Raw genomic sequence first — 940,362 nt, forward strand, 5'->3', positions numbered from 1 at the left:
AAGCTGCCACCACTGCCAGCTAAACATCAGACCTGCAGATCTGCAGGGCCTTCCCTGGCCACATTTTAGCCTGGATTGCTTCCCTTGGCCACTTGGGACAGAACATTTGTAGATATTTGATGACCCTTGAAGTTGAAAGCAGAAAATAAAGCAGCTTATAGAGTTGATTTAACTGACTAAATCAATAGCCAGCTATTATCTGACTAATCATTAGGTCACTAATCTCTACTTAGTGACACACAGGTATTTTTAGAGAGAGGTTTGCCTGTTACTGTTGCTGCAATGATTTAAAATTTTACAGGGATTTGAAAGGAGTTCAGGTTGTTTATGGCAAACTACATCACAGACGTGTTTTAATCTCAGCAAAGATAAGAAAGAGGTTTTTTGCAAATCCCAGCATTCTTCAATGATATAAAATTATTTAAGAATGAATATATCTTACGATTTTGCAGGCTGTAAATAATAGCAACAAAAGGGAGGTCCCTGAGCGGGCAAGGATCATGGAGATGCGGGGGAAGAAGTGTGTTAATCCATGGACTAAACTCGGGCTTGTATCCCCATCTTGTGGCAGAAGGGGATGTGTGCAAGGAGCAAAAGGAACATCTCCCGTGGCCGAGAGTAACCCACGGTTTCACAGCAAACCAAGCAGCAGGGAATGCATAAGGAAATGTCCTCGGCTCAGTAATTGCTGCCACACTGTTTCTAATCTCACACCTCATCAATAAATGAGACTCAAAGAAAATCCTATCTTGGTACAAAAAACAAAGCAACACCAAAAACAAAACAAAACAAAACAAAACAAAACAAAACAAAACAAAACAAAACAAAACAAAACAAAACAAAACAAACAAACAAAAAAAAAAACAAAAAAAAAAAACTAAAACCCCGACCAACTACCAAACCCCTAAAAACTCCCACCCCAAAGCAACACCGTTCCCCACATTTAGATGTTTCTAAAATCTCAGCACAACTGTATTCCAAAGACTTTCACTTGGTGTAGAAAGTGCCTCCATCCCAGCGCTGTGCCAGCCAGAAATATGCTTGCCATACTTTAGGAACAGCATCCTCTACTCAATCCTATTTTAGCAGGGGAAACCTGAACTTAATTCCACTAATGTAATGGACTGTAAATTTTGGGTCAGGTAAGTAAAAATCAAGCAAAAAAACTACCACCACCACCAAAGACATGGGGAAAAAAAACCAAAAAAACAACCAAACCAACAAGACATGGGAAGATCAAAGTACCAGAAACTGTAAGAAGCCTACAGTAGAATATTAAGACTTCACTAGAAACCCTGTGAGAATAATGACGAGCTTTACAAGCAGATAAGAAATGTTTATTCCCTCTTTTCTCCCCATCTCAGCCCCTACCTCAGGTTGTGAGTCAACCTTAGCAATTAAACTGTTAAAGAACAATAGTTGTAAAAGAAGAGAGAGCACCATTTCTACCATATCCCACAGTGAGCTACACTATCCTGAAAATAATGTGTGGTGAAATCTGCACACATTTTTAAAACCAGGCAGATCCAGGCAGCAGCTGGCAGGACTGCAGCATGCTCAAAGCTGTATAGGATCTTTGTGGGACAAGATGAGTGTGGCAGCCTGTGCTGCTGTTCAGATACACATCTGGGAATATTAATGGGATGGTTACACTGTTCAAAAACCCTCAAAATTTTCAGTCTCTCTTTCCTGGCCTAGAAAACCAACATCATCCAGCCTCTGTGTCTGGCCACGCCTCTATGCCTAGTGCAGTGCAGGAACCCTGATTTAGGTGGATTGAGACCCCACTAGAACCTGTCTGTGTATCGGGCGATGTTGTGTGAGCTCAGCTAACAGACAGAAATGAGGCAGCCTTAGCCAGAAGTGAAGATTTAGGCTTAAGTCAACTGAAGAGACAATATGAACTCTTGAATTGGGCTGGACTTTGTGAAAGTGTTGCAACACAGCCCCCTGTGTTTGGGATGCTGCTATTTGTAGAGTTCCAGTTACTCCAGGCAACTGTCAGGAAGGAGGGAAGAATTTCCAGCATTCTGCAGGGAGATGAATGAGAGAAGAGTAATAAAAATGGGAGGACAATAAATGTTTTGGGGTTTTTTTTTTTTTTTTTTTCTGTTATATTTTGGTAAAGGAAATCTCTCCGATATTATGCATCAGAAAAATTTCATCTTTCAGTGACCAGATACACATGACAGCCCAGGCCTTCTTATTTTATTTTTTTTTCCCCTTTAGTGTTTTCATCTTTTTTTATGTTTATGATAATAATGCAACCTATTTCAGGAAGAGCTGGCAGCTGTGTGCCCACTGGTGCCTGCTCAGGGCATGGCTGGCAGCAAAAGCAACACAAAGCAGTAGGATCCAGCTGCTCAGAGCAGTCAATAATTTTTGCACTTTTTTTTCTCAGTGCCTCTCTGCACTACAGATGTAATAGCAGTTTTCCAATGAGGGAAATATATCCACAAGACATAGACCTTTGCCATGATTGTTGCAAGTTAACTTGGTGGCCTCAAAGATGAAGTACCAGTGTCAAATTACAGTCAGAGTCATTCACCCCCTTTAAAGTGTAACTGGGAGGAAATGGGAGGAAATGGAGGAAACTGGGAGCAAATGTCTCAACTCAAAATATTGTGAAGTCCTACCCACAGGGGACCTTGGCTATGAGCACTAATTCTTTAGACAGAAAACTTTGTTTTTATTGGCTTTGAACACAAAAGGTGCAATATGAGTAGAAGTTGCCTCTGAAGAGCCAAGACAGAGAGGTAACTGAAATCATGCCCTTACCCTTATTGCAGGGTAAAATGAAGCATCATCAATAGGAGTGAAATGCGTAGGCTGGGACTAAATAAAACTCCTCTGCATTTGGTGTTTTGTTGCCTCGACAATACATGTCTGTGTAAATAACAAAAAAAAAAAAAAAGAAAATCTCTTGAGTACCAGACTGGATGGAGCCACATCTGATGCTGGGAAAGGATCCTGCCCATTAATTTCTATGAGCAGAGAAAACTACATGACAGGATTTGGGCATTGGAGACAAACCACTCAAGAGGGAATTTGCACTTAGGCTCCATGATGGAAACATAAAACACTTGCATTAAATCTGACATCTAATTCTGCTTTAGGAATTTCTGCTCCATGAAGAGTTTGGCATTCCCCACAAGGAGGGCAAAAGTCATCCTGCACAGTAAAGATCTGAGGCCATATTGTGGCCACCCAGCTGCCTGCAGAGGATAAGAAGGAAGATCTTGTGTCAGCTGTTATTGCCCTACAAGTTGGTTTTAATTATATTTTTAATTTATGAGCCCCTAACCAAGTGTGTAAAATAATTACTTTGACATTTTACATGTTTATTTACTGCAAAAATCAGCATCCCAGCTGAAGCTAATTCAAATTGCCTTCAGAAAGCAACCTGTAACAAAACCATTAATTATGTGTTCTGGTTGGAAACTCTGCATCGTGGAGCCAAGAAAAATTCAGTCACTCCACATTTTTTGTGAATCTTATTTTTTCCAGGTTTTACAGGACTATTTCACTGCCTGGAAAGCTAGTGCCAAGGAGAGATCTAGAGCTCAGGAGAGTTTCAGCAGGAAAAGAAAAAAGTTTTCATCAGAAGAATTTTTTTTCAGTAATATATTAGCACACACCATTTTGGGTGAAAATCTAGTATTTCAAATTTGAAATTGCTGCACCATAGCTCATGGACATTCCAGCCAGATGATCCCTGTTCCTCTCCTTTTCTTTAGCTCCAACTCCAGGATCTCTTTTGGCTTCAGCGTGATGGTGAACCCTGATGAAAATCCTAGGATCTGTGATGTGGTGTGTTTCCAGCTGAATCAAAGAAATATCAGTTGTGCTGTTTGAGGTATGGCCTTAAGCTCACTGTGTTCAGTCCTGCTACATGAAGGTTAATCTGAATGAAGACAAGTGCAGAAAAGAACCAGTAGGATCAAACAGAGAGGAGAAAATTCACTGAAGACTGGAAACAAATGTGATTGCTAACTGCTACAGTATAATAAACTCCAGAGAGAGGAGAGAGTTGTAATTTATGGAAAAACATTAGCAAAAAGTCAAACTAGCCTATGTGGCTTGTGAATAACTTTAGGGCAGAAATAAAAATTTATTTAAAACCTAGCCAAATTCTGGAGTAGCCTTTTGTATGGAGGAATAAAGGCCAGAAACCTAAATAGTCTGATGGATTATATGATGGGAATGCTGCTGCAGTAGCAAGCAGTAGATTTTTTCCTGTCTGTGGTTCAAGGGGAGGCCTTGATAGGGAAGACATATGATATGGCAAATTTGGGTCACACTGTTTTACAGGAACTGAGTTTCCAAATTGAATATTTTTTTGAGTCTGGGACTTTCCCTTTTCCAGCAAAACAAGTCTTACTCATGGGAATCAGACATACTCCACAAACATGCTCATTTAGTGAAGATGTTTCCCACTGAGAAATCATTCATCTGGAAATTTTCAAGTAGCCCCTGCACTAACATCTGCTTGGATGTAAACCCCTAGGGCCATGGCCTCCTCTCCTTGTTTCTTCAGTGTCAGACACCCTTGGCAAGACAGATAAATAAAGAATAGCCAGGCGAGGGAAGCACAGAGTCCATCCAGCTTTGCCATCTCCCCTTTCCATGATCTGGGAGAGGAAAGGGCAGGGAGTGACCTTGATTAACAGCCAGGAGCTGGGTTGGAGCAGGGAATGCTGCAAAGATATTCATCATACAATCAACCTGACCATAGAAAACTCAAACATGACTTTGCAATGCACAAGCTCTTAATGAAATAAAGCTGAATGAAAGGGTAAAATAATAAATAACAATGAACTGTTGATTTCAATAAACCAGCCAAGTGTTATGTCAGATTAAACAGGAGGCATCTCAAGAGCCCAGGCCATACTGAAAATCATGTAATTATTTGAAAAAATAATTATATTCCAAGAGGAGAAAAAGTGAGATTGAAAAGCTTGGGCTTTTTTTCAATTATTCTATTACAAAATTGTTCTATTTAAGAAGAATTCAAGTATTATCCATTGCAGCTGAGCCCTTCTGTCCTACCTGCCTGTTCTCTCATCCTGTGAGTCACAGAACTCTGTATATCTTATGCACGTGGGAGAACAAATTTTCTTCCTGGAGAAGATGAATCCTTTGTCAGGTCTTCCTCATTTTTGCCACCTACAAGTCTTTTGGGAAATGCTGTTGAACAAGCTTGAGTTAGCAGGGAATTCAGCTCAGCTCTTCCACAAAGCTTTTAAAGAGCTTGATTATCAGCAGGATGTGCACAGGGTGCTCAGCCACATTCATTTAATGATCTCACACTGCCTGGAGTTCTGAATACAGTGCATAATTTTGGTTTGTACCCCAGCTCCTTTGCAATGTCAGCTAGCCAAAGAAATAAAAGAATCATGCCCACATGCATAGACACACACAGTGTTCTTCCTGCTGCAGAAAGAAAGGATTCTCCATGCCTGGGAGTTTCTGTGGAGAAGCAGCAGAGCCAGCAGCTTTCCTCCAGCGTGTCCTTGCTTGTCACAGCATGGCCAAACAAAAATAAAACTGCACAGGTCTCACTCAGACATGATTGATTGCTCTGATTTACCCTTGAGGGTTTTGTTGGGTTTTCGTTTTTTTGTTTGTTTGGGTGCTGTTTTATGGTTTTGTTTTTTTTCCCACAGCCTTCTTTTTCTGTTGTAGCTGCCAGCTGACCAACTGATTTAGTTTTTTTTGCTGGCTCAGAGGCTGTAAGGTCATTTTTACTGTATTGCTCCCACACAGTGCTTAATGATTTGGAGTCACAGCACCCTTGCCTATAAAAGGGAACATAAAGCAGTGGGAATCACTGCCACTTGCTGGGCCTGTCCTGAGTGGAAACAGGATAGTCTCCATTAACAGATAATTGTGTTTACATTTCCCAGCCCATAAGGGTATTCAGGGTCATACAGGCACCAGACAAGGTCAATGAAAGCAGCATAGTTTGGAGTAAATGAAACAATTATAAAGCCCAGTTTGCCTGAGCAGTTGTATTGACCATGACAGGAATGGAGCACAATCCCCTTTCCCAATGAGGTATGGATGGATCCTGCAGTGCCCTTCTGGGAAGGCCTCCATAAGCTTCTTTTGCAATTTTTGCTCCCAGAAGTATGAATTCAAGTACCCTGTAGATGCATATAACACAGCAGTTCTGGCACTAGGGATACTAAATCAGCAGTGAAAAGCCAGTTCAGCATACAAGGTTCCTGACAGCACAGGATCACAGCACTGATGTGCACTGCTCACTCCTGTGTGAGGATTTCACTGTGCACTCACCCTCTTGGGATCTGTCTTCATCAATCCCCTTAAAGCAGGGTCAGGATTCAGAAGAGGAAGAAGCAGCAACAAGGTGATTTTCATGGCCCTGTCCTCCTGTGAGTACTTGCTAATAATTGCTTTCATTTCAGAACACAGCACATGATGGCACATCTCATCTATCCAGCCTCATGGGTTTGCCCAATCCATATTCTATTCTCTCCCTACAAACAACTTCTTCCTTTCCCACTGTTCGACATGGTGTTAAAAAAAGGTCACTCCCCACTGTCAGCATAGGAGTCTCAGAGAAAATGTACTGGTCCCTGCCAATAGACTGAAGATATTTTCACCTGTCAGGAGTACAAAGTAGAGGTTTGGAGTTTGCCTTGTAGCACCTAAGCTGATCTTTACTGTCAATTGCTTTTTACAGAGGTTGGCAATTGCCAGAAGTGGGCTCTCATCAGGAACTGAAAGCAAACCCTCTCCTGAGGAGAGCAGCACCAGGGCTCTGCCTGCCAGCTCAGGGCCACAGGGAGAAATCCCCTTTAACAAGCCACCCTGATTCATGAGCAGCCAAATTAATGACACAAAGGCTAACAGGTCCCAGGATAATTCCAATTAAATGCATTTGTGTTTAAGGACCTCACAAGACAAGAGCAGAGGGACTGGAGAAAGGTACTGAGCTGAAATATAGGCTCTGTGTGCTGGTGGGGAGAAAAGGGGGGTGCAACATGGGGAAGCAGGGAAAGTGAGGTCTTGCCAAGCCCAGGAGCTGCTCAATGACAAAATCTCCTCCTGTCGCCTACAGTGAACTTCCAAGTGCTTCAGCAATGCTGAAATACTTCTCAAGCACTTGTCAGTGGTTTAGACATGTTGAGTCATAGGTTAACCAGTTAATTGACAAGTACAAATAGGATCCCTGGCCTTCCCAAGGACTAAGGTGCGTGTTCATGCTGTCACTGCTGCCACATCAGACTGCTGCTACAGTTAAGCCAGTCAGCTTCATAATTCATATTCTTGAGTGTCTTGTAAGCACCTGAATTTTCTTCTCCTGTTTCATAGTAGATATGAAGCTGTCTAATCTTGAAATACAGACAGAAGTAATACGTTCAACTCTTGATGATTTTGCTTCAATTTGCTTTTTCTTTTTTACTTTTTGGTTTAGCAGATCTTCAAACTGCTGACTTTCTTGTGGCATAAATTTATACAACACCCCCAAATTCTGCAGCTAAAGAGCACTGTTTAATCTGCATCACTCAGAACTGAGGAGGAGCTTTAAAGAGGGCTGTCTGTATGGCTTTACTTGACCCCAAATGCAGATGCATCATTATACAGTCCTTAAAGACACAATTACACAGTATTTTTCTTCAGAGAGCCCCTTAGTAATTTACCACATGAGGAGTGTTTTCATCTTGTGTGTCTCATCCTGAGCCTTGTGCTGGACAATAAGGCTGGCATATTTCCTGCAGAAGATTCGGTCAGAGGAGCAAAAGGGACCAACCCCTCTGTTCACCCCAGCCCTTGCCCTAACCACAAGGACTGTTGAATCCACTCATTTGTTTCTGCCAGGGTCTAGGGAGCCTGAGAGATATTAGGTTCCTATGGTTGTTGGCTGAGGAAGGAAAAGAGGTAATTTTCATGCCCTCCTGCAGGATTGATGTGCCTGTAGACTTACACCAGTATCTCCCCTTTAAAATCCATGTCCATACCCCAGGTGTCCTTGGCTCTGCAGTACTGGAAACAACTGCTTTTTTCCTGGTACTCATTCCCATGTTGATACTGGCCACTTATAATTATTCTGTTTCCTTGCCCATGACTATTTTTTTTTTTTTTATCTTTCAGTTCCCTGGGGCAGAGCAGTGGCTCTGTGAATGCTGGAGAGCAACTAGCAGCAGCATGAGAAATTGAATTCCTCTTTAAAAAAATTAGATTTCTAAGTGAGACATCCTGTCCTGGAACAACAGAAAAAAACCAAAAAAAACAGCAGCCAAATAGAGGAACAAGAAAAGTCTGTTCTTTTTAGCAAGAGGATAAAGCTAGAGTGCCTAATAAGGTGGTCCCTTTCCAAAATCAGGGGTGGGGCTGGAGCATCCAGGGACCTTCAAAACATTCTCTTTGGGATAGAGCTCCCCTTTTGTGGACTCAAAAAGGGATTATGACTCTCTAGAGCCAAAAGGCCCAAAGGCTTATGGTATCCTGGAAGGGGAAAATAAAATAGAGATTGCATAATATGCAGATTACCATTAATCTGACCTGTGTAAAGGACAGGGATCTTGTCATCCCCCAAAGTTCAGGCAGCTATTCAGACTGTGCACTGTTATAGTATCCTATTTAAATATGTAGATTGCATTGTTAAAAAAATGCACAAGGGCTGTATCAGCTCATGATTATAGTTTGGGTTAGATGAAGAGATTAAATGCTCAAAGAGATCTATGTCTACTTCTCTGGCTTAGCATCGAGGGGCATCCACTGCTTGTACCTTGGGGATGGGAGAAAGGGAATGTTGTGAAGGCTGTGCAGAGAGGCAGACACAGTGGGTTGGCAGGGAGGATGGGAAAGTGATACTGGCCCCCAAATTGGCTTAGGGTCTAACAAAGGCAGGTGGAGAGGACTTGGCAAAGTGCTGGAAGGAAGAATATTCCTGATATTTGTTACCAAAACAGATGGGATGCTCTGGTGACACACATCTGAAGAGAGGGCCCCAATAGCTTTGAAACAGTTCTGCAGAACACTGCAGATGAGAGACTGGCCATGCACACTCCCAGCAGATTGCCTGCATTGAGAACATGGTGGATGCACTGCCTCTCTAGCATCACTGCTGCCAGGAGATGAGGAGAAAAACCTCTTTAGGTGCTCTTTTCTCATTTTATGAGTTACCTCTGCTATAATGCAGATCTTGTGTCCTGCTATCCTGAAGGCAGTAGATGGTGCTATTGATAGCACTATTAATGCATATGTTAATCAAGTAAAAGTATCCCTAGATGAACAATGTTAAATGCTTGTGTTTTCTTCATATTCAGAATCTCAAGGCACTTGCCAAAATTTAAAACCTGCATTATAATGTCAGTTCCTGTTCAGCCTCAGTGCAGCCACTTTTGTGTGGGCCACAGAGCCCTGCTCCAGTGAGAAGACAGAAGATAGCAGACTGATGGTAAGTGGCAAAGAGCCTTGTTTCTCCAAGTCCCACTGAGGCTTGAAAGATAATTTCAGGAAGAAGGATGCAAACAAGCGAGGCTGGAATCTGGCAGAGCTGCTATAAATTAAACTAATCTCAGTTTTACAAGAGAGCCTTTAACAACTTGAGGTCAGGTTGTCATCTCCATTATCTCTTGGGAAGAGCTGTTCTCAAAAGCCTGCACTGATTACCCTGTTAGCACATGGTAGCTACTCTGCTGCTTCTCAGAATGGGGACTTGTGATCTTGTTCCCATTACAATAATTGACTGTTATTAGTCTCAAAGAAGCAGCTTAGGCAAAAGCCATGGTTCCCAGGGGGAAAGAGATGGTGCAAAGATACAGCTCTTGCCAGAAACAATTTACAAATGCAGCTGCTCCACCCTGAGAAATTAAATTACATCAGCAGTGTCACAAAGCTGACAACACTGATTTCTGACTTCGGATCAGTCATTTTTTTATTTGCACCTTGCACAAAGTTGTCATTACAGTCACAATTCATGAATCCTAACAGAGATGGCCAAGATACACAGCAAAGTGTCCCAAAGGATGCTGAACTCAACAAGACACTCAGCAAGTGTGCTTTGTGTTACCAGGCTTTGTGGAAACCATCTGAGGGCTCATAAAACCAACAGTCAAATTTCTATAGCTGAAAAGTGTCAGTGCTCATAGGAAAGACAGCTCCTTATCTGTGAAGAAAGGTGCTCAGAGCCAAGATGAGTTTAAGCTTTTCTTCATGTCCTAAAGTCTTCGGTGTTTTAAAATTAATGTTTCAGCCTGTATACAGCCCTTTTCCAAATGCATCCAAACACATATCCAGCTCTGCAAAACACATGGCAAGCATGAGAATATCAGTCTGGTCTACTCCTGGTCCACCTTAAAATTTCCAGTATTTTCTATAATTTTCCTTTGTCAGCAGCAATTCTTAAGATTGATTTTTGAAGGTGTACAATTTTTAATTCTGTATATGTCTCAGAGAACATTGAAATGGCAGCAGATTGTGTTTGAAGCCTTCCACTGATGGAAATTAAAAGGTCCTTATCCCAAAGCTTTTAAATGCTTGCTTAACTTTGGGCACAGAAGCAATGCTATTCAGCAAAGGGATAATTCATATATTTTGCTGTAATGCTGCACAATAGATGGATGACAATACAAATTGCTCAAGTGACATTCATGAGATTACATGTTTTCTTAAAAAAATAAACCTACAAGAGGAATATTACTTGGCAACATGTTTTAGGAAGGAAAAAAGGACTGGTGACAAAGAACACACAACCCTGAGGAAGTGCATTTTGTCTCACTCTTTACAGGTTAGACCACTCTTAAATAATCCAGAACCCTGAGATCTGGAAAACTGGAGCAAGGAAGACTTAGCTGTGATGGAATAGGATGAGGTTAGGGGATATTTAAACAAAGTGGACATAGGTTCATTCCATTGGCTCTGATGGGATGCACCCACACGTGCTGAATGCACTATCAGGTAGTATGACGTGGGGCCACTCTTGGTGATATATGGAAGGTTGTGTTCCTTGGAGGAAGTTCCTGAGGATGGGAAGAAAGAAAAGATGATTTCTGTCTTTGAGAAGGGCAGGAAAGGGGATCTGGGGAAGTAAAGGCTGGTATCCCTCACTTTGACCCCTAGGAAAATGATGAAGAAATTTCTAAATACACAAAGGACAAGATAATGGAGTAGTCAGTGAGGATTTCTGAAGGGACAAGCATCCCTGACCAACCCAATAATGAAGAGATGACTGGTGAGAGGGGAACAGAGCATGTCATTTATTTGTTCCAAGGACTGTAGTAGGCTTTCAGTTGTGTTTCCCACAACACCCTCAGGGACAAGCTGAAGAAGTGCAAACTAGGCAGTCAATTGAAATTGGTCTGAACTGGCAGGCTCAGAGTCATGATGACAAAATCCAGTCGTGGTGAAGCCCAGCTGGAGGCCATTCACTGGTGGTGCACCTCAAAGAGGGTGCTGAGGTCACTGCTGTTAAACGTTTTCATTAATGATTTTGATGACAAGGTGGGTGGAGTCTACCCTCAGCAAGTTTGCTGATGACACAAAACTGAGAGGAGTGGCTGATACTCAGGGGAGTTGTGCTGCCATCCAGGGGGAACCTCACCAGGCAGGAGAAATGGGCTGACCAAAACCTCCTGCAGCTCAACAAGGCACACTGCAGACTCCTCCTGCATCTAGGGAGAAACTGCCCTACACATCAGTACCTGGTATGGGCCAAGTGTTTGTAAAGCAGCTGTACAGCAAAGGACATGGGGATCCTGGTGAACAGCAAGCTGACCATAAGTTATCACCATGCCTTTGCAAGCCCACCAAAGGCTTCAAGAGAAATTACAGGGAGCATTGCCAGCAGGATGTGATGCTCCCTCTAGCACTGGTGAGACACATCTGGAGTGCTGAGCCCAGCTAGGCTCCCATACAAGGATTTACTGGAGTGACAGCAGGGGATGGGACAGAAGATGATGAAGGGAATGGACTGTCGGTCATACAAGGAGAAACTGCGAGCTAGGACTGTACAACCTCTAAAGAGAGAGCTGAGGGAGGAGCTCATCAGTGTGCAAAAATATCTGATATGGGGGGAAGGGGTAGAGAAGATGGAGCCCAACTCCTCTCAGTGCTATCCAGTGGCTGGACAAGAGGCAATGGGCACAAATGGAAGTACATGAAATCCCGTCCAACCATAAAATGAGACATATCTTTTTCTCCTTCCTGTGAGAGGGGTCAAACACTGGCACCTGTTCTCCAGAGAGGTTGTGACCTCTCCATCATTGCTGGTACTCAAAACCCAACTGGACATGGCCTTGAGATGCCTGATTAACAGACTCTGCTCTGAGCTTGGGGGTTGTTCCCAACAGATAGTCCAGCAGTACCTGCCATAGATGCCATGCTAAATTCAGATTTACATTAAGATTTTTCATCTTATTTTTCCTGGTGAGTAAAATAAAACTTTTAAAGTATAACAGTGTAGCTGCCTTATTCAAGTCAATCATGAAATCATGATCATTACAATATACTCAAGCTGAAGGCACTAATAGCCAATTATCCTACAAGTGGTGGTTTTTGCAGATCTAACCTTTTAGTCTTTACTCTGTCTTTTCCAATGCTACTGTGCTGACATTAGAATGTAAATGGAGAGTATTGGTTCATGTCTAAAATGTCTAAATAAAAGATACAACCTAACACAATGGAATTACACCTGTTTTCTCTTTTTAATTTCTGTTTGCAAGGTTACAGGAACACTAAAACACTTGCTCTCCTGAAAAAGTCCTTTCTGTCACCAACTGCACTAGGCAAGGCCTGCTCCATAGTTTCCTCTTTTGTCACAAAAGCAGCAAATACATTTTAAACTTGCAGCATTATGCCAGTGAAACTCCTGGAACACTTATGGTTCCTCTAGTGCAGGCTGAGTCACATTAGAACCAAGATGCTGGGAAGCCTGAAACACTCTCAGAAATATTGACTCTTGGTGAAACAAAGACTGAGTTATCCAGGTCTGACTAATTGTCAGTGTTCTGCAGACTCAGAGATTCACAGACCTCCCTCACCATCAAGTAGCCCAAAATTGCAGGAAAGAAAAAAAGGAAGGTTGCTGTGGAAAAGAACAGGGTATTAGTATTTGACAGACTTTAATGACTACCATCAAACTCATTTCAGCCATATTTCAGTCATGGCAGTTCAGTTCAGACCTTAATTCTAATATCTTCCTGGTTTAGTGGTAGATTTGGAAGTATGAGGTTTACAGGTGGACTCTATGATCTTAAGGATCATTTTCACCCAAAATGACTCCATGATCTATAATACAGTAAGTGCTTACATACACTGTTGCTGGCAGTGCTATTTACTGTTGTGAACACAGTTCTCATTTTCCACTTAGTTCAAAAGAGAGATGAAAATTTGAAAAAAAATCTGCCAGGTTTAGTTTGCCTTTTTTTTTTTTTTTCTTTCTGCATTCCCAGTGATAGAACCAAACCAGAACAAAAGGAAGGGCCAGGCTGAGCCCCACTCCTGCAACAGGCACACAAACATGCTCATTAACCAAACACATTGTAGCCTGACTCTGCTGACAAAACAGATCAGAGGCTGAAACACAGCTGAGTAGGGCTAGACAGAGCCTGAATTTGATGTAGTAGACATCTGTAGAGTCAGTCCAGCAACATAAAACCTGTTTTCTAACTCTGCATGCCAGGAGTTAAAAGTCTGGGAGGAGCAACCTAACAGGTATTAAATGAGAATAGTACTGAGGTTCACAATAGGAAACCAACAAAACTGATCAGTACAAAAATATCATCAATGGGGTTTTTTTTTTTTTTTGCCCGCGTTGATTTGTCTTAGAAAGTCTTTTACCTAATTTTCAGCTGGTCACTTCAATAGAAAGAAGGGTAGGACTGAAGTTTCCTACAGTGAATGAAGGAGAGTTTAGAGAAGTGTTACAGAGCCCACATGTCACCCTTTCACAGAATACAAGTAATGATTTGACAGTATTTGAAGTGTTCGAAGTGGCTTTGCTGTTGCAAAAAATCCTAGAGGCATAAAAATCAGAAAACAGAGGTAAATAGTTTCTATGTGTTGTGATGAAGATAATGGCATTTCTGGTGATGTTTCAAATATTTCAGATAGGCAGTGCTGACACAAAGTAACTAAATAGAAAACAAAACAGAATAGCTCAGATTATTACTTTATATACCCATTGGACACACTTTCCACTGAACCATGAAGTTAATCTCTTCTTATCAATGCTGATTTATTACCACTTTTGCCTGCAAGAGCATATGTACAAAACATTAAATCACAGTAATATTTACCCTTTCAACAGCCAAACCAAGGGCTAAAACACCAGGTTTGGATGTAATACCAGCTGCTCTCAGGTATTGATGCTATCTGAACAAAAAGAGAAAAAGTGGGGAGTAAGCAGAACCTCTGTAACCTTGGAGGGCTTTTGTATCAATCACTTCACAATTTTAAATGCCAAATGTTTAAAAATCAGCAATGAAGGTGTGCACTCCCAGCCCACTGCAGCCAGTGTCTCTGTGGCACAGCAGGTAGGAAGAAGCTCAGCATAAAAGCACTTTGAATGTGCATGTAAAAAGTGACAGTATTTAATGAAGTTAAAACGTTGCCTCAAAATGCTGCTGGAAGAGCACAGCCTTTATTTCCAGGACTGGAGGGAATATTGAAGCACCACCAGATTGCACCTGTAGAAAATTTTAGCAGTTCTTGATATCTTATTTGTGTAACTCCTTTACCCATGGCTAGGAAGAAGAGTTCTTAAACATCTGCTAGCTGTTCAGCATTTTCCTGGACTGACTGGTTTGGTAGCATTTGCATTCTGCAGTCAAATCATACTTCTTCCACTGAGAAACCCACCAAATTCTCTCTACTTGGTTTGTGTAAGAAATTCTGTTGCTGACACATATGTTCTAGCTCAAACAGAAGTAACAGGACTTTTAAGTCCTGCAAACCTTGACATTAGAGCTAAATATGTCTTTAAATCCTTCTTGGACCAGATCTGAAAACCCATGGAAAGATTTAGGAAAATCATGTTGATAGTAAAACAACCTAAACCATAAGGAAGGAATAAAGAGATAATGGTGATAATGAGAGAAGGTCTGAGCTCTATTTATACTATTTAACTCTATTGAGTTTAAATCATAAGAGACTTTTAATTTGGCTCTGGGTTCCTCTATCACAGCAAAACATTTTGTCTGGTTTCAAAGGTTTCAATAGTGGGCAGGCAGTGCTGGTAGATGGCTTCTGTGCTTTTATAGGACATCTGTCACACATATACCTGGACTGAAGAAATTCACACTAAGAGAGGAAATCTGCTGGGGGAGTGCCAGCTGCTGTCCAGGAGATTGCAGTGAAGGAGGAGGATGGAGTGCTTGAGTCAACACTGTCCCAGCAGAAAGAGGTGATGTGTGCCTGACACATTTAAAGACAAGAGTGTCACAACATGCCCAGTCACCAGAGTAACCCTTCATTTTTCAGTCAGGAGTGTTACCCCACTCTGAGCTTCATGCTGGCTGTGGATCTGTCTGAGTGGTCCTCAGGGACCACAGGGATGGCTTTTTGCTCTGGGACCCAAATGTTGAGGCTAGCCTGCTGCTGGAGGAATGTGTTACCCAGATGAGGTGCTGCTGCCCACCAGCCCAGCCTGCAAACACAGCAGGACAGACACCTGAAGATTGTCCCTGTAGGATGCTCTTTACAAGGTATCCTGCTTTTTAGCTGGGCCTCAGAGCTGGCATAAACTTATTTCTGATGGGGTTTTTTTCTGCTGGGAATTTAAAGGGAAAGACAACATGCTCCTAAAGGGAAAAAAGTCTTCTGAAATCAGTGGAATTCTTGCCAGTAACTTCAAAAAGGCCAGGATTTTGCAGTAATCTAAGGGTATAAATATAAATACTGAGCAAAACGTTTGGGTCACCCCTCTTGTATCCATTTCAATGCCCTACCTACCAGAAAGAATAACATTGCAAATTAATCTAAATGCTGTTGTCTGAGACCTCTGTTTCAGCATAGTGAAATGCTGCCTGGTGAAAATGATGGGCTTGCTGTTACTTATGCCCTCCTTAAAATTGCTACTTCCATAGTACAGTTTCACTGCAAGACATTTATTCTTTATAAAGATTTGGAAAATAGGAACAAAACTAGGTATGAAAGCACTGGGATAACTTCATTAATTCCCTGCAGGGTGTAGTGCAGAGGAGGCCCTCAAATCTTATGCTTTAAATCCAACACTAAAAAGACATTCTCAGTTTGTCCTTTAAAAAAAATAATAAAAAAGCTAATCCACAATGACTTATCAAGACTCACTGGACTTCCTTTTGTTCTTGTCCTCTATCACTGAAGCTGGGCACATCTGAGGAGCTAAAGATATGCTATTAGAGCCTTAAACTAACATACATTCACTCATCTAATTATTTCTACACGTAACATAAGGTGCAGTAAATTTAAGAAGAATTTAAGATACTGCTTAGAGCTAAGGCAGGATTGCACTTTTTCCTTGTCATTGAAAGAAACTGCAAAAAATGGACACTGATGATCAAGTAATGCCACTGCAGAGTGGCAAGATGGTTCAGCCATGAAATAGTCTTCCACATATCACAGATGACAGCCACTTCCCCTGCAACAAGATGAAGACCTGCTGTAAAAGACAGGAAGCTTTAGAAATCAGAAGACATAAGCTAGGAGATACTGAAAGAGCTGCCAAAGAAATGCTTGACCTTGGAACAAGGATGAATTCCCTTGATCAGGAGCTCTCTTGCTTCCACATGCACAATCCTCTAATTGCTTAAACATCCTGAGCACTCATTCCCCCAGGGCTTAGAGCTGCCAATAGAGCCCATTACTCCCTATCTCAAGTCGGGTGTAAAAACATACCCAGCAGACAAAACTGGAGCTTTAGCATCTCCTGATCACGTTGCATTCACAGAGACAAAAGATACGCTGATGCAAACAGCGTTTGCCCCATTCCTCCACCTTTTTCAAGTGACTATACAGGCAATGCCAGCTCTGCCTCCACAACTGGGCTGTTTCTTTCAGTCTGGGCTGACTCTTTCAGTCCAGATGCCTCAAGCTGTTATTAGCTGTTCTGCTATTGATCATCATTATCTCTCAGACACATCTTCAGAGAGAGGCTTGTATTTGCCGATGCTCTCTGCCTCCTAAACCATCTTTGCTTGAACACACCCATGAAATCTGAAATGTCAAATGCCCATTGCCTAGACTTTCACTGCAATTAACCCCCGATGACACATGGTGAAGGGAAGGAGCTGCTCTCAAAGCACTGCTGGAGAGTTAATGTGCTCACCCAGAGCCATGGACTGCCAGCTGAAAAATTAGCCCAATGTATATTCATGGGGATGGGATTAAAAGGCCATTTGATGGTGATTAGCAGCACCCCATGCCTTCTGTTCAATGTTGTTAGCAATCCCATCCATAGTAGCTATGAGGAGTTTCTGTGCCTTCCTGGTAGAGACCCCATTGCTGGACTGGTTTACACAGAGGAGTGTGTGTGTTAATCAGGCACAAAACTGCCATCAGGGCTGTGTGCAAGGGTGCAGCCTTTCCCAAAGCAGAGGGGAAGCAACAGGACCCCATGGCACAGCCATGTGCCCACAGCAGTGTTTTTGGGCCCTGCATGTGCTGAGGAAGGAAACCCCCAAGAGACTAGGAACCAGAGGGAGCTCGGGGGACAGGCTCTGGTTCTACCAGCTGGGGTTGTGTAGGTCCTATCCAGATGTGGAAACAGCTACAGCAAACAAGAAACTCCCCCAGTCACTCCTGAATAGAAACATTATGATAAGCAAATGACTAACCAAATCAAGGGCACTTCAGTAGTGTGACATTAACATTTCTTTCAGCTTCTCCCGAGTGACTATGTTCAGGTAACAGCAAGAAGGTCATTCAGGAGGAAAGAGCCCCTTTACACCAGGCACTCTACAGCCTGGTGTAGACAAATCTGCAGTCCCAGGAAGACTAACAAAACAGAACAATGAAACAAAACAACTTGGGGTGAAAAAACAGTCAATAAATTCAGCTCTGAACATGGAATTTATGACAACGGCTCAGTTAAATTCAGCCTCAAGATATAACAGTGTTGTATGCCTAACCTCCCCCAAAATGGACAAAGCTCACTCTACCTACAGGACAGCAGTCAAGATTCAGACCTTAGGTGTTTGGAGTTATTCAGATTCAAAGTTAATTCATCAGTAGCTATAAAGGACTGTTAGATAAAGGCTTTGTTGAAGTCAATAGAACTATGTTCATTAGCTGAAACTGATAATCTGGCCCTTAGGGTTTGATTCAGACACAAATCTTTAATGAACTAAATGCTAACATGAGAAGCTGCAGATGCATTTGTGGACAGCCTATTGATTAGAACAGGAAGAAAGAGGTGATTTTTCCACATATGTTTAACAGCTATGTTTTTTTGTTTTCAAATCCAACTCAGTCAGACCAAATACGACTCTTCAGAGAAAGCTACATAAACCAGAGTCCCTGCCCTTTAATATAAAAGGACAATGCAGTGCAGCTGAGGAGTATGATGTGAATTATTATTCTCACTACACTGCAGTCTCATTACATTCCAGGGCAGTCATCCGAGTCGATTGCAATGCTCAGAGCACTGGCAATTGCAGTCCAGGGGCTGGCTGAGCTAAAACCCAAATAGGATGCTGAAGAATAGGTAAATGCAGATTCCCCCTGCCTTTCAGAGGGGAATTAAAGCTCTTAATTTTGTTTCCTGGTAAGAATCTCCCTGCTCAGCAATGCTGTGCTGCTGTGCTCTGGCATCCAAGGTTCTTCTGAAGTGCCCACAGTTCAGGAATTTCTTTAGTCTTATGAACCCTTAAGGTTAAGGAGCAGAACTAGAGATAAGACTTGCAGAGGGAATTCTAACTGAATAGATAAAGTAGAGGTAGGATTAAGGAAAAGCCATTCTCTACAACCTCCACTGTGATCTAAGGAAGAGTGCCACATCAACATAACATCACACCTGGCCTGGACAGGAGGGAGCAGTGGTTTCTCAGGCAAGGCAAAAATTCCAGGCACAGCTGGCCAGCCTCCAGGCTGTGCCCACCTTGCAGAGGGACAGCTTGGCCCAAAGGCCAGCATGGAGGCAACGGGACATTTGCTCCTGTGGGCTTCCCACAACCTTGCCCTCTGTCAAGAAAAGCTGTGATCCAGGCAGGAATGTAAGCTGGTATTGAAGAGTAACCAAAGCATGAACTGCTTGAGGGCAGCCTGGGCTGTGCCTCACTCCCCCTTCTGCAGAGGACACACTGTGCAGTGTCCCCACAGAGCATCAGAGATGGAGAGGTGCCACTGGGACGTGTCACTGGGCTGCTGTGATGCTGCTGCAGGTTTGTATGGAAGGTGCTTGGGCAAATCAAAAGACAAGCATTGATTTGCAGGTTCTTCCAAGGAACCATCATTATTTAATGCATTTAATCAGCAGAGGTTCCCCATTCATTCATTTTGCCTACTTACAAAGGGATGCCAAGGCTGTCAGCCTCCACTCGCTGGAGATCAGCCTGGGGGCTTTTACTCCCTGTTGAGGTGGGCCCTGTGGGAGGTGAGCAAGCTCAGCTTCTGGAACTAATTATTTTCTGTAAGATTGTGTCCTTTGAGACATGGAAAACCCCAGTGCAAGAAGTCTTCTACAGGTTTAATCATCAGAAGGCACAGTCCTTGTCACCTGAACGGATTGTTTGTCTACCATATGCCAGAAAAACATGTTAACTAATTTCTATACCTGGCTGACTGAGCTGGAACTTACTGGTCTTGTGTGAAACACTCCCAAGTGATTAAAATTGAAGAATGTTCCTGGACTCTGCCACTGATGCTATTTGATAACTGACAGCCAGCATTGTCTCATACATTGCACCTTGTCCAGGCCATGAGCTGATGAAGAGCTGGTGGCTTTAAAAAACCCAAACCTGAGCAATTCCCACACTGAAGGGAATAGGGTTTTAATGCTTGGGCTCAGTACAGAAGCTATAAAATGTCCTGCAGTGTGACTGCAGCATTTTCTGGCTCCCCTGCTATCAGCACATCTGAGAGAAAAATGTTCTCTTAGAATAGAGGAAAAAATGCCTGCACCTTCTATTACAAGTGACATGGAAGCAAAAACTTTCTCTAAACATGACAGGTAATGAGAAGATTAAGAAGCCCCTCTCTCTCTCAGACATTAAGGGATAGGCTTAGAAGACCTGTCCTGGGGTGCATAAATCATGACTATCTACACAGTAGTCCCCAAGATTCCCTGATGTCCAAGGACTTCAGAATGGCCTACAATAAAAGTGGCATCTAAGCAAGTGAGAGTTAAAATTGCCTCCACAACTGACAGGTTGGCTATTTTGAGGGGAATTCACACAAAGTGCCACAGTCCTGAGACTAACCCCTCCATTGCTGGTTCAGCAGGCAGAGACAGCACTGCTCACTGGAATGAGACATGTGAGAACTAAACCTTGGGCCAACACAGTTGCCCTCTTTACTATAAATTGCAGTGCAATGCAAGAGTCCTGCCAAGATCAGCTGTTTCCTCTAGATTTCTGTCAAGCTTTGACAGCTCATTAAAAGTTAGGAGGGGAAAAGGGTTTGATTTGCTTCACTTAGAAGCAAATCACAGAGGCTTAGCCTTTTGCACAATGAAGAAAAAATGACCTTCACTCTTCCCAGCTTTTCTATGCTGCACCATAGCTAACAGCAGGGGAGGACCCAGTTCTGTGCACAATTACTGCCAAAAGTCTTTTAGAGCTTTAAAATTGATTCTCCAGTCAGATACTAATTTGCACTGCAAGAAAAAGATTTAGAGCTACCTGCAGGTTTAAGGCATACAGCAGCATCGATTATGCTGAAAGCACCATTTCAGGCCATCTTTGCAGCTTGGAGAGCTAAACCTCACTTTTCCCCTGCCCAAATTGATTCCCCCCCACAGACTCTTACAAGGGCAGACCCACTGCAGGCTCTGCATACCAAAGGCACAGTGTGAGAAAGAGTTAAACATCCATGTGACACCGTGGCTGGTGCTGCTGCTGCCAGGAGCTGCCGTGGTGTTTGTGTGCAGTGTGTTAGTGTGACATTAAAATCGATGTGTGCTCTGTGTACCTGCAGGCAGTGCTGGTCCCTGGTAAACAAGGCAGGCAGGGCTAGGATGAGAGCTACAAGACAGAGGATGCAGTAACTCTGCTCTATTTAAAAGAAATCTCATTTAAAATACTTGGCAGTTCCATATAACTTGTCAAGAACATCCAAAATACCAGAGCACCTTTTAGTTCTTCTGTTAGAGCTTTAATGGTAAAAAAAGTGCTGACAATACCTTTTTATACAGGAAAAACCTTTTGTGTCACATTTCTGTAACGCTCTAGGAAGTTACCCAATCAACCTACATCTGCCTTTTCTATCTCTCAAATCTCAGTCAAAACATTCTTTTCCCATTAACACCAATGCAAACAATCTACAAGGGATGTCTTACTTCTTTTTACAGCTGTGTCTCACGGCAAGAAAAAGAGAGGGAAACAGTAAAACTTCTGGTGGAGAGCTTGGCCTTACAGAGTTCTGTGTGCCTCTCTGGTAGGTCCACACAACTGAGCCACTTTGCACCCCCTGGGCTGCCCTGGCTGGTGGGGGCACAGGCACAACTGCTGCAGCTTTAGTTCTTTGTCCTTCTTTTCTTGGGACCTAGCTCCGCTTGTTCTGACTCCTGGCTTGCAAAGCAACAAACATATGTTCAGCCAAGCATCTCAAACCACCTTATTCCTGCACTGAGAATCAAAACCTCTCCCCAAAGCTGCACCTTTTAATCACTATGCATTAATAACACCATACACTCCATGTAGCACAACATCCCACATCCATGTCCCTCTTCTCAACTCAGACTCTCCATCCTCTCCTCTTGACAAAGTTTCACAACCCTTTGAACAAAACTTGAATAAAGTCATCACATAAGCAAGAGCCTCCATGCTGCACCTTGCCTGCAGCATCCCTGATTACCTCAGCTGTTCTTCAGCAGAGACACTCTCATCTGGAAGCTTTCCCATCTCTCCTGAGCGGGATCTTTAGCCCACTGTCATACCTAAGTCTCTGCTACAACTCACTGCATCTTCATCAAATGCCTTTATGCTCGTGTCTCCTATCTCCTGCTGCTCACCAAGCTCAAGTAATGAGGAGCACTGCTCTCTTCCTACCTGTCAGAGCCTCTACTGCCTCCTGAGCTTAATGCACATCACCAATACACCTGGTGTTTGCAAAGCTGAGGAAAGATGGGAGCCTCCTTCCTCACTGTCCTTGCAAAGTCCAACCTGCCAAGACCACTGGTTAGAAACCAATCTTACAGGAAAGCTGCTCAGAGGCTTTTCATCTAAATGGATGTTTTTCTTTAAATGAGCTATAGCTCATTTTCATGCACACTGCAGCACAGTTGAAAACATGTCAATCACCTGATTTTTGAAAGACAAACAGAAGTGTTCTAACAGTGCTGAAATGCCTTTGCAAAAGATAGCTCATCTGCCTGGAAAGGTGTGGAGCACCCCAGGAAGAGGAGCATTTAAACCAGCCCATTCCTTTCTCTACAGACCTCTCTCTTTACTATCCAAGCAAACCTCTGCACTATGGTTTTCTTTATAATTACACTTTGTTGTACATTCTCAGGCAAGGACACTGATACCAAGCCTCTTTTTCCTCCTAGAATCAGGAAATGTAGTTTTTGGGGGTTGGTTGGGCAGATGACCTTTTAAGGAAATAGGTCACAGCACTGACTTAAATAATTTATTCAAGCAAAACTTGCCAAACAAGTTAAAGAAGTGTGAAAGCTCTTCCAGGGCTGTTATTGAATGCCTCACAATAATAGGAAAGTGTGTGATCAGAGCAGACTGCCAGGAAAGAGCAGTGTGTGCATTGTGCCACTATATATGTGCTTGGACAAGCAGAAGAGACATGTGGGCCCCAGCAGAGGGAGGATTCAATGAAGGTATTTTTCCATTTTCTATTGGAGCCTACATTGGAGACAGAAAGGAGCAGCTGTGCTGAAGCTGGACACAACCTCCATATGTGTAGCTATTATAAAAAGCTGTATCTACACCACATAGTTCTCCTTTTGTCAGGGGTAGGTTCTGCAAAAGCTCCAGCTTCTATTTCAGCAGAAATTAAGACCATTTAGAGAACTGCCTTCAACTTCTCTCTACAGTGCCTTCAATTAGCTTGCAGTAGTTATTCCAGCCTGTATGTGAGCCAGGCTGGAAAGAAAATGCACAAATGAAATGGCACAGATTTTCTCCCTGAAAGCAAAGGAATGGACACGATGAGATGGCTACTGCAGCTTTGTGCTTGTGGAAAGTGTGCCATCTCTGAGAAATATCCAGTGAAAAAAAAGCAAAAAACAGGTCTGCTTTCTGCTTCATCTCTGCTACTGAAAGGGAACAGGCCAGAGAACCTGGCTTTGGCTTTGCAGGGGCAGAGAGATGAGGACAGATGGAGAAGAGGCTACTTATCCACATCCAGCCCAGGAAGGAGAAGCCGTGTACTGACTGTGTAGTTTGCACTCAGTTTAGTGATGTCAGGATATGTCCCCAAAACACAGGAATGCATGTTAGGAAATGCAAGGCAGCTGCCAGTATCACTCATGGCAACATCCAAAAAGTGAGGGGCAAACAGAGTGAAAAGCCAACCACTTCACTCTTCAGCTGTCCTTCATCATCAGCTGAGCCAAGCTGCAAAGGTGGGTGAGTTTGGGAGGAGAGAGAGTACTGTCAGCTCCAGGATAATAAAGGCCAAGATGACAATGCAGATAGTGCTTTCCAGAGAACATCAGCTACAGTGAGTGCATTATTCTTCTCTAAAAGAAGATGAGTGCAGGAAGGAGGTGTAGTCTGTCAATGCATAAGCTGCACAGCAGGAAAGTTAGGGTGAATAGCAGGAAGACTTTCCCAGCAGGGAAATATGTAAGCATGCAGAACCATGTCAGTGAAGGCAAAGAGATAAGCCTGTAATAAAGGATATTTCATGTAATGAACCACAATTAGAGCATATTTTGCATTTGCCTTATGCAGTTTGTAGGACTCATTACAGGGGGCTTACTTAAACTGCTCTACATATCCTAGCTATCTTAGCCAGCCTTTCTCCTTTAAATTGCTGAAGGAGTCACACTGGGTACAGGGAGATATTTGGATACAACCTGAATAAGTGTCAGCCCTATTTATTCCCCACTTTTTCTCTCCTGCAGCCAGAAAAAAAAAAAAAAAAAAAAAAAAAAAAAAAAAAAAAAAGGAAAGCCTGTCCACCAGTCTTTGCCTACAGAGCAGGCACTCAAAGTGTCCAAAACCTAAGGGGAGCCCAGGAGTTTGAGTAGAGTGAGTAACCAAATGCATGGAGACAATATCTTCCTAGAGGCTTTTCCCTAGCTTAAGACTTACTGAACCTAAGCAATTTCTCTCACTGACTGGCAGCTCAGTAGCTGTCCTTGAAAAAGTAAGAGACACAAGAAGGGAAGAAACACGAGGAGCTCCCAAACCCCAGGAGGAGCAGGTCCATGGATGGCCTCACCTCTGCTGGGTCCCAGGCAGACCTCGTCTCTCCTCCTTCTCACAGCCAGGGTGACACAGTCCAGCAGCTCCTGGCTCAGCCCAGACATGGGGGCTTTGCAGAACCCAGCAGACATTCCTGCACACCAGCCATTCTCCACCAGGCACTGAGGGAAAGCTGGGTGCCCAGTGGTGTTTTTCACCAGCCCCTGAGAAAAATGTCCTTAACTGCTCAGCTCACTTATGTCTTTCTGATGTTATGTAAGTGGATTGAGAGAAAAAAACATTACCATGAACAGGTTTCTAATTAGGAAAAGAAATAAAAAGAATTATGGAATTAAGGCAAAACCTCAGCATGAATGACCCAAATCCCTTCCTTGTGCTGCAGTCCACAGCAGGCTATAGAAAACTCTTTTTAAAAAAGGAAGTTAATTCATCACTAAGATGGCACAGAAAAGGCAAATTCTTTTGTAGGCTGGCACCCGCTCTCCCAAGCAGCTGATCCCACTTAATTTGTCTATTGTAAGGGCAAAGGACACTTTAGAAAGAGATGTGCTTTGTGGCACAAGCACTCCTACAAACACTGCTGAAATGAGAATAACAATGGGGCATACCACAGAGTCCTAGAATCATCGAGGTTGGAAGACACCTTTAAGATCATCAAGTCCAACCATCTACCCAGCACTACCATGGTAACTCCTAAACCATCACCCAGCACCACATCCAGACACCTATTGAGCACCTACAGGGATGCTGACTCCATCTCTTCCCTGGCCAACCTATTCCAGTGCCTGACCATCCTAACAGTGGAAAGTATTTTCTGATATCTAATCTGACTTTCCTGTGCCTCAAAGCCATTTTCTTTGATCCTCACACTGCAGGCACAGCAGAAGAGACCAGCACTCACCTCACTACAGCCTGCTTTCAAGGAGCTGTAGAGAAGGATGAGGTGTTTCCTAAACTTCCTCTTCTCCAGACAAAACAACCCAAGCTCTCTCAGCTGCCACTCATAAGACACAAGACATGTTCTCTAGACCTTTCACAAGCCTTCTTGCCTTTCTCTGGACATGCTCCAGCACCTCAATGGACATTTTAAAGTGAGGGGGCCAGAACTGAACACAGCGCTTGAGGTGTGGCCTCACCACACTGAGTTCAGGGAGTGATCTCTTCCCTAGTCCTTCTAACCATCCATCCAATCACCATCCAATCACCATTTCCTAATTTGCACTGGCAGCTTTCTGTTGGTTGTCTGCAGACTGTCACTGCTAGTGGGAGTTGCCTACAATGAGTTACCTACTGTCACACTGGATACAGGTGTCTCCTCAACAGGGCCTTGCTTTGTGAACATTTCAAGTATCCCCAGGTCTCCATGACCCGACCTTAACAGCAAATAAGAGCACCCTACACTTCTCATCAATGATGTAGTTCTTCTTTAAATGCTCAGTTGAAGATGTAAGTGCCTCAGTTGCAGATTTAAGTGCCTACGTTTTAAAACATTGCTGAACCAAACTGGTGATTTTCTGGCTCTCATGGGAGCGATATGTTCTCATAACTTGAGAGGAAACAATGTGAGGAAATCTTTTTTTCCCTCACAATACTGCCTATTGTGAGTGGAAACACCTGCCACAGAGTGATTTTTAGGCATTTGAATCCCTAAGGGCATGGTGGTTTCTTTATCAGGTTAAGTGAAGTGGATACCCCGGGATATAGTGGGCTGTTTGGAAAGCTCACATCTGTCATTAGGACACTACTGGGAGCCAAGAAAGCAGCCTTTTCTCAGGCTGCTCAAGAACAAGAAATTATGACAATGATTAAACACCTGCAGGGTGTGTGAGAAACGTGAAGCTTTGCAGAAAGCATGTTTTCAAAGAGGTGTTGCCTTCTTGGACCAATGAGCCTTTTCTATTCTGTATTGCATGAACTACTCTATATAAGTGTAGTGTTTCTTTAAATAAAGGCTCTCCTTTGCTTCTCCTTTGCACAGAGAACCTTGTTGCTCTATTCTTTTCACTGCTCTCATAGCCTCAAATGCAACACACATCCTCAGTAAATCAGTTGGTGTTTGGACAAGAAGCCAGATTTATTCTCTGGTTTTGAAGGCACCATCTCCATGTTACATGACAAAGTCTGCATCAGCCAGAAAATGTGCACTGGTCATCATTGGTTTGATAGGATGGTAGCTTATTTTCCTGTACTAGTCCTTTTTCTGCTGGGTCAGTCTCCTCAATGTGAGGGATCTTTAGGTTTTTTCCTTACTGCAGCAAGGATGAAGTACAAAAGGGAGACCTCAGCTTTTCTGCCTACTAAGAGACAAATGCAGCACAGAGCTGAATGAACCAAGTTGCCACAGGGAAGCACTCCACTCTGGCAGCTTGGGGACTAATGTTTGGCAGACACTGGCATGCAGGAATCTGAACCATATGACAAGGAATCCAGCAAAGATCATTGATAAAATACCTTCTGCAATTGCCCGAAGGACTGGGCAATTAGTTGAAGCACCCTGACAAGTACAAGGCACAAATAGAGAAACACAACTATTTTTGGGAATAGACTCCATCTTAGGGTGAGCAGACAGAACATCACTTGTAGCAGAGGCAGCATGCAACTGCATTATCTCAATCTGTTCTGCTTCTGTCCTCTCATCAGAGGAAAGTGTGTGCCAAGGTGGGGTCCTCATGCCTTCTAGAAGACAGGTACATGGATATACCATATCTGTAACAGTGCTGAGTCAAAATACTCCCATAATCTGTTGTCTTATGATCTTTTGTACTATGAGACAAAGCTCCCCTTTTTTGGGGTTGGAAAATAGTTCCTGCGATGCTGATGCTCTTGGCTTTGTGTGTGGTGTGCAGGCATGCTGGTGGGTGGTGGTGACACCACAGGGTTATAACACTGCCTTTTCCACCTGGCCCAGGGGTGGCTGTGCTGGCTGAGGAACGTGTGGTTGTGTGGCAGGGGGCTGCTGAAAGGCTGAGTGAATTCGTGCCAAAGTGCAGAGCAGCAGCTAATGCAGAAGTGCAGAAGAGCCTGTGCTGGTGAGCAGCTGTGCAAAGGCAGCTGCATTACACAGAAGGAAGCAGACAGGTCTCTTCTCAGGCAGGGACAGCACAGGGAAGCTCCCACCAGCACGCTGAGCTTTGCAAGGTTCTCAGACTGAATCCAGAAAGCTCTTTGTAGCTGCTCTGACTTACACACATTCATAAATCCAGGCAGAATGTTCACCCTTGAAAGTCCTTTCTTTTCCCATCTCAGCCTACAAACAGAGACCCAGAATAATTAAGACAGTGCTCATTTTATTGTACTCAGCATGGAAACCAGATGTAAAACAGCAAAACATTAAATTCCTAAGGGACTCAATCAGGTGGGTAACATTGCTTTAGTATCACTTTAAGACTTTTCACATGCAAACTTCTGTTGGTATGTCTCAAATGAATGCCATGGTACACCTGGTAGCCTAAGACTAGCTTTATTTTGTACAGTACATCACGTTCAATCAGTGTAACTATAAAATTAATAAAGCCACAATAATATTAGTTATTGTTAGAAGCCTCCAAGTTGGTTTTCTTCTGATGCTGGCTAACTCATGGCCATAGATTTTGAAATTAACAGTTCAGATACACTCCCTTCCTTTAATTCTGGTTAGGAACTCCCAGTATTCTTCAGTGTCACCGAGACCTTTACTTCACAACTCAGTGATTTTATGTGTCACAAACACACAAATGGTTCTCTTCCATTTTATGGAAATTCCTCAGGGCCATGTCTAAACTTGCTTTTGATGTACTTGAAACTATTGATTGTGAACTGAGCTAAGGGAAGTGTCAGGAGTATCGTCCAGCAGAAGGGTCACCTCCTATAGCAGAGCTGTTAAGAAGTATCTGAGAGACTCATATTCTGCAGCAGACAATTACTGGAGACTTTGCAGGCAGGTTTGTAATTTATTTCTACTCCCAAAGAGTGTCAGTCTTAGCAGAAAGCTAACAAAAACTTAAGGTTTGATATTTCAAATGGGGATTAGTTGATGTGATTCTGTTCCTAAGGAGATCAGATGCTTCCTATCATCCACAGTCTGCATTTTAGAGACCAGAGAAGGAGAAAAATTTAAACTTGCCTCAAGGTTGTGGAAAATGCTAAGTCTCCAGCATTCAGTCAGAAGGGCAAAGGGGAAAAAAATCATATTAGAGCATGAGTGATGCATGAGACCTGCACACATGTACTTGCCTTTTAAATAGGGAGACACACACACACACACAAGCTTACCTACATCAGAAGTTTTTCTAGAGGAAAAAATATTTCCTCTCTGTGTGATTTGGCTCAGTAATAATATCATTTTTCTTCAAAGAAGCCTGAATGATGAAAAGTAGGTTTCACTTTACAAAATCTTCTTTGCCAGGATTTGATGCAAAATCTATAAACTCTAGGAAGAAAGAGCTACTCAGAAAAACACAAAGCAGAAAAAATAATAAATCTCAGTGTTAAAAAAAAAAAATCAGTTTGGCTCAATTCAGCTGCTCCTTTTAAACATCTACAGTGACTCAAGTGGCATAATTTAGGCCCCTAAGAGAATATTGAAGCCAGTTCAAGTTTACAGGACCTGACCTTCAGGTCACACTGCAGCATCCAATGCACCAGAGATATTTTGTAATGTGCAGTATTTGGGTAAGGATCTACCTGCATTTCTTTGGGACAAATGACCACTCATACAGGCATCACAGAGACACCAAAAAATAAACCAGCAGAGATTGGTTGCTGAAACAGGGAGTTAGGAAGAAGGAAGGAAGAGTTTCCTTCAGACCACAGCCCTTAATTTTTTAAGCCCAGAGTCTGAAAATATGTTATCTGTCATTCAGAGCAGCCATTCCCACAAGCTGTGTGTGAAAGTTACTCTCTTGTAGTAGCATTTTGCATTAATTTTTAAAAGGTGTAGAAGGATAGACACAGAACAAGATAATGGAGCTAATAAATTAATAAAATTTGTACATTCACACAAACCTTGCATATACTGAGCTAACTAATGAAACACTGGTATGGTACATTCCATGAAACTCCCAAACTGAAAACCAGTGGTAGCCAATTTGAATTCCTCAACCCTGATTTTCATTTGGATTTCCACTTCTAACTTTAACACTTCAACATAGTAATGAAACTCAAGAGAAAAGCTAGTGCTATCTTTAGAGCATATATTGTTTTTTGAATCCCTTCAATATACTTCTTCAAATGGTACATTTTACAAGCTCTTATGTTTTAGTGGCAGTAATAAACAGGTTTACTGCTTACAGGTTTTGCTGAATCCCATTTGGATATATCTATAAATACTAGCAAAATATACAGCCTTTGGAAATACTAATTTTCCTAAAAGACATGGGATGCCAACAAATAAAAAATGTATGAGGTCAGGAAACAAGTGGCAAAACAGACATAGGAATGTGAATTCATTGTGAAGCACCTATACCAACTTTATTTTGCTTATCTTTTTTCCTTCCCTCCCTCAGCAATTTCTTCTTCTGTATTCAAAATAATGTTTTCTTCTCCTGAAATGGAGGAGACAGATATTCCCCTTCTTGTCCCTTCAGCTCTTTCTCCACTCTTTTTTTTCACACCAAGTCAGCAGAAATGGGGCAGAACTTCAGCACTACTGCCTAAATAACACAAAGCTGGCAGATCCCAACCAAGTGCACACAGATGGATATCATAGCCTCATATGAAATCCAGGACTATATTGCAAATTGCCTGCAATGAAATGCTCCTTCAACTCAGGTATTATATTGGCAATACTGAAACATGCTTATTCTCATATTTGCTAGTGGAAAGCCCCCTAAGTGAAACCAGAAGTAAATCTTCCATTCTTATTCACAACTTTTATCAATGGTTCTTGCTACATTGGCCTTCCTAGAAGATGTGACTGACAGGAAAGGGTTTCCTGACAATGAGCTTGTTTCCCAAAATCTCTCATCTTGCAAAAAAATGAATTTAAGAGTTCAACTGGCTAGGCTGCAACACAGGTTTGGGTTTTGTTTTTTCTTCATATAGATTTGCTCTTGGGAATGACAAAGTATTTTCTGTTCTGAACCCTCTTTTTATTAGCCCAAATGGATTTCCTTGGTTGTCACCCATCCAACTAATGCAATGTGGTTCTGAGTCACTGGGCAGAGAAGAAGAATGGGGTGGTGGCACCCAGATCATCTCCCCCTACTCTCTGCCCTATCACTGCTCCAAGCACATTTTCATTTTTGAGACTGACATGACACCAAGAACAGTCTTTCTTGCCTGCTACAAGCCCACTCAAATGCATAATATTTGCTAATTGCTACCCCCACCGTGGTTGCCTTGCTATTGGGGAAAGATGTGTTGTCAGTGAGGATTCACACTGTTACCTAGACATTGTATGCTGGAGAAAGCACTAATCACCAGTCTTAAACTAGCAGGTTGCCTACAGTCTGCCCTAGCAAGGCACAGTCAAAACCTAAAATATCTTCCATGAGATGTGCTGGTGATTATCGACTCACTTTTATGTGTTGGCTTTTGGCACTTTATTGCTTGGCTTCCAACACACATCTGCAGGACTTCTGCAGCCACCAGACAGAGCCATGGACAATTTGCATCTTTGCACCCCTGTTTGCCCAGAAGACAGGCTGAACACTACATTTTGTTTCAGTTATGCCCATGCAGCTGTTCAGGTGCATCCACTCAGTAACTTGTCCATTAGTGCTTTGTAGTGTGGATGCACTGGTGAGATTTTCCTAATTTGGTGTGGGGAAGGGAGGGTGGGCCAGCTACTGAAGACTTACAGCTGAAAGAAGCAGGGGAGATCTCTCATTCCTTGCAAAGAAGCAGAAAGTCCAGTGCTGCCCCAGCATCCTGCTCATTCATTGCCAAGCCCAGTTTGGTCTCAATAAAGCAACCACTACCCATATCTTAGAAATATTTTGCAGAGCTGAAGCTAAAGGATAAAATTCATGGAAATCAGTGCATGAGTGACAGCAGTTTATTTTTCTCTGGAAGGAAAAAAAAATAGGACAATCCATTTGTATATTCAGACTGAGCATATTTGTAAAGGGACAGTTCAGAGTAAGCTGGCTCACAGCTACAGCAAGGGGAATGCAGAGGGGGAAGCAAGCTGAGCCAAGGGACACGGCTTCACAGGAAGACAGGCTGGGCAACAGCTAGCAAGGGAAGGGCAGAAGGGAGGCAAAAGGAGCACCACAGAGCCTTGGACTGGACAGGACACAGCAAAAACTGCAGAAAACTTGGGGAACCTCATCAGGGCTGACACAGACACAATGTGGGAAAGACACTGAACTTGTCAACTAACCTGACCTAATGATACTGTCAATATTAATCCCACATAAAATTTCACGTGAAACTCACACCTCAGACACTGCTAGGAAGGGGGTAAAAACAGCAGTACTTACAGAAAAAAAGGCTGGAGACTTTCTTCCTGGTACACAGAGGTGGGAAGATTCTAATGTGGTGTTTCAGAATTAAAAGCTCAGCACCACAAGTAGGAGAGGACTTGAAATAACATACAGAAATTGAACAAGAACATGACATAAAGCCCCCTGGTATATATCTGAGGAAAACTAGGAGTCAATTTAGTACTATGCTTAGGGGCAACACTTTTCATTGCACTCAGTTAAAATGTTGTATGTTACAGTATTTTACTTTTCTGCTGGGGAAAAATTGCCCCCAAACAACTACTATGAAGGCTTGGCAGTGGATATACTCAAAAAGACTGGCCTCCTAAATAACTGGGGACCACTTCAGGTTTGCTTCACAGGAAAAAAAAAAAAAAAGAAAAAATACTAATACTGATTTACATGGTGTAAACCTGTAAGATTTAGAGTAAGTTGTAAGAGCAAGATATACAGAGTAAGTCAGGTCTGTGGTACTAGAGACAGAAATAAGTTATCATCATGATTCATGGAAAATTTTTAATGGACTAAAAAGAATCTCCTATTTAACCCTAGTACTCTGCAGGATTACAATATCCAAATCATCAGTGCTTTGCAGCATAAATAACTAAATTTTCTACAAACTGCAGGAGTTTCCCAGCCTCCCATAATGAACTCTAGTGGACAAAATACAAAGCTACTGGGAAACACATTTCCCAAGTTGAAAAAATATTATTGAGAAATGAGACCAACATATATTTGAGACATTATTGTATATCATACCTCTGGAGAAACAGTCACTAAGCTACCTTTTATTAGCAGTTTCTACAACTAAGTTCAGAAATACAGCAAAGATTGTCTCAAGATTTCAGTACTGCTGAAAATTTTTCAAGTTAACAGTATAATGGTTCATAATATAGAGTGTTAGGTAAAACAAAATAACATACAGTCTAAATAAATGGTATTCAGGTTATGAAAGGCAGCAAGAAAAGCACCAAAATACTGGAAAAAACAGTAGAGTTGGCTAAGGGCTTAAAAGGGGAAAAAAAATCAGTGTAACACACTAGACATAGAGGCTCATGGACCCCAATGCACAGGAAAGCCAGCTGCTATGGGAAAACATTACTGTGCATGTCTGGGGAGAGAAGAAAGATCCACACCACTTTAAAGAGTGATTTAGAAGAGAGGTGCTCAGCGCCACGGGAGGCTGGGAGCAGGGGCTGCCCACCCGACCTGAGGAGCAGAATGGCTCCCTGCTTTTTAAAGACTTGGCAGGAGTCCCAGAGTAAGGGTGGGCACCTGCTGGATGCAGGTCCATCCACTGATGAGCTCTCCTGTGCCTCCATGGTTTATACCTCGAGTGGCCACTGCAGGGGACAAAAAGCATCTCTCACCTCCCCTTCTGGCCATCAGCATCCCACTGACTTAGCTTCTCCCCAAGAGAGAATCCAGTCTTGATCCTCGTTCTTTGCCTGGTTCTGCATTTCAACAGGAGGGGAAGACTGGGCTCCCTGGGGCTCACTGAGAACAGCAGCCCACAGTATCAACAGAAGTGGGGCAATGTCTATAGCCTGTTCATGGACTTGCCTCAGCACAGGTAACTAACAAACCAGGAAAGTTGTCTTGTGTTAGGTCCTTACAGCTGTTGAACCTTGCTTCCACCTCCCTCAGCTTCCCCCAGTCCACCCCTTTGAGTAAGACCTCATAATGCACATAAACAAATTCCTGTAATTCTGACAATCCCTCTGCTTCCTGCTTTATCAGAAGGTGCTGCTCTCCCTGCAGCAAGGTGGCAATTGAAATTTGTGCTTTTGCTAAGTGCCTAGCTTTTCATCTGACAGCAGTCAAGGTTGGGGCATAACGTGGAAATACACCAGCTGTGACAATAATAATGGCAGGATGGAGATGTGGCTAGTCAGAAAACAAAGGGGAATCATTTTCCACGGTTGCATCACAACCCCAATTACACAACCAAACAGCAGGACTGGAGGGGAGGGATTCTCTCTCCACCACTGCAGGTATTTAGGCACCCCTGCAAACCATGTCAGTCTAACACAGAAGAGGGAGCAGGTCGGACACAGCAATTGGGACGCCTAAAATTCTGCAGCATGGACTGGAACATGTTGTGCTGCCTCCCTTTCAGTTTTTTATTTGAGGATGTATCTGAGGAAATGGATTTCCGTGTCTGACTGTTCTGGGCCCGGATCAGTTTCTCATGTTCCCGTATCTGTCTCTGTAAGTGGTTCTGGATGGCAATTCCCAGGGATTCTGGATCAAGGGAAGCACCATAAACCTCCCACGTCATTCCTTGTTCATCCCAAACAACATCTCTGACGTGTTTGGACTGCTTCACCTGCACTTTCGCCTCCATGGCTGGGGTGGAGTGCTTTTTGTTGTCCCCCAGGTTGGGCGCAGCCGGAGAGGAAGCAGGAATCGCTGCAGTGTGGAGATGGTGCCTGGGCTCCCTGGCCTGGAGGCTCTGTTGCTGGGGAGCTGCCGATGCTGCCGTGGGAGGGGCGAGACTTGCAGGACTCACACTCGACTCGGGCATCAGTCCTGCCTGCAGGCTCTGGCCTGCAGCCATCCCGCTGTCTGCGTGGCCTGTGCTCCCCTCCTGACCCGCACCCTGCGGGCACGCCTTGGCACGGACAGCGGCAGCCTGGCCGCTGGCCTCCAGCCCTCCTGCAGCATCAAGCACCACCGAGTTCTCTTCCTTTGCTTTTACCACAGACTGAGTAGGGCTGGCCTGCCCTTGACTCACACCCTTGCTCTGCACAGGCCTTTGCTCAGAGCTGCCCAGGACCTCCTTCTGCTTGGCCTCACTGTCCTTGCCAGAGAGGAAAGGTGAGCGGCTGCTTCCTGCATGAGGGACGAGATCTGGCACGTTGTTCTGGGTTCCTGGGACAGCATCAGTGGAAGTGGGGCTTGGGTCACCAGCACCAGCCCCACACTGTGATGGAGTTTGATTACTGGAGTCAGCTCCAAGCTGCTCAGCTGGGATGGGCCGTGCTGGGACTGGAGCATCCTTTGGCAGCTGAGCAGCATCCTTGACATCACAGCCTGCGCTGGTCGTCTCAGCATTACCCACAGATGTTCCTTGGGAGGGTACAGCTGCAGGGGAGCAGGGGGGAACAGGTTTTACATTATCTGCTGATACTGGAGATGCCACATCAGATGGGACCCCAGGCAGTTTGACAGGCTGGGCTTGGGCTGAAGCAGTCACAGACACAACAGTCGATTTTGATGTGATACCAGGAGAACACGAAAACTGTTGTTGTGAGGATGGACTGTCAGGAACTGCAGCCTGGCTCAGCCCCATACCTCCTTGGTAAATTATGTGCAGTTCTTCCTTCTCCTCTGGAGGAGGATTCCCTTTTAAGAAGGCAGCAAAGATGCTGGGACTGGTGGAAGCTGATTTGCTCTCCACAGTAGTCACAGCCTGAACCTCAGCATCCCTCCATGTCCTGCTTACAGCTTCCTGAGTAAAAGGGCTGCCCTCTGGCTGAGCTGTCATTGTACCTGTTTCTCTGAATTTGGAGATCTGGGTGGGGTTTGGACTCGCAGAAATGGGGTCCAGGTTGTGTACAGGGTGTGGACTCTCGTGGCCAGACTGGGCTGGTGCCTGGCTGCTCTGCACCGCTTCAGTTTGACCTGGGGGATGCAGCTGTGCCGTGTCTGCAGTCCCGCTTTTTGCCTCCAGACTGGTCTGCGGGTCTCTCCCCAGCTCAGCTTCGCTTTGCCTTGCTGCCAAGGCTGACTGACACACGGCAGAACCATTTTTTTCTGCTGCCCTGTCTTTTTCCCCTCTTTGCAGAAGGTTTGCCTGAGAAGTATGACAGAATTGATTAACCCCGACAGGATCACCCGGGGAAGAATAATTTAACACTCCAAGCGCTGGCTGATCCTCAGCTCCCTGAGGTTTCAGGGCAGAGTCATCTATCTGTGTCAGGGAGCTGGTTTTGGCCTGGCTGCCTGGCACAAACTGCCTGGAGCTCTGTGGGGCCGGCATCATCTCTGGCCCTTGCCCCACCAAGAGGGCTCCTGCTGCATCAAGGGCTGGCGCTGCCGGTGCCTGGACGCCCGCTGGCTGGGAGCCACCAGCAGGCTTCACATCTGCAGGATAGCCCTCTGCAGCTGTGCTGGCCAGCCTGGGAGAAAGGGCTTCCTGCTGGCTGTCATGGTCTGTGTGGCACTGCTCACACCTCTGTGTGCTGGCAGCACCTGTGCAGTTCAGGTTGAGCAAGCAAACCCCAGCTGAGCTGGACGGAGCACACGGGAAACCATTGCTGGCCCTCTCACCACTGGGGGGCTGGGGCTGGGGCTGGGGCTGGTGCTTAGCAGGCTGCAGGTCTCCCAGCTGCTCCTCCTCTGTAGAAGCTGAGACCAGGGAAAGCTTGGCAGATCTCAGAGGATCTGGTACAGTCCCCATGGACTGTCTTCGAGAGGTTGTTTGTCCTCAGCTTCTCCTTGGAGTTTTCTCGCTGGGCAGGCTGTCAACAGGCAGGTTTCCTGTGAAGCTAATCTGTTAATGAAACAAACACAGTATTAGCAGCAGTCAGGTCTAAGAAAAAATACCCAGAACTAATTGATTTTACAGTGTGAAGAGAAATACTTGCAGGCAGGGGAGAAAGTGAAGCACCCAATTCTGCCTGAGAGTCACAGAAAAGACACAGATTTCAAGGATCTCCCAGTTCTCAGGTCTGGATGGAGAAAACAGTGCTAAGGACAAAGCAACAACTGCTCCTGTGTTGTTGATACATTAATGAAAACACTAACATGCAAGAGGGAGGAAAAAAAAAGGAAATTAAAGAAGAGGAACAGACTTTGCATGGAAGGTTAAGTCACAAAATAAAATCCCTGTGATAATATTCTCTAGTAAGCCACCTGTGGAAAGAAATGCCTATGTGAAGAACAGATGCCTAGGTTTGAGTGGATTCCACATCTTCAGTGAGCACCAGTTCCCTCTCCTTCTCAAGAATAGCCTTTCTAGCTCCACTACCAACAAGGACACAGTCACAGCAGGCAACTGGTCATTTCAGGTTAATGTGGATGAACCCAAACCTCACTGGTAAAAGGAATATGGAGGGATCACTACCTGCTGGGTGATGCAGATAGAAACCAGAGGTACTGCACACCAGGGCTGTCCACATACATACTCCTGGCACATTTACATCCTTTGAAATAATTACAAGGAAGCCAGCTTGATTAATAAATGCGGGTACAGATGACCTAGAAATCAACTTACAAGTAGGTGGTATGAAATTGAAAGGGGAACATTGCAGCACCACAGAACAGGAGGGGTTCATGCCATATCTAGGGAAATGTGTGGGAGGGATTTTAAGCAGGTAGAACAGAGTTCTCCAGGCTGGAATCATGCCAGGACTGCAGAGAAACCGTCCCTTCAAACAGGAGGTGATCTCCAAATGTGCTTGTTGGCTTTCCAAAGGGCTTAGCACTGCCCAGCCTACAGATCAAGGATGGGATCCATGTCACCAGAGTGGTGGTGGCCAGTGATAAAATCCCACAATTCTTTTAACCTGCAGGCTATCTGTGCTTGTTTAAAAAGCTTTCACTTATGCTGCCAGCAAAACACAGGTATGAGACCTGGGAGACACCCAAGTTTTGTTAACCTGATGATGTACCTGTTTGTGTGCCCCTGTCTCTGCAGGCACACAGTAGGTTCTCACTTGCTACATTACTAGGGAGATGCTGGTGCAAGCTGTGGAGAAGTCACTCAACTGTTCCAGAGCCTCCCTACCCACTTGCAAAATCAACAAAAGCTCTGTCAGAAAAATCTCTACTCTACTTTTCTCAGCCTGGATGGCAGTGGTAGTTAGTTTCTGTAAAATCAGTCCCAAATTTCAGCACCTTAGGATACTTTAGGAGCAACAAGACAAAAATGCTCAACGAAGGAAAATTTAAATAAAATATAGGCAGCCTATTTTTTTCTAAGAAAAGGAAAGTGCTGCAACTTATTACTTATTCATTAAGCTTTCTGTCTTCCAGGTATTAAAAATTTATTACTTTTATACCGCCTCTTTGGGCTCTGTCCAACCACATAGACACAGTCTGCTGGGTTAAGCCAGCCCTAGAAACTGTGATCCTGCCCCTGAAGGAACCCAAGTTCCTTAGCTGCACTCTGTGACAGCAGCCCAGCATCACCTCACACCAGCTTTCCAGGATGGCTAAGGATCTCCAAGCTTTTTAAAGAAGTACTGTGAGTATGCAAACCAGGCTGCAAATCAATGGATGTCTGTGGCTGCCCACAACATGTCTTGCCTTCATTTTGTTCTCACTTTAAGGACAGCCAATATAGTCCTGAAGGAAGGACAGACATTCCATGTTCACCCTGTTGTGCTATAAACATCTAATGGCTGTGAGGAGAGGAGCAGATGGCTTAGGGTATCCACTAGACTAAATTCTGTTACTCTCTTTTTTTCCTTTTCCAAATGCCAATGCAAACCATACCAGTGTATACAACTGGGCATGTCAGATATATTTTTCCTGATTTTTTTCGATCCAGAGTTTATTTAAGAAAAATTAAGCAAATAATGGAACAAAACTAATCCCCATTTTAAGGATGAGATGTATTACTTAGCAAACAGTGCCAGAAGAAAGAAAGATTTCAGAGAAAATCTGTTTGGTTCTTCACTATACAAAACTTGGGCAAGGCAATCTGCATACTGGAGCATTATCTTTTAACTCATACCCACTCAACAGGGCAGTGATTCTTAATTTCTCAATTAAATGAATTAGTTCTGGTCTGAATTCTGCATGAATTCTCCCCATCTGTTTAGTGGGTCTTCACCAGAATCATCTGAAACCCACAGTAGAATGTCTACCTCATATGGAAATTAGAAGAGATTTTGCTACCAGTGTTTGACATACAACATCAACAGAAGAAATGCTGCCCCAGCAAACGCACCTGGACCTATTTTCTGATGTGGGACAACTGAGCATAGTCCAGACATTTTCCTTGACCCTTGAATATGGGTTGGAGGGTGGATCATTCCTCTGCCTGGAATGACTTTGCAAATGAGTTAGTTTATGAGAATAAAGTTTCTATAAAGACTTAGTTGTCAAAGTCATAGGAACTATTTTCTAGACTGTCACTAAGCCATCCTAATGACAGGAGCCAAAGGCTAGTCTAAACTAGTCTAAATAAACATGGTAACTTAAGGAAATATTCTAACTTAAGAATTAATAAAAATCAGAAAAAAAACAAAGTCTTATGAAAGAGAGCAGCAAGGAAGCCCTACAGATTACAGAATTGGAAAGGCATCTTTATTATTGGAATTTCATTTATGATTATTGTCTCATTTTTATTATTTGAGTCCTGTTATAAAGGAATTAAGAACAATGTTGGGACCTGTGGCAACACTACTCAACTGCCAAGACAGTGAGGATTCAAACAAACATCGCCTGCAAGCAAATACTTAGGAAAAACAGAAATACAAAACTCAGTAGAAGGCCAAAAAACATGTCAAAACAAATCAAAACTGCTGATGAATTTTTCAAGTCTTGTATGCCAGACCTGGAGCAATAATCCCAAGTTTTCTTCTAACAGGAGGTGAAATTAATATCTCTACAAAGGTCAAAATCAATTTTTAGTAATAAGAACAGATTTGCTACACCAACAGAGCTCTCCTCATCCTTATTCTTGCAGATCAAATTAGTCTGCCTGGCTGTGTCATTCTCATCTCAACAAAGAATTATTCTGGACCTTTAGCAACAAGAGTTTTCTAACTTTGGCAAAGTCTATGTTTGGCTTAAATGATCTGGGAGGGCCCCTGCATGGCCAGAAGACCTTCATGGACTTTTGTAACCGAGTAGGTCTTTTTCACATGCTGTTAAAAACCCCTAAAAACCCCAAATCCCAAGAAGTTTCCAATGCTGACAATGCAAAGAAACTTGTATTATTTTCAGTAATACCCAACCCCCAATAAAACAACACTGCAATTTTTACTCTTGCTGCTTATGAGAAAGTCAACAAAATGAGAAAGTCTGCATGCTTCAAAATACAAACCAATAAATTTTCAGGAAATTCCTACATAAGATTTTGCCTTCCATTCCCTCAGGAAGAAATTTGAAAATTTGCAAAAGCAAATAAGACTTCCAGCATCTCCACCTACCCTCCATAAAAACAAACTCCCAAACAAATCAAGCACCCCTTTCCCAATTCCAGATCCTCATCACCTTTCCATTCCTTGAGTGCTCTACTCTTTGAGCCCTCTCTTCAACCTTGGCTCTGCAAATGGAAGAGCTGAACACTTGCTCTTAATAGTTCTAATCTTACAAGATCTCTCAGATCATCACAAAAATCATTATACAGCCACATTGGTTGAGAACAGAGATAAACATCTGCTGAAGTGGGAATTCAGTGTGTTCTCATTTTCTGATCTGAGGAAAAAGACAATGGCTCACCCGAACTCATATTAGACCACTAATTATACAGAAAATAAACCACATTTCTTTAAATTTGAAATATACAAATGCCCTTGCATCCTTCAAATTCTGCAGCCAGTGGGCTTTTTACCCTCTTTTTAATATCAAAGGGTGTAAGAGACAAGATGCAGAGCTTCCATCTTTCAGTGTGTTTTGGGATGCTGACAGGAGACAAATTATTCACTGATGATGAATGGTGATTCACTGGTGATGACAGGCAGGGAAGAGGTGGTGGGGATGCCCACAGATACCTTGCACACCTGTGGTTCCCACCAGAGACAGGGCTGGTGTTTCAAGCAGAGGGGTCAGACCTGCAGACAAAGCAGGAACCTGTGCCAGAGACAGGCAGAGAGCTGGACAGCACAAGCAACACGTTCAGCACCACAGGGCTGCAGCACCCCCTGTGCAAACATTAAGCAAAGTGGGTGATTATATGCACACCACAGACAAAATCAGCTGGAACTACCAACTGAGCCACATGAACAGCCCTGAGGAGAAATCAGATCCAGTCAGGGCTCTCAGGGTCCAGAGCCTGGTTCCTCACCAGACCTCAGAGCCCTTGGATGCTGACACACAACCAACAATGTCTGCTCAGAAAAGCCTCATGACACAATGAAAAATGGAAACAGCAGAGGCAAAAATGGGAAATAAGTCCAAACACAAAAACAGAGGCTAAGTGCTCATCCTTGCTTTGTAACAGTAGTAAACTGAGGAAAATCATGTGCAAATCAAGGGCAAGATGCACTAACATTTTCAGCCAAAAAGAGATGGCTGCCAATCAGCCTGACACCAACAGGAGGTTTATCTAGCAATATTTGTACATGCTGAAGAAATGCATTTTTGTGGTTGCTTATTCCTCCCATCTTGCACCTCTCTGCCAGGTATAGAGGTTAACTCCACAGAGTGCAGAGCATGGGAACTCCACTTTGGAAGGACAAAGCTCAGCTTAACCTGCTGCCCACAACCTAAAGATGAGAAAATGTGCAAAGCCAGTCCCACAAATGGTACAGTGGCCTGTGGGACTAATACAAAGCAAAACAAACTGCTTTGCTCCTTCCTTAATTTCTCTCAGCTTCTGGCAAACCTTGAGCACATCCTGCCAAGAGCCCTGAGCAGGACCTTGCCCCAGCATTTCAAAGCAGTCCAGGGACACGTGGGTACCTCAGAAGTCACTCAGGGACAGATGTGTGAGAATATCTGCAATTGGCTTTTAACAGGCAGGCACAGAGAATAAAAACTGTGTGGTGATCAAGCATGATTCAGCTCTACCGTCCTGCTGGCAGTTACCCTACAATTAGAAAGATGTCCATCTAAAAGGAAATACAGCTCTGCTCCGAGACAGGATGTTCCAGCCTGTGTCCCATCTGTTCCCTGTGGGCAGCACCCATCTTGCCCTGGCCAGGAGACAAGCAACAACCCCCACATCCATCTCTGGCACCTGCTGATGAGGCCCTGGCAGGAGCCTGTGCACTGTTAGCAATGCCACAATGCAACCCAACCCCAAAAGCTGGGCTCCTCCTGCTGAAAATGTCACTGTCCTCCAAGAGCATCTTATTTGTGTGGGAGTAAGAATCAAGTGGTTATGGATCTACAGGTGCAACGTGGTTTAGCAAAATTCTTCCACGTTTCCAGAAAAAATGGGTTTGCCTTGCACTCCAACACTTTAAAGCAAGAAAATCCAGTATTTGGAAGTGATAGAAAATATAGTATCGAGAAGATTGCTAGAAGACATCATTTGGCAAGACTGAAAATCCTGGTTTAAATTAAGAACTGTGGTATCATCTGCTGCCATTGAAGTTTCAAGCCTTCAAAGTTCACTCCTTTCTCACAGATTAAAAGCCTTTTCCAGGAGAAGCTCAGATCCTCATGTAACTGCAGCCTCTAGAATCTCTCCAAAGAGCCTCGTACATCATCAGAGGAGGTTGGCATGAGAAGGAACTACAGGAGGGCTGGATGACAGCCTGAACATCCATCCCCTCCCCACTCACCTCCTGCATCATCCTGCCTCTACTTCCCCACTCAGCCCACCCTCCCAAGCATGCTCCCTGTTGCACGCATGCCTTGGGCAGCAGCAGGGGCTGCAAAGACAGGCTCTCTCCCTGCACACCTCCTCCCAGGGCTACAGCACCTGACAAAGAGGATTTCGTCAGCAAGGTGTGTAAGCACACAAACACCCCTGTGGAAGGCTGGGCTTGCTGCAGAGCCCTGCAAAGAGCCCATCAGTCTTTCTCCTCCAAGGTGAAAGGCAAGGATAAATGGCTTTATGAAAGCAGCTAAATCAAACAGCAACTACCCCAACTGGCAGCCAGCTGTAACAGCTGCATAAGCTACAGCCATATTCCAACCCTGGAGGGGAGGAACACATGGGGAAAAACCCACAAGGATATACCTTTAATTTCATGTTATTATATTTAGCCTCATTATTCACCAGCAGTGTTTTCTTATTCCAGTGCCTGACCCTGGAAGTCATTTTTAAGGAACTGCAGCCTGACTTCAAGGGTAAGCCATGTTTCAGGAGGAAGTCTGTGTGGACACTCTGACACATGGTCATGAGAGGAAACCAGCAATCTGCTGTCCACATCAGGCAGGTGACTCCACACAGCTCACTGCCACTGCTTGTTTTTCCTCAGCTTACTATTGTGTAAAACCAAGACGTAGTTTTTGAGGAATGTGAACAGGAGGGTCATGTGGACCTCTCAAATACCACTTTTGTATTTGGTGTGGAAAGCAACAGAATTTCTAATGACCAATGGGAATTTCACTCCTTGCCTATCCTGCTATCTTTCTGATAAAAGCATGGTGAAATCTAACCCCTCATTAACGCATATTATGCAGCTGACTGCATTTGAATGTTGACAGCTGACAACCAAAAGCTCTTCATGAGCTTTTTGTGAAAGCAGTTTAGCAGTAATCAACAATAAATACCTTTTTTCCTACACAGCAATGCCAACGTGACTTCATAAAGCAGAGTGATAATCTTTAGGGATGAAAGCATAACGCTGGCTTGTTGCCCGTGCAATTCTTGGAATTCTTCTTTGTTGCCAAGACAACTTGCAATAACCAGGATGATGTGGTTTACATGGACATCCATCCACTGGAAGCTGGACTAAGACCAAAATCACATTTCTGTGGTCAGGAAAACATAACCACTGCCGAGTAGGTGTGTCTTGGAAAGGGTGGCTCTAGGGACAAAGGCTGTTATGTACTTTCAACAAGCTTTCAAGTCCTCAAAGGGAAGTTTCCTGAATTTCATTATACTTAAGAGCATTCCCCACAGTGCAGTGAATACAAACATTCATCTTGTGGCTGAAGCATCCACAGGAGCAGTTACCACCCTAGACAATTAGGCCTTGCTTCTGAATAACCATATTATCAGTGCCCAGAGAAATGTATTGTAGCAGCACTTCTTGTTTTAAAACCAACCTTGCAAGTAAGGAAATTCTGCCTTGGAAGAGCTGACAGCAGGATCAATGTCTTTTGCATACGGTAAAATCCAAAAATGATAATGTTTAACTCTCATGCACTGTCTGCAAAAATTAAGTTCTCTTCATATATCATATTATTTTAATGAAGATGCTGGGCTCAGTATTAGAGAGGGGAATAGATCTTTACATAACAGGCACCTGGAAAGGGACATATCCATTGTCATTTGCAGGCGTTATCCTAACGGAAAAGAACTACTCCAAATGGCATGTAATTAGAGAAGAAGGATGCAGTGCCTACCCAGTCATTACTGTAACAGAAATTTGCTGTACCGTGTGATTAACCTAAGAAAGGCATGATGATGATCTCACCATGTCTGCTCTTGCCTCCTGGCTATCACAAAACACAGCTCATGTGAATAGAGGCCAGCAGCTGAAACAGCTATCACCGTGTTTTTTTAAAAAAAAAACCCCAAGAGTTAAAAATATCTTGCCTTCTTCCTGCTGCCACCTCAGCAGTTGCTTCCTGTTTTTTCACGTTGTCACTTTGCTCTGCTGCTGGCTGTCATTGACAGTAAGAGCAGCAAAAAGAACAAAATAATCTCCTTAGCAAAATGCCTCCTGCTAAACACCTTCTCAAAAAACCCATGAGAGGAAGAGCCATGTGCTGGGCCACTTTTTGTCTGATGTATTGAGGCTCTGCAGGAAACCAAATGGCTGCAGGTTGGAGGCCTTCGGTGCTCAGGGATAAAATCTGAGCAATTCTGTGGTATCTTTACAATGCCAGTAAATGCTCTTTTGAGGGCAATGACTCAAACCTGTGTGTCCAGCTAAGGACTCTAAGCAGCTCACCTCAGTCACTCAAGCTTATGATGTGACTGTAGTGAGACCATTACATGAAAAGCTGTCACCTCAGCCTCAGCCTCTTTTTCTTTACATGAGACTCTACACTTTATTGTATTGAACACTGATCCTAGTGGAACTGGACCACACCAGTGCCTCATTCATTATTTATTTAACTGATGAAGAATTGCATGTGGGATGTGGGGGAACCAACACTTGTCATGTACTGCAGATAATCAGTGAGACCACTGTTCTTTATATCCAGAAATGTTCTTTATATCCAGAACAGCCTAATGGCATACAAAGCACTGTAGATGAGTGACAGCTTCCAGCCACCTGACTCTAATGAAGGTCAATGCCAGATGGGAAAATGGTAGTAAAATATTACAACTATAAACCACACCAGGTTTTCTTTGGTCTCCAGCCAGAGCTGACAGAAGGTGTTGAAAGATGCATCTGAGCAACCTCCCAGATGACAGTGACCTCCACTATGGCAGAGCTGATCAAGTAAAATTGAGAGAAACTTACTGTTCTGGCTCTTGGCTTGAGCAAAAGACAGTACTGGCACTGATACCAACTCAGCATTGCTAAAAAATCAAATCCCAAACCTTGCATCACTAACTTTGGGTCCTGAAATTCACTATGTGCCAGAGAGTTCTTTGGGACAAAGAGAGGCTCTAAAGTCTTCTCCATCCTGCATTTAGATGTGCTTGAACAATGAGACTGCAATGCTTCCTCCAGGCAAACTCAGTCAGTAAGTCATTCTCTCAACACCTCCATCTTCCTACAGCAAAGAAAAACACCAACAGCTGTGCTGTATGATGGCTTTTTTTAGGACCAACTCATTATTTGCAGTTTATCCCACAGGTGTTTGATGGTAATAGCTTTTTAAAGTTGCCTATGCAGGGAGCCCAGGAGTGTAAAAATCTCTCATGCTAACAATTGCAGGAACCATCCTCACTTCTGTAAGAATTGTTTCTTAACAATGGCTCATACAAAACACATATTTTTATCCCTACATTCAATATGCTTCTATCCTTCTAGCCCCAAGAAGAGGGGCTAAGGTATCCAACTGTCTGCAGCATTTTATTCCGTGATTCAAATATGATTTTCACAGGCTTAAGAATAATTACATTATCTGCTTCTGAATTCTTAAAAATCTCAGTGTTCTTAAAACAAATCCTTATTTAGTGTCTGACCTGAGAAGTTCCATCTGTGTTGGAGCCAAACTAAGCCCAGGACCACTTCCTCATGACAGACAATATTTAAGAGGTAGTAGTGCAAAATCTGGAGAGTAGTTCAATAGAAGAGGCTAGAAACAGAGACACAGCAGGTGTTGTAAGCCAAAGCTTTGCCCACTGCAGTATGGCACAAACCCTAGATCTCTGCCTTATCCATACCAGGCTTATCCCAGTATCCACACCCTGGAACTCTGCAAGGGTTACACCAGGCTAATGTGACATCCCCACTCCTGCCAAAGGCTGGCATCTTCCAAGTTAAAGGCTTACACTGAGCCTATTTCTGGGCACACCTCTTCTGCTCATTTCTTCTGCATTTAGGACAGGGAGATTGATATTTACATTTTTCAGGTGACTGAAGCAATGCATGCAGTGATGAAAGAATTGGTAAAAAACATTACCTTTGACTTGAATCACTGTCCTTCAGGATGATTGCCAAATTGGTTAATGAGAATAATTAGCATTAATTAAAATGACAGCTCAAAGGAGTTATATCACATCTGAGTTCAACTGAGTCTCAGTTTTACTGGAGCTGGCTGCCTCAACCACCCAGGCAAGCCCAAAGCAGATATCCCCATGGGCAGCATGACTGGCACTCAGCTGGCAGCTATCACTCCAGCTCACCTTCCAGCTTCTCATGCTACACACTGCAAGCAAATCATGCCCCCAGGCATTCAAAGAAAGCAAAAAATAATTAAAAATAAATGTGCACCCCCCAAACAATTACTGAGTTTATCACCTAATGCCCAGCACCTCCCATCTGGCTGCACTGCTTTTTACTCCTCTTTGGAGCAGTTTTAGCTGCCCTTGCTCAAGCTGCCAGCATACTTAACCTGCAGATCTTAGAAGTGATCTAAAGTCAAGCTGTACCTTGCTAGAGCACATCTGTGAGTGAGCAGGGCTGTGAGATAGCTTTGTCCTTGTTTCTAAGTCAGCTGCAGTGGAAACTGGCAGGGCATGAAAAAGGATCATTCACAGCTTAGGGCTTAATTACTGGACTTGTATTGGACATCAATGCCCCATGCATAGAGGCACACTTGAAAGAGTGAGAAAACACATGGCAAGCTTAGAGCCAGTATGAAAATCCAGACAAGATGGTTTATTTCCACACAGGACCTCTTGAAGATAAGTACTAGATACTTCAGCCAGTCATCTGACAGCTGTGAATGCACAGCAGCCTTCTGACCACAATTTGATTTTATTGACATCCTGCTTATGGATACAATTTGAATTACCACAAACTATGTGTATTTACATGATTGAAGACAGACATACATGTAAAATCTGATATATGCTAACAAAGATAGTCATCTAGCCTAATCTGAATGATTAAAGCTGGGCATGGGAATCAAAGAGGTCTGATGCTCAAAAGTGCTGAATAATCAGAAATTCCAGTAAAGTCACTAAAATTCAAAAGGTGCTCAATATTTTTGAAAATACAAATTTTTTATTTCTGTTCTTATCCAAGAAATGCCAGAAGGTTAACATACTGTGCCATTTTGTTGGATGCTACATGTGAGCATTCATCACTCAAGCAGAAAAGATACAGAGCAAAGGTAGGAACCTCTCCTTTTTCTGCCTCTTCAATACAATCTAACACAGATGAAGATCACAAAATAAGCTATGCAACAGCCAGTGTCTAATGCCAGTGATTTAAGTACAGAGTACCATCCTTCTACATCTCATCATCTACTACTAGAAGCTGTGCAATCATGAGCCCAGCAATTCTGGCTTTAGTGATCCATCTCTGCAACATTACTGAAAAAATATTCAAATGAGTTCCTTCCCTTCCCAGATTCAGGTCCTGAATCTACAAAGAGGGAAAGAGACCTCTGCTAAAAGAAAGGCAGAAAACAAAACAAATGTACAGAATATGCTGCTGCTAGCATTTGCAAAGGAAAAAACCAAACCCCAGAAAACAACCACCTAAAGCTGAATAAGCAAAGGATGTTGCAGACCCAGGAAAAGTACTTGCACATACTCCACCCAAGAAAAGTACTTGCAACCACTGCAGATTCATAAGTGTTCATACAAGGAGGTAAGCACTTTTGGAAAGAGCTCTGTCATTGCCCTTGCTCTTCAGAAAGCTCAGGCAGGGCATGGAATCAGATGGGGTGTGAACACATGGCAAGAGAGAACAGGACACCCAGTGTAAACTGTAGTGAGATACTGAGCCTGCAACTCGATTATCTTTTCATCTTCTTACAGGTAAGCTGCTTCTTTTGCAGAGAGCAAGGCTGGCAATTTGTTCTGAAACACCTCCCCTACAAACCTGTAGCCTGTGTGCCAGAACAAGAGAACTCAGAGCAGACTAAGAGCAAATGGCAGCAGTATGTGGACAGAGGCAGACTGTGTCAGAGGACCAAGTAATGCCAGGCTACAGAGCTGGGAAACTAAGAGCAATTTATCAGGTGTTCATTGTATAACCACATTATCAAACACCCAGGCCACACTCCAAGAAACCTGGCTGTCACTAAGGTGGGAATCCTTGCTCTCCATCCCTGCTCAGCTGCTGGTCAGCACAGTCCAGATAATTACTGCAGCTTCATTTTCATTATCTCAGCTCTCTTCACACTGGTCCCTCATCTATTTATTAACAATCCTGAGAGCCACAGGTGTGGGCAGCCACAGGAAAACTGTTAGGTTTGCTCTACTCCAAGTCAAGAGGAGAAAAATATTTTTGCAAATGCAGACTGCCATGTGAGGAGGTTCTAGAGAGACAGATGTCTGATTAGCACTGCAGATGGGCTGAAAAATCCCCCATCACCACTTCAAAACTCTCACCCTTTTCCTGCTCCAGAAGGACAGAAAATGTGTTTTTTCCCCTTTGTGTGGGAGCTTTGCTTTTATTTTAAGGGATAAACTACAACACCTAGAAATTCATTAGGTCCCTGGCCGCTTCTCTGGGCAGCAACTAGATGAAATGGCTCAGCTGTTGAATTTCAAGGTTAGCATGCCTCAGTCCTGAGTTTCTCCCACAAAATCAAAGTGTTAATGCTTACTTTGGGAAGACCAGCCTTCCCCCATACAAATTCAGTGACTTCATTCATTTATGAGGCTGACATAGCTCTACAACTGCTGAGTGGATTCCCTCTGGGTAAGAAGGCAGGAGGAGATAAGGGGTGAAGGGAAGACCTGCTCTTTCAGAAAGCAATGAGGATATGCAGAGGAAAATAAGTTGGTTGGTCCCTGTGATAAGAGAAATTTTTTGGCCCTCTGCCTCCTGGACTCAGGCTTGAATGCTCTTCCAGCACTGATTCCCCATCTGTCTCTTACTGTGTGCTCCTTGCCAGACCATTTCACAGCTTCATATCACTAAAGGCCAGGAAACTGTACAAAATGGTTATTTTAAAATTGTCTTTTGCACCATGGTATAGCATCATTTTTGCAAGACAGTTTGAAGTATTTCTGATGTTGACCATGTTCCTATCTCTTGCTGCCTCATCTTGCATGTTCAAGTTGAATAGTGTAAGCATTGCTTTGTCTTTCCAAGCTTCTGATGGGCACTTTTTCCCATTTCCTGGGGTTTTCTTGGTAAAGAATTAGGTCTCTCTCTTTTAATGGTTGACCAATGTCAAACACAATTCTAAAGGCTGCTCTCTGATGGGACAGCAAGTTATTTTTCTGTGTGTAGGGACATAAAAAGAAAAGAAAAAAAAATCCCCAAAACCAAAAAATTCACACCAAAAACCTTCAGGCAAACAAAAAACACCAAATGGAGTTAACTAAAAAAAATTTATATATGCATAAGTGGAGAAGGCCCATTTTCCCAAAGACTGCCCTCTTTTCAGTCACAAACAGACTTAAGTGTATATAACCAATTAACACTTGTAAGCATCAACAGTGAAGAATTTCAAGACCAGGTGACCTCAAGATATTTATCCCAGCTAAATTCTGGTCCTGAGGATCAGCTCAGAAGCCCATAAATGAAATTCCCCATGCAACACAAATGTCAATGCTACATTAATTCAAAGGGCAATGTATATTTTCATGTGCATTTCTTCTTCAAAATGCTCTCCAAATGTAAGCTAACAGGTTTACCCCAAAATACACTTAACTGTGTCTTTAACTCCACACTGCAGGAGTCATCAAATGGTCTACTAGAAAACAGACACTTTTCATTCATCTCTACCTCATCTGCCCTATGTTCATTATGAATCAGCCATCTAAGGCAGGATGACTGAAAGGATGATGTGGTGTGGCTTCCTGTCAGAATGGCAACTGTGGTGTTTGGAAGAATTTCATATTAATTTAATATCTCTGGTTAGATACCTCCAGTAAACTACAAAGGAATTACAGCCTTTAACTGCAAGGTCAAATTTCACCCATCTAATTAAGTTTCCTGCTCTGAGCAGCATGTTAGCTGCTGACTGATACGATTTTTACAATAACCAGTGTGGCTCTGATTGCTAACTAGTTGAACTCATGTGGTCATTAAAGACGAATTTTGATTGCTGATGTCGAGATTATCGATCACATTGAAAAAGAAGAAGGGTTTCAACAGACAAATATGAGACAAACTGAAGCTGAGTAGGTGGCATTCATTAGTCACTAAAGGCAGGGTCTGCTCCTGGAGGAACATCACCACATGAATTGTCCTGGAGCATCCACACAGAAGGAACTGATGAGTAACAGCAAATAGCAGTTCTTACAGAGCTCCCTTCTTGAGATCATAATATTAGAGGCATAATGTAATTGAACCTTGCTTTCCTGGTACATACTTAACAAAACTATTATTAGCTTTGCTGTCCTTTTACTTAATTTTCTTCTCCTAAGGCTTTTTAAGGAACAGCTCAGACATTGAGTGGGTTGCCTCCCTACATGTTTGAGCTGGCTGCTGGTAGGAAGGTCTGTTCACATTCCCGCAGGCACGCCAATCTGGATGCAGCAAACACACACAAACAGTCTGCATGCAGGAATCTAGTGGAAAAAGAATTAAGAAAAAAACAAACTGAAACCCAACCCCAAACAAACAACAAAAACCACCCCAAAACCCCAGTGTACTATCTCATTAACACATTCAGTCTACTTATCTTCTCATTAGGGACCAAGTGTGAGTGTGCTTATTGTCCATCTCTTTGGCAAGCATCCTGCTACCTTCCTGTCCCCTCCAGCATGGAAAACTGCAATTCTAAAATAGGTCATTTTATTATGAAAATTTGTTTTCCAAGCAATATTCCCTTGAGGCCCTTCATATTAAGAGCATCTTTTGAACTGGATAAATACTGTCTTCTATTTCCCAATATCAACTCACATGTTTATGTGATAATGGCCAAGCATGGTCCAGCTGGAAGCAATTCTCAAATAGACCATTTAATAGAAGAATATTTCTGAGGGAAAGCTCCCAGGCTTTATGATAGGAAATTATCTGTTTTTATTGCACTGTGGCCCCATGACTTGAGGTTTGAATTGATGCATACCCTGAACCCAGAGAGGAAGTAAAAACCCCTTTTCTCACCAAAGAAAAGACCATCTCTGACTTTCTATGTCTGCTATATGCAGGAGGAAACTGCTTGTCCCTCCCCCTTCCAAGGCATCAAGCTAATTGAGACTCAAAACATTCAATAAGGGCTGAATTAATTTCTGAGTGCCAAAAGCACAAGCAGCTAAATTAATGAAGCTAATCCTTTTGTAATACTCATTTGTTAAAACTTCTCTGCAGCTCCTGATGCAGCTTGCTTGACTCCTCAGGAAATGAATTAACCACTTTTGTTCCTCTGTTGTAGTTCACAGTGCATCCTCATGCATTTTTAGCACCACTAGCACATGGCCAAAACTACAGGCTGAATTCAGCTGATGAAGCCAGTGCTCTCAGGAATGGGATAACTGCACAGATTCTGCACAGTCCTGACCTGAAGTCATCACAGGCAGGTATGGTCTCCCAAGACTAAGCAGCTCTTGGCTGAGGTAGGTGAAAGCATATTTGCAGTTACTAATGCTCACACTTATGGCATGAAGGAGTTTATTTGAATAATGGAGCAGGAAACAGGGAGCTGAAAGCCTGGTCACTTTATTCTGCCATACCATGCACTTGAGGTGACTCTTTCAAACACCTCTTGCCCTTTCTGTGAAAATGCCTTTGGTGCTGCAACAAAGAATTGTCAAATGTTACCACAGCTGGCTTTGTAGAGGGGATACCTGTCCCTACAGACAGATGGAAACTGATGCTATTTTATGGAGTAGTGAAACAGCAGACCTTGTAAGGCTACTGCTTAGCTTGAGCAGAAATCTGTGTCCTCAAACTCATGCAAATCTTCATAGCCACTTCAACAGCTTTTAACAGATACTCCCTAACTATTAACCTCAAGGGCAAGATTAACATTTTTATTTTAATTAACATGGAGAGGCTCTGGTGTGCAGCATTATTATGAAGAGCTCTGAAATGCCAGCCTTTTGGAGAGGAATAATTGTGTCATCTTGTTTCCATACAGCTCATCTCAAGACTATCATCTTTCTGACAAGTATTTTATCACTGTTGCTTCTACCCCTTACTACACTCCCCAGTATGCTTATCATATTCCATAATTTTCTTAATGAGTCATTTCAACCTTAATCTTTCAATTGTGTGAAGTTTTTCATGAAACTGATACTTCAGAGGAAGGAGAGTGACTGTAATGAAAGTGACCCTTTGGTTTGTTAAATACTAAAGTGTGATTATCCTTCAGCATTTTCTAGCCAAAGGGCTGGCTAAGTCCTCAACAGCCAGACTGCTTCTAGGAGAGCTGAGCTGGGAAGATTTAGACAACTTTTACACCTCTCCACTTCCTTACTCATTCCTCAGTGCCCAAAGGCCATCTTAGAAGCTGCTCTGAATTGTAGCTACAGTAGTCTAAGAAAACAGGGACTTGCTGAAATGCAACAGTGCTCTGTCCACATCACCTTCTTTGCTGGATGATGCCTGCTCTGTTTTACCAACTTTACAGACTTCATCTGTTATTTGACCCTGTTTTTAGCAAAACTCCACAATCCTGGGGCCCTGTGGAAGGGGAGAGTCTGTTCTCTGAGCGCTCAGCAGACACACTACTTTCTGCATTAAGATCTCTCTGGCAATACACAGAAGGTAAAGCACCAGTCCCTGGGCTTCAAAACATTTTACAATTTCTTTACTAAGACAAAATGACTGCCCATGTCAGGCTGGCTTTAGATTAGGGGACTCTGCTCATCCCAAAGCTGGCAGACACCACATTTCCCTGACCAGAAAAACCACATGCCAGCTCTACTTGCTATCAAGAGGAACACTCATCTCTTCCCAAAACCATGTAAAATCAGATTAGTAACCAGTCTACTGTTATTTTCCTTTTCTGTTTTACCCAGGAAAGGAAAAATCCATCCATCTGAAAATTATGCTTAACCACGTAATTTTTCCCCCCCATATAAATGTTAATGAATTGACTCCTGTTTATGCAAATTTCAAGTAAACATCAGATCCTTTGTTATCCTGTGTTGGAAATTCCCACTGTTTCCATGATAACATCTTGACTGATTTTCTCAGCTTTCTAGTGATTATTTCCTGCATGTAAAGAGGGGTCCTGGAGTCACCAGAAAATTCCTGAATTAATTCTTCACTGACTTCACTATCATCACTGAGGTAAGCCATTGCTTTTTATAGTATCCTTTTAAGATTAGTCATAATGTAGCATAGTATTCATGCCCTCTGTTTGAATCTGTTGGGTATTTGCATGAAGAATGTTAAAAATAATTGCACATCTCCTTGTTTCATTTTGCCTTTTTTTCTTGTTTGACTTCCCTTTTACAAACTGAACTTTGTTTGTTTGCACATTAGCATCACTGGGAAAAAGATTTTCACCATTAGAATGCAGTCTGGGATTCCAACTGCAGTAGCCAATATTTGTTCAACATTCTCCAAAAGAAGTAGGAAGGCACATGTGCATATAGAAAGTCATCCTGTTCATCAGATAAAAATGCCAGCTGGTGATAATTGCATGATGATTTTGAAGAGCTGACAATATTAATTACCATCACTGATCTACAGGAGAATCTCAGGATAGAGTGTCACTGTGAGAATTCAAGCAAACATTGATTACTTCTCAATATTTTTAGAAACACCTTGTCCATTTAGCATGAAAAAAAACAAACCAACAAACAACCCAGAAACAAACCAAAAACAAAAGAGCAAGAGGGAAAATAAGTTAGATCTGTCTTTCTGAAGCTGAATGCTTGGCCTCTATGTTCTGCTTATGTTTGGTATATGTTTTCTTCAGAAAATAAGAATCCTCCTGGTTGCAGGCTCTCCAGGCAACCTGTCCTACAGTAGTTACTTCAGTCCTGACCTATGCTTTAGTTCATAGTTGTAGTTAACTGAAGCACTAAAATAGCTCTTGCCAGAATCATCCAGACTACCAATGCTTGAGGGAACACTGCTCTTCCCCCAGCTTGTGTGTGTGCATTAATGTGCAGTCACACAAATGAGAGGGAGTGTGTTATTACCATGTAACCACCATCAATCCACAGACAGTATGAATGATTTTAAACTTAGCAATGCTGCTGCTTCCTGGATCAGGAGGTCACCAAACCACAGTGGAGATTCCTGTCTAGCAATGTGCTTCATATCTGATTTATCATAGTTGAGTTTGACTGTGAGGGTGATGATAAATATCTCAGAATATATACTTCTTACAATCCTCTTCTAAAAAACTTCTCCACTCTCTCAGCATAACATTTCTTGTCCAAAGCTAGACAAGAGTGATATAACTAAGAATGGAAAATGAATTGTTACCACTTGCCAAGTGATATAAGCTTTCAGCCTCAGCTCAGAGCTGGTCTCCACTATGTTAGACAGGAACACCAACAGTATGTAGTGATGCTGGTATCACAGATACTAACAGTTTAACAGAGCACTGGGATGTCTGTGCCTCCCTTGATCAACTCCTTGTTCTTCTAAAAAACTGCTGTTAGAGGGAGGAAAGAAGCAAACTCAACTGCTACTACCACATTTTAATAATGTATAATAAGTACAGTAAAAAATAACAGTAATGTGTTGCTAACGATTGCACTGGGAGATACAGACACTTTTTCCTGGATAATTTAATAGGCACTGTATCCTCTTGGATGTCTGGCTGATACTGGCTGTGGTAATAGCTTCCATACCTGCCACCAAGCTTTCTTACACAGAAACACAGATTTAGAGGCACGGAGAAGATGAGGGGAAAGAATTGAATCTGTCCTCTGTGAACACACCTGTATCACTCTTTTACCACAATGCATGGTAATATTTGTTATTGTTGGCATTCTTATCTCCACTTAATTATTCTCATCAAGTGCATGTGTCCACTGCTGACAGATGACAAATAGGTGTAAAATGGTATTATGCTGGTTCCCAGTAATTCCTACTTCGGTGCCCACCTTTTTCTTTGCCTTTTCCCCCCACAGCCTGCATGGAGTTGCAGGTGTTGGCACTGCATTTTCTTCCCTATTTACTCAGCAGCACGCTGACACCTCAACCCTCTAGGATCTGCTGCCAATTTACAAATGTGAGCTCCTAGCCACAGACTCCCAAGAGACAAATAACTCGATGTTAATAAGTAACCGATCATGTGTGATTAAATTTTTAATCAGCACCAATCTTTGTTTCTATAAAACTGTTACCGAGTTCAAAGTCCATATATATAATAAAACAGATATATGTAGACCTTTTCTATTTTTACTATTTGCAAAAGTAAACTGTATTTAGATATACTTTCAAAAACTTCTCTGATTTGACAGTAACTTAATTTCTTTCAGAATATGTCCAGAACTTGTTTGCCTCTAGTAAAATTATCCCTTTTTTTTTTTTGTTTGTTCTGACTCTCAAGAAGGTGATGTTTACCTAAATTAGTTAACATCATGTCTTAATCCAGGATTGCTCTTAAATCCACAAAGGCAGCAGATTCAGCCTATATCCTAACTCTGCTTTTAGTGTGGGAGTTATAAATTAAGAAGTGATGTGCTGCTAGGAGCATAATTCTCAGTTATGAAATTTTATTCTGTCTGTAGCTGTGAGACTACAAGCAGATTGCTTGTACTCCTACAGCAATGAGGATTTCACAAACTGGAGGCAGGGTGTTGTTCCCCTTAGCTTTGGCTGAGTCTGACAGAGGGAGTTTATGTTCCTAAAAATAACGGTGTTAGTAACAGTTGCAAGACCCAAATCTGACAAATTTTACCACTGCTATAATATTTTGCTAATGAAATCTGGCTAACCTAGCACTCACTGGACAGTCTTCAGCAAGTCTAAGACTCAAAAATACTACCTGCTATATGTTCTGACCCTGTAGAATTAATTAACAGCCACTATTCTTAATGCTAGACTGACTCTGGATGGACTTCATAATTCAGAAATGTGTAACTTTTGGGACCAGCTACCCTAAGGAAACACACACATATTCTTCTGATTGCAAAAGGAGTTGAAGAAAAGGTGCAGCCATGAGAAGGGAAGCATATGTTGAAAAAACTGAGATATTAGCCCAATCTGGGGGACAGAATGGGTGAGGGAAAGATACCTCTCAGGTAGTAATATTCAGAAATTTTGTATTGGGGGGATATAAAACTGGACAAACAGAGAAAATTCCTAAGACACCAGCCTGTAGAAAATTCAGCAGAATTCTAGAGCTCTATTCAACCAGATGTGCTATCTGAGCTCTGTTATGATTTTTCAGACCTTTTAAGAGTCCATCACTGTTTAGATTTAGAGCATCACTGTCTATGCTTCACGAAATCTTATTAATAGACGTTTTCTGGGACTTGTAACAAAAAAATCTTCATGAAATTTCAGGAACACTGTTTATTCTGACATTTAAGTCATTACACAACTGAGAATGTACAAAAGAATGTACTTTTCTTAATTTTGACACTTTGAAGAGAACTAGGTCATTCTAAAGGCTGAAACCTATCTTTATTCATGCAAACAAATCTTACTCAAGGACATCATCATATCACTTAAGCTTGTAGACAGGGCAAGTCAAGATGGTTACAAACACACAACCCTCAAACAAAAGAAAGCCCCAATCCAAACAAAAAAAAGTTAATTTCAAAGAACTTTGTTTTGCGTCATCTCCCACAGAAAGTGCCTTCAGAATTCTCAATCATATCTTTTTGTTGAGATTCAAGATGCTACATGATGCTAGAAAATTGACAATATTCTGTCAAAGCCACCTACCTCTGGCCCATAATCTCTCATGTTGTGCTTTCTTGAAAGCTCTAAGTCCAGGCTTAAGCACACTTCAGAGCAAGTAAAATTCACAGTGTTCAAGTTAAAGACTCACAAAATAAAGATGCTGAATATGTCAGCTTAGACATCATAGTCAGTGGTGAGATTTACAGGTCTTTAAGATGGGAAAGCAATTCTCTTTTCCTCTCACCAACACTTGGAGGCACAATTGAACAAAAGCAGTTCCAAAAGCAATTCAATGTAATGGGCACTTTCAGTTTGCAGTTTGTATATTATTCAGTATAACTTTTGGGTGCCATTTATTCTAGGTGACCTTAAACTTATTTGAAGTTGGCTGAGGGAGAAAACAGACCTTTAGGAGGGAGGTCCTGGGAAAAGAAACCCTTCTGACTTCTAGAGAACACCAGAGGTCTATTGTGACTCCTGAGCTGCGGACTCCACAGAAGTGAGGTGATCTGAGGAGGGAAAAACTCTAATATAGGCAGATTTAAAAGCATACATGTAGAAATACTTAATTCAAATGCTCCTTACAGGACAGGCAACCAGCTTCTGAGAAAACCTTGGCTTGCAAAGAAGTGCAGGGATCACTGCCTGTTAACTAATGGAACAGAAGTTCCCACCGTGTAGTCGTGGGAAAGAGAAGTTTGTACCATGGGGTGAATAGACAGGGGAATACTGTGCACGAGGTTATTATCTCCACACGTGACACCAGCAAGGGCCTTCCTGGAATCCACTGTGCAGCACCAGGGGCCAGCAAGGACAGTGGTGGAGGCTCACAGAAGAGCAGCCCAGAGATTTCTCCTGGGGAGCATCTGCATTCCAGGGAGAGACCAAGAGAGTCAGGTCTATTTATCTCATCAGAGACAATGTTAAGTGGTTACTTAATTACTGCTCTTAAATACTTGAGCAGAGAGAGATGATCTGAAACTAGATAGCTATTTAATCTGACAGGCAAAACATTACAAGATCCAGTAGCTAGAAGATGAAGGCAGAAAAGTTCAAAGTGGAAAAGAGATGCAAACGTTTAACAAAGAGATTAAAAATTGGAGCCAATTATCCAGGAATGTAGTCAATTCCCATCGTTGGAAGTCATTAAATCAAGACTGTTTGAAGAGTCTGGTGGGCCAGACCTTGGAATCACTGGGGAATAGTCTCTGCTTTATATTATGGAAGAGGTTAGGGTATGGGATCATAATAATGTCTTATGACTAAAAAATACACCACTATCATTGTTATCTTCCTTGCAAAAAAGAAAAAAAAGGATGAAGGAATAAAGCATTAATGAAGCCAAGGCCTGTATGGGTCACAGAACACAAGCTGAATGTGGACAGTACAAGCCACAGACCAGGAGCTGACATCATCAGTAGTTTTGTCACCAACTACAGCAAGAGAAAGAAAAGGCCGTGAGGAATTCACGCCGAGCCCCAGCACCCTGAGCCAGGCAAGGGACATCACCCGGCGCGATGCTCCTTGACCGTGACATCCCCGCTCGCAACCCGAGCGGCCCGAGAGCCGCCACATCACGGTCCAGGGAGCCCGGGCTCCGCCGACAACCCCCCGGGGTACCCCAGCTCACCCTCACGGCTGCCTCCGCCCGGCTTGGGCCCGGGGGACGCCCCTTGGCCACAACCCCCGCTCCGGGCGGTGGCTGGGGCTGCCCCCGCCTCCGGGGCATCTTCCGCGCTGCGACATCGCGGGCACGTTGCCGTGGCGACCGCGCCGCGCATCCCCCGGCCCGTCCCGGCGGTGGCGGGGGGGGCATCTCATCGTTATTCCCTCCACCTTTTTTATTTCTTTCCTTAAGTTTTCCGCGCTCCGGGACCACGCGTGAACTAAAGTCGCGGGTAAAGCCGAGCAGAGGATGAGAGAGGCACCCTCGGGGCCGCTCCCAGCCGCTGGTGCCCCTCCCGCCCGGCTCGGTTCGGCGGGATGCGCTCGGTCCGCCCGGCTCGCCCCGGCACCTGCCCACACCCACCCCGCTGCTCTCCGGGCCGAACGCCCCCGCTGTACGTGTGTGTGTCTGTGTGTCTGTCTGTGTGTGTGTGTGCAGGTGCTCGCCGTGCCCGCTCCGCTCCCCCGCCCCTTACCTCCGCGGCGCCGCCTGGGGAGCCGCGGGCACACCGCCGCCGCGGGCAGGGATGACCTTGCGGAGAAATCCATCATCCGGCCAGGAAAACAAGCGGCTGGAGCAGGGCTCGGCTGAAGCGGCCCTTCCCGCCGCCGGGCAGGACGGAGGCGATCCGGGCAGGTCCGGCCGCTCCAGGCGCGCTCCCGGCCGGCTCGGGGTGCGGCGCCGGGCCGGGCTCCCCGCGGCCGCAGCGGACGGGGCAGCTCCGGGCCCCGCCGCCGGGAGGGAGGGAGGGAGCGCAGAGCCCCGGCCCCGCTCCCCGCCCCGAGCCCGCCCCGGACACGTACCTGCTGCCAGGGAGACACTGCCCGCTGACGCCAGCCCCACCCCGGGCCTCTCCTGGCTTTTCTAGCGCGGGAGCTGGCGGATCCTGCGCTCCAGCAGCAGCGCCACAACCCCGGCTCGCCCTATTCCACCTCCGCCAGCCGGCTTCTCTCCGCTCCTAACCCAAAACTAGGCGCTGAGCTGCTTCACGACAGAGGAGCTAGAGCCTCGCACCGCAAACCCGCCGGTTCCATCCACCTGTGCTAGCCCTGCATGTGTCCTTTCCGCCAGCGAGGCACCTCCCGAGCCCGCTGCCTCCGGGCTGGTGCAGGTTTGCGCGGGGAATCGCAGCGGATGCCAATGCGGCTCGGCTCTTGTCGCGCTTTCAATTCGGATTGTTGTTTTTGATGGGTAAATTTGGCTTCCTGTGTGAAGCGCTGCCCTGTTTGCCTGGGAATTAAAAAAACATAAAAAATAAAAAATAGTAGTGTCAAGCGAAAAGCGGCAAAAGAGGTTTTGGTTTGGGACTCTTAATTATCCGGAAATCTAATTTCGGTTTATTCCCACCACAGTGGAATTTTATCTCTCTCTGCTGCAATCACAGGAAATGGTTCTGCAGTGCCCGGAGACTCGAGTCAAGTACAGGTTTTTAACTGGGAAGATTTTAACTCTTCTGCAATCCTTTAGGAATGATGAATAGAAGCAGGATTTTTAAAAAAAGCTGTAGGACGAGCTGTGAGGAGAACTCTGTTACAATATGGAAAAACTTGTGGGGAAAAAAGAACAGGAGACCAAGTGTCTAAAAAAATAATTTTTATCCCTAAGTATTGTAGGCATCAGTGAATCATATTCCCTTGATCCTTATAAATGGACCCATATTTTATTTACTGCTTTACCAAACACCCTCCGCCTCAGTTATTGTTCCTAAATCTCCTTGGCTCAAGAGTTAAGTGATCATGAAAAACACCTTACATTTCCTACCATAGCAAATGTAATTTCTTCCCCAACAGCAGCCACTTAAATCAGCTCATATTTGCCATTATAGTAGCTCATAGTAGCCATTCCCGAATGTGTCTTCCTGACAGTTATTTAAGCATGGAAAATTTAAGGTATGTTTTCAATGTTCACCTACAATAACCACTTTTTCTCATCTGCCAAAGCCAAACCAGCAGTACTCTTAAGAGCCTGAACATCCCAAGCCTCCATCACTGGAAGGAGATCGGAGAGAGCATCAGACTTTATCAGGGAAAGATTTACAGCTCTAGCACATCCAAGACTTCCCAGCAGCTCTTCTTTGCTCTGTTCTTTTCACAACCTTGCTACCTTGTTTTGTGCTCTGGAGGGCTAACAAAGCCTGGTCCTCCCCATGCCCATGTCTGAATCAGGAATACAAGGTGAGCTTGGCAAACTGAGTCAGTGTTCAACGCCTCTTCATTATACTGCTAAATGACCTATTTTTAAAGAAATGTTGCCAAACTTCCCAGAATTAATCCTTCTGCCATTAACATTACTACAGTGGAACTTCCCTTTTTTTTTTTTTTTTTTTTTTTTATAAAGAAGGAAAAAGGCTGGATGATGCAATTTCCTTTTGTCAGCAATTACACTTTTATAAGAGATAGCTGTCAGCACTTACAGACCTTGCAGCTGCAAGGACTTTGTGGGACCACACGGGCTACTCACCAAGGGACAATTACAATTAGTGTTGTTTTCATAAACCTTCCTAAACATGAGACTCCTTATCTGGATTCTTGAGAGACCTTTCTGTTGACAATCCAGCCTTGAAAGTCACAGCAAGAAGAGTTATACACATTCAGCTGGAAAGACTAGGAAGCTTTTCAATGGGCTATTGTGTCCTTCTGTTTTAGGGTTGTGAAGCACCAGAGCATGTGGAGGACTCAGTCCCAGAACCTGTGGGAAATTGACATTCTGAGGCAAAAACGAGAGGAACTGGGAGCTTTGTTTTTTTGCTCCAAGTCCCTGCATGCTTATGCACCTCATAACTAGTGTCCACATTTTCCTGCTGAGTTCAGATAAACCTTTCTTCTGTCTGTAGAGCATTGCTGAGAATCCCCACTCTGCTCTCAAGCAGTCATATCTGAGCACTGGGTCTACTATTACTGTGTCTGAGGGACAAGGAATTCCAAGAGAGCAGAAGACAGTAATAAGACTAGAATAGGGCTCAGCTGATAATTTCTTTCCCATGCCCAGTAAGGCATGGATACTTCAGTCTCCAATGCAGTGATGCATTGGGAAAGCTGAGAAGGGGTATTAAAGAGACTCAGGTCGGTGCAGAAGCTGGTTGAGATGATGCATTCAGGACATGGCCACTTTGTTTATTAATTTTTCTCACATACCTGTTTTCTCCCCAATGTCCCTTACTCTTCCCAGAAACACAGTCTACCATGTAATGGCTTCATTTGGTACATTAGGCATTATTGGTTTTAAAGCCCTCTAAAGGATATTCTAAACCCTGTTGTGAGCTCTGAAGTCTGCTAGCCACTGTTCCAATTGTCAAGACAAGTCATCACATCTCAACACATCATGTGTCACCATTATCAGTGCAAATTAGAGATTTAGATAATTCTGATTTATTTATCTAAATGTTTAACTCCCTTAATCACCTGTGAGTCATGGCCAATTTGCTACTACTTTTCCATCCTTTTTTTTGCTCCAATCTCCAGCTGGACTTATGCATTTGGTTTATGTTGACTTTTTGTAGGTCTCAATGCAGGAAGTATTCCTACTGAGGACAGCACTTAGATGGTTTCTTACCTTTAGGCACTGTAACTAGCACTTTAAATGAAGTCAACAGAACATGCTTAAAATTAAGTGTGTGCATGGGTCTCAATAATACTGAGAATAGTGAAGAATTCAACCTCTTTAACTTGCTAGTATTGTCTGAGGTGAAAGCATAAATGCAACTGCAGAGGGTTTATCCTGTGTTAGACCAGAGCTCAGGGCAGCAGGAGCCAGGGTTTTTAGGAGCTGTCACAGTCCAATTAGCCATCAGAATGACAACCACACTTCTGCAGTGCCCTTGACTCTTGCAGAGAATTTTAAAATCTAGTCTTCAAACTATATAGCTATTTGGCTAAAAGAATTTCCTTACTGTAGCTGAAAAAAATTCCTTACTGTAGCTGAAAAAAATAGATTTGATGATTTATCAAAATGAATAGTAGTGTAACGTGTTGAGAAGAAGTGCAGTTGGCCTCAACTAGTGTGGTTTCATTTACTTCAGTAATACTAGGCAAATTTACATTGGTGTGGATTAGGCCTGTTGTTTTTGCACTGCTTCTATCATATTTCTTAACATATCTTGATGAGTTTTGATGACATCAATAACAAATTTAAATTGTGTGGAAGCCTTTTTTTTTTTTTTTTAATGCCACATATTTCATGACTTCTTTAGAAAAAGGAGGTAAGAATACTTAAAAAAGTAAATAGAAGCATAACTTCTGCCCAGAAAGACTTCAAGATTGAGCTGAAAAGGTCAATGAAGAGCAAATTTGTGAATACAGTCATTTACCATGCTTTCATGAAGGCACTTATAACTTTACTTTCCATTAGTGTGAAAAACAAGTTGAATGGCTGGATGAATGTGTTTATCTGGGACCAGGAGCTGAGCCAAAAAAAGGTGCAGGTCCTCTGGTGTGATAGCTGCAGTTGACCTCTGTATCATTAGAGACAAATGTATCAAGACAGAAAACTGTACCATTCACAAGGTGATGTGGTGCATGTGTTTTGTGATCATGCACTTTCTGTCTGACCAGCAGGACAGAGTAAATACTCATTCCACGTGTTACACAGCATCCCCCTCTCTCTCTACCTCTCACACACCTAATGGGCTCTACCAGACATCTCACAAATGGATGCTCTGTTCAGCCACAGTAATAACTCTCCTGGATCATTAGGCTGGGAATGATGTCATATTTTATGTCTAGAAATAATGGGTTCTGTTGGTCATATTTGAGAATGTTTCCTTTAAACATTTTGGTCTTTATAAAAATAATAATAAAAGGGATGTAAAGAAAACTGCATGGAACAAATAGCATGGCATTGTGAGGGAACACAATATTTGGGGTGTTTTTCACAGTGGTCCTAAAACCCTGTGCATCCATGAGTTAGCTGGAATATATGTCAAATTTCAGTTAAAAATATGTAAGTATGTGAATTTCTACAATGAATTTCTTCATTGTGAAAATGTTTTTACATCTCACCATGCACCTCTTGACAGCTTTTACTTCTGTCTGAGCTGTGAAGGTCCTCATGGGGAGCTTCAACCACCCCAGCATACACAAGAGGGACAACACAGCAGGACACAGGCAATCCTGGAGGTCCTTGGAGTACATCAGGTTCTTCATCCAAGTGACAGAGGAGCAGAGGAGAGGAGCTCTCCTACCTCCCTACAAGGATGGGCTCACTGGGGATGTGAGGGTCAAAGGCAGCAGTAACAGTGAGATGGTGGAATTTGGGGTCCTGAAAGGAGGTAGGAGGGTAAAAAGCAAGTTCACAACCCTGTACATCAGGACAGCAGATTTTGGCCTATCCAGAGGGTAGAGTCCCATGGAATAAACTAGAGGAAAGAGTGGCCCAAGAAAGCTGGTTAATATTCAAGCATCACCTCCTCCAAGCTCAGGAGCAATCTGTCCCAATGAGGAGGAAGCCAGACAAAAATTTCTGCATGAATGAACAGTGAGCTCCCAGACAGTCTCAGAGACAAAAAGGAAGTGTACAAGGAGAAGAAGCAAGGACAGGTAACCTGAGAGGAATAGACATACATCATCAGAGCATCTAGGGCTGAAGTTAAGAAAGATAAAGCCCAACTGGAATTTAAACTGTCTAGGAACATCAAAGACAACAAAAAGGGATTGTATGGGTACATAGGTAACAAAAAGAAGATGAGGGAAGGTGTGGATGCATTAATTACTGAATGAGACAGGAGACCTCTTTACACAGGACATGGAAAAGGCTGTAAGAATCCCCTCTTCACCTCATTCTTCACTAGCAAGGCTGACCTTCAGAAATCCCAGGTCCCTGAAACCAGGGGAATCTCTGTATCAGAGAAGACACAGCATTGGTGGACAAGGATCAGGTTGGACAATATTTAAGCAGACTGGGCATGCACAAGAAGGTCAGGAAGAAGGACCCAGGCCAACAAGCCCCACTTCAATCCTGGAGCAGTTAAACTTGGAAACTGTTTCCAGGCACATGAAGGATCAGACAGTTCCCTGGAGTAGTCAAAATGGTTTCATCAAGGGGAAGATGTGCTTGACTAACTTGATAAACTCCTGTGGTGAAATGACTGGCTTTGTAGATGAGAAGAGAACAGTGATTGACTCACACTTCAGGAAGGATTTTGGCTCTGACTACTCTAAGATTCTCATAGTGAAAATGCAGTATGAGCTGGATGAACAGTGAGCTGGGATGAATAGTGGCTGAACAGATGTGTCCAGAGGGTGGTGATGAGTGGCAAAAAGTGTAATTGCAGGCCAGTCACTAGTGGTATATCCCAGGGGTGAAGACTGGGTTAACATAGTAACAGTTTTAAATAATATGAAATAGTAAAATATTAAACATCCTCGTTCATGGTCTGGATGATGGTGCAAAGAGCACCCTCAGCAACTTTGCTGATGGCACAGATCTGGTAGGGTGGCTGATACAGCAGAGGGTTGTGCTGCCATCCAGACACCCCTGGCTGGAGATATGGGCTGGCAGAAACCTGAGGCATTTCAGCAAGGAAGTGCAGGGAGGAGTAACCCCAGGCATTGGTAGATGCTGGGGCTGTCCATCTGAAAGGCTGTGAGGGTGACCAGGGACTGGCACACTTGCCCAGAGAAGTTGTGTAGTCTCCATCCTTGGAGGTATTCCAAAGCCATTTGGATGTGGTCCCAGGCAGCTTGATCTGTGTGTCCCTGCTTGAACAGGGGTGTTGGACAGATGACCTCCAGAGATCCCTCCCAGCCTGTAGCACTCTGTGATTCTGTGATTCCTTTGGTATGATGGGAGCTTTTGGCCAATGTGCTGTGACACTTTTCACCCCGAGACTCTGAGGAGGACAACTGGGTATGATTCATTTCACATTCTGCTATTCCCATTTAACACATTCCATGTATTCATTACTGTGTTCCTACATGTGAACCAGTCCATACAAAAAAACAAACCAACCTTCTCCTTTCTCAACAAATTAAAGCAAACCATTTGATGAGTCAGTAATTTATACTGTTTACCTCCTTTTATGTCAACAATCCTGGGACCTGGAACAACACATAATCATAATGATTATAGACATAATGAGCTGATTTATTACGTAGTCACCACATGGTATTCTGGTGCATATTCAGCTGTAATGATGTCAAACAATATGACTGGAAAATCTATCTGCTCAGACAACCGCTGCCTACTGGGAAAAATAAATTAAGCTAATGCAGTACCAGACACATGGGTTCTCTGGACTCAGTGCTCCATCTGTACTTAAGTTATGTATATATCAAAAGCCTTTGACATTTTTAGCATTTCAAGAAAAAAGAAAATCGGTTGGAGATCCTTTTAAGGTGGGGTTGTGAGTGCTGAAGGTAAATGTAAATGAAATACTCTCCCAATGCAGTTCTGTGGTATGGAATCACTCTTAGAGTTGTACATTTTCACTGAGTTTAAGAAACTGTTTGTTCTGATGGCAGGTTAGTTAATCCTACTTCCTTGGCTGTATAAAATGTTATTCCAGAGGGGGACATCCTTTGACAGGGCTATCACAGCTACTTTCATACCTTTGCATTTCATTGCACAAGACAGAAACTTCTCCTCATGCTATCAAAAGAACCATTCCCTGGACCATTACAAAAAATGTTTATGGCTCAGAGTTGCCCCTTACAACATGGATTTTTATGCTTATTCATACAACAGGTGAGATGAAAATCAAATGTAATAGGTGCTGCAAGGTGAGCAGATTAATGTTGGATATGTGCAAGCATGGAGGATGAGCACCACAAAAAGTAAAGAGTGGAGATAAAAAGAACTAAAGAAGAGTAGAGGCTCTCATTTAAATATACTGTAAAAACCCCAAGAATAGCTACATATATACCATAGGTCAGTGTAGAATTATACATCCAAAAAGAAAAAAAATCTGAATTGACATCACTTATTGATATGATCTCTAAACATGTCAGTGCTCCATTGGAACAGAAAGCCTTACATAAATTCCAGGCAGCTGACAAAATAAAACATCAGGTGTTTCTATTTCGTGGATATATTCACTAATTTTCACTAGAGTCCCATTGACATGGTCTCAACTGTCTGCAATGCAACTGTGCTTTGTGGAACAACATTCCTTGTTATCCTCTTTAAATTTGCCTGTGTAAAAACATTATTCCTGTGTTCTGTATAAAAATATCTGATTTACTTTCTCTTGGCCATTCTTCATGCTGTATCTATAATCATAATATATTAGTCATCTATTTTATTTTTAATCTAAAATAAGAAGTCAAATATTTACAGATTGTTGCCTTTTCATGCATCTATTGCATCTCTTGTCCAGCCATGGTTCTAACAACATTACTGGTATCACAAACAGGTAATAGCTGCTCTATTTATCTGAATACATAGAAATTATATCTTTGGCTGAAAAAGCTTAGCTGTAGCTCAATTGTACTCAGTGTAGTTGCTTCTAGAAGCAGAGCTTCATATTTTTAAAAAGTCTGTTTTGTCTTTTCTTCTCTCCCTTTTTTTACCATAGAAATAATTACCTCCACTTGATTGAACCGACTGATTTTACAGTTTCTCAATTTAAAGTAGGTCAGGCCATGTCTTCTGTTTGTCTGGATTACTTTCTGTTTGAGCTTTCATGCATGTTGTAAACAGCTCACCCGGTCACTGTGGGCAGCCTCATCTGCAGACTCAGCCAGCCCCATGGAAATGGACACAAATGTGCCTAAATGGACACAAACGTGCCCAGATGGACACACTGCACCTTTCACGTGGGTTCCTTCAGAGCAGGCTTCACCATGGGGGTTGCACTGGTTTAGTGCCACTTGAATGGACAAGGTCTGCCTGAGAGTTTCTCCCTCCCTCTTTGTCCTTGTAGCTCTTTCTGCTAGGCTGATTTTCCACTCTACCTTGGTTATGCTCCCTTTACAATCCTTCCTTGCTGCAGGGATCATCTGAACCCTGTTCATAGCACCAAGAACATGAATCATTCAAGCCAGCACTGAACTGATCCACTGGGATATGTGCAGGGCCCATTCTATATGATTTCATCATTTTTATGACCTATGAACCTAAGGAAAGGCTTTCTGCAGCACAGCCCATCATTGTTTCCCACTCAGTTCTACCAGTTTCAGTTTCCTGAAATGCATTAGGGGTAGAAGCATGATTATCACAAGGTGTTTTGTCTGATTGTTATTTAAAGATGGTTTTTCCTTCGGAGTTTGAGACCTCCTTCCAGAGCATGAGCTAGTCAGGGTTCAGTGAGGCACAGGGAGATTGGGACGATTCCTGTCTCACAGCTGCAGAGCAAGAAGACATTTTTCTGTCAGTACTAGGAAAATACATTGTAAAAAAAAAAAATTGCCTCTGAGCTCAACACAACAGACACTGAAGTTTCTGATCTCAGTGGACAAGGCAAAAATCATGGAATAAGTCACAGATGGCAGATGAACAAATATTTCACTATCCCTTTGAAGTCAACATCCCTTAATATAATTTCAGAAGAGCTTGACATTTTCTTTGAGCTAAAAATCTTCAGACTCCTGTTAACCAGGGAAAAGGGCAGGAAGAAATAGCTGAAAATAATTCTAATAATTTTATATTATCTTGCCTACTGATAAGATATTTGAATAATGCTTAGTATGGGAAAAGAAGGTAAATTTTCCATCTACATCTGTCACATTGCTTTATGACAGAAACTTTAATTAATTAGCACCATTCTAAATTCAGAAATTAATGATCTGTGAGTTTAGCTTGTCTCTAGAAGGTGGTTAACTTAAAAACCACTACAATCATAGACTTATTTAGGTTAAAAATACATTTAAAATCATCAAGGCCAGTCCAATGTTCTTTCCCTCTAGAATTGGTACCTTCTACTAGTGAAGGTGTTCTAACCTGTTCTTCTGAAGACTGTATCAAAGTTTTTCTCAACTGATATTAATCTTCTCACCTGGCCATGAAATCAAATGCACTTTACAGTTTAGCTTGCCAGATGGAGTAAGAACCAAAACATCTCTCTACTTCAGATGGAGTAGAGAGATGAAAGATTATTTTTGTGGCTGTTCTGTTGAGTGTTTCAAGCATATTTCAGGTAATGGCACAAGAAGAAAAAGTATTTTACCATTGGCTTTGTGAAATAAAGATAGACACTACAGCTGTCCAAATGACTTCATGGGTTTGGTCCATGGTATAGCAGTAAGGCAAAAAATGTTAATTCTTATGAAATATCTGACAGAAAACATCCCCACCATGTGTAAATTTTATTATATTTGTCTCAGGAAGCACTGTAGAGATATAATAGTGGTGAAAACTCCCCAGATTCCAGAAAGGTATGATATTTTAGAAAATACACTGAATACACAAGCCTGACTTTGTCTTTCATTTAATCCCTTACTATTGTTATTTGCCCTTCTTCTTAGCTGAATATAAAGTGCTACTCTGTGTAGCTGAAGAGTGTTAAGATCAATGCTGTGTGCATAGCCAGAGATATTAAAAGGCACTTGCTGACACCATCAACAGCACTGAACCTCCACCACCCTAAGAGCAACCCCCTGCCCCAAAAACTGTGAAGTAGAAACAAATTACCTGGATGACCATCTGAGAGCCTGAATATTTTAGAATAAATTTGTTAAAGATGCACTCATGGGCTGCACTACAGTTTATAGATTAGTCACCAGAACACTCCCAATTGGCACAGAAATGTGAGTGTTTTGGAGCTGTAGGACTCTAAGTGTCTCACTGCACTTTTGGGTGTGAATGTTTTCTAGGCTAACAAACGACCAAGGCTGGCTCAAGTACTTCGGGAAAGAATGTTTTGTTTTGTTTTGTTTTGTTTTGTTTTGTTTTGTTTTGTTTTGTTTTGTTTTGTTTTGTTTTGTTTTGTTTTTAGCAAAGATGAGAAAGACAGAAATAGTTCAGTGGTCGGAGCACTGGATTCTAACGTGATTTTATATCCATTTGAGCATAACCCCAGATGTCCTTCATGGTGCTAGTCAACCCTTAGGGCCTTGGTTCTTTCTACTTTACAGCTGCTCAAGAATAGCATTGCTGAAGAATAACAAATTGGGAGCTATTTGGAGCAAAGAAGACAGCTTTCTGTAAAACAGGGCTGCCAGGTTTTAGAGATTTTTTTCCTTCTTTCAAGCTTGCAGTGGAGTAGGACATACCTGAGTACTGTGATCACCAGAGCTGACAGGAAAGACTCAGTCTAAGTTTGCTTTTTCTGAGCTAGTATTGTGTGAAACAGGAAGACAAAGAAAAGATTTTTCTTTCAGTGACAACCATATCGTCAGTCAACAGTTTACAAAACCTGCAGATTTGATATTTGGGAATAGCAACTACCTGAAACCTGTATAATATATGAAATGGCATCTTTTTAATGGATAATAGTGTTTGACAGACTTTCCTGGGCTTTGACATTTTTTCCTACAAGGCACATAAGACAGAAGCCAGGTAGCTCAGGCTAAGGATCTCACACATTTCTGTTGCACCAGAGCAGCTTTTTTCACCCCCCTTATTCTTCCTGTGGAAGGTTGACTGATCTCCTTACCTGTGAATCCTAAGGTACTCCCAGGAAATAAATAATCTGCTGTCTCCCAGGAAATAAAAATGTTAAAAGCAAAGAATTACAAGAGTGGAACTGTTTGGGTTTTGTACTGATAAAATCTTTTCCAGATTTGTTTGCTCTGTTGGCAGCCTAATGCTCTGGGACTTTGCAAAAGGAAATAACCCATTTGCCAATATAGCAGAACAAGCATGACAAAATCTGTCCTGCTGTGCTCTGGTGAAGCAGCTGCTTGGTATTATGGGATACATATTGACACGGTGTTCCCTTGTCAAATGGCACAGAACTGTTTCCTGGCTGACAAAACGCTCTGGGCAGCCTAGTGGCTTTCCCCAGTCCAGTTGCTAATTCCTGCATTCTCCTACCCTTAGAATAGCCACAAAATCTTCTCTCCTGGCAGCACTGTTAAACACAAAGACACTCTCCACCAGATCACATTCCTCCATGCTCCCATTGGTAATGACCTCAGCACCTTTCACCCTCCCATCTTTTTCCTATTTATGATAAATGGTGATGAGTTAGTTGCCATTTTTCCCCTCCTGTGATGGCATCCTGATGGGATGGCTGCAAAATCAGGGGCCTGGGACTAGTCCTGCCTTCCTGCTCATCATCAGGTTCAGCTGACATGAGATCCTGGATGTGGTCACTGAACAGGAGGCCAAGGCAGTGAGAGTATAAAACAAATAAAAATCCTCTTTCTTCCGTTGCTTCTATATGACAGATGAAAAAACTGCAAAATTCTCAGCCACTAGGCCCAATGCCTTTTGTGGTTATGCATACAAACACACACAGAGAGGAATACATAACACAGGATAAGGTTTTCCACACTTACATCCTTATGCTCTATGACTGGTTGCTTCAAAGGAGCTGGAGCTCTCAATTTTTTTTAATGCTTAGTCCCTTAGGTATACCCATGTTGGCTTTAAATGAGCAAATTGTACCTGTTTTTCTTGCCAGAGTGCTCTGAGCCAGCATCTTGATCAAAGTGAGGCCAACTGGCAATACTGTAAGAAGCAATCATTATCAGTAAGCTGAAATCCATGAATCTCTGGCAATTTATAACAGGTAAGAATCTGCCTTTAGCAAGAGGGAAAGTCTTGAAGCTCATCAGAGATGCAGTAAGGCAGAGCAATAAAGCTGTCACAATGAGCCTGAGCTGAAAGCTCAGGGTTAAGTGGGCATCCTGGGACACACAGAATGGCACTGCCAGATGCAGGAACCCCCTGGTTGATGCAAAACCCCTGAGAAATGAAGTAGGTGGCTGCCACAAAGTAGTCATGAAGCTGCTTTTGCTGGGCATTGAGAGCTGTAAAGAGCAGGGGAACAAGGTGGTGGCATGAGTCAGGCCAGGTCCTGGAAAGACACATGGAAGTCCAGAGAAATTCCTCAGTTTTCAAAAACAATTGTAAATTAATTAACTCTCTCTGTGTTACCTTTTTGTAATACTCAAAGAGGGCATGTTTCTTACTTCCAACAAAACATCATGTTTCTATGTCACTGGAATAACAAACATTTTAAATTTATAGGGGTCTTTTTAGATCAGTTCTTTGCTAAGTATAAATCACTTTTCCTTTTTACAGGGGAAGAAAAGCATAAATATGACTTGACATTCTTATCACCTATCCATTCCCCAACTAAAAGATTTACTGTGTTGCTCTCTGGGAAACATTCCTATAGTTAAGGGACTTGTGAAGAAAAACTTAGCTGTGAGCCAACCTTATGTGTCTGGGAGATGTAAGTCAAACTAAAGTAATCTCCATGAATCTATAGTACATTAGCTGCCAGATTGCAAAGGACAGATAAGACACTGCTATTTTTTCATTTGACTTTGACATAACTACCATACAAGCCATATACTCTACAGGAATTTGTGATATATGAAAGGCTTGTGGCCATTAAAATTTACTAGGTTATGGCTTACTATTCAAACCAGAATTTCTTAAGGCAGATTTGTATGTGGTGAATGTTATTTGAAGCTGTAGTCATTTCAGATTTGCTCTATTTCCTTTTAACCGAATGTCTATGCAGAAGTACCCTGCTTCCAGGAGACAACAATACCCTCCTTCAGAAGTCACCACAGGGTTTTTTTTTTTCAGTGATGTCCCCAGTTTTCTAAAAGTGTGTGATTACTTCACATATTTCTGCTCTATTGGAAAGAGTCACTTTCCTCCTTGGTATATCAGCCTGAGAATTCACTTCAGCATAGAAAATTTGGTTGTGGCTGGTCTTTAAGTGGGCACAAAGGCCTGTTACACATAGTGTATAGGCACGTTGATAGCATGGTTTGTAATAAAGCCTCATCCTTGGCAGGCCCTTTGGAAGAAACTCTGCCCCTATATAACTCCTTTAGAACTCAGCACAGCATCAAACTTTACCACAGACAAAAATAAACAGGAACTTCAGTAATTAATGAACGCAGTCAGTATTGCTAAGTCTCCTTTTTAACATTTCCACTAAAGGGAATGAATTTCCTATTGATACTGATGGCCATAGGATTATCTTCCTGTACACTTCAGCAATTGCCTGTTTTGCATATACCTATAAAGAATTCATACTCTATATTAAAAAAGGAAAAAAAAAAAGTTAAAAATCTGTTTATCTTAGCTGAAGAGCAGTATCAGCTAGTCACACATAAAGAAAACTCACTTCAGATTCTGTTCACTTGACTCAGTCCATTTCTTTTTTTTGACTGAGCAGTATCCTTTGCACTAGAATAAATGACAGGCTGCTGGGAGATTTTCCAAATGAGGTCTGGAAATCCTCACTGAGTGATTGAGAGCTACTTCTTCTTGTGATCCATCCTTTCCGGCAGGAATTGCCATCCTCAGGTCTGACAGAGCAAAGTATATGACACTTAAAGCCATCTTTCTTCTGATTTTAATAAAAATCCTTGGAGCCTCAGGCACTCAAGGAAACCTTTCTCTGTGTTGACTTCATTCTACACACAGTAAGCTGTAGTAAGAGAGTGGAATAGGCAGAGGAGGAAGTGAAAAAAAAAACCACAGAGAAGCTTATTCCTGCTTTGCTTGCACCAGGAAGAGTTGCAAGTCCATTATTGAGGTCCTTGAAAACACTTGTTGGGACTCTGCATGGGATCATGCTAAGAGCCCTTGTGCAGATGTTAAAGTGGCTCTTTTCTGCTAGTGATAAACCTGTGTCATGAACTTCTTAATTCACTCCTGTCAGACTCAGACATGCATTTGTCTATGTGGTTTTAATGTAGGAATAGTGATTATCTTGCTTATCTTTGAAATTTTTGCCAGTCTTGAGTGCTGGAGTTTTTCTTACTGGTTCCCCTTACTGGTTCCCTTTTCTCCTCCTGTACCAGCTCTCTGCATTACTTTCAGTTATGCCATTTACCTGTGTGTGAACACTGAATTTATCATCCCTGCAGAATACTTCCAAAGAAGTCTTGGGTTGCCTAGGTTTCTATCAAAGGTCACAGTTCAATCTACACCATTTGCAGAAGATCTCCTTCTCCCTGTGCCATGCCAGGTTTTGAGCATAGAGCCCACTGCTATTCCTTTCTTTCTCAGCTTAGGTTTGTCTTTTGCTGTCCCAGATGATTTTGGCAAATCTTTTGACCCACAAACGAGCATCACATCAAGGTGATGCTGACAAGAACTTCCTAGGTTGCCTGTTTTCTCAGGAGTGTGGCCTTCAGGAGCATCTCAACCAACACATAAGCAGAGCACATCCTGTACTTTCCCTTAGCCACTGGTGACTCCTCAGCATCACTGCCCATGAGCTAGCACACATCCACCAGCAGCTAAATAATTCAATGGCTGCTGAGGGATATACTGGAAAATTTCAATTGGTCTTCTAAAAAGTGTATATTAATGAAGTGTGTCTATTTAAGAAACCACTTTAATAGGCAGCAGGAGAATTGTTGAGAATTCTGCCAAGGGCAACGGGTACAATTTATACTGCTAACAGAGGATATTACTCACATCTAGAAGAATAAATTGGACATCACCAATGCACTGAATTACTTTCTTGAAATAGAGGTGGGGAATAGAATAAAAAAATAATATCCCAAAAGCATTAAAGAATCCATCAAAGAGTTTAGTCTTTTTATTAAAAACTGTAATCAAAGCTGGATGCCATTGTGCTCTCACTCTAGCTTAATGGCTGGCAATGCTCCTCTGATCTCAGTGGCATTGCTGAGAAGGGAGTCAGCACAGTCAGAAACAGATTCTTTTTAGTCTCATTTTCTTAAGTTAAAAGTGAACTGAAGAGAAAAACCTATTTATTTACCAAGATTGATGAGAAGAGGCTACAGAAATGAAAGCAATACTCCCTCCTGTGTTCAGCTGCATTTCAGAACTGCAGAGATTAACCATGCCACCTCCAGGGACAGTCCCCTCCTTGTCACAGATGTGAGCCCTTCTGGCAGCAGGGCACAGGAGAATTTGCACACTCTGTGCCTGCCTGTTTGCCCCATGCTACTGCAAGACCTCCATTAAGTGGCACACAGTGTTTTTCAGGACTCATCTTGGATGAAAAGGCTCTCAACACTGGCCAAAGCTGAAGTTCAAATTCTTTTTAAAGTTATTTTAACTGCTTGGCACAGGCTAGCATTGTGTAAAGGGAAAAGAAGGTGCAAGATGCACCCCATGCTAAGGAGAGATAAGACAAAGTCAGTTCTTTTTCTGAAACTCACTGGGAGTTTTGTAATATTCCAGAAAGAGCAGGATTGAGTTGCTAATAAAAACATCAGCACCCCAACCTCTGAAAAACCCTCAGCCATTACAAATGTCTCACAACAACATTAAAGCCCCTATGTTTTTCAAATATTTAAACTTCTGGAAAACACAGCATAGCCTCTCCCATGTGCTGAGCACTGATATACCAGGTTTAGCTTACTGACTCTTCAGAAATTAAAGAAAATTGTGTAGGAAATGGACACAAATGAGTTAATTTCAAGTCTCTCACACAGAAGAGATGTGGTGTGTTTGTACAGTAACCAACATGTTGCTTTTCTGTATAAGTCAGCAGTGTGTGGATTTTTCTCTTGTGCTGCATGTGCTGTTTTCTGACTCATTTTAATTGTCTTTCCACAGAGGATAACAATGTGCTTGCTATCTATAGCCACTAAATTCAGACTTAGCCCTTTCTCCTCCAGGACTTTTCCCTGCCTGAATGATACAGGAGTAAGGACAGCCATTCTGGACATATAAAATAAAGGTGCAGAGGGGGATTCAACAGGGGCAAAAAGACAGCCACCTGAGATGGTTTTCTTCTCTTATATGGATTTTTTGATCCTCATACAGCTCAGAGAATTCATACAATACAGGGCATGCAGCTGGACAAATTTTTTTCTGGAAAACTAATGCTGATCAAAGTTCAAGCTCCTGAGGGTCCAGGGGGATGATGTAAGCTGCCAGACCAGAGCATTGTGCCTTCATGTATTTCATCACTTTACCAGGGCCAACTAGCACTCTGCTGAGAAATTCCTGTGCTTGGCTGGCTGGCAGGCAGGATGCTCCAAGTCCAAATCACCTCATTGTGGAGGACACAAAACGGAGCTTGCTCCATGACATTTGGCTTCATCCTGCAGCAGAGTGGCCACAGACTCAGCATTTGCCTGAGGACTGTCAGAAGGATGTGGGGGAATGTAGTTTCAGGGCAGTTTTCAGTGCCCTGCAAGCCTCCTCCTCAGACCAGCATAAACACTTCCTTGCCTTCCATGGTGAGATAGAACAGAGGGCTAATGAAGGCAAGATATATCACTCTCCAAATTATTAATTTTATCTATACCAGCTCTCCAAACCATCTTACCACAAGTGAACAGGGACCTCCAGCCCCTCAAGAGAAAGGCAGAAGAGCAGTGAAACCTCCAGATCATAGTCTTGGCCTAAGTTGTTGTGGAACTGTATGTAAGCAGTGGATAAAGTCCCAGCACTCCTCTACCTTCTCTTTACAATGGTATGAAAAGCAGTTGTTTCTTAATTGTGCTTCAGAAACAAGAAATGGACCTTGCAGTTTCTATAAATAAAAACCTGCCCTTTTTAAAATAAGCCATCATAGCCCAAGCTTTAATTCAAAAGTAAGAGTGGCTTTTTCAAGGTTTGAAAGGATTAAAAAATACTTTAATGGATCTCAGCACACAGTGGTCACTAATGAAGCAGGGAGCTTATGAAAAGCTGTGGGCATAGAAACACAGTTTGTCCTGGACAGGCTGAGTGGTCCCATACAAGTGAATAACTTGAGATAGGTACTGTCAACTCATTTGGTGTACAACATTCCTCATCCCATATTTGCACAAGGCTTTACCCAATGAAACCTCATTCTCTGCTGCTGCTACTGCATAAGTAATACCATAATATGACACAGAGCAGCTGAACAGGAAAAGTGAGAAAGTTTCCTGCAGGAATCAGGCAGAGGCATCCAGGGCCCTGCCTACTTTTTGTTGAACTACCACTGGAAGGCAAGTGTCTGTACAGAATTCACCAAAGCTTTTCCAGCTGGGAACTTCAAGTAGGTCAGGCATCCCTGCAGGACAGCTTGATAAGATGAATATACCATTCAAATTTTACCCACAAATGTAGAAGCTTTCAGATTATTCCCCTGAGAGGAACTTCAGGTGATGCCTGGTTGGCAGCCCTCTAGATGTTAACCTTAGAAGCCCTAAAATCTCCAATTCCACAAGCAGTACATCTGTAAAGCATGCCTATTATTCACTGCTGTGCTACTCCAGCTGAATTCCAAAGCAGCTCTGTAACTGGTGCAAAATCTGACTAATGAAGTGCTAAATCAAGCCCAGCAAGTAGAAGGGTTCAATTCTTTTTTAGTTCAAAGCTTTTACAATTAAGGGTAATTATGATCCAATATTTAAACTGCTTCTCTTTCAGTTTTCCTGCAGATGAGATTTGGGTTTTGCACACATAATACTGTTTCATTTCAGTAAATATTTCAGTAATAGTATAAGTGGTCTATTATGATGTAGTAAAAATCTGTTGCAACATTTATTTACTAATAGCTGTGAACTATTCAGAAATGGCCAAAAAAAAAGCAGCCAGTCTGGAAATGCATGAATGAGTTTGCAAGAGCACTGTTTGCTTTTCCCCTGTAAGCTTCTATTGCTGCAGGGAAATTTGATTTATGAAGCCCTGAGTCCATGTCTGCTTCAGACCCTGGCCTGTTGCTTAATTTAGCAACAAGGCATTGGCTGTGGATTGGCTGCCTTGGAGCAGCACAGCAGTTGGGCTCACTCTGCTTTCCCTTGTGTAAGGTCACTTTCTCCACCAGCTTGGATGTGTGATGTGCTGCATACAAATAGACAGGAAAAGGCAAAAGCCTGTTGTGAAAACTGTCTGGCTCTCTGGCTCTCATCAGCAACACTCAGCCTGTTGCAGCTGGAATGACACTGCCTTACTCATCCCACCTTATTCCTTAAGCCTCCCTTTAGCCCTACTCTATTTCTGCAAGTGTTTTCCTTCAACCCCCCCATGCTTCTTGTTTGCTTTATTATTTTCTAGCACCTTTATCCAAGAGGATTTATTTTGCAGACATTCTGGAGTGGTGACAGACCATCTGAGCTCCAGACTGTTCAGTTCAATAGACCAAAAGGAAGGTGACATGACAGCTGCACTAAGTATCATACCATTTAACACACGTAGTGGGAGGCAAGGGACTCTTAAGTCTTACAGCTTCACAAGCTGGCTGGCTGGAAGATGGAGGTATAATGGTAAAAAAAAAAACTAACAGGAGTCCTAAATGGTTCAACACCTAAATATTAGCTTTATTTTTTTTTTCCAGGCATGTCTCTGTGTTTTCAGAACATGAAGGAATTCTATTTTTACCTTCCAGCCCCTTAAGTGGATATTCTTTATAACCCAGTTTAAGTCTGGAAGAGCTGCAGTTGCTCCTGCAGGAATCAAATGGAGAATATGTTCCATTGTAAATTTTGAATTTATCAGATGTCAAAGAACAGAGATAAAGAAATTTTTCATGTCCTCTTCCAGCAAGTGCAGGGCTTATGTCTCTAAAATTTGCTGACCACTTTGGCTGGATTAACCCTTCAGTTATTGACTTCAGGAGGTTTCTACTTGACTCTGCACCATGTACCTTTTTGGATATACCTATTCCCATAGATGAAAGCTGTATAGAGATTCAAATGCCAAGCAGAGACATTCTACCACCATAGGGCAGTCCTTCTGCAAAGCAGCAGGCTTATTCAAGCAAAGAAAAAGTCTCAAGAACCCTTTCTAATGAAATTTTTCACAGAATATAAATATATATAGACATCTCTGTCAATTCCCTCATTAATAAATCACAAAGAAGAAAACATAATTGCTGTTTACACAAGAGAACAAGCCAAATAATCTAACCTTTATTTAGCATTGGTTTCTGCTATGGCTTTTTTCATAGCTGACCTTTTCTACTTCAAGAGAGATCTTTATAAAGAATAAGCATGGTTTGTGGGGGGAGGAAGAAATGAAATTATCTTGCTGAAGTGATAATTAAGCAAGACAAGGGCCATGGAAATAATGTCTTTTCAAAGGTCTGGGCACACTCAGTCGCCTTGGGCAACATAAGTGATAATCTGCCCCTCCTACAGCCCTTCCTGTCCCTGACATCAGCACATCACTGTCATTAAAACTGTCATAAAAAATAGACAGGGCTGATGGGTTGGCTGAGAGGAGCTGTGACAGCTGCTTTGTGTGTGTCACTGGGTTTTATCACTCCATTACAGGATAATGATAATGATTAGCCTTGCTTTGCTCTCAGAATGGAAAGAGGTATTTTTGATAAAGGAACTAAAAACTTGGTTTGGGCATCATGGCAAGATTTCAAGAATCAACAGCATCTGTCAGCACAACTCTTGAGTTATTCTAATCTGCATTCCAATAACACCTGGATGGCAAGTGTATGAGACAGCCCCTGACCAAAAGGGCTCATAGGTTTAAGGAAAAAAGGGAAATGCTGTGGCAGAGAAGGCCATTTCTGTGTGTGTTAATGTATAATATTGACTGAAATGCATGCATATGTGCATGAACATTTTGTACACAAATGCAGGGCAAGCCAGTTTCTAGCACTGCCTGTCAAGCAGCTCTTGCCTGTGGGACACTGAGCTACCTTGTACTCATGCCAGGTTGGTTTCCCACTCAGCAGGTGATGTGAGACAACTCATGCAGGTTCTCTGAACTGCATGACAGGCACCAAACTCTTCCTGTTACCTGTATGTGAAACCAGGGTATCCTGAGTTAGCTCCTCTGATTTGGTCTGTACTCTTCACAAAGATAGTGCTTTGTTCTGGGCTGAAAGAATTAGAAAATCATTAGAATTAGAGGCAAAGGTTCTGGGTTAGTTGCAGGCTTCCTTGTTGATGCTAAGGATTTAACACGAGATACACACAAGGATCTAATTGCACAGCTTGTTTTATCTGGTACCCATGCATACTGGTAGGTATTTCATAATTTCTAGTCTTTCTCTCTTTACTCTTCTTACAAGGGAAGAGAAAATCTGACTGCAACAAACCAACACTAAATGACCTGAAAATATATCTGATACACTGACAAGTATTTTGTGGCTCTTCTTGGGCCGGGGTGTACCCTGAACTATTTAATTCTGAGTGTTTCTTGCTCAGGGAACAGTCCAAAAAGAATTAGTTTTTTTCCTCTGATTTAAGCATAGGGGCAATAGACTCATGACTTTAATGAAGTTTCCTTTACTATGAAGATGAAAATGGAAGCTCTCAGCAAAGCAAGCACTTTAAACTGTATGATGGGACCAAGGGTTCTGAAAATTGTTTAAATTTCATTCTCAGCTTTCCTCACAAGGTAACATTGTAGGCTACTTTTTCGACAGCAGTTATCTCTAATTAGGCTTTAATTTTTTCTACTTTTAGAATATTGTCTCTTATTTCAATGGGACAGTCCTTGGACATGAATGATTTTTCTTGTTTTGTGAATCTTCAGGAGTCCTCTCTGCTGCACGTTCAACAAAGCCATGGGCTTTTAATGACTATTTGGAACAAAATAAAACCAGTAAAAAAAGCAGATGGAAACACAGACATATTTTCCTTTAATCAAATGGCCCCCAAATCTGAGATTTTTCTATGGTGCAAGAGACCAATCTGTGCCACTCTTAGATGAAAATCCAACTTGACGTTTGTTCACCTCCCTTGCCACTCTGTAGTTGGTCTGTTCTGGCCTCAGCTGGACTCTGTCATGCTGGGTCAGCTCACACTTCACTGACCACAGGGATCACCATCAAGATGGACTCTGTGCCCTGTGGTTCCATCACTTGCTGGCATGCAGGCCACCAGAACCTCAAGCTCTTATCTGGCCTCATTCAAATCAGGTGTCAGTGATGACTGAACCACCAGCTGATCTTGGGACAACCAGACATTGTATCTCAGTATGTGCAAATGGAGTTTTCTTCATTTTGTATAGTAAGGTATTACTCCAGAAGAATTTTATTCTCTGTCTCCCAGACTCCTACACGTGTTCCAGGGCTGATATGTTATATAAACCCCACATGTAGGCCACAGCTGGAGAAGTGCAAGGTGTCCTCTCTTCTGAAAGGTTAATTTCCTAGCAAAGCTGGCCCATACCTTTCCAGCCAAGAGAGAATTCTGGATGGGCTAAGCCAAAGAGCAGGTAAGTCATGAGAAGGAGAACAAATACAACTTAAGAATACACTAGCAATGCAAGATCCTAGAAAGATCCACGTGGTGAGTGTAGGATCTGGCTGCATGCTGCTGGTATCAGTGGAAGCAGAAGCAGTCATTCCTCCGTGGGTGTGTAACAAAGTCAAATATAGTTTGGGAGTAATCCAAAGATATCAAGTTAATTGCTCAGTGCTACGTCTGCATGCTGTGCAGAGGAAGGAAATGGCAATTTCATTAAGCTTTTAGTGCAAACAACACACCTCTTTGTCTTGCTTAGTTCCTACATGTTACTTAAGATTTGTTGCCTTCATCATATTTCATTCGTGTAAACTGAACTGTCATTTTGCAAAGGGGACACTGGCTTTCAGTTTACAATTAGTAACATTATTTAATACATTCTGGTTTTATTCATAACAAGATAAAATATATGTGGTACTCATAATTGGCCTTTTGGCTTACAAGGTAAAGATTTGAAGTGCAAAAATATTGTACTTTATGAGTTCTGGATTGCAGTAGTCTTCAAAAGGCATCAGAAAAAAAAAAAAATAGCACAATATCCTGACCTATAATTTCTTGAACAATATAATTTGTGGTAGAAGCACAGAACATTTTGCAACACTGTGACATTTTAATACCTGCAGATAAATTCCTTTAGGTACGCTTTGAGAAGCATCATTTTTAATAGCCAGACTCTCCCACCGGCAGAGTAGGCAGATGGTTCTGTCCCAGGGAGACGTGGAGGAGGAGTCACAGCAGGCAGCAGAGGGACAGCCTGCACATTTGGACAGTCTGCTGGGCTCAAGAGCCATGTAAACACCTCCACTATTTCATCTCCTCTTTGCCATCCTCACTTAAGGGAATGCACCTCTGGTTTAAGTCCCTGCTGCTGCTTGAGGGCTCAGCAGAATATTTTTAACTTTTAGGTGCACAGGCACCAGGAGTGACCCAGCTCCTCCTTGTCCATGGTGTTCCTCTACAGCACTGGGAGCTTTGCTGTCCCTTCCAGGATGATTCTCTCAGGGTGTCCCTACCTGCCCAAGCTTTTCTCCCCCTCCCCTCTGTGCTGCACACCTGCAGTTATTCCAAGTCTTTGCTGTCTCCAGCAAGTGTCCCCTTCAGCCCTCTGCCTGGTTCCCCCTGCCAAAGCACACAAGGGCTTCAAGATCAACTTAACTTTTGACCAAAAAAGCTGACTGTCTGTCTTTGTCATTTATTTCATCTTCTCCTGCAATGGCAGCCCCACTGTATTTGTGTAGAGAGGCAGAGAAAAGCCTAAAGCAAAAGTGGAAAAGCTGCCTCAGGGATTGCCAGTGCCTGTTCAAGTGGGTGGGACCAGGCAAATCTATCTCCTAGACATTTCAGAAACCTGCTAAAGAGCCCAATCTGTCACAATTTCGTGCACTTACCCTGTCAAGAAGAGCATTAGGAGAGAAAACTGAAATGAGTTGTTAACCTGAGAATATTTTTAGTTTCCAATTTGAGTGTTTTGGCATTCAGAATTGTAACTTCATGGAATGGGCTGCAATTTCCCTCCTCCCTGTACTGATATGATTTCTTGCTCCTTAAATCATCCTAACAATTTTTAATGGAAATGGCACCTTTTCCATGTTTTTAAGCAGTTATCTTCATTTGTGTGGATGGGAACCTTTTGGTGCTAATATTATTCAAAATTTTGAATCTAACATGTTATTAAAATTTCTTTTCAAAACTATGACTTTTGATGAGAAGACCCTTTGCAAAAGACTTGCTAAAAACTCTTCAATTGTTTACAGAGATGGTTAATATTTTAATGTCAAACAATAATGAAAAGAGAAAATAAAATAATATGCCGAATGATGCGTTTGATTTGGCTACGTGGGAACGTGTAGGGAAAGAACTCTGGGAAAGTGTGCAAACAGGGACTAAAGGGACTAAAGAATCTGCGAAAACTTATCGGTCGGTGCGTCTCGCATTAGAGCAACTGAATGCAGAAGCTGAGATTGCATGAGATTTCATGAAAATTGGAGGAGACAGTAAGTCTGAGGGGACCGAGACAGTGAGATGTGAGATTTTTGATGGTGTGTGAGGTATGAAAGAAATGATGGATCCTGAGCTCGTAGCTGCCCAGTTTCAAAAGGCACATTTGATGACCTTATCCCACCTTTTGTGCCTGATGACAAACCATCAGTGGGAGCAACACCAAGCGCGCCGCCGCTCCCTATGGAAGTGGATCCTGCTGCGGTGCCCCTCCCCACAGATAATGATACCGGGGAGAGCGGGTTGTCAGGGGAGGTACAAGAGTTATCAAATCAAATGCAACAGCTCTTAGAAGAGTTGAGTAGAATTGATCCCAGCTCTGGGAAAAAGAAAATAGAGGAGGCTTATAAGAAGGCATCTAAAGCAATACAGGAAGGGCTGGAGAACATCAGCAGCCAACTCGAATCCCGGGAAGAGAGACTACTTGGACAGGTGGAAAGACGGAGGAATGAATTGACACAAATGGCATTAAATGGTGAAATGGACTCTGAAACATTACAGCATTATCTGAAGTCTAAATTTGGGGCTGTATATGGGTTGACTGTATCTGAAAAAGAACTAATCAATACAACCCACGAAAAGATGGAAAAGCTAAAGCGTACCCCTGAGGATGGCGGGATTGGTCACCGGGTATGGGCATGGCTCTCCGGAACTGAGCCTAGAAGTGCTGGGAGTACTCAAGAAGTAGACCCCCCCTAGAGATTTAACATTCGACCCTTCGAAACGATGGCGGGCACATGCAGAAATAAGTGGAGAACTCACATTTGGACCCCTCATAGCAGCCCCAGTAATAGCAACAGTAAACGGTCCTGAGTGGAGACCGTTGGATTGGACAATAGTCACAAAAGTACAAAGAGATGTTTTGAATTATGGCATGCATAATGCGCTGGTACAACAGCAAGTAAACAGCTTGTTGAAATACCAAGAGCTGATCCCAGGAGTTACGAGCTTAATAATGGAATTGATATTAGGGCCCACAGCGCTCAATATTTTTCTAACCAAGTGACGGGTTATACTGGAGGAGAAACAGGTTGAAAATTTGCAATTAGATATGAGAGATCCACTCTGTACCGCCACTCTGGATCAACTGATGGGCTCCGGGCAGTACTGAGATCCTCAGTTGCAAGCTGCCCTGCATCCCTGAATTTTAGGACAATCAAAAGTGGCTGCATGAGAAGCTTTTCCTGCGATGCCTCAAATAGGTAAACCTCAATGGCCTTACCTGAAGATAAGCCAAGGGCCAGATGAACCATTTATTACTTTTGTTGATCGAGTGAGGGAAGGGCTTGATGCTGCACCAAATTTACCGGAGGATGCTAAAATGAGCCTGCTAAAGGATATAGCTAGGCAGAATGCAAATCTTACCTGCCGGAGGATTATTATGTCTCAGCCAGCAGGAACATCTCTCACCCAACTTATTGAAGCTTGTGCCCGAGCCCCAATAGAAGAAGAAAAGGTTAAGGCAAAGATACATGCTTCTGCCATGGCAGTAGCCTTAAAACAGGCCCCCACACAGGGGAAAGGAGATCGCAGACCAAACTGCTTTGCCTGTGGGCAGCCAGGACATTGGAAGAAAAACTGCCCCCAACATATGAATAAGAAATCGAGTCCGCAATCCTTTGGTGGAAATTGCAGAAGATGTGACAAATTTGGACATCAAGCGAAAGAATGTCGATCTCGCTTTAAGAAGGATGGAACCCCGTTAACCCCGCAGATGAACGCGCCGGGAAACTAGAACAGCCGCGGGAGCGGCCAACAAATACTCACATCAGACTCCACAGGTGCTGGCTGCCTCGACAACCTCGCCGCTGCTACAGGAGGAAGCGCCGGAGTTGATTTGGCCGTGGCAGGAACAATAACTTACAGTGATGAACAGGTGCATATAGTTGACTCCCAGACTTCTGGACCATTAGAACATGGCTGCTCTATTGCTTGGAAGGTCAAGCATGAGCAAACGGGGAATATTTATTCTCCCAGGGGTGATTGATGCCAACTATACTGGCATAATAAAAATAATGATTAAGGTTTTCATACCTCCCGTGACTATTCCTGAAGGAAGCAAAGTTGCACAGTTAGTACCCTTCCTCCTGCAAATACCCAAATCATGGCAAATTGAGCGTCAGGATGGAGGTTTTGGCAGCACGGGTGACAATCTTGTGCTACAAACTCAAAAATAACTTTAGAAAGGCCGAAGGTGCAAGTCACCATCAGCAGCAGGGAAGGAGAAGACTTGGCTCAACTACAGAATTTGGAACCAATTATCATGTTGCTTGATACAGGATCGGATGTCACAATCATCCCGCGCGCGCATTGGCCTCTCCATTGGCCGTTAATTCGTTTTCCTGGACAGCTAGCAGGAATAGGAGGGAAAGCACAAACATATCAGGCTAAAAATCAATACCACTTTACAGACCCAGAGGGAAACATTACCCCAGCAGGGCATATTATTTTATTTTCTCTTTTCATTATTGTTTGACATTAAAATATTAACCATCTCTGTAAACAATTGAAGAGTTTTTAGCAAGTCTTTTGCCAAAGGTCTTCTTCTCATCAAAATTCATAATTTTGAAAACAAATTTTATTAGCATGTTATATTCAAAATTTTGAATAATGTTAGTACCAAAAGGTTCCCATCCACACGAAGATAACTGCTCAAAAACATGGAAAAGAGTGTCATTACAGGACAACGAATGGGGAAGTTGGCAGTGACTAACACAAAAAAGAGGATTTAGAAACCCAGCACTAACCACAAGTCAGGATATTGAGCAAATAACACAACCAATAGGAATAAACAGCAAAAAGGCTTGTGCACATCGCGTGTAGAGAGAACTTAGCCAATCAAGCAAGAGCGAGCTGCTGCTTGTCGCGTGTACGGAACTAAAAGGATATATAAACTGCTGTATGAAGTCAATAATCGGAGCTTTATCCCCACATCATTTCGGTGTGCTTTCTCCCCAGGCCTCGGGCCGCGGCAATGCCCTCTCTGACTACCTCTATTACTTGCTGTAGGAAGTTTTCAGTGAAGAGTACACGAACTTTGACTTAGAAAACAAAATGTCTCTACACACTTTACCTATGCAGATAGCACCAGAACTGGCCTCTTGATTGGAAATTTGTTTTTTACCTAAATACCTTACAAGGCAATTTTGAGAAAAAGGCCTACATAATTTTGTTTGTTTGATGGTTTGTTTTTTAAAATTTTTTCTCAAATTGGTTCCTAGGCTTCCTTGGTTCTACAATCCTTGATGACATAGCTGTATAAACAGGAGCCAGCTAAATGAACTTAAACTGGATTGCAAGTTTACATGTTGGCATTTTAAATCTGATTTACAAGTTCCTTCAAAATTAGACTTGATTCATTGCTGCCAAGCTGGTTTAAAACTAAACAGTCATATAGCCACGCAGAACTGTTTAACCAAATGAGTAAAATTACACCTTAACCAGGCTGTTGGTCCATGATAGGTTTTTCTAGATACTGTAATGGTTTTGAAATCAAAACCAGTGAGAGACTCCAAGTCAGAAGTACAATTTAATAGGAAAAAAAAGAGAAAAAAATAAAATACATGCAATAATACAAAAGAGAAACCACTGACAGAGTCAGAATACAACCTGACACCCCACTAGTTAGGGTGGTGGTAGCAGTCCAGATGAAGTAGTCTTCTCAAAGCAGCAATCCTATAAAAATCCTGGCAGTGATCCTAGGAGCTCTTGTCCTCTGGAAACCAGTGGGCAAGGACAGCTTTGGTGTTCCAAATCTCAGTTTTTATCTAGATAGGAAAGGCTTAGTTCCTCCCCCTGGGTGGAGCATCTCCCAATGGGATGATGTAATTTTATTAGTTATGCAGTGGGACTCAGTGGTCCATTAACAGAAGATGTCTTCCTGGAGGAAGGATGGGTCACAGGAAAGATAAAGAACATTGTTCTGTCTGGTTTTAACAGATGGCCCATTAGCAGAGGATATCTCCCACAGAGATAAGAATCACTGCCCCACCTGGTTTCAGCAGATGGAGATAGAATATATACCTTTGGGCATATCTTTACATTGCAACCTAGGACAATACCAAACACAGGTAACGAAAATCTCAGAAAAGCTCATTATGCAAATCATGAGGTACCTGGATGGTTGTTCTGACCCTTTATGATCTTCCTTAGCACAGCCACACTGCTGCCCTGTCTCAGCTAGCCCTGTGCCAGTGACACTGAGCCATAGGACAGCTCCAGGCCAGAGGCACTCTTTAGGCCAGCTTCACTACACTGCAGATGAAGAGGAGGCAGGCTCAGGCACATCCAGAGCACACCTTCTGCAGCCACCAGAGCCTTTGTGACCAGCTGGGCAGGGAGGTTTGGACACCCACCCCTCTGCACCCCTGCGCAGGATGTTTGCAGCCCTGGCTGGACATGTGCCCTCCTTTGGTGCAGATGGGGCAGAGCCACACATCTACATTTTGACCAGATGAAATTCCATCTGGTGAGTCCAGGGGCACTGGGGAAAGGAATTAAATGAGTGATGTCTCTACTGTATTTGAATTCCTTTAGCCAAAAGAATGTGAAAATATTTTGTGATATCCTACATCACTGTGAGCAAATGAAATAGAAACAACAAGGATGTGTCTGATTGCAACTTCTAAAGGAAACTGTGGAATGTTTCCAGTCATGTTAGATTTAATCTAATCTAGCTTTTTCCTTTTTGTTTTTTTCCCCATAAGCTAGCAGTCAATGTTCCTTTTTCATATTTTAAATTGAAAAAAAAGCACTGCTGAAATACATAACACTTGCTAGCATTCACCTGCAGGAAGTCCATAACCCTGACACTGGCAAGCAGTACATTAAAGCATGATATTGAAGATGAAAATAAGGCAATGGATGCTAAATAATCACAGATGCAATCTGCAAAATCTGCTCCAGTCTTTATGAATGAACACCCTGTTGTCAGCCTCCCATCTCTAGGTATAATAAGGGATACAAAAAAGAATATATTACTTTGTTTTCAACCTTTTTACTTTGTCAAATATAAAGCTTTAACTTTTGCTTCATGTCAGTGGCCTGTTATTTTTTTGGCTTTGCACCAGAGTCTGTTAAAACAGAAGAAAAACCTTTCAATCCTAAAGGTCCACAGGGAAAAAGATCTTAGTTTGATCTCATTTTCCTTTTAACATTAATTGCATGTTTAGTTTTTGTAGGCAGAGGGCCAAAAAGCAAAATAACAGCTTCCACCATGAGCATGACTAGGGCCAAGCAGCAGAATTTAAGGCCATTTTGTTCTTAGTGTTTCTGGCACTGAAAATCCCCGACTCTGGCTCAGTCCTTCTATTACCATCTTGGATGTGTTACAGAACGACCCTGTGCATCTTGAAGTGCAGAATGAAGCAAGAATGTAGGTGCCTGCAGAGCTTGAGATTATCTACACAAACATAGCAGTTTGTAAATACTGCAGTTCACCCTCATTGCTCTTCTGCTGTCTCTGCTGCACCAACCTCAGTCTCATTAAGAAATGACATCGAAGACTTGAAGACTTATTTTTTAATATGAATATGTGTGTTCTTAGCCTTTGCATGTTCCAGCAAATATCAACACTCCACTCAAAAAGAGAACAAGTAATTGTAAAGAGAACATGCAGGGAAAGGAAGGACATTTTCATTTGGTTAGCTCTGGGTGCAAAAGCGATTTGGTTTCCGTCAGTGGTACAATTCAAACTGAGCCAAATAATCAGTTCTTCACACTTCAGGAGTGTGATTCTTGATGTGATTCTAGTTAGAGAGAAGAATCCTGATACAAGACAGCCCAGGACAGCAGACCATGAGAGTGGCAGGCTGGAGATGAGAATAAAAATTATCAGTGGAATAAAAATGGCTCTGGTTCCTTCGCCCCAGAGCTGACCTGAGAATCCCTGAGTCTGTTGTGATTGCTCTCAGATGATGAGAGCAAGAAGATGGCCTGTCATTGTCCTGCTCATGCTGGAGATCTCTTTGCTCACAGATCAGGTCACCACAATGCCCAGGCAGTTTGGAGGACCCTGTGCCTCGACCTGTGTTTTCAAAACAGGACAAAACTGGACCATTTACAGAAGGCCTGAGTTCACCTTGGTCTTGTGCCACAACCACAACTTCTAATGCAAGTAGGAATAAGCTCATTCAGGGCTGTGTTTTTCCTTCTCAGTATATTTTGGGTATACTTATTACAGCATAAGTTCCTTTTGCTGCCATAAGCATTACAATAATTTAATCAGCTGTCATCTACTGAATTATTTCCTTCCTTCTACCAACACTATCATTCTTAAGTCCAAATTCTTTAGAAAAGCAATTAACCACAAACTTCATTTAGTTAACTAAAATGAGAGGAGATCTTTTTGTTTGTTTGTATTTGTTACTGTAATAGTAACACCAATTTTGCCAGTTTGTTTTTGCAATGACTTAAGGGGAAACAAACAAATTATTTTAAACATGTAATAAATACCTAGAGAAAAATTAGAATAATTACACTCTCAATGTCAAATAAATTTTACCTACATTTATCCTGTGTTTTACAATTTTATGGTGTTTCCATTTTTAACGACTGTTTTTAAAATAAATGTCAGTAAGTGTTCCCTAGAAAATAATGTGTTTGATGGCATTTCTTTTCTTCTGTGCATGAATGGCTTAGGGACAACTGTTGAGTTTTCAGCTATACATGCAAATGTAAACTCAACCCAGTTTAAATGTGTGCTATTTCCTCCAGCTGTTCTGTGTTTGCAAGGTGGTCTGATTCAATCTCTTCTATCAAATGACACTGTTTAAATTCTCTGGTTATCTGGGAAAAAACAGTGAAAGGTGAAGAAAAGAAAGTGATTTCAAGACTGACAAATACAATTTTTCTTGTTAGATATGTGAGGAAACCACTACCTGCCCAAAAAATTTCATAGGGTTTTTGAGCACCGTATTTTGAGAACAGAAAGAAAACAGAACAGAATTTTTGATCATAGCAAGACTTCTGTCACCTGTGGAAGAGTGGGCAGGGGAGGTTTGGGGTCCTGCTTCCACAACTTCTATGGAGCTACAGGACCCTGTTTTTTCATGGCCACTCTACCAAGGAGAAGTACATTTTATTTTTATGCCAGTAGGCTGAGCTCTCATGCTGCTTGCTGTACACAGCCAAGGACTGAAGGCATTCCCTGTGGGAATAGTTTCTCAGCATACTTTCTGAGAAATCCTGGTGGCAGAGTGGGTTGGCATGGTGAAAAATCAACCCTGGGCTGGTGATGCTCAGTGCAAAAGGCACTTACATGCTGGAGATAGGAATGTGGTGGCAAGCTTTAAAGGAAAATCATGAATTGCATGATCTTTTGGGGAGGGAGCAGTGTTCTTCCTGGCTGTGCCTGTATTATATCCCCTGCTTGTCAGATGATCTGTAATGTCACAATATGGCTCTGTGGGAGCAGCGCCAAGGCTGGCAAAGGGGTCGAACACAGAGCATGGATCCTCCTCTGAACCTGCCCCAGGTTCCCTGAGGTTTTGATTAATGCTCATCCCAAAGGGTTTCATCATTTTGTTTACCTTTTCACCTTGGAGCTGCTAGTGGTATTGCCAAAGCACTGCACACACTGAGCTGAACACACCTCCAGTTCCCCCAGCACAGCAGTTGAATTATGTAGGTCTCAGTCACTGTGGTGATTTTGTCTTTGGGCAGTCTGTTTATTTGAAATGCTGCTGCATCTGTGCTCAGTCCACATTAGGGTTGTGCAACCAATAAAAAAAAAATACATGCAAATTGCTCTAAGTGCCAGTTTGGAAGCATAAAAGAAATCTGGTTACATGCATTGTCAGATTGATAGGCTCTGCTGCAGGAAGGAATAACTTTCATTCTATGGCAGTATTCACTTATGAATCTACTGGGAGATCATTTCTTTGTTGCACAGTCTCTGCCAGCAGCCTTGTGAAGCTTTGGCATTCCCAGTGTTCTTCATCTTTCTGGTCAAGCACAGAGACCCGCCAGGACTTGGGAGTGTGACTTTCTGTTTCTAGCTCTGCACAGGCTACAGAGGCACAACCTCACCCAACTGCAGCCAGATCAGCTGCAGAGGTGGGTAAATTCTATCTCCTTTCCCCCTCTTTTTGTCTGACATGACTTTAAACATTTGGATTTAGGAGCAGCCTCCAAAGGTACATCCCTTTGCAGTGAAGAGGGGAGGGAGATATCCAGGTTGCCCTGAAGAAGCAGCACTAAGCAGCTCAGCCCAGTCAGTGCCAAGTCCCACACCCTGCCTGGCACCATGTAGCCAGAAGCACAGAGCTTCCACAGATCAGATATTGCCAGAAAATATCTCATCTAGTTCAGTTATCTCTACATTCTGCAGCGTGCACCCACCTTTCCTACATTTCTGCAGCCTGGTGACACAAAGGGTTGATGTTTTACAGTGGCTTTGTGATGTGGGAATCAAGCTCCTCCAGGATATCGTGGTCTGCTTTAATGTAATTGAGGTCACTTTCAAGTGCAATGTGACAAGCTACACTTTGTCTCATCAATACAGTCAGGAGATGGAGCAGTTTAAGGGCTTTGAAGGCTGAACAAAAGGAGTATAGAATCAGTTACCCCTTTTTGGCAGCTGTTCTAATAGAAGATGAAAAAATTTATTGTCTTTGGCAAGCCCCTTTCTTAGCACTCAGAAACATGCCCCAACCTCAAAGTAGCCCATAATAAAAGAGCAACCAAAAAACCCCATTTTCAGTAACCAGCAAGTCCCTTCATCAAGCCCTTGCTTCAATAACAGCCAGCATTCAGGCAAGGAAGGCAATGGGATGCAGAGAAGTAAAAATTGTCTGCAGGAAGGCAGCCCATGGTCTGAAGGGGTGCTCCCTGCTTACCTCCCCAGCTTGTTTCTCCTTGCAGTGCACCGTATGGCTTAGCAATCCTGCAAATGCTGAGACAAGTGTGCTGGGGAGCAAAGAAATGTTTCCTTATAGCTGTGCCAGACTGTCAGTCCTCTGCCTCCCCCACTGTTAGGAGCTGCTAGACTCTCTCAGCCATCTGGTGCAGGATTTGAAATTCCCTGCTGCTAACCCTGGCCAGTCCTGGCATTGCTGTGCACTTGCTGTATGGAGATGAGACAGGTTTTGATATGTTTCTACAAAGCTGGAAAAGCAGTGGAAAGGCTGGAGGAAAATGAGTGGGAAGGTGTGAGCTGGAAACAAGATACACTGGTGGTGGAGGCCTCAGCACATATCTCCCTTTTGTGGGGGATAAAGGAAGGAGCTTTGCCCTTACATTTTAGGGGTCATGGGACACAGCCATGGGAGAATAAATTGTAGATAACACACTCCTCTTTATTCCCTGCTGGGGATTGGAGATGCAGACAGATTTCCAGAGAAGCACAAGGACTTGGAGCCCTTTGGATGAGGAAGGGTCTGAGCAGCCATCTGCCTCAGTTTCCTCTGCCAGCTCCTCCCTGTGGGATGCCACTCATGTGTGACAGTTGGGAAGCTAAAGAAATCCCTATGAGGTGTATTTAGACCAGCGTGCCAACAACAGGGATTAGGACCAAGCTGTGCCTGCATAGTCTGCATGGACAAGAGAGGAAGTCATTGCTGCTCTTGTGGCTCTCCCAGCTGGAATCTGCTCTGACCCCAAGTTACTCGGGTTTGCTAATGAAAAGAGCTGTAAGGCAGGTGTTAGACTGCTTTGTTTATGCACTTTTTTCACTCCACTGGCATTCAGAAACCCATCACACTGAGTGCATGATGAATTTGGCCATGTCAGAAGATGTAGCTCTTTCCATGCATTCAGTGCTAGCAGTGCTAGCAAAAGCAGAGAATATCTCTTTCCCTGACAGATAGGGGACACCCACAGCTGTCCCAGATCAGGCTCTGTGATCCCAAACTGCTTATTCATCACTGTGCACATGTCCCTCATAGTCGCTGCAATGGGTTTTGGGCCAGTCATAGAAAGACCTGGAGATACCCAGAAATTCATACAACCATTTTTAAAGTATTAAAGAAATGCTACAACTTCAATAGATGTTTTACCTGGGCAAGAGTCCCACAAGGATGTAGCCTCTGGCTGGGTGGAGTGGGTGTGTTAGGCTATTCTTAGCCAACCTGAACACTCAAAATAGATACTGCCTTGAGTGAAATATGGATGGGGTTTTTCTCTGAACATTATTACACAGCAGATACAGTTTCCATGCAAAGTGACTTGACATTTTCCCAGTAAGAATGATAGGATGATCCAACAGTTATTTAGTTATCAATATCTGAATTTTGAAAATATGTTAGCTCCAGATAAAAGGAGAAGTAACTTGGAGTATAAAGAAAAACCTTCAGTTCTCCAGTTTTAAATAACTCTCTCAAATAATACTGTGGTGGGTGTAACAGTATTAGGGCAGGACTTCAAAGAAAAATATCCCATCTTTCCACAGGCCAGCATGCAACTGCTTGAAAATAATGAGCTGGAGGTATTATTTTCTATTTCCCAGTGAATAGTTGCTGAAATTATTTACAGTCCTCCCACAGTTCCAATTATTTTCATGTGAGGCCTTACAGGCTCTCTCTCTATGTGCAAGGTATTTTATTCCTCTATCTCCACATAGAGAAGAGAATTTATTGGCACAAGCTGGCACAGCCAAATTGACTTTAGCTACCTGCAGTGATTTTAAGTTGTAATAACTGGGGATGTTTCTCACACTACATACACCACCCAACTGTGTGCCCTGAAATTCAACTAAAGGGTGCCCATTAATTTGAATACTGTTTTGGTGAGGCTCTAACAAACATACCACCTTGGTCTTGCTCAGGGCAACATTGCATGGACTTCAACATGAATTCACCTTCTGAACAAGGAACAGATAACATCTTCCCCACTGAAGATGCAGATACACTGCAAAGGGGAAGGTAGATGGTGATGAAGATGATAGTGATAGTGATGGCCATGGGGGTGGTGTGCTCCCCAGATGTCACTCAATGTCTTTATGTCACTACTCTTCAGAACACCAAAAGCATTTTCACCTAAACATCCACATGAACCCATCCAGAGAAAAAGGCCTCTTGTCCCAAGCAGAACCTGTTTCCTTTCCCCCCTACAACACACAGTGGCCACAAGAGTGGCAAATTGTGTGCATTTAGCATTTTTTCCCCCAAATCAATGACTACAGTGGGATGAAAAGAACACGTGTTTCTGACTGATCAAACCAAGACTGTCATTTTCACCTGATAAAAGAAGCCTGTCTAGTAAAAGTCTAACACAGTTGAGCTGACAGGCTTGTCTATATTTAAATTAATTAGTACTTTATTTATAATTAAATTCAGGAAAAGTGGAACCATACAGCAAGAATTATATACATGAAGGAAGAAGTCCTTATACCACCCAACCCCCAAAATCCACCTGAGTCTGTGCTGAGAAATAGAAGTACTCATGCATAAATGGGATCACATTCTTGTGAGTTCTGTCCTGCAAGCTGGGCTAGTGCTGACAGTCTCAAGGACAACAGAGAGGCACTGACTGCAGAAGACACAGAAGACAGGGTTGACAAAATTCAGCCATTCACTTCACACAACCTGGAAGTAAGGAAATCACAACTTGTATTGGGAGGAAAGAATTTGAGTCTGCTGCTCTATTGGTACCAGGCCAATAGGACCTGGAGTACCTGAAATCAGTCTATTACTGTCAGAATAATGAGGGACCCACACATCTGCCAGTGCCATCTTGGCAAAGGTTTCTCCCTCTACCTTCATCACCAAGAAGTAACTTTGGAGCTTCAGAGCAGCTGCTGTGCTTCAAGCCAGCTGCACACATCATCCCAGATTAGCTGAGTTGCACAGCTCCCTCTCTGCTCCATTTCCTGTCACACAAAGCAGAAAGAATGACAACATGTGGATCCTCACCTCTGAGCTGCCATTCACCCAAACTAGAGAACTACCAGGACCTGCTGACCATGCAGGAGAGAGAACAGAACCTGAAGAATATGCAGATAGGCATTGCATTGTGCACTGAGGGTTGCTGATAAAATCTCAGAAATTGAAACAGATCCCTATTCTGATTAACATCCCAGCCCAGCAACACAAGACTTCCAAAACTTTTATGTTCTGCAAGCATTTCAGCATATCTCAAGACTCCACAAACAGAGAAGAAAGGTGTTTGCTGGATGATCCTATCCCACAGAGAGGTGGAGGAGTCACAGCAGGCAGCAGAGGGACAGCCTGCACATTTGGACAGTCTGCTGGGCTCAAGAGCCATGTAAACACCTCCACTATTTCATCTCCTCTTTGCCATCCTCACTTAAGGGAATGCACCTCTGGTTTAAGTCCCCGCTGCTGCTTGAGGGCTCAGCAGAATATTTTTAACTTTTAGGTACACAGGCACCAGGAGTGACCCAGCTCCTCCTTGTCCATGGTGTTCCTCTACAGCACTGGGAGCTTTGCTGTCCCTTCCAGGATGATTCTCTCAAGGTGTCCCTACCTGCCCAAGCTTTTCTCCCCCTCCCCTCTGTGCTGCACACCTGCAGTTATTCCAAGTCTTTGCTGTCTCCAGCAAGTGTCCCCTTCAGCCCTCTGCCTGGTTCCCCCTGCCAAAGCACACAAGGGCTTCAAGATCAACTTAACTTTTGACCAAAGAGCTGACTGTCTGTCTTTGTCATTTATTTCATCTTCTCCTGCAATGGCAGCCCCACTGTATTTGTGTAGAGAGGCAGAGAAAAGCCTAAAGCAAAAGTGGAAAAGCTGCCTCAGGGATTGCCAGTGCCTGTTCAAGTGGGTGGGACCAGGCAAATCTATCTCCTAGACATTTCAGAAACCTGCTAAAGAGCCCAATCTGTCACAATTTCGTGCACTTACCCTGTCAAGAAAAGCATTAGGAGAGAAAACTGAAATGAGTTGCTAACCTGAGAATATTTTTAGTTTCCAATTTGAGTGTTTTGGCATTCAGAATTGTAAGTGCATGGAATGGGCTGCAATTTCCCTCCTCCCTGTACTGATATGATTTTTTGCTCCTTAAATCATCCTAACAATTTTTAATGGAAATGGCAGCTTTTCCATGTTTTTGAGCAGTTATCTTCATTTGTGTGGATGGGAACCTTTTGGTGCTAACATTATTCCAAATTTTAAATATAGCATGTTAATAAAATTTGGTCATGAAATTGTGAATTTGATGAGAAGAAGACCTTTGCAAATTTTTTTTTTTTTTGTTAAAATTAATTCTGTTATCTACCAAGATTGTTAGTATTTCAATGTTCAAACAATGATGAAAAGAGAAAATATCTTTGACTTTGACTATATCTAGTGCTTGCTGTAGGAATTTATTTCCTCAAACTGTTTCCTAGGCTATAGTTGCATGATCATTTATTCTGTAGCTGTTCAAATAGCAATCAGCTAAATGAAGTTAAACTGGATCGAGACTTTACATGTGGTTCTGGCATTTTAAAATCTCATTTACAATTGAGAGTTCTTTCAAAATTAGAGTTAATTCATTCCAGCCAAACTTGTTTAAAGTAAAACAGTCACCTAGCTAGACAAAACTGTTTAAACAAAGGAATTTTTGCCTTTTGGACTCCCCTAGGCACCCACATGAGCTCCTGTACACAAGCAGTATCTAAGGATTGCTTTAAAGTTTTTCTTGGAAAATCTTGAAAGGGAGTCAATAGATAAAAATGTGTTTTGCCTTTTCTGCTGTTCCATCTAATTTCATGTTGCTTTTATAATTCATTTGCTGTTGCTATAAAGATAGCAACTACAATAGTATGTTGTCCTTTACCACCTTCACCTCATGCCTGCTGTTTAAGGCCAGAGGATCCAAAACTGTGAGTGGGATTAGTCAAAGTGCAAACTTCATATCCAAACAGATTCAGATCTACACAGCAGAGCTGATTCTGGCCCAGGTATCCATCACAGATGTGCTGAATTAAGTCAGAAGCTACACATTGAAAATCCAAAATCTCTTTCTGCAGAGCACTCTAAATTGGAAGAATCAAGAACCCCCTCTCTTCCAAAGGAGCATCTGCTTCTTAGAGCTTGGCTTGAAACAGAACACAAATGTCTATGACATAGGAAAAGAGTAGGGAGAGAGTAATTTCAGTAGAAAAGAAAATAAGGCATCCTTTCCATGACATGAAAATAATTTCATTACTTCATACAGTTAATGTATAGGGAGTCACCCTATCACAGCAGGTAAGCATAAATAAAGGAAAACTTTTCTCCTTCAGTTTCATCTGTGGATTACTATGCTAAGTCTTTTTTCTGTTAGGCTACATTTCTTGCTAATGTTCTTCCATCTTAGTTGTCATTTGCCAGTTTGCAAATTGTGAAAAATCAACTATATACTCAGTACCTTCAGAAGCCACCTGCTTAGTCAAAGATATTTGCAGTACAAAACAGAGGCTTGTGACTGTTCTAGCATTGTGACTAATGCTAAAATAAACGTATTATTAGGAGCTAAATAGTCACCCAAGAATACGGAAAAACCTTCAGATCTTGCAGAATTCCATGGTTGGAGATGAACTTATAAAAAATCCTTCATAATTTACAGAGATGAAAGTGAAATAGTCATCTCAATTAATTTTTGTATTGTGACAACTTGGCTACACTGAATTATTTATCTATATATATATGTATTGACATTGGACTAGGCAGGGATTAATTTATTGATATTTTCTATTTCTTAAAAATGAAACCCCCAACTAACAGTGCTTGGATGAAAATGCCTGGGATTGAAGGTAAGTGGTAAAAGGAGATCACTTATTTGCCCCAGTGAGTCTGGGTCCCAGTTCCATTCCCAAGTATGGTGGCAGCTTGAATCCTGACCAAGAAATCCTTATTCATGCCCAGTTTGGATTAGCTGCTTTTTTTTCTTCCAAAAGCTATCAATATATCTAGAAATAGGTGTGTTTGCTTTCTGTATTTTTTTCTGGAATGGTAGTGATTTGTTTATTTATTTATTTATATTGCAGAAAGAAGATCAAGAAGTATCTGAACTTAAAAAAAAACAATAAAAACCCACATCTGACAGTTCCTCTAGAGAACTTCCATTTCCTCAGAGTCCATGGAGATGGTGCTACTACAGATGGGGTTTGGGTCAGCCTGTTCTCACTCTTCATCTCACTCCTCATGACCCTGTGTGTGTGAAAGCTCACGAGTTGACAGGCAGCTCAATACTTACAAATGGCCATTTGTTATTTATGGTGATTAGAAAGTGTCCATGTTTTCACACCTGTTACGTATGCAGTGATGTAAGGCTTCTATTTTAAAGATAATATTTATTTATCATACCAGAAGGGACTAATGTCTGCAAAGGTTATATCGGTAAAGTAAACATGGAGCACTTCTGAACAAAGTATGAGCTAAATGGCCTGTTTGCATTCAGTATCGAATTTTTAATCTCATTTCCCTATTTTGTAACAAACAGCAAGGGGAAAAACCAATACAGAATCCATAGGAAAAAAAAAATCCAGGGCACTGTACACTGCATGTGAGAAAAAAAGTCCCCCTGATATCCTTCTGCTTTGTTATCGACCACGGTTTGCTCCCTGCCAATAACAGTAAGAGCAGCAGAGCTTGCTTTAAGTTCTGACTTTCCTGTTTGTAGCTAAGTAAGTTTATTAGGGGTGGAAAAAACAGGTGAAAATGGGGTCAGGAAGGAAAGAAGGCATTTATGGTGTGTAGGTTGCACAGTATAGAATAAATATTTAACACCCTGGTGCCCCATAAAGCCTGTGTTCCCAGGCAGCTCTGCTCTCTTGGGATGCAGCCAACAGATAAGGGAACATACTCCACCTTCAAGTCCCTTCTTATTACAGTTCTGAAGGTAAGGGTAAATGGGAATTAGAAGAGCCAAGAAAAGGGTAGAGAGAGAAAGAAGATCCAGATCATTAACTGATCTGGAAAGGTGTGGGAAGTCAGACAATTTCTGAGTCCTCTGTGGACTCAGTGCAAGCTAAGACAGAGTCCTGTTTTCTTAGAAGATATATGAAAAAAGAGTTACAAGTCATGATGACCGTGCCACTTCAGGTTTCTGTAGCCTTTCCAGATGATCCTAGAGGGAGGCTGTGTGAACAGCTATAGAAACAGCTCCATCTTCCACTTGGATATTGTTTTTTTTCCCTAAATCTTGTGGTTTTGGACACCTGCTGCCACAGCAGTCTTAGAAAAAAAAAAGAAAGTCTCATATTGTATTATTGATTTTAGAATCAATAGAAAGTCAGAATTCTGATATGATTTCTGTGATGGCACAAGGAAAATAAATGGCAGTTTGCCATAGAAAGCTCAGGAAAGTGAAGATAGGCTGAAATTCTGAAAAGAAGATTTGTCAAAACCTCTCTGAACAAAGCTAACTTACTTGATTTCATGCAGTTGACATGACCGTCTTAGCGTCAGTTTTCCAATGAGAGTCCAACAACCAAACCCACATACATTTTTATAAACAGTGAAAGCAACACAAAGTAGAGCAGAACAAGGCAAATCAGAACTGACTTCTATTGATTCTGTGATAAAGGCTCCATGGAGACCAGCTGTTAATTACCTTTTCAGAGGAGACACTTATTTAGCTCATAGGGGTTGGGGTTTTTTGCCCCTTTCCTCTCAGGTACAGTAGACTGTACTTCTAGGATTAGGATAGGATTGAAACTATAAATGTGTATTGGGACACAGTTTTGATTATTCATCCATTTTATTATGGTGCTGCTAAAGACCAGGCAAGAATGAGACAATACACAAAACAGACAAGCCCCATCACAGCTGCTTTGCTAGTGAGTAACATTTTCAGCAGTTTAGCACCACTTTCTTTCTAGTCAAAGTTTTGCCAAAGCAGCACGTACCTGTCCATCACGTTTTCCTTTCCACTGCTGTTTCTACATATGTTAGCGACTTATCCCTGCCAGGTAAATGGCATGAATGACTTAACCCTGACAGTACAGAGCTTTCCTGATGCCCTCAGGGTGGGGGCAGAGGGGACACACAGTGCTGTGTCTGTGCTTAGCTCCTCTCTGAATAAAACCAGCGAGTCCCAGCTGTACGATGGCTCTGAGCTGTGTGTGGTGGAAGACAAGCAAGTAGGGGCAAATGAGGCTTGAAAACCATCTGTTCACTCAGCAGAGCCTGACATGGGCTGATTCAGTGTTTGCTGCCCTGCCTGGGTGATGTGAGCTGTTCCTTACAGCAATAACAGGTGCCAAGCTTTCTGGCAGTGGAGTTGTTTTTAAACCCCCGAGCCCCTTTAATAATCCAGAGAGGTGGTGGGCTGAGCTCTCCAAAGCCATAGGACCAACTTCATACACGCAATGGGCAATTACAGATGCAAAACGAATCCTGCAAGTGAAGTCACACTGTTCCTCACTTCTCAGAATTACTGGGGATAATGTTCACAGAGCAGGCTTACACACAACAGCAGGATGACACGGTTAGACTCTGCAAACACATATGCTTTTCCTTGAAAATCTGTCTTCTGCTCCTAGGGATGATGCAGTTTTGCTGGAAGTCCTGATGCAGAGATCATGGAATCATAGAATTTCCAGGCACATGTTCCACTAGACTAGGCTAGACTCAAAGCCCATCCAACCTGGCCTTGAACACTTCCTTTGATGGGGCATCCAGAACTCCTCTGGGCAATCTGTGCCAGTGCCTCACCACCCTCACAGTAATGAATTTCTTCCTAAAGTCTAATCTAAATCTCTCCTCTTTTAGTTTAAGACTATTCTGCCTTGTTTAAACAGTATCTGCCCCCTCTTTTTAAGACCCCTTTAAGAACTGGAAGATCTTCAATTTTTTAGCCACCTTGAGAGAGAAGGTCAAAGAGAAAAGACTTTGGTGACTGCAGTGCACAAGAAGATGAATATTTAAATTATTCAATTTATACAAAATCTCCCTATACATGTTTGAAAACAGGTGGTGCGTGAATGACAGCTCATAGCTGCTTTCTGATTACTAATACACCATCATTATGTGGTGTAAGGAAAAGAGCTATAGCAGATGAGGTTCTCTATAACCAGACATCAGCAGACAATACAGGAAAATGCATGATTCTGTTGTAGCTTACAAGTTGTAAGTACAAGTACAAATGGTAAGATGATTTTGAGTCAGAGGGAGGCCTATGTGCAGTAAAACTTGGGAGTCTTCAAACACTGCAACCACTCAAAACAGACAGACTTTAGTTAGTCACTTGTCCCACCTATCTTGAATTTCTCTTTTTTCTTGTGCTTGTATAGCAGCACATCTAGTGCAAAATAAGCAGAGTAAACTAGAAACAATCACCATGATGATCTTGTTCACACCTCAGTCACACACATCAAGAGTCTCTGTATCTTAACAAGCTGCCACCCACAAGGAAGCCAGCTCAATCACAAATTAGCAACCTCTGCTTGGTTTTGATTCCAGATCTATTGTGCCTTGAGAAATATGACATCTAAAAATACTCTGAGTTAGAGTCCCCCATGTGCTTCAAGCAGAGTGTTCTAGAAATGATCTATAACATTTTGAATGCTAAAGAACAGCAGTGGCCTTGGTGAAGAACACTTTGCTCATTTGTATTTATACACATTCCCAGACCAGCAAAGTGGCCAAGGTGACTTTGGGAGGATAAAGCTGCTAGAGTACAACCAGTGCAATTGGGGCTCACAACTTTCTGTGCATGTCAAAAGTTATTTGCATATTCATTATCTTTTGATGAGCCTTGTGTGGTCAAGGGAAATGTACTTTCCCCTTTGGTGCATATCTCAATTTGATCAGCCTTCTGTAAATCTCCCATGCTTTGTATCAGTGTGGGTATAATTTAGTCTATTTGCTATATGGAAAGATCTTTCCCCCAGATTACTGTGGTTTTAACTGTAAACAAAATATTTGGGAAGGCAGAGAGCCTGGCAGGGGAGTTTGCTGGGGGCAAACATATAATTGCTATCTGTTTAATTAGGACCAGTCCCTATAACTTTTCTAGGAGATAAAAGAAGTTGCATGCTCACTGGTGTTCAGCAACAGAGGTGCCAGGCAGAGTTACTAATAAAGCCAATGAATTTTGGCATTGGGATCAACCCTCAGCTCAGTGGTTATAAAAAACCCACAGCTCTTTTATCCTCACAAGAAAGGGTGAGAATTGAAGCAGTTCATGATCCACCCTTAAATATGAGACAGCAGTTACAGAGGAGAGAGTAGGGACTCAGCAGCTGAGCTAACCAGTGCAAGGGAATTTGGCATTGGAGAGGTCATGTTATTCATGTTATTGACAGCTGGGTGTGCTTGGTCTGACTGCTTTGCTCCAGTAATGCAAGGAGCAACCTGGCTTGCAGCTCTGTGGGAACAATTCCATCTCTTTCTCTCAGGCCTACTCTTACAAGACAACAATGCCACTCAGTGGTTTAGTGAAGTCTGTTTTCTCATTAAAGAATTGCCTGTATTAAAGAGCAAGGTGTTTTGATTGAATAACAGGTTTTTTGCTGAATTCTGAGCATAGCTGCAGAGTAAGGATGAGACACCACTCAAAATTCTTGTCTTCATCTTTTCCAGATGTTACACAAGGCATAACCTCCAGTGGGGTGTTATATCCCTGCCCTATCCCTGCCTGAGTGACCAGAGCTGGCAGCACAAGCTCCTCATGCCTGGGAGGCTGATGGGGAAAGCAAGAATTTGGGCACAAACCCTACCTTGCCTTAAAAAGGAGCTGCATCCTAACGGTGGCATGAGAACAAATAACCACAACTGAGCAGGAAAAGCCATTCTCTGGAAAGGAGAGGAGGCTGTATGGCTCTCACTGTCTGCCCAGTGTTCCCTCCCAGATTTGTCAAGGTGCTGTGCCATCTAGAGGAATTTGAAAGGCATTTTCCCGTGTCTCTCCAAAGGGCTCACGGCTGCCCCGTGCTGGCTGCTAAAGCTGCCACTGAAGGAGCCAAGCAGTGAGACCTGGTCCTGGCCAAATGCTCTCCTGGCAGCCCCTGTGCCTGGTGTTCCTGCCCCAACACAGCACCAAGGCACAGAGGAGAGCTGTGTGGGTTACACTAAATGCCTTTAGAATGTGCTGCTTTAACTGTTTGGATGTGTTTTCTTTATGGGTTCACTTTACATCCAGGTGTGACTTACAGAAACAAGGGCACATCCCTACCCAAATACCAGGCTACTGCTGACAGAGACACCTGTTACTGGTTTTTTATATTTTTTGCTTTGTCATGTAGAGCACCACAAAGGAAACTGCAGCTACCAGTGACTGCAGGACTCCATGGCTTTTGGTGAGAGGTAAATACAGAGCACACTAATGCTAATTAACATGAAATAAGCTGCACCCTACAAATAGAGGCACTGGGTAAACAGCTGGTGAATGTTGCTAATTACTGAAAATTGTTATTTAATTTTTTAAATTGTGAGGTTGATGAAAAATATAAACTTTCATTCCTTTCCTGCTCAAGAGCACCTCAGGTTTTATTCACCCCCTGAACTGAAGCTCAGCCTTATGTTCTCAGCTCTTTCCTGCCCCATGTGCCTGTCCTGGTTCACATTTCTCTCCTCTGACTGGGAGCCAACCAAAGCTACTGCCTGTAGCTTTCCTTTTTTATTACCAGAATAACCCTGTGCTCTCAGCCATGCACAATTCTTTTAGGCATCCTAATTCCTTATGTGATTCTGACCATCAAAGATGTGAGCCATAAATTAGTAGAAAAAATGTCCAATTTGCTGTAAGAAAATAAATGAATTTCCCAGGTTCTCACAAGTTCTAATCATCAGATGAAAATTCTACAGCCCACTTCCTTTTTGAGTTGTCTTCAGTTTTGATGCCCTCTGCTCTTGAGTTTGTCCCCACCAACCTGTGGGGCAGTGCTGTATGGCTCCAGGAAAAGGGTCACTTTTTCTGGTAGGAGGTGACTCTTAGCAAGTGACTGTCAGAGTAGGATGTTTGTTGTCAGAACCATCGTCCCACACTGTTTGTAGTCCAGCTACAAAAATCCCAGATCCTCAAACAAACAAACAAACAAAGAGTGGAAACAAGAAATCCTATTGTTACAAGAAGTAATCCATTAGCATAATATTCTGTGCTTTTAAATTAGCATGTGTTTGGGAGGCCACTTTGTAATCTTTGCTTTCTTTACTCTGCTCTCTAAGCTTTACTTCACAGCAAATCTAGACAGCTCTTCCATGTCACACTTTAAAAATGAAGATGAATTTTCACATCCAGAATGAATGTACTTTCTCCTGGTAGTCCAGGGGGTGAGGTCAGGGTCTCACAGGCTTGCACTTGAGGTGCTGACATCCCCACTTTGCCCATTGCTCTGTTTCTGACTGTCATGAACTTGCTCAGTAGCCCTTAGAAGTCAGTTACTTCCTTCTGTCTTTTTATCCATGTCCTGAGCAATAGGCCATACAGCAAGCAGCAGAGAAATGAGCTTTTTCTGTATTTTCTTTCCTTCTGGGATTTCTGCAATGTGCTGAGAATGAATGATTTGTTTTGCCCTTTTTCCCTTGTCCTCACAACCTGCCTGGCTTCCCACCTCAGCCTCCCCAGGAGAACAGAGATAATTATTTCAGGGAATAAGTGAAACACTGCTGAAACAACAAGGATTTAACAGTCTAATACTGTAGTATCTGAGACCGTAGAAAACAGCAGAGCATATTTTAAATGATAAAGGATTAGATTAGGCAAGTACTCCAACCACTATAATTTCAGAACCAAAGCTGAATTCTGATCTGAAAAAGATTATATTGCTCCTCTGGGTGTAGCTATTCCTGCCCTCCCCATGCCAAACTCAGTTGTGCTTGTTCACTAGAATAGACTAGAAAAGCAGGTTCAGTCAATGCTTGGTAAGAAATGGCACCACTGACTTGAAAGTCAAATCAGTAGACAAGGAAAGAGCATATATACATTTTGATTCATTATATATTTATCAAAATTACCCTGTGATCTATGAAAGAAGGTTATGTGGAAGATTATGTGTATGTTGCAAAACAAGAAATTAAAATGTGGCTGAGTAAGTGGGTAAATGTGTAGTATTTATGTAGTAATAATGATGATGATGATAATAATAGTACAGTAGTCAAAGACAACATGGGTCAATGGTCCCTTTTGGGGATAGTCTGTGGAAGTTAATGCAGTGGGACCATATGGTAGGAAGGATTTCTGGGCTGATTGGTGAATATTAAAAGGTTAAGGGATATAAAAAGGTTCATGATTTGAGTCACACAGAGATTGTATGGTTTGAATCATCAGACAGACGTAACTGAGGGACACAGAGATGCTGCCCTACTTAGAGTACAGCTTTGAAAGCTGATCAAAGTCTGGACAAGAATTACTACACTTTTATGTAGGAAAATCGGGAAAATTCTTACAAAGTGCTATTAAACCAAGCCATTTAGCACCCTGTAGGAGTGTACATTTGTCCAAACTTCTCTCAGAAAGGTCTTGGAGGTAAGCAATGAGCACTATGTTTGGTAGAGAATCACACAAGGCAGATGGGGATAAGGGCTGCAGAATGCTGAGTGTTGTACAAACATGCATCACTGACACCTTTTGGGCTTTCAGGACAGGCAAGCAGCAGTGGAGGAGAAGGCATTACTCAACACAGTGCAAAAGTTTGCCAGTAAAACCAGGAAGCTTCCCAAATCCCTATCTGTCCTTACCCCCAACCTCCTTTGGATGATTATGAAAGAATTTTTACTGCTGTGTGACTTGTCTTATAGAAGAAAATTATAGAAGAAAATTATAGGTAGATATTCTCACAGCAACAAAACGTTAAAATGAAAATTAAAGAACTAGACTGCCTCTTGAAAGAAATTCAGGCAACTGCACAATGTAAATTGCATGTACTGCAATGCTCTTAGGGGACCCTGCTTGAGCAGGAAGGTTGGACTATACAGTCCCCAGTGGTCCCCGACAACTGTATCCATTCTGTGATTCTAATTAAATATCTGAAAGCTGAAATCCTTCAGGAGCTTTCAAAAGGAGATGTGGTTTCCCCCCTTTTCAGACAGTGGACAGTAAAAGTTGAAGCTTCCTTCCTAACACCAAGTAATCAGGCCATGCTCTTAATCAAGCCTATAAATGAACTTGTGGGGGACTTGTGCTTTTTGGCAAATGTCCTCCAAGCCTGACATCATGTGGTGCTGGATCACAGCCTGCAAGCTAATCAGCATTTGTTTTATTGTGAAACAACTGAACAGCACTGCTCTTGCTAGTGGCACTTTCCTCCTAACACTGCAGGTGTCACTGTAAAATAGAAAATCTGCTTGTAACAGAATCTGTTCTAGTGCCTTTGCAGGGGGATGTACACAGCTAGAGTTTTTGGGAAATGTTTTTCCTCTGATGCTGGATTAGATGCTATCCTGTATTCTAACAGTGCTGCTTGATCTGTGTTTGGTGGTCATTACTCTTCTTACAGGAAGTATATTAAAAATGTTGATGTTATAAAGGCAGATTTCCCCCTCTCCTATGATATTGCTATTTGTGAGAGAAAGGCAGAGCATCCTTGGTCTGCAAAGCCAAAGTGTTGCTTTGTAGGAATGAAGCAGAGAAGTGAAAATTCAGCAAAATCTAAAAAAGAAATTTGTTTCTTGGGCATATGATTGTCCATGAAATTTTATCTTGCAGAGATACCAGAGTAATTCTTTGCAGAAGGAAGTTCAAATGCTTTAATTTGGATGGGTATATCCAGTCCACCAAGTGATAAGGATGATATAATGAGGAAATCCACAGCAGGCTGTTATATTTGAGCAGTATTTTAACTTTGCTGTAGCACAGTTCCATAAAACAGAGAGATTGTGTCCTATCCCAAAGGCTCATTATGAGGATGAATGTGTGAAAGAATGTGAATCACGTAGATATTTTAGGTGTGAAGGTCCAATCAGATGCCAAATGAGATTCACCTCTCACTCAGAAAAATTAGGTTTTGTCTGTTGTTCTACTGTTTTCACTCTCTGATGAAAAATCATGGTGTGAAAACAGAAAAAAAAATAATCCTGATGCATTCCCTTATTGCAAGCAAAATTATCCAATTAACCCATGATTATAAAGATGTTTATAAAGGAAAAAATGCAAGCATTTATGCTTTTGAAACATCCCTAAGGATATATTTTAATAACATGAATTTTGGTACATTTTTAAGTCTTTGAAGCCTCTTTTAAGAATTATGCAAGAATTTCCAGAAAATGTGACTTTATCAAACGGTATAAAAGACTGTTTTAATTGTGCTGATAGATCAGAGACATAAGCTAGCATGCTAGCATTATATATTTGAGTATATTAGGACATATCACTCAGATATTCTGGAAGGAGAAAGACCCTAGCTGTCTAGGAAAGTGACATCAGCACTCATTTAAACATCAAAGCCAGTGGGATGTTTGCCAGAATATCAACATCTCCATGTTTCTGTTTCTCATAGGCAGTGGTTATTCACAGCCCAATATTAACTTCTGCAACATGAACTGTCTAGTAAAATCTCCACCACTGGAGCTCTGCCACTGGACCACACAGCACTCAGTACAACAAGGATGCCCAGGCACTCTGTTATGGGAGTGATTTCCCTTGACAGCTGTGTGTCAGGATCTGGAAAGAACAAGGCTGTGAACCTGCAGGAAAAGCAACAAAGTACAGCCAAATCGTGTTGTGCCAATATTTCAGTGAGCTGTCTATGTGGGATAAAGGTTCTCACCTCTCCTGGTATTTTGTGTTGATTCTGTTTCTATAGCCAGGAACATGGAAAACTGTTGTTGCTGTTTTCCCACACTTCAAAGAAAATGTTTCCTTCAGGCAGATTTTTACCCTTGGCTTGTGCTGGCAAGTATTGTAACAGGTTCTAAGAAAATGAAAAAGATACATCCTGATTTCATTATAATTCCTGTGCAGGGATTCTTTCCACTACTTATGTGGATACAGCATTCCATTTCAAATACTTCAAATAGACATCTCATATAATTTTCTGTTTCCTTCACTCCTGCACTGGACATAAGGATAGATTATTTTAATTTCTTTTATTTCTGATGGTGTACTGCTCCTAGATACTACAGTAGAAATTTTTTGGTGACTTCCATTTACATTTAACTTATCATCTGCACTTACTTGTCATAAGTAGCATATTCTTATAAGCCTGTGGAATGACAATATTTTTTAGAGATTGCCTTTAATTTCAGTGCTATTATTATTATTATGTTAAATTATTACTATTATTCATATTTAGGTTGACACATGAAGACCAGATGGATATGTGTTAAAAAAATTTATTAGATTGTCCTTTTTTTAACTTACAGCTTTAGAAGTCAGTTATAAATTGTATGTGTAAGCATGCTGAAAAAAATGAATGTAAAACTAAATATGTAATATGTAATATGTATTAAATATGTATATATATATACCATGCAATTCCCTTCAGGTCACAAACTTCAGAATTAATTATTTTTACTGTATATTTCATCCTTCCAGTGTCCTGAAATGACAGCCTTGGTTCCTAGCCAGGGTTTTGGAGGAAGCAAATGAATTCCAGGAGTATATGGTAAGTAGCTCTTTTGTATTCCTGGATTACTTTTGATCCCTACAGTTCAACAAGAATTTATAGACTGTGCAATGCATTGCGAGAAAATTTCTATAGTCAGAGAGTTTATTATCTATTCTCATCTCAGCTCCTGTGAAAAATCAATGAAAGGAAGATTTAAAATCCCAAAACTGTGTGTGGCAGCTATCCTTATATGCCCATATTAGAGCTATTTATTGTTAGGATCAGGTGGGTTTGAAATCAAGAGAAAGAGAAAAGGAAGAAGATAATAGGGTGGGGTTTAAAGTGCTCTCAGGTGACTTGAATCTTTTAATGAAGAAGAATGCAAAGCTCGTGCTTCTCTTTGTGGTAGTCCCAATGTGTACTCACCCATTTTGAAAACCTGTGGCTATTAAAAATATCAGTACATTGCAGCTCCTATTTCATCTAAGACAGCTGAGACTTTGGTACTGTGCTCTGTCATGAACACCTGCAATGCTGCAGAAAGAGGTGCAAAACTCAAGAACAGTTTTCTTTGCCATTAGCTTTCAGAAAAGCCCCTTCCTTTTCTTTGGGAAAACACCTTGGACTGCTTCATATCCACAGATCAACCCTCTGCATCTTAATGTGCTGTTGGATCATCTGATTAAAATTTGATTCCTTTCACTGCTCTTGAGTGGATGCCCCAAACCTGAATTTTCAATGTTCCTTTGCTGGACTGGGCACTTTATTATCCTTTGTACAACCAAATGCTGATAACTCTACCCTTGATCCTGCAAAACACTTAACTACATGCTTAAACTTACCTGCACACGTGCTTTGATACACAGCAGCCAGTGCTCAGCAGTTTTCATGTCCATTAGCTAGGGGGAATAGTTTTGAAATATTCTGTGAGAACTCCACAAACCAAAATTCTTTCAAGCAGACCAGTGCAGAGGAAAATATTTCTGTTGGTTTTTCACTTCTTTTTTTTCCTTGGGCAGGAAGGAAATGGAGTGGAAAGATAGTAAAAGACCTGATGCAGAAACAACATTCCTTTTCCTTACTGGCATAGCAAACTTAGGGCACACATCTGGTTAATAAAGTATCCTGCACTGTGATCTTCTCACTATATTCAGGTTCATCTCATAGCTATGTGAGAAGCAGGGAACTGTAAGAACAGCATAAAATGAGAATTCACACATAAAATTTATTTTTTCCATCTTATCTAGGCCAAAAATTTGGTACCCTTTACAAGAGGATTGGACAATTGTTTTAGACATGCTCAGAAATGTGACTCTTTCCTCTGATTCTGGATAGGAAAATATACAAACAAACCTGATATACACATTTACACAATGTACAGGGAAACCTGCAACATTCCATGTTATGGAAGAAAATTATAAAATTCGTTATAGAGAAATGTTACTCAGACATTATTTAGAAATGCAGTAATTTACTGCCTCAGAAAATTTACTTGAATAAGAAACATATTTTCCCCAATTATTGTGTGCAGAAATATATAATTTTGTCTGGTTTTATTATAGGAGGTAATTACTCTCACACTCATATATATGCACATGTACCAACAGAATTTCATATCAATCTTTGCCTCTCTTTTCTCCCAGGGTAGAATTATTGACTGTGAGATTTTCCTTTGATATTATTTTTTTAAATGAAGTAGAGGTTGTCTCACTCATTTAATTAGAAAAGCACATGTATTTATTTTTCTTGTTGGGTAACCTTGTTTTAAAACTAACAAATTAAAATTTTTTTTTTCACATCCATCTAGGTAGAGATGAAGTACTAATTTGAAGACCTTAATATTATACACAGTGGCAGACAGCATTTAGTATTAAGGCCTGTAGTTTCTCTAAATCAATTATACTAATATGTCTATTATCCAAATAGGAATTTAAAACCCATTTATACTATATTAATAATATTTAATGAAGCACTATATCTACAAAAGCAATTAGTAATTGTAGTACTGCCTAAAAGCCCAGTGTGAGTTGAGAAGTCAACACTTCATTCTCCTGCTTGCTGACCACATACCTTCCACAGGTTTGTGAGATTTCTGCAGGTTGGGGCTTTCACCAGTGAAATCCCAGTGCAATTTAGACTCTAAAGTGCAGAGCAGGGAGGTGCTCCACTTCTAGATGTTTCATTTCCACCTGCCTAGGCTTTGGGGTCAAAACTGGCATGTGTTCAAAAGGTTTCTGTGAAGGCAGTGTGATGATCCTGCTGCAACACCTCAGCCTTTCAGCTACTGACTTGCTAGTGTGGGATACCAGAAGCTCAACAATATTTCCTTCCCTTCTTGAGAGAGTTTCACTCTGCATATTTCCCTATCTCACCCTGTGGCAGAATTGCCTTAATTTCTCTTGCTGTTGCATTTTGTATATGGTAATTGCACGGTCATCAGACAGAGAGACTCTCCACGTTCATTACTTCCTCATGCATTAGGCAGGACATGGGAATTACATGGTGACAGCAAGTCACAGTGCCAGGAATGAATCATGTGTCTTAGCAACTCTGCATCAACAAGGAATCTAACTGCAGAGTTTGTCCTTCTCATCCCATCAGCAGCCAATTGCCTACTGAGTCATTCTGCTTTCCCCAGCCAATTTAAAAAAATCAATCAGTGCTATTCATCATTTTCAGAAGTTGCCAAAAATCTTGGAGGCTTAGCACCTGAAGAACTGTATTAGACAAAACTATTTGCATTTTCAATAATTCCTCTTTGAAAGTCTTGAGATTTCATCTTGTACTGAACTGGCACGGCTTCACATAATTTTCTCACTATTACAAGTTGCTGTTATTAAAAAAAACTCCAACGTATAATCTATTAAAAATATTGGTTAGCACACCTCCATACAAAAAACAGCAAGAAAGATGATTTCTCCTTCAAGTGAATGCTGCCTGTGAAGTTGAGAATTTGATATTTTTAGCTATAATTAATCTAGTGCAGAGATAGAAGGGCTAAATCGTAGTGCTTCATGCTTTCCACTAAAAGAAAGAGAATGGCTATCGACCTTTTGCCAGCAGCAAAAATAAATTGGTTTATTCAGCCCACTGTTTATATGGAGGAGAGAATAGAAGTGCTCTATAAAACATGCTCACCAACACGTCCATCCATTCTAAGGCTGTTGCCAACTTCTGCTTTTAAATGCTAAGCTTATCCTGAGGTGCTACAGTGATAGGATTTCTTCAGAACATTGATAAAGTCTGGAGCTGGACCTAGTTATTGCACCAGTAAAATAATATCCGGTTTCTGGGATGTGGATCCTAGTCTGTTCATGGGAGTGAGTGAAACTGGAAGGAGGTGATCTGTCAATTGGATGCTGGAACCCCTCCAGGGCACTGGAGGAAATCTGAGCTGTGGGAGCCAGAGACATGCACCAGACAAAATGCAGGTAGGAAGGGCACCCCTGCAGGCAGGTAACCCCTCCAATCTCTTTCAATGAAAGGACAGCCTGAAGGAGAGACTTGGGGTGTAGAGGATGCCTGATGGCCTTGTTATACTAATCCTTGATTTATGAGAGGACCCAGGACCTGATAACTTAGTTATAAGGAATGATCTAATTCATTGTTTGTTTTTTAATTCTGATGTTTTATGCTAGATATGGCCGTGATTGAAATGACATATATGGTTTTATCTTCACTAAGCATTCTCTACTAGCTCACTAGGAGTTTCACTTAGACTTGGAGGGGTTTTGATTTCTTTATTTACTGTTCTTTTCCCTGACAGGAGGAGGGGACTAAACGTTGCTGTCATCTACTGCTGCAGAACTAAGGCAACAAAATAGTTTGTCTTGTGCATACATCCACCAAAAAAACTGAGTCTTGCATAAATGCATAGCTTACTGGTTTTCTACTTTTACTTTCTGGTTTTCTTTTTACTGGTTTCTACTGAGAAGAGCTCAGTTAGGCAAGAGGATGATTAGCATTTAAGGTGTAAGTTAGACACAAACTTTTGGGAGAAGAAAATCCTTCTTCCCCTTTCCCCACAAAATAAAAAAAGTCAGGGGATATGGATCAAATTTTTCAAAAGATTGTGTTGATTTCTGGTAGAATTGAAAAAAAGGGGGTTTTATCCATTTCTACATTAACTGAAATGATGAATGCTCTTCATCAAGATCTGTGAAAATGGGGCAGGTGGGGCTTAGAGAAAAACTCTCACAGCATCTTCCCTTGCTTTGATCTCTAATGAGAGAACTGCTACAATGTTCATGAATCCTTACAGAAGAGTTCATGTCAAAACCTATGTAAAATTTATTGTGCAGAGCCCTGGAGGCCCTTTAAAATGCAGAAAAATCCATGAGATGTAAGGGAAAGGGAATGTGATGCCTTAGGTTTACAGTTTGTACTTCCTTTTCAGTTCTTACAGTTTTGCTAAAATTAGAACCATAGACCACTTTGTACAATTCCCAAGTCACTATAGCATTACACAGGGGAAGTGTATACACAAGGTACATGCTATATATTATTAAAAATATATATTATCTCCCTCTATTATACATACTATCTCTATATGTATATCTAAGATGAAAATATGTATGGAAAAGATATATTCCAAAAAAAGGAACAAAAGGAAAATAAATGGGGAAAGAAATCTATTCATTGTAGGGAAACATGTTCACTTTCAATTTTGAAAGGTTGACTGATAGTTCATAAGGAAATTTAGACACATTAAACATGATGTCACTGAAAAATAACCTCTCTGAAGTACCTGCTAAAACTCCCCAAAATCTGCACAGCCCAAATAAGAGACATTCTAAATCCTCATCTGAACTAAGTGTCTCAAAATGGGTTTTTCTGAGTCAGCAGGTTTGTTGCATGTTTTTGTCTGGTAACTGCAGCATTACTCTCTTACTTTTAAAAGCTCTGCAGAGTTCCTGTTTCTAAAATGAAATGAGATGTAACCCTTTCCATTTTCTCTACAAGAATTATCAGCTAAATCATGAAATACTACTTTTCAGAGTTGTGTCTGTGAAATCTCATTGAATGCTATGCTTCACCTGAGCAAAAACATCCTGGTCAGCTGCAATTAATATCTATGTGTGGTCAGCAGTAAAATAAATTTGGCAGGCAGTGAAAGAAATTCATACTAGTTCTGAAGAGCTGTCAGAAAAAATATGACCCATTTTATGATGACTAAAAAGCATTTCCCCCCAAACATTTCTCCCTGTAGATCATTGGGAAAAGCTGTGACAAGCTGCAGTTCTGACTCACAGATAAAAGGGTGAGAACAGGTACTGTAAAGACTGGTATTATCCTTCAGAAGGGTGAATTAGTATTTGATGCTCTCACTGCATAGATCTCAAAATGTTTTTAGAAAAGCTTGAGAGTAATTTACTGTCATTCTCCAGTGGATTGATAATGGACCCAGAAACAGCTTAAATTCATTTATCTGTGTTAATACTCACATGACAGTAGAGAGAAAAACATAATTTAGAATGAGTTTTCTGGGTTTTTTTTTTACAGATGGCTAACTCCACATTTGTTGGTAATGATGGAGAGATAATAATGCCAGAACAGGATAAATAGGAATTCAAAGAACTAAGAACCAGTAGTTACAGACATCAGCAAGAAAGACAGATTGGTATAAAATATTCAACTCTTCTGTCCATTGTCACAAGACATTTTAAGACAGATTTGCATTCCTACTTCTCATTGAGATGCATCTACAGAGTGGCATAAAGCAAAATGATGTGTGTCTGGTTGCCATCTCTGGATTTGTATTCTGTCACTCCATTTCACAGCTTGAGTTCCTGAGCCAATGGCAGTGGCAATCCACACACCCCAGCCTCCTCCAGAGGCTTTGTTTCCTGCCATTTATCTGTTTCCCCACTCTTTTCTCCTTCTCCCTGGAAAGCTGTGTGAGTTAAATCCTGCTCCCAGCCCTATTCTGTAACTCTGCACTTGCCCACTGGAGGGACAATTTAAACTTTGTGTGCACTTGTGGCAATGTGCCCACCTTTGCTGGTCCAGGGTTGGTCATCAAAAATGCTGCAACCTCCCAAAGGAACAAGTAACAAGCAGCAAGTCCTCATCAGACACTAGAGGTTTCCATGGATTTATTTCCTTGCAGATCAAAATCCACACAAATCTATAAGTGTTTTGCTGCATGATTTTTTGGTTTGTGGGTTTTTTTCCCCCCAGTGCTTACCTGGCATTGTGAGTGCTGTGGGCACAGCAGGAGGCTCCTTTGGAGACAGAAGGGTCAGCTGAAGAGCAGTTTAAGAACATGTAGAGCTTTTTCATTGACACAGGACACTGCCCTTGTCCAAACACATGGCATTTTATTCACTGATCATGCCAGCAAGTTCAAGGTTATATTAGGACTTGTTCAAGTGTTAGAGCAGCTTTTCCACTGCTGAATTTACACTTTTGTCACATCATTATTGGGATCCTCTGTAAAATGGGAGACACAGTTTTCAGCTTACCACAGTTCAGGAATTGAGGTCACTGTGTAAGGCAACAAACTGGGACTTGAGGCACTTCATTTTCCAGTCAGAAAATTCTCTGTCTTGGTAGCAAACTTCCCTGGGACTTCAGCTGTACCATGCTGGTATCCTCCCAATGTCTTCCCCTGATCTAGGACATTGAGTTATACCTGGAGATAAAAAAAAACATCCTAAGTCCATCATCTCTGCCACATCTAGCACTGAATCTGTATTTAATGCTAAATATAAATAGCATGCAGAGTCTTTCCAACTTACTGGCATCATATTATGGCAATATTTGGAACACAGTAAGGAAATTCTGAGTTTTGTGTGCATGTAATTTATTTCCTGCTTCCTGACTCACAGCATGAGGAAATTTAACTATATTACTTGAACACATAATTTAACTTTTAAAGCCTCAGCACCGAGGTGTGAGGTGTGAGCTCACAGCTTCTGTCAGTGAAGAAAATCAGTCATGGGTCGTGCAAGTTCCTCTCCCCAGTGGCACCACATCAGCCACAGCCTGGAATTTCATGGAGAGCCTGGACACTCATGACATCTTGCCAGACACAGAGGCTCGGGCAGATGGCTCTGAGATGAAGCAGAAGTCAGGGTCACAGTATTGCTTGGGGTGCATTTAAATTAAATTGTCTATTGGCTTCCTGACAAAGGCTAGTTTTCTCCTTGGATTACTCAAGCACAAAGAGATATACTCTGTAGGGACCTAAAGGAGTGAAAAATCTGTAAGCTAAGATTTCATTAGGAGAAATTGCTGCCTCAAGAGTGTTTCCTCAAGACACTGTCTCAGGAAAGTAATTTAAAGGCTGTAGAAAGCTCTCTCTGTGTAAGGTATCTGCTTATTTGGGCTCCTACCAGCCCAGTGCTCTGCACTGGTAATTCTGTGGTGGCTACAACATACTACACTGTCAATTAATAGCAACTGATTAACTTTGCACATAGTTTATAACAACAGTCTCTGCAGGAATATAGATTTTTCAAATGTAAATTTTCAGGAGAAAGACAGCCTGTCTTATGCCCATCACTGTGTCAAATATTTAGGAAATTGCTGTTATAGTTCCCAGTTTATGTAATTTTATGTAATTATTATCAAAATGAAACTCAGTATTATGTACACATTTTACCTCAACACTGAAACTGGTCTTTTGTTTCTGGGGTTTTTTTCTGGATTATGTGACATGGAAACTTAAAAAAAAAAATTTAAACTATCTACTGCCCTGATAGAAGCCTAAACAAACAAATAAAAAACCACAAACAAAATCCCCCAAAAAACAACATAGTTGAAAACAGCCTCAGCTGTAGTAACTGGTAATTTGTAGCATTTCAGCCATTTGGGCTTTGGAAGTCACTTAAGTCTGAAGTCACTTAAGTCTGCTATCATTCATGCAGTTGTCTCAAAAGATAACAATTAATCTAAAATTGTTCTAAGTAGGTGAAGACAAACAGATTTATTAAAAGGACATAGGGTACAATATTAATGGTAACTCAGATACTCTTGGCTTTTCCCTGAAGGGAAAAAGTTCAAGAAGGTCTAACTTTAAAAATGAATATTTATTTATTTATTTATTTATTTATTTATTTATTTATTTATTTATTTATTTATTCTCATGTTTGTAAGTAGGATTTTCAGGATTTTCCCCGTGCTACTAAATATAATATCCTTTGGTAGCACTAAATTCCCTTCCTGGAGCAGATTTCCAGCAGAACACCAAATATAAACTAACAACAGTGCAGGAAAGCCTCTGGAGGCAGGCAAAAGGACATTGCAGCAGCTTGGCCATGTGATCCTCCTCATTTCTGGAACTGAGGATATCCATCATCCTGACAGCCACTCTTGAGAGAAGATCTATAGTTTCTCTCTCAGCCACATATCTCTGGAGCATGTAGAATCACAGAATGGTTTGGACTGGAGGGGACTTTTTAAGGTCACCTAGTGGAATCCTCCTGTTAGATCAGGTTGCTCAGAGACTTGTCCAGCCTGACCTTGAATGTTTCCAGGGATGGAGCATTTACCACTCTGGGCAGCCTGTTCCAGTGTTTCACCACCCTCATTGTAAAAAAATTCTTCTTTATATCTTATATCTTCCTCATGTCTTAGTCTGAATCTACCCTCCAATTTAAAACCATTTAAAGCCTAACTTGTCCTACAGCAACAGTCCCTGTTAAAAGGACTGTATATATCAGCATACATTTTTCTTCTGCTTCATAAGATATTACTGATACATGGAATTGATGTGCACCTTTAGCCTGGTGGCTGCCCCACTAAAAAACATCTCACATCAACTTCATTCAGGGTACTTCTAAGATGAAGATTTCATAAAAAGAAAGGAAAGGCCCATATGTCCATATTTGCACAGTGAGTATATCAAAATACAGAACTGGAGTTGAAACTTTCACATAATCCCAGAGGAAGGGCTTAAGTCATGTTTTCATTAGAAACCCAGAAAAGAATTCATGGACATGCTCAACTGATACAAAAATCAGTTCAGGCGAGGCTGGCTGGGCTGTGATCAGGATCTTAATTTCCCTTGAAAATGTGTTTTTCTTGAAACTGAACTTTGTGAAATTGTCCTAATTTGCAAAACACAGCCTGAGAGGGAAAGAATTTTTAAAATAATGCAATATGCCACTTTTCATAAGAACTTAGTTTCAGGTGCTTTATTTAGCAATTTCCTATGGTATAAAGGGATACAGAGTGTTTAAATCGATTTGGTTTCAAGGTCATTTTTCTGTTTAGTATGAAACTTAATTTGGAAATCTGAAAAACCCCAGACAATCAGACTTTCCATTCTCTACCTCACTTCTCCTCAGATGATTTGTGTTATGTTTTTCTAGGCTGCTTGCCTTCTTTGTGTTGATTGGTGAAAATGAGAATTTATAGAAATTGCCTATGTCACGGTTGATAGAAATCACTGTGCATGAGGTGCTTAAAAGCCTTTGAAAAATCTGACTCCAAGTCTCTATGGTATAATGTGGAGATGTGTGTAGATAAGATTAATGAACACAAGTTGGGCAGAGAGAAAAACATAATTAGGCTGTTTCTGATGCTTATCAGAGAGGATGGAGCCATGAATGAAAAGCAGGCATTTAATCAGGGTGGAGAGATGTGCTCATAGCTGTAGCTCACTGGGGGCAGACCTTCCCTTGCTCCTTTAGGAAGCTGTCAGGAGCCAGGGTGGAGCAGTGGGAAGCCACAGGGACAGGGGGCATGTACAGAGCAGCTGGGTGCTCCCTGGGTGCTGTGCCAATGCTCTTCTGCAGCAGGGCTGTGACAGGGCAAGAAATGTCTCAAACCAGACACAGGTCTGATGTATCTGACAGTCCCATGAGTATTCCCCCCTCCCATGGAGCTTGGAAAGAGGAAATGGGAGCTGAAGCATCATCTTTTTTTAATTGCTGATGGCAGCACTGGGAGTCAGCAGAAGTGGGTTGTTGGGTGTTGCTGCTGGGGTAGGGAATGGCAAAAAGGATGCAGCAACAATACTTCCTTCATGCAGAAGAGAAGGAAAAAGCCCATTTATTAAAGAAACAAATCACAGTATAGATCATGGAACTAAGGACAGAAGCAATTTCATTGGTGCAAGGCAGGTAACACCCCTGGTAAACATGTTTTCACAAAAACATCACACAGCTCACTCATCCAGCAGCTGCTTAATCATTGTTATAATTCTTTCTCTTATGTTTTCCTTGAGCAGCCTGAGAAAATCCAAGATCCTTCTTTCCCAGGCTTTCACCAGTATCCACAGTTGGGTACACTGGTTTCCCCACTTGGCACCACACTGTCCCACCCTGACTCTGGGTCATGATATTTAGGGATTTTTTTTTTCAAAAACATGTAGGAAGAGGGGGGAAAAAACCCATAAAACTTTTCTTCCACTCTGAAAACATCCATCCATCTTGCCAGCCTGGGGCAGTCCGTAACACCCCAAGAAGGCAATGGCAGATTCAGGGTCTTGAAAGGACTCAGTACAGAGCAGAAGAGTGGACTGCAGATTAAATCAACTGCAATAATGGTTCCAGTCAAGTATCTGACCCAGTGCATAGAAGCCAAATTTGATAGCTTTTTTGGTATGACTGAGCACTGGCATAGTTTTCCCAAAGGGCCTGTGGAGTCTCCATCATTGGAGATTCTCAAAAGCCATGTAGGTGTAATCCCAGGCATCCTGCTTAGCAGTAAGGATTGGTCATGTATCCCTTCCAGCTCAGCCACTCGGTGATTTGTTGTTCAACAAGATTATCACTGCTATTGTTGTGTCCACTTGCTGTTTGTAGATAGCTCCTTCTTCCAGCCTCTGGGCTGTCAGCTTACATCTGAAGCTGCTCCTAAGGCACAAAGAACCCCTGGTTCAGTAAGGCTGTCAAGAACCCGTGACCTCAGAGGCAGCTTATGGTTAATATCATAATACTGCATTTGGTCAAACAGCCTCCTCACTCAGGGGGAAGGAGATAGTATTTTCACTGAGTATTTATACAGGGTGGCCCAGAGATGGAAGGAGGGTTTGGCTGCTTATTCCCATCACCATAACCTAGAAACAAAATTAGCCTGAGGTGGCTCACACAGATATTATGAAATTGTTATTCACCCTTTAGTGTAAGGCATCTGTTTTAACTACAAAATAATTACAAGCAGTAAATTCAAGCAATTTTATGTCCTTTAGTTCCAGTCCTAGGTTTATACCACCTTAACAACAGCTGTAATTATTTTTGTCTTCTTGGTCATGCTTGATTTGATAGATGGATTGAAAAAGGTCTGAGCACTTGAAATGCACATGGGCACCACACAACCACCGTGCATGGGAGCACATCCTGCTGGTGCCAAATGTAGGTATATGCTGCACACAGCCCTTGGGCAGTTTTGGTGCTGCTGTGAGATGCCTCATCTTAGCAAGTGAGCAGAGGGTGCACCCAGCATCACTCTGGCAGAGTTTCATAATCAGGTTTGCCCTGAGATGTGAATAAGCACTGAGCAGTTTAAGCCATCTCACACTGATAGGTGGAGGTGGACATCGAGGTTGACAAACATCCCATTCCCCCAGGTCCTTTCCCCTTCCCCATTTCCATTAACTGCAAACTGCCATTTAAATGTTTAACTGTTCATCCCCTCAGATGAAGAAGTTCCCCCTAGAACAGCTTCAGGAGCTGCCACAGCAAAGGTGGCCTCAAACACACAGGCAATAAACACCTGGGAAATGTGTGCAAGCATCACTGCACAGCTCCAGTTTCACAGCACTCTTCCCACTCAGAGAGGCTGAGCCTCATCTGGACAGGGTGGGGACAAGTGTGTCCTTTCCAGGGAAGTTCTTTGGAGCAGTAGTGAGGAGGGCAGCAGAGAGATGGATACATTGCACTCTGCCAGCTTTCTGTGGGGTTAGGTACTGAGAGAGGGACGGCAAAAGATGTCACTGTTCAGCTAATGCACTTTGAAAAGGCTGTACCAAATACTTACACTTTTTCTGATGAAATACCAAATACTTACACTCTTCTTATTCTTCCCGGATACAGCTTGTTTATTTGAAGACAGCATGGCTCAATTCAGCCCTGGTGTAATTACAGAGGCTTCAGTTGCAACCTCCTTATAACCAGGCTAAAATTGTTCTTTTGTTCTCCATTTTCTTCTTCCTAACCAGCCATAGCTCCATTGTCCTGGCTTTTAACACTTGTAGCAAACTAGCAATTGCTGCCTGAAGTGCTTTTGTTGTCCATTTGCAAGGGATGACCTTCCTTTTCTCTCAGCACAAGTCTACAGATGGAAATGTAATCTTCCACAGTTGAGTGGCTTTCAATACACAAGCAAAGGCAGAGTGAAAAAACTTAGCACAGCTATTAAAGCTGCTCTCTGTAAACAATTACTTGTCTTAATAGGGATTAATATAAGAAATCAGCATTGAAAGAAAGTGAAATCACTGCAAAGCCTGTCTCACAGCTGTAATTTCTTTTTGCAAATAGAACTGTGAAGCTGCTGTCTGAGTCAGGCACTCTTCATCGAGTAGGTAATCAACAGAGTAAGTGCAGAAACAAACTACACTGGTATCCATGGGAAGAAAACCTGTTTGTTTATTTGTTGTTAATTATGAAGACTGCAAATACATGCTAACAAAAAGAAAGCATATGCCATAAGGAGTTTGGTGGCTTTTTGGCAATAGAAAGTTTACATCAGACTTCAAATACAGGACAAACAACTAGTGTGTGCAGAACACTAGAACAAATAAGAATAAGCTAGGTAGTAACTTTTATTTGGTGAATTTTAATGCATAGTCAGTTCATTAGGAGCCACAGCAATAGAGAACTAACTACTCAGAGATGCACTAGCATAATCAGCTAGATTAAATGCAACCTGTTGAACCACTAATAAGATTACATTTTAGTGAGCTAATCAATGCAATGTTGTGATTGCATGGAGTTAAAATAGATTTTTAGAATAGGAACCAGGCCAGTCATTCAGATGGAATTAATAATCCATCTTTCCTTGTTTTTACATTTCTTAAAATTCAAATTCAGTGCTAATAGCTTTACAGAATCTCTTCTTTGATATGTTCTATCTGTTTATTTGTCATTCACTGGAATCATCTTGTTCAGCCAAGTGAAGTGATTAGTAAAAATCTCATTTTTTGCTGTAATGTGTGGAAAAGGGACAACATCTGGGGAGATGCTTGTCTCTAAGGAACACTGAATGTATTAATAACTGAGCAGCACAGACAAAGACTTGTTTAAATGCTGAATGCAGACCCTGCAATCTGTCCAACTCCATGTTCTGGTGACAGTGCTAGCCTGCTCTGTTTCAGTCACCTGTGTCTCACCTATCTCGAGTCAGAGGGTGTTCACATTCCTCAGCTTCTCCATGGAGCCCAAGAAGCAGCTCTCAGTTTAAGGGATTTTAGCCAATTTAGGGATTTGCTCTGGACTCAGCCAGCAAGTCCCACTGAGCTGTGGGAACCTGTATGTGGCCAGTTGTGGCACTGCCACCAGAGAAGCCACACATGCCACCCCTGCTACAGGAGCATCTCCTTGTGCTGAGCCCCTGGAATAGACAAATACAGTCCATGTCATGCAGTACCAAATGTTTAGCAATAAATAGGTTATGGGGTAGCAGCTCATCTGAACAATCATAAAGGCCCACACATATCAACCCCAAACCTGCTCCTTTTGACATCCCCTTGAGCAGTTTATTTTATATATATATATAAAATATATATTATATATCTATCTATATCATCTATCTATATCTATCTATATCTATATCTATATCTATATCTATATCTATATCTATATCTATATCTATATCTATATCTATATCTATATCTATATCTATATCTATATCTACATCTACATCTACATCTACATCTATATCTAATCTATATCTATATCTATGTCTATATCTATATCTATATCTATATCTATATCTATATCTATATCTATATCTATATCTATATCTATATCTATATCTATCTATATCTATATCTATATCTATATCTATATCTATATCTATATATCTGTATTTTCTCCCTCAGTTTAAATAGCGACTCTTTTTTTTTGGTACAAAATCAAGTACTGTGCTCTAAGCGTAAGTAGATGAAAACTGTTCTGCTTTCTCATCTCTAAAATAAAATCATGTATCTCAGGGATCTTGCTTCAATCTGCCATATACCACTGCTCAAGGCTTTTATTTTTCTCTGTCAGTTTTCGGAATTTTGTGCATTCTGAGGTCAGATGACAGGATACAATGTTTATGCAATTTGGTTTTTAATGTTTCTCTTTGAAAAAAAAGCTATTAATTTGCTTTTTGGTAGTCATGATATTCATGGCATCTTGATTTGGTGTTCACTTAAAATAAAAAATTAAGTCCTTGACACCTTGAGCCAGATCTCTGGGATGGAGAATATCCTATGTCCCTCTTTTTTTACCCAGTTGAATGCTCAACTACTTATTTCTATAGGCCAGAGAAGCCTCTGTCGCTATCTTCCTTGAAAGCTGATGCCAAGTGTGCTGAATTTAATCCATCTTTTTCCACCTCTGTCCCCTTCCTTTTTTTTCCTCTGTGAGACTCTTCCAATTTCCTTTGCATGGCTAATATCTGCCTGAGCAGCAGCAGGAATTTTTACTTTATCATTATTCTATAATCTCCTAATATCCTTTTTAATATCCCTCCCAGGGCAAGTTTTATGAGCATTTTTTACTAAAATAAATAACAATCTGAATATTATTACTAAATTTTATAAAGATCATAAATTTATAAATTCTATAAAGGGAAGAAGCAGAGAAATACAATTGAAACAAAAGGTAAATGCCATTTTTCAGGCAGATTAGTGTCATATTCTTGCTGTCATCAGTCTGGTTTTCTCCAAATTACCAATCTCCTTTGACTAAGAGTTCAGGTTAGGAATCCTCTCCCCATATATGGATGGCAAAGGATTTTCCCTTGTTCCTCAGAGCAAAAAGGTTGGAATGACTTTCTTTGCTCTGCTTGACATGCATTTAAGTATATGTCAAACAAAAGCAGTTACTGGGTTTTCTGGTAAATCACAGAAGCTCAATTTACACTGTGAGCAAAAATTCACACTTTTCCATCTATACCCAGTGAGCAGTTTCATGGTGGAATAAAGCACTCTCTGCAAAAGGCCTGATCAGATAATTTTGTTATTCTCTTGTGAACTTTATGTAATAACTGAGAAGGAAAATAGAACATTTACAGAAAATAATGGCATTACATTGATGCTGCCAGAAGAGCTACAAAAGATCTGACAAAGGCTGAATAAGCCATTGAAATGCAATTTTTCTTTCATGTTACCTGTTCAAAATGCAAATTGCACTTTGTTGGTTTTACATTTGTGACATACCTTCTGCCTGGAAATGTAGTTTGCTTAAGAAGTAGTTAACTTCTTTGTAAAAATCAGAAATTTAAGTCTCTGAGTGAAATGGATCTATTTACATGATATATTAACTTCCAAATATGGACTTATTTTTTATTTTGCATTTTTGCAAGCATTTTAGGTAGTTCTCATGTCTTTCAAAAACGATTTAAAGAGTCCTCTTTTTTTTTTTTTTTTTAATGTATTCTTTTCCCCAACATTTATTTTAAGATTAGAAGGACCTCTATAATCTTTATTGCTTAATCAAAACATATTTAAAAAAAAGGCAATGCCTAAGTTTTCCTGCATTCTCTTCTGGTTTTTCAAGCAGTGACAAAACCCCCAGGTAACTCCTTCCTGTTGATCCAAGTACAACACAGGGGTGACAGGGCACAGGTTGAGTACAGGACCATATCCTGTACAATTTTGGAAGCATGATGTGCAGAAAACCAAGGAGGGTCTGAGTCCATACCCCAGTCTGTCTGCTTTTAATTTGAGCCATACAGAGTTTTGCCACTTATTGTCAGACCTTGCAGTCCAAATTTGAAGTTCATGTACTTCAAATTGCATCTTCAAAAAACTCAAGGGACGTGCTGTGGAGTAGTCTGGCCATAGAACAAATATGGAGAGGGCAACAAGCACTGGTGCTAAATCAGCTTCCCTATTTTGTTTCCTGCTTCTGAATAAAGGAAAGCAATCAAGAAAGCACTTCTGGTTTTCCATGGATGAAAAATGAATCTGGTATCACATCAGAAAAGACATCATCAGCTCCAGCAGGGTCTGCTATCACAAGTTTGTCATCAGCATGTTTGGCTGGCAGGTGAGTACAGGAATGATGGTGAAGCTCAGGACAACAGTTTTCTACAAAGGAACAGCAACTATTTCTAGCTATACCCATATCTTTTTGTTACACTGCAGTCTTCTAAGCAAGTATTCGGAAATTTGTTTCTCTCAAAATGGCTCAGAAGGAGCAGATCACTCCTTGAAAGATGAAAAGAAACATTTCTTCACAATTCTGCATCTGTCAATTTTATGAAGAATGGTTTATATATTAACAATTTTTTTTTTTAAACAGGTCAGAAAGAAATCAGGTTAGAAGGTTTAGCCGAATTTTTTGGCTGCACATTGCCTCATACCACTCTGTCCAGACATTTTTGTTTCCTTTTCTCTTCTGTTCCTACTTCCTTTGAAACACTCCTCTCTCACTGCATGGAAATTTCCTTTCTCAGTGTTTTCACTGTATTTTTTGCTTAAAGTTTTACATGCCTGCAAGCAGCCTATGAGCCAAAAACCTGAAAGAGCATAGCTTATCTAGCTAGCAAAATGAAACCTAGAAGAGGGTAGGATTTTTCCTCAGGAAAATTGCAGAATGGCAGCTGCTACAAATGGAGAGCACTCTCTAAACTGCTGGAATGTACAGGCAGCAAATCAAACAGCCACCTCCCAGTTATAACTTAATTTCACTTGGATGTTTTGAGGGTTCAGTGCTGGGTCTGAGTTTCCAGAATAGTCTTCCAACAGGAGCATGAGGATAATTCACCAGAGTGGTATTAAAACAGTGTGTACTACCACTATAATAAAAGGTTCATTCTGGAGAGTTGTAGCACCAAATGACTGGAGGTCTTCTCCAGATCTATTAGCTCACATTGCCAGTTGCCCAGTTCCTTTTCCTGGGCTGAAATTTCCTATGATTCTACATGAAAATTGATGGATTCAAACAGAAAAGACAAATAAACTTGCATTTCTCTTTGCAGCCTTAGACTAGACATGTGCACCAGCCACCTCAGTCACAAAGAGGAACTGGTGGTAACTCTCCAGTGTAGCAACACTTTGTTTTCCTTAGGTCTGCATTCCAAAAAATAAAAGGCATGAATTACACTAAAATGCAACAGACAGTAACACAGATTTTGTAATGCTGTTGTTACCTCACAAACTCCTGTCTCTTTTTGTGAGGCTCAGAACATCTGTGAGTCAGTTGCTTACAGAAGGTAATTAGCTCTTGATTAACACACACACCTAATTTTATATAATTTTACATTTTCTAGTTTTCCCAGCTTAGCCTGCTCTGATTCTTTCTGTAATGAATGAACAGTTTTGTCTTACCCTGTGCTCCTCTCAAGAGAAGCATTCTGATGCTCTTCTGCAGCCTGGTTCTCAGTCACATCCTGCTGCACTGCCCTGCATACCAGGGTGACTCTTGCCAGGGCTGTATTTCTCCATGTACAAAGACAAACAAAAGCACATTTTCTAAAATATTTTCAGTTAACTTCAAATTAATGCAAGAGCAGCCCAAAACTGCCAAGCACTCTGAGGACACAGTAGGGGCTTGACTGAACATGCATGAGGCAACTGGTGGTGTACTTAATAGTGACTGACCCAGCATAAAACAGGTGAGTTCAGAGCTATGCACATGTCTCATCTGATGGATGTTTCTTTTTTGTTCTGCACCCACCAGCCCAGCTCTCTTCTGGCTTCTTAGATGTCACACCTATGGTGTGAAGTAGAAAGCTCTTGGGAAGTCCCCATCTATGAAAGTACACCCTCCCTCAGAGGAAAGAGTTTCTCCCTTCAGCATCAACCACTTTATCTGGCACCAGTCAAATATGTACTTCATTTTTCATTAAATTTCTATTACCTTTGGAAATCTGTAAAGCTCCTAAAGTGGTTGTTTTGAAGATGACTGAGGGTCTTGTATACTGGTTATGATGGCTGGAACATGCTGGAAGAATCAAGTGTCAAATCAGGCTCTGAAACATAAACTTAGTTTGAATTTTTGCATTTTACTGAGAACATATGTTTGGGGAGAAGCCCTGAGGCTAAATCACATCTTATCTTTAGATTTGCATGCTTTTATCTATTCAGATCATATTAAACCATAAACTCTCAAGGTAAGAGGAAAATCATTACTATTGGACTAGAATATTAAATATCATCTTGGTTAGTTGGTAGCTCAAGCTTAGTCTTATGTGGGTACACTCACTTCTGCCTGTTGTCTTACTGTATTTGTGTGCTTTATTTTCCATTGGCCATGATGCCCATCAACTTCCACCACTGTTAAGAGGTGGGTGATGATAAATTGTGTAACTGTGTCACTTCTGATCATACTTTACCCTTCATAAATGTATCTGATGGATGCTGACCTCATAAGTCCTGTCCCTATTCACTGGCTCAAGGTAAAGAGCCTTTTCCTTTCACACTTTTTGACAAAGCCTTTCTGACATGCTCCACACACAAAGTATTTTGCTGCCTCTCTTGAAAGAAGAAAACCTTGGCTGCAAAGTTAGAATGACCTTGATGTTTTTTTCCTGCTCAGATTACACTCCTTGCAGATCCTGCTTCCCTTTCAATGGTTTGCTCTGACTTCTGAAGTGATTTTACAAGGTCTTCTTTATCTCTTCATCCCAGACTAATTCATTATAAATGTCTACATCCCGTCTCAGACCTTGTCAGTCCTTGTACTGCAGTGGCTTTCCCAGCTGCTGCTGCCATTGCAGTTTGCTGTATGTCAGGCAGCTGCTCCACACCCTCCACACTGGCAATTTCTCTGCAGGGATCTGCTAAATATTGCTGACCACCAGCTTAGACTGGCTGCAGTTAGCATCAGCTATTTTTTGCTTGCTCATTGCTGATACTTATTACAAGATAACACAGATCAACATGAGCAGAAACCTTTGGTCTGGTCACAGCGTCCATCAGTAAAACCTTCCTAGAACTATGGCTTTTCCTTCCATAATCTCTCAGGTTGCACAGATGAGGTGGTGGGTATCTTTTAATAGTGACACTTTAAAGAGCTGTCTGTAAACATGCACTTCTATAGTCTAAACAGGAAAAATTACCTCCTTAGCCAAAGGAAGATATAAGCTTTTATCCCATCAGCACATCTGAAATAATTTTTCTCCTTTTAGGAGAAAACAGAAAAAAAGAAAAATAAAAGGAACTTTGTAGTCTCATTCCTGAACAGGTATTTCATTCTGTTTTTGCTATGTCTTTTCCATTCCTTGGTGTTCCAGCAGTAAGAGAGCAAAACCCAATTACACTTAAAGTAAAGCTGTGAAATGAAAACAAGGGAGAAAGCAAAATAGAGAACAGCAAGTGGTCTGGGAGAGCACATCTGGCTCTGCCCAGGGAACACAAGTACCCTGCCACTTTGTTAGGATCATCATGACTGGGCAATTGAGCAGCCAAAACTACCTGCAAATGACAGACTGTGGGTACTGCTAAGAGCAGAAAGTGCCTTTCTGTGTGTAATCACTTTATCTTCTCCTGGAGGAGGTGGGATGTCAGTGTGCATGGATGCTTCAGTCACAGCTTGAGTGCCAGTGAAACCAAGGAATGGAAAGCACACTGGTTACAGGAGGACTTGCCAGGAAAATTCATCCACAACTACCGGAGGTTTATGTCCAAAAAGGAGACAGAGGAGTCTTTTGCTTTATTTGAATAAAGGGAGAGGCCATGGGGCATTCCCATGGGAATTTTTAGAGGACACAGCCTCCTTTTTATCCTATTTTCCCAGCCCATTTCCCCCTCTCTTTCCCCATTGGCTGAGGTACTTGAGAGGTACAGACTTCCTGGAACACCTGATACCTGAGATTCCCTTCTAATTTATAACCCTCCCTTTCAATTTTTAATTCTTATAGAATTCATATTTTTTTCCCATTGCTTCTTTTATCTTCCAATATCCAATAGTAATTTATCAGCAAACCTACAGTTTGTTTGGAAAGGCAAATATCCTTTCCCATTCATCAATCAGTGGAATCCATCCTGTTGTTTCTTTTTTGTCTCAGTGCTAGTTTTGTCTACCAGCAGATCCACAGCTTGTTTGCAAAGACAAATCTGACATTCCTCTCAGACCTTAACAGGTGCTTCAGACTGGATGATGCCTACATTTTAGGGACCTGAATTGCATTTTGTCTTAACACAAATACAGGAAGGTACCAAACAGTACAATGTGTCTAATGAATTGAACTGCAGCTCCTTGTCCAAGCTTAAGCTGAAATGAGGAGAGGCAATATTGTTTTATTGAGTATAGTGCTCAGCTGTTTCAATAAACTAACTTGCTGAATAAACTACATGCAGGGTCTTGTTTTTTTTTTTTTCTGTTTTGTTTTTTAAACCTTTTTTAAAACGCTTTTAAAAATAATTTCTTTTTCTCAGCTACTAAACCTACTGTAATGTTGGAGACAGATCTTGAGAAAAGTGCCCCAGTGCAAGACAGGCTGTGATGTGCTGGTGACCTTCACCCAGCTCCCTGGAGTGTCTCTGATTCTGTGATCAAACATCCATTTAGCAGATTCGCTCTCCATCATGGACAGGGTTCATCCCACTCACCTTTAATCATTAAGGTATCTTACAGAAGCCATTTCTCTTGTCTTCTTCTGTATGGAGATAAAAAAAAATGTAATCTCCAATTAGTTATAAAAACCAGAATAGTGAAAAGAAACAGAGGAGAGTGTAGTTGCAAATACTTAAAGCTCTTTTAATTCAGTAGAGGCTATTTTTTAAAATTTCTTTGAAATTTAATGCTCTGATTACTTTGAGACTTGCAAGTTATGGAATGGAAAATAACTTTGCTTTTTGTTACTTTTATATATTGAGTTCATTAACTGCCATTAAAATAATGCAGGACTTACAGAATTAAGGAGTACATATACAAATTACAGTACTATGTAGATTTCTTGAAAAGCCTCTTTCCTCACTGCTCCTTCTATGATTATTTTTATTTATATAACCAGTTTTTTGACCACCAGTATAACTTGTTTGTGCCTCTAGGCAATGAACAGATGCACCTCTCTTTCATGTAATAATATTCTTTGCAGGTAATGGTTTCTTAGTTAATTTGAGTCTAGAGTTAATCCCCTCCAATAGTATCTTTCTTTTGTTTAGCTCTTCACAACACAACTGTCTTCTTTTGTAGTCTGGTGCTTGTACAACTCATCCAAATGGGTTTCCTTTGTTCTGATTTCCCAAAGGATGTATGAAACACTGACCATTATTCTAAGTTTGTTGCAAAGTGGGCACTGAGCATTGTGCTGGCAGGTGTTTACAGGACCTTCAGCCAGATTAAAATAGAGAAAATTTGCTAATGTTGCACTTCTAGGAAATCCTTCCAGCTAAACATCTGTAGTCATAGCTAACTTTACCATGTGTGAAGTTTTTGAGGCTCAGACAAAATTTTTTAAATGATTATTTAATTAATAAAATAAATACCAATATAAAACTAATATAAAAATAAAAATATTAATATATTTTAAAAACAATGTTGCTACTTGTTAATAAGACTTATGCTGATTTTCTAATTAGTGTAATTAATCTGCTCAAATTGAAGTGTAATTAACACCAGGAGCTTTCATGCTGCTCTTTATGTAGATGAAACCAATTATCAATGGATAAATGTATTTTATACCTATAGCTGGTCTTCTGACAGGTGGTAACTTTACCCCACAAAGGGCTTTTCCTTCATTCTCAAAGCTTAGATACTTTTGGCAAAAATAACCATTCAGCTATTGTATTTAAGGTCTTAGCTGTCCTTTCTATTTATCCAAAATCTCAGGAGTGTTTTCTGGTTCTAGTGATTCCTTTAGACATCCCAAAGCTTAAATTATTTCTTTATTTTAATTTGCTAAAGTAAAGGCTGTTTTTTTATTGTTTGTTTGTTTGCTTGTCTATCTTTTTCTGAACAAAGAAAAAATATCCTGAGTCTCTTTTGTAGTCAGAATGAGCCACCTACCCCTGTCAGATTGTCTCTGATTGGGCTCTGTCTCTCTGTTGGCACAGTGTGCCATCATCTGTGATGCACGAGCAGAATGACATCATTTTTCTTAATTTCACTTCATTTCTTATGTCATTTATGCCTTTTTATACAAAGGAAAAGATGGTGTAGGTGAAAATAAGGGATTTATTAAGCAATGCTTAATGTTGAAACACTTCAACAACGCTTTACCAAATGCTTAAAAGTATATATATTTATATTTCTCAGATCACCAGCTCCACTTCCTTACATTTTAAAGGAACAACTAGATTTGGTGACACAGAATGAATGTGGAGAAGACCATCCTCTTCCCTTAAACTGGGAGGACAGGACAGCAAACAGCACCAGTGTTGAGCCCAAGACCACAGCTCCCCTTGGCCACAGTTAATTCCTGTAATACCCCTTGGGAAGTTATCCATGACATTTCAGCAGCATTTCCCAACTCTCAGCCCCACTGCAGGGCTTGCAGAGGGAGGACAGAGGAGGGGAAGTTGCCCTGGTAAGGACCAAGGTGGCCAAGGGGCTGGCACTGCCCTCCCTGAGCACCTCTGGTGGTTTTAAGTACCAATGTTGGGTGGTTCCTCACTTAGCTCTCCCTCTCCCCACTGCTCAGCAGGTAAATCTCTACTGACCACCATGAGAGCTGGCAGATCTTCTTCAGAAAGGCACAAGATTCATTCCTGGCATTTGACTCTCACTTTATTTTCCCACCATTTCCAAAATATGAGCAGACAAGTTTATCCTATGACTCTGTGTAGTCCTTTGGGCCAGCTGAGATGTGGCAGCAAGAATATTCATGCCTAGGAATTCTTCTGGATGACTGTTCCATTCAGTTATCTGGAAGTGACTTGCAACAACAAGAGGTCTCCTGTACTCTCAGATGAGCTGCTTAGATTGTATTGGGCCACCCTTCCTCCTCCATCAGGAGACTTTCTGCCAGTGTTCTGAAAGGTTAAATAACCTCAGATCATATTCCCTAAGTTTGGAAGACCTCTGAGCAATGAACCCCCTCGGGAAAAAGATATATGAATTAAAACATGTTGATGAAGATTCCACCTCTACCTACAACTGAGTATACAATTCATTTTCTATGGTCTACCACTAAGAATTCTGTAGCTGTGTTATTACTTGTGTCAATCCTTTCCATCTCTTACAGTCTCACAACTATTTGCAATTCAGTTGGAACACTTCAAGCTGATTCTTGGGAGGGAAGTGAGAACAAATTTTCATAATATTTAAAAGGAAATATTATCTAAGTTAAATATGGGCCTTTTTTTCTTGCATTCTCTAAGGCATCATGGTTCTGCAGTACTTTCATAACCATAAGCTGCCTTCAAAACCACATGATGCATGAAATTTCAGAGTTACAAGATGAAATATTTTTGTTAGTCATTTCAGTTTTGCTGGATATAGCTCTGCAAAGAAAAATTCACAAAAGATGCACAATTTCTAAAGCTGCCCTGAAAAGATTTCATATTGAGCGCAGCTCTGCAGAAATGTTACCTACCATTAATAAACAGTTGATTGAAAGGGCACCTACAATTTTCACTGACCTCTTCTGGCCTCTGACAACCTGTAATGAACACCTTCTACCAGCAAGAAGAAGAAAAGAAATCAGAAGGGAAGAACTGCTCAAACAAAGAAAGTCAGAGAGAATTTCAGGGCACTCAGATATGATAACAATAAGAATGTAGGTAGGTTTATTTTGGCAGGAAGAAGCTGTGACTAATCACTGCACAAAGGAAGCCTCTGTAGAGTGGGAGTTTGAGGTGCAGGTGGGGAAAGAAAAGGATGACACCAGGAGAAAGAACATTAACATGACAGAGAATTTGTATTTTCAGTGTCTGTCTGGGTTTCCCTTCATGATGCCTCAGTCTGAGTCAGTAGTTTTAATTAAATCCAGAAGCTGCCACCATGGCAAACTTGTACCTACCTCGAAATTTCACAGAGTTCAAAGAAGAATGAGCAGATGCTCATTAGATGCTGAGAGTTTAGATTTGACTGAAGAGGAGGAGGAGGAGGGAAACAAGCCCATTATCTGCCAAACCTACTAACAGAGCTGCATTCACAATTACAGCTCTTCTTAAAAGCAAGCCCAAACTCCTCTGTAGGTCAACATGAAAGTAACTAGTCCAGGAGTGTGCAAAACCTCCTCCTGAAGTCTGTCCCTGCCAGCATCTGGGACAGCAGCAGGTACATGCAGCTCCTGGGCACTGTAAATGCCATCATGGAGCATGAAAACACAGACCACTGCAGCATTTTACCTCCTCAAGTTGTGATCCCCTGTGTAGGTCTTTAAATGAAATAGTTTTTGACTTAGAAGTAGAAATTTGCTTGCCAAATGTACTATAGTCTCATATGCAGATGATGATAATTCCCAAGCTCATTTACCTTAAAGAGTTTCATGTGCCTAAACAAAAGGAAGAGTCACTTCCAAAAGTTCAAACCTGTCAGTCATTTGTTTTGTTCTGTATTTTTTTAAACCTGCAATTGAAGAAGCTGTCATTCTTTTAAGAGCAACTGGGCTTAAAATCAACACCCAGCTAAATATTGGCCTGGTGATATTGTGGTATCAAAGTGGCTGGCTTGGTACATAAGCAGCTACAGCCATTTGTCTCTAGATCACCTGTGTAGACCACTAGGGAGATCCTTCCAGGGCCTGGAAATCCCAGAAGAGGTGGAGAGAGCTTATTCTGTGAGCCTCATCTGCACCTGATGAACATCCATATCACAACCAACTCTTGGTGCAACCTGAGAACCAACCCCAGATTTTCAGCATTCCCATGACTGAAATGTAACAGAAATGGCCAGAGCAGGCTTGAGTGGAGGGAAAAAAATAAATTTCTAAACTGTTAAACAACTGTTGGGAAGTAGCTGAATACTGCATTTTTAAAAATAAACCAGACCTGACCTTCTAAGAACTCTCTGGTGAGATTTCAGCTCAAAGCAGTAGCTTAAAAAGATAATAAGTAGAAGTGTCTCAGGAGAGAGAAGAGAATATCTAGCCTTTTCACAGTAATCAACCAGGTAACTTTATAAAAGAAAACCAGAAAAGGAGGGGACACCCATCCCCTGTAGATTATTGGTTAGTTTCTTGGCAATGTCTGCTCTCTGCATTGATAGCTTAGGAGCATAAGCCAAGCCCAGCCCAGCTGGGAAAGCACACACAGGTGAGACCTTGCAGGGGAGTCTGGACTAGGTGTTCAAGTCCCTCCCTAGATTACATCAGGCTCATCAGATTTTCTTCTGGAAGACTGTTTCTTCATTTGTGCCTAGAACCAAAATGAAATCTTCAGAAGATGAAGAGAACAAATATATCCTGAGCTATGGAATAAAAAAATATGTGAAAGATGTTCTTGCAGGTCAAATCAATCTGAATAGGCTTGCTAGCTGTCTTATAAACATTCTAGTCTGAAAAATAAAATTATATATTCAATAATCATCATCTGAAGAATATGGAGCAGTTTTACATCATAGAGTGATAGAATTCTTATCCTTGTGACTATGATTTTCCCTTGAAATTCCCTTGAAATTTCCAAAACTACATGAATGGGTCCCAAATTATTCAGAGTTCAGTCCTATGGCATTTGCAGAACTTTTCTTGACATCAACAGAGATCAGTACTGTTATATCTCTGAGTCTTACAGTGTAGTGTAAATTCAACTTGGCTCTCTAGCTGAACTTTTAACACACACACACACACAAAAAAAAAAAAAAAAAGGTCAGAGACACATTAATGTATCCTGAGGCTTATGGACATATTCCTCAGCTGTAGAAAAAAATAAAATAAAGAAAAAAACCTAAAACTGCAGTTCTCATATCTTTCTAATGTTCAACAGAAAATTTGAATGGGGATCACCCATCCCTGCTGGGCAATTTCTAAGGAAGGATCTGTTTAATTTTGTGGCTGTTACACTCCATACTGCATGCCTCTAAGTTAAAGTAGGAAAGCCTGTAAGTTATAGCCTAAGCCAACTATTAGTCTAATAAGTGTATTATACTTATTGTAGCTCAGTAATAAATTGTTGGAAAGGTTTCTCTAAGCTGTACAGAACTGCCTGGAAAAGATCCAGTCACTTTACACATCTGAGAGTGTCACCAGGAAGAGAGGAATTAGATGCACAATGCTTTGTAAGAAAATGTTCATATCATTTCCAACGTTTTTTAATCACTCCCACAATACACAAAAGTGAATAATTTGCAGTGACAATAGAGGGATTGTGAGTAGTAACATTTACCTCAGGAATATTTTTGTCAGATACCTGCAGCCTAGCTACAGGAAGGAACATCCAAATTAAACCATTCTTCAGAATTACCTTTAAATCAAAGTCAAGCCTGCTAGGCATGAGTTGGAAGGATTCAGAGTCAATATTGCTATGTCAGGTTTGGAGATAACTGGTTTGTTTTATAAATCTCTCTGCAAATAAAAAGCTATGCCTGTTATGTCTAAGACTGTGTAAACATTCCCCATTTGTGGCATACAAATTCTGTTTCAAGCTAAATAATTTAAAGTGCTGTCTGCAGAAAACTTACAACAAGTAATGAAGAATGGAAGTCTGGCATTTCACTTCAGTCCAGTTACTTTGAGATTTTGATTTCTTGAACACTCTTGTGGGTCTCTGGGTACCCAGTTAATGAATTCAAGGTTCAGAACCTGACCACACTCTACTCCCACTTCTAGAGTAATAACATTCTCAAAGAGGTGGACATAGGGTTCCTAAAAATGCCACTGCTCCCTCCTAAAAATGACAGAGCTGGGATGGAGGAATTGGAAGTTTTGGGCTGCTCTGAAGCAATTTGTACAGCAGGGATGCCTATGGGACAAACACACCAGGGACTCCCTTGCTGCTTCACAGACCTCATGGCCAGCAACAGGAATATTATGGAGCAGCTCTGAGTGAAATATTTACTCAGCTCTGGAGCAGCTATTGAGTAAAATATTTTGTTTCAAATCTATTGCATTCAGGTGCTTCTCAAATAAAGTTTTCTTTGATTTATGGTTCACAGATTTCTACTTGAAATAGAAGAAATCAAATTAAAATAATCTAATAATGTCTCATAAGCATTGGCTCCTGGCTGTTCAGTGATCTCCATGTGGTACTGTTCTCTAGAATAAAAGTTTATTTGAGGGCAGTTCCCATTGCTGTTCTGCTGATGGATAAAACAGTAAGATACTGAGTATAGCTGTATTGCAGCTTGCTTTAGTTCCAAAATAGCATAAAATAACTGCTGCCTTAACATCTGCACAAGAGAAAACCATAAACAATTTTGCCAAAAACAATCAATGCAAGAATCTTTAAAACAACATCTGAAGTGGGAGTAGAAACAACTCCAGCTCTGATCCATCACTGCTTTCACCCAAATAATGTATTAATTTAAAAAACATCATCTACAGCAACCTTTAGCAAAGCAAAGGAGGAAGAGAATGAATTTAATCAATGAGTTTTCCCTTAAGAAGAGGCTGGTTTGGTAAACACCTACAGGCATCACCAACAGACATGCTGCTGCTTTCCTTGCTTTTTGTGAACTGTGCCCTAGCCCTGAAGAATTTCAGCTTCCTGCTCAGTTGCACCACAATGAAAACTGGCACCGTGGGCACAAAGGTGACAGGGGAACTGTGTTCCTTCCTGTGTTTCCCAAGCAGCAGCTGCAAACCTGCCAGTGGCTATCCCTGTATCTGAGTTACACCTAAGGTAAACGTTATTTTGGTGTTTAAAGCACAAGTTCTGAAAATGAGGTTAAGCAGGCATCTGGGGATGAGTTTTTCTCTCTCCCACCATCACTGACACCTACCATTTATTTTTTTCTTTTTGTCTCTGGGCGGCTTAGTGGGATAAGTCATCCTCTAAACAGCAGCAGTAGAGTGGATATATTTTACCCAAGTCTGCCAAAGTAGACCCTATTTCAGAGAGGAAATAGTGAGGTGATGTTATTTTCATTTGCTGTCCTCTTGGGCACTTTCCAGCAGCTCTGCAAAACTACTCTCACCAGGAGGTAGAATTTGGCCAGTGGCAAGACCACAGCACCTCAAAAGAACTGGATATAACCCTGCTCCCAAGGGTATGCCCAGTGTTTTCCAGAAGTATTTAAGATATAAGACATCAGTAGTGCTCTTAAGCAAAAGCTAGCTTTGGTCAGTTCAGGGTTTCAGCAGGAAATGCTCCAGGGGTCCTGGGAAGTTGGATTGCAGCCACTTAAACTATTTCTAGGATGGTGTCAGTCAGTGCAGACAGCAGAGACAACACAATTGTGCACTGAGCCTAAGCAGAGGTCAAGACTGGGCTGCCTCTGGAATCACAAAACCAAATTAAAAACAAAACCAGTGACACATGAAGAATGACAGCTCTTCTAGAGGATACCACTGCCCCACCTCCTCTTTAGCTGAAAACTGAAAGTGTGAGAAAGGATCCCTGACCTCAGAGTCTCAATGTTTAGGCTGACTGAACAGGTGGGGAGAGTGGGACTGGGAAATCTCCTTTCTCATTAAACCCCTGAGATCCCAACACACAGCATGGTGCTCTATCTCTCCTTAGCAGATGGGAGCTCTTGTGGACTAAGGAAGGAGAGCACACTTTTCCTGCTGCCAGCAAGAGAAGAGCCTCCTACTGCATGTACTCAGAAAAAAGCCTTCCTGATGAGTACCTGACTGCCTGACCACTCTAGAGAGAGTTTTAACAGCACAGTGCCCCCAAACACACACAATTACAAGTGACTAGGGAAGGTCTGTGGTGCACACCATCAGTAATTGCTCAGAGATGCTGCAGCCTGTGGAAGATGCTGTGATGTAACACCCTTGAAGGCAGGAGGTGCCTGGACCCCTAAGCAAGAAGTTGGTTCCAGCAGGAACATCACCCAGTGCCTTTGGTGATGATTTCCTCCATATTTGGAGGCACTTTGGAGATGTTATTTTGATTAGTTATACAACAAGGGACTAAATGAAATATTCATCTCCAATTGCTTTAGAAAATTAGCTCCATAGGCATCTCTGGCATGATTTACTAGATCCATTAAAACTCTAGTAAACATTTGTTAAATTATATAAATTGGAGGTAAGGAGAGAAGTTGCAAAGGCATTTTTGCTCAGCCTTGCCTCCCTGTTGACAGATGTCTGTGGACAATGATTCAGCAATACTCTTTTGAGGTTGGATTTACTTTTAAGCCCAGAAGAACACTTACATTAAATGAACAACTTTGCAATGCATTTGCTCCAGATGTTCCAAGAAAAATTAAACTTGGCAGTTCAAGCTACCCTGGCTGTCAGATAGCCTACAAAATGTTTTTCTCAAAAGCCTTTGCACAGCTAAGAGTGGTCTTTGGCTTTGTTTACTTCATTACAAAAGGCAGAGAGGGACTGGTAACATCATTCTCATATCAAAATGTTTTCAAGAAAGAGTTAAAATCATTTGAAGAAAACAAATCCAAGAAGACATTGCTTTCATTGTTAATCCCTAAGCAGGACCTAAAAGGCTGGAATAAACAGGAAGACATAAATCTTCTCCCTATGTTTCAACTTGCTTGCTAAATGTTTACTTTGTGGGATACAAAAGGGGTTTTTCTCCCATTTCATTATTTCTATTATTTCTATTATTTCTATTATTTCTATTATTTCTATTATTTCTATTATTTCTATTAATAGTTTAATTGAACATATGGCTGTAATATAATTAATATTATTCCTAGTTAAGACATTTGAAATTTGTAATTCTTTGATATAACTTAATTAGTTAAATTCACTAGATAATGTGTGCACCTTAGGCTGAAGAGAGAAAGGAGGGGAAAACAGAATACTGGACTCACTGCAATGGATGAAGTGAAAAATCACCAGATGCATAATTTCTAGGGAAAAATAAGGAACCTTAATATGACACTATTCTTGTAAATGAAGGCAAATACTGCAGAAAAAGAAAATTATGAGTTTGAGAAAGAAAGCTCTTGGTTGGGAAAAAAAGATAAGAAATTCAGTTTTCAAAAGAATGAATAACACTGTAAACTGCAGCAGGCTTGTCATTATGAAAAAAGCAGCAAATGTGTTCAATTAAAAATTCTGCTTTTTCATCTAAGAATGTGCAGTCTCGGCTATGTCAACATGCTGCCTGCCTAATCTGAGTATAAAAAGAGCTGGTAGCAGTGAGATAAAGTGCAAGCCAAGGCAAGAGTTTGTTTGTTTGGGTTTTTCTTCTAATTTCCTTTTTTTTCAATTCTTTTTTTCTCTTTTTTTTACTGTCACTCTTCCTTTTGGTTTTTTTTTTTTTTTAATTCCCAGGCATTAAGCAGCCTCATCTTCTTTCTTGAATCCATATTCAATTGGATTATTCAGTTAGGAACTGTAAAACACCAGAAGATGGATCTAGATGACAAAGGGAGCAAAGACATCCCTCTTGAATATTGAGATATATGTTGACCCAAGAAGTTTTGGAATGCTCTTGGCCCAAAGACCTATGAACTTTTTTCAATTTTTTTCAAATGGAGTATTTGAAGAATACAAAGGAGGGCTGTGGAGGGGGCATGAAAACTCAGTAAGGCTCCCACATGCAGCAGATACACTGAATATTTTCCTGATCTGCAGAGGAAGCAAATTTGTATGTCATATCCAAGACCCTTACCAACCTTTAAAACCATTTGGAGGAAAACAGGACATTACCTGAGGTCTTTGCAAGTGTTGGAAGGGACTTTGATGAGTTTTGGCCCAGACTAAGAGGATTCTCACTGTCCAGAGTATACCCAAACATGGAATCAGTCAGACTAGGGGAGAAAAAGAAACAAACAAGGATTAAATTCCAGAACCTAAACACACACCTCCAGCATATTCTGACAAACCTTCTCAACATTTGGGAATTATCCAAGAAACCTGAAAAGTATAAAAATCAGTCAAGCTCTATTCATTAAGCACTTTTTTGATTTCTCTAGTTGGTACATTTGCATGCCAATGATGCTACAAACTGTTTTCAAGTTATAGTTATTGTTAGGAAATGAAGATTTTAATTGTTTTCAAATTACAGCATCCATGTTCTGCAAATTTCAGATTATAATTTTAGTACTATGATCTAGTTTCTTTTCTGCATGTACCTGCTTGCTAGGAACAAAAGACCTAAAGTGAAAAATCGTATTAATACAAGCACGGGAGACTTCAACTCTCAAATGCAATTACAGTGACTCAAAGCTGAAGACCTGGAGCAGAACAAATTAAATGGTGTAAGTACTGACACTTTTTCAACTTTTATACAAAAAACAAACAAAAAAAAGAGTTGAGGGAAGAAGTTTTGAAACTGCTGCTCAGTCTCCACTGAGCCACAGCCAGGAGCAGCCCAATGTCATCAGAACCCAGAGATTTCCATTGGCAGCAGAATCAACAGGCAGTGTAAAGCCATGGATACATTAATGTCTCTGTTTCTTAAATCTAAGAATAAAATAGTAATCCTTCTGGTGAACAAAGGACAGAAAACTGCTAGAATGCATATATTTTCATCTGCAAAAATATCCTTAATTTAAAATGAACAGAATCCTTTTTCTTTTCCCTCTGCAGTTTTTGCTCACCCTACAGTGTCCCTGATTTTTTCCCCTACCAATATTTTGTTTCTGGCAACTTCTGTCAAAGTACTACTGAAGAAAACAATATGGGCTACAAAAAAAAATGACAGAATCAAGTGTCTAGCTGACAAAGAGTTTAATTTCCTTTCATCTCCTAAAGAGAATGCAGTGGACTTTCTCCAGCAGACATAGTTTTAAACAAATAAACAAACAAACAAACAAACAAACATACAGCTATTGTTTGACTATTAAGCAAACAGTGTTCATTATATCCATTTTCAGGAGATGCAAGAAATCATCTGATGTCTTTATGATTCATGTGAGTAGTGTACAAACTTATTCCTGGGGATACCACACAGGACAGAAACTCAAAAAAAATTTTTTTATACATTAATTATTCTGGCATGCAAATTTAGTAAATTTTCCTATCCAAAAATTCCAAAAGAAAATGACCTGGGGAAATAAGGTTAGCACCAGTCCCAAGCAAAATCATGGGGAAATCAGTGAAGGATGTAATTAATGTCATCAACAAAGTTTTATGGAAAACATCCTCAGGGATCTATGGTTTGTTTAATGGAGAAAACTACAGGTATGTAATGTGTAGTATAGTACACCTAGACTTTGCTGAAGTGCTCAGTTAATCTTTGCAGTGTGTTCTGATAAAAACTGGCTCAAATAAATGGTGATGAATTGGCAGACTGGCAGACACAAATTTATTGAAGAACCATAGTTGAAATCACATTTTTTCTAGAGATTTTTTTTCGCATTGAAGCAAATTAGATCTGATACAGCTCAATAGCTTTCATTAGTGATCCAGAAGTATTTTTAAAATTTTTGATGATCAGATTTTCAGATGACAAAGATGAGTAGAAGGAAAATACTAAGGCAGACAAGCAGTCATAGAAAATGACAGAGACAATCTGAGAGGGATGAAATTTTCATTTCAGCAGGTTTCAGTAAAGAGCACTGCATTTAAATACACAGATTACAGAACAAGCTTAGAAGGTGGCAACACCCATCCTGGAGCAGCAGCTCAAGGAAGACTCTGCCACAATATTCAGAAATCCCACCCTGATGCCTCTGTGTCATGGTATAATAGGAAAAAAGGTCCTGCAGCAGACTTCAAGGGCCTGAACACCTTATTATGTACTGCTCCAGACAGATCAAAAGGCAGCATCCCTCATCCCCAGAAATTAAATAGCACAGATGCAAGAGATGCAAATTTACTGACAAGTGGAAACAAGCATTCACATATTCCTGCAGCATTCACATGGATCTGCTACTGGTGCCAATTAAAATAGCAAAACAGGTAAAAAAAAAATCAAACATCACATGGGGAAAAGGGTAAGCATGACATGCTACATTTCTCAAGGTGAGCAAGAGAAGAGAAACTGTGCAGACACAAAGGTCCCTGAAACAAAGCCCAGCATTGGAGCCAGCTGAGGCTGTGTGATTCACAGCATTAATGATCCTGGCTTCTGGGAAGGTCTGGGATCATGTGCACAAGCAGCAACAGCCAGCTGGACAAGGATCAACTCTGACAGCAACAGCAGCACGTTTCACAGATGGAAATGATGAATGCTGAGAGCAGGTCCATGGATTAAATGCACTTATATTAACCTGCACTGCACTGTTTTTATTTTTGCACCTCCAACCCCTTGGCTATCCTCCTTGGCAAGGTTTCCCTGTGTTGTTCTCCAGGGGAAGGTGCAGGAGCTAGCTCTGATCCTGAATAAACAGCATTTTAGCAAAAGTACAGGGGGAGTCTCCAAGGTCAGCTCTCAGCTACTGGCTCCAGTCCTGGCCCTGGCAATAACTCAGAGCCTGTTCCTACCTGTGACAACCAATTAGAACCACCAAGGGACCACTGACCAGCAGAGATTTGACATCTGTGTGAGGCACTTCTCCATCCCTCTCTTACTCATCCTCCCAACATGCCTTCTCCTTGAGTCCTACACCACAAGGGTATGCTGGCAGAGCCCCAAAGGCCACCTTGATGAACATAAAGGACAAGCAGAGGGATCAGGCATGAATATATTTGCTAATGGAATATTTTTGCTATTTTGGGAATCCTGCCTGAGGGATGGAAGGCAGTAATTGCCTCTTCCACAGACAAACTTCACCGTGAAGATTTGCCTACAGCACAGGAAAAAATTGGGAAAGCTGCTGTCTCTGGAACAGCCAGCAGAGTTTTGATTACACAAAATCAATTTTTGGTCAGCAGGTTTTTGCTAATGCAACAATTCTTTCTGTCATGCCATGCATACCAGTGGGAGTTTGTAGCCTCTATATACAAGCTGGAGAACAGAAAAAAATACCCTTGCCACTTTATTTTACTGAAAAAGCCACTAAAAGATAAGAGGCCAGCAAAATCTTTACATTGGAAAACAAGAACGTTTGCAACACCTATATTCTTCTGTTTCACAAAGTCCCAAGTTTTTACCTACTTCAGGCACAGAATACATTCTGTGAACAGTAGAAAAAAGGTGCTGTATTGTAAATAGGGTGCCACAAAATGCCTCCCAAACACCTACCTCTAGCCTACACTGGTGTCAGGGAAGCCAGGAGGGCAGCACTGTGCCAGGTTTATCTGGAATAACATTTCTTATAATACTTATTTTCTTCTATTATTATTATTATTATTATTATTATTATTATTATTATTATTATTATTATTATTATTATTATTATTATTATTATTATATGATTATGATACCTGGACTTCTAAGCAGATGACAGGTCAGAAGATATCATTACTGATGTCAGATTTCCCCCCTCCAGTGGAATTAATGAAATTCACCAACACCAAATCCATGCCTATGCCAGAGCTCAAATACCAAATGAGCTTGAGGACTTTCAATAAATGTTGCATGGATGTATTTTTCTCAATCTGAAGCATGAGAAGCCTTAACCAGGCAACAATTACCCAGAGCATCTGCTGTAGGCAGAGAGCAGGAATGCTTTTCAGCAGGCAGGTGACGATCACCTCCCTTTCCTCAGGGACACACTGAGCATCCAGCTTCCCAGGAGAGACAAACCCTTGAGTTCCTGAAGAAAAGCTCTGCAGCTCTGTTTACACTTGACATTCAATATACTACATAAAATCCACTGAGCTTCAATAAATGAAACCAGGGGATCATTCAACTTCTTGAACATTTCCCTTTACTGTGCACACAGACTGGTACAATACATTCCTTCCTTCTCCAAGTGTTACAAGGCAACAGCATGTGCTAACACAGATTTACCTACAAATACTGTGAAAAATAAACACCTGCCATTACCTGGGTCCTGGCAATGGGGTAGCACCTGGATCTTCAAAAGATCTCTCTAAAACAAACAAAAGCAATAAGCAAATTTAGGTATCACTCACCAGTACAATAACACAAAGGAGCAATTAGAAAGCATTTGGGGCATGAAATGTGTATTTATGACTGTACAGCATGCAGCACAAGAGAATTTTGAAGCTTGATTAGGTTGAAACCCTTAGACACTGCCACCCAACAATTAATAACCACATTAACACTAAGAATTAAAACACAAGCTGACCACGTTGCTATGGAAATATAAGAATATGGCAAATACACCCTCCTGAACAGCAGCCAGTAACTAGGAATGGCAGGAAGGAAATGAGCCTAAAATTAATTACTAAAATAAATAGAATTTCTTTAAAAATGGAAGGAAGAAAGCCTTGCTTAGTCAGGCATCAGGAAACAAAAGTGCATTAGTATTTGCACTGATCTTTACTTCCAATAATAACATTTTCTGCAGCATAGTTACAAAAAGGATGGGAAGAAGAAAAATGAAGCAAACAAACAGAAGATAGATAAATACAGTTATTAATCTAAAACCTTATAAAAGCACAAGCTTTCTGTCTTATAAGAAAGAATGCCACATTCTTTTCTGGTTTGAAAAGGAAAGCTCTACTACAATATATCAAGATAAACAATTTAAGTGCCAAAAGACAACAAAAGTGCTATTCCTCACTGAAAATTTATACACCAGCCAATGCAGGGATACATCTAGAAAAGACCTTCTTTGGACTTCCTTTCATCACCACATTTCCATCTGGTAACTTCAAATCAGAGCATGTATCCCTGTTCCTGAGTCTGCATTTCTCTTACCCCTAAGGGAGGGCAGCACCTTTCCCCAGGTCCTGAGACTTTCCAAACTGTGTCTGATTCCAGCTCATGGAGGCACTTGAGTTGGTAACAGAGTAGTCATAGTGCCTCTATGGATCAGAGAAGGAGCAATTTAAACAATTTGAGGATAGAAACTTAATAGAAGTGCAATGAAGAAGCTCAGGAAATGACAGTGCTTGCTCAGGAAAGCAATGAACAAGAAGGGACAGAAATGCTTTTGTTTTCCTTTCCCCATAAAGCAGTCCATCTCCTGAGAGGTTTGCTTTCATCTGTTGACAGAAACCTGCAACCACAATTTCTCATAGGATTACCTTCCTCATTCCTAAGAGATCTCTGCTGGTTTGTGTTTGTGCTATTCTGTTCTCACAGCTTCTGGAAATTTCCTCACATCTACTAGGAGTTATTCCCCAGCAGAGATAATTAATTTTTCAAGCACAAAACATTCTGGTGATTTTGAAGGCATTTTAATTTCTGTGCTCATATGTTCTTGTGCTGATTTTCCCTCAAAATTGTGGCTGAGAATATCATTCTGTCATCTTCATGGTGGAAAACCCCAACATATAGGAACAAGGACATCACTCTGTTATCTAAATCCTAGGCAGCATTTTGAAATACTGAAATATCAGTGCCCTGAGACACTCTTCTGTGCTGGATTCCCACTTCAGCATGAGGAAGCAGGGAAGACATTCCCCCACTTGAAGCACACCCTTTGGGCACAGGTACCCCCACTCAGAGCAGTGGATTCAAAAGCTCCACTCTTTCTGGATTGCCCTGGTCAGCACCAGATGACACAGAACACCTGCAGAGCAGAGGAGCAGGCTGGTCATACAGAGATTTAAAGGGCAGGGAGCAGGAAAATACACACATAAACCAACTCCTCACATTGCCCTGCTGCACTCAGTCACAAGAAGTTTGGTTTTGAAAACAGATGCCTAATAAATTATATACATCTCTATTCACATCCCAGCAACAATTTGTACTTTTCTTTGCCCACGGACAGTACGCAGAAATACATTAATAATAATTTAAATGCCAGAGGTTATGGAAATTTTTCAGTAGAATAACGTCTTATATTGCCCAAGAGAAACAGACTTTATGGACAGAAAACTTTTCCACAACAGGTAGGGAAAAATGAAATATTAAAAGCAACTTGTCATTTTCCATTTAAAGACACCACCATCAATAAAATCAGCTCTTTGCCTTGATGCAAGTTCCCTTAGAGGAAGACTCCATCACTTCATGTTGGGCTTGGAGCTGTGTCTGAAGAACTAAAAGAAGATTGAAGACTTACCTGGAGTAAAACAAACAAATTGCAGTACTAAGCCTGTGGGTATCTAAATGCTGTCATTCCTTTGAAAAATGTCATGCTATATTAGTAGAGTGGCAGGCAGGTCTCCTTCTCATTTCCTTGCTCTGAATTGTCTAAGTATTTAAGGGTCATTGACTAGGAATATTTTTCACCCAGGACCAAAATAGGAAGTACCCGTGGTGGTGATAATTTAGCACAGAACAAAGTATCGTTCTTTAGCTCAGAGAAAAACTCAAGTGCTTCCAAAAAAACTGAACCTGAGCATCATGAACAACTGCTGATAAATTATTGGATCTTAATGAGAAAAAGAAAAAAGCCAACAGTGAAATATATGTTCTTAAAAAGAAAGGAAAGGAAAAGAATGATGGCTGATGCTACTGCTCCCCATATTTCAACTGATTAAGTTCTCTCCCGTGAAAAAAACAACCCTAGAGAAAAACAGATCCAGAAAGAACAAATGCCAGGAACCAAGACAGAACATCACATCAGCTAAAGAGGCGAGCAGGAGCACCCTGCCAGGGCTTTGAGCAGCAGGCTCTACTCCACAGAGGCTTTGTCTGGAAAGCTGATTTACCATTTATACTTTATGGGCAGTGTTCCAATAGCTGGTCTAATCGCATCATTCTTTTTTTCTAATATTTTCAGGAAGCCACACAGGTTGGAAACATAATACAGTGTCTAATAGCTTGTGAATGGGCTGTAAACGTGAGCAGAAAGGATAAAAGGCATTTGTTTTCTTCTTTTCTAAAGTGAATTCCAGCCCAGGTGTTGTTGAAAATTTGGTACAATACTAAAAAATCTGTATTGTATTGACAAGGCAATTGTCTTGGTTTGATGGACAGGTGTTTGCCAATAAAGGCAGAAGTTGCTTTTTGAAATGGAGAATGCAAACTTTCTCCCTTTAAATTATTATAATTTTGAAATTAAGGGGCTCTCAGGCAAAGATAGGGGAATTAGGAATAACAGCTCTTTACTAGGAAAATTGAAATAGAAATACAGTATTACAAAGAACAATCCCAAAAACACTGACAGAGTCAGAATCCAAGCTGACACCCGTCAGTCAGTCAGGGTGTTGGTAGCAGTCCCATTCAGTGCAGTGGCAGATGTGGTTCAGCTGGAGCAGTGCTCCTGTAGAAGGTGCAGTTTTCCTCTGAAGGTCCAGGGATGATGTGGAAAGGTCTGGTGTTCCTCTGGAATCCAGTGGAAAGAAGGTATCTTGCTATCCAAAATCTCAGTTTTTATCTAGGTAGGAAAGGCTTGGCTCCTCCCCATGGCTGGAGCATCTCCCAGTGGGGTGATGTAATTTTATCAGTCATACAATGGGACTTAATGGCCCATTAGCAGATGATATCTTCCTGGAGGGTTGTGGAAAAGATAGAGATGATTGCCCCAGCTGGCTTTAAAGATGTCCCATTAGCAGATAATATGTGCCACAGAGATAAGGGTCAGTGCCCCACTCAGCTTCAACAGATGGTGACAGAATACACATTTCTGGCCATATCCTGTATTGCAACCAAAGACAGAAATAACCAGAATTGAGTTCTTGCACTGGACTGGAACCCAGTTTGGTCCCGAGGCACCAAATGCTCTATCAGCAAATTTTCAATTGTGAAGCATTAAAAGGCAAATTTTAATTGCAACTTTCCAAACCTCTGCACCTGCTCTTGATAGAAACACTTGTTCACTGAAACTGGAAATAATGATAAAAGTGTATAAAGGGGGAGGAGAACAACAGTGCACCCATAAACAGCATCTGTCTTCAGAAGGGAGACATAAAAAGCTGGGGAAGAAATAAGTTTTATGGAGGCAATGAGAAAACAAAGATAATTAAAACCCAAACTAAAACTCTTTACCATTATGATGCCCATATAATAGTTTCCCTACAGGAAAATAAAGGAACTACATCTGAATGTACATGTACAGGGGAAGAAAGTTCTCTTGGCACCAGAAATAAGTGACAAATGATTTCTGTTTGTTTGGTTGGGGTTTTGTTTTAAAGTCAAATGAGCACCAAACAGACTTGGCCTCAGCTCCTGTAATGCTAGGAACATTCTGGTGCCACTGGCCTCCAGTCACTGCAGGACACCCAGCAGAGGCAGGATCACTGTCACCTTGCTGTCCCTGCAGCTTCTCTCTGCCCCAATCTCCAAGTAAGATGATGTGCTTGTTCCTGTAGAGAGGGAAACATTTGCCTTGTCTATCTCTTCAGCTAAGACAGCAGATGTAGCAATTAGTTTCACTTGTATTAATCCTTTCCTACAAGTGCTTAAAAGTGGGAACATTGCCTGGCCCATGCAGCAGCATTCTGGTCACCCTGCACTTCTCCAGCTCTCCTGCCACCCAAGCTCCAATATTCATTCCCCACCACAAAACATCCCCTCCAGTCATGTAACTGTATGTAGTGCAGACATCAAACTGTTTGGAGAGCTAAAATGCAAATAACTACCAACAGCTACACCTCTCTTCCTGCCCATTAGGAACAGTCTCCAACCTCCAATTCTCATGTGTTTTTAGCTGCAGTTAAATAACACTTTTCAGGAATAATACCACACCACAGCCAAAGTTCTGGCAAGTGGAATCCCTTTCCTGGTCTTGTAGGCAGTGATGGACAGAACTGTACCTGCTTCTCCATCTCTCCAGAAACCTTTCCAATAGGAGAGATGCAGGCAACCTCATCCAACACCCTGCCACCTCCTAGTGCAAGACAGAAAGGCTAAAAGCACAGACTGCATATGTAACTACAGCCATAGGGATAGCAAAGACTCCATTTCAAGGCTAATCTAAAAACCCTTCCCTGTGCATGGAAGTCTGCCAGTGCTTTAAGAACAAGAGGTGACTGTGTGCCAAAGGCCCATTTCAGAGTACATGCATGCCAAGGTGTAAAGATTGCTTCCTCTTCTTTTGCACTCTGCCATTGTTAATAATGCAGCTAAGTTGAAAATACTGGGCACTCAAGGTCTCTGATGGGAAGTAAAGCCTTTGCAGACGAAGCAGCTTAAGCCAAGAACCTGCTTTCCTACAAGCTGTGTCTGCCAGAGCAAGCCTTGCCTTAATTCCTTCTCCAGGCAATAAGGTCAGGCTGGCAACAAGACAGTTTTCTTGGAATAAGATTTAAAAAAAAAAAATATACAAACACAAAACCCAGCCCATTAACAGCTCCATGTAAGCTAGTGGAGCTTTAAAACCAAGTTTCAGCACTGTCTCCAGGTTGCCTACAGCTTCATGCCAGGGCCCTCCCCTGCTGCTGCTTCTTCACCTCCCCTTCTCTGAACTCACTGAGCACATACTGTACAGCAGATGTGTGGAGCTGCCTTCCCTCCTACCTTCCAGCCACCAAAGCCCTTAAGTCAAGTCTCTGCTGAAAACACTCCCAGAGACTCTGTCATGCCCTTGACCTTTTCTGTTGTGCTCATTTCTGTGCCTGTTTGTACCACTGAAATTAAATGCTCCAAACATACTTTCTGTAGCATCTTTACCAGCCTTCATCTTTGCCCCTTTCCTTGCTCTCTCCATGATAAAACTGATGAGCAAATCCCTGGAGGTCCCACCTGCCCAGAGCACCTTTGCTACACTGTTCTCTCACCTGGGGAAAGAAATACACTGGATTTATCCTCTGAGAAACAAGACTGACTATAATTCACAGTTGAGAGTTATGTAATCCTATTTAATATTTGCAATAGAAGCTTGCAAGACATCAACCAAAAATTTAAGCTTTTGGGTGTTAATTAGAGCAGACTGGCAGAGACATTTTATGAAGTTTTTTTTCACATGTTTGACCAAACACTTAGCAAAGAATATTAAATTACAACAACAATCACCATCATCATCAACCACGCAAACAAACAAAACCCCAAGTCCAACAAACAAACACAAAAAAGAATGTTTCAGGTTCTTCAGACTCTTAAAGAAGCACTTTTTATGAATTCAGGAATGCAGATGAGGTTAAGATACACCTTCAAAACAATTTAAAGTGGATGCAAAATGCAACAAAAGCCCTTTCCCTCTGCTAAGGGCACCCATAAGAGAATTTATCTGTTTGAGTCATCTCAGTTTTTCTGATGGCATCAGGGGAGGCAACAAGCCTACCTCCTCCAGATAAACCACTAAAGCCAGCAGATGAACACTAAATTACAGCAGAATCCATTCTTCTCTCTTGGAAGGATTTGCTTAAGTTTCTCAATATTCTGTCTACATCTGTATGCACATAACTGAGCATTTACCATTTTTTCCTGGGCTGATTTTCCTTCTCTTTAAGGAATAACACAGGGCTGAGGAAGTGTCAGAGTAATATGCAGCCCTTGTCACTTGTCAGTATTATTTCATACTGTTTTCTTAGCAACCCCTGCTGAGATTCATAAACTGTTTGCACATAAGGATTACTAATGAAGTTCAGTCTCATTCTTCAGCCCCCCTCCAGCCCACAGTGCAAAATATAGCTGTACTTTGGATCTAGAAGACTGACTAATCATGCAAGATACCTATCATTTATCTGTGGAGAAGGCAGCAGTTTCTACAAGAGGATTCCTGCCTTTTGCTCCTTTGCTCAGCTCTGTATCGAGACAGAAGGACTATTCTATGGAAAGGGAGATAACCAAGGCTTCTAATCACAGAATTTCAGAATGGGAAAGTTTGGAAGGGAGCATTGGTGGGGACATCTGGCCCAACCTACCTGCTCAAGCAGTGTCCCCTGGAGCAAATTGCACAGGACTGCATCCAGGTAGTTCTTGAGTGTCTCCAGGGATGGAGGCTCCACAACCTCCCTGGGCAGCCTGTTTCAGTGCAGGGTCACCCACACAGCAGATCAGAGCCTTCAGTCCCACAGGAAGAATTAGCAGGTTCCAATACTCTACTCTTTAGGAAAACTGCCCACCATTAAGAGGTAAAGGATGCTTGATCTAGTATTTATTCTATGAGTCTGGGAGTGAAGATGCACCTTAAAGTGCTGCCTTAACATAAATTTTCTTATCTTGGTACTGAGCAAATGCCCTAAAGTCCAATAAAACTGATGATGACACAGGTCTCTTGGAAAAACCTGGTTAACACAAATAGCCTTTCACAGATCAGGTAGTTATCCCTTCCAGGCTGTATTTGATAGTCCCAAAATACTTGGTATTAATAAAAGTATCATAAGAAATGTCCTGCTACATTTTCACACATTTAATAATTTTCAGGTTTAGGATCCTTTTCAAAAAGTCTTTTTAGATAAAAAGAGACAGAAAGTTTCAAGATAGGAAATATTTGTCTGTGCATCAAATATTTGCCTGTGCAGCCTTTATGAAGGGCACATCTGGAACAGAGAGAGAGGAAGAAAAGTCCTGCAGAAAAGCAAACCACTAATAAATTGGTTGCATGTCAGAATCTGTCAGCAGTGTGACTCATTCTGTGCTCATTTCTACTGTAACAAATTATTGCTTTTCCAGGTTTGAATTTTCTCACTTGCTCTTTCACTACAGCACTGCATGAAACAACCCAGCACTGAACACCCCACTGCAGGACTGTCACATTCTCTTTATCATTAGCAATATAATTTTGCCAAAGGATGGATAAGGGTGGTACAATGCATGAATAATATTAAACAAATAAACAACGTGCAGCAGCAGGTGGATTCAAAACAAACAGCAGGTCATAATTACAGGAGGTTATTTTATATTGAGGCATCAGCTTGAGTCCTGCCTCAGTTTGTCAATGTCACTGCCATCAAGCAGACACTTATTTTCCTGTTTCTAAGCATGATAGTGGCCACAGTTGTTCTGAGAGGGAAGATCCAGATTTTCAAGCAAACAGAGCACACCTACCAACACCTAAGGCAGAGAAGAAGGCAGAGCATCCTGTTCTCCTTTCCTCTCAACAGAACTTCTCTTCTGCATTTCTGTTATGCTTGCTCAGTTCACTACCATCCTCTCTGCATGTCTCCTCTGTTTCTAGCCTGTGCATGGCTGGTGCAAAACCTAAAAACCATTCCTTAGAAGCCTCAGCAGAACACTGTGAAATATCAGTGAATTCTGGACTTTTCTCCAACACCCAAGGTTGCCTTGAGCTCCAGCATAGGTAAGAAGAGAAACTGGGGGTACACAAGCAGAAATAAAAAAGGTAAAAGAAGCTTTTGTTGTGAAAACAGACTGGAAATGCCCTTGCTGGGCATTTCTATACTGTTTCCAGAGATTGGAGGAGAAAGAACTGGCTTCACTCCCACACCTTCCTTGGGGACTCGCCACTGGGTTTTTAACTTGCTGAAAGAATAAATTAAAAACTCAATTAAAAATTGCATATTCCCCATGTCAAAGCACATACCCTCTATCTCCTGTAAAATGAGTGTTGAGGTAGTCCAAGGTGAGTGTCACAGTGAAGAGGCTTCCTGAAAGTCAGAGTTGATGCAAGAAATATGAATTCAGTAATAAGAAATGAGATATATCTGGTACAAAGTTAAATGATCAGTTTTAGAATAGCTCAAACAGAACACACCTCTTTTCTTCCATTCTAGTAAATGTTTCCCTCTGTGTTGCAGACTACAAGTGACAAAAGCATGATGACTTCTAATCAATAGTAATTTAAAAATCAAGAGCAGTCGCTGTGGTGTGACTGCCCACAAGTACCAGGCAGGCTGCAAAGACAGGAATCTGCTCCCAAATAAAAGGAAAAACCAGGAAAATCTTCCTAATCACACTGACTTCTGTCCTGACATGTCTAAAGCTTAACACCTGTGAGGTCAGATTTTTAAAAGTGTTTAGCCAAAGCTGCTATTTAAATGCAGAGTTGAAGCATTTTAAATGTTAGCACAGCAACCCTGACTTCCTGGAAAAATGCTCAGATGAAAGGTTGTATCTATCTGTAACCCTGATATTTGTATTTCTGTGTGTCCAGCAGCACACGACCTAAAGGCTTGACCTGCACAAGACACTTCAGGCTGCACCTGCACATGTGCCAAAAGAAGGGGAAAATGGCAGAGCAGGATCAGCAGTCAGGCAGAGATGAGCAGGAGCTGTGATTCAGATGCACTCACTGCCTTGCCTCACTTGGAATTAATTTTGCACCACTTTGTCACTAGAGTAGCTAGAATATGAACAGCATGCTATTATCTGGTGAATCAACTGTTCAAAGGTCCCAGCTCTAAACAGACTGAATGCTCCTCAGCTCCTTGTCTGGCAGCCTGAACGGCAAATCGTGTTTCAGAAAAGAAAAAAACAGGCATGTTGTGGGTGCTACAAATCAGGTGAGAGGGTTTTGCTTGTTCTTTTAAGCCCTTTTTAATAAGAATCCATTTGCAAACAGAACATAAATGATGATATATGAATAACACTCTTGGTAGGGTTTTTGGAATGTATGGTGATGATGGTTTTCAAGATACCCCACAGCAAGGTTAGACTCAGCATTTGGGGGGCCATTCATCTAAAATAATAGTAGTGATACTACTAGAAATCACTAGAATTTGCTGGGAGAGGGAGACCTTGTGGTGGCATCCTAACAAAGTGAGGAGCATGCTGAGTGCTGGCTTATCTCAATGCCTAATGTTTAGCTGCCAACAGAACTCTTCAGTTTCCCCTTTCAGCAGCAAATGCAAGAACACTGCACTGGAGGGTCAGAATGCAATCCCCAGCCAGGGTTTTTTTCCAATTGATTCTGAAAAACAATCTCCCTCACACTCAAGTGTATGTGATTGGTGGCAAATAGGGGACTGCTACCATTTAAAACAAAAGTATTTCAAAAAGTATTGCCTTTCTCTGCAATGCTGTTTTTATTTGCACAGCACTGGGAATGTGCCAGATGTTCTAAAAAGACACATAAACCCACCTCCCTTTCAGCTTTGTAAATAGCAGCTAATGCATTGGCAGTACTTGTCAGGTTTGTTTCTCCAGCCTGGTATTTTAGAGCCCCTTGGCTCAATCATGTCTAGGGCCTGAGGATGCTCTCCTTACACCAGCAACAAATAAAAACTGAAGCCTCTGGGATTTCTGAAACTACTGAGAGGTGAAACAGGCTGCCAACCTGTCCAGAGTATTTACAATCTCATAAAAGCCACAGAAATAACACCAGGAAGCTGGCTGATAAACTGTACATGACAGTCATAAACACTGATCTTCCTACAACCAGTATCATTAATAATGGCACTGGAAATACACCTCTGTGTGAAACTGGGTGAAAGCCAACAGGAAAGTGATAGGTCCTCTGTGCTTCAGCAAGCTTTTCTCAAGTGATAGGTGAAGCCTTGCATACCCACAAAAATTGTAGCAGGTTACCTTTAAAGATAAATCTGATAAGAATCAGCAAAGAGAGAGGCAGAAATCTGAAGCCCAAAAGCAGAAATATGAAGCAGGAGGAGGAAATGACTTAAGATTTTTGAGTAGCAAAGCACTGTACAAAGTGGGATTCAAAAGCAATAGCAAGGTGACTCTCCTTCTGGAAAAGGAAATGAGATTGACAAGCATGGAAATAAACTACTTGGATTTCAATGAGCAGATTAATTAAATCTGGCCTCTGAGGTCTGGCTGACTTTTAATTGTCCCTATAGTTGAAAATGGATTTTGCTCCTCTGGTGCATGTTCACACCTGGTTCTCACCTGGACCATTTATACCAAGGCTCCCTCTTGGCTCTGCAAACCCCATCTCACTACATTGTACATGTAACTAAAATCACTGAGACAGAAAAATGCCTGTGGAGAAGCCATTGCAGTGCTGGTTTCCATCCTCTATATCTGTTGCTCTATTTCCTTTCAGATGGCTGAGACTCCTACTTAATGTTTAGTAATGTGCCCAGAAAAATGAATATGCTCATAATAATCTAGTTTTGAAATAATATAAATGGAAAAGAAAACCAAAAAATTGAGCAGATTTCCTTTTTAAAACTCAGCACATGTCCACTGTACTAACCCTGCACTTTCTGTACATTATGTCTCCAGAAAGATTCCACTGGGAATCAGGGATGTGCAAGGTTGTGACCTGATAGTCAACACATCTTGGACTTTGTAACTGAACACTGTGAAATCAGCAGAAAGTCAAAGATAAAAGATAACTGAGAAAACAGACTACTTCTTGGCAAGAGTATCCTGGAAATAGTGTGTGAGTGAAATTCTTCCTGAACCCTGAAGGAAAAGAGAAGTCAAGAAGAATGCACTCCAACTCCTGGCACTCTGGCACAGGGTACCAGAGCTCAGACTGGACTCTTGCTGCCCCAATCACAAATTCAGAGCTGATGAGAGCAAGCACAGCTCTTCTCTAACCCAGATGTCCTTGGGGTACAAACCCCAGTCTTAGGGTCAGCACATGGTTGAGGCATGATCCCAAGCCAGAGAAGATGGAAAAACTTCAGGTACCTTGGCTGCAAATTGATGCTGTGCAAATCAATGATAACCATGTGAATACTCATGTTCCTGTTTATTTAATAAAAAAAAAAATAATTAGAGAATTGTTTCATTTAACAATGAACTTACTGCATTGAATTTAAGCAATGAATTTCAGCATTTCACATCTAACTGAGCCCATTCCTTGCTTTCAATTTAAATTATGAAGTTGGAGGAAAAGACCTGCTGTTGTTATTTTCTACCACAGAATGATAAGTGGGATAATTTAAAATAAAAACCTCTTGGCAATGTTTCTGTTTTTTAAAAGTCAGCCATTTAAAAATAGTATGGCTTGGTCATTTTAACAGAAATACCTGCATGACAATAGGGAAACCTGAAAATTCATTCTTTTACACTTTCCAGTTCAGTTGTCTTGATCTTGTCCTGTATTTCTTGAAGTCGTGAGAGCCATTTAGCCCTGGTAAAAGACAAAAAGTGTGTCAGGAGAAGACAGAGGAAAAGAAACACCAAACTATGGCAACTAGCTACAAATTAATTTCCAGTTCATTAATTTCTTCTGCTGTATTATGTCCACATTATTAAATGAAATCAGACTAGCTTCAGAATTAACAGTAATAACACCTCTCAGATCTGCAAGCACTTTGCAAGAGCAGCTATTTCTGGTTTGCAGTTGGGGTCATAAGTTCAGTTGAGGTGATTTCCCTATCACAACATCATAAGCAAATAGCAAAACTGGAATTAAAGTCTGCCTCTGTATCTTACATCAATAGAGGATGCCCAGTGTTGTGGGATCTGTACTTGCAAATTGGTTTAGTTTTCTGACTGTAACCCTTTATGCCCATCACAGACACAAAAAGCTGAAGGCACAGCCCTGTACTGGCTGCACTGCTGTACTAAAGAAACAGCAGAGCAATTCTTCCCACTTACCTTTAGAAAGCATCTGCTTTTTGCAACACTGCACTCACACACTCTTCCTCCTTTCCTTCCCTTCCCTTTTCAGTTTCTGAGATAAAGCAAATCCTGCTTTAAAGCCAGTATCTTCTCTAGAATCCACACCCCTTTCAGCCAGGTGGAGGTAGAGCTGGTTCAGGCACTAAGCTGGAGATGGAGCTGGTAACACACAGATATAAAATTTTAAACAATGCAACATTCTTTCATGAAAGGCAAGCTCAAACCTTTTTCATGACAGTACCTGTGCTTTGTCTAATGAGAAGCCTGGCAGGAACTCAGGCAACAATTTACAAAGGGTTGAAGTAACCCCCAGGGGCTCAGAGCTGAGCTTTGCTCCAACACCACTCATACCATTTTCCTGAAGAATTCAAAAGGGTCTCCAGAGGCAACTCTTGACTCTGTTCTCCTGACCTCCAGTTTAACTATTATCCTGTTATCCTGTTACTTCACTTAAGTTTCAGTAATATCTGAGGTCCTGTCACACAAGGGAATAGGACTCATGGAAGAGGCAATGACCTTTCCCTCCAGCAGCCTTGTGACGTGTAAGACAAGAAAAAATGATTAAAGAGAGAAAACAGATGGGCAATTTATCAAAATATTAAATGCAGTTTCTCCCCAAAAGCTCTCCTCTCTTCAGTTCTTGCCTTTCATCTCCTGAGGGAGTGAGCACTTGTGCTGTCACTTCTAGACTGGCTTGCATGAGTCAGCTAACATCCTCCCAGAGCTGCTGTGCCAGAAAGCTGCTTCAGAGCAGAGCTGCTCTGCTAATGCTCTGCTGTATAGTTAAGCTCAGGATAATTCCCTTTATTTAAGCATCAGAGCTTATCTCCTTATGAAAGAGAGACAGACTACCTTGATTTAACATGATTGTTTGCATGATGGTCTACTCTTGATAGCAAGAGCTTGCTGGCAGTGACCAGGAGCCAATGTCCCACTGGAACTCGGGTTCAGAGAAGCCAAGCTGTTCTTGGGAGCAGAAGGTTTGCCATAAAATCCAGTGTGGCACTAGGAAATGCCAGGGTTTCTGGATAGGGTGCTTTTATTATCATGCTCAGTTAAATAGAACTGGCACTGTGACAAGTGCTTGTGAAAGAGCACTAAGCACAATTTGGGGGAGAAAAAATGTGAATCTCGACTTATGGAGCTGTATCATCAAGAACACCTAGTCCAGAGGTGTAGTAGCAACAGTGCATCTTTATTACACAGTGTATTTCATTGTAAAGGTACAAATAATGCCAGTAATGCTGCACTGTAGGTAAGATAAGCCACATATGGATTTATACAGTTATGTTCTTCTACCTGCAAAACTGTCCTAATACAGGTTTGGGCTGTGAGTTGTGAGGCTTGAATTTGGCAGCTTCCAAGTATGTTACCTTGTATTTATATTAAATGCCTTAAAAATTGATTCCTTGAATTTGGGATAATCCCCCACCCTTGAAGACAATTATTAAAATAGCATCACTTGCTTAATAGTATCTAATGATAGTGCCTATTCATACTGAACAATTAACAGCAAGAAGAGACTCATCTGTCTGTGAAATGCAGAGTACAGGAGAGCTGTCACTCTAGTGCACAGCAACAGCCTTGGCACAGACTGTAATAGACTGGAATCATCATCATATTTGAATTTGTTGAGCTTTCAAAAAGCTGAGAATGAAAATTGAAGGCTTTCAAAAGTCCATTTATTTCACACCTTCTAACACCCAGTTATTCAAATAAAATGTATCACTCTCTTGCTGCAAGTCTGGGCCAGATAGGAGCTCGATTTCGGAATGAGGGAGCTGAATAAATAGGAGGAATTTTGTTTCAAGTGTTTTGTCAGAGATGCCACCACCTTCCTCTGCCAAGGAAAGTTGACACTTAGTGGACTGAGATCACAGATTTAATTTCTTGTTGGCCTTATTATGCATTGCTTGTAAATCACTGTTCTTTATATTCTCACCATTAACATGTTTTCCTATTTTTCTCAACAGCACTGTTATGTCTTCTTGCTAAGGCTGCTCCTTTTGATATTTTTCTGATTTTGGGAAGTAGGCAATGCAGCCATTTCAGCAGGATGATATCTTAAAAACTGCTAACATTAGATGATCATCTTTATTATTTTTGTAAGGATTCATGTAATTTTACAACTGAAATTCACATGAATAAAATGCCTAGCCAAACAACAGAGGATGCAATCCTAAGGGCATTGTGCAGGTTCCTCTTCTATTCAGGAGACTGATAAAATCAGATTTCATAGTTTGTTTTTTATTCATTAATCTAGTACACTCCTCAGTCAACTGTTTTTGTTTTCCTGGTACAGAGGATTTCAGGAAAATTGAAAAGGAAACTCAGCACAAAAAGCCAGGTCTCCTCAAACAGCACAGGAATTCTGGCTCGTGGAGAGTGAAGCATCCCTGTTCTGAATTTACCTGGCTCCTCAAGGTGCCAGTCCCTGGAAGTGTTGTAAAGCCACAGCCTATTTTGTGTCATTAGCCTCTGCCACCAGAAGCAGTGCAGAGGCAGGATGAGTGCCAGCCAGTTCCCAGCAAGGCTCTCATGCCTGGTTTATTTCTCCAGCCTCCTCAGCCGTCCTTGAACAGCCCCTGTGCCTCCCCACCTCAGTGCCCTGCCTCTCTCTGGCTACAGCAGGGATGGAGCACAGCAAGCAGCAGACAAACTGTCCTCTTTTCAGAGGGAGGATCAAAGACTAAAATCCCCAGCTCTCCAGGCATGCTTACAGCCCCATCACAATGTACTAGACACAATGGCTGGAGTAACATTTTGCAATAAAGTGGACACTCGGTAATGAGTACAGGGTAAGATCTGACCCTCTGAAAATTCAGCAGATTAATGGACATACAGAAACCAATAGGACAGTGGTGAATAAAAAGAAAAAGTTAAGATATCTCAGCAGTTGCCTTTTTATAAAACATCATTCTAGTTAAATCTCACATTAATCATCAGAAGTACATGGGTGCATTGGCTTCCTGTGAAGAGCACTCCCATGCTGCAGCTGAAGAAAACACACTTGTGATCTCATTCACCTTTTGTTCAGAAATGTATCCTATAGATATATCAATTGCTGGTAGACTCTGATCAATGCAGAGATGTAAATATTAGTGGAAAATCATGAAACTCCACTTTAATGCAACCACTGGAAGAAGCATTTGTGCAAGCATTTATTCCAACATGGGAGAAATCTCATCTGACCTAGTTTCCTATTCTGTTTGTTACCTCCTGGCTGTCTCATCTGAGGTTCCACCTGCTGTTTCTCCATCTGCCAGTCTTTTTTATACCAGAGGAACCTTCTGAGTACACGTTAAATGTCAGGCAGGCTGGAGAAAAGTTGTTTATGTCTGCATTTAAACAGATGATATTTCCATTAAAAGTGTGCTATGGAGACACTAAAGACTAAGATATCATTTGCATTTGGTTATTGTAACTCAGGGTAGGTCTGCTAGTGTGAAAACTCATGCTGTTATTTCAGACCTTTGCACACCCAAGCAGAATGACCATACCCTGTGAACTTCATTGTTAGTGTCTTTTCTAGTAATATGGAAAGCCTCAAGCTAGGGGACAAAAAGTTACCAGGTGATTTTGGTTAAAGTCACTGGAAACTAAAACCACTAACAGGAACCATCTGTTTTCTCCCACTTACCTCCTAAGCTGTTTCAGAGCAGAACACAAAGAGTTAGCTTGGATTAATGTGTGAATAAACATCAATTACCTGAAAGAGTAATTACCTCTAAGGTTCCAGTACTTAAGGGCAACTACCCCACTCAAACCCAGCATTTGAAGAATATCTTGCCAGCATATAAAACCACAGCTATGCTGCAAAACCTGGTAAGGGCTAAACTGTGGGATTATTAATGTATCTTTTTTTTCCTGCTACTTTTGCTATTCTTCACTATTTTGCAAAAAACTTTCTTTACTTTCAGTAAGGTAGGAATCTGGGAGCATCACCTCCATGACATATCCCTCTGAAAAAAAAAAAAAAATACTGTATAGCCAGTGCCTCAGGAAACTCTAGACTCCAAGATTTCAGCAGTTATTTTCTCCCAAAAAAAGCATATAGAAAAGAACTGGAAACTCACCTTGTCAGTGCAGACTGCCACACATAATTGGTATGAGAAGATCAAATGCATACTGGAGCTGTAGGTGTCCTAACACATCCATGTGAAGCCAGTAGGAATCTTTCCATAGATTTCAGTGAACTTTGGATCAAATCTTAGGGGCATTTAAGTAGTCATATTTTGACTACTAAGATTTTATGAATATGTATAGGCATCCATTCTGTAACCTGCCTTTCAGTGTGCTGCTGGAATAATTTCAGCCATTAAATGGACAGCTGTGGATCTTCCAGTCTCCCAGTTCTTGGAGGCAGAGGTCTGTACTCTGAGTTTGCTACAGCAGTTTGATCTACTGTCCATGTCTGAATCTTCCACATGAGAATCCCTGGGCCAAGACTATCCATGCTATGAAAACCAGGATGAGTAAAATCTATGCTTCCTGTAGAGAATGTTACTTTTCTTTGAGTTTATGACATTGCAATTTACCTTAATTTGCCTACAACTGTCTTGAGGGAATGAAGGAAAGTCTTGGTGGGGAGAGGAAACACTTGAAATTCATGATATGAAAGTCATGTAACACAAGTTATTAACACTGATTTACAGTAATAAAAACATTCTTACAATGAGTTTAATTAGGAACCATTACAAGACCAATTAAAGTTGTCAAAACAGAACAAAAAAGCAACATGTGTTCTTCCCCTGGAGGAGTAGGATACTGTGAGGCTCATTATTAACTCTTAATTAGACAATAGAAGATTGCTTTTGCTTTGAGTTAAAATCCAAGCTCTTACAGAAAAAGAGCTCAGAGTTATATTCCTCTCTAGAAGACATTATTTAAAAAATTTTTAGCATACCAGCAGAAGCATCTGAGTTCAGCAGTATCTGTTCAGTTCAGCTTTAGCACCCAACACAGTTCTGATGTTTGCATGCCAGTATCCATCTCACTGCAAAAAATAAAACACAATGGCACTTGGTTCACCTAAAGGATGGTCATGCAGCCCTTAAAGCAATCTAATTAAAATGCAGCTTGTTACCAGAGCAGTGCATCACACTGTGCTGCCATAGTAACCAGGGTCCCATGGACTTTTGGGGCCATCTGAGGGCATGTTTGCAAGAGGCACACAAGAGCCAAACAGATCACCTTTGGTACATTTTAAATGACCTAAAAACTCTGAATTATTTGTTGATATTACCAATGAAAGAAATTAATTAACTCTGACCTGTTCAGACAATGGACCAGTCTCAGGAACAAACTTATTACTGTTCTTTATGACATAACACTCCCCACAGCTTATTTAAGAACACAATTTACTTGCAACATGTGAACAACCAGTTTAAATTGATTCCCTAGTAAAGAAACAATTAAAAAAATCAAGACCTGTGGGCTGTGGAAGTAAAGATGAAAAACAGAAATACATATTCTATTTAGACTGCTATTTCCAGAGCTGAAGTATTTTCTGAAGTATCAGGCATGAGACTTGTCTCAGCTGTTGCTTTTGGTGGATGATTCCCTGCTGTCATACAGGGAAAAAAAAAATAAAAAAAAAAAATCACACTATAGAACTGGGCTTTTCTTCCCAAATCTTCCCCCTAGAACAGAAAGATCCTTAAACAACATAAAGAGATATATATAAAAGCAGTATCTTACATTGTACCCCATCCTGATATAATTTTACAGAAATGCAACCAATAGTTTTGTCACTGAGGCATTCATTTTTCACAGTAAAGATGTCCAGGTCAAGGAACTCTTTTGACACATCACCTGTGAAGGAGACTGCAAACTGTTGGTCAGCTGCTACAGATTACCATGAAAGATTTCTGGAAAAAAGCACAGGACTTTAGCTTTCATTAAGCAATTAAACTATTGATGAAAATACCTGAAAGTTGTTTGAAATGATCAAGGGGCTTTTTCATTGATTTGAAGAGAAAAAAAAAAAAAAGAGCTTGATAACAATTCTTCTGAAATAAATCAAAGTTTTGAGAAATATGGGGTTGGGACTGGGGCAATTGAAGCAATGGTTTTCTATGCATCATGAAACCAGCCTGTTCATGTGACTTTGTCTCACAGCACTACATCATCAGCTCCCACTGTCTACAGATGGAAAGATCTATTTCATGTTGGACATGATAATACCAGGAAGGTTGCAGAAGGGAGCTCAGTTCAGGAACAAATTGGAGAGTTCATCCTTCATGGGTCTGTGCCCCTTTTTGAGCATACCAGTAACATGCATTATGTGGCTGTGCCTAAAAGCCATTGCCTGCCTAAAAACCAGACAATGATATTTACCTGTTACTCAGAACACTGAAAAACAATAGCTGCAGGTCAAGTTCAAAATCCTACTCAAGACTAGAGAAATCTTTAACACAAAACCACTACAGGTTAGAGGTAACACTGGATCCAAAACAACAAATAATAAAACATGATAGAATGTAAAACCATCTCACATTTAAATCTTTATACTGTATGAAAAAATATCCAGGCAGTGTATGTCTAAAAATGTCTAAAAATACACAGTAGACTGTACTTCTGCAAAATAGAACTTTATACAAGACAAATTCATTGCAGCTAAGCCATCACTGCATATCCCAGCACTTTAACAACCTTAGAACAGTAATTCTTCAAGGGGCTTCATGATAATCTGCTGCAGCCCATTATTAATGGCTGCATTCACTTTCAGGTTGTCCTTACAACAGCAAGTTTATCAGCCTTACAAACAAATCTATCTGCCAGCAAAGCTGCACCCAGCTGTGGTAGCAGCCCTGATTTTCTCATTCTTCACCATGTTTTTTGTACAAACTGGGCTCACATTTTCTGATTTTTCTCCTCTAGTTCCTTCAAAAGAAGCAACACAGCTTGAATACTTCAACAGGGACTTTGGGAAGGGAAAGGTGATGTTAGAAATCATCACTAATTTAGAAATTCATTTTTAATGGGTTACGTTTTATTTGCTTCAGTTGAACACCATTATTTACAGACACAAGTTAATAAAACACGTCACAAAACAATAAAATTTCAACAGCTAATATTTATAGGTGCATAGTTCATGCTCAATTACTTTTTTTTTTTATATGTATAATACATACACATATATATAAAGCTCTCACAATAAATCATCTCTGCACAGAAAGAATAGTCATAGGAAACAAATAAAAACTGTATCATAAACAATATCAAATTACTGACAGCCTATCAACAAAACATGTACAGAATTAGAAATAAGCAGTAGACACTTAGGTGTTTTACTTAATATTTTCTTTTTTTAACTTTTAAACTTGAAGCCACAATATCCACAGCACAACAATGACCCTGCCAACCGGCTTTCATTTCAGCAGGAGTGAGATGCTGAAACAAGGTGGATGCAGTCACAGATACTCCAATCATTGCTGATGGAAGACTTCAAAATACACTGTAAAAACTGTAAAAAAATGTAACGACTGGGCACATTGGAACTCAGCACTCGTACAGGATGGGACGTCTTTAGTAGTCAGTAGATTTCAGGTGATAGGAAGGAAAGGACTCTCATGCTTCAGGTTCATAGTCTTGATACTCTTCCTATTGAGGGAGAGCAGAAATCAACACTACTGGTATTTTAGATAAAGACATCCTATTTTCTCTATTTATTCTACTCCTGGTGGATTCAATATCAACCAGATATTATGGATTTTCATGTGGCCAGGATATGAAATGTATTTGTATTTTGTCACATTTTCCAGATTCTGTACCTTACAAGTCATGGTGCCTAGAGAAGAATTAGATTTTTACAGTGAATAACACATTCAGCTGATGCTGCCAGGAACTCCTGAGACCACCCATGACAATTCACTTGGAGAGGAAGGAGGACTACCTCTGTGCTGAACAGCACATCAGGTGCTGCAGATCCTCCTATGAGTCAGTAAATCATTTAAAGGAGTATTGAAATATGGACACATGAGCAGCATCCATAATTTCAGTGATGTTCAAGATGTTACACTCAAGCCTTTAGGTCTTTTATTGGATCACAGCCTATAGTTTTTATACCTCTCATTTTCAGTGTTATTATCTGCACTACCATAAAACTGCTAGTCCAACTACCAGTGCACCATGCCAGACATTGTAGTAATATTTTAGATAGCTGATTCATAAAAGCCAACAAGATCATTTACTCCCATAATTGCATTAACTTAAGATCACGTTTCACAAAGCATGATGCATTGGTGACTGGCCAAGCTATTAAAAAAACCTATGAAGAGGCAGTTTGTCCTGCATTCCCTACTAAATATTGAAAAAAGGATTCCTGAAAACCCAGGCACAAGTGTTTCGAAACACTCAAAATATTTTCCCATTTAACTTCCTTACTATTAAAAAAGCAATTAATTTTCTGCTTCCCAGCACTATACCTCTGGCAGATCTTGGCCAGAGAGACCATGTTCCTGCTGTGCCCTTGCAGCTCCCAGCATCAGCTGGGCCAGGCTCACGTAATTCAAGCATGCAGCCTCCTCCTGTGCCCTTCTCTTACATGCTCTCACAGCAAACACCACAACAGATTTACCTCTGGAGGCATCTCATAAGCCTCATTCTCAGGATCCACAGCAACACCTGTATTATTCACCATTCCCTCCTGCAGGAAACCTTCTTCATTCTACATTTGAAATAGGGAAAGAAAAGCAACAGTGACTGCTTGCCTCATCATTTCCACCACAGTGTGAGTTTCCTCCCCACCACTGGTTGACTTCTTGGCCTGTCCTTTGGCTGTGGGAAGCTGCCAGGGGTTGTGGAGAGTGGGGGAACATCAGCTGCTGAGAGATCTTCTCCATGTTTCACAGGGGTATCCATGCAAATGACAACTACCACCCCTTTTGAATAGCTCAGACCCCATTTTTCTCTTGCCATGGACAGGCCAAGAAGTCAATCTGAATAAAAGAACAGTACCACCACCAACTTGCTGAGTATCTTTGGAAAATATTTTTATCCCACAGAAATGCTCTGATCAAGTAATGAAGCAAACCAAAACAAGACATTTTGTTTAATCTTACAGACACATCCATCCTCTCATAAACCACTGTTTTTTTTATAGTTTTAGCCTGCACTACACTGCAAAAAGGGGGAAACATGCTGATTTTTTCCTTCTGTTTTAGAACCTAACTGTATTGGAAAATGCTTTTTTTCCTTTGATGGGTCATACCTTTACATGCTTTCTTATGTCAACCAGCACGTACACTACTGATATAAGATATATGGTATGATACCTTTTACCCAGCTTCTTGCATTTTTTATTATAGAAGCACTTCATTTTATACAACAATTTTAGTAAGAGACTCTTGCAATCAACAAGATGGCAATGGTGTGAGGAATAACGTGTTGAATAAGATTATTAAAGGAAGATTATTATTCTCCTAGACTACAGATACTCTGTACCATATGAAACAAACACAAAGGAAAAAGCCCACAACATTTCAATTGGGCCAATCTTTGTAGTTACTCCAGAAGTTCACAGAGAAGAAATATGAATTCTGCCAGAGCAGAAGTTGCTGGAGTTCTTCATGAACTGTAAGAAAATTATATAAAAACAGGCAGAGTGTCTCAATGGATCTATTGTGACCATGCTGATTTATAACAGGTGTCAATTTAGATAGAAGTGCACTAAAACTAATTACAGATACTCAGGAAGAAATTCATTTTAAAAACCCAACCTGCAGGCTGGTAGAGTAGACAGAAATACAAAATTAAGTAAATCACAAACCAGACTAATGAGATAATTCTTCAAAATCTACAAATTCTAAGACAGTGGCACTAAATTAAATTTAGGATACAGACAAAAAGAGGATAAGAGAAGCTAAACCTGAAATTCACCTCTGAAAGCTTGACAAAATAGAATATAAAATGCAAAAGAGGTGGCACTAAACCCTCTTTACCTTCACACAGTATTTACTGTGCTTCTCCATTTGCCCCATATTGGCTCCCTCTGTGGTTTAACCAGGTGACCTTAGTCATAACCTTACTCTGTTCCTCACTTTCTGCACCACCCCAAACACAAACTGTAACTCCATCAACCAGATACCAACCCTGCACTTCCTTGGATCTGTCACCTTTTGATATATATGTAGGTACACAAATTTTTCATCCACATCAAAGTTTACAATGTGCAGAATTTATATCCATAATATAGATTCCTCTCTTCAGCTCCTATTGCGGATTTCAAAAGGTCCAGTATGAAGAGGTATCTGGTCCTATTACTTCTCAGTGGGGCCAGATATGCTTTTTCCTTTGGAGAAAAGCAGCAGAGCACAGTCTGTGTGGAGTCAAACTGTTCTGCCAAGTTCCATCCATGCCTGTGCCTGCTCTGAGTCAACACCCTGAGCTGCTCTATGGAATAGACAACATGGACAAATTCCAAAAAGCCAAAGGATTGTGATGAATAAAGTTGCAAGTACCTTTATTTAGGTATTTGATAGGCACCTGTGTCTTCCAAAACTGCTAATAATTTGGGGTGTTCAATATGAAAGGCAATTTTTCAGGTTTGAAATGATGAGAAAAGCTAGGCAAGTTACATTTCTGCCTCACCTTATTAAAACACTTGAGGTCCTCAGATTACTTTATTCCAGTATCTACTTACCTTAGCTTCTAAAGAAAATTTTAATAGCATTTTTATGCCTGTTTACTTTTACAAAAAGTAGCATCAATCCCTACTAGCTTTGACTGAAATAGCCAAATAGAGTGTGTGCTGCAAATTTTACAGCTGTTACTGTGTCCTTGATGTAACAGACCAGCTCTAAGGACCTAAACCTCACATCATATGTACTCCTGCTTAATCCAAAATACAATTTAATTTCTGCTTCCCCCAACCATTAAGCAACAGCTTCAGCTAACAATCAGTTCATCAAGTAAAACTGTGCCCAAAATCAGGCTTGAGGGTGCAAAAGAAAGCAGGCATGCAGCTAAATGTTATCTGCAGCAGGAAAACAGATGGCAAGTGAAACTGCCAGGACCATTATTAACGACAAGGAAAAACACTTCCCAGCTGAATTTCAAATAAGAGCTTCAAAGTTGGTATGCTGTTTTATTGTCAGGAGACTCTGCAATGGATCTGGACTGTCCATTAGGATTACTGAGACACAAGGCCTAAAAGACTGAATTTATCACCTTTCCAAGTCCCTTCAACAAGTTCAGGATGGAGTTTTCTCTACAGCTTCAAATAAAACAATCAGCAGCACTAGAAAAATACAACATCAACCACAAAACCACTATTTTTTCAAAGGAAGTAAATCATAAGCCATAACAAACCTCCAAGGGAGCTCCTTGCCTGGGAAAGGTTTATTGCCTTTGCCCAGCTGCAAAAGCAACACAAACACCACCTCTCATGTTGATGTCACTGCAGTTCAGATGAGGATGACATTGCTCAAGGTCATCTGTTCCATAAAAATGCATAGCAAAGGTGCCCACCTCATTTTGAATGGTGGCATGCTCTGCTTCTGACACACAGTCCCCCCAAAGTAAGGGTATCATAAAAGGCAACCACCACCCCCAGTAACACAGAGCCATCTGAGGTACACCTAAAATCATATTTTACCTCCTTTACAACAAAGAAATGCAATTTTGCATTGTCATGGTCAGTAATTCCATATCCTAATTCAGTTATGGAAGACAAAAACCGCCCAAAAGACCAATTCTTGTCTTTGTATGAAAAGACACATTTTTCTCTAGAAGCTACAATCTTTCTCCATGCTTAAGGGCATTTCCAGAGGGAAAGATTTTTTTATATTAGATCATCTGAGAAGCTCAAACAAAGCTTCTCAGACATGAAGTCAGTTTTTAACAGGGGAGCATTGAACTCTTGCTGGGAAAACACTTTTAAAAGGGAAAATTACAACTCACCCAATAAACAATGCATTAGAAGAATGGTGAGGTGAGGACTTCTGCTTGTCCCCTAAGGATTCCCTTAAGGAAAATTGAATACCCACATGGTGACTATGGGTAATTTTTGTATTTTGACTCCAGAGAGTCCTGTGCATTCAGACCCCACATCACAGGAAAAAAGCTTCTGCACTACCCCAAGCAGAGTAGACCCCACTGCCATTCTCTGGCAATAACAGGAGTGTCACCTTGTGCTGTCAGCATTTCTGCCTGCCTTGCTAAAGGCATGTGCCTATCAGACCTGCACATGTGCTACCAGGCCACCTGGCAAGCCCACCCACACTCTTCCCAGGAATACCTGGCTACCTTACAGTGTATACCCTCTTTTCCCATGAGGTCCTCTCATTTTGTCAAGCAACTCGTGTCCTTTTATAAACAAAGAGGAGATGGTGCCCCATCACTGTGAAGTGACACTTTTGCATGGCCCTGAGTGCCAGTTCTGACTCAAAGAACAGGTACGAATATAACTGGTATACAAGAGCATGAAACAGAACTGCTGCAATGCTCCAAAATGTCAACTGCTCCTCTTTTACTATGGGAATGAATGCTGCTAAGCTCTGTGGATCACAGTGTGAAATGACACACTTTTGTAATAAAATAGTAATCAAACTAATTAAAAACTCCTCCTGAAGATCTGACCCAGTTAAAATACAGAATATTTGACAAAACTTCAGGACTATTCCTTTTACCTTGTAAATGTCGCCAAATCAGTTTTTCTTATTTCAGTGTTTTTGGTGAAAAATGCACCCCATTCTTTCCCTTCACTCTCTTTCCCAGCTCATAACACTCTTGGTGGAAGGGAGGAGACAGTTTAAGATCCCCTACCCATGAAAAACAGACCAAGTGGTCCACTCCTGGTACTGCTCCTATGTGAGCACCATGCAGTGAAAGGGTCACCTTCAGGAGAGTGCATTCACCATCAGAAAGCAGGTAATTTATCCCAAGCCAGAGATGAGCCACTTCCAAAGGAAGCATTGTAATTGCAATTTAGTGGATGATCTAAACAATATATTTTGCCTTCTCCCTGGTTAGTAATATATTTTTTTCTTTTCATTATGAACACTGATAGAGTCTTATAGTCATGCATAATTCTCGTGATTATTGGAGACTAATTCCTTCTGGAGTGATTCCACATTCTGAGATAATAAGCCAGGCTACCAAACTGTCTGCTCTTAGAACATTTATACTGGCAGGAGCGAATCACCCTGGAAGCCACAAACCACAGAGGTCAGAAGAGACCTCCAGAAATTGTCCATCTTGAGCAGATTGCTCAGGGCCACTCCTGATTGGGTTTTGACCATTCCCACAGAGAGAGACTCCACAACCTCACTAGATAAACTCATCCAGTGTTTGACTGAATACACAGTGAAAAACATTTTTCTACATTTAAGTGAAGTCTCCTGCATTTCATTTAGTGCCCACTGCTTCCTGCCATTTCACTGGGCACCACTGAAGAGTCTGGTTCAATCTCCTTTACCTCCGCCCCACCAGCTGTTTATACCCATTGATAAACTCCCCCCTCAAAACTCACATCCATGTTGTTTCACAGTTCCTGATTTTCTGTTTGTTCTTGGGACCACTAGGGAATTTCCCATGTAGATATTTTGGGAGGACCTTTTCTCTCATTGAAAGCCTTACTGCCCACAATAAATAAGGTGAGGCTTGCCTCAAACACCTAAAAGATTAATGCAACATGAGGAGTCATAGTTAATTTCAACAAAATAGATTATTAAAACTCAATGAGCGCTGGTCACTCTGCATTACTTGCCAGTCTGTTATTGAGTGTTTTATAATGTAAAACTGTGAACCAATCAAATTTGATTAAATTAAATCAATGTAAATTAATAAAATTAAAACTGTGAATCAAAAAAGCTATGAACCAAGACAAGAGGCAATATGGAAAAAGCAGTGAACTAGAATAGAGAAAAGGCTGTATTACAAGGTAATCTTCTGAAAAGTCCTTTGAGACCCCAACAAAATGCTCCATGCAAAGCAATTTTAACACAGTTCACTTTGTTGTACATACACACCAGTTGGTACCTGTGGGAGCTCAGAATAAGAAAATACACATCTAAAAGCAGGATTACCTTGGAAAATTATCACATACTGATAGAGTAATGCCTGCCTGCCAGCCATGGGCATGTACACCTTTGTGGGACCAGATGTTAATTCTAGCCCACTATTGGTGAGCTATTGAATTTGCTGTTGTTACAGTCTGGATAATTGCACTAGTAATCTGCCTTTATTTAGGGATAAAATTGTTTACCCCTAAAGCGATTGGTCTCGTGCCTGTTACTGCATCCCAAACCTCTAACTCAGCAGGGCTGCCTCAAGCCCTTACAACTGGTAACTTCATGTCCTTAACAGCTTGACTAAGCCCATTTCATTTTGGTATTACCCACCTTGTGAGAGCTTTTGTCAGGAGCTGTCAGTCATTACATGGTGGAGCTTAAGGTAAAATTCTGGGACTCCTTTTTTATACCCACAGTGCAGCTGCTACTATTTCTGTGCAAATTTGCCTCCAGCTGAATAACAATTTGCTGGGCTTATGGGCTTAAAATTCCCCTTTGTAAAGAAAATAATTTGCATTCCTTCTTCTCCAAAATTTGCCCCACTTGGATACTGTATTCAAGTGAAAAAATAACTGTCTCCTCATTTGGGAATTAATTTTTTTACAGATATTTTGACCATAAAGGCCAACTTATCTGGATGGGAGAGAAACCCTTGAGCAAAGAATCCAACAAGAGGCAAAACAAAGACAAGCTAAAATGGCCTCAATTAATTTACTTTCCTAGTCCTAAGATATTATACTTGTGGAACTGACTCTGTTGCCAGGTCAGCTTAGGATGCTTTAAAGCTCCTGCTCACTCATTGCAATAGTCACTGCCTCCAAGACTCAGCTGTGAATGACAAAGCATCATATCACTCCAGAGATACAGAGATGTATCTGTGCACTAGCTAGAAATAAAATAAACTGCTTTAATTACCCCTAAGCTGAACACCTAAATTAAGGAAATGATGAGAAAGCATTATGGGTGAAAGAAACTAGCTGTTCCAGTGCATAACTCATTTAGAGTACCAATAATGAAATGAGACTTCCCTCCTTCCTTCTCCTCAAATGGAGAGTTGAAATGAAGAAGAGACATTTAATTAAACAAATAAATATCAGCATTAGCACAATTCCAATGAAAGGCTAAAATAGTGCCTGCAAGTTCTACAGGCTGCATTCCAATTTGCATTTTTATACCTTTCAGTTGGCAATGACAAAAGTGAAAAGGAAAACAACTGATGCTTACAGAGAGAGGAATGAAGAGTCTGTGGTAACCTGTAACCACAGCTCTGTCTTGGTGTCTACAAATAGCTGGAAATAATTTCTGTTTACAACAATTTGCAAACTGCTGTAAATGCCTTGACAACATAGATGGTGTATATTTTTTTCTTTCCTTCCTTTAAAATTCCCCTGTATTACTTGATGATGAGATGCCTTTAGAGTACAACAGGAACATTTCTGTGAGAAATCAAATTTGCTGAAGGTGAGATTCATGTTTGCATTAACCAGGCTGATTAAGTTCCTGATTAGAGCTGCTGGAATGTTGCTATTTGCAATTTGAAGCTTACATGGAGAACCTGCTCACTGCAGGCCACACCAGAATTTCACATGAGTTCTACAGTGATGGACATGTGCATCAATCCCAGGTGACTTAAAGTAAGAGATTGCCTAGGGGCTGAGTCAATGTGGTATCAGCAACACACAAACACATCCAGGACACATCCAGCCCTTTCAGCTTCATCCTTTTCTGCTTCCCAAATCCATGGTGACATTGAAAACTCCACAGGTAGGGGAGAAAAGGAAAAGAGCTAGAGCACATAATTTGGAAAGACAGAAGCTATTTCTAATTGCAGTATAGTGGGAGTCATGCTAACTAGATGTCACATCAGAAACATGGCCCGGATCTGCCTCTCTTTCCATTCTCCTGAACAGGATAATAACATTTTAGAATAATAGATCTCAAAACTGAAATTTCAGACTGCAGCTGATCAGAAATCTTCAGTCAAATAATACCACTAATTGCAATAAGGATTTGGAAGAAGGGACAAGGACTGCAGTGAAGTGTTTGCTCGATCTTATGCAGTGAGAAGGAACAGTAAACAGCCTGAGTTTGTTTTAATTGTTTTTACTGCATAACTCAAATACACCTTGACAAACCTGAGTGAGTGACTAAAATAAATAACATGCACCTCAATAGGAAAACGTGTAAATAAGCTCCACTTAGGCACTCACCAAATCAAAGATGATGGGCAAAGAGTGCACAGAAAAGAATTACAAAGTCAACATAAGCCAAAATGTCACCTTAGTGCAAAAAAGGCAGCCATTCTCTCATGTATTAGAAAGGCCTATCCAGCCCTAGGGAGCCTTCTCCTAAATACAGAATTCAGTCTACACAATGCACTTGGCTGGGGATGTTGGGACATCCCGATGGAGAACAGCAGGAATGATCACATTCTAGAACAGAGAGGAAATTGAAGGAATCCATCAGACACTATGTCTGTCAGGAGCTCCATGGGATTAGCTAAATCCATCTGTCCCGTTCTGTAACAGAGGATTCTCCATCCTGTGTGAACCCATTGCCAAGACTGACCTCCAAGGATGACATCTGAACATTACCTTCATTAAATAAAACTAGAACATAACACATGACCTTGACAGATCACATTCACTAGAAGAATGGTAAACATCAGCTTGGAAGTCAGCACAGAAATGAGCAATATTGGTCAGATGTGGCTCTACTAGGTCAGTAAAGGTGATTTTAAATAGTGTGGTCTCAGCCAGAACTGCAACATTATTTTACCATACTTTATTTAAAACAGCTTGAATATCATAATCACATTTCAATGTTAAGTACATTTTTAATACAGATAAACTCCAGAAGTTATTGTATAGACTCCATGAGCATATATTCTCTAAGAAAAAAATCAAAGGAGAAAAATTAAAATTATCCAGTTACACAAACAGTTGATTCAATGCTGTATTATCTAAAACAGCAGCCTCTAAACCACACCTATTTCTCCTACTTTTAGGAAAAAGCCCTCTACACAGACCTGCAGGCCCAGCCACCCTTTTGGCATAATGGACAGCATGAGCTCCCACTTACATGGCCCCACCAGTGCAGAGTTCCAGCTCAGTGCCCTATCTCCTGTGACTGTAGCCACAAAGCACTGAAGCAACTTCACTCACACACACGGAAATTCTTAAAGAAAGGGGAAGATTTTTCTCTTCATTAATGGGAGGAGTGCAGGTTTTGCTCCCTTCTGCTTTTCCCTAGAGTATGATCAGACAACCCAATGCAATCAGCACTGGCTCATTTGCTTGTACTCTCCAGCTGTGGGCTCACAGGTGACAAAGTGGCAGGATGCCACCTTCAAAGGCTGGAATTGATTGTCAGGACATGCTGTGAATGGTCACCCTTCAGTTATTATCAGTGAGCATCTCTCTAAGCATTCCTTCAATTCCAACATATTATAGCACTTTACCCCACTGAGGAATTTGAAAATATATTTCTTCTACAAAGTAAACCCAACACTTGCTTTGAATAAAACCCACTCGCAACAATTATTTGAACTACAAAGGTTTCAGGAGTCTTCCCTGCAATTGTGATCTATTCAGTAAAAGATTAAACACTACAAAAGATAGAGACACAGCCTGTATTTTAAACTTTATACTCCTGAAGTGATATTCGTCATCTAGAAGCAAGTACACAACTATTCAGAGCTTTCACTTGAATTGGGAAAGGTTCCTTCACAGTTCAGTGGCACAGAACACAAACATCACAAACATCTCTTCAGGTTATTCTTCTCCCATATTAGAAGAGAGAATTCCTTTTAACTAAGTGGAAATAATTTCTTAATAAAACCCACTTAGTAAGATGTAGCACATAAGGAGACTCTTTAAAGGCCAGCACCTAAATACACAATACTTGAGTATTTGTGTTCTCTTTCCCTCCTCCCCCAGCACTGCTATTGTTATCTTTGCTTTTCACTTCTGGCTTATGAGAGTGGATTTCAAAACAAGTTTCCCAGGCCAAGTTCTGCTCTTTGTCAGTATAAGCCTGGTGTAGCTCTCCCCCTCCCTAAGCCATTTCATACTTACACCTGTATGTCTGAGAGCACTCGGGGTTTGTGACCCCCTTTTCAGACACCTGCTGCTGTCCCAAAAGGGATGGACACCAGAAAATCTCTACTGCTACTTCACATATAAGAAGTCATAAGGGGTGTAAGTTTGGGTGGCCTTTGAGAAGTCACCCAAGTTGCAACTCTGCTTTAGGCATGTTAAGCTTTCCCCAGATGTCTGGGAAAAGCCACTTAAAAGCCTTAAAGTAACAAAGGTTTGATACTAGAACAAACATTATCCTGACTCATTTCAGTCTTCTCTGGGCCATCCCAGCTCTTTCCATTCACACAACACAGTTAGGAAAAACCTGTGGAGCATCCACTACCCTGCTCCTGTGGTGCTCTTTTATGAGAACTGCAGACAAGTTACACCTTGCTAGAGTTGAGATGTGGCTGCTTGGAGTTTGGAACAGAGTCAAGTAGGGCAGAGATGCTGCTCACCATTGCTGAGGAGGAAAAGCAGGTTAAGCCCCAGTGGTGTCAAAAGTCCAAAATCTACCTGAACCAGTGTGAGCTGATGATGATCTCAGCCATAGATAAAACTTCAAAGGGGAACTGTTGCTGCACTGCTTTTGCCAGGAGCCTTCTATTAATAAACTCTGTTAAATCATTTGACATTAAAATGTAGAGCTGCTTTTTGAGGATCAAAGCATTGAATGTTAGCTATCAGAATTGTTAAAATGACACTTTCCCTCTGGTCCTTTCTTACTGTTAATCACAGTAGCTCCCTGAACTTCACCAGCTAAGCAGGGGCTGCCCCTGGAATGCATTTAAGTCACAGTGAAGTCATCACCATAAACTGCTAGAATTCACAGGAAGCAGCTAGTCCCATAGCCACTAGGAACAAAAGGGAAATATCACTTCTCACATCTACTCTTCTGATTTGAGAGGGGATTCTAATCATACTCCAGCCCTCATCCCGTTTAAATTTAAGCATACAGAGGAAAAAATGATGCATACACACCATAGAGGTAGCAGACAAAAAAAAAGTACTTGAGATAAAATAATTTATTCTGTTCATAACAGTCAGAATAGCAGCTAAAACCACAATTCTGCCAGGAAGTTTTGAGTGAAATACTGCTTAGTAATTGCACTCATTACATCATCTACTTTGGGGATATATATGAACCACTTTTCTTCAAATTTGTGGCATAACAGTTAGCTACATGTGACTTATGGAAGCTCAGATGAAACAGAGGAAGAATAATTTCATGTATGTCATGTCAATGAGATCAATTACCAACAAAGCTTATTCTCTGAGAGACAAGAATGCTCAGTTAAAACACAGGAGTGAGAGAACACATGTAGCAAATTAATTACAGTCAGTACAGTTCTTTCTCCTACAAGCCACATTTGCAGTTCCTGAACAACAAGACACTGCCTGAAGCACTACAACATTTCCTCCATCATAGTGAGAGCTTAAACGCTACTCTTTTGTATTTTCAGAACTGAGGATGAAACAAAAAGACTGGCAGGATGAGTCTATGCTTCAGAAAATGATGTGTACTTATGATATGACTCCCTGTGGTTTGAAAACAACACAAAAACCTAGCTGCTACCAGCCATAAAGATGTTTCTCTACATGTGCTGCCTGATGAACATTTGGATAAGAACCAGAGCCAGATCTTGAGAATCAGTCATGCAGATCTGAACACAACTGACTTGAAAGACTGCCACAGCTGGATGCCCAAATGTTTCTAAATGCTGAAGTCATATCAGTTAGGCACTCAGCTGATGACTTTTTGGGCAAACGCCATTCCTGAAATGACCTATACTAGAAAATACTTCTATGGAATACAAGGCTAAGAATAAATGTACTTTGAACAAACAAACTAAATTAAATTCAGCATTATGCTGTACCATCATCTTTTAATAACGCCCTCCAAGTAATTTTGTTTCAGTTATCTGATAGGTATTTGTGCATTCCCTCAAATGAGGTATTGCAGTGGCTCTCATTAAAGTATGATAATTTTTGTAGTTGTTTAGCATAAAGCCAAATGATGTGTTTACTGCTCCACAACAAGCATTGTTCAACAGGCTGATTCAATGAGGAAACACAGCAGTGAAAAGAGAGTGATTTCTCTTACACATGTGTATAAGTTCTGATACAAGCAGGCAACAAACCATGGTCCTTGTTCTCTGGTTTAGTTGCTCATCTGCTGGAATTATCCAAGAAAGGCATTGGAAAAAGCAACAGCTGACTGCTCTAAAGTTATTTACCTCTTTACCATACCTGTTATATTTCCAACAAATATGCAAAGTGTGGATGCTTAGTGGGCTACATTTACCAGAAGTCACTTCTGCCAAGATGAGCTCTGGACCATCTAGCACCCTCAAAAAGCTGTTTGCAGAAGAACTAGCGCCTCAAGGATTCAGAAGCATTTTTCTGAATGGATTATTGCAGAAAAGAAGTTCAATGTTGTTTCATTCTTTGCAACAACAACAAATGTAAAGCATATTGTGTGGCTCCATGGTACTTATTTGCCAGCTGGACTTAAACCATGACAAATATGGAAGCAATCTGATAAGAGAAGCTTAAAATAACATTACTACTGAAAGCTTAAAAGCTGATATACTCCAACTGGAATGATATTTAAACATTTAAATTAATTGTAAATTCATTAAATTATTTAATTTGATTCAGCAAAAGATTTTCAAGCACACACTTGAGCAAGTAGTTAGTTCCACAGAAGTTAAAGCTTTTACACAAGTTTAATACTATCAGAACACAGTAGCAAATCAAGAATGACCTTCAGAAATCCAAAGTGTTTCATGTGCCAAAAAAAACCAAAATCAAACTACTTAATATGGTAAGGTAGGACATTTTGGAAATTTGGTGCAAACCACTTTCACCCAGTGAGACAGACTCAGGATCCATCTGTAATCTCCCAGATTAAATCAGTGACAAGTGAGCTCTTCTACTGTACCCTCAGTGCAATAGAAGCATTAAGATTCAGATCTACAGAGACAGCATCCAAACTAAACATGTTCTTAACACCAGTTCCAACAACCCCGTGGAAACGAAGATTTAAGTCAAAGCAAATTTAGGAGACAACATTCCCCCAATGTCTATTCACTGCAGGAACAAAATCCCTTCAGCACCTGAGGTTGTTTTTTTTTTTTTTGGTTTTTTTTTACTGCTGATTACCCTGTGCAGAGGAAAAATGCTCTAGTGCTTTGTGTTGTGTGGGTGATGCTCCCATTTCCCAGCTGAGTTTGGTTCAACATTTATAGAAGGGATAAAGTATTCTGAATTGGTTTCTATCAGTAAAATGACTCAGTGATCACTGTGCACGTGGGAGGACTTCAAGCATTTGACATTGCTTCTCACATTCTTGCTGTCAGAAATGCAAATGCTGGGGAATTTAAACTCGTTCCTATCTTGTCATTTTAAAATCCTAAAGGGACCTTTGATCATTTAGTGGCCTGTTAAATATTTAGCAGGCAGGAAGAAAGGATTTTTTTTCCTTCTGTGATGCTTTAACTGGTTTCAAATCTAATACTGATTCCTTTATGTGAATAGTGTATCACCATTTGCCCACTATTTTCTTCTGAGAAAAAAATCCCTCCAATTAAAAATTGATTTGCCTTCTAAACTAATGAAGAAAGAAAAAAAAAAGTAATGAAAACAGAGAGAAGCTGGGGCTGTGAACCCCACAAACTACACAGTCTCCATGCACAGAGCACATGTACATATTGGGGGCTTAAAAATAAATTTTAATTACTCTGTCCCTCTTCAAAGCTAAGTGCCTTGTAAATATTGTCTGGGCACATGCTCAACTTGTTGAAGGCAGCAGTGCCAATACCCTCTTCAGAGGAGTCCCCAGGGCACCAATCCCTACTGCACTTGAACCTGTTGATCCCACTGAAACACGTGATTGTTTTGCTGGTAATATTCATCAGCTCCAGGAGGAGATGTGCCTCTGTAACCCAGGAGCTGAGATTAGGCAGCAGGGAGCTGTGAGCAGCCCTGCTGCTCTGGCTCAGCTCTGCGAGCAGCCTGGGGAGAGATGGCTCCTGCAGCCTCCCACACCAGCCCTCTCCCGTGCCTGTGAGCGTGCCTGTTGTATTAATGACTCATCTTCATGGTAGGGCACCAGCTCAGATTCTCATTAATCACCTTAAGTGTGCTGCCTTCTGCAGTTTGCTCAGAGTCCCTGCCACTTCTGCACTACAAACGCGGGGAAGGAGCTGGGGGGTCAGGCCCTGCACTTCAGCAAGGACTTGGTAACTTCACAGAAAATACCCTACAGTCAGAATCTGGTTTTTCCAACCCAGTGTTGGGTAATTTATGGGTATTTTTAATAAGCCAAAATAACTGCTTTCAAAATATGATTCCTAAATTGCATGGATAGTCAGCAGGTGGATTCCCAGTGACAGGCTCAGACACAGAACTAACCCTGTACCACAGCCCAGTCCACCTTTCCTGTAGGAAAAACACTGACTAGCTTGTTCAACAGCATGAAAAACCTAGAGTAAAAATTACTGCACTGCAAATTGATTTATCCTTCAGGGTAAAAAAAAAAAAAATTCTCAAAATATTCTGAAAAAGGCTCTATACTTGTTATGAGAATGAGAAAGCCACTGAGAAGAGCTGCAGGTTGTGATGAGGAAGCACTGACTTCTCATGGTCTGTGGGCACCTTCTCTTGTATCCCAGCCACCACTAGATTACATTCACAGCTCCTTCTTTACATCTCTTTGGATTGCAATTACTATTTCTTAATTATTTCTGCAACAACTTTATTTTATTCCATTTTACAGATGACCTTTTTTAACACTACCTACAAAGTAACATGGCTTCCTACTCTAGCTTAAAATGGGTTTGGCACAAATAAACACCAGGGCAAAGTGCTCTGTTAGCAGAAACTAACAGCCTATAACTGATGCAAATTTATGTCCACCCACTGGTTAGCCCATCAATTTCTTCTCTTATAAAATGTCAAAGCAACTGTCAGTCATGCAGACAATGTGAGAGGCTTCCCCACAGAGACTAAAAGAACTCTCCCTTCTAACTTGCCATGCCATTCGAGGGGTGAGCCTTTTGACACAGAGGTTAAAGCCCAGACACAGTAGATATGTATCAGAAACTTGACAGATATGCAAGCAAGACATCAAGGCTGTACCACTCCTTGACACATCACTTTCTTAGAATACACACTAGATACCACATACAGAGTATCTGTCTAAAACCACTTATTTGGCAGGTTTATACCAGAGCCATTGCACTGGCCTTAAACCGCATGATTGATCACTTATCTATTCCAACAGATTGCTTATCTACCAAAACTATTGGTGTTACAGGAGCACCAATTCCCAGCAGCTGATTAACTTCAGTTCAAGAGCTGTGCTTCATTCAAGCCAAAAGCACTCATCTTCATGTGTGGCTTTCTCTACAAAGGACAGGACAGCTTCTCCCCTGACTATGACTGCCAGATTGAACCTGTAACTCCACTAGGACTGGATGTAGCAGGCTGCTTGGATAATTCCCCAGCATTTGTATCCTGAAAACACTAAATTTTCTTCCACTGAACAAGTGTCTGCAGCTACCTTAAAGGAAGTGCTCATTCCTTCTTCGCTTGCCCTCCTAAAATAAATACCTTTGTGGCACAGAAAAGCTCTACTTTTAGACATGCTAGATATGAGCAATACATTTTGCTGTAAGACAGCAGACTGAGACCTGAGCTCATGGCAGCAAGGGGCAGCCCACAGCTGACAGCACTCACAGACCAGCTGAGCTCATGTCTCAGGCAGCATTGCTGTTCTGCCTGAAATAAATTTTGTTTCCCCTTCGGCTTTAGTTTTTTTTTTGGTTTTGCAGTTTAGGATTATTAACTGCAAACCCAGCAGCCACATGTTGCTGCCCCTCTAAGTCCCAGCTCCTCTTGTGGATGGCCCCTAGGTGAGGAGCTCACTATCCTCATTTCACTGTGCTGTTCACCTTGGGTAAGAGCTGTCAGCCCAGTCAGCACTGCCCTGTGCAAGGAATGGTCTGCTGTTACAGGAAAAATGTCCTGGCTCAAGGGGCCAGACCTCTGGAAGTGATGAAGCTTCTCTTCTCTATATTCCCAAAGGACTACCTGCCTGCTGATTGCTGGATGGCTGTCAGTGCAATTCCAGAATGCTGGCCCAGTAATTGAAAACTGCTAAAATGCACTTCTGACCAGTAACACCACTCAGGACTTCAGCTTGGGCAACATCAATGCTGTGGCTTCATCACATTTTAATTGACTCAAAGATTTGAAATCTCAGTAAACCATCCATGCTGTTAAAGTGTGCCAGCACAATAAGAAAATGAAAATACTGAAGGAGCTTTCCAGCTCAAATAAAGCAACTTTTTATTTCCTTGCATAATACATTGCTTTAGTCAGGGCAATCTGACACTGTTCAAAAGCCCAAATTTAATCAACAGGAGTTAACAGTTGTCTTTCAAATGAGAACTTAAAGTAATTAACTTCAGCTGCTGAGTTTGTTAAGGACACTTCCCTGTCCAACACTCTCACACCACCTGAGCTGGGACTGAGCTGCATCCCCCACACTCACACCACTGTTTTCCTTGCTGGATGGACCCCAGGATTCCCACAGCACAGCCTCAGGTGTCTCTATCTTTTAAGTACCTTAATATGGTACAATAAAAAAATTCCAGCTCAAGCTGGTGCCTCTGAGGAAGGACTCAGAACAAAGGAGCCCCTGGGCTTTTATTCCCTCACAGCCACAGGGCAGGAGAGTCTGGAATCATCAGCTCCTGCTGGTCCACAGGTCCCACAGCCCTCTGCTCTACAAAGGACCAGCACTTGATGGCTCTTGCCTGGGACTGGCTCCTGCCCCCAGAACTGAACCTGTACTGCAGCCATAGCCTGAGCTACCTGCACCAAATACAAGCTTGTCAAAATGCTGAGTGAACTCGCTGCAGAAATTGCAGATTAAGTTTCCTCTGGAAAGCTTTGCTGCACTAGTGGTACATATTGTGAGCATGAAATCAGTCTGTCTTTGTTGATAGGTCTAGACCCACACCAATTCTTGCAATTCTTGCAGTTCTTCCACTAGCATCTCATATTCTGAAAAACTTTCTCTCTCTCTCTCTTTTTTTTTTTTTTTTTACTATAAAAGCTTTGTTGACATTTGGGATGAAGTTCCTACCAATATCTGTCTACCTTCTAAATATAATCTTTCTTCAGACATCTATCACATCCTCCCATGATATGCACAGAATCTGCTCAAGCTTTTTGTACAGTCAGTGACAGGTTTAACTCTTCATTTGCCAGATTGGGAATAGTATAGATGTGCCAGCACTTCACTGACAACATTTCTGTCCTTTGCCATCAATTATTAGACTGTGTAGCTCTCATGCTTGTTCTTTACAAAATCACAGAGGAACCAGCTCCTAGTGTCTTCCTGGGAAAACCTCTCAATGTCCTAAACTGCTTCTTGAGGTTCATTTGGAAGTGTGATGTGCTCTGCACTGCTACAAAGCAAAAGAATCCCAGAGGATTGACATGGGTTTGAAGTCAAGAGCATGCCATGTTTACACGGGATTTCTGATTTCTTGGGGAAGCCTTGGACAGAAAAGTCAAAAATAAAATTCTGAGTGCTGATACAGAGCAGAGCCTTCCAAGTGTAAATGTTTGCACATGTGCAGAGAGACTCTAGGTACCAGATGTGACTATAGCAGCATCACTGCCTTGAAAACATTATGATTATTCTCTCTCTCTTTTTTTTTTTTTTTTTTTTTTTTGGTGAGAGAAGGAAAAGGTTTAAATTCAGGTAATATTCTTCAAAAGACTGCATTAGAGATGCAAAGATAAGCAAAGCACTCAAAAAATCCTGAAACACCATCTGCTCTCTTTTATCTTCTAAAGTCTATCAGCATCATCAGTGTTGCCAACATTAGTCACCCTTCTCATGATATTGGGTGCTTTTCTTATGCTCTCAGCTCTCAATCAAAATTATACAATAGCAGTTTGTTTAAAATAAACGAAAAAAAAAAATACCCTACACTTGATGCCTGAGAAAACTAGTGCAAGCCAGCAGCTCAGAAAAGCAGAAAAGTGAGAACTATTTAGACAGAATTTAACTGCTAAAATATTGAGTATACTCCAGAGGTTATCTTTCAGAGTAGCTCATAGGGATACCAAAGGGACATTCACACTTAAGATCCAGGATAGCACACTGCATCTCTCAAAAATCTGCTTTTAACTATGACCACAGAATATCCCAAAAATCCTGTTGCAAGCCACATTTTTACATGAAAATAGCTCATGATGAAGAATTCAACTGAACTCTGTGCCTTTGGAAGCCAGGCAACACTCAAACACCAAGCCCCATTTGATTAGAGTCTCATTAGCTCCTCATGTGAGCATCCAGGAGAAAAAGTGCAGCCTCTGCCTCTCTTGCCAACTTTACACTATCATGATTACATCTTACTCAGCTGCTTCACACAGCTTTTATTTTTATATAAAGTGAAGAATTTTTTTGCTATTCTGAAGCACAAAGTGTGTCACTGCCACTGCCTGCTGAGACCAGGGTGCAGCTCATGACAAGTGCTGTAGGCACTGGAGAGGCACCAGCACACCTTGGCTGGCAGATGGAGCAGGTCAGCCCAGGAAATGCTGCTCACAGGTGTTTTTCAACAACTCAGCACAGCTGAGCTGGGACTCAAATGATTTGGGTCCCTTTTTATGTAGCCAGCAGCTGGGAAACACATCCATTACGCCCTGCTCTCTCTCACTAGTGCATCCCTAGCACAGGTGCCAGCCAAAACCTCAGCCTCATCCTTGGCATTTAACAAGATCCAAAGTCTGAAACCTCATTGTCCTGCTCCTCCTGCTTGAACTGGAAAGCTGGGGCTGCACTGTGTGAAAGCATTCTGTCTCTGCACCCATGTTACAGCCTGCCTCTTTGCAGGAGGCTCTGTGACTCATGCCTGACTCATGCAGGACCTGTACCACCAACAGCATCTATCACAGCCAGAAAACAGAGTACTTGCCTTCAGGTTAGGAGCTATTTTAATGCCATGTGCAAGGAAGAAATAAGCACAAAATGAGGTAGCTGGCTCAAGGAGCCCTGAAGGAAGATGATGCCCACAGCCCTCACTCAGCCCAAGCACTGAGACTTCCATGAAGAAGATTAAATTGACATTGCCATCACCTGAACTGAATTTAACAGCACCCTGGCATCCAAATCCCACTCAGGGCTTTCTGCACATACACATATGAACTTGAGTTCATATACCTACAGAGAAGAATGAACCCAAGCACACACTTGGTCCTTTGCATTGGTCTTTCTGGCACTGTGGTTTCTGCAACACATTTTTCAAAGTTTCATGTCTTTTCCCATCTATATTTTCCAATATGAAACAGCAAAATTAGTAATTTTCTTATTGTTACAGCTTCCCCCCTGCCCCTGCAAAGAGAGAGGGGGAAACCAGGATTTCAGAAGATTTGAATATTTCTTACAAAGTCACCTCCCTCTCTCCTTCCAGCCTCAATAAAGCAAAGCCATTTCTCTCCCACATTTAAAACCACTGAGCTCATTAACTACTTAATGAGTTTTGTGCTTTCCTGCTGCACAAGCAGCAAGCCTCAGTTTATTTTCCAAGTCACAACTTTTTTTGGTGTCATTTCTAATAACACAGTTTTCTGCACAGAGGTTTCCTGAGAGCCATGTGGACCAAGACATGTTTCTTCACAGTAGGAAATACAGAAATTGGTAGAACAACGGCACTAAAATTAAAACATTTATTTGATGTGTCAAACAAAACCTACAGCACCAAACCCAGGAGTTCCTTATATTACACTAGGTTAAGAAAGCACAAGCAAAATGTCTAAAATATTATGGAAATAGAAACTTGAAATCTTGTAGGGTGTATTATATTTAGCAATATAATTTAACTACACAGTAAAGCAAAACTGCTTAAGCATTGGACATGTATATCATTATAGTTTATCCACTGCTAGTAACACTGGCAATAGAGACAAAAAATTTTAAGTTGCCTGTAGGGAATTCTTTTGGATGAATTATCAGAGAGTGGTTGAATATTTGAAAAACCCCCACATTTTAGAAATCTGTTTATCAAAGAATATCCTCTTCAGTTAGCTCTTCCAGAAAACCAGGCCAGATTTTTAATTGTGTATCTGTCAGTGCAGTTGATCTAAATCAATCGTTTAAATTATGATCAGTTTTTAGACATTACTTTTAAGAATGAGATGAGAGAGATCATGAGATTATCTGCTTGGTTGATCTCTGGCTGCTACTGCCAGTAGAGTTGTTGGGGAGAAGCAGACAGACATCCACACATGCAGGAATCCACCTTTTTAATCTACTGCAAATCAAATCAAATGACCACCTGGGCAGCATTCAACAGCTGCCATTAACAGTAGTCACAAATACTCCTCTAGAAGGCATCTTTGAACTAACTAGTCAGCTTTTTAACAAGAAAACAAACATCTCTTACATTGTCATGTTTTCATGCTTATATTTTACCTGATCAAAACCATATGGAGCTAACATTGGCATTAAGCAAAAGGCTCAGATCCAAAGTCAGTGCCATAAGTGCCAAAAACTTAGTCAGTTTTGGATTCATGTCAAAGGCTTAATAGTCTTGGATACTTAGAAATGATAATAAAAGCCTCAATATAAGTTATCTGTATCATATGAATTGCTCTAGCATTACCAGAATTCTTAAAACAAATGTTAGTGCAGGTGAAAGCAGGTAGGAAACAGTGATATTGGAAAGTACCACAATTTCAGGAAGCTTGCAGTAGCAAAGAAAAGACCAGTGGCAGCCTTTTTTCACATCACTAATCCTTCAATTACCCTGTGGTGAACCATGGTGAAATCATGGCCCTGGTCCTAGGAGGGAGGGGATATGTGGTGCACAGTGAGGATGAGCAGAGTAACATGTAAGCAGAGTCCACAAATCACCAGCAAAAACTACAGAAGAACTGCAAGAAAAAACAAGAATGAGTCCCTGCCACAGGCAAAAAAGTATGGTCCTATCTCTTTGTAGTAACTTTCCCTGATTGGAAAAGTCAAGCCAAGTGTCTTGTTGCCTGCAAAGTGGGAACAACTAGAGATCCTACACATCCATTTCCTAGCAACACCTGCACAAACAGGAAAAATAGTTGCTTCTCCTATCAATCACAAAATAAATTTTTTTAGAAGACATTTATCCTGACACAAGCTTACAGATTTATATTTTTTCATTCTGTAAATATAAAAAGTAATCCTATTTATGCTATTTGGCATCTAAGAATTTGGCATAAAATCAAAGAAAACACATATAAACAAAATGCTTAAATAGCACAGGAAATATTCTCTTAAGATCTTACTGGGTTAAATCAATATGAAAAAATAAATGAATTAGCAAAAGCTATCATTACTAATCCAACTACTATGATACAATGAAAGGAAAAGTTGCATGGTAGGTTTGATGAAACTATTAGTCCTTGGTTTTGACCATGGTTTCTCTAGAGATTCTGAAGGGAAATATGTGAATTAAGTGAGGAAAGGGATCTCTTAACTACTCAAAACCCATAGAGAAATAAATAAAAGCAAAACCCCAAATCTAGTAAGACGTCTTCAGACACCTTATTTTCAATCCCTCTTCCCATCACTTCCACGTAATGCTTCAATTTTTAATTTTTTCCTAACGTCACCATTACGTGACCTGTGAGCCCCAGTTTATTGGGGGACTCCATCTTCACTTAATCACCTTCTGGCCAACAGACCACTCAGCACATAATATCCAGGCCTAACCTGTCTTGCACAGGAATGATATTTTACACAGATAAAGCAGAAACATTCCGCCAGCTCTGCAGGTAGGCAAACAGACTTATTAGATTGTCAGTGATTAAATGCAAATCTGCAGCCAGTTTATGATAGACCAGAACTGTTCCTCCTACTTCTCCAGCAGCCTCTATCCATGGATCTAAATTTCAAAGTAGCTCAAAGTGCATCCCAGGCATTTTAAGTTCTAGTGTTAAAAATTGATTTCCCCTAGCAATGTGCCCTTAAGTTATCTTGCTTTCATGGAAGTTGTTTCAGTGATTCTTTTTGTTACAGAGGCAGCTTGGGCTCGGTATCAGTCATTTCATTTACAACTGGTACTGAAAGAACCTGGAAAAAGCTTCATTTGATCCATCCAACCTTGAATTTTCTTCCCTGCTTCCTGCACTAATCCTTAACTGAGTATCACTCTCCCCATTTCCCTGAGAACAACAATTCAGGGAAATTACTATTTTTACAGTACAACAATATATTAATTTATGATTTTCCCTTGACACCTGTGAGGATACACAGAGTTCACTAGGGGGTCACCAGCTGCAAATGTCACCTCCCATATTTTTGTGGATCTTCTCTTGACTATGTGCTTGTCTGCCATCAAGTAAGTTATCCTGCATTATTGCCAGTGTCTCTGCTTGTTTCCCAGGAGAGAACATCTGATTGTTAATGATCACATGTCCAAAATTTACCAGCTTCATAACTACACTCCAGCTCATCTAAAGATGCTTTGACAAAGCCTTCACATATTCTATCTTCCCCAATTTCACCATATGAAAAATTGTTCTTGTCCTTTGAACACATTATCTCCTCTGAAGAAAACTCTCCTGGCACGTGCTTCACACACACACAGCTACTTTCCAGTCCTCAGCAGGGAAAAGGGACATAAATCCTATGCACAGAACAAAATTTTCCTCCTTTAAACAGGTATTCAGTGGGAGCCATACAAAACTCTGTGTACCACCCAAATAATGTGGTTCAGGATGAATATTCCTTTTTTTTTTTTTTTTTTTTAAATTTTTTTTTTGGCCAAAACTCCTATTGTTCCTGGAGAAAAAGGAAGCTTTAAATTGTTTTTCAGCCACATTCTCTGCACTGGATACCCTGCCAGATTTTTGCTGATCACTTTATATGCTGACACCGCTTTTATTTTTTTATTTTTTTTGCCTGTTGAACTAATGTTTTTTTATTATTTTCACATGATGTTCTTTGGAAAAACATAGGTTGTTTTCCCAGTTATGAAGCTCCCATCATTACCTTAGCCACAAGTTGTATATCTCTGTCTTGGCCACATCACCTCACTACTTAGTGTAATTTATGAACTCTGATATTCATTCAGCTCCCATGCTTTCAACCAGAGAAAAAAAGACTAAATGCTTGCAGGAGCCAACACTACCAGTCATTCCTTCTGTAATCCCTGGCACTTCTTCTCATTGTTCTTGGTAGAAGAAGAAAAATTTAGGTGGAGAGCATGCAACACCCATGGCTTCTCTTCTGCTGAAATGACTATGAGGGTTTATTTTCTGTTCCTGCAGGATCTGGAGTTGGGTCCTTAAGGTGTAGCACATCACCTGTGAGCTGCATGTTCCTCCTTGGGACATTTGGTGGTTATGCCACAAAAGCAAAGCTCTGGGGCCAGGCTTCACCAGGTAGCTGATGCTGAGTTCAATTTGTTCATAGCAGGGTTATGCAGGCCCCATGTTTTAGTGGTGCACTGATTTCTTCACCAGTTTCCAGCAGGAGTCATAACTCATCATCAGGATGTTTGCAGAAGAGATTTTTGACACATATTGTGGCCATTTTTTATTTCCCTACTACCATGTTTCTAAATCTCAGTTTGTCTTGATTCTTTTTGAGTCAGACTCCTTAAGAGTTTTCTCAGGTCATTCAAAAATGACCAAGAACCCTAATAAAACTTGCAGAATTATGTATCAAATTGTATTTTAACAGGAAATAACTTAATTGTAACATAAAAGATGCTGAACTCTAAGCAATTGTAAGGGAAATTATTAAGCCAACATAGTGAAAAGCTCACTCTCTCAACTTCCAAAATCACAATCATTCCTTTTGCCCTAGTGGCTACACTTTAGAAAAAACTCAATTTTACACACTCCTTGCTTTCTCACTGTCACTCTGTGGTGGTGAAATCCTTAGTATTTAAAAGTGAAGGGTCTGGCTAAGAGGTTTATATTACCTAAAATAATGTTTCTTTGGACTAAAAGCTAACAGTCCACGGTGGTTTCCAACTCCCCACCTGTGAGCTTGGGTTATATCAGATGGGGGAGATGCCATCCCAGTGCTCTCTCACTAGTGCCACAGTAAATAAGGTTTTTTTGTCTGACTTGCCCTCATTTGTACTTGCACTGTTACACACTCAGAGTCCCCAGAGCCCCCAACAACTCTGCACCACATTTGTTTTGAACACAGCAGAATGCCATCCTTCTCAGAGGCCCAAGCAAATGAAACCAGTGACCTTATTTCATCTCCTTTTCCCCAAAGGAGCATTAATTTCAGTGCTGGGTCGCAGCTGGCAGAACAGTGCATATTACAAATCAAGCAGTGAGAAAGAGCATTCCCAACAGCCCAGTGCAGAATGCAAGACACTGAGATTTACTATGTTCCTCACAAGCCTTAACATACTGTACTCATCTATTCACAGAGCACTCAATCCTCCTTTTTAGAAAAGGCTCCTACATGTCCCATGCTAACAAAGATGACATTTATGAGTTTCACCATGAGTCTTTTTTCTCCTCAGCTAATTTGGTCATGGTAGGAGTATGTCACTTATTTATGGCATGCATTTGGGTGGAGTGTGGGGTTTTAATCACCAGCTGGAGGAATTTTTGTTGTTGGACATTTTGGCCAAAGCTGTGTTCATTTAAGAGTGGTTCAGAGTTAGTAACACTGAGTAGCTCAACTGGGAGCACTTTAGGAATATCTGTTTCTACTTCTAATTAATCTCAGACCGAAGTCAGAATCCCAATTATGGGTCATTCAACAATTGCCTTGGACAGTGACCTAATTTTTAGTGCCAAAATGATGTAATCTATTTTATTGCTGCTGAGAGGGAAACAAAGTAATTAGTAGGTGCTTTTTAAGAGGATGACAAGCAATTTAAGTTTCTTTTACATATAAATAGTTGAAATTGCAGCATTATATGCAAATAAATCTTCACTGAATTGCTTCTCATCTGCCAAAATTAGGCCCCCATTGCACAGAAAGCAGAGGCTGATGGGAGAGAACTGCTTCATTAAAAAGCTAAAATGTGTGTGTTGTTCCACTTTCTCATGTAAACATTGCTTCTCTTACACAGTCTTAGAGTAACAGCATCACATTTGATGGAAATCTTCCCTCTACTCGCTTTGGAATGAGTAATATAACCAGTACAAACCTACACAAACAAAATTTAAAAAATCCCAAGCCCCTAAAAGTAAAATACCTTAAGACTTCTTGAAAGTCTGGTTATCCTCTGACCAAATATTCTATCAAATACTTGACCAGATTTTAGGTGGTCCAAAATTGATGAAAGTCAAGTGTCAACCACTGGCACTTCATGAGCAAAGACAGACTGGGTTGGGATTTGAGAGCTGCACCAGAGGCACTAAAGTTGCTCTCATGGAGAAAATCAGTAGCTCTCACACTGACTGAAATGGCCAACAGCTACACAACTGAAAATCCTGCTTCTGGATGGAAGGAGAAGCACAGGCAATAAAACACCAGAGCAAATCTTGCCTGACAAGAGTGCTTCTTTTGCACAGAATCATAAAATTGGTGGATTAAAGGTGCACAGTTAAATGAATCAAATTAGATTTTACCCAGGCAGTTGGTGTTGTACCTCAAAAATCCCAATTTAAAAAATAATTCAGATACATTTGAATAAAAACAAAGCCTTTTGAATTTAAGCTGAATTCAAGAAAGAATAACAATAAATGACAGTGTTTCAGTTTGAAGGAAGGTGTCTCATCAGTTACCAAAAGGATTTAAAAAAAAAATATCTTCCTTAAAAGATCTGTGATAGAAAAGACAGTGTACTAGTCATAGATTTAAAGTGATAATGAAGTGGAAGAAATTCTGATTACTGGCAGCAGAACAGGAACACAAAAATCTAAAACTGAATCTCAAACATAAAACTCCCAGCATTTATCCCAGAAATAATTTGTTCATAAGCTTAAAATCTCACTTGAAAAAACTCCCACAACTATTAGCAGGAAATCTTGAAGACATGAGCCAAGTGTAACTGCTATACATGTGTAAAATCCCCAAAATACTCAGGTGACAGCTCAGATATACCATGTCTCCCCTTCACTCTGCCTGTTCAGTCAGAAAGCCAAGAACAACAGTTTAAAGGTCAGCAAAATTAACTATCTCAGTAAGCTTTGCTACAAAACCAGCATTCAGCTAAAGCCCATAATACCCACAGCTTGAAGACACTGTCTTTACAATGCCTATTTTTAAAAGTATCCATGAGAAGCTGCAGTCACACTATGCCATTACAAAATATTTCAGAACGCTCATGCAAGCACAATCCTTGTAACCATTTCAATGGTATTCATCATTCCTTTTATTTGCATTCTATTATCATAGATATGAGAAGCCACTGCAAATATGCACAGTAATGTATTTGCACAGCTCCTTCAAAAAAAAAAAAAAAAAAAAGGCTTTGTGAGCTTGGAAGACTTTCTATCCAAGAGCAAGAACATTCCGTGCAAGCAGTGACCAAATGCACCGTGCAAATAACAAACTGCAAGCAGCACAGAGCAACTGACAGGCTGAAACAGCCAAACAATTTTGAATAATGAGCAAATTAATGGAAATTGAAATCTGTTCACGCATCATTTATGGACACAACAGCTAAAATTTCTGCATAACAAAGTTCTGAAATAAGCATTAGAAAATACTACAGGAAAAATATGGCTAAGCAGGACCAAGGCTAGAAGATTATCCTTCCCCCCCAACCCCCACCCCAGTTTCTTAAAATTATTCAGTCTAAGACAAGAACAGCACAGCTCTACTGGACAAATAAGTTACATAAAAATGTAGGATTTCCCTTTTCCCATTTTATTGCAAGGCACATATCTTTCAAGAAGTGCAAATAGAAACTCAGTTAATGTCAAAAAGAACAGGATGGAGAGCATCTCAAAGAGCCCAGATTTGATATTTCTTTGATCATCAACTTGACCTTTGCCTGCTAAATGGCACTGAGCTAAGGAATGATAGATCAGCTGTCTTCACAGATAAAAACTAAAGGACATCAAATACAGCCACCAGTGTCACAATAAATCTTCAAGTGGGATACTGGCTGCAGAGGGTTACATGGATTCAAATTACTGCTCAACAAGTTGAGAGGTCCAGGGAAACACTGCACTTGTCATACAATGGTTCTGACACTTCTGGTTAGGAATTGAAAATCTCTCCTGGCAAGGGAAGAGTGAGACCATGCCCTGCACATCCTGCATCTTTGAGATGAGATGTGCGTGCCACACCAATCTTTAAAACTCTTCTTAGGCTCTTATATCTGATGCATTTATAAACAAAAGAACCAAGACATCCAATGTCATTTTTTTTCCTTCCAAAAATCAACAAAATAATAAGAAACTTCAAGCATTTCAGCAATGGTTGGAATTTCAAGAAGCACAATGAACAACTTAAATCTACATTGCAAATCTGGCTGAACACTGAAGCAGCAATACCAAAAGATGCAGCTCTGAGTCTGGACAACTCAACTCAACTCAACTCAACTCAACATTTGAATTTCATCTTGCAACTTCCCCTCATCTTGTATTAGAAGCTTTTAAATAAAAATGTTGTTCAAAGCTACCAAGCTTTGTTTTCCTGTTACTATAAGAAACTTAATCTTAAGAAAAACTGAAGACAGTCATCACTCAACTAAAAATTAATTAGTTTAAAATTAAGAGGACAAGCAATTCATCCAGGTTGGGCTTTGCCTGACTAGACAGATGACATTAAGATTTCTTTCAAAGTTCAGAAACTGTAGAAAATATAGTTTCTAAAATGCATTATGAGTGCTGGTGTGTATTAAGCAGTAAATAGTTGCAGGTGAAGGCCTAGAGTATGTTCCAATAAACCATTTAAACACTGCAGGTGCCTAAATCAGTACTGTGTTAGTGAACCTGTGCTTACATGTCCATGTTTGGCAGAGAGTTGACCAATTCAGGTTCATGCCTCTGACATCAACACTACTAATAGGACTATTTAATTAGTTCACATTCTACTTGTCAAACAGCAGGAGAAATCCAAGCTTCCTGCCTTGCATTTCCAACAGAGTAGAAGCATCTGTTCTGAAGATGAAAAGTGACATTTGCTTTCAAGTTCTTTGAAATAATCCCCATGCTTTTCAGAGTGCAAGGACTAATGATTTTTGGATGTTTCAGGATCCTGTTCTAGTGAGCTACACTTCTGTCATTCTTTTTTCCTGGATAAAATACAAGTAAATCCCAATGCAACAAAGCCTGTACAGCTGCAAAGCCTTGGGAGGTGTATTCCACTTTGTCCACCCAAATTAGGTTTTTTTTTGATACAGTGTGACTTCAGACAACCATTACAGGAGTTTTCACCCAACAATTACTAAAAAACATGTCGTGTTCTACTTGGAGTTCAGACTGTGTGTGAGGAAAGCACTGTGGCTGCTGAGAGCACAATCCCTGTAACTCAGAAATATGATTTTTGTGGGTCTGGTCCTTGCTTACAAGTACAGAAAAGAATCAGCACAGCAGCTTCAGGCCAACACCAGTCTGTGTGTTCCTCTTCAATGCAATCCACTGAGGCACAAGGCATCCTCCTCCCCAGCCATGCAAGAGGTGATTTACTCTCCACAAGGATTGGACTCAAAGATAATGCAGTTAATGCTGAGAGACTGACTGGGACTCATGGGCTCACCATCTTCTAAAATGGAGTAGGGTCATGCAAATACAGTTATTTCTGCACCACCTATGTCTCATGTCTGGACTGATGCTCTGATATGTATTTTTAAACTGTATCTTTATATACTAACTGGCACTGAACACTTAATTCAGTTTCCTATCTCTTTTCTCAAACAGAAATAGACATTTATATCTGGCACTTAAGCCAATCCTGTCTAAATAATGTGACACACAAGGAAGAGATGGTCAAGAAAAACATGCACAGAATGGAGCTGCTATCACATCTCATGCAACTGCATGTGTGTTCTGGTAGCCAACACTTCAAATCCAGCCCAGCTACTAAGATGAGACTTAAATCACAAGGAAGGAAGAATTAGTACAAACACTAGAAGGCATGGTAAAAATAAGCAAGGCAAAATTCTTTTCCTGAAATTAAAAGTGTAATTACTTTGGTGAGAAGTTTTACACATCTTACGATATTTTAAGAGCTGTACATCTACTCCTCTGAAATGCCTCCTGGTTGTAAACAGGTCTCCATCCTTGATTACCAGTAATAAGACTAAAAAATATATCAAATAATCCAAATTTCATATGAACCACAAAATTCCCTCTGTTCCATTTCTACTTAAACACCTTTTTTTTCAGTGATGGACATGGACAAGGACTAAAAGACAGGCTATTCTACCATTCTGGCTCCATAAAGTAACTGAAAACTCAAAGGCCACCACCTTTGTGATTGCTACCTCATGTCAAATCAAAAACTCTCATCACTTCACAGTAATTGTCTGCTTCTCTGGCAGTTTGAAGGAGACTCTAATAGCTTATTGTATTTCAGAGTCTAAGGCAATGAACAACCAAACTTTGTGGCTTGGGGAAGGTGGAAGGGAAACCAGAAAAAAAAACCAAACCAAGACAGGAGAGTTTTAATTATTACCTCAGAGGTAATGCAGTGATCCTTCAGAAAGGAAAGGCAGTATATGCCACCACAATAGACTAAATGCATATAGATACAATACTACTTCAGGAAAGCAGATGACAGACTGGATGATCTGTCCAAGAGCATAGCTAACATCTGTGCCATTTTTTTTAATTGCAAAGCACTTCTGTGCAATGCTTGACTGATCAGTATTTTATATATCCACAGCTGAAGAAGCAGTTTCCCTGACAAGAATATCCTGCTGCCTGGCATTTGTACTTTTTACCCAATTATGTTACTACTGATGACCAAGAAATAAAATTATGTATTCAGGAAGAAATATGGCCATGTACCAAATTATCTGATTCTCAGATGTTCAGTCTACACAGTCTTGAAAAACAAAACTGTTTATATGGCATAATGAAGTACTCAAAGATCAGAACAATTTTGAATAAAAGGCAAAATAGAAATCAAACACCAAGTAAATGGAACAAGTTTTCTGTTGAGTAGGTTTGACTGACAAGATCATCCTTACTTGCTGTCAGAGAGTGACAGTCCACACTGAGGTGGCTGAGAAAGCACTGAAATAAAAACTTACTGTCAAAGGAAGTAAGAAAACTTAACTGCCACCAGCTGTCACTGTACCAGCCTTACCCTCTTAGTCAATTCTACTTGCTTTCAAACCTTGCCAATCTAGAGGACATATCATGTTGATCAAGAGTACAAGACAGAACTGACAGCTGAACAGACAGCCCTTCTTCATGAAGCCAGACATATCATGGGTACAAGAGATTAATTCAACAGACCCTAACACCATTTTGCATGGTAAGACTATGTTATTTGCTGCTCTATACTATTTGGATATTATCCACCTACTTCTTGATGCCTCTGCAAGAGCAGCTGCCCAGATTGACTCCCCCAATGGAAAAGACAACACTCCAGATGTTATGGAAGAATAATACATGGAACAAGGAAGAACAAAACAGTTTCATTTAAAGCCAGAAAAATGACAGCCCATTTATTTCCACCCTCTAGAGGTTTACTTAACCATTACTCAATAATGCTTGGTGGCAAAACACTCAGGGTTTTGTTTTTTTATTGTCAAGGTCAATTGCTGTATTTTTTCTGTTATATACAACTTTACCAGATGATTGTTGTGATTAAAAAAAATTTCAGCACTGCAGCATGCAGTGCTCCAATAGCAATAGATAAGCAGAAACAACTCACAACTGTTCAAATACAGAGTTCAAAAAGCCCAGATATGGCAACAAACCAAGGGCTGACTTTACTTACTGAAACCATGCACTCTTTTTAGCCAGCACACTTAGAGACCTGACTCAGAAAGCCTACTGTTAATAAGAACTACTACTAGCATTGTTAAAATACACTAGAGTTCTACCTCACCAGTTCTATAGAGATGTGTGTTATTTTATCAATATGCACATTCACTTCTGCTTATTTTTCCTGCAATCACCTGTCAAACCTTCCTGCATCCTTGAGCAGCCCCAGTGGCTGCAGTTCTGTTTACCTGCTCACCAAAGCATTGCTGGGTGGCTGAAGAAGAGAAGAGTCTTACCCTTGATGCACCTTTAGTTTTAGCATCAATGTACTAAAGAACATAGCCCTGTTTAGCACTCCTTAGCAAAGACAATCACAAGAATCATGCACTGAAGCACGAACATGTTTTTTCAGTGAATGATTCTCATGCACATCCCAAGTCTTCCCAATGCTAGTCCACAGAGCATTCAAGTCTTGCACCTCTGGTCCCATCCTTTGATTTTGGAACTGAAGCAATCTGTGCTTCTTGAGAGAGACAGATCAAGTCATCAGCCAAAACAGGAGCTTCTTGGTCCATCTCCCTGACTCCTTGCATGGCTTGGATCCCACTAGCAGCCCTTCCAGCTCATCCAAAACAAGGGAAAAAACTTCATGCAATGCCTCATTGTGAGGAAGGTAGCTCCTTTTAGTCAAAGATTACTTGTGTTTCTGCACTTCTTTGCCCCCACTTCCCAAATCAGTCTCAAATGCTGGCCACAGGCAGAATGATGCTTTGTGAAAGCACAGTGTGTTCTAACAAAGAGCATCCAACAGCTAGCTGGGTGTTTTGAAAGCCACAATGCCTGGGGTTGAGCCAGCCAAATTCCTGCCTCTCCTCCAGAAGAGATTTAGAAAACCCCAAACAATCCAATCCAATGCATCTCAGATACCACAATCAGAAATTACATGATACTCCTACAATAAGGGACAAAACAGATGAGATACTGCAACACAAAAGCTCTCCATAAATATGCTACATACAGTAGCTTTAAACACAGTCATGATTTTAACAGGTACATTGAAATGCTTTTTGCAAGTAGTTGACAGCTCATGTCAAAACAAAAAAATACAAATGATTTCAAGTTTTCTTCCTTCTGAAAAATGTTTGGTAAATGCTGTGACAGGTTTGTTTCTCTTCTTGAATGCCAGATACATTCAATTAAATGTAAAGAAAACACTAAAAGTCAACTTGAGCTCTTACTTCTCCTGAACCATCACTTTATTTTAATCAAGATGTATCTAGCCAAGCTACAGACTAAATTTGAAATCTTTGAAATTTCCTTTTTACCTTCTTTCATGCAAAAAACCCATCCAAATTCAAGATCCTCAGAATCTGATAAGTTTCTTTCTCCTTGGGGCAAAGGGTACTAATTAGGTGAGCTAGAGAGATGTCAGCATACAATCTAGGGACATCTGGGTGGAAGTGATGGTTTGTACAGAGCTCAAAATATGCCTCAGGCATTGAGAGGTGGAACATGGAAGCAGAAGTGGAGGACATGACATGGTGAACCTGTGCAGACCCTTTCAGGTAATTTGGTATCTTAGCTGAATTATGTCCCTGTGAAACAATCACTCAAACACCCTGCTCTTCCAAACTATTCCAATTTTAAGTGCTAGGATAGATACTTAAAAAGCAGTCAGCACTTACAAAGCTCTTCTACAAGTAAGTTTCTTAGCAACTATCAAAGGGATCAACATTAGGACAGATGCAGAGCACTTATTAAAAAAAGAATCTAAAATGCAATTTCTTCTTCCCAAGGGATTCATGTTTATTATCAATGTTGACCAAAAAGGCAAAACATGAGGCTGAAATATTCAAGTTCCAGGGCAGCTTGAATTCCCAGCCACTATTTTATGGGCAAAAGCTGCTGGGTATAAGACAAAGGTGGAATCCATGGGAATCCATCCCATATCACAGTTTGGGCCCTTCTGCATTCCCAGAAGCACAAAGAGATTTGTGGAGAGTGAGTTCTGTGTCAGCACCCCAAGGGAACAGGATTAGAGGCTGCCTCATGGTTCTTAAATGCAAGGGGAATCAAGAACCACCCTCTCTCATATATGGCCACTCTTCTCTCACTCATTCACTAATGATCACATATGCCCTACCCAATCCTTTCCATCCTTCCTGAACCCACCTCATCCCCATCATCAGCTTTCGTTCCAGACACCAACTTTTGCTAACTAGAGGATGCAGAGAAAGGTTGGGTTTACCATCTGTCCCACTCAAATCAGTTACTGTTTTTTCAATTGAATTTTTTCAATTTGAATTTTTCAATTCAAGATGAACTGGGAAAACTTGAAGCAACCAAATGTCCTTAAGACTTAATGACACCTTGACCAGCTATGATCGTCTATTTTATTTCAAGTTCAAGCTGTCCACGTTCCCTTCATGTAACCTGAATACCAGGATGAATTCCCAAGACTGATTCTCCTTCAGAAGGCCTGCAAATGGTTCTGTTTAGTTGCTTCCCTCCCCATAATGTACCACACACAACCTAGAGGCATAGAGCTCAGCTAAGGAGCACAGAGACTGGAAAAACAAGAAAAAACAAAGTCACCAGTATTCATCTTAACTGGCATCAAGATGTTTACATTACTTCAAATAGATTTCAAAGCAAATCTTTCAAAGCTTTGGCTTTTTAATGTGGTTTCATTACTTCTCCCAGCCTCCCCTGTTTCTCAGTTTGGACAACAGCTGGCATTTACAGCAGTCCAACCAGCTGCATTATAAAGCGTACATCCGAAATGTAGCTCAGGGAAAAATCTGCAGAGACAGCTAAGACTTAAAAACTCCATCTCATAGATGGTGTGTAGGAGGTGGAAAGAGGCACTGCTAAATCTGTTACCTTTCCTGTGAATGATGAGTACACCACCCTTTCCAAAAATAGCCCACAGAGGAAACGTTATTCTGGGGACTGTGAAAAAGCAAGCTCACTACTCTGGCTCAGACACCAGGTCAGCTGTGTGTGAACACATGCCCTCCTTCAAAGCTACTGCAATAACTATTACTTCAGTTATTTTAAAAAGTAAACACATGGAAGCTATTGAAAATAATGGTGCTTAAAAAAATGTACCCTCACTTCAAGAAGCTGTTTTATAAATTCCAAACTAACAGAAGGTAACAGCTGACATAGGGCTCCTAGTAAAAGTTTCCATCTTCCACCTGTTGGTCTGACAACCCTGCACTGCATTCTATCACAATCCCTGCCATCACTAATCCCTCCTGCCTCCACCTTTTAAACTTCTGCTATGCAAATGTGTGCTCATAAAGCCTGTCTGCTTGCTGTGGACAAGGAAGTGAGTTTAGCTGCTAAATGCCCTGGTCCAGAACCATCAAATAGAACAAACACACTTCAGAAAAAATTCTAAGACCACAGTAAGGATGAAGAGAAGGGAGGAAATCTTTCTTCCATCTGAAGATCTGTGCAGAGCCAGTGACTTCACTCTTGACCTGCTAGAATAATTTTCTCCAGAGAGGGAAATTAATTTAGCCTGCAGCTGTGTTTGATCTCTGACCTTTCTCTACAAAAAAATTTGCATACAGTATGTCTGAACTCAGTCAGTTTCATCTTGAGGGATTTGTAAGATGATCTGATGCATGCACAAAATTAAAAATGATCCAGCCATTAAAACTGATGCTACTAGGAATCTGAACAGAATCATTTGCTCAGACCAACCATATGGAAGCATTAGCTAAGTCAGACAGGGGTTAAACAAGCATCTCTGAGTGCAATTCTTACATGGCTAAGATATGCTGGTTGTTAAGTAATGAACTGAAGTGTTTGATGCTACCAGTGCAATGTTGTTAATTTTAATTGACATAAGTATATTCATTAGGCAAAGTATAAGTGTTTCATGCACACATTATCATCTTTAAACTGTATTATGGATATAAATTCTACCAAACTGATCAGCAAACTGCATACATGCTTACAATTAAACCACACATTTCAATACCTTTGAAATATTAACTTATTACAAATTATTAGCTCAACAATTAAAAACATTTCAAATTAGAAGCAATCAGAAGCTCACAGTGAGTTCTCAACACCAGAGATGCTAACAGGTTTTTGCAGCTTCCAGCCTCCTTCCTGAAGGCTCACACAAAATCAAGAGAACCTGCCAGTCTTAAAAGTGCTCTGTAACCCAGCTCAATTGCCCTTGTTATTTCCTTCCCCAAGCAAATTTTGCATTACAAGCTGTAAAAATAATTTACTTTAGATGTGATAGCTTGTTTCAACCACTGCCTCTTGCCTTCTTTCCCTTTAGAAATACTGTCTCTATGAATAAGTAGAGATTTCTCACAACTGACACACAACCTGACACCTTAATTGAATTTTCCACACCACTCCAGGGCAATGCATGTTCATTTAGACCACAATGAATCCTTTGGGCCTTAAAAACCATCACAGGGAATTAGTAAGGAAAAAAAAAAATTTCCAAGTATCTTTCTTACATATAGGAGCACATGAAGAAAGACCTACATTACATAATTAAAAGTTATAGCAGAGGTCAACCAAAGAAGCCCAGAGCCTTTGCTTCATCCCACAGCCCCTGAGAAGAGATCTGCATGGCTGACAATACTGGCAGGGTATCAGCTGCTCTAGGTGATGCCCGTTCTAACACAGGATGGAGTGGGAGGTGGGACAGAGGAATTAGGCTGTTTCAGAGGCACAAATCCTGTTTTATGTCCTTCTGAAGCAGTGGCAGTTACAGACAGCTCCTCTTTCTGTTCATAGCTAACCCACCAAGCAGGGTAAAAAAGTAGTTCTATACTGGCTGCATCTCCTCATCTTGAGCTTGATTTTGACTTTTCTGACCCAAGCCTGGCAAACCTCCCGGGCATGTGCTAATAAAGCACAAGGAAATAGCTCTGAAAGCTAACACCAAAAGCTTGGAGGGCAATCAATATGTCCAATACACTTCAGAACCAGGCTTTCTGCCTGCTTCAGTCTTGCAAAAAGCATAGTTTTTTGAAGGACAACTTTAGCAGCTTACACCTCCAGATTCCTCACAGGGAATATTTTGCATCAGATAAGCCACTGGCAAAAAAGATGTTTGCAATTTAAATGTTCAGATGCATTCCTGAGACATTCAATGTAGTTTTGTCCAGTAACAAATTCCAGTGTCCAGATATACCATGGAAACTTTTGAAACACTCTGAGACAAGTGCTTAAAAACTGAAAAAATATTACCCATCATCTTTATCCAAGCCAGTTAATTTCCTCTAAAAAATTAACACAGTTGAAAGCAGGTGAGAGGGAAAGTGTAACAACAGTTTGCTGCAGAAAAGATGGATCATCTCTTCTTTCATTATGTCCTAACAGCTTCAAAAAAGTCCCAGACATCTGCAGGCTATGTCCAAGCTTTTATCTATTACTCCATAGATTCTTTAGGAACTTCTATCAGTGATTAAAATAGCTATACAAATGGTGTATATCATATGACACTAACATTTGCTAATCATCACCAGTACTCTGATATAAACTTCCTTTCTTCTGATAGTAACAACAGCCCTGCCAGTAATTAGGTAGTCCCAATAAAGCATCCCACCTTATTTCTTCCATCCTTCCTCTGAACTACAAGATTCCTCTGGGAGGGAGATGACTTTGGATTGACATTCTGAAAACAGAGATTAATTAATCTCCACAGAGAGGCATTTACTCCACACTTCAGTTCCTGAAGTTAATACAACCCTCATCATCACATCAATCCAAGACCCCAGTTTGCTACTCATGCCTATTAAACATCCCACAGCAGTGCTGTGCCAGATAGACCAGCACACAAACTCACATTGCAGTGCTTTGCCAAAATGTCATTTCAGCACCATGAACTTTCACTGCTAGCTAAAAAAAACCTGCCAGCTGCAGTCCCTGGCTTTTAGCACATCAGTAACCAGCTACCATCACAAACCCTCTGGAGACAATGACTTCCAGAGAGGCACAGAATGAATCATATTTGAGCTTACCTTCCAAGGCTTACATACTCCTTCTTGGCCAGCAGAGGAAAGGAGCACTGAAACATGGCAGAAGATCCTAAGGAGACACTTATAGTAACCTGATAATGTTTGAAAGCATTCTAAAACCCTTACCTTAAGTTGCACAAAATTGTCACTTTGCCACGTGCCCAGCTATCATGGGTTACGTGAAACTATTTCCCATCCGAAATTGCTGAATCTTTCACACAAAGTGGGCAAGAACAGGAATAGCTGGCATGAATACATATCATCCCCAAATGAACTTATAAGTATTCCTTTCACCAAGTAGCACCTTCCTGAATACTTAGCATAGGATTGGCAACTATTTGGAACAGGGAAAAAAAATAAAATTCTGTGAGTACTGCATGAAATCCCATAGATGGATGCATAGGAAAGACTGGGACACTATGAAATGGAACTGGTCCCATAGTTATCCTGAGAGAATTCCATAATGCAATGCCATACCTACCCAGGGGAGATCAGCACAGAAGCCTGGAATGTGCTGTTGGGGCATATTAGGTAAGTTACAGGGAAACAGGAGGTGGAAAATATAAGAGGTGGAAGGGAGACCAGAGTAAAAAAGAGGGAGGAAACAGAGCAGATTGCAGACAACCAAACCCTTATAAATGCAGAAGGCAGACTCCTGGTGAAGGATGGGGAATGTCTTTTGCTTCTCCCTCATAAGTCAAAGAAAAAGAAATTTAAAATGGTATTCTTTTTGTAGATTTTACAAATATCTCACTGGCACGAAATGAACAATTCCTAGTGGAGAATGTGTTTACCCTTCTATAGGCATATTCAGTTTAAGATGGGGGTACTTAATTTCTCCACAGTCCAAGACAAATCTGAGATTAAGCAATTGCTAGAAAACAAAGAGCAATGTAATTGCACTCAAAAGCTTAACTGACTCTATCCACAGGTAATTAGGAAAACATTATGGTCAGAAATAGTGAAGGCAGCAGATAGACCCTGAATATCAGTCTGCACTAAAATGTTCTCACAGCATGGAAGCCATTAAGAAACCAGGAAAACTCACAAGACCTTTAAGTTACACTGGCATTTGCTGCTGAACTAATGAAGAGCAGAAATCTCCAGGATATTTTGATAACACCTTATAAGTCTCCTTTCCCAAGTTCTGCTTAAGTCACAGATATGAATGCATGGAATTGCTTTGACAGGGAGAACATGGTCTTCCTTCAAATACTATTTGCCCTCTCAGAAAAAAATGCTGGCTACATGCCCCACACCAGGAAAAGTATTTTCTCTGCCAACCAGGGAGGTCAAGTATAAATTGCTGTCCAAAATTCTACCAGCACTTCAACATATTCTTCAACAAACCTAAAAACCCCAGCACTTCTATCTACAGTCACTGATTTTCCACCTTCTGGTTTTCCCCCATGTATCCTTATTTTCTGTGCATAGTCATTTCTATATTGCCCTGCCTAATTTTAAATATTTCAAACAGTGGTGTTCAAACTGACATAAAATTAATCTACTCACATCCAGAAGTGCTACCAAAATGTGCACATACCTGCCAAGAAGGAAGTGACAGGCAAAAAAATCTTACAAAGCAAAAGAAAGGTAGAAGAAAAACGTATTTCCTCACTGGTTTTGTGATTTCTGTACCCTTCCTATTAATCAGCATATTTTCTGTGAGCATCATTAGCACATTCCATCAAATAAAATTTCCTGTAAACATTAGAGTTTGCTTCACACACTCCACACTGTTCTTTACCATGCCATTAGGCAGTATCAACATATACTGAGCTACATATGGGAGGCTTGTCCATGTGGAAAGACCAAGAGAAAACAGAACTGCATTAATGAAACTGCATCAAGTGGCCTCAACTGCAACTGCAACGTGTTTCCAAAATAAATTCAAACCACTAAATCAAAGCTGCTTTTATTCCAACACTCAGAATTCATACTGGATTGCAATATAATTTCACAGAGCTACTGACATTCATAGCTCTGTACAACCAAGATGATTCATGAGCTTTCCCATCAAAAAAATACATGTGCTGTCATGAGGAGGAGATTGGACTGTGTACATAAAGCAAATTCAAAACTTTAACATCACCTGCCTATGAGTGCCTTACAATTCATAACAAATCAGTTTGCTGTTTCTAGAATATGGATTAGTTTTATAGAATGAATTTGCTACAGATATTTTAGTACAACACACCATCATTAATTCTGAGATCAGTAAGAAAAGCTCTACCAAAATAAATCAGTCCAGCTACACTACAATCAAAGAGATATGTCAGCTCACTGACAGTTCCACTTCCTTCAAGAATTTAAAGAAACAGCTAACAAAGACTTTCTTTTAAGAGGGTCTTCTGTGAATCAGCTCCTGAGTGGTGTGGACCCCTAATGGGAAATCTATCCCACTTTCTTCTATTCTCAATCAATCTACAGACATTAAAAAAAGAAACACTGCTAATAGCTGCTAAATATCCTCTTTGTTTTGCAGCAATCACTCATACATTATGCATAGATCAAGAATAAAAGGATAAAGGAAAAAGAAAACCAGACTATGTGCTCTGCACATTGTGATTCAAACAGAAATTTGAGAGCAAGTGTTGTCTGACTGATGTTCAGCTGTGACTGTCTGAGCAGGCCTTCTATAAATCACCTGAACCACTTTGGTTTCCTTGAGGAAGACTGTCAGAAACCACACTATACAAGCTTGCAGGGCCAGGTTGATGGAGCATTGAGCAACCTGGTCCAGTGGAAGGTGTCCCTGCTTGTGGCGGGGGGTTTGGAACTAGATGATCTTAAAAGTCCCTTCAAACCCAAATCATTTTATGCTTCCTAACTGCTGCTGTAATTGCTCTACACACCAGCCAGAAGTGTCACAACAAAACACTGCTGAGGCCCACCCTGAACAACCAGAAAACCCATCTCTCTGCATTGCACAACACAAACTGGCACTGCCTGCCTCAGGTGTAAGGGATCTAGATTATTTAATATATTTAATCAAACTTGCCCATTCTCTACTGTGGCTTTTATTAGAGCCATAAAGGGTAAGAAGTAGTTGAGGATGCTGTACCCCTAATGCCTGTTTGCTCTACAGTATCTACAGAAATATTTAACTCCAGAAATTAATTGGGTGGAGGCTATTTCTGCATTTGGCACATCAAAATCTTACTGAAGTTTCCTTGCCTAAATCAAGGCCTGCTGTTTTGCTCATACTAAACACTCTGTGAGATCTGTTTGCTCCAACTAAAGAACAACAGTTTAAGTCTCATGCAACTGGGACTTACATCCTGCTTTTCATTGGGGTCTATTTGTCTTTTGGGACACATCTGGCAAATAGCAAAAAAAGGAATGCAAAGGTTAAAAAACTCTCAAATTCCCTTTCTAAAAAAGGAAAATGGACATCTCTGCTCCACAGATTTTCCTTTGTGTTCTTAGCCAAGCTTTTCAAAATTCATTGACTAACCTATAGACTGGAAAGATGGGGAATGGTGAACAATCAATAAGTCAAGCATCTTGTAGAGTAGACTGAACAGTAAGATGGTCAGAAAACAGGAGATCTTCATATTCTATCAAAATACATGGTTCCACCTAGATCCAAATTCTGAAATGATTAAACCTACTGCTAGAATCTATTTACAACAAAGAAGTACATTAAAATTAATTTTTAAAGTTTCAAGAATTTTCCATGTGGCATTTCAGTATTATGGCACTGTAGCAAAGAAAATACACTAAACAGACCTCAAAAAGATAAAAAGAGACAAAACATGAAAATGCCTGTTGAAGTTTTTCAATTACCAAGCTAAGCATTTTTATTGTATGCAAATAACAAGGAGAGCACTAAAGCAGTGTTGGGGACTTTAATGTTGGTACTCAAACTTTGGAAACTGATACACAAGATAACTTGAGTAGAAGTCAAATTTCATCCCTAAGTTATTTCTGCATAAGATTTCTACAGAAGAGTTTCTAAACTGATCTCTATTTCTAAAATCAAAGTGTAAAGTACAAAGCCTTAAGATTTCATATTCAGCTTTTTTGTTTTTTTTAAACTACAGGTGGTAGTCAAAACCTCTTTGGGAACACACAGGAATCTCAGTTTGTAACAGGACAATTTAGAAATCTTTGAAAGAAGTGGTATCAAATACATTTAAGAAATTGGTGCTTAATAAGGCAGAAAAGTATCCTTCCTTCTGAAAGACAAATTTTCAGAGACACTCACAGGGTTTGCATCCCTTCTACTAGTAAGATTTCCCAAATGAATGAGTAACAGATGACTGGAGTACACTGATATTTGGGATCTTAATCAAAACTGAGTTGCTCTCACCAAAATTAAAAGGTGTTTCATCATGTCTTTAGTCTCAGCAATGCATCATGTCTCATGGACCTTCCCTGTAAAAAGGATCACAAAGGATTCTACTTATTTCTATATTTGATTATGGTGATTCCCCAAAGCAGATTCATTCATCTTGGCTCTGAACAAAGTATAATGTCTGGGGAAATTTTGGTGGTCACAAGATTAGCTGTTCTAGAAAAGAAAAGTAGTAAGACAAGAAATATTCCAAACCTGCAGGTTCCACAGCACTGAATGTTTATGCTATGACACTGCTTGAATTCTAAGGAGTGCCAGGAAATGCAGGGAGTGGGAAGGGGAGATACAGCAAATTTGTCATTGCTTTCACTTTTCTATATTAATTTTCACATTAAATGCAATTAGCAAGGGCTCCTGGTTAATTCATATTTTTTATAGAAAAAAAACACCTAATGCCTAAATTGGCAGTCTTGACACATAAAAGCTTCATAATTAAACCAATGAGTTGTATTACCTGCTCTGGAAGTACACCATCTACCTACTTGTTAGCTGCTGCTGTAATTTTGTGTTTGCAGTGCTATTTACTGCAAATGTGTTAAATTAAGAGACACTAGGGAAAAAAGGGATTTAGCACATAGGGATACCAAACATGATCCATACAGAGCACAAAAATCTTAAGGACAAGTCCTGTTTGTCTCTTTAGTAAAATCTACAGCACATGAAATCCATATGACTGTAGCATCATAGGGTACTCAAAGAACCTTGACATTTCAGCTTGACTGGGAATTTTAGTGCTAGAACAGTAAAAAATAAAATTACTCAGCATGGAAATCACAGAAGTTGGCAACTGTTTATTCTTGAGATACCAGGGAACCAAATGCCATGAATTCAGTGAGGTTAAGAACTTCAATTTGTGAATTGCATATCTGAAAACAATCAACTTTGTAATCCATATTTTGTTTCCACACAATATTATACACTAGATACTCATTTGCTGGTACACCCACCCTCATTTGCATCCATACATTCAGGCTGGCTTGTAAATAGCACATCCATGTTCATCGCTTCATTAAACGCAACTATCAATAGTTTTTACTTTTTAAAAACTAATTTAGAAGACACACTGAACACAAATAAAACACAAAACAGGCACACAAATGTTTTGTTGTTCAGTACACTGCTTGCAGTACATTAGCCCTTTTATAGTTAATTTGAGCCTACTAACCACCACCACCCTGGCTGTGTTCAGCAGTGAGCTTCTGCCAAAGCAGAACTCCCCCAGGCAGCCTCAGATGGGCTCTCTCAAGCCACCCCTGTCTCAGCTGTGACTCCACACTGCCTGCTTGCACCAGCTGCAGGGCAGGTGGGTGCCAGTGGGGTGTCACAGCAGCCCTCCAACCTGCCCTCACTCTTAGGGCTGCTTAAGCCTGTGCCTCATGCTCCAAAGCACACCAGTTGTTAAGGGTGCATTAGGCAGCTTGGAGAAACCTCTCAAGAAAGAATTTGACCAAGAATTTGCTGCCTGTTTCCTCTGCATAAGTATCACTGTATCTACAAAAAACAAAACAAAACACATACAAAATGAGTGTTTTTAATTAAGCTGAAAGTCAAAAGCAAACTTCCATCATGGCACAAGAACAATGCCAGTCACCACACCAGAATGCAGCCCTAACATACACAACCTTGCAGAGATAGATGACACCAAGTTGCACTGATACTTTGACTGGATGCCTGGTTGGCACCTTCTGTTTTCTCAGACTCACCCTGCTTCCTTCAAGGGACCTGTGTCCCTACTATTCAGGATGGCCACACCTGCCCTACTAATTGTCAGTTTACCTGGAAAATCCAAGCAAAAAAAAAAAAAATCTCTCGTGTGCCTCCGAGCTGCAAAGGAAGGCAAACCCACTAGGTTTTAAAATAACTTGATGTGACTCAGTTTTGATATTAACATTTTCGAAATGGCTACTCATCCCTTGCAAAACCAGTAAAAGACAGATGCAAGGCAGTCCAGGAGGAGCCACAGATACTCATCAGCTACATGGCCATACTGCATAGGTGGCTGAGAATCTCAGTCTAAAAATATCAACATCAAGCCTCAAATGAATGATTTTACACATCTAAAGAACAAAGCACCAGTTCAGAATAATGTTGCTATTTATAGGAATAATATGCATGTACATTATGGATGTTCTTTCATTTCACAGATGTGATTTTAATCTGTTGCAGCCATCACGACTTACATTTAAACTTTACCATACAGAGAACAGATTTAAATTAAAGTCAGCAGACATTTGTTTTATACTTGATAATTACAGGGATATCTCTCTATAGAGAGAGATAAAAAGGCATTAGTTATGGTCAATACCAAGGGGGGTAATTGTGCATTACAGCAGTGATGATCCTTATTACACTGAGTTTCAAGAGCTGTGAACAGAAAAGAATATTCTCAGCATAAAACTACTCAAGAGCTTTAGCAGGAACGAAGGGCAGAGACTCCTGTGACCGTGCCATATTCATGTATCCCCTGGAAATTCATTAGATTCTCCATTTTGCAAATCTTCCCACACAGCTTTTACAAAGGTCCATGACCACATCAAAAGCAATATTTTACTTACATCTGAATAAAACAGGACTAAAAAATCCCCCAGGAATTGATTTGAAAGAGAATAAAACTGCTTGTGAGATGTTTTCAAGATAATCCACCACAGAAAAATGAATGCCTACCATAACAAAATATCCCTTTTTGCTCCTCATGGTAAAGCACCAATAGGATTTGTCAGATAGACAGGACTACACTTCAATAAGAATAAAAAAACTCCAGTTCTTAAGGATTCAATTTTTACAGCTCCTCTGGACACTAACTGCAAACACAAAAGAACTTCATGCTAAATTCCATGACAGCCATATTTTTATGTAAATATTAAATATTCTTCCTAATCCTATTTTTGTCTAATTCTTAAATGTTCATACAGAAAACAGTACAAAAGGAGGTATTTGCCTCTTCTGGGTTATTTTTGTCTCCAAAAAAGCTTTATATACATTTTGGAAAGCCTCATTCCCATCAGCTGGGGTCACTTTCAACCCAGTGTCAGTGGAGAATATAACTACAGTGTATGAATAAAAACACCTGCAGTATTTTATAGGATGACCTAGAGCAAATTTATTCTGAATGCTTGAGGCTATTTGGAGTAATTTTTGAGATAGTGTCACTGTATTAATGGAAGACAATGATTCTCTAGCTAGATCTTGACTTTAGATGCAATGCAACTAACCAGCCTGTGGATTAGTACACAAACCCTCCTCTCTACAGCTAGAGAGGATACAATTTGTGCTGCTAAACCTGAGAGTTGCTGTTTGACCTTTCAGGACTAGAAGATTGCTTTTCAATCCCAAATTACTGTGAAAAACAGTTCTATTTCCCCAAAACTATACAGCTATCCTACAGCAGCTGGCCTCCACTAGAGGCTGCTGAGTTCAGAACCACCACTAGATCACACTTTAAACCATGGTCCAAATTAACTAAGACCCTTCAGAATAGTAAAGTTCCATGCCTAATCATACTCAAGCTCCCAGATCCTGCAAGCCATTTGAAATACAAGCTGTAAACAGCAGACATCATCTTTGCTGTCCATTTGGCACAACACAATTCATCCTGCATCCACACAGCTGAGAGACAGACAGCACTCCATCTGCCTCCCAGTTCATGAGCCCCTCATTGCTCACTTCTTCACCTGGAAAAGACTGCAAATAAACAAACCTGTTTGGCCAACTGGTCCTTCTTGACCAAGCCAGTGGCTGCAGCGATGTTCCCCGCTCCTTCCACCGTCTTCTGCGCCACCGCCGTCACTCCTGTCACCACAGCTCCCCCAACGTTAGACACCTGCTCTTTGGTCTTCTCAGCCACTGAGGAGAAGCAGAAGATGGAAAAACACATTATGCCTCTGGGAGCTGTAAGTTTTTCAGAGAATTTATCACTGACAGCCCAACATCATGAAAAGCCATAAGGCCATTACATTTTCTGTACCCCAAGTGGATCTTAAGAAATTAAACTATCCATCTGGTAATGCTGGAGCAGCAGAGGTAAAAATAATCCTTAGCTGGGGCTCAATTTCTTTCATGTGAAAGACATCTGACATTTTCATTCACGTCTAACTGCACTTTAGGGAAGAAAAGTCATTATTTAGGTGCTCTTATTATGTCCATCTCGCTGTATAATATATCCTAGTTTGGAAATGCATTCCAGTCAGTCCACCAAACACTTGCTGCATGATACAGGGTATGCAAGACAAGATTTTTTTGCACTAGACTCAAAACCCATTGATCATTATTATTATTTTTATTTTCGAAGATATAATTCATTAAAAAGCAGATCTATCAATGCTCAACCAGAGAATTTCAAACAGAACCTTTTAGCTGACCCCCTTGAGATTTTTGCCCCAGTGCTGATACATAATATACTAATTTATAAAAAGACTGAATGCCAAAGAAAACTGGATTAATAGCAAACTTCCAAGCCCCAGGGAACAACAACTCATTTAGCCTACATATACATCAGCAGTTGCCATTCTACCTTTCAGGATATCACTGGGGTTTTTCTGCTCATTCATCCCCAAGGGCTCTTTCTGACAGCAGCTTAAACTTCAGTGGAACTGCTCTAAGAAAAGGCATGGAATGACTTCATGCCTTGAAGTTACATACCCAGATTTTTAGCAAAACACAGATGTACTCTACTAAACCTGGGAATGTTTTTCAAAAACATCCATCATATATTTTTGCCATTCTAACTAATACTATACTTTCCTTCAGGCTAAATCCCATCTGATCCATAAAATGTATTCACAGCTTTATTTCATCCTTTATGAGCATGGGATAGATTCTGCTTGAAAGTTAGGTCACCATTTCTGAGTCTTTTTTTGGGAAGCACATCTGAAAATTCGACTTTCTGTGGATAAATTATATTTCTTTAATTCCTTACATAAAGGGCACCAGTTGTCCATATCACAGGACAGGCAGCATGCATTACTATGGTTGATATTAAATAATAAAAATTAGGAAAAAGCCAGAAAGCTAAACAACATGACTAATATGCAATTTTTATTAAAGACCCAAATTATAAATATCGACTAACTGAAAATTGAGGCAGAAAATTTCATGATCATTCTAGCTAATTTAAAGGGAAAAGTTAGTAACTAATTAAGTATTATCTCTATTATGACTAGGAGCTTTCATTATAGAGTAGAACAACAGACTATACATTGTCTGAAATTAGAGACAGAAAGGTCTGTTTCCATTATCTCCAACACTACACACACAAATAACCTAAAAGCTCCAGAAATTCCACTGTATACATCCACTACTCTATTGCCATGCTTTTTTAAGGAAAAAAAAAAAAAAAAAAAAAAAAAAAAAAAAGGAGAAAATCAAATGTGAGTTTTCCTGAAAAGCAAATGTTGCCCCCCAGGGAAGATTTGACTTAATGCTAGCAAGTACAAAAAGACATCTGTTAAGATGCCCCATTTGATTAGTACCAGCTACAGACCACAAAAAGCTTTGGATTCTATGCATAAAATGTATATAGGAAGACTTCCACTAGTTCTTGCAAGCATGTATCTTAAGATGTGTGTCCTCATAACACACTCTATCTTGCAGAGCCTAGTGAGGTCTGACTGTGCTTGAAATCCTTCAGAAAGAAACTAAGTAATATTATGAAGCAGAAATTCATCCATGTTGTTCCAAATGGCAAAAGAAGAATTCTAAAAAAATAAAATAGCATCTTATAAAAGTAGATTCAAAGATCCAGTTTTCCAGTAAATCTTGTTGGGACAGGGCAGGAGTAGATGACTTCAGACTAAAAGAGAGTAAGTTTAGATATGGAAGAAATTCTTGACTGTGAGTGTGGTGAGGCACTGGAACAGGTTTCCCAGAAAAGCTGTGGATGCCCCATCCCTGGAAGTGCTCTAGGCCAGGGGGCCCTGAGCAGCCTGGTCTAGCAGAAGGCATTTCTGCCTGTCTAAGGGGGTTAGAATCAGAAAACCCTTAAGGTCTTTTCCAACCCAAACCACTCTATGATTCTATAATTCAGGGTCCTTTCATTCTCTTAGATATTTTTTTTGTGTGGGAGTGACACACATTGTTTTGAAAACTCCACTTTCCATAAAACATTGAATGGCAGAACATGTAAAGGACAAATTCAGTAGGCTCTATGTTGACAAGGGCTCAGTTGACCTCGAGCAGATTCATCCTTTCTGATAAAATGCTAAAGTATGGTTGTACTGTGTTGATTGTCACAGGCACAATTAGTTCCATTATCTCAAGCTCTTAAAGCAGCTGCACCTCAAAATGTCAAGAAACAGGGTGGAATTGAGTGCACTGTGCATGCTGCAGAATAAACCACCTGATTCTCAATGCCATTATTGCACCCACATTTCTTGTACTATGTTGTCATGGCAAGTACAACCACCTGCCAAGAGCAACTATCCAGTGGCTGCTGTTCCCTCTACTACAGTATTTTGGGAAGGCACTGTCTGATATACATTTCCTCCTCCCAGAAACACTTTATCCTAAGAAAGGCTTAGTACATACAAACTCAAATGTAAAAGGAAACAGTCAGGCCACTAACACTGTTACTGCCACAACAACAAGATACTGATAAAAGTAGTACCAAAAGCAGTATACTTCAGATTGCTTCTATTTCAGACAGCCATGGTTTAACCCCAGCTGGCAACTAAGCATCTCACAGCTGCTCATTCACTTCTTCCCCCAGTAGGGTGCGGAGGAAGAGAATTGGAAGGGTAAAAGTAAGAAAACTCCTGGCTTAAGTATGGTTCAATTGAAATAAAATAATATTAGTGACAAAAAAGGTAATAAAAAGGAAAATAAAGAAAAGGATAAATCCCCTAGGTTATGCAAATTAAAACAATTGCTACCATCAACCAACTGATGCCCAGCCATCCCCAGACAGGTGACTCCCACCAACCTTCCCCATAATTTTACTGCTCAGTATGATGCCATATGGTGTGGAATATCCTGCTGGTCAGCTGGGGTCAGCTGTCCTGGCCATATCCTGCCCCAATTCCTTTTGAACCCCCAGTTTCCTCACTGGTGGGGTGAGGTGAGAAGCAGGAAATGCCTTTATGTGTAAGCCCTACCCAGCAATAACTACAACATCCCTCTGTTATCAACACTGGCTCCACCACAAATCCCAAACAGCCCCACACCAGGTACTGTGAAGAAAATTACCTCCATCCCAGCCAAAACCTTCACACAGACATCACATAATAAAGCCGAGACAGGAATTACCATGGAAGATCTCTCACACACTGCTTCAGAGATCAGAGCCATGAAGATAAATTCAGTAAACAATATAAATAGCACAGATCGGCAAGAGCAATCATAGTAAGAAGAGAACCTTCCTTCCTCTAAGGAATAACTAAACAACAACAGCATTACCAGAGTGACTCTGATAATGAGCTCCAGCCTGGTTACCCTCCAGCTCTGAGGACTTTTTGGGGTCAAAACCCTGCAACAGGGAAGGAAAAACCAAAATAGGTTTCCAGTCTCGAATTTTATTGCTGACACTAAGTGGTAATGGGGAAAAGCATCAAGTGGGCACAAAAAAATCAGTTCAGAATGCAGGGGGTAGATTCCAGCTCATTACATTTATCTGAATACCAGGTCCCTTAATGATCTTAAGCCATTAAGTCTTTGTAAAATTGAAATCTGCTTTGCATCACGGTGTTGAGAAGCAGAGTAAATCAGCTTCTGCAGAGCTTTGCTGTGCTGTGGCCTGATTACTTCTTTTGTCTATGCAGAGACTGTCCATTCCATTAAATGACCCTGGGACAGTGTACAATGACCACACCAAGGCTAATTTGAGTTTAAGTTCTAACATTGACTGTAGCACTGTGGAAAATATTAGCATTGAAGTTGTATTTTCACTACTTACTACAGACAACTGGTCTTTGTCCCAACTTATTTACAAATAGTGGTGTATTTAGAATAACAGGAGATGGACTGTAAATATTTCATCTTAGATACCATTCATTTCTGGGAGATAAGTAAGATAGATGAATTATGCATTTACAGTCAAAGGCCAGGACACATTTTAATTAGGAAGACAAGTCTAAATGCAAGCATACACTCCACAAAACCAATAAGTAAAGCAGATTTATCATCATAAGTTCAGAGAAAGGGTGACCTGACAAATAACACACTCACCATATTCCTGTGAATCACAGCCTGGAATCCTCATTCCACAGTGTCTTGATGCCACTAAACTTGGTACAATCAGGTCACATTTAAAGCAAGAAACACCCCCTTCTAGTAATTCTGGGTTTGGAAATTAACTGACTGAAGCATGCATTTGGTTTTTTTTCCCCTTTAAGGTGCATCATTTCACAGTCATTCCACCAGCATAGGGGGTTAAATCACAACTCATTCAAAGGTACCAAAGCTATCAAGATTTTGGATATTAAGAAAAGACCGACTGCAAAACTGTCAACACTCATTTTCATCTGTGATTCTAGTTTGTATCTGACTGTTTCCAACCTCTCAAACCATTTTCATTTACATAACAAAGTGTTCATTCCACCTCAGGTTTCACATGATGCACTGGGGAGTTAATATCATAAGACCATCACAACTTGTGAACTCCCAGTCATATGAAAAGAGACAAGTAAGTCTTTACAAGCAACTTGAAAGGCATTTTTGTCACATCAACTTTAACGGCATTGGTTTAAACAAATTTGATTTCTACAGCAATTTTACTAGCATCTCTATCCTCATAGAATCATTACCGTGAATTTGTTTTTGTCTACCTTCTCTTCTTGCCAGAAGAGCTATTTACAGACTTGCTATTATTTTTTTAATTCCTAAAATGTGTCCAAGCAGTTTCTCTGCTCTTACACTAGCAAGTCCATACTGTTTCATTTTGGAAGCTGTGATCTCTAGATTTTGCCTGAAGCCTTCTCTTCTCACTGCCGAATTTCAACCTGTTCACTCCCTGTTCCTCTTCCATTTTCATTCAACAGCCAAACTCATCTCAAACAACTCGAAAGGCCAAAAGGAAGCAAACTGTGGCACCATTATTCCCAAGTTTTGGCATTTTACTTTGTGTCACCTGTTTCCTAAAGTGTGAGAGGAACAGCTACTGTTTTGCCTAAAATCAACAGTAACTTTTTCAAATTTTCTATTCACAGGCAAAGCACATAACAGATGTTCTCCCCTTATGTTTGGCTTTACACTGCTTCGTACCTTCCAGAAGAAAATTGAACGTATTTTCAAACCTGTAAAAAATTCTATTCACCTACTGGAAATTTCCTAACTAAACATATTGCCATCACATATAGAGAGGCACAGCATTTGGGATCAGTAGGTTTTTTCAGGATGAGGAAGAGAAGTCCCCCACTGAGCTAGGTCACTAGAATCCCAGTGCTTCAGCATGTTTCATATGTGTGCAAATGCCCTTGAATTTGATTCTGCCACATCCCAGCTTGGTGAGCATCACCTCTATTAACTTCTTTCCTAGAGCTCTCAGCTGCTGCTCCCACATCTATGAGGATACTGGATATATCTGCCCCAAATCTCATTCTACTGCAATCCTCTACTGGTCATAGTAATGATCCCTCTGAATATTTCTCCTAATTGAGGTCTAACAGGCTGAGATTTCAAATCTCACAACAGCAGCACGCGTGCTCAGCCTGAGGCTAAACTCTGAAGGACTATTCTCGATATTCTGCTCTGTTTTGTTACTAGAAATGCTCTTGACTGACTTTTCAACCATTTATGTGGGTTGTATATTAAGTACTGACATTTGTTTACCTACCACTGTTTATCCTTTGCCTTGGTTTATGTGAGCACAATGATACACTGATACATGAGCTGAATGATGCACTGGCTGAGGAAAAAAATTCTTTTCTATTATCTTATTTGTTTCTGAATTGGTTAGGAGAAAAACAACTTAAATTTATTGACCATGCATTCTCTTCACATCTCTAGAACTCCCACAATTTACAGCAGAAAATTACACATTTTATTCAATGCCCTATGGTCAACTAAGGCTTTTCTGCACTGTGTAGATATCAAAGACTTCTGGCCATGTCGAAACACTCATAACTGTGCAAATTCAAATCAAAACTGAACATTTTTCTTTCCTGTAAGCCATTTCCATTCAGTCTTCCCACCCAATTAGATATCTCTATTTTCCTATGCTTTTTCATCTTTCATAAATTGTAATGCTCTCAAAAAACTTAGAATTTTTAACAGCTAAATTGTTGGTTAATCTCATGCAGGAAGGAAGCTGAAATCAAGAGATAATTATCTTACCTGTTGTAACACCATGAACAACTCCTTCCTTGGTCCTGGAACCTAAACAAAGAAAAATATTAGATTGAAAATGCATATTCTTAAGTACTGGTAAAGACTAGACAGATGATAAAGAGGAATTTATATGTAGAGAGAATACTGCTGCATACAATATTTTCCAAGGTTATTAAATGAAATGAAAAAGAAATTCTGTCTAAGGGAAGAGGCAAAACCATCAGTAAAGAACAGCTGCATGGATGGGTATCGACTCTGGAAAGGTGAGTAATACTAGAAACACTTCTGCAGTACACACTGACTTGCTTCCTATTTTGCAAATATCTGTGTTAGACCTCCCACTTGGCAAACTCACATGGATGACTCTGCACAGAAACCATGTTAACAACCCTAACAAGGATCATGCATGCATTTGTAGAGGCTCTGAGCCACAGTCTCCAGAAGACGCTTAAAATTTCCTCTTTGCCAGATCTCAGCTTGCAGGGCTTGACAATCACAGAAGCACTGAACCACAGCAAGGCCTAGAGGGTAAATTCAGGGGGAGATGGAAGTGCTAGCCAGATTTGGATATCAACTGATCTTTAAGGGGAAGAAAAACAAATTAGTACATACTGCTCTTTAAAACTTAACCAGGTGCCTTTTTCCCTACCAGCCCTCTACTTGCCCTTGTTAGGTTCCATAATTTGGCTACATTTCAGGGATTAGTATCCATCTGTGGACTATGATGCATAACAATGTGCAATTAACAGAGTTTATGGCTCCTAGTTAATCATCTTACCTAGTCTGCCAGAGACAGGATGACATTTTATTTTTCTTACCAACACAGAAATGACCTTACTTGTAATGCAATTTTTTTTGCTGTCATTCAGTATTTGAGACATTATAATTTATACTTCTAACATAACAGAAGAAAATGCATAGGCAGAAAAATATTAGAAACATAACTTTTTGTTCAAAATTCTTTACAATAATACAATTAAACACAGAAATACAATATAAGCTCATTCATCAAATGTCCTATTTGCTACTAGTGCAAATTTATGGAACTTTAGCCATATAGTTCCAGCACTATTAGATTGATTACGTGATTGAAAAGGCACTCTTACCTATAAGCAAGAAAAGAAAAATAAACCGTGATAAAATACAAGAGAAAAAAAATACTGCCTCAAGTAAAATGAAATGTTCCTTTAGCTAATGATGAGGTCAAACAGCTGAGAAGTCTTTTTCCCCCATTTATTCCAATTTTCTATTTTTTAAAAGTTTGTTTTCTCTCACTGAAAAATATTTACCATAGAATAATCAGAAATTTAATAATATTCAAAGTGTTCACACCTAAGGACTTGTTTTAGGACTTTGGTTCTCAATTTTGTACCATCACAAGACCTGAAGAAGCAAAGCACAACCTGGAATCCAAGCAGATGATAGTTCTACTGACTTCTAGCAACTAAACACTCCTTGCAGGCTTACAGTGTGTCTATTGGAATACTTAATATTAAACACATGCTTTTAAAGGCATTGTTAGACCTGGCCAATATCTCATTCATGTTGTTGAACTGACTGTTTATAACCTGTGAAGTAGCAAGTATCAGTTCCCTAAGGCCAGAAAGGGATGGGTGGTATGACAGAGCTCCCTGAGGACTGATGCAATGCACATATCTCCAGAGGGACCTATTCCAAGCCAATTCTTACCCACACACAGCACTGCTATAACCACAACTTGCACAGAAATGCTGGTTTCTTTAGTGGAAGACAGACTTTTAAAAGGCCCAGCTCACAGACTCATATGGAACAGCAGTATGTATAGCCAGATCCATTAACTGGCAAACAACCAGCTGGTTGGTGTTCCAGACCCCACAGCATATGTTAGAGCTCAAGAGTCCTTGCCCCACTGCTGCACACTTGCATGCAAGTAGCTGTTCCTGCCATCACAGCTACAACAGCATCCAGAAGCACACTAGGATCTGCCAGAACAGACCTATAAATAACAACAGTTAAATTCAGTGGGACGACTTCTGGCTGGCCAAGAAGGAAAGCTGGTTGTCCACACTGTTTCCAGGAGAAACTAGCTGTCTTTCATCCTGGCATTCCCAAAATACCAACAGTCTTGCTCATTGTACCCTGCATAACAAGGGGAACAGAGAAATCGGAGTAGGGACAACTTAAAGACCAAGGAACATGACTCTAACCTAAACCAAGAAGCAATAGTAGTATGGTAATGCTATTTTCCCTTGCTATAGCAGACATCTGTGTGAATGGATGGAAAAATCTAAGCAGCATTTTTTCTTTTTTTTTTTTTAATTATAAAAAATGCCATAGAGTCTCCTCATGATTTATTATCATTGCTGTCATTGTGCCAGAATGAAGGAGTGTATCAGCAGTTTGCAAATACACTAATTTCTGGACTATTTGAGAGACCAATGGACTACTCACATTGCTTAGTAAGAGTTGATTACAGACTGGGAAACAAACCCAAATTAGAGGAAGGGGAAATCAACACTTAATGAAAACACTTGCTTGTCCTGAAGCCCATTATTCTACCAGACCAACCTTGAGTCCTCTCAACTACTCTGCTGGCTTTTCTACTACTAAAGGAAAATAAAAAAGCATTATAAAAAGGGAGTGGAAGAATTTGGATGGCTTTGCCAAATAGGTCATAACTGTTCTGCTCTACTCTAAGGCCATGTGCCAGCACAGGGAATAGTAAACAACTGCCAGCCAACCTGCTGCTAAAAAACTATTCCTTTGTTCTACGAGCTTAAAAATTTAAAAATGATCAGACTGGAAACTTCCATTCCTGAGCACTGAACATGCACTCAAGAGTCAGCTGAGCAAAAACTTCAGCTCCCTGGAAGCACACATGAAGCTCATCTCGAGCACTGCATTGCCAAGAGTGTGTGAGCCCATCCTTACTCAGTTCCTGATTTCAAACCAAGTGGGGATTAAGTACTGCCACTCACTTCCTCTCTGCTTCACACTAACAGCTCTTGAAGGACACAGAAGGATGCAGTTTTAAATTTACAGCACACACAGTCCTTTCTAAACAATGACCAGGCCATTGTTTGACATCAAGAAGGTTCCTGATGCTGTGCTTCAATGAGTTAAGAGAGAAACAATGGTGAAACCCATTGGCAGAGAAATTTAAGGGGGAAAAAAAAATCCCAATACTTGAAAGCATAAAAACACATTGTAGACTGTATTGAAGGGATCTTGGGTACTTAAAAGGAGGCCAGACAGTGGACTGAGGGAAGAAAGTAGAGACTTCAGCATGGACAGGGAAAAAAAAACAACAACCTTAATCAATCCTCCAGTTCACTGCTCTCCTACATGGCTCTAAGTTTCTCCCTTTGCCAGAAGACATTTTCCTTGTGCCAAAGAACTGCTAAAACTAAAAGAATAAAAGAATTACAATGACCATATTTCATCCCAAACAGCAGCTGTTGTTAACAGAACTCTTACCAGGTAGATTTAGGTTAAAGTCTTTCTCATAATAGTTAACTGCAGCCTTGACAGAAAGGTCTAGATGCTTTCCACATTTACCTAAATTGCACTGTTTTCAGTGGAAAATCATATCACCTAGGGGACCTGGACCAAAGACTTTGCATCTTCTTAATTCTCCAGCAGCAATTGGAGGCTGAATGTTATGAAACTGAAAATGATTAGCAGGTCCCACTCAGCCCAGTGTTGTTAGGTTCTTTTTTGCAAGATGTCAGGCAGCTTTCACAGTATAATCTGGCTGTGAATCACAAATCTGAAAACCCAACTATAGAAAAAGGGAGTGAGAAGTCTTCAGGAGCTCTAATGAACTGTGCTGCTCCTCTCTGCTCATAAAGGGGCTTCACCCCTTTTTGCACTGCAATCATTATCAGCCTGCAGAACACAAAATTATCACACTGGCCTTTGCTAATGCTGCACAGTGGAAGAGACACCTCTGCTGTGTGCTTGGGAAGTAGACGGGAAACATCCAGCTCCTCCTTTCCCTATCTGAACTTGCTGAAACATCCTGCCTGTATGGGCAAGCACACAATTGGACACAAGCTGCCAGAGCTTCTGGAGACAACTTCCAACCAAAGGCTCTTTTACCTGCACTAGAAACTCTGCTCATAGCCTTTGCCTCCTGAAAAGGAGACTCCAGGTGGGAGAAAGATCCTCCATTACTAGAGTCACATGCACAGGTCCCTATCACAACTCAAGGCTCTGCTGTCCCCAGCGATTTCTTGAAATTCTTGGAAAAAACAGTAAGCCTGCCCTCCAAAGTTCAACCTCAGCACAAGTGTCTCTGAAGACAACAGGAAATATGTTGCCTTTGGGAACAGAACTAGGTTTAAACGTTATTATGGTCTGGAGAACAGGTCAGACACAAAGATTAATTTAGCACACAATGCTGGTTTCTAATACAAAGAAATCAATGACCCCAGAAGCATGGCCAGGACTACAAGAAAACAAAATAAAAGAAAGTCCTACCTCTGAAAAATAATTCCAACATTAAGCACAATATGCAGTGGAAGAACATCTATTTTGATACCTTGAAAATGAGCAGATGCTAATTTTAAAATAGATTCATCCTACAATTAGTGCTCAAAATGACTGCCATCCCTGCTGGCAAGAGCACTGAGCTTTGCTATGGCTTAAAAGGGAGGGAAGCATATTCCAAATGAGTAGTCCACACTATCTGGAGCAGAAATAATTTCTTACAAACTGGCACTAGCCTGCAACAGTAGAGGGAATCCAAAAAAGGCACTGGAATAACAGAGACCTCAGTGCTCCCATTGAAAATAAATGCCTCTGTTTTTCAGCTCTGTTTAACTTCTCTCTGTTACATTTGCACGTCTCCCTCGGTACACACAGTGCCCATTACAGAACTGATCTGCTCAAAATCAGCAGAACAGAAACTACCTACAGGAAAGGGTATCTTCCCCCTCTCCATTCTTTTATAAACTAGCTTTATTTGATGAATAAGAGATACAGATCCATAATCATTTTTTTTATAAAAAAAACACTTACTCGTATAGTCTTGGCAGATTGCTTTTCCTGTGAAATTTTCATGACAGCATTTGCAAGACACTCCTCTAAAGCCCAATACTTGCTAAATGAAGATGACTATCTTGCATGAAAGTACCAGTCAGGGATTTGAAAATAATTTTATCCCAGGCTCTATGCAAGACTTGACTGGCCTAGAATAAGACTAACAACTGCTTTGCTACCTTGGAGTCTGCCTGCCTTACTTCATTAATTGTAGAGGCTCTTCCTTGAGAAGTCATGGAAAATATCTGCCATTAATTTGCAACAGTAATTACAGAACACGAAATGAATTTCAGAAGGTAACACTTTGCCATACAAAAGCAGTTGGCATGTCTATTACTCAACTCCTGAGCTAACGTCTCCAGTGTCTCCTCCTGGAATCCTACTCAAGCCCCACGAGCTCTGTTGAATGCTGTGAAACTACCTTCACCTACAGCTTTTACATTTTTTTTCTATTTACTTCTACTGTACCAACCAGCCCTTCAGCCTTGATCTGGCAAACTTCTTGCATGGAGTGCCAGCCAATGACCTTTACTGTAAGGCATTTGGCTTCAAAGAACCAGAGCTCAGGAAGGCACAACTTTCCTCTTGTTTCTTCTGCAATGGTCTCCTATGAACAATTACATATATTTTTTGAAGAAGAATAGGTCTGATGAGGATGCAGCTGTGAATGTCTGGGTGCATCAATCAGCAGTGTGCTCTCTGCTGCCCACCTACCCACATAGAGGACTCCCTCTTTCGTCTTTCCTGCTGCCTCTGCCACACCCTGCTTGGTTTTTTCTGCTGCTGCTACGACTCCCTCCTTTGCCTTGGAAAGCCCTTTCATGAACACATCCATGGCTGAAGACTTTCTTCACACAGCTCTAGAGGAAAAAAAAAAATAGTACACACTTTCAGTAAGGTTTTTTCAGCATTTTACCCCAGAAAGGGGAGAAGATATTCTAACTGAACAGGATCACAATTGCTTTAAAATTGTATTATTTATACCCCCAAATTGTATAGCTATATGAAACAGATATCCTATTTCCACAGAATCTTATGGAGAGGTTGCCAATAATGCAGTTCTGATTGGAAGATGGTTCCATTGACATGAGTAACTTCCTTGCCTATCGAGGCATCATTTCTCCCAAAGGACAGTTCTGTTGATGTGCTGAATGCAAGATTCACCCCTGTGATTTGATGATACTCCACCTCCCATCCAGAGAAAAAAGCCAACTTAAAAAGCAAACAAACAGACCAGAAAAACCAAACCACATAAATCAAAATCTCTCATAAATGACAAATGTTCACTTGTAAGAAAATGCCATTACAACTCAGGACTGGAGGAAATAAAAAAATGCTGCATTTCCATTAGTCCAGCATTTTACACACAGTCCACATCATTCTTTTGGAAGCTGAGTTTTCCTGAATGGGCTCATTGCATGCATCACAAGTGAGAAAATATTTTACTAAAAAGCTAAAACAAGATCACGGGATTTAAAAAGCACTGCACTACAGCTACCAAGAGAGTCCTCTGGCAGCGATACAATCCAGTGCTACACTGAAACCACCGAAATAGTAATTAAAACCCGGAATCAGCGTCCCTTAGACAAATGCATTATCAGTAGTCCTTTCTCTTCCTCCACCCACACAGACAGAAGTGCTGCCTGTTATCTTCTCCTCTTTGCCAGAGGCTGAGTAGGAGGAATGGATGTCTAGGAAGGCATCTGGGCTGTCGCAGCTTTCCCCTAACTCGTGACGAGCGTGCGGAGAAAGGCAGTGTTTGTGCTCCAGCCGAGCTGCCCACGGTCCTGCCTCCCTGGGGATGGCAGGGGGCTCCTTGCACATCGTGCCAGATGAGGCAGGACCGGCCCGGGGCACCCGCGGCTCCGCCACCCGCAGGGACCCCAGAGCGGACCCAAATTGCATCAAATAACATAGAATGACACACCTGCAGAGGGAGGGGGGAGCGAGCAGCGCGTCGCGCCCATATATATGTGTATGTATATGTAGCTACACACGTACAAACACGGACATGCACGTAAAGGCATCCACGCAGCGAGGCACCTACCGAGGAAAGCAGCGCGGCGCGACCATATGGGCACCCACGGGCGCGACGGCGGCACGGCTTCTCCTCCCTCCCCGTGCCCACACGTTCAACAGGACGTGTCTAGCCAGCCAGCCAGCCCTGTATGACCCGCACACCTGTAATCCCGCACCGCCCCGCCCTGCCGCACTCACCGGGCACCGACCCGCTCCGGGCAGGCTGCGGGGCACGGAGCGCGGAGCGGCCGAGGCAGCGGCCCCTGCTCAGCACATGCCGAGGCTCGGAGCCCGCCGGCTCTGCTGGCACCACCCCGGCGGCAGCCCCGCAAGAGGCGAGGGCGGGGGGCGGAGGATGCGCCGCGGGAAGGAGGAGCGCCGGCTGCCGCTCCCCGCGGGGTGCGCGCCCCCCGCCCGGCCCTGCGCCCACCCTGAGCGCTGTGCGGAGGGAGGCGTGATGGAGAGCGAGCACCTGCTCCCCGGGCGCAGGCACAGAGAGAAGAGAGGGAAGAAGGCGTGCCTTGGTACCCGCTGGGACTCCGCGCAGTCACCGCTCCCTCCGAGGGCTGAGCGCCTCGTCTTAGAAGTGTAAGGAAGCTGTTGATGCGGCACACCCCTGAGTCACTTCTCCAAATCCTTAGAAAATCTCCCCCAGCTTCGCTTTTGCATCTACTTCCAAATCTTCAGCCCTGAATGACTGCAGTTCAATGTGACTGTTCTCACAAGATTCATGATCCCGGCTCATTTTAAGCACGGGAGGTGGTGTTCTTGCAGGTGTAATTCGAGTCTTGACTGCACACACACAATAATTTTCATCCCAAATGGGGAGCAGTACGGCCAGACTCGCCCAACCCCTACGCCTCTGCTGGCATCCTCCACCACACAATCCATGGCCACTGCCACCCGAATCTCAAACTCATGCAGAGAAGTCACCTTCTCCCCAGAAAGGGAAACCTATCAAACTTCTCTATTTTGGTCACAGAATTTAAGCATGAAAAGCCAAGACCAGTAGGAGACAAGGCACTAGAACAGATGGACCTTCAGCTTCAGTACATCAATTCAAACCCTGCAAGGCTTAAAGAAACAGCTTGGGTTTTACTGCACTCCAAAAGGAGAAACAGAACGTGGTTTAGATGAGATAAAAGGTTGTGAGCTGCAAGGAGCATCTTTCATCCATCATGCCTTGCAGACAGCTGATGCATCCCTGGTTTTGTTTCCATGCAGAACATGTAGTGCAGAGTCTTACTCTTGTCAGGTTTCTTTGCAAGTTCTAATATTTCTGTATTGTTTGGTAAACTTTCTTTTGCTTCATTCTACTAGTAGTTTTAATCAACCAAGCATTAGGCAACAATTTTACTTGTGTAAGAGTGTTCAGACTGGTAATACAAATCATTTTCTCATAATTCTGCCCTCAAGAAAACCTTAATAAAAAGCCCAGAAATTAAATTACATAAGATACCTCACCTTAGTCATCCTGTGCAGCACATTCGTAGTTAGCAGTGCAACAGCTAGGTGTGGTATTTCTATTTTCTTCTTATTTTGGACAGAGGACAATAGGTACAGTTCCAGACAGTAAATGAAATTTAATCAAAATCATATTCTTTTCACATATTAAGTGGCCCAATTTATGTATCTTAGTATGTAAATTGGCTCCTTGAAAACCCTTCTGTCAGTCATCCTCTACTATCTTGAGCAGTAGACTTAGACCTCAAATTAGAAGCAAAGTGAATATTGCACTACTTATAATATTATATAATATATGATATATGATTATATAATATGATAAAGTTATCTTTCAGATTTAAAGAAGGCTTTTTATTTTTCAGCAAATGACTATGAGTATGAAATGTTGCTTTTTATAATGTATAAATCTAAATCTAAATAGACTTATTGTATGTAATTACATTAGGAGAAACAGATAGTCCAGTATGATAAACAACCTTGTACATTTATGGCTGTGTTTCTGAAAACTTTACAAAGAAGAGCTCAGATGTTTGCAACTCCTAGCTTTTGCAAGCAGTCTTTTTTTGCCTTATGTTTATCAAATGTAGGCATTATGTTCTGCTGTTAAACAAAGTAACAGCTTGTCCTTTAACAAAAATCGTGCAGCTAGAAATAGAGAGGTAAAGGCAAGAGGGATCAGTTGCCACAGCAGAAGTAAAGCTGAAAATTTCAGCTGTAGTATTCAAGCTAGGAAGCTGTTAAATTCTAAATCATAATGTAAGAGGCACAAATATTGACACAAGAAATTCTTCATTCTTAAAATGAATGGGACTTAAGTGGAAAACAGAATTAAATATGAATGAGAACGGGTATTGTATCTCCAAGGCAATTCCTATTTAAACCACATTGTCTTCAACAGCTGGTTGGGGCTTTTTTTAGGTTGTCTCCTCAGCACTATTAGTATCACAGTAAGTTCTCCCCTGAAGCATTTTCTGTCTGAACGAAGGATAGTAGCAAACTGATTGCCCACTGATCACATTTAAAACAAATCTTTATTTAATGACACTGTTTACTTCACATGAGCATCTAGAGCAAAAATCAATTAAGTAGTGCTAAAATCTTCTTTAATCCATCTTGCCTTGCAGGCTAACTTATTGGTTTAGTTGCTAGTGATCAAGTATATCTACTTTGTCACCATTAAAAGAACAATTATGGACAATTGAAAAAGGTTGCAGAGGAAAATTGATCAGAATTTACTGGTTTTGGATTACTGACTCACACAGGCTCCCTGTGTTACCACAGAGCTGATAGTTGATGCTCCTCAGAGGAAAGGTACCTTTGAAAACCTGAAAGCTGCTGCATGAAGGGAAGTTTAGAGCAGTCTGTTCACAGTTAACATTGATTACTCCACTGCAAGTTCATTATGCTGATTGCAGATAATCTGAAAATTGTCTTAATTAGATAAATACTTTTTGAGAAACTGTGAACTCTTTACGCATGTATAGTCCAGTCTTTGGATTTCTTACAGAACAATTTACTGTGTGGATTGTTTTAGAGGCAGCTGGGAGTTCAGATCAGTTTTCTAGACCCTTTGCAATGTTTGCATTTCTATTCCCACTCAGGTCCCCCTGTGGACTGTTGCTGTCTTTACTGACCATGGTGTAACTACCAGTGTGCATAACCTCTTTCTGAGAACTCAGAAAAAACAAGATGAAGAAGACCTCATCTTTGCTTATAGGTAAGCCTGAGATTTAGCAAACCTTTATCTTAGTACTTATTATGCTCATAAGTGTTGTAATTTAACACTCCAGAGCATGCATGGTGTTCCCATGATGTTTACTCAACTGAAAGCTAAGCACATATATTAAAATCTTCATACAATCAAGATGCATCTCATATCAGAGTTAATTTCCCAGTGGAAGCATTCTGTTTATTAATTTAAAATTAATATTCATTATTATGCAGTGGTTGCCATTTCCAGTTCAGTCCCATTGCAAAGATTTCTGTTTGTGAACTGTTTGGATAGATATAACCAGGTGCTCATTGTGAGCTGGGTTACTGGATGTTCACTGTCATATAACTAAGAGACACAAATAGAACTGATCAAAAAAGTTTTAATTGATATAGACTTACATGACATAAATATATTTATTGGAGTACTTGGAGGTGTGTGAACACCTACACACACAGACATACATGTATTTCAGGAAGATTGATGTATGTCTCTCATCTGAGGGATTTCAGCACAGCTACAGTAATCTTGATATGACTCTAACCACCAGACAGAAGAGTTTCACAGCTTTATACCACCTCTGTTACAGTCAAAAACTGCCAGACTCCAGACTTTTACCCCTCCTTCACTTGCAGTCAATGGTGAAGTTACAGGGCCATCAGAGCTTTCATAAGCAATGGTAACATTTCATTAATTACTTAACCTATCTGGGCTAAAAATTCAGTCTTGAAGGGCACAGGAACCCTGTCTGTTCCACCTGGAACCTTCAGCAAGGCTTTAGTCTGAAAAGCAGTATGTTGAGTGCCAAGGAAACCATCTGGCAGCATGTTTCTACTCAGAGGCAACCAGTAGGTCACATGAGGCTGACCTAAGGGTGCCTGGCAAAATCGGTGTTGATTGCTCTTTAAGATGTTTTCCATAGAATTTTAGAATATGCAGAGTTGGAAGGGACCTCACTGAGTCCTTCTTTTAGCTCTGAAGAGGAGCATCCCCAAGAGTTATACCAGGTGCTTGAGAACATTTTATAAAGGCTTCTTGAACTCTGTCAGGCTTGGTGCTGCCATCACTTCCCTGGGGAGCCTGTTCCAGTGCCAAAACTCTCTCTGGGTGAAGACCCTTTTCCTAATATCCAGCCTAAATCTCCCTGATACAGCTTCAGGCCATTCCCTCAGTCTTGTCACTGCTCACCACAGAGAAGAGATCAGTGTTCACCCCAGTTCTTCCCTTCACAAGGAAGTTGTAGACTGTGGTGAGGTCTCTCCTCCATCTCCTCTCCTCCAGAATGAACAGGCCAATGAATTGATTTTGCCTGAAAGAAACAATCACCTTCCTCACATGTGGTGAAATGTGTTATCAGCACCTCATATAACTGAAACTGCTACTGCTAAAAAAGTTGAAATCACCAAGCCAGAGTCAGGTCTGATGCCTGTCTCCCCCCAAGTTCTGTTTGATTGAGAAGCCAGCACCAGATGTCTCCAAGGTCAATGATAAAACAGCATGTCCTAAAGCAGCCTGCTGCAAATGCAGGCACCTGAGCCAGTGCAGGCACAGCACATTAATTACCTGGATGGCAGCATTTCTCAAAGGTGCACCAGGAAGGCAGCAGCTTTAACTAGATACTGCAGTTACTTACCTGAAAACTGTTTGAACAGGTGGAAAACCCAAACAGGAGCATACTTCATTCTATCAAACTGTCTTCTTTCTGTAATTTCTAAAGGAAAGTAGACATCCCATAAAAGAAGAGTGGTGGTTTTCATGTAGATATTAACCCATAGGGAAAACCTAAAGTCTTCTCTGGCAACACATGATTCTCTCCTCATTTCTCTGATTCCTATGTTCTAGCTTCCCAGCCACATATCTCAGGTATTTTTGCCAGCACCACTCCAATCATCATAAACTCATAACACTGTTATCAGTTGCCAGCACTTTTTTTGTAACACCAGCAACTGGTCCAACTCAACTCCCATTCATGCTGATGTTAAACCTGAGATTGATTATGGAGAACCAAAAATAGCAAGGGATATATCACTATAAGCATGTTATTGCCTGTTATGGTTTCTTTGGCTCCTTTATTTATTACAGAGAATCAGTTATTGGAATCCTATTTTAATGCAGTTTCCAACCCACAGGCCTGTACCTTCTTGTTGATGTTTGTATTACCCCAAAACATATGTCTTGATCTAAAATTCTTAATTTTAAGGCAACACCCTGGACTATAAACATATATATGGAGCACTAAGTAGGGCATGGAATAACTGTGGGGAGCCATTTCAGATTTCTTCACAAGGGGATGTACACTCAGGCTTGGACAATGTAGACAATGGGAAAAAAATTACTTTTCCTCAAAATCACATACAAAATAAATGTACTTGTGAATTTAATTTAAATTACCAGTCCGGTTACAGCCTCAAGCTCAGATCTTGGAAAAAAATCCTACCTTAGAAACATTTAATTTCTATTATGCTCTCCACTTTGTTTCAATTCACAAGCACTTTGAAGCATTCACATTTGCAGTGATGCCCACGAGGCAGGAGAAAAAGACTCAAAGCATCACTTCAGTAAGAGACAAGACAGTTAGGTAAGGCACAAAGGGAAGACAAAGTAGCAAACAGGGTGGCAGTGGTCAAAAATTAAAGGCCACAGTCAAACCCAAGTCAAATTTGTGTAGGTATCTCAATGAGGGGTTTGTCCAGAAAGAAATTGCAGGTTGTCAGTGGGCTAAGTAGAGATTTCAGGAGAATGACCTTTCCTGTGTGAAGATTTTATTTTGTGTTTTGAAATACAAATGTAGAAGTTGTGCAGAATCAGTGTCTCAGGAATTTGCCTTCTTCTCATGGTACCAATCTACAGGAAATATTCCAAATATTTAAAAAGCTTTTTTTTTCACCTATCTATATATTTTGGCATTCATTTCACTCATAACTGCTGATGAATGCTCCATTATGCTTGATATTTTATAGCCACGATCAGGCAATTTTCTTGGCTCAAAGGGGCTTATTATGTTGGTTTCACGACAAGATACCAACAGGGGAATAAAGCACAGATGAAGAATTTCAGAAGTTGTGAGAATGAAACAGGTGAACCATTCACAGTAACTGATAATCACAGATCACTGCCTTCCTAGGTACCAACTGCCCTGTGAAATGAGAATTTGACATTTCTGCAGCAGTAAATTCTTTGTGCCTGTGGTACATACTCATCAAAAATATTTTCTGCTGGCATCCTCATAACCATGTTACCAGGTGCTTATGAAGTTTCCTCCAAAAATTAAACTCTTTCAGAACTACTTGAAATGGGCATAAATCAGAATTTCCTCTTGCTATCCATGACCCAAATGAAAATTTCATCATTCTATGACTAGTCTGAATGCTCTGGTGAAAGAAGGCATTCCATATCATCAGCAAACTTGAGCATCAATTTGAAATATGTCTGATTACATGCATTTGAACTGAACATTCAAATTCCTAAATGAACATTAATGCTTTCTAATTAACATAATTGTGCTGAACACCTTAAAGAAATGTTGTGTGTTATATATACATTTGGTGATTTTAGAAGATTGTGTTTCAGTCGTGCTACTTCTGTCTGTTGTGAATAATATGGCATTTACTCTGCAGGGGTCATCTGTGCTGCAAAGTACTAACAGCATGAATGAGAAAATGAGGCCTTGACACTTCATTAAGCTATCTCAGTCTGAGAACAGCATTTTCAGTCTCTTTAACATTTTTCATAAGTCAGCTATGTTGATCCCATCCAGTACCTTTATATCACAGTGTTAAAGGTTTGCAGTTTTGACATATCTAGTGTGTAGCCACTGAGAACCACCCTTTCCTATTTTTTACTTCAGTGATCTCCATTTGACTTTACCTGTCTGATTTGGGCTGCCATTTAGACCAGCTCTGTGGAAGACTGACTCCTCACAGGGACCACAGAACTAACTTTATGTATGGCCTGTTATGAGATGCTGAGTCAGCAAAGGTATGAGGTGGATCTATTTTGTCCCTGCCTCAAAAGATCAAAGCATTCAAACAGCTAGGTATTTGCTTAGATTCTGAGTAGGATCTAAGCAAATAAACCAAATTTTCTAGTGAAGTCAGGTTAGATGAGACCAACTAATTAGCCCAACTGAAAATAAAAATATTTATACGTGACTTTGTCCCACATTGCCTTTCTGGCAGCAGATTCTGTCTCCAGACCAGCTCATCGTCTTTCTGAGCTGCAGCAAGCAAGCCCTGCATATTCCCCTTTGATCCTTGGAAAGTCCTTCAGCCTCACCTGAGGCCAGGGAGCTACTCTCTGCCCTTCAGGGCCATTCCACAAGCTCTGTGACCTGTAGGTGTCTGGCTGCAGGTGGTCCTGGATGGCATAGGACCCTCCCTCCCTTACCACTCCACAAAAGAGGTTGCAATCTCTTTCTGCCTTCTAGGGAGCCTTCTTGATCCAGTGTTCTTGGGCCATTTCTCATCAACCAAGAAAGCATTCACACCCTCTAAGGCTACCCTGAGATCCAAAACATTTGTTCATTTAAATGTCAAACCCTGTTCAGACAGAGCCTTGCTGCAGAGACACAGCTGTGTCGTGCACTGTTGTAAATCTGAGATGCTCCATAGCTCAGATATTGAACTGTAGTCCCATGCTGAAGATGGTCATGGTCTGAGCATGTAGAAAGCCAATGAATTTTATTGTGGAGCATTGACCCAAGTGCTAGTGGCACAGTCTGAAGCTGTCTTCATCTACTGTTGTGATTACAGATTTCAGACAGACTGCCTACATATGACAGAGGGAGGAAACTGTAAAAGCCAGGGTTGCTTGAAAGAAGAGAGCAATGCATTTTGTATTTATTGTAGAAACAACAGAATAGTATTAATCAATAGATCAGCAGGATCCTGTTGCAGTATTTCTTTGCAATTGTAAGGAGAGAGAAAGATATTTCTTGCAATAAAACCCTGTCTGTGTAAGTCCACAAAGACAGGCTTATTTTTCCTAGCTGAGAATATGTGTTTCTCTCAACAGCATGTCTGCTTAGGCACGTGTAGGGAGACAGTCTGCTGGAGGAAAGTGAGATCATTCTGGGAGGCTGCAATAGCATAACTCAGCTCTGCTGAGAAGCTCAGTGTGATGTTCAGCTTCTAGTCAAAGTAATGCCTGGAAACAAAAGGGCCCTCTTTAGCCAAGGGTATGCTGCCTTCACAGGCTTAGCTAGCTTGTCTATGCTGCTGCAGCTTCTATAAAAATTAACTGAGCCTCATTTACAGAATAGATCAATACTTCAGCTTGCATGCCTCCTGCATGTTTAGTCTTGCCAAGCTTTGCCTTGCTCCATGGTTTGAGCTTGGTGATCAGCTTATTGCCATGCAGCCACTCACTCCACTCCCCACAGTGGGATAGGGGAAGAGCCAGAAGGGTAAAGGGAACAAAAATCTGTGGGTTGGGATAAAGACATTTTAACAGGTAAAGGAAAAGCTGCACAAACAACGAAAACACACTGAGGGATTAATTCACTATCTGCCATCTACAAGCAGGTGTTCAGCCATTTTCCAGGAAAGCAGGGCTCCATCACATTTAATGGGTACTTGGAAGGTTAAATGCCATAATTAGGAATAAACCCCTTCCTTCTTCTTCCCCAAGATTTTATTGCAGAACTTGGCACCTTGGGGTATGGGATATCCTTTGGGTCAGTTGTGTTCAGCTGTCCCAGTGTGTCCCTCCCAACTCCTTGTGCAGCCTTGTGCACCCCAACAGCCCCTTTGCTGGTGGGGTGTGTGAGGGGGCAGAAAAGGCCTTGACACTCTAAGAGCTGCTCAGCAATAACTAAAACATCCCTGTGTCACAACCCTGTTTCCAGCACAGATCCAAAACCTATCCTTATGCAAACTACTATGAAGAAATTTATCCATTTATCCAACTAAATGTACAAACCAGTACACTTAGTTTTGGTTGAATAGGCTTTCAGTGTGGTTTGCAATCTTCCAGGCTTTCTTCCAAACATGTGAGCAGCCATCAACTTTAGAAGCTCAGCTCTACATCTGTTTCTCTAAGATGTTCTGCTGTGTCACTAGCTCTTCTATCCTCTTTCACTTTGCCAGTTACAACTTTGTTCTCTCTCTCTTTTTAGTGTACAAGACTCACACAGGGGACATGAAGAGTGTGTCATTATGTTGTGGTTGAAGAGGTTCAGTAACTCAAGCAGACTCATCAACTGTTTCCTCCAAAGGATTAACACATCTCTGTATTTGACCTTCTGCTATTTTCTTTCCACTTTTTAGCTACTGAACTCTCTAGGCAGCCAGGATGTGTTGGGCTCAATGAAAATCAGTCTTTGATGAAAATTTCTGCTTGTTCCTTCTCCTGTTACCTTAACAACTGGTATATGTACCTCTCAAGTTACATCTTCATCTGAAGTGCCTGCCTCTTCCACATACATCCTCTGAATATTCACTGAAAAATTATGCTGGAAATCAAATATTACACGGAATTTGTATATTCCTGTTTTCCCATAGTAATTGAAATTGTAGCAAGCAACTCTGCTGACAAATTGTGTGTGTTTTTCTTTTTAAATTTACCCCAATCAAAAAAGGTAACTTCATGTTTAAAAAGCAGAATTAATAAGAGGTATTCCACTTCCTCCTAAGAAAAGTTTCTGCTGCATTCTACATTAACATGGTGCTAGTTTTCAGTGGAGGACTGTAGATTTTTATATTTTTTAAAAAAATTCAACTCTTTAGAATTCAGTTAAAGCAACAAGATTCCCAAAGATGATACATGTAAAAGTCTCACCAAAGTCCACAGTATCCTTCAATACAATAAGGCTTAAAAATTGTTACATTCCAATAATTTTTTATGGTGTTCTCTCTGTATGAAATAATTTCTCTGTATGGGAACACTGGTAGTTCACACTCCTCAATTCAATGGTGTATATCAGCATGTTCTTAAATTTGAAGTATGCACAGCAGCAAGCCAGACTTCACACATCTTTAATGCTCAATTTGTAGACAAGAGTCCTGACATTGCTGATCATATTTTATTTCTATAAATTACTGTCTCTAAGACTTTTAAATCATTGTAATACAATTGTAATACAAAGTTTTCTTTAATGTCTATCATAAATGCACTTTGAGGATGTAACTTGTTTTATGGATGTTAGATTTTTGTCCTTCAGTATCATGTGCACATATTCTGTGCTAGTAGTCCTTTTCTGACAAATCAGTTCCCCCAAGTCATCACACTAAAATGTCTTGCAATTATATTACTTTTAAAAGTTGTATTTCAAACTTTTAAAGGCTTCAATTGAAGAAAAGACTTCACCTTTCTTGAAGTACAAGTTCAAACACACTCTATAAAGTAAAAAAATAGTAGATTTATAATCCATTTGAGTTGTGTCAGCAAGGTTTAAATTGGGAGAAAACCAACCCAACCAAAACACAAAATATTTTCTATTTTTTTTTAAACATTACTGTTTAATTTTTATTTTATCAGCAGGATAAATTATTCTCCTTAAAATCCCAAGGAAATTGGGATACTTGGTGAGAGCTTAATGACCACTAGGTGTTGCTGGAAAACTCTCAACTAAACTTGTAATGATTAATATAATAAGGATGACTGCACTTGCTTTCTCCTCTCCCCACTCTTCTTCATCTTTTTGGGTTTCAGATTTTTTTATGGGCTGGAGTTTCTACCTTTATGTCTTGAGCTGATCACACTCCCATCAGTCACCATATCAGATGAGAAAAATAAAGAAATAAAGCAATGTATATGCTTGGCTATAAGCTCTGATTCCAGCTCATCTGTCACACAACTCCTTTTCTTCCTCTATTCTTAACAATTTCTTCAGCTCTACTCCCGTAAGAGAGTAGATTGAGATTTTTGTCATCAATATAATTTCCATAAATTTGTATAGAGATTACATTTTTGGCAGGAAGTGGGCTAGAGATTATATAGTTCAGGTATATACCTGACCCCTTTCTGCTTATTCAATTGAACTCTTTAAATGTTTCTGAGCATCTTGCAAGAAAAAAAGAGATTACCAAACAAATTGTCTTTTACCTCCTCCTGTATTGCTAAATACAGCAAACTAGTCCTGTTTGTTGCCTGTGTTTCCTGCTTTGGTGTAAAGACAGCTGGGCTGCTGGCTGTGTCACTTCTTAGAGAAACACCCCTTAATTCCTTTGAGGTATTTCCCTGGTGTTTCCCTGTTGGCTTTTTTTCTTTCCCTGTTGGTTCTTTACCTCATCTCTGTAGGGCTGGAAGTGTGCTCCAGTGTGGCTCACACATTCACAGTCCCTGGCAGAGGAGCCTCACTGGTCCCTCTAACCTTTGCATATCACCCCAGGAACAGCCCTGACACTGTCATGTGCCACATCTGTCACTCCCCTGTCACACACAGCTTAAAGCTCTGCCAATTCCTGCTAGTTCCTGAGCAAAGACTGTCCTCTCTTGCTGAGAAAGGTGGCTACCATCTGGTGCCAGCATGCCTGGTGCTATGCAGGCCATTCCACTGTCAAAACCCCCAAAACACTGACAAGCCATGGAACCATGCATTAATATACTCAGCAAAATATACTTTTCTTGGCCTCCCATGTACAAAACCTCATGGCTATTCTGCAGAGGGTGAGTTCAAAATTCCCTTGGAAGCATACTACTAATATGGAGCAACTTGTGCTTCTGAGATTCCCCCTGCTTCTTCTCTTTGAGTAAACAGACTGTTCATTGCTCTTTTACCAAAGTAAAGTCACAATGCAAAATGGGGAAAAAAAACCCCATGGAAATATAACCTGGTCAACCCAGAAAAGAGGGTCCTTAGTCACCTCCCAGCTTCTCCACCAGTTTTCTGGTGGCTCTAAGAAGGAGATCCAGCACTCAGGATGGGGAAGCCACAGTTCTCTGCCACCCCACACTTGATCTGGACAAGAGTGAGGCTGAATGTTGACACACACTAAAGGGAGCATACACAGATTCTGTCTATTAAATAGATTTATTACATGCTTGCCACTGCAGGTTACTCAACATCATGATGCACCTTCTGTCAGGTGTTCCCATATTCTTCTACATACCCTTCAATGCCTTGCTTAGTGGCTTTAGGAAGGCTTTAGGCTGCTGCTCTAAATATACATATTTTCTTGCACAGAAACTGCCACCACCCCAAACTAAAGCTATCTTTTCCACCTCTCTGACTCAGAAATTTATCAGTTAGGGCTGTTTGAAACTCAGTAAACGTAGCTGGCAGTGGCAAAACACCGGAAATATGTAGAAATTGAAATGGTGCTCATAGAGAAAATTTTATTATTGCAGAGGGTAAGCACAGCTTGCACACAAACATAAGCACTCATCTTAGGGTCTAGCCCACCACATGGCAGGAAAATGTGTTGCTCAGTTCAAGCAGTTTGAAAAGCCAGGAGTAAGCCATCAATCATTTCATTTTACTGTGCCTCATAAATTTGTGAAGCCTGTATTTCCCAGCAAACCATACAACCCATTTTATAGAACCATGGAGCTTCACAGGAAGCCAAGCACAGCCTGCCCTGCCCCATTCTATTACATTTTCTTTGTCTTTTCACCAGAATTGCATGTCATTGACAGTGAGTCTTTTTACAGAAATTAATCCAATGAAACTCCCCCATCAGTGATTGGAAATATCCCTGGTAAGTGGGCCAGGTTACTGGCAAGGCTTCTCCTGGACTACAACACACACTGATGGGTTTTCCTCTGCTACCTCCAGTCTGCTGCTCACAGTCTAGATTCTGCTCAGCAGTTTGATGCATCCATATCAATCTACATTGCCTGAGTTCTCCACCATTACACTCCAATCCATGAGCAGAAAGGGTAACACATCTTATATGCAAACCCAATAACTCATTTTTAGTTTAATGAAGCTCTAAGCTATGGAATGACATAATTATTTTTGGTGCAGTTACAATGATACTTACACAGTTCAAATGAAATACAGTTAAAATATATAAAAATATATATAAAGGTATATACACAAATTTCCTATAACCTATCCCCTTTCTCTGTTATTGTGCTCACCCTTGCACTGCTCCTCTGGGTATGAAGGCTGATACCTTCAGGCCATGGACAGGGAGCTACAGCACAGTCAGCATCTCCTCCCTGGGAGGAATGGGATATTGCTTCTCCCTTCTCAAACCAGGACCAGTGGTTGAGATCAATATTATATTTAGTAAGAGCATCTGTGCTCTGCTCTTTTTGCCTTGGTCTGTGATACCATGCTACATCTTCATTTATGAGCTTAGCATATGTCATATTCTAATTCTTTGTTCTCTAATTTTTTTAGCCAGATGCTGAGGCTGCTTTCCTTTGATAACCTATTTGAATCTTCTTTCTAATTGACCAGTGCTGAGTCATGGGTTTGCTGATATGATCCTTTCCCTGTGCTTTAAAGCTCCTTCCAAAGAAGGCAGGCTGAGAAGTAAGAAATTATTCTTATACACTTGGTATAAGGTTTTCTAACTCTTCCAATTGGAATAATTTGCTGGTGGCCATGACTGCCTGCTCTGACCTCCTGACACTGTCTTAACCTCCAGTTTTCCTCTTACTGATACAGATAAGAAATCTTTCAAATGCCTTTCCAATCCAAGCTCTCATTTGGCACTTACTGTGCCATGGCTGCTAGACATGAGTACACACGTGTATATTTAGATTTAGTACTTGCTCCCAAAGCTCTTTATTTTCTAAATGGAGCCACTTCAGGCTCCAGTCCAACTCTAAACTCCCAGCTGCAGCAACCATTGCACCACACATTACTCAACCCTCCTTCACTTTTTTGTTCCAAGGGAAAAATTAGTCACTACAAATAATCTACATTTGTTCAAATAGAAGATTACACACAGAAGCTCATGTTGCTTTCCCTTTGTTTTTCTCCCAGGGCATGTCAAGACTGCTAACTAATTTTCTAGGAATAGAATTTATCATGTGAGCCAGAGAAAAGTCTCTCAAATTTATTTTCCATATGATGGAAAAAGATTCTTGGTAAATAGCAGAGGGCTCATTCCTAGAGCTTGAAGCAACATCCTTGTGTTGTAAGATCAAAGAATTTTGAGAAGCCTTCAATGTAGATTAGTTTTACATATTATCAAGTTTCCCAGGAAAACAAAACATAGCTCCATATAGCAGCAATCCACACAGTAGCTAAATGTGAGGTTTTAAGCCTGGGTGAAAAGGATAATTTTGAAATTCTTGTGTTAAAGACTACATTGGAGAGTAAATTTGAGCTGGTTTGAAATCTCTTTTCTGGCAAATCCTTGGCTTCTCCCATGCTTATACACCATTTTCTGACTGGAAAATTAAAACACATCAGTCACTGGTCAATCTGGACATAATTTGCCCTACCTTCAAATGAGGTCTTAAGGAACATAAATCCCCAAGTATCTCTTTAATAGGGTAAGAGGGAGAACATGATCAAGCAATTCTGTAAGAGAAACTGAGCAGGTTAAATCGAAGTCAGTGCTGGGAATTGACTCCAGCCAGTCATTGCAATCAGGTAATTCTCTTGTACAGATATTCCACATCCTTAGCTCTTCTACCAAACCTATTCATATAAAAACCTGATTGCAAACCCAAGACAAAAACTGTCTGCCAGAGACTGCTCCAGTCTTCAGAGAGATACTTTTACATTCTCCTGAACTGGTTCAGTCATATCTGAAGGAAATTAGACACTGCACTTCAAACCACAGAGATGCCAGCTGAGAAACACCAAGAAAATCAAATTTCTTACCCTACTGAACTAGAATACTACAGTCATTAAAAAAACTAGGGACTGACATATTTATTCCTGTGCATTTCATACATTCACCCTATGAATTGCAACAAGCTCTAGTCATGTATCCAAACAAACCTGGACAAATTTCAAGCACAGCAGCAAAAATTAGGAGACAGAATTATGCATAAACTTTAATTTATGCATACTGAAATGTCTACAGCTGTATTATCACCCTCCCCTTTAGGTTTCTATCCCACTAAAACTTTCCAAATATCCCAGGCACAGTTTGGCAACAGGCCATAGCTCATGAGTAATGGAAGAACTTCATGGCTATCTGTGTACTACCAGTTGCAATGCTGGGGCCTCATTGCTGGAAAATGGGAAAAGGAATTCTGTGTATAAAATGACAAAAATGAAATTGACCCAGAGATGTCTCAGAAGAACGAAGTGCAGAAAAGCAAAACATCATGAGCAGAACTCCTGTAGTTTTAGGGAACCACATGCAGCTTTTTATCTTGATTGGATCCATAAAGCCTTGTTTTTTGCCTTACTTACACAACATTCATTCTCCTTAGCAAGAAGCAAATGGGTTCTCACTGTCCTTTAAAGGATCTGTGACTCTCACTCCAGACTGAGCTGCTTGCAGGGTGTGGAAGAGGGAGGGGAGAAGGCATATATTTTCCCATGAAATGCATACCTACAAGAAAAGTGGTAAAAGAGTGTGATTGTAGAAAGCCAAGTCTGTGTATTTGCCATGGAAACAGCAGTTTTAAGAAACATAGTGATGGGAGGAATATCAACTATACTTCAGTCTGATTTCTGCAGAATGCAGTCATGGCAAGCTGGCTAAAAGTAGGCTGCTCCTTGTGCAGCTTGACAGACCCTCCAGTTTTATTAGCTGGGTGATCACAGGTCACTTCTGGCTGCTACTTTTGAAGTGTCCTAGTATCCTTTACTATGTTCAGGAAATGTAAGGAATGAAGTGCAAAGGTGTCTCACCTCCCTCTGGACACTCACCTCATTTTTTGTGAGTCCAACATCACCCTTGATGCATATTTCATTCACATGTTTGCCTTTCTTTCTTTACATCCTAGCACAGGCACACAGTGTAAGGAAGGAAAGGGACTTCCTTGGACATGTCCTGGAGACAAAGCAGCTCAGGGCTTAATTCTGGTATTCTACTTTTGGAAGCTTTTTGTTTCACACATACCAGGAAAAACTTGATATTAAAGACACTTCTAGGATCTAAGAAAGTTTTATTGGAGTAACAAACACAAATATTAGCACAGGGTTCTCTTTCCCTGTAAGAGCTGCCACTACTTCTGTTCATCATCTCTCTGTTTTTTGCTTCTTACCAATTTCCTTTCATTTTGATGCTCTGTTCCTCTTCAGTCACCTCTCTTTCTTTCTTTATTTCATTCTTTTTGCTGTGAAAGGTGTCGTGGAAGCATCCCTGTTTCCCTTCTCATCCCTACTGCTGTGAACAAGTTTTGCCAAAGGAGAAAGATAAACATGGTCAATGCAGTCTCTTAGCCCTAGACTCTACAAAACAAGTATGGTACACACTCCTGAAGAGTTCACAGCCCCTGTCTTTAAAGAATGCCAAGGGGTTTGGCTGCTCCCAGAGTTCAGGGAAATGCTGCTCCTCCAGTCACTTGTGGCACTGCTGTTCAGGAGGGTTGGTCACCTTGTGGAGTCACCTTCAGCTGCAGGAGAGCAGCCCAGCACAGACATGGATGTGTGCTTCCAGCTGAGGAAATTTCTGCTTCTCTGGTCTTTTGTCACAGTGCTGGCTTCCTTCTAGTTTCCACAGAATGCTATTGATGGATACACCGGGGAATGAGCTGCCGTGGGAGGTTGTCGGTAGCACAGTTTTGTTTTCCATGTTGCTAATGAAACTTTGTCAGTAGCAGACTTGGGTGGGAAATCCACACTATCAGACAGATGATAAGTGCATCCAGGAAGTTTCTGTCCTTCAGGCATTATTACTGAGTCCCCAGCTTGCCACATTTTCTTGAAGGTAAAGCCAAGCTTTTCTTAGTGTTGGATTTGAAGCCTCTCTAGGTAACTGCTGTTTTCCTAAGTATCTTGCTGATTTCCTGGCTCATGGGAATGGTTTGGTCTCCAGAATAGTGTGAGCATTGCCTCAGCTAAACTCTTGTTTAGCACCATCACCCTGAGGCTGGTAAAAGAGGCTGCAATGGTCATCAAAGACCAGTGGCTTCACCACACCTGAGAGGCAATGCTGTGAAAAAAAGGCCAAAGTGAGATCTCTGCACCAATATGTTATTTCTTTTGTTCTAGGAAAAACCTAGTATTCTTTGGTTTATTTGCCTACCAAAGTAATTTCTAGAAAGGAAATGCTAGGAACAGCTCACAGAGGGGTTTTTCTTTAAAGTAACCAGATGATTGCCAGTTGCCATTTATCTGATGTCAGCTTTGCCCTAAGGATAGGCTGAAGTTAGAGCAAGGCAGACAGCAATCTCCTTCATCAGCTGCCACTGCTCCCAAGTAAAAGAATACATAAATGTCTCTGAAGGCTAAAAACGTGCCCACAGGCAAAGGAAAGGAATATATTGGAATACACTTTAAAAACACAGCTATTACATGATGCTTCAGCAAAGGTGTACTCAGATACTGTAGGGTATTCTGTTTGCTTAGTTTGATCAAGAGTGATGCTGGTGATGGAATAGGACTGCCTTAACTGGATCTTGGTTGCAGCTGAGCCTTTAGAAACACTAGGAGTTCATGCTGTAACCATGTAAACTTCATGTCCTGAGTTTTAATTGGAAAATCCTTCTGCTCCTATGTCCTTCTTACACAAAGTAATGGTTTCTCCTGTTACTACCATTCTAAGCAAACCAGGATTCAAAGGAATTGTTTTATTAAGTAAATAGGATAAACCTAAAGAAATCTTACTGATTAATGGAATCCTCTTTAGATGTAAAATTTGAACTTCCTGGATAGACATAGAAAAATGCTTTTTTTCCTAAGTATGCAATGGCTTTAATTTTTAAGATGTGGCCATCTTAAGTCTGATTTCGTATTTTGTAATGTTTTTTTAATTCATGCTGACCAGCCAGATACAATGGATATGAGATCTTAAATAAAAAAACTAAACCAAAAACTAAAACTAAAACCAAGCCAAGCAATGGGTATTGCTCAGGAGTCTTCAGTATACTTTTGGACCTTACAGAGGAAACATTATGACAAGAAAAAGATACTTTCTCTTTTGATATAGAGGTATTTAAAGCTCTTCATAACCTGGTAAGAATTCCCTGAATCATAGCAGAGCGACTGCAGAAGTGATTTCTTCTTCCTTATCCTAAGGTGCCTATTTTCCTGTCTTAAGTGCTACCCTGTGCATTTGTATGAGAGACAAAAGCAAAGTGGCTTTTTCACCGGACCATTCAGCTGGTACCAAGAGGCACTGCAGGAAATGTGAGAATTTATGTCAAATACAAGTGTGTTTGATGTGGAGCAAGGGAAAGCAAAATTCTCCCAGCAGTAAGCACACTAGTGGAATAAAGAGCTATTCAATAGCATCTTTCTCACTGTGCTGGTTTTGGCTGGGTAGAGTTAAAATTCTTCCCAGTGGCTGGTATGTGGCTGTGTTTTGGATTTTTGCTGAACACAGGTCTGATAATACAGAGGTGTTTGTGTTATTGCTAAGTAGGGCTTGCACAGACCTAAGGCCTTTTCTGGTGTTCATGCTGCCACACTGGCAGGGAATTTTGGGGTGTGTGGGAGGTTGTGAGCAGCCACAGCTGGGAGAGTTGACCCCAAAATGACCAAAGGGCTATTCCACACCATTTGATGTTATGCTCAGTGTATTAAGGGTGGGGAAGGAGGAAGGGGTGGGGAGGATGTTTGGAGTATGGCATTTGTCTTCCCAAGTAACCATTACATGTGATGGGGCCCTACTCTCATGGGGAATGGCTCAACACCTGCCTACCCGTGGGAAGCACTGAAGGAATTCCTTGTTTTGCTTTGCTTACATGTGTGGCTATTGCTTTTCTGAGTGAACTGTCTGTATCTCAATAAATGAGTTTTCTACCTTTTGCCTTTCTGGTTTTCTTCTCAATCCTACTGGTGAAGGATTGAGTGAGTGGCTGCATGGGGCTTGTTTGCTGGCTGGGGTTAAACCACCACACTTGCATGGAAACTCTCATTTTTTGCCATGTCACTTGTGACCCCAGGTGCTAAGCAGACAGAGAGCCCATCGAAGGAGCAGTGCTTTACAGCTGTTATAGCTGCCAGCAGAGGTAGAGGAGATGAGCTGGCTGTGCAGTCCTTGGCCTGAATAGTTCTGGGGTGACTAATCCCTGTGGATTGGGAGCACTCTGCCTAAGACTGGGAATAGGTTTTCTACTGGTAAAGAGTGAGGATGACAGACTGTGGCTGTGTAGCCACAGTGATCTTATTGAAATATTAAATACTCTGGAGGCTCAACAGTAACTTTGTCAAGGTGGCTGTGCAGTCTTGTGACTTAGGGGAGAGCAAACCTGATGCCTTCCTCACAGTGCTTGGGGAGAGTTGAATGTTCCTGAAGATGGCTCAGGTTATGCAATGAGATGTTCAGGGATTTGTCTGAAGTTACAGTGTTGAGTGTGTGCTGTTAGCAGAGGTAAAATATAAAAGTGTTTATGAAATCAGTCCTTGATCAGCTCACTTCAGCATCAGTAAAGCAGTCACCTTGTCTGAAGAACCACAGCTGTGACCCTGAAAATAAAGAGTGTTCTCCTGCAGTACAGAACAGGGATAACTCTTCTGTGAGCAGAAGGGTACTGTTCTTTTATATAATGTAGCCTGGTGACCTAAATGACTCCCCCAGGAGTGCATTTGCAACTTGAAAATCCCAGAAATCCACCTCCCAGAAAACTGCTTCTTTTACCATCTTGTGCTCTCAACACAAGATGTGGGAGATGAGAGGTTCTCCATGACTCCTGCTGAATGTGCCAATATCTGTAGAGTTAAAACTCATTGAGTTCAGCATGAGTGTGGACTCTGATGGACACTTAATATGGACTGGAAACTTGAGATCCAGCTTCTGCTCCAAGATCAACTTTTTAAATTTCCAAGAAAAGCCCATAAGACCAGCCCAACATGCAGGGATTTCAGTAACATGAATGCACAACTAAAACAAAAAAATGTGGCACCTATGGATTTATGCTTACAAGAGTGGGCAGAATGTTGAGTGGGAGTTTTCAGAATAATTTTGAATCTAATTCTACCTAGTTTCACCAAATGCATCCAAGTGCTGATCTTTTTCCGGGTTCAGTTTGCACCAAGACAAGCAGCACTTGGATGAGAACTAATGCTGAAATAAGACTTATAATGAGCCTGAGATTCAGATCCAGCATACAACAATCTGAAAATGGATATCATGAGTTTCTTACAGTGCCAAGATTGTTTTGTTAAATAAAAACATCCTTCAAATCTCTTAATCTAAAGCCCAGGCATGTGTTAATGAAGTAATATTAACAATAGATTTTCATTTTGGAGTATTCAGACAGGGAAATAAACACTTTTGTAGTGGAATCTACCAACCACCAAAAACCAGACTCTTCTGCAATACTTTTCTCTGCACAAGTGGAAATCTGTAGCTGCTTCTCTCAATTTAGAGGCAGAATTAACACTTGGAATGGAGTGACTCAAAGCAGAATCCAAGGTGGTTTTTTGCTATTAGGCATTCTTATTGCATAAATAAACACAGTATGTAGCTGCTGTAATTTTTTTAAAGTCAGCTTGTGTTTAAGTTACAAATACAGTCAACACTAATTCATCCTTCATTTTGCCTTGGGATTTCTAAAACAAATATGGGATGCCAAATGCTAATTCAGGTAATGGTACTAATGCAAAACCTCAAATATAAAGCTAAAAAAGATAAGCACTCACATGAAATTTCTTGTGTTAGTCTTTAAATTAAATTGCTCATTAGATTGTCTCCTGTGTCCTACATTCAAAGGTCATGTACAGATTTCACTATGAATAAAGAAAAAGAGAGGGGAAATAGTCTCCAAAAGAAAGCACAACTGTATATCTTTTCCACTGTGTTGTATCATTAAATTGCATCTGGTTTACTTGCACAGTAGAAGCCCGTGCTTTCCAAGGCAATAAAACTGAAAAATAGACCATAAGAGAGGGAAAACCCAACCCTTTAGCACACCTAAACTTTTTCACCTGGAAACTGAAAGCAGGTTACTGATATCCAAATCTAAACAGGAACAATCATCACAGAGATTTTTTGACTGCAACAAGAGCTGGTGGTTTATCCCACATGTTTAGGAGTTTTGCCATTGGGTTTATTGATTTGGTTTTGGGGTTTTTTGGAAGTATTTTCTGAAAAAATATGCAGGTAATTTACCAGCTTTTCTGCTGTGTCTCTCTTAGTCATCAGATTTCCATGGAATGGGGATTTTGTATTTATTTTTGGGAAAAGGTGATCCTCAAATAACAAAGTACACCCAGAAGATGCTGTTCTGTTTGCAGGTGTGTGAGCTTGCTTTCAGGACTGTCTTGTCCAGAGTCCTTAGTACAGCACTTGAGTCAGTGGCCAGAGGCTTTTTGAACTGGTATGCAGTGTTCTCTCAGATCTGTATGGTTCCTGACAGGTCTTTTCTGCTGCTGCTTTGTACCCACTTAAAAATTTCATGTTGTATTTCTCTATGTGATTTCTTCAGCTATTACTTTTCCTCTTTCTTTTCTTTCAACAAGAAACTAAGCAGCCTTACCCTCAGAGAGCTGGAGAATGGCAGTAGAGGAGGAAAGCTTTCATCTCCTCTTTCCTGGCTGCAGTGTTCTACCTTGCAGCTACTAAGCTTAATCTCATAGAGTGATGTAGACTGGAAAGGACATCCAAAGGTCATCTGGTCCAAAACCCAGCTCTAAGCAGGTCTGAGATCATATTGCTCAGGGTCTTGTCTTTGAGTTTTGAGTCAAGTTTTCAATATCTCCAGGCATGGAGATCAGTGGTGGATAGAGTGTGAATCTCTTATCTCTGCTCTGTTAGCAGCAGTGTACCTAAATGTTCAGAGAAAAAAGAGAAGACACAGAAAATGTTCAGCTTTGTGTAGCACACCAGTTTTGCCAAGTCTTTTTCCAATAACAAGGTCATAAGTTTGAACCATCCAAAGGGCATGTGTGATAAGTCATTTGTCTGTACATGTGAAAGGAAAATTAGCTAATAATTTCAGGTTTTATCCCTCAGGATTGCTTCACAGTACATATTTTTCCACATTTCTATCACGCCATGAATCTTTATCCTGTGCCTTCTGCAGAATTCTCTTTTTCCTCCCACATAGGCTGCCAGGGTCCTGCTCTCCAAGGGGTCACAGGTTGCAGAGGAATCCACAGAAACAGGAAACCAGGCTTCCTCAGTCAGTTTTGAAACACCAAAACCTGTTTCCTTTCTACAGAAATAAAGCCTGTCAGGGCATCCTCTGGGTAGGCTCACTATCTGAGCAGCAGCCCAGGAGGAGGGAGAAACTACAGGATTTCTTGTTTAGGAAATAAATGTGAGATAACTTATAGCATTTACAAACCATCAGAATGAAAGGGATCATTTTCTTGCTGCTCCTGTTGCACTTACACTGCAGGGGCAGCACTGGATTTAACCCCCTAGGAAAACTCTGGACCACAGGACAAGGCGATGAAACCCAGACAAGTCACTCAGACTCCACTCCATCTTTGACCACAACTGGGGGATCACCCTATTCTGAAATCCAAGCTGCCAAAGCAAGTGCCTCACAGGGACCTCCTTTTGCATCTGCAGGAGAGACACTGGGAATGACAGCAGTGAAGAAAACATCCAGCCCTACAGTACCTACCCCTGCAGGTCAGCCAGATGGACACGGTGATGGTGACTCTGGCAGAGACAAGGTGGGAAGCTCGTCTCACAGCAAAGGGACAATCCTGCAAAGCACTGCTAGAGAGATCTCTCTCCTTCAGGGGGTCACTGCAAGCCTGGATACAGCCACAGGGAACAGAACTGCCAAGCAGTCCTCTCGCAGCACTGGGATCACCAGGAGACAGCAGGATGCCAACTCCAAAGCATCCAGCTTTGAAACTACCAAGGGAAAGTAAGATGCATCTTTTTTTCTTGTCTCCTATGTACTGATTATTTTCCTGTTTCCAGTGACAAAATTGGCAAAAGTACTAGAAATTTCAGTGAAATTATTTTTTGACCTTAAAAAACACCATCTACAACAAGCAAGGGATCAAACTGGCAGCATTTACTCAGGCAAAACCATTGTAAAAAGAACATTTCTAACAGAGTAAATGCTGCAGTGTTTTATTCCTTAGAGTGGTTATCTCGAAATCAACAAGGAAGTCATTATCATATATGGGTAGGAAAGGACTACAGTAGATGACCCCCTGTTCTATGCACACTAAATTACTGTTGTTTTTTTTTTCTTGTTTCCTTTCTTGTGGATAAAAGAAATTGCAAATGCATTATTTCATTTTGAATTTATAAAAAAATACTGTGTTTGTAAACCTCTCCACTAAATTGAAAATACAAGCAATTAAATGTACAAAATGCATCAATGTCTGAAAATTTGAAACATCCCATTTTGTGATAAAAATTTGATGAAAAGTGGTGTTATAGGTGAGTGTGCAGAGCTCTATAACTTAATACACAATAGCTGTGCATAATAGAGTATATCAAACAGTACTGTCTAGTTTTATAGTTCTGGAACACTCAATTCTTTTCTTTGTTCCCCAGTGTCTTCAGTTCTCAATGGGGATATTAACACTGACATTGCAGATATTGCAAGTTTCCCTTAATTGCTGATATATAACCAGATACTGGTAGAAAATGAAAGACATGAAAGATTGGTTGTTTTCCATAGTATTTATGGAGAGTGGGCTTTCAGAATATAGATTTCTTCTTTTGACAGCACTTTATGGTAGCATCCAAATTCATGGGAAGGAGAATAAATCATCACTCTGACAATTATCTTGCTGTGTGTGGGGCTGGGAGTTAATGTTCTTTCAAGTGAAAAAGATATTCCTGTTGACCTGAGCATGTTTTGGATGACGCATAAGGGAAATAATGAATAAGGATCCAAAGGAAAGATGTTCTCTGCCTGTGAGAGAGCCCAGTAAAGGAGCTGTGTTTCCCAGACAGATTTCCTAGCATAAGTTCTGAAAGTCATCTGAGTTCACTTGAGTTAAATGGAGTCTCTTTTCACATGAGTGCTGATAGCTACATGTCCATTGAAATAAATCCTAATACCTGCTAACCTTGGTCTTTAGCTTTCACAGCTTTCTTCAAGAACAATATTTCAATTAAATTAATCTTCAGCAAAACTCTGTGAATCAGCAGGTATTCTTTCTACCTTTTACAGGAGATATAAACACAAGTAGCAAAAAATTAGTCTCTGGTGAAGATGGTCACGTATTTTATTTATCATAATGGCACATGGCTGCAACTGCAGAGAGGCAAAATAAGCAAATCTTGTATTTGCCAGCAGCTAATTTCATGCGTGGTCAAGGAGCAACCTGCTGTGCAACATGGATATTGGACTCCACTGAGCCAGCTAGCAATAAAGCCAGGATTGTATATCAAATTTACAGGAGTGTGTAGCAGCACCAAGCCCCAGCATTAAATTGAATGCTGAATCCCCAGTCTCTTGCTCAAACTGCTGAACTCCATAGCCTCTCCCTCCCAAGCAAACATCTACAGTTTTAGGTGTGGCTCAGTCCTTTTCACAGGAAGATTCTTGTGTTGCAAGGCTTGTCTTCCCACTGTGTATGAGGGTTTTTACAACCAGATGTGGTGTTTTGAACTTTCCTTCTATTTCTGTCATGACCTGAACAGTGACCTAAGTCACTCCACTGTTCTTCCTTTCATTATGGATTAGACCTGGATGAATAATAAACTTGCTTGTGACTCATTTTTCAGCAAAGACATGAGAAAATGTCTAGTCTAGGGTGCTCACTGTTACCAATCACTGCTTTGAAACACCTGAAAAGCTACTGCTGACAAAATATGCATAAGAAGACAAAACTTTTTACTTATTAAGTATATTTATTTAAGTGCCATCAACTACACCCTTAATAATTTGTACCACCTATTTTCTTTTTCTTTTTCTTTTTCTTTTTCTTTTTCTTTTTCTTTTTCTTTTTCTTTTTCTTTTTCTTTTTCTTTTTCTTTTTCTTTTTCTTTTTCTTTTTCTTTTTCTTTTTCTTTTTCTTTTTCTTTTTCTTTTTCTTTTAATACTTATCACAAATAAAGTAGAAAAGATACTATAAGAATTCCAATAAAGACACAGCTTTTTTCAAGATTTTACTCATTTGAAGCCTGAGCACAGCATGACTCAATAGCAGATTCCACAGCTGTAAAGTGTGCTGTTTCTGAGCGAATTTGGAAAGCAAATTTAGAAGAACAGTTTGATTTTTAAATTTACTTTGAGTTAAAGCACCTCTTTGGTTATAGTCTGTACTCCAACCTGAATTTTTGAGCGACCTTGTAGGAACTGCATGACTATAATCTTTCATGGCAACCCATTGTGCTAACATATGTACAGAGATGCTGATGTTAGGAGGCTGCATAAAGAAGGAACAATAGAGAGAGATCTGTGAGAGACAAGGGGAAGGAAAACAGACAAGAACAAGCATTTCTTTTTAAACATATTTATAATTAAAAAAAAATACCAAAGCTTTGTTAAAGAGTCTGCAAGGCTGATTGTCCACAAGGTACAGTACATGTCCATTGTACATTAATTATCCAAATACCCCTTTCTGAATGAGGTCATGTGCCTTAATTGTTTAATTACAAAGATAATTCCCTTGCTATTGCTACCCTAGGTTGTGTGAGGACAATACTATGAACCCATACCTTATCACATGCATCTAGAACTAGGCTGGGCTTTGAACCTCTCTCTATCACATCCTGATGGGGAATTACAAGGGCTAAATATCAGGCATATCCTTTTCTTTAAAAATATTAATCTCTTCCTTCTTTTTCATGGCACAGAAATGCAATTAAATCCTGTTCCTTCACATTGGGACAATTTTATAATTAACCTTAGAATAGATACAGGAGAACACAATTTGTTACTATCTGCCCTCAAACCATTTCAGAAGAGTGTTTTCTGTGGTGAGGTATCTGCCCATCAGGCAGGGTCTGCACCTAAGCTTTCATGAGGATAAGAACTTCATAGGAAGAACATCTAGAATGACCTGAGCTGAAGAAAAATTAATTTCTTTACTCCTAGGAATGAGTTTGACTTATGTTCTGAAATATTAAACTTAATGTCCCTACAGATATGCATTTTTAATTTTTTTTTTTATTTCTACCTATCTTCAAAGTTTTATGCAATCCATATCAATGAATAAAGATATAATGGAATCCTAGAGTGAGAGAATTTCTCCAAAATTCAGTGGCATAAAATCTCAGTATCAATTTGGTGTGAAAGAAGAAAATTTATGATACATTATTTTCAACAGAATTCATTTGAGATACATGTTTTTTCAGCTTGTGGAGAGAGACAATTGCAGTATTTCGCTATGTAAAGCAGCTTAAGCAGCAGTGGTGCAATGGGGTAAGTCTCAGGTGGAGTCCTGAGACAAGCACACTCATCTTTTCATTCTGAACCTGATCTTATTAATTACTATCCAAGGCAGTTCCTGAATACATCAGACCTTCATTCAGGCTGTAAATTAAGCACAGTATCCCCACATTGCTGAGTGGCTCTACATTGCTCTTTTATCTTATTTTGTGTATATTACACATTTCCATTTATCTTGAAGCCACTGAGGGTCTTTATAGACTTCTTCTCCCATTACCTTGGGTAGTGGTGAGATGGCAGCATTTTATTACTAAGCACAGAAAGGTTTAATAGAGTCAGCACCAGGGACAGATTTGCTTAGCTGTCACATGTGATAGGAGTGCTGGAATATTTCATTCTCACAACCAGACGTCTGCATTTCTCCCTGGAAATTGCTTTTGCCTCTATCAGCTTGGTAGAAATCTAGTGTACTGACAAATTAAAATGAATGGTTAAGATCAGCAGATGGTTCAGATGCATGAGACACATAGAAACCTGATTTAACTGCCTAGTTAATGCAAGGTTCACAGTCTCTTTTCATCATGTCACTTTTTAATGGAGCAGAGAGAACAATTCCTGAATCGATTTCCTAAGAGTTTGCATCGCTGTGCATTTACAAAAAATACAGTCACACATGGCTTGGGTTTCTGCCTCACTAGATATATTCACTATGACTTGGAAGGAAGAAGCTCTTCCACAGGCCTTGGTGGCTGTGTCAGGGTGTGCTTGACAGTCTTTATCCCCAGAATGCTGTACCACAGCAATGAAGATCATTGCAATAAGTCACTCTCATCACTGAATGTATTTCTGATGCTTGGCTGCAAGCCCACAATCCAATTTTCCTACACATGCTAAGCTCAGTGTTACTCCCATAGCAGACCCAAATGGCTGGTAGAGTCACAACAGACTGTTTTCTGCAGGACAGGAAGCACAGCACCAGGAAAAAATTCACTTCTTCACCAAAGTTTTTTTTGAGACACTCACAGGGTACTTATCCTCCTCAGTTGTTCAGTTTTTCTGTGACAAGGCACCACTATGCAGATGATTTCTGATTTTTTTTCCAGGATGGCAAGGAAGGTTTCTGTTTGTCTCATTACATTAACTATTGCATTAATGCTCGTGCTTATCTTGCCCTTGTTCTTTGTTTCATCTGCCATGGGAACAGCAAGGATTAGGAAGTTTTCCACCCTGCAATATCCCTTCACTCCTCTGAATAGATTAGGGTTACTGAGCCAAACTGGACAAAGTGTAAGGATTTACCTCCTAGACAGTGAAATAGTCAACTCCTTGTGGCATTTCATTTAGGATACCACAGATATATCTGCTCAGGTATGCACAGAAAATAGGCATTCTCACAAATCTGTATATAATTAACATTTTAGAGAACTGACCCTAATTCTAGAACAGACTTGGCAAGGAGATGACTGCAGCAAGGTGTCCCCATATGTTTTCCAAAGGCATTATCTGTGTTGCCAGATAGAGAATGCAAGTGTTTCCAATGTCAATTTTTCTGCCAAATCTGATACAAAGCATCTATTCTGTATCAGGCTCCTGGTAAGCAACACCATTGGTCATGAGGAAAAGCCTGACAGAAAAAAATCACCTTGAATTTCATGGACTTTGGCTCAGATCCTTTCTGTTCGAGAGCCCCATAAGATCAGACAGTGACAGCATAAAGATATGTATCTGTATGGTTAAGTGGCATATCAGATACAAAGAAACTGGCAAGGCTGTTAATCATTTAATGGAGGGAAACAAGTAAAGAGAAACTGCCCAAAACAACACTATAAACAAGGACAAATTCACCCCTGAAACTGTAATGGATCTTATTTTTTATATTTTCATTTTGTCACTTACAAAGGCTTTTTTTTTTGTTTGTTTGGTTGTTGTTGTTGTTGTTGTTGTCAGTATTTCCCAAAGTGGAAATCACTGCCATCACTGACATACTGCAGTCTCCTTCTCTGTAGATCACAAAAGCACTAAAAAAGCAGTGAAAACCAATACTACTGAAGGTTACCTGAAAAGCACTGACAGTAAACTGGACCAGAACTACCTTAATGAATTTTGTACTCTGAGCCACATAAAAGAGGGAAAATAAATTTATATTCCAGAAGTAAAAGGGCAGAAGTCACACCTTTTTAAAGAGCAGGTTTTTTCTGCATTTTCAGATATGTTTTACTGGATAATTCTCAAAGATTTGAGATTAATATATTCTCCAAAGTCTAAATTCTGTCTGGAAAAGTTTGATTGTGTTAAAAGCCTCTGAAATTGAGTGGAAAATCTTGTATCAAAGAGGTGATTTGATTTGCAACAAGAGAACATTTTAAATGCTAAAATAGATTGGTGAGTTGCTAGATAAGTGGAAATAGTGAATTAATTTTTGCAGTATGAGGGAGGACAAACAGTAAATAAAAATTCACATGAAACAAAGTGGCTGTTGGCAGTCCAAGGCTTCAGCACCGTATTACAAAAAAAAAAAAAAAAAAAAAAAAAAAGAAAGGGAAATGAATGATGAGAGCAGAATTTGTGTTTTGTAATAGACAGGACAAAATGTCAGGACACTGAGTTCTGAAAAAAAACATTAAACAAATCTTTGACGCCTAATGCTCCAGTCACTGTCAACAAGTCATCTGTTTCTCAGGGATTAAAAACATATCCTATAATATATTTTACCATCACAGACTACTTTTTATTTTATGTCACATGCACTTTTTAGTTTCTTCCATTCCAGACAGCTTGTAAAACATATTTTCCAATTTGATTTGTTTATGTTCAGTCCCTGGTGAGTACTGAATTTTTATTGTAGCTGAGATTCATACATTTCAGAGCAGAATAAGCTGGGCATAGAACCTAAATTAACTCATTTTGTTCAAGCTTATAATTTCTCTTTGAAATAGAGCTTATATTTTTGAAAGAAAACCGATGTTCATTTAAAGATGTTGAAGTTTCCATATTACAGTGAGAGGTCTCTGTGGTCACCTAGTGGAATTCAAAGGAAGTTGCTAAAACAAGTCTCCCATGCAATAGCAAGAAAGGACCTTGTGATGGTGCTTGCTATCCTTATAACCTGAGTGTTTGCACTGTGTCCATCAACATTTGTTTCTTCTCATCCAAACTTGCAGATTGCTTAAAGCAAATTGAAAAGCCAGCATCCCCTGGCTCTAAATGGTCGTAGCATCTTTCTTCATCCCCTTTGCTCAGATGTAAAGGATAATGCAAAATTAAAACTGTTGTAGAATCAAGATGAATATTTCATTAACTATGCTGTGAAATACAAATAAGCTGCATGCAACATGAGTGAGGCACAACCACCAAGCTGGGCGTGGACTTTGACAACAGCTCCAGCTCTGGGTCCTTTTGTATTCCATCAGCAGCACAGTAATCTCATTTTCATGATTCAGTGATGTTCAGCTGGGCTGATTCAATAGCATTTCTATTAAAAGCCGGGCAATCTAATTTACTCACAGACAAAAATCATTCATTTTCAGGTACGATTTGAAGGGGGCATAGCTGATTCTGTACCCTTTGTGGTCCGACTGGCACTGCTGCTCCTGTGGGGTGGCTTTAGGACCACTCACAAGGATCTGCGCTTACAAGCAAGAGTCAATCAAATACAGGCAGCTCATGTGAGGTTTGCTTTTTTCTCGGTAATAAGCCTAGGGACGGTTTTACAGCGGAAATGTTCCGCGGAAAGGGGACTGTAGGGACCCCAGAAAAGCTGTCACAAATCGTGCTTGGGTTTGGAGCATCCCCGGGTGTCGCAGCCCGGTCCCTCCGCGGGCTGCGGCCGCCACCTGCCCGCCGCGCCCGGCACTGCCGCGCTCAGCTGAGCCCGGCTCATCGCCGCTTAGGAGGGCGCTCAGCAGCGCAAAGGCGAGTTTAAAGGCTCGGGAGTGTCCCCCGAACCTGCGGGCAGGGATCCCAAAAGCTAAGGACAGGCTTAAAGGCAGCGCCTGGTGCCACTGCTGGGTCCAGCCGCCCGGGATTTGGAAATTGAGTAACGCAGGAGCCGCTCAGGATTTGGGATTGGGAATGGCCCTGCCGAAGCTGCCCAGCAGAACATGCCCACAGGCTCCAGCAGAAGCAGATGCTGCCCTTCCACCGTGCCCTGCCCCTCCGTGCAGGTGCCAGCTCGCCCCTGGGGGTGGGATGTCACATTTGGGTACAGCCACACCACGCTGAGCACAGGGCTGGGCTGGAAATAGCTCGATTTCAGCTGGAAATAGCTCGATTTCAGCTGGAAATAGCTCGATTTCAGCTGGAAATACCGCAGCAAACACCACATCAAGGAGGCTGCTTCAAAGGGCTGTCGCACACATTTCCACCAGTGCATGCTCCTGGCCACGACACGCGAGAGGAGGATGGAATCTGTCACTTGGGCTCTGTGCCAACTGGGGGCTTGCACCACTCTTTCCAGGCTGGATTTCTGCTGTGTGTTGTGGGAGCATTTTGTTTTGTTTTTAAATGAAGCTTTCCTGATTGAAATCAGGCTCAATCAGGTTCCTCCAGCTCTCAACAAAATCTGCATGTTAGAAGCCTGTGTTGATGATCTGGAATAAATTATTCCAGGGAGGGTAAAGAGGATTTTCAGGTTTAAAGTCCTGTTATGCAAATCAGTTGTCTTCTGTTCTGCCTTTGCATTAACACAGCCTGTCATAGCTCTTCTGCCACGCTTCATCTTCTATTTCCAAATCTACATTTTTTCAGACAATTTGATTTCAAAATTATATTTACATTCTTAACGTCTCTTAATGAGCTTATTTCATTGGTAGCATAAACCTAATTATGAGTCACACCAGGGGCTCTTTTGCTGTGAATATTTCCTCCAATTTAGCCTGATCAAAGATTGCTGGGCCATGTGAGAACCACAGCTTCAGACATTTCACTCACGTACATAAAGAACGAGTTAAATATTCTAAAGTGAAACAATCTACTCAAGTTAGTTACATTTTTGGTAGAGACCAGAGGCTGAGTTCAGGCTGGCTTTAAAAAATAAGAAGAGCCCTTAACATTTGGGATGTACTGTAACTTTTTCCCTTTGGTAGACATCTCCAAATGGGCAAGTTCCAATAGCTGTTCCTCAAAGCTAGACACTGATAATAAATGAAAAAATAGTAATAGTAATAGTAATAGTAATAGTAATAGTAATAGTAATAATGACAGCAGTGTGGATTTTTTAAAAATTTGGAGGGGAGAGGAGGCAAGATTATTTGGTTTTTTTTAACTGAAATCTATATTCCAGTGCTTTGATGCTTTTGCAATTTTTTCAATGCCTGTTTTCATTATTTTATCTTTTTATTGGCCCCATATGCTCAGATGTAAAATGGTTCTCAGTTGCTAGAATGTATATCCCAAACATGTGCATTGCAGAGCAGGTTGTCAATGACAATATTGTCATAATTCTGCTTGATCCCTTTCTCTGGTGAGCTGTCAGATCTGCATGCAAGGTAAAGTGCAGGCTACGGAGCCACAGGTCCAAGTCCCTAACCTCAGCCCTGCCTCACTGTAGAGCAGATTTTAAATTCTAACCCCTACATTGCCTTTTTAGTTTTTATTGCAAGGTTGGGATGCTTAGCAGCCAGCTGCCCAAGGCATTAGCTCCTCACTTCCTAGGGATCTAATGTGGAACAGGAAAGCACATGTGGTACTGCATAACAGCTAGAGATGGCATTATTGCTTCAGAGGTTTTCTGAGCAGACTTTGTATGCCACCAGTTAATTGCTGAGAATTATTTAGGAATTTAGATGTTTACATTCTCTATACTTAGTTTAAATCATAAGCAAATCCCCATGCTTAGTCAGAGCTCCTCCTGAATAGATCAGTGCCACTCTGGCCCAGAATCACTTCCTGCATCTGTTAAGAAATATTTAGTCTGCCATTCATATGCTGAGAGATTTTTTTTTTTTTTTAATCTCTGTGCTGCACTTAAGAGGAAAAAAATACAGTTTTTAGTCTTGGGTTTTGAATTTGCAGAACCCTCACCAGAGCTGTGAAAGGGAAAAAAATTCATGCCTGTACTGAGCAGGATAAAAAGCTTTGATGGTCCTAAGTGAGTCCTACCCTAAGTGGGTAACTTCATTATTCCTCTGCAAAACTTGAAAGACTTAAATTTCCTCTTGTTTTGGCCAATTTTATGTGTCTCAAACTTGTGTATAGTTGCTCCTGACTTGCCCAGAGAAAGTGAGCAGAGTACCCAATTTTTATGGTAGTGCTTCATAACTGCATTTATGCTTTTAGCAAAAAAACTTTTAGCAGATTTTGATGGAGTCTTTAGTTAATACACACAGATAAAAGGCAGTAACTAAAGGAGTGAGAACATAAAGGAAACACCCAAAAAGTGCAGCCTCTTTATACCTCATTAAGAAGAAATACTATCCTAATGAAAACTCTCAAGCAAGTGGAGAGTGAGTGAGCAAAATAAGATCAAAGGCACTCAAGAAAAGCCCATTTTGTACAAGGCACATTATTCCTCAAATGTTGTGAAAGGGATTGCTGCAATATTGGCAGTAGATGTATTGTGAGGTTAAATGTGTTAGTTTTAGCATCTTTCTGGCTTATCCTGCTTTTTTTTAATCCTGCTTTTTTCTCAGGAATAATTTTCCAAGTACAACGCTACTGAGCGTAATGCACATACACTGGTAGCATCTCAGCAAACAAAAGCAATCATTTAAGGATAGATGCTGATACTATTTTGTGTTTTGTGCTGTTGTTCATGTTTGAAGCACTGTAAATCTGTACTAATGCTACTTAAGTAAGTGGAACTAATCTGGTCTTAATTGTATTTTGATTTCCATAGTAAGGAGCCCATAGCAAGATATGATTTCTGGAGTAAATATATATATTCCCTGACTGGATCATGAAACATGAACAGATCTACTACAGCTGGAAGAAAATGTTAGCAGCAAAACACAACACAGAAAGATGAACTTTAAGTTCTCATATGCAAATTTGTTTGGAAGTCCTTGCAGCTCCACCAGTCCTACGACTTAAACAATGCCTAGTCACTAATTTGCCAAGTCAACAATTAAATATGTTTCAGCATGGACAAGGGAACAACATGAACCTGAGAAAGGCTGTACTAAGTTAAAGATCAAAGAAAAAGTCAGCACTAGGCAAAATAGACATTTGTTCCACCAGCAGAAATGCAATAATACTTCCTTCATGATGCCTTCCAGTCTGCAGCTGGGAGACTTCCTGAGACAAAGGTTATAGTTACAACTTAATGATTGTTACAATACCAAACTCATAATACCCTAATGGCATGGGTTTTTTCATGAAATATTTTTACTGCTTTTTAAAACCCATTTTGGTTTCCAAATTCAGCACAGTCTATGGCTGTGGAAATGCTGCCTGACCTTTCATTTTTGTCTTCTTGAGTTTTAAACCTGTTTTGTTTTGATGGCCATTTATCTTAACATGACTAACTGAATAATGAATGCCATGACTTCATATCCCTCCTGCTCTTCTATTTGTCTTTTTTTCCACCTCTCTTTAGGGTGTAGGACCAAACTTGAATTCTCTGTTCAAACTGGTTATGAACTCATATACAGCAACAAAGAGTTGATGTACTGAAACAGTGGTGACTCCTGCTTGTTCTTTAGTCCTTCCCTAATAATTTCAAGTATTTGACTACCCAGCTTAGTTAAGGCAAACCAATAAATTGGCCTATTCAGAGAGCCATTAAAAATGTCTCCAGGATTACAGGATTATTTTTTCCCCTGATGAAAGCTTCTATATATAGTGATACCATCTCTATAAGCCTGTCTTTGTGACTGATTCTGTATTACAAGACCCTTTTCTGACACCTACTTAGTTAGAAATTCAGTATCATGAGACTTCTGCAATTCTTCAAGTTCAGTGTTTTTTACTGCACCAAATGATTTTGTAAAATTCTGAATAACCCTGCCATCCCCCTATTTACTTACTTCCCCCTAGCTAATGAATACAGTGCCTATTACAGATTAATGTGGGATTGTGTTGATAAATTGCTTCTTGAAAAAGCAAACTACTCTTTCATCTCTCTGATTTAATGCCTTATTTATTTATAACAGGATCTATCTTCTTACTATGTAATAGATTGCTTCCCCCCCAGCATCTTTTGGTGAGTGACCTTGCCAAAAGCCTCTGAAAACCACACATTTAGCTACCTGCTTCTGATTCAAGGAATATCAATATATCTCTGTGGTATAATTTCCCTCTGCATATCTGTCCTCAGCCATTATTCACATTATAATTTTGACTTAATTCTATTCTCTACTGTAGCTTCTACTATAGCCAAGTTTCAAAAATCTGATTTAACAGTTTGCATTTGCTTGCAACCTCCTTAGAAACCTTTTTAAAAAAAACCAAACCAAAACAAAACAAACAAACAGCACAAAAAAACCAGCTGCATGTACCAGCTCTGGCCCCCTGTGCTGCAGTGATCTAGAGTTTGATAATTTTGGATGTGACTGCCTTCTCTGGATGGGTATCCAGAGGCACAGGGAAGTGTGGAGCTGTGGCATGTTTGCTGTGTGTTGCTTTGACCTCACAGTGCAGTGGAAACAAAGTCTACCTTTACTTCCTCCTCCTCCTCCTCCTCCTCCTCCTCCTTCTTCTTCTTTCTTCTTCTTTCTTCTTCTTTCTTCTTCTTCTTCTTTCTTCTTCTTCTTCCTATTATTATTATTACTCCTGTACTTACTTAATATTGCTGGGGAAAGGGAGAAACACTGGAATGGCTGTCCTAAAGTGAAAGCTGTGGATGATTAAAAACCTCACTAAACAATCCTTTGAATTCTGGATGAAGAGTTTCTGTAGTCTGAAATGCAGGTATATTTTAAGACCTGTCATTACTGCAGTCTAGAAAAGCTTCTTTGTTCTTGGAGCTCCACAGATGTTTGCAAATTAAAATTTAGATTTGCAATATGAATGTAGGTAGAGATGGAGAAATGATTATCTGTTTTCTTTGCTGAAGCACAAAGGCTAAGTAATTGCCCAAGACAACATTGGCAGTTTGAGTGAAACAAACTTAATTTTTCTAGCTTACTCCTATTTGTAAATTATGGGTTTAACTTTCACAATTAAGTATCATATACCATCATATGGTGGAAAACCATATTTTACTTTTAATCATTTTACCTTCTCTGTTTTACAGAAACTGGTGTGCTTATGTCCACACCAGACTCATACCTACAGTTGTGGTGGACAACCTGGAAACCTTCTCATCAGGCAGAGCAAAGCCCTGCACTTGGCAAATTGGATCCTGTGCTCAGAGGTATGGAGAACTGGGAAAAAAAGAGTACTTGCAAATACTTTAATTACAACAAAATACACCATAAATGTGAATATAACCTTAAAAATTAAAAGGTAAGCAAGAGAGAACATGCCTTCACTGGCACCCTCCAGTAAGTTCAAAGTCTTTGAGTCAAAGAGAGGTGCACAAGTACAAAGCTTTAAAGCACATGTGGGGAAGAAAATCCTTTCTGTACAGTTTTCTAAGCTTGTGCTCTGTTGAAGCAAAAGGCTTCCCCTGAGAGGCATAAATATTTTTGTTATTATCTCTCTGCTGAGTGCTTATTTCTGGCACAGCTTTGGTCAGGCAGTGAACATAGAGAAGTAATTGGCCTGGATGGAACTTGTAAATAAAACATCAGTTAAACATTCAGATTGTCCTTTGTGGTTTGGGTGCCTCATTGTACTCTCCAAATGTCAGATTTCAGTTGTGAAATTGGATTTTAATGCATGAATTTGGAAAATGAAAAACAGAAACAGCACCAACAAAATGAAGATTGTAAGTGTATTTTTCCTTTGACAAATTTTAAAAGCCTCTTAAAAGTCAGTTTGACTGTTCTAAGAATTGTCCTCTAGATGGTATGGCAGAACACTCTTATAGATTTGAGTTAAAACAGGGAATAGTGCATGTGGTGACTCTGAAATGCAGTCAACTTCATGGCAAAACTTTGGAGAGGACCCTGTGGTTGAAATGTTGCCAGTTTTGTTATTTTGTTTTAGTTTTTTCCTAATTCAATCACTTTAGGTCCTTGTGCTGCTTCTATAAATAAGGTTCTACTACATAAATTTCTGAGACTCCTTTATGTGGAATTTTTTTTACATGGATTATTTTTTAAATCACTATTCCTGATTAACTCCTTTCATGGGCACTTCATTTTTATGAGTGGTTTTAGGAATGGATTATGCTAATGCAGTATAAGGTGTTTTCATTATAAGACCATCCTTACAGCAAAATAACAGTAACTCTCTTGAATTCAGATCACCTTAATCTTATTGAATTCTTGCTGCTGAAAAAGCCATTTCTTAGAGCCAAATCTGGCTAGGGACACATACAAAGCTCCTGCCAGCTGCTATGAGTATTTTAATATAAATAGTATTGCATCCCTTGTAAAGGGATGCCAGCATTAACTGTAGTGTAAAACACGGTGACATTTTTTAATGCACTGGGAGGTTATTTTTTCATCAACCTTTAAATTTGTCTCTTTTTTGGAATGATTTTTACAGGGATTGCATGTACAAAACAATTCAGTAACTGTTTTATCATCACATTTTCTGAGATTTTGGGTGTTTATGTTAGTGCTTAGTAACTTGTGATAATGTGTGATATTATTTTTATTGAACTTTGCATTTAACATCTTAAAAGGCCAAGGAGAGTTGCTGTGGTTTATTCTGTATGCCCTACTGCAGCATCTTCATTCTAAACTGACTTCTCTGTGAAGCTAAGAAACTGAGGAGAAGTGGTGGGGTAGCCAGGACATGCAGAATCTGTTGGAACTCAGAAATAAAATTGCTGCTGCCTCTGCAGTTGCATACTGTAAAAGTATTAACTGAGACCTCACAATTACATAGCCAGGCCTTCCTTCCCTTGAAGTCCAGAGTGGCCTTTTTCACACTTTATTGGATTAATGTTTGTACAATCTTGCTTAAAATAATCAGAAGGGAAGGTTTCCAGTGTGCATTAATGTGTGCTGATGTGGTGTAAATTTATTGTGAATGTATTTTTTCACCAATTTCAAAGAAATGTGATATGTGACAATTGTGCTTTTGGCTCACTTTTTTCAGTTTAGTAGTTATGAATTGTGATGTCTTCTGTAAGAGATTGCAGTATTTGAATCCTGAGTAAGATATTCTAGGAAGAAATCTAAATAGACACCAGGTTACTTTAAAATTCATGCAGATAATCCAGAGGTTGCAGTATTAAAGCTGTGATTGCTAATGAAACCCCAGACCCTGGTAGAATTCACTTTGAATTTCAAGCAGTAATGAAAGGATAGATATGACAAGTGAGATAATGTGATGAAGTTATGGAGGTATCTTACAGCTCCTCTTGGGTTACCTAAAATAGATTTAAATTGCTCTCATCTCACAGGTCCCAGACAACAACACACCAGGCTTACAGAATCAAACATAAAATAGTGACTTCACTGGAGTGGAAGTGCTGTCCTGGGTACAGTGGGCAAAACTGCCAACCCAAAGGTGAGTAGAGATGTAGGAGTCTGACCTGTTCATTTCAGCAAAAGAAAACAATGCAAGTTTGATCTGTGAGCAAATGGCTCTGTAGAAAACCAATGCAGTTCTTTCTGTTAATTTAAAACCAGAAAAAATGCACTGTAAAGTAAAATGCTTTGGGATGTTGACTCTTCCCTGCAAGAGAATTTGCAGAGCAGCTAAGCAGTCTTTTTCCCTCTTCCATTCTAAATAAAGCTCATAAAATCCCCAGCCATATTTCATTTTGCTAAAATATGGAGTTTGCATTCAGTGCGTCTCTACTTTTGACCTTTTAGTTATTGACTATTGCAGTGCTGGGGATATTAAATCCAGGCCCTTTAATGCATACTTGCCATAATATTCCTCTATAGCACTGTTACTCTTTTGCCTTTTGGTTTCAGGCTCTAAAAATATATTCTGTTTGTGATAAAATAATGTATCGACTTTTTTTTACTTCTCTGAATTTTGTAGTTCTTCTGCTGTTCATTTCAACAGTGACTGAATTGTTCTAGGTATTACACATGATCCCTGCATAATTGTGCCCTTTTTGACAGAATAGCCTTTTACCTCTGCCCTGGTGATCAAACTTGTGGCATCACATTGTAGTTTTACATCTGTATAATAGCTATTTCTTTGCTGCTGGCCTTAAGCAAGCAGTCCTTGAAAAATTAGGTATGGCATCAGCATACAGGTTCTAAATTAATGAATATTGCAAAAAAGGCTATTAGATGTGATAGGGAGTTCAATCAGCAGTGGTAAAGTAAAGAGCTGTGATTAAAAATTAATGTAGAGGAATGAAGAAAAATCACTATTGTTCACATCCAGGAGGGAAATTTCAGTGCCAAAGAGCCAGAACCTTGGCAGGCACAAAATTCTCCTCTGCACAGCACAGTGTGGAGCCAGATATTAACAGATATAACAGAGCGTGGTCAGTCAGCAAGGCTGTGCAGTGAGCATGGATAAAGTGTTTTAGATGTTTCCTTTCAGAAAAAAAAGCAGACATTAGCAAAAATAGATTAAAAAAATGTAAAGGGTAGCATTGAAGGGTGAGGTCACCATTTACAAAATTGAAATGGCATCAAAATAACAGCCAAACATTGACCAGGAAGAAAAGCTGTATAACACAATTTGTAGTGGCATCTCTGTAAAAAATAAGAATAAAGGAAAGTGCTGTGAAGTGTTACAGGAGGGGGTGTTATGTCTCCTGGGTTCTATTTTCAAACCTCTTCTGGCTTGCTGGATAACTTGGGGAAGCCACTTATAATCTACATAACCAAGTTTACCCATCTAGAAAATTGAGATGACACTTATCTCACAGGGGCACTGGGATATTTAATTAATTAATGCTTGTAGAAGTGCTTAAAGAGATTGGGATGAAAGGTGTTATGTCAGAGAAGCTTTTCTTCCTTGCTTCTGGAATCCTGCCTCCCAAGAGGAGCAGACCACCAGCACAAGCCTGCCTGTATTATTCAATTCCCACGAAGGGACGTCAGCTAATGAACTTGAGCAGCTGGGAGCACAACAGCCTTGTCTTCCTGTGCTCCACAGCAGCAGGGAGAGATGCTGGAAGTGCTGAGGGGGGCTCCCCCGAGCCCCTGAGCCTCCCACTTGGCCCCTCTGTTGCTCAACAACAGAATTGTCACTGAAGGGTTTCTGTGCCAAGGGAGCTGGGGTGTTGTGAGAATCCTGTTAGTGTGATGTGGGCTGCTTGTAGCTAATGCTAATGTAAAATGCCTTCTGGTTTAACTTCTCTCTCAGACAGAGTGAAGTCATATGTAACTATTTCAGTCTGATAGTCCAGGCAGGAGGAAGTACTTACCACCACCTGGTAGTTATTCCCAGACATCTGAAAATCTTTTTTGGTAGCCCCCATTGTAACTGCTTGGCTACAGATGATCCTCAAGGTAGTGCAGTAGTGAGAGAGATGGAAATGATGTGTTCAGATCACTTACCTCCTTTGTGGCAGCCCATGACCAAATTGGCTAAGACATGGATCCTATTCCAGCATGGACAATGCAATTTTATTAAAAGAAAATAAAAAAATTATGAGAATGAAAAAATGTAGACATAATTTCTTATAAGTCTAATGAGACAACTCAATATGGACAATTCAACAATTCAAGAATCATCATTTTGATTTGGGAATATCAAATGATTAACTGGGAGCAAACCCACTAAAACAAAAGGCCTATTAAATTCTGAGGTGCAGACTTCATGACATGCCACTTTCACTAAACACAGCTTTATTTTAACTTTGTGTGTGTGTAGTAACAAAATCCCAGTTCCCTCATGTGTACTCAGAACACTGAATTATAGGGTTTAGAGTCAGCAGCCACTGTCAGCACAGAATTCTCTGGTGTGGCAGTGATGCCATTTCTCCAGTAGATGGCTGGGAAGCAGAAAAGGTGGGAATTTGCCTTGAAACACAGGGAGCAGGGAGGAAATTACCTAGCCTCCCCTCTGGGAAACCCTTCAGCCACTCCTGCTTCATCAAAGATATATTGAGTCAAAAAAACCCAATCTCCATTTTTTTAATATTCCCTGAAATGATTTTGAGTGCTGTGTTTAAAAATACATGGGCCAATAAATTATACATCTAGGCCAATGTATTGGATGATAGATACCTAATGTTAAATTTCTGTATGCATTACCTGTTTTTTCTGATACAACTGCCAGAATCCATTGCTTTTTTAGTTTTGTTTGTGGTGCTTTCTTATTACAAATGGCACCACTAAGGTGGATCTAGTTGTCTAATTTGAATTATTTTGTTTTGTTTTAAACTGAGCATGGCATATCTAATTTTTAAAAGGTCTCAAATATAAATAATTTGATGGCTATTTGATGGCTACCCTAAAGAGAATGTGTATTAGGGTTTTGGTCTGGTGCTCCCATCACACCTGCTGTCATCCAGCATCTACAATGGGAAACTCAGCTGTGGGAATAAGGGGCACATAGATGTAATCACCATATGATGTCTTGGAGTGATTCCTTTGGAAAAGGCCTGAGCCACGCTGGAAGAATGATGTAGGAGAAGCTATATTGCCAGTGACTCCTCTGAATTTGTTTCACAAATGAAAAGCCTGAATTTCTAAAGCTGCTTGCAAAGTACCTTTCCTGCAGAGCAGTGAAATTTATTAAGTGTTCAGTATGTGAGTGTCTGTGGGTGAGGTTTGTGTGTGTGTGCATTGCTGGCTCCAGTCCTTGCTGCTGTCAGAGGCAGTGCAGTGCACTTTGGGCTTGCTCCATGGCTGCTTTGCTCTGACACAGATGCTCTATGGCCTTGGTCTTACCATGATGTTACCTGAATATTATGTTGCATGAACAATTTTCAAGCATTTATAAAACAAGCACACAGGACAAATAAGTACCCTTGGAACTTTGAGTGAATAAACTGTGAGGGTTTGAGTATTCTAGGATGTGAGGCAATTGATTTATTAGGGAGGATGAAAGATAAGGTGGATATGATGTATTAAAAAAAATGTAGTGTCTGTAGAACCAACAGTGTCAGTGAATGCATTTAGAGCAAAAGAAAGACCAGTAAATGAAAGAATGAAAGGACATTGATCAGCTGGTCTTTATCACAGGCAAGTAACCCACTCCCTTGTCATAGATTGTATCATCACACACCACCTGATAAATCCTGTGTAATGAGTTGGGCTGCCTGCAAGAATTTAGCTCTCGTCAATAACCATGCCACAGAAAGATAACAGAAGCTGTTAAAACTATAATCATTTGAGGATTTTGCATTTCTTATCAGGCAAATTCAAAAGATTCTATCAAGATATTGGTCCATATGATAATTTCATCTGAATTCCTATCCTAACAACACTCTTGATTTACAACTTAAACAACTTATATTGTCCTAATTGCAGTCTGTCTTCAAATGAACTATGTGAAACATGGAATTTCTTGATTCAGCATTTTAATCCGTTTCCCTGGAAACTCACATTATGGCTAAACTAGATTTTAATATTTGAAGTGTAAATAATGTCACCATACCCAAGTTACTCTGCTTGTACTGTACTAAAGACTAGAAATCACATTAGTGCCACATAAGTGGCATTCCTTAGATATGCTCCTCCTGGAACATTGACTTCAAAATGCTTCATGAATTGAGCAAGTGTATAAAAATTGGTATCAATTTACACTAGCAAATTTATTACATGATTTGTGCATATTTTGGTTTTTTTTTTTTTTTAAATAGTTAAATGAAAGCAACACCATTAAGCCTGAGGGCTAGAGAATGTATGTCAGGAATATGGAAATCTCAGTTCAGGTCCCAGCTATCTGATCAGTTCATTGCTTTTTGTGAGTGAAGATACTTAACTTTCTGGATCTCAGTTTCCTCAGCTGTGATATTGAATTAATAATAATGTTAATCCATTTTTGCAATTTGCTTTCGGATCTTTTGGGCTGAAGTGTAAAATAAGCACAGATAATCCCATCTGCTATCACCAGAGAAAATATTTGCAAAATTGCCTCCTTTGTGAAGTTTTTTATATATGTACCAGCCATAAATCTCAGATAATATTTGTTGGGACTTAGAGTTTGATTACGTTTTGAATTTTTTTTTATTTTTTAGGGGCTGCAAAAATATAATATCACAATTGCGTTTAGTAGTAACATTTCCATGGTGGAAGATCTGTGTAATCTCTTAAAAAAAAATTAACTAAAACAAAAATAAGCCAAAACAAAAAAACCTTCCCAAAAATCAATTTCAACAAACCTGGTTAATTTTGTAACTATTAAAAAACTCTTAATTAACTTTACAGCTGGCAATCTCTGTACTGCTGTTTTATTTTCTTCTTGAATATTCCTGTAGAATTTTTAGCCTTGTACATTTAAAAATTCTGTTCATTATAAAGCAAATTTTTATGTTTTAATCTAAACGTGAGCCTTTGCCAGTCTTGAGAAGCCTTTTATAAAACCTGCCATCACCTTCAGCAATGTGGTCCCATACTACAGGAAGCAGATAAGAGCCACTGCAGATAATTAAGCTTTGGTACATCTGGTATGGAATAAAGAGAGAAAAAAATTGTTGTGCAATCCTCCCAATTATCATGTTCTGTGGTTCACCCACATCCTTTACTTTCCTTTTTCTCCCCTTTCCAGCTCAAGAACAGCAATCAGTTCTACACAGCAACCAGGCTGAAAGCAGCAGGACTGTCAGTGAGAGGACACCAGGAGCTCTGCAGGACCCCAGTGGGCCAGGTCAGTTGTTAAAATTGCTCTCACCTCTACCCAGTCACTGAGATCACTGCAAAAAAACTTGAGGAAAGTCTCTGCCTACTAAAGGGACCTGAATGCAATGTCAATTTCTATCAGTCATGGTGCAATGGTTTCCTCTTCTGATAAAGATGGGCAGAAGATACTGAATTTAAATGTACCAGCAGGTTAGAAATTACAGTTTTGTTCCTAAATTAAAACCAGGGAAGTATTTGATATAGAAATATATAAACTATTATGCTATTGAATACAATAGATTACTTAAGAGGAGAGAAAAAAAAAGAAAATTAAACAAAAAACAAAGCAAAAAACAACCCCCAGCCAAAATACAGGACCAGTATAGACCAGCATTGCACATAGAAGAAAATGTAATGAAGTTATTGACTATCTGAATACAAGATTATTGCTATACATTTTCTTACAAAAATTGGTTCTTTATTCAAAATCAGTACAAAGATGTTTCAAACTTTAACAAGGGCAGCTCAAGCAAGTCTTAAGCTACTCTGTTTAGAATGATCAAATAACTAAGAAACACAGCCAGAGTTTAAACATTTATAACAGAGATGCTTGAGAGTATTTCTTATTTCCTTATTCATTTGCTCATTGTCATGTTTACTTTATATAATCTGGATATTATGTTTTTGGAATATAATGTCGTGCTGTCTCACAAAAATATGTACAGACAAATTAGAATTTTAAGAGTTGGTCAGTAACAAAAAAGATTCATGCATTCAAATAGTGATCTCTATCAAAAACCTATGTTAGATGACTGCTGTGTGAAAGGCTTCTCCACATTTTGGTGGCTAATTGTTGGGAGCTTTGTTCTGGCAGAAATCCTGCCATGTTTGTGATTTTAGGGGGCAGCACCACACTGATGGCTACACGTGCTGTCACATGAAGTGTGGTCATTTTTCATGGGGATAAAACCTCATTTCCCCCAGTGTCTGGGGGTCAGGTCAGAGGTGGAGTTTGGGGCTCCAAGTCAGCCAGAGTCCTAGTTGCTGACAGATTTGGTCTTGGGGAAATCTTGCAATGTTCATGATTTTTGGAGGCAACACATGACTTTGGCCACCTGCACCTGGTCTCGACTGGTGTCCCTTTTCTACTTGAAAAATATATTTTTCATGGTGAGGAGCCAGAAAATGGCCATGATGTGAAGGACTGCTTAATGGAAGCATATTCCTTGAACTTTCTTACTGTATTCCTTTCCTTTTGGATCTATTGATGCTTCTGTTATTTTTGTCAACACTGGCTTTTTGTATAACCATCATCTGTTCCACACTGTGGCATTGTTGTCACTCACCTATTGGCCTATATCCAGAAATATTTTACTGAAGCAAATAAATAAGGCAGGTTATATTCTCTGGTCTGTGTTTTGTGGTTTTAAATACTTTTTTTCTTAGCTGTGATGCATGCTGAGAGAATAGGATATCATAATTAGGATTGCCACAGAGTTTTATGGAGATTTACACATGTATGTGTTTGTTTGCATGGATGTGCTTTATTTTAGATAGACAGAAAGAAAAAGAGAGGGAAAGATTGAGTCTAGCATAGACATATAGAGTGGTATTTTCAAAAGGGAGTTAGGCTGTTGTGTCTTGGTTGCTGTTTGGGTAATCAAGTCTCTCAGGGGTGGAGGGAGGAGGATGTTTAGTAAAGCAGACAGGGCCCATTATGAAAAAAGTGAGCTTGATCAATAGAGCACTGAGACATGCCACTTCTGTTAGCAGGAATCATGCTCTGAGTAATAAATCTGAAATTGGAATCTCCAATCTCCATGTTAATTGCTTTTCATTTATTTTTAAATCAAATTGGGTCAGTCTAGAAAGAGAGAGATACCTGTTCTGGCTGTCACCCCTGGAAACACAGCCTGGGGCCAGAGCTGGCTGCCATGGTCTGTCATTTATTCCATCAGCACCTGCTATGGCTCTATCAGCCAGGCTCTGCTTCCAGCTCCCACCATGCAGCCATGCCACTTTCAGGCATAAAAACTCACCTTCAGGTTCATCTACCTTCTCTTCCTCCCTCAGTGGGAACTCATAGAAACCAAACTAAAAAAAACATTACACCCTGCAGGTTAGTTATCAGTTTGGGTGACCGTGCATGAGCCACTAATGAATTCAAATCCCTTTCTCAGAGTGACAATTCAGCCAGAAGCAGATGTGTCCAGACATGTTTGTCTCTCACAAATCTGTGTTATGAAGACAATGCTCTATCAATGGCCTGCCTTTGCAGTGCCAGCCAGGAATTGCCAGGGTCTAAGCCAGGTGGTTGAGTTAGAAGCAATTTATTATTGGTGAAAGTAGATACCTCGGGCAGAGAACACAGCTGGAGAGTCTAACATCCTCACCTAAAAGAGCCTTTCTCTCCAGGCTCCTACTATTATGGCCTTTACAGCCAACATGCCTCTACAGAAAACATTCTCATGGGTGTTGGCCTGCTTCATCTGCATCTTTACATACTAGAATTTTAAAGAATACAAGTCATCAGAAGAATGTGCCCTTTTGCATATATCTCACTTGGGTTTTTTTAGAGCCTATAGACCCCTGTACTACCCCTGATTTCTGATTAGAACTGTTTGCTGCCACAGGAATAGACACTGATGCTGTAATGAAAAGTGACAAAGGATCAATAGCAATACTGTAAACTTACACTAATAAATATTCATATGCAATCCTAAAGAATCTCTTCCATAGCAGTTTATTAAGTTATAGTATTGCCCAGATCATTTGGGATAATATATCATATGCCTAACACAGGCTGTTTAGGCTGAATTGTTGATGGAGATTTTCTAGCTTTGCTTACAGGAATTCAAACATCTAATTTTATCAGCATCTTCTGAAAAACCTAGACTAAGTCTGATACCTGTCATCTGTCAAACTCAGATGGCTGGCTGAAGTCCTGTGGAGTCCTAATTTTCAACATCCAGGCATCCTTCACCATTACCTACCCTAAAAGCATCCATCTAGGCCTTTTCATTTCCTGAAGAGACTGCAAGTGTCAAGGACAACCTGGGCAAGTTTTACAATAAACTCGACTTTGTAGGTTAAGCTTCTTTTTTAAATGATAGACTAATCATTATTCCAAAGTAATTTATCTATTAGCTGTTTTTCTCCCTTTCTGCTGTGTTGAACAAGTCTTTATTTTAAATTTTGACCCAAACAATGGAAAGATAATGTATTCCTTCAGACACAAGCCTTGCAAAGTCATGAAGTTGTGTTATAAATGGTAAGTAAAAATGAATGCTTTTGTGATTGTGCCAAAGGAGATTGACTAAATGAGAGTTAACTGAATACCCTGTAAGGTGCTAGGTGGAGGAAGAATGGCATTCTGTTGATTAAAATAAGCTAACCATTCAGAACACTCTTGTAGAATCATAAATACTTTATAATGGATACATATGCTTCAGTAATTAGTAACTGCTGTGCTGCAGAATCTCACTAATACATGATACATGACAAAAATCAAGATGATTCACTCAAAACTAAAAATTCAGAAACTTTTCACCTCACTTTTATCTAATGTCTCTCAGTCAATTATACCTTCTCGTTTTTTATTCACTCCACAATATTTAACAATGCTTGTTGTTTTGTTTTTTTTTTTTCATTTTGTTGCCTGACCAAGCACTCTTTCAAAAAATGAATGAGAAGATTAGCAGTCAGGAGATGAAGCTGACTTTTCTACAGAAGAAGGTTGATGGCATTGCTGCTGCCATGAATGATGTGAGCAAGATGCTTTCTTCTCTGGAAGGCAAAATCAATGAAGATAAGGGCAGAGACTTCCAGTCTTTTCTAAAAGGTAAGAAAAAGAAATTAATGTAATCACTCACCCTGTTAGAGGTGTCAGGAAAAAAAAAGGCTTAAAATCATCATAGGCTGTCCTGTTCTATTACTCAACACTTGTAGAGAGAACTAATTTTTTAAATTTCATTTCATAAGAGAGGAACTTGTTCGTTTCAACATTCACTATGGTGTCTTTCATAGCGACAAAAAAATTTATATTCTTGGGTGCTTCATCATCTACGTGGTAGCTAAAGCCACTATCAAGGCATTTTCATTTACTTAGAGCATCTGCAAATATTCTTTTGTCTGTTTTTGTTTATCTGGCAGCCGCTAAAAGATGTAGTATTTGTTTTGCTACCAAGACTAACTAATATTCTTTAATACATAATTCACACACACAGGGCAAACCATAAGGAATTCTGTGGTGGTTGTATTTACAATATAGCAAACATTCTGCTGAATAATTTGTCCCTGATCCTGTTAGGTTATCTTTGATAAACACCTGTACTCATGTTCAGTACATAGCAAGAGATCAGGAGCTTGGGCAGATCCTCACCAGCAGAATTATGCATCCATTTGTTGTGAATCCTGCAGCAGGATCTGTGTGTTACCCAGATAAAAGTGTTTTTTAACAAGCAGATTCAGACTGAAACTTTCATTTCCTCAATGTGCAGTATTTTTCTCATTTTTCAGGAATATTCCCCAAACTGTATTTTATAATTAAAAATCCCAAGGATTTTTCTACTATTTGAAAATAGAACAGAGGTTCTGGAGTTCCTTACATTGAGATAAAACTGAATGAAGCAATAAGTGGTTTTGCATCTCCCTCAAATTTACCAAGTTGGGTCCCATTTCTTGTATTTTCAGTCCTCTGTCTCCTGAGCTGCTCCTGCCACATGCTAGATGGCTCTCTTGTATGCAAGTTTATTCCATCTCTTGATCTGTGACCTGCTTCCACCTCTCCACATATTGCTAGATGGCATTCTTGACCTTTGGGTCCACATTTAATTTGTCTTTGAATGTTTTCCATTTCCCTTCTGCTTTCTCCTCATTTTTTTCTTTTTTTTTTTTTTTTTAATATATTTCACTCATTCTAGTTGTCATTTTCATGCTAGTCTAAGAGGTGTTTTTCAGCATCCTGTGTTTCTGCTTCTGCCCTCTCTATCTGCATTTCAGGGTCTAAGTCTTAATTAAAATGTGCTGTTCAAAAACCCCCTTCTTTGAAAATGTTCTTCAAGCCTTTATTGTTTTCACCTGCAATGTTTTATATTATACCTGCTCAGAAAAAATCTCCAGCTGATGTCCCTTTTTATGATTTATCTTCTTAATCTGTCTCCTAATCAAGTTCCAATGAAAAAGATGCTATTAACTACATTCCTTGGCTCTAATTATCAGCACTCCAACACAGGTTATTATTGGCTTCTACATAGGTAAACAGCAGGAATGAGGAAAGGAGGGGAGAAAGAAAAGGTTAGCATGTCTGTTGGCTTGTATGTACAGTGACAAATGGCAACTGCAGTTTCTGTCCAGGAAATATCAGTCAGTTGTACTCAAATGCATAAACAGCATCCTAAAGCAGCAGGACCTGAAGGGACCTTCCATGCTGTCCTGTAACACAGGGCACTCTGCCATGCTAAAAATTACTCCTAGAAGCAAACCACAGCTTTCCCAGTACCATTGCCATCCAGATGCAACCTGCTTTTGAAGCACAGTTAAGTCTGTAGTTGCTACATGCTATTCAGACTTTTTCCTTCTTCACCTACATTTCCATTTTTTTCCTGTGGTGCTAGGTCCTTTGCTCATAGTCCATACATCCAGAAATTATTATGTTCTTCCCAGCTTTTTATCAAGGTTTGTTAGGAGTGAGGTCTGATTCTGTGACCAAACAATTCAACACAGTTTAAAAAGTCTTTAACTCTTGGTTTCATCTATGACTTTGGTGACAAAAAAATGATATCAGTTGCTAGAGGGCAACACTCACTGGAAAAACTGATATGCTCCTCTGCTATATTAATGAAATCTGTTGTGCATTTAAAAAATTGCTTTCAGTACTCAGGAGGCTGCTCCCATTTGTTACTTAGGGAAAATAATTTTGTGCGCTTTTTAATTTAAGAAAGTCTGCTTACTTCCTGCTATTCTTTTCTCCCACCTCTAACTCCATATTTAACACTTTTCCTCTTCATTATTAAACACACCTTTCCTCTTCATTATTAAAATGTACACTCCTTTCAAAATGAACTCAATAATGGTGTGTTAATCACTCCCAAGTCAGAAATGTCATTTGCAGCTACATATACAACCTCAATTCAGTCTCCTGTGTATATACATTTATTTTGCACATTATTCTTCAAATAATTGAAACTGCAAAGAGAATATATGTTGACACAGAGTAATTACACCCTTTGGTTTTCTGCCAGGAAGCTAAAATTAAAATTTATAATCTCATAAAATGTGCAAGAGATCTTTAACATTCGCAGGTAGTTTTGGACCTTTCTATTTCAAAACGAGCAACAGAGAAATTGAGTTACATCCATGAGTGCACACAAGTATTTCCAGCTCAAGCTTAGCAATTTACCCAATTGTCACCAAGTTTGGGTCAGGTCTTTGTGTAGACAAGTGTGCTCCCACAGCCTCTCTGCATTTTGCTTATGAGCTACCCAGTTGTCCTAGCTGGAAAGCAGGGCAGAGAGAAACCCAAAGCTGTCTGGTTTACCAGGCTCCACACTCCCCTGGTAATGGGAACACCTTAAAGCCAGGCTGAGCTCCACACTACATTTACTATCCAGCTGCATGGAGCTGGAATAGCAGAGGCAGGCTGGCACCTTCTTGGCTGTCACAGAAAGAAAAGGTCAGTGTAGACCCTCTGGAATGCTTCTTGCAGATGAATGGTCTGTTACCAAGATTTGTTGCTGAGATGAAAGAATTTAATTGATTCCTCACAGAAGGTTTAGAGTAATCTTGGTTCTTTCCACAACCATTGAATTTTTCTTCACAGATCATTGTGTCTCTTAGAGCACAGAATGCTTTTCAGCATCATAAAGTAACCTGATCAAATCATCACTTGGAATGGTTTTTCTACATATCAGTTTTTAAACTTGGTTTTTCTTCTCAGCTGACAGGACACCTTTATTCACAGATATTTTAGTGTGAAGATACACGTGCATATTCATGTATATGCATGTCTGTCATTGACTTGCTCCTTAGGTAGTGAAAAGGAAGGTAATAAAGGTAATCTCAGTATTATCACTGTTGTTTATTATACTTTATGTAAAATTGCTGGGACATTTGGGACCTCCACAATAATGGAATTTAATTCTTAGGAAACTTCATGCTAGATCACTGATGTGGCTCTTTCCTGGGCTAGCAAACTTGGGTCTGATTTCCTAATGTTTTACTGCACTTGCTGAGAATGTACCTTAAAGTAAGTTTTCAAAACTTACTTTTAGAGAAAAATAAATTCCAGGCTGCAGAATTAATTGAGAAGAAAATGGAAGAAGGGAAGAGATAATTTCTGCCTTTATTAATACAGTTTTAACCTGTGGTCATTGAGGCATTGTAGAGCTTGAAGGGTTTAATTGATATATCACAGTCTGGCTGCAAATGTTCATAGGGTTTATAAAAACTGAGCAAATAATGCTTTGGTGTTTTAGTTGGACAGAGGAGCTACCTTTAGAGAATAAATTAATAAAATTCCTTCTAATCTCACACCAGAGGAGAAGTACTGCTCTAATTGATTGAAATCTGTTATGCAGAACTCTTTTATGCCTGTTTTGTAGCCTCTCTAAGGCTACATGGGAAACATATTTTCATGTTGTTCACTATGGCAGAATTCCCACACATTCATTTCTGCCTAGTGCTTTTCAGGATCAGAATTCCTAGGAGATATTTAAGGAGTTGCAGTATGCAAGACTTCAAGTTTCTACCTTTAGAATACCTTCATTTTGCAGCACTGGTAGTTACTAACTATTCAATAAGGCTATTCTTTTTATTTTGCTTCTTTCTCATGATAGTGTATTGCATCATCACCTAGCACATACAATACAGTAGGAAGGTAATAATCTCTGCTTTCATTTCTTGACCATAATGTTGAAAAGCAGATGTTTTTTTGCCTTTCCTAGTGGGGAAGGCACACATCATATCTTATGAGCAAGCCACAAAAGCACACAGAGCTCCTCCTTTCAGTGCCCAAAATAGCTTAGGTAGGAGGTCAAAGTTGATACCACACATAGAGTTTGCCCTTTCAAAATACTAGCAAAAAACCCACTGATTTCAGTAGAAACAGGGATGAATCCTCAAACACTATAGCTGTATATAAACTGTAAGCATCCTCTACATTCTTCAGCTATATATTTTACTCTGTGTGTGGGTAAATTGGGGCACGGATGTGTGTTTCACCTCTGTGCAGTACTGTGTTCACATTGTGGGAAAAACTTAAATATTACTAACACAGTTGATTTGGTTTTTTCCTTATTTCTCCTTTCCTCCAAAGGTCTCAAATCCAGAAGTATTAATGACTTAATCAAAGACATAGTTGGAGAACATTTTCAAGTTTTTCAAGGTGAAATGCAAGAGAGCATGGCTCAAATTTTCAAAACTGTGTCTAGCATGTCAGGTGACCTTGAAAATACAAAAGAATTAGTCAAGCATCTGAATGAAACCCAAAATAAATTTGCTCAGGAGAAAGAAAGTGGGCCAACAGAGCTTGACATTCTGGAGCTGAAGAGTCATATGGTGCTGATGAGAGAGGAAATGGCCCTCACTTGTGACAAACCTGTGAAAGCTTTACAAGAAAAGCAGAAGTCCTTGGAAGCTAACTTGGAGCATCAACAGTCAAGAAGTGTAATTTATTATCAGTCTTTAAATAGGACCCTTTCTGAAATGAGAGATGCTCACGAGCAGCTGTTATCAGCTGAGCAGTCTGAAAGACAGAACCTCCCCTCTGCAGATAAAGCCATGGAGTACAATGTCACAGAGTACATGATCACACTGCATGAGAAAGTAAAGAGACAAGGCATGATGCTGCTGGAGATCTATGATGACTTAAGAGTCCAAGACAGCAAGATCAGCAATCTCAGTGTTGCGCTGGAAATTCAGAGGGACTCTGTCCTGGGGGTCTGTGATGACATGTTGTCAGAGAGCAGGACAGATTTCCAAGCACAGCTGGCAGCAGTCCAAGAGAGCGTGGTTGCTCTAAACAAGAGTCTCTCTGATGTGTTCCTTCCACTGGGCAATAAGATGGACAGAATGAATGAGCAAATTAATGACTTGTGCTATGATATGGAGATCCTGCAACCCTTGATTGAGCAAGGGGTACCTTTCAGTCTGACTTCAGAGTATGAACAACAGCTCCAAGCTAAAGAATTCAAAGAGAAACTTGAAAACCTCACTGTTGTCGTTAACAGAATGAGTTCTGCAATGAAGGAACTTTCCAAAAGGCAGGAAGGATTTAAAAATGAGTCTCAGGCTTACCAGGAAATGTTTGAGAGTCGTATTAATGAATGCTCCGTGGAAATAGAGGATGGATTAAACAAGACCATGATAGTAGTAAACAATGCTATCGATTCTATTCAAGATAATTATGTACTGAAAGACATGCTACATGCTCTAAGAAATGAGACTGAAGTGTGCTGTGGCAGAGCTGAGGAGCTGGACAGAATTCTGGCTTTTATTCCCCATTTCCAACAGTTGAATGAATCCCTCCAGTCACTGCTTTATAGCAAGAGAGATGAAATTGCTTCACAGGTAGTGTCATCTCTTTCTGATCCTCCATACAAGGAGTCTGACAAAAGTGTCCTCCACAATTTCAGTAGAGTTTTCTATGTTTTAAATGATACATCATCAAAAGTGGAAAAGCAGCAACAAGATATCAGCCGGCTGGAAGAAAAATTGTTGGACTCTGTAGAGGGCTCAAAGGACCATGAGGTTCGCCTTCTGAATGTAGAGTCAAAAATTTCCAAGTTTTTGGCAAACAACTGTGCCTCACTGAAACAAACCAAAGCTGCCTCAACAGAGAAAGAACAGGTGGTCTCACTTCAGCTGCAGGCACTGAGTTCCAGGATCAGGGCCCTGGAAGCCAAGTCCATCCGTTTCTCAAATGTCATCCCACTTGTGAACAAGACTGCTCGTGAGGCCTGGGGGCTGTGCCAGGATGCCAACAACAGCATCCAGAAAGTGAATGCAAGCATACCTGTGCTAATTAAATTGGCTCAGCCAGATATCCCCCTGCTGCAGACAGGCCTCAAGGAGCTCATTGAATCTGTGCTAGAAGTAAAAGCAGGAACTATTCTGACAAATTTAACCCAGCATGTTGACATATCCATGGTAAATGCAATGAACAATATCACCAAACTTCAGAAGCAGCTGAAACCAGTTATAAAGAAACCTCCTCCAGCAAAAAAAGTGGCAGGAAATGCCACCACAAGCCTGGCAAGCCGAAGCCAGAGAAACACAGATAATGCAATAGATCCAGGTAATGCATTTTACTCTACTAAAAATCAAGGTATGTTTTATAAAGACTTATGTGACCATTGTGATGAACTGAGAGGCAGAACTTGACTGAGAGTAAATAAAAAGCCTTAAGACTGCTGTAAAGTGTGTTTCAGAGGAACCTGAGATTAGTCTCTTGCTTACAACAGAGTTTATTTTGCTTATGAGATTTTGCACTCCATTTAATTTTCCTTAATAGACTTCCATATGATCAGTTTAAGATATATATATATATACATGCACACACACACACTCAGCTGAGAACCTGACCTTTAAAAAGTTACTGAGAGTTTAGTCAAAATCTAAAGAACAAGAATTTTATGCCTGCATCTCAATTGGCAATTTCAGTAGAAAAAAATGTATGCAAGCTGGGAGAGAAATATGGAGTTGCATCAGTACTTTGTAGCAGGGATGAAAGGTATCAAAAACCTGAAGCAAGTGAACAAAAATTACTCTAATGAGGCTTTTGCTGGCTTCTTCAGGACTTCATTGAGAAGTGCAACTAGTTACAGCAGTGTGTTCCTGAAAAAGCAGGAATCCAGCCAATAAAGGAAATTTGGCTCCAGTCCACCTGGAGAGCAGCTCAGCTAAGCAGGAGTTGCCATTCTTAAAAAGGAAATTTTGAGTGTGATCTGCTTCTGAACCTAGATTCAAATACCATCATGTGAAATGAATTATGAATGAATTCACAGAAGTACAAACTCTTGAGTTGTGACTTCTGCAATCATACTCAAGTGAAAATCAATAGCACATGATAATGTTTTATGGAAATATAATTTCTGGCACACTACAGAAAATGAAGAGTGAATGAGTGACTTGGAATACCGAGAGGACTCTAATTCACATTAAAATTAGACAGGTTTCTTAACGACAGACACACGTCCAGATTCTCATGAAGATCCAGATCTGAATATTTTCTGTAAAATGCTCTTAAAATTATGAACATTTCCAAACCAATACTTGGCTCCTATTGCAAGCAGATGGAGAGACAGTAAGAGCTATTACTCTTGTTCATGTGCTAAGACCACAGGCAATCTCCTTTTCCCTCTCCATGCTTTTTTCCTTCCTTTCCACTTTGCTTCTACATCTCTTCCTGTCCTAGGGACAGAATTTCTCAATAATGAATGGAAAGGATCCTTTTTAAAGCTATAATCTCATGAGTAGCTTGGTTTCTGATGAAAGTCATCCCCATTGAGGGATTTATCTTTTATCTTTTCAGTTAGAGAAGGGACATAGCTACTAGAAGAGGCAATTACACTTAATGCACAAAGTAATTTTAATATTTGGCTATTCAAAATTGTGATTCTTCCTCAGTCATTTTTGTTTTATGTCTGTTACTGGCACTGCACAGGATGGAAATTCAAAATGTTTGTTCAAAATTGAAATTAAGGGAAAATGAGAGACGACTTTGATCCTTCCCATACCATGTACTTTGGTGGAAAGTCTCACTAGTGATACCTGCCTGCAGCACAGGAAGGTGCCACCTGCTCTGGTTTTCACTCCATATTGATGAATTAATGTGTTTCCCATTTATTATTTATACTCAATTTAACAAATAGCTTGCTTAATAGCATTGGATATATGCTCACTTACAGAAAGTGCAGTTCTTTGCAGATGTTGAGAAGCCTTATTTTTAGATGAGGTTTCTACATAGCAATGTTTATGCTGACTTTTCCATTGGTAATGAGATTTTGTACTTAACAAATTTCATGCCTAGCAAAGCCATACATTATATTTCTGTAAGTTGAAGAAGCAAGACTATTACCCTAATTAACAAATATCCATCTTCTGCCTGGGTAAATTTTACTTCTCCATGAAAGCTTTTTCTCGCAAGTTCTAGGACAAAGATTTGTGCTACCTCTACTAAAAATTCAGGAAGATATTCTAAGGCATAATTGGCTAATTATAAAATGTATCTAATGTTAGATTGCCTTTTTCAACTAAAAAAATTCTAGAAAGAAGTGAATGAAAATTTTCATTGACTCCAATATGTTCAGTATTTAAACTTAGACAGATTAAGGGTTTAATTTGCTTTAATGTGTTCAAGATTTGACCCTGAGGAAATACTTTCTGAAGTAATTAGTTGAAACCACAAGAAAGCAATGTGAGTTTGCACTACCTATGCAGGGACATAAAACTTTGCAGACTTCCCATATTGTGGAATAACCTAAGGAAAAGTTCTGTGTCAAGTAGAAGCTGCAATACATTTATAAGGAGTGAAAGTATCAACACTCCTGATACTGACTGTAACAGCAACCCAGGGTGGATAAAAAAGTGATTATCTTAAGAAGCTTCAGTATCTAAGAGGAGATGACAACAGTAAAATATATATATATTAATATGCATTTATACACACACAGTAACTCTTAATTAGTCTTGGGTTTGGGTTATGACTGGTCCTACTTTCCAATGCACTGTTTTTCTACAGAAATATTCACACATTTCTGTAATGTGAGGGCAGTTTAGCTCAGTTCCCATTTTTCTCTTGCTATTAGTGCTGCTCTCTAGGGAATCTAGAGGCTGCTGTGCTTTTCAAATGTGAATGTACCTCTAGTTGCATGTCTGGTATTAGTTGTGGCTTTTGCTTTATTCAGATTATGCCACCCTCCTATCAACATGAATAACTGAGAGTCAAGCTGTGTTATATTTACGTATTTGAAACAGTGCACATGTGAGAGGCAGTTTCATTTCATTCTCACTTTCTCTGTGTCTTATTTCTGATTTTGTTTCCACAAGATTTCTAACTCCTGACAGAAATGCAAGCTTCCATTGTTGCTTTATCATGAAAGCCTTAATTTCCAGTGAAATTAACCGATGCAAATGTTTTCTATTTTGTGTTTTAATTGCACTAATGAGATAGTTATTCCAGTTCAGCTTGGTGACATACACTTCAAATTTGCATATTTACTCTTTAGACTAATGGGTTGATGAAGCTGTTGTGTTGTTTTTAATTTGGTGAGCCTTAAATCATCACACTGGAATTATAAGGCACCTCTGCTTAACAAAAAAACAGAGTTGCTGGAGTCCAAGTAGCTTGGATCAGCCCTGACACTCTGCCCCACCCAAAACTGGAAGGCTTAGCTCTCCCCTCCTTGCTTTTTGCCAATTGTCAGCCAAAGGATGCTAAGACAAGTGATTAATAGCTACAGGCTGGCAATCAGTTTGACCCTGTGCCAGCAAGGAGGTTCAGCAGATTCCCAGGCTCTTCCAGGCTCCTAAGGCTTCCTGAGAAGCAGGTACTGATAACTGAATACTAAGAATATGTTTTTAGATTGCCTTCTGGTCAGAAGTAGTTCCAAACTGAACTACTGGAGTCAATCCTTTCCATAAGGAGACCATTAAATTGCTGAATATTTGTTTTGCTTCTAACAACACCCCAGTAGATACTAACAGAGCTTCATTATTTGTTTGAGATTTGTTTGCACAGCATTTGCAGTCTATTTCCCAAAAGAGCTTCTGGCTGTCTGCTCTCCCAAAGAGTAGGAAAACTGAGCATTAACTGGCTCTTCTCATTACTACTGTACCAAGTGTAATTAGCAACTACATTTTATTCTTTGCTAGTAATAACAACAATTTAAGCCTTTAATTTATAGTCTCTCTCTTTTACTCATCTACACTGCTAAGTCGTGAAACAGTAATTAGCAATAAAATATTTGTTTTAGTAGGAGATCCTTTCCTAACCTGAACCTTCTGACACTTTTACCCCAAGAAGATAACTCAGACATAGTGTCTCAGGACACTCTTTAGCAAGAAAAGAGAAAATACTGGGCAGAGGAGCAGCCTCAAACAGAAATTACAGCAGAAAGATGCTATTGTAGAATAGTTACATAGACATTATTGGCACAGTGGAGATCTGCAGTATTTGCCTCTTGCTCTGAAAATCCTAATCTGAAATCCCCACACAGCTTCTCCTATTCTAGCAAATGGAGGTGCTTCCCTGTTAAGCAGTGCTTCACTGGGAGGGTTAATTTAATGTGGATAAAGCTATGTCTGAATTTGAATTAACTCCAAGTTTAAGTTTGGGTAGAATCACCCCACAGCAGACTTCCAAAATGCTAGTCTCAATCTCATTATCATTTCCTTTTAGTGATCTTTTTCCTGTTTCTTGGGTTTACTTCTTGTTTATGTTAAGTAGAGGCCAATTAGCAGAGAGACTGCTGTGTTCTTACAGGAAGCTTTTGTATTTTGGGAGTATGATACAGTCAGCACAATCAGCTGTTTTCCTTCCTTTCCTGCTTTTCTTTGACACTTGGTAAATGTGTGGATGCTTGGTAAATATCAGAGAAATGTTGTGGGTGCTTGGTGAACGTGAGCGAAAAATAACTTCAATGATGGATGTAGCAAACAATTATCTGAGAAGAAAACCATTATTTCCTCATGTCCAGTTGCCTGTGCTGTGACCCCAGTCATGACAGTCCTAAATTGCTTTATTTCAGGCATTACAGAATAGACATTATTTCCTGTGAGAAGAATGACTGTTGTGTTTATAAATCCATATGCTCTATCAGAGCAAATTCAAGTGTCGCTGTAAAATGTGCCTCAGCATTCTGCTCAGTGAACTAAAATATCACACAAAAACAGTTTGCCTTAATGCAGCAGTTTGTGAAATATCTGGTTGGGAAAATGAAGATAACACTGGAATTGCTGAAATATGTATGTGAAATCCAGGTCAGCATTTTCCTGGCAATAACTAGATGCTTTAGTGCAGGAGTTTTTCAGTTCTGACCTACCAACCTAGATGTACCATAACAGGACTGTGTGGAGTTCTCTTTCCAGAGTTCTGCTGGTAATTCCTGGCAAAAAAAAGGTTTATTTTCGAAAATATCCAATTTTTATTTGACCAAACCAAGAGAAAGCAAAATATGTCATTTGAGAATGCTTTGTGTTCAGAATTTTTCATAGCAATATTTAATTTTTAATGTGACCTGAATTTTCTCCCCCCAAAAAACTGCTATGACAACACCGTATTCAATTACACTCAGTAATTACTGTCTCAGAGCTCAGCAGCACTGGCATGACAGATTTCTCTGCATTGGCTGAGTGTAATTTGGCCAGTTCATACCTAACTGGGAGCAGAGGCAAGAGCATCCTCAGGGAGAGTGCTCTGTTTGGTATCATTTTTCTTATTTTCAATCCAAAACTTCTACAACAACCTGGATAGATATACTGGAATTAGGGACTTGATGCTGGGATAACAATTAGGACCTATTATCACCAGGGGCCTGACTCTCCTGCAGTGTTTGTTACGTGTCTGGGTGAAAAATGTTGTAGACAGAACAGTCCAACCTGCACACCAGCAGTACAAAATCTCTTCTGCTACATCCAAGGATAAGATGGCTTAGTCCAGAAAGAAAAACCTGATCTACCTTCTTTGGAGGATCTTCTTTCTTACTGCATGTACCTGACCCCCTGAAACTAGCAAAACTCAGAACTTACAGGTAATCTTGAATATCTTGGAGGATAGCTGAGGATATGCTGTGTTCAGGGAAAGAGGGAGGCTGGACAGGATCTGAAGTTCACAAAGAACTTGGGCAGAAATTGTGAACTGACAAAGAGCCATTCCAAAAATCCTGCATGCTCAGGAAGTGTGACTGCCACGAGGCTCCAGCTGAGGCTGTTGGTTTTCCTGCTCTCCCTCACAGGGCAGTTTGCAGCGTGTGCCAGCTCCCCGTGCCAGAATGGAGGAACCTGTGTCAATGACAGGCTGGGTTTTGTGTGTGCCTGTCGCCACCCCTTCGGAGGAGTCAACTGCAGCGTGAAGCTGGTGAAGGACAATGCCCTGAGTGTTGGCAAGTAGCGAATTTAGCAACACAGGATCAGCCCAGGCCTCTGCCCCAGGACCTAATTACAGAGCGTTTGCTGGTCAGAGGTCGCACACTTCACTTTAATGAGTGGCAACTCAAGCAGCAGAGTCCTGTGTTTTGGTGCTGAAGGCATCAATCCCCTCGTGATCTCTTTTTTTAATATGACCAGATGATGGGATTAAATTGGTTTGGGACCTGCCATAATAGCTGGAAAGCTCCCTGCTGAAATGTGCAGAGTGGGAGGGTGTGCAGTAGATGTATTCAAACACGACGTCATGGATTTTGAAATCGGGGGTAAAATCACATCCCTGGGAAACACTAGCCTCAAAGCAGCCATAAATGTTCTACAAATATCAGTAGCTACCAGGACTGTGCCCTCAAGGAGTCATTTTAGGCCAGCCTCCGGCTTTCATCAACAAAGGATGTGGCCCTTGAAAATTTTCAAAAGAAAAAAAAGAAAGTTATTATTCAGCATAATAAATACAATAAATAATTTACACCCAGGCCACATGGAATGTGAATTTTTTGCATCTTTCAGCAGTCATTTGGCTGATTTTTACTCATGACAGAATATAAATAGTGAACAAAATCATTTGTACAGAAGCAGGGAATGATAGTGTACAGGCTCAGCTTGAAGAGAAACCCATATACTTTTATCTCCTCATTTTACATCATGAATGCTAAACCTCCTCACCGTTTGTCTAAGATTGGTGCCAAAATTCTGTGATGATGTGACACCAGAAAATCTGCTTTTGATCTTCTGGCTGGTCTAGGCTGCCTTTCTACAATGCAACATCACTTGACATTGTTCTTTATTCCTTTACAGATTTTTCAAAAGGATCATACAGATATGCACCTATGGTGGCCTTTTTTGCTTCTCACACATATGGAATGACAACTCCAGGACCCATCAGATTTAACAATCTGGATGTCAACTATGGTGCCTCATTTGCCCCAGCAACTGGGAAGTTCCATGTTCCATACCTGGGGGTCTATGTTTTTGAGTATACCATTGAATCATTTAGTCCACGTGCCTCTGGCTATCTGGTCATTGATGGAATAGACAAACTCACTTTTCAGGCTGAAAATGTTAATAACAGCAAGTACACTGACAGAGTAATTACTGGAAATGCTTTATTAGAATTAAATTATGGTCAAGAAGTCTGGCTCAGACTGGCAACTGGCTCTATAGCAGCCAAGTATCCACCAGTAACTACATTTAGTGGTTACCTGTTGTATCGTACCTAAGTCAGTCCTAATTGTGAGCAGTTAGTCAAAAGAAGCAACCTGCAGGTGCATTTAGCTTTGAATTTAAATACTTTGCTTCTGTAACAGCACTAAGCTTCCCAATGTAATGGTTTGTCTAGTGCTGATCCTCCAAGATGTTCTTTGGTTGTAGCCATGTGCACAACCCAAAGGAGTCCACAGGTTAGAGATGGGGGAAAAGGAAAACAAAGCATCTTCCTCATATTAATATGACTGGGAAGCACAAATCTAATTCTGTTCTGTTGTTACATTGCATAGACATACTTACACAAGATTGCTGAGAATCACTTCTCCAGAGAAAGCTCATTTTGATAATTCCTTTACACCCTGACTGCAAAACAAAAAGAACTGATAGATATTGATGACTCAGATGCTGGATAATTACTTAGCTCATTGTATCAATTGATAATCATGTGTATATATTCTGTTTGGGGAAAAAAAAAAATATTTCTTTTTAATTTTGCCTGCCATTATCCACTGCACACTTTGATATGGCAGTATTTAATTGATTCATTATTTTTTTATGTAACCGGTATGATGATGATAAACTAGGTTTTTTGGATCTGGCAGCAAAAAAAAACCAAGAGGAATACATTAAGATTAGAAATAAGGTATTTTTAGCAGTTTAATTAGTCATAGGATAAACACCATAATGGATTTGGTGGATTCTCTCTGCTGCTTGAAATATTTAAACCACAGCTGGATTTTCCTTGGGTGATATGTTTTAAGCAAGCACTTATATTGGCTTCACACAGATTTTAGTATTTGATCTATAAAGTACACAAGATTAAAAGATATAACCAAAGTATTTTCTAAGTTTGAGTTCTGTAATTCTATGATTATGTTTGTTTCTGCATTATAGCCACTAACTACTGAGGCAAGATGAAATTAACTTCAGTCTGTATGTGATTTTTCAAGCACCAACCCAATAAAGAAATATTTTAATTGATGCCTGTCTGCCTGAAAAAACAAACCCTCAGGTTTTTATTCTGATTCTTTACAAAGTTCCATGCTGCTCCAGTTTCTTGATATCCTATCCCCTGGTGTGACTGGCCAGGTTTGTTTCTGGTTATTGCCTTTGTTAATGATATTTGACCAGGTGTTTCTATGTCTCTGTGTTTGTCTCGCTCCCTTTACATAAAAATCTATGATCTATATCAATCTTTTGAAACACAGAAAGTTTTGGAGCTCCCTGAATTATTTTGTTTTCCATTGTCAGGAGCTTTTCTTGAAAACACATGGGAATCTTCAGCCCTCTTCTAAGTATTACTTAATGTACCTTACAAGATCTTAAGATGAATGTCCATGAAATGCCATCATGTGCATAAGAGAATCCACAATGTCTTCCCTCAAATGCATAAATGTACATTTTGTTGTTTCAAACAGAAATGAGGATTTCTTCCCCACTAGAAGCAGTGGTGCTGAAGCATGTCCATGCCTCTGGGTGCTGGCTGCCTGAACCACAAAAATGTGCAGCACTGAACAGCATCCCTCCAACTTCAGGGGGCATCTTATCAAGGCTTGTGGTTAAAGACATCAGCTAAAAACTGATGAGAGTTGTCAATCCCAGCCCACTTTTTTCTTTTTTGGAAGTTTTTCTGAGGTCAGAAATCCTTTCTTCTTTGTAATTAATGGGTTCTCAATGTACCATGGACTCTGAATGAGTGTGCTACAGACCTTTTCTGGTGTTGCACACCACATTTTTTCTGTAAACACTCAAAGTCTTTGATATGGCACTAACTCAGCCTACGGTATCATTGAATGTTATCAAATATAATGAACACAAGCCACAATCCCTCCTTGTATGACTTCATCATTTTAATGTGTTTAGTCCTCTTTATTCCTGCTGTGGCTATGGCTAAATGGCATGAAAATTACTCTGAAGATGAAATTCAAATGACCCACCAGAGGCTACCTTTCTGCTTTAATGTGACTTTCTTTGCCCTTGCTGCCCTTCCCTCTAAATCCTTCAAGCTGGGTCTTCATCTTCACAGGCACTATTGCCCCCCAGCAATCAGATAATTTCTGATCATTGTACTGGCTTTCTTTCCTCTTTTCTCCCCCTTCTTTTTTTCTCCTCTCACAAAACAACAGATTCATTGGGGTACAGTAAGAATTCAGATTAATACCATATATGAGTAACACTTAGAAGACTAATTTCCCTAATAGAAATAGTACTGAAACTAATTCTCATTTTACTATTTAAAATATGGGAAAAATAATACATTAAAATGATAATAAATGTATGCTCCCATTTTTATATTGTTTAACAATCCGTTCAAATCTTCCTCCAGATGTCTTCAAACTAATTATAGTTGACTTTATCTTTAAAAACTAAAATGCAGGTTTTTCACTGTGAAGATAGTTTTGTATCAGTCACTGAAGCTTATTTATGGGCTTGTGACTGTACCTGAGCTGGTTGGATTCACAATGCAAACCACTGAAAAATAAGTGAGGATCAATAAAATAAGTCAGCCTACCCATTATGCAGAATAGGAAACAATAAGCCTGAAATCCCAGGAGAACATTTTAGGCATCAACCAGGATAGGTGGTTCCTGAGGCACTTTGTCACCCCTCTGCTTTCATCTTCATGCTCTGATTTGCATTCCCTAATGACAGCAGGCAGCAAATCTGAACGCTCATCTCTGCCCACAGCCCTTGAGAGGGACCACAAAGCCATCCTGAGCCTTTGTACTTCAGAGGGAACAGTGTTCCCTTTATTTGGGAGACTCAATAACCATGGCAACATTTTGTCTGGTCTGGCTCTGACAAGCCCATCCAATTTACCCCAGAGTTTGTATTATCATTTCCTCACCTATACCAAGCAAGTTACAGCTGAAGCCAGCCCCTCAAACGCTTGGAATTCACTCTCAGACCAGCAGCTGGTTTTCCTCACACACCATTTCCAGCTGCACAGCCAGCACAGCTCCTGCCAAGCTCCCCTGCTAACCCAGACCTGCCTGGGTCTGTCGCATGGGTATTGCTCTCTGTCCCTACATTTGGGGTGTTTCTGTTAATTTCTTTTTTTCTCTACAATAATAGCATGAATATTGGCAGCAAGTGGGAAAGAAACCATTATTTCTGAATTCAGGCAGTGCTGAAAGCAGCTATTAGGAGCAGCACTGCAGCTAAATCCCACCAAAATCAGGGGTACCTGGTGGTTAAGTACCTTTGGCAGTGGGATAATAAGTGCACTGAGGCAATTGCAACCCTAGCAATTTCCCCTAGCAATGTCCCCAGCAGCTCAATTGTGCAGGTGAGCAGGGGAGTGCAAAACAAAATAAGACAACACACAGTTTGGACATTTCCAAAGAACAAAAGTGTACACCACGGCTTTGCACATCTGTCACTGGTGGCTGCAGGAACCACTGCCTTTCATTAACCCCTTCAGGCCTTCAGATGTATCACACAAATAACACTGTCTAATTTTTCATTCAGTTTCATTTTATTAATCCATACTTCTTCCTATCCTTAGCTGACTGCTGGAAAGCCTGAGCCAAATACTCCTGTTCCCATGCTAGAGCATTATCCACAGGAGAAGATGGAAACCTTTAATTGTTGTGGAAGGAGTGTTTGTTCTTACTAAAGCATTCTAAAGTAATCATATTTTCAGCAGTTTTATAAGAAGTACAAATATTTATCAAGACTTTGTTTTTAAAATATACAGTAGCTCCACTGCAGTAATTATCCCTTTGCAAGGCTGCCATTCTTCCCCCTTTGTATGATGGCCCCGATGGCAGGAGAGTTCTCAAGGGTGAAATAAAGTAAAACACTCTGTTCAGATGGGACTCCAGTCTAGAGTGCAGGGTAAGAAAGTTCTATCAGCAAGCTGTTTCCTAGCTGAAGTAGCTGTAGAAACAACCAGCACACTGGCTTGTAATGAACTTCCTTGCCCTGCTTCCCCACCCTCAGAAATCTGTGGTGGCTGAGAGCTGAAAGCAGTCTTCTGCAATCACATGTTACATGTAAACAAACCCAAGTGTTTCTGAAAACACTGACTGCCGTGGCTGCTGTTGAAAATTCTTATCTTAGGAAAAGCAAGTTGCAAACAAAACAAACCATGGCTGTTTACAAACAGTGAGCAAATACTTCCAGAAAGCTTGCTATTCAGATTTGCTGGAGTTGGGAGAGGCCATAAAAATGGCCTGAAGTGCCCAGAAGCCCTTTATAAATACTGTAAGCTTTCTAAATGCTTTTTGAGCCATTGGAAACCAGTATATCTCAGATCCACACAGATTTAGTGTGATGAATGGCAACGTCAAGAATGGTGGCAACTAAAACAAAATCCTAAAATGACAGACTTGTTTAGATAGAGAATTATCTTCAGCTCTATCTGATGTCTCTGAATTCTCTGCAAATTGCCTTGGAAGAGAAAGAAAAAGGTTCAGCCATCCATTGCTAGGCTACTTATTCCTACTTACTGAAGGGAAAAAATACACATGAGAAAATTGTGTACTATTATTTTCTTTCAAAGAAAGGCCCATTACCAGCTTACTCAAGCAAGAGACAATTTTCAGGCCCAGCATTTAGACACATTCTAGAAGAACATAGTAGACTTCAAGTATAGCTTTCATCAATAACTTTTAGGGTCTAAGTTGATTGCTTGGCCCCAACACCTGGCATTATTACAGCTTCTTAATAGGTATATACTATTATAAAACATTGAATTCTGGAAAAATGGGAACTATGCTTACAAAAAAGGAGAGAGATTGACTAAGAGTTAAAATGTAGCAAAGCAAACTGGAATGCCATCAGCAAAGAATGACAGAATCGTTTAGGTAGGAAAAGACCTCTGAGGTTATTGTGTCCAACCTTTGATCAGCACCTTGTCAAGCAGACCATGGCACTGAGTGCCATGTCCAGTCATTTCATGAGCACTTCTAGGGATCGTGACCCCACCAGCTCCCTGGGTAGTCCATTACAATGTTCCATGAAGAAATTCCTCCAGATGTTCCACCTGAACCCCCCCATCAAGGCTTGAGGCCATGCTCTCTAATCCTGCCACCAGTTGCCTGGAAGGAGAGGCCAAATGTGCACTAAATACTGCCCATCAGGGACAAAAACTGCGAAAGGTCATTCCTTCATATGTGAAATTATTTGTGAGGACTAAACAGAAGTATAATGACATCTGTGAGTAACTCCTAGCTCCAGGAGCAGAAGATACAGATCTAGGACCACCCTTCAAATTCGTCTGTGGGCTTCCCTTGTTTGTATAGGTTTGAACTTTGACTTAAGTAGTATATATAGTCATTATGGTCCCAAAGGAAGGTCAGATGCTTAAATAACTGTGGGAGGAAGGTACAAATCAAGAAAATAACACAGGACGTGTTTGTGAGTGCTAAAAAAATTACACAAATAACGACACCTTTGTCTTACTGAATGAAGAGGAAAATGAACTAAAAGTAAGAGATGGAAGACTGTCAACAGTTAAAATGCCCAACTGAAAGGGATTGTTCTCCCAGCTCTCACAGCACCCATGTGCACTCACTGGGACTGAACCACAGCCCTGCCTTTTCCTTGCCTTCCCTGTCTCCTGCCCTGCACTTCTTCCTGCTTCCCTGTTGTTTGTGTGAATGACCAGACTGCAGTGACTTTGGAAATTGGTTATGATGCAATATCCTTGCTCCACATTTCTTCTGAGCCATAAAATAAGGACAGATTTCTCTTTCCCTCTGTTATTTTCAGTTTGCTAAGTGCTACAGGCATCCCAATTACTTCCATTTTAGTTTTGTTACGGTACAGCACGAAACTCTGAAAAGCTTTTTTGGGGGAAGGGATAGATCATTCTTTCAAACTATTTCTACACACAGTATGTAATTGTTGCTGTTTGTGTGTATATCCATTTTTTTATGTTTTTCAGGCAAGAATGGGAAAAGCTGGTGAGGAGAAATTATTTATAACCAGGTGATATACACTTCAGTTGCAAAAAAAAAAAAGTGCACATGAGTGAGAAGCTGCCTAGTGGCCCCTTTTAAACTCCATGCCATGTTTTTCATTTTTCACAGGTGTATTTACAATGTCTCCACTCATTTGGTAGCCAGTTTCACAGCTCTGCCTTCAGCTTGTACTACCTCAGGTCATTTTTCCGGTGATTGTGAAAACATGTGGATGTATCAGCAGTGAAAAACAATCCATCTGCTATAAAAATTCTTGGAGATCCTTTCAGGTTAAGGTACACTGCTGGTCACCCAGCAATGCTGCCAGCAAAAGATTGCAGCCAGCAGGCAAACCTGCTGGAAGCAGGATTAGAAGCAGGTTCAAAGATACTAAGATAGGAGAGGACAGTTGAAACCAGAGAATAGCTAAAAACATTGCAGAAACAGGTAGTCAGGGTTGGTATATTAATTTGTTTCTCAGTGCATAGGATAGACTTGTAGGATTTTTTAACATTCCTCAAAGAGAGATGAAAAATTCTCTTCTGTGCTGATCAGAAAAACTTCCTGTCTGCTGAAGACAGAGAACGTATGGCAAGACACAGATCTGTAAGAGGAGATTTCACTGAAGCATTTACACACAAGGGAGGTCTTGAAGTCCACCCGAAAGCAGAAGGGAGACACAGAATGAAGAAATGTGCAACCTCTGAAACTTGGCAGGAAAGCCATGGACAGGAGCAGCTGAGTGGGTCTGAACAGTTGCTGGCTTTCCTGCTGGGAAGAACATGGTTAAGCTGGGGGCATCTGGGGCACCTTGGGTCATCTCAGCTCTTATTGTGCCCCCTCCAAGTATAAGATCAGCCTAACCCCACCTTGTGCTTTGATGTGTATATACAGAGCTCCCCTTGGCTTATAAGCACTGATAAAAATAAATTAATTGAGTGAAGTGTCTATCTCATGTCAAATTACCTTGATGCAATAACTTACTGTGGAAAAAGATTGAATCCTTATCTGAATGAGAACCACTCAATCAAATTTAAGCCAAGTAATTACAAAATATTTGTTTAAGAAAATAATGAGATTACATTTTGCATTTAAAAATCCCAAGATAGACTTAAATACCACAGCAAAAGATGTCCAACATATTTTTCAGTATAAGTTTTTCAGTGTTAATTGTGGAAAGCTGAAAATGCAGAATTGGTTTTGCAGCCTTCGAGTTCTGTGCTAACAGCAGTGAACTGGCAGAAAGGAGGAGAGCAATTCCTGCTGCATACAGAGAGCAGTGCTAGTGGCAGTATTAGTGTGGCAAATTTTTAAAGTCTCAGGCTTGGGTGGTTATAGGAATGGATAAATACCAAACTGCATGTGTGTCACTCCTCCTACCTGATTTAATAGAGCTACATGGAGAAACACGTGCACAGCAGCTACTCTATTGCAAGGATGTAGAAAAGAGCAGTTTGGCAGAAGGAAATGAACACTTACAACAGGCATATAAAAGGTTGAAGTAGCAGAGAAATAGTGCCTGACAGCATTAATAGGTTAAGAGTCAGACTCCTGCTCAAGTCAAGTCTTTTTGCCAGTTTCCTGCTGTGTACCTTTTGGCCCTCAGGCCATCTAAGGTGTGCTTGTGAGCCTCACAGCCAGCACACTTTAAGAACAGCAAAGTCTGTTTGCCATCTCTGGAGATTATCACCAAACCAGTGAGTGCTGGTACCCTGTCAAAGCCACTGAGAGTGCTAGAGTGGGACACTCATGTCAGGATCAATTGAAGTCTATAACCACTTATAAAGGTTTCTTTGCAAATTGAATAGATCTTGCTTCACAACTACTGACTAAAATAATGATGTCTGGTGGGGAAAAGACTTTCTTGGAGTAGTCTTTCATTACCATCTGGTTTGCTACTTTTCTTTACACAATTATTTTCCAATGACAGCCCCTTTCCAGCTAACATCTTTAATGAGAATTTTTTGTTTGACTTTTTGATCTTCACTCAGCATGATCCTCCCTCTGCAGAGTTACAGCAGCAGCCGTGTGCTTGTGTGTGCTGAGAACAGCATTCTGCAAGTGCTGATGATGTTGGGCCTGTCTCTCCAACCTGACAGGATTGATCACAGCAATTCACCTCTCAAGTGGTCAATACTCCTGCAACATTTTAATCTTTCTGCAGTGAATCCCATACAGTTTCATGCTTTTAACTTGCTTTTATTTCCTGCCAGATGACTCCAAACACACTGGAGACTCACAAGGGCTCAATTTTTACCTCTCTGCTGTTCTGAGTTTTTGCATTTCTTTGAAACAGGCAGCATGTGATATATTTCCCACCATCATTGTTATGCTGATGACTCACTGTTTTATCTATTAATTACTTGCTTTGGGAATTTGCATTCAAATTCAAAAATTACTTCCATAATCCAGGAATGTTAAAGAAATTGCCTTGGGAACAGCACCTTTCTCTCCCACCTCAATACATCTCCGTTTTTAGTTTTAAGGATGTGTGCTGTGTGTTCTCTGATCTGCTTTATGTTATGAACTTTGAAAGCATGGCTTGTTCCAGTGCTGCTCTTTAGGAGCTGGTCTGGGCACAAACCACTTCAATTGCTCCCAGAAAGCTGATTGTGCAGGTGGACCTTATAAAATTAAGCTGTCCTTTAGAGGTAGATTCCCTTCAAGGTTGCACCTCAATAAATTTTCCTTCCCTGTTTCTCAGGCACTCATGTTTCTTTCTGTGACACAGGGGCTGCAACTGAAAATTTCAGGCTTTCCTGACTGGCTTGGGGACACCTGACTTGAGACCACATGGAACAAAAAGATGCCACAAACACCCACAGCTGAGAATAAATGAGTTAGTGCTGTGTCTCTCAGCATAAAAAATGTACTTCTTCAATAAAAGCTACACTTTCTGGTAACTGCAGAGGCTCTAGCTCCTTTTTTGGCATCATACATGACTTTATGCCTTTTGATGGCAAAAAGTAATGTAAAATATATTGATTGATTCTGTTTTACCCTCCTCCTGGGATGACTTTGATGTCAAATACTTTCTTCTTGGAGAGGGACTATTTGTCACAGCTTTTCAAACAGTTAGCTTGAAATTATGTGTTCTTCTGGGGTCCCCAAAACACTTGAAGCTAAACACTTCAGAATTCAAAGAGAATTTGCTGAAGTGTGTAGATACAAGAATGCTTTCACATAAACTGTTGCAACCCTTTTTAAAAATCCCCTCTGTTTCATGCCCTGTTTCATTATGAGACTAACTCTCCTTTCAGCTGGCAGATCAAAATGACACAGTTTGAAGTAACAAAGCTTCCCATATTCTCCTAGGAGCTGAGAAACTGATTTCTCCACAGAACTATCCAGACTGTTGAACTGCTATAATCTTTCAGAAAACAATGACATTTTGCTTTGGAAGGTTGCTCTCGTTTACTTGTATGTTGTCAGTATTACATGAATTACCAGATATCCCTCCTAATCTAAAATCCTCCAAATTAAATGTCTTTATTGCTCATGTGTCCTCACAATCCTTTTATCCAACCATATAGAATGAGTATTGACAGCAACTAATTTGATAATTATTGTATTGTGCAGATGTACAGAAGGGTAAAAATTCAAGTCTTAAAGACAAACCCAATGAAAACAAAAGGAAAGCATCTTGCTTTGTCTGGCCTCTCCTTCCTTTGTACCAATACCCTCTAAAACAGCTTTCCTCATTAAGATTAAAACAAGCAGCTTGATTCTTAAGGATAGCAATTATTTTTGAGTGCTCTGGTGAGTGTAATTGCACTGTCAAGAGTTCACTTATGTTCTGCTGGTAGCCATGTGGCTCTGTTTCAGATTTCCAATTTCTCTCTCCTACAGGATCTATGCCCCTTGAATGGTTTTAATGCTGTACCAGTCCAACACATTTGTGCTTGTGCTGTGGTGAGTTGCACACCACCTGCTCACAGCCATAACAGCACTGAGCAGAGAAATATTATAGTCCAGAGGCTCCTGTTTTCTGCTTCCCAACAAGTGGCTGCACAGCAGGATACAATCCTGGGAATGTCACCAGGAAATGAAAGTGGGAGAGGGAGAAAAGGAGGAACTATGTTGAGAATATGCAACCCTGAAAAGCCTAGGTGTGAGATGAGTCCTGATAACAGTGACAAGGATTATATACCTGGAGTGAGAGGAGTCAGCATTAGGGGAAATACCTCACAGGGCAAGGAGACATCTCTTGTCCATGTACTGAATCCAAAAATTATGTGCTGTGACCTGAAGGCTGCCATGCTGCTGAAGAGCATCCAAAACTGGAAAGCAGCAAGAAATAAAGGAACCTCGGTATTTGAGAAGAAAGAGATTGAAACAGAGGAGAAACGTAGAGGAAAACAGCAGGATTAAGAACAAAAGAAAATACAAGCATAAAGTGATTGTAGGCAGTGATTCACTAGTTAACATTGATGGGGTCTCTGTGACTTCCAGAGGGCTAAAGCTCTGCTCAAGGCATACTTCAGAATAGATTCAGGTCTTCTCAAGGAAGGCAGAATGAATCCATCTGGTGAGCAAGAAAAAACAAAGAGCAGGAGAGACAATGAGAAAGTAGTTTTGTCCTACTGCTGATTTTTTTGCTGTGTGACTCAAGCTGCACTTCAGGTAGGCAGCACTGTTGTGCCCAGTGAGCACACCCCCTTGACCAAAATTAAGCATTTATGTAAGGTTTGATAGTTTAATGCCAAATGCCATATGGGGAAGAACAGAAGGATTTTTATGATGAGCAGAGCACATTTTCATATGCTGCTGATTCTATTAAGCTGGATCTATTTGTGTTTGTGCTATTCTGCAGAAATCTATTACAAATTGTTACTGCTTGGTTTCTTCCCCACTGGTATATGTTATTATAGGTTGTGTTACATGAAATAGGACTGGGAGAGACAAAGCAAATCTTGAAGGATTCAGAGTGGAAAAAAGGATGAGCTTTCTTTAGAGTAAAGCTTGAAAAGAGATGAAACACCGTGGGGCCCACGACAGTTATTCTGAAAAACTGTCTTGACTCAAATGGGAAAAGTTGGTAAGAGGATGGGACAATCTTTCTCTGCTTTGTTCCCTCCAATTTGCCACACTCAAGGAAAGAACATCCCTCTGCTTGGAAGATGTGGGGGAGACTGATTCTTCATCAGGAAGCAATAACACTTTTTCTTGGTGTTTTGAAAGGAAGAGGTGACATCCCTTTTGGAGATCAGAGTTGTCTGATCTCTCTCCACCTCTGCTGTAAAATGCAAATCTTTCTGAGAAACTCTGAAACCAGCAAAGGAAATGTGAAGACCTAGTTAGAGCATGTCCTGCTCCCTGCTCCAAAGGGACAGAAAAGTCCCTGCACAGGAGGTTTGGGAGTGCTGGGCCTGGGAAAGAACCAGTGACTGACATACCCTGGAAAGCACCTGCTGTTAGTGTGTTAGTGTTGAGAGACCCCTGGAGCCACAATTACTTGGCTATGGGTGTATTGACTTTAATTGTTAAAGATATGGAAGGAATAGACAGGGCACAGGGATGAACACAAAATGTTTTGGACGATTTTTTTCATTTTGGTTTTTAACCCTCTTGTTGGTTGTCACTGTTGTTGCCATCTGCAATTTGTGGCCTAATCTTTTCCTGTGTGCAATTTTCTCTTTGTTCTCTGATTTAATTTTGTAATTTGTATTTGTATTGATGTATGATTGTCAACAATATAATGAATCCTTTTCTGCTGTTCTTCCCAAAACATCAAGTAAGCATCAGATGGTCTGAGTCGGCACTGTTCCACTGAATTCTAAACAGGTGAAACAAAGCTGGCTTGAAGGGCTGGTATTACAGTGCAGCAAAGAGGAATTTCCCCCTAACACTACCATACAAAATTAATAGTGATGGATATGATTCTTTTTTCATTTTTTTTTTACCAATGCTGCAGAATGATATTATAAAAGCTTTCCATTTTGCAGTCTTCCATGATATGGCACTTGGTTGACAGAAAGATATTTATTTGCTTTTCAAGTTATCTCTGCACAGCTCATGCTTTTCACATGGTGAAAACCTTCCTGATTCATTGGGTCTCTGTAAAAATATGCATCTCTTTTTCATAAGATCAATACATGGGTTCCTTCCAATTTTCTATGATTCTGTTCCTTCCCTCCACTCCAGTGCAAGTGATACAGGATAAGCATGGGATTAAGGATTAAAACAAACAAAACATATGTTCATTGATTGCCTGGTTGTGGAGACAAAAATTATCTCAGACTCATTGTAAAGTGTAGGGGTTGCAGCAAGGTCCATCTGTGGATTTGGCTTGTTATTGGCAGCACAAGGGTGGAGTAAGTGTTGTCTGATTTTATCAGATTAGGGCAAAACCAGAGGAAGATGAAAAAGTCATTGTGAAATTAAGGTGTACGTATGAATGCTTTTCTTTGTCAATAGTTGATTTAAAGCTGCCAAACCAGTTCCTGCCTGTGATTTGACTCATTTCAGGAAATTGCTTTCACATGCAGGTGAGAATTCTCAGGGGTTAGAAAATGCATTGCACTTGCATAAAAATCATTAACTCGGGGCTTTTTTTCATGGGGATTTTATTTGCCTGATTTTCTAACTCCCAGTTCTTTGGGCCTGAAAAATCAGGGATAGAAAAGCATGTGGAGTGGTTTGGTGGGAAATGTCAGTTTTAAGTAAATGTTAAGGTTTTCATGTGTAAATCCTGATTTTATGATCTGGATCTTCAAGAAAGAGTCCTGTGAGACTGCTTGAAGCTTAACAGTATGTTTACTTTTTTTGGATGTCAGGTTCATGTTTCACATCTGGTGAGCTGTGATCTCAAATAGGCCTTCCCATGCTTCTTTTCTTCTGACACAGCTTTCATAATTGTCCTGTTGCTATTTAGTATGAGTGCAACAATTATCTATTATGAAATTCAGGAATACAGCAACAATAAACCATCAGAGGAATCGCTAAGTGTGCATGTGCAAATAATCATCTGCCACTTTTGTTGCTGGAATTTTAAGTACCCAAAGCCCAGTGCTGTATCCCACCCAGCTAACAGTTTACATTTAAATGTAACTCACAGTTAGTGACAGATGCTGAAATAAATATACAAATAGGGAGGTGGGGGTATTAGTTTATATACAGTCATTTATCTTCCAATAGCATGAGCAAAGTTGAAGTCAGATACAGTTAAATGAACTGAAGCTTTAACAGTGCCTCTTGAACTGCTTGAATTAACAAAATCAATCCTCATAAATTAAACTATCATTGATCTATGATACAATTAAGTTCTATAATCAAAATACACTATTGGTGCATGCAGCGTAACCATACTTGTTCCAACGCTGAATTTTAACCACTGCTGGCTAACTGCTCCTGCCATGTTCTGTAAGGCTCCCATCTGGCATGGGAGATGCTAACATTATGATACAGTCATTTCTTTTCCATTTTTTCAATTTAGGCTGACATCTGCTGGTCTCCACAAATGGCAGGCAACCCTGCTGAATGCAAACCAATTTGAGGCTGTGGCTTTTCGTGTTTTCCCTTTGTCATTTTTCCAGAGCTGGGAATGGCAACCAAGCCACTTAATTACAAAGGAAATTCATGCAGAATAATAACTCTGTGGAAGAAGAAAGGCAGGAACAATACCATGTAGAAGAAAATGAGTTTGACATGATAAATTACATGCATGCACGCCCAGTGCACTGTGCACCACTCAGAGGAGCCAATGGCAGCCACTCTATATAGGCCAATTAGACCTACACAAAAAGGTGTTATTTAAGGGCACCACACTGTGGGTTGTAATGAGGAGGCTGTGGATGGGAGTTCTCTCTTTTACACACTCAATGAGGCTAAAGAGAGGGGGAGTGGCACAATATTGGGCAATCAGCACTCGGTGTCTGCCCAGGCAGACAACAGTGGTCACAAGGAGCTGGGTGTTGGAGGTGTGAGACATTCCAACAGGAGCTACCAGAACTCCAGGTGATGTGCTGCACACACCTGGCCAGAAGCAGCAAGAAATAAGAGGCTGCTCTATGAGAAAATAAAACAAGAGAGAGGCACCTCCACATTCCCTGCTGGAACTATTGTAACTCTGTTTTTTAAGAAAAAGAGTCATTTGGCATCTTGCGTTGACTGCAGCACTCCTCACCCTGGCAGCCAGCTGCAAGACCATTTAGGGATATCTCCAGTGATCCAGCTTCCACCTGCATGGACTTTCAGTTCAATTGTTACCCAGTTGTTATTTTGGACAGGAATCCACTCACAACCATTTCTTTCCTACTGAGATTTTGAAACCCTGAGTAAAACTAGTCAGCTCTGAATGAGCTGTGAGTCTGGAGGGGTACTGAAGCTTGAGCTACCATGCAGATTTGGAAATGCAGAATTTTCTGACTCCCCTGTGGTAGTTTGTTGTGCACTTTGAAGTCCAAACAGTTTGTAAAATTTTTGCTCTTGCCACTTTTCATTTCCTTTTGGTCCAGCTCTTTGCTTGAAACAGCTGGTGTGCCCGCTTACCTCAGCAGCATTTCCCACTTCAGCTGCATCACTTTGTCTTTCCCAAGATATTTTATAAGCGAATGGAAGGGAGAAGGGAAGCATTAATTAGGTGATGGCAGAGGTACTCCTCTAACTCCAGGGTGTCTCAAGCACAGGCTGCTGACAGTGGGTGCTGTCCATGCCTCCTACAGGCTGCTGCCCTTCATCATGATGCACGAGAGTTGGAATATTATCCTGCCCTTCCCTGCTTTTCCTGTGGTGGCCAACCCTGCTTTTCAGCAGGGTGATAATATTGTGTTGGTTGTCTGAGCTAACATCCTGAGACATTTCAACACTTTCGTTGTTGCACAGGGCAGATTCACTTTAAATCCTGCTCTGCAGATCCCTGAGTTGTTTTTCTTATAGGGTGTTGAAAATACTTGATGCTAGTTGTGATAACTTATGATGATGACATTTATCCTTGGGAAACTGGGTTGAACTTTCTGCTGTAGCTTGGATGAGCCAAGATAACTTGAGCCAGTGGTAAAGGAGAGCACTTAAAAAGTTGGCACCTCAATGAGCTGCCGTGGCTAGTGCTGAGGCACAGCTTGACAGCACACAAAAAAAGAGAGGAAGGGTGAATAAGATCTTTCATCTTACTGTCTTCACATCTCATGAGCACTAAGGATCCTCCAGCTGATCCTGTCCAGAAAAGCAGAAAGCCTCACTGCTTTGGGGAGTGAGGTGTAGTGAAATGTGCGCAGTTTATACATGGTGCTAGTACATCAGCCAGGAATCTGAAGTCAAATTGGGGTTTGGCACAGGTTTAGTGCTGGTTACCAATTACAATTAACTGTTATTGTCTGTTAAGTGCTGACAGACATAAAAGGAGGCAGTGCCACCCTCAATCAGATGAATCAGCAGTTATTGCCAATAATCCTCATCCCCAGGTGCCAAGGTGCAGCTGAGTTACAGATTTGGGCTTGATGAAAATCCCACAGATAGTGCCTGGTTAGTGTTGGTGGGATGCAGAGGTCAGGAGAATCCTTCATGCCTCTTTTGATAATACCAATGCTACTAATAATAATATTTCTGCAGAACCTATAAGAATAAAATACCATTTCAAAGTGTCAGCCTTTTGGATCCACACCAAAAATATATTCAGGAAGATATGCAAGCCAGCCAGCAAGGTAAGTTTTTCCTCTTAGTGCTTCAATCATACCAGTATATGAAGTGGAAAACTACAATACTGAAGCTGACACGAAAGCCTGTCTTGATATTTCTAAAATAAATTATATGGTGTTTTCTCTGATTGTTTGGTTTTGATTTGGGGGGGGGGGATTGCATTTAGGTTATTGTTTAGAATTTTAAATTTTCTTTATAAAAAATATATTAAAATTATTAGCAAACTGTAAAGCAAGTGCCAACACCAGTGTAACTATCAAGAACATCCTTAAACTACCTTAAGCCTTTAAATGACTTATTACAAAGCAGTTTGGACTGTTATGTAAGTAACTGTAGTGACATTTGGTGCTTCTTCAGGTTAAAGCCCTCTGAATGCTCCCAATAGCCCTGAAGTGCAGTTCAGATTGCTCTGTGTAGCTGCTTCCCAGTGAAAACACAGGCATTTATTACTGAATTGCTTTTTGACTGCTGGTGTTCATTTCTCTCACCCTCTGATTCTGCAGACACCCTGTTTCTCTCAGGTGTTTAATAGTGGCATTAATATACTGACAGATACACCCAGCCATGATGCAATTTACTGGAGCTGATAGGGAAATGTTCTCAGAGCTACACTTGCAAAATGGGGCTGCTTTATAACTTCTGTGATTGCTATTGTTGAAAACTTCACCTCTCTGAGAGTGCAGATAGACAATTTTCCCTTCCATTCATTTCTCTGCTTATAGTAATAGATACTTCAAGCACAGATCAGTGAACTGTAAATCTGAACAGCATTTCATACAGTAGGAGAGAAGCACCAGAGAATTCACTGAGAATTCATTTGTTACAAAGCTAAAATAAATTATCGCACAGATATCTTCCTCAGATGGATTTCAAGTTCCAGATCTTCAACATCAGAGCCAAAAAAAATTAAGGCCAAGTTTTCTATCTGCCTGCTGCTATGCTTTCTGTAATAGACTTTAAATGGAGTGATACACTGGATGGCTGAACAGACCTGTGAAAGTCATTTAAATGGATTCCTGTCATGGAGAGTGATGTTTAGTGGGTTGTGTATCCTGGATTCAGATGATGGCAGAGGGTAGAATCACCATGTGTGTACAAGCAGAACATTTGTGTAGGTATAAGGCACATCAGACAATGTGTTCAGAATTTAGCCAAAAGCCAAAACAGATATTTCCCAGCCATGTTGCATCTTAGATCATTAATGGAAAACTTTATTGTGGCTTTGACTTTGCTGCAGTTTCAAGCCACAGAGCAAGATGCACTTAAGATAGTTATGGTGAGAGGTCTTTTACTATTAGTTCACTGCTTTTTTTTGTACTAACCACTTTTGCAATTTGAAAATTTGGCATCAATAGCTTTTATTGTGAAAGAGAAGGTAGGTAATTTCATATTTGTGAAAGCTGTGTGGTACTGCCTAAGTGTTTAGGATATGCAGTGATGACATCTAATGTTGTGTCATTGCAAGCATTCAATGTGCATATGTGCTGCCCCCCTTGCACAATTTCTTTGACAGTGGGATGACTGCTGATGAACAAGGCCTGCAGATGAGAATTTTCCTGAACTTTTTGTGTAATTAACTCTAGAGGATTTCAGTTCATCAGGTTCTCATTTGATCTGCCAGATACTTCTACTCTCTGGAGTCTTAAAGAAATTAGCATAGACATGATCCAGAACTGCAGCAGTTCAGCAGTGTTGGGCTTGTTTTTAGCTATTCAGTTGACAGGAAGAATCATCTTTGGCATTTTAGCATCTCCTTATGAGACAATTTTTTTTTTTCTTCTTGGAACTCATTAGCAAAAAACTTTGCTGCTCTGAATTGAAGATAATAGTGTCTGAAGGCTTTTCAAATTGCTGAGACAAGTAGAGTTGGTAACCCCTGAACCTGAAAAAACACAGATTGGAATTCCTGGATTGAACCACCTAGATGACCTTTCAGTCAAGTCAGAGAAAACTCTTCGAACAGTTTTGGGAGAGGAAGGGAAAGTTCATATTTCACAGCAGTGTCATGAATAGAAGAGGTTCCAAAGCAGTAATGTGATTTCCTGCCTCTGAGTCCTTTTTTACAGATAATATAATCCTCTGGAGCAGCTTCTAACCACTTTAAAACTCCTGATCTAATTTCCTGTTGCCTTCTGCTTTGTCCCTCCATGCCGTAGAAGTGGTTGTGAGACATTTTAGAAGAGCTCATATGGTCACACTTCATGCCCAGTTTGCCTCTGGTGGAATTTAATGTAGAGGCAACAGGGTACAATCCATCAGAGATTCAAACCTTGACCTCACAGAGGGGTCCCAGAGGGGCAGTGCAGCAGAGAGCAAGGTGAGGACCTCTTTGCACAACAGAGCTCAGGGCAGCACAGCCACGTGAAGCCACTCCTGAGGCATCCAGCTGTGAACAAGAGTGGGATGTGAATTGGTGGAGCTGCTCCAAGTCATGCTGGCATAGCTGATCGCAGACTGACTAGCTCAGGGGATTTGGGGGCTGCAGGGTGCATGCAAATCCTCTGTAAGACTCAGCAGTGAAGAGCTCAGGCCAAAAAGCTTCAGGGCTGCTCTGTCGTCTCTGCCTCTGTCCTCATTCAGCTCCCACGAGAATGCTTAAGCAGCAAAGCTTAAGCTTAATCGAGTTATGTGAGCCAATAAACTTCACTGCATTTCTTATTGCCCTACCACAGTTATATGCTTCTAAAATATTTTGCTTAAAATCAAGGCAAGGTTTTTTACAGATTTCTTCCAGCACAGTCTCTCCGCTTCACCTCCTGAACTTACTGCTCTGCTGCCCAGGTGGACTCAGAGCTGCCTGGTGTGCAGGTCTGTGAGGAACATTATGAACTGCACAGCTTTCACTTGACCTCAGGCTTCAGAAGGAACGTCAGGATCAGACTCTGAATATCTGAATTAAAGGCTTAGCTTTGGAAAGCGCACCGTCACAGTGGTCAGAAGGTCTGCGGGGCGCACAAAGCAGCCGATTGTGCACTCAGACCCCTGGGTTAGCCTTCCATCTGCTGCCAGCAGCCAGGGCTGAAAGAAAGTGCTTGTGTTGCAGGTAATGGCATGAAAAATAATGGTTCTTGTTCAAGTTCAGTTTAGCAGAAGCTGGCCTTTCTACCTCACCCACCCAGCTTCACAGTAACGAGGGAAAGAGCGAGCTCTTCCTCTTGTAATAACCGAGCTCACCCAGTTTCCTCCCTGGTGCAGTGTCTGCAATCCTTGCTGTATTTTAAAAGCAGAACCTCTAACAGCTACAAAGTTCTAAGAGAGGCAGTGCTTCAATTCTGTGGACACCAGTGACATTCTCAGGGGTGCATCTCTCTTGATCCCAGCCTGTGCTTCCCACTCCTGGCGAGCACAGGAGGAACAGCTCATGTCTCAAGGCAATGCAGCTCCCAGGCATCTTTCTTCATGATTCACACAGAAACTTTTAATTTATAGAACTGACATATTAACTCCAGTGGCCTAAAAGAATAAATGAGTAATACTGTGGGGTCTTCCATTCAACGACGGGAATGTTTTCCCCATTTAATTGAAGCCATTTGTCATTTTGAATGTAGAATGTATTCATTAGAAAGCAGCACCTCGGAGGGGACTGGAGAGCTCAGGAGATTAGTAACAGGGTACAAAGCCTTTTGCCTCCAGGTTGCCAGTTTCAAATCTGGCCATGTCACTATTGATCAGAAGAAATCATTACAGGCTGACAGATGTTTGGCTGCTTATATAGAACTGACCTTGTCAGATTAGTCAAATTCTTTGTTAAGAGATATGTCCCTACTCTTACATACACACACAAAAATCCTCATTAGCACCTTGTTGGTAGTGCTCACAGCATCAGTAAGGACAGGGCATGCTTGTTTATGCAAAATCAGAACAGAGGGATTTTTGAGCTATGTGAGGGTTGATTGAAGAATTTTCAAAGTGTCTCATGATGCACTTTGAAATTTCCAAGTTGATTCTGTGCTGCATAATTTAAAATGAACCCTTCTTAGAATATTTGCAGGGCTTTGATCAGTATAAAATTTATTTTTTTAGGATTCTGAGAACTGAGTTATTTCTATAGCATCAGCAATATGTGTATTACCAGTAAAGCATGTTCTTAGCAAAAAAAAAAACAACAACAAGAGGAGGGCATCTGAAGTATGTGGAGGAAAAAAGAATGGTTATACTGCATACATTTTATTCAGTAACTTTCAGACTAAGGCTGAAAACACTCTTAGTCCTGTGATGTATTCTGCAGTCTAATACTTAGGGAACAGAAGAATCTTACAAAATCACCCCAGACACTTCAGTCCAGCCTGCAGTAACTCATATCTCTAGTTTGGATGAAACTATTGCTCCATGGATCACAATGGCCACTTATGGTGATACCACACATCTTCTTTCACAAGGCTCTGCTACCTCTTGAGCATAACCCATGGCTTTCAAAACCACCTAGGACAGGCACTTGGGAGAGTGTACATGCAAATTTTCAAACACAGCTCTTAAAAGGATCCCTTTCCTGTGTCCCTTCAAAGACCCCATGAGGAAAATAATTCTGGTTGGGATGAGGCTTCCTCCATGGACCCCCAGCTGGGAATCAAGAAAAATTTACCCAAGTGAAAGGGCTCTGACAGAGATGAAAACCTCTACACAAATACAAATAATCTGTATAGGAGACCCCAATTCTTCTCTGAAACAGAGGAAAGAAAATGCCAGAAATCCAGTGGGAGCTCAATTTGCCATAGGGAGGAAAAGATTAGTTTTTTGTCAGCTTTGCAGCTGATGTTGCAAATTGAGTTTGAGACAGAAGAAAAATGCTTTGGGGTGTTCATATGTTTTTACATCACCAGCAACAAATATCAAGGCTGGGCTGATAATGTTGGTGTGAAAAGTGCAGGTGACTTTGGTCCGTATTGTGAACAGAGCAGGTAAAGTGTGTCTTGATTAGTGAGGTTGGTAGGCAACAGTTTGTAATGTTGTGTTTTTGATTCCAGTCCAAATTCTGCTTTTAGAAGACTAAATCAAATTTTTACCTGAGCTGAACTTGCCTCTAACACAGGAGTTTTGAACAAGGTCTTTTTAAAAACAATTATAATCTCTCTGCAAAGGGAGGGTGGAGGGATTATAGGGTGTGAAAGCAATAAATAATAGCTTTGGGCTGGTCTGAGCTGTTATGAGAAATGCCAAATGACTGGCACACCTTATTATGTCTTTTAAGCAATCACAGCACATGACTCCAGCTCTTTCTATGTCAAGAACATTTGTAGTTAAAGGCTGCAAGGATATGGGAAGGTGTGCCAAGGCTTCTGTGCACCTTCAGCTGTTCTCAAGGTGATGACTTAAAAATGGCAATTTAGCCTTTGCAGAGAACAGCACATGCCATTCAGGTCTTGGGCAAAAAGATAAGATAACGTGTATTTCTTAGCTGAGGATTATGAATTGCATCTCTGGGTGGTGATGGGGGGAAGGGTGAACACTTCACCTACCAAACTTGGCTGATTTGATTTTTCTTATCAGTGAGGAGACTTAACCTGCCTGATGCACCATTTCTTTAAGGTCTAAGTAATATTGGTTCTGCAAGAAGTAATATTTCAGTATGTGTAACTTAAAACCTGGCTTGCCTTAAGGTCACATCAGCCATAAGTAATACACACTGTACTTAGGATCCTACAAATGTGACCTTCTGCTTGTGTCCCAGTAATGCAGAAGGCACCAGCCCAGAGCAGGTCTATGGATTTCATAGGAATCTAATAGGGAAAATAAAGACAGATGTTTCTATGTATTGTAAGGCGGGGAGGAAGGCAGAATCAACAAGAAGCTCTAAATTAGTTATTGTTGTAGTGAATGCTGTGTTATGGACCTGCATGTGTGCCTCAGGCTTTTATGGGCTTGTAATTATATTAGGAGATATTGCTTTGACCTAGACATAACTGTACAGGTAATTTACTATTATTCTTTTGCTTGAGAGAAATAAAACCCTACAAATGCTTTCAAATATGCCACACATACATGTATGTGACAATATATAGATTCCCTGATGAAAAAAGGAACTAAAATGGCAGTAGAAATCCATTTCAGGGTGGATTGGTGAATAGGAATCTTGATGGTTTTGTGAAGGTAATTTAACTTGTCTTTCTGTGATGGTGTAGCTGAACTGAAGTTTGTTCTGCCACTCTCTGTCACCACTCTTCCCAGAGGCAGCATGTCCTGATGAATTACAGGAACTTGGCCTCTTTCAAGATAATGGGACAAACTAAGTTGAATCACCACTGAAGGCATTTTGGAACAGCCTGGCAAAACTTTTCTAGGTGGCCTCAAAGCCCTCACACAGCCTAGAAAAGCTGCTTAGCTGGGAGGTTGCAAGAAAGCACTGTTCTAAAATAATCATGAATGTTCATAAAGCAGATAAAAGCCTCCAAGTAGTACAGCCAAGCTGTATCAAAGGCTAAAGTAGCAAAACACGTGATTTGTGTAAGACTTTCCTTCTATTTGCACTATTTTTTATTTCTTGCATAAAAAATGGGGAAAAAAAAACCTCTTTAAAACAAAAGGCTAAGAATTTTCCAAGGTCAAAATTAAGAACTTTAAAAGTTTTGCAAAAGTGTGATATTACTGTTACAAAATACACATAGAAACAGAAGATGTCAGGATAAAAATTTTAAAACATAAGGAGCAAAGGTAGCTATGTAGCAAATTAAATAACAGTGGCTATGAAGGATTCCAATTTCAAGGAAAAAAAGAAGAAACCTGTAACACAGCCTAGAAAGCACAGCCATTAAAGCAGAAAGACTTTCTGAAACTATAGGTAGAGGCTATCCTTCAGGAAATACTGACACACAGAAAGGAAAACAAAGCTTTAGAAATAAAAAAGGGAGGGTGGAACCCCCAAAACCAATTGAGAATTTATGTAGTGGGTAGCTTTACTTACATTTCTCATTTGTTTCCTACCAGGTTTCTTTTTAATATCAATATATACTCTCCATTTCCAAAGTGTAAAGGCCTGGTTATTTTTTCTTGGTGATTTCTTTGCACTGCTGCAAGGATTCCAAGCAATGAGAAAGTTGTAAAGTCTCTGTAGCATGAGCCACAACTTCTTGAGGCACTGAAGGTTGTCAGTATGGCCAAGCTGGGCTTGGCAGGATAAGCAAAGGGAGAGGAATAGAAAGTGATTATTGTGCCATTGCTGTAGTAGCTGCTGGGTATTGCTGCTCTGGGCAGTGCTGGTTTAGCCTGGTTACTCCAGCTGCTCTCAGGAGCCTGTAGTGTCCCAGGGAAGCTGTCCCCTTTGTCACCTGCTGTCTCTACTCCTTTGCCCTTCCCAGGGGGAACTGAACAAAAAAGCTTGGGCTGGCTGTCTCCAGGACCTGGATGGTGAAGTGCTCTTTGCACACACCAACACTTTCTTCAACCATGGCTGCAAACAACTAATCACTCTTTAATCCTACTAACCTCTTTGCCTCAGCAGTATGGTGGGGTTAAAATTCCTGCTGATAAGATTAAGTGCTGTCTTGGATTGGGGCCTACATAAATAATAGTGCTGTTTCCACAGCCACACTCATTAGAGTGAAATGTAAAAAAGGATGTCGGTCTTCCTGCTGTGGGATGTCAGCCAGCTGCTAATTGTTTGTGATCAGAAAGAAGTTCTCTTCTTGTCATCCTTTAGGGATGTGTGTGTTGATGTAATTCCATTTTACACTTGCACTGAACTCAAGTGCATTAATCTACAGTGTTTGAACTAGATTTTTACCTTTAGAACACTGCATGTAAGTCTAGATTGTGTTAACCACAGGTTTTGTCTTTAGTTTTCTTACAAGGTTGTATTTTTAATCTGAGTGGTATCTACAGTAAAATCCTTTTTAAAGGCCAAGACAATCACACCTCAGATTTAATCCCCTGGTTATAAAGCTGACGTGTTTTCCCTATTGTCAGACCGGTTGTGACTCACTGCTCCTTTCTGCTAACAAGAAATCCATTAGATTAATGTGAGTTTGGGAACTACAATGAAATTATTCCAGTAATCTTTGTATTTTAAAAATTCATCAGCAAACACCACAGAAACAGAGTGGCTAAGTCTGTTATTTTACTGAGCTCTCTGAAAAGAAACAGCTGTTAGAGACTGAACAATGGATTTGTGGCTTTAATCTTTAGAGGTGCTCTGTGCCCTGTCAACAGCTTAGGCACAAAAATATGAAGTACAAGCCTAATTTTAGGCACACCTGCAATTCTTCTGGTTGCTTTAGCTGTGTGTTGGCAGATGAAGGAGACCTTTGGATACAACCAGTGAAGTCTGGAAAACCTTCTAAAGCAAATCATGTATCAAGATAAAACAATCACTCATACAGCATTCTAAAACTAAATGTTGAAACAAATCCATCTGTTTTCCCTTGGAAAAATAAGGGACACAAAAGAGACCAAAGAGTAGCTTTCCACCTAACAAACATCTCATGTAGAATAACACAGGTGTGGCTGAAACTACTCTTGACATAAAGTATATGATAACATGTGTGATGGAGATACATTGACATTCCCAGCACTTTTTGCCTGAATTCTTATTTTGAAAAAAAATCTATTTCCTTTTAAATTTCTCTGCTGGGGGGTGGGAAAAGAGTGGAGGATAGGAGCACTGCTATCTCCCATTTTGCTAGAGGTGTGCAGAGACAGCTCTGAAAATGTGATCTGGATGGCTCTTATCAGAAGAGGAATCTGGCTGGCTGTGGCAGGGGAGCAGAGCTCTGCCAAAGGAGCAATGTAGGGCACATGCTTCTGTGTGAAATACTGCTTGTCTGTGATGCTGCTCCCCATTGCCTGTGTCAGGAGTTATCTTCCCTGCTCCTCAGCCTTGTGCTGTTGAGAAGGAAATGCAAATTGCCTGATGTCTTCTGGAGGGCTATGGAGGGAAGAAAGTGAGGGAGGGAATCAAAGGGAATATATTATTGGTGACAGCAAGTGTACTAAGTGAGAGGTGGGAGCAGGAACTGAAGATGTGGTAATGAGGGCATGTGAGGGGAAGCAGCCCACCATGCACACTAAAGCCACAGCAGGGGGAGGGTGGGGGAGACACTGAGGGAAAAGGACAGAACACAGCTTGTCTGCTGGTATTTCTGATACTGCAACCCTGCCCTTGCAAGAAAGCAGCACCCATCTGATGGCATAGTCAGAAGCCCTCTAATGCTTTTATTCCTCTTGATGTATTCCCCATCTAGAGCAGAGATTCCCTCCCTTTCTCAAACCTCTGCAACCCTCCTGCTCTTCAATACTGATACAAAAAAGAGCAAAGCTTGATGCCATTTTGACATTGCAAAATGAATTGCTTATAGCTGCTATGACTTCTTTCAGTTTTCAGCTCTTTATTATTGTATCTTTTTGTATTTTCCGAATGAAATTCCCTTTTGTTTAAAAAAAAAAAAAAAAAAGAACTTTCAAATAAAGTACTTATCTTCCCAGAATGTTTATTTCCCAGGGATTTCAAAACCACCATGTTTCATTGTGACTCATATTGAAGCCAAGCCAGATTTTGAGTTATTTTAAGCCTTTTTGCCAAATAATATTTTCATCCTTTTGCCTGGTGTGGCTTAGACTCGTAGCAAGACAACAGCAGGACAGACCTTGTATTATACATTCCTCCCTATCACTCTTACACAAGACTTGTAAACATGACCATGTGTCCTCATCTTGGCCTGTATCTTCGTTTCTCTGATGGCTCAGTTTATTTTTGTGGCATTATTGTCCCAGCCTTGCTTTTTCTCTTTCCCTAGGGGCACAAAAAGCACAAGGAAGCAGCATGATATCACAATTCTGCAATTCTTATGGTTGGTACTTCTGGAAATTCTTGATCCCACTGCTCTGCAATTATCATTGTACTAATGCAAAATTTCCAAACCTCTTGATTTATATATTAATGAAATATATGAATATAAGCACACACATAACCCCAATCATTCTTTGTATTTAACTAGTATTGGCATTCTTTCATCTATGATTAAGATGATCTTTCATGATCAATACAGTCTCTAGTGAACATTTTACACGCACTGTCTTATTAGCATCCCTCCTCAGAGGTCATGCCTCCGTATTCTCTACTCCACTGCATTTAGGACTCCTTCTAAAATTGTAAGATGTCCACCCAAGATTGCTAACATTATCTTCATTAGAATTATTACCATGATGAAGATGGAAAACTAGATGTATAGCACATAGTACTTTTTTTTTTTTTTTTTTAGTGTATTAGGAATATTGCTTTAAATTTTGTGCTCCTTACAGAAATTTTGATGTTTGAATATCCTGAATGTGTTGCGAAGAAGGAGGACTCCCATATTTTAGGGTCAGGACAGAAGCAATGCCTGGATGTGAGGACTTCTCAAAACATAAATGGAAGTTGTGGTGGATGTATTCAATGCACCACGTTCAGGGATGTTTTTGTTATTGTTGAGTGATGCTTGCACAGTGTCAAGGCCTTTTCTGCTCCTTGAACCACCCCACCAGTGAGTGGTTGAGGTGCACAGGGAGCTGGGAGGGGACACAGCCAGAACAGGGGATGACCCAAGGGATGCTCCATCCCATATGGTCTCATTCCAGCCTAGAAAGACCAGGGAAGAAGGAGGAAGGGGGCATGTTTGGAGCGATGACTTTTGTCTTCCCAAGTCACCATGGGATGTGATGGGGCCCTGCCTTCCAGGGGATGACTGAGCACCTGTCTGCCCGTGGGAAGACGTGCCCATGCCCATGAATACTTTTTTCTTTACCTATTTAATTGTCTTTATGCCAACCCATGAGTTTTCTCACTTTTACAGCTCTTTCCCCCATCCCACCAGCAGAACAGTGAGCAAGTGGCTGTCTGGTGCTCAGTTGCCATCTGGGGTTAAACCACAACAGTGCTGAGAAGAGTCTAATGCATAAATCTTTAAATTTTATTTTAAAAATATCTAGTGACACTTTGCTTTCAGATCAGGTAGTATATGTCAGTGAAAGCTCTTTTTTTCCCCTCCTCTAGTAAGAAAAGTCATTTCTGAGACTGTCTTTGACAGCACTTCTGACAAAAAAAAAGAAGACAGGTCAGTTGAAATGAGCTAGTATTTCAACAGAGAAACAATACAATCATTTTATCAGGAGACTGAAAAATAGAAGGCATGTTGGGAAGGAAGGGATAACTCCTTAGATGAACAGATTTTTAAAGAGCAGTCATTCATTTGAAATATTATAGATTTAAATGAGCACACTTCTCTTCTGATAAGAAATGAGTTTGTGCTTTGTAACATTTTTAACACATACAGAATGAAATTATTAGATTATTTTTTTAAGAAGGCTCAAATAAAAAGGACTATATAATTTTTATCCACTTGTCTGATCCTAGAAAGTTCATATTTCACATAAAGCTAAGATTAAATTAACCTGAGACTTCTGGGAGGATGAAATCTATTTTCGTAAACACCCTCCTGAATTAGAGGAAAATCCACACTTTAAGAAAAGCCAAAATCCAAAGACAAACCACCCTCCAGTTCCAACAGCCTTATCCTGCTGGGGACACATGGTACCTACATACACTTTCTTCTCTGTAAACACATAACTGGATTAGAAGGACTGTGAGGGTGATGATTTGATTTGCCTCTTACCAACAGCCGAATATCTTGCTGCCTTATTTTTAATAAAGTTTAAAAAAGAAGTATATAAAAATTATTTATACAAATAATTTTCCAGGCAGTACATAAAAATCTTTTAAATTTAAATACTGAGATGTAAAGAAATATGATTGCTAACTGGAATATAAAAAAGTTAATAATTCTTTAATCCTCTTTTAATGTGGAAATACATGAATTTGAATAGAAATGTCTTCCTAGCTAAGGAATTGTCCCCTTTTTAATTAGCAATCACAAATCTGTCTATCAATTCCACATGTAAGTATACAGCTAGAAAGCAATCTTGTCATTCCTACTTTCATTTGTGCATTTCTAATTTCAATGCAAAAATCCCTTTGTGTGAAAATCCCTAAAACCAGCATCAACACATTTTCTTTTTTACACATTATAAACCTATGCGCACTGAAATTGAAGTTTTGGAATTCACTGATGATGTGTGTCAAGAACTGCAGCTGTTTTGCAGAGTATTACTAAAAGAAACTATTACCAGTCGCTTTCTACTTCTTTTACTGTGTTTCACCTTGATCAGAAGCTAATGGCTCCTGTTGTGGATACAGGGGAGGATAAATCCTCTTCAAAACAAATAACACTCATTTCAATTCTTCTGTTGTAACAACCTATTTATGGATCTAGTTCATTCCTTCCCTTTTGGGAAATCTATGTTGCAGAATGCAGCAGCTCTTCCTCATTGGGTACCACTGAGTTCCAACTTCCAGCCTGGGAAGGTAGAAAACCGAATTCAGAGGGGGTCAGTCCTAAAAACTGCAAAGTGATACAGTCCAGGCTGAGTGAAGCACGTGTTTAACTACAAGCAACTTCAGAATCACATGGCAGACAAGGGAACAACTTCCATACTTTTAATTTTACTGCCTATTGAAGTGATTTTTTTGAGAAAGTCCAGAGTGGCTTCACTTTGCAGGACTGAGCACCCCACATGACCTGTTCATGTCTGAATCCAAGCCCAAGGCAAGGAAACAGAATCTGAGCGTTCATGGACACTGTTGTTTGCATCAGCCCTTGAATCGGGCCCTGTCATGGCAGCAATTTTTAGCTTTACTGAAAATTTTGTAGCTCAAATTTAAACAACTATGGAGATTTAAACACACTTTTATTATTCCCATCACTTAGCTAGAATGTCTTCCTAAAGTTTCCACAATATTATTCCATTACTTGTCAACTTGTTTCTTCCCTGTTATCTAGGTCCTCATTAATGCATATTCTCTCATACCTCTTCATTGTTTTCCTCTTCTGGGTGGCTGATATAAGACAACAGGTCATTAACCCCACCATTATAAAATTCTTGTTAATTTGTTTATTCTCCTTATTTTTCAGTGGTACTTTCAGTCCTACTTTTCCCTGGTTTTTCTTTTATGCCTGCTCCATTAAACAGGCATTTATTATCACCCTTAGCTATGTTAACTAGCAACAGCTCATTGCCTTTCTCCACCTTGTCTTGTTTACTGCTGGTTATTTTCTGCTTTGTTCTTGTTTTCACTCCCATTTCAGGACTTTCTCTTCCTTGCAGCTCTCTGTGAAGCAGTGGCACATGTATGTTTTTAAACACCCACCTGTGGTATGGTAGTTCTTCCCTATTCCTTGGTGGCTCTGGAAGTATGAAGAATAGATGAGGTGTGCTCTGGGCACATTCCTCTGCAGTTCTCCCTCACACTTCCACCAGTCTCCCTCTGGAGAAGTCCAGGGCACTTTAGCTCCAGGACTAAGTTGTTCCTACTATTGCCAAAATATGAACTCAATTCATTATTTCTACTGAAAAAGAGTTCATGTTTTAAATCAAGCACTGCAAAGAAGAGGTGCATTTATGTTAGAATGAGGAAAGAAGAAATTCCTGTCAGTATCCTGTCACTACTTTTGGCACATCATGTTTGGTGGCATATTCCATGCTGCTGCACGAGTTTCTTCTGTGCACCTGCTTCTCATTCAAGTTAAATTGCAAAACTGCCATAAGTTTCAACATGACAGGAATGTCTTGTGAGCTTTGCTGCTGCAGGAGTCACCACTGTGCTCTTCCTGAAGCTCTGCCACCACACCATCAAACAGGTACAAGGTTCTGTCTTCCTGCACCCTGTAATTTCACACACTTCTCTTCTAAGTGCTTGAATTTTTGAATTTTTGCCCTCCAATATGCTTTAACTGAGTACCAGTGACAGGTGCTGCATAACACAAACTGCAGCTGCCAAAGCTTCCCAACAGATTGGTCCCTTCAGTGCTGCTAATTCTTTGCTGTTAACCTGAGTGATCAGACTGAAATCTGGAAAAGGAGCCCAGCCTACATCACTCAAAAGAAATCTCCTTTACCCTCCCCTGATCTCCTGCATCTGAAAGATTTCCAGCCAAGGTGCTGCCATCTGTGCTTACAAGAGGGAGGAGATTCTGTAGCTTACCATCTTTTGTATTCTTTCATGTAATCCCTATTTATGTGGTCAAAACACTAGGATTAGAAGAAATACACAAAAGTATTCCCAAAAGAAATGGCATAAGCAATTTGATTGCTTATTTCCCAGGAGCTCTCATCATTTTAAACCTCCCAATCACTAAAATCACTAGCTGGGGAAGAACAGATCATAAAAGAGCCAACTAAGAAAAAGAGCCACAACAGAAATGGAAGAAAAACCCACAATCATACAGCTGTATCAGCTGGATTTGTGCTCTGGATCAGCTTCTCTTATTTAAATATGTATTATTGGCAAAGATTTCTTAGTGTTGTGTTTATTCAGAGAGTTACTCTCAATTACTGGCTAAAATCCAAGTAGGTAAATTCTGGTTCCTTTAACTCTTGAATGTACCCATTTCAAAGCACTTACTCTACTTTCTGCTGTATTTTTCTCTGCTAATTAATACCTTTCTATGACAAGATCCTGAAAATCCAAAATGTGCTGTACAATTAAATAAGAAGCCACTGCTTGCAATCCTTGGCTCCAGGCCACGCCATCCCTCCATCCAGATCCAGACAGACACAGGTGTCCACCTCCACACACATTGGGTTGTAACCTAAACCACCAAGGGAAGATTGCAAGAGGCTTTGACAAATGAGATAAAAATGTAACTTGGAGCTTGGGATTAATGATAAATATACAAAGACTGGATGCCTAAACTGAGGCAAGGATGAATTTGTAGCTGGCATCTCATGCCAGAAGCCCATTTGCAGGAAAATATTGGCAAACACAGATTTACCTGATCAAGGGTGCTGCAACAAAACATGCATAAGTAAAGAATCCCCTCTCCCAAAACTTGAAAACACTGTGGAGTTGATATTTCTGTAATAGTTGTGTTCATCATTCACAGAGTACCATGAGCAGCAGGGTAACCTGGAATACACAGACAGCTCGTTAGCACATCAGGTGTCATGGGGAATATAATTCTAGCCCCCATTTCTGGCAAATAAAATTTTATAATTAGTTATGCTCTTCAACACATTAGGTCCATCGGAATCAGATGCATAGTCTTGTCAGTAGACTTCAAACATACAAAGAAAATCTGTGTAGAGAAAAATGTAGAAGAAAATGTACTCCATAGAATACCAAAAGTTTTGGATGAACTGTCCATACGAAAGATTTTGACCCAGATTCCCATACTCTGTTATCTCTTATCAGAAATGCATCCTGCTCTTTTAATTTTTCTTTATGACATGGCTGCTCCTGGTTATAATAGGGTCATTATTTGCTTAATCCTCTCACCATGAATTTGTTTCCTGTTTCATTCCTTTTTTTTTTTTTAAGGGAGATTTATTTGAAAATATAAGGCTTCCTCTCAGACCTATTAACTACTCCCACATTGCTCCTTGACTTTCTATCTCAGCATGGGTCTTTAGCTGACCTAAGATACCATATCTTGCCAGTGTAGATTGGTGGCTAATAAGCTATTACAGCCTAGATATTTTAAGAGTTATGTATTGCTTCTGAACAGATGTGACAAGATAATATTTAATCACTGTAGCATTCTTGACATCCACTGGGCTAAATGTCTAAAACCCACCACTCGTATCAGAAATGCATGATTGCAGAAGAAAAAGGGAAATAAAAAAAAAGAATATTTGCCTTTTTTTTTGACTGCTGTGGAAACAGACATGCAGCTGCTCTTTTTCATTACTGTGTAGCAGACTGAGCACAGTATACATTGCTGAGTAAAATAATTGCAGGAAAAAAAAAGGAGAGATGAAGAGAGAAGAAAGTGTTGCTTAATGAAGATAATTTGTTTGGAACTGAGGAATCTGTAATCCTTCCATCCATGCCTATTGTTCACTTGCATTATATTTGCTTCCCCATAGCTGAGAATAATCTTACAGGCTTTTTTTTTTTTTTTTTTTTTTTTTAAATCAGACTAAACTGTAACTTTTATTAATTTTGCATTTATGTGTGTATTGTTCTGTGCCCCCTCTCAGATGCCATTGGCATGTTACTTAACTATTAAGAAGCAATATCTGACACAGGAATGGAGTGGGGGCAGGGCAGGGAATTGACTTTTTCAGTCCCTGACCATGCAACCACATCTGGAATTGTGGGATGTCTACAATAAATCCCATCTTCTTATCGTGCATATGAAATAGAACTCAACTAATGACCATATGGAGCAGACTAAAGCAAGCAGCCTAATTTACTAAAGGCAGGGGGAAAAAAAGGAAATTTCTTGCTTAATTAACAAGGGCAGAAATACAGCAACAGACAGTATAACAGGAGGACCATATTTAAGGCACCTCCAATCAAATGTTTTAATGGCATGTAAGACCCAAGGGAGCTCTGAAAATGCCTGGCACTGTAACGTGCTTGTAACATGGTTTTGCTTTTAAAAGCAATTTGGATAACAGTTTTGAAAAGGATCAGTTATTAGGAACATCTTGATTCTTCTGTCTGTCCAACTTGCAATGCCTACAAAGGGGATGATGCTCATGACTCTGTACAGTAATTACATAATTATGGCAAGGCAGAGCAAGATACACTCTCAAAAAATCAAGATGCCCTGGCATTGATTGGAGGAAGATACCATGTGAGCCAAAGGACAAGGTAGAGCAAGTGTCTGCTTGCTCCCCAGTGCTACTCTCACCTGGGACAGCAGTCTGTCATCATCTTAGCAGCTGTAAAAGCACCTTCCAAACATCATCCTTGCCTGCGTGGGCAGTGCTCCACCATGTACTGTGTGTCCTTGCTTTTGATTCCCTATCCAACCCAGGCAATCCCTTTGATTACTACTGCAGCCCTCAGAAGCCGTTTGTTTTCTCATATATTCAAATTAGTCCTCTGGATGACTACTGCATGAAAGTGTGTTTTTCCTGTTAAAGCAAAAGTGTTTAACTGATTCTTTTTCCACAGCTGCTGTGAAGCTTGTGAAGCATGCTGTACAAACATATAGGAAAAGGCATTTCTTTTTCAGGGAAAGCTTTCTGTCTGAGAATCAAAGCAGGAGAAAAGTGATTTGTATAAACCTAGAGAGACAGTGAATATAATATAAAGAATTTAAGAAATTTTAAGTTTGAAGGGCTTTCTGCTGCTTCTTTCTGTACCAAGATAATGTAACAATGGGAAATTAGTGAAACCTGAAACATTTCAGATTTTTTGTTTTTACCTATGACCCTTGAATCTTCCAAAATGCAGGAAACAACACACTGTATTTCTTTGAATTCCTGACAGCCTTCCTTCAGCCTCACTGCCATGCCAGCTTCGAAACCATTTTCTGTGTTGTCACATATGTGACACTGGACGGCTTGGATTATGTATAGCAAAATGTAATTAAAGCCATATTGCACAGAAGAGGTAGAGTCACCAAGGAAAAGAAGATTTGCCAACCCTGAAATGGGGATTAAGGAAGAAGGAGGTATGCAGAGACTTGAATACATTAATTTTCCTAACAGCTTACATAGCAATTCAGTGACTTCTATTGTGCAGAGCGTAGTAGCACCTTCCCTAACCTGAAATCAAGAAAAAAGAGTGTACCTGTGTGGAGTCAGATGAAAGAATATGTTATTGCAGAGTCAAAGAACAAATATCCTAGTCTTGAAAAGAAAAGCTGATAGACTGTAGCCAAGGATTAAAATGGCTATGCCCCCAAGGGAAAAAACCATTCCATCTCATCCTTTGGGACTGTAGTTAAGCGACAATTAAATGGTCAATGAGATTATTTTCCCAAATCATATTGTTTCACAGTGCTTGTTGGACTTTTCTTGCTTTGGACTCATGATGAACTAGACCTAGAAATAAGCCAGAAATGCAACTCCAGTGTTACCTCTGAGCTGTTCAGCCTCAACTCTGAAACCAGCCTCAGTGCTTGCACAAAGAACAAAAACATTCTGTGTGAACATTTGTAACAGAAGAAAATTACGATTTAGGAGCTATGCTGGAACAGGAAGGTCTTCTCTCTGTTATTCTCCATTTTATGTGTCTGTCCAATTTGTGTCTTTTATACATCTTCTGAACTTCTGTGTTTGTGTTATACTATAGACTCTGCCAGTAGGATAATGAAATAAATTAAACGACACAGAGAGAAAAATCACATCACTATAATATAATTATTTTAATGATTAATTATTTAAATCTCTGTTGCTTTACTTACAGTTAAATTAGACCTGTGAAAAAACAAACAAGAGCAAAGATGATGTGCTGATCAGAAGATTGTGTGGCAGTACAAACATTTACCCCACCTTAGGAGCTACTGAGCAGATGATATATTACTGAGCAGCAAATACACAGAACAAGGCACAGACCACCATCAAATTTTGATATCTGCAATGGGGAACACTGTATTTCCCTCTGAGGCCATAAAGACATTGCTTTATTCAAATAAATACATAATCTGCCACTGCTGCAGTACAAAAAGACTCCAAAAGACAACTGAGCTGTGGTAGAACTTCAGGAACTTGAAACACTGATGTGGTTCACTGGAATCAACTTCATTTAGTTTTATCACTAAAGGATTATTGCTTTGCAGCCTTGTTTCTCCAGACAGGCACAGGTCTGCTTCCAGCTCTGGCAGGTGGCTCTGCACACCCTTGCAGGGCTGATTCTTTCTGAAGCCTTCCTTGTGCTGCCTTCCAAGAGCTGCCCAGTCTTTCCCCAGCTTCTTTTGATCAGTAGGGAATAGCTGTCCCAATGGGGTGGGTACAGAATTTCCTGCCAGCCACACAGAACCATCCACAGTGGTTGCTCATGTGTTAAATACATGCAATTCTGTGTTGTGTTGCTCAAGTATCTCAATCACAGGTCAGGTGTGTTTTCCACATGCTGAAAATCCTTGCCTTGATTTCATAGGAACCCACATGAGATAACAGTTTCCTGGATGTGTTGAAGTTAATTTGTAGAGCTTAAGGAATGAAAATAATAAGTGCAGCCAGACTGAAGTTCAATGAAACTTGCATTTTGTCCTGTCAATTGTGCATGCATAAGTGACTGCCCTTCAAATAATGATTAAGGATTTTTCAAATTCAGTGATTATTATGAGGGCTGAGATTTCTTTCAACATACTGTTTGTAAGGAAAGTGAGAGCATTTCCCTCCAAATTTTGCACCCTGCTTTACAGCCCACATCGGTTAATTTAATCTGATTCCACAAACACAGGTCAGTGGGAGAGAGTAAATTATTTCTCCATTTCCCTTTTATTTTTTTCCTGAAGTTTGCAGCAGTGCTGGTGGGACAGTGAGGATCCACGGAAGGAAAAGCAATTGATTCAGCCAGAATTTTTGGTGTGGCCTGTGAGATATCTCCCTCTCAGAAACAGCCCAGCACCTGAAGTTTGGTGCTGGTGCATCCTTTGGGATGCTGCAGGCCCTGGGGAGTTTGGTGTTGCTCCCCAGACCTCATACACTAACACTGACCTCTTTTGCAGCAAGGGCTGAAGCTGATCTGCTGTGCCACTCACAACCCCAACCTTACAGTGCAAAAAGTTCCTGTCTAGAACCAAGAAATTTTGATCCTCCTGCTTTTGCCTGTCTAATAGGAAAGTTACCCAGGGCAGCCTTGCATGCAACAAACCTTTCCAACACCTTTCTTTTCTCCATTGGCAGTTTTATCCTGGCTCACAGTCCTGTGGTCAAGCAGTTTAGAATGGGTAGCTTTAACCTGTGACACAGGTTTAAAGAGCATAAGTATAGACTATACTGGAAAATGAAATGTGTCTTTGCTGAACTGAATAGCCTGGGTGTCTTGATAGTACAGGAGATCATTGTGCCTGGCTTATCAGAATAATTACACTATCAATGACCTTGACTGAGAAGGTCAGATCCTTTCTGCTTATCTCCCAATTTAGTGTTATCTTTTTCATGCACCTTACACTGGCACTTAAGTAATCCATGCAATGCAATTAGCAGGGAATGGCCATGAGTTTTACCTTCAGAAGTAGGGAAAAAAGGTAGGATTTCCTCTAGTGCACTCTTGACTATTCACTAATTAGCTCCTGTTGTATCATTAACATCAGATATGGGACTCAGGAAATTAAGGGTAGCTGACACTGAAAACAGACCACTCAGCATTAATTCCTATACAGCCTATGCTATCTGCAAAAGTGCTGTCTATTCTTACAATGATTTATCTTAAAAAGTGCTAAGCATCTCAGGTGTTACAGAAACTGTGAGGGGATTCTTAAATTATTATTGGTATTGTTGTTATTTTTTTAACCCTCTACTAACTAGAATGAGACTGCTAAGAACAAAGTGTTTCAAAGAGCTGACTGATCATGTTGTACTTTTTTTTTTAAGAGAAATTGTGTGGAAATGCTGCACTTTAATCATACCAAGTGCTATGTAATACTGTGTGCTCTGAAACATCATGTAGTACATTGATCAAACCAGATCCCCATGATGAAGGTGTCCGTGTTTCAGCTCCTTTCTGTAAAACAGAGATCCTATCAGCCCCTCAACTCACAAAAAGTGCAATTAAAATTACTTAACTTTTTCAATGCACCCAGATGTGAGCATGAGATTCTAGTCCTCACTCCCCAATTTGCTGTAATAGCTGATTCCTTTCCCTTTTACTTACTCCTATTTTCTAAGAATTCACCCCTTTAAAAAAGGCACTTGTTCAAAAGTCGTTGCAAAAAATTTAGAATGGAAGTGTCATCCAATATCAACCAATTCTTTTATGAAGAATAAAGATTTCCACTTTCAGTTTAGTTAACCATCCTTTGTGAATGAAATGAACATGTTATATCCATTTTAAATGGTCTGAAAACTTCCATGTTTTCTAAAAAACTTCTCCTTTTGTATTTTTACAGCAAATTGTGTTAAATTCAGCTTCAGGGGGAAAAAACCCTACAGCTGAAATATGCTAAAAATGGTCACAGCTGAGTAGGCAACCCTACTTGCTAATAAAAAAAACCCCAAAACCCTTGTGAATCACTTTAGCTGGGAGATATAAACACGGTCCTGCTTCAGGTGAGAATAAGCCTCTGGGGCTTGCTTTTGGGGTAGAAGAGTTTCTATTTTACCATTTGAGGGCTGCTGTGGCCTCACCAAAGCAGGAAAAGAAAAGGCTTGTTATTTTCTTCTTTCTCTTTGTCTGCAGGTGCAGTTGCACTATTTTTTTTCCATCTAATCTGTGGAGAAAAGGTCTGGCCATGTAGAATGGCTCTGACATTTATTGTCCTGTGCTTGTTAAGTCCTGTAACAAATCTCAGGTGGAATGAAACAGAATGATCAGCCTTGGAATAAATATGTCACCTTATTTTCAGCTTAAGATGAGTGGAAAAATTCAGGAGATCAGTTTGATTTCAACTTATAATGAGATTATTTTTTAAATTGGTTTTCTGTTTTTCTCAATGGAAATTGAGCTTTAGTATTGTTTCTTTAAGGACTCTAACGTTTTGATTACTGTCTTTACCAGCAACACATGGCTACATTATGAGCTTTTAATTAACAATACATGCCAGCTGAAAGAGATCTTCCTTTTCTTCATTGCCTCACAGCCTGTGCAGGAGAGGTGCCTTCTGTGGGTTGTGTGGTTGGTAGTTGGAGCAGCTATTTCTGCTCATATGTGTTTGTGCCCTCTGTAAGTGAGATCCAAGGAGGTGTGAGAGAACTGGGAAGAGGCTCCCTATGACAGCTCTCAGCATCCAGGAACTGCAACTCCAAGCAGTCAAGTGCTTTGTCTCCCTGATCTCAAAGAGTTTATTTCAAAGGCTAAAGCAGAAGTGCAAAGGTAAGTTTAGAGTGATGAAGAGAAAATAGCTTCTTTAGCTGGGCAGAAAGGAAATAAAGGAGAGATGCTGAGTTTCCCTGTTTTGCCTGGACTGGGTTGTAACTGCAGCAAAATGACTATAGCAAATATTCAGCCTTTATGAAAGACAATTTTGCGTTTACATATCTGTATAAAATTGTTCTCAGTTTGCCATGCAGGCTTGTGCTTATTTTCTGACTAGTCATTAAATTGGTAGACTGGGGAGATGAGAAATTTCAATCTATATTCTCAACTTGATCCACAATATTCCAGTTATCATAACATCTAATTAGGAAAATACAGAATTAAAATGCATCTTTATTTAGGAGGATTGAAACAAGAATACAAAAGCAAACTAGAAAAGAAACTGTGAGAAGTGTTGTCCTAGCTCTACAAACTGCTTTTGAAATACAAGAGATAAATCTAAGTATTGGAAAGTCAGCTTAGAGAACAGATATGTATTAAGAAATGCCTAAGCTCCTTTTCTGCAGAAGCAATTAGAAGCCTTTCCCATCAAGTTAATGCTATTAATATAGCTATGGTAGATTTTAAAGCTAGATCTAGGAAAAGAGGTGTCTAAGTGTCTTTGTGCCTATGCAGCCACTTATTGATCAAACAAATATTCCCAAGACAAAGTAGTGGGGAATTCATGTGTTTTGGATCACAGGTATTTTAACTGGTCTCCTACCTTACAATGCAAAGGAATGAGAAGATGGCTATTCTTTGATTCAGTTATGTACCTACACAAAATATCTTTGCTCTGTAGAATGTATATATATGTAGATTCTCATATTTATTTGTATGCATCAATAGACACAATATACAAGCAAGGCTCGTTGCCCCAGGGTCTCCTTACCTAACTTGTCACTCCTTCCAGCAGAACAGCTCTCCCAGCATTCAGGGGTTTGATGGATTTCTTTTCCCTTCCATGCTTCGTTTGTTCTCCTTCCCCAGGGTGTGTGCAGTGGGTGATGAAGTCTAAAATGAAGGATGTGCATGGCTTTCTGAACATGCTAGTGCAGAAAACTGACAATGAGAGGATGCTTGCTAGCTCTCTCTAAAACTTCCTCCTTTCTGTTCTGCATTTCAGATCTGCAATGCTACTAACTATTAAGTTTTGTTTTAAAGATAGATTGTTTGGAGTAATGAAACTTCTGATTCCTCAAAATTAAGTGACTGAAGTATATATACCACACCTAGGGTAAAAAGAGGTGTTTTCTGCTGAGATATGTGTATTTTATGATAGTGATGTGAACTCTTATTTAGTAGATTCCATTTCTAGTAATGAAGGTGTCGCTATTATCTATTATGCCTTTTTGGGAAGGTATTGCTCTCTCTCAAGATTATTTCTGCAGAGATACAGTGAAATATGACTTACTGCCAAAGCAAAAACAGAACTTGCAGAATACATGAAAACAGTTCCTCTGTGTTAGTGTTTATTGGAAGGTGCCATTTTTTTTTTCTTTCCAAGGATAGATGAGGTCCAAGATGTCAGCAGATAAAGTGTTAGTGTGTTTCTTCCCATATTCTGCCAAGGAGTCCTCAGTTCTCAGAACTACTGTATTGCTGTACTGTTGTTGCTCAAAGGCAAGGTTGCAGTAGACTCTACCACACAGGGAAGTTGTTGTTTTGTTTTTTTGGGTTGTTTTTTTTTTTTTTTCTTCACTAGAGGTTTATATTTTAACTTATGAGCTGCTGCAGAAAATCCTAACTAATCTAAAAATTCTGGGCAACTTATTGTGTATTCTGTTACCCACTTGCACCTGTTGTGCTGTAATCTACTTTCCACAGAAGAGTTTATTCAGCCTAACAGATTGAAGATTGGCAATTAAATATATGCATGTGGGTATAATTATTTGGTCTCACTGTTTTAAGGTGACTTTCATGAGATGACCAACTTCATTGGAAAGAAAAGATAGAGTTAAAAAAAAGACCAGTTGTTTTACTGTGTTCATTTGAAGACTGTGGATCCACAGTCAGAAACAAAAAAATAAAACAATATATCATGAAAGAGGTACCAAGGGAGTGATTGCTTCAGCATTCCTGAAAATTGAGGGCTTGCCACAGGATGTCAGCAAACTTGCCTCTCAGCCCTCTCAGAGCACAGGAAATCTAAGTTGGGGACAGACATTGCCACTGCTGCCAAATTGCCCTTCTGGAGGCTGGAAGGGAATTTAGTTAGGAGCTAAGCAGCAAACACGAGGTTTTCCTACCAGGTGGCTGGGCATTTTGATGATGTGGCTCTAAAAATAAAGCTCTTTGTTCCAGGTGATAAACAGTTCATAACATTGAATATCAAATATCTATCTGTGATAGTGATCTGTTTGGGTAATGTGAAAAGATATTCTTCTTTGTAGTCACAAGAAAATAGAAAATAAAATGTTAGCAAATGCTTGACTTGAATTATGGCTGTGAATGTATTTTGAGTATCCTGTATCATAAGAGCAAGAGTCTTTTGCCAGTCTTAATGTAAAATTTTGACCTAGGGTGAATGTAAGTGATTGTTGGGAGACACTGCCTGCAATCTATGAAACAATGAAATAGGTTAAAGCTTTTCCTTAGACTCTGCTTAGATATTTTGTCCTTTGACTTGATAAGTCAACATAGAAAGACTTAAGCACGAAAAATAGCATCCTGTTATCAACTAGACTTAATTGGTACAATTAATGAGTGCAGTGGAGTTCTCTAGGTTTTTAACACAGTGGAAATTTTTCCATTTGGTGATGGGTCTAAGTTTTCCTGGGGTTTTCTCATTTCCATCTCTTTTCTCCTGCAGAAAACATAGATTGCTTTTCCTCCCTACCCCCCTGCCTATTGCTTATTAAATGCAACATGAAAAATGAATAGCATCAAGGTTGAAGTAATCTGAGTAATCAAGAAAGCTAATTATGAACTTTAGTATTTACTTTTAAGAGTAGTTACTCACTAAAACAAAAATGCCTGGAGAAAAAAAAAAAATATTTTCCTTCATTTGACATCTTTAGATCTGGATATGTTTTACTGCTCAAGCATAAGCTAATTTTAATGTAGACATGATTTTAATCTAGTCTAGTAAAGTAAGTGAGCTCATACAAGGCATTTATAATATAACCTCTTAGGTAATGAATTTAGACCTATCAGTAGTAACATTTTGCTCTTTGATCAGTGAAGTTAACCACCAGATTGCATTTTTGAGGAGGATTAAATGCTGTTTCCTGTTCTAATGAAAATAGTTGTCAGAAAGGTGTAGTCATCTACTATGGTCAGTAAAAACTCATAAAATCCAATTATCTGTACTCAAGATGGAACAGGAAAAAGTATCATGTGAGGTGGCTTTGGCTAACACAGGAGGCTTTCCTGAGCTTGGGAGCTAAAGGCTTTGTAACTCTGAATTGTTTTGCAGTTCAGAAAGGATGATTTAACTGTGTTGCTTAGTTGAAATATTTTACTATTCCTGGGCCTTATCTGGGCAGGTTTTAATTTTTTTTTTTTTTTTAATTGTTATGAAGTAAGTTCACGAGTGAGTATCTGATGGCTAAGGTGGGGTGATGGGCATTTTGAAGATACTTGGTGTTTGTCCCTGTGGAATGAGATGCAAAATCTCCTTTGTGTTATGTCAGGATGGCTGTGTCATGCTGTCACTACACTATTTCATGTGCGGTTGACCTCTCTGAGATCAGGCAGAGGAGAGTCAGAGTTGAAATTCCCCACCTCCTCCAGTCTGTGCCAGTGCTGTGACAGCTTTGTGGAGAGGGGGGACTTGGGGAGTAGATCTTGAGCTGCAGGATGTGAAAATTATTTAGTTTTCTTTTGTGTAGACAAAATGCACAATTTCTCTGTGCATTTCCACCCAGAAATGCAGCTAGGCTCAGGGTGATTACTTTTGTGCTTCTTTTTTACTGGGTACCATCTGGTACTGAATGAACTGTATTAAGGAAATTTTTGTTTTATCACATATTTAGCTGATAACATCTATAGTTAGAGCTGACATGGTTCTTTGACTATAAGACCAATTTCTGAATTTATCAGGTGAATCAAATCCAAGCTATGTAAATGCATATTTAGTGAGAGCTGGAAAAAACTTTCTACTCCTGTATGATAGGCTGGAGCAGACTTGGGAAGAAGCTGACTGTACTTTGGCAGAATGGGTTTCCTGCAGGAGAGAATTATCTCAAGCACAACAGAGGTTCCCACTGATGAAGAAGCTTGCTACTGAACCCAAGCATTTCCTATAAACCCAGTTCCTCCCTGTCCTAGACATCTCAGTTGCAGACATAAAGCACCATCCAAAACCAATCCTCCCAGCTTTGGTCTCGAATACAAACATGATTTCTGTAAAGCAAACAAAATCTTTTGCTTCTGTAAACATTGCTAATGGATGCTTTTAGAATCACCTATGTGTGGGTACAGTGATTACAGGAAGAAGCAAGAAATGCTGTTGACTTGCATGTTCTGTGTCCAACCTCATCCCATGCAGAGGAGTCCCCTGCAGCCTCCCAGCACCTTGTGCTGACAGTCTGTCTGCCAGTGTCTGTCTGCATCTCTTTCAAGGTGCTCGTGCTGCTGGAGATCTGAGGGACAGCCTCTGGCTATGCCAGGGATCATGCTTGAGGCAGAGCTGTTGTACAGTCTGCAAGCTTGGTCTCTGGGAGAGCCCTGGGGAAGTTTGATGTGATAAAGATGCAGTTTTAATATTTTTTTTTTAATCTCTTGAGAGACTGCTGGGAGTCAGCTTGCTCTGGGAAGTCCATGAATGACTGACATTGCTAAAGAGGAGACTTCTACTCAAAATTAGGTTTTCTAGGCTCACTGTGCTGCTCTTGGGTAAGTCCAGCAGCTCAGGATGGCTTACCCTGAGCTTGCTCTCATGGGTCAGTACTTTATCCAGCTCTCTGCATCTGACAGTACTGTTGTTCACTTTGGTTTTCCCTACCAAGCTGCCTTGCAGTGGTCTCATAGCAGAGGTTGAGTAAGCACATCCAGAATTATCTACTGTCAGTGGGCACAGGGACTTCCAGACCTCTTATGTCTTCTTTTGATAGATAAAAATGAAACTGCTCAGTAGTTTTATAAACAAAAGTAGTTTTGTAGTAGTTTATAAACAAAAATGAACTGGGAAAAAGCCAAATTCGACTCAATTTCTTATCTTCCAGCTCCTGGTAACACTTTCCAGGTGTTTTTTTACCATTACTTGTCAGTCTGTATGGTGGGATATTTCCAACTCATGAGTGTGTGGGACTACCTGAGTAAGTAACATAGTGGTCTAAACCTGGCTGATTTTCTTTTTCTGTTATGCTGTTTCCTACCTAAAAAGAGTAAAACCAGAGGAATTTTACTATTTACTGCTACTTTAATTCAATCAGTGAAAACTGCCTGTCACAGAAATATTTTTACACATGAGGCAGTATCTTTGCCCAGCTATAAACAGAGATATGAGTAACCCCAGCCCATGAAAACCACTGCCAGCCCAGACCTCTGGACCCTTTTTGTGCTTGTAACTGCAAATCACCCTGCAGCCATCTGCACCCACCAGCTCATTTTTATAAGTATTAAAATGGATTGTAAATGGGTTAAGTGAGATACAGGCCCATCTTCTTATGTGCTTGAAATAACAATAGAAGCAGTTGACTGCATTTTCTGTGGAAACACTTGGTCTCATTTATGTGCATTCTCTATTGGCAATTGCTGCTCTGCTTTGCTAAAAAGATGAAATACAAAAATGCTCTGTCAAGTGTCATCTGATTTACAATGGATACTTTGTGAATGAAGACAAACTGTGGGCTTTATGAAAAGCTGAATATTGAGTAGAATGAATCCCAAGGATAAGCATTCATTTGTTTTGTGAATTTTATATCTAAATCATAAATAAGGCATAAAAATTTAAATCTCCCCTCTGAATTAATCTGATATGGCTCTGAAAAAGTATTGATAGTTATGATCTTATTCTTTCCCTTCAGTGCCTACATGCCACTGTCTATATTGCTCTTCATGCTGTGCAATTATCTAGTGGCATTAATTGCTACACTTTAAAAATAGTTTACAGTGAATTCACATGTCCTGTGATTTGCTTATGTGGTAAATCCATACATAGCTACAAGAAATATCTGAGTCTGTTTATGAGCCCTTAAGTGCACCCTGCTATTGACAGAGCACTTTAATGCAGATATTACTATTGTTGTTTATTCTATTACACTGTAATTAGGTTCCACAATTAATTTTAATTATTACTAACCTTACATTAACTTTCTAAATACCTCATGTATGTGAATAATACATATGGATGGATAGCAATCTGGAAAAAAGTTAAGACTTGAGCTTTCAGCAAAGTGACTTGAGAGGAATTATGGAAACAGCCCTTCCCTTTTTTTTTCTTTTTTTTAAATAATGTGTGTGCAACATTTCACTATTTAACAGACATGCAGATTAAAAAAAAAAATCCTGACACAAGGTACAGCCTTACTCATCATAAACTTCTATCTGCAAGAATTTTTTTTTTTTTAATGTAGACAAAACAGTAGATAGAAGCAGCTGCTATTTAGGATTATATGAAGTTACCTGAACAATTTCACAGGGAAAGGAGTGACATTAAGCTCTAAGGAAAATATGGCTGGTACTTGAACATTGCTGATGAGACAATTGTCTAAAGTGTGGAGGCCAACACTAAAGCAGAAAATTGGCAAAGAAGATGGAAACAAAACCCAAGGCATTTAGTGCAGCTTCTGTATTTGTAAGTCAGAATACAAAGCAGCTCCCACTTGATTTGGAACGGGAGGAGATACCAGGACTTTGTTTTTTCTGCAGTTATTCCTGCTCATTCCAGGCAGGCATAAAGGGTATTTCAGTGGGCTGGGCTGAAGAGGAGTTGGTAAGAGTAAAAATCATACAGATTGAACCAGCCATCACCTGGGACCTCCAGTAGAAGCCAAGGGTAGTTTGTTTCTGAGAACCTCAAGTGTCAAAGAAAACTGAAGGAAGGATGTCATCTGTCTGGCTCCTTCCAAGCACCATCTGAGTCAGTCCAACTGGTACAATACTGCAGGCACCAAGAATAATCTCAGTTAACTTATTCTCAGTACAGACTGAGGAAGCCCATGTATAATGTAATCATGTTGATGATTTAAAAAAAGGAAAAGATAAAACGCCATTCTGAGCATTCTTAAAAAAAAAATCTCTGGTATCTTTCTTCTTAATTTCCTCATGCTTCTTAATTTGCATGTCAAATAAAACCTCCCTGACTGATTTTGATGACACTGCAAGCATTTAGCTCTGAAGACAATCAGTGTAAATTGTCACACGTTATCAGATAATCACTGACAAAGTACCTAACCCTGTGCTGCACAGCCTAATGTGTAATGATTTTTCTCATGAAATTAAGAAAAATCGAGATCACTACTAAACTGTGCCTTTTGTTTGGGAACACGTTATGTGCAGTGCTGGAAAATGAGAGTTAGGTCAGGGAATGTGACTGAGCTTCCTTTTCCCTCTGCCCCTAAGGCCTATTTAGCCTTGAGATATTTACCATATGCCACAGATTATTTTAACCATGAGTGCTCCATATCTTTATGGATATGGAGCTACCACTGGGCTTTCACAGCTACTGGACTTTCAAGGTTATTTTTCTGAACAAGTCAAAGAATTACGCTGATAATGCAGACATGTCAATCCTGATCTTAGCACTGTTTTTCCTTTTTTTCCCCCTATGAATAAATTTAAGTATCTGTGAACAGCCATTTGTTACCTTGCAGTGTGAACTTGAGGCAGAGAGAGCAGTGTGTGTGCATGTATATATTGCCTGGCAGGGGGTACATCTTCCTTTAAACTATGGGAAATGTAGATATTGCATTTTCATATTAGGCACATTCAGCTTCAGAGCTTAGTTTCCAGTCAGTTATCCTACTTGGTGAGGTGAAGCAATCCATACTGAAGGTATTTTTTAGCAGTGTCTTTGCAAATGTCATAGAAACTGCCTCTTTATTGTTGGCAATTATTTTTCCCAGTGAAATGACATCCTGGTCTTACCTGACAAAACAATAGGAAGGTGCAAAATTGGCCTTGTCAACTCTGATAGACTTGATTGAATGCACAACAACAGAGAAAAACTGAAGATATATGCTTTCTTTTCCTAGGATATTTTTTGTTTGTATAATAATACATAATTTCACTTTTTGCTATATTGTGGTTAGCAGAGAGGGAAATATCTCAGATGTGCAATGCCATTATTAGATGTTTCCTATAAATTAGTTTGATGTGCTGATATAGCATTTGCTAGAAGTTTTTTTTCTCCTGAGAAAGACACAGAACTTTTTCCATAAATGGCATTTGCGGGTGCATGTTGTGTATCATTAACAAGGAATGAGAAGGCGAAAGGTCGTGTACGAGTTTTACCTCATTTACAAGGTAACCTTGAACTGCTTAAGGTTTGGTAACAAAAAAACTACCAGAGCAAGAGCTTTGTCTCTGGCGTGTTCCCAGGATTTTCTGAAGGGCCTCCTTGTCTTCCTCTTCACTTGTCTGAGCGTGGGGTCACTTCCCCATGGCTGGAGGGCTCATGGAGAGCCCGTCACATGAGACAGGAGTGCTGCTCAGCCATCCAGCTTTAGTACTCAGAGAGCCTTGTGGCCTTTATCCCTCAGCTGCAGAGGGGCCAGGGAACAACTGAAAAATGATGTAAAATGTTTGCCAACACACTGCTGTCACTGTGTGAATAGGATGCTGAGCTTCGTGTTGCACGTACACCTCTTCTCCCTGTTGAAAAGAATTTATTTGGGTGCTGGCAACTTGCTGGCTGAATGGTGTGAGAGCATTGCTTAACAGCTCCTGCCCACAGATGTTGGATTTTTGTTTGGATGCAGATACACTTGAAATGCTGCAGAGGACCACTGAAAAATTTTGTTTTGAGGGCTTGCCTCAGGTGCTGCCTTCAACCTGCAGCTTAGGATGGAGGAAGAAGCGGGACAGGGAGAAACTGTGCTCAGACACCCTGTAGCAGATGGGTGCTTGGAGGAGAAGCACTGAGAGCCCATCAGGGCTGAGCAGGACCCTCAGGCTGAGCAGAACCCTTCTCTCCTCTCCCCCCAGGCACCTGGCTGTGCACCCAGCCTGGCCTCTCCCACTGGGATGGGAGGCGCTCCAGTCAAAGGGATGCTGTTCACTTTCTCAGCAGGCAGACAAACTTGAATGTCTGGTTCTGCCCTGGTTCACACGCTCTGCTCGCTAAAGAGATCAAAGCATATTTATTTCTGGCACAAGACTTGATACAGATTCCTGTGGCTGTGTGTAAGCAGGGCATGGATGGACACTCTGACCATAACAATAACCCCAGATCTGCCAAGATGTCATCACCCCCCACCATACCTTTTAGGAAAGCAGTCTTTCTTTTATCTAGCAGACCAACTTTCTCTACCAATTAGTTTGTAATGATCAAAGACATCAAATTCTCTTGAATATTTGTTATTTTTGAGGTTTTATGGATTAAGTAACCTCAGATTTTCAGGCATCCACGTGAAATAGTTGTGAAACAAGATGATCAACTGACTCATTTAATGTTATGCCATAAAGCATGGCTTGATTCAGCTTTGGGTTTCAGCTGTGTCTAGCTGTAGTTATAACCCAGCGAATCACTATCCCTTGGTCACTGACCCTCTTGGTGTTGCTTGGGATCTGTGACTAGAAAAAAAAAAGGTTTGCCATAGTTTGGAATTTCCTGTTGTTTGGTCCTAACCCACTGTAAATAATTATCTGTGTACCTCCTATTCTAATGTTTAAACAGTTTTATTTGTTCATTTTTCTTACTTTCCTAAGAATTTTTGCCAGCTTGTGAAGAGGCTGGTTAGTTCACAGCCTATCCCCCACAGCTCTCCACCACATGACAAGCTCTGTCATGTGTTAGGGTGACTGGCACTGAGTCATACTTTCTTTTACTCTACCTGTACAGTATTTTTTTGTTCCATAATCAACTTTACTCATTTTCTTTCCTGCCTTTTCTTTATTCAAGTAATAATTCACATGCTAATGGGACCATGTTTGAGCCTGTTTCTAGAAGAGCAGCTCCTAGCTGAAGTTTGTCTATGGTAAAGATCTGTCTAGATTTGAGATTTTATTTTTTCCAATAGCTGACATGGATAATCAGCAAGCAATGTGCTTGTTAAAATCCCTTGTCAAAAACTGAGTAGGATGCCTGTACTATTTGCAGTAGTTTACCAGAGAAAAGCAATGTTAGAGCTCTCATACTAAACCTGTTCTTTCCTTTGCCTCATGATTTTATCTGGCAATTCCCCTTTGCCAGGGGCTGATTTGACATGTTAGAGGGTCCACAGACAAATGTTTGTCATGGTGAAGGTGCTCCAGAGTGCTGCAGGGCTTGCAGAGTAGCCAGAATGCCCAGCACCACCATCTCAGGATTACTGTGTGTTCAGCATTCAGGCCTTAGTTGGGCATCCAGGCTCCTTTGAAAAAAGGTTGAGAGCTAGAGAAAGGGATCCTCTCAAACCAGGAAAACCCATATTACTTGTAACAGCTAGGAAGTGAATACTGGAAGAAAGAATTGGAGTATGTGTGTGCAATCTTCCTCTTCCTTTGGAGTCCAAAGTGTGACCCTTTCTGGGGGTTTATTCCAAAATGTGGCTTTTGTTAGATACATCTTTGAATGCCCCTGCTTTGAGCAGGGTTTGTACCAGGTGTCTTTCTGAGATCACTTCTGACCTAAAACATTCCTGCCTAGGGGGAACTGGGTGGAGGGACGTAGAACAACATTGCCCTGTTTCTAGTGGTTTGTGATTAAAGCAGCAGCATGTGAGAGACCCAAGTTCATGTTCCTGTCCTGCCTGTTTCACAAAAACACGAATCCCTCTGTTCTACTCCTCAAGGGGCTAAACTGACAAACAGGTTAATAGATACTCTGGAGAGCTCAGGTCTTGTTAGTTTCTTTGTCTGGAGGAGTTTACCTTGAGAAGGATGTTGGCTCCATAGGTTGCTGCAATTCCCTGCAGATGCAGAAGACTGGGTCGATAAATGTGGAGTTATTAGTGAAGTATACACAGGGAAGAAAAGAAAATAGCTTTCCAGTTAGTGTGCTTACCTAAATCAGACAGCTGGGTGGAGGGGGACCTGAATGAGGTTCTCTGGCTTCACTGTACTAGTAGATGTTTTGATATTTGCTACACCTTCAAAAGCTTCTTATCTCTTTAAGGAATGTCCCTATATATGCTGTGAACTGCATATCAATGTCAAAACCATGTTTACAAACCATAGTAGCATGGTTTGTACCAAGGGATAGCAGCAATCCCTGAAGGAAGCTGCAAGGTGTCCTCCTTTTTCCTGGCAAATCTCAGCCTTGGCATGACTGCCACGAGGCACAGGAGGTTTTCTGCCTGTTTTTGGTTTTGTTTTGTTTTTTTTCAAGCAAGTAAGTCTAACTCTAAAGTATCAGGATGCTTCCTTCTATAAATGCTGTCGTTATGGATGCAAAATGTGTTTTACAACCAGTGCTGAACATATCCTATTCTTTAACTGCTGGGTAAATACAAGAATCTGAGTTTCTAGAAATGTATGCTGCAGTAGGTGACAGCATATACCCACAAAATGGTGATATTGATCCAAATAATTCTATGTGAAACTCTGAACTTCTAGATGTGTGCACATATAAAATTCCATTGATGTAATGGGCTTCCTACTGCAAAGGAAAATGTTTGATTTGGATTTTTCCCCCCTCTGGTTTGCAGGTGTAAAATATTTCAGTATGAATTAAGAAGTACGTACTTTAATTGTAAATCATTTGACTAATTTATATGAAATGTAAAATCAGTATTTTCAGACATTTCATTAGAATAAAAATAACTTTTCTGCAGGAACAGCTTCAGTCCTCAGCCCAGCTCACAAGCTTAGCTAGATTAATATGAGTGGAATTGAAATAAGTGAGTCTGGATCAAGTCCAAGTCAAAATTAGACTGCAGCAAACCCAACATTGAAGTCAAAGGTTATTTTCCAATTGATTTTGGGAGATACAGGATGTTAGGGCCAAAAAAGGTGCTGAGAAACCTGATATTTCTGTCAATAGTGCTGTGTTGAGGATATACCTGCTTCAGATTTTGCCACCTATTTTCTGTGCAGGGCACAGGGAAGGTGCAGGCAGCAGGCTGGGAGAATAGGATTGAACCCAGGATTTCAGGGCTGAATCTCTAAGGCAGCATCCTCTTAGTAGGCTGGTTGTAGAATTGAAGACTCAAGAGCCAAACTGGCTGCTCCAGGAATACACAGAAATACCTGATCACTCTTGTGATGAAGCAACTGAGGTTTTTCTACTCTAGAGCACATCCAGTGCCATTATTTCCCTCGCTGTGAAGAGAACCTGAGAGGTCCTTTTAGATAATTGGGTTGCTGGGCTTTTTCACACTAATTAAACAGAAAATGTTTTGAAGTGAAGTCAGTCACTGTCCCTGGCACGTTGCCACATGGAATGGTGCAGGGGCAGGCACACTCACAGCTCTCTTCACTGGCTGCAGTGTACAGAAATTGGTAGGGAAAAAGGCTCAGTGGAAACTGGCTCGTTCTGTGGAGATGTAAGTAATAGCAACATTAGACCAATAAAAATCAACGGTGTGATTTTTATGTGCAGCTGTAATTATTTCCCACTAAAGGAGGTGCAGGAGAAGTACAAAGCCGGCGATTCCCTTTGCTAGCAGAACGCCTGCCTCCTCCTCACTGCCTCTCACAGACACACATCAAACAATTGCATTAGCACTTCTGCTGCCTTTCTTCTCCCACCCCCTTTTTTCACACTATTTAAGAGCTAAAGCAGAGTGGTGTTGATAGTTGAGCCTAACAGCGAGTTGTGTTTGAACACAGCTTATCCTATCAATGATAATTCAGAAATTTCTGCACGCGTTTTGAAGGCAAGTTTAAGTAATTTTTAAAGATGCATTTCTCCATTCGCAAATAGTAAATAATTTGTTCTGTTTAGTGCTTCTGAAAGCGTGTCTTTGTGGAAAAGCTTGCTGTGGAAAGTTGGAAGAGGATAAAATTCTGCCTCTAATCACAGAGACGGGCTCTATGTGTTTGTGGATTTAGAATATATAGAGTTTTAAAAGACATTTTAATATCTTTTATGTCTTTTTTTTTAAACTAAAATGCCATCATTACAGAAGAACCAATTTTAATACTTCATTTTTATTGCCACATTTACCACTGTGGGAGCAATTTTAAGGATGGCAGTTCAGTAACTTTAGGTGCTTCCTGCAGAGAACAGTTTGTTTTTTTTTTTGTTTTTTTTTTTTTCCTTGACAAGTTTTTAACTGTGTTTGGATCAGGCCCCAAATATGTGTAATTAGCTTTCTATAAAAGCTATTAGAGTGTAATCGTCCTCCCATCTGGATTTTATGTTCTGGTTATTAATGCTACAGATGCTTTAAAATATGCAGCTCCAAGCCCTGCTCTGATTCTATGAGCTAAGGACTGAATTCCATTTTATTTTCGAAGAGGCTTGGAGAAGTTCTTGGGATTTTAAAAATGTACTCACCTTACATAGAGGATGAGTTTAGTACTGTGGTTATAGATAATTCACCTTTAATGATATGACTCCAGTGCTGCTCCTACTAAAATTACTAGGACCTTTGCCATCAAGTTCAGCATATACAAGTTTGTCCTCTTCACTATATATTAACAAAATACATACATGATTACTATCAGCTTCCCTAGCAAGCTTTCTTTTTGACTGAGTCAGTGTATCTTCTACAAGGGTTCAAGTGTTGTGGTCTTACACAATCAGATGATGATCATAATTTCTAAATAAAATCTGTGGGCTTAATTTGGTATTTTGAACAGTCCTGCTTTTGCAAGAGGAGATACAGACTCCAGAGAAAGTGTAGTCTTGAAAAGAGCATTCATTTCAGATGGAATATTTGTGAAAGTCTCTGGGAGTTAGTATCCAGTTTCTGCTATTTTAATAGGATTTAGGTCCATAGCTCCTATATGCTCTCCAGAATCTCTAACTTTTTTATTCCCCAAGATTTGCAATGACCAGAATCCTGCTGGGCTAAACCACAGACCCAGTTACAATTTCTGCCTGAAAGAATCCTCTATACATTACTTCAAACACAGGATCTGGTCAAAGCACAGAAACCACAGGTTTGTGTAAAAATGTCCTATACCTACATTACAGGAAAAAAAAATTGTCCTTCTATAGTGTTTTGGGTCTTTAAATTATTTTCTTAAATTGTCATTTAATTAATAGAATTATCTAACACATTTTTTTTTAAAGATTAATTCAGTATCTTGGAATTAACTAAAGGACATATGATTCCTCAGGTTTCATGGCAGGTATACTAATGTTTATTGAAGAGAGAAGCATTTAGGGACATAAATCCATGCTGCTTGTTGAGGCATAACTTACTGTTGCCCTTGGGAGGGAAAAACACACTGCATTTCTGTGTGTGTGTTAATGAACACATATTTAATATACTGGCATGTTTTACTTGCTGCAACACTCAGGTTTTCATTTTCCATCTTTATTTAATGTCAGCTCCAATGGCACTAAGATGTCTATAAGCTAGGTACAGATGTGATAAAGTAATCTGAAAAATTGAAAACTAAATAGAGCTACTAAGAAATATCTGTTTATTTCATAACTATCCTCTACAGGGATCGCAGAAAGATCCTATTTATTGTTCGTATATGGTTTGTAAATTGTCATGATAAATATAAAAGTATACTTCTATTTTGAAGAGTAAATAGGGACATAAGTCAGAAAATGCTGTGATGTGTGAATTATTGTCACTATATATTAGGGAAATAAGTCTTTTGTCTTAATTATTTGCTTGTGAAGGGTATCTATTAGATACTCCACAAATTTCTGGTACCTTTCTCCACACACCCTCTATGCTTCTGCATGTGCTAAATCTTTTGAAATCCACACTACTGAAAATATGTCTGTTTAATGGCATTTATCACATCTATGTAGCTATAATTAGCATAAATTAAGAAATTACCCAGGGTGATGTTACCAGACCTTTCTGGTGTCGTCCTTCAGGTCATTTAAACCAATCACCAACTGAATAGAAACTTCCACAGAAGTGCAGTAGGGAGCTGGTGCCTCTTGTTGAACACCAGACTTGTCCTGTTAACATAGATCCTCTTTTCCAGATGCATATTTCCTAGGAAGGGATATGTGCTTTAGGGACCTGAGCCAAAATATGAGCTTGTTCAAATATTCAGTGCATGAGGCAACACTCAGCATTTCTATATTTGGGGAAGTGCTGATTTTTTTTTCCTCATACTGACTGTGGTAGAGTTATACATCATGGTTGCTTGTGATGTTCATAAAAATAATAGTGTGTTAATATAGAGTATGTAATAGAGTAATAAATATCCTTGAGGATGCAAGACAAAGCCTAATAAATTCATTAAGCAGACTAGATTTCCAGCCCCTAGCAGCAGACCTTGCACTTAAATCAAAATCATAACATGCATTTCTCTGACTTTGATAGAGACTTGGAAACAGGCTTTAAAATGAGATGTCTAAATAAAGAAAATGCCCTTGCTTTCATAAATACTAAGTATGAGGCTAGGTATAATAGACATGAATGTGGAAATGGAGGCATCTTAGCATGTCTTTGTGTCTCAGTTTGATTGCACATTGTGAGGCCTGGTGGCTCCATCCCTTCTCTCCTTGAGCCTTGTGATCACACCAGCCAGTGCAGTGGCTGATGAAGGAAGCCCATCCCTTCTGTAATAGCAACCTGAAGGGAAATGCAAGGCACTAACTAATCTCTTTTAGGCTTTGGTGCCGATTTGGAAATTTCCATGCAAATGCTGCTCTGTTAAAATACCATCTCACCTTTACATGGACTTGCCTGAGATCATGTCATTTGTGGCAGCAAATACCAAGTAAGGGTGGCGCTGTGGAGACGTGACAATGAGGTCAAGCTGAGAAAGGGGCTTTGTTTGGGCTTTTTTTGGTTTGTTTCTATGTTTTTCTCTAACCTCAGTCCAGCAAGTGACTGCCAATGCAATACTCTCAGTTCGTTTAGTCCCATACATACATTTTCTAGCTGCAGCCTCAGACAGGGCACAGGAATAAGTACATTGATTATTCAGGCACACCAAAGTGCAATAGTTCATAAGCTATCTGCTTTCTGCATTAAAAAAAAAAAAATCAAAGCTTTTTTTAAGCCTAAAATGTTTTAATTTTAACTTGGACATATCTTTACTACTGTATTGCCATTTGAGGGTTGCCACAGGTTGGTTTGTGTGACTACTAAAGATGTAAAAACTGTGTTTTTTCCTATCCTTGGGGAAATATGGAGCTAGTGTTTTATGCAAAGACCAAATCCTCTGCCTCCTGAAAAAGCAATGGTGACCATCCAAGTTCAGCTTTCCACATTCTTACCAATGTGACCACTGCATGGTAGATATAGAGATAATGCATGATAGAACTCAGAAGTTAATGTGTATTTATTTCTAGTCTGTTTTTTAGGTAGATTACTACTCTTGAACACCAAGCTGAAAGGCTGTGTGGAAAAATATCAGTAACTGAATGAGCTTACACATTTTTTCTGGGTGTTGCCAAGATGCTGGTTAATCATTATGCAAGCCAATTGAATAAATTTTGGCATTAATTCTTATTCTTTGTCCAATATTTGAAGGCTATCTAGATGTTCTTACTAGGAGATACTTTTTTATTTATTTATTTATTTATTTTTTTTAATTTACCAAGCTGAAGGAGTTGATAAATATTTTCTGTGATGTCTGTATCAGTTGATAGGCAAGTGAAGAATATGGGCATTTCAGGGGAGAAGTTACAAGTACAGAAGTAGAAGTGAAAAGCAGAATTTGGGAAAGTAGTGCTGGAAAGCTGTTTTTGCTCTGCATGGGTGAATGGGGTACTGGGCAAATCCTGTGGTATGGAGTATCTGTAACAGCTGCAACAATAGACTAAGGGCCCTGAAGCCCATCTGTGCTGTATGGGCAGTCTTTTGGGTGTTATTCTACAAAATATATCTGTGCACCTTATATGTTTTGGTGTATTAATATTTACAGATGGATCTTCTACATTCCTCTGCATAATCTCAAATCATGTTTACCTCTTTTTTTCGGTCTTGTCTGTGGCCTTTTGCCTGCAAACAGAAGTTGTTGCTCACTACACACACATGAGGAAAACTTTAATAATTCTCTGCTCACTGAAAAACTTGAGGTGCTATTTTGGCTCAGGGCAAATCAAATTAATGAGACTTAAATGCAGAATTTGCTCAGCCCCCCCAGGTTCACTGGTACCGAAGGAAGCTCCTGCTGTGATGATGTATTGGAGTCACAGATAGCAAAAAATGCAGCACATATTATTCTTTTTTAATCCTCTATTATCTGGTACAGAATACCATCCTTGGACTGTGTTTTCAACGCTAGCACACAACCTATTATAATCAGAAATACAGTTTTTCCTTTCAGCAGATTTCCTTCCTTTTCCTATTTTGTACAATGGATAAATAACAAGGCTGGAAAGAATGCTTGTCAACCTCAATTTTGGCAAACATGTAAATATTATAAAAAAATAATCTGCAAAAAATTCCCTAGACAAACCAGAATGTTTCCACAATTTAAGTAAGATTATGAAGACGAACAGATAATTTACAAATATATGCTGGTAGTCTGCAGAACCAAAATACTTTGTCATGGGTATCCTCCAAGTGAAAGAGCTCAGAATGAAAAGTAAAACTGCATTCATGCAGACTCTCCTTGTTCAAATAAAAAGGCATGGAAACACACAAGACAGCCATTGGAGGCTTTTATTAGCTGCTTTGGAGTCCTTCAGGTTAACCAGAAGTTTGCTCACCTACTTCAGGATTAGACCCTCAGCCAGCATGCACAGATTTTACTGGGGAAATGTGCCTCTGAGTTAGAAGCATTATTTTCTTCACCAAGACAGTTTTGCCAGTGAAACTGAACTAGATAAACAAAACTTCATTCTCCAGTTATGGCATGTTTCTCTACAGCTATGTAAACAAACTTTACCAGTAATCTTATTTATATGAATATCAGAGCTGATAAGATTTTTACGCTTTTGATCATGCTGATAATGGTAAAGGAAGAAACTTGCATACATATTGACAGTGTTTAAAATCAGATTAACTAGAAAAATATATTCACAAAGTTGGTTTGTTAAAGAGAAATCTTTTTGCTGCTCTTCTGTGGTAGTTACACGTGCATTGGCATCACAATTTCCAACAATGAGCAATGATAATATCTGCATTAATTGTTCGAAAGGAAATAGTAAAGCCAAAATAGATGAGCTGTTCTAACAGACTAAACAAAGTGAAAAGTACAGGTATGGGGCTTGATCCTTTTTTAGTGCCAAACTGAGATTTTTCATCAGAGATAAATCAGTGTCAGCTCACCACTGAAAGTCAAATAACCTTTCTTTTTTCTTCAATTTACTAAACTGAATTTTGAAGAGTAAGGAACATTCATATTTTTAAATTAATATAAATTCTGTATTTCTAGTTATAATTGTTCTTTCTGGCTTCAATAGTGAAGGTGGTTACAGTTCTAGAAAGTGGTGCAATTTTTGCCATTGGTGCTGAGAGTGGCAAGAGACAGTATAAATCTACAGCCTGTTTAAAAGCAGGGAACAAAATGCATAAGCCTTCATTCAAAAAATGCTTCAGATTATTATTATTTTATGACTAACTAAAGTGGATTTCAACCTCTTTCGTGGTTTCAGTGTTAGCATGATAAAATTCATAGCTTTTAATGAACTGACTGGTTTCAGTATTTATCCAGTACATTACACGTACATGGAATATACAGCAAGGGGAAAGTCACCTGATTAATCCTTGCCCCAAAGGTGTAAGTGAATATGATCATATGCTATACAAAACCAATACATATTGATTAGTGTGACAATGCTTCACTGAACAGATTTCTCTGGAAAGGAGAGTGGAAGCAATTTGGTATGGGAAGCCTCCTTTGCCCTTTCATCTCATGGTAAGGTAAACCAGGACCTGACCTGAGCCTCCACGCTCACTATGGCATGACAACACCCCTAAAGCCAGCCTGGTTCAAACAGTACTGTAAGAGAAAAACACTTAGTGAAGTCCATGCAACTCCTGGACCTCCCAAGATGTCTCGGTGTCCCCCAGTGATAAGGTGAGGTTGTTCTCCCACCTGTGGTCATGCTTGGCATACTTAGCTGTCCTCCAAAACTGGGACCTTTCAGGGTCATAAAATGCTCCTACAAAGCAGAAATTAATCCATTTTACCCCTAAGGACTCTTTATAACTCTGGCTAGATCCAAAATTCATGCAGTTAGGATCACTTAGGCAGACAACCAGCAGATATGATGCAAGGGAATCAGACATTTCAGTTGTAATGACTCCCATGACATGTATCTCAGTCAATGAAGAATGTCTTGTTCCTGGTGAATCTGCACCTCTAAATCTGAAATTTCCTTTTTAGGCTTTGTTGTGCTAGCAAAACCTAATGAAGATTTTGGTGAAACACCCTGTCATAGCCTCAGAGAGGCTTTCTGCTGGGGTCACCAGGGCCACACCAGTAGGAAGCTAGAGGGAAAAGAGAATTAGGTTACACAGGCTTGGGGAGATCTGGGGTGTGGTTACCACAAATGCTCATCCTCCAGTAACTCCCACAGTTATCTGCTGGGGCCTCAGGTAGCAAACCTACTTCAGCACAGGTATTGCACAATACTTAAGACCATGCTCAGGTCTTTTTTTGGTCCCTCCTAATCTCTAGAATTTGGAAAAGGTGACATTGTTCCATACAACCTCTAGCTGCTGTCTTGGTTGTTTGTCTGTGTCACTGGACTGATCAAAGCCTTGACAACTTCACTGGAAGCATCACTTGTTGTGAGTATGTCTGGAAATTCTGGTTAATCACAGGGGCTTTTCTGCCCTTTCAGGGCAACATCAGGAAAGAGAACTGATAGAAACCAGAGAGCCAGGGTTAACTATTAGGAGGCTCTGTGAATCTTCTGCCGAATACAAGGATGAAGGAGAGTAAGGAGATGGAGTTCAAAAATCATGGAAGACGCTTAGGAGATGCCTGATTCAGCAAAACACAGATTAGTCTGCCTCTACAGTCAAGGCTGATTCAGCTTAACAAAGTGGCTAAGCAGGCCCATAATTTTACTTGTGACAAACACCCTCATCTTCATTGGGACGACTCATGCCCCTGCAGTTGGTTAAGTACTTTGCATGTTGTAAAGCACTTCTCAGTAAAGTCATCTGGTTACTGCACACTCTCATTTGAAATCCCCAAATTGTGAAGGCAGGTTCTTTCAATAATGAACACTCTTGGGGCTGTGTCACATGCGGTCTTTTGCCTTTTAAATGCAGATGACAGGTTACTAAAAATGTTTCTCTCCACGCAGCATTTTTTGCTGTGCTGCTATGTGCTACATATGCCAAATTTTCCTCTGTGACTGTAAACTATATTATCTGGTTTGGGTTTATTATCTGGCCCAAGAAGAAACAGAAACATCTTCAGATTTGGTTATCACATTTCATTGAACAATCTTGTGAACATGTTGAACACACTGACAGTTTTATTTAAATATAATTAGATATGGTGAACTCACTTGTTTGAAAGATTAGTTTTATAAAGACCATGTTTATAAGCATTCAGTTTCCTGATGCTTTCATACCAAGTACAATACTGATTTCTGCACTTTCACACAACTCTTATTCAGAATTTCAATGGAACCTCAATGCTGCTGTCAAGTTGTAGCTCCATCCTGGATCTGCATTTTTCTGTAGCCCAATACTTGAAAGTTTGTTGGGTTGCAGTTTCAGCATAAGCACCAATGTTACAGAATGAACACACTTTATTCCTGTTCAGGCTGAAGTCTGCGAAGTCAATATGTTTCTTCAATGCCAGGGGTTTTATGTGTGTTATTTTTTATGAGAGGATAGGGCACAAATCTGCAGCCTGTCACTTTTGAGTCATCACTCATTTTACTCAATTGCTCTTAACGAGGCAAGGTAGTTGACTTTGGTGGACGACACAGGAGAGAGCCTGTATAAATTGGCAAAAAAAACCCCCCAAAACCAAAAAAATGGGATATGAAAACTCAGTCATTCTTTAATTATTAGTCACAAAGAACACGTCTATTTCTCTGCTTTATCTTATCCTTCGGAATTGAATAAGTAACTTAATTCATTACATCTAAATGCCGTGTATTTGACCTCCGCCCTCACCTGATATTCCAAAGAAATCACTCCTGCCCCTGGACCTATGCAGCCGAGACCTGTCCTTGGCGTCGAGCTGCTTCTTAAACGCTGTTTCCTTATTCCCTCCCTAGGACCAGCAACGCACCGGGATGGCTACGGAGCAACTGGGAAATAATTACAAAACATCCCTGGAAAAGAGGACGAGGAAGTGAAATCAGAGGGCTCCGCCACCCTTCGGGAAAGAGAGTAATACGTACAAATCCCTGAGCAGATGGTGAGTGTCAACACACGGGAGCGGGGAGAACTCGGACTTTCTCCTCTCCGCTGCTCGCCTCTCGCCCGAGGCCGGGGGAGCCGCTCCGCGCGGGGACACACGGACACGGACAGACGGGGTAAGCGCACACACAGGCGGGCACACGCTCACCATCCCTTACACACACAGACACACGGAGAGCCCGACAGCCCCGCTCCGCGCCGCGGAACCCGCGCCCCGCACCGGCACCCGCGCGAAGCGCCGCCCCGGCCCGCCCCCGCATCCCTCCCTCCGCTCCTGCCCTGCCTCCTCCCCGCCCGCCGCGCACACACACGCACACACACACACCGGCCGCAACATGACGGGCGGGCGGACGGACTGACACACCGGGGCACCGCCGCTCCGCGCGGATTATTCTCCCCGCGCCGCGGCGACGCAGCGAAGCAGCGACCCAGCGGGGCGGGGGCAGCGCCGGTGCCGCGCTGCCAGGAGGGTCCCGGGCCCCGCCGGCGAGCGGCGAGCGCGTCGGGCGCTGGAGGAGCCCGGCCAGGTAACGCGTCCCTCACGGGCGGTACCGCCGGGCCAGGCCGCGGGGCGCCGCCGGGTCCGCGGGCTGCGGGTGCCCCGGGGCGGCGGGGCCGCGTCCTCCGCTCGGCAGGTGCCGAGGTGATCCGGCGGTGTCTCCCCTGCCTCGGCCTCGCCTTGCCCGCCGGCGGGGCGGCGGCCGCCGGGCGCCCTGCGCCGACCCGCGGCTGCGGCGGTGGGGGCGGCGGGGGATCGGGGCTGCCGGTGCCGCAGCTCCGCGCTGATCCGCGGCAGCCGCGCTCCGGTAGCGCCGCGGGTTTGCGGGGGCCGGCGGCACCGGCGTCTTTGTGGCGGGGCGGCCGGGGCTCGGTGTGCCCCGGCGGGGCCGCGCTGCTGCCGGGGATGCGGGGCACGGCGGCTGAACCTCGCTGGCCCTCACTCCGGCCTCGCTGCTGCAGGTGACGGGGATGAATCACACCGTGGTTTTGTTCATTTTTGGAGCTTATTCTTTCTGTTTCCGCCCCCCCCTTTCCCCTCCGTGTGTGTGTGTTAGGCAATCTGAAATTAACCTGTGAAAATGACAAGAAGTGGTTTCAGAAATAGGAATGGGTAGGGCTCGGCTACTGGCGGTCATGTGTGACCTTTGCCATGGATTTGGAGGCTGGAGCTGGAGGATGCTGCGTGTGCTTTCCAAAATCTTATGGCAAGCTTAAAAAGTGGAGCAGATGGTGATGGTAGTGCTTGTTATGGAAGAGGTTCATGGAAATCCTTTATTTCCTCGAGATAGTTTTTGTGTAGCTTCCCATAGCTAAAGAGGCTGTCTCTCACTTTTGGCAAGGAAAGGATGTTGCTGCAAGTTGTCTTGCAAAGGAACAGGCTTATTTTGCTCTTCCACCGAGAAGGGATCCCCTGTCCCTCCCAGCTTTGTGTCTCTGTCTCTCCTTTGGGATTGACAGCATAAGCATCTTGGCATAGACAAACTGCAGTATGCTTTATTTCCTTATTGCACACCTTTATAGTTGAATGTAACTAGAAAGGAGACTTAGAGTATTCTCTTATCCCTCTCTGTGCCAGATGTTTTTTTCTGTCTGGTATATATAGCACTTGAAGTGTTAAACTCTCAGGGGGCATGGAGGTGGGGGATATGTGAGGCAAGGTCTACTAGTTACTTCAAACAATTCTCTTTGCTCGTACTTAAGAAGGAGAAAAAGGAACATGTTGTAAAAGCAGCTGAGGAATATATAAAAGTGAAATATTAATGAACTGAAAAAGCTCAGATAGCAAAGGCATTGTGGCTAATCATTCAGGAGGGTTTTTTTCCTTTTTACAACTTTTCATTGTATGTGTGCCTGTACTACAAATGCAATTGGTATAAAGGATGGCAACGTTTGTATTTAGCTGGAAGTAGTAATAGTACATTTTTGGGTTTCTTTGGCATTAGTGATCATCTCTGGGGTGGCTTCCTTTAGCCATGATTTTTGAGACTGCTGTAAGAAAGGGAATTATTACAGAAACAGTAAAAAGTATTTCAAGAATGTTTTATTGGAAACGTAAATGGGAAGAGCTGACTCAGACCTGGAATAACACAGAGGAACAACTAGTCTTGGAAAGTCCTCTTAGAAACATCATGATGACAACTGACATATTATTAATCTCTTGCATCCCAGAGAGCAACATCCCAAAAATAGGCAGCACTGTCTTAGGAGAAGGTAATAATACACAGCTGTCCAGGATCTGCTAAAAGTGAGACATAGAAGCAAAGGGTGTTTTCTGCAAGCTGAGGTTCCTTTACCTCTTTGAGTCTGGAGTGCAGTGGCTCCTGTAGTTCGATAAACTTCCCCAGTTTGGCTTGGAAAGAAGCTAAGCAGCTTTCTGCCATAGTTTGGGGAGGGAATTTAGTTCAGTGGGAAGGTCAGCCCACAGGGTGAAGTCTTGTAACCCTGGCTCTAATCCTTGGCAGGACTCTCTGGAGTAGCTGGTGTTTTGAGTGAGGTTGCCTTCTGGAGAGCTCGGTACCGGCCTGAGTAAGGCAACAGATTTGGGGAGCTGTACCAGAACGAGGACCTGGAACAACACACGGAGCATGTGCCATGTCTGACTTAGACGATTTAATGTTTGTTTTTTAAGTCTGTTAGTCACAGAAAAGGGAAAAGCATCTTGTATCCTCAGGGGATTGTGCAAGAGCACAATCTCTTGCACTGTGTTAGCTGTGTGGTTGGATTTCTCCTTTTTGACTCAAACCTAATGTCACAACCTTTGAAGTTGACAATGAAGAAGTTAGATTTGGAAGTGTTTTGGAGCTTTTTTTGCTAGAGTGTTTCATAAACCAAGGGAAATGTAGAGAAGTTGCTCCATTGGATTGGGAGAAAATTCCCACTCCTCCATGAAAGTTCATGGAAGATACTCTGGCTTTGTTGGATTAGCCCCTCTGAAGTACTACAAAGAATCATGACCACTATATATTTTTTTTATGATGTTGGGAGTTACACAGGAAGAAATAAGTTACTGAGAAAAGCACTTTGTAAAATTAAACTCAATGATAGTTTTAAAAATCATTAATCTTTCTACATATTCTAGAGCCATGGCACTTCCATAGTATTTAATTAGATTGTTTTCACTGTACTTTTGGAGGCCTCCTGATAAAAGAAGGCAGTATATTTACCTTTCCTTGAGGCAAGAGAAAAAGTGAACGTTGCACTGTGGTTTGTCTGAGGATTGATACTAGTAAAGCACCACATGAAATAACATAATATTCACATGTCAGTGAACGTATCAATGGAAAAGAAACCTTAGGAATGCTTAGTCAAATTAAATAGCTACCAGCTTCTGGTGGTGAGGAACTGAACTGTATCTTCTATATTGTACAAGTTACTCTTTGTTGTAAGTTTCAGTGCCTCATGTCTTCCCCTTGAGAATAGTTTTGCTGCAACTGAAGGGGCTCATCACCAGGTGGGAGGGAGGGAAACAGAAGGAAATACACACATAAATAATGGCAAGTAGGGGCTGAGTTTGTTTCCTGAAAAATGACTGCACTTTCTTTAGGTTTTTCTCTGAATATTGCCTTTATTTGGAAGTTTTCTGCAGTGACTGTAAACTGGGTTACCTTGATAAAGTAAATATGCTTTTGTATTAGGCTTTTTAGTTTAGTTGAGTGTACTGACTGTGTGAGATGGCATGTAAAGTAACAGAACTTGCACGTTCCTAAAATGTGTATTGTCATTTGCACTGGTAAGATTTCATGTATATTCCTGTGCTTTAGCAAGGGCCTGTAACTGTAAGAGTATGGAAGATACAGCTGCACATTTACAGGCATCAGTATTAAACCTCTATAGCTGTTTGCTAGTTAAATGTGTGGTTACTTTTACTTACTTCTTGACTTGTTCTCACTGCACTGTGGGGTATATTGGTTAAATAATACAAACTCACTCCATGACTGAAGGCTGTAGTATCATTTGTCTGTTGTATGGTAGTGAAATGATAGTAATAATAATAATAAATGCTTTCTATGAAGTCTGCTGCCTTCACCAGAAATATGACTTATTTAGGATACTTGGTTTATAGTAAGGAAAAAGAAGCTATAGGCAGGCAATAAGTAAAAGTAGTGAAGACCTAGATGTGGAAGAAGCAAGATTTTTATTAAATTTGCACCGTAGTCTTGTCGCATGTGCTTTGCAATTCTGCACAAAAATAAAACCTAAAAATTAAAAATACACTGTTGAGAGGGATTGAGATCTGAGTGATGATGGTTTTGTATCTAAACATGGTGCTGTGTTTTTGCCCTGATGATTGCTATGAAGGCCCACGTGAGTGTTGAGGTATGGGTGTGTAGTTCTTTTCCTCATGCATGGGACATTGAAGCAGTGATGTGTGGAAGTCGCACAGCTGATTTGTGATAAAGACAGTTGAGCTGGGATATACATCCCAAGTCCCACAGTCTTATCTTAATGGATTAACTGTGTTTATATAGTTTGTTTGATAACTTGGCATAGATGTGGAAACTTCTTACAGATCCAATTATAGGATTGTGTGTAAAGTCATGCAGCATTTTCTCAGTAAAGAGTAATTACTATCAGGTGTTTTTTTTCAGTCTAGGCAAAAGAGCTTTTCCTGAATTTCATTTTGTTGTCAAGTTTGAGAGAAAGCAGTTCTGCACTCGTAGAATGTAATGATGCTTTTACATTATTTAAGGAAATGCCACTTAATTTTTTATAATGCTCTAGCCTATCAGGAATTTGAGATCCAGCTCAGTCAGTAATGCTTCTGAGGATCACAGCTGTTTTCTAGTGTGAAGAAGCAGTTGTGACAGACTAGTAGGAAGCTTTTAAAAACACTCCTTTATAAATTTTGGCAGTGCAAATCATTGGTTCTCAAAGTCTGTTGTTTGGTGCATATCCAGCTCTAACTTTTTTTGCTTATTTTATGCTTGTTTTTGGGCTCCTTTACTGATCCTAGATTGATGTGTCATCTTTGTGTGATCTCTTTAAATATTTTAATATGAAAACAACAGTGCAAAGTGATGTACTGGTTTTGTACAGTACAGTGGGATTTAGGTTTGGATGAGAGTACAGAAGTATTCAACAAGTTTCTTATCTGTGTGTTGCTTGTGGTATAGCCTGAATCTTGTCATTTACCTGAGAAGCAATGATGTCTGTTCAGATGTCACCTCCCACTGATGTTAAACTGTCTCTGTGTGCCACACCAGCCAAATTTCACACTGAGAGAAAGATGCAGTCACCCAGTACATCCAAAATGTGGTCAGAGAGGTATGCTTTGCTCAGGTGGCAGTGACAGTCTCTGCCAGTATCCAAATACACCAGCAGTTTGTGCTTTGTCCTGAGTGCTAGATGCTAATTCCAAATTCTACAGTGTCTTTTAGCTTAATTTAGTGCAGTGCCAATTTGTAGGGCTATATTTCAGAACTGTCCTGTCTCATTTATTTATTAATTGAAAGTGTTTTGTCTTCATTTTTTAACTAAATGACTGGTGAGGAGAGAGAAGAGCAGAGTTTTACCATCTATTCTTGAAGAAATTTTGCCCAGTGGCAGAATTGCTACTGATTTGAATAGGAGCCTTGGTAATTGTTTTGTCAGGTTTTATGACTTTAAAATATGCTGACTGGATTCTTGGTGACCAACTGAACATGTTGTGGCACAAAGGCAATGGAAATAGAGTAACAGTCCTGCCAAGAATAGATTGCCTTCTTTTTTTTGTTATTAGTTGTCATTACACCTATTACTTTATTCTGTGCAAGAATATTTTTTTCATTGTTAACACAGAAGCTTTAAATAAGAATGGTAGTGTATATATTGGAAGGATGAAAATGCTAGGAAGCTAATTTTATTTGGAATATTCAGAAATATTAATAAACTGCCTTGGAAAACAAATTCTGCAATAATAAATTAATGGTTTTTTTTCTCTTGATTTTGCTGAAGGGAGATGAGTGAGAGAAAATGGCAACAGGAAAAATGATTTTCCATATTTATTTGAAGTAAAGGGATGCTGCAATATGTTGTGCATTTTTTCACATTCATTGATATCCCTCAAATACCTTGAGTGCAGATTATGCCTTCAGCTCTGAGTGTAAGGTATCAACTGTGCTTTAAGTGGCATGTTAAGCTTTTAATATTTCTTGATATTTAACCAAGTATGATTTAAGTTGGGCCACCCAGCATCTGCAGGAAATGGCATGTCCAAGTTGATATCCTATAACATAGATTAGCTTCAATTTGCATGCAGAAGCACAAACATTGTGGTATAATAGAATCATAGGATCATTAAGGTTGGAAATGACCTGCCGGATCGAGTCCAGCCTTTTATGAAATACCAATTTGCCCACTAAACCATATCACAAAGTGCTGTGTCTCATTTTTTTTAATACTTCCAGGGACTGTGACTCCACTACTTTGCTGTTCCAATGCTTTACCACTCTTCCAGGGAAGAAATTTTTCTTAATATCCAGCCTGAACTTTCCTTGGTGCAACTTCAGGCTCCCTTTGTCCTGCCGCCAGTTGGCTGGGAGTAGAGGCTGACCCACAGCCTTGGGGTGCCTCAGCCACAGCCTCATTTCAGGTACTTGTTGGGGGTGATAAGGTCTCCCTTGAGATTCATTTTCTCCAGCCTGTAGAACCCTCAGCCTCTCCATAGGTTTTATGTTCCAGACCCTTTACCTGTTGGATGACTACTTGGCTGTTTGGACAGCAGCCCACCCAGCAAGTGAAGGCACCCCTGCATATCTTCCAGAGGCAGCCCTTAAAGGCATTCCAGTTGATTTCTTCTGTTGGAGGTTAACGAGCTGTCAGGGATGCTGGGCTGGGAGAGCCATGTGGGTATCTCCTGTTCTCTTCTGGTTTTCCTGTTTTCCTATGTGCAAGCAGATGTGGTATAAGGAAGTGATAGCAGGCTCTGCCATCTCTGTTAATAGCAAAATAAAATGGTTTTGTTTTGTGTGAATTTAAATTTTGAATTATGTGAATATGTAGAGTTTTGTAGCTAGTTAGTACAGAGGTTATACTGTGAGTAGGACATATAACCCATTGAACCCATTTTTTCAATGTAGTGGATGTGACCTCAGAGAGAAATGTTGGCCTCTTAGCCCAGGGGCAGCACTGCTACTGTTTTTAATGAGGCCTTTATTATACCCTTAAATAATATTTTAGTATTTGTTTGCTTTGTACATTTTATTTTTTTTCAAGGGCTGATTTTCAACAGTTACTGAGCTTGTACTGTTTTGATGGTTTTTGTTTCATCATTCAATTCTTAGTACTTCTAAAATTGGGTTATGAGAATGTTTCTTACAATAAGTCAGTCCAAAAGAATAGAAATTTTAAAATATTTAAGATGTCAAGTACAAATTATATGAGTAAGTTGAGTGTCTGAAAATAAACTGCTTTGTACTTGTAGGTACCTATTCTATACTAATGATGATTATGCAAGGGGACAACACAAGGCATTTAGAATTTTTATGAAGTCTAGCTGGAGCAGAGATTCAGAAGACCAGGGTAGTTAAAATGATTGCCTAGACTTAAAATTTTAAGAAATAGATGAATAATTGGAAAGTAGAAGGAAGAATATAAGATTTGGGAAAAGTGTTTCAAAATAATACCAGCTGCAGAGTTGTGAAAAACATGCATATGGAGTAGATGAGGAGGAAATAAAAGAAATATTATAAAATTAGTTTATCAAGTGATAAGAGCTGACACCACAAGTGGCTTCTTTTTATCTACTAATCTTTATTTTATAACTAGCAAACTCTGGGGCATTTGCTGAGATGGGGAAGAAAAAGACACAGAGGAGAGGTGATGGAGAATGAAGGGAAAATCAGCAGTTGTCTTCTCCCAGCTCTCTGTCTTTGTTCTACTCAGCCACAAAAAGGGTGTTAGAAGAAATGTAGGGATTAGTTCCATGAGCTGCAAGGTAATGTCTGTTGTCTTTAAATCTTCATCCCAACATCCTGATCTTGGTCAATTATGGTTTTGGTGTCTGTCTGTGGCAGTGTCTCAGCAGATTTCTCACCAGTCTTTAGTACTTGCTCATGGCCCTTAATAAGGGAGTAATGCACAATTGTCCATTAATGATAGGTTTTGTTACAGATTAAACTTCTAACAGGCAGAAATCAGAACCAGAAGCTACAAGTCTGTTTTACACTGCCAGATCTGCAGCTCTGCAACACTTGTGTCTATTTTAATAGTTAGTTTTGCTAGTTACCTCTTTTCATTTAGTATTTGGCATGAGCTAAGAGCATGCAAGCAACCTTACATGGCTTAGCTAAAGGCCTAATAACTTAGGCATCTGAATCCTCTTTGTCAAGGGACACATACCATTTTTACCTGTAATAGCTTCAATTTCAGGGTGTTAGCAAGTGAAGGAGACTAGGATGTTAATATGACTTGATTGAAGTTTTTAGCTAATCCATCCTGTGAGTTGCTTCAAGGATGCATAATGTTCCTGGGATGCTCTAGGGATAAATTTTCTGGGGTAAATACTGCATACAAATGTGTGTTTGTGTGCATATATATTAAAAATGCAAATGTTTTCATTGAAAGAAGGTTGGCAGTGGTGGTTTCAGTTGAAAGTGACACTGTTTTTAATATAGAATAGTGAATGGTTCAGAAAAAGAAGGATTTCTTTCATGTATTGCTTTAGCAACAGTACAATTGAAACAGAAATCTACTCTCAGATATCCAAATAGTTAATAACTGGGAGCAGGGGTAGGCAGAAAGTAACAAAAGCAAAAAAAATACTACTTATCCTGGTTTTAAGTTTTTTTCTTTTTTTCTTTTTTTTTTTTCTTTTTTCTTTTTTTTTTTTTTTTTGTTTGTTTGTTTGTTTGGGGGGGCAGGGACTTTTTTTTTTCTTTTTTTGTGGTTGCTTTTTTTTTTTCTTTGTTGGGCAAGGAGGTGCTTCTCAAAGCTGTATATTGCAATACACACATGATTTGTAGCCTTGATTTGAGAGGGCCTTAGGATGATACTGTTTATTGAAGAAGGTGAGCAAGAAGTTACTGTTGGAAAAGGGTGTGAAAATTTTAGATTTGTCTATTTTCTCATGCTTTCATTTGAATTTTATTGACACTTTGCATTGTAAATGTTTCATTGTGATTCTGTATGCTTTGAAAATAGTTAAAGGGGGGAAATGTATGTATAAGAGAAGTGATTCCCTAATCACAGTAATGCTTCTTATAGTTTGCTTAGGACAGTGCATGTGACTTCCAAAATGTTGAACACCAGAGAAACAGTAAAACACTTACACAGCACTCTATCTTCTGCAGCATTTTCTAAATATAGACTAAATCCTTGTCATAAAGGGTTTGTATAGTTGAAACAAAACAAGACTTGACATGACACAGAGCAGCTTGAGAGAGGCATGAGAGCTGTAGGTGAAGAACTGAGAAATTAAACAACTGTATCAAGTGAAGGATCTTTGGAAGGCTTGGAAGGACAGTGAAGATGCCCTTCCCTTACAGTTTAAAAAAAAAAAAAGGGGGAGAGTTTAAACTCCTTTTGTTGCCTAGTTTTTTTATTAGTACATTTTTAGAGACCATTATTTCTTTCTAATTTAGATAATAAAAACAGTAACTATGTGAAATCTACAGAAGTTTTTTTTTTTTTTTTTTTTTGTAATAAACAAGAGAGAAATTTAAAGCTGTTGTCAGATGTAGACTTGTGGGTCTAGGTCCTCAGGTGCTGTTACAGCACTGCTTCCTTCAGTGGAGCTCAACACATATATTGCTTGTAGCTCCTGTTTGTATTTATTATCCTGAGCAGTAGCTGCTGATGGCAGTGAAAGAAGGATGGAGTAGGCAGAAAATGCAATAGCTTTTGATCTGCAGTGCCTCTAGCACCTCTTCCTTGGTATGTTGTTGGTTCTTTTCTGTTCCTCTTGAAACTGGTTTTCTGTCCTAGTCATTAAAAATGAAGCTTGCAAACCTTTGGTAAATTAATGCTGCTTGGACAAAAAATGCAAACACATTACAGAGAAAACAAAAACAATCCTGTTTTTCAATGGAAACAATACTTGTTATTCTACTGTCCAAGGATCCTACTGCACAAACTGCACCAGATGATTTTGAACTTCTTGGTTGCTTTCAGCAATATTCAACAAAAGACTGAAAGTCTAAAAAATGAATTGAAGTTTTATTAAGTTTTGAGAAATTGGAGGAGAGACACTCAGGTAAATTCACTGGCTGAAAGAAAGGCTGCATTTTATGATGAGTATCAAAGAGTCCACCTAGGAGAGGAGTCCTGTATGTGTCCCAGCTGCTTGGAGCTCCTTAGACATTGAAATGAACCAACCACAGCATGCAAATCTGTAGGTAACTATGCCGTGTTAGGTCTGGTATTCCTAATAGCATATGAGGAAAAAAAAAATTGAGTCCCTTTTTTAAGTTGTTGTTTGTTTGGGGCTTGGTTTTCTTTTTGGTTTTGTTTTTTTGTTTTTTTTTTTGTTTTTTTTTTTTTTTTTTAAATGGTCTTCCTCCCTTCCCCTGGGGTATTTTATATCACCTTTTTTGAAAGTGTGGGGTGGAGCACTTATTCAGGGTGTTGGACTGACGCCTGCTTGATGAGAATTGATTTGTTTAAGCTCTTATGTTGTATCCATTTACAACACCTGAAGATTTGCTTCTCTCTTTTCTTTCTTTTTTTTTTTTTTTTTTTTTTTTTTTTAATTACTTGCTTACCTGAAGTCCTCAAGCCATGAATCTTTTATTTAACTCAGCTTTTGACTGGAAAGATAGCAAGTCTTGTGGTTTTTTAATTGTTCTGTTCACATTGACACTCAGCACATCTATGGGCAGAAGCAAAGAAGGCCAGACTTCTTTTTGTTCTGTGCTGTCAGAAAAGAATGGAAAGCCCAAACAAACCCTGCTGTGACTAAGTGGAAGTTGAATTGGTTTTGCTTTGAACTAACCTGAGTGCTTGAAAGAACAGACAGAAACTGTGCCTAGTTAGTGTATTGGGCTGGCTGGCCATAGTGTAATAAGTGAGGGAAAGATTCCAGTTACAGATACTCAGCTGAAGGTGGGTAACCAGTAATTTATGCTCTGCTGCCATTCATCTTGTCTCTGGTACCTCTGGTTTGAGAAGGTTTGTTCAAAATAGGGAAGTAGGAGGAAACTTCAGAGGCATCTGTTTTTCTGTGCAATAGCAAAACACTTAACAATTAGTCGTGAATGGAAAATCCAAACATTTGTATTCAAAAAGAGTGCATTTCTACTGAAGTGTTTTAAGTGGTTTGTTGCTCTACTTGAAAATGAGCTTAGAAATAAAGCAAGGGAGGGAGTCTTTGTGTCAAGAGAAACTTAAAAGAATGTTATGTTTCAGTACTTCAGTCTTTGTGCTAAGATTTGGAAAGCATATTACTTTCCTGAGTTACAGAAAAAATGTTGAAGAGAGTGACTATGAAAAATAATGATATTGTGTAAGTGTTTGGCACAGTAAGAACGTCAAAATCCTCCTCGTGTGTTTGTTTATTTTGGAAAACAGTTTGGGCAGGGCAGTACTGTGATTATTCAAGTCATGTTTGGATATAAAATGAGCTTGGTTTGCTCTGTCAGGCAGGTGTTGCTGCATTCCACTAAAAAATGTTTGCTGAGCTTGTGTGCAAAAAATGCACCAGTTTATGGGAATGACAATTTCAGCTGAGATAAACTGGTGTGCAGGGTACAGCAAAGTGACCCAAGGGTGAGCCATCCTTTTTTAAACGGGGATTTTTCCTTTGCACTGTAATTGTTTTGCCTTTGCTCCAGTTAGTTGTGCTTCAGTCAGTGCTGGTTGTACTTCAGTTGAGCTCTAGTTACTGTATGTTAAAAAGACCTTTTGTAATTTATCTATTATGAATGATGGTTATTGAGGAAAGTTATTTCATGGGCTACTTTATTATCTTGAATACAGCAGCTTGTAATACTTAGGGGTTTACCAGAGGGATTTAATGAATCTGTGACAATAGAAACAATTACAGGGGTGGTGAAAGAATCCTTGAATGTATTATTTTTATTTCCCTGGAGTTAATCTTCACATATCAAAGTAAATTAACCAGAGTATGCTGTGTGGATGTCTTCTGGATTCCCAAGTCAAAAGCTATTATGAACAAAATGTGATTCTTTTTATTCCCTGTCCTACAATTCTTTCTCAAAGTATGCTGCTAGTGTAGTCTGTATAAGTGAACAAAGTAATATTCTGCATACGTTTGTGATATTAAGGGAAAGACAATAGTCACTGAGATATGCACAGCTAAAATTATTTCAGGAGATATTTTTGCTTTTCCTCCTGAATCTTCAGCTCCTGCCAGCCTCTCAGTCTCCACCCAGCTGGCTGGTGTCATCCATCTTCATGCTCTTTGTTATCCCTAGGGTTGACAGTTCATGGCCTCTTGTCTGGGTTTCCACCCAGAACTCAATCTTCATTTCAATCTGCAGCTTGCAAACCCTGCTACCTGCACCAGGTGTATTCCTACACAGGACAATAGACTGTTTGCATGCCTCACTTTGTCCCTTTAATGCCCTGAGGGATTGCCAGCAGTGTGGCATTTACTGAAAAGGTCAGGTTTGATGGAAACTGAAATCCTAATGTGGCTGGAGATAAAACAGAATATATTCTGTGTTTGTTTATTTGCGTAGGAGTAGATACATGCAGAGATGAATTTCCATGTAATCTTCAAACTGTTTACTATGTTGTGCTAATCTCTGCAACTACATCTGATTACAAAGGAAAAGAAGGCCACTGGTAGGCTTTAAAAGTTTTTGCCATCTGTCCTGGTGCTTACCCTTGTTCACCGTAAGGATGTATTGTGAGAGGCTAGACAGCCTCTTAGGCTGTTTTTACCTTCTGTCTCTCTTTTGGACTCTGTTCAAATGGAGCAGCATGTGGGTCTTCTGCTTTACCAGAACAATGCAGATCCTCATATCCTATGCTTCAGTTGTTCTACGTAGCAGTTTTTGATGTGGGACTTTTTTTTTATTTAATTTTTTTTTTAATTATGTACCTTCACAAAAGCTTGCAGTAGAGTTATCACAAGGAACAAATCTTCTAGGTCTGTTCTAGCAAGAGGACCAGTGTGCTTTCCTGCTTCTCCATCCTTAGAATTTTAGTGCTTGTGGAATGGTTTCACACTGCATACCCCTGTTAGCTGAGTGCATCTCCAGATCCCTGCCATGTAAATGACTGTACCCTTTGGGAGCCTCTGGATCAGGCTGATCCTTTGTCCTCACGTGGCACTTCGCTGTTGCTGTCTCTTGGGGAGATCTGCCTAGCTTAGAAAGAGGGAGATAGCATAGACTTCTAGCAGGACAGGAGCTTTCTTGCAGCTCCTAGCCTGCTTTCTGGTGTGCATGAGCTAGTGTAGTTGAAAGGAATATGGTTACTTGGCATTGCATGGAGGAACAGACTGATGTCCTTGGGCTGAGGAGGGTGCACGACTTACAGCAATGTTGTTCATGCTGAAGTACTTCATTCATCTAAATCACTTTTTGACCATGTACTGAGTATAACAAACATTAAAGCTAGTAACAACCACTATGGCTTTTGAGAAAATACTGTCATTACTGAAAAGCTGGGTTAAGCTGTCCCTAAATCCAAAAGTAATTCAGGCTGCTAATGGGGTTTCAGGACTCTTCCCTAGAAAGTGCAGACTGTGCAAGTGATGGAGATGAAGAAAACAATATACAGATACCAAAATTGAGAGCTAATCCTTGTATTTTTAAACATTCAATGAATAATTTAGCAAAATATTTTAAATATTTAAAGTCTATTTAAAGCACCATTTCAGCAATTCCTGCATCTTTGGATTTTTCTTTCTAATCTTTTCAGTTCATGATAGACGTTTCAGGTATGCTGTTATTTCCACCCCTTAGGCTATAATGAAATGAAGTATTAGTTCAAGATATGAAATTGTTGATGTCACAGTTAGGCATGGAGACCTCAAAGATCTTAATTTTATGATGGAAATCCATTATTATAAAGTTGTGGCTTTCAGAGAAAAGGCTGGACTTAATTGGAGTGATTCATACAACTTGATGTGAGGAAAGAGCGCTCTTAGAAAATATAATGATCAAATTTTAAAGATTCTTTTGGCTTAAAGAATTTTTGCCTCAACCATGTATACATTGTCTAGATCAGTTGTGGGTGTGAAAAATGGTATTGGCAAAATTTTTTTCTACCTGAAATACATTATTTTTGTTTCTTGTTTGTCACTGGCTGTGGCAAATGAAAGTAGCGGTAGCCAGTTAAAAAAATGAATTTTACATGGTCTTTATGCAGTGGGTGTGTAAACTTGAAGCTTCATGCCAAAATGTGTGTTGATGGTTAAAAGCCTGTGTGTTCTAAAGGGAATGCAGGACAAGTTGATGTGAAGTCCAGTTAGTGTTACCAAGTATGCAGGAATTCTGGCATGAAAATGGTAGGAAGAATATTTTGAGAGGGTTGGTATCTTATATTCTTCCTGAGGATAAGATTTTGCATGTGCATGAGATGGACGTGTGGCCTGGCTGCATCGTAGGAATGGCTGCCCCAGATCCAAGTTCTGCCTTCAGAACCCGCCCTCAGAAGTGTTTTAAATTGTAGAAATTAAGAACTGGAAGTCTCTGTGAGAGCTGGTTATATCTGCAGTGCCCAAGGTAATGCAAATTGCATGAGCTGACAATCTTATGCTATGAGCTCAGGGAATGCTGCCTATCTTATTTTTGTTTTTTGAACTTTGATAATCCACTGTCCCACGTGGCTAAACAAGGGAGAGAGATCTTGTTTTATACTTATCTAATGATGGCAGTAATTTCTTGGCAGCTGAATTAATTCCAGATTCTGTAATATGACTTCAGATTAACATTAGATTTCTCATAGCTAATGGTATTTTAGCCTCTCAACTGTATTCACAGAAAGCAAAAATCCTCTCTCTAGAGGTATTTGTGTTTTGTGTCTGATCTCCCCTACTTTCTTATACAGTGTGTGTCACAGTTTGACCCTTTAATAGATAGAGGTGTGAAAAGCCCCATGGTCATGACTAGCATGGCTTCTTTTCAAAAATTAGTTCTTAAACTTTGAGGTTCTACGTGAACAAAAAGGTTGTTGGTGTATGCATAATAAGAGGAATTCAATTTCAGAGTGATCTGGGCTGCATAATAAGCTGAACTCACTTGTACAGGGTTCATTTTAATAAGCTAAATGAAACATTGAATGAATAGAAAGCGAAGATTTAGGTCACCCTTAAACTACATTAGAAAAACAGTGACTCCCTGGAGCAGTGGGTCACCAATCCCCCTGTCATACAGGGTATGAGGCTACTGTGGGTCTGTGCATGGGGGACTGCTGAGCAGAAATAAAGGAGATGTTTTTTGTGCTGTTTATTTTGTTAGTGAGGCTTGCTGGAACAAGTCAGTTTGGTGTTTTACATTGAAAAATAGCATGTCCTTTTGTGGAGGGTTTTGAGAAAATGAGGGAAGCTTATTCAAAAATCAGAAAATGTTTTACTTTGAGGGGTTAAAGAGGGTCTGCTTGTTTGATTTAACAGGAAAAAAGAAAGAACTTGATGAATACAAATATGGAAGTGCAAGTGCAGGTGAGAGGAAGGCTCTTGAAATAGAATGGTGTTTAGTAGTTGGAAGTACAAAAAAGTGCTTCTATGAAACCTGGAATCTGAATATGAAGGAACTAATTTGTGTAGACTGTTATATAGCAGGTCGGAAGCAGTGCTCATTTTGATTACTCCATCCCTAAAATCTGAGAATAATAGAACTATTCCTGGCATGCACACAATCACATGGTAAATTTTATTTTAAGCCTTTGTGATGGATGGATTAAAAAAGCAATTATTTTAGGAGAGCCCAGGTATTTTCTGTTTAAAATACTTTAAAAATGGAAGCAATTTTCACTGTACATGCTGATTAGTCTATCCGTTAATTTATTTTTTTTACAGCTTAGAATAGGGAAATGATCTAGCCTCTTCCATCTTCATGTTCTTACACATGAGGACAGACTTAATAGAAAAATTGATGGAGAGAGGTTAATTAATTTAATTGGTTTCCATGGGACTTAGAAAAATAAATATGGATACAGCTCATTTTCTCATGCAAGGCTGTTTTCTATAAGCCTAATAGAGTGAGTTAAATTTGGTTTAGAATCTGTTTGCAGAAACTTACTTTGATGTGACCTAAGGGATAGGATGGCTCATGTTTTTGGGGTAAAGAGGGATCCAGGACCTGAAAAGTGTTTTCCTCCATCCTTGGCAGCAAATGTCATCCCCCAGACCACAGCAGAAGTGGCACCTATGTTGTGTGCCAGACTGTGCTCGAGAGGAGGTGTTCAGCCGCTATGTGTGTGATCACTGAGCAGCTGTTCTGTGTCTCCTGCAGGTGACAGGCCAGATGGAAGTGTCTCCTGTGCCTGCTGCAGCCTGCAGGCTGTCCTCTGGATGGTCCACGTGGCTGGCCAGTGCTCATGGTGCCTTCTGCTGGAATGAGCTGTTTTTCTAAAAGCTTGTAGTGCTCTTTGGTATGAGTACATTTAAAAGCCTTGCTTTGCTGAGAATGCTCAATGGAAAAGATCAGGCATCTGAGTTAGATCATTCTAACTCAGAAACTGACTGATTATGGGTTTTTCTAACCAGAAACTTGTGTTTCTTCTCCTCCACTCAGGACTGCAACTTCTTTCCGTGTTACCTGCTGGATTTTTGCCTTTTATATCTCTGGGTGCATGCAATTCATCTATCCCTATCCCTATTAGCATTTTGTGCCGGGAGGAGCCCTTGGAGACCATGGCTTAACTCTGCTTAGGCTTTGCTGTACAAGCCTGTTGTTAGACAAAGCTTCACACTGAATTCACATTTTCATTATGAAAATGTGCATCTAATTGGTTCTTTCAGCTAACTGAAGTGAAAGATGGGTGGCATCTGTTTAATAAAGTCCATTATCATCTGGAGATTAAAGAGGGAAGTATTTATACTTTGCTGCATCTTGGTGTATTGACTCTGTGTTTGTGTAGGGAGTTCGGCGCTGGAGTTTTATGAGAAACTTCATTCAGTCAGTACACATCTTGAAACTGTTATGATCATGTGACCATATTGATATTTTCTTGGACTCTAGTGATATCTAGAGTCCAAGATATCTAGGTATCTAAATATGGTACCTGTAACTTTGAACCCACAGGAAAATGAAAGTGTGCATTACCTGTCTTTTATCTGAGCTGTCCCACACACGCCCTAATTTAACTAGCTCTCTCTCATTTATTTCCACCATGATTCACTGTTTTTAGGAACTTAGCATATGATGATTTTTCTTTCTTTATTTCTTCATACTTGGAAAGAAACCTTTGAGTTGAGAATTACAGGCAAACTTTGACACAAACTGTAAAGTATGTAGGTACTTGAGGAATACTGTATATTGTCCTCAGCTTTGCTGAAGCTTATCATGGAAGCATTTCATGGGGTGAAATATATGGAGGACATATGGCATGTTTGTAGACTATGGACTTCTGATGTTCTTGTGTGTAAGCAAAGACATAATGCTTTCTTTATATAGGTATTGCATGCTTGTGTGTGTGACTGTATGTGTGTATATATATATATGTGAGAGCTGATTTTACGCCGCTACACTATTGCAGAGCAAGTGCCGTAAGGTATAATTAGACAAGCTATCATTAAACTACTACTGAGTTTTGTAGTTTAGGATTATACATGCTTTCATTTTGGATTGAGGCCATTTCTCTCATGTGGTTTCCATGTTTGTGATTTCTTGTTCTTCAAAATACAATTAAAGACTCAGCAGACATATAGCTAATGACATAGAGAGAAATTCAATGTTTTAATGACTTCAAGTGTAAGCACCATCCATTTATTTCACGATTAAAATATTATCCAATACTTAATCTGTGCTCATGAAATATGACAGAGATGAAACCACAAAATATAGCATCTGTGGCGAAGCTGAGGGTGAAGATGTTTAGGATATTGTGAGTAAAGGGTGTGTTTGAAGGCTGCCGTTTCTGCATCAGCTACAGCTGCTATTATGCCGTGTCATAGCAGGAGACTGTAGTGGGAGCACTGGCTTTTGGTTGAGAGTTGCTTGTAATTGTTCTGGTGGCTGAGGGATTTTGGTGGACTTGCTCTGCTCCAGGGACTGTCCTTGTTTCTGCCCAGTCAGCTGTGGTGGATAAATTCTGGGACTGGTTTGGATGATCTTCTTCAATACCATAGCTCAGGTTATAGCAAAAGAGGAATTCTCAGGACGTTGGTGGTGCCTGTGAGTGAAATGGAGATGTGCCCTTATGGGAAAGTGTGGACAACGAGTGATACAGCTAGAGAAGGACAGCATTAAAGGGGCCTGTGAGGGGGAAATGGAGAAATTTGGCCTCAAGAGAAGAGAGATGTTTTGGGTGTACATATATAGGTTGTGTACTAGGAGCTTGATACTGTCTTTAGGGGATGACAAAAGAACTGCTATCCTTGAATGATGGTCCTTTTGCCACATCACAGCTGGACAGCTGAAGCTTTTTGGAATTAACCAGTTCAGCTGGGCACCAGCAGAGGCTTTCAGAGAAAAGGCAGTGTGAGATGGATAGCTGACAGTGAATATTGCTAACCTTCTCTTTTTATAAGGAAAAATTTCTGAGCAAACATAGCTCACACTGTGTTTGTGCATATATGCTATGCAAAATGTACATATTTGCATAAGCTTCATTCCTTTTGCGTGCATGATTTCTATGATAAAGGTATTTATTACTGTCTGGTGAAAATTTTATGTTCAGTTTGAATAAATGTTTTTATCGTGATTTCTGCAGCAGTTATCTTAGAAATATATATATATTATTTTTTTTTTAAATTTACTTTTCTCTGTGAACTTGGTTTAGTTAAAAGTGGCTTAAAACGTAAGAACAAATACTGTTCTGCTACAAGAATAAATAATGCTTTATTAAAACAAAGAGCCTATGTTTTTTCTGGTACTTGAAACCTTTCCCATCTCCTTACCATAGCAATAGCTTTTTAGTGCTTACGCAGTGCTTGACTTTTCCAGAGGCACTTTACAAATATTAATTAATTGTTTTTATGGGATGTAAAAAAAAAAAAAAAACAAACCTTTCCTGAGTTGAAAAGCTGAACTGTGCAGACATGTGGGTGGGAGCAGCTGGGGACAGCCAGGCCAGCAGAGCAGTGTCTTGCTACACCTCATTATTTCCTGTTGTAAAGATGATTGTCAGAGGTGCCAGCCACCTTTCATTGTCCTTCCTTCTTGATAGCTCTTATCTGGAGGAGTCCACTCTGTATGTTTCTGAATGAATCTGTCCTCTGAGAGTACACCATGAAGTCTTGCCTCATATATAATTTTAGGCCCACTAAGATTTTCATAGGAAAATAATTAGTACTGTTATATTTAGAGATTGTGCCTCAAATTAGCGGTGATTAGCATTTGCATGGTGCTTTCCAAATAGTGATCTCGAGGAGTCTAATGAAGTTGGCATTTCCCTATTTTGGAGATATATAAAAAAAATTAAAGTTCAGAGAAGACTGAATTGGAAATAACATATTGGACTTCTGGCAAATAGCTTCTCTTTAAGTGAATGAATAAGATTGTCTTAATATGGAAAACAGAAGTGCTTTGAATTATGAGAAAGAGTAAGATTACAGGAGTTAAGAGATGCAATATAATTCACATCCCACGCTTAAGTCAGAGAAAAGGAAAAGCTAATATTCACGTGTGTTGAATTGGTTTCACGGTGAGGTAGTGAGTGCATACACCTGAGTACATGTTAGAAATTAATTGCTATTTAGTTTCCTTAATGGGTTAATAAGCAATGACAAGTAAGTTGACTGAATAGCAACAGCCAATACTATAGTCTCAGACCACACCCGTGTACTGCAGTGGACTTTGTGTTACATTTTGGCAGCAGAGGAGTTGGCCCAAATCTGTTGAAGTCCCAGTTTTATTACCAAACGCGTTAACCTGTGTTCCTCCTGAGCATTTCAGAAGCACAGAGGTGCTTCTTTGCAGTGCTCTTTTTCCACTGGTACATCAAAACCAGGACTGCTGCTGCAGCAGTCTCCTCACCTCCAGCTGCCAGTGCCAGGAATAGCTTTAGTTGTGCTTCCGTGTTTGGTGAGGTGTGGTTATGATGTGTGCCCTGGGTTCCTCTGATCTTCTGTTTTAGTTGCTTTGAGTGTGCTTTTCTTTTTGTGTGTCCTCCCCCACCCTGACCAAGGAGAACAGGATGTCATTTCCAGTGATCCCATGGGAACTCGGAGTTAAAAGATGGAGTAGGAAAGGGAAGAAGGTATCAAGAAAGTAGGAAATTCAAATGAATTAAGGGGAGGAGTTCAATATTCAAATGAGTCAGACTTTTTTTAATCAGGTATTAGGTTTTTGTAGAAAAATGTCTGCTACAGATTCAGGAAATGGTATTGGCATTTAAACAAAAAATTGCTTGGCTTTCTATTTAAAGGCAATTTTTTTGACCTTTTAGAAACAGAAAATTGATTAGCTGATGATTATGACAAATGGTTATTTCTTGAGAATTCAAAATGACTCAGTTGAAATGATCACAGGATCATAGAATATCAGATTGGATGGGACCTCAAGGATAATCTGATCCAATCTTTTCTTGGCAAAAGCATAGTCTAGGCAAGATGACCTAGCACCTGGCCCAGCTGGTTCTTGGAAGTGTGCAATGTTGGGTAACCATCCCTTTCCCTGAGGAGGTTGTTCTGGGGGATGATGGTTCTCATTGCGAACAATTTACCTTTTGTGTCCAGCCAGAGTCTCCCTAGGAGGCTGCTTCTTATCTTGGGAGGCAGCTAATGACTGTTTGTTGCTGCTCTGGTAGGCCTGGCTTTATTCCCAGTTGGTTGCAGTAGCATGAGTATTGCCACTTGGAACCCTCCTCCCTGAGCCCTCCAGTTTAAAGCCTGCCTCACCAAGTTGGCCAGCCTGCTGCCAAACATTCCCTTGTTTTTTCTAGTCAGATGGGTCCCATTCTTCCCTAGTAGGCTGTAGTCATTGTAGGTCACTATTGGTGGTGATTATTATTGATTACAAAATCACAGAGTGGGTCAGATTGCAAGGGACCGCAGTGTGATCATCTGGTCCCTGCTCAGGCAAGGTCATCTTAGAGCACATGGCACAGGATTGCATCCAGATGGTTCTTGAATATCTCCAGCAAGGGAGACTCCTCAGCCTCTCTGGGCAACCTGTTCCAGTGCACAGTCACACACACACAGTAAAGTTCTTCCTTTGTGTTCAGATGGAACTTCCTATGGCTCAGTTTCTGCCCATGTCCCAACTGAGAAGAGCCTGGATCCATCCTCTTGATGTTCCCTCTTCAGATACTGGCAGAGATTGATCAAGTTCCCTCTCAGTTGTCTCTTCTCAAGGCTGAACAACCCAGCTCCCTCAGTCTTTCCTTTGTAAGAGAGATGCTCCAATCCCTTAATTATCTTTGTCACTCTCCAGTGGACCTGCTCCAGGAAGTCCTGTCCCTTCATGCAAGTCATAAATGACTTGCTAAAGGCCCTGAAAGTTGAGATTTAACAACATATTTGGACAGGATGTTGACATTCAGGACTCCAGTCATCAGTGTTTTCTTCTTCATAGAATTGAACATGCTTTTTGATTCATTCCTAATTCTGGCCTTTACAACTGGTAATGGGGCAGATATCTGCAGTTCTTTGTACCCTCAAGAAATGGGGGCTGGGGACATGAAGCGCCTAAAAGTGTGCTAAAATCCAGTGGAATTACAGATTTCAGTCATTATGTGCAGCAAAATTATTACCTTTAAATGACAGTGGGATTTTTTCTTTTTTCAATTGAAAAAGACAGCTAGAGTCTAATACCATAATTAGCACAGATTATCTTCAATCTTGGTCTCTTTGTGCTTTTATTTCAAGGTGCACTTAAGGATGGATGAATATTTTTTAGAAGAACCTTGGAGTAAAAACCATGACCAGATGGAAAGTTAACAAATGTATACACAAGTTAGTTGTAGATAAAAGCCCACTTTGCTTTTTAAATTTCAGTTTTAGTACTCCTCTTTGCTTAATAATGCTCTCCAGTTCTTTTCAAGTCCTCTCCCTTTTTTGTGTGCATAGCTTCCTCTATGGTAGTACATACTAATATTTAGGAATTTTGTTTGGAAAAAAACTGAAGGAGCTAGTAATATTTTTTTTTTTATTTTATTAAAGACTATTCTCAGTAGATATAATTAAACACCTGGTTTGTCACCTCAGTAAGCAGCAATTCTACTCTTGTTCTAGTGTCTTATTGCACTCTTGTCTGGTCACACTTGGTTAACATGTTATCTGAGTGTTTGATCTGATCTCAGTGGTGAAGTTCTTAAGTTGATCTTTGGATTGCTAAATTCATGCAATTGCTTATATAAATATTACACATAAGCCTATACTTGTAGTCTTTTCCTAATTCAGAGAAATAACTCTGCTTTGTTTTCTATCTGCTTATACTGAAAACTTTACCTTTGGAACATAGGATTTTCTCTTTCTTTTTTATTTTTTATTTTTTTTATTTATTTTTTTTTTTTTTTTTGGCAGCTGAGGTTCTTGCAAGAGTGGTAGATCCTGTGATCAGAGAAGGAATTCTGAAGTTTTTAAAAATATGATCTAATTGCTGCTTATTAAGCAGGTTGAATTTCCATATTAGCTAGAAGGAATTTGAAAAAAAAAAAAGTGACATTATGCTGCAATCCTAAGCTTTTTAATTATCTGAATATCAGATCTGGTTTGTTTGTACAATCTTTTAGAAAATTACTGGAATAGTGTTGTGAGGGTAGCCCTAGAAGCTTAACAGAAGTTAAAAAAATCTCTGCAGCCTAAAAATATGTGTCCTGAGATAGTAGATATTCTATATCTCAAAAAACATGCTTGGGCTACTGCATATACAAATCATGTTATGATTCTCAGTATCAAAGTAGGTACAATGTGGTTGATCAATGGTCAGTCAGGGGCTACTTGGAACACCCCAGGTAGTGGGAAGACTGATAATGGGTAAAATTTTGTCTCCAATTTAGGCTATTATGAGCCTCCAGTAACTTTGCCAGGGACAGTAGGGTTATTCTGTGTTTATGTCCAAATAGATGATTATCCAATTAGTTCAGTAGAAGAAAGACTAGAAACCACTGAACTGAAAGATGTTTGGCTTTATCATGGATGTTGATATTCATGGTTAAATACTATAATATGAATGAATACAGAAAAAAAGAGAGGAGCAGCCTCTTTTCTCTAGCCATCTTGATTTTAATATCAGTATATTGGTGAGATAGGTGCTTTGCATCTGTATTGGGACATTCCTTGTAGAAGCATTGAGCATAAACACTGCATACCCAAGCAATTTTTGCAATTTAAATTGTGGGATGTTTTCTAGCAGGAAATGTCATTGCACACTGCCTGCTTGAGGTCAGTGAGTTAAATATTGGAGTTGCATTCTAACAGGGCTGGATAATTTAATAACCCATAACAGCATTAGCAGTTAGGCATGCAAAGATAAAAGTTATCACACTTTGCTCTATAAGCTGATTGCAGTGGGACCTGTGGGGTCTCTTCCTTCTCTGCTCACATTAGAGCAGTGCAAGAGCTGCTCTCTTAGAGTCAAATCACCTTTGTAAAAAGACAAATAGTAGACTTAAAAGTTCAGTGATCTCAGCTTATACAGTGGGTGCTGCATCACTGTCTGTTCCCATAAGATACTTGAAATGCAGAGATGTTACAAGAGGGTTGGTGCAGCACCATGGGGAGATAAAATGCTCTGCCTATTGCCCAAAACATTATTTAGGGTAAAGGAACAGGAGCAGCTTTGTAAAAGTTAGAGAATTTAAAAGTGGATTAAGAACTCTTAATCTCCGTGTCAGTACAGATGGATACTTTGATAGGGGAAATCTGGTAAGCTTTTGGCAAAAGATGTGCAGAACTGCAACTATTACAGGAGCTAATCAGAGCTGAACAGCTTTAATCTGTTTGTTTACTGCTGAAATAGTGCACACAAGGAAACACAGAATAAAAACTGAACTTAAAAGCGAGTAAAGTGTCTCTTATTTGTTAATTTATCATACTTTTAAAAAAAATTGTCATCAGTTAGTGATATGAGAGAAGGATGCAGTGTACATGCATCTGACAAGATTGGAAGTAAAAAGCATTCTGCTTCTTAGTATCTGGTTATTCAGGACTGGCTGCAATTTCTAAGCATGATGTTGATCTGGAGTTTATGAAAGACCATTGTGCAGAAGGTACCATGTTCTTTGGAGATAAATTGATGCCAAAAGACACTGATCCAGCAGCTGAGTATGTGCTGAAATGCATTATACTCTTATAACCAGTCTGGGTATGTAGAAGATTTCATTATAGTTAGGTTTTTAACTGTTAAGGGAAGCTGTTGGCCTAAAAAAACAAAACCCTTTGTCACACAAAATATTTATTCTTATAGTCTGTTCACTTCTTTGTTACATTGCTACTATTTTCCCCTCACATTCCCCTTATATTTTGCTGGAAGTCTGTTTCCTTCTTTATATTTGCTTTTTTTTCTTCCACATTTCTGTAATTAATGGGGTGATGAAGGAATATTAGAAGTGTTGAATTCTTGTTTACTGTCTACTGACCTTGCAGTAAACTGAAATACAGGCTTTTTACTAAACCAATGGAAACAGTAATCTAAAAACTGCAACTGTATTCTGTCTCAAGCTGTTTAGAGTTGAACTTTATCCCTCGTTGCATATTTAACCGGATAATTGGAACCTGCCTAGGCTGGGATGCTTTATTGAAGACAATACCCTGACATGTGTGGGCTATTGCTCTCCAGCACATCTGTCTTAATCATTTTGTGCATTGGGGCTACAGGCCACCTAACATTACTCACTGTCCTGATCAACAGATACTTCAAGGAGACTTGGTGTGTGAGTAAGATAAGCTTTAATGCTGTGCACATTTAATGAATAAGTGAAAAAAAAACCCACATAGTTTTTTTGTTTCATTTTATAGAAGACTGGTTAGAGAATTGCAGAGGGACTTGGGGTTTTCCCCCTTTCCACCTTTTTTTGATCTTGTAGTCACAAGAAAAAAAAAAAAAAAGACCTGAGGTGTGCAGATGTCTTAAGCTTGCCAGTAGCAGGGATTCCCTCCCCCCTTCTCAACCTTAAGCTGCAGAGCAAAAAACAATCCCCTCATCTAATTGAGTATCTGACTCCTTTTTCATGCTGGTGGTTACTGTAATTCTCATGTTCTGAAATTGGTCTAGCGGTCTGTTATGGGACACAGTAAATGACTTCTTATATAGCTGTGATTGATCTCTCAAAGAGTCTGTAGTTTGTCTAGTGCCGGTGTGAAATGTCAGTAATAATGCACAGAAATCAACATTTCAGCAATGATTTTTACCTAAGTCTTTGTAATTGCAGAGACCTTTTAAATCTGATTGCTTAGATTAGAGGCATAGGAGACAGAAGGAAAGCTTGGTTTTGAGTGTGACTGCATTGCTACACATGAGTCCTCTGATACTATAAATATTTCCACTTTTTATTCTCTTTAATTAGTAAGAACTAGTTAGAAATTATGATTAAAAAAACTGCTTTGAAAATTGAAAGGCCATTCATGCTCATTATGACTCTTCAGGAAGGGAGAAACTGATTTATCCAAGAATAGTGACGTTCCTCTAAAACAAGTATGGTATAGTTTTGGAAAGAGCAAGAGACGTGTATTTATCAAAGTGTAACTCCTAAGCATGCATCTTTTGCTGTTGCAGCTATGGTATTAGTGTTGGAAAAATACTAAATAGAACTTGTTAATTATTGCAATGGTGACAACATTCTCTTTGTTTATACCAAATCTTCTTCCATGAAGAGTAAGTCCAGTGTCGTAGGTGAAGACTTGTGCAGAAGTTTATTCATTTATTAATTAGTTTATTTTATCAGCAGTTTATTTAGAAATTGATGAGGATGATTACTAAGTTTCCTATGTAAATTTTCTCTTGGAAATTGTATTGATGGCACATAGACTAGAAGGTTCTCATCTCTTGTAACCTAACCAGAGTTTGAAATGCAGGCATGGTTGCCTCAATTGGAAGCAGCCTTGTGTTTGAACAGTGAAAGCTGTAATGCTGTTTAAGTTCATTGCCAGGAAGAAAGACTTGCCTGCCTTGTAATAGTTTGTACAATGCATAATTTAGTGTACAGGAATTACCACTTGTGGAGAAACAAACTGGCTTCTCAAAATGGGTACAGCTGGTAAAAACCCCATCAGTCACTAGCTCAGAGTCAACATGCAAGTTACAGTATGAACATGGGTTTGAAAAGTCTTGGTTGGCTTATGCTTCAGCTGAAATAAGAATAAGACACCGACTCTTTTCCTTCTGAAGTATCTGGTGTTGTGTTTTTCTTTAAAATACGCTCAAAAAATCAAGTGAAATTGTTGCTTGGAAATTGGCATGAAGTTCGTTGTGTGTCATTTGCACAGAAACAGCCCTGCAATGGAAACCTTACAATTTTCTACCAAGGAATTCTATTTCCTTGTATTTCTAAAGTTGTTAGTTTAAATGTTTTGGCAGTAGCAAAGTTTCATTTTAAAAACCTTACAGAAAATACTTTGTGTGGGCTACAATTCCAAACTTTGTATTTCATTATATTTTTTCAAATTGGGTTTGTTTTTTTTTCATTTCAGAGTGTGTTTTAATTTTTCCTATTGATTAAGAACAGATGGTTAGCTTAATGCCAACAAAGCTTAATATGGCCAAACAGGTTAATTTTCTGTGTTTAATCCTCTAATATGCATCAGGAAAACTCTGGAGTATTTTCTGCTACCCTCAAAATATGATGGGCCATATTTGTAAGATTTCTGTGTAATCTCTGCATAGCATTGCATTGTAGATAATAAATAATTTGGCATTATTTGAACAATCTCTTGGAAGTGAATGTCTTCTCTAACCCTTCTCCCGTGTCAGTACGTACAGGCTCTGAGCTTCCACCTTTCTGAGGCTGTGGTGCTTTATTACAGCATTGTCACAGCCAGGACTGCAATGGCAGTGAGCTTGCTGGTGGTGTTTTAGCTTTATTGAAGTAAAATCAAGTGACTTCAGGCAGAAAGTTTGTGGAGAAGAGGTGGTTCTTGTCATCTCTGCTACATATTCGTGTTGGTATGAAGGGAGGAACAGGTGAGAATGACATTTCTGGTAGTAGTACTAATGAGAGATGAGTGTAGATAGTGTAAAACTTATCCTGGGTTACCTGCTTGGAGAAAAAGGCAAGGTTTAATGTGACAGCTGCCTTGGCTTACAGTGTCACAGAGCAGACTTATGTACCTGCAATTGCCACAGGTCCCATTAGCACTGATACCAGTGGGGGATGCAGCACCAGTTGGTTTCTTCTTCAGGGAAAGTGAGATGTGATGTAGGGATGTATGTTTTCAAGATGTGTCTTCAGCTTTGTGAATCAAGCAGTAAATAGTTGTATTTCAGAATGAGTTTTGATTTGCAAGATGTGCATTTTTGCACAGGGGAAGAAGGGGGAGGGGAAGAAGCATCCACATCTTCTGACCTCAGCCACAGAACTGAGATTCTTGCATTAGAAGTCTGTTCTTTCTCTGTGATCACTGGACACTGAGAGACTTCTCTGTAAAGCAGTTCAGAACATCTAAATTGGATTATTTGATTTGTTCCCTTATTGGAGCCTGCTGTTCTTCACAGAGGAAGCTTAGGGATGCTAAAGTCATTATATACTCTCATATGTCAGGTAAGGTAGAACTTCTCTACCTAACTTCATTAATATTTGCATTACATGGTGGAAAACCACCTGAAATTTGTATAATTCCTTTACATTTTAGAAAACCTTTCCATAAAAGATTGGTGATAATGAGCAAATACTGCAATTACTATAAAATGATACTTTCAAATTGTGTTATATATTGCTTTGGAAAGAGACTCCAGATGCTTTTAAACATCTCATTCAAGATGGGATAAAGTATTGTGGTATATGCTTGACAGTATTTATTACTGCAGTGGGGGATAAAAAGAACTTAGTCAATTGTAATGAATGTGTGATTATATCTCTGAAGAAATAATCTTAAGGCTGTCTGAGGCATTTCAATTTTGGATGTTTTGCAAATCAGAAGATGCAAGTTACGGTCAGAGATACTTTTTAAAGGATTATCCATGTCCTTGAAGGTTTGTATAAAGTGATTAGTTGACTGACTGTGAGTAAAACTTCAGTGTGTGTGGTACAAGTGTTTGGAGTTAACCTGAGTTGCTAATACATTAAAATGGTCACAGTTACTGCTTTTGGATCTCCATCACTGACCTGCAGAATCGGCACACAATTGCAAGAATGATTGTGAACAGTCAGGCTTTCTCTATGGCTGACAGTTAAGCAGATTTTTAGTAGCTTGGTGAGAGCTGCGTAGGATCACTTTGTGTACTTGAAGTTAATCATTGGTGAAGTGCTTTGTTGGATCAGGGTCATTGGTTCACTTCCTCAAGGGATCCCATCTCTACTTACCATAATCTGTTTTTCTGTCTTTCTGTAATTTTCAATTCAAGGGGGACTTTCTTTGTTGTTTTGTTGTTTTTTTGGGTTTTTTTGGTTTTTTTTTTTTTTTTGGTGAGTTTTTTGCATTTTTTTTTCTTGTTTATTTTCAAAACGAAAGATCTGAAACAATTTATTAGCAAATGCCTGCCAATGATGTGTCTATGTACCTCAAGTCTGTGTACCTTAAGAGACAAGCAGCAAGTTCTTAGTCCTAGAGACTTGCAGACTGATAGGAGGCCATGGGAGCCAGGGAGGCAGTGTTCAGTTGGCCAGGCCTGGGAAAGGAGCCCAAAGGTTGCTGCAGTGAGATCATAAAATTGCTCAGTTTATGAATATATGCATCTTGATTCAGTTCCTTTGGTGTAGGAAATGAGTTTCTTAGCTGAAGTAAAACATACTGAAATGCAAAAATACATTCTTGGAGCTTCTTGCTTCAGTGATTTTCCTATGAAGTAAGAAATGGTAAAAATTAGTCCCAAGTTGACAGTGCTTATGCTATCTGTTGTTCCTATCTTTTGCACTAGCATATTCTTAGTGCTCTTGATCAAACAGGGTGTTTTCATGCAAAAGAAATGCGCCATGGTGAGCAGCAGAATGGCCAAAAACATTTTGGCAGACATTAGAGAACAGTATGAAATGAGAAAATACTTAGAATGATGTTGTTGGTTTGAAATATGTATACATATCGCTTTATAATCTTATAATGAAAGTAAAATCAAACACATAAATCTGAGAGCGCTATATTCAGTTGACAAGTCTGGCTTGTCAGGAAGGACATAAACCAGAAAAATATTTTAATGTACTGTAAGTCTTTCCCGGGAATATTTGGGTTTAGAGTAGAGGCAAACATAAATAAAATAGTCCTAGAATAATTTATATTATATCAGGCTAGTGAGTGCAGTGGACTTGCAAGGCTTCATCCCTTTGGAGAGTAATACATACATATATCTGGAGATAAAAATACAGTATCTCAATGACTAAATTTAAAAGCCATTGTCAGAAGCAAAGATATGCAAATTTAGAGAATTGTTACTAAGAAAGCTACTGTCTGACTTAGACGATTGAGTTAATTACAGACTGCACAGGCTTTGGCATTATTCTTTGCATCCTTCCAGTCTATGAAATGACTTGACACAAAAAAAAATGTGGTGCATGACACTGAAGAATGGCGTGAGAGCTCAGAGTGCAGCCATGGCAGTGGCTTGTAGCATCCTCAGAGCTGATGGCAGAGCCCTGCAGTGGGAGTGGGGCTTTACCTGCTCCGTGTGAGCTCAGCAAAGCCTTTGCCTGGTTCCATTTAGGGTTCAGCTCCTGCTGCTGTCTCTTCTGTGCACTGCTTCACACACAGTCATAACAGCAACTCTTTAAAGGTCACAAAACCATGTTTTTTTTAATGACTTGATGATACAGAATGCTACTTTGAAACATGAAACAGTGTTGTCTTTTTGCAGAATGTTTTGGTGGAAACTGTATTTTTTTTTTTTTTTTTTTTTTTTGGCAGAAAGCTTTATGGATATTTTAATCTGTTACTTGGAAATAAATTAGGTTAAAAATGAAAACTGTTGTTTTAATAGAAATGAATGCAGACTAGCAGTCGTCTGTCTTCAGGTTCAAGACACAAGTATTTTCTTAGGAACAGGTATTTTCTGCAAATATTAACGTTTCAACTTTTGAAATTCATTGCTTTGGGAATGTTTAAGTGGAAAATTTGATCCCACATGTGGAATATTATTTTCTGTTCATTATTTGCAAACATAGTCAATCCATATAAGATTCAGTCATATAGACTTCTTCCTATTTTATGCCAATCTCTGAACAGGGAATGACAGGGCTAATTACAATGTGTCATGCTTAGTCATCCACACATACTTCTGTTTTCAGGGGTAAAAATCCAACTGTTGTACCTGCATCTCACTGCAGTCAATAAAGATTTTTATTGGAAATATTAAATATGTGCTGGAAGTACTTGGAACATTAAAAAAAAAGTAATCCAAAAATGACTTGGAAAATCACTAAAGTTTCTCACTTGATTCTGTCTGTGGCAGCTCTAAAAGCAAAAAGGAGGGAGGATGAGAAGAGTATGAGCTTTTTTTACTGCTTTTAGTTTGAAGATTGAGTTTTGAAAAGCTGGTGTCTTTTTGCAAGTGAGCCTGCTTTTTAATGAGTGTCACAATTTAAAAGAAAGCATAATATTTTTATTGTATTATAGATTAGCTGTCAATAAGACATTGGAATGCCCTGTTGACTATTGCTATTCAGTTGTGGAGATACTGCTTGCCTATGAAGTTGATGATTAGCAGAATTAATTACATCGAATTGGATCATCATATCCTGATGCTTTGTCTTGAGTTCAACACACTTTTGCAAGTTGTTGAACAAGTGTTTGCTCTCTTATGGAAGTTTTTGAATCCTTTTCTCCTTGAGTATGCTATGTAAAGCCTCTGAACTGTACTGCAGAGAGACAGGCAGTGAGATGAGTCCCATCTCTACAAGCACATTCTCTATGCAGTGCAGGACCAAATCTTCCCAGAGCAATAGCTTTATTCTGATAAAGCCTGAATTATGCTCAGTGTGAATGTTTGTACCCTGAGGGCATATGTCCCCTGCTTGAAGTGGCGTATCAGATCACGACTGAGAGCATATGTAGCTACTGTTGAGATTGAGAGAATTTAAAATGCAATTGTAAGTGATTTGTAATCCCCTTGCTGGAATTATTTATTATTTTTTTTTCTTTATATTCATTTAGTTTAAAGCTGTGTCTATTAAATTAAGTTGCCTTTTCTTCAGTGCTTTCTTTCTCAGCTTCTCAAGAAAATGAGTGAAAACTGAATGTCACGTTGTGACCTTCTAGATTTCTGTTTAGTCCTCCCAATCAATCACAAAGATGTATATGTTATATCAAATCCGTGTTTAACATGCAGTCTGAACACAGAAATGCAATGGTGAAATGGAGCAGAATCAATAAAAATCAGCTCCCAGCCTTGCTGTTGAGCTGCATTGTGTTTCAGCACTGCAGGGAGAGAAAGCTCAGGTCCTACCTTTCAAAGGAGAGGTATTGGAGCTGTTAAAACATTGCTCCTGCAGAGCCCAGCTTGTGTTAAATATTCTGTTCATTCCCTGTAACTCCAAACGCGTTCCTTTGCAGGATTCTTTCCCCCTCAAGAAGCATTTGCATCAAGTGATGTCAGTTATGTTAGGTACAACAGTAAGTGTGGGAGTTGATCAAATGTAGCTAATGACACAAATTTTATAGCCAATTGGTGGGAGTACCAGGCTTCTCAAACATCACTGTAATATGTCTATTTATCTGAAATTTCTTGACCTAATTGAAAGGTGTTTGTTCGAAAGCAGGATCCTCCAAGTCCTGCAATTCTTTGGTGGGGTTAAACTGACTCTGTTTCCAGCTTCACAAAAAATGCCATTGTGACAGGCACTTCAGTCATGGGACTGTTAATCCTCCCTCAGAAAGGTGAATGTTAAAATTAAAGGCATTGTCACAGTAGATGCAGCTTTTCTGTACAGTGAGTCTCAAAGGTGGAATATTGTTCATTTGCTATTAAAACCACTAATTTTAATTGATACATATTTTTAGAGGCATTCATGGGCCTTATTTCAGTGTTCTGACAACTGATACTTTTCTGTATTCCCTGTTCAGAGGGAAATAGCTTCAAGTATAATAAATTTATGTCTTCTTACAGCTAGAAAAAGGAACCTATAAGTAAGATTGAGCATGCCAGAAGAAAAATTTGCAAGCATCTTGTCTTTTAATGCAAACCTGGCATAGATTGAGTTCAAAATAAAAAGGAAAAGAAAGACCTGGCAAAAAAAAGGGCACTGCATTTAAGAGATGGCCACAGGACTTCGAATTGGCCTTGTTTTGATTCTGGTGTTCTAATTTATTGAAAGTAGTGTGGAAAAAATATTCAAACCAGTAAATGTAAATATAATCACTAAATAAATGATTATCTTTTGAGGTTCAGTAAAACTGTAGAGAAGTTCTACTTGAACTTCTATTATTGCTTCTATTAGTAGCAACAGAACAGGAAAAGCAAGATGTATCCTCAGGATATTTTCCTGCCATTCTGGAGCTTTATTTTTTTTGCCTTGCTTCTAACAGTAATGTGATAAAAGCTTCCAGAAATCTGTTTGACACAGATCTTTCTTGTGCCATCTCCCTGCTATCCTCAGCATCAGCCAAGGGGAGCTGAAGCTCTGACAAGAGCAGGTTTTCCCCCCCGCCACTTTTCTCTGGCAAATGGCCCTCAAGAAAATAGCCTTCATTTGTGTTTTAGATCCAGAGCCAGCACATAATTAATCAAATGCATCTCTTACCAAAATGCAGTGGAAGGCTGAGAAGAAAGGAGCTGTATTTTAGAATATATCTAAGAAAATGTTGCTTTTCTTTGTGGTGCCTCTTTCTCTAGAGTACTGACTTTCCTGGAGCACAGTAGTGATTGTTTTGGAAAACTAACTAGTATTATGTAATAAACCAGTCTGTTTGTCTGTTTTGACTAGTGGAAATTACTGTTGCAAGATACAAAAATCAGTGCTGTGGACAACTTAAAATTAGAGGCTGCAGAGGAATTAAATTCCCCAAAAGCTTTCCAGAATTATACTTTTTCTATTAAATCGTGTCTAGCATTAGACAATATATATTTCTTTTCTTCAGATTCTGGGAGTGGAGCTGCTCTGGACAGTCCTTCAGTCTCTTCTCGTAGAGGAAGCACAAGAAATGAGGCACGAACACAGACTTGAAAGGTGGAAATTTGTCTTGTGTTCATCCCTAAAGGATAGAAGGCATGTAATAATTATCACAAAGCCTCATACATTGGTTCTTAACACTGCATTTAAGGGGGTACATGCTGTTCTCTTGAGGTGGCATGAGCAGATACCGGCCTAAACAGGAAATGATGTGAAAATCTGTGAAGTCTTCCTTGGAGCTAGTCAGAGTGCTGTTGAGGGTGCAGGGTAGGATAAGATTTGACAGAGACTCAGATTAGGATGCTTGAGAAGTGGGAGGATGTGCATGTCGTAGGTTTGGCTGCTGCTGGCTGCAGTTATTGTAGCTGGGACACTATTAGTGGTGACAGGGCAGCCTTCCTGTGTGCAGAGAAGTTCTGTTTGCAAACCAGCACAGAATAGCTTGCAAAAGTCTCTGCTGCAGAATACATGAGAAGGAGAAGAGAGGTCTTTGTGCAGCCTTATGGTTACAGGAAGGAGATGGTGAGAGCACTGTGAAAGCTTCCTGCAAAAATTTGGAAATGTGTAAAGGTTAAAATATTATCCTTTACTCATCTCACAGGAGAACAAATTTTAGCCATTCTTTCTGAAAGGAAGGAAGGAATAATTTGTTTGAAACTCTGTGGAAATGGTAGAGTTCCTTTACATGTACACAGGTGTTTCCTGGATAGGATGTGTTCTATCCATATATTAGTGTATAGTTTTGCATATCTTCAGGCATTCTCTGGGGCCAAATAGAAAAATGAGCTTTTTTTGAGCCTGAAGTTGGAGAAGTAATGGTCACCTTTTCAGCTATTGTGTACTAGGGTGATTTCTAACACTAGCATTATTCATTTTGTTACAAAACCTTTCTTTCTCACTGGGTTAAGATGGAGCAGGATGCTTTCTATAAGGGTAGCAAATTAGAAGCAAAGAATATTGATGGTTAGTGCTTTTGACAGAGCCTTGCTTAACTCAACCCCTAGAGGATCAGGGTGAATAAACCATTTGAGACATGTTGTAAAATTAAACTGTGCAAAAGTATAACAAGGCAGTGTACTGCCACTTCATTTTTGACATTCATTGTTGGACATTATTACATGTTGCAGCCATGGTTAGAATTACTGAAATTCCTCAGATGTCCATGCTGCCACCAGAAGGATATTCTTGCCATTATTTTTGTCCCAGGCCTTAGCATTCATTGTGTGACTGTTCATCGTTGCAGCATCATAATTAAGCTTGTGGAGAAATCACTCTTCTTGTATCTGATTAGATTTCAGTAGTTAAATTCTCTGATTTATTCTGTGCTCTAACTGCACCTATCTCTGAAGGAAAGAGTGATGGTGCATTGAGACCCAGATGAGTGGGAGAGGAAGCCAGAGCCTATTTGCAGTGGGAGGATAAGTTGAAGTATCTCTCAGCTGTTTGTGAGGTGATTTGACAGGTCTGAAAACAAACAAAAAGCAAAATAAATGGTGCATTATGTTTCTACTTTGGGAAAGGAAGTAACTAAAAAGGAGAAAATAAAGAAAAATTATTAATGCATTTCTTTCAATACTGAAAAAAAGGATGAAATTTGTAGTGCTGATTTGTTCTGCAACTGCTATCCTTTTACTTTCTTGAATATTGCTGGGGCACACACATTTATGATGGGGAGCTGTCTTAATGGAAAGCAGCATGTCAGACAGCAGTGTGACAGCCAGGAGGAATTTCCAGCTGCTGCCAAATGTGCTGGTGCACCAGCCAAGTAGTGTGAATTGCTTAGGATGCAGGTTGCACCTCCTGCCCCAGATGTTGTTCTGACACCCTCTGCAATTCAGACTGGACTGTACTTCTAAGTGTTGGTCTTTACACCCTCTCCCTCAGCTTGCCTTGAGTGAAGGATTACAGCAGGGGAATGTGAGGCTCCATGGGAATTTCCTTTTCTAACATCTAAGGGCTTGCCTGACCCACGCGTTTGTGCTTTAGGGCATTGCCAAGTGCATAACTGTTCTGTGTGGCCAGTGCATTTCTGACAGGTAGGATTCCCATGTCTTAGGTTGAGGATTCTTTCCCCAATCCAGTAAAATTATGTAAAATGTATTTAAAACTTGGTAAACAACTTCTTGAGCTAGCTCTTGTATTTTACGTTGAATAGCACAGCTACACTGTCCATCTCTAAATCTGGTATGTATTCTGTATCTCTGTCCATATGCTAATTACAGTTCAGTAGTTCAAACTTATTGCATGTTGAGATCACTCTGATTAAATTCTCAGAATGTGCATTAAGCTTGGTGGTGATGCTTGTGAAATTTTTTTTTTAAATTGAAATTGCTACCTCTCGTCTCATCCATGGAAATGCTTTTTCTCTGAAACACAGCTGCATTATGATTTTCTGTGATTAATGTTAATTGATAAATGATAGTTGGTGTCTCTTGTTTCAACCTTATTAGAGATTCCAAATTAAAACTCAGAAAGCATGTTCCTGAATGCATGAATGGTACAAGGAATGAGGAAAAATAGCTTTTGGAAAACGTGTAAAAGATTGCACAAATGGATAGGCGACACTTAACATTGTTTTTTCAGCACATGAATGATTCTTACATTAATCACTAAAGTGACTCCTTTTCTAATAGATTCAAGTGATACACTTAACAATATATATTTCCTGTTCATTGATGTATGAAAAAATCTTTGTTTCCAGCTTTTGTGAATATATCTAGGAAGGAGGTGATTTATGCTCCTGCTGCATGCAGTTTTATTGTAACTGAAAGCTGCAGCTGCCATGTAAATTCAGAAAACAATCTCTTAAGGTTAAAAGCAGTTTACATTTTGGAAATACAGTAATTGCTGAATTAGGTGAAATCTAGGTCGTGATTCTAGAGAGCAGATCTCAAAATCATAACACTTTAGTCAGAACTGGGATCCCTCTGAAGTAAATTTCTGGCTGTATTCTATAGTTAGCTAATATGTGTAACTTCATTTTGACAGGATGATGTAACTCATGAATGGGAGGTCCACCCTGTCTCCCAGTCAGATCTTTACATGTTCATTGCATTAGGAGCCTTGTAGTGGGAGTACCATGATCAGTTTGAAGATTTAGAAAATGATATAGCAGTTCTGATCTGTCAATCCAATCCATGATTTATTGTCAGTGCAAGGTCTGCTGGATTAGTGTAAAAGTGTAGTTTGATACAACCTTTATTTAGGAAGGTAGGAAGGTGCATTTGTACATATACATATACACTCTCCTGATGCCAGACTCTTCTGTTGATTTAACTTACTTAAATGCTATAATTAATTAGAACCAATTTCATAGTTGCACATACAGTAAGTGATACTTTGTACTGAGAGGTGGAAAACAGTGAGGACTTTTTGTTTCTTTAATATGTGTACAGTACACACAGTTTTGCTAATCTCAGTATCAATCTATGTGCATGTGTCTAATTTAAGATTACCATTTTTGTTACTTCAACACCTATCACTCTGCATACTGGAGTCTGTTGACTTGAGTGTAATTGTGTATAAAAACATCACGTGGCCCTTTCCACTTAATTTTATTTGAGATTTTTTTTTTTTTCTCCCTTTTAGAAAACATTCTTGCAGTAAAAAGGGAGCTTTATCCTAGCCTGTGTCACAGCACTGCTGTTTTCAGTTTAACAGAATTGCACTTACTATGTGTGTTTTAATGAATGTTGACAGTGCTTGTGTATTGTAAAATAATTGTTCTGTATTTGAAAGATTGGATAAGAGGACTGGTATGTTTAAGAATTAAGTAGACTGGTATCTGTTACCATTTGATGCAACAATGTTGCTTATTCTTTAGGCTTCTTGCATCATTGTATGTCTGCCTGTTTTGTTTTCATTTATTACAGAATGTCCTTCTTTCAAAAATGCGTAAGTCAAATTAAAAAAAAATCTAATGGCTGTAACACAGGTGGGACTTCTACAAAATTATTGAACTTTGGTTTCTAGATGTCTTAATTCTTGAAAGCTGTAGTAGTTGTACTGAGGTACTAAAAGGCTGAGGTCTGAAATTTATTTGATGTTTAGTTTGGAGGCTGAATTTATAAAATAAATGAAAAAAAATTACTTAGTGAAGGATTATTGCTTCATTATATGGCAGACTGAAATAAACCAGAAAAAATTGTTTTATTAAGACAGAAAAATCAATATTTTATTATGCTTCTTGGTTACATTGAGTAGAAACAAAATAAAGATTTAAGGTTGCCGGGTTTTCAGGAAAAAAATAGGGCTGTTGATACTTTTCTTCTCCCTCATGTGTCCTGGTTTGACTTTTGTGAGATAGGTGATTCTGGGATTGCTCACTTCAGTGGGCCAGCTTGCTTTCTTTTCTCCTGCTGAGTGCATGTTTGTATTTGGTACAAAATGGAATTTATTTGACAGGAGAGACTGCTGCAGAGAGTCCCCAGGATCATTGCACCCTGTCAGCGAGGCTCTGCCTGGAGAACAGTCCTTGTTCACATTTCTGCTCGGAATCATGCAGGGAGGGAAACTGGCCTTGTCTGTGTCCTCTCCTCTATCCCTGGCTGCTGGATTGGACTCTTGTTCATGGAAGGCAGTTGTGACCTTGCCAAGGGTCAGCTGGTCCTTCACCCTGTCCTATAACACCTTTCTGCCTGCCTGCCTTCTTCGGTTACCTGCTCAGTTACACCTGCTGGATGACTGCATCCACCAGGAAAGATGCTATGGGAAAAGCAAGAGGGAAGGGGTAGGAAGCTCAACACAGACCTTGGGTGAATTTTTATTGGTGTTGAAGATGGTGGAAAACCCATGAGGTGAGCAGTGCTTCCTGTTTTCCCTCTGAGGCAGTGGGCAAGTTGTTTGAAAAGGAATTTTGATGTGATCTTACTTTAAAGGAATGCAACCTGCACAGCAATGCAGTTGCTGGTAGAAAAATAGTGCCCAGAAGACCACTCAGAGTATGAAATAAAAGGGCATAGGAGTGAAAGACTAATAAAATTATTGGGCTCTGAGGATGTGGGCTTGCGATGAAGGGTGAGAAATGAGTATATGTAGCAGGTGAACAAGGAGGAGGTGGAGGATATGGAATTATGGAGTAAGGTTACACTGTTTTAATAATGCTTTAATACAGTTTTAGTAATACCTTTCATGTCCCTAAGATTGATCAAATTACTTTGCTGTTTAGAAAATGAATCAGGTTTCATTTCTGTGGACTAATCTGCCCAGATGTAAAAGTGCAGTGTTCAGTTAAATTAGTACAAGCTCCGTATAAGTCCTGGGATCTGTGAACAGACAGCTGAAATGCAGCAGACTGAAGATAGCTGAGCTTCCAAAAATAAAATGAGGAAACCAAACTTCTGCCTCTGCACTTCTCTTAGCAGTAAAGGTTTTTTCACATCTCTCAAATGTCACAGTCTTTGTCACTTCTGACATTGCTCACTCTCCTCTTTGTAAGCTCACTTTCATCTCCAAAACTTATTTTCCCTTATCTTTTCCCTAGTCCTCTTATTTTCCTCAGGGTTCTTGTAGGATTCTTAGCAGTAACCTTTTTTGCTAGCTCTGCTGTTTTTCTGCCTGCTGGCTTGTGATTGATGACTGTACTTCTGATGCTTACCCTTCAATTTCTACAAACCTGTCTGGTACCACCCAAAACCACCTCTGAATGTCTGGAGCTGGAACCTGGATGAACAGTTCTTAGCCTGTTTGCCTTAGGGTGGCCATAATGAGAACACTGCTGGTGGATCTTGTTTGAGAAATGCTGTCTTTCATTTTAAAAACCTCTAAGAAATTAAGTGTGTAGACCAGAAATGCAGTAGTATAATCTTCCACGTTTTGCTTCTTCATTTGTTTATGTATTTAAAATTATATTTAAATTTAAAACTTGTTCTATCGATTTTTTTTATTTTTTTTTTTCTGTGACTGTTTAGATTCCAATTAATATACTTCTTCATGTACTCTCTTTTCTGCTAACTTTTGTAGTAAATCCTGTGATAGTCTGCTTAAGAGGTAAGGCTCTGTAGTTTAGAAGTTAACTCCTTGTCTCACAAGATTTTTTAACTTGAAAGAGTATCATATGACAGTTCTACTTACAGTAGAGCTTTGAGGGGCTTTGCTCTTTTTTCTTATTTCAGGTAGGATAAGATTTTCGTGTATGAAATTGGCTTCTTTGGGACAGTTGGGTAGTTACCACTTGTAGAAGTATGCAGTTTATACACATCTCTGTATTTACTAAGAGAGAGTGAAGCAGTGTACAAAATTTAGCAGCTGACTAATGGCAGTTACTGCAAACTCATTTTACAAATAATTGGTTTATTTTCTTTCAGGCAAAAATGAAGATGTAGTCATTTTTCACCTGGTTAAATAAACAGGGTATTAACTTTCTTTGCTGATATGGATTTTCTTTATCAATATTGATTTTGGGGAGATAAACCTCTTACCTTATTTGCTTATGGAAAAGGCAAAGCAGCACATATTGACTCATTCCTTCATTCCAGCCACAGTGGTAATTTGGTAGTGGGGTGTGTAAGACTAAATGAGCTGTCTGAACTTTGAGCTCCCTCAACAAGATTCAGCAAACTCTTACCAGTTTTTAGAAGAAAGAAGGTACTGAAAAATGGACATATTCATGTACTTTGCTGTACAAGGAGATCCTCTTAACATTGAACAAATTTTATTTTAACAGTTATCATAGTTGTGGGTTTTGGTGTTTGACTGTCAGTGAAAACTTTTTATCCTTTGTTTCTGTTTATCTTTCTGTAATGTCACTGTGTGTAAGATGGGTGTGTGGCTTAGAGAACATCTACAAACCACCACAGTAGTTGTATGAAACTTCTGAGAAGTCTTTAAATGGATGAGGATTTTACAATGTAGTTCTAAAACCAGTACTCTGGTTTGAGTGTTGTGTTTCTGTTGGTTTTGGGGCTTTTTTTGAGGGTTGTGGGTTGTTTTTTTTAATGTGCTTATTTTGGGGTGTTGAGGTTTTTTGCTACTTTTTTTTTGTGGGTTTTTGTTTCTTTTACATTTTTAATTTCTCTCTTCCTGAGACATTGTTTAAAACTCCTCTGACCTCCCACGGTTATTTCTAGGTGTGTTTTCTTGGTAATAGTTTTTTTTTGGAGGCTCTTTGTTGCTTGTCAAGATTATTCTGAATCTGATTTCAGTTGTAAAGCATGAAACCATTTTTTTTGTGGCTGTAAATTGCTGGGTCATCTTGTTTGATTATAATAAGAACTCATTTAGTGTTTGGTAAACTGTGTAAGCTAACTGTGTTAGAGGAGGTGGAGAGAGACAGATGGTTGGCATGGGCTCCTTGTGGCCAAGACCTTTGGGAGTTGCTCTTTCTGTTCCTCTTCAGTGTTGAGTAAAGTGCTGAAGAGGCTCAAGCAAGGTTAACAGCCTCCCAGGTTCTGCAATGCAGCTCACACAATGTAATTTTTGTGATTGAAATGCCAAGTGTTTTCATCAAGTTTTGCTGATGTCATTCGTGATGTCAGCAAGAAATTATGCTGATGGGTTGAAATTGGGTTGGTGCCACTTACCTGCAGGAAAACAAGGACTTTTTTTTCCTTATTTGGGTTTATTTGGTGGAATAATGTAATTCTATTAGTGATAAAATGACAATTTTTAATATTTCCTGACATTAAAACCAATACAGTTAAAAAAAAATATTGTATTTTTATATCTAAAGAGAGAATGCATGTACATAATAAGTGGTACTGGGACAATGAAATGTTAATTTCAGTTATTTCACTTGTTCTGATTTCTGCTGTCATTTAGCTCATGCCATAAGTACTTATGGAACAGCTTTTTTAATATTTTTAAAGGTGCTATTATAGTCTTAGAGAAGTAGCATTGGAAGTATTAAATGATTGTGAGCGTAATGTCAGAGGATTAAAGCTTAAAGCTCATTTTCCCTGTACAGCTATAACAGTACTTTATTCTGGTCAGTATTATGCTGTGGGTAGTGATACCACAATCCTCAATGACTGTGAATCAAGTCAAGCAGAAAAAATACAGTGTTGAAGAGACTGATAACTGCAACATCTGTTTGCAAACTGCTTTGAAATTCTATTGATGGCATGACTCGCAGCATCAGACTTCAGGTCTCTTGATGTGAATCCTTCTGTTTAAAAACCATCAGGAAAGAGATACACCTATGCCTAGTGGAGTTAATTTATTTGGAGTTTTGAAAGTAAGGCAGTTCTTCTAATGCTACTACTTTCAAGAGCTGTTCTGCTGTTGATTTACCTTTCATGTATGAGAGATTCTGTTTTTGAGAGGTTCTTTAGAGTTTAAAAGGATGAGTTTTATAATACAGATTTTTGATCAGGTATATGGAGGGAGATAGCAGAAGGTAATACAAGCAGTAATAAGTTTTAAAATCTTGGTGTAAGCTAAAGCTTCATTCACACTTTTTCCATGATTCATGATACAGTTTAGAAAAAAATTCTGTGTAGAGTTAAGTGGGTAGTTACAAGCAGTTAATCTATTGTAAGTATGCATGTTGAGCTCTCTAGACTCCTGCAATTAAGCCTTCAACATTCAGGTATAGTCAGGATCTCGAAACTCTGCTAATATGGGAATTATATGAAATTGGCATGAGATGTCCGTAGGTGGTCTGACTTGTCACATGCACAGGATCTGTGTGGATCCATGTGAAGGAAGAATGTAAAGTCTGCAGATGTGCAAGGGTCAGCAGTCATGCATTATATTAGAAAAGACATGTCAGCTACACAGCGTGTTCCCAGGTTTCAGTGAGTGCACTTCATGTGCAGATCATTACGCCCATTATTCTCCTTCCAGAGACAGGGAAGGTGAAGCACAGAGACATTACCTGCCTGAAGACATGAGCCTGTCCCCTTGCTGGACTCCCTATCTCATAAACCTCTTGTCCATCTTAGGTCCACAGAACCAAACTAAGACATTTTTATTGAAACATTTTCTTAAAGATCTCTGGAATGGCTTCTCTGTTCTTATAGGCACTGTATTTCAGAAAGCTTTTAGGTGCTTTTTAGGCATTTTATAATTATCTGTATTCAGAGAAAAGTGGAAAAACCCCAGACCCTTCTTTTTCATGCAATGAGAAAGGCATTCATACCTAGATACAAAATTCCATCTCAAAGCAAAATTTGTAGCTCGATTATTAACCCCTGGATAAGAATTCATAATGTAAGTGCTGTCAGTTCTTTAATTACAGTGATTATAATAGAACCTGTAATAATAAGGCAGCACCCAAGTTTTTGAGCTGCTGTGCCAGCTGTTGAACCCAGGCTTGCAAAACTCCGAGTGGAAATGTGGCATAATGTTATTCAGGAGGGGCCTGCATCTGCTCTTTTCAATGAGCACATCAGCTAATGTATGAAACTGTCTTTCTATCATTACAGCTGCACAGAAAGTATGTCTTAGTGCATTTGCAGTTATTTCTGCCTCTTTAAAAGAAAAAAATAATTTTATTCTTAGACTAGATAAAAACCATTGTTGTTCACAGCAATTGAGGAAGTATTAACACTGTTAACTATGGTAATGATTATTTTTTGCTAAAAAAATATCTCTACAGCGAACTTTCCTTTAAAGCACTGGCCTTTTCATTTGTGCACAGGTTATAGTGACAAAGTCTTTCTGGCAATACTTGCTCACACAGTGTGAAAGATGATACATCAATGACCCGATTGATCAAGAGCTGCCCATTTTCCATTCTGCTCCATCACTACAGAACACAGACTACAGAAAACAGTTCATGAGATTTAAGTTGGTGAGAACAAGGGCCATGAACTGGCATTGAATGTCCAGTGCTGACAGTTCACCTGTGGAAGAAATCCTTTCCTGGGTGAATGGCTGTCCAGAAGTGAGCACTTGGTGACACTGTAGGTGAACTGCAGTTATTTTGAGTCTCCAGGAATGCCTCATACTTGGAATTTTTTTCTGGCTCATGAGCTTGGTGCCAGTATAATACCTGACAATTAGCATGGCTATTTCTGAATTAGGTTTGTTAGCATTTAAAAATGCATTCATGAACAACTGGTACTTTTATATGTGATTATTAGCTTTTCTGTTTGTTTCTAAAAATATTTTGTGTTGGGCTGGTCATGAAACCTCTATTGTCGTTGTCCATCTCAAAGTAGATTTTTTTGGGCTTTAACTGTCAAACTCATCTGCAACAAGACTTTCAGAGTAGGAAAAAGAAAAGATTGCTACCTGAAGACAGACTTTGTTTTTGTTTGTCTGTGAATTTTTTAAAACATACTTTCAATATGAAAAAATTCCTTTTTGGAACAATTTCATGTAGTAAATGAATTTGAGGGAAATCATGATGGTGTTTGTGTCTTCAAGGAGGTAAATCTATTAAAAATAAGAGCTTTTCAGAAGACTCTTCAGGCAGTCATGTTGATCACTTTGCTATTGAAACATATTGTGCTTCAGTAACACTTGGGGTAGATAATCATGTAGAAGCTTAAACTTCAGTTTTATTTTTCAAGTATTGTATTGCAGTATCATCAGGAAAAATTAAGAAATCTTGACCAAGATTAAAAAAAAGTCAGTTTTGTTATTCAATAATTGTAAGTTTTAATTAACATTACTTCATTAGTAAAAAAAGGGCAAAATTCTATTTATTTTCTGAAAGTGAGCAGTTAAATGCTGACTGAAACAATTTCGCTTTCTTGGAAGTGAAAGGAACTCATTGTTTTTTGCAGATGAATTAATAGGCATGGCTTTAATGGCTCATAATGCTAAGTCTCCTTTTCTTTTCTATAAAGTGAGAAAAAGGCCACTGTCTGGTTTTGATGCTATGCTGTGCTGCTAACGTTTGTTTGGGAGAAGTAATGACTGGAAAATGCTTAATAAAGGTGCAATGCCTGAAGTCACAGTGTGCATTCTCATAGACAGCTGCTTCTTCAGGTCAAGTCCTTCAGGAGACCTCTGAAGTATCTGTAAGCTGCCTTTGACTCACACCCATATTTATGCTGTTATAAAAACCAGTGGGAAAGCAGTGGTTACCCTGGAGTCTGGCCCAGGGGCACAGTTTGCAGTTCCTTCTTGCTAACCTAAGAAGCAGTATTGGTTTTTAGGTGCTAGGGACTGTGGGTGCCTGCACAATTTGATAGCAGTCATTTCTAGTGCTTTGATACCAATGCCACCAAAATAACAGTTCAGAAAGAGACATCAAAGTGACAGCTATGCTGTGCCCTACAGCCACTGATAGACAAGTGCTGTGCAGTTTTCTTACTGTTTCTGTGTTTGTTCTGTGTTGATGGTTGTGGTAGTGTGATGGGTGCTGTTTGCAGCTTACTGATAAAACCAGCATTAAACGAAGATGTTGCAGAAACCCGCTTCTTTTGTCACCTAATCAGCACACAGGTCATTGTGATAATGGACAGTGAACATCTGTGTTTCGAGTGGAGTCTAGTAAAGCCTTGCCATAAAACAAAGCTTCTCCCGATTTTGAAGTGGCAGTGATACAATAACACATTGACATTAAGTGATGTGGGTAGATGGGCAAGCAGGATATAATTGAGTATAGTCTGTCCATCCTTGTATAACTCAGTATGAGTTGTGCATTCTGTTATTGTGGGACCTGTTGTGCCTTGGGCAGTTCTGCTTGTGAGCTGTGTGCTGTGTTTACAGGTGAAGCTTCACAGGACCCTTGTAGCCGAATCCTGTCAGGTTGATGTCATTGCAGCTGATGTGCGATGTCACGTTCTTGTGGCACAGCTGTGGCCATGCTCACCTGGGAGCATTGTAGCTCTTCACATTTTTGTGCCATCACTGCACCTGGCCTGTTATGCTCAGACATTTGTCAGGACAGTAAATGTTTCCTCCTTCCTCACAGTGGAAAAAAGGAAATATATTCTGAGAAGTTGAATTTACTATTTATTGAGCAAATTAATTAAAAACTTTCTATTTGGCTTTTCCCATACAGTTTAAAGGGAGGTTATCAGAATAGGAGCTTGTCTTTGGGTTTTTATTTCTCTCAAGTAATTCTATCTCCCTCAAATAAAGGCACAAAGTAATTTGTATAGCCTGAAAGAGAGCATCAGTGAATTGTTTCCAGCTACTCTTTTAGTTTTTGCTTTGGAAATGCTTCCTCTTAGGTATTGTGCTCCTGTATAGCTCATTCCTAAATTTGGGAATGACTCAAGTAAGTCTTCCTGGCCAACCTTACTAGCCTTTTCTTTCTCATTCAACATTGCCTTTTGCTTGTGTCTGGCAACAGTAACTTTTGAAACTATTAAATGGCCTTAGTTGAGTAAAAAGTTGAGTAAAAACGTAATGTTATGTTACACTGCTATCATCTGTACACAGTCCACATTGCCCTGGAATTTGTTTCTTGAGGCATTGCTTTTGCCTTGGTACAGCACCTTCTGCATTTATGGCCTCACTGTGCTGCCTGGTGTTCTCAGGTTTTGAAAATGCAGAGGGAAACCTGTGTTTGTGCTCTTTGGTCATTTCTGTTTGTCAGAGCTTGAAGATTATAGTTGTCATTTTGGCTATTCACTTGGGAAGCATTTGGAGGTCTCTGAAGCTGGGGAATTTTTGAGCAGGTCCCTGGGCATGGTGTGAGAGAGTTCTGCTGGAGCCATGGACAGGTGTCAGGGCCAGACCAGGGACAGCCATGCAGGTGTGTGCCTTGTGCTGATGTCTCCAGCTCAGAAACTTAACACAAAACGAGCTACTAGACTAAAGAGAATAAGGCAGAGCAAAAGTTGTGGGACAAAAAAAAAAAAAAATTGATTCACTTCTTCTTTCAAACAAGTTTATTCTTTCACAACAGCTTTAGTAATTGCAGATGACTCATGTGAACTGGGTGGTCAGGGCAGGGTTAGCACTTGATGATTTGCTCCTTCCATGTAACTTCAGCTGGTTTGGGTTAAAGAAGAGATTCATGTGTTGCAAGTACATATATGTACAAGAGCTTAAAATTGGCCGGCATTAAGCTTCTGGATTTTTTTTTTGCCAGTATCTTTGGTGTGGCTGTTCCCAGGAATACTTCGTTTTTTGTGGACTGAAAGTTTTGTGTTGGGCTGTAATGTGCTATCTGTAGTACTTTTACCTATTGAAGAACTGTAATTACATTTTCAGTACAGTCAGACTTGTCTATCCACGCCTATCTCCTGTGTTTCTTAAATAGTACTTGTGGTAGTTTGGCTCCACCTCCAGTTTTAGTCACTATGTGCCCAAACTTCACTTTCCTTGTATTTTCTGTTTACAATTTCTATGAGTTTTGTTCTTTGTGTTCAAACAGCCATCCTCCTGAGCAAAGTTTAAAGTCTGAGCCATTAGCTTCTTTCTCCATTTCATGGGTGTGTCAGCATATTTGTTTGTAATTTTCTTCAGATCCTCCCTTTAAACGGAGACTCTTAAAGCTGCAGTCAGAATCCATAAAGATGAGACCGTAATGGTTAATGTAACTCATTGGCCTGAATGTTGCAAATATTTCCCTGTAGATGGTATCTTCAAATCAGCCAGGAGTGAGCACTGCATGCCTGGGAAGTATTTGTATAAGAATGCAAATAACTTTAAACAGGAGCACCAGCATTTGAGCTTTGATCTGTTAATGACTTCCTCATTCAGTAAAGTATGTGGAATGCCAAATCCCTGTGCTTGGCAAATTCAGAATGCTCATTTGTCAAAGCTGAATAAGAGGAGAACCTGTATTTTGCAATTCATTGTAGGAATGTAAGGAAAACATACTGCTTCTGTTACTAAGAAGTCTTATTAGAAGTCTTCAGTAATATGCTGAATATCCCTTCTATCTTTTGAAAGCAGATGCAAGACAGTAGGACTAATCTGAAGTGTCCAATATTTCCACTTTCTTTTGTGTCCAATTAGGCAATTCATCTGCTCAAATACACACAGGAGTGTTTTGCGTGGTGAAGAGTGGGTGGTGATCCAGAACTGGAGTAATAAGAAGTTCAAGTAAATATGAAATTATTTACACTTGTACATTTTATATTGGTTAATCTAACATAAATTTTCTCTGGAGTTTAGCCTGACTGAGGTGAGAGATATTCTTTACTTCTGAATTAGTTCATCTGTTGAATGACTTTGTGTCTTAGCTCTGTATCTAGAAGGAAAAAAATATAGATTCATAATATAGAGCAGTTCAAAACAGGGCCGTGCAAATATGTATCCTGATATGCAGTGATTGGAGAATGGACTCAGAGCAGCCATGAAAATAAAGATTTTGGAGCACTGGTGCATGTCAGGTTGGACATGACCTGTCAATGTGTGCTTGCAGTCCAGTTGTATCCTGGACTTCATCTCAAACAGTGTAATCAGCAGGATCACGGAGAGGATTCTACCTCTGCTCTGGTGAGACCCCCACCTGCTGTGCTGCATCAATCAGCTCTGTGGCCTCAAATGCAGAAAGGACCTTGTCCTGTTACAGAGTGTCCAGTTAGAGTGTCCAAAGATGATCAGAGGGCTGGAGCACCTCTCCTACTCAGGCTGAGTGAGTTGGGTGGTTCAGGCTGGAGAAGAGAAGGCTCTGGCAAGATGATTGAACATCTTCCAATATCCTGCAAGGGACCTACAAGAAAGCCAGAGAGGGACTTTTTACAAGGCCCTGTAGGGGTAGGACAAGGGGTAAAAGGCTTGTAACTGAAAGACAGTAGCCTTAAATTAGATATTAGGAAGAAATTCTTCAATGTGAAGGTTGTGAGGCACTCTGCAGCAGGTTGTCTGGAGCAGTTGTGGATGTCCCATCCCTGGAAGTGTTCAAGGCCAGGCTGGGTGGGGCTCTGAGAAACCTGGTCTAGTGGAAGGTGTTCTGGTCCATGGCAGGGAGTTGGAACTAGATTACATTTAAAGTCTCCTTTAACCCATTCTATGGTTTTAGGAATAGCAGAGCAACTTGTATGTGGTTAGTGAAAGATGATGAACAATGCAAGTGCTTCCAAATAAAGTGCTCTATTCCCTTAGACAGCAGTTCCCATTACAAGTGCACCATATGCTCTCAGCAAGCAGCAGATGTACAGTCTAACATTTAGCGATGGAACTTTCCCATTTAATCGTTTGGGATAATACTAAAATAATGAATCATTAATCTTTGGCATTTCTAAGGCAGTTTTTTTTTTGTTGCTATTTGTCCTCACTTTGCTATGCCTATTTGTTTCAGAAAGTCTTGCCATTTTAAGATTTTAGAACTCTTATATAGACATTTCATTGTATATCTCCAATAACCCTGAAAGCATTATCCATTTTAATGCTTGGGTGATTAGGTGGCTTCCCCAAGATCACAGCAGGCACCACAGAGATGCAGGAGACATCACTGGTGCCTTGAAGACTGATTCTTCTGTCAAGACAGCCACAGCTGCAGGGTCGATGGGGAGCTGCCAAGGGCATGGCATCTGGTAAATGACAGAGTGCCACCTTGAAGGCAGTGCTCAAAGACATTGTCTCCTCACTATCTTTACCCCTTTTGAATAGTTGATATTTCATTAAAAAAGGGAATTGTATGAACTGGATGTTAATTCTAGTATTCTCTACTGGTAGAAGGAGCTTGCTTTCTAATACCATGGAAGGTGGGTATAAAGTTATGTGCAAGGGTGCAAGATAATTAAACCAGGGGAAAATACTAAGTTTCCACTGTAAGTTTTGATAGATCAGTTTATGCTTGAAGTAGAATATAATCTGAATTAGAAGTTGACTAAAATTTGCCTTGCTTTGGGAAGGGGATTGATTGGCTATAATAGAATACATTTTAGTTAAATTTAAAAGTGTCAGTTAAAGTTGTTCCTGTCTGGTCATGTTCTTTAAGAGGGATCTTGCATTGTTTGTTGTGACTAGTAAGTTAACCTTTACAGCCTCCTGAGTAATGTATTGATTAACTTTCTTTGTTCAATTCAGCCTTACAGTTTCTTGGAAAAAATATTCAATATAAATGTAATGTGTAGAAATATATAAGTATAATGTGTATAATATTTCCTTCATCGGAAAACTGATGATCTTGTAATATTCTTGCATTGCCCTTTGCTAGAGAGACATGTAGTCTTATGGGACTTTGGTTCTTAAGTTCTTGAAAATAGCAGCAAAGCTGTAAGGAAAGCAAAACACTTTGTTTTTATTGATTATTTTTTAACTGTAAAAGCTTTTTTTAGCAGTTTTGTCAAGTGTGAAACTTGATCTGTTCCCTACAAAGTGTTGTCTTTTTCTACAGTTTATTTACAGTTCATTAGAAGTTCATGACCTGTTTTCCCTCCCCCCCTTAATTCTGCTTAAGTCAATCAATAATTGTCAGATCTTTTCTTGGTAGTAATTTTGCAGGTAGATGTTTGATCTCTATCCCTTATCTAATTGAGGATGATTCAAGGCTGAAGACTTATTTCTTTGTTATGCATGAAGTTACAAAGAGTGCAGTAAATGGGGACAAATGGCAGGTGTTTTGTACACAGACAAACTTGTAATAGATTTATTTGTAGCCTCTTGAATTTGCCTTATTGGGTCACTGTGCTATTCAAAGTAGCTTCTGAGGGTAAAATAAAAGAAAAAATCCTTCCCTTGTTCAGTGATATTTCGTGACAATCTGGATGAGTGATCAAAACAGAGTGAGTTAGTTGCATTAATATTCTGTACTTTCCTGGGGTATGGACTGCTGTTCTCATGGTGAAGCCTGAATATTATTTTCTCTATGAAGACAGTCATTAAGTTTAGCATTCAGCACATCTCATCAGCTGGGCTTGCTCTTGCTGCTTCTAATGGAGCTGAAGGAGCAGCCACCTAAAGTCACACTTACTTTGTTGTACTTCCTGACACCATTCCTTATCTTTTCCAAAGGAAATGCCGTACTCTTAGCTTTTTTTTTTTTTTGCTCTGGACCTTCCTGAAACTGCCTCTAGGGATGCTGACCTAATTTTTGACTTGTCCAGTTATAAGATTAATCAAAATTAAGGGATGTGTTCTTCACAACCTCTGTTTTTCTACAGTTGTATGCAGTTGCATCCATAGTTTTTTGCTTCTTGAAAGGTTGTTATTTTTTCCCCTTACCCAACCTCTCTGATGTCCCTTGAGGAGTTAAAAGTGCGAGAAGTATACAAGCAATGTGTTGCTGCTTTAAGTGACTGTTAGATGCAAATATGAAATCCTGGCCCTGCAGAGGCTTAACTGGAAAATAATGCAATTTCGTAAGGGTCTGTTTTGTTTAAAATGATGTTGTTGTGAGGGTGACTTTCCTTGCTGCTAGAGACACATGGTGTGATTCTTGAGGTTGTCCTGTGCAGGCCAGGAGCTGGACCTATGATTGTTGTGGATTCTTTCCAGCTCAGGGTATTCTGTGGCTTTATGGCAGGCATCTGTTGAGTTTTTCTTGCTCTACATTTTTGCAAGACAGTCAGATAGCTGTGGCTCTGAAACACATCACTTTTTCTTTCCTGTCTTTTCTTCTGAGTCTAAACCACTTTATTTGATAAAGAAAACAAAGCTCCTAGGCTTTATATGAAGCAGTGTCCCATCTTTTCAGCTGGAGTAACCTGCTTTCATAAACTTAAGTACTTCACTTTCCTTATTAGCCCAATATACTTAACAAAGCTCAAAACAGTTTTTTGGGCAGTATTTCTTCATTTGGAGTATAGAATGCCTCAGATCCTGTGTTCCTGATTCCAAATCCCTAGCTGCTGTACTCAAGGCTCCCCTGGTGCTTTCTGCCCAAGGCTCCAGGAAGGTTGGTTATCCTGACTGTTGGGTATGTTTTTTTACATCTTATCCTGTCAAGACTGGTCTGTGGGCTGCTGCTTGAACTGTCACCAATTTGATTTTTTCCAAGGCTTGTTGCTCAGAGCCCCATGTGAAATTGTTGTTCTTCTGGGTCACTTGATAGAGAGAGCTGGCAATGAGACAGTCATTTGGAATGTGTATTCTTCAGAAACCTACAGTGCCTGAGAAAGCTTGTGTGTGTGTTTCTTACTAATTGGTGGATATGCAGGTGTGATTTTATTGATCACACCCATTGGGATCTACCAAACTGTCTTGCCACTTTATTCCTGTGCAGATTCCTTGACCTTACTTTGTTTAATGGCAAAAAAACAGCTTTCAGAAAGATTTGAGGTGTTTTTTCTGTTTCTCAAAAGCTTCCTCTGCTGTATTAACACACACAATGGTGTCATCAATTTACTGCAGGTGTTCCTGAGCTTTTCCTTGTTCCAGCCTGGATCGGTCCATGGCAGATGGTAGAGGCTGTGTCCCTCTCCCAGGGATGGGGGATTCCTGGTATACTGGGCACTCCTCCAAGTGCAAGCCAGCTCTATTGCCAAAGGGATTGAGAAAAACACATTAGTGATACCAGTTTTGGTACTCTGCTGGGCTGCCTGTGATTCCAGTTTGTGTTGAAGTGTGTCTGGTATAGCAGCAGGTTGATTTCAGTCATATCACAATAATCTACTGTTCATCACCATTCTCCATTAGACTCTCCCACTGGCCATATGGGACTGTTAAATGTGAGCATTTTGTTCTAATGGTTCTTGGTGATCCAACTGGTGACTCAGTTTATGGATGAGAAGCAGGGAGTCTTGGTTGATGTGATGTTGCTGCTATAGTGGTGATGAGTACCTGTGGTCCTTCAACCTTCAGTAATCCTGTATAGGAGAGTCCTTGGGATACCAGGCAAGATGGACAGCTGTTTAATTTCCTTTGTCTCCAAAAGAGCTATATGACAAGCTCACTGCATAGTTAATGCCATCAGGGTACCCTTTGTACTGGTATCTGTTAGAGCCTTGTACTCCTGTATTTCTGATGTTCCAAGGCACTGGATTCACACAGTCCAATAAATCCACTTGTGGTTGGAGGCAAGACTCTTCAAATACCCATCATAGGATCCTTCACTTATGTCTTGTAGAAATGAGTTAGAATTAATTTCCATAGGATGAAGAGTAAAGTCAGCTTTACCTCTCTGCCTGGGAAATTGCCAGGCATTGTCAATTGCCAAATTACTGCAGACTAGAGCAGCAGCAGCTTCCCTGAAGGAAACTCCCATTTGTGATTTGTTTTCCCCTGCAATTCATGTACCTATGTCTCTAGGGTTGGGGTAGATCTTCCATGATATCTTCTCTGTGGTCTCACAGGTAAAATCATAGCATACCCTGTGGTTATAAGTTGTGTATCTTCTGTCTTGAGCAGAGGCAGTTTTCCTTATCCTTAGTGGAAAGTCTCAGTGATGGGGTCCCACATCCCTGCCTTGATTTGTAATAATACTTAAAGTGGCTAGAAGTTGTTGAAAGACACAGTTGTAGTACCTGTTATAGACCTTGCCTGTGATATCCTGCCCCCCACCCCAAGCCTTGCTTAAATGTATTTCAAGTGGAGAAAGGAGTTTGGCCTTTCTTGGAGAAACTCAGGCCTGGCTGGGCTGTCCCAGGTGCCAGATCATGTGGAAAAGACTTCAGACAGGCTCTGTCTTGTTCCCCGTGTTGGTCAGCCTATCCTGGTTTCCTCTGCAGCAGCTGAGACCCGCCTCTGTCTCCTGGGACCGGGCAAAGGGCTGGGGAGGAGGCAGAGGCACAGCTTTGGTGCCTGCCCAAGCTGTTCCTCCATGTGGGCTCCCAGCCCTTGCCCTGCGTGTTGCTGGCCCGAGGCTGTGGCAGGTCCTGGCTGAGCCCCAATCCCGCCTGGCTGAGCCCCATCACTCAGCTCTCGAGTGTCTCCTGCCTTTCCTGGCCAAGGCTGAGATGAGCCAAGCCCCGTGAGCTGCTCCAGCAGGCCACCTGCCAGGACCTCCGGGTGGCAGCCAGCTGGGCTCAGGAGGACTGGCTCCCTGTGCTCCAGGGAGGCACATCCTACGTGAGCGTGGCCCGGGTGGCACGGCTGGGAAGGCTGAGGCTGCTGGGGAAGAGAGTGGCCGTGGAGACAGCTGTCCATCTTCCCTGACTTTTGCGTGTCATACCTGTGCATTTTACCTGACTTTGGTCGTGAGGAACTCAGATCTGGTCAAGGATGAGATACATCACAGAAGCAGTCAGCTGGAGTCTGGACATGAGAAAAGCCTGCCCTATTGCTTTAAATCAGGGGAAAATCTAAGAGAGAAACTGAACCTGACCATAGGAATCTGAGAGAATAAATATGTTTACTGTTTCAGCAGGATGAAGAGTTGTGTGTTTATGTTTATGCCGTGTACGTAATAAAGGGCAAGTAATTTGTGAGGCTGCTGTTGGAGTTTACTGAAGCTCCATCTATTTTTCAGCTGTGTCTTCTGAAATAGTTTGTGATAGGATCCAAAAAAGAGACTGAAAGAGAATGCATTGTAATATCTTACAGAACAGCCTTTGGCTCACAGCCAAAAAATATTGTAGCCCTTGACATAACTATTAAAGCAGTAATGACCTGAAGAGGTAATAGAGAGTGCAATCTCTGTCCTTCTTGATGGGAATTTAGGTCTAAAGCAGAGGTGTTAATTTTATTGATATCATTAAGGGAAAAGTAATATAGCCACAGTGTTATTTTCCACACAGGATGGAAATTAAAGAACTCCATCCACTTTGCAGCTGGGTTGAACACAGAAAGTGAGAGCCACAGACATGATACATGATCTTTCAAAAACATTAATAAAAATTTAAAATTTCACTCCTTTAAAACAACTACAGTAATTTTTACAAATTGATTTGATAATGGGGCATTAAATAAGCAATGTAGATAAACCCTTTAGAAGTATGTCTGATGGAACACTTTGGAATTCCTCAGGGACTGATTTGCACAGTAGATTTGGTAGGAAATGGCAGAAGTCAACAAGGGGAAGAGTCAAAGGATAGTGATATTCCACTTCCTTGGGGTACTTGGTGAATACAGATAGAAAAATCAAGTCTAAGAAGTGTGCTCATCAAGAGATTTCCTTTATTTGGTCAAGCCTTTTGCTTGACTGCAGAAGACCTAAGAAACCCTCATTTGAATTATAAATGATGAGTAAAAAACTTAATTTTAGCATGGAGGAAGAGACTAAAACTAAAAAAGTTGAAAAACACCTATAGTATCTCTAGAGTCAAGGTGGAGGAGAAAGTAAACCAATTTCAACTGACTTTCATCAGAAGTCTATGTAATGTGTAATCCCTATTTTTCAGACTAATTTAGAACCATACTAGAAAATTTTATACAATCACAAAATAACTAGTTTCTATACTATCCTTTAAATTTCATCCTTCACCTTTGCTTTTTCAGATATGTTTTGTATTTGAGTTGGAAGCTTATTGAAGTGTTCACTATATTTTCTTAAACGTGGGTGTGATTAAATAAATAGAGTAACTGAGACAGGGCCTACAAGCATTGATCTAATCAAAATAATAGATGGTTTCTGAAATATGAAGCTTTTATTTTTTTAATACAAGATATTTTTGTCACCAGTTGAAGTAGAAAAACTATATTGAAGCTTCTTGTTGCAGCATTTTCTTTTTAAGAAAAGACTTAATTTCTGTTCAGTGTTTTACTCTACTAAGTTGCACTGTCTGGTCGCTGTCAGATGCTGGAAGATTATTGCCTTGTTTTTTAGACATCTCTTGCATGTGGTACTTGCCTTTGGGACATATGTTCTTGACAGAAGAAAATGAGGGAGTTTTTCTGTTGTCATTGTCTGTCATCACTGAACATAAAGACATTGAACATAGCACTCTGGGAAATTATCTCAAGAAGCTTATGCATCTTCTTGCTATTGTCTGTGTAAGCTGTAGTCTGATACAGTACATTTTTAGAAGTCCTCTTTGTCCCTTTGCACAGAGTTGAGACTTTTTTCACGAGATCTCAGCAGGACTGACTAGTTAAAACTGCTGTGTATCAGATGTTTTGGAATATCTCATCCAAGCTGGTGGTTGGCACAGTGCTGTCACTAGTTCAATTTCTTGGTAATACCTTTTAAGTTCTGTAACATTCATGCAAAATATATCCTGCTAAAGCAGAAGGTTGGTTTGATGGCTGTGAATCTGGCAGTTTGCTGTCCAGGAACAGACTTCTCCTTCATTACTCCTGATTATATCCCCTCTGTGGACTTGAACTCCATCTCTGTGTGTCATTTTGCTAGCAGTGTTTTTCCAGTGTGCAGAGAGAGTCTGCAAGCAGCATGCTTGCTTAAATGTGACATTTACAAGTGCAAAGTGACTGCCTGTTGTCTAACAAGAGCCACTAGGTTAAGTATTAATATACTTACCATCCTGGTGAGACTTCTAGGCAGCTCCTCGTTCATGCTATCTGTGTTTTGGCTATCTGTATATGCCATCTATGTAAATCCTCACAAGAATAACAAGTAGGTGTACTCTACCAGGGTTCAGAATATGGTTAAAGTTTTCAGAGAAAGATTGCTTAATCTTACTACTGCTGCTGGAATTCAGTAGATGTTGCTCTTTTGAATTTTGGTTGCAGTTCCCATCTTCTCACAGAACATTCCCTGTTTATGTGTTTAGTAAGTAGCAGTGTATTTTGGTTAGATAATTTTGTCTGGTTTTTTTTTTTTTTCTTTCTATTTTTTTTCTTCCTGAAGAAGAATAATCAAGGAACATGTACTATTTTTGGAAAATAAGTTCATGAAAACAGAAGGAGAGAAAGTATGCAAAGAGCTTCACTGTTGCTCGTTTTGTGTAAGAACAAGAGTTCTTATTCATAGAAGTTGGTAATATCAGTGGCTTGAAAGTCCCTTAACTTCCCTGTTGGCTCCAGTTTGAAAGCTTCATTATGTAACAAATAAAAAGATCAAGGCGGGTGTGAGAATTAGAATATATGGTGACCAATAGATGTTTCTATAATCACATTGAAAAGGGCTGTGTTTTGGGAATACATTCACATGTGCTGCAGTGTAGGAGGGCATGGTTCAGCAGCTGTGTTAACCACTTCTAAACAGAGGATGTTTTCCCTCCTGGTGTGCAGAATCTGAATTGTGGTGCAGGCTTATTTTTATATTTCTCATTAAGGGACTTTTCCAACATGACCTATCCCAAAATCAGGTCTGAGACACTTTGAGGTGCACCTGGAATTTACATTTGTTATTAGTATACAAGGTCTCTTGCTTTAGAGTGTTATTTTATCAGGCTTTATTCAGTTGACAGCTTTTAGGTGCCTTTCAACCCTGCAGTTTTGGTGGTTGGGCAGACTGATAGAATGGTTTGGGTTGGAAGGGACCTTTGAATACTGATTTTTTTCCAACCCCACTGCCATGGGCAAGAATACTTTCCACTAACTCATGTTGCTCAAAGCCCAACTCATCTTGGTCTTCAGCACTTGCAGGGACGGAGCATTTTTTTGAGCGACTTGTTCCAGTGTCTTACCATTCTCATCCTAAAAAATTTCTTCTTTATGTTCAATCTAAACCTACATACTTCTACTTCAGAGCTGTTCTTGGTTACTTGCTTTCACTGTCCTTGTTATTGATGAAGATCTTCAGTAACACTGCTCCTAATACACACCTTGGGGGACATGACTGGTTAGTGGTGTCCATGAGGACACTGAGTTACTGACTGTAATGAATCATTTGTTGGCTTCTCTTTCAGGTGCACTAAAGCTTTCTGGCTGACGTTTTTCACTGTCAATCTAAGCAGAAGCAGCTAAAATTATTTGCTATGTCAAAGCAAACCTTTAGGATGGGAAAGGCCAGTCTTTGTAAAACTAGTTGCAGTAGGAATAATATTTATTGCCAGGAGTGGGTTTTGTTATCTGATCTTTGAAGGACATGGAGAAAGATGGGTCTTGAATTACAGCTTTTGCAATAGCTGTGAGACTGTACCTGTGCATTCACAATATGCCCACTGGTATTTGTAGGCAACTTTGGGAGTGTGGCAGTTCTATTGGTATTCAATGCTGAAGAGCTTAGGTATGATGGAGTAAGTCATGACTAGACACTGTCATGAGCTAAAACTTTAAAGCTGTCCAAAACTTTTAGCTGTGGGATTGTAATTACATAGTTTTGAGTGCTGATGTAGTAACTGAGATTGCATAGCCTAATTTTCTGAATTTTCCCTCCTGTTTACTGATATCTCTCTCCTGAAACTTTGTTCAGACTCCCCCAGTTCTTCTAAAGTAGGTGAAATATGCTTGTGTAAAATGAAATATGTGAAAACCCCTCATCTCACTTTTCTCAAAGGAACGTAACTAAATCAGCGAAATTTCAGATTTGTGTAGAATCAGAGGTCAGGGGGATACAAAGTTGGTATCTCATAAGTATACGTGCAGAAATGAACTAAAATGTCCTTCTGAATCAGTTTTTTTAAAACCTGATTATATTAGCCTTTAAACAATTACTGTGCAAACTGTTTACTTATTGAGATAATTGGGAAATACCCATACTTGTTTTTTGACACCTCTTTAATACATTCAAGACTGGAGACCTGCTGTATTTAGCTGTCTTTTAAGCTGAGTTTTGTATTCACACAGTGGTGTGTGAAATCTGCTCTTATGTCTCTAATTTTTGGAACTGAGAACCATATGGTATCTTGATTTTGCATTTCTTAGATCTTCTTAATTGTGCCTGCATAAAAATTAGGCTTGTGCATAAATTTGAGAAAATAACACATTCATTTGTTCTTAGTATATAATATATACTGAGAATTCATTTCAGCCTTCACAGTAACCGTCAAAAGCATTCAGAACAGGACAATTTGGGTTACAGTTACTGCGTAGTTAATTTGACCCTTTAAGGTTTACTTTACTTGTTTTTGGTCTTTTCTTATGGAATGGCAAGACACAGGATGTCCAATTCATCCAGTGAAGGGGGCTAAATTATGTCTTTGTGCACTGATCCAGCAAAGCACTCAGCATTGTTCTTATGTCCCATTTGAAGTCAATGGGATCACTTATGTTTTAGAAGTGTATGCTTTTAAGTGTTCTACGGAATAGGGGTGAGATTATTCTCAAAGTCAAGCATGTGCTTAAGTGCTTGGCAGAACTGAATTAGTTAATGTTTATGAGTTAGCAGAAGAAAAACTGAACCTTCTAGTGTGCTTGTTTCGAAGATCCTTTTTTTCTGAGTTTCTCAGTTTGGCTCTGAGAGAATGTCATAATGCAGTAAGTCAGATACTGTGATTTATCTTTTAATGGAATTGAAAAATAAATTGGGATGACTTTAGGACTCTTCATTCAGACATGGTTTTATCACCAAACTTCTCTTTTAAATTTTTGTCTCTTACTAACTTTTAAAAAATATTTTGCATTTCTGCCATCTTTTTCTTTAACTCTGTTCTAGGCATTTATCTTCTCTAGGTTAAGAGATGAGTTGAACTTCTTCCTTGAGTTTCTGAGCAGTTATGTATCTCTAAATGCATCTCTCCTGTTGGGAGACAGGTCTCCAAATTGCTTACTCTGAATTGGCATTAGAGGTTATTTCTGCCATAATTTCTCCATTGCTATTGGCATCCTTCCTCACCAAAGTTCTGTTTCTATGTACTTGTATCTCTTGTATATGTTAAAATTGTTGGAGACAAAATGTTGACTGCAGATTTGTGTTGCTTAGACATGAGGGAACATGTTGTAAAGAAATAGCAGTTTGTCTTTCTGCCCAACTTCTAGGCATGATGTAGTTATCTCTGCTTTCTGTTGGAGGCAGAAGACAAATGGATTGCACCCTGCTAAGAAGTTAATTATTTGATTGGACTTACAGGACTGTCATAAAGACCTGCTCTTGTAGAAATGCTGTCACTCAATGTCCCTGAAGTTTCAGGAAGTCAGACGAGCTTTGAGAGTTATGTTTGGTGATAAAGGGGAGCAAATGATACCAGCTTGGACATAATGATGGATTGTGATTAAAGCTGTACAGTGGTTAACAGTGACAAAGCACACCAGAGACATCCAGGAGCATACAGTAAAAAATTTTATATCTAAGGACTCTAAAATCTAAACCTATTGGAAATTAAAATACATATTATGTTAAAATATTCCTGGTATTGTAATTCTCATGAGAGGGATAGGTTCTTATGGGTCCCTTGGTCACTGCTAAGTAGGGGAAACACAGCTGATGGCTTCAGTGACCTTTACTCTTCCACTTACCACCTGGATATTTATGTAATACCTGGGATAAATGGAAGTGTGGGGTTATGGACTTTTCTGTGATGGACTTAGGGTTGAATACTAGCATTAATGGAAGTTTTTGTTGAGTTGTGACTACAAGCTGTGAAGTGCAGGATAATTAAGTTCTTAAATCCAGAGAAACAAATTAAATGAGGTGTTTATTTTTTCTGGAGTTCCTAGTAACTTCTATGATGGTTTTGTTCTCTTTAGGCAGCTCTGATTTTTCAGTGGTTTCTTTTATTTCTTTCTATGCTTGCTTAGTGGGCTCTGTTTTATGCTTAGACTTTGTTAACCTTCAGTTTTCAAAACAAAATGCAGGTCTTTACAGTGTGTAAACTTGTGCACGTGGCTCCAGGTGTTACTGTGGCACTTGGTTATCTTAAAGTGTGCTATACTCAGTGCTACTGAAATGTGAGCCACTGTATTTTAGTGTTTGATTAACAACTTGACATTAACAAATTAGAATTTGAGTATATGAATATATTGAGTTGTCTGGAATGTTCTTCTCTTTCATTGTTTTTATTAGCAAGAACACAGGTAGAAATGAGTGTGATAAATTTAATCTAGAAATAATTATTTCAGTATAAGGAAAGGGATCTTGCCTGAGTCTTTGCTAAGATTCATGGAAGTCTTAGGTAGAATATAAGTATCATGATTTAGTTCTAAATGTAGTATGATTGATTCGTAAAAATGTATTATTCTTAAAAGTAGCGTCCAGTGGAGTACATTAGCATATAAATAAATGTAAGCAGATAGTTTCCAATTAAAATAATGAAATTACACAATATTGAGGATGGTAATTATGAATGTATTTAATATTCATCCCCGTGAGGCACACATCTTATGTGTGGTAAAATCTGCAGGGAAGAGGAATCATGTGGTTCCCTTTCATTGGTTTTAATGAGCTTTGAGTAGATTGCCTGGAAGTTTTCTGTTGATCTGAACCCTCAGTCTGAGTGTTACCAGTTCATTTTGCATTACCAGATTTCTTTCAAGGCTTAAGTTGGGAATTGTTCTTTTCTGTTTAGCTTAGAGGAATTTGCAAAAGAGCATTGCTGTTACATTATTTTGTAGTAGTGCAGTCAACAGCTGCAACAGTGATATACTACAATTACCTTTTTATTAATCAAAGACCAATCTGTAAATTAAACTGCCAGTTTATTTAATGAATACTAATAGCCACACTTATGTTGTATTTTTAAAATCCTATCACTCAAAAGCACATACTTCTGTCAAGACGTGTATGGTCCTATTGACTTCAATGGGACATAAGCACAGTGGATCCCTTGTAAGAGATTTTAGCACCCTGCCTTTTTGACTTCGAGGATGTGAGGTAAACCATGGGTATGTCTGTCTCAGTGCTCTGTTTTTAACACAGCTCTAAGCAGAATCTGGAATGGAACACAGGTGTATGGCTCTTCAGAACTGTACGATGCATTTGCTAGGATTTTATTAATTTTCATTGTAATCCAGTAAGGGATTCTGTTCTTGGTCAGCAAAAAAAGAAGGGGAAAACTACTTCCATCTACTTAAATTATGAGTCTGTGTGCTGGGAGTGATTGGATCATGCACATCCAAGTGTTACTCTTACAAGAGTTGATGGAGAATTAAGGATGGGGTGATTGAGGCTTATAAGGATGAAAGGCCAAGTGGTTTAAATCAGCATGATTCACTTCATTGGAGCCTGTTGAATTTACAGCAGATGAGGATTTGGTCCTTTTAAATGCAGTTAAGGTCATTCATTGAACCAGTGACAGAGGTAATAAATGACCCCAACTCTTGTTGTCACTGTGGTTGCCATACACACAGCAGAGCCACTTGAGACTGAAAAGGAGCCAGACTGGGAAATGTGCAGGAAGCTTTATCATAAAAAGTAAATTGTTGCTGGCATTGGAGCTGTGATTCAGGAAGGTAAGAGGAATAGAGAGAGAGCACTGAACAAAGACTTGCAGCTCTGCTGGGACTGCACAGTGCTGAGACAGTTGTGAGGTTGCTTGAAGTGAGCAAGAGACACAGATTTTAGAAGGAGCACATTGAAGCTGAACTTGAATGGACTAATAACTGTGCAAATCAAATGGATTATGCTTTAGAGACCCTTATGATGTCTTGTGAGACAGCAGAATATTTTCAGGAAGCTGTTTGTTTTTTTGATGTGTTCTTGTTTTTGTGGCGCTTTTTGGGTGGGTGGGGGAGGAGGAGGTAGTGCTGATAGAGATGCTTTCAATGGCTGTGGAGTAGTAGCCAATATTGGTGCTTTGCTTCACTCTACCAGCAAATTTTATGTACTGAGCAGCACAGAGTATGTGCTGGTATTCCTGGTATTTTCCTCGTGAGAATACCAACTGCCTTGTGCAGTAGTGATCTGTTCCACTCGAATTCCAGAGCAAATGGCTGGCAAGAAGTCTCCTCTTTATGTTCTGGGCTGAGGCAAATGCTAGATCTGCTGTTTTTCAATATGTTCTTGTAGGCATCTTACACTTATTTTTCATGCATGAAAGAAAAAAAATACCCTTGATTTGTCTGCAGGTTTCTTTTTCCCTTTAGCTAAAATAAAGCACAGCCAGAAGTCAAATTGCTGTCTATATACAAATACACCCTATGTTTATGACTAAATACGAATAATTAGTGTCAAGTCCAAATATAATTATTTTCCTTAAATATTATTTGAACATGCTTTTCTACTATCTCTAAGCACTATAAAAACACAATTGTGGGCATCAAGAATGGGGGTGAGAGGAGAGAAAAATGTGAGGGAGGAAGGATGATATTTGATCCTATTGAATCCTTCCCAGCCCCCAGACTGCTATCTCTGTGTCCATCCAAGATGTCCCGAAATTAGTCCATTTCTCTTTGTCACTTCATGGATATAATTTCATATGTACTGAGGGACCTGTGTAAGTCCACTTCACTTGTTAAAAGTGAATAATTCATTGCATTCAAGCCTATTTAAGAGAGATAATTGGGGGACTTGATACCATGGCATTTGAATCACAAAGCAAGCTCATGCTCTTTGATGCTTGCATTTCCAGGTTATTACTTATACTTATAACAGTTTTTAATTAAGCTGTTAAATATTGTGGATGCTAGATGCTATATGAAATGCATTGTACACTTCTCCAGAATGCAGATGAGTGACAGAGGTGAGAGGGGTACAGTTTCTCCTCTGTTAGAAAAGCAGCATAACACACCAAAACATGAATGTGACTGCTTCTGCAATGTGGTATGGTCCTTACCCCATTTCTGACCTTTATAAGGTCTGATTGCTGAATGGGTAAAAATTAATCAGTTTTTTTCTGGTAGCTTATCCCAGCTCTTACTAAAGAGCAACTGGCTGCTGGATGTGTATAAAGACTAACAATAAGATTTATTAATTTCTGTTATTTTGTATATTATACTGAAGTGCTTTGAGATAACCTTTGCTGTGAGTGATACAGAGATATTTGAAATAGGGAGTGACTCAAATGTGAGAGAACTGTGGCCTCTAGGTTTCTAAAATTCAGTTACCCTGGTTCTCCTTTAGTATATCCATAGTTTTTATGGTACAAGTGTAATGAATTTATGTACCCAGAGATAATAAGTCATAGAATGAGTTGAGTGTAACTTGTCTTATGCTAAAGTTTGCCTTCTGACCAATTTAAAGTTAAAAGGGAATATATAGATAACTTACCTACAGTTGTTGAATGATTGTTGCACTTCTAATTTAATAACAACACTGGGAATAGCAGTTATGGATACAGGAAATCACTGTCTTCGACTGGTGCAAGACCAGTCAAAATGGGACATGGGGTTTTGATGTGTTTATGTGGCTTTAGACTTCTTTATTGCAAATATATCTGCTTGTTTCCTTTTTCATTTCCTGAAAGCACAGGAGTATTTGAAAATAAAGATAGGCCTGGATTGCAGAATGCAAGAGACTGAAAGGAATCTCATCTCTTGCCTTAGGGTTACTCAATGTTTGGATTCTGTGTTCTTGTTTGTTTGGTTTTTTCCCCCAGATATATAAAGGCTGTTCCTAAGTACAGAAAAGCATTTTTTTCCCAGTTAGTTTTTCAGTACAGAGGGGTGTTTGCATGTATAGACATACATAACTTTTAAAGGTCTGTGTTAGATACTCTTCTGTTGTTTATACAAACTGTTTAGAAAAACTAACCTCAAAGCAGGCGTGGATGTGGCAGGTGCTGATAAAATTTCACTGTGAGAATTATGACTGTGTTCCATAGAACATAGTCTGTAGCTCTGTACCACACTGTAAGGGTTACATACACAAGGTAGAAAAAGGGAAGAGCGCTATTCACAAAAGCAAGTGGAGCTGTTATGTATTAGAAGCAGTTGCACTTACTTGATTTGCAAACCAAGATTGTTTCAGGATCACAGTCCCCCCCCTTTCCTAGCTTGTGCCTTCTATTGTTCAGGCATTTGGCTTTGCTGGTGTTTTTAGTAAGATCCTATTAATTCAGTTACATTGTCCTTTGCAACCACTAAACCCGAGTATTTATCTGGTGTTTGTTTGCTTTTGTTTTAAATGTAAACTGACATTTAATGCCTTTTTTAGACTCGGATGTTGTCCTCCTGGACAGGCTTGATCACACGTAGTGACCTCTGGGAGCTGTGCAGATAAAACCAAGTCAGAAACATACTAGAGAGACAAACAATATTAGAACAGAATTAGAACTGTATTGAAGATAGTAATGCTTAAATGCTGAGGACAATACAATGCTGGAATCCAAATGATGGAAGCTTAACAATTTGGGGGCAGCCATAGGCTATGTTGTCACTGCATGGACTAAAAGACTGCTTCTTAAAGTGTATCGGCTCCATCAGGACTTCTGTTGACTCACCAACAATTAAAAAATATTTATTTTTATGTAGTTCATGTAGGTATTTGTAGTATCCCGGGGCAAATTTAATTCCTGTGTAAGGTTGGAGCCAGCTGGTCTATAGAGACTGTGTCTGAGGTGGTCCTTGCCTCCTGCTGCATTGTATTGCTCATGTGAGGGATGGAGGTGGGATATTCACGGTGTACGATGCACATTAGTCCTGTGTGTGCTGCTTTATTGTACAGTTCCCAGTTCTAAGCAATAAAGAAAATGTATCATCATCCTTAAACTGTGAGTGAAGCCTAAAAATCTTCCTGATGCTTTTTAATACTCTGCTCTGATTTAAGGTTTGAGGCCTCTCAGCTATGTGTCATGTCATCTCCCAGTTTAAACTTTGATAGCTCGTTCAGTTTTGTTTTTTTTTTGTGTGGAGGATGCTGTTTAATATTTCTAGGAAGTACATCTTTGAGGAGAACCTCTTTAGGAAAGCTTTGTTCAGAAAGTGTTGAGAGGTAGTGGCAGGTTGGTTTAGTTATGAAGGGAGTGTTTGGACTCCCCTATAAACTGCAGTGTTGAATAAACATATATTGTCTTTTGGTGTGTACATGTAATTATGATAATGGTAAAGTTCACAGATAATTTTCATTCCTAAATTTTGCCTCAAAGGCAATGAGAAATGTAAAAGGCACAGACTGTTGCTTTTTCATATTTGCAGTTTTTGAGAAAGTAGATCCATAGCTCCATCTGCTGGGGTTTAAAACCAGAAGCACAAGGAATTGCTGTTTATTGAAAGCACTGAGTTCTGGCACTAGCTGCTAGGCAGAAACCAGAATAAAAGTACTGCTTTTTTTTTTTTTTTTTTTTTTAAGCTGGTGAATTGATGGAATAGATTTCTCTGGAGGTATTGATATAATATTTTGACAATTTTGCCTGTTTTAACACTTGTGGTTTTTTTCCCTGCAGTTACAATCACTGTCTTAAAGTTGACAAATGTCTCTTTTGACAAGATACAATCATATATACAATACAGAGGTACTTGTATTATTTCTACCCTTTGTGGTTTTTATAGTCAGACAACTTACATAGGTAAGATAAAGACCTGATATGACGATTAGCTGGATGGTTCCTCCAAAGATCTCCTGTGGGGAAAGAATAAGGCCAAAGTATAAAAACCTTAACTTTCTGATTTTCTCTGGCAATTAAATATGTGATATTAAGATATTTTTGAGATTAATTTGCATTTTGCAATGTCTTGGTGCAGACCAACATGAAAGGAAGCTATTTCCATCTGATGAACCTCTAATATTTCTATTAAGAGGGAAAATATTTTGCTCACACTTGGTTTCTTGTTGGTCTGAGCACAGAAGCTCAGAAACGGAGCTGTGGCCAAGCTCTTGAGAAAGAGACGATTCTGAGATAATCCACTGTTACTCTGACTGCAGTTGTTTTCAAAGCAGCTTACTCATTTTCTGTCATTATATCAAACTCTGTCTAGTGTAATACCAGCTGCAAAAATGTGCATCAAAAATCCATTCCATAAAAAGCAAAAATTTTCCGTCTTTTTCAGTACTGAGTGAACACTTCAGTTTCAACAGTAACTGGGTTTTAGAATTTGAAAGTATTACAAAGTAATGGTTGTGTATTTGACTAAGATTCAAACCTCCAAACAGAATAGTGGGACTGTTTCCTTGAGTATTGTCATTATGTGCTGATATATTTTGGTCTAACCAAGGAGCCTAAACAAAGGTGTTTTTCTCTGCTATTTTCTTTTTTCCTCTGTTGAAGATTTTAAGAATGATGCCAGTAGGGACAAGGATTTTAGGTAAAGAAAGTTAATGGTTTTGTGGAGAAGATGTAGCTGGAGTGCATTTCATTCTGTAAGGGTTACTGCTGTGAAGTTGTAAGTACAAATACTCGTGTTAAATGTGGAGATTGAAAGGAAACACCTCCTATATTAGTCATAATAGGATATATATGGCAGTTTATAACTCCTCTGCTGTAAGCAAAAAAGTTAATGGAAGACTAGATTTCATTAGTATCTGAAAGTATTGCTGTCTTGAAATACTTATTTTTCCTTGTGTTTAACTTAGTGCTAAGTACCAAAGTGTAAACTTTGGCAGTTTAGCAGTGCAAAATATGTATGCATAAATGATATATTATTCCATTAAATTAATAATATTAAAATATTCGTAGAACAGTCACAACATTCAAACAGTGTATGCACTATATATATATATATATATATACACATATATGTATTGGCATGCATATATACAGGTGTATTTGCACAATGGAGTATGTTTTAAGAAATGTTCTCTGATCATTATTGTAGACCTAGAAAGAACAGTATATTGTGTTTAGTTCATATTTTATGGGTGAGGATTTCTGCTGCTTAAACAATATGAGGAATGCTGACAGTTTGTGTTCTTCCTTCAAGAGGCAGGAAAGGAGAAGTCAACTGAATAAATGCTATTTTGTTATCTGCTATTAGAGGCAATGTATTCTATTAAAAATTTATTACCACCTGGAAGGCCAAGGCTATGTTTATTCAGGGTCAATCCTCAGGAATAATATTTTGTTATTAGACACAGCCTTGGTATTCCCAGTGCAAGTTATAGAGTGCTTTTTGCTCAGTTTTCTGCTTCCTTCTGCTCTCAGCTTGGAAAATTTTGTAGTTATAAATTAGGATGGCTTATTCTTCAGTGAAGTGACAATTTAAGCTGTGGGCAGGAGAGAGAACTGTGGCAGCAAATATTTTATACAGCCATAAAATATCTGTAGAGGTTTCATGTGTTTTAAAAAATACTTTGTTCAATCTACTGCTATTACAGAACTGCATTCTAAAGTTTTCTTTTCAGCAGTTATGATCTCTCCTTAAAATACAGGGAAGAGCTCTCACAATCTTGAAGAACCTTGTGTGAATGTGCTTATCCATACATACCAGTGTGCCTGCAGGTAGAGATTCACAACAGCAAGGAAACCACAACACAGTTAGGGTGTTGAAGTGGTTAAAGAAGCCAGAGAAGCGTGAAGGGGAAGGATAAGGAGAGTTTCATGTGGTTTTGAAAAGCCCATTTTCAGTAGGCAGAGCTGTGGACAGGTGAACAAGCTGGGATAACACCAGCTCCTGTGGGAGCTCCCAGGGCCTTGGCTTGTCTGCACTATCCCCCCTGCAGCTGCTCTTACACAGTGGTCTAAATGCAGACTTTCATACCTGTCAGTGAAATGCAACAGCTGGTTGTGCTTCAGTTCACTGGTGGATGTAAAGTTATTTTGGTAACTCTGTGGGTCCTGTATTGCCAGTTTTGCCCCAGTTAGTCTGAATTCAAATTGGGGTTTCAGTCACAGAACCTGGTCATTGTCTAGGTCAGGATTTAGCTTGCCATCAGAGATCACCACTGACTTCTAGCAATTAGTGACAATTCCCAAGCTGTTTTTCTCATCCTAACTACAGAATTGCTTATTAATTCCTGGTGCTTGTGAATAGTAGTGCTGGGCACTGCACGTTCAGAGTAGAGCTGTATTAGCATTTAAAATAAAAATGTTAACAGCAGAAAAGTGCAGTCCAGTCTCTAGTCAGAAACAGTCTTCGAACTTACTTGTTATCCTTTCTTTCACAGTTATATAGCATATATGTAGTTTTATTAATACTTAAATATTCTCTGTCCATTTATATATGTCTATGTGTGTACTGCTCACAGATACTTGCTGCAGCCACATAACACAAATTGCTCATTAGATGAATTAGTTTTTGCACTTGACATCCAGACATTGACTAGCCAAATGACTTGGGGTTTATTTTGATGTGCTGAACACCAGCAGCTCATGAAGTTACATTGGGGCATAATTCCTACAGCCTTTTGTGTTCTTGTGATTATATATTACAGATTTTTATTGCTCTCTCTCTGTGGTCCTGTCTTTCACAGTGGTAGTTTATTATAATGAGAACAAAAAGGAAATAGGACTTTATATTTCATAAAGATTAATATTCTTCCAGTACATCTATGGTGCTGATCAAAATAAGTTTTGCTTAAATACTTATAAAAAAAATGCCAAGTGCCTGTGCATTGAAGCACTTCTCACTAATTTCAAGAAACATTAAAAATTAGCTAATTATAAGCAAATAGGCTGTGAGAGGATTTCGGAGAAGTGTTCAAAGGAAACATTAGAGTTTAAATCTAGAAATACGATCCCATATTTTGACAGTAAATTCCTTGAACTTACAGTTCTTTTGAAAAAAATTTTGGTGTTGCATATTTTGGCTGGACTGCAATGCTGTAATTTTCTGTACTGCAAAGTGATACATACAGCTTTTAGCAGAAGCACATAAATTAGTTAAAATCCAACTGAAAGTTCAGTGAAGATTGGAAAATTTAAAATCTCTTCTTTCTCGCAGAAATCTGAGCATTTAGAAATACAAAATAATGATTTGTTCTACTCAGATCATGACAAATCAGCTATCCTTTAAGAGTGCTTCCAGTTTATAAGAACTTAAAAACAAGGATGTTTGGATGATATATTTGTATATCTTTTGGCATTTAGGTTTTTTTTATCGTTACCCATTTTAACAGTATACAATAGTGTTGAGGTATACCTATATAAAATTGTGTATTTTGTCTGTAGAATATTTTAAGCCATTTTTAGTGCTGGCTATTGAGCATTGCTTTGAAATGCTAAATGTCTTCAGTAATGTGTATGCAACAAATTGTTGTTGACATCTCATGTATTTAGTCTGTCTGACAAATCTGTTTGAGTAGTCTTTGAGGCTGAATAATTTATCCTCTTTCCCCCTTCCTCTTTGTTTTTCTCTCATCCCAGGTTGTTTTATTGGCTGTGAAGAACTACGGACCCTGTGTGCCCTGATGGGGGACTCGGGATCCAGACGATCGACTCTTGTGTCTCGGTTGCCAATATTCAGGAGAAGTGTCAGCCGGAGACACGACTCCCTTCCTTCCTCGCCTTCTTCTGCTAATGCCATTGGTGTCCACACCTCCTCCCCATCCAGCACCAACTCCAGCTCAGGGAGCACAGGGAAGCGCCGGAGTATTTTCCGCACTCCTTCCATTAGCTTCCATAACAGGAAAGGGAGCGAGCAGAAGCCTGACTCAGCGAGTCAAAATGTTAACGTCTCAAATGGTGCCCAGTCCTCTCTTAGCACTTTTCAAAAACTCAGCTTGGACGAGCACATAAAAAGCAGAGGAAGGCATTCAGTTGGCTTTGGCAGCTCACGTAGCAAGAAGATAACAAGATCTTTGACAGACGATTTTGAAAAGGGAAAGGAGTCCTCAGCTAATAAGAATGTCTTTATCAATTGCATAAGCTCTGGGAAGAATGAGGGTGATGATTCAGGCTTTGCAGAAGAGCAAAGCCGATACTCTGTCAAGCAGTCCACACGAAAACTTCTCACTAAATCTTTTTCATCACACTACAAATTTTCCAAGCCAGTTCCAGAGAGTCAGTCGGTTTCCTCTGTGCAGCAGCCCAGGTGCTTGCTGGACGTTAAATCCGATGTGGAAAGCGAGCCTGTGATGGCCAGGTCGTCCCCTCCCTGCTCGGCTGAGACGACGGAGTGCATGGGCAGCTCGCTGCAGTCCCCGCTGCTCTCGGCCGACCTCACGGCTGCCCAGACCCCCTCGGACTTCGTCGCTCTGACCGAGGACTCTGTTTCAGAGGCTGATGCCCTGCCCAGCAATGGGCCTGGGGCACTGCTCGCAGAGGATTTTGGCCACGACGTCTCTACCTCTCAGATCTTCTTTAATCCTGCTGCTGCTCCTGCCAGGGAGACACATACTGTGCAAAGTACTGGCCATTCTGCTGGTATATCTCCTGTGAGTCATGCAAGCTCGTGCAGCGTGGAATCCAGTACCTTATTCAAAACCTCAGTTGTTAATCAGACAAAAGTACTGTTGCAAGCCAATGGACTACGTATTAATGATGCCAGGCACATAGAAAAAACCAATTCAGAAAATGCACATTTAGAAACCTTGACATTACAGTGTAGTGAGGAACCAGTGACACTCTCTCCAAAGGCACAGGGGTTGAGTGGGAGCAGAGATGAAAGCACTCCATCCAAGCACATGAGAGACACAATTCCTATTGTAGAGTCTAAGACTGTTTCATGTTCTGAACCTCAGTCCATTAAAACACAACAGGGTTATGAATCAAACCATCCTAAAGGTACGTTTTCATTTTTGAGTTTGGTGGGTTTTGGGGGAGCTGGCCTCATTTCTTCCATAATGATTGTTTTGTTATGAAGTGTTTTTTAGAATTGCAAGTGCTAGCTATGAAATTCAGAAAGTAGAAATTGTGTCCTCTTCCAAAACTGTAGGAATTAAAGGCAAAGTCTATGATTTTTTTTGAGTTTGTGTTTTAGCGTTTGCAAACACTCATCACTGCTGTTTGTGGCTATGCTTTGCTTAATAGAAAATAATTAAGAATGCAAGTATTGATTCCCATTTTGTGTTAGAGGCTGAAGCTGTGATTTCTTGAGACATGACTATTTTGGACTTGAGCCGTGGGGTTGCATAATTTGGGATGGAAACATCACCAGAGAAAGAGACCTTCTTGTAGTCTGATTATGGGAAATAATACTTTATATTGATTTGGTTTCAGAAATTTCTAGAGTCTTGCTTTCTCTATTCAACTGATGTTATAGAGTAGCTCAGAGTGGTTATTTTGTCCCAACTACGATACATCCTGTTTCTGCTTCCATCTGAAATAAGTGTCCAAATTCTCATTTTGTCTTTTGTGAAACTGAGGGAGTTAATTACCATCTGAATTGCACACTGGGTCTTTAGTTTATGAAGAGTAATTTGCAACTACTAACAAGATTAAGCGGAAAGTCTGTGCCTAGAAATCCCAATCTATAGAGATACAGATAAATAAGGCACTAGGCCCTTGAGTGAAGGACACCTGTCAGAAGACATTTATCTCTGACAGTTTATTTTCTCGAGCCAGCTTAATGACTGGTGCTTTCTTGCTTAATCCTGAGGCTGTGTGTGGTGGGCCAAAATTTGAGAGTTAACAAGACAGCATTTGTAGTGATTATATTAGAAGATGAATGACAGTAAGTATAAACTCATATAAACTCACATCCATCATTTTGCTTGGACATTTATCTAGGCATGTAGATTATAAGCATAATTAGATAGTGTAGATAATAAGCATAATAATAATAATAATAAGTATAGTTGGATTCATGTTCACAGAAACACTAGAACTAGTACTGCATTATATCAAGGTTGATGATTAATTGTTCTGATTTTTAGTGCTGTTCAGAATATTTTTTCCCTGTTGTTGTGAAAAATTTATTTCAAATTAGAAATTGGCCAAGTGTACAAAGAAACTATTGAAAATAAGATAAAAGTCCTGCCATGTGAAATGACTCAAATACAGAAAAAGCTTACATGGCATTCAGTAAGTTGGTTATAAGTACTTATACCTGTTGCAAACAGACTAATTTGAGCATTTGTTTTTCTAAAACAGTATTTAAATCTTGATGTGAATGCAAAATATTTCTGTGCATTTTCATTGGTAATAGATATTTTCTCTTTTGTACCTGGTTTCATGGCTGATATCATAACATTGCAAATGTGGCATTAATGTATGAGCATGTTTGATGTGCCATATTATTTCTTAGTATACCTTTGTGTATTTTTGTATGATACAGATTTTCTTGTGAACCCTTAGAGAAAATGTCTCTTCTCTTGCAAAATGCAAAAGAAGATAAGATTTTCTGTATGTGTGGCATTTATTATGCTATTACACTTTTATCTTTCTCCATCTCTAAATTTGCCCTAACATGTCAAGATGTATTTTTTTGTCCTCTTTTCTGATGTGTTATTGTTTTAAGTGGTCTGGGATTTTCCCACTGACTGCAGGCTGAGTTTGGAGGGTGCAGATGTAAAGCTAAACTAGGAATGCTGAACAGAAATTGAGACCGATGCGTATCCCTGTCTTTTAGCAGGGATAACAAATTTGTCACTTGGCCCTTCAAAAGCTGGACTGGCTTTTGGGCATAGGGTAAGGCAGGTTGGGTTTTGGCATCATTGTGCAAGTGATAGTTTTTCTGGTAGGTTTTACTTTCAGCAATTTGGAAGTGTTCTATGATGAGGGGAAAGAGAAAATGGTGGAGCAAAGAGAATGTCTGGATTCTATAAGGAGCCCTGGACTGGGCTGCGGTGTGCTTGGCATGCCTGTTTTTGGGGCTGAACAATGGTTTGGGGGTCCAGGTGACACCTTTATCTAGGTAGGCACGGTCTGCTTTCCACAGAACATTTCTCATGCGATTTCTTTTCAGTGTAATTATTTCAAGCGCAGCAGTGTTCTGATGAAGAAAATATTTGTAGAGAGCAATTCCCTGCAACAATTGCTGATTGCTTCTCTCTTTGTAGTTGATCTTGCCAACAGCCTCAGTCCGTACCGGGAAGGCAGATTTGTTGAGAAACGACTGAGATCCTCTTCAGAAGGAACTGCTGGGGGCAGCCGGCTGATCATAAAACCCAAGGATGGAAATGCAGAGGAGCTTAACAGCCTGAGGAAGCAGAGAGCAAGCTCATCCTCTTCCAAAATGAACAGCATGGTGAGTTTTATTCCCACATTGTTTTTCTCTGATTGGTATAGCTATAGTGAGAAGCAGTGACTTCACAATTAACAGTAATAAAGAGTGATCGAATATGATCCAGGCTCAGCTTCTCATATTAAAAATAATTTTTTTCAGGGTGTGGCACTGTGAAAAGGTTTGTGTACTTTCTGGGAAGAGTTTCTTGGTGATATGAGTCAGTGATTTGCTTGTGCTATTAAAGCATGGAGCTTTTCATGTTTCTCTGTTTTTGCAGGAAGTTTTCATCCAAATATCACTGAATAACATATTTTTTTCAAAGCCTGAAAGAACGTGGTGACATTTAAAGATGCTATTTCATGTGAAGCATTATGCAGATGGAGTTCATGGCCTGAAATACTGGTTAACCCTGGCTCAGGCTTGTGAACCTTTTCTGGGTTGTTAGACCCAAGTTGTTAGGCAGATGTCTGTGTTTATTTAAATACTAGGCTACACTTCTGCTGTAGCACTTCATTCTGTTCAGGTCTGTGTTAATGATGGAAGTGGGAAGGTGACAATCCAGGAACAGGAAGTAGGACAAATGTGGATGGGATTAGGTGGTAACATGATCACTTCTTCATGTTTTGTTTATGAAATCTATGAGTTTTTTCTCCCACTGCCATTAGCAAGGCTGTCAACAAATCGACGTGATTTGCTTATGCTTTTTGGTATTGCAGTCATAGACCAAAGCCTTCTAAAACAAAGTCAGAGAGCATGCTCATGAGTGAAGGTAAAATTATTCCTGCTTTTCCCCCAATACATTTGAATATTATCTTCCTATCTTAAGAAAATAGGAGCTTTGTTAGTAAAAAGTGAGGTTTAGGAAGTAAATCAAACAAAATTAAACATGAAAGCACTCTCTGCACCCTCTCCTTCCCACAAACAGCCAGAAGACAAAAGAACAAACCACAGTTTTCTGGAAGCAAAAGAAAAAAGACCCAAATTTCATGTTCATAATAATACATATTTGAACAGTAAAAGGGCCTCTTCAAAATACTTATCACAATCAATTCATGTTTAATACCACAGTAGCAGATTGCTATCAATGAATGATGCTAATGAAGAATAAATACTTGGTAAAGAATTAGTGTTACTACATGAAGTATTATAAAAAGCCTTATCCTAACTTCCTTGTGTGGCAAGAACAGCATGAGTCACATGGCTGTCTGTATTCATTTTGTTCAGTTCTGAAGGAAAATGACCCACAGACATTGAAGGGATGACAAATCCCTGGGGAGAGCAGAGGCCCCTGTGGCAAGGGCAGCATTGCTGTGCAGTTCTGCTCCGTGGCACAGAGTGAATGGCTGTGGCTGTGGATGCCACATCTTCTGGCATCACCTAGAAGTCTTGTTAAGCTGAAGAAACTGTGTACTTGTATATTTGTCCCTGTTTGTGTGCTTTTTCTTGTTGGCAGGCAGTGTGAGCTGCTTCTGCTGAGGGACTGGGACTGAGAAAGTCTCACTGAAGGGGTGTGATTTTCACAGGAGACAGGAAGTAGAAAAAAAATTAGCATCTGAGGAATTGTTGTTTATCCTAATCATCTTGCTCAGCAGAGTATTCTTGCATATTTGTCATTTCTTGTTTCAAAGATGAAAGGTAAAAGGTTGGATAGACTGACCTCTTAAGTACTGGGAATATGTATCAAACCTACAAATAAGACCACTGCTTTCCCTAAGAGTGGCCTTAACTCACTTGTGAGGTGCTAAAAGTAATTTATATTCTGGCTATGACCAATGCTGTTTGCAAATGAAATTTAGGGAAGAAGAAAATATTTCAAAATAATTCTGCAAATGCCAATTTCATGGTATTGTAAGTAATGATGTGAAAAAAATGCTTGAAATTAATTGGATTGCCAATTTTGTGTTTATAAAGCTGCTGTTCTTGCAGTGGCCAATTTCTGCTACAAGAGGGCACCATTTCACCAGAAATGGTTTTGGAGAGCTATCACTGCAATTCAGGACATGTTTGAGCAGTTTAATGTTATTAGCCTGTGCAGTATGATAGAACCTTTCCAGATGACAAGTATTGATAGTGATGCAGTTTAAAGAGATGGATATCACTGTATAAACCCTGGTCATTGTAATGCTCCAACAATGAACTCATGAGTTAGCAAATCTAAATCTTTTGACATAACTTATAGACTAGTTAACTGTGTCTCAGAAGGTTGGTGGAAGTTATGCTTCACCTGCTGTTTCTATCTAGGTGGTTTTTCTTTTCCGATGTGAATAAGAGAGACAAAAAAGAAAGAAAAATGTGAATCAGCACAGGCAAAAGACCTGAATGGTCTGAAATATGCAGTCCTGCAAGACCAATGTAAATTTGGATAGTTGACACAATGAGAATTAGATTTACCACATTAAAAAAAAAATATAAGACCACCAAATCTCTCTAAGTAAGTTCTTTACAAGATTAGGAGACAAAACAGCAGGGAAAAAAGACTTGATGTGTAACAGTACTTGGAACTAAGAGAAAGTGAGATGTGTGTGAACAATAAAATCACACATTATTTCTCATTGTAGTGTCTAATAGGGAAATGTGAGCATTTTGAATATCACATTTATCAATACAGAGAAAAAATGTTAATTTTTTAAAATATATGATGGAGATTTTTAAATGCTAGCAAATTAAAGTCATTACCAGATAGTCATGAAGAATTACTTGAATGGAAGTAACTGTGCATTACTGCAAGTTAAAAAAAAACAAATATCTGAGAGGGTGATGGGAGCACCTAGATCACATTGCCCAATATCAAGACATGAGCTATACTGTGCTGTATGCATACATGTGTTTTCACTCTGTCTAGAAATATGGCTGCATATATACACAGACTGCCTGATTACATTTGACTCTTGCAAATCTGCCCTTCTGCCTCTCTGCTATTCTTTACAAGGAAAATTGTTATTTGTCTTTACAATTGCTGCCTTGCCCATACTTGTCTATCAGCTTATGTACTGGTAAACTAAAAAACCCCTTATTTTTCAACTTCTTGTCTCAGTGGCTGAACATTATGTTCTGCAGGATTGTGTTTCTTTGGGTACTCTTCAGCACAGTTTTCTCTTCAGTTTCTCTTTCTTGAATCTTCTCTAAATGTTGCCTATTTCTTGCTTCTTAAATTCAGCTTCAACTTTTCACCCTTGCAGGTAAAAACTTTTGTGCTTGCCCTCAGTGCTGCATCATCAGCTTCCTTTGCCTGGAGCAAAGCAGCCTTGCCAACTTGTGCCAGCTCAATTAGAGCAGCACAACTTACTTTTCCAGATTGTTGCTTTGACTGTGCCATTTCTTTCTTTGCATCTTTCCTGTGGTTCCTATATATTAGATCTAAAACCAGTGACTTTTGAGCCTTTTCCCCCTCAGCTTTAACAGTGACTCTGTTGCCAAGCTGTCAAATAATTGCATTCATGTTTTCTCCCATGCTGCCTGTCATGCACTTGGGTAACTGCAGTTACCACAAAATTTGCTTCATTTCCTTTCTCAATTTTCACTTTACTTTTTTGCCTTACCTAAAGATAATTTTTCAAAGTGCATGCTGGTACTGTATTACTCAAGTTTTTACTGAGCTTTTTTTTTGCTTGTCCATCCACTGCTGATACTTAGCCAAAATCTCCCTTTTCTCACGCTTGTCCTGTGCTTGTTAAATGGGGATGCTCCAAGTACCAAACATCTCAGTAAATGTACTTATAAATTAGGAACAGTGAATGCCAAACCCAGTGTCAAAATGCAGGGCAGTATTTCATGGGCAGGAATTCAATTTGGTAGTGGAAGGAGTTGAATATGTTAGTTAAACATTAAATTTAAAAAATTGATAATTTACTAATTTAGTGTAGGGGGAGCCATCTGAAATTTTGGGAATATAGAATAAAGGTAAATGATTGACACAGAAATATGCTTGCAAAAGAGAGATAAACTGCAAATATTTGAGACTCCTAGTATGTCTGGAGGGAGCAAAAAGTCAAAGAAGGAGTCACTAATGAAAGTGTGTTATGGCCAAAACATCTGTGATAATTATCCCATTAGCAGCTGGTGTCTAAATTGTGGCTGGATGTTTTGTGTGTGTAACTCTACCTCAGTTTTGTTACTGAAGTGATTTGGGGTGACTTAGCAGCTAATAGGTTTCTAGTATGCTTCAGAAATGCTACTTGCAATCTTGGAGCAATTATCCAAATCACTGTATTGAAATCTCTTGCTGTGTTTGATATTTTACATTATTAGACAGTATCCAAATCTGTAGCCCATCAAAGTGTGCTTATTGCTTCTCACAGATAACTTTACTTTTAATATTACCTAAGTACTCTTACTTATTTTCAAGCAACAGTTTTAATCCAGTTGCTATGTCATGACAGAAACAGCAGGATCCTGTGCCCCCGTGGACTTCAGTGAATGTACTTGAATAAGGGCTAAAATGTTTTTTATATTCCTCTTGCCTGTGCTGAGTTGTATGATATATTGCTGATGTATGTTTAAGCACAGAACATGAATCAGACTAGGTTGGCTGCTAGTCTATCAAGAATTGAGGTAATTTTCATATTTGCTTGAGGTTACTTTAACACTGACCTTCTGGAAGCTGTGATTTTTATGCAATGTGTGGTTAATATATGAGGGGGAAGCTGCTATTGAAAATATTTGAGTTGAATGAGTTTCAGAGGGTGACCAATGATACAAGTGAATATGGCTGTTTTTTGTGGCCCATAAATGTGACCTGTAAAGGCCTGAGAAGACCTTATGGGGTACACTCTCCTTCTGCAGACTGGCATTCATTATTAATGCATTAACAACCTGCCCTGGAAAGGCAGTGAATGAAAGGTTAAAGGGAGGATTTGAGACCTCAGGGATTCAGGCTGAAAAAAAGCCTCAAACAAAACAACCTTTTTCACAAATGCAAAACTGTTGAACAATATGAGCTAGGTTAGCAAAATGCACGCACTTCTTTATTGTCTTCTGTACAGCCTTCTTTAGAACTAGCCATGTTATGTGTGCTCTGAAAGCTACAACCTGTTTTTAGCTTGCTATATGGTGTATTATCTCTGGTATCTGTAGTGTTCATAAAAGCTTGTCTTAATTAAAATAGATGTGCCATTCTTTTTCTGTCACTGAATTATGATATTTCTGCTTAAATCAAATTCATCTCTGCTATGCTGGGCTTCTCGAGGGAGAATATTTAGGAACATCAATTGTTACTGAACTGTTCAAGCAAACCCTGTAAGGCAGCAGTTCACCCTTCGTGAGAAGTGGACTTGACAGCATTAATTTATAACTAGATTTGTACTAATGTAACAGAATTTCCCCTTTTGCAATGAATTTGGCATTTTATTCCTTTTTGAAAAGAAACTGTGGAAGCCACTTGAAGCAAGAACTGTCAGGAATACTTTGGAATTATAAGGCTGAACAGTACTATCTAGATAGGAATAAACTGCTGACTATAGTCACTTAGTAATTTGAGCCTTATATTCCTAATTCAGCATGGAGGAAGTGCCTTTCACATACTAATAGGATAAAAAAATGGAAATGGCAGTTAGGGATTTGAGCATTTTGGCTGTGCTTTTTAGGTCAACTCAACTAGAAGCTTTTTGGGTAACTACCCTGTGGGAAATTAATGTCTGTAGTGTAATGTGTGTTTCTTAACAAATGAAGGGCTTGTGAAAATCAGATTGTGGTTGTTAAACACTTTGAATTAATTCTTGAAATTCTTGAAAGTAACTAACAGAAATTAATTTAGATGTGACTTAATGCTTATGCTGTAATGTTCTTTGCTCTTCTTTAAGGACGTAATCATGGCCCAGAAAAGGGTAAACTGTTAATCTAACATGGGAGTAATTACTTGAATTGAGTTATGTTAGTACAGGTAGAAGATAATGCTACTAGCAGTTTTAAATCCCAGAATGATCATGGCAGTGGATGGATATGTTTGGTGTGTAGCAAAATAGAAGAGAATTAGTTCTTTCTGTGCTTTTATGGGTTAACTGCAGTGGGTGAGCTGCCCCCCTGTGGCTCACTCCCTCTCGCAGGATGAGGAAGAGAAGTGGAAGGGTAAAAGTGTGGAAACTTGCAGGCTGAGATAAGGACAGTTTAACAGGGAAGGCAAAAGCTGCACACACAAGCAAATCACACAAAGGAATTAATTCAGTAGTTCCCAGGGGCAGACAGGTATCTGTCCATCCATCCATCCCCTGGGAAGCAGGGCTCTGTCACACCTAATGGGTACTTTGGAGAATAAATGCCATGAGTGCCAACATTCCCCTCCCCCTTCCTTCTTCCTTCCCAACTTGAACTGCTGAACACAGCATCATATGGCTGGATCCCTTTGGTCAGGTGGGGTCAGCTGTACCAACTCTGCCCCTTCCAAATTGCAGCTCATTCCCAGCTTCAGTGGCAGGGCAATGTGAGGAGCAGAAAAAGCCTTGACAACTGTGCAAGCCCTGCTCAGCAATAGCTAAACATATCTTGCTGTGTTGATACACTGATTTGGTCACAACACAGCACCACAAAAGCAAGTGGATATGAAAAAATTTAATTCTGTCCCATCCAAAACTAGTACAAATTTGGTATCTGGTATTTTTTTCTGAAGACTTGTAGGAGTACTTGCTCTAAGTGTTGTCTGAACTAATTTACAGGACACTGAACTTCTAGAACTGCAGATATGTGCCCCCTGTAGCATTGTGTTTAGTTTTCTGTTTAAATATTTTACAGAAAAACCTTTGAGACTCAAAGTATAAGTGTAAAGCACGGGCAGGTGATGGATTTTTCTAACAAAGCAAGCTTTTGTGCTAGTCTTACTGCATCCCCCAAATAGTTTTGCTGGTTAAAGTAAAAGCTTATTCTGAAGCTGCTCGTCATTTAGAGTTGATAATATTTTTATCGATTTCTTTTTCCACATGAAGGGAAAGATTTTTTTTCTGCACAGAAATACTTGGTAATATGTTAAATTACACCCTAGTGATCAATATTGTTTAAATAGATAGACATATTTGTCAAGCAAAAGCAGCTTGGTTATTTTTCTATTTTAATATGACTTTTACATTTTACTTTCCTCTTCATTGCCATATTTTCCATGTTCTGAATACAGGTGAGTGCTGCAGCAAAATTGTTTTGTAGTCTTCTTGAAGTAAACCACTCAGTCTGTCTGTGCATGTGGGCTATGTGTGTAGTTGGATTTAGAGTGTCTCTGAGGGCAGAGACTCCAGAGCCTCATTTGGCAGCCCATCAAGGTGTTTGTCCATATTTATGGTTTAAAAAAAGAACAACACTTTTTCTTGGGTTTCTTGCATTTCAGTTTGCACTTGTCTATTCCCTGGGCAGCATTAAGAGGAGTCTGGCTCTGTCTTTGTTGCCCATCACCACCCTTGTGTGTCAGATGCTCAGAGGCCTTTGATACTGGGAGGAGATGAGTCCAGTATTGAAGGATAGGGAGCCAAAGGGAATTCTTAACAGAGCTCCCTTGACACCCCCACTGTGCTCCCAACTCATTTGCAGTGCCTGTGGGATTTGCCCAGTCATTCTGCTTGCAAATGTGCTGTGTTGGGCAGAAATTGTAGTCACAGGAACTGGAATCATCCCTGTGTGTACACACCATCTCTTATTTCCCCTCCTACTTCATGGAGCAGGTGTGCCAGAGAAAGGAGGTGATTTACAGGGAGTTCTTGTGATATTCAGTGATGGCAGGTGGGAAGTAGAAGTGTGAGAGGGTGGAGGTGCCATCTTAACAAATGCTTCTGAAAGAATTGGAAGAGGTGGTAAAACCTGATGTACTCTACTTGCATAATGGGACCTCTTCCCTGCAGAAGGAGGAACATGTCAGGAGAACATGGAAGTTACCATTGGTGGAAACAGGTTAGAGGGTTATCTGAACTAGTGTGGCTGATCTAATGTTTGTATTTTATTACACTTCATTTTTAAATAAAGGAAGGGGCCTTTATGCAATGAGTAATACTTAAGTGAAAAATCTTTCTATCCAGTATTGGTAAAAGAAAGTACTTCCTCAGATAAAGAAGGTAAAATACTTTAATTGAATGTCTGCTATGCCCAAGAAGATTACAGTCATGTCTTATCTTGAAAGATGCCCTTAGCATGGGCAGTATTTTTGCAGCTGTGGTACATATCTTCTTGGGTTAGCATATGCAAGTAATATATACAACAGGAAAACTGAAACTTTTAGAGGACTTTTCTAAGGGAGACAGTTAATGGAGAGCTAATTCAGCGAACTTGAAATTTATGTGACTAGTGAATAGAAATCAGTATCTTGGGTTTGTCATCTTATAGGTCAGGTTCTTCATGGGTAGTTTGCATTCACTTATTATTAGCGAAAATAAAAATGGAGAATTGCCCTGGCTTGGTTCTTAGAGTGACTAATTTTGCCCTTGTCATTTCTTATGCACATAATTTCCTGCTGTGTGGGTCCCTCAAACAGTGTGTCCATAAATGGTTCTGTAGTGTGAGTTTTGGAATGCTTTCCTATAAACTGCCTATTTGCATTCTTTTGCTTGTGTGAGAATAAATTCAGAATAAATACAGTATTTTTTTTCCCCAGGCTACAGGAATTCAGGGTAGAGTGCTTCTTCCAGGCCTTTGAGCCCTTTCATTGATAAAAAGAAGGTAATGGGGTGAGAAATGGAAATTATGTTGGGTCACTTGTTAGGTCATTTATATTTGCAGTCCATCTTGCAAGTGTGTTGCTGGAGACCTTACTAGAAGAACCCTGGATTAAGGATTTGGCAGGGGCTGGAAAACTAGCTTGCCATTTAGACCAGGAGATTTTTGTGGTTTAAAGTCAAGTGTGTTCTAGCCCATGGAAGACTAAGGATGGTGCTTTGTGATTTGATACGTGGAAATCAGCTTTAGGGTTGTTTATCTAGGTACATTCACTTTTTAATGAAACATTAGGCAACAGTGTATCATTCAGGAAAGGAATGAAACGCTAAACCAGATTTTGTTGCCACTGAGATAATTTTCTGTATTCATAGCATTCGTTCACTGAAACTAATAAAATTAATTGAAATAACATAGACCTGGTGCACAACTTCGTATCTTGTAAAATTTTCATAACTTGCATGAACAAACTGCATGCAACCCCCCAGACAGCACAAACTTTCCAAAATTATTGCACTTATAATGTGTGTTTTGTATTTGAATTCTTGATAAAGTAGCAAACATTCTCTGATTTTTTTTTTTTTTTTTTTTTCTGTGAGAGGCTTTTTTGGGTTTTGAAGAATGTTAGTGTTGGATAAATGTGTAGGGTTTAAATTTGCATCAACAGTCTGGATAGCTGTTATGATGTGGAGCTGATTGGCAATCAGAGGAACGTTGGTACTTGAGAAGCAGTCATTAGTAATAGGTGGAGCAATTCATTGCATGACACAAAATGCCTTGTTTGATACCAAAGAAAACCTGAGGAGGGAAGTTGTTTGGTAGCAGACTGCTTTGGGATCTTGAACATCTGCAACAGAATGGGGAGTTTTAATCAATTGAAAACTAATAGAAGGTTGTTCATTAAAGTCTATTTCTGTTGCTTAGACAGACATCTCAGATAAAAAAGGCTTCAGTTTTTCTTACTTAATTTTTTAAAATTCATACGTGTTTTAGGTTGCTCCCACATACTCACCCTGTTAAGTCTGATGCTGCAGAACAGGCAGAACTCATGTCTCCTAAAAATTGCTCCTACAAGATTCTTCACTGAATAACTTTAATTTTAGTATATCTAAGGAAATGAGGTTAGTTTTGACTGCTCCAAAAATCAGAAGTCTCCTGGTTTGTTTTTTTTTTTTTGGCATCTTTTAGCTGATAAAAGTGTTACCCAACAGTTTTAACTTAGTCACTCTAACCAAAATGATTACATTGAAAGTGTTTGGAGTATATTTTGAAGAAACTATCCCAAAATAAGCATTGTGAAACTTGTGTTATGTGAAGCAACATGAATAAATAGTGGGAGGGAACACTTAGCTAAATGAAATTGTCTTTATAAATCTGTAGACTTGGCAGACAGTTATCCTGGAAGACTTTCATCTTTCTAAATTTGCCAACTTTTGAAATCTGTCTCCTTACTGGAGTGGAGGAAGTGCAGCAGGGAAAATGAGAACCTGATCCTGAGAGAAGCAAGGAGGATAAAAGGCAGGGCTTACCAGAGACTGGGCTATGTTCCCATTAGAAAATGGATGGGGTTGTGAAGTGCTGATAAGAAAGGGAGAGTTAAATGTAAGAAAACTGTGATTAAGAATGGGATGGAGTTCACTGCAGGTACTGTGGAAAAGGAAGAGATGAAGCATTGGGAAGGAAAAATGTTCAGGAGAAATTTTTGGCTACGCTATGAGATCTGAAAGTTAAGAGGATGGGAAGTAGTTCAGTTAAATAAGCTAGAAAGATGGGAGAGGCTATCTAAATTTTTATAAATTAGGCATGAATTGAGGGAGAAGCTGGGAACTAAAGAGGTCAAGAACTTACAGAACTGATTGTCAAGAGAAATTTGTAATCCTGTTACCTGAAACATTGAAATTCAGGAGTTAGTTTTATCTCCTATGAATATTCCCTATGGGGGACATTGTTCAGAAGAAAATACAGCAGCCTGAGAAATATGCATTGTTGGCACAAACCTGTCAGGCATTTCAACTGGAAGTGGGAAGTAATGCAATTTTCCTGCTGAAAGTGTAGCAGTATGCACAATAGTTTAAGTATTTTCATTAGTCACATTTCAGCAGAGTTTTTCCTCCAGATGAGAATAAAAAGTTTTCATTTTTGTCTTTATTCTTAAGGAAGTATGTGACATGGTGAAAGCAATTTGATCTTGTTATCAAAGCTATATATTTTCTTTTGAAACACTCTGCCTTCTCTCAGCCTGTAGGAAAAAAAGAGAAGAAATGGAAAAGGAATATTTTTGCATCTTTATGAATAAAAATGTAGGCCTGTAACTTCCATTCATGTTGGCTCTGGTTAAATCACAAAGTTTTTCTGAGATGCCTGATTAACATGCCTTGTCCTCCTACACTGTTAAACTAATTATCACAGATACAAACTCATTACAATTTTTTTCCCTGTGTCTGAGAGAAGGTAACTTTTCTTTCCTCATAACTCGGGATATCCTTTTCATTCCCCATTCCTAGGCTAGGGGAAGTGTGTGCATTAAATATTATGCAGAAAGAAAAATTAATAAAAGAACATAAGACACAGTCATGATGGGACTTCAGATATTGCTTGCTCCCAGGCACATGTTAAGGATGTGTATTTGATGTAAAATGCCTAACTGAAGTTAGTTCTCACTCCATCAAGTTATGCATAGGTTAACTTGGTTTTACACTGAATCACTTCTAACATTTGCAAAAAAAAAAAAAAGTATTATTTTATGTGTACTGATCACAGTGGGAAAATTTCTACATCTTTAAAACAAACCTAAATCATTGTCAATGAAAAAGAACTGTCTCTGAAGACAAGCTGTCAAGCAATTCATACTGCTTTCCAGGTTCTAAGAACAGAAGGGATGCAGAAATAAAGTCCTCAAAACAGTAGTTTAGTAAGAAGATATGACCAGATCTATATAACAGACTATTAATAACAAATAATAATGGGAAAGTAAAATGTCCTCCTTACTTTACTGTGCCCAGTTACAAAAGCAAGAATAAAATATTCCATTGAGAAGCAACCAACAAAGCTTATTTGTGCAAATACAATTGTCAGAACAGACAGATTTAGAATGGAGGTTTGTGGATGTCAGATTCTTCATTGCCAGTATTAGTCACTGATAAGATGAGACATTGAATCTTAGTGTGTTGGTGTCTTTGTGAGGTTTTGATTTCAAAGAGATACAGATACATGAATAAAAATCTTGAACCTAAGTGAAAGGAATAGTCAACCACTCAGCCATGGTTCATGAATCACAGTAGTTCGTTTTAATAACTTCAGTTGGGAAAGTGGATGCTGAACTATTCTATCTGGATGCTTCAAGTGGACTCAGCTGTCTACTGGAAGGATCTACAGGTGGAAGAGAATAGGACTGAATCAGGGATGCTATGCTGACTAACACAAGAAAGAAAAGCACTGTGAATTCATAGTTTTGCTGGCTCTCAGATAGCATTCACCCGTCTCTACAGTCTGCATAACAAAAGCAGTTGTGGCATTATTAAATGGTATGAAGTGATACACTGATTTCTTGAGGCATATTTATTGCTGCTCAGTAGGAGGCCTGTAAGGTCTGTTAACCAGAGGAGTTCAAAGATATCTCTTGTTGTTCAATATTTATTTTTTTAAAAATTCCATGCAGCAGGGTGTCTGTTAAAAAGGTTTTAGGATGCTTTGTTGTCCCTCTAATATGCATTTCAGCTTGTTTAATGGAGCTCTCCATTTTGGAGCTAGCACATGAAACTGCCAAAACTAAATTGTTTGTGAGCCTGGCTGTTCTTGTAAAGAAAGAAAAGCCAATGTTCCTAATGGTAAATCAAAAATTTTTCATGATCAAATACTTTGATCATTGTTGCATATTTTAATAGGTGGTGAACAAGCTTATCACTAGTTTTTCTGCTTCTGTGTTGTGATGGCAAACAGTATCTATTTTCCAAAAATAGAGCAAACTGTGCAGAATCTGTCAAGAGCTTTGTTTAAGCTAAGAATTGTTTGGCAAATAAAAGAAATAGCAATTTTCACTGATTCCGCATATTTCAAAGGTAGAGAGAGAACATTTTTGCATAGATGCATTGCAAGCTATTTTCATATTTGAGGTGTACAAAAGGGTTTAGCAAATCCTAACATGAATTAGGATTTTATTTAAGACCTGAGTTCCATTTTGATACTCTACTACAAACGGGGTTTGCGTACTAGCATTAGAAAAGACAATTAGCCTATTACTGCTAATAGGTATTTATAAGGAATAGCCATATGTCAAATTTCAAACATGTATGCATCTCTGAATATTGCTTGAGAAACCTTTTATTTTAGCTTTTTTTTTTTTTCTTAGACTCACTGTTGGAAATTATTTTACTAACACTATTTCTAAAACCGGGCTGTTTTGTTGTTTTCTGTACTCTTGTTTTAGTAGAATTCTGGTGGTCAAGTGGTAGTGCTGTGTCTAAGTACTATGTCCTCTGAGTGTTGAAATAAAAGAGATGGAAGTAAAAGAGATGTTGGCATTGCAGAGTAGAGGAGAACAGAGCATTTGCTTGTATATGGGTGTATACATCAGAAAAGTGCCTGGCCTGTATGTGCTCACAGGTTTCAACAGGAAAAAAAGCTTGATAAATTTTTAGATCTGGAAAGGACCATTGGATTCTCTGGTGGACCTTTTGTATGTGACTTGTCATAAAAGCCCAGTTACCTCTGGGCCAAGGACAATGAGTTCTGTTGGAGTAAGGATATGAAAAATGTGAAGAGATGGAATAAATGTCAGTTCACTTGCTAGGTTATTCCAAAGGAATGAGATTTCAAAAAAATCCAACAGAGCAAACAGAATAACAGCCAGTGGACCAAACCATCAAAAAAAGACTGTGAAAAAAGCAGGCTTGAATCCTAACTTAATGGTAGCTATGCTTTTGCTTCCAGCCATTAGGCCTCTATTTGTCTTCTGTACCAAGACTTAAGTCCACCTTTTAGTAAGTGGCATTTTCTGTTCATTAAAGCTACTTGTGAATGACAAAGCTACCTCCTTGGTGTTTTCTTTTTATTTGAATAGATTAAGATCTTTGCATATCTTACTTTGCAGAATTTTTTGTGTCTTTTTATTGGTTTTATGCTTTTTACTTGGTTACGTGAATTTTTTTAGGGAGGGTAGGTTAAGCAAAAGGAAAAAAATTGTTTAATTCTAATAAAAGAAGTGAAATATTTGTGAAAATAACTGGTACAGAAAGATAAAACTCACTATCTCTTTTCTGCCCTACTCTTCATGTATAGTCAATAGGTACAGTAGCAGTGAATATTTTTGTTTTGCACCTCCCAAGAAGATAAATTTTTCTTTGCAAGTTATATTGACTTCACCTGGATGTTAACTCATGTAAATTATATCAATATCTAGTCCCTCATAAAGCATTTTGCTCAGTGAAGAGATTGGCTCTTTTTAAAGTTGTGCAGAATTTTCTCTGCTGTTTCCTGTGAGACTGATGCAACTTTATATGCAATATATATATATATATATATATATAATAAAATAAAGTTTAGGTGGTAGCGCACATTTTGTGTTACCAGTTGTATTCATTGAAGCAGGAGTCCTGTTGTAACTCAGTGGGATGACATAGGAAATTATTCCAGTGTGCTATGAGAAATAATCTGTTTTGGATTTTCTTTGTTGCTGTTGTTCTTAATGGTTTTTATTTGTCTGATGGCTACATATATATTTTATGGAAGGGCTGCTGATCATAACTGCTTGTCTGTCAGCCTTTAGGTGGGTGTTCTTCATCTATCATCCACTTGCACTGAATTCCACAGGTGCTGTGGAGGGATATTTGTTTTTGTCAAAAGATGTGCTGTAGCATGGTGCAGAAAGATGTGAGCAGTAGAAGTAATGTAATGTATTAGTCTGAATGAAACAGAGGGAAAAAATGGACAAGCTTTTGTCACAGAAATCCTTTTCAGGTCCAGTTCCTTTGGTAATAAGTAATTATCTTGGGAGAAGCGTTTTTGTCTGTGTAGTATGTCTGGTTTTTTCTAGATGTAAAACTGGTCTGGTAAAAGATACTGTTCTTCTAGCAAACCTTGGTTTTTCTAGCTTTTTAGTCAATCATGCTTGCAGCAATTCTGCTAATGTAGTTTTTCAGCAGCCCATATCTCTGCTTTTATGTGCTTTCAACCAACACTAGCAGAATGTAAGCTATCTATCATTCACACATTGAAAAGTTTGGAAAAGTAGTAATAGATAAAAAAAAAATTAAAAATATATATGTAGTTTATCAACTTTTTTCATATAGCTGCCTTTTACAAAGGTGATGCTGTTGCTTATGTCCCACTGCAGCTATTCACTGCAAACTCTTATATCTTTGCAGTTATTTTCTGGATTTAGAAGAAATAAAAGATGGTGCATTTCTTAATTTGGCAGCTTTCATCATTTACATTTGTAGGTGAAAGCTGCCAAGCCCTATTAGGGGGCTAAGCTCACCAGGGGGGTGCTTGTGTCATTTCTACCTGCATGTCATATTATTTTCTCTACACTTGTTAACTTGAACTGTCAACCTGTAAAGTGCTCTTATCACATTTGCACATGAGGTGCTGCAGGAGGTGACATAAGCTAATAGAAGGAGTTCATGGTAACAGAAAATCTCATTTGTACGTAGTGGAAGTGATGAGCTCAGGGACTTGCACTTTGATTGCATTGTAATTAACGATGCTTTGTGTATCTTAGTGTGATAGCTGCAGAGACTGCTGCTGTCTCCCTGGTCCTGTCTTAGGGTTGTTTCTCCTAAGAGATGTGGACAGGAGGGAACAGCTGAGAGGTGCGTGATGTAACTGGACTGATTGCAAGTTTCTTGGCTAATCACAGGCCCATCACTCATGATTAAGAACTGAAAGCCAGTCTTCAGCCTTATGTCCCAGTTGAGGATGTGATGGCTGCAGAACTGTTTTGAAAGCATTTCTCTTATTTATCAATGGTAGAAAGGTTATGTAGATATCCACAGGAATAAATGCTCAGAAAATAGAACAAAGAAAGAAAGTTACATGATACTGCCGTGTAAAAGGATGGCAAGATAAGCTCCTGAAGATGAAACTTTCTGCACCTGATGTTGAGAACCTGTGGGCTGTTTGGTTTCCTTGTGCTGTTTCTGTGTACCTCTTTAGAGAGCAAAGACATTATCAACTGAATTTCTTACTGTGCTGGGCTTCCATTTCTTCCCTATCCTTAGAAAAAAAGGTTTGTAAAGGGGATGAGTAGAGCTGTCCCTGTCTGATTACTGCAGTAATCTGGAATTTGCCTTATTTTGCTCTGGTGGGAGATTGGCTTATTTCTCTCTCTGTGAGTCCAGAGGGGTCCTCCCTTTTAATATGATAATTGCCTGTGTGAATGCACAAGCCTGTTTAAGAGGGAGCCTATTTGCTGTCTCTTCAAGTCTTTGTTGGCCCCACATATTTTCCTTCAGACTTTAAATATCACTAAACCTAGTAGTTCTTTCATGCTGAAGGACTGCTCATGCTTTTTAACTTCTTGCAGGGCTTCAGAGATTCAGTATTTCCCTGTCTGCTTTTCACTTGCCTTTTTTCAAGGCTTGGTGAATCTAGCTTTGACTGAATTTTTCAAGGAATGGGCATGAACAGCTTTATTCCTTCTGGGCCATCTTGCAGTTAGGAAGCAAAGTTGATTATATTTTGCCTAACTGTCCAGCATTTTTCATTTCTATATTGAAGATGATTTCTCTGTTTTCTTACAGAGGAAGTATTTGAGCCTAGAGCTAAAGGAAGAGAAACTTTAGCTAGCTCATGAGAATGTTTTGTATTAACTCTAGTGTAATAAATAAATTGCTTATCTGCTGCCTTATTTCTACTATGTATCTCATCTCCTTACACTGGACATTTGTCCCCTCTTATCTTGTATAGCAACTACCTATTTGTAAAAATTATCTTTTATGGGATGAGTAATATCCCAGGTGGATTTTGTAGTCAGTGGAGAAAAAGGCTCCTCCAGGAGATAACAGAACAGTGGCTAATGTCAACCTCCTTTCTAAACCATGTGTAGATTTTCTCACTTTTCTCCCTTGCTGCCTCTTGAGAGGACCTCCAGAGATTAACCTCATTGGGCTGGTTCACTACTGAAGTGTTCCACTCAGTTTGGCTCCTTTTTTGTCTGCACTGACAAATCTTGTGCTGTGTGGATCCAGCCCAGTGGTTACCATTTCAGCTGATAGTTTTGTCCCTTTGCCTCTCTGTTATTTTGGGTTAGCTAGATTCTTAAATATCTGTAGGCTGTTTTGGTTATGTTTTTAACTTGATTTGATCTGGGCTACTTGATACCATTTAAGGTTCCACTTGAGATTCTGTACAGTGTAGTTCCCATTTCATTAATTGGGAATTGGTTTTATGTGGCTAAATAAATACTCTGTCAGATTTTACAGTGGCCTTTTTCTTACACATACTGACTGATATTGCTATGTATAATAGATATGAGCCAGCATTTTTTTATGCTGCCCTGCTTTGGATTTGTGTTTTCTTTGGAAATGTGTTCATAATGGTTTTTATTTGTTGTTGTTTGTTTGTTTGAGTTTTTTTTTTTAATTCGCCAGGAGATTCTGCATTCTACAGTCATCTTAGCCTTGTTGTAAATCCTTGGCTACAAGAGGCATCACAAACAGCTGCAGTGAGTTACAGCAGTTTCTTTAAGAGCAGCTTTCCTCCTTTAACGCAATGTTCCTTGAAGTCAGGAAGCCATATTCATACCTGAAAATGCATTTGAATATAATAATCTGAAAAATCTGCACATTTACATACTGTTCATGGCCTCATCCATGTCAGTCAATCACAACCAGAGTTAAATGTGTTGCAGGCTTGCAAGATGAAACTGAGACTGACTTCTACAACTGTTCCTCTGAAATTCTTAGATTTGATTAGCATTTTTTTAATAATACTTCAAACTGCATGTCACGGAGACTTAGTTCTTGGTGTTCTCTGAAATAAGATTCTTATTACCTTGGGAAAAAATATATCCTCCCTCTTTAATTTCCTAGAGCATCAGTGTATGCAGAGTACATGACATTTTGTCTTATGATTATATTTTTTATTAGACTAGAAGAAATGTATTGGGGAATTTCTAATAAAAATCAATTGAAATTTTGCATGAGGAAAGATATGGTGTAAATGGTTGTATACAGTCAAGATCATACCATTATTCTTTATGACATAGAAATATAAACTGCATTTTCAAAAAGTGGAAAATACTTGCAATTTAGATTGCTTAATTTAGGCTCCATTTAATCCTCTTTCTCAATATGGCATTTTCACTGAAAGTCTGGAAAAAAAAGGTAAAGATTTAGTCAAAAGCTTCTTTGTAATGAGATTATATTTTTATGAATTTTTACATGAAGTAATACTGTACTCTCATAATTTATGATCCTAGATTGAGGACCTAAGAAATGAGTGAAGGGATGCACTAGATTTTGTTCTGAGCAAATAAACCTTTAATATCATCAACACAGAAATGTCAGTCACCAAGCAAGTAGACTACTTTTTGCCAGAGAAGATAAAAACATACTTTCAGAACAGTACTTCAAGTCCATTTTTTTCTTAACCCACTCTCTAGGAAAACATGGTCAGAAAAAACAAAAGGTAACATTGCTTTCAAAATTACCTGTGGTACTACAAGAATTTTCTCTTCTCATTTTTGCAAAAAGACTGATAAGTGCTTGTTACAGTAAATGCTCCTACTGCTGGAGAAAAATCCAACAAACTAAGATGAAAAATTCTTGCTGCGTCAGTTCCCTCATAGAGGGTTGAAAAAGCATCCAACAAGATTAGCAAAGAGAATACTGGGGTTGTAAACAAGTATTAAAATATCCTAGTAAGGCAAAGCAAATCTTTATCTCAATTTAGCCAGTAAGTTGAAGATAGAGGTGGAGGTAGAAACAGAGAATATGAAGATAACAGATAAGGAGATAACAGGTTAAGATTTCAAGAGCAGATATTGCTCTTTCATTACCTGCTTCCCTCTGTTGATTGATGTATTATGGTAGTTTGGTTTGCTGCTCTCTTTGGGATTTATTTCTAAATGCATGCATATTAGAGAGCACTTTATCATCTACTTCAGTTCTCCTGCTTACTGATTCCAGGGTGAAATCTGCTTTAGGCTTGATGCACTACATTTCACTCATTACATTCCTAAGAAAGACAAATGGTTGTAGGGCTTTGCAAGTTGACAACTCATAAATATGACCTTTAGGAATTAGAGGCTTCTTCCTTCTGTCCTTCCTTGCAATGATATAAGTCCTGTGCAAGAGCAGTAGAAGAAGGATCATTTGTAATGAAAAATAAATATACATTGATGGTTATTGTGCACAGCTGGCTCCCCCAGTAATACTCAGGGCACTGTGTGCAGTCACAGTTCACTGTCACATGCAGATATTTGGCTCCTTAACACAAATACATACATTATAAATAGGAAGCTTAACATTGTGATAGGAAGTTATGGCCTGGTCATTAAATTGTCTCATTTCCTTTTGGAAAATCCTGCAGTCGCTGTGCCCTTGAATTCTTCCTATTCACAGTCTTCCTGCTTGACACCCTTCATCAGGGTTATTAATGGATATCATCAGTCATGTTTGTTTTCCATTTCAGTTATTTTGTGTCCAGGATTGATGGAGAGCTCCGTGTGTCTGATCTGTTTAACTTGAATACTTTTTATAGTCACAGCATTATCTTTATCTCTGTACAAAGTTTGTGGTATGCTTGGAATGCTGTACAAACTTTAAAATATTTGTGATAATTTCATCCAGATCTTTTGGTAATACAGGTTTGTTTACCATAATAGAGAGTGTTTACTATTAGTTATTCTCTCTGTACATAAGGTGGAATATAGTATGAACGTCTCTTGTTTTTCTGAGATAACACAGTGAAGGAATATAAAAGGGATAATAAAATCTGGACAGATTTTTTTGAGTTTGTAGTTCTTGAAGAACAACTTTGATTTGCAGTGCCTGGGGCTGTAGGCTGTAAAAAGATGAGGAGCTGGGAACTGTGAGGCTCTTTCACAGGCTCCTTGCATACCCTGAGCTCAGTTGCCTTATTTTTTCCCTATCTGGCAAAAAAAAAAAAAAAAAAAAAAAAAAAAAAAAAAAAAAATTACAGTCATCTTAGTGGCTGTGAAAATGCTGATGTAATGAGGGGTTATCTACTCTAGAAGTATAAGGTGATAAAAGATATTTTACTGAAGGGTTGCTATCTCCTAATCTCTGCTTTTCAGTTTAGTATCTGAATGTATGGCAGAGCTAAAGGCCTGTATGAGCCCTGGATTTTGCTATAATGAATAGTGTCAGAAGCAGCTGTGCATATGTGCATGACAAAGAAAAGATAAAGATTTATGCTTGTAATTCTGAGGCAGCTACTTAATGTTATACTCTCCAGTTTATTGCTATAGTTCTGCTGGTGGTTTTGAGGCTAGAAATATTCTTCAAAATGTTGACTTAACTAGCAAGTTGCTATTATTTTTTTTGTTTCAGAATTAATTTTCCATTCATTAAAAAAGTCATAGCTAATTTATAGGCATCAGTCTGTTTTATGGGACAATTGACATTTCAGCCTTGTGACATTTGTCAAGAGGAAAGTATTTTTTTTCCCCTGTTAGCATTACAAGCAGTAAACGAAAATAACCCTTTTATGTCAGTAAAACATTTATTTCAAGAATTACTGTCCTCTTGGGAGGAGATACTATGATGACTTGCTTAAGGAAAATCTGAGATTGCCTTAATCTGGGAAGAAAGTTATCTTTGTGTCCTTCCTATTGCACTTAAAAATCAACCAGCTGTCTCCCCAGCCAACCCTGTTCTCCTGATTTTTACTGTAGTGCAAACCTCCATTAACTTCCCTGGCTTTATTGCGTTTATATTACTAGAGGAAAAAAATGAGGTTTGTGGTGCATTGACTGGCCAAGCGCATCCAATCTTAGGTTGAAAATGAAAACTCTGACTCCAGTTAGCCTGCAGGCATGGCTGAGCTGTTAGGATGAACCTAAGCTGTTCATCTGAAGCAGAAAATTACATGTATGTAGAATATATTTGATAAGAGAAACCTGTAAGGGAAATACAGAAGAGTATTGTGAAGATCAACTAATAATCTATTTGTTTGGCAATTAGAGGCTTTCACACTTGTGACAGAGGTACCCTTGTGTGGGCACCAGTGTTTGATTTTTAGAACAACTTCTTATTAGGTTTTGCATTTCTTTTTCTCTGTATAAATATAATTCTAAAATTTGCCATTAATTCTACAAGTGCAATATAGAAGCACGTGGTGGTCACCTTAGACTATACAACAATTTGGATGCAAAAAACTCAGCATTAGAATGAATATTCTGTTTTTATAAGAAAAACTGGGCCTTGCTGGAATGCTACCTCCTGAAAAACAGTTTGAAGGGTGCATCTGAAGCCTACTGCATTTTAAACTTAAGATGTGTTTTGACTGCAGTTTTCTGGGACACCAGGAACTGTGAAGTTCAGTGGAATCATTTGGAATATTCAGTCAGAGTTGGTTAAAGTGTGAGTTTTGCTTTTCTAGAAACCTTGGAGTGTTACTTTGTCTAGTAGGAAAGCAGCTATCCATGGTATAGCACTAGAACTGTATTGTTTACTAATATAACAAAAAAACCCAAATAGCCTCTCACTTTGACTTTTGAAGTTTTTAGTAGCCTGTGTGAAAAATGCAGAGGTTAGGCTAACTTGATTCTGTAGTGTCTCCAAGTGGAAGAGGGACTTTGTCCAGACTACTGAAAAAAACCCTTGTGAATTGTGATCAGTAGTGATCCTGTTGCAGGCAGTACTTCGGTGGCAAGTACTGCAAGTAGTGGGTTTTGCTTTTTCCATTTGAAATACTGTATTTCATTTGTTTATCTTTAGGTAATTTTACCTGTGGACATGAAATAATGGCATCTGAATCATACTATAAGGACAGATAGGCAAAATGGAGCATTTAAATTTGTCATTGCCGTGTACAAGTACTCATAGGTTGGTTTTCTTGACTTTTATGTATTTATTTATAAAAGGAAAGTGCATAAAATGTTAAAACAGAGGGGAAATTTTCCATGAAAGAATGGGGAATAATCTGATGTTAATTCTGTGCAGTCACTGAGATGTACAATTTTATGTGATTTGACTTGCTGTTGTGTGTTCATATGTTGTATTTATTGATATGGTTGCCCATATGAATACATTTTAGGAGTGTGAGTGTCCATGCAAGAGCTGCAACAGGCAGTGATTTAAAGGTTTACTTAATGCTTTAATACAACCCTTGATCAAGTTAACAAAATTCTGTGTCACCAGGGGAGCAATCTTCCTTGGCTGGGCTCTGCTCTAATCTTACAGATCAGCACAGCCTGCAGAACTGTGGATGAGAAACCCAAGTTTGGATTTGCAGTGCTGAGAGTACATTATACAGTGAGGTAGCTGGTCTCTCACTCACCAGTCTGATAATAAAACACACTTTTATAGATTAAGAGATACTGGTGCTGAGCTCCATATAGCCTGTCGTGGGTAAATAAAGTGCTACAAAAATATTGCTGCTTCAGGCTCAGAGCATGAAATAGTGTTTTTTAGAACACAATTTTTCAGTTATATTAAACTTGGCCCAGCAGAAAAAAACACATTGCTGATGGGCAGTCTGAGCCATTCGAGGTTGTATGTCCTGAGTTTATATTCAGGAGGAGTCTGAAAAGCCAGGCCTAACTCTGTGCTTATTGCATCAGGGGAAGAGAACAGTGGAAATACTGGTATGCTTGTATGTCCTCCCATACCCACTACAGTCTCCTTTTGTACTGAAATATATATGAGTTTTTAGATATTAATTAATGTTCATTAGTGGCAGCATTCTTCCAGAATTAACAATAAGCTGGTTTGGTGTGTTTTGCTCTCTTGACAAGTTACTAGTGACAGGATAAAAGGGTTTAAAATGGAAATAGCTAAAATTTGGCTTTCTCTAGTGTTACTCATGTTACAGTCATGATACAGATTCATAGGTTGCAGCCCAGAAATACCCTGTGGAAGGCATATAATTGACCACTGTTCCTTGGTTTTTTCCTTATGCATCTAGGACTCATCTTTATCATCCTCTTAATACTTCCATTTTAACTTAAGTGTACTCTAGCACATCTGGTTGTTGGTGCCTTTGACTCTTGATGAGATTCCTCTTGGTAATTGTTTGATTTGCATTAAAGAGGGACAGGGAAGGTTTAGAACATGGTTTCTGATGGTATGGGTGGTGAAAACCAGACAGTTCAACTAAGGGTATTGTGGAATCTGTATCACTATGAATCTCTTGCATAAGCAGTGGATAGAAAGCACTATTAGCATCATTATCTGAAACTGTTTTTTCTGTTTGGTCTGTTACTGAACCCACATCTTGTGCCTGAGAAAGGTTCTGGAGTGTGTATCTGTATGTGACATTAATACTTTTGTACTGGCTCGTGTGTGCATGTGTGTATAATTGCATGAATTTGTCATGAGTTCAAATGTCCAGAAACTTATAGGATGTGCTTCTTTGCATCACAGTCACTCAGAAAAACTATATTACCAATATCTTAGAAGTTTTTTTTACTTTGGTAACCAGTGTATTTCTATGAACATTCCTACGGTGATATTTTGCAGGATTTCCTCAGTTATGCATTTCAAGGTGTGCTAGCACATCAGCAAGCTTCTGGAAAGCTAACTGCCAGTTTTGTCCACTAAATGGATGCAATTCCACTTTCTTTTCCAGGGGCAAAATTTTCTATTCTGAGTCTTCAGATGTTTGAAGCATTTCAAGGATCAGTCATCTTACATTCCACTAATTTTTTTTGCCTTTAGTGCTTCCTGTTGGCTACTGCAGACCCTTGAGACAAGCAGCAGTAGCAAAGACTTGGTAGAGTGACTTTGATGGAATTGAAGCAATCTAAAATTGAGACTGTGTATGAAAATATTCTTACATATTTTTATTAATGAGGGGGAAAGGTGATAACTTGTCCTAGGTTCAGAAGTAGAATTTGCATTATTTCTCTTCCACAAAAACATTGGACAAATCCTTTAGGGAACAGTTGTTTTAAACTCTTCCGCCCCTACACAAAAAATTGCTATGTGAGGTCATTCTCTTTATGTTACAGAGTTGTCCAGAACTCCTGCAGCCATTAATTTGTCATGTAACTTATATTTTATGTAGTTAAAAGAATGTCTTAGTATTCACTGAATGTATTAACTGTAGTTTAGAAGAAAAATATTCAGCATTTTAAGATGGAAGATAGCTCTGCTAAGGATGTCCTGTCATTTTCCCCATTTACCACTTCATTTTCTATTCCCTTTCTCTTTCTACCCTTGATTAAATACTGTGCTATGGTGCTCATGAGAATAATTGGGATGAGCAGAAGCATTACTAACAGGAAAAAATTGCAGCCTCCAGCAAGTACTTTTTCTTATTAGTCAATGTGCCACCTTATAAGAATGTGATTAATTTCAGATCAGAACTTCACTTTAATGATGTGCTGATGTAATACTACTGTATGTAGGTCATTTGTTCTTCCAGCCCCCAAAAATATGCTAAGAATTGAGATAGTCCTTGTCTTATTTTTATATCTGTGATGACCACTGATGAAAGAATATCTTTTATACTTATTCTGTGCTTTCACTGGAGGATTTATTTTGGTCTGAAGCCTAACACTACAGAATTAATGGTAATACAGTAGTTGGAGGTTTTACTTTATTCAAGTAAAAAATGGCTGGTAGGCCCATTTTGATAGAATTGTACTTATGTGGGGAATTGGCTGTAGTGCAGGAATGGAGACTGCATTTCTTTTTTGGCTGTGTGATGTCACTAGGGCATTTGAGAAATGCAGTTTCTGCCTAGTTGTTAATTGTAGTCCTGAATTATCTTGGATCCTGAGATGAAAAATCAAAGAAGAGTGAAACATTGATGCTTGCTAAGCTTGGCATTGGTCAGGAGTGTCAATGATGTTGGTACTAGGATTGGATGCTGCTAAAACAGAGTCAAAACTGTAGCTTGTGTGGATTATTCCATATGGTCAAATTGTACATGTTGTGGGAATTGTAAGGCAGCTATGTCTTTCTACAGCAACCTGCTAAAGAAAGCAAAAATTGTGATTCCTAATAAAATGGAATTGGTTTGTGTTCATGCATGATTTGCCTAGTATTTCTATGATTTCTCCTACAATTGTATCAGACAGTCAGGAACTTGAGGAAGGAAGGGCTGAATATCCAGCTAAAGCGAAATAGAGGTAGGAGGATTCAGAATTTTGTTGATTTTAAATTAAATTATTATTATTACATACTTCTAGCTTCTGGGACTTTATTACAAGCATTTATTAGTGCCTTTTTCACAAAAAAAAAAAAAAAAAAAGAAGTCCATTTTGCTAAGTGGTTTTTTTTTTTAATTCCAAAGAGTGAGAAGAGCATTTTGGCTTGTGAAGCCAGGGAACAGGCTTCCCTAAAACAGTAAGTAAAGGGTCCATGAAAAAGACCTAGGAGAGGCAGTGATGTTAAGATGCTCAGTTACAGACTTGCTTCAGAAAAAGCACTTTGAAATAAATTGCACTCGTGTCCAGCTGTTAGTTACACATTTCTGCCCACTTGCTCCTTTAAAGGTAGAAGTGTTTTTCACTGAAGGCTGCACTGTTGGGGAAGTAATTACATTCAAAAGTGAATAAATTCAAAAGTGCTGTTTTTTGGTCTTGTTCCTGGCACCTGTTAGCCAGTCACCTAGATTTCACATAGTGAGTTTTGTTGCTTTTTAAAGTGCTGTTCAGAGACTGAAAGTAAGCATAAAAATTAATTACAGAAACCTATCTTTATTTGCAAACTTATATTCTTAAAATTTAGTGGTAGTAATGACTGCCTTATCTGTCATAAAATATAATCCTCTGATATTGAATCAGCAGATGAAAATGACTTGATAATATTTCTTAAGCAGTATTATAATAAGAAACTGGTTACATGAAATTACATGAAGTAATTTCATAACTCATAAATTTGGAGTCTGACTCTGAAGAGGAGACTTTTTTCACAATCATAGGAAAATATTCAGTGTATGAAACAACCACAGAATGGAGAAAATGCTTTGCTTGTTAGTTTGAATGGTATGTGACATTCTCTACTATGTCCTCAGGGAAATAGTTATCATTTGTATTTATAATTGCTGTTGGTTGACCCCCAGCCATGAGCTGGGAACCAAGAAAATTCACCAACTTCCTGACTAGAAGTCAAGCTTTTACAGCCTGTACACAGAAGTAGGAAAGGAAGGACTTCTCTTATGTAAACACAAGATGTGACTGATAATTAAAAGACAAGTGTAACCTGAGGAGCGGTGAGTGAAAGAACAGGATGAAATTTGACGTGCAGAAGATTGTAATTTCTTGGAGATCATTGAAAGTACTACCTTATTTGATAAGAAATCAATATCATGGAGTTTTCCCTAATAAATTCCTGGAAAGTTTCAGGGTTTCTACACATGGGAACCTCTGCTGTTACATGCATTTAATGTGAGAGTTGTCTGAGAAAAAAACTCTAGTTTTATTACCTTATCACTACTAGAATATGATCACACGCCAGAAACAACAGTATTAACATCAAGTGATGACCACTGATGAAGGAATAGCTTTTTATACTAATACTGTCATTCAGGTTGGAAGGGACCTTATGAGGTCTCTAGCCTGACCCTCTGTTCACAGCAGGGCCAGGTATGGGATCAGACCAAGTCGTTTCAGGCTTGATCCAGGTGGGTCTTGAAAGACTCCAAGGCTGGAGACCATACAGCCTCAAGGAAGTGTTTCCCTGTGGAATGAGTTTCTCCACATGTCAGGTCTGAACCTCGTTTCAATGTATCTCTCTTATCTCTTGTCCTCTGGGCAATACACTACTGTGAAAAGCCTAATTCTGTCTTCCTGACCTTCTCAACACTAATGATGGGCTGCTTTTAGTTCCATTTGTATCACGTTATTTTAAGGGCTGTATTATCAGCTTAAGCAGAAAGGATTATTAGTTATACTGTAGAGATTAAATTAATAGCTTTTTTCTGAGTGCACAGACAATCTATGAATAGATTCATCTTGATATGGAATTTTACTACCACCCAGTATTCAAAAAGAAATGCAATCTTTAGCAGCTTTTCTTTTTTGCCTGTTGCTGACTTAGAGTACAGTAAAAATCCGTATGTCAGAGGCTGCCATTTTCTCTGACCTGAGTAGAGGCAGTTTCAGATGTACAAAAATAAACCTAAGTACATAATTTTTCTTTGCTTTGCTTGGGTTGAAAGCATCAGCTAGTCCTGTATATCACATGAAAGAGAAAAGTGTTCACTACCCTGAACAGTTATTTTTATTGACAGTGGAACAGAGAAATTTAGAATATCTATGTGGTGTACTGCATTACCTCTGATGTGATTTATATGAATACACAAAGTGGGAATGATTATTATGCCAGGGCTTTTTTATATCTGTAAGAGAAAATGACAAGTTGCTACTGAAGAACTTGCACTGTGTTTCGTAGTTATCTTCAAATCACCAGGAGTGGGCCAGAGTCCCATAACAAGATTATGCTCAGTTTAAGAACTCCCATGAAGAAATAAGGACTATTGTCAATCATAGTTTGAGTTCTTTATTTTTTTTAAAGCGGAACTTTCATCCAAGGATTAAAAAGAAATCTTTTTACTATAACATTTCTTCAGTTCACATTTTAGAGACTTTTTTTTTTTTCTTTGCGGTGTAAAGTTCATATAAATCAAGGGTAAAAGGCAGTAAGTACTTATCACCCTGGTTTTAGTTTAAAAGGAAAGCATATTTGTGTTTGGTTGGAATACAAGTGTAACAGAGAATGCACTTGGAACTTCTGCACCAGAGTGAATTTTAATAGGATGCCAGCAAGCCATCAGGTCTGCCACTGATAACAGCAATTATGCTGTACTTCTTGAATTCTGGGTAGCATTAATATTTAAATGCATAAACCTTTCCATTATACTCTAAATTTATGATACAGAACTCTGATGCAAAAACTGAAGGCAATTATTCTGTGGTGCCAGTAGCCCATTTGTCTCTTTCACAGATGCGTGAAGTTGTCTGTTGATTGTTGTGTCTAGAAATTAATTTTCGATTACCTGATTTTCTCAACACAAACAGACTGCCAACTGCAATTCCAAGTCATTCTTTTGGGAAATGTGTCTGCTTTCTGCAGATCCAGTGCATTTTACCGAGGAGCTTATTTTCCCACTCAGCCACTTGGTGGCACTAGGCTCCTTCAGAATGATGGGTGCTGCTGTAAAATGTGCCTGCCTTCGGAGTAGAAGGCTGCTCGATTTATTGTTTAGCATGATAGCTAAGCCTTTTGATTAAAACATGGTTTATGTTTTCCTTATTTTATACAAATAGCAGTCAGATAATATCTAGAGAGCATTTAAGAGCAGTGTGCCACTCTGCAGTGCAGCAAACCATGTTGAGGCTTTGGGAAGAGAGCAAGGGTTCTTTTAATTTCTCAGTAGGTGAGGCCCATGGCAAGGAACCCTCTTTGAGCATTTTATTTCTGCTGATGCCACTGTCATAACCAGGGAGCTCTAACCCTGCAGTGCTAAGAAACTGGCAGTGCCTTGTCCTTGGAGTTGGGAAGGATGTGGGATCTCTCAGGAGTAAAGAATCCTGACAGATAAAATACCATGGCAAGTGAAATCCTTATGCTGGAGCTCGGCAAGGTCATGTGCCAAGCTTCAACTTTAGAGTTCTGTGATGTTGCCTAGGGGGAAGAGATGCCTCAAGGCACTGGGCAGCTGGCAGGCTGAGGAGTTTTCTTGTGATGTGGTGGAATGCTTTGAGTGAGGTGATGGACAGGCCCGATCAGCATCCTGTTACTCTGCCTCTGCAAGCATCAACTGGCTATAAAACAAATTTGCAGCTTTTTGAGTAGCAGAATGAGAGTATCTAATTGTTCAGAGCTGTTGCTTAGTAGCAATGCAGGTGCTGTATGGAGGGCAAAATCCTACTGTATTGAGGCAGAACAGAGTTGAGACTTGGTTTCCTTTTTTGTATACATTGTCTCAAGATGTTTCAGAAAATAATGGTTTTGTAATAGACACTATTCCCAAATGAAAAAGATAAATTTCATGCAATATGACATCATGGCAAAAAAGATACTATGTGAATTTTCTTTGTTTAATATTGCACTAAATCATGGGGTTTTTTGGTGTACAAATACTGCATAGAGATGCTGTTTAAAAGACCCCTTTGTCATTCTGCATAGGTATAGGATACTGCAACTGAAGGAAGCCATTGTGGCTGAGGCAGTTTCAGCTCTCCATTTTCCACCTGGCTTTTGATCATAGCAGATGCAGTGTATGAATATTACTCTTCCAAATATCTGCTGTGGCTCAGCTTCTGCATTATGTCTTTTAGACTGTCACTTTCCAATTTAGTGAATGTTGGTAAAGAGGTTCAACATTTCTCAGGGAAAGGACAAAAAATGTTGTGCTTAGACAATGGGACAGCATCAACCTTACTCTTTAGGAAATTAGGCTAGTAAGTTGTTTGTGAAAGTTCACGTACTCTTCCACTGCAGAGCTGGGAATAATAATGCTGCATAGTACTGGACTCCAGAACAGTCTTTACATGCACTGGCTTTTTCACAATGATTGTGTTTGCTTTATGACTCCAGTAAGTAGAAAGAAAAAAACCCTAAATTTTTGCTTAATCCAGTCTATACATACAGAATTAAAGCTGCAGAAGGGATGGGCTTAAATGTTTGATCAGTTGTTTTGGTCAGCACATTCAGTAGTATCTAGTCTTTATGCAGCTTCTGTTGCATGATTCTGGAACCTCTTTACCTCTGTACTTCTGTTACACTAAAAGCAACAGCAACTAGGAGAAGGAGTTTACATGCAGAAAAGCATAGGGATACTGGCCAAGAAGGAACATGTCACTGTTTTGGATGTGTGAAGATGTCTACTAATCCTTGTAAAAAGTGGTATTGGAACCTGTTGACTGAAGTAAGGTTAGAACCTGGTTGAGAATAAGTAGTTTGTAGTTTTAACATCACTAATATTGGTATAGTGCAAGTACTCCAGAGTAAGATATTCAGAAGTATAGTACAAGTACTTGCTCAGTCTTGTGAACATTTCAAAATAATGTCAGTCTACCAACTCTAAGATGTCAAAGATTTGCTGTTTAATACTTCAGCTCATTCTCTAAGTTCTGACTATATAGATGTGGAAGACTGGTCTCACTTAACAGACTAAGTTCTTTTTAATATAAATTTGAAAATCGTTATATACTGAATAAGATTTTGTGGCAAGTAGTCTCCAGATGGGTTTATTGTGATGGGTGTACTGAAGCTTAGTCTGTGAGGATTTATCTTACTCATGTTTTGGGATCAAAACCTGATTTCAGCACTGAGCAAATCTGGGTTTGTGTAGTGTTGCCTGCTTAGAGTGGGAATGAAACAGAAAATTTGTTATCTGAACCTATGAATGTCACTATCCCATTCAAATCAGAAGAGTATGTTTTACTTAATTCTGAAAGAAAATTGTAACTTACCCTGTGATCCTTTAAAAATCTAGACTATTGACCAAGAGGCTATCTTTTTTTAGGCTTCTAACAATTTGCCCTGAGCACCTAGCTGTTAACAAATAATGAGACCATTGATTCGATGAAAGGAAAAAAGCCCCAAACTGGAGCACATTAGACTATTAAATTAAAAATTTATTCCAATTAGTACTAGGGGACTGCTTTCTACTGTACTAAATTAGGCAGCTGGGAATTAATGGCAGTGAAAATCATTATAATGACAGTCTTTTTTAGTTTAAGATTTGAGAAAGTTTTTGGCAGTGTCACCATGACCTCAAAGAGTTTAAATTGCTCTCTAGACTGAAGATGCATAAATGTTGATTAGTGAAAAAGGTCTTGGGAGTACTTCCTAGTAGAGCTGAGCCTTTCTGGACTGTCTGGGTCTAACTCATCATTGCAATAAGCTGCCCATCTCCATTTGTTCAAACACCAGGCTTGTCACATGCTCAGGATGAAGAATTTTGTGACTTCATATATGATATTTAATGGCAAACCAGAGAGCCTTTAACGACCAAGTTGCTGATTCAGTGACGGCATTTTTTCACTCATTGTCCTTCTAAACCAAAAATATGCTATTTCTTTGCTATTCTTTATAATAAGCACATTATTTCTGTTACCTTTATATGAAAAATGGAAATTGTCAAAGAAACACAGGAGATACCATTTAAAACAAAGCCACACAGTGAAGGGCAAGAAATGGAAACAGAACTGGGGGGGTAGAAGACCTGTAAGCAGAGTGAAAACAAGTTTTGTGCTTTGCTTTGTGATAAATCCTATAACTAATATTTTAGAATGCTGTTTTCTTCTGATCCAGGCACTGATGCAATGTCTATAGTACTTGTATGACATTTGCATGTATATGTAATATATGTTTTATGTAATGTTATTGTTTGAACTTCACTGGTTGGAATTCATCAGCAACTACATTTTCTCAATCTGATAAGCCTGACATCAGTCTCATTTTTAAGCTGCTATATTGACTCAAATTATTGAAGGATTGGATGTCCTATGAGCCAGTAACAGTGTGTGAGGCAATTAACATTGCTAAGGGTTATATTGCACTTAAAATGAACTGTGAGTTCATTGTCTTACAAATGGAATAATCTTCAGCCTCTTTAGGCTCTGAAGCAGTGATAAAACTAGCTCTGTTATTGGGGTGGGCTGGACAGACAGGAGTGCCCAAAAGCTTTAAGCTGGGCTAATTATCTTCCCTGGTCTAAATTCAGGTATGTTATACCTCTCCAAGTGTTGTGTTTTCAGACCTCTCTGCTTTGCTCTGGCAAGGACATCACCCTCTTAAATGGTTGCACTGCAGGATTTCCAGCAAGTGGTTGTGATTTTTGTCTCTGCAATTTCAATAATTCTCCAAGATGGGATGTTGCATTTTGTATTGCTGCTGTTAGTCAAAGCTTGTAAGAGTTTGACTTCCTTCAAGTTCCCAATTCACTCATCTGTTAAAAACAACCCCCCCAAAACATAAAACCAAAACCAAACAAAAAAAATCCCTTTCTTCTGGATGAATAATTGACATTACACTTCTTCTTCCAGTAAAAAGAGAAAAAAATCTAAACAAAAACCAAACCAAAAGTAGTGGAGAAAAGTATGCAGTAGTGAAAAAATGCCGTTTGAGCAGAAGAATTTCTCAAAGAGTGCTATAAACTCCTGTTTACTAGAGCAGCTGTAGGCCAAAGTTGCTATGGAAACAGAAAGAATTCAAATAATATTAGCCATAGCATGTCTATTATATATTGCATTAATGACACTATACCAAAGGGTCACTTGTGGTTTCATTTACATGGATCACTTTTCAATGATTTATCACCAATATTGGAGGCTAGACTTTAAAATTAGAAATGGAAAGTTCAGCCTTAATTGACTTATAATAATATTGAGAAGGAAAAAAAAATTATTTAATCATAATCTAGAATAGGTTTGAATTTTTGGTATGCAGAAAGTTCTTAGTCTTTTCTTAGAAACAAAATCATGCTCAAGCCATAAAACATATTATTCTCACTTGGCTCCCAAAAGTGCTGACTCCAACAGTGTAGCTGATGTAACTAGAACTGGAACATTCTTTTATTTGCAAGAAAAATCAATCAGTTCTTGAGCTTGGTATGTACCTGTTTGGGGAAAGGATCTTGAATTCAGCTGTGTGTGCCAGATGACTGTGGCTGGTGCTGGATTGTGGGAATAGGTGAATTGTTCTGATGTAGTTTGTCAGAACAATGATTTGCTTTACATAAGAGATTGACACAGGAATGGTAGGGTTTGTCATGACTATAAATACTGAGGTTCTCCCTCTTGTATCACCTGATTTAAACTTTTCTCTTTTTGGCATTCAGGTTCTCACTAGTTTTATAGTTATAGTCTTTTTCTTCTCTCTGTACCACTGGCTGAGAAAAGGCAAAAGTAGAATTGAAGATTCCTTAGATGTCATAAAGCAAATTTTGTCCCTTTAAATGTTGACTAAAGCACTGACTTGGATGCTTTCAGGACACAGGCAAAGTTTCAAGTGACAGAAGGTTTAGATGTAAGTTATGTTTGTAATTTGAGTGATTTTTGGAAAAAATTACTGACCAATCCATGTTGTTGAATAACCCGTTGGAACTGTTTAAATATACTCACATCTCTAAGGCATATAAAAATTAGCTTCACAGGGTGGTCTAAATTATATCCTATATAAATGCATGGTAGAGATGCTCAAGGAGCTTTTTCTGTGTTTGGCAGTAAAATCTGGCAAAAGTATAAAAAAATTTCCCAAAGCTGTGTTCTGATAATGACTGCACTAGAATGCTTGCATAATGCTTTGCCTATTACAAAAGCTGTAAAAACATTAACTAATCCACAAAGCAGATTACATGTTGCAGATGTATCCCTCTGCTGGGAGGAAAGCATGTGTGTGTGAGTGAGGAGGAAGAAAAATCTACTAAAGGAGGCTTCATTTGGTCCCTTGAAGCTTTATTGCATTTCTTTGACTGCATTTTCATACTTTTGTATTTTTATTTTCCCTGGGATTCTGTTAATGAAATTGCTGATTGATGTATGAAAAACGTATACACCTTTTTGAACACAGAAAATCCCCTTGTCTTGGCTCTGTTTACAACCAAAATCTCAACACTCTAAAATTATTTGAAGGAGTGGCAGCCATTCAGCAAAGCACCTCTCTATCTGAGAGTTTTTTTCCTTTTTTTCACAGGTACAGTTCTCAGGCTTTCTGCTGCATGGAAGCTTTAGCACATTTTCAGTGTAGCTTTTGCTTTGACATTCTTGACAAAAAGTGAATTCAGTGTTAGGTGACTGCTGTCTTTTATCAGGCCTGTCAAGAGCTGGTCCTTATCTAGGGTGGACTTGAACATGGATTTGGAATGCTATGATAGATGCTTAAATTTGATTAAAATTGTTTAAAATGAAAACTTAAATGCTGGGGGCACCTGTTGCCTTCTAGGTCTCTTCAGAGCTGTGTATGTGTGCCTGTGTTGCGAGTGGGTGTGTGCACATACCTGTATAAGTGTATGGATTAAAGATGGCTGCTGAACTAAAAATGGGATTGTTTAGGAGATGAGGAGCAAGGCCATCTTGCTAGGATGGTCCTTGTCATCACCCTCACTGGGTCTGTGAGGGCCAGGCTCTGCTCTCTGAGGTGCTGGAAACTGCATCCAAAGTGTGCTGCTTCTTGCTTCCTCATCTTTGTGCACTCCTCCTTGATGGCTCTGTCCTTACCAGCCTCCACTCCAAAAGGAAAGGGAGTGGTCTTCATCCACCTCTCCTATAAATCATCTAATTTTTGGAATGAAGACTAGTTCTGATTCTATCACTTGTCTCTCTCCTGCCTGTCACACCACCTTTGTTATCATCTTTCTGAGTTTTTTTTGTGTGTTTTCCTACACGCTTTCTACAAGTATATCACTATTCTCGGTTTGAGTCCTTGGAACTGCGTGTTACTCATATTCCTGTGCTTAGCAGTGTTACAAAATACTTTGGTCTTGTTACCATTTAGACTATTGGTGGCTTTCCTGTGCTACCAAAACCCCTCTTTTCTTGACTGACACTGGCAGGACAGGAGCATGGGCAGGTCCTGTTCCTGCCACCAGCAGCGGGCTTGGCTGTATTCCCCGTGTGTGGCTCCAGGGATCTGGCTGGATCTGTGGCACAGCGAGCCCTGTGTGGGTGAGTGCCAGCTTGAGACCTGTTGGGAGACCCCATTAGCTATAATCACTCAGGTAAGAGGAGCATCATTGCAGACATTGATTTAATGCACGGAGAGAATCGAAAGGGCAGGAACAGCAATCAGGTGGGAAGTGCTGCTCTTCCCTTACACGGCTGAAAGAGTGCACGCAGAAAATATTTTGAAGAATACTCTGATGGATCTGAGCTCTGTAGTTAGGCTGTCCCCTCCACTGCTAATTTTCTGTTTTTGGTTCTTAAGGGCATATTAATTTATTATATACCTGGATTTTCACATGTTAGCTACAGAAGATGTTCTTACCAAACACGGCAACATTTATTTTTTCTTTTTGAAAGTCTTCGGTTTATTCGTGTAGGGAATAATATGCTTTTTGGATAGTGCTGTTCAGGAAAAGAGAATTGTTTTAAGCTGCTCTTGGTTTGTGAAAGTAATCCACAGGCTTTACACTTGATGCAACGATTTTTAAGCTGTTGGCAGAGATTGTATGTTTTTAAAAGTTTTTCTGTTTGCTGGATTTCATGTACTTTCATTTTCCCTTTGAAGTGTGTGGGAGAGAGCAGAAGGGGAAATACTTCATTATGTCCATGAATTATTCAGGTACAGTTCTAGCAGCTAACATTACTTTAAATAGCTCAAGGTCTTTCTTTTTCCTTGAGTATGTCTCAGTTTTCATTCTTATGCTGATTGTATGCTATGCTCCTTTGTTGAATACAATTTTGATGAAGTACTATTCTTCGGCAATCTTTAGAAATCATTTCAGTCTTGAAATAAGTATTTAATTCTGTTCTTCTTCAGCATCAGATATTCAGTGACCCTCAGTTGATACAGGTGAATTGTCATACATGTGACTTTAAAAAAAAAAAAAAATCAAATTATTCTCCCTATAGTATGTTTTCTATGTATTCTTGCAAAGGCATTGATCTCAAATGGCCTCCCACATATATTTCTACAGTGAAGGGAAAAAGGAATATATAATATTAAACATTAATATACTGTTATACTCTGAGAGGAATTTTACAAACCACATTTAGTACATAATTTAAATGGGGAGGCATGAACATGAACTCCTTACATTTTGGAAATGTTCTTCCCCCTCCCACCAATATGTGAAAATCTGTATTTAGAAAATAGTTAAGAAGAGTAACACAGAGGAAGACAATTAGAAAGATGTCTAGAGGCCAACATAAGAGGAAAAGAAAGCAAAACAGAACATTGACTTTAAAATACTGTTCTTGTAGTTCTAAAAATAGCTTTGAAAATCCAGTGATTGCTGCATAATCACGCAAATGAGACCCTTGCTATTATTTCACGGTGGGAAAAGAATGTTAAAAAAATTTTCCCCTGAGGTTTAGGGCCTACCTGATACAGTCTAAAGAGGCGGTGGAGCATAATTACAGGCAGTTGAGCAAAAATGTATCTGTGTGTGTGTACAAGACTCAGGTTTGCAGGAGGAATGCCAGTGACCAAATGTCAACTGCTCAATTTAAGTTGCAGCAGCAGTGAGAATTTTGCAAGGCAAGCATCAGAGGAAGTGCAGTGACAGAAGTGTCAAACAGTGCAAAGCTTGACCAAAAGATCCAATAAAGATCGAGATGCAATCAGTATGTTCATGTTCATGACAGTAAGGTTATAGCAATGTTTTTATAACCAGAGTAACTTGTATATGTTTTCTTTAGCCATGGATGTGCTTGAGAGAAATGTTTCTGAATTGAGTAATTGCAAACATGCCAAAGCTTCAGTCTTGCAGCTTAAGTTGCTTACTGGACCTCAGGTTCTCAAAGCCCTTGAACAATCTGAGCAAATAGTCAAGATTATGTTGCTATAACACAATACAGCAATGAAATGGAAATCTCAATCTGTGTAAACAAATCTGGAAATGCACTGGGAAATGCAAGGCTCCAAATTCAACCCCTGTGCAGTAACCAAAACCACTGGTCAGAAAAAAAAAAAAAGCATCCCCTTGCTCAGCAAAACAAGATTTATCGGGGCTGAATCTCTCTCAAGATTAGCACTATAGCACTTGAAAGATAGCCAGAAGTTGTTTGAGTATCATGTTGACAAGGGATTGCATGTTAATTAGAATAAAATTACAAAACATCAGATACAACATTCAAAAACTGCTGGTGATGACAGAGAATCTGTATCTGCAGCCTTTGGAACCTTGCTGATTATTTCAATTGTTTAGAAGAGCAAGAGGTCTAGAATAAAGATGTGTGAAAACATGAAGAAATTAATCTTTTGGTTAGTGCCACTGATTGCTGGCTGGTTCAATTGGGTAGATTTGTTAGCTAAACCCAGTTATTAAACTTGGTTTTATCTGTTAGTTGTAAATACTCAGTTCTGCATGGGTTTAGCCTCCTTGGTTTATAGGTATTGTGTAATTAATACAGTTGTGCTTGGTCCATGTGGAATTGAATTACATTGCTTAACACAATAATATACATTAGTGTATTTGCATATTCATATGTGTGTTTTATTGCCATTTTTAAAAAGCAGAGTAGTCAATTTTTAGAGGACTACACTGTAATTCCATAAGCAGTAACTTGACTAGGTATTTATATGTGTAAGTTAATTATTTGGAATAATAATTAGGAAAAAAACCGTAATGAAACCTTCATAAAGAGATATTATTTGCTTTTTATTATTTAAAGCCCAGTGGTAGATTTGAGACCTGTTATCTTGGGCAGTTTATATATATTTACTGCTAAAGCTGTTGTTGTTTATTTCAGCTTTCAAACTAATTTTTAGTGTTGTCCTTTGAACTGAACAGGTATGAAAATAATTCAGTACTTTGCTATTCTTGAAAGGGACTAAAATTTATGTATTATGCACTGTATTTCTTTTGAGTTTCTGTTCTTAGGAAGGGAAACTGGGAAGAGAGAAATGAGATAGGGAGGGTACTAAGGTGTATGAAGCTGTGACTAGCTCCAGACTAAGTTGAGTACCATTGAATACATTAAGTCCTGTGTAAGATACCCAGTTGGATAAAAATAGCAGTTTGTACTTCTTGTGGTTGCTGAAAGAGTTTTAAGTATGAAATTTGTTAATAAGAAGTTACTAATGCCTTGAAATATTCATAGATGAGGATCCTGTTCTGCTTACAGTCATTATTGGTTGTCAAACACATCCTGAGCCATTGTAAAAATGGCTGCTGTTTAGTCTGAGTTTGTAATGTTTAAATTATTACTGCTGAATTTTTGTGTGAATGGAAACCTCTTAAAATAACAGTGGTAGTCCACCAAGTCAAAGGTGGAAAGGATGGTTGGCAAACTGAATTTATTAGTTTTTAAACTGGTTGAAGGTTGTGTTGACCAGGAAAATCTGAGACATGTGGGCAAGTGATTGTGTTCATGTGCTCTTCTCAGAGGTTATAGTCTACTTCCAGACTGACTAGAAGAAAAAAAGCACCATCATGTTAATTTTGGGTCTATAATAAAGTTAAAATGGTAGTAGAAGTCAAGCGCACCCTATTCACTTGGAATGCTCTTCAGGGCGTGATCTCTTATTTTACTTTTTTAATATTTAATTGCGCTATTCTTCAAAAACCGCTGTGACAGTGCTGAGGGGAAGAATGGGTGAAGGGTCAAGAGATATTAAACTGTAAAGGAAATGACAATTTTTGCTAATTGTCATAGAAACAAAGGAGTAATGAATCCTGGTGAGGAGGCAGAGGAGTGCAGGATGTTGGTGCACACTCGCAGCGGTGTCGCTGAGCTGTGCTGTGACATTAGGCAGGTCATTCTGAGAGCTTGGCCCTCTTATTTTCTAATTACGTGTTTTCATAAAATATTACTTATTTAGAACAACCCTGGGAACCTAACTAACGCTCTTCTTGGGTGGGCTTTTATGTGTTAGTGAGTTCATTGTTGGTTTGTGCCCGTGGAAGAACTCTGCCCACAGTTGGGGGAGAGAATTGGCTGGACTGCCACCACTGACACCTTGGAGATGGAGCAGCCCTGTCAAGCCCATGTTCTTGCCATTATGGATAGTAGCTGCTCTAATTTGTTTGGTCCCAGTCCTGTGAGTTGTCCCTTTATAAAGAGCAAGTGAACTCCCGGGAAGAGAGGGAGACTGTCTCCCTGGAGGAGGTACTTATCGATGAATAAACCCGGGGGGCTTTTCTTTGTCACTTTAGCTTGCCTGCTGCTGTTGGTGCAGTTGAAGAGGCTGTAGGAAGGGGAAGGCAAGGGGATCGCAGATGCTTTGGGAGGACAGCCCTTAACTCAGTTGATGAGGTGTTACTGTGTAGGGCAGGATGTAAATCAGCCTTGCAGAACAGAGAGGATAGATGGAGCATGGTTTGCCTCCACTTGGAGCGTAGCGGATCTTCCTGAAAAACTGTATAAGCAGGAGGAGAGTTGAATACAAACGTTTTTCTTTTGGTCCCTCTTACGCCGTTCTTCAGCTCTTCAGTTTGGAAAATTGTGGTTCTGTTTGTGTTTGTTAATTCCAGATCAAATGGAATTTGTTTCTTGATGAAGGCTGTGAGTCACTTTATTTTAGCAGGCAATCTCCCAAGATTTCAGTCAACACATAAATTACTGCACAAAATGCAGGAGATGCTCAATTAGCATGAATTCATTGCTCCTTGCTAGTATAGCTTATCAAAGGATGCTTAATATCAGTGTGGATTCAGTTGGTCAGCTGTAACACAGACAATAATTCTAAGGTAAAGAGCAAATGAGTACCCAGACCTTTTTACCTTTTGCTTCTACTGACATGAAAAACTTGTAGCTGTTGCTTAAAAAATTGCAGGGATTCTTCTTCTGGATGTTGTCACAAATTTTTTGTAACCTTGAAAAAGCAATATATAAACAAAGTATGCTGTACATTCTCTGAGTTTAATATACTATTTGATTAAGCTTGAGTGCATAATGGCATCTAAATTTAAAAAGTGAGTAAAAATATAGTAGCAGTATTAACAATGGGTTCTCATAAGAAGTTTCTTGTGTTGATGGTAAGTCAGGGAAAGAATGCAAGAAAAAGACCTTGTGTTGCCTGTGTGTTGTTTGTGAAAGAATAGAAAACAAAATTTAAAGAAATAATTACTCCAAAGGGTTGAATAGGTGCAAGTAGTGAGTAGGAATAAGAGGTGACATCTATTGTGGTGGGAAAATACTTTAAAGAATGAAAAGGAACCTAAAAAAAATACAGTTGGAACTGAAGTCAAGAAGGGCTTTTTATTAGTTTAATGTATACTGCTGTCATATTTCTCTACTTTCTATACTGCAGATTGCTATGCAGAGATTTCCCAGACTGTTCAATGCTTTGGGACAATAACCTGGCCTCTTCCACTCTGATTTTTATGTTACATTAGTGTTAGGAGCATGTGCAGTGTGTAGGATGCCAGCATCCATCCCATGCAGCATATAATGACTTATTTGGCTGTGGATGGACTGAAGACTTGAGCCCTACAATATTGCTTATTGATCAACAAACAAAATGCCAGCTGGAGAAGGCATTGTATTAGCTTTGATTAGGTGTTGGTGACTGTGGAGAAAATCAGTGTATTACAAGGTCAAAAGAAATTGCCATAGAATAAAATACACATGGGAAGGAGATCTGTGGTTAAGGCTTGGCAAACAAAATTAATCACCAAATGGTAGTAGAGACCTAAGCAGCTACACTTAAGAGTCAGATCTCTTCTCTGTCTATATAAGCCTTTGCCACCCACATAAATACTTAAAAATTCATGAGTTGATAATTCATGTCTGGATTCTCTGTTTATGCTAAATTTGTATATCTTTATCCTCTGAATCAATAGAACAATAAATCTCTCTTCAAAGTATGTTGGAAAGGGCAGGCAATGTTTAGATTTCCAAAATTTAATAAAAAACATACACTGATACTTTTGTCTTGTGCTAAAAATAGTATTTTTATTCTTCATAAAAAGTTATGATTAAACTTGCAAAGACACAAAACCATCACTGAAAGTAAAAAAAAGTTAGGTATATGGTATTACTTGTACATCTGGGGATTTTTGTTAAATATTTGAGATCCTCTAAAAAGAGAATGGTAACAAGCACATTTCAGGTTGGACAGTTTTCATTCTGTTTCTCACTGGTCTAATGTAAGCTGAAAAATCTACTGTAGCTCCTATTTAAACATGTTTTCCAGATCTGATTGGAAATTATTTTGTGCAGAGCAATTTGGCTAAAACATCTATTTAAATCCTTCTAATGCTTCTTTTCTTTTCTTTTCTTTTATTTTATTTATTTTTTTTAAACCTATATTAGGATGTTTTGAATAACTTGGGTTCCTGTGAGTTGGATGAAGATGACTTAATGCTTGACTTGGAGTTCCTGGAAGAGCAACATCACCATCGTTCTGGTAAGTCAGATAAATGCTGTCTGTCTTCAGTGAGGTATTGTTATTCTAGAAATAAAAAGCAAATATGTTCAGTACAATTACTTGGAAATAAAAAGAAGTAATTTTCTTGGAAGGAGAAAAGTGGTATTCATTTTTTAGAATTATTTTTAAATGTATTTGTAATTAATCAGAAAAGTGCTGTTCACACAGCACTTGGACTTCATATGGTCAGTTATGAAATGGAAGTGATTTTTACAGCTGCAGAATTTCAGTACCAAGGGCAGACCCATCTGTTTTTCTAAATACTTTTTCTAAATACTGCCTACCCCAGGCACTTAACAAAAGAGCATTGGTGGAATGATTGTGATCCTGTTTTGTGTGTGCCAGAATAATATTCTTCAAATAAACATGATTTGGCTTGAAACATGAGTGTAACTTGATGGTTTCTTTCATGGTTGGCTAAAGCACTACCTTGATTATTAGCAGTAAATTATTACTATATACCTTGTTTAATACCATTTTATAATAGGATTATGCAAGGTAAGTTGTGTTTAAGCACCAGTAATTCTCACCTTCTCTTTTACTTGCTGTTCCCTGATCCCTGTTTCTCCCTTCACCAACATGGGTGCCTGTAGTACACATTCTTTGCAGACAGTGGGGTTTTTGAGACATTTTGGCTGGTGTGGACAATCTTCAGTTCTAGTCCCTTCTTAGATGCAAATTTCGCAATGGTTGTAGGTAAACTGTTTGAATTGTGCTCCTGTTTGCAATTTTCTGTGTATGATTATTCTTTGAACATATCTGAATTATCTTGATGATAATTCTGTTTAATTATTGTATCATGCTTTTTAAACCTGTTTGGATATCTACTTATAGGATGAAACATCTATTTTCTTTGGAAGAGAGTATGGAGGATTGCAGCAGTAGTATGTGCCTGATCATAGTTTTCTAAATTATTGGAAGCTGGGATGCAATATATGAACTGCACAGAAAAGGTCCTTTCTAACCCATTCTGAATAGTGCTATTAACTGTTTACACAAAGTTGAATGATGGGTAAAGAAATGTCGTTTCAAAAAGCTTCAAAAACAAACGTGTTTTATAAGAAAACCTATGGGGTTCAGTATTATTTATTCCCTGGACTGGTTAGAAATGTATTAACTGGCAGAACTGTTTTCCATAAGTAAACTTCCCTAATGTGTTGCACTTAGCCTGACCTTTATTTTCCTTCTTTTTTTACAAAGCATTAAGTTAATAGTGCAAGAAAAGTTATGTCCAGTATATGATTACAATGATTTTGTAGCAGCTTCTAGAACAACTAAAATAATAATGTCTGAACAGCATAGTTGAAAGAGAAGTAATTAAGATAGAGGTAAGATATGACACATAATCTTCCTGCTCTTGGCTCATTACCCAGAGCAAATGAGATGCTTTTAAAACAGAGATCTACATTGTCCTCTGACGAATGGTGATCATTTCTATTCTGAGCAATAATGTGGAGAAACACACTACACATTGTTTTTAAACAAATGTGTTTATTTTAATAATATTTGTTTGGCAGTGAATCTAGCTGCAAAAAATTTAGGATTTTCCTAGCTGTCATTGTTTTTTAAGTCATTCACTTGGAAGAAAGATTTGGAAGGATAGAGCCACGGTACAAAGTAGACTCAATTTGACCAAATAAAACTGATGCCTTTATATTGCATGAGGATATGGCACAAAATAGTTAACGTGGTTGTAAGTTATCATCTTAATTTGTGTTAAGATATTGAGGTAGTATGCTTGGTTTTTAGTGATTTAGCATTTGAACACTACTGAAGTGCATAAAAGCCTTGAACTAGATACTGGCATCTAAACTCTTTTAACAAATCCCTTTTCTGATTCCTCTGTTAAGTTGTGGCCAACTTCCAGGATTTAAGACTTTTCAAGAAAAATTATTTTCAGTAATTCCAAGTCAGTCTGTTCTCTGTTTTCCCTTCTGGGCTTGCTTGTTTTTTTTTTTTCCAAGAGGCATTTCTATTCATACCTAAATAAATTCTTCTAAATTTCTTAAATTAAATTATATTATCATAATTTTTTGATATAATTTTATTTATAATTTTATACTGCCCCAGAATACAGAGCTGATCAACTCATCACGTTGAAACCATAATTTAGTGCAGAGCTTTACACTTTTATAAACGCATCAGATTAAAGTTGATTGTATTTCTGGCCATGCACATATAAGCTCTTTCAGATAATTGGGAGACAATGTATGTTTTTTGAAAGATTTTTAATTTGCCTGCTTCAGAAACAAGAAGACAGCAGATTGCACATGGAGGATGAGCCAGTACTGTCACTGTAGAATATATTATTCTAATGGAATTTAAATTAAACCAAAGGACTGTTTAATTCTTCAGTTATGTAACTGGCCTGAAAAGTAGATGATTTTTTGTAATTTTTGCCAGTTGCAGGTTTGTTGAACTGTTTGTAAAGGCTTCTTTAAAATGATAGGCTTGAGAGTTTGCCTAAGGCTGGCCTCAGTAAAATTCAGTCAAAACAATTGCAGACCTAGAGATTTGTGAGCCTCCTTTAGCTAGAGGTTAGACAGATGTGCTGTCTCTTCTAGAAGAAAATTCGGCCTGTGTTATGTCAGATTTACATATTGAAGTCAACTGAGAGTTAATGCATAATGTTCATAAGTATAAAAATCTTGCACAAAATGCTGCTTTTTGAATGGAAACATTAAAATTATGTTCTTCTGGAAGTCAAAGGTATTAGAAGTACTGTGACTATTTATAGTACAGTAAAAATACTGTTAATTTTCTATGTACTGATTACAGCATTTATTTAGTTAAAGCCATCAGTACTAGAGCCATATTACCATTCACTTGTGCCCCATTTGGCTCTTGATAAACAATTCTGTGGGGAATTACTATAGGGAGAAATGTTCCAAGAGAAGCTCTGTTTAACAAATAGATTGAGATATGAAAAGGTATAATTGGAAAATTATTCTGTTCTTTCTTCAGTTGTTACAGAGGAATAACTAAGGAACAGCTAGGAATAACTATTCTTTAAAGGGCTGTGAACATATCTAATGAAAAATTACATGAGTACAAGGACTAACCACATTTCTATCTTGAATATCAAAAATTATACCTTCATGAGGAGGTTGTGTACATTGAGCTGTGGTATTTAGGCATAAGAATTCTGAAGGGTACTGCCCCAGTTAATAAACACTGTTGATGAGCTGATTAATGGCAAATTGTAAAATTCCCTTAAATGCCTTTAGGAGCTCCAATTTTTCAGAGATGTTAGTTGAGAAATGATTTACAATAGCTTCTGCTTTAGCTGCTGTAGTTTTAAAGAACAATATTTGTTAGTGTGAGGATGTCTCCAACTTTGTACTGAAGCTTACAATGTAATAATTTAACTAAATAATTGTATTGATCTACCATTGTTTTAATGACCATTTATGAATAGAAAATAAGATTATATTGGAAAGATTTCAGGGAGAATTCACTATTAAGTTTTCAAGAGGAGCTATAAGCCAATTGGTAGGAAAGGCAACATTCCAGAAAGTGGTATGCTGTGTTAATTAAAATATAGAGATACAAAAGGAGAACGAGATAAAGATCTGTTACTTCTTTCATTGTTTGTGGTGGTTTTTATTTATTTATTTATTACTCCAACTCATGTTTTGCTTGTGCTCTTGTTCTGTCCTTTCAGCTTTTCTCTAATGAGCTGGTTGCCCTCCAGTAGCATCTTCATGAAATGAGGTTTCTGCAAAACGATGCTATAAATCCTTTTGAGTACTAGGAAATTAAAAAATATCCCCAACTTTTTCTCTAACCATACAACAGAAGATAAGGAGACACTTGCAAACTTCAGGCAGATGCTTCTAGTTTGGACATAGATGTCTGTGCTTTGCTCGTCTTAACACAGCTTTAGAAGTCTGGCATTCCCTTATTTCCAACTTTTTCTCAGTGAGTGAGTTTACTGCTTTAATTTACTACTTTTGCATCTGTTTTAAAGCTGTATTGTCGAGACAAAGGATGTAAGACACAGATATTTTATTATCCCACCTAAAACAATTGCTTTGAAATTTAATAAAATAATATTTATATAGTACTTGGTGAGTGCAGAGTGCTACTGCATACAAATTCAAAATATTAATCAGTGTGATTTGATGAGAGTTTTGCATACTGTTCTTATGCTGGAATGCTTAAAACGAAGCATAATGTGACATCCATGAGGAGTCTTGAGGGTGCCTTTTTATTAATCTGAGTAAATTAGACTTTTAAAATATGCTGCAGCTTTGATTTCCGGTTGTAAAATAATGAAGTCAGTGGATTCTATAGCGGGAAATCACTGCAGGTTTATAGAAAGTGACAGCATTAATTTAACTTCATTCATTTTCCTTTTCCCTCGTGAAACATGATGTATTTGATTCCAAGTATTGATTAGTCAAATCTATGAGGAAGACCTTTATATTCAGTGATACGAGCAGCAGGGAATTTATTCAAGTAACGTACATTAATGTGCTGGTGTTGTGCCATAGCTTATTGAAAACCAAATAGTTTTATGTGGTTGGTGTTGTCATTAAATCAGGACTGCAGTATATAGCCACCTTTCCTGAAAGTTCAGGAAAGCACAACTATCCAAGGGCTTCGGTCATCACTTAATTCGTTGTCATGAGTGGCATAAAACAGGTGCCCTGCATCCTCCTAAAAAGATGTGTGTGTGTAGCTGGGATTTGCAGCAAGTGTGGAGTTCAAAGTTGGGGGACAGCTCCTGGTGCTGAATGTTAAGCACATGTTCCTGTCTCTTCCCCATCAGGCTCCACACTATGCAGTGACTATTCATGGGTGTGATATTGATTAGCTGTGTACCCAGACTGGCCTGTGCATCCATCATGTTGCTGCTGGAATGCTTGCTGAATAGTTTTGAATAATGTAGCTTGCTAAAATTTTTAGGAGAGATTTGTCTTTGGCCGGTGCTTCAGCTGTTTTGGATTAAATGCCTCAGCCTCAGCTGAAAAGCTGTGACCCAGTGTATACATGAAGCATAGTCACTTCTCCCAGCATATTTCAGAAATGAAATTATTTATCCTATTTACTGGGAAAAAAAGTGGAAATATGAAATTTTATATGAATATGAAACTTTATAATCCATCAAAATATTATTTAGTTCTTAAAAAAACAAACACTTTTAGAGATGGAAAATTTTGATCAAACCTAAGTTAAAACCATGTCTGTTCAGAAGCATTTTGAGTGTGTTCTTAACTGTCTGGAAATACATGTTTTGGTTCTTGCTCAAGGTTTATGAATGAAATGACAGATTTCATCAGGGATTTTGCAGACTGAGGGGAAGGCAGAAAGATTTTGAAGTGGACACACAAAAATACTTATCTAAGTGTCAAATTAGACTCATTCATTATATCCGAATATGGTCTTTTAGTACCATTACTACATTAGATATTAGTAGCCTCACCAACAAAGCACAGTGTACTTGTGTTTTCAGGAAGCAAAGTCTGGCATTTGTATTTCTTTTAAATCCAGCTAGATCAATTGCCATCAGTACCCAGCCAAAAAAAATTGTTGGTGTAATGGCCCAGTAATATTAGATAGGTAGTTTCTGGGGTATTTTGAATGTGATGAACAAACTGTGTGAAAATTCTGTGGTAAGTTTGGAGTTCCTCCTGTATTTTATTAATTCAATGTATTAATTATTTTTATTAATTTTTTAGTAGGCAGTAAGAGTGCTGAGTTGTGAAGAAACTCCTTTGGTCTTTTGGTGGGTTTTTTTGACCAGGAGTTTTTCAGTGCAAGGAAAGCAAATTTTTCAAAGCTTTTAATTTGCTTTTAAATAGATAATAGGAAAAAAGACCCTAACTGTGCATTTTTATATAACAGTTGCTTAGAACTAGAGCAGAAATACTTAGGTAATTTGAATGTATTGCTTTGCTCATGAATGTGTCGTTGGCAGCAGATTACATTTCTGTGTTTACAAACAATGACCTGCTTTGATTTTTAATTGGACCTGGACACTCAGCTTCTTGAGCCCTTCTGAAATCCTTGTCATTGCCAGATGCCATCTTTTAGAGTTGTATGTGTTACAGATCAAGCTAAACTAGAGCAGCATTTCTTTAGATTTCTGTTTGGAATGTGTAATAACAGTTTGGTTTATACTTAAAGATTTTGGACAGAATAAAGATTGTGGCAGTAAAGTAATAGAGAACTCTGTGTCTTTGCCAAACAGCAGGTTTAAAGATTGTTTAGCTAACTAGCATCTTGCCCTGTCACTACAAATTTTGGATAATAAGGTAATAAAAAGTAAGCAGTAGTAATAATGAAAAAAACAAAAAATGATGTGTTAATTATACCACTATACAGACCTAGCACCAATTAAAAGGAAATGTTCATGTTCGTTTTCAGTTTTGCAAGAGAAAAGGTCTTGCCGAATAAATGCCTGCAATTCCTCCATCAAACTTCTTGGGTGAAGGGAGAGCATCACAAGCCACAACTGTGGCCAGATTGATTTCACACATATTTCTGAATTCTAGCATGGATTTGAAGTATGGAGTGGAAAGTCACATGCCATTATATCCATATATCTAGTTTCCATATATCTAGAGAAAGTTATATCAGAGGGCTTTTTTTATATTTTTGGAACGACCTATTTATTCTACTAAGCTGCACATTTCCCCCTTAAACATTGTTTAATAAATATTGCACAGTAATGGAATAACTTAAGGTCTCCAGGGAATGTAAAAGAAATTGGCATCTTCTAAACTCTTCTAACCACAATTTAGAACTTGTGAGAGACAACTGAGAGTGGAGGAAAGGGAGTTTTGCAGGGTTTGCAAGTGAAAGTATGTGTGACAGTATAAAATAAACAGCATATTTGTGTTAGTCACAAATAACCATTGCACACTTCTGGCAAGGCCTGCCTTAGGACAATGGAAGTGTAAACTGCTGAGAATAATAAGAAGAAATAGTGAAGTTAGCATTAAATTGGAATTGAACTAGTTAGAAATCATAAGCTTATATAAGGTTAGTCTTCCAGCGTCCTGGAGAACCCTGGTCCATATTCTGGAAAAGAAATACTGGATTGAGAGCTCCGTTTCTATTCCATTATTTATGTAAATGAATGGTGCAGTCTTATTTCAATTTTAATCGAGAAAAGCAAAACGCAAGCTAGAACTGCTATTGACTTTATCCTAAATTTCTTTTAGTGTATTTTACTTCAAAAGTTGAGTTGCAACCAAACCTAGTTGATGAGCCACAGGAAGTGTGTAAGACTAGCTTTTAGCTAAACTTTCCTCAGAATATGTTTAAAACACGGCTGAGATATTGATAATGTGCCTGTGCTGTGTGTTCTCAGTGGATACAAGGAAAATACTCAGTTTCCTGAGCAATTTTCTTAGCTCTCTTTGTTTTGGTGTGACTAGTGGTGAAGGACTGATATATCAAAATGGTGTATGTTAGATTTCTATCTGACTGTTACAAATTTTATTAGTGATGTGTACTTGTAAATCCTACACAGTTAAGCGGAGCAGTGTCACAGAGCATCACATTATAATTTAGATACCAAGAGATATTTTCATTAATGGACAAGAAGGGCAAAAGAGCACTTCAGGGTCATTGAAGAATATATTTGAGGGAGATGCGTTTGTATGGTTGTCCTGGAACAATTAGATTCAGAGTTTGTATCTCAATTTCCTGCTCTTTCATTGTTATAGTGTGACATTTAGTTAGAAATCCTTATTCATATTGGTATGCTCAACCATCATTTACTGAAAGAACCAGGACAGTAATTAAATTAGGCGGATTGCCTTTCTTCATTCCTTTGATTTTATACATACATTGAGATGAAACATCATCTTTAATAATATCTGCAGGCAGAAAATAAGTGCAATAATAAACATTATGACAAATCAAAGCATACTGTCCTATTTAAAGCAATTCTACACTTTTAGATGGCAAAGTTTAAGTAGGATGCCAAATGCTGCTTTTCTCTCATGCTTTGTAAAATTACAACGATCTCTACTGGATGTCTTTCTAAAATGAAAATGTGATGAGAATTTTAGAGGAGTAAGGCCTGTCTGCTCACTTTTGTGAGAGATTTAGGGAGTAAGAGAAACAATTATAAGCTTATAATAATTTTACGGAACAGCCATAGCTCTTTTTATATAAAAAAAAATTACTCCTTCCATACAGCTTGTGCAGTGATCCTACTTCAAGGACAGACTAAAACTGTGTGTGAGTTAGTGATGGCTTTTGACCTTTTGAAATACTTACTTCTGGGATCATTGCAGCTTCACTCTTATGGAAAGAGAGAAATAGTAGTCTGATAGTTAAAACTTGAGTGTAGATCTCCTGAGTTGAGCTGGATTCTCTGATGCCAATTTCCAGCATTACCATGGGCTCATCACTTAATTTACTTGTAGTACAAAGTACTCCAGTAGTCATGGGGGTTTGGCATTAAAGTCTGAGAAATACTCATGATGCCAATGGCATGGAGCTGCAGTAATAACTGGAGTCATTCCAGTCTTTAGAGGCCAATTATGTTCTGGTTTGTGCCTCTTCATGTGTCATTCCAGGAAGTGGAGCAGACACTGCCTTGCTGTTGCTGGTGTGTCTACTACTGTTACTGCTTGTGATTTTTTTTTTTTTATTTTCTTCTGCAGAAAAAATGCCAAAGCAAACCACAAGTTTCTTTATATAACAGAAGGAAAAAAAAATATTGCAAAAGCCTACCATACTAATCAACAAAAGCCTGGGCTTAAACAGAAATTACTTTTTAAATATTTCCAAAATCCATCCTTATCCAAAGATTGGGTCAAATCTACTGTAGCGTTTGAAAATATTAGGTGACTTATTTTTGTATGTCTTTATCTGAATCTGTTATGTGAGAGCCTGTTGTCTGTTCTTCCATCCCTGTGAGTGATCTATCAAATCCTTCATATTGATTGGATTTTGTTGAATTTCATATATGTTTTAGCCTCCAACTTCTCTTGATGGGGAAAAGAATTCAGAAATAAATGCTCTGCAGGTAGTAAACCCTGAGATTTATTGCAGCCTAGATTCAACTTTAGGAGGGGGGATCAATAGTTAACAAATGCTTTGGAGGTTGGTTGGGGACACAAGGTCTTCCTGAAACCTGAGACTCTTTTGTCCTCTCAGGGACTCTTAGAAGAAGGCTATGCTTGTGGTTTGTATAGCCTAGCTAGTTTTCTGCAGTAAGGACACTGTACACCTTCCTTTGCCAAGGGAACAATTTGAGATGAACTCTGAAGGGTAACCTTGAAGAAAGTTTCTGGCTCTTCCTTCTGTACTTAGGCTTATGTTAGAAAAATTCCATCTGACTCAAAGGGAATAAAGCCCAGCAATCTCCTTACCACATTCCAATTCTCAAAATTCTTCCATGCAACCCTTACTGTACAACTTTACAATGAAAGTTTGTCAAAGCAAAGTTTGCCTGCCAGTGCTCCAGTAGCTTCATCAAAGGACAAAGCATTCCTTGTGCCTCCAGAGGATAACATCAGTTATATGGGGTTTGGGGGCTCTTTTTCCCCATGCTTTTGTAATATTGTGGTGTCTTCAGGAAATAGAGTCTGTTGACAGTTAAGATTTAAAGAAATTAAATCTTTAAATTGAATTAAATTAAAAAGAGATTTTGGTTGCAGTGGGAAGTATTATGAATGTACGTTTAAGAACAAGAAACAAGTGTTCTGTTACAGGATGGGTAACACATATTTACATAGATCTGCAAGTGGCAAGTCATGCACAAAATGTATATGCATCCCTATAATTTACCTTTTTTTTCTTTTTTCTTTTTTTTTTTTTTTTTGACATAGAGCTAAGCATTTATGAGCCACTACAAAGTGGCTGAGAAAGTTGATTACTGGAGACACTGGCCCAATGCAGCATCCCTCAGCCCACAGTGCTCTGTGTGTATTTGCTCTTTGTAGAAATGTCTGTACCTAAGGACAAGCATGTACACAAATGTGAAACATACCTGACAGACTAAAGGCTTTCTTCTGAGCTGTTTCAGTGTTTTAAATGCTTTGCATCCTTACATCCAGCTTTTGATAGTGATGCTTGTTTGTAACACAGTAAATGCTGAAGCTGGAATGGTGAGAAATGAAACAGAAAATTGATGGTAAATAAGTGTGGTGCCTTTTGTTTGCTGGATGAATAATGTGCTCATTTTCTTTTTGCTTTCTAAATATTTCCAGCCTGGCAAACAGAGTTCACATATGTTTTAGGAAAAAAGGATTACAGCAATGTCTTTGTAAAGGCTAAGGAAGACAGAGAGGCCCTAGGGCCTAAGAAACTGTTACCAAAAAAAAAAAAAAAAAGTTGATAGTAAACTTCTTTTTATTATAATAAATTATTTTGCTGACTGTCAAAACCCCAGGCATCATTATTAACCTAGTGAAGATCTTTCTGACTTGACCAATTTTTTCTCACAGAGGTTTTTCTTCATAAAAAAGCAATTTACTGTAAAAATATATTTATTTGGAGGTTGAAAAGCAGGAAGTAGATAAAATGAATGCACAGCTGTGTTGTAATATTATTTTTGTGCTTTTTCTCAAAGCTGTTAATTTCACAGAAAATAGTTTTGACAATTGTCTGTATTTCTAACACATTTTCTTCTTTAATAAAACATGAAATAACTCTATTTCTAAGGTTAGATTTCATTGTTTTCTTCCCTTCTTAATCTTTAATTTGTTTGAGTCATTTGGAGATTTTTGCAGGATTGGGGTTTCAGGGGAAAACATTCTTTATGCTCCTTCATGTAACATTACTGATATGATGTACTTGTAAATTAGGAGTTTAAGCTAGAATGACTTAAATACATTGCTTAAACATCTTATTGTCAGCATGTGCTGGATGAAATGCAAACAGCTCCTGGTTCTGAGCATATTCAATCAAACCCCTCAGTTTGCAAGTACAGCAGACTTGTGTTCACAGATGGGCTGTGCAGAGCTGCGTGGAGTTACAGGGATAAACTGTTGGCTGTGTCATTGAACATCTGGGAGGGGTGGGTTTGGCTGTGGGATGAGGTAGACCAGCAAAAGCCATCACCTTGTACTGAATTTTTGTGGAAACCCACACTGTGATCCTTTGACACTGAGTCAACACAGGTAGTAAAGAGTAGCAGTAGGCAGAAAGGGAAAGAAATGAACAAAGGTAAGAAGGAAAACTGGTATGGAAAAATCTCACCTTTAGCTTCTGTGAAAAACAACATGCTTTGGAATAAAGTTCCTTTAAACTTCATTCAGAATGATATATGACAAGCAGCTTAAAGGAATTTTTCACACTATCCCAGAAGTATTATTCTGTCCCTCTCTTCTGAAAAGAAATCAAGAAGCTGAAAGAAACCCAGGTGGTTTGTGTTTTTCAGGCTGCAGGGGCTCTCTGGTACACGTGTGTTCCTCCTGCACGTGCTGCACCCCTCATCCCCACAGCAAACAGAGGAAGGAGTGATGGAGACCTGTTAGCTGGTACATCTAGTTTCACAACAGCCTGCTCCCTTATCTACATGAAAGGCTCCTGAGGATCTTTTATATAAGAATAATGAGCTGTTGAATCAGCTCAGTGGCGTGTGCTAGATCGGTTGCAAAGGGTATGCAGCAAGGTCAGAGGAGATCACAGGAAATATTACACTTTCTTTCAGTGGGAGAATTTATATTTGCCATATTTTCAAATTGTAGGTAAAGAAAGACACTTCCAGTTGTATCACTTCCTTCTTAACTAGAAGTGAGGTTGTTGTACTTTGCCTTCCATAGACACATTCAAGACAATTTTTCCTCTCTTACCTCCCAAGGTTTTTGTCCTTCCTTGAAATATGCAGGAGCCTATGTTACCTTAGATGGCACTTGGATTTATTATGATTACAGCTTTATAAAATCAGTTACTGCTTCTGCAAATGCAGCTCATTTTGGAGTTGTCTTGCAAAAAAACTCCATTACTTTTTCATCTTTCTCCTTCAGTCCTTCTCTTAACCTAATTCTGTTTGCTTTCTGTTAAAGAATTGTGGTTTGATGGGCTTTTTTCTACTGTACATTCTTGTCCAAATCTCATATTGAGGAGTGGAATGCAGACAGCCTCTGTATTTTGTATATTTTCAGCCTTTGATTAGCTCTTGACTTCTGTTAAGTTTATTCAGGTAACAGCAGTATTTGAAAGTGTGGGTCAAAGATGCTAAATTTTGCTTGCTTTCAGGCTTTGAAGTCCAGACAGCTGAGATAAGTTGGCAGATTTTTGTATCTGTAATAACGAAAAATTCTGTCTCCTAATAGACATCCCAGTAGATGTAGAATAGAATTACCATGATTATTTAATAATGCTAGTTGTATTTATAAATTACAGTTTAGGCATTCTGGAGCCATCAGAAGTCCTTGGAGATTAGAATACTTGCTAATTATGTGTGGGAATAAATTTTCCCTATACTTTCTGCTGTAAAAACATACTTGAAATTCTGATATTTCATCAGAACTTAGGTCATCACATTTAGTGTTCTGTTCAGCTCCCTATGTATATGAAGGATGATTCAGCATGTTTTACATTTACCACTTTTCCCTTTGATCTAGCTTTTTAGAGTTCATAATCGATTCAAATTTATTCTGTCTTCACTCATTTGTATAAATGCATGTTCTTTATTTTTGGGCAAAAACATTACTAGTATATCAACGATTTCTAGAAAAAAAACATGTTTTTCCTTTGGGAAACAAGAATTTTTTGGTGTTTCAAGAATTTGCTGTGAGGCGATCATAGTGGAGAATTAAGAGTACATTTAGCCTAAGGCACATAACTAGCTCCACTGAAGTCAGGGGGATTTGAGCTCATTCGTAAGTGACCTCAGTCTTTGGAGCCTAGACTTGGTACCTCCAGTGCCTCCCATGAGATTGATTTTTTTAATAGCTACTCAGTTTCTGTCATTTGCCTTAAACACAATTATACTGTGGCTAAAAGTATATGTCAGTACAGTATTGCTAACATATGGTAAAACAATAAACTATATAGGCAGTTATAGCTAATGTATGGACTGATTTATTAGTAACAGTAGCATAGTTTAGAGAAACAAAAGGTCATATTGTGGGTAATGATTATTTTTCTGAAAAATAAATTTGGGGATGCCGTGTCTGTTTAATTTCAAGTGTTTTCCAGGAATGGATATGAAAGAAAGAGAATTGAAGATAGCACAACATTTTTATTCAAATTGCAAGGAAAATTAGACTTGGTAGCAAAGCACAGTGGGCTTCTTTAAATTAAAATGTTAATATCTTTTCAAGAAAAAAAGTCTTCAGAAAGTACTCTCTCCCTAGTGAGTCTTAGTCCATAGAAACTCTGCTATTTTCCTAAAACAATGAGGACATAATTTCTAACTATTTCTTAATCATCTAAGCAGTGTAGAAATAGGTAGTAAGAAGGCTTTATTACTAAAGAAAATTTTTATTTAACAGATTTATTTTTTTTATAAGGCTTGCTACACTCGATAGTCTGATCAGACCTTGGAAGCAATTATGAGCATGAGAAAGAAAACCCACAGCAAAAATAACTTATTCAATGTTAATTTAGATGAGGTTAATTTAAAATCTCAGCATGCCTTTTAACCCACTATATCCCTGTTTAGAAGTGATGTGAGACTAGTTCTTTAATATAAAATAGAAAGAGATAGGAAGCCAGTTAGGTCCTTTGCTTTCTCTGTTCTTAAAATATTTTGTTTTTTTGCATGAATATCATGCATTGATATTTTCCATCTATCAGAAAAAAATTGCTGGGGGGGTCTGTGTTACTGTTGTAAGTAATTTCTACTGTCAGCCTAACAAGTTGAGTGATCTGGGTCTAACATTGTCTTTCCTGGCAGTCTTGATTGCATATATAGGTTCCTAAAAACTAAAGAAATTAAAAAAAAAAAATTAAATCTGAACAGTGGATTCTTAATGAGGATATTTGATTTTTGACCTAAACAAAGACCATAATCTCACAGTTTTATTTCTAATTTTTATGTCTTGAACATGTGTTTTCCAATATACTTTCCCAGTAGGTGACTAAATTTGTCCTCTTTCACACAAGATTTTTTAAGCACAGGATTTTTATAAGCTTTTTCATCTCTGAGATGATCTAATACTAACATCTAGAATACTCCCACTGGGAAAAATCAGTCAAAACCCAGGGAAAGATATGGAAGTTACTTTGTAAGAGTTTGTGTGTTGTAGAATCAAATCACGATTTTGGGAAAAGCGGTTTTGTCTCAACAAGCAGAGGCTAAATGTACTGTGTTTTAATGGCATCTTAGCTCCTACCTGAGTATGTAGTCTGTGCCATTAAGTAATTTTACCTAGACTCCTTACCCTGCTGTTCAGGTACCAAGTAATCAAATAATTTATTGAGGTGTTGTGCACTGATTAAAGTGGTTTTATGGAGTTATGGAGCACTGACAGTTCGAGTATAAGGTGTTGTGATTTGATAAAATCATAATGCTGTCCATATTTTCTTTATCTGCTGCAGTGCATGCATACAGTAAGTAGGATATGCATGGATGCAAAAATAAAGGAGGTAAGGTACAGGTGCTTATAGGAAGGAGTTGGTCTATGAAGCCATTGGTGCTTAGGTTGTTAATAATGTGGTGAGCTGTAATTTCATATATGCTGGTGCAGCAGAACATTGCCTTCTGCTCTTTCATGATCTCAGTAGTTTTGGTAGTTTATTTCTGTGGTTTTTTTTCCCCTTCTTTTATCTTGCTATTCATATGGATTATTCTGTGTAGTATAGCTGACCAGATTGCAAGAATAAGCTAATAAGTTTTCTTGCATTTAGTGTACCTAAGTGTTTAAAGTAATAGCCAGTGTGCCATCTGACCAGAGCATAGGATTTAGAAACATTTATCTGTTTGTTTGGGTTCTTTTCAGTCTTTCACCTTAGGATTTAATCTATTAATATTAAAAAGTTGTAATTGTCTTTTCCATAGGAAGTACTATAATGAGTATTACAGTGTATTCATTGTACAGCTTTAGACTATTTTCTGTAATTTTTATTCAAACCCGTTTCCTAAGCTGGTGCTTATTCTGAAAAGTGAGCATGTACTATCTGCAAAGATTTAAGCATGTTTGTGTGAGGTAACATTAGAGAAACAGGACTTCTTGCATGCTTTAACATACTTAAAACTCCTTGTTTATTTTCTTAATTCCTGAGGTGGCAGCCACGCAATGCTGGTGGTCATTACTTTGGCAGTCTGTCACTTGCAAATGGGAAGAAGGTGTCAGCTCTTCTGGAGGTGACACAGCAGATGTTACAGAAAGGGAATTCTCGTGCAAGAGTTACAAAGAGTTTCCAATGAAGAGTAGCCATAAATTTCAGTCATCTTTAAGGAGCAATTTTGGTCCTTCTGTTTAAGTAGCAAATGAGATTTTGTGGTTGTGATTTAAAGACCTCTTCGTGCCCTGTAGCACTTTGTCAGTATTTAGGGAATTGTTTGGAAGGGAATGTAATATTCAATATGTTATTTATGTTAGATTGGTTTTTTTCAGCATTTTTTGGTAAAAGAAAGCATTGCTAAGATAGTGATAAACTTTTAGATGCATATTGGCTTTGAGAACAGCATGAAATATTTTCTGTAGTCCCTATAATTTTGTAAACAGATTGACTTCAGTGAAATATTTGGGTTAGGAACTTCATTTCAATTTCCAAATGAATGCAGAACTTTGCTTTGCTTTTGAAAGTAACCCTAGCAAATTGCTTGGTAAACATGTAATTTTGCTTCAGTTACAAAATGCAAACCAGCTTAATTATGTTATTTTTTCAGACTGTCTTTCTTGGTGTTTTATGATATTGGAGTTGGTTCAGCTCTAATGATATCGGGGAGGGTCAAGGATAACCTGAATTTCCAAGACTCGTAACTTCTAGTGTAGACTTACTAGCTTCAGAGATGTAGTCTGTTTTAAATGCTAAAACAAAGTAAAAGACACTTGTGAGAATTAATTGAATCAAGGACTGTCATTTTAAATATGTGACTATTGAGTCAGATGAAAGAATTTACTTCAGTGACATTGGAGGGAGTGATATTTGAGCAATGATCCTCTTCTCATTTGCACCTAGTAGGGAACTGTCTGGTAATGAACGTGAGATCTCTTGTATCTTTCATAGTTCAGAGGAATTCTAGCAGAGGGATCTAACACTCAAGGGTATTGTGCAGGTTTGTGCTTTCTCTGCAGCACCTCTGGTCCAGCAGTCAATAATTAGGCTGTCACAAAAATGTTGCATTTACATTGTTTGATTCCTGGGTTTTCAGAAGGCTAAAAGGAAAGAGTCAGTGAGAAGGGGAAAAATATTTTTCTTGCTAGTTTTGAGTTTTTAAAAAAATTTAACTATGTACAGGTATTAACTATAATTAACTATGTACGGGTAAAGGCTATGTAAACATTAACAAAGAATGAATATGTTTTTAAACTAGTTTTATTTTATAAATAACCTAAATTAAACCATCATTAACTTCCCACTTATGTTACTATTTTGTATCCTGGACAGCTTTTTTAAGGGTATGTTTTGTGGCCTTCCGAGAAACTTTAATGGAATTATAGATGTACTGTGGGCAAGCAAAAAATAAATCATATAGTTTACAGGAGAAATGTGTAGTCTCACTTCATAAAATTTAAGATCTGCTTCTGTCTGTGCCACAAGTTGTCTTGTATAATCCTCTGTAAGATACTCTGCTCATCAATCAGTATTTCTCTCTCACATAAGGATCCTTTTGGGATGCTTTCTATTTTTCATAGGTGTTTATATACTGTGATTCTAAGTGCTGTAATGTATCCTGCAATTTAATAACTTGGAGTAAGTGTTTTGCAAATAAGATTCTGATACCTACTAAGTTGTTTGAGGAATTTCTTGTTACACTTTCTTTTGCTGTAATTTTGCAAGTGATTTTTACTCTTAACAAAAGAGAAAGTAAATAGCTTTCAAATTGACAGTGATGAAACAAACTGCTCCACAGGGAGCTTAGTGTCTTGATTGACAGTGAATAGAAACAAACAGGAAATTCTGATCTGGAGTATCAGGAACGAGAAGCAGCAAGTGCTGCATCCTCAGGCGGTGCTAACAAGCCCGTACTAAGGAAGGGGCTGGTCCTAGGGCACTGTACACTGTGCTGTCATTCTGTCTCTGGCAAATGTATAGGTGTGCTCTCATCAGACATATCCTATCAATATGTGAAGTGTGTTTTGTTCACAAGTATGTTTTCTGTACATGCATCTGTATTTTAACTGAAGCTCTGCATCCTGAAGAATCTTAAAATGTTTTATTTCAAAATAACATTTTGAATTACATTGCAATCAATATTAATGGAATTATCTCACTAATTGTGTTCTTGGTTTAAAACCCAGTTTGGAAAACAAACTACAACAAGGCAAAAATACTGCAAACCACCTGAGCCAGTTTTGTAAACTACACTTAGCAGTGTGCTCCATACCAAATCACAGATGGGATTGTTTTGTGACTTTCTGGATCCCATGGTTATAAGACCTTCTCTGTACTGTTTTTTGGTATCCACTAGTACTGAGAGTTTAGATGCTTCTAGTGTAGCACTTACTAATTATGATATTGCTGACATCTGTTTATTTGCAGAAGTGGAGAAATGTTTTCTTTCAAAATTAGATGGTGGAATTTTCAAAGAACACACTATTGCCCATCCGTACTTGTGTGAAAATATTTTGACATCTTTCATCCAGCCAACGAACAGTGATTTTTATGAGCCAATGTGAGTCACTTTAGTTCTGGAAAAAAACCCAGTAGTTTGGCTTGTGTTAATGAACAAAGCATCTGCCTTTCTATGCTGTAACAGTGAAAAGGCACAGTATGATCTTGTTTGGTATTGGAAGAAACAAGCAATCCCCAAGACACAGGTGTCTCCTGCCCTTCCAGTGCTTCCTCATCTAAATGCTGGTCAGGCCTGCCTGATGCAATGTATGTTGTGGTTGAGAGGTTGGTGTCTGGAATACCATGCCTAGAAAATGATCAGTTAAATGCAGTCATATCAATTTACAGGCAAATTGCCTGGTAATTGTTTTTCATAAGTTTCAAGTATCATTACTCAACAGAAATCATTGGCAGAATGGTATGGTTTTTTACATAATTCAGCATGATGGGCAGATCATTTTAATGTATTATTCTCTTGGAGGAGGTCATAGTTTCCTCACTGTGTCATGGACTTTAGTCAGGAAAGCTGAAGTTCAGAGTACCTATGGAATGTTTTCTGAGCCTCAGGTTGAAGAACCAAATGTGTTTGATTAAAATATAACCCAATTATTCCTGTATTATGCTGATCACCATGGTAACCTACATTCACTGTATTGTATTTTGTTTGAAGTAATTTAAAGTCACTTAGCTTGGAAGAAATAAGTGGTGTCAATTATCGATACATGAATGTAGCCTAATTATATTAATGTGAAACATTTTTGTAGGATGAATATTTCTTCGTGCACTGGGGTTTCATGTCATTGTCATAATTAGTGTCAGTCATTTATGCAAACTGGAATTCTGAAATGTTTCTGATTTTGGGTTTTGTTTGTTTTTCCTTCTGTGTTCCTCTTACACCGTGTGCTATATTCAGCATTTTTTAATTATTTCAGTTGCTTACTTTTGCTTGCAAATACAACTGCATTGTGTTTGAGAAGTACCAGATGCTTGTTAGGTTCTGTGGTAAAGCTCTTGTCACATACATACAGTTGTGTATCTACAGAATGTCACCTCTGTTACTTGTCTTTTATTTAGTTTCCTGAGGAAGCATTATTGATGTGATCTTGTAAAGAGTCTTGAAGTTGCTGGGAAAGTTTGCTTGATCCTGATTTTTAATGGCTTTTTGGTTATATACTTGATTAATCAAACTGTTGCTTATTTGTTTAATTAATTAAACGCAGTGATGTTTGAAGGCTCAAAAAGCAATGAAGTAAACAGTCTATAATTGACTGAAATGGGAATTCCGTTTGAAGAGCTGCTGGAGAATCAAGTTCACTATGTAATCTTAAAATGCAGAACACTTTTGTTCTTTATGTATGCAGCTCCTGTTCATTATGCTGAAATTGAGCTGAAAATTGTTTTCTTTTGCTGCCATTAATTTTAGTTTTTAAATTCAAAGCAAATTAAGTTGCTAACTTCAGCAGCTATTGAGATGACTTCCTAAATATGAGATAAACTCTGTCTCCAGCTATGTCTAACAAGTCTCATTTTGCTGGGTTGTTTCCAAATACCTGCAGTGAAAGCCAATGTGTTTGAAAAAGAATTGTCATTCTTGCTCCAAATAGTATAAACTGTCCATTCCCAACAGTAGGCAAATAACTCTCAAGCTTTACTGTTGAAATTTAAATGCCAGTTTTACCTCTTACACAAAAAATCACTTCACCAGCAGCATTCAGATCACCTAGTAGAGTTGGATAGCACAGAAGTTACAGATGGGAAGAGCTAATTACCTCATCTGGCACATTTGTTTTGGTTGGATTTTGTTTGTTATTTCTTTTTTTCTGGCAGTACAGGATTTTTCCTACAGTGTGTTTTCCTATCAGCTTTCCCTTATCTAAGTTATGAAACTGCAGCCAATTGCCTTGATAGTTTTCCATGTTTTGTCTTTTTTCTTGTTTTGATTTTTATCTAGCATTCATAGATCTAAATGATGTGCTAATCAACTGATATCTTAAACCTTGTTGGAAAGAGATTGAGTTCAGTATCTTAATACACACAGAGCTAAAACACAGGCAATTATCACATTATATTTGTTTTCATTCATAATTTCTGTGGAACAGTGTGATTTCATTTTGGTAGGAAAATGCCCAGATAAATACCATCTTGTTCAGTAAGTTAGCTTCTGTTGCATATTCTTATTCTAATCTGCTTACTTTGTGACAAGACTGAATATCTAGACTTGTACATTTGATCTTTTAAATCATCAGTGGAAGAAAGAGTATAAAAAGGAAGAAGTCAACTATTTTTTTCTTCTTGGTCCTAATCAACAGGTTTTTCAATCAACAGAAATGTGAGTTGCTTTTGATTTTTATTAGCAATGGTTCATTAGCCTAAAAAGAAACCTAGAGGCCCTGTTAACAGTTCTGATGTTGCCGTGAGGAAAAAGAAAAGGTTGTGGTAATAAATGGAGCACAGTTGCTCTGGAGAATAACTGCAGGGCATTGTGAGACTCTCCCACACAGAGTCATGCTGGGGTGATGTTTTCAGTGAATACGTACACCAATCCCCAAAATAATACAAATATTTTTATGCCTGAAACTCTCAAAGAACGCAAATGGTTTTACTTTGGTCAGTTGAAGTTGCACTTGAACTTTCAGATCTGTACTTTGTTTGACTATCTGTGAATGCTTACAAGGTGCCTAAGTGTGAGCTTGAACAGTGCCAATTTTAGTAGATTCATTTTGGTGCTCATGTCACCCTTAAGAGGTGACTTGTTCCTCTCAGCCTGGTTGTCATTAAATGAAGTGTATTTCCCAAACTGTTCCATGTTTACATGGAAAACAAAAAAAAACCAGAACTCAGTTAATTTCTCAGTTTCTCCAACTGAGGCTTGAAGAAATGCTTAGACTCCTGAATATGCTATGACTGAGGAGATCCTGAAAGAGTGTATTAAAGATAATGAGTACTCTTCCAGGGTTAAAGGGGAAGATGTGTATGGATGTCAGGATCATGCATTTGTAAGCAGAAACTCACTAAGCACTTGGACAGTGCTCCCAAGCAGGTGGTGTGATTCTTAGTGTTGCCCTTTGCAGGGCCAGGAGTTGGATTTAATAATCTTTGTGAGTCCTTTCTAGCTCTGTGAAATAATTTTTGTTGCTTTGCCATAATCCTTAGCATGTTCTATTTGGTGTCTGTTGCTCTGAATGAATACAACTACTATGAAATAATACAATTATGATCTTTTGAAATAAGAAAGAACTCCTTCTGTTTTCTCTTTGTATAATCTTTGTTGGAAAAGAGAATTGGGTTGCAGCTGAAGGATTTGCATTGGCAACTAGAGTGTGAACAAGTTGAATTTTAGCAAACAATGAAGTAAGATTCCTTTCAGATTATCCGGAGCAAGAGAATTGTAGCTTTTAACTGTTGACACAAAGTTTTTAATGACAGAAGACTAAAGTTTTATCTGAGGCTCTATCATACTGCTGGGTATGATAAATTGTACCAGACAGAATATTTGTTTAGAAACTGGAGGAGCATGACTGCTGTCATAGATGTACATGCAGTTACCTCAGTGTAACAGTACCTTACTGTTTTATTTTAAATTAACTATTGCTTCTGTTGTTGAAGCTCTTTTTCATGTATGTGTGTAGTGGTTTTGGTTTGTGTCAGCACAGTTTTATCCTTTCCTCCTTAGCAAAATAGGTTGTGACACCTTTTAGTAAACTGCCTGAACAGCACGATGTGGGTTGATTCTTGTGGTGTTCAGGTCTCCAAAGTCACTGAATTTGAACTGTAAAAGCAGCCTCAACTATCTAAGACTCTCTAATAGTCTCTGAAAACTTCAGAGTAGCTGGAAAATGAGTGATGTGTCTCCGCTATGTGCAGCACAAATGATGTTATGACAGTGTTCAGTTGTTTGAGTGAGTGCTCAGTGGAGCCTCAGAGGCATTGAGGGAAGAGCTCTGGGGGAGTGTGGTCAGCTGCAGGTAGCTGCTTCTGTCGTGCCTGTCTCCGTGAGGTGTCCTCACACTCTTTGTTACAGTGCCTTGAATTGGCAGCATGAGCGCCGAGAGCACCAGTCTAATTGGGAGGAGGAAGAAAGTCTCCAAACACTTTCATCTATGACAGTGTCTGTCAGGGAACATGAAAGACTATTCCTGTGGTACTTAATTAAGCCTTGGGTCTTTGTAACGAAAACAGCAAACAATTAATTAATGATTAAAATTAGCTGTGTGTCCTTTGTGTAGTGATTTATGTACATAATTAATGCTGTAGCATTTTAAGGTGTTAGCTGTCCTTTACAGGGCTGCATAATAAATGGTGGCTTCAGAGGGTGTTACTTAAAATTCAAATTAACATTTACTCAAAAAAATTCTCAGGACTAAGAGGATAACTAGAAGCAGAGTTAGCCCCCCCTGCCAATTTTCTGTGTATATGAAGAGACATTAGTCTTGCACAGGGACTATATTACTGTCCATACCTGCTCTAACTAGCTACACAGACTCTTGCTGGTTCTACAAAAATTATTTAAACTGCTTCTGTTCCAAGGCTGCCAGAATGAGTGATTAGACAGCCCTGTTGACCTACAGGTATGGATACTGATGGACTGTTGAAATCAGACTGTTGAAGTCCAGCATCCAGAGAGAGTGTGGAGTGTATTTCATACTTATTAAAACTTTTTGATCTACTAAAGCTTGGTTCTGTAAAGCCCTACAGCCTCAGCCAAGCAACGTGCACATCTGTGTTAAAAAGCTATGCCTTAGCCTTGCTTTTGCACATGATGGACAAAATAGGAGGCTGAAATTCAGAAAATGTGTGCACAGTGCATTTATCTACTCATGGGAGTTTTGCTGTATCAGTGACAGATTTAGGAAATAATAGTGGCCATTTTTTGTTGTGTCCAGCCTCTTCATCTGCACTCCAATTTTGTCTGAAGGAGGTTTTTTCAAGGTTCACTCAAAATTCACACCCAGTTTAACTGTGATACCTTGTACGCTTGACTACTTTTACAAATCCTTACGCTTAAAATAGTATTTCAAAACAGTTTGTTACTATGCAGAGGAATATACTTTTATGCTCCTGCAAATACAGTTTCAACTATGAGCATTGATTGGAAAATGAAGGTCTAAAGGAAAGCTGTGATTCAGTGGCTGTAAAATGCTTAAATTGAATATGTGAATTAAGGAAGAAGTAATTCAATGGCTATAAAGTGCTTGAAATACCAGAATTAAGGCCACCAGGAAAAGTTACTGTAGAAGTTGTCTTTGATAGAAATAGGTAATTTTAAATTATTTTATTTCTCACCCTACCTATGATTGTAGTCTAGCTACATTTGGGATAATGAGGAGTTAGATATAAATAATTCTGTAAAGAGGTGATAATTCATTTCATAAAAATTGATTTGTAAGTACAGGGAATTCCTTTATATAGAAATTACTATTAAAAGGCCAGAATAACATGGTAACCTGGGAGTTTCTGTTCTGGGTTAGAATTATGTCTGTTCTCATTCATTCTCCTCTCTTTACCTGTGAGACCTTAGCAACAGAGAAGAGAAACTCATCTTTTTGCAGAAAATATCTTACAGAACTTTATATATTTCTATTATAATATGGCAAATGCTTAAAACTTTTTTACTCAAAACCACCAAGAAAATAACAGCACAAAATGCCAAATTCATCTCTTGTATAACTTTCTGTACCCTGATAATATTCTTAAGCATTAGGGAAAATTAGTTCAGCTTGATTTTCTGATATATGGCAGAATGTGGAGAAATTGTATTTTATCCTTCTTCATCCTCATCTCCATGTCCCATCTAGCCCTTTCACCAAAATTATTTTTCCTGTGTATCTGATGCCAGTGCATTCCTAAATCTGTTGTTGAGACAGTTTTTGGTCCTGAACTTTCACCTTGGACACAAACAGTGTTTTGTAGACAGAATAATTCTGATAGTCTTTATTTGCTTGCTTGTCAGTAAATTTAATCTTTATCTGCATCTTATATAATTATTTTGAAATCTTATATGACACTAGTAATTTCAGCAGTAATTAGCAACCTGGTAAGAAGGTAATTACATCTTCAGAGACTGTGTTTTCACATGTTTAGCAGTCTGCCTAACAAGCCACACCAATGAAAACAAAAACCAAAAAAAAAATTTTATCTAGGCCAAGTACAGATTTACTCCTATCACTGTAAAATCAACACAAGGTACCAAGAATTTGAATGGTAATCCCTCTCTATCTAATACCTCATTAATGAAGGTTAATCAGATTCTTAAACAGCAAATCTTTCTACAAAGTGTATCTCTGCCATTGTTCCCATTAAATACCAGGGTCAGGCCCCTGCTTATTCCTTTGCATAAAACCTCCCTGTGGAGTATTTTACGGTGTAAGGTCTTCATGGTGCATGCACTCCCTGTATCAGGAAGGCAGTGGTCTGTATCTGAAGTCCATAAGAAATTTAGGCATTGAAAAGATTTGAAAAGCAGTTGACATTTAAGGTGTGATTGTGTTTTTTCTCATGGTGAACCAAAGTGCTTTTTGACATTAGCAGTAACTTTGCTGATCCAATACTCTGTCAGCGTGAGAATCTTAGTCAGAGGGTATGGCTCTAAGCCAGAACCTGGAACCTTCTTCCCTCCCAGAGCATCACTGCAGAGTGTGAAGGGGCCCATAATCCCTCTCAGTCCTCATTTTCTGGGGTTTCTGCTGGGATAAGTCCGGAGCAGTACAGCTCTGTACCAGGAATGTATCTGGTAGTGTTGAAATCCCTAAACTAGAGGGTTTTGGCCTTTTGTTTGTTTGGATTTTTTTTTTTTTTTTAAGTGTGAGTAAACTAACACCTTTGAGTCTCTCTGTGAGAACCTGAATAAATGCACTATTCTTAAAAAAGGAAAAAAAAAATACTCCGTTTCTGAGTAACAATGGTATGTACTTGGCATTAAACTCTTAAGAAACAAAACAAAAGGATTCTTTTTTCATGCCTTATATTGGCTAGCAAATCAGGCAGGGTGTAAAGGTTTGTCTGCCTTCCCTTTCATTGGCTCTGCAAGCCAAAACTCTTGTGTTGAGATTTCAAGGCAAGATGCTGGAGGCTGGAAGGCAGTACTAATACAGAAGTTTCTTGAGTCATAGTTGAGACATTTACTGTGAAGCCTATCAAGGGAACCCTTTTTCTTTCACATCAGTTCATAATTTCTTCAGTTTTATTTGTACTTGTTTAGAAGACAAACTTGTGATGTTTCATTGTCCTGTGAAAAAGTATAAAACCCCAAATGGTTACTTACCTTGCTTTCAGTGTTTTCAATACATTTCTCTATGCTAAATTTAAATTTGGGTTTGATGCATTAATTTAGAAATATTTCTTTATTCTCTTTATATTCATGGCAAGTTGGATATTCCACCAACCAGGAAGAGAGAGAGAGAGAGCTGCTGAGCACATCAGCTGTGTTCTGAACTTGACATAAGGTTTTCCTTTTGATACACTCTGTATACACATTCTCATTGCAGGTGGTTTTTTTTGGTGTGTGTGTTTGTTTTTGTTTTTTGTTTTTTGTTTTTTTTTTGGTTTTTTTTTTTTTTAATTTGGAGGCATAATGGGGTGATTTTAACATAAGCCTGTTTCTGAACAAATAATACCAAAGTAGAGATTGTATGAACTCGATTTCTTTCTGGTTTGTTAGCTCCTACTCTTCCAACAGTTCTCTTGCTCTCGACTGGAATACAAGCTGTTTCTCCTGTGCCCTTCAGAACTATGCCAACAGAAAAAACACAAAGGGTAGCATAAGTGTGACCCCCAGAACTGGTAGAAACTTCCTGCCCCATAGGTTTTAGCTGCTAACTTAGACACCAAGCTGTTAGCTCTGGCTGATAGAGCCAGAAATCCTGACTTCCACCGTCCTGAAAAGACACGTTTTGTTGGCTGCTTTTATTTAACTAATAAATAATTTAAATTAATTATCTGAGAAGGAAACTTTCACGTATCCCACGGTAAATGTGTCTTTGAGATCTCCATGATCAACCTTGATCCCACAGTTGTCCTGACTCCTCTCTAACTTAGTTTTCAGTCTTTAGCTACTTGTTACTTGAATTCCAAGGGACAGAGGAGGAGTGCTGGCCCTTCTGTCATTCCTGACCTTTCTTGTGGGTTGAGGAGGCTACATATATTCTGTGTGAAGCTGCAGTAAGCCCATGCCTTACTGTACAGCCTTTGCTTCCTGCTGTATCAATAGGAACCATGGCTATGTAAAGAAATCACTCCTTTCTTTCATGTTTTATGTTCTGACATCATTAATACTGACAGTACAGCTCTGGGAATCTATTGCTTGTTAGATTGAACAGCGTTTCTGCTGTCTCAGCATTGACAGGTTGCAAAATGTTTAATGTATTACTTCATATTATGAACACATTTCAGTAACAAATCCATTAGCAGGTCTAAAAACCAAACTGATGCTTGGAATTCAGAAGTAGAATCAATCTAAAACTTTAATTTACTGCTCTTTCTTAGCATTTTCATCTGTGGGTAGCAGTTCTGTACATAATCATTGCCATCCAGTGCTGGAACACTGGTACAGGGGCTGACAGGGAAATGTAGTCAAATGAAGCCCTGGTCATGTGTTTAATCCCGGGGGATTGCAGCTATCTCATAACAGTATTTTATGCTTTATGTTCTTAGAGTAGGCAGTACCTCTGACACCAAAGCCAGTAAAGAGATAGTGAATATATGAAGAAAAAGTAAAAGCACACAGTGAGAAATCTTTGCTGAGTAGATAATGTGTTGCCCGCTTTTTAGATCTAAATGGGCGTTTTAGCACATTTTATGCATGACTTCTCACATCAGAGTATGGGAATTACTCTTTCAAATGCAATAAAGATAATTTAGATAGCTAATTTCCCAGCTTTTTAATGCTGTTGAGTGTATAAAGCATCTAGCTAGTTCAAATGCTACTGGGAGATACAAATTAACGCTATAGGACAATTATAAGAGATGTTTTTAAGGAAGATGATGTGTTAAGAGTGTTTCCTTCACCTTATGAATCTCTATATTTTGAAAATTTTTGTGGATTAACTGCAGTAAGTAACATTTATATTTAAGATTTTGTCAGAAGTGAAGTTTTATTTTGATTAATACATATGATATTTAAAATATTGGATGACTTCCAAATAATTCTTGTTTTTAAATTTGAGGGCTTCTAGCAAATGTCAAGTGTTAATCTTAGGGCTGCTCTTAAATTCTAATCAGCTAAGAGCATAATTGTTCAGTAGAGAGTGAAGTAAATTACCTTCTTAAATGCAGTGGCTCAGAGAACTGGTGGGAAAGGAGGTTCCAGAATTGGTGGCCACGTGCTCCAAAATTCAGGGAAGCGCTCTGCATACTGAAGATCCCATTAGTCACCTTCCCTTTAAAGAGACAAGGGTAACATTTTATGCCCTGGTGTCTGGAGTATTCTTGAAGTTAGTGAGACTCCTTCCTGTGAGTGCCAAGATTTTAAATTACATTGTGCAGGGGATGGCTGTTGACATTTGGGTGAGAATGGAGCAGTGTCATTGAGTACTCTACATTTTAGAAACTTTGGGGTCAATTTTTTCTGATTCTCTATGTAGGTTACAACTTTTCTGGAGCCTGAACTTTTGTGCATGTGTTGTTTCTGTGTGCCACCCTTTAGGAGCCAGCTGCATAAATATGCAGTAGTGTTGTCCCTTGAAAAGAAGCAGTGAAGGCTGATGGATATAGCTGAGGTTTTGTAAGGCCACATCCCCTGATATGCAGGTAAAAGATCACTGCAGAATCACTGTGGATTAGGGAAAAAACATGGTTTGTCTTAATTTTTAGGTACCTCTAGAAATCTGGTCCATTTGCACGCTGCTAACTTTCAGCAGGATCTGTTGTACTTGACTGGTTCCTTGGATGCCTCTGGCGTGACATCTGAAGTAAAGATCGAAGATTTCTCAAGGGAAAGTGGAACGTGGGGCTGTGAATGTGTTGTCACTATTTAAATAGTCATTAGGCCAGATTTTGCTGGATTCACAGATGCCCAGCCAGTCTTCCATATTCATGAACACTCTTCATCTGCTTTGAAAAATGGTGCTATTTGAGAATTGAGCTTTTTGCGTCTAGTTAACCAGTTCACCTTGGATTCAGAAATTCTGAGGTTGGTGAATCCAGAGAAAGTTCCAGGTGAATTTGGCAATTTAATTTCTATCTTCAGCAGAGTGTTACTTAGTGTAAATCAGTAACGTGGATTTTTCTCCTATTTTCTGTACATCTTCTATTGGTTTAGAGCATAATGACTTTTTCTGTGGAATGGGTTTTTTCCTGCCAGCTCCTACAGAATTTCCCACTATACTCTTTCGTATTCATCAAATTTAGAGCCTAGTTTATCACCTGGTGGAGAGTAGAAGAAAAAGCATGTAGCTCTTTACTGTTGAGAGAGACGAGGCAAAAAGATTTAGTGCAGGTTCTAAATCATGCTTTAAATAAAGTATCATACTTCTCAAAAAAACATTTATAGTATTTCCTCTAGTAAAAACAACAGTATTAGTGACTGTGCCAGTGCTCAGCATTTGCAATTCCTGTGCTAATATTGTCAGTGTGCACTACTGCATTCAGTTTAAAAAGTGCAGCAAATCTACCTGACCACTAAATGGCACTATTTCCTTTTCAGAGCCAAAACCAAAGGAAAGGTGTTTAAATCAAAAGTTGAGGGATAATATGCAAATGCTGATTTTCTTATTATCTAGTCTCCAAATGGTTGTTTGTCACTAAAAGAAAGCTGACTTATTTGTTCATTCTTTGCTTTGCATTTGTTATGACTGGTAGAACCCAAAAAGCAGCTGATTAATTTCTAATGGCTTGGCTTTAGCTGCTGCATTTCTTCAAAGGTTTGTATGACTGCCTTCTGTGGAGAAGTTGACCCATAACGTGAAGAGAAGCAACTTAATTTCTTTGCAACTTAAATTTTTATTTGATTCATGTTGGGAATTTGAATTACTCTTCCTTGGTAATTTCTTTTTATGTTTAATGAGGTTAGAGCAAATCTAATACAGGCCTGGGTAGATACCACTGAATTCTGGTTATTCTGTTTGCAGCATCAGTCTGTGTGAATGGTGCATTGTTGTCCTGTGGTGGTCTGCTCTCAAATTTTTCAGACATTTTCATATGGGTGCCAGTTAACGGACATCTGCATGTTATTACCTATACAGAGGAAAATAATTTTTTGAAGAAATTTACCCCCTATAGTTTTATATCTCATTTTCTGATACGCGATCCTTCTTTCCCTCCATTGAGTTACGTGGGGCTGCAGTGTAAGTATCAATATCAGATTTGAAAATTAGGACTAGGGGGAAATGGCTTAGATAACTATCTTACAGAAAACAGCCTCCGAAATGCTTCTATATATGCTGATGCTATTTTGCTTGCCATGAATGGTATAATTAAAAGCACTGGCTTAAAGATCAGTACAACTGGAACATCTATGTCACACCCTTGAAGTGTGTCTTGGAACAGCCAACTTTTGTGACTCTTAACAGATGAAGTCCAGCCTTCCAAATAGCAAGGTGATTTTACCTTACCAAGTTGTGCTGTGCAACTTTAAAATATATACTTGACAAACACACATATTAGTTTTAATCTTGACTGAAATATTTCTGTAGACAGACGGTCACCAATTTTGTTTGGTGTGTGGGTTTCTGTCTCCTCAATAATTTAATTGCTTTTAATGCTCCAGTTTGACTTCTGCTTATCTAGGGAGGTCTGGAATTTTCACTCATACAGGATCACATACAGTGTAGTGTATCTTTCAGTCTTCTTTTTGAGAAGTTGAAATTGTAACTGAGTTGAGCCTGACTTCAGAGTCACTGGTTCCATGTTTGTATAGTCAGTGCTTATGCTGGACATTTTTGCAGTGGCAGCACACTGAGTTACTGGTTTGCTCTGAACCAGAACTGCATTTTAGAGGCATGGTGATAGTTTGTTGTTTCTTTCTCAGGCTGTAATCCTGCATTTGGCTCCATTTAAACAGTGTTTGTTATAATCGTATGGTTTAATGGCTCTTCAGAATTTCTGAGCTTGTCTCACATTCCTGTCATTTTGATCATTTTTGCCAAGCACAGTCTATTCCTATTTCAATTTATTTGTCTTTAAGGTAAAATATATTGCTCTCAAAACTTGGTTGGATTTCAAGCCTTAGTGTGAATTTGGGGTTTTTTTTAGAATAGTTAAAACTTTTAGAGAAAGTGTGAAAAGGCATCAGCATAATGATTGATTGTTTTATTGCTTTTCAGAAAGATGCATATATGTTACTTGGCATATGCTTTATCTGCAGCATAGATGTATGGCTACAAGTCTGTACTTCTGAAAATCAATTGGAAAAATTATGCTGTTATTTTGACCATTAATTGGAAGAATTCCTCAGATCACTTACAAACCTGACACTGCAGTGACCTGTACTCTTTAAAGTTTTGCATCAGGACTGTAATATTGAACTTTTGGAAGAACCACAGGATGTGCCTGTGCCACATGTCAGATCAGATGATCCCAGTAGTTTCATTTGGCGTTGAAATCTAGTAAATCATATGTAGTAAGTACAAAGAATAGCAAAATCTGCAAGCTGTGCAAATGGGCAGACTTTAAAACTGCAGGTACATAAAATACTTCTCTTTTTCAGTTTTCTTTGTGGCATGGTACGCTTTGTATCATTCACCAAAACTGTCACTAAACTTTCTTGTCACCTAACCAACTTGTGACCATGATTTCCCTGGTATTGCATGAAAAGCTGTGTGAACAGCCTAGGAAGTTGCTGTGCTGATTATCTTCTGGAGTCCATCTTCTGCTTGCTGTCACAATGCACCTGTGGAGAGCTTTCCTTGGGCAGCCCTTTGAACATCCAGGTGTTCTTCCTTCACACCCAGGTTTAGTGGGTGCCTGCCATAGGTGCCCACAGGAGGAAGGTGGTGTGTGTTCTGTCTTATCCCATCCTTTAACTTGCTCTTCCTTAAAGCCTCTCCATTTCGCTTCTTGGTTCAGAGGTGTGTCACTAGGTGCTCCTGCTCCCTTTGCTGTGGGAGTACTGAGTGGTAAGGCTGTGGGTGATGCCCTACCCACTTTCCTCATTTCTCCCCTGCTTTGTGCTTACACTGGAGCAGTCAGCTGGAGCAGTAGCCAGCTGCTTGCTTATGTGTGCTGGTTTCCAGGCTTGTTAAATGACTGCAGAGACACTTGGGCTGAATTTGCTTTTCCTGTATGAGTGTATTACCTTAAAGAGAGCAAAGATATAAAAGAAATGGCTTGCATTTTATAATAAATGTGAAAAATAACTTTCCTGAGAAAAGAGTGAGATCTTCCTTGTTACAGATCCTGTATTTGTTTCAATATCTGGTGTACTTTTTAAATATTTGGTATGTGTGTGACTTCTGTCAAGGCAGGAATGAGTCTGGAATGGCTATGACTGATGTGCTGCTGTAGGGACTGATCACTGAGTTGCTTGTCACTGGGGTTCACAAAAGCTGTCATTCTGCTGCTGAAAAGATGTACAGCTCTACTAGCAGCTATACCTGGTGCTCCTGCTAGTGACTGCCAGCATGCCCATAATAGAAAGCCAAATAACCTCATATTCCTCCTGTAATTTTCCTGGTGAGCTTTTAGAATCTGCAGTGAAGCCTGGTGTTGTGATTTTATTTAATAATATCTCTTGGGAAACTGTACTTTTGGAGGTTTATCTGTCTATTAATTACTAAAGTAAATTTCTTGTGACTACAGTCATTCATTACAAACCACAATAAATTAATCTTGCTTGCCTGTCAGCTAGGCCAAGAATAATAGTTGAAGCCAGGAGACCATGCTCCTGAAAACACTTGCTGTTGAGTTTTGACAGTTTTACTTGCAGTGAGTGACAGTCAAGGATATTGTTGTTAGAGTAGTCATTCCTTCAGGGGATTGTATTATGCCTACAGGAATGCCCTGCAGGCCTTTTTATATTCCTTCTTTTAAGATGCCAGTGTCACAGTCACTCCTTTTTCTCTCCTTTTCTTGAAGGCATCACACAACATAAATAGAAACCCAAATGTGATCAAAAGCAGAGCTAAAACTATTATTCTTCTCTTAGCTGAAAATGGAACTTTGAGGCAGACGGCTCTTGCAAGTGGTGGCATCCCTGTTGGGATTTCCTCCATGTCCTGTAGGAAGAGAGACAAAGGTTTCCCAGTTTCTGGTACCTTATGGCTATAACCAGGGCATGGCTTCATGCTTGCACCTGAAACTGGCACTTTCAGTACTACATTTTCCATTCTTACTGGAAAAATGGAGGTGTGGGCTGTTCTGTTTCCTTCCATCACCCAGGACCTGTGGTGTTTTTCTTTCTTACTACCCAGTGAGGCAGCCTTGCCAAGAAGGGGAGGTCTGGGTGAGCCTCATTTCCCCCTGAACCAAGCTGCAGCTCTCTTCTATGGTAAATTAATTTAATGAATTTAGTCAGTTGTCTTCAAAGCCTCTTTGGGAATAAATGGATGCACTTGTTTGGCCCAAATGGTGATTAGCACCACGCATCCTGGACCAAATGACTAAGCCTCTTAATTCTAATAGATATTCATACTGTTCAGTTATGAGACTTCCTGGAATTTGGCACAATTAGATATGATTGGTGGGATTCAGATCATTAGTCTTTCATTATAACCTTTCCCTCACACAGTTTATGCACACAGTTCTTACTCATGCTTGTGTCACAAAACAAGTCATAGACTAGAGGGCTAAAAATACAAGCCTGTGACATCATCCTGACTGATAGTGTTGCCAAAAGCTAATGAAAGTTAGCCATCATTTTTAAAGTTCTATTATTAACACTAAACCAGTGCTTTTTGACATAGAGAAGCAATACCTACCTACTGGCTACAGAGTATGCCTTTTTTTTTAAAAGGCTGATTTTTCAATTCCCGTGTTGGCTGCTTGGAACAATATTTGCTTTAAGTAGTTCACTGTGAATAAAAAAGTATCTCAGAAGCAGCCTCAAGCACTAATAGATATACTTAGAGTGTTTTAAGTGTACAGTAGTTACAGCTGAAAAAATGAACCCACTTAATTTTCTGTAAATGCAGTTGCAGTTTCTCCTGGCCTTGCTACAGTGAGCCATCATTGCAGGAACTGCAACAAGGAATAGCTGGCTGTGGAGATGTCAGCAGGGTAATCAGAGCTAAGAAACAGATTTTAAGCAGGAACAAAAGCAGATAATGCAGCCTGTAAAAGAAATGGCTGGCTGAGTATCCAGAAGTCTGTAAAATCCAAAGAGGGAGGTGAAGGGGGAATTGTGCATTGTCTTCTCAAAGACTAAAACTGGGGGATGAAACAAGCTGGTGGCAAGTTTAAAGTGGACTGATAGGAATATTTCTTCACATGACCTATATTCAGCTTTGGAAGTCTACAGGATATTGTGGATGCTACAAGTTCACACAAGAACATAAGTAGCAGAAAGAATTCATAAAATCCCTGAGGGATTAGTAAATATAGGCACAACCACATTGTAGAAAAAAGTCTGCAAGCCACTGTAAGCTGGGGGAGGCTGCTTGAAAAGACTGATCTGGAGTTAAGGTGCTACCCTGTGGCATCTTTCTGCCTCAGGAAAAAACTGCAGTCATTCTCTCAGTACAGCAGAGTTAACAGAAGGTATGCAAGAAGTGGGTCATCAGTTTTGTCATTACCTATGTGGTTATTATAGGAATTGGTGTTTCTATGTCTTACCATGTCCGCAGGGTTGGTCCTTAGGTGATCAGGCATACCCTTTCTTTACCCTTTCTTTCAGCATTCCACTATGCATGAACACTGAAAAACTACAGTTTAATTTCGTATGCATGGAGTAAAAGTCACCAGACCCAAATTTCACTTGTGGCTCTTACTGTATTGTCACAGTGGCTTGTGACAGCAATAAAACTTAGTATACAAAAGCAAGGGTGCAGATAATCACTGAAGAACTGCTGGGGTGTGAGAGGAATTCCCTGGCTCCTGCTTAATGCTGCATTTTGTACCCTTCATGTTTGTGTGCCAGTGTGGATAGCACAAAGCAGATATGCATGTGCAGCCTTTGTATAAAAGAGCCATGAAACATAAGAACCTGATAGAAAGTAATTCATTTGCCCATAATGGGCCTCTAATTGTTGCTATTACAAAATTTCTGATTGTGACTATGTTGTGTTTAAGAACCAGGCCTGTGGTTTTATTGCAAAATTATTACAGCAAACCCTTTGGGGACTGTGAGCATATACACTCATTCTCTTAAGTATTCACTTGGCCAATGTTGTGAAATGTAGCTGTTTCTAGGGAACAAGAGGCCCTAGAATAACTGCTGAACTAATAAAAAATAGAGGTCCATTTAGTTTCCTTTTTTCTCCAAAGACCATCATCATATCCAGGATAAAGCAGCAGAAAAATTAGGCTTTTTGATTATTATTTTTTAATATTGAGGGTTTTTTTTTAATATAAGTAGATGGGCAAAAATAGCTTTCACATAAAGTACTTTGACCTTTTGTGTTGCTTTAGAGAGACTGAAAATCTTCTTGGGCTTTAGGGTTTAATAATAAAGTAGTAAAAGACTTGTGTTTCTGGGGCTGAGAAAGAGGGTATGGAACTGAATTCATACACTTGGTTTTGCTGAAGTGTTTCATGCAGGTGATGTTTGGGGTTGATGGAGAGACAAGTCAGAATGCTGGTTCTTTTCTGAGTCCTCTGAGTGGCTCAGGGCTATCAGAAGCCTTATGTGTGCAGTCAGGAGGGGATTAACATGGTGGTTAGTCACAGTTCTTCCAGGACATGCCAGAATTAATAGACTGGATTTCAAGATCCTCTCTTATATGCTGTTTCTAATGTCAGCAGCTTTCCTGGCAAAATGAGTTGCATGTTGTAATTTTTTTTTTTTCCTCAGCTCTTCACTTGTTCTAATATACTAAAGGAATCTACAGTGTATCCACTGTTCCTTTTTGGTTGTTTGGTGTCTTCCTGGTTTGGGTTTAATTTGTTAGTTTGTTTTAGCAAAACTCTGTTTTAAGTGTAACAATTCTTTGTCCTAAATTGCCCTCGTCTGAAGAACCTTTATAGGGGTTACATATTTTGCAGCTCTTCCTTGTCCTCTGCTCAGAGCACCTCAGAGAGTGACTAATTTCTTGATCCTTTTCCTGGCACAGAGGTATTTAGGAAACCATGTGCCAAAATATTCCCAGTGCCTGCAATGAGAATTGGTGTTCCAGAGTTATTAAAATATAACATCTGGGCATTGGTATGAAAAGGGATGTGGGATTGAATACTTGGGATCCAGATGTTGCTCCTTCATGCTCTAGTCCCCTGTTGCCTACAGTGGCAGCTGCCTGATCTTTCAGGGTAAAGCAATTAGTGCCTTCCATGCTCCTGGCTGCTTGCCTAGTTTTTTACCAAAGCAGAAGGATTTTTGGTATAAAGCAGCATCTATTTCAGATTTGGTTTGTCTCTTGAATGATGGGAGCTGATAACTTTAAACTTCATAGGTACAAATGTAAGTACTTTGGATTGTCAGGATAAATGCCCAGCTTTCTGAAATCCAGAAATAGTTCACAATTGTTTTGTCCCTCTGTCGTGATTCCCTTTTGCTTCATTGCACACTGCATATGAACATTTCCCTTTTGTTTTCTCTAAGCAGGTAGTACTTGCTGCTAATTTCATCTTGCATCTTGTGTCAAGGGAGACTTTTTTTTGATAGCAAGCAGTGATAACCAGATTTTCTTTCTCGTCAATTAAAATAAAAAAAAGGCGGGGGGGTAAAGTGTGTACAATTAAGTGTTTGAAATAGGTGATGTAAATGACATCCCTGGAGCTTAAAAATCTTTTTATTCTCTGGAGAAACACATTCTATTCAGTAGCTGTTGAAGGCTTCCTACTGTCTTACTATTTAGGGAATTAAATTTTTTTCACTGGTTGGTTCAAAGTAGAAGAAAAATATTTAATTAGTCATTCTCATTGTTCTTGAAAGAAACAGCAAAGAAAAAAGAAAACTAATGTTTTTCTTCTCCTGATGTAAAGATCTGTTTTGATAGTGAATGATGCTCAGGGACTGCCTAAACCAGCTAGGGTAAATTCAAGCCATACTCCTAGTGATAAATATATGGGGTACTTTTAAAACACTTGGTGACAGAGGAAAACAAGCTGCATGCATCATTAAGCTGAGGGATCTGGGGAGAAACTGCAGCTTCAAAAGTAGTGCAGATCTTTTATAATAGTAATCTATGAAGTTAAAACTGTTTGTTTTCCCTTTCTCCTTTACATGACTTGTAATTTGTAGGTAGTGTCTGTTGTTTCACTAAGAAATATATGTTTCTTTGATGACAACATATAGATGTTATTCTGGTTGTGTTATTTCGCTACAGTTATTAGCTTGTTCATGTAATGGTTGAATTGTGAATAAAGGACTGAAAAATACTTTCTCACTTCCATGCAAATGGCTTTTTTTTTTTTTTTTTCTGAAGGTACCCACTGTGTAACACATTCTGATATACTAGATGTTTGTTTCTTAAAGCAACTGCGACAGGTAATATAAAATTGGCTGATTTTTCCCCTTGTTGTTGATAACTTGTGCAGTTTTTTTTCCACCATTATGCATGTATGCATCAGGAATAATGTAGTAGGCTGAGACAGCTGATTACATGGATGGCTTTGCTCAACACTATATCAGATGACTGAAAATTCTGCTTTCCTTAGCAATTCATGACAAGGCTAAAAATTTTGAAGTTCTTGCTGGATGTTAAGGGGCAAGTTTGACACGAGAGGATTTATGATTAAAAGGAGTGATCCCTTAGAGTAATTGCTTTTCTGATATTTGTGATATTTTGAGGATCGAACAGATTTAGATTCATGATGAGTACAGCATGTAGACATCATGAATGGTCTTTTTTGGGATTTTGTGGATTAAAAAATGAAGTTGTAGAAATGATGCTACACTTAAGAGTGGAGTTTTAAATGTAAAATGCAAACCATCTTAAAACAAAGCCTATCCCCATCTGTGTTGAAGTTGAGAGTCTGCATTCAAGCACGTTCTCATTATTTTAATGCAAGTTATGAACAGATAGTAAGAGCACACACTCCAGTAGGTGAAAATTACTTGCTGCTGTGCTACCTCTATTTCATGACATTTTAGTTAATTATACTGTCTCATAATGACTTATGACTGTGCAGAGAGTTGAGATAAAAAGGAGGAATTGTAGTGATTTTCAAAAGCGAGACCAAAGGGTGTTGCTGTCTAGAATGGGGAAATGGATAATATGTTCCATGAGCTCCAATCACTGCATGACCACTGGGTTTGTCTTCAGCTGTAAATTAGGGGATTATACAACTCCTGTATAGCATTAATTATTAAACAAAAACAATTTCACAGTTTTATTCATTCATGAAATTTCTGTAAAGAGTGGGAGACTTGCAGTATCTTCTTTGTTTCTCTTGATTCCCTCTTTTATCTTTCTTTGTAACTGCTCTGATGGACGCTGCCTGATCTAGGGCAAACACTTCCCTGTGATGCTTGTCACCAACCTTTTACAAGTTCTGAAGTAATAACTTGATATTCTAGAAGTAAGACAGGTCTTCTGAAGAAAAGTACATATTTGCTTAATCCTTTATGCTCCCTGTTTTATCAGTGTTTCTGGTTAAAATTCAGATACTGAATGTCAGTGATGCATCATGAAACGCCTTTTTTTTTGCAATTCTTTGACTGTAAATAAAGAGAAAAAGGGACATAAGTATTCTTATTTGCACATACTCAGTCACTGGTTGTAATGAGAAAATACTGTTTTGTAAATTACTTGATGCCTACTGAGTAGAATTGTGCTTGTAGATTGTCTGCTGGTAGTACATAATATAGTAGGATGTAAAATCACCTAAAATTCCATTTTTTCTTATGTTGTCTCTTTAGTTCAATGTACTTTGCATTGGTTTAATCTTAAACTCTTGTGCATCAAGCTGTAACAAAAATCCTGCTTGCATGCCTGCAGTTAATATAGCAAGTTCTCTTCATGTATGACCATCTTTTGGAGATGTCTGTCTGTGATAGTGACAAAGTACTGAGTAATGCTGGCTCCAAAGAACAAAGGAAGGTTAGACTTCAATACTGGGCATCTTGGGTGGCTTAGTCACTTACCACAGTGCACATTAATATTTAAAGCACAAGCATAAGCAGTGCTGGACAACATCAGATGAATTGAATGCAATTACAAGCACTCCCTGAAAGATTTCATTCCTGACAGAGCTGCCTGTACTCCAGCCATTTTTGCTGCTTGCTGAATGACTCAGAACTGCTCAGAAAGCAAAAAACCACTTTTGTAGAGATATCCAGCCCTGACCTGACCTGTTCCTGTTAGTGTTTCAGGGTGTTTGTGGAGCACCAGTGTGTCTTGTTGGTGTGTGCTGAGTTTGGGCTGAAGGCAGTTCGTGCCCTTGGGGTAAAATGGCACAACTCACTGTTCTTGACCCAGTCAGGTCAATATGGGTGAAGTTTTACTTCAGTTTTGCTTCTTTTGGAAGGGCACCATAGGCTATGCCAAAGGTATGTTGTCCATGGCAATAAGGAGGCACAGGATTGTGGAGAATAGAATAGTAAGAAATGAATGTCACAGTTCAGTGTTCCCAGCTGTGCCAGTCTTGAATAAATGTATGTACTTGTGCAATGTGTTCTTTCTGCTTTTGAATTGCTGAAAATTTGCCACGGTCATTCTGCTTTTGTCTATAAAGTTTATTAATTTGTTTTATTTTATTGGATCTGTGGGCATGTATTCACTCTGTTAAATACTTCTGTATGCTATAAAATACTGTGTTTCTTTGTTTAAATATAAGCTACCATATTTCTTCTTGCTTATATGTAATACATTAAAGAACCAAATGTAAGATAAGAAGCTGAAATGCTTTGTTCAATGAAACTAATTCTTAATTTCACCTTCAATTTTTTCAGAAAGGTATACCTTGGCAGCAAAGGAAATCTATAGCTTCAAAATCAGTAGGAGTGGTCATTGCTAAAAGTTAAATTGCTAGTGATGCTTATTTAAGAATGTTTATGACTTGTAGCATATATAATTGTTCAGAGGTCAGAAACTTTGGGATATTAATTTATTAGTGCTAATTGAGCCAAATGCCCAGCTCTAATGTGTGATCATTCTTCTAGCTCTAAATACTAAGTTGTCACATTTAGCACAGTAATACAGATCTAATTTTTATTAAAAGAAAACATGAGTCAATATATCACATATCACTTCTAGACCACTTGGATATGACCTTTTTGGAGTAAAGTGAGTCATAACAGTTAAAGGTGGAAAATAAATTACTAATTAGATTTTCTTAAATCTACTTTTCTTGAAAAGTCTGAAATGTTTGAAGGTGGGAGGTTTGCCTGGAAACTACCCATTATTTTCACCCTTCTTTTCAGTCTGTGATGATAAGAACTAGATAGTGAATCATACTCTGATGTCATTTATGAAATATGAGTCCTTTTAGGACTCAGACACACCAATAAGCGTGAGCGTATTGACAGCAGATCTTGTGCTAGGTAAAACTTAGTGAGTGAATGATAGTCAATGGCAGAAAAGTTCAAAGTAAGCATGTTAGGAAATGTGAAAAACAATGGCATTTTCATTGCATGTGACCACAGTGAAGCCTGATTAGTTATTTGAATTTGCGTTTATTACAGTATGAAATTATTTTTTTCTTTTATTTTTTTCCCTTTCAAGTGCAAACTGAGTTCCCTGTTTAACACTGATACTTTTTATCTTTGCAGTGTGCCGGGAAGACTCATACCAGTCAATAGTGTCATGTGCTGCTGTAGTGCTCACCCCTGTAGAGGCGACAGTGGATACAAGGAAAAAAGAACAGATGATAATGCCTGATGTGTCCAAACAGTGAGTTATTCAAATACCACGATCTTTTACAAGTGCAATTAAAACACCAGGCCAGACTCCTTCTCATGGAAATGCATATACACTCTCCTTTCTCTCTCATCAGGGCTTTCATAGGTGTTTCTAAAAGTAGAAACTGGCCTGAGGCTAAGCTGCTGCTCTTGTTCGTTAGCCTACATTTTTTCCTAAAACTTTTGGTAATGACATATATAGAGGGAATGGCCCTTTATGTGTGGTCTTTTTAACAGGTTTGATAAGGTGATTCTTTTTGTTTAAATAGTCCTTTCATTCTTGCAAGTATTTGATTTTTATAAAGAAGTTGAATCCTAAATGCGCAGCTCAGCTGATGTATTTCAGTATTTTCCAGTGATCATTTTACCTCTGTGATACAAGATGGAATGGCGTCTTCATAAGTGTGGTAGTGTGTTCTTCCAGGGAAATTCTGTTTACTTCATTACAATGTATTTTGATATCTTGGATTAGATGAAAATCATAACCACAGAGTGCGCAGTAACATTTGCCTTGCAATACCAGGCAGGATGCTTATTTCTTAATGATTGAATCCTTGGAGAATAAAAGTAATTTTGTTTTCATGAAAAGAAAGAGAACACAATTGTAATGTTACAAATTTGAGGTCTGTGTCTTTTAAAGTGTGGAAGGCATTAAAAAATGTGGCTATGGATAGCATCATTCTTGTATTTACCATTCATATTTAATTTCCTGCTTCTCTTGGTATGTACAAGTTTAGCTTTAAAATTGTCTGTAGAGTCCTGGCTTGTGTGCCTATTACTGTAAGAAAATTAAAACATCTCCTCACATGCCCAAAATCCCTGAAACATCCAAAACACCACTGGTGGATTAGAGTAGATTAGATGGGTTATGATCTTGCTACAGATCTATGACTTAAGTCTATCTGCCTGTGGTATCTTTTTCAGTGTGGTGATAAATCCATTTCATCTAGACTACCTCTACTTTAAATTTAACACAGTATGTTACCTGTTGTCTAGGCATTACTGCAGTGTTTGAAATGCTATGAGCATCTAATTGTTGTAGTGCTTCTGTTGTGTGGCTCTCTGAATACCAAGAGGTTGGAAAGGCAATGGGCTGTAAAATATTGTGCTGAAATCCAGAATAATTATTCAGATTAGTTCAAAGCAACATAGAACATTTTTTCTCATCTTCACTAAAAGGGAAACCTGCACTGTTATTTGATCGGCTTTTCATCTACTATGATGAGATTCAGCATTTAATAATCTCTTATAAATTCAAAGTAGGAAACTCTGATATCTGTTTAGCATGTGCTGAATGAAGCCACCTCCCAGATTTTGGCATGTTTGGATTTTTATTTTTTTTACCAACCTCATTCTTGTTATATTCTAAGAACACAGACATAACTTTTCCTAAGCACTCAGAGGTCTCAGAAACATGCTCTTACCTCTGCTACTCTTCTGATAGCCAGGTTTAAAAATGCAACCTGCGGCTCTGAAATTCTTTCAAAGAGAAAGAAGATTGTGCTTAAACAGATTAAACATATTTGAACTTCTCTGTATGAAACTATCAGTGTATAAGTGTCTTTAAGCCAACATTTCTGACAAGTATATTTGAAATTAAACAGAACCATCTTGCTGGAAAAAGTTTGCAACTGGAATTCGGAAAATTTTGTAGAAACCTTGAAAGTAATTATAGGGAGGTGAAAGTGTGCAGCTTCAAGAAAGTCTCCAGCATTATAAATGAAACATCAGCATACTGATCTTGCATTTCACCCTGTGCTTTCTACATGCAGATAGTTTTCTTCATATCCAGTTATGGAAGCAAAACAGATCCTGATTCCTGGGTCTAAGTATCCCAGTGTCATCTGTCTCCAATGCAAATGTGCCCTTGGCATTTGTTGAATTCCATTGACTGGAATGCACACTCCATGTATGAGCAGGTCTGCACATGTGGATTATAGTTATTGATACTCAATTGATGTGGAAAACAACATTGATGCTTTGATTTTTATCCTTACCTTTCTGTACCTGTTTTGACTTGCACGTCTGAAAGTTGTGTGCATCACAGAGGGCTGAGCAGTAGCCAGCCACTGAGGTGCTGAAGGGAGAGAAGTTTCTTCCTTCAGGCCCTACAGGGACAGTGTATGTTTAGAAGAACTAAAGCTACCTAAGAAAGTGTGTAATCCAAAGCAGATAAAATGCATATTAATAGTAGTGCACTGTTAAACAGTTACAAATAGCTAAAAATAATTATCTTGTATGCCATAGTAGGATTACATCCATGACATTCAGGACATAAGCAGTTGTGAAGACCGGGCAGAAAAAAAAAAAGCTTGTATAATATTTGATTAATGATGTTACTTTGTTTTAGAAGGAAACTGTTTAGTGGCTTTAAATAATGTATTTGCTTAATGTGTTTTTTTTGTAAGTCTTAGTTAGACTTTTAAGTGTCCGCAGATTAGATCTTATCAGGATTGCAGGAGCAAAGGGCCATTTTTTTCCCCCCCTGTATTTTTTCTTGGAAGCTCAAACCATTTCATCAGGGAGTAATTTCATAGTGATACTCAGGTAATTGACTGACTTGTTGCTTATGCACTGGGCAGAATCCCTACCTCAGTTATTCACCAGGAATGGATTTGGCAAGAGGAAAGAGGAAGAGCAAACCTTTTTGGTTTTTGTCTTTCCACTCCACAACAGGCACTGAGACAGAGAAATACACGGTCAGTGTGAGGTTAGGGTGGAAAACAGGAAATGTGAGCTCTGCCTTATTTTGTCTTCTCAGCCCTCCACTTTGTCTAGGATGTTGCATTAGCTATATTTTGTAGAAATACAGGACTTAAAAACTTCTTACTGTCTTAATAGTTCAAGTTATTGAGGCTTTTTTGTGTTGCCATAGTGATGCATCAGTCAGTTGTTCTCAAAGGTGCCCAGATGCTAAAACAATTGGAACATTTTGAACAGTGAGTTCTGCTTACAGAGTCCTAATTTCAATCCTTCCTAGCTGAACTCGAATATAAATAAATCAGCTGCTGGCACAGAGCAATGGCATGAGGAATCCTCACTTCTATTTCAAGTTCTTATGAGAACTTAGCTTCAGCTTCACTGGGCAAACTCTCAGCCTACAAGGGGCAATGTGGAAAAAGTGTCTAAAGACAAGTGAGTCTTGGAGCAGACAATGTTCTGCTACTGTGTGATGTTCATAGGTAAACATAGTAAACCATTCATGTGCTACTAGTGCATGAAGGAAGTATAGTGAAATTCAGGTGCACCATTTTTTAATCTGATTTAAAGTTAAACTGATTGTTGCTGTTGTCTTTCATTTGGTGCCTTTCTTTGCATATTTAAAGGTGGTTTGTACATTACTACTTCAGCTGCTGTCATATTTCTGATTTTGATTTTTACTTAAAGATGTTATTTGTTGTTAAAGTATTCTTGTTGTGTCGTGAAGCAGACACAGTAATTTGACAATTCTTTTTCATGTCAGAAATATTTTCCTGAGTTTTAGGAGAGATTTACAGATGAAGATCCTAGAAAAATGATAGGACAAGTGGTAATGTTTTTAAAGTGAAAGAAGGTAAATTCAGAACAGATCTAAGGAAGAAGGGTTTTACCATGAGGGTGGTGAAACACTGGAACACCTTGCCCAGAGAAGATGTGGATTCCCCATCCCTGGAAACATTCAAGGGGTTTTGGATGGGGCTCTGAGCAACCTGATCTAGTTGAAGGTGTCCATTATTGCAGGAGGATTGGATAAGATGGCCTTTAAAGGTCTCCTCCAGCTCAAATGTGTTCTGTGATTTTATTTTATTTTATGATTGTAAATGCCACAGCTCATTTGACAGTTCTTCAGACTTTTCTGGTAAACGCCTGAATGAGCCTATGTAGTGAGTTTTTTCAATATTCTGTCTGTGCCAAGGCTGTTTCACTTGGACCTGCAACTCTACTTACCTGAGCAAGATTAAGTGTGAGTTCAAACACGTGAGAAAGCTTCTTGAAATCACAGTGGCTACCTGGGTACTTGCTGATGCAAACAGGGTGCTGAGGGGGAGAGTTACAGCTCTAAAGCCATTCTGTACAGCACTATTTAGTGTAGGTGCTAACCCAGGACTTTGGTACCGATACAGATTGGAATCTAGGAGGATGTTGTATACATATATAGAATAAATTTATTAGCTGCAGTAAGCATATTCCAAAATTTAGGAGCTTTTTACCCTCTCAGCGTTTCAAGTTGTAGATATATAGTTGTTACATCAGAAGACTGGTAATCATTTTTGACTCTTGCAGCCTTGCCTAATTCCTTTCAAAAGAACTTCAAACCAAGCTGATCATGTATTATTCTTCACTTATTCATTGTGAATTTTCTTTTATTTTTTGCCTTTTTTTTTTTTTTTCATTTTTGATAAATCCCAGGGAAGATTTTTTCCCCTCAAATGAACAGTGATGTTATTTTACCTCTGTAATCTTTGATGCTTCTGTTATTGAGAGATGCCTCTGCCCAAATTAAGTTGTAAACAAGGGGCTGAGGTGATACCAGCAATATGTGTACTAGCAGTTACTGCTCCACAGTTTGCCAAAGTGGGAAACCTTGTCTGGATGCATTACCTAGGGTGTGCCAGGCCTGGACCCAGGCCACCCAGCCACTCTATCCTGTGCTTATCTCAAGGCCAAGTCCTTCTGTGGTCTAAAAATCACATTTGCCTGTCTCAAACAATGTTTAAGTCCTTACAGCCCCTCAGTGGTGATATGAAGTGTGGTCTCTAAAGCAGCCAGGCTGTCAGGCAGTGGAACAGGAATTCTTTTCACACTTGTTTGGAAAAGCAGATGAAAGATGGTTGTACTCTTTCCATTTCTGGATGATTGGGACAATGGGCTATGGAAGCATGTGTCACTCTTTGGGTGAGAGAATGCAGAGAGAATAGGGATGCCCAGTGTTCCTCTGGAGTGACCATACTTTGAAAGCTGTGGTTCAGCTCAGCTGAAAAACCTGAGACATCAGCTGGATTGCAGTATACTCTCCACCATTACATTTTAGTGATACCAGGTAGGAGAGGTAGCATTTATATCCATTTCTTTAAAGCAGATACTTTGAATTGGAGTAAACATAAGCAATGTGTTTATTCTGTCAGTGGTCTGCTTTTACATACTTTTATCTATTTTGCTAGTTTGTGTTTAAACTCTATTCAGTAACTTCAAGGGGAACTGGAACTTTCTGTTTTCTGTGTTGTCTGTCACATGGTCTGCTTGAACATCCTGTATTACTTTTTGCACATCATGGGAAAATAAGTTATTTTGCTGTACTCATGTCTCCTTTGAAATGGGAAACTTTTCAGAAAATAGTAAAAATAAAGTATTTACACTTCTGTTATTGTCTGCTAATGAGCTAAACTCCTACCTGACATTGCCTCTTGTCTAGGCTGCTCAAATTGGTAACTGCTTTCTTCCTGCTTTGAGGAAAAAGAAAACAATAAACTAGACTCTGTTATTTCGTTTTTGTCCTTGTGTACAGGCACTGCAAAAATGAGAATGATTTTGTAAAATCAATTATAAATAACAGTTGTGCAAAGGAAATGCAATTGCACTGCAAAGTGCACGTGGAAGAAACCTTATATCTGGTTATAGAAGGGGAGTATCATCAGTTCTCATGTTCCTTCTCAATCACTGCAACCGTCAATTTATAGGAGAGATTGACAGGAAAGCAGTATATCTATGTAATTTCAATACCTTAGGCAATTATTTGCAGCCAAGGGATTAAGCAGTTTTGTACAACTTAATTCGATCATAAGTTGCAAATGTTGAATAAGCTGGTTTTTGAGAGCCACTCATTGCAGTTACTGTACTTACTATTCTCAATATTTTGTGGTTCAACTCTTTTCCTCCTGTGTGGTGGTGAGTAATGCAGGAGGCAGAGGAATGATGGCAGTTGTCCTATGCAGGAAGGGTGCTACAAAGATATATTTCATCTCTAGCCCTGCCAAGGAAGTTTTGATCCTTTGCAAGTATATTCCTTGTTTAGAAAGCTTCCTCTTTCCTGTGAGAAGAGATTTGGTTCCTAATACACAACTATGAATGCTTCAGTCATTTCCCTTAAAGTCTTACTTAGGTGGCTGAACTCAACTTGATAGAAAGATATAGGGATGGAATGTTAAGCAAGGTACTTAATGAGGTCACTGGATCAAAATGTGGAGGATCAAGAAAACTACAGCATTTTTAACTGCAAAATAAGAAGAGCACATTGTATCATTGTGTAGCTGGTCTTCATTAATAAAAGAAGATTGAGGAAATAGAAATGTGTAGGGATGGATAATACAACTTTGCTGATGATGTTTGCACCAGATTCGGATAGAACTTTTTGAGTCAAAATACAGTTTCTGTAATGTACATTGGCAGAGTATGGCCAAAGATAATTTAAAACGTGCTGCACAAAGGACAGTGCAATTATAGTAACTGGGAATGCATATTTCCCCTGCTTCAACAGGAAGCACTGGACAACATAATGGCATCTACAACTAAAGTTTCTGAACTGCTCTGAGGTCGTCATAAGCAAAACATTTTCACCAAATTACAGTGGCATTTAGTAAACAGCTTTGCCTACAGCAAGATCACTTTGTTTCATTGACGTATGTTAAATTATAAACCTTCATGATACCATAAGGTCATTCTGCTTTTGGCCACCACCCTAAAAAGAATGTCCTTCGGAGTAAGATTATCAATTTATTTATCAGACCTGAGAAATTTTTTAAAATTTTAAATTAAAATCTCTGCATTCCCTTGCATCCTTCTTTTCTCTGTTCTCTGTGAATCACCATGTTCTCCACTGGGTGTTTCTGCAAGAGAGGAAGCTTTAATTACGTGACTTGCTTGTCCTTCATGTCCACACATTTCCCCAAAAGAAATACATCAAGATAAGAGTTTATTTGAAAAGATGTCTTTCTTGCATATATATATGGGCAGGTGCTTAAGATAGAATTGGTTCCAGAGTGCAAATTTTATCCTATATATACTGTAGTGTCTGGAAGTGTCTGCTTTATTTACATTACTGAGAATTACAAATCAGACTACAAATATCAACTTAATTCCAAAGCGGCAGTCTCACACTTGGCAACCAAGAATCATTGCAAAATATTCTTGGCAAGTACATTTTAATTAGAACAATGAACCATAAGACACAGTTTTGAATTTTCATTTTGGGCTGAGATTTTTGCTCTGATGAAATAGAAATTATTTTTTATATATGTCAAAACTCCTTAATGTCTGGAGTAATTCTAAAAACATGTAGTTGAAGTAAATAAAATCTTACCTGGCTCAATCAACCTTGAAGAGGATGGTTATTATAGGTAATTAGGTAATGCAGGCAGAGATGTTTGAGACAGGCTTAGGCAATTGCAAATCAATTATTTTATCTGGACATCTCCATCTGAAGAGCTGCTGTTCTAAGTTGTAGTCAAGTTGGTCACTTGCAGAGTTTGTTATTCTAATAAAATTACATTATTTTCCATTATCTTACGTGGCAGCTGCCTAAGCCCTGAAGAGCACACCCATCATCTGCTGGGATTACTACAAAGCCACTCAGGCACGGTGTTCTTCAGGGGCAGGGCTACAGTGGGGCATGTGGAAAATGTCTCACTCACTGACTTCAGATTTAAAAGAAAAAAATGACTGCATTTTCATCCAGCCTGAATTCATGTCCAACATGCACGCTCAGAACAACATTGTCACGCCCTCAGTTTCAGGTGTTAAAGGAGATCTACAGTTTTTGTTTACCAGGTACCTATTCAGGGGGCTGAAGGCACTTGATTTTGGGGCAGAACAGAGAATCCTCAGAATTCAGCAGTACTGGACTTAGGCTTCATGTCAAAAAAGGCATTTTTTTAGTTAGTCAGAGTGTAGAGTTAGATCATATAGCAGTTTTTGGACTTGTATTTCAAAAAATGGTTCTTGTAACATCCTACATCATTTGGGAAGGCTGTGAGAACCTGTTGTTAACCTTGATGCCTGGTGTTGCCTAATGAGAATTTACAGTTGCTGTGAAGCTTCACTGAAGGAAGATGTTTTCAAAGTACAGAACCAAAGGTTTGGGAACAAGCCCACTTGACTCAAATGGGGAGAATGAGAGAAGTGCTGTCTGTGCCCATCTATTCCTCTTTCTTGTACGTTCAAAATCTTGAAAGCATACAGAAATTATTTTGCTATAAAATTGGGGCAGATACAGTGTTAAACTTCTTTAACTCAAGCTTTCACTAACTTAGAGTGGAAGTGCTCAGTCTTAGGAAGCACTCCAGAAACAGAATTGTACTTTCTAGTCTAGCATAGGCTGTTGCTAAACTGTAACTGAAGTTCTGTTTGAGAACAGTGGTTGTGTTTTATCATCTTGCAAGGAAATTAAGGCAGGTTTGGGTCTGTACCTTTGTGCAGCAGAAACATCAGTCTGGGGTAGCATCATCTAAATGCTGAGGAGATGAGGGTGGGATGACAGGGGTGGAGGGACCAGGGGATCATTTGTTTTTTAATTTAGAAGCCTGTGGTGGTTGCATTAAAGTACAGCCTCAATTCTTACAAATTAGATTTCAAAACATAATTGCAGCATCAAATATAAAAAATAATCAACTATGTTATTACTTGTGAACAATTAAAGTGTCATAAAATGAAAAAATATGAAGGAAATACGCTTGTACACATAATGCTAGGATTGCAAAGTACTTTATTTGGTTGGACAAATGTATTGTAGATTAAAAACTAGAAAAAACAGTCCAAGTGCATAGCAGAAATGTATTTGTTTCACTTTCATGGTAATTTAATAATTTCTCTGAAGCATAACAAAGAGCAGCATTTCTTATTTCTTACTGTCATTGGAAGGTGGAGAAAGGAGGGATGTCACAGAAAAACTAGGTAGATTTGCATTATTAATTGTATGGTGTAACTATTGGACTATTGTGCTCTGCTGTTTCACAGCTCATTATGTGATTCCAGTAAAAGCATTATCAGGTATTCTTTTGCATCTGATGGGTAAAAAATGGTGGTGTTGTGTTGTTATTACTGGCTTATTGAGGGGTTTTCTAAACCATATGTTTTCCAGGACATTGCTGAAAATCATCATCCTGTGCAGTGGCTATATTAGGGTTAGCTTTGTTAAAAAATACATTACTCTTGAGCCATATCATCATGACTTAAAGAGGAATACTACTGCAGCAAACACAAGTTCAATCAGAATACTGCTTAAAAATATATGGAGTGCTTCATGATGCTTAAGGTTGAGAGATTACCTGCATCCTAGAGGGAATGAATTATGTGAAGGCATATCCATACCTGCACGATGTGTTTCACATACTGTCAGGAGGAGTTCGCTTTTTATTTAGCACAACTAAATGCAGAAGGATGCTCCAGAACTGTACATAATCTAAATATTAGTATTTATAAGAACAAGTTTTGGTCCATTTTGCAGAGTAAAAAAGAGATATTAGAGAAGGACAGAAATAATTTTAAGAACAACCTCCTTATCCCCACCTCTACCTCCAGTTTGTTTTGTTCTTACTATTTTTTTTCCTGGAGGTAACTAAGAAATAGAGGCAATATTCCTCTTTCTCTGCCTTGTACATTTTTCAGTGTATCTGAGAATAGCCCTGTAAGCAGTAATTTTAATAACTTATCAAAATCTATGTTTGCAGTGAGTATTGAGTACGTTAGTTTTACTTGCATGGATTTACTGATAGAGGTGGAAGACTGTAGCTTAAAAAGGAAAGTGGTGCTATTGCTCTTTCTTTATCTCCTCTTCAGCCTCCTGTTTTCTTTCAGTCAATACACTGGTTGCATTGGCCACCATATGGGATATATAAACCACATGCAGCATAAAAAACCCAGCTAAAAACAGGATGGGAAATGGGGAGGTGGGAAGCAGAGGAAATAAAAGTGAGAAGACTGTGTGTGCATCATCACACTAGGGCACATGCAGTTTTGGTGCAGTTGGATTAAGACATAAATTTGCAATTACACTGCAGTAGAGTTAAGCAATAAAGACAAAATATTGTACTAAGTAAGAGTGAATTTAAAAGAGCCAAATGCTGCAAAAAACTGTACAGTTACAAAGTGAGTACAAATGTAAATTCTTCCTCCTGTGCTCCAGGAGCAGAATTAAGCTCTGGTTCAGCTGCTTTTTATTAGCCATAGCTGCAGTAGCCTCCATCTAAAAAGATGTTTGTGAGAGAAGAATATTTTTTTGTTTTCCTTTTCTGTGCTGAAGCTCAAACTATTTAATGTGCTTCCAGGTTTGTGTACTAGTTTTGTGGATGTGGTAGGATTTCACTCCAGTTGTTTTGATTTTGGTATTTTAATCCTCTCTTAATCATTACATAAAGGAGTAGTATGTAGCTTTTGTTGTACATCAAAAACTATTTGCTGCTGCTACATTGGTTAAATGTGTAACAGCATGTATTGCAGATATATCCACCTAATATTAATAATAATCCAGATTTAGAGCTTTCATCACAGCAGCCCCACATCAGCTTGTGTACAGCTTTTATAAATGTCTTCAAAAAACAGAAGCAGGCAAACAAAAAGAGTCCAATGCTTTCATTTTAAGCATGAGGTGGTGTTTTAAAAAGCAAGTAGATATACATCAAAATATGATAGGTTACAGCCCCATTTTTCCTCCCAGATCAGCTGTTTTATATGTTCACTGAATCCCCTAATCCCAAGAGAGTTCCTAAGGAGCAATACAAGTAGGAAAGGGAAATACAGATAGGAGGTTACTAGGAGTGAGCTACTGGGAAAAATCAATGGAAGCACAGACAGGGAGAAAAGTGAGGTAGCTTTGGGGTAAACTTCCCCATGTTTTAATTAGTCATGCTTATAAACTATATTTTTGATGAAACTCTTTATCTATCTGTCTGTTTGTTCATTTGTTTATCCAGAAAGCCTATAGGGTATTCATCCAAAAATACGGTAATGTTCCTCTAATTTTTGTACTGATTTACTGCTCCACCCCCAACCCTTTACTCAAACATTTTTGTACTGATTTTTCAGGAGCATTCCAGCCTCACTTCCAGTTATTATGTCCTTTTGTAAAATTGACATATTTACATACAATTTTAATATGTGCCCAGATTGCTGCTTTGGAACATGCAAAGTTGACCAGGGCTCATCTCTCCTGGCAGTCATAGGTGCAAAGTGAACAGACCTCAAGTCAGAGCCACAAAGCAACCTGAAATAAACATTATGAGAACCAAGAGTGAAAAACATTATTTTATTTTGGAATATATTTCTTGATGCTTTGATTGCATTGATCTAAAAGGTCACATGCACACAGTTTAAAGGCAGAGCAGAAGAAACAGAATTCCTTTTTAACAGATGAAATAAATGGTAAGATGATGGCAAGTTGTTTTGTCCTGCAAGAGCCTCCTATTAGTAGGGCTGCATCTTGGGCCCATTTTTGTAATCCCTTTTAAAACTTAATCTACTATTGTAATCTTATTTTTGTATTCCTTATCTGGACCTGTGTAAATAGAAGTGATGGATACTTTTGACTGGAATAATTTAGATGTTCTATATAAACGTTTTCAGAGACACAGACTAGATAAACATTGCTATATTGATTATTTGTTGTCAATTCTGACAAAGTGTGCTTCAGCACTCTAAAACAGCTAGATAAAAACCCCCTAATTTTCTTGTCCAAGGAACAGTGCACTCTATTTGGGATAACTTATGGAGGAGACAGAAAATAACATTTATGAGTCTGTGAGAGCACAGGTGTTCACAAGTAAGATTGCCTGTTACTTTCTAAAGCTTGTGCTGGTGTGGTTGACACAAATATATGTCAAACTAGTTGGATATCAGATGGACTTGAAATGGAACAATTCAAGTAAGGTGTGTAATAATAGTAATAAAAAATACTATCTACAAGTTCTCTTAGCTGTGCTGTCGGTTCAAGTCAGAGAATACAGTACCAATACAAACCAAATTATTTAAGAAAACTTAAGCAGGCAAATCATCATTCTGTGATTTATTCTCCTAGAAATCACCTCTATTTTTTGAAAATGTCACTTAAAACCAGGAGTACATTCACAGGGCTTGGAATTCAGTCCAGATATGTAACAGGAATGAATCAGAAAGCTGAACCATAGTTCAAAATGGAGTCATATCCCTGTTCAAGTGGGGAATTTTGATTTGAGCTCTAGCAAGGCTTCTTTTATCTTGTATTTGACATTACTGAAATTCAACTGTTCAAAACAATATTTGATGCTTCCAGCTTTGTGCTATATCTATATTATTCTTGAATTACTGTATTAATGTAATACTGCATGCTTAAATGTAGTAAATGCCTTAAATTTCAAATTATTGAAAGAAAACCTGAATTTATAATGAATGCCTGATAGACTTCAGGGAATTCATAATTTAGATGGCAAAAGAACACACTGATTCTAGCTACAAAAACAGATAATATTTGAAAAGGCAACAATTAAATACAGAGAATGGTTTTGGTTACTATGGGAACAGTTAAAAAAAGGTTTTTCAGCATTGCAAGCCGCTGTGTGTATACAAGAGAAATGATGTTCTTCTGAGTCAAAGAAGCTATGAAAGCTTTTCAAGGAAAAGGATAAATAATAAGAAATATTTAAAGCAAAGCTTTGAAATACCTCTATATAATATGTTGGTGGTTTTGTATTCTCTCTTCCTGCTTTTCCCCCATTTTTCTGCCACTAATTTTTGGAGTTAGAGGTTTTTTGAGTTGTGTAGCAAAAAGCGCTTTGCAAAGAGGATTAATGAAACAAAAAAACCACACGGATGAGTTATTTTATTTCTGGGTTTGTTTTTAAGAGATCTAATCCTATCTCATAAATTTGCTTAGGTGAAGGCATTTGGACTACAGATTCACACTTTCTCTCACACACTTTTCTATTTATTCTCATTACCTGGAAATAATGAAGACACAAGTTAGAGGAGGAAGAAGTGGGGAAAATTATCAATTCTGTATTTCACTAAAGCTGAAGTGCTTTCTAATGCAGTTGTACAGTCATGTTATGTATGCTGTACTTAATATTATTGCTAAGGCAGATAGATGTTAGCCTTTTTTTGTTTTGCTTTTTTTTTTTTTTACTTTAATAATTATCATAATTTCATCAAATTTTTATATTTGCTAAAATGAAAGAATGTCAGACGAGTGCTAATTACAGCATCAACTTTGCAGTAGATGTTAAAATATACAATATTTATATACATAGTATAATTTTGATCTTTTATACTTGATCTAAATCAGAGGGTTTGTTTATGTATTGAGGAAACTTTAAAAGCTTAATCATCAGGAATGCTCAGTCCTGCATGGAAACTGGCACAATCTGCAAGACTTGGGATCATCTGAAATATGGTCCCTTGGAATGAAAGAAAGAGTAGATCAAGTGAATGAGCATATTTATTTTCATGATATGGCAATGAATTGAACATGGAGAAGGTTCTTTGATTTCTTTTAAAATAAATAAACTATTTGAAAAGTGTGTTATCAGCTATTATTTGAATATGTATTAAACAATACTGTGCTATTTCTGTATATCTTTCAAACTTCAGATGTGGGAATGTGCTGACATTGAACTACAATCCAACACTTATGTAAATTAGACTAAATTTGTCATCTAATTTTCTGTGCTTACTTGTGAGGTGAGCGCCTACCTTGTGATGCTAAGTACCATACAGCTCTTTTATGTTTAATACTGAAGCAAGTGCACTATATTTTGAGAAAAACATGTTTAGGGGCACTAAGGAGATGTAATTAAAAGTTGCAACTCATCTTATTGGACATCCAATAAGATGAGATGTAGCAATATTTATTATGAGGTTGATGCACAGCATTTTTCTCAGCTGTATCAAAAAAAAAAAAAGAAGAAAGATTGTATTGTTGCAGTTCTGTATCCTTATTGAGAGACCTGGGAGTAACTGACATCTGTGTGTACAGTATTAGGTGAAGAGAAAGTCTCTCAATTTAGATCCTTTTTTGCTTGTTTGGAACCCTTATTTTGCTTGTGTTTGCAGGTCTTTTTTCTTGCAAGTCATCATTAAGAAGGAAGCATGTGTTCTATATTTCCAACCACTTTTCATTGATAAAATGAACCTTTCTGGATTCTGCACTTTGGGGAAAACACATCTCTTCATAAGTAATTTTCACTTTGAGCCACATTCATTTGTTTAGATAATTTAATAACCTGTAACTTCAGATTGCTGTCAGGAGCAAGTGAATACCAAACTACTAGGGTGAGATAATGCTGGCTAGCTCAGGGACCTTCTCAACTTCCCAAATACTCATTGGCTGTGACAAGAGAGAGGCCAAAAAGTTGTGTTACAGATTGTTTTGTGCTGACTTCTGTCAGTAGTCCTCAGTGGAATTCCCACTGAGCACCATTGCAGTGGGCATAGGCTCCAGACATGTAGCTGCCTCAATTTTCATGTGCTGCTCCACTGCCATCCTGAGCCTCTTCAAAGCCATATTGAAAAGTGATAAAATTTCTTTTAATGGGGACTGAGACAAATCTGTTGTGCTGTCTGCAGACAAATTGTTGCCGGGACTGCAGTGAGTTTCCAAGCTGTTTGAAATCATTGTCTGAGCTGTTTCCCATCAGCTGGGCTGATGGTAATTCTGATAGCCAAGGAGCAGAGCAGTGAGAACAGGCACAGCCTGTCCGTGGCCGGGAGGAGCGGGCAGGGATGGGCTCCTCTGGCCAGGCAATAACTTCAGTAGCACTGACACCAGGCACGGGCTGTTTTTCTTTGCTTGTTGACAGCTGCTCCAAAGATGACCTCAGAACATGTCAGGAAAAGTAATAAAAGTCAGACAAGAAGCCTGGCTTTAGACAAGAAGAGGTAATGAGTACGTTTTTATAGATTGCTTCCCTCACCTGGGCTGCAGAAAGCCGACACAAGCCACTGCTGAGGCTTCATAAGCAGTGTTACAGGTGCTCTGGTGGTTTGGGGCAGTCAGTACTTCATAAAATGATGAGTTTCTTTCCAATAAAGTAAGTGCAACGTTGCATCCCTTAATCTTTCAGGTGGCATTGGTCCGATTTGCTGCATTTACTTATTTTCTTAAATAACCTCTGCAAAGTTAGCAAAGGGCAAAATAGATAATTTAGAAAGCTTACTTTTGTAAGCTTCCCTGTTTTTGCTAGCACTGGCTATGGAGGAAGCATATTTCTGTCAAAAGTCTGGAAGAGTCATTCTGTTGGATGAGATAATTGATTAATTCTTTAAAATCTTGTCTTAAAAATAGTTGTTTATGATTTTCATACACATTCTTGAGGGATAGAGTTACTTTTCTGTGCTGCAATTTGCCAAATGGTAGGTGAAGTAAGCACTTAATTTCAAACTAATTTTCCCTAGGCCCTGAATATTTTCTAGAATATTTTCCAAATATAGCTTCCTTATTATATATAATGAAATAAAGTCAGTAGTAAATAGTAAAATGTAAGAGCAGAGGTTATAAATGAGTTTACTTAATAATACATCACACTGCCTGTGATTATCCTCAGAGTGCTAGCTTTTAGAGGCAGTAAGAATTTCAAATCTCTGGGGAAGATGTATAGGCAATGCATCTTTGGGGGTCTTGAATTCACTGTACACAAGATTCATAAAGGTCAGTTGTGCTGCCTACTTTTTCTTTATATCAGGGCAAAACCAGAATAATGATACAGGCTTAGGGAGTCCCTGGTTATGCAGAAAGAATTTTATTTACTTGTTAGCTGCAATTTTGTTGGGGTGAATGGGGAGAAATAGTTCACATGCAATGGATGCCTGTGCCATCTGCATTAGATTCATGTGTACCTTGCCAATAAATCAGGCTGTCCAAGGCACTTTCACTGCTTATCCTCAGAGGTGTCTTGTCTCATAACAGGGAAGCTGCTCAGATATTTCTTGAATAAATATGTGCAATTATGCCTGTAGGTGTCAGTGGTTCAATACAATGCCACAACAAGAAACCAAAAATAGGTGAACAACCTTCCTTGGAGTTCAGAAACAGCAATTAATTTCTTCACTTGTTAGCTTTACTAAAACATGAAGCATTTTACCTTGAATCAAGTGCTACCTAAAGTGATTGGAGTGTGTCCAGTAGTTGTATAATGCCAACTAGCTACCTGGAAATAATCACAGATTGATTTTTTTTTTTTTTAACAATTTCTTTTTTTTGGTTGATAAAGTTAATCAGTGTAGGAAATAGTTTTGTAAAGTATGGTTTAGTTGGTTTTTTTTAAAAAACTTTGTAGATTATGTAGGAAAGAACTTGTTAGTTTATCTGTTATACTGGGTAATGTATCATATAAACATTCTTCAGTGTTGGTGGTGAACAGGAGAACAAATGTTAATCTTTGTTCAGTCATCATGCTTTTTTTAAGCAGGAATTTTTTTAAGAGGAATTAGCATTTGATCATTTTGATAGAGCTGTTGTGTTTTGTGAGGCATCTAATCTTGAATCTGTACTTGCTTACATTAGAAGAACATTATTTCCTAACAATGCTGTGCATGATGTGGTCAGGACTGCTGCTGAAAACATGCACTTCATCCCTGTGTGTGCTGTGAATGCTGATGAGCAGGAAGCAGGTTTGCTGTCTTGCTGTCTACTCTTCAGGTTTTTTTGGGGCTGTGAATTCCATTGTATATTGATGACACAGGGATAAACTTGTTCCTTCAAACACACCTATGAAAAATTCATGTCTGCTCCAAAGATCTGTCACTTCAGATGCATTTTGGTGGCTGTGTGAACACATCATATCACATATTGGTCAAAGGCTGTGGTTTTTAAAATTTTTTCAGAGTGACTTTATTCATCTGCCAAAGCAGAAATGAAGGAAAACCTTTGGTCAGCCAAAATTTATTAGGAAAGTTTGATTGAAGATGATGATGCCTGTCATGAGGTTGCTACTTCCTCCAGATATTGATGAATTAAGGTACTTAAAAGTAGGAACTTTAAATCATGAATTAAATAGCTGGGTAAATATAAATGTGGCAGCTGCTTTACTGTCTTCAAAAGACTCATTCCAATCTCCCTTTTCATATATTAATGCACATACAGTGGTAAAGCAGTTGAACAGTTGAAATTTGCTATGTAAAATTTAATTTCCTGACATTAAAAGTTTTATATATTTAATGATAAATTGCCAGATAGTGTGTTATGTTTTTGCCCAGTGATTTTTACTGGCCAGGAGTAGTGCTGCTCTGGAAAAAACTAGTAGAGGACATGCCCTTATATGCCTGTGTGCTTGTAAAATGGGGGCCTTTAGCAAGTATGAATAGTACCTTTAGAAATCGAGTAGCTATTGATTTTTACTCTCTTTGTGGAAATAGTAGAGATTGGTGGGGTTTTTGTTTTTGTTTGCTTGTTGTTTTTTTTTTCTGAAATACAGTGACTATGTGTATTAGAAAATTGGGAAGTCAACAAAATTCATGAGAGCCAGTTGGATTCATATGCCTGATTTGATGCTCAGACCCCCCACTGACAAAACAGAAATATAGAAGAAGATTTGAAAATTCCTTTTTTATTACTTCTGTGTCTGAAAGTCATAGGTTCTGATTTACTGAATTTTGCAAAACTCAAGTTGCAGAACTTACCATAAATGCACTTTCATCTGAAGTCTGAAACTGTCATAGTGAAGTTAATATATGTTAAAAATTCAGCTACAGTATTATGAAGATCTGCATAGTTATTCAAATTTAAGCAAATGACTGGTCCATTGAAATTTAAGCCTGTGCATAAGTCTTTGTGGCAAGCTTGTGCTGTTTTATCCAGTGTTCTTTCATTCAGCAAAGTATCTGGGATGATATATGTCTGTGAAATGTAAATATAAGTACATTTGCATGGCAATATTTAAAGAACTTTAGGAAAATAAGTACTGAAACATAGAAATTAAAGATAAAAGTGTTCCTATTTCCAAAAGAACTAGTCAGAAATTTTCAGCTATGGGAAAATACAAAGGACAAAGCTGTAATTCAAACGATGAAGGTTGTGTCCTTGTAAAGAGTGGACTCTTCGTTTTGAATAATTTAAACTATTTCTTTCTTTTGAGGAGAACATTGTAGAGTGATAAAATCTCTTGTACCGTTTTGACCATTAAAAAGAAATTTGGTGATGTCTTACCTTTTCTGTCCTTCATTACATGTACATTTAAAATTCACTTTTGATATTAATCATACTTAGAATTCAATTTGCTACCCATAGTGATTTCACTAGGGAAGACTCAAATCTTTCAGGGTAATGGAGTTCTAACTAAGTATTAGTTATTAGGTACTTAAGATCTTACTTTTTCCAGATGGCCATGCTTAATCTAGATCTTTACACATTTCTGATGGATAAAGATTCCAGATCACGTTCTGAAAAAGTAAAGAATTTATTCTTACAGTCCTGTTGAATCAGGGGGTCAGCTCTGCACCTTGCACAGCAGCTTTGCCCAGCAAGTGTCACCTCTGCAGGCTCCAAATGTTGTTCATGGTGATTGGCACTGCACTGAAACCTTCCAGCAGGGAGGGAGGGTTATCCTGCAGTCTTAAAGCATGTTACCTGAGCATTTAGGGAGAGGTTTCTTCATAGTTGCACAGTTTGCTTGAACTGGAAATTGAAAACTGTCAGCAGTTTTCTGAGTCCATGCAGCATTGGCTTGGGCCATAGTTATTCTCAGCTATGGATCATAAAAAGTAAGGTTTATGCCTGCCTTATTGCAGCATGTCCCTCATCCCAGACCCACTTTGAAAATAGGTGGGACTGGGGTGAGCACCTCTCTTCTTGCTTCTGCATCACTTGAGTGCAGAAACCTAAAACAGACAACTGAGAGGAGTGAATGTATGAAGAAAATTTCATATGCTGCAGTAGATATTAGCAGAAGTGAGACTTTGGTAAAACCCATTTCAATCAAAGTCAGCGCCCTTGAATAACAAAATACAATATCCAGTAGAGTGTACTGCTCTTCACATATTTTCTTTATACTTGCTCTGTAAAACTAATCCTTCAGTGACAATCATTAAAACAAATACCAACTCATTAAGAACAACCATTAAAATAAATCTTAACTATGAACAAATCTCAATACTCATTAAAATAGGTCTCAGCTCATTAGGATTTTTAGTATACAGGTTGAAAACAGAAGATGAGATAATTTTTTAAAAGAAAAACCAGGCATCAAGGCCTTTTTTTGTTTCTCTCACTTCCTCAGCATTGAGGGGACCAGGGGTGCGCAAGGAGCTGGGAGAGGAGAGCCAGGACAGGTGACCCCAGCTGACCAGGGGGACATCCCAGACCATGTGGCATCTGCTCAGCACATAGAGCTGGGGGGAGAACAAGGGATGTCTGGCCTGTGATGGCATCTGTCTTCCCAAGCACCTGTTGCATAATGATGCTCTCCTGGGAATAGCTGAACACCTGCCTGCCCATGGGAAGCAGTGAATGAATTCCTTGCTTTACTTTGCTTGTGTGTGCAGCTTTTGCTTTACTCAGTGAAGTGCCTTTATTGTGAACCCATGAGTTTTGTAGCTTTTACTCTTCTGATTCTGTCACTGGTCCCACTAGCAGGGCAGTGAACAAGCAGCTATGTCCTGCAGGACAGCAACAGTCCTGCAGGAGCTGCTGATACCACAGCTGTCCATGACAGTGTGCCTTAGCTGATTTTCCATGATGCTGTTTGAAAGAAAACTGAGAAGTGTGAAGTCAGAACAAAATCTTGGTGCATAATATCACAGGTCCATGCTGTGGGAACTTCAACAGTTGCATGTGTATTTTCCTATTATAGTGGAAATGTTTGTCTTTTCTGTTCAAAAAAGATACTAATGCCGACAATTTAGACGTACATCTTTTATGACAGAAAATTCTCCACTTAAAAAAAAAATTCTATTACATCAAAATCCAAGTGTCTTTTAGTAACTTCTCTGAACCTGTTTTCGTCTTCACTGCATGTTGTATTCCTTCTCTGCCTCACATGGACTTGAACTTTGGTCATTGTTTTGTTCTTCAAATGAAGGGAAATTGGTCAATGGGAGTTGAAATTAGTGGCTCAGCTGAATAGAAGTTACCCATGCATACCTGAGGTCTGAGTGTGAGCCATTTATGTTTAATTAAATGTAGTGGTCTGAGTGCAGACCAGATCTAATCTCTGTTTGTTACAATGCAAGAAGGAACAAATCTAGTTAAGCAAAAGAATAGCAGCACTCTGCTGGATCTCAGGGGCTGGAGGCATTGTTAGAGGTCTAACACTGGCTCTTCATCTACACCTGGAGTAGATTGTTTAGAAGACTTCAATTAATGCTGACTTGTAGTTTCTGGTACTAATGAATTTCTAAAATTAATAGAACATTGTTGTAGGAGAGAACAGCCCTGTTCAAAAAGTGTCAGCCAAAGACAGGGATGCCTTTGTATAAACTCAACTTTTAGAAAAGCATTTAATATTTCTGAGGTTTTAAAAGCTTGATATCTTCCTTCTAATATTTCTCAGACTTTGCTGTGATATTTTCATGGAAACTCACTGATTGTGAGCACACTTATAAAAGCATGATATGTGGACTGATTATCTGAGGGATGCAACAGGGACTGCATCCCTTAGAAATTTTAACATTTTTTTTTCTATAAAATTATAGTGGTACTTTTAAGCCAAAATAATGCAGTCTTTTTCAGGTGGTTCAAGACTGATTTTTTTTTTTTTTTTTTTTTTTAATAATAATAAAATCCAGATTTTATTCTGAAATCTCATGGTCTGTGTTTGGCATAGCCTAAGAATGGAATTTGAGGGAGTGTTGGAATGTTTATTCCTAGTGAGCTCAGAGGATGTGGAAGCTAATCTGTACCCTTAATGTTAGGCACAATCCTTCCACATTTCCTCCAAAGGCTCTTCTATAGAATCTTATTAGGCAGATAATAAAAACCCCAAGTTTTTATCGGTCAAAATTATTTTGCCACTATTACATATGTTTATTAAAAAAAAAAAAAAAAACAAAAAAACAAACAACAACAAAAGTTGATAAAAAGCCACATTCTGTAGTTTCAAAATTCATAAATCTTTATCTGTCTGTAGTATACTTGACAAGACACAGATAAAAGCAGAAAGCAATCCTAGAAGTGATGGTTTGTTATTAGGGCAGAGACATCCCCCTGCCCCCTGAGTTGTTAGGCCATTGGTTACTTTCATTTACCAAATTCCATAGTATATTTGTTTTATATAAATAGCTGCTCTGATTTATACAAATATTATCACACTGAAAAATCAGTGTACTAGCATCCTGGAATTTTTGCCAAGGTGAAATATGGCTGCCTTTTCTCTCAGCCTCCTGTGGAACTTATTTCATGCCAGTCTGCATTTCCACTTCTAAAATACCACTGGTTACACAAGTCATAGCTGTTACATTGTCTTTGCTTTGTGAAGGGTAGACCTGTCACTGTTATTAATATTTCTTCTGTATAGGTTCATTTGTGACAACCTTGGTCAAAGCTCCCTGTGATGTCCAGTGTTCCAGGCAGTAATTGAACAAGTAGAATTTCCTAAAATATCACTGCACAAAGAAATAAAAACGTGTACTTCTATTTATAGAATTGAATGTGGTTGGGAAAAAGAAAAATACAAGAATATTGATTGTATAGGTTGTCTACTTTGTCTACTTTTTAAAAATATACTCATTGTGATTGCCAGCTAAAAATGAATGTGGGGTTTTGGGTTTGTTTTTGTTTGTTTTTAAATCCAGAATTCATGAGGTGCTCACTGAGGCAAAGTGATTAGGTTAAGATATGTTTTCTGTTTGTTCCAGTGAACTCATGCTGTTTGAAGCCCAAAAATATTGCTTTAAATCTCAATTTTCTCACTGTTGCAAGCATTTTATTATAAACACATTGAAGAAAAAGAATCTTAGTTGAATTATATCAGCATGCAAGAAAAGATGTTAAAATGCTCCTTTGAAAGATTTTAGAGTTATTAGTACTGTGCAGGATCTGAGGAACTGAGAAGTCATTTGCCAAATGTAGCAAAATATAAAAACTTCATTAGTTTTGCACAAGATTTTTAGATGCTGTAGGATACATAGAAAGTGATGTATTGGAAAAAATTGTTTTCAGATACTTTTTGTGCCCTCTGTCCCTCCACTGGAAGTTGGTTCTCACAATGCAATGCCTTTAGCTTGCTTACATGAGGATTTTGTGCATTTGCTGTAGGGTTTGGTAATCTGAAATGCTCAGCTGCATAATCTAATCTAGCTCCAGAGAAAAATCTTGGCCTTTATCACCAATTCTTTGTTTTCATTCTGAGCAGGGCAGGATTTAGGATTTTTATATATTTAGCATTTTCAAAGCCAGTGTGGTGATGAGCAGTGTAAGCTCATGGAATCTCTGGAAAACTGAAAATGTTCTAATTTGCAAGTAACAACTAATGCAGGATTAAAATTTTCTAGTTTGCATGTCTTGAATTTAGAAGTTATGGGTATATGAAGAGAGAAGATACATCATGTGATGAATGGCCTCTGCCTTTTGTCAGGTGTGCACAGTTACCTACACAGATAAAACTCCCTAGTGTAAATCTGCCTTTGGATATATAGTGCCTTGTAAAGTGTTGAAGATTCACTTGAATGATTGAGAATTTGAAATGGGCCTTTTTTTTTCCTCCTTATGAATATAATGTAGAAGATCATCTCCTGTGCAATATTAGTTTAATATAAAAACATAAGCTTGCATGGATATATTTAACCTTAGGGAATATCAACAAGGATTAACATCAGACAAGATAAATAAACCATTACTTTTTTTGCTGTCAAATCTGTGATTGGGCAAGAAGTTTTATTTTGTTACTGAAACATTTTATTGCTCTTAAATTTCTATTTGTATCATATATTATGCTGCCTTCTTATGTTGCCTCAGTATTTCAGTAGTACTGCAAAGTTCTGTAAATAAAAAAATATGAGATTGCCAGGCAATTTTATATTACTCTAATGGATTACAGTGCAAATTGCCATGTGCAATTCATAATACTTGCTATAATCAAGCTAAAATGAATGAAAAATCCCAAGCTTTATCATAAAATATTACTGAGCCTTTGATATCCATCTCTAATATGGCTAATTACAAGCTGCCTTCTCACTGCAAATACATAGCTGGATCTTTACCTCCACAGGATAGAACCTCACTGAAGATGATAATCAGCTTGATTTCCCATTGACTAGTTTTTCCTGTTTCTCATGATTACTTTTGTCCCAGTTTGGCCCACAGCCCACTTTCTTGAAGATTCAGCCAGCTGTAGATGCAAGCTCTGTGTTTTCCCCCTTATTTATGGCTATGCTAAACTTGAGTTTTGCCACCAGATCACATTACCCATGACAGATGTAGTTTGTGTACTCCTTGCTCACACCTTTTGCTACTCACATTCAGAGTAACCGAACCTGTTGCTGCCACCCACCAGCTCTAAATTTAAACCCCAGCTTTAGAATCCTGGCAGTCTCAGGTGCCAAGCAACCTTACACAGCTGAGTACTGCCTTTGCCCAGCCTCACTGTCCCAGCCCTGCCTCTCCCTGGCCAGGTCATATTGCTGGAATTTGAGACTCTCTGAAATTAATTTATTCCCAGAGGGCAATTAGCTTGTTCAGGTCATTTTCATTTTACTGAGCATAAAAGGCATGTTGGAGTGGGAAAGGTGGAAGTGAACAACACAAAGAGAACCTGTGCTTTTGTAGAATCCCCCTTGGGACAGCAGCTTCTGCCCTGGTGGATGCCTGAAAGAGGCTGATGCTGTGAAATTGTTGGTGCTAGGTTTGCACTGAAGACCCCGATTTCTAAAAGGATTGTGACTGTAGAATTATTGCTATTTATATTTATTTGATATTTTTTATGCACTGTTGTTTATGGTTTGCAATGGCAATTCAATTTAATCCTTATTTACAGATGTGTATTTTCCTAACTTTGAAAAAGCACCACCAATGGTGTTTTGCTTGAGGATCAACATACTGGCTTTCATATTTCAAATTATTCTGTGTGAAAGCATTAACTCTATTCCCTGCACTGTAATCTTGAGTCATGCTAGGAGTCAGATGGAGAGCTGTATTCCTTGCCAAGTGACAGGATGGTTTCCCAGAGAAGCCTAGGAAATTAATTATAGTGGGCAGCAACCATCCGTATGGTGCATGGAAACTGAATGTGTAGCAAATGTTGAAGGGTGGGTGCTGTGGACAAGGAGATGAGAACAGTAGCTGATTGTGGGTTGTGGAAGATGTTTGGGGACAGCACATCTGGGTGTGGTGGCACAGTAGGCACAAGGTCAGGCCTGGGGGAGTGTTCTCAATACCCTGAAAATTCTATATCTGTTGGCTTGAATATACTCAATGATCATTACTGTTATAATTATTTTAAAATAGAAAAAAACTACACTATACAGGTGGGGTAGCATTTCAGGTGCAACTAATATTTTTTTAAAAGTCAAACATTGATGCCACCCCTTTCCTGATATAAAATGAAGTATTTTGTCTATACCTTTATGGAATATGTTTTTGTAGGCTTTGCCAGAAGGAATTAATGCTCTGCATCTGCAGTAATGTCAGATCTCCATGGTTTATTACTCTCACAGTAGGTTGGAATTTAAACAGTTTTCTTACGATTCTCTCCTTTGTGTTGCCATGTAGTTCTTAATAGTAGGAAAGAAAGCAGCAATCTTGTATGCTGGAGAAGAAAAGAATATTGAAGGCCTCTGTTGGGTTTTTTAAGCACATTCTTCAGTTACATGAACCTGACAAAAGGAAGGAGTGACAAAAGTTACCTCAAAAGCTGGGGAAGGCCCACAGTTCAGCACTGCTTTCATCATTATTATTCACTTGAACTGATTAACTTTGAACCTTTTTAAATTATGTGCAGTCAATCAACAACTGGAGGGGCAAATCTGGAGTGAAATTTGCTTAGTGTAGCTTTTTAAATCCCTGTGTTCTGTCTCTTCACATGATGTGTTTTATTCAGCACTTTGCATGGTGAAGCACCAGTTTTGTGTCTGAGTTGCTGACTGTGGTTATTCTTGTTCCTATCCCCGTGTCATTCATGGCACTGGCTGTATATCAGCAATATGTTTACAATTTTTCTTGCCTCTACATCTCAAATACACCCATGAAATACAATGAAGAATGCTAAAAACCAACCAGGCAAACCAAAACATAGACAAAGAAAGGGAAGACTTTTGTTAATAAGGAGTTGTTTAAATATATGTGTCTCGGAGAATGATAGTATAGACTGACTAACTTTGTTTTCTGCATGAATTAATGAGCAGTGACTAGACCAACTGAGGTTCTACAGAAAGTATTGACACTTTTTAATGTATTCTCAAGTGTATTTATATGTATCTTGCTTTAAACTATTTGGTGTTCTCATTCAAATTTCTGTGCCAAGTATGAGACAGAAATTATGTGCTGAGTATAGATAGAGTTTGGAGTGCCAGTTCATCAGTTAATGTGCCTTCAACTGTCTTTTCAGGATGAATGAGATACTGAAATTCTGCAAAGGGGAGGTTCTAGTCTACTCCAGTGCTGTTTTTGAAAGCTCTGTTTCTGGAGTATACAGTAATCATGCAGAAAGTGATTTGTCTTTATTAATGATGAAACAGCAAATTAAGATTTAGGAATCTGTCGCTCCTGGGAAATTGCCTGATACCATCCTTTCAGAGCAGGCATTGGAGCTTCGTGACGTGCCTTCAAGATTGACTCTTCAGTGATGACCTCTTAAAGGATTTTACTATATTTCAGAGAGGGAGGGAGGGAAAAAATCACATAAAATTACAATGGAGAAGATCCTGTTTTCATGATTATTTATGTTTTAGTTAAATGACTAATTTTTAGATCGATGTGCTGCATTCACTTAGTTGCATAGAGAAGAGTCAAAGTTAGTAGTCAGATTGCAGGTTGAGAGGTAAAAAACTAAAAGTTAGTTTCTGGCTTTTAGTTCCCAGAATGACACACATTTTCACCATACTTAGGGGAAATAATGGAAGCTTCAGGCCTGTCATGTCTTTTTTTATTGTATCCTTTGATACAAGAGGTTAGGAAAGCTTTTGGGGTTTACTAAAAATTCATACAGAGTGAAAATAAAACACTGATATTACCTTTCTTCTTACATTTTCTCCACAGAAGTGTGATTGGTATTTTTAATGGTCCTTAGATATTGCTCAGTGCAAAGGCTAATGCATTCTTGAATATGTCTTCGTGGTGTAAGTGAGAGACTCATTAAACCTATCTATTTGCAGTTGCACACAAAAACCAGTCCTTAATTGCCTCCCTGGATATGGACAAGAGCTTAAAAAGAAGCAAAATATAAAAGATTAAAAGAGCATAATGACATCTTCAGAAGATGAAAGATAGGATCTAAATGTTAAAAAAAAGAAGGCGAAAAGCTTGAAATCTCTTTGTGTTTCCCCAATTTGAGTAGGAAAACTTTGAAGATGACAGTAATTTTCCATTGTGTTTCATCTTTTTCGTAATAACATATTTTGAAATCTGGAATGAGTGTATCACCTAATAATATTTTTAGGACTACATAAATTGTAGCATAAAGCACAATATAAGCAAGAATTTCTTCTACTTTTTGCCACAATAACTAAAGATAGTATGCTGTGTGGTTTTAAATAATTCTGATTGGATGCATACTTGGGTGAGGCATTCCTAAAGAAAAAGGAGATTGATGCTGTTGATTTATCAGATGTTGTTCTAGAACTTGGCTGCAAACTCAGATCTTAAGGGCTCAAAGTCGTGAGGTCTTGTTTTTGAATGAAGTCTAAAAACATGATTCTGACCATTTGTGATCATGAAAGATCCCATGGTGCTTTTGGGGATATACCCTCATGTCCTGGCCAAATTAAATTTTTGTTTGTTCCATGGTTATTACTTCATTCCCCCTGAAGTTTTTGGTTAGATGTGACATTCCTTGCTTCCCATTCTGAATCCCTGATGTGAGCTGCTTTGATGTTGCTTAGCCCATAGGTTTCAGCCTGAAGGAGACTGCTGTTCAGCAGAGAGCTAAGTTGTTTGCAAGTTAGGTAAGAAGTTTCTGGATTCATTTGAAAAAAAAATGCTTTTGCTAGGGGGAGATTCCAATTTCAACCCAGCACAGGCAATGTGAATTTGCATATGCTGGGCTAATGTCTGACCCATTGTTATAAACACTGATGCTGTATGCAGTAATATGATGATGATGTCTGGTGATGTATGTAATAATCTCTGTCAGGGAGATGAAAAGGGATTGTATTTTCCAAATGCCACAAGTTGCTGGAAAATTCCTGACTAATGGTTCAAAACGAATGTTCGGGGTTTTTATCTGGATACGGAGATGCAGATTTCCTGAGTAACAAATGCCAGTGTTTATGCATGTGCCCACCCACTATAAAGGAATTGGTGTGCTATGTCTATAGTAAATGGAATTACTACTTCTGTTTATATTATAACAAGAGCTCCCCTGATTTTAGAACACCAAGAAATCTGAAGTTTTCCATTGATTTAGACACAGTCTCTTTGTAAAAATGTAGTTTGTTTAATTTCCCTGTGCCTTATTTGAAAGGGGTGAATGTGACTAGCATACCAATTACCAAGATTCTCAACTCATTTGCAGCAAATTTCTTTCTCGGTGAAGAGATGCCAAATTATTTAACAGTGGAGTGAAACATTTCCCTTACAGCTTCGGAGTCACAGATTTTGTCAGAAGGACTTAGATGGCACTTACCAGAGAGAGTTTCTGTATGGCCGCTTTGTATTTTCAAGAATGTTTTTACTGTCTCTCTTACAGGAAAATATTACATCTTTACAGTAAAATTGTGTATCATTGTGGTGAATGGCTTTTGGTATGGAGTGGAAAACCCTTTTTCTTGATACAGCATCAGTAGGAGAGTTTCAGTCAACAGCCTTGTGTTTACAGGTTGCTTAGAAGGCCCCTAGAAACCATCAGTCAATAACTTCCCTAGTTATGAGGTGTGTTTTTGTAATGCATGCTGATGTGTGCATGTAGGAATGCCTGCATTAATACTGCATGCTGAATTTTTTGTGGAGTGATTTATATGTGATTTTGTGTCTGCCCTTGTAAGCATGAGGGCGATGACGGATCTGTGTGTTTTCAAGGAGTTTGGTGACAGTGCTAATTTGGCCTTGGCAGGAAGAGCCTGAGCTCCATCTCACAGCCTGTGTCTAGGCAGTGGGGTGGAATAAAGTACAGTCCCTTGGCCATTTTGACTGAAGACTAAAAGCTGGAGTCTGTCCTAGCAGGTTCCAGCCATTGCATTACTTTACTGTCCATGGAGACTTGGATACAGCAGGTACATGGGATAGATGGCAGCTATAAACTGTCACACCACACTCACACCAAAGCTGGTTTTAATACATACACCTCATTTGTGTCTCAGAAGACAAAATGTTCTTTACCCTTCTGTTCTTGCATAGGTGGGTTTAAAGAGGGGGAGAAGCAATTTGCTAACTTGGGAACACTGCCTTCACCTGACTTAGAGTGAAGTCAAATGGTTGACCTAGTACTGGGAGGAAAAGAGTTTGACTTACTGTGAACTGGTAATTTTTGAGAATTTAAGTTATGACACCTTAGAACTTCAGACAAGATGTTTGGAATCCCCTCCTTGCAAATGGCATCTTTGTTTATGACAAGACAGGGAACACAGGCACTTGAGTTGCACCATCTGAACTGTGCCCATATGAGATCCCCCAGACAGATGAGCTGCCAGCCCTGAGTCTCTGGCTTGCAGGAGGAGGCTGTAAGAGTGCAGCCTGAGCTGAGGGAATGTGCCCAGCACTCCTGAGAGAGATTTCCATTTCAAGGATGCACTTTGAACAGGAAGTTTTTGGGGTAGAGCCTGTGATCTACCTCAGGCTCCTGCTGAGCTTCCTGCGTGTTGGATGTGGGACATTTCACTGGCCAGCCTAGTCCTTTCTGTCTTCCTTATGGTCTCCACCTGGACTCCAATAAGATGAAGGCTTTCTGGCTAGGAAGAAGTTTGTGAATAAAAAAAAAAATATACCAGGAATTAAATGAGGAGTAAGCTTAAATCTTATCTTTGCCCAATGCACTTATCTTTGACCATCATGCTATAGAAGAAGCAAAGGCTTTGTGTCCCTAACAATTTTTCTGGCATGAATTTCTTTTATCGATTTAATTAGCATCTCAGTACAGCTCTGCTTTTAAAGACACTGTACTTTACTTAAAAAAGATTTTAACAAAACAGCAGATGAAAAATCTCACATTTAATTGTATTGTTCTGTGAAACTGTTCAGCTCTTTTTTGCTATCACATGGACCTTTCACCTCTGTCTTGAGCAAAAATAATTGCAGGTCTTCTGAAATGAGTTACATGAAGAAGTCATTATTATTTCATTCAGATGTTTAGAAGCCAGATTTTAGATGCTGTTTGAGGTGCTGACATGAGCACTTTCAGTGAGCTACAGCAGCTGTTGTGCAGTTACTGCTCCTTAGCTAATGCTCTGCAACCAGCAGATTATTTATATTTCATTAACATTTAATTAGCCCACTGTACCTATGCCTGAATAATGACAGATGGATACAATGAACTTGAGGACTATCTGGCTTTTAAAAGTTTATAATTTTAAACCTGTTTTTCTTCTTGCCTTCCTTTTACCAATTTGGCATTAGGTAGATTTTATTTTACTTTAATCAACCTTTGGACACTTAAACTTGGAGAGAGAATAGCACAAGCTATTCTCATCATAGCACTAGCAATCACAGAATGCTGTAAGAGTATGGCAATTTCATGTTCCTTAAGAGAATGTCTCAAAATGACCTTTCCCAACAGATTATGGTATAGATACACACAGAATGGTTTGAAGGGCAGGAAATGCAAAAACAGTGTCATCCATTTCAAAGGGATTGCTCCAAACATCAGGCTATCCTTGAACTACTGAAAAAGAACATTTGACCAATGTACTTGTTTAAAGGATTATTTTAGTTTTTTCTATAGTCCTTTAATGGCATGTCAAAACTTTATGCTTTTGTGGGAATGAGTGTTATTTTTTCCTTCTAAATAACATTGAATTAAAGTTACAAAAAATTATATAGACTCTGCTTTTTATACGGACCTTGTGCTGGAATATTAAAATGCAGAAAATGATTACAACATCAAGTTCAGAAATATTAAAACACTTTATAGCATTAGAAGTGAAGTAGTGGAAAGGAAACTCCTCAAAACAAGGAAAAACTGGTTATTGTTTTGAAATGCAACTGGTTTGATGTGAGACTCATCACTGATTTTAGTATGAAAAAGTAACAGGGCACATTTATTTCCTGTAATTCTCAGAAATACAGTAAATACCCAGAAAACTAAAGAACACAAGCAACAAACAGTATTATTGACATCTGTCCAGTTTTGGCTCTTTTCCTTGTTTTCTTTGCTCTCAGAGGAAAGTCTGGTTTAAATCTGCTTAGAAAAAATATTTGTTGTGACTCCTTGATAGAAGTAACTTGAAATAGTAGACTTTGCTCACAGAGTCTAGAACAAAATTGAAAGCACTGTTCCTCAGAGTGCCAGGAAAATCTTTGGTACATGTGCATTATATCCACATGCATTCTGTTCACTTACTTTTCAGGTCTGTGAAGTCAGATAAATCCAGTGGGAATCATACTCATTACCTACAATGCCTAAATACTAAATCTGATAGGATTTATAAAGAAAATCAAAAAGAAGAGCTGTTGTAACATTTGATTTTTATTTTCATGGCCTAGCTCAAGTTTATATTGGTCCCATCAATAAAAAACACCATTAAATTCAACAGTAAAAGATTACCTCTTCAGATATGGTCAGTGGTATCTGCTTGGCTAAAGTGATGACTGGTGACTCCTTTTTGATGAAAACCTATCCAGCAGTCAGGTCAATATATCTTTCTCAACATCATACAGCCAGCAGGAACACTGACCCTAACTCAGGAAGGAAGAAAATTTGTCAAAGGAAGAAGTTTGCTAAGAACTCTCTATCCTGTAAAGGTGAGGGATGCTGGAAGGACAAAAAGCAGTTTGAGCAAGTAAAGGTTGAAAAGACATATGTTGCCCTTACCTCTGCCTGTTGGGATGTGTCAGTCAGTTCATTTAATGTCCTTTCATGACTGAAATGGTTCACCTGGGAAGGAGTGCTGAAAATGTCCTCATAAAACCAGAGTCTGCCTGGCTGCCCTGTGCTATGCATCACCTCTGGGCTGTAAGAAGGGAGAGTTTGAAGGGAAGGAAGACATTGCAAGAAAAGCTGGTTCATAAACCAGCACCAGGTATAATGTGTTACTGACAGTGAAGGTTTATGCCAAACCAAGCTGTCATTTCCAAAGGCAGGTGTAAAAACCAGGTGGGTGACAGTGTCTCATATGTCATGCATGAGATTTGGGAAATAATATTTGAAAAGAAGCTAATATCAAATAGCCATTTTAACCACCCCAGAATTCCCACCTGGAGCAGCTACAGGGCATCAGTTGTGTTTGTGTCTGCCATAGTAGCATAGAACTATTTTAATTTCCAAGTATGAAGCCAGACACAAAACCTTGTGTTTTGGAAAGATGAATATTTTCATTCTCCATACCAGACCATTTTATTTGTTGAAAAATTTGAGGCAACATTTGTGGTTGAATACTTTTATTTTCAACTCTCAGAAAAGGGAGGAAATGAAGATTAATACATTCTGGATTTTTTTTTTTTTTTTTGTGTTTTGTTTTATGTGCATTTTTAAAAGGATGAGCTCTATTTCTTTGTAAGACTCTTACAGCTATTCTTCTATCTTCTGAAATATCATTATGTGAACTGATGACTGCATACACCTGGGGATATTGCAATATAAAAATTCTGGTTTTGTGAAACTAATCTCTGTAAAATTGGATAGAAAACATAAGCAGCAAAGCTCTTGAAGAAAATCTGTTGATTTTAGCAATTACATGTGCCATTTCAGTGCTGCCAAAGGGTGATCAGAACTCAAAGGTATTGTTTACCCATAGAAATATATCATTGCCTCTCTTTAAAACTCTTGATCAACACAATATTTTTTGTATATTTGTGTTTGGTAACCACAGTTTTACTTCAAAAAATATTATTAAATTTCAAAATTATATTATTTAGGGAGAAAAAAAAATATTAGGTTCTCCACTTCCAGTTCCTGCCATCCTTCGTGATGTCATGGGAGAATGTAGAAGTGGAACTGCAGATGACTGAGCAAGACTTAATTTCTTACATTCAAATCTTATGTAGTCTGTCTAATTTTTACCCCTCAAATTTGACATTCCCAAAAGAGTCTTTACAGTTAATACTATTGTGATATTAGATGCAAATTCAGAATTCTTGTGACTCTGACAGAACTTTTGCTTTCAGGTACTCAGAGTAAAATTCATTAGGTTGATCTCTGTATTATTTTAAATGATAAGGAAGGATATTCAGCTTTGAGTGATAATTCCAGTAAAATTATAAGAGACTGATTTTGTGATTCTACTTCAAAAAATTTGAAAACGTCCTGATAATGACTTTATTTCCAAACTGATTTTTTGTGCTAAATGTGAGTGGGGGAAATAAACTTTCTGAAGTTACTTATTTTATTATATATTTATCAAAGTTTGCAAAGAAATTGTCATACATATATTATAATAAATTGGTGTCATTGTTTGGACATGAACTAAAAAATGAAAGCGCAATGCTTTTGGAACAGCTGCACAAAATTATATAACCGTTCTAAAAAGTAAATCACACTTGTTTTCATGTATTTCTTTTTCACCATATTAAATCTTCTTTCTGACAGCTAAAAGGAAATTACTGTGATTTAGGGAGTGAATCTTTATCAGTAGCTGACAGGTAGGAAAAAAATTTAAGTCCATATAAACAGTTATTTATAATAGCATTTAGCTGGAAAATGGCAGTCACTGAGCATTTGATTTATGCAGTTTTCCAGGACAGTAGAAATACCTTCTGCAGTCCACCAGGCACTTCTTATGAGACTGAAACATGGAAGTCTGCCTGCTCACTCCAGAAGGAACCAGATAAATGCAGAACTGGATACCATTGTGTAGCAGGTCTTGTGTTTACAGATGCTTGTCCTGCTTAGGAATAATTCCTTTATCAAGTCAAGCTGGTATTTAACTGCTTTGGCTATTTTTTTGTGCACACAGTGGCTGAACTATGTCTGCAGAGTTTAGTCTGCTACAGTAAATGGGATCTTGGCACAGCCACTGAGGATTTGCCTGGTAGAGGCAGACTAGTGGTATTAACTTCACTCTCTTTTTCATGTTTTTTGTGTTTCTGCTGTTCCAGAGGAGAAATTCTTTGTCGTGCCACTAGATGCTTAGCTGGTGTTTAGGGTGGAGGGATGTGTCCCTTATCTGTGTCATGATACTGAGAAACATTGGTAAAACTGATCATTTGAAAACACTAAATATGCTATATTCTATGTTATGTTGCTTTCTAGGACAGGATGACAGTTGCAAAAGCCAGAATATGGTGAGGCTGTATTTTCTTTTTGTTGATGTTCCTGCCAAATACTGAGGCAGAAAGCACCAATATGAGCCTTGACTAGAAATTCATCTTATGACAGAACTTTATGGTTTTGGAAAGATAGGAATAAGCAGCTACATGTTTTGAGATTGAGCTGAAGAAGCTGTGATGCTTTGGGATAACCTCAGCTCTCTTTAGTTCCTCTCAGTTTGAAGGTGACTGTACAAAATGAATGTTTTGCTCATGCCGTGTATTTCCAGCTCTTGAACAAATCTGCTTCATTTTGCAGGTATCCAGTCAAAAGTGGATGGAGCAGGCCAGTCTTTGGGTTTCTGGAGAGCTGACAGAGTTAGCTCAGGATTACAGCAAACTCATCCCTAGGGAGTTCTTTAAGAGGGAAAAACGTTTCAGTGTTGATAGAATACAGTTTCAAATCCCATGACGGTGTGAATATACACAAGTCAGATATAATATCAAGCTAGTTTGTGCAGGAGCTGTCCCGACCAGGATTAAATCCATAGAAAAATATTGATGAAAGTCGAAAACATAAATTAATCATTCAGTAATCATAGCCAAAGATGATTCATTAGGAATTAGTTTTTCTGTCAAGAAACCAGTTTTCCTTTTTTTTTTTTTTTCTGTGAATTTGCGCCTTCCACCAACTGCTTTTGTCTGTGAGCAGTGCCTTATAAAGTAATGGTGAATTAAGGTTGCCCAGAAAGGTTCATTGAAGAAGACAGCCTTTGCTTGAGGCCTTAGGTCAGCTTTATTGTGCCCTACAAGAAAACAATAGCATCCTAAAAAAACAACTGTTACTGTTGTGTTAAGGATACAGGAGAAAATTGTATTTGACCTTTGCCTTTGCATGCAGATCTCGATAAAAAGTGGTTGCTCTCATTGCAGGTTTCTTTTATCTGTTTGTTAAAGCCTTCCTCTGCTGTGCTATTGCAGTTGATGATTTTACAGTGCTTTCCCTAGCAAGCACCAGTTAATCATAAGGTGCTTAGATTTTTTCCTTAAGTCTCAGTACAGAAATTTAATAGGGGTTTCAGTGCTTCAAGGAAGAAAAGTTAAGTAGTCTGCTAGCTGAGCTTCCTCATTATATTACCTTATGCTTAGCTGCTCAGATGGAATGAATAATAATTTTCTTCCTTGGCAGGATTAGCTCTACAGAAGCACCATAAGCATCCAGCCAGGCAATTCTGCATGTTGAGCTGTTTCTAATTCATCCATTTGAAGACCAGTTTAATGTGGTTTACTGTGATTCTGCCATCACACATAAAATTTCATATATTTTATCAATTTTTTTAAAATTAATTTTGAGCTCACTGTGTGTTAGGGTGTATATCTGTAACTAATGATTCGTGGAGGTGTACATCTCTGTTGCACAATATGCATCAGTTGTTTGAATAATTAGGTAGAGGCACTGAATGTGGACTACGAAATAGAAATATTCAAGCGGAAATCCTAATCTGCCGCAATAATTTAATGAAAAGGTTTGTCATTGCCTCTTACAAGTCTTGAACAGACTGTTATCTTGCAAAGCCACAACAGCATAAAATTTAGCTTAGTGAAATAGAGGTGCTTTTTTAATATCCTGGCTTCATCAGCTATGGAAAAGAGCATTTTGGAGATAATTTTGGTGCTTTTTTAATATATTTTAATAATGGAGATGAATTTCTTCTGAAATGTGTGATGTTTTTAGTAGAGGTTTAAAGAGATCTAACAACTGGGTAATAAGGTGGCAAAGTTCTAAATGCTTTGTCATTGGCAGTGCAGAAGATATTGATATATATATAAATAATGAGGGAGAGAAAGAAGTAATAGCTCCTTTTATTCTACCCACCTGTCACAATTTATTTCCTACCTCTCAGCTGCATGGCTTTTCTTAGAATGAATTTTTCAAGATTTTTCTAGATGTATTTTCCTCTAATGGCTCAGTCTCACATTTTAACTTTAGAAGCCACAGCTCAGAAAACAGAACAGTCTGGACTGGTGGAACAAACTCATCCCATTGGATCAAAACTGCAGAACTTTTTCATATAAGTTATTTTTGATCCCAGTGCAGAGTTGTACTTCCATGTGGTGCACAGCTCTGTGCTGGAGGCAATGCCCCTGTTTCTGTCATCAGTATGAGCTGACTATGTAGCTATATTCTATTTTCTATATTAATAGATTACATCTTGTGCAACATCATGATAGATTTCATTTGGGCTTGAGACAGAGGGATGTGTTTGTCATTTCTTAACTTCTTAGCATTATTATTGCATGCTTATCTTGTCTCATGGCATCCTGTGACAGGATGATGAAGATCAAACATTATTTGTCAGAGCCATTTGAGAAACTAGGGCAAATTATTGAGTCTCAGTTGACAGCAGTTAGTACTGGAGAAGGTCTTTGAGTCATCAATTTGAAAACCTAAAGGTGTTGAAAGAAGGCATTCCATGCTGGGGAAAACGGAAATAAAATCACTTAATAGACTCAGCTGGTTTTTTTGATATGTTGATTTGCTTTTCTTCCTCTTCCTCTCCTCCCCAATATAATGGTTTACTTAATTTGTCAGTATTTTGCCATTCTCAGATGAGCATAAGTAAATTGTCATAATAATAATACTAGCATGATTGCTTTCCAGGTTTCTAATGGCTGCAATCTCTGTTTTCCTTTTCTGTGGTCAAAAGTCATGGTGAAAGGAGCTAAGTTAATAAATTACAGGATTTATAGGTGCAAGGAAGAATCTAGGTTTGTGTCTTTTGAATGCTTTTGTGAGCTAGGTAGGGTTTTCAGTAACTATTGGAGAATGGCAAGGGTTGTTAATTTTTTGATTTGTGAGGTTTATATGGTATGTTTCAGAGTTGCTCTTCTGCTATATTTGGCTGTGTTAGCACAATGTAATTTTGCTTTCTGTGAACTCCACTAAATATTTACTGGTTTTGCTGAGTTTTCTTGTCATTAAACTCACTTGGAGATTTGGGAGAAGTGACTGCAGGAAGTATGCAGAGAGAAGCAAAGAGAGTTATGGTTTTATTTTCTGTTTGTTTCTTTCTATTTTTGTGTGTGTTTGTGGAAGAATTTAAGATATTCCCCTGGGCTTGGAAAGCATTTTGCTTCTCTGAATGGGAGCAGTTGCTTGGAATCAGTGAGAGCTCTTTCATTGATACCAGCTGGAGCATTAGTCAACTTGTTGCAAGATTTGCCAACAAAACCTGGCCATGTTTAAATAAAATTTATATATCCAAATATTTCAGGTCTAAGACTTGTCACTTATATTTTTCAGTTCATACTGTTCATTTTTTGCTGCTGTTTGAGAACTACAGATTCACTTGCAATTTTTTTTCCAAAATGCTGTGGGTTGATTATTTATCTCTTCTTTGGGATGATTTATTAAGCTAATTTCTCCAAAAGCCGAAGCATTTTATTTTTTTAAAGTTAGTATTTTATCAAGGTTATAAAATAAACAACACTGTAGATAAATAATTCAATTTTTCACATTGGAGATAATACTACTACCCTGTATCTCTCTTAAACACATCCAGTATTTATCTGGTAGTTAGTTTCTTCCTAAGATAAGAATGTAATTGTATTGGAGCTTAGAATTTTAAACCTGAAAAACAAATTAGATATTATCTTGTATATTTTATTACTTATTTTATTTTGGAAAGGATTCAGGTAATTGCAGATTTAAAAACTACATACTAGGAAGTTTAATTCACTTAGGTTTTTATATATCTGCTTTATTATATTTCTGTTATTATTGTAAGAGAGAGAACAAGAATATTTCTGCAACCTAGCAGTATTTCAGTGGTGTGTAAATTAATCTTTTTTTGACAATCTGAACTTAATTTTGATAATTTAGAACTTGTCTTGGATTCTTACCATGTTTATTTATGGTGTATATGTTACTATTAAGCAGTAGGCCGATGAAAATGCTTCAGTGAATATTCACTCTTAGCAATTCAGAACCATACATGAACTATTGAGTGGTTAGCCCTTCATTTTTGTCTGCTTTTATGTATTCATACAGTAGAAATCATTAGAGGCACAAGGAAATAAGGAAGACAGGCTCTGACCGCTCTTCACTTGTTCACCTGAAGTTTTTTTGTGCAAAGCAGTTTTTTATCTTGTCTGTGCCCTGCTCTGTGTTGGTGCCTGGTATAATCTTGGGGACAGGAAAACAGCTCCATCCTTGCTTCCTCCCTCTGGCTTGCACTCATTTGGTAAAATAAGGGTGGAGTATGTTGTCATGGCTTAGATGCCTTAACACAGTAAACAAAATCTGAGTGCCAGTCTGACAACTGTAATGTGTAACAGAGCAAGTGTTGGCCAATGCAGGTTATAATTTTCCAGTTTGGGATGTCTCTGACATCCAGTTTAGTCATTGTAAACGGAAAAGATTTAAGAAGGTCTTCTCCTGTGAATGTTTCTTGTGGATTGTTTAAATGTTTCTGAGCCTGTTCTACTTCCAGGCAACTCCTCTACCCACTTTACAGTGACTTTAGGTGCCCGAGTCAGGGCTGTGCTTTCTGCTCCAAGGAGCTGGCTTCTCAGCATCTGTTGCCTTGTTCAGTGTCACAACCTTTAAGTGTCTTTTGTATCTTGCCACAAATGACTGGATCACTCTGCATAATTTACTTGACATATTTATCTTGTTTTTTTCTGGTTTAATGCTTGTGAAGAGAGTACACGTTAAATGAGTTATCTGAATAGCCCCAAAGAATGGATATTTTTAGCCATTATAATAAATAATATTTTTAAAATCACAGTCTTAATTGCATGAAATCCATACCCCAGATTCAAAATATGTGCTATATCATCAAGTTGATATCACTCCTTTTGTCATGGCTTTTATTCCTTTTCCTGCATTTCCATGATTGCAAGCTGAAGATCACAATCTAGCATAGCATATTTCCTGTGAGATTTGACTGGCTCTTCATGAGAGTTCTTGCTCTGTAGCAGGACAAGTGAGTGCCCATTATTCCTCACAAAAATATGTCACTTATTTGTTTGCACATATGGCTGGATATTGTTTGTTCTTTACAAACAATTATGTTGATGTGCAAGTGCATGTGTAGAGCTATCAAATGAAAAAATGAATATATTATGTTGCCATTGCTGCTGGAAAATAAGACAAAGCTGACTGGCAGACTAATAAACTTACGTGACAAGAATTATTGTTCTTTGTAGATACTGACAGGTTACATTGGATCACTGTTTATGTAATTAAACTTTAACTACTTTAGATCAGGTTTGTTGGTGTGTTTGCATTTTTTATTTGTTTCCTGTTTAGAGTTATGGTGTCTCATAATTTGTATAAGTGCCAAGGGTATAGTTATAAAGTGGTAATGGAAAACAGATTTTTTAGGCACCTTTGTTAGACCCTTCTGTTTCTGGACATACTGAAATGTTCTGCTTTGCATTTTAAAATATTGACTTTCAGATGACTTTTTGTCAGGACTCTTCACTTTTTTATTTTTTGTTTCAAATATAAGTAAGGTGTAAGAATAGATCCAAAACAGGAGCCATTCATTAATTGCCCTTATTTCCTAATCCTAGCGTGAGCTGAAGAGGATCTCTAAGATTCATTTGGGTTAGGGAGTGGAGGAATAAGCAGAAAACAGTCATTTGTATAAAGAGAAAGGAAGCAGGAGAAGAGTGTAGTGATAAGATGGAGTTTCTTAAAGAAGAAATAATGAAAAAATACATGAACTGCTTCTCTTGTCCTCTAAAGCTCAAGCCAATCCAGATACATAAAGCCCTGAGGCAATGGAGAGCCTTTCAGCAGCAAATGCCAAGAGGAGTGGTGTTATCCAAGCAGTCCCTGCTTTCAGTGTAATGGGCAACCCAGGCTTCTCAAAATGTCAGAATCCACGCCCAAGGAAGAGTCAAAGGTGAATGGTGGGGTTAGCTTGTGGAAGGAAAAAGGTTGTGCTTAAAAGAAGGTGCCTTCCTGGGAAGGCTGCTCTCCAGCTGTGTCCCATCTTTTTGTGGAGGTGGCAGCTGTGTACACATCATCCCTGTCCTCCTGAATGTGTCATGGCTTTTGTGGAAATCAAACCTAAGCACAAATGCTGGAGTGGTCCAGGGCCTCTGGGCTGTATTTACATGTAACCTGTGCATCTCAGAGCAAGCCTGGATGGTCACCAGTTTGGATATAGTCAATATGTGAGCTCCAGAATGCATTTGGTCTATTTTTATGATTTATTTCCATCTCTTCTTGAAGATTAAATGTATCACTGTGAACAGTCCGAAAAGAAAATGTTTAAAAGAAGGTAATCTAGCAGATCTGGAGGTCTACTGCAGGTAAACTATTAAGGTGGCAACAGGCAAAATGTCCTAACTTGTAGTGGAGACTGAACCTCATTCAGAAGAGTTTGCTCAATGCAAAAGCCACCCTGTATTTTGTGCCATAGCTTTTCTAAAAAAAAGAGTAATCCTGTTTCATAATAATATCAGGTCTTATAGGAACAACAGAATTCATAAAGTTGTTATTTTTTGTTGTGACAGTTCCTAGCAGGATTGACATTAATTAAAGCACATCTTTGGAACAGGAGTGTTCAGAACTGGTAACCGCAGGAAAATATTTTGATGAACAAGTAACCTAGGTAAGAAAGACTGATGATGGTAGTAAAATTATTATATTATATTAGTGAAAATGGTGTTTAATTTGTAGATCTCTTCCTTATCTTCATATTCTGGCCTTAGATACATGTTGCATGCAAGTTTGCATGTGCAGACTACTTGTTACTAGTATCAGAAGCTTTGCATCTCTATATTACTAGCATTTTCTCCACAAGAAAGTTGTGATTGTACAATCAATTGCAGAAAGGTTTGATGTAAAAAATCTCTTCCAAAAGGTTGATGTAAAAATCCCTCTAATTTTCTAAAATACTACTTAATCAGATGTTGAAATAAAAGGATAAAATGTGCATTACATTTGCTAGAGGAAGTGTTTTACAAAGTGCCTGAAAGTACAAACCACAACAAATGTTTCTGCTTCAAATACTTGAGCACTGCACCCTGTGAAGTGTTCAGTGGACACATAGCATAGATGAGAGCTGACTGTAATTCTTCAAGTAAGAAATTTTTGAATATGTATGATTAGGCTCCATACTAAGCTGAATGTGTGTGGTGGCTGAATGGTAGGTCACAAAGAGCCCAAGTTTGCAGGTGTGTGGAGATTCTGTTTACTACCCTACTTGAGTACTTTTGGAAACAGAAAATCTGTTTTCAAGGTTTTAAAATTTTGTTTGTCCAGTCAGTCTTATTGAAACTTTGGAATTTTTATCAATAAAAATACAAACTTCTAAAGAAAGAAAAGGATTTTTAAAATGCTGCCATTTGCTTTTTTTATGTGGGCAAGGAGTTAGAATAATTGTTAGATTTTTACCTGGGATATCTCTTTTTTCAGGCATCAAAATACATAGAAGGTTGTCCTAAGCCAGAGTCTATGTCTCTCTACCACTTGACTTCTGCTCTTGAACTGTTTGTGTTTCTGGCACAGTGTTCAAATGGAGCAATGTCTGTCACTGTGCTCCACACTCCTTGAAGGGCTTTTGTCTCAATTCTGAAAACAAAGGCCTGTGCAATTGAAGGCAGGACATATTCAGTAGAAATTTTTGGTTTATGAGTTCATTCATGCCTCAGGTGGTTCAGGGAGAAGTGGCTCTAGCATGCCATGGAGCACAGTGCTTAGAGGCATTTTCGCAGCATCGTGCTCAATGATCTCTTCATCTGACAGTGAGACTCCTGTCTGTAAATGTATCTGAGCATGAGAAAGGGGCCTGATGATTCCCATTGCACCAGAAATACCAATTCATAGGAAAGGATGGATCTCAAGACAGACTGGAGAATGTATCAAGCACTCTTTTCAGTGAAGGCTTACATTATGTATTAAATCTGAAAACAATGGTTTGGGTTGGAAGGCACCTTAAAGGTCATCTAGTTCCAGCCCTTCTGCTGTGGGCAGGGACACCTTCCACTAGACCAGTGCCTCATCCTACCTGGCCTTGAACACTTCCAGAGATGGGACATCCACAGCTTCTCTGGGCTGTTTGCTCCATTGTCCCACCAGTCTCAGTGATGATTTTCTTCCTAATATCTAAACTAAACTACTTTTTCAGTTTGAAGCCATTGCCCCTTGTCCTGTCTCTGCCTGCCCTTCTAGAAAATCCCTCTCTGGTTTTCTTTTAGGCTCCCTTTAACTACTGGAAGACTGCAATTAGGTCTTTCTGTAGCCCTCTCTCCTCCATGCTGAATAACCCCAGCTCTCTCAGCCTGTCTTTATGGGAGAGTTCCTCCAGCCCTATACAACTTCCTCAAAGTATGATAGATAATATAGTGTCTGTGGACTTTTTTTTGTTCCTCTTTTTTATATAGTGGAACAAATTGAGATTAACTGTCAGACCCCATTTAGTTCTCTAAAATATTCTGCAGTTTAGATGAAAATGAGAAGAAAGGGAGAAGAGCATTTATGCCAGTTTATAGACATTGTTCTTTCCCTCACAAATTTTCTTCCCCTTTTCTCTCCCTATTGCTGGTAACAATTGCATCAATCATAGGAGAGCTATCAAGTTAAGCTTCATGCACCCCAGTGAAGTTGTTTTTATGCAAATATGATTCAGTTGCTTTAGTTTCTCATTTCAGAGAATTTTTAGTAGGAAACCTGATAAATCAAAACCGGAAAGCAAGTGGGTAAAGCAAGATTAAAAAAAGCAGGTTCCTTCTTGAATAATGGCCTTGGGGATTAATTTTTTTTCAATTTAAAAGGCATTGATTAAGTTTAGAATAACATAATTTTGGTAACCATAGTTTAAATGAAATCTGAAATGCTGTAGGATCACCGGTATACTGGCATGCTTTGACTGAAGCACAGGCACTGGCACAGGCACTTGGACAGACTCCACCCACAGCTCCTCCTGTGCATTTTCTTTGAAGCCAAGCAGTGCCCTCAGGGTTACCCTTGATGAATTTGGAACATTGCATTTGTTCAGCAGGGGGGTGTGTTCATTTGCATCTCTCTGCTTACTTGAGAGATTTGCATGTTCCCTAAAAGCCTTTGTCTTAACAGCACGGATTCTGTCACTGCAGAGAGAAACCAGATACCAAATTGTGGTTTCAGCAAATAGAGCTGAGGCCACAGGGACAGACTCTGAGAAAGTGGGGAAAAGACTTGCTAGCTGGCACTATCAGATCTTTTACAAAGTGACTTTTTACAATAATTTTTGTGTACCTATGGGATTACACTTTCTGACAAAGACAGTTTTAACAACACTCAGAAAGACAGTAAACTTCAACATATTCTGGAGAATAACCACCAACACTTAGTGCAGTTCTAAAAAGGAGCTTCCAGGGGTTTCTCCTCCAGATTCACACCCATTTAAATCTAAGATTTCAGTTTTCACAGTTGTGTTTGTGAAATGTTACATTTCTGCTCAGGAGACTGTCATGGGCTCAGGCATGTCATTCTGTACTTCTGAAGAATACAAATGTTAACTCTTATGTATGCGGGTCAGTAGTACTTAGTGCTGAATTGATGGCTGACTTCTTACTATTGTGAGTTTCAGGGAGAGAAAAGGTATAGAAAATCCAGTTATCAGTGAAAATATATTTTCAAGTTCTTAGTGGGTGGTGTTTCTTCATTAGATTGAAGAAAGAGTCTGAGAATCACAGACTAAATAGGCTCTGCCATTTTATATTGCCAGTCACACAGTGATGGACCTTCACATCAGTAAATGTTTGTCTGTTGAGCATGGAAGAAATTGTTTCTGTGTGTGTGAGTGGTGTTCAGGTTTGGCCTCTGCATCTAGAGAAGTTTCAGTAAAGATGCTTTTGAAAAGGGCACTAGCTGGGCTAATATTCAGACCTGTTTGTCAGTAAAAGCCTTCGTTAGGTTCTGAAGATGAAGAACTTCTCTCTGTATCTTTGTCCCTATTTAAATCCAGAACCTCAGTATTCTGCATTGTTCTTGACAAAAATGACATCATACACTGTTACTTCGTGCCTGTCGGTTTTAAAAGCAGAACAGCAGTGTGGATGGCACTCTGGTGAAGACAGATAAGAAGAGGCTGACATTTTATTAATATTGAGTGCTCTCTATTTTAACCAGTAACCTGACAGGTTGTTTAGTTCTTTTTCTCGTTCGGTCCTGCGTCAAAAGTCAGTATCAATTTAAATTTGCCTTTATTTGCCTTCTTTAAATAGACTGAGAGCTCATAAGTGATGTTTTCCTGTAACTAATACAATTCTGTAACTTCTGTATGATGAGCTGATATGTAGCATGATTTGTACAGCCATCTCAAATTTATTTTGACTTTAGGAGCTGCAGTTTAAGTATTTCAAGTTACCTAAATCTTATTGTTTTCTACAACATTCAGTGTTCTTCATAGTCAGCTTGTAGTATTTAAATAAACAGTTCAGAAAGCCTGAGTATAATGCAATTGCATTATTACACTTTGGTTACTTGGCAGTTTAAAACTATTTTCTTCCAATTTGGAATTAAAGCCTTTATTGGCAGATGTGGAACTAAGTATAAGCTGGATATCCTCACAATATTTTGCATCTGTTTCAAACTTTTAATGGTTTCTCTTGGCCTTCTTAAAAATGAAAGGCTATTTTAGTAACAGATTTCCTTCCAACTGAAAATAGCAATTTTTTTTTTTAAATTATAAGGACTAGCTATTTCTATTTTTTCAAAGAATTTCCAATAAAATTTGCTTGGAGCTGTGATTCATTTTCCATTTGATAGAATCCATTTTGCATTCATGTAAAACTAGAGCAGTTTCTCTGCCCTTTAATTTTTTCTTTCTTATGAAGGCTGAGGAGGTAAATTGAGTAGGGAACAGAATGATTTCCTTGCAGTAGATTTACAGTCTGCAGCAAAGAGGCAAGATTTTGGCTCCTCTGTATGTTTAGAATGCCTAGATTTCATGTTCCACTTTGGAATGTGTATGAGTGTAGGCTAATTGGTCTCTGTGACTTATTTGGTTGCATTGTACTGGCTGCAGGAGTTTTTCCTTGAGTTCCTGGCCCCAGAGCAATCCCCTTTCTCTCCTTGCATCAACCTGCTCAGTTATTTGTGGTTACCTGCAATAGCAATGGGAGCCATCATTGCATGCTCCTGTGGTGCTGTTAGAGCTGCAGCAGTCCCCTGCTTATTTGAACTCTTTTTTTTTTTTTTTTTTTTTTAAGGAATTTGTGGACAGCTCTTAGAGAAATAGAGAAATTTAAAATTTTGCACGTGTTTAATTTACTGGAACTTCCTTTGACTTGTGAATGTGGAAAGTGATTACACAGTAGCCTGGAGGGACCTTCTAGGATGAATCCCACTATGTGTTTGTAGATAATTTCAAGTTTCTAAAGGAGGAACTGGCATGTCTCATTGCACACACAAATACCTGCTCTTTTGTAATCAGATGTCATCTCCTGAAGTTGCAATGTCTCCTTGACTTAAAAAAGTAAAAGCTTCATCCATTCCCTGTTTCTAGATTACTCAATACTTCTGCTTTATCAATAAAGTCCAGTGCTTGAACATTTTATTCCATATTATCCTATAAAGAGAACAACTCTACATAATACAGACATCTATACTGGATTAATTTGTGAAGCCCATTAGTTGCTCTGGACTGAGACCAGTCCCAGTGGTAATCAATTGCTTTGGGTTAATACTAAGCTTGTGTCTGACTCTAAATCTCATCATGCTGGAGAAAATAAAATATTGAATGTAACATTCTTTAGCAGTGAAAGTATGAGACTTCTTTTGATGAATTCAGCATTCTGTGAGAACATACCAGCTCTAGTCAACAGGCATTTTTTCTGCTTAATATTTTTGATTTTTTAGCTTTTTAAAATTTAAAATGTATTACTACTCAGCACTTTCTTACTGCTGTGTCTTTTCAGACTGGTTTGTAGGGTTTTTAGCAGTGGAGCTGGTGACAAGTAGACTTCACCTGAACATGGGTTTGACACATTGATTGCATTTAAAATTTCACATTTTCTTTGCAGAAGAAAAATACTGATTTTTTAATTTTGAATTAGTGCTTAAAGGTCAGAGTGATGAATAAGCTTACAGAATTTAATGCTACAAGGAGATAATTGTTGAAATTAGTTTATAGAATTAAAAACCTGATTGTAATGAATCATTCTTTTGCATACTAGATAGAACTTCACTTGCTCTTCCTTTGCTTTTGCATTTGACATGGAAGATTTCACTGCTCTGCTCGAAGACTGCAGCTGCCAAAATCTACTTTCCAAAAGTGCACCTTGTCTGCTCCTAAATTCTGTTGACTGGCATAGAAGGGCATCCTGTCCTACTTAAGTACTGTGAGTCTTCTCTGCTCTGAATGTGTTGGAAATCCACATAGACTGATTCATTTTCATCAATAGTCCAGAAATCCTGGCCATCTCACCTTCTTCACTCAAACACTTCTGCCACTCAGAAATGGAGTTTTCAGTAGGAAAAAAAAAGGGGTTATGTGCATTTGGTCAAGGTGGATTTATGTAAAAGTTGTGTGCTTGCTGAGGGGTTTTTTGTACTCTTCTATTACTCTTTCCCATAGAAGCCAGCACAAGTTGTACAGAATTTTTTGTAAAGAAAAAGAAAATCCTTTAAAGTTATGATTAAATTCCTAAATAGAGAGAAGTATTATAAAAATTACAAAATAGCTGTCAAGTGAATCTGTAATTCAGTAGAAATAATGTCAAAATCATATTGTATTCACAGAGCCAGATTTCTAAACACTTTATAAAAAACTTTTGAATGGAATTTTTGGCTTGAATTCAAAGGAATTGATTTAATGTCAACACGCTTGAGTTCATGTATATATTTAAAATATATTTTAAAACTGAATTACATATGCCAAGTACATATGAATTTCCTCAATACTATACTGTTAGTAATACCACAGACATTTATATCCTCTTTATGAATCTGTTTTCTGCATTTCCTCCCTGTTCCTGGAACCAAGACATAGTACCAGGCCATCAGTCAGCCAGGAAAAACGTCTTAGGAGAATTATTTCCACAGAAGAGCTGCTGTTCTTTAATCCACTAGACACAGCCCACTGTCAGAAAATCCCTTAATCTGTTTTTTCCTTTGTTAATGTATAAAGAAAGGAAAGGTACCAGAAAAAAAGATGAAGTTAGCAACCTTTTTTTCCCTAAGGCTTCAGTAATTTTATTATTGTTAATTTGCTGTTACAGAAGGAACATTCTGTAGTTTCTTGAAGCAGGGATTGTCCTCATGTGTGCAGAGATCAGCCACAGCAGTCTTTTAGTTGACACACCACTAGCAGTAGCAATGATTATTACTTAGTTAAGTAATTATTAATTAATATGTTCAGTGCACTATTGCTACTCTTCAGTGTTATTACACACATGCACATTACTGTCTACATTTATTAAGAAGCAAATTTGAGGGGAAAAGGGAAACACATTAATATTCTATGACGTTTAAATCTAGAAGAAATTTAAACATCACTGACAGAATATTTCACTAAAAATTTAGATGTAATATCTCTTGGGGAGAGTTAGTTGGTAAATATGACTTGGGATCTCCCTCTGGCCTTTGCCCTGAGCCTTCAATTAACTATTGTTAAATTTAGATTTAAAGAATTTGCAATTTGCTTAAAAATGGCAGTATTTGTCTTTGTCAACTGGTAAACATACACTAACTTATTCCATAAGTGAATTATTTATTACATTTATGTGAAGGGCAAGAGTTCAATTGAATTAGTTGGAAGGTCTTTTCACTGTTCATTCATCTGAACTAGACCATATGAGAGAACTAAGAATTGTGAGATATAAGATGCATTAGGCTGCAGCAACATAAAGTAAAATAGTGCCTTACTTTTTATTTTACTTAGAGGCTTTTTTTTTGGCATGGTTGTTCACAGATTAATGTTGAACAAAAAGATGATATCTGGATGATAAAGCACAAGAGAATGAGTATGACTTCAGTACCACTATAAAGGTGGGAGGATATAATTCTCTTGGAATATTGAAGATACCCACACAGAAAAAAAAAAAAAAAAAGTAAAAATTAACACAAAAGTCAGACACAAGCAAGAAAACCCATTTATGACTGACTATTAAAAGAGATGGGGAACATATTTGAAAGTAATGGCATGCAGAATAGAACTTATTCTGACATGCTGTATTAAACATTGTGCTTTGCCTAAACTAGAGATGATACATCACCCACTATTTATGCAATAATAGTAGGCATGCTTGAAATAGTCAGGAATGGTAGGATGTTTATATAGGCACTATGTTGTTTGAAATGAGGAAAAGTCAATGCTGTAATGGATTATGTAAATAAAAATGTATAGATAGTATTTGAATATAGAGGGGGACTAAATTAGCCAAACAGTCATAAAATGGCATTGATTTTCTTTGCAAAAAGACAAGTTTGCAAAGTAATTATTTTTTTGCTAAATATGGTAGCTCTTGAGGAGAGATAGTTCTGTGGATTGTTCTTAAATCAACTGAGCTGCAATGAAGCTGTTAAATTTATACCCCCATTTTTATTTTTAGCAGTGTACGTAATGGCATTGGTACTCTAGTTCTTATATAACAAGCTCTTTTATAAATGCAAGGGTGGAGGACATAATTGTTGTTAATAAATAATTAATAAACTGAGAGTGATTACCTCATCAAAGTTACATTTGACAAACTAGTTTTCACTTAAGAGCTGTCATGAGAAGAATTGATGTTACCCGTTTCTGCTTTCTGACCAGTCAGCTTCCCTTCATATTTACTCTCCTGTAATGCTGAACTTCTTGATACCAGCAGCACACTTCTCAAAAATTTGATATTGAACTTGGTTTTTGGGGTCAGGTTGCTGGTCACTGTTAAATTTGTGGTAAATAGGTTATGCTGGAGTAGAACTATGCACATGTGTGTCCACCCTCAGGGAAGCCACAGTTGTCTCTGGAATGTTTGTACACCTGTATCTCCTTGCCATGGATGTACGGGTGTCAGAGACCCATACCTGTGAGGGGAACTCCTGGCAGGCACACACACAATATTGTACTCCTAGGTTCATATTTGGTTGTCACAGTTTACAAAAAGCTGTTTATAACTCTACACTGCTGAGAGCTTAATGATCCCCTACTACTTGTAATATTAGGAACTTTCAGCCAGATTAATTTACAGCTTCCAGTTCTGTTTGCTGAAGAGTAAACCCTTGGGGCTTTATTTGCACTGCAAGAAATTAAAGCTGTACTTATGTTGTTGTGCTGTCAGTTTGCTTTCTTTTATCTAAATAGTGAAAGACAGGCTGTGAGTACAGACTGCAATGTAAAATTCCCAATGCAATAGAGTGAGGCCAAATACAAATGTGAGTCATTGGCTTGAGGGGAATTTGGCAAAATTGCAAATATATCTGCTAGAAAGGAAGTATTTCCTGTTGAAAAGACCTTTAGCTTTTTGCAGATGTCAGTGACGGCTGCAAGCCCTGAATGTACTGGGATTCTATCAAAATATCTTAATAAATATGTCTTAGAGCAAAGGCAATTGTGAGAAGAATGGACTTCCCTTATTATTTTAATTCTCCTAAAACCATCTAACTAAATATCAATAGGAGGGCACACTTCTGGTCTATATTTTCACATCTTTCCTAGAAATAAGAAGCTATTTTTACGAAGCTTGGTAGGGATTTAATTGTATAAATAAGTCAACTCACATAATTTTCAGTCAAAAGTCTTGGTTGGATCTTGTAGGTCAAGAGGAAACTCTTCTATTATTTTTTAATGCTATTCTGTTTCTGCTCTTTCAGAAAAACACAAATAGAAAAATCTTGACTAGGTGAAGCCTCTGTGGAGACTTCTCACACACGTCCCACACCCTCGATGTGCATACACAAGATTATTGAATATTGATGAGATTTTAGGTTATAGGTTGTGACCTCAAATTACAGCAGAATTTAATTCCTGTTTAGAAACCTGGCATCTGACCTGTTTGTCTTCCAGTGTACAGATTTTTGTTTCATTCTTTGTAAACCCCTGATACCTTGAGTTTCATTCTTATGTGTTTGGCATAAATAAACCAAGGCCAACAGTAGAACTTGTGAAAAATATGAATTCTGATCATACAGTAAAGATAGTTAATAATTCATAGATTCTACTAGCCAGTTGGGATCAGCAGGTCTTCATGTCTGACCTCTTCCATAAAATCAACATAAGAATTTCATTCAAGTACTCTTCTACTAAGAATATTATAGAAAGGTGTACTTACAACCAAGTTTAATGTATCTGCTGCTCCAGTCAAAGTGGATCTAGTCCCTTTTCCTTATGAAAGGAAGCTGTAAATGTTGTGAAGTTGTAAGACAGGTGGGAGGTTATTTCAACCATCATGAAACTTTAAACTGTAAATGGAGTAAAATATACACTGTAGAGGCCCTGAGGAAGGCAAGAAAATTAGCAGTACCCTGGTTGGGGCAGAAAGGGTTGGTAGAGGTCACAGGTAAGTAGTAACTGCATCAAGGGACATAATTTCTGAAACTTGAAATTAAAAATCCTGGTTCACATGTAGCTTGTGTATTTCATGTTTTAGAAGCAGTCATTAATGAAGTCTACGATAAGCATCTAATTTGTCTTAAATTATAGAACATAGGAAAATTGTTTAATTCATATAGCTTCTAAATTTTCCCCATGGTTTCTTACAGCCTCTACTCTGGGAATCTTGAACACCATAAGTGATCAGCTCGTCTGTTTATTGAAATGAAAAAGAGAGTAAAAATGTTCTTGAATTTTATTGTAGTGGAATGATTCCCATTCCAAACGCCCCCCCCCAAACACTTTCTCACCATTTCATGGGCATAGTGCTTTTCTGTATTTCTGTCCTTCATTTGTATAAACTACAAAAGGAAACAGAAAGTCCAGAGTGGTGGACTTTTTAATACTGTTAATAGCACAGCCTCAGATATTAATTCTGGCTTGTACCCTCTGGGTTTAGCAGATGTGCCCTAATGCAGTGTTTTCATCCTGTTTCACTCCTGCCTCTCTTCTTCCCGCTTCCTGCCTAGCCCAAAGAAAGGCTGGAGAACACACCTTTTGGAGTCTGATGGCAAAAGGGTTTGATGGCTTGATTCCTCTGTTAATATCAACAAAATAGTTTTGGAATCTTCGAACTTTTTTGACAAGTAGGAACGTTTGGAGCTTAAGGATATTAAAAGCCAACAAGGCTATATTTTCATAGGTGATTAAATCCAAAACTGATATCTTCTGGAAAATAAAAAGTAAACAAAGGAGTTAATATGGAGAAGCCCTCATACAAAAAGTGCTTCTGCAACTTTTCTGTTTCTATATTTACTTCCCAGACTGAATTACTCCATGAATGTAGTTTTGACTCCAGGTCACCTGGTTTGAGTTGCCTCTCTGTGTCAGTGCCATTTAGAATATCCTTGGCTACTCTCAGTAACTCTCTTTTCTGTACAGATCCAATGGTAAGGGCTTCACAGCATAAATTCATTCCCTCATGTGTCAGCAATTTAATTTTGAAGCACAAGTCTTTCATTCTCATATTTTTCAAAATTCTACTACTAGCTAGAAGTTGTTTACTGTGCTGACAGATGCTCTGGAGACAAGGGAAGTAGCAAAAACTATTTATATCCTTAGTTCTGGTATGCTTCTATTCAAATTGGGAATTTTTTCCCCCTCCGTTTTTGGAGGAAGTAAGGGGACCAAGCATCTGACTCCAGTGGATAACACCACAAGTTGGATGCAGAATCCTAGAAAATTAGGGTCCATATGAATTATATTTTGCTACTCAATTTTGAGTTGATACTGTCAATAAGTCTTTTAACTTTGTCATATCCTGCCTCTTATGAATTTTTCTTCAGTTATTTATGAAGTTATTACTTTAATGGTTCACTGCTGTTCTTCAGTATTCTGTTGGTTTGTTGGTTTTTCTTAAAGCTACAGTTAATTTGTACATCTTCTGGCCTTTATTTCCAATAAAGCCAATTGATTTTCATTACTGTGAATGCAGTATTTAAGATGATATACTTATTGATCTCAGAGAACAGGGGGTAAGTATTTTTGTAGCAGAAATAATGTCTGAAGTAGTCATCCCTTTTTTTGATGGATATTAGATTTCATCTTGGGCTACTGTTACTTGAACAAGTGTAGATAACCAATTTTTTCATATGTAAGCAAATATTCCCTGTGTATGTGAAACCTATTTTTTGTGAATTTTTCCTGTGAAAAGCTAGAATACATAAGATAGCAGTGACATGTTCATATATTTTATTCATTATTCTCTCTACCCTCAACCTTATTTTCCTTGTTGTTATTCCCCTGTGGTGTACATGCATTGAGTCTCCAATCCCATTGATTCAACGATGTTTTTTGTTTACTTGTATGGTTCCAGCCACATTTATATGTATTAAGAACCACGTGTGCCTAAAAATACAGCAATAATATCATTTGTACTGCCACACAGGTTAGAAAGGATAACATTGCACTGCCTGTTGCCTGTCACCTTTGTAAAATATTGTTCTGCCAGTAGCCATTGATTTTTGTGAATCATTCAGGGTTTATGGAGAGTTGTGATTTGGGAAATGTCAAGACACCAATCAAAAGGTGTTATGGAGTAGTTTTGTTCACAACTAGTAATCATTTTTACCAGTAAAACATTTTTATTGTGTAGTCCTATACTCCTGTCAGCTGTTGAAAAGTGTGACTGTGGAACATAGGTCTGAATGTAGACTAAGCACTCTGTGTCAGCAAGTCTACACCTGCCTTCAGCTGGCACCTGCCATGACATGGATTGTTGGGATTTTCCTTTGAAAGGACTTACACTATACATTATGCATTTACAAATGGATGATGAAAATCTGGGAGCAAGTGAAGAAGGAATATAAAAGGATGATACTGACATTTCAGGGTAATACAAATTTGAATTGTGATGATGCTGCTATTGTCTGCATCCCAATAATGTGAGCTTTAAGGGCAGAGTGCTAAAGCATCATTAGTCCAGGAAAAAAAAAGAAACCAAAATCATCATAGCAGTGTGATGCTACTTTTAAAGGAGAAAGAAAGGAATATAGTTTGGGAGTTTATGTTCTTACTATATATTTTTCCTTTGCATTTTTTTTATGTGATATTCCCATGTTGTAAAGTGAGTGACATTTAAGCATAGTTCTAGGTATTTGAGGCCACTCTGCAGCACCTCTTTGCTCTGTAAGTGCTATTGGCAGTATAAAATTACTTGTTCAAGCCCTGAAAGAAGCCAATGCTTAAGTGGAAAAATCCCTGTAGCAAAAGTGGATCACACTCAGCCCTACTAGACTCACCACCTTGCATAGAGCTGTGAAAGAAATTAGCTTAATTTGTGGTTCTCTAGACACTATTAATTGGCTGGTTGTCATTTTAAAAGTGAATATTGTAGTAGAGAGAAGCTCAGTAAGTGATTTCCCTAAAACCATTTAGAATTTAGGTTCTTCGAGAAGAACTTGAATTTTTTAGTCCTAATGTTGTATGTAGGGTCGTATTTAAGAGGAAATCAAGAGGTGTATATTTAAGAAAAAATACTACTCTATTACTATTTCCAGGAGACAAAGAACATAGAAACAGAAGAATAGACAGGGAATAAAGATAATATTAACTTCATCGTTTGTATGTGTCTAGGAAAACACAGAAATCAATGGTGGAAGTTAGAATCAGGATATCACTTGTTATTTATTACTGTTAATATTGTAAAAGTATTTTTAAAGCCCCATGTTATTAGCAGGTGGCTGGGGAAGACATACAGTTTCATCTTTGAGAAAAAGAACTTGGTGTCTAAAGGTACCAAAAGCCTGAATAAGATAAGAGGGAGAAGTACTTGGCAATTAAATCAAAAGCGAGATGGAATACATTTGCAATGGAATGAATTAGTTGTTGCTAAGGGTTTTCTGAATGCTAGAAACAACTCTTTTACAAGCACAGTATTTTCTGAATGTCTTTGAAAATCTCTTTTGGAACTTGACAACTCATTTGGTAGATGTCAGCTTCAAGGTTCAAAAAGCTTGGCATATAAAATTCAGCTTGGAATGGAAAATCTAGAGCAGCTTTCCTGGCAGATGCTCTCAGCAGCATCACAGAAAACTTCTACAGTGTAGGTGATGGGGTTTTAACACAGTTGTCTTAGTGCTAGGTTAATTTGTAGACACTGTTCCATAGTTACTTGGCATTAGGGCAAGTTAATAAAGGAGGCATTGAGTTCATGTGAAGAGGTGTGTAAATCTTGACAAAAGCAGCTGAGTTAGAGCAAGACACAGCACGAACCTACTCATGCAGCAGCAATCTGGGCTGTTTTCTTGAGAAGAATATAGAGCTCTATTGATTTCTAGCAGATAGCCTCTTTTTTCTTTCCTTTTTGTGAAGTGAAAGCTGTTGGAAACGACTGTGTGTATGTCATTAAATCAGTGATAATTTTCAGACAGAGATAAAAATGTTCAATTTGTCTGTTTATTCTCATGGAGTGTTCCAGCCATTAGTGGAAGTAGAAGGCAAAGATTATGTGGCTTGTTCTTAATCTGGATCTCTCTGAGGCAGTTAATTATTCTCTATATATCATCATCTTAAATGTTACAGAGAATGAAAATACCTGATGGTTGTTTAAATGGAAATCTGTATGGTTTTTATGGTTTTTGTTACCTTTTCCCACTGATTTCCAGTGTTCTTTATACACTGACAGACCATTTGTCTCAGCGCTGCTATCTATAATATCATGTAATATTATGAAAAGGAAGCTTTTTTTTTTTTTTTTTTCCCCTGTAGGACATAAATTATTGAATTTGAAGTTTGACTTTTTGACTCTTTCTATGCTCCTGGAAAGAAGATACAATATCTCTGCTGCTGCTCTCACTTCTAAATCATGATTTATAATTCTTTTGGTCTGTCTGAGGACAAATCTTGTTGTCTTTGTACTGTAAGAGGTCAGAGGGAGAACTCCTTATCAGAGATTAGGACCCAGCTGTGCTGGCATGGCACAAGCATAAAGATGAAGATAGGGCACATCACCTGAAGAGTTTGGAGTGGGTATATGTGTGTGTCTGTGTTCTGTGGCTGGATAACTGCAGACTGCTGCTTTTGGTGGCTGTTAGCTGTGTACCTACCACACCTGGATTCTTATGGTGAGAGGAGGGGCACCTGTGTCCTGGGGTACATCAGGGACAGCATCACCAGCTGGGCAAGGGAGGGGATTGTCCTGCTCTGCTCTGGGGCAGCCTCACCTCCTGTGCTGGGGGCAGTTTTGGGTGCCACAATGTAAGATATTAAGCTGGTAGAGAGCATCCAAAGGAGAGAGATGAAGGTGGTGCAGGTTCTTGAAGGGGAAACCATACAAGAAGAGGCTGAGGTGACTTGGTCTGCTCAGCCTGGAGAAAAGGAGACTGAGGGGAGACCTCACTGCAGTTATAATTTCTCAGGAGGGGAGGAGGAGGGGCAGGCACTGATCTCTTCTCTGTGGTGCCAGGGAGAGAATCCAAGGGAAAGGCCTGAAGTTGTGTCAGGGGAGGTTAAGGCTGGATATTAGGAAAAAGTTCTTCACCCAGAAGGTGGCTGGGCACTGGAATAGGCTCCCTATGGAAGCAGTCATGGCACCAAACCTGCCAGTGTTTAAGAAGCTTTTGGACAGTACACATAGTGCGGCTCTGTGTGTGCACATCCAGGAGCTGGACATCAATGATCCTTCCTGGTTCCTTGCAACTCAGGATGTTCTGTGATTCTGCACAGCTATTTCATTATGCATTTATGTAATTTCCCATTGAAATGTTTATGTTAGTTGAACATATATACGTGATATATTAATGCTGTGCTGCTTCTAAGGCAAGTGATTTTTTTGAGTATAGTGCCAAAGGATTAAAACTCTTCTAAACTGGCCTACATGACAATGGAGGCAACATGCATTGCAGTCTTTTCAGGCTTTGAACTGAGAAGCCTGTAGGTAATAGATAAATAATTTAGTAAAGTATTGCAAAGTCTGTTACAAATATACTGATAATATTTTTCAGGTTTTAAAGAATGTTTAGTATCTCATACATTTGGGTGTATAAATCTGCAGAATTCAGACAAGAACTGTGACTTTTCTATATAATTAAAAAAACTTGCATAGAACTAAATAATGTTTTTTGCAATATCCGTGTCAGAAAAAAGCGTATAGAAAGAAATCCAATCGAGACAGTGACTAGGGAAATGTAGGTAACTGAATAGCTTAAAAAATGTAAATAAGAACTTCCAGACACTTCCAGTAATCACAAAATCTTTATATAATTTGTGTTTCCCAAGTTTATGCCTCTAGGTATGCTCAAAGTCAGTTAATTTTGACATCTGGTTCATTTTTAGCTCCTTTGAGATTCACAGTATAGGTATTGCCCTGACTTCTTCACCTGTGGAACCAGATGTTAGAAGTATGCTAACAGTGCTCTTTCAAAAAGCCACTGAAAACACATGAAGGAGCAGTTCCATGTTTTACCAACTCTCTTGCATAAACCTCTTTCTACTTGACAGAAGTATTTCTACCCGTTTCTCAGTGATTTGATTATCATGATATTTCTCCACTTGAACACTTTTTCTGCTGGAAAAGAAGGACCTGTCTGGCATGACAGGTAATTTTGGAACCACTGAATCACAGACTTCTGCTTTATCCAGTAGGTCAATGTCTTGAAAACTGGACTATATTTGGGAAGCCTCCAAAGCCTCCACTTCTGTCTTTGTGGCATAGAGGACATGAAGCCCTAGAACCAAGTAGAGCTCTTGAATTAATTTAGTATTCTGAAGATATTGCCATCAGTTTTGCTGGAGCTCTTCTGTTTAAATTGGTCAGAAAATCAGTGAAGCTTTCAACAATTTCTGAAAAACTCCCTGTAGTTTTGTGGTTGAATCATGAGGAGGAGTAGAAACATGCAGGTCAAAAGTCCCTGAGGCAGATGAGGGATTTGAGTGCAGGACACCTAAATTTTCTCCCAGATTCTTATTATCAGGCTGTGGAATAGAGAGGCTTAGCAGCTCTCAGATTTCTTTTTCTGCTTATGTATAAAATTTGTTACCCTAATGTTTCTCTAATGCTTTTAAGGGCTTTCTACCTTTGCATGCTGTTCACTAAAGAAGCCATTGGAATAAGTGTTTTCCCAATAGAAGGAGGTGATTTTTACTGTAGCTGTGATATGTGCAACTTAGGATCACCATCTGCACTCCATTTCTACCTCACATAAATTACTGGTTGTTTAATTTAGCTTTTCTCTTGTGTCATTTATTTTCACATACGGAGGTAGCAGCTTTACCAGTAGATAATAGGAAGTTATTAACTTGTTTCACCTTACATTCCCACAACCACATGCTGCCATTTCTTATAATAACCTTGGCTTCAGTAATGTGGCCCTTTGTGGGATCATTTGAGTGCGCTGTGTAATTATATTGTGACTACTGAGTGAATGTAGACTGTCATTCCATTACCCTACTAATCTAATATGGTGATAGAGGTGTTGTTTGTATGATACTTTCCCACTTGTCTCATCTGATAGAATTCTCTTTGAAATTAACTGTTTGCTTTTTCTGCAACACTGATGGATTCTGCTCCACAGTTCAGCCAGTGAAGGAGTAAGGAAATGTCTGTGAAATTGCTAAAACTGAATTGGTAAAATTGATGGAAATAATATTGATTTCCATGTTTTGAAGAAGTATTGCCAGCAGCAGATTCCACAAAATTTAAACTGTTTCTGGGATTTTTTTTCAGTGGTTTTAATGGGGAAGCTTAAAATATTTTTTTCTGAAATGTTTTAACCTGAAACAATTACAAATAACACTTGTCAACACTGCAAAAGAAAATAAATATGTTTATTTTCTTGTTAGTTACATATTACTTGCCGTATTCTTATCATTGCAGTTTTTCTTAGTAAGTTCCTAAGTAAAATAAATAGAGCATAAATAATTAAAAAATGTAAGGGGGAGAGAGGCTGAGACTCTAAAACTAGGGAATATATTCACTGTGAGCATTTTAATTCTTTCTGTTATCGTTTAGTGCTGAGTTTGGCTCCTTTTGAGAATATTCCTGTAATTGGCAGATTTTGGGACTCTCTGCAAGGAGATGGCATTAAATGCAATTTGCCATCTGTGGGCAAATTTTTTTTGTGGCAGCATACCTGTATCAAGAATGGTTGTTTATCATCATACTGTGTTTGGAAGTTAATGCCCAAATTTTCTAGTACTGCAGACCAGCCTCTTCAAATGAAAATTAATGGAGTTTAGCTAATTAAGCTATGTGACGTCTGAGCCTGTTCTTCAAGATGTCCCCTATTGTTTATAAAATGACACATTGCTAATGGTTAAGAAGGGCATGTTAGTGATTGTTAAGAATAAATGAGTTTCTGGAAGGTGATAAGTTGAAAATGTAGGCTCTAGTACCATGAACAGATGGAGACCTCTAAGTAGATATTAACTTTCTGATAATTGCAGTGGATCAGAACTAATACATGCCCCCACTCTGGTTTCCAATATTTGACTGTATTGTTTACAAGTTCTTTGGTATGTCTTAGAAAAGGTCATCATGTGGCTTTCCTCCTGCTGCAAAGGGACACACATTTCATACCATGAAAAAACTCCTTGATCTGCCTTCTCCTGTGTTGTTTTTCAATAAAATGAAGATTGTTTCTGTTGGAGATGAAGGGGATAATTTGTCCATCATTGTCATAGATTAATTGGTTTATGAACCTGAAGTTCTTTAGAGGATGCCACAAATATTTATGATGTCCTTGAGTTTTACACCAGATCTGTAAATTAGCTAAAAGATGTGTAAAAATTCATACAGTCAGACAGCTCCCTCCTGGCTACACACATAAAGTGTCTCAGGAGCATAAATTATTCCTGCTGAGGTCAATCATAATTTATGCTATTTTGCTTCTGCATCTGCTGTTCTGAGAAAGAAGAATATAAAAGAACATCTGTATTTGAAGAAAGATTTCCCTCTTTGCATCAAATTTCATTCACTTTGGGAAATCTTTTAATCTGAAGAGCTGCAATTTGATTTGGCAGGTCACTGGGGAAGAGTGCTTCAGACTGTGTTTGTGAAAAAGCTGAAAACATTACCACAGCCTGGACAGTTGAAACTCAGAGATCTGTAGAAATGTTGTCATTGAGGATGTATTCAGTCACATGCATATGAAAGCAGAATAATCCTTTTAAAAATTATCTCAGGCCAACTCCAGTTTCTGTTCTATAGTATGTCATTGAAGTGGTATTTTTGGTGGAAAGAATTGGTTCTGTCTTCGTGGTGATAGTGGCCACATTTAAAACTTGGCTGTCTCTTTGGTTTTCACATTTTACTTGTTCTTAGCTCCTTAAAGGAACTTTTCTAATATACCTGAAGTATAATTCCTAAAGAATACCTGGAGTAGTTTTAGTACTTATGTTGATGATACTTTCCACAGATTAAAGGCTTTGATGGGGGTAATAATACCAGCAGCTTGTTGCCTGTAATTCTTTGGCTAACTGTCCTTGCTTAATTTGTGTGTGTAATGCTTTGGTTTTAGATAGTTAAAATGAATAAAACTAGCAGGTAAGAGATGGAGTAATGCACGTAGAAGTCAACATAGTGAAATAAGAGAGACAGACTATTCCTACTGAATTGCATTTTCTGTCTTTGTCTTTATAACAATGTTATCTGAAATTCTATGCATTACACACTACACATAATAATAGCTCAAACTGTAAATAAATTTAAGCATTTTCCTTAATTTCTTAATCTCTCTGATATAGATCATTAAATAAAGGTTGACTCTGCAGCCATTATAAGGAAAAGAATCCAATTTTTCTTTATGTCACTTCCAAACAAAAAAATGTCTGTGAACAAAGCGGTCAATTAAGGCAAGTATGAACAGGTTATTTATAAGACCTAGTGGTTGTCTTATCTCCAGTTCTTTATTTTTTCCCCCCTTGGAAAAAAAAAAGAACAGAATGAAAAAATGATTTATCGGCTTACATTATTGAAGTTCACTCTTTTTGAGACATAGTAGTACTCGTGACTTATATTAGAAATGGGCCTTGCAAGTTTGAATTCAACATGAGATATTTTTGTGTTATATTGCCATTTTAATATCTAGCTCTAAAAGCTTATTTAATTTCATTTTAACGAAGAAAAAAAACCCTAGACTTGAGCTTTTTCTGCCTTCACTTACGTTTAGCTCTTTTTTCCATTCTAGTTAGCTATCATAGGCAGCATATACCATATTGCATTTTCAAAACTGTATTTGAACATGTTCCTCTATATTAGCAGACCTGTTGGCAAGCAAAATGAGTAATAACTTTTGTGGTATTCATTTTGCTGGGCAGATGTGCTGTCTCAGAGTAAGAAAAACTAGCAGTAGAGAGCACAAACTGTTGGAAAGGCATCAGGATGCCAGTAATTTAATCTGTATTGAATGGGAATGAATGAGCTAGTCTATATTTTTAATTTTGTATTTATAAATTGTTTCATATTAATACCTATCAGAGTCTCCCCTGCAGACAGGCTGAGTGAGCTGGGAGAAGACAAGGCTCCAGGGAGAGCTTAGAGCAGCCTCTCAGTACCTAAAGGGAGCTTCCAAGAGAGCCAGAGAGGGATTTCACAAGGGTGTGTAGGGTCTCAAGGGGGAATCTCTTTAACTGGCACAGGGTAGGTTTAGGTTAGATATCAGGAAGAAATTCTTTACTGTGAGGGTGGTGAGGCACTGGCACAGGTTGCCCAGAGAAGCTGAGAATGCCCCATCTCTGGAAGTGTTCAAGGCCAGGTTGGATGGGGCTCTGAGCAGCCTGGTCTGGTGAAAGGTGTCCCTGCACATGTCAGAGGTTTGGAATGAATTGATCTTTAAGGCTCTCTTCCATCCCAAACCATTCTCTGATATTCTGTGATAATCCTTAGAATGAGACACTGTGCCTAGGGCTTAATCTCCTTTTATGAAGAGTTAGCCTGACATCAATGCTGTGAAGTGCTAAACAGCTCCAAGAAATTCTGAACTCCTTAAGCTGCAGAAACAAGCAATGGTATAATTATCATTTCTGATGCCAGTACCATCTCTAATGAAGGGTGTTTTTGTGCTGAGATGTAAAAAATTTGCATTTAAAATTCTCCTCTGTTTTATTTTTAAAAGGCAGTTCATATCTGAAGAAGTGTCATTTACAGCAGAACACCAAAATAAAAACATGCAAATTACACCAGAGTTTACAATTTTCATCATGAATGTTGTTACTGCTTGTAGAATGAAGATTTTGCTCCTATTTGCACTCTTTGTTATGTATATTTGTCAGGTTCAGCATGTTTGATTCTGGTTTTCTTCCAAATTTCATTTTCTTTTGCCATAAATAATAAGCAGTGATAATGAAGGAAAGTGCCCTTTCTAGCCTGTACTCTAATTGGTTATAGCATATGATAGCATCTTTTACAATATATTACAGGATTTGTTTTAAATAATATATACTGTATTTCACTGTTTTAAGAGATGTTTTAAGGAACAAAAATTGTGTGTGCTACTAGCTTTAGGCTCTTTTTTCATTTTTTTGGGAAAAAAAAAAAAGTGAAAAATAGAAGTATCCATTTGAATATTGCTGCCTGGAGTAAGTTTTGCATTTTTCTTGCTACTTAGAGAAGAGGATTTAATTCACAAACAGAAATTGTCACTTCTTTTTTATTACAGTGCCTTAATTATAAGTTTTGATTCTATTCTTGAGGGTTTCAGCTCTTAGTATTCAGTCTCTATCTGCATCATATTGGTGCATTTCCTATTTTGAAGCTCAACTGAAGTGGAATTCTGAGGACAAATGTATTTAATTATCTTTTATTGACAAGATTACTTACAGACCAAATACCAAGTAGATTTTACTTTGCAACTGGCTTTTTCTGTTAAAATACTCTAGTACTTGCAGAAATTTAACAAAAGGCAATGAAAAATTTGAGGGGTTTTGGAAGATTGTTTCAGAGTAATTGTGGCATGTGACAACTTCTGTTATTTTTAAACATCTTCAGTCATGTAGACCTACATATTCACAATAAGGAAAAAAACCCTCAGTCTGTCTTTTTTAAGATTTGTAGTCGATAATTCTTTTCTTTTCTTTTCTTTTCTTTTCTTTTCTTTTCTTTTCTTTTCTTTTCTTTTCTTTTCTTTTCTTTTCTTTTCTTTTCTTTTCTTTTCTTTTCTTTTCTTTTCTTTTCTTTTCTTTTCTTTTCTTTTCTTTTCTTTTCTTTTCTTTTCTTTTCTTTTCTTTTCTTTTCTTTTCTTTTCTTTTCTTTTCTTTTCTTCTTTTCTTCTTTTCTCCTTTTCCTTTTCCTTTTCCTTTTCCTTTTCCTTTTCCTTTTCCTTTTCCTTTTCCTTTTCCTTTTCCTTTTCCTTTTCCTTTTCCTTTTCTTTTTTTTTAAACTAGGGAATGCCAAAATCCATATGGTGCTTTCTAGGCTGTTAATACTTCAGACTTGGAATGTGAAATGTGTTCTCCTAATTCACCCCAGGACAGATGGAGCAGAGTGATTCCAGCTTTGCAAAGCCATCATTTTTTATCATTTCTTTGAATGGTTGTTTCTTAGGTTCTTTCCTAAAGCAATAATTTTACTAATAGCAACTGAAAATTACTGTATAATTTTAGCATTACATTTTCTGACCTGTTTAGTTGATCACACAGGAATTGTAGTAGAGTCTCTTCTGCACAGTAGATTATCCCATTACTTCCTGTGGTATCCGTCTCTTCCAGTACCATTCCTCTCAGGATCATTTCTATCCAAGTCTGATTTACCCCATGGCTTGTCAGCTCTACAAGGGGCACAGTTAGAGTTGGAAGTGATAGAGGCTGAGATATTCCCCAGAAGCTCTGGAGGCTTTCCTGAAATGCTGAGTTCAAAAGCTGCACTGTACATCCTGTAATTTCAGATCAGGTGAAACCTCTTTGATCCATAAAGTTGGACTAGGAGCAGAAATTCGGGGCTTTACCAGACATCTAGCAGGAATCTCTCTTGGCAGATGAAGGGGGAAGGAGTATAAATTGACTTCTGGTGAGTACTTATCTGCCAGGAGTGGACTTTGGGGCTGTAGGGCACTCTGTGGAGCTGATGGTGTCCTCACCCATCTCACTGCACATCAAAAGAGGAGGGCATTGGGTCCAGATATCAAGAGCCAAGTTTCAGAGCACTTGAGAAATATGAGCTCTTCACTTCCCTTCTTTGTGCTGCAGACATTTCAGACAGTTGTTATGCTGTTCAGTTTTAACTAAACCATCTTTTGGCCCTCATCATACCTTAATAATGGCACACAAATGAAGTGTGAAGGCACAGAAGTGAACACAGAGATGGGGAAATAAATACTGTCCATAACCCTTCAAGTGCTCCACTCTTTAGCTTCTGCTGTGCATTTGATGGCTGGCCCCATATGTGGGTGAAAAAGGAAGTATATCCAAGTTTTTGAGCCAAAGGAAGTTAGCAATTGTTCAAAAGCCAGGAAAAGACTGATTTTCATGGTTCTCAATAGAGAAGGATGGACATTAAAAGGCAAATTGACACTTTATACACAGAGATGTTAATATGGCTGTAGCCTTTTACTGTGCCAATAAAATGATACATGACCCTAAATTTCTAACTGTGAAACATTTGGCTTTATATAATAATTTGCATGAAGATTTTTTTAAAACAAAAATGAACCATGCTTCAGCCATTTGGTTTAATTTCTATTGTTTGACTGAGATGATGAAAAAACCACTTCAAATTAGATGGGCACTAAGCTTGCTTTTTAAAGGGTTTTTGTTGTCACACAGACATGAGCCCAAAATAGTGTTAAGGCAATTCAATTCAAATTTTTGTTGCTTCCTGATAAGCAGCTGAATAAATGAAACCGCTTCTGTAAAATATTGATTCTCAAGTAACTTTCCAGTGCTGTTTTCTTGCAAACTGCTGATACAACTCACTTTATGCTTCTTGCTGTTTAATTTCTTTTCATTGTAGAAAGGCACATTTAAGAAACTAGCAGAGAGATCTGCCAAAAAAAAAAAAAGGAAAAAGAAAAAAGCAGTTGCTGCACTGTGAGGCACTTCAGATCAAAATTGAGCACCATAATAAGTATGAGACCCTTCCTGGGTTAATTGATTTCCCCTGCGAGATGTAGTGTAATGAATTTTCTGTAGCTGAATTCTATTCTCAGTGCTAGTGGCTAGTAAACCTTTTCTATTTTCTATAAATAGGTTGGTAAGTAGACAATCAATGTTTGAACCTACTTTTTCTCCTGTTCATAAAAAACAAAAGGAAGCAACACCTCCCTGCCATCACCAGTATTAAAAATAAAGGAAATAAATAAATATACAGCCTTTTCTAAAACTTTCTAAAATTATATAACTTACCTAGGTGTGCTGAATAAATGGCAATTCATACCATGTTTAATTTGCTTTTGGAAGCATTCCCCAGCTTCACAAGGGTACACAACCATATTAGGTGAATGCTTCACAGAAGATAAATCTCTGGCTATATCATAAGGCCTAGGCTTTGATAAGCCACTTTACATAGACAAAAGTAATTGTCTGCCTTTCTGAAACCCCTGTCTCTTGATGGTGAGAGATAGGGAGCAGATTGTGCTGATAATCCATAATGAGTGAGTTTCCTGTGCACACATTTTGAGCTGTGCCTCTTAGCCAGTGCAGAAAACATAAGGTTAAGATAATGCAGCCTGCCAGGTCAGTAATTATGGAACCTGGTACAGTAACTGTGGGACCCAGCACAGCAAGATGTTAATTGCACTGCAGACCAGTGGTCTGCTAACATTAAAGCTGTCATCAGGAAGAAGCATAGCATTTGGATCTTAAAGGAGCTGTGGGTTTTCTTTCTGCTGTCCCCTTCTCTGTTCAAGAAATTTTGAGACAGGAGGTATCTCAGCAGAATTTCTTTGCCAAGCACTGTGATAATGGTGTCATTCCCTCCACCTCTTACCGTGCTGTGACAAGATTCTGCTGGTACTTGTTGTCCCCAGACAATCTGAAGTTTATGGGACTGATTTATTGCCAGTTTTCAGAAGGCATCCAGAAAAATCTGTGCAGTGCTCTCATATTGCTTGAGGTGCTTCCTTCTGAGTGGTTGAGCTTCTGCAGTGCGGAATTGCAAGGCTGGCTTCTTGGAAAATAGAGGTCTCTTTAGAGAGGGCTTTGGTAAGGGGAGTTTGGTGGAAGGGAAGGTGCAGGTTATCTCTGCAGGTAATTAGGAGCTGGTCATTCCACTGCCACATCTCAGGCCTTATCAGGCATAGGGGAGGCTTTTCCCCCTACACTGATAATTACATGCATACTAGGAGGAAAAGGCAGTGTAGTAAATGGCATACAAGCTCATCAGTTTATATTTAAATAGCGTAGATCTCTTGTAAATTTTGGAGTAGCAAAGCTTGCACAGAAGCTAAAGCAAGGAAACTAAATTAAAAGGAATGGGTATGCAACCAGGGCACATTGAGATGCAGAGCAGGAGGTTTTGATGGAGTGATGAAAGAAGAGGGTTCAAGTTTGAATTGAAAGGTATCTGTAGACTTTAAAGGTGAAAGCTTTAGGTACGAGAAGATCATCAGCAGAAGGTGAAAGAAAAGGTTGCAGAATCTCTAAATGCTACAGAATCAGTCAGGCCTAGGAAAATGTCAGAGACCTGATAGCAAGTATGTAAAGTTAACAAAGTTCTATGGAGGTGTCTTTTTCTTGAAAGACACCAGAAGGCAAAAGATTGGCAATGTAAGAGAAAATGCTGTGTTTTGTGAGGTGGAGATGAGGAAACAAAATGAAGGAAGAAATCAGAAGGATGTTGATGAAAGTAGACAATGCAAATTTGGTAGAAGTTAAGAGGAAGGAACCAAAGGTAAAAGAAATAAAACCACAAAAATACTTTAAAGCTAAGGTGATTAATCCAAAACTAAGGAACTAAGCCTAGAAATGGATTTTAAACTTGGAAAGATAAGGCTAAGGATTAACCTCTTCCCTGGCACAAATTCATCTTATTAATTTCTTCTTCAGAAGCTTCAAAATGGTAAATAGGATGCAACTGATTTGCTTCCTCTCACTAGGCATTGTTCAGCTACATTGTGCCATGTTCTCTTTCAAACCACTGTACAAGATCTTCTGTGAAGAAAAAACCAGAATTTACTTGACAGGGAAAAAAAAAAGAAAAAGAGATGTAATGATTTCAAAGCTGTTGTTATGGTTTGTTAAAAGCACACAAATGTCAGACTTCTCATTGGAATGTTTTCAGGTGCATTCAGCCATTCAAGTAGAAAAAAATTATTATTTTTTAAAAGAGAATTTTTTTTCTACTGCATGTTAGTACTATAGTCCTGAAGGGAGCTGCTATAAATGTGGCATGGGCTTCAAAGATTAGCCCTTCCTTTCAGTTTTTCTTTCAAAACATTTGCCTGCACTAAATCAAACTTTTCAAATTCTCATTCATTACAAAAAGTTTTTGGACTGCAGAGTTTATGTGCACTGTGCTCTTCCATGTCCATTAACTCCTGTACAGGAAAAAATAGTTGATACACCTGCAGTCATAGAAAGTCACCTCTATCTCTTTTCTCTTGGATTCATTGTTGTATCATCTGTCATTTTATCTATGTTTGAGTAAATGTTCAGTTTCTTGCTTTTTCATTGCTACAAGTCAGAGAAAATTAACCTTCCTGATACATGGTATAAACGGATCTTTATTACTTTTTATTCTTGGAGCATCACATATTGTGATGACATTGCAGTAAGAAGTCCAAGGGCAATCAAAAGAGTTGTCAGGGCCTTGGGATAACTGGTTAAGAGGCAAGGAGCACAAGTACTAGAGTTTCTTAAATTATGTGTTACCAGCTGCAGAGAGTGATGTTGGAAGGAGCAGGCAGACCCCAGTTACCAGTAACAGGCTTGGTGGCTGCTGTCTGAGAGAGCTTTCCATTTAGAATATACCAACAGTTTTGTCAGGAAAGAAAACACAGTCTCACTTTCTGGAGCAAGTAGAAAAAGAAGCCATGCAAAGAATTTCAAGCTCTGAAGTGGGTTCCTTTGGCTTTACTCTGGTTCAAAGCAGAAACTTAGATCACACATTTAAGTTGATGTTTTCGTGTCACCAGTGCAATGATGATAACAGAACATAGCAGACTCCATTCGTGGCTTGCCTTGAACTTTTCAATGTATGTTTATTCTGATTCAATACTGAAAACATTTTTTTAACATTTCCAATGAAAAAGAGGCTCTAAGAAGTTAGTTCCAACTGTTTGTTTGTAACACAAACTGGAACGCTTGCTTTTACAGTGAAAAATGAGTTCATTGAAGTAGAATTAAACAGCTGCTGTAACAACTGAGCAATAAAAGAAAATCTAGTGTTTAATTTTTCTATTTCAAGTGTTCTGTATTTAACAGTGGTTTGCCTGTCATCCAGAAAGCATACATAGATAATATTGACCTGACTGACAAAATTGACACAGAGCTGAACTGCGTTGAAAGATAAACCTTTTATGTCAGTGTTTTAAGTGCAGGCAATGTGGTAGATTTTTGGAGAATTGAGGTCTCAGAATGTGTTCTTTTGAAAATTGTTGATATAAAGGTGTCTGTTCATGGAGTGTTACTGAAGGAGGCAAGGAGATCACCATAAGGAAGCCATGTCTTGTCTTTTGCAAGCAGGTCAGCCTGGCTGCTGCCCCATCCACCTGACTTTGGGAGAATTGCAGCAGCTTTACCAAGCTCGCCGCAGTTTCAGAGATAGCTGCCACATCTGTAGGTAGCTGCAGCAGTAGCTTACCTCATTCCTCATCTTACTGATTTTCATATTTGAAAAGTATTCTATAAATCTTGGAGTAACACCAAATTCGCATCTGACTTTCTGCTGTTTCTTTTCCCCCTGACTGCTTTCCTGTTGGCAAAACAAGCCCTTCTGGCACACAATACTGAGAAGGCAATTTAAATGCAGGAGAACAAAGGTTTCACAATTTGAATTTTTCAGCTATGTACTTAATACAGAAGAGCATGTTTGGCACATTTTCTATAGGGAGTGAACCAAAGCCTTCTGTCTGCTGTACATTATTATAATGGGAAATGTCCCTTTATGTGATCTTTAATATTTATTTTATAAGCTAACATCATGAAGGCTGAAATGCTGTCATTGCTATTTATACTGTATTTGTGCTTTGGGATAAAAAAGAAAGGCATCTGCATAGAAAAGACTTATGGGAACATTCATACACAAGGATTTTTCATCCTGGGGTATGAAATGTGTTATATAAAAAGCATCAAGAAATCTTAATCTTGTTTATGCTTCAGAAGTTCCCTCTGGGCTTTAAATTTTTCTGACAGTGGAGACTGAACTCTTTATGAAAACATTAATGGTTAGAAAGGATTTTCTCATTAAGTGAAATAAATAGTTGGATTTTATTCTGAATGAGATTGTATAGAGTGACTTGATTCACCTATTGCTTTTATGCACTTTTGCTACAGGGACATAAACAGGTAGGTGTAAATGTCAGGTTTGCAAAGGAACACTGTGGCAGAGAATCTTCCTTTCACTTCTTCATCTGATTAAAATACTTTACTGATCCTACAATTAGAATTGCAGCAGAAATTAGATAATATTTGAATTTCCCAAGATTATTATTGGGGATGGTCCTGTCCAGGGCCAGGCATTGGACTCGATGATTCTTGTGAGTCCTGTTCTACTCAGCACATTTTGTTATATATCTATTTCTTCTCCTTTCCCCATATTACTTTTATTTAAAAATTTCTTACCAGCTGAGCAGCTACTTCTGCCCATTTTGCTCCATGTGCAAGAATGATGTGTAACGTGTGTTCCATCATTTTATTTCTACTATGTAGGAAGGCATTGAAAGAAAAAAAAAAGACTGAGTATTTCTAGATATGAGCTAAAAATACTATACTTAGAAGATTAATGTGATGGCTGTAACTTGAAAAAATTACAGCAAAGGAGCATTAGAGAAGGATCCAGGCGTGCCAAATTTGAAGTCTATTTTTAATTTTGTTTTCTAGACTAAAGCTAATATGTTTTGTAACCTCTCTGAATACGTAGTGAAATCAAATAAATCTGAGAGTGATGGTTTCATAAAAGTAATAAATCTGGATAAATGTGTGCTGAATTTCATGATCTCATCAGGATTTCTTTTTTTTTTTTTTTTAATTTTTGTCAATGAAAATGTATTAAAATGCCAGTTAAACTCTCCCCTTGTTCCTGTTCATGCCCAAATACAAATGGGCAGAATTCTTGTTAAACAGATTTTGCAGATTAAGTTGTTTCTCACTGAAATGCTTTGGTTTTTGTTTTGAGATCTAATATAAATTTCTTGTGCTGGTTTTGGCTGGGGTAGTAGGGTTAATTTTTATCTCAGTATCTGGTTTGGGGCTATGTTTTGGATTTGTGTTGGAAAGGGTGAGAGGATGAGGGTGCACAAGGAGCTGGGAGGAGACACAGGCAGAACAGGTGACTGCAGCTGGCCTAGGGGCTATCCCAGACCAGGTGGCATCTGCTCAGCACATACAGCTGGGGGGAGAAGGAGGAAGTGGAGATGTCTGGAGTGATGGTGTTTGTCACCAAGTCACCATGACATGTAATGGAGCCCTGCTGTCCTGGGAATGGCTGAACACCTGCCTGCCCATGGGAAGCACTGACTGAATTCCTTGCTTTGTTTTTGCTTTGCTTGTGTTCACAGTTCTTGCTTTTTACCCATTAAACTGTCTTTAGCGCAATCACAAGGTTGTTTTTTTTTCACTTGGACTCTGATTATCTCCCCTGCCCTGCTGGTGGGGGGGTTAAGTGTGGTGCTTAGGTTGCTGCTGGGTTTCAAATACTGCTCTGCTTAAGCTAGTTTTGATGAAAAACATAATCTATGCCCGAGTTTTTCATGTGTGTATGGGTCATGATGCCTGCAGCTGTATGCTTACCTTGTAGTTCTTAGTCTTCTTGGAACTATATAATATCACAGGTGATACTTACCTGAAGTGGAGCTTAAAATACTTATATTTAGTCCCCTTTGGCCTGTCACTTACATGTGCTTAGACTGTGGAACTAGGGCATGCAGTTTGTAAGTTAGGGTTGTCATTCTCTCTTTTTGGATTTTGGGGGGTCCTGAGTGATGAACTAAGGCACAGCTTGTCTCTCATCACTGGGTACTCCAAATATTTTACATATTTACCCTTTATTTCAGTTGCTCTTCAGAGCTGTCATTCTCCATGTCAAATTGCTCTTACTATAAATTTCATACTCAGTTATTGATTTTCTCTTTAGAACTGGTTCATATTGTATTTACTTATTTGTTAGTGCTTCAGTGAGGGTTTTATTTCAACTTTTACACTTCACTTCCTTATGAAATGCCTGTCTTGATGTTTATTTGTCTTTCCAATCATTACTTCTACTAGGAAACAGTGATGAGTAGTGGATTGGTAATCTGGTGTGGCTCTTGGGCTTTGATGCTTGGTAGGATTTTTCAAAACAGAGCAATAACAGTTTGGAAAGAATATCCAGAACAGAAGTAGAATTTCCTGTATTTCGCATTCAGGCAGCAAAAAATACTCTTTTATTGTCCTTCTTTGCTTCCAATCAGCCTTCCGTAAAGAGCAGGAAAAAATGTCACTTAGATCTTACAATAATATTTATATTTTCTTACGGCTGTATTGGCTGAATGCGTTCCAATGCAGAAGCCTTTTTGCCTATTTGCAAGGTGCTGTCTCTTGCAAGCAAGTGCAATGGGGGAAGTATAAAGAAATGTTAGAAAACACTAGCAACGAAAATTGTTCTTGAATGTCTTTGGTAGAATCAAAGAAACAAACGAATAATAAGGCTTTTAGCCAGGTGTCTTCACCTGGAACCACTGAAATCACTCTTTGCCATCTGTCTGGCTTTACTGGAATATGTTTGGAAGGATAGTTGGGGGATTAGCAGCACTAAATGAAGTGATAATTCTTCTTTTATACCCTCTGTTTTCACACACAAGTCCTTGAGAAAGGGAGTATTTTTGATTATATGTCCTTTTTCACTTGTTCTGCGTATTTCCACCTGACCCCTGCAACAATTCTGTGGCTGAGAGCTTCCTCCCGCTCTCCTCTACCTACATGCAGTTTGAACACCTATGCCAGAAATCTTGGATCAGTCTAGAAACAACATTAATTACCTCATGCAGTAAATCCAAGTAAATCTATTTAAATAGTTTGGATAAGATTCACAGTTGTTTTTTCATCTAAAATGATTATCAGCAGTAGCCTTTGTCTCGTCAGGTAGAGACCAGCATCCTGCTACATGGATATTTTCCATATCTAAAACTTCGTCCTGATTCTACAACCATGAAATGGAGGGAGGCAAAATACACTTCTGGTCATGGTGTTGTGCAGTGTTGGGTTTGGCATTGCCATGTTCATTGTGCCTTTAACACAAGGGTAGAATGTTGGAGCAACACTTGACCAAGCTGACTTGTTCTGGCAGTGATGGGCCCTACAGATCCCAGTGCAAGAGCTGCCCCTACTCTTCAGATTTTTAATTAGAAGACGTTTTCAAAAGTTCCCCTTTTCAACTCTGCTTTGTCACTCAAATACTGACAGCAAGTTACCTGAAAATGGACTTCTTTTCCACTTAGATTTGAAATTTGAAATTCAGTGGAGAGAGTCAGGAGAGACCACAGCAGAAGTTGCACAAATAATGTGATAAGCTCTGAAATCCTCAGCAGAATATGAAATTGCTTTTGATCTCCTTCTTAGTTGGAACATGCACAGAGATAGACTGCAGGAACACAGGTGAAATAGTGTCCCCCAGGCTGGGAAGAGGACATCCTTCAACAGTACCTCCTTATAAGTTCACTCTACATTATTTTTCTTCCTCTCTAAAAATTTCTTGAGAAATATTTTATGTGTTATTACCAGCTTTTGGATGAAATTACTGCCTCTGTAGCCAGTAGGCTAAGGAGAGGCTCAGTACTTCCTTTTTATATTTAAGGAATAGTGCCAACTCAAGCAGTGATATAAAGTAGAATTCTTGCCTGTTATGTTATTAAGATTTCAAATATTTCTTATATAAGACCTCAGCCCCAGGTGTAACTTTTAATTGATTCTGAAATTGCTTCTGAATTTCTGCTTTTAAACTGGCCACTGTGTTGTTCAAAAACTTGAAGAGATTTTACCTAGTTTAGAAAGAGAAATTTGTATTTCGGTGGCAAATAGGTTTATGTCTTTTAACTTTTAACTTTATGTCTGGAATAAGCAGTGCATTTATCCAGGGCTTTCATTGTTTTTGCTGTCACTATCAAGAATAAAAGAGGAGAGCATGTACAGATATTCACAAAAAAAACAAAACTTCCAGCTACCAGACATCTCTAATATTAATTTTGCACCTGTTTATATTGATTATCTTATGGGCCTATTAAAAAAAAAAAAAAACAAAAACCACTCGTGGTTTGGTTTAATTGGTTAAATTCCAGGAATTTTGTGAGTAAAGAGCATGTATGTATTTTCCAAACTTCCACAGTTTTCACTGTTTTCAGAGATGAAGATAGATATAAAGAGACAGGTATAAATAAATCAGTCAAGGTGTGGAATTGCTATTTTATCACTTTCATTATTCCTTGCCATTTACAACTGTAGTTACCCACTGAGTCTTGATGTACTGGAATTTAAAGCCAATTAAAGAGCCAGACTTTTTTCTTTTTTTTTTTTTTCCAAAAACTTGTAGCACACAAACAATTGAAAATAAAGTAATTAAGTATAGAATGCTCAGCCTGTTGTTTTAGATGATGCTGTGGGGAAAAATGTTGTCTGCACAAATAACATTACCACTTGTCTCACTTAGCCAGCCAAGCAGGATGAAAACAAAGAATGGTAGAGGCTAATAAAGATACACATCTAAAACTTTGTTCCTTACAACTTTTATTTGTTTTTGTGACTGCCTCAACAGTTATATTGATGCTGCAGTAAATATGCAAGTGAATTCTCTGGCTCATGTTCTGAAGGGATGATCATTTATTCTCTTGTAACTTAATTGTCCTTGTAGGATCCACAGGGTTCCTCCCTGTTGGTAGTGAGCTGATCACAGTTTGGAAAATGCAAAGTCTACTCTTTCACTTAAAGGCGTGAGAATTGCAATTATTTCTTTGGTTTCCTCACTTTGTTTGTTCTGAAAATGAAGTTAATATTCCTGTTGTATCAGCTTTACATTTTCACATTTTCTCTCCTTTTTATTTTTGCTGTGGCAAGAGAATATGGCTTGTACCATGCAAGTTTTGTATGTCAAAAACTTTACTAGCTTAAACTGAAACAGAAAATATCTCCTGCCTGTCACTGAGAGTTTTACAAATGCCAATCAGAGGTCCAGTAGACTTGGATTATTTTGTCTCTGTTTTGTGGCACATGGGTAAAAGTGTTAGTCATCTGCCTTATGGCTTTTGACTGCATTTAAATTACTTGCTTCACTCATCTCTTAGTTATTCTTGTGACAGCCTTTATTCAGGAGAGAACAATCTGCATTAGGTTAATTATTTCGTATTGTATTTTCTGTTTTCTAAAAGTAATTAGTAATATTACAGGACTTAGAAAGTAATTTAGAAGAGATTTTGCTTAATCTGTGCTCTGATCTAGGCATTTCTGTTTGTTTGTTCTTTTCCAACATTGCATTTGTTCTTGAAAATGAAACAGAAAAAACTTGATATATGTTGTTGTATAAAAGAAATGCTGGCTTCAGCCCATCAGGGTTCATTAAGTCTGAAAAATGACACTGAAATTTCAAAATGCTGCTTCTAGAACTAATAAAAATATCTTTAAAGGAAAATGTATTTATTTAATTCTCTGCTGCCAGATTTTGCTGGCAAACTTTGTTTTGCTGTATGTCCCTGGCCAAGCTGAAAATGTATTTCAGCAAAAGAGGGACTGTAGTTTTGTTGGGATGGAGAAAAGCTTATGGATTAGGCTTGGAGTTCTGTTGAAACCCTCATACTGCTGATGGTCAATCACCTGTTGTCAGTGTAGTATGGCTGTGCTTAATTATGTCAGTTTATTAAGCTGCCTGTGTGGAACCTTTCAGGGGAGAGCTGGTGGCTTGTTGGGAGGGGAGTGTGGAACAGAGAATCTCCTTCCTTTGTGGAAACAGCTGCTTAGCAGTTTTGAGAGGTTGCTGCCAGATGTTAAGTGTGGGAGATGCGGGTACAGCAGACCAGCCAAGAGAGATGGAATAAAAAATTTGAAGGACACATAGCCCTACTCTTTGATATTGCCTCAGAGGAATATTAATAATTTCTGTCCACTCAAAGAAGTGACTGAAAATTTACATTCTGCATTCCATAGGACTTCAGTGCCCTCTTTCCTATTTGAAGATTTGATCACACTTTACATCAACTGGCTGTTATAACCAGTATAAAGAACTTAGGTTAGGTAGTAAAAATCTTCATAACTCGCTTGATGCAGATTAAAAGACAAGACATTTGGATTTTTTGGGGCCTAAGAACTGTGTATTTAAGTGAATGCTACTGTAAGAAAGGTGGGACAGACTTTTTAGCAGGATTTGTTGTGATAGGACAAGGTATAATGTTGGATAGAAGGAGGAAGTGTTTTAGACTAAGGGTGGTGAGGAACTGCAACAGTTGCCCAGAGAGGTGGTGGATGTCCCATCCCTGGCTAGTTGAAGATGTTCCTACACATTGCAGGGGGATTGGAGCAGATGTTCTTCTTACAGTCCAAATCAATCTATGGTTCAACAGTTGTCCTCAAAAAAAACAACCAAACCAAATCCAAAATTAAAAGAAATAAAACAACAACCAAAAAATCCGAAAAACACCCACAGAAAAAGTGAGTCAAGTCAAATAAATAAAGAAAAACCACAACATTCAGGTAATAGCAGGCAAATTTCTTGTTCATCTTTCCATTTCCACTTGACCAGGAGTTGCAGCTCTTCTTTTTTTGTCTGTCCATGTCTAGTGTGTAGTTTTACAACATATTCCTTATTAATACACTCATGTCCTAGCATATTCCTCAGGTTTGCTGTGTCAGGTTTAGGGAACAACAGCATGGCTAGTAGTGTGCATGCTAATCCAAGTAACTGATGGATCTCTGGTCCATGAAAGCAAAGGCAGGAAAATGGCCTTGCCACAGGAGGTTCAGACTCATAAGTCAAGCAGTAATCAACCTCAAAGATTGTACAATGTCTCTATGTGTACAGACCTTCTGCATCCAAAATCTATAGGGTGAGCTTAGATCAAAATGTCATGCTGTATCTGGCAACAGTGTGGGCTAGAAATTGACATTTTGTTCATTTTATTTTTAAAAATGGAATTTATTCCAAAAGCTGCAGTGATACTGTGGGGTTCCTTGAAAATAAATGAATTGGTGAGTCCAGTTTTAATCTCAGCCTAGATGGAGCTACAGACAGCAAGTTTTAACATACCCTCCAACAATTATTAGGGCTGCTCTCCTGACAAACAGCTTGCAAAATCAGTAGCTAAAAATATTAATTATGCTATTATGTAATGTACATTTAGCGTTTCACAGAAGAAATGCTACAAATTCTATTATAAATTAATAATCATATTAAATTTTTAATAACTTCCTTACAGCAACTTTTAAAAGTGTGTTTCTTCATTATCATATTTGTTGCAAGCTTTAATAAATTAATGGCACAAGTTATTGCAGTAATGTTAAATTAGGAGAAATTGTGTTCCAAATATAACTGCCATTTACTGCTTAAAATTTGAAAATGTGCAGTGTAAAAGGATTCAGACATCAGACATCAAACTCGAATCACAGTCTGTGTGTTTTCAGTGAGATGCAGCTTTTCTAAACCTGCATAGTTTTGCTCAGTATTGCTTTTCATGTTATTCTCAGCCTTACACTGCAAACTGACACTGTAAACTAGAAGCTGGTAAAGTAACCAAACCAAAAAGCATTGTCTTTTTCATCCGTCTCTGGCCTCAGTTTGACAATTCATTAGATTTCCTTTTTCACAGCAGGCCACATTATGGGGGAGAGAAGGAACAAGAAATGTTTTCTTCTGTAAAAGAACAGTAGGGAAGCACTACTGCAGTGCTGTACTCAAATGAAACTAAATATTTTGATTATTTTTAATGAGTTATTTACAATCAAAAATAAAAACACTGAAAGCCGTACTGGCAAAGTCAAAGAAATCTCCTGTAGGTGGGCAAATTTCACCAGATGATAAAATAACACGTTTCTGCTTTGGCACTTAGTGATTGATAACGTCATGTGAGAACAAAGCAATTAGGTTAATTTACACATTAATTAGTTTATTGCTTTCTTTTTGTTTGGTCTCTAATGCTTTTGTTTGAAAAATTGAGCATGTGCTGTTGCAGGGCTTTAATTTCACTAATTAGGTGCAGACATTGCAAACACCTGCCTTGTAAGTGAAACTATTCTGAGTTAATTTAAGCCCTCTGGTTGTTTGAGAGGACATTCCCAAGGAAACAACAGGAGGGGTCCCACAACTTACAGGCTTTTGTCCCTGTATGTAGCTGGGAATTTTTCTTTAGTTATTAGCCTCTGTTTGTGCTGGGGGCAATTTTTTAGTTGGTGTCTGGAGCTGTGCAGTGTTCAGGAGAGGAGAGATTTTGAGCCTTTGGAAGGTGAGTGGTTTCTTTGTGCTTGTGAAGCTCTCAGACTGTTTTATTTCAAGATGATGGAGTGTGAGCTGTTTTCACTGAAGCAATAAACTAGCACTGGTGCTGGAATTCTTGTGTTGTGTTACTTTTGTGTGGATCGTGCTTCCATAATGTTTCCTGAAAACTTTTAAAAACAACACAATATAACCTTGGGGAAAAAAAATGCTCATAGATTAGTATCTTCAAGAATGGATATGTAGTTACATACATGGTCTGGGTTTTTTCTTAAATTATGTTCCTGAATCCATTACATGCTTTCATTTATTGGTCATAAAAAAGGATTTCACATAAAAGCTCTTTTAATGTTAACATTAAGTTCCAACTGTTGTATGTGATAATGAAAAAGGGTTTTAAAGTTGCAGTTTCCTCCTGACATATTTATAGAGTTTGCTTTATACCTTAGGTGGATGGTATCCTTTGAATGTAGATGCAACTGTTTTCTACTCCTTGTTCTAAAACTTCTAGAGGGCAGGGAGAAGGGGTGCATTGGTTTCATCATATGTTTTCACCAAAATAAAAGTCCATTGTGTTGATTCCATTGACGAGTATTGAAAGGTATCATCACTGAGAAAGCTGTGTTTGTAATTGTTGAGTATCTTGGAGATAATGTTCTATTACTCACTTTATATTTCACTATGTGAAAATGTAGAGTTAGTGCTCAGATTTTGGCTTGCTCGTTGGAATTTCCTGAACACCCACACAGTTTTGACTACCTAATTGTTGTAGAGGGCATCCCTTAACTGCTCAGCTCCTCTGACATTTTATTCTTCTTTCTCTGCCATCTAATCCTGTAGGCATGTGCATTTTTACTAATGGAGCAATGTGTGTGGCTGTAGGATGTTTATTTAGATGTCTGTCTCTGGCTTTAAGCCCTGGCATGATCAGAAGCCTAAATGTTTCTATAACTGAGCCTAATCCAGGAAGGGTTCTCTGGGTCACTTGCTGAGGGGGAAGACAGGCAGGGTTTGGGATGTAGGGAAAGTCAGCAGAGTCCTGAAGGTATTTTAGTACATATTAATTGGACCTTTTTAAAATCGGTTATGCATCTCAGATGAATCTCTTGGCCAACACAAGGTATAATGAATTGCTTGCTTGCTCTACAGAAGTGTTCTTAATGCTTAATAGCTCATCAAAAGATAATATCTTGGGTTAGATAGTAATAATATGATTAGGTGCTTCCCAGGTATTTAAAAACCAATTCAGACAGGTCTTGAAGTGAGTGGCTTGTCTCCTTTATGAAGTATATGAATTTTCCACTTAATTTTCTGGTCCCATTGGAAGTCTATCTTTGTCTGTCTCACCCATGTCTGTGAATTCTGTTTGGCACTAAGCAAATATTCCTGCTGTCCTTTTGTCTTTTAGTGGATTTAACCTTTCCTGTCAGCATACCTATCTTCCCACTAAAGCCTATGCTAACAGATCAGTACCTTCTTATATAGCAGAGAAAATTATTTGCCTCTTATTTTCTTATTTCATTTAAAATACACGTAATTTTGATCAGGATTTCATAAAGTTTTGATAGTAAAAAATTCTACCTAGTAGTAGTAGGAAGCATTTAACAATTTGTTTTTAAGTAATGAAACGTAGTTTGGTAACTGAATGGAAGGAGTGTACTACTTGTGTCATCAAATCCATTATCTATTGTGATTTTACAGGGTTGTTTTTTTAACCTGCTAAAAGCTTGAAAGTTTTGTGTTGCATCTGCACATTTTCTAAAGGGAAAACCAAAGCATTTAGAGCAAAGGTGAAGGGAAATATTGTTCTGATCTAGAAGGTGACAGTGACAAAAGAGATTTCCCCCTCTTTTTTTTTCCCAATCGTGTCAAGTTTTCTGGAGACATTTCAGTACCTGTCATTAATGGATTAGATAAAAATGTTTTGGTTCTAGTCCCAGGTCAGCTGAGTTGATCTGTTCTGTGGAGTGCATTTAGAGTGATATATGGAGAGAGCACCAAGTGTCTTTACTTTCAGTCTGTACTGGGGTAGCATTCAGTCAGAAATGTGTAGTTTTTACAAATGTTGCAATGTCTGCAGGGGGATGTATCCCTTTCTCCAAATAAAGAATCACAGGTTTGGAAGGGAGCTTGAAGATCATCTAGTCTCAACTCCCCTGCCATGGACAGGAACAGGCAAAATTACTTTTTTTTTGTATGTTGTGAACAGAGACATAGTGTTAATTAATAGTTGTAAAATGGTTTCAAGAATGATCTCTCGCTGAATTGTTTTTTTTTTTTTTGGGAGGTCGGGGGGAATTAAAAAACACTGAAGCCACCAAAGTCTCAGTGCCAAGCCATCCTCATTTACTTTTGCTAGTTTGTCTTTAATGCTTTACTTAGTACTGCACTGTTAATATTTAAAAGTGAAAAAGCCTCACTATTTTTTTCTAAGTAGCTATTTTTATTATATTATCTGATTACTCATTACATTATCTTATTTTGTCTAAATTTTCCTAGTAGGTTCCAGGAGGAAGAAAAGACCTGAAGTTTGAAGTGTTGTTGTGTGCTAGAACAGGGGATATAAACAGAGCTCTTAACTCCTGTGGAGTTTAGAGAAAGAAAGGAAGGAAATGCTTGACAAGCCCTTAATAGCTGCACTTTACTAGGAGCTGGAAGATGGAGGGCTTTTTTAAACTTATTTTTAAATTTTTTTAAAAAAAATTGATTCTTATTTTTCTTGATCACCATGCTCTAGCCCAAAGGATATCTTTATGACTGTGATATAAACCTTGGAAAGAAAAGCAGTTTTAATGGAAAAGGTTGACAGTCTGTTAACTTAGAGCAGCACCAGCCATTAGAGTTTGTGTGCACCCTTGAGTGTGGGTGGAGAGTTTGATAGTGACAGATACTGGGCATCATTTCTCTGAAAGGCTGACCTTGAAAAATCATAGCACCAATAAAGGATACACAGCTCTAAAAGCTGTAAAATGTCAAACAACTCATGTACAAGGTTCTGAGTTCTTATCCCTACAACTTCTAAAGCAGTCTCTGTTAGAACTGAAGCAACATTGAGAAATTGTGTGAGAGGTAGAAATTTTGATGCCAAAGAATGCTAATATGAGTAATTAGCCAAGTGCTTAAGTTGTGGTTAGCTTTTTTATCTTAGTACAGCAAAGCCTATGTTTTCAGAACTGAGTGAGGAGTTTTCCAAATTTTTTATCCTTCTTACTAGATCTTGAGAACATTTAGGCACTTAGCATTATTTCATATGTTCGTTGGAATATTTAGGCATGTGCCTTAATTCTGATAAATATAGTGAGGGGCCTTTATTTTTTTCCAAAATATGTCCCTGTATTTCAGTTGTAAACTGTTTGGGATAGAACATGTCTCTTTACTAGATGAGATTAGTAGGAGATCACTCAGGGATTATGATTCAGTATGGGATGATAGCAGGGTTTCACAGGCAAGGTACTTCATTTTAGGAGAGTCACAGAGTGCTTTGAGCTGAATTTTGCAAATATTTGATGTAGGCAGCTTTTCCTCTAAGAATGAGAAGCAATTACTTTTACATGTCTTATTGGTCTAGCTGAGATATCTTTATCAAAATAATAATTAATTTTCTGAAGGAGGAAAACCAATTTACTCTTGGTTAGGAGGAAGAAAATTCTGGATGGAAGAAAGAAGTATGGATTGAAGGCTTTCTGGACTAATATGAAATAGAGTTTCAGGACATAATCTCTGTATGAACATTTTTCTTCTAAAGTAAAATGATAGGCTAAGCTGCAAACAATAAGCATTACTTGTTTTTCGGAAAAATTTATGAAGGCCAAATTTTTTTGTGTTTATATGTAAGTATATGTATGACTTCTACAACTATAGCATATATATGTATACAGCTATAAAAGTACATTTATGTATATACATGATATCTTTATTTGTGATTATATACACACTGAAAATTAGAGATTTAGGGCTTTTTCAAAGACTCTGCTTTAGAAGATAAACCCTCAGGGATGAAAGAAGGTGTGTTCAGCTCTTCTCATAGAGTCAGGGGTCTTTTGCTCTGCTTTCAGAGCCTTCCTGATGCCAACAGTGTTACATGGGCTATCTTCTGTTAAGCTGCTATCAAGAGGAGCAGACTCAGGGGAACCAATTGTATTAGTTTAGGCTAATTCTTCTTTAGCAACATCTTGAGCACTGCTGATGAAAACTAAGAAGATTAAAGTCCACATAATCTGGGGATCTTTATGTAAGTGAAGCTCAAATTACCATAAGCTCTTCAAATCATTGATCTGAGGATCAGTAAGAAGGGAAGAATAACTTAAACAAGCTCAAGCTCCAAATCCATGTCTGTGGGTCCTCTTTTATTTTTTCTTTTGTTACTTCCTCTTTTTTTTTTTTCTTTTCCCTTTTCCCCCCTCTTTTTTTCACTAAAAAAAAAGAAAAACCAAAAACAACTCTTTAAGAATTCTTTAGTATAAGAAAATGGGTTTTGTTCTACCTTCCTAGGGAAAAGGAGCTTTGAAAGGAGCTGCACAACTGCATCTCTTAGTTAACATGTGGTTGCATTGGATTGATGGAGGCTGTTAAATGCTGAAAGCCACTGATTGATTCTTTTAATGCTAGCTTACTATTTCAATAACGACTGCTTTTGAAATAGTGGTCCCATCCAATTTGTCTGTAGTCACAACCAAACCATGCCAGGGAATCACTGGGAAAAGTAGTAACAGGGTTGGGTCAAGCCATTTCAGAAGCGTTTTGAAACTGACTTCCAGTGTTCAGAAGATTTTCCAAGTAGGATCTTAGCCTGGGCATATGGCAGGTGAATTTAGAGCTCAGGCCACAGCCAGGTATTTAAAAGTGGCCAAATTGCCTTTCTGAAATATTATATGTTGACAATATTATGTAGTTAATGCTATGGCTTAAAGGAAATACATTACTTTTGGTCATTAAATACACCTTTTGAGGCTTTTTTCCAAGGGCTTAGGAAGTTTGTTACTGATAATATTTGCTTGTAAAGTATTTTTATTACAATGAATGAATGATAGGAAGGTGGAGGGGTTTGGCCATCTGTATGGAGCTCCTGCACTACCAATCAGAGAACCAGCCCCTACTCCAGAGGCTGAGATGTTTTACTAAGAAAGTGAAACTTGCAATTTAGGAAGAACGTGTTTTTTGGTTTCTTTTTTTCCCCCCTAAATCTCTACTGCTGCTTTGAAATGAATTGCAGTGGAATTACCATGAAAATAATGTAACAGACCATGTAGATGTTATTAATAATGAAGTACCATTTCTAGAATGCATTTTAAATAAGCTTTTTTTCTGTAGCAAGTAGAATGAGTGTCAGAGAGAGCAGAGTTTTGCTGTCACAGATCAGTTAAAGTACCTCTGAACTATCAGGAATGTCTGTGTAATCTGAATGCTCTCTGTATATCATCTAACTCTGAGTCACCGTTTTCAAGTAGCAATTGAGTCAGATTTTTAAACTCTTAAGACTTTGAGTGGTAATATGTTATTATGGTGCTTTTCTTACTTTAGTGCAAGAATCTGTGTTTGAAAAGATGGTAATTTTGTGTGTTGAGCAGTGTTATATCAAGGTAAAGCCCACTGAAATGACTGAAAATATTTTCTTTATTTGAAATTCAAAATTGCTGTATTTCCAGTGTATCTATAGCTTATACATAAACACTATCTCTTGCAGAGAGGAGGATAGTTTTCCAAGAATGCCACTTACTTCCTCATCACTGGGGAGCAGGGCATGGCTGGTGATACCGGGTTCTTCTCCCTGAAAATGGGCAGTAAAAGACTCCTTCTGGGAGACAGTACATCCTAAATTGGTCCTTTCTCAGGGCCAGGATGGGACCCACATAGAATGCCTGTAGAGGAGTATGAGGAAGATGAAACTTCAGTGAGACTTATAAAGTGAATGTGCAGAATATTCCCAGGAATAAACCATCATCTACTCTGCAGGTGCTGGGTGGGAAGAAAAGAGAACCTTGTTGTTTCATCCTAATTTAAATAATGTGATTTTCTGGATACATAAATATTATTCAAGTGTAGATTTCAATAGTTTGGATATGGCTTCTTTTATAAACCTTTGAAAGTGGCCTATGTTATGATCCTTCAGTTTCATAATTTTTTTTTTCTTTGAATGATTTATACTCGGGTCTTGTTTAAAGGCTGTAAAACAGCAGTGCTTTAATGTCCTTCAGTCAAAAGCAACTTTACCATCCACCTCATTTTTATTTTAAAGGATGCAAAATATACTACTCAAAGATGTTTCACTGCTTTTTTAAAATTAAAACAGACTCATTTTTGTTGTTTTATAAGTCTTCAAGAGCCTGAAATGCTCCTTTGACCATCAGGAGGGTCTGTGTGTGATGTCTGTGGTGCATTGCTTGATCTAACATGTTTTTTTACTGCATAGCTTTCAAAATATAAAAATACACAAGCATAAAAGATAGAGTATCCTAATTTCCATTTTTTTTTATTTTTTTTTTTTAGTATGACAGTGGGAATTGTTTGTTTAAGAAATCACATTAATCTGGTTTTGTCTTTGGATCCTATGAAACCAAAGCCAAGCAAAGTTTTATGTGGGAAAATATTCTTTGTCCTTCCAAACTATGGCAGAGTCAGTTTTGTGTTGCATAAAAATTCAAATGGAACAGAAAATTGGAACAATATTTTAAATGAATAATAACTGTGATTTTCTTCAATTGCTATGTTAGCATCTTCATTTGTACTGAGTTAATTTAGTATTACTTTCTTTATCATGGGAAAAACAGATAACTTGCTCTGATATTAGAGGAAGATACTGTGTATGCAGCAAAATAATGGTCTTTCATTGCCTTTAAAGTCTATCAAAATCTTTGTGTCTTTAATGGCTTCTAAGCCACAACTTACTGTTGCTTTGTTTCATGTTCTTCTTGTATAGCTTTAGTAGTAACTAAACCTAAGAATGAGTGCAGATTAATTAAATTCCATCTTCTTTTTTATACAGTAGCAGGTTCATCTTATGTCACTGGGGCAGCCCAGAAGGGAGGGTTTTGGTTTTTTTTCAGTTTTCTTTCTGAGTGCTAAGTCAAAGCACAGGGAAGATTGTGATTTGATTTAGCTTCTGAAAGTGTATGACAGATTCATTTTTTTGAAAAGCCCAACTGAAATAAGATAGACCCGTAGGAGTTTTGCCCATAGGATATTTTGTTTCAAGAAAATGGCTTTCTTTTTTAGGGAGTGAGCAAGAACATGGTTTTAATTCCTGTAGAATGTGGTCCTTTTATAAATGTGTATTTTATTGCTATCACCATATGTCTATATGTGTGTTATAAAGGCCATTCAGGCTCAAAAAGCAAATGTGTAAGTGTCTTTAAGCTCAGAGGAATTACCACCCCCCAAATTATTAGCTCTTTTTCATATTTTAGTGTTGACCTTTGTGTTTTCTCTCACAAGGAGTCTGTCCCTGAAGCTGAAGGAGGTGGAGGCAGGAGAAGCCAGGCACCCTCGTGTGAGCCAGCTGGCTGGCAGCCCATCTGTGGAGTGGCCTTTCACTGGTCTGGAAGAAGGTGGAGGCATTGAGTCTCTGCCCTTCAGGTTGATGCTCCAGGACTGCACGGCTGTAAAGACATTGCTTCTGAAAATGAAGAGGGTTCTTCAAGAGGTAATCACCTACTTATTTGTTAGATTAATGTATTTTAGCATTAATGAGCTAAGCAGCAGAAAAGGGTCAGAAAAGTTTATGGGCTTGATGTCTTTTAATATGTCTTGAATACATGGAATTGATGCAGAAGTATTAATAGTCATGCCTCAACGTGGTGAAGGTCAGAAAGTTTATACTTTAGCAGAATTTAAGTGATCCTGCCATCTTGGTGTCCAGAGTGTGAAAGCTGCTTTTGAGCTTTTATTAAAAGGGGACAGGGGAGCCAACTTCTTCAGGTCAAAATACATTGTATTGTTTCCTTCCAGTATTTTAGAGCTTTTCAGTTTTTGTACTACAGTTGTTATCCATCATGAAATCACATGCAATTCATTTAGAGGAGAGATGCAGAGGAAAAAAAAAGATCTCTTAAGTAGCAGTACTAAAAGGTTGTCAGCTTGAGTTTGTAAATGATGGCTGAAATCAGATTTTGTGGGCCATTCACTGGGCCATTCCTAACAATTTCAAGAGTGCTGGCTTGTCCTGTCCTGGTATATCCTGCTGCCTCTATGGGCTGCTGGGATTGGTTTGAAAATTTTCTTTTGTGTCTGTTAGTCTTTAGCATTTCTGAGAAATAAAATAATTTGAATTTCTTTTTGGATACTTTCATCTGTGGAACCTTTACTCAGGTATACACTGTGAGTTTTCATCTTCATTGTTAGCAAATTGCAATTTGCATTACCTTTTTGATCTACAAGAAAGATTTTTTTTTTTTTTTTGTTCGTTTGTTGTTATCTGTATATTTCATAGAAATACAGAGTAATTTATGTTCAGAGGGCTCTCTGGAGGTCCACCTTCTTTACTCAAAGCAAGGGCAACTCAGATGATCAGATTCTCAGTTGCTCAGATCCTTGTCTACTTAAACTTTTGGTACCTTAATGGGTCTCCACGTCATCTCTGGGTGAAGGTTCCAATATTCCAATACATGACAATGTAATTTTAACTTTTTTTTTCTGAAGATGGAAACCGAATTTATCCTGTTGAAACTTTATGTAATAAGGACTGAAAATTTTACTTTTAACTTACAGAGGTCCACTAAACTTGTGTAAAAACCTACTATTATTTTCTCTTTGGAAATATGTTGTTCCTTTCATCTTTAAAAACATTCACCAGATTATCTCCACCAAATGAACATAAGGTGTTTCATCTGACTTACTGGAATTTCATGTTCAATTACTAATACTTCCTTATGTAACTCATTGATCTTATTTTTTCATCTTAATCATTCAGTCTTTTACTTATTTGTTCCTTTGTACTATATACTTTTGATCTCCACAACTGGCTGTAACACAGTGTGTCTCTGTAGTTTGCTTTTTGGCTTGTCCTCTGAAATCAAAATGGTCTTTTCCTAGTCCTACATTTGGATGTCCATATGTGCTATAATTGAAAGAACCTGATCAGTCCTTTGAACAACCAAGGACATGACCTTGAAATATGTTAGAAATGTATATTGAATGACACAACTTGATTACCTTAAGAAATTCAGACATTTATACATTTATGTCACTTTTAAATTATTAGTGAAAGATTACAGGAAAATATAATCACATAAAATTGAACTATTGTATTGAAGAATCTGATGAATAAGTCATCTGAGCGTATTTAGCAGACAGTTTCCATGGAGAAGATCCCTTACTTCCATTGTAACTAGATGTAATTTTTTCATCCAAAAATCACTTCTGCCCCAACCAATATTATAAATCAAATTCAGAACAGTACAGACAAAAGATATAAAAGAAAAATTCGTTCCTTAGCATGGAATGCTCGGGCATTTTTAGATGTAGTCAAACAGCTTCTGGAAGTCTTTTATAGAATTGAGGTATTTTATGCTTGCAAGAGTGTAAAATAAGTTTATATACTTATAAAAATAATAATGTCACGTGTTTTCATCCACTTCAAAAATATACAAAGTATACAAACTTCATGGGGAAAATTGCATGGGTTACCAGAAAAAAAGTTGCAGTTTTTCTGTTTTATAGCTGATATTACCCATAGAAGAAGGACTTACAGTAGTGTATACCTCTTTATTGAAAAATAACATGCTAATTGAGTTAAAATATTAGCCCTGTTATTCAATGTAATCCTTCTTCTTAAGCACTGAGCGCTGCTTCTAAGGAATAATTTAATTATGATCTGCCAAAATGTAATACTAGCAAGTAAAATATGCTTTTTTTTGTTGCAGTTGCTTGTAATTGAAGAATCTAAATGGAAAAAACTGCATACAATGTATTCTGTACTGGGCTGCAGACTTACAGGCTTGTTATTAGTCTTATCTTGAAAAGGGAAATTGAAGACATGGCAGTAACTTTCAAGATTGAGAGTGTTATTTAGTAAAAGGCTAATGAATGATCGTTCAATTAAGAGAACTAATTACCATTTCACTTTCAGTAAAAAGCCTTGAAAATGTCAACTAATATTTCTTTATGGCTTTGGCCACGTAAGGCTCATAAGGCAGATTGTTCCCCAACGTTTTGGGAAACCTTGTAGAACAAAGCTGGATAGTCTGGAGGGCCCTGGCATTTGAGGAAACTCAGTGATGTTCCAAGTGCTCTGGAAGATCTCTCTCAATCTCATCTGCAATTTTTTCTTATAGATGTTCCATTTCTGTGAGATTGTGTAACCAAGACGTGTGAGATGTATAATTTCATGAAAAAATACTACCAGTGCATTACCCAGCATGGGCAGCTTGATAAAAGCCACTTCACTACAGCAGACAGTGCAAGCTGTTTGCATTCTGTCCATGATTTCTTGGTCTCCCTTTTCTCTCCAGCTCTTGGAAGTTTATTTTGACTGTTTGGTTTTTGGTTTTTTCTTAGTCTTTATAGTACTGACCTTTTTGTCAGTAATAACTCCTTTCATTTGAAAGAGAGAAGATAAGAAAACAGGAGCTGGATGGATGAAATTGGGAGCTTTGTCCACTCCTCAGAAATTGATTCTTTATCTTCTGACTTGAGACAGGCCTCTCTGCTCTGAATATTTCTTCAATTAATCTCTGTCATTTTTTTTCTCCTCCATTTTGGGAGGAAACTACAGAACAATGGATGTGTTCTATAGTTTCTGTGTTTTACAGCATTTCTGGCAACTGATGGATTGTGTTTAGCCAATCAGCTTCTGAAAACTAGACTGTAGCTTCTTTCTCACTCACTGCTATCAGCAATAATGAATATATAACGCCTCTTAACCAAGCAATATGCTGGCTTTCCTGTATTCTTGTAGATGAGAATGCAATTATTTCCATCTGTTAACTCTTTTATGACTTGAGTTATAGCTGGCTTTGGCCATGTGGAAATCCAGCTAATCGAGGGGACATTTAAGAGCTTTGCCGTTTCTAAAATCTTTGGTCCAACATTTCAGGCAGAGACATATGAACAAAACTTGTATGGTTTTGGCTTTGTGCCTAGCAAGAGAATGTCTTTATGCTGAAATGAACATAATGTAAAAATACAGTTGTTTTGGGAAGGAATGAATTTAGTCAGTGATAATGGGGTTTTGTTCAAACTTCAGTTGTTGAGCTTGTTGATTAATTTTACTGAGTGCCTTAATAAAAAGAAAATCTTTAGGCTTGTAATAATAAAGTCATATTTTCCATGTATTCTTTATGAAATGTATGGTTTATCAGCTGCATAATTCTACTTTTAGGTATTTTTTTGGGGCTATCAGAAGTGACCTTACTGGTTGCTAATCTAGAAAATTAAGATATGTTTGTGTAATTTGGAATATAAATTATTCAACCCATGCTTTTTTCGGAGCTCTGCAAAGCAACATGCAGCCTATGGAGCTTTAGCTAATTGCTAGAATTAGCAATAGGACTAAGTCACTTTGGACATATATTACATACTGTGTTTTACTAATTAATCATTTATTTTACTGAGGAAAATTGCGGCTGCCTGTGGCTGTCATTAAAAGTTAATGTGTCCAATACAGTGTCTTTAGATTACACTTGGAAAAAAAAAACCTTGAACAAAAAGATCAATGTGGAAAATTATGTCAAAATTGCTGTGAGGCTGGCCATTAGGGTTCCCTGAGATTAGTGGGGCAGAGTGATACCACTCAGGCTGCAATTAGTTTGTCAGATATGACTGGCTGCATTACTTCTCCCCATGCATCTTTCACCTCATCAGGAAAATCAGCATAATTATAGAGTCCCCTTTTACACTGCACTTGCAATCCACTGATGGAAAGTACTGAGAGAAAGCTAATTGCTGTTTGGATATTTTGTAGTCTGATTGCTGGTCAATATGGAATTGGCCTTAAACTAGGGTTTTTTAGAGACATTAAGAATTTCTTTCCATCCTCTATGAAATGTATTGTATTTGCTAATATTGCGTTAGCCACGCTAGGAACCAATTGCAAATTTAATACACTGTAAAATACTGCAGGTCTTCTTCCTTTAAGTAACTTTGTAATTAACCACTGTAGCATTGCTGATTTATTCAACAGTTTTGCATCTAACACAGTCCCTTTTATCAAGTAATTCATGCTGGAAATTGGTAATTCCTTCATTTCATGGTGTGTTGACACTGCATATACTCATAAATTTAAATAACTAATAATAAAAATGTACTAGATTTGGTAATAGGATTTAAATTTATCACGTTAAATTGGCTTTTTCACTTGGAAATATATGTTGGCCTACCCATGCCCAGCTGGTTGCAAAGACAGGCAGAACACTCCACTGCTGCAGTTTGTGTGGCTTCACAACAGATGCTCCTGGACAGTGTGTTCATTTGCTGGCATCTGTCGTGAAGTACAAAGATGCTTAAGAGAAAAGGAGTCCAGGAAGCCTTCACAGTGTGAGTTACAGGTTGGGAAGGGCACACAGCTCTGAGCTCCTGGGGAGTCACACTAATCCTGGCTCAACAAAAAGACCTTTTGAATTGGTTCATCTCAGTTATCAGTTTGTCATTGCCCATGCTCACGTCAAAGTTCTGTTCAAGGCTACATTCAGAATGCTTTTGAGCCACACTTTGACATTATCAGTCTGAAATGAATACCCTTAATTTTTAATACTGAAAATGGAAAATTTCTCTGTTTCTGTTCTGTTTGTTCTGCCACTGGTTTAGTGGCTTGACCTTTGTAGATGATGTGTCTATGTGCTGCAGCCTTATTGGAACCACGATTGACCATGAAACAAGTTCTCTCCACACGTATAGGTGGTGGTGATAGAAGTGTCTACTCCATGTGTTCAGAAATCAAGTGATGAGTTCTTTCTTATTTCTCCTGTGGTCTGAGTGAAACATTTTCATATGGCAGGGCAGTGTGCTCCAGGTCAGCATAAATTTGCATAGATTGTGCCCCAGCCTCCTCAACAAGCAGCCCCTTGCAGAGAGGCATTAAAAATAGTAACCCTATTAATATGTAATGTTGCTACATCAGCAGTTCTGTGCAATTGGCTGTGATTAACCTGTAACTGAACACTGCAAAATTATAACTATTGCAAAACTGAAACCATTTTCTCATTTAGTCCTTCCATGGTTTTGATCAGTTGCTGCAGGTCAGTCAGGTAAATTCCACCAGTGGAGCTGATCACACCAATTGAATTTTGTGATAAATCTGCAAGTACCAAAAAGTGCATTGCAAAATAATGAGCAAGCAGCAGAAGAAATTCAGAATGTCTCCAAGAGTCTATAGACGGAATTGATTGTACTAAGTTATCAGAGCTCATAAGTAATTTGAATTAAATGACAGGAGGTAGATGGAAGAATTTCTGATAATAAGAAATGTGTAATACTGCAAATTCTAACAAATTTCCTAATAAGTTACCTAGTTATCCAGTTCTTTTTAAGGAAAAAATAATTTAATAAAGGAGTGGGATGAAGATGAGTGCACAGCATTTAAGCTTCATTATAATTTATTTCCCTGCAAATTTATTGTTATGAAAATACCAGCTCATCAAACTGTTTTGTAATTTAAAAAGAGCATTTCCTATGAGTTTTATAGCTGATGCCATTACCCTCAGGTCCAGTAGTTTAAAGCCAAAAAGAATTGTCCTCATCTAAGTAGTCTCTCAACTTCTGAAGCTGTGGACTCTATTCCCCCTATATATTAAGATTATTTTTGGCCTCATGATAAGTTTCAGGGTTTCCTGGCACTGAAAAATGACTGGTTCTTTAGATAAAGCAGTGAAACTGGTATTGTACAACTGTTGCTGTAAATGGATGTTCAAGGAGAATAAAAGGTAACAGCTAAAAATGCAAGTGTAATACTCAGACAGTGGAGTACATGTAGTTACTCATTTCAGTATTTGTGTTCATATGTAACCATAAGGATCATTCTGCATAATTTAAATTTGATCTCTTCATTATCTCTAATGCCTTGATCATCCAGAATTTCTGAAACAAGTGCTAATGTAGTCACAGGAGAAATTCTCACAGTTTGAGCGTAGCTGGATCCTGGCATAGCTCTGTGCTGCAGATTTGTTTAATGTTTTCTCTGCACACTACATTCTCTTTCTTTACAGCCCAGTTATCAGAACAGTGCTGATTATTTTTCTAGTGGAAGAAAGAAAAGATATGAGAAATGCTGATACAGCATGCTTACAGCTGAGCACCCTGATCTAGTAGATGTCGTTTCTGCTCACTGCAGGGCAGTTGGACTGTTACAATTTTATGGTTTTGACAGAAAATTTTAGTGCTGATTTTGTGCAGTCTGGCTCCACATGAATTCATGAAGTGGTTTGTTTCAAGGCTTACATGATGAATTGCAGTGACAGAAAAATAAACATATTTTTGGAAAAAGATTTAGAAATTGCACATCGGGGACTTATCCTACACCTGGTTGTGTAATTGTCCAGGGCAGTTGGTAGGCACTTGTATTTTTCATGAGCATGTGGTGAATCTGAAGAAATACTGCATATGTCTGATAATCTGTATTTCATTCCCTTATGTATCTTAGTATTACAAATACAGCTGTTCTCTGCCTCTGGTCAGAGCCTCAGCTGGGTGGGAAATAGGACAGGTGCATTTAATCCAGCTGGTACTTGGTGCCTTGTCAGAATGCTGCTCTCTTGATCTTTCTTTCTCCTTACATGTTTGTGTTCATGGTGAGTTCCCTTTACATAGACAATAGTCATCCATGTAATGAAGAGCTCATGGATGTAACATGCCAAGCTACTCATGCCTAGGACTTGTTTTCAAATTTTAATTGAAAACTCTCCTCTGCCTTCTCTCCTGGAGTCAACAAAAAGCATTGAAAAGTTGTCAGGTAAAAGCAATATCCTCATTTGCAAGCTGAAGAGGAAGATTCTTCTTTTAATCAACAGCTCTTGTGTCAAATCTCTGTGAAGTGAATCTAAACAGGAACAGGTATATGTTCAGTGATAATCTATGTTGCCTCAGTAGAAATTCAGCATGTCATAAAGCAACCAAGAAAGTTGTCAAACTGTATCCTTACACTTCTTAAGCAGGATAAATACAATGAATGAGTTGCCAAGGATCACAAATACCCTGCGAATTTTATTTCTTTTATGTGGCACTATTTTTCCTGTCTCTTCTGGGCAAATCAGTATGGTGGGATTTTGGGGTTGGTTTTGTTTTTAAACTTTTTGTTTTGCTTTATCAAATGAACAAAACAAGTCTCTGGTCACAGATACAAGCTACCACTGTGGAAATAAGGGAGCAGATCCTATTACTTGCCACCCCATGGAAAAATCTCTTCTAAAGATTGCTCTTCAAGTTTCATTTAAACCATGATATAAAATTAGATGAGTGGTGAAATAAGTTCTTAAATTCCCAGTGTACAGCCATACCAACCGTGCTCATCTGTCTAAGACTCTGCTGCTAATAAACTTCTGGTAGTAGCACAGAGAAAAGAGGGCAGCATCTGGGTCAATCTTTTTGCTATGAAAATGAGCATTTTTCTCACCAGTCTTCAACCTCTTTTTGTCTTCTGCCTCTGCGCTTTATGATGCAGCTTTGGATTAGTTGGTGTCTTAAACTTGTACTCCTACACTCATGCACAGTGCTAAGGAACAAAAATTGCTTTCAAAATCAAGATTAGCAGGGTTCATGTAGAGAGAAACAGTTTAGTGGGTCTGGATGTTTTATAACTAAAAGATTTAACCAAAATCATCACTTAATAAGTGAGCAAATCTCCCACATGAGCAGGACCTTTCCTGACTTGCCCCATCAGAAAGAAGAACTTTGTATTCCTTTTGTGTAGATTACTTTTATATTGAAACAGAGATGAGCCTTTTTGGAGTACTCAAGCTGAACATAGAAAATCCATGATAAAAATATTGCTGATCATACTGAGTTATGATACTTGGCTGATTTTACAAAAGTTTTGCTGTCTAGTTTTTTATTTCAGCAAAGCTCTCTTTCAAAGTTCATTGAGGCAGTGGAGAGCTCTGCCTTGATGTTAGTGAGCACTGGGCTCCCTGAATGAGTACGACAATGACATCAAAATGGATTCACTCTCACAGGTCCTGTTGGCACATGATTGTCATTGTAATTCACTTTCTGGTGGGCCTGATTACCTTTTTTCATTGTGATTATATGTGTGTCTATGGGTAAAATGTGAGTATATAGCTGTGTATTATTTATATGTTTTTACAGTAAATTATTCAGGGAGATACATGTGCTTTTGAAATACATAACTCTACACTTTTCACAGATATACATAAAATGTTTCACTGTCTCCTGCTATTTACATTTATGGTTGCATTGGATTTGCTGCTAAACAGTGAATCCATACCAAAAATTTGTTACATAATTTCCAATAGAAAGTATTTTTAAATAGGTTTCTTAGGCTGTTGTTAAGATACTGAGCTTTCCTAACTCACATCATTCTGTCACTGCATTGTTCTTTTGCTGATTTTTCTAAGAAATATGAACTTCTACTGTATTTCTTTTGACTTTTGTGATAAAGCTCTAAGTTGTGTCTGTCTTTATTAAGATGTATTGACAGTGCAAATTTCATCAGTATATTTTATAAGCCATATTCTACCATTTGCTGTTGTTTGCTGATACAATACAGTGTTTGACTCTGTTTGTTTATTCATGTATTTGATTTTTTTTCACTACCTAAGCATCTTGCTGATTATCTCGTGTTTATGGCATCTTTATCCAGCTTCTTCAACAATTTATTATTAGGGCAATTTACTGGCCCAAAATATAATTTCTTACTATTTATATCCCAGCTTTTACAAAAACATAATTATGTGGAAATATTTGGATGAATTATTTTCTCACATTCTAGTAATTTCAGGACTTGCATTATGTGCAACTTAATTGCTAGGATTAGTAAGAATTAGTATAAAATAGAATACTAGTATTAGAATTAGTACAGCATGTTCTTCATTATTTTGATATTATTCAGTTTATATTCCCTATATGTTTGTATCTGAATGCTACAGGGGATCTTAGAGAAGCATTTCTAAATGTCTTGACAGTATTTAAATCATACAAAAAATGAGTTTTTGTTATGAACTTTGGTTTTATAATATTATCATTGCATAGTGCTGTGTTCTCCATAGTGTTTAAATGGGCACTGTTTTTAAGTTATTTTCAGTACTGTGGACAGAAAAATGAAATGCAGTGTCGTCTTGCAGAGCCTACTGGAGAAAAAAAGAGATTTTAGTAGTTTGATACAGTGTCTTACGACATGTGTTCCCATCAGAGTTAGAAGAACACGTAGTAGGGTGATAATTTCAAAGCCACTGTTTGTTTTTATTAATGTAGTAGGATCAGTGTATAAATAGATATATGGTGAGTTTTCAAGAGCACATTTTTCTTGTACTGATTTTTTTTTTTTTTTTTTTGTAAGGATTTCATTTTTTGTCTGTGCCATAGTTCCAGTGTTGAACATTATTCCATTTTTTATGGAATAAAGATAGGAATTAACCTTTTTGGACATGCTGGGAACTGAAAGTACTTGTTCTTATGGAACTGTTTCAATGTGCCAGAATGATAAAAATTTACATACTTTTAAACTATTTTTTTCATTCAGATCTTTTGGGTAAATGCAATACCAGCAGTGATAGCTTTATTCCTGGATGTCATTCAGAAAGGATTCTCTGTGCAAGTTACACCCAAAAAAAACCCCCCTTCCTTTATTACATCTTGGCTTTAATGCTAAACTGCAAATTCCTGCCATTATCTGGAATACAGCTGCAAAAGGGAGAGGGGAAAAAAGCACAGATGCAAAAATAGGAGCAGGAGAAAAGTGATGAAATAAGAACTAAGTGTAGGAATGCTTTGCTGGGTGGGGGTGGTTGTTTGTGCTAGTCTGGCACCCTGGCAGGCCTGCTGAAGCAGGTAATTTATCCTGACAGTAACTCTGCCAGTACTACAAGAATCCTATTTCACTAAGATTAACACTGTCTCCCTTGTTTCTAAGGGAAAATATGCTTAATTTCATGTTTCTGGATCTTCTGTGGTCTGTGTGTGTACGCTTTAGCAAGTGTCGTACATGAACTGCAGAAGTAAGACTGAGCAGCTGAGCTCTTCAGCTTTCTTAAGGTGGTGGTTTTTTTTTTTTGTTTTGTTTTGTTTTTTTTTTTCTTTTTTTTCTTTTTTTTTTCTTTTTTTTGGGGGGGGAGGGGATTGTTGTTTTTTTAGTGGGGCAGAGGGGTTAAGACAGTTTGCTGTTGCAAAATTGAGCTGCAGCCACAAGGGAAAGCAAGAGGACTAAGGTTTGGGCTAGCCATTATTCCAGATAGCTTTTGTAGCAGTAACATAAAATATTTATGTACTGTCTGGTGAAATCCTTGTGGCTTTGGCCCATGACATTTTTCAGGGCCTTCTTGCTCATCACCACTATGGTCAGAACTTCACTCAGCTGCTTTTGAAGGAGTGAAAGGAGAGAGGAAAAAAAAATTGTTTATAATTGTATAATGCATGGCATTTATTCTGAAGGGTACTGGTTGTGAGATTGTTAGACTTCAGTTTTTTATTCCTATATTAAGGCTTCAGGCAGAGCTTTATTTAGAGAGATTTCTGCCCAGAAAAAAAGTATTGATAGCTTGTAACACTGGCAGTTAGAGAAGGTATATTGTACCCTGGATACCAGCAAAAAGGTGGCTTGTACCAAAACACTGTTTAGTTTCATACCATGATTGTCAAAGTACAACTGAAATTAAAATAATGGCATTAATGAAAAGAGCTAATTTTTATAGTAAACTCAAGCATGAACTGTAGTTTGTGTATTTTTCTGATTTTTATGTGGACTCATTTTAACAATTTTAATTTTGATTGAAAACAACAAATCTGAAATCTGCCATTCTTTTCAGTTTCAAGTGCTGGTCCTGCTTCATGTCATGGTCTTGCAGCATAAGTAATAAGATTATCCCTAGCACATTTTTTGCCATGGGTGCCTGAATTCCAGTTTTCTACTTGAACTCCATTGTTCAGGAGCTCAGTTGCAGCATGATGCACAGACCCTCAAGAAACACATGAAGTCAGTCTGGCAGCTTGAATTTAAAACAACCTCTACACAGGCACTTCTCATGCATTGACCATCTAGAAAGACTCAGCCAGGATCTGCCATCCAAGCTGCCATGAAATAATTGGGACGTTGCACAGTGGGCACTTCTAGGGACAAAATCTCCCACTTCTGTTCTTGAATGTGAAGCCAAATGCAGACACTAAAACTAACTTCTGGAAACAGTGACTTCTTCCTACACAGACTGTGTGTATAAACTAATGTTTTAAAGCACATCCTTAGATTTCAGTAACACTGGATAGTGGACTCACACTGGTGATTGTAGCACTTTAACTTCTGTTGCAGTAGAATAAAGAAAATGATGAAAGTATGATTTTTCAGGTACATTTAGGGTCTAGAGGGGAAGCCACAGGAGGAGAAGCTGAGACTACTTGGTTTGTTCAGCCTGGAGAAGTTGAGTCTGAGAGGGGAGATCTCTTAATGATCTACAGCTTACTTATGGAGGGAAGCAGAGGGACAGGTATGATCTTACTGATCTCTTTACTGTGAAGACCCAAGGGAGCAACATGAAGCTGTGACATGGGTAATTTACTTTGGATATCAGGAAAAGGTTCTTCACCTAAAGGGTGAAAAGGAAAAAAAACATAAAACAAACCAAAAAAGCACTGAAGACCTAGTTTAAATTTTGAGAGCCAGAGATCTCAACAGCATGACAGAGTTTTCACATACAAGGCCTTTGTGGGCACCAAGAAGCTTGTGTGTCTCTCTGCAGCACAGATGCATTCTGATCAGTGCTAGGTTTGTAACTTCATTTTTCTGCATACTAATGGGCAATTGTGCAGCCATCAGTTATATTTTTAATGTCTGCCTACTGCAGTTGTTATGTCTTTGACTAGGCAGGGAAAAGATCCTTGGCTGTGGAAATTAAAAAGCTTTGTTGTTGTTGTTGTTATTGTCATTTGATTGATTACAGCACAGAAGTGTTACCGTATAGGTTAGTGCAGGCTAATTCTGTTTATATAACAAGTCTTTACCTTTAACTAGCATAAATATTGTCATGCTTTAATTTAACCTTAGGAGTTTTTAAAGTCAAATCAATTTTGAAAGTTAGGTGTTTGCAAAGGTGTGTTCATGATTGTTTCACCTGTACCTCATCCATCTCATTCCAGATAGGAGCTGGACAAAAGGCTCTTTGTGCCTGCTTTTAGAAAACAGGGATGATGCTGTTCTTGGTCTGCATTTGTCACTTGTGTTTTAAGCATTTGTCTCGTGGATGTTGCAAGATACCAGTATTTTCCTCCCTTCCTACTCCATCCAGGAGCTGATTAATTCATAGCAAATAGCTGCTGCCATGTGTCACTGGCGTCTTGCTCTGCACATTCACATCACTTTTTGTAATTTCCATTTTTCAGTGGCCACCTCACATATTAAAGGTAAATTCAGTAGCTGTCAATTGAGAAGATACTCCAAGTCTTTCCAGCTCCTTTTAAATAAATTTTACAGGGTTTGATGCGGAAAGATAAGTATTTGTTAAGGGCTTTTTTATCTATCCTCTAAAAATGAATAGATTTCTGTATAGTTACTGTAGAATTTTGAAGGACATAAAAGACCTATTAAAAACTTAGCATTTCTATGGAACCTTGTACGTTGGCTTTATTGTGTTTTCACCTTCATTTGTTAAAAGACAAATATAAATCACTACAGTCATACAGTTCTCTGTTTAGGGCACACACATGCTTTTGTTTCTAATAGTGTAACATCCTCTGCAATATTTATGGTATTTAGATTTTTCAAGCCCTTTTGATGAAATGTTTGCATATTTTTGGTATACAAATTTAGTGTTGATGGCTTTCAGAAAAGTAACTGAAGTGATTTTGAAGTGCATGCATATATATATAGGCTTTTGGAAGTAGAAACAAAGTAATCTTAAATATCAGTAAAAGCAAGATAAAAGCTTGTCAATATATAGTTTCAAATGAAATCATATGCTTAGGCTCAATCTTCAAGAATTTTAGCACCACCTGAAAAATATGCAGTTTTTATTTGCTTTTGTGTGCTGGTAGGATTTTGAGGTTTTTTTAATAAGTAAGGTGGCCTAATCAGATTATCAGAAGCAATAAACCTGGGAAGAAAGGGCAAACTCATCTTTGGAAAGAAGGGTATAAGACTGATGGCATATAGAGAAAAGGTTCCTCAGGATACCTGAGATTACCTCTGAACTATTATTTCTAGGTGGGAATATCTATTTTTTTTTTATAAAATTGTTGTATATAAAAATTCCAAGAGGCATTTTCAAGTAGATAGTTTTACATGCTTAGCAGCTGTTAAGCTGTGACCACTGTTCATTGCCTTCAGGGAGCAGGAGAAGTTGTTTTACAAACAATAGATTGAATGGCAAGAACTTGGTGATGTATTCTGCTTCTTTGAGTTTCGAAATTCTAGCAAATGTTTCCAGTAGTCTTATTTTTTCACTCTGAAAAATGTGATAGAAATCCAGGAGATTTTAATCTGGTGCTTTCTCATTCTCTCATGTGGAATAGATTTTGCTCTATACCAAGGCTCCAGCACGAGGATTGGGGTAGCATCAGACTTTCAGCACACGTCAGCACCAGGAGCAGCTGGCAACTGCTGCTCTTAGCTAGAGGAAGCCAGAGAAGAAATGATGTTTCATTTCCTGCCTTGCTGTTCTTTCAGGCAAGATCAGGAAAGATAAGGGGACCAGTACAGCTCTTCCAAGGGGCTTTCTCATTTCATTCCTCGTGCCTGCTCTGCTGCACTGACTGCAACTCAGGACAACTGAACCTCTGTGTTCTTTTGATGGATAGCTTCAACACCTCAGTGCCAGGAAGGGACAGTCCACAGGGAGTCATTAGACCAGAACAATTTCTGGGTAGGAGAAGTAAGGTTGGAGGGGGAGGCAGTTTGTTCTTCTGTGTGGCTGAGACCACACTGGTAAATTCTGACTTCCTTCTGCAGTTTCCATGTACCAAAAAAACTGCCTTGGTTTTCAAATTAAGCAACATTTACCAGCATTTTGTGAACACAGAGAGAAAGGAACGAGTTGTTTATTGCAATTTACCTTTGAGTGGGTAATATAAATATGCATGTATATTTTACAGGGCCTCTCTGAATGTTCTCATATTTGTCACATGCAGGTTTACCTTTAAATGTTGAGCAATAAATGAGCTTGAACAGACAACTAACGAGACATTTCTTCCCACAAGGAAGGCTTGCATTTATGAGCCACATATGTCCTACTTGTATTTTAAAGTGACAAGCCTTATCAAATGGTGAGCTTGTTTTCTGCCTGATGCTCACAGAGATGTTTTTTGATATTTAGAAGTACATTTGCAGATTGCATCCAAGCCAGTTTCACAGAATGACAGACCAAACTCTAAACACTGTTTCCGAATGTAAGAAAAGATGAAATTATCCTTGCTAAAATTTCTGTCAGTCATTATAAGTGATAGCAAGTTTCAATTTAAAATTGGAATGTAATGGAATAAAAATAGCCAGGAACAAAATTAACAACTAATGCAGTGAATCTAACCTCTGCATGGAATGCTACTTTTTGAAAAGCTTTAAGGTAAAACCCAGAGGTGGCCAAGTATGTCATTTTCACTCTGGAAAAAAGATTGATAGCCTTAAAATGTATCTTATAATGGAAAAATAATATTTATGCTAATGGACATTCCTTATATTACCTATAGGTAATTAGAAATTGTGGGAGGGGGCAGGAGACCTTGAGTTCACATTAATAAAGTAATACAGAGAGGGAAGGGGAAGAATAGCTAATCTGTACTGCTGTCTGGAAGACAACATGAAAGATCATTGAAAGGTTATTTAATTTTGGTACTAAATCAAAGTTGGGGTAGGAAATGGCAGACAAACTGTTTCCTAAAAAACTCAAAATATGTAAAATTAGATTTTCATTGGATGTTTTTAATGGTAGGTTCAAGAATAGTAAAGGCTGTTGTTGCATCTGCTTCTTTCATTTAGAAAAGTCTCTCAAAGATATAAAGGCATTTGTGTGTTGTTTTGGGTATAAAAGATGGTACTGTCCCTTTATCAGGCAGACTGGAGAGGAAAATTCAAGGGAAGGAGAATGTTACAGGCAGTGGTAAGATGTGGGAAACAGAAAATTAGATACATCCATCAGTAACAGAACATAAGGAATAGGAACACCCTTCCTGAAGCTGTTTGCTAATATGTACACAGGAAGGAAATAAGAATACAAGAATGGAAAGAGATTTCTCTAAAGCAGTGCAAAGGTATGATAAGAATCATGGAAATATTTGTTTATATTCATCTATACTGCACTGAATTCTGGGGAGGACAACGTTGGGGGGGTAGTGTGTGCCTTGAAATTTTCTCATGTTACTTCTGTAAGTAAAAAGTAGCAGCTTATAGGATTGAGTTACGATGGCATTTGGAGCTCATTGGTGAGAAATGTTTTCCTAGTACTGCCTTCAGTCTGTGGTCATGCTGGGACTCAGGTTTGGGTGGAATTATTATGGTTTACTGTAAACAAGACTATATAAACTGAACAAACACCATGGCGCTTCAGCTGCCTTCAATTTCTTCCAGAAATCCAGAGAGCCTTCAGTGGCTTCTGGAGTGTAATATGAGCCTTGCATGTGCCAGATGAGATTTTTATGCTGCATTTTCATAATTCCATACATAGCAAGAAATAAAAAAAGGAACAGGTGAAGACAAATGACAGATAAATAACTTAATATAAATCTCAGTAGAGATTATTCTTTTGCATAAGCTATTCTTAAGTGTCCTCTTGAAGGTCAGGAGTTTTGATGAGAGCCTCAAAGGTTGCAGTTCCTGGAGTGGCAAAACCTCATTTCCTGTTCAGGGTATTTTAAGGGGTCTTTCTACTGATGCTCTTACAGACTTCTACCTTACTATAAAATGTGCTCTTCAAAGTTATATAGACTAACAAGACATAAAGTAAATATGTTTAAATATTGAAAGGGTTATTACTGTAGGTGCTGAGTGCCATTTAATATGCTGTATGGTAATCTTACCTGGCTCCTAGCTCCAGCTCTAAAAGGATCTCCTCCATGTCCTCTGTCATATCTGGCTCTATATGAGTTAAATACCGTAGGATAACTCAGATACTACATTTAGACAACTGACCTGGTCTCACAATCTCAAATCAGAACCCAAACAGGTCAAAAGAACTGCAACCTTCCAGAATAATTTTTTTACAATGAAGCTGATGAAACATTGGAACAGGTTGCCCAGAGTTGGTGGATGCCCCATCCCTGAAAAAATTCAAGATTATGTTGGATGGAGCTCTGAGCAAACTGATTTGGTTGTAGAAGCCCCTGGTCATTGCAGGAGATTGGACAAGATGATTTTAAGGGTCCCTACCAACCCAAACCATTCTATAATTCTATTGTTGCATTTTTGTAATACTATAGAGAACAACAGAATATAAAATGGGAGTAATGATAGTTCTAAATGTATTTGCTGTGCTAGGGCCACTCATGTGGAGGTTTACTTTCTGCTTTCCCTATTAAAAAAAAAAAAAAAAAAAAAAAGCTACTTTCATTTTTGTAGCATGTGTGTTTAAGAACAAGGTCAGAAGCAGGTATTAAAAGCTAACAAAAAAACCCCAAACAAACAAAAAAACACCATCCACTAGCAAAAACCATTAAATTCAGTTTATTTGAAGCCTCCTTGCCTTTTAGACAAGAAAATCTGAATCTCCATTTTTCAGCATTGTTAAGCATGCAGTAAAATGCTGTTACAAGACTTAATAGCAGTATCAAGCCCACACAGCTTGGCTCTACCTTTCAGAAGAAACTTTTCATGTGAGGCAAGAACGACGCTAAAATAGCACATCTAAGAACACCATCAGTGCTTTTCTGCTAGGTTTAATTTCTGAAGTTATGGGCTGTTGCTTTTGAAGCTCAAATTTCAGCGAGAGTGTGTATTAGATTTAGTGAGCTGTTTGATTTCATTACAAGGCGTGGGTCTGCTGCCTTTCTCTGATGGCACAATCCACCTGCCTTTGCTGAGAGCGCTCCCGCGGGAATCAGAGTGTTTGTAGGTGATGAAAAATTAAACCTTCCGTTTGATGCTCCTTTTATTGAGGTTCTGCAAGAGGATGTTGAAATGCCTTCTGTGTAATAGGCAGCTGCAGTAAAGTATTATCTATCAGCGTGGGCATAATGATTTATGTGAATACATATTTGTCACTGTATGTGGTGACAAACTCCAGTGAAGCTCAGAGCATTCGTTGTGGTTACCCAAGGAGCGTTATTACATTTCCTGATAGACTTTGATATGTGGTTTTTTGGGGCTTTTTTTGTTGCCTTTTTTTTTTTTTTTTTTTTTTTTTTTGTCTAATGCTTGTTGTTATCAGTTTCTCTGCATTCAAGAGAAAGAACACTACTCTTAGCAGTTAATCTTCCTCTGTAGAGCAGACTTAACCTCCTCAGAGCACTTTTCTACACACTCAAAAAATACAAACCTCTCTAAAGGAACTGAGCTGAAAAGGAGCAAGCACAGCAAATATCTGCACTGCAGTGACTGCAGCTTGCATGGATGGACTTGGAGTAATGTGATGTGGCTGCCACACCATTAAGCACAACATGAACTTCAAAAGCCACCAGTATCTTTGAGTAGGTTCTAAAGCACCCTTAGTGCCAATGTGAACTCCAGGCTGCTCCAGCTTCCTTGCTGGCAGAGCCCAGTTAAGCTGGTTGAATTCTGGGGGTGGATGTGTCCTGCTGAGCAGCAGTGATTTTAGTATGTTTTTCACGTGCTGTATTGGCTTAAGGAACTTCCCTTTTAAATTTTGGAAAGAAATATGAAGGCAAGTCCTATAAATTCATTGATGTTGCTTCAGTTTTGTTATTTCTTTGGGTTTTGGATGGTGTTACTTGGAAGGCAGCAGGTGCTTCCCATTTCCCTACCTTTGGTCTTGGTTTTTGCAGAATGTTCTTCCTTATTTTATTAAAAAGACATTTATTTATTTATTCAGAGAACATTAAGTCAGGTTTTAACTTGAACAGACTGCTATTAAAAATTTCCTATGTGGTGGTACAGAGATCTTTTTAATGATCTTGTTCATAAACTCTCTAACCTCTGAAGCTATTAATTCTTTAATGATTAAATTACCTCATCATTTCTTTTGGAGGCAATAGTGTTGTCCCAGCTGTGTGATCTTTTCAGGGTATTCCCAAAGTAGAAAAAAAAAAAAAAATTAGCAACAAGGTCAAAAACCCTGAAGAATTTCCTACTAGCAATTACATTCATCACGTGCAGCTCTCTGGTGGCTTCTTGGCCTCACTAATTGCCTGTAGTGTGAAGTAATTTTATGTCTAAAATAGCTTATGTGCCTCTAGCTTGGGTGAAGGCCAGAAACCAGGCCAAAAGTTACAGCTGATAAATTGAAACAGAATACAAGCTATTCAAGAAGTGAATTGGCCTTTCCCATCCTCTGTCATAGCTGAGCTCAGTTCTTTGTTCTGTTGCCTTTTCATTTTTTTTCCATTCTTATAAACTAATTTATCCCATGGATGGTTCATACTGTCCATGTAAGCAGGATAGATATCCTGAACAGTTTTGTTTGTTTGCTTTTTTTTTTTTAATGTTTCAGGATAGCAGATCCTGAAAGATAATAGAGTGTTTCTTCATAAATCAAGTTAAATTGGAAGCACTTGGCAACAGTGTTTTCCTGTGTTTGTGTATAGAAAAGCTTTTTCATTCTCCATCTGGGTGTTATGGGTAGAAATTACTATAAACTAGAAGGTGCTGTGTTTCTGTGATGGCATCTTTTATTCTTGATCCTGAACAATCAGAATAATTTTCATTCATTTTTGGTGTTATGTTAGGATATCACATTTTCCTCACCAAATGAGGTTTGTTTGCTGAAACGAAGGATGCATTTTATGTTCAGCCTGCCAAAGTACCCTTTGCTATAATTCAATGTGACATAATATATTTTTCTTTGCCTATGTCATTTGTAGTATGGGAAAATTAAGAAATCATGGCTTTAGTGTTGCTTGTCAGGAAGCTCTAAAACTGTCTCTTACATTATATCTTCACTTTTCATCTTGTGCAGTTTACTTAAAAGCGAGCAAAAGTGGTTCACATTTTGAGTGACAACATAGCATCAAATAGCACATAGAAAAATGCCACCAAAGCTTCTCAAATACAAATATTATGAAATAATATGTACAGTATTCATGCTGAAGAAGGTTTTGGTCTCAGTTGCCTCCTTAATTATAGCTTAGGAGTCTCCAGCAGTGTAACAGTCTTGAAATTTGTATTCTGGAAGAGCAAATGTGGTTCAGTGGTGGTTTATATTTACTAACCAGGAGGAGGTGCTAACTTTTTTCTGCCTGTGTGGAACATGTAGATGTAGATTTTCAGCATCTGTCCATAAACTCACAGTCTGCCTTACAGCCTCCTGGGTACCTCTCCTCTTGCTTTGTCTTTTAAATCTCTCTGCTTGCTGATTCTTTCTTAATACTGTGCAGAATTGTGAATTTAGGCTCTTCTGTTGAAAATAGACTTCTGTTGAAAATAGTGGAGGTTTAAGTCCCACAGACCCTTTTAGTTTGCTTTCTTGTTTTATTCTGAGCCAGGGGCCTCAGTTCCTGATTTTGTGCAGGAAAGGCCTGCCTAGAAACTAAGAATCCATTTATGTGAACATCAATACTGAAAGCATCTCACTTCAGTTTCAACCTGTTAGGGTCAATATAACACAAGGAAGAGAGGAAAGACTGCTTATTGGTCTAATTATCTAGAGCCTTGTATTTTCTTTTGCCTCTAATGTGCAGAAAGTCAGTAGTGAAGCATCTTCTGTGAGAAAACATAGTTTGAAATTAAGATAAATGTGCTAATACAGGCAAATCTTCCCATCTCTTAAAATTTAGAGTGCTGTCTGAAGATGTCAAAATATGACATTGCAGTTATACCAGTGACTGCAGTTTGCTATTAGGAGTTTGTAGGTGTAGCATGTGAAAAGGTACCTGATGCAAAAATGATTTACTTGGAAGTGGGGCGAGTTACATGTTCATTGTGAAATCCCCTAGAGAAGCAGGAAAAATTTTTACTAGCTGGTCACTCTTTACAACAGTATATACAAGAAAGAAGCCAAACTCTATCTTGTCTACCTTGAGGTTTATCTTTGAAGGCAATGAAAGGTATTCTTAATTGTGTTGCTAATATTCAGGCTATAAGTGACCCTTCCATTTTTAGCCCTGAAGTGCTTCTCAGTTTTGTTTCTCAAATAACTATTACTTACATCATGGATTAATGACTGTTAAGAAAAGGAGGCAGATTTGAAGGCCTTTCTCTTTTCCCAGAAGTGTCTAAAAGTGATCTTTGCAGCCTTGTTCTCTGCAGAGCTTGATGCATCACTCTGTTAATCCAGCCTGGAGAATGCCTCGGGCTGTGCCCTGGAAGTGCTCGCTTCCTTCTGAACCACCCTGCCAAAATATAGACAGTTCTAAAACATGGGCCTTCAAATGAGCCAGGCTGGGCTTCCAAAAGCTCACAGCCAGGTCTCCATATTACTGTGGTGCCCTGTGGTTACATGGAGATGAAGTTACCCTCCAGCAGAGTGTCGCTTTTATGAAGTTAGTTTTAGCTGTGGTGTGTATGAATGATATGAACATGATGTTGTGATTCCCTGTTATTACTAGAAAGTAGACTTATCATCATTTCTGGTTTTGTTTTAAAGAATATAGGGTTCAGATCTATCCAGGCTATTGATCACTGATCAACAAAAGAGTAAATTCAAAATGTGTCTGCAAAAAGTACCACAGAAATTAGATAGAGATATGTAAGTAGGTGGTTACTTATTTAAAGGAATATCTACCGGCCTGTCAATAAATTATTTAAAACTTCTTTCCATCAAATTAAGTGTGAAGCATAAAATCTATCTCTTAAGATATAATTTAATGACATTGAAAAGAGTTTAATTGCATAGTTATTGTTGACAATAAAAAGCATGCAATCAGAGTTATCAGATATAACTTGAATAAGTATTTCAAGTTTCTCAATTCTGTTAAAATAAAGGAACATGTATTTTTGGCTTATATATGGTGAAGTACACAAAGAATATTTCAAATGTATATGTGCATTAGTGTGTGTAAATGTGTATATTAACATGCATTATCTATATGTGTATATGCAAAATTATTCATGTTCTTACAAACTATGATAAAGAGTGATGTAGTGATGGTGATACTGCTTGTACAGTGTGAATATTAGAAAATCCCATTTTGGCTCGAAGTGTCTTATCCATTTTAAGAGGATAACTTTGCAACTGGGAATATTACTAAACTTATTTTTATTACATACTTGTGTTTGGATTATGTAGGCATATTTTGAATCAAGCATGTGCCCTGCCAAATGGCTGGTGCAGTTTGCCAGTCATGTGGAAAAGCAAAAATCTCTATTTGATTAGGTGCTGACAGATATTTACATATATATTTCACCATTTCCAAATATGTTCATATACTTGTAAGCACTTCTATTTTTATAAAGCTAACTCTTACTGATCATGCAGACCTGTTAATGCTCCAGCTTGAAAGAAACTTCAATCATTTAAGTGACTTGGGAATGTTGTTGACTGGAGTCTAGCAAATGCTGTCTATTATGAGGTTGCCAGAATGCTGTCCTTGCTCATACAGGGTTTGGCTCAAGGTTGGGAACTGTCTCTTCCTCTACCCGTGCTCCAGGGTCTCTCTCGTACGTATTTTTGTGGTTATGTTTGCTGAATGTCAGTAAAACCAGGTGTCCTCAACAGTCCCACTGATTCTTAGCAAGCAGCCATTGAAAGTGGGAGCAGCAGCACCTCCTTTTTCAGAACAGCAGGGTAGGAGGGATGTTGGATTCTGTTAGGGAGGGATTATGTTCTTCTTGCACACGGGTAAATTCAGACCCACTTCTGGCGATTGGGCAAGCAGCTCATGAAGGTAGAAGGTAAATGCTCTCTGTTTCTTCTTCCAATGTTGTGTCTCTGTGCAGAACTGCATCTAAGATTAATTGTTTTGGGGAGAGAGAAAAAAACCAACAAGCACTATATGAGTGTCAGCGAGGGTGATTTTGCATTGGTCTTTGTTCAGCACTTGTCTAGGAAAGAAATGTCTTTTTTTCCCCAACCGGATCCTGGGATTATCTCTGTGTTTAATGCAGTGCTTTTTAATGAAAATTATGTTCATGGGAACAACTAACACATCAAGAAGAGTTACATTAAAAATGCTGAAGTAATTTAAAGCATTGCAGAAATTATTTTGGATCACTGTGGCAGTCTAATGTGGAAAGCAGACAGCTGGCTTTAAGTAAAACATTAATACATTGGTATTGGAAAGCTAACAAGCCTTCTCCAGTCAGTTGAATAACAAAAAGGCAAAAAATACCACAGAAATCAAATTCTTTGAAGAGCAGTTTTAAGTTCTCTGTTTCCTAAGCAGAGATCTTAGAAAATGTTATTTTGGTCTGACTTGCCTTTCAGTTTTTCCCTTGGCACTTAGCAAACTGCAGGTCATGTATTATGAACATAGTCTAATACTGAAGTCAGGATCTTGGCTTCATTAACTTCCACCTAAGGAGAGATGCCTCTAGCTGATATGCTCATTCATTTGGCAGTTTCATCAATTCTAGGAGAATTACTGCTTTTTCTTCTGGCCTGAAGCATTAAATTGGTCACTGAAATTGAATCTCAGGTTTCTAAAAACGTGAAAAATATCATGTAACATGCAGTTTCTGTTTTAACCAGCAGAAATCTTGTTTTAGCCTTTTTTTGATGTAATAGTGATACACAGGTTTTAGAAAATGGGCAGCCTACAGGACTAAAGGTTTCAAGCCAATTTGAAGTAAGAAGATAAAATAATGTGTACCTTCAAATTTATTGAAGAGTCTCTTCATTTTCACACACAAGTAAAAGGGAGAATTTGTCTTATCTATGGACAACTTGGCATTTTCAGGATCAGTTCTCCCCTTCTTTGTAATCCACATAAGCTTCTCCATGGTCAAATGTGAACCCCCACAGCACTTTGTTCCCCAAATACACCCGACTTTTGTGGGCTGGTATATGAAACCCAGGAACACTGCCTGGAAACCATCTTGCAATGCATTAACTACAAATGTAGAGACTGCCAGAGGAATTTCTAGGAGTGCTTGGCATCAAGCAGAACTGAAAAGAAGCAGAAAGCCTCCCTTTATAGTCTGCCTCCTGTGCTAAACCCTGTGACTTGAAGCTTGTGGTTCCTCTTACTAAGCTCATGTCCACAATTCCTAGGAGTGCTTTTTATGGAAGTATTTATTCCTATTTTATTGATTACCCCCTCCTATTATAAAGCACATCAACTTTAAGATAATTTCTTGAATGTTTATGTCCCTCAAAGCCACTGGCAGCAGCTTGCCTCTTTCCTTCATTCCCTTCCTCACACCCCCTTCCTCTCTTGTTCCTATAACCTAGAGGCATTTTCTTTTCTAATGTATAGTTCCCCTCTTCTATCAATCTTTGATTATGTTATTGATCATAGTTGTTAAGGTCACTCTCCTTCTCCAAATATTGACATGAAAAAGTGAGTGTAGATGTCCACTTCAAAAAATCCTTACCTTGCAGAAGGAAAATTTCCTTTTGTTCTGTTGGAAAACTGTTTCTTTCCGCCAGGTAAGTTTTTGGTGAAGAGATAGGGTGTTTTCTTGCAGTCAGGATTTTAAATGTGCTGTTAATGTGATTTTGAAAAGAAAAATTAACTGGAATTTTCATCATTCTTTTAAGGCAGAGTCAAGGCAATGTCACATTATACATTAGCTTGGTCTCATTATTTGTTGGTATGTAATTTATGGAAGTTACATGACATGCATGCAGCTGCATTTTGTCATGCATTTTGATGATGTGTTTTTTTCATGTTTGTATATCTTGTATATTTTCTATAAATTCTGTCTAAGATGCAGGTGCCTAAGAATACTTTCCTGGGCTTGCATTAACCTAAAATTGAGATGATTACAGTTGCTAATAAAGTTGAAGTGGAAAGTGCAGGATTATTTTACTCATTATTAAAACAATGAATTTCTGAAATAAGACAGAGTTTGAAAGGCTTGATTCCTTTTTTTATCTTTGTGTGCGCAGTATTTTACTTAACTACTTGAGGGCCTGACCTTTTCATTCTATTACTATAGACTCCTATAGTAATTTTGTGGTTCACTATAAGTCAGTCCTTGTTGCCTCTCCAGTGTCTCTAACAAAGGAGCTTTGTAGACATGCAGTTGAGGACCTGAGTTCTAAAAGTAGCTTTCCAGACCGGTGTCCTGATATATGCTGGTGGAAATGAGTTCTGATTCAGTTGATGAGTTATGAAGGCACACATTTGTACTTTGATTCAAACTTCATCATTTTAATGTTTAGTTTTCACACATTATGCTTCTTAAATAGTGCCTTTAATTTTCATTTTTCCTGAGGAACAGTATCTCAAGTCTTTGGGATTTTATCTGTGTTTTATGTTCCTTTTTGCAATATCAAGTTGTCAGTCCATTTCACTCATGCACAGTTGGCCATCTGTCCAGACAGTCACCCTTGGAATGATGCTCAATATTGCATCCACTTTGGTCATAGTTCCTTTCAAATATTATTTTGTTGTTATCTACTGAGTAGCTGATGGTGAAAGCAAACACCTGTTGTTTGTAGCTTTGTCAAAGAGCTTTCCAAATAAAGAGGGCCTCTTCTAATCTTTTCAGCAAATTAGAATTTCTTCAGCTCTGCAGGTTCTTAATGCTGATTTTTTTGGCATGGTGCAATATTCTTTTACGTTAAGTTTGGCTGACTGCCAGTTGTCCACCGAGGTATTCTTGATCCTCCTCCATGGACATGACAGGGAGAAATGTGCACTGAAAAGCTCATGGATAAATAAGGGCAAGGCGATTTCTTACTAATTACTGAAGGGGCCAAAACAGGCTTGACTTGAGAAAATTAATTTAATTCCTTTTACTTCATTGCCAATTAATTCTAGCAGAGTAGACTAGTGAGAAACATTGAAAAACTAAGAACACTTTGTCCTTACCCTTCCCTTCTCCACAGGCTCCAAGTCCTCTGACCTCTTCCTGTTACCCCCTGCACAAGCCCTGGGTGATGCAGGGAAGGGGGAATAGAAGTCATGATCAGTTGATAACACTTCATCTCTGCTGCTCCTTTCCTCCAGGATGGGGTCCCCACTAAAGGATACAGTCCTTCACAAAACTCTCTATCCTGGTCCTTCAGTAGCTGCTGTGCTTCAAGGGCTGCTCCATGTGGGTTCTGGTCATAGGGTTCAGTCCTGCAAGAGGGGATTGCTCAGTGTGGACTCTCCACAGGCTGCAGCTTCCTTCAGGGAACTTCCACATAATCCAATGTGTGCAGGTGCAAGGCTGCTCTGATGTGAACCTCTATGGGCTGCAGGACACATCTGTTTGCTAAAGGCTTCACCACAGGCTGTAGGGGAGTCTCTGCTCGTGCACCTGGAGCATCTCCTGTCCCTCCTGCCCTGATGCTGGTGTCTGCAGGGCTGTTTCTCTCAGATGTTCTCATTCCTCTTTCCAGCTGCTGCACAGCCTTTTTTACTCTTTCCTAAATCTGTTATCCCAGAGGTGCCACCACCATTGCTGATGGGTTCAGCTGTGGGCAGCAGTGGGTCTGTCTGGGAGCTGGCTGGCATTGGCTCTTCTCACAGAAGCCCCCCTAAAGTGTCCTTCCCTTCTACCAAAACCTTGCTGTGTAATCCCAGTACAAATATTAAAAATTGGGATGTATGGTGTAGGGAAATAAAGTCTTAATAACAATATTAACAGTTACAAATAGTAGGGAGCCAAGCTGTTTAATTAAAAGAATCAATTCTCTGCTTCCTTCTGGAAGCCTGTACTTTCATAAGGAACTTTGCTGCAAGGTAGAAAATTTCAGGAAATTGGTTTCCTTTCTTCTCTTCTTTCTGCCTTTCTCTCCAGGCCTTTCTCCTCTTCTGTAGGAATTTATTGTAAAGTTTTGCATTTAAAGACTTTATTCACACTGTTTCTCCTAAGTTTGTATCGTGAGTGTCCCTAAACATGAGACAGGGATGGAATGGCTTGTGTAGATCATCAGATTAAGTACTCCCATCTGTGGAGTTTTATTGAATTTGATATGGCATTCCTTGTGCATGCATGTATGCTGAATTGTATTGCATTTTTCTCTGATAAACTAGTGTCACATGTAGAGTTGGAAATTTTGATGACAGAGAAGTTTATAAATGGCTTTAACATCATTGAGAAAGGAGTTTTAAAATGAGCTATATCTCTTAAAAATCTCTGAGCGAAAGCATCTGTCCCAAATATTTGTACTTTTGACAGAGGAGACACCTAAAACCTAAACTGACATGCCTCTTGGGCCATCCTTGAAATTCAAAACAATTAATAAATGCTCAAGACCACTATCAGCAATTGAAAGCACTGGAGAGAGAGCCTCTAGGGCATCAGAACTTCCCATAGTGAAAGCTATTTGCTCTTACCTTTTCTCTTTGTCTCCTTATACTTTTCAGACCTATTTGTGTTGTGCTAAGACGTCAACAGAGTTCATGGTTTTTATATACTGTAGTGTGTTTGTGTAAGTCTTTATTTGGGCTTTTTGGATTGGTTCTGCACTAGTGGTTAAATTCTGTTGATATCTAAACAAAGAGGGATTTTTTAAAAATCAGAACTGCTCATGAATAAGAACAGGGTATGAGAAAAGGCTCTGCTACATCCGTAACAGAATGCTGGGAACAGGGCTCTGACTCCTCTGAGAGAGAACAGGAGTTTTACAATTTACAAGAAACAGGTGCTGAAGAAGACACTGCCAAGCCCTGGGAGGAACCATGCAGAATGTCATGCCAAAACCTGACAGAATTGGAGTGAATATGATATTGTGAAAGACTAATTTGGAAAGAGCTTAGGCTAACTAGTCATCCTTTTCAAGTTAAGGCTGCATATTTCATGTTAGCTTTACAAGTATCTGGATTTGCTGAGCTGAGAATCAGCATGGTCGTCCTTTACTGCTTGTAGGGTTATGTCTTTGAGTTTGGGAGCTCAAAATTTGTCACTCTTTAAAACTTCTTCACCATATGTGGTGCAGAAAAATGCAACATATCATTCCCTAACTGCTTGTTGAGCAAGCTGCTTTGTGAGCTGAGCAGGAGATGAAGGGGTTATAGTGCTTTATAGTCCCTTCATTTTGGTTCTTTTTGCCCCATGACAGTTCAGGGGTAGTTATCAGTGATTTAGTTTTTCTGTTCAGAGAGTGCCAACAATAATTTTAGCTATCAGTTTAAAATTTTGAAAATTCAGTACAAAGCATCCCAATATCTTACAGAAGACTCTAATGCCATATGGAGATAGTAGGGTATGGAAATATATTATCATCAGAGTGCCTAGTAAACATGTACTGCTGCTGTATTCCTCATTTTTTCCACCCAGCTTTACAGAGTTTGCTTTAATTCTCTTTGTTTCTTAATTTAGCCTGTAACCTCTGCAAAATATATTTTTTTCAGGAAGAAAGTGTTTATATTACAATAATGTGTTTGCATTGCTCTTATGGTTCATTTTGCTTCATAAGCTCTTTGTGGTCTGTGAGCAAGAGATTAAAGCCAATAAGGGTGGAAAAAAGATTATGTGGGTGAAGCTCTGATTTGAGACACTGGCAAATACAAGATCAGTACTACATCAGCAATGGGGCCTTTGATTTTTGGTCCATTTATTTGCTCTTTGCATCATAAGACCTTTGTCAAAATGAATTCATTGGTATTAGATTTAATTATCCCTGTGATATGTGTCTATATTACTGTCTTTATCCATAACAGAGCAAGTTGGGTAAAGGTTGCTGGTTTTGAGCCTGAAAGGCTTGCAGACATGAATCAGGAAGTGCTGGTTAGCTAAGCAGCAGAATGAAGGTGTTTGCTCCATCAGTTTCAGCAGAAGCAGCTATTATTCAGTTTGTTTGAGTTGATCTGCACTGATGAGGATAATAACCAGTTTGGCATACCCTCTTTGTTTCCCTGGCACTAGCCAAAAGTGCTTGAAGAACGTCATTGATACTTGAGCCTAAATCTTATTTTAGCAAATCTGAAGGGCTGCTAGACATCCTGGAAGAATCAGGCAAAGCAGAGAGACTTTCAGGTCTTTGGGCTCTGTTTGCTTCTAAACATTTTCAATTAATTATTCCCTGCAATTTGTTTAGGGCAAAAATATTAGAGCATCAAAACCTCTTCTGAAACCGGTGATTTGTGTCAGTTCACTTGAGGCTGCTTGATTTGAAGGCTTACTGTACTAACCTGGGTTTTTTTCCCCTTGTCCTCTTTTGGTTCTGAAGAAATCCCCTTAATTTCTGAGAAGCGTGCAAAAAATACAGGACAAGTCACATGTTGCACATTACAAATACTTCTATTTTGATTGCAGACTGCTGCTAATATACTTTCACAGGGGGCAATTCATCTGGAATGCTTTTTGATTAATTGGAATGGTAATTTCAAGGCAGTGAACTATAAACTTTTAAAAAATCGACTTAAAGATTGTTGATTAGTATTCTGCACATCTGTTATATAGAACAGCTTACAGACGTGCACTTAAAAATGCATATGTGTAAAGGGTGTATGTTCTACATGCAGTGTCAATCAGATGAAATGCCATTGCCATGACTGTAGTGGTACCAATAGCCATTTCTAGCCTCCTTTGCAGTGAGTGCATCTTGCCCTCTTCTCATTGATGCTTCCAGAAAGCTGGTCACTTGGGATGAAAAATTACTGTATCAGGTGAAGCTTGCTTTCCAGCCAGCACAGAGCTGAGGTACTGAGCCTGCAGTCTCACTGTCTGGCTTCAGATCAACAGACAAGGCTTGGTAGCAGCCCCTTTCATCTTGAAAAGGAGTCATAGTTAATCTCTTCAGTGCATTAGAACAGCAAGGGAAGAACAGTCATGGTGGTGAATAAACAAGTCTGCTAATGACTGCTGAGTAATGTTAAACTGTAATAAGAAAGCTTTATGGTTGTTTTTTGTTTTCACAACATTAATCTATGTTCTGTGAGATCTCTTTTTTTATTTTTTTTTTATTTTTTTTTTTTTGCCCATATTTTGAGACTGAAGAACATTGTCAGATAGTTGAGGTGTCTAACTTTCAAACAGTTTTATTTGTGAAATGGTGGCCTTGTAGGAAAAGAGCATTAGGACAAAAACTGCTGTTTTCTGTTGTGGATCTGAGGGTCACCAGTATTAAGACACAGGGGAACTTCAGTGCACAGCTGCCTTTTCTTGGGCTGCCCTTCAAACTGGAAGCAGCATTGGTGTCTTTCCTTGCCAACCCACAAGGAACTGCTGTAGCACTTCATCTTCAGAAAATTTCCTCCCAAGTTCCCAGATGTGCATCAGAAAATATATATCCCACCAGATAAGGACTGATAACTCTGCTGGCAGGCACAGTGGGCACTTTTTGCTTCCAACATCCTCTACATGTCATGTGCAATTCTCAGGAATTTCCTGCACCTCCTGCCTGCTCTCACAGCTGTGCCCACAAGTCTGTGATTGTCAGGTACATCAGCAGTCAGGAGGCACAGCTGAAATATAAACAGTTTGACAATTTGAACCTGATAGAATGAATGACTGCCCTGAATATTTTCCTTGTAAGTCTTGGATCTGGTATGTGCTACTACAGTTCTAGGTGATAAAGGTGACATGTCAGACCATATAATCTAGGTGTGGTGTCTTAAAGTTTCATTTTAAGGTGTTTTTTTTTTTTTTGTTTGTTTGTTTTTTTTTTTTGTTTTTTTTTGTGTCCATAGATTTCACTTTATGGTTCAATTTAAGTGGAAAGTTCTTTATTTTCTGGTAGAAATTGGTTTGTATGGTGCAGCAAATGGACAGTTCCTCCCACTGACAGCTCACATCTATTCCCTTATGGGTTCAGTAGCACACAATAGTATTTCAGTAGTGCAATGCACTAAGTTTTTTGGGTTTTGTTTTGATGGGCTAGTGTTTTAGGTAGACTGCCAACATTTTCCCAGAGAATGTGAAAAAAGTGTAGTGAAATTGTACTTTTAAATGGTTTATACCTCAGCAATATTTCTTGAGACAAAAGTCACTTCTTCAGTTCAAGGCTGTTTTCTCAACTAAATATAAAAGACCTGCAGAGAAGAGGGGGTGCATGAAAGCTTTGAAGAAAAGGTCAGAGGAATTCTTTAAAATGAAAAACATTTGGCAGCCTGCCTGCAGGTGTCATTACTAACTGTCTTGTGTGTACCCAAAGATCTAATCTTGGAAACAATTAAGTGCAAACATGTGAATAACTTTAATTGTGTGCCTGCTAAATCAGTAAAATAAACTGAAATCTTTCAGCATTTTTAAGATCTTTAGTTTACATGTTTCTTCACCTGTTAGAACAAAACCCTGTAAATGAAACATGATAATTTGTCTAATACAAGTTAGTGTTACATTGGAAGACAGTGAAGCACTCTTAATGATACTTGAGGGTGTTTTTTTCCTTTTGTGCTCTTATTAGGTTTGTGTTATTAAATACATTAATAGCTATCGTGGTTTCTCCTTTCCATTTCCTTCTCTGATAGACTTCATGATCTTAAATTGATATTTCACTTCATTTTGGGGATTAGAGAAAATAATGTCTTCCAGGCCCTTACGTGTGACAAACTAGGTGGTTTGTGTATAATATCAGTGCATTATCTGAGAGTAAAAACCAAACGGTGACCTCTGCTGGGAAGTCATTCTAATTACCTGGTTAATTGCATTTGAATCACACTGGGCACTGTAAAGTATGTCTCAAGATTTTATAGCTTATCTCTATTTTTATCTGTCTTATAGGTGCTCCTGCAGCAAAGTGAAAACACTCCTTTTGCTTTGTCTAAGCATCACTGGAGAGTGAAACACAAGTACTTGAGTATGTGTACTGAGGATAGATAGAGACACAACCATAGTTTGTTTTTTTTCCTAAGTCAAAAATATTGTTGATCAGGGTGAAGAACATTTGCATAAATATAGCCTGTTCTCATATAGTTTGGTTTTCTTTGTATGTATTTGTAAGCACATGAAATTACATCATACTTGATACTAGCTAGTGTCTCAGACTGATTTTAGTGCATAATCTTTACTTTTTAAGGTTTATTTTGCCACTTTTTTGGTTTGGTTTTTTTTTTGGTTTTTTTTTTTTTTTTTTTTGGTTTTTTTTGTTTTTGTTTTTGTTTTTTCAGATCTGGCAGTACTATGGTTACATGCAAAAGCCATATTAAAGCACACATATGAAATTGAATAAGAAATCTGTTCTCCACCTCCAATTGTCTTTTGTGAAGCACATTGTGAAAGTGAATAAGTCCTTTCCTGGAACAACCCAAGTATTGAGGATGCTGTGTTGCTTTATTTCTTTGGGTTCTTTGCCCCCTTCAGAGAGAAGAAATTGGGCACTACTTCTTCTCCTTTATTGGCTTCTTTCAGATTTACTGATGATGCTGTGCTTAGACTTCTGCTTCTCCAGTCAGACTTCCCTTAAATCAATCCCTCATCTTCTACTTAAAAACCTTTGCTCCATTCCCCCTATTTTAGACCTGCCAACCACATATGTCAGGACATTCTTCTTCAAGTCTTGTCCTTTTTGGTGTCCCTGGGTGTTTGTCTCTCCTGCTTCTGACTCTTGAGTGATATCTGCAGTGCAGAATGCTCTGGCTCTCTCACCAGCACACTGTTGGATGCCATCAATCACATCAGTGTCCTTTTCTGCTTCATTCACACCTCACTGAATTTTCTCATCTGACTACATTAATCTGTCAGATAAAAGGTTAACTTGGAGATTTCATAATCTTCTACAGCCAGTTCTTGTTTTGTTGAAACTAAATCTGAGTGGGCTCAGAGATAAACCCCCTGTATGGCCATATGTAATGTTTATTGTCCTGATATCAATCCCTTCTAACTTTACCTTGCAACATACTTCTGAAATTAATTATGTGCACTGCTCTGGAATCAATTAAACCATTTAGGATGCCACTGTGTTTGGCTTACTGATTTTTCACTCTCTTACAAAAATATGCCAATAAAATACTTCAGTTCTCAGTTCTTCTGAGTGATTCTTTATGTCAGGAGCACATCACAGCAAGCAGTTCAGGCATCAGCTGAACTGATAAAGATATAATAAAGACCTTCCTATTAATTTTTGCATCCTGAAATATATTAATCTTCCTTAAAATATTTAAAATATACAGAATTACTAATTAAAGTCAGATACAAAACTTGTTGATGGCATACCACTGAGGTGTTTCTCAGGACTTGTCTTATTGACACAATCCATTAGTAAGCAGCAAAGTCTATTTTTGGTCCAACGTAGTTCTTTTCATGTTGGAGAAATTATCTTGAAGGCTTCCCTTCCCTCCTCCAAGTTTCTGTTGCTCAATGGAAATGAACTGCAGCTGATGTTGCTTTTAATGGAAATCCCCATATGTGGTGTGCAAGTGGTTTTGCACAAAACCCAACATCACAGTGCTGACTGAAGCCACTGGAGTAAATTTTCATAGTATTGTCCCATTGTTTATAAAGTTTTCTGTTGTCATTTAACTAGGTGAAAATCATATCATATGAGACTTCAGTCACACCAGGTGTTACTCTGCATGTATATATTATTATAGAATTGAATAGGTTGTGAATTCTACAACTTGTTGTTCCAAAGAAGCCCCATGTATAATCATGCTTCTGAGTTGGGGATGTGCTAATATTCCTTGTAAAGGCCATGGGGACAGATAATTATTGAAAATTGAACCCCCCCAGGTAGCTCACCCTCCACCAGGACTGTCACTGCAGGATCACTGGAGGTCAGGCAGAGACATCGCACACCGCTGGAATTCCTGCTAACGCCATTTTTCAAACGCAGTGATGATTCACTGTGTGAAAGTGGTCTTCTGTATCCCCTGGCAACCAGAAACAAAATGTCTCTGTTCCTGTCTGCTGGCCTTCAAAAGCACATCTGAGAAGTGATTTGTTTCCACGAGACCATCGTGCAGCATTAGCAGCCTGCTCCCACCCATTCTTCATAACGAAAACGCAAAGTAGACAATTCATTCCAGCTCTTGATTCAGTTGTAGAGATTTTTATTTTTTTTGAGAGGTGTGTGTTTTTTTAGATTTGTTCTGTGACTTTTTAATGCATGAAAAAAATACTGTACCTTATGCAAATTACTACTAGTATTTAATATACTCTTGAAATCTGGGAGATATGACTTTTGTCCTCAATTTGTGAGACTTCTATAGCAACTCAGTATTTTATTCTTTTTCACTCAGAACGCTGTTGATTTTATTCTTTAGTGTGCTTAGGATTAAAAAAACCTGAGACTCCACATTTCACAAAACATGTAAAAATAAGGAACATTTTCTTTAAACATAATATATCAAATGAGTGGTGTATCTTTGTGTAGGCAGCTCAAATTCAGCAAGTCAAATGCTGAAAAGATTGTGTCAAAATAAGTACAAAAGACATAAGTTCTTTTTTTCAGACTTGTTTTTCAGCAATCACACCCTTTTCTCTTCCTCACAGCATCTAGTAATTGATGCTATTTTTAGAAATTATTCTGATAATAATCACTCAGCAGACCTTAGGTTGAATTGTTAAGAATGCTGCACTCGTAGCTGGAGAATTGCATGATGGTGTACAAAAGGCTTTGACCTTTTCAAATCTCCAGTTTTCCTGTTTTGTTTTATAAATGTAAAGTGTGAAGGGGGGGAAAATTGGGTTTTATCCAGAGGAGCTGCTTATTGCACAGTTACAATTTGCATTTACAGAGCAGTGGGTTTCTTCCAGTTTTAAAATAGTTTAGTTGTATTTCACACTGGCAATTGTGTGAAGAGTTTTCTTATGGAAAGTTAGATTAGAAGAGAGATTCTCTGTGTATGTTCATGTCCTGACTAACTGCAGTAGTAGCTCCCTGGCTGCACAGTCCATGGGGGGAATATCCTTTAGTCCTGGAAGAGCTGGCTGGCTTTGGCTACAGATTAATTTAGCCTTGCTTATACAAGTGGTGTAAGATAAAAGTTAAATTTGTGCACCTGGGGCTCAGATTTAAATGAGAAGCAGCTGAAGAAAAACTTGTTTCTCTTGAAAAGTATTTAAATTATCATAAGAATTGAAATTTGAATTCATTTTATACTATAAAGCATTAATGCGCTTTATTTATAAATAAATCAAATGAGACTGCAGAAGTGATCATACTGCTCAAAATAGAAAATAAACTTATCAATGCTATTTTGATATTCATGCATTTTTGCATTTTTACATTTTTTTCCTTGTATAATTTTTCCTTATTTTTTCCCACTGTTGTTGATTCCATAAATGAAATTTATTATTCACTACTTCAGGCCTCATTTATACATGACACTCCATGCAGGCAGTACCCTTCATCTGCTTCAAATGGCTTATAAAGCAGGAACATCAGTAACTTAAATTTGTGACTGTTGGGCATAAGTCACATAAATCTGTTGAAGGCCTTTGCTTGTCTTTTTGAAGATTTGGAATTTTGTGATATCCTGTGTCCATGGGAAAAAACTACACCCTTCAGAGGTCATGTAGTCCAGTATCCTGCCATGAGCTGAAGGGCCATCTTCACTAGGGCAGGTTGCTCAGAGCCCCATCCAACCTGACCTTGAGTGTTTCCAGGGATGGGGCACCACCTCTCAGTGCAGCCTGTTCCAGTGGTTCACCCCCTGCTCTGTAAGAAACCTCTTCCTTATATCCAAGCTAAATCAACTCTCTTTTAGTTTAAAACCATTACCCCTTGTCCTATTACAACACCTCCTGGTTAACTCTGTTCCCTTTTTTCTTACAGGCCCCCACAGTGAGGCCTCAGTGGCCGAACAAACCCACTTTCCTCAGCCCTTCTGTTTTCTATTGCTTCATCCCCCAGCCTGTGTCGCCATCAGGGGTTGTCCCAGTCCAGGTGCAACATCTTGCACATGGCTTTCTTGGACAGCATGAGATTCCCATGGGCCCCCTTCTTGAGCTTGTCCAGGTACCTTTGGATGGCATCCTTTCCTTCCAGTGTGTCTACCAGCTTGCATCCTAGTGGCATTTAAAAAACACTAGTGACATTGTAAAAACAAACTACTTCTGTTTTAGGAAACCTGCAGTAAACAGATGGAAATTAATAGTATCAATGGTGTATTTTGTGTGATTTTGTAGAAATTCTCTGGAAAATACATACCTGCAATACTATTCCTTGAATATAGTATTTTTACTTCAAGTGTTTGCCTAAAACATTTTTAAAGCATTCAGTGAGAATCCTGTGAGAATTTTCATGTTCCTTCAGGAAAAAAATACTTTAATGATGAGGATTTCCTGCTGGATTTTTGCTTGCATCTATTAAAAAGCCACATGACAATTTTTTTTTCTGCATTCTAGCTATGATACATTATAATTTGCAGAAAACAAGCAAATGAAAAGTGATCTAAAAGTCATTTTTATTCACTATTAATATCTTGTTTTTAAGAGCTGTTAGGAAAATTCTTCTTTTAAAAAATGTGTATTAATGGGGTTTTGTTTAATGTAACATTTTCCAGAGCTCCTGGTACTTAACTCTATGTGTCTGCTTTGGACAAGGTTTGAAACTGCTTCTGGGCAGCTGTCCATTGCCCTTTAATACAGGAACCATTTAAACTTCATACTACGGAAGAGTAATCAGAACTGAGTGAAAGAAATGGAGGCATCAGACTAGAAAAGATTGAAACCTGGCAGCAGAATATTCATCTGATCATATGTGGGCAGTTTCCAGACCCTTTGCAATATCCCAGCATTGCAATATGAGTACTGTATGTTAAAAAAAAAATACTGAGAAGCTTTTAAAGGCATCATCTACTCTGATTGATGCGGGACTTTGGGTAAAAAAGGTCCGTGGCCATTAACTGAAAGTTACAATAAAATAGATGGGTAAGGGCAATATTGATTTTAGAATTTCCTCAATATTGATTTCTTCTGTTGAAAATGCAGTGTTCCACAAATATGTCTTTGCATCTTCAGTGTATGTGCTTAAAGTTTCTTATATTTTATCTGTTTCCTGTTTGCCTCTATTCTCAGGGCAACCTCTTTTTCAAGATTTGTATGGAATATCTGATGCAAACATAGTAAATTGCCCCAACTTTAAGAGGTGTGAGAAAGCAGACTGGTGAAATGTTTTGTATTGAACTTCTCACTCCTTAAATGTTGAGAGCAGCAATAGGACAAGAGCTAGAGTTCCACAGGAATAATTGTGAGCCAGGCTTTTCAGGCTGACTCTGCTGGTGGGCATCATTTAAACCCAGGTTATTTCTGCTGCCTGTGATCTCTCAGGGGATTGTTTCATATGCTTTTGGATGTCAGTTTCATTTGGAGTTCTTGAGGGTTTTAGGAAGAAGACAGGGGACCATCTTTTGCTTGTAAGTGGGATGGCAGCAGTGACAAGCCCAGAGCCTCCGTGCAGCAGCCAGGAGGTGTTAGCACCTGCCATCACCTCTCTGGTGCTGAGCAGGGAAAGATCCAACCACTCTGCCAAGGAAAGCTTCTGTTTTTACCATAACTGAGCCTACTGAGATTCTTGTAAGCAGTGGCAGCTGCTGGGAGCTAAAATCATAGTGGTGGAAGCAAGAGGAAAAGGAGCAGGTAAAAGTAACTGGCTGGAGCTGTGCAGGGAGGTTGCCATCAGATAAGCCAGAGTGCCACCTGCTCCATGGCATAATGTGAGTGTGGATAAACTCCTAGCTTGTAGCACAAGCCTTGGAGTTTGTTATCATGACTCCTCATTTCCTGTGTCTCTTGGTGATTTATTTTTGTAGTTTTACCAAAGCTGTTTCAAGGAATACTGATTTGTCAATGGTGACTGAGCCAGTACCTTAACCTCGCTTTGTGGAATTGCAAAACTAGAAAAAAAAAAGAATAAAATATATTAATTCAGTAGTGGAGATGCCTGTTGTAACAACACCTCCAAAGAAAACACACAGTATTATTTTTTAAATTGTTTTTCATTTTGAAAGGCTCTTTGTATTTTATTGTAGTTAAATGAATGTGAAAGGTGTGTTCAATTTTTCTCCGCTATTAATATTGAAGGGTAGGAAGAAATTATGCTCATTTGTATTCCTGGACATAATATAAATGAAAAATGAATATTTTATTGCTAATGGCTTTATAAAATGCTATTTAGACATCTCAGCAAATTTAGTATATAATTCTACTGCAAAACATAAAAATAAAAAAAAAAAGCTCAGCTGAGGGCTCTAAAAATAACAATACTGCAAATGCCTAAGTACTAGTACAGCAGCTTTTACTACTCTGTCCCTTTGCAAATGGTATCAGTTCCTTAAACCATGCAGCTTGGCCTTCCCAGACTTCACAAAGCTTAAGGCTGAGAAGTTGTGTCAAAATTAAGGTTCTCTGTAGCAAAACCCTACAACTTTTTCACACATTCATTATTTGACCAGCTTCACTGTGTATGTATCCTTTCAGTAACAAACTAATTGTATGGCAGCATCATCACAACAGCTACAGAAATTCCTTCAGCCAATTTTGTGTGTATTTTTGTGTATATATATATATACACTGTATACACTTTAGATATTAGATGTATTTTAATATATGTATTATCCTCTATATAGACTGAAAGGGACAAATGTTGGCCAGAGGAAGGGAGAAAGGTAGAAGAGGTGGGAATCCTTTCAACTTCAGGGAGATGGTACAACAGGGCTAGTGTTGGTGATGGAATTAGGTGCAGGAGGGGGAGAAATGGGAATAGGAGATGCTGTGCAAGCAAACTAAGAGGTAAGGAAGAGCAGAGAGTGTTGAAGATAGTCTTGGGGGTGCTGGGGATGAGAGGCTGGACATGAGCTGGCAATGGACACTCCCAGCCCAAAGAGCCAAACGTGTCCTGGGCTGCATCCAGAGCAGTGTGGGCAGCAGGGCAGGGAGGGGATTCTGCCCCTCTGCTCTGCTCTGCTGAGACCCCACTGCAGGGCTGCAGCAGCTCTGGGGTCCAGCACAGGAAGATCTTGTTTAGCACTGGGAGATGGAAAGGAGAACAAGTGGAGCTGGAAGGACTGTGGAGAGCTTAATGCAGTTGGGGTAGTTTCTGCTAAACCTTCTGAAAGGAGGGAGTTGAAGTTCCTCTTGTGCCTTACCCTTATCCTTCTCTTGAGAATGAAAGCTGATGTGTGAAGGTGAAAACTCAGCATTTTTACAAAATCAAGGAACCTGGACCAACTTCACTGTGGGATCTGCTTCTTAAACTAAAAAGTGGGCTTAGCATTCTAGAAACTCTGTGGTAATCTGAATTTCTACATTTCAGAAGAAGAAATATTGCCTTACATATACATATATATATATATATGCCACATGGACTCAACTTTCAAAAGTCATTAAATAACATTAGTATTGAAAACACTGCAAAGCAAAAACATAGCAAAACTCACTAATTTTTTAGCTTTTACTTCTATCAGCATTATACAGGAGTGCTGTAGCCAGGAAAAGCATATTTCAAATTTTAAAATGCCACTTGTTTCTTTTCACGTAGTGTGAAAAAAACCACCCAGCCTGTCTTCCTTGATTTAGTAGCATATTAATACAGATGTTTAAAATGTTTCCTTTAGCTGTTATTGGGTAATTCAAGACAGTTTTGAGGAGTTACTGCATCTAAATAAGTTAAAATACCCTGTTAGGAGAGCTTCCATATTGAAATTGTAAAAACTCTTCTGAGTACTGATGAAGAAGTGAGAATAATTGCAATCACAACATTTAGGAAGTGCAAAATAGCTTGTTAAAACCTCAATGAAATGCAAAGCAATTAAAGGCATCTGAATCTTTTTTGGGGAATCACAGAAAAATAAAACATAGCCTCAGATTAAAACACAGTTGTGAAACTCTGGCAAAGTTATCCATGATGCTTACAAAGTAAAATAAACTGAGGAAACAACTAGACAACTTAGCAGAAAATTATTAATGAAAGTCAGGTTGGCTTCTTGATGTTCAGATTTTAAAAGTAAATTCTGTTAATATTATCAAACATTGTTCTCATTTAGAGGAAATCACTGTGAATCAGGCTGTAGTTAGCCAACTGACCAAAATATTGGAGGAGATAACACCTATATCCCTATGTACTTCTGGGCAAAGGAATATACTGACAGTGAAGCACATCTATGATGTGGGTTTGGTGTGTTAAAATATGTGCCTTAAAGAAAGATATTCATTAATAGCAAGTACAGATAGATTTTTGTCTTGAAGGAACCCGAAAAAAAGACATTACACTGGCTATAAGGAGATCATAGACATCTTTCAGAACTTTATGGAGAGCAGTTAGTTGTGGGCATAGGAACTGTTGTGTGAAACTGGCACCTAAATCCATGTCTGGCTTCAACAATGTGGCTGTTTGTGGGTGCTTCAGAGAACTTGGACAACAACCTGGTTTGGGGAGCATTTTTTTCTTAACCCATCAAGACAGTTGCTTCCCCCATATCCAGCTGCAAATAAATGTATATTCTGTTTATACTTTTGTCCTCTTTAATGTAATTGTAGGTGGATTTATTGTTTGTATTTATATCTGGTCCTTTTGAATTCCACCTTGTATCTTGGTCCCAGTATGTTATGCTATGTAGGGATGTGTTTAAGGGAGGGAGAGGAGTCAATTCCATTCCAAGTGTTTACTTTGGAAGTTCAGGAAAACAGAGGATGTCTATGCAGGGAAGATGTAGAAGTTTGAGAGAGCCCAAAGGTTCTCTGCCTCTTCTTTTGAGAGGGTGCAGACCAGACATTTTCTTTCAGATTCAGATTTTGACTGTGCTGTGGAGTATCAGGCAGTTACTGTGAGTGCTGTGATGCAGGCTTTGGAGAAAGAAAGTGTCTTTCTGACTAGAGTTAAAAAAAAAAAATAAAAACACGCTGAACCTACTGTGAGAGACAACTGTCATATTTTCTACAAAGCTGAAAGCAGTTTGAGAAAAAAAATGTGTGCATTTGAACCTGAAAGATCTCCTGCAAGGAAAGAAAAGCAATTGAAATAGGCAGCCTGCAGATTAAAATCCCAGGAGAGCACTTGCTTCTCTCAATTGCCTGCTGAAAGAGCAGAAAAAGCTGATTTTATATGATATTATTAGGGAGGAATATACAATAACAAAATGTCAAGGCTGGATAGTATAGTCAATGAAGTATGAAAGAAACAATAGAAACTGAAGAGGGAGTAGAGTTTTGCTTAAGGAAATCAGTTCTCCACTGTGTTGTCAACAAAGCATTTGCATCTGTGAAAGCAACCCCCTGGTTTTCATTAGGAAAAAAATATGACTGGAATTGCCTTTAATATCATGTGCCATGGTAGCAGTCCCAACTGAGAGAGTGACAGTCATTGATGATCCCACAGGTCCATTCTCAAAAAGATGTTAACCCCAAAGTCATTGTCCAAATTAGTTTTGAAATTAGATTCTGCTTGCAATAGAAGTGAAGGGGATTTTTAGAGATTAACTTGCAGTGAATTTGCTGTTGGGAAGGTAAAAATGGTTTTCTCCTACATATTAATGGACCCTTCATGTAACCTCTCTGTGGCAGGAAGTTGTCTGACAAGGAAACTTGTGTCTGTTTATTACATAGAGTTTTGTGGAGGAAAGGTGGGAGAAAAGATAGATTGGGAGGATGAGCAAGATAAAATCAAAAATAAAGAAAATAAAGAGCAGAAAGAAAGATATATTTATTGTTAAATAAATGCATTAGTTATATAATGGCATATATGTCATTGTCTATTGTAGGAAATGTGATATTTCTGTGCTTATAAAAACAGACTTTTTTCCCCATTCTGTATGCCCTCAATTGTAAACCAGCAACTTCCCATTCTCAATAGTTCATCTTTCTACTTTGTTTACAGATCTCAAAACGTTTATTAAGGTGTTATCCTTGTCCTAGCTACCAGCTTATTTTGATGTTAAGGAATTTCATATTGCCATTTTAGAAACTGAAAAGCAGGTTATAATTTGTGCTTTTACACTTTTGCAATCCATATAAGAAGAGAGATAGGTAACTTGGTAAATTTGAATATTTGAGTTAATTACGTTTATATTAGATATAAAACAGTGTGAAAATATAGTCTGAGTCTAAACTATTTCAAACACAGTAGCCCTTCAACAGACCGTGTACACTCTATGTTACTTGCTGGTTGTGGGTTTTATAATTGATTTAGCCTAATTAGAAGGTTGAAAGAGCATCTTTTCAGCTATTTTTTCAAGTGGAAATAAATAACAGCCAACAAAATATTCTTCATACTAACCTCTCCGTGGTGGAAGAAAAATATTGTGCAAAGTATTAGATTTACAAGACTTCCTGAAATCTCAGACTCTTCTAAGATGAACAGTACTGGACATACAAATACTGCCAAGTGACAGATCAGTATCTTATTTTTTATGAGGTGAAATCTCCCAGCTTCCCCAGGGGATGGGCTTTGCTTAGATTGTGAGAGGAATCAGGACTAATCTGTATGCCTGTATGCTAATTGCTGATTGAGAATCAGTAGGTAATTGAACCACTGACAACTTACTCGGCCGTCTGTACCTCATGTAGCATAAAAAGAGGTGGCAAGACACAGCAGCAGCTGTAATTTATGTTTCACCCCTGCAATGGGAGCTCCAATAACTCAGGTCAGGTGCAAGACCCATGCAGCCTTCCTAGCTACGGGAGCAGCAAGCTCCGGGCAAATACTGGAAAATAATACTTAAATGTCCCAGCTGTTAATTGCATGCATTAGTAATTAGTAAGAATATTTAACTGTATCTTCTAAGGAAGGAGACATGACATGGATTTATAAATAGCCACCTGAATTTTATTCATAGATATCATAAAACACATTTTAAAGGGGCTCTCACTTGGCTCTTAGCGAGAGAGATGGGAGATGTGGGGGATTTTATTCAAACCTGATGGAGGGTGGGAGGTAGAAGCTTTTATTGTGTGTCTGCTATTTTTTTTAAGCTAAACTAATTTTCATTTTTCTGGCCTCAGTTGTTTATAGAAAATTTATTTGCAGGAAGTATATGTATGAGCAAAACCTCTTCGTGACATTAAATAATAGAAAAATAACAGAAATCAGAGCACTCCAAAAGTGTGTAGGAGAGTATTGCACACCCTGGATGAATAACTGGATGATTCTGTCTTTGTTTTTAACCTCCCTTCGTAGCTTTGAGCAAATCACTTTCCCTTCTTTTTCACTTCCATGGATAAAATGGGATAATGATATTTAAGTACAATATTTCATAAAGATGCTGTGCAGACCCATTAATAAATCCATTTGCAGGTCTTTGATTACCCTCAGTATATCAAAATGTCACTACTGAGCTTGCTGACTGCACTTATTTAATTTCCTAGTTCTACTCAACTTCTAGGTTATAAAATGATATTTTCTGACATAACTTATGATACAACTAAAACTATCACTCTGAAAGTCACTTCAGCACTCATCCACTACCCCTTAGAAAAAGCTATAAAGTACACAGATTGTCTTTTCTTCGGTTATTATAAAGATTTATTGGATCTCTAGCTCTAATATCCACTGAAGGTTTTCTCTGTCAGTATTAACTCCTTAGATCAATAAATTGTGATACTGATCTCCTGAGAAGTCAGTGTCTGCCAGCTACCATTGTAGTGTTTAGCCCTGTTGAAAAGCATTTGTAGCAAATTAAATTGGCTTCCGTCGGTGGACAGTCCTTATTTTATGGCACAATTAACAAAGTTTGACAGGCCACTTCCTAAAGAACATCAGATAAAAAGCAAGGGTTTGTAGCAAGAAAAATCTGAATTTATGAGGTGAATCCGCTTTCATTTATAGAAGGATTGTTGAAGACTGGAAGATGACTCTTCAAAAGAAAGAGACCTTTTCAAAGGAGTGTGTTTCTAACACTCTGCACACACCTTATCTTCTGGGTTGCTGGAGAACCACTGACTACATTCTCTAACCTGCTGTTAGACAGTTTTCATTGTTATTTAGGTTTGTGAAACATTCTGCTTTGAAAAAGGTAGAGACAAGTGGAATAAAACAAAACCAAGCCTGTACCTACTTTAAAACAGCTCCAGAAACAGCTGCTTTCACTTTTATCTAGCTCAAATGATGAGAATTTGTTCTCAAACAGGGTCCTGACCTTGGATCTCCAAAATGGGTGTAGAAAGGGGAAGTTTGTTTTCTTAGACTTGTTTTCTTCCTTTCCTTCATTATCAGGAAACTTCCTGATCAGTTTTAAGATTGTTCTCCAAGGAAAAATTGTTGGCATGGCCTATCAGTGACCTCAGGGTACCTGTTCAACTGCACAATAAGGATGTTGTATATTTAGACTGATTCTAGAAATCAAAATAAAACTTGAACATTGATCTTTGCAGTCATGGAAGAATTATTGACAAAATTCTAATAATATCAGTTCTCTGGATATTATCAGCCTGTTCCAAACAAAAAAAAAGTCTGAAAAGCACTGAGAGAAATGCTTGCAGGGGGGTTTTTTGGCATGGGCAAGATAGTATTTTTCAGAACTGTTGTTCTGAGAAATTGAATTGCTTGGTATTCAGATATTTTGAAAATTTTTAGGTGATTAAAGCTGTGCAAATTTTCTGCCCTCTAGTAAACTGAGAGGTTTTCCAGTGACACATGGATAAGGCTCAGTCAACAAAACCCAGCTGTGCATTTTGTGCATAAAAAATACATATTAAAATGATAGTTGCACAGCAAAGTACAGCAAAATTAGATGTCCTAATTTTGCCTAATATTTTGAATTAAGATACAAATTATGTTTGTTTAGTGTTTGCAATGACTTACAAGACAAAATTATAGCCTAATGGTAACATCTTCTGGTTGATTTATAACTAAAACCTGTCAAGTTTATGCTGGACTTGAAGTGAGTGGCTGCTTTTATGAGAACACAATTGGTTTAGACAACATCAAATAAAAAGTCCCCATTGAGTAAATTCCTCACAATGATTTTTTTTGTTGTTGTTTTTTATATGTATGGGGAGCTTTAGAGTGCAAAGTGTGATTATGATAAACACACCACAGAGAGCAAATTTAAGTGGGGAGTGTGGTATTGTTTGAAATTCTTAGTATATCGCTTCAGGAGGGCAAGCTATCAACATCTTTCATAGCAGTGATTAGCTTGTAAGGGTTTGGGTTTTTTAATAGCTCAAGAAACAACCCTTTTGGTACTGTCTCACTCAATTCTCCACTGTAATAAACTGTGTTAGTGCCACTGGGTTTAATTAATTTACACAGGCACAGATACTGCTCTGCTTTCCTTAGAGAGGAAAATTACTGGAGGTGTTGGAGGGGCCACTGAGAGTATGTATATGTGGACAGCTCCAGGCAGACACAGGCTCTTCTGCCAGTGCTCCTGTCTGGCCAGACTCAAATTATTTTCAGTCCAGAAGCCATGTAGTCATGGTGCTCCTCCTAATCCAGCCCCTCCTCCCCCTCTCAAAGCCCTTTTGGTTCAGGCTTGGTGCCACATCCCTGTGACATCAGACCTGGGCTGGCTCCTGTCCAGTCATCACAGTAGAGAGATGTTTTTCTGAGGCCAGCCTGTGGATGTGCCCTGGGATGTTTTGTGAGAACACCAAGTGTCATCCTATTAAACCTTCCCTACATTCCAGCTATCACTCAACAACGTGCAGCTTGTGCTTTCCAGATTTTCATAGTGATGCTGTGGTTAAAGATGGGTCTGCCCTTCTCCACACTTCTAATTACAGACTAGGGCATTTTACTTGGTTTGGAAATCAGATGCTTGATTTTTTTCCCCCATCTTAGATTTTTTCTCTATTCTATGTAAACTAAAAGGCGAATTCTCTTCTGCTGAGCTGCTGGCATTTGAGGCAAAACATTCCCATAGAAATGTCTAGTTTTGTCTGCACTTAGTGTTTAATGTCGAACAGCTAAGTTTCATTTCATTATTGTATAGTATTATTGGCCAGTTTCCTTGATGATTAGGTGCAGAAATCTGAGTTAAAATTTGTAATATTTCTGAATACAGTGGATTATACAAAGATAGTGGCTTTCTGACATGCTGTAATCTCTCTTTATTCCTGAACATCATCTCTGTGTTCTGTGGGTTATAAATTATCTGTCTCTTTCTTAGGATATGATTACCATATTCCACTTCTTTCTCATTTATTTGCATCCCTATTATTTATCAAGTAACTGTAGTCTTTTCTTTCAACTATGGTGTAACTGATACATACCTAATTTAACTCACATTTTCTCAGAGGGGGTTAACTTTGAAGTATCTGTGCCCTGTTTTGGATTTAACACAGGGATTCTATACTCAAAATTTTGCCTTTTTTCATTTCCTACCAGTTGGCTGAGTAAAATGCAGTGTTTCTTCACAAACATCTTCTAATGAATGAATTATTAGAAATTACTGGGTGGAGTGATGTGCTTGCAGAATTTGGATTTATCAAAGGATTTAGAGTGGATTCACAGTGGTGCAAAAACAGTTATTGGATTAGTCAAGTGCACAATTTGAATTTAGTAAATCATTCTGCATTGCAATTCTACATTGTAAAAAGGAATGCACTGCTAGGCCATGCAAACTTGTTGATTTTTCTTATATTCTTCATTTCTGTTTTATTGGTGGTCATAGTGGATTTTTTTTTTTTTTTCATTTTAGCACTTAGGGAAGTAGTATTATTCTAGTCTTCTCCAGAACAATATTGTTTATATATGTTTTTAAACGCTGGATTTTGTTCTTCTAATTATCATTACCATTCTATATTGTTGAGAGATACACACTTGTTTTAATATATGTCACATCTATAAAAATAATGACCATGCTAACCAGCAGGTTACTGAAATATGATCTGAAGAGGGTGGGGTTCTAGGTCAATCTTTCAAGCATTTTGACTTGACAGATCCTTTCAAGTACACTGAATTATTTTGATTAATAACTTTGGTTTTCACTGTTTGTTTTCTTGTAATAGTGCTTGTTTGTAGGCTGTATCAACTCATGTGAGTGGGATCTTTTTTAAACATCGAACCTAATATTTTCCTGCAATGTATTGATTTCCTGTTAATTTTTCCTTCTAAATATACTATTGAGCCATCCCAAAAATAATTTAGAATTTTATGTCATAGTTTCTTTTGAGATGAATACATTTGTCTATATGAAACAAATATGAATAGTATGTTTGTGTACTTGTGCATATGTTTCAGTCTTTGAATTGGGAGTTAATTCAAAATAAATTGTGAGTACTTACCCATTAGTGAAATACTTGAACTAATTACAAGTAAATAAAGTACAGGTTGCAGTTGTCAGTCTAATTATTTTCAATGCTGTTTTCATGCTCCTTCATCCCAGCCTCCCCCAAAATGTAAAAAAGTTGTCCATAGAACTTGATTGGAAATGCAAACTCCTGTGTGCTTTTCTTTCAGAGTACAGACATGAGTCCAGCTAGTAGCACAACCTCCCTCCCTGTAAGCCCCCTTCCTGAGGAGCCATTTTTTTTCAAGGTACAGTTAATTAATTTAATCATATTGTCTATTAATCTTGGTGTATCATGTTATCTGTTGTCTTGTGTAGTGCTATTATTACTTCTTCCTTTTCTTCAAATTACTGTGATGTTAGCAGATGTTCTGTGTATATACACCATGCAATTTTCAAGAAGTACCTAGAATATAATGTTGGTTTTGAATTTTTTCCAGCAGACTGCAGCTGTGAACTGTTATTTGTAGGACTGTGTTTTTATCCATCATCCCATTTGGATATGTGCATTCCTGTATAAGTGTGTGTCATCAACAGATTTTTCTTTATTTTGTATTTCAAGTATATCTTTTAACAAAACAATGATTAGTTTCTCCAAGGATACAGGGGACATTAAAGGTGTGTCAAAGAACAGTTTTGGCATAAGTCCAGTGTAAGCCACAGGCCTGCCATTTTAGTTAATAATAAATGTTGGGACAATGTCCACAACTCCATCAGGTTTAAGCTGTGAGGAGTGTGTTGCCATATGTCACTTTTTCAGCTGACACCATGGTATCCATTCCTGGGACACAGAATAGCCCTAGGCAGATGCCAACTCTTGGAAGAGGTCTCCTGAGGCCACCCAGGTACTCAGAGCAGTGCTGCATCATCTAGCATAGAGGTCACCTTGCCAGTTGTTCCCTTAGATAAGGAAGAGGCAACTTTGGTTTTCAGCACCATTGACTCAATTGGGTGTCATAATATGGACTGTTACACTTACATAAATATCCCTTTTAAAATTTTCCCTCTCCCAAATAAGTTTTCACCTTCTGGGTGCATACAGTTGATTGAGTGGGTTGAGTTTTAGTCACTGTGGTGTTGCTAAGTTAAACCTGAGTAACTGGAATCAGTGAAGTTTGATGATGTAAAGTTTGTGTCTCTCCTTCATGTTCTTCCAGCATAGAAAAGGTCCTTCAGACCTGGGCAAGCCCAGAAAAGAAACTCCTTTTTTTTCCCTCCCTTATTTTCAGTGTCTGTGCAGCTGTTGTACAACCAGCCAGCTGATTCTTGATATTAGAAGGGTTGAGGATTGTGCTTGCTCAGTTGTTCCATCAGTGGAGGTACAGATGGGATATCAGTGGTCAGCTATTCACTGATTCTTTTAAGACCTTTCTCTCAAGTCAGATTTGGCTGAAACTGAGCAATGTTATGCCAAGAGACCAGGGTACATGTCTTTATTTCTTTCAAACACCACTTTAAATGCACGTTGAAGTCTGCTCAGCATTCTAAGTCAGATTCAGTAGATGAGTCTTCCTGTGCCTGGAAAAGCACTAAGATATGACATGTACAAAGAAATGGGCTGCTCAGCTCAGATAAAGGTGTAAGAAAATCTAACTTATAAATTCTCGTGCTGGGATAATCAAACATTATTTTGTTTGCATTGGGGCACTGACAAGTACACTGTAGTGCCTTTATTTTTGAAGGAAATGGTGTTCCTATAACCCAAAATGGGTTGGAAATTACTTACTTGAAGTGGAATATTTTCTCTAATAAAACAATAAGATATTTTTTCATATGAAAAGTCTAGTAGAAATGGTAAAATAAACTGAAAAATAGGGCAGAGAGCATTACTTAATCTTTCATTTTCAGTCAATTTTCAAACCAGGAAACATTTTCCTTTGCAATTCGAGTAAAATGGAGGTCAGACCAGGAAAAAGTTAAGTGCATTTCACAGCATTTAGTAGAAATAAAAATAATATAAAATGTAACAGTTTGTGTCATTTCTCCTTGACTCACTCCAAAAGAGAGCACTATTGTTCCAGTTGTAATGTGAGTGACTGATTTTACAAGCCATAACCCTCTCTGAATACTGTCAGTCAATAATATTGGCTTTTGATGATAGGATGCTGCATTTCCCTTAGCAACATGATAATAACCTTTCCCACATCCTTGCTGTAGAGAAGGAGATTGAAAAAGAAATTCCATTCTGTGGTTCTGAAAACACAGGTGTAACGAAGCAGGGCCCCATAAACTGCCTCTCTTTGGGACAGTTGAAGATCTCTGAGCTAATGAGCTTGTATATTAGACTGTGAAATGAAACCAAGCCTGTGTTCTCAATCACACCTGGTTTTATACCAAGAAAGAGAACTGTTCTTCCTGGGATTTTAACAGTTCGCCTTCAAAAGAAAATCTGCATTTCTGTATAAGGAAAGAATGCAAATCCTGTCACTGTACTTTCCTTGTACATCCAACTTCACCAAAGCAGATGCTTGTCATTTTTAGTACCACTGGAAAAAATGTGCTGGAAAAATATGGAGAACCTAAGCTTGTACAAAACCATTTTAAGATTTTGAATTTAATCTAATGAAAGTTAGAAGCCAGATTTCCCTGGAAGTGCTTGTGAGCTGCATCTGAGCTCTGCTGACATCAACCTCAGCTACCATTCTCCCAATATACTGCACATGCTGTGACTTGTAGCAGAAAGATCCAAATGATATATAAGACTCTTCTCAGGAGTGTTTGGAGAAATATATTTTCCAGTGCAGCAAGAGATACTCCACTTGAGTCCATCATATACCAGTACTTTAACTGAGTCATTGTGCTTTACTTGTATTAAGACACTACCTTTAAGAGTATCACTGACACCCAGCAAAAGGAATAGAAACCAATTGGGTAAGAAATAAATAAATATAGCCAACTCCAGAGCTGTTGCATCCTAAAAGCAACCATGAGAAAATTGCCAGGCAAACACCTTTCCTCCATAAGTGCTGTAAACAGTAGATTTGATTTTCCTTGAGGAAAGAGGAACTGCACAGCAGCCAGTACAGCCAGTCTTCTGTGCAGCTTTGGGTTCTTTCTCCCTGTGGAGTTAGCAACACACAGATGTTCAGAGCAGTCTTCCTTAGCTGTGCTCTTCAAAATCTTAGAAAAAAATCCAGTTCAGCCATGTACACAGACACTTCTGCAAAACTTTCCTACAACCATTTTTGATAAATCCATCATAGGCATTTCTTTTTAGTGAGGGTTATTTTTTTGTCAGAGTCCTGCTTTCAGTCCTCTGCTGTTTTCCATGTCTAAAAGTGTTTAGAAAAGGAAGGTTTTTCCTATATTGTAGAAAAAGTTTATTTCTCCTTACAGAAAAGAATGTCATCTTTGTTGTTGGTTTTGCACTTAAACTTTCATGTAGGTAGGATCTTCTTTTGAACAGAAGCTTTTTGTTCTTTCTTTTTATAATATTTCTTGAAGAATTAGATGTTTATCTTGTGGGAAAAAGTTATGTCACAACTGAAATATTTCAGAAGAATTTGGAATAATACAAAGCAGAATGGTATTTCTCCTGCAACCTTAACTCAAGTGTTATTCTATGTTATAATAGCAAAACTGTAGCTGGCTCAAATGTGACTGACTTCTAATTATGACTACCTATATCTGCTCTCATTAGCTAGAATAAAAATAATCCTGCCTTTCATTTAGAAGGTAAGTGAAGGGGTGGGTATTTCTAAAAGGTCAACTTACCTAGCAATGTCTCATCCATTTTTTAGAACCTATTCTTTTCTCCTACTCATTATGCTGTGCTTTATTATAATAGTTTTTTATTATTTTTAAATTATTTTAAAATATAGTGACAGTCTTTTAAGAAGAGATCTATGACAGCCATTTAGTACATCAAATATCTAATATTAGCTAATTATACATTATCTGTTGTAATGAGCGTCAGTCTCATTGGTTATTAGCTGCAGCTAAGTTGGAAATAATAACCATAATAGTAATTTATTGTTGAGGTGTTTAATTGTGTCTCAATTCTGATTAATCTAAACCGTGCTTTACTAATTGGCATTAAATGAAAGAAAAAAAAAATCCTCCATTATTTCCTTTCTCCTTAGAGAGAGCTGAGAATTTCTTTCAGTATTTATTATCCAACTGTGTTCTGACTTCTGTAATTAATACCCTTGATGCAAATTCCTTGAGTAAGAAAACAGAAGTGTCAGGTCAAGTTGCAAAAGCTGACGGTGCTCAGTAGTGTTACCACTGCTGTAGGTCCAGTGAAGTGTAATCTGTACTAAATTATGTCTACACTTAGAGTTTTGCAATTCATCCTGCAGCTTCACAGGCTCTGGGAATGCAAATCAGTGCAGTTCAGGAATGAGCATGATTCTGAGAGCTCATGACATTTGTGCCCACGATTAGCAAGAGATAAATTTTCCATTTGGTCTGTAGTCACAGCTTTATCTTACTGCAGATATTTGGAATAATCAATATGAAAGTCACAGTAATGATCACTGGTTAGCCCAGAAACTCATGTATTAAAAGTGTGACTTAATTTCTAGGTGTAGAAGGAGATCTTTTCCTCACTTACTCAGAAATTATGACAACAAGCTGGGCCCACAGTTCCAAAAGCTTTCTATGCTAGTTGACACAGCCAGCTTAATTACCCTCTCTACATTAAATGCACTATTTCCAATGTTTTAAATATTTTCTGACACTTCCTTAAATAAGAAGATTTTAATGTATTGCTTTGTTTTCAAAGCAAACTCTGAAATAATCCCATAGGCATTGTGACCCCATGGCAGATACAGCAGGTTAGGGGTCAGTGATGCTCTTTAGTGGGCTGGAGGCCTCATTAACTCATTCCACCCTCCAGCAGAATTTCTGCTTCTCCTGAGAAACATCTGAAGCCTCTGTGGTTTAGGCTTTTTGTTTGTTTTAGAGATGTTTTTGATAGATGTTTCGAGTAGAGTGAGGAGAGTTGTAGAAGTATGACTCACACAACTCCACTTTTACTGTTCTGCTGCCTCCAGCCTATTTTAAACCAGTCTGTCACCATTCTTCAGTGGTTTAATGGATTCCTCCCACTCTTAATTGTTATTTCCCATGTCAGTATTTCCTTTCTTTATGACTCCTGTGCTGGTATAGCACAGATTTTAAAAGTCACACTATCACAGCAGCTTTCTGCCTTTGGTGCAAACCTTTCATTTTTTCATTTCTCAAAAAGATTTATACATCTGATTTGTTTCACAGTCTTTATCATCATAGGATATGAGATCTTGAAAAGCACTGAATTTATTCTGAAAGGAGTGTGAAGTAGGTATTATGGGCTCTGTTGCAATAAGCTTCTGTGCATTTATTCAATATCTTTTCCTTTTTCTCAGTAACTCTATGCACATTTTTCCTAAGAAAAAGAGCTCTACCATGAAGTCTGTCTGAATAGAACCACATCACCTGTTTAAAGAGTAAATAAAAAATTATTTTTATTGTGGAGAGTGTAAGTACAACATCTGTAATTTCCCAGTGTCACTGATGTATTCATGAAATACTAACATATTTACTAATATTTACTAGTGACTAAAAGGATCAACAGTGAGACTGGGAACTACATGTACTGTCTGATTTCTTTCTGCTTCTATTCCTTGATCATAGTTGCCTTTCTTTCCAAATTTTACGTACATGCATTTTTTAGTGTATTGTCCTTTATTTTATTGAACCTTTCATCACAGGTTGACTACCAGTCCAATATTTCAGAATCACAATTCATATCTTAGGCAAAACTGATGGTTTTAATGCTATAAATTCAGTTACTTACTCAGTGAGCCGCTATAAGAAAATGGTTAATGTATGGCTTCTTAAAATCTTCAAATGCAGCCAGAAACACAAGTGATGCTTCAACAAAGGCATGCAGAAGGATCATTACTTTTTTTTCCAGTTTACAGGGTTTCCAGCATAACTTAAAATTGTATATAATCAACACCCCAAGGGTAAATACTGGGTTCATTCAGGTTCCTTCCCTCAGGCAGACACATGCTCACACAATGAATTCTGGTGCATACCTACAAAGTAAGCTTTTCCTGCTGAGTACTCTATAGCCAAGATTTAAAAGTCATAAAACTTGTAACATTATAGGTTGCTGACAAGATTTTATCACCAAAGACTATGAAAAAATATTTTCTTGGAACTCCATGGGAGGATTCTGATACACCCAGTAAGAGCACTTAAAATGCTAATCTAATCATCTCAATACAGACAGTAAATCCTCCTAATTTCCCTTGTCTTGGGACTGATAGGCATAAGTAAATCTGGGGGAGTGCATTGGCATGTTGAGGAATCCATTCAGCACAGGTACCTGGGGGTGCAGCTGCAGGTTCAGCTCTGGGTACAGGAGCCAGAGCCCCAGGCAAGAGACAGAACAAAGGTCCCAGGTACCCCTGGCCCAGCCAGGAGACTGGACACTCTGGAACTGACAGCTCCAGACTTTCCTGCATTTAGACAGTGAGGGTGTAAAAGCCCAGGATTTTTTATTATTTCATTATTGCACCATGGTTAAATGATGTTAAGGATCTGGAAGTATGAGCCTGCTCTGGGAAACCTGGTGTGACTCTATGAGTATGGAAGGTGTAGCTGCAAAAGGTCCAAAGTCCCAGCTCAGGTGGTGCCAGAGGGGTTCCTGGATGGTCAGACAGGGAAGTTTCCTTATCAGGCATTTGTAAAAGATGATGCATGTTTTGTTTGAGTGAGCAGAATCATCATAAAGAGATTGGAGTAAAATTTCATCTGTCAGTGCTCACTGACCATAGTGGCATGTGCCATCAGACCATGGATGGCATGGATTATGTCAGAAGCATCCATTACTTTAGAAGGCAAGATGTTCATCTGTATTGCCCATTTTAAACCCATCAACTATTTTAAAGGTGAAAATGTAAATCCATTTTGACCATTCCAACGCATGAGTACTTTCTGCAGTTGTTGTAAATGAGATAAAATTCAAGTGCTTCCATAAATTACTTTCAATATAATGAAAATGTAGAACTGTTTGCAATGCAGGAGTTTGTTTAATAATAATTATTGACTTTCCAGTGTGTGTTAGAGCAATGAATGTTTTGTTCCTAGGATAAGTTAAGCAAACTGGGGGCTTAAAAATGTGTTTTCTACATCTCAGATGTATATTCTCACTATAGCAGGTCCTCTCTCTCCCATTCTGGCCAATAACTGCTGTTTTTCACCAGGAAACCTCTGAAAATCATAAGCATGGAAACATGTTTTTGGCAAAAAGTTTTGACTGAGTCAAATTAATTATTTGGAATTAATTATATGGAAAACATCTGATCCTTGACTCTTCTATTAGATCATGTATAAACAACTTTCCCAGTACTGAATAATGTTAATGAGCCAGCCACGTGTTTTCAAACATAATCCATTACAGTAAGAAACAGAGGGTTGGCATTTTGAAATCCTTATCAAGTTAAATGTCTCAAAAGTATGACACTGAAAGTAACTGTTCTGGATAAGGTTCACCAAGAGTTTAAAGAGACAGGTATTTCTGTGAGCAATTTAGGCAGCCATTAGCTGAAATTAAAGGAAGGATGTAATTGCTGACACATAGACACCTTGTGCCACTTCTGAAAGTTATGTCATTCCTTTCCTCTGGCTATCTTTCTAGCAGAACCAAGTATTGAGAGGTGATGAAAGCTGTTGTGCTGTAGTTTGATTTTTGTTGTGTTCCTGGTTTTTTTTTTTCCATTTAAGTTTTTCACTTGATCATGCTCTCTGTCTCTTGGTAAGTTATAAACTCCTTTGTGAGCCACTTGTTTATAGTAAGCTGTTTAATTTTACTGAGGAATGTGGCTTGCTTTGATTTCCTGATGCAGTGGTGACTTACACTGTTAGGCAGGGACTTGTGAAGTGCTGTTCCTGTTGCCACCACCCTTTGCATTGTTGTATAACATTAAAGCTAATTCTGTGTGAAGAAAAAATATTTCCCCCTGTATTTAAAGATCATAACATCATTATGGTAGTATGGGGGTAAATTTCTTGTTTTTGAAAGGTGCAGTGTAGTCTGATTTTAAGCCATAGCACGTGCATTCAATTTATTTTCTGCCCTTCTTCTTGCTCCTGGTATAGTTCAGTACTTTGATTTTTGGTAATGAAATATATTTGTATGCTTAAGGTGTAAGACACTTTTTAGTCTTACCTTTTTTTAAGATCCATAAAGGTTCTTCTACCTTATTGACACACTTTTTAATAAAAACAGGGCATGTAAAAGGATATCTTTGTTGATTAAAATGTTCTTAAATATGGCTATATGAACTGGCTCTTAGTAGCCCAGAAAAGTTGTCTCTTCATGTGTATCAATAAGAAATCTATTTATTTAGGCTTCTTCATTTATCAGAGATTTTAACAATAATAGTCCTGAAAGGCATTGGGGATGGAGACAATGGAAAGTGTCAGTTCTAATTATTTTTGAAATGTTGGAAACCCAGTCTTAAGGCTGTGGGTTTGTTGCATTGTTGTCGTGAGGAGCACCTATAAGGCCATTCCTACTGTATCTCACAGATAACTTTGAAAATTTAAGAAAAACTTTTAAGTTTTGGGCAATTTAAATTTCTAAACCATTTCTTAATAAATGGATGAGGACATGATTCACTTAAAAATTCTGGTAGAAAGAAAAGTATACTAAAAGAAAAAGAGCGTGACTTTTGTGGTTGGAGGAGCTGACAATTGGAGGGGGGGAAGCGCATAAACAGATTTAATAACTTCATTTTGTCCTGGTGAATAATGAACTGAATATTCAGCAGAATTTTTTCTTTAAATTTCATTTTTAAAGCAGGCCTGAATGCTATAGATGAGAAGGAATAACAAATTTTTAATTTGGATAATACTTGCTAAGCATTTTAAACTTGTACATCTATGTGGTAGACTTTTATGGGTAGCCCTTTGATAATTGTTTCATTAGAGTTATCTGTCATTACAGTTCTGAAAGATTAAATTAAGATTAAGGAGAGTACAGTGGAAAATAGTTTTCTTTAGGTGCTTATCTGATTACCATTTGTTGTAATCATTACATTTCTGGATGTTGTCAGTAACCAAGAAAGAAATGAACAAGCATGACTGATTGTTGTTTATTTGGGGCTTTTCTGCACAGTTTCATATTTAAGTGAAAGGGAGAAGCACATCATCCTCCACATGACTGTACAGAGTAATATATATTTCTGGTTCTTCTGGTAAAGTGCCAGTTCATTTCAATAAGTCAGTAAAAAGAGGTAAAGTTGGGGGGTGGGGGGAATGTTTATCTACAGCTGAACCAAGGGAAAATTTAGGAATGAAGATGAAATAGTTTTTACAAACAACTTGAAACAAAGATCTTTCCTGAAGTTTTTTGTTTACTCTTCACTAAAATACCTAAAGCCTGACCATTTTCACAGACTAGTATGTCTGCATTAAATTTAAAATGCTTATGAAACACAGACTGACTGGAAATCTGCAGTGTATAATTATGTATCATAGGAAAACAGCTGCAATGGAAACCAAGGAGAAAAACAAATAAGAAAACTGGTAAGAGTGAAGTTTAAAATAAAGTAGTTAATTTTGCATGCCAGTGTTACAGAATGTAGGAGATTCACACACACAAATTATCAATTTTTTAGTACTATGAAAGAAGAAGTTTAAAGATGATAAATATTGCTTTCATTCTGGTATTGCCAATGTGCAGTAGGATAAATTTGAGATACTGTGTGAGAGGGGAAATTGGACTATAAAGTTGACTTATTAATATTTCTCAGGGATTGTTTGGGTTCCTCTAGGTCAGTTTTCTTTGATCTAAACTTCAGTCTCTGTGGCTAGAAATGTTCCTGCAGTTGCAAGCTTGATAGGCTGGCATCTTTGTATGGGCAGTTCTGAGTTTGCTGCTTTGTCCATAGTGAGCTTGGCTCACTGAGCAGCACTGGGAGAAGGGATTTTGTCCAACCTGACCACTTAAATGAGAGTTGGACAAGAATTAAATTTGGACAAGAAACAGTTTTTTGTTGGTTTTTTTTATTTCAGGACGCTGTTGTGCCTGGTATGAAACAAGCAGGTCCTAATCTGTGTCATTTGGTCACCCCAGCTCTAAGCAGCAAAGCCTTTAGCTGTGATAGTGAGGTATTTGTCAGAATTAGAAATGGCCAGAATGGCACTTGGGGCTTCTTGTACCTTCATTATTTTGCTTTATGCTTTGCTGTACTCTTGATGATGATCCTTCAATTGCAAGTTTGTGTATTTGATGTTTATTTCCATGTTTATAAACATTTTAATGAATAATATATATAGGCTTTTAAGTTATGAATTCTTTAAGCTTTTTGCTTCAGTCACCTCTTCTGAATATCTTTATCCTCTTTCCTTCTGTGACCTCAGAATGGTTGATTCCAGTATTCATTTCCATAATTATCGTTAGCAATGTGTGAGGATGAATGCAAATTTGTTAGCAAAATGATAATTCCTTATCATAACAAGAAAAAAACCCACAGAAATATCTGTCCATAAATTAAGTCAGCATTATATTGGGTTTAATCTATTTTACAAAGCGTTGTGCACCTCTTAGATGGAAAGAGGTCCTTAGAGTAAATGAAATTAATTGGGGAAAAATTAACAAATGTTATGAAGCTGTCATTTTTTTTATGTATCAGTACCACAGTCATATAAATGCTGCTCACATGTTAACTAGATGTTTTCAGCATGCAAATTTGATGGGACTGATCATGATAAATATTAATTAATTCTGAGGTGCAAAGGCTTTTGCAAACACTAATGCTTGTAACTCCTCCACTCCTGCAGGGTGGAGAGGGGTTATGTTCCTTTCACAGCAAGAGGCTTGAGGTATTTGTGTTGGTGACCCTGCAAGCTGTCCTGGTCTTGGGCTGGGCAACTGATGCTGCTTTTCCTGGCTTCAATTTCTAGTTGTTAGTAATTCCTCACTGATCTGTCTTACTCAAAGAGCTCATATCCCCACTGAGAACAATTCTGCAACTCCTTTGCTGCCACACTGGGAAGTGAAGCCCAGTCTGCAAACAGATTTGCCCATTCACAGTCTGGTGGAGGGAAGGATAATTTCTCATTAAATAAGGAAGTGGCATCTGAGGAATATTTATTGTGTTTTAAGATAGCTTTCAGTTCACTTCATCATTAAGCAGAGAAGTCACTGGTATTGTGTGGTGCTTCAGTTCTCTGTATTATAGTGAAATTTTTTTGCTTGTAGGAACAGATAACATGGCAAATAATTTGTATATACAAACACAAATGCACACTATGTTATTTGCTGGGAAATGCAGAGTGTTAAATACTCTTTTGAAAAGTTCTTTATTTTCTATCTATGGAGTCCTTCTCATCTCATAAGGTTGTGAGTTCCTGTTTTTTCTGTGTTATGGGTTTTTTTTTTTCCACTGGGTGTCTGGACATCAAGGGCTTAAAGTGTGGAAACATAAGGGACAGACTAAGAAGATTTAGTGGCTCTTCTGCCACAAGGAGATGGGGTATAAGTGTCCATCATTATTCAATCCTTCCTCTCCTGTATTCATACATTTATTTTGTGATTTATGGAAGTCATAATTACCTGTACCTAAGAATGTCCTGCACACCTCTATGAATCCTTCAAAGCAACAGTGCAAGCAGGCTTTGTGGATGCAGTTACTTTGAATGAGTATTCCCAGAAAGGTCCAAAAAGGCAAAACTGAATCTAAGCAAGTACTTTCCTCACCAGAGGAGGGTTTTAATTTGAATTGACTTGTGACTGTGATTTAAAGGACATCAAATATTCTTCTGTGATGCATCTATATTTGACTGCCCAATTGCAGCAGATTCATCCCTTCAGACTCTATTGGCAGTTAAAAAAAAATAACTAAACACAAGGATGTGAGATGCAGTGCAGATGATCACTTTATCAGGTGCCTTTGTGCCTCTGACTGTTGATAGTTTGTCAGCAGAAAGGTAAGAAAGAGGTGACTGCTTGCAAAGGTGGCATTTAATGGCAGTGTGCACCTAATGGCAGAGAAAGAAGCAGAAAGAAACAGTCACTTGACTTAAAGAAAAGGTCAGAAGCAAATGCAGCACTTGCTCTATGTGTCTGGTGATTCTGTAGGCTCTTGTGGGCCAGAGGTTTGGGGCTCATTATTTCACCCAGCAAGCATGAAAGGGAGCCTGGGCTCTGCAGTTCCAGTCTTTCTGAAGTGTCCAATTAAAAATGGGTGAATGGATGGACAGATGGATAATTTCAGATGGACCATGCTGCTTGTCTCCCCGTTAATGAAGCATTGACTCTTCCTCAGGTCCATTCCAAAGCATCCTGTGTGCACACAGAGATCTGACCTATAGTTCAGTCCAGGGACTGAAGTATTAATTGAAATTACCATCCTAATCTATATGACACACACTCTTCTGCATTAGTCTAAAAACAGATTAATGTAGAAGAGATACTTGTAACCTGACTTTTCTACATTCCAAAACTTCAAGTGCTGCCAGGGAAATTCATCAAAGGGTTCATCTGAAAAGATATCCCTGCAGGGATATCTTTTCATGAGCTGTGCTGTGCTGCTTTTTGGCCATACTAGCCTTATCAGGTGTTTTTTTTGTTTGTTTGTTTGTTTGTTTTAAGTTTTGGGTTTTGTTTTTTTTCAGTTGAGATGTAGTTGTTGCAACGTGAAGTTGGGCTTAAGAATGGCTAAAGGAGCTTGGGTTAAGGAAGCTCTATTCCTTTAAATCAATTAAATACCACCTTCATTTCTTGGTATGTGCTGTCATGAGGATGGAAGAAACCCACCTGAATGTCACACTGTGGTTAATGCAGCGTCATACTGTGGAGTAAAACAGAGTATTTGGCAGCAAAACCAGTCAGTTTACAACAAAGATGTTTAAAGAACTGGCCAGTTGTTAGGTTCAGTCAACAGAAGCCATTGTTCTTTGCCCTGCAGGAGTTCAGTTTATCAAGCAGCTCTTTCCATCTGGTTGCATGGTGGTGTGGGGTTTTTTTTGTTGTTTGTTTCCTTTCTTAAATAACTGCACATTCATAATTTTGTCTTCTTGAGTCAGTTTTGTCTCTGTGATATCAACTCCTACAGAACAATGCTACTGCACAAAATATCACATGGCTAACACCAGAAAAATCTCCCCTCTACAATTATTTTACCTAAGAGAAGGTTCAAATACAGTCTGTGATGTGACAGTTAATGTTAATCCTTTTTTTAAATAAAAATCCTTCTGTGGTACATGATGAGAAACCCTGCTAATAAGAATAGAGGATTCCTCTTGTGCCATTGCAAGAAGATGTGAAAAAGATGAGCATCGTGGGAAGTTTTACTGTGCCAAACAAGCTTCTTGTAGATTGACTCGTACTCTTTCACAGTCCTTTAGGCAATTGAGTTGTTAAAAGTAAGGATTTGGAGGCTTGTTGGGATTTTTACTGTGAGTTGAGTGTATTTCCTACTGTGACTAGGAAACCCAGCAGCACAGCTTTGTCCCCAGTGGTGTTAGTAGGAGCCTCTTGCAGATTAGGTTGATCGCTTTTTTGTTACACTGTTGATCAAAAAAGAACTCTCTCAATGCTCTTGACAAATGGAGATAACCATTTCTGATGTTAAATCCATTTGGCATGAAAATTAGTGTTTACAGGTATCATGGTGACAGAAACATAAGTAATTCAAAGAAACACAGAAATTGCTGACACATACAACTTTTCTGTCAATTTACAGAACAACTTTGCTGTAAATTTATTTAAAAGCAGTGTAAGAATCTTATTGGTAAAATGACTGCAAAACAGATTTTAAAAGATCCGAACTCCTAGTCATTTACCTAAGAATATGGCAATGTTGCAGCTTTAGCAGAATGGTTTACTTGTAGGGATAATATTGTTTGTATGACAGCTGTCATGTTGTTGAGTCTGTGTAACACTGGATTCTTATATTTGGACAAGGATCCACTGTTTTGTAAAAGGCCCATGCAGTCTTCTCACAGAGGGGGAATATGGCTTCTTTCTTTGTTTAATTTTAGAGTTGTGCAAAAAACACTGAGTACACATAAATAGATGAGAGAGGATCATGGATCAATTATAATTTCAGTGGAGAAGATTTAGTAAAACAGAATAGAATTTGATAATCCAAACTGACCTCTTTTTAAAAAAGAAAGTTATTCAGAGAAGGGATGGAAAATACATATGTGTAGCAGATGACCTACAGAATGAATTGTATGCTTGTCAATCTTTATTAAATGTGTGAAATTCTTAAGGATATTTTAAAAAGCACTGCAACAATGTATGTACAGTGCAGATAGGTTGCCACACTCTGTTGTGTAGACATGAAGTTGTTGGGTGGCTTTCTCAAGGTCATAAACACCCCAGGAGGTGTGAACATCCCTGATTCTTTTCTATAACAAGTTTATTATTATTTTTTCAATTTTTAGAAAAGTTGAGATTTTTCTAATTTAAAATAAAAATAATGAGAAGGGGAGAGTACAGAAAGGAGTTGTGACTTTAATAAAAAGCTTGTCAGTGACAGATCCAGAGCTCATGATCTTCCACTTACCTGGTTACATGGTGCTTTTCTGGCTTAATCTCTTTTCAAACTTGGTATAGTGATAGGCTTCCAGAAGAAGTAGTCACATTCCAGCCTTGCTTCTCTTTTGCCATCACATTTGTATGAGAGCTCTCTGTTTGGTTTTACTCTGCTTGCTTGCATACAGATGGGGAATGAGCTGGGACTGAAGAAAGGGCACAGAGACCTGGTCTCTTGGCACAGAATCTGCTGGTTCTGATTAATTATTCATTGAACTATAAGATCAAAACAAGTTACTTGCAGTAACTTCTGTAATTAGTTTGATAAAAGCAAAGCCAAAAAGCCAACCAAGCCCAAAAACCGTGACAAATTTTTTCTTTGTGTGACAACCTAGAGCAAAATTATCTGAATGAAACAGCTTTCAATGAATCTATGGGTGAGCATGATCTGGTCTAATCAAGAACATCCAAATATACAGATTCAACTAGAATATGCTCCCACTGGAAGGATAACGAATGGAAATCAAAGGTGGCTGGAATGAGGGTGTAGTTTCTTGGATGGTGGTGGTTTGGTACATAGAGAAGCTCCACAAAACTTACCCAAGACATGTTACAGGTAGCAGTAGTGGAATAGAAGGGAGAATTCCATTTTTGTGAATGTGTACTGGTTTTATCTGGAGTAGAGTTAATTTTCTTCCCAGTGGCTGGTATGTGGCTGTGTTTTGGATTTTTGCTGAACATGGAGCTAATAATGTAGAGATTTTTGTGTTGCTGCTGAGCAGAACTTACACAGAGCTAAGGCCATTTCTGGTTTTTGTAGTGACAGGAAATTAAGGGGTTTGTGGGAGGTGGGAGGAAACAGAGCCAGGCCAGGTGACCCAAACTGACCAAAGGGATATTCCAGACTGTGTGACATCATGTTCAGTGTATAAAGTGGAGAGGAGAACAGGGAGAAAATTTGGAGTGGTGCTGTTTGTCTTCTTAACTAACTCTTAACTGTGATGGGGTCCTGCTGTCCTGGAGATAGCTGAACAACTGCACTGGAAGCACTGAATGAATTCCTTGTTTTGCTTTGCTTGTGTGTCTGGCTTTTGCTTTCCCTGTTAAACTGGTGGCTTTTTTTAACCCACAAGTTTTAAAGCTTTTACTCTTGTGATCTTCTGTTTGATCCTGCTGGTGGGGGACTAAGTGAGTGACTGTGTATGTTTGTTTGCTGTTTGGGCTAAACCCAGCAACACACATTTCTCTTGTCACAGAAAAAATTCAGTTGATTAATAGAATGTAAAAGGTAGTGGAGTGTTATGGGAGATGCTGGAGCCAGGCCAGCAGAACAAGGAACTCCTATGGCAAAGGGACAGCTGACTGTGCTTCTCTTCAGCTATCCCTAGAAAACTCAAAAGTTTCCTCTGTGTGAAAAGTTACATGTTATTGTTTTATTTCTAGCAGACCTGAGCTGTGTGTTCAAGACCATTTAGACTTCCTAGAGTTTTAAGAAAGTTTCATATAAAGTGTGTTTAATATAAGGTTTACTAGCAAGCTCCCTGGGAACTGATTTCACCCTGATACCTACCCACCACAGATGCAGGTATACATTTCTTACAGACATACTTACTGTAAACATGCTCATGCTGTCAATCTCTAGGTTGCTTTTTTAAAAAAAAAATTACAGCTGCTCTTGTTCAGAGCTGCATCTGTGTACCTCTCGACAGCAGCCTACTAGAAAAAAAGGCATTGAAAGGAGATGGGAGGAAAAGTAAATCAAATGCCAGTCAAGGGTTCTTATCAAGAGCCCCAGGAGAAGAAAGGGTTGAATCTACCTGTGGTTGTCCAAAAGGAATGCTGGGTTTTTCTTTCTCTTTCTGTGTGTACAAAAGGTAGAAGATTCAAGGGGTGGGAATTTCCATTTGTGAATTACAAAAGTGTGTTTAAATTGCAACTAGTGCAAACTTTGTGCTATATTAGTAGTTTGTGTATAGAGAAGATAGAATTTATAGACCTTGGGTTTAAGGTACAAAATTGAAAATCGGAGGATATGGCATTTCTGGCCCAGAAACAGCATATCTTCATGGGGGAGGTCATGTAGGTGATTTAAATTCTATCTACAGAACTTCCAGAGTACACTTACTCTTTTTAGTGGCATAGTCAGGCTAATTTTATTATTCCTTTAAGTGCTCAGAAGGCAGCCATGGTACATGTGCAAAATACTGGTTCTAGTGTTCTAGATGCCAAAATGTGTAGTGAACATGATCCTGGAGGCTCCATTCTGAAAACCTGAGAGAGCTAATTGGTAATAAGAATATTAATTCATGTAAATAGTCCACACTGACATCTAACTGTTTGTCTTTTATGATTGCTGTGATTTAATTACTGCTTTTTGGCACGTCTGAGGACATTTCATTGAGCTGGTAAGATTAGATCTGGTATTCATGAAAGGAATGGGCAATTTCTTGCCTATTATATCTCTTATGCTATGTCTTAATTAGCAAGAAACATATTAAAATAACCTTATTCTTGTGTTTTTCATCTCATGCATAGAATAAGATGAAGATCAGGTTCCCCTCTAAGTCACACTGTCCTTAATAAATAAGTTTGGATCAAGAGAGCTGTCATGAAAAAAATAAGATTGAATATATTTTTCCAGATGGTTACTAGTCTTAAAAGTTTGTTTATTAAGTTTTTAGTAGTTATCTATTTCATTATGCACACAATGTCACAAAGCTTAGGATAAGAATCTTTATCATTTAATTCTAAGCAATATTTCATTACTGATTATTCTCTCTTTTAAAAGTCTCTTTCCACTTCCCTCAAAACACAAGAGGAACTAAACACTTATTTCATGTTTAACAAATAATGAAATTGAAATTCAATGATTAAAATTCCATTAAAAAATAACTGGCTTTATCCCTCCATTTTCTGCCACACAGGTGGATGAGAGACTAGGAATAGGTAGAGGAGTAAAAATGTCATGTCATTATAACTATGACATTACTGTTTCATCTTTCCAACTATTTAATTTAAAACAAAATCTACTCAAAGCCATAAGATTTGGTCCTATTTGTTTTCATAGGAAAATAAGCTCAAAGATGATTTTACACTCATAAAGGAAAGGAAGATATGATTTCTGAATGAAAAACAAGAATACAGTTTCAGTAGACACTGCCTGTGAAGACAGATTCATGTACAAATGTTCTGTTACAACACTAATTTCTCACTCTTAAATATATCCATCAAATTTTTGAAGCTATTAGAGTATGATAGCAATGTTTCAATTTGCTGAAATTAAATTTTAGCAAAGCAATTAGCACAATGGAGATAAAAGAAAACCTTAAATGCTATAATGGAAAGATTATAGGTGTCATGTGATCATACACCGTATCATGCATGAATGTTTTTTGAGACCAGCAGAAACATAAGTAGTAAGAAAACCACATGGCAAAGAGTAGTAGAAGACACCCAAATTAGGGATAGCCACCAAATGGCTAGTGAGCCATACCCTGCCTTCAAGAGGAGAAGTCAAGGGCTTGATGTCTTCTCTACTTTGTTGACCAATCTGTATGAAATTGTCATGGTTTAGCAGTTCCATAATGCCAGCTTGTGCTGGTGGACTCATGGTAGCAAGGTCAGTTTTCTGATGTAAAAGTTATACTGAAAAGTAGAGGCTTTCTGCTGCTAAATTCCCATCTGTCCAGACTGTTTATTTGGGCTGGAAGGGGCTGGTCAGAGCTGCCAAAGACTGGATTTGGAGAAGGGAGCAAGTGTGAGACTGCTGGATGGATTGGAGCATCCCTCACAGTGATGGAGGCAGTTTTATTCTGGTCATTGCTGTGGAAAAGGCCATGGCTAAGTAAGAGGATCATTCCAGGTGGGATCTTTGCTAGCATGAGAATCTACTCATGGGCAGAGGGTTGAGCAGGGTTGCTGTGGCTTCACTGAGCTGCAGGTACTGCCATTGATGGGTCTTGTAGTTGACACTACTTTCTCCATTATTTGGGGCATGCCACCTACTTGGTATTTTAGGAAATGATAGGTTTTCCAAAATCCACCTGAACAGAAGTTGCCAACACTGTTTGCAGCAATGAAGGTTAAAGGACAAAGGTCATTTGAAGTGGAGGTTTCAGCTTTTCCCTGTATACTGCAGCTGTCTTCTCTCTTCTGGGTGGTGGTGGAAAGGGGGAAAAATTCTTTATTTCTTTTATAGTCACATCAGCCATCTTCTATTAAACCTTTCCAACAGAGCGTGGTGCCAAATAATCTCCTCTCAACTTTTTGTCCAGTTCCACTCAAATTACTTGGAATGTTTTTTCTGTACTAAGAAGGTAAATATCTTACTTAAACTATCTTATGTATTCAGACAGCCTAATGAATTCAGTGTTCCTTTCCAGGAGCTTTTTACAGTAAATTTCTGCAGAAACCTTTTTCTCATGCTCTTGTGAAAGCATTGTATTTGATTTGTGAAATTTTGCCTGTGCAAAAAAGAATGCATCAGCAATGTCTAAGAAAAAAATAGTTCTGCCTGATCAAATGAAAATAGCTTTTTTTTTTTTTTTCTAAGGTGAAAATGTACTTTTCCATCATTGGAGTTTCCATGGAGGGGAGGGTGGGGGCAGAGAGACAGGAGATTAATTGGGTATTTAGAGTCAAGTGTGCAGTTCAATGCTAAAATAAATCAGGACAATATAGCTGTGGCTGAAGTTTCAAGGTTGTCAGAAGTAAACAAAATAGGTGTTTTTCTCATTGTTTGGTTCTTCCTCCTCTTTCATCCGTCTCTAAGTGTCTGTAAAGTGAAAAAGCCTAGGCATAAATGGTATGATTTTAGGAAAGACATTCTTTCTTAAATGTAGCCCTTTCACATGTACTTACGTTGCTACTCAAAACTGGCTAGTTTTAGCTGAAGTTTGCAGGAGTGCCTAGTGATGTAAGCTCCTTAGGCTTTATGCTTAGCATAAGACCTGAAAAGAAATAGTATTTTACACTCAAAACACCCAGAAGTTTCTTCAAGGCAAATTTCTTTAGAGTTGCTGTTACCTAAAATTCTTTTAAAGATTCCTTGAGAGCCACTGGTAGAGAACATCTGTACAAAAAAAGAAATGCTGCTCTTGAGAGCAGCTCATGCTTAGTACACCACAAAACTTAGTTCAGAAGTTTAATGTTTGGATGTTGCAAATAAATCACCCATCTGGTGTTACGGTGTTTAAGAATAAACTGACAGTAGTTTATGTAGCTTATGACTTTATCTTTGTCACTGGTCTGCAAACACATTCTCAAAGGCTTCCAAAATTTATCTAGTACTTACTGTAAAATCCATTGAATATGCAAAAGTGCTTAATATCAGTTAAAAGCATTCATTGAGTGATCTTTGATGAAGATTAAAATAGAGGAAAGCTTACTCTGGTCGTGGTCGGTATTTGTATAAGTCAAGTCTCTCTTATAAAAAGTAACAGCATCATTTACACAGCATGTGGAGAAATAAAGCTGTCAGAAAATGGAATTTATGAATTGTACACTGGAAAATGCACACCCAAACATGCATCCAAAGTGGTATACAAGGAACCTACTTATTTTAGTAATTTAAATATATTTCTAGAGAAGTAAGGTCATAAACCTCTCCCTTCTGTTTCGAAAACTTGTTTAAGTCCCATATTCACTGTAGTACGTATATTTTTCCTGTTGTTTAAAGCACAATGTCTAAACTGCTCTCAACCTTTTATTTAATAAATTTATCAACTGAATTTTAAAATGCTGCAAGAAATGTCTATATAACTTTGATGCCTTTGTCAATATATTGGTTTTTACAGCAGTTCTCCCAAAAGTATCTTTCAGTTTTCATGAAAAGTTATTTCTGTACCTCTGATGTCCTGCTTAAAACATAAGATTTCTGTATGTGGTCTTTTGAGATACTTTACCATACTTTACTCCTTGAATTATTAAATATTTTGGAAAACATAACTAACTGCAACAACTTCCTTCAAAGAAAGTATAATAGCATATGTTTTTCTTTGCATGTGTGCTTGGGTTTATTAATGCATGTCTTTGATGTTTTCAGTGCTGGAGAAATAAAATTCAAGAGGCTTTAAAAGTGTACTTTTCAGAAAGAAAGCAGCCATGCTGAAGAGGAACATTTTCTTAAGCAATGGTTCCCAAGTATTGGAACTCAGTACATAGAAGTAGAATTCAACAGCACTCAAACAATTCAGCTGAAAATCTTTTGCAAATTCATACTATAGCAATACTCTGTTTTCAAGTGGTGTTGTGCTAGCAATTCTTTCCTTTAAAAAACCCCTCAGGATTTATCTAGCATTCCTTTATTATGTGACCATGTCAAATTCAGAATGAAATGTGATAATCTGCTACCTTTACTGCCAATGTCTTTATGTGGGAGTGCTATTGTACAAACAGTTTAAAAATACCGGAGCAGAAGTGGTGTCATGCCCTCAGATATGTAGAGAAATCATTCCAGCAAACTTGATGTTGGGGATGAATAGCCATCACATGGCAACGAGGCAGTTTGGATATTGTGCATCTGCCAAGTGAGTGCACAGTAATCAGTGTCTGCTGAATGAAAGCACGGACCTGTGATCCCACGAGGAATGTTTGATGAATCTCAAGACCATCTGATCTGTACTTGAGAGATAAATCTCTTTAACCTTTCTCATAGGGGTACAGCTGCAACCTGATATTTCAAAAAAGATACATGATGCTTTTTTGTTTGGTGAAAAGTTATACAATTAGTGGAACACTGGGTTATCCATTTATCAAATAATATTATGTTTCATGCCTTAAGAATATAGTTGTGCACATGAAAGTCTGTCAAATCTTTATTAATTTTGAAAGATTTTTCAAAGCCAAAAATTGTATTTAGAAAGTGCTTGGAAAAACAGTCTAAATGAGCACAATTTCTTTTCATTAGTTACCTGATGAGAGTCAGGTAACTTTGACTAAGTAGACTAAGTAAATTTTCTGATTTTTACTAAGCCTCTTCAAAAAGAGGTGAATTCCTGTTGTATTTGTTCACATACAGCATACTAACATCTCCCTGGTTTGATCCTGTGTTTATTACAGCTTTGTTAGCTAAAGTTGCATAGTATTAGCACTTTTTGGGAAGTTGTAATTGCATATTGAAATTATATATTTTAATCTCATTTTAATTTTAAATGTTTTATTGAGCAGCTGAATTAGAAAGTGTTTTTACATGTACTTAAGCTGTAGCTCAAGTAATGAAAAACCCAAGTTTTATGCCTGATGATAACCTTGTGAATTTTAGAAATTCTTTGATGTATTTTATGTCTGACTGTGGCAGGATATAACCCAGAGCATTCCTCATTTTGAAATGGTGCTGTGCTTCATCTGATCTGTGTAATATTCTCTTTCAGAAGTTTACAGGAAGCCACTCCACCTTCAGTATGACTCAGTCCAGACATCCTCCTCACCTTCTCTCAGGGGGTGCCTTCCTGACTCAGTGGGCTTTATGAAGTAAAAGCCCCACCTTGGCTTTCAGATCCATGCTGAAACAATCAAATTTCCCTGTCCTGTCTTTCTGGGCTCAAATTCTATATCTTTTTACATTTCTTACCCTTTTAATTACTGTAAGAATCACTGCATTTTAGTGTGAGTCTCTCACACTTGCTGTGGTTGGTGTTATTTCTGTTGTAGAAAACTGAATTCCCATTGCATTTCTTTCTGGGTAGGGTAACAATAGCCTTTTTAGCCACTTCTCTCATGGAAGACAAAGTCGCTATTTGGATTAATGTCTTCTCCCACCCCATTCTTAGTTGCTGTACATTTTTATGACTGTGCAGCCTTTCTTTGCCCTCCCTATAGGCTGTTCTCTGGACTGCAGTGTTCCCTTTACTGGCTCCCCTGCCCCTGCAACAAGCTCTTGTTGAGCTTTCTAGTCATGGTTCTCAGCTCTGATATATTCAATTTGACTTGAGCAGCCTAAGTGGGACCTCTTCTAGCTCATAAATGCTGTAAGATGAATCTCACCATCCTCCCTAGCAGCCTGGATGAAACCCCGCAAACCACACAAGTAACATGTTGCCTTTTGTTACAGTTGGGAGTGTTTTTGTTCTCTTTATATAAATTAGCCAGTTTTACAAAGTGCTCTTGTCCTCTTACCCTTTAGCAAATTACTTATGTAAGTTATTGATTGATCCATTTAGAAGACCACTGCAATGACCAGATTTTTAGTGGCGTGTTTTTGGTTTTTTTTCTTTATTTCCATTTATTTATTTTATTTTTAGGTTGTTTTTTGGAGGTGTGTTTTTGTGGGTTTTTTTTTATTTTAAAAATGTCAAAATTACTATCCTGGCTTTGAGCACTGGAAAGCTTAAAAAGGGAGTAAAATGAGGTATAGTTTCTTTCTTGATTCTTAAGTTGCTGATCTTGGTACTACCCTCTGATTGGTTAGGTGACTCTTCAGTCATTCTGTGTTTAAAAATAAGCCAGATACTTTCCTATAATTGTTTTCCCTGCATTAAAGGAGAGGGGGGAAATAATCAATGTATTAACTCGTTTTAAATCACAATGATTTTTTAAAGTGACATAAAGCACAGAGAGAATGTTTCTGTTGATGCATAAACAATACCATCTGATATTTAATTTTAATTACTATATGAAGCTTTGAGTGAATTTGTATGATTTTTTGCCAATTCTGTATAGTGATGTACACATTCCTCCATTAAATCACATTCATTACGATTACCATTCTGTTGATACTGGAATAGGTACTATAAGAAGTCATAAAACATTTATGAAATCTTAACTAGTGAAGCTTGCATGAGTTGGTAATCCATCCTTTCTGTCTGAAGAGAATGAGCCCATCATGTGGCTATTTTAAGAGACAGGTTGAATTGAAGAGGCAGAGATCAAATGCTCTGCCAGCCATGTGTGAGCTGGCTTTTATCTGAGTCCAGAGACTGAAAATTACACCAAAATAATATATAGTTATCATAGCATTGCCCAGGGAACAGAAGGAAAGAAGAGACTGGAAAATATGAGGCACATTTGCCTTCCTGTCAAGCCCCACATTTCTCACCAAGCATGCAGAGGTATGGTCTCCTGTCCTCCTCATGCCATGTCCTTTGTTCAGGCTCTTTATTTTCTGTCTGTAATTCTCAGCTTTCCCTGATGGGAAATGATCCTTAGCTTTTGTTCCTGTCCAGATGTACTGTCTGCTCAAGGTCCAGTTGATCTTTGTGCGTTTTTTTCCTAACTCTAAAATGTTGTCCATTATGGTCCGTGACATCAAACTCTTTTCTCCATCCTTTGCTCCCTTTTCATTGATTCGAGTCTCTTTTTCTGCTGGAACAGCAATTTTTCAATGGGTCTGTCTCTAAAAATTATGGAATACATAGAACTTTTCAACTGTTGGCATTTTTTCTTGTAACCCTGACTTCCTTCCTTAAGCCATTATTTCTTCTAGAAGATTTCTGCAGGATTGCATGCCTTTTCAAGGCAAGAATGAAGGATGAATACTGCACCAAGTCTTTCAGCAAATTACTTTCTTAGAACATCAAAACATTTCATAAAACATTCGTTTTAGATTCTTGTACAAGAAAATGAGATTCTGCTTTTACATAATATGAAACGATTTACATTACTGAATCTGTTGTTGATTATCGTAAATTGTAGTGGGGAAAAAAATCACATTTTCTGTGGCATTTATTCTATTTATCTTTCATTTTAATCACATTTTGTTATCAAAACCTGTCATCTTTTCTTCCATTATTTTAGCTAACTTCCTCTAGCTTAGTTTTTCTTTTATGATTTTCCTTATTTGTTTTTTCATGTATTCTTCTTTTCTCTGTGTCTTACTTAATCCATTCTTTTATTACATTACTCGTTTACCCTTCTTTCACAGTTCCTTCTTTCACAGATTGGAGGGTTGTTTTTTGCCACCACATACACAAGCCTGGACACTTACCTGGCTTTCTGGTGTCCAGGGTCTGATAAACAGTGGAGAAAGCATCACTTTGAAAGTAAGATTAATCCTTTTCCATCCCAATTTGGACCAGCAGGTTTTCTGGATGAGAAACTGTGTCTAGAACTGGGATTGAGCTTTTTGTGTATGTAACCTTCAGCAACTGTTTGTGAACCTGCTGGACAGGTTTCTACACCTCACATCAGCATTGAAATCCATTAATTTTTATTGTGCATGACAGGCTGCTCTCTCTCAAAATTAGCTGGTTGATATAAATTTTCCTGTTCAGGTGTGTCATATATGTTTATTGAATTAAGGAAACCAGAATAAATTCATACAGCAAACTTCTTGTGCAGTAAGTGATGAGCAAATAGCTCTTTTCCTTATAGATTAAGATTTTACTTACTTTTGGTGACTGCTTTAATGCCTTTTGATGTCATTCATAGTTAATGCATATAGACTACTTTGCTTTTAATGGACTGGATTACAAAGGCTAATGGCATTCTTAAAGATTATACAGCAGCTGATTAGTACCTGTGTAAAAGGATTTTCATTGTTGTAAGGTTTAGTAGTACACTGAAAGTAGGGTTAAACAGTAAATAATTCATCTGATACTTTATGAAGAGTGAAATAATTTCATCATTTTATCAACAGATTTGACTACATAAAAACAATATTAAAAGTCTTAGGGATGAGAGTAAAATAGCTATAATTTAGCTGGTCAGTATGATACCTAAGGGATACCTATGATCAAACACATTGCTTTTGTGGAGGGCAAAAGGGGAGTTGTCCAGATTGATCTTCATGATACCATAAACCAAGGTGTTTCTTTCCACTGAATCTAAAATAAAAATAAAATAATAATTAAAAAAAACAATCACCAAAAAAACCCCCACAAACAAGCAAACTATGCCTCTGTTTTAATGGCAAAAAATCACCTTTGGGGTTTTCCTTCTGTTTGACAGCTCTGTGACATCAGTCTGGATTTTTCAGTTTTCTGAAACTATATACTCATCTCTCTGCAGGATATAAAAAGTTGCTGTTCACTCCTGTAGGTGTATAACACAGGCTTTGTAATTTTCATAGCTCCATTAATTTTCCTAACACCTAGTAGTAAGTGTTAAGCCTGTTCTTACAGGTTGGGAAAATATGTAGAGCAAATCATCATCTGTCTTCATGCAACTGTGGAGGCATAGAGAGGATGAGAATCTGATTACATGAATATTGTGGCAGGAGCCTTTTGGTGAAGAGCCAGAGGGTGAATTTTGTGCAAAAGTAATTGTTTTGTTGATGGGAATGCTTGCAGGAGTGTTCACCTGGGCATGATCTGCTTCTATGTACATGGAAGAAAGGCTGTGCTGCAGCTTCAGTGGTGTTATGTCTGGATACTACATTTGTATCTGTTAAATATACTGCCAATCTTGTTCAACCTTGTCAGATTTTCACTAACAACAACAACAAAAACAAAAGATTAAGTTCATGCACTTTGCTTGGTTCTGTTTTGCTTAAGCCTGTTAAAATGGCAGTAAGCATTCTAATGTTTTGCAGTTTGTTTCAAGGTGTGAGCATGCCCCACACTGGATGTGACTGGCTTCTTTCTTTTAGGTCACAGGTATGGTGTTAAGGTTTTCATAGATTTATACATGAGTTCTTGTTTTATATATGGCAGACAGAAAAAACAAAACTGTGTCTCAGTATAGCATAAAGGAGGTTTCTCTGGAGATGCCTTTCAATGGGATGGAAACTTCCTATGAAAATGTGTCAGTCAATCAACAATAGAAGTGAATGTCACGATTTGGTTCGGAGATTTAACCTGTAAGATTGAGAGTGCTTAGTACCACCTGTAAAGATCAGGACCTAACTGGGACAGATGTTTAATCATATATAATAGGTATGGAAGTCACCCCTCTCTCTATAGCCATAATTGAGCTACTCATCCACTGTGTGAAAGGTGCTGAAGGACAGTCTCCAGGATGTAAATAATTTTATAAGTCATTCTGTTACTGTTGTCATAAGATTTTCACACATCTGAGTTTTGGGGTGGGGATGAAGGCAGTCGGATGAAGCCATGCATATTATTACCATAGCAAATTTCACACTTTAATGACTTTTTTTTCTATTAATTTTAGCAAAAAATTCTGCTCTTTACTGCAAAATCAGCCATTTTATGTTTCCAGGGTTAACATTTAACTTTTCTAGGACGAAGTTACTACAAATGTTGTATAAGTATACCAGCAGCTGAGGACTAATTGTTGGGTGTAAATTCCACTTGTTTTTCTGTCAGACTGGGAATCTTTGAATGATAAATGTTTAAAGCATTGACAAAGGCTGATAGACTCTCACTGAGAGCTTACCTGTACTCTGTGTCCACCAGCTAGAGTGAGAGCCATCAACTTCTTTCATTCAGATTTTCATTTCATCTCCAATCAAGAAATCTAAATGAGGAGAAAATAACTCTTTCTTCTCTTTCTGACATAAGCTAACTGTTATGTGTAATTTTAAATGAGCAAGAAGATAAAGAACTTAGATGAAAACACACAGCTAAATGAGGAGTGTGATCAGTGCTAACAATTATTAAACATATATATAATAAGAAAATCAGGGTCCAGGTTAACAGTCAGAATCTACTTTTTATTTTAAGCACATAAACATGTGATCTTTAATGTTCTATCCTCATTTTGCTGATAGTTTTTCATTAATTCCCTTAGTTTTGTCTCTACCTCATTGTTTCTTTTTGTGGTTGGGGCTGACGCTTGGGTTCAAACTTTTGTAAAAACGTGTGAAGAAAGAGTGTGAACTATAGGACGGGAAGTACTTAAGAAAAAGAATAAAGGTGAATCACTGAGATCTTGTACATTTTGAAGTGGGAGTCTTAAAGACTGAGTTATAATATAGATTTATACACATTGATGATATTTAGATCAGTTATTTGTCACGAACAGGTTATACTGATGGAAAATTTAGGTACTGTTCTAAAGAACTATTTTCTTCACACAAAATTAGATTATTTTCCTACTATATCTTTACTGTGTACATCATAGTAATTGTCAAAACATCTGAACAACAGGTTTGTCATAAGAATTTTGTGTATTAGCTGTACAAATGGTTTGGTTGTGTAGCCTTATAAAAATAAAATGTGTACAATTGTCAGATGACTGTGCCAAAGTCAGCTCAAATCATCCCACCTGAATGAAAAGCGGGGTGGTATGGTGCTGTGGGGCTGTTTTATTTCTGTTTTCACTGTTTCACATCTTTAACTGCAGAGAATTATTATCCTTGATTTGGACTGTTAAAATAGAAATTGTTTCCCAGTTCACAAGCTGAATAGATACTGATAGTGTAGTTGCTAAGGATAATGTTGACACTCAAAAAGATTATGTACAAGAGGGAGAAGCATACAAATTCTGAGTGGCTGGGAAATCAGTATTAATCAGTCCTCAAAAAAGATATGCAAGATATGCATCTGTTTCAATGATTGGAAGTAGACCCAGGAATCCTGTGGTAAATACTTTCAATTTGAGGTGCACCTTACCCACTCTAAACTGTCTGGAAAACTTCTAGGAGTATAAAGTCCTGGGCTCCAAACCACCATGGCTTAGGAAAACTGTCAAGTCCTTAATTAGGCCTGATGCAGGTGTAATACAGGACAGAGGATTAGGGGGTCTGAGAGCCATAACAAGCAAAAGATAATGCAGGTATGGTCATGGCAAGAAATGGAAAAGAAAAACCTCAGTTTTGTTCTGAGATTTTTTCATTGTCCTTTTTTTCAGTTTCCCCTTCTCTAAGATCACAACAATGACCTATGTCAGAAGGCTTTTGTAAGGTTTATTTCATTAGTTCTGTGTGCTGCAGTGCAATAGCAGCAGCTGCCCTTATGATAACAACACACAGAACTGCAAGGAAGTCATCCCTGAAGTCTGTGTGTGGGCTTTATTGTTTTGTTTTTTGTTTTTTTTTTTAGTCCTCTGTTTGTGTTACTAACATGCAACATATTTTCGAGGAAATTTGAAAATACCTGAGAGTCAGATGCTGCTGCCGTGTCAGTCCCAGTAGTATCACACTCAGCTAATAGCTGGTGCAGTCACTTCCTGCAGGGAATGTTGCAAAGGGACGAGGTTTTAGGGACATCAGTTTTCATACAAGAAACAAAATAACAATGGACAGTTGCTCTGATGTGAAGTCAGAAAGATAACCTGTTCTTTCGCACTAGGAAATTCAAGAGTAACTGGTGTTTTGCTAGTGAAAATTTGAAAAGAAATAATTGCCTTGAGGTAGTGGGTGTTTAGAGTGGCTCAGCAACACAAGGCATGAAAATATAATGGTATGTTTGAGAGCTGGGAAGCAGTTTTATTGTACATTGTTTAATTACCTCACAGTGGTGGGCTGGGGGGCGGGGGGAATCTTCCAACGTGCCACCCAAAAATTATCTTAAAATGGAAAGAATTCCTATTACTAAAAATATACTCAGCCATAATTTGTCATACTTCATTATGATATACTATTGAAAAATTTATCATCTCTGATCTTATGAATTATTAATTTAAATATAGTCTCATGACTTGCTCTGACCATGAATAGAACAGGGGTACTTACAGGTATTTCCTTAACATTTGTATTAAAACAAATGCAAAACTCTTGATTAGATATAGAACTTGATAATACTAAGCAATTTATTCAAAATACAACTAATCAGGAAGGTAGGTCTTAGGAACGTTTGTTGTTGCCTAGAGAGAAAGAGAGTGTAATTAAAATGATAAGGTAGTCATGATTGGAATAAATTATTGAGGTTACAGAGATTACACCTTAAACCATTTGATTAATGTTGAGAAACTTTGATTGTGGATATGTTCTAGGCCTTTAAACATTGAAAACTAGATGCTAGAACATAATCCTTTCTTCAGTGGGGCTTTTGCTGACTGAACAAAACTCTTATGCTAATTTTCTCTCTCTCTCCTTCCAAATCATCTACAATTTTATCTGCATATTTTTATCTGTCTTTGTCTACAAACATTTTTTACACATTGTTTACCTCCAACTTAAAATTATCAGAAAATGTGTGGTAATGTGTTTGCTAATCTGAGGCATGACTAGGAGAAGAGACTCATGTATTCCTGAAGAAAATCCAGTTACCAGTTAAGATTTTCATTAAAATATTTGAGTCATGGTTAATTTGCATTAGGATTTATTATCTGAGCAAACCTGACCTATTAAACCTTCTAAATCTATTACTGTCAGTTAATGTCATGATTACAGGAAGAGCACATGGTGTGCCATGGAAACACAGCTGTTCACCAAATTTTTAACTTGAAATCACCATTGTGCAGTTTTATCACTGAATTACTAGACACAATAAATTATTTTATGCTAGCCACTCTCATGTCCATCTTCTTAATATTTTCCTTGTCATTAGAAGTGCCTTTAGCCTTACAGGGTAATGAAAGGTTCTTGTATCAAGTCTGATTACTACTCTAATGTTTTCCAGGCATGCTTGGTGATGAGCTTGGCATATGAAACAATTTCCTACAGTAATAAAGCTAATTAAAGTGGGCAGTCATCCCCACATCACTCTTTAATGAATTATAATGAGCTCATTAATCTATCCAGTCTCGCTCACCACATTTATTGACTAAACTTCTCTGGCAGTATAGGAAAGAACACATGGCCAGGAAAAAAATGGACACTGAAATGCATCTATTTTCCCATTTTTGACATAAAACCAGGAGAAAGCAGAGGTATGCTCTAAGTGGAATATGCTTTTTAATAATCAGAATTGGAAAGTCCATCTAATTGTGGTGAAGGAAGAATCATGCAGGAGCTTAACAAGGTCTAGTATTGCATTGCAAGTGATAGAATAATTAATGCTTCTGTGGCTCACACATATCATGTAAAATATGACTTACAAACAGTCCTTTGGTAACTGGCTCTCTGGGGAAACTGCCTAAGGAAAATAACATCAAGCTCATTTTTGGCTGAGTTTCTTGGCATTTTTCTTTGTTTGCTCCAAATGAGCAGAAAGGAGCTTGCAAGGTTATCTCATAACCAATTTCATAATGGCAAATATTGGAGAATTAAGTGGTAAGATTTATGAGTGGAAAGGGATGATTAATGCAAATATACATCTAGAAAAAACAACTATTTTTCTTTGATTCTAACTCCACAACTTTCCCCATCTATAAGAGAGAAAGTCTAGTAACAGCAAATCACAGCTAACATGAGTTACCTGGTTCTTAGTAGCATTCCAATGCTCTTAAGTCAATTCCCAGAGGCATATTTTTATATTATTTTATGCACAGAATTTTATCTCTATTTGAGTTATTCATTGCTTTCTTCCCTGAATCATACTCATTAATCTAAAATTATTTTTATATAGTTTTATTCAGATCCTAAATAAAAACTTTACTTGGCTTTAAAAACAGTAACGGTAAAATAAAAATATATAATGTTGTTTTGTCGTATTTTTCCTCACAACTGGAAGAGCCAAAGTCCCTATTTCATAAAACTCCCCTTTCCTCCTGTCTGTAATTTTCTTGTGATTCCAGAAGGCAGGACAAAGACTATTCTAAAGCTGATATATTGAATTCGGCATAAAATAATGAATACTCTATTCACAAATATACAAGCTGATGGTAGAAGATTACAGTGGATTCAGGGGAGATTTGACCTTAGTGGCCTGTGCTATGCTGGAATTAGAAGAAACTTTCCTATTGATCTCTTCACAGGGCAGCCAGGACCAAATTTGGACTTGTCTCCTTCTGTTTAGACAAATTAGGTTTTGTTTAGGACATTTTCTCTGAATATGAAGAAATACATCTACTGGTATGGCAGTAATTAAACTTCTACAAAATTGCTGCAAGTTGGCTGATATTTTTTCTTTACATTTTTGGCCTGAGTGTTTCTTGTCATGCTGCTTGGCAGAAAGAAACTGACATACAAATGAAAAAGTGGCTGCATTTCAATTTTAAATTAAATTATATTTCACAAAGTTATGGATTTTATGGGTATTCTTTCATGTGACTCAGTCTATGTGTATTACATGATTAATAGGGTTGTTTGCCTGTAAAAGTTTGAGGTTTTGGTTTTGCTGATTTGGTATTAGGGAAAAAATTAGATATGATTATTTTATCCCTGATGATGATAATGAGAGTTAATGGGACAGTATTAACAAAACATACGGTTACAAACAAGCAAAACCCCATCCTGATTGCAGAAGGCTTTTGTCAAATTAGTAAATGCAATGAGGTCTTCAAGAGAATTTGCAATGCTGAAAGAAAAATGGTGGTTTAGGAAGCACTCTTGGCAGATAAGATAATCATGAAGAAAAAGTAGAATTAAAATTCAGTGTTTGTTTCTACATCAGTAGATGCACCAGCAACATTGGGGGAACTAATCCAGGGAATGAGTCTTGAAATGCCAGTTTAAGATACCTGAGAATAGTAATGGAACAGCAGAGAATAGAAAATCTCTTGCACCAGGTACTCATTCTGAGACTGTTAAGAGAAATTGTTGAACTGCTAACTCTTGTTATCTATTGCTCTAATCTTCGTGGCTGAATGTCAGATGAAAATAGACAACTGCTTTTTGTTTGTTAGGTTTTTCTGAAAAAAATTCTTTTCATTTGAGTTTGCTACTGGCTAAATTAGTGGAAACTGTTCTGGAAAATATATTTGCTTGGACCATGAATGAATATAATAAATGGGGAAGAGCAGAACTGACTTCCTGAGATGTTAATTGGACCTCAGAAGTCTGCTGGAAGAGTCATGCATGTGAATAAGGATGATCTGTTTTGTGTAGTTAACTCAATTTCCAAAAACCTTTCAACAAAGCCCTTCATCAGAGGCTTTTAGAGAATAAGAAGACGAGTAGAAAAGTCTTCTCTTGGATTAATGGCAGATTAGGTGTACAGTACAAAATACATAAGTAGCCATTTATTAAAGGAAGAATTATACTTCTAGAGGGTCCAGAATAATCAGAATTAAAATGGAGTTTGAAATGTTGCAAAAAGATTTCATCATACTAAATGATGTGGAGGTGAAAGGCAGTTGAGATCCAGTATCTGAAGACACAATGGAGTACACGAGGGGAAGAACAATCCTGTTTTTCCAAAAGAGGAAAGAGAGCTTTCAGACATGGTGCATAGTTTCTTGAAAAGACCTCCTTAGTGCTTACTGATTTTTTTATTTCTTTTTTAAAGGGACTTACAGTTGAGCATTTATTCTTAGTAGAATCCTGATTACTTGGTTCAAATGAAGGACACAGTCCAACTGGGAAGAGTGGAGGATAGGTTTTGATCACAAATATAGGATGCATTATGTAAGTAAAAAGATATTTGCTGGCTTTGAACAGAGATGACAGTAGTTAGACAATAAGCATGTGGATTTATAAAACAATGGAAGCCATGGAGGAAATAAGTAGACATCTGTCTTGTCTTAAGGAAACTGGAACAATGACATTGTCTCACAGCAGGTTGAAAACCAGAGGAAGTTTAGGGTGTTTTGTTTCACTTGTTTTCTCTACATGGATGTGGAATTTATTTAAGGATATCACCAAAGGAGACATTATACTGTGGATGTGAATTCTGGCCACAAAGGGAGAATAGGTGGATAGATTATATTGGAAAAAATGCATTCATATCTTTTGTTATGCTCTTGGTTGCTATTCATGATTTCTGCAGGTTAGATGTATCATGGATTTCACCTGGCATAATCATTCAGTTTTTATGTTCTGCAGTTATTAATCAAGCTTCATTTATTTTTTTAACCTAATGCTTTTTATTATCACTCAGAAAGAGAGAAAATTTCAACTGGAGTAAAATAAAAAATCCAAATTCATTTGCTCAATCTGTATTTCAGGGTTAATGGAACTTGACTCACTATGAAGAAAACATTGTTAAATTAGCTTTGTATTCATAAATGTCTGAAGTCCAAGTAGTATGGCCTATATAGTCTGAGTGTTACCTTCACAGTAGGATATCAATTGAATTCTAGTATTTAAATTGATATAACTGCCCTAATTCACCCAGTAAAATATTTATTTGCATGTTCCATGTAACTGAACTTAGAATATGTTCTAGTATTACATAGGGGGTTTTTTTAGGATTAATTACCCTTATTTATCATTAGAAGATCAGATCCTGTGCTCCCCAAACTCCATTTGATTTCCTGATCAAGAAATGAAATAGAGAGGTTTTTTCCTTTAGAAGTGTGATATGAATACTTGGAGCTGTGTGGAAAGAAAATGTACAAAATTATTTATTTTTCTGATATGATCAGGGTTTACAGATGTCACTAAGGATGTTATTTATTTGTGTTTTTCCTAATGGAAAGCTCACTTGGAGTGAGACTCTGCATGTGCTCGGTCAAGGTGGTCATGAGAGATGGCTCTGAGCTGTTGTGTTATGCTTTGATGGGAATTTCTGAGCCATGGACTTGCTCTCACCCTTGTTCTGGGCTTCAGCAACAGCTGGCAGGGCAGTGTGACACGAGAAGCAGGCGAGTTAAGTGTGACCATTGCCTGCAGTCAGCAGGGATGCTCTTTGGAGTGCTGTTGGGACTCCAGCCAAGACTAACTGGTCTGGCAAGGAACCAAAACAGCAGATAAGCCAAAGGAACAAAATCAATGTGCCTTGCACGTGTGAAGTGCAGCCAGCCAAATCATTTCTCTCTTGGTGTGATTGAAATGAATTGATGCAATAGATATGAAGTGGTAGATAGACCTAGAGAGAGCACAGAAAGGGAAAAATATCATTGTGTACGTGAGGTGCCATGGTGTATTTATAGCAGGGACCTGACCAGTGACTTCATTTTATCACCTGAAACAAATAGTGCAGACTTGGTCTCTCTGCTAATGTTATGGTCTTGAAGACTTCATTAAAACAAGAGCAGCAATGAACAGTGCAACTATTCATGATCTGACTAAAAACTCATTTTTTAAACACTGCTGTAATTTCCAGCAGTAATCTCAAATAGGTAGATGCTCTTCCTTTTGTAAAACATCTTAACACAAGTGGTGTCTCAGTTTGGAGAAAGGTAGTAGCCCTCCTCTGAAAATTTCATGTAATATCCACGAAACTACTTGTTGCTTTTCAGATGGCAGGTGGTATTAAGTGAACCATAGAAGATATCCACAATCCTGAGTCTAGACTCCTATGCTGTTCACAGAAAAATACTGTGCATGTTAAACCTTGTGTTTTTTCTGAATGTTCTAGACAGTTATCCAGATATTAATTTTTCTGTGTATGTCTGCTGTTGTAACTTAGAGGACGCTTCAGCTGTTGCAGCATTGTGTGACTTTCTGGATCTGATATTCAGTTTTAAATTTCTTAATTTTGTTTGTTCCGGGATAATTTTCTTAATACACTATATCTGAAGTAATTGTTGATTTTTGCAGTACCGTAAGTTGGTAAGCAATCCATTTAATATCTGAAATTCAGCACATATATCAAAAGAGATTTATTATATTCTATGTTATGGTATTTCTTTGGAAACATTGTGTTTATTATCAGAGGAAAAAGCAGCAAATTTATTTTCCAGATTACTTGGTAAGTTCTGTTTTTAGCACTTTGATTACAGTAAGCATGTTATGCCTCTTTGTTCCAAAGTATGAAGAGGTATAAAGTAAGTTTTCAAAATTAAAATGATTGGGGTTTTTTGGCACTTATGCATAACCTGCTGCAGCTGTCTTCACACACAGCGCAGATTTTCATCTTGTGACCTGATCTGAGGAGAAACAGATTGCTACTATGTTTAGCATTTTCCCAATTGAGCAGAATTCAACTAAAATAGGGAAGTACTGGCACTGAGACATAGCAGTCTCTGTCATAGCTGGCAACTGAAAAGAAGTAAAAGAGACAGTATTCTGATAATAAATGGATACAATAACAGCAGATCCATAATGAACTTGCACCTAAATAATGATTATTTTTTTTTTAAGTATGAGAGAATGAAAGTGAAGAAAATGATAAACAGCATTTTGGACACAACTACTTTTACATTTTTATGAAATGCACTTGGAATCTAGTCTGCAAAACTTTTTTTCATTATCTATGTTTAATAAAAGAAAGTAGTTTGAAGGTGTACTGTTTACAGGTTATGCTGTCTAAGGGTTCTCTTTAACAATGAGGTGCTAATTGGCTTTTTATCAAGCACTTCCAGAGTCATGCACATGCTTACTACAATTGAGAGCAGAATTTGTATCCTCTTTTTCATAATAAAGTAATGAACAGCATTCATAAAAACAATGAGAATAATAATGAGAAAGTCATATGTAGTATATATATAATTTATTAAGCTTTACAAAACTGCCTCAAAGCTACAGTGTATAGAGGTAGCTTGTGAAAACATGCCTAGAGCATGGATTGAATTATTTGGACTAATAATTTCATAGCATTCATGTTCTTACTGGACTAATAGTCTTGATAAAATACTGCTGTAAACTCATTTTGCAGAAAGATGAGGAATCAAAGTGTCAAAGGGTATTGGTTTAGTTTGAAAAAGTAAATGTCACCTAGCAGACTTTTATATCTGTGGGCATTTAATTGATTTTAGTTGGTTTCTGAACTCAACTTTACTTATATGACAATCTGTTCTTTTACACTCTATAAATATTGTAAGGGCTGAAAAAAGCAGGAAACATGTTTTGTAAATGTTGTCATGCCCACACTATAATTTGGCTTATTTTTCTAAATATAGGAATACATGGTTCAGATATCTACTGGAATGTGGAGCTAGCTAAGAGGCTGACTCTCACAGCCCCAGAGTATTCAAAGTGTGTTTAGAAAGCTCTCCTTTATAAGGGAAACGTTTTTTTTTTTCCAGCTTAGTAATTGCAGTGTAGATTTAGAATACATTGAGTGCATGCTCTCCTAAAAGCAGGCCATCCTTTTCAAGTTATTTTCTCTTTAATATCTGTTGCTGTGACAATTCATTAGGAGGCAATACTGGGGTTTTGGGAGGTTTAGGTTTGGACTTTTTTTTTTTCTTGTTGTTTTTTATACTATAAATTCCCATCAGACTGTGTCTGCTATTTCTCATTCACTTTGAGAAGCTTTTCTCAAATTTTTTTTTTGGCCTTTCCACAGCAGCTTTGTCCTGTATTACAGTTTCTCAGCAGATAATGAAGCATTTCAGACCTCCTAAGGAGTAGAGATGATCCATTCCTGAATTCACACTATCAGATACACATTGCTGTTTGCCCACAGATTAATGAATAACACAGCATTCCACCAGTTTTTGCTGCCCTCCACACCTTTCAGTAACATGTGATTTCTTTAACAGCATTCACACAATCCTTCACTGAAATATTTTGGTTCTTGCATGAGAAAAGGATTTTCCAAGCCTCTTCTCTTGCCATAGCTTTCAGTAGTTACTTTTTGGAGGGACTATATTCAGTGTTTTGGTACATTTTTTCTGCAGATGTTTTTATTCTGTTAGTGCTACATTCAGACAGGTGTATGGGATACCGAAATTGCCCAAATCTTGTTGCAACCAACCGCTTGACAATGTGTTTTCTTTCTTTTATTCACCCTCTTACATCTAAAGAAAGATTGATGCCTCTGCAGATCACTCTGCAGCAAAATGAGATTATAAAATCCTAATTCTACTCTGCATTCAAGAACAAGCAGCTGTCTGCTGCCCAAAGAAAGCAGGGCTCTGTGGTGTGTAGTGGTGACTTGGGAAGATGAACACTATATCACTCCTTCCTCATTCTTTCCCTTGCTTCCTACACCCAGCATGATGCTGTATTTCATGGGATATTCCTTGGATGTGTTGGGCTGTCCTGGCTGTGTCCCCTCCCAACTCCTTTGTGCCTCTCCCTCTCCTCATTGCAGTGGTACAAGAAGCAGAAAAAGCCTTGGTGCTGTGTAAGGGCTGCTTGGCAAAAACAAAATAATCTCTCTATTATCAACACTGCCTCCAGACCAAATCAAACCCATAGCACCATACCAGCTGCTGTGAAGAAAGGTAACTCTACCTCAGCCAAAATCAAGTCCAAACCTAGAAGTCTCAAGTATTCCAGATATTGCTGGGTGGCCTTTTACAAGGCACTGATTTCCAAGCGCCATGTCCTGTTGGAAGTGTTAATCCAAGTTTTCCTGAAATGAGTCAAAGCAAGGGAAAAACCTTATCCCTACATGCTTTTCTCCAAGCTCTAAGGATAGTAATGGTCTAAACTTTATGAGTCAGTTGTTGCATGGACTATGGGAGTTAAGTGCCTGGAGAGCTGTTCCGAGCAGGAGGGGTCCATTCCTCGCTTGTGTGAGCCAGATCCAGCTGGGTGCTCCACTGCTTTTTGCCAGGAGAGGTTCACTCTGGGGTTTAAGTCTTCAGAATCTGTGAGGCAGAATCTTTCTTCAAGCTCTCACTAGTCCAAGGGAGTTCTGCTTTGCTTCTTAGACAAAACCTAGTGCCAAATCTCATCTCAGAAATCTTTCCTGCTGTGCTTGAGGCACGCTGCTGCAGGCGTCATTGCTGGATTTGCTTGTGTGTTCTTTCCAGAAGATATTTTTGTAATAGTCTTGGCTGTGGGACCTTGATGTTTTTCCACCGTGTATTGTGCTATTTTATTCTAAGTTAAAAAGGAGAAATTCAAAAGGTAGCAACAGTGTAAAACTGCTGGCAAAAAGAACTCAGAACAATCTGACAAAAATTTGAGGTAGCATAGCTAATGCCGTATTGTTTTTAAAACCATTTTGTTAAATAAAGACCTTGCTTTGATAAAATAATAGTTGCTGATACTTAAAACAGTATTTTTTAGAAGCAGATATTTGTGCTAACAGTAATGTTAAATATGTACTAATATTATATTCAGTGCTGCAGGCTATATTCTGGGATGTGCTAAAATTTCATTTTCAGCTAATGTGCCTAAGCATCAATCCGCTAGTAGATAGTAAAATGCTTCTATAGCATGTAATAAACAAAAACTTCTGTGAGTTTTTCCCTGTGAGTTTCGGCTTTTTTATGAATTTGCATCCTTAGATATTACTTCAGTACTACTATAGATCTTTCAAAGTGGCCAGATCTTTCTACTGCAGTTGTTTTAAATATTTGCAATACTGATGTGTTTGTGTCTTGATTCTTATTCCATTTCTGTTAGAGGAGGTGATGAGAAATACAATTACTTTGAAAGATAAAAATTATAACTGTTGATGTGAGGAAAAGGAGATCACTCTCTACCTTTTTTTCTCTTGTGTTTCTGTGTTTATTTGGATTTACAAACACATTAGTACTGGCAGAGTGCAAGGTCATCACACTGATTATACACTTTAGAACCTCTGAACTCTACACAACATAAATAATTTCTACACTCTTATACTGTTATTAACTAATAACTAGAGGTCCAGTTTTTTTTTCTTTTATTTTCAGAATAAGTGTTGTGAATATACCAGCAGATTTCCAAAAGTTTTCTTGTCATATAGCTTGTGGTTTCTTGGGTTTTGGTTTTTTTTTTTTCAGTAATAGTACTGCAAATCAGTAAACTTCCCAAACTGAATGTTTCCATACTAGAAGGATGTAAAATAGGAGTTTTTCAGTTACAGTTATATTATATATATATATGTGTATATATATATAACCAGCTAGTTGGCTGGTTAGTTTACTAGGTTTCTGCTTTTCAACAGTTCATTTTGTTAATACAAATTTCTCCTCTGGAATGTTTATCAGAACAACACAAAACTATGCGATTGATATTTCTTCTTCAAATATGATGTTGAGACTTACATAAACTCATGGGATTTCCTGGGGACAGCTTGCAGCCTGCCTCCTGGACATGAATTTGTCTACAGTTTTAGCTATTAGGATCACTTTTGTGCAGGTCAAATTGAGTTACAGTGGTAATTTCACTAAGTGGTAACTGTATTCTTCCCTCCCCCAGTTAATACCAGAACTGCTGCTGTTTTAACGGATATGAGACAAAAAAATGTATGGATGGGGAGTGTGCTTTTTTTTTCTTGTGGATGTCTGTTGTTCTTTCTTTTTCATCTCACCAAGATCAAGAGCTCTGCTATAATGCTCTAAATTGATATTTCTCTAATGTTGTTTTGTATTATTAAAATTACAGCATTTCATAGCTGTTTCTCAAATGAAAAGGAATGACCTGATATGATCTTCAGTAAAAAGAGTTAAAAGATTGAGAAAACAGTGAAATGGACTTCTGTGCAGGGAGCTATTCAAATTCCTATGCAATGTCTTTGGATACATTAATTTTTTTATGCATCAACTTAGCAAATGTTAATGAAAATACCACACATGACAAAGGAAAATAGAGTTTCATTATTTGAATATAATTATCTCACACTATGTGAAACAGCCTTTTCTTGTCACAAGCAAAGTAGAAGCGTTAAGCCTATTATAACATCTCTTTTGATGTTTTTTCTAGGATGGAATAAAAGATGAATGCTCATTGCTGAAGCTGCAGCTGAAGGAGAGAGATGAACTCATAGCCCAGCTTCGTGAGGAGCTGGTAAGCAGGAGAAGCAATGGGGATTTTTTGTGTGTGATTTTGGGTTCATTTACCTGATAACTTCACTCCAAGACCAGATATTAAAAAAATACAGTTTCACACCTGCTACAGAATTACGTGCCTAAGGCTATGTTAATCATTCAGATAAACACTGATAACACTGATTGTACTTTTCTGGGGACTTGTCAGCCTCTGAAATGGCTACTGCCTAGGTTCACTGCTTGTAAAAGTTTGTTTGAAGGGACTGTGTTGACACTTGTCTGATCACAGGCAGATAAACACAGCACTGTATGCATATGCTAGAAATCTTGAAGGGCCATGCACATACCTGATAAATTGTCAGTACTTCCCCATGAGCTGCTTTTTACATATATGAGATTCTTCAGTAAAATGGAAATACTTTTTTTCTCTATAATAGATGTCTTTGCATAAAATAATAATTATTCTCACACTTGCTGAACCTTTACTTAGCATATGAGCTACCAATGCCTGGCTACTATTGCTTTAAGGATTGAAAAAATACTTTCCAGTGACTGAAGTAAAATTTGTGATAGAGAAATTAAAAATAACTAAACACATGAAAATGCATTTTGTTGTTTTGTTAAGGCTGTGATAACAGTAAGATTCCTTTTTTGATGGAATGTGGTTAAAGCATGGATGTCTTCAGTATATTTAAATAAAGGAGAGGGAATTTCCACCTGCTCTCTCACAACAGAGAACTTAAATGCTGCAGAGAAATCCTGTAGGGTCACCACATTCAGGAGGACATTCAGCACATACATTCCTGCAGCTGTGCAGGCACCTAAGATTTTGTCTAAGCACCCTTTGGGACAAGGGATTGTTTCCCTAATTAGATCTTAATTAGCTGATCTACCTCAGGGTTTTTTTGTGCCTTTCTGTCTTGTGCCTCTTGTGCCTAGCTTAGAACTCCAACAGAATTAATTCAGATCTAGCTATTACTGTATTTTTTTATACTCACTAAAAGCAGGAGTAGACTTTTATGCCAAATAACTGAGTTTCAAGTTGTATGGGAAAAATGTAATCCTGCTCAAGAGTGAAAGATTTCTTTGCTATATTAACATCTGCAAAATAAATGCACATCATCAATATTCTTTGTTTTGTATTTGGCTACATTAAGAAATGATGCATTGAGTAATTATTATCTAAAATTAAATGACAAAATGGGACACAGGGTGCATCAAGCTTCTTCACAGTCCTGGAGCATTAATTTTATATGAGTCTAGCTTAGAACATATGCTATTTAACTGGGGGACAATTTTGTCAGTGTAAAATTACCCTATATTGATACAGGGAGCTGTAACTCGTTTGCTGTTGTACTGTTGTCAAAGTTCATCTGTGTATACATCATTTAAAGGAAAAAAGACCCACAGGGAACTGTCATAATAGACAAAAAGTACAACCTCCCAGTGCCATGAAATAAGGATTTCTGTATGATTGAAATTCTCATGGATTTAATTTATGATTATTTGACTTCAGTTTTGACACTAATACTTGTAAAGGAGTGCAGGTGAGATTTTGAGACCATGTTTAGTAATTTGGAATTAAGCTTTGAAAGGACTCAGTAGATCTGATTTACTCCTAAGTGAACTGAATAATGCCATGTTGGGAAGTGAACATGACAGAAACTATTTTAGTTTATGAAATCTAGAAAAAGAATGAGTGGGTAGCCACACCATAGGAAAAGAAGTGTTTGGTTGGTTTTGTTGTGATGTGAGATTTTTTTGTTTGCTTGCTTTTGTTTGGTTGTTCTTTTTTGTTTTGGTTATTTTTTTTCTGTTATGGGGGTTTTTTTGAGTTGTCAAAGTACACTCATAGATGTATTTTTTAAATCTCTACTGCATCTTCTGCAATGCTGCTCATTCAGTGCCCTTTTTCTGGAGGTGCCCTGGGTCCTGCCACATTGACACTTCATGAACTTGGCTCCTGATTGTGGGAGATGCTTTTAGAAACTTTTTGCAGTGCACTCTTGAGGGAAAGTAAGCTGTCTTTCTTTTCTGTTAAAAAGGAATTAGATTTGTAATGATTGCCAGGAAATTCTGATAATGTTTTCCTTGCTTGCACAAAATCTGCCAACAATTGATGTGAAACGTGCTTTAATATTCTGCAAATGCTACATTTACTTATGTGTTTATAAGACTGCAAATATTTGGAAAGTGAGTGTTTACAAAAGTTAAGAGCAATCATTTTTGGCTAATGAAGCTGCATGTGTTTTTACATGGCTGCAATTTATTACAGACATAGCACTTAACAGAAAACTAGAACTTTTGTTGTGTCTTGGGGCAGCCCATGTTCCATTTGTCACTCTGAATATGGAAATATAAAATTTGTGAATGCAACTTGCCTGTCTTGAAATCGTGGCATCACAATGCTAATTCAGAAATAGCAAATAAAAATTGATTTGAGTAGGAGTCAGTTTTGTGCTGCTTGAGAAGTACATGAAAATCTTTATTTTCCAACATTCAAGCTGAATGTTTGCATGTAGATATGAAACCCTTGCTTAGTTGGTTTTACTGCAAAACTCTTCAACTAACCTAATGTGAACTTCAAGAAAATTTTGGCTCTCTGGTATCTTTTGCTTTCCTCTAGATTTTTTAGACTTTTCTAGTAGCTTTCCCCTCTCAATTTTTTTTTCCTAATTTTTAAATTCTTCTATAAGAGCATTTCTAGCTAATTTGAGTGCCTTATGAAGAAAACCTTGAGCTTAACTGAGGAAAATGCAATGGAGTGTGAGCTGATGAAGCTTTAGAATTTGTAATTTTATGCCTTTTAAGGAGAAGAACTTATCTTCTTTTTAAGGAAAAAAAGGATATATACTAGGGAAATGAAAGTAGGGATTCAGATGCTCAGCTGCAATACCCAGGTAGAAAGGATAAAATGCAAGGAGCCATCTCTCCTAGTAAACAAAGAAGAACATAGAATAGTCTCTTGTGGATTTTTTGTTTATTCTCTTTTTTACTGATTGTTTTGTATTGATTTCCTTTGTCACCAGAAGTGTGTCTGTCTTTGGAGAAATAAATATAGGTAGGTAGGAAAGTGGAATTAATTCCTTCGTGCTTCCATTACCTCCTGAAAAATGCCTGCTTTGGAAATGTCAGGTACTCAGACCTGCTCTGAAGCTACCTGGAAATGTTGAACCTCAGCAGGAATTGAAAAATTTGGCTCAAACCATCACTTGTCTCAAAACTGTACCTATTTGAGAAAATATTATCCAGGAAATCAAATTAAGCATATCCATTCTGCAGGGAATGTGCTCGTTTTTTATAATTTCTTCTTTTTTCCTCTAGAATAACCAAAATAAATAAACATTTTCGTTTTTGTTAGGCATGAAGATATTTGAAACCTCAGCTGTCTCATACCCAGGTTTGCCTGCAACTGCATCTTTACATACATTCACCCAAATCGATCTTTTTCCATTGCAGTGAGCACTTAGAATGACTTTAAGCAGAAAATATTTTCATGCTGTATTGGCAAAAATAACTGACTGCTGTTTGCAGCAACATTTATTCTATTGCTGTCATTGGTACAGCAACATTCATGCTGAAAAATGAGTGTTAACAACATTATCCTTTGAACCTTGATTCCCTGTGTGACTTAAGTCGTGTGTTGTGCCCCCAAAATGAAAAATGTAGTGAGGCAGTTTGAATAGATTCTGAGTGGAACTGGAGGCAAAGTTAGGTCAAGAAATTAATCCACCTTATAGCCCAGCTGTTGGGAATATTTTTCTGCCATGGATGTGGTTCTTTATCAAATGTTAGTCTTTCTGCATTTATGGAATTTCCAGGTACAGTGCTACATAAGTGGGCTTTACCTCAATCTGTATAAATTACTGCTTTAGGACAAGATACTCTGGAGTTAGCTCAATAAAACATAGCTGCCCTATTTTTATCTTTTTAATCTTTTTTCCTCATCTTTTCAAATCACAAATAAGCTTTACCTCCCTGCCCAAAACTTACATTAAATGATCTGAGAGAACATGGGACTTATGCTGTGTTTTGGGGGGAGAGGGTTGGCAGGTGATTGTTTTTGGTGAGGAGCTGGTTTTTTGTATTTATTCATTTAGTTGCTGTATCCTAAATACAGTGTATTCCTGGAGGGTGAGAGTGATGGCAAGCTTAGCTGTTTTCTGTAGGTTGATTTCAATAATGGGCAATTAGCCAATTGCTCAATTTTTGGAGTATGGTGAAGATGAGTACTTGTTATTCAGCTTTGAAGTGTAAGAGAAAACCTTAGGTGCATTTGAATCCTGCTGACGAACTATTTATGAAAGACACTTAGGTTAAGTGTAAAAATCACCTCAAAATGTAGTTATGCCAGTACAGATCACTTGAATTTTACAGTCTTAACATCACAACTTGTTTTGACAGGCAAAGAATGTGATTCGGATAAAAATTCCATGAACACATGGGAAAAATATTTTTTTTAACTGTTGTGAAAAAGAGAAATTTTCATTACTCCAGGCTACTTTCAAAATTTTAAAGAAATTAGATAGTTCCCATTTGAAAAGTCCTTATTTTTGGAAAAAATAAGTTGACATTCATCTTTACAATGATTACCCATTTGCTTTAAATTCTGTTGGTTTGTAGTGTTATTTCATGTTGGCTGCTTTTATGAGAAGGTATTACAGACCCATGGATAATTTACATAAGAACTAGCTTTTGTAAGTAGTTTCAAATCCTCTTTCTTCACCATATTTAGGAAAAATTAGGAGTAGAAAAGAAATAGATTAGGTGTGCTTAAACATTATTAAAGTGTCAGGCATCTTCCCCCTTTTTTACAGGAGAATTAATTGCACATACTCCAGAAGAGGCTTATCTGAGCCATAATTACTCTCTGAATCAGTTCCACAAGACAGACATGGAGTGTGAAAATGGCAATATCCTATAACCCACAATGGGGATTAGGCTCCAACTCCTTGTCTGCACCAGTCCCTTGATGAAAAGCTGCCAGTCAGATAGAATCTTTAATATTCCTGGGCACTTGTAGAGGTGATTCTGCATATGAGTTTAAGTTCCTACTACAAAACATTGTTGTATCATGGCATTTGGCATAGATAAAAAAATATGATACCAGCACAAATTGTATTCCTAGTCTCACTGGGGCTCTGCTCTGGAGTATTTAATAAAAATAACTCTGCAGAATGAGCAGACCTGAAATACACAATTTGTCCAAAGTCTCCCTTGAGAGACAGTGCCAATGCTTTCAGTAATAATGCACCATGCATGCTTATCTTTGGCAGGAGTGTCACTTGTAGACAGCTGCCTTCATGAGATGTGCAATGTTTTACTGATGGGCTTGTAGTATAAGCAGGCAATTCTGATCTGGCCTTAGGCCAAAATCTAGGAAAACTTACTTTTTGACCTATCTGAAGGACAAAATGTATGTCTCAATGTCACCTTTGCTTTTTTTCCACTTAATTTTTTAACCAATTTTTACTCTAGGGAAGATCTAAAGATAGCTGACAACAGGTGAATTTTAGGATAAATGGAAATGGCATCTTGGGGACGTGCAGGGAAGAAAGACTGTGTGTTGCAGTTCAGCTTTGGAGATGTTTTCCTTTGTGGGATGAAAGTTGGCTAAAATGTATCAAAATTCATTGTTGTTTGATTGTAAGTTTGTGATATTAGATAAATTCTCAAAAAAGTGCTCAAGTTTGAGCAGGCATGAAAATGACTACTGTTAGTATCATCTAATGAAATGCTATTGCATATCTGTCTTTATAAGAATAGAGAAAAATAATAATGCTTAAAAACAAATACAGGTGTGCTGGGAAGCTTGTTTTACTTCTGAAGATCAGCAGTTTAATTTCTATGATTAACACCTTCAGTATGTTGCTAAAGGCACGTGTGTGACACATTTTTATTGTAATCATCTGATATGGATGACTTTCACATTGATAAATGCATTATCCTCAGGTCTGCACTACAGTGTGAATCAACTGGTGTGAATTCCAATAATCAATTTTCTGATCGGGGAAATATTTTTGCTCTTCAAAATGTGGATATCTGTCTGTTCAACTTACTAAGGATCTGATAGAAAAATAATATTTTGTTTAGTTTGTCTTTTCTCCCCTTAGTTTAGTGTCTTGTTCAGTTTTCGTTGCCAGAGAGCTGCAGAAGTGGCCATTTATTTTAGACATGCTAGATAATGTTTGTTTTTTTGTTTGTTTTTTTTGGGGGGGTGTTTTTGGGGTTTTTTTTTTTTTTTTTAAACATTAGAATAGCAATCTTACAACAAGAGGTAGATTTTGGTCACTGTGTCAATCCTCTTTCTTCCATTCAGGTCCTTAATGCTTGCCTTGGATTCTTTCTGCTCTTCTGATTTCCTGTGTCATTCTTCATCTTTTGAAATACTGTTCCCCTCTTTCTGTAGAAACCACACACAGTCTGCACATCTTTTCATGTCCTGTGCATGTTTTATCAATTCTTTATCCAGAAGCTTATTGATGCCCACTTCTAGTTTTTGGATGGAGACTTTTTTGTGGCTTAGGCATTTTTAGCGTTGCACAGCTGTAATATTTCTTAGCTCTGATGAGATTTTATCAGTATCCCAGTACAACAAGAAGGGAATGGGTTCTGTAGCCAAGCTTTCAGAAATTACCTGCTGATTTTACTGAATTTAGGGTGGGTGTTTGGTGAGATAGGCAGTGGGCTGTACAAATGCCCTTTGTTGCCCTGCCAGGAGGAGGCAGATGACTGAAGAGCTGTAATGCATTCATGCCAAGTGGCGGTAAAACTCCCATGTGGGATTTCATTGATACAAAAGTGTTTTACAAGACTATGTACAAAAGCCTTAGTGTCCTAGCAGAGAGCTAGCTTGCAAATTTCTACTTTCATTGGTAAGCTATTTCCAAAAATTATTGCTCAAGTAATCTCATTTCCTATTTTGTCTCCTCTGATAGTTTAACTGAATGAACATTATATACTCCTTTGTATCTTGATTAGAAGAAAATAAAACAATTGTATATGGTCATCATCAAAAAAATCAAATAAAAAACCCATCTTACTGACTTTTAGCCACATATTGCAGTTAAATTACAAGGAAAAAATAAGGCATTGGTTAATATTAAGTCAAATTAATCTCACTTGTACCTTTATTTGGTTTGTCTGTGTATTCAGTACTCAATTCTGACTGTATTTTCATTAGATTGCTCTGTATGGCTAGAAAAATAAAAGCAGTGAACTATTTCTTAATATTCTTTGTTGTCTTCAGAATATAGAGTGAAAATATATCTTTTTTGGCTTGATTGGTGAGGTTTTTTTTCAGAGCTGTTCATCATGAATAATTCAGTACATTTGAAATGTACTTAACGTATTTTAGCGTTTTCTGGTAATAATGGAAGACATTTATCTTACACTTCCCAATTTGACTTACAGATGATATTGTTTTTCTCAAAGGGAGCTCTTGTGATTTGCCAGAAGAGTAATAGAGTTTGCAGGCTATGGTATTTATCAGAACTCACTGATTATTAACACAGGGATTTATAAAACCAGACTTTCTCCAAGCGTGATATTTGTGTTTCAGCTTACAAATGAGGGTTTCACTCAGCTAAGCTAGTTGGGAAATAGGATGCTATATTATTTTGGCTTTAGAAAAAACAAATGGAGCTATTGTGCTGGTGATGAGAAGGAATAAAAATAAACTGTAACCTTGCACCTGTCTGGTGGGGCTGCTAGCAGTGGAGCTCAGGTTAATAGGCTGGAAAAGTAAAAGTGGTGCAATTAAATGATGATCTAAGGAAACTGAACAACTTGTTCTATTTTTTAGCTCATCTGTGTGTTTATCATACTGCTTTCAGGAGCAGGGTGATGGGCTCTGAATGGAAGGGTGGCAGAGAGAGGACAGGATTTTTGGATTGTCTCTGGATATTGCCCTTCTAAAAACACTGTGAACAGAGGCGTGATTATAAAATTGCTGTACAAATAAATAGAAATTGCTGTGCAAAGGATCCTCGTTTAGCCAGTGTGAATAAGAAAGCTTGGACCATTTTCTGCAATTTTGTAGATGTCATCTTGTTGCATCTTCTTCAATTTATGGAAATGGAATTGAGTTCTTAAGGGACAAAGATATTTGCTTTCTTTTGTCCCTCCAGTTCAGAACCACTGGGGTGGTAAGGCTATAAAAAAAGAGCTGATAAACCACAAGTAGCTTAAGACATCTTCTCTAGTACTATTTTGTCTTTATCTGTCAAATCACAGTTAGTAATGTATATCTGTTTGTCTTGACTTTAACCTAAAAATTGATGGACCATTCTGCTTAGCCAGCAAAATTAAAGTAGTATCCAGGCAGAGAGCTTTTTTCACATATGTTATTCTGCAGAAAACCAGATTTTTGTACTCATGTAACCAGATTGAGGGGGGGAGAGAGTGAGAAAACTACTTCTTATACTGTAAGGTGACAATTAAGTGGGAAGTGCTAACCTGTAGGGGAATCAGGAAGCTTCAGGTTGTGTACGTGCCTGTCTGCACAGAAAGAACCCAAAAGTATGGCCAAAATAAGGTTATGACTTGGAAAATTCTCAAAATAAGTAATGAAACAGATCTGTAGTATTTTTATCTTACTTCCATTTCAGATTTATTTTTCCTTTTTAAACTAATTCTGATAATTTATTTTCTTTATTATTCATGTGTTATTAAAACCTTCCATACATATGAAGGCCCTAAATTCATGAGGGGCTAGTCTGATCAGGAACATGTAAAATTTGCATTAGAAGTATTAGAAACAGCACAGACCTAACAGTGATCATGTTGCCAGAGAGTTGTTGACACCAGCAGTTTTGATTTTTATTTTTTTTAAATAATCTAAGCAGTTAACTTCTGATGATGGATGATTTAGTAGTGAAGGACCTTAGAGGGTGCCCAAGTCCTACATCTTGGCTCAAAGTATCTTATGAAGGCATATATTTAAATAAAATCTCTACGTGGCCAGTGGCATTTGGGATAATCACCAGTGTCTCAGTAGAAGATACTCCATAGAGCTGAGAAACCCAGCATTGCCTCATTGTTAACCTGAATCCTTATGAATGCCTGAGAAACTGCACTTAAATGGGATATATCTTTAGAGAAATAGGATATATTTTTTAGGACAGACTTTAAAGAAAAAAAAAAAAAAGTGTGGGAAAACATTTTTCTTGTCAAGGGCAGTGTAAAGCTAAAATAGAGGAAGTGCTGGAATATGAGAGGATTACAGCTCAGAATTTCAGTGCTACATGGAGCTGTGTATCAGATGAGCAGCAGGTGCACCAACTAGATGTTTCTGTGCTTTGTCTTGGTCAGAGCAGGATACAATTTCTCTGTAATTACTTTTTCTTCCTCAGTTAAGGTATTGAAGACATATAGAACCCCTTTTCAGAACAGACTTCTCACTTTCTGTTTCCACAACTTTGGCCAATACAGTTTGTAAAATTTGTTGTCATAGCTTTTATTTTTAGTGTTTTTTTTCAGTATGCATGCTCAGGCATGCAAGCACTGCTCAACAAAAAAACTCTTTTTAATGGTTATGAATTGCTGTTCTAATTTGTCTCCTTCTTTTGCACAGAATGCTTTGTTTAATTATTTTCTGACTTGGTATAATATAATTAATGGAAAGGACACCCCAGGCTAATAGACTTCATTAAGACAAATAAGTTTGTTTAGAAGGGTGAGGAATCTATTCACCTCTCCCTGGAGAGCTGCTGCCCAGGTAGCTGCTACTACACAGGAGGAGGGGTTTGTGTGAGGTGACTTCTGGAATGCTTTTCAGACTTTTGTGTCTACTTACACTGGTGTGCACTGAATGTGTCCACATAAAATGTTGTTGGAAGTTTGCTCATTGGGTTTGCTGATCATCTCTTCACAGCTGTATTGTACCAGACATCAAACCTATGGGACAGCATCTTTAAAGGGTTCCTACAGGGCTCAAATTTACAGGCTGCAGGAGTTTAGCTCTGTGAATGGCTTTGTATTTCTTGATCTGCTTTCTTAGCAATTATATCAGGCTGCAGAATTATAAATGTTTATTGCTGAAAAATATTAGAGGAGGATCAAACCCCATTACTTGGCATTTAATCATGGTTTTCAATTTTCTTTTAGCAGAGCTCTACTAATCATTAACATCCCTCTTTGTGTTTTGTGGTGCTGCAGCCCTTGTATCTGTATGGAATGATGTGAATAAATAAAACATAGACTATTCCAGAGCCCACTAATGTTGCTAGTCTCCCACTAGGCATTGGGTGAAGTAGCTCCTGAATTGTACTGTAAATAGTATTATATTTTTCAGAAGGAAAGGGAGTAGAATTTTATACTTATGCCTAATTAATGCTGTTGAGGATGATCACGTTCAAGGAGACATCTTTCACAGCTCATCTGTTTTTATGCTAAAATAAGTGAAAGTAGCTATCCTTTATCTGTGAAACATCTGCTTTAGTTTTTTATATGTAATTATTATGAGAGGTTTGCATGGATAGGCTTATGCATGGTTCTTTGCTGTTAAAAGCAGAAAAAAGTGCTTATTAATCCCAGCTCTCAGCCATACACCAACATGTATGTTGGACTTGATTTCCTACTTTGTCTGCCTCGAATGTAAATGCACAAACATGTTGATGGCATCCCCTTCATGTCTTAGGGTTACAACCAGGTAATCTCTTATTCCAGTGGAGTAATAATTCAGCCTTTTCCTCATTCACTTGTGCCAGCCCTAGAGTAGCTGTTTTCTGTTCCTTACACAAGGTTGGGAAGCACCTTAAATCATGCCATGAAAGCTATCATGCTTAGGCTTCATTTCTGGCAACTGTCTTTGTTTGCATTAATACCCACATATGTTGTTTAGCAGAGGCAAAAAGTATTTAAAAAATAACCAAATAAGCAAAATAAATTCAAATCTTGACTACCATAATCACAATTAAGCCATTTTGTCATGTTAATAAAAAAAAATAAAAAATTGTAACTTAGGCTTTTTTTCCTGCAAGACATCAATGTGAAATAAGAGGAAAGAAAGCTCTAATTTCTGCTCATGGTGATTTATTTGTCAATAAGGGCTAGGTCTTTAGAGGGCATGTCTAAGTGTAGCTACATGATGTGCTGATGGGCTGTGCTGATTTACATCAAGTCCTGTCATTGTAAGCCTAGAGGGGAAAGTTGTAAATATCCATTTTGTAAGGGAATGATAGAATGGCTCATTTCCTTAACATCCTTTTGGTGGACAGGTATATTAATGTAGCACCTCACATGTAAAGATTGTTGGCAACTTACTTTGCCATTGATTAGATCAGGTTGTGCCTTTTGATTCCAAGATGATTTGTGCACTGCATTGGAAATAGAAAAGTGCAAGAAAGGCTGGTGTTAACCAAGTTGACTGCCTCCCTTCTTGATTTATGGTGTGACCTCCTTAATCAAATAACCAAAAAGAACAAGGTGTTATTTTTAACATCAGGATGGAAATGAAGAAAGGGAAGAGTTGACAGTGCCATATGCTATCCCCTATGCACACCTACATACCATTATCTCTTTTGAAAATTGAAAGCTAATCTTTCTAATGTGAATTAACAGGATTTTCATAGATTTCATGTTATAAAAACAAAGAAAACAAGAAGTTAATTTTGGAGGTCTAGTAATTCTTTTTGTTTTCTGAGACTTTTTTGGTTTATAGTAGCTGAAGGACACAATCACAGCTGTAAAAGTGTAGACTCAAAATCAACCAGAATGGTTCCCTGTTAGGGAAGATTTGAAAGTCTGTGTGCTTGAATGCCATAGAAAAGTCTCTGTTCACAAGGTCAGCTGTTGGAGGTGATTTTTACTGTTCTTTTCACTTCAACTGCTGTGAATCCTGTAATATTTTTGCCCCCAGAGGAATCAGAAACGTGTTAAAACATGTCTAAGCTTTAATGAAGCATGGGTAGGAAATAGCTTTGAGGGGGGTTTAGGCACTAGCATCAGCTTTAAGGAGTATTTCAGTTGTTTTGGGGGAAAAAAGAGGGTTTTACCAAATCAGAATTATGTTAGCCTTGACAAAGGATTTACCAAAAAGCTACATATGACACTAATTGTGTTTTTGTGAAAAGAAACTGGACACTGCTGTTACAGCAGACTCTCTTGGTGATGAAATAGTAGAATTATATATATTTAAGTCTATCCTGCTTGGGGGAAGATTTGCCAAGAACAGAAGAAAGAATGTTTGTGTTCTTTCATATCTCTCACCTTTCTTGGTCATCCAAAGGGAGCTTATCCTAACAGAACTAAATCATTCTCTTCATTGCTTTGGTAAACCACAATTTTATTGTCAAAAAAAAAAAAAAGGAAAAAGAAAAGGTGTTTTCTCTTCAGGCAGACAGATAAAGCATTGCCAGCAGTGTATAGTTTAATAGACAGGGCATTTTTTGTACATCTATAGATTATAGTGTGATGATTGCCTAGAGAGATATAAAGGCAGCTTTTAAAGAGAGAAATGCAACATGGTGTTGCAGGGATTTAGAACAGTACATTACCCTTTAGGCTTTAGAGGATGGGGTTCCAAATGATCATCTGACAACCTTCTACAGTCCATTTAGCACAGGTTTTTTATTCATAAAGTGTGGCTGAACATACAGTGCCATGCAGGCCATTTTTTTTAAATATTGTTTTAAATAGTGATGAACTCCATTTAAACCACTGTGAGGACCACCAAGAATTAAGATTTTTTTTGCAAGTTACTTTTGAAAGTAAAAAGTTTTTTCACTTTCTGTTTTCAGAATACTGTAATTATGAAAAATGTACTGCAACCTTTTATGTAGTACAAAATTTTTATTTAAAATAATGTAGGGTTTTGGAAGAGCTTGTTTCCATTTCAAATAGAGGCAGTAAGTATTGATGCTTTTCTGGGCTGCCTTTAAAAAGCCATCCAGTACAAAACAAGTGGATTTTTTTGCTTTTGTTTAGTGGGGGCCTTTTTTGGTTGTTCGATTTTTTTTTTTGGTTGTTGTTGTTGTTATTCATTTGTTTTTGTTTTGTTGGTTTGTTGGTTGATTTTTTAAATGGAGTTTTGCAACACTTCTGGGTGTATGCACACACATATGCCAGTAAGAATTAAAAATGTTATTTGGTATTTGGAAAAAGCACCATGAAATTATTTTCATATTTTGAAGTCTCCCTCTTTCTCTAGGAAGTGACTGAAATTCACATAAATTCCATGTTTTTCTGTGTTCTGGTTACTGTGAGTCCTTTAAAGATGCACAGATTGTAAGTGGACTAATCATTATTTCTCCCTTTAACTGCCTAACCAGTTTATAAAATCCTGCTATTCCCATTCTTGTAGCATTCATGTCAATGTGATATTTTCAGTGTAGATCTAAAGAGAGAATGAGACTCTGAATGGAGGGTGATAGCATAAAATTTCACAGTTTATGAATGAAGCAGTACAGAATTCATTTAATTATCTCTGATTATGTCTGAATGTTTCATCATATAAAAAACTTTGCAGTTCTATAATTTCAGGCAGGCAGATATCAGTCACTTCTAGAAGTTGATGTCAGAATTTGTTATGTTTGATTAGATGAGATTTTCCCATGTGGTTATGGATACAAAGAAACTAAAATTGCTGGTGAAGAGGTCTATGCTTCATTTTTAGGTGATTATTGAGCTTTGCTCACATTTAAACTCAATTTCCTGTGGATATCTCTGTTTTCTCTCACTGGATGTTGTATCTCACTGTACATTTCCCCTAAATATATTGATTAAAACATCTTTTGTATCCTTATTATGTTTATTTCTCCAAAAAGTTTAAAGTCAACATCTGATTTCCATATTTACATGAAGTGATGCTCACTTCCAGAATTGATAATACGTGTAGTGTGTATTACTACACAGGATTAATTTTTAAATCTCTGCATCCATATTTTAAGCAAAAAATAACAGAAACTGCCCCCAGCCATTAAAACCAAAATCTTGAACAGATTTGTTCCACTTGGACTGAATCTTCGGGCACCTGAAGAGGTTTTTTGAGTGTGGCTCTTAATCCATTATTAGTATATTATTCTTAGTGCGTATACTTTAGAATGAAAGGTCACACCCTAGAAAGATTATGCTCTATCCTTGATCACTCTCTCAAGCATTAGAAACCTTAAATTATGGAGATAGTGAAATCACTTTTGTGTTAGTAGTGAACTGGACAAGGACAATCATGTCCTAGATGCTGTTCATGTCTGTTCTAAGTCTTTATTGATAATTAGAGGAAGAGTCTGTGTTGTGGGAAGTGCTTCTGAATAAAGTCACTTCTTACATGAATTATTAACACTGGCATAATTCTGATCACTATATAGTGCTTTTCTCAGTCCTGTTTTAGCAAGCTATTATTTTGTAGGCCTTCACTGAAAAAACTTTGAATGAAACCATAAATGGCTGCCATATGTTTTATTGAATGATTGAAATGTGCACCATGTAGTACCTGACATTAATGGCTATCACAAGCAGGAAGTCTGATTTTTCAATTGACATTAAATTGGGAGTTGTTTATGTTTAACTGATATTAAATAGGTACAAGGGTCCTGAATTACTGCAAAAAATGAGTTGGTTGGTAGAAAATGGTCTTTCCATTAAGTGAGATTTTCCATTAAGCCACAAAACAGAGCTGGCTCTCCTCGCTGTTTCAATGTTCAGTTTAATATGTGAATCATAAGATGGTTGCTTGGAGGTTACAAATGTATTTCTTTTTCTTTATTTGAGTGGGAAGCAGCTCTTTTGAGAGCTTTGTACGGACTATTTTGTTAAAAGTGAGCATTTCCAGGATGTACCTATATTTTGGTCAACCTCCCTGAACTGAAGGGCCGTGATTATGGAGTTAAGAATAGCAAGGGCATTAGAGTAAAATCTAAGTCTTCATGCATTGTGCTGATCTACTCAGCTGGTGCAGTCAATTTAAGTCCAATCAGATGTGTTTTGCAATCTAGAGGTGGTGGTTGCTGTGAAAATTTGTTCTGCTCCTACAGTTTCTTTAAAATCATTAAGTGCAATTTTATGTAATGCAGGTCCTGGTTTGAATCTATTTACTGCTGCTCAAAAGCTCTTGTGCCAGCTGAAATTGCTCTGTGAGTGATGCAGTGTTGGTAGCAGAGTTTATTTGTTGCACTGTCAGTGTGCAGAAGTCTAAAGACTAGATCTGAAAGATGGAGCAATCCACAGCCTCTGTTCTGAGGAAGCAGTTGGCTCTGTCAAGGTGTTCTATATATTTTTCAATTAATGTGTTAAAATTTATCTGATGATGGAAGTTTAAGAAATTACCAAGTGCTATTAGTAGGATCAAACTGAATTTTTAAGGGGGTATTTAAACATCTCCCTTTTGTCCTGAGGATAACAAAGTTACTGCCATGTAGGACGGTGCATAAGATCATCAATGAGAGAAACATTTTTGCCACTGAGATGTAAGTACAGAAACACATTGGAGTTATTTAAGTGTATTTTTTGGGTAGATAATTTTTTCACATCTCCATAACTGTTTCCATTTTATAATGTGAAGGGAAATAGTTTTCATATTCAAGGATGCATTATTGTAGAGCCACCAAAATGCCTGCTTTGTAACACACAAAAGGGAACATTTTGGTACAGTAGCCTATTTCTCTTCTGAAGTGGAAGCACCTACTTCCAAATACACATTCATTATATATTGAAAATAAAACTTTGTTTTCATGAGGCTACCTGTGAGGTACTGTCTTCCAGATTAACAGCCTAACACCAACATCTTTAAAATTACTATTTTAACCATATTAAGCCAAAATGATGCCTTTCATATTCTCATTTAATGACTTCAGTGATCCAGCTTTATTAAACATTGGAGATATTATTTGATTCAGTTTTCAAGAGCATTAGTGGTGATGTCAGCATGTAAAGGTGTATCCAAAGTCTTAAGACACTGATACAGTCAAACTCTCCTTTATGATAAACTGGAGATGAGCCTAAAGCTGAAAAGTTAGGCAGAGTATGAGCAATTCTGTACCATCCTCTGGGTTTCTTACTGCTGCAGCACTGCATTTGAGTATTATGTGTGATTTAAATACTTAGGGGTTTTTAAAGTGACTTGAATTATTCATGATCTTAAAATTAGGCATGTGTTTAACTGCTTGGCCAAAAGTGAGGCTTTAATTTTTCTACAATTTCATTGTGGGCTATATTGCCTGTTCCATTGTAATCCCTGCGGATTTCTCCCTAAGGTCATAAAAATATAAGAGTATAAGAACATTCATATATTTCTAAAATTATGAGAAACATCATCCATTGGTTCAGCTGAACTATTTGTCTCATACCAAGTCTTATCTCTAATAGCAGTCAGTAGCAGATGTCTTGGGGAAGATAGTACACTACTGTTTTGCTAACAGAGCTTCACACTTTAACATAATTTTCTGTGTCTGAGCAGTTGAGTTAAGTTTTATCTTTATGTCTTATAAACACTGTTTTTTTTTTGTTCTCAAATTCTACTAAATAAATGTCTAAAACAGTCTACATTTTCTGCATCCACAATATATTATATCTATGAGAGGCATTATTTACCAGCATAGAATAACAGAATATCCCTGAGTTGGAAGATAAAAAAAAGAAAAAAATTGATTTTTGCTAACTAATTTATTTTTCAATATTTTGAGCATAATAGAATTAAATATGAACAAAATGCATTTACTTAAATATTGCTGAGGTGTTAATATTTTATAAGCTGTATAAAATTTTAATTAGTTACTTAATTTTGGATCCTTTTATCTAATATACTAGATGATAATATTTATTTATTTACATACATATGCAAATATTTTTAATATTACTTTATATTCCTACCCTAAATCCATCAATATTCAACATGACTAATTTGTGTCACTTTCCATTTCCTTGCTTCCCTTAATGTGGAATTAAGAAACTAACACTGGCTCCATGGGTAGTAATATGTACTAATAAGTCTCATAAGTATTCATATAATAAATAAATTTTAAGTCTTCCTTCAGATGTGTGGATGAGAATAAAATCTGTACATCAGTATCAGCAATTCATGCGATACAGCTCTCACAGGCTGATGAGGCTGTGCAGTTAAATTGGGCTTGGAAATGTCTGTGATCCTTTAGCATGGCACTGCTGGGTGTGTAAATATTGCTCATAAGGAATTTGTGACTTCTGTTGCTCTTTCCCTCGGAAGCCTGTGCAGATCTCCTGTGCATTCCCTGGCAGAGTAGGGAAATAGTTCCTGCTCCTTTGCAGAGCATTCTTGTTCTCCCTGAACTATGGAAAGAATAAGTGTGGCAAACTTTGCACCCTTTTCCTCACGAGCAATTGGCACCTTCTGTGTTTGCCTGCGTGCTTGTGTATTTGCTGAGCCAGACATGTAGCTTGCAAGTGAATGACTCAATGTCTGGAAGGGCTGTTCAGCCATGGAGATTAAATTTAACACAAAGGCAACACTTTTCCTCAAAAAACGTTTCCATACCCATGAAACTGTAGTCTTCCTCGTAGATAGAAAGTAATTTATTAGTCTCTTCAATGCAAAGAAAAGTCTAATTACAAGCAAAGCTGCTATTTTGGAAGGGAGAAAATGCCTTTCATCATTCCATTAGACTCTTTAGTGAATGAACAAACTGCTTAAGTACTTTGGCTCTTGGTATCCTCAAACTTTAGGATAAAAGGGCATTTTCCTCACAGAAATTTCCTCTGAGACATACAGTTAGTTCTAAAACTGTAAATCTAAATTTGTATCTTTTTATAAAGCTTGCTGACCAGCTTTAGATGAAAGCTGTTAGGAATTTGTAGTTTTCTTGAGATTGTCTGGGAAAAATTTAAATGTGTAAAATTTAATACTTTGAATAAATTGCTAGTGTGTTTTAGAAAGAGATTGCATGGTTTTTGACATATCAGTTCTGTCCTGGTTGTAGTATAGTCCATGGTGAGAAAAATAAATACTTTTCATATGTGTTTAACCTGAAGTCTTTGGCTATATGATTCTTGGTATAACCAGAACTTACAATTTCATGAGCCATTCCTCTTGTTTCATGTAAAGAAAATATTCTGATATTATTCTGATTAGTGGAAAGACACAAGCATTAATAGCCTCTTTCCCCTGCTCCTTTTGTCTCCAAAAGGACTCAAATCCTAACTGTTGGTATTTAACAGTTGTCTTTGCAAAATGTAATAACTTTTTTCCTCACTGATTTGTTTAAAAAAAGAAAACTTCCTTAGATGTTATATACATATCCTTAGGGAAAATAAACATCAAGTTAAGTTTTTAAGAATTACAGAAAGGATTGTTTTCTTCTGAAATTTTTATCTATCAGAAAATAATGTGTAGGAAACCTGTAGTCAGCAAAGCTGCTGCAGAATAGAATACAGAACATTACAATTGTTTGATAGGTAATACTTCAGCAAAATATTACAGTGAGTGTTGCAGAATATGAACTTTCTTTGGAAAACTTCCTTGCCTGCTTTTTTCCAGTTCTGCAAGACAAAATATTTCATATTAAGATTCTTGAAGGTGTATTTCTCCCATTGCATTCTCCAGTCTTTCACACATGTGTCTATCAGTGTTGGCAGGTCTCAATTCCTTCTGACAGAAAATACCATTTTGTGCATTATAATGTTGTTACAAAATGCAAATTCAGATGATATTCAACCAAGTCCACCATTTGCAAGCAACACATCAGAATTACATGTTGTATGTATAATTTTGATTACAATAGTAAGATAGTTTGACATTTTTAGAAGCTTATTCCTGCAAGTTCCACCAATTTTGATCATCAGCATATGTTAGGAGGATACAAAATTAACTCTTAAATGAAATTCAAGTGGGACTCTGGCATAAGTTTCTTGCTAAATACAAACTTCTAACCTGGAATAATGAAGAAGTAATATTTGTAGGAACTCAATTGTGTTGATTAAAAAAAACAAAAGACCAAACATCTGAGCAAAGCACCACTGGGCTCCCCTCCCTGCAAGGATTCCAAAAGAATTTTAAAGGTGCCAGTGACTCCAGAAGATCTCAGACAGAGCTGATTTTTAGGGGAAGAAATCAGATTTTTTTCCCAGTACTTTTTCCTGGTGTTTACAAGACCACTAAGGAAAATGCTACTAAGGTTGAAATATACTTTGATAGCTATTAATCATTCATTATTAAAATTTTGTTGATGTTTCTTAACCATAATAACAAAATGCTTCAACTCAGGAATTTTTTACCTTGAAAGTTGTAAGCTAAGGATTAACTTTTTTTGCGCTTTGGGGTTTTTGAGGATTTTTTGGGGTAGGCTGTATTGTTCTTGTTTTCTTTTCTGTTTGTTTTTTTTTTTTTTTTTTTTTTTTTTTTTTTTTTTCCCCACACATCTTGAAATGACTGTCAAGTATTTTGTGCTTAATGAATAAATATTATATTTCTTGTGCAATTTGGCTTTCTTTTGGTCCTGTCTGACTTGTAGCTAGTGTTTGTTTGAATGACAGACTAATTAGAAAATGCTGTCTGTATTAGAGCTGTGACTTCCAACATCTTGTATGCTGAAAGTACTTATATACTGAAAGTACTTCATTTTTCCATGGTTTTTGGTTCTCACTGGGAAATTATAGTATTGTTTGAAATTGTATGGATGGTATAGGGTTTACCTAAACTTTTATGTGAGTGTTTTAATAGTTGTTGTATTATCATTGTGTTAAGAAGAAATTTTCACTTTAAAAAAATCCTTTAAATAATTGCTGACAATACTATAAACCATCCTAAGGCTTAGCTTGGCTATCTTCATTTTGAGATTGGGATTTTTTTTCTGAATTGGAAAGAAAGATTTTGAAATAATATTATATTTCAAATTTATGTTTATACTAGGTAATGCCCAGTTTTTCTAGTGTTAGTACAACAGACTTCTGATTCCAGAGGGGTATCAGAGTGTAGTGAAAGTAACAGATTCCACCCTTCCCTAGATAGTAATAGTTCTGACACTAGGATGCACAATCCTTTGATGAAACTGCCCACTGCAGTCATGCATGATTGTAATATGGCAGGGAAGCAGAGTGGTGATTAAAAGGAATTTAGAGTAATAAAAATGGACATCTATTATATTAAAATGTTCTTAAAATTACTGTGAGTATATGGGTGTTAAAGGTGAAGAGTTTCTCATTGTTCTTGCAGTAATAAGAATAACAGGGCTTTTTTCCTCTCCTTAGTTGAGGTGAGTTTGAATAGATTTCACTGAACTAACAGTAATTTTCCAGTTTCCAAGAAGGGAAATTGCAGTAACTCAAATAGAATGAATCCACAAAATGCTTAATTAAAAAAAAAATAAATATATATATAGCTTCCTGCCTTCATACAGACTCTGTGCTAGTTAAAAAATAGCCAGAGGCTCCAGTGCACCCCTGTAGTGGAGCTACATCCATTATGGACCATCCTTATACTTGAATCTCTTTGCCCATGGCACAGCTTGTTTCCAGAAGTCTGTAGTCAATAAACATGGAGATGGGTTGTCTTTTTTTGTTGTTACTGTTTTTTGTGGGTTTGTTGTTGTTTTGTTGCTTTGCTGGCATTTTGTGTGCTTTTGCTCTGCAAAAGATTGCTGAAGTGAAAGAGCTACCAAGAACACCTCAGAATCAGTGAGAATCACATTTCTAATACATGTTGGAAAGCACATTGTCAGAAAGTTTTCAGTGTCTTTCTAGTTGCATCGTGTGTGTTATGTGTCCTGTATTTATAAGCCATGACATCTGTAGGTTAAACATTTTAAAAGAACAGCTAACCACCCATAGAAGAAAGTAGTGAGCGGGTTACTAGGCATGGTGATTTTGCCATATATCAATATTATCACTGAATCAGTTCATTTCTAGGTGGTTAACCTGAAGTTTCAACTTTCATTGCATTGATTTTCACAATTTTCTCATATGATAAATATACATGTCATAGTTTTTATCTCCTTTATTAATCTCACAAGACATTCCAAAAGGTGTTGTTATTCAATAATTCAGAAAGTGTTGTTCCTTTCTCCTTTTATACATTGCCATTGTCAAGAAAAATACAATGGTTTAACCACTGTTGCAGGGCTTTTTCTTTCACAAGTGCTTCAAAGTTAGAAAATGCTTGGCTTTTGGGTTTTTTTATTGTTTTCGTTCCAATTATTCAGCTCTATGTACTGTATTTGTTTGGACAAAATATCTACTAAAAATGGTGCATTATGACAAAATAGTTAATGACTTTTTCTAATTCTCTCTTTCTCACAAATGGAGAAACTCCATTACACATAATAAAGGATAAAATATAGCCATAATCGAACAACACATTAGACAGAAGGCTTTGAAACTGTGTTTTCAGCAAAGGCTAGAACTCTTTGTTCATTTATTCTCTATAATATGCAGCTTTGACTGAATGCTTGTGCTGTTTACAGACCCAAAGCTTAAATGACAATGTGCTCTGTGTAAAACGTGGTGAAGATTGTAACCATTTTGAAGTGCATTTAGCTTAGTAACATGAAATATCTGTTATTCCCTGAGGTATTGTGTAGTTGTAGATCATAAACTTTTAGCCTAAATTAAACATCACAGCTGGTTGCCTTAATTTGATGCATTATAGCACAAATGTTTCAACAGCTTGACTAAAATGAACCATACTGCAAATTCAAAAGAAGAGCGAAGGTCAACGCACATGATGCTTAGTGATTTGCAAATTTTCTTTATTTGGATATATTAAATGTATTTTGTGGAATTTAGCATAGAGGAATGGAACTTGGCAGGGTAGAACTGGTAGCAAAGTATGTTCAATCAGTTTTGCTTAAAAATAATGCAGTACAAGGAAGTAAAACAGTACTGTTTCAGATTTTCAGAAGGTAGTTAAAATTAGAATATCTTCTGGACAGTTAAAACTCCTGGATTCTTTTGCACATTTTTACATAAAAATACGTTTTTCATAATCCTGATTTCTAATCTGTGTATGCCTTTAGACTTCATTGCCTTTTAATAGGACAGTATGGCTGCTACCTTGTTCACATATAGGGGATTGCTTAGTTGAGCAAGAGGCATCTAGAGATACCTAATCAGTGGCTGTGTTTCTGGTTGTCTAAGAAAGTGCATCATTCCATTGTTAAAAAAGATCTGGAATGCAAAGCAGCTGCCATTGCTCTCTATCTCTTCAGTGAGAGTGTAGTATTAAGGATTCATATCTGTGCAATAGAAAGCATTGGACTGAGCTGCCATAAAGGACATGAAGGGAGCCTGGACATGTTGCCAAATATGTATGTTTAATACTGAATGCTGTGATCCTCTGTGGAATTTCTTTTCAATTTACACCAAAAATTCATATAGCTGGTAATTTATCTGTAACTACACTTGGTGTATACATAACTGTACAACATTGAAAAACATGATCCAGCAGCTTTCACTCACCTAAGTAGTAGGTAATTCTTATTTGTGTTTGCTTTAAGAGTTTGAACTGGTTCATCCCAAAGATAAGGAATGACTTGTACTTTGAGGTACAAGCCCTCTGGAGGCTTTAGATTGAAAAAATGCTGGCAGAAATATGTTGGTTCAGTTTGATTCTCTCCATTGTTTTTCAGCTACTGCCTTGCTTCGTCTGAGTCAGGTTTGTATGGTATTTTGCTAGTGGTATTTCTTGTCAGAAATGTATTCTTATGTGATTATATCAATCCAGAGGTTTAGAAAATCTAGATATGTTACTCTGTGTTTTCTTCACCAAATCAAACAAGTTTTAACCATGCCTTTCTCATCATCTGGTTGTCTGATCTAAATTGTCAGTTTTCTGACATCTGTGTTAGCTGTGTTTACCCACTGAAATATCCCAGTTCATATAGGAACTCATAATTTCAAAGCAAGAATCCTACAAGTCCTGCTGCTGGAAGGTCTGTACAGCCACCAGCTGGTTTTCTTGGTAGAATGCCTTTAAGTATGCAGTTAATAAGCAGTGACTATATCTCCTTCATTACCATCTTTCATGGCTTCCTAAACTTCTAGATACTTATTTTAATAATGTTTTTCAAGTTTTATTATATTAGAGCAACTTTTTTAGTTAGCTGCTTCTATACTTTATTTCTGTATGTCTGTTTCTTTGCCCTTTGAGAAGTAAGTATAGGTTTTATTTTTCCCCAGATATGCCATTTTATGTGAAACTTAAAAAAATATTAAAATCTCATGATCAGATTCTTATCACTGTGTAACAATGCATAGCAGGAACAATTATTGAGAAACTAAAACCCTCTGAGTACAAAGCAAAGCCTCTGCTTGAACTGCAAGTGCTTGCAGGTTTATCTTTCCACCTTAACACTGACATGGCATTAGGAATATGGCAATGAAGCTACTTTGTCACTTGCTTGAGATGAAATACAGATTTTTATCCTGTTTTATACCTGAAGCTATAATAATGATGATTTAGCAATTTTGATTGATGGTGCTGTGGATTCAGGCTGTGATGATCAAACTGAAATGTGGTGCAAATTCAGTATTTATAATATATCAACCTTAATTGGCTTCAACATTTGTAGATTCAAGGCTCATTGCCATAACTTGAATTAATGACCAAAGGCAGTACTGCACTGAAACACTTCCAATCTGATTCTTTTTAACAATTTTAATCACAGAGAGTGTAATTGAAACTTACCGTATTCATAAGAAATACAAGGTTCATTGATTAAGTAGTTACTTGATTGACTATTTCAGTCTACAAAAGAAAAAAAATATCATCTGCTAAATATTTCCATAAATAAAAATAAACAAACTGATATGTTCTCTGGAATTAGTTTCATGCTCAAAACACCCATTCTTCAATCTTCAGGATCCAGTTTTCATAATATTTTCTGAAATATCCGTATTTTTCTGCAACATAATTTCTTATATTTATGTTTATTTTTAAATGCCTTTGTTTCTGTGCTGATACTTCAGGTTTCATTAAATTTAGTTTTACTTGACAAATTGACAGGAACAATTTTGCTCACTGGCCTTTCAAAACTTATTTCAGTTGGCGAAATAATGTTGTGTTGTTAATATGTAAAGGTTAGTTTAGTCTGATGCTAGAATAAGAGAAGTACTTAACTCCCTTTTCTCTGCCTTTCTTTTGAAGAGCAGGAATTTATCAGAGAGCCAAGTGCTTATCTTGTCATCTTTTTTTATTCTCATTAAATTTTGGTTTCTGGGTCCTTACCTTGAAAATTGCATAAGTCTTCAAATACAATTGGTATTTGAGAATCTCATGGAAGCTAGCAGAGATAATTATGTGTTTCCAGCATTTGAAAAGTGGGTTATTTATGTACTTAACAGCTTAATCCAGAACTGCCTTGTAATAAAAAACATAAAAAATCAAAACCCCTAAACAAAAGAAAAAATCCAGGCTCACCCAAAAAACCCACCCCAAAACTTTACAACTTTCTTTCACAAGCAAGTCCATCAACCAGCTACAGGAATTTTGATAGAGTCACTTTGCAGTGAAGAAAGACAAGTTCAAGTACCTCTATTCCAAGGAGATATGTAAAAGCTCTTTCTAAAAGAAATATTGAAAGCAAGGATATTCTATTATCACTTAGCTCTGCTAGATGTTTTTAATAAGTTGCCTATTACAGTGATAAGTGGAAAATTAAAACCTTCTCTTTTTGTGGGATAAAGTTAAGAAGAAATACCTAAGTCATAATATTGTTTATGTGACTGAATTATGGAAATATAATTACAAAACCTTGAAGGAAAGTGAAGGCTGCAAAACAAAGCTCTCTTTTGGGAAGTACAGAAGACTGGCTTTGTTTCTGTTCACGTTCCTGCTGACAGTATAAAATTTCCAGCCACGTGAGCCACCTTCCTGCTTCCCTCCTCACCCCAGCCTCTAAAAGAGGGAGGAATTAATCTTCTGATGAGAGTTTATTGCATTTAATATAGTCATTGTATGCTATGCAGTCCAGTCTTAGTTTTCTGCCAAATACAAATTGTAATTCCTTGTGAGCTAAGCCTTGGAAATGTCCCATTCATGTCAGTAATTGCTGCTGGAAGATGGAGGCCTTAGAAATCGATTTAAAAGTTGTATTTCATGTAGATTAATTTTCTGATAACAAGTTTAACACTTACCCCCAAAGCAAAACAACAAAGTTCCCAAGATAAAATAACTGGTAAAAAAAAGAAACTGTGTAGGCTAAACTTCATTGAAACTATTGTTTTGGGAAAACTATCTCTTTTGGGAAACAGTAAATGTTGCCCAGTGTTTTGTAAGGAACAAATAAGAGGGCAATATGCTTATGTGGTGATGTTCTATTAAAACCAAAAAAGAAAAACTCAAAATGAAACAAAAAAAAAAAAACACCCAGCAGGATTTTAGAAAGCAGGGATCTTTCTAACACTAAAAAGTATGTCTGTGACATACAAAACAGAATTTTTGACAGCTACCTACTCTGTAACTGAACTTACTTTTTTGGTTTTATTTGTTTTGGGTGTTTTCTTTAAATTTCATTTCATCTTTGGAACCTAATTCACTGGAATATTTCGTTTGAACTAATGTCTGACTGTACTTGATTTCCCACAGATCCCAAAGCATTTTAAGAAATATGTTTCTACTACCACATTGTTTCACATGTAGAAAATAGTTTCACTGTAGATTACAAGGTCTAGACAACTAATTTTGTGACATTCTGAATTCTATAAATAGTAATATTTGCTCAAGCATACAGGAGGATCTTACTGCTTTTCTCCAGATTTTCCTCAAAGGTTTTTAGTTGGGTATTACTGAAGTATTCTGTCATTGAGCTTGTGACTGAAACATGATATGCTCATGATTTACTTTTGCAAAAGAAATCTAAAGGGTATACATTATTTTGGAGCTTCCTTTTTGGTTGGGGAATGAAGTGATAAGCTGGCAGATTGTAATGACACAGTACACTTGGGGAAATCAGAATTACTGTTCTTTCAGAGTAGCATCCTGAGACTACCACTCAGTAACTATAGGGAACAGAAATTCAGAGATGGATAAAGAAACCACCTGTCTAAAGCAGTCAGCTGAAACACATGAACAGACAGAACAGAGGGGAGTATATGAACTGTGTGACCTGTACTGCAAGGCAATTTGGTGAGAATCATTGATATAGAACATTGAATTTCTGGTGCCTACCTTTCTGAACTGCAAAATGAATGAAAATAGAAGAGGAAAGGGTATGTCAGAGAGAGGTATGGTACATCACATCTCCCTTCCCTTTTGACCTTGGATCTCTCTTTATGTCCAATTTAAAGATTTCCCTGGAAGGAGGCATCAAAGGCAATGCAATTTGGAGCTTTTTTTTTTTTTTTTTTTTTTTTCCTCTGCCTGAGAATGAAGTGCTAAAAATGTATGTTAAATTAAATTCAAAGTCTTAGGGTTTTTCTAGAGTGCAAAGCAGATACTTACACTCTACCAGGTATAACTTCAGTAGTTAAAATTGTTGTAATTCTGGTGTATTATGAGATACATAATCTGCAACATTTCTTTTGGATACTGTAATGAAGTTTTCCATTATTTTTCCCTCCAGCAGTAAAGGCCCAGTGCAGCAATATACTTTTGTGCTGCTGGCACATGCAAAATTTCATTCCATTTGTCTGGGGGCACATCTGTGGCAGAGCACATCTCCTGCAGACTCATACTTAACCAAGTGTGGTGGGCTGACCCTGGCTGGGTGCCAGGTGCCCACCAAAGCTGCTCCATCACTGCCCCTCCTAGGCTGGACAGAGGAGATAAAGTGTAATTAAAGCTTCATGGGCTGAAGTGAGCACAGGGGAGAGATCATGCGCTCATAATTGACAGAGACTTGACTTGCGGAATGTCAGATTAATTTATTGCCAATCAAATCAGGATAAAGACAAATCAAATCTTTACAAAAGCCTTTCACTCACCCCTCCCTCTTCCCAGGCTTAGCTTTGCTCTGGATTTGCTCTAGCCCCTGTGACAGCGTTGCAGGGGACAGGGAATGGGGTTGTGCTCAGTTCATTACAAACTGTGTCTGCAACTCCTTGCTTGTCATGGGGAAGCTTCATCACACTCTTGCCCTGCTCCAGCATCAGGTCCCTCCCACAGGGGACAGCTTTCCACCAACTTTTTTCATCATAGGTCCTTCCCTTGAGCAGCACACATCCCTTCCATGGGGCCCAGACTCAGGAAGAGACTGTTCCAGGTCAGTGTCCCATGGGGTCTCAGGTCCTGCCAGCAGACCTGCTCTAGTGTGTTCTCCTCTCTCTGTGGAGCCACAGGTCCTGCTGAGAGTCTCTCCTCCAAGCACAGGCTTCAGGCAGAGTAGTGGACTCCTTTGCCCATCCACCTGCTCCATCATGGAGTTTTCCACAGGCTGTAGGTGGTTCTCTCTCCACTGTGGTCCTGTGGCAAGGGCACAGCTGCTTCACTATAGGCTTCACCTCAGGCTGCAGGGGAATCTCTGTTCCAGTGTCTGGAGCCCCTCCTCTCCTTCCTCACTGACTTTGGGGTCTGTGCATAAGCATATATTTAGTGGAAGTTTATAAAAAATGTATTATTCTTTTTCCACTTTGAACCCTTTAAGGTCAGCATGCAGCACGGGGCTCTGTTTTTTCCTGCCTGATAAGGAATCAATATCAACTAGCTTCTAGGAAAAGATCTAGAAAAGATTCCATTTCATTAAAAGCATTCTTACCTGTCTCTGATGAAGCCCAATATGGTAAATGTGTCAGCTCTGGGGAAAACAAATTAATGAAAAGAGTGGTCTTGGTTTCTCTTCTGAGAAATGGTAGTGCAGGAGTGTCTATTGAAAAGGGGCACTGGCTGTGTCCTCCACATTGACCTATTTAATGTCCCAGTCAACTCAGTTTTTTTCTATAAAATCTGAGCTGTACAGGCTGTTTTGCTGAAGGCAGAGGAGTGCTGGAAGTGGGTGAGATGTAGGAAAATAGGGTGGTGACTGGAACTGTGCAGTGTGGTGAAGGCTGTGCTGAGAGGATATGCTGCTCAGGATGATTCTGTGGAGTCACAGCTGCACACTCAGCTGTAGCTCCACTGTTGGTTGCAGGCTAACTTTGCTGGAGCTTGGCCAGATGGAGGAACAAAAATATCTCGTGTGAGGCAGTGGTTGGAAGAGGAAGCAGAAAGTGAGGAACATCACCCTGCCCTCTGAAAGGTTCTTAGTCTAGATCCACATTTAGGACATAATATAAAGCAAATATACTCAGTTTGTAAATTATCCTGTTATGGAGAAAACAGGTGCTCTCCTTGCTGGGGAAAAAAAAAATTATATAGAGAATAACAAAGATGTTGTATTTGTAATTTCATGCCTCAGGATGTTCTAATGCCATGAAAGTATCAGATCAAAAAGAACTTTTGCAGTGAAGTGAGCTCCATTTTTTGTCCCCTCTGCAACTCCTTTACTTCTTCAGAAAGATCTTAGAAAAAGGTGGCAGCCCTGGCACTTTAGAAGCCTATTGTTGTGGCTGCCCCTGAACTGAAGTTATTGCAATGGGGAGAGACCTTGGATTTCAGGGTCACATGCATCAGAGACTGAAGTCTAAAGGGAAGAGCAAAGTGTCTCAGTAGCAGAAAAAGAACAAAGGTTATCAGCCATTTCATGGCAAGGAAAGGAAAGTTACAAAGTAAGGAAGGAACAGGTCTACAAGGAGATAACATGAGTGGAAACCAAGGAATACAAGAGATGGTCATGTCAGATCTAGTGCAGGTGAAAAGAGGACTTGAACTCAAATGAATAAAACTGAGAATTTTGTGTCAGAATTTTAGTTTTGTAGTTTTTGAGTCCAGTTCATAACTATCCTGATCATTGATAATGATGAAGCTGCATGTACAGTTTGGAAGGGGCAGGGTGGTGCTGTATTGCTTTTTTTCCTTTTTCCCTGTTTTTTATCAGTGGAATAAAATGTGTTATTGGGTCTCTTCATGAATTACACCAGCCTAAGAAAGCTAAGCTTGAAAAGTACCACCTGAGCTGGTAAGAAACCAGCTGTAGCACTAAGGATGGTTTAATGATTTGAAGTTCTCTTATAACTCCAGTTTTTTATCTCCACTGGCAAATGAATGATTTGCTTGTGTTGTCCTCATTGTGTTTTGTGTAAGTTCTTTGACTCATCTCTGCATGATGTGGTTTCCTTCTGGTTGAGAGTGTGTATAGTGACCTCCACCAGAACCAGTAAATAAACTAAACAAACAACTGATGGAGCATTATGTTCTGAGCAGCAGCTAAAACTTTGCCTATGAATGGGGCTGAGCTGAATATATAGGATCAATTGTCATGAAAGATCTCTGGGGTGCCTCAGGAAAATCACCTAAGGTTAGGATAAAAATGAAATGCACTCAAGAACCGAAAAAAAGGAAATTCACCTGTTAATAATCTTTGCCATAGTCACTGTGGTGGAATTCGAGACTTAGGCTGCCAAAAACCATTAAGTCTTTCACAGGTTGGGTGCAATTTGGGCACTTGAAAAAATAGTTGCTTTGTTTACTTCTGCTTGTATACATATTGTGATGGGAAAGCAAATACTGTCTCTGTAAGTGATGCTAGAAAAACCAGTGTAAACAGAATAAATTGAATATCTCTTCCTAAGAATATTGAACACTGCATCACTTTTCAAGCTTTCCATTCTTGATGCGGAGTGGTGCTTGTAAATAACAAGTCCATTTTTTCTGTAGTATTTCTTAAATACCTAGAAGAAACTGAAAGCTTCAGACAATCAACTTGAGAAATTCCATGGATCTCATGAAAAACTCAGTTAATTTTCCATAGAAAACAAGATACATCTACCATATCTATACTTTTAAAATTATGTTGACTCCAGTAATTCTGTTTTATTTTCTGCTTTTGTATTTCATTTTTTATGCAGTTTGGAAATAGATATGTGACAAGCTTCTGTAAAAGACTCGGGTTCATAGGTATGAGACTTGGTTACCATGAATGGAATAACATGCTATAAATGCTCAAGACATGAAATGTCAAACCTTCTGTGCTTATCAAATAGGCAGCAATATGAACCAGTTTATTCATATACATCTGAGCAGTAAGGTGGTGTAGAGACACAGATTGCTACCCCCAAGGTCTCACAGGTAAATGATTTTGCCAGTAACTTTTGGCTGCACCTTCAAGGGTCTTATAGAGTTTCTTTTCCCCTCCATGTTAATAAAACACCTGTTTCTTTAGCATGTTTGGTAGCTTCCATTAAACTTGAAATTTTGAAAATTGCTAGCTGCCATATGACTCCCGAAGAGTTGTAGGTTAAAATAGGTTGTCTAGATTGCACAGGTGTGTTTTATTATGTCTACACAAAGTATCTTTTAGTTATTAAGAAACAAGGAACAACTGGATAAAAAGCAGAGGAAACCAATTTTCTTGCCCATTGAAACAATATGAGCTTGGGAGTCTGATACTGCAATATTACAAAACAGAGTGGATTTGGGTTAGTTGTTCGAATATGAAATAAGAAAAAATGTACTGGGTCAGTGCAAGGGTTTATCCAGCCCTTCAGCTGTCTGTCTCCAGTGGTGGCCACAGCAGCTGCTTTCAGAAAAGCTGGCATTTGAAGAAATTAAATATTTTCTTCAATGCTCTCCTAGTCCATCACTTTGCAGCTCAAGGGATCTCCTGAACTGCTTTTTACCTGTTTATTTATTAACCCCCAAAGGATTTCTGTTGCTCACTGCTGCAATCCAACTGGACTATGTTTGTAGTTTTATAGCTCCATCTTCTACTGCAGCCATTCACTGCATCTTTCCACCTGCCTAGTTTGAAAGTGCTTTTGTTTCAAAGCTGTCTTTTTTGGTTTACACTTGGTTATCAGAGGGCGTTGCTGGTCTTTGGCCAACAGGATTCATCTCTCTTCTGCATGTGTTGAGAAATGAAACATCTTCCTAGGCAAGACTGGCTTATCTAAAAGCAGCATTTACAAACAAATCCTTTGTTATGATAATAGGCACACACAGTGAGCTCAGACAGCAATGGGACAGCATTATAAAACATTTGTAAAAATTTTAGCAGAACAATTGTTATCAACAACAGTGCCACAATAGACTGATTATGAGACAATAAAGATGGTTTATTTGGTAGAGTGAATTTATGTTACAGTATAAACTGCCTTTTAATGTTTTTCAAGCGCCGTAGATTCACCTTCATCTCTTTTTCACTTCTTATTTTCTGAGGCAAAATGAGAAATTATTCCTCTTTTGTCTGAAAAACACTATAAGAAGTATCAGGGTGTCTCTTTAGACTTGTATAATGTAATTCTCATGTTTTTATGAATATATCATAGTTTCAGTTGTGGTTTCCCCTCTTTGAACAGTTTTATGTGACAGCTGCTTTATGGTCATGATTATAAGTCATCCTTTTTGGTTTGATTGCAGCAGCAATCTGGGGACCATAGCAACGTGTTTTGCTTATGAAATATGTCAGTGGGAAATAAAGGTCTAGTCACCATTTTTTTACATGATGAGAAATTATATTTTAAAAGGAAGAAAAAAATGACAGATCTTTTTTCAGTACTCTTTCCTGAAGATCCTTCTGGAAATAGTAAGAAAAAATCCTATTTCAATTCTTTGTACAACAGTTGCTTTTTTGCATAGCCATTATAGCAAAAACCTGAATGTAATGGTTACTTTCCTTGTACAATATATTACTTGTTATTATCATTTGCAGGCGCTTGGAAAGCTCCAATTTTTATATGATAATGAAAATACTTTGTTACGTATTTTGTTAGTTTCACCAATTGAAGTCAAAATGTCATTGCTAAAATGTTTGACTAAGACCCATCATCCAAATGATTTGCTGTAGAATTTGCAACAGTCTCACAGCTCTCACAAAGTCAAACTCCCATCATTGGGGAAGTTTCTGAATTAATTAAAGACATGTCTGAAATAAGAATAGATTGATATACTCCTCTCTTCTGGATTACTTTGGTACTGTAAAAGTGAAAGAGAATTTTGTTGTCTGGTCACAACTATTCTGCTTAGACAAAGTAGTACAAATCTGCTGAAAATTACTTGTGGGCCTTGCAATACTATTTGGAATACCTGATAATGCATATTAGAGTGTGTTGGTTGTGTGTTAGTGAATTGAATATGATGTGCTTCATACTTAATTTTCAGTGTCTCAGTTGAGGTGACAGGGTAAAAATGGAGGGCATGAATGATGAACCTGAACTCACAGTAAAAAGCTATCTACTTTAATAACATTCCAGTGTCAATTACTGGCAAAAACCATGCTGTGATTTCCCCTGAGAGAAAGTTCACAAAGGGTAAAAGTGCCTTTTGGTCCTTGCTTAAGCAGTTAATTGCCCAGGAAAAAGTCTTTGCAGAGCGAGTGCCTGGTGTAGCGACTGAAGCTTGTTCCTGAGCCATACTGATAAATCCTGTTCTGAGTATGTCTCCTTAGTCTTTCATTGAAGCTCTCTGTTACCCTGTAATTCTCCATGCCTCACTTTCCCATCAAACCCCTACAAACCCTTCTGGGCTCCAAAGTGTTACCTGGGCAGAAGGTGCAGTGCAGCTCTCTGCTGGTTGCCTGTGTGGCTTTCAGGTTGAAGCTCCTGCTGAAGCCCCTTCCCAGCTGAGGCCTTTTTTTATCTGTCCAGACAGTGATTTTCATGGAACTCACTCTGTTACTTGGACCCATTAGTATTGACCACTGTAAAAAAATAATTAGAAGGACAGGCAGCATGATCACTTCCAGCATGTGCATTTGAATATGTCCATTCAGTGGGCTGCACAGAGTGCAGGACAAAAGCAAGTCAAAGAGACATTGTCCTGTTCTGGCCATGACAAACCCAGACTGATGGTTTTGTCCAAAATACCTGCCAAAATTTGTTGAATAATTGACATAATGTCACAGGGAGAACAGCTCAGAGTGACAGCTGTGGGTTGTTCTCAATATTGCTGGGTTTGTTTACAATGATGCAGGGATTATATGTTGTTGGTATCAGTGAATAAAACTGCAGCCTTATTTAGCACAGAGATTGGTCCAGGGATTTGTTGATTTCCATGGTGGCAGCATTTATTTGATTCATGTGATTATTTTTCTCTATTCACTTGACCAACAAATGATCAAAATCTGCCTGCTTCATGCAGTTTCTGCTGGACAGCTTAAAAATGACCCTTTCATTGCCTTTGTACTGTATGCGCCTAATGCTACAATCATGAATCTCATTCCTCAGGACAGCAATCTGTAAAATTGTTTTAAATACATAGCTCTGTGAGGTTTAATTAATGCCAGAAGCCTTCAATAAACAACAGTTGCAATTTGGGCTGTGATGATTTAATGATTCTTGCACTCTGTCTAATGCATGTTCTGTTAAATCTCTGTGTCAAGTGACTGGCACTGACGTGAATCACATCCCACCAATGTCCCTGTGTGCACAGAGGCAAAGGAAACCTCAAACCAACTGAAATATTTGACAGGCAATGCATGTAAATATCTCCTCTTAGAGGTTTAAAGGGTGTTAGCATTTTACATGGTAGGTAGGGAAGAAAAACTTAAAAAGTTAATTAATGCCTTTGATAATTTCACAAGTTAATGAAACAGCTTTCCCAAGCAAAACCTTCTATGTTTTGCAGAATCATCTGTTAGTAATGGTTCAGGATAATGCTGTTACTTTGTATTGTATTTGTTTGAGTTTTTCCTTTGATGAACAGTGATAGTCACAAAAAAAAAAAAAAAAAAAAAGAAATTACAAAAAAAAAAAACCTCAAAAACTCCAGCCCTTCCAAAACAGATGTTTTGGACAGACTGAAATTCTGCTTGTGTATCCATGCAGAACCTGGCAGCACTGAAAGTCATGTACACCATAAAAGTGATAAATGTGGTTGCTCTGAAAAGGGATAAAGGAAGAAAAACCCAAAATTTATAAATGGTGTTTGCTTTTTAACTAAATTTAGTAGGTTTGTGTCCATTTACATGTTAGCTTTGTGTGTGTGTGTGTGTCAGCACAACTCTGCCAGTTGAATCATGAGCATACCACCTAGAGGTGATGTTGTAGCAGTATTTTTCAGTGAAAGCAGAAGGGCAGGAATAATCTGTCTAAGCCATTTTTTCCTACTCCAGGTTCTTAGGGAGATCATGCTAGACTGTGAGAAAGGTACTGTGTTACCCCTATGGGACAAATACTTGAAATAAATATGTTGATATCCTCCTTCAAGAAGTACAGTTTTCTAAGTTGCAGTTATTTCTGAAAAACTTAAGCATGAGTTTGCAAGCAGTTTAATTAGAGAGTTTGTCTCATCTCCATTTTCAGCTAGTAAACATAAGAAAAGCAGAACTTAAGTGGATTTAAATTTGCTTATATTTGATGATCAAGTACTTCAAAGATGTTGGGGTCAAAAATTGATGTGTATAAAGCCAGTAAATTGTTTCATATCTTAAGAGGGCCTATTTAATACTGTTCAGATAAGTAAATGAGAGCACTAATTGAAGAGAATTCCACTGCCATATCTGTGATGTCCATTTGGATAAAAATGCTGTGCAAAAATACTGTGAATCAATGGTGTGCAGGCTGGGTCTTGGAACTGAATGTGGAACTCTTCTTTGCAGTAATCTTCCAATTCTGTGTTGTGATGAATACTCCTCTGTTGTGGGCTCTGAGAAGGCAAATGTGCCCAGAAATTCTAGCTAAAGTGAATGTGTTGAATTTAATGGAATGAGGAAGTCTACTTTTCCAGGGCATGAGATCATATAGAGACTTCATATTTATGCAGCACTCCATAACTCTTCATGTGGGTTCGCATGACCTTGAAAAATAAATCACTTATTGACTATTTTTCTTCAAATATTTGTGGGATGATCAAGTCAATAGCGCTAATGTGGGGGGGTTTTTTTGTGTTTTGCTTAGGCTTTTGCTGTGTTTTGTGTTAGGTTTAGTGTCCCAGTATGACCATTTCTGAGCTGTCAAACTGGGGTAATACTGTCTCCTCATCTTGCCTGTCGGGTACTTTATGTCTTGGGATTTGTCTTTATTTGTTTAGCTGGTTCTATAAGTCTGTCTAGCAGTGATAACCCAAGGATATATGGGTTGAAAGAGATGCTCTTCTCTATTGGATGAACTAGTATAAGATTTAATAAATCTTCTTGGACATCTGGGTGTAACCACAATACAAATTAAAACTAACAACAATGCTTATTAAAGGTTCAACACTATTTGTAGAGATAATTTCTACATGAACTCCTGTGCTTGATGTGTCAGCCTTTTGAAGGATTATGGCTGCACAGCTGCTTGTTTTTCCTTTCCTTCCAATAACTTTCTCAGGTCTTGGTTTTTGTTTTTGTTGTTGGGGTGTTAAGACTGGCAACACTTGTTATGGCCATATTGTTCACAGTGTGTGACCATATAAATTTTTTATTGCATTGCATTATTCAAAGTATGCATGGCCATGTCTGGGCCATATGTGAGTATGTGATCTGTGATTTGATTTTTTTTTTTTTTTAATAGATATGATCGCTAGAAAAAGTTCCTCTATTTTTTTAGTAACGTTTTTAAGTAGATGTATATCTAAAAGTAGCCATGGGAACCATAATCAGTAAGGAACTTGCTATTCAGATTTACTGAATGAATGATAGAAATAAACAATATACAGGTATTGCTTTAAAATAAATTCTATTAGCAATTTAGCATTCATTTGATACAACAGATAAAACAGTAAATAATTAATAAAAATACATCTATTGTCAAGAAATTCTCCTGATCCAAGAAATGCAATGGGGTGTTTTTTTCACATGGAATAAACAGATACTTCCCACTCTTTAATGCTATATTTTTAAGCATCTTCCCAGGATGCTTTTGAAAAATAACTTTAAAACTGTGGTATATTTGCAAAATCCTTATTCTGAAATTCTGATATGGTCTTGCATACCTATAAACATTTATTTTTAATTTTACAGCACATACACGAGTGGTAATGGCAATTTTTAGAGTTCAGCACTGTCCAGTCAAAGAGATGAGTCAGAAGATACCATTTTTTAAGACTGTTTTCCTGTCTCTGACATTTGTCAGCTCTGTGGACTAGGATATTCATTTTTTGTGTGTTTTCTCTTTCTGATTAGATAGACTGGGCTCTCAAAGTTTGGAGTCATCTTTTATTGGTAAGGTCATACAGCACTCAGCAAAGAAAAGGAGCTTTTATATTGCAGAACTTGGGGATGAAAAGTTTAAGACAATACTTGGGATTATAAGGATTTCAAAACTTAGAACAGTAATAGCCCTCTCTGGTTAGGGTCTAGTAAATCTTTGCAGTTCTGTGAGTTAGCTGGCATGTCTACAGCAGGACTTGTAACTCTGTCAGAGATTTTAAATCTTGCTAAATATTGTTGGTCTTCAAAGACCTATTATGAAGTGATCACATATTTAGAAACTGTGTTTCATTAGATGTGTTCAGAGTTGGCAGTAACTAATTACTGACTGCAAACTGCTTGGAGACAGACTTGTCTTAGCCTTTCTTGATTCATACCTGGATATTGTGTTCTGATAGAAGTCAAAGCAGAAGGTGTGCTGTCTTTCATTCCAGATGCCATATTTACCATATGCATAGATTTGCCTTGTGTTTTACAAGTGGCCCATAATGTAAAAACCGAAAAATATTTTGGTTTGTGTAAGAGTCCTGTGTGAAAGCAATGAAATGTTCTCTGAAATTCCGTGTGGTTTTGGTGTTTGTTGTTTACAGTGATTTGACAGAACTATAATCCTCAGTGAAACCTCCATTTGTGCATGCTTGGATGCATTCCCACTGAGTTTTCTCATGTTTTTCTCCCAATCAATGGCATAGTCCCCTTGGGGATGGTCACACCTGTTTTTCACTGTAATTCTAGAGTAATACCTCTAAATTTGTTGTGGCTATTTAGCACCTCAGTTCTTAGTACATTTATGTGTGGATAGCTGAACCAAGCTGTAGCTGTTTTCTCATGCTGTGCTCAAGAAACAGCTGGGGTTTTTGCTGGGCTTCACAAAGTGTTTCACAATGTGATGTGACTCAGCTGTACTGCAGCTGATAGCTGGAGCTGTGCTGTATATGATGTTTTCTTCCCAAACTGAGACTCAAACCAATAGAGACTCAATTTCTATGGAAATAGCTGTCATAAAGTCAATTCTGTAGCTCATTGTAGTCTGTAAATTAAGTAGAATAGATGGTGGAAAGCAGGTTTTTTCCTACTTGTTATCCCTTTGCTCTCTGCCTAACTGCTGCTGTTGATTAAGTTTAATCCCAAAGCACATCAGAATTAAAAGACTTTACATTTCTATAAGTCTTCTGAAGAACAGGTTTTTCGCCCCAGTTCTGTGGTGAACATTAAGTTGTTATTCACAGTGGGGCTCATGCCTGAAGCAAGGGAAACAATCACATGTAGGTTGTGAATCTGACTGCAGTGTTGGTGGCTATTGGAGGCTGTTCTGGATGTATGCTGAGACAAAACACCACATTTGCCTTCACAAGGTTTTAGAACAATCTGTAAAGTCAATAGGAGACAGAGGCAAAAAGTTAACTTAGGAGATTTTATATTTTTTAATCTAAGTAACAATAAAGAAAAAAATAAGAAAAATAAATTAATATGCCATCAACCAGACAACATACATTCCTTAGGGATGAAAGCCACAGCTGTACTGGACACTAGAGTTTTGATTCCTTCAAAACACCTGGGGCAGTAAGTTTTGCTGTTTGATTTAATATGACCATTCAAAGTAATTTTCAAGCATTCTCTTTTTGGAATTTGCAATTAAACAAAGCACCACAAGTGGTCACCATGGTGTCACTGGTAGGGAATGGGATAAGAAAACAGTCACAAAAAATAACTTGGATGTGTTCACAGTCAAAGCTGTGAAAATTGTTTTGATACTCTTCTATTTGGAGAAGGAATGTTTTAGACAGCCAGTGTCATGTTTCAAGATGTATCAACCCTTACTGACTCCCTAAATCTAAGGAACTGATTCTACTTTTTTCCTGCTATCTGCCTTTCACTTGTGAAGACTTAAGTTCTTTTCTTTATCTTACATTTCTTACTTTTTATCTTACATTTCACTTTTCTATTTTATTTGTAATATTTCTACTTGAATCAGTTATCAGCTGATGCCTGTTGTCTTCCTAAATCAGAAACATTTGGTGACTTATTACAAACATAGTAATAAAATAGTAAGTATTCAAACCATGACATTCTTGTACCAGAGCTACTTTGAGATATAAACTATGTGTGAACTTATTCCTATATGAAGAAATAGACAGGAACATGATCTTTTTTGTTCATGGTCTAATACTTTCGCTATGGCTGTTGAAATGCCACAGTCAGTATTCTCAAAGCAACTGCAATGATAGAAAAATGTTCCTCCCGTGTAGTTTTTCTCTCTTTCCCCTGGGAACACACACAGGTACTTCAGAGAGAGGGGTGCAATGAATGTGCCTGGCAATGTTGCTGTTAAAACAGCCAATAGCTCTTCCTGCCTTTTCACTAATTAGGATGAACCTAGGGAATAAAAGTTTTTCATGTTCTTATCCGTTCACCTACAGATGTACTTCTGTGCTGTTTATTTTAATAAGAGGCAATAACACACAGAATGGTAAGAAAATGTGCTCATTAATGCTCTCTCTTTTAAAAAGTCACTTAGAAGTACTTTGGCTGATTCTAAAAGTATTTTTAAAATAAATTATTTGGTCCCTTCTTGGTCTTTAGAGAGGCAAAGGTACCTATTTTGTAAAGAAAAAAGATAAGGAAAAATCTATCTGCAGTCTTTTTACTACATAAGGTCTTAGAGAAGGGGGAGTTTAACTCCTCTCAGATACAGAGAGAAAGGGCAGAAAGCAGAACTGGGTCACATATGGAAAAAGTCAATAATTATTCAATTTCACTAGGAAGTCTCTGAAAGAAGGTAATTTTTGTCTTTTAAAATGACAAGAAGGTCTCAAGGAAGTTTCAGGACTTGAAAAAACTTGAAAAATTGCTTTAAACTGTTAACTTATAGTAGTAATCATCCCTAGGAGTAATGCTGTGAGGGTGGTAGAAGGCTGCTGTGGGAATAGATGTCCAGGTTACTGACTTCTTTGTTATGAATCAATGTTAAGGTGTGCTGCCTGGCTTGTAAAGATCTTTCATTTTCTATTTTTCTATACTTGAGAAAAAAATAAAAGGGTTTTAGTTTCTGACTGATAGTAGGTATATCATAATGTCTGTTTTTTAAACATGTAAAAGTACTCTGGACTAGTGGACTAGTAAATTCAGACCTCAAGAGGACAAACCACTTCTATCAGAACTAGGATTTCCTTTTCTATGAATTCAATTTTAACATGGTTTGTTACATCAGCAGATTTGGGCTCAAGTGTTTCATGCAAGTGAAGAGATCAGTCTGAATTCTGTTTTCCCCCAGCCCTTATTTGAAGAGTTGAAATACTGGAGATAGGATCACTGAGGGGTTGACATCTTTCTGCTGTTTACTCAATGTAACTCATAGCTTGTGTTGAATCAAAGAATATGATAACTTGGATTCAATTAACTTGAATTTCAATTTAAATGAATTCTGCTTTATTGTGATACATACCTGTTAGTAGCATTCAATTATATTTTGTAGATCTTGAGGAATCTGAGTTCAAGGTAAGTATTTTTTTATGGATATGTTTGAAAAATAAAACTGAATCAGTAAGCAGGAAAACATAAATCAATGCAGTAAAGAACTTTGCATTCTCCTTCCCCTCCTGTGTGCCTTTTCCTGCCTTACCCCACATATTTACAGTTTTTTTATTGGATACCTTCTCCTGGAAACTAAAATAATATGCTCAAGGATGAGGATCAGCAAGCTGAGTGATCAGTTTCAAATGGCATATCAGAATCTGGGTTTTTTTGTGTCAAAGCAGCCAGATATCTTTGTTCAAGCCTGTTCAGAGATTCCATACCACATTTCCAAGAATTATTACAGTATAGAGGGCCAAAGATGGGAAAAGCAGAAACCGATGCAATACTCAAGAAATGCTTAGGATTTGCTAACATGTTTGCATTAGGGGAGGGCAGAAGTCATCTCAGGCCTGTGATCTGCAAGTTTGCATATGCTTTAATGTTTAAAAAAAAAACAGAACTAAATTATTTCTTTACTAGAATGGTGCTGGTGTTTGCTGGAGTCCCTGCAGCTGCTCAGTGCTTTGTACCCTTCTGCCTCAGTGACATCCTTCTTGTGGGCCCAGCTGTACCATAGAGTTGGACTATCTGAGTCTACCCTCTGTATAAGAGAAAAGGAAGTTTATAAAAGCATATAATTGGAAGAAAATAAACCTCCCAGTATAAATAGGGCCATAATAAATCTGGTTTTTTACCAGCTGTCCATGCATGAATTTTGAATTTTTCTGGTTGTCTGGAGCTGCGAAGCCCAGTGAGGAAAACATGACTCACCTATGCAATGTTATTTTGTTTTACAGGAAAAGGCTCAGTGCTTTCAAAAGGCTCTTGCTTCCCAAGCAGATAAATCCACACAGACAGAACTTGTAGGCCATGATGTAAGTAGCTGTATCAAACAGTAATTTTTATCATCTTTGTGGGTGTTCTGTCAGCTGATTTGCCTTTGCTGTTGTTGTGTCCATGCATGGATTTGGTGATTCTAAAGTACCTTCAGAAACATGAGAAGATAATTGCAACTACCTGCCAGCACACAAATGCCCTATTAATTTTAGTCTTTATGAGGAGCTGATAATTTGCATAAATGAATGTGGATGGCATGTATTAATGTTTTGTAATTTTTTTTCAGGGTTTATTTGCACACTTAGTGACAGTTAATGGGGTTATTATGTTTAGAATTGTAATATGCTGTCCAAACAAGATTTGAAATTTTAAAGATAATGGAATAAGTACAGTCTTGCCAAGTGATGTTAAAATTCTGTTTCCTAAAGAGCATCTGTCAGAATTTCTCGTAGAATGTGTATTGATAGTATGTATCCTCATGCAGGAACACAGTCAAGGAAGATTCCATAACTGTAGAAATATTATTTCCCCAGTTCTTCTCATGGAAAATATTCTGTCTGTGTGGGATGTTGCTTGAATACGTGTAAGAGATTCTTATGCTTCCATGAGCCTCTTGAATAATCTGTGATTAGGGATGCTCCTGTGTGGAATATCTAGCATGGTTCTATTCTGTGATTTGTGCAAAGTCTAATGATAATCCTTAAAAACTGTTCTGCAAAGTAGTGCTATAGTTGTGCATTGCTATAGATCAACATGCTGGTTCAAATTTATGGTAAGACCTCTGGAGTTAAAGCAGGCTTTGAAACCTTCCTTTTGGTTTTGTGTCAGTGGAGTATTAAAGTTTTGTCTTCTGAGGATAGAAACATCAAAATTTCCTGTTTTATGGAAAGTTTTATGTGCACAAACTTCTTTTTTGTGGGTTACTAAACATGAACCCTTATGTTCTACTGTGTCTGTCAAGTCATGTCTCGTGGAATTCACTGAAACTCTGAGGTGTCTATATGTTAACTGCTGAAAAATCCAGAATAGTCAAAAAATATTTAAAAACATTTTTCTATATTGAAATACTATATCCACTCCTTCTGTGACCAATTATCCTTCACAATAGTTTCTTATACATTAGATTTTAAATAAAATTCTTCCACTGAAAATGGCAACAGGAATATGTAAAGATTGGGGGGTTATGTTTTGGTGTTATTTATTTTTGGGTTATTTTTTATTTTGCTAGGTTATTTTTTTCTTTTAAGCAGATGTGACTTATGCATTTGGTTGTTTTCTCCCAAATCAAATATATGCTGCAGGGATTCATGCTGTTAGCAGATTATATCTTTTTTTCCCTTTTCCAGTCTGTGTTCCCTTGGAGTCTGGTAGGAGGTAAAAAATAACATTAGAACCTCCTCTCCCAAACAGGTACAGTTTCCTGGCTGAGGTTTGAGTGTTAACTGTCATAACAACAGCAATAATGTAAATAAATCCTTTTCATTAGTATCATTCTCGTCAATTAGTGGAAGGTATTTTTCAGACTTCCTTGGTAAAATTCCTACCTTGTCATGATTGCAATAATGTATTATTTCATACAGGCTGTTGCAATGCAAGAATATAAGGAAATGTAGAATGTTTTTCTATGGAATAATGCTTCAGCTGTATTTATGTGGTACAGAGTTCTTGTGAAAATTCTGTTGCAAGGGATTTACAGCAGATAAATTTGAATGAATTTACAGAAATAACTCAAGCCTTCTATGATCACAATGAGGGGAACTCATTGAGGAGGAATGTGCAAATAAATAATGTTAACACTTTTTGTAATATTGTTTAAACTTTTTGCTCTTTTATTTATCATATTGTGCAGCTTTTCTGTGAAGGGTAGTTATTAATACTTGGTTCAACTGTTTCTGTTGAATCCAAGTGGCAATTACATTTACATTCTTTGCTTTTGCATGAGGTTTTTAAAGAGCAAGTTGTCACTGTGGCAAGTAGTATCTGTACATCATTTTATTCAGGATGTCAGTAATGTGTACAACTACAAGAATTTTGTGCTAATATGAAATTCGATTAAATAGAAAACTACAAAGCTGATCAGAGAATACAAGATGTATTTTTCACCCCATTAGTCACACATTCTGAGAATAGTATGCATTGAACACTCCAGATCTGGTTTAAGAGGTAAGCAGAAAATTTAACTTCATTTCATCATTAAAATTTTGCTGCTTTAATTTTAAAAACCAAACATCACCACCAACAGCAACAACAAGAAAACAAACCACCTTCACATTTTTATTTTTTCATAATTTAATATTAGAAGCTAATAATAGTTGGATAAAAGTTCTACCAGGAATTTACATAGCTTTATTTCATAAATGGAGTACAAATATTGATACACACTACATAGTGTAATAATTCAGAAATGCTTAAGACAGTGCCTCTATGAGTGGTTTGGTTTATGTTCTCATATATTCATTTGTTCCATTGTGTAATCTTAAAAGTTACTTGTTTTGCAGTTAAAAAAAACTGAGACAGGTTAGTCCCAAAAATTAAGTACTGTTTGGGCTTTCTTTTTTTATTTCTGGACATCTCCAGTAGTTAAGAGAGTTCTTTAGCCTTGGAGTTCATTTAGGTGCATCATTAAAAGTAAATAGAAGTTCTGACTTTGGCTTAGATGAGGAATTAATCCTTTTGTCCATAGGATGTGCAATAATGAAAAAAAAGCTGGAGGCGAATCTATATTTAGGAAGGAATGGGTGCAGAAGGAGGAAATGCAGTGTTCCAAAGAAAGAAAATGTTCCTCTTTATGTGGACTGCTCTGAAAAAGCATAAACAGTGTTGAATGAGTGTTTTGGATAAGTGTGTGAGCAGCTTCCAGAATGGAAGTTGTTATAGTGTATTTTATGTTAGCAGCTGTGGCATAATTACAGTCGAAATCTGATTGTCAAGGTGATCAGTAAAGCTTGGGTGATGCCATCTCCTGCAATACCTTCGAATTGTTGGATTATACTTCTGATAGATCTCTGATTTTTTTTTTTCCCCATACAGCACACAGAGATTTTTCAGCAGAAATTGCTTTACAGTACTGTTTCAGTAAGGAAGTAGAAGATAAAGTCTGTAGCAGTAAAGATAATATTTTTCATAAAAATTTGTTTGAACGGGAAAGTAAACTGTTTAATGTCTTAAAATAATTTCTGAAAAGGATGAAAGAGGGTCTTGCATGATGAGAAATGCTACAGTGTCCTTAAATGGTGAACATTATAACTTTGCTACTTCAGGAAATGGAAAGTAAAATATCAACACAACTACTGTATGTATTCCAGGGAAGACATTAGAAGGGACTCAGGGTTTCTATAACAGCTGGTTGCTTTCTAGTGTAGCACATCAAGGGACCTTCATCTTAAGATAGTCCTTAATTTATTCTCTTTTCCAGTATGTTTACTTAGAATCATTTAGATCATGTTGGGAGTCTTGCAGAAAGAGCCATGTGCACAACAGATTGATGTTGAGGTTGCTAAATAATAAATTATTAACGTGTCTTCAGTAATCAATGCCAGTTTTATCTCCTTCACCTTCCTGTTCTTGCAAAGTTTTCTTTTATTGAGAGATCAAGGAATAATTTCTTTCATGTTGGTCAGGTTACTGAAATGGACTGGAAGAGGAATAGATGCAGTCAGCTGGCACTGGGGTGATTACAAGATGATGTCAAGGGATACAAATCTAATAATGGCTGCCAGCAAAATAGGTAGTCCAAAGTATGCAGGCATCACACAAGCACTCTGCAGCATGTGCCACTGCTGATTAGTTTTCATTAAAATGTCTCAAAACAGAATTAAATAATCACAGGACAATTATTATTTCTGTCACCAAGGGAAGAACAACTCAGCACCACTCCGTCAATCTTTATCAGCCTTTGGATTAAAGGAGTTTGTATTTAATTTTATTCTCCACAAAGTAGAAATTCCTAAGAGCTGACACAATTTCTGCAGTATCTTTTCTGTGTTTGCCTTCTGCTGATGTAACAGATTTCTGATCTCAGAACTGCTATTCTGTTTGTTGTTTTTCATACTGAGAGTAAAACTGATGTAAACAGGTTTTGGACTGGTCCTACACTCATTCCCCATTTAATGAGCATTCTTTCCAGTGCAGTGATCCTTACATTTTGTATGATGCTTCTGATGTCTTAGACAACAAACTTGTGTACTGCTGCTGTCAATCTGCTGCAGTTTGGTTTGCACAGCTACAGCAAAAAATTCCCTTTCTTTGGTGATCACCAGCACTGTGTTTACAATGGTGCTGTGAGACAGATAAGAAGGCACTGACTTTTATCACCTGTACAATCTGCAATATTAAAATCCATACTGTTACATATTTTCGGGTCTTTGTTTTGTATATTGTTATGCATTACCTTGGACAGCATGTCTCCCTTAACTTCTCAAAACCTGGGCACTGCCTTCTGCAGAGCCTCTGTGTTTGATTAGGAGGTAGTGGAAGACACAGAGGTGGGTGCTGTAATTTCCCCTCCACCTGCTGTGCTCCTGTTCCTCCCAGCAGCCAGCCAGCAGGGATTATGGATACTGTAAAGGGACTGCATTGCATTGTGTCCTCTCCTTCAGGCAGGCAGGGGAACAGAATACTGAAGTACCTGAGCCTCTTGACCTTTCTGGTCTAATTTAAATATGTTCCTGCCCAAAGTACTGTGTAGTTTGTTACAGTATGGAGTGAGTTGTATTTTGCCACCTAAACTGGAAAATACATCTGACTTCTGCCTCCACTCCTTCACTTGCAGATTTATGTCAATCTTCTGTTGTAGTTTACTACTAGGTTATTTTTCTCCATTTATTTATTTTGTCTCTGAGTTTGTTATCTAATTTATACTGGGAAATAATACAAACTTGTGCATAATCTACCTTTCTCTAATGCAAATTTTTTAAAAAAAAATACCTTTAGAAATCAAAGCAGCCATTAATCACTTCAGTATTTGCTTTGATTATATGTCTGTGTACCTATTAATATCTGGATATCCAAGTTGTTCTTGATATGTTACATACTTTCCTACAACTTTCTTTAGCATTCATTTTCTCTCTTTCTCAATTCCAACTTCCATTTTTTACTATACAACTTCAAAATACCATTTCAAAAATCTATGTTTATTAGGGTGTGTTATGTGTGCAAATTATCAAACTTTGATGATGTCAAACTAGGATAGTACTTCTTTTGGTTTTAATGATTATCTTCCACCAACCCTTATGAAGCACATTGCTTCACCATCAAACCCCTACATGATGTTTGAATTTCATTTAACCACAAGTCATGAACAGGAATGAATTGTTGCACCTGCTTGTGACAGGGAAAAACAATTCAAGTTACTGGGGCCAGATTCATATGGAGGATAAATGCTTGTGCTGAGGGTTTGGTGTTTGTGGTGCTATATGAAAAGTGGTAACAATCTTTCACATAAACTTCAGCAGTAAATGGGTTCTGGAACAGAAACTGAAGTGTGCCATATGAAAAAGACAGTTTCATTCTGTGGCTGATTATCAGCAGGGCATTCTGCATTTAATTTTGCCATCTCTAGGAGTAAAGAGCAATGAAATTTGCATTCTGCAGTGATACTTAATTGGTATGAATGATCTTCAGTTTTGATTTTTGGCATGCATAAGTTGCTTCTGGATGTTTGTATAGATAAGCTCTATGCTGTTTAAATATTTGTAGTAATATGATGATGATATTATAACTGAGTTTCCTCACAGATTTGAAATTAATACAGTACTAGTAGTCTCTGGATCTTTAAAAAACATTGTTTTCCTTTAATATAATTGTCAATTGCAGTGAAATGTTTTTGTTGCCTCTGACGTTTTAAATCTCTATTTATTCTACATTTTTCTGTCATAACCTTCTGTCTTTGTATCTGCAGCTATGCTGCTGCTATCTTGCTTTGAAAGTGCAATAAAGTACGAAGTACTTTGAAGTACTTGCCAAACTTACTGATTTTTTGCTTAGATTCTTGGGGTGGGGGAGAGGAATAAGTAGAGAAGCAAAGAAAGCTGTTTAGATATTCATAATTTTTCATCCTAGAAGTTTTGTTGGGTTCAAACATCATTCTTCCCACTTTTTCTGCTTTAGCTCTATCACTGTCTCCTTAGATTTCTCCAGAAGTTCTTTTTTTCACTTAAATATATCCACCTAGACTTTTTGTCTCATTGCTTACTCTAATTTTTGTGCTGTATTTACAAGTATGACTTACCAAAATTTAGTTGCAGTAGTGTATTTTCAACATGTTCTAGTTGTATTATTTCAATGTTAAAGTTGCTACCAAGCAGTTATGACTACTTTCAGTAGGAACTAAGTGAGCAGCTACCCCTAGAATTAATAGCATGCTCTTACTGGATCCACTCTGACCTGTTACATTAAGGATAGAAAGAAGTAGGACACTGACAAACAGGATATTTGAATAGGTTTATTTGATTGAAATAGAAAAGCTGTCTACCAGATTATACCTTGCTGACTCTGTTCGTGCATTATGTTGAATACTAGCAGTGTCTTACTTGTAAGGGCAGAAAATAGCAGCACTAAACCTTTTGAATATTGTTCAAAAGAATAAACTGGGAATTTAGTAAAATCCACTCAATAACAATTAAAAATTCTAAGAAATAGTAGCATTTTTCAATAGGCCTTGAGTATATTTTCTTAAAAAGGAGAGAAATTTGATTTCACCTTGAAGAAAAGATCAACAAACAAAATTGAGAAATGAGGCATGGATAACCACTGCATTATAAGCAATGTGTATGGGTTTTGCTACATTAGTGCACTTAAGGTGACTGCTTTTTATTACAGTATGATCTACTTACACAGCTTTATTGCAATGTGGAAATGTTTTACTGTTGTGTGCATGTTGCATGTAGATTTCCTCTGTTAACACAGTTCAGTCTGGTGACCTTTTTCCAGTAAAAACATGGCATTAGTTGTACATTAGAGTTTTCTGACTAGAATGATGTCGTGCACAAGCTGACCAGTCATATTCCTGATTTTCTCTCCATTGTCATTTAATTCATTGTTGTGTTGATCATTAGTGTGAAAGAAGTTTTATTATTATGTGCTGTCTGCATGACTGCATAGAGCAGAAACAGTCATTTTTCATTTACTTTGTGTTGCCATCAGACCATGCATCACTAAGATTTCATTTAATTTCATTTCTTTTTTCTTTTCTTTCTTTTTTTTTTTTTTGTTTGTTTGTTTGTTTGTTTTTAAAGGCCCTGTGGAACTCTCCATGTTCTGAAGGCTTAGTTTACAAGCCAATCAGCATCTCATTGGTTCCATCATTATTAAATTAAAAAGCAACATCTGGACACTCTGCACTTATGGATATAATTAAATACTGCTGTATATGAAATGAGCTGCACGTTACCATTGCTGGCAAAATTCTACTGCTTAAGAAAATATTTGTATTACAAACAGCCAAACATCACTTTTTTGGCAATATCTTCATTATTAAGTGTATCTATGAATAAATTATTAGTAAGCTATGACAAAGTTATTATTTGAAATAAAAATTATTCTTACCATTTTGTGCCTTTAGTCATCCATTGGTGATTCATTGCTAGTAACAAAATGTAAGAACATCCTTCAGTCATTCTTGTCTCTTGAGATTGAAAAAATATGTCTTCAAATCTGGAAACCTGAGGAAACCCATTATCTTTTAAAACCTGTATTTTTCCTTTTCCAATAATAATGCTATTGCACTGACTGTGAATACAAGGTCAGGACCTTTCAATACATGGTCTATCTGATAAATGTTCCTAATCATGTACATAATTTTTATGTGGCATTCAAGAAACATTTCTGTAGGGTATTTGGTAAGCTTTTGGAAGGCCAGAATTTACCCAGCTTTATCCCAGAAAACAGAACAGCTGATCCTAAAAACCTAGACTCTGATTTTTTAATCCATTAGAATCATAGCTTTACTTTTTGTGAAATTTTCCTGTGGCTTCTAAGAGACATTGCTAAGAGAGCATCACTGGGGGCAAAGTAAACATTTTGTTTGTGTTTGCTGATCATGACTGTGCTGTTTGAGTGGATTGTGGTTGTTGTGTTGGTGTTGGTGGGTGGGGAAGGGCAATTCCAAATTCAGGTGAGAAAGAAACCAATGATGTTCACCACTGTCAGTTGTAACCTTACCCAGGAAGGACTTCATTCTCTAGGATGTGCTCTACACCCACCTTTACCAGGTAAGAAAAGAAGGTGGTTGTGCCAGCAGTATTCCTTAGCCTTTTCTCTTAATAAATTTTCTTACTAGCAAGAAAAAATTCTTCAATCTTCTTATTATGCCGTTTCAGTCAGGCTTCTTAATACATAATATGAACAGTTACTCAACTGGAGCAACAGTTTAGCACCTGTAGCTTTAATTTCAGAAGACATACTGCATTCATTCAAAAATAACATTTTACCAATTATTCTTTAGTGGAGCAAAACTGAAATTAAAAGTAATCAGCTAAATGTTCATGCCGGTCTTTAAAGTGAATGAACCTTCTTCACAGGGGATGTTGTGTGATGTTGATTGATTCTGTACCACTTAACATGATGCTGCTGTTTCTAAGTCTTATATTGTTTTCTCTTTGATCCTAACAGTCATCCTTCAGCATCCTGTCTTGCCCTTTTGGTCATGCTGCCTGGAATTTCTTTGTGTGTATAATTGCATAGTTTGTACTGTATTTTTTGGAAGTATCTTGTAAAAGCAATCAAGTAGAAAATACATAATTTAAAGAAACGACAGAAGCAAGCATGTGCATATTATCCTTTTGAACTTCACCTTCCTTGTTGAACTTCACCTGTTACCACTCTTTCTTCTTTCCTTGGACAAAAATCCTTTTAGTAATCATTGATAAGCATAGAAATGCCTACCTCTTGCTTTTGTCTTTCATCACTCTTTCATGCTTTCTTGTTTCATCACTCTCTTTATTATGGTAATATTTTCAGTCTTGTCAGATACTGCTCTTTGGAAGAGGATAGAGAACATTTTTCATTGAGATTTTTTTGGCACAGAGAGCTATATTTCACTTGAAATATATATAGATAATGGAGAGAATCGTGAAAAATTGTGTAAGTTAATAAAAGAAGAATAGTGGAATTCAAAAAATGTTTTCAGGATTCCAATGAGAAGGAAATAAGTTTCACTGTCTAAATAAAGAAGCTTTTTACCTGTTCCTCCAAAGTCTGTGAAAGAATGCTTTGAAAGACTCAAAGAGCTATTTTATTTCTGTATCTGTTGCATCATAGAGATGTTTCAAGCAGCCTTCATTTCAATGCAAAACTGAACCCAGCCTGTTGGCTTTTGGAGTAGAGTGTAAGAACTGGGTTTTAAACTTTCCCATTAAATTATACATAACTTCCAATACCTTTTTTTTTTTTTTTTTTTTTTTTTTTTTTGGTTTATTTTCATTTTTCTATAACTTTATAAAGTAGTATGATCCAATAAAAATTCACTCAATTTGCTGTTTTGCTCACCTAGCATTTGAATGACCTGGAAAAAAAACATGACTGACAACTACAATTCAGACTTCAAGGATACACAATCAATACTTTGCATGCAGAGGCAAGAACTTAATGCTAGGTTAATTAATCTTAAAAGTCTAATCAAAGCGTTTTTGTTTTTTTTTTTTTTTAATATTATTGCAGTAGAGAGTGATACAGTACATCTAGTTCAGTAAAAAATTAAATATTTATATATATATAATATTCCTAGTACCTATTTCTCTCTTTGATGTATTTTTTTGCTCACTCTTGCACAGCCTTCTGTGATCTGAAGGTCAGTGGTTTCTGTTCAGTAGTGGGAGCATTGCAGTAAATCAGCTATTACAACTGCTTGTTGGAGTCTGATAGTAAATTCATTTCTTTCTCTTCACCTGGAATCCAGTTGGGATCTCTCTTACATGTTTGTTAACATGTTGTACACCTTGCTCTTACCACTAATTTCAAGTGCATGTGATGTCTCTGTTACCCTTAGGACTGGTTTTACCACGATCCAAGGATTTCTTTCCTTTGATGGTGAGTAACTTCGTAGCCACAGAGCTTCTGGTGCCATGCAATGCCTGTAATTAACTGGACTGCTTGTTGTTGGAAGATCATTCACAGAGTGAATGTTACTGTGCTTGTTACTGTAAGATACAAATATCTAGCTGACAAAGCCACCCCTGCCCTCCTCCCCACCATCAAAACCTTGCCAGGCAAATTCTGTAAAAGGTGTTTACACTACATAGCTGTGAAAAGCTGCACAGATAGTACAAAAAGGGTGATGGTAACTTGGTCATTTGGTAACTGCTCTTTAGAGCTTAAGTAAATTATCCCATAAATATTCAAAAGTAAAGTCTTCTGTAAATATCCAAGTAAGCCAGGCAAAAAGAAATTATTCCCATGTTGTTAGCTTGATCCGAAAACTGTGTCTTGTTCCAAATGATGGTAACACTGTGTTAACAGAGATACAATGCTAAAACAGTATTGGCAAAATACTTTGTTCTCATTCTGAGCATTGGCATTTAACAGGTGCAGAGGTTTGTTACTTTTACCAGCACACAGTGTTTGTCTCCATTTGATGCTTTGCAAGTGGTAGCAGATAACCTGAGTTTGCCTTCTGAGCTTTCCCCCAGGGACTTGTGAATGGGCGAGTGCAAGGCTGTTTCCTACAGCACAGCAGGGGGAAAAGTAGAGCTTGAGAGGATGGACTTAAAAGTAACAAAGGTGCAAAGATGTTACAGCTCGAGCAAATACTCTGTGATAAATGCTGAAAGGAACAAGAGTGATTTTAACATTTATGAGCAGTCAAAAGGCAGACAAGTCTCAGAAAACCTGGGCTGCTGAGAGAGGCAGAAAGGTTATATCCTGCTTGAACTGAAGGCAGATATTTTTTTCAGTTAGTGGTTTTTGGTTTTTTTGTTTGTTTTAATTTCCTGAAGCTATTTCAATATGAAAACACACAGAATGTTGTGAGTACTGGCATAGGAATTATTCTGTTGTAACTCAATATGTATTTGGGGCAATAAAAAATTCCTGTAGCTTATCAGGTTTATGAAAGGCATTTAAAATAATTTGTAGCCTGATCATTAAGACTTTTTGTGGGCATAGGTACTGTGAGAGAGCTGGAAATTTCATTGGTTTTGAGTAGATAGGAGATGAGTGAAACTGTCTTCTGAAACTGAGTTTTCCCAGTCTTAACCAGTGAGTTTTAGGTATATTTACACTATTTGGTCACTTTAGGCTTTTAGGTAAGTGCTCAAACTTAAGAGGATAAAGCCAGTATATAGTAGATGTTTTACTAAAGAAACAGAAAGTGCCATTTCTGTCATTGACCTATTACTTTTTCTTCCTCAATAGAACTGCAGTGAGAACTATATCCAGGCTGTGTACTCAGCCTTCATTTCAAAACAGTGCTCTCTTAGTATTCATTTATTCATTTTCAGTAATGTAAGCTTCTACTTCTTAAGAGTCAACAGAATATTAACATTAATGATAAAACAGCAAGAAGGAGCATGAAGGGAAAATATTATAAATGAGATTTGGGAAGTAGTAATATGTGTCTTTTGTATTGTACAAAAAGGCATTAAATTGATAGCAGAATCTACTGGATACCAGCAGTAAAAGGAAAAAAAAAAAGTTCTGTTTGGTTGCTAGCAAATATATTACAAAAAAAAACCTTGCAAAGATATATTTTTGTGTGTGCATGTATTAAATGGTGCTGGAGTTGAAAGTGCATGAATTAGATACCATATTACAACTTTATATTCAGTACTAGCTTCATTACTTTCAGGGAAAATTTAATTCATCTAAAAAAGCCAAGGAAGAGCTTGGTGGTGGTGTTAATGATAAGTTTAATGATGAAATTAAGTGGTAGATTTGTATTTGATACTAAAATAGAAGGGCTTGATCTCTGTTGTGTAATGGTGCATGCATACCATCAAATATTTTGAGAGAAATGCCAACACCTGCACTGACATATTACATTTTTATCAAAGAATGAGGAACGTACAACTGCATGAAACAGGTGATGGAGACAGTAGAATCTTCATATCTGAAACATGTCAAACAATTTTAGCTGCACACACCAAATACATGAGCTTCCCAATGTGCAAGTATTAAAAAGCATCCATGTGAATATAATTTTGTGTATGTCTATTATTTTATTTTCCAGTCTGTGAAATTATTCAGAAGAAGATATTAATGCAGAGATAAATCTGTTATAGGAGTCCTGTTGTGTTGTGAATAAATTCTGCCAAGAGAACCCCTAAGAAATTGCCAAGTTTCAGATATTACAGAAACAAAGAACATGAAAAAAAAGAAAGTTTCACATCTAGAGGTAAAATTTACAAATGGATCAATTCAATGGTTCTATCAGGCTTTAATAAAGTCAGCTTTTGAGATCCTGTATGTTTTGCTAGCATCCAGATAGTCTGAAAAGCACTCCAGTAAATGAACAGAAATTGAACAAACAAAAATTGTGAGACTGATGATGAACACTTGTCTTTTCAGGCATTTTCATACATCTGCTTATACTCCACTGTCACAAGTGTCTTTGAAGACTTGTGGAACTGTCCCCTGACACTGGCTCATATATATTTATATACACACATACACACAAATGTATAGCAAAATAAATCCAGGAATTTTTAATCATTCTGATACCTGGACAGAAGTGAGCCTGTTTTTTTCTGTGTCAGAAGCTTGCTGAATTGCAAATCTAAATATAAAAAGAGCTGAAGTCATAGGTAATGTTATTTATGGGACTCTGGAAATGAAGAGAACATTTCGGTGAACTCAAGCCAGGGGTAAGGGGTTGTGTCATTTGTGCACTCCTGGTTTTAGTTGGGATCTGGGACTGAGTGTATTACTGTGCTTCAGGAGATGCTTCAGTGTGGGCTCTCCATGGGCTGCAGTGCCTTCAGGACATATCCATCTGCTACAGTCCAGTTCTCTCCAGAGGCTGTAGCCACTGGAGCACCTTCTCATCCCTCTTCACTGATTTGGAGGTTCACAGTGCATTTTCCTCACTTTTTTCCCTTCATTTCTCTGCGTCCTGTGTTTTTTCTGGCTCTTCAATGTGTTTTCAGAGAGGTGACAGCAGCTCCAGTGTGCTCACTGTGCCCTGTGTGTGGGTTCATTGTGGAGCTGCCTGGCAGCACGTTTGTGTCTGGGCTTTTCCCACAGAAGCCATCCTGCAGCCCTCTGGCTGCCAACACCTTGCCACATAAACTCATGCAAAAGCAAACAAAAGCAAAGCATAACCCCACAGCTGACATGGATGGGATGTAAAATAATAATCTTAAAATTGTTTTTTGTGCTAGGAAAATGCCTGCATGGAGTTACAGCTCTGTTAACATGTGAGAGATGAGCATTGTAAAGTGTCTGATTAAAAGTGTGAGTTTAGGTCCATAAAAAATTCAGGAAGAGGTGGAAATAAGAGGTGGAAATACATAACTTCTGTTCCAAAATACCTGTATCCACTGAGACTGGTGGTGTTGGTGATGACTGCTGTGCATACATCCATTGATTTCCATTGGTGCTTCAGGCCAAGAAACCTCTTTTTTTACTGCAGGAGCTGGGAATTGTATCCCTTTAGGAGGAAGAGGAGAAATCAGTTGATTTATTCCATTCCTAAACACCAGGTTTTTCTGTTTTCCTTTCTCTTGTTTCCATGTTTGCAAATTTCTCTTGCTGTTGGAAATATTTGCAAACTCTGTTAGTGGTGAGGCTTTTGTTCTGGCTCATTATTTTCCCCTGCTGTTGCTCCTTTGCTCATTTCCTTTTATCTTGCTGTATTGTTTTTATTCTCTCTCCCCATTACAGTCCCATTTGGCTCATCCTCTCCTTTCTTTTCTATAAAACATGATTTTTATCACCCATAAAGCATGCTTCTAAAACTTCAACAATACTAAAAACCGGAAAGTCACACTTTTTCTTTTAAATTCTGTTTTGCCTCAGTCTTTTTCTTATTTTTAGGCAGAAGGAAAGAGAGAAAAATGCATTTAAGGCAAAATTACCCATACAGAATATTTCTCAGGGACTAGGAAGTGGTACCTTTTCTGTAGCTCTTAATGCTAGTTGCTATGTTCAAAATCTATGAAAAGAAAATAATGCCATTTTCAATTCTTTGGAGGTATTTATCTTTTTAAGAATCTAGAAAATTATATTGGTTTATTCTATCTCATACCAAAAACAGAAATTCCTGTAAAACTTGTTTATCCCATTTGTTTTTCTTGAACTGCTTGTAACATACTCTGAAAGGAATATCAAGGAAGTTGTACTGTGTTCTGTCAGTTTGGATTGCATAGAGAACAACCATTTTTAGCTGACCATGCAGATGTACAAATTAATTAAAATGCTTTTAGATTCTTTTTGGGATCTACAGAAAACTTTTTTAGACTCCCAGAAGGCTTATTTTACATTAGTACCCATAATGAATTGGATTTACAGTAGGTCATGCCACTGTTCTGGCTGAACACAGAATGATCTCTTCGTGTTGGTCATGTCACACGTTTGTGGAAGGTCCTAGGACAGTAAATTGGAGGATGCAAAGAGAAGACTAATGTGAGATATTATTCCCTGTCCATATTGCTGGCCTGTAGTTCAGATCTCACAGTTCTTGTTGTTTGACAACAACAAGATTGCTTCAATTCTTGAAGGTCTTTAAAACTCTGGCTTAGTTACTTAATGTTATAATAAACATAGGCAAATTTAATATATTTCCAACATTGGGCATCTTTCCTTCCAAAGACACTCATTTCTGCTTCATTTCCAAGCTGCACTGTTCCAGCTGTTGCTCCTCTTGCCCCTTGGTTGTAAATAGTGAATATAATATGCTCCTTTACTTCCAATAAAATTAATTAATCTGTGATTAGTACCAATGTTTCTCCATAAGCATAAAAAAACATGCTCAAAGACTTGAGGCCATGTGTTCATAAAATATTCATCTTGTTCTTGTATTAATTTGAGCAGATTATTGCAAACCAAATAAAAATCTCATTAAATGCACCTGGCAAATCATACCCAGTCAAGATTTTGCATGGCAAGATTTCACCTCCTTTTCACAGAAGCCCTTTTAAAGACCAGGTTATAGAACTGTCCTGTTGTCTGGGTCATTCTTGCCCAGGGGAAGCCTGCTGCTGCTTCAGACTTCCTTAGCCATCTGACTGAGAAAATACAGAAATATTTACAGTGCACAGCTCAATACCTGTACCCAGAGGAAGCTCTGTTTTGATTGAAGGATGAGGAAACGTGAGCAGCCTGACTCAACTTCCTTGTTCAGTTTGGGATGCCAGAATATTATATTGAACTACCCTGAGGCTTTAGGGTGATTCTTTCAAAATCTCTTCTGCACATTTTCTTAGTTGTTTGGGTTTATTTTGCACATGGTAAGCTTTTGTTGTTTTTTTTTTTTTCATTTTGCAAAAACTCAGTAAATATAACCCCAACAGTAATGTGAAATGTTATTCTCTAACTCTTATTTGCAGAAATTTGTTCCACTCTGTTTGTTTGTGTGTGTGTGTAAGAGCTGATGCTGATATTTCAAATAAATAGCAGAGAAACCTCCCACAGTGCATGACATTTTTGTCCTCTTACACCTCTCCCAAGACTGAAGTCTGGGTCAATTCTCACAGGTTAAAAAATGCATTATTTCTGAAAAAGGTCTTCTGCCTACAGGAAAATGTTTTCTTTTGGAAGGTGCAAGTGTGGGAGGCATTGGGAAGAGAATCATGGATGAAAACTCTACAGTATATTTCATGGAATGTTCAGTTTTTAAACTTTTTTTTCTATCTTTCTCTGAAATGTTCTCTGGAAACTTCCAGTTCTTTCACTTCCTACTCTTGTAAGCCTGCCTCATTGACCTATTACAATTCTCCAATTCCCTAGTCTCTGTTCCTCCCTGTACCATTTCCTTTTCTTTTCTTTCTTTAGTTCTGAGACTTTTTGTGTGTCAGCACTTTGGTTTCCATGCTACTCCTGTGCTCATTTGTGAACAGTCATCTTCCCCATCTGCAGTCCTCATTCTTTCTCGGCATCTTTCCTTGAAATATGTCTTTTTTATATTCTTTGGAGTCATATTGATAGTGCAGAACCAATAACTTCAAGTCTTGAAATGCAAGTTAATATGAAGGTACCAGTGGAGCTGAGGAAAATATTTTGGCTGTAGAATAAAATTTTCAATTGGAACAAGTTACTGCATAATTTTTACTAACACTTTTTTGCCTTACTCAGCATCTCTATCAGCTATTGCAAAAGAGGTTGTATGCCCATGTTGAGAAAATGAGTTGCATCAAAGATTGTCACAAAATCCTTATATATAATATATATATTTTTTTTTCACCCTGAAAGTGTATTCTCTTGGTTAGTGTTTTGTTACTTCTTCTGCTGTGGATTTCCTGAATGCATATTGAATTAGCACATGTGTATTACTGATGCAAGTAAGCTTTGACTGGTGCATAGGCATTCCAGAAATAATATTAAGGATATTTAAGTATTCTGACACTTTCTCAGACTATTTGCTGCCATTTTCATCTGCTTTGTCTTTAGAAGCCAGTATCTGACTAAAGAGTCAACATCTGTGGCAAGTTCTGTAGCTGACAACTGGAGGACTTACATGATGGACTCTGCACTTTAATCATAACCTTAACTACAGATATTTCAGTGTCTAAATCAGTGTTGCTTTGATCCTTGCACTGTGGGGGAAAAGCTCTGCCAGTTAGGCCTGATTTTAATAACTGCAGAGCTGTCATAGACTTGTAGTGACCCTTGGAAGTGCAGGAGCTTATTACCACTTCCTTGCCTACTAATTTCTATTATTTTGCCTAACTTTAGTCAGAATTAAAATAACCAAGGTAACCCACATGTAGGGTTTCTTTTAAAATGTTCCTTTAAATTTATTTTGCTGAGCTCTGTGGTGATAGGACAAGTTTTGGGAGAGGGAATATTTATCCACAAGGCAGTTTGGATTCTTATCCTTAGATTCAAACTGTTTCCTGGATTGGTTAGAAAAAGGCTACAAAGGAGCCAAAATGTGTCTCCAGCTTGATTTATTTAATCACCAATTGGATAATTGCTATTTTTCCATGGAAAAAATGGCACACAGGCACTAGACACACCATAGTACACAAAAGCTGCCTCCTTGTTGTAACTGCTTTGAATTCAATGCAGCCTTTCCAAAGTGGTTGATCAAGTGACACATGATTATAAGAAGCAGTGTGCTGGTGTTGACACCCTCTTAATTTCAATTTACCAAGGTAGGAATTGGCCAGTAGCAACTCTGGCTTTTACAGATTGATGAATAGTCATGCTTGAAAACTTTTCTTTTTGCTGTCTAAATTACTTATGAGGCCTGAGATTAGGCAAAGTTGGCAAACCAATTTATGATTGTACATAATTATACTACCTACACAAGGACTGCAGTTTCATCTCTGGCTCTAAATGGGAGTAAAATCCAAATCACAGCATCAAGTGTCAAAGGATCTCTAAGGCTTATATAAAGTAAGATATCCAAAGGGCTTTTTTCTTGGCTCTCTTTTAATAACTTATTTTCAGAAGGATAAAGTTGCTTGCTGCAACAAATATTAACTTTGATAACTCAACATCTTACTGTAGTTTTCTTGTTTCAGAAGAACAATTAGTTTTAGCAGTGTAATAAACTATTAGGCTCTAAGATCCAGAGCAAAATACAAACTTCCATTTTGAATAATGTCTTTGTTGGTGCTAGGTCAAATCAGTACAGGATCCTTACCTGGAACTTCTAAGGAGATGCCTTTATATACTGAATTTTGTTGCACTTTGACCCAGGTACAAAACTGTTTTTAAGTACCAGCTGTAGTCAGCATTCTCCAAAAATCTTGATTGTGTGTTTGTATCAAGATGGCTGTTGGAATTTTAAATATCTTTCTAATGTAAGTGACCCGTGCACAACTTTTTATAGAAATATGAAGAGCTGGTAGGTGTGTAGGGGAAATAATAATTATTTGTAAGTCTGGAGGATGTGATTTTGTGATTTGGTGTTGCTTTTTTTTTTTTCCCCTTAATAGAGCTCTTTTTTATTAGTGCAACTCCTTTTTGTCCACCATTATGTTCTCAGCACTGTGGAGGTTTTCCAGTGTGAACCATTTCTACATGAAAGGGGCTAAAATCTTCATCTTGTTCTGATATTAATTGTTGTGTCACTTTGTATGAACACATGAGGCTTTCATGTCCTAGATATAAGCATTTTTCAATGTATTTGCCTGAAAGAGGATTCACCATTGCTAGAATAAAAATCTGCTTTGCCTCTTTGCCTTTAAAAGCCTTCTGTGATGGTTGTCAGAGATGGGAACCCTCCTTTTTTTTTTTTTTTTCTTGTAATGGGATCTAAAATTGGATATGCTGTTCATTTATTTGTGTGAACATAGACTAGAATAGTATGATTTTTTTTTGTGCAGTTCCTTTGAATGCATATGCAAAATGGTAGTAAAAATCTATTTGCAGGTTGTAAGAAATGGGAGACAGAAATTGCTTGTTGCATCCTTTGCTTAGCTCTCCAGTTTCAAAAATTATTTAAAATTGATGCCTTGCTCTGGTTTTATGGCTTTTGTGCCTTACAGAAGGTTCTGGTCAGACCTCATTTTATGATGAAGCTGTGCCTTACATGGAGGGACACATGTGGGTGTCCAGCTCTCTGTCACTTCTGAGGCAGAGAAGTGAATATTCTGCCACCTTTTCTCAACTGTCACACATTCCACCAGGGAATTCTGGTCCATCATAAGCAACATGCATTGTATTGCCTTTTGTGTGGCTTTTGTATATTTTTGCTATGAAGGTTTTTGAAATGATACTGAAGTATGTAGTTCTCCTTGTTTAAAAATATTAAAAAAATTAAAAAAAAAAAAAGTGATGCTGGCTTCATTTAGTCTGTTACTTGAGGAAGTGTGATTCATGGTTAATCTTCACTTGCATATGCTTTTTGCAAACACTAATTAATCCTTTTTGCAACGACAAATTATGATTAATGTATATCCTTAAAATTTACACCTAATTAGACAGAATATAATCTCTAAATTTGTATAAATAGAACTTAACATTTTGAACATTGTAGATAATAAGCAATTTTCTGAACTTACATTTGCATGTGCTAATTAACGGCTGCTTCATTGTATTTACATTTGCAAACAGTTTTTTTCTAATTACTCAACTTAGTGCCTTGTGAAGAGAGAAAAATAGCATAAACATTTCACACCTGATTTTATATTTAGGTTCATCTTTTGTTGATATAAAATACTAGAATTTTATTTAACAGTTGCTATAGATCTAATTGGATTTTCCCTATTTAAAAAGGAGGAAAATTCTGAACTTTTATCCTTTTACTATATTGATGAACTTTATTCTTGGAAAGCTAAACTCTTATGTAGTAATAAACTTGATCACAGCATGATAAAAATGCATGGGTCTGTATGCAGTATAACAAATTTCTTGTGATAATAAATATCTTAGTAATAATATATTAGAATTTTTTCTTATGTGCACTTTTTGTCTATTCTTAAATACAAGATTTTGAGATCTGGACAATCCAAAATTCTGAAGGAAAAGGAAATTTCTCAGAGACCTTAATTTTTGGTTCTGTTTCCAGAGGAGGATTAAAAAGTACATATACACATTGTGATGAAATGGGTAATTTGTACAATGTGATAGTTAAAGCAAAGTATTAATTTTCAACTATGATATGCTAAAAATAAAAGCTAGCAGATCTTATTTTTGCAGCTGGTCTTTTACAAATTACCTCTTTCTAAACTAAAGTAAAACCCACAGCTGAAACCCAATCATTATCTTGTATTTAAATCCATTCATTGCTTTCAAAGAATTTTAACTTTTTTGGTTCCCTAGCATGAGTCAAAAAATGTTTATAAAAAACATTTACTATCAATAGGTAAAAAATACACTTCAACCATCTCACAAAATCATAACTATTAACAGTAATTGGTGATTATATGCTGCTTAGTGAAGTATTTGTTGTTTTGGTTATTGGATATGCCAGCTATAGTATAAATAAATAAACCTGAAATTACTGGTAAAGATTTTAAACACATTCAATCTCAGACATTTTATTATTTTGGTTATTTTATTTTCTACACTACTAGTGTGAGTTTCTAATTTAAATAAATGGAGGATTCCAGAGCAGGTCTTGACATTGCTGCCAGTTTTAACACTGGGCTTCATAATGTGAGATGTAATGCAGGTCAGAGATGGAGCCTGCTTTTTACCTTTGGTCACATAGTTCAGTGGTGTGGTTGTGGGTAAATTATCTGTGTTCAATATGTGGAAAGCTGCAGTGCAGATTGATGAAAAGTTAGTTTACTAAAATTCACTGAAATACCTCACTAATCCTAACTTAGAGGTTATTCAAGTAAGGTAGTGGTAGCTTTAGTTAGACTATCCAGTGTCACTTCTCCTTGGACCATTTTTCCATCTGTCAATCAGTCCATGAATTTCATCTTTTCAGCTTGCAATTACACTTGGTGGTATTTTAAAAATTACCAACTTTATTATCTTTTTTTTTGGTTTGGGTTTTTTTTTTCAAGTTATAATGTGTCTTAGACATTCTTCTGAATCAAAGCCTCAGTTTCAAGGAACAATTCTGTAGGTTTGGGGTTTTTTTTGTGAACTCTCTACATGCATATATGCTTTTGGTTTGTTTATTAATTGCTCAGAAAAGTCTCCAGAGGAAGCTTCTGACATACTTCCATTGGAGGGTGATTCATCACCTGTCAGACAAATAGGGCAGGAAAAAAAACTGAATGGAGAACAACAAAAGATCTTTTACCTCCTGAGGCTGACCTGGTATTTGAAGGTCTGATTTCTTAGTAGTGCTTGATCCATCTGTGACTGTTGAGACACTGCCACACTTCTTATACACCTTATTTTTTTTAAAAGATTGTGATTTAGTGTTTTGGGGGTTTTTGCATGCCAGAAAAAGACAAAGATTCTGTATTCAACAGCAAAGCATTGTTAGCATCAAAATAGGAAGATAAAGTCCTCTCAAATGTTTTAATCTAATGATTATCTGTTTTCATTTATTTATTTCAGAAAACTTGAACCTAATCATCTTCATGCAAGTTTTCATTGTTAGTTGCATCTATTTAACCTTCCACAGACTGTTGCTTCCCTTCTTTTAAGTTCTGAAATCAAGCTCTTTGCTCTTAACCTCCTATTGATTCTCCAGGTCTACAAAAAGTTTAATTCATATTTGCATATTGTGACACTGCTGTGTCACTGAAATTTCAGCACACCTCACATTACATGCATAATTTCCTCAAAGTTTTAGCTTTAAAAGAGACAGATCTTATTTACAGATACAAATCTGTATGACAGTTGTTACTCTAAAATTTGTCTACTTTTGTCTGCTTAAAGAATTTTTGGACAAAAGTCTTCAAAATCAAAACACATTGTAATAGAATAGAACAACCTTCTTTTCACTGGCATTCAGTTTAGATAATTTACAGTTATTCAGTAGGTCCCTGTTTCATAAGTATTTTTAAACCTTAAACTGCATCATTTATGTGTTGTTCCTAAAATAATGTCACTATTGAACTTCACAAGTTGTGATCCAATGGTAATTTATGTAATAATATTTGCCAGGGACTTGCAAGAGCTGGAAGTAATCACTGCTAAGGCAATTTGAGTCTCCACATGTCCTCATTTAGGTATTCACTTATGCTGTCATAATTACTTAAATGTCACGTTTAAACATTTTATCTTTTTGAATGCCTTAAGAAAGCTGAGTGATTATGGTGGCAACACCAGTTGCCTGCAGGAGGGAGTGTTATGTTTTATATATATGTGTATGCACACAAGTGGATCAGAAATTTTACCCCAAGACACCCAAAATAATCTTTTTTGTCAGCTGGGTGCTGCTAAAGTTTACTGAGATTGCTGCTGTGTTTTGGAGCTGCATTTCAGAGATTAGTAATTTGTGAATGTCCAAAGGAGCTAGAAGGAGATGAGCAAAAGACAGGAAACCATCTCTTGTTCAGAGAATTTGCTGGGATCTGAATAGCTTAAGGAAAATCATTCTAGAGACTGACATGGATCTCTAAGCTCAGTTTCTTCAAAAACTGTGTATAAGTTATTTTGCAACTTTAGTATTGTATATAAACAATAGTGAAGTTGACACATATAAAGATAAGTGGGAAAGAGGAAAATGTCAATAATTCTGTATTAATAGAAGCCTGGGAAGCAAAAAAATTATTTATTAGCAAATGCAGCCTTCAATGATACAGATCTGAGATTACCTGAGAAGGATCACCCTGGGATTCTGTTCCATCACAAAGTGGATGTCTCATTTCCTGCTGGTCACTCATCTTATGAATTTACAGCTTCACTTCAAAAAGTGAACAGTTTTCTACTGATTGCCTCAATTTGAGAGCTGTTTTAATCCATGTCTGGCAGTTCAAAGAGCAGTATCATGAAATTGGGAAGAGTAGGTGATTATAGGTAAGACTAACACCTCCCTGAAGATGTGATTCACTCAACAACGTTGTTGGTGCAATCTGCAGCTGGCTGGTGTAGCACTTAAGGTTTCCATGAAAGCACAGGGCCCAGGGACAAGAGAGCATGGCTTTTTCCTTTTTCCCCATAGTGGACAGGGATTTTTTCAGGTGTTTGGATGGTCCCTTGTCTTGGAGAGCTCACCATGACAGTAACCTGTGATGCAATTGCTACTGCTTGCATTGGACTGGGCAGGGCTGCAGGACAAGACTATGGAGTCCAAACTTTGACTTCTTGTGCTCTGGAGGAATAATATCCCACTGGTGTAAGGAATTGAACTAAAGGTTAACCTGATCCAATGGGTTTCTCAATGTGGGGTCAGAGAAGTCATGACTCTTGCTTGAGAATTCACAGGGATAAGTGGAAATCAGTGTAAAGTTTAAATGGCATGGAAATAGCTGGAGTTCAAGCCATAGCAAGAGTATGGGCATGCTCAGGCTTGTGAGTGGGGTATAGCTTCTAGCCAGTCTTCATAAATGTTTTAAATCGTGAGTAATTGATCTCAAACTTCCACATAATGCAGTAAGTTGTTGGACTTGCTTTTTTGAATAAATGGAAGTGAAAATACTAATTTTGTTAACTGTGTTCTCAATTGGGGTCATTAACAGTACTTCAGTTACCATATGCACCATAGTGCTGAAACCCTGAAGCTCTTGAAGGGGAAGCCTGAAAGATGTGGTTTTATGTTTGCTAGGAAAACTCATTGCTATTAATGTAAGGCTGGCGAGAGATAAATATCTGTTCATCAATATTTCATCTAGACAAATTTATCATAATGTTTTCAGAAGCACCCATCCTTAAATATATTCCCCAAACTCAACTGAAGTGTCTTTGTGCTTTATCCTTAATCTAGCATCCTGCAACCCCTGGAGTATAGGAGTGAGAAGATATTTACATAGTATATTAGCTCCAAATGTTGATTTCTTTATTTTTTTGACAGCTGTTCAGTCAACTATTACTAGATCTTCTGGGACAAGATGAATATTCTTCTTCTAGGCTGGAGGAAGGAAGGAAGAGAAGCAATCACTAATAATGTGGTTCTACTTATGGCAGTCCAACAGCAAGGTGCTAACTGGAGTGGTTTCAGCTTTCTGTGTAGTGGATTTGGTCATCATGGAGCCACTGTGCAAGTCAGCAGGCATGGCCAGAGGGCTCCATCTGCACCAGCTTGTCCAGCAGCATCCTCATCTTTACAGCTGGCATAAATGAGTGGAGGCATGTAAGAACCCACTGACTTCCCCTTCAGGGCAGCTTGCCCCTGCAGCAGCATGTTGGTTGTGGCAAAATGCACCAGCTTGTAGTTGTGAGAGGGAAAAATAAGAGTGGGACAAGCTGGCACTTGGCTTCCCCCACTGTCTGTGGGCTGTGAGTGTCAGTGGAAGCACACACAGGTGCTTCTTGGTGATCTCATCCCCTGCTGAAGGTGTGGGATGGTGACATAATGATTCTTGAGAAATGGAAACATTTACCCATGACACTGAAAAGTGGTGCTTAAAAAATCCAACATTTACACACCACCAGGCAAAGAAAAAAAAAAAAAAAACCCAAACAAACATGCACAATATTATTTTAAAAAGACAAAATACCAGAATGAAGGATTCTGTTATTCATAGAATGTGGCAGTTGAAGTTGAAAGCATTTCTCTTCATCTTAAAATGGTACACAAGTCTAAATTAGTCTATCCAAACAGAAATAGTTCATGCCTGGGTTGTAGGTGCTGTGACTAAAGCATGCTGTACATGAAAATTTTACTTTCTATGCATTCACCACTCAAACCAATTCATAGCATTTGAAAAAAATACAGTAGTAGTTCTAGGTAGTTAGGTAAAGTGCTTTAATATCTTTTAGACCTCTGAAAGGAGTGATGAATTTATGATATATTAATATTGGTATTTTTGCTTTATCTTCATTGCTATCTTACCTTGTATACATAATTGTAATGTCACTCAGTGTTTTAAGGATTGTTTTCAAATTTCTGTTTTACCTTTCTGTACCTGTGCCTTTTTTTTTTTTTTTTTAATTTTATTTTATTTTCTATCACAGCATGATTTAGCAGTGAGACACTCAAATTTAATTGTCAGAAAATCTGTTTTTTGACCTCATTCTTCCACTGAAGTTGTGTGTGATCTCACCTTGGCCATTTTTCTTTCCTCTGCCTTGGTTTCTTTATTTTCCATTTACCAAAGTGCTTTGAATTCTCTGAATGTCCAAAATTGCTCTTTATTATGAAAACAGCTTTTTTTTGGTTGATATTTGCATAAATTATTTGTATTTGACTTGCTGGGATCCTACCAGTTTGGTAGAGGTAACAACTGTGATGGCTTTGTGTCAGCATTTCAAAGTAAAAATGATTGTTCACAATGCAAAATTTATTCAGCTTGTTATTAGCAGTTAAAATAGGCAATTTTAAAACCTTTTCCTATCTTTATCTAAACTTGAAAAGTAGTGCAGTGAGATTTATAGTGAATCACAAATTTTCAACAATCCAGGAGTGGAAAGATCAAGGTTATTCTTTTTCTTTCCTTGTTTGAACTGGAATACTCACCTGAGACTTACATACTTTAACTCAAGAAGTTTCTGATGGGCAATTTTTCTGCTGTTTGTTATTTGTTTGTTTTTCAGGGTGAGAGGGGCTACAGTTTGGATATTTTGCAATATAGTTTGTTATTTACTGCCTCAGAGGTAAAATACTTTTTAATAAATCTGAAGGATTTTAATCTGAAAATACATTATATTGTGCTGAGATTAATACTGATTTCTAAGACATAATTAATCTGTTATTACAGAAAAATGACAGAAGGTTTCTAAAAATAGAACTTAGTCTGGTGAAGATTATTGCTTATGTGGGTTTGGATGCTTATTTTTGAAACTTTTGATTAGTCAATAAGGTTTTTCATGGCAAAACAAACAAGCAAACAAAAAATCCCATCAAATTTGTCTCCTGTAAGTGGATGTGCAGAAATAACTTTTGCACACTTTCCCCAAAATCTCCTTTGATACCTGTGACACCCATCCCTTGATTTAGCACAGTCACAGTTAAGGATTCTCCAATGGTGTGTGTGGGGTTATTTTATTGAGGGTGTATGGGAGCATGACATGGAGCCTTGTTCTGCTTTACTGTGCCATGGTGGGATTAACTTCTACTGTAGTCAGTGCTCTTTTGATTAATTATTCAAAAACATGGGCCAGCTGGACAGCACCTACCCCATGAGCTTTGTGATGTTCCTAAATCCATCATTCTTGATGTGTCTTGTTTTCCCTGTGGGCTGCCATTGCCTTCTATTCCACAGCAAGGTTGAGCTTCTAAATTATCACACTTCAGGTGAAAAAGTGAAATACAATTCAAAAATTCAGAATTTTCTTGTAATCAGTGAGTCCTACTGTCTTTGCCTATGGATAATCAGTCAATTGACTTGCAGTTTTATATTCTGCTCTTCTGGTGGATTGGATGTAAGGATTGCTGTTTTCTTTCAGTAACATATCAGCAAAATAAACTGGCATGTTAATTAAATACTTTCTGATTGCAGATAGACATGGGTTACTTTGTAAGGACTTCAGGCCAAATTCAATTTTGCAAGCCATTCTGTGGTGCTGTTTTGGCTTTCTTGTATTCCTCTTGAAGTGTAGAAGAAATTGTTTTGTGTCTTCAAACACAACCAACTCAGACTGCACCTTCCTTGGCTAATCTGTGAATACCATCACTTCAGTAAAATCCAAGCATTATAAACTCTAATGCCTGCACTTATGTTTCCCTGTCCCTGTGCTTTCAAGAACATATTATATAGAGAACTGTAGAGGATTTGGTCCCAAGGAAAATATGGTATGTTTTGACAAAGAAAGTTATTTATACTTGTGTATTTAAAAAACACTTTGTTATTGTACATGTCTTAGTGTAACAGCCAGTTTAGTGAGAATTGTACTGTTTCCTTGGAATATTATCCATCAAAGACTTTTATTCAAGCAAGTGGTGACTCCAGAATTGACCTCTGCAACAGAATTGCTAGGGATAAAGAAAATGTAAAATCCTGTGGGAGGCAGCAATCTCCTATTTATCTTTCTTCACTTGTCCTCATAGTTTTCTGTTGTTTTTTCAAGGATCTCTGCTTTTCCAATGCAATGCATATCCCATGGTGGACAACATGGGCTGCTTTGTGAAAGTCAGCCTGCAAGCAAACCATTTGCTGAGGCAGCAAATTGTGTAAGTTGTGGGAGATGTTCTGAATGATAGATAACATGGGTATGTCCAGAACCAGCTTGGGCTGTTTTACATGGCTCCTCTCTCTCTCCTCAGTAGTGGAGGGTTGAGAACTACTGATGTTTGTCCTTGGTGCCTGATCAAGTTGGAGGTTTCATTTTTAAATGAATTATAAAAACCAGTCTTTTCCTATGAAAAAAAAAACCAGGTATTTTGGTTTTGTTTTTTAAAAATAGCATTGGAAACATGTCAGTGTCTTTTAAAAATCTCATTCTGTTGTGAAAGGGTATGAGAAAATATGCCAACAGAGATATGCCACTGTAAGTGGTACATAAGTAATTTCTGTCTCATCTTTACAGAAGTATTAATTCCTATAAAGTATTTTCAGTTATTTTTCTCATCTGATTTACAGTGTAACCAGAACTGGCTGAAAATATAGACATAAATGTGGTTTCTTGGTTAATTATTTGGAAGAGACAAGGTAAAAGAGTAGCAGTAAACTAACAGTATAAAATTTATGTTGCAGAAAAAACAATATATTTCATGACTATCTTCAAGTTTGTACATCTGAAAATGCACTCTGAATTTATGCCAGGATACTGCATCATTAATGTTTAATAGAGAAATAAATCAAGGTATCATCAGCATAACAATGCTATAATCTTTGGATCTGAGTAATGTGTCTCATGTGGGTGGGCATCAATGGCAAGGAAGATTAGATAAAATATGCAATTTTATGTAAGCCACTGTGGGGGATTGTTGAAGATCTGGATGCTATTCCTGAGTCACAGCATAGTAATGTTTATGTATAAAAACACTATAAAATCAGAGTTAGGCCATAAAAGAGACAGCAATATTAACATAAAATAAAAGGAAAGAAATCTTTACTTTGCTTCAAGACACACACAAAAAAAAAGGTCCAATGAAAACCCCACTATAAACAGAAAACTTAAATTTAGAATTATTTTAGAAGTTATTTGGAATTATTTTCTGTGCTAATTTGTTTACTTAGATCCAGTAGCTTGCATTCCATAAAGGACAAACACTTAACTGATTTCCCGTATGAAAAGACAGCAATTTTGATTGATGGTTGTTTATATTGGATCTGTAGATTGTATGGAGATTTATAGAGAGCCTGTCCATATATCAGAAGGGTTCACTTTATCCTCAGAAGAAAATGCCACTGCAATCCTATCAGTAGCACAGCATAAGCAGCAGCAGGGTTTTCATAAAGCTTCATTAGCTGATGATAACAGTACAAGTTTTTGGTGAAGACAGATAACTGAGGGCTGAATTACTGCTCTCCACCATTTGTGTTTGTCTCTACCCTACGTGTCTTAAGATCCCCCCAGGGACTGATAATCAAAAGTCTGTCTGAGTCTGTAAGAGGTGAAGTTAGAGGAGGGCAGCCAGTGTTTTTCTAAACTTTTGTCCTTCAGGCAGCCTGTGAAATGCAACCAAATTTTGTAGAGAAGCTTGTAAACATATTCCAAGCTACAAAGGAATAGTCTGTTAGAGAGCTTCAATCTACTGCTAAGATTTTGGAATTGCTGTTGCAGATTTTGCAGTTTTAATATTTAGGAGAGGGGTGCATTAGTTGTTGATTCTGTCTTCAGTCTTACATCTTTCAGTGCATTGTTAGTGCTATTATGCATTTATATAGAAATGAATATATATGAATCTAATGCCTTTTATATACATAAAGTTTATATACATAAAGTTTAACTTATCTCCCTTAGAGGTGCTAAGTAGTGCTTTTTTTATTCTCAATTTGGTAATTCTTAATAACATAGGCCCACTTCTTTTCATCTGTCTAGCATTTAACAATCTTCCCACATATTGCATCATTTGCAGGTTTAATTAATGGCTTCTTCACTTAATGACTATTAGTAGAAGTCTGGTGAAGCTTTAGCACTCATCCAGCCACTAGTGGAGTAGGCTGTGTTCCATCTACACTTGGTGAAATTCTGTTACCATCAGTTTTGCTTATTAGTTGGCCCTGTTTCTGATTCATCTAGTCATATGTTAAAACCAAATTAGTTCAGTCTTGTTGTTAAACTTCCTGACACGATTTGCCAGTCACATTGCATTGGTTTATTAAATGTAATAAAATTTCTGAGATCAAGAACATGAGTAGTTCCAGAGATGTTTGCATTGTTTTAAGTGCCTTGTGAAAATTAAACATTTTACGAGCATCAAGTTAGACAGAAAGCAAATACAAAAATCTGGTTTTGTATACAGAAGTCTTCCAGCAAAGTGTAAGTTCCAATCACCCTGATTATTGCCTTAGGAGTATTTGAAGTGCAAAATTTTCCAAGCTGTTATTGTTGTTTTAATATTGATAATCCAAGTATGCACCTAAGAAAATACAGGAAAATGGAGAATCTCACTGAAATGCTTATTTTCTTTCATAAGTATTATGCTTTGGTGTAGCCTAAGCAGGTTTCCAGAATTTGTAGGGCTTTTTTTAATCCTTTGAATGAAAGAAATCTGATTCAAACAAATAAGGACAGTTGATCCCATATCTATGTCTAGTTCCTCTATTTAGTTATTCCTAAAATATTTTCTCTTCTCTGTTCTTTTAACAGCTGCAGCTTTCTAAATTTGAAATAGCAGTTTTTCTCTGTCTTGCAGATATGTTAAATGCTTGCTGTTTCTCTAAGAAAGTGATTATTCAGTTATGTATATATGAACACTTAGATGGGTTTAGGGTGTTCATTTATGGGTTCATTAAGCCCTTAAAAGGCCCAGCGGTAGGAGAGGTCTCTGAGAAGAAGAGTCTGCAATTCAGTATCATATTAAATATATTTATAACCTGTTTTCATTTTGTAGAAACTTAAACTAGGCAGAAGTGCACACACTCTGGAATTTTGTTGAGTTGGAAGCACTGAACTATCCTCAGGCAGGAATGGAAATTTATAGCAGAGTTAGAAATGGAGCCATAATACTTTAGATTGTTTACTGGGCTCTTAAGAGATAACCATCATCCCCTCCATTTACTTTATTTATGGTTAACCAGGATGTACTATCCAAAGAAGAGAAAATATGTACTTTTAAATTTTTTTTTCAGTCGCTGTGTGTTGTTATATTCCCCTTTCATACTGTGAACTTCTCTTCCCAAAACATAGTTTAATTTTGAAGTACCTTGCTTTGACTATATCATACTTATTTATCTGCACCAGTAGTAGATTATTTGGGATTTGCCAGTGAAGAAATTTCAGTAATTATACATATTTTTCATACTCCTCATATTCTCTTCAACATATTGAAATGGTTGTAGTTCTTAAACACTCACAGTAAAACCTCTGTGTCCTTCTGACCTCACAGTCCATAACCCTGAAGCATTGCTGGCATGATAGCCTGGGATTACAGGGCTTCAGTTTCTATTGATGGGTTTTAAAAAATTCAAGTAGTTGTAAAAAGAAGACCAACAAAAACCAGCAACAAAAATACTGGCCTCAGTTGTACCTGACTTTGTAAGAGTTTAAAACTTTGTAAGTACTTCTGAGTTAATACCTATCATAAAGTTCTAAAGGCTGTTAAACAGATTTAAACTCTCCTATTTGAAGTGAGAAGCCATGTTTTTGCACACCATTAGCTGGAAGCTATGTGTAATAAAAGTAATAGTTTATTGGGCAATAATGATGAAAGTCTAAGATATTTATTTTAGTTTCCTGGAGGAAGTGTTCAAGCATGTGTTTGGCTTGTACCTGAAGCCCAGTCCATGTAAACCTGATCTCAGATCAGCATCCCTTCCCTGTGCTATTGATGTTCCTACAATTTCTTTATCACACTGTTGCCATGGGTGGGTTTGTCACCACAATATATCCTAAATCCCCCCACACACAGATGTAGGACAGTGCAGTTCTTGACATCACCTTTAGTGGTACAGTGCTACAGGGTTGCACTGCAGTCTTTTAGTGCAGTGCATCCAAACATTGATCTCTGCTATAATAAAAATCCCTATTATTGCATTTTCACATGTGTCTTTTTAACCTGCTGTGAAATGTGCTGGCAGTGATACATCAAGCATAAGATCTCATGAAAATAACATTGCTTCAGGACAGTTTTGGAGAAGGGTCTTTTTTTCATTGTGTTTTGTCCCATTTCATGAATAGATTTCAAAGAAAAAGGCAGAATAGAATACAAGCTAACCTCTAGAGAAGGATTTGAAATGAACAAAAAAGTTTTTTGTTTTGTTGGGAGGAAAAAAAAGTGGTGCTTCTTTTTTCTATTTACATTTGAGCTACACATTTTTTAGTAACTACTAATAGTTTGTAAAAAATTGCCACACACAGGCAAGGCTTATAAATATTATTTATCTAGTTATTTATTAATATTATTTGCATTACAGAAACCACATTTGGTGTTGCAATAGTATAAAATCCTTTTTTCTCTTTTCCTATTCTTCATGCATGTAATAGTTCTCTGATCATTTATATGTGTGCAGCAAATGGACACAGAAAGCACCAGTTTTGGTGAATGTAATGGGGATTGTCTCCCAGAAGATCTGATACTGAAATTATCAACTTAGGAAGGATAAAAGTTTGGTCTAGGAGGAATGAATTTAAAGTAGCACTGCCAATCATTTGATCAGCTTTAATACACGTTTTAATGTGTTAGAAATGATTATTAACTTATTAAGCCATAGGAAGATCAAGATGCAGGTAATAATAACTCAGGGCAAGGATTTCTTTACAGTTAGTCTGGAATAGAAAAAAATGAAGTGCTGTACTGTTAAAAGCAGGGAGACTTAATTTCTTGAATTGTAGACCTTGGAACAAAAGGAATGATCAGATGATTAATATGTTTTGCAGGAAGAAAAACAGTAACAAAAACATTTTTTTGCATGACTCAGTTTAATTTGAAATTTATTGATGAATGAGATTAAAAGAGTTATTTATTCTTTCTATATGGTTTCTGCAGCTTCTCTTTGGTTTTATTGTTGTTGGTTTTTTTTTCCCCTCAGGTCAGATAATGCTAGCAGATAAACATGCTATCTAGTGCTGTTTTTTTACCTCACTATACATACTGCAATGTTGTTATAATTTAATGTGGTTGTTGGGTGGCAGTATATTTATAAAATTTATGTTTGAGCTATAACCATGGAGAAATAATGTACAAGCAGTGACAATGGAGAAGGACTGAATTTTCCAATCATGAGCACAGGAGTGATAATTAAAACCCTCAACAGGGAGAGAACTGAAGAGCAGGAGGTCACAAATAAATCTGTGTGACCCTGTAGGCAGCAATGTGGTGCCAGCCTCTGACAGCCTCTGTTCCCATCTGCAGGGCAAGGACAAGGATAGAAGAACATGAAGAACCATAAAGCTGTCCTTCACTTGAAGGGATGTGAAGGAGGTTTCTAATTATTTTCATTATGTTAGACTTTCCAATATGAGATTTTTTACCCTGTAATTCTTGTTTAGATTTGGTTTGTCTGTCCTCTAGTGCCATCTTGTTTCTTTGAAGGGGGTGTGTGGATGTATATATGAACATGTATGCATGTGAATATTCAGTGTATCACAAACACTGTGTGTTTGTAAAGGAGTGTATCTCCCAAAGCTGGAAATTATGGTTTAGAAGATAAATTAGGCAGCAATTTCATTGCAGACCTGTTTCAAAATAAATTGGCACAGAATAGTCATGAGCATAGCAAACATTATTTTTATTCTCCAAGATGTATTGCAACACAAAAATAAAAATAAACCTCAGTCTCTAAAAAGGAGCATTTCACAGGCTGGTACTTGTCAGCCTTGTTCTGCTTGAAGATGGCAGCATCAACAGTTGCATAAGCATCATTTTGCAAAACACACTGTACTTCTGCATCTTATTTATCCCCATTTGAGGGCTGAAACCTCTGAAGTCTGTACACAATTGGTGTGAACTCATTAACTTAATGTTTTTATTAAATAATACTTTCTGAAGGTGGTGGATTCCATGGCTTGTCATTGGATTGAGTTGACTGTTGACACATATTTATCTAAGTAAAGGCAGGTTTGTAGCTCAGATGATTCCTCTCCTAGTCCTATTCTTAAACAAGGCAAGGTTGAAGACATGTTTAACATGGAAAATTTCATTCATTCATTTGAATTTTTTCATGTTCTGTTCAAGTACAAGTTGATTTTTTTCCCAATAAAGATATTTTATCTATTCTTATAGTTTATAGGCCTGGAGGAGGAAATCAGTGGTTAGAAGTATCTCCAAATTATGTCAAGGAAAACATAGAAGGGATTTCCAAAACTAAGGGTTAGATGAAAGGAAATTTGTGAATAGTTGCAAACAAACATTATTACAGATGTTAAATAGTGATAGAGATAAAGCAAATTACTTATCCTAGATCAATGAGAGATGAAGAGAGTTCTTAATTTCTAATAAATTGTTATCTTTAGCCTATGGATCTTTTGACATTCTCTAATTCTCATCCTATAATCAGAATAGTCATTCATAAGCATGTAATGAAAGCTTGATCAAAGTTAAAAACATTTCATTTAATCTGATCGAGAAATCAGGATTCTTTAGAAAACGTAGATGTGTAATAAATTACTAATGAGGTTGGCAGTGAATCAGATTACTACTCTGAGAACAAAATTCATACTGAGAGCTCTACAAAAAGAGCTTGAAAAAGAAATATTTAGCTATATTACTATAATTCAAATAGCTTCAACATTTACTTTGATTTTTTTTTGGTAATATATATTTAACCTTTTCATGAATGATTGTATATAGTATGACTAAATATTTTCTAACTTTTTTTTTACTCATTAAATATGCAGTTTATATTGTGCTAAGCTTAATAATCAATTATGGTATAAGACAGAAACAATTTGAAATAAATATAAAATATTTTTTATCCTTTTTTTCTAGAACCTAACTGTGCAGAAGAAGGTAACTCTAGCAGTGTTACTCAGTCTTCACAAGTGCAGATAAATCTCTTGTCAGATCATATATCTATCAATGAACAATATATATATATTTTAGTGTAGAATGCTGGCCTCTTTATATATTTTCTACTCTCTCTTTTCTTGGTTTGAAATGAAAATGCTGCTATAGCATAACAAAATACCATCTCTTATGCCACTGTCCCATAACAAGTTTTGCCACTTTAAAATAACAGTGGCATGAAGCAAATGAGAGAAACACTAGCTTAACTTTTTTTTCCTTGGTCAAAGCCACCTGCTAAAGAAAAACTGATATATGTGTGAGAAAATTTCATGAAACTTCCTTTTTGATGCAGTCATCAATTTTAAGAAATCTCCCTTTTCCTCTCAACTAAATGAGGTCTCACTTGTTGGGAATATACAGTACTTTACATAGATGTCTTTGATCATGTCTTCAGTTCCTGGGAAAAAAAATTATAATGAATGGATCCTCATAATAATTCTTTAAATATTTTGTGTATGGGTAGATATCTGCTATAGCCAAGGCACCACCATGGGATCTCATATCAACCAAGTGTTTTTTGTGTTTACAGCTGCAGTGTGTTCTCTTATGAAGCTGCTGATGGGGTTGGATTTTACAGTGGGTTTTTGTTGGGAAGTTTGCCCAGTAAGGTCATGAGGATAAAGCACACCTGTGTTACAAATACACAAGTATTCCTGCAAGTTTAATCTCCTGAGTGGAATGTATTTAATATAAAGTTTTATAAAGTAAAATAAAGTCAGGTAGTTCACTTATGGATTGATTGAGGATTTTTTTAATCAGTTCTGGCAAAATCATGGGATGATAAGGTAGGTTAAATTGTCTGGGGTTTTTTGTCAGAGAATCAGTCAAATGAATGCTGCCTGACAGAGATGTTCTCAAGAGAACATTGTTCCAGGTACTTCATCAAGGAACTCAGCAGAGAGTTAGAAGCAATATTTCCTTTGTTTTATCTGTTGCATTTTGGATTAAGGAAATCATATGTGCCAAAGGCAGGGGAGAGAGAAGTTTGAAATCCAGCAATGGGTGAAGCATTTACTGTGTTAGATGCTAATTGCATTGGCATCAGAGCAAGAGAGCATTGGAGTGTGGTGTCACTCTGAAGTGAGAATGGCTTGTGTTGCTGACTTCTGTTGCTGATGCCTCTAAATACAAAAATTAATTTAGATGATAATTCTGATTTTTGAGGTCTGAATCTTTATTTTCTGTGCTGTGTTTTGTTCTTTGCCCCATGCAAACACATTGTATGATATCTCTTTGCATGTTGGGGAATGTGTAAAACAGTGGGAACTAGAAATTCGGTTTGTTGCTGAAGGATCCATTAATGTTACTCAGGATTTCATTGCATACTTTAAATTAATGACAGATTGCATTGTCCTCGTACTGAAGAAAGGAATATCAATTTATTTTAAATTGCATTTAACAACTGGAGCTGCTGATTTCCTTCAAAAGATCACAGGAGGGTACCTCTCAGGTGTGTTTGCAGTTATCCCTAAAAGCCTGGTGGAGGAATTTGTCTTTCAGCATTCTAGAGTCCTCTAAGTAGTTTTCAATGTTAAGCCCCATGTTATTAATTTTTTCTTGATATTCTATTGGCTTCCCAGTGGACAGTTCCCGAAGGTTCCTTTGGGAGAGTGTTGGGGTGGTTTGCACATTCCCCCCAGAGGTAATTAAGGACAGGGATGCCCAGAGGGGACAGTAAGAGATGCCTAGAAAGGGCAACCCCTGCCCAGAGGGAGCAGTGTGGTGCTAGTTTGGGAAAGGATTGGTTGAAGGGGAGTGTGGAGAGATGTGGTTAAGGCAAATAGCAGCAGGAGGCCATGTGATAAGGAAAGGGCTGGGTAGTTCTCTACCTTGTCTTCAAAATCTGTCATCTAATTCAGGGCCAGCTGCAAGTCTTTTGTATTCCTGGCTTCAGGAGAGGGAGAACAGGGAGATATGTTCCTACACCCCTATCCCTCCCTGGGCCATTATGGAGCCATGGTGGAGGATTTGGGTTTGTCAGGTACAGCAACCAGCTTTGGTACACAGTGTGAGAGACAATGTGCCACCAACTTGCCCTGACAGAAGGAGGGATGTTGTTTGAGCCCAGCCTGATAGAAGGAATGTTGAGTCACAGGTGCTCCAAATGTAGCTCTCTGATTTCTTACATGGAGCTTTTCTGCACCCCTAAGTGGTGGGTTGGGTTTTTCTGGAACCAAGAAGTTGTATGTAGGAATATGTTATCAGCAGTTTTTATGAACTTTGTAAACACAAAAATTGAGGGGTGTAGGAGGCAAAATTATTTTAAGAGTTGCAAGCATCTGAATCAATGGAAGTTTTTTTGTTGTGTTTGTTAATGGATGAAAATCCAGACTGGCTTAATCGTTGGGCAGTAATGTATAAAATTATGAGCTGTACACTCTTGCAATTCTCTTGCAGCAGGAGGAGAAAGCTGGAACTGAAGAGTTCTCATGTTATTATGCGTGAAATCCCTAGGTATGGAGGTTGCCAAGGGCTGCAATACATTGTTTTGACAATGACATGCTGCCAGGTGTTCCATTTTCATTGTTTTCTTAGTAGAAAAATAAAATCTGTGGGTCTATCACAAATGAAGCAGAACTGATGGTGCCAGCATAAAATTTCTGTTTAGAAAAGTAAATCCCAGCTGCTGTGTAACTAAGGGTTACATAATTGCTTCAGAGGAAAAGTACCACAGGTTGAAAATATTTGGCTTTTTTCTGTTAAAAGTCTCTGCATCTGCTCACTTAAAACAGAGAAATTAGTCTAAGTTTCTGAATGCAAATGGATTTAGTTAATTTAAAAATAAGAAACTTAGATTGAAGTGTATCTTCTTAAAATAGATACTTAATGCAGTATTTTAGCTATGTAAGATGGGTCAACTGGTGTTCCTTAGAACAAATAATTGAATATTTCTTTTGTTCCCTAATTTTGCTGTGAATCTACAGTCTTACTTTTAGTAAGCTTTATACAGAGAGAAGCCTTGTCATTTATTTTATTTTTTAAATACTTACCACGAAATTTATACTAAAGCATAAGCAGTTATTGAATGTAGTACAATGGCAATTATGCATGCATATTCCTATAAATACTATATTTTCTTTTTCATGGATTTCCTTGAATTACTGTAGTTTAAAAGGAGCATTGTTCCCTGTAGTTTACACCATGTAGTTCCATGCTGTTGTGATTTCTTCAACTTTGTTGAAGACCTATGAGCCCATAGCTGTTACTATTGTGAGGTTTTTTCAGGGTTTTTACACAGTATGGTATTCTAATACTTTATGAGTCAGAAATCCTGGAAATTCCAGTTAATTGCTGGGTTATGGGACACAAAGCACACTGGTAACAAATTGAAAGTGCAAATTGTACCTTTGTGCACTTACTACTGATCTCTGGGAAAACATGGCACATTCCTGCTGAGCTCTGCTCCTGTCCCTTTGAATATCTCTTTCATTTTTAGCTGCCTCTTGTATGTTGCAGAATCTACCCAAACCAAACCAAACTCTGCCAAGTACTTGCATCTAAGCAAGAGCCATAAAGCTGGCAAAATCTGACCCTGTCCCATCAGGCTCTTTAACAGAGAGTGATCTTTGCAAGGAGCTTCATTTTAGGACCATGGGAATGGCTGCATAAATATGATTGTTTGCATTTATTTATATGAAAGCTTTGTGTGGAGCTGTAGCACAACCTCATGAAGATTAAAAGCACTACAGTTTTTCTGCCATCTCTAAAGCAAGATCAAATCACAGCTCAATGGCCAGATCTGTTGTTTTGTTCACCCAAAAGCAGCAAAATTTCATGGAGATGAAAAGCTTGCTGTCAAAATAAGTGTTGCTTCAAGGCCTAATTTTTAGTTATTGCAGGTTTTTTTGCTGACATGGGCCTGAAGTGTTACTTACCTAGACCTTCTAGGACCTGGTTTGTCCTGATGATCTAAAGGGACATGAAGCAAAAAAAAGCTGTTGTGGAGTTCTGCTGGGGATTTTAGTCTTGTTGGCCAGGCAAGACAGCAATGCCAGCATTGTTAGGAGTCTCATCCCTGCTCAGATGAGGAGCAGGAGCCAGACACTTCACAGCCACTGTCAGCACCTGTAGCTGCTTCCCCCTCAGAAACTTGTGGAGAGAGGCAGGCAATGCTCCCACCTCATCCCTCGCATCCGTATTGTGATTTTTCTGGAATTTTATGATGTTTCCACTATGAGCAATAGACAGAGTATCTCCTCTTGATTGTTGATAATTGTCTGACTTTAAAAAGGTTTTTAGTAAAGGTTTGGGATTGGAATTATGGTCCCCTAATACCACTTTTATTTCAATTTATTACAATAATTGCCATGTGATTAATAAAATGTTAGTGCATTCATTGAAATCACTGCTCTGCTATCACACAGTGTGGTAGTTAAACAGAGTAAATGCTTCTAATTAGTTAGTAATTGAATAACGTGCATTAATTTTTATTATATCACCCATAGGATGTTTAATTGTATACTTGGCTATTAGCTGCTGTAAAATATATAGGAAGGGTAAAGTTGTATAATTTTAATAGTTCAGGCCTTTCACTACTTCCCAGCTTCAAACATCAGAATGAAATATTATTATTTCCTAAACTTACTAGCCATGAATTAAAATTCACATTTTTTTATACCTAGAATACCTTTTCTGCATTTCTAAAAGACACATTTAAAAGTGGAAGCATGAGGAGCTATAGGAAATGGACGTAAGTAGGATGAGTTTGTCATGGGTAGAATGCCATCTGTTGATATTGCAACAGTCAACACTTTATAGTAAAGAAATTTTCTATCATAGCATCATTATTTTTTTTGTGTTTTGCATTATTTTACTCCCTCCCCTGAGCCAGTTTCCTCTTTATTGCATGTGTAATTCAAAAGAAGTTTGCATTATCAAGTTTCATTAAGTTTCTGAGTCCAGAAGGAGCACATGAAAGGAGGGAGTGCTGGGGTTTGCTTTTAGAGGGGCGTTGTTTTATATCCAAATACCTAAAATTTGTTGTATTAAGTATAAGAGAAAGATTGTAATGTAATCATATAAATATCATAATAATAGCAGGAAAATATTTTTTTTACTGTTTGTCCTATTGCCTTTTTTATTATCTTCCACATAAAAGAAAAATTTAGGACATCTGGTCTCTGTGAGAATCCCCAGTTAGAGGTTTCCAGCTTGGTGATACATCAAGGCAGTTCTATTTCACTGTCTCTGATATTTTGCAAGCAAATATTTTAAGAATATTTACAAAAGACAAATATCAACACCAAAAAATAAATAAAAATGAAATAAGGGAGGAGTAACTTGATAGATAGTATGATACTTTCTTGATTTGAAAAGGAGAGTAAAAGTGGAGAATAGAGGAAAGCAATTCTGAATTACTTTTTAAAAAAAAAGAAAGATACTGAGTGGAGGCATTCAGGATGGAAGGAACCTGTTCACATGCTGAGTGTCAATTATATGGGAGAGGAATATCTTCCAAGAGTTTTTCAAATCACCAGGATGCTGAGTCCAGCTTTACATCTGAAATAAGTGCTAGCAGGCAAACCAGCAAAGAGTCGGTTCCAAAGAACATCCTCCAGCTTCTGGCACCATTTGTAGGCAAATGTGTGGTTTTAAAGACTCTTTTTCTCATCTGCAGTCCCTTAGTGGCTGACAAAATCTAGCCAGTGCTCCCAGGTCCCACAGGTTATTTCTAAGATGCAAAGATCAGCTGGTGGATTGTTTGTTCTTGTTATTGCCAGTCCTCCAGCTTTTGTGTTTGTCTCAATTCAGGGCTAGTGTCATTATAGACACTTGCTTCAGAACTCAGAGTCTGAGATACAGGGATGAGATCTCACTTCCAGCTGAGCCATGATTTCAGAAAGGCTGTGTTTCTTCTTGGCTATAAAAGACTACTGAGAATATTGATCAAAAACCACCAAAAAAAAAAAAATTTGAACAAACACATCACAGATCTGATGATGGAAGAATCTTACCACTCTTCTATTTTCTGGGCAAGTAAAAGTTTCTAAAGATGCTTTTAAAATAAGTCTCTTTATGTTAACATTTCTTCAAAGTGATCTTTGAAAATAGTATTGTGGACTTCTGCAGAATATTTAATGACAAAAATTACACACACCCCCAATTCTTTTTGTTTACAGCCAATTTTAATTGCTGAGATTAATTGGTTTTTTCCTTTGTTCTCACCCCAATTCAGTTCTAAAAGGTTTTTCTTTCTCATACAGTGCTTTTAATTGGAATATAAGAATATATAAAGACAAAAACTTGGCTGAAAAGCTGTTCTTCAAGTTCTTCCAAATCAGATATGTTACAGAAGTGTGGGTTGCTGAGTTTTGGGGGTTTTGTTTTGGGTTTTTTTTGTTATAGTCTTCCATATCATATTCCTTCTGCAGTCTCCACCTACCTTTGCAAGAACTAATTATTTGAGGGTTTAAAGACTGCTGCTGCCAAATGGTCTCACAGTTAGTGACCAGGTATAGAAATGAAACAGAACACTGAACCTTGGGGATTCACCTGGCCTCCTTTGCAAGCCAGGTTGGTTCCTACAGTGCTGAATAACAATTAAAGGAGTTCAAGTTTGAAAGTGACTCTTCAGATGTCAAACTACAAAGCAAGTTTCACTTTCTTGGCATAGAAAAAAGAAAATAACACAAAACAGGAAAAGCACAGCAAAAAATATCAGTGCATGGTGTGATATTTAAAAGTTTTATCACTATATGCATGATGTTTGCTGGTTATTTAAGAGATGCTAGTAATTAATACTTGTTTGTTATAATTCCCCTAGGGCCATGATCATACATAATCCATAATCCATACCTGCCAGAAGGACTCCAAGATGAGAATGTTGTTTTTGCCTTTGTAAACATGTAGTATGAAACACAAAGGGTCACTGGCATTTATGCATCGATGTAACAAATGCAAGTGTCACCTTTTATCTTCAGTCAAAAGACGTCAAACCATTCTTATATCCTTGGCTATGCAATCCCTAACTGAAAAATTCAGACATTCATATCCTAAGATACCAAGGATTTGGGAAACAAACTATCTGATCACCTTTCTGCTTACAGAGCTGAGACTGCCCATCTCTTACCTTCTGGAAGGTGACCCACCCACCAGCCTGCAGGGTGTCCCTGACACATCCAGCCAGATCCTCTGTTGAAGCAGTTGTAGAGAATTGATGGATTTTCAGACTTGATATAAGGAAGCTGTTTCTATACAATAAGGATTTTGAAACTCTGGAATAGATTGCCCAGAGAGGTGCTAAGTGCCTAATCCCTGGAAACATTCAAGGTTATGTTGGTTGGGACTCTGAGCAACTTGATCTAGTTGAAGATTTTCCTGCTTGCTGCTGAGATGACTGTAAAAGGTCCCTTTCAACCCAAACTTTCCTGTGATTCTGTCACTACAGCCATTGAGACACATGCCTGGAGAGGAAATGAGAGATGTGGTTTAATGCATTTCAGATGCAGTGAGCAGCCATTGGAGCAGGGTCAGGCACTCTTGTGTCTCTGCACAGTGCAGCTGTGCTTTTCCTGTTCTCTGAAAAGTCAAATAGCTTCAGTGGGAAAGATTAAAAGCTTCCCACTCCACAATAGGGGACAGCTTGCTAATTAGAGCACCCTGCTGGGAGAATTGAATCTCCTGAGTCTGAACAGAGAAATCAAACTGTTTTCTCACATTCTGGGTGCATGTTCTAGCAACTTAAATTTTGGTTATGAGTTCTTAGGGCTCAGGCTAATGCCTCCCAGTTTCTGCTGGAAGAACTGTTTTATTCATCACCCTGCCTTTTGTGCATTCCATCCTGATATTTGTCCTATTTCACATCCTCAGCAAAAAGCCTATAGGCTTACCCTGTTAGCTTGCTGGCAACCACATAGATCCTCAAAGGCCTTTTGAGCATTACTGTGATCTCTGATTTTACTGGGAGCAAATTACTTAAACATCTTCAGAAGCGAGGCCTTGTTACATGAAAGGTGAGATTAATTTCAAAGAGCTGAGCTTGTCTGTCCTGTGCAGTTTAAATGCAGCTTGCAGTTTATCCAAACAGTCTGTTGACATTCTCCATGTTCTCCTTGGCATAGGATGTGACATTCTTCTTTTCTTTTCCCTTGCTTTGCTCTGCTTATTAAGACTCCAGATCTCATGTTGTTCGTCAGCCTACAAAAGGGTGAAATAATCTGTTGTGAGTGTAATCAAATTTAAATCCAGATTGGATTCAAAGCTTATGATGTCTGAGCAATAGTTTAATATAATCTATTTTCTTACTTATTTCTACTTATGTTCTGGAAACCAATTGGATGCGATGTTCATTCCAGGGTAGAAGACATTTAGGTTTGGGGCAGTAATAAATGTAGGGTGAATGAGATTGCTGCACATACTGCTGAGACCAGAAGTGTTGTTAAACACTGCATGTTGTCCACTTGGTTCTTCTGCTCTGTTTAAATATTCAAAACTTTTTCTAAAGCATTTAAATATAAATGTTCAACATTCTGGGAGGAGAGATAGCAAGCCTTGAGAGACCTGCCATAAGAAGCTGTAAAGGTTTTCATGATAAAACCTGGCTCTTAAGTCCAAAGTAAGAAATCTGCTTTTAAGATTTTGGTGGAGAAGAGTGTGAAGCTGGGCTAATTCTTAAGTATTTTTTTCATATGCAAGGGAAAATTATATGAGATATTCTACACTAATGTTTCCAGAATGCTGTGATTATCTGCTATTAAAGTAGACTTTATTTTAAAGTGAACAAGTATTATCCACTTCCACCAATAAGAAGTTTTAACTTTGTAACTTTGAGGGATCTTTTCTACCTTACTGAAGTAATCTTGGCTGATGTTTGTCTGTGCACCTACATTGCTCCATTCCTACATCTGCACTTCAAAAAAGAAATGTTACTTTAAAACAGGCTGTGACTGCCCATGATGGACACCCTGTTTGCTGCCTTTGAAAAAAAGAGATTTGAAGTCTAATGTTACTCTTCACCACATTGTGCATAGTTCATTGGGCAATATAACTTGCTCACAATTCCAGAAAGCTTCTCACTTCTGCAGGGCATGTTGTGTTGTACTGACTGCAGGCCAGACAGTGTCAACTCTAACTCAAAACCTCAGTACAGAAGGGGACAAAACTTGCATGCTGAAAGGTTTCTTGAAGGAAATAAATTTCTGTCCAGGATCTTACTCAGTGAAAAGTTCTCATCCTCCTGATTATCTTCTAGCTTTAGACAGGGCAACAGAAATGGACCAGATGTCTTCAAAGGAAGTCAGAGCTAAACAGAAATATTACTTAATCTGTTTAATCCCAAATGATGAGTTGAGGTATGTAATTTTTTTTTTTTTTTGCTTCTTGCTGCTGTTTTCAAAGAAAATGCTAATTTGAAGGCACTTAGGGATTCTGGTTCAGTCAGCAGATGCCAGGGGACAAGCACACACATCAAGTGCATTATATGTTTCTCACAGCAAGAAATCTTTAGTATGATACAATAAGTAAAAATTTAAAACCTCAACATATCAGGTTTCTAGGGAGATCTGCAGAAGAGGATCACAGCCTTCTTCAGCAGTGCTTTGATAAGTTATGCAGAAAGGCACTGAAAGCACTTTAGTTTTAAGATTTCATACTGTGGTGGCCCTTAAGTGCTTGTGGGGAATGGGACTGGGGTGTTGTCTGGTGCTCCACAGATGCAGTTCTGTGTCTGAAGTATATCATCCTGCAATTTGTACATAACTAGGTAATAGAGTAGAGGGAGAAACAGGGAGATCAAAGCTGAACTAGGTTTGGGGGGAATACTTCTAGGTGTTTTATGCCACACTTTCTGGTTTTTTATTTTTTTTATTTATTCCCCAAAGGATTTGCATTTTTAATGAGAAATGGTCAGGTTGGAGTACAGATTGAATTTTAAAGCAAATATATAAGCTGTAAGTGCTGATTTAATAAAACATTAGCCTATTCATCTTGTAAACATCTTTGGAGAAAAACTAACTCGTTCTGAACAAAATAGCTTTAGTGATAGACCATCACTGCTGAACAGCAGCAGATAATTTGGTGCTCTGAGGCTGTGTCTACCCTGCAGGACAGATGCCTGCTGCTGTGCCACCCTTGTCCCCATTTGCCTGAGTGGAGAACCTCTTGCAATGATTTGTAGCTCTCTTCCAGCCTGTGTGCCCTGCTTGCCTCCCATGGGAATGAACTGTCAGACAGATAGTGTGTTCCTAATCCTGTCCTGCAAGGCCCTGGCTTACGTATACTTCAGTGCCCAAAAAAACAAACCCTTCCTACTTTTCATATTAGCCAGAGAGAAAGGGCTCAAGAGCCTATGTGGCTGAGAAAAGCAGCATATTTGAATCCCTCCTGGATTTGTACAGTAGCTGTAATGTTGTTTTATAGTCTGTATTTTTAACAATAGTTGGATTGTTCATTTTTATGCCAAGGTTAATATAGTTATTTTGACAATTTATATCCCAAAATGTCAATGACTTCAGAGATTTGTTACTCTTAGAAAACTGTGAGGCCCTGCAAGATAATAATTAAGCTAACAATCAGGTCCGTGTTAATTACAAAGAGCAATATATTTATTTTCTTCTGTGTATTTTTGGAGGAATTCCTTTTGAATTATATGTCATGTAGAAGATAAGCAGAATTCTATGTAGGACATGAATTACAGAATCTATGAGTGGGGAGGGGGGGTGATAAAGAGAACTCTTCCTGAAGTGAGTAGTGATGATATGGTGAATTTCCAGTTGAAAGGAGTAGAGCAGACCAAAGAATAATGTTTAGCATATAATAGTTCCCAGTTGTTCCACAGATATAATTAATGGGAATAAGTGGTTGAATTTTGGTTTTAAATTACTGCAGACAAATGTCCTACTTGCAGACAAATTTAAGGATCCCTTACAGAGTAAATTCTGCACAACTTTATGCAAGTTTGAAAGTATTGGGCATAAATAAGGATAAAGGTCAGTCAGTGTGCTCAAAAGACAGCAGCTGAAGGTTACAAGTAAGATTACCTTTGGGAGAATTTAGAGGCTGCTGAGAGATCTGTGTAAATTAAGTACCCTCAGCATCTCTTGGGAGGGAAAAAAAACCCTCTAACCAAACAGATTATGTAACCTTTTGATACCTAAATGTAGAGGTTTTGGTCTGTGGCTGAAGAGTTTCAGCTCTTTGCTCATTGGTGCAATGGAATTTATTTAGGCAGCAAGGAGCAAAAACAGCTGCATATCATATGTGAAAACTTTTACTCAGCTTAATATTTCATTTAGCCTTCAGCTATGATAACCACAGACACACCCTATGAAATGTTATTTGTGCCCATAGCATACCATTAATTTTCTTTTAATCTTTCTCTGCCTCAGGAAATATTTCAATTGAATTTTGCTCTTCATGCAAGGAATCAAGAGTTCCGAGAAATAAAGTAATTTCCTTTCATTTTCCCTTTATTTCCATGTTTTTAATAAATTCATGACCCATGATGTTAATACTGTAGCTATTGTAAAAACATGTTAAAGTAAAAATATGTATTTGTTGTATCCATCTGCTAAATTACCAACATCTTTCTAGAGTTTATTGAATCTCCTGTCATCAGATCTCAGTTTCACAGTTTGGTCTAGTGACATTTTCCTGACTAGGTGATTTTGTCTTCTCTGCCCTTCCCATTGCTGCTCTCTTTCTTGCATGGTTTTACTCATCTTCTCAGGCTTCCTTGGATTTCTTATGCTGCACTGCCTGTCTATGTTGGCCAAGAACTATCTCCTGTTCCCCTTTTAAATTTATCAAATTGTCCTAACCTTCTCTCCAGCTTTGTTCTAATTTTATTTTATTACTTTTCCCTTCACCCCAGGTAGAGGAAAGCTGTTGTATTGGCAAGAACGTGCAGAAACGTGGGTGTCATTTGTGTGAGAGCTTGAGAGAGAAGGTGTTTTATTCAGCAGCAAATAGTGAACAACTCTGCATTTACTACCCTATTTCACTCAGTATTCTGGTGGCATATTTCTCTTGGATGCATTGAAGCAGCTGTTTGACATAGAATAATGCCACAGCAGAGCATGACAACTTTTTTTTTTTTTTTTTAAGCAGGCTTTGGAATGGGTAATGATTATAAAATCAGGATCTCTGCTGAAAGATAACACCTCTAGCAATCTCAACCCTGAGATACTGGTTCAGAATTAACTCAGAGGGAAGTGTACCATCTGTTGCTAAAACCTCACACGAAGAGCTCAGGCAATTTCTAGCTTAAAGGGAAAACGTGGACATGAACCTAGCTAATTAAGGGAAGCTTAGAGAGGGATGGAACAAAAACTTTAAAATAACTTCTGGTCCTCTGCTTGTGCCTGGTGCTGTCTGACTGTAGAGACAGCAGAGAGCATTGGCACTGCAGAGAAAACAATCTGCACAGAAAGTTCTGTCAAATGCCCAAAGTAACCAAATGGGAAGTAAATATTGTTTCATTGCTATTTGATTTAGAATAACTGTACCAATGTTTAAACTTTAATGCTTGATAATCAGGACTAATTTATTTTCCAAAAAATGTATCTCCAGATAGCTTGTTTACTTCAAGACTGCTCATCAGCCAAACCTAGCAAATGAATCAAAATTTCTTGTTGGTGCTCCTTTACATGAATAGCTTATTTTATCTCCTAATTATTTAATTGAATGGTTTAGGTGACCTGGAGGACAAGCCAAAATACTCTGTTGAGCTTTGTTTTTGGTTATGCTAAGAGGGGAAAAAAAGAACATCCAAAGAGGCAAAATAAGAGCTGGAGGCCTCATCTGCTTGAAATGAAATACAGTGCTCCAGCTTGCTTGCCCATGCCATATCTCCAGATAGTGCAGTGATAAATCTCCCATAACTGTGGAACCTGGGTAAATGCAGATCTGACCTTTTGTTTACAGGGTATCAAGGGAAATCTTTATGAGACCACAGAAGCGATTCAAAAGGTTTGGAAACATTATGAGATGGCAGAATGTGTCCCCTGTGGATAATTCTGACAGCAAAGATCTGACACTGTTTCTCAATGAGCAGTGCCCTTTCTGTAGAGCTTTGAACAAGCCATTTGGTAGTGATGTTTGAGAAACACTTTTGGTAATACAATTCAGGGAAAAACTGATCTTTGCTGCTATAATTAGATGAGATTTTAATATTATTAAAATATTTCCTGGGTGTGCAGATGTTGAGGCTGGTACAATGCAAGATAAAGTAGAAAAGATAACATTTTTGCTTTAGTAAGAAAATTAGTCAGATTAAGCTTTTTTACTTCCTCTAACTTCCACTGGTTATGATGGTTTATCTGCTTATAATTTAAATTTGGGACCTAAATCAGATTGATTAAAAGTCCAGATTGTGTTTTGTTACATAAAATGAATCTATTGATTAAATAAATATGGAACAAAAATGTGAGCAAGAAAGGAGCCTTGCTGCTGAATTCCAGATTAAAGTCTGTTCTGAAAGGAACTACCTTAAAAAACAGAATAGCAGCAGAAGGTTGGGACTCATTTTTTTGGATTAAAACACTGCTTCTGGTTTTGATTTGGTTTTGTTTTAAGTTTAGGCATCTTCATAGCCTATGATTTGGTTTCTGATCTCTACAAAGGTGCATGTTTATGAATACATCCACTAATTATCCCTGTGTGTTGTTGGCTCTCCTGGAAGAGAGAGAACAGTTGGACTCAATGATCCAAGAGGTCATTTCCCACCTTTACAATTCAGGATCCCTTGTGTGTTGTGTGCAAATACACCTGTGGTCACTTCAGCATCCCAGGTGTTCCAACAGGTTGCTACAGCAACAAGCTTTGCAGGGAGGAGATTATCTGCTGAACAGTGCTGAGGAGCTTGGAAACAACTTAAAAAACTTTCAACACTGCAAGAAAGCATCTGGGGTTGCTGTCTCTGTCACCCTGCAGCATCAGGGTGCCATCATATTTTATAAAATGGCCATAAAATATGTATTACCTGACACCAAAATGCTTCTGAAAGGGTTACTTAGTTTTTGCAATGCAGGTGGCATATTTTTGTTTGTGGGTGTTATGTTTGCTTACAGTCTTATCTGTTGCTGGCCTCAGGCCAACATAAAAATATTCTAAATAGAAACATAACAGATCAACAAAATATATAACCTCCACACCATAGTAATTTTTTAAAGGCAATTTAAGATAAAAAAAAAATCTGTGCTTTTATATCACCTGTCAGCCTCATTTGCCTTATGATCTCAGAAATTAGATCATCTGAAAATGAAACAGATGGAGGCTCCTTTAGGCTGGGTAGCTGTGGGAATGGGAGGGAGAGGGACACAGCTGAAGGCACCTTCCAGGGTGAGCAGTGCTACTTTAGCACCTGCTTTGGCTTTGAGTTGCTGTCTGGTGACATCAGCCTCATGGATATGTTCACTGTGATTCACCAGCTTCAGTGTGGTTTGGCTGCATGAGGGGAGAGAGGAGAATGACAGAGAGGAGAATAAATATCATCTCAATATATTGGTCTGACCCTTCTGCCAATATTGATTCATTCCTGAGCAAAACAGCTGGCATAATGCAGTTCCCATCTTCTGTCATGCAAGCAATGTGCAGAAATCTGCCTCCCATCCCCTTTTTCCCAAGAAAATGAGCTGAAGCCTGGTACTATTCAGGCTCTTAAAAACCATAGAAGTTTTCTTTTATATATGTCTGCATTTTGTTTTTCATTATGAACTGCTTTTGTAACAGTGAAACTAAAATACTAAAACTACAGAAACTCTCGGCTACACAACAGTGTTTTTCTTTGGGATTTGTATTCTCTGTATTACCTAGAAAATATTTTTCTTTCACATAGAAATGCTTCATATACCAGTCAAAAATAAACCCAAACAAAAAAATCCACTGTTGTGCTAATACATTTCTCTAGAACCAAAACTTGTTTTAACCCTGTTACTTGTTGCATTCATTGTTTGATTAACATCTTTGAGTGCATTTCTTAGTTCTTTCATTGGTTTTGGTTCCCAGTTTACTTTTTGGCTCTGTAGGTGTTTTTGGCACCAAGTATGTGCTTTTTTTAGAATATACATTATACACAGCAGTGTTTACCTTTTTAATGTTCACAGCGAATATGCCAGCTAAAAAACAGGTTTGTTTTTTATATATACATAAGGTTTTAAACACTGTCATTCTCAAAATGGCTGGATCTCTTCATATCACTGACATACTGCATCTTTGATATTGATTACAGAAGGAACTGCAGAGTAAATAATAGACAAACTTTTTTTTTTCTGACAGTGGAGCAAGATAAAAAGGACTTTATATTGAAAATTAAATGGGAGGAGAGACAAGAAACATCTCAGTATCTGTCATTTCATCTAGGTAACATTTCTGTCTCAGAATTATCAGAACTGGTGTTCATAGACAAGACCTATAACTCATTTAAACATAAGCAAACACCAGTTTGCAGCTTTCATCATGAAGATTTAACTGTCACGCATACTGGATAACAAAAGTCAGTCTGTTGTATTTTCATTTTCCCTCTGTGACATATTTTTACAGAGAAGAAAAAGCATTTTAAGGAACAGAAGAAAAATCTAACCCACTTTAAAATTCAGTGTTCAGAAGCATGTACTTCTGAGCTGATGTAAATTCATAACACTTTAAAAGATCTGGCACAAGTTAGCATTCTTCTCTTTTTCCCACTGAATAACAAGTATGAGCAGTTCTTTCTGTCTGCCTCTTTAAACAAGGAGCTAACAGTATCAGCTCAGGCAGGCTGAGTAATGTATGGTTTTATTTTTTCCCACACTTAGAGTTATTGAATAAAACCTCTTCCTGATCTGATTGGTTACAGTGGAAATAGACTGTCCTTGAAACGGGTGTTTTAAAGCAAAATAAAAGGAGTATTCAAACAAAGTAGGATAGGCTGTATCTAATACAATGTCCAGGCTGAACAGCTTAGTGTATGGTTTTTACATTTCATCCTAATTTAAACTACTTTTCTCAAGGTCTGCACAGGTATAAACTTAGAGACAGGAAAGTTACACATGATAGGGTACCAAACTGGGATTTGGTGTGTCTCAGATTTGCCAAAAGCTTCCCATGTGACCTTGTCATGTAATTTAGGGTTTTGGGACCTAATTATATAATTATGTTCATAAAAATGCAATGTGAATTATTTTTTCTTCTGTTCTTTGCATGTCTCGTTTATTCTCACTACTCTCTCTGCTGAGATGTGGGTTTTTTTTTTTCTGTGGGCTGAGTGCAGTTTGTGAAATTGCATGGAAGTACCACAGTCTGCATGGAACACCAAAACAGCTATTTAATTGTTGGACATTAAGGTTTTTTCTTTTATTAAGAAAACACTATGCTTTTCAAATTACATGAGCACTACCCTGTGGTATCAAGATGCTTTATTTTAATGTGCAGTGTCACACAAACCTTTCTTGGGTTATCCCTAGTAGAATCTAACTGCCCCAAAAGGCTACACAAGTCATTAATTTTTTTAAACTGGGTGATTCCCAAGCTTAGATTGTTTAAAATTGTTCTTGCTCACCTTAACATGTGCTGTGAAAAATTCTATGCTTCCTTTATCTTTTTATTTCCAGATGTTGTCACAAAAACCTTAAAAAAATCTTCAGGTTTGCAAATACTTTTTTCCTACAAAGTCTTTAAAATATGACACTGGGTAATATCACAGTCTGTGTCTTGTAAGCAGAGACCAGTTGAGTTCTGTTCCATTTTATGTGGCAGACCAGACATCTCTGATTGACAGATTTGGAGCAGGGAGAACAGAGGAACTGACATTATTGCATTCCTTATTGTTCAGCTGTGCACACACTTCTTGTCCTTTTCGGTTTTTTTTTTGTTTTGTTTTGTTTTTTTTTTTGGTTTTTTTTTGGTTTTTTTTGGTTTGTTTTTTTTTTTTTTGTTGGTTTTTTGTTTTTTTTTTTTTGTTTTTTTTTTTTTTTTTTGTTTGTTTGTTTTTTTGTTTTGTTTTTCTTTTTTTTTCCTGGTAAGTTTACCCAAATGTCTTTAAGGTGCAATGAGGTTTGTTTCTGATGAAATAACTTCAATATTTATGTAAGGCCTAGTTTGTCTTGTGGCTCTCATAAAAGATGGTTCAAATAACATATGGAATCCACATAAAGGAGAATTAACATGTGGTAATGTTGATGCAGTCATAAAGAAATGGCTTCAAATGTATTCAGGCTTTTGACATTTTCTGGTTTCATTTTTTACAGCTAAAATATGATTGAAATACAGACTGTCATTGTTCTTCTGAAAGGTGCTTACTTAGCTAGATACTCACAAGTTACACTTTTGTTCAAAGTGTCTCAGTATCACAGGTCAGGTTAGTTAAAAACCCAGTGTAGGCACAGCAGGGTCCTGCAGGTGCTGCTTCTCTCTGGTCTAAGCATCCTTTTTGTGCCTCTGAGAGTGTACAAATGCCCATGGTTCATATCTTGGTAATAGATTATGTTAGCTATACAGGTGACTGGAACTTTATGGCAAAAAAGGCCAAAAATAGGCCAGGACAAAGAGTAAGAATAAAAATAAATGTTTTGTTTGGTTGGTGTTTTGTAGCACATAAGTCTTTCATAGTATGGATATGATTTTTCAGCATGAAATTATTTCAAAAGATACCACAAAAGAATACTTCCTTTTATATTTTATTATTTAAATTTCCTTTTATATTAACCATAACATCCTCATGACTGGTAATTATTTCAGTGATTGATTTTTGAGTTTGATTGGGAAAAGACATTAATGGAACACCAACTCTGAAGAAGATATAGGACTCAATTATGTGAAATTAGCAATGATTACTCTGATACGTAACATGAAGAAATTGCATAGTGACTGGGTAGATTTGCTGAAAGGAGTCAGAAATGCAAATTACTCTGTTGCTCAGCTGGTAGGATCCTGAGAATTCCTGTCAATTCTGAACTTCATCAAGGAATATCCATTTGTCAGATGCACCTTACTGTTCACAGCTGTGATTTGTGATCATGGTGGTTGACAGTGTGAGTGGCATTGTAAGTGTGACACCCAAAAGACTCACTGGTCAAAGGCTTCCCAGGAGAAGCCTTGGTTGCCCATGGCCTGCTCTGAGTGAGGTCTGTCTCAGGGTTTCCTTCAAGGACCCTGACTGACTCAAAGGGTAGGTTGGTTTATAGCTTGCTTTTGGATGTGCCCCAGGAGAAAGCCTGGAGGCATCCTGCCCTGAGCAGTGCATGATTCTGGCCTGACACTGGAGCAGCTCTCAGCCTGTAGAACTGTGTGTTTCAAATTCAGAACTTTGCAGCAATTATTGCCTGTTATTGTCACTGATGTACTCCAGTTTAACCTGCAGCTGTTTCCTGCTGGGTATGTTCCAAAGCATCCTTTGCCAGGTGGTCTTGAGGTGAGTGCTGGCTGTGTCAGTGCAAGAGGTTCCATCTGCTTATTGGAGGGAATGACAAAGGCTGAGGTGTGCTTGGGAAATAAAAGCAGGCAGTAGTTTACTATCAGCTAAACAGGTAATAAATATTCCTACAGAACCAATTGCTAGACAGCAAATCAAATGCTGCATGCTGAGTACAAACATATATGAAAAAGCAAATATTAAAATGTAATTTCATTTACTTCAAAAGCTGATAACAGTGCATTGATTTATTAAGGTGTTGATCTTAGTAACCTTAATAGTTACTTTCCATGTCACTTATGTTAAGCTCCTAAATATAAAGATGTAACCACATATTACCAATGCCTTTTACTAATAAGTATTACCAGTAATGTCCTAAGGATCTGAGAGGATTTCTGTTGTTAGTCCATTATTGTACCTTCAAATGTTATTTGTTAAAATTACATCATTTATATGGTGATCTACCTTACCTTTTCATCACCATAAAACTGAGTGATATTATACTGCTGAATGCTGTCATTTTCCTCATCTTTATGAGATATGTTGTCCTTTTCCAGGGCTAATATATAGTCTACAGAAAATGTCTTAATATATCCTGGCCTTAAATTTGCAACCTATAAAAGGGAAAATGTATGTAATGTCCAGACTTAAAGGCAAGTAGTTTGCACAGAAAATATATGGATAAATAAGAAAGTAACTTTCTTGCTCATCTCAGCACTGTTTTTCGTCTCAGCTTCATTAAGTGATGCTAACTGCATGTCTATAAAATTAGAAAATGCTTTCCCAAAGGGTTTGCGTGAATATTTTTTCTTAAGATGCTGTGAGAATTAACAGTGATTTGAGCATCAAAATCCATAGATAACTTTTAAAGTCTCAGCTACAAGATAATTTTCTTCTATCATTGCCTACATCAACTTCATTTCTTCCTCCTTTCTTCAAACCAAAAACTTCCTATGGGTGCTGGACACTAAATGAATCTGTTAAAAGTGAGTAAACTTTTAACTAGTTATGGATAGAGACAGTACCAGTTATGAACTCTGGTCTTGCAGGGGAGGGCAGAGGCCTAACTCAAAACTGATAGCAATATTCTAATAAAGCTTTTTCAAATTCCTTTCTAACAATTTATGCTTAAAGGAACAGCTAGAGCAGTGGAGAGAGACATGATTCTTGTGACGTTGTGAATAACCCATCCCTGGAAATGTTCAAGGGCAGATTAGATGAAGCTCTGAGCTCAGAGATGGTTTTTAAGGTCCCTTCCAATTTAGGCCATTCTAAAGGTCTATTTTTAGCCACATAAGTCAGGGTAGTTGAGCTGGGTGATCAGAGCAGGGGTCCTTTTTACAGAGGCAGTGAAGCCACTGGGGTGTGTGAATGTGTGGAAGCCACTTCCAGCAGAGTTAGGGAATCAGAGAAAAGGGAACACATGGGTTTGTGAAGTTAACCTTATTGCAAATCAGTCTGCCAGACATTCTTTCTTGAGGTTTAAAAAAAATAACCAAGATGGGATTAAATCATGCGTAGTTTTTAACAGCTGGATGCTTTATTCATTATAGGACACATCAACTTTCTGTTCCCTTGGGAAAAATACAGCTGTTCACTTCTTATCATACAGAGTTTGTAGTTCCTAAGAGTATATGATTTTAGTTCTCTAAATAAAACATTAGTTATTATATGAAAAAAATCACTATTTACAAATATCCCTATGCCATTGTGCAAATAGGAACGTCCCAGGGTGAGACTGTGCACCTGTTCCTCTGCTATCAGAGGTAAACAGGAGTACTGTAAAACTACATAGATGCTTCTAGTTCTAGGTCCTAGGGCCAGCTGCTGTGCCTTTTGCCAAAGTCCCTTCAGAAAGGAAGGAAAAAAATGCATCCATGCAGGGGATTCTTTAAGGGTTGAGTAGGAGTATTATTCTCCATTGTCTTTCCCAGGTGGATGTAGGAAGAGGAGCCTGTGCTGTATATTTGTTGTGTGCAATGAGATATGTTGCTTTTGTAGTGGCTTTGGATGTGCTTTCCATGCTCAGGCAATGCAGTTTTATTCTCTTGTTAGACCACTTCAGGTTTCTGAGTATTTTCACCTCTCGTATTTTGAATTTTAACTAAGTCAGGACTACATGTTAGTGGTTTTGCTTTTAGGCAGTGCAAAAGGGGAAGAAAATCCAGGGTAAAGTTTAAGCTAGAGTTGTCAAAACAAAATAAAGTAATAATATAAAATTTAATTCTAAGCTCTTTTTTGATCATTAGTAGGGAGTGATTGACCATTTACTAATTTGGGTTACAGTATCCTTCACAAACTCCACAGTGTAGCATATTCCCATTGGCAGAGTGGAGGTGAGACCTGTGGTTTTCCTGAGGCACAGGAATGGGCACAGCTCTGCCAGGTGAGCCAGAACAAAGCCTGCCTCTGGCTAAACCAGCAGGGATGCTGTTGAGCTTGTCTCAACTTGGAAGTCATTCTGCATAACTTACCATGAACACAGAGGGATCATTTAGAGATGAAAATTAGTGCAGACGTAAAAAATGGTAAATGAGAATCCAAAGCTTTGGTCATATTTGACCTTCAAGTTTGGGTTCCTAAACACACAGAAACATCTGCATATAGTTTATTAACTCAGATGACACAGCCTAATGGTGGTGTTCATGGCAAACTCAGTGGCTTTTTTCTTTTTACATGATTTGTAGATGTTCTTTGTCTGTGATTTGCAAGCATTCAGTAGGTAATTAGAAATTTGAATTAATGAAAGGTGTTCTGTTAAAGATTGTCTCATTTGTACATTACTTGCAAGCTTCATTTTTCCTTTTCCCACCCTTTTTTTGGATCTGATTGATATTAATGAATTACCCTCATTGAAATTATGCCCGAATTACAAGATTGTAAGTGTGCCATTAAAGTTTTAAGTTCAAGTATCAGCTCTTGTGATAAATCTCAGAAGATATTCAGAGCTCAAGTCATTTAGCAAAGCACATACATTTTGAAAAATACTTCACAAGTGGAAGGAGAAGGCAAGAGTGTCAGAAGAGGAACAAACTAGAGGGAAAACTAGTTAATTGTTTTCCTAGCACTGAGACTCATATTAGAAGACTTAGAAGACACTTACAAAGCTGAAATAGAGGAAATTTTTTAGTCCAAAACACAGTTTTTGGAACACTGTGTATTTGCATTATATGATCTGTGGTCAAGTCAAAGTGCAATTTTAGTTAAAAAAGAGAAATTGATTATATAGAAATTTCTATTTTTACTTCCTTGTGTTGGCATTTGGGGATATCTGGTGTTCCCAAAAAAAGTGGTAAATGCAGAGAAATTCTATATTCACCTGCTCATAATAATTAAAACAAACAAACATTTAAGTGGACACATTTTCTTTAAAACTCACACTTTGCTCTGACAATTGTTGGGCTGTAAGAGAAAGTGTTTGCTTGTACTGTTTCTAGGAGCTGCAGACAGATGATCTGCAGTGATTTAGCAGAACCTAGATTTTTGTTCCCTGGCAATAGTATTGTCACATTCAGATGGATTAAGCTGCAAGTTTCCTGGGAAGCCTGTAGACTCTGGCCTAATGACCCCTTTGAATATTGCCAGTAACTTGCAGTGTAACTGCATGATAAATTAGCCCAGCCAGAGGAATGACTGCAGTCTTTGGATGAAGAGTTCAAAGCTATCCCTATCCCTGGCAGCCATCCCCATTTGACAAAGGCAGTAGACAATATCAGTGTGCTTCCTGGTGTGGGTCCTGGGAGCTGATACAAAAAAATAGATTTTTTGTTCTTCCCACTAGTGAAAGATCATAAGAACTGTTGGCTCATACTTCTCATAGAGATCTCTCTCTGTAGAAAAGACTTGGACTATTTGCAGAACATCAGATGCCCTTCCATGGAGGGCAACCAAACTTAAGGTGTATTTTGTGTTGGGACTGTCCATTACTATAACAATTACTTTTTTCTGTATCAACTCGAAACTAAAAGCAATTTTAGAAATAAAGGTGATGTAAAATGGCATTTAGGTTCTAAATAGCTGACCTTCTACACTATAAATGCACAATGATATCATTTGGAAATAGAAATTCAACAGCTTTGAACAGTGTAATATTTCAAACAGAAGGAAAGGTACAATGTTTGTATTTTGTATTAAAAAAGAGGACAGCAGTAGTAAAAGTGAAAGCTATTTACATGTGTCCTTCTTTGCCTAATGTCATGTCTGTTTTGGTCATTTCAGAAGTTTGGCAGATTCCTGGGAGATTAAAATATTGAATAGGTAATAAAATTTTGTGGCACAACCAGTACTTTTCATGGTCATTTGTCTTTTCCTGTCTTTAATTATCATGTCCAGTTCAGGGCATCAATACCTAATTATACTATATTGACATTCTAAGTGACCTGCTATCTCAAAGACACTTTGAAAGGTAATAACATCATATCCATGGTTAGTGGAAGTGTCAGCAATTTTTTGGTAGCAGCTGTATGAGATTGTTAGTTGTGTATTTAGGAAGGGAATTATGCAAACAATCTTCATAGATAAAAGCCACAGATTTCCATGATGTATAGTGTTTCCCATAAACACCAAGATTGTGATTATAGTGGTCACACTGCTATTTTTTTAGATTTTTGATTTTTTAAATTTTCTGAGTTTAATGACAAATATTAGCTCATCCTAAATTCTCTTTGTACTTTCATTAGCATGCTGTAATTTTTTCAGCTAACAAAGCATGAATGAAAATATCTCCTGGAGTTGTTGTCAGAGGTGCAAAATATCTTCATCTACCAGGCAGGAATTTTCCAAGGCTTAGGCTGTACTGAACAGCTCCATCTAGCAACAGTAGTATGGGAAATAGTTGCTTTTCCATAATTGAGGAAGCTCCTTAGCTGCCAGTCGTTGGGGAATTGTGTGAGGAAGATTTCAGACTTCACCTGTCTCTTCCACTCAAAAAATGCTTCCTGCTGGGGGAAAAACAAACTTTGACAAGCTGTGATCATCTAAAGCAGATGTCTACCCACAGCCTTTAAAGAGGCTGCTGGATCATGCAAAGTTAGCTCTTCAAGGTAAGTGGTTCCAGAGAAGGGGATTGCTGCCTCAGTTCAAACCTGAGAACAGTCTGATCTTTTAGTGGCCTGAGGTTGTAACATTAATTTTATATAATAATTAATTTTGTAGATATATTGAGCCATTTTGTCACCATACTGATATGAATATTAATGTTCTATGTGTGATTGCAGTTTTCTTTCTCATCACCTTAAGTAAGGTATACCTCATCCTCCAGCTGAATTTGCCAATTTATTTTTAAAATTGTATTTAAAATGTCCATTTTAAAGTGATTTGATTTCTCTGATTTATCTTACAATTTGAAATACCTCTAAGAATAAAAAAAACCCACAAGTTTATCTTGATTGATCACAATGTTCTGAATTAGTGATTTTCTGACTGGTTTCTCTATTGCTTCATTAGTTGTTGTTTCTTGTCTTTTCTTACCTCCCTTGCCCCTCTGCAATAAGAAACAGTAAAGTTTGGTTCTCAAAGATTGTATTTTTGGGCTTGGAGCTGTATCCTCATAAGGGACTGTTACCTTTGTTTGTAGCAGAGCAAAAATATCATAAATAAAACAACCAAAAAATTCACCCTCTATAAATAATCTTAATGCAATCTCAGATGAATGACTATCCCTTATTTCTATATAAGGTTGAAGTCAAACTGCATCTAAAAAACAAATGAAATGAAACTTTGAGGAAAAGTAAATCCAGCGTCAAAATGTGTGCTCAGGACTCCCATCAATAAAGGAAATATTTTGGGCATGGCATTACTGCAGAATGAGTTGGATGTGGAGCAAGCTGAGGAAGCTGGATGTTGAGGAAGTCCAAGTTTTATTTTGGTATTTATTTCAAGCCTTGAATGTGGATTGTTTAGCTCCTCATTTGTTTGTCTTGCATTTGAATGAGAATGAAGCTCAACTTTTTATCTTCTTATTTTATCATTAATGAAAACTGTAAGGTGGCTTAAAAATGTGGCTAATTGTTTCCCCTGCCTCCCCAGCCACAGGATTTCTTTCATCATATTTTTGCTGTGATTATTGCTCTAAGAAAAGACTCATTTTTTCTGGGCTCTCTCTCATTTTGACCTTTGTCACTTGAAACAGTGCTCCCTGGCTAAGAGATTAGTAAAGAGCAGGTACATTCCACCTTCATCTCCCTTCATTAGGACAGCGAGAAAATTCATTAATTTCCTGCTCATATACAGGTGATACTCTGTAAAGGCAGGGCAAGAATTTTTTTCTTATAACCTCTGACATTTTGTCCTTTATGCAGTGCTAAGTTTAGAGTTCTTGAGTTATTTGTCCTTCCACACAACTCTTGTGGAATGTAGGCAATGTTAGATGCTGCTACTATGAAGGCAATTTGTATATGCAGTTTGTGGCAGTTAAAGGAGCTTTTAATTGTATTGCCATTTTGTACTTCAGCAGAAGTTGCAGCCAGATAAATGATCTCATTCTTTATCAGCTTTTGGAAAAGCACATAAAAAACTAATTTTTATTATTTTTCCTTTATAGGAATTAGTGGCAAGATGGATATTTTTCTCTTTTTTCTCAATTAAGTAGAAATCATACGCATTTGTGCATGCATAATCACATTAAATTTCTAATCAGATTACATCAGCCTTTTTCTTCTCCTAAGCAGTCCTGAAAGCATGTTGGTTTTTATAAAATTAAGTTTGCCAAAACATAAAAAAAATCTTTGCTTCCTTTCTGAGACCTGAAAAGTAGCCACACAGTATTTTGAAAATGTTAGGTAGAGATAAGCCATATGCATGTGGAAACCCATTGCAAAAAAGAATGTATTTCTGTAAGTTTATGGTGCTAAAACATTGGCAAGGGGGATGTTGTTTTTAGGTGCCCTCTTAAATTCTTGTTTGCAGATTCCAGGAATATATAATGATGATCATATTAGAGAGAGGACATTATTAGAATATGCATGTGTAGCTAATATGCCTGGATTCCAAAGGTTAATGGCACATTATTGTGTTTCATACGTTGATGTGTTCAGAAAGTGCATTTCAACAGCTATACTAAAAGATTATTACAGCTTGAAATTTGGTTAGAACTTAGTGGAATTAAAATTCTTGCAGCCTCAACTGAGTCCCATAGTGCTATTCTGTAGTAAATGCACCCAAACAGATTGGCTTTGTCACAACAATGTTGTATGCTTATTTCACATGTCAAAAACTGAGGCAAAGGGGTGCTAAGACTTCAAATGGTCAAAAATGCACAGTTGTTTGAATTTTTTTAATGTGTATTGCTTTTTTAATATTCTTTGGTTTTATATTTGTAAGCTTCAAAATATGGATCCAGATGAGTTAATCCACAATCCTGGCATTTCTATACTTTATCAAATCAAACCCTAAATGCTTCACACAACCCTGCAAATATAAAATAAACAGGCTTTGTGGATAGCTGTGAAAACTTGGGGGTTGTTGGCTTTTCTGCATTTAGAAACTTAAGGGTGGAAGCAAGGATCTGATTCCATAGGTATTGTTCAGTAACTCCATTGATATTAGTTATTTAGCATCTTCCAGTTTCTACTTATTAAGGGTATGTACAGCTAGCAGGATCAGTTACTGGTGAGTATTTACCTTGGGCACTGAATCAAACAGGCACTCTAGGAGAAAATGTGTGGTTTATCTGGTTCTAATCTCTCTTGACAATGTTTGAATTTATTACTTCAGTGAATTCTGATGAAACTTTTTTTTTTCACCAAGGAACAAGATAGAGATTTCCTTGTGTTGAAGAAATTATATAGGTGGTTGCTGAGACTAAGGAAAGTTGGTTTTGTCCCAGAAGAGGGAGTCTAGTAGTTATAGGCTTTTCTTTTCATATTCTGTGAAACTTTGTTGCTTTATTCTGCATGTGATTTCTGAATGTCCTCATTTACTGTGTCTGCATGCATATTCCTCTGCTTTTATTCTTGACTTCTCTCTCTCTTTTTTCTCCTTTCACTCTGGGTCCTGTAGCCTTTCTTCTGACTTTCCCCTCAATTTCTTGTCTTTAAAACAATTGGTTTTTCATTTTCCACACAGCTTGAGCATCTGCCAAGGAAGTGGATAATTGGGAGTTAGGGAAGGGATTGAAAGCCCATTAGGAGCTGCAGACAAAAACCTGGACATGTGGTGGAAGGAGTGAGTGCCAGTTAAGTCCTTCTCAGCAGCCTGCAGCATTGCAGGCACATTTGGGACTTGAGGAAGTAGGGAGGGGGTTTTGCACATAGGGAAAAAAAAAAAAAAAAAAAAAAAAAAAAAGAAGAAAATGTAGATGCCAAATGCCAACATGTCTTCCATGAAGCTCTGTGAAGGCTTTTCACTGGCTTGTTATTTTCCCAAGTTTAGATTCCTTTCCATAAGAGAGACAAAGGATGTATCCAAGAAACAGATAAAAAGATTCTCTAGCCTCAAAGCTCTGAGGAATTAAAACTGTGAAGTGAATGGTGTCAGTTTGGGAACTCTACCTTAGAGTGTCCTGCTTTGACACCATTCTCAAACTTAGCCAACTTATTTCAAGTTCAAATTTTTAAAAGTCCATTTTTTAAAGAGTTGCTGGGGAATTACCAGCCCAAACTCCTTTAAAAAATTAGCAAGTGATAAGTCCTTCAAAAAAGTTCTATCTAGGGAAGAATTCAGCAACCAGATTAATACATAGAACTGAACTATCAGGTCAGCCTATAATCTTTTTATCCCGTGCATTACCAAAAAGATTAGAAAATAAAGATTAAAAGCCAGTATTGACTACAAATAACTGTATAGTTGCAGTAATTCCAGAAGGAAAATGTTAAAAAATACTTCTCTTTTTTTTTTTTCTAATACTACTGAGATCTTTAGGATATTCCTATGCAAGATAAGTGGTTTTGACTAACAGTCTATTTCACTGATTGGTATTTTGTTTGTGATTGAACCTGGTCTCTGCTCTTTCTCAAACTCTTCTAAAGGAACATCATGATCTCTGAGGTGTCATTCTTCCTCTGTTTCAGTGACAGGTGGAGAATGGTTTCAGATCACAGGCATTCCTGTGAAGCCTGTTGACATCTGAAAATACCCTTTGTTTTGGCGCACACTCAGCATTATAAAACTTTAGTGAACTCAGTGAAAGTTAGGGATGTCACAATGACCCCAAACCAGATCATAACTGATGCCAGTCTGTATGGAAGAATGCTTCAATATTTCACACCTCCATAATGATGTTACTGGGCATGGATATTCTCAGCCTGACAGATGTTTAAGAAAGATAAGGGTAACTTGGAAAAGCAGGTATTATTTAATAAAAGAAAAATCAATTCTTTAGGCCTGAAGGCTGTTTGGTTTGATACATGACATTGGGCATCTCTATGGAAATGTTGATATCAGTGACAATGTTTTTGGCAATTTAACTGCTTTCTTTGACCCTTACTTTAATGCCTTTGTATGTCAGCAATACCCTCAAGCATTCAGTAAAAGGAGAACATCAGGCATGAGAGAGAGAGGTTACCAAATAAAAACCAGCCAGTGAAGGTTGAGTAGGGGAACTTTTTATTTCACATATGCAACAAGGGTCTTGAACATCATCACTTAAAAAAAAAAAAAAAAAAAAAAAAAAAAAAACAAAAAGAATTTTTTTCTGGTAGAGCAATAAGATCAATAAGATCATCTTGGCTAAGCAAAGTCATTGACATTCTCCAATGAATGTCAATAAGATCCATAGCAAATTACACCTTCACTTGGAGTTATCAGCCATGAAGTGAGTGTTCAAAGGAAAAAAAATGCACAACTGTTCATGCTAATTTCAAATGTGTACGTAATTTGTAGTTCTGAGGAGTACTTTCTGTCATGGTAGATTGGCTTCTTTATCTGCTAATTAGGGCGCTTCAGTTCCTCTGCATTGACAGCCAGAGTTACACCAGTAGTAAAGAAAACAGCTCATTATTAATCTAGTGATGAGGATGTAAAAGCTGAATCAAAGCACTTTGAATCAAACCTGTTGACTTTCATATGTGTCTAAGCTGCAGTTTAATCATTAAAGTGAAACTTATTTTGATTCAAAATCTTTGCACTTACAGACAAGGCTCTCTGAATTCACAGAGCTTATTCAGAAGTAGAAGCTGAGGAAAATGCTTTCTTAGAGTACTAAATGGTCCATCAAAGACATGCATTTATTTAGGCTGAACTCTGTATATTGAATACTCACTGTAATCAGGGTATAGTCCGAATTATCTTTTCTCATTTCAAAGAGAATTGACAAGCTGTGATGGTAAAGTAGTAAATGTCATTTTCAGATCCGTGTCCCAGTCTGCCACTGAAATTCTCCTGTTCCTTTTGTGTAGCCAACTCTGAGCTTCCTTCCAAAAGTGTGTTGTGAATATTATATTCAGTGTCTCCACAGAGATAATCAACTAACTCCCATATGCAGAGAATTTTGTTTCAGTTTGTGTTTGAGAGTTTGTGTTCCCTTAAGGAAAAAAAAAGTTGGTTTCAAACAAATGCATCTTTTGCTCTTGTCAGAATGTGACTAATTACTATGACTTCCAGCTCTTTTGCCACAATATTCTGCTGGGACCAAGTGAGAGGTATGATCCAGCTGCAGTCTGTAATTAGGGCAGAGCAAGTTAGCAAACAGTTTATGTGTTGCTGTACTGCATACAAACTGGATTCCTGTAATACACGTGGAGAAATTGCAAGAAAGAAAAAAACAAACATAAACAAAAAGAAAAATGCTGTCAGAAAACCATATTCAACACTGAATATGCATAGTGATGTGTGAAATTATATTCTATACTGGAAGGAAGGAGAAAGCTGTTGTTCTTACTCTCAGGGGTATCTGTGGCTTTAAATATATTTTACTGCACAACAACAGCATAGAGAATTCAGTGCTTAAATATATTCATGTAGCAGGCTAACCTGAAAGGAATGTGTAACATATACTCAGTTCAAAGCTGTTTTTTGTTGGTCTTTGTAGTATTCATGTAGAACTCGTGAACATATGCCATCAAACTTTGGCCACTGGAGAAAAACAAGGATTATTTTGTTGGGTTGGTTTTTTTTTTTTCTTCTGTAGTGCTCTGTATAGAATAAATAACACTAAAAATACCTAGTGAGCTGAGTTGGCTTGTGTTTGTTTGAGAGAGCTCTGCAAGTGCATAGGTGAACGTGCTTTGCCTGTGCTTTTTAAATTACAAGCATTTAAGCTTAATCACTTGCTCTTTCAAGTCATTTGCAATCATCTGCTTTTGTTTTAATATTCATGCTTTCTTTATGCATGCTTTGGAAAGATTGCTTTCTCTCACATATATAATTATACTTAAATGATATAATGGGTATTACACAAATCAGAAAAGCAGCAATGTGTTTGGGGGAAGTATAAAAATGGGGGAGGTAGGTCAAACTGTCATCTTGCCATCTTTGACAAGCAATCCCTTTAATTAGTCATTAGCCGACTTTCCCAGACAGTTTTCCAGCAATGATTGTTTCACTAACATTATAGGAGAAGGCAAAAAGGAAAGTCTAGCCAACAGTGTCACTCAGAGCTGTTTTTAAAAGGATGATTTACAGTCTCTTGTCACTTGGGGGTTCTTCAGCCAGGTTTTCTCCTTCTTGGCTAAGACTTCCCCTTAGCAATGAATTGGTGGCTGTATTGTTATATGCCTGTTCCTTTGTGGTTGATTTGTTTCTCAGCAAGTGCAAATGTTGTCTTTGCATTAGTTACAATACAGGGAAAGCAAACCTGACTACCAAAAGTGGACCTTACAATTCTGGCCTTTTCACTGACTCAATTTTTCATTCTAGTGAATTTCTTGGTCTAGAAAATTGTATACATATATTTATGTCTCCATATAGCTGCATTAAATGTCATCTTAAGAACTATGCTGAATTACAGTCTTAAGCAATGTGTTCTTTGGCTTTAAAAAAAATGAAAAAATTATACTTGTGGTTTGGGAGGAAGAAGTTTCTCTGTGTCTTCATATGACCTGGGTGTGCTGATTGACTAAATTTTGCTTCCTAGAAATGTCAAGGCTTTCAACCTGAGCTCTGAACTGGTATCCTTTATTCCCTTCCTTACTCGTTATGAATACTGAATTTTTTTATTGTATTCTTCAGACAAGCAAGAAATGGGGGTTAACAGAAGAGTTTCTTTGCCACTGTTATAGTGTAGTATCCTACAGACTCACAGATGACTGCAGACTGGCACTGACTTTCTGCCTGCTTCATAGGGTAAACCACCCCTTCTCCTTGAAGAGCTCTAAATGTCTTAAGAACCCCTTCACAAATCTGAAGTCCTGCTACCATGTTTCTTCCTTTACCTCTTCCCCTATTTTTTTAGCAAGCTTTTTTTCCCATGGGTAACATTCATTCACTCATTATGATTCTAGTATCTTAAATTTCTTGATCTCTTGTTCTTTGTAGCATCAAATCCCAGTAACTCAGTTATGAAAGCCAACATAGTCTTTGTGTTGAACATGGCATTGTGATATTGTTATAATCATCCTTGAATTCCTATAGTGTTAGTCTGGCTCTCTTTCTCCATAACCAAACAAACATAGCTATTTCCCAGCTGCACTGGTTATACTCTGAAGCACCAATATGAGAGATAATATTCCACATTTGTGGGTAGAGATTGGGCTCTTAATCCTTGTATCTGGTTCAGCTTCCTACTTGACAGCACAAGGGAATGGCATACATGAGCAGCAGTTTACCTCATTCTGCTCAAGCCTGCTATGCTATCAAAATTACTCTGATAACTGCTGCTACCAAAGAAAATGCTTATTTATTATTGGAGAAACCAACAATTTCTCTAGAAAGAGCAGAATTTCTCACATAATTGATCACTTTTTTCTGTGCTGTTGCTGTTGTCATTTTTAAGAGCATTGCCTTCTGATTGATATGAACTTAATTCTGCACACAATAGTTGTCTCACAGTTGGAAATACCTCTAGCTGACTGGGGAAACTACCAGATGAAAGCCTCTGAAGATAATTTAATTAATTTATTTGTTTTTGAAGCCTTGTAAAACAGTCAATACTTTGACTTTTAAAGTGAAGGTAACACTCAAATTGGCATCCTTTTAGTAGTGTGTCCTTAATGTGAATTATATAATTTAATGGTAAAATTTATCAACAAATGTACTTACATGCTTTCTCAATATCACATCAGTTTGTCTAGGAAGTGGCAAAGACTGAAATTGCTAAATCTAAAATAAATATATTTGACTTGACACTCATATATTAGTCTCATTAGGTGAATATCCACATCAGTACATTTTTACTTTGTTTTTCTGTTTACTTAGAGACTCATCTCAGTCCAGAATACTGTAGCTCAGTATAGAATGATTATTTTTTAGTGTTTGTTACACTCTATATTGCATAAAATAATTAATTTATATGGTTTGTGGGGTCTGGTGGGTTATTTTCTTCAATAATGGGTATAATAACATTCAATTCAATGATTTATATGCCTTATGTTAAGAAAATGAGATTGAAAAGTAGTATAGAAATTTAAGACCTAGATATTTTTCTCTTTTGCTGAGTTAACAGAATATAATCATCTGATACAGTGATTCTCTTAAGGGAAGAAATGTTTTGAGCCATAAAAAAAATTTCCATTTTCCATAATGGAAAATTCCTAACTCATATTTGGATATTCATCCAAAAGAAACAGGCAAATGAGGTGATAGCTATTCCTACTCTTATCATCAGATTATAAAACATTTTCAGAAATTAATCCAGAAAAATATTTTGCTTCATTTGAAGTCAAAATATTTTTATATTTATGTTCCACAAAAAAGTTACCAAGTTGATGTTAGACATGGATAATAGTTTTAATTATGTTAAGTACTAATTCTCTCCTCATTTATATGCAGTTAGTTTCTTTCCTTTGTCTTTATCTACAAGGATAATGAAACAGGTTTGTTGATTTCTCTACCATGCTGAAATTTTTGGCTTGTCTATAGCTGCAAATATATTTCTTTATAAATATGTAGAACTGCTTCCTTCTGAATTTTATGACCACATCTCACCAGTACCAAAGAGAAAGCAATCTTCATGCATTTACACTGATCTTAAGCAATTTTTAAAAAATCAAATTTGGAAACAAATTTGCAATGAGATTCTCTTGAGAAAGTAGTTGTGGAATGGTCAAATCATCTTCTAGTAGAAAACAAACTTAAATTTAAACATTTTGGAGCCTGAGAGTGTTACAAAGCTTGAATAATGCATGAGTTGAGAATAATGTCAGATGGGAGGTGATACACAGGAAAAAAGTATTGTAACTGCATTGCTGTTCCTTTTACTCACTGCAGACGTGGTCCTTGTGGCTTTGGGCTGGTTTCATTAATTCATTTACTCTCTGCATGTGTTCTGTGGAGGAAGCCTCCCATAACATTGCATTTTTGAGCCAAATGTTTGCAAAAGATAGAATTTTTCATCTGGCATAGTGTAAGATGACCAGTGTTGCTCCAATCCCACTGTCCATGCCACCAGCAGTGATGTTAAACAGGGCTGGTCCCAGCCCTGACCCCTGAGGTCACCACTTGTCACTGAGCTCCACCTGACACTGAGTCATTGGGCACAACTCTTTGAGTGTCACCACCAGCCAACTCCTTATCCACTGAGGGGTCCATCCATCACATCCATGTCTCTCCAGAGATGAAGACATCATGGGGGACACTGTCAAACCCTTGACACAATTCCAAGCAGATAATTTTAGTTCCTCTTCTCACCCACCACCATGTAACTCCATTGTAGAAGGCCACAAAACTTGTCAGGTGTGATTTTCTTGTATTGAATCCCCAGTGGCTGTCACCAATCATGTTCTTACTTTCCATGTGCTATGCCAAAGTTTCCAGGAGGATCATGATCTTGGTGGGCAATAAAGTAAGACTGACTGGCCCATAGATACCTGGGACTTGCTTTTTCTCCTTTTTGAAGATGGGGATTATGTTTTCCCTTTCCCAGTCAGTGGGAACTTCAAGAGACTGCCATGACTTCTCAAATATGATGAATAGTGGCTTAGATCTACATTCTGCTGATATCTGTTGGTATTCTGAAACTGTTTTGTTGGGGTTTTTGGTTTTTGTTGGTTTTTCTGTTTGTTTGTGGGGTTGTTTGTTTTGGTTATGGGTTTTTTGTTGATTTTGGGATTACTTTTTATTTTTTTGGTTTTGAGGGTTGTTTGTTTTGTTTGGGTGTTTGTTTTGTTTGTTTTGTTTGGGTTTTGGTTTTATTTTGTTTGGGCTTTGTTTTGGTTTTATTTGTTTGGGTTTTTTTTTATTACAGTTGTGTGTGGTAAGAAACTTTTCCACTTTTCTTATTCTGCCTGAAGGCTTAAGAAGGGTTTATTGGTGGTTGTTGAAGATGAACTGCTACAAATTCTGGATTAAGGAACTGATTCTCTTCAGTCTCTATGTGCAATGTGCTGGGAGTCTAGAAATGAATATTTGCCTTAGAGCCCTGAGTGTCTGTGTCAGAATTGTGTTTCTGAAGCTTTTTCAAGATAGAAGCCAACTGTTCAGGTATTTTGTAGATGATTTCTGATATGGGAGTTGCTTGAGCTTTACAAGTATGTCCCAATGCCCTGGAAAGCAATCCATTCAGCACAGTGAACAGCACAGTCTGAAAATTGTGAGCCTAATTTGGGCCAGATTAGCCTTACTTCTAAATCAACAAGTTTGCAACAGGTAGCCATGCTTATAGATCAGCATTGAAGACAGCACAATTTTCTTTTTTTTTTGGAGATTATTTCACATTTCAGTGTCTTCCCAATCCCCTAAATTCATCTCCCATCTGTGCCATAATTTCTGTCTGTTCCTGGAGAAACACAAGCTGTACTAGCCAGAATGAGCTACACTTGCAGGTATTTCTCTTAGGTATCTTCCTGTTATTTCTTAGAATACAGTCAGTGATATTTTCATGATATTTCTTAGAATACTGTTGGTATTTTGATACACCTTATCTCTTCTTGCTGCTCCTGGTGGTTATCTTTCTTGAGAGATACCATCTCAAGAGAATCAGGAAAATAACAAGTATTTTCAGTATGGTCTGTAAGAATTTACAAATCCCACTATCTTTTTTTTCTCTTACCCCAGAATCCAGGTGTCTTCAAAGTCCATTAATTAGTTCAGAGAGATGATTTCATGCTGTCAGGAAATCCTACCCCTTTGAACCTGATGGGTTTTGCAGTGTGGTAGACTTGTCACTGTATCATAGTGTGAGCTCAACCCTGAGCTTTTGCAGAGGTCATTTTTCTTCACTGGACTGAACAAGTTCAAACTGGGAGGAGTTTTTCAGCATAGGGAAGGTCCAGGCCTAGGTACTGCTGAAAGCAATTTCCAAGGGAAAGCAAACCAAGCAGCTAGGCTTGCATTTTTGGCCATGGAATGTAAGGTATCCATACCTGCACCATAAGGTCTTTTTATATCTTAATTTAAATGGAAAAGTATGATTATAACATTTCTGTGGGTTGTTGGGGTTTTTGGACAGCAGAAAATGCTATAGCTGGTTTCTGTGTTAGGTAGTTTGTGTTTTGTGATAGAAACATACCTTCAAACTTGTCCTGGAGCTGGAAAAAAAGTCAATACACTTCAATTCCACTTCTCTTGTAGAGGAGAAATATGCTTTCCCCAATAACTGTTTTTGTCACCATTCAATGCTTTTTTTTATTTTTTTAAGAAGGAAATGAATAAATGCCTTGAAATAAACAAGTCTGGAATTCACAGAGGAGTCAAAATTGCCCGATACAAGAGTGAGATGGGAAATCATACCATGGTAAAATATTCAGAAATAATTAAATAAATGTATGGAAAAGGAACTGATCTATTAATAATTTCATTTTCCACAGGTATTTCCATAATATGATGCAATCAGCACTAATTTTGAGTAGGTATTACCAATTTGTTAAATGGTGCAGTTTCAAAAGCAAAACTGCAGAAAAATCCTAATTGTGGTGAAACTTTACAGTTATGTCTTTATGTGAGATACATTTCAGCTACATTCTTAAAAAATGGGGAATAATTTAGGATAATATCTCTTTTTAAGAGAAATTAAGAAAATATATATTTTCCTTGTTGGTTTATTCCAAATAAAGTTCAATACTTAGTTTTTGTAATCTCAGGGAAAAAAAAAAACTCCATATTCATAGAATAATAATCTCCTGCCTTCAGACTATCAGTAGAGGAATTAAATTTAAAATAAATTCATTGAATTAATATGCTAGATAAATTCAGTAGGATGTCAAAAAGCAAATTCTCAAAATATTGGTGAAAACAAGTGGCAGAGTGGATTAATTTTTGTACAAGGGACAAAGCCCTAACTGAAAAAAGAAAAATTAACCTTTCACTATTCTATCTCTCCATCCCCAAACATCGGGTCTGTGTGTCTCACATGTGCTTGCCTTCACAGGTGTGAGGGTATGTTTCTTGTTTCATCTAGGCCATGGATTAAAAGAAAGATGATTATTTGTAGCAGAGATTCCTTGGAAAGCACAGGTTCCACACGTGATGTGCAGCTGTCCCATGGTGCGTGACCAGCTGGTGCCATAGATGTTCCTGCACGTTGCTTGTGCAGAAGCTCACACACACACACAGAGTTGCATATCCTGCCCCAGGGAGTGCTTCATTTAACCAAACACGGCCTCAGGCTCGACCTCAGTGGCTGGGGCTGTGTCAGGCTGCCTCAGGGAGAGGCATAAGTGCAGAGAGAGCAGCAGAGGTGAGCAGGGTCATTGAACTGTGGCTCCCTTTGAGCAGCAGGGCTGAAGACAGAGCTGCAGGTGGCCCCAGGGAGAGTCGCATCCACGATCTCTCTGTAGTGATATCACAGCATATGAAGTGAGGCAGGGAGCTGCTGCTTCTTATCTATGCATCTTCTGGGATTCTATTCCTAATAAGTGTGCAGGATCTGCTGTGGTAAATCTGCATTGTCAATTACTAGGCAGTGCCTGGGGACTGCAAGGTATCATTTCACATTTTGGGTCTTATCTCCAGCATTGTCTAAGTATACAGGCACTTGAATGGGCTTGGGTAGCCTGTGTGGGACTTATAATGCTGCTGAGGTACCTGTGCTGTTCATTTCAAACTAGCTTGAGTGGAAATGAGCTTCAATTAAAGCACGGGGTGCTGAGGGGTTTATATTGTTAGCTTGGCAATGAAATTGCTTTCTTTCTTTCTTTTTTTCTTTCCTCCCTCCAAAAAATCCCAACGACTAACCATCAATTGACAATAGAGTTCCTGATTAAAGCTGCCAGAAAAAGCTGCCTTTATAGTGAAATATGTGGACTTCTAAGAGAACAGTGTGTACAAAAGCACAGTGATTAGTTAACAAGGATTAGTTTTTATGTGTAATCTTGGGCACTGTGCTTTTGATACCTGGGAAACAGCATGGCTGGAATCTATTGAACTATGTAGAAATCACTGCAAATCAGGTCATTTTACCCTTACATGTGCTGTTTAGTATCTCTTTCAGTTTAAATTCTTTCACATTTCATTATGTTTGCTCAGTACAGATTGAGCAGAACAGTAATTTGGTCAATGGTCTCACGCATGCTAGTGCTTTTATGTTTATGTTAGGGAGTGGAGTATATTCTCATGTTACTTTCATCAAAGCAGAGAGCAAGTTGTGTTACTTTGCTTCCTGTATGTGTAGTGTTTAGTTATTAGTAGGACTATGAAAGTTTTCTGTCTTCATAGAATGACTGTAAAACCATTGATGGAAAAGAAAAAAAAAAAAAAAAATCAACTTGGCCAGGAATCTTATAGCTACAATATATGGTTTTCTTTATTCTCTGCATTTTCTAACACCATTGTCTTTAGATTTTTAGGTTAAATTGTGTATTGGACTAAGGTTTTATTGTGGCACATATTATCCTTTATGAGGAGCATTGCACAGGAGGTACATTAGCAGGCAAAGGGTTGTTTGCAGTGTATTTGCAATGCTGGTCTGTTGCAGCAAGGCAGGAGAAGAAAACACCTCAAGTATTCTTTCCTTTGTTCCTACCCCTCCCATTTTTTCTTTCTTCCCTGCTGCTAATCCTTTCAGCCTTGACACCCGAGCTCAGAACTGAGAAGTATAGTTTTTGACCAAGTGTGGAAGAAAACAAGTACCAATCCATTTGTTCATACAGAGTCTAATTTATAAGAGGAAAAGTCATTTTGAATTGACAGTTTTCATTTACCTTTTATTCCCAGTGCCGTTAAGAACCTCGGTGCTCTGTGATAAAGCTGGCTAACAGACTTGAGGCATTTGCCACGTTGTCAGCAAGCATTTGGAAACACATTTGTAACTGTGTTGGCCCTAGCAGACTAATGCATTGAGTCTAACTTCTTCCCAAGTGCTGAACTAAACCACTACTTAACAGGCAGCTCTTGGAGGGGTTGGGAAGGTGTGCTGATGGGCTGTTACAAAAGCAAATGCACTCTGACAAAGTCCCAGTGGTGGTTCACAAAAGTGTATCAGACTGCTTGTCTAAGCACTGCCAGGCCCTGCATCACTTACTTGAGCACATCTCTGATTTGAGCATCTTTCCAAGTGAATCTGAGAACTCATAGCTACTAGTTGGGAACCTAATTTTGAATTATTGACCAAAAACTGGTGAATCATTCATATGTTGAAATATTATTATATCACTCATATAACATCCTCCCACCATGTTTCTTCAAATTGGAGGGAAGGGAGGAATTAAAAGGGCTTTTGAGTTAAGACAACAGCAAATAACAAATTCTTGCATTAAAAGTTATTAAAACAATGAACAAGGATTCAAATTGACTAGCTAATTAGTTCTTGGAATTCACTGCTGGGTACTATAGAGAAAATCTAAGGTGTAGTTAGAATATTAGATTGCCAGCTTAATTGGGCAATATAATTTTGCAGCAGTATATAATGAGAATTCAAGCCAACAATTAATTCAGTGGTTCAGCTGGTAGAATTCTTGGGTTGCAGCCAGCTTTGCTTCTAACCTGTTACATCCATACTTTCCATCCCACCTTTCTCCTGAGGAAAGTCAGCTTGCTTTTCTGCTATTTATTTTTAAAGGAAATTATTGTGAAATATCAAAAGTTGGAGGAATTGAAAATCCAATGCCATTCTCGAACAAATATTGAGTATTTCATGAGGCAAGAGTAAAGGAAGAGCAATATGTTAATAAATTATTTAGATGAAGTAAAACACTTCAATCTAAACACTATGCTCTACTAAGAAAGGATTTATTTTCCGAGTTATGTGTAATAAATACATAAAGCTGTACTGAAAAAGAGCCTTTTGCAGTCCTCTTTATTCTCTTTATGTCATGGCTGTAGAATCCTTCACTGTTTTCAAGCTAAAGTATTGATCCTGAAGTGTGTGCATATAAACCAAAAAGGTAATAAGTATTCTGCATATTCTACAGTGCTCATGAATCTGCTGCTGTTGGTTTCAAAATGCAGGCAGGCAGCAACCTTACCTCCTGATACCCTTCTAATGTATTTCAGACCTGTTCTTTGAGGAAGGATGATAGAAGACATTTATATGCAAAATGTACATAAAATTAATCACATATTCAGGAATCACGTCTAATTCAAGTCTCATTTACTTTTGTATAAAGATGAACAGAATTGCCAAGTCTAAAAACTGTTTTCTTATTTGAGAAACACTGAAGGGTACTTCAGTTTCCTGTAATTACTTAAGAGAATAAGCCAGTGCTGAGGCAATTTGAATTATCAGTTTATATTACAGACAACTTTAAATCCAAGTGACTGCCTCTGAGAGCTAGAATGTAGGAACAGTAGTAGAATTATGATTTAGGAATTTTTCAGTTCTTTTTAGAAATTTTTATATGGGGTTTTAAGTCTATGTTTCATATATAAATTTCGTAGTTTTCCCAGTCCCAAAATACATATTTTCATTACTTTTTTGGATGCCCTAATTAAGGAGACAAATGTGTATTCAAAGAAGTTGAGTAGAAACTGTCACATTAAACAATGAGGATCGTTTGCTGACTGATCCTTTCAAATTTTTGTTAGTACTTTCAGTAAACATGCTGTATGTTACAGGAGTCATAGTGCTGGAATGCCTTTTTAGAAATCAAAGCCTGTCATTGAGACATGCTGTAATATTTTCTGTTACCTTTAAATCTGCCTTGTGCTAATGTAATTTGTCCTGAAGAAATGAGTTTAGGCAGCCCCATTACAGTTTAGTATTGTATAAGTAAAATAGCTGGATAGGAGACTTTGTAAATAAGACAGATATCATAAAAAGAAAGCAATAAAAGATGTTTGCAAAAAATCAAAATGGGGAATTGCTTTAAAAATTTGAAATCACCTGGAAATTCACCACATGTAAACAGGCTAGGGGCAGGAGAAGAAGCAAATTGTAACAGTAATGGACACCCTGCCAGTATGCAAATTCTCCAGCCTTCTTCCACATTAAATTGGTTAGTCCTGTATTCTGCAAGCTGCCTATGCACTGTGTCTAAAGTTACTTTATTTCCCTACCTTGTTCTTTGTTTACCTATGGAAGGGGAGAAACAGTGGAGTAGTAGCATCCCACTGTCAAAGGTACACCCAACTGTCCTGCTCTAGGAGAGACCAAAAGCCTCACAAATATGCTGCCTTCTGACAGTGAAAAAATAATTTAAAAACCTGAATTAATGTAATTAAAAGGTAATAGAATGCAAGTGTGTGTTCCTCTTAGTATTATCCAGCAATGACAGATGAATTCTAAGACAAAGCTGAGATACTTATTTTTGAAGCAGTTGCAAAGTATTTTCAGCAGGAAAGTTCACATCCTATTAATGTTATCACTAGCCAAGCAAATGTTAAGCTTTTAAAGCTTAGATTTCCACTCTCCCAGAAGATAGTTCAACCTGTCACTTGGATTGAATCCAAAAGTCTTTGCTGCTGGCATTATCACAGCGACACCCAAAATTTTTCAGTGTCATGCAAACAAACACACACACTTTGCTTCTCCAGAAGGCTTGCAGTGTCACAAGTTGTAAAATCTCACTATTGAAGGCTGTAGGAGAGTTGATTTGCTTTGTGTGGCTGCCATTACACTGTTGCCAATGCTGCAGTGTCCTGTAGAGCTAGTTGAAGATTTGCCCTATAAAATGTGGTACTCACTGATGTGGAAGCATTTTTGTAGGCTATTCCAGAGTAGCTGGTCTCAGATATTACTCAACATTATTGTATTTTGACTCAAAAATTAAGGCATTTTCCTAGCTTTAGTAGCCATTCCTTATGGTTCATAAAATCTACTAACAAAACACACCATAAATGGGAAAATATGCAGGCTGCATACATTAATAATTCTCCTTTTAAGATTTGAGTTCTGTTTTTCTTTGCTGTTGTCTCTTGCACTGTAAATTAAAACTTACAGCTTTTTCTCAGTGGGTCTTTCTTCTCCTGGTTTGTTTTTTGGTTTGTTTTTTTTTTTTTTGTTGTTTTTTTTTTTTTTTTTGTCCTAATAATAATAAAAAATCCAGCATTCATGAAATGCAAACATGTAATAATGCAGCATTTTGATGATAAGTCCAGCTATTGTGGTTGCTCTCTTGTGTCTCTTCCTTGAAGTAATTTATTATTTAAGCCAACAAGAGGGTGAGCTGCTGGTCATGCTGTTGCACTTGCAGCTTTTGATGGGCTCTTCCCTTCAAGCAGACTCCATTCCCAATGATGTGCTTCATAACCTGTTATTGATTAAGCAATCTAAATCCCATTTCAGTCCTCACAGATGCGCCACAGAAAATAAAAGAAAAAGCCAACGCTTCAAGTAATAGTTAAACAAGCTCAGCCTGGAAAGCAGATTTTCTGTTAGAGTAGATGCAGTTCAGCCAAAGACACAGCTACAGTTTTGCATGGAGAGACATATAAAATTTTTACAGGTGTATCAAGCTTGAAGGAAACAATACATAATAGATCTTCTTAGTTTATGATAAAAAGTACAGTTCATGACTGCAGGTGGGGTTATATCAGAGAACAACTCATATCAGAATAAGCTTCAGCCAGAATAAGCTTCCTGGGAAAAATAGCTGGTTTGTTAGCTTATTTTTTGTTGTTTTAGTGTCATGGTTTTTCTCAGAATCCAGAAGGCTGAGTTTTTCATAGAAAATGCACTTTAAAGTGTTTTCTCAAAAGTGATATAAAACTCTTGGGTTTCCCCAGAAATTTTACCCTTTCAAAGTATGGTCCTGGAGTAAGCATAGGATTTTGCAGACTGATTTGATGCCTTTTTAGTTGTTATTCTTTGCTACTTATTTGCATGTTATGCCAGCGCTGGAATCTCCCAGAAATGGGCAGATGTAGTTGATATTTCTGCTGTCTCTGTGATGTACCTTCTTTGTGATTTCAGAAGGCACTTTTCTGAATCTAGAAATGAGAAAATTGTTCCTGGTTGGCATTAGTTGGCAAGTGACTCTCTGTGACAGAAGCAGCTTCAATAGTTTATTAATAAATGCATTTTAACCACTGCATACAACTCATGCCATTTCATTATCATATCTTGGCATAATTAGTGTATTTATGGTGCAAACACCTTCTGATGACCTACAGCATCATTTTTGAAGGCCAGGAAGCAAGTAATATTTTATGAGGTAATTGTTTCATTTTCTGCACCAAATTTAAAATCTTGTGTCGCCATTAAGTTTACACTTGACATTCAGAGTGTTAGGAGAAAGACATTTGTTTGCCTGCTTCTCCTGTGATAATTCTGAATATCATTAAGATCCCCATCACATAAACTTGGAGTTTAGCACTTTCTGCTACCTGTACAGGGACTTGAAATTGAGACACTGAGGAGAATGATCTGAAATAGTGTATAAATTGCTCCTACCCAGTTCTAATGAAAGATGGGAAATTCACAAAGTAAAGAATTTGAGCTTTGAAAATAATCACACTATAAAACTATTTTTATAGCATGTATTGAATTTAAAGTTTCAAAAAAGGCGTTGTAAGCATTTCCTTGTTTTATATGGGACATGCATGTTTTGGGTTTTAGCAAATTTTTAAAACTTGATGTTAAAAATTACATATTTGAAACACACTATCTTTCAGAAATAAGAAAGAAAATACTTCACTTCCAAAACTGTGAAGCACTGAGTGATCATTTCTTCCAAAACATTAATCTATCCAGCTGTTAGTAAATCTATTTACATGATCTGTGTGATACCATAAAGTCCATTGATTATATAAAGTTCATATATGAAGTGTTGCTTTGTAAATTAATATTGAGTTTATGTACCATCATTATTCTGTTCTTCAGCAGGTAATGTCAAGAAATATTTACATTTTCAATTTCTTTTGTTTGGTATTGTTAAGATGTGAGGGGGTGTGATCAGGGATTGTTTTATATACTTTCAGAGCAAGTGCCTGTTTGCTTTGATTCTGACATCTATAATGCTGTGTTTCCAGTAGCACAATCCAAGTTATCTAAACATAAATGGGTTCTGCTAAAAAAAAATTGCAGTGGTTCATTTCTACTTATATCTCAACCTACATGGCAACATCACAAACCTCTTTTAGAGGTTGTGAACTGGTCTTTTCCAGTCTTTGTAACATTTATTGCAAATGAAATTCCAAGCTTGATGACCAGCACATGGTGCCCAGAACAAGGTTGCTGTCTATTATGTGTATGTCTCTTCTCATGATAAAAATCAGCATCTTCCTAGAAGATAAAATCCTGCTTGTAGTTTTATTGCCTTTTAACTCTGTCTTTTCCAGGTCTCTTATATCTCCAGTAGAATTTGTAAAGATCAGCTGTTCAATGGGTCAAAGTCACACCTGCTATGACTTAGCTGGTAGGCTGATTGTGTCAGAGGGAATACAGACATAAAATTTCATATGCTTTGAAGGTGCTTAGGAAGCTCCAAGAAGTGGAATTTATTTTTTTTCAAGAGGAGGTTATACAGTCTTAGAAATGCAGTTAATTAACATTTTTTGCTCCCAAGTCTATATAGGTACTCTAATAGTCAATATAAATGTTAATGTATCTTTCAATAGTGTAAAGTATTTAAATATGTATGTATCTGATACATAAGAAGTTTGAAATGTGTCTGAACTTGCTGAATCTTTACATTTGTAAGACAGGATGAATGAAACATCCCTGTGCCACAGACTGACTTTTTGTTCCACAACCTGCTTCAATTCAAAATTAAGTGACCCCACATTATTGAAGCTTATTAACCAAGATATTGCTGGTTCTAGAAACTGAAATGGTTCTGCTCAAAACCTTTCAGGTCATGATGATTTTTAATTAGCTCACACATTTTTAGAAATAATTAATAACAGCTAAATATTTGAAGATAAATGTCACTTGTTTAAGTGTGCCAAATTTGAGAATGCAGTTTCTTTTGTGAGAAGTAAGTCGTTTACACTATCTGAAATCCGTCCCACTTAAATTTATCTGTAAAATATAAATATGCATTGTCTTTGTTTATATATTTTTAATGTCTCCATATGCATATATTTTTAACCTAGAGTATGTACACACATAAAAATAATGTGAAATAATGTAAAAATAACTGCATAGACAAAACAAAATTGCCTGCAAACGTCCCTATGTTAATATTTAAGTAAGCTGTATGTTTTAAGCCATAGAAATGTAAATACTATGTTGTAAATTGTTTCTTCTTGCAGACAATTACACAGAAATGATACTGTGTATTTTAACTGCCCTGACAAGTACTAGTATGGCTTAGCATTATCTATGGGCCCATTCAACTATACATGTGTTGTGTGTGTTTATTCATATAAAAATACCTTTCTGTAATAGTGAAATTTCAAAGGTTAAATTACAAACCCTTTGTATTATTAACTTTACCAATTTTCTGCTTAATATATCACTTTCTTGGCAAATGTTAGCAGATTCTGTAGTGTGTATCATTAAATATACAGGAGCCGTGATGTTGCTCTGTAAATGTCATTTATCTTTCCATGTGGGAATCTTTGTATCACATTATTATAGCTTCTGTTCAGTCTCCTCAGCTTAAAGTATGAATAAATAATGACTTGAATTGTGTTCAGTAACATTTCCATAACTAACTCTTAGGAGCCTTCAAGGTGAGCATAGGCCTATCCATGGATCAGCTCACTTTATATTGTTACTGTGGTGATACAAAGGCCAGTTACACTTTCTGTTGAAAATTAATTAAGAATTACTGAATATTGCAGTCTATGGAAATTTTCTAATTTTTTTGGATAAAGTTTTCAGTAACATGGTATTTATCACTATCATCATTTATTCTAGAAAAATGGACTGTGGTGCCAGCAGGCAAACTGAGTTTAGAGGTTTCATGTAAACGATCTTTCATGTATCAAGTGTCCAGGCTGATTCCTGTTTCATTTGGGAGTAAAAATATGAAAATGTCAGAAAGGATGGGGAGTTTTCTTCACTGAGTGATGGCATTGCCACAGCTTAGCAGTTTAGTAGTAAAGGCCCTCAGCCTGCTTCTCCACCACCTTCTAAGTCCAATTGTGGAACAGCACCATTTTAAAATGCAGTGTACCTCCCAAGATGCATAGCAGCAATATTGCTCCATGATGAAAGAGTCCCTGAATATATCTGAATATAATTAATGGCTTGATTTCTTTGTTGAGGTGATAATCTGTTCAAAGACTTGTACAGTTTATTACCTCTAAATTATATTCAATTAGGTTATTCCCTGAAAAACTAGACATATGCTAACAGATGAAACTAGGAGATAGAATCTGAAGTTGGTTTATGGTACTCTGCTTAGCACAGCTGGGTGCTACAGTCATATTTCCTACCTTACTTGACACAGATGCCTTGCAATATACTTCTCAGAGGATTTTATTTTCTTTCTACCTCTTCATCTTTCAAATGAAATGTGATGGAATTTATCCTAATCAAAGTTTCACCTATTTGTCTCCACCACAGTGGCCTCTTGGTGGGGTTCAGATGAAAAGCAAGGGTAGAACAATTTAAAAATCATTAAAAGGGGAAAAAAGTCTTGAAGTCTTTTCATATATGAAACTTCAAGCTTTTACGTTCACAGTGAAAAAACAATGTTTCTGTTTAATTCCGTTTCTTCTGTATTTAGTACAAAGAGAAATAAGTAATTGCCTTGCTTGTAGAGCTGCTTTGTTCATTTTGCTATGTAAAATTGATGGTTTGAAATTTTTATAGAACTGGTACTTCTAAGAGTATCATTTTTCATTTCACCCTTTCTATTATCTCAAATAACATACATTTTGTATTACCACATTTTGCTCTGTTTATTCTTCACACTCTTGGTTTTGCACAATTCAGTAGCTCTGAAAAATAGCACAGATGTATTCTTAAAAACAATAACAGTACTAGGTGAGTGTTCTTTAGAAAAATAAACTTTCTTTTGTCAGTATAAAGCTCTGCTGGAATAAATGTAAAGCTGTGTATTTTAACCATGTGGCATTGTAAAAATGATGGAATGCACAGTAAAATTGCAAATTAGCACTGGATGAGACCCAGACCCTGATACAGTAAAGGAAGATTAGAAATGATTTGTTTGGTCTCTGTGGGGAGGTGTGCCAGATGTCCCTCTGTTCAAACAATCCCCAGTGATTAACCCCTGAGGCAATACTCTTTGTAACTGAGGAAAGCTGCTTGCTGCTCTCAGCATCAGGTTAGGCATTGCCTCAGGTGTGAAAGATATTGCCCCCACCAAAGAGAACTTCCCACAAAATGTATCACGTGCAAAAACATCAGGTTTAGGTGAAGGGCATAGTTTCCTGTAGGTCAAAGTGTCTTACTTCCAGACTGTGTAATGGTGCAGTCCAAGACAATCAATTAATGCAGTAAAACTATAGTAAAACTATAGTAAAACTATAGTAAATCTGTGCTTTGTTGGCTAATGAGCCAATTACATCAAAAGGGGAACTGTTTGCAAGTAAGAGAGGGCAATTTTGAGCACATTACAAATTAGGTTTCTCTGACATGTCTTTACATGGATGAGCTTGTCTGCATACATATCAAATGTGTGTAGCTTTTTCACAGACTAGGAAAACTATCTGAAAGTAGTGTTGAGATTGTGCATTAGTGATTTAAAGGAAGAGAGGTGTCATAGCAAAGACCTAGGCATACTGCTGGTGTAAATTGGTTAAACCTGGTAAAGTCAGATGGTAGGCTGTCTTTAAGAGCTGACTTCAGTTTTGTCCTCTTGCTCTGTGTAACTCACTGAAGACAGTAGTTGCATGGGCAAAAGTTTTTCTCAGTAATTAATAAATGGCCATCAATTTTGGCAGTTCTCAGAGTGAAAGCCTTGCTTTCTTGTGTATTTTTTATAAATAATACTATATAAGTGAACATGAACAGATAATAATGTCTTTGCTATCTTACTCTGCAAAATACAAATACCCACTGACTATGGATGGTTTGGAACTCTGGATATGCCAGTGAGAGACTCACCTGCTTAATCCCTGGCATATCCATCCTCCTCTTCAGCACAGTTGAGCAATTCTTGTTAACTGTTGTGTGTCTGACTCTTCCTTACAGGTGGTCTTTTACCTGAGAACATTATGTATCTCAGGTAAGGTAGCTTATTTGGCTGGCTAAAAAATCAGTGCCTTCACTTTGCTGTGGTCCCAATGCAAAAGTGCTTTTGTGTGGATTGGCTGCATCCCAACAGGAGTCACGACTGCAAAGGGCTTTTATACAGCACAGGAGCAATCATGCAGAGGGCACAAGGGCAAGTGGAGACAAGTGCAGTGTGTCTTTCCTGATGCTCAGTTTCTGAGGAAGTGTACCAAAGTGTGTGTATCCTTTTCCCTTTGTGGCAGCTGTCGGGAGGCTGTGCCCCACGGTCAGCGTCTGGAGTCCCTCATGCTGCACAAATATTCATTATGGCCCTTCCAGAGATCATGAGTGGCAATGACTTGGACCTAAGCCGAGATGACATTTTGACCCAGATTTAGCTGATTAGGGAAATATTTCCATTTCAAATTTGGCATGTGCTGTAGGCTACCGGGAAACTAGGGCACAGATTCCCAGAGGGTGGGGGTTTTGAATTGGATGTGTGTTCAAATGTATGCTTATGTAACTATGGCACTGCTAAATTGCACACCCCTTCATGCTTGACTATTAAATAATCAAAAGAAGACATTGCTCCCTAATTTTGTTCTTATTTTTCCTGCTAAATCTGAAAATTTTTTTACAAGCGACAATTTGTGACCAACATTATAGTTGAGATTTTTCTGTCCTAGAGATTAGTGTTTGGAGACAAAGTAAAGTGTGCAAAATTCTTTACAGATAGTAAAGGGTTGAACTGCATGAAATTTCCTCAGCATCTGTGAGTTTTGGGATTGGATTGGACATCATGACTAAAGGTTGGGAAAGTGCTTCCAAAAGTGAGGTTGTACTGCCTTGGCAACTTTATTGCTGCATGGGATAATTATTTAAAAACTCTGTGGATAGAAACCAGTAGTCTTCTAGTAAAAAAAAAAAAAAAAATCAGGGCTTTGTGTGCAACTCTGCATAGGCATGTAAATGCTTGAAATACTGTTTACATTATATTTCCTAGCTGTTTGGTGTAAGCAATTGTGTAGTACAAGGTAGCTTTTGGCTACCAGCTGCTTGCTTGTTTTTGTAAGGATTTGTCTGCAAGAGAACCAAACAAAAAGGCGTCTTTATTAAAGAATATAAAGACCAAATTGTTTAGCTCATCCTAGCTTAAATGATTGTCAGCTTAACAAATTAGTCCAATTAGGCTAGCAGCATAATATATAATAAATACAATACCCTGAAAAGCTTCTGTGAAAGTATTTGTTTTAGTTGTTATACCATTTAATTGCTAACAGCTCCTTTCTCTTCTTCAGAAAAAGTGACATTTTTGTTGCATGTATATTCACAAAATATAGACATGATGGACTTGGAGGGAAGAAGAAATATTATGACAAAATGTGGATATGATCTGTTGTTTCAAATTGAATAAATTTTATTGTAAATACCTCACAAAACTGTCAGTATTGGAAAAGGAATTAAGCCAGAAGAACTTGACTGTATTATAATGTATCTTTGTTATTTAGATTTATCTTGCTTCCCTAATGATAAGATTTCTGTCCTTTCAAGTAATTCAGCAAGATTAAGATTTTTTTTTATTTCAGCATCATATATGGCTTCCCATAAGGTTCTTTTGCATTTTTTGTAGTTCTTTATCCAGTCATCCATCTCTAGAGTATAATGCAGCAGTAACTATTCCAATATTGAAGCTGGAATCAAACTTTCCATTATATCAATTTCTATTATATTTTTTTAATCCAAGATGCTCCTGCAGTAAGCGCACCTCTGAAATTGTAAATTATACATCATGGCTAAAATTTCCTTTCTGGACTAAGTATATTTATGGAAAATGGTTTTAACAAGGAATCCTGAAGTGCAAGGCTACTTTGTATCTGCATTTTTTATACCACTTTTCTTACCTGATATCTTTGCTGAAATCACACTGTTTAGCAGATATCAAGATTTTTTTGACATAAAAAGCAATTCTTGCATCTAGAAAATGTCCTGCAAAAAAGGATGTTTATAAGTTGTGTCATTTAGAAATCTGTACTTCTGAAATTAGAATCAGTAGTGGTGAATGTGGGTGCCACTCATGTCTGTACAGCTTGATTATTCTGTTTAAGGGCTCCCTATGTTTTAAGCAGCTCTGCTACTTGTAGCAGAATTTGCTTTTCAGGGTAAACTAGAAGTGTAAAGTGAAATTATATACATTTTTTTTCCTCTACTGCTAAAGAAAATGAAAACATTTTTACTTCTTTGTTCTCTGTTTCTGGGGAGTCTCTCCTGTTGAGATGTAGAGCAAACATCATTTATATGAAGAGAATATTTATAGATGGAGCCAGGTGTCACGGTTGAGAGCTCCTCTCAAGAAAGCAGCAGTGGCAGGTTCAGAGGTACAGCCTGTAGCCATAAAATTCACACCTACATGTGAGAGTACATATTTACTCTAGCAGCACCTACGATGTGCTAACTAGCTTTGGAAACAAGGTGCAGAAGTTATTCCACGGAAATGTTTAAAATTAATTTGAGTGTTGTGGCTGTTTCCTGAGGTTTACTTCTCCTCCCCCTCCACACTTAATTTCACTGTTTTCTTCAGTTTAGTATAAGCTTCAGTCTGTGCTGGAGTTTGATTCACCATCTTTGCTCACTCTGCAATTATGCAAACCTTTAAATCATGTGAGTGGCATTGTACTGCACATCTTTGGGTTTCTTCCTTTTCCAGCCAGTGTGATCACAGAATAGCAGACATTAGTGGCATACTTGGCAAAACGAGAGACTCTGTTCAATTCTGATGCTGCACAGCCAGCTAAAGAGGTGGAGGTGGCCCAGGAAGCTCTGCTTGGTCTTTATGCAGACTAGTGAATTGCAAGGGTCGTGAGTTGCAGTGGCTGGTGGCAGCATTTTGGCAGGAGCCACCATGATGTGGTCACTGTCCTTCACAGCTGGGGATTGTCCTTCCCCTTCCTCTTTCCTCTGGCAAACATTCTTGTACACCTCCAAGTGCCTCTGTGCCCATCCTACACTGATCCCTTTCACCTCACCTCTGGCTCACCTACCATCCTAGTGCTTCTCCAAGACAAGGAGACACGACATGGACAAGAATCCTAACCTAGCAGTAAAATAACATATTTGGGTAAACTGAAAACTCTTTAAATTCCTGTGCAAGCAGGATGTTTAGTCTTTGAAGAACAAGCTCTTGAATTGTAGCAGCTGTACCTGCATTTAACTTTTTTGAATTATTATTAATTTCTCTTCCCCACTCAAAGAGTCTTTACAGTCTGCTTTCCCTTCCCTTAGGTCCTGATCTGATTTCTTCCTCTGTTCCACTTAGGCTGTAACACGATGACATGACGCCTTGTGACCTGCAGAGTGTGTCAGAGAGTTTTAGAAACAGAAAGGAAGCATGTACTCCAGTTCTGGTATTATATTTTTCAGTGCTTGAGAAAGTACTCAATGTGAGCTTCTTTGCAAAATGGTATTGGGGGACAGTTATTTCTGCTTCCAGTACAGGCTAATGGCTTATGACTATGATCTTTTTCCAGTTTTTCTGGCAACTCACTTGGAAAAAATGCTGTTCAGATTAATTTGTTGTGACTTTGCTGATTTTTATTAAGATATGTTTTCCTACTTGTCACGTTCAGGTGAGAGAAAAAGAAAAAAAAATTAAGTATAATCAGTAATTCTAAAAGACTGGCAAAAAACCCTGCAGACATTAGTGCTGCAGGAAAATACAGCTGTGTCCTGGAAGAAAATGAAGAGAAGCCATAAGGGTTAGTAAGGAAGTTGATAGAAAAATTGAAGAAAAGGGAGGTTAGAATCTAAATCAGATCAGTTATGGGTTTTGCAGCAGAGAGAATAAGAGCAGTATCTCAGAAAGCTTTCACTGGGGAGTGAGGAGAGGCTTTTCCATCCCAGCCCTTCTGATAGCATAAAGTAACATTAAGCCTGGGTAAGATATGTGAAGCCTGAAAAAAAGGGAATTCTTAGCATTCAAAGAGCTGAGACATATATTTGAGGACAAAGCATTAATACTATTAATACTGGTGACATAAAAGTTGCAGAGGGCCATGGGAGGGAGGGAGGGAGGGAAGGAGGGAGAAATGGACAGTTTAGGAGAAGTACTGGTCTAGAGTCAGCTTTAGGAAGTGTGTCCAGAGCTTGGAGTCAGGTAAGACTTGTTTATTCCATTAATATATGGATGTGGAATTTGAGGTATTTCCACTGGCCATTGTAATTGCATTGGTGTGTTTTATTACTTTTAAATGTTTTAGTATTTGAATAGTGGGTGATTTGTAGAATTGACAGCAGCTAAAGTGAAAATGTAAATAATGTATATAAAATTGGCTCAAAATTCAGCTAGCCTGTTGGATTCTGTTCTCAGAGGGAAAAGTTCTCAGAAACTGAACTAATCCACATATATCTAGTCTAGTTTAATTTTGTCTTTTAATGAGATGGTTCTCAGGATATATAAAGAAAGCGAAGAAATAGGGAGGAAACTAAGATTAATAACCAATAGTTTGGCTGTGCTCAGAACTGGAGTTTCTATTTCAGTTAATGTATCCACCTCATTAAGGTGGCCTTAAATGAGTAAAATAAGGGGGAAGAGAGCAATTGTCTATGTACTGTTTCCATTAGAATAAATCTGCAGACTAGTTCACTTGTGTTTTATTCAGTTTGTCAAGAGGTCTCTAGATCTGTTTCACCTTTCTTCTTGATAGATTTCACCATGAAGTGTTTTGTTTGTAGGTTCATTTTTTGTTTTGGTTTGGGGTTTTTTATCATTAAAATGAATGATCCAGGTCCTGCTAGGATTTTGTCCTTTTTTTTTGCTTTTAAATTGGAGGAAAGATCACTGAGTTATGATACATTGTGCTCTATGAAAAAATACTGCAGGTCTAAAGGTCTAAATGTAATATCTAGAGTACTGATTTCAGCAGGAAGGGGTGAGCTTCTTTATTGGTTACTAGGGGTCTTTTTTTTAAAAAATGTTGCCACCTTCCACATATCTGAATCTGAGCAAAAGCTGAAAGCACAATCTCTTGAAGACTCAACATTTGTCACACTAACCATCTCCAAAGTGCTGAAACCTGCTAAAGAAATTTGTGCAACCGAGTGCAGTGAACCGCCAAAATAGAAATGTAAGTTTAAAAGATCTGCAGAGTTTTGATTTAAGAATTGGTTTAAGTTTTATTGATCTGAGATTCGCTTAAGTTTTTAACATGCATTACAGAGAGAGACAGTTTGCACTCTAAATTGGATATTTTTATTCCATCCTTGGTAAGTACAATTACTCTGCCTGGGGCAGTATCAAGCCAGACTTTACTTCTAAAACAGTGAACAAACCAAATCATGGATTATGGGAAATAAAAATACCATACTTAGCAAGAAGTTTTAGAAGTGGGAATAAATTAGTAACTCTAGCTAATTTATGTCGTATATTTGTAAGTTTACATTCACTTTCTCTCAATTCTCTTACTCCAGTTTTTGTACAAATCCAAAAACTCAAATATTGTACCAAATTACACATTTGCACAGTTCTGGGGGGCAGAACTCTAGATAAGGCAGAGACTAATGGAGTTATCTATTTTGTCTCCCAAAAAATGTGCTGTTTATTGGTAGATGGTTGAATGTGTTGTGGATTCTTATTCTACAACAGTACTTGGATTTGACGTTAATCTAATACCTTTCCAATTATTACAAATTAATCCTTTTCTGAATAATGACATTGTAAAGACTCAGATTGAGCCTTCATGTTTCAACTGGGAGTTTAACTAACCTGCTAGTTAAGAGCACTAGCAAGTAGTTAATGCTAATACACCCTTTGAGACAAATGGCAGGAATTCCCTGTTCAGCAAGGGATTTTTCAAAGAATCTAGTCGCAGACTAGAAAAGAAGAGCTAGAGATTGAATGTATGTTTTCTGTGTTTCAGTCTCTGACTGGAAAGTGAAGCAGGTTAGGTTCTGGAACTTTCTAGGGACAAAGGTAGGGAATCTGGAGCCAATTGATTGGCACCTCACAAATTATATTAGACTGAAAGAGAAAAGGTTCTATTAAACATTGGTGCACGAGAAGGGAGGGGAACTCACAGCACATGCTCTATCTTGATATTTAATAATCACGCATGTTAGTTTCTCTGAAAAATGTAGTTTGTGATGAGCTCGGGTGTTGAGTATTTGAAATGAGTACCTGCATTGGTATACATTGGTTAAACTGTAGGCAAGTAAACTTGCTCTTTAAATTGCACATTAGAATCCTTATTGGTCTAGAAAGGTAGATAATGGTCCCTCTTCTTTTGTTTTTCCTTATTTCTTATTAACTCTACCTCTTCTTTTGAAACTTAGAAGTGTGTTCAGGAAGGCAGTATTTGTCTCTTATTTGCAAGGGATTTGAAAACACTAGATCCAAGTACATGTAGCTGTAATCAATATTCAGCACTGTTGTGGAAGACTACAAATCCTGTTCATCCAACAGAACAAATTTTCATCTGGAAGCCTCTAATCCCAGTTCCAGTTGCTACCAGGCATTAATATGCCCACAGTCTGTATTTTACTGTTTGTCCATGAGGTGGCAAGCACTGTTGATCCTTGGCTTGCCACAGAGAGATATAACATGTCAGTGTTGCTGATATTTTTTACTATCAGTATGGTAGTCACAGCAAACTTTCTGATGTTTTGCAATAAAAGTGTTTTATATTTGCCAGTACACAGCAACATCATGATTTTTCTTCTGAAAAAGCTGGTCAAAAAGCTTATGACCCCTTCCTTTTTCCTTTGGTCCTTGCCAGGTTCTGGCTCAGCTGCAGTGGCAATTACTGCCCATGATTTAAATGATGCAGTACAGGGAGGAGCTGGAACAGGGCGGAGCTAGGAACACATCCAGCAGACTTTAAAAAAATATTTATGGTAAAAGAAATTCTTGTGTGGATTTATACCTTAGTTGACATGGGGAAAAAGGTTTATCTCTTGATGAGTTAATTTTTTCCTCCTGCTTGCACAGGGCACCTTGGACTTCTGGATGGAGCTTGAAGGATTAAAGTCCTGGTGGCAAACAACTGAGAACCAAACTGGTTTAGTTTTTAAGAGAAACTCAAGAAGTAGTTTCTGTGTTTTATATATATATGAGGGTGTTTAGCTGTACTTGACAGATTTCCCCAACAGGATGTACACAAAGAAGCCTCTTCCATTTCCTCACATTTATAGAATTTAGAAATCTGTGGTGATTGTTCTTCACAGGTTTTCAACTAACTATGAACTCTATTAGATTCAAAATGTTACTAAAAAAGTCTTCCTCCAATTAAGCTTAAACACTCAAGAGTCTCTGACATTTAGCCTACTTAATAGCATTTCTTTCATTTTTGTAATTTAGATCATCTCTGCTACTGGCATTTATGTAAGGTCCATTTCTTCTTGTATTTGGTTTGTTAATTCCTTGAGAAGCTCCATATTTAAAGAGTGTCAAAGTAATAAAGTGATATGTACCCTATAAAAATCAATAATTATAGAAGTAGACAATTATCTTCCTTCCAGATTCTCCTGCTTACTATCTCTGGGATACAGTGTTCTTCAGTTGAGTTCTGTACTGTTGCCTTTCGTGAGGGAAAAATCAATAATCATGCTTAGCTATTTTATGGCAGTGTACATTTGCCAGATCCATTGTCTGTGTGCTGCAAATGAGAAAACTAAGAGCAGCTGTGTCACTTGCTGGGGCTTGTACCTGAAATCTGGCAGTTCTGCACATTTTCTGACTTGAGTTGAAACCATTAGACCACTTTACCTCTCTCTGGGGAATAGCCTGGAGACAATGTGCTGGTCACACAGAAATAGAAGTTTTGCTGCTGGCATCATTGGATCAGAATTCTTCTCATGTTGCTTGGATTTTCTTCTGATACTTCTTGATCATTTCCACCTTGTCTTTAATAAGTCTTTGTGTTGATTAGTAGGGAGCATGTACCCCAAAGTTTATTGAAAGAAAGGGCAGCTGCTAGCAGCTGCATTACGAAAAGAAGGAGCAAGCAAAAGGTGAAGCCAAAAGCCAAATTGCTTTAATCAGGGACACTATTTACTGCCTCTTTTGATGTATCAGTATTTTGTGATTTTTAAAGATTGCATGAAAAAGTATTTTTCCAACATTGAATGAGTAGAACTGGGGTGATGATATGTGTACTATATAAAGAAGTGTAAATATGTTCTTGTTATTGAGATGGTATCATATTAGGGAAGGGCTCTTTGTTTACTATTGTTAGTAGCCCATATCTTATGGAGGTCTTGAAGTCTTAACTTACTGACTGGTTCTCATAGCAAATAAAAGTGAGCATTCTTTTCAGCTATTTCAAGTAAGTGCAGATGAAGGGGAAAAAATTACAGCATTTAAGAGATGTAGTCTGATGGTAGTGTTTTGCATGAAATTATGAAGATATCTGCTTTCTTTACTGCTTCTTTTTTATGGTGTTTATAGATGTTTTCAGTGCATTGCTCTTCTCTAGTTATGGCAAGTAGTTATATTACTACTAGTAGATATCATGTAAATACAACAGAAAAGTAGCTACAATAATGTTAAAATTTTATATTTGTTCAATGCAAAAGGAAACTAATCTCTTAGAGTCTCATTTCTATAGAAAGACTAAACTCTGAGAGTAGATTATGACAGTTTTGTTGCTTTTGTTACTTGCATTGTACATTTTATAAATTCCCTTTTCCATGATAATTTGTGAGAGATCTTCCCTTAAAACTATGAAATGCTTTGCTTCTGAAAATGTTTCTACAGCCTTAAATTCCTGCCAGTGCTAAGGACATGGTTGCAACTTTATGATTCTTCAGGGGAGTAGAAGAGGGGATTGAGCCTGATCTGTCTTATCTGGACCTGAGCATGGTCAGATACTCCTACAACTTCCATCAAGTCATGGGGAAAAGCTCTCATGCTTCTCATCAGGTTTATACCTCTGGCCTTGCCTTTGACTATGACCCTAGTTACAAAAATTAAGTTTTTTAAAATTCCTTGCCTTCCCATAGAGAACTTTCTGTCCTGCACTTTTACAGAAGAACATTGAGTCTTTTATACAGAATAAAATTGCTGTTTTTGCTATTATTTTCTGAAATGTGCAATATTCAATGAGCATTTTCAGAAGACACTGGATTACGCTTTTTCTCCTTAGTAGCTGTGTTCTTAGTCAGCAATTATGGCACTTGAAATCTGGGCTGTGATTATGCCTTACATGGATGACTTCAGTTTGTTGGGAACAGAATGTTCCTCACTCTTCTCTGTGTCAGTTTGTCTAATATAGAATAAAAACTGTTGAAAAATGTTCTCAAATTTATGGTTTTGAGACCTCTAGTTCCTAGCTCCACAAATAATTTGCCATCAATTACATTTAAAATTATCATTGGTTGGAAATAGGAAATGGAATTACTTCTGTGACAAACTGAAATGTTTTGTCCAAATGACCATTTTATGCCTATGATAAATCTGCATCAGTCCATAAACTCTTTGGTCTGTCCTAAAAACCAGTTCCTCAGTGTAGTTATCAAAGGAAAAAATCACTTCATGCACTATACTCTTTACCATCATTTAGATAATTATCCTTGATAGTTGTATTTGTGTGTTGGATGTGATATGGTCCCCATCTAATGAAAGATTACTGTCTCTGTGACGGTATAAGGAAAAAAAAAAAGGGAGAGTCTATTAAAATTTTTGCAAGTTTCAATGATTCTTTTACTTGTTTTAGAAAGCTGTTTCTTCTTTTTAACCTTTTAACCATAAAGAAAAAAAAGCATATTTGCAGTCTCTTATTATCAGAAAACACGTATTACAAACACGCCCCTCTGATTTGGCAATACTCTTACAATATAGTTTTATTTTCATTGCAGCCAATTCATCATTACACTGAAATAACAGAATACTTTACCTCCTGATGGCTGGTGCTATAGCTAAATGTTCAAGGTCACTCTGTCTTGGATAGACTTTATTTTTAACATATGAAGCATTTTCATTTAGCTAATCCATGATCAAGCAATCTTCTTTTTTTTTTCCTCCCTTTAGTTTCTTTGATAAAACTTGCCCAGGGACTCATTAAATCTTAATTCACAGTACAAACCTAAACTCAGCTCATTCCCTGCAGTGTAGCCTGTTGTCAATTCTTTGTAGATCTGTCTTTTTGTTAAATAATTTCCTGTCTTCTACCCCCTTCAATTCTCATGCTAGCCTGGGCATTTTCAGGGAGCTTCATTCATATTTGTCCCCCTGAAAGAATAACATGTTCAAAAATACCAGAGATAAACAGCATGCTTGACTTCTTGTGTTATTTTAGAGCAGAGTCCATCATGTAAAAAAGCTGTGCACAGCCTGTTCAGTGTGTTAAGCCTCTTACCTAAAGGTCCAGTACAGGAAAAAAAATGTAAGAACATACTTAATCACTTAATTTTCAAAGCATGAATAATTTTATCAGTGTCAGTGAGATTACTGAGGGTGCTTGCTTAAAGCAAGTGGCCTTGTGTCCTGCACCAGTGTGAAGGTTCAGAAAACGTTTTTCTTCTTTTACAGCCAAAGATAATCTCATAAATACAATGCTTTTAAAAACTGCCAAAAAAAGTTGGGTTGAAGGAGTTCTTCCTGGCATTTCAGGCACACTGAATTTCATTCCTGATTGAGAGATACAGGAAGAAGGCCTTCTATGGAAAGCTGGTCATAAACTGTAATTGCAATGTGTTCTGTTGCTATGTAATAACAAAAACGATGATTTTGGTTAGTTGGCTGTTCAGAGGATTGGTTGGTTTGTTCTTTAGTCTACATGTTCTCTTGGCTTGTAGAAGTTCTAAAAGGTGATGAAAAGCCAGTTCTGCAGAGGTTGAAATAAATCAAGGAAAAAAGACAACCCCTTATGCTGTTTAATGGAACCACTAAGGCTTGTCTTCCATCTTGACACAATTTTGCTTTCCTTTCAATGGTAAGATTTCCAATAGTTTCCATGGCACCTTCTGTGACTTAGTATGTTTTAAGCATGTAAAAGGAGCATATCTTGTTTCTAAGCAGTCAAAGTGTGAGCATAATTCATGATGCTGGACGAGCCTTTATCACAGACTGTTTCCTCAAAATGTATTGTTGTGACTGCACCTTTCCAAGGTGATGTGAAAGTGACTTGCTCAATGAAATAGATATTTTCAGATAAGTCCCTCTATCCAAAGATGCCCCTTTGGAGTTCAGGAATAACAACTGGGCAAGCAGCATGATTTTATATAAATTATTGAAGCTAACACTTTATTTGAAACACTGAAGCATGATACACTAGCATGTAACTGAGAGGACACTTCTGTAAAAAGTTACTTAGATCATTCTACTAAACAAAAAAAAAAAAAAAACAAAAAAAAAAAAACAAAAAAAAAAACAAAAAAAAAAAACACAAAAAAAAAAAAAAAAAACCAAAAAATCCCAAAAACCCATCTTATTTTTGATAAGCTATAAAGCCCCCAGGGGAAAAAATAGTCTACAAATTCTTTCTGTTGGTCCCAACAGATGGCATAATCAGTTTAAAAATGTAAATGCAATGAGCAGTGTACATTGCTAAAAGTGTAAATTAGTCATTTATCACTGTTGTTCTCCCTTCCTATTCAAATAATAGTTAAAAGAAAAAAAAAAGTTAAAATTCCATTGTGGTACAGAAACAATGTTTTTGAGCCATGTCTTTAAGTGTTTGTTAAAACTTATCTGTGTGAAACAACAACATCTGTTTGCTGCAGTTACTGCTGCTGTTTCAAGAAGCACTGCTGGGCTTGGCCATTTGGGAATTTCTTACATTTGTTGGGAAACTTGCCTTTCTGATTAACTGCTTGTTTTCACTCTGATTAAGGTCTCTGAAGAGGCTTAAGTGGGAATCTTTATGGGTGATTTTAGGCTCTTACAAGCAGGGAATTAGTATGTGGCTGGTCTTTTGTGGTCTGAATTGCTCTGCCATTGTATGCTCAATCATTTTCACTGCAGAGGAAAACGTGGCACACTTTCTTCTACCTCCCTGAAACCTGTAAGTACTTGATTGTATAGTTGCCCTGGGGTTTAGTGTCTCCTCAGGTGGAGAGCGACGGTAAATGTTTGAAATACAGAAAATTGAAGTACTGGAAGACCATATGCAATCTCACGTGGTGCTGTCTAGGAGTGGAAATCAGCATTAGATTACTGACTGCAGTCCAATGTGTGGGTGGGTGGTGGCTGATACAAAAGGGTGCTAAAAATCTCTGGGATGTAACAAAGAGCAAATGTGAGTCCCATTTCCGTTGCCTGATCCCACAATTGTTTACTGTAGCACTGATGCATATCACAGCACTGAATGTACTGTGGCACTGCTACTGCTGCTTTGCCTTTACCTCTGTGAATCAGAGCATTTGCATCCTACAGGTGGCATTTCAATATTGCACTCATTGCACTGCTCTGCTTTGTAAACTGAGTGCCATCTGGATTTTTTTTTCTTGCCTGGGAATATCTAAGCACAGCGTAGTTAATTAGTTTAAGACTTTAGGACACAGTCTTGGGGCTCCCTTAAAAATAAATAATTGTCTATTTGTATTATGTTACAGCAAGAAGAAGACTGGCACTTTCTTCTCTTTCATTATCATGATAAAGGTGAACTTAAAAAAAGAAAGAAAAGAAACTTAAAAGCAAAGTTTGTTTCAGTGACCCCCAATCCAAATGTATTTATGTTTTATGGCAGGTGTTTCAGCAATTATTAGTAATTGGAAAATTAGATGCCGTTGCTATAGCAGCATTTTATTCACTAATTGGTTTTGGCACATTATAACTAGCACTAGCCCAGCTAGACACAGTTATTCAAATGAGACCTGTGGAGATTTGTGTGGAAGTGGTGAGCCAGTGGTGCAAGTCAGTACATTAACCTTCCACCTCTTGGTCCTGGGCACAGCCCAGGTTCTCTGTGGGAGCACAAGCGAGACCTTGGTGGCCTCATCCATATTTCTAAAGCACAAGAAAATAGGAAATTGGTGACATTCTGAGCTACAACTCTTCAATTATCATTTTTCATGTCTATTTTGACTATATCTGTTGCTGCAGGGTCAACAAAGTCATGTGATTTTCCTTTTCAGAGTTCTTTTTTGCTGGTTTTATTGCTTATGTTTGAGTGGGTGATGTATTTCTTTGCTGATCTCCAAAACATATGAACCCATCTTTTCTAGACCTGTCTTGTGCTTTTTTCCTTTGGTTCCTGCAGGGAGTATTCACTGGGGCTTTGGGGCTTTTGTCACTAAAGTTACCTCCATGTACCATGTAGCATTCATTTTCTGGGCAATTCTGGTTTCTGTTTGAGTATATCTTTGCATGTACTTCACAGTAGGTTGTTGCTCCACTGACATGCTGCAAACTGGAGGATTTTCATACTTTAATAACCTTAATTCCTTCCTGAGCTTTGAGAGGTACAGCTTCCTATACAATTTTTTTTTTTTCTTTTTTTTTTTTTTTTTTTGTTTTGTTTTGTTTTGTGTTTTGTTTTGTTTTGTGTTTGTTTTGTTTTTGCTTTTTGGAGTTTTTTTTAAATTCTCTTCTCTACCTCTTCCTTCTGTACTGTAGGTGCCTTGTGAAGGGCAGAGAAGGGTTGCTTAATAACTCTTGTTTCTTGGTAAGTTACCTCTTCAGCATTCATTCCCTGCCTTTTCTCTGTCAGAATCTTTCTGAGTTAGTGAAAAAGAAGTGGAAGAGCTATTCAAGGCAAGATAGTGTAAAATTTTTCCTACTGTATGTCTGACTTGGGAAGGTATGGTGGCAGTGTGGATAGGCATTATAATCTGTTGGAGAAAAAGAAGATTCCTGTTTGGGATGCATGGGTGCATGAGTTAGATTGAGAAGTTGTGTGTGTGTATGTGTGTGTGTGCACACAAATATTTCAAAGTACAGTTAGAGCTGTGCCTCTTTTCCCTACAGGCTAATGGTGGGTTATGTGCCAAAATATTGAAGTTCTGTTTGCCATAAAGTTGCCAATAATTTTTCATTCTCAAATATATTTTTAGTGGGTAGTGAAATAAACAATTTTAATCATAAGACTTTAACTTCAAAAAAAGCAATTCTGTTAAAAAGGGATCGCTATTTGAAGGTGCATCATTAGAACAGTGGATAATATGTAAATGAGAGTTTGATTTCTAAATGTAACAAGTTGCTGTTAATTATGTCTTGGCAGCTTTTACATAGTTGTCACAGTGATAATTTTTTCGTTTATAATAATAAAAGACTTGATGAGATGCATACTGATAAGTACTCAGAGGTACAAGTTCTTTGATGGGATGACAAATCCACTGTTGGTACTAGAATGAGAAACTTCTGAGTTCTAAGGCATAGAGCATATTGAAAGTTAAAGGATGAGTAGGGTTGTTGCCTTTGATTTCTTTTTATTAATTTATATGTTTGCTAATTGGGGAGACAGAAAATGTATGCCCTGGACCCCCAGAAAAATGGTTGTGTTTATTTTTCGTGTTCTTGGTAATACCTCCTTCTCAGTGCAGTAGACATTCTCTAAAAGTAAAGGGAGAATATTTTGAAAACCCATGTTGGTTATTATAACACTCACTGTAGGACAGTTTTGTTCATCACAGCTGATATTCTGTTTTTAATAGCTGGTGAACTTTCCTTGTAGCCTCAAAGCTAAAAAAAAAACCAACTTGTAACTTCTTACATTGTCATTCAGGTTTGAATTCTATAATGTTTAATAACTTCCTTTCCAATAGTTGCTCTTTTTTTCCCATCTCTAATCTCCTCTGTTTTGTAGTGGTTATCCCTGTGATTTGGGAAGTTATGAAATTTTAGTTAGAAGGCTCGACACAGCTTGAGTGTGTGTCTAGCTGCACAGACTTCTAATGAAATGAGAATTGCAAAGATCCCCAAACCTGAACCCAAAATGTGTGCTACAGTTTGGAGTTCAAAGTAGAAATGTCCTTTGCCTTATTTTCAGTCATGTTTCAACCTACATTTGTTAGAAGTAATTTCCACACCTCATCATCCATAAGCTGCAAGATCTTGACTTGGCTTTGTTACTGTTCTAATAAGAGAAGCAGGCTCTTGGGCCATCCATCACCTCCTCCCTGGTTTATCCATTTCTTCTGTTGCCTCATTTTTATCTCCACCTATAGTTTCCTCTTGTTTTATGCTTCATTGATAAATCTTAATAAAATAGGTACTAAATTTTAATATATTAAGTGCTAAAAAGACTTTTCCATTTTGAGACTGCATAAAAATATTAGTGCAGTTGCAGAGTGTGGGAAGGAAGAAATGTTTTGTGCCAAATTAGGTTTTGTTGTGCCACACATGCTTTGTGTAAAGCATGCAGCATGATATTCTTAGGAAAATATGCATTAACAAGGTATCAGGGCATCTGATAAGCAACAGAGGCAAGGATTGAGTTATGTTTTAATGTAGTTAAATTGTATTCACTTGTTTTGAAAATGCTTTTATATAAGAGGTTGGAAAAAGCAGTATTCAGCTGGTTATTTTTAGATAAATGTTGGGGAAGGGACAGACTCAAATGGAATAGAAAGTGTGTGTCTGAAAGGTGTGCCAGCCCTCACACTGAAAGAAATATAATATCAGGTAGGAGCAGAAGAATAGTAATAGTACAGCACAGGTTGGTAAGAGAGTGATTCCCTGCAGTTGTGTTATGGGTTTGTGGGATTTTTGCAATAAATTCCTTAAACAGGTGAAATGCTATTGAAGCACTAAATGCTAAAATGCTTCTGTAAAAAGCTGATGGGTAGTCCTATATTATATAGAATCATAGAATTGTTTGGGTTGGAAGGGACCTTTAAAGGTTTTCTAGTCCAGTTCCCCTGCAATGAGCAGGAACATTTCAACAGGATCAAAATCTTTAACATCTGACCTAGTCAAGAATGTTTGCAGGCATGAGACATCCACAACTTCTTGGGGCAACTTACGCCTATGTTTTACTACCATCATTATGGAAAATCTTCCTTGTATCTAACCTAACCCTAATTGACCCTCCTTCAGTTTAAAACCATCACTCTTTGTCCTATTGCAACACGCCCTGCTGTGATCTGTCCCCATCTTTCTTGCAGGCCCTCCTTAAGTACTTGAACATTGCTATAAGGTCTCCCTGGAGTCTTCTCCAGGCTGAACAACCCCAACTCTCTCAGCCTTGCCTCATAGGAGAGATGCTCCATCCCTCTGATATCTTGGTGTCCCTCCTCTGGACCCGTTCCATCAGGTCCGTGTCCTCCCTGTGCTGGACCCCAGAGCTGCTGCAGCCCTGCAGTGGGGTCTCACCAGAGCAGAGCAGAGGGGCAGAATCCCCTCCCTGCCCTGCTGCCCACACTGCTCTGGATGCAGCCCAAGACACGTTTGGCTCTCTGGGCTGGGAGTGTCCATTTGCCAGCTCATGTCCAGCCTCTCATCCCCAGCACCCCCAAGTCCTGCTGGGCAGGGCTGTTCTGCATCTGTTCATCCTCCAGGATGATACCAGGGATTGACTTGATCCAGGTACAGGACCTGATACTGAATATCCCTGTTGAAGTGAGATTCTCATGTGCCCACTTCTCAAGCTTGTCCAGGTCCCTCTGTTTGGCATCCTGTCCTTTAGGTGTGTCAAATACACCACTCAGCTTGATGTCCTTGCAAACCTGCTGAGGGTGTACTCAGTCCCACCTTTGATGAAGATATTTAACAGTCCTGGTCCCAGTCGACCCCTGAGGGGTTCCACTCATGGCTAATCTGCATCTGGACATGCCAGAAGAGGTGAAATACTCTATAACTCAGGTGAACATAGGTAAAATTAACTCATATAGATATAAAATTGGAAACAAAGACAAGAAACAGCAAAGCTAAATCTAAAGCAAACTTCTGTGATTGACTGACTGCCTGTTCAACAAAGCATCATTTTTTAATTGTATCAGCTCAAAAGCTCAGATGTTGAAAAAAGTGGATCAAAGCATGCACACATTAATCAGACTGTGGTTTAGATACAGGAATCATAAAAATTTTTGTGGTTTTAATTTTCCTGATGGGATTTTTATAATTATTATTATTTGTAAGACTTAACTGGCAAGACATTCCCATCTACATAATTTGGGAACAAAAAAAAAGATTTTCTTTTTAAGGGAAAACAATAGTCAGAAAAGATAGCTGTCTTTGGGAGCTGAGAAATTAAGATGTTTACTACCCAGGAACTGGAAATTAAATTCTGAGAGCTTGTCATACTGCCTGTAAAAGAAAAATCAAAATGTGATGTATCTCGAATCATGTCCCTTTTCTTGTGTAGGATGTGTTTTATTTATATTTTAATTTGCTTTTGAAAAGAAGCTGAATCAACAGACTGAAGAAAAGGAAGTCTTGTTTTTGAAGGTGATACAAATTAACATACACTCAGCAACAAAATCTTTCTCAAGTAACAATTTTCTTCAGCTTTGGGCATAAGAGAGGAACTTGTATCCAATCTTTTTTATTTTTTTCTACTGGGTAAGGATGATGATGTTTGATACCTCTTTGCCCATCTCATCCCCACACCCCTGCAGCAGTGTTTTGTAATGTGAGCATTTACCAGTTAGGTCCAGGAGTCCTGACATGGGGGCCATCAAACATTGATCAGTGGCAATTGCTTTCATAATGACTGAGATAGTTCATCTTCTAATAGCCATTCCTTTTCTTTCTTGCCAGTCCATCATCTTTGTTTGTGTATAATCATATTATTTCTTTTATTTGTAGATAATCATTTTTTTAACAATAATCCACATTCCTAATAGAGCCATTCAATTAGTTTAATAACTCATGTTATTTATATTAATGAGTTATTGGTGTTAGCTACCTATACCATTTGTTACAAATAACATTGACATTAATTTAATTAAACAGACGCTTTTACAATTATTCTCCTATCTTGTGGATTGTGAGCACCTGCCTTCATGTAGACAACTAATTGATACAGAGAGCACTCTATACTGTACTTGAGCTTAAACAAGAAGAATATGCTTTGGGATGGGAAAAACTTCCTGTGACTTTTGGTCAGACCTGTAGTGTAATCACATCAAAACTTTGGTAATCACATTTATGGTGATTTGTGCAGGGTTCATATTCATCCCTTAAAAGTAGGAAAATGAGTTTGACTTGCTGGGCTATTCCTGACAATGACAGTTACAGGAAATAGTATACAGAACCGTGGAAGTATTTATGTATGTGGAAGGATTTATGTAATGTGGCAAAGCAAACATTGCAGATCTGCACTTTCTAGGCATGTGAATAGTCTTGCAGCTTGCAAGAGGAGAAAAGTCCACATTTAAAATGTTATCATGTTTTAACCCCAGCCACTCACCCATTCCCTCACCAGTGGGATAGGGGAGAGAATCAGAAGTGCAAAGTTAGAAAACTCTTTGGTTGAGATGCAGGCATTTGACTAGGTAAAGCAAAAGCCACACATACAAGCAAACCAAGGAATTGATTCAGTGCTTCCCATGGGCAGGCAGGTGTTCAGCCATGCCCAGGAGAGCAGGGCCTCAGCACATGTAACAGTGACTTGAGAAGACAAACACCATCCCTCCAAATGTTCTCCCCTTTCTCCTTCTTCCTGTCTCTTTATATACTGAGCACGAGTTCATAGAAGATGGAATATCCCTTTGGTCAGCTTGGGTCCTGTCTGGGTCTCCTTTTAGCTTCCTGTGCACCCCCAAATTCCCTTCCAGCATGACAGTATGAGAACCTGAAAATATCTTGGGTCTGTTTAAGCTTTGCTCAGCAGTAGCAAAAGCATCTCTATATTATCCTACCTGTGTTCAGCACAAATCCAAAAAGTAGCTCCATACCAGCCACTGTGAAGAAAATAAACTCTACTCCAGCCAAAACCAGCACTATTGTTCATTGTCATATATTTCTTTTTAGCATTAACATTGTTTTTTATAAAACCATGGAGGGGTTATTTTAAGAAATAAATGAGCTCTAGTCAAAATATGAGCTGAGCTGAAAAGGTAGCTGTAAATGTGTGCTTCAGCATTATATTCTGATTAAATTAAAATTGGAATATGAATCCCTAGGTATTTAGTTAAGCTTTGTACAAACATTTACTGCAGCATTATGTTCTGATCTAGATATAATCATCCAATGGTCTCTGCCCTTACCTCTATTGAATTTTTAATTTAGGGGTGGTTAAGTCAGAATTTATTGTTGACCAGGGGCTTTGAGCAGGAGGAGGAACTGTGTAACCCACAAAGGTCTCCTCCAACTAGAATGGTGTAGGTTGTGTAACAATAAATCAATAGGGTGTGCATACATCTATACTATACTGGTATTTCTGAATGATTTTGGATGTTCTGTATACACTTCTAATGCATATGTGTATATCTGAAGATAGTTGTATAGACAAAAACAATTGCTAAAAATGAGAATTAATTTCACAAACAATCATTTGTCTTTTTGCCTCCCTTGGAATCTAGTGAACAAAGTTTCTCATGGTTGATGCAGTGAGTGACTTAGTGCTAAATAAGGGAAATCTTCAAAAAAATCCCAACCTGGTGTAGCCATGTCTCAGAATCACTGTGTCTGCTGCTGAAGAATATCAGATTCACCCACAGGGGTTGCTGCCAGGTAGAGTGGTCACATATGGAATGACACATCCACTCCACCTGGAAAGGCAATGTGCACTGAGAGGCAGTGTGGTACCCGGAATTTCTTAAGCCATCTAGAACCCTGTACTAAACATAGGTCAGCAAAAAGTCTTTTTCTGACATGAAATGAATTTAGATGGTGGGGAGTTTCTTCTGTGACACACTATGTAATGTATGTGGCAATTTATAGCATTGAAGGTCTCTAATTGTCTTTAAAATAGGTGCCAAATTGACTTGCTATATAATGGGATGAATTACTTTGTTGTTGTTTTTAAAGAGATCATGAATTTTTTGCCAAACAATGGCTGAACTTCACTTTGCAAAGTTGGATGTCATAGTTATGAACCAGGTGCAAGACAAAAAAGTGGTAAATTTAGTTAGTGTAAGAGGACCGAAATCCATGGGGTCAGCCTGGATCAGACTGTCAGCAGAAGGATGGCTTTTGGCAGGAGCAAGGGGCTTAGAAGAATGAGAGAAGGGGTGGAAGTTGACTAAGTACTGAGGCTGCCCATTGGAAATTCAGTGTGAATTTCTAATGCACAGCCCTAAAATAGGAACAATTTACTGAAGCATGTACGGAGGAGATGCTTTAAAGGAAAGATGTCATAGGCATTAGTGCCTAAGAGACCTGAAAAATCAAGTTCACAAAAGACTTAAATGAGCAAAGCAGGATGGCTTTAAATCAACTTGTGTTAAAATGAGGGCAGGGATACCTAAATTCAAGTTCCCTTAAGTCTCCCAAAAAGATAAAGAATCAGAAGATCAAATGAATGAGCAATTATGTAACATAATATCTATAGTGTGAATGAGATATCTGCAAACTAGTTAATATTTTCCTATTAAATTTTTGTATTATGTTTGCAAAAAGTTGTCTTTAAATGTAGGAAGAGTATTTCAGCAGATGTTGGGACATGCAGGGACCGACAATTTATTAGAAATTTCTACCTAAGTAACTTGAACAGGTTTTTGTCTCTCAAGAGGCCCTATGAGGAAACATCCAAGTTAGAGGGGAGCTAGCTGTACAGAAACATTCCTTGGATTATCCATTTGAAACATGTATCCTATCACTATCAGGTAAGGGATTGTAAGTACTCAGAAGGACTGTTACTGCCTCATCTGATTGTATCTAGATCTGAGGTAGTATTGTAGTTTGGCCATATGAGATTGCAATCCAAACTCTGGTGCAAAAGCTTTACTCATATGTGGAAGCAGATTGTTGAAAAGTGCATGTAAATGTTGATTCAGAGTTGAAAATGCGCCAAGAGACTGCTAGTAAAATATTTACTGATAACTTTAAGATGGAAATATGTCTTCCTTATTGAGCTATAAGTTCAGATTGGAATGCATTTTGAAGAGAAACATATTTATAATAATATATCTAAAGTCTGTGGAGCCACATTTGCTCTTGGGGTTATTTTCTTTTAGTAATTTGTTCATGCCTGGCATAGCTTTCAAAAAAATGAAAATAAATGTATGTGATTATGTGCTATCATCTTCAATTGCATATACATTTGAATATTTTGGAATTGTATGAAGGCCTTATGTTATTTTATGCCACCACAGGAACAAAACATTTTCTCCTCTTTCTTTGTTAAAGGTAAAGCACATTGCGATCTGAAATCTAATAAAGGAAAAAGACACATATGATAAGCAGTTTTTGATCAGAGGGAATGTAAAGACTGAATGTTGGCCATTATTAAAGTTTGGATAATGCTACAGAAGATATTGAGTTGTAAACAATTGTCTGTGAAAAATAATGGGGAGGTTAATTGAGGTTTCTTTAGCATTTTCTAATCCCATCGTTCTGAAAAGAAAATTTCTGTTCTGCTTGAGCTTGGCTTTAAAGTGCTGGTGTTCCTTTTTAATATATCTGGTTTGACTCTGATTTTTCATTTATATTTATTCAGATGATTTCTGAATCTTTCTATTCTTCCAAAGTCTAGGATCTTCCCATCTCTGGATTCAACTTGTCAAAACGAGCTTCAAGGATGGATGGTTTCTATATAAGTAGAAATGGTCTCAGCACTTAAAATTTTCAATGGGAATTTTTTTAAATAAATTTTTAAGTGGGATTTTTTTTTTTTAATTAGAAATTGATTTAAGGCTAAAAGGTTGTATATGAATTTCAGGTAGAAAACAGTATTCTGACTGGCATAGTCCCATTGAATCAGCTCACACAAAAAATGGGTGACAAAAGCAGATTTTTCCATCGCGATGTAAAAACCTTGAAACCAAAATGAGTGCAGGTTAAATATGTATAGTAAAATCCAATGATCAAGGTGTTCATGAATTAGTTTGTTGCACCAAAATTGAAACTTTGAAGAAAGAACCTGAAGTTTGATGGAAGTCTGCATCTCTTAGAAACTGGTGGCACCATATCTGAAGACATGCTCATGTCATTATATTTGATTAACTTACATATATAAAACCTTTTAAGAGATACTGCACTGGAAAAGTAGTAGATCCAAGGCAGCCTTTACTGAACTCACTCCTGAGCTCAGAGTAGCAGCAGAATACTCTGAGTTACTTCATTGACACACTCTGCTGGTGAGGTGCTGCGTCATGCAAGTGAAAGCCATCACACCAAAGCACATCTTACCACTTTAATAGTCACTCTCTTTATGAAAGAAACATATTCTGTTCTTACAGGTGAATGTGGGAGTGATACAGCAAGTCTTTCTGTCTCTATGATATCTTACAGTGGTATTTTGCCATCATGTACTGATGTGAAATTATCTTTCTTAGCAGTTGTGAGATCAGTTGACTTTTTATTTTTTAATATGGTAATAACTAACACTTCAGTATTACCTGTCTTCTAAGCCTGTGCTTTTTAGTTTGTATCAGTGTTTTGAAACATTCTGTGGTATTTGTCTGATTTCTGTGATGAGAAAAAAGGGATATGTTTGTATTCCAAGTTCATGTCAAACTACTAGGTGCTAGGGAAACTTCTAGGGAGAATGTTGCATATCATGAGTTAGCCTCTTTTAAAATCATAACATGAGGTTGGGATGGTTTAGAGGTTTTGGGTTGTTTGGGGGGGATGTCTTTTTTTTTTTTTTATGTGCCTTTTCACCATGTAGTAGGTGGGTTCATGCTCTAAGGGAAGAGAGGGCATTTATTGGAAAAATATTCATTTGATGGGAAGCGAGCTCTTCTTATTTCTGACATTGATTGGTCTGTTGTCAATACACATCTTTGTGGAGATTCCTCATAGAAAGTGACAGAAAAAGAACAGCAATATCTGTGTAGTTATGCTGCAGAGGGGGTATTTAGCTGTATTGATTTGATTGTTTCATATATTGCAGTACTCAGATTTTCAAGTGCTTAAGGTGAACTCAAAGGACTTCAGTCACTATATTCAGTTAATAACAGGTGAAATCATAACTTTAGTGTTCAGACAGATGTAGGAAACGTATAAAATTGGTAAAGTATTTTTAGTGAAAAGCTTCCTTTGAACAGCAAACTAATACATACTTGGATATTTGGCTTTTTGAGGAGATGGAATTATGAACCCTTTTCACTTGGACTTTCTTGCTACTGTTGTCCCAGAATAGCTACAGTCATAAATATTTAGACTGGCTGGTGTTTTCAGTCATTACTTTGAAAAGCTGACAGTAACTTCTGTTCAACGTGAGGATGTGAGAAACAAAACAGCAGTGGGAACTAAATGCCATATTCCCTTATAGAGTTCATTGGAGTTTTCAGCAAATACATAACTGCGACTTCTGACAGAAACTGTGTCATACTCTCACCTTGACAAGATTAAAAATTGATAGTGTTTTCAAAAAGAACTGAGTTTTGTAATGTTCTGATTGCATTTCTGAAAGCTAAGTGAAAAGAAATTAGGAATGACTGACTGAAGGAATGTAAACGGAACAACTGTGTATCTGCTTGTCTGGTGTATAAAATCCACATTCATTTTAGAGCTGTCTTGGGTAATCAAACATTCCTGCATTAACAATGAGGGGATGCTGCAGATATATGAAGGCAGAAAGATAAAAGTCTCTCTTACTTTCCCTTTTGAGAAACAGACTGTAGCACTAAATTGCTTGGCACAGGAATGTGTAGAAAAATTAGTCTATGCCGTTCTTTCACTGGGAAGATGGGAATCTATGCTAAGCATGAGTTAATTACTGGTTAGTGCTTAGTTCAGCATCTGATGCTATGGTAAATATTAAATAAGTTGATCTGATTGTGTAGAGTACTTAAGCCTCAAGCCACCCTGGCCCTCTCAGGCCAGCAAGCACTTCAGATTGAAATCTCAATATATTTTATGACAAAGGCTGTAAGATGGAGGCAGGAATCAAGACCTGAACAAATGTTTTTTCTTGTATTGTGTTCTTGTGCAAAGCAGTGCTAAAAAACTGCCCTCGTTGGCTTTCTGAATAGGTCAGGTGTTATAAATTAGGCATCCTGACACTTTTAGAGGCTTCCAGATCTTGATGGGTACCTGAGATCAAGCTTGTCAGGTACTGATGTCTATTTTCTCCTCACAGGTGTATTCAGGAATACCTTTAAAATGTATAAAAATCAGTGTCATTTGGGACATGCTGTTATGTATTTGGTCTCTCAGTTAAAATTGAGAAGCAAAAAGGTGGGGAAGGATTCACCACTTACAAGTTCAGATGAGTGTGCTGACTTTGGTAAACCATTAACTTATTAACTGCAGGGTAAATAGTCATCTGCAATGCCTCTATATTATTCATAACATTATCTTTGTGTAAGGCTCTGCATTTCTAGGAATCACAAGACTTGGAAAACTCAGTACAGTATTGACCACTGACAGTCCTAGACACTTAGAATTAAGCATTATACCGCATAGAGAGGATAGAAAAAAAGTTCTGTGTGACTGAAACTGTTGAACTGTGATAAGTTCTAGCATATATATGCTTCACTCATCCTAGGCAAAGGAAAATGGAATTTCATAAGACCTGAAAGAGAAAATTATCTCCAAGAGCCAGTGCCTTGCCCTGTCTGAATGTCTGGTAAATCAGTTCCCAGCCTTGACTTCAGAAAGATAGTGGAAGTCAAAATGGAAGCCAAGATCCACTCAAGTCTCATAAGTTTCAGGTGTTTGACCAGTTATTTTTTAAGGCAATACTTCCAATATAAATATTACTGTAATTAGTCATCCTTGGCTACCCAGTCCAAATGATCAGTAGGCCCTTTTACATTGGGAAGAAGGATGCAGTCTTGGACATCTACTCAAAACAAAACTCTGATTCATGATCTAGATTCAGAATGAGACAACATTGTTTTTAACAGTGCTTTTCAAATTTTATATACTAGAGCTTCTCTTTACCTAGTCATCTCCTTTCTTTCTCTTGTTGGTTTGTTTTTCTGGGATTGATTTGTTGCTTTGAGGGGGAGTGGGCTGAGGGAGATTGTGTGAATAGGGGATGGCACTGGGAAGAGATGCATGTACAGATCCTGACTGGTGTGACTTGCTTGGTATTTGGTTCATGCTTTGTTTACATGCACAGTTGGTATTTTAGAGATGGGTGGTAATTGCTGGTGTAATACACAAAAGATGAAGCACTCTATGTATTGATCAGGGATTTAATAGAGCTGCTTCCTTTCAGCTGGCATAAAACTGACCCAGTGAGGACATGTTAAAAGAATTATGGAGACAAAATGAGGAGGAACTGGCAAGAACCAAACAGTACTGCACACACTCTCCTTCCTACCTGTTTGAAATATACCTTCCAGCAGTGACAGTATCAGCTGAGACATTGGTGTCATAATTGTAAAGGAATTCATATTAATATATACTCTGTACATTGTCCTTTCCATCAAATTTAATTTTTGACAAGTGTGAGCATGCCTGTCTTATGCTGATACTTTTTTCCTGTCTCCTTTCTTTCTCCTTTCTCTCTTTTTGGTTCATTGTGTTCACTGATGGGTGGATTACTCACAGAACGTCCTCCACTATAATTTATGTTTATCTGAAAATAGGAACTGCAGTTCTTCAGTAACAATCAACTCCTCTATCTAAACAGTCTCTATTTCAACTCACTGCCTTCATTTTCTTCATGTCCTGTCATTTTTTTCATTTGCTGCTGCTGATAATCTGACATCCTTTGCTCCAAAAAAAAAAAAAAAAAATGTGTTTTATTTACAGGGCACAGCATTTGGAAGTGCTCCTGTACCTTCTCGCAGGCAATTATGTGAGTCTCTCCAATTCCGCTCTGTGTTGTAAAGATGACTATGTGTTCATGTGCTGTAGCATGGCATGCCAATCTAGAGTTAATGCCCTGAGGTCAATATGCAACCAGTGGTGTTGTATATTGCCTGTAATGTGTTTGTAGCTAACAGCTTCTATTGACCCCTTCTTTATTTCTTTGTTGTGTTTTGTTCAGCACATCATGAAATGGGGCTGCGCTGTAGACTTGCAAGCAGGGAAGAAAATACCATAATGACTCAAAGTCTGGAGGGGAATAAGAATAATGTTATCAGGTCATGTGTGCAACATGGTAATGAGTAGTTTTGTTAAAACTAATCTCCTTTTCCTATTCTTCAAATTAATCTCTCCATTGTGCAGACAAAAGAAAAAAAAATAATCTGGACCTCAAAAAACAAAGAAACAAAAATCAAACAATATGTTCTAAGGCAGACATTACTGAGACTAGTTTTATTCCTTATAGGACTTTCCTTCTAGTTAATTTGAAGAACAAGTCCATCTGCTGAGCTGGGGAGAAAAGGGAACTTTTAGAAAGGGATTTCATTCATTTTTTTTCTTAAATCCATTGAAACTATTGATGATAAATAATCTTTCTTTTAAATTAAATTCCCTCATTTTCCACCAAAACCCCAAGAAATCACAAACAAAATGTACTATATATTTTAAAAAAAGAAAAAATAAAAAAAAAGAGAAAGGCTTGCATTCTAATTCCAGATGATCTCTCCGCTGCATTAACAGTGTTCAGGTGTGAGTGTGTATATTGAATGTAGATCCTCAGAATACCATCAGACTTTGAGATGAGGACTTTCTTACATTCCTTATTTCTGTCTTTCTCCTCCTACCTTGAGTTAATGTCCATCCTAAAGGCATTGGTGTCTTCCATATGCATATGATGAGCTACAGCCATGCACTGCATTATTATAATTACTGTGCACTGCATCACACCGCTGAATGTGGAACAGATTCATTATAATACAACATTACAGGCTGATTCATAAATACAGTGCAGTTTGACTGATGCTTCATTGTTGGCAGTCTTGGAACATGTTGCTTGTGTAAATTCACTGGTGCTGCTCTTGTGTATTCCTAGGAAAACATACAGCATTTGTCTGTGAGTGTGGGTCTTGCAAAAGTAACCAAAAATATGATCTGTATATGACTGTCCTTTCTTCTGTGCAATTATCTAAGATGTTCCTATCCTACTGGGTATATCTAAGGGAAGAAAAAAAATACCAAGATGTAACACTCTTCATGAAATATAATTGTGCTCCTATTACAGTTATTTAAGGTATGGTGTAAAGAATTAATATTCTCACTGCGTCCTTCAGAAGAACAATGCTGAAGTTATTTTTCATCCAATATGTATGTCACTTAGCAGTCTGCTAAAATGAAAATTTGAATTTCTGGCTAGCTTACTCTCTTTTAAATTTGTCCTGCTACTGATTCATATGATTAACAACCTTGGTGAAGACTTTGGAAACACACTGAAACAACATGCTTTAACATGCTTTATTATAAATAATCAACATGTCCACTTCCTTTCTTGAATGGAGCCCCTATTTGAGGTGAATAATGAAGTGACACAGAATGAAGTGTCATGGATTTGAGAACAAGGGAAGGTGTGGAAAGCACAAAACATGTTTTTCTGGCAAAGACAGGTTAAAATTTGTGTAACAAAATGAAGATGCAAAGCTCTGAAATAGACAGAGGAATGGATAATGGTTGGGTTAAATATGTGTATGATTGGACTGGGAGAAGTGGTCAGAATTTCCACTTTTTCTTGATGAAATAACAGTAAAACACATCACTGAAATGGTGAAACATGAGAAGTTTAAAGCAGCATATATAGAGTGTGTCAACAGCTTAACTTTGAAGCAAAAGGAAACAAAAAGTCCCTTGTAAATAAGGGAGCTGACAATATCCAGGTGAGCTACTTCAGCCAGGTGTTTCCTTTTTTTACATGTTTTGGTAGGCAAATGTTATATGGAACTATGAGTGTTGTGGTAAAGGTCTAACAGAAAGTTAAAATGAGAGCTTGAACATCCTGACATTGTCTTTTATTTGCTGGGGATAACTTTTCTGTCCTTGCAAAGTGCTGGATGTTGCTGTTCATGTGCCAAAATGGGAAATGAGGATGTGTGGGAATCCAGGGCAGCAGTGCTACTGAATGAGTGCTGTGTCCTTTTACACTGAAACTGAAAGGCAGCAGGAATATTTTCTTCCAGGTGGTGTGACCAGTGATCCTACAGTAACTCTGCTGCAGTGCAAGAGGCAAGAAAGAGTAATCTGATCTCAGTTCATGTGAGATGTTTTAGACTACAGGGCACTTGTGGCTGCTTGACCTGCAGAGTGAGCAGGAGGTGCTCAGTGGTGGGGTTGGAAGTCACTGGGAAGCACCTCTGGGCATCCAAAGCTGTCATAGACATTGAGTGGCATCTGTGCCGTGCTTGTTATGGCATTTGCTCTTGGAGCTCAGGGCCCAGAGGAGCTGCTGGTGAAATGTGGCAAAGCAGTAAGGGTTGAGGCTGAGATGCTGTTTATAAGCCATTTTAAAATAAATATCTTCTACTCATAGGACATTGCAACACTCTGGCTATAAAGTCTGAGACACTGAATATAACGATAACAAATAAATTACAGGATAGGAGTTAAGAATCCTTTCCACACCATAAAATCTTGCCTTCTGATTTTGAATGGATTGCAACTCTGTTTCTATTTTACAATAAAGACACCAGCAGGAGTGGAGAAAAAATGTACAATTCAAACTAACAAAAAATATGAGAGCATCTGTAATTAGCAACCAAATAAGATACAAGGACAGGGGATAAACTGAATGGGGTGTACAAGGTCAATATAGATGTCCTCAGAAGTCTAATGATAGTTGTCTGACTGAGCTTTGGTCATTGGAGTACAGCTGACCTAAAGGCAAAACACAGATTTACAAAATACAGTTATGACTAAATAAAATGTAGTATCAAAACAAAATGTAGCTGCAGATTTTTTGGCAGAATTGCACTATGATTGCCTTAGGGAGAAAAAAGCTCTCATGTTTTCTCCTGTTGCTTGTTCATCACATGGAGTGGAAGCACAAATACCCCAGTTAAACACATGGAGTAGAGAAAACCCACCATTCTGAAAACACATATGTTTGTTGCAAGATTTCCTTCAAACTGCACCCTTGTCCTGCAAAAGTGCATGTTAGACTGTAGGTTTATATCATGTATTAAAGCATAGTGAATCTTGCACCAGGTGACAATCTTTAACATTTTTATGTCTTTGGTCCTTTTTGTAAAGACTTAATTACAAGTATTTTTCCTTATTTGTCCTGAAATGTCCTCAGGCTGAAAGTAATTGTTAATTGAATGTGACAGTGGTAGTACATTTTTAAAATATACATAATCGTTTACATGTAATTTGGGAGATGAAAAATGCTTACCTGTTTTGATTTGCACTATTTTGAAGAAATCAATGAGAAGAAATAGCATAGGAAGAGCCTTGCTATAATAGATGTTCCTGAAACAGAGTTGGAAGGCATCAAAAATCAATGCAGTTATGTGGTACCTGAAAATCAGTTTTACAGACAGAAAAAAATGGATCAGATGCTTGAAATAGCCATATAACATCCAAAGAATTTCATACCATCTAATGATAAGGAAAGCACCAGAAATGAGTGCAGCTAAACTAATCTTCTTGGCTTGGAATTTTATACAAAGAAAAATTAAAAATAAACCAACCTAACATCAAAACTTAGGGATTCTTAGTTGTTTCATAAATGACATTTTAATGTTGCAATCTCATGAAGGTTAGTTACTTAGGACAAATACAAACACATCATTTTAAATGGTGGTGATTTTAGTTACAGCAGAAAATATGTAGAACTGAAATTACAAGAATTAAGTTCCTAATATAGACAGTTGTACTTGTCCACTGTCAAGTTATTTCAAAGCACTAGACAGCTTCTTTGGTCAAGCAGAAGGAGAAAACAAGGAAATAACTTTTAAAGAAATGAACTATTTTTTTGATTCATGGTGCACTGCAGGGGAAGAAATCTTTTTCAATGGAGTGGTTTTCTGATAAAGAGCAAAACCCAAGGTGGTTGTGGTAAATGACTGTGTTGTGAATGAAAAGATTTAAAATGTTTTATTTCAGAGTTTTGATGGAATTTGTAATGAATAGGCTGGCATACTAGGCTAAACAGAATCTCTTGGGAAAAAGTACCAGGAGTCATTTTCTTGTAGAGTTAAGAGAAGTATTTGGAGCTGAGATGCAAGCAGTAGTTTGGTTAAAACAATGCTTCATAAAAGCTTATTATAGTACCTGCATGTTTCTTAAGTCATACCATGGTAATAAAGGTTTATCTATCAGAATTCTCTTCTATGTAGGATAAAAATTGAAAGCATAGGGAAATAGAACAGTGTGTTTTTAGCTTTATGAGGAGGTTTTACCCTCACAGAAGGATGCAAAACTCCTTCCAACCATAGGCCAGATGTGAGTTCTTCAGATTGAACATCTCACTAAGAAAATGATGTAGAATATTCAGATATATATTCCATTACAATTTGGCTAGAGCATAGAACTGTGTCTGACTAATTGTAAAAGACCTCCAGACAGGTTTTAATGGAAGTAATTCACTTTCAAGAAAATTAGAGAACAGCATTGGAAATAAATTATGTAAATAATTTAGCATATTTAATCCTTAGCATATATTGGTTTACATTTTTGGCTTATACTTCTTCATTGTTCTCTTTCTAAAAAATAGCTTATCTGACAGTAACCTGCTAAATTCAAATTTAAAATTAATCTGAAAATTATCTATTTAACTGAATAATCTTTTGATCAGGTTTTTACCTCAGTAATATGTTCTTAGTGATTTAGGCGTATTGTAATGTAATCAAAAGTTATTGACCTATTAACTCCAGTGAATGTAAGATCCTGCTCTGCTTTTGCAGGATGAAAAAATATATATTCTGACAATTGTTTTATTAATATGTTATTATTTTTAAGTCTTTCATTTGTGGGAGAGAATTCTAATTCTTTTAACAGCAGCTTCTGCTTTCATTCCTGTTTCCATGGAAACAAACATTAGCACAGTGAAAAATTTTTAAAAGTGATTATTTTAAAACATTGAAGACTGGAGATTTCATTTAGCAAATTTGGAACCCACTCATAAAAAACATAGAACTTAGATATAAAGTAGAAATAAAAGGTTTTTTATGTGACAGCTTAGCATGTGGGTTTTATTTGCCTTTGTTTCTTAATTCCATGGTTGAAAAGAAGGATAATTTTGTTATTCATCAGTTTGTGCTCTATGAGGGGGAGTAGTATTTATTGGACTGCTCTGTACAGTGGTGTATTGAAAGCCAGTTTGGTTTGCATACTTGGTCTGAATATGGAAGAAGCAAACAAATATGTTGTTGCTGTCTTACTGTGACATTGGCCATCTTGGCTGACTTATCACTGAACATGAAAAAAAAAAAAGACTGTAGCTGTAAAAACCAGATACTGTGTCCAGTTTAGACAGAATAGCCCTTCAAAAACTTAGTCTTTCATCTTTGGAATAAATAGTCTGTCAGGGTGAGATTCACTAAATTCAGACATAATCACTTCTTCCTGTCCTGCCTTGAATTCATAGAGTTGATTACACCTCAGTCAAGGAAAAGTAGAGTACAGAAGCCATGAGCTTGAAGAATTGTTTTCTGTTTGTTGTCTCTGCTTTCACTGCCATTTCTAGTGTGTAAAAATGAGATACATTGTTTTTCACTTATTCTCAAATTTAAAAGGTGAAAACTGAGGTAATCCATTGAAATTAGGGATGCTCTTGCAAAATAAATTTTAAACCACTAGTAGATTGTCAAAGGAAAGCATTCTCTGGGCTTCTTGAGCTGCCTCAAGTCCTGTAATTGAATATTTCTGAAAATTATCCCTTCAAAACCTCCATAAAATATAGTTCAGTAGTAAAGATTTATTTTGAGCTAATTTCTGTATGAAGCCCTTTAATATTTTGGGGGTTTGTAAGCTCTTTGTTCCTGTGAAAATAAGCAGAAATTGTAGTTTCTAACAGATGTAGTTTACGCTCTTAAGTTCGGTTTGTTTTTTTTTTCATTTTTATTAGTAATATCTGTGGTGACTATGTCTTTGGTCAATACAAAATGAAAGTCTGTAGGACCTCTTTCCCCCTAGCATATCAGGAAAAAAAAAAAAAAAAAATTAAAATTATTAGCAACTTTTTTCCTAAAAAGACTGAGCTCTATATTTTCCACAAAAATTCATTAAACTTTTCCATGAACAGGGAATTGATAATTCCATATCTCTAATGCTGGAATTTATGTCTGTCACAAACAGAAGGCAGTGAAGGAAAACCTCAGAAACCCCTTCCCACCAAGGCTTCTCTGAGTCTGTAATTTGGGAAACACTTCTGTGGATGAAAGAAGGGAAAAAATGCACAGTCTCTGAAGCTGTATCTTTCTTTCAAGTTTATTTTCTGTTTTCCAATTCATGTGCAGTTAATCTAAGAAACTTCAGCTACTAAACCTGGTAATTTATCTTTTTAAGTGGCTAATGATTGCTTTCAGGTTTTCCAAATGAGATTGACTTTTCCAAGTGGTGATGCTTTTTTTAATTCTAAAAATAAGGTTAACGCAGTAAATAATTCTTCAATTAAAGTAATATTTAATTTTAAGCCTAACAAAATATTTCTGATTGATCTGATCACTTTAATTCCGGCATCAAACTGAAGAGTCCCTTATTCACCTAACTCAATTTTGAGTAATGAAATTGAATCTCTGATAGATCTCCTTCAGGAGTAAACTCAGAGTTTCATTTATTCTGAATAAATTACATCTCAAAGTAATTCTATTTCTGATTAGTCAGTTTTCTACAATCTGACAGTGATTTTTTTTTCTTCTTCTTCTATTTTTTTTAGAGCTATATCTGAATTGTAGTGACTTGTCAGTGTAGCCATATGTTAACTTATGCCTTGTCAGTGGAGTGATTTCCCTCATTCAGAGCTTCCCCTTTGCCAGCTGTAATATTACTGCTGTTTCTGGACTTTTCCACACAAAAAAATCCTTCTCTTTCTCCAGTGACCATCTACTGTGCTTTAGTAAGAGTGATACATACTTTCAGGTTGCCTATTGATAAATTTTGGTGTGAAAAACTTGTCCTACTACCAGCTCAGCTGCTTGTTTTTTATAAATATTCTGTTGATCACATAGTTACCAGATGTTTATATAGGAATATGATCAGGAAAATGAAGAAAAATTACTTGCTTTATGTAATTGATGGTAATAATAGAATAATAGGGTAGAAGAGTGCATAGAAATTCAAAATAAGGCTTCCAGTGAAAGAAACTGGTAGAGAAAGAATATGATGGAATTGATGTGAAGAGTAAACATTTCTGCTCAGAAAATACAAAACCTGAGGCTAAAAGACTCATTCTCAGGACCTTTGAGTGTCAGAGACTTCATGTCTTCACATACCTGTCTTCTCATTGATGTTGGAGCAGACTTGAGCAAAGCAGTCTCAGGCAGATTTTAAACTAAGGAACATACTTGTTTTTCTGATTTATATATGCAATCATGAAAAAAAAAAATTCCAAGATGAGAGGAGCTGCAAAATCATTTTATGATGACTTACAGCCTAGACACTTGAATTTTAGTTACCTTGGGTGGCATTCAGCACTTAAAATTATGGACACTGCATTTGCTTTTTGATTAATCTTTATAATGGTAGTGCTTTTCTCTCATGTACGTAAGTGAAAAACTGTGGTATTCATTGTTTTGGTCACTGGTTCTGTCTTCAGGGGATTAATGAAATTTGGGAGTGCTAAAGATGATTTCTTAAATTACTGAAAGGCTTAATAGGCAAGTCAGTGTTCATAAGTTTCCATTATCATCCATTAAATGCAGTGGAGAAATTCTGTGGAACTACACTTCCTGCCTCATTGCTGGTTGTTGCATATGTGACCAGAGATAATCATGAATGTGTTTTGCTTGGCATTGCTACAGATGTGTATAGGCTGAATAATGAACTATGGCATTTGTTCTTCTTCTGATGCAACTGTTGAGCCATTTAACAGTTTTCTGTATTGTATTTAAATCCATTGAATAGATTAAAAAAAGCTGCCTTTAACCAACATGGCATGACTTTTTAATCCCAGATTTCCTTTCTGAGATTTTGCAAGTATTAATATTATTATTATTATTATTATTATTATTATTATTTAAATCTCATTTGCATTTTATCAGTAGGGGAAAAAACAAACTGACAGACATTTTGCTTTAGATGGTTGAAAAGAGTTTAATGTTGGAGCAAAAATATTCAGCATTTCTCTGTGCCATGCAAGCAGGTATGTGAATGCACCCTTTGCTGTTCTCTCCCTCATAGACAAGAGACAGTTTGTACCTTAATAGAGAGAATTTACACAAATGATCCACTCTGTTGTTTTCCTATAAGCACCATAGATTTGATATGCTTCATGGACCACTAATAACTTGTTTTTAATGTGATGAAGCAAGACATTGCTAATGCTTGAATTGTCTATGGGTATTTATCAAGTTCATCAGTAGGAACTATAAATACAATTAATGTGGTATGGTTTGCTAAAAATGAATATTTGGCATCATACAGTTTTAAGCAGCATTATATATAATACTTTTTAATATCACCTCAGTTTATTCCTCATCCAGTTATTTTTCTAAGAAGATTTTTTTGCTTTTCATCCATTCATTTCTATCATCTGCAAAGTATCTGCTGCTTTGCTTTTGTAGGAAAGTCAATTCATTACTGTCATTTGGTCATACTGCTGAAGTTCAAACATACAGGAAAAGAATGAGAGGCTTTTATATGCTTTGTTAGAGTCATCTATTGTTGGGAAATAAATATCTGCTGAATGTTTTCTGGAAGCTATTTCAAGCATTTGTTATATGAAAATACAATAAAAGCCATATAGAAAACCTCGGTAACAATAATTTTTAGATCCCTTCTCTTGAAAATGCTAATAATTGCCTCCATTTGGTTGTTAAAATAGCATATTATATGAACTTTGCTTCTTTCAGAACTTTTTAAAAAAATAAGTAATGTTGTTGACATCTCCCTGTATGTGTGATCTTTGAGGTTTTAAAAGATCAAAGAAAAGAGATGAAAAAAGATGAACATAGTAAAAATGAACTCTACCATTGATAATAAAGATATATGGGTGTTTTATTACTTATTTTAAAATTGCATGTTTTGGCAGTGAAAAATCCTCTGTACTAACAGTATAGCTGAAGAAACCCACTGGCAATTCCCAAGTGGAAAGAATTCAGTTTCTCTTGTGGGGTCTGTCATTCTTCTACCCCAGTGTTCTGTCAGCTCTCTGGGAATGACTTGACCTAGACTAGCAAACCAGAAAGTAGAAATGCTCCATGACTTGTGTTGTGTAAGTTTCCCTCTTTCCCCTCTCTAGAAAAAAAAAATGCAGTATTCCTTGTTTTTATAGGTAAAAATGGCAAGAAGAGTTAAAAGAGACTATTATTTGCTAGGATAGTGAAGATATACATAAAGTTGGCCTCATGCTAGCATTTACTATTTTACTCATCATATTATCATCATTACCCCTGGGTTGCTTATATTTAGTTTTTATGTGTAGGCTCAAACATTGAAATTTAGGGATCAGGCACTTAAGCTAACTGAAGCATGACTCCAAACAAGCAAAATGCCATCATGCACGCCAACAGAGGTGTTTGGGAGACAAGCATAGGCAGTGGCACAAAGGTGTGATTCACTAGCTAGACACAGAAACAGTCCAGAGGCACGAATTCATCTCCTTGTATGTCTCCCAGGAAGACTGAGGCTGGATCAGCCTGCAGTAGTCATGAGTTTATGTACAGAACAACCCCTGCTGTTCCAGGGTCATCGTGTGCCCCTGCCTGCTTCTGGGCTGGCCTTTCAGCACAACCAGTTCTTGCTGGCTGCATTTTATCTCCTGTACATCAGAAATAGTTCCTGATGTGAAAAACCTTATTGTTCTGTTTATTCCTAATGGTTTTTTTTCAAGAGGAAATAAAAATCTGTGAAGGTTGAGAAGAGAGGCAATACTACTGTGGGATCAGCTTGGTACATACTTGTCACTAGCTACAGTTTTGTAATCCTCATTTGCTTACAGTTTGTGTCTGAATTTCCACTCTGAGCTACTGTTTTTGTAGATAAAACTTTGACAGAGATGATCAGTGTGTTGTGATTTTTCTCACTGGGGCTTGGAGAAAGCTTTTGAAGTTCAAATTCATTCGGGTTTTAGCTATCTTGGCCATGTGCAGTGTATCTGATACTGTCAGTTTTACCTGAATGAATTATAATCAGTACAATACAAGCTATTTCTAATATTCATTAGAAAAGGTTAAGGAATCCTCCCATGAAGAACACAGAGGCTGAGGCCAAGCAGACTCAAATTGGCTAATTATTTATTTATTATTTACTTATCTATTTATTTATTTATTTTTGGCTGGCATCCTGGGCTAGTCTTGATAAGGCAGAATTCCCAGTTGATGAGCTTGCACGGAGATCTGTTGTCACCTCACCTTGTCTGATAGCCCTCAGCTATGGCATGTGTGGTGATGTCTGCTCATGGATGATGATCTTGCCTACCAGTTTAGTTTTACTTGCAGTCTAATTGTTATTTTAGTTTCATTGACTGTGTGAACCTTTTCTCACACAATGGCATGGGAGCATACTCTGGATTCAGACAGAGATTTCTGTTGGTCTGTTCATGTTCCTTGGCTGGGAAATTTTAAAGAATGACATTTATTTAGACCATACAAAAGATGGTAAAGCTGGGTTGCTATCACCTAGCTGTAAACCCCCTAGTTTTTTCTTTCAGCAGCAGTGATTGTTTGTAAGTCAAAAATTTTATCTAGCCTTAAGAAACAAGCTAAGAGTCACTTCTCTAAGCTGTGTTAATGAAAACAGAGCAACTGCTACTGTAGGTTGGGAGCAGTGTGGCTGTCCTTTAGCATCACATGATAAACGGTGCATAAATCTCTCCTTTTTTTTTTTTTGTTTTCTTGTCTTCTCCTCTTCTTTGTTTCACATGGCAGGAGTTAATGATGTAGGTGCCATAACTGAATGACAAAAACAGTCATGTTTATTTTATTCTAGTGTCACCCCTTGGCTTGACCAACTCAGGCATCCTGTGAGAGTAGGACACTGAGATGTGGGAGGAGGGATGCTCCCCTGGAGGGCTGTGTGTCCCACCTCTCACCTTCTACATAAAAGATTTTGTTTCTTTTTCCCTAACATGCCTTTCAGCCAGAGAGGTGGTTGTACATGCTTAACTTCAGGGATGTGAATAGGAGAAAGTGAGACTGTTCCTATGTAGGAATAAATGTTTCTGTGTTCTTGGAGCAGGGCTGGATGTGTTTCCACCCCATGGCTGATTTTGTTTTCTCTTCCCTCAGCACTAATCACACAGCAAAAGGATCAGGGCATTTAGGTGGATTTCATGTGATGGAGTGAAGGAGTTTTATTAATTACACTTACAAAACTTTGGGAGATCTCACATCTAGCTGTGAAACTTGCCAGCAAGTGTAGATCCAAATGTTGTGTTAGGAGCAACAGAGCTGTTGAATACTGAAAGCTTTGAGGATGCAATAATTTCATTTAGTCCAGGTCAAGTATGAGCATGGGTCTCAAGATTTGAAAAATTATTTCCCTACTCATCTTTGTGAACTAGAATATGACTTTGGATACAAAGATAATCTTTTATTATTTACTGAGTATGATATTAAATATTATGTTTATGATACTATAAATACTTCAAATATTTTTAAATGAATTCTCAAATACAGCCACAGACTAAAATGGGAGTCACATCTGGACATTTCACAGTTCACTTTTACTTCAGTGCTAAAATTTAAATGCAATTTGTGCAATAAGTCATCTAGAATAAAACAATAATATGGAAAATACCCTGCAGTATTAATTTGTCTGCAAATTAATTTGAAAGAAAATGACTGAGTCTGAGTACTTCTGTGTGCCAAACGTGTGTTTCATGGCCCTAAGCTAAGGATGCCTCACTCCAGATTCACCATTTACTTTTACACTGAGCTATTAAGTGCAAAAGCAACCACTGCAGGAAGATGGTTTTTTTCCTAATGGGTTTATAATGACATGGAACAAACATTCCCTAAAAACAGCTAACTAAATAATTACAGGGTGAGGTGTTATATTGTGGCAGTTTTTCAGGTGTACTGTTTAACCAGTTGCCCTGCTTCTGAATTAGGTGGAAAATAAAGCTAGACAAATATGAAGTAATTCTTCATATTGCTTATTTAGTAACTGTTTGAAGACTGATTTGGAGGGATTTTTTTTCCCTTTGAAAAACAACAGGCAGAAGGCAATTTAAATACTGTAATTTATCTTTGATGGATGATGTATTTAAAGTAGCTGAAAGCAAATAATTCGAGCATGTAGCAATTAACATTCTGATCCCACTAAGGGAGCTGCATGTGCTGACCCTCACCATCCAAATGTGGCTCTTAGCAGGTATGAGGTCTAGTGCTAATTTCAGCTGTAAAGGGAAGCCATTGCATGATTTGAAATGAGATGCCAAATGAATCTACAAAGGTGTTTCTAGCCCATCGAGATTGAGGTGGCAAAATCTTGTGCTGCAAAAAAAAAAAATCCACAAGCCTTTGGGAAGGCATGAAAGGAGTCATGACTCAGTAGCATGTCAAGCCTTGTCCTTCCTTAGTCTAAATAGTATGAACTGAGTATTATCTAAACCATGATTTATGGAAATCCTTCTCATTGTTGATGTGGAGTCCCACCACAGGTACCTTGAGTTTTCCCTGTTCTGTTTTTATTAATGAGTGGTGGAGAAACATCAGTGGGACTCTGTTGGTTCCTTAAATGATTTCCTTGAGGACACTGCAGCTGTAGCACAAGTCTGTGGTGCAGAATGGCATTCTGGCTCTGGAATCACCCACTGGCAAGCAAACGATGCAGCTCCTCTCAGGTAAAGAGAACTCTTCACAATCAGGCCTCTGAAGTAAAACACAAAATGCATCATGCAGTTTGCCACTGAAATCAGTGATAAGAATGCAAATCTGTAAAACCAGACAGAGTTGTTACAATCCTGTTTCCAACACATACTTCACAAAGGCTTCAGGGTGATTCACATTACAAAATTTTGCATGCTGATTTCACCTTGAGATCTTGACGTCAAAAGTATTAAATGCTTATTTGTGCTTGAAGCAAACATTAGGAGCTTTTTTCAGACTTAGCTTAAATTTTCCTTATTTGTTTTTGTCAGGTAGCCTTGGAGATTTTAATTTTGCTTTGAATTTTGTCTGTTGATTTTAAATTTAATTATAAACTATAAATTTCTCAGTGAGAAGATTTAAGTGCTTGTCTTTGGTGCTTTATCTGGACAGTGGAATGCTGATTCACTGATATCAATAATTTTAGTATTTGGTCCATTATCATCCATTTTGTTCTACCAGCATTTTAAGTTTTGCAGGGTTGATTTTTTTGCTTTTTTTTGGCCAGTTAAATTTTTTCCTTGGTTCTTTTCATTTGTGGGAGTAGTTTTGAAATGCTTGATGTTTATAAATACATATTTCACAGGTTTGAAGTTACCTACCTTTTTAAGACCAGAAGCTCATAATAGGCAGTATGATTAGACATTGTTATCTTCTCATAATTTGGGATAGTTTATGATTTTAATTAAATCTTGATGTATAGGATTGCTATTAATATGTATTTTATGTAATGACAGCACTAGGCAACGACTCTTCTCTGCCCAGATCAGTGAATTGCTAAATTGAAGGAGAAATGCAGGTGTTCTTGTCCTTCTGATTTAGTTGAAGAGCTTCACCAAATCCTACACAAAGTAGGGTTGTAAAAAATTCCTTTGAAGTATGAAGAGTAACACATTTTAAATAATGTAACATATATAGTTATATTTGATGCTTAACATCTTCAATATATGTTACTAGCCCTAGGTCAGGCCAAAATGTGAGACCATTTGTATGACCTTCCTGGAAAATCTGTTGATATCAAAAATAATTTTACTATTTTCCCACTCCCTTTTAAATCACTCTATATAATCAGATGCCATTAAGCATACATTAACCTGTCGTTTTTTAACAAGATGATAAGGCAGAAAAAACATGAAAGACCATCTTTCATACCTTTGGTGCAGATCTGTCTGAGATAAGAGCCCACATGCAATTTTTTGTGTTAGCAGTAGTGGTGTCACATCAAATAAAACAAAATCTTACACTGAGTGTTCCACTTAAACTAATTCTGTAAAGTCGACTTAAGCCTTTGGTGGAAGAAATATTTCTGTTTGTCAGTGAAGCTTAAATAATTGACCTGAGGACTCAGTGGTTTTAGTTTTCTTGGTAATCCATCATAACTTTCAAGCCAGAGACATCATATTATCATGAAAGTTCTGCTTCTTGCAGTGACTTATTTCAAGACAAACTTTTTGTTGTACACAGCAATATATTAAAGAATGCAGAATGATAATATACATAAAAATCAATAGATTCGTTTATTGCACTCTAAATTGCACTACATAAATATTTTTGAAATATTGATTCACCTATAATTTTAACCTTTTTAACCCTATCAGTACCTTTGTTACCACTATTATTATTGGGGAATGGAGCATTGCTTAGAGGACTGCATTCTGAGATTGAGACACCAGGCAAATATCAAAACCTTAAGCAATTATTTATGCTCAGCTGCTTCTATTTGGACTTGTCTGGATGGGTGTTAATTCCTGTGTGTAGATCTATTCTGGCTCATTGAGACCAGCATTGACTATTTGCCAACTGACTTCACGTCATCTGGTTAATTCCAATAGTTGCAGGCTGGAAATTACCTGACTATTCTTATTTTTGTACCAAACAAAGAACTACTACAAAATATTTGCTTCCTTTCTTAAGTTATTTTTATATGTCTGAGCATAAGGCTCAGAAATAGTTTGTCTGCTGAGTCACCTCCCAACTTCCACTTATTTTCCTCTTTCAGGTCTTATCCTCAGTTTCAGTTATGCACTGCTTCTCACCTACTTCCTAAAAAAATCCCAAGAAAGGGAGTACATGCATGTTTATTCAAACATAACAGACCTCATAAACACAGTATTACTTTGACCATTCATCTGTTGTCTTCCATTTGCTTTCGTTTGTTGTTTTTAATTTTATTTTATTTTTTTGTGGTTTAAACCAGAAACTCCTCAAGGTTCAAGTTCTGTGAAAAACTGTAAAATATCTAGGGTGTACCACTGTGTTAAATCCATAATGGTTTAGGTTCCATTTATTTATGATAAATAACCAAATCTCTCACAGCATTCCCTTTGAATGAAGCACACATAGGATTGTATTTCTCATGAGGTGGTCCTGGAATAACTTGCTTATTTAGAAATATATTGTTTGCATTCTTTCTTGTAGGAGCTATAATACAGGAAGAATATAGGCTAAAAGGAGAGGAAAAATGTGCAAGTGGCATATTTTATTGTTTTTTTAAAGCTACCTCCTAAGAAATAGCTCTGTTTCATATTTAGAAAACCTCAGGGTCTGTGGAACATCATTATATGGGATATATGAACTTTAATACAAGAAAATTGTGGGTTCAAATACAATACAGTCATTAGGTTGTATTCAGATAACATTGCTTAAGTGCTCAAAGGCTACAAAGTCAATGCCAATCATTGGATCCTGGAGTGAACTTACTTGATAAACTGCTGTGTTCTTCATCTGTACAAAGCAATAGAGATTGCTGGCACTATTGATTTTAATGCTGGAAGACAAAAGGATGATCTCTCAGGGGAGCTTGCCCTTTTAAATAGCAATGTGAGCTTAAAATTACACCTTTATTTAATATTAGCTCTTGAATGGAAACTTCAGAAGAGAAGTAGCATTTATTCACTGTTTGAATCAAGGTACCATGTCATAAGTGGCATCATATTCAACAGCAGTTTTATACGTCCATGAAAGGCTCTACAGACACAGCAGATTTCAAATCAAAACCAACAGCTATGAGTTTTAGACATGCATCCATGTATTTATGTGAGTGGAACACTAACTGATATTTCTGAGGCAGAGAAGTTCTGGTAGCAAGAGGGTGCAGTAAAATGGTGTGTAAGGAGAAAAGAAACAAGAAAATAATATGTTTCAATCACTATGGAGACAAGAAGCAAATAATTACTTTATAATTGTGTGTTACTATATATAATTGAGATTCTTCTAGGAGAAAAGTAAATAAGAATATCTGGGAAATACTTACACCAGTAATTGATTAAAAGGGTCAACAAATTATGCACATACTGTTTTAGACACAGACAGCAGTCATGATGAAACTATTCCTGAGGCATTGGTTCTCTCAGGAGATATTTTTGATCGTGAGCTTAGTAAGAGTAATGAACTGCTTGAATTATAGAAGAAAGGTCTCTGGGAAGATTTCTTTGAATACTGATCATGTTCTGGTGCTAGATGTACCTGTTTAGTGACTTTTGGTATAGGTGCCACAGTAGGATAGCAAGTGACATTCAGGATGTACAGCCACCAACATCTGTTACAGTAAATTCCTGTGTGTTATTCAGGTAGTTCTTTAAAAGTGTGACCTGTTTCACTACAAGTGAAGGTAGCACTTCCAGAAACAGCAGTACTTAAGATTGTGTGTTTATTTGCATAAGAGTACCTAATTTGCAGGTTTCAGATTCAGCTGTAGGGTGGTAAAAAAGTAAATGGCACCTGAAGTTTGATAAATTTTTCACCACCACCAAATTTTAGTTTGTACACCTGGGGGTTAAATATGGATTTTAATTTCCATTTGGTTGTAGCTTTTATTAGTGCTCAGCTGGTGAATGCAGCAAGTGCTCTTAATTGGAAAAGGATGTTTTGTTCTAGGCTGATCAGGATAACGTGATTTGTAGTTCTTTCCTTTCACAGAGGAATTCCTGTGAAGGATTAAGCATCTCTACTGAGTTGTTAAGCCTGAAGAGTTCAGGATATTCCTTACCCCTCAGTATTAATCCAATTAGTCTATCCACAGAGAGACAAATGAATAGCTGTGTGCCCTGCTCCTGCTGTGCTGTAGGATGCAGTTCTGCAGCTGTATGTAGTCATGTGTGTGTGTCTATAAAGCATCCCTAATATTGTTTCCTTTGTTTCATGGTTTTCCTAACCCCATTACGAAAATTTGTCATCTTAGAGGCAAGAATTTGAGGAGAGAGTTATTCCCAGACAGCCTGTAGCCTCATCATTTGGTTACATCTGGTGAATAAAGCACATGAGGAGGATGAGGGATAAGGTATTGTGGGAGCCAGTGGCTGAGTCAATTCATGTGCAGAAATAAAACAACAACTTGTTCAACTGAGAATTAAAGTGTTAAGTCAAGGTAACATGCACGGTGCCTGAACGTGGAGGAGGAATGCAGGAGGAGCAAATGGCACAGTCAGGGCCCAGAGCTGAGCTGGCTCACTTTGGGGCTCTGTCTTTGTGCAGTGCAGGATTGTGTCTGACTCACAAAGGACCCTGTGCAATTATAAAGCTATGATAATTTTGTAGTCTCTAACTTTCAGAATGCTGTAGCCTTTTGGAAGAAGCTTTTCATAATATTCCAGCAGATTTAGTATAAGTGGTGGTAGTGTTAAGAGATGAAAAATGTTTGACTATAAAAACGAAATACAAAATTAGGGGATGAGGTACTGCATTATAATGAAAAATGAGAAACAAACTTCTCAGCTGTCTTTTAAGTTAATTTCAACTGTAGTACCTTTTCAAACAAAAGATGCTGCAATATTTTTATAAAAACTTAGAGGCCTCTTGAATTTTTACATTGATTGGAGAGTGCTAGGACCAGATTTCTCAGAGGCAGCACAAGGAAACAGAAGTTAATGTTTGCTGAGATCAGTCCTGAGAGGCATGAAGACAGTAAAAGTCCAGGAAGGTGAGTTGCCTGATGCTAGGAGAGGGAAATTTTGCCTTCTGTTGTTTGTCATGCAATTAACTAATCCCTAGGAATAATTTCATGATATTTGGTCCAACGCTCCATAAATCCATTAATTTCTTTGTTTAAAATAAGAGCACAGGCATGAAAATACCTGATAGTATATTTCCATTAAAAAAAATGAAATTCACATAATCAAATTCTAAATATGAATATGAACTAAATACTAATATGCATCATATATTTCAGTTTTGCAACCTGAATATTCAAGCCTTGCAGAAATACTTCCAGCTTAACTTTTTTCCTGGAACTTGAAAACATTTTATGTAAAGATTCAATTTCAAAACCATGTAATAGCTTCATAATAAATGCAAAAAGTAATGTGATAAAATAATGATTATATTTACAAACCAATATTTTTCATTGACAGCATTTCTTTGATTTGTTAAAAAATCCATTATTTTCAGGATGGGTATTATAAATTTCTTATAAAATATTGAAAATACTAATTAATTCCTGTTATAAATTGCTATCAAACTTACTGATAGAAGCAGTTATTGTAATGAGTTTTGCATCTTGAACTATAAATAATCCTTCCATACAGGATGAAAAAAGCCCACAAAGATAAACTTTTTGATTGAATATCCTTAAAAGAAGCTTATAGATATATATATTCTTATACAAAGAAGTCAGGAGTGCAAAAGTGCATTCTGTACAAGGTCTCTGTATTTCTTCATGTCTTGGCTACTTTTTCTGAGGGACTTAGTGACTTTTTTTTTTATTTGGATCCCTGTAGTTCTATCACACTCATTTTTATTTATTTATTTATTTATTTATTTTTATTCCTACTTTTTTGCAAATAGTTATAGGCTTTCTAAAAGCCATCAGCTGAAGTAATCTAAGTTGCACCCACAAAATCCAAATTACTGAGTAACATTTTGTTTCCATGCTTGCCCAGCATGCACATTAACTACCAGCACTCTGCACCTCTCTGAGAGGTAGATCACCCCAGTCAGTTCCTGTCCATGGTCAGTAAATGTTTGCACTAGAGATTGCAGATAATCAAACTCATCATTGATGTCTCTTAATGTCAGCACACTGCAATTCCATGCTTGTCTAGAACAGCACAATGGGAGGGCATAAAGCAGATGTTACTGCACTCGATGCTACATTGACCAAACCCTGAAAATTGCTGAAAACTTCAACAGATCTGTATTATCCCAGACACACAATGGAGTGTGTTTTTCAAGTATGTGTCTGTTCAACAGGGTTCTTACTTTCCCCCCATCACTTTAAAAACCAGTTAGGGTAACCACAGGACAGAGAAGAGGACTGGTCATAGTTGTGCTATTCCCACACATATTATTAGTGTGTGACAAATTTGTTATGGGTTAACCAAGATAACCTCATCTGTATCTGGTGTAGTTCCCTTACAAGTGGGTATTTTTGTTTTTTCATATCTCTGGTGCCACACAACAATTTGATATTTTGAATACACTTGAGGAAAGGAAAATATTAGTAATTACATTTCTGAGCACCTATTGTGTAGGTGAAATTCAAAGGCAGGTAGAGACAGTAACCCCAGAAGCTTACTATTTGGAGGTTTCTTCTCACAGAACTTGTAAAATCCAACAATTATTTCAGGTTGCAACACTTCCATCCTTTACTAGCAGTGGAAGATACTTGAAAATTACAGTTTGGACTTCAAATATTAAGACACTTAAGCACTGTTCAAGTATGTTTAGCATTTAGTTTTGGTTCTAGAACTTCCCCACTGTTCTGCTAATAGAATTTGGCCTTTATAAGCATTTGAGACCTAATGAAAACCTCCTTACGTATAAATAATATTTTTTTGTACAATTCACTTTTCAGTATTTTTAATAGGAGAGGCAGCAGTATATGTCAGTGAGACTGGACAAAAGAGAAACAACAACAAATAGATCAATGGTTTGCTTAAAATGTAAGCTACCAGTGCAGAGTGTTTAGGGCAGCTTGCAGAGACACATGCAAAGTTTTCCTGCCAGTTGTCTTGGTGAGTCATTGCTCTTACTGTGCAGGCATACAGAGCAGCTTGATTTGCTGAAACCTGATTTCATTTCACTGATGCACCAGTGATCAAGTACTCCTTAAGTCCCTTTGATCCACCTGATTGCTTCTTTCTATCCTGCCAGCTCCTTTACAGTATTATGAGGCATTACCACTTCAGAGGAGAAGATTTTTCAGATGTTCTGTAGGTCGTGATGTAGTGAAGCCATGACTTTACTCAAAAATATTTTGTATATGCTACATTTCTGTGTTTTGGAGAGGAAAGGGAAAACTTATCCACTAAACTATTGACTGGCCCATGATGGCCCTGTCCAGATATTTTCTCAGTCCCTAAGAGTAATTATTTTCTGAGGAATAAACTATACCCAAAGTATATTTAAAAGTGAGCTTACTGGGATGCACTACCACATTAACTCTTAGGTGCTGGGCTGGGCCATGCTGCTTGACCTCCTGCTAAAATGTAAAGTCATGTTATAGCCACAAAGCATCAAACCAGCCCACAGAAGTTCATGATGCTTTAGATATATTGTCCATCTTTGTATTAAATTAATTCTCTGTGCTGCTTCTTATGCCACCTTTTTTAATACAGGGCAAGTGAAGACAGTCTTATTTATCATCAACTTTATGAGACATTCAGAAGACCACGAGAGAAATATTTTGTTGGCCAAGGTTGCTTTCAGTGTAGTTAGCATTCTACAGAAAAGCACAGATTAAAGCATGTGGCACAGCCTTGTAGTGTGATGTCTCAAATCAGACTCGTGGTCTCACCCATTTTTTGTACTGAGCATTGCTTACTTGCACTGCCAGCATTCTCTATGGTTAATGCATGAGCCAATTCACAGATCTTTCTTCTTTTATTACTTTTTCTGTGCTAGGAATAATGTGCCCACACATCCTTAGTGCTTTGCACTGTTATGTTTCTCTTTCGATCCTAGGCAAGAAAAACAGACTGAAATCACAATTAAATATTAATAGCTTAGAATACTGGGGGTTTGAAAATTGCCCATTACTTTTATCTTGGAAAATAGAGATGTTTATTCATTAGTCACAACTTTATGAATCAGTTGCTTAGTGAAACATTAATCTTTTTTTTTTTTTATTTTTATTTGCAAGAGTAATTGTTTGACTTTTGCTTCTGGTGAAATTTTCTTTGTGTGTATTACATGCTAACATGGCTCTAAAACAGCTCCTCACTGAAATTATTCTTGGCCTAATTTGCTGCCTTCTCAGAGGAAGAGTTTTGCAGCAGGGTTGAAATGGTTTTTGTGGCTGTGGGCTGCAGAACCAAGCATCCAGATCCTAGAATCCACACTGTAAGCAAAGGCTCCAACTACAGCTGCTTTCTTTGGATTTTTTACCTAGATACTGATACTCTTGATAAGTCAATGGTGCTCATACTTGCACTGGCTCTCAGGTGTCATAAGAAATATTTGTGTCTCTCTCACAAAAGAGGAGAAGCATATTTTATCCTTCTACCTACAAAAAACTTTAAATACCTATCCAGTCCTGCTGTTTCCATAGGAAATTCAGAACTTATTGTTCTTATGAGTTCTTAAAAATAAGCAGACATGCCTGGGGCTATCTGATATACAATATAACTAGCAGTGAGAGGCAAAAAAAAAGAAAAAAAAAAAAAAACCAAAAACAAAAAACCCTCTGTAATATAAAAATTACCTCATAACCATGCAGTGACAGTAGATATTTTTTGGCCACAAGTGAAAAGCCATTTCAAAAGAGAAACTCTGCTTGGGTTAGAAAAACTGGAAAAAATGCTCAAAAAGAATTATTCCTTCTCATCAAATGGATATTTGTCATGACAGAATTGTCATTTCAGATGGTTAGACTGCTTCTCATATGGATTTTTGCTTGATATAGATGCACAATTTTATTTTTCTCACCAGGAGATAGAAAGATTATTGTTTGATGTTTAATTGGGTGTATATAAAAAACTTGTTTTAAAGATGGCATGAGGTTTTTAAAAAAAAAAAAAAAAAAAGAAAATGTATGTGAAAGATGCTAACTAAAGATCCTACCATAATGTTCTCTCAATTATAGCAGTTCATCTTTTATTCATTTGTCACCCTTGGCACTCGATTACATCAAATTCTCATTGGAAATACAAAGAGTGGATTCCCACTCACTTTCTTTTTTTGCTGGCTTTATTGTGGACGTGCTTGAAGAGAGAAACATGTATACAAGTTGGTCTGAAGGTGGTGAACTCCAGAGCTCTCCAGACCTGTTCTGCAATTTAGTCACATTATGCCAAGAGAAGTGATCCAACTTCTGGGTTGGGGACAGTGTTCCTCTGTGTTTTTCTCTTGCTAAGGAGATTAAAATTAAAGGAAATTAAAAGCATATCCAGTAATTGCCTCGATCTTATAAGTTTCAGATTGAAATGTTGATGTGGAGCTGGAATACTTTAGGAGCTTTAATAGGTGGAAGAATGTTATGGATTTGGACAATTGGTTTTCCTGGGTGATACTCTGCCTGCTTGGACAAAGGGATCAGCTGTATGCAGGGTTGCTGTGGCTTCTGTAATGTGAGATCCTGCTGGGGCTGTACATCTGTCATGGTTTTAAAATAGAGCATGCTGAGCATGCTCTAAGTGTACCAGATATTCTGTGTGTGCCACAGCTCATAAAACTGACAGCATCATCGAGGATGGAAATATCATTGAGTTCAAACTCTTGGACATTGCCAATTTCTGAAACTTTCATGCTGAAAACTCTTCTGCCTAGCCATGAGGCTGAACAGAAGAATTAGCAAGATGGTACAGATCACAGTATACATATTGCCATAATTCTTGGATGATTTTCAGTAGGAAAACTAGAAGTAAAAACTTCACTATCTTTCAAAGTGTTTGCACGTGCATTTTTGCAAGTATGTGCCACCTCTTATTGAGGAAGTGAAATCCTAATTAGCCTTCAAAAGACTTTGCAAGCCCAGATAACCTTTTTTAAAGCTCAGACATGGAAGATAAAGTCTAAGAATGTGTAAGTGCATATATCTCAGTAAAAAAAATAAAGAAAAAAGGTACCCAATATGACTTTCTAGGTCAATGAAATAACTGAGCTATTGTACATAGACCATGCAGTTTGACAGATTTAACCTACTGTCATGTTCTGACCTCTGAGGAGGAGGACATGGGGTGTGTGCATGTAAATTGAAATGTCATAGCAATTATGGAATTATTTAAAATATATATGCATGGCACTTCCATCTTGCAATTGAATAATAGTATTTAGTCTTACGCTGCTTTATGATCTGCTGGAAGATACCTGCAAAAATTTTTTTTTTTCACCTTTGCCAGTAAATCACTCTAGCTTTTCTTTTTGATATTGTCACTCTTTTTTTAAATACAGTTACAGAACTATGTAAGTTATGCATAACCATCCTTATTCTAAATTATTAATGCAAGATCAAGGACCAATACAATATCAAAAAATCCTGACTAATTTTCATAACTTAAAAATCATGAGTAGGGTTTTAATCTATAGCAAAGATGAATGTCTGGGAAGGGGAAAGCTTTTCAGAAGAAATTACATAAATAAGCTAAATGTTCCAAGCAAGATTGTTTATTTTTCTTTTCTTTTTTTTTTTTTTTTTTTTTTTTTTTTGTCTGCTTGGTACCCTCAGAGAGAAACATGAGACATTTTTTTTATTTACATCCACACAGCTCATTAGCTCTGAAAAAAAAAAAAAAAAAAAAAAAAGAAAAACTTGTACTAGAGCTGATGAAATAATTGCTGCAAGCTGCATGTTTAAACACATTGTACAAGTTAAATGTACAAAATTCACCCATTGGGAACCCTCGTGCCCCCAGTTTGTCATTCACTCCCAATTAGGATTTTTCTGTAGAGCAAGCAAACAAAAAATCCCTGAAGGACCAATTCTTCAAGGTGTCGAGTGTACGGAGAAGGCGAATGTCCCTTGCTTGCACTGAAGTCATCTCTCAGAAGTTCACACTTTGTTTGCTCAGACTGATGTGCTGGAATATCCTGTACCCACTATAATCATTGAGGAGTTTTGATATTTTTCCGCTCTCCTCATTCTCACCACCACCATTTTATTTTTTTAAATGCATTTCCATTACACGAGACCGTTTTTTCTATGGCACGGAGTTGGTTTCTTTTTATATATTTACACATGGTCAACTTTTGGAGTCTATTACAAAAGTTCAGGTTTCTCATAAGTAGATCTGCAGTAGGTCCACGCCAGTGTGGAAGCTGGAAGAGCTCTGCTGCCCTCCAGCATCCCTTTCACTCCTGAGTAACTTAGTATAAGACACAAGTATATTAAGTTTATTACTGCTGCTCTAGCTTAGGGTATCGAGGGTACCTTACTGCATCTTTAAGGATTTTCCACGTTTTTATTGCTGAAAATGGTAAAGAATTTGCTTTAATTAACACTGATGAGTGTCTAGCCACACTGTAAAATTCTGAGCTTCTGCAGGAAATTGCATTCAAATCCCTTTCTGTAAGGAGGTTTGGCATATGCTGTGCTCCATACTGAATCATAATGACAATTTACTTAGCCCTCTTTTCTTCAGTCAGTCTTATTTTTGATGGTATAACTTCTTCTTCTTTTCTTTTAAATTATAGCAGTAACAGTTTGTGATGGGCCAGTGATAGATATGATTTTACATGCCTGTCCTCTGGGTTGGTGGAACATGAAATATTAGATACCATTTTGCAATTATGCTGCTGTCGAGTTTAGGTTTTATATGGTGAGAAGTGATACAATATTTCAATTGAAAAGTATGCACTACTGTTAAGTGGGTGCAGGGGATAATTCTGATGAAATGAAATCCCTATAAAAATCTGTTTAAAACTAATTCATCTGCAGCCACATACCAATGAATTTGGGTAGCAGCCTTGATGTTTCAAGAGGAAATGAAAGAAGTTTGTTCTTTGCCCAGGAAAACCCCAGAGTAACACTGATAAAGCAGTTAAACAAACTAAGTTTCAGATATGGTTTTAGCACATCAGTGTCAGAATACTCTGTAGGTTCCAACAGGGCCTTTCAGAAGATGTGAGATCCTGGCACTGGCCAAAATAGTGTGTAGAGGACAATATTTGTATTCTTCTCTTGCCATTTATTGACAATACCTGGCACCCAACTCTTGTTTTGCAGGAGAGTTGGTTTGCTGCTGTGTTTTGCCAAGGACAAGACCATGCATGACTGAAGATTATCATGAATCTCAACAGCCCAAAGTGCTCCTACTTCTATGAAAAAAAAAAAAAAAAAAAGCAAAAAAAGCACAAATTAAAGTAGGAAGTCAGTGAGTTTGGAAAGGAGGAATCTTTTTCTACTCAGCAGAATGACTGGAAATAAATGCATTGATTAATTAAAATCAGTATATCTACTTACGGAGTGAGGTACTTGAGCATGATTTATGTGAGGAGTTATTGCTCTGGACTCTTTGATCCCTTGCTTTGAGAATTAAATGTAAAAGTCTCGTTCTCAGTTTCAAGGTTGAATACAAATGCTTGTGAGCCAGGCCCTGTTAAATTGTGTCCTGTCACTCTCAAGAATTCAAAACTTCCATCGAGGCCAAACTCACAAATCCCTGCCTTAACCTCCAGTTTCTTTGCTGTTGCTACATGTGGAGTTAACCCCCATGAAAATTTACTAAAGTGAGGTTTTTTTCAGTCTTTCTATAAATCTCTCTCTCTCCCTCTCTCTCTCTCTCCCTTACAGTGCTATATTAAAATTTGTTGATGAAAGATTAAATGTGCAGTACTTGCATTCTGGTTGACCATCATAGGAAAAATTAATTGTAACTATTCCCTTTCATGCCAAAAGACTTATTAGACATGCTCCACTGGAGAGATAATATAAAATGTTTTACCAAATGTTAGATATTTACTTAGGGCTGTGTCTTCAATTTGGAGTTTTGTTATAAAGTGTCAGGAAATCTATTTTACTATCAAATTTTGTATCAAGGAAGTATTTTAAAACATTCTTTTTGCAACAATTCTTATAGAAAGGTTCCAAGCAGTTATTGAATGTTTCCAGACAGAAAGATTTTTCTTTCCCAGTAAAGAGGCACAGATAAGACCACTGTGAGCCCTTCAGATAAAGACATACCCAGAAATGTAATACTGATGATATTCATGAAGGGAATTGCATGAAAAAAATACAGAAAAGAACAAATTTTCTTTCTAAAATAGGAAACAAAAATTTTGAGAAAAACAGATTTTATACTTTCTGCTGGGAATAGTTCACAGTGTGAGACAGTAGTAACAAGAATTCTGAATAAAGTCCATAGGCAAACCCATGGGAATCAATGCAAGGGAAGGGGAAAAAACATTCAGAAGAATAGAGTTTACCCAGAAGAAGTTAATGAAAGAAATTGCCACTTGTTGCACTGAATGAGCTGAAAGGGTGTCACAATAAAACAAAAACCAAAAAAAAAACCAACCAGATAACCAAACCCTAAAAACCTGCCCTCAGAGAAACCAGTCACGTACTGTTTTCAGTCTCTGTGGGCCAGTTGCATGGGGAAATGTCCCACAGCTGCAGCTAGAATTGATCCTGCTGCTGGGTAGCTCTACCCTGATCCTCTGGGTATTGGGGGCTTTGGTTGGTTTTGGGTTGATTGGTTGGTTGATTTGGTTTATTTTTATTTTTGTTGTAAGGGGTTTTCTACCTTAGAACTTTGTACCTTTTCATATCAGTGTTTGCTTTTAAATCTCAGAGCTGCTAACTCTGCCCACATCAGCGGTGAAAACAGGTGTCTCAAGACTGTGTAGGACTGTGGGGAAAGAGGAAAAAATGCCTTCCAGGTCTTCTTCTGGACTACAACACGCAGTGATAAGTGGCACAACATCCCTTGGAGTGAATTTCAAAAGCAGACAAAACCCCTCTCTAAAGTACTGATGTATCCTTATGGGAAGATGAGATAGATCTCCATGCAAAGGATGGAGGAGTAGAGGAATTAGTGGGCATTTCTCTATATTATACCCCAGTCTAATCTTTTAATTGAACTGCATTAAAATGTAAGGTGGAAACAAAAGCCTATGAATGAGTATTTAAATGATGATGGGTTTGCATGTGGAATTCCAGGAATGAAGCTTAGTGGTTGAGGTAGCTGAGTGACCTGTGGCAGAGCTTTGGGTGGCTTCAGCAGGACCACTTGCATTCAGCAGTTTGAATTTGAACCTTGATTCTGGTAATCTTTTGCATTTAGGATTATTTTTATTCAAGGTGTGCAATCACCTCTATTATCAGTCCTCAGCAGAATTCATGACAATAATTTTTAGTTTCAGTTACAGGCAACTGATTAAACATTTGTTTTGGGTCTTCCTTCAGATCTTAGTGATATCCAATTAGTAGCAGATGATGTTTAACCTCTATCAGTTAACCATGGCTTTGCTGACCTACCATCAAACTTTTAGCAAAGTCTCTATCTGAAACTACTGAAAAGTTTTCCAATTTTAATGAAAATATTAGGAAGAGGTGTGGATAACACGGTGACTTTGCTGCCTGCATCAGTGGATTCAACTGCTGTTTCATCCTGGTGCCTTGAACTTTGTATGTTATTAAAATGTCTTTCACTGCTTTGATTTATATGTGACTTTAGAACATAACTTTTTGCGTTTTAGTTCTGTGCGTTATTTTTAGATGTATTTTCTCTGTAATTGAAAGCTGTGATGGTGCACTAAGGAGAATGGTAGCATAAAAGAATCAGCCTGCCGTGATTCCAACATTTCACTTTGAACCATCAGTTGGCTCCATGATATGTAGCAATTTTCCTTTGAAACACAGGATTTCAGTGTATAATCTAATTATTGCTGATTTATAAAGTAATTAAAATTAATTTAAGTATAGTATTAATGATTTCCCTGATAAATCAACTGAATAACAGAAAAAATTCATGCTATTTTTCATCATTATATGGTTGCTTTAGTTGTATTTGATTTCTGAGTTTTATTCATTTGTCATGCTTTTCAAATTACACTAGTCAAATATATGAACCAAAACCCCTAAGAGCACTTAACTTAAAGTTTCCAAAAAAAAAAAAAAAAAAAGAATGCATATGGTGAATGCAAACTCAGTTCTTAGTAAATAGAATTTTTTATTTTTTATAATTAATTAATTGTTCTTTTGCTTGTCATCTTAGAAGACATCTTAGGGTTTGCATTTATTTCCGAATTGTCATGGTTAGGTAGTATTCAGAAAATGTACATGATCTCTGTACATAAAAAATGTATAATATACACAATGTGTTTAGTGTACACAGACAATAATGTATATTAGCAGAGGACTTAAAGATAACATTGGTAAAAAATAAGTGCCAATTCAATAAATTTTCACTTTTTGTACATCTACTAGCAAATGCTTATTAAATATAGGTACCATTTTCCTGTAATAAATTGATATTGTCAGAATGAGAGATTATTCAAAAGATTCAGTTCATCAATCCAAGTAATACAAACATCTTTAATTTCTCATGAACCTGTATCCTAACTGAAAAAAGCCTATAATGTTAGCCCAGTTCTTATAGCTGTATTTCTTATTCCTAATGGTGAATCCAGAAATGCAGTCCCTCAGCTCCTTCCATACTGAGCACTGACTGAAAAGTCTTTAACTCTGCAACCCTTTCCTTCTCCCACAGGTAGTAATCTGGCTATTTACTGTTGCAGAAAGAAAAACCCCAGACAATACAATAAGTAGCAACAGCAGATTCTTCTGTAGTAATTTCTTTTGTATCTCTTTCTGTGAATGGCTTTCAGCAGTGATTACATTTTCTAATAGAATCTGTTCCATTAATGGACCAACATATGAGAAAATTTGTAATTCCAATTTTAGTGTAACAAGGTAATTAAAACACTGGATATCAATGACAGGTGAGTCTAAGGTTATCTGTAGTTTTATTTTTCTGGTCATGTATCATTTGAAAGGCTGAATATAGGAGTTGTGAGCAGTCTTGCTGCTGCTTAATGCTGCCTTGCTTTGCTGCCAGCAGAGGTTAAAAATGTCCCCTCCCTTTGCTGCCATCCATCCACACCCCCTCAAACCACAGCACATCCTTTCCCTTGGGTTATGTGATGGCCTGCTTCAGGAGAGGGGAGCCTAAGCACATCAGTGAAGGAACAAACAGCAGGAACCTCCTAAGTGGTGTTTCAGCACCTAAAAAAATTGTGGGGAGCTGAATTCACAGACAGTTAAATAATGCCTGCTCTGGGCTTTCTGAAAGCAGATGGATCACACCATGTTGTTTAGCTCCCCTTGGGTACCCTGCTGGACCAGAAAGTCAGAGCTTGGTGTGAAATGTACTTCTCTATTTGTTTCTTCTTGTAGATATATAAAAAACAGAAAATACAGTCACAGGGTAAGGTTTTAGTGGAGGTGATTGTTTTATATTTTTATATGTATATTTTATAGCCTTTTTTATAATCATCTAGCCCTCTTTAGAATATATCAAGATAAATTTTAAATGCTTCTTCTTTTGTTAATTTAACCAAGATTTTTCCCCTGTGGTTGTGAAGATGTTGAACCCCACTCCATGTGTTCATAACCTAGTGTAACACGGAAGGTCAAGGTGCCCAACAACAAAAATCCAGTTGCACTCTAGAGACAGTTGTGGGACTTGTTTCCAGTCTGTAATACTCAAATAATGGAGAAAATGTTACACTCAGAGAGGACTAGTCTTTCTTTCGTGCAGCTACAAGCAGAAAGTAAGCGAAAATCAAAGAGATCAGTTTTAGAGATCGGAAGTTAGTTGAAGGGGTTACTTCAGTATGTCCATGGACTTTTCTAGTTATTCATTTTTGTGATGTGTTTGAATATCATTCTCATTCCTGCTCTCTTTTTTTTTTTCTTTCTTTTACCTTCCATCCATCCCCTGTCATGCATTGCATTCTTGATTACAGTCAGTGTAATCGTTACCACCGTGTGAAGGCAATTCCTGCGTCACCAGGTACAGTGTCACACGTCAAAAAACGTTTGTGTGTTCTCAAACCTATTCTGTGCTGTGCATAGCAAACTTCTCCTGTGTTAACCTCTTTTATTCCTCTCTTCCTTTCCCACTCAAGATGAAATAACGTTGCTGCAGAAAAGTGATTTTTAAAATTAATGTATTTTAAAAAAAAGTCTTGATTTTCTGGATCAAAGAGGTACTATCTTTCTTAAGGGCTAAAAAGCAGTACTCTACAGGTTTTTGGTTGTCCACAGCTTATGGCCTGGAACCTGTGGTCTTTTGAATGGATTAATATCTGCTATGAAGTTCCATTTTTGTAAAATCCCTGAGTTGCATTGTTCAGTTATGTTTTATTCTGGTTTTAATTGGTTTATGTTAAAAAAACCCTGATACTCAGCTGTAGTTTTCATTTCTGTAATGGTAAGCATAGATGGATAAATTAGTGCTTTTGTTAATCCATATTGTTCTAGTTTTATAGCTAAACTTTCATTCTTCAATGTTTATGTGGCCTTTAGAAACATGTTATTTGCAGAGTGCTACATGGCTAGCTGATTTTTTTATGAAAGTAGTAAGATCCTGAAGGTGCTCATTTAAATGCAAATTTTTATAACTTTTAATGATGTTTCTGAACATCACTGGCTTGTAGCTTCATTACTTTAGCTCTTGGCAGAAGAAAATTTCATTAAAAAGCTGTTGCAAGAAACTGTTTTTAGCCATAGTGGAAAACCATGTCTTACAACCTGTTTTTCAGGGATTAAAATTAATGTAATCATTGTGAGTTCATGAGCTTATGCACATTTATTATACCTAGACATGTGGAACATGAATCATGTCTTTCTAAGCATTCTTCTTACAAGAAATAAAAAGGAACAAGTGTTCTTTCTAAATGCAAATTGCCAAATCCAAAGCTGGTAAAAATGAATGTGAACCAATTGCTTCCGATGGTGACACATCTCATATACCAGTTCTAATGTCAGGCCTTTCAATTTAATATTTATTTTGGATCAACTTGTACTCTGAGCTGCACTGTATCTAGTGGTATAACTTTTTCTGAATGAGGATAAAAAAAGTTTTGAAAATTACACAGTATCTTTCTAGGCTTTTTAGTTATATCTCAGCTTTTCCATTCTGATATCCAGTGTCTCTGCAACCACTTCAACATTATAATCATTTTCCCATATAAATATATTCAACTTACTGTATCAGTTCCTCTTTTGACAAGACACTAGTTGTTTCATCTGTCCCTACAACTTCAGGCTGTAAAATGGTAATAAATTAGGTAAATGGTTATAAATTAGGAAAAGGAAAGGGGCAAGTACTTCTTTTTAAAATAATAATCTGAAATAGCTGGATTTCAGTGTACAACTTTTTCTTTTATTGAGTGAGAACAGCACTTAGAGGTGCTAAGATCCATCTCAGTACCTCATTCACAAGCTGGAGGTATTCAGGATGTTTATTGGCATAAATGGGATGCAGTTCTAATGGGATAATAAATAAAAATAATAATAAAAATAAATGGGATGCTGCAGCTTTGTAGCATGCAAAGTGCAGGGTGCATTGCTGCAAGGTCAAACCTAAATGAACTATTGTTGCTCCCTTGTTGTGTTCTAGTATTGCATAATTACATTGCTGTAATGGATTTTCCTTATTTGTTGGTAAGGCAAAATATGTGGGATGTAAAATTATCTATTAATTGGCACAATTAAGCCAATGGATAAGGATTCAGTTATAATCATGTGAGGTAATGGCTTTGTTATGGTACCTGCTGTAGAATCACTATTTGCAAAAGCACAAATTTAACTTAAAATAATTAAAAATTGATTTTTTTTTTAATAGTGAGCTTCCTAGAGAAGGAATAGCTGGAAATGTAGAGATAACTAGAGAAATATGTGATGGATGGATGAATTGTTGTATAACTGAGTCTAATCCCACTGATGGGCTCAGTAATTTTGCAGCGTTTTTGGACACAGATTAGTAGAGACAATTCCACATTATAAACACTACTTTTAGGTCACAGAGGCACACAGTTTACCTTTCATGCTTAAAATAAGCCTTAAATCTGTTTGTACATTTAAATATTCCAGTTTTACTAAGGTTTTGCAATCTCAAGATCACTCCTGATGTTCAGACACCTCTTTGGTATTTGAGGACTGTATAATTCCAGCAGCTCTTTTCTTACATTTTTTTTGGCATAACCTTAATCAGGTGGTCAATGTTCAGTAAACTGTAGTCATTGAAAAACATTTTTAAAGTGAATGTCTATGATAAGGGAGGAGAAGAAGACCTGAATAAAGTACACAAGTCTGTATTTTGCTTCTGGGAGCAGTCTGAGGACAAACAGGAAAGCCTCATTTTGTAGTACTGCTCATGCCAGTGCTAATAAAATCTACCAAATAATTCTGCCTATTTTCTGCAGTGTATGTTGCTGGTAAGAAAGTAGGGCAATTCACACAAAAGTGTTATTATAGCGTATGGATCATGAATTTGCAGTACATTGAGAAAAAGAAAAGATGTATTTAGCTACTGCTATTTAAATTGCAGTCCTGGTAATCTAAGCCTTCTGTGATTACATTGTTTGTATTATATTATTAATCACAAATATCCCTTAAATGATATCCAGGTTGGGCTAGCACTTTTTAGATACAATCAGTACTAAATGAAGCTAAACAAGGAGTTCTACTTGTATCTGGCCTGTGCCACTGAACTTTCTGTTCTGTGTATTTTCACTTCTAAAGAATTTTTTTTTTTGCTCATCTTGACAATTTGAACTTCCTCAATGGCCTTGTATGTCTATGGCTATCGGCATTTAAATACTTTATATTTTTTATAATTTTTAATTTCGTTTCTAAGACATATAATAAATGTAATATGGAATTGCCATGTAATTAGTGCAGTGCTTTTACATTCGGCAATGAATAATTTGTATTTCAGGTTATATCCAGGTACTATTCTGATATGAAATTGCGAGATTTCAAAGTATTCTTTCACCCTGATTATTAAAAATCTGCTGGAGGATTTTCTTCTGAGTCGGTTTTGGTTTTATGCAGAACATATTAAATGCTGAAAAAAACTTCAAGCCCCCAAGGACTCAAGTTAAAGGAAATCTCTGTAGTTCCACTCATGAAGCAGCTGAAATTCTACACTGTTATAATTGTGTGGAAAAGCAAGAAATCAAATCTCTCTGTAATTTTATTTTGTAAAGAAAATACTATTACCGCTTCTCTGAAAATGTGCTTGCGGGTATATTTGAAATGCACTGGGAATATGAATGCTTGATGGAATTAAGTGCAGACAATGAATCATGGTGATCAGATATTCTCTATTAACAAATATTATCTTTTTTTAAAAACCTAATTTTTGTAGCTCAAAACATTAGTTGCTTTTGTTTCAGATTTTAATGAAACAATTCACTTTTGGCACACAGCTGTAATGGCCAAATGCCAGAGGATGGAAGCAAAGGGCAGCGTGTTTCAGTAAATCTAAATAGATTAATGATATTCAAACTCAATTTAAATGTCATTCTTGTTTTCAAGTCTAGCCAGAGTCCTTTAGAGATGCAAGTTGGTGGTTTTTTTCAGCACAGACTGGGAAGATGAGTGTGTCCCAGTTTGCTTCTGTCCTGTGCTGCTGCAGTTAGGTCAGCTGAACTTTAAACAGCTTTTGGCTCTCCTGCTGCTTTTCAGTGCTAATTTTAAGCAGTTTATTAAGTGAGGGTAAATTTCTCATGGCTCAGTGTATTCCTGTGAGCTTTTGATAATTGGAATAATCACTTTATTTCCACTTCCACTCATCTGAGCTACTTAAGTAGAGAGTACAGTAGGCTGAGGCAATGAATGATTTCTTCTTTCCAGCCGTATGTCGGTCATGCAGTATAACTGCAAATCAGAGCTAGACAGCGTGCCAATTACTACTTCCAAAATGTGTCTCTCCCACAGAAGTTATTTATGCACACTGCTAATTAGCCACTGAGATTTTTGTTCACTGGAGGAGAACGGATCCACATGTATGGCACGGCAGGAAGCCTTAAAGTATGGGCAAGGATATCTGTGTCCAAAGCCCCAGGGCTGCTGCTTCTCAGCAGGGCATTCTGACTTTCAGTAATAATTTACATTTTAGGATAAAATACTGCCACAGGTGTTTGTGATTTGTAATTTCAGACCTTACCTGAAGAAGGGCACGAGGGAGTTTAGGCAGGATCAATATGAATAAAAGTCTATTCCAGGAAAATGTACTGCCTTCTCCCGTTTTCATCACTCAGAATTTTCTCATAGCACTGAGGAGCCTTTGAAACTGCCTTTATTTAGGGCTTTCCAAAATAGTAATTCACTCTTACTTTTGTTTCTTTTGTTTCATTTCTTAAGCATAATTTATTTATTTTTATTTTCAGATACTTCACCCAGGAAAAATGTGCTTCTGTTATCTTGTCTAATCAAGCCTTCTCATTTTCACCACTTACACATAAACACCCCATATAGAAATAATGTAATGGAGTCAGAGCTATAGCACTTGCTTCAAATAAATAGCAAGTTGGTAAGAAACGGATGAGAGATGTAACAGTACAATGCAGTCAACCATAATTGGGGGAAAATACAGAGGCTAACTGAGGGATAAGACAGAGAAACCATGATGGAGAAGTTGTAATAAAGCTGAACTCATAGGATGCAAGGAAATTGAAAGCATGAGGAACAAAATGAACATTGTCATTAAATCAGTTGTAGGTAATTTAATGATTATTTTAGGTAAAGTCAGGATTTCAACCTGTTATTGAACTTTCCCTTTCCAGTTCTCTCCTTATTTACAGGTAGCTCTGATGGCAGCCTCACCTTAAATGTGGTTTCCTCTTTTAGTCAGTTACTGTTCTTTGTGATGCCAGTTTAAGAGTAATGTCTACTGAGTGCCCTCACTTCAAAGGTCCTCAATTATGCTCTATACCACTTGTGTTCTTCCTGAGCCCATAAATCTCCCCTTCTACAGTGGCACAGCATCATTAGGATGAGCAGTGAGTATTCTGCTCTCCATGATCCCCTGCCACTGTGGAGGCCTCCTAGAAGGAGCTTAGAGGTGAATGACTGGCCGTGGATCTGAAGAGGGGATGAAAGCAATATTGTTTCCAAAATTGCCCCCTAAGTGCCTTCCTTCCACTTCTGCTTCTATTTTGCACCAAGAGAGGCTTCTGCCTTTCTCTCTGATGTCTGATAGGGCCTCTTTGCCAGGGAGGATACCATGCCCTGGGGTGCCCTAACAGGTGCAAATGTTGCAGTCTTGAGTCGGCAGCATAAAATATAATATGTGTATTTATATACTAATTCAGGAATCTCCAGCTTTATGGAAACTTCATAGCATGTTTAAGGGACGATGATTTATTAGCCACTGTCAGGAAAATCTCTAGAAGCAGGAAGGAAAAATTGAAGAAGTTATCAAGTAGATGAGGCAATAGAGGAGTGAAAGAAAACACTCAATCTTACAAGTGCATATTTTATTCCAAATGTTGGAGGCACAGAAATTGCAGTCAGGGTAAATTAAAGCATTCACATAACAGAGTGTAACTCAGAATGTAATCTGAACTTGTGATAATAGTATCATCTATGATAATGCTATGCTTTCAGGTTGTTTTTATATATTTCCAGTGTCAAATGAACAAAACCAATAAATTCATATTTCTTCTCTTAGAAAAAGGAGAAGTATAGCATTTGAATAGCTCTACAAGTTAGCTTTGAAAAGCCTACAGTTGAATATCTAATTGTTGGCAGTAATGCTTCTCTGCATTCTCTGACCAATGTGGGAAATTTTAAATATGACTTATTATCTGTATGAAACCTTTCAGGAGAAGATGTAAGTAAAAGTAAATGATAGTCACTCATTTATCATTGGCCATAGTAGAAAGTGGCAGCCAGAAGCTTATTCATTTTTAACTTAAGAAAATGCTGTCACACTGTCAAATGTACCAAAGAAATGCTTTCTGGATCATTTTTCATATCTGTTTTACATTTCACAGAAACACCACAGATTGAATGGGTTAACTTTTTAAAAAAATTCAAGTTTTTAATCAATAGCAAATTACAGTTTACTGAGCAGCTGTGCCATAAATTTTAACAGCACAGCTCAGCTCAGGTAGAGAGAGATTTTGACACCCCTGAAGACAGGAATGAGCAGTCAAGGGACAGACAGATGGGAAACTCGTTTAAGCAGCTTCATTTTCAGTCACAAAACCAATGTGATTTTACATCTTCTGAGGGGAGAAGGAAAAGCATTCCTTTAGTATGTTTATACCAAGTAAGAATAAGATGGTGCAAAGGACCATGGAGGTCTGTGATTTAGGTCAAAATGGGAGTTCAGCCAAGGTGCCAAGATGAAAGCAGGCTAAATAAGAAGGAAAGAAGAGTGTCATGACAGCACTGCAGGTGCCAGTGCAAATCTGTCTTGCTGGGCTTGGTGGTGAAGACCAGTTGTGGGTTTGTTTCCTCTTTATCAGAGTTGTAATGCAGTTTTTTGGGAGAAGCAGAAAAGAGGGGCAAACATGGTGGTATAAAAGATTGATGGAACTGCAATTTTGTGGTAAAAGCTGCAGATTTACAGGACTGTCAGCAGTAGAGTATGCAATGGAAATGGCTAGCTGTTTCAAATAGTCAAATGTTTTTTAGGCTGTTCAGTCAGCCAAGTTCTTAAGAAAATCTACTAAGCTCTTAAAAGAGCAGTGAAAATATTATTTTTATGTGAAGCCAAATATGCTGAGATACAAACAAAAATGTAATGTGCAATAACTACAATAAGCTATTTATTAGAAAAATGGTTAAGAATCACTTTTGCTGTGAAGGAAATGCGTTATATACAGAATGGTGCTGAAGCTGTACACTTCTCAGATTAGGTTTACACTTCCAGATTTAAAAAATGAGTTAAAAATGTGTTGGGAGATGTGAAACTTTCCTTGGGAGCTTAATGGCTTATTTGCATAAACCACAAAATAATCAAACAAACCTGGCTTTTATAGTACACACCAAGGAAATCATATACTCTATTCTTGTGTTATTTTAACAAAAACTTTAATTGACCTCACAGTGTGGTGGTGTAAAATGTGTGTGAAGTAGTTAGGTAATGAGATAGGCTGTTTAACAAGACATTAAGAAATAAATAACAGATGTGGCAATAAACAGAATCAGTGTAAAACAGGTGAAGAAGTGCCCTTAATGACTGATGCACTACAGCATGTCATTTTACACTTAAATTAATGATGCAATTTATGAAAAATGCTAAGATACTAGTAGAACCCTTGTCAATTGTATTGCTGACTTAAATTTTTATTAAAACGTGTGAGTAGTAAAATATTTTATTATTAAAATCTGTTTTTTGTGTTCTTGGGGGCAGTTTAGATTCACAGAGCTTAAAGGCACACTAATCCTCCATGAATTCTGATCCAAAAGAACTTGTGCTTGCCTGTGTTGTTTACATAGCTCATGAAGTCAGATAATCTAAAGCTGAAGGCAAAGATTTCATAACATAGTTCCAAAATCAATCCATTGGAAATAACCATCTACATTTTTCCCTATTTTTAGTTAAAGAGACATTCCTCATACCCTGCTCTCACTTTTGGCTCTTTCTGCTTGCTTCTTTCCTCTTTAAATCACCTGGAGGGAAGAGTCAATTGTGCACAGCTCAAACTTTGCTTTTCCCATTTTCTGTATTGTAAAAGGGATGGAGGTCATGTATGACTGCAAAAGAGCTCAGAAGGGTTTCTCACCCTCACAGGAAAAAGTAGTTTTGTAAATAATTGTATACTCTTTGCTGTGCTTCTGCATGCTCTCAGTAAGAAGTGTGCTCTGAGTACACACACTTGGTTTTCCACCCCTTCACTACTGAGTTGCAGTGAATTCTTTTTTTCTTGTCTTGAGCTAACATTTATAGGTTCATAAAAATTCCATACCTCTTGATGCAATTTTCAGCTTCAATAGCAAGCAAGGTCTGGGAGTAAAAATAAATTAATAAATTATTTCCAGAAGCAAGAGACAAAACTTTTTGTTACAGAGATACCTGGGAAAGTTTCGACCAGATTTGAAATAATGCTAATGCCAAAATATCCAACTAAAATCTTCATGTAAAATATAGTGTACAAGTTAAGCACCAATTCAAAATTAGTCTTGATGGTAACACTGTGAAGACCTAAGGGAATAATTCTATAGCCATATAAAGTTGTTTATGGGTCTGTAATTAAACAGTAATCAGTCAGTGCTTGACATTTTAGCACTCCAGCCAGCTGCAGTACAGAAGTACCAACTTCAACTACAAATCCCTCATTAAACTTCCAGTAAAATAGGATTACTGACTGCAATGATTGTCAACATGCATTTTATTTTATATAGTAATCAGAGAAATTATTGTAGTTCATTCTATAAATATGCATATTTTCACTATCCATTTTTTAAAAGTTTTTAGCTGTGACAAATGAAGTAGGATGAGGTCATTGAATGTTTTCCTTAGAAACAGTGCACAGTTCTCTGCCAGTTTAAATCTTTAGCTTCAATTATAAAGAAAAATTAAGATGTGCTGTGGAGTGAAACTACAATGGTGAAAGATTAATTAGCTAATATTTGTGAAGCTCCAAAGATAAATCAGGCTATGCAGTGCATGTGTGTTAAGTACTACTGTAACAGGGCTTCTAAATGCACGGCTGAGAGTTAGTTGGAGGGATGAATTTTTTCCCAATTCACTCACTTGTTCTCAAATCTTCCATATTGTGAGGACTTGTAGGCGCTCACGATAATCTCACTGGCACTGGTGGATCGATACTACTCAATTAGTTCAGCCCACACTTCTTTCACAGTCTATTAGTGCCTCTACATGTCTCATCACACTAAATCCTTTGAGAGGAACTGAATGATGAATCATTCCTCATTTGCAGATCCTTTCTATGGAAGACAGTTTAGCAGGTTGTTTTGGAGGCAGCAGTGGCCAGTGAAGAAAAAATTCCTTTTGTAAAGTGAATGATGCCTGGACCTAAATGTTCCTGCCAAGCAGAACCCAAACTGTTGACTTCTCCATAGAAGAGCTTCAACAGTGTGTGCAGACCTCTTGGTATACAAATCAGAAACATGGGAGTCACATCAAATGAAGTGCCAGTCTCATTCTTTGGCTCAAATAATCTTGACAGGTCAGTTTAGTCTGGAAGGATTTATGTGAGTTCAGACATAGTCTGGCTTAGGAGCCATAAAGCCAGCATAAAGACATTTATTTTATTCAGATATGAGGTAAAAGTTGCCTCTTTTGCTACCATTGGATAATCTGTAAAAGTGAGGTTTGATTTAATAATAAGAGTGGTAGTAGTAATAATAACTGGATGTAGGATCTGTCCTCCCACCTAAGAAATAGTAGTCTGAACCACTACTGAAAGAAGCTGTAAAAGGAACATGCAGTTCTCAGTATTAACCCAGTCATAGTTTCTTTTCTTAAAACCCACTAACATTGTATTTTTAGTATTTTAATGTAATTTGTCATTAAATTTGACATGTTGTTCACAACTTTTTAATGAGTCTTTCCCATATATCTGAAGAATATGTTCTCTGAATTTTTCACTTAATTACATCTAAGTAGCAATCTATTTTGACAGTGATAACATCGTTTCTTCATTCTAAATTCACTAGTGTATCTTGTAGCCATTTACTGAACCATTCAACACTGACCTGGTAGGCACATTTGTAGCCTTAACTATATTGTCTTCAAGCTTCTATATTTACTATATATTTCAGTATCAGAGTCTCTTTCCTGTTTAGCAGCATTCTCTTTCTCATCTATCACACAAGTTGGGAAGGTTGGTTGATTTTCTGCTCTGTGCAGAAGTAGGAAAAAATTGGGAGTGCTTCCTGGTTTTGCTTAGCCCAATGACAGTGTCACACTACCTGGTGAAACCAGAGGAACTGGAAAACAGCTGGGCAGTGGTGCCTTTTGGAGAACACCCTGGTTCTGATCCTGCCTTGCTCCTTTCCAGGGATACCAGCTGAGGCTTCTATGAGAAACCAGCAGAGCTTTGCTGCACTTGTAGTTGCTCACCACAATTGTAGTGAATATTGCAAACTAGGACGCTTGTGAATATTTTAGTTACTTTTCTGTAGACGTCAGAAGGAAGTTCCAGGTTGCTGCATGATAAATAATAGAGACTGTGATTTATTTGCTATTTATACACTCTGCATTTGTCAGAAGTAATAGCGCAAGTGAAAAATCCTGTGTCACCAAAAAATTTTCCTTACCTCATCACAGTTAAGCTGGAGCTGCAGCATAGCTTTTTGCTCAAGAAGGGTTTGCAGGATTTTAGTCTCTAGTTCACTTAACCTCTGTAGAGCTGTAGAGCTGTGCAGAGCTGTCACACTTAAAAATGCAGGAGATGAGGCATCAAGCTCCTTTTGTGAAACTGCTTGGAGAGCTGTGTTCTAGTTCTGCTGTAAGGCCAGGAAGGGCCTTCAAACGCAATGTGAATTAATATTCTTTGATTTTTACATTTTTAAGAACTCTGGTTCTGATGTACAGTAAAAAAAAAAGGGGGGAATCATTTGTCTGCTCTTTAATTATTAGTGAGATGAATGGTGTTAGTCTGATGTTATGGGAAGATGAGTTCATCTTTTCTGCTGGCAGAAAGACAATGGAGTAGTTGAAGGATCAATGTTCAGTCAGGAAAATTCTGGTTTTGTCACTGCATACAGGGAGTGGACTTCTTTTCTGCTGAAAGAAAGCCTCTCTCTTCCTGGAGCTGTGTCATTTCACTTAAACAAGCTCCTGAAACTCCTAAATTTTAAATATGTTGTATACCATCCGGCTGTAAGTGGCCATAACAGGTGAATTTGGGTGTGATTACAGATTTTATAATTTTAAAACACTGTGTGTTGATTTACTGCACATCTATTCCTGTTGCTGGAACCCTGAAGAAAGTGTTTTTCAAACTCAGAAATACTAAGAGAAGTTACCTCATTTTTTTTTCTAAATAAATTAAATAAGTTAATTCCAAATCAGCACTTCTGTAGATTCTAGTTGCATATTGGTAAAGATAGAATTTGATATTTCCTTCTTGAATTTAATAATACTAATTTTACTGTTCATTAGTAAGAGTGTTTCTTTTCCCCTTCTTGAAATTGCCAAGCTTTTGCAACTACTCTGAGGGAGTAGTGCATGGCCACAGTGTAGACCAGCAAGTTCTCTAATCTACAGGATTCAGTGTTTCATTCATATTTGTAGATTTTTGTTGTTGAGAGATGTAATGTTGTAGGAGTGTGGTTGGAGTTTGCTTTTTTTAATCTGCAATTTTTTTGATTTTCCAATTTCTGTAATTTAGATAAAATTTTCTCATTAACAACTTTATTGATCATTGGGTACTTGGATTCTATAAGAATGAAAACCTTGGCAATTTTTGCCTAAGTTTGTATCATGCCACTTAGGTTAGGCAATTTTCTGATAGGAAATAACAGCCATAACAGCAATCATGCTTCATCTTGGGACTGGATCTGAACTTATGAAAGTTTTTAGTTATTTTTCCCTCATTAAAGTTTTTACTCTAAAGATACTTTGCTGCTGTTTACTGGCCTGCAGTCTGCGATAGAACAGGCAACTTACAATCGCCTGGAACATCTTTGTCACATCTTTGCAACTTCTCGGGTACACATTTGTTAGTGTTGTCACAATTACTACATGCTGGTGTTCCTTCTGGATTAAAAGAAGTTGTATCTTATATTGATCTGAAGCTACGGTGCATGTACTGCCATTCTGCAAAGTGATGACTCTGTAGAGCGTTTTTTAATGCAGTTACTTGAACTACTCCTTTATTTCCCAACAGAATTAAAAGTGCATTTAGATTTACCACCTTACCTGTTTGTGCAGCCCAGGGCTCACACACAGCAGTGATGAGGGGCTGGAGTTGAAACAGGGTCACCTGAGAGGTAACAGGGCTTGTGTGGCACTCAGGGAGGTGTTTGAGCACACCAGTGGCACCCACTGGGCAGGGATGGTGGCAGATGAGAAGGGGCCACCAAAGCCTTGCTCACATCCCTGAGTAGGTAGGCTGGCCTTGTCTTCACCCCTTACCATTAGCCCAAGAGAACATTGTTTTCTCCACATCAGACATTCTCTTTATTTCTAGTGTAATTCAGCTGCTGTTGAATTTCCACCTAATTCACACTTGCTGTATTCCCTTTGTCCCTAAGTCTGCATGACATTATACCATAAATGCTTCAGCCTCTGTTAAATCTTAATGAGAAGAAAACTGGCTTGAATTAACCAGGTCTGGCTGTATCAATATTTTAGCAACGTAATTTAAGACTATATGTAAAATGTGGCTTGTAATTCAGAGGATTATCTACTGTTGTATAATGAGGGGAGGGAAAAAAAGAGAACATTTTAATGCCTTTTAAGGCTTTTTGAAATTAAGTTCTCCCTTGGTTGTACTTGCAATCAAAAGGATTTTTGTGTTTTTATTTTATTTCTGTTTCATCTCCAAGCATTATAGAAAAGCCCTCCAGACTAGTGGAATTAAACTAGGATAAAATAGTGGGTTATTGCTGAAATTAAGGACCAAATTGTCATGCTTCCTCTAGAAGGAACTGTCTGTTAAGGCTCCCCTGTTCCCTGAGATTTACATTTAATGGTGGAACTGCTTCTGTTTCTTTTCTTATTGGCAAGTTTTTGTAGCTTAGTAAGAGTGATGTAATCACTTTAGTCTCATTCCTGAGAGGGTTGTGGCTAAGCTGTTTTGAGCCATATTTTTTTATCTCCCCTCAACCCTCTGCTCAGGGATTGTGATGAAAAACCCCCAACCCAGCTATCACAAGTGAATTTGTGTTTATGTTTGCTGCCACGTATAATCTATGTATCACAAGTATAATCCTTACCTGACAAGCGTGGCATACTTAAGAGTACCTGTAGCTTTTCAAATACTTATTTGCCTAAAGGTAGTTTGGAAAATACTTTTTCACTCTGATGTAACCTCTCCAAAATTTTCCCTAGTGTTACTGAAAAATATTTTTAACAAAAATGCCAAAGGGCTCATCTGCACCCAGCCTTTGTAATCTGATATCTACCAAGTCTAGGCTTGATTGAGCCATTTTGCCAAAATCTAATGAACTAGCAAAGAAGGAAAACAAAGTCTCTTTATTTTCTTATTAGAAAATGTCAGCTACCCACACTGTCCAGAGCACACTACTTGAGTTTACACACTACCCAGAACAAAAGTCATGAATTCAAATGTTGAAAAAATTAATTCCTTTCTCTAATGTTTTAATCCAGTTATTTCCCAATATTAAGCAAGTTTTTAGAAGACAACTGTTCCATGCCTGATAACTCTAAGTGGCTTCTAAGAGTACACATAAACCAGTGAGTCCCATTAGTAGTGCCAGAGTTTCCAAGCCATGAACAAGGAAACTGTTACTGCTGATGACAATTGTGACTTTATGTCACCTTGTCTTGGCGTTCACTTTCGTGGCTGAGTTAGGATGCCTTTGACCATTTGAGGTTTTGTCAAAGCAGAGTAGTCCTGGCAAAGCAGAGGTTTTACTCTCATAAAAAATAAATCTCTTTTTCAATCTGGACCTAGGCAGTTCTGGGGTGCCTACAGCACTGGTTTTCCAGAATTTGTAAGGTTCCCATTTGGCACTTGGCAGGAAACAGGGCCAAGTGTGTGATAAGCTTTTTGAAAGGCAAATTTCCTCACTGACCTTCACGGTTATAACTGATACAATGGACTAAGTGAAACCTGCTGACAAACTTTGCAGGTTTTCACACCCAGGTTCCTATTTCCATGCAACCACAAGCAAAAAAAAAAAAAAAAAAGTATACCACAAATGCAATTATCATCAAGCATAATCTACAATCCGATTAAGAATGAGAGAGAGACATCATTCTTTTTGCATGCAGTTTGAAAAAAAAATATAAATTATTATTGCTTTCAAAAACTAAGTATTGTGACTTGCATCAGCTGTTTACAAAGAAGGGGTGTGATCTGAGCTCAGCAAGAAGGACTCAGTCCTGTCTGTGAGCATTTTCCTCCAGAGTAAATAAAAGAATTTATGTGAATAGATTTTTCAGGAGATCTGTAGAACTTTGTCTCTTTTTGTCTCTTTGGAAGTGCTTTGTTTTCTTGCAGTAAGTGTGAGTCAGTAAACAGTCATACACATTGACATAAAAAGTATGAAATTCTGGTTTCTGGTGCCAGAGACTCAGTCATTCATTTGCCATCTTTAGTTCACAATGTATTGTTTCTCCTGATTTATTTCATTCTTAAATTCCAACTTAAAATGTCACAGAGTTTGGCTGAATACATGAGATCTATGAGCCAGAATCACTGTTTTTCCAAACTCCTGTAAGGGCTTGCACAATCTCTTTTTGGGCCATCTCTGTTTTCCCACTTCCATGTTCATTAGTGAAGACCAATGTGTTTGTGCACTCTTCTCTTTTTTAACTGGTAACGTGCCAAGTAAGCAAAACTATAAAAAATGTCATCTTTTAATGAGTTCCCAAAGCAGGACCAAAATGATTCCACATTATCATGCTGCAGTTGAAATGACTATTTTAGGAGTTAATGTTGTTTTGTGGTCTACCAAATGTAGCTTCATTATTTTCCTTTATGATTTTAACTCTCTTGAGTTTCTAAACACCCACTGCTTGTTTATTGACCTATTCATTTTGTAGAAACATTGTTACTTTATTAAATTGCCAACCATGATTATTAACAGTATTACTAATTAATATCTTTTTATTAAATGAAAATCTACTGCATTGCCAGTTAGTATATTAGAAAAATTTATAATACAATTGACCATCTGCTTGTTGTGTTCTATGATATTGGCTGGCTCTATCAATAGAGGTAAATACTGCCTTGAATTGAAAAGGCTGTTGTTCATAGTATTATTAAATTTCTGTTGTTTGTGCTCTCTGTACAGCCCCACAACTTCTTTTATAACTTCTATTAAGAAAGTAAGATCAATTACTTGCTCTTATTTTTATTAAGAGAATGTGAATCTATGAATCCTATATGCTGATTACTTTAGTATCTTGGCTCTCCAGTAGTTTAATTAATAAACATACATTTGCTCATTTTGTTGGAGCAAGTTTATTGGTATAATGCAATAATGTTTTACTGGTGAAGGAAACTCTCCAAATCTTCAGTTTGATTAATTTCTTATCGTGAAAATGAAACGTATTTCTTAAAAAGGTTGTTCCAACATGAATTTAATATAGCTGCTTTTTTCCCGTTAATACATTTCCATAGAATTGTTTCCCTTCATTTTTTCCATTAGCCCTTTGTAATATTGCAGCTAGAAACTTTTTTACATTTTTAAAATGAGATGATCACATTTTCTATTTCCTATTTTATGTGAATTGATTTCATTCTGTTCACAGACACACTGAAATGTTGCCCAGAATTGTAGATATGCAGTTGAGTTATCTTTACACCAAAATGTCTTTTCTGCAGGTAGCTTTTAAGTTGTGATAAAAGAAGCTTTAGAATATTATTTAGAAATACTGCATTTTTTCCTTTGGATGATACATCCTATTTTCCCAGGTTAGATTAACTCCTTCAACACAGAGCTAAAACAAAAGTGAGCCTAAAGTGTTTCCTAAGTCTCAGTTTGTATAGGTAAACTATTAACACACTTTCTAGTCTAAATATATATTAAATTACGTTAAATTGTAATTCATATTATTGTTATTTCTCTGTATGTCATTTTCTCTCTCTGATTTCCAATCCATTTGGTGTTTGGACACCTAAAGAACTCTAATTTTTTTTCAGAACCCTAAAGGGGTGTTTGCTTTTGTTACTCATTTCTGGGAACACCTGTGCACTGTTGAATTTAATTGGGCTACAGCTGGTGCCACTGATGTGTGGAAGAGCAGAGCTTTGCAGCCCTACTGGAAATCTTGACATTGTGTGTCATTGACTGGTTCCTAAGCTATTACTGTGCTCAGGAAGTTAGAAGTGTTCTAATTTTTAGGGAATTGCATTCTCTGTGGCCTGGTGCACCTGGTTTAGGAAGATAATGCTGTGAACAGTGAGTGCATTGCCCACTAGGGCAGGACAAGTCTGCTGGACACTCACAGGGCTGGGTTGCTGTTTGCACAAGTTGGGTGGTCATCTTATATTTTTAAAGTGCTGAGGAGAGTTCTGTTTGAAAAAAGAGAGAGGAGCTACACATTTTAGGGCTTTTAAAGTGTGGTGTAAAGCAAGCTACCTATCTCCTGTCCCAAGGAGATTCTAGAGTTCTGGTACAGTGCAAGAAAGGAGGAAATAAGATTGAACTATGTGCCAAATACTCTGATCAGAAATAAGAGGAATATGGGAAAAAAAAAATTTATGGTCAGTTTTTTTTATCTATGGAATATATTATGTTTAGAAATTGTAATAAAACAAGTAATGTTGAACCTAAGTACTACGAATTCCTCTGCTGAAAGGCTGAATAACAACATCAAGTAAGGAAATCAGGGTTATCATGCCCTGCGTGGGAGAGATGACCCAGTGTTCATTATCTCACACACCTTTTTTCCATAGGTCTGGTGGCTGTTTTACAGAGGCAGGAGCACATCTTTGCTTGAAGAATTCGCAGACAGCAGCTTGACTAATAATCGAGTTCACCAACTTTTGTGGTTATGTTAAAAATCAGTTCAAAGTACACAGTACCCCCATGTGCCCCCTTGCAGAGAAGAGACAGAGGGGATATGTGACAGAGCAGTGTCTGGCTACTGGCTCTGGTCTGCTGAAGAGCAAAAGCTTGGCTTGTACAGCTGAAATAATTTCAGCATAAAATTCCTGTGGTGGCCTTGAATTACCACAGACTTAGCCATTGGCACTTTTTGAGGACGTGCTGCCAAAGGACCAGCTGCTTCCTGTAGGAGACCTGCCATCTGGAGCTCAGAGAGTGATCCCTTTGATAGACATCTCTGGCAGTGGCTGGTTTGCCACATGCAATATCTTTTTCTTTTTTTTTCTTTCCCCCCTGAAGTTTTGGAGGATTTCATACAGTAAACTTTATGAGATGTTAAAAGATTTCTCTTCTCTCTGGGTTGACAGTGGGGAAAGTTAACTGAATAATTGGTTGGGATTCACCCTTAAATAACTGCAGTTCAAAGCTAGAAAGTGTGGCAGGGGACTGAGGGTCATCTCAGAGAGTAGCAGCCAGAAGTGAGTAGATGCAGTTTGGTACAAGGTGGGTGAAATGATTGTGTTCCTGACAGGAATCTGTTAAGTAGCATTTTGTTTGGTATGTGATTAAAGATTTAAGAGAAAGAGCTTGAAACATGATGAACTCCTCTGTTGAGCTGGAACTGCTGAAAAAAGCAATGAAGGAGGGAGTGATTTAGAGAAGTTTGGCGTCAAGTTGGATAGATGGATTTCCAGTTACACGTGGAGAAGTACAGAATAACAATAACACAGGATAAAGGACATAAATGGGAACATGCACTTGCTAGCCAGAAGTTAATAAATATTGTACAGGATGTCAGTCCAGAGACAGGGCTAGGTGGAATTGTAAAATCCCTGTGATAGAGAGCAAAAAGTAATGAAGCTGCATTCTCCTTGTAGGGCCAAACTGCTGACTCAAAAGGTGTAAAGGTAAAACATGTAAAAACAAATCTGATACAGATTTTGGATCCATTTCTTCCTAGCAGAGCAGACCTATGCTTGATAGGTTTTGACCTTTGACCTTTTCCTACAGTTTAGTTCCAGCTCAGTTTGTTCTGGAAGTGTTCCTGAGGCAAATCAAGGTCCACATGGTGGGCATGAGCTGTGTGCTGTGGTGGTAGGTCATTAACACCCTTCTGCAAAAGCATAATTGGTCCCTGGGAGTTTCTGCTCCAGTTCTCTTAGTTGTTATAATAAACACACTGAGGACAATACAATCCTGAAGCATCTCCTTGAGCAGCAGGCAAATGTCCAGGGAGACCTGGTCATTTTAAAAGCAGCTCTGGGCTTATTAGTGAGGACTAAAAGCAGGAGGGCAGCACATCCACCATTCCAGTGGGAGCAATGGTAGGTCAACTGTTTGTGAATATTTTGCCCCGATTTGCTTTATGACTTTTCTTTTCACCTTTGTACCTCTATCATCTTGGCTGCCAAAGTGGAAGTTATTCAGATACAAATGGTCCTTGCCATGACTTACACAAGTCCTACAACAGCAGGACCCTGCACCTTCTTGAGATGTCTGTGTACTACTCACATTTACGGAATCATTCAGCTGTTTGCTTTCACAGCAGTATCAAGGAGTTCACAAAACTTGTGCCAAAGGCGTACCATAGAATTAAATTAAAAGCTTTGTTTTATTTTTATTTCATTTCATACAGAACTCTCATTCTTTGTAGTACAGCAAAATAATAAATAGTTGCTGCAGATAATTAAAAGTGGAAGTGCAATTTAATTATTCCACTTTCTGGAAACACTATTTGTTTTGTGCGGACTTCAAGACAAGAGAGATAATTTCTTTTACATAAGGTTATATTATTAGGAGATTAGAGGAGAATTCATCACAATCTAGTTTTACTCTTTGAGAGCTTCAAACTCCAAATTCTTTTTTTTTTATTGTGGTACGTGGGCCTGGCATCGGTAAAGCACACATGGATGTTTACAAATGCTAACTCACTAAGGAAATTATTTCTGTCACATGAGGGAAGCTGTGCCATGCTGGAATACAGGTGGTGGTTTTGGAAATGTTTTTTATGGAGTGATGCAATAGTCTTACTGCCATGTCAAATGCCACCGTTATTCTGTCTGCTGTGATTGCTGCAGCTATGAGGGATTACCAGCACATGTTGCCCACCCTCTGTGGAAGGATTAGTAAAGCCACAGCAGCAGCAGTGAATAGAAATGTCTGTCTGGACAGCTGTGCCAGTTCTGTACTCCCAACACTGAGCTGCATTCTCTAGGCCTGGGTCATGCTTTTGTTTCTGCTGCAGGTGCATGGGTTTTTGACAGCAGCAGCAAGCAGGGCCAGTGTACATGAGCATCAGTGTGGTCCACAGGGAACAAAATTCCCATGCCTTGCTGTCCTGCTTTTGTTAACAGCAGCAGTTCTTAACTCATTCATACATGACATCCTTGAAGGATCACAAGGAAAAGCCAAGGTAGAAATCTGTGTGCTCCCTTCTGCGGAGCTGGTGGAGCAAATTTGGGAGCTATGAATGTGTGATTGCCCAGGGTCTTTAACCCTGCCCTGGGCGTTAGTTCTTGGCTGCAGGCAGAGGTAAGAGGCTGGATTGCCATAATTTTGCCTATTTCCTTCTGTGTTCTCTGTTTCATAAGCAGCAGATAGGAGCCTTGGAAACTCTATGATGAAGCAAATGACAATCAAAATTAAAAGAAAAAGGATAAGATTTTAACTCACTGAGGTACAAAATGATAATAGATTTTACAAATTTATCCTCTTTTTTTTCCCAAATGATACTGCAAATGGTCTCCTTTGGAAGATACAGCAGTGATCTCTTAGGATTAGGCATGCAGCAGATGAAATAAAAAAAATCACAGCATCAGAAGCATGAACACTGAAAGCTAGTTGAGGTTGAGAAATGTTAATGTTACTGGATCTTTCAAAAATACCAAATGGTAAAGCTGCTACATAAATACCTTTGGTCAAAAGTTAATTCAATCAGAAAACAATATTGTGTCTTTTTGTGTAATATCAGCTTTCCTTTTGCATTGTTGCAAGGTTTTGCAGCCATCTGTCTTTATCAACAGTTTGTTTCAGATTTATCAATTGATTGAGTGGCTCTCCCCATAGAATGGGCCTGGCTACAGATGTGAGCATAGTGAAAAAATATTATTTAACCTTTAAATACCTGAAAAATAAGAAAACAATAATTTTTTTAGCTCAAAGATTTTTTTGACTGAAAATACTTGTTTGGGAATGTTATCAGAGAAGTGGAGTTAGGTAGGGAAGCTGGAAGCTAAAACAATTTGCTTGTGTTATGGTATCTGTTATATATGTAGTTTGTTAAGTGTTCACACATTTTCATTTCCTATACTAAGTTTAGGCTAATAACAGCTGGCTTATGCCAACACTGTAATTGCTTAATTAGAAGGGCTTTTCCTTCTATCAGTTTTTCTTTTCTCCTGAAGCTGGTACAGTAGGTGCAGAATTGAAGATCTTATTCTAAGCAATTTTTTTTTTTAATAAATCATGCTATGTACCTCCTGCAAATAACTTGATAGTCTGATTTCCCCTCCAAATTACTAATAAGAAAAAGATTCAGTAGTTGAATTCTGGAAGTACAGGTTTTGTAACATCCATTTTCTTTTATGTGTACACTTCACACCTACTGTTGCAAAACAGGCATTCTTCACTGTAAGTGTTATTTGTTGATGCTTAAAGGTTCAATGAATAATTCAGCCCCCTTACCCTTCTTGCTTTGCTGCATACCTATTGAGCTCCCAGAGCAGAGTTGTATCAATAAATTCTGACTTACTTTACAGCTCCAATTTCATGCCTGGCCTTTCCTAAGATACATACAATCAAAAATGAACAATGAGAGAAAGAAAATACCTGTACAAATAGTTTTATGAAATCTCATGTGCATGCAATAAGTCCATCCCTCCTGAATTGAAATGGGTTGTTAAAATGAGTTTGCAATCCTTTGATCAGACAAACATTCTTGTGTTACAACTCTGTCCACTAGTGAGGGGAGAGTTTAGAAATACAGTGAAGTTGCAGAACACTGTGGGTGCAGACTTTAAAGGCCATGAGCACATCAGTGTGCATGTGCATAAATAAAGGATATAATATGTTGGAAAATGGAACCACTGAATCCTGCATTTAGGAAGCTTCATGTCTGCATGGGTGCACTTCAGGGTGGTTGCAGGGAGGTAGATCATCTATGTGTGCTTCTAACTTTTCCATTGTGACAAAATACAAACAAACTCACCCTGCTTTAGCTTTGTCAACAGTTTTTTCAACTTGTTCATTCACATATTCTTAATGTGAAAAAAAGCTAACTATGTGCTGAAGGGTTAGCAGGGGAAACAATGGGGTTTAACCTTCATTGTAGAGGTATTGTCTATATTGGAAAAGTGAGGACTGCTTCAATAATATAATGTGAAAAGTGATTCGTTCCTTAGTGTAGTCAAGATAATCAGAGTCTGTCTTACAATAGAAGGCAGAGGTTTCTCCTCACATACCAGAAGCATTTGGGAACCTGAGAATCCGTGCAGTCAGTGGGATTTAGGGATGCATTATGACCCCACAGTTAGTTTTTCTAGAAAGGTGAATGATAGGATTAAACACAGTCATTTGAAACAAATCCCAGTGGAGGCTTTTGTTGTCCTCAACAACTCAAAGGTGTTCATCATCATGTTACTCAACATTGCCTTAATTATGAGTGTTTATTTGTAGTTAATGCCTGCAGTTATTAAATTTAAAAAGAAATGTACTCCTATGCTGGAAGAGATTATTGAAAACTTATTTCTTGACAGCTTCCTTCCTATGCATTTGTTTCAGTGAAGTAATCATCTGGACTCTTCTGAAAATTAAAATCTGTTGGCATTTAAATTAGAATTTCTGCTTTGCTCACTCACCAACTTGTGAGACAAATATTTTAGAGTTTGAATTGTTCAGGGGAAGAAGAGAATGTCCCTTTCAAAAGGGCTGAATGTCTGTGAAAAATAAATGGTAACAATAATTGAAGAGAGAATATGATATATAGTACTCAAAATATAATTTAAAGTCATATTTTTCTCTGTGATGAAGCAAAGGGATTTGATTCTCCTAAAGAAACAAAACCCCTGGCTGCAGATGAGCTGTCCATAATGTCTGCAGATTAGTGAGAAGTTCTGTTTTTTCTGGGTGGCATTAGAAGATCTTGGCTGCTAAATTACTTGCTAGACCTCAAGGCATATTTAAATATAATTTTGTTTCTCCTCTCCTATATGAAAAAAAATATTGTTGACAAAAGTTGCTTAGAAAAATGTTTTCTGAAGAACATTTATAATTTAAACACTAGCAGTGCAACTTCTCCCAATATGCCCCAAGGGAAAAGTCTTTAGGAATTTCCTAAATGGAAAAACTCACGCAGGGTAAGATAAAGTGAGAAGCTCGTTTATTTATTATATTTTTTCACGAAGTTTGTATGTGCTCATTTGAGAGTAAAGTGTATTTAATATTTCTGAAATGATGGAATGCTTCAGTTTGCCAGTTGTTATTTTCTGTGAGATCTTCATTTGACAGCAGTGTCTCTACTGGCTATTACAATGGATAATTGAATTGTTATTTAGATTTTGAGAAAACAGGGCTACATGAAAAATAGATGATTCTATCAGGTATCACATAAACACTTAAAAAAGTTTCAATTGTTGCTCAGATACTTCAGGCTAAAAATGAGAACAGCTGTACTCTCATCTTGTATCTTTTTCCCCAGACTCAGTATCATTGTCTAAATATTATCTATTATTAAACTTGCTTGCTACTTGTCTTAGTAATGTACTCATTTGTGGATGGCAGTGGTGAGATATTAGTCCTCTAGAGCTCTTCAAAGGGGAAAAATATTCCAGATAATGTTCCAACATTTTTTTAAGTCTTCTCATTTTCTGGGTATACCTAGCACATACTGTCAGGTTGGCATATTAGTATTCTTTTTTTCAAAGAGTATTTTAGCAAAAAGTGACCATACATCACTCACATTACCTAATTATATTCTGCTGTTCTTATCTCATCAAGCATGCAAGTTGTTGGGACAGCAGTTCCAAGTTATAGCAGATGGAAGTCACTATTTTTAAAACTATAAATAGTTAATTTACTGTCATTCTTTATTCCTCCAGAGGCAGAGCAAAAAAAAAGGAAGTCAGTTGATAGAGTAATAAAAAGACATTTGCAAGGTTTTTACACTGGATTTTACTACTGGCTTTGTGTGATTGATCTTTTTACATTGATCTTTTTAATGACAGCAGTGAAAGCATAATGCAATTTCTGTTACAAGAGTTGCTTAAAATTATTATCTTCCAAATAATACCATCTTTTTGGAGAATGACATTATCACAGTGATCACCTGGCCTCTCACAGTTTGTGTCATATTGCTGACCTTAGTGCCCACCCTGCATGTGGATCAGTGGGAAACACGTGCCTGCAGTGAAAAATGCCAACACGTGGATGTGGCAAGTCAAAAGTGATTCCCTGCAATGAGTGCATGAATTCCATTTGTGCTCATGCCTGTAACCTTCTCTGAGGTTTTTTTCTCTCCAAAATTTTGTATACGTGTCTTAAGTGTAGCTTTCAGCAGTTTCACTCCTGCTGACTGCAAATCACTACTGTGGGGAGATGTGGCATCCCTGCAGCATTGATCACACATCCACAAATTACCAAATGTATTGTTGCATCCTCTGCAATGCCTTCTAAAGATCACACACAGGTGTAGTAGCCAGGAAGCCTTGTTGAAAGCAAGAATTGCTTTTCATATATTTTCAATTGTTTTTCATATGCAAACAAACCTTGATTTTATTATTTTCTTCCTAATTTAAGAAATCTGAATTTGTTTCTCAGCAATAAGAAGAAGGCAGTGACCAGTTCATACTATTTTTTTGAACACTTAGAAGTATTGCAATTGCTTTTCTTTTTCATAGTTCTTCAGAATTTCTTGGCTCTCTTAGTTACAGGAAGGGATATCTCTAGCCTGAACAGTGGTCATTCAGATATTCTGCTTTTGAAATAATTTTCATGCAAAGATAGTTGGTCAAAGAGTTCAAGTTTTCACCTTCATTGCCTGCCCTGGGATACAGGGTATCTGACAGCTGCTCCTGCTGGGCCAGGTTCTTGTACCTGTCATCCCAGGATGTGAAGGATTTTACTCCACACCAGTCAGGAGTACAGATTTGATCCTTGGTGTGTGTGTGAGTTTCCTGATATCATCTGCCTATAGCAAGCTGAGATTTGCACACTCCTACAGATTTTTCTGTGTCTTTCCTTCTAGAAAGACTTGTTTAATATAAAGCAAGGCACAAATAAATGGTCTAATGGCAGAGTCCCACTTGGCTCCCCTACTCTGAGAAAAAAGATTTCTCAGTAATTTATCAGGCTTACATTCTCCATCCCACTCACAAGCTGCTCGCTTGTTGCAGTAAGTCATTGAAGAAGTCCAAAATTTATTGCATCTGTTTCCTGTGTAAAATGTGCAAGTCTAAAGACAATGTCCCAAGTTAAAAAAATTCTGATGGGTACTCACAAATTTGCTGCAGATTCAGTAAGAGGTGCTTTGCTGTCTCAGTTGATGCCTTTATTTAACTAAATGCAGTAAAATCTGTGGCCAACTACTGCAGCAATAGAAAGTTACAGTGAAGAAAACCTCTCATAATATGTTGAACTCTACATGTACGAGAACCTCAGCATATAAAATCAGAAAATATTTTTTTTCTTGGTTTCTCACAACTACCAATTTTAATTTAAGTGATTAAAGCACTTGTGATATTTAGCTCCTTGGGTTAACAATGAATGGAGTAATTTAAGCTGCACTGAAGGGCAGATTTTAAAGGTTAGCATCTTCTGCATGCTGTTTTGATGAAAGATTTGATGAAGATACAGTATTCAAAGAAATGAATATTTATTAATTAGGAACATTCATTGGCAGGTGTAATGGGATTTAAAAAAAAAAAAAAATCAGGGAGAATTTTTTTCTTTACAATTTGTTACAATTTGTACTGAATCTGATGATGAATAATTGAGGTCAGATTTCCAAATTGCAGCATTGACCTAAATCAGCTCCTACTGAGTTTACTAGGAATTGTAGCAATGTTTTGAGACAAAGGTGGCTCTTCTCAATCTTGTATGTATAGCTTGGGGTGGAGGTGGGGGGTGTGTAAATGAATGAACTGAATGATCTTTATTAGTTTTTTTTTGTAGTTACTGAAGATCATTTAAGCCATTGAAAAATACTCAGAATATAATTTTAAAAAGATGAAAGACAATTAAATTCCAGTTAGAAAGAAGTGTGCATTCTTAACAGCATCCTAGGATAAATCCTCCCATGCTAACAGCTTTAAAGCAGTAAGAATTGATTGTTTGCAGCTGCATTAATTGTCAGAGATCATCACTATGATGGAAGCATTTCACTTAAAAATACAGGTAATACTGTAAAAGTTGGAGATATTAAAGCCCACTTACCTGAGGCAAATATTCACGTGTTTCATTGTCTGCCCCCTGAGTTACACAGTATGACCTAATTTCCTTCTACAAGAATTGTATGCATTCAGAATAATTAATATTCCCTGTTGAGACCTCTACTAGAAGAAACTAAATTGTTTCTTTATTTCCCCCCTCATGCCTAGCCTGATCTCTAACTGCAAGTAGCAGTTGACTCAACTTTTGTTTTTCCATGTGATAGTGATCTGCACTGCTATCAACTCTTGAGGGAAATTTGTTGTAACAGGTCACTGAAGTGCACTAGAAAAAATCTTTTGTATCTTCTGACACTTACTGTTTCAGTTTTCTGAAAGTTTTTGAAGGATACCATGGAAATCTGGTATAGTTGCTATTCATTTAATTGAGATTAAGATATGTTGATCACCTGCTTTGAAAATCTAGCCTTTAAAAAGGATTAATTGCTCCAAAAGCAATTAAGTGACCTGGAAGCAGTACTTCTCTTATAATTCATGGACAACATAATACAAGTGAAGGGGGAAAAAAAATAAGCATTTAGACATGTGAGTGAATCTGAAAATCTCCCTATATTTAGGATCAAAGATTACACTGATCTGATAGTTCTTCTGCTGCTGTTTCTTCTCCTTTCTTTGAATTGCTTTGGACTGTTCCAGCAAATTGTGGGGATTTCAACTGCTTCTTGTTGCTTGTGAATGTACACTAGTTAAGATGGAATGGAATGAGTAATTCTTCATGAAGTTTAATGTTTTGAATTACATCTTTATTTATGTTTCACATTATCTTTCTTGAAAATAATCCTAATAAATTCAGTAGAAATCAATCTGAGAAATAGTCTGTAACTCCACTAAAAATTTCTGATTCGAGTCTGATACAGGACTATAGCAGCTTTACACATTGTAGAAGCATTCAAAAGCTGTTCAACCCAAGGAGTAAGAATAAAAAATGGCATTTGGTTGCCTAGTTCTCCACAGTTCCCCCGATAAGGATGTTATTTTAAAATATATATATTTATTTTTCTTTCTGTTTTGTATGAAAAGAGGGAGATCTGCCTTCCTTTGATTTCAGATGATGTATGATGATTCTAGAATAGAATATTCTATGATGATTGTGATTTCCTAAAAGATTCCCATTGTGTGTGCATCAAACCTGGCAGTCTCCTCTTGAGCAGGCTTTTCCACTCACAGGACACATTTGCTGTCCTCTCAAGCTTATGGATTGTTTTTGAAGCATGGAAATAGGTGAAAATGCAGCAGCAGTCACTATTTAAAAGAAAAGGTATTTGGGTGTGTTTTTGCATTTTACTGGAGCATCTCTAGTTGAAAGTTTGTGAATGTGAAGCTGCAGCTGCGGTGTTGAACTGCAAGTCTAAACATGGCTGGGCAGAAAATATCTCCATATTCATGACACAGCAGAAACTTGTGCCACCTCATTAAAAAAATCGAGTTGACAATTGAAAGCAACATAATGTTTTCAGAAGAAACGCCTTTATTTCGGTCTTTTAAGAAAAACTCGAAATACTTTTCTTTTAAAAAAGATAAGCCTAAGTTTTCCTCTTAAAAAAGCTTCCAAAATATTTGTCTTCATTTTTATGTATCCATTCCCATTGACAGTGCCTTAAGATACTCACTTAATTTTGTCTTTTTTCCCCTTCTTTAAAGGCAGAGTAATGAGATTTAATTGCATCAAAGTATTGTGAAAAATAAAAAAAACAGCTGATAGGAAGTAGTAAATAGTATAGCTCAGTTTTAAATGTCTTCATGAAGTGAAAAGCTCAAGTTTCAAAATGACATTAATTGTTTAATTTTCTTTTTCTGAAGGCATAGGCTCAGGTAAATCTTGTACCAAAAAAAGCAGTGTAGGAATGGTATGGAGATTAAAAAAAAATAAATTCAAATGATAAGGCACATGAGCAGAGTGAATGCATGGAGGGGGAAATTAATGAATGCCTTCCAGTGGCACAGCCTGAAACTGTGTCATGGCATTGGGCTGTATTAATATAAATGGTATGACAACATGACTCTAGCAGTTGTAGTTCTGCTAATTGTTTGTGTTCATGGCTTAATGATGCTCGAAGGAAATGGTGCATTTCTCAGTGAAATACATCTCACTGACACTTAAGCCAGCATTATGTTCAGCCCTGAACCAAGTGGCTGTGAGCTGTTTGCAGCTTCTTTGCAAGTGTCTGAAGCAAAGGTAACCTTTGAGATTCCCTGAGGGGTAGAGGGTGTTATTCTCTTGATTTAAAATGTGTTATAACTGTTCACATGCTAAGCAACCTATGCGTTAGAGAGATTGCTGTAGGCTTGCAGGAAAGCTTGCATCTCCTACATGGTAATATTGCCAAGTGCCTTTCTGAGCATACCTGTGCATTTTGCCCTCCTTGCAGGACTTCTTCTCTAACTGGGCTTGGCTTAATGGGGGGAAGAAAGCTTTAAAAATGAAATTTGCTGATGTAAATAAGGATTTCTATTTCAAATGTCCTTTTTAAACCAGAATGTAAACATTCAGCAGCAGCACACACATAATTACCTTAGGTAGGAACATAGGACAGAAAAATTGGTATATCTGTATTTGCACATAGTGCCATGGGAAAAGGCTGGTGACACCCACAAAGTCCTAACCCCAGACACAGGACAGGTGCAACTGTGTCTGGCAGTCTCAAAACTTGTTGGGAAAGGCTTGAAGCAGAGCCTTTAATTGCCCCTAGGTGAGCGAACAGCAATGCTGCTGATGGCCCAGGTCTCTGCAACACTGGTGTCAACATTAAGTAAAACTCCCTTTTATAACCCCACAGCACCTACCAAGGCCCCAGTGATGTTAGTGACCTCATGGGAGCAGAGGAGTCCCTGCTGTGCCCAAAACATTGGTTTGCTCAAGTGTGAGAGCTGATACACACCAAGTACTTCAAAAATGTTGGTACCACTCACTTATGGTAGCTTACCTTGCTTTACATCCTACTTGCAATTGTAGCAGTTGCACAGTTGCAGTACCATCAGCACATACAACACAACAGAAGTTGTCTCCCTGGTTTTCCAACACCAAGATACTGTGTGCAGACCAAGAGAAGAACAGCACCTTTTTCCCTCCATTTGTTTCTGGGGTGGGGGTTTTTTTGGTAGATTTTTAAGTTGGAGACTTTTGAAATATTTTCCCATTAATACCCATGAAAAGAGAACCAAGGAACAGTTTCTTAAAATTTGAAATTCTCACTGAGTCACATGAAAGATTTCAGGACAGGGGTTGTGGCTGATACTGACTCACCTTGTCTTGCTTAGAATTTTTATGTGTGGTTTTGACAGTCGTTTTGAAGGGTGAGAAATGGCTCCATATTTGCATTTTTAACATTCATTATGGAGAAGCTAGAAGCCTGTGGTTTTCAATTGCTTTTCTAACAGTGGTCAGATGATGAAGACAATCTGTTTAACAAACTGGCATATAAGATAGCTCTCTCCGTATGTCACACATTTGCCATTCCATCTGCTGGGTAATAAATCCAGCAAAAACCCAGCCTGACCAGCCCCTTAGGTGATCTTCTTATTGTCTTCCAGAAAACCACTATTCCACCAGGAAAAGGGACAAACTCATTTCAACTTTAAGATATTTTATTTTATTTTATTTAGTGCTTCCTGTTGTTCTTGATACTAAATAATGTAGTAAACACATAATAAGTATAAATCACGTGTTTGAAGTGGTACTTTTTGACCTTAAAGAAGGAAATATGGAGGTTTATGAAATTATGGTGCTCCTCACCAATGATTTATAATTGAAACAATAAGCTACTGCTTTTTATTTTTTTAGGTCAGTAAGTCTTAATGAAGAAGAATCAGACTCAGTATTAGAAAAAGATGTCCATGGTAGGTCAAATCATAAGCAGGAACAGGGCCAGACAAGGGGACAGTTGTCTGTGTGACAAAGAGAAATTAAGCAAAACACCAGTTTGCCAAACCACATTTTTAATATGCACTTTGAATGTTATGGAAAATAGAAAACTTTATCAAGTTGGAACCAGGTGTTTTAGCTATAATCCAGCTACAAAGCTGGACAAGCACAGCAATTAAGGGAAAGTTCAGTTTATAGCATTATTAGGAAGTAAATACTGACAGAATGCACTACAGAAACTTGAGCTTTGAGGAAAAGTATTTCAGTTAGGCAGAAGTCTGCCAGAAAATACCTTCAATTTTTGAGAATTATTTGGGAAGTTAGAGGTGATAGTAGCAGAAGCTGAAGATTTATTGGATGTTAGACTATAAGATGTTCTCAGATCAAAGATGTGATCACTAGCTGCAAAATCGTTACTCACATCCTTAATGGAGTTGGTCTTCTTCTAACATTTCTTCTCTAACATAGAAGGGGATGTACAAACACAACAGATTTGCTTTGAACTTTTTCCATTAGCTCTTGCAGAAGTCTTCAAGTAGTGTGCACAAAGTTGTGCATCATTACAGTCTATGTGATGCCAAGACTCACATAAGAGCCAAAGCTCTTACCTGAAGTGACAATCAGGCAGGTACTGAGAAGTCCTTGGTGGATGCATTGTCCTTTGAAGGGACATCTGTGTGGCATTGCTACCATGCCTTGATCTAATGTCAGGAATCCAGGTACATGCTGGGGAGGGTCACTTTTCTGCTTGGTGTAGCTTCTCTTTCTGCAGGCAGCGAGTGGGACAGCCATTTATTCTCAGTTCACAGCTCCATGAAAGGATGCTGTTTCTATAGCCCAGTTTTTAATTTTGTTTTTATATGAGAATACATACATTATTCTTCAGCCAAAATTTATCCTTTGACAGGCACAGTTGTGCAGCATATGTTAGCCACTCAAATCTTAGTGCCATGATGACCACATAAGAGCTTAAAAAAAAAAAAAAAAGGCGCTGCCAGAAAGTGAAGTATTGCAATTTCCTTCTGTTGAAGCAAAGGAACTTTCCGTGCCTGCATCCCTACACTGATACGTGGAGCTGAACTTCAGTTTCTTTTCTGTTTCCAGTTTTTATCAGTGCTTGCAGAAATCTTCAAGTAGTAAGAGCTTCTCTTCTGTCTCTTGTCTAAACTACTTGAAACCTAACTCTTATGAAGCACTGGAGAGAATAGAGAGATGACTTCTGTTTTTTTCCCAGAAGAGCAGGTGTTGCTGAAACAGAATGTAAATATGGATGGATCTGCTGTGATGAGAGCTTTATGAAAGTACGTATGGCACAATGAAGGGCTACTCCTGCAAGAAAGACTGGAATATGTTGTTTAAAACCTGGTAAAAAGAAGAGAGCTCAGCTTTTGATTACCCTTTGTTGTTTTGGGGTTTTTTTTTTTTGTTAACAGAGCATAAAACTACATTGCAGGCTGTTCTGGGAGTGAATATTATTTGTTGATTGTATTATACAAAGTGACTATATTATCTTGAGTATTACCCCAGAGGAGAGAATTTTCATTCCCTCCCTGCAGATCCCTAAGTGACCGAACTCTTTTAAAAGAGCATACCTTAGCACTTTTAAAGTCCTCATTAAAAATAAATAAATATCAGATTGTTAGAAGATCATTTTAAGGTTTTGGGAGTAAGAAACTATGAACTGAAGAGTCCACTGTGTGTCACAATTCAAGTTCCATTTAAGCTGTAGAAACAAGTTTGAAAAATAATATTTTAATTTGAGATTGAAATTTGTATGGGAGAGATTGGAAAGTTGAAAGTTAAATATGACATTGTTCGCTCCTTTACAAAATAGATTGTGGTTTTCAACTTAGCTGTATTTTTTTCTTACTCTCAAGGTTTATTTGAAATCTCATATTTCTGTATATGTTTTTGTGTGTGTAATTGTTGTTTTGTCCAATACATCTCTCTAGTGATCTGTCTTTTCATGTTGTAAAAGCATGTCCCTGCAGTTACAGAAATTGTTCCAATGCCTTGTCAGTTGCCTTTGTAGCCTAATGTGAACTCTTTTTTCCTCCTCTGGGAGAAAACCTGGATTGAATTTTTGCCTTTACTGAAGAATTTGAAATCCAAGTTTCCATCTCCTGTCCTAGGCTCAGAGTTGTATATTAAAAGGTGACATTCAGGCTTTCCTGTTGATTCTTCTCTGTTTGTTTCAAACATGTTATGGGCTTTCTTGTAGTGGAGGAATTAAAAAGAGGGTATCTAGGTGGCTGTGAACATTTGGGAAGGCAATGCCTGTATTTTAGTCCCTATTTCAGTACATTTTCAAGCTTTTCATGAAATATGAACAAGAAAAGTGATGGATCTTATCTCAGAATGTTGTGTAGCCCTGTGTTTATGACCCTCTCAGATAAGGGACTTCGCATTCATTCTTTCTAACATAAAGATTCAAATATTTTTTGTCTTGAGCTGGGGATATTTGATACTCTCCACCATTCTTCGAACGAATGCTTTGTGCAGAACAAAAGGAAGTGTGTGAAAGTTACCTTCTCCTAAAGGGATATGCAGAGTTGTTTTATTTAGTTTGAACTTTAAACCACTTCTTTCCCTTTCTGCAAGATTGAAGGATGAGTATTGTCTCTGATAGGGACCCTCATGACTGCAATTTCTCAGATAAAGAAGGCTACCATAAAAGTACATACTTTACAGAGTGTTCAACATTTTCTGTGGTGCATATGTCTCTTTTCACGAGTGTATAGCTAAATTTGTTGTGTGTTTCTAATGGAAATTCTAATGGAGAATGGGAGAAGAGTTCCTAGCATAAGTTTAACTAGGTAGAAAAAGTGAAATCAAAGTGAAGGGTAGGTGACAAGGTTTTGACAGATCCTGTGGTACATTCTGTGGTAATAAATATTTGAAGCATTTCCTTTCAGAAGTTCTTTGAGTTATTAGAGAATGTTTCATTTTCTGAAACCTTAGTATTTCTTTGCTTATTATAGTTATTTGATATTTGTGCAGTGTTTTTTCATAGCTAGTGCAAAACAAATTGTTCCACTATATTGGATCTTCTACTTCCTGGAAGAAAGGAGGCTTGGCTTTGTGCATTGATCCATCCATACATAATGTACTTGTGTATATTTGTAGTGCTCTGCTGCAAGTTCAAATGCCTAAAGCTGCATACAGGAATAGATTATATGTAATATATTGGATACCATAATATAATAAAATATATGCATAAGCACCTTTTATGCCAGAAAATATATTTTTAGCTATTGGAGAGATTCTTTTGTCATTTCCATCTCTTCACCAGTGGCTCAAAATTGATTCTAGCATTTATGCAAATACCATATTCTGTACTTTCTCTGCCATCGTAACTTGTGACCTTAGGCTTTAATCTTCATATGCAGTCCTTGCATACTTAGTGTTCACATTATTCATGTCTACCATCATTGCAAAGTCATCCAAATTGTATTTATGGAATTTATATGTGCCATGATTTACTGACAGTTTTATAGGGGAAATTAATCAGAGCATCGAGAGATAAGTTTGTTACTTGCCACTTTCTTCTCATCTCTCTGGCCCATTATAATTAATCAGCTTTTTTTTTCTTTTTTTATAGCAGGCTGACATAACTTTAATGATGTTTCTTCTGTGCAAGCTTTAATTATATTTTATAATCTCTGCTACATTATACTTTCTCCTTCCTTGTGCTAACAGGGTGATAATCTGTAAAATGATGCTTGTCTTCAGGCTTGTGCAGACAAGGAGTGATGAACAATATAGACACAAGCTGTTTTTCTCTTAAAAGGAATGTCAGCCATCAATGTAGTTTTACTTGCTCTCAAGCTGATGATATTCTTGATGAAATTGAATTCTTCTTTTCAAGTAACATGGCCAGAAGTGAAAAGGAAATAGTATAAAAAGGCCTATTATATTTAATTATTGCAACTGTGCCAGATGAAGTAGAAGACATTAGAGTGTTCCTGATTTGCTTGTCGTGCTGCATGTTTTCAGTAGTAGGATTTTAGCACTCATGTTGCTTTGAACTTCAAATGTTTTCCAGGATGATGACATGAGAAGACACCTCTGTTGATTCAGTGTTAAAATGGATTCACAAAAGCCAGTGATGTAGATTCACTGCTGAACATAGTAGCTGTAGATTTACAGCTTAATTCTAGACAGCTTGAGTGGACTTATTCAAAGCTCACAGGTATAAATGATATTTTATACAAGTGTAAAACCAGATTTTGCTAAATCAGTGGTCTCACCATCACCGGAGTATTCACAAGAATTTGGGGTCAATACCCTTTCTCAATCTCACCTGGTTTTGGAAAGCAAGATTTTGGTGTCAATGTACAGCAGCATCAATACTTCATAATCTGTGGTGGCTGGAGTAGGTTGGATACTGTGATTTACAAGCCAAAGTTAAATCTCTGTTATCTAATGCCCAGCTGAACAGTCCAGGTGCAGAATGCCTATTATTTGCTAAATGAGGAGTGGACTGCACTTAAGGAAGGGTCAGCTTCTTTTGAGCTTCTAAAGAAATGCAGGTCAAACAGAAATCCTACTCAAAAGTAGCTACTTAATGTAAAAGTGCAGCTAGGATTTCATTTCTTTTTAGAAAATAGGCACTTTGTGAGCATTGCATCGACGTTCTGCAGTGTCTTTTGCCTTGAGGGATATCCAGAAATGTGTCAAATCAGGCCACTTCTACCTATTTATCTATTTAAAATCAGCAGTTTGTGTTCACTGGGGTTGTGAGAGCAAAAATGTGTCAAACTTCATATACAGGTTTTAAAATAAAGATGGAGCAGTAATCCAGAGAAATGTAGTTTAACTTTTTATTCATAAATGCAGAGTTGTATTTTTGCAATTCTGCACTGAGTTTTCAGTAAGGTAATCTCATTACACAGCCTGGCATTTAAAATTCTTGTCTTACTTAGGCTAACATAAATGAAGAGAAACAAAAGTGGTTGCCTCTGTATCACAAAAAGCAGATGCAGAGTTCTGATAAATGTCTAGGCCTCTGATTTTTAATGAGTGATGAAGATAAGAAGGTTTTTTTGTCATTGCTATATCTATTTTTTAACTTGCTTTCTCTCATCTCACATATGAGTGATCTTACCCTGCCCTTTTTTTTTCCCTTTCCCCTTTTTTTTCTTTCTTACAGATACTTGGCTTCACCTTTTGTTGTTTGTTTGCACTCACTTCTCTTTCCTATACTTCTTACCTTTATTCCACCCATTTATGTGACCATTTGCATTCTTTGCAAAGAAGAACTGGTGTTTTCTATATGCCTGGAATATCAAATGCAGAAAACTTTCCATTCTGAACTTGATGAATAAGATTAAATTTTCTGCAGAATAAAACTTTTGCATATTTTAATATAGAGCAAAAATGTTAAAATTTTATGAGTCTTCATGCTTTTAACAAAAAATATTTAGAAAATGTTTTTTCACATTTGTATTATACTGAAATCAACATAGTGTCTTATGTAAATACCTTTTTTTTTGATAGCTCTAAATATACTTGAACAATAATTTAAATTATCAGATGTCAGGGCAACATCACTTCATTTATTATTTTATCTGAAGATTTAGACTGTCCTTAAAGTTAATCTTACTTTCCTACAGCAATCAGCAAGAGTTAGTTGCAAACAGGTTAGTCAGTCTTTTCCTTAAACTCTTCACAGAACATTAAAGATGATGAGTGAAAATCACAGACCTTATGAAGATGATGTTTTCTCTTGGTTTTTTTCTTTCCTTTGGTTGTTATATATGTTTTTTTTTCTTCTGTCCATAAAGCACTGAAAATTTTTCTGTGCTTGAAATGAAGTTGAATGACAGTGTGATTTAAAACTTGTGGACAAGATTAAAAACTAGACTGGAGAGTCTCAATAGCCCTTGGCTGTGCATGTCTGTGAGATATGAACACAGCTTTAATTGCCGTGTTCCTAACAGTGATACGGATCAGTGGGATGGGAGCAGCTCAGGTTGGAATTCAGGAATAGTGGCTAGGCAGCTGATACTCATTCCAATTAAAGGTACATTGAATGTATTAAAGCAAGCTACACTCAGCACAGTGTTTCTGTTTGCCATTCCATAGGAAAGACCAAACTTTGTAATACTTGAGTCAGTTGGAAATAATTATCAGAGTGTGAAAGTTGGAGAGGTGTGTGTGTGTGGTTCCTTGCTGGTTAATAACTGGCAGAAATAAGATAATCTCATTTGTGGCACCTTTTAGGTTTTCTTTTGAAGAGGGCTTTGAGGACTTGTTTCTCCATAAGTCACTTTATCATGGATGCAGTGACACATTTCACTTTTAAGAGAAAAGTAGCAATATTTTTATTGATGTAAAACAGTGATTAAACATGTTTTGATAGTAAAACGTGGCTGTGGTTTAACAAGATTAGATAGCTTCATGGAGGACAGTCACACAAAACTTCCAGGGAGACCTTCCTGTTGAGTCATGGGGTTCAGAAAAGAGCCCCTGGCATTGTTATGTCTTTTCTGGGGAGGTTTTTGGTGTGTCTGGATCCTCATTTGGTCAGTGATTTATGTCTAAGGGATCGCATGTGCACAGCCAATCTTTCATCTCACTTAACTGAGATTTCAAAGTCTCAGCAAATTTATTATTTTAGTACCTGGCACAAATAAGGATTCTTTCAGCCTCAAGGACCAACCTGGAGGGGTGTCTCTCCTCCAGGGGAGATCCTCCTGTGCATCCACTGGCATGCAGGAGAGTCCAGCAGCCTGTGGGCTGCCCACTGTTTATAGAGTGAGATTCTTGAATTGTAATTGCATGCCAGTTGTGCTTTGGCTAGTGCATGGTAAACCAGCTTCAGCTGTTGGGAAAGGTTTAAGCTTAATCCAGATGTGACCTGACTGCCACAGGTGGCTCTTGCTAAACAGGACAGGGGGACACACGGCCACACTCTGCTCTTACAGTAGTTATAATTTTCACTTTACTGCATACTTTCTTGTGAGACCTATCAAGTCCATATTAGGATAGTTAAGAAGAGACTTTCAGTTCAACTCTTAGCTATGTCTTGTTGATGAAGATACTTCACCCCCATCTTGAAAGTATTTCCTCTGTTCCATTGTGCTTGGAAAATATTCATGGCCATGAATACTCATACAGAAAGAATAAAAACCCAAGCCCAAGACTAAGCTTTGTGACCCAGGTAAGTTATCTTTTATCTTCCTCCATTTTTAATCATTAATTCTTGCTAAGACCTATTCTTTTTTCTGGCCTTTAATTCGTTTCAATAATTCTTTTCTCCTGTGGCACTCTGACACAAGCAATCAAACCTTACTGCAGGCATGAATCTTACACTGTGAGCCAGTTTCTCACTTCAGACAAATCATATCCATTACTTCACAATTTTGCTTCCCAGTTCAGTAGAGTGCTTGTAGGATCTCAGGCATGTCTGACAGGTGCAATCCTCTTTTCATGGATGTAGGCTGGCTGGCCCTTTGCTGCATATAATTTTTCTCTCTTATTAATGTGCCCTCACAGCTGAAGGCAGAACCATTTCTTCATCTTGTTGGCTTTTTACCTATGGGGATATCTGCACATATTGGATATCTCCTGGAGTTTGTTCAGGATGGTGTGTATGACAAATCCACTTGCCAAAGGTTTACCTCTTTCCCTCAATAATTTCTTGGCCTGTGACCTTCTAATTGTTTCAGTGCATCTTTCAGGTCTTAGCTACCATCACAATGAACTCTCTAATTGATTCCAGGATATTAAATATTTAGTCCATGCCTAAAGTCATGTCTCATTGTCAAGTGTTCTTTTACCTTGTGGTAATCAAAATAGTAAGTAAAGCACTTCTCCACCAGAAAGATATCTCTCTCAGGGGATCACCTTCAGCTTTCACTGTTTAAAAAATTGGCAGAGACTTCAACCTCTCTGCAATTTGATGTCATCTGTCACCACAATGTCACTCTTGTCCCTTAATGATCCTACTGTCTCTTCATCATGCTGCTCATAGCCTGGATTTTTAAAGACTTGCTTGCAATTCATCTTTATTTTCTATGCTATTTTTATTTCAATGGATGCTTTTGTATCTGCTCATGCTCCATGCTGAGATTCTAATTTAATTATTATTTGTATGTCTTTCACTCAGCCTCCTTGACTAATATTCGTATATTCCAGTAAGGTATTTTCTCAGTCCTTTTGTCAATCTGCCTTTCCAGGCAAATGTCACAGAGCTCTGGCATTGCAGCAATGTATTATTTACTTTCTAACTGCTATTGTCAGTGTCAATACTATCTTGTGTGTTCAGTTAATCTTTCTCAATTCCTCTCTTTTCATTTATTCTTACTTTTGTGCCTCAATCTGTTTGCTTCCACATGGTTTTAGCTGTACCCAGCCTTGACAGTACATGTCTTCTTCCTGTCCTAACTACTACTTTAATAAAATTCATGTTGCTGAGATTCCTCTCTGCCTTATACACACTGTCATTTTCATTCTATTGCCTTGAAATCTGATGCACATGTTGAATTTAGCCACTTTCCAGCTATTCCAGCTATTGTGCCTACTGGTCTTATTACTTCAAATACATGCAGTCTAGTCTCTATGTCTCTGGTTAATTCAAATTTTGCACTGCTGTCATTTCAACCTTTTTTTTTTTTTTTTTTTTTTTTTTTTTTTTTTTTTTTTTTGTAATTTTATAGGCCAGTTGTTCTTTCTTCTTAGAGCAGGGCCAACAATTTATCCCTATAACTAACTCACCATCTGAAGCTTTTTCAGCCACCATTCATACTAGTTCTTTCCTGTCCACATTTCTCTCCTGGTCATTTCTTGAGGAATTCTAAGTCCTCCTTGGTAAATCAGACTCTTTGTTGTTAGCAATGTAGCATATATCCATATTCTCATTTTCTGGAATATAATACTGAATATAATCCAGACAGTTTTTGTCATGATATGATAAAGAGAAGACCTTGCAGTTTTTCATTGGGAAGTCAACAGGGGTAGGAATTCGAGTATCAGCTGTTCTTAAGAAGACCTAGACTAATGGTGATGAGTGGAATGAGTGGAAACACAGATCATCTTGCCTTCTCTGATGTAGTAGAGTAACTCTCAAGCCATTGGCCAACAGCTTATTATGTAAAGCAGAGTGAGCCATTCAGATGTTTCCATCAGTGATACTCATTTAGGACACCTTCTGGGCACCTCAGTGTTGGCACTTCATTGAACATCCACCTGTCCCAATGTGTCCCTTCCCAGCTCCTTGTGCACCCACAGGCCACTCACTGTCAGGAGCAGAAAAGGCCTTGATGCTTTGCAAGCACTGCTCAACAAGAGTTAAAACATCCCTCTGAGTCTTGCCAGCATTGCTTTGGTCACAAAGCCAGAGCTCAGCACAATACAAGCTACTGTGAAGAGGTTAAACTCTGTCCTAGCCAAATCCAGTAGAACTGGGGTAAATATTTGCAGTGCTTTAATAAGGTCCTGGTTCCAGAGCTGTGGCCCAACCATTATGTGCAAGTTGCATGCTGTAGTCTCCAAAGGGACAATGGAAATAAAAGAGAAAAATTGAGCACGTAGATTTCTGGAGCTTAGAGACAAGCATCTTCTGTAGCAAAGCTGTAGCATCTGATGCTTCCATTAAAGAATAAATATAATTATATACTGTCAAGTTTGAAATGAACTTTTGATTGATTTACTTATAAAGCATAATTTTAAGTAGAATTGACACTTGATATTTACTGTGTATTAACACTTCTTCTAAGTATGGTTGCACCAGCAGGCATAATGTGAAGCCCTATGAGGAAAATTTGTGCTTGACAAGACTCAGAATGGGCTTATTGCTAGTAAGGCTGTACTTCATAAATGTTTCATGCTGACCCAAGGATATGCTTGTGTACAAACAGAATGAGAACACTTCTGTCTAAATAGGTTTCCTTGTGATTTTATAATAGCCTTTTCTTTCCTATAACCCACACAGGAGGTTTAAAGAACCAAACGTGCCATGTTTTGAGGGGTTATTTTTATGTTTTATTTTAATAATTGTGTTTACAGATTTGTTACATTCTGTCTATCCCTCTGCAACCACACACAGTACTGTGTGCAGTACTTGTGCTGCATTTGCCTGTGTTTATTTCCCTGCTGTTAGTGCTTAGGATGATGTGTGACCATCAGAGAGCTAATCAGGGTCTACCCTTAGTTTGGTGGCAGCACGGCTGTAAGGGGTGTAACTCTTGGAAACAGTGATTGAATTTATTTCTAGAGTCAGAAATGGTTTATCATGTTTCCAGTTTGGTGTATCTGCAATGCAGTGTCACCCCTACTCTCTTCTTATTTTCACCTCTCTCTTCAAGTTGCAACTTCTATTCTTTTCTGGGAAGCTAAGTGTGATGTTTTAGTATAGTTGTTTGATTTATAGAGCTCAGCACATGGATATTCTTAATTCATTTTTTAACAAAAATTGAAAATGGGTCCACTTTCCATCCAGTTGGAAGTGGTACACAGGCTCCTACAAGGTTTTTTTCCATTTTGTTGCAGGGAACATGGACTAAAATAAACTCAGTACTGACGCATGCAACTACTTTTTGCATGAGCAGCATTAAATCTATCCATTGGATAGATTAATCTGAGTCTGAATCAATCTGCCCAACCTCAACATACCTTTTTTTCCTGAGGATATTAGGCTAGAGAGAAAAAGCCAGAAAAGTTGTGTTTTAATGATTTACACTAGCACAGTGCATTGAAGACAAACCTTTTTTGAGAGAGAAAGGGGCAATTCTAAGCTGTGTGGTGTGGTAACCTGAGAAATAAATGTCATCTTCTCTCTGTACTGTGAAAGTAGTGCTGCATATGTAAGTAAAATGTTCAGCAAAGAAGTAAAACACATTGAAATTCAATATATGTTTAAGATGAAGTGTTATTGCATGTGGGCCATTGCACAGCATGCCTTTGAGAGATTGCTGAGAGTAAAGAAGGATACTGCCTAAATGACAGGTCAGAAGAATTGTCAGGTTGCAGCAACTCATCATTTAGAATAAATGAATTTGGCATGTATATTTTATATAGCTTTAAAGTAACAGTGGAAGGAAATTATGTTTCATATACAAGATTTCCCAGTCAGCTTAAATAGCCCTGCCTTTGTTATAGGCATAATAAATTTGCTGAATTGCAATTAATTTAACTTTCCACAGAAGGAAATTGTTCAACTGAGCTATTCTCTGTACTTAACACTTACCTGCCTCATTTTTTACAAAAGAAAAACCTGACTCGGTGGGAATTTACTTGCAGCTCAAAGGCAAAATTGAACATTTGTTTATGTCTCACATCTGGTTTGGTAAAATAAAACCTTAAGGAAGCTCTTATTGAGAAAATGAGTATTTTTTTTTTAATGTTTCAACCAATATTGGTAGGAATAAACAAAAGTAAGTGTGTGTGTGTGTGCGCCAGATAACATTTGGAATAAAAATGGTTAAGGATCACATTCCAGTGCCTCTGATTAAGAGTGGTACCTGTATCACTGGTTCCACAAACCATACAAGATGAGGTAAATCATCTGAAGTCATTTTTCTATTTTGCTTTTTCATACAAATTACTTAACATTTTACAGAATATTCATTTAGAGAAAGGTGCCTGCAAGAAAGCTCATTTTTAAGAAAACCTGGCAGCTGAGAGTTAATTTTACACACACTTTGCATCAACATTATTAAAATAGACTAGCTTTCTGCATGTGAGTCTATTACTATTCTGACTGGATTTAATATGCATTTGTTTTATTTTTGCAAGTCTCTTGCAAGAAACAAAATTATGATATTCAAGCATCGATTCTTGTTTATCAACAGCTTCATTTTCTAATTGTCCATGTGGCAGTATTGGATTGGAGAGAATGAATAGGATTTTTTTCTCATTTGACAAGCCTAACACTAAAAAAAAAGGTATTATATATAATTGTTTCAAAAATTGCTGTTTCTTAATGTGTACAACTTAAACAATTTCTCCCATGATTAATGGCTAAAGCTTATTTGTGACCAATAAGACTGCAAAAAAATAATTTTAAAATAGCTTTTGATTGCCATGTGTGGGGACAATCTTTGCACATCAAAATATACAAAGCATTCAATTATTTTAAAAATAAAGAAAGAAATGATTGCTAATTAGATAAATTACTTAATGGATTGTTGAGAGTTCTTTTTCCTCTGAAATCCTTATTGAAAACATAATAAAATATTTCTGAGTCTTAGATTATAAAGAAACCCTTTTTCATATTATCTCTAATTTTGTAAAATTTTAATTCAAGTTTACCTTTGAAAGCATGTCATATATATGTCATCAAACCAACATAAAGGCAATTACTATTTACACTTGCAAGTAATTAGAGAAATCACGTTTTTTAGCATCAAGAATCTTAAAAAGCCTTTGGCATGTTATCAGCATTGGGAGAAATTGCATTCAACTGGCATGAATACAGAAGCAAGTACAGAAATAGCTGTATATAGCTAAAAAAAGACCATGGCTTCAGACAGGTGTTGGTGCAAACATGTTTTTCTCAGCTTTGTAAGTATCTGTGTAGAAAATCTTTCCTTTCCATCCTCTGCAGCACTGCTTATCTAGCAGCAACTTTTCACCTTTCTGGGCACCACTGTAAAGGCTGAGAGCTTTTATGAAAGTTGATTGAGGTCTTATTTTCCTGAATCAGCATTGTATAAATTGTTTCTTCTCTACCCCTCCCCAGGGGTAGAGAAGTATTGGTCAACTCTGCAGATCATTTTGTGGTACAGAAGAGTTTGTCTTATGAGCTTTATGAAAAAAAAAATGGCTTGCATGCATAGGAGGACTTTCCTAATGCACCTGAAACAGAGCATTATGGCAGTTCATCCAACTGGATTCTCCCTTGCCTTCCCAGAGAACAAAAATCTGTAGTCAGTTACTGTAATCATCATTATTCCCATAAGCACTTCCCCAAGAATTACCCATATGCTGACTTTCCACTGGCAAGTAGATAATATTTTTCCTGGGTGTTTGGGGAAATAAAAGAACAGGCAGAGTTAAATGGTGGGGATGTCTCATAGGGGCTGGCATGCACTATGATGGGATGTGAGGTCACTTACCAAGGATTCTTACATTATTTTCAAGGGACAAGAAAGCTCACAAATTTCAAGCACTTTGATTTAATAGTAGAAATTCTGGGATAGATAGCAGGATGGTTTTTATTTATGTTCTGTCTTTCATAAAATAATGCAGAAGTATTTATTTTTTCTTGTGGGCTTTTCTTTTCCTGGTGTATCTCTTTTTCACTGGTACTAGAGATGCTGTGTTTCTCTTAGTTGGAGTTTAAATGTATGCAGCATGATTGGTTTGGGGTTTTGTATCAAATTTGTATCCCTGAAATACAGTAGGTGTGCTGTGGCTTGGTAAGGAGGAATAATATCTTGTAAGGTTGGAGGGAAAATGAATGAAAGGTAATCTGCTAGCCACTGACAAAAGTGATGGAAGCAACGTCCTGAATCCACCTGGTTAGGTGAAGAAAAGTGGAGGTACCTGTGAGAAAAATCCAGGCTAGCATCTTGGTGGAGCAGGCTGATGTGATGGATACGTTCAGAGATCTTCTGGCAAGTTTCCTGCCTTGCTCAGGTAACAGCATCAAGCCTAAGAGAGCATCTCCATGTTAGAAAATAGTATTTTTTACTAAAGGATATGATGCATTTAGATTGGTCCAGGAAATGAAATTTTTCTATGCACTTTTATCTCTAATTTCATAATGGCTTCCATTCGTGACCTGTACCAAACTCATCAGAATAATAACACACAGAAAAAATGGAACATCTGTCAATCATTGACATAAATCCAACCCTCAGTCCCTGGGCTACATCCTGCAAATCCTTGTTCCAGGCAGAGGTCAGCAGGTGAGGTACTGCAGCATCAAACACACCACCAAAACACTCAGCACATGTTTGTGGCAGATGGAGCCTCCCCAGTGCATCCAGCACAAACCTGCCAAGGGCAGCAGCTCAGAGTGGTAGGAACCTCCCATGGATCTGCTGCCACCTCTTAGAAAATGGGCACTGTGAGGGAAGCCTCAAAAAGGAGACAATTAAGGGAGTATTAAAATACACCAGGAAGCTCCCAGCCTGAAAGGTGATATGGATAAAGAGTATTTTACAGGAGAAGGAACTTGCCTGAAGAAGGGAGCCACTGCTGTGTTGGAGATAGAAGGAATACAGAAGCTCCTGGAAAGCTGCTCAGCTCCTTGGTGGAAACAAGGCCATAGCTAATGGAAAGATTTGAGAGCATGCACACAAATGCAACATTTATTTTCACTTCTGAGGAAGGAAGTTCTTGGAGATAGGATTATTTTAAACACAGTCTGCTTAGCATGAAAGTAGTTCAAACAGTCAGCAGTAATGGTAATTATTGTGCCATGGTTTAGTACTGAGTAATAAAAGACTGGCATATTTTATAAACATCTTCACACAAATACTTTTTCAGGATTTACAGTAAAGACTATATGTATTGAGGAATTCTGCTTTTTAAGAAGCTGTATTTATTCACTTAGCTAATTTTCATAATATTTTGACAAATTTTGTCTTTAACAAGTTGTGTATTTTTAACCTAAGGGTTTCTCACAATCTATCTTGAGGCAAATTGTTAAATTGGACTTATTGTTGGGCTATGTTGTCACAGGTTTTCAAAGATACAGTGAAATATCTGCTAAAGGACTGACTGTGAACAAAAAATTCTGTCCCCATCCCCCCAGACCCTTGGATGTTAAATGCTTATTCCAGATCTGCTGACAATGTTTTCAGGAGAGAACAATGATAAGTCAGTATAAACATCAAATACTGGCCCTATGAAGAGTTAAATAGATGCCAAATTCTTGATGGAAAGTTTCTCATGTCTGTAGTGACACAGCTTTTGAGGGTAACCTGACCCACAGGTGTGTAAAGAATGTGAGGGAGGGGGTCCCAGGATTCTGCAATACAAAAAGACATGGGGACCCAGTTTTATAATAATTACTACAAATTACTAGAAAACTACTATTAGCAAAGATATAAACACGCTAATATTCCCAAACATCCTACAGGCCACTACAAAATTACCACTAGAGTGGCAAGTACACATACTAAAACTCATTACAGAATTCCAACTAGTGAAACAAGTATTTATAAACCCTTACCTGTGTGCACCTATAAATGTATTATGTGAAGTGTTACCACTGTGATATTCAGCAAACCACTCCCAGCAGTGGGGCAAATCAGTGGCAGAAAAGTCTCACTTCAAAGCTGACCCATGTCATGGAGTTTGAGTCAGTCTGGTGTCCCTAGCCAGGGTCCCAGACTGCCCAGGAGATCTTGTGCAGAGAATTTCATTTCGGGTACACAGCAGTTCACTTTCTATCACTTTAGGTGTGACTGCATGTCAGACATCAGTTCCCAGGGTTACTGCTGCTGCTTTGTGTTTTCCTGAAAGGTCAGCTCCTTATCACAGTTTCTTTGTCCTGTACCCTTCAAGGTTTTTTGTCCTACACCCATCAGGTTTTCTTTCTTTGTCCTGCACCCATCAAGATCTCTGCCTCACACCTATCAAGTTTTCTTTGTCCTGCAGCTGCTCCCTATCAGGGTTTCAGCAGAGCTTATCAGGGATGTCTCAGGGCTCCTGCTAAGGAAATGTCCTTTGTCAGTTTGTTTACCAGTCTTTGTGGCAGCTCAAGATATTATACTTTGAGATAGGAGTAAAATTTGCAGTTCAAAAATAAAACATAGCTGCTGTTTTTAGGAAAATATTTTATTTAGCTAAAATATTTCGTTTTAATGTTAATTGCTGGTCTTTCTGACCTGCAAATTTACCTGTAGTAAGAAAACCTACCCTAGGCCTTCTGAAGCACCTGCTCCCTGAGAGTCCTGGGTACTTGAGAAAGGGGCTGATTGAATATCCACAAAACATGTCCAGTACAAGGCCCTCTCTATATTAATTAGTATTGTACTTGCAATACTTCACGTTTTTCCTTTTTTTTTTTTTTTTCTCCTTGTTTTTTTTTTTTTTTTTGTTCAGAATAATTCATTACCTTTTCTGTGGAAGCATAACTATTCAACATTTGAGCTACCATATAAAGTCTTTTCTGCAGAGTTCATAGAAGCACTTCAGAATGAATGGTGCTGAGTAACGCTGGCTTGAGGTGGGCATGGAGAAAGCGAATTGCTCCCTTCAGCATTGAACTCAGTCTTCTCAGACTGCCAGAACAGTGACTCATTTGCTGTATCATTGGTGAAAAGGCACGTGTGAAAAGGAGATTCAACACCCTTTTGTTCCCCCAGCCATTCCCACCTCAACTTCTGGTACTTCAGCTTCAGAAAGTCTTATTGAGTCACCCTGCACTTTGTAGAGCATTCAGCTGGCAAGGTCACACAGCAAGCAGCAATGTGATGAGGAATCTGATTCTCTTTTATGTTCAGCTTCTTTCTCTGCTCTCTAAACAGGAATGACAGATCTACCCTTTTCAGGATGCTTTTCCTTCTTCAAACATTTTTGACTAGCTGGGTATGGGTTATTGTAAAATAATGTCATTGGATGATACTTTACTTGTATTCTTATACCTTCTTAGTCTCTGTGCTGTGGTGGATTTTATTTTTATTTTATTGAAGCGCTATTAAAATGGGTTGGATTGTCTACACATAAATTTTGAGGTCTTAATCTAGTGTCTGATGTTATCAATGAATGCTGTAAAGAATTAAGTTTTAAAAGGCTGCAAATACTTCCAGAACAGCTCTGTTTTGATTCTAGTCACTTTTCACAAAGTGGTTACAAGATTGTATCTTTTTTTTTTTTTTCTTTTTTTTTTTTTTTTTTTTTTTTTTTTTTTTTTTTTTCTTTTTTGTTTTGTTTGTTTTGCCTTAAAGTAATATGTCTGGCACTGCATCTGTGAACTTCATTTTGCACAGTTAAAGACATCACACCACTTGTCATTTATATGTCTCAATCTATTAGAGGGAGGGAGGGAAGGAAGGAAGGAAGGAAGGAAGGAAGGAAGGAAGGAAGGAAGGAAGGAAGGAAGGAAGGAAGGAAGGAAGGAAGGAAGGAAGGAAGGAAGGAAGGAAGGAGAACAATTCTCTTTCAGAGTCATTTTGCTTGGTAGGAGGATGTAAAGTAGGTGGAAAACACCAAGTTTACAAGAATTAATGATGGATCTTTCAATCATTAGAATAGTAGTCCAACTCACTCAAAGAATAGTACAATTCTCAGAAAGCAAAATTCTCTGTATATTGATTATGAAATGTGGAATACTAAAAACTGCTGAAAAATTGTGCAAGCAGAAGGAGGTAAGAAGGGACTTTAGGGGAAGCAAAGTATAACAAAAATAGGGGGGAAATTTTTGCATTTTCACAGATGTGTAAAAGCAGAGGTAAAAAAGTAATTTAGTGTTTCACTCATGCTTGTGTGTTTGCATCATCTTTCATGTTTTGTATAAAAAGGGGAGTAGAGCTTAAATAGGTGGGGGTTTTGCTGATGTACAGACTGAAGTTTTGAGAAACAGAATATGTTTTATTATTTGTCAAGATAAAAGAGTCTTAGGGGAAAATGTTATCAGCATTCATTCCTTTATTTAATAAAAGGAAACTTGTGTGTTGGAAATCTAGTGAGACAACTTCCAAAAGGCTGAAGTGAGATGGCAGGACACAGTGCCCGCAGGAATGTAATACTTCCTCCATTTTTTGCAAAGCCTGGAGTATATGTTGAAAGCTATTTGCAGTTTTGACTATTCAGTGCTCACTCAGATACATCCTAATGGTTCACCTTTGACAGGGGAAGCATGTGTAACTTTACTGGTTTTGTTCTACCAAGAAAGAACATCTGCTGTCATTTCCTAAGTGCAAAATTGATCAAAATTGCATTATAAAATTTTACAGCATTTTGGAAATGGAGGAGCTGCTAAAGTGGATAGCTACAATGTTTCTGAGAGGTGTTAAATATGAAGCATGTTTAATATCCTGACTTATGTTTAGTTTTATCTTATTCTGCTGAAGTTAATAGTGATACAGAAACAAGAGTTGATGGTGTCAAAGAGAAAACTACTGTATCTTTTTCTAATGGTGGTGTTGATCTGCCTCCACAGGAATCAAGACAGAGTCTTAACTTCCATGAATTCATAACTGACATCCCATTGCATATTCAGAGATCTCATTCTAGTTAGGATTGTTGCCATGAGCAGACACAGAATACTTTTATTTTCTATTTGAACTCCAGGACTGGACTAGAAGCTGACAAAAATTGATGTGTATTCATTAGCAAGCACAGGTAAGCACTGACTGAGAGGACCATGGAGCCAGGCTGCTAGAACTGCTCGTGAGGAACACTGTCTAGTGGTGAGGGAGAGAGGCACTGCAGTGCCAAGTAACAGGAAGGTTCACTCAGCCACAGCTTGAGTGCCTTCACCCAGATGGAGCAAAGGGAAGATTTGATTAAGTCTCCTCCTGCATATGCACTCATTAATCAAGTGCTTTGAAAGTACAGGTAAGGAGTGCATTATGTAGTAGACTGGAAACAACAGGGAGTTGGGATTAATGCTTTCTGTTTCTAGATGATCTAGAGATTTGCAGGCTACTCTGAGCTGGATTCTCCTTCTGTCTGCATTTCTCTAATGATGGGTAACAATATTTACCCAATTATTAAAAACATGGTAAGATTTGCTCTCTAATTCTTTTTGCCAGATTTTAACTTGACTTTAAAACTCAGATTGCAGCCTACTATACCTAATTGACTATGAGCAAAATGAAACTTAAGGACAACATTTGCAAATACAAAGCTAAACAGTCTTTAGGTAGAAATAATTGTAATTGGCTTGCATATTTCTTTGTCTGCTTTAAGGTTACTTGTCAAAGAGATGACAATAAGCAGTTGCAAAAAGATACAAGAACTTTCAGTTTTCACTGGGTACACAGAAGGATTTTGAAGGAAAGACTAGTTAGTGGAAACTGTTCTGGACACAGGCAGAAAGGGACGGGGTGTTCAGGCTGGCAGCAGAGTCAAACTGTGTGCACTCTGGGTCCCACAATTTAACAAGTGAAGGGCACCTAAATGTGTCTGGAGGAGGGCAAGTGAGCTGATGAAAGGGCTGGCAGCTCTGTGAGGAGTGGCTGAGCACTCAGGGTTTGTGTAGTGTGAGGAGAAGGGGGCTGAGGGGAGACCTCACTGTTCTCCCCAGCTTCCTGAGGACAGTACCTGCAGAGGGAGGTGCTGACCTCTTCCCCCAGAGCCCCATTCCCCTCTGCTCCATTCCATCCCAGTGATGTTGCAGCATTAAGAGGGTCTCTTCCTTGACAACCAAGATAACCAACATGTACATGTTAAATAGCAAAATCAGCTACAAATCTCTTGCTCATAAATATAATATTAGCAGCACAATGTTTTCCTTGATACAATGTAGACATGAGTGTACTTTTATAAGGACAAGAAAAAACAGTTCACATTAGCATCATTTTTCTTCAATTTGCAGGTGGCTCAGCTTCACAGGGAAGGCTAAAAGAACCAGTTAATGCAGTGCAGGTAGAGATTTTTTTTTTTTTATATTCCAGTTTTATAGAAATGGGGGAGGAGAATAGGAAATGATAGCAACCCAATAATCAGTTTATCAGTTCTACTTTCATCACTAAATGTCACTGTCATCAGAAGACATTGTTCCGGAATACTTCAGAGGACAAAAGGATGATTTGACAAGCTCAGAAAAGCTATGGATTGTGGAGGAAAAGGGAGAACATTAGAAGGAGTAAATTTACATACCTGAATCATGACAGGTTTATGGTTTAAATATTTCTGCATAGTAACTAATAAATGTGTCCCTTTTTTGTTTGCTTCTTTGTTACAAAATGATAGGGAAAGGTGAAACTGTATTTTCAAGAAGTCATGGGCAAGTCTAACAAATCCATTTTTAATGCATGAGGAGAGGGAAAAAACAGTGCACTAAGCAGGATGGTGTGCTATGTATGCTGTGCTACTCTACAGTGATTCTTTAGCAGTGAATTAACAAGCTATTTGGTGTTTTGGAAGCAGTTTTATTTCCCACAATGGTTGCCATCAATGAAACCATTCAATTCCAATATATATAGAAATTAATATATTAAATCTTATTTCATTGCAAATAAACATTCTGTCTTTTCCCAAACATCATTCACTGAGGAGTTTTTATATTCTTCTACTGTTCTAATATTTATTTATTTATTTTTATTTATTTATGTGGCTCCCCTTTAAATAATGGTGAGGGTTCTGTTTAACAAGGAGACAAGGGAGACTGGCAAGAGCTTTGTAGTATATAAATGTGTAAACTGTAGTCCAGGTGCTAGTGGGGATACTGAACAAAATGTTAGATATGGCATTTCATGTGTGATTATGAGGTTTCCAATTGCAGAGAAAAGTTTCCAGTTCCCCTGCCTGTTTTAAACAGGTAGCTTACCTACCTGCTTGAGCTGAGGCTCCTAGACTTTGAAAGGGTAAAAGCATCACCAGGGAAGTAGCTTTGCTCCAAAACTCCTGTGTCTCAGTGCAAGAGCACTAGAATAATGGAATTTGCTATGTCATTTGGAGCTATTCTGCTCTAAAATGTTGTGGCATAAATGAATGCTAAAGTTGAAACAAGTCACAGCTGTATTCAAAGAAGAGTGCACCAGACAGTTTTTAATTAAACTCTATTAGAAATAACTCTCTGAGCAAGAGACCCTATTGTTTTTGCAGACTTCCACTGTCTTTGCACTGAAAATTATTAGGCTATTAATGGGGCTTGTTTTCTCACAGTTAGCTGTTTTCCTTTGAGATTTCTTTCACTTTGTAACAGCATTTAAAAAACTCTACCTTGACTTCTCATAGCTCCTTTCCAGTAATGCATTAGAGAGTTTTGCTTGCTAGCAACAGCAGCTTTTAAAAATGCCAGAGGGAGACTGTGGTACCAAGGGCATAATAATGGTACAGCTACTGCAATCATTAGATACCAAAATTGCTACAGGATATTCTTCTCTGGTGAATAGGTTGGGAAAATGCTCCTATTAAATGTACATGCAGACCAATAAATATACAGGGAATGGTAAAAGCCATAGGTGCACTGTTGTGGCATGGTAAGTAAGTGGTTTATTATACAAGTAAATGTTAACAAAGAGTGTTAGTCCTTTTGATCCATGCCTGACTTTTCTGGTGTGGAATTCAGTTAATTTATACAAGCAACTTGAAGAATTAGCAATACAAAGGACAGGATATTTCAGGGTTTTTTTCCTGTATTACAGAGGAATCAAAGGATTTTGCCTTCTTTATGAGCTGTCACTGACAGAAGTTTAATTTAGGAAAAGCTGAACTGTATTGTAGGGCAATAACAGTGGTTTAGCACAGGGATAACTCCTAGGCAAGCTGTAGGTTTTCTCTATCCATTTCTGCCTTTTTTGCCTCTGTCAATTAGAAGCAATAACAGGAGTTTCCAATTTCAAAATGAGTTTTCAGAAGAAAATACATTTTTATTGTGTTTTCTGTGAAGAAAAAAAACCCCAAAAGTTTACAGTTCATTCTTTCTTTATACCACTGTAATACTGAGCACATAAGTAGTCTGGCTGAAGTCAATGGCAGTTGCTAAAAGGCTTCAATTTCAGACTGTTGTTTAAGTGCTTTTCTAGATGAGAACAAGTTATTACTAAATTGCATCACATTATATCCATCAAACAAACACTAAATCTTCATAGTTTTTGTGCCATGGGACACCTGAAATAAATGACCCTTGTTGACCAGTAAAAAGCAATAAGAAGTTGATAACTGCCATAGTTTTGTATACTTTTAGGAGCTAGAGATGGGGTGGCAGCAATATTCAAATTTCATTTTGATTTGCCTTTACTTGGGAAGTTCCTCATTTGCAGTACTAAGACCCTGTGGACAAATATTTGTGTATGTGTTTAATTTAAATAATTAGTCATTTTTCAAGAAGGAACTGGTTAAACAAATATGTTTTTAGAAGAATGGAACCAAAAGAGGCTACAAGAAGCATGCTACTTTCTCAGCAAATGGTCCAACTTAATATAAAAGTTCTATAAGAAGTAGAACTTAACAAAATGTCAGTGAACAAGTTCAGCAAATGTTCAGTTCATGAAGTTAGATCAGATTCAATGAATACAGTGAGGTCATGGAGAAAAGCCACTATGGTATGCAAATAAGATTATTATACTTGATATTTTATTTTAAAATTAAGTGGAAGGCAACTTTTTTTTATTATTTAAACCAAAAAAAAAATCCCTAAGTTTGCCATTTTTTCTGTCTCTTACTGCCTTCTGCACATGAGAAATAAATGCCTTAGGACAGATCTAATGAATGTGTTGTAAAGGCAGTAATAAATCACAAATTAAAGGTAAACACAAAGCTTTTTTTCTCAGGGATTCAGAAATACTCTCTGAAGATGATTATCTTACAGTTAAATCTCAAGTACTGAAAACTGGGATAAAATTATGTCACACTTTTAGCTTCATCCTGCTCTGCCCGTCCCTCTTCTCTTTGTAAAAAGCTGTAATGCCTCAGTAGGCTGAACCACTTGTGTATGTGATGTGCCTGTGAAACCCTGGCCTTGCTGTGCCCAACATAATCCATACCTTGTCCTACTGCTCAGTACTGTGGCCTTTTGGTGTTGCTGTTGTCCTCCTCCATTTTTTTTGGAGGTGGGGGGAGAGGGTTGGGGTTTTTGGCTTTTTTTCAATTTTTTTTTTCCTTTTTTTATCCCAGCTAAGGAGGTGGATTCTGTTTGTAAGCATTGTGGGCTTCTTTATTAAGTAGGGTGCAGATGTGGTTTTTTCCTCTGCTTTCCAAATGCTGCTTTTAGTTCCAGAATTGGATGATCATAGAATCATTTATAAAACCACTCAGACAAACTGGTGTCTATATTTAGTTACTTAATGACCTGTTTATTTCTTATAAGAAAATGGATCCCTTTTCCACATTTTCAGTGTTCGTTACCTTTGAGAAGATAATTATTTAGCAGATGCCTAAGATAATTGTAGACATGAATGTTACAGTTATGTATATGGATATCTCCATAAAATCTGTGGAATTCATTAGCTTTATTCTATCTTGTTATAAATTTTGCTTATTTGCACACCTTGCAGATTTCCATTTGCTGCCAGCAGCTTGCCAGCTCTTTCACCTTGCTTGTAATGTTTTTGTTCCAAATGGTGAAAGACTCCATTTAGTCTTCCCATTAAGCAGATGGTTTATTATGTCATGTTATTTTTCTCCAGAAATAGTCTGTTGACTCTCTAGCATTTTGAGGTTAGCAGATGCTATCACACCTACTGTATGCCCAACTAAGTTGTCTGTTTGTTTCTCTCCCTCACCTGTTTGCAGTAATCTTTGTCCAACAACACGTCCCTAGCACAGCATTTTCTACATGGCACTCAGAAGCTGCAGGGATCATTTTGAAATGTGTGTGTTTTCTTTTTTCTGGGAAAAAAACCCTCTGTTTTTGCCATCTTCTAACAGGAAAGGTACACTAGCAAAGGTGGCAAGCAGACAGTGGTTTGACTTGAAATTTTTCCTCTGCACCAAAGGCTTCCCTCTTTCTCGGCAATATCAGTCTTCATTTTCCCCAAGCTACTTTTGGGTGTTTCTAGTGCTCCAGAAATGTCTTCCTCCTTATTTGCAGAATAAATCAGATTTGAAAATCAAGCACTTTGTTTGACTACTAGCTCAGGGGACATTTACTTCCAATTGCCAGTCTCAAGCTACAGTACTCCTGGTTTGTTTTTTAATCATTTTACCTCTGTTATTTGGAAGCAAGACTGAGCTGGTTGGAAGAACCAGTTAGAAGAATCAGTTAGAGGATACCAATTCTCTGAGAACACTGCTAACAAGAGATTTCCCTTTTTTTTTTTTTTTTTTTTTAGCCGTTTTTTCCCCTAGATTATTCAATCACCTCTTCAGGCATTTGCTTAATTCCCAGACTGATACATTTCTGCCCATATATAAAGCTGCATGGAATTGAAAATAGCATGTAACTTTAATCCTCTCTTATAATGAAACAAGGTAAAGGAGAGCAGTTTTTTGTGCAATTATATTTATATAGACAAAGTGACAGGCAGATTTCCATCCTGTTAGTTTTGAGTGAGGCTGGAACCTGGACAGGGTGCTAATAGGAGTCACTGCAAGGCAGCAATTGATTATTGCTCTTGATCTCATGGCTAATCAAGCTGCCAAGGCAGCATGTTAGGCCTCTGTTGCAGTCCACTTCTTTTCTTCTGAAAACCCATTCCCCAGCAATCATCCCCCATGCAACAAAATACTGCCTTTGAACTGATGCATCCAGCTGCTGTCTTTTAACACAACCTGCTTGCAGGGCTGTACTAGGTTTGAGTTGAAGTTTAGAGCTCAGTTTTTGAGTTCAGATGAGGATTTAATTGTAAAACCTCTAACACAGAATGCAGTTTTCACTAAAAATTTCTCATTAACACAATCTCATCTCTAATCCCCATTGCACTGCAAATTTGAAGTTACCACTGTAAAAAAGTATGAGGGTTTTTTCCTTGCATTCATTTCCTTTATTTTAGCATCTGTTTAATAACTCAGTTGCCTGATATTCTCCTGGGGTCTCCTCTGAGTCACAGAGTCCCTTTAAAAGAAGAGACATATGGTAATCATGCAGCTTAGCTGTACAGGAGGCTCAGCATCTGTTGATGTGTGCCCCAAGTTTACACATTTTAAAGGACAGTCCAAGAAAAAAACCTATCTGTGGATTTCTAAGCAGCACTTTACAACAGCAGTGGACATTTGTATGTAAAAGACAAAATGCAGCTTTTGCTGTGTGAAGAACACAGTATCTGTACTGTACAATTCAATCTGCCATGCAGTGTATCTGGTGATAACTTGCTGTCACACTGATCTTCACAGAGAAACTCTCTATTCTAGACTCTGTGTGAAGGGCTTGAAGGATAATGGATTGAACTGTGCTCTCTGCATAGTTGCAGCTTCTGGAACACAATGCAGATGCAATCCTTTTCTTACAGTACAAAAGATTTTAATCTAAAATCACATCCAGTCCCTGAACAGCTTATCTGCACCAATGCATTATTCCTAGTACTTGATTCTAGCTAGGTAATACCTGGGCAATGATGTGATTTTCAATTTTCCCCCAGAATAAACTTTTATGATTGTAAAAGCTCAGCTCTGTATCTTGGAGCTATGATTGTCTTGTCTCACTCTTGTTCCTGTTTCCCATTCATGCACTCTTTCCTGATTGGCAATACAAGATCACCTTCTCCTGGCTAAAGTCCATTATGATGTCCCCAAGTGTTTCTTTGTGAGTTCTCCTTGTCTTACCCTCCATGAGTGCTGCCTTAGCAGTACTCACACACTTTCCTACATGATACATCCATTATACAAATGCCAGTCTAAAACACCTGCTAGTTTTTCACTCTCCTGACCAATCCCTTTTCTGCACCTCATCTTAATTATGTTCCTGTTGCTTTTAATTTGCACTCATCACACACCATATATGAAATGACATCCTCACTTGAGTCTTCCTATTTATGCCACCCTTCTGAAAATGAATTAAAAATTAAACTATCTTGTCTCTTACTTTGGCTTTTGTGATGTGTATAAGGGGAGAGTCTACTATTATAGTTTTTACAAAGTGGTTATCCAAATGTGCATCATCCACTTTTGGAGGAGGTGAAAGTGAAAAAACCTTGTTTAAGTTTCAAGGGAAAGAAAAAAAATAAAATCCACCCACAGCTTTAGCATCAAACTGCCTGTGAGTGTCGTGCTGGAGCTTGCAGTGAGGCAGAGCCCTGGTCATGGCAGCATCACTGGAGTGCTTGGTGGTCAGAGGTCACAGATCTCAGTGCCAGAAGCCTCTTGCTGCTGAGTGTTCTTATGAAAATGCCTACAGAAAGGATTTTTACCAAAGGTTTCTAGCACAGGAAGCTGAGATTTACCTGTAGATATGAGGGACTCTTGTGCAGTCTGCCTGGTGGAACTCTAGGATTTTTAAAGTCAAAATTTTCTTCATAAGAATAAACAGGAAGAAGTCTAGCACTTTTCTCAGCAAGTACTGTAAAATCATACAATGATTATTTCCAGATCTTTCAAGTGATATTTCCAGTGATAATTACTGTGAATGCATATACAATGAGGTCCCTTTCATGTGTAGATACATATGTACATGCACACATACATACAATATCAAAATAACAATTTGAGCAGCGTTATTTGTGTTCCCATGGGTAGGACTCCTGCAGTTTGTCAGCTTGTTCTCATGCTTGCATCTGAAATGTGCTGTTTCAATGCCACCCTACTGGGATAATTCCCTATTTGCAGTACTTAACATCAAAGATTATATTCCTTTTTCAGTTGGCACTCTTTTTTGGGGTTGTTGAGTAATAATACTAAATAAACAACTGAACACAGAATAGTGGGGGGAGAGAAAGTGCTGGTTGTTGCTGGAACAAAAAACTTGTCTGAGAATTGTTAATTATCTTACTCTCAGGAGTACAGAAATTTTCACAACATTTTAAGAACTGATGTAACTTCAGTAGCTTGACTGTGTCATTGTCAGTGTTCATCCCGTGAAATGTATCAGATCATAGGTGACATCCCCATCTGTAGAGCCTTTTTGTGTGATGTGTCTTCTCCTTTGTGTCTTTGTCAGCTGCTAGTATGGTTGTCTGCCTCCCTGTATATTACAGGAGTGCACACACATTCCTGTGTGAGAAATCCATCTTAGAATATTAAAACAAAACCAAAACAGAAAAGAGAAAACTAAGGAGGAAACCTTCATTTATATAATGCAGTACAAATCACCATGCCAGTGACTGACTTGCTTGTCAATAGTATTAGGCAGGATATTAAAGGAAAAAAAATTTAATACAAATACAAGAGAACTACAGCAACATTTAGAGTAATAGATCCAGTGAGTGAAACTAATTCATATGTAGCATGGTGGTCTGTATGGAGAGTATTAGTGGAAGGTATTAATGGCTTCTCTCATCACATTTCTCACTTGAGTTGTTAAGGTGGCATATTTAGTTGTAGCTGTACAGATGGCTGGGTATGAAGTATGGGGTAGCAATTCAAGGGGTTTTTCATAGATATTGAATGAAGAAGTATTGCTAGAGACTCATGTCTCAGTTGTCAAACTGTCTATTTTTTTTCCACCTCCTTCTGCTGATTAGTATGTATTTTTGTGGGGTTGCATGTCCTGCATTTTTCCCATGTACCTGAAAGGAAATCCTAGTTCAGAAAACTTTGCTGCAGGGAATTCCTAATTAAAGTCTTCATTACAGGATTAATTACTAAGTTGAGACAAAATTCTATCTGCTTGTAGGGAATCCTTTTTCTTCAGCATTTGCCTTGGATATCACTGTCTTTATTTCTTCTTGGAGGCCACTTCCTTATTTCATTAAAGCAAAGGAAAAAATTCTGTGGATGTGAGTCCTAGCATTGGAGCAAATGATGGTCAACAGGTTAATATAAGACACGACTGAGCATAGATTTTTCTGCAAAACACAAATGTGTATTAGTCCATACATTGGATCCATAATGTTCATTACTGGCCACTAAGAAGGGCCTTGACTGAAGACCCTCAGATGTGACAGGTAGGATACATGAATAAACTCCTTCCTCATAATGGCTCCATTGTCAGAAGCCAGGCAGTATCAAAACCTATGCTTTTGGAAACCTGATAAAATTTGTGAATTATTAAAAATTTCTGTAAGCTTTTGTCTCCAAATTGTAAGCAATGTTGGCAAAAAATTGTGGCTCAGATAGATTCGCCTCTGTGCAAATTCAATGGAGAATCATGAAATCACTGGAGCTTTATGAGGCTATTTCTTGTGACACTTTTACAAGGATTGGGAAATTAAAATAAAAATTTCATCAGAAAGTACCTCTAGTCCAGAGATTACTCTTGAAGGTGGCATCAAACAGTTCAATGCTCTTTATTTTGAAATATGAAATGTTTAAATTGCTTTGGTCTGTTTTATATCTGATGCCTAAGCATATACAATTTGTTTTGCTTTCTGATGCCTTTGTAATTGATCCAGGTTATGAAATAAATATGTTATTCAGGTTTTATGTTTTAAAGAGAGAAGTAGCTAGTTCTTGTGTGATATTCTTAAGCAAACAGTTTTGGGGAAGAAAAGTACAGAAGGATAATGGCTTCCTCTTACATCACTTCCAAAGACAAGAAAGTTTAGTTGTTACTATTACCTGTAGGTTACCAAATGCAAAAGAACTGTTGGTGGTGGGGACATGTAATGGCAGCATCTTCTTCTTAAGAAAAAATGTTTAAAGTGCAAACTTTGTGGCTATTCTGGGAAGTAAGAGAGAAAGTCTTTATCCAGACAAGCTTTCAGTAAAAAAATGGTAGTTCAAATGCTGGATACATGTTTACTACACTGGTTGATTCCTACCAGGATCTGGGAGGAGCTACTGAAGCTACATGGAGATCCACTGAGCACTTTCTTAAAAAAAAATTAGAAGTCTGCCATGTTTATCTCATTTTCCCCACAAAAGTTAGAATTTGAAAGTGTGTTCATCCTGCCCAGTCCAGCCTGATACATTCCAGCTTAGTCAAAAATAAATTCAAGGTGTAATCTCCAAAAATAAACATTACATTGCAGAGAAAATGCTGATTTTTAATAATCTCTCCAATAAAAAACATGTACTTGTATTCAAGACATTTGAATTTGGGATGTTAAAACTGCAAGTAAAATATATGAAATGAGTATTTCTGATTCTAACTGGATGTGAAAAATTTCCATCACTCTGACCTTACAGGTTATTGTTTTTAGTGCACAAAACATTTTTTGCTTGGCAGCTTTGTGTTATATAGGAAAGAGCTGTTTCTTTCAGGTTTTCTTATCTGTAGCATTATTGCTGTGTTGGTATGATGTGTTATCACTTGAGCAGCTCTTTCAGCAGGTTCTGAATTTGTACCTTGCTGTCACCCTGCAGAAAACCCTGGGAGATTTTTATCTTTGTACTCACAACAAGTGTTTGAGATTTTACAGCTCTCTGCCATTGGAACTTTTTCACGTGGTTGAGAGTCAGAGCAGCATGGAGCAGAAAAAACACATTTGTGCAAGTTGTTGCAATCAGCCTTTGCAGAATACAGGTTTTCAATTTTCTTTTTTGGGAGGATAATGTGGTGTTTCAGATGAAAAGCTGAAGAATTTTATATAGGATAGATGCTCCTCTCTTTCACCCTTCTAAAAATTTGAATCAGCAGATTTATCCATAGATCAAAAAATAATTTGTCAACCTGTTTAGTCACTGCTGTCTCTTGTGGTAGTATGAATTCTTGTAATGCACATTCTGCAATGCAAATGTCATCAGCTGTATTTCTAAATAACATATTTCATGATTTCTTATTAATGAGCTTTTTTTTGTATATCAATATATAAATGCTGGTACTGCATGGTAATGTAATACTATTTTCTCTGCTAGAGTTTTGGTTTGTAAATGCTGTTGCCACTGCTCTTGATATATTATGCCTTTTCCAGGGTAATTTCTTATATAAGTCTATGATTATATTTTTCTAAAAGGAAGAAAGCAAAAAGAAAAAAACAAACAAACTTCCCAATGTCCCTATGACTATTATTGAATGTTAGACTTAGGGGTTTTTTCTCTAGAAACAGTGAAGAAAAATCTATGTGCAGTTTAATTTTTTTAAGGAAATACTGCAGCACACACACACATTAACAATTGAATGGGATGAGTCAATTTAGTATTAGAAACTTGGAGAGAAAATTCTGAGAAACACCAGAAAAGCTGTTCCAGGTGCCCCATCTCCCTTTGTGGCATTTAAAAAGCAGAATTCTAACAGTTTTTAAAGCCAGATTATGTAACACCTCTGGCACTGAGCTAAAGTAACCCCAGGTCTTGTTCCCAAGCATTCCATCCTGCAGTGACAGTTCTGTCTGGTGTGTCTGAGTGTCACCTCTGAGCTCTGGTGAGAGTTTGAGGCTTTCTTTGAGCTGACTTTCCTCCTGGTGTGGCTGCATCCAGCTTTGCCCACAAGAGCTGTTTGCCATGCAAAGGCAGAGTCCCTCTTGCTGTCTCTGTGTGTACCCAGCTGAGCAGAGCCAGCACCTGGTGTGAAGTTCACTGACATGGACACATGGGTCCCCAGCACAGCACAGCAAAGCAAATCCTTTTGAAAAGAAAGGGTGGGAAACCATAAATGCTTACTAATTGTGGCAAATGAAATGTCATCTGAAATAAAATCAGTCTTGCTGTTCTTAACCCATCAATTTAAAAACTGTTCCAGTGAGATTACTTACTGCTATAAACATGCACTATAGTTTTTCTGGTTTAAAAACAGTTTCCCTTGGAGTCCAGGGAACAGGAAAGGGGGAAAGAAAAATAAAACAGATAAAAATCAGATCTTGTTGAACATAATATATAGAGAGAAATGAGGAAAATCTCAAGCTGGAGCCTAGTGTTCTGTTTGCACAAGATAAAACCTTTCTGAATATGTGGTCCCATTGAATTAAATAACACTCATTGAAACAGGAAAGAAGTTAAAAATTCCTATAAAAAGGATTTTTTTTCATAAGGAAGAATAGGTATCATAAAAGAGTTATTGATCTGTGAATAATGTCAAACCATAAAAGCCCATTCAGATGATGGTGGTGAAAGAAACCAAAATAAGTGAAGACAGCTTTGAATATAATAATTTAGAATTTATTTAGGATCATGAATAATAAGTCACATTAGTAGTAATTCATGTCTGTGTTGTTATGGGTCACTAAAACTGTCTTATTTTTTTATGTATTTATCTCCAGTAAGAAATATGTGTTAATATGCCACATATGTAAGTGATAAAAATTTAGAATTTGAAAAGGGAAGGTTTGACTATTCTTGAATAGACATTTATGATAGAACAGATGGATTTGATTCATTATTCCATGAATCTTTAAAAAGCTTTTAGTCTTCAGACCAATCATAAGGCATAGCTGGCATCTAGTACAAGTCATAGTTCTGTGAGGTGAACAAAATGTGAAAAGAAATTTCTCAGGTTTTTCCTTACCTTTCTACCATGTGCACTTTTCATTTTTGGTCTTATTGGTGTTCTTGGTTTACAGGAGAAGGGGAAGTGTATGAAGTTAGACTTTTATGGCATAGACAGTAGAAAACCACATTCCTTCTACGAGAGATCTAGAGTGGTTACACAAATCAGCTTAGAGGAGATTTTCAGCTGCAGGAAATCCTCCTGTCAGTGAGCTAACCCAGCCAGGACATGCAGATGGGGGCTGTGCCCAAATCCATCATGCTGTGCTAGCTTTGTACTGCAGGGGCTGCAAGCACTGCAGGTTTGCATATCAACATTTACTAAGTCCTTTGTGGCTTTCCTCCACCAACCTCCAGTGGAACAGGTGCCAGAAAAAACTGAGAAAAAAAAGTCCATGGTTAAGGAATCATATGTTAAACTAGAAATAAATAAGTAAACAAAAGCAGAAAATGATGGCAAAGCTTTCACTGATGCACTGTTCAAGCATACAAGGGGTAGTATTGGTGTTCTTCTCCTTCAAGGGAAGGATTGCATGCTATGCAGTTAGAACTGGAGAGCTTCAATTATGCAAATCAGGATTCCTCACATGAGGAAAAGTCAGATTTTCCAGACTGGTGAGAAGACAAAATCTTACCACTAAAATTAAAACCCAGTGAAACTCAAGTGTCTCTTCCTCTTTCTACCCTTTCCTACTTTCTATAACCTCCTCCCTTCCCACTTTGATTCTTTTATTCTTTCAATGTTCAATATCAATAATACTTCCCCTCTGACTTCCAAAGGAGTATTCTCCACATTATGCAGATCAAGAAAAAGCAAGTGCAGAGCTCTAGATGCACATTAGATAGTTCTTTCTAAAAATAGGTGGTCTCTATGGCAATATTTCACAGTGCCCTTGGAGGTGAAAATTCAGTTTTGCTAAGCAGAAGTCTTTCAGCAAAAATGACAGATCACACTTCTATAAGGAGATTGCTATTGTCAAAGCTGTATATTCAAAAAGTCAGAAGTATTTTTTTAAAAGTGAGGAACTAGACAAACTCTTCCTCTAGAAACTGTTACATGTTACTCTTTCATTACTTTAATATTATTTTTGTCTCCTTTTGTTCAGCTCAACAAAATTTCATAGTTTGATTTTCTCAATTTATGACCAAGACCTTTATGAACTGTCTAATTTATTATAGAAATTAAACACTCAACTCTCCTTATCACTTCAAGAATTGATTGTATTTGTAGAATATGCCTGAATGTTGACTATAAATGACCAATACAGCTCTGTAGTATAGCCTTCATTAAAGTTTGGCAGGCTAACTTCATTCCTATAGCTATAAGGTAATTTAAAATAGTGGATGTATACCATGAAAAAGCAGGACCCCTGCTTTCAGCAAATGACATTGCAAGGATAAGGTAAAACATTTGTTCTGCTCAATTCTTAAATTGTGGTAATTGCTAAGATTAGTACTGGTGGAATTTTAGATTACACTTCTGTCCTCCTGGAGTTTTGTATCCAGTACTTTAGTATTTGTGTGCATTAAACAGCAAAGGGGCAGGTTCATGCACTTGGATTCTGTTGTGGGTCTCATACAGAGATTTTTAACCACTTATCAACTTTACCCTCTAGTGTTTTTTATTAGAAGACACTAAGAGCACTGTGAAATAAAAAGGAACTGGAGAGGGCAATAAAGAAACCATCAAGTTTAGTTATGTACTGATTTTCAGTGTGCAGTACATATCTACATATATGTAGAACACATGTAAAGTTATAATGTTAGTTATTCTTGGGTGCTTTCCTAATAGTAAACATGGAGTTAGAAGCTTTGAGAAAGCCCTGAGAGTCACACAGAGGATTTTCAGTGTCATGTCCCATCACTACCCAGTGTTTCAGACCCTCATAATGTCACAAGTCATCTGTATTTGCATATGGTCCTGCTGTACTGAATTAATTTAGCAAAAGTGCCTTAAGAATCTGTCTAGTTTAGTAAGAATCTGTCATTATTTAATAAAACTTCTGGGGGATGTGCTATTAGAGCAAATGGAAGCCTTATAGAATCATATAAAAGCTAATATAAAAACACGAATGTGACAAACTAATGTGAATTACTTTTAATACATTAGTGTTAATTTTAGCTTTATTTTCCATGAGCATTAGATGATTAGATGTTGTGATGGGACTTACCATGATAATATTAGAGCCTGCAATGAGCAATGATCATTTGCAGTGCTGCTCCTGTCATTTCTTTATCTTCAAAATAGAATTGAAAATAACCTATAATGTGACTTTACTTAGCAAGTTGTTGTTTGGTTTGGTTTTTTTAGAGGATCAGAAAATCCCTCTTGGAATGTGAAGCTGCCAGAGCAACATGAGAATTACTTTATCTGTTACTGAGAAAGCCATTGCTTGATTTTCCTGGTTTAGGCTAAAATAGAGAGACTTTCTAATGAATTTTACTCGTGTTCCCTTTCCCATGTCACATGTTTGAAACATGTTCTGAACATTAGTATTGACAGAATGGATTGTAGATATTTATTTAAAAAAAACACATCAGAGGGCAGTGAGAGGGAAATTTACTTTTTGTATGTATATTGCATCTCTTCCCTGAAGCACTTCATATCCCAAGAGCATTTTCCTTTCCATTATGAATCATTTTCATATACACTGAACACTGAAACTGCTTTTGAGATTAATAATCAAAATACATTTTTAAGGACACAAATCTGGAAAACAAAAGCCTGTGCAGAGTACTTACATTGCTGCAAGACTTTATTTTTCTGTAACTATGAGAAGAAACCCCACCAAGTCAGGAATAGAAGGCTTATGAAAAGCTTATTTGTTCTTTTGTTGTTCTCACTGATAAAGCATCTGAGAGGTTTGAAATGCTGCTATCCTAAAAGATATTCATTTGTTGAGGTGTTAAAATACACTTCAGGTTGTACTGAATGGCTCTGGTAATAAATCTGAAGGTAATACACATCACAGAAATATAGTTTGAAAATACCTCTAAAGGAATTACTTCATGCTAATAGTTTGCTAACTATTTAGAGACACACCAAAAATTACATCTCATTACTCATTAGCAGTTGGTAAGCTTTCATATTTTTGTGCACCATGTAAAGAGCAAAGCTATGCTAAGCACATTAATCGATGGCTTCATTAACAGAGATGGAAAAAAAAAAAGTTCTGATGAATCTTAATTCTTAATGTGCACATTAGGTGCCTCTCTCCCTCCTTCCCTTTCTTCCTTTTCCCATTCCTCCTTCTGCCCTTCCTCTCTTCCCTTCCCCAAGGTTTTTGAAGTTTGTGTCATATATATGTGGTTTTCCCCCTCATCCTCTCTCTGCCCAGCATTTTCTGCCCTTTCTCAAACACACTTTGCCCAAGGCACTGCCATTGTGGAGAGGAGCACAGCTGTGCCCTGTGATGTGTTGGTTGGAGCTTCACTGCCTTCTCCTTTGCTTCCCCTGCAGGGAAGTTTCACTTTAGCATGCAGGGGTCCAACAAGCCCTTTACACTTAACAGTGGTGTAGTCTTCTTTAGAATAAAATTTGTTGCTGAGTGAAAAGCATAAAACCTGGGGATTACTGAGTCATAGACAAATGTTTCCTAATTAAATTCCAGAATGCAGTGTAATCTTTACTACTGCTTTGCTAGTAATGCATTATTATAAGACTGAAGATGGAGAATAGTGTGCATTGAGTAAAGTGACCATTTTATTACACAACATAAGATAACTGGGGCTTCTGTTTCTTCTTGTGAATTGTTCTGAGCAAGGTCATTACAGAATATTAATTAGTCATAAGAATTACAATGCTTCTCGTTATTATTTGACTGTGCAAAATTAAGAAAACAGCCAAATAAATTCCCATAGGTTATAATCTGTCCTGTTGTTCCCTTGAAAATAGAGGTTGTGTTTCAATCTTTCTGCTGGCAAATTTGAACCACAGTGTTGAAGTGGAAATTTGAATGTTGCTTTTCACAGAGCTCTGTGAGCACCAAGCTGTCAGTTTTAAAGGAGTTTGGATCCAGATCTGATTTTGGCTCCCACAAGATGATAGGTTTGCAGCTTTACTGTTTAAAATAGAGTAAAATTGTATACAAACTCTGTCATCAGAATCCATGTTGTTTCCTTTTGAGGACTGTTAACTGTGCTATTCTACAATAGCCTTATCAACAGAATGAAACACTGTGTGTACTTGCTGAGAAAGAAATGGGATGAAAATATTCTATGGTGGTTTCAGAAAATAATCTTAAATTATTATCTGCAATTCAATATATAGTATAATGCTAACTAAATTAGTATTTCATAAAGCAGTTTAATGACATTTTAATTATATTTAAAAAAATAAGACATCATATGGTTTTGCAGTTTTTCATAAGAGTGCTACCACATTTATTAGTCTGCATTTTTCCTTTTTCCAGTTTTTTTTGTTACTATTACCAGCATTTTGTAGTCTGAGCAGTTTCAGAGTAAAATTTCTTACATTAAATCACTTGACAGTTTTAATGATAAAAAATTTTGTGTCTTCAGGAGGGAAAAGGGTGAATTTTGATTCTTGTCTGTAAGACAGTGTGTTGAACAGAGAGAACTGGTCATAAATCACAGCAGTCCAAACAACTCCCCATCCCATGTCATGTGGGTGACAAAGAATGTCAGTGGCTAAGATGGCATTATTCAGATACTGCATGATTGCAGTCCTAGGACAAGCAGCTCTTTTAGCTTTAATAGAACCCCTGAGCTGGGCAGGTGTCTCTTCCTTGAGAGCACAAACAAGAGTTTTAGCATCTGAAATATCTGGACATATCTAATTTTAAAGACATAATGACATCCCAACTCCCCCTGCATTGCATCCTAAGGATTTAATGTTCTTTATGAAACTGTTTATCAGTATAAAGCATGGTGAACTGACTGCCATGTGTGGTAAAACTAGAGAACTGTGTCAATTTTCAGTGAACTGAGAATCCCAAATTTATGTCCAGAGTATAGTAGATGATTTTCTTCTGATTATATACAGTCTTTTCCAGTTCATTTTCCTGCAATGAAGGAGAAGGAAACAACAAAGACCACAGAATTACAGCAACCCACTGATGTTCTCACCCAAAGACCAGTGAAATAAAATGAACTTTTTGCCTTTTTTTTCAGTGAGGACTGAATTAGCTGGAATCTGAGTAAACAGCTTCAGGAATAAAGTTAACAAAATTGAAATAACTTTCTGTTAAAAAATAATTAGCTTCATGTAGAATACCCTCTTTGCTTTAAAACTCCCTAGCATCTAGTCTTCAAACTAAATTTAAATATTACATCATTTTATTGTGACTTTTCAGAAAACTAAATACCATGCTCTATCTTTTAAACAAGGTCAGATTTAACTGAATTTGTAAAAGGAACTATGTATTTCCTCCAGGTGTTTTTTAAGGATTAGTACAAAACTTTAACAAAGCTTAAACCTCAATCATTAGGCAAATCTTTTGAGGTTTTTCTTCTTTTCTGTAATTATTTTTAGTGGGGATTTTATTGAAATTCAACCAGCTGTTCTCCTGCATGATAATGGTACATTTTGGCCAAACTACTGGAGTTAATTTGAGAGGAGGAGTGATGTTTTGGTTATTTCCACTTAAGCACTCTTACTTAGACTATATTACTCATGATCAGAGTGGCATTATGAACTCCTCTTTCAAAATGTCTAATATATTAATATAGTATTAGGGAGTTTTCTTACCAGCAGGGTCCTAATGTGCTACCCCTGCACACTAAAACATTCAGAAGTAAATTCCAATTATTAGAGGACTAATTTGGAGCTCTCTAAAGGTAGTGGTTTAATTTGTAAATTCCTTGGTAAGAAACCACTGAGTTATATCATTTAAGGGCTGAACTGCCCTTAAGAATTTTATGTAAGTGCACCTGGGAATATAAATTTTATTCTTTCTGCATAAAGTTAATATATATGATTTAGTTAGGAATCCTGGGGAGGAAGGTCAGAAGTTACCCTTTTCAGACAGGAAAGCAATCCTGAATGAGTGAGGTGACAGTAAAAGTAGCATTGAAGTTATATGAATCATTAAAAGAAAGGCAGGGGGAAGAAATCAAGAAACTAAAAAAAAAAAAAAAAAAAAAAAAGTGGAAAAATAAGATGAGTATAAAGAAGACCAGAAATTTGAGGTAGGATTAAAAATGTTTTCAGTAAATATGTTCAGACCACTGAGGGAAGTATACACTGACTTCAGAGAGCTTTAATTTAAACCTTAAGCAAAGTTTTCAGAAAACTCAGCCTAAACTTGGGGCATTAAAATAAAAAAAATCTGTTGGATTGTTTTGAAAACACTATGTGCAATGAATGGAAGGATATGTGCATGGAATACATGTACCTTATGCAATTGTTCTTGGCCTCAGGAAACCTTTCCACTACCTTTTGTGCAGATTTCAGAGACAATGTCAAAATGAGGAGCAAAGGATTCTTGTATTGCAGCAGAATCTCTATTGCAGTGTCTGAACTTCCATTATCATGGAAAAAGTGTGAGGTAAAAGTGGATTTCCCCTTTGCATCCTTGCTCTAAAATCTCAAAAACTAGGATTGTGTTCTTATTGGTCTTAAAAATAAACTTTAAAACATCCTTTAAATATACTCTGATAGCAATATCTGCCCCTAAAATTGGATTATACACATTTCACATATACATAACCAAGAAGAAAAGCAATTTCTTCCTTCTCAGTTATCTGGTATGCTATCTGTAAAGCCAGGGACAATAAGTTATCACTTGATACTCCTGGGGGGATACTAGCTCTCATATTTCCAGTTCCTAAGAAGATGTCAGAAGGGGTGAAAAAACCAAACAGCCAGCCTAAAGAGCCTTTAAATGTATTCCTTAGAGCCCCAAACCTTCAATAGGAGTCATGCTAGTGTGTGCTCACATCCACTGAGCAAGTGCTCTTTGTAAGCAGCTGGCACAAATGCATACAAAAGACTTAAATCATAGCAAAGTTCTATTTTCAGCATCAAAATGTTCTAGAGACCTTACAAGGGCTCTGTATAAAATAGTTTCACCTGAAAGCCACGGCCACCATTTGTCTTCTGGACAGCTTTTTATCACCATTTGCAGTCATTTGTCTAAATTCAGGATCTCCTCCCAGAAATCTGTAAAGAAAATAAAGTTTTAATTATGAAAAAGGCTTTGTCTGGGTCATTATATCACTTGGTTATGGGCAGTGTGGATAAGCAAAAACTCTTATTACCCTCACTCTCAGTATAGAAATATCACAGTAATTCAAAGTTGCAAAATTTTTGGAAACACCTTCTTCAATATATGTAACAGGGCATAAAAGTGATGCTGATTTATTTATTCTATATTGAATACTGTGTCTGAGAATAGCAGTAATGGTGATAAATAATAATCTGATAAAGAGTCTGTCACATTTTAAAAATAAGTGAATGCCTGCCAGACCAGAACAGATGGACTTCGGGTGTTGCAGGATAAGAGTGCATTGAGAATTTCATTATCTCTTCTGTAAGAACAAACTGCAAACCTTTTATTTGCTCTGTATAAGAGCAGGCACCTTTTACAAGCAGTGAAGGTGCAAGATCCATGTTCTTCTGGACTGGAATCCAGAATGCCTGAGTCAGTCTCAGGGTTGAAAGATTCTTGTGTAAAATTAGAAAATCCTGCTCTCTTTGTTATGTGCCTATTAGCAGATATTTCATCCTTTTCTCCCTTGACTGTAATCAGAATAATTGTATTAATAGTTGTGAAGTGATTACATAGTGGAGGACTGTATTTGTATGAGTGGACACATTATAATGAGGGAAGTATAAATGAAAAAGAATTATTTAAACTGAACTTCTGAAAGATTAAACACTCAAGTACTTTATACCTGGCATCATCCTTCAGCTGACACTTCCCTAATACAGACAGGAATGTTTTGTTCTCCCTCCTATGACCAGTAAGCTTTCACAGCAGCATTTACTCAATCATTTTATCTCCCCAATTTAATAATCAATTTTGTCTTTACAGCTTCTTTTTAAAACCTGGAAAATACACATACACTTTTGCAGATAGTTCTTTAAAAACATAATCCTACAAAACAACATATTATGTTTGGTTTTAAAAAAATCTGATCTCAGTGGAAGTCAATTGACAGCTAGTGATTTAGAATGATGTAGAGCCCATGCAAATCCCATGTAAATGTGTTTATTCCAATACAATTTTTATTACTGCTTTGCATCCTAGAAAGAAAAATGAAGGGCTCTGTGTATATTTTAGGTTTTGACTTGGATTTTGTCATCATTTTCTTGAAGACATGACATTTACCATGATGATGGCTTTTATCTAATGGCCTGATAGGAAGTAAGATAGTTGGACATTTATGGCTTTTTCCTACTGAAGCAGTGAATATGAAGTTGTTTAACAGCAAAGTCAAGTTAGATGGTAACCTTGGGAAATTCCTGAGTTGGTGATTCCCACTGATGCAACATAGAGAAAAGTTCAGACATTTTTAGTAAAGTATGCTGATAAGAGGTGAATCCTGGTTCTTACAAATAGTAAGGGACAAGGAAATGAGGTATGAGAATGAAATAATTTAGAGAAAATTCAACCAATACTTGCAGCTGCTTCCATGCCCAGACAAACCAGAACTAGGAGCAAGTCTCAGAGAGGAAAGTGGCAGATCCAGTGGCCATGGAGGCTGGATGGAGGTGCCAGTGGCACAGGACTAGGAGTAGGAAGGTTGTAGTTATGAACAAGGAAAACTCTGGCACTGCAGATGGCTGGATCCTTTATAATGCCCTGTGTCTCCAGGAGTCTTGCTTCCTTCCAGGAGCAAATGCATCACAGCACAAGGGAGGCAGAAGTGCTCTGCATCTGGCAGCAGTGCTCAGATAGGGGAGGAGATGGATCTCCACCAAAATTTCTTACATATCCTGCTTTCACTTTCCACATCATTGCCCTCTCATTTATAAAAAAAAAAAAAAAAAAAAAAAAATCTTGGTCTCCCCCTTTCTCTTCAGCTGGTTGTTCTGGTAGCTTTTCTTGTGTGACTAAAAAGCATTTGATCAGTGAACTGTTTTGGTTGAAAAATAACTTTCACATAGAGAGCTGTTTGAAAGATGTAGTTTTCATCAGCGCCAGCTTCCTTATTTAATTCACTGCATAGCCACTCAAACCCTGAGAGTGGCACAAGGGACTTAGCAGGGATGGCTGCAGAAAGTCAAACAGTAAAGATGGCAAAGGTACAAAACCTAATACAACGGGGTAAGTTTTGCTCACAGAGGGTTCTGCCCCATATTGGCTAGCATAGCAGTGGCTGTTTTAGTTTCTATAATTTTAAATGGTGTGGTTCCCAAGAGGAATATCCTATAGAGAACCCAGGTCCCTAGGGTAGAAGTTTAAATAATGCTGTGTTATCACTTTTTATGTTCTTTTTTCTCTTCTGCCAGAGTTGGGATTGAATGCACGAGAGACGGAATTTTGTGTTTGGACTCAGATGTTAATTAATTCTTATCTGTGTTACAGTGAGTGCTATAGCACTTCTAGCTAACAAGCTGGAAATGAAGAAATGGCAGTGTATCTCTCTTGTTACAAGGTTTTTTAAAGCTAAACAGTCCAATTAAAATCTAACACCGAACTTATTTTTACTTTTGACCCAATGACCAAACACCCGTGACCCGCAGTACAGCATTTTCTATTAAATTAAAAAGTACCACCTATACTCATGAAGAAGAAGGTGAGGGAAGAAAGAAAGCTCTGCCCTAAAACCTCTGTCTTGCTCTTTATAAATTGCTCTATTCTAAGACCCCAAATTCTAAATTCTTCACCCCGTGATATTACAGCCTTCTATTCAAATTACACACCGGTGATTCTAGTTCTAGCATTCAATTTTGGAAGCCTTCTCCAAGGCCTCAGGTCAAAGCAGTGTTCTTCTGGGGGTCAGTGCCTGACTGCACAGAAACTTCAATACTCCAGTTTCCAGGGTTCAGCACTGTGTGGGTGCTATACCCTGCTGGAGGTGATTCCCTGCTTGGCAGGGACATCCTGTTACAGCCTCATGTTTGAGAAGAAAGCAGCAAGGACCACGGTTAAACAGAGCAGATACAGCCTGAGCAGAGACACAGGATGCACTGCATCTGTCAGAATTCACATGCTAAGCTTTGCCAAGGTAGGGACAATAGGGCCTTTTTTTAATACCACACCCTTATAAATTATTCCATTCTCATACCTTGTTCCCTTGTCTTCCCCTAGTAATTTGTAAGAACCAGGATTCACCTCTGATTAGCATACTCTGCTAAGAATGCTTAGTTAGACTTTGCTGACACAGTACAAATGGGAAGCTGCATGTATTTTTCTTTTATGAGACTTTTTCAGATCAAGCATTTTGCATGCTAAAAAGTCAAGCTATTGTTACTTTCTACAGTCATAGCCATAAATGTTAAGAATAAAGTGAAAATAGCTTAGCAAATTACCATATATTTCTTTCCCAAGAGAATGAAATAACATATAATAGGTATTTTTATGGTATTGTAGACTAGCTAGATTTACTGTGCTTTTTATTTCACATCTACACTGGCTAGATATATATAAAAAAATATATTTCACATCTACACTGGTCAAATTCAGCCAGTACATCATTTCAGCATTTCTAGCAACATTATAGAAAATATTACCTGTGCAATGTGACCTGACCTGTTCTTACACTTCTTCTGGGTAAGAAACTCATCAATTTTTTCACTAGGGTAAAGGATTTTTTCCTTTCTGCATTTTGATAACTATGCAAGCTTTTTCCTTCTCTGCATTCATGAGATTTGTTCTGGGCAACATTGTTTGCACACTATTTAATATTAACAGCTCCAAGAAGGAAGTAAAATATTTTTATTAAGCAGAATCTTAAATAACAATCAATATTATTTTTATGTGTAAATATCTACTAAACATAGAGAAGTTTGTACTGTAGGTATCATTTTTGTTTTTTTTTTTTCTTCATGTTAACATGCAAGTCTTGATCTTATTTTCAGATTATATTGTGACATTTAAATTTTATTATAATAAAGCTTAGTTACTGTTATGAGGTTAAGAAAAAAAAAGGAAAAAGAAAATGTTATATGTGTTTATTAGAGCTTTCAGGAGGATGTGTTTTAATATTACTGAAAAATTATGGCTGGTCATTTTGGTTATAGATTCTCATAAGGTTTGTTGTTGAACTTACAGCATAAATTTAGATATATCCATTATGATTTCAAAGCAACAGTGCTCTTATCTTGAAATCAAAAATTTGTTGGATGCAGACGATTTTTCAAATAAATAATTTTTGAAGCAAAGGGAGAGCCTATGTTTCTGCTTTTAGAAGCAGTTTCATTTTTGCATTGGCATGGGATGTATTTTGCTTCACCCTTAAAGATTTGTATTCACTGCACCTTCAGCATTGCTCTTCAGGTACCAACAGGAGAGTGCTTTTCTTTCTCCACAGCAGCTGCTTTACTTGTTTTCCTACATATGCTTTCTGAATTTAAAGGGAAGCAGTCTGAGAAGTTAAGATACCCATTTCAATTCAAACTCAGTTTGCAAAGGAGTCAGTCTGAGGGTGTTTTTGCAACCCAGTTTACTCCATAGATCACTGCATCTCATGAAAAGATTTCAAGTTTCTGTGTGTTTCCCACATTTCAAGAGAGCATGGTTCATGAAAGGGAATCACGGTGTCATGTCCCTGGTCAAGCTTGCAGAAAGAGCACGACTCCAGCTTTGATAGTCTGCCCCTCTTCTGGCAGAGTTGATCAAATTCTTTGGGCAGGAGCAGCTCTCTGCACTGCAGCCTGGCTCTCAGGCACATCCAACATTCTCTGTTGTCATATTGTCACTGTGACTGTTGGACAGATTGATTTTTGGCATGGAAGCAACTGCAAGCTGTAAGTTCTTCTTCCTTGTAGCTGTGCCTACAGAAAAATGAGGAAATGGAAGACGAGGACAAGGAAGAGAAAGGTGAAACAGGGATGTTTCTTGAGCTTGAGTTTTCCCAAACAGGAGTGTACTGTGCATTTTAACAGATCAGGGCGGCTGGGCTGTGTTGCAAGTTTGGGATAATTAGGCTTGGTGTAGAGCTTCTGCAGTTCATTTCCTTCCCTGGTACTATCAGGCAGATGTCAGCATGGGAGTTTGCTGACAAGTGTGTAATTATTCCTACATGGAAAAGCAGGAGTCAGCTGTTAATCTGTTTGGCTGTGGAGGTGAGCTGGTGAGACTGGCAGGTACCAGTTGGTGGGTGTCCTACTGCCTGCCAAACTTCCTGAGGTTACTCATGGCTCTCCATGCAATTGCTCAGCCAGTTGGAGGGAAATGTAATCTTGGGACTATCCTGACAGCCATAAATTAGATATGTGTTAGGACAAATAGGCTGAGTTGGGTTCCAGTGTGTTCCAGTGCCCCAAAACTTTACTTGTGGTTGATAGGTTTACAAATTACAGTTTGCAAAATTTCTCCTTGAGATTCCTAATAAGACATGTGTGCTTTTTCAGCACACCTAAAATAGTATAGTAGCACAGTCATCAGCATACTTGTTTTGCTCCAGGACACCCTGCTTAATCAACCTCTCTTTCCATAGCTGAGGAAGGATTTTACTTTGGGACCAGAGAAAAGAACTGCCAAACTAGTGCCTAAGCATCTTCCAGATTACAACAGAGATTGTGTTGAAGAGACCAAATGTAGATGACATACACTAGCTGAATGTCTGGAGGCAGCAGGGTGGGAGGGTGCCCTGAATTAGAGAGTATTCCCTGTTTCCTGCAAGGATTACAATAGTGAGGGGAGCAATTTGCCAGTGGCTGAGAGGTGAAATAGGCAGCTTATAAGACATCCCCTCCCAAATAATGATCACTATGAGCAGTAAGCGTAGCCTACAGAGCCTGCTTCAGGTTGGAATATTCTGAGAGTTGTTTGTGTGTGCTTTATATGATTTTAGGAGTTGGTGGATGTCAGTCAAATGTGAGACTATCTTTTATCAATCCTTAAGGTGTGTGTGAGTGTGTGCACTCACAATGTCCTCCTCCATGAATTTCAAACATTGCTCATCTTTTACCTCTCAGTGTACAGTTAATTGGAGTGTCAGGGATGTTGCCTTAGACTGCTTTGCTGTCTGTGTATGAAGTTTTCTTATCCAGCTAGTAGCACAGTTTTGGCTATATTGGCTAAATTTTTAGCCAGTTTAAGTATTGTTGGTACCTCTCAACCAGAAGGCAGGTTCATTGCCTGTGGATTACATTAAATGGATCCTTTGTAGGTCAGCAGCCATTTAAAATGTGCTGGATTGGCTGGTGAGGGAAAACACTGGGAATATGTGCAACAGTAATAACACTGTGAAATTGAGGAATTCAGCTTCAAAGGGATTTCAGTTTGCAGCAGAAAATCTGATGGTCAGGTCAGAGATCTCTCCTCTAGAGAGTGCCTTGAGAGCTGTTTGTTGTTTGAATGGTTTGACTGCAAACCATGCAGGTCGTGCCACTTAAGCTGGTGAAAGGACTGACCCCTTGGAAAAGTTTGTGTTCCTTACCAGATTTAGCTGTAAAATCATCTGGTCTTATTTAAGACCCAGCCCTTCTTCAGAGCTTCAGCCCTGGTGACAGTGGTGAGCAAATAGTCTTGGAGTTTTTTCAAGTGAGAAACTGACATTATGGGCTGTAAAGAAAAGAAAGTACAAAGCTTTACAGAGAAAGGGTATGCCATAACAAGCAGTAGGTAAGTGCCTTCCTATGTGCTTTATTACGGAAATCTGGAGGTATAATATGAAATATAATCTTGTGAACTTTCCCTAGGCTAGGCTTAGGAATAGAGAAGCAGAAACCAATAGAAATATTCCAGTTTTATCCAATTTTTTCCTAGAAGGAAAGGCAAAAATGAAAATTTCAGTGGATGTTTGTTTGGTTTTGTTTTCTTTTCCTCATTTTTCCTTGCTAAGTTTGTGTATTACAGTTTTGTAGAAGGAAATAAGGAGCTTTTATGCTGAATATTTTGAAATAACTGCCTTTTTTTCACCCCTCATATTTCCAGGAAATTAAGATAGAAAGGAAAGTTACTTTTCTAAGTAACATGATCTTGGTATTGTAGAATTGGGGTTTTTAAGGTTTTGGGTTCTTTATCATTTGAAGTCTGTACTGAAATCCTCATGGTCATGCATCCTGTACAAGCATTTATGTAAGAGAATAGGGCCTTCAAATCATACTTCTGGCTATTTAAATGACCACAACTTTTTCCAGACTGGCTTGGCCCCAAATCCAACCAGCACTTTCTCCAAGAATTGCATATTCCTATATGTCTTAGACACTAGTTGCCTCTGCTCTGTAAGGGCACGATCTCCTAGCACCAGTTTTGTCAGCAGCAATATGCCTACTTTGTCTTGTTCAAATACTAATGTAGGATTTGTCACCAGAATATAGCAACATTTCCAATAAGGACCTGTTCTAAAAATATTTTAGTGGATTAAGAAGAAATAAAATACATTCTCCATAACTTCTGGTCTTCTAAGTTATGCTGTAATTCCACCCCCTCTCCTGGATTACCTGATTTCACCAAGAGAAATCTATGGCTCCCACTGCAGAGAAGGGCAAACAAGATGATTATAATGGCATTTTCTGGCCTTAAAATACATGAAATACATGAAATAGTTTTACCTTGTTAGAGTTCATTTTCCTGGACACTGAGTAATGTGTCTCATAATGAATGCTGTCCTGCACTAGCTGGGTTAAAGAGAGCTGAACTGAATGGATCCTTGGAGAGGTACAGTAAAAATGCTATGAAATATTTTTCTTCTTTTGTGTAAGCTGCTACCATAGGCAGAAAGAGGTTATTTCATGTACTTATCTGATGGGTTATTTTACCTATGTGGAACTTGGTTTGTCTGAAATTACACAGTAAGGGAAATTTTCTATCACCACCAATTATTGACAATTTAGAAATGTTAAGGAGATAAGGTTTTGGATATTTTTAGAACTTAATGGATTGATGACAGCCAGCATGGCCTCGCTAAGGGCAAATTGTGCCTGATAAATCTGCTGGCCTTCTTTGACAGGGTTGCAGGTGGTTTAGGTAAGAGCAAGTGACATAATCTACCTGGGCTTCTGCAAAGCATCTCACACTGTCCCACATGACATCCTTGGCTCTGAACTGGGGAGACATGGATGTGATGGATGGACCCCTCAGTGGATAAGGAGTTGGCTGGTGGTGACACTCAAAGAGTTGTGGCCAATGGCTCAGTGTCAGGTGGAGCTCAGTGACAAGTGGTGACCTCAGGGGTCAGGGCTGGGACCAGCCCTGTTTAACATCACTGCTGGTGACAGGGACAGTGGGATTGGGAGCAGCCTCAGCAGGTTTGGTGATGACACCAAGCTGTGTGGTGGGGCTGCCATGCTGGAGGGGAGGGATGGCATCCAGAGGGACCTGGACAGGCTGGAGAGGGAGCCCATGGGAGCCTCAGGAAGGTCAATGAGGCCAAGAGCAAGATGCTGTCTGTGGGTCAGGACAATCCCAAGCACAAACACAGGCTGGGCAGAGAATGGATGGAGAGCAGCCCTGGCCAGCAGGACTTGGGAGTGTTGGATGAGAGGCTGGACATGACCCAGCAATGTGTGCCCACAGCCCAGAGAGCCAAACGTGTCCTGGGCTGCATCCAGAGCAGTGTGGGCAGCAGGGCAGGGAGGGGATTCTGCCCCTCTGCTCTGCTCTGCTGAGACCCCACTGCAGGGCTGCAGCAGCTCTGGGGTCCAGCACAGGGAGGACACAGACCTGATGGAACGGGTTCAGAGGAGGGACACCAAGATATCAGAGGGATGGAGCACCTCTCCTATGAAGACAGGCTGAGAGAGCTGGGACTGTGCAGACTGGAGAAGGGAACACCTTACAGCTCATTCCAGGGGGCTTAGAAAAAAGAGGAAGAGTGACTTTTTACACAGACAGATAGTGACAGGGCAAGAGGGAATGGTTTTAAACTAAAAGAGGAGAGATTTAGACTAGATATTGGGAAGAAATTCTATACTCAGAGGGTAGTGAGACACTGGAACCGTTGGCCCAGAGAAGCTGTGGATGTCCCATCCCTGGAAATGTTGAGGACCAGGCTGGATAGGGCTTTGAACAAACTGGTCTACTGGAAGCTGTCTCTGGCAGTGGCAGGGGGGTTGGAACAGGGTCCCTTCCAACACAAATCATTCTATGGTTCTGTAATTACATCATTCATCTGCAAACACTGTTGTTAAAGCAACTTCTCTTTCATGTAAATCAGTTGCGTGGAATCCTTATGGAGGTCACATTTCCTTTAAACTACTTATACCTCTTGTCTGGGAATCCCTTTCCTCTCTCTGACAAGATTTTCTCACTGTAAATATATTTGATACTGACAGATGGAGATTAAAGAGCAGAATTTATGTGAACCAATTCCATACCAACAAGGCAAAAACATTCTTGGTTTACCAGAAAAAGAGGGGGGGAAAAAAAAAGGCAGAGATATTCCCTATTCCAAGAGAATTCAATTTGTTCTTTTGCTATTTCTAAGATTGCCAGTGCCTTAAAAAAACTAGGCATGGAAAGATTCACTCGGCATAAGTTTATAACCATAATAGTTAGTAAGATATTTGAAGAAAATATTTTAAGGTAAATTTTTCTGTTATGAATGAAGTCTAATTCACTGAGTGTTGTCCTACAAGGTTCATGCAGGTTTTTTTCCTGACTGAATCCTGCAGCAGGATATCTTTCTGGAACTGTAATGCTTCATCCTGTTGTAGGAAGTTATTTCTTCTTCTTGTTCAACACACTAAACCAAACAAGTTAAGGCTGGGATTGATTATAGTTATGTTATAACTTTTTTGTCCAGCCACAAGGAAAGGCTTAATTACAAAAATTTACTTTAAGGATAAAAAAAAAGTCTGACTACTCTGTGGTAATTCATTCCTAAAACAGGTGCCCTCATATATAGTTCTTAAAATAAAAAGTATATTTTCCCTTTCCATACAAGACTATCTTGGTCTCAGTAATCTCATCATAAAAATAAAAAGTCAACTCAATTTAAGGGCAATTAAGATTCCTTTCCTTTTCATCAGGATAAAATTTGCCCTTTTTATTAGTCTGCTGATTTCTCCTTTGCAGACTGTATACTGACCTGAGGGACAGTGTCACTGATTAATATGACAGTAGCTGATCATCATTTGCCAATGTAAGCAATTTCCCCTGCTGTAGTTATAAGTTCAGCCCTTATGGCCTTCAACAGTAAGGATGCTAATTTATGGAACTCATTTATGAAAATTTAATAGAAGGATTTTTTTATTGTTGTTAAACAATGTAATGAGAAAAATGAGTGTTGGCTACAATCCGTCTGGGATCCGTTCTTTGCTGAAAAAGCAAGCAGTGCTTATTTCAGAAGGCAGGCATTCATAAGAAGTCTGATTTGTGGCATTCACTAATTGAAAGCTGGACAGTGAAGTCCTGAATGCAAAGATAAATATATATGATTATTATTTTCACAGAAGCTAAGATACAAAAAATATAGAGACACAATTTGAGACCCTATAATATTCCCAGCTATTATAGGGCAAAAAAAAGCAAAAGTCTTACATGCCAAAATATTGAGATTCTTATCCTAAACATAACATCTGTAAGCATAGTATCTATAGTTTTACCTTCTCTTCCTAGAAGTATTTTTCAGATATAGAGCAATATAGGATATAAGCAGCTATACAATGCTTATTAAAATCTTTTTAATACTACCACTTCTAAGGTTGCTGTCTCCTGGTGTATTGTCTAAGGGAATACATCATCATATGAATGTCATTTTTTATATGAAATTTCTAATACTCTGGGAAATCATGCTAGGTGATACTGGATTGAGAAAACACATAATAATTGGAAACTTAGCAAAGACTAAGTGTGCATGTATTAGTAATTGTCAAAGGTACTTCCCACCTACAAGTCAGTTTTAATTCAGATCATCTGCAGGTACAGGTATCAGGTTTTGGTGACCACATGTCAGGCCTGAGGCTAGAAATGGACTTCACAGCTTTCAGACAGCTGGTCATCAATAAAATAGGAAAGGCACAAGGCAGAGATCCTTGAACAATTTATTATGTCTACATGGCACATCAAATGCTGTACAGAAATACTGGCTTGGCAAAGCCAGAGCTCCCTGTCAGCATAGCAATAAATGTCAGCTGAGCAGCACACACTTTCAGAGGGGCTAATTAGCACCTGTGCAGTTTTCCTGCTTGGAATTCCAGAGCAAACTCCCTTAGTGTTTCCTCAGGACCTTTGTGTCTTACTTCACTGCCCACACTACACAAACTGTGGTCTTTTGAAGTTACCCTTGTGTTCCCCTGGATCCACTTCTCCTTTCCTATCAGTTCATTTCCAGTCTCCTGGAATGCAGCCTGGGAGGTCCAAGGGCAAGTTTGACTTGGGCATCTTATTATAGACTCTGCTGCCTGTAACCAAAGGTGGAGCCTGTGAATAAAAAGGGCTTGAAGAGATTTTCCTCGTTGTTGGGTGCAATAGCTGTGTCTGCCCAAAGAACCTGAGGGGGTACAAGATCAGTGAAAAAGATGCTAAAGGCTTCTGTAGAAGGAGAGGTGTTATGAGATTGCTGGAGATAGGGGAGCTGGTATTTGCTGAAGAAAGGATATTTCTGAGATTGGGGATTTAACAGATCTTTTAAATGTGTTTAAAAGTCCATTTCATCTTTCTTACCATTTTTCTACTCCAGCTACAACAAAATAAAAGTTCATTATCTTTTCTGTTTTGACTTTCTGATCTTGGGGAAGATTTAGATGCAGACTGAGCAACATAAGATTCATTATTTCACCTAGAAAGTCTTATTGTTTGGGGGTTCTGTCATTGAAGAATCCACACTATTTAGTGGCTTTCATTTTCGTAATTATTTTTGGAGTTGCTTAAAATTTTAAACCGTGGAGTATAGCAAGGTGTACTCAGTATCATTTAAATGAATTTTGTAGTTTTTTTGAAGAATGCGATTAACAGTTCCAATTGTTTTATTTGGAAGGTGTGGCAAACAACTGTAAAATGCAGGATCTTCTCCTTAGTTATACTAATGAAAAAAATTTTCCACTTAACCCTTGAAATGAAGTATTGAGAATGCAGAGCAGTAATTTACTGTTACTAGAAGTTAATGGGAAATTCTTTGCTGTTTTCTTTCTGCTTTAAAACAGCACTACATCTTTTACACCTTGTTGTCTTACCTGTGCATTATTACTCAGATAAATAAAATTTGTCAAGGATAATTCCATGTTGTGAGAAGTACTTAGTCTGTTAGTTATCAGATTGTATCATCACTGCCATAAAATTCTTTTAGAACATTAACTCACCACTATAGTTAGCTTTTATTTAATTTGCCTGTTTGTTGTTTGTTTAAATGGCCTTATGGCAAAGAGGCAACATTTTAGTATCTCATAATTTTTGCTTTCAGAAAGAAAATGGAAATGTTTGAAAGGCAGAAAGAAAAATGTTTGTGATTTATGTTGACTGCATCCATTTTATGAAGGATGGCAGTATAGCTGACAAATTGATCAGCAGCTGGGTCTTACCCATAACCTGTTGATACAAGTCCATGCCTTATTTTGCCACACTGGACTTTATTTCTTTCATTTGTCCTATGTTGCCAGAAGGCAGCATCAGATGTTCAATAGATGCAGGTCTGGACTGTAAAAGCTGCTCTCTCAGTCCAGGTGCTACTGAAATCAATAAGAGTGAGTGATTTTTAAGAGACTTGAATGAAGAACAATTACCTTCTGCAGCTAAATTACATTTTGTGTTGGATCATCTCTAGGCTGAAAGCTGGTAAGCACAAAAGTGAGGAGGTGTAGAAATTAAGAAGCTGACATAGTGACAGATGTGGCACATCAAAGCACTGAGTTAACCTGTGTTTTGGTAAATTAGATCTGCACTTATATAAACTGTCAGAACTGCAAAAGGCATCTGAAGGTGTATAAATTCAAAAGCATCATGAAGGGCTTCATCCTTTCCATCCTTAAAAGAAATACAGAGCTATAGCACCTTGTTTTGTGTCTGGACTCCTTTATGTTGCTTTATATTTTATGAGTTCTGGGCTAGGCTGCAAATGGAGACAGTTGTGCAGAGGGTGCTGCAATCCAGCTGGGACCTGAAAAGGACCTAGGGAGCCATGCTGGGTCATGTAGCAAATGTTACACTGGAGAACGCATTTTACATTTCTTGTGTATCAGCAAACACAAAATAATTAAGCAGTAGAAATCACGACAGAATCCAGAAATTCTTCAGGTTCCTGTCAGAATAATTGCTCTCTGTAGTGTGCTTCCATTAACACCTCTGAAAGCATAAAATTCCTTGGGGGGTAAAAAACATCTTCCTGAACTACACCATTGTTTGTTTGTCAGGGTGCAGCAGGTACAGTGATGAGAGCGTGTTTTGTTTGGTTTTATTCTCTATTTCTGCTGTCAGAATCATGTATTTAAGAAAGTTGCTGTATTTGTAAGAATTACATCATAGGCATCTAAGACTCCCAGACATCTTAAAAATCTGCACCCTTTTTGGGGTGTTTTTGTAATTCATGTCTTTTCCCGTCATTTTTTATTAGTACTTTATCACCAGACAGTCAGGAACAATATTCATTTTCAAATGTCCTGCAGCAGTGTTGTCTTGTTGTTAACTCTTGTCATATTTCACTCATTGGCTTTGAAAGTGGAAAGTGATGAATGGCTGCAGTGTTTTGTTTATAACATCTCGTTCTGGAGTTTTCTATAAAAGTAGTACATTTTTATTACTTAACACTGGGTCGTTGCAAGGGCTTGAGTTTTTTTTTAATATAAGAAAAAGTTATTAGACTTACAATCACAAAAATGAACCCTCAAAAAATTATGAAAAGAATATTTTAACAATATTAGGTTCCCATTTTGGTTCAATACTAATTTATTTAGTGCTAGTGTGGAATAATGAAATTAAAGTATTTTGAACTTTCTCACACTTATGTATCTTAAAACAGAAGTGATCATGATAGAAACTGACTGAAATTTTACAGCCAATCAGATTTCAATAAAATATTTTTTTCCTTTTTGAAAAATAGACTCAAGCATGAAGGCATGCATGATTTGTGAGTGTGTTTAATATGATCAGGAAATTCAAATCCAGATGTTTGCTTAAAGGTTAAGACATATTTGAAACAACAAAGGAGGCCTCTTCTCTCTGCTGCATATATTTAAAATGGGCTACTTTTGAAAGAAATTTCAGAACCCCATTTGCATCCTAATTGCAGCCCATTTCCTGAGTCCACAGTTAGGCAGACTATAGAGTGGCATTGGGGATTTCTGGGGCAGAGAAATTGTTGGTTCTAGCTGAGCTACTGAAAAATAAAAGGGAGAAAGATGAATGGATTTTTTGCTTCAGCAGTCACCAGCTGGCAGATCGGCTCCTTGGAGCTCGGCCAAGCAGCAGTTTACAGCAGCCCTGCAGCTGCTCGGGGCTGGGCTGGAGCACGACTGGCACGAAGCCACCTTCAGCTTTGGACAAGGACTCAGCCTTGGAATTGGCCAGCAGATGTGCTGGGGTTGAGCTTTGCTCGCTCGTGTCCAATGCTCCGAGAATGCGGCTGGTACCTGACAGTCTGGAAAATTTGTGCTAATCGCTCGCGGGAAGATAAGGAGAAATAAGTTAAAAATAAGTGTTTAAGTTTATCCAAAGTCAGTTTGGGAGATTTTTGGTATGGCAAATGTGGCTTTTACTTTTATGTATCTCCTTCTGGGACGTTTTTCTTCATTTGACCAGTTCATGAGGATCCTAAATAACTCTAAAATGGACCAGCAAGAAAATTTAGTTGCACTACATCCTTTTCTTTCAAACTAAATTCAGCAAAAGAAAAAATAATTAATTTCAATACTGTGTGTTGGAATTTTGATAAAAATGCTAGAATCATACCAAAAAAATAACTGGCATGAAAATCAAAGCACCACTGGATTTTTAATTGACAATATTTTGGAGGGAAAATAATGTTATTGAGATGAGGAGAGAGGAGAGGATTTCTTGTTGATTTTGACTCCCATCTGACAACTGTTCTCTTTTTTCCTGATTAGAAGCTATTCTTCAGTAATTTATCATAGATAACAACAATGGTATTAGGTTTTGGCAGTGTTTCATTAAATTCTCTGCTCGTTTGATGTGTAACTATGCATCTGATAGAATGAGTCTGTCTTTCCTTGTTAACCATCTTATTATCTTATTGCCAGGGACAGGGCCAAACTAATCTCTTAAAATTCTGATGGCATATTCTGAATTACTAGTGGTGTTTTAATGTAGGTAGATTAGCTCTTGATTTGTCACCACCTGGTGTTTGTTTAATTATTCAATAGGAGGGAGATTTAAGCAAGTTACAGTTTCACAAAACCCTAACCACATATATATTAAATATTTATTGATACAATCACACATATTGTCTCCCTCCATCAGCCAGCAACCAGAAGCCAATATTTCATAGACCTAAAAACCAGAATTTGTTTTCTAAGTTGAAAATATTTTATGTGAAATACAGCCTTGATAAGGAAGAGGAAAGAAACCTCAGTGCTAGATAGTCATAACAGCATTTCTCAAGTTACAAAGCAATAGGTGACGATAATCAGCTGAACATAGATAAAATTTTGCATTAAAGAATCATGAAACTATTGTGGACAACTGGATGAGCATGAATGAACAATTTCATGCTGTTGCCAAATAAAATTACTAACCTCCTGCTGGAGTAATTAATAAGAAGCAGATAAGGAAGTCCTTCATAGGATTAATAGTGTTTGTTCTGCTTCATAATGGTGGGGGATTAACTTCAGTACTGTGCTCCTGAGCCTTCTACCTCAAGAAAAAAATAGTGGAATTAATGAAGGGGATCTGTAGAGAAGACAAGTGTGAATAACTCAGAGTCTAGCAGATGAGTCCTGTGAGACAAGATCAATGTGTTTTTTTTTAATTCTAGAGCAGAGAGGATTAAGGGGTTGCTTGACAGCATTCTTTGTGGACATAAACAGGTATTCAAGATCAAACAAATTCTTTCTTCATTTTCAAAAGAGAGAAGAAATGGTCTTGAAGCCAGAAAGATACAGCTCATACATTAGGAAGACCTTTTCTAAAAGTGAAAGTAATATTATGAAAAAATCTTAGAGGACAAGGCTGTACAGAAGGTCCTTAACAGATGGTTAAGGACCATAAATATCCAGAAAGATAAACTGGAGTTAACCAGAAGCTCAGGATAGACTGGAGATCCCACCATGATGTTCCTCTATCTCAGTCTTTAGATTTTCAATGATACAGGGTAACTCCAGAAACATTCCCTTACAATAAATGCTTGGATTTTTGACAGGGCATTAAATTTGACTCTCGTCCCAGTAGGAAGGTCATATTTACTGGCATAGACATAAATAATGACTGGATGGATGGATGGATGGATGGATGGATGGATGGATGGATGGATGGAGGGATGGATGGATGTAGATAGATAGATAGATAGAGAGAGAGAGAGAGAGAGATAGATAGATAGATAGATAGATAGATAGATAGATAGATAGATAGATAGATAGATGGATGGAAAGTGTTTGAACTTACAGACAGGTCCTCCCAAGAGTGATGCCCTAGGAATTAAATAAAATTTCATTTCCACACCTATGTGCTGTAGATGTAAAAACTGACATAACGTTTTCCAGAAGTGTTCTACTCCCATTTATGAATGTGTGTGCAATCAGCACTGAATAAAGTGGGAAAAAATGATGTTCCAGTCCTAATGATTATTTTTAAGAAATATCATCTTTGATGCCTAAAATGGACTGCAGTCCTTATACCCAAACCTGCATATGGCTCTGCATGGAATCATGACCATTAACCTGCACTAACAAAAGCATTTTAACAATGAATACTGACAATATCATTCTTCTGTTCTGCTTAAAATAGAAATGCATGTGAAGTGATACAATTCATTTTGAAACAATATATCTCAGTTTCCTGTGGAATCACGGAAACACCCTGAAATATTTTTAGCTGAATATTGTTGTAAGGCTTGGTAGTATTTTTTATTCTCTCAGCTTTGTTCTGCAACATCAGAGCCCATATGTCAATGTAAATGTCAAGAAGCTGCTCCAGTGTCCTTTCAGAGTTCTGTTGCAGAAAACCTGTAAGGAGCCAAATTGCACTTTTGTTTCCAATATGGACAATTGTTTCCAGTTTAAGCACTCCCTGGGAAAGGGTTTCATCATCTCCTCCCCAGTCAGGTGTTCTAGGGACAGTATGAAGTATCACACCAGGTACACACTGAAAGTCTGCAGTGATCTGATTTGCCATGCACAGATAAATTACCATAATTTCAACAAAATCAGATGCATGCATGCTTGCACAGCATCAGAAGTTGGTAACATTCAGAAATCCTTTTTACATTGTATTTTTTCCAGGCAGCTGAAATAAAATTTGTGCTCTTCTCTAGCGTGTGTTTGACTTGTAAATACACAACAAAACAACTGGATTCAAGGGACAGTGAAAATTGAGCATGTTCTGAGCTTAACCAAGGCATGAAGTTATTTACAAAATATTTCTTTATATTTTGCAAGGATTTGAGAATATTAAGTGATGAACTCTATGTGATCAGAATTCTCTTTGTTTCATTATGTGAAATGCTTTTGAAAATCTGTTCCAATACAATGGAAACTTCTTATCCATTTATTATATTCTGAAAAAAAGAAATCCTCCTTTGATTTAAGCTGTATTTTTAAGGAAAATGCCCAAATTGCTACCTGTGGCAAACACTTTAGTGCTATTAAATGTGAATGAAGTTTTGGAAGTTTTACCATCAATTGGAGTCATCTTTCAATGTAATCTGCCAGACCCATGTGCTGTTCATGTGTAGTGAGGAGTGGTTTTCTCTGCTGTGTTCTATGACTAATACATTTTGCTTTGTCTTGTTTTGTTTCCCCAGACTACATATCCAGTCAGAATGGCGAGCCAAAATCTCAGCACAAGGGACAGAAAGTCAGCACATACTCCCACCGAGGACCCTTTTAGGCACCCGCCGGGCGGCCAAGCAGCAGCGTACGAAAGCCAGAGCTGCCAGCTGTCCACCCTGTGTCTGAGCAGCCTGCTGAAGGAGAAGGAGATGGCAGGAGCCCTCAGGCACAGCCGAGGCACGCTGGAAGCCCTGCCTTCAGAGGTGGCCCAGAACGGCGTGGCCGTGGCGAGCCCCAGCCCGGCCAAGGCAGCGCCCAGGGCTGGCGGGTTCCCCGTGTTCCCAGGAGCTGCCAAGGACCCAGCTGTGCCCCGGCAGCACAGCAGCTTCACGGGGAGGCTGGGGCAGCCCCCCAGGGGACCCATCTCTTTACACATGTACAGCAGGAAAAACGTTTTCCTCCACCACAGCTTGCACACGGCGGAGCTGCAGACTTTGGGCCAACAAGACGGCTGACAAGGGGCGGATTTGCTTGCCATGGAAGGAGAGTTGATTAAAGAAGGGTGTAGGCTCACCCAGAGCTCTGTCTTCAGTTCTCATCTGCTGCTACTTTCATGCGAAAAAATAAAATAAAATAAAAATTTAACATTTTCGGTAGGTTCTGTGTTTTCCCACTTTGGACTGAGGCAAAAGAATGAATGAGATTGTTAAGTAACTTGGCTTATTTATCATACAGAAGAAGTCACCATAGGTTTAATAAATGGGACCATTTGGCTGGCACTGCCAGTCCAATATTGGCTAAATATATATTTTTTCCCCTCTCTAAGTCACTGTCATTTCCTGAAGTTCTAGAAGTTGATCTTAAATAAAACCTGTATGTTTAATAATATTGCTGTTCAAGTAGATGTGAGGAATTAATAGATAAGTAATTAGTAAACCCTCTTGAATTTCATAGCGGTTAGGGAAATAAGGAGTCAGAAATCTTTAAGGACCCTCTTTTTACACTTTTTGCAATACAGTGAAATTTGGTCACTTACAGAGTGCTACCACTTCCTGCTGTATGTGTTTCATGAGTGCCTCATGCCACAAGTGGAGGAAGGAATTGATTTTCCTCTAACAGGCTCACAGAGAGATATTTGAGTCGGTAAATTGGGTCCCAAACTGAGGATGTCAGCTTGTTTCCACAACCATCCCTTCCCTCTTCACACTTCTATTTAACTACATTTTTTTGAGTGTTTCTGTTCTATGAGGGCATGTCAAGTTCTGGTGATCTTTGTGCTTTACAGGCACTGTAGCACTCATGATGCAATGTGACATTCTGCTGTGTAATTCATCCTATAATTTCATTTCACTTCCCAAACCAAAAATGTGTGAAATACTGAAGTAAGAGAAATCATCTTATTACCCAGGCTGAACAACCTGCATCAGTCATAATTTCTGTGGGCTGTGTCATCTGCACTTAAGGACTTGTTAGTTTACACCAGCTCAGTGGGTTTGTTAGTCTTGACATGTTACAGACAAGTGAGATTAATTTATTGCCTGGTCTCATGGAAGTATGAAGTCATCTGACCATGCCACAGAACTTGGAGACCTGTCAGTAGCAAGAGATCTGGTTTTCCCCTCTCAGAGGCTTGGAAACCTCTCAGTCCAGAGTTCTAATGGCATGTGCAGCTAGTAGTTTAAAAATAATTTGGCACATTTAAGTACAATTGAGGCAGATCTGAGACAAGACACCTGTCTCTTTGACCAGTGATTAATAAGGAAAGACAAGGGTGCAGCACATTCTCACACACAGAAACAAGCCATTGTGACTTAACAGATAGCATATAATGAAAAATTAAACTTCTGTAGCCACTAAAAATCTGCAACTTTTAAAAGTCACAGAGAGTATATGAAATGAAGACAAAATTTTACCTAATGTTAAATATATCTGCTTCACTACTTAATATTTGGACTTGATTAGACTAAGAAAAACAACAGACTATTAGCTTGGCAGCTATTCTGTAAAGTAATTTCAGCAGCCTGAAATTTCAGGCTTCTCTTTATTGCGGATTTTATTTTGATAAGAGCAGATTTTATTACATTATCTGATGTTGAAGAGAGCAGGTTTTGTCTAAATATTCTGTAGTGATAATTTTGGGTATCCAGAGATGGGTACATAAGAACCAAGACAAACATTTGTCAAAATTCTTCATGTTCATGTGTGCGTTGCTACTGCCAAAACAGAATGTGCAAAAACTGCAAACACACCTTTACCAAATTAACTATGGGTATTCAAGACTCCCAGTCCTGCATTGAAAATCATAATTTAAAGTTTGCCAAACAAGTTTAAAGTAGTAATAAGATAATTTCACTACTCAGAATCAATTTTTCTTCTTAGCAATATCTTAAAGTCATGGTAGATTGAAAGGACAAATAATTCTTGCTAACAATTAATTTCAGTATTGCTCATCTCAAGAGCTGATGTTTGAAGTTCAACTTCAGATCTGTAAATAAATAATTTAAACATACACTGTAATCAAGGAATTTTTTTCCAGGATACAAATGTACTGTACTACATAAACAAAACAAAATAAAAACAAAAACAAAAAAAGAAACACACACACAAAAACAAACAAACAAACAAAAAAACTAAACAAACCAATACTCTCTTCAGTTTTAGGTTATTTACTGTATCTATAGGGTTTTTTTCCTGGAAAAATGGACTTTTGGATTACACTTTATTAAAAAAAATCCATCTATAAACTTCAAAAATAGCATTTTAAATGCTACTATTTTCTTGGAGAATCTTTTATAGAGCTGAAACTTTAAAAAAACTGGAAAAAAACAGTTCATTGAAAATGAGGGATATTTTTAAAATGTCATCTTGAAGCTGTTTTGTATCCGTATTTTCAGCATTGTTATGTTATTTGTAATACTAAGTGTAAATCTCACCCAGAGAAGGGTAGTAGCCACATGTTAATGTACAGTACAGCAGTAACTGTAAAAGAGGTCCTTTCTTTGATCCTCTTGTGTATATAGGAGATCATAAAGCAACAGCATGTGGACATTCTTGCAGTGAATTGATTCCTTTGTACTAAAAAATCTCTAGTTTTTTAAGAGTTCCATGTACAAAATGATTTATACATTTCTCCAAGGCTGTACATATCCAAAGACATAATAGCAGGGGGAGAAGGCATTTCTTTTTTTTTTTTCCTCATGCATGTACCTTTCTTCCTTTCTTTTTTATTCCTCTTTCTGTACAACAAAGCATAACTGCAAATTTTCTGCTTAAAATTCCTTGTTAGTTCCATGTCCTTCAGTCTGATAGAGGGCATGTTAAGGAGGAGGAAATCCCCAAAGAAAAATTGTTTCCATCTGAAGCAGTGTCCGTCCCACATTTTTAAAGCAATCACTTGGCAAAAGAAACCTTAGATCTGTGCCCTAAATACTTTTTAAAATAATTTTACAGAACCACACCTGAAATGTGCTTATCATCATCTCTAGACTTACCCTGACTAGGATGTGTTCAAAAGACACAATATCATGCTAGGGCCAGCCCTGGTCATAAGTTGTTGAGATGGTAGGAGAATATTTGTCCAACACTGTTTTTATATTTGGCTTTCAGAGCAGTGGAAAGGGGTTTTTGTGTACCTTGTGCATGTGGATGAAGCTCAAGCTGTGTGCTTGTGCATACTGGAAAAAGAAACCTTGCTACAAAGCTCTCCTCTATTTAGGCTATTTAGCAGTATATAAAAGCAACAGAAATGTTTGCCACCTTTCCAGACAGGCCAGCCCTCTGTATGTAAAATGAAACAGCCAGATAGATTCCTTTACTTCAATCCAGACTCTTACTGAGTTTTATTCCACACACCTCCACATAAAGGTTGGTTGGGCTTTCCTTATGTGGCTTCTTTTCTGGAAATTTTGAAAGGGTGTATATCCAGACTAAGATGCTCAAATGATAAGCATTTCAAAGCTTACCAAAATGTTCATGTTTCTCCTACAGGTTCATTCCAGTCATTACAAGTTCATTACCAATAAAAGTTGGTGTTCTGCTCTTTCCAAAAAGCCAGTTTGAAAGTAATGATTTCTGTGCTGACTCACTTTATACTGTTAAATACACAGTACACTCTTCAGACTTAATAAAACCAAGGTTTTACAAATCAGTACTGTACTTTAAATGCCCTAAGAGATGTGCCATATCTCTGCTGGTTTGATGAGTATGACATTAATTTTGATTAGGTTATACTGAGTTAAGGCACCTGATGATTGGGATTGTGGTCTTTAATCCAGCTAGTCTCAGTTTATTCACAGGAGCTCTCTAAATCTGGAAATCTTTCCTGGTTCACAAAAAAAGACAAGAAAATACTTAATCTAACAAAAACATCAGATCATGATCTATGGTGAATGCACTTTTATTTCCCCCTTCACATTCAAAAGCAAAAAACCCCTGCAAACCCCTTTGTACATCTACACAGTTCACAAATGACATAGAGTAACATCTAGCAAAATGCAAAATCTTGAAATAAATATCTAGAGAAAAAAGTACAGGGGAGCCTTCTCACAGATCTTTGTAAAGTTGGTAAGTTTGTAAAGATGTTGGTAACTTCTGTATCTGAGTTCAGTAATGAAATATGTTCCATGGCTTCTACCCTTCTGCCTCTCATGTATATTTTCAGGGGGAGAATTTGCTGTTTGAAGCTTTTTCTATAGAAAGCAGGCAGTACAGTGTGAGAAAGTACATTGAAAGTATCTGTGGAGGTCTTCTCCCAGCTGGGGGAAACACAGCATCCTTTCCAGGATGTGTCTTAGTGTTCTTCAGCCAGCAGGAAGTTAACAGAGGTTCCTCAGGAGAACAGCCTCAAATCATGCAGACCACGACTGTCTTCAAATAGACCTTACTTTAACATGTCCCATATAAGACACTTCTAAAATCATATGGAAACTTAAACAGCTGCAGAATACACCTTGGTGGGTTGTTGGGGTTTGGGGTTTTTTTGAGATAAAAGTGCCATGAGCTAGTTTTAACCTTATAAACTCTGGAACTTGCATGCTCACTGGTGATCTACCCAGGATGTGAGGGTTTATCCACTGTAATGGATATGGTAGTAACTCCTCACAGTATAAAGACATTGGATCTTTTCCCTGAGGAGTTTGAGATTTGCAATGTATTTTCACTCTAGGAGAGCTATCTGGATTTAATTATTTTCTTCTTCAAGGAGCTTCAGTTGTTGCAAAGTCAGTGGAAAAGAAACTTACTTATTGAAGAAGTATTTTGGAAAGATTTTGTGATTAATTGTATTTTAAAATACACTTTAAATTTATCTCCCTGTAAAAACAAGGGGGGGAAAAAAGGAAAAAAAAAACTTTTATCAGCATATATTTTCCATAAATCTGTGATTCTCACTAGCCACAGCTGTCACTTGTGTTCTGTGCACCTGTGATATATTTTTGGATTTGCTGTTTTTGTTGCCTTCATTATCTGGAAATCATTACCTCTGGTTCTGGGGAGGTTTTGCCATCAATCCAGTACTTGAAGCACACAGGCTGTTGAGGATTTCTGCAGAAGTAATCCTGGTACTCTGAGAGCAGCACAGCAAGAAACTTACCTGGAGGTCTCTGAGTTTTTCCTGGGGACGGAAAACCTATTCTGAGTGATCTTAACTATGAAGGATTTGTGAAAATCTTTTGCATGTGTTTGGATTCTACATCCATGTAGAGGTTATGGAACAGAAAATACTCCACTGAGAAGATTTTTCTAGTGGGCTAATAATATCTCCATATATTCTGTATCATGACCCTTTCTGTCTCTCTGGATTTCAGGATCACTTCCCTTAGGTGTGGAGTTGTGATGACTCTGTAAACAGGTTGCACCACAGTGTTATTTCTGTTATGAGAAGGCTCCACTGGATTTTTTTTTTTTTTTAAATTTAAAACATCTCATCATTAAAATATTTTAACATTTTCCCCAGAACTGCAGTGCTGCTGGGGTAGTAGAAAGCAGTGCATTCACAGAAAATGTCCCTTTCCTATCTGTGTAGGCTCTTGGTGAGTTGAGGTCACAGCTGATTTACATCTACCCAAAAACTGTCAAATTACTTTAGCTCCTACATAGAAAAATACATTGCCATGTTTGACCCTGCTTTTGTCACATTGGAAAGGCCCTAATAATGTAGTTTTTAAATGCATATGGTTATCAATAGTAGTAGTGGAATTTTAGTTTATTTTGAGTTGTCCATTATGCCAATGCACTTTATATAATGGTTTAATATGAATTACAGAGGGACTTTTTTTTTTTTTCTGACTTAAGATTGATTTCAACAGGGTTCAGAATTCTCTACTTAAATTTAAGCATGTAAGCAATCCCATAAACAGTCAAATCCCTCTTCTTTAAATGCTAACACACAAATAAATAACATTTTTTCTGACATAAACAATTTCTGTCATGTTTATTGTTTGAAAGGTATGATGTATAAAAAGTGTTTTTATTATTTCTAAATATAACTACTTTTCAAACACTTCACAAAAGATAAGAAATGGCCTTCATGCTAAAGTCACTTGTCCAGCTATACCACTAGGTTTTGTTTGCCAAATCATTAATTTCTTTTTTAAATAAAATGTATTTGTTTTCCATGGTTAAGAGTGTGAAAAAAAGAAAATGTTTTAGTACATGCTCTGCAGAGTGTGTGGAGAGATGATCAATATCACAAGGAGAATATAAGAATCAAAGTCCCTAATCAGTGATGCATCTGATGTTTTTTAAGCAAGAGGATCAACAGGATATAAAAATCTATGTAAGAGGAGAACAGATGTTTTGTTGCTCAGAAAAGTCTAATGGAAGGGTGACAGATAAATAGCTCTTTTTCCCTTCCAGGGCTGGTGGTACAGAGCCATTTGCTGTGAAATAACACTGAAGCAATATATTTATAAAGTAGATCTATTGGAATAACAAGAAATGAGATTAAATGGTCACATAACACCTCAAAGTATGGTGAAGAGTACTTCCATAATTTGATCAAACAGCATCTGAGTGAATTTACATCTTTTTATTACCAGGGTATTATCTTTATCTGAAGGATAAGTGTCAGCAGAACAGTGCAATTTGCATTGTAACATAAAAACAATGCAGACAAAAAGAATAAATGAAAAGATTCTGCCTCTAAAGCCTTGCACTTTGTACAGTCTTCTCTAACTGCCTGAAGTAGTTTTATGTAATTTTATTTCGTGCAGCTGTGGTAATGCCCTTTTGTTGGGCAACGAGGAGAAAACTTGGAAGAGTCATGACCCAAACCCTACAAGAGCTGCCCTCAGGTAACAGGGTCACAGGATCCTTTCCTGTAAAGGATCAGGGATCTTGTGAGAAAACCTTTATACAAACATCCCCACAAACAGCTTGGCCTGTGTGAATTTCAAACTGGTTAGGGGAAAAGATAATTTGAATTTTAAAAAACAATTATTAAAACTCCGAGTATTTTTGAAAATATGTTCTTTGGTACTGCTGAGGGCCATTAGAGAGCTTTGGGCATTTTTCTATAAACAAAAGTGTTCTGTTTCATGTATTAAAATAGGGCATTTTATCTGATCATTTCCCCATTGTGAATTTGTCTGTGAGCATCCTGCTGTCCAGGATGATATTTTTAAAAACTACTGGCCTTTTAATAAGACAGTGAATTTTCTATTCTGTGCTGCTAAACACCCATTTAATTTTAATAACAGTACGTGGCAAGGCTATTTGTTATATACTATTGATTTTTTTTTTTTTTTTTTTGTATAATTGGCAATACTATAGAGATTACTTGAATTAGAGACCTTAAAGAGCAACACAGATGAGAAAAGGGGGAAAATACTAACTTGAAGGTAAGGTATATGTAATGCACCTTTGAAGTGTGTTGAAGAGTAAAGTTCTGTGGGAGACAAAATAAAACTTTTCCACTGAACACACTTAAATCAGTCTAGGATCATTTTCCTGATTTAGATGGCAACCTTGATTTAAAAGGAAAGAAATGAGAATATTTTTGCTGAGAGATAACACACTTAAAAATCAGCTTGGAGCAGAATTTGCAATAGTGAAAGTATTTGCTTCATGGTATGGTTGGAAAAGAAAGGTGTAAAATGTATCTGACTCCTGATACATAAGTTCATTAGTGATTTTAGTGGTTTTACTCTAGAAAGCCATTAATTGGTTAAACCCATTCTTATTTAACAGGCAATTACTTTGTAATATTTAAGAATTGCCAAGGCATAACCCAAATCTTTGGCTTTAGTACCAAACATCCTCTGTTTTTTTTTTTTTTCTTTTCTGTTCTTTTCTTAATTGTTTTGAGGTTTTGTAACTTCTGTGCAATAAGAATGTGATTGTTTCAAATTCAGTCATTTTGCAGTGGCTGAAAACAGATAATGTAGCCTTTAGATGAGAACACTGTTATCTCTGACAGATATCGAGCAGCATTCTGTTGTTTTTTTAAAAATCAGATTATTGGGTAAATAATTTCTGTGGATTACTCTGAAGAGTTATGTCAGTTTGTAAAACAGTACTATGGGATTCTGTTGGTATTATTGAATGGTCATTTGTTTGTTCCTGGCATTTATTTTCCTTCTATGTTTTGTGGAAAGAAATATTATTTTTTAATATTTGTACAGACTTTTAACTTTATTGTAGAGGTCCACATTCATATATTTCCATATTTGAAATTAACATAAAGGGCTCTTGCAGGTTTTTTTTTTCTTTTCATGCTGCTGAAATTTTATTTGTTAATAAAAATCCCGTGTTCTAAGATGTGCCTTTGTTGGTTTTGTCTTTGAAATAGTTCATATTTCTTTGACATTTCTTCATTCTTTTTCTGAGAAATATATATTGCAGTTTAATAAACACTAATTCTTTTATGGCTTAATGCTATTAGCAATCTGTCACAATCAAGAGATGTATCATTTTTTCTTGAGGTTCTTTAATCACTTAATGAGAACTCTAGGTTGAAGATATTTGATATTGTGGTAATAATAAAGTACTAACACCTGTGCAGAACATTTCCTAAAATCTTTAGGTTATAAACAAAAATTCTATTGTAGGAAAAAAAACCTCCAAAACATTCTACCTTGGTATTTTGCAAATTCCTTATTACACTATTTCCTGAGTGTCCAAATAATGTTGCTTACACATTTCTCAATTCCCTACTCCACTTCTTAGTGGTTCTTAGTGTGAAAATAGCAATTTCCATAAATAAAATTAGGCATTACTTTTGTTTTTCTTCTCTTTAGCATTTTGTTCCACTATATTCTTACGCTTTTATAGTGTTGCCCATGCCAGGTTTCAACGAAGGATGTTATACAGCACTCCTCCACTTTACTTCATTTTCCCCATAGTATATCTAAATTATATGTCTTCACCTTCAAAGGCCAAAATCATTAATATTACTTTGATTGAAATATATCAGAAATAAGCAAACTCTCACATTTGTAAGGCTATAAAGTATTTTTCATCACTAACAGTAGTATATAAATAAATGAAGCATGAATACCAAATTGATTGCTCATGGTTTCATAACTGAGCTCCATTTCAGCTTTTCCCTGCATGTAAATAATTCTTATTTATCAGACCAGGAGTTTTATTTGTTTGGAGGGGTTCTGAGTATTGGTTTGGGTTGTGGGTCGTTGTTTTGGTTTTTTTTCATCACTACCATTTTCAGTGCCTGCTTTGAAAGCTTCTTCAGCTCAGCTTCCAGTTCTTCATCTAGAATGGCTGTAGCTCATTTCACAGTACTTAGATGCCTACCACTCTCAGTAATACTGTTTAAAATATATGTCCCACTCTAAGCTGTTTCTTCCTGTTGCTATCCACTCTTGAATAGCTGCTCCATTTCAGTGCTGTTTATAGGAATTCTTTGGAGTGTTCAGGTCCCTGGCAGGAATATGAAGCTAAATAGGTTATTTGACTTTATATATAATCTTCTAAGGAAAAAATAAAGCTGAAATAGAGGAAAAGTTTTTAATCTGATATTTTTCTTTGAATTGAAATTACTGTATTATCAGCCTTCTACTAAATGAAGCTAAAGGAACATCAAACTAGTTGCAAGTGCTGGAAAGTGGAAGATCCTTTGAAATTAGCACAGGTTATGTAAAGTGCTTGGGAGCTGAGGAGGCTCTCCCACATAAAAACACTTCTATGAAACTTGTGTGTCCAAAATAATGGCCAGCTTGGTCTTTGTGTTGTGATGGTCTTTAAAGTGAGAATTTTTTCATAGTTACATTATATGGTTTTTTTTTACTTCCTTGTAAAGCGTTTTCTTCTCTTATGAAACAACAGCATAAGAATTTATTCCCTATCACAAAAATACCTTCTGATTACTGAGAGTGAAACAATATTCATCAGAAAGCAAAGTAATTCCTCTATTAGCTCGCATGTATTATAATTCATATTTTATGTTGTGATAAACCTAATACGAATATTGTTGCTTTGGAAAAACTGCGTATAAGAGAATGAGCTAAGCCTTAAACATAGTTTCAGATTGAAAAAATACCAATATGAAATATAAAGGAAATTGATCTTTGATTTTTCAAGTGTTGGAAGCACACTAATAATCAGCATAGCTCTATTTCTCTTCTTTTGATGACAAACATGAAATAGTTTTTCTAAGCATAAAATATAAAATTAGTTGTCCTAGTCTATCATTACTATTATGTTTCTCCTTCTATTAAATTGATTTTCTTTCTGAAACATGAATGGTGCCTACTAAAGTTAATGTGATATCTCTTTTACTTAATGTAGCTTAGCGGAGAGAGCTCTGACTACAAATTAAGATTGTGTGAATCTGTGTTCCTAATTCTGCCAGGTGTGTGTGATAACTTGGTGTGTAATCCTGGGGTAGTTATTTCTTCTGTGTTACTGCTTTTGTCTTTTTTTCAGACTGTAATGGCTTAAGGCCCACAGTTCATGGTCTTTAAGACCTGAGTGTGAAAAACATCCAGATTTGGGGTCTCTTCTAACCCATGGATATGCACACACACAAAACCTAATGTAAAATTTTATAGGTGAACCTACTGTTAGCTAACTCTTCTTGAAGCCCTTTTGCTTTCTGGCTGCAGAGGTACAATTCTTCCCGTTTCTATTTGATTCTAAATTAAGATGAGAAGAAAAATACTGTGATAGGATCTTGGAGTAGGAGGAAAGGGAGTGAAAAGTAGCTCTTTTGAGCAAATAGGAAAGCATTGACTCCAACAGAGGAACCTAACTCTGGGGTTTTCTGTGCACTCCATTAACAATAAGAGGAGCCAAGGCACCTCAGTGTCTTAGCTGCACCAAGAGTATGAACTAGAGAAGCACCAGATAGAGCAGATAGAAAGCAGGAAATGTTATTAGTTTCTATGGTAACACACCACTACATAAAGCTAAAGAAGTAGTCCACAAATACAGCGTTAATTCAGCCACGTGAACAGTGTCACTGTTTGTCTGATGTGTAAAGGCATAAGAAAAATGTAATATGTAGTGGGAGCAATCTAGCTGTTAAATTAAGAGCCTGAGTCTTGGAACCATAGCACTGCAATATATTGCTGTGATAAAGCAATTTGTATGGACTGGGAGGTGGCACTGCTAGATATTGACCCACATCATTTCTCAAAAGGCTTATACCCTGTAACAGGATTAATGAAAGCAGAATGAAAATCTTCTTTTGCTGTGAAAGGAAGGTCTTTAACTTGTAACTGGTGGAAAAGCTGCTAGAATGGAAGAGGCAGTGCATCATGCAGAGTAACTGGGGTCCTTTTTAAAGGTTTTCACACTTCCAAATTAAGTTCAATGGCACTTTGGCAGCTCTGATATTGCTCTCAGGTTCCTGAACTAAAAGGCAGACTCCTAGGAAAAAAAAAAAATCAGTGCTAAAATCTGGTGTATCTGTTTGCAACAATTTAAAAAACCCTAAAACCCTCCCAGGTTATGTCTTGGTAAAGAATTTCCTCTAGTAGTTCCAGAGGGCAGTGCTGCCTCAGTGACCAGGTGATCCTTGACACTGACATTAAGGCTGAATTGTCTGCTCAGAGATTATTTGCCCTTCTGCTTTCTGCCAGTGATACAAGTATTTTTATATATTAACTTAGTTGCCTTCAATTGCTGGTATTCCACCTCTATTTCTTAGCTGTTTAATAGTAATCTCAAAAGCCTGGTATCTTATTTCAGTGACAGTTTTGTTGAATTGCCCCACTGTTTAATGGGATCCCAACTCTTTTTTGTCTTTTTTTTGTCCCGCTCCCCACTTGGACTGTTTGTCTGTTTGCTTGTACCAAGTGTCTGGCTAGTCCTAACAGCTCTGCCCGTGGATCTATACAGGATAAGGAGGTGAAAAAATAAAAATAGAAATCAGAGCAACAGAGCAACAGCTAGAAACTGGATGTGGTATAGGACATTTAAATTAACAATGGATAGCTTGAAGCAAATGACTGTTATACTCTATTTCAAAAGGGATTATAAGTTAATTAGAAGTTCTTTTATAAATTTAACATTCTTGTCCTACCCTTTCAAGTGTAATTAACCTTCTAATTGTACCAGAATGTGGGAATTTAAGTCTGATAGTAATAAGAATTTGTATATACTCAGTAAAGGAAATCTCAGACCCAGCAACCTGCTGACTTTTTTTTTCCTTTAGAAATTCTGTGGGGGGTATATTCTAGTGACTGTTATTTCTCTTTTGATTGGAAGACTAGGAAAACATCAGAGAATGGGTATGTGTGTTGGAGTAATGTTTTCTTAGGTCTCTTCTGTGACATCCTCCCTTCTGAAGTTCTACTGACACCTGATGGGATGCACTTTTGCCAAAGAGGAAAAAAGATTTTACTACAGAAGCTAGCAGGGCCCTTTAAACTAGTTTAAACTAGAGACACAACCAGGCTTGTCAGTGATGAGCAATGGGATGGCATATCAAAATTCTGGGAACTGAGTGCTAGTGAGATCCCTAAATCTGCTGCATGAGGTCTTGGCATAGTTATCTGATTAATAACTGGGGAATCATCTCTCCTGTCAGCAGCCTTTGCTGTGAGGGGTTCTTGAAAAAAATGTCTGAGACTCGTGTGTGACAGGCACTAAAGACTTGAGAAAATGCAGATGTTTGCAGTGTATGGCTCAGAAGCAGGTAAAAAAAAAAAAAATAGTGACTTCAGGACACTGGTGTGGGAAAGAAAAAAGCACCTTGACAAGTATCCTTTTGCCCCCTGAATCCTGCATTCTCCCATTTTGGTGTGATGGTAAGTAATTTGATATTGGTAGAGCTGGTAAGGTTCATGCTGAAAGGAAGCTGTTGGCCATGGCAGGTCTTAGGGATGTGCAGGGAGTGCTTGGCTTCTCTGTGTCACCCTGGGAGCAGTGGCATGCACTGGTCTGTTCAGTTCCCCACTTTTTTACATGCTGGTGTTTGCTGGCAACAGCTAACATATTTTTGCTGGTTTTTTTTTACAGGATTAATCTATTCCCAACATCGAGTTATAACCTACTGTAAAATGTGTGCCACAGTAGTGGCTGATGTCATGGTTCAGCTAAACCAGTGCTCAATAGGAAATCAAAAATTTAAGAACTTCAGATTCTACCCTCATCAGCTTTTGGATGTTTTGTACTAAAATGGCCTTCCTGTGCTGGCTTAGGGATGGATAGCTTCAATTAACCACTAAATGTCTTTCCCTTGAGGAGGAGCTCTTGGTAGTTCTGAGAAAATTCTCTCCGTGTTAATTGTTTTGTACTTTGCATATGAAATCATTTGAGGGACCATTTCCATAGCCTGTTCTTCAGAAGTTACACTGCTGAGGGTCCTTGTCATGTAATCTTTCCTCCATCTCAGAAAATCCTGCCAGGGCTGGACATGGATTGCCTTCTACAGTAGCTAGCTTGTAAAATCAGCAAAGAACTTGAACAGTGGAGGCTGGCCACCAGGAGACCCAAGGAGAGCCATTTTCTTACCAATGCAAGCTGAATCTTTATTTTCTTTATCTGTAATTTGGAGCTGAATTGTGTATGGGGACACAATCATCTGGCCCTTAATGCTAATTGCCCAGTGAGGAATACTTTTCTGTTTCTAAGAAATTGTAATTGCAGTGTTTTAGCTAGGCTACTTCAGGACAAACCTATTATTTCCTTCACTCATATTTCAACTATGCACTGATGTGATTCTTAAGCTGTTCCAAGAGGTTGCCTCCATACAAACTGGAGGACTGTTCTTTAAACTAGACACAAAACCATCCCAGGTTTAAAAATTGCCCTCCCTGCTTTCTTTGAGTTTCTTTTAAATACATGTCACTCCAGTCTAACTTAAGTAGTTGCTGCAGAAGTGTTGCTGAACAAATAGATGGTAAACCCACAGGAACACATAGAAAATGTGTGCCCTGACCCATGTGGAATGCATGCTCTGATTTGGTGCTGTGGGGTCACATAATGTGAATTTCTGCCTTCTGAAAGAGCTGCAGGCTTGTTACACAGCAGCATGGGCTTGTGGCCACTGGGTCACATCATATTATTTGGACCTGCATATGGGACTCTAAATTATCCAGGTGGTTTTAGCCTTCTGTCTTCTGACATAATGAAAGACTGTTGCAGACTGTGCAGCTCCCAAACCCCACTTGTAGATGTCATAACTTCAGACACAAAGCCTTTAGCCCATAAGAGATCAAACTCAATTTATGCTCTATCACGGAAACTGAGATGTGCTCCCCAGTGCAAAACCTGCTGGTGGTAAATAAATCATGGCATGAGTTTATGTATGTATAATTAAATTCTGGCACATAGGAAAACAGGAGCTACAGCAGCTTCCTCTTTGGGAGGAATATCATGAAGGGTACCAAGTCCTTGTTTTGTTTTCTGTTGTCATTGCAGTCAACTAAGAAAGTAAATTATTGAAGGTGTCTTTAAAGCAGAAAAATGTACATAGAAATTGTTTTAGGTACTTAAAATATTTATACAAATAATGGCAATTTCCATCTGTCACCCTAAATATGGTGCTGTTGACTGTTCAATATCTGTAATACTTGAAACTCTCTGGCACCCTGAGAAGGGCAGGGAATGATGGCATTTGTTTCTCTCCTATGTAGGTAAAGAAAATTGTACATAAAAT

General features: G+C 38.2%; 4 protein-coding genes across 12 annotated transcripts; 2 read left to right on the plus strand and 2 right to left on the minus strand.

Moving 5' to 3' along the window:
• Positions 1-31,011: 31,011 nt before the first annotated feature.
• On the minus strand, positions 31,012-59,852 carry GPRIN3 (GPRIN family member 3). Of its 3 annotated transcripts, none has more exons than XM_056490348.1 (2): positions 59,404-59,852; positions 31,012-36,395 (listed from the first exon to the last, which is right to left on the minus strand). In XM_056490348.1, exon 2 carries the CDS (start codon positions 36,300-36,302, stop codon positions 33,918-33,920), a length of 2,385 nt encoding a protein of 794 aa, XP_056346323.1. In that variant the 5' UTR covers positions 36,303-36,395; positions 59,404-59,852; the 3' UTR covers positions 31,012-33,917. The 3 variants fall into 3 exon arrangements, with proteins under 3 accessions (XP_056346323.1, XP_056346321.1, XP_056346322.1); XM_056490346.1 differs by lacking the exon at positions 59,404-59,852 and adding an exon at positions 59,076-59,325; XM_056490347.1 differs by lacking the exon at positions 59,404-59,852 and adding an exon at positions 58,565-58,670.
• Positions 59,853-162,564: 102,712 nt separating this feature from the next.
• Positions 162,565-222,600, minus strand: SNCA (synuclein alpha). 2 transcript variants are annotated; one of them, XM_056489608.1, is made up of 6 exons: positions 222,250-222,600; positions 220,747-220,892; positions 215,017-215,058; positions 208,451-208,596; positions 164,005-164,094; positions 162,565-163,028 (listed from the first exon to the last, which is right to left on the minus strand). In XM_056489608.1, the coding sequence occupies exons 2-6, from the start codon at positions 220,865-220,867 to the stop codon at positions 162,996-162,998; spliced, it is 432 nt and encodes a 143-aa protein (XP_056345583.1). In that variant the 5' UTR covers positions 220,868-220,892; positions 222,250-222,600; the 3' UTR covers positions 162,565-162,995. The 2 variants fall into 2 exon arrangements, with proteins under 2 accessions (XP_056345583.1, XP_056345582.1); XM_056489607.1 differs by having other exon boundaries at positions 222,080-222,521.
• Positions 222,601-244,409: 21,809 nt separating this feature from the next.
• Positions 244,410-283,485, plus strand: MMRN1 (multimerin 1). Its single transcript, XM_056490777.1, has 8 exons — positions 244,410-245,020; positions 257,628-257,747; positions 259,854-259,960; positions 265,085-265,183; positions 268,823-268,996; positions 273,470-275,449; positions 281,109-281,255; positions 282,097-283,485. The coding sequence occupies exons 1-8, from the start codon at positions 244,491-244,493 to the stop codon at positions 282,516-282,518; spliced, it is 3,579 nt and encodes a 1,192-aa protein (XP_056346752.1). The 5' UTR covers positions 244,410-244,490; the 3' UTR covers positions 282,519-283,485.
• Positions 283,486-341,029: 57,544 nt separating this feature from the next.
• CCSER1 (coiled-coil serine rich protein 1) lies at positions 341,030-934,007 on the plus strand. Of its 6 annotated transcripts, none has more exons than XM_056489915.1 (11): positions 341,522-341,761; positions 409,994-411,352; positions 413,569-413,756; positions 454,360-454,453; positions 493,854-493,974; positions 577,324-577,531; positions 624,336-624,413; positions 663,939-664,022; positions 704,319-704,396; positions 810,509-810,554; positions 925,334-925,520. In XM_056489915.1, the coding sequence occupies exons 2-11, from the start codon at positions 410,038-410,040 to the stop codon at positions 925,417-925,419; spliced, it is 2,298 nt and encodes a 765-aa protein (XP_056345890.1). In that variant the 5' UTR covers positions 341,522-341,761; positions 409,994-410,037; the 3' UTR covers positions 925,420-925,520. The 6 variants fall into 6 exon arrangements, with proteins under 6 accessions (XP_056345888.1, XP_056345889.1, XP_056345887.1 ...); XM_056489917.1 differs by lacking the exon at positions 810,509-810,554 and adding an exon at positions 840,427-840,473 and having other exon boundaries at positions 341,524-341,761; positions 925,334-925,421; XM_056489913.1 differs by lacking the exons at positions 341,522-341,761; positions 810,509-810,554 and adding an exon at positions 341,030-341,232 and having other exon boundaries at positions 925,334-934,007.
• The last annotated feature ends 6,355 nt before the right edge of the window (positions 934,008-940,362 follow it).

This window comes from Oenanthe melanoleuca, chromosome 4 (assembly GCF_029582105.1).
Source record: "Oenanthe melanoleuca isolate GR-GAL-2019-014 chromosome 4, OMel1.0, whole genome shotgun sequence".
In the NCBI taxonomy this organism is placed as follows: Eukaryota; Metazoa; Chordata; class Aves; order Passeriformes; family Muscicapidae; genus Oenanthe; species Oenanthe melanoleuca.

Bases quoted from the DNA above. Each gene is read 5' to 3' on its own strand.
- MMRN1 (XM_056490777.1), top strand. From the start codon at position 244,491: ATGAAAGGGATCATTTTCTTGCTGCTCCTGTTGCACTTACACTGCAGG. The intron at 257,748-259,853 runs GTATGGAGAACT...CTCATCTCACAG, and splicing joins ATTGGATCCTGTGCTCAGAG to GTCCCAGACAACAACACACC. The intron at 259,961-265,084 runs GTGAGTAGAGAT...TCCCCTTTCCAG, and splicing joins GCAAAACTGCCAACCCAAAG to CTCAAGAACAGCAATCAGTT.
- CCSER1 (XM_056489913.1), top strand. From the start codon at position 410,038: ATGGGGGACTCGGGATCCAGACGATCGACTCTTGTGTCTCGGTTGCCA. The intron at 411,353-413,568 runs GTACGTTTTCAT...CTCTCTTTGTAG, and splicing joins TGAATCAAACCATCCTAAAG to TTGATCTTGCCAACAGCCTC. The intron at 704,397-925,333 runs GTAAGTAGCTGT...TTGTTTCCCCAG, and splicing joins CAGAACTTGTAGGCCATGAT to ACTACATATCCAGTCAGAAT.
- GPRIN3 (XM_056490348.1), bottom strand. From the start codon at position 36,302: ATGGGGACTGTACCAGATCCTCTGAGATCTGCCAAGCTTTCCCTGGTC.
- SNCA (XM_056489608.1), bottom strand. From the start codon at position 220,867: ATGGATGTGTTCATGAAAGGGCTTTCCAAGGCAAAGGAGGGAGTCGTA. The intron at 164,095-208,450 runs GTTTGTTTATTT...TTTCAAATGTAG, and splicing joins AGGACCAGTTGGCCAAACAG to AATGAAGAAGGTTTCCTGCA. The intron at 163,029-164,004 runs GTAAATCTGTTG...CTCCCTCAATAG, and splicing joins CTTATGAGATGCCTCCAGAG to GAAGAGTATCAAGACTATGA.